A 974,527-nucleotide genomic window follows, 5' to 3' on the forward strand; every position below is an offset into this window, starting at 1 on the left:
GCTTGTACCTTCGTGCCTCTCGTGAATACGATGCTGCTCTTCTTCCTTTCTAACACAGATAGCAGTTCACCATACTACATGTCTCCTTGCGTGTCCCTCCCCTTTTCAGTCTCTCTTCCTGACTTTCTCCTCAATTATTCATTGTTATCTCAAGAATCGTGTTCAACGGCACAACGGAGACAATTCCTTTGTCTTTCTTATCGCGATAACTTGAACTATATATTCTCCATTTTATAAAATGATTTTTATTATTGTCAATAAAACACGTAATTTTTGAAATAATTTATAAGATAACAAAAATTTACAGCAATGTCTTTATCAAATTGTTTTTATCTATTATATAGAGTTAAAATAATTGTTATAATACACATGCATATCGAAATTTTATTAAATCAATATAAAATCTTGATTTGCACTAACAATAAAAATTAACGAAATTTAATTTTTTTTACTTTATAGCTGCTAGATAAAATTTCAAGAAAAATAATATAGAAAATGAACTCGTATAGAGAATAACATATTACATAAATTACAATACGATTTCCAAACACGACACAATTTGAAACTCCATTTCGAGAAAGTTAAGACATATCTCCACGAGAACCGACAGTCGCGCCGTTTAGCAAATTTACACGATGCAATTATCTGCTTGTCTGCGCAACTGTCATCATGGTTAATGTTAATACCATTAGGTGTATAACGGCAGCTGGAAAAGCGGACGAAATCATTTGTTTACTTCGTTTCTTCGCGAGGAAGGCGAGGCAATGGGGAAGGTAGCAGCCCCGGGGGTTCGTAATCCGGCGCTTCATCGGCGTAAATTAATTAATCAAACGACGTAATACGCGGGCTCCTTTTGCCGCGTTATTACGGACCGAGAAGGTGAAAAGGATCGCCTCTGGGCGAAATGAGGATTTCGGATACGCAAGCAGCATCCTGCGGGTTCAGTGTTCTGGAAAATTAAACCGCGGCGCAAAATGAAACTTTAACGCAGCTGTTTATCACTAGTAAAAATTATATTTATAATTCATTGTAAATATACCATGTTTAAAATAATTATAATGAACATATAAAACTAAACAGTGGAGGAAGCGTGTACAAATATATTTATGCTTTTAAAAAGCATTTATATAATTGACTAATAGTTTCTAAGTTATATATTTATGTATATTGTTTTGCCTTTTAATTTGTGCATGCTAACTAATTTATCGTAAGTAATATCATAATTCCCGACAGCAATTAAGAAACATTTTACAAAAAATAATTTGCAGAATTATAACTTATCAGAAATAGAATTTATTTCAGTATTATAAAAGATCTGACAATAACATAAATACGCTAATTGATTATATACGATTGCAGTAATTCAAAAATAAAAGTGTGACAATGTAAAACTCGTGAACTAGCCTCTGACCCAGCGCAAATAGTATTGCTCGTGCAATTAAGGCGGACGTGGGACACGCAGTAATTCTTCGTTTAGCAAATCCGCGGTATTAATTCCGTAAATGAATTTCGCGTAGCCACTGCGCGACGGGGAACACGCATTCGCTTAATGACGAGGGTGGCCCCGCGAATATTGTAATTTATGAACGGAAGAAATACCTCTTTCATCGTGACATTTAGTTTCCATATGCGACTACGTGTTTTTCCTTTAACATTCAAATTTTCATTCACCTAAATAAATGTACAATTACTTTTTAATCTTGTTCTGATAAATTATTCAATTATAAAATTTATTGTAATACTTATTATTTATATATTATTTTCTTATTATTTCCAAACTTAAAAAATTATTCTTTCTTATCGATCGTTGCCCCCAAAAATTTAAATTCCGTATATTTTCAATATTAGCGTAAACCAAGATTTAATAATGATTTTACAAAATCTCGATATGTTAACAATTATTTTAACTCTATACAAGATAAAAGCAATTTGATGTATAAAGATCTTATTATCTTGCTCTTCTTACATCCATATATAATGCAATTACCTTTTAAATAATTAAGTTAAGATAAGTTACTGAGATGTGCTTTCCTTAAAGCATCTGCGCGTTTGACATCTGCGCGTTTGAGGAGAGAAGTATGACAGGAGGATGGTTACAACCTTTCACAGTCAAACGCGTAATCCACCAACCTTGGACCGGCACACTTGTGTTGCAGTTGGGGAAACGGACGAGGGGGACGAATGGGGGAGGCCCCCGTAATTTGCGGGTTGTAATACCGCGCCCGTCGTTTGTAACCTGTTCGAGACACGTAAGTACAGCCAAGAGAACAGCACCGGGGAGAGAAGTAACTATGTAACCGCATCGTCTCATTGAGGGGGATGTTTTCCCGGTTCCGAAACGGATGTAACTACTACCGCCCGTCTACGTGGCACCCTCAGGAAACGCATAGGAGTACTCGATCACCGCCAGCTTCATTCTATTTGCGGGGCCTGCGGCCTTCAAGGTTTCGTTTCAATAATATATTACAAGTAGCTGCTTAACGGTTCCGGTGAACTTTACAGTTACAGATCCGTTGATAATTAATTGCCTTTTAAGGAATTCCTTAGCTTTCGTCTTAAAATGATTGAAAAGGCGTGCAAAAAAACAGAAAAAATGTGCAACGCTCTTATAAAACTAAAGCTGGCTCTCTGAACAAATTAAGTTAATTGAATCTTTCAAAACTTCCAAGTTAAATGATATTTATCAAAATTTTATTCTTACAAGGTATTTACAGTTAATTATACAGATGTTTTGTGACGGTTAAGAAAATTGTACGAAATTACTAAGATAAATAGTATATTTAACACAGAAATATATTTTAATAATCAATTTAACGTCTGACTGCGAATTTTGCAGCGAGAGATGTATTTTCATTACCTGTCCGGTTTGGAGAACATAAAGGTCAGAAGGTGAAGGAAAGGCGAGGGGGTTGGAGAAGTTTGGGACGGGTCTCGAAAGATTCAAATGAAATTCCGCGCTTCCGGTTTATGGGCATGCTCGATTTAGCGGGTGGCTCGACGTAGAAGGCGAAGAGGATGCAGCTCGGCTCGAGCGGGATGCATCCATTTTGCATGGGTCATAAGGCCTTCTTGCACGCGCAATGCAGACGAAAGAGAGAGAGAGAGAGAGAGAGAGAGAGAGAGAGAGAGAGAGAGAGAGAGAGAGAGAGAGAGAGAGAGAGAGAGAGAGAGAGAGAGAGAGAGAGAAAGGGAGGGGGAGATATTGGGGGGAAAGAGAGGGAGAGAGAGAGATAGATAGAGGGACCGAAGACTCCTTCGCTGAGGTTACTGCACTTTGGGGACGAGTTATCCTCCCCATCAGCTACCAGAAATTCTCACCCGAGCGTTCTCTGAGCGAATTCCCGAGGGAGAGAAGCGCGAGCTCCTTTCACAAGGAGGGCTTTTGCAGCTGCGAGATAACGCTTCACGGCGATTTAAATTTGACGATGCGACGTGTGTTCATAAATATATATTCGTAAATAAATTATTAGATGAACATACGCAACAATTAACTCTTTTTCAGCTACGGTATCTTTTGTGAAATTTCTTGTGCCGTCTAAGAAAAAAATATTATAAACTATTTTGAAATGGATATTCTTGCAAGCTGTTGTTTAACGCATCTGCAGCATTCTTAGATCGCCTGTGTACCAATTAAGAAGAAAAAAAGAATTAATTCCCGCAGTAAGGAAATAAACTCGTGAGAACCACACAGGCAAAGGATCCGCGGTCGCATCTTTGAAAAGAGTGCTCGAAATAGTGGCTGGGAGAAAGGCCGCGGTGAGAGAAAGTACGACCGAACAAAAGCGAAGGTACCAAAAGGGAAGGAAGAATTGGATTCGCGGACGAAGACGCAAAAAGAAAAGCACCGCTTTATGAAAGCATCTTTCTGTCCCGCCACGCGGACAACACTTGTCCGGCAGCTCGGGGAAAAATATACCTGTTTTCGGCGGGACGGGAGACAACGGCGATTGCAAAATGATTGACCACGAGGAATTACTGACAGTGATATCGGAAGCGAAACGCTTTCGATCCTTTCGCCCGGCCGGGCCACTCTATGCTTTTTAATCGCGCCGCGTACGAGACGTTCTTTTCCTACTGTTTCTCTTTTCTCTCTTTTGGTGTAATAAAGACTCAATGTGCCTCGACTCCACAATTTCGCAGACAGGGAATTATTATTTTACGCCTCATCTGAGAGTTTTATGTGGTAGAATTATAGTTAGGCTGTTTATTATTTTATAATTATTAAATTAATTATCGATGAAACAATTTGCCAACGATTTTTTACGAGTTTCTGAATCGTGATTACAAATGTGATAAAATGGACTTTAAAGATTCATTTATACATTTTAACATTTGTTCAGCATAGTTCTTTGAAAACGGTAAAAGAACTTAGAGACGAGCATTAATACATTCATATCCTTCCGATTCGCGATTATTTTTCCATCAGCCTCGATACGCTGAAATATTCTCCCAAGCCCGATATATGAATCCATTTGCACTTATTAATGCCTTTTTATTGGCATACCCAAGCGCGTCGCGACGCGGTAAAAACGCACGTATAAAAGCAGGGAAAGTTTCATCATTTTCGTCAAAAGCTATTCATGCATTATTCAAGCCTCTCGATCGGAATCGTTTCTCAAACTGCCGCAATTTTCTTATCTGCGAAAATAATTTTCTTCCGCTATTCCTATGCGTATGAATAGTTTGCCGCACGTGTCTGTCATTAAAATCGGAGACAGAGGATTCTGGGATTCGAGTAATTCCGTGGGTTTAAAGGGAAATCCTCGCGGGATTCCCGTGTATTGCTTCGAGATACGTCGTCCGGGAGAGGCGAAATACAACAGCCACGAACGGAGGAGAGGGCGAGAATCGAGGTTGAACGGCCGTTTGCAAAATTATCGGATGGAACGAGGGAAATCGGACGGAATCCGTGTGTGACCGCCAGCCGCAAATGCCGGATGCGACTCGCTCCTCGTCGCGCTCTCGCCGGCCAATATACCCCCTCCTCCCCCCCCCCCCCCGCCTGCGTCAGAATCTCCATCTGCCCGGTCCTGCTCATCGGAAATCATTGCCACGCCGCCAATTGTCAGCCGCCAGCACGTCGGATTGGCTCCGATCCCAATACAACCGATTCGCGATTCCGTCCGGCACGATCGCGTTATCCGGATTATCCGCGGTCGCGCCCCTTGAAATACCATGCCGTGGGACGTGGAGAAGTTTCGTATTTCTGACTTTCGGGGTTGACTTTTCGAGTCAGCTTCGCCGCGGATTCGGAGCTCTCGGATTTTCCAAGTTGGAACCGAAACGGGAAAAGAATTAACGCGGTGATATACGCCCACGTAAAAATAAATGCACACGGTTTAGGGCGGGTTAAGATTACGATGGGATATTAAACTTTCGAACTACATACAACTCGAAATATTAGTGCAAACAATCGGCGTATCGTTTTTTTTAAGTTACAAAATGGAAAATAAATCTAGGATCTCTGAGAGCCGAGACCTCTCTCGGGATTCCGACGATTGCAACGGAAATCTTTTATCGCGCGTAACTTATATATAGAGTTCGAAGACGTATACGCAGAGTGGTGCGAATTATCGACAGGAGCGCAACCGCGATAAATCCAGATTTAGAAAATTCAGATTTACAGAGTCGCGCGGGCGGGGGCTGTAAAGGAGGGGGCGCGGAAGTGCGCCATAAATTCGAAAGAAAAAGGAGAACAATGCGCGGCGGAGGAGCGGGGGTGGGGGGGCGGCCTCGTCGAAACTTGGACGAAGTTAGTTTCTCACGATTAAGGCTTACGGCCTCTTAAACCGGGCACACGCTGTTCCCGCATCTCGCTGTGCCGGTATCTCTCTTCGGGAGACTATCGCGCACCCGGAGAGGATCTCGATAGCGCCCGCTCGGTTTGGCCGAATGAAATTTTAATTTTTGATAAGGCGCCACCCGCGCCACACACATACACAGACACACGCGCGCGCACACACCCGGTTCTCTCAGGCTTTTCCCTTCGCCTTCTTCCCCGCCGCGCGATTCAAGCAACCCCTTCCGTCGGTTTCGAGATATTAAATATCGCCGGGAACGTGGTGTAGCGGCACGGAGAAATTTCGCGAAACGGCCGCACGGACAGCCCTTGTGAATCTTTTAAGGCTGCTCAGAGGTCGAGCTGCATACTTATGCTGAAAGAGACTAGTTTCCGTAAAGTGCGTTACGCTCGGTTACACTGAAAACTCTTTGGTTAATTTCAGTTCGGATTTTTGTTCTTTTCTAGAGTACTTTGGCTACAACTGAAGCGCTTTGACTGCTTTGAGGAGCGGCATAAAAGTAATCTTTATCAGAAAGTTTAAACGTCCGTTTTACATAAAAGCAGGATGTTTTACCCATATGTTAAATCTTTATGCATCGTGTATACTGTGTCTTCAATAAGATACACTTCAATAAGATTTTGTAAGTTTTATTTATGTTTACAGTTATTCTAAAGATTATTAACGATCTAACGATAAGTAAGTTTCTAATCTATCTGGGATAATTAATCGTTTGTACATTAAACCTCTTCCATCTGCGAATTCTAATCAGCCCTGGGCCATCGGGTAGCGGTCGACAATATAGTAGGGGGTTCCGCTTGTCACGAAACGTGAAGGATGGCGGAGGGTGGCTTCGTGACAATAACACAAAGGTGAGTAAATAGGGGAGAAGAGGGGAAGAGAGAGAAAGAAAGAGAGAGAAAGTGAGAGACAAGAAAAGGCAATGAGAAGCAGAAGTGGATTCCATCGCATGCGGTTGCACTCGTACATTCAACGAAAAGCAAAACACACGACATAGGGTGTGGGAGACAAAAGAGATGGAAGAATACGCCACGGAAGGCTTCCCCGTTACAGAACCACCCTTCACCTGGTGGCAGAGCGGGGCGTTAGACCATGTGTGAAATTACAATCCCTAATGCCTTCGCCTCGAATCAACTTCGTTCTCGTTCTACGTCTTAGGGACACGAAGTATATAGAAGTTTCGGAACTCGTGCAAACATATGCTTTAGTAAATGAAGGTCGCCAATACGTGACATAGGCCTCCTAAAACGACATCTTTTATTTCTCGGAAACTAAATATTATATTAACACTGCATTAATACTTTAATAAAAATATAATCTTAAATTAAAATGATAAAAATTGACAAAAACTGTTTCACATCGAAGTGAAAGGTTTCTAGGAATCCTTATTAATTTGCAAATATCTTGTCAATATTTTGCAAATGTAAAAAAACAAAAAATATAGGTCATGTAGCTTACTATTTTCAGTTTTGTGGTCCAATTTTTCAGACATTTTTGGTTATGTCGCAAAAACTTTAACTATTACAAAGTATAAAACAATATTATAAAAACTGCTATAATACTCGATAAAAAACACTTTTTAATTTGCTTTTATATTTTCAAAGTTTTACATTTATTAAAGAAATACTATTCAAAAACAAAGTAGTATGCTAGATTAATGACTTTCCATTAATTAGTCCAACATTACGACAATTAATCTCTCATCTTATCTACGATTACTGAAATAAATAAGTATTTTTAAGCAACGCTAGAGTACAGTATCGATTTACATACACATAATTAAACATGTCACTTCTCAAGAAAAAATCTTCATATCAAGGATCAAATTACAGATCAAATTATATCAGAGCAGATCTAATTTTATCAATCGGTTTGTAAAATTAGCTCTCTGATATAATTTGACATATAATTTGATTTACATCAGAATTTGATATGAAGAATTTTTCCCCGGAACACTATGTAAATCATACTCTATAAATACAGTTCCTAATTTAAATCTCGTTTGTGTATTCGATGCATCTACACAAGCGATGACGGGAGACGTATATTGCAAGGGTTTGGCGTACTGACTTCTCTCTCTCTCTCTCTCTTTCTCTAAAGAGCCTTTGGTAAACTTTGACGTGTAAACCTGTCGAGGCGACCCTCTTGCTGTGACCGCTTATGCGGCAACTCGGAAATATAATCGTTTAATGTCCGCGCAACATGCCTTCCTGAGACGATCGTTGTGCGAGCAACAACCGACTAAGAAATTTACACAGCCGCAGTCTTTCACGCCTGCTATTAATTCGCCGCTCGGGCGCACAACGGCTACAACGGTTAATCTCGTCGATCTTTCTCGACAGAGTATGTAGACTAATTTTTCTCATGTATCCGAAAGTAATTGCACTTGCTTAGACCTCCGTTTTGTAAAATGTTGTTCAGTACATCTTACTTTTACCTTTCTCCATCGATAAAAGTATTTACAGCTTCTCGTACGCTTTGGAAAAAATTTTACAGCGTGAATAATGTATTTACAATGGAAGACAGACTGTCTCCTTGATTGGCGCGGATTATAAATGCGACATCGATATTAGAACGGCAATTATCTGACCAATTTCATCTCGCGTGTGCGTAACAAAGTGCGCATTTTCCTGACAAAACCCGATGGAGGATGCGACGAAAGCGCATGATATTAATGTTGCACGGTCCGATCTCTACCGGGTGAGTATTTAATGTGTGCCGTTGCCCGAAATCGTCAACGTACGTATGAGATTAATAAATATGAGAGAAAAAGGACGAAAGAGAGAGAGAGAGAGAGAGAGAGGCGGAAAGAATGTGCTTCTGGGACGCGCGTGATTTAAAGAGGCGATTCACCCCCGGGAACTTTTTTTAATAAATAAACACCGGCTACGCAAAATTGCTTGGGAGATTGTACCTTTTTTTCATGGACCGCCGGGTAATCGTTCCTCCTAGCCCGCGATCCACTCGTCACGCGGAATAATTAATAAGCCCGAAACAGACAGATGCGACCGGACGGAACGATGGAAATGCCGACACGATGCGACGTGTATTTAAATGTTCAATCTGGTGGGTCCAATTCGTCTCAATAAATTTCCCAGCTCAATCGACCGAACTTTACTCTTTAAAAACCGTCGGACATACTGAACGGGACGATAAAATGCAATTTCTATTGACAAATGCATACAGGTTGTCCTAGTATCGGGAAATGTTTTGACAAATTCTTTGGCGTGCACCCTCGGTGTTTTACACTTAACGAGAGATACATCCGTCACGCAAAAAAAAATTGTAACTATAGATTAATTAGTACGTGTAAACCGTTACTCTTTTAATTAATATTCGACATCGGTCTATTAATAATTGAATAATAAGCATGATGTGACTAATAAAACGAGATAAAAGATGCAATAATTTCAGGACAGGTTTCTACTTGTATTGATTTTTGTATGCTTGTCGTACTAGCACGTGACACGACCTAGCAATTCACTTTTGCAACCCTCACTTTTCCGGCAAGTACACGATTACACACGCGGCTCTTGTCACGCTTTCTGAAGCCATTGTCTGTTACAATCGCTAACGAGCCTTCGATTACCTGACAGAACGCCTCGCCAATTTTCCGTGAGTTTTCGGATTTTCCCATCACTTGTCCCTCATGTCTCATTAAACATTTAATGCGTCGTATAGTTTAATGAAATTAATTCTTCTTTTGATAGCGCATTTCATTTACGTGCTCCAAATTTGATTTAAAAACTGCTAAATTATATTAAATAATACAATTTTATTCTCAAGAATCTCTATCATTTGATTTAATTATCGCTCAGTGATATGTTATTATTAATAAGTAAGCAAGTGATTTTCTCGATAATTATTCATCACCCGGCCAAAATATTTAAGTTTTCATTGAGGCATATTCAATTCGGAAACTTTGCTAACAGGCGTCCATTGAATTTATTATTCAGGAAAGCGCAGCGCGAGGAAAACCGCAAATTTGCTATAATTATTGGGTGCGAAAAGTGAAAATGCGTGTACACATTGCGAGCCAGACAGTAATGTAGGGATGCTAGGGCAACTTTCTAGACGCTGATTAATCCACAACTCTCCGTAATTTATAGACTAGATTCGCGGCCGCGTGCTTCAAAGGTTACGCAACTTTCCGCAGCGTATTTCCTTTGATCCGAGTTTTAGGAGCTTAGCTTTCAGAATTTCATTCCTTTATTTTACAACATAAAACGTCAGCTAATTTAAAGACAAAATTACGTCAATTATGTTTGACGTAGTTTATGCTATAATATTTTAAATTATAATATTGTTTGATTTTTTCATATGGATTTAAATGTGTGCTACACGTTTGTATGACAGAGCACACATTTAAATCAATATGAAAAAATCAAACAATATTATAATTTAAAATATTTTAATTAAACTTTTTTGTATGACCTCTAATTATCGTCGACCTTTTGCCTCTTTATCTTTTTTAGAAATTTTCAAAAGGAAAGATTACATGCGTGAAAAAGCCAGATAATAGTCTCGGCCCATCGAAATCTTTTATTTCGCACGTCCTACAAAGTGCGGATCTAAAAAAAATGACGTTTGAGGGTGCCCCACGTGCGCTTTGACGTTCCTGAAAGTTACCTCCGGTGGGGACAAGGGATTGCTGCTGCTGTCGACCAATGAGGGGTGCGCGTACTCGAGAGAGAGAGGGAGAGAGAGAGGAAAAGAGTGGGATTCGCAGAGGGGTTGCAGGACGCACGGTGGCGTCGTCGTTTGGTAGCGCCGCGACGCCCTCGACGCGAACTAGACGCACTCTGTATACGGCACCCCCAGGCTCCATGGTATTTCTAACCTAACCACCCTCGCGCACCACCCCGTTCGTGCTCGCGTGACGTGTGTGTTCCGTGGCGCGCTACGTTATATCGTTTCCCTCTACATTCTCCAGCGCAGTACGCGCGTTATCCTTGTTCCGGAAGGTTCGTTGCAACCAGGTGCAAAGAGAGAACAGTGAGAGTCGAGAGGGTGTGAGAGAAAGGGAGAGAAGGCGAGACAGAGAGGGGAGAAGCCAGCTGGCTCCAGGCTGCTCGGCGGGAGTCCTCGAGGGTGGAAAACGACTCGGACTTTGCTGTAAGTATTTTTGTCGCTGTGCTACTAACTTTGCGAATAGTGCTCCTCAAAGAAAAAAACGGAGTTGTTCAGAGACTCGTGGAACAACATCATTGTCATCGATGTCATCGATGGATGACACAATCTCGCGAATAACCTCGCGAGAGAATGAAACTCGATCAACCTCTTCGATTTCCATGTTACATGCTGCTAAATGTGAGGTAATGTGATGTTAAAATCTAATGGCGCAGTATGTCATTCTCCCCTCCCCCTCATTACATTTCACACGAGAACAAATTTTGCATAAAAGTTACGTAAGAGTCAATTCTACACGTAACATATGTACAAATCAGAATTCATTCTACAAATATAGATTCAATTAAAGATGATATAAATCTCTCCTTATTGACGTAGAATCCGATATATCTTGATTGAATTCGTTATATTGATACGGTGAATCGATTGCCTGTAATTGACTCAATGGAAAATACATTGCTCTTGTTCAAACATCTCATGGCGAATCTATATCGCAAGAGCCGCCTTCTGATAGTACAAATTTCACGTTATTCGTTTGCGCTGTCGATGCGAGCTTAAATCTTTTTCTGGCTATGAAGCGATAAGCGCGCTCCGGTTATTGCGAGAGGTAATTCTCACCTATTGTTCTCGCGCACCGTCTGATAAGCACAGAACGCTTTTTCTTTTTCTACGTGATGAGAATTCGCGCCCAACACAACCTACCCAGCATTACGAGCTGACCTATAAAGTTGCCTGACACTTTACTTCCTTCTGTCGCATTTTCGATACGATCGTATAAAAAGTTGTAATGGCGCCACCGATATTAAAAAACATGACGGATATAACGCACGTAGGTTAGCCAACCTGAAGGCCAATGTTGCCGATTCTACGTAAAATATTTGTTGCCGGTCTATATAAAGTCTTGTTTATACGTCCTAACTTTTATGAGCTATACGAAGAACAATAAAAACAGAATGACATCCTATATTCTTAGATTTTTTTATTTTTCTGAAGTGTATCAAAAATTTTTTGCAAACTTTTAGGGGAATAAATCTCAATCGAAGTTATATCAAGATTCTGAAAGTAGAACGCTAACTCTCATCGAGATGAAGCGTCACCATATGCGAAGAGACTGTCGTTCGTAATGGAATTATCAATTAATCCTTGACAATCACTTGTCTAACTACAGAACGGTACATATGAGGATTGTATAAGCGGGAAGTCTAGCGTCGAGAAGACATAGATTTTATATATTTTCGTTGCGGCAGGTCGATACGCCAAAGTTCCCGCAGTAAGTTTCTCGAATACAACACGGACGGACTCGATACGGGCGAAAATAAATCGCGCACACGGGGGCCACGATCCAAAGATCGATCTCGTGTAATATTTAAGGATCGTGCGCGAGAGAACGGAGGAAAAAGACCCCGGAGTGCGTAGTTTTTCCCCCCTTTCCTTACGTTTCCTCGCTTAAAGCTCTGGGATTTCGTGTACTTCGCGTTCGTGGACCGAACAATGAAATCGATACGAAACACGTGTCACGTTTCTCTTTCCTCGTCGATGAGCTTTTAATCCTCTGGGCTCTCCTGATAGCACGCGCTATCCTAATATTTAAACTTGTTTAACTTAGGAAAGGGAGAATAATGTGAGCTTTCCGTAAATCAAGATTTACTGTCGAGAAAAATAAGCTTCCGAGAGGGATAGATTTCAGTTTGAGGAGAAAAAGTGTTCATTCCACGCACTTCATTCAAGTCGTTGTTTTCTTCTTTTTAGTAAAAACTTTTGCGCGATACAATTGTATCAATTTTAATTCAATTGACAAACTTTATCACGCGATTAAATAAACGATGATCCGTCGCGTTCCGAATCGCGCGATTTATAATCCTCGCATCCCCCTTCAAAGCCATTCGAGCCGCCTCGCGCCCCCTCGGTCGCTTCATTCATACCTCTAAATTCTTGTTCGTGAAGAGGAGCAGCAGCAGCAGGAGCAGCAGCAGGAGCTGCGAAACCGCCGAGAGAAAGCCGAGGTAAACAGATCATTTGCGAAACGGCGGGCGCGAAACCGAGAATAAGCGGCGACAGAAAAGAGACAGAGGGAAAAGAGAAACGAGAGCACAAAAGCCGACGAAAAGCGAAAATCCCTCCTTTCCTTCCCCGTACGGTCTCGCCGGTGCCTTCCATTTTTCTTGTTTTCATTCTTCCGAGGCGCGGAACGCGTGTCTCGCGCAGATACGAAGGTACCACCCGTGCATTATTATTTTCCCTCGGTGCCTACTCCCGTTCCCATTGCCGCTGCAGGTGGCAGCCTTCGCGAATGTTTTTTTCTTCGCCGTCGTTGTCGTCGTCGTCGTCGTCGTCGTTTCTCGCCGTCTTCCTTTGTCTCCTTGGAAACCTTGCGGTAGTTATGCGACGTTCGGTCCCGCTGGCGCGAAGGAAGGATACCGGGTAGATGGAAGGAGGGTGCGCAGGTTGGAGAAGGAGAGGAGGTCGGATGCGAGAGGATACGGTCCGGGAACGTGACTTGGATGCAATATTTAAAAGCGACGCAACGTCAATACTCTCTCTCTCCTCTGCGTTGGCTCTTTCTCGCCGTCCACGGAAGCCCTCGACCGCCTGCCTGCCTTCGAAGGCCGAGAGGAGAGAACCGTCGGTTACCCTAATACGGCACTGAATCGGTCCCGTGGTCTGACCTTAACCCGAGATCATCCCCTTGTTCGACGGGGGGAGGGGGGAGGGATTTCCTCGAGCGCCGCGCCGCCGTTTCCTGAATTTCGTTTCGGCGCCTCAACGTACGGGGCGGGAATTTCGGTGAGTTCGGCGCGAGGCCGGCATGAACGAGGGGGATTTCCGAGTGTGCTTAAAGCCACCGTGGATTGTGAATGCGCTCTTTGACTGCCGTGGGTCAAAAGGCTGCTCAAATATAGTCTTTATACGGTTGCGTCGCGTGTTGTCAAATGTCAAACTATGAAAGGCGTCTCTTGTAACTTTGCTCTTCAACTATAATAAGTACGCCGTTATCGGATGTATAAGTGTGGTCGTAAAACTGATTCTTGAAAAGTTCGGTAAAACATTTACGTCAATGTAGTAACAAGAAAGTTACTTTTTTTTTTTATTAAAATCTTCTTGCCTAATGTTACTACAGAATATTACTAAGAGATACGCAGAGAGTGAATATTTACGGCGCGAATTACGCGAAATTGAGAACATAATACTGCAGCCGTCGATGATACTATGAGCGCGCAAATATTTTATCATTTCCCGACGTACCTTTATAATTTATTGCTAATGCCTTCCTGGCCGGAAAGTCATCCTCGCTCCCTTCTGTAAGCAGCGAGTGGCGAAAACGAATGAGAAACCAGCAGAGAGGAGAGAGAGAGAGAGAGAGAGAGAGAGAGAGAGAGAGAGAGAGAGAGATGTACGAGCGGTGATATAACGGTGAGAAAATGCAGGAAGTTATGACAATTATGAGGGGAAGCGGGGAAGGAAGAGGCGTCTAGTTGTGCGACGGCTCGTGAAATGAAATCGGGATGGAGGACGATCGTTTATAAGTTCGACAGATGGAATTCTCTTTCGTCGTTTTTACTCGCTATCACTCCCGCGGCATTCTTCTTGCGACAACAAACGTCTCTCTACAATCTAATTAGGATATCCGACAGGAAAATAAAAATGAATATCTGATAGATCGGTATAAATGATAGACGCATACAAATCAATACCAAATAGGAAATGTAATATAAAAAAAAGCTAAGTGGTACGCATTTCTGACGATTATTCCCAATTTCGTTTGTTTTCCCCAAATTCCCGTCTATCTCAAAACGCGCAAACGCCTTTCCAAAGATAATATACTTTTTACAGTTTCTATTTTGGGAAATAAAGGCGGATGGATATTAACTTGGAAGAACCCCAAGGCAATCCTTTCGACTCGCCAGTTCTCTCTCTGCACTTCGAACCCGGGAGCCTTTGACGCTGGAAGGAAGAACACGTCTCCACGGCGTGTCCTTCCTTCCTTCTCCAGTAAATTCGCGGGGCAATCCAAAGTGGCGTATGCAGGTCACGAAGAGAAGATCCACGTTCGTGTAGCCAAGGTTGACACGACCTAATTAAGAGAAAACTATAAAGTTCCTCACGTCGCCGCCACCGACTCTCGTACTCTCTTTATTAATTGCATTCTAGTCTCATTCCTCATATATAAGACTATTTTCATCTAATGGATCTCTTAATATTTAAAATTTATAACACACGCTTTCAGAGATAAATTATTATTACTGGACAGGTAAATCTGTCTTTTGCGGGGACAGATGTAGGAGTAATTAATTTGTCGTGAGCTTTATTATCGCAATAAATCGCGGCGGGTCCCGACGTGGGATTACGAAATCCTTTTATAGCTGATTAGCGCCGATTAAAGTAAATATTTAACTCGCTTTGTGTTAATCGCTAAGTAGGGTTGTAGGAAGGAGGCGCTATTAACTCAACCCCTCCCTCTCCCCGTTGAGTCGCGACAGGAGCTGAATTTATGGCGGCCGTTGCGAGACTCGCCTTCTCGGAATTTTGTAAAATTTACAAGCTTATTCCTTTAGCAAGAATGACGCGACGAGCCGAACCAAAAAAGAAAAACAAGCGCGAAAGGACAGAGATGTTGAGACACAAATGTTTTCTTCTCGCTCTCTCCCTCAACAACCCGGCGTCGTCGGTTAAGACTTCGAGGGCAATACCTTATCTGAAATTTCATCCGCGAAAAGAAATTCTTTATCTTTGACAAGAATCCCGTATATGCGTCCTGTAAGTCGCTGTCGTCTCGTTGTTTCGTAGTTGGAAATATAGGAATCATAAGAGATATGCAATTCGCTCGAATTAAAGTAAATCATTGACATTTTAAATCAAAGGGATTTTTTTGCATTTACCTGATTTACATTTCGAGAAAAGTAATAACGCTTGAAATACGTAAATATGTAAAAAAAAGCATAATGTAATAATTTTGTATGGAATGCCTTAGCATCATTTGCAAGTTGGAGTCTCTCAACCTATGTCGCCTAAGATTCTCAGGCTTACGGTGGCATCTTCGAGTGAAGTTACTAAAGCTCGGAACATCTTGTACGATTTGCATGACAATATAGTCGGCGACATAAAAAAACGACATTACCGGACAGCTGTTCCGCCATTCAGGCGGTAACATGCACCATGGTCCGTCGGAGTTTCCATCCTCTCCTCGGTGTCCTCCTTTTCTCCTCGGTCTCGCACCCACGCCCTTGCCCTTGACTTCCTCATCCCTCTCTTGCCGCCCCGCCGAGACACTGCCAACTTATCCTCGAGCTTAATTCGCAAAGGAAACGGTCGATGAAGGGCGTGCCTGTGCTGCGCGTGGAAATTCGTCCAAAGGGTGACGAGAAAGAGAAAAGGGCAGTAGCCTCAGTCGAGCGCAGCATGCGGAGACGATTTCAAATGCTACGCGTTGCGATTTTTTAATCAAATCTTTATACCACACGTTTCAGCGCAGAGAACATCCACAGCGAGTTTCATATTCTTAATATACAAGCGGCGTAAATTTCTTCTTTCAATCCCTCCGGCCTTTCGCGCACGCACATACACAATACACACGCATTTCCGTCTATCTCGTGGTTCTTACAACCCCGTATTTTTGGATATTGGCGCGATGTCTGTCCATTTTTCTTTCCCGCGTCTTGGCCCAACCTTGAACCTTACAAGGTCTTGTCATGTGAGGCAGAAATTTCTCGCCGAATAATGCTTATATTTTTCGTATAATAAAGGATATGTTACATTTTGAATCGTTATTTACTTGTTTGCAAACTTGTCAAGTATTAATTTATTAAAAATATTTTTTCTATAAAACAGTACGGCCTTTAGAATCGCCCTGAAATATTTTCCGGGATATTTTTCGCGTTTCTGCATGGAGCACCGTCCGTCAAAAGTTGTCTGATTGCGGACTTTCCCCAGCGCAATAAATGCACAGTAATTTAATCTCGTTCAGAACGCTGAGAAGTTTCGTATCATATTTCCTAGATTTCCTTTCCCGGATGAAAAGATCATTTTTCTCCCTGTCTGAAGATATTTAATATGCAAAGTTTTCCCGCGATTTTACATCGATTCCGTTCTCAATTCAATTAAAGCCTCGTAGTCATCTATTAAAGCGCAAAATCTATTAGCGAAATATGTTAATATTCCCTAACATGTATAACATGTAAGTTACATTTCTCGTAGCTGTTGATATTTCGCGATATAACTCTTGGAGTGTAACTACTAGAACACACACTTATCAGAAACACATCCACACCCTTATCTCGGAAACATCTATCACTACCGAGGCAGATAAACATCTGTCTGTTTTTATTTGCATAAGTGTAACATTGTTTCGTGTAATTTAACGGGGAAATGTCGAGGGACGATCGATAATCTCGAAACAATGAGAGTAAATATGTATTCCGGTCAGATATTAACGATTATTGAGCGTGGAGTCGGTTGCTTTGAACGCAGGGTCCTTCGATAACGAGGCCATAAGGATGCCAAAGGACTGGTTGGAGCCATAGGTTCGCGATTAATTCCGGCTGCAACATGCGCGCACTTGGTTAGTTACTCCATCTTTGGAGAACCCAATTTACGGAGCGAACTGCAGGTCGCGGCGAAACTTGCCGCTCGTAAGAGGTAACGCTTGCTGATATCGATTTCGCTAAATTGATGATTTCACAGTATCTATGTAGACTCTAAGATTGAGAAACTGAATTATACAAACAGCTGCAGAAATGATTATAAAAGTTAATACTACAGAGAAGATTTGAAATCATATCAGACGTTATTCAGCAAGGAAACTTTCCATCTAAATCAGACGTAAAAAATTGAATTTGTGATGATGCAAAGTGAGATGTTGAATGTTTGACTTAACAATAATTAGTTGAAATTCGTTGAAACTGTCGATTCTAAATTCTCTAATTATCTCGAACTTAAGCTCCTCGTTTGGATATCAACTTCGTGATCCCCTTACAGCCAAACTTTTCCCGGGACTTGCGACGCCGCGCAAAAGTCCGTTCGCGATGTTGTGTTGCACAAGAGTAGTAACAAAGCGAGTCTCCGGAGAACTTTCGACGTGGAAATTCAATTTCCATCGCGAGAGGTTCGCGCGACGTCTTCGCGACCTTTCCCTTATGCACTCTATCTTTCTGTTTCTTTCTTGTGCGTTCATCGCCAGCTATTCGCCCCCTTTTTTCGCGGATCTTATCTCGCCCGAGAGACGTGAAACGCCGAGACAGGCGATTTCTACCTCTTTTTCCTTCTCTCGCGCGCGAAGGGCAAACCGGAGAGCGTATCTTTCCCTCCGTGTGAATACTTCGCACCCGGAGATCACGCCGATTCTTCGAGAAAACGGTCGTCGCGGCGAATTCGCATGCGAGGATCCGTGCGAAATGATAGAGCACGAAGAGATGACTTTTGCTGCAATTTTCCGCACTCCATTCAATGCATGGAATCGAATGAAGGAAGTTACACTTTATAGATAAAATGTAATTTACTTTAAACTATGATAAAAACACGTTTATTTTATTGTAAAGTATTTATTGATAGCGTGAATGTTTGATTAGAAAAAAAAATCATTTTATTTCAAACACACAGCGAATCACACAGCGAGATACTGTAATTCGTTTAATGAATCGATGCCGTTTCGTATTCTCGTCTGGACCGAAGCGAGGCACATAAATCATCCCTTTGGTGGCGCAGAAGGTCGAAGCTTTCATTTACTGCAATCAATTCTCGTACGACGACACCCGTACACGTACCATATTCCTTCGCCCATTTTTGTTCCCCATTCCTACATCTCTCACCCTCACCTCATCCTATTTGCGACTTGTATTCGCGTCGTCCAAGGACGATATTTAAGGACGTGTTCTTCTACCATGACGTTACTATTTACGTGAGGTCAACTAGCAGGGAGAATTGCAATCGTAAGAACGAACGTACACAAGTTACACAAGGATAAGGAATGACTCTCAGACACTCGTGTTTATATCTCGAGCTCCATATACATTTCCTTCACGAAATAATTTTTTTCAAAATTGATCAGCAAATTTTCTAATAAAATTTTTTTTAATTTTAGTTACATCTTTGTAATACTCAAAATACAAATTTAATTAAAACGATAAATAATTTTTTTAACTAATGACATCTCACAAATTACTTATAATTCGAAGAACTATAGATTTCTCGATATTTTGAACAAAAGGTAATACAAATTGGTCGAAAAATCTAAAAATATCAAGACACCCTGTATTATTTGTACGGACGTATGCGATATGTACGTGCTGTAAGGCCGGTTACAGAAGGATAACACCATTTATGTTCCCTGGAGGCCATGAAGATATACCAGAGAGAGACGCATCTCCCTATTTCTTAGTTCTTCTTCCTTCCTATTCGCCCCTTCCTACCAAAGACGAGTCGTACGCGCGCATGTACATTTCTCTCTTTCCTTCGCGAGGATCGATCGTTTCATTTATTAGTCAGGTACGAGAAGCTGGGGGGGGGGGAGAAAAAGAGTGGAATACTTTGCCGGAGCTCGAAGTAAATCTGCGTCCTTTGCAAGGAAAAACGTCTCGTACGCAATACGAGCGAATCGGGCGATTCGATTAACCGACTTAAAAGATATATCGCGTCAACGCGAGAGATTTGATTCAGACGCGATTTCAATAATTGGTTTCGCGAGAGAGAAGAAAAAAAAGATACGTCATCTCGCTATTATGTCATTTGACCGGCGTACTAATTACCATTTAAATAATATCCACATATATCAATCTTTCGTGGCCGATAAGTTTTCCATTAAATTCATTAATCAAGAGTATAGGGATGTTTTTCACAAGAGAACGGCTATTAATACTTCCAATATAATTTCGAGCGATATCCGATAACGTTTACGAGGAAGCACTTTTCGCAAAATCGTGCCGTAATTAAATTCGGCGATATCAAGTTACCAGGCTTTTCATCGCCGAAATAATAACGACCCGGCACTCTCTCTCTCTGCTCCATTCCATTCGCGCGCGTTTGTCCTTCCGTCGTGATGGCGCGTGCAGCATCCACCCGGATACGTATACCCCGTGCGCATTTTTGCTGGACGCTGGGAAGACAGGTGGACGACGTTTTATCGGCCGGGAAACATCCAGCAAGTCATGTATTGTGACCGGACGAGATTAGAGCCATTGTTTTCGCCGCTCGCCCGACCTGAATAGCCATCCCTCCCCGTTCGACGACGACGACGACGACGAGAGGAAACGAGAGGAGCACACGGGAGAGTTATAGGAGAACTCGTTTCGAACGTCGCCCCGGTTCGTTTGCCGCACGTAACGGACGTGCGCGAGCTTTATTAATTTCCGGAAATTGAGGGCCATATCTGCCGCCGAACGTAGGATCGATACTGTCGCGCGATCGAATCGTTCTCTCTCTTTCTCTCCGCCTTTCGATATGGCGATAACTTTTGTCGCTTGCACAGTGAAGTTGCACAATAACGTCGCGATCGGGAAGACTGAATAAACGATAATGCAACCGTTCAAATATTCCATCGTTCCACTCTGAAAACATAACGTTTTTTTACCTTTTTTTACACGATTACTGAATCTTTTGCGATACTCCGAATGCAACATCTCGAAAACTATGTCAGCGATCGATGGCGTTCTCCTTTATCATAATTCATGTCTCGACATCGTATTGTGCAACCGTCCCCCTGATTCGCTATGTTAAATTTATTCGGCACAAATAGGGAAAAAGTGGAGGGAGAGGAAGAGAAGTGAACTCTCTCGCGCAGCGACGAGATATTCGATCGATGTTGCATGGGTCGCGGATGTTTGCTCATCGCTACGAGAACGAATGTGTTTTTCGAGAAGAGCCCCCCCCCCCCAAAGTTTTCGGGGACAAAATGGAATAATAAAAGCCGCGGGGAGGGGTACACGAAACGAAATTTCCTGACTGCAGAGACCTGTTTGCGTTCCAGATTCAGCGACGAGCGACGAAGTTCGTTAACCGATGTTCTATGCCGCGGGGCTTTGTGTACCACGGAGAACAATTTCTAATTTTCTGTTACAATAGCGTGAGCTCCATTGGCACCGGAGAGAAAAGGGTGGGTGCGCGTGCTTTCATCCCCCGGGGGGTTTTCGAGTGAAAGGGCGTTCCTCCCTCCTCCTACGATTAAAAAGTAATGTTTCGTTAATTCAAATTTTATGAAGAAATTGTGTGTCGAATACGGGGGGTGGGGGAGGGGGTTTGCACTTTTATTCTCACATCGGTTCTTTCTCCCCGTTGAACTCTACGTTCATTAAAATCCGAATGTATTGTCCCGCGCGTCTGACGGACGTATATTTAATTTCCGTTAATTAAACGTTGCTCGCGGAAACAAAGTTTTATATCAAGTGCGATTATTTCAGTAACTGCCGCGCGTATAAAAAAAAATTACGCTCGGAGATGCACCCTCGGTGTCTCATTGCATTATAATAATCCTTCTGCGTAGCGACATTCGGTGCGGCCGGCGCCGGCAATACGTATGAAAATTCATGCTGTCGCTTTTGCGATATAATAATAATTATAATAATTACCGCCCGCATTGTAATTACAATGTTCATTAATATTATATCTGTCTACGTGTATTTTAATTAGTATCGCAATTATAAATTTCGCAATGTAGAATTGCGAGCCGAACATACGAGGGATGCGTCTGGATGCAGTGAAAGGAGAGAGCGCAAACGGATACAGCGTGAAGAGAGAGGGAGAAAGGGTGATCCGCGTGTTTTCGTGTTTGCTCGCTTTTCCCGACGGGAAACGTCCGGTCGGGGGCACCGAACGGTACTATCTGTTTCGCCCCGGTAGCAAAAGCTTTTGATACCCTCGCCAGGGATCGCGAAACCCCTTTTTTACTCCTGTTTTTTACTCGCTCCCCGTATTAATCCCACCTGCCGAGTTTCGCCGCGTAAATGACGCTGCACACGAGAATGTAAGTTTATATCTGAAAATTGATATTTACGCGGCCCCATCGCGGCGCCGAATTCCGAGGATACGTCGCAGTTCGAGGGGAGGATGTTCGTCGAACTCTCGCGTTTTTTTTTTCCTTCCTCACCGCCACGTTTCCGGTTTCACTCGTGGGGATTTGTCGACCCAGCGGGGGGACACACCTCGTAAATTGCACCGTACACCGTTGATAACGTTTTAGAGGGAAATAATCGTGATTTATCTAGTCGCATAATTCTCGTCAAAGTATTCGTCAGGCGCTCGCGCGTGTGGTGTTGTAAAGCGCGTTTAAACCGCGCGCGATTGCGTGCTACGCGATTTTATGAGATATTTGATAGCGCGCGACGTGCACAAAATGTTTAGGAATGCGTGGATGTTATTATCGTTATTATCGAATCGCTATAGCGATTCCGGACGATACTCGCGCGTCGCGCTATTTTCGATGACACTTCCGCCGTATCGCGTTTAATCGCGCATGAAAAATGATCAAGTGATTCAAGTCGCATTAATGCTCGTTATTGCACGAGAACCGTTGCATTTTGGATCATTCAAAGAGACATGAAAATAACTGTGACGTTCAGTTTGTCATCCACATTGCCATCGTGCGAAGCCAAACGTTTTAATTAACATTATTAATATTAAATAAATCTTGACCCGGTTTTCCCCCCCGGGGAATAAACAAAAGAATTGAAATTTGCAAAAGACTGCAGGCTGATTTTCTTTTTCAAATTCAATTATCCGACGTAATTCTTTTCCCGCGTCTTCCTAATTATCCTCGATACTGCTTCATACATTGCTGGAGGAGAGGAAAAAGAAATCCGCGTATCGGATTCTTAACGCCTTCGCCTCGGAAACTTTCTACAATCGAGTCATTATCCAGAGCGTGCATCGAGAGCCGATAACAAGGATTACAGGGGGGAAACGCGTTCGTGCATTACGCACGTATATTTCAGACCAAGGGGGAGGACGGCAAAAGTATATACACAAATATACAAGAAAAAAGCCGGGATGATGAAAGAATGGTTCACATAAAAATTCCTTAGAACGCAAAAAGAGAAAGAGATGCACCAGAAAGAGAGAGAGGGAAAGAGGAGAAATGCGCGAGAGAGTGGTATTACCGTCCCCCTACCCTCCCATAATTGCATGCCAGGCGACTGCATCTTCCCTCCTCTCCCTCCCCGTCTACGTCTCCTCCTTTTCCCTCTCTCTTCTGCCATTCCTCTCCATTTTCCACCGGCATTTCCGCGAGCTCGCGCGACTCAGCCCGGAAACACGGCGTAAGAAATGTTATTGCGCCACTCCGCGAAGTTTCCTGCTACAAAGCTGTCCTCCTTCTCCTCCTCTCGTCCTTCCAGCTGTTCCCCTCGTCGCGGCCCCGGCAACTCCGTATGCCCGCAAGAGCGTGTTACGCGTTACGGGTTTGTCGCGCACATCCCTCGCGTATCCTTTCGAGATCCCGCTTGAAACTCTTATCGTCGGCGTGTGACTCTCTCCGATGGCTGGCTAATTTTTTACCAAAACGCGCGTATTCGCTGATGTTCACTATAGACGTCGGCGAAAAGGAGAGGCGACTTTCGCCGAGTGATCAAAAGGAAACACGCGATAACAAACGTTCAATTATTCAAATCCGCTCCCCTTTCGTTAGAGAGAGGTTACTTCCTTCAATACATTATTAATACAATTTCGATTTCCTATTCTTTAGGGAAATCCTAAAGAAAGGGAAACGCCAGTTGTATCACGACACCGGATGCGAATCGATACTCGTTTCAATCAACAAATAAAGGTCCTCCCGCCCACGTTGTCCAAGTTGCACACGGGACAGCCGAAGTATCTCCGCAACTTTTCGACACGCGGGAGAGCCGGAGCAGAGAAACTCGTCGCTCCGATTCCGACGACCGGGCGGCCGGGCGTCCTGTACCTGTTGATCCCCCGTGTCGGGGCGAGAGAGAGACTCCCCCTCGCCCGCTACCCCCCCCCCCTCCCCTTATAGGTCGGGCCCGGCGCGCGAGACGCGGAAGGGTAAATAACTGCCGGCGGGCCGGAATTATGCCGGCCGCTCTCAAAGAGCGATAAAATAAATCATGCTTCGCGAGGACACGCGCGCTGCGGCCTCCCTCGCATCCCACCCCCTCTCTCCTTCCCCCTGGCGACGGCTTCGCGGCGGATAAGCGTGGCGAAGGCGGCGTCCCACGGGAAATCAGAGAAAGATGCACTGCAACTCGCGGAAGATGTCCCTCCCTGCCTGTCCCTCCATTCTCCCTCCCCCTCCCCCTTTGCCCCCTAGCTGCTCAATCTCTCGCCATCTCGCGTTCGCGCGTCTCCCCGTCTTTCCCTTGTCTTTCAACGGTCGAACACGAAGTGGATCGGTAAATCGACAGGGAACGCGACGAGATAGAGGAGAGGAGGAGGAGGAGGAAAAGGAATAAGAATCTGCTGAGAGAGCGAATGCATCACGCCGTAATGCATCGGCGGCGCCACGCTTAAATTAAGTTTCTCGCATAATTCGCCAGAGAGTTTGCCGGTGAAACTTGGTTATGGGACGCGCGATTGTGATCAGAATGTTGTACCGAGAGTGGCGGAACAAAAAAACAAAGAGCCACGTCTTATCTCATCTCGTCGCGGAATTTCTCCCTTCATGAATTCTTCGATGAATCTCCCGTTTCGCGTGTTCGTTAAGTAATTGGCAATTATCATTAATCGATCGCAGCGGGGATTACGCGAATAATTCACGTCCATGTAAATAATTACGATGACGCGATTGATGCAGTCGCTTCGAATTGAAACGCCCGCGAGATTTCGGGTGTTTCACTCGTGCTACACGAGCCCGTCGTTTATTTAATGTTGCTGCGGTGCACGTTAATTTTAATATAATATTAAAATTTAACGGAACGAATTATCAACGGAATCAAGGAAACGATGATGCGAACCATTCTTCACAACCGAACCTTTGTTTATACGTAAAAGTTAGTCTGGCTTAAGGCTATTCCGCCCTCAACAAGGTCTTTTTTTCCCCCGGACGGACCTTTGAAGCGCATTCGTTACGTAATTGGAGGCGGAAATAAATCGGGGAGAATATCCTTGAGTCGAGAGAAGAATATTCTCAAAAGAATATGTAAAAGGAAATTGTTGTAACGTTTCCCGGCTCCTCTTATACCTGGATAACTCGAGAGGATAACCGTGAGGCGATTATTACGGAATCAAATTACTCGGCGGATAAAATATCAATGAATAATACGTTAAATCGCTCACCGGTCGATGTGTCGTCGCCGTTCGCCGCTGCACCCTCGGTGGCGTCCTTCGTCGTCGGCTATACGTCCCTCGCTCCAGATCCGCAGGTTAATCCAAGTATCCAAGTTCCTTGCACGACACTCAACTTTCGCGCGCGAGCCTTCCGGCGCGGCGCACTCGTCCACTCGCGAAATTCGATCTCGGCGAAAACGATCGTAAAGCATGCGACCCGAAAGTATGCGGAACGACGCAACGAACGACGCTCAGCGAGTGGCGACGAGCGAGGGGGCGTCTGGGTCGCGCCGGGGTTCACACGCAAGGACGCTGGTCGCGAGCTTCATGGCGACGCGCTCGACGAAATATCGATTCACTCGATCGATGAAACTGATCGTCGCTCTCGTAACCCCGACGATACACGCAGTCCCCCGGTGTATTTCCTCGAGCAATCACGTCGAACATCACGGTGCTGCCGTGCCCGACGTAGCCCCGATCATTTTTCTCGACCGTCGTGCCGACTCGACAATTAGCAAAGATCGCCTGATTATTTCGCGACCAGTCGCCAAGATTCACGGCATCCACACGCCAATCGATACGTTCGCGGTTAGCTCTGCGACGCGGCGTTTCGCCGATCCGTGAATCGACGAGATATCGCTCGTCCAAGCACCTCCTCTCGTCGCCCCCGAAATTCGCGTACGCGACGCGACCGTTGACGCTCGACGAATGCAGCGAAGGGGAAAGGGGGCGTGTCTATAGGTGAGCCGGGGTTCACACGCAGGGACGCTCGTCGCGACTCGCGAGCTTCGCGACGACGCGTTCGACGATCCGCCGATCGATGAAATGTCGATCGTCACTCACGTAATCATGATGATACATCACGCACTCCCCGATATTCCTCGTCGAACAGTCACACTGAACATCGATTCCCGTCTCGATGAGGCCTCGCTCGATGTCTTTTTTCTCGCGGTGGGACCAGTAGAGACGTCCGATTATTTCGCGTCTGGCCACCAAGATTCACGGCATTCACACGCCAATCGATACGCTCGTGGTTGGCTCTGCGACGCAGCGTTTGCCGACCCGTGAATCGATGAGATATCGATCGTCCAAACACTTCCCCTCGTCGCTCCCGAAATTCGCGTACGCGACGCGACCGTTGACGCTCGACGAATGGCGGGGGGGGAGGGAGGAGAGAAGCGGAAAGAAGGCGCCTAGTTGCGCCGGAGTTCACACGCAAGGACACTCGTTGCACTTCGTGACGCGCTCGCCGCTGACCAATCGCCGAATCGATGGGCCATTAGGGCTATTCTACAATAGTCGCAAGTCGCTAGTTGCTTCCTATGATCATCGAGCTCCATACGTAAAGCTCATTGTTCATTGGCGGTCGCAAAAGGCAATTGGCGACTTGCGACTATTGTAAAATGACCCTTACTCTCCGCGAAATAGACATCTTTGGCGTAATCGCCATTGTGATTCTTCGAGTCATATGAAATTGCATTACAATCCCGATACTTTCGCGCGATATTTAGGAAGCTGCGTTCGACGAGACAGTCATTTATCCTATTATATATTCGAAGTTCGTTTATGATGTAATTGGAACACTTGCCCGACAACATTTTACTCGGCTTACGAAACTTTCGTTTCTCAGATGTTCGCGTCTCGCGGATGGAGAAAATATTTGGAGGGAAAACGGTGGGAGAGATGTGTGGCGTGTGTAACTGTTTGGAGATGTTCACACGTCGGCGGAGATGCGAGCCGTTTACAAGCTTGACAAGTACTCGCGCCAAGTTTCTCGGAGAGCGTCTCGTCGACCGTAACAAGCTCGAATTGTTGCCGGGAAGACGCGATTAAACTCAATTTGTCATGTACTCGCGCGCGGGACCGAAAACGCGTCTCGAATCTTATTGTTAGATTCCAACTAACTGCGGGGTAAACACCGAGGTAAATTGAAGCGACTCGAATATCGCCGGGAACAATGTCGCGATAGCGATTTATTCGGAATTTATTCCAAGACAATTGTAACACCGTGTGTTTCCGTCCGACTGCTCTCGCAGTTGTGAAATCACCTTTTTACGGAAATTCGTGCCACTTGCCGAATCACAGAAGCATCTGGTTACACGGCGGCAACGGGATTCGCGTTAATTGTCAAAGCTCTCGTCGCGAAAAGTTAGACTCCAATTACGAGGCGGAAATTAAAGTCAAACGAGAATATTTCACGATCCCGCGCGCTCTGCCTTTAGTCCCCCTGCGAATTTACTTCGGCGACGAGAAAGGCAAAATTGCATCAAATCATTTCTCGATGGTAGAAGAGAAATGTTAATTATATCGCGTTAGAGTCAATTGAGTCCCGGAGCGTTTCACAAGGAAAGTCCCAATATCGCGAGCGCTTCCGATAGATTCATCTCGAAGGCAAAGACAGGAATGTCGGCACGACGTGTCCCCGCATCAGCTATTCCTCACATTTTTTGTATGTACACAGTATATTTTATTTTAAGTAAATCTTAAAAAAATGAGAAACTCCTTTTTTTAACGTAAATAAATTTTTCTATGTGTACGCGTTGAATTAGATTCAATCAATCAGAACGAGACACATAAAAATAAGTTGTTCAACTGATCAAATTTTAATCTCCGATTCGCGTGCCTCAATCTCCAATGTGTAGTGTTTGATACGAGTTTAGGCAAATCGATCGATCACAATCAAAATTGTGATTAAACGTTTCAAAAAGTTTGACTGTGATTGATCGACATGCTTACGGTCTTACGGTAGCGATTAAAAATTTTTTTACATGTAACGCACGTGTCGCATTAAATCTATCGCTTCTCATGCGAGCAAAGCCCCTTTAGCATTTCAAAATATTAAAAAAAAAAAATTGTTTACAATCCATGGTCAAACGCGCATTGCGTGCCGTGCCGTCGTAATTCGCCGAAGCAGCGCGGCGATTCGCGGAACCGGAGTGAAATTGTAAACACAACGCCAAAAAAGTGATGCCTCGTCTACAATGAGTCGTCGGCCGTAAAAAATTTTACAAATCATATTTGCTTATTTTTCTCTAAGATCAACTGTGATTTCTTACGACCAACGACTAACGACTTATTGTAGATCAGACCTAAATCCTCGTCTACAATGAGTCGTTAGTCATTGCTCGTAAGAAGTTTAACCAATCATGATCGCTTATTTTTCTCTAAGATCAACTGTGATTGGCTAGATTTCTAACGACCAATGACTATCGACTTATTGTAAGCGAGGCTTGACAGTTCGCCACTACGTCGCGCGACGTTCGCGTTGGTGCAGTAGCGAGTCCAGCGAATCGGTTAAGTCAGGACGAAATTAAGATCGAAATTTGCGGACAATGTTACGCGACTCGTGTAGGAGTGCCACGGAACATCGTGCAATTGTACCCGTTGTGTTTTTCGATCGAGGACGGAGCTCGAATCGAGATGTATACGCGGAAGGGGGCAGCGTGCAGATATGTGTGCATCGGAGCACCTTCATATATACGTGTGCGCTGCTTGTGTGGCATCTCCCCCCCCCTCCCTCCTCGCCACTCGACCTTCGCGAGTCGCATCTTACGGAAGTGTCATATATTTGCGTGTTTATTCGTCAACGAGCTGCTCGTCGTCGAATTCTTTACCGACCCGGCCGGCCGGCCGCGCTTTCGGCTCACTTCAGAGCGTCGCGGGGCAGGCAGACCTGCCCGTGTGTGACGTAGTAGGCTCAGTCGCGCCACGGTCTTCTCCGCTTGGCACGCACAATTCTTTCGATCGCGAGTGCGATTTGTGTCGTATCGTGCCCCGCGTCGTCCCGAAACGTTCGTTCGTCGCGTACTCGCGCGTTATTCGCGAGGGTACGCTTGGATTCCCGATCGGGATCGACGACGACGACGATTCTTCCCTCGTGCGGCGTGAAGCTTTCCCGCGTAAAGCTCGGGAACCTACGACGCAACGGACGTGTGGGGAGTGCGTGCTGCTCCGATTTTCCGAGATGTGCCGTGCATGCGTGATTGTGCGTCGAAATGCCGTACGGAATATCGCGTATCGACTCGTCGGTCTCGATCGCGAGAGACGACAATTCCTCGAGATCTTCGAGCGATCTCGACTGGCACGAGTGAGCGGCGAATCGCCGGGCGAGCAGTCAAGATGGCAAGATGGCAGCGGGATGGAGCTTCAGGTAATTAAGTTCTCTTATTTTTGACGTCTTCGCGAAATTCATCGATTCGATTTGATCCCAGTGCGACAAACGATTGAACAAAATGGATACATTTTTTGGTCTTGAGTGGTAATTATTTATTTCACATTAATTTCCGCGTCGGTACGTCGCAAAGTCGCGAGGTCGAGATCGCGCCAACGGCTACGGTCACGACGACGAGAGCTTTCCGAATGTTCCGCTTGTAACGTTTCAAAGTTCGACGAGAGGCCCTCGTCCCCTCGTCGCGGACGCTGCGCGGAAGACGCGTAACAAGCTCGGGACGAAGACCCGGAACGAGCGTTCGCGGCTCTGCTCCCCCGAGCGCGAAAACACTCGAGAACCATCGTCGTACCGCGTCGTCGTGGGCGCGGTGTAGTAGTATGTATCCTCGGCGAGTAGGCAGAGTCCTCTTCCCGCGCGTACGACGCGAGGATGAGTCTCGAGGACTCTCCTCCGCTACCTCTACCGGGTGTGCGTGTGAAACGGCGTAACAGTGGCGCGCGCTCGACGCCGAACACGGGAAACCACTCAGGCCAGCCCGTTTGGGGCGCGTTTGCGACGAGACGATCCGCTCTTTCTCTCCCCCCCCCCTCCTCCCGCTCTCTCTATTACTCTATTTCCCCTCGGTCCGTCCGTCCGTCTGTCTCCCTGTCTTCCGGATGTGCTCGGATTCGCGTCTGCAACGTGACGACGGTGGATAGAAATAAAAGAGAGGGATGCCTCTCCTCCTTGGACTCTCCGGTCCTCCGGAGTTTACCTCGTTTTCTCCCTTTGACTCCGGGGTAACCGACATCAGGAGAGGTCCTCGTGGACACCCTTTGCCGACGTATGAAATCGGAGGACGGTGTGTTGGGAAGCGCGGAATGTCATTTGCTATTAGATACGGAAGGTCGTTTCCGCGAAATTTTGTTGTATCGTATCTTCTTGCAATTTGTCATGAATAAATCGTACGTCTCCACAAAGAAAATGTTTGCATAAATTACATAAGAAGATATATTTCTTTTTATATTCTGTGGTAAATAATAGGGAGCAACGTTACAGTATTTATTTTTATGAAAATTGATTACTAGTTACACATATGTATATTTAATTTTAATAAAATTGCAAGGGTACATTGTAAAATATATAGATTTTAAATTATATACACTTATAATCAATCAATTTTCTATATTATATTTAAAAAAAATACCAGTGTATTGATACTATATTCACTATAGTTACTGAAAATATAATAAAACTGTAAAAAGCTATATATATATTTGTTTTACATATAAAATTTTTTTATCTTACTCTAATGGAATATGTTTTTTGCATTTATATACTAAAATATTTGAATGCACTGAAATAAAAATTTACTACATTAAAATAAATTTTTTTAAAAATAGTACCAAGCAGAAGTTTTGTAAAAAATAAATAATATTTATTTCAAGTAAGATAATATTTTCTATAATTTAGAAAATGTATTACACATGTTCTAGATTTCTAGATTGATAAAAATATATAATACATTTTCTAAATTATAGAAAATATTATCTTATATATATATATATATACCTTTGAAATAAATATTATTTATTTTTTTACAAAACTTTTGCTTGGTACTATTTGAAAAAATATTTATTTTAATCTAATAAATTTTTCTTTTACTGTGAATTACAATAATTCTTTTACAAAATGTAAATCATATTAATGCTTTGAATAAAAATATCATAATATCGTTATATTTAGTGTAAAATATTAATTTTTGTGCAGTATTTCCTCTGAAAGATTGTTATATCATGACCATAGGTTGGTCAATTAAACATTTCTTTATTATTTTGTTAAATTTAATCCTTTTCAATTGTTATTCTAAACGCTTCTAAATTTGAGAGAAAATTTTATTTATAAATTTCTATACGTTTATTTTCTTTCATTTGTCTTGAGAGAAAAAGCGAAACAAATTGCTTCGAAATGTATCTCGGACTTTTCAAGAGCAGCATTGATCCCATAATATTGTTCACTAATATACCGAGATAACAGGTATCTAATAAAGAAGCTGCAATTAGCGAGTGATTTACTTCGTTGAGGAGATGAGCGTCGCGATAGTCCGGCTAATTGCCGAGATTTGAGACTGCGCGTATAACTCCAAGTTTCTCCCTTGCTAACGTAGTTTCCGCGCGCGAGTTAAAGGTGTTCTTTTCGTTTTGTGTTCCAGGTATCTTTCTCGTCTAATGCAGTGGCCTCTCCTGCCCGGCGAACTTTATGAAAACTCCGGTAAGTGTGGAGCGCGCGCGCGGGCGCGCGGATTCGCAATTTGCCCTCGTTACAGAATGATACATACCAACAGTTTCGCGCGAGACTAATGGCCAAGTGCTTCCTTCGTTTTCGCGCGCCTCCCTCCCGGAAACTATCGGGAAACTGTTTTGTTTCCACGGAAAATAGAGCCCACGGTCGCGTCGCGATGCATCACGCGCGTTATGCGGGAGACAAGGACGAAAGTGGTTTATACAATCCGCGCCGCCGAACTCCGTTATAAAGCGACCAGGCTCTCTTTATACAAAGGACGCATTTTTCTCTCAGACTCCCGATCGATTTTATGCGACCCGCGCCTTTCACGTCTCAACGGAGATAGGAATCCCCCGTAACTTGAAACGAGAGCGAGGAACTTTGCGATCGCGATTCCGCCTGTGATTTGAGTCATATACTTCTTGAAACAAAAATGATTTAACGTTCGGCGATACCACTCTCACCGGCGGCGGCGGCGGCGGCGGTAAATCAGCGGAAACGCGCGCGTTTACCGTAATAATGGCCGACGTGATTCATAATCGCTCGAGTATCACTAACGCGCTGCTTTAAGAGGCGGCCGTCGGGATATAGCTTCTTAGATTAGATTCCTAGGCGTGTCGCCAAATTCGCATTCTTGCGCGGCCATTAAACGAAGCTCGGCTGTATAAGGCGCTTCCGATAAAGCCTCGTCGTCTTCCCCCCCTCCCCTTATCCCCGGCCTCCCCGTCTGCCAAAGGCAGCCTCTGGTAATTAAGTCGGGGCCCACAGCGACGTCGCTTCCATTGTACCGGGCAAATGGGCTGTTTAGCCCGGATACATGACTCCATCCCTCGGTTATTGTGCATGTACCGGCGCAATCGATTACCGACCCACATCTCACGGTCCCTCGATCCCTCTTCCAGATCCTCTTCCTCCTCCTCCTGCTTCTCTTTCTCTACTCCGTAGTTTCCCTTCTGCACTTTCTTTGTCGACCCGCGGACCAACTGCTACCTCTTTCTACCGAGACCCCGCGCGGTACTATCAAAGTTTTGATAGACGTTTGAAACTGTTCGCGCAAATCGATTACATTTATTCCGATCTTGAAAGATGCCCATCGGAGGGAACGTCGACACAATATTTTTACATAATTCGTCGTACTTCTTCTCTCACGGATATTTTCCTCGCGCGAGAGGCGCGAGCGATTCTCGGATCCTCCCCCACGGAAATGAAATTCGAGACGAAACCCGTTTGGAGCCCGCAGATTCGATCGCTGCTGTCTAATCGCGTGAAAAAAAAAACGGCGAACGGTGAGTCTCGCGATATAACACACAGTTCAACAGATAAAGGTCGTCGATCTGCAAACATGGGCGGACTATACGACCGAAATTCGATCCGCCGTATCTCTCCTCTCCTCTCCTCTCTCTCTCTCTATATATATATATATATATAAGTATATATACTATAACGTTGATCGACGTACGTCCTTACCCTTCTTCTCCCGAGCGTACGAGGACGAGCGGCAACGCGCGGAAACGGAACGAAAATATTGTTCCACGAAGAGACATCTCGGCGAAGAGACGTTAGGCGCCCCACGGAACGTATCCGGCTCTCGAGGGTCGGAAAATACAGCCGAAACGAATTCGCGAAAAATCCTCTCCGTGGAATGGACGTCGTCGGGTGATGGGAGGCGCGCCTTCCCGGGCTTTTCCGCGAGAGGAGTCTTTGACACCGGAGACACTTGAAAAACGTGCCGCGACTGCCGGAGCGAACGAGCGAGCGCGTATGCTTTCCCGCGGTAACAACTCGCCGGTGCTCGTAGGGAAATTCCTTCGCTTTTTATTAATGCAAAATTGCCTCCCCTCCGCCGGGAAGGAATTTACACTCCTCTTTGTAAAGGACCCATTCGAGGAAGAGTTCGCCGTTCGAGTCGAACGAGATTTTCGTTTGCGTATGATCGTCAATGCTTCCGGGTTTTTCAGCGTAAATCTGTCATCCAGACAGGATTCAGAGAGAGCAGTTTTAAATTATCGTGCATTACGAAAATTACAATGATTTCGACGAATAATTTTACAAGAAGAAACACTTGTTGATATAAAAATTGTTTTGTAACTACATTTATTAACTTTTGACGCATTTAAAATCTGTAAATGTGTATAGTTTATGTATATGTACGTTCCCGAGTAATTTAAGTTGCTTAAGAATTCTCCTCGTGAGTCTTCGTTACACGTTGTAATTACTAATTAAGAATCCGTCAGTTGCGGCCGTACGTTTGTACGGCCGAAACATCGCGCGAACTTGATAGATGGCTCGTTCATCAGGTATGCGATATTCCTATATTCCTGATGAGTAATGTTATCTTCGCCCGGCTGTGCGACAAAGACACGCGGCGTACGGCACCGTTACTCACGATCGCGCGGAAAATCCAGTTTTCGGGCGGAAACTTTTGGCACGGCGAAACACCACGCGTCGTGTGACACGTCCCGTATTTTACGTACGTGGCGGGAATGCGCGCACGTGCTCGCCGGTGACGACGACTGCGCGACGGAAAACTTTCCGACGGGATAGGAAAAGCAACATTAATTATTATTGTTTCTCTCTCTCTCTCTCTCTCTCTCTCTCTCTCTCTCTCTCTCTCTCTCTCTCTTTCTCTTTCTCTTTCGAACGCGCGGATGCGATCGACACCATCCAAGACGAACGTTGAGCAATAACGCCGTCGATCGTCGCCTCGTCATTAGGCCTGCTTCTCTCCACTCCGTCTCATCTATCGATCAGACTCTGTCTCGGAAACCACCTGCCGCCTCCAGAGTCAACCTCGTTCCCGAGGAATTACACGATGTTCGCGGCAGATGCGCCGATGCACCGGAGTGAGTGATAGCCTCCTCCCGGATGCGGAAAGGGTTGTCACGAAATCTCCAAGCGATAAATCAATCCGGAGGATTAATTAGTGACGAATAGCATGCATGTCTGCATCGTAAAAACAAATTTGTTACATTAAATATAAAATTTATTTAAAGATATTAGCGCAGAATTTAGCTCGAAACATTTTACCTTTATTTTTCTGCATTATTAACGTTGCAGATATGACATATACAAGTATAGATTGGGTTATGCATCGAATTTTATTTGATTTTGATTTTATTATTAGATATAGTAATATCTCTCCCTTTCTCTCTCTTTCTCTCTTTATCTGGGAACGAAATAAAGTACGGTACACCAATGTGCACTTCCGCTTGGTTCGTTTACGTTGGTACAGCGAAACATTTGTCTACGCGGCGTTCCTATGATTTATGGCAGTATTATTCGCATCCAGCTACCCTTTCAATAAAATAACATCGATATTCCCGGAGTGGCATTATTGAGACGAATTGTTTTCACCATGTTGCCCCGACGTTCTCGAGTACGCAAATTTTTCGCGGTTTGTGCTCGATCGTCGATTGGCAGCTGTTTATTACCATTCATTACCATTACGTAACTATTACCCGAAATGTCATTTGTAAAATGGCAAAATAAAGTTTGCAACACAAAATAGAAATAAAATTAATCAGTAGACTTAGAATTCAGCGTAATTTAAACTGATTAATTTTTTTAAAGAAAATTATTGAGATTCTATCTTATTTTTTTGATGTTCTTTGATTTGTTGTAATATGTATAACCGAATTTTTTATAAATGTTGTATTAAATAATTAATGATACAAATTTATACCTTTTTGGTATAAAACGTTAAATGTTTTTATATATAAAAATATATTGTCCATGTCTTATTTTTTAATGTCTTTATTTTAATTAATTAATTATTTAATCTTTATTCTTTTCAGCATTACATTAGCCAAGAAGAGGATTTGGTTTATAATTTCTAACATATTCATCCATCTATCTGACTTTCTTATCTATTCAATCAAATATCTTTATTTAATTTCTTTTACTTCTCTAAACTTTTCTTTACAAATTCTTTTTTCTATATAAACTTGATTATCTCTTTAATATTTATAGATACTTATATTATAATATATCAATCTAATAATAATAATCTAAACATAACATGTCTTATATTGCACAACTCTATCCTCACAATCTTTTCTATTTTTGTAAATTTTACATATATCAGATAACCCAAATATGGACTAGCATATTATAGTAGGAGTTATAAAAGAAAGATTAACCCAATTTAATTTATTGATAATTGAAAACTTAAATTGCTATATTATCAGCTATGCTTAATTTAAATATATTGATATTACACATTATGGAGTTTATATGTACAACAATGGCTGTTTCAATACGGAGATTTGTCATTAACAAACAAATGGTAATTTGATTTAATTTATCTGTGACGCAAGCAAAATTTGATAACGCCAATTTCAATTTTCGTGCCAATACAGGAAAGAGTATAAATTTAATATAAGATTGATATGAACGTTGACATATATAAATTTTGTTTCTTTTTTTTTATTACCTTTTGCTAACAGAGACACATGTTTTCTTTTACTAAAGTACATAAAGATTTTAAAGATAATTAACACGATATAGAAAATATGACGAAGATTATTGCACGTCATGAAGCTCTACCTGATGTTTATCAAGCATCTCTTAATCCATCTCGGTAATAGCGCCAACCCCAATTTAAGTTCCGAAACAATCCCCAGGCTTCCTGCAAAACTTGGAAATCAGATTTCTGCCTACGTCCCAGGACGATTTGCGAAAATTTTGCGAAGTAATTCCCACGGTAGTAATTCTGTCGACAAACCCAGCATCCCTTTCGGCCTAAATGAGGTGTTTATTTCGAAAGTGACGTAAACCACATTTGATAAATCTTACTACGCCATCTAATATTGACCGAATTAAACCCATTATATGTACAGGATGTCCTAGATTTTTTGCGCTACTTTTTTTTCCAATATACATTTGTCTGTTATTTTCAGAGAATATTTTTAGATTGAGCGAATATTTTTACATTTCTCAGCTTGAGAATATAATTTAACTTTTCCTTAAAAAAATAATTGTTCTCGCCGGTAGTATCTCGCCGGTTTATCACTGAGCATCCTAATAATGGAAACGTCAAAGGGAAGGATTCCGTGAAAACTTGGCCGGAGTGCCATTTCTCGGGTTAAAGTTTTTTCTCCCGGGAAAAAAATTTTGAAATCCGATTCTCCCGCCCGCGCGAGAGACAATTGTCGTAAGAACCCAGCCGGGATTTGCGGCGAACAGTTCGGCACACTCACGCCGCGTTGGAATGAGAATAGTTACGAGGAGTTTTCGGGCCGGCTGGCTGGCCGGATTAATCTGCATATTACCATCCGCGGCGGGGCCATTTGCATTCCCGGGGCGGAATACCTGCAGTGCCAGCGTCTTCCGTCGCGTGGCGACGACGTGCCAACGATCCCGTAATGATCGCAATGACGGATGCGGTCGCGGTGCGGTCATGTCGCACGTGCGTCGCAGGCCATCGGGAGGCCGTTGAAAGATTTAATTAACGCTCCGGGTGACGCTCACAATCCGCCGATGTTGCAGGCTAATATACTCGATGTGCAATCCTCTTAGAGGGTGGTAAAAGGGACACCAAGTATTTTTCCATTTATTGTAAATTGCGTTACGCGCGAGTCATTTCGACACATTGGAAGGGCGAGTCTCGAATTTTATTTTATTTTTTTTGACGCTTTCTGTGCATCCCCCTCTTCCTTCTTCCTTCGTCATTTGTCTTGTCGCGCGCATTTTTCATTCGACGCGTCAAATCTCTCCGCTCGTCGCGATCTCGTCCGCCCTTTGTTCCGGAATCTACCCTTGGTCCCTTTTATATCTCTCGTGACTCTTTCTTTCGCAGTTCTTCAATCTCCCCGGCGGATTAGGAGCTCAAAGCGCGCCGTCTTCTTCGGCGCCGTCCGTGCCTGTTTCGCGGCGGGACAAACTGTTCGTCGTTTCCTTCGGGCGTAAATTTATGGTCCATCCACGGTAAACTAACCGGAAAAACGACGGTGCTGAGAGAGCCAAGAGGGAAACGCTGCGACAAAGATCATTTTACGCGCTGAATTAACTTTCGCATAATTTTGCAATTAAAAGCTAATATTCAAGAAATTTTACATAGCTTATTTCAAATATTTTCGAAAAACGTAAGACGATTAATTCAAAATTTTCTTGAAAATACAAATGACCAAACAAAAATAAACGTTGTGTGTGATTCTACAGTCTCTCTTACGTATCTTAATGTTGAGTGCGGAAGTAATATTTATGGTTGGTATAATTGATCGGTAACACGAGAGAAGACATCAAAGGCAAGGAAATTTTCGATAATTAAAGTTAGTACGAAGATAATATCTACGATCGCAAGCTTTCTATTCATGCTTCTCTTCGCGCGGAGTTATTGGAAAAACCATTTCGTGCTTCACGTAATTTCTGCGAGAAAGAATTCGCGATACCGCTCAATGAATTTTTGGAAAGTCGCGCGAGTTTGCTACCCGCATTAAGACATCAAAGCAGAAGCCAGACTCTTTGTCTCAACTCTTTTTCCTCTTGAACTTCCAATTTACTATTTTTACAAAATCGTCAAACTCCTCGTACTATAAAATATAAAGAAGCTTGATTCAAAATTCTATTAGAGCATTCAAGTCTTTGTTCTACGATTATCGATCTTTTAGAATGTACGCAGTTGCCTCTTGCATTTATAATTAGACAATTAAAAATTTATTTACAAAAAGTGTAATTAAATAATTAAAAAAAGTCTACTCGATTGATAATAAATTTTTTTTTCTAACATTGGATTTGGAAATTGGTCTCGAACTTGTATATTTTGACTTGTATATTTTCACGAAACACAGAAACAGTTGAAAATGTTTCACCTGATATATTTAAGTGCACTTTGCGCACATATAATTTGATCTAAACGGACGCTTCTTTGAAAATTTTTTTGTTATCGTCAGAAATCACAGATTATGAATTTTTTTAAAAATAATTTTTTATTGAAACCAATTTTAATTTTTTTTTCGTAGAACATTCCAAGCTTCAATTACATACTATATTTTACCGCGTCTAAAAATGTAAATATCTTTAAAATTAATTGCTTGAAATTAAATCATCCGAAGCAAAAAGTAAAATAGACGTGTAAAACTGTACGTCATCTTATATCATGTATGACTCTTTAAAAAGTTTCTGCAGCAGTTCTAAAAGGAATCGCACATAGATCTTCCAGAATAAAGAAAAAAATAACGCTTTAGCATATTTTAGCTGATAAAATAAAGTATGTAAAAGAATCGTAGTACTTTTTTTTTGTAGGAAAGCTTTTTTTAAATTTCGCGAACAATACAGTCGGCGAATTCGGTGCTCTCACGTTGTCGTGCACTGCGGATTAACCCCGTTTACTGCCCCGCCGTATTAATAAAAGGACGGTGTAAAACCGGTGGATTATAAAACTGTCCGCGACGGATTTGCAGGCGGGCGTGATTATTGCAGTCTGCTTTTATGCGGGAGTAAGCGTCATCGCGGTCATTTCTGCAAAATTACCTTTTCACTTGACTATTTAGTCTAATTATCGTGGCATGAATGAAAACATACACAAATACAAAAATAGATGAAATAGAATAAGGTAGGAAATGGGCAATAAAACGTACTTGAAATATCGTAAAATAAGAGACATTTATATATCTTGCGTTTTGTGCAAAAATATTTATCTGTTTTAATCTGAAATTGACATGCTACATTTAGCACTTAATGTTGAAAATTACAAGTCCATATTTGGCGCTTAATATGCTCTGCGAGCATGAACAATCGCTGTCGCATTTATATATATATTAATCCGTTATGTCCAACTTTTCCGGTTATGTTAGCCACAGCTCTAATGAGCCAGTCGATGCATTAATATGTAATGAATTGGATAGACCGCATACAATTAATATAATCACAAGTCCAGATCGATTGGTTACATAATTAATAAATTCAACTCTGAATTATCCGTCCCAATGGCTTCTCAATAACAAGCGAGTGTGTGCGTGCGCACGCGCGTGCGTGCGTGCGTGTGTGTGTGTGTGTGTGTGTGTGTGTGTGTATGTGTGAGAGAGAAGGAGGAAGGGAGGGAGAAAAATCACAAATAATTCATTATTCAATTTTTAAATTATTTTATTTTATTAAATTTCAGTTTGTGGAAAACTTTAATTTTAATTTATAGAAAACTGACTTTCTACTACGTTATAAAATTTCTTTTACTATAAAGATCTTTAATGTATTCTCTGTTTCTGTACGCTGTGAACGATATGCAACCCCGGTAGTGGAAATAATGACATGATCTCTATTCTTAACACAATAATTTTAACGAAAGTCCAAATTTATGATGCGAGCATCAGAATGGTGGATGACGAGAGTCGAGTAAAGAGTATCTTTCATCGGAGCCCCTCCGGGAGTCATCTTGGCGGCGGACTCGCCCGAATTCTCCAACAATTTCGGGGGAGCCTCTTAGCCACGTGGGACATACGGGTACCTGAGTTCCCTCCACGTTCTCGTTTTCAGAATCGTAAACTAGAACAAGCCGCCGTGTCCTCTCTGTCTTCTCCGGAGTGTGACGAAGTGCTCTAGAGTCCGTTCTTCTCTCCTTATGTCCAAACTCTCTCTACATACTCTTCTCTCTCTCTCTCTCTCTCTCTCTCTCTCGCTTACACATACACATACACAAACACACATACTTTCTGTCCTTTCCTCTCCCTCCCTGTGCTTTTCACCTGTGATCTCCGCCGGGGTTACCTCGATTGTTGCGCAAGGTGGCAAGTTTCCAACATTCCGCATTAAACACGACTTCCACGTCATTAAGCTCCCGGCATTTATGTCGCGATTTAATTAACACATATAAACCCACGACGGAGCTAATATCGAAGTTTACTACTGTATTTGTTAGCCACTCGAATTTGCGAGGCTAAATAGTTGCTCTCCCGGTATTCTGAATGCAGATATCAATTGATACCTATTATCCTAACAAAGGCTTTAAAATTTCATTCACGTCACTTTCGAAATAAATAGCTCGCACAAAGACAGCCCCGTGTAATTCGTTTGATGCGATTTAGAGCTTAATGGCGTACCCATTATTCGCTTTTATTAGATTTCAAATTTGCGATTCTCGTCGCCGCGCAGCCGAATAATTCACTCCTTCCCCTTATTCCCCGTCGTATTACCGGGAGAGCACCGTTCCGTCCATTAAAATCTCTAAGCCCGAGAATAAACGCGACGGCGCACCTGAACGGATCGAGATCGCTCAATTAACGAAGCAGTCGTCCGCGTCGTCGCTTACGCCCGTGGTCTATTATCGGCTATCGTTGCAAAAACACGGAGCGCATAATCGCGGCAGCCGCGAAAATCGATCCTTGCCCTAACATGACGCACATGGCCGAAAGGCGTCCCCGGGGTGGACACACCGTGATTTTCGGCCGACGCAAGAACAACTCGCGCGTGAAGGCTTGTTCGGACTCTCATATCTCAGGATTTTTTTCCCCTCCCTAATGCGATACGATAATTGCGCTCATTACGATCAGGCATACACGTAGCATTTGCAAGATGCTGGTGAGCCTACCGTCTGAAAATAAAACATTAAAAATACCATGTGTTTACAGGGAGACGCAGAGAGAGAGAGATAGAGAGGGATGAAGAAGAGGAAGAGAGAAGAAGAGAGAGTGCGAGATCAATTGCGATTGAATTCGTGGGAGGGTCAAAGGAAACGCGACGCGGCGGAAACGAAGGTTTAATCTCGGGGGTGTATATATGTGAACGGCGATGGTGGGCGAGCCCGTTACGACGGCACGAGCACACAAAAGGTGTCAGGCCGGGCGCTGCATTTTATCGGATGCGTTTTCACGGTGTGGTCGGCGGCGGCGGTCGGTCGACTGCGCGAGCTTGCGACCGACAGCATGAATGTTTGATGGAGCGAGCCGGATCGCTTGGAAGTACCAGAGAGTCTCGTCTCTCTCTCTCTCTCTCTCTCTCTCTCTCTCTCTCTCTCTCTTTCTCTCTCTCTCTCTCTCTCGCCGATATTACCCGCGATAACGTCACTCGTCGATCAAATAAAGGGACCCGGTGGTGCGGCGTAGGGCCAGGGGGATGGATAAAGTGACTGACAGGTTGCGGGGGTTGGAGGCGCACAGGGCCGTGATTCGTTTCCACGGGGTGATGGGCCCTTCCTCTGTAGGGGGGGGGGAGGGGTTCAAATCCGCCGCTCTCCGCTGTTCTCCTTGAAATCCATGCGAATTTAATTCGCGCACACGCGAATCTACTCCGGTCGAACGTGCGCCAAGTAACTCCCTATCGATCGGCCGGTGCTGTGCTGGAAACGTGTATTTTCCGTCGCGAATTAAAACGGTTCGCCGCGCGCCCGCGCACGGCGCTTCGTTGCTGTTTACCCTGACCGAGTTTCAAAGTTATTTTTTTTATTCATTGCACTCTCGTGTGTGACAGAGGGTAACCGATACCCCCGGTGTCTATCGCCACCCATGACTGCGCCGTTTCATCGTAATTATATTCTAATTGCCGGAGAGTGTAACTCTCCTCCACGTGGGCGCAAGTACACTGTTCGCCGTCGTCGTCGTTGTCGTCCTGTTTATAACGAAGATGATAATTCTCCATAGTTCACGTGATTATATTTTGCCCTTTGGAAGCGTAACAATGTATGGCACATGTATGACTTAGGTAGGATATGAAATTATTTCGTTGCATAATTTTTTATTTATATTGTAGTTTTTGAGAGAAGATGGTGAAAAGCCTTTTCTTTTCCATCTCCTATAGTACAGAGTTATATGACTGCGGCACGTTTGAGAGAATAGTCATTTTGAAAATTTTATTTATACTCTAATAAGAACTTGGAAGTTATTTCTTCAAAAATTAAAGAGATTTTTTTATTGCCGCGATCATTTCCATTGGTCATCTTATTTCTTTTTACAATATGCCACATGCTAACGATCTTGTACCTATCCTTAAATTTAAATAAATCGTTTATCGCGTTTCCAAAGGCGCCTTCTGCATTGTAAAGGAGGACGTAATTTATCAGTTACCTCATAGCTTTTTTTATAGCGTGTTATCCCTATTTACTTTTTTTTACATCATTTTTTATTCATGGCTTATTTCCCACGTAACACACGTTCACAATAAACTGCACGCAGCTGCGTAATAAAAGGCAGGAATACTTTGTTACACATTGTCGTCATTGTGTGTGGCGTTACCGCGCCGTCGTCCATAGTTTTTAACTCGATAAAAAAAAAGGCGACACGACTTCCGTCTCCGTTAATAGTACTCCCATGCTTTGCACCCGCGAGAGTTGTCCGAACCTCGCCAATCTCCCTGCCACGTGGCAGCAGGTTGCGCACCACTGGACTGGCGCCAGGTTGGCTGGAACCTGACACGCGATCAATCAACCTGCTGCCTTGTCCCCTGACTGAGTTCACTCGCTTCAGACCTCCTCACCTGAGCTTGCATTCGCATTTCCGACACGATATACGAACCCCCTGCAACGGAAAGATCAAGACAGACTACATCATTGATCGATTCGCGTGTAAACAATGCATAGCAAAAACTTGCAAATTATAAACAAGAGTAGAGACAAATATTTTATATAATTTTTATATAATATAATATACGACACACTGAAAAATATTATGAATTATTAAAGTATAGAAAAAGAGCAACTGATGATTTTTTTTTTATTGAAGTAATGTTCAACATTTGTATAAGCATTTTTTAGTACTGCATGACGTAAATTATGGTCGAAATGAGTAAGATCATGTACACATTTCCGTTATTGACGCGCCAGATATTACGACCGATATTTTTCCTGGGGGCAATAAAGCACTGTTTCGTTGAGAAAAATGAAATTTACGTGGAAACAGAAATTTTCACGGGATGGGATGGCGAAGCTTTATAGAAGCGTTGTTCGATGATGCGTCAAATACATTTGAATTTATATTGGGCACCAGCTACCACCTTCGCACAATTGCTTCTCTCCCCCCCCCTTCTCTTGCTTTTCTCTTTTTGCAACTGTCTCTAGCAAACCATGTAAATTCTCATGTAAATTCTACTTTCGGAGGATAACCTCTCGACTCACTCGCAAATCCGATTGCCGGGCTATTGTGGTGTATCAAAAGCCATTTACGCGTAGCCTGCGATTCGCTGATGCCCGTATATGCATGGCCGACACATATTGTCTATATTAATTCCACATTTTTTGCCGTGCAAAATTTGATATTTTTAGCTGGGTGATCGTGCGTGTGGACGGTGTATCGATTTTCTCCCGTAACTGCGAGATCGGCTGTGACCTTCCTGTATTGTCTCTCTCATGTTCCTATGCTTTGATATTTTCACAAAGTAGTTATTGTTTTATTTGAGAAGGATATTAATTACGCGTTGTAATTACAAAATGTTTGCCTCAACTCTTCTAATAATAGCATAATTTGTAGGGTTGTTTTTTTTTACCGATCCATCAATATTACAGTTTTAACATGATTTGTCTATCGGCTTCTGATTAGTCGGTTATCTCATAAAGTTTTTAGCTGCGATATCTATACGGAATAAATGAGTATTATTTAATACTTATCGTTTATCGATAAATATCAAGGAGGTGTCGTTGAATTAGAGACAATCTTTTCCTTCGACCTTTCGGGAAGAGATAGATGCAGTGGTTTCCTTTTTCTTCGTATTTTGTTTGAAAATAAACATTTTCGAGACTTGGTCTTTGACGGGGTCGTCTCCTGTGCGGATAAGGGTTAACCACGAGAGGAGCAGGACAAGATCACCGTGTCAGATTACATAAACTGTTCTATCCCGATACCGCAAAGCGCGGCCGTTGCGTGTCCTGCGTCGTCCGCGCCGAGCGAAATCTCATTTCGCCGAAGGGTAAAGGAGTGCGGACGGCCGAGGGGGTAACGGAGCTGTATCCTACGTGTACCGGCGTATCTAGAGACGGGATAAAATTACGTCGAGTTTGTCGGCTTTACGAGCAAACGCCGGCGACACGTCGACGTGCGGTCGGTGTAACAAGCAGAAACCAGTAAATTACGTCTCGCCTTACCTGGGTCGCGACGCGATGCACACACGACGAGCTTCATTTTAACTTAGGACCTTCGTACACAACGGCCATCCATGGGTGGTTGAAAGTTTAACGACGCCCGTTGTCCGGCGTGATCGTAGAAGCGAGACAGTTGATGTGAAACGTCCACCGTGAGAGATTATACCAATTGCGAAAGTTGCCGGCTGTCGTTCGAGCGTTAAAAAAAAAAAATCATTGGCATTACGAATGCCGGTGACACGCGGTGGAAGATATCTCTTTACGAAAAATATAAACGTGAGGAAGCAGAAAACAAAGGGCGACGAAAAGCGTGTGTTTCAACAGCGGCAAAAGACTTTCCAGGCGGGATAATAAAAAATCGATAGGGCTACAGATTGCGGCAGGTCGATAGCGCTGTCGCGCCGTTCGGAAGAGAAAGGAGAAATATTACGAGATCCCTTTTCGGTTTAAGGAACGCCTTCGGTAAGGCACGAGAGGTAAATGAGGTCAATTTGCGCGATCGCGCTTGTAAAGTACGCTAAATAAAACAAATATATCTCACATGGAGAACGAGAGCGGGGTGTCGAGTGATGGTGCGCGCGTATGTCTTGTGAAACATCAATTTCGAGTGCATTCCGTAACTCTCTGCCGAGACACCAGAGCCCCGGTCCATTTTCCTCCCGAGATATCCGCCAAAGGATGGGCGAGATTTCCCCCGCGCGAGGCAGGGGGACAAGTAGCCATTTGCATTCAAATCAAAAATCTTAATGACGAGATTCTTGTCGGCGGAGAGCCGACTTCGATTTGGAAGATCCCGTCGGTTCGCTGCAAGTCGAGGGGGAAGGCCTTTCCCGCCCCTAATGTAATCAACGGGGTAGAGCGAGGGAAGCCCCAGGGTGAAAAATTCGCTTGAGATTTCCGACGGCACGTCCCGTCCACTTTCTTGAGTGATGTCGAATATTCTTACCTCTCCGCTCGCTCTCTCTCTCTCTCTCTTTCTCTCTCTCTCATTATTATTTGTGCGGAATTATAATCTGATGAATTATAATTTTGGACGAAATTATATTATTTTTCTAATGTAATTTATAAATATTTTATTGCAACTCTAAATTACAGTCTCATTATCACTAAGCATTATATCTGTTATTAAAGAAATTTTGTTACGAGATTGAAGTCACATAAAACATGGTCAATTAACGCATATATGAAAATGTTAGAGAAATTATTTCTCGTTAAATTAACATGTTATGATTTCTGCTTCAACAATAATTCACGAACGCGAGGACGTAGTGAATTATTCCGAAAGAGAGCGGTAAAATCGCAATTAAAATTTTAAGATATGACAAATAATTGGAAAAATGGACGTGCAGCGATATTTCTTTGAATAATTAATCACGTTACAATACATAATATAGTTAATGTGCAATTTGATGGGTGCAATGAATATAATTTTCATTAATACACCAAAAACAATGAGTGAATACGATTTATAAACATTATTACAAACTGTGCATGTCGCATTCTGTATTCACTTGAGAATTAATGGTATATTGTTACGCAATGCTCAAATTATTAGCAAGGAAGAAAAGCAAGATTGAAAATTATGAGTATTCAGCTTTGTATAATATAATCGTTGAATCGTAATTTTTGCGGCATTCTTTAAAAATTATATAACTGATACAGGTTTTTCATTAAATAATTTCTTAATATTAAAATAAATACCGAATCAAATTGATCTGATTGTTATCGAATTTTTGTTTCTGCAATCTCTGCATACCCATAGCAAAACTTCCAATCGCGCAAAGCGAGCTGATTAAAAATCATCACGTGAAATAAAATGCGCATTAAATGAAATTTCTGTCGGTTTAATTAATTGTTTGTCGATCATCGAATATTTCTCTTCTACCAAAGCCCCTTTTGCACCAAATCCCATTCTCGACAATTTCACTTTGATTATCATCGCGCCCGTCTCTTCCGCGCTATCGTGCGACAGGACGATCCAAATGGAATCTATCGTGAAACGCGTGCTGGGTATTGTAGGGCTCGAAGGGCGATATCGCCACGATCTGGCTTAGGTTTACCGTTTATAAGCCTTCCTGCGCGGTTGCGCGATTTTCCACAACCAGGTGATATCGAGTCCCGCTCCAAGATTTTCGCGAGACCGAGATTGCAGCCGGTAACGACGAGGCGACGATGTTTACCCAGACGCCGAGGGTGGAAACGATCCACTAGGATTCGCGTGTACGTGCTCGAGGACTCCTTACAGTTAAGCTCATGTTCCTTCGTGTGCGCGATGTGTCTCGATGTTAATCGTACGAGTGTTGCAGCAGAAATCGCTCGAAAACGTTTGCGCGAAATGCACCGACTCTCCGCGTACGAATGCGCTTATAAATGTTTGCATTTATAAATATTGAACTTATTAGTTTTTATTTTTGATAATAAATCGAAGATAAGTTTGAAAATTTTTTAATGTGATTAATTTACGTGACAAATAAACGACAAATGTTTTTTGATTTTATATCTACATCTTCAATATTAATTGCACTTACACGCGTCACGCACATCATTAGATGATAAATAGCGTCATGAAGATTAAGCGCAACTTTTTAGGAGAAGCATATTCTTCACAGCTATAACTTACGCTTGACATTTTATTACGTCGTAATTTAATATTTTAATATTTAAAAAAAGCAACAATACTATATCGAAAGAAGTTTCAAGTGAATTGTATCAGTTCAAATATATTGTCTAAAACTTTAAATTCTCTTTTCACAATCTTTTGGTAGCGCACAGAGGACATCGGGGGTTGCGGTTAATTCAGCTGACCGCGGCGGATTAACCGCGCTCCGTAGTTTTTCGAATCCTGCGAGTCGTGAAATTTTTAACAGTAGGTACTCGGGCACTAAGAGACTCACGGCCCCATGATTCACGGTCCGTTTCGCGGGGTGATTAAGACCGCTAGGTGTTTAAGATCGCTTTATGAATGGCCACGGTGAGCCGGTGGAACGATATCTCGTGCCGGCCGGCCGTACGTTTCGTAGCGGGTATTCCGGTAAGGCGGGAAAAGGAAGGCTGTTCTAGTTTCGAGCAGGCGAGAGGGTGAACGGTAACGAGGGTAGGTAGCCACCGTGGCTCCCGTTCGTCTGTCGTCTCTGGTCGATGCACCCTTTAGCCACCTCCCCGCACCTCCCCCGCGTCTCTTCTCTGTCTTATCGGAACGTTGCCAGTACCGGTATCGCGGTATTCCTAGCCGGTCGTGATTCATCCCGCCCGGTAATAGTGCAATTGTCTGCGCGCACCCTCCTCGCGAATTTGGCTTGGTATTTTGTGCGAATCGCGTGCGAATACCGAAGGGTGAGTTTTAACCTGGGCGCATCTTCAACCCGGTCTTTACCGACGATAGTAATTAGTACTTGTGTTGGTATACGTGAATTTATTTCGTGCGTTCCACGCACCCGATAGGTATGCCGGATTAATTGAAACGGGAACACTTTCAGTATCATCTCTCGGTTGCAGCTACTATGAAAATTATGAGATTTAATTTTTTTTCAACGTTTGTTTTTCTCATGGACTATTTAATTTCTGAAGAATTGTTTTTAACTTTTAATCCTTTACTTGATGCTTTTAATTCTCAGTTTCTCTTTTTTTTCCTATCTTTCCAGTATATATGAGATTACATCGTCAATATGATTTTATATAAACTATTTTGTAAAATAAACCATGTAACATAACGCGTAAACGAAAAATCTACGAACATTAATTGTCATGCGTCGCAGGTAAACGAAAAATCTACGAACATTAATTGTCATGCGTATACATAGATGCATTTCCATTTCGATATTGCAATACGCGCAAATATTACGATATATTGACAAGCGGGAAATGTATTGCTAATATTTGCGCTTGCCGCGACGACGATGCTAACCAATTCGATATTTGTTATCATGTCGGAATTGAAGCGGTATTTAATATTGATGATGGAAAGTTCCGGATTTCATGGCGATTATATTATGTCGGAAAACATGTATTTAGCGGATATTAACAAGTATTAAATCGCACTTGACGGGAAACGGTATATAATTATGTCTTTCGGAACTTCTCAATTTTAACACCAGCTTTCGGTATTAATTTTTGTTTGAAACGCGAAAATCTCTTTCAACGTAGCTCACAGATACGCGTTAGCGACTGGCACGTCCTCACTTTGTATCTTTCACGCCGTTACGTCACGGGGACACAGGCGTTATCCATGTGCATTCGTGATACACTTGATGCAATTCGTCAGATCGATCGCCCGGTCCGTGAACCAGAAAATTATGCAGCTTCGATTTCGCGCGACGCGTCCTGGCTGCAATCATTCTCCATAATTCACAGTGGAATCTGAAAAGCGGGAGGATTGGACTCGTTCTGGACGAGAATTTACGGGTAATTTTTTGTTACGGTCTATGCAGTCAATATGCGCACGTGTAACACTTGCAATAAAGTAGATCATTCTAATGAATATAAAAAGAAATCTATCATAGAAAATGATATTTAATTTGAGGTACTTATCGCAAAAGTAATCTTCTAACTGTTAAAGTTTGACTTTTCCATTTTAAAGCGTTAATGGTTTCATAAATTATTAAGTTGTTAAGTTTTATATCATTAACTTGTTATTAACTTATGAACGCTTAAAGAGGAAATCCAATTTTGGTAGTACGTCACTTTTGCGGTAAGCTCTATTATTATTTATAACATTATTTTATACATAAAATATATATTGTTAAGAACTTAATTATTTACGCCACTTTTAACATTATAAGAATACAAGTTTCAATTCGTCATCGCTATTTTTATTCTTTGCAAGTGCTGACTTAAATCTAAATTTAGCACACGAAACAAAATTAATTAAGGATTTCTTTAATTTCTGATCAATTAATTGCTCTACTTTTGTCATAATTGCTCCTCGTCTTTAATCTTCCAAAAAATTAATAAAAAGTATAAGTATTGGGACAAGAACGAAGAATATACAGAATCTGTTGCTCGGTCAATTTCGGTAGTAAAGTCTTTCTCGATTTAATTGCTAGAAAGACATACAGGTTTTTCGATTTGTTGCTGATCGCTTATTATTTGTAGTCGTTCGATTTCGCGAGGGATTGGACGCGTGCGTTATCGTTTCCCCTTGTCTCTACGCCGCTGCGCGATGCTGCGAATTCCGATCCGGAATTTCAGGGACGCAGAAGTTTGCGGGAATGTCTCGCGACATAATCTCGCGTTGCACGAGACGCCTATAATGTAATTTCGTGTACCTGTACGACGGGAATTCGTGCGTGGGCGATCGGATTAACAGGCGAGATGTTTTCGTTGTGCGTATCTCGTCTCTGATGCGTCACGCTCGACTCGGCGATGATGCGCGAAGAAAACGTGTATCCGTACACGCAGGCATGTATCTCTCGTGCATTGTTGTGCGCCTTCGGAATGTAGGTCTTTTATTAGTCCAAGGTATTGTCTTATGGAAGAAAATTTTATTGAGGTTTCTTAATCGCTCGTACAATTGCTAATAAAAATTAAAACCTTATCAAATTACTTTTAATTACAGCGTAGTGGTTTTACATGCGATAATTATAGAAATTAAAAGTGTAAAATTATCTTAAGAACATCTCTTTTTAAATGAAATATTGAGTACGCTTGTTATCGCTTTAATTTTAAAGCGCAACTTCCAGCGCATAGACTTGCCTTTATCTTGATTTTTCTTTCTCTCTAATCATAATAAGGATTTTTAACTTATAACGTATAAAAGCAAAATCAAATTTATTTGCCGTGTGGTCTCCGGTTTCGTAAAACCCGTCAGCTCTCGCCTGCCATTTATCACGGCGATGTCGGGTGCATCGGGCGCTTATCACAGCCTTGTCGCCATGAGATCACTCGATGCATTCACGCCCGCTCTAAACCTGACGTCATGCACCGCGCCGAGAGGTGGCAGGCTCCACGGGAATGTCTCTCCTCCCATTGGATCACTTCCGGTTTTCCGTCTGTCACGCTCCATTTGCGGCTGTTCAGTGCCGCATCGCCGGTGTCCGCGACCAAGTGTGCCCGTGTGTCCTCTCCAAGAATATTCGGAAGTTCCGTGATTCGGCGTCGCGTTTTCCATCGGAAAAATTTGTGCCCATCATGAGTCCCTCGTTCGGTGTGTGCGTGGAAAAATGGTGCGTAACCATATCTTGAATGCTGCATCTGACACTAAGAAGACACTAAGAAGATAATAAGAAAATCTTTTTTATCACAAAAAAAAAATTGATTTAAAAAACATCTCTAAATTTTGATAATAAACTGAGAAATAAATTAATTATTATTAGCGCGCGGTAAAAACTTTAAATTGCTTTTTATTAAGTTGCAGATTAAAAATACTCAGTATACGAGTTCGATACATGTTTAGCACATGAAAATATTTCAAATATTTATATTGAAATTTTGGAATATGAAAATTGCATTTGAAAAAGACTAAAGTCACTTACTCTGGGTGGAAATCGATAAATTTCGAGCATATCTGTCGTAATTGAATTGGCAAGCTTAGCTCATTTAACTCCATAAACCGTAGTCAATCAAATCGGAATCGCTGTGTCGAGCGATTCGGAATCTGATTGTTCGGGCGCCTTCGCTTTCGAACACCCGTTATCTCCCATATCTCGCCGGCACCGCCTTCTCGTTACTCTATTCGGTTCGAGTTTCATCGGGACCTGCCTCGCGTGGGTAGGATTAATTTGCGTATATATTTCACGATAATTGTACGCATTTTGCCCGTCTGCGAGAGATCGTATTGTTCCTCGGTTGTTTCGCGTTCGGTATTACCCGACCCCGGTTTCCTTTGTTACCGGGGCCGGACTCGAAATTTCGCTACTATTATTATATCCACGTCGTTCCTCTCGATTTTCATGCCCGCCCGCAGAATTGTATATTCAATGTCGCTTCGCGACGATTTCGGTGCCAACGCCGAATCCTGTCTTTGTGTTAACGAGACAGTTGTCCTGTGACATTCGAATAATAAAGCGATATGACGGCGTAAAATAATAAAGATACACAATTTCCGTCTAACAAAAGTTAATTTTATAAAGTCAATACTTTTCTAAATCTTGTACGCCTAATGTTTTTCTTAAAAAAAGAAAATTGAGCGACTGAATAGTTGGAATCTTTTTTAAATGTGTCAGGCATGAAAAAGTTTCAAAATAAAAAGATTAACAAAATGACTTATACCGTGTCTGTAAAGTTCACTTGAATGGAAGAAAGATGCGTCTCGCATACGAAGTTACGTTTCAGTGCTGTACTCACATTTAGCGAAACTTTACTTTCTCAGAAGAAACTAATTCGCAAATTTCAGGATTATTTAATACTCGACGTAACAGTCAACATGTTTCACTATCAAAACTTTCCGGATGTAACTAATTATTTTTCGGAGCAGCTGATGATTCTAAAACCTTTTTTCACCTTCTGCTGCATAATCACCTTTGCAATCTTAACTCACTTCCGTTAGTTAAACACAGCTGCCGGCTTTTTTTTTTACGTCTAAAAACTCTCGCTCGGGAGGAACTCGTAAAGCTCAGTCTCTCGACTTTTTCACCGAGAAAAGTCGCGAAACACTCTCTACCTTCGCGCCCGCCCGCCTCGTCCCATTTCTTACTCCGTTAACCTTTGAAGAACTCGCTACAAGTTTCGCAATTAATTTCCCCCGTTCTCGCCGGGACGTCCTGGTTTCCCGCGCGGACTAATCGAAGGCACCGTGTGTGCGTACGTTTACATGTGTATACCTTGCAGATAGCCGACATCGAGGCGGTGCCAAGGTCACGAGGGAGGAGCTGAGGTCATCGCGGCATCTATGTTGTGCGGCGAACTCCTGAACGGTGGCTTCGTCAGTGCCGGAGCAGTACCGGTGGTTCCGTACAGCCTCCCAGGACTCTGGTTACCTGGTTGCCTGCGTGCTACCAGTCCACGCCTGTTGACCTCCCCTTACCTGACCCTGCTGGCCGAGCTCCTGGCCGCGGGCCGCCACGAGCTGCGAGACGATCTCCTGGAGCTGATGGACCTGGCAAAGAGGAGCCATCAGGCTCCCGGCAACAACGGCGCGTCCGAACTCGATCTTGACCTCCATGCCGACGACATCGACGAGATCTTCTTAGGTGAGTCCTATATTTCGTTACTCTTTTTATCTATTTCTATGAGAAAGTAACAGCTATATGGAATCGAAATATTTCGTTTGTAATGGCTGCCAATAAATCATATTCGATATGTTTCAACTTGTCGGATGTCGAAACTGTAATAATACAATTGAGAGCAAGCGAACACGCCCATCGCATTTTTCTCTCGGTGTCGAAGGTCCGGCCGACTTAAAAAAAAAAAATAAACCGGAGGCCGCGTGTTATAATGCGCGATCTTACGCGCGTGTCGTGGGTGTATTGTATGTACAAACGCGATCCGCGTGGTCTTTTATTTCGAAAGAGCGAGGCACGCCGGCGTAATGGTCGGGCCGTACTTCACATTAATGGGCAATACACGCGCTCGTGACGACATCGTGAAAGTAGCCGTGCGTTGGCAGAAGTGAGCGGCGCGGAGCCGGTGATTACGTCCGCTGGTAAATATGCTCCTCGGCTGAGACCCGGTAATATTCCCCGTTTTTCATGACGAGCGATTTGTCGCACGGCGTACCATCCGCTCTTACCGAGAGGCGTCCCCAGGAAGAATGCTCGCTCGCCCTACGGTGGAATCCCTAGAGGAAATTTCGCGAGGCGTCGCGTCAACACGCGCATTTAATTACACAAGTTTTTTTTTTTCTTAATTTTAATAGTTTCCAATATCAAAATTAACTTTACACATTTGCCATTCATTTTGCAATTTTTTTTTAACGCCTTGTGTACAACGACAAGCTTATGTATGCCGAGGGGAATTTCCAAGAAAAATCCCGGCAACGTGAATTGCGAAATTACACAATCAACTCCCGCTGAGTTAAACTCGGCGCGCAAATTAGCGTTTGATAAACGATTCTCCTCGATACAAGCTTGAGTTGACGTTGGCTGGCGACTCCGCCTTCGAGTAAGTCATAAAATCATTTATTGCATCGCGATCGTTACAGAAACGGCGAGAGCGAAATGTCGGAGCGGAAAATAACCAACGGCTGCGAACAATTCGCGAAGTACGAGTAATTCACGAACTGTAAATAATTTTATATCGCGGAAGGATTTAATGGCGCGGGTAACGTAAAGATAAGAGGGTGAAAGGTAAATGAGAAATTATTACCGCGGTATTCTTTGCATCTCGGAAATTCGCTCGGCTCGCAAAATACTCGCAATTCTTACGAAATCCCCCGTTTTTACTCTCGGTAAAATTTCTCTAGCAAGAGAGCATGTTTACGGATATGACGTTGCGAGATTTATTTCTATCACTTTCTCGAGAGATTCCGCGCTTGATGCTTTGTTTTTGAGCAAGAGAGAGAGAGAGCGAGAGAAAAGTCCCCGTCCTGCGGAGCGTTAAGATTTTCCAAGACGAGTCGCGCCGTACGGTCATCCTTCTTGGCTACTCCCTCGGTCAGTCCTCCTCGTTCCATCTTCCAGCTCCGGTTTACTTTCCGCCCGGGAGACCGTCGAGGATCTTAATAAATCGTTCCACGGCTCGATCCCGTTTCTTTATAACGTTCGTCTGGAAAAATGGAGTATCGTTTCACATACTCGAGAGATCCCTTCGAAATTGACGGTCTTCTCTTTTCCGCGTGGACGACGCTCTTAATCCGCGGATAATTTACTCCTATCATGTTGGTATAACAGCTTTTTTCTATAGGAATAGACTAGAGAACCGATGTTTCCGTATCGATGATTATCCGGCTTAGTATCGATGTCACGATGACTTTTACAAAATACATATTTTTAAATATACACTTCGATGTACTAAAGAAAATGTGTTAATTAGATTCTTTACATATTAAATAATACAGTAACTATTTTTTACCTTTTTTAATTTACTACTATTTTATTTTATTATTTTATTAATATACGCGCTTTGTATCTGACGGTTGGGAAATAACTAATTTCTACTCACGCTATTATATTTTTCCTTTTTTTTTTATTTCCAGGAAATTAAATGATATCAATAAATTTTAAAATATTATTTGTTAAAAAAAATTCTCTACTAGATTAACTTTTATAGATTATTAGTTTATAGATTTTACTAATTTATAGATTTGATATGATTGTTAAATTCTGCTAAATTTGTGAGTAAATTTGAATTGATGTAACAAACAATGAACAATAATTTGATAACAATTGAAGAATTTTAGGACATTTAGTTAATTATTTTTAATTAGGACATTATCGGTACATGTCTTCCACATCAGGCGATATATCGACAGTTTAACAGTCTATTTTAGCGAGCCAAATCGCTTGTCGTCTGGCTGCAAAGTGGTTGAACTTTGTCGACAGCGCTCTCAGAGCGCTGCCAGATCTGGCTGAGAGTTTTGGTGGAATTCTATTGAATTCACGAATTTGCGAGCCACCCACGTCGATCACTGTTCTCCGTTACAGCTGTAAACTTCATTGTATGCAATATTGAGATACCGAATTCTTTTTCTAAATTCGATAAAGGTACACTCTCTCTGAAAACTTGTTTTTATTGGACGTTTCAATTGCTTAGGCATTTATATTAAATGTTAATTAATTACGCTACATTTTATTATCTGTAATCAAAAATAAATGATTTGTCATCATAATTTACATACAAAAAATGATAAAAATTTTTAGAAAAGCATCTTAATTGCTTCTATACCAGAGATATGCTCAATATATAAGAAATTACTGATTTATTATCACGACGTAATTTGAATCTTCGTTTTGTAAATATATATTTACATTACGATAATATAGCGATAATTTGGTAATAGTAAATCAATTCCTCAAACATCGAGTTTATATTTAGTCGCTATTGCTATGTAATCTTATTTATTTCAATTTACTGTACAAACAATATCATAGATGGTATAAAAAAGTAGAGGAGGGGGAACGGATCAACATAAATGGATTAAGCTCAAGTTCGATTGGATTAGTTGCAATGCGCGCTACGTGCGAAAAGTTATGTTTGTTGTTGAGCATAAAAACGAGGTATTCACGAGCGTTCGGAAAACACGTGGAAAATTGCGGGAACAATCTGCAGCTAGTGAAAAATCTCGTCGCGGAAAAACTGTGCGCGCGCGCTCGTACCGGATATTTCAATCAATTCGCCGAATTGCGCGATATCGTTGCTCGTAAGTCGGTGTGATTGGATCGTTTTCGACCCGACTCGATGCCGTGCCGATGGTTCGTTCCGTCGATCGCCGGATTGGTTGCGAGGGAATGAAGGAGAGAGGAGCCGGGCGTTAAAAATAATCTACGCGAGACGGAATAATCATATTTCACGATTACGTCGCGGCGCGGCGGCGACGACGGCGCGCGGAAAATTGAAAAACGAGGGCGAATCAGCACACCGAATGGCCATCGAAAATTAGTTTTCGTATATTCATTTGCGCGTCGAGAGAAGAAAGTATGTTTCATCGGCATGCGCGTGATGAATCGTAACCCGGGCATGCCCAGATATCCACCCTTCCGAATAAACGTACGTTTCAATCTGTCGGCCCTCATCATTCCCTGTTCAAGGGACAATAAAATATAGGCGACATGCAGGAAGGGACGAGATGTCCACGCGTGACTATCAATTGGTGGAAATATATTTTTTTGTTACGAATCAAATAAACCGACACACGAAATGCTATAAATAAAGAATGATGAGCGCTGAAATAAAATTAAAAATAAAAACATCCTTGCATTTTATGGAGTGCACGAAATTAGGACGAAGAGCGTCGAACTTTTACACTATTTCTGTATATTATCTTCTCTTGGTCGATATCTTTTATGCACCTATTTTTATTTCCTTTTATATTTGCCGCGTTTCCTCTTCAAGAAAAGCATTAAGCTTAAGTAAATCATTAAGCTTTTACGTAAATTTCCCTTCACGTCATGTAATCAGCCCGCGGCGGGATAACGTTAATGCACAGCGGACGCGTTTAATAATACAGGCGACCGTTGCCTTTCCTTTTGAAATAAACGGCTACAATCTGTCGCGATTTTCTCTTTTTCTCCCTCCCTTTAAACTCCGGCTAAAAATGGGAATACGTATGCCGTTCGAGGTGAGGCAGTAAAAAAAAAAAGCAGGGTCGGGGTGGAGTGCTACTGCGATAGGGGCAGGTGAAATGAAGAGTGAGAGAGGATCCCCGGCGAAACTCGACAATAGAGCGGATGATCCCTATACAGTGGCGGAACGCGAACGGCGAGTGGCCGAAGCGCGACAGAAGGCGGACAAAACGTGGAACAATGCTGTCCGGTATTATTTTCTGTTTGCTGCGTCGGACCAGCCACCCCACTCTCGGAACCACAGCGCTCATCCATCCCTGATCTATCCCCGGTGTTCCGCAGCGACGCGGCCATAACTTCCGCGTCCTTGTGCGACGCGCTCACTGACGGTGACAGCTCACCATCTTTGTATTCCGATTCCCTTCCGCACGATCTACACCGTTTACGGACGTTTCACTGTTTTACGTGAGAGCCATTTTCTCCCCCGTGACAAATAATTTACTTTCGCGATCGTCTCCGCGAGATATTCCGAGAGCGCATCGGAAAGTTATGCCGCCGATGCAGTCACGCGACGTGGAACGGGGGAGGAGGGGGGGGGGGAAGGGGGATAATCGATAGCGCAAAGAATTACTATCGGCGCATTCGAGGGGATCACGAATTTATGCGTTACTATGGCAGCCCGGCTAATGGATTTACTTATCCGTTTATTACTGAACTCGTCGGGAGTTAAATTTGGTTATCGGGTACTTACCCGGCAACTAAACGCAAAGCGAATCAATGACCCAATTCGTTCCGGCGCGTTAAATTATTTTTCGTTATCGATCGCGCCTCCTCGCTGATGTTGACGCTATTATTTCGCGTTAATCACGACTAATGAAGAGCGTCGCTTGATTAAACACTTTTATCGAGTTTCCTGTGAAAACTTTCTGTGAAAACTCTTGTTTTTCATTAGACATTTCAATTACCCAGATATCTGTGTTAAATGGTAAGGGAATAAGGGTGTATTTTATTCTGTGATAAATGAACTATTTGCATATCGTCATAATTTGCAAAAAATAATAAATATTTGTACAAAAATTGCATCTCAATTGTTTCAATATCATTTTTTTTTTTTTTTGGATTCAACAAAATAGAATACCTCATTGGAGGCAAATTAGACGACATGTCGGCTACAGCTAAGAGTCGAAAGGATTATGAAGATTTGATTTATGAACACTATAAGAACAAACGAGTCGTTTAACGATAACGAGTATAACGAGGGTGAATCTTCCTTTCTTAGTCGCGCGGAAGAATTTTATCGGGTAATTATCGGCTTCTGGCCGTTTCTTCGGATTCGAGAATCAGTCCCTTTTTCCGTGCGCCCTCCGTTTCCGGAGATCCGACATAGGGCCGGGGAGGGGAGGGGGAATCTCCTCTTTTGTCGTTAATCATTTCCGTGCTTTTCGTCAGTCCGCGATCTGGAAACGAAACTGTTCTTGCAATTAAGCGCATTCAAAGGAAAGACCTCGCTTCCTACTCGAAGCTATTCTGGGACACGTGCTTCCGCCGCTGTTTCGATTTGCAGCCAATTCTTTGCCATTCCTTCCACCATTCGCCTAGTACTCAGAAACAAGAAATTTCGTTCGCTTGAGTTCTTGTCAGTTGCTGCTGTTCCCGCCGTAGTACTTAAATAACATTGTCTTGTCCGATCTCAATGTAGCTTCTAGCTAGTCGCGTGTAGTCCAATGACAGCTTCTTTCGTATACGCTTGAAGTCGATGTTTCATTCGCGAAAATTCCGAGCGGTTGACAACTTGTCTTCCTCACGTTGAATATTTTAACAAATAATCGAAAGTTTAATTTTTAATTGGATCAACCTCTATTTGGTAAAAATAACCTTTCTTCCTCTTTACGTGCAAGAGAACGGTACGAAATATCAGCTTTTCGCAGTTATATGAGAAAGTTACAAGAAACGAAAACCACCAGCGGGCTTCAAAATAGAGAAGACCATGCAAATTACACCGCGACAGAAGTGCAGTGGAGTTTGTCCGTGGTGCACGCGAACGAAAGGACTCTGCGCTCTTTCCGCCCGACGATTTTGCCCTCGAGGCTTCCCGCAAAAATCCCGCCGTAGAATCGAAGAGACGCCGCGTTGTGCGCTCCGGAGGGGGGGGGGGGGGCTTCCTCTCGAAAACTCGCGACACGTGAATTTCAAACCTGACGAGGCCGCTGGGAAGAGAAGCGATGAAGCCCTCGAAGCTAGATTAAACCGAACTTCTTTCTCGTTGTCGCTTGCGCGACAACGACCTCGGTGAAAATGCATTGCCCGTGTGCAACTTCGCATGTCCCAGTATCACGATATACATCACGAGAGACAATATCTCGCCGAGTATTTTGCGAAATACATAGTACTCGTGAGAATTGCAGAACTTAAATTAAATATCATTTAGAAAATATACATTTTGCGTTAGAGTATTATATAAAATATCGAGTACCAAAAATTAATGTTCTCTTAATATTAACTGAAATTGGAATATATGATACTCTTCGGTATTTCCCGAATTCAATGAATTATTTACCAAATGAGAAACGGGCGATAATCTCGTTTTGTCATAGCTGTATGCGAACGGGATGGAACCGGACGGACGTTGATTTCATCAGCGTAATCCATTCTGCTGTACATGCGTATGTAGTTGTATCAAATCCTCGATGTGTATTTGTATTAATCTGTTCTTTGATCCAGGGGTGAGGAGGGTCTCCGGTGTCGCACATATTAACGTGGTTTGCAAGTTTCGAACCGCGTCGCGAGCGAGAATCAAATTACCGAGTTGTCGTGAGATCGATGGCGGGTAGGAATCGAGAGCTAATTAATGCCACTGGAAGGGGATTAGCGACGATGTAATTTGGCGGGTGTACCATCCTGTGGCAGCGAGACGGGGAGGGGAGGGGAGGACGATGGGTGGCCGGGGAAAGACTGAAACCTCGAAGAATCGGGATTGCCGAGATAATGGGGAGACCGGCTGATTAAAAGTTTGCTTTTTCCCTTCGGTTTTCCGTTCGACCTCTCGCTGCCATCCTACGAATTGTCGCGGTAAAATTATTTTTCCTTCTTCTTCTTGCCCCCGTCCCGAAATACGGAATAATTTACAGGCTAGTTAGTCGTACAGCACAAAATGTATCGATCACCTCTGTACAACTTTAATTTTCAAGCGATTCACGTTGCACGCAAAGGCAGTTGCACCCATTTTTCTTCCGCCGTGTTTGTGTATAGATCAGTGTTTCGCGACGTGCCGTTTAATTTACTTAGCAGTCCAATTCGCGATACAAGAAATCTCCTTCGGTAATAAAGAAGGATCACGTATGTTAGTTAAGACTTCGACAGGAGAAACTCAGGGTGATACCGACGAGGTTAAGAAGCAATTCCCGCTGGATGAATTTATGGGTGCTCGGGATTAACACGGTCGGTTGCAATAAAAGCCACGAGATCGCCTTTCCCCTCCCCCCCCCTCCTTTCTCCCCTTACCTGTAACGTCGTCTTTTACCCCTGCCTTTTCCCCCCCTCTCATAGCGAAGAACATCGCTATCCGGAATGGTTACCTCCGCGCTTCAATTTCTCTTGTCTTCTCGCTTTCTTTCTCTTTGGCTCTCCTTGTCTCGCTCGCTGGGAAAAGAAAATAGAAAAGCGAGACATGGATAGCAACGTCGTCCCATCCCCCTGCATGGGGGATGGACGACACTGTCGGCATTAAACCACAGGAATGTTCCTGTTTTCAAGACACCAGAATGCCGCGGGGACTCGGGCTTCTTTTTCCATTCTTTCCTTTCTTCTTCCAACTACGTCCGGCCACGAGGCGTTGCCCAAGTTGATCCTGTTGAACAGCAAAAAATAGGATGGGGGAAAAAAATATAGCGCCTATTAAAATAAAGTAATGCCTCGCAAATGTATTGCGAATTGTATTCTGTGAGGTTCAGAACGAATATACAGGCTATATGAGATTATGGAAGTCGAGGTTTAGGATTTTTTTCGACGACCGAAGCTTCCCTCGTTGATTGCGGTCAGAGAGACTCGTCGGAATGCAAGATCGTTGAACTCGTAAACGTAGCTTTACGACGGACCCGCCTAATCCGACGCAAATCGCTGTATAATTCGCAGCTTACGCAACGTTGATTTTCATAGATTCGTGTTGACCGCGTGAACTCCACGCGATACCATCGGTGAAAATTGATCGCTTACAAATGGGAAATTGTCTCGTAATATCGACATTTCCGATTATTAGGATATTCAATTTCCAATTTCCATTAATTTTCAGAATGCTAAAATATTACACGACGATGGCGGCACACTTGGTATTTCGTTCGTTAAATCGGGAAATTAAATTCAAGTCATCCCGCGAATAATTCATCCCGCGCGAAAAATTCGAGCCACAAAGGCGTGAAATCCGCGCACGGAGGTGCGTATACATAAATTATGTCGCGGTGGAGGACTCGTCGGACTTCTTTTTTCCCCCGTTTGCACGCGACTCACGCCGGAAAAATCTCGAACGGATCTCCGGCGATTCGCGGGGCCGGAGATATGTTCGCTGGAAATCGTATATCCTAGAATTTAATTCGATTCCGTGGGACTGTCGTTCCCCGCGTGGAATTCGCTTCGCGCAGGAACTGCATGTCAGGATTAACGACTCGGCGTTTTCCCTGTTTTCTTCCTCCTCGGAGACGAATTAGAATGCAGATCGTGTCAAGCTTCTCTTGCACATGTTCTCCACTTCACTTTATCCCTTTGTTGATTGAAATTCCTGCATCTTTTCGTCAAATTAAACTTGTCGATTGAACACTTTAGGAGATACGAAAACAATATTATTAATTTTATTTTAATTTATTATATGAAAAGATTTATGGTAAAAGATAGCAAAAGTTATATTATTTATATTATTTATTTGACATTTATTTATTATTTATAATGTTATTTTCTTTTCGCCGGAAAAAGAAATGAAATTTCCTCCAGAATAATAAATTTATATTTTATTGCGCTCTCGCCCTCTCTTTTTTCTCTTTTGATTCCCCTTTCTTATTCCTCTTACGCGCTCGTTCGCCTCAAATCACATTTACAAGAAAAAGCCAGTAGGCAGAAAATAAAAGCGATGAGAGAGGACTAGAGGAATACCGGAACGTGTCGCTAACGTAATAACATTTCAATTCGAGGACGGAAATTACCGCAGGGCACGACAGACCATCCCTCGTACTCAGAGGGTGACCGCCCCTCTCGGCTCTTTTTGTCTCTATATAGCGTTTGAACTTGTTCTCTTAGTGAAAATGTACTGTTTTATCAATAATTCGGTAACGAGAATTTACAAAAACAAAATTATCTTAAAAAACAATTTTCATGTACACGAGAAGCATAATTAATACATGGCGCGTATTCTGCATGTTACAAATTTGAGATCTAAATTGAAATTTTTAATTTCAACGTTTGTCTTTGACGCTGGTATGTCTTAATTACCTGAAATCATGCACTGCCCTAATACGCTCGTTGCATCCTACGATCGCATTTATCCTGTTAATTTGTGCCGCACAAAACCAGAATAAACGGGAAGTGTACGCAACGGGAAGTGAACAGCCGAAGGGCGAAGGGGTTTGTCAGGGAGGGAGGGGGGGGAGGGAATGCATTTTGCTGGGCTGGCAAATTTTGTTTTTCTTTTTTTCCCATTTATTTAACGAACCCCCATCGCACGTTCCCGTGCACACGGACTCGGTTGGGACGGCCGTGGTGTGGATTACGAGGATGTGGCACTTTTCAGCGATGGGGAAAAAAGTGTGTCGCATTAATTAAAAGCGACGCTGCCGTCGTCGCCGAACGCAATTACGAGCGCTGCGCTGCAGGTCGATTTATACCGGATCCGCCCTCCTGCTTTCTGCATCAGCCTATTTTTTTTTTATGTTCTTGTATCCTGTTCTTTCTTTCCGTCGGCGTCGCGCCGCAAAGAACGACTCTTCGGTAATTACACGAAGCAGATGACGTTGAAATTTTAATAAAATTGACTCGGCAAGAGGCAGAGTAATATCGAGCAATTTTAAATGCAATCCCGAGTTTTTACGAGTTGCATTATGCGCGTTATTACGCACTCATTCAAAATATGGAGTGTCCCGCGGCGATGGTTTTTTCGTAACGATATATTAATTAATTGTTATGTCGAAATTCCCACAAATTAATTTCGCATTGCTGGAGCAGTAAAAATTACATTTTAGTTACATTTTATCGATATGTACCGTTATATTATTTTTATTGAAGTATAAAAATACGTTACTTTTTTTCAGTACTTCGTGTAATGTCTCGATGGCACAGCTATAAATATTTAAAAAAAACGACAGATAGCAAGTGAGGTATTCATAACTATGTGTCGTTGCCTACGTGAAAATATAACTGCTTCACCGCAATCATTTTCCAATTTTTTTTTGTTAAATCGGTGAAAAAAAATTCGGAGTCGCGATTTTTCTCCCCAAATATATAAACTAGGTGTGTGAAAAGAGGAAAAATGGCGTGAAACGAACCGTTCTCGTTTGCTCTGTTAAGACCTGGCCCCATTCACACACCACTCACGTTTTATTTCCTTTTGGGTAACCCGGAGTTATTCACATAAGAAACACACGAGATTTACTTTTTTCGTCGTAATGCCACGTCGCGCAGCGTTTACGTTATTTCGCGTTTTCAATATGTTACGTAATTTCGTGTTTTTAAATTCTATACAACGCTGGACAGCGAATGTTACAATGTTTATGATTCTACGTTTCTTTTGTATGTACGCATTATTTAGCAGACATAATTATCACGGATTCTTTTGTTTCTCGTGAACGGAGTATAGAAAGATACAATTTCATTAAACTAATGTTTTCGTTTACCCCAGAGTACACTCTTGTTCTTTTAATAAGCGCATTATATATTATTATTATTATTATTATTATCATCTTTGTATCTTTCCATATCTGTGCTTTTCAAAGCGCTTTTAATTTCAAAGATATAAGATAATGCACGTCACCGTTATGTAGGACGCAAGCCCGGGGCGTACCTGCGAATTGTGTTATCGCAATTATTAATTGCGTCACGTGCGGTGGGCTTAACAATCGGCTTGTCGACAAGTTCATGAACAAACAGAGGACTTTTTCGGCGCGCTGTCATCCGCACGCTTGTAGTTTGCAGTCACACGACAATGCTGGACCAATGATTTGTGCGGGTCATTAGGTACCGGTATACATCGGCGTGGCACAGACAATAACGCGGAATAATGTACGATATAATACCTGCGTGCTGCATTACAGCGCGCGGTTCACTGCGTTTCGCGCATCCGCGTTTAACACGCTTATCTCATTCGCGACGAGTGCGGGCAATCGTCGTGATCGTTACAATTTCATCGGTACATTGTATTCGCATAATCCATCTTTTCAAATTCATTACGCACCCACGGGGATGCAGCATTCGTCGGTGCGCACATTGGCCGGTTTCATCGCGAGGTTAACGCTTTCAGAGAAACGCGAGTTTCGATTTTCCATTTAAATGCACTTTAATTGACGTGAGGGTACTTTTTTGGGAACGTTATTTACCATGCGCACATTTAGAAAATTTAAAATTTGTATTGCGTATTCTTCAATTGTTTTTAATGAAAAATAATACTTTTATTGTTCTGGATTTTTTCGCTATTCAGGTTTCGATTTATTTCCTCGTATGCACGTCATGAAATAACATATCGCTTTAACACCAAATTATTATCACGTGCAGGAGAATAATATTTAATAGAAGCGTATGTATGATATTGAAAGTTTCCGATCGCGCGGATCCCGGGGAAGAACTCTCTTGATTTTTATCGCATAGTTATCAAACGCGGACTTTATCATTGATAGAGCGTAATTGGGTTTTTTTACTACCATATTCCCTCGATCATCCCCCTCCCCGCTATTTCCCTTCTTGTCGTAAATTTCTATCCTATTCGTGGTGTCCGCGAGATTGTTGGATGTTCGTTGGAAAATCGCGGATGCTCGTATCACCTGACAGTCGCGCGTTTATGTCGACGTTGAAAAAAAAAAACTGGCCAAAATGGACGGAAAAAACGAGAGGATGCCTCGCGAGAGGGAATCGAGACACTGCTTTTTGATGGCTCGCGCCTGCGTTTCAATTATTGCGCCTGACTTGATTTATGGCTTTGCCCGCGTGTTGCGTTTGAAAAGGATTATATTTTTCCGGTCAGCGAGAATTCCGGTGACGCAAAAAATTCGAGATCGAAATTTGCCGCCCTAAAAGCGTCCGTTTGAAGATAAATTTGCGACGACACGTCGATAATCAACATAAGCGGCTGCAAATTTGCATCTTTCATCCGTGTTTGTTTGAATCAGGATTTTTAAAGCGTTAATTTAACAGGAGTGCTTCTCAGGACGTGCGTTCGAGCCTATACGATGCTAAATTAACGCTATAAAGGACGTTCAACGTTTTAATGTTTAAATTTTTTTAAATGAAAACTGGGGGAGAGCTTCGCTCTAAGTTATTTATATGGTTTTGAAATTACAATTAAACTTCTCATTACTTACATTGTAATGTTATGCGTATTAAATTGCATTACATATTAGCCGAAACACGCAACTTTTTCTCTTGAATATAGTAACATGAGTTATTATATTAATTATTCTCCGATATATGAAGTATTCGAAATGCGTGCTAATCCGAATGCAGTTCATATTCGATAATTGATTTCTAATTGTAAGCGCAATTCATCGGCGACTGCAAATACCGGTTAATTATTTGCAAATTTGGGGTGCGCCGGATTTAATCCACTATAACAGGGACGAGATTTGCTGCCACCCTACATTTCATTGCGTCACGTGCGGTCGTGCCAAGCGGAGTGAATGAATTTCAGCTTTCTAGATATTTATTCGTGCACTTACGAACCGAGACATGTATACTATCTTTCCAACAAAGATCGAAATCTCTTCTCAAATCACGAGATTTAACAAATCAATAATATGTACGCGAATTAACCCGCATTATTTCGTACACGTGCACAAGAAAGGATAAATTACGACTGTCTTTCCCGGACTAAAGTTGCGGCAAAATGCAAATAAAAGACGAATGGAAAATTTTACGAGGCACAAGATTTACGACTGACTTCTCCATTTTCCTTTTTTTTTTCTTTCTCTGTCGGTGCATAAAACTTTCCTAGTAAATCCACATCTGGCAGCGTCCGATCGTAGTAACGGCGAAGTCGTGCGAGAGTCTTTTTACCACCAAAGAGGATTTTTTGTTCTCAAAATGAATGTTCAGTAATGTTAAACGCCTTATATTTTTCCCCTACTTCTCCTTCTCTCTTTCTTCTTTATGTTCTTTTTAGTTTTAATTATTTTTTTTGCGCGTAAAAGATACATATGTGAAAATAAATCATTCATAAATAATATTCTGATATTCAGAGCAAATTATCGTTGATTGACTCACTTATATCGTCGGTAAGTAAATAGTTCCATATATTTTGTTGCGTGCGCGATAATCTTGACATTAATGAGGGTTAAAACGTAATGAAACTGCCAAGCGTGACAGAACTCGTATATCGATCACATTAAATGCATTAGATTTACATGTATGTACATTGTATCAATGGGGAGGTAATGATGAGTTTTTTTATCGATTGATCAGCCTGATGAGATTTTACAGGAACTGTTCTTTTATGAGAACCATTCGTAACGTTGATTTAGCGGCTACCACTTCTCTGGTGCGCATCATCCGGCTATGCGGCGCGGAATTTCATTTCGGTGACAACGACCTCGTAATGTCTGCGAAGAGGAAAAAAGAGGCCTAACTCGAGCGTGGAATACAAACAGGAAGGTTTTCGGCACTAACCCATTTTCCGGCCGGGAGAAAAATGGGCCTCGGTATGAGCCGCTCTCGGTGCGACGCAATTTATGGTCTTACATTGCCTCCAGTTTCATAGTACAGATGCACCATGAAGTGTCCTGACCGGAGAAAAAATCTGCGATGTAACATTGAGGATTTTTTCCCCGAAACAATGACACGGAATTTTCTCGCGAACGTAACAGTTTCTATCTACATTGAAAAACTTTGTCGCTGCAGAATTAATGGATCAGGTACGGTTAATTAAGAACAATGAATAGAGAAAAAACAACTCTCGCACTAATTTACAGAGTTTCAATAAATTCTATGGTATATGATGGACATAACGTGTGTAAGTGTAACACAGAGAATAAATACTAGAATGAAGAGATGAGAATTGAACGCGGATTGTTTGTAAAATAAAAGGCAAAATGAGCGGGACGTTCGAGATATAATAGAATGGGTTTTAAATTAAAAGCTCAATCGCCAACTTTGCTTGCACACATTTTAATTTTATTTTGAACTCTCGTGTTAAATTATACAGGGTGTCACGAAATGCGCGAATTAAAATATTACAGCAAGAAAATTCTCGAAAAAATGAAGTAAAAAAATTTATTTGTTAATTTTTATTTAAAGGAGTAGCGTTTGAGATATAAGAGTTTAAAACTGTGTATGTCTACATTTGCAGACTATGTTTAGGTCAGGTTTAATGAGTCACGCGTGCAGTAGCATATTAGTGACCGTCTAAACGTAGTCTGTAATTGTCCACAGTTTTTAAAACCTTATATTTCAAAAACTACAATTTAAAATAAAAATTTACAAATAACTTTTTTTACTTCGATTTTCGAGATTTTTTTTGCTACAATAAATTGACTTGTAAATTTTGGGATACCCTGTATATTCAATCATATAGAAACCTATTCAAAATTTTTAAAGGATTAATTAAATTAATATAAGATTCACGCTCCTTGTACTTTTGCAGCATCTTTGCTTTTTCTCTCTCTTTCCAAAATCCGAATATTTATCTCGTTTCAAAAACAAAAATTTTAGGAAATGAGGCCAATAAATTTAAAGTTTTGCGCAAAAAAAGTACGCTATAATTTTTTTAAAATTCTGTTGTGTTATTTGATGTATGTTTTTTAAAAAAGAACGATTAGAAATGAAATTGTAACTGACAAATTGGTGGAATGGTGTCGTTTCCGCGAGATCCTGAGGATCGTCGGTCTCGCCGTTGCATCACACGTCGTCCATAGATCGAATCGACCGACTATCCATCCCTACTCTGTGCGACGTAATCCCCCTTTCCCCCCCCCCCGCTGGCGTCCGCAAATGCACCCTTACGCCCGCGACTTCTTTCCCGAACCGTGCGAGAGAGCCCACGCGGATGACGTCATCCGGCGCATGATTGGCCGAGCTGGCGTTCACGTGACCAGCTTGGCCAGTGTCTGGAGGGTTGCTGAGGGACAGAAGGAGATGCGCGCGACAAGGCAAGTAGGGAGAAACGAGAGTGCGACAGAGAAAGAAATAGGAGTAGATAGAACGACCGAGTAAGAAGGAGAATAAGAGAGAACGAGGGAGAAAGAGAAAGAGAAAAAGAGATGAGGGATCAAGGGATGAAGAAAGAGCGAGGTTACATGACGCCAGGGGGTGAGATAGATAGAGACAAAAAGTACGATAGGAAAGAAAAGATATGGATGCTGGTGGAGTCACTGATGGAACGAGGGAAAGAAAGAGAAGGGAGCACACACATGCAGAGGGACGGTCGAGGAGAGGGGCGGTCGAGTGACGCGAGAGAGAGGGTGCTGGGAGGGTGAAAGAGAGAGAGTAGAGGGGATTGCGATGCGCGCGAACGGAGAAGGGGGTGATTGCGAGTCTCGCCAGTCACACTGCGACGACCGCGACGCCCCAACGTCTCGGGGTGCCATTTGTCCGCTCGTGACCTCGAAAAACCACGTCGTAATAATCATTTCCGACGTTTCCCGCGAACTCTCGCACCCGAGAACGCCGAGTAGTATCACCCCCGATAAGATGAGTTAGATAGGACGGAGAGAGAGGATCGAGTTGCACGATCGACCCAATCGACGTGAGATTCATCGTTCGATGAAGAGGAAGAAGTAGAGTATCGGCTGTCGCAGAGAGGATATATCGGCGATCGTCGCGTTTCTCGCGTCGTATGGTGATGCGTCACTCGTGCTGAACTCTCCCGTGCCGTCTTGAAAACTTTTGTCTCCACCGTCGGGGGGGACAACCTCGAATCGCGTTGCGAAAGAATGAGCTAATCGCGCGCGCGTGCGTTCACGGGGGGTGGCTCAAGGTGCGAAGGTGCATCTTTCGCGCGTCGCTTCCGGGCTCGCGCGGGTTGTAAAGGTATACATAACTGGTGGGTGCCGTCGAGGACACTTTTATAGTTGTGTAGAACGCGGCCACGATGGTCCTCCACGGAGCGAATCGTAAGTTATATGTCCCCCGTCGTCGTCACCCCTCTCGAGCACGTTCCACAACTTTATGGGTCGGCCGATACGTGTCATCTGTGTTAAATATATTTTTATAGATTTTAGTATTTTTGAAATATTATTAATTAACATTAATAAAGTCGATTCTTGAGGGTAGCTAATGAAATTGAGTCTTGCAATTTTTGCTAGAATGATTGTATGATCGATATCGATCCTATTTTTCGATTAACATTTTTCATATGCCTAATATATGTCTTATATGTATCGGTTATAAGTGAAACGTGCTCCAGATTCTCCCTTCTTTCCGATATACGTTTAGATTAGTAGACAATAGTGCCCCTCGTAAAATTAATCACACCTATATTACGTGTTCCTCGTCGTCCCCAGATTTAAGAAGTCAATTTTTGCGCTCAAAATTACGTCTCTTATTCAACAAGGTCAACAGTCGTCGAACAATCGTCATAATGAAAATTACTCTCGCAGTTCTCCTCGGACTTGTACGTTTGCCTCAATAGCGCCTTAATTTTTTTCTATACGTAATGAACTATCTCGTTGAATGAAGCAGTCAATCACTCTGTCGTATATTTCTACCTTTCGCAATATGCGAAAGGTCTCCGTGCCAGTTCCGTTTCTTCACTGCGCTAACACAATGTTAGCGAGCGTGTCGATTATGAGCGCGCACGAACGAAATTGCACGAGGAAAAAACTTTGATCGCGTGACCGACGAAAGCACGGCTCATTGCACGCGTTCGATCACACGAAATCGGAGTGACGGAACAACCGACGGGTTTTAGTCAGATAGGCTTGGGAAATGGCGAGAAGGGTGCAATTGCACCCTTCTCGCCATTCGCCTCGAGTTTCATTCCGCATCATGACACTTGGATTTCGCGATGAGAACTTGGCTATCCCATATTTTTGTATCCTCGAGGATCAGGAAATTCCGTAAGCCGAAAGATTTAACTGTTAAGAGTTTTATTTAGTTGAGAATAATTCATATTCTTTTACATACGTTTTGCTGCGCCTAATCGTTACTTTCCAACACTCTTTCCACGACACTCAAGATTGCGGAGCTCAAACTCGAGGGAGCCTACACAGCTGTTAACATTTTATCTCGCACAACATCGCACGAGTAACTTGGATCGATGATAACTAAGAGCCGGAGGAAGCCGACATAATTGCTCAGTGGCTAATTGCAATTGGAAACTAGACGGCGAGATAGCGCTGTTGCGGAACGCTGCTGTCCGCCGGGAAGGCTACTTTGATTTTCGGATAATAATTAACATACCGGCGGGACTGTATATAAAATCGTGGGAAGGTTTTTTTTACGTAACCGCGCGGTCGATTAGCGTGACGCGATGGAAACGGCGGGTCAAGTACGCCGCGCGAATAACGAGGGGGGGGGGGGGGTAAAATCACAGGCCGCGGTCGATAAGTATCGCGGACACGCCACGATCGAAGGCCCATAAAAAATTTACGATGGCCGGGCGAGAGCGATCGCATTTCGACGAGAGGGTCGGTGGCGGTCGTGTCTAATTCCGAAATCGAATCGCACGTTTGTCCGCGAGAACGGTAAAAATCGCTCGCCGTCTGATTCGGGGACGATAAGGATCGTTTGTCAAAAGGTTATTTGCCAAAGTTGCCAGAGCATAAAAATTTTATTGTTTCAAACAGAGCCAAGAGTCTTCTTGGTATGCCATTTCTTGCTGCCGGAAACGCGGACTCGACCTAGTCCATGCATGGCTCTCTCTCTCTCTTTCTCTCTTTGTTACGGACTCGATTATATGAAATCAGTGCGATGTGGCGAAATATAGGTAGGTTGAATACGCCATTGGAATAGTAAAAAGGGCGAAATCGCAGATTGAGCTTTGCAATGTATGTTGCGTGTGCTTGGTGTGCGCGATCCGGTCGAGAATCGATTAAACCTTTACGACCGACGATGTGGCCTCCATTGTATCGCGAACACGTATATCGGCGCGTAAACAAGCGTACTCGCTTGCACGACTAATGATAATAAATATCGCCGCATTGCCGCGTGCGTCATTTTAAAGAGATCGGCTCGGTGATTGAATGTACAATGTAACGTTGCTCACCTCCGACGGTGCTCCAAATAATAATTCGCGCCGACGTAAACGGTCACGTGTTGCGTAACATCGTGTCTGGAATAACAATACGTATAAATTGTGCAATATCAGAATTTCTGCAAATTAATCAGAACGACAATTTGATGGTGTTCTCTTTGACTAAAAAAATGTTACGGGTCTTGTTGTACAGCGAGTGTAATCACGCGTGGAGGAATATTTTAAAAGACATTTATTACTTTAAAATAATCTTACGCGAGGTAATTAACAACATGTTAACTTTATAATTTTATTCGACAACATTTCCTTACTAACAGAATACTGAGACGTAATGCTTGACGAAAAAATTGATTCGTATTTTAATAGAATGTCATATGGAAGTAGCATGTAATTCCAAATGCTTCCCCTTTCGCTTTAATCGTCAATATCGCCCAAATAATTCTCAATCTCTCACCATTAAACGCAACAACGTATCTCTTTCGCCGTAATCTTTTCTACCGATCATACGTGCTAGGTCGAGTCCATTAAAAAACGATAACCATTAAAAATCTCCGAGGAAACTCGGGGATTCACCTCGTAAGCACTACTCCTTTCTTTCGGAATGATGATTGTCGGTCTTCCGCTGCGAATATGAGAAAAAAGAAGAAAAATGGCGAAAGAGAGAGAAAAAGAAAGAAAAAAGATAGAAATAAATAGCATGAAGAGAAAGACGACGGTCTTTCTCCGAGTTTGGTGCAGAAAAGTCGAGGGTTGGCCACAAGGGTAGCGAACGTTGGATCGCACTTTATAGTCCGCAATTATCGACGAGGTTGGACCGAGGGTGTCTGGAAAAGCGAGAAAATTTTCTCGCGTCCCGAGAGCGTCCATCGACTCGTAAAATTCACGTTGGTGCAACCGCGATGGTGCATCTCGATGCATTAGCTAATTGTTGCGTCGATATCGGTTATCAATTTGTCCAATTTGTATGTCACTTCCGGCAGTAGAGCATCAAACTTTTAGTCAATTCCGTTCGTACGTCGTGAAAAATGTGATCGTGCGTGAAGGGATACTGCAATTGTTTACAAAGAGTGCAACGCTTCATGTAACAAAAAATAACAAGTCGAATATTCAAACAAATAATATTACAATAAATTTTTTACCTATTTGTATTACAAAAAATATCACGATTTCAATATTTCTCTACATGATATTTATATTATTACGTCAAAAGATTAACTTGTTGAAAATATTATTTTTTAGAGCATTTGTTGTGATTATTTTATTGAAGACTTTTTTGTTTTAATTTATTAATTGCTCTAAACTTGCAACTTTGTTAGAAAGAAAGATAGTTGATGTACAATAATTATTTCAAAGATGTCAGTTAATGGGTAAATAATTTTATTGAATACGACAAAAAACACGTGAGTAACCGTTATGGAAAAAAATAACGCACATTTGTAATTTTTGTAGCTGTTATTTAAAATTGTCTCTCAAAATATGCGACACAAACTATTCACGCTCCGTTTTCTCGCAAATCTTGCAAGTGTCACGTGCACATAACAGTGTTGCTGTGAAGCAATCCCGTGCATTAGCTAATTGTCGCTAGGCCGATTTATTCAACTCGTTCGTCTCTTCCGACCCTCCATCATCGACCTCCAACCCGCCGGCGTTCGTTCGATGATCACCGCGACGAGAATTGTCCGGAAATCGATGCCGATGAATTCTCATCGGCGTTGCTGGCCGTAGACTGATTGGCGTTATCTGCGAATTCGAATTACGCTTAAGCGAGCATCTCCCGATGCTGACGATGTCATCATCGAAAATGGCACAATCGCGAGCGACCTGACGGCAACATCCTTTTTTTTTCTCATTGTTCATTTTTATCGTCCATTATTTTTATATCGGCAACATCGATATTGGTAGCGGCGAGCGCGTATCGACAAGCCAGTGTCATTTGCGCAGGGAATGACTTCAATATCTCTTCCGAACGTCGGCATCGTCATGGTAACGAGGACAAAAGAGAAGGATAATAAAATAGAACGAATATAGAACGACGTAGAGTCTATCACATCTCGGGGTGATAACGTGTAACACAACTCAACTAGGAGGGGAGGGTTCTCGCCGTCATGTGTGCGGATACGCGTTACGCGATAATGCACTGTACAAGATTAAGATATTTCGCAACTGGCGGCTAACAAGCTTACGCTTTTTTGCACGTAGGGAAAATCGAAGCGCGCGTTATCTCAGCTCATTTTCTCGCGATACGTAAATAGCGCGAATAGTTTGTGTCGCATATTTTGAGAGAGACAATTTTATATAATCGCTACAAAAATTACAATTGAAAAATGTGCGTTTGTTATATTTTACGGGCCAGTGTGTCAACCTTTTGCTTTTGCTTACTGCTTTAAATATTTAAATTTTATAGTTTAGTAATTTATAAGCTCGATTATTTAAAGCAATCAAGTATGAAAACAAAGGTCACAAAACGAGCTCGATTTAGATCTATAGCAGTAAGAGACAGTTTGTTTTAATTGTATTTGATAAACTATCTTTTAGTAATTGTCAGATCTAAATCTAGCTCATTTTTCGAGCTTCGTGTCCACATTTAAATTTAAATCCCTGCGTAGCGGCTTAACGTAGCGGTAAGAAACGCAGGCAAGTCGTCCGCGTATGAATCCCCATTGATAATTAAGCTCCACGCTCTTTGTCAATCCGGTCACGTATTCGGCCGCACTCGCAGCGGCTTCAAAAAGCCGTCCCGGGGACTCCTTATAAAACGCAATTATAAACCTTAATCGAGTTTCGACGCACTTAATTACCTGAAAGTTAGGAAAACCGCGCTCGCTGTTTACCGAGGCTGATGTTGTGACATCGTCATTCCGACGACGACGACGACGACGACGACGACGACGACGATGAAATAGAATAGGTGGTTTTCAGTCATGACGCGTGGCACGACAGTAATGAGCTTGCGGTATGTGCGGCGTATTCCGCCTTCGTGAACTATGCCTATCAACGCAGGCAGAATTTAATATATACGACGTTAGAATGCGCCCGCGGGCTAGAGGCCGCGGGATTCGCGATATTCGCGGAGTCACGAGCGCTATTATTTCGACGGTAATATTACGTTTAGCGTGTCACCCGATGTTGTTTGAGAAACGCGACGACCCCGAGGCTGATCGATCGCCCGAGGCCGTCGACATGTGCCTCCTCCTCGGGGCTCCGGCGATCGTTTCGCTTCTTGCGCGCGATATCCGATATCTGGAAATATATCACGTTTAATCTGTTGCCGCGTAATTTCGCCGGGCGAAATGGTACGGCGCTTGATGCAATCGCGAGAGCTTCGGAAAATTCGAATTCTGGAGAGAGAGAGCTAACTTCTGTCTCTAGAATCCATTCAAATTATTAAGAGCTCGGGGAGATTGTCTTGCGAAGTTACTTAACAATATTCCCGAGCGCGCGGCTCTTAGACGTCCATTTCAGGATGTAATGAGGGGGAGTAACGACGGGACGAACAGCACCGGTGTTAAGTATTTCGACGCGGTTTAAATTTTCACAAAATGTATTTTATTATTTTACATAATTAACGCGGATATAAATTAACGCGCAACAGGGGAGCTGATCTTGTCGTTCACTTAAATCGTTTTAACGCCATCAATTACCGACTTCGTACACTCGGTGGTAGACATTTGCATTTACAAGAGCCATAAATTGTAGAATCCCACGTCCATGCGCAGTTTGAAGGTGCAATTTCTGCATCGACGCCTCGCGGTTTGCAACACGTCGAGGAGGATCTTGATTCGGGAAAATATACGGTCGACCCAAATTTCTTCGTGCGCAACAAATGCTCGCGCGCGCGCGCATTTCCCCTAAAATAGATACAGCAAATTCCCGAAGGATTTCTGGTTTCTTTTCAAAGAAATCCGCGTTCTCTGGTTGTCCCCCAAAAAGTATCCCGTAGTAATATCGGTTTTTCTCTTATTCCAATACTTTTAAGAGACCACGGATATAACGCCAGAAGAGAGAGAAAGAGAGAAAATATCTGTTCTTTTCCCACTTACCGAATAATAATCACGATTTGAACAGTCACTCCGCTTGAATATCTTGAATGCCACGCTTCCGTCGCGTTCTCCCGGTCCTTTCGCGTAGTCTCTCGCCCCTAAATCAACCCGCCCTCGTAAATCGTCCGACGCATTCCTCCCCTCTCCCCCCCCTGCGATGCTTCACGCGGTAAAATACGGGCGTTACACGCCGCGGATGCACATGCATGCATCGGGCGGAGCGCGCGATGCATCGTGGACGATGGGCGTTGCATTCAACGTCGGGGCCACTCCGCATGCAGGCCGTCTCTTCTCGCGAGGAGGCGAGGAACGAACGTAACACTCGAGATGCATCCGCGATGAGCATCCACGTCTGAGGCGCGAGAGATTCTTTCCTCGCTCTTCTCACTTACACGTCGGGCCGCGATTTACCTCCACGCGACGCGAAGCCGGACGCTTTTTTTCTTCTTTTTTTGCAATTTTTGAAATGTATCAGAACGAGAACGGAGAACAGCGAACAACCCGGAGCAGTTGGCCGTAGCGGTAATGCTGTCTCGCTAAAGTGGCCCGCGCGGCAGTTTCTTGGAAAGTGCATACCTCAGGTGTGCCTCACGGAGGAACAGGAAAACGGCGGGCGCGAGAGTGCAGTGCACATACCGGCCGCACAATGGGACAGTTTTGTAATATATCGCAAGCGAATGGCGCGAAGTCCGATACGGGCGAAGCTGCGGGTTTTCTCCCATTTGCGACGTCCGAGGAACCGAATGTAAAGAATACCCGGGAAAAACGATGACTGCGAGGAAAACTGCCGAGGCTATCTCGCCTCGCACTGCATGCACGTACGTGTTCTCGACGCGTGACATATTTCTAAATAAATTTTCGAGTATTTCAGAGGGGGGAAAAATATTAAATTATTAGAAATCGCTACGAACGCAATTATAATAACAATCTGCAGTTTCCATAATTGCGATATATATTACTGCGGCTGCAGCTGCGTTAAAACACGCTATATTCCCGTTCGAATCCCGTTTCTCTACGAGCGTGTCAGTGCGCTCATAAACCGATTCAGATATCGATTCATTCTATTCTTCGTATAGCCGCGTAAAAATTTTATAGACCCCGCGTATACACTCGCTTACCGGGTTATTACAATTTATCATACCTCGTATCGAATGTATCGCCTATCACCGTGTGCCTCGCATCGACGTAGATAAAAAAAAAGGAGGCGTATATATATATATACATATATACGCGCCCCCGAAAGCCATCTCGCGAGACACACGACCGCGTCGCAGACGCGTTTTCCATTTGCAATATCCCCCGCGACGAGGTAAATAAAAATCTAATACATATTTGCCCGCGTACTTGGGGCGGCTGCGACTCGCGTAACCAGCGGCGAAGCCGTCGAAAGCTGCAGACCGGAAGACGGGGGCGACCCTCGTAGGGTGGCAAACGCGCCAAGGGGGGGTTTGCGCGCGCCCCCGGGGATCCGTCGTCGCGCGGATCGGGCGCAGCCCATCCAGCCATGCAGATGCGTCTGCGACGGCGACATTATCGGTTTCGCATCAACCTCGGTTTACTCTGCGTATACGTACTTTGTACATTCGTCCTTTGGCCTTACGCCCTCGCGCGCGTTATCCGTTGCGTGAACGAATAATACGCGTGCAACGGCGTGGGAGTGAAAACGGCGAGGCGCGACGCGGATAAAGAGGACGCGGATCTTCGAGCGCCATCAGACACGATGACGACACGGGGTAACTGGCGTTCTTCACGAGCAATCGAACGAAGGGAGGGACTGTTTTATCTAGCGAGGAGAGTAAACTGCGGGGGTGGCGCGTGCGTCATTTGCGTATCGAGGGTGCGAGGCGGAAGTTTCGGTGGGAAGGCGGTTTAATAAACACGCATTATGTTTCGAATGAAATACCGACATTATTGTTACATTCTTGTCATTATAGCAATTACATACCGAATATTCTGAATTAATTATGGGATTAATTATGAGAATTAAGATATTTTGTCGAATTAAACTTTAAAACTATTGCTCGAGTAATTTGCTTTCACCGAAAAATTTATGAAGTTTCATACGTAAATGACTCGTTTAACTTAATCAAATATATCGATCGCCCACGTCGGGATATATTTAGCTTCTCGATGAAAGATATTAATAAGCAAACTCTAAGGAGGTCGTTCGTGCGCAAAGATGTTATTTCATAAGGCGACGACTTATTTTTATCGGAGGGACCTTATTTTATGGGAGAAGTCATCCAGTAGATACAGCACAAGGGTTTTAGTTTCCAAATTAACCGACGTTTATTTAATTATTCTCCTTGTAAAGTCGAATTTCGAGTTGTCTCGACGCAGCGACTAATTACCGCTCGCGTTTAAATCAAATTACGTGGAGCGCGATAAAGGGGAGACGACGAAGGAAGATATAACGGGCGCGTCGTTTGAGGGCGGTTTGTTCGTCGGCGGCCGGTTTCGAAAACTGTCTCACACACAAGTGTGGCGAAGGCGGTGGCGAAAGAACAGTTTTTCGAATTAATAGACTCGCGTAGAAGTGAAAGGGGAACGCGGGGTGAGGGGGAGGGCGAAGCGGAAGCGGAGGATACCCAGGGACTCTTCATGCATAATACATGCCACGTGCGGCAATATGTCGCCCTCGTTGCTTCTCTTGTTTTATGAATCTTTCCAGCCTCTTCAGTACGTGCTGCTACGGCTGTCCGGCTGCTACTCCCGAAAGTGCGATGTCGCGCGCTTTTTTTTTTTTTTTTTCGGCGGCTCGAGAACCCGGGAACGAGATCCTTGTCAGAACGCCTTCCTTCGCCCGTGCGACTTTAAATTACCGTTTATTGTGGCCCGCAACTTGTTTCTCTTCGGGATAATTATTCTCTCGTTTTGATGCTGAAACTTAGCTTTTCACGAAAAGAAAGCGAAACTTGGTGTCAATTTTTTTCTCCGTGTGTAGCCGACGCAAAAAGTCGCGATGGTATTAGAGATGAGGTTTCGACGTTCAAAATATTGAAAGAAATTATGAAACGCGATGCAGTACGGGCGTTTCTCTGGATAAATGTAGCGGAACTGCAACGACAGAAAATGAAATCGCTTTACCGCGGATGGACTCTTTCCAGAATCCCTGCTCCGAATCCTTTCTGTGTGCCCTGGTTCCGCCACACCGCGCTCCGTTCCCCGCCCCGCTCCGTTACCTTCCGCTCAAGGAAAATTTATGGCAAATTGTTTTAACCGTCGGCGTGGTACCACCTGGTGCACGAAATATACCGACGGTATACCGACCTTCGCGAAAGCGGACACAGCCGTTGTAGCAGATTTTGCAAAGGGGAAGGGAGGAGGGAGTAGTGTCGTGTCTCCTTCAGATCACGTAAAAAGCTGAGCGCGAGCACGGAAGGAGGGAACGTGCGGTTCTCTGCTGTTTTATCATACGGCTTATCATGCTGTGTTTGAGAGTTTCTGTCAATTATTATCATTAAACAACATTTAAGTTAAATCGCGATAGAATTACTCTAGTAGTTTAAAATGTACAGCTAAGACTAAATTTGACAAAACTAAATCTAATTGCCGGTGAAAATTAAATTTGATAATCAGATTTTTATTATGAAAAATTAATAATGAAAGTATAACAATTTTTGATTTGATAATAATTCGCGAGATGTGTTAATGGTTTTATTATTTCGAAAAGTCAGTGTAAAGTTAATTGCACTTTTGTCTAGCGTCGAAATTGTCTCGATTACCTTTACAGCTTGCCTTCGAGAGATACAAATAATGTTTTATTACAAGGCCTAATTAATCATGTCGTGCTTAATTATCGCTCTGGCAACGTACGTACGCCGCCGTGGCGAAAACTTTTGCGAACAAGGAAGATAAAAAGCTGGGCCGCGCGGAACTCAACCGTTGCCAGAGCAAATATTTCTCGGTGCAAAGCGGAGGAAAAGGACCGTACGTTCCTCCACTTTATTATGAGGCTTACGTCGAGTTTCCTACCTATTAACTTTCGCGACTGCAGAACGGCCGTAGCGAAGAGGATGCGGGGGGAAGGGGAAGAGTCCATGTCCAGCTGAAACTTTCTTCCGCGCGCGAATCTTGGGATCGAGCGAGAACACAGGAAGGCGGAATAGAGGCAAGCAAGAGGAATGCTGACAGAACACGTAACGTCGCTTAGCGGGATGCAGTTTCGAGATATCAAAGTCCGACTTTCCATTACCCATTCTCGCGATTGAATCTTTGCGATGTCTAGGTTACAATTAAACTTTGGATCAATGATTATTTCATACCTTTGATTTATCTAATTTAACTTACATAGAAAAAATAAAACAATTAAAAATTTGTATTTTACTTTATTAAATATCATTTAGCGCATTTTCGGAATAGAAAATAATATATTATATATTGATAGAATATTTTATGTCTTAATAAAAAAATGTATTTGATAAACTAAATGTCAAAACGATACGAAATTGTTTTACTTAATAGACATTGGAAAAGCGTATTAGAAATTATGTAGTTTCTATCGTCTCATTCCAAGCAATTAAATTGCTTGTTAGAACACTCGAATAAATCGACCCTGAGCTTCGATTCATATCGGGAAAAGGAGGTTCGGAACGAGAGATGTACAAGAGGAAACAACGAGGATGAAAAATGGTGCGAGGGTGAGCCAGCATTGGACGGTCCATTAGCCCTCACGCTGATCCGTGAATAGAATACGTGTTTTCGGCGTGGGTACGGAGAACGTGCCGGCATCGTTATACAAACTGTGTCGCGGTGATGGGACTGTAGAGGGGGGGGGGGAGAGAGGAGGGGGGTAGGTTGTAACGATCTCCGTTGAGCCTGTCGTCGGCGGGATTATGCGGGGAATGCAAGCCGTAGGACGATTATGCGACCGGCGGCAGACCCAGCGCGCGAAACACGCCTGCTCACGTGCTGAGGCACGCGGACACGTGCGTGCCCGTGCCCTCCGTAGAAATTCGTGGATTACGGGCGAGAGAATGGCAAGCTGCAGTCACTTGCGGGACCCCATGTCGCTAGCTGGAATATACTTCTCGTACTGAAAACGCGGAATATTAATATCATTCAAAAGTGCTTCTGCACGTCTCGCGCACGAATATTACGTTTAATAAATGACGGGATTTATGTTGTATATTTATGGCGCGACGATAAAAGGTAATGAATTCTCGAGACGAGAAATCCAACGGAAAAGTAGGAAGAATTCAGGACTTGTTCATTCTAAGAGCGAAAATGTTAGAAGTTTGGTACGACTTTTGGTTTGAAACGGAAAGTTTTTTCAAAGAAAGGGAAAAGGGACGCGAGCCAGCATATGGCGGAGTTGCGAATCTTTTACTATTATCTCGCATGGATCTCGAGAGTGAGGCTGCATTCGTGAGAAATGCATTCGAGAACGGAATCTCGTTCGGTATCGTCAATGAGTTTCTCAGGCATTATCCTGCTTTCGGAAACGAATGGAGATTCGTTTCTCTTATGGACGCGGATTTATGACCGCGCAGTGTGACTCGCGGAAAGAAATGGAGGGAATAACAAGCCATCGGAGTATCGATCGAGGGGGGAGGTGTATTACCCGTTTGGGGAGGTGCGGCACGGAGGTTTGGCATGTATTTCGTCTGTGATTTCGGAGAGTAGTGAATACATACCACCCGAATATACATACATACATACTTTCTCTCTTTCCTTCCTTCTTTCGCTGTCTTAAGCGCAGGAATAACGCGTACTCTCATTTGTATTCACGCTGTAAAGTCTGAGTTACGAGAAACGCGAATATAAATTGCCATTACGAGGTGCGGCGAAAAAAGAAGCGCGGCCGAGAGGTAAGGAGATAAATCTTCTTGTTTGTCAAAATGCCTTCTCGTTTTTGGGCTTGAAGCTTATTTCTCTCGCATGCGAATCGCGCGTGTGGACTCGTGCGTGACGCGTGGGTCGGGGAAGGACCCCGCACGAGGAGGAGAGCGATAATAAGCCAACGAGCGCTGGGTGCGCTCGGCAGAGAGAAACGAACGAAATAATTGGAATTGGAGATGGTAGACGTGTTATGCGGAGAGAAAATACTCGGAACGAGAAAATGGAATTCACCGCGGCGGAAAAGATCCGGAGGGATGTCGACCTACATCTCGAAATAGTGCCAACCTTATGACGCGCAAAGACTACCTACATTTATTAGCGACAGAGAAGATTGGGAAAATCTAAACTTATCCTTCGACCTGAAAATCAATTATCGTGTGCGTTCATCTTAACGTATACGTCAAGCGTGTGTCGGTGAATATTAGGTAAACATATTTTCGTGAAAAGAAAAACGTACGAAATCTCTTGACAACGTATAAAGTGTTCTATAATTGGATATAACCATGAAGGGAGTAAAAAACAAACAAGATATGTAGAATATTTTTATTTGATGCGTTATTTTCGTGATAATCGAGGATTTGAATATTGGCATATTTGAAATATAAAATATCTCGTAAAAGATTAATTTCTTTATGCATATAATCCGATAAATTACAAAGAAAACAAATAATTGTTTTTAAAAAAAATATGAAAATGCATATTATAATTTTTTAAGATTAATTATGTATTTTTATTGATTTATCTGCCTTATTGTCTGTGCACAAAATTATTAAATTACTACATAATTAAATTTAAAATTTTGATAGCTGCTCCTTCTCAAATTCTACATTTTGCGTGATTTTCAATTCAATCTCGTCTTACAATTAATTAATTATATTGGTCTGGTTGCGTCTTAGATCAGTTAGAAACGACGTCAAACGTGTACGACATTTGACAGCGATACGACATTGTACATACGTGTCGCGCTCGCAATAAATCGGGTAGAGCCGCTTAATGCTGCTGCAGTGCATTTCACGGTGCATCGCGGCGCGGGGCGAGCAAGGAACTTGGGATATGCAATAAAGTCCGGTAGGAAGCAGAGAGGAGAGGAACGAGAAACATCTCGGTGACAGAAATGCCATTCCGATAGGATTCTTCGCCGTGCATTATGCCGGCTGCGACGCTCATTTACTCGCTTCGCAGCAGCCGTTTGCCGTTTAAATGAAAATACCCACTTCTACAGCCAGTGGCTGTTTGGATCATCGCTACAGTTGCACTGCTAATACAATTTCAGTGTAAATGTGAGAAAATCGGACGCACACAACACGCAATATTCCAGCCATTTAATACATGCAGGAGAAAATAAGCGTTTCATATTCGTAGATTGTTGAAACTAGATGGGATTGGTTTTCAGATCGAAATTTTATTATTTTTACTACGCCCGTGTATTTATCTTACTTTTGTTACGATTATTAGCAACCCTATCGTTATCCATCTCGATGCATTTAAATATCGCTACTTAAAAAAAAAGAGGACGTTTCGCTGCGGAAAGTCAACGATCGTCACGGACGTGGCTTAGTTAACGGGGACCTGTAACAATATCCCGTCAGTCCCATGGGCAGCTCCGAAATATCACAGAGTATTTTGGCGTTAATTCGTATAGCGGCGCGGACCGACGAAGGACTGGCTCTATCATAGCTCGAAGAAGAAACGAGGGTAAAGCCAGCCATCTACAGTTGCTGTAATGCTCGTCCCGGTCTGGTCGGAATGGCATAAGCTGCCCCAGGGGTAGCCGGTCTCTATTAGAGGCAGATCCACCTCCTGCTTCACATCAGCGGATCAACATGCAGACACTCGCCTCTCGTACAACGGTCCACCCGCATCTGCGAACAGGGCGAAATTCGGAATTGTGTGTGCCGTACTGCTCGGGCACAACGAGAGAGAATAATTTTGCGGGGGTGGAGGGAAAGCTATCCTTACGAGATCTGCGTAGTGTCCGGAATATTTCTGCGCTTAGGTAATCTCGTAATGCGGTTGCGCTTTATATTTTACATAATTACGTTTAATAGAAGATATATTAAGATAGTCGGAATTTACGGATCGCAAAACTTGAAAAGGGCGTAGTTAATCAATAGAAATGCAGAAATATTACCGTGAAATATATTTATTATGCTAAAAAGGGTATGTAAGCGATACATATAAAATATTAAGTATCACATTTAGTTTGTATCCCGACTGCTAAATGGAATATGGAGCTAATTGCTTTCTGTAGGGTGGCTCCCGGGCATGTGCGATTAAAGCTCCGCATAATGCATGCCTGTGCCGTTAGTTTCCTGAGGGAACAGTAAACATATCGCCTCCGCGACCGCCTACTTTAATCGATGATGATGGAGCGATGAGGCGCCTCTTGCTCGGCCCCCGCCAAGTATTGCGCCTTCCGGCGAGCATCGAGAGCGCTTCTAATAAAGCGTCCCGTCTTATTCATAGCGACTCTTTTTCTTCGCTCGCGACCGCTAAGCCATTCTGATTGCTCGATCACGAAGAATATACAATACAATCTTGTTTTCCTTCGCGATTTTCCTCCCTTCTTCCTTATTGACGGGAAAGGCTTGGAACGGAATCTCTGCGGAATAACAAACGACCAATTCTGAACTGATCGATTCCTTATTTCGCTTTCATTTCGTGTGGCTGCCATAACAGAAATCGGTAATAAACAAACATCTCTGGTTACTCTGGCTGAAGCTCGTTATTAGGAAGTTAGATGACAGTGATAGAGCACGTGACTGCAGGATCTATAATTTTGTCGTACAGGTAGGAAATTGTATTCCATAAACATGATGCAGCAGCTGCTTTCGTCTCACGTCTCTTCAACTGTTGTAATTAAGCAGGAGCTTCCTATTCGTCTCGTCTGGCGGTGATCAAATTTAATAATGGCGGTTTTCTCTAGTTCTCTCGACGATGAAAGTGCAATTGTTACATGGAAGTTGATTATTTCCATTTGTTAATTTTTCTAAAGTCCAAAGTTCTTTGAACTTTATATTTTTAACATTTTTTAAATTCTATATACTTTATATATTATTTTATATTATTATATTATTACATGCGCGTTGAATCACAAAGCTTTGACGGGATAACAATACGATTAAGGGTTCAAGTTGACAACGGGCTCTTACCGGGGGGCAGTCGAGTCGTTCAATGAAAGTGGATTATCCAGCGCCGAGCGATCCGACCCTTCCTACGGGATTCCATACAACTCCGGCAATCACGGGATCCGACTATCCCCGTAGTATCATCTTCCGATATCCTCCTCCGTCCTTTTCGTAATGGAAGCTTTCTCAGCAGGAGACGCCGGCTAGATTTTGCAGGCGGGGAAACTACCTTTCTCTCCGGTCTTGTCAGTTCGACGAACGATTAGATGTACGTAGACACGTGCCTGCGGATTAGAAGGATAGGTATCGCCAGTAACAAGATTATCTCGCGCTGGGGGTAAGGGATGCGACGGGGTGGATATTGCCATCGCAGGAAGGTACAACTCGTGTGCTCTATTTGAAGCCCCGCATAGACGCCGTTGATCTCATTACTGGCGCAGAAGTAACACGCAAAAATGCCGGATTCTTCATCGTATCCGGAATCAAATATTTTCCGCTGATGCGCCGAATCGATCCTGTACGACCCCATGTTACTCTCAATTAAACCTTCTTACTCTTTCTCTTTCTTGAAAGATATATTTGTTCTAAAGTAATTGAAAAAAAAAGTCATAAATTTTATTATGAGTCACGAAAGTTTTTTTTTTTTTTTTTAATTTTTAAAGAGTTCTCTTTCTCTCATCACAAGCTGAATGCGCATCTTTACATTAAATCACTGTTCTTTCGCAAAGTCTAGCCCGACTTGGCAGAAAGTCTCTCGATTTCTGGAAATGGCGTTCATCCGGAGGATAAGTCCCGAAACTTATTACCCCATGGCTGTCGCCGAGAGGACGACGCGTCTGCGCCTCATAAACTTCCTGCTGATACGAATTTCAAAATATCCTCGTGCTGTTCCTCTCTCGCGCCATCAACGCGAAGTTGCGCCTTAAAACAGAACGCGAACTTTGCGTCTGCGACGTTTTCATCGCAAAGGTTCCGTTAACCCCGAATAGTTCTCGTCGGAACTTTCCGCAAAACTTTCTCTTCGCTAATGGAAAATTTATATTCCATCGGAATACAAATCCCTCGCCAAAGACAAATCACCGTTCTGAACGAGTCGCGATTAGCATCGCGCCGCGGGATGAGTATGTTCCATTATGCCAGACGTGGAGTTGTCGCAACTCGACAACTTTTAAAGAAAAAGCCGTCGACTAGGGACCTTTTATTCTCTCGAAAATATATATCGCGCACGAAAATCCTATAGTATATGTTACGCGAATATGAATTCGAGAATAGACCTCTTAAAATCCCGAAAATTTCACATACAGAGAACCATAAACGGTCGTGTGGAATTTAGATACTGTAATAAATGTGTGGAAGTAATTTTTAAACCCGAATCGAATTTCCCCGCGTGGAGATCGCGCTTGGCGATCGCGAATTAAATGTTTCTACGCGACCGGATGCTGCCGGCGACGACGCGATATTTTCCGATACTTGAAATTATCGAATCGAAACTTTTCCCGGTTTTCTCCTCGCGGAACTTCGGTCGCCGCCCGTGGCCCGTCCTCCTCCCTGGTATCTGTCGCGCGTGCAAGTTGCACCCGCGGCCTCTTTTCGCCGAGAGAGAATCTCGCGTCGCGACGCGAACTATCTCGCGCGACAGCGGCATGCGGCAATAATTTTCGAGATTTTCCGGCAGTCGCTCGCGCTCTCTGCCGAGAAGCGATAAACTTTTTTCCTCCCCAGCCCCCTATTCTCGCTCGTTTTCTTTCCTCTCTTCTCTTTTTCTCTCTGCGTGCGTGTGTCTCTCTTTCTCGTTCGGCCACAAGTAGGAAATTCGGTAGGTCGCTCCACGGCACTCCTTTGTCCGACTCGGTTCTTCAACGATTTCCCCGCAACTCCAACCCCGCGACGAAACAGATTTTCTCGTTTACTCCACTCGAGGGAAGTTTACGTACACAAAAGAAGATGCACAAAGTTGCCGGCAATCGCGTAATTTTCTCAAAGTACCATGCATACGAAAATACAAGACAAGATTTTTCTCTCTGCTACGTGCAAATCTCTCGATATCCAAATGTTTCGAATAAATTTTCATAGAAAAGAATATACGATATTTTAATACCTTCGATACGTGATGTTTTACGACATTAACACTCGCGTGTGTTGCACGAGTTATTTACAGTGAAATGAGTGATTAAAGAGCCGCGCGAGCGATGGACCCTCGCGATTTTCTTTCACCGTACGTGACTGACATTTATTTCATTTATAGTTCTCCGAGTTTATGAGAAACACGTAATATCGCCCGATCGGCGAGCCGTAGGGAAGGTAGAAAATTGAATGTACGACCGCGGCAACACGGTCGACCGCCGCTGAAACCCCATTGCCTCGTTCGTGATTCGGCGGCCGCTAAAATGGACGCTTACGCAAATACTTGCGTTGCGATATTTGTTTGCGAAGATATATACATCCACGGGCACGAGAGGAAAAAAAAAGGTGTATCCTATTTTTTTCTCTTTTTATCTATCTGCCACTGTATTTTTCAACATTTTATTCGACCGCCATCGTCGCCGCGCTGAAAAGTAAATGACATTTATTAAAATGTCAGGGAAGTTCAACCGCGAGTGGATGAAGGAGCGATTATATCACGCTTCGGGGACTCTTGACTCGACAGTAGCTGTTATATTTCCCTCTAACCGCGCTCGGGCGATTATTAAAATTGCATTTGATTCTTGTATTCGGCACACTGAAAATTATACGCGAAAGAAAATATGCATGATTAAAATTCAAAGTCTTTTCACAAGTAGCTCTCTTCATTTTAAAGTAATTCAATTTTTATGGTCGGTCACAAAATTGATTGAAACGCACAAGTGCGATATAAAATATATGAATGTGATTTACTTTCGATAATCGCCAAGTCTTATTTTCACAAACATGTCAACGGATTTGTTTCGATATACTCGCCCCCGATGCACCCGGCAAGATGCATTTGACCTTCACCACCGTAGCATAAATGTAGCAAGCACAAGAGTCGTTTCGCTGCCAGCTGCTGTGGGCAAGACCCGGAGTTCCCCATCGCCTCTTTGCCCCTCGTCTCTCCCCTCGCTCGCTCTTTATGTACCATAACCCGCCATAATTACGATACTGACTCAGGTACCCCATAAAGTCGGGCGAGTAAGTAAGGTCTAAGGGTTGTTGCGTCGAAGCGCGCGGTGACAAATATTGCCGATAAACCCGACGACGAAACGATCCTGTAATACGCTCCGCGAAACGCGCAATTATCGGCGCTGAATAATTCCATAAATTATCCGGCCCGACGCAACACGCGCGCACGCACACACACGCACACGCACGCGCACCCTCAACCACCGTTTCTGTTTATTCCGACGACTCATTATTACCAATTGCGCGAATTACTGTCGCATATTGACTCGACCGAATGCACGGCTAGTTATTAATTCGACGAGATTGCATTCTCTTTTTCATTAGCTTCTTTCACCGGTGTTTTCCGGTTTGGAATGCGGGCCATTGGCCAATTAAATCGAATCGTTTTCGGCCTATCTGTTACATGGAAATTGGGAACCGATGCAGTGTGCCTTGAAAAGGGCGTATAATATATGCAGTGTGCGCGAGTGAAAATTTTTTTATTTTTATTTTCCGTATATCAAACCCTTTGGCGAAATTATATAATTAACGTGAGCTATTAAAACGGCACGATAAGACTTCTTTGAAGCTATTAATTCAGGTAATGCCGTGTTTATCCCGATACTAGAAAAATATTCCCTGCGGTACCTCGTGAATTGTTGAACGGCGGGAACGGCGCTGATATATCATTAACTATGAATTATTAGGTAGAAACGCGACCCTAAATTAGCACGCCACACGCCGTTATCGTTTCATTGAATAATTCATATACGTTGCAGTACTGCGCTACCCAGTGCTCTGTACCTTTCGTGAGGCGGCATGATACTTAGTGCGTCGGTATCTTTGACAAACTCTCCGTAGTGACGTTGTTATTATGCGTACTGATCAGATTATTCAACGTGTGACGGGGAAATAAAGATTGCAAGTGCAAAGTAAAAATAATATTCTTGCATTATTTATGCATTTCCATTCTAATACAGAAAAATTATATAGATAGCGATGATTAAGTGCTTTACGAATTCGAAAAGTAAGCGTGCGAGCAGGCAAGGACTGCGTAAGCTCGCTTGCGCGAGTAACTCGGGCGAGAAAAGCGACTGCAAGCCGAGCTGTTATCTTTAGTTTCATGGGATATATCACGGGAGACGCTAAGTTGCACTTTAAATTCAAAAATAGCGGCCGCACTTCTCTTGCCCGGAGGTACGGTACCGACTCGCTTATTATAGAAAGGGAAATAAGACACCGTTGGGCGCGCCATGGTGGAATTTTTCAACGCGACAGTATATCACGCTGTGAAAAATAATTCTCTCTTCGTAAATAAGGCTTTAAATGCGCGGGGCTAATGATTCCCCGCTTTAATTGCTCTCGGCTCTAAGCGAATGTAAAAACCTGAACGTTTTTACGTACTTTGCTTACAAATTGCAGTTACCCTTTTTCTACTCCTATTCTATGTTTTTGCGAGACAATTTGGTAATCCACAGATCCTAAATCAAGCAAATTGTTGTTTGATGTTTCTATTTTTATTGAATTACGACATTTTATATTTATTACATTTTTGCAGGATTTTTGTTATTCTTATAGATAATGTGGATTTTGATGAAAGCTTATTTAATGCATAGAAGTGTAGCGAAGCAGCAGTACTGAGTTAATTATACCGAGAGCATTGCATTTAATGATAGAAACTTATTTAGTTAATTACTCCGCGATATCACGTCAAATTTGGAAGCGTCTGGCTAAAACGAAGCGAGCGTTAAATATAACGAGATCCTCGACGAGATCTTCAGGTTCTTGGTCTTCAAGATAGTATCGTCCTTCGCCGGCAGATTTTCAGGATAGAAGATTAGACGAGAAAGGTAGAGTGAAGAAAAGGAGCGTTTCTTCGTAATGATCGGAAGGTCCGTTCATTAAAATCCCGCTTACTCACCGAGTGTCCCGCTATTGTCCTAATTAGTTACGAATTTCTTGAGAGACTAGATTCATTCTTCTCTCTCCCTTTTTATTTCCCCTCTTTCTTTTTCTTTTATCTCTCGTCAATCGACCTGAGCGACGACTTCGTCGAGAGGGCATACCGCCAATTACTTCTCTTTTCCTTTGCCACGGCCTTGAATCGTCGCAAATGAAAGGAACGTCAATCCGCCGACTGATATTCGTTTCGGTTGAATTCAAACAACCGTTTTGCGGATTCGCGCCGTGGGATTCGTAAGAACAAGAAACGATTCGGACTCGGGCAAGACTCTCGCTGGATAAACTCGTGATTTCCCCGGTTGCTCTTCCATAGAAAATCCTCGTGTTTCCTCGATGCAAAACCCGCGTCATAAAATCTTTCGTTTGTAATTCCCTTTGTCGACGGTAAAGGGGATCGGCACTTCGCGCTAAAGTAGCTCGCGTTTCGCTTTTAATCCCGTTTGAATGACGGCTTTGGAATTATACCTGGAATACCGCAGGCTTTCCGCGGCACCGTACCTGGCGGAGAAATCCCCGCTTTGAAACTCCCTTGAGATTATTTCACAAACATTTCCCCTCCTCCCCTTACTCATCGAGAATTCTGTTACGGAATAAAAAGCGAATGACGCCTTTTCTCCCCGTAAATGCGCTCCATGGCAGGTGTCACTTGCGCCCTTCATCTCTCCGGCTAGCACTCCGTCCGACGACATTCCACAACGTTGTTAGAGCTCCACTTTCCCCGGGTAACTTCAAACTTATGACATCTGCCGCTTTACGATTCCAGAACTGTGCCCTAAAAAGCGGCATCATCCGCGTTACGAGGTGTCTTTTAACTAGGCCGGCGTGATGGACACGCGTTTAGAGGCCCGTGGTGAAGGAGATGGGAATAATTATGTCTCGCTCTCTCGCCCGAGACATTTAATTAAGCGACGAGAAGCGACACTCTCGCGGGAAATAATCCGCGATTGCGCCGTTATTCACATATTTTTGCGATTTTTACTAATCCGTGAAAATTACGAGTTACAATCTCGCGCGTGAAAACGATTGTAAATGTAAGTAATAAATTAATATTGTTTCGTATTTTCGGTGCGTTCTGCAGGAATTATATTTTTATGTCCGCGCGCAGGTTTTTTTCCTTCCATTTGAAAAAGGATAATAAATACGCTTTACGGATGAGCGATATAGATTTTCGTGTTTGCCTCGTGGAAAATGCGAAACGCGCACACACGTTGTCGAAAACAGCGAGCGCGCGTCACGAAGTTCGGCGGCGGCGTTGTCGAAATGCGAAAAATAGAGTCGCGCTACAGATATTACGTTCCGCAAACAGACATATTTCCGGAAGGGATGAAACCAATTTATTATCGCCGCGCTCGCCTTATCGCCCTGCTTTTTGTGAGCGAAAACGCGCATAATACCGCGCGCGCGAGAGAGATAGAGAGAACTGCGTGGATAATGAAAACACAGCGCGTTAAACGCGAACGAGTAATAAAAATTAACAAAAAAAAAAAGGGAGAAGCGGGAGAAAGCGACGATTCTCTTGCAAGGGCCGAGGGGTCGTTGGCTCACGAAGCCGCATCTCCCGCGGCATCGCGACCGACGCGGGCAAACAAAAATTTCTCCGAGCGGGGAATAATTTATCGCGGGAAAATTATCGCGCGTATGTTTTTCATCCGGCGAGGTGGTATCGCGGAGAGGGCAACCGAGATCAACCGAGAATGTGCACGAAAAATGTGACGAAGAATAACGCACGTTTAAAAAAAAAGTGAACAAAGATACTGTTTTGGTATTGAGCATTTTTTTGAATGAATTTCTGCGTGACGACGTCAGCAGACAGATGGAGAAATAACTGGGAAGAATTTTTGAATTGTTGAACGAACGGAGTGCAAAATGTCGCTTAAGAAGGGAGAAAAGTTCGCGCTTTGAATGTTAGACGGACTTTATAACGCGAGAAAGTATCACTAAATAAAAACGTGACGTTGCGAACTCTCTGCGATATGCAGCGTCGAAAATAAAGATCAGCGTGCTGCGTTAATGATATTTCATGGAAAGCGGGAGTCAGCTTTGCGTCGCGATGTAAAGTTTCCCGGAGTTGTCGGTGCTTAACGACAAATGAAAAGGCGTTTCGCGTCGCGTCCCGCCGGTGTCGCGGATATTAAATTACAGGGGCGAAGAAAGGGCGAAAAAAATGACGCGTCCCGAGACCCCGTCATATTTCACGCGGACACGTTTCACGCGTCGCGGAACTTGGCCGGGAAGACCGGGGGGTGGGGGGGGAGGGAAAAGGGGATGCCTGGTGTAAATAACTTTTGCGTCGTGCACCCGACGTCGTGTGTGTGGATTCGCACGTGCGCGCCCGTTTATGACGCGCGCGACGACGTTTCGCCGCGTCTCGCCGACGTCGATACGAAACCAGGGGGACGTCCCATGAAATTCCCGCGACGAAGATTGATAACGTCGGCGGGCCGCGTCGGTAATCGCTCGGCGATAAAGCTCCACGCATTGCCGAGCCGACGCATTCGAACGCGTGCTCGGACGACCGGACGAATGGCCGGGTTAACCAAGCGCGAGCAAATAGCGTAAATTCCGCGGTGATAATGACAACGGATGGGATACCGGTCGCGGTCGTGGAAAACGCGTCTCGGTTGATGCAAACAGTGATACAAGATTTTAAGACGCGAGATTTTTTTCTTAATATTGTCTTTTCTTTTTTTTTCCTTTTTTTTTTGAAAACAGTTATGCTCGGTAATATTCACGTAGGCGGGTGATCAAATGAAACAATGGCATTTTTTTCGCGAGAGCCTCTGTCTTCCCTCGGGAGACTTTCAAAATTTTTTCTCAGCAAATGGACTTGCAGATTATTCGCAAATTAAGCGTGTACGGCGTGCAAATTCTCGAATAAGTTTCCGTGAAAATCTCAAGAGGCTGAAACGTCCACGATTTCCGAGAGAGAGGCGTCGTAAGTTATTTAAAAGAGAAAGGGCTTTTCTCTCCTGACGGCGCAATCCCATTTCCAATTTCTCTCCCTCCCACCCGCTTGTAATCCAAGGTAGGAGGTTGTTTCGAATTAGCCGGGAATCCACCCTGAAAACGTTTCTACAACCTCACCTCTCCCCCTCCCCCCCCCGTTCTCGCCCTGTCGCGTCTTTCGTGTCCTCTTTTCTCGACGAGTCGTGTTTCGCCTATTTTATCTTCTTTGCGTTCTTTGCCGCAGGAGATACGTCCAAGGAGAGTATACGTTTGCAAATGAAAGAGCGTAACTTCTCCCAAGAATGCTCCGTTGTTGCTTTTCTAATCGCAACACGAAGAAAATGAATTTCATACGAACGCAATAATCTGCTTTTTTTTTACACAATAACTCTTTATATAATAAATAGGCACCTGTACATATACGACAAAATATTGGTAGCCTCGTTGATTTTAATTTATATTTATGATTACAATTCTTGTCGATTTTGCATGCATTTTGTTGTATCCTTTTATAATTTTAACAGTAATACAAATTGCCACCAACAATAAAACGTTATTACATCCTTGATTAATTAATACAGCACGTTCGTCGTGACTTTTACTCTTCCAACGAACTTGCACTTATCAGAAATAATTAATTACGTGGGCGACAATATCAGACCGCAGCAAACCGTTCGTCTGGCGATATATACCTGCTTTAGTGTAAAGTTTTCAGCGATTAATAACGGTGAGCCGAGGACGTAATATCCCAGATTAGTCCTGGCTACGATAGCACTTCACCGTGTATCTACGGTTCGTTGCAGATATTTCGCCGGCAGTCCATCATGGAAATCGCGCCAGATCGACGCCGGTGTCAGATCGAGTGACGTGCATGTAATCGCGTTAAAAAGTATGGTACACGCGTAATAAATTTATCGAGTCGAATGCAAATTGGTTGGCAAAAATAAGGGACTCTTGATTCGTTTGCACAGTGTTTATTGGTACACTTTAATACATAGACTAACAATAAGACACATAATAACATTTTGACATCATTTCCACGTGATAAAAAGTTGCGATGTGGATTTTACGCGTGCGTGAAACGCGCGTATCCCGGGACGGTTTATCTCCCGAGGCTCGTTTGCAATTAAAGGCCGCAATAAAAAACGAAGTAGTCTCCGGGTCATTCGACGTTATGAAGAAATATGAGACACAGCCATCCCCATTGGCTCGCGGTAAATTATAAAAAAAGGGGAACAGAATGGAGAGAGCAGGAGGGAGGGAGAGAGAGAGAGAGAGAGAGAGAGAGAGAGAGAGAGAGAGAGAGAGAGAGATCTCGAGTTAAATTTACGAGGAAGCCCGCAAGCTCGTCGCAGACAAGTGCCGCGTCCACCTCGTAAAACCATCCCTCTCCCCTTCGAGCACCCTTTTTTCTCCTCTCTTCTCCACTCTCTGCCATGGACCGTGTCTCGACACTTCTGCTCTTGTACCTCTTCCACACGTTCACTATCTTACCCCGTGTTCGTGCCCCATTCTCCATTCCCATGATCGTTCGTCTCTATTTCCGTCTCTCTGCCACTCTCGCGGTTCTCTCTCTCTCTCTCTCTCTCTCTCTCTCTCTCTCTCTCTCGCTTGCTCTATTTTCTACGGGCATAAAGTCCACAGGGAACTGCCAGGGCGCAGTTACAATCCTTGAACTCGAAAGCTGAGGCCGGTCCACCGGATACGTGTGCGTGTGTGTGCTTGTTTGCACGCGAATGTATGTACGCGTGCGTTGATTAACCCCCTTGTAATTCCACCCTCGTAGTTACGTTAACGCCACGAGCGTCTGTCCGCCTGTCTGCCTGTCCGTTGTCGACGTGCGCTTTTTCATCTATCTCTATACAGCTACCAGCGCCGCAGTTTTCCTCAATGATTTTTTTATCACGCCGCCGTTTCGCGAATTAAATACTCGACTTATCCGGATGCGAACGCGAAACGGAAATTATATCACCGGAAGCGCGGCTCGCGGTTTTGCGATGCGACGCGACGACGCGGTTGTTTGCACCCGGCACTTGGTTCGGTATTGTGCATCGACGTGCATGCATGCACACGCGTACGTTCGCGATTCAGTTGTTCGAATCGCGGCAACCGCGAGCGTGGATATTTGTCCATAACATATCTCGCGATCGCGCTGTTCACTCGTGCGTGCGTAGCTTGCTGTCCGTTAAAAGGATCTCCGCGAATTTTAAAAATGTGAAAACGGTAGATTTTTATTCCTAGATCTGTGTGTATGTGTGTATGTGTGTACAACTCGCGTTGTTTGTTCGCGCGAGATATCCTCGCGGCGATCATTAATAATGATTCCGTTACACATACACAATGGCAACGGGGGTGTGGGAGGCTTTACTCTGCACGCAAAATGGCAAGCGTTGGCAACGGTCGGCGTGTCCTTCGTAACACACTCGTCGCGTAACATGCATTAATTTTTCGAGGTCGCATAAATTTTCTACGAGATGATAAAGACACGCTAGCGTACACGCTATGTACTTTTACTCGGGTGTGTTCGGCCCTGATTAAAACACGCTCCTTATTTATTCAGCCGTGATTGGTATCAAACGACGGTGTGATTTAAGGAGCCTGCAGCCCGAAGCAGCCGCCACGTTAATCTTCAGCTAATCTGCGAAATAGCGTAGCGTTGCTCATTACTCGTTATCTCGTTCTTGGCTATTTCTCTAGTTTTCGCTTTTTTTTTTTAATTTCTACAAAGCACTAATATTTATTGTCTTAATTATTATTTTCTGCCCTTTTTCATCGGTAATCTTATTAGCTTTTTTTTAACGACGATATTATTCTTTTTTCTTCTTTACATTTTCCAATGTTAAAAATACAAAAATCCATCAGTTCCAACGAGACAAGAAATTTTATTACCAAAAAAAGGAATGCTAAATAAGTATCTTATAAATATTATACTTTTTTTCTTATCATTTTTTTTTTAATTTTAACAAAATCGAGTTTTTTCCGGACTACGATATATCGTTTTCGAGCATTTCGTGAAACAATACTTATTATAGTTTCCAAGCCGGCCAATGGAAAATATCAGCGTTGTAAGACTACAGAATCGATCAGAACGAAAAAGGCTTCGTGGCTCGCGTTGGAAAACTGTGCGCTTTCGTTGTCTCTTATTGGTAGCTGGCGGCTAGCCAGCGAAGCTTTTCCACAATCCCTTTTCCGAGCCAAGCGCCGAAGACAACGCTGGCCGTAAGTCAATTATAGGATGGTAAAGAGAGATAATAGAAAATCGGCGCGAGAGCCGCAATGGGCAAAGGATAAATGAAACAATGTAATGTTAAAAATCAATGTATCAATACGCAAAGTTAATTGATAATTAGCAAACGAAATAAACTTGTAAGTAATAAATTGACACACAATGATTATAACATAAGAAAAATAATAAAAAAGAATGCGAACATATTTGCAGATAAATCGAAAATTTGAAATAATACCGTGATCGAAAGTTATATAAGATTTACCACGGATTTTGCCTTACACATCTTTCTGTGTGTGGTTCACGGTCTCGTTACATTTTTATCGAAAATGAGAAAATTGGACTCGAACCCGAGCGCGGTTTAAAAGAATGGCGCGTTCTCCGGGGAGCCCACCCGTAAAAGTCCGAGAAGTTTCCTCATGGCTCCATAGTGGAGGGCAGTAAACTTCATTTTCGGACATGGGTCGATTTGCACCACGGCCCAGAGCTTTCGCGGCGGGAGACGCAAATAACCGCAGATCAATTAAGAGCCAGAAGAAGAAACCGAAGAGACAGCCGCAGAGGAAACGTGGCCAGGAATGAGAAAAGATCGTCGGAAGGACGCGATGGAACGGTCGTGAGAAACGGTGAAAGGTTTTGCCGGCTGGCGGAACAGAACGGCCGCCAGCTAATATCGCGAGAAATACTGTTATAGCCGCTAATATTTCGCGCAAAACTTCCAACAGTCGACGTCTGCCTCGGGAAATCTCCTTATAGTTGGATTCTTCGTCGAAAGGGTTGCAACTAATGCTCCTTTTCGCTCTCTCACATTCCCTCCCCCCCCCCTCCTCCTCCTCTCGCTCGCCCTCGCAGTATCTATTTCCTCGGTAATTCGCACGGTTCTCCACTGTACCCCACGATGTTGTACAATTCCCGTAGGAAATTTGGCTCAAACGAGGGCGCTTGAGCGAAACGTAAGAAGTATTTAAGCTACTGCGGAGCGTATCTTCAGCACGATAAATATACAGACCGATGCGTAATCTACTTTGAATTGATTGCATTATACGACTCGTGAAGGAGCGAGTGATCATTTGCAACCTCTGATAAAGATATTCCCATGTCGGAACACCTGCGCGCCGTCGCCAGACAATTTCGTCTCGCGCATCGAAATTTTCGCTTTTATCATACGGTCGTTCGCCGCTATTTCGGTCAGCAACTAATATCGCAAGAAATACTGTTATTGCCGCTAATATATCGCGCAAAACTTTCCGACATCGAGGCCTGCCTCGAGAAATCTCGTTATAACTGGTTCCCGGAGAAGGGTTGCGCGAGCGACACCGTCTCCTCCATCTCCTCTCTCGTTTCCAGCCTCTCTTTCTCCCTTATTCCTCCTCTCACCCCCGTGTAATTCACGTCGGCCCGTGTTCCAGAGCTTCGCTGGAAAATTCACGATGAGGAGCCGAAGAAGAATCCTCCTCCTAAAATTATTGTTGCCTCATAACTTCCACCTTCGCTGCTCTCCTTATGTAGAGAATTATATACTTTGCGGATATTGCTCTCGACATGGTATATGCTTGTAATATGTTTTGTAGTATGTGGTTGGGGAAAGTAACATAAAGGCTACAATCTTACTGACGCGAATGTATTATATATTCGCTTGTGATAAAGAAAAATATTTTGTGAAAGGGATTTGCGTGAATCCAGAATAATTTCAATATCGCTGTTGCATTAGGGAAGAGTTGCGTAACGGGTCTCTTTTTAAATCGTATACTTCTTCGATATTTTACATTTTTATTTACATTTCAATATAGCAGCATTTATTGATGTAAATTGATAAATGTGACGTAAATGATAGAGAGAGATAAAAATTTAAACAGGTAACGTTTTAAAAAATTAGGTACAATTTAGGTGATATCAATTTTTGACTAGTTTGTGTAATTAATAATAATGTAAATAATGCAATTTTGCAATTTTATGCTAAATATTTACATTTTTATAAAACAAAGATTTATTGTAGAATATTTTATATTTATTGCATATACATATTATGTATATTCATACGTTCTCATTTTTTAATTATTATTATTATATATTATTATTTTGATCCTTTTTTAAATAAGTTATAAATATTTTTAAACAATTTAGGAGCTAGGTACATGATTCAGGCGACTAGTTGCGTTGCTTAATGTCTCAGCATGTTGCAAAAAAAAAAATTAATTTCTTACTGATGAAAGATTAAACATTGTAGTAGATTTGTGAAACATTAAGCTACAATTATCAGCGTTTATTTATATCAGTACCAAATGAGAGATGTGAAGGAATAACTTGATTAGTACAGATTCGGCAACCCTCCCTTATTAATTTTCTTACTTAACGCGTTATTTTCTCTCGTTAAGATTAATTTCTATATTGTCTTTTTTATGTTATCGAAATGGACTTTTTCCGGTTCTCGTCCTTTCTCGAAATTCATTTCGGGCTTATCTCGTGGCGAAGGATGAGCACATTTTATCTTAATGTAGACCAGAACTCGTCGAAAAGGAGCTCCCGACGAAAGCTCTCTCTTGCTTGGCTTCCGCCGTTAGGTAACTTTTATAATCCGCGTTCCCCTTAATCGGGAAGTTCCTTTTGGAAAGACTTTATCTTCTTACCGGGTCTCTCTTCCGGAGAGGATTTTAAACGATACTATCCCATACATTTTACGCCGTTTCTTTCACGGGTAAAAGCGGAAAGGAAAGAAAATGGAGTCGGGTGTCATGGCAGAGCCCGTCCCGATAACTTTTAAACATAACTTTCTTTATGAACTCACAACGACGACTACTGCCAACTTTTCTCGCTACAGATTAAAAAAAAAAACAAACCCGATTTTCTACGAAAATGTTTAAAGGTATACGAATTTATTTTATTATCTCGCGCCTAGCCTGCAAATTTTTTATAAGATGAAAATATTTCCTCGTGAAATATGACTTCTCTAACTGTAATAACGGCAATTTCGAAGCTGCAAGATGGCGTTTTACCGCGACATACTTCGAAATTACGTGCCATTTTCTCAAATTACTGTTCGCCGAAGCGCGAGTAACATGGCATTACCTGGACTTTGTACGGTACTACAAGTCATTACGTGTCGTCACGAGCGTATACAGGATCAAAGGCTCGTTTCGCGTGTAATCGAACCAGGCTCCTTTCTCCTGCGACACGATCGCGTTGTAACGCGCCCTTAACTGTCCATCCTCCCTCGTACATTACGTTCTTACTGTGTGGTTCTCGTTATAATTATTGAACCTAATGCATAATGCTTTTCTCCTCGTACTTGCGAAATGTTAGCACTTAAAATTTATCTGGCAAATTACTCAAGTAATTGAATTTATCCGACAGTGGACTCAAACGTGCTTCAGTAGCGTATTCATAAATAATATCCGCTATCGTTTAAGATCACTTAAACGAGAGAGAGAGAGAGAGAGAGAGAGAGAGAGAGAGAGAGAAGGGGAGGAGAGAGGGAAGTCTCATGTAATGCCGACGTTTCCTACGTGGTCGGTAAAAGTCGTGGCGTCGTAAAGGGCTGGAAAAGTCGGTGGCTGATAGTTAAAAGGATTAGTCGAGCCGCAAGCGACCGGGGACGGGGGATTGACTGGTGAAAATTTCACCAGGACCGGTTGCAATATCGCTTTTACGGGTGCACGGTAAAACCGAAAGATGCCTCTAAGACCGTCGTAGCGGGCGTACGTGCTGCTCGATGGGCATTAAGGGGTTAAGGTGCGCGAGACGCCAGACGTACCTACGGACGGACAAACGAAGCCGTTGGGGTGGCTTGTCTGATGGGGATGCAGGTGGCGAGGGTCAAAAACACCTTACCGAGAAATATCCACGACAAGACCACAGCGGGCGAAACGGGCGGTCGTAAAACGCTAGACCCAGGATAAGTGGCGGGAAGATGGGATGAGGTTCTTAGGCGACAATATGTTTTCCCGCGGCGAAACCACCGTCGAGAATAAATCACCCCCTTACCTGTAAGCCCACGGGGAAGAGCGCGTTAACCGTAATCGATGGGTATGGATTATGTAATTTTATTCTATTTGTCCTGGAAAAGGGAGATTTAATTGAGCTGTACGCGTTTACGCATGGTGAACTAATCTGCAACGCTACCTTAATAAATTTGTAACGCGCAGATTTACTCGAGGCGTGTACGTCGACCGTAAAGCAAGATACGGGAAAAGTGAAAAAGTCTGGACGTAAAGTAGTTGGAGCAATACGGAGCCATGGGCAACTTGGTGCGAACTCGACGACGCGAGGATTAAGAAAAAGCCGAAAAGGGGTGAATTAATCTGTAACGCATATACCGTCGCCAGTAGTAGAGGTGTGCGAAAGCTCTGACACAGGTCGATGTGTTACGTCTCGCGAAGAACAATACAAAAAAAAAACATTCATCTAGAAATAGGGAAAGAGGAAGTAAGACGATCTTAAATTTTTCCTAACTTTAAAAAATATTAATCTATATTTTCAGACTTATTAAAATATTGTCATCGTTTGTAAGAAATTAATTAAATCAATTAACATTTTTCAAAATTTAGATTAAATATGTATCAATTTTGTCTTCTTTATTTTAATTTAGAAGATTACGAGAATTAAATTATTCATTATTATAAAGTGTCTTTAATGAGTTGAGCATTAGTTCTTCATATATTGTAATAATTATCAGCTTAGAAAAATTAATAATCCGTTACTTTTATTTACTTCGTCATCTTATTACTTTTTTTGTTTTATCGAACGCTATGGTCTTTTCTGGCGAGCCGCGGCTTAGGCCAACACACGCCAATCACCGGGGGTCTACTTTGTGGACAAGGGATACGATCGGAAAATAGAAAATCGCCGCGACGCGCACGAGTGGAAAAGCCCACGGACTCGGCCGGCGACACGTACTGCTCTTTTCCATCGCGGGCGTACTAAAGTCTTAACGGGACACCGTAAAATTGCGATTTATCGTCCCTCGATATAAAAATAAATTATGGTGTCCCATTATTTTTCGCGTACCGCGAGAGAAGTCCCGCGTACCGTCGGCAAGACACGTAGCGTATAAGTCGTCGTGCTTGCTCAGACTCGAATCGATAGCTCGCGGCCGCGATAGGGATATTCAAGGGTACTTTGTCGGAATTCTCGGGGTGCGATTTATGTGGGTTTTACGCTACGCGCTCCTCGTAAAGTTCCCTTTAATTCTCCACCCACTCTTCTGGTGTCGGAAGCACATAGTGTGTATTCGGTATTGATGATTTTTATGGAACGGTACACAATATCGCGCGAAAAATTATCGCGCTATTACGACACTTCAAACGAGACAAAACTTTACGTGTGCTTTTCCGCGTTTTTTTTCCCCCCGACTAATTCGACGTGTCTCCTCCAACTTCTTCCATAAAGCGATAGTGAATCGGGACGGTCAGCTGTGCGAATTTCGAGAAGTTTTCGATAAAACTGCCGCCTGCTGGAATCCAGCCATGGGAATCATTAGGAGTACATATGTCAGACTCGGGTGGCGTCGCGACGCCGCGAAGGGAGGGACCAAATAGGAAAAAACGACATTCGAACTTGGCTCATTACGGCGGTACGGTTTTTGATCTAAATGCGAATCTAACGAGGACACTGCGTGCTCATCGAGGGGAAAACCCCATAATTTTCGTCGCGAAGCTTCACTTACGGGATCCGCCATAAGTGAAAAGAATCGCTAAGAATTGTGCAGCATGGTATTTTACATTTAAGACTTTTCACACACAAGGACTTGTATTTAATCAAAATCGGTATGCAATCGAGAAAAATATTAAAGAAAGAACATCGAAAATAATAAAACAGTCATTGTTTCCAATAAGAAACGAGAAATTAATAGCAGACATTTGAATTGTAATTTATAAAGGTTATCAGAATAATATTCTGGTATGTTATTTGGAACTAATGGGTCTTAATTTGCATCAATTATCTGGACGACTTCCTCTACATATCTCGACTAACAATAACACGAATTTCTCGCTTATGTCGCTACGTACGCTACTAACGGATCAATAACTCGGGCCGTTAGACAGTGACGAATAGCTTTGTGCCAGTATCTTACAAAGGCAGTTCCGGCTTTTGTTTTGGTTTTTAATATGTTCTCCCACATATTTTCATACGATATTTTTTGTACAACTACGCGAAAACAAATACCTAGGATAGTCAAGGATTTGACGGAGAACAAGCCGCTTTTATCACGAAAAATTCCACATTTGTGTTTTGGAAACAAAGAATTACTTTTTGGTAGGCGAATATTTTCTAATTAAATCAGTGGTTTATTTAATATTAGTGGTAAATTAAATATTACTGTAATTATTAGACTCGGTTGTACAATTAGATAAGTTACATTTCAGAACTAATCGCAAGATAAGAACGTGTACGATATTTAAAATTACATTTTCAAACCCCTTTTTTTCTTGTATATCTTTCCATCTGCTTGCGATAGATGTGTCGTTTCATGAAAGCGTTATTATACTGGGTGTTCTCACTTTTAATTAAATCACCCATTGCATCAGCAAATGGCAATGAGAGAAGTAGCCGCCGTTGTACGGTCTGGACGAAACGAGCTGAAAAATAGAATACCTTTTCCGCCACCGGAAAATACATTTTAAATATGTAACGAACCAGTAGCTAATTAAATTAAAATTTTTGATGCTGACACCGTCACGCTTTGTGGAGAAACTCTGCAATGTTACAACAGGCTGACTGACACGAGATATTAAATTTAATTTCCTTAAAGTACCACTAACAAAAATTAATTATAATTGAGAGATATAATATTATTTTCACGTTAAATTTCTATATTTTTGTATTTTTATGTTATTTCGAATATCATTCTCTTGAAACATTTATATTCGTTGTAAAATTTCTTAGCTATTCGAATGGTTGTTGAATATTTCGATCATCAGTATAAATTATCCTTAGAACGGCACAGCAGCAAACAGTTTGAGCAGTGAAATGTCCTAGACGGAAAGAGGCTGAAGGTTCGAACAGTCCGCTGCCACCCCGCGAATTTAATGAACACTTATTCATATTCATTGTACGTACCTTTACACGTGCCATAAAGCACGGACTGACGCTTTAAACGCTACATCGTTCCGGTACAGAGCTCGTATGTTAAAACGCATTATTCGACCCCCGGTCCAGCCGAGGTTCGGCCGTTACCACTGAACAGATTTTATTGTCGCCCGCGCATCGCATCGGCGCCATCAAACTGTCGCGTCGCGCTTGAGTAATAAAATATCGTCTCCGTCATCTCTGCCGTTAAAGTCCTCTCTACAACATCATGCGTCACAGGAATTTCGATTTTGCCGAGCGATCTTTATGGGCGCGAGTTGGCTGGAATGGGATACTCCGTCATCGTTGAGTTTCTTCTCCGTAGCTTCTGGCGCCTTGAAAGAAACGATGTACTACATTGCTTCATTCCCATGCGACCTGTGGCTTGGAAAATTATTCTTGGAATATTTTTGTTAAAATTATCAAGACACGTTTCAAAATTCACGCGCAAATTTCCTCCGTTCTCAAATTAAAGTTTTAAAGTTATTAACCACAAAAGTGCTCAACGCTAGATGCTTAAACGCTGAAATGTTTATATTCTACAAAAAAAAAAAAAAAGAAGCAAACGCGAGTATCTCGATGCACGCAGGTGCAGACAAAAACCAAGTTAATTGCGAGCTCGGCAAACAGCGCCTGTGTTGCGTTTCTCGGAATTTCTCCAGAATGATCACACGGGCCGGCGAGACACGGGGAAAATTCTTCATGTAAATGTTTTTCATTTTCTCGCGCTCGTTAAGAAAACCTCGAGCGTAACTCGTACGGCATGTGTGTGGCTCAGGCGAAGGCAATCGGTCTTTTCAATCTCTTTTCAATCGTCGCGGCGTTTTCCACGATGATTACTTAGATTGGCTTCCCCGAAGAGTATGTAAAACCTACGCATTTGCTCAGTAGTTTTCTTTCTTTGTCCGAGACCAGACTCGTTCAGCGATTCCTTCAACGATCGCGCGAATGACGTGTGTATATACGTATATATACCCGGAAAATATAGTTCGGCGTCGAGGCGCTTAGACGTGCCGGCGCCATTCACGTGCGGCGCCGCACGCAACCCCTAAGTGCTATTAGCCGCGCCATATCAACCCTTCTCCTTTCGTCTCCGGAGACCTAATCGGCCCTCCACGGCCGGCCGTAACCCTTTCATACACTCGTTGTTATCCACTTCTCCCGATAACGTCAAACGGTCATCGCCTGCTCGTCAATGGAGGCAGCAGAGCCATAATCTTGTTGCATAGACTAGGACGTGTTTTATCTAAAATATGCTACTGTCCGCAAGGAAAGAATGTATGCATATTTTTCATATTTTGTCTGTTATTTACCTCAATTTTTACGAGTAGAAAAAATCAAAACTAACTGTCAAATTCTACCTTAAAAGAAAATTTTAAAAAATATCGCTCCGAATAATACTATTTTTACTTTTATTTTGCCTATTAAAAAACATTGACAATTTTTACAAATGTTTTTATTTATTAAAATATCGTTCTTTAAATTGTAACAACTTATAAATGATTTTAACTTTTTAATTTATATTTTAAGTAATTTATTGCGCAAAGTTACATTAAAATGAATATATTAGACAATTATTCGTGCTTCTGCGAATATTAAAAATGAGAGACTAGAAGCCACATCTATTATTCAGGTTTCCAGTGCTGCTGATTGAACCCGGGTAATTTTCCTGCAATACGCTCGCGTGGAATTGCGAAATAAGGTTGCAACGTGAATAAGAGATCGCCGTGCCGTAGAACGCGAGCCGAAAAATCTTGACCTTACCGTCTCTCCGCCGCCATCTTGCGCACATCGTTAAGCTTAACGACCGCTTTCAGAATTGCCACGGCCTTTTTTCGCCATAACGAGACGCGGCACTTGGTTCTTCGCACCCCATTCTCCATGGTTTTCCGTGCGAGAGACATTTAAGTCCGTAACTCCATTGTTATGGGAAGGGGGTAGTGCCGCGCGGCGGGATGAAGCGAGGAAACTTTAACTTCTACGCTTCGCATAATCGCGCACTGGAGAAATCGATTAACCGTTTGAATTTTGCGATAAGAACTCGAGTGTACGCATCAACCTTATTTTCGTAACCACCTTTTACTGCAATGCGCCATACACTTTCATCTAGTTAATAAAATGCTCTAAAATATCTTTTTCGTCTCTGGATTATTGCTTTGTATCATATTATGTTTCTCATAAGATAAAAAAAGTGCATAATTTTATTTAGAATTCGTGCGTATTCGCGGTACTCATTCGTCGAACTCGACCGTGAAAAGAAAATCGTCTAAGAACGAAAGTGGCGGGATAACAAACGGTCGGTTTCACCGATCGAACTTTGCCATCGTTCGCTCGGCACGCGCCCTTTGTTCGCGGAACAGCGAAGGGGGAGGGGGAGGAGAAAAGGAATGGGGGTCGGTTGTTCCGCGTCTATGAAACTTAATATTCCGTAGGAAGGATTTACGTGAGGACGTCGACGGTAAGAAGAAAAGCGCACGGTAAAAAACCCACCCTCACCTCCGTCAGCTTTACCTACACTCGCTCGAGCAATCGATAGGGTGACTCATCGAGGGCGGTGACAGAGCTTTTTGCCCCTCTACGCCTTCCTCCACTCTCTATCTTTTTCTGTTTCTTGCCTTCCTTGCCTGCAGCACTCTTCTCCATCCACCGTAAACTTCGTTCTTTCGCCCTTGCTCGCTTCCGGCTCGCTCTTTCCCTCTTATCCCTCCCCTCCCCCCTCCTCTCCTAGGGAAGCTTGTCCAAACTTTAAAACTTTCCGCAGCAGCCCACTTTTCGGTCGGACTTCGGTGTGTGCGGATTCCTTCGGGGCGACGAAATAACGGGACGCATCCCAAAGTATGCAACTGCAACTGCGCCTGTGCACTTTTGCCCGGAGCACCGCGAACTGGAACGCGAGCAGTTTTGCCCGCAGCCAATTTGTACCGTCTGTACCCCGATTCGATTCAGCTCTTTGCGGAAAGTCACGTTTCCGTCTAAGACTTTTCTTGCTAAAATCTAGTAAAACATCTATTTTATTTATTACTTTGCTATTTTTAATTAAATAGTAATACAGGGAAAGAACAATTTTGCTAAAGTATTTAAAAATTAGCTGCGTGTGCGAATACAATTATGACAATAATTTTTTTTGAACCATTAAAATAATTACGAAGAAAATTTAAGCATGACGAGCAAATCTGTAAAAAATGTTGACGTCCTAGCAATCAATTTGACTATTTTACATAATTATTTTGATAGTCTAGCAAAATTATTTTCATATCTGCATCCAGCTAAATTTTTGACAAAAAATCCTTTTCATATAGCAATATTAAGTTTTCAGCTTCTGAACGTTTGTATCTCAAATGTTATAACAATAACGCAATTAGATGTACATGCACTTTACTCGTTGATAAACAATTTTCCATTTGCTGTGCAAAGTTGTTTAATCCAAACAAAATTCACAAGCGCGGAATTCGCTCTCACAAATGAATTCCGGAACATCCCGTGACATAACTTCGAACACTGCCCGCATTTCCGGTGTTATCCTTGCCGCTCTTAATTGTCTCGTACGCGTAGCCCTTTCCGCGATTCTAACAGGCGTTCAAACTTTAAACTGCTTCATTTCACGCGACATAACGAGACATGTTCGTGGAACAACGCTACGCTGTCGCTTCATAACGTTTCGTAACAGGTAGCCTGCGAATCTCTCGCCCGCAACCGATTCTCATTAGAAAACCTCTGCCTTTCCGTTGATCCGACGATTTTCCATTTTAATCTCGTATTATATTGGGAAATATACAAAACTTTTGCAAGATAAAAGGTTCATATAAAAGTCGGAACGTCTTACAATTCAAATTCTATTTTTAGCGGCGCGTGTAGAATTTAAATTTTAGACGCAGGTTTATTGCGAAAATATTCTCGGACGTTTCCAATGAAATCTGTATAGAATTTTTGTATGCTTCATGTGTTACTGTTTTTCTCCCGTTAAGCGGGAAGAAAAGTAGCATTTCGAAGATATAGGCGACCGAGTGACGAAGTAAATTCAAAGATATGTGACAAAGTTATATTTTATCCAAAGGAAAACTTCTTACGTTACGGAACTCGTTAAACGCGTCCAAGCGGCCAATTTTTATTTCCGTCTCCCATTTTATTCGCCTCCTTCAGACACAACGCGCGTCTGGTCGCGCCACGTGAGAGATTTTTTAAGATGGGATTTTAACGAGCACGTAGGGTATTTTTCAGAGTCTTCCTTCTCGCCAGTCGCCTTAATACTTTTCGCTCAGCTCCTCTCGCGCATCGGACGTGCTCCCGAACTTTAAAACACATCCCGCGCCGTACAAACCCCTCTCTCCGCGTGCCAGGATTTTTACACGACAAAAATAACGAGATGCATTCAGTCGAGTGCAGTCGCCGCCCGCACGTATCTGTAACGAGCACATGGCGGCGGAATGTCGCCAGACAATTTGTCGGCCCTTTCGCTGATTCGTTTATTCTTTTTCTTCGATTTCGTTTTATTACGTGGCCACCTGTCAAATTTCTCGCAAATTACAAATCCTCGTCAAACACTAACGAACTTTCGAAAAAGGGGCATGTTGATTTTTGTAAATAAAAGTTTAATTGAATTCACGGTTAAAAGTTGTACCGTGTGTGCGAGGAGTATTTTTTATAAATTGAAATGGTGCAATAAAAAATAAACATGAGGATATTTTTAAATATTTTGCAAGTAGTATGTGTAAAACATGTTTACAAGACACATTTTATTTTATAAACGAGTGATTAAAATTATAGTAACTCGTGGAATATCGTGTAATTAAACTTTTAGTTTCCCTTGTATAACGCGCACGTACAGTAATTGTTACGGTTGCAAATATAAACTTCATAAAGCATTCTTTTATTAATTACTGCATTTAGTGTAGCGGAGTATTGCATATCATAAAATAATTACGTAATTAAATAGTCTTTTAATTGTTAAACGGTTTTTCCAACACTTCAACGAATAATAAATTTATAGCGTTACATGAATTACACGAACAATTGCTACTCTCGAAAATTAAACAATAATATTAAGATATGAAGAAAATACGATTTTAGTCAATTAATTAACTCTTCACGAAAAGGAACACTTTAATAACATGTTTGCTCCTTGTCTGTATCGAACAAAGAAAAATTCAAAGTAACAAGATGATTAATTTTTGCAAAGTTTTGATCGATTAGCGAAGGGGAGGCGTCTCCGCCATTTCATTGTAAACAAAATGAGCGGCGGCAATTAATCTATTAAACTAAATGATCAGTTAAGTTCCGCTTTTTTTTATATTATTAACTTTCATGAAGGAAGTTCGTATTTTTCACCGCGTAACTCGTTTACCGCCGTTTCATGTGCAACAAGTTAATAGGCTTTTTTTGCGACCGTACGCTAACCCGACCCTCGAAAAAAAAAAAATAAATAAAAGGGAAGATCGTTACGTGTGCGCGAACGTTATTTGAATGACAGAACGTATCGACGCGGATGATGAGAGTGCATTGCTCGTTCGCTTCTCGAATCGCAGATTCGCGATTGGTATTTACGTCGCGATCGTGGCTACCATAAACGCGAAACTATGGTGTTTATTGACGATGCCGAGCGAACGCGGACCGAATGAACATTCGCAAATTCACGTTCCCCCGCATCTGTCTGCGACTTTACAACATCACATCAGTTACATACATGTTTTTCCGAGCCGTGAAATTTTCTATTTCCCCTGCGCGAAAGAAACAAAAAGCTCATAATTTTCTGACTCCGATGTACTATTTATATTTAATTCAAAGGGGAAATTTTTTTTCCCGTTAAAATTCTCGCGTTTCTCAGGTACAGAATTGATAGTACGAAATGGAACAGAACATTGCGGTATTTTTAGTTCGGCCTATCAGCTTCGCGCCGCGAGTCACTCCGGATGAAAAAGAGGCTCCTTTCGAAAGCGAGGAGTTTTAGGCTTTACGGTGGCCGAGTCGATAGCAGCTGGCGCGAGCGAGACGAATAGACGTAGGTACCAGATAGGTAGAATTGCGGACGGAAGAAAGGAAGGAAGGAAGGGACAAAGGAGGCCAAGGAGAGAGATTCAGCTCCGGATCCCCCGCACACGTTTGCTTTGCGCGCTCGCCGAGCGTACGTATAGCGGCGTACGATAAGCCGCCTCTCTAGCCGATTATTTCGCGAGAGTATCGCCGAGTATCGGCCCGAGCTATTCCGCCAACATGACAGCCGCACACAGACCAGCATGGACTCGCTTTGTCGGCTCCTGTGCAACGTCGTTCTCGCCGTTGTCGTCTTTCTCAGGATTATCAGTGAGTAAGCGCGAGTAGCGCGGAACATCGATCGGGGTGGATCGTTTGAATGATGACGGAGGCGCTTGATGACGAAACGGATCGAGGCCTCCTCGAAGCGAAAGAGCTATTTTTCGTTGGATTTTTCGGTTGTGCCGATAGCTACGCCAACTAAAACGAACTTGTACGAGCAATCATAATAGCCGCGCGATGTAAATGCCTGCGGTCGGCGGGGGCTCCGTATTAACCGGCGAGGTGTACTCCACCGCCCCAATATTAACCGCGCTGAATAAATTTTATTAGTATTCCGTGCGAGTTACCCCGCGCGAAGATAGTCGGAATATCGGATAACCGCGGCTGCGGCAGTATTTAACTTGGCTATCTATCCCGGGCGAGCTTAAAGCTTTAACGCTCGTGCCCATTACTCTCCTCGCGCCGCCGGATAATACCTCCGCCTTCGACGATCTCCAACGACAAGCTTTCTTACCGTAATCGCCGCGCCGCGATAGATTAGCGCGAACTTAAATTGGATTCCCCGACACTCCCGGGGTGTTCGGTCTTTCGGTTTTTCGCGAGGGCCACACAGCCGAACTTCCAAGCATTTGTCATGCGGGCAAGCGGCTCTCGCAATTTCTCGACGCTTATGCGCGTCTCTTCCGTTATATCTGGAATTCGATTCATCAAACGTGAAACGATGCCCGTCTCTCGCCGTCTCTTCTACATTTCGTAATGTTAAAACGGCGAGAGACGCGTTCATTCCGATATTGGAGAAGAGAGAGAAAGAGGGAGGGAGGGTAGGAGGGAGGGAGAGAGTGTGGCGGTCGACCGCGTATCGATATCGCGTATCGGGGCGACCTTTGGCGACGTCCCATGCATGCGCCGACGGCCGCGGTCGATCGCATCTACAACCATGGTCTTCCATAACTCTCGGAGAGCCTTGACCTTTGGCCGCTCGTTATCTGCTGGTATTTAAAGCCGCGGAATCGCGCGCGCTGTGGCGTCGCACGCGAAACAATCGGGCCGTACGAGATTTCTGCGAAGTAATGGCCGTTCTCGAGAAAACGGCACTATTTTATTACTCACGTGCAGTCACGTCAGCTAGGAAAGTCGGCGAGTCATATTACGCATGCGTTTCGCAAAATCGATGCCTAATTTCCTACGATGAGTGCGCGAATACAATTATCTCTGAGTCGCCGTGAGACAAGATAAAGATTTTTTTCAAACGCGATGTCTGTTCTCTATTGATTATTCGTTTCGTCCTTTTGTGTTTTATTTCTTCCAACATTTCCATTTGCGTGATTGAGGATTATCGTAAGAATTGCCTTGAAATTGTCTAAATAATTAATTCCATCAGTCGTTATAGCTGGGCACTTTGCATTGATAATATCTTCGATCGTTTCAGTGCATGCATAACAGTTAAGCATATATAAAAATAATATCTGGTAAACATGAAATTTGGTCTTTGAAGAAGGTAAATCAAAAGAATATAATAATACCTATAAAAATCGACATGAAGATTGTTGATCTGTTTATCCAAGACTTGCTGTTACAAAAATATCATTGAATAATTATTAATTAAATATCATACAGTTAACGAATTTTTGTATAAATTTCTTTATTTAAACTTTATTTGAATTTCCATCTTTACTGAGATTACTGGACAATTTGATGTGACAATTTTTAATTTAATTGATTTAATAGTTCCATATATCGAAATGAATATTAAAAACAAATAATTTATGAAAAGGAAAATCAACTTATTGTGCCAGTTTTAAGACCTAATTTCTCAGATGTTTATTTTTTATTTTGGTTGTGTTGCGAAGAAAGACAATTATAATTATCAGAAAATAGAAAAACTGCTATATCTGATGGAAGACATTTTTTAGTTTGCCAAATTTTTTCATTTTTATTTTTATCGAAAAATAAATGTAGATGTCAATATTGATTATCTTCTGCTTATTGTTATCTATGCATATATTGAAGAGGGTCGAAACAGAGATTAAACCCATAATTTGAAACTTCACGTCTACTTCATGATATTTTGTAATCATAAATCTTGAGTATGAACAATTTATATGTTGACTCTTTTATACGCATTATTAAATTATTTTAAAAAATAATAAAACGTACATCAAAGACAAAGTATCTTTATTTTTACGATATATCCAATAGATTACAGAATGTGACTAGATTCTAGACAGAACGTAATACACACACGTTTCCAATATATTATATCGCAAATAATTCAGATCGTTCTAACGAGATGTGTCGTTTTGTTGCAGAAAACGGCCTTCTGTCCTTCGAAAATCCCAACTACCATTTAGATCCAGCTAGGCTCGACGATGCTCTGAACAGCAATGGAAACGGCAGTTCTCTGTACGATGAATTGTATCAGGAATTGGTTGGCAGCGGTGGTAGAAGCGGCGAGGTGACCGGCGGCGGTGGTGGCGGCGTCGGCGGCGGCGGGGGAGGCGGCGGTGGAACGAGGGTGCAAGCACGCAGAACCTACGCCACATTGGATCTGGGCAGCATGGGGGTGGACGTCACCCAGGGCCCCCTCACGCAGGATTCCGTGACGGACGACGCTCCCGACAATACGGACAACCATAACCTAGGGTGAGTGCCATTAGCTCTGTCACGTTTTCCGCCTCTCTATCTCTTTCTCTCGTTGGCGTTCGATAAATGGGGTTTCTCGATGCACGCTGATAGAACGATATTGCCGCGCGTGAAAATTAAGGGCGCGATAGGACGAGTGCACGATAAAGTATCGTTTGATTTTCAACAGAGAAACGTACCGACGTGCGTTATCGCGATTTTGCTTTCGGTAACGCAGAGTTAATTTTTTTATGACCTCCATTTGAGATTTCCCCACGTGTAGGTTTATAAAAGTGGCAGCGTAAAAACGCGAAAGTCGTGTTATCTGAAAGAGGCTTAGTATCTTTGACACTTGAAAAAATTATCTCAATATAATTCCGGTAAAAAAAAAAAGAACAAAAAATACGTAACCCCGCGATCGTATGAATCAGAAAGTAGCCTTCTATAGGGTTTTTATTTTTTTTCATTTCGACCACCCGAGATATCCGCGAGTCTCTTTCTCTTTTTCTCTGGAACGCAGGAAAATGGAATATAAGCTTCAAGCGAAATAGAAGCCGGCCCTCGCTCTCTTTTTTTTTTTCCCCCGCGTAATATAAGGGCCGACCACCCATAGCGGCCGTCGATAAAACTTTCGAGTCGGACCTCATCGGGATACCGCATAAAATTTCAATAAATCTAGAAGCGAGAGCACAGGGGGAATGAAGAGAGACAGCTCGATAGAACGGACGGTCGATGTTACAAGACAGTTCGAACTTATTCGCGACTGTTACACGAATTCGGCGCAGCCCCGTGCAGCTGGAATTCACTTCTCTCTTCTTTCTCGTATTTCCATCGGGACTCTATTCCATTGTCCAACTACGCTATCGAGTTTCCGGGGATATTTAGGATAACACGGAAACGCGATTCCACTCATGAAATCGGAAACGTGACGGAGAGGAGTCGCAATCCGGAATGGGGAAACTTGTAGAACACTAATAACGTTGTGAAAATATTATGAAGTTACGAAGTATAGAATCATGTCTCCGATTATCATCGCGCTTTATGCAGCGTACGATAATGCGATTGCTTTTGAAACTTGAGAAGTGTTCGAGGTACGTCAACCTAGAAGTCTAATTAATTTTTAATTTTGCCCGGAAGATAAGATATAGGTGCCGCGTGAACTTTTCTTTCATTTTTATTTGCAACTATTTTTTAAATCAAATTTTTTTAAATCTGTATATCTTTCGGTGCTTCGTAACATCTAAGTGAGATTGTTGAACTCTTGGCCCCTCATTAACAGTGGAAACGAGATTTTCCGAAAGGTCAAGACATGATCGTCTTCTTCTAGTTCAATCTACTTTCAGTTAAGATTGAAATTAAATTTGCCTCTTCAGACTTTTACATAATTAGTTTGGAATATCTCTTCGCTCAATACATTTCACTCAAAACTTTGAAACATACATTTTTTATTAAAATTATATATATTTTATTAATTAGATCTAAAGTATCTAAATAACAGAACAAAAATCTATTTTAATCTTAATTTATTTCTTAATTAATAAATTATTAATTTTATATATTTTAAAAAATTTTATTTTAATTAGTTTTATAATATTTTCTCAAATTTTGTTAGAATTTTACTAATATAAAAATATCTTTCGTGTTTCTTGTTCTTTTATCGATCATTATAAACGAATATTTTATATGTGCTCGAAATTCTCCGACCCAGCAAAGATCACGTCGCACGTCGATTCCGTTTATTTCGAGTCAAGACGCACTAATGGTTAACCGCGGACTCGTGAGAGAGGGAGTTTCTCCGCCTTCGGTAAAATAAACTCCTTTCTTCGCTGTGGACCCTCGGACCTTTTTCGCCGACCCGGAAATCCGGGCGAGCATAAAAATGCAATTAAGGAAACGCCCAACGTCTGGTTGCCTCCGCACCGCGTTACTTCTTCTCAATAGTGTCTTGTCTTTCTGGATCGTCAATCTCCATTCTTTTATATTTTTCTTCAAGCTTATTCCCTTACGCTTTTAGCGTAATGCGCGACAACGTGCGTTAGAGAAGAATCCAAAGTCAGCCGCGCGATTTAGAAATGTAGGACGACACTTTGGGCTTAAAACCAAGCTCCAGGAAGCTAAACTAGAATTTATTTCACGGCGAACGCACGAATGGTACATATACCAGTGAAATAAAAGTATTATTAGAAACATTTCTGTCCGCCATTGAACGTGATACACGCGAAAAAGTTCATCCCACAAAATTCCTAGGGGGAAACGCGCGACTCGTTTCCTCCGCCGTGTAGCTCCCTTGTTCGCTGTGTTGTCGGCAAAATGGCGAAGTAAGGTAATGACGCCATCAGCCAACGAGAATACGGCGTTCCTGATCGAATTTTACGGGCACGGCGGAGCGGAAGGGAGAGGGGCGAAAGGCGAATTTCACCGACGACGAGCCGGCGAAGGCTTTCATAGCGGTACCACGTTAACCTGATTTACGTGATGTGCTCTTAACGTACGCAACGTTACGTCGTTAGGCGCTTGACACATCCGGAATATAGCTCCACGATTGCACCGATGTTCGAGCGAATCGGTAATTTCATTCCCGCGCGTTCGACGTGCGTGGCGGATAAACAAATTGCGGTTTTATTTTTTAAGATACGCCGAGTCGTGCGACGACTTTACGAGCGTAAGGAAAACGGTTTTTCACCGAGTAAGATTCAATATTCGAACTTTTTCTACGGCAGATTTTACACACCTTTTTTATTTACAAATGTCATTGATATTATCGAGTTTTTATTATTAAAATTATAGAGTTTTACACATTCTACATATTCTCGAGAAGTTGTCAATTTTCCACACGCAATGTAGGTACAATGCAATCCCCGAAATGCATTAGCAAACCGCACCATCAGCAACCGCCGCGGTTGCATTGAGCCCTCGCGAGGGGCTCGTTAAACGTGGCCGAGAGGTGACGTTAAACCGCTTTCGCCGATAAGCATCCCGGGCGTCAATAGTTTCTAGGAAAAAGAAGAAAACTTTATGACCGCGCCGCACAATTCCGCCTTTGGACGGCTACTTTGTCACCTTCAGAGAGGAGGAGGGCGGGCGGAAAGGGCCAGAAGGCATAGAAGCGCGAACTCGAGAGACGACGGTGGGCACGAAACGCCTCGACATTTCCACCTCCGGTTGGATATTAGGCGATAAGCTAGCCGTACTGGGGTACAAGGAGCCGAGAAAGGACCAGCACGGCGGTTGAGTCACGATAGGCTAGAAGGTGCGAGGAAGGTGGCGGCACGGTGTATGCATTTGTGTTGTGCGTGCGTGTGCGGATGTGTATGTGTGTGCACGGAGATTGAACTCAATCTAAACTTGCGACAAACTTTGTTCGGGCCCGGGCGCTATCTCTCATACCTCTGTCGATTCGCCATCTACAACCTCCGACCTTGTTCGCGATAGGGCGGAGGTGACGTCCCGGAGACCAAACGGGTTACGTCGCCGGCAAAATGCGCGAGGGGAAACTTACCGGTTACGTGGAGGGAAAGAAAAAGCGTGTTTCTTTGAAACGAACCCTCCATGCGCCAAACTTTGGCTGCCATTCGAGAGTTTATTACACAACGTACACAGAGTAGAGCTTGGATAATTAGATTATGTTGCAAGAGCACAGAAGATATAATTGCTCTGAATACACAGTACCGAAAAAGTTGTCTGTATTTTAACACAGAAGAAAGGCAACAAAGCTATGGCTCGTTATGCAAAATTAACATTTACGACATATTTCATGGTATAGTAAAGAAATTATATTTAAAAACTATTATAATTGCTTTATAGACTTAAATTTGCGTAGCGTATTACAGCTTTGCTGAGTTTTTTCCACGAAAGCTTTTAAATAGATAGGATTATCATGTACACCATTAATTTATGTTAGAAGATAGCTTCTTGCGCAAATCTCATCTGGCTTCGTAGGAATAAATAAGCGACTGCGCTTGGAAAATTGTGATGTACAGAAAGAAATCGTTTAATACCGGAAAAAAAAGTACGGGATTTCATTATGAAAGCGTCGTTACGTTTTTAATAGCCGGATAACCCTCTTCATATATTCGCCGGAGCGGTCTCGGCAAAGAGCAAAGAAATATTAACGAGAAAATGCATTTTCTTCGTCGACGAATAAAAAGGTAGTCTACGAGCGCACAAAGAGCCGAATTAAAAAATTAGAAGTCTGCAAAGGCGCGCCGCGCTGCCGCCAATTAAAAGTCGTTTTAATTCCGCATTGCTCTAAAAATTCAGGTAAAACGCCGCGTGCATTTCCCTTCTTTCGCTTTCTCTCTCTCTCTCTCTCTCTCTCTTTTTCTCCTTCTTTCAATGAGAACTCGCTACTCGCTCGTATTCTCATGAAATTCAAAACCGGTACGAAGTCGTAGAGTAAATCGCGTTTCATCGCAAGGCACCGCCGATGAAAAGTGGAAATTTTCACGCGAGAAAGGAAGCGTTGATAACGCGCGAAACGAGGTTATCGGGCTGAATGTGTGTGCACGGGGCTGAGTTATGTCGCGACTCTCGCGATTTCGCATCACTAGTTTCCGTTATGATAACAAAAGTTACGGCGCGCTACGACGCCTAAGATAATTCCCTCCCTCGCGCGCCATTCCTCTTGAAATTAAATTAAACGCTTTCTTCGTAATTCCACGACGAACTTCTCTTCGGCTACTTAGATACCAGCGAATGAAACGAAAACAGACTGAGAAGCATCGCAAAGATTACACGTCTAAAATAATAAAGAAAGAACGAGCCGTTTAAATTTCATAGGCTGCGGTCGACTTGACGCTACGAATGCTTCGAAACGTTTGATTGACCAATCGAAATAAAGAATTTTACGAATTGACCAATCAAAGAATGCTTCGAAATGTTTGTAGCGTCAAGTGGACCGTAGCCATAGTCGCGTAAAGTTTCAGGCATCTGCTTTTTTTTTTTGGCGAAAAGAAATATTTTTCACTCAGTGAAAAATTCTATTCATTTAGTGCAGAGACTAAGTAAGTGAGGTCTTGGAAATAAAATATGATCGAGCGTATTTACTTTTCATCCAACGAAAGAGTAGATCTAGTTAGTAGCGACGGAAAAAATAGGGCAGACAAGCTATAGATTAATGTGGGACGCATCAATCTCCATCGGTAGCTGACAGCTTATCTGGCCTGCGGCAAAACACAGTTACCACTCACCATCCATATTCACTTATATCACATCCTTCCCTCTTTTGTACACGTCCCTTTGCTCTCATTTCTGGGTAATCATTCTCTGGACACTCGAGGAAAAGAGAGAGAGAGAGAGAGAAATTGTAAAAAGATCGAGCGTCTTGCCGACATAAAAAAGAATCTAATTCTAAGCGCGTTGCGGCAAGAGCGACGCCGCGCGTTACACCGACGGGAAATCAATTTGTTTCGCACGCTTTTATAAAATAGCTTTTTCTCCTCTACAAAATTGGATTTTTTTGTGTTGTATCATCCTTCCGATAAAACCGATTGAATAACGAGTTAGCGGAGAACCCAATTCCTGCAGCTTTCGCGTTCTCTATTGGCGGCTGCCGCATGAAAAATAGAGTAAACAAATTTTGGAGAGGGAGGAGGAGGAGGAGTAAGGGCACAAGTCGCGATATAATAAAAACCTCTCTTTCTCTCTCTCTCTCTCTCTCTCTCTCTCTCTCTCTCTCTCTCTTTCTCTCTCTCTCTCTCGCCGTTAGTCCCTCGATAAAAACCCGCTGTCAAACTTACATTTACAGTTCGTCGTAAATCAGCCCCATGCGCGGAGCGTCGCGCGAGATATGACGCGCCTTTCCGAAAAAGGAGCCGTATTTCGGGACTATGATGTAAAATGAACAAAAAAAAAAAGAAAGCAAGAAATACACGACGTCGACGTCTGTCCCGCTCGTAAAGAGAAAATTTCGTGTCGCTCGTCGCGTGTCTCGTTCCGCGCAATACCGCGGATAACTTCATGCAGCTGCGCTTCTTTGCTCTTCGCTTCGCGCGGGTGCGATCTATCGTGGCGAGGGAGTAGCCAGCTCTCTTCGTTTTTTATTATCGCGCTATAATCGTCCCCCGTACGACCCCCTTGGTGAACGGTAGCGATATGCGCGAAGTATTCGCGAACAGCCCTCGCGGGCAGAATCGCGCCAACTGCACAAAGCGACGCCTCTCGTAACGACGTTGTCGACCGATATTCCGATAAAGTCCCCCGGGCTCAGCTCCATTCAGGAAGCATAAGCCCATAAGGAACGGAGCGCTGTTCGGCGTCGAGTGCGAATTGCGAAACACCCCACAGCACTATATCGGACACAGGCTCCGGGCGAGAGCGAAAGAGAGGGGAAGAAAGAGAGAGAGAGAGAGAGAGTGTCGCAATAAGGTTTTTTTATCAGCTATAACCGTCCATTTCTCATCTTCGTACCATTAGGTCCATTTTCTTCTCTTTTCTTTTATTTTTATCGAGGGCTAACGATGAGCTACTTTGACGGGTCAGAGATCACCGGAATCTCTAATAATACCACAGCTGTCCTCGAAGAAGAGTTTATGATGGCTTAGAAAGCTTTATTGTAGAAAGGCAAATTTTGCCGAGGGAAAAAAAGGAGCGATCATTTGATTTAAACAAATCGGCGGGTTTCCGATTCCTGAAATGTCAGGTGAAATTAAAGAATTGTCGCTATTCCGACTACCTCGTCGCGCGGACGCTTTGCAGGCGGGAAGGCATAAACCTATAAGGAACGACGCGCCGTTCTCGAGGGTCTCAAAGAGAAAGGAAACTCGTGGGGTGTGGAAAGGAGCTTGGAGGAACAGCTCGCACCTCGCAGGGATAGGTATCTTAACGATCGTGTCTGAGGCGGGATACATTGGGCGTGAAATAAGGCGCCTTTGTTAGGGCAGCTTTTCTTTAGAGGAAAGCTCATCCCTCCCCCTCCCTTTCTCCGTCTCCCTTCTCTCGGTCTCCTTTCCTTTCTCCCGCGCTTTCTCTCCTCGACGGAGAGACTTCACCCTCCGTCGCCTTCTCTTTCGTTTCCGTCTCCGTGGCACCCCTGCGACCGCAACCCTCCACGTGAGGTCCTACCGAAGGAAAGTGCGCCGCTACCTCTGACACCTCCTTCCATGGTTTTGCCACGCTCGTTTTCACGAACGAGATGTACGGAAGGGGAGTGTTTCCCCGCGATCTCCGACACGTTCTAACTTCGCGCGTTGAGAGAAACTCGGTGCAATTTTCATCTCGTGGCGCGATGTTAAGCGAAGGAGCGACTTCCTTCCAAAATTATTAAGCAGAAATAATTATAATTACTTGCATTTCCATGACAATTATTTTCATTAAATTCATTTCTTGAAAAATACTCTGAAATACATTTTAAGTGACTTTTGACCATAATTTTATTTTCTTTTATTATAAACTGAGACTGTTTTAAAAATTAAATAATTTTCAAACATCAGAAATTAAAAGAAATCCATTTTTTTATATTTTATTACGTAATATGTTTAATTAATAAATCCGCGCGAGCTTGCCTCCGGAGAGTTATGCTTTAATTACGTAATAATAATAAATTTTATTTAATTAATTCTTAAAATCTAAGCGAAAGCGCAGATTTATCGCAGATTCTTGAGTACATTGTTAGATAACATTATTTAATATAATACAAATATCAATAAATCATCGTAACGATAGACTTTTATATACAAGTGATACACAGAATACACTGCGTTTACTTCAAACAGGGTGGAATGACGCTTTTAAAGAAGTCATCTTTAAACGCGATTGAATCTAGGATCACCCACGCGTGACGCACTCTAGAATTTTTATACACTCGCGCGTAGTATCCTTCAAGCCTGTCACGTCCCGTCTGGCGGAGTATACGACCTGGAAATTTATGATAGACTACGTCGCCGTTGTCAACGCCGCGCCGTAATCTCCTAACGTCGTTACCTGCAACGTACCCCCAACGACAGCTCCTTGACTGTCTTTATCTTCCTACGAGGCGACCCGAGGTCTTGAAATTTCGTCCCGCGACGTCGCCGTCGATCACGCGTTGAAAGTCGCACGAGTAAACTGAAAGAAGAGAAGAGAGAGGAGGGGTCGAACGACCGGAATAAACTCGGGCACGTTTCGTCGATTTTCAATATAACAGCTTTCAATAGATAACAAAAGATTCTCAATATAACGGCTGTGTCGTTCGTCTATCTTTAGCTCTCCGAGACGAGTGAACCAACTAAAATTGATTACATACCCGAGAGAGGGATATATAAATTGTTTACATCTCCAAGTCGCGAATTGAATTCTCACGCGAATAAAGGGAACTATCTTTACGCCAATGTAGTTCGATTAAGGCAGACACGGCCGTTAAATTCTTAAAATCAAATTCAATTCGTTGCCGCCATCGCGATAAAAATCCGCCGTAGATACCTGACGTGGACTCGTTCGCTCCGAGCGTTCTCTCTCGGCGAGGTTGAGATCATATTTGTGTGCCCGTCATTCTTCCTTCTCTTTTATTCATCGCGCATGAATCCGCGGTGCGGATGGAAGTGGTACGAATCGATAAATAGTCAGACCCCGAACGGCACCCGCGACGTTCCGAGAGAGCGCCCGGAATGGAGAGGCGGCACAGTCGGACAAACAGCGGCCGGAAGTATTTCTCAATAAATTTATGAACGGGGGGAAAACGCAGCCGAATTTGCGAGACACGCGATACAACCGGGATATAAACCGTTGCAAGATTCCACCGCGCGGAGGATAAATGCCACGCCGCCGTTAAGGCGTACGTCACTTTCGGGGCAACGAGTTCCAAGTCCTCGCGCGATCATAAGAGACTCCCACTTTGTGGCATTGTGTGCGTGTGTGTGTGTGTGTGTGTGTGCGTGCTTGCGAGCGGCGTTTACGAGACGACACACGCGAGCGAGCTTATGGGCCGCGAGTATCTCCGACGTTGGCGTAACGTCGAACGCGAGCGTATAAATAATGCGGCGTTCCCCCGGTGCCGTTGCACATGCACCGGCGTATACGTCGCTGAATTTATGTAGAGACTCCACGTCGCCTAACGCTTGATAAAAGTTTCAACGTGGCTATTCGCGGCTGCAGATCGAACGATCATTAGGGATTATCGATCGATCGTTCTCCCTCTTTCTCTTTTCCCTTCCGTCGAACGAATCTTTCCGCGGTCGCGCATGTGATAAATTGGCAATTTATTCTCGCTCTGTGCTCAAATGAAATTTAGCGCAACCTTTCCCGTTCGATTATACTCGCGGATGTGGAATTAAATGAGGGGGAAAAGATCTCCCTTTTAACCACGACCGAGTATAATAATGGCATTGCATATCGCCGTGGTTCGCGGAATCGCGCGCAACGCCAGGCACATTTTATTCGATTCGGAATGCATCTGGTATTGAATACGTCTTCGGCAATACACCATACAAATGGAAACATTGTCGGAGACGTAATGCAGTTGCAGGCACAGGGGGGAGAAACGTAACTATTCACTGTGACATCATGTCGCATGTATTCCCGCGGATGTAAAATCGATACGCATTTATATTTTATGTCGCAGCAACGACTTTCTAAGCCGTGCGCGAGACGTACGGTTGAAATTGCGGCGGAATATTCCCTGGTTTACGCTCCGCGCACAGGAAATGCAACAGCGCGGCTGACGAAACGGTATCACACAAGCGCTCTAATATAATTAAATCGTATCACACGATGTATAACACGACTATCAAGTGTAAAACACGACGTCGTTACATCGTCACTCTTACCGCATCGAAGTTCATCACGTCCGCCCTAACGTTTCTACACGCGGGGCGAACAATTTTGCTAGATACAGATCTGAAAATAATTTTAATTGTTAGATTATATGGAGGATGGTCAAATGAATTGCTATGGTGTAAAAATTTTCGCAGCGATGTTTGATCGTCCGACAAAATTATTTTCAAATCTGTATTTAACTAAATTTTTAGATGCCTTGACAAAATCGTACTCACTTAAAAACGATTAGAAGCGCGCAAAGAGAGAACAACTCTACGAAAGAACAGATTTACGAAGTTCTTGCTCGAAAGAAAGGAAGAAAGTCACGATGTCGAAAAGTTTCTTTTTTCTCCAGCCGCTTCTTTCTTTCCGGAGAGAGCGAAATACGGTGCCGATAAACACGAGGCGGATTAGGAGGCGTCTTATCCGGCGACGACGGGGTCGGAAAAATTTGGCACGTCAGATCCGCCGAAATTTCCTAGAGAGCAGACCTGTTTTATTCTTCATCGCGTACACTCGAGAAGGCAAACCCGAATCGCGCCAAAGTCGGATAATCGCGCGCCGCGTGAAACACGTACGGCCGCCCGCCGCGTTTGGGCGCCACTGAAAATTTCAATCCCCGATTTCCATTCTAACGAGAGATCGGCGTATACGTGCCGGCCGCCTCGCCGTAGGGTCTCCAATTTCATGCAAATCGCCGGGGCATCGTCGTAGAGGAAAGAGAGGCAGAGAGGCCGGCGGGGAGTCTCCGACGACGGCGGCGGCGTGACGCAACTGTACCGTGTACTACGGACGAACATGCGAGAGACCGAACGTGGCAGGGCTTGTTATTAAAATACCGTCGTTGAGAGGCCAACGCGAAACGTTCCGTCGACGTTTCGTTTAACCTGGTTCGAGCGAGCTGCAAAATGCCATCGCGATCGTTCCTGATTTTCCGTCCGTGCGCCAGCATACTTACGTTTTATAAGCTACCTCAATTGCAAAACAATCGATATAACCCAGGATTTTTTTTGTTGATATTTTTTTTTTGCGCTGCAATTAACACATGTAGAAGGGGGTCTTTAAAGTTTTTACCGGCTCTGTTTTAATCTCAAAATGTAAGCTCACTTGACTCGATAGTTTCCGCGAGCGGTTTCTCGCATTTTCCGTTTCTTCGTGCTGTGTTAACGGGCGTTTCTCAAAACGCGCTAATGCACGCAGCCAGGGCAAATTGTTTTCCACCGTCGACCGTGTTACTTTCATGCCGTTCCTACGGTACGGCGAATCGTGCCGTACCAAATACTCCGTAATAGTTCCGCAGAATAGGCGCACGCGACAGAATCGCTTCCGGTAAAGTTTCATTATTCCAAGGAGGCGATAAATAGCGACCTGTTTTATGCAAATGGCTGGGTGTAGGCACGGGATCGGCTGCACTCTGTCGCTCCGCAGGGCCATGCAAACAGAGGGAAACAGAGAGAAGGCGAGAGAGAGAGAGAGAGAGAGAGGAAGAGGGAGAAAACGGGGCAACGCCGTTATTAAAGTGCTTGTATTGCGCCGTGGCGTCACGGGAAAGAAGTATCGCGGACTCGCTTAACTCGTGAATAATAAACGGCAGAAACTGGCAGATAACTAGCGCTTTTCCGCGCTCTCGCGCGGGAATTAAATTAAGCTGCAATATTGTACAAATGTGCATTGGCCCTTCGTGAATACGTACATTCGAAAAAATGAGGGATCGAGCTTCTCTCGTTACATTTTCACGGTATTTGACGTTGATAACAATGAATGATGGAACAGCAGCGGTGTCGAACTACATAAATCATCTCAAATATTCATCATTATGTTATGAATGTTTAAAAGGAAGGAAATATAAAACACAAATTCAAGGATGTATATTTATAAATGGAAAGAACAATTTTTATTACTGAAACACAGAGTTAAACGTTACATGAGACTATTAAAAAATTATATTGAACGTTCAAACTGTTGCTAGAGTGTCGAAACTTTGTACAGCAATGTTATATCGTGCTTGAGCGTTCTACGTAATTATTTTGATGGTTCAACATGGAATTTATTTTCTGGTTTGTACCGAAACTGTTAGATAATAAATTTGATCTTTCCGTGTTTAATAATCACGCTATTTTATCGTTTAGCTTTGATAATTCATTGCAACGTTTACTCGCTACGTCTAGTCCTTTCATTAAAGGCTAATTTAGCTAATAAAGTCAACACAACGAAAATTCCAGGGAAATAGGATAGTAACCGTTCGTACGAAGGCTGCACGAAATGCATTCTTCGAAGATATCGCACGCTAGGAGCTCGGGGCGTACACGCTCGTACGAAAATGGCTCGAGGGTCGAATTTCTCCTTTTCGTCGATCAATTCCATGGTAGCTCAACCCGTTCTCTCTCTCTCTCTCTTCCTCCCGCGTCCGATCTCCGTTCGGATATTCATCGCCCGTTTTCGCTGCATTGCGCAGAACGCCGATAAATCGCATTATCCGGGAACGACCGCTGCCCTGAACCGGGCAGCTTATTTGGCTGCGCTTAAATTCCAGTCTAAGCCATTTTCAAAACCCGACGGCGGCGAGGAGAGGCGTCAGCGCCGAACCGACAAAAACCATCGCAGCCCGTTATCCTGAATGCGATATTCGAGCGGAGGTAGAGAGACGGAAGCGTTTTGATGTCTTTATTAAATTTTAATGGCGGGAATACCATCAGCAGCTGCGCGCGCTCGCCGTGGTTCGTAAAGGAAAATGTTTCTCCCGAGATAAGACATTTTCGCGGGATATCCCGATGATTAAAAGAAGAAATTGCTGATTGGTAAAAACAGGAAAAAAGAAATTTATTCTCGTAATTACGTGGGTCTTCAATTTTTCCCATTTTACGTTTCTTATCATTTACGTTCAGAATTATATCATTCGGCATTTTAATTTGTTTCGCGCACATTCGTCAAGTATGTCCCCATGTTTAACGATAAAACGCAATTTATCTGCGCTGCTCTTACATCATGCATTTCCCGCCATTTCCCTAAATCGAACCCGTCCATCAGCGAGCAGAAAATTACGATACTCGTGCACTCGATAAGCTGCCATTTGCGCGGCGAGGATAAAAGTCAGGACGTCTCCCGATCGACCGCGGCCATTCGTCTCCGTTAGTCTCGGTGTAACGTGATAGGATCGATCGTACTACCGGCTCGTAACTCGTCGATCGAACGCCGCCCCGTGTAGTGTGTGTCGATACAAAATTTCTCGTCCCGCTCGCTGAATTACCTCGCGTTAACGTCGCGGCGCAGTGGAAAAAGGCCGGCACAGGTCGGGCAGCCGCGACGGACAGGGGACTCAATCGCCATCGCTGCACACCTTAATTGCTATTGCACCCGCAGTCCCGATCGAGTGCAATCCGATAACGGTGCCCGGAGCGCGTTAAACTCAATACGAAAAGAACATTGCCCCTTTGGGTCCGTTGCACTATATGGCGAACGATCGTGCGGAAGTAGGAATGTAAGATCCGTATTTCTCAAGTGCAATATTCATTTCGCGCACCTTTCGTTTTGGAAAAATTATTAACTGCGACTAAATGTAAAGTTATAATGTAGTAAAAATTATAGAGGAATATTATACGTCCATGCATTTTAGTTTTATTATTTTTTATGAAGCATTTTTTTTTTAGTCGATAACTGCACATTAATTGCAATTAACGAACACGCTATTTCGCTATTTCACCCCGGAAGTTATTCCTCGCCAGAACACGATACAAGGAAAATTGTGCACGGAGTGTACTTGGCACTTCACGACTTAAACTTCCGAGACTCTTAATTGCAGCTGCATATGGTACAAAAAGCGCTCGACGAATTTAGCCGACGAATGCCGATAATGGTTCTTGCGTTATTTGGTGTACGTAATTTTGCATAACGTTGATCAACAGAAAGATTTTTGAAAGGTAAAATTATTTAAAAAATTATTTTTATGCATTAAATTGAATTATATTGATAATTACATTACCAGACGTATAAAGACGTCTTTTATTTAATTCAACGTATAATAATATTTCCTACTCATTTCACCTTTCAAAAATCTTTTATTTTTGTCGATCAATTATCACACGATAATATAAAACTAATATTTAAACATGTGGTATTTTCTTTTTGATATTTTTAATCATTATCGTGGCAATTTCAGACGTTTTAATTTCAGTACATCCCTCCTTTCTTAAAAAGAATCGCCCTGAATGTCAAGCTTCCCACTCATCCATCACATCCTGGATTTGATGGATGGACTAAATGATACAGTAGCGAAGAAAAACACACATCATACCGCATCGAAAAGATACTTTATCGTCGCTTAAACGCTTTTCCCTCGTGCGGTTTAATTTTCCCTCCTTCCGCGCGAGAATCGAAATCGGGATAACCGTTTCGATTCGCTTAGCCGTCGTCCAATCTAATCGACAGGCTGTCGCTTTAATGACGGCTGGTTTTCTCCGCGCGGCGGATACGCGTCCCGAATAATAGGAATCCATCGGAGATTTCGCGTTCGCTCGGGGACACGCGATGAGGGGGGAAAAAGGCGGACACGTCGAAATCGTTTCCCGTGCACAACGACAGCGCGTCCGTCTATTCGCGGCACCTCTCCTAACGTGCGGATATTTCGCTGGACACGTTATTTCGCTGACAAAACCCCGTGGCTCGTTCGCATTCCGCCAACGACGCCGGATCGTATCGCCGCGCGCGCCGGCCCGCCAACAGGATATCGACTGTCCCGTTTCGTCGACTCAATTAACAATAAACGATCGCGATATGCGCGAAACATGTGCAGGCGTGAATTTTCTTCTGGTTAGCTGCAGGAAATTGGATTGCGATGCTTCTCGCTTTTCATCGAAAACGGAGGAATTATCGAATGGTATTGTGGTTTACAGGAGTCTCGGGGAATTTTCGACAAACCCACGGAAACGGAAATCGTAGCTATCGAATATTCCATCTACGGGGAACACACGGGATACTGTCCGCATTTCGTATACACGACAAAGTCATTTCAGCCGTGCGCTTTTGACCAGCATTTTTCTACGTGCACACAGCCGCGCGCGCGCACATCCGCGAGAGAGACTCGCCTTTCATTGACATGCTACGAGTCGCGGTGAATTTCATTTATATGCTAACTGGAGGCCACGTGCGCATTTCTGCATTCCGCCTTGAGATCCCGTCGAAACGTGCCCGAAGATGCCGCGCATCCCCGGTTTGCGCAGTAGAACTCGCGCGACGAGAGAGAGAGAGAGAGAGAGTATCTTTCGCGAAAAGCAACGTGAGCCAAAAATTTTCGTTCGTTGCTAAGCGTTGGTCATCAAATCCAACGACACGGATTCCGCTCGAAATAGACTCGATCGATGTAATTTTACATGTATTATCTGGGATGCTATTAAAATGTCAGCTTACCATTTTTAACGTATTTAGGACACTGAAACTTATTCTTCTTAAATAGCACGTGAAATCGAAGCAGTTTTCATTATCTCGACTATAAAAATCATGCCATATATGCTAGGTTTTTTTTTACTGATTTAATTTATACGCGAAATAATGAAACGATTCTGCTGAAATATGTAAAAATTTAGTTAAATACAAATCCGAAAATTATTTGGTTGGACCATCAAAATAATTATGAAGGACGTTGAAGACAACATTCATTGACTGATAATGCTGCAAAAAGTTTTGACATTTTAGTGACAAGTTTAAGCGTTCTGCATGGTTATTTTATAATCTGGCAAAAAATTATTTTCAGATCTTGTAGCCGGCTAAGTTTTAAGATACTTTAGCAGAACCGTTTCTTCCGTGTAAACTCGGTTTATTTTATGATCTCGTAACTTTATTCGATAATGAAGGCGGAAGAAGGAAGTACGAGTACGTTGGAACAAGCGGGAAGAATTGAAACTTAACACTTAATTAAGAGAAATTTGCTAACAAGGCAGCTCGAGTTAACATTCACTCAATGTGATATAATTTGCGGTTTCTCTGCTTTACTCTCTTTCCGTCATAAAAACAACGGGGGTGGCAAATTATTGCGTTCAAGGGTCGCAACGATGATATAACGATGTAACGATATTATGTCGCCGCACTTGATCATTATACAACGTTAATTACAACGCGATTAAGTTGGTCAGCAAGCCGGGGCAACAAGAAATTCGAGTCCGCACGTGCATTGTAACAACGATGTCCCCTCGCAAAGTGTCACGTTTACATCGGCGCGTTTGCATCCCTCTCTTGTCTCTTGGAAACATAAACGCGCACTCATTTTCTCGTGCAAATAAACCTTACTTTAGTGGACGATGCAACGATAAAAACGTAATTTTAGATAATTATCCTAATTACATTTTAATTGCGTCTGGCTATTTGCGCGCGTTTAAAACAGAATTTAAAAAAAAAATACACGGAGCGTAGAACTTTTTAATGTATTACAAATTTATAGTCTTTACATGTACATACAAAAGCGAGAGGCAAATTTTCGTCAAGCTCGGCTCGGAGAGAAAGAGAGACGCGACGCGCGTTTATTTAAATTATATAATCTCCCATCTCTCCCCGGCGAGAAGTCATCGGTCTTATGCATTATGCAGAGAATGAGGACCGAGGGGAGACAGGCAATTGTACAAAAGAAAATTGAGAGGATAGGCCGCGTTTCGCCGTGGTTTGTCATGCGCGACACGTGTCACGTCGTAAACTTTTTCTCCCTTCTCCCATCGGCGCGGGCGTCTCACTGCGAATTTCGGCTTCTCGTAAAGTACTTTCGGAAAGATGGCCGGCGAAAGAAGTTTCTCGCGTCGGGTATGCGCGTCCCTGTGTCTTACACAAGTGGACGAGAGACAACGGAACCGATCTGGACCTTGTCCGCAAAGCGGATAACCGTAAAGTAGATACGAGACAATTTTTCACATCTTGGATCGGGGAGATTTAAATTTATTTAATAGATATTATTAGGTTTCGTTTAAAATTCTGTAAAATTGGGACACGCAATATCCTGCGTAAGAGAAAAAGAGGTGACATTTTGTATTCACAGTTGATCCTGAGTTTCGTTGCATACCAAATTATGCAATCGATCGTGATTCTCGCCAAGGAGTGCAAGATTTGCAGTTTTTCAGGTCGAATTTTACGGTTCATCGGGATCGTGAGTTTCGTGCATTTTTAAATCGAAACCAGTCAACTCATTATCGCGTATTCGAAACGTCTATTGAATTAAGTATGACAAATTAAATGTGAATGGCAGATCTTATTCATTATTTACGGGGAAACACACTCGCGATGCCAATTGAGTCCAATTGAGAGAAATCTAAAAAAAAAAAAAAAAAAAATTGGAACGAAACGAACGTCATTTCTGTGCACACGAAACGGAAAGCGAGAATCGACGAGGGGGAGACGGGGGGGAGCAAGGGAAGATGCGCGAAGCAAAAGATCGTAATTCGAAATTCTGCGCTTCGTCGCCGACAAGTCTCACGAGGTAGCTTCTCGTTCCCGGCCGAAGCGACGCGTGTAAGTCGAGGAGGAGGGAGGAGGATTTTGGCATTTCGTAGTCCCAGGTCGCCTCGCCGCCCGGCACGGAGTACCGATCTCCCCGTGTGCATGCATCGCGATGGCGCATCGCGAAAATGGAGAAATCGAGTGACTGGCGACGATCTCGCGAAGCGTTTCGGCGTCGGCGCGCATGAATGCGGAAGGTAATAAGGGAAAATGTCATATACCGGAGAATGCAGCGCAAACAAAACGCGAGGAAAGCGGTGGTCGACATACATAGAGAATAGAGAGAGGGGCGCGCAAGGCAAACACGTAACGAGCGCCGAGGGGACGAGATGATGGATCGATCCGTATACCGAAATGCAACGCAAGGAAGATCGCGCTCCCTCCTGCCGTCCGACTTCCGTCGCAAATTCCGAGGATAATCAAACTCGACTTGCGCGCATGGGCTATCAGCACGGGACTATCTCCGAGATATTCGACGTCTACGCAACCCCGTGGAACCGTTTTATTCGCCTTCCGCGCTCGCTTCGTTTTATTCGACGTTCGGAGGTATTACGTATCGCGCGCGGGTGCACGCAATTTTGTAGGCAAATATTATACGCTCGCATTAGTACGCTCGTAAATCGAATAAAGTTCGCGACTGTCAAATGTATTTTATCCGCGAATTTACCCGGTTCCCGGGGTTATCGGTTCACGTATTCTCGTAAACTGGGAATTACGTTACCCCGCACGCAGGGCGGAATTCACTCGTTTAAACGTACGAGAGAGTACTGCCAGAAAGTGAAAAGGCCACTCAAACGAGACCCGCCGCCGCCGACAAGAAATGTAGACCGAGAAATTCCCCGACTTTCCTCTGCGATCACGGTGATCCGCCGACGCGAGGGGAGCGTAGGGAAGGCGGTGGAACAGGAAACGAAGTACCGAGTTAAGGGTAGAGTCAGTGGTCAGAGGGGAAGAAGGGGGAGCAAGAGGAGGCCTCGAAAATGTAGGTAAACGCGCGCCGGAGCAGGTAGAACAAACGGACGGACGAGGGGAGGGCGACTTGCGCCGACTGGAGGAGTCGATCAAGGGCCAACGAACCCTTCTTACCCTTTGACCCTTCCCAACCGGCCCTCTTTCTGACCTCCTCCACCTCGAGGCAATCGCGTCAGCGGGATCCTCTCGACCGGAAGTGCTTTGCAATGCAAGTCGCCGAGCACGAACGCGGACGCTTTGTGGTGCATCGCGATGCGTCGAAGAAGAATCGATTGCGAAAGATGGCCGGCCACGGAGTGACGGAGGTGTGCTGGACGATAATTTGTTTCCGTCGCGTTCACTCGTACTCTTTCGCGATTGCGTAACGGAATAAGAAATTGAGGAAGGGAAAATCGTTTTAATTAACTTCCTCAATTACCAAGTTTTCTTTGTGTCGTCGCAGTTATACTTTGCTAATTAGCGGCCTGGGCTGTTTCGTTTCGAGCAGCCCAACGAGAACCTAACTCATGTACCAGTGTGCGCGATTTGTAGGCCCGTTATCATCCGCGACTTCGTTAAGAATCGCGACGGATACTTCGCGCCATTTCCATTCTAAAGAACGCTTCATTGGACAATTCGACGATAGCTCTAAGTGTATCGCTCGAGTAAACTCGTTGATAGAAAAGTACGGATAAATATTCAACCACCTCCTGCCTTCTTTTTCTTCTCGTTTCTTTATATAGTGAAAAGAGATGATGGTCTCGAGTGGACCATCGACGGGAGGGAAACATTCCTTTTTTTTTTTTTTTGCTCGCGAGATTGTCGAGACTTTGTCCGCGATGATCGCAGGGCCAGCTTCCACTCTTACCATCTCTCACTCTCTCACCCTCTCCGACTACGCTCTTCTCTTCTATCTATTTCTCCATTCCTTCGCCTCGATCTCTCCCGTCCATGACCCGAGAAATAAAGATCCCGAGGACGTACGAGGAAGCAGGGAAAAACGGTATCGAGGGGAAATTATTGGCGGTAGCGAGGGTACAGCCGGCAAATTCCAGGGATGCTTGTGGAAATTACATTCGATCGGCTCGTCATCCGGAAAAAAAGATCCAGCGTCGTCGCCGAAAAAAGAAATTTGCCTGACGATGTCTGGACAGTGACATCTTTCTTCGAGTGTCGTTCATAATTAAAGAGAGATCCGTGCGTCTCGACGCAGTCTATTAAAATTGCAATTGCGATATAAGTCTAAAGTAAATAGCATTACAATAATCGTATTAAATGTTATTAAATATTACTTAAATATTGTAATGTTATTCTGGCTTTAAATACATATTTTTCAAATCTTTACACGCTTTCCAGTAAATATTTCACGATATTTTCCACTAATTATTTTTTTTTTTTTTTTTTTTTTTTTAATAAATAAAGAACAATCAATTTCTGAACGCGGACGGGTGGAAATTATGACAACAAACGATGCCGGTTTTTGGAGCCATCGGGACGACGTTCAGCGATTTACATGTTCTCCCGTTTGCACTAGCCGGACCCCAATAACGGAATTTCGGGATATCCGCGCGGCAAAGCCGCGACAGAGTCCGGAGAGTGCTTTGAGCCGCGATAACTTCCGGTTCGGCGGTTTCATTGCTCACGCGACTCTGCGCCCGGCTCCGGGATTTAATTTATCGTCTTCGTCGTATTTGCGACGAGAGGACGACCCTACCTCTCTTTCTCTCTCAGACCCCTATGCACGTTGCGCTCTCTCCGTGAGTCCTATAGGATATATCTTCTCCCCGGAGGCTTCTCTGCCAAAATAGTTATCCGACCGACGTGTATGTTACCGACATACATCTATATGCATGAAATTATAAGGGCAGCTCTCTATCTTCCTCTCTTTATCTTTATCTCTCGTAACTTTGGCGAGAGTTTCAAAGGGGCCGATAATTCTCGCGGGCTATTAGAAGTTCGACCGTGAAGATTTGCCCGAGTTCGAGGGTGGCTGCAGGTGCTGAGATGATTTATCTAAGAAATTTTGCAACTTTGAGATTCGCCCTGCACTTAAGGGGGGAATCCAACGAATTCGATACACGTCCGCAATTTTCCACCTACTCCGTGTAATGTAATCGCGATGTACGATAAAATTATACGGACATTCCTCGGGTAATACCCTCGCTGTTTTCTTTGCATACGATTTTTCGAAAATTACACGACGAGGCGTGTCAGGAAGGCTCGATATCCGAGAAGCTCTGCCTTGAGACGACCCCTACATACGGCTTATCGATTTTCTCTGATTATTTCCCAAAATTGTGCAATCAACGAAAATGACCATCAGTGGCGAGGCGCATTATCAGATGAATAATAAATTCGCGTCGCACATATCGGCTGTGTTCCGGCCGAGGGGTGCATTTATTGAATTAATATCGGTATGGCGCGTTTGGCACGCGCGAATAAACCACGCTGAAATTCGACGAATGAATAACCGCGGAAATGAAGGCGGACGACGATCAATTAGGGGGACGACGCGAGTATCGCGATGGAATTCTTTCTCACCCCTCGGTGCTGCGTGTTGCGTGTTGCGGCACGCGGTGAGAAACGTCGGCGAGGGTGACGAGTGAGTGAAGCCATAAAACGTCACCCCTGCGGCCCGATAGAACCTACAATTATACTTACGAGATGACGAGGTTATTTCACGTTATTTCCATGGGGCTGTACCGCACGAGAAGAGAGAGGATGGGGGCCGCGTCTTGCAGCCCCTCGAGCGCAACGACGCGGCAGAGGTAAGAAAAATATTGGCAATAAAGGCAAAGCATGCCGTTCCGTCGAGCGTATTGAGCAAGTCCTATTGCAGCGGCGAACTGCCGTATGTAATCATGTAGAATTTTATGGCATTTCGTATTACCGCGGAATGTATGGGAGAAGGGGAGAGAAAAAGGAGGAGATTGCACGGGAGACTGTCTTGTGAGCGCGATTGCACGTATGTGTGTGTGAGATTCGCAAAGAGCATTCGCGCCGGTGGTTGCGACTTTTATTGCATTTTTTATCGTTGTCGAACTCTTTCTTTTCTCCTCCGGAAAAAAAAAAAAACAGGCGGAGGAGAAGGCCGATCGCCCCTTGAAATGACTAAATTCCACCGTTGCCTCTTTCTTGCCCGTCTCTTTCTTATCCTCAAACGGAGGGTGAAATAGCCTCGTTCAGAATGACGTCGGGGCGTGTGGGCGCTTCGGGAGAGAATGCGCAGAGAATGGGGTTCATTCGTACGCGAAATATATATCTGTCATCGGCAGTGAAAATGCATTCGATAAGACCGCCGGGGCCACTGTACTCTATTGATTGGGCTGCGGCATTCTGTGTATCAAATCCTGTCCGTAATCTCTAGCAGACTGTGGATGCGTAGCGTGTAGTTCAGTGCTGTCGACTGGCTCGACGATTGAGCGATAAACCGAACAATTTATGAGTTGGTTTTGCGTACGTTAAGATTACGCGTGTCGCGATTAGGAAAAAAATCGCTGAATACGTACTAGTCTCTTCTGAGTCATATCAATATTTTATATTTTTTCTTAATTGAGCAATTTAGTAATACAAGCATATAAAGTAGATGAAAAAATGACGAGCAATATAGACAAAAATTTAATAGGTTACATCATGTTTTGTGGATGTTAAAATTTCAAAATTTAGGTACAGTTAATGTTAATTTTTGAACAATTTACGTAACTGATAATAATGTAACCATGCAATTTTATGCCGAATTTTTATGTTTTTATAAAGGTTTATTAGAATATTTTACGTTTATTATATACACATATTTGCAATTATTATGAAGATTAAATCGATATTTTTATAAAACCTATCAAATTTTTTAAATTATTACCATCAATTTCATTACAATGTATGATATTGATACAATAATTGATATTATGACTAATAAGTAAAAAGAATAATCTGTATGAAAAAAAAATTAAAATTGCAATTGAAATTCAAGCTAGCTTTAATTTCAATGTCCTTATCTTTTTATTATTATTATTATTTATTAATTATAAGATAATTAATTTTTTAAATAAATTATTAAACAATTATTAGTTAATGTCTTATATTTTTAATTCATAAATTTATTTTTGCAAGGGCGATAGAATTTAGAGCTCTCAGGTACGAGTAAATAACTTAAACTTTCTGCAGCTTATTGCAGAAAGGCTTATAAATTAATTTTGTTAAACATTTTTGCGATAAGTATCTGAAGGTTCAATTTTTAATGTTTATTTGTACATAAATCAGTAGCAACTAATATGGGCACATTCGGCAGGTATTCGACAACTCTTTTCTATCTCTCCGTAACTCCGATCACTTTTGATCGACCGATTCGAATAATGAAAACGCTCGGCGGTTACGCGACATTCATTAAATAATTAATGCAATCACTTTTACAATGATCGCGCAATCGTGTTTGAGGTATTATCACTAAAATGTATTTCGTGTTACACAATTACTCGGATCATTTCCATTTTACCAAGATCGATGTGTCGGTGAACTCTTTCGGCCGTGCATGCAATTCCGGACCGAAATCTCGTTGGCGAAATCAGTCGGTATCCCCCAATAAACCGTCGTTCCATGGAAGCCATAAACCTTCATTACGCCCACCCATTTAATATCTCTCCCTCTCCACGTTAACGAGCGGAACTTCGATCGTATTCAGCGTCACGTCAACGCTTGAACATATTTTGGCCCACTAAATCTTCGTGTATCGAGAAGAGGGTGAGCGTATATATTTATGCCCTGGTTACGATTCCTGAATCTCGCGAGGGTGGAAGGGTCTATATCGTGACCTCGTCGTTCGCGTAAACAAGTCGGTCCCTCCTGTCGACAACTTCTACCTTATCTACTCAATTAGACAAACTACTTCTTCCTCGGCAAACATCGTCGAGAGGAGGAGCGATTTCCACCCTCGGTCGCTCTTGTTTTCGACTCGTCCCCTGGTCGCTATCGATGGCTGTCTCGTGGAAAACTTTCGGATTTACTCGCGAATGCCGCGAAGAGATTTGCCGCAGTAAGCCTTTGGGAGATAACAGTTTCTTTCTAACATAAGAAGATACTTTTTTTTACATGGAAAGGAAATTTGATCTGAAATATGAGAGACAGGAAGAACGGGGGAAAAAAGAGGTAGTCTGTCAAAATCTTTCAATTCTTCAATAACCATAAATATCTTTGACGTTAAAATAATCAGCATTTAAGGTAAATGATCGAATGCCTCTACAATTGTGTACTTATTATTCTTCAATGTGTTTTTTATAATATTGAAATTTAACTATAATCTTTCAATATTTTAAGGTATTTACAAGGTAGATTATTCGAATTTTATATCGTGTATATCCTTATAAAAACATAGTAATGTAGTACACGTTACATGTCTGGTTATACATTTACCTTAATTATTTAATGACAAAGTGGCGTATTTGATCTGAAGCGTTTCACGTTTTATATCTGTTCGAATGCATCACGCTGTGCATCGACAATAATAAATTCCTCGGTGGACGCAGTCGCCGCGGGCATTTATTGTAATTGCCGGCGACGCGTCGCGCGTCTCGCGATTTATCGCGGCGCCGGGCGCGCCCAGGCAGAAGTCGCGAAACGTCTGCGGGATGTAAAAAATGCATCGCGGTGCACCTGCACGCCGCCGACCGCGCCGAGCACCAGTAAGTAGTAAGGGCACGCGATGGTACGGCGCGGCTCCGCCGCGGATGACGTCACCGCGGCAGTAGCGAACGCCGCCGAAGTCAGCCGAGATATGGGAGCCGAAGCGCACCGCCTAGTTCGCCGTCGACGTTCAGTCTGTCGCCGACCATCGAGCGGTCGCGATTGCTTTCTCGCGCGTGAGCGCCACGTAAAACTCGTCGTCGTTCCCCTTCCTTTTTTTTTTCCATCGTCGCCACCTCGATGGTTTGCGCGTCAGCTGGTCGCCGATTCGCCTGGCGATAACGTGAAAGGTGTTGACAGTGGCCGAGACCATCGCCCACGACGGAGGGGGGAGGGGGAGAAGGGTGAAAAGAAAATTAGGGTGGAGGAAGGGTATCGATTCCCCCCTTCTAAATGAATAATAATCCAAGTGCGGTGGAGGTTGAGCTTGTGCCGCGACTGCCGTTGCACGCCGATCTTCGTGGCAGCTGACTGTAAGTCGTCTTGATGTTATTTTCCGTTGCCATCGCGTCGCGCCGTTGCTCATACGCGACAGGCTAGACCGCGATGGAAATCATAGGTTAAATATTGATTTTTCGCGCTGGCACCATCCGTCTCTCCCGTATCTAGCGCTCGTCTAACGCCACCAGCCATAAACTCGCCCATTTTAAATGTGAATGTACACCTTACTGTTCGCATTTATTCTTTCTACTTTTTTTTTTTAAACAAATGAATATTACAATTCTGAATTATACTCTTTAATAATTTCGTCGCGTTTTTCCATTGGTGTCACGCAATTTTGTTCACAACTATTTATTAAATCGTGCACTTTTTCCCTTGTTAGACCTACTTATGTCTGATCAATACGGATTTCTCTACTCGCCGCGACTCAATGCGGTACGTTCCCGTTAGGACGACAATTAAGCCGCAGTGCGAATAACACGCTTCCTACTTCTATGTCGAGTTTTTTTTTCAATACATGTTAACTTTAATCTTTGTTCAACTTACCTTTGAACTAGAATAGGACAAAGAGTAAGTTAAACCCAAATTAAAATTAATTTATATTGATAAAAATGCACATCAAAACGCTTAGTTAGATATTAGTCTGATAATAATTTTGTCGTTGAACCATTAAAATAATTATGCAGGATGTTCAGGCATGATGAGCAATATTGCATAACTTTTTGACATTCTAGTAATTAGCTCGAGCGCCCTACATAATTATTTTCCGATTTGTATAAGCAAAATTTTCAGATATTTTAGCCAAACCGCTTCCATGCGGAAATTAATTTCATTGATCTTACAATTATTTACAATAATGCATCCGCAATGTTATCGATTCCGGCGTACGTATTTTAACGCTTTGAACGCAACGACGCGGGCAATTGTTTAAGGTCGTCCGCTAATGTGGCATTAAACGTGCGTCGATATTCACCACGAAGAAAGGGAAACGATCCCCGGATTATAAATTAGCGTACACGACGGCGAATTACCGCGACTTCCGCTCCGTGTCTGAGACGATATCGCGGAAGAGCCCGTCGTTAATTACCGCAAGATAAATTATCGCCGGCGATTTAAGTTCTCCGTCCCGTGTCGGCGCGCATCGCGCGTATACCATAATGCGCGCGGGCAGATGCAATTTCGATAACAATGCATCTCTTCCCCTTCCTCCCCCTCTGATCGCCTAGCGCACGTTCTCCGCTCTCGCGAGTGCGCGCGCACCGGCGGGGCCCGTCCGTTTTGCTCAGCGCGGCGTGAAATGGATCGGGTAGCGGAAAATAGTTATCGAGCCGGCGCATATACTGAACTGATACGCGGCCGCTCGCAATAAAGCATTCCGCGCCGGCCTTCACGGAGACGCGCCGCGTAATCGTTAATAAATATCGGAAAAATAGCGCGCGCGAAATGCTATTCGAGTCGACTCGCGCGCGCGGGCCGTAACGTTCGACTTCTCTCGTTCGTGGATATTATAATTCTACCCTCGATTATTTTATATCGTACCTGTCGCTTCGGGAAGGTACATACATCGTAATTAATTAATTCGATGTAGTGACCCGTCCTGTTGCTCCGGTAAATGAAATACTCGATAATGAGGCAAGTTGATATTCGATAGCCGATGGCTCTGGTTTCAAAGGCGTGCGCGCATTCGCCGCGAACAGAAACGCGAAGGCGTCTGCAAACTTCGAATAAACTCTACATTAATTATATATATAAAATATACGCACGAACCCTCTTTCTGTGACAATTGTGAATTATTAGTTTGACGATTTTTAAACATCGACATTCCACAATACCGATTTCTTTCGTCGTTTCCTCAATTTATCGCGATATCCAGGCGGAAAAGTTACAAGTGCTACTTGTCGCTACTGTTTGCTCGGCTGCAAACCACCTCGGTAGACAGCTTTCCCCGGGAAGCCGCCAATAAAATTTAAGACTCCGAACTCGCACTCGTGTCTGGAGGATCCTCCGCGGAGTCAAAGGAAGAATCGAGAGTTCGTGTCTCTCGCGTTCCATCGCTTAGCGTTAGTGGCTATCATCGGAGTTTACTGGAGTCTATCGTTCCGTCGTCGGAGGGTAACTCAGGGTGACTCGTAACACGAAGGAAGGGCTGTGCGGGAAGGGAGGACGGAGTGCAAGGGCGAGGAGGCGGCAGACGCGGAAAGGGGTGGTCGATAAAAGCCGCCCTCGCGTGGTTGCATTATTACGTACAAAAGCGCAGGGATTGCGCCCAGCTCGGTGACTTCAGCTCTCTCTCTCTCTCTCTCTCTTTCTCTAGCTCTTTCTCTCTTTCTCTCTTCTTTGTGCGCATATCGCGGTGCAACGCGCCGACCGTGCACACACTTCCTCTATTTTGCGCGATATTTAATAACCCGACGGTCGCGAGCGATTAAGCCGGAATAAATTCGTCGGCCGCGCGATCGGCGGTGGTTATTATAATCGGCAAATGCCACTTCACTTCCCCTCTCCCCCTTGCAATCCCGCTCAACGCGAAAAGATGACAGCCGCGATGGCCCGTTTTATTAAAATTAAATATTTCGACGGCCGCGTAATTAGACGCGAGCAGTATTCGATACGGTTTCGATCGATAGCCGTTATATAAAAATTTTAATTAACAATTGGCGAGGAAGAATATTGTCTTTTTCTAAATATCGATGCACATCATTTAGAGACGCGTGCTATTAACGGAATAACAAAGCTAACTTTCTCGTATCATTTCACAGAGCGAGATATATTAAAAGCCACTGCGAGAGATTGCGTCTATGTTTAATCCGCTCCTAGAAGGGCAAATCTTTAATAAATGTTAATCCAACAACTTGGTCGTTAATCAATATAAAAATTTCTAATTATATCGTACTGCAAGGATACCTTCGGGAAATATCACGCTACCGTGGAGCAAAGTTTGGCAGGTAGATAAAACCGATAATCAATAGCAGGAGCAGCGGCACTCTCAGCTAATTTAAAAAGGGCAAAACAGGCGGAAACGAAAACAGAGGAGAGATCTCACATTCTGACGAGCATATACCTTCGTTAACTCGCTCGGAAAAATTGCAGTTGAACGATAAACGAGTCTTCTCTTCTTTTTTTTTTTCAAATTTTTTTTTCAGCCCCAGCGTTCACAATACAGGCGCTCGACCGAGAGCCTGACTGCTATTTTGCTCTCGCGACAATCGTTAATTAAAGCCGTCTAGGGCATTCGCGTCTCGCCCAGACTTCTCGCCCGCCCGAGGGTGGGTTCTAGCAGGCCAGCCAGCCCCCCATTGTCTCGTCATTGACGTTCAATGGCAGCGTTAATCTCATCTCGTCATTGATTTTTATAAGTTGCGTTACGGCGCAGCCTTGGAATTTGTACCGGAATGCGCGCTCGAATCTACATGACGAAGTAGCTGCAACAGCACTTTTGTGCCGAATGCATTAATGCATGACAGAAATGGGAAGAAAAAGAAAATTTCGGCTCGCGAATTTGGAGGAGGAATATAAATCGCTTGTAGACAATTAATTGCCCTGACGCGAAATATGATATGTCACTAGCTAGCAAAACTTTTTGAATGCACGAGACATGCAATTATCATACGTTGCATTTTCCAAATATTTACGACCTGTCGTTGTTTAATTTAACTTTAAAGTGCTGCTCATATTTCTCTTACATTTTTAAGAATTTGTAAAACCAGCAAGGTTTTCAAACAACATTTTAATCTAAATAAAATATTATTAAATATTATTGTAGGGTATCAAAATTTTAATAAAAGATTAAACTTGAATTAAAGTTGGGTAAAAGTTCACCGAGCAGCAGCATATTCCACCTCATGTCGCGAGGAACGATCGAACGAAGCGTAACATGCGCGACATGCTTGAACGCTTTGACATTCTTTTTTGTTAACAAACTAGAAGGATGCCGACGGTATAATCATAATCATATTTCACTGCCGCCGGGCTCGTCTCGATTAATACGCGGGGCCTCTGTCATCGTCGCGCCAGAGACAGGCGTAATCCCGCTTCCTTCTAAAATTAGAATCCACTTCACACGTCTGATCCTGTTCCTCTCTCTCTCTCTCCCCCGACGTGGCGTCCGCCTTGGATCGCTCCCCACGTTCCCCAACCAATCTACCTTGTTCCCCTTTGATCGTCCGTTCCCTCTTTCCGACTTCCACGTACCTTTGAAACAACGTCACTGGACTCCGTAAAGTCTACGATATCACATATATGTGTATGTACAGGGTGTTCCGCAACGATTTCTCTCCGGCGCGATTCATCGGGCCCCGAGGTATGGACTCTTCATCGTGGAGAAACGAAAATTCCCCCACGATTTAAGCGGCCATATTTCGCGTAGCGAAAGGTATAATGGGAGTGAAATGTAATACCGAAGAAATTTAGCATAATAGCGCGTGTAATATTCACGATGCGCCGGGGATAAAGCGAGCGCTCGTGAATTATTATTCGCGCTCCGCCGCTATCTGTCACGCATTTTCTACCCCGTGACGATTATACTGAATATTTTATCGCGGCGCATTATAATTGCGTAACTGAACATTGTGAGAGCAAAAAGCGCCGTATTTCCCGCGAGGGAGGTGTACTGATGCATCATAAAATCGGAATTGTCTCAAATGGCAGATGAAAAAAAAAAAGACATTGGTCTCATCTTCCTGAAAAATTACATAATTTAAAAACCCGCGGCTGCATTCGAAAAGAGACGGAGTATTCGGCCGAGTCGGCATTCCCGAAACGGTTGCATTTATTTTCAAAGTCGGTTCTAAGCGTAGCTTTTACTTCTCGCGTGGTATTCGGGGTCAGTTTGACCCCCAAAGTTGGAATTATATAACTTCACGGAGGCGCATCCAGGAGACAACTCGCGTCGCGGTAAGAACAGTTGGAATTCGGCGTGATAGTTTGCGAATTCCTCGCGTTTTCCGACGTGAAGTTCATACATAGGCACTGGGATCGTTTGGAACGGCGCACAGGCAAATAAATGCGGTGGCAAGTCGGGAAAATATGTCTCGGGAACGAAAATAATGCAATATGAAAATGATATATGAACAGTTTATGTATACTTGAAACAAATAGTTCGATAATAATAATCAAGCTCTTGTAAAATCATTTTAATTAAATGTTGATACAACCAAATATTTAGTAATATTTAATAATTATATTACTATAACAACTAAATGTAACATATATACCGATAAAAAAAGAATATTAGCAAGCAAATGTTACTTTTTTCTTCGATTTCTTGTTAATTATTTTATCTGCTGCAAATAAAATTTATTTCCACGTAATTTGAATAAAGATTTCAATGAAATAAATTCATATTATACAAATAAATTTTCATGTATTTTCTTTTCAATAAAACAATTATTTATTAAATTAGTTACTTAACGGTTATTAAATTTCTATAAATATTTAATTATATTAACATTTAATTAAAATTACTTTATCAAAGGTTAATCATTCTCACCTAGGCTTGTGACTATTACACTTTTTTTTTTTTTAATGTAAAACTGAATATTGATAAATATTTTATTTAAACGTTCTCAATCTTTTTATTTATATTGCACGACGCAATTTGTTTCTTGATGAGAAGTTTCTTAATTGCATCTCTTTTGTATACACGTCACACTTAATATCACAATTAATCACGGGCGAGCTATCGATTGATCTCGGTGTTTTTTCTGTTCTCAAGAACGCAGAACGCTTGCGGGCATTGAACGCTTCGTAACGTTTACTCGCGGGAAACTCTCTTGTCGCGATCAACTCTTGTTGATAGACCAGGCCGTGGTCTCAAGTGTCTCTAATTCCGAAGTACTCAGCGGCGGCCTCGACTCGAGGCCGGCCTGCCTCGAGTAAATTAGATTACGCTTCGTTAGTATCGCGTCCGCTGAAAAGTTGAACGTTAGCATGGGCGAGCGCCGAGATTAATTATGCAAATTAATCCGGCGTGACGCCGGAGTATTTTGCGAACGAAGAGAGTCGTCGGGCGATAATTTACCGTCGAGTTCTATTAGACCGCGTCTGCTGATTTACTCCCCGTTTCCTGGTCAATTACGACGCTTCTGCAGCGTTGCGTGAATTTATTACACCGGCGAACTTAGACTCCACGAGCCTTATAGGCTCTCCGAGGCTCGTAAAGATCATGGATTCTCGGGGTCTCGAGGAAGGAAATACGCGCGTTGTGCGGCCTCGTGTATCGCGAGAGTCGATGACTCTCCGCGCCGGGAACGTGCATCGTCGCCGCGCGCCGCGTTTTCACGATTGCGCAACGGACCCGGAGTAGAAATTATCGCGGGCCTCGTTATGACGTCGTACGTACGGTTAAGCGTACGGCGGTAGTCACGGAATGCCCGGCGATTACGCCGCCGTAATTATGTAATGAGCGTAACAAAATAACGGGGTCGGGCCCGAGGTCCGATTTGCATAATAATGTCTCGGCGAAATGGGCGGCACGAGTCGCCGCTCGCTCGCTCGCTTGCTCGCTTTAATGTGCCACATGCTTGTTATTTAACGCGAAATTACTCATCGAGTACCACACGCTCTGAAAGAGAGTGAAAACTACTTGCCCCACTTAGTCTCAATGGCGTAGGTATTAATCGCTGACAAAATTAATTGATTCACGACGTTCAATCAGCGCGGCTTTCAGGATCGCTTAACGCCGCCGGCTTTATGAGCTGCCCGTAATATCCGTGCAATTTTCTCTTTCTCCGCCGCCCGTAGGTAGCCAGGACCGCCATGTGTCTGCTTTCCATTAACACCCGGAAAACATTTGGTGCCGGTAATGGTAATAGTCTCCACGGCAGGCTAACAGCAGGTGCACAGGTCCCGCCGCGGTTTCCGCCAGGTAGAGATTACCATCGCGCTTTTAAAGCGCCGAAAATATCGGCGATATTGTTTTATGTCGTTATAGCCGGCAACGAACGCTATTCGTTTCTATTACATCCTCAATTTACGAGCCTAACTAATCGCCACGTCGCGCGAATTACAATCGAACGTGGGCCCGGTTAACAACGAATTTGATCGCCATCGCCACGGTAAATTGCAGATTGAGTTACATCGCGTGAATTGCAATGGTCGAGTGCACCTTCCCAGCTAAAAACGGAGAATTTGTCTACCATTTTATTCATTAACAATTAATTCATTATTAATATATTTAAAAAATTACATTTCTTAATAAATAATAAGAGTAAATTATATTATCTTATTAAAATTTGGAATTTTAACCGACCGATGCTGCCGGTCTCAAGATTTCTATTTTGAGCGGTTAGAGAGGCCCTCGACGGTTTTTTTATGCGAGCCTCTCATTGCCGCCTGCAACTTTTCCACGCGCGATAATCGTCTCCTCTCGAGACGCACTCGAGACGGATATTTTTGTCCCGACCAATGCCGTCGCGCGAATGAACCTTCAACCGCTGGAGAAAGAGAAACCTTCGGGAGTCTATAACGGTACACGAATAAATGAAGAAACATCCGGGTGGTCCATTATTTTGCGAAACGCGCCGCGCGGCTTGAAAGTCGATCGAGAACGCGCGACCGACCGCGGCAGTTCACGGTGAAGGGAATAATTATTCCGTTGCGCCGCAAAAACATTGCGCACTCGCGAACGCCATTATTTTGATATCATCTGACGACGATTATAATATACGTGTGTAAAACTACGGACGGCTGTGTGTGTGTGTGAGAGACGCGTTTCATGTTGAAGCCAAACGGTATTCTCTCCAGTTCCGCTTCCGCCGTCTCCGCGGCGAAGAGAGAGAGAGAGAGAGAGACGGAGAAAGTGAGCGATGCTTTCGACACTCCGTATATACGCGAGTCTGTCACGAGCGGTAATATCGGGCGTGCGACCACGCCTCAAGATCGTATCTCGATGCCCTGAATGGCCGGTTAGAGATTAGACCGGTAGTTATCGATGATCGAAACGCTCCGGTTGCACAAGTGTCTCTCGCCTCGCTCGAATGAAACGGCGGTTCTCCTTTTTTTTTTTGTTTTATCGCGATGTCGCGATCACCGATAAGGATCGAGAACGGACCACAAAGGGTCGACGTGTCCGTCAAATAATACTCATTGTCAGTTTCCCTAGGTTTTTCATTGCGTGATGAGCGACGCAGGACGAGAAAATAAAAAAATATAAAAATAGGAACACGGGAAATCGGTTTCCTTTCTCCCCAGCGTGAATATAATATTAGCCCTGGCTATATAAATCTAAATGGCAGTATATACTTTTACCGGTGACCTGTAAAGACTTCATCTCCTCTACCTTCTAGAAGACGGACGTTTGATGAATGGAAACGCTTGTTCGTCGGCGCGCGCGCTCACGTCCCTCGCGCAACGGAGATGCCGCGATAACGTGAAGTATGAGGAAATTACGGTGAAACCGACATCACGCTGCGAGTCACATGCATGCGCGCGCGACGCGTCCATAAATCCCGGAAATGGAATCCCCTCTTTCTCTCTGTCTCTTTTTCTCTCTCTCTCTCTCTCTCTCCGGTCCGCGTACCGTGTCCTCTTCCGCGAGGACTCCTTTTTCTTCCGGGACACCTCTTTCTCTCCGGTAATACCTGCAGGACGTAATCGGTGATCCCGGAAAGTCGGCGTGCTTGATAAGTCTTCCCACGTCGGGCTTTGAAAAAGCTCCGGCAGTCTGGAGACCGAAAAAACGGCGACGGAGAGAAGAGGAGGCGAGCTAAGAAGATAGAGAAAGAGAGAGAGAGAGAGAGAGAGAGAGAGAGAGAGAGAGAGAGAGAGAGAGAACGAGCGACGAGGGGTGGGGAATGATAGAAAGAGTAATGTTCGGAGAGGTCTTGCCAGGATGCCCAGCCGTTGGAGATTATCAGGCTAAACTGAAATCCGATGTGAGGGCGCTCGTAAATGCGAACGAATCGTCTGTTCGGGAGTAGCGCAGGGTGGCGGCGGCGGCGTCCCCGCGACATCAATAGCGCCTCGTCCTTCCGTGGCGCGTCCTGGAGATATATGCGGGACTAAGGACTAAAGGACTGCCGGCGATAATAGTCTTACACGGGCTCTTAGAAAGATCGGTGGAGTGATCGAATCCGCGTAATTCTCGCGTGGGAGGAAACATCCTCTCGTGCGCCACCGACAATCTCGACTTTTGCCTCGCGAACAACCGCGGCTGCTATTTACTGCAACTTTTAACTCGATCGCCGTGCGAAACGCGCAACGCGTTCTATTAAATATTCCATTGATCCCGAGACATTTAATATTCACACGCTTATTAGTATTCGATATCGCGGAGAGAGCCGCTGCGGATGCAATCGGTCGGACATCAAATATGAAAGGCGCGATGGTGCCGCAAAATAAAATGCAATCCGCGCCGCGAATCGATATTCCCGGAGCGCAAAAGCAACCCCGACTTAGGGGGGGGGGGGGAAAGTAACACGCGCATATAATTTTTCCCCTTGCGAAAAAAACATCTCTCCAGACGCTGATTCACTTTTAATCGCATTTTATCGCGCAAGTTAGATTACAGTCTGACAGTGCGCGCGAGTTGATGCGCCGAGTGAGTAAAACGGGTGGCATTGCCTGGGAAAGGCCGATTTTAGAAAGAGAAAAAGAGAGAGAACGCAGTTTTCAGGTGCCATAAAAAAAGACTCGTAAAGCAGAGGCGGCCAGAGAGAGAGAGAAAGAACGGATAATACGTTCTCGATGAAAAAGAACGCACACCTCTCTTTCGGAAACTTTATTAACCGCGCAGATTCCACGACGGAATGACCCGCGACCAATCATAAAGGTTTACCGGCTGCGCGTAAAAAAAGGATATATATATATATATATATATATATATATATATATCGAGAAACATGCGATTTATAATACGTCGTAAAGGGCCCCGTGTCGTGGACCGCGAAGGTTTTACCTCGTGGATGGCGGCCCCGATGATGAAGCGATAAACGCCCGGTAAACGCCCGGACTTCTCCGGTAGCAAGTGTGCTCTAGCGCTCATTCCCGCGGGATGACGAAACGATCCTTGTTACTCCCGGTATAAACAGGTTTTAGTGGCGATTTGCCCCGAGTTTGTCTTCATAAGGCGGGGCGAATCTGCGATCGCGAAGGCGCTCGTTAAAGGCGTTAAGCGTGAAAGGCGTTAAATCACAGGGAGTACATGAAGGAAAATTAGCGGCGTAAACACATACCCACACATACACACACACACACACATACGCGTGCCTACGAAGGGTCCGTGGAATTATGCAAGTGGAGATTATCTTGTTAAATGCGAGATTACTCCGTTTAAACCCGCGAGATTTTCCGGAGAAACGTGGCATTTAAAAAATTCATCTAAACACGGATTAACGCGAAGAGGGGTGGGAGGGGGGAGGGTGAGAAATTCCTCGTCATTATTATGGCGACCGTGATGAGACGCTATTTCCTAGCCCGAGAACGGCGATGAAACGGGGAAACGGCCACTATAGTTTACTGTGCCTAAAGCAGGCGTTGTTACTATGCTCCGTCTAATAAAGTTATACCGCGTGTCCGATAAAAATTTTACGGTCCTAATAATATACGCGAAATTTTTCGCGCTTTTAGGATCAGTAGCTTGCACGCGCGTAGGTGGCAAAATTTACCCGCGGTGATATCGTCGGACGATATAAATTTGAGAATGTAATTTTTACGCACACTGAAAAAAAGAAGTTGTTGATTCGACCAAATTTTTCCACTTGATTAAATGTCTTCAATTCAACTACTTATGTATTTTCGTCAAATATATAAATAGTTAAATTGAAGTTCAAGTATTTTACGTATTTAAGTTATATGTATAAACACTTGAACTAAAGAAATTTAATCAAGTTGAAAAATTTAGTCAAATTAACAACATTTTTTTCTCTCAGTGCAGACACACACGCGCACGCACACGTGTGCTCTTAGGTAATCCGGGGAGGAAGAAACGAGGGCAATAGTTATTGCCGGGAAAATAAAAGTAACATTGTAAATTCGACCCAACTATTTCAGAAGGTCTCTCCCACGGACGTGACTCAGTTTCTTTCATCCGGCTTCATGAATCGGCCATTTGTGGGAATTGAGTCATTTATCGGAACATTCTCGTCACGAAGCGTGCGTAGATCGGCGTCTTTCAATCGTCGCTTGACCTTGCTTTCGATTCTGCGAGGCTTGCGTGTATGGGAAACTCTCTGTTTTCTCGATTTCTCCTAACGAACACCCGAGAATTGGTTAAGCATAAACTTGGCAATGTATCCAATAAAATCCGCACACGCCTCCCAATTTGTTGCCGTGCGACTCCCCGGTTTTTTCTCTTTTTTATCTATCTTTTATTCCAAACACCTTATCTTTTGCTACAAGCATAGCAGCAACCTCGCTAGCATCTTTTTGCGTGTATCTTTTATTTATATTTTTAATAATTATCCGAGTCATTAAAATTATTATAACATTTGCATTAAAAGGTATTATATATTCTTCGTTACGATGTAACTCACACGTTACATTTACTCTATCCTTTTCAATTATGCGTGTTCTATTCCATGTTGAAAATACATCGATAGGTTAGCGCTTTTTCCAAAAATTTATTGTAATTGTGGCTTAATTGCGAGCCTAGCGTATGTATTTGGAGAAACCACGAGCAAGCTCTCCGAAGCTCTCGAGACTTCCTCCCATCGGATCGGCCAGAACTTAATTACCTTGGCGGGCTGTATGCGGCACCGCTAGCCACTCGAAGGGTGAAAGGGCCGTAGGGAATATACCCGACAAGGCCTAACTAGCGATCCTACGTGTTCTAAAGTAGCCAACCTACCAATAAGAGACCAAACTCATAGTACCGTATTACCGCGCGTACTGCGTCGCTCGTTCCTTTCACGAGGTAAAACGAACGCGTATAGATGCCTGGTATCGGCCCGTCCACTCGGTCGGTTGATCGTCCGGGACTCGCAATCCTCGGGGGTGATCCCCACGTAACACGCTCGTCGATTGCTGCTCGTCAATCGCGTCGACCAATCAGCCCGAAAAGACGGCGAAAATGACGGCGGCTTCGTCGATACAGCAATCCATATCACCTATTCGGCGTGTACGGCGTGTACATGCATGCATGTATGTGTGCGTGCGAGTGCGGTGGTGGCTGTGCGCTCGAAATGGGGTGACGTTGGCGGGTGAGCGCCGCACGGTGGTCGAGGGTTGTGCCGTGGGGCAGAGACGCGGAGGGTGAGTCGGGTGGTTGCTGGTAGTGTGTATTGATCGAGCGAGGAGAGGAGCAGCCCCGAACTCTCTTTCTCTCTTTGCCCATTCTCCCTCTTTCTCTTTCACTTTGCGCCGCGCGCGCGGACGTCCATCTACCTACACGATGTTTCGGCCGTGCACCACTTTTTCCTCTCTCTGGGCTTTCTCGCTTTTTTTTTCCCTCTCTGCCCCTTTCCCTTTTAACTCCCTTCGCGCAAATCACCCCTCGCTGATGTCCACGTCACGGTCGATCGGCCGTTGTTTCTGCCGATCGACAAACACCGACAGCGAATTACAGACGCCTAGGAGGGGCCGATACCGATCTTCTCGACACTCTGCAGCCTCTGTGGCTTTCCTTTTTTTTTCCTCACTCTCTTTTTCTCCGTCCGTAGTAAAGCGCTTGTCGGATTTCATTAATAGGGGAAAGTAGATCCTTGCTCTGTGAATATATTAACGGAATGCAGGGCGCATTTGATCGATGGGCCAAAGGATAAACTCTCTTAAAAGATAAGCAATTATTATGACTTTGGTATTGAACCGAAGATTTCAATTTTTTATATATTTTAACGACGGAAAAGTGAAGCGTCACAACATGAAATTTTTAACGAAAATCTATGCCTATCTTTCATTCGATGATTTCGAGATTTAATTTATACAACAGAAATAAATTATGTATTTATAGTACCAATCTGTTTAAATTTGGCATGTAGAAAATGCCTCAAGTAATTATTACGTTAAAATCAATCAAGCGTAGTATAAGAGTTTATATTATAAATTTGAAATGATAAATTCTAGAATATAAGGTATAAGATATTAATATGTTATAATTGTTTATACAATTTCATACATTTTTACTTATATGCATTTATACATTTTTAATTATTCAGCAAGCGTTATGCATCAAGAGCAAATACAGTATAAATGACTTATGACAGCAACTTAGTCTTATTTTAATTTACTATGAATATTATACATATCATTTTTTAATGATTATTTTTTACAATTAATTATATTATACATTATACAAATATATGTATAATAAATAAAAATTATTTTTAACTAATATGTAAAAATCATCTAAGGTGATCGCTTACGCAACGAAAAATTAGGATGATTATTCCAGGATTAATTATCTTTTCGTGATTATTCTTTTTATTTTCATAATGTCTTTTTATCTTTTATAATTACGGAACAATTTCTTTGTCTCGTGCCTTACCTGACTGATTTAATTCGCGCTTCCCTGAAAAGGGCCGCGATTTATGACGATAGTAATGTAATCAGTAGATAATGATCCGCGTTCTCGAGCAGAAACCATAAAATTACGAATACTGTAATCATGGTACCAGCGAGATAGACACGAGCGGAAAAGGATGGAGGGGGGAGGGAGAGAAGACTTGCCGGCGTAATTTACGGCCCAGCCAGGTGCGTCAGAAGTTGCTCACCTTACGACCTAATTGGGTTTAATTACACCTGACTCAAAGTTACGGCGATGCGCGCGTGTACGCGCTGCGCCGCGCCGCGCCGGCTGGATTACAATTACCGTCCCGCGGCAGCTGATTTAAGTTGTATCGCGATCAGTTTATCTTTACTCCTTGCTGGTTAGCGCAATATACCATTAATTTCCCAAACGCACGTGTGCGGCGTAACTAAAAGAAAAACTTTGTTTAAACAATACTAAGAGAACATATATGTGAAAATCTAAGATTGCTTGAAGATAAAAGCTTTATTTGATCATAGCCTGGTTGTAGTGTTATTTTTCGCAACAAATTCTTTACAGTGTTTACGGGGCAGGATTTCATGTTGACACCAATGCCGTAATATTTGCTCGTTAACATCGTTCTTATTAAATTGATTATCAATTTAATTTAATATTATTTTTATTTGCAAGTGTATTGCGAAACTGAAAATTTACTCAGCGCGCAGTTTGATGAATCTGGAAATGTTTATGAAATCACACAAGAAATATCAACGTGTAAGATCCAGCCGAATAAAGTTCATTTTTAATTAGTTTTGAATTCGTTTTTACAATTTCAATTTTTTCACGTTTCTCTCTTTTCCCCGCATACTTGTAGACATCTCCATTTTGTTTTGTGAGATGTCGCGTTCCGCTATCGCGTTGCGATCGTCGCGTCCATCCGAGACGAATCTTTGGAGTGTTTCAATCGCTCAAATTGACCATATCGTCCTCCATCCAGACGATCGTTGATCTCGTAATAATACGCGGAACGTCGATCGATCGACGCGCGCTCGGTGTCAATAACCCGATATTCCAGACTACTGTCGCGATACTGCCAATCCCCGGGATTAACGGTATTAATAACGATTCCCGACTATAGCGTTATCGCGAGAACCGAGTTAACATTTTCTGCAAAACGAATTACGTCAATGCGTCAATATCGCGATTTCATTTCCGATAGAACGCTCGTCGATCCGCTTGATTCGAACGCGCGCGCGCGCGCGGATACGATATTACCCGGGAATTAATTAATAACGCGTTTAATAACCGAGCGCGTCCCGCCGCTCGTAACATTTGTAATTCTATAGATTCGTTGTTGCGTTCTGATCGCCGGCGGGAACCGATGTATCCGAATTCCAGAGAGGAGAATGGTAACGACGCGACACCGAAAGAATTCCCCGGGTGTTAATCGACGATCGACAAAGGGAATGCTTGCAAACGCACGTCCCATCGATCGTTCCCCTTCCGCGCACCTCAATACAAAATACAAGGATGCTCCCCCGAAACCTCTGGCGAATTTCCAAAGGTGTACCCGTCGTGCCGTCCCTAACTCACATATTTGCGCGAAATTATGTCGTTTGGCTTCACGTGTCGTCGTCGTCGTCGTTCGCGTTGCCTCTTTTGTAAATTCAATATTACCCGTCCTGTTCTTTTCTTTTATGGAGGCCATAAGGCTTTCTGGAGTTATGCTCCCGTCCGCGATTTATTCGCGACGTCTTCGAGCAGCCTTTTTCGACCCCGACGTGACGTTGCAACACGCGGAAAAAAAGAGTTTGAAAATTTATTTCTTTCCGAGCACGTTGCACGCGTAGCCGGTAGTTTTCTCCCTCCGTTAGAAGCGGCAAAACGAGAAGTAGGTACGCCAATTAGCGGCACGTACGCGAAATTATCGCGATTATCATCGGGTAATTAACAAAGTCCGGGGAATACCGAGTGTGTATCGATGCGTCGACTCGATTCCCGGCAAGGATTATGCAATAGGCGTGGCGCAATAACATGGCAGAAACTCAAACTTTTGTTAACAACTGTTCAATCTTCTCCAAAGGGAATTGAGACGGATCGCCGATAATACGATCCCCCTACAATAACTAGTGAGGGTGGTGGAAGGGTTAAACGAAAGGGGCGAAGCAATAAGTGTCACGCAGCTGCACCTGCGGGATAAAATTTCAAACTCGCAACAAAATAAGAGTGCACTTTAATAATTTTATTAATCTCTAACATTTTACTTTAAAAGATAATCGAAACTTTTTGCTGCCTAATATATTATATATTTTATTATATATACTGCTTTAGTAACTTCGATAAAATTATTATTTGCTCGATCGATGTAAAATAAAATTACAATTGTGTGATTCTGTCAAATTTAAGGCTTAAAGGGCTACGATAATGCCGTGTTTCTTTTGCGCAAACATTTTTATTTCCGCTTTACCCTAAACTTTTAACATTGAAGTCCTTCGAGCGAAGTAAGTCAAGTCGGTGCCAAGGAAAAGTTTGCGCTTACGGGTTCACGTAGCTGGTTATAATCTCGCCGATTAAAGGCCTCGAAGTCTAGAATTCGTATTCCTTGAGTGCGTTCAAAGGGTACGCGGCCCTTAGGTACCTTCTCTAATGCCCGAACGATACTCAAGAGAGGCAGCTGGCGTTAGTCAGCAAACCGCTCAACTAATCCCTTAATTACTTCGACATGGTTAGCGACCCTGTACTAACCACGTCGGTGCCTGGCACTGTTCCCCGATCGTTAATTAAAATGCCTCTTGCTCGCAGCCTCGCGATCTCGGTCCGCGGGTGCGTGCGCTTGCAGTAAGAGCGCATCTCGGAGAATAAGCAAGCATAAAGTACGTAAAGCACGTAACATTTTATTTTAACAGCACTTTGCATCGACTCCGTGGATGTCGCGCTCTGTGCCTGCAGTTTATAATTGAAAGCTATTAATTATTTAGGATTAAATATTGTAATGTTTTATATGCATATTTACATATATATTTTTTAGAATTTATTTTTGGTAAAAGTATAAAAGTTATAAACTTGTGACAATTCTTTGACACTTAAACTTCTTTGCAAATTTTTTTGAATATTATAAAAGATATTTTTGATAATTATATGCAAATCTATATAGACGTAAAAAATGCTTACTGTTGTCATGATTCGAAAGACGTATAAATTATTTGAAATAAGAAATTTAAAAAAATTGGTAATTTATGTAAATGCAATTTTTGTCCGATTTACAAACAAGTTAAAAAGTTTTTTTGCAAAAACAATAAAACTTCAAAGATTCGATTTTTTGTTTTTCTACGAGATTGTCTGAAAAAAATTAAATTGTTATTTGATTGTAAATCGGATTAGAGATACATATATATATTGTGAACATTATTTAAAAAATTTTTAATAATCGTTAGAACTGGATAAGTTTATTGTGTGGCAACAGTTTTGAAAAAAAAACCGCAGCTGTATATTAACAATTTTTTCATTTTTAATATGCTCTTAAACTCGGAAACGAGAATATCTTAAATGCCCGAATCTCTTTATGCCGAAATGAATGTAAAAGTGATTCGGGTGAACAATGATGAAATTACATTGAATTGTTTGTGACGATTAATAACCGAATGAACGTCGCGACAGACATTATCATCATTTCATTCCCCTTGTAATGCATTGCATGAACGATGCTGATTCAGGTACGGCTGCGAGGGTGTGGCGGAGTCCGCTCTCGTCGACGACACCCTCAACGGGAATCCCCGCTCGTCGTCCACGTCGTCGTCGAGCGCGATCCTGCCTCAGTCTCACGCCCTTCAGTCGGGATCCGCGACGGGATCGATCGACGCTGCGGACACTTCCGGGTCGAGAAAGTACGTACGAAACACACCCTCGTGGTCTCGTGGTCTCACCACTCCCTCATCCCTCTTGCAGATGATGATCCGCTTGCCACCGCCTACCATCACCGCCACCACCAACACCACGTTCCAACGCTTCTCTTTTGTGTGCCCAAGTTGTTGCTTCTGTTTGCCTCTCGCTGTAACGAACGGCGTCCTCATCGGAACGAGACGACCGACGCCACGTTCTCGCGCAAACGATTCCGTGCAGATTAACGCCGCCCTGTTTGTAGACGTGTAGACTTACGACGGTACAAGACGGCGGCAGATACAACAGCTAGATATACCGAGTACGCAAAGGGAACGAATAGCGAGCGTTAAGCCGGGATTGAGCCACCGACGTGCATCGCATGTTTTCCACCGTAAAAGTATTTCCCCTCTCGTATTTGTAAGAACGTTGAATTTATTTTCGAAACGCGCGACTTGTGCTCCCGCGACACACGGGTTTTACGACAAAGAACGCGTATCTCGCAGCACAATTTTCCGCGTTTTCCGCCGCTTATCCTCACCGTGTACAAAGTCCCTTTTTGGTCTCTGTGCGTCGGTCTGAAACGCGATATTAGAAAACAAAATAAAATGAAATTTCGCACCCCACCGGTAGAAACTTGTCGAACTTGTCGTCGGGTCGTCGCATTACAAAGTAAAATAGATCGAGAGTAGAGACGTTTGGTTTTTTCCTTCTTGCGCACCTCGTTTTCAAAAAGTATGTGTGACAGTTTCTGCTCGCGATAGGGAGAGAACGAATAACCGGGCTTGCTTTGCACTGCACTTGTCCCCCACTCGTGAATTCATTCTCGCGATAACAATCGCGTTTCTCCACTGACACGTTTGCGGCACGTGACGAATGAACTATGATAAACAGCCCCCGAATGATCAGGGACCAAGCTGGACTCTCCTGCGACCACGTTACCCGGAACGAGTACAAAGCAAACGAACGAGCGGCGAACGAATAATGCTCAGTACTCGCAGCGCGAATTATTCCGTTGTATATTTTGTGGGCGGACTTGTTGGCTTCATCCGATAGACGGTTTAACCGTGTTAAAAAATTTTTCAAAAACAAAAATTACCCCACACGCTCGTTCGCGCAGCGTGTGCGCGCTCCGTGAGTGAGAGACACAGCTCGAAACCCCTTTTACCTCCCTCGTGGAACGAGCGCTTGACGGACACCTGTTACAATCCCTTCACCGCGTTTTATCACCCGGTCGTTCCAACTTTGCGCGGAGCATTTATCCCTCAACGAGTCCCCTCGCGGTAGTGCGCACGGCTACATAATTTTACATCATTTCCAACTACGAAAGCGTAATTTCTCTCCTCGCTCTCTTCCTCTATCTCTCTCTCTTGCGCGCGCGCCAAAGGACGTTTTATTTTACAGCCGTCGTAAATAATCTCTCCTGCCGGTCGGATCTCTCGTGTCGCCCACCTGGGCTTCGATTAGCACGCGAGGATTTCTCGTGACGGAGCTACGATAACGGGGACTCCTACGTTGCGGTGTGGGATCGATCGATCGCCATGGCGCGGCGGTTTACGAGCGAGACGGCACGGCCGATCGAACGATCTAACGAGCGGAAATCAATTTGTCATTCCGCGGTCGTGGCCGATGACGCGTCCTCGGGAATGCTCAACGAAACGGCCGAGCGATTTGAGTCTGCGAGACGAACAGCGAAATGGCCGGACAATAGCGCGATAAATCAAGCTGCTGATTTCGGCGATCGTGATTCGCCATGAAATGTCGTGAACTGGAATTCCCCGAGGTCACGCGAGCGCGACTGTAATCGCGCTCTCATGGAGTTTCGCGATATAAGACGAGAGACGAGAGGAAGAGAGAAAGAGAGAGGATTTCAATGGATAACGCTGTCGCGTGACCGTCTCGTCGTGACGCCGTAAGACGAATTTAAACAAATCAAATTGGACCGAGAATAATATGATCGTTGAAATAGAATTTGTGGATTCAAAGGGGGTCGATAAAAACGAATGTTTCTTCGAATCTGTATCACGATAGAATTTATAGCTTGCGCTGTATATTATCGCTGATTTCCTTGTTGAATAAACAAAATCTTTCCGTTTCTGCTTGCATTTTTTATAACTAGCTGTATTTTATTAATTCTAATCTTGACTTTTCATTTTCCGTTTGTACAAATGCACGTAAGAAAACGCAAAAGATTTTAAACACTTTGTAAATATACATTTTGTGCGATTTAAGGAAAATATGCTAGTATCTTTTTTCTTGCTTGTGATTGCGATAATAAAAATATCGATATGCCTGTTTGAAAAGTTAGTCAAACGATACAAAGACTCTCTCTAAAAAATGTCCAAATTCTCAAGACTTGTTAAAGACGTCTTTTTAGATCGAGAGTCTAAACCCAGTGTTGCTTGAGTATTCAGTGCACATTGCGCGATGATAATACGATTGAACCTTCGGGGGGTGAACCGAGACACTGTTTCTTGACCCTGGTTTTTCTTTATTTTGCACAGTTACTGTGAGAAACCCGACAACGAGACCGCAGAGATGGGCGGCGTGCCGCACGTGGAGGGTGGCCTGAACAGCGAGCTGTACGCTGTGCCGGTGAAACGGCGACAGCCGAAGGACCAGAAGAACAATGTGATTCTGCAGAACAATACCCAGGAGAAACCGTTGGACATGGACAGTACCGATTCTGAGGATAAGGACGAAAATCTGCCGCCCGGTTGGCAGAAGCACGAAGGTAGGTATCGTATTGAAGCCGCGCCAAATAGCAAAAAATAATTTCAAATAATCGAGACGATTGTTTCAATTTTTGATCATTTTGATTATTTTTCGCATTTATCGCAATAATTATTTTAACAGACTTTTAGATCCTCTTGAGGAATTAAGTCAAATCTTAATTACATCGAGATTAAAACCGGATAGAAATAGATGGTAATGTTAACGCGGAGAACATTTGAGATTTCGTATATTTCTTTTAACAAGTGCTGCATTATAACACATTTTTCCTTCAGTTTTAATTAGTTTTCTCAATTTTCCATGTCTTCCTTTATTAATAAGACTAGCTATGCCCTGCCACGCATTGCTGTGGCTCTCTATTCTTATGCTACGTTTTTTTCAAATTTTCTTTGCTTTTGTTGTTTAACTTTCAAGAGCCTTGCTTTACTGTTGCTCTTTTTATTTTATTTTTGAATAAGCATTTATCTATCTTTAATAAATCTAATATTTATTTATTCACGTACTTCTAACTTACTTCATTTATTTATTGCCTTTGGCACTGTATTCAATTAATTTGTTTCTATTTATTGTTTTGTATTTTTATTATAATGTAATATAAATCTTATTTTATTAAAACTTTGAAGTAATTTTCAATTAAAAAAACCGAATTATTTTTAAAGTACCCATTTTTTTAAATTAAGCATTTTGAATTAGAGTGTATGTATTTAATTTATCATTAATAAATTTTATGAATCAATATTTCGTTATTTTTTTCTAAAAGCTGCCATGGATTTAGGAATCCATTCAAAAAACTGTTTTAAATAAGTTCCTTTTTTTCAATAAAATAACAGCCATCTTTATTTTCCTTATTACCTTAATTTAAACACAATAGAAACATTCTTCGCCTCTCCCGATCTCTACCCGTCTCTCCCGGTCTCTCCCCGTCTCTCTCGGTCTCTCCCCGTCTCTCCCGGTCTCTCCCCGTCTCTCCCGGTCTCTCCTCGTCTTTCTCGGTCTCTCCCCGTCTCTCTCCGTCTCTCCCGGTCTCTCCCCGTCTCTCCCGGTCTCTCCCCGTCTCTCCCGGTCTCTCCCCGTCTCTCCCGGTCTCTCCCCGTCTCTCCCCGTCTCTCCTGGTCTCTCCCCGTCTCTCCTGGTCTCTCCCCGTCTCTCCCGGTCTTTCCCCATCTCTCCCGGTCTCTCCCCGTTTCTCCTTGTCTCTCCCCGTCTCTCCCGGTCTCTCTCCGTCTCTCCCGGTCTCTCCCCGTCTCTCCCGGTCTCTCCCCGTCTCTCCCGGTCTCTCCCCGTCTCTCCCGGTCTCTCCCCGTCTCTCCCCGTCTCTCCTGGTCTCTCCCCGTCTCTCCTGGTCTCTCCCCGTCTCTCCCGGTCTTTCCCCATCTCTCCCGGTCTCTCCCCGTTTCTCCTCGTCTTTCTCGGTCTCTCCCCGTCTCTCTCCGTCTCTCCCGGTCTCTCCCCGTCTCTCCCGGTCTCTCCCCGTCTCTCCCGGTCTCTCCCCGTCTCTCCCGGTCTCTCCCCGTCTCTCCCCGTCTCTCCTGGTCTCTCCCCGTCTCTCCTGGTCTCTCCCGGTCTCTCCCGGTCTCTACCCGTCTCTCCTCGTCTCTCCCGGTCTCTTCCCGTCTCTCCCCGTCTCTTCATGAGGAACAAACATTTACATTTTTATTTATATAGATTATGTATTGATAAAAATTGATAATTTATATGTTACAGTTAATTATAGCTTTAAAATTTTATTAACGTTTAAATTGAATTCTATTTTAGATGAGAATGGGCCTTATTACTGGCATGTGAAAAGCGGAAATATACAGAGAGAACCTCCGGAGGCTCCTCTGCATTCGAAAACGGAGGCGCGTCGAAGTCTCGTCAAGGATAATGATAGCGTAAGTAAAATAATCTTTCAAAATAATTTTTAATTAATAACATTACTTTATTGTACATGAACGTTAATTATTAATAAAAATGTGTACATTATTGTTAAGATTATTGCATATACTAGTTTGCAACATTCCGTTCTGCGTTATAATTTTTTTTGCAATGTTAACATTGCAGATAAACAATTTTCATACTTTGAGCGGTATGGTGAACACGGTGACTCGTAGCAACACCAGCTCGGCTCTGGACCAAGAATTGGAGAACAAAAGGAAAGTGGAGTTGGCGCTCAAGTAAGCAGCAAATCGCCGATTAATTCAGTTTTGCAATGTTTTTGCTATTAGTAGTGTGTGTGTGGTTCATCTTTATTTCTTTTTCTATTTTAATTATCTCAGACGAAGAAGCTATCCTGCTAGAGCGGATTCTGAGGGTAGAGACAAGCCGATCAGATTTGCCGTGCGATCATTGGGTTGGACGGAAATCGCGGAAGAAGATCTGACACCCGAAAGAAGTAGCAAGGCAGTCAACAAATGCATCGTGGATCTTTCACTTGGTAGAAATGATCTTCTGGATGTTGTTGGACGATGGGGCGACGTAAGTTTTCTCTAAAAACTAACTGAATTAAATCTATATTATTAATTCTGAATTAATAAATTCATGAACAGAAAAACAATGTTTCAGTATACTTAATAAATAATAAGATTTAAAATAAATAGGACATGAAAAAAGAGCACATTTAGGACCTTCAGTCCCTTAAATAGCTAACAACGTTTGCTATTTAAGGGACTTTAGCAAACAACGTTTGCTATTTAACCGGTTTGTAGTTTGCTGCGCAAAAAGTACGCGATGAGAGATATGTTACGAAATATTTCAGGGCAAGGATCTATTTATGGACTTGGACGAGGGCGCGCTCAAGCTAATCGATCCGGAGAATCTCACCGTACTTAATACACAGCCTATTCATACAGTTAGAGTGTGGGGCGTAGGAAGAGACCACTGTCGGTGAGTGACTTTTTAAAATTATATTTAAGTTATAATGGAGGCTGAATTTTTCGTCGGAATCCACGAGTCTAGAAATCTTGAACTTTGCAATCTTTATAAGTCACATATGTTTATTTATTTTCTAATATATTTGCTTTTTTTGTGAATGTCTGCTCTCTTTGGATGGATCTAATATACAGTGAAAGGTAAGATATGCAACATTATAAATTATCCCATAATAATTCATATCCAAATAAGGAGAAAAATAAAATTAGAGTGAGAACTCTTCAGCCTGATAATAAACATTGGTTTACTGTGTATTACTTTCAGGGACTTTGCTTACGTAGCGAGAGACCGATCGACCAGGAAACACATGTGCCATGTGTTTCGTTGCGACATACCGGCGCGCACGATCGCAAATACGCTTCGCGACATTTGCAAAAAGATAATGATCGAGCGTTCCCAACATCAGAATCTTGCGAAACCGGTGGACATCAACGGCCGAACGAGTCTTGCTACGAGACCTACGAATCTGCCCACTGAACATCGGCGCTTTCACAGAAACGGTCAGGCACTAGTCAGTAAGTAATCCTAAATAAGTTTTAGTATATTTTCGAAAAAACTTAATATTTTATTAAACGTGTTGGACGTTTATAAAATAATTTGTTTAAAAAATTGATAATAGATGAAAAATTAGAAATCGAACTTTAATAAACGAATAATTTAGAAATGACAGATAAACTTGAAAGAAGTTAAATAATTCTCGTGTTGTATCTTTGCGCAGCGCAATCTTTCCCAACACCAATGGAGGAGCCGAAAAAGGTATTGCGAGCGCAGTATCTCGGATCCATGCAAGTCACTCAGGCGACCGGCATGGAAGTGCTGAACGAGGCGATAGAACATATCGTATCAAACACACCGATCAATCAGTGGCGAAACGTCAATGTCGCCGTAGCTCCTAGTATGATTTCCATTCTTACACCGAATGTAAGTATAATGAGTAAAAGAATTATTGGCATTTAAAAAATTAGCGAAGGTTATCAATTAACTGTTCATCGCAATGATCATAATTTTCTTAGGACGACAAGCTCATCACCGAATGTCGAGTACGTTATCTATCATTCCTCGGTATCGGCCGCAACGTAAAGCAATGCGCTTTTATTATGCACACCGCACAGGACTTGTTTATCGCACACGTCTTCAATTGCGAGCCCAGCAGCGGAGCCCTCTGTAAGACAATTGAAGCAGCTTGCAAGGTGAGAATCCTCTCTCAAAGATTGCAAATTTGCTTAGTTAAACAGAAACGCTAGATGAATGAAATATTTCTCTATTTTTGTTTAAGTTGAGGTATCAGAAATGTTTGGACGCACATCCACAAGGCTTCAGAAACGCTAGCAGTCTTAATACTCCGAACGGCAGAGGCTTTGGCGCGACTTTGAAATCTTTAGTTGGGTCTTTGACCGGCCGCAGGAGCAAGCAAGGCGAATCCTGAGACGAGGCTCTCTCGCTGCAGGTAAACTATTTTCGGATTAACAACATATTCTTTCCAATGTAAAAAAAATTATTATCACAAGTTGATTAATAGTTTTTATTATATCTAGAAATTTTTATATAAAAAATATGCTTAATTTATATTAAAAAATATGCTTAATTTTGTTATAATTTTGATAAGAATAAATAGAACTATTGAAGACGGGAAAAGTTAATAAACAGTTTAATGTTTTGGATTATAATCAGATCAGTCCCCCGACTGTCTAGGAACTCTGGCCACTGCCTGCTGAGCGAGAAGTGATCCGACACAGGCATCTGCAGTCGCCGTTGACACTTAAGTACTTCGGCGGCTCACCGCCGAGCGCGTCCCTCAAGTCGCTGCTTTCGCCCTCCCTGGACACCAGGCGTATCCAGTTTGCCCGTTGGGAAAGTAATTCCTAGAGAAACACGGGTATCAAGCCTGATGTGCCGGGAGACTTGCCGTAGGGCAAATGGATATTCTTTTTGCAACGTAAACGACTGAATTTCGCGAAAAATTGCGCAGAGTGCTATACCAATACCACAGCTATAGTGGACTACGCTTACTTATGTCGATATGATGTTATGTATGTTAACGCAATGAATGCGATGAAGGAGAGAGAGTATCACGAAATTGCCGCATCTCGTCGAAAGATTGAGATAACATCGGGACACGCATCGATCTTGTCACGAAAATCCTTAGGAGACAATACCAGCTTATGAGGCAACATTTAGAAGAAATCAACGAGAAGAAAGCTGGGGAGGGGGAGATGGTAGGAAGGCGGGGATGGGGAGAAGAAAGCGAAAGAATTAGAAGAGTTTGAAGAGCAAAATTGTACATACAAGATGGCGATTATCGTGCTACGTTTAATTAACTCGCTTGCTCGAACGGCAGGGAGGAAAGATGGAAGAGCCCGCCGGTGGGATCTCGCGAGCGAATCAAGTTGTATGTATGTCGGAGAGAATGAATGAGCTCTGCAATTAGTGTAGTAGTAAGCGTATATCCGCGAAGGCATTCGAGGTGATTTGAGGGGAGCCATAGAGAGCTTGCATATGTATAAATATATTATATATATATATATATATATATAACACAAATACACACACACACGCATACACATACGTGCGTATGTAATCTCGGGTATTTACAAATTAAAGAAGCGAGTCGAGGACGACGACCGGAGTACATGAGTGCAGAGAATGCACTTCCGCCTACACTCGCGCACGTAAGAACACAAGCCAGCACCGCGACGTTGAGTATCCTGCGGAGTATCGCCGCGTTCTCTGATTTTGACGACGGGGTGCGCCAATCGAGCGCGACGGATTCCCGGGAAGACACGCCGTAGATATACACGCGCACGTTTACACGACGGCCGATAGGGAGTTTATTTTTTATGGCGAATTAATAGGAGCTTTAAGGGAGAGCTTTGCAGCACCTCGGAGATTACGAAGCGATACGACAAATACTTATACCGCGACCGTCCTTTAAATTTCAAGCAGGGTTAAGGGAGGGCAGGGGGAGAAAAATGACACTTAGGCGAAAAAAATCAGTGGTGCGCAATGATATCGAATGACCCACGCGCGATCGTAGTCATTGTACGCGCAATAACGTTTATTCAACATCCGGAAGAAGCGCAAGTGATAATTGTTAAACTGGGAGTGTATAACGGCGGTATTAATCATTATTATCGTTGGTGATAATTGTTATCCTCGCGTAAACGCGAACGCTAAATGGTAATTATTACCGCTAGGCGCATCGTAGCACGACGAATTGCAGTTGAAAAAAAATAAATTATATGCATATCAGGCCATCGCAGTTTTTCCTATCACTATCCCAGAGGATAGAATCGCACGCTCGGGAAATACTAGAGACCGTCGTTACCATCGAGAAAATGGCACGTACAAAGACTTATTCCCATAGCATCTAGCTCCGCACTCATCTCACATATGTAGGAACAAATGTACAAGCTACGGACTGCACTTCGCACTAGTGATCGCCGCTATCTCGTAGAATTTAGATAACTGAAAACGTAGCTCCAGGCACGTTTGTCAATGGTAACACTTTTATAAATCCGATTGCATCGCATCGCGAATTCATACGATACATATACGATACATTTACACGCGTGCATACTGATGACGATTGATGCGAGAAGGAGATTCACCGCTGGTTACGGACATGGAAAATATCGATTAGAACGAAACCACATGTTCTCTCTAATACGCGCTTAATTATATCTATTTATTAATTTTGATTCTATTTTAATTTTATATATTATCGAGATGTGCGAACTATTTGAATACGAATCGGTGATCATTAAAAGGGTTAACTTAATATTTTACAGATTAAATTTATCAAATTCCTTAAATAAATCAAGATAGTATTTACGATTGTATAGATATATCCTGAAAATAGCGAGCGAGATATGGAACTGTGAGCTATTGAAATCGCATCCTCTCCTATTTTCTTCGAGAGACAGCCTTTCTCATTCGGAGAACGCGCAGTTCTCGTCGACCTGCGAGGACGGTCACGTCGTACGAGCCATCGTCGTTGCGAGAGATACAAAGTTGTGCGGGACCCAGAACGAAGATATTTCTATGTAGCGTTATAAATAAGAGAAAAAAAAGCATACATACAGAAGAAATCGGAAAGAAAAAAGGCGAGATATAATAGAGTGTTGTGGAAGCGTATGCGTGAAAATGAGTGTGCATGATATTCCTGATCAGGGAGGGTGATTTTTTTATTGTTATGATGTAAATAGTTCATTACAGTATCTGTCTCTCTATTCATCATCGCGAGATCCTTTTTTCTTTACCTCATATCGTGAAATTAACGTAAACGAGTGAACTAACATATGTTAATGTTGAGCAGCATCGCGTTGTGCAGTTCGAAAGAGCAATTGCCAGCAGTGTCGCGAGTCTGCAGAACATGGGGTTGAAGAAACTCGTGATGAATTATTCTTGAATTCGACACAATTCAATTCAATTACTAAAGGCTGCATTCGGCGGACAAGCGGCTCAATGAGTTCAGTCTTTATTACGATTGATTTCCTCATTTAGAGCTATGTGAAAAACTAAAGGTGAAAATTAATCTTATTAAAGATTTAGTCGATTGTTACACAACTGTTGTGTTACACATCTTTTGAACGCGGAAAGATTCACAGGATCGAGATATTCTTCAACCCATCCTTGTTTTTTTTCTTTCTTTTTTTCTCCTTGGAGGGAAAACGGTCTCGAGAAGCGCGCGAAAGGAATTAGCAAATGGTGTGTGGCTGTAAATATACACGTGTAGAGAGTAAGGCCGAAGCTATGGAATTCAATCAGACAGACACACATTCACAGAAATGTTATCACACTGCACATGTACCGCGATGCACAATCGCATTTTCACGTACACATACACACACACATACACGCGTGCACACACGAAATCCTCAAGTAGCTGCAAAATACGCGCATACGTATGAAAGAGAAAAGAACCTACACACACACAAATTGCGCATAGCTTAACTGTCTCTTTATATAGGTGTTGACACGTCGTCACGGGGAAAATAATCTCGAATGATAGATCGGAGCTTGGGGAAGGGAGGGGGGAGGGGAAAGGGGGTAGGTTTCATGTGGTGAAACGCGACAAGAGCCACTTATAATTGATATAGCATAGCAAACCTTACTGTATTTACCGTGACATGTAATACCCTTAACGAAGAAGAAAATGCGAATCTATTGATAGAAGAGTTGTTCTGCACAAAAAGAAAACACGATTGCTTCATCAATAATTATAGTGTCTCTTTCTCTTTCTCTCTCTCTCTTTCTCTCTCTTTCTCTCTCTTTCTCTGTCTGTCTCTCTACCTTGAGAAGAGTATATACGTACCTCTCTCTATACCTCTCTTTATACTAATTGCTCTATTGATTATTTATTTGTTTCGATACGAAGAGAGGAGCGCTTCACATTCGACGAGACTCGTGTCGCGACGACTCGCCACATTATTACGAATTAATTACGAATTTACTCTATGATTATTCACTGCTATCGCCGCTAAAAGCCTCATTGTTATTACATTGTTGTCATGATCACACGTCATCGTCAGCGTTACTATAAGGGACAAATTTAAAGAGCCGCCGTAAGAGTCGTCGTATATTGTCATACTATATATTATATATTGTTACCACACACCGACACCTTTGCGAAGGGGGAGGGAATTTTGCAAAAGAGAGGTCATGGGATTACCGATACTGGGAATATGCCTGTGGAAGAATCAGCCGCTGATTAATTAAAAAGAGGATGACCCTTAATGAAAGAATACTATCAGACTTGCAAAAAAAATTATTGGAAGTTATTGAAAAACCATTCGAATCCAATATTGTGTTTTATTCTACCAATTTTTTTGCGAGTATTTTTCCATAAGGGGAAGGTCCTCAAATTACATCAATGATTGGTTTCTACTTGCGTATTGCACCTCCATATGCGATTACGCGATATCGCGTTCTGACTCTACCAGTACGATCGATTAGAACCCACTCTCCCCTGAACGATACTCGCCTAAAGGTGCCGCGAGAAGCACTAATTAGGAAGATGCGGGACGAGGACGCACCCAGAGTCCCGAATATGTCTGCGTTTTAGAGCGATTCGTCAGGATCGGGACACGGCGGATCGTGCAGCGTGCAAGTGAAACGAGCAGCGAGATTCTATCTGCCGACATACACGCATACGTACACACAGAATTTTATAAAGTGGAATCTCGCTGCGTTTAAAGTAAAATTAAAAAAAAAAGTTGAAGTAAGAGAAGAAACGAAGTAGAAACGGCGTTTCGTGTACGAGAGGACGAACACTTTGTATGCACCCGCCCCCATTGTTCATGCCCATTTGTATTGCGTAGTGAACCGATCGGTAATTACGGGTCGGTTACAAGATACTATTATAAATATATATATGTATATGTGTGTGTGCATACATACATATGCACATGTACATATATATGTAAACATATATATACGAAAAGCAAGACAGAAATGAAACTACTGTAACTACACCTGCCTCTTGTGAATAAATGCCTATTTGTTTCTTTTCACGTGTCTCGTTATTCCCAACTCACTGAGATGAACGACGTATGGCAAGAAGAGATAAGCCAATTCAATGAACGAACAAAAATTTTTTTTACAGTAGTTTCTAGATTTTTTCCATTAAGATAATATTACCTTTATTCTCCACGTCAATAATTTTAAAGTTTTTTTTTTTTGTGTTTAAGAACTATCTATGAATAACAACTGTCTATAATGAATAATTCACCAATAAAGTCAATTATTGGTATGTTTCCGGAAATGAGAATACTAGATAATATGCTAATAATTAGAGTTGATTAGATAAGGAACGTATTCCATGATAACATAGAGGGAATGCGAAATTCAATCGTAAAACAGATTTTTTTATTAAATAAATATCGTTGTCGCAGTTAATCAGATCGAGATATTATTATACAATTATCATACATTTTCGATAGTACGTTCGCCCCCCCAAAAAAATAAAAAGAGGGAGATTAACGTACAAACGTTTCACTAGGTGCGACGCACGCACACACGCGTGTCTTCATGCAATGTCTACACGCAAAAAATCACACGTGCCATCAAATGCGCCGCAGTCGTTGCTCCTCAAATCCGATCGTCTGCGAGTGCGGAACGCAGAATTCTCAAGGAGCAGTCGTTGCATTCGTCGATACGATTAATATCGTAAAAATGTTCAGTGATATTGCACTATCGTCGCGTTAAAATATCAAGGAATCACGGCTGGATCGATCGACTTTCATCATCTTTAAAACGCTTGATCATTTCCTTTTCTCGTTTCACCTCGTTGTATCGCAACGATCAATTCGTTGATCCTGTCGGACGGAACGATGGACGGACGGTAATTATTCGTGGTCGGGTAATTCGATAATGAAAGTCATCCAAGTCCGCGCGTAACACTACAATTAAGTACACATTTCATGCATAATAAATCCACGATTTTCTTATCAATTTCTATTCATTTTCGCGATTTAACCGTTGACGAAATTTAAAAAAAGAAGATTTAGTTTCTTGCTCCAATACGATCGTTAATTTAGTATTACAGAAGTGAGAAGCCTCCGCAACGTGTTAGAAAGCGCATGACATTCTTCTTCAATTCTAACATAAGACACAGCGTATCACAATATTTTGTATCAAGAGAAGAATTCGATATCCCCGCGTCGCACGGCGGGAGAAACGGAGCAAGTGCCACTCGAGTGGCTCCGGTTCCTTTCATTATTCGTCGAGCTGTGATCGCGAGGCCGTTTCGAAATAAGGAGTTTCCACTCGGAGATCGTTCTTACCGTGGAGAACAATTCGTTCCACGATGATGAGAATGACAGGACACATTTTCATTTGCGCGCGCGGCTGCGCTTTGCCCTGCTCAGTCTTGCCGGGATTACATTAAATTTTGCGTTCTTTCGTCATCTCTCAGACAACTGACATCCCCCCCGCGCGAAGCGAAAAACCGTGACCGGTCAGTCGTTTTGTTTTCCAGCCAATGGTCCCTCCGGATCTTTCGAGAGCGGAAATGCTGAATGAAGAAGCAAAATTAGAAGAGCATCCGCGAGAAATTTCCCTGAGCTAGAAACGTCACTTGGACGTGTCGAAAATTTATCGTGGAGAAAAGACGTCATTCATAACGGAACCTTAATTTCTTGGGGATGAAACGACGACTCTCTTTTTTTTTTCTCTTCGATGAGAAGATGGACATGTCCATCTCGCTGACTCCATTAGCGATCGGCGTCGCAACGCAATTTTGTGCCATTAATACTTTTCGCATGAATAGTCGAGTAGTGAACGATAATGACAGTCCGTTGGATTACACGTCAATCGTGCCGTTTGATAAAAAGTGGCCGACACGGAAAACGCGCGTGTCGGCAGAAGAGGGTGAAAAATTTGATTGCGACAGTATTGGACGCGCTCTCGAGGAACGTTTTGGGAGGAACGTCTGTCCGCGAGCAACTTTCCCTGATTGAGGAATCGTGTAGAAAGTCGGACGTCCCTGTTTCTGGCGCGCGACGCCACTTAAATTCGAATTACGGTTTCGACACGAGCGTCGATGTAACAGGCACCCTGCCGTGAGCAACGCGGACATTTCTCGCACGCGTTATGCATCGAGAACATTTCGATATTCAATTCCGAAGAGAAACAGGTCCCCAAAGTTTGTACGAGACCAGGCGAGGTCTGGTCCGGGTTACTAATTTTAGTTACTCAAAGTCGCTAGTTTGAGATCAGTCCAGATGTCCGCAATACACGTACGGTATCAGCTTCTAATGACGTTAGCGAGGGATGTCTGGAACACTGCACTCCCGCTCATCGAGAATTTGGACCAATCGAACGGTTCTTAAGACAAACACCTAAATTCACGCTATCTTCTCTTCGTCTCGTCCACGTCACTATTATGCGAAATAGTACGTAGGAATGCGAAAGTCTAGGTCTATGTCAGTCACGATCGCTCGTCGCTCAACGCAGCGTAGCCACCGTGCTGCGTCACTTTCGTCAAAACAGGCCGAACATCTTCTTCGTCGAGCTAGTGCTCCTCTTCTTCCTAGCTGGCGCCGACACGTCCGAATTCTCGCCGTTTTTCGTGGCAACGAGCTGCGAGGCCGGGGTCAGTTTGCTACGCACGTGCTCGTCCAGGAGCGCCTGCATGTCCATCTGCCATTGTTCTAACTGCTGACTGAGCTCGACCTTCTGCTTGATCGCCTCCTTCAGCTGACTGTCGGCCTGTAGGATGTCTATTCGCGTTCTAGCCAACTCCACTTCTACCCTGTTCTGCCGGGCCACCGCCTGATCTCGCACCTTGTAAGCCTTCGCCACGATCTCGTCCTTCGTCAACTCGGAGTGCTCGATGTCGCCCCTCGCCCTATCACGTTCTTCCTTGACGCCGCGCAGCTCGGCCTCGCAAACGCTCAATTTGCTCGTCATCTCCAGGACGGTATCGCCGCGTCGCTTCAACTCCTCTTCCTGTATCCTGTACTGCTCTCGAGAATTCTCCAGTTCTTCTCGTACCCTGTGAAGCTCCACCGCTAACCCCAATTCCCCTGGTGCCCCTCTACCCGACAGCGCGAGGTTGTAGACCTCCTCGACCAGTTCTATCAGCGCACCCGGACAGTTCGTCTACGAAGAAAATAATTACGATGGCGATAAATTATAGACGCTTGTTCAATTAGCTAAATATAAATGTTTGTATACTTGTGACAAAAAATAAATGATAAGGATTGCTTACCGGCGAAGGATGAGTCTCCCGCTCGTTGGTGCCTACCTCTGCCTCGGAGTTGTTGAGATTGATCACCAGCATGGACTCGTCGCAGTCGCTCTGTAGGCCCGAGTCATCTTCGCCGCGCCTCAGATGGGCGCACAGCTCCCTCAGCCGTTTCGTCGCCCTGGCCACTTCCGTCTTCAAGCTCTCTTCCTGTTCCCCGAGGGAACTGCCGCTCTCCTCGCACTCCATCTCCGCTTGCAGAGATCGCGGTGGTTTCTGTATCGAGCCGGACCGGGTTCTTCTTTCGGTCTCGATACCCGCCAATGCCGATGCCAGCTCATCCCTGAAGATAATAAACACATATTAATGTATTACGTGGTTGAAAGAATATAACATAGGAAAAAAGAAAGAAAAACTGACCAAGATGTCTTGAACGTTTGGTGACCGACAGAATATTTTAACATCTCAAGTGAAGTGGTTATAAAATAATATCAAATACGATGAATGATACTGTCGTCCGCTCGTCAGGCTTGTTTTACTCAATGCAGTTGCGACCGTCACGCGGGGCTGAATTTTGGGTACGTGGAATTTGGAAAGATTTAGCTGTACGTGTCGGATCGTGTGTTTAATCAAGCGTTGTTCCCGCGTGTTAGCCAAAGCAAAAATGGCCACGTATAGAGATCGCGATTTTCTGGTCTCACCTCTCTCGCTCGGCCAGTCTCGCGCGGTGTTCCGCTTCGTGGCCGAGCCGCTCCAAGGCCGTGGCTCTCTCCTCGGCTTCCTCGAGGGCCGCAATCGCCCTGGCCCTCTCCTCGCGCAGCTCCAAGGACCGCCTCTCTAACTCCGTCCTTTGTGCGGATACGAATTGTACCTGAAACGACGCGTGCAAGACTTACGACGTGCGTGATATACCGACCAGCGAATTCTCGTATCTCGCGGTCATTCAGCCGTCATTTCTTTGTTTAATCGCGGCTCGGGTTTAAGTTTCAATTTTACTTTTCACCTACTTGAATTTAAAAATGTGAAACGTAAAACACAATGTTCAAATACAGAAAATGGACTTATTAAATGGAAATAAGCACTTAGAAAACTAAACTACATTCTCTAATAAAATATTAGTTTACCATTTAGATTCTGTTCTTGTTGGAACAAAGTCGTGCAATATTACTTGAATAGTCATCAATGCAATATTATACTTTTGTAACAGAATACTTTTTAAGAGATATTAGAGGAGAAAATCTGATTTTCACTCTACCTTTCAAAACTTGTAGTGACTTGACGATATTTAAGTCAGGCAGTTACGCTAGTAAAAAAAAGTTACAGTTTTGGAGAACACAGGGCAATTTTGAAAAATAATATTAGAGCCAAATATCTTCTTCCATTACTTCCTCCAACATTACTTGTATAATCATTTGAATGGCTTTTCTACTAAAAAATAAAACATTCCGTTGGTGACTATTCAAACGTGACTTTATTCAACAAGGATAGAATCTGTGTTGAAGACAAATAATTAATTGATCTGTTTTTAATTAAGAAAAGTAGTGTATATTTTCTAAGTGTTTACACGTATTTTGTTCATCTCCTATATAGTAATCGTTATAGTTTATGAAATGCATCTCACATTTACATGAGTTTATTTTTATACACTCAATAAGCCTCCTACGCTCATCGCGAACGAATCCTGAGAGTCGACATCCGGTTGCCATTGTGAGGCAAGATGAAAGGAACGACGGAACGGAAGCAAATCGGATCGACCGACCGACAAGGGTCACGTACGTACATTTTTATTTGACGATGGCGTTTTCCCAGATATTGTACGCGCAAATTCACGTGCGAACACGTGCGAACCGTCGATTACCGCTTCCTTTTTATAAAAAGGATGCTGCGAATTATTTAGCGAGCCCCGCCTGAGAACCGCGTGTGTTCGGCTTCCGATGATTAATAACGACAGTTTCCGCTTCGCGGATCAATTAGGCATGGAGGAAACTCCGGTGAAGAAATTTGTAACGCCGCCAACGAATAGAAGGGAAAAGAGTCGAGTTTTTATACGCAAAAAAAGGAGTTAATTACCTGGATGATGTACGATGATATGGAAGAGATTTTAATCTTTAAATTAAAAATTCATGTTTACCTCGTCCCTGAGGATCTCCAGGCTGCTGACGTGATCCTGCAGGGTGGTGTTCCTGAGAGCGCATTTTTCCCGCAGCACCTTTACCTCTATGAGCAACTGCTCTTCCTGTTTGGCAGCCTCTCTCAGCTGATCGGCAAGCCTCGTGTTTTGCGCCGTCAGCTCCGCGACGAGGGTGGCCTGGTCGCGCTCCGCTCTCCTCGCCCTCTCACTCTGCTCCTCCAATTGGTTCCTGAGGGTCTCCACATCGGCCTGAAGCTCCAAGGCTCGTGCCTCGCTCTCATCCCTGGCTTCCTCGAGTCTCCTTCGCAGCAGGTGCCTCTCCTGCTCCAAACTCTACACATAGAGAGAACGAAATTTGATTAGCGATGAATGGATTTCTTTCGATAATTGCCTGTGTCGTTCCGAAAGCTAAGTTTGCCTGACTTTTGCTTCAAAAAGACATTTAAAAGGATTTCGGCACAAAGAATGACCCCGCTAAGTTCCTTTCACGAAACCGATGTGTTTTACATTCTGCGCGAATGTCATTCGGTGAACCGAAAAAAAAAAGAAACCCGCGGCGTGAGTCAGTGCACATAAATTACGTTTCTCGACGTCCATACTTACGCACAGCAAGCTCAAGATGGAGCAGATAGATAAACTTTGAGAATTCAGTGAAAGGAGCTCGCAAATTTATTAACATACAATTAGACGCACAATTTGACCGTTTAGCCGACTACCTCACTTTCCTTTTCTTTTAAAGAGCAGTCGCTTTCCAAGATTAAAAAAAAAAAAGAAAAAGCTACCTCGCGAACATTTTTTTCTCTTTAATTGTCAAATTATCTTGGATTAAAGCGAGAAAAACTAAATTAAAGAGAAAACGATCCGAGTCGCTCGGATCCGTGGAGGCTCGGGGAGAGAAAGAGAGACGGCGAGAGAAGGAGGGCCGAAATATTTATGCTTCAACACGTAAGAATCGTATGGAAAAATCTCCCGCCGACAAAGGTGCGAACACGGTGCTTTTGTGCACATAACAAACGGATGCAACGCGAGAACTGGTTTCGTTGCGGGTACACACGGCCGCGCGCACATACACACGTGAATGCGTTCTGCGATTCCCACGTAAAAGAAATTTCTCAACCCGATGCTCGATAACGCGCCCCGTCGCCCGGTAATAAGACGTAACAATTGGAAAATCGCGGGCGGATTCTAAATGAAGCGTTAGCATTAATTAACTCCATTTACCGAGTGAGGCAATCTCGTTAATTAGCTGCAATACTAAAAACGCGACGACGTTTGCGCAATCGTATTACACGGAAAGTAACATAATCTCACGAAAGAGCGCGAGGGAATTGTAATTTACGCTACTCGCTCTTTGTCGACGTTTCTCGAATGAGCTCTGACGCTCTCCCTCCACTCTCTAAATCGGAATCAGTGAAATCTTATCGATTTCTGCGCTGCACATACACTATTTGTGATAACGCGCTAATTCCGATTAGTCAGAGCCTTTAATTGGAATCGCTGAAAGATAGTGAACACTGATGATCAGTTACAAGTATTCATCATAAATCAGTGAATAATATACCGATTTCAATTTAGAAAGCACAACAGTCATTGTTTTCAGCACTGTTGAATACATTCGTGACTCTCTATCACAATCGTTGAATTTTATCAGCGCATATCGCGTTACAGTCAAAATTTAAAATTTCCTGAAAAACGACGATAGTGATAAGATAATGGCATAATCAACGTCAGTCTGAGTCTAATGATAAAGTATCACTGTGACAACAAGCACATCGTGATTTAATTACGGTTCGTACAAACGTTAAATATTTACAACATCGAAACGATAATTCTACCATGTTGACAGTATTAAAGTTGTGCTTTCGTTTCGGATATGGCCGTGGTTTTGAATGTCTTGCCTCGTGCAGCTGTGAGAATCTGGCAGATCGCCAGGCTGCCTTCGGTTATCGAACGTCATTGTGCTCGCACGGGATACGTAATGTAAAACGCACGTGCATAGAAAAACGCGGCGCGGTGCTTTCGCGTAGAAGGGGGCTTGAATGTCGATGAGGTTTATCGTGCCGGAAGGCCTTGGTCTCCCATGGTTACTCATCGACCGATCGCCAGCATGTACCCGCAGGCCCACGGTTCACCGATCCCCGAAGTCGATTCGCGGAAGGCCAACGAACAATAGACATATCGCTCGACGTTTATGGAGGACGGAGGACAAGAGATTCCTTTTTTTTTTCCGGGTATGCGCGAGCAATCAATTTTATCGGAACGCTTCGGTAATCAATCGTTAAAAGTCGACTGCCCCCCAGTATCTTATGTTATCCAAACAAATTATGCATCGTATTCAATTTCGAAATACTCGGTTCTTACGATCCCGCGCGTCAGAGGTTTGCGTAGAAATTTGCGTCACTACAGAGATGGAAGATTTTGGAAAGCGTACATAAGCAAAATGTTTATATTCGTTTCGTTTGTGTTTCGACAAGTGAGACGAAGCAGTGGCAAAAATAAAGACTAAGTACTTCCCCGCGAGATCGAGTTGTCGCGGATGCAACCAGGTCCTACCTATCCGTTCACCGCGCGCGTCTAAGGAGGCTGTCGGCCCGAAGAAGACGCGACATGAATCGCGCGCCTCCGACAACATCCCGTTGTCCGAGCAACCAGCCGCTCCAGTTGCGGTTCTATTTTTTTTACACGTTGATACCTACGACGCCGTGTAACACAAATACGCCGCCAGCCAGAAATACCGGTGGAAGCACACGCGCGCGCGCGCGTTGAAGTCTCTCGAGTGCGATGAGTCACACACGAGAGACGCGGTTTTCGCGACCTCTCGGACGTCGCCTCCTCCCGCGGCCGAGCTGCTCGCGGGTGCGTGCAAGCGGCTCCGAAACGTCCGGCGAACGAGTTCGTTGGAAGGTACTTCAGAACTTCTATTTAGGTACACAAGTTCCATTACCGAGGGCATTAGATCGGCGGGGCGCAAAAGTTGGCACGGAAGTTCCTGGCGGGTTTAACGCGGTTTAAATATAGGCGACTTTTACGCGCGCGCGATCCGCCTACGATTCCGCCCTTGTCCGTTTTAAGCCCGAACCGTTTTCCCGTTATATTTGCCGAGCGCCATCGAACGCTCGCAAACACACCGCCGTCTATTTGTTAGCGACGGGCAATGAGTCACGGATCCGTGACGCCGGCGATGATGGTGACTGGTTGCGCCGATCGGTTGCGTCTGCAATTTGCAAAATGCTGTGTGCCGCACGCGAACGCGATTAATAATTGCATACGGTTGCGTCTCTCTTCGCCGTCGGCGGTCTTGGTGCCGCTTTTCAGCCAAGTGGAGACGATCCCGAAGTCGTGACTCACGGCTCCCCGCGTCTAATCCTCCTCCGTTCGTCCCGATCTTGCGACACGGCGGCCGAGGTCGGCATCGATGACGACGGCGCATATCCCGCGAAATGAAGATTCGGTAAACTGCGATCGAGGAGCTCGCGACTGGCACGAACACGTTACTGCCTTCGATTCGGTCGGCCCCTGGTTTTAGCTTCGTGCCTTTCGTGTCTACGCGACATAAGTATGTCAGCCGTGTAATATTAAAATGCCCCCGACTGAAGGAAGATATTTTAATTAACTTTAAATATGTTCAAAGAGAACGAGGGGGAAAAAAGAGGCTTCCTTCTCTCAATTATCTCTAAAATGTAAAGAATAATGTGAATATTTAAAAGATACGCTACTTTTTTAAAATTAAAATCTCATTAACAAATTAATCTGGATTTATCTTTAGCGTAGATTCTATCTATTTTTAAGCAGCAATGAAAATTAAGCGCCTCAGACATGAAATGAAAAGAGTCGAAGAAGATACAAGTAGAGTTCCCATTGAAGTTCGCCGTCTCGAGCGAGCTCCGAGACTTTCGTTCGCCATCGTAAAGTCGCGCAATTACGGCGGAGCGTATATTTCGCTCTCATTGTAAAATACACGCCGATCTTCGGCCCGCGTACGATCTAATTACACGGTAGAACGAGTGAGACCACCGTGCGGCGCGAATCCCTGTCGATGTGCGGTTTAATGCGGGGCACCCCTTCGTCGTTTTCTACGCCGCTCCGAAGAAAGGGAAAGACAAAATGCCTTGAAACCGAGACGCCTGAGAAACGCCCAGGCGTAAATGAAGACAAAAGAATTTCAAGCTCAATGTCAGAATGCGAATGAAATATTTTCCATTAGCCTGAAATAGCTGCGGCTGTTTCCTTATTCATTCATATATAAGATTCTCTCGGAATTTCTATCTCGAATCGTCCAACGAATTAACGTTGCAATTATCCGTAAAGCGGTGGCTTTCGCACAAAAGTCAGCATGCCGCGCCGTCTCGGGACGATGGGGCCGCGGTAATCGTGGGAAATAAAAAGAAGTTTCGCGGATAATCACGAATTAATCAGCATTACATTCCCGTGGCCGTTGCGGCCGGTCAGGCGGACCGACGCGCAAGCATTATTGCGTCGCACCTCGTTCACTTTCCCTCGAAGAAAACGATAATGCCGAGCGCGGCGTAGAAGGCGAAGGTAGGGAGGCTCGTAATCGCGAGGCAATGGCCTGTGACGGGTCCGGCTGCGATCGCGAGCTCTAGCGCAACCAGGTCCATCCGTTACGTGGTGGAACGAACGTATCCAGCAAAAAACGCCGACGCGGGCGGAACGAACGGAATAGATTGTCCCTCGTAAAGAAATCATCGAGTCTGGACGATATTTCGAGGGTGGGGGGTGGGGAAAGGAAAGCTTTCATTACTGAATAATATAACAAATTTATAAGATAATGTAGTTCTTCAGAGAGTCTCTTCCGAGCTAAAAATTCGCTACACCATCCTCTCAATTTTCGACTCAATTTTTGGTAATTAAAAGGACGTTTTTTGTTGAGTTCGAGAAAAGGTCTGCCTTCAAGAAATTTTTGAGAGCAGTATTATGTCAATTAAAATGCTACCTTTGTAGAAATATTTATTGGTTTTTATCATTATATCGTAAGCTATATTTTTATTGTCTTTTTTCTTTGAAAGACTATTGAAGACTTACAGTCCCCATTTTAATGTCATCTAGCAAGAAAAAGTATTCATCATAATCTACAAAAATCAATAAAAATTTCGGCAAAGTTGCATCTTAATTGATTCAATATTTTTTTCTTGAAAAGTTTTCGAAAGCAGAGGTTTTTCTTTAGATCTAACAAATTGAATATTTCTTAAAATTTCTAAGATAAATATCTCGTAGGCTGACTTTGGACCGCCGTCAAAATCCCGCTTCGAATTTTCGTTTCCGTGCACTATATATTCCTTGTCATCTAATCCAATTATTAAGTCGTCGATCAGTGAAAGTGGATCTACGTCAACTGGCACAATCGCGCGAAGCCGCAATCTCGGCGGATGAATTCATACGCGAACGAGAGTGAGGAAACCCGCGTGGACGATCGCGCGTGGTTAAACGTTGCATAATTTCTCGAGCGTTTATCGGCCGTGACGTGACGTGCCGTGAAGAAGCGAGTTAATTGGATCGGCGCATCTCGTTAATCGATTCCATTATTGCGCGCGTGGGAGAAAATTCCCCCGTCGTCGGCTGTTCCTTGCGCCGAGGAAGCGGCTATTACGCAGGGCTGTCGAATTTATTATTCATTCGCTTCGACCAAAGGGGAAGCGAGCCGCCGGGGCGGCCGCTAATTATTCGCGAAGAACGGACGACGGCGAGCGCACGCGAGCGTTATTATCGCCTAATGATCTAATTAAGCGTCCTACTTCATTTCGCCGAGGCCCGTAAAACGCGAGCGCAGTGAATTCGAACGAACAGCTATTGCTATAGTAAAATAGTCCGTTCCTCACGCGATACGAGATATATAAAATTGGGAATTGTTCTTTAACGAAAGAGAAACTGATTTTCCATCGTTGAATGATTTTCTACTATGGGTACTCATTAATGGTGCATTTATCGTAGTGGAACGATTAAATTAATTAAACGCTGTATATATCCCGGAGTCGCGTATTTAATTTAAATGCATGTAGACTAATTTCACTTACGCACGAAAGAACGATTTTGCTGAAGTACCTAAAGGTTTAGCTAGATAAAGTTCTGGAAATAATTTCGTTGGACGTTCAAGCGTAACGAGCAATGCTGTTAAAAATTGTTGACGTTATAATTATCAACTTGAGCAGCTAAATTTATATCCTTTAGCAAAACTGTTCTACTTTTTGCCAATAAATCAAGATCGTTTATTGTTTTTCTTTTTGTCAAGCAGCATATTTTATCTCTTGCGAGATACGTACGGTTCCCTCATACAATATGTGTCGTTACTGTGCTTCCTCGAAACAAAATAATATTAATTCCCGCAATGGTTGTTTTGCACAATTAAATGTCCTGTCACGCATGCGTGAGATTTACGCAAATGTAAAAGCAATTCCGCCGGCCATTCGGCTGAAACGGTCCGACCAGAAACCTACGCGATACATCTAGTTTGACAACCCGTGATAAGATTTGACACCCCGTTACACAATTTTACTAACGAGTGGCAAAAATGCTGATTAGGTGGCGGCACTCTTACGACACTCTCGTTAATAATAAACGCCGCATTCGGCCGGGGAAGAGGAAAGAAGAAAAAAAAAGCGAGCCACGGTGACCGGGCGGAAATGCAAGGCGCAATCATCGTCGCAGCGAGTCGTGAAGCCGGCTGTTTTTCTTTTCCCCCTAGATCGCCGCTCCGCCGTGCTGTATGCACGAGCGCGCGCGTAATTAAGACGCACGTTTGATGATACTCGCTAATTACGGCAAGCCGCGCGGTTCAGGTGTCGAGTGTTTGAGTTACACCTATACGTCAAAGCAACCGACGATACGACGAGAGGAGAGGGACCAGGCGGGAACAAACGATATCTACGTGCCGGGCGATTTGACTTGATCAATTTTCGATAATTACGTAATCGACACACCCTGCACGTTCCTATCGCAATACCGACGGTCCAGTTAACGAACTGCGGTCAACAGTTTCCTGTCCGTTTCTAGATCACAGCATAACCGTTGGTACGAGAGAATGTAGTCGGTTACAGTTAGCGTTAATCAACGGTAAAGCGATCGACTGTGATGGCTTCGCGTGGCGTAGCCTTTCATTGGAAATGTATCTCCGTTATAATACCTAATCGCTGTTATCGATAAGCGTAATTTGGCCGTTAATTAACGGAATATTTCCGAGTCGAGGCATACGGCGAAAAAAGATTTTTTTTAAAAAAGAGATAATTAGTCTACCGCCCGGATTCTTAACGATTTTCCGTTCCGCAAGTAAACTATCGTAGAACATAATGTTATTAAACGCGAGCCAATTAACGTCAATGCGAATAATCAGGCGAAGACGATCTGAGAGTCTACGACGATTAAGACATTGAATATGCAAGCCCCCAACTGTACCTTAAGTAATTATGTAAAAAAATACGACAGATCGTTAGCGGATCGTTTGATCAGAGATATATTACGCGAGTGGATTACGAGCTCGCGAGCCGCGGAATATACAGCCGTTAATTAACATAATCAGTCCGCCTGTCACGGTAAGCGTGGTGGTCACGTTATTAACGAGTTTACAAAAGGCGCATGACTCACCGACAGTTAAATTGCCATTGTTGGCCAGCGAAATTCGCGCGGTTTGCACTTTCGTAAGCCACTTTCAAGGCCGCGGGATCGTTCTCTCTTTCTCTCTCTCTCTCTCTCACCCTTTCCGACGAGAGCTGCCGTCGGAAATTTTGCATGCTCGATAAAGATAAGCAATTATCTTATCGAGTCGATCTCGATAAATCGGCCGACATCTGCATTAACTTTCCGATAGCGGGGAAACTTTCGATGATCGCGCGAGAACGACAAACGTCGTCCGTCCGTCTCGAATAATCGCTGGAGAAAAAAAAATTCTAGTCACGTAGGAAATTGAACCCTTACTTTTTCCTTCGCTCCGTCCCGCTTTCTGTCGCTCCGATCGTCTTAATCGGATGGCAGAACAGATGACGGCCATTTCGCAGTAGTAAAGTAGGAAGTTCCTGGCCCAGAACAGCCTGGTTTAGATAAGCGGATTGACGTCCGGATTTTGCGATTACGTCGCTCGCGAATGCAAATGCGCCGTCGCGAGCAAATTTTCACTCGTCGCGGAAGTGACAGACGACTCCTAGACTCTGCTCCGCCGGGGCGTCGTGTTCGGCTCATCGCCGAAGGAACGACGAGACCGTGCGAGCAGAAACTCCGGGCGGCGTAATATTTAATTAAACGACAATCCATAGGTTAATGAGGCACTCAGACGCAATAATAGAATATTACAGGCGACGTGTAATTTGCGCGAGCCGTGTGCATTGTCTCGTGAGCGCGCGAACGCGTATGCATTCTTCTCATCGCGCGGCTTACTTTTTCCGCGTGCGCGGAATAACATTGTTCGAGCGCGGGAGAGACAGCGAAAAAAAAAAATCGGGTCACTCGCGGAAAATCGAGGGAAGAGCAAACGGCAGACAACCCGGTTTCCTCCGCTATTGTCCCAGTGTCGTGGGCAAAATTATGTCGTCACCTTTTCTCAAGCGCGTAAACCATAAATATATTGAACAAGATTTTCTCTATTTAAAATAAAAAAGATAGAAAATGATAGAAATAGATTTAAATTTTACTGAACATTTTTGCCTAATTATCATTTCAATTCAATCAGACACTGTAGAAAGTTAATCTATTTTCATTTCTTAATAATATATCTTGCTTATCTAATTAAATGCAATTAAATCTAAGTGTTTGTTTTTTATACAACTTGTCGAGTTAGCTAATCCATTAAAGTTTTTTATACATGTATAAAAATATAAAATCTAAAATATTTATAAGTGTTACATCCATCGAGATATGATAAGATTGTGTAATATCAATTTCGACAAAACACCGGCAAATAAATATTGATTAAAGATTAATATTAAATTATACGTTTAAATAATACGAAGAAGATCAATTTTATAATTACGAATCGATAAATTTTTTTGTCTAATTCTGATTTTTGTAAGCCAAGTATGTATTGTGGCGAACGCGACGATGACTGGCGTACAAATCAAAGCGCCAACTTTTCCGAGAAAGGAAAAAAAGAAAGTTCTTTTTTCGAAATCCCGGATCGATAATGAAAGATCTTTGCCGCCGCGCGTTTAATTAAACCTTAGTAAATGATATTCTTATTAAGATAAGATCCACTCAAAACGGAGAGCGGAGAAATAAGATACTGTTTCACAGAGACAGGGGCACCGTTCTCCAATTACACGAGGTATGTTTAATACAACTCCCTTCTAATATATTCGGTATTAAGTAACCTCCTAAGTAAGCATCGAAACGATCCAACGAGGCAACCGCTGCATCTCTCTCTCTCTCTCTCTCTCCCTCGCTCTTTTTCTCTCGATCTTTGCGGTTGCTTTGCCATCTGTAATTGAGAGACACACGGCGTGAGACACAACGACGGCGTGGTAAACCGGCTATTGTGGATGCGCGCGTGCACGCGCGGCACTCCGTTATTTCCTCCTTCGCGGAGAGAAAGAAAGAGAGAGAGACACGTCGCGAAAAGATGTAATTAGACAAACAATGAGAGTATCGCTCGCAGATCCCGACCGTAACGGCGCCCGCGGATTTCTAATCGTCGCTGATCTCCCTTCGCCATCCATTTCTCGCACTTCGCGACAACGGGATTTTCAGCGTCGCGACGCCGTTTTCTCTTTACTTCTTCCTCCGCGACATTCCGCCCTTTTCGTGTTTCGCACCGACAGGCGAACGATCGCGTGAACTCGGATCGGATCGTTGTACAATCGTACTGGCGAACAACGGAAACAAAGTTCGCCGACGTCGACGGCATGGTGTTCCGGATCGGCGAGGAAAAACGAGCCTGAGAAACGAGCGGAGGAGAGTGGGATGGGATAACAATCGCTCTAATCGCCGCTTAACGGTACCCACGTGTTAACCTTCTGATTACAGGCCGGGCTGATTGCGTATTTACGTGCCTGTTTTTCCCGGGGTGATAGCCATTTGCATTCAGACGGTGGCCGTTGCTCGAGTTGTTTAACGGGTTAATCTTGCCTTATCACGTTTAAAAAAAAAAAATGCCGCGAATGGGAGCAGGAAGCCGCGGATTATATCGCCGTATCTCCATCTCGGGACTTCAACTTTCTACGATTCAGGGAACAATCACGCGGCAATTACCGGCATTTGAGATAATTCCTTTGATCGAGTGTGCCGCCGCCAGGGCAATACGGGGCTGTTGAACGCGCGAGTAGCCATTAGGAACACCGACGCATTAGAGACGATTGTGACATCCTGATGCGGCTCCGCCTGCGGCTGGATGATCATCAATCGCACGTGAAACTCGGGAGAAAAATCAACCCCCTTGCGGCGATTAGATTGTAGAAATTTTAAATTAATTGAGGTTTTATCTTTCCTCTATTCGCAGCCCGAAAATATAAAATTGTTTTATTTTGTAAAGATTAGAGTAAAAGGGAACGAAGCGACTTAACAATGCAATTTATTCTGCCTTTCTAATTTTACTTTAATGTAAAAGCAAGATAAGTGTATCGAGAGTCTCCTCTATTATGTATTCCACTTTCCTTAGGCCAATTTCATTTTTTTCCCCTCCCATAGCTTCCGAACGTAAAGTTTTACAAAAAATGTTATTTACCTTATATTTGGAGACTGGTGCGGGAAAGAGGCGAGGCACGACTTTCCGAGTTAATTTCTCGTTTTATTAATATTGACGAAGAGCAATGCAATTTATTTCGCCTTTCTAATCCTACTTTAATGCAAAAAAGAGAACAAAGCAAGTACAACAATTCTTCTCTATACCGCACTTCTCCCCGCGGCATCTCATTTTCTCCCATAGCTCTTCCGAAAATATGAAACTTCATAAAAATGTTATTTATCTTGTATTTGGACATTAAAACGAGAAAGCGAACTTTTTCCGAGTTGACCTTCCGTTTTGTTAATATTAACGAGGAGCGACGCAATTTATTCCGCCTTTCTAATCCTACTTTAAAGAAAGAGGAGAGACGCGCAAGGATAAGATAAGTATAACAATCCTTCTCCATTATGTCGGCGCAAATAAAACGTGGAAAAAGCGGTCTCGCCGCGCGCAGCCGTACGAAACAATCGCAATACAGCTGACGACTTCTCGTTGTAGGCGCGACCGTTGTACAAAGAGAGGGCCGGGGGAGAGAGTAAAGAGGGTGGAACGTTTCTCGAGGGGATTTCGGTCTAACGGTCTACTTTTTTCGAGGCCTTCCGGTCCGCTCTTCGCGACCGAGCACCCAACCTCTACTACGCGCTCCACGCGCTTCTTAGCTGCAATTAGCCCTGCGTGGCTGCGGACTATTATTGCGTACCGATGCGCTCGCGGACCGCGGTGCTCGCTTCACGGCCTGGAACCCGGCCTGAAGAACGAACTGGGTCAGGGTGCTTCGGGAACGAAACACGAACGCTAACGGACCGCGGGCGCGAAGCGCAGCTACGGATTCTACGCCGCGAAACTTCTACAGGTTATACGAGTTTCCACATTTTCCCTACGCGATTCTTGCGACTCATACGTGGGATAAATAACAGCTCTGTAAGTACATATTACGCGAAAGGGTAAAAAATCGAAGGAGAAAAAGCGGATAATGTCGGAGGAGAACGCGGCCGAAATTAAACTGCGAATCTCGTTACCGACTTTTGTTGCGCCGGAAAGGAAAAGGGGGAGAGGGGGAGAGAGAAAGGAAGAAAGAAAGAAAGAAAGACAGGAGGATATCATTTCCTGACACAAAGAGAAATTCTCGAACTTCGTGACCGAACGAGTTTCCTTTTCGTAGGCACTCATGCGAGGCATGCGAAAGACCCCGGCGGAAGTGCCACGACTATAGGATAGCGGCGACTCGAGAGCGTTGTAACCCCGCGCGAGAGGGGAGGAGGTTACAAAAAAAAAGGGCGACTTTTCCTCACCTCTCGGAAAAGAAGTCACGAGGGAAAAGTCGCGCTTCCTCCCGCGGATCGCGTCGGTTGTCTCGCGATGCCCGCAGGCCGGCCGATCGCGTGCGCTTTTCCTCCTCTCGGTCGCGCGATCGAGAAACGTCGTTTAACTCGTTATGGCATATACCCGTGAAAGCTCCAGGACGCGTACGCGGCCAGGATAAGCCGAACGTGACTTCATTTACATCACATTCCGTTTCTCTCTCGGCTCGAGAGAGCCAGCCGGCCGTAACCATTGTGTGCTCTTTCGTGTTGCACGTTACATAACGAATTCCGCCACCGTCCATTGGAAACAATAGATTACATGGAATTATCACGTCAATATTTATATTGTCCCTGTGTAATTTTACTTCCCCCCTGCTCTTATCCCGTTGTTCGAAATTGGACTAGTAAAAGCGAGTCGTCGTACGTATTTTCGACGATCCTTACACGAATCTAGAAGAAAAGTCGCAGGAAGACAGACGCGAAAAATCTGTTTGTTGAGAAATGAGAGGCTGAGACACTCGAGAAAACGAGACTCTTCTACGTTTTGGTAAAATAATTTCAGTTAAATGTTCAGTTAACGTAATCAAACATGTAGCACTACTTAATAATTATATTAATAATAAACACAATAATAGTAATCAATTATTAGACGGTTACCAAATGATTATTAATCATTATTATTTTCAATTATATAAACTGAATATTCATTTGAAACTATTTCACCAAAGCTTAGCAACTTTCATCTAGATTGAATCATTATCACCAAATATTATTGCAATAAGCACCTTCAGTGTAATCTTTCCCCTTGCCCGTGAATTCAAACGCGCCAATGTCGACCGTGGCACTCTAATTAACTGTTCCACGCTTAATTAGCACGCTCGCACAATCTCGGGGTTAATAGGTGATCTCGATTTTTACCGCGGACGGGATTCCCAGGTCGAGCTACGCGTAGTCATGCGAAACTCGGTTGGCTTTCTCGAGGTGCGCGCGAAGAAGCGCAGCCTCCGCTCCGTGCATCTCGCGCGCGCGCCCGCACGCCTGCACATATACCCGCTTTTTATCGCCCGGCGCGAATCGCCGAGCGCAGTCAGCCCGCCGCTTTCAGACGACCAATTATACAATCGCGAGCGGCACGGCTCTCGTTACGACTCGCGGAACGCGATCGACCCATTTCTTTTCTCGCCTCGCGTTGCAAAAGCACCCGCGTGCAGAGATGAAAGTGCGACTCCTGGACGAAATCGTGTATTTTCGTCCGCCGCCGGCGTATCTCGTCCGCCGGGGTCTCTCGCTGATAGATGACGACCGCAAATGATCTACGGTCCGTCCGCGCGTTAATTAACGCGATCGTAAATCAGATGGTAGGAAAGCGGCTCTGCGAGTTTCCCTCCGAATAAATGCAATTTCAGGCAAATTTAACAAAACGGATTGATTCATTCTCTTATCTCTCTAAGCGCTCGATGAATAATTAAATATATTTTCCCTCCGTTCGATATAGCTAATTCATAAGCTATAAATATGTTATATTTATATGTTTTATAATTTACGTACTTAATATAACAAATAGTTGGACAAACGACTTTAGAGAAGCGACTCTAATTGTATCAGCCGCGCATTTATCAGCGAAAATGAAAACGCGTCTAACTTGCGGGCACAATCCGCTAACGATTCTACTCAGCGAAAAATACCTCGCATGCGCCTCATTAATTATACACGCTTGTAATAATTTACCGTTCGGCGTAACTGATACCGAGCGACAAGTCGGAACAACAGCGGCCAGGAGGAAGCCGAAGCGGTCGGTTCGAGGGAACGATGTGCCTATACTACGTACGTCTCCGTGGATACACGATTCGCGACGCTTTCAAGCGGCTCGGATTGTATAAGGGACCGCGATTATTCCATATACGAGCGTGGCGGGCTTAATTAAAGACGAAACCGGAAGCATTAGACGGTCTCGCCCCTCCCCGGCGCTCGGTCCGGAACGTGCCTATCGCCTTCACGCTTAATATTTTACGCACGCAACGTACGTTCGAATCGGCGATCGCGAATAAACACCGCGCTCGTGCATAGACGAAGGTCCCCGTCACAGATAACGGCGTGACGTCAGGCAGGTGCACGTAAAATTTACGCGGTGACGCAATCAAGCTAGTCTTACTCATCGTGTTAGGTAGGCAATTAAACGAATTTGCAAATGCCGACGAAGGCAAAGCGGAAAGAAACGAAAAGGGGATATAAATTTCGTATACAAAAAGCGAGAGAACACATAACAATGCCTGTACACATAACAATGCGAGTGCGATATCTGCGATGTTAAGAGAGCTCCTTGTTGCCTAATCTATTAACGTCTCGGATGTCTGATTGGCCAGCTGGGGATTTTTCCGGTAATTTTCTCGCTTTGTAGGCAATCGCGCGAACGATCCGAGGAAATCTGCCGGAAAGAGTAATTATAACCGGAAGTTAGAAGAAGGAAGTCACGTACTGTCATTTGAAAGAAGGTAGGTGTTCTTTCCTCGGCTGCACGATTCTCGTGGGGACATTGTGAGTATTATGAGCGTCTCCTCTATTTTTTTCTCCGAAGGTGATATCCTCCATTCTTATTTTAATATTTAATATTAAACACGGCTCAAGGATTCATGCTTTTTGTTATTGCAACGTTTCTCGGAAATGTGTCTTGTATCTTCGATGCATCCTATTATGCATCTTACATTCTTATTTTATCAATCTGTAAAGTATTTATGTGGGAAAAGACACAATCATAGATTGATCAATTTTTCATTTATTTAAAATCTCTAAAAGTTCATAAACATACTTCTAAGTTTCTAAAACAAATAAAGTACATGTCTGTGTGCGTACTTCATTATTCATTATTTAGAAAAAATAATTTAACATAATTTAATTATCTTTGAGAAACTTTTACTGATGGACACAGAATATCTATGATAATCTCAATTAATATTTTACTTTTCTCATATTTCCTGTATATCCTACATTTTTTTAAATACTTATGTTAGTAATTATCAGAAAACTGGTAACTCTCTCTCTCTCTCTCTCTCTCTCTCTCTCTCTCTCTCTCTCTCTCTCTATTGAATTAGAGGCTCGTGACTTTAGCTCTCTGCTTGTCTTCGCCTTTACGTCGTGTCTCGGTACATCGGAAACACGTAACGGGTAATTGTCTAGATCCGATTTAAAGGGCGCGAGTGGGCGCGCGCCCTTCCTGCGCGACGACAAAAATAAGGCGACAGGCAGAACGCGGAAAGATAGGGGAACGTGGGTAGGCAGACGCAGGCAGAGCGTAGTGCCGGGCATTGTCTCTGGGGGCCGTTGGTTGTTGCTTAAGTGGCTTGTTTCCACGCTTTCGTGGCTCTCCGCGGTCGTCCGCGGATAGGAATCGCGCGTTGCTCGCGTACACGAAACGCCGAGTGCAGCCCGGCCACGGTCGCTTATTATTATTATCATTATGACGCGATTGCACCAACCGGTCGTGAATTAAATAACACCGGCGAGAGTGCGAGATTCAACGACAAAGAAGGAAAGTTCAGTTGGGTAAACAAGCCGAGCGAACGAGCTGCCGTAATCCGCTAATCCTGTCGAAATCTATGAGAGAGGCGGCGATGATGGAAAGAATAGAAAACGCTCGAAGCGATGAGGAAAAAAAAGGAAGCGCGCTTGAAATTGAGACTTGGGTGATCGTTCGATTCCAACGAAATCCGGACGTACGTTTCTATCGGTTTCTATTCGCCGCTCTTTCTTCTTCTTCTTTTCTCTTCTTCGTTCCTATACGTGCAATAATACGCGATAATAGTACTCGGCGGTAAATGAACAGCCTGGTATTCGAGGGAGGCGGACGCGAGTAGCCCTAACCGTCTCGCTTGGCCGTCCCGACTGCACGCGGACCGCCGCCGTGTCTCTCGGAACGGCATGAAAGAAAGAGGAAACGAAACATTTAAGATAATCACATGCAAACAGCCGTAAAATAAAGCCAATTATATACATAGAATGAAAGATACTGTGTTTACTCCAGCGAATTGTAGCACGTTAAGGGAAGTGGAAAGTGCATACACGTTGTGGTAAGACACTGCAACGAGAATGTCTCAAACTTGAGCCTTTTCAGCAATTAATCAAATTATTTAATTTAGAACTTAGACTAGATAATATACTAAAATGCATATCGTTTACAAAGTCGTTTGCTATTATTATTACTTGTAATACTCAAAGTAAGCAATAACTACTGGCCAATTTAATACTTAACCAGTACTACATTTTTATAAAGAATATGTGTGAGCAAAAAAACCTATGTGATTAACTGCAATATTTTTTAAAAGCCGGAAAACTTCCTTAATTAATTAATTTAAGATTTAAATCAAAGTGCAGATTAATGAATATCTTACATGAAATGTTCCGGAGTCATTATCAGCAAATTAAATAATATTAAGCAGTATTAGTGTCAACAATTTGCAATCTTTTCCTTATCAGATTGACGGTTGGTAAGAGAACCATCTCTCAGCTTCCGAAATTTGCTCGATTTCGCCATGGTATCTCATCGCGCGTCCATCCCGCGCGCATCGAACGTACGTAATGCGGGACGAGGCCTGATATGCATTTTCGATCTTTCCGGCATCGAGTTCCGCGTTATTTATTGCCTTACGTAATCGCGGCAAGGTGCATGCTCGCGCGTACATCGCGGCAGCAAATTTTCCGCGGCCGACCGACGGCATAATGTTGGAAAGCGACTGTGGCCCGTTAAACACACGAAGGTGAAAATTTCCGGCCGGTTGGAGCGTTAGACATGTCTTTGATGGCTCAGCGATTGTCCACTTCTCGGGTCCTGGGCCGCGCCTCTGTCAGAAGAAGGTAAGTCCCGAGGAAAACTTTCGCTAATTATATTTGCGGATCCACGTTACTCCACACACTCGAGTGAGTACACTGAGAAAAGAATGTTAATTTGACTAAATTTTCCAACTAAATTAATTTTTGTCTATTCAAGTATTTATGTACATTTCAATCAACCATATAAATACTCGAATTAAAATTTGTGCGTTTAAGTTGAATTGCATAAATTCTTGAAGTGACAAAATTCTAATTTAGTTGAAAAATTTTATCAAATTAACAATATTTTTCTCTCAGCGTAGTAATATGTGATATAGTGCGTTTTCATTGCGTTCAATGACGCGTTAAACGATATGGTGCCTATCCTTGCCTTCGATACGATTGACCGAGATGCATTTATAAAATGAATGGCACACGTGCCGCGACATTCTCGTTGTTAGGTTTCCCGAGAAGAAACCGCCTTAGATCGAACAACGGGACGTCTCTGTTTTATATCTCTGTTTTAAATAGATAAGAATATTGGAAGTCACTCGCAAAAGGCGTACAGTTATCTTCGTACAATTAACGGTTTTATCAAGATCAGATAAGGCATGTTGTAAGTGATAAGCGAACGACAAACGGTTTCAAGGCGTCGCTAATTGCCACGGTAGGCAGACTGTGGAAGAGTTTATGTTTATGGCAGTGAGTCACTTTGGGTTTCCTTCTCGTCCATTTCGTCCATAAAACTAGCGGCAATGCAATGTAATAAGATATAAAACCGAAGGAAGGAGGATTAACGTTCGCGAAAGTGGAGCACGGGCTGGTTGCAAACCAGCATAGCTGCAGCATAAGCGCCGCGCCGCCGTTGCGCACGTGCAACGATCGGATTGCATTATGTATGTATGCACATGCGAAACGGAGCACAGACTCGGCGGCGTAGTTTTTCACGTAAAAATATTATTCCCCCTCCCTTTCCCCCCTCCGCCGTGTTTCTTTCCTTCCTTCGCGCGCGAGGAGGTGTAATCCCACAGGCGTGTGTCGAAATTAAAATTCACTTCGTTAAATTGGAAACTCCAAGTGCGCGGCCAGGTGCACTCCGCCTTTAATTAATTTTTATCTAATAAACGCCGAGCAAAAGATTACATAAGGTTTATCTCTCAACCGTCGGCGTGTGGATACGATAAATTACTCTCGTATAATAGTTATATATTTTACACTTAAGAGAAAACGCTCCGAATTATATTCTTTTTCTCTTTCTGCCTAGCAATTTACGCATCTCGTATAACTCATATAACTCTTTTACCTCGCAAGCAACTTTTACCTCGGTATCTTTTATTAATATTTTGACCTGTTTATATTTATGAACTGAAGAAATAACAATAATTTCCTACGCGTACAGTTAGCTCTAAAGTAAATCACTTTTATTTTCGGACTAATTATAAAAGTAAAAGTTCCAAGCATGTCAAATTTTATTCTATAACAACGCGTGTTTATTACTCACTTCCAATTTGGCGGAGTACTCCTCGGCCAGGGTCTCGGCCTGCTTCGTCAACTCCTGATTCCTTTCTAGCAGAGCCTTGCCGAGTTCAGCCGCCAGGACGAGATCCCTCTCGCGTTGCTTGAGCAACTCGGCCGGATCCTGCACGACGTCCTCGTGGTCCAGCGAGTGCCTCCTCGCCTGGAGATCGGATATCATGTCTTCGAGAGCGTACGGCTCCGTCTGGCCGTCCTTCTTTGGCAGCATCGCGAATTATTGGCGTTTCCTACCACGGCACAGCACGGTGAAACGTCACTAGCGTACGTCCAATTCGCGATTCTCGATCGATATATGGCGAAGGAGGTGGGAACAACAACTCGGCGGCGTCAGGTGAACACACTTGGGCAACAACACGTCAGGTTTATTCGACACGGTGTGATAACGCCAGTGACGTCGATTACAATCAACTTTCCCTCGCGGACGTCGTACGGTTGTGCACGGGCGGCGTTATTAAATTATCAGGCGCCATTGATTGGAACTGAAATCAATTAAATCCGGATTTTCACTCTTATTCCGCTTGACGCACAAAGCGTCGGGCGGATGACGCGTTATTGCAGCTATTCGGCGCTTAGAAATTGATTTAACTTAATCGTAACTAGACCGGAGTTTGACTTTGTAGAACGTGTGTTTTTACTTTAATATAGTATTTGATAAAAAGTAAAAAGAATAATGATTAGAATAGTATAGAATAAAATCATGATAAAATACTTAAAGATAAGTACATATCTGAAACGTATAATTATGTAACATGCATTTTTTAAAGTACATATGGAATATGTATTTAGTACACACATATAATTTTGTACTCAGAGTCTACAATTATATTGCTGCAATTTATTACTATTTTTCTTTTAATTTTTTGTTGGATATTTTATTTTATTATCTTTATTATTTTATTTTATACGGATTGAATTATCGCCGAAAAAATCATCTCTATCAAACAAGCGCTGACAGATTATCACGTTAATGATAAGAAACCACAAAAATGAAATACATACATCGAAAATTCAAAACAATATCTTTTGTCGCAATCAGGTGTCTTTATAAATCTTTATAAAAAGTTATTTATCCAACCGTAAATATTAATTTACATCATTGCTCATAAATATTTCTTCATCCACAGAAAATTTACAACTTCCTTTACTTCTCCACATAATTACATTTAGTTTCGAATCCTGGAATTTTACAATGAATCATCAGCTGTATTTATTTGCTGGCTTTTGATTTCAGATAAAATAATCTCCTTTTTTACAAGTCTTTATCGTTGGAGAAATATTGTAAGCAAATATTTAGTATTAATAGTAATATTTAAGTAACAATCTGTGTACCTTTTTATTTTTTAACACGGCTACTAATAAAGCACACGAGTGTCAAAAGAAAAATATAAATTTGTTTGTGTTTTGATTATTCCAATGAAGACGAATGTTTCGAGAGTGTTAATTACCGAGTCAATAATTCTCGCAAAACAAGCATATCGGACATTATTTTTTCTTTTCTTTTAAGATTTATTTCGCGTTGTAGGAAGAGACCTTGGGACGTAGCCCCAGCTCTTGAGAGACTTACAACCTGTTTCGCTCGAGGACCGCGTGCGACCCAAAAGCAATCTTGGGCCTTGAAGCCTCACGGCATCATCGCGAGGAGCACGCGATCGCGAGGATCGCTTGAATGACGCATAACGCACTCACCTCTCAACTTGCAACACCGTCGGTCGGTCTCTCTCTCTCTCTTTCTTCCTCGAGTTCCTCTCTTCGTATCAGCTCCCGGCTACCGGAAGCGACCGGTCGCCCTGACATTGCACCCGACGCACTCGTAATCGCACAGACGTGGACACTTCACCATTGCCATTAACACGCCAGCATCATTACCGTCGACGACGACGGCGACGACGGCGACGACGACGTTCACGTTGGGCGAGCGCAACGCACCGCTGCATGCGCTTCTCCCCGGGGATATCGATCGCGGAAGTGGGCCGCGCTATCGATCGACCGGCTATCACCTGGTCGGTTTCTTACGGGCCTCCCTCGCGGGCACCTCGATGTCACCCGCTGCCCCCAGAGGTAGGAGACGTTTGTCGTGAGCGCGAGAAGGAATCGTCACCGATCGTCGTGCCCCGATCTTTCCTTGTTCGGAGCAAGGCCACGCGCGAATGGAAAGTCGAGTTATTGCGACACACACCACTCCGCACGGCTCGTTTGCCAGCCGCTCGAGCACATCCGGTTACGAATATTCACTCTCTCGCGGAGTCTCTCTGATTCGCGAGGAGGATGATGACGATCCTTGGCGCCTGGGTCCGTCAGGTCGGAAACGAACCGCGTGAATTACGAGGCAGCAACGATACCCCGCGGCACTCCATCTCCTTATCCGCGTGAATAACGTTCGGGCTTCAACCTGGCGCGCGAAGAAAGACCGCGACGGAAGGAAGATCGATGGCCCCGCGCTCAGACGACCGCGCTGTTTACCGCCCCGGAGTAACGAGGCGGAAATCTTCCGTTCGGCTGGAACCGTAGATCACGGGGGTCTCTCACTCGCGACGGGATCATCTCGCCCCGATGGGCGTCCAGTTGATCCTGGAAGAAAAAAATCAAGACGCTGAGTTTTAGTCGTCTCGCCCCTGTGAATTATTTCCCCTGGATTGACATCGTACATTAATAATTCCCGATCATTAGCGTTCTTTTTCTTTTTTTTCTTTTAGGAGCGGCACCCCCGACATTCCTACCGATGATTCGTCGGTAACGTGACGTAACGAGTTATTTCCGTGTCGCGTGTATGATTAATAAGCCGCCAACGAAAAGCACTCGTGTCGTGTTTTGCAAACGGTCAGGTGTCATTCGTGTAAGCATAGCTATATAGTAAGAAATTGATTAATTAATTCTTACTATATATGTATAAAAATAAATCGAGCATATCCGACATCAGATAGTAAAGATTAGATAGAAAAAAAAACCAATTGCCGTATTTCTATCTTCTCCCTCTGATTCGCGCAATTATCTTTCTTCTCTTTTTCTGATAATTATCTTTTTCTACGTGGTTCTTAGGCTTCGTACTTTTCGCTCAATCTAGCTTTTCCATGTTTATGCGCGTAAACGAATAAACGATTCGAAATATTACAAAATTCGTAAACATAATAATACAATGGCCTCTCCAAATTTTAATAATACTATAATTAAAAAACGGAATTAACGAGAGCGCGGTTATAAATGCGCAAGTTTTAATGTGCGAAAGTTTAAACACTTTCGCATGTTATTAAACGAAAAGAAAATGAACGTTCGATTTCTTTTAGAGACATTCTTAGTGAATCGTAATTATAGTTACAGTCAAAGTGCTACATCACAAAACAGAATCAGCCACTCGAGATCCATTCTCGACTTGTTTTGATTAGTGAGAAGAGAATATATTGAAGAAAACTGTTTAGTAATAATAATCAGACTTTAATAAAATAATTTCAATTAAACGTTTAACGATTATAACCATCAAATTTTTGTAATTATATTTATTAATAAACATAATAATAATAACCAATCGATTACTGAACAATTATTAAATTTTATAAATTATTTTGTTTTTTCGGGTAAGGAGAAATTTTTAAGATGCTTCTGAGCGTCAATGTTTAGCTTACAATTAATAACTATGTTTCAAAATTGACGAAATTGTCGGCGCGCAGTTTATATGCTTTACATAAGATAAGAATATTAAATTAATACAAAAATTATATTCAACATCAAGATTCACTGCAGACCGAACATGCGATCTTAACTTTATCTATATTATGTTTAAAACGCGTATCGGTCAGAGAATTAATTTAATATTATTGTACTAAATGTTTATTACATCAATTACACATTTAAATTAAATTATTTCATTAAATCCTCGTATTTAACTACCACTTAAGCTTGATTATTATTACTGAATTCTTTGTTTTTTTAAATACCGAGTGACATAGGCGGATTTAATCGCGCCGATTTTGCATACCGACACGCGGACGTTCGAAAAACCGTTTCCGCGCGCAAATTGACTCGCGGGCGCGTGGGTGGAAAACGCTTCGCGCATTTCTACGCGTTCCGCGCGATAGGGCGATAGAAAGAGTTACAATTGCGTCGCATTATCCTTGAGCGGCGATAAAAATGTGTGACGGCAGTCGACGGTCACGGACGGCACGTGCGACAGTTCATGTTTATCGATTCGTACGTCGTTGGTCGGCTCACCGTCAACCCTCGCGGATAAATCCAATAAAGAGGATGTAGATCAAGAACCGCCCTCTCCCTTCCCACTTGACCATCCCTGACCGTCACTGATCATTAATTTGATCGACGACGCGAAGGAACGTCAACTCTCGGTAGCTTTCCATCGATCACGGCCGCCCACAGACGCGTCTCTGTTTGTCTTTCGTTAATCTACTACGAACTGTCCGCCTGGTATCCTTTAATTTTTGCCAAACAAAGGGTGACTAGCGAGGCACCCTCCTCCGCACACGCTCGCGCGTCCTTTCGAGAAATATTTTACGCCGCTCCGCCACGAAGCCTCGGTATAAACATTTACGACGCGAATAAATATTTATAATTTCCTTCTTGAAAATCGAAAGAGAAATTTGCACTATTCATGTGACATACACACACGTACACACACACGCGCGTGCGCGCACACATACACATACACACGCACCTCACCTCTCCGAGCTCCACTGTGAACTACACACGCGGACGCGCGAGGATGTGGAAGAGCGATCACGAATCTCGCACACGGACACGAGGTCTACCTGCTCGCCGTGGCGCGGTCGGCCAGGTAGTGAGTCACTAGCCGTGAGTGGAAAATAAATATTACGGAATCGCGCGGCGTGCTCCGCGCGAGGAGAGGAGCGACCAGCGGCGATTCTCCCACCATATTGCCGCGCGGTTGAAAGTAATTCGTTCGGCTCGGCGCACCCGCTCGCGGTTCCCTTTGTCGGCTCGCGTAAACACAAATTCGCGACAGTTTGCATTCTGCTTCATTGCTGAAGAATGAAGGCTAAGAAAAAATGTGGAAAAAAAACCGCAAAAACTGAATTACTCGTGATCCATATCGAATTAAATCTGCGATCATAGTTTCCAATATATTTTCGCAAATAGCATTCCGGTTTGAGAGATGAAATCAAATTATTATATTTTTTTTTGTGCACACGCCGTGGTGAAAATATTTTCCACAGTTTTTGCACGAATTAAAACGTTAAAAATTTTGTTTGTTTTTGAAAATTATGCGAAAAAATTCCGAGAAAATTTTCATCGAAATTTTTTACGTATTTTAATGAAGAACATCTGTTTAGAATTTTTCATATAGAATTTCATAGCTTTTTGAAAAATTTATCAACTTTTTTTGACACGAATCTTGAAATAGTTCACACACAAAATTTCACATTTATGAAAAATTCTAAGGGAAGATGTGGACTTCCTCAGTACTTCCGAAAAATGATTGCGACTCGTATCAAAGCCCTGAGAAAAGTTTTCACCGACAGTTGATTACCGTACTGGCGAGGCCAAACGAGCCACCCTCCTAACAACTCCAGCCCGACCAGAGTCGCGGCACACACACAGCACAGGCCGCGATGTTACTGTCGATCCTGAATCGCGGCTCACTGCATAACAATTGCATCTTCCTGCACGGGGCGTTCGCACGTTCTCCGGCAATCGCCGTTTCGTGGTATCGATCGAAGCGCGGGTATCCGCGCGGCCGCCGAAATCGCTCTCCGTCCCGAGGCCGAGGAATGGCGAGGCGCCGCGCCGAGTGCGGCCGGCCAAATTTCTCAAATTTTATCCGCACTTTATTGGGAATCGAGAGAAACGGATGATACGTACCACAAAGAGGCACCGCGCGACGGTCGGTCGGAATCTGTGGCTCGTAGACTGAGAAGTCTTTCTCCCTCTCTCTCTCTCCCTCTCTCACGTTCGTCTACGCGCACGCGGCGGGTAGAACCGATCGACCTGGCGACCTTCCCCTCCGGAGGTGAACTAACGTCTCCCCCGTTCGCATCCTGCGAGCGTGTGCCCCCACCACTTGACCTACCTGGTCGAACCACCACCTGACTGGATCCCACCGAATATGCACGGCACCCAGCGCCCATGAGGTTCTCAACGAGAAGAGAAGCACGCGTTAATTATTCTTCCGTCGCTCTTCGATCGCTCTCGAAGAACGTCTGCCTCCCGAAGAAAAACTACGCCAAAAGCGTAGGGTAGATATTTCACACCTGGAGCGATTCAATGATCATGAGAATCTAGCTCGGCGCCCAACGCATTCGATATTTAACGTTCTCTAATTATGAGAATGTAAATGAGAATGTATCAGCTGCTGCGTGCTATCTGGCTGTATCATGCTGGACTTTTTGCTCGTTTAACTCGTAGGAAACGATTAACGCTAATGCGAAAGGCAGATCGAGTTCCGCGCGCTACATCGCGCGGAGAAACGCCTCGTCCAGCCTCGTATACTTGCTCTCTGATCTGATTTGCAAACGGAAACGCGTCGCGCGGAATCCGGCTTTAACGATCAATAAACGGGATATCGAGCGGGAGCAATTTGTAGATACACTTCCGATTGTCGCGCTCCGCTGATAGATTCTCGCTCGGAATCGTATCGCGGAATAAGATAGAGATCATTAAAATCTCCGTCGCGTGAGATTTCGAACTGATTCACACCGCGTCGTGAATTATTAAGAGGCGGAACGCACTTAACGAGTAATTTACAACTTTTCCTTATTCTTCTTCCGCAATTCATCAAGAAGTTTATAATTTATTTTAATGATTTGATATTTTAAAGCCACACAGTGTATCTGTAGGTTTAAAATGGTCAAGTATTCATGTGAGTTTGGCTGTGGGGAAAATTCAATTTCCGCAGCCGCCCAAACCGTTCGGCGAGCGTTACGTCGCTGGGCCCATTGCTTAGCAACCGGAAGTAGCAACAGAAGCCAGCAGCTATAGCGCACCTTACAGCTGCCTCGACTGCGCGGGGTGGCAGATGTCTCTCTCAAATGTCGGCGTCCAATGTCATCGGGGATTACGACTGGAGTGCGAACGCCCCTGCATGGATCTTCGTGACCGACGTCGCCGATCGCGAGGACGCCAACGTCTTCCGGTAGAAAAAACTGACGGCTTTCTCTCTCTCTCACTTCCCCCTTCCTCTACCTATCTCCTATGAGTCTGTCGTAAAAGAGAAGTAGAAGGTACGCGAAATAATCCTCGGAACGTAAAACGATTCCTGCGAATTGATCAGCGATGATTATTAATAAACTCTAGAACTCTCGTCAACGGATAAGGCTGTCGAAAACGGGACTTGGAGATGGCGTACAAGCAGCAACCAGTCCAGGACGAACTGGAGCTGGAGACGATGGCGGAGGCCGAGCTCTCGAGGCTGAAGAGGCAGTACAGGATAATGGAGAACGATCGGGCGGCGTGCGCGGAGGACGCGAGGCTCCAGCTCCGCAATCAGCAGAACGCGATCGATCGTCTCGAATACGAGAAGGCCGAACTCGTGCTGGCGATTAAGACCGCGCGATCGAAGGCATTCACGCGTAAAGATGTGGAGATGGACGAGAAGCTGAGGTGTCTGCTGACGAAGCGCGCCAAGTATCTCGAGTTGATAGAGAACGAGAAGCGGCAGATAGCCGAGCTTAACGAGCAGATCGGCAAGGTTGCTGGTATTGCCAATGTCGAATTTTAGATCTACATTGACATAAATGCGCGAATAGTTTGACTAACGTTTCGAAAATCGAAAATTTCTCGAGGCATCAATAAATGTAGGACGGATTATTTGATGCGCGAGACTACAATGTTTCGCGATGTCGCGGGTAATCGATAACGAATGAAAGCGTAATTAGTGTCACGAGAGATCGTCTTTATAAGCGTATATACAAGTAAAGAGAAATATCACTTTCATCCCGCGACGTCTCACATTTACGACATGTAAGAACGTTTGTTGCAGCTTTCGAAGGATGTCACGAGCATGAAGATGAAAGTGCGCACCGACCTGCAATCACGGGAGATAGCGGCGCAGCACAGTAAGACGATACTCATGCTGGAGAACCGGGCGGAGGTGGCCACAAAGAGGTTCAACCTGGTGATAGCGGAGAACGCGAAGCTGCGCGCCGAGATCGAGACCATGTTGAAGGCGCGGGCGCAGTTCATGGTGATGTGGAACAAGCTGACCGGCCAACTGAACACCGGCAAGCAGATCATCAACGACCTGATCGAGCAGGCGACGGTTACGTTCAATCAGCGGGACGAGGAGCTCAACAAGATCCAGGCGCTTCGCGAGAGGTATGGGAAGACGCGCGATGCTTTTTCCGCGTCGTTGATCGGCGCCGATACACCGTGAAATGCGATCCACGCGAGCGTAAGACGCCGGCGATTTGCGCGCGCGACATCGACGACTACTTGCAGAGCCGCGAAAGTGGAAATCTTCGCGACTAAAATCGTTGTCCCCATAATCCAGATGGTTTTTTCTAATAATAACTACACGAGATCTAGTCGCGCAGTTTCGGCCTGGAATGGCTGTCCAATGTCGTCGTTGTCTCCGAATTAGAAACTCGGAGAGCAATGATCGGCCAAGCCAGTGGCGCATGGAATTTCCGCCGTTCGCGATTTCCGTCCGATTATCGTAACAACTTCTTGATCTATTCGGTCGCGGTGCGAATTTGCGTAATTTTCTTGCTGGTCGAAGGCGAGACATTCCGGGATGAGCTGGACCATGAATCGACGAGGCGGGAATTGTCTGTTCGCAGAGGGATAAGGGACCTGAAGAACCACACGTCGGAGATGTGCGAATTGAAGAGGACTTTGGACAACGAGATGAAGCTGCAGGAGTTCCTCGGCGTGAAGGGACAGTTTCGCGAGATGGTCGATCTGAACGCGAAAAGGAAAGCCGAGAGGCAGGCCAGACGGGAGGAGAAGCAGAACAAGATAGCGGCCTTCACGCAAATCTTGCAGACGATCAAACAATTCACCGGTACCGTAAAACAGCCTTTTACTTAGAATAATGGGACGATTTTATTTTCAAGAGCGCATTCTCTCGTTGTAAAATCGGATTTTCTCACGGAACTCCCAAGCTTGCCCTAGTTTTGCACGTGTAACAATTGAAGGGTTTCCTTATAAAAAGCAAGCAAATCTAAAAAGTTAAATTTTCAGAAAACAAAATACTTTATCTTTAAATCGTTGCCAGATAATTAGAATAAAAAAATGTTTAGGTTTTTTGATTAATATTGAGGATTTCTTAAAAAATATAGAATAAAATATCTTTGAGCTTGTTTGGAAATTTCTGATGGAAATTTTTTTACCTATTTATATTTATATTTCTCTATTTGATTCTTTCCGGAACAAAATTGTTCATGATGTGACTAGATAGAAATTTGATGTCATAATTTTTTTTTTTTTACAAACTTATTTAGTTTTTTTAAAAAGTTAAAGATGTAGATGCATGTATTTTAACTGTTATTCGATATTTGAACTTTATAGATTACATTAATAACATTCAGTCTTGAGTTTAATACGACAATAAACATAAATAAACAGGCGAGCAAGAAATCGACAAGCTCACCGCGCACTTCATTAAGCAAGAGGAGGAAAATTTCGCGCTCTTCAATTACGTGAACGAGCTAAATGACGAGCTAGAGAGTCTGCAGGCGAGGATGGAACAGCTAACGGTGGCCATCGACGAGGCACGAGCCTTGAATGTACATCGCGACGAACAGCAGGCCGAGACTTTGGAAAAGATTACCAAGGAGTTGGAGAAACAGACAGCGCTAGCAGATGCTGCCGAAGAGAATCTTGCTCAGGTTAATGAGAGAAATGTTACAGTGGAAATTTCGTGTTGAAATTATTTTCTCAAAACTTGAAAACATTATTCAAAATGCAAAATATTATCGTTGATCAAGAGAACAAGACACCAGTCTTAAAATTTTCATTAGCAAATTAACGCTCGCGCCTTTTAAGAATTATCTCGCCATCATCCTTGATCTCAATAAAACTGATTTATGGTTTCGATATATCCGCATAGCGACTCGGCAAACCGCAGTCCGATTGTCTAACCGGCGATTATTCATGCTTCATTCCAGTGCAACAACGTGATGGATAAGCTACTGCACGGGATCGACGGCCTCTTCAAGGCGATACATTGCGACAACTCGCCGATTTTAGAATTATTAGGCGACAACACCCAAGTTACCACAAGCAACGTCATGCTCTATTTAGGCATTATCGAGAAACAGATTACCGAAATGTTCCACAAGGTTTACTGGGTGGACAAGGAAAGCAAAGCTCCGCAGTTGCGGGTAGATGAAGAAAGGAAGCCCAGACTAAAAGTGCCTGCACTCAATCGCATCGTACCCACCCAACCCTGTGTCCTGTGAGTCCTTCTTCGTTATCCCTTCCATGTTCCTTTATTTTATTTCATAGACATTTAATCTTAAACGTAGCAGCCTAATTTTTGTTTGATGTTTAAAGTAGTTTAGCTCTTCTCCCGTCAAGTCAGATACACTTACAATAGATTCAATAACCAAGTAGATAATTAATCAGTGTATCAGTGGAAATATATTGTTAATACATTCGGCGCTAAACACGTGTCGAGGATATTCGGGTCGCGTATCAACTTCATTTAACTACTTTAACCGTCTTCGGATGCAGCTGCGTGGAACAGGAGCAGATGCAGTTCGTTACGGAGGGCCTGGAAGTGCCGCTGACACGTGCCGAAGCCATGCAGAAGTTGCAACAAAGGCTCACGGAGGATTACACGGAGATGCTTCACAACGTGTCCGCCTGCCACTTACCGGCGGCTAGGAAGATTATGCAAAGACGTTATCAATAAAGTGAATTAACGACGAAGCATTTTCTTCACTAATTCGCAACGTGACCTTTCGCTAGCGATGTTTACGTGAAGTTTACGAGGATTCAGTTCACGAAGGAAGATCGCCAGATCGATACAAACTCCATAGCAACGTAAAGAAAATAATAATTGTGCGAATCGATTTTTGAGCTGTAATTATTTAATTTACTCTAACTTTGATATTTATATATGTGTGTATATTATATATAAAGAGAAAAAGAAATATGAGCTACATTTTTTTACGCAGATACAACTTGAAACTTTTCATTACTGAACGACGATGTTTCATTCATTCGCTTCGTCGTCGCTGCATCCGTCGTCTTCGCGGCACTGCAGAATCGTAATCAGCCGCGGTAATGATAGACACCTCTATTCGCAAGTGTGAGGCAAACCTTTCTCTTCTTCCCGCATCCTCTTCTTGACGGTCTTGATAATTCGCTTCAATTCAAGGACGGTGCGCTTGATGTGAATCAGCTGTTGCTCGACGTCCTCGCTGCTCACCTGTACGGGTATCTCTTTTCTCTTACAAATCTGCTGATAGATGTTCCAGCAGCAGGCCTTCACTTGCGTAAGCTCCAAGTTCTTCGCGGCGGCGGTCTCCTTTATCTTCGAGACGATCGTCTCCCATTTCAATGCCTCCGCTTTCGCCCAATCATATCTCGCTTGCAATTCCGCCAATTTATTATTCAATCCCATCAATACTTGCGTTTTGGTTTCCGTTAAGTGATGCTGCACGTAACAAATATTACCTCTATAGCCTTTAGCTTTCATCTATCTTTCTTTTATCGAAGAAGCGTGAAGAGCAGAAAAAACACCATTTGAAAACAGATATTTAAAAGCCAAGCAATATTGTATACAAATTCATAAAAAAGATTCATATAAAAAAACTCAATTGAAAATCGTACGGAGATGAAAATCAAACGGCAGATAAAAAAAGCGCCAGAAAAAGAGATAGATATCTCAATAAAGTTTATATGAAAATACTTCAGGCTATTTGCAGAATGAAAATCAATAGCTCACATAGCTACGATGAAATCATATTAATTTATATTAATATTTAAGTAATTTAAATAACTTAAATTAAAATAATTTAAAAAAGATAATGCGAGTTTGTAAAAAATTATGATGATCCAAAATATAAGATGTGATAATTTGAACAATACTATTTCTGTTCCTTTCTTTTCCAGCATTTGAAGGTTCCTGTCTTGATGATCAGACAACGCTTGCCTGGCCTCGAGTAAAGTTTCGTAGCGATTAAAAATTTCGTTGATCGACTGAAATTCGCCCGTCTCGTTCACGACCCTGTCCAAGTAATTTTGGTACTTCCGGTATTCCCCTACGTATCGCTGCATTTTATCGCGCACGTCTCTCATATAGCGCAATTTCTGCTCCAATTCCTCGATCTAATAAAAAGGAAATATTATAGTTACACAATCGATATATAAAATCTTTTTTTTTTATTTTAAGCAACCGTTCGATTGAAATTAAGATCGCGAGGTCCGCTTCCTTAGAGTTCCTAGCCGTTCGTTTCCTTCATCGATCCCATACTTCTTGCTTGAATTTCTCCTGGCGTTCGTGCTCCTCCTTGATCTTCTGCTCGGCTCGCTCGCGCTTCTCGACGTTCTCCTTCACAAGCGTATTAAACTTTATGAGAGATTGCCGCAACTGCAACTGCTGTTTTCTCGCCTCCTGCCACTGCTCGTCCAAGCATTTACGTTTCATCTCCTGTTCCGCTCGTTTCTCCTTTAATAATTCTTCGACCTGTGCCAACTCCTGACGAGACCTGATCACTTCGGTCGCCGGGCAAACTCTCCCTTTGTCCCATTCCGGATATTTCCTAACGTCGTTATAAATAACGTAACGAAAATGTAAGTTATAATGATTGAAAAAATAAATTGACAAAATTATACTAAATATTTATTTTAAAATTTATTAAAAATATAATTCTTTCTATTATTAAGAGACTAAAGTAATTCTATTGTACTATTCGCTTCTTATTATCGATTATTACGTGTTACAATAAATTCATCTATTTCGCGCATCTTTACTCTTACGTTCCTCATATAATTTCTTTTTACCTATGAACCTTCAATATATTAAATAAGAATATTGTACTGCAACGTTTATAACCATCTAATTATTTTCTAATTATTTTTTATTTACGTTACTTGATAGTTTGACGTTCCTCTTGCTTGGATATAAAATACTCCAAGACTGCATTCTGCGAATTGGTAGGGATTACAGCTCTTTGCACAAGTTCTCCCGATGTAGCCATTTTTTTTTCCTTAAAATGCCCGCGATTTTTAACAAAAAAACGTGTCAATACGAGAACGTATACACGCTTTTACAAAAATGTCAAAGAAGGAAGCATGTATCCATCGTGCACGACCGATCGATCAAACAAATTGAATGTAGTCGTGTACATACACACGTAAGCGCGCACGAGCGCACGAGAGAAAGATAGAGAGAAAAGCGAGACGAGAAACACGTGGCAGGCCCGAGTGGTGGGAAAGTCGAAGGCAGAGGAGAGGCATTGCTGAAAATAACGAACCGGGCTTTATTCATATTGTACACTTTATACAAGAGCTAACAACGACCTTATTAAAAAAAGAAATGCATATAGCGTCATTGGATACCGCGCGCGAGTGAAAGACATAGATGAGACAGGGGAGGAAGGGGGGAAAGTTAGCGAAGATGATAAAACCGGTATATCCGTTCACGAGTGGACTTCCTGGCCGAGTAGAGAAAGTTGCTTGAGCAATTGCTTGGCGTTGATGAAGGTCGTGGAGCCGTAGATCACCCGTTTGTTCACCCCGGCTCCGCTTCGTTGCTTCATATAGTCCGCCAGGTTCTGGTACTCGATGTAATTGCCGCCCCCCACCACGAAGACTATCACGTCCTGGAACGTCGGCCGATTCTTCGGCATCTGCTCGGTGTGCTTAAGCTGCTTCGGGTCCAGGTAAAGGTAGTCCTCGGTGCGCGACGACTGCTTGGACTCCATCAGCTCGTCCACGATCTTGGTCACGGGTAAATTGTGCCTCTTCACAACCAGATTCTTCACGCCCTCCATGACGAACGACGAGCCCTGAGTCATCAGCTTGGAGAACATACTGACCGTCTTGGTGCCGCCGCCCTCGTAGCTACTCTGGATCTCGGCTATCCTAGTGTAATTGCGCAAACGCTTCACATATATCAGCGGGTTCAGGTTGCAGCCGGCCGCGGTGAGCGCCGCCTCTAGCTTATCGTATTCCGCGTCGGACATATTCGTGCAAATGTAATAGATAATGGCGAGACGTAACTTGTCCTCGGGGGTGCCGCAATCCGGATCGCCGATCGTCTCCAGCACGCTTCGGTCGAGCGTCTGCTTGCTCATGATCTTCTCCTCGAGTTCGAAGAACGTGTCGAGCCGCCTAGACTTGATAGCGTTCAGGATACCGGTGGCCACCGACGTGTGCATGTCGATCAGCCGCTTCATTTCCAGGAGCTGCGGCAACGAGTTGACGGCGCTCGTCAGCCGCGCCGTATTGCTGGATACCATGGACAACGCCACCTCGCTGTCGTTGTCGATGCCCATCGACGTTTTGAGCTTCTTGACGTCCTCCTCGAAGGTGCGATACTGCTCTAACTCCTCCTGAATCGCTTCGGCGACTCGGGGGAATGGGCTGCCCTTGTGCTGGCACCAGAAGCGATCTCGATTGTCCAGCTCGTAAGCGCGCGTCTTGGAGCGCGTCCCGCCCGCGGGAGAACGTCCCACGCTCTCCTCTACGACGAGCCGGTTCAACGCCATCTCCAGCACGTCGTGCGCCAGCGCCTGGTACGTCCAAGTGTGATGCAGCGGCGTGGCCATATCGACGTTACGGTCCAGCACAATGAGCAGTGGTCGCTGGAAACTATAATGGCCAGTCGCAGCAGATGCCTCGCCCTCGAACAAATTGTTCCTCGCGTCCCACACGTTGTCCCGTAGCTTCTTGTCGATCATCTTGGCAACCATCTCGGCGGCGTTGCCTCTGGGACACCGTATGATCGGCACAGTGCCCAGGGTGACAAACACTGAAAACAGACAGTCAACAATAATGTCCATTACCGACTCCATCTCGCTGTCCTTGACGTCGCCGCGATTGATCGCGTGGTAGGATATCACTTCGCTGTTCTGATGCCGCAGAACGAACAGGTCATCCTCCAGACTGATGAAGTTCAGGTACTGATCGAACACCTTATGGATGCTGGCGACAACGCCGCCGAGCAGCGCCGCCGCCGCCAGGTCCTCCATCCGCTGCCGGCTGATCGGCGAGATGAAGTTGAGGTGATAGATATCGTACAGACCGTTCTGCAGGTCCTGCCCGATCCTGCCGAGATTCTCGTCCGTGGGCGCGCAAAAGTAGATAGCCGGCACCTCGGGGATCGGGTCGCGGTCCGAGTGTAGCTGCATGTGCAACGTGATCCCGAGCTCGCGCAGCTCCTTGACGGAGATCAGCGGCGATATGATGTCCTGGCCGAGGCGATCGTAGACGAGGATCTTCCACATGGGCATCGCGTCCTCGTACGACCGCGGCTCGGGCTGATTCAGGTTCAGCATCTGTTTCAAGGCGTTTATCTGGCGGTCGCGTAGGCTCATCGTGACGGGCCTGTCGAGGAACCTAACCTCGCACACGACACCTCGTATACACGTACGCGCTCGGGAGCCAGAGAGTCAAGTTACGTGGCTCGTATACGTCGCTGCGATCCCCGAGAGACGTCGAATGCGCGCCCGGTGTAGCACCGGTAAAGCGGAATTCTAGGAAATTTATAAATCTCATGCGCCCTTATAACTGCCTTGAGCTGTCAAAACTATTCGACGGATACCAGGACACGACGACAACGACACGTCACGTTTTTCGTGGTCGATAAGTTTGCACGACTTTGCTTGTAAAGCAGCAACTTTACTTATCTACATTAGATAATTATAATACAGTTTCTTATCGGTGCACATGAGACAAATTCGCGCCAAAAACATGTATGAATTAATTTATGTAGATTTTGAAATAATAATAATAATATTATAAAAATGGGCACTGAAATAAAAGTGTATAAAAAATTGTAAAAAAAATTTTTTTTATTGTTTTCCTCAGATTGTAGAATTTTGTTTTAACATATATTTATTTTGGAAAAATTTTAAATTGTAAATATTTAAAACATTTTTAAGCATTTATAAAACATAATAATAAATAATAAACATTATAATAATGTCTTAAAATTAAATAATTCTGCACGCTGCAATTTTTACGGCCAATCTCAACAACTGTAAAATAGCAACAGGTCGATTGATGCATTTGTTACAAATCGTGCGACAAACAATAATTTCTGCAATAAGCTGACAATTGCAGAGAATACCGAATTTTTACAATACACAGAGCATTGTAAAAAATAATTACTGCAATAGGCTGACAATTGCAGAAAATATTGAATTTTTACAATACACAGAGCATTGTAAAAAATAATTACTGCAATAGGCTGACAATTGCAGAAAATATCGAATTTTTACAATACACAGAGCATTGTAAAAAATAATTACTGCAATAAGCTGACAATTGCAGAAAATATGGAATTTTTACAGTACACAGAGTGTTGTAAAAAATAATTTCTACAATAGGCTGACAATTGCAGAAAATATCGAATTTTTACGATACACAGAGTGTTGCAAAAAATAATTTCTGCAATAGGCTGACGAATAAAAATTATTTAAGTATTTAAGTATAAAGCTGTATGTATAAAATTAAAATAATGTTGAAAACATCAAATAAATCATTATCACAATTCATAAAAAGAATTAACAAATTTGATACATATTAATGTTATTTTAATGTTATAATAAACTACGATAGAGTTATAATTAAATAAAATCTTAGTTTATGTTATATTGTATTAGTTTATGATTTACAAAATCTTAAATTATTTTTTGCTTACTGAGATGTGTACGTTACACTTACCAGTTATGATCTGCGATGCCGTTCTATACAGCGCCGGGTCGTTCCACCTCCGTCGCCTTCTGAAAATGAGAAAAAAATGCAATTAAGAATGGCGATAGAAGTTTCTTTCCTGCCCACAGTCAACTTCGTGGGCCACGATTAACGTATCGCGATCTGCGTTCGAACGTATGGATATGTACGCATTCGAGCAAATATTATAATTGTGACGCAAATTTAACGTAAATAAGACATTTACCGATTAAATACTTTGTGATATCACTTGTTCTAGCAGCGGCGGTCGTTCCATATTCGTTGCGTTCTGAAAATAACGAGTTAATGTTAATTAAAATGAGGCGGTTTCATTTATCGTGCGGATTAACTTCGCGCGGTGATTCCTTGGCTCTCTTCGCGGAGTTAAGAGAGATATAAAAAAATAACGATGGCGCCATCACCCGGCAGCGACAGATTACACATTAATGACCCAATTATCGATCGCCACGCAACAGTGGCTAGATCGATAAGGTCTACGACTATCTTACCCTGCGTAAGATGCCTAGAAATGAATTATCAGGCGAGACAACTCTATGCACGTAACCTGCACTCAAATTTTTCGTACATTGACCGACGTAATTTTTTTGAACACTTTTTTATAATAATTGTCGCATTATCGCGAAAATGCGATTATCACGTACGTTAATCGCTCCGATCGCTCGCGAGAATAATTATACAAAAAATACCAAAATGTGAAATAAAATGTGTCGAGACGTGAAGCGCGATGAGACTTATTCGACCGTTCAATGACTTTTGTTACAATGTCGAATTGAATGTAAATTTCACTTACCAATCGAACGTCGCAACGATATCCGCTCCCAGGGCCAATACATCTCAGGATTATTACGGATTCTGCAAGAGAAAAAGGAACGCTGTTAATTAACATGGCGAAGGGATGAGATACTTTTCCCGCGTAATCGACTTTCGCACGGATATGCGAATGTCGGATATTACGGTTGCATGCGACCGCTCCACGCATCGCGATCTACGTTTAAACAAGGATACGCGTTCAAACGGAACACGATATAAGATGAATATACGTTATAATTACCAATTAGACAAATTGCGATGCCACTCGATCGGGAGCTGATCTGTCCCGTGCCCCGTTCCGTTCCGGAAAGAAAGTGAACCCAGCGTCCCGTTCCGTTCCGGAAGGCATGTGAACCCCTAATAACAGAGAACTGTATTAAGTTGGCTCGAGCCAGAGATGATCATCTCTAGCGCTAACTTCACGCGTCAAGATGAGTGCTTCTGCAATATATATAATATATACTGTTTTGAACTTTGCGTTTTTCACACTAATAAAGCTAATTATTATTAATTCATGTTTCACAAATTGTAATTACTTTTACATAAAGATAAAAAGTATGCGTAAATTAAAATATGAGTCAAATCGATCTCCCACATCGATCGACAATTGATTCGATAGATTCGTTATATATATTATGAAAACAATTATCATTAAATATTATATTATTAAATAAATTATTTTATCTATACATTAAATTTATATAAAGTAACAAAAAAATATTGTTTTTTTAATAAAAATGTATTTTTTTATTTACAATAATTTTTCCAGTCGGTTTGGGAACATTGATTCCGTCGTGACGGAACTAACCTTGAAAATACCTCCCTGTTTTGATTTTACTTGGAAGGAGGTAGTTCAATGTAGCAGGTTTAATTAATTAAGAAAGATTGGGATGCGACGACGACGAAACGCATAATATCCAGTTTAAAAAGAAGAAGAAGACGAAACCTTTAAGGAAACGCGAAGCTTCTCGGTTTGACAGCGAGAGAGAAAATGTCCAAGTTAGGATTCCACATTATTCTGTTTTTTATTAATTATGTAGCATATAACTTAGATTAAGAGATTTATTTCAAGGAGAAAATCGAGGAGATGAAGATCATTCAGAAACTCCGCGAGAGACCGGCTGGCGTCGATATTGTTGGTTTGGCGCTTGAAGAAAGCGTCTCATTCGTGTGTTGACGGTAAGACACTTTTATATGCAAACGTAATAAAAGTAAAATACACGATAGATAGGAAAGGTAACGCGAGGTCTATTAATTTAGTTGGATCCCTTTAATATGAAAACCAGAAGAATGGTAAATATGGCTGCGCTGAAGAACACAAAACAAGCTGAACAATGCATACATACGACACCAGCATTGGAATGCAATTTAACGCAGAGAACAATAAATGCAATGAGGATGAAGAAATGTACGTACAGCGACGTTTGCTTCTTTTTCTCTTACGTTTATTATTGATATTTAATCAGGGAATGTATTTTATTGAAATTATTAATCATTGCATTTGTATATCTTGTATCCTTATATAACTATTTCTGTTTACATGGTCAAGTATATAGAAGAAGAATTGTCGAAGCGCAAGAGTAAAAATAATAACGATGCATCGAATAGTACGAATAATGATAAGGGATTATATTGCTCGCCAGAGGAAGCAGTGTTGCGGTACCAGAATATTTGAGGCAGAGTTTGACCAATCGTAATGAGGAAATGCTTTTGAATCAAATGCTATCTGGTATTCAAGAAGTCAATCTTGGCATAGAGTAAGTACATTTATATTACAATTATACAATAAATATTTTTAAAATGTTAAATGTATATCGCATGCAAGTGTGTGGAATTAACTTGTCAAAGTTAAAGCAACGTTAAGTGAAGATTCAACTTTATTTGTAGTTGTACAGTTTTTAAAACAAAAGTTTTATAATCAATATTTTTCTTAAAAGCACAATTAATTTTCAGAACCAAAATTTGTAATATTGAAGCTACAAAGGAAGCAAAATTTAAACTTCTTTGGGACAGACACAAAAAAAAGATGGACTCTCACAGTTTGTTTCTGCAAATATAGCTGTGAATTTTGTACAACACAACAGATGTATGAATTTTATTCTTGTTATTTTTCATAGATAGGATTGGATCAGTATTCCAGTTAATAAACAAATAGAAAAAAATCAATATATAATTATCATTTTCAAGTAAAAAATATTATTTTAATTAAATTGATATAAAGTTTAAATTTAAACAAATATTTGCAATTTATTATTTTGAAGTCTTATTATTCTAATATTTTTCTTAAACAATTATTTACTGGTAATTGTTCTGCAACTGCTGCAGTGATCCTATGCATACATGAAATACACATGATATATATAGTATTCCTAAGTTATCAAAAATTTATTAACTACATTAACATTTACTAACTACGCATTCTTTGTTTTTATACATTTAAATTATTTACGTTAGATATAATTGTGAATGAAATTTATTGTAATTTTAGTCAACATAGAAGACTCAGATTTCCAAAAGTCACAGCAGGAATCTGGAAACAAGAAAAAATGCACTACCAAAGAAGACATTCAAGGAAAATGAAAAAATAATGGAGAGAAGGCGACGGACGATTATGAGAGATTTAAAAAGCAATTCAGACGATTTTGAATTAGAATTGCACAATTAATTATGTTATTTTATACTCTTTGAATTCATATAAGTAAATGTTGATAATTTCTTACATATATCAGATGTTTTTTAATTGTAATTTAAATTTAAGAATCAAACAATAAAAAAAAGAATTAAGGAACAATACAATATATTATGATAATTTTATTTTTATTTGCATATATTATCCATCAAAAGCCATCTATTAATATGTGCATTCCAATAAGCTTTTGCTCTGCAACTTTTAACAATAGTATCTCTAATTGGCTCTTGTTAATAAAATTTCTTGCTTGCTTGCATATTTATTATTATTTTTGGTTGTAAATATTTGAATGTTCTGAAATTAAATAAATAAATATAAAGAAGAAAACAATGAAAAATTTGGCTTACAATAACTTAAGCAACATAAATTATCCTATTTTATTATTTTAGGGAAATAATTTTTAAATGAATTACTGGATTTAAAGAAACTTACACGAGTATTTATTAAAGTTTTATTAATGTACTAAAAAATTTTATTTAAGGAGGTTCATACATGACTCTCTAGTCAATAGACATGAACTTTCTAAATTATTTTATTTATATACAAGGTATATGAACAAATGGATCACTTGCTTTTTTTCTATGTATAAATTTAACAAACTTATAAGTTTTGTAATATGTAAGCTGTGTATAACTAAGTATCTGAATTAATATATCTACATATATGCTATAATATTTTAATATAATTTTTTATTAATTTTGAATTGCTACTTTTATATTATAGTAAGGCCCATATATATTCTTACGAATTTTATAACAAATAGATATATATTTTATTTGTACAGATGGCTATAGCAATACTTTTCTAAATATCAAATAGAAAGCAAGGGATTTGATTTTTGAAATATTTGAAGAATTGGACTTTCTATTGACATTTAGGTAAAGACTTCGTAGCAGTTGTATAAAAAAGTAGGTATAGGAAACAGACGCAAACTAAGCGAAAAAAATTGAGTAACAATGACGAGAAACCTTTTAAGATTTTAGGTAAAATTTCCAGATTTAATTTTATTTATAACGTGAGGCCACTGAAAATGTACTCAAATACAATTCAAAATGTTGATAATGCCATAAAATTTCAAGCTATTCGAAATAATTGGAATGCGTCGTCCCGTATCTGTTGTCATGGAGACCAATACGATAGAAGAATTCGCTAGAGTATCTAGGAATTTTACTCGGCGTCCTTCGGCGTCTCTGCCAAATTTCAAGTAAAATCTAAATTCTCCCGTGGCCAATCATTATTCATTCGAACGGTAAAGCGAGGCGCTGATCAGCGTTTTGATTCGCCTTGTCCCCTCGTACTATCGTCGCGCAGTGTTGTCACATTCCGCGGGAACGAATCATTGCTCTGAAAACCGTTCGGTTTCTCGGCGCACTTCACGGCACAGACGAATTTATGTTGTGTGACTCGTCGCTCGAGCGACCGTAGCGACATCACGGACCCGTCTATCGCGCCCGGCGATTGGCTGTCCCATGGCGAATGAATAAACACACGCGACGGTGTGGGTCAATAGGGAACGCCGTTACATCGCGGTGCCGTTTCGCCAGCAGTTGGAACGTTGGTGTGCTTGGTAGCCATTTTACGTTGAGGATCCCGTTCGCGTAAGCAGCGGAGCAGTGGTGTAGTGCAAAGCGCGTGGATTTTCTCGAGAATCCCGTCGAAGTACGGGGCGTCACATCGGACGGGCTGTGCCTGTCTGCGTCGCAGGATGCGGAAAGGTAATTGATCGTCGATCGGAAGATCTATAAAGCGAGGAAGAAAGGTACGCGCGCGAGCTAGGTCCAGCGTGGACGAGACGAGACGAAACGAGACGGGGTGCTCCAGATGCGTGTCTCGACACGTCGCTCCGTAGACCTCCTCGCGCGGACGTCGACGAGAGGACGCGTAGACGCGACGTCGACGAATCTAATCTTTCGGAATCGAAGAGTCCCGGGTCTCCGCTTCGCTTCGATCGCGCGAGTGAGCGAGAGCGAGACCGCGAGAGAGGAGGGAGACTGCAAGTGTGAAATCGATAAGATGCTTCTTCGCGTACGCGGAACGTGCCGCTGACCTTCGTCTAGAGCCGCGGATGGTGTTACGTAAACGCCGTAAAAGTGATGCGTGCAAAGAGGGATGAAATTCGCACGACCGGATTTCCTCCCGCGTGCCGTGTTAGTGCGAGGAGTGGTGGTCGATCACGTATCGTTGCAGCGTCGCGACGCGTCGCCTCGCCTCGTCTCGCCTCGCCTCGCCTTGCCTCGCCTCGCTTTCCCGTCCCAGATTTCGTCTCTCGGTACGACGACCGCAAGAAGCGGTGCTTTCCCCTTTTCGGACTGGCTTCCGGAATGTAAAAAAAAAAACTTGGCCGTCGTCGCCCGACCGTGACATTGTGTCGCAAATACGTCTCTCCCGAGAGATCTCATTTTTTCCTCCTCTCGTTTTCCCGGTGTGAATCATCCCGTGGGAATTTACTTTCTCCCGGTGAATCATCCCTCCGAAATAATTTGCCTGTTAGTGATAATACACGGATAACGCGATAATCGTGCCTCCCGACCTGTCGGGAGTAAGTTGCGCGCAAAAGAGCCACGGGCTCGACGTGCTTCTTCAATGGATTGCGACAGGTTGAGACATGCGGCACTTCTGCTGACGTAGGCGCATTTTGCCATATCCTGCGGAGCACGAATTCGGTCGGCCGGTGTGTGTTTTGTAATAAACTTTTTTTGGAAAGACACGCAAATTTTTACGAGCGATTTTCATAATTGGAATGATGTAATACTCGTCGCTGCGCGTGAATGCATGCGAGAAAGTGTTGAGTCAGATTGTTAGGTATTTGTATTTCCTCGAATGTATTTCAATATGTTTTAAACAATAAGCCATACAATTTTCGAATTACCGAAATTAAACTTTTTTCTCTCAATCTTAATTTCAGAAAAAAATATTTTTTTTAATAGATTGCCTTTTAATTGTTATTCCAAGAAGGAAAGTTATGAAAATTTATATTTGTCTTCAAAAGATACTTTTATTCCGAAATAGATTGTCTCTTAATGAATCATTATTCCAAGAAAAAATTAAGACTTGCGAGAACTTTTCTTCTGTTTGTATGTGTGTATGTGTGTATATGTGTGTGTGTGTGTGTGTGTGTGTGTGTGTGTGTGTGTGCGTATGCACACAAGTTTAAATCTAATTTTTTTTGCATGTTAATTAATTTATACTTGTTTTCTTAATTAAAGAAATTAAACTTTTTGCTATAATGGGTGTTTTGTTTTCATGTTACAGTTTGAATCAGTCCATGATGTCAGTTTGATCAAGATCTCTCTCACGTCAGTTCGTTTGTAGTGGCGTTCATCATGTTCGCGTCGACAAAGTCGAAAGAAGTCGCGGATGAGTATATCTCATCTCTGTCTGATCTTACAATTAACAGTAAGCCACTTATCAACATGCTCACCATGCTGGCTGAAGATAATATTGAACATGCACCAGCGATTGTACAAGCCGTCGAAAATCATCTACTCAAGGTTATTTATCTACCATAGTTACACCTATAAAATATCTGATAAAACTAGTTTTATTCGAGATTAATAGTAAAAATTTATATTAGTATTATTCTCGCGTAAAACTACAGACTTTTTGCCCCTCTTACTATTTTACCATTTTATTTCTAGTTTCAAAGTTCCTCTTTTTAGACAATGAAAAATTCTGTCATGTAGCATGCACTACAATCTTGTAATTTTTAAACATTTTTAACAGTCTTTGTTACTGTTTCCCTTTACATCGTATGACTCATGAACTATAAAGATATTTATAGAGAACTGTGATATTTTTGTAAATAGTATAAATGATAGGTTTTCCATTAAAGCAGTGTTTAGTTACTCTTTAACTATTTTGTAAGCACGAAGAATAATTAATCAAAAATTCTAAATAGATTCCATTATTTGATAATCAGAAGGCATGTATAAACACTGCAATAATTTGAGACGGCGTTACGTAAAAAATATTTTATATCAAGATATATAGTTATGTTATGTTACATGTGTTAAAATAACAAATAAAATATTGCCAAAACTTATTGACTCTATGTGTATGTTGAATTCCAAATATGTGTTATGTATATTTTACTAATAGAGACATTTGATATATTTATTAGTGTAATAAAATGCATATATATATATATATATATATATATATATATATATATATATATATACATATACACACACACACGTTGCTTAGGGTTATATGATATATAGGGTTATATAATGCTCAAGTATTATTATTTTATAAGAATGTATACTTAAATAAAATAATACATATAATTTACTTGATTTTTGAGGAATACAGTAATAGATATATATACATTGACTTTGTTGTGATATATATTATACATATATATTCGTGTGCGGAAATTGTTGTATTCTTAAATTTTTTACACATTCTTAAATTTTTAATTAACAAATAAAAGTAAAGGACATTTTCCCAAAGGAAATTTGATTGATAGGTGGCTACTTTTCGTTGCACTACTTTTTCTTACAGCATTAAATGTATTGGCAATTCAGCCACAGTTTAAATATCTGTGTACAAATAAAATATATAATTAATTAAAAAATATAAAGATTTTACTATGTATTACCCTTGCAAGATTATCCTTTTTAAATTTTAAACATAGCAAAGCCTCGATTTTCTGCATCAAGTTCTCATAATTAGGCTTCCTATCAAGTTGTTCCAAGGAAAAATGGACTTCAAGTTGAAAGAATATACAGCTGAGAAATATGTTTTTGACGAAAGCATGTGTATTAAAATATTCTTAAATGCTATATAATAGCTTAAGTATTCTTGTTTTAAATATCGAGGTAGAGAGTATCGTGCATATTGTTGTGTTTCATTAGGTGAGAAGTGAAATCAAGTTACCAGTACTCTATCTCATTGATTCGATTGTCAAGAATGTGTGTGGCAACTACCTAAATCTCTTCACGCAGAATATAGTAAACACATTTTGTGGAGTGTTTGAAAAGGTAAATATCTCGATTGTTTTTTTAAGATCATTGATACTGAGCGTTATCGCAGAGAAGTATACGATTCTTTTTGCAATCGATGATCTATTACTGACCGGGAGTAACCTTTGCTTTCTGTCCATGTACAGAGAAGCAAAATTACAAAGTCTACGCGAGTTTCTGAAAGGAATATTTTATAGCGTGTGTAGCGTTGTTGTAATTTATATTTCATGGTGACATAAGATAATTGTTTGATCAATACACTACTCTCCTCATAACTCTGAAAACTTTTATAGATGCGGAGTTTCATGTATCTAGTTTTTTTTTTTTTTTTTTTTTTCCAGATATTTATCTCGAATTCTAAGAAAAATCTTAATATTATCAATAAAGAAATGAACAAAATACATAATACATAATAAAATACCTAATTTTGACAAAAATATATGCCAAAAACTGTTAATATCTTCGAAATTTAAAGATTTTGGTTTTATATTCAAATTTCTCACATTTTTTAAAATTGTGTACTAGATTATCAATGCTGTTTTTATAATAGGTTGATGAGAATACAAGAGCCAGCATGTGGAAGTTGCGACAAACGTGGAATGATGTATTTCCACCAAAGAAATTATTTTCATTAGATGTACGGGTACAAAGTATTGATCCTGCATGGCCAATCACTGCCCCATCCGCTAGCATCCCTTCAGGTTCTATACATGTTAACCCAAGATTTCTTTCAATGGTAAGTTTTGTATATAAATAATTATAAACACAACGAAAACTTTATTATTAGTGTTACATCATACGACATTGTTAATTTTTTTCAGCCTCAACAAACTGCAACGTCGATTGTTCCGCCCGTTAAACTGCCACCAGGAGAACCGGTAACGACATCAGAGGCAGCTATGAGAGAACAATTGCTGAAGAAACAACGAGAATTGTTAGAATTACAAAAGAAGAAGATTGAGTTAGAATTGTTGCAGGCTAAAGCGAGTTTAGAGCAACAGCAGAGGCAACTTGACAAACAAGCTGGTAGCTTGAAAACAGAAGTGGTAAATTTTATATGCTTAGCCTATATGAATAGATAATAAAACAAAACTATCTTTAACATTTTATTACGTTGAAACTTTTTTACATAAATAGTGATGTAATCTTTTTTGTTATTGCGATAGGCTGTGTCCACTACGCATGTTACACCAACTACGGAGACCACAACACAGGCGAAACCTGTAGCACCTGTAGTGCCAAATCAAACTCCAAAACAAGTAGCAAAACAAGTAAGTTATATATAATTTATGGTTTTATAATTTGAGTCAAGTCTTCTCAATTTGAGGATTTTATAATTATAAAGGTTAAACATTTTTTTAACCTACTAATCAATTCGAGAATCAACGATTTGCTTTGCAATTATATAAATTTAAGCAAATTACAAAATTATATATGGGAGTAATTATAAATTTGAAATTCAATATTTACATTTATATATATAATTATTTATATTTAATTATTAAATAATTATATATGTTTGTGTGTATGTATGTGTATGTGATAAACAGCAATTTTATTTACTTATAGTTTCCAGCAGCAGCAGCAACACTTTTAAAGAATGCAGGAGCAACCAGCGGTACACGAATCGCACCAGCTAGTAGTATTGCAGTAGCGTCGGCTAAACCAGTTTCGCGAGATCCACGTTTGAAGCCTACTCCTGCTGTTCAGGATGTGGCAGTGCCAACGATAGATCCACGACAACGGCCGGGTACGACCAGTCCGAAAGAAGCACGGAATGAAGGTCAAGCGCAGCAAGTGGCGAATACAATTGTAACTTCAAACCAATTAAAACAGCAGATACTTTTGAAATCGGCTGTAACTATCAAGCCTCCGGCGAACCTTGCCGGATCCGATAATCCGACGTTATTAAACGTTATTAATAACAATAATGCTGATAATAATAGCAATAATAAAAATTTCAGTAGTAATGTAAATAAAGATGCTGTCTCGCATCGAACAAGTCAAAAAAAAGACCCTCGATTAAATAGTAATAGTAGTGGCAACCTAAACAGTAACAACTCCAAAAACAGTCAGAGTTTATCGGTTTGCAGTAATAATTCGTCTTCAGTATTATCAGGAAATAATCGAGGAAGTGGAGGCAGTGACATCAACAAGTCAAAAGACTCGAAGAGTTCAAATTCACGTGGCTCTTCCTCGTCTTTGGCCGACAAGTCTTCCACTTCCTCCAAGTCGTCGCATAGAAAATTAGGCAATAAGTCGCGATCTAAACAGCCTCAAACTCCGAATAAGATTCCGAAAACCGATAGAGATTCGAGTCCGATTAGATCAAAATCTCGTGAAAAAGACAGCGGAGATAGTTCATCACCGTCCTCACGCACCTCTCCACAATCCTCTTTCCAAGCTTCTAAAAACCGCAAGAAGAACACGAAATCGAGAAAGCGTAGTCCAAGTCCTCCGTATAGAATCCCAAGGCGTAACGACGCGAAATCGAGCTCGAGCTTGAGCAATTCCGGTGGTGTTACTGAGGAGGAGCAATCTGGTTCTCTGATAGTATCTCCTCCTCATCCACCTGCATTCAAAGAAATCAGACCGAACGCTAGACAGAGAAATTATGTAAGACGAAATAAAGACGACAGTCTTAGTCCGGAACGTTCTCCAGTCAATACTGGAAATACTCAAATCGCTGCCGAGCCAACATTGGAATCTTCTAGCAAAGATGAGGATCTCAGAACAGCACCACTATCTCTACCTGGAGCAGCTGTTTCCATATCTGAAAAGAGTGAGTCAACAGTGTTTGGCAACATATATCTATATGCAACAACGTTTAACATTATAATTATGAATATCTCTCATCTACATTTTAATTGTGCATGTAAAAGTATACCGATTTTCCTGCGTTGCTTTCTCTAGTTATTGCTTAAAAAAAATTTTGTATGGAATATTTTCTCATAAAGGTGACTACAATATTTGCCTCATCTCTGGTAGCAATTGCAAGACTGTAACAGGTGATTTTCAAAGTAGTATCTCCAACTTATAGTACTAACTTTTCTTGCGCTCGTATAATTATGTAATTTTGATTACTTTGGCGAAATTTCTTACCGTGCATTTCTTCAGGAAAATATTGTCCGAAAATCTAATTCTTCGAAATGCATATTAGGAATATATAATAAAGAGAAATGGTAATATTAAGTTAATTCATAATAAATTTGTTTCGCATGAGTTACTTTATCTTAAATTCTTTTCCAGAAGAAGATTTAGATCTACGAGTATTACCGTCTGTTAACACTAATAAAAGACGCAGTGAGGAATGTATAGAAACGAATCCACCAGCGAAGAAAACTAAGGCTGAGAAATTTGATGCGTATGTATTGTTATGCTAAGATTAATTATATTAATTTGTGCGTATAGTAATTTGCAAGACTTTCTTTCAATTTTACAGATTATTCGGTAATGAAGATGTAGATTTGCGCACTTTGACGCATCCTAATGCCGGTCGACCTCCGACACCTCCACCACCTGTGATTTCCGGGGAGGATGGCAAAGACGGCTGGGCGAAATTAAAGACACCCACGAAGAATGATAGAGACAAACAAGTTAATAACACGGATGATAAGCGTGACAGAGACCGTAGAGATCGATTGGGACGTCTCAGGCTTTATAACAAGCTTCCTGATGATCCCAAAGAGAGAAGAAGAACATTGTCGAACGAAGAACAGGATTCCAGGCCAGGACGCAGAGGTCGGGAGAATGATAAGCCCGAGAGAAATGACGATAGAAATATTGAGATAATAATGAAACAAGCCGCCGAGCAGTTGAATCAGGGATCTATTACGAAGACTCAGTACAACACCTTGATACAAGAAGTGCTGCATATGAGCGAGGATAGGAAATTACGAGCCGCGCAGCGTAAAGAAAAAGAGGCTGGCACCGTAATATGGGAAAAGAGTATCAATATGGATATGACAGGTCCTGGCGATCGCGGCGCAAATTTTAATCCGTCCAATGATAAGGAAATGATGCGAAAGGAGCATCCGATACCGCGAAATCCAAACGGTCCGAGATGGCAGAATCAGCCGTGGCAGCAGCCATGGGCGCATCCACCGGGGCCACCGTTTGGCGGACCGCAAGGACACTTTAATTCAGACATGAGACCTGTCGGTCCTTGGCAGAATCCGCGACACTTTGGACCGATGCGACCGGATTACCAGTATCACAGCGGCTTCAATCACGGTATGGGACCCAATCCGCGTTTAGGACCCGGTATGATGGGTCCAATGGGTCCGAACGGGCCGATTATGTCAAATCTTTTGTCGAATGGACCTCCAATGGGACCAATGGGACCTATGGGACCGAATTCTCCTATGACGATGGGATGCCATCCTGCGATGATGATGAACAATGGACCGATGCCTAATCTTATGTCAAATATGCCATCTCTGGCATCTAATAGAAACGTATCACCGAACACATCCTCTAAGTATGATCTTGAAGATAATGATCAGGGTTACGGCAACGCTATGTTAAAGAATCCGCATAGCCGCGAATTGCCACCGCCGGATTCGAAGCTGCTAGCTGAAATCGCGAGGGACACCATGAAATCTATAAATATCGATAACATACCTCGGGAAATTCGTTATTACGGGCAAATCGGTGTAGTGTTTATGAACTGGGACGATCCACGTGAGATTGGTTTCCAGGATGGTATAAGAAGAATATTAATTGATGAAAAGGACACTATAACTTGTGCATTTAATGATCAATATAAGGAATTTATGTACGAGGGAGAAGTACACAGGTGAATACATTATATATTTAGAGTTTAATTCAAGTAAAACCTTCAGATATTACTCTAGGTTAAACCTAAATATTTTTAAAAGGAATAACATTGCAAATCTTTTTTGTCTTTTCAGAATTAAATTGGGTGCACCTACGCGAGAATTATATGTCGATGACCGGTGGTATGAATGTTATTTTGGTGGTATGCCGATAACGATTGAACTCGGTGGGAAAAAGGTCAGCGTAAAACTGGAAGGCCCTCCGCCGCAAGTCAAAATCGGCACCGTGAAACGAACGGATCTTGTGGTTGCGAAAATTAATCTTATTATCAATGCACGGAATATGGTGCCGGTGTTTTTGGATGCAAAGCCACAGATGTAAGTGCATTTTTTACAATGCGCGAGTTTGAAAAATCGAATAATAAATGTGCGTTCTTGTTGAAACCGAGAAACACTCACGCTTAATTTTTTTTTTAGATTTGAAATCGAAGGAAAACCTCATACGTTGGAATTTACGGACGCATTGCAAACAGTTCTTCTAAACGGACGACCGTTTAAAGTTGAATTTGGGGGCTTACCCAAGCCTATTATTGTTAGAGACAAAAAGCATTTTATTAGGTTTTCGGTACTACCTAGAGGAGTACGTGCTGGTCATGTTAAAATTACTGGAATGAGGGGCGAAGGTCCCATTGAGTCACCACCACCACCAGCGGCGCCTCTGATAGCGCAGAAACCAAAGATAGACACTACTCCTGCCAAGCAATCGCCAAGCCAATTGCCCGCTGCAGAACACGAATCCACGTCGCAGGACGGGCTAGATTTTGCCTCTACTTCGAAGCCAGGTGAAAAATTAATTCTGTCAGATATTCTTTACATATTACAATCTTTTAGTATCTAATATTGATCAATAAATTATTAATCACATAATTTCAGATTTGCAATTAGATATGTTATCGTCAGTTTTACCATCGGCGATGGCGCCGTCATCTGGCTTATCGTACCAAGCCGAACCCGTGGAAAATTCGCCCGTACCAGCACCAACATTGCCATTAAACATGAGCGAATTGTTCCAGAGATTGGTTGAAACTGGTATCGTTCCCAATCTCACGGAACAAAAGAAACAGGAGGAGGAAGAGAAGAAAGAGCCTGAGATCACTCCAGTCTCCTTCGATAAACCAGAAACTCTTAAAATGTAAGTAATTGTCGACGCTACACTGCGTTTTCGCTCGTTTATGACATTGGCGAGACAAAACCAAAAATGTTGAACATCAAACGACAATTGTTTCTTTTTTTTTTTTTTACAGTAAACAACCAGCGATTGCAACGGCCTTGTATAGTGGTATGCAGTGCAGTTCCTGCGGTGCTAGATTCGCGCCCGAATTGGCTACTCGATATAGCCATCATTTGGATTGGCATTTTAGACAGAATAGGCGTGAACGAGATTCCGCGAGAAAAGCACATTCGCGACCGTGGTATTATGATGTCAGCGATTGGATACAGTTTGAGGAGATCGAAGATTTAGAAGACAGAGGTACGTTTATTTTTTTCTTCCTCGATATGCATTACTTAAACAAAAACCAAAAATTCGAATATGTTCGAAACATTATGCTATTGAGCTGAATTATAAGCGGTAATAGGTGGTTTATCTCAGAGACGCGCGAGAAAATATCCGAATAAGTCTTGGATAACTTTATCAGATTAATCGAAACATTCTTGTTCAGTTACAGGGATGATTTGTCTTTTCTCTAATCTTATATTTGTCGTTCCTTCAGCACAAAGTTGGTTTGAAACCGAGAAACAATCAGCGGAAATGGAAGGTATGACTACTGATGAGTCTCCTCAGGAAACGTTGCAGCCCAGCGTACCAACTGGCAACGACGAAGATTCTCGATGCCAAGTATGCCATGACGCATTTGAGCAATTCTATAATGAGGAAAAGGAAGAATGGCATTTGCGACCGGCAGTTAATTATGAGGGCAAAAATTATCATCCACTCTGTCTAGACGATTACAAGGTTTGTATGTGCCGCTATTTTAATCGTTGCATACATTTGAATTTGATCTTTATGTTGATATTATACTTCATTAACAAAATTATTTTTTGCATTCCTTACAAAAAAAAATAGGAAAAGACTCTAGCGGTACGTGATTCTCTCAATAATTTATATTCATGGCACATTCTTTACAAGCTTTATTGCTTGTAGTAATAGAATAAGTATTGCTACGTACATGCAATATTTTCGTTTATACAGAATTACCTAAAACATACATACGAAAAATTATTTATTCCTTTAATGCTATATTTGAAGAAAAGTTTAATATTTTTTACAATTTTTAAAATTTTAAGATATATTTTTACACATACACACACACATACACATATGTCATCTGTAATTCTTTTTGCACCCAATTGATATAAATAATATGTATTTTTTTTACATTGTTGCTATTAGCTATTGAATTTATATGATCTTAATATTCTATGTTCTATGTACTTTGTGTTGAAACTTTAGAGAGCATTAGAAAAATCAGCTTTGGCAGTTGAGGAGGCAGCTACGGAAGGTGAGGAAAATAAGGTAGAAACGCCCGGAGATGAAATTAAGCAGGAAGAGTCCAAAGACATATCGAATAAGGAAAAGCCTGAGGTTACTGATAACCAAGTAGACCAAGTAGAGGTGAACATGATGAAACTCTTAGATTCTATTGCATCAGATAAAAAGGAAGAACCTATTGAGAATTCTGAAACGGAGAATTCGGAAGTTCCACAGGAAGATGCAGAAAAGAAAGAAAATACAGAAAGCGTTAATGAAGAGAATACAAAAGGTGTTGAAGATGCCGAAAAAGACGCGCCTACGATAAATAAAGAGGAGGAATCTCCGGGCGAGAGTGCAATCGTACCTTTTGATAATATTAAGATTAAAGAGGAACCACTAGACGATATTGATGAGCAACCCGACAGCGAAATGTTCGATTTCACCAACGTAGAAGTGAAAGAGGAGCCTATGGAACCTGAACCAGGTATGCTTAGATTATTGTAAACTAACAGCTTTCTTTTTTGCATAAAAGCGATTTTTATAATTACTCTAATTGCTTCTCAGATCCCGAGCAAATTGTCAATGAATCGAGCACAGTTGATACAACGTACGCCGCAGTAAAAAGTTCCATCGACGGAAACGTGGAATTGGACTCGACGCCGGCGGCCATTCCTCCAGCTCCGTCGCGAATTAAAATCAATATTACTAAGCCGTTGAACGTTAACAAAGAATCGGAAGAGAATAAAGAAAAGGAGAAGGTAGCGACCGAGACACCTGTAGAGGAAAACGCGGAACAGCCGTTAGTGGCAGCTTCCATTAAGCCAAGTTTACAGGGTAGGAAACTATCGAATTTACCTCCCGTAGAGAAAGGACAAGAATTATCAGGACTTTGTTCTATTATGTAAATAGTGTGTGTATGTGTGTATACAAAGTTTTTTGAAAATGAGTATGAGACAAGTGTATATAAAGCACTAGATTTAATTTTAGACAAATCACTAGAACTATTTCCAGCTTATTTACATCTTGTACATCATAATTTTGTACAGCTTGTACGGCGTGATGATGTGACGACTCTTTTAGGAAAAAATATTTCTTTGTTCTACTCGACATACCGTTCATTTCTGGAATTATTTTATCTCTATTATTTAAATAAATTTACATAATAGTAGGTTTAATTTATCAAATTAATTTAAACTTACTATGTGAATTTTGCATATATGCACATATACATAATTACTTGAATGCACGAATTAAAATCTTCTATTTCATCGGATTTAATCACGTCGTACAAGTTTAAAAAAAAAATTGTGCGAGATGCGTGGAAATGTGTGAATATATCACAAGTATTAACATCTTGACGAAAGAATGAAAAAGAAATAGAGCTGTACATATATTTGTGTAATTTAGAAAAATGTGTAGTAGCATTCCTGCGCGAGTGATTGTATATTATTCAGCGATATGCTTTGTGATAAGGGAAAACCATCACGAATTCATCACAATTGTTTCATTGAAACATTTACTGAAAACTTCAAGTACTGTACTTGTGTAAGGATGTTATACCGCTCACCAAAAACTTAAAGTACCGTACGTACTTTTAAGTTTAATGGTGATTAGCACTCACCTGTAATGTTAAGTCAAATTTGTACTTGTATAAAATGCGGTAAACCCTTCGAATCAACTTCGTTGGGGGAAAAAGGAGGAGTCATTTCAAGGTGTACAAATTGTGATATGTATGGGTTATCCTTGTAATATAAACTATCAACAGAAAAACAATGACGACGAGAAGAAAGATGACGAAGATTATTACTACCGCAATTAGATTTGCGTTATTTTGTTGTATAAAAGACTTGTTTATTACAGGTTTGACTTTCCTTTTAATTAACCTTTCTACTATATCCTTTATAATTAGTTTTGAAGAGCTGCTTAGGGTACGGACTTCATTAGGAAACAATAAAGACATTGATAAAAAGTTAACATTTTTGTTGTCATCTCGATATTCAATAAACTTCATCCAAAATGAAATTGTGTAGCTTATTGCAATTTCACCCCAAAAAACTTGATTTTTGATTAATTACTTATATATACTCTACTGATATTTATAGAGGTATACAAAATTATATGCAACATTGTTTTTCCATTTAAAAAATTGTTCAATTTGTTGCATTATTTTTTTAATAGGATTTTTGTTTGTAATTGGGAGAGGAGGTGAATTAAGTGACACAACACCCTGAAAACTTTATTCATAAATTGCAATTGTGCGGCCATCTGGGGAAAGGCACGGTGTCCTTGATATTGCCAATCCCCAAGACGCACTGCAAGAATCTGTCGAAACCCATTCCAAAGCCACCTGTTGGTACATTCCCATATTTCCGTAAATCTAAATACCATGAGAGGTTCCCAGTGGGTGGCAGTTTTAACTCTAATTTCTTATAATCGTCTTCGCGAATGCTGCCTCCTATCAATTCTCCCACGTTTGGTGCCAGCAGATCCAGTGCTGCTACCTTTTAAGAAAAGACTTACAAGATATATATTTAATCAAGAAATACATTCTTTAATCCTCCATCTGCAGTCTGGATCTTTTTTGATACAAATTTTACTCTAAAATTTATTCGAAATAAATAAAGATTTTAACACTTAGTAAAGCCTATTTGATAATGTAATAAAAATGTTGAAAAGTAATTTTGGATTTTTCTAGAAAATAAAACTGAACAGGGAATTGAAGAAAAGATTGCAGATGAAAGAGTAATAATGAAGGTGAGTTTTTATTCATTGACAGTCGCGCATTATATGCAAGTGAAACTTTTCTCTGTAAAAGTCGCATTCGCGTATAATGCGATTGATAAATTTTAAAAACTCGTTTCGTTTCTCGCTGGCTCACCTTAGACGCATCGTCCGTGCATTCTTTCATATAAAATGGCTTAATGTCTTTCGGCCAGTTAATAATGAATACTGGCACTCCATCATTATGTTGCACCAAAAATAGTTCGTGCTCCTTCGAGAGAACTTCTCCGTACTTGACGGGCCGTTGCAATCGATTCGCGTGATTATTCAGCACGTTAAACGCATCTTCGTACGTTAAACGTGCGAATGATTTGTTTAACCATTGCACTTCTGGGGCGTCAATCGCGCGCAGATCCGATGCTCCCTTCTCGATCATCCGTTCAGTGATGCGTTTCACTAGAAGTTCAACTTCCTCCGTCAGTTCTTCGATGTGCGCGAGAAACGCGACCTCCGCCTCTAACATGTAAAATTCTGACAAGTGCAATCTCGACTTTGAATTCTCTGCCCTAAATGTGGGTCCGAAAGTATACACCCTCGTGAGAGCTCTGAAAAAGTTCTAATAATACATTGCATCCTATAAATTAGCGACGACCGCAGAAAGAAGATACGCATATGCGAGACATACAAAAACGTCGCGTCAATGAATTGTAATCACCTTGCTACTGCTTCCAAATGCAACTGGCCGGAAACAGTGAGGAAGGCGATGGTGTCGAAGTAAACCTCATCCTCCGATCCCTGGCCCTCCTTCCTCATACTCTTGAGAATCTCTCTGGACTGTGGTTTAACAATGAACACCTCGCCCGCACCCTCGCAGTCGTTGGACGTCAGCATCGGCGTGTGCACGCTTACGAAACCCCGATCTCTTAGGTGATCTACAATCGTCGTGCTAGCAAGATCGCGAAGCCTCAACACACTGGCAAAACTACGCGTTCTTGGCCGCAGGTGCAGATACTGCCTGACATAGTCTGGATCGTATTTCTTCCTCGGCGCGAACGGGTAACCGTCCTCCGTGACGTTGCATCCGCCGATAATGCGAACCGCGGTTGCGTGCAGCTCAGCCTTGCCACTGGGCCCCAGGACCAGTTCACCTTCTACACTGACGCTGCTCCCATAACGCAGATCGTCGGGTTTGACAGACTTTGGCAGGATGACTTGCAACATCTCGCACGTCGATCCGTCGGATACATCGATGAAGATGTTGTCCTTCATCTTTCGTAGCGCACGTACCCATCCCTAGGCACATCAACATACACGGAGATCAACATACACATTTATTTGAGTTTAAACAAAATCAAGTCGATTAAAGATCAAAATAAAGAAAAATCGATTGGATTCTATTAAGTCAACATTAACTTTAATGTGGAACTGAATTCTATCTGTCAAAATCTGTATGTAAATACGATGACCAGAGGACAGCGATAGAATCGCTAAGGGGAATTCTCATTAATGCAATGTCATTCGGAGTATGTCATTCGGAAACGACGACCAGCAGCTGTCTGTAAGGCTTCGGCGTGATACCTTTCAGCCGCCCTTTAACACGTTCCTTGGACTGCTAAAGCTGCTCCGCGATGAAAAGAATCGTATTATAAAATCACATCTAACCTGTACTTTGGCAGGCTTTCCGATCGCTTTTTTTGACGTGGTATCTAAAACTGATGTGCACTTGTGCGCACCACACCTGGCGACGTCCGTCTTAAGCGGATACAGCCTGCTGATGTATCTCGTAAGCATTTCCGAGGTCCGAGCGGCCGATAATTAGAGCCCGGAAAAAATACCTACTTGCACGAGAAAATTCAAAATGGAGTCGTTCGTTGGGAACAATGGAAATTGGGTTGGGATTGCGCGCGGGTGGAGGAACTGGGAGGAACGTGGAACGTGAGCAGTGGCTGGCAGTGTGGTCGCGTCTTTGGCTGCGTTTACAGGAGAGAAAACAGCTTAGTGATTCTTTAATATGATTGGTTCTTTGAGTTACACCTAACACCCATGAGAACAGCGGCGCGATATCCGATCCATCCTAGAAGAGATAAATCGCGTCAAATTCGCAAAAATGTATCATTCGCTCTTTCATTGATCTTATTCTCTTCAGCTGAACTTGTTATTCGTATTTTTTCATAAACAAATCTCAAAATTTTGAAATTCTGACAAAATTGTGTATCAAGAAATCTTCATTGGTTGATTATTAACTCGATCATTGGACTAAAATAGACTTTCTATTCGTAATTAAAGAGTAGACATAGGTTTCTCATTTTAAAATAACAAATAAATTGTACTTTAGTAAGAGTCTCTGTAGTTTTGATTACTAATTTTATTTAGTTTAATTCAAAATAGAGTTTATTTATCCTATTGATTTTAGAATACAAAATCTGTTCACTTCCGAGATTAGAATAAACTTGTTTGGTTCAAGAGGTTCAGAATATAGTGACTTAGCTATTTAATTTTGTGTTCAGAATGCAAAATTGATCTATAGTTCAACGAATTCAAAATGAATATTTTTTTATACCGCTAATCTGATTCATTAAATTTTCATTACAAATTATTGCAGATTATTATCGTTCTGTTGTATATTATGTATAATATACACATATTTATATAATATTTATTTTTATTACTCATATCTTGTGCATATCTTTTTAATCCATAGGCATATTTGTAGTTTCTTTTTTCCAACAACTTTATTTATATCAGACTTTTTATTTATTATCAGTCAATATTTTTGTAAACGGAAGTAATAGTAAATTAATATCTTATCAAAGGTTTACGATACGTTTATACTTTTCTTTTAATATCGCGCTTAAGCTAGTTGTAAATAGCATTTTATCATAATTAATAAATGTAATCTAATAAAAAAAATTGTCAAGTTCAGTATCCTCTGCTCGTTCATCTTCAGTTTTTGCAGCTAGACTCTCGAGATCGGGAGTAGTCGCCTCTATAGGAATTGGATAAGATGCTGCTTCTTCCTGTCCTTCATCATGATCTACATTGCTAGAAAGCTAAAACAACACGTAATATATTTGATCTTGATTTGTATGTCACTCATTTAAATTCAAAACTTAAAAGAAAGATATACTTTTTGATTTCCCGATGATTCAGGCCTCGATTGATCGGCTTCCGCTAAGTCCTCATTGTAACCGGGTTTAGCATTAGATGTAGAAGGAATAGTACTCACACAGTCAAGTGGGAATGTTCCCTGAAGATATTAGAAATTAGGTAAACAATTTTTCACGCATATTCAGGATTGATTAATATTTTTAAATTAATTTAAATTAAAGGCTTATTAATTGAAAATAATTTAGTTGCATAAACTGTGCATATAATAAAGTATTTTTTTATATTATAATTACCGTTATTTCCAAATGTTCTATTAATGGTAATTGAGACGATGCTGGAGAAGAGGCGGTGTCTACATGAGACGTCGCAACCAATTCCATCATAGACGAATGATTTTCTAAAGTAAAGACAGCACCAACATCCGAGTCTTCGTCGCTGGATTGACAACTTTCACTTGGAGTTAAATCAGGCGCTTCGTTCTGCAAAGAATGTAATTGATTGATAACTATAGAATTTACAATATTAAGCAGAAATTTTACACACACACACACACACACACACACACACACACACACACACACACACACACACACACACACACACACACACACACACACACACACACACAGTAATCTACAGATTATGTACTAACCAATGGATTATTTAATGTTTGCTTGTCCTGCAAAGCGCGTAACGATCTTAACAAATGAGATCGCAGTCTGTGATCCTCGCTAATAGCCTTAATCTCTCTCAAAATAATTATTAAATAATCGGGTCGCCTCTTGTTTACTGCGATCAGCGAACCAATTGCCTCCTTCATCTCCGAACTTCATTGTAAAATCGAGAACATTTATATATAAAGTTTTATATAAAGAATTATGTAATAATTGTATTTGAAAAATTAAAACAAAATGATTTGAACCTTAGATTATTAAAGAAATTATCATCGTTCATTGAAGGTAATCGGAAAGAACTGTGAGCTTCCTCCCAAAGATTATCGACTTGTTGAGACACCTCATTTGCTATAATGTTACTGCGGATAGTAGTGTTTTCTCTGTCCTGTTGTTGTAAATTTGACGACGGCAATTGTAGGTTCAATGAATACTGCGCTTCCGCACCAGTTAATGGTAAAGGTAAGTTATCAGATCCATGCTCTCGATTCCGCTTATCCTTTCTAAAATCAATTAAAAAACATTACGTAAAAAGTATATATATTCTAATATATTACCAATTTAATTAACTTTATATTGCATACATTAGTGAACTGTTAACACTGCTTCCACTTGCGTTAGTCGTGTTCGCGGAACACGCCGAATTTGTTATAGCCGTTGGAGGATCAGTCATCGTCTTCACATTTCCAGACAGCAAATTTTGTCGAGAATAACTGAAAATTGAAAAAGATATATTAAGACATATATAGCATATATATTTGTATGTTTATGCAAAAATTTGTAAAACTCATATTAAAGTCAATTATCAAAAACTTTTGTTACAAAATTTGAAAATAAAAAAGAATTTGAAATTATAGTTAAATCATAAAAAAATTAAGACAATCATTATCACTACATGCATTAATGTTACCAAAGTTTGATAATACGTGTTCTATTCACTCTCACAAAATCCATTTACATACCTATGTGTTATCTTCCAATAATCGTTTTCCTTACTTATTTTTGTTCGTATTAACCACCGGATAATATAATTGAATTTATAATATATAGGCTATACGTGCTCAATATAATCTTAAACAAGGGTAATGATAAGTAAGAAGTATAAGACAGAAAATGTTGCAAAGGTAGATTGTGATGTTTATTACTAAATGAAATGCGATACATTAGATTTACAGAAAATGAAAAATGAGTGTGATCAATCTAACAACATGAAATATTATAGACAAATATGGAATAGAAAAAATATGGAATAGTAATTACAAATTTTCTAATACTTATAAATTATATTTTGTAATAATCTATTAAAAATATAATCTATGGATTACATTTTTTGGTATAATCTATGTCGTCTATTATACATTTATCAAAATCAGTTGATTCAAATTTTATTAAAATTTTATTAGTATTCCATATTTATTTGTTTTTTTATTACAATAAACACACTTGAAAAATCGGATTTAATAATAAATATATTTTCCAAAAAAGAAAACCTTTCTAATCGAATAAAAATCATTTTAATTATAAAAAAGTAATTATACGCAAAATGAAATATCTGTCTTTCTCACAAGTCTACCATTTTACAATACGCAAATATTAAAATCAATATATTAATAAATCAAAGGACTAACGAAACACTTGTTCGTCTATTTGTGAGAGTCAATCTTTTTACCTTCGAAAATTGTCCCAGTAGTTGTTTGCTCTATTACCAGGAGGTACTTGATTGTTCAATTGTTGCTGCTGTTGCTGCTGCGAGTTAGAGCTACTGACTACTGGAGTTACTGAAGTATGTGATAACGCCGCTGAGGAATTGGGTAGCGACACAAGATTCGGTAAGGATGAACTGGGAGGTAAGGTCGTGTCCAATGTGTCCCCAAGATTGTGAACGCTACGGCTCAGATTCGAGTGCTCCTCCGAGTTTTCAACATTGTTGACGCGCTGCGGAACCTGAGTTTGTGATCGCACCTGCAGATCGGAAATGGCAGCGCGTATAGATTGCAATTCGCGTTGTTGACCCCACAGAAGCTGACAGCACTGTTGCATCGTTGTACTCATCATTTGCAATTGATGAGCTTGCGAACCCAATAATAATTGCCGATAATACTCGATCGTGGCTAATGAAAAAAAAAAACACGTTGACACCTCATTTAAAAAATTAAATATCTTTAAGATGATATCTTTAAAATCTTTACCAGTTTGTCCTTGATTAATAGATGGAGGTGGTACAGGACAGGTCCATAAATTTCCAAAAACTCCACCATTTTCAATAGCAGCAGGTGGTCCAATATCCAATAAATTTTCTGATGTAGATATGCCGTCTACACTTTGCTCGTTAGAATCTCCTGCACCTATAAAATGTATTATTTGATATCGTTATGATATAATAATAATAATAATAATAATAATAATAATAATAATAATAATAATAATAATAATAATAACTCCAGTGGTCGTATTACCTCCAGTGGCAGATGGCCAGATATTTCCAGGTGTGCTAATATGACTAGCTTGCGAACCAGAACTCTTTTGACTACTCTGATCTAATGGTTGAACATCCCGATTCATATTGGAAGACTGTGTTGGTTCCTATTTATTTAAAACAAGTATATAATTGCGTGATTTCATAAGAAGAAATAAAAAATATATATTTGCAAACCTTTCTTATAAAATTTTCAAGTTGACTTCTTTTTGTTTGCTTAGATTGAGTCTCAGTACTGGTGTTACAACTCTGCTTCTTTTCTTCGTTAGCACTTAGAGGTATGAGCGCTGGAGGAGGACGAGAGTTCGAGGAAGAATGAGTGGACACTGGTTGTTTCAAGCGTTGCAATTCAGCTCGTGTGGATTGTAGCAAAACCGATTGTTCCTTGAGCTCCGAAGTCAGCGCCTAAAAAATGAGCAGTGTCGTAATATATATATATATATATACATACATACATACATATACATCGTATTGAAATATTATTGAATATTTGAGATATTATATGTATTTAAAATTAAAATATTATACATAAGATTATTGGCATCATACCCGTATGTCCGAAATGTTAGATTCGAAACTTCGAAGTTTCGTATGATTGGTGTCATTGCCTCGACTTTCAAATGAGACATTTGTCATATCCTCGTTAATTCCGTTCGTTCCATTTTCCTCGTGCGCGTCAATATCCTGTTCAGGATCGGAAGATGAGTCAATGAAATCGTGAAGTTTCGTACCATCCTCCATTAGAGCCTTTATATGAGCAAGTTGCGCTTTCATCGCCTCCAATTCTGCAGTTTTATCCTTTACCGTGTTTCTCGAACCGTCTGAACTCTAAACAATATAAAAATGTGATGACAATAAACAACAAATATGATTTGCAAATCATAAGAAATAAGAAATCTCACAAACATGACATTTCTATAAGATGTCTGCATAGCACTTTTAAGTTCAGGAAAGTTAAACGACAGTAGAATTTTAATACTCACAAATCTTTACTGTAATATCGCGCAAAACTGCTGGTTAAACCGTTAAAAACAGAAAAGTTCAAGAATAGGACGTCTTTAACGTTTGCAAATCACTACTGTAATGCCAAAGTTAGTAAATAGGAAATTGTACCAAGCGACAAACATCAATTCTCTTTCTTGGAGTGGGGTACAATCAGTCAATAATACAAAGGACAAAATTAGATATGATATATGTATACAAAATATTATAGAATAAATTTCATATATGTAAAATATATTATTTCCTGCACATTTATGTCGTATCAGTAAAAATGAAAATTAAAACACTAACACAACTGCCTCTGTCAGATGCCTCTATGGCTTGTAATTCTGCAACAAGATGATCCATTTGTTTTTTCTTTGTTTGTAATTGTACCAGTTTGCCTCTCAATGCCGCCGTTTCCGACTCAAGTTGCTCTACATTGGAGGGACTCGGCAAAGACACACGGTTATCCTCCCACGTAGTAGAATTCGGCATATTCTGATTCTCCTGTTGCAGAAGCATTTGTTGCGCCTGACGTGCCTTGTTCAATCTTTCTCTGACACACATCTGCATATCTGCCAAACTGGCCTGCTGCTCCTGCAGCTGCGCGAGCTTGTTTTGATATTCCTCCATATTCCTTCGTAACAACATCTCTCTGCTAGCATCACCACACTCATCTATGTCCTCTCTTCCATTCTCGACATTCTGTGCACAAAATATAATATTCAATTTCATAAAACCGATCTATTTCAATAAAGTGTAAAAAGTTAATAACCTCCTCAGAAATTCCGTGATTAGAATACTGTTCCAATAACTTGGAGAGCTTTGTCTCACTGTCGTGAAGATCATCCACCATTCTACTTAATTTTTCGCTTTGAGCTTGTGCACGCTATAAGACATATTTATAATTATAATCGAAAAAAAATGGTTTAAATACAATGTTCTATATAAAATATTTAGAATAATATTAAACATATATATAAAGCATAAACGATACTCACAGGATCAGAAGATTGATTGAGAGAATCTATCATCGTTGCAGTTACTCTGATGTAATCTCTGATCTGATTTAAACGGCTTTCTACTTGGCTTCGATCAGGCTTAAAAAATAGTAAAAAAGTTATAAAAAAAAGAAATAACTATAAAAAAGATAGTTATAAAAAAATTATATAATTGTAATTAAAATAAAATGCAATATTTTGGAAATCTTGACAATATTTAATTAATACAACGTAATAAAAATAATCATTATTTTCTATTAATTTACTTGTTATTGATCATTTATTGATCATTTTCTTACTAAAATTAAATTTTAATTTAAATACAATTACGTAATTTTTTATAACTCATATTTTCTTTTTAATAATCACAATTCCATCCTTATTTCATTTATCGATCTAATTTTTTAAAATGCTAATTACGTTTTGCATATATCAAACTTATTACTCTTAATTGCAAATTAAAATTATACAGAAACAATAAAAATAAAAGTAATCAAATACAATAAATATAGCATATTACCATCTTATTAACATTGGAGGGCTTTGTTCCTTGCAATCGTGACGGTGACTGAGTTCTAGGATCAGTAAATGGTACCATTTTTAGCCAAGGTATGCAGTCTTCTGTAGTGTAATTGCTCTGCCTCACCGAGTTATGCGACGCTGTGACGACAAACAAATTGTAAGTTATGCCATTTATGTTGCAACAGAGAAATGATAAAATTAAATATTAATACACACTCACCAAAGTCAGGTAAGTCTTGGTGTGTAGTAAAGTATGAAGAAGGCAGTTGAATGGAGGCCGACCTCGTGTTGCTATTCTTGATCTCTCTTGGTACTCTGGACTCTCGTTCGTACTCACTCGCCACTTGCCAGTCCAGTTGAAACTAATATATAAAATCTTTTTCAGATGACGTTTAAATTATTGCAGAGGTAGAGCTAGAGAAACAAGCTTGTGTCGGAAGAAATGTTCACGGCTCTACTGCAGATTCACCTCCGCGAATATGTATTCTTAGAGTGAAAAACACCCCACTACTACAAGCTATTAATAGACCGAATTCGACACTGGCGAGAGTGACTCAATAGCATATCTCTGTTATGGAGTAGGCTTCGGGTGTCTTCTACCATAAAATACCATTCAACTTAGAATTCGAGTGATTCATTTATAAATTTTTTTCATTATTATAATATTTACTTATAACTCCTCTCGGCAAATAGATATTTTTAGCAAGTATCAAAAGCTGCAAATCACATAAAAATAAAGCTCAAATGATCAAAAGTGAGTTTAACAATTTTTATCTTTTAACCAACCAAAATAATTAATTTAAAAAATATATTGTACATAATACAATGAAATGCAAACTGCCGTTTTCTCTCAATAGAGTGAATTACATACAAGTCCCCTAATTTACTTAAATAAAACAAGGAAAACAGAATGAGGGAGCAAAAAATCTTGCGAGGTTCCTGGATTTACCAAATTGTTAAAATGCTGTGGGTGATAAGCCGAGCGGTTTGCGAGCCGCTGATTGGCAGCGGACCGCTCCCGGTTTCTGTCGCTTCTCCGATTGCTCTTCGGCAGGGTACCCGTGTTGCGAGGACCCCCGCCGCCGCTGCCGCTGCCACCGTCGCCGTTAATACCGGGCGACATCGCCGTTCAAAAGACTACGACGAGAGGTTTAACCTCACCGCACAGCCGACACCGCGCTGCCAGGGCTCGCGTGACGCCTCCGACCACCCGGGTGAAGTCGGGCGCGCGGACACTCGCGCGGCGAGCGAGAATCCTAGATAGAACTCAGCGGGGGATCGGATCTCGAGGATGCGACGAGGAGACGCGGCGTTTCCCTACGGGGGAGACGAGCGGGTAGATCTTCTCCTCGATGACGCGAGATCTCGCGTCCGGTTGGTTTTACGTCAAAATACTTGGCAGACGGCGCCGAATGAATCGGGAATGCTATAAATAGAACGTGCGTGCGTCGACGTGCGACTCGCCGCGATATCACGAGACGATGACATCGGCCGTGTCCACGTTGACGATTGTTGACGATCGCCGATCGGTGCGTTTCTCTTCTCTTATCGCTCCGATACTGCGGCCATTTTTAAATGTCCTACACGATACTGAATACGTGTGTCGTAGGGGGTGACTCCAGTGCGCGGATAGAGTTATTATTTTTTGGTCGTTTGATGGATGGAAAAAAAGGTCAGACAGGAGAGCAACAATTTAGGAGCTGGGCAGTTTTTCCGATTGAATTAAATTAATTGGAATCTAGCCGAAATCATATTCGTATACGTTCATCTTTATTGACTTTAATCTTTAAAATTCATCTCTATTTTTTTCTAATTTTTAGAATAAAAAATATAAAATCTCTCTCTTTACATGCCTTTTTAAGAATTTTTCCGGGAAAAACGTATAAAAATGATAAACTTAAAACTTAGTACATTCATTCTACAATATTTAAATGTTTTTTACATATATATTTTTGGCAATATAACTTAGTAAATTTGTATGAACATAAATTGCCGATAAAGTCACATTCCTACTATACGATTTTAGCACAGACTCGAACCATATCAATTATCGGTAGTATCGCGGCGCGCCACGTAGTTCGTTTCGAAAACGAACGATGGCGGTAGTGTGCAGGAATTTTTCAAGGTCCCTGACGAGTGAAGGAGGCCCGGGGGATAGTCGCGCTATCGGGCTTTTCTCCGTGTGTACGTGCAACGCGACGGTTCGCCAACAAATGGGCTACGGCGATCGATCGACAGCTGCTGCTACCTGGCGCGCACCGAGGAGGATCAGCGGGGTCGCGTTTCCCGCCTATGACACTCCACGAGGAATTAATAATTAAATGGTCTCGCCGTCTTTGCAGGTGGTCTTTACTGGTCTTTAGTATCTAGTCGGTATCTAGTCCACGCCGGGTCGGGCCGTCATCGTCATCAACGCCTACTACGACGCGCGGGCCTCTCGAGCGAGGTTCGCTCTCCCGCGACTCCCGCGCGAGCAAAGCAGTCCGCCGCGGATCGCGAGCGGACAGTCCCGCGGCGTATCGCGCGCGTCTCACGTTCGACCTACCGCGGCGAGAGATTCGAACGGAGAAGAAAAAAAAAAGAGGGACGCGCGAGAAGAGGCGGTTTCCCCCCCAGCGGGGGTTATCATCGTCGTTCTCGACCCGGTCCGCGTGGGCTGTCAGTGTCGGAGGATACGAGGCAACGCGAGGAGCGTGCGTGCCGATCACCCCATGCGGCCGCGAGGCAGCGGCCCGCGCGCTCGCGCCTCTCGCGTGCCGCGGTGTTCCGCGTGTCCGCGTCGTGCGTGCCCGCGTGCTGCGGCGTGACGGCGACGGCGGCGGCGACGACGGCGACGGCGACGGCGACGGCCCTCCGCTTCCTCGGAGTAACGCGCACGGAGTTCATCTCCCGACGACGCGGTGAAATGCCGACGAGCTGTCGTCGGCGGTGGCACGCGCGCGACGGCACAGCGAAATGCGGCGAAAACGCGACCACGCACGGGTAAGTGTTTTGTTTATACTCTCTTTCCTCCCTTTCTCGCGTCATCCCTTTTCTCCACCCTCCCCCCCCCCCGCTCCTGTTGCCTCTGTGTTTTCCCCCCGCCGTAGCGTGCACGGGGGTTTGAGGTTAGAACGCGGGAGCTGTCAAGCGCGGGATGAAGGGGACGGCTGTCCTACGTAGGGACAGCTGATAAAGATGACGAGCTCCGCGATTCACTCGCCGAGCCGATTTTGCGCCCGGTTTACCGTGGCGATGTGCAGGTGGGATCAATTCTTTTTTTTTTCGGTCGCCTGACACGTGTGGAGAGATTCCGACGGCGCGAAATTACATGGAAATCTAATAACGCGGTCGATTTAATCCTCGATTAAGCTGATATCGCAAGTTTGATCGAAGCCCGTCCTAAATCGACGACGGCGACGCGAGTCTAGAGCCGTCGGTCGGCCTTGACGGCGAAACTAGGCAATTTCCCTTCCCTCTGCGAAGTAAACGTGCACTTTTCCCGAGCGCAAGGCTCTTAGCTGTATATCGCACAAGCCCCCGAGATTACGCCGGTTTATTTACAGCCGTTATTTTCAGGGCGTCGTGAACGACGAAGGTCCCGTTACAGGATCGTGCCGCCTTTTTTTTTCCCATACCGAGGAGCGTACACGCCAGCGAACAATACTTGGTTCTGCTAAATATTTATTAGGCGTTATCCTTGACATTCTCGCTCTAATATGCATTTCTACCGATGCAGATCTCGATTCAACTTGCTTCTTATCTTTTTTCCAATTCTGAAAGGCTAATGAGTATGTAGACGCCAGGGTTTTAATGATGACGAGGAGAAAACGAATTTTATTTCCTCGTTTCGAATCGAATCGTTGAAACTTTTAATTAACATTTTTAATTATTATTTTAGGTCGAATATTATTAACATATAATTAATGAAGATTTCTGTACAGTAAAAAAAAAATAATATTGATTATATGATGTAAAGTCATTTTAGACATAATTTTATAAGATTGCCAATGTTTATAATTCGTATTTAAATCTTTTAGATTCGAATAACTTGGACTCAAATCGTAGATTGAAATCCGAATCGAATAGTTGGCATAAAAAATAAATCTCTAATAAAGAATAAATTAAATAGAGATTAAAGTTAATCTATATTCTTCAACAGATGCTTTGTTAGTATTAATATTTATTAAATTGATTTTAAAATTAATATAATATTAAATGATATTAATATTTTTTTATATTATAATTGTGTTTTCAAGACTAAAAATTTATTCACTGCGGTTTAATGGACTTGGAAAGATATATGTTACAAAATCACTTAAGAAATATTAGCACAAAGATTTGAGCTACGACCGAATGAAACCTGTCTTTAATTAGTTGTGTTTTCAAATCTCGGTCTATATTCTCTGATTATTATTTATTCTACATTGCTGGAAATAACGATAGGCATAAAATTTGGCTTGAGCGTGCTCGAAACTATTACGTGTAGATTTTGCATTATGCATTTCATATGATACTTCGCAATCGGGAAAGATCTTTAGTATCACGAAACGCATTCCTTTTTCGATGCCGTTTACACACGCAACGTCAACTCGCGTCAGCTTACTATACGCTTACACATGGTGTCCCCGAGCTAATGCGTTTCGCATCATTACCAGGTGAAAGTTGGATGAAAATGTCTTCAGTCTACTTCTTTGAGAAACTAAACTCTTAAGGATTTTTCAAGAACTCCTTTGCGGTTAACATTAATTTTAGAACGCAAGGCTCTAAGAGAGCCTCTCAAAAATTTCAATTCCCTAGTAGTATAGGATAATTTAATTTTGAAAATTGGCGTGTAAAAAAACTTTTATATCTTGAGGACATGTGCACGCAGTGCTCTTATTCAGTTAATCTTATAATTACGTGTGGTGTAATTACAAAATTTTATTGAAACCCCCTGATTAGCATCTGCATGAAGAAAAAAAAAGCTCGGCGTTCTTAATTCCATAATAAACAACTGGGAGAATAAAAATTAGTTCAGTTTTGCAAAATCTATTCTGTAATCTCGATTCGCAATATTCTCATGTATTTATGGCGAATTTTATCTTTTTATTAATTCTTTAATGTGTCAGATGAAGTAGAATTAGAATTAGACACTGATAGCGTCTATTTTGAGTGTGAATCGAATTTTCTGAAGAAAAACTTTTGTTGAAAATTGATTTTTGAATAATCCCGTTGTGAAAGAGTTAATCTCAATCTAACTTATTATTTTAATTTCTTGAAATTAGATAAAAAGTAAGTTAAACTGAGATTGAAAATTAATCTACACCAGCAGAAACTGAACGTTAGGGCGACTTCGATCCAACTCCGATTGACTTGTCAATTAATTAGTCGGTGATTAATTCAATATCGGATACAGAACACTTGTGGCATAATTTCTGTCTGTGTGCTTTATACTCGTAATCCAAATTGCAACGGGAATTAATGCTTATCCATGCTGATAAATTCTGGGCATTACTTAATAATTTAATCTAGGCCCGTAGATTAATTTAATTTTGATTTACTTTCTATCTTTTTTTAGTTTTTCTTCAGAAAATTCGATTCACACTCTAAGCAGGCGTTATCAGTGTATAATTCTACTTTATCTGATACATTAAAGAATTAACTTAATTTTGATTTACTTTCTATCTTTTTTTCAGGTATGATAAAAAAAGAGTAAACAGTAAGTTTAATCGAGATTAAAATAAATAGACACTTGACAAAAATAGACATTAGAGAACGATTTCTAGTTCTCCCCGGTTATAACTCGTGAATGATGAATTGAAAATAGACGCCAAGCGACGATGCTTCCTCGCGTGACTGCATGCATTTAACAGTTTAGTTTCGCGATGACAATTGAATTGTCTCGCGAAAACCTCGGACGATAAATTTGCCGATAAATTTATCAGGCGCGTGTTCGACATTGAGGCGAGCAGAGGCGCGCCGAGGAAGGGAATACTCTCTATCGCGCTCTTGTCGTCCCGGCCGGCAATTTTGCATCCGCCGGGACATTCGTGGAATTTCCACGCGACTTCCCAAAGCGCAACGCCTGCGGCAACTGACTACTTGTTGCATAATGCATCGATCTCCCTGACCTGGCCGGGCGGCGCAAGCGATTGTCGGCGTCTTTGTGCGGCTCGTGGTGTTGCGCGGGCACACCACGGTCGTACTTAAATCCGATATGATATATCGATGCTATTTACTCCGTCCGTGTGTATCGATCTTGCACCGAAATATCGAGCGTGCAAGCCAACACCAATGGCACGCGAGAATTAAGGAGGTATGATAATCTAAAGCGGGACAAAACGAGAGTATAACTTTGCGAATTTTTTGTGGAAAATCGGAAGGAGATGGGGAGGTCGCATTTATTCCATTGTGAAGGCCGTACTTTTCTTTACTTGGCATTTAAACGTTATTAAAAAATAATTACGTCTACTCGAGTTTTTCAAATTATGCTTTCAAAAGACATGACTATGTTTAAAAATGGCTCGACAAATCGACTTGGAATTTTATACTTTTTTTTTTTTAGAAACTATAGTATTTGACTTGGGTAGTATTTGACTTTTTTTTTACGATGCTTAGTTTTTTGTTGCAGTCAAAAAATGAACAAAAATTTCTAGTGAAAAACCGTTATATTGACTTTGACCAGCTGCCATTTTATTCAAAGGTAATATTTCGAAAAGCAGCTACGGTCAAACATTAGATTTATGCTTCAATTTGTGTCATTTGTGTTATTTAAAAAAAAAATATATATAAATATATGATTTAGGAAAACTTGAATAGCGTCGCTATTTTATATTAAATATTTCTTAATAAAATTTATATGTTACAAATAAAGAAAAATATTTTTACAATGAATTAAACACGATTTCTCTACCTATCGCTTTTCGCTTTCTCATAAAAACTTGCAAAGTTGGATCTTGTTTTGACCTACTGAGGAAAAAAGTTACTAATTTGACTAAACTTTTCAACTTGATTAAATTTTTTCATTACCAACATTTATGTATTTCAGTTGCACAAATACTTGAACAGAAGAAATTTAATCAAGTTGAATTTTTCGTCCACGGCATGTTATGCAATTATACGGGGAGAGGGATACCTCGCAGATTCACGATCTCGTGATGAGGCAGGCAATGTCTTTGCTCGCTGTGAACGAGCACCGGCTCGTTTGTTTGAACGCGAGCAGCTCTTTTTTTCCCTGCCGATGCTTTCCCACGTATCGATGGAATCGCGTTTCTTCCATTCAGAATGCCTGAATCCGCGGCCTTGCGGGAAATAACCACGCTTTCGCGGATGATCGATAAAATAACGGCCGTCGTGTTAAATCCGGAACGCCGACTGTGACTTGTTGCCCTGCGCACGGAATTAATTCTCATGGACAGCGGATTGTGTTTCTATACTGTCCTTATTTTGTTGTGTCTAATGAAAAATTAAATAATGCAGTAGCGCTGACAGCGCGTTCTCCGAATTCAGCCCTTATCTCGGAGCCGAGATAATCCGCGACTGGTAGCGCAAAGTGAAAGAAAGTAATGTAATAATCTGCTATGTCCCGAGATAATCATGAAAGAGTGCTTTATTTACGCGATCGTAGGTTTACTGAATCCGTCCCAAGAGAAAGAGATTAACAGTATTACACTGTTTCACGTATCGCTATCTGTTCGGAACTTTCTTTCTTCTGTTATTTGTGGAATTGTCACGTAAGATTAGAAACTCGGTTAATGCCTTCAGAAGTCTGGTTTCTCGTCTAGCGTATAGGTTGAGAACTTTCGGCCTTTATCTGCCCTGCTTTTATTTTTCGCGTTCTCGGTAAATACTCGGCAAATTAATTCGTCTATATGTATACCGCGCGTTGGATTATATTTCGTCCCCTGTCTTTTTTATCTAACATCTTGATTTCACCGAATGATTATTGCGCTATCTTGATTGTGCGTGGGTGTGCGATATGATCTTATACATTGTCCCAGAGCAGGAATTCACTCTAATTAAAATGTCCCATATATGTCGCATACCGTGCAATTAGCTGACCGCTGCGCCGCTGAATTAATTAACGTCCTCTTGGCCATCCTGTCCCCGGAGTACTTTTAATATCCAGAACGGGGGGTGAAGTCCGATTCCTCTTGCGTGAGCTAAACGCACCGACCAGCTTTTCATTCTGTACGTTCCAATTTTATCGGTTTATTTTTGTGAAGAATGGGAGCGGCCGTTATAACGTGTTCCATGAATCCACGCCGATGTCACGGTGGTCTGTGTTATACGCTTAATTTCTCCCCTGTGACAAATTTGAGGGTGAAAAAAAGGATAATTACAAAGGGCTCGAAAAGGAAATAAATGTTTCTGAGAACAAATTGATTTTTCTTGCAGAGCATATTTATATTAAAAAATTAATGAAGAATGCGAAACAAAAACATCAAGTGGCTTGTACACAAATCAACAACAAAATAAATATAATTAGGCCAGTAAAACGCACAAATTCTAAGTGTCAAAATAATATAATTGTGTTTAGTATATCGCGAAATAATTTTTATATTATATACAATTTTATTATTTTTATTGGCTTATTTATACTTATAGTTAATTTATATAAAGGCATTTTAATATTTCTTATTTATTTTTTATGCCTGGTTCTACAAGAAAAATTAATTTATTTCCGTAGATAAACATTAATTTGATCGGAGAAAAATGCAAGTATGGAGTCTTGATATTATTAACAATTTCTTTCGAAACTATTTGCGTTAAGTATTGATGGAGAAGACTGCGTTAAGAATTTTCCGACTAATGTAATTTGGAGTTAACATCCTCAATTATTTTCTCGACCGAGAGTGCGCAAATATTATGTCACGAGTGACGAGTGGCGATCGGCTCCGTGGTCTAATTCGATTTTCCACGCGAATAAACTATTCAATGTTTACACAATTAAATCCGGCGTTATTCGCAGCGGCGTGCGGCTCGACGCGTTGCTCCATATGTTCAACCCCGTGTGTTTTCGAGTAATCCCTATTTGTCTGAGTTGGCAATTGAAATGTTTCACGAGCTTTCGAAGGTATTCTTCACTCTCGACCGCCACGATTAAAGTTCACTTGCAACGGTCGAGTGTGTTGAGGATCAGGAAAATACGAGTCTGGAAGGTCCATTTCCCGACGGAAACTAGAGATCCTTCCTCCCAGAAAAATATCAATTTTACCGCTGAGAAAATCGATAAACGATCCCTCGCCGGTTCGATTTATACACCGTGCATTCGATTTACGATCTTCCAATTCTTTCGAGAGGAACACATTCCTCTCGATAGTTATCGGATCGGATGTACATATCCCCGACGCCAATGATTGCTTTTCATTAGCCGAGGCGGCCAGGGGGATAAATCGACGAGACAGGAAGACGATTGTGCCGCCGAACTTTGTGTGGTTTTCACGGGGTGTGGCCGGCGCCCTGGATACTTGACCCAAATGTCGCCGATAGAAGCCCTCCTCCTCCTCCTTCCCCGGCGAATCCATCGCCGCACGCGGGATGTTGAAAAGTCGCCGCTCGACGTGCACGCACAAATTTCGTCCGTGACGGACGACGTTTCGTCGTGTCACGCGAGCCCCGAAGCCGGCCCCCGCTGTGAATTTAGAGTTAGATTCGCGCTCGGGAGTAAGAGAAGTTAGTAACGCCCGGGTAGTAAAGACGTGTGTTGCGCGACGACGACGACGACGGCGGTGGCGGCTTACATAATCGTCGACGCAGAAGTTTCGTAAGTGTTCGGCTGCCGTTTATCACCGCGTGCCACGCTCGTGTCCCAAGACAAATCTGTGCTTCCCACCCTGACGCGCGGCCTCGTCTTCGATTTTCACTGCGGTTTCGCCTTGGGAGACGCGTATCGTGTGTGCGGTCTTAGGAGGAAGAAAATTCGCTTTCAAGTTTTTCAATCTCGCACGAGTTTTCGAGCGACACAAATTGAAAGAATTTTATTAGTTAAAAACACACAAATATGTAAATAAAGAATTTTTTGCAATGAATTCTATTTCCTCAGGTGCTTGTGGTTTCATTATTAAATTGACGATTTCATTTATGATTGCATTTTATTCCCGACGATGCTCGGAGCGTACACAGAAAAAAAGAATATTCTTGTTTTGACAATATCTCCAGTTTCAAAACGGAAATCTTGAAATGAGATTATATCGCGTTAAATCAAAAATATTTACTTGAATGAAGACTTATTTCAAAATTTTATATAGTTTAACCAAGAAAATAATATTCTTGTTATTTAAGAATAATTTTCTTGAATAGAAAAGAAAAATATTGGATAGAAAATATTCTACATGTTTAAATCGAAGATTATAATTTTCTTAGAATAAAATTATCAAAACAATTATATCATATTTTTAAAATAATACTTGTAGTATTGAAATAAGACTATGATATCTTGAAATTCAAGATTTTCAAATTCTTCTAAGAAGATTATATATTATTGCTTATATATAAAACAAGGATTAATTTGAATACATAAGTTTTAATTTGAGAGAAATTCTTCTTCCGTGCACTTGAGATAACAATATAAAATAATATTAGATGTAGTAGCTGCTTTTATTTGTGTGTTTACACTCTTGCGCGGTCTAATCCAAAGCTATTAATTGAATTTTATACATCTATTGTCATGCAAGAGTTGTATTATCGTCACAGTTACTGCGGTTAATTTGATTTTGCAACGATAGAAATTACGGTCTGCGGGAAATTGTCGATATCCGGCCGATCACACTCGTCCTGGGAGTTAAGCGGAGTCTTTGCGCCAGACTAATTTCGCCCTGCCAGCACCTACGATAATGGCAAAGGTCGTACGGCCTCATTTCGTGGAAGGGTGTGGCGTTACGTGCGGGCTATCGATGGATTCGTCATTATCATTCGCAAACACCCGCACGTGTAACGGCACACACCTTACCGCGAGCGTAATCAATGCTCTTACGCGACGATGTTGACGGCCGCGCCTCTTCATCCGTTTTTGGAGGGGAAGATTTCGTTTGATCCCGGCCGAAGAGTCTTGTTTGTAGAATATTCGAATTTTGTATAGAATAAACTGAAGTTCCTTCCGCGAAGGATTTAACCCGGGAATAGTCATTTTTTTATTTTACATCTCTTTCTAATTAAAAATTATTTTCAATTATATTATGTATTCTTGATTTTTTTAATTTATCAATATCTAAGGATATAAATTTAATCATTGTTTTCTGAAAAAAAGGAGGAGAAACCAAGAAAATATTAAACAAATAAAAAAACTCATTAGCTTATGACAGTATTTATAAAAAATGTAGAAATGAATAAATGTTTTTATATTACGAGTTTTCGTTGGACTTGTATATTTAAAAATTTATAAAGAAAATTATCAGAAAAGAATCAAGTGTATTATATGACATTCAATTTATAGAAATTTAAAATAAGTCTTTATCATATAAAGTTATTCATACTACATTTGCTCCTCTAAAATTATTGAAAATAATATATTTTGTTATCTTTGTTTATTATATTATAAAGACAACGATTGTATGAAGTTTTCCAATAACAATAAAAATAAACGTTTATAAAAACAATAGTAATACAAACCTTTTGCATTATATAAAAATTATATTATTAATAGCGTATATATAAATACTTTTTAACTCAAACCTCATTTAAAAAAAATCACATTACCATTTGAAATTTATAAACTCTATCATATTTGATCGACGATCACCTGGGGTGTTTTCTAAGCCCAGCCAGTTTCAACAGATCGATACTATGAATCATAACTTGTTTCTCTTGTAAATTGAGTCTCGGAATCCTTGCATGAAACGTAGGTACGATATTGGAACGGTAAAAAAAATTTACTGTGACGTGTTCTTCATTTCTCCGACGCTGGGATGTAAGAAGAACAACCCCCAGGTGATCAGGTCTCGGGTTAAACGGCGCCCGGCGCTCGATAATACGCGGCGAGGGAGTATCGCTCGTTAAAATCGTTGCGTTACGTTGAAAGGAAAAAAAAAAATCGTGCACGTTCCCGGGAACTGTTACGTTTTACATGTCGCGTTTATCGCGTCACGCTAATTATGGCGCTTATTAGCGTGCGTCGTCGTGCGCCGGAAGCTCACGTAATTTGCGATCGCGCTCGCCCGATACGCTCGGTAACGGAGACAATTATGTTACGTCCACGCTGGTCGATGCGCTATTTTGCGCACACAAGGACGTTTTGCGCGAAAAGGCAGCACTCCTGGGAGCCTCCCGACATTTCCGTTGGATGACATTTTCGTCGCGGATCGTGACGCTTTTTTCGAAAGGGAGCGAGGGTGGCGTTCTAATGATCCGCTTGGGAAAGGGCAGTCTTTTATAATACATCCGAAATGACCGCGCTCTGCTGCCTCATTATCAACTCGATAAAATTCAATTATTCAAAGACTCTTTACCGCTGACGATTCTGGCGATCTACGATGGCCTTGTCGCGGAGAGGCATCGTCGATACGATCGACCATTTTGCACTCTATCATCGTGCTTTTCGCTCGCCATCGCGTATGCGTTTACGTTATTGATGACTCCGCGTCTCTTCGTCTGGGAATTGTCGTCGGGTCCTTGGGAAGCAGCACGTGCATCAAATTTTCCCTGTAACGCCACTGTTATCGTATTACATTTTAATATGACGCGCGACAAGAATGAAAGCTTGTAGACGACAGTTTTCCATTTTAGAGCCATGCAATTTGCGTCACTGGAGATAATAAGTCGAGACTATATTTAGATATGATACACACACACACACACACACACACACGTGTAAAGGAATGATCCGTAAGATTTATTTTTACGAGATATAATATCATTTTTATTACTAAAGATATCGAATGACTCGCCGAATCTCGGGGAATAAATAATAAAATCGTAAGATTCGATTAGTGTGAAATTTCAAGCTTGTCAAATTGAAGGATCACGCCGCGATCGATCAGCTTCTATCAGCCGGGTGTCACTAAAGTCGCGTTCAATCACGGTAATAGAAATAATTAAGGACCCCCGACTCCGGAAATCAAGGACTTTGGAAATCAATCCACCGTTTGGCGAATTCGTTATTAACTTTGTCCTGTATTGTTCCGCGGGGTATTCCAGGGAATATGCTTCTCCTTCCGAGCAAATAAAAATCCAATGTATTAAAGAAGAAACAACCGATGTAATGATAAAAATAAAGGATCACATTCACGACATCGTCAATTTTTTTTCCAAGTAATAGTCATCAAAGTGCACAAATAGAAATAAAAAGCTTAGTAATTCTCTCGTAGATATATCTTCCTTGTGACACGAACAATTTTATTGTCCAGATATATACACTAGGGAAAAAAAAGTAATTGATTCAACAAAATGTCTCGTTGCGGGCTGCCAGCAAAATATATGCTCAATACAATAATATATGCTATTGCAATATCAACGTCATATCATAATTCAATCGAGACCGTTGTACTTGTATGGACATCAAATATTATTAAGTATATCTTTTGTTGGCAGCCCGCAACGAGACGTTTTGTTGAATCAATTACTTTTTTTCCCCCTCAGTGTATATTACGATTTTTATTCTTCCTGAAAAGGACACGTTGCGCGATTCTTTTTCTTTCCTTCCACCTGCGGTAAGATACGATCAGCGGAGGGTCGGCCTTCCTAATCGAAGGCCCGCCTTATCGGAGACGGCCGCCGTCGTCGTGACTGTCTCGATAAAACCTCACAAACAGCCGGCGAGCGCCGCAGAAATCTCGATCTTATCAGGTCGAAACTTCGTGTCTTGCGCTATCGATCGTTTCGCTCGTTCCTATTGGCCGTGCCTCCCCGCTGTCACGTTGGATTTCTACAGTGACTTCTGGACGTTCCTCGGGGAAAAATGCGCTCCCGTCCGCCGTGCACGTCGCTCGGTGTCATTTGCATGACGAACGTCCACCGTTTGCAAAAATCGACAATGTAAAAGACGGTGACTCTCTCGGACACTCGCAATCGACAGAAATTCGCGGACGAGTAAAACGTCATCGTTGCCGACCAGTGTCGACCAGTGCGTGCCGCGTGTATTTCTTTTTTATTCAGTGATAAATAAATGTGCCTCTTTGCTGATTGTGATAGAAGCGAGTGTCTCTCAGTCATTGAAAGATTCTTCGGGGGAAAAAAATATTTTTGTTGAATATTTATCGCAATTGTGTGCGCGCTGCAGTTACCGATTCGCTCGGATTTAAATGGAGCTCAATAGATTTTAATGAGCCTCAATGGATTGCAGTTGACTTCTTTCCGAGAGTTGCAGCTCCGCTGCAGATATAATTGAGGTCGCGAAGAAGAGCGGAGTCAAACGTGTCCCTTCGTTAAACTATTGTCCATTAAATTTTAATGATTAAAATCAATTGAAAGGATTTAGAAAAGAAAACTGATTTTACCCGCACCCTCGAGAAAAGTGCCTTAATTCATAAATACCAATTTTTATAAAGTTTTCGATAGCAACTTTATATACAACGCTTCTTGATAAGATAAGATTCTAAGATTCAAGATCAAGATTTCAGCAATCTTCCAAATAAAGGCAGAGACTTGGTCTGACTACTCCATGTTTTTATTACTGGATGACAATCGTTCCCGTTGATTCGCGGTACGTTTTATCGCGCGAGAGTCTTCCATATCTATGAGCTTCTACGAGAAAAAGGATAAAAATCCTCGTCGAAAGAAATTTATCTTCCCTTTTTTCTTTACTCTTTCTCACAATACGATATCGAAGTGATTCGAGTGATTCGATTAATCTGAAGCACGCACACTTTTTTCTCCTTGCGTGAGGTGTACGCAAGATATTCAACAAGATACCTCTGACAAATTTCTTGGACGATGAATCGCTGGCCGTGTCAGTCGTGGATTGATTAACGCTAAGGCGAGGCGAACAATAAGCGAGGCGCGACGTGGAATCGACCGAAGCCTCCAAAACGAGGTGCAAAAATAAGCCTCGGACAAGACGTTTAACAGTAGTGAGTATATAAGTCACACGTGATAATTATGACGATCTGTCTAATTCGTCTCGGTGGCAGCGAGCGATTCATCGTGTCCGCCTGTCAGGTGATCGCTCACGACTAGATTAGATTCACCAGGAACAAACGCCGCGAATTTACGCCGTAAATCGCAAGCGGAAACGCTCATCCGTGCAAACAAGCTCGAAATTCACCGGGGGAAAAAAAAAAACAGATCTTTTTAATTGACATAAGCTTTTCCCTCACCGACACACCGTACACCTGCCTGTCTTCTGATTCCTATTCAAGAAAAGTGACACTCTGCTTTTCATCTGTTGTTTTTTCCTCACACGTGCGGTCACCGAAACGAATTATCTCTGCACACTTGGCTTCTCATCTCCGCCCAATATCTCCGTCCTTTTTCTCTATGCACATTTGTCCTCGAGTGTTCGGGTATTCGTTAAACGTGCCGCGTACTTAATGCAGCCAGCAATTCGTAGTCACGCGCGGAAGAGACGAACGTGCGTGGCACACGCGACACGCACGTGGTGTCGGGTTTTCCCGTTCCAACGCGCGTAAAATCGCACAAGATCTTCGAGGTATGCCTCCGTTACACAGCGCAATGTGCCTTACATAACGTCTTATGTATTCCTTATCCTAAGATTTCATCATTGATATGGAGAAAGAAATCTCTCTCCGGGTTTGGAGCAAACGAACGCGAACAAAAAATTTGCTTCAACGAAACGTCACCGTTAATCGCGAAATGAATCATTCGCACTTGGCCCGAAATACGTCTATTTTGGTCATGGCAAAATGAAATCGCAGGGAACACGCGATTTTTCTTACGGGTTCATTAACGAGGCGAAGGCGAGGTCACCTTAATTAAATACTCGTTACTCACTCACCGTTAAACTCGCATTCCGTTATAACCGATCCCGCTTGTACTCGTAGTGTTACAGATATTAAATATGCATGTATATATTTGTATAGTAAGTTATCTACATCTGCGCCAATGGTCGCGCAATATTATCGTCGAGCTTGCCATCGGGTATGAGTCATCGACATCATGTCACTCGTATTATGCTGTCGAGCGTAATTCTACGGTAAACCTGCTACTCGAGCTATCTTCGCATTTATTTTTAAATTAAAAACAGATGGCGAGTCAAACGGCGATGTTGGTTCAAATCCCGCTCGTATTTTGCAATTGAATTCTTATAGTCTCCATATGATACTTTTTCTCATTCTTATATAATAGACAAATTATTTTAAATATCAAATGTTACATTATTTCATAGTAATTAATTTTATAATATTTTTAGACTTTTTTTCATATATTCAAGTGAAAATATAAAGCATCTAATTACTAATATCATTTCAATTTTGTTCTATTATAAGCGAAGAAGATTTGACAAAGTGGTACAAACATCTTAAAGATTTTTTTATAAAAATAAAGGATCCTATAAAAATCAGAGTTTTTCTGACGACAAAGAATTGAACTGATTTTTGATTTCTATAGGATATTATAGACTTTTATTTCCGACCGTGTGACTCAACAATTTCGCTCCGAGTCTCGCCAATTCCTATTAGATTCGAAGAAACGAATAAATCAGGTCACCAAGGCTCAATCGTCAGCTGTACCTTGTCGGGACGGAGCCTCGTTCCTCGTAGACTACGAGGTACGTGACACACGTAACGCGTACGGCGAAACAATCGCGGGTGAATGAACCGTGACGTAAACTTCGCGGTTTGAGAGATTGGCACGATTCCTTTCAGGGTCGGATATTCGAGATACGTGCTATTGTTGCCTGTGGGATTGCGACTTACGCATGATATACGGCATCTGTGTATCATCGAAGCAATGCCGTCTTTAATCAGGTGTGATCTAAGCTTTCTCATTACTTCTCGGCTTTGGTAAGCAATCAAGTATCCCGAGAAGTTTTTGGAAAAAAAAAAAAAAAAAAAATTATGACAGATTGCATCTATAAATAACGCTGAACAATCGATTAAGAAATTAAAAATTGAGCCTTCGAAACGTCCGCGTCATATCTTTCCTTTCCTACTTTCCACCTCACCGATCGAAATCGGTAATGAATAGGCTGTCGCATTGACAACCACCAGTCCACGCCTCTTACGTAGTCGCGGCATCACGGCGAGGTGAAAGGTCACGAGTAAATCGATCGTCGATTTCGTTATTGCAGGCGCCGGCACAGTCAATGCAACCAGCCAGGGGGAACCCCCGGGTTCCCAGTCCTGGACCGTTGCGACCGTTCACCCCGCCGGATCTCTCTTCCATACCCCATATGGACGACACACCCCTGCACAACGGCAGCGGCGGCAACAACAACAACAACAACAACAACGACGACGACGGCAGCGGCAACGCGTCACCCGTGGCCAACCGGGCGAACGACGACGCACAACAGGAATCCACCGGGCCCTTCATCATCGGCAGTCCCATCAATCTCGGGGACATCGATAATGTCGACAATATCGGCCTCCGTCTGGACCCGGTCACGCGCGGCAGCAGCAGACGGAGGAGGCGGGAGCACATCGAGCTGCAGGAGACCGGCTCGCCGGACTCCGACGGTGCGTAAATTGATCCGACAATTAAGTAATTACTTGTAATTAGCGCGACCTGGATAACTTAAACCCTAAATTAAACCGTTGTCGGGGCGAGGCTCGCTTTAAGCCGAGCGGCATTCCGTTGCTGAAGCTCGCAAGTAACGCTTTTCGCCGACAACCTCGGGATTCCGTGATTTGCGGAGAGTTAGGGCCAACCTGGAGGATCTTGTCTGGGACATTTAATCCAAGTAATCTACGCTCTAAAAGTTTCCTCGTCCTCGGCGCAAGACGAGGCTTCAGCGGTGAAGCTCTCGCGGTGTATCGATGGTGTTCCCCGTTTGAGCGGTCGTAGGTCAAAAAAGGCCACCCCTCGCGTTCGCGGCGTCGTCGCCGCCGTCGGTTTGTCCTTGGCCTATCGATGGTCGTTTATTATATACAGCGGTCACGCCATCGTGCACTTTTCCGCGCATCTTCCTCCAGGAAAGCGCGGTGGTTGCGTTCCGTTCCGTTCGGTGCTGACACCAACTTGTTGCCGGCGATGGGCGCATGCGTTTTCGCGGGGTAGCACGTGAGAGCGTGGTTTGACGCATTTGTCCGGGCCACCCCTCGGGTGAGGCAGTGCCGCAGCGGCCGCAAGCGCGAGCCTCGCGCAAACGTATGATTACCGCATAATAAATGTATCACGAGAGTCATTAGATCCGCGAGATCCAGGAGAGAGATCCTCAATTTCTCTCGTTTATTCTCGCAGATTTTGCAGATTTATTCCCACGCCATTCTCTCTTGGTATCGCAAGGTCTCCGGGATTTAGGCAAGGCGCCGAGAAATTTTTCTTAATTTCTGGGGAGGGTTTCTACGAGTATTGAGAGAATCCCTCCCGCGGACCGCCCTCGGCGCGTCGCGATGCGTAATGCTCCCGGGCGACGCGGATTTCCCGGCGACGCGATCGATGTCGTGGCGACGCGTGTGCGCGTTAACGACGCACGTGCACGTAAAGCACCGATGTGCTTTAGCGGACGTGTGCCGTCTTTGTCGTTGTTGTCGCGCCGGCCAGGGGTGTGGCGACAGAGAAAGCTCCTTCCGTGGATGACGTAGACACGCTTCGCTTTCGAACGACGATCATTATCCCGACTCAAACGGACGAGAGAGCGGACGCGTCGGTGCCGTGCTGAGAACCTTGTGCGTGAGGCGAGTGCGTGGGACGTGTTTCCGTTTCGGGGAAAAAGGTGCGAAGGATCGATTGCCGGTCCGGCCGAATGCGCTGGCTTGTCTTCTCCTTGACAGAGGGCTCGTTCGTTCGTTCATTCGATCGATCGCCGGACGAGACGTTCAAGATTTTTACGGTTTGAAATAAACGTAGAGATACTTCGGGAATTCCCCGAGGGGCAAGCTCTGTCGCCGAAAGAAACTAGACAACTGATGCTGTCGGTATCATTGAAAATGAAGATCGCATCTGTGGAACGAACGAACGATTCTGCTTGTCAGGCCAAGTAAATTTACGAGGATCGGTATTTCGTGCAGATCACGCAGTTTATGCGCGAATTAAATCGGGCGGGTGATCTTTCTACAATGAAGTTTATCTCGTAGTGTAAAACTTCGACGGAGCGAATGAGACGTCATTTTATAAATAGTTTTGTTTTCGTTGCATTTCGTTGCCGACGACTCAGTCTCTTGTCACAGGATCCGTATATACATTTATAGCATCGCTATAAAATTTGGAAACTGTCTCCAGAATTAAACTTCTCTTATTATATTTCTGGTTATACAGGATAAAAGATCCAAGATGTTCCGACCTCGTTTTCTTATACACATTGATATGTTACAAACTTAATTTATTATTCTAATTTTCTCGCTAATGTTCTATTTTTCATAATCAAATTTCAATTGAACGGAATACTTCAGCTCTGATAATAATGGATCGAGTAATTGCACGATTTAGATTGCATTAAAAGAGAAGAAAAATAATTAGAGAACACATAATATAATTTATTTACTTTAGCTTATATGTTCAGAAGGGACTTTGTTTAATTTTACCTTAAGAATCTTACGCTTATTTTCAAAATAATGACAAATTATGGTTTTATATTACACTTGAAAGTAATATAAAAAATTTGATGACAATTTCCTATATACTTGGGTCAAAAATGATTTCAATGAGAAGTAGAAATATGCTTTAATGATAATTTAGTCAAAAATAATGACAAAATAAATATTTTACTTAAGCACTTGAAGTATTCAAGATGTAAAGGTTCACCGAAGAGAGTTGCTTTGTGTAAACGAACAAAATTTATTTGTTCATTTATTTACTAAACAACCTAGCTCGTAATCGCAATGAAACTTCAAACAAATCATCTCGAACATTTGTTTGCACAAATTTATCGTTACTTTTCAAAATAACTTAACAAACAGATCGTAAAGGCGTTTACCTAATTTTTGCACAAAACTTATCGCTTATTTTATTCGCTCTCTTTAATCGTCCCTTTAATTTTACTTTCATAAGAAGGGAAGATTAATGCCTTAAGTGATCATTATTAAATCATTATCGAGAGAATGTAGTTTCAGCCACATTTTCATTTCTTACAAATCCAGTTTTACGTGCCTCGCTCGCTGCAGCAGACCCGCGAAGTATTCGTCTGGGAGGCGGAATGTGCTCGCGAGGGAAATGCTAATCGCATCGCTGTAACACGACGATCGCCCGATAAGCGGACGCAAATGTTTTCGCGCGCGATCGGAGGACGGGACATGTGTTGTAACGTCAGCGGATTACGCCCACTAACCGCGTAACCGCATTACGCAATCGCTTGTCTCCCGAACGAAAACGCACATGTGTATATATATATATATACGGCGTGGTGGCCGTCGCGCGTAGTGCGTCGCCGAGTTTTTCTTTTCTACGCGCGCGTGGGCGTCCAGGAAATCGATATCCCGACGTTAATTGAATTGCGACTCGCGAGAGACCGTACATTACCGAAGATCTGCGTTCGTCTCCCTGTGTGTCGGTGTGTTTATCGTCACGGGACACTTGTCGTAAACGAGTTGGCAGTCAAACTTGCCGAATCTAAACGCTCCGCACGTACGTGTAACGGGGTGTTCGCTTCTGTCGTCTTTATCTCTCCGCGCGTCGGGTTAGCTTCTTCTTAGCAATCCGGAGATCGAGCTTTCTAAAATTAAATACGTACTTATTACAAGCTCGTTTCTACTTACCGCTTGTTATTATCATTTTATTTTGTTATGTAACGTAAGTGTGTGTACTTTTATTAAACAGTTTTGTTATATATTTCATTATAATTGTTTTACCGTTATTATTATTGATGTACTTGCGGGAATACCGTGGGCGTCGAGGAAGCCGATGAGAAACCGCGCGGACACCCTATATAAGATGCACCGCTGCGCAACGCAGCTGTGCGAGCACGTGACAGAAACGTCAACGTCGTCGTACGTCGTCGGTATGGCGACGCATCGGTGCGCACCTTTTTCTTCCGCGCGGAGGCGCGCGTCCGTTCGCCGATTGTTCGCCAAGTGTGCGCCGAGAGTGCCGACAATCGTGGATAATCGGGCGTCGTAACAAACCGGTCGTATCCCCCGCGGTGTCCTCTTCCTCGAGTGGCAGCCGCGGCATAACCTCAAAAAGTAGCGCCAGCGCGACAAGCGGAGGCGCGCGCGGCTACGGCCAACGGCGTCGGCGTCGGCGTCGGGCGTCCGTTCTTTTCCTCCGGCCCTCCGGCCCTCCTCCCCTCTTCCCCCCTTCGGTCCCCGTGATTCGGAGTGGAAGCGGCGAACGCGTACCGACGTCGTTGCGCGGCACGTCGCGCCCGACGATCGATGCAATTAAAGGGGGAGAATTATTCATCGTATCAAGCAATTTTGCAGGCGAGCCGAACCGCGCGCCGCGGACCCGTCGTCGTCTTCCCCGTTGTCGCTTCCCCCCTGATGCGGTGTTCTTCCGGTCCGGTCGCGGCACGGGTTCCGCACGCGTGAGAGTGAGAGAGAGGAAAAAGTGAGAAAGAGAGAGAGACGCTCATCTACCCGGGAAATCGTGACGTGAATCGGCGAGGGCGTAGCGCAGGTGCAGACATGTGAGACGATGCGTGCGTGCGTGCGTGCGTGAGAGAAAGAAAAGAAAAGGGAAACAGCGACAGAGAGAAATCCCCGGCGAGACGGAGTACGCGAGCGAAGTCATGGAAGTCGCCGTCGCGAAGCTGGTGCAGTGGTTCAACGAGCTGAGATCCCGGGTGCACCTTTACCTGCACGCCCAGACCCGTAAGTCACTCCCCGTGGAGGTGGAGTCGATCGAAATGAAGGATCGCGGGTGATGATGTTGTGAAACTGGCCGGCTGGCCGACTGCCTGATCGTAATGATTTAACAATGCTTTGACAATGCTTGTTTCGCGATGTGATATTGTTGTTTGCTGCGTGACGTCAGAGGCGAGGAGTGCGAGAATAAGTGTATCGCCACGTACAGCTTTATCATTTTTTAGTTTTACCCCAAAAATGTAATCATTTCATAATTTTTTAAAACCTGTGAAGCAGACTGTGACATTTGCCCTGTTATATGTCATGTAAAAAATGTAAAATAATTCCCAAAATAATGAAATATAACGTATGTCCCGGCTGTCAAAATTGCCGTGATAGATCTTTGATCATATCGGACAGGTATTTCAGGTTGTTGTATATTTCACAGGTTTCAGGATTACGAAATCATTAAACTTTGAAGAGAAAACACTTAAACGTAAAGCTGTATTACGTAAATGTATTTTATTGTCGACAATTCCACGCCTCCGACGTTATATAAACAACATCACGAGAAAATCGTAAGACCATTTTCCGACAGTTTTCACGCAGTCGTCGAGACTCTTGCTTAATATCCACGTTATCTCATAATGTAAAGTCAATAATAGCGGCGCCGACGTGCTTGAGTCGAGAGTTTTAAAGGCGTTATCCCTTACTTAAACCTTGAAAAATGTATCTATATATCTAAAAAACTAAAAAAAAAGAAAATATTACGAAAGTACATAAAAAAGAATCGAAAAATGCATCTTTTCTAAAAAATAAATATACTTGTTTAAATATAATAATAATTAACTCTAAAAAATTCGATATCTGACTATATAAATATAAAACACATTTGTATAGAATTATGGTAAAACCGTATTATTACAGATTACATATTTTATATATAATAATTAATATAATGTATAATTTTTATAATAATAGATATTATATCATGGATTAAGTGTAATAAATCGTCAAGTTTTTGTACATTAAAGTCTACGTTTTTTAAATTACGGCACACACACACACACACATACATATATATATATAGCTGAAAGAATTTGTTGGATTATTAATTAATCTTATTCCATTGACGTAGTGTGCATTTTTGTGCTGGCGGTAGAACACGGGTTCTAAAATTATGAAAATCTATTCCGCGTGGAGAACAGAGACAAATTTACAACATCATACTTTTTTAATTTAGTATATATAATAAGATGCATTATCGACTTTTACAATAGCGCTGAATTATTGATATGCACGAAATGTCATACTTACATATATTAACATCGATTTTATAGGTAATAGTTATTGGGCATTAATTTGAATATATAAAATACGCAGAGATTTCTCTTGTCTTATCAGTAAAAATCAAGATACATCTGATTGATAAATTCAAGATTTATCGATCAGATTATCAAAAAGATTTTATATCTTGATTCCTTCTGTTTGTATTGCCGAGGGAAAATGCAGAACTGTAGCTATGTATAGCAAACACCTGAAACATTTATACGTTGCTATGTATATGCATAGCAGTAAGCACGTAAAGTCGGTATTGCGTCTCAGTAAACGGTAGATTACGCATGCACGACGATAAACTGGCGGCTTCTTGCGTCCTGCTGGGTGCGCATCGGCCAGGAGTACACCGTGATATTCGATGCCCGTATTATTTATCTTTCAAGTTTAGCGAGCCACGTGTGATACCTTAATAGCGGTTATTTGCTGCGAATTGTCCGTGTCACGATGCTGCAACTGTCGATTCGCCGTTCGTGGGCGGCCGGCTATAGAAGAAATAAGAGCGCGATACGAATGTCATTTATATCTTGGGCATAATAACGTTCTTACGATCGGAATTCCCGGTAAAATAGCGTGACTTCGTTCTTTATATTAACCTGTCCTTCGACCGAAAGGTGTATTTCTGTATCTGACTGGTGGAAAAATGCGAATTTAGAGACTCGTTTCACGGATAAGTCGGAAATCGAAAGACTGTTCGAGATCGAAGGAGGGATAATCTAAGAGATTTTTTGCTCACGGAAAAAAAGTCACACAGAAAATGGAATGTTATTGATTGCTTAAATTATTGATTTAAATAAATATTTGATGAAATTATTGATTAGAGTGAGACCGGAAAATATAGATACATGGATAATAATAACGAGGCACGTGGCGCTACAAGGAGAGGGAATTTTCTCTTAGAATTTACCCTCATCATAGTAATTGTGAGACAACGTTATTTCGAGAAATTTTATATAATTTTCTCTGATTTATTTTGAGAGTAAATTCTAATATATTCTATTATATACAATTCTTTTATATAATTCTTTTTATATAGCGGATTAACTATTGATTAAAGTTCCGACAATGAAAATCGAATATCTACAGAGACTTACCCCGAGTACACGGGCGTATTCAACGTCTTTTTAGAGGAGAGGCTTATCAATTCTGATATCGTATAAGCAATATTTTGCGTTACTGAATTCCTTTCAATATTTTATGAAATCGAATGGATCTCATGTGTGTTACAGTTGGTCCGGTAAGGGCAGAAAATGGTTCACAGGGCGACGATCAACCAGCCGCGCAACAGAATGACGGCGAGGAGAGAATTATTTTCGTCAATGCCCCTCATCAACCTGCGAAATACAAAAATAATCACATTACTACCGCGAAGTACTCATTTCTGACGTTCGTACCCCTGTTTCTATTCGAGCAATTCCGCCGGTACAGCAACTGCTTCTTCCTGTTCATTGCACTTATGCAGGTAGGACTCGACGTGGAAATATTATGAGTGTAACGTGATATATAACGAGCGGAAATATGGAATTCTTCGACAATTAATTATACTATTAGTTATTTAATCTTTAACAAAAAGTTATTTTATAAAATAAAAAATGTTTTGCTAATGAAATTCTTACTTAAGGCTACATTTGCATTGTTGACTGTTTAATACATGTTTCCCGATTTAAATTTAGCAAATACCAGACGTGTCTCCGACAGGACGCTGGACAACATTGGTTCCACTGATCTTTATTCTCAGCGTGTCCGCTTTGAAGGAGATAGTCGAGGACGTTGTATGTATTCTCGTTATAATTTTATTGTACCTTTTTTTTGGTGACCCGGATAAATAAGGGAAATACTTTGTCAATTTTTTAGAAAAGGCACAGAGCGGACGATGAAATAAATATGAGGGAGGTGGAGGTGTTGAGGGAAGGACGCTGGCAGTGGATACAGTGGCGCTTCGTTGCCGTCGGCGATGTGGTTAAGGTTGCTTTCCTATTTTTGCCAAAATCATTCATGTGATAATAATTAATCGCCGGTTAAACTTCCCGCTAGAATCGTTCTCTTTAATATGCTTAGGTCCACAACAACACTTTTTTTCCCGCCGACTTGATTCTGTTGTCGTCGTCGGAGCCGCAAGGTATGTCTTTCATAGAGACCGCCAATCTGGACGGCGAGACGAATCTGAAAATCCGACAGGCTCATTCCGACACTGCCAATCTCTTAGATACCGCGGAACTCATGAATTTTCGCTCCAATATTCAATGCGAACCGCCCAATAGGCATTTGTACGAGTTCCACGGAGTCCTACGGGAGACCAATAAACAGTAAGAACGCAAACGTGTACAAAACGCTTCTAAGCATACTTCCTTTTTATTACACGCTTTCCTTGTTACTTGATTCCAATTCTCACATCTAGATCGCTTTATCTCTTGTATTAATTTGTTATCTGTCAACTTACAAAGCTTTAAATGTGTATTTTTTAATAAAAATACATTTGTTAAAGTCTTGACATGTTTATATCGTGCGACAGTTAATGCGTTATTACGTCATAGGCAGCATTATTCTTCCACAGGAGCGTAGCTTTAGGGCCTGATCAATTGTTGCTCCGTGGCGCGGTGTTGCGGAATACGCGGTGGGTATTCGGTGTAGTCATATACACGGGACACGACACGAAACTTATGCAGAATAATACTGCAACAGCGCCGTTGAAACGATCCTCCTTGGATCGGCTGATCAACACGCAGACATTGATGCTATTTTTCATACTTCTTCTATTGTGCATTCTTTCTGCGATATTTAATGTCGTGTGGACGAACGCCAACAAGCAGGGTCTATGGTATCTGGGATTACAAGGTGAACATGTGGCACTGTCGTGAACTATCGTCACACATATTTTGAGGATATTTCGAGCTTCATTCTCTCCTCTTTTTCTCGTTACAGATGAAATAACTAAGAATTTCGCTTTCAATCTACTGACATTTATCATTCTCTTCAACAATTTAATACCAATATCGCTGCAAGTGACGCTTGAGGTAGTGCGATTTGTTCAAGCCACGTTTATTAATATGGACATAGAAATGTATCATCCGGAAACAGATACTCCAGCGATGGCTCGTACGAGTAATCTAAACGAGGAGCTCGGAATAGTTAAATATATATTCACGGATAAAACCGGCACCCTTACAAAGAATGTCATGGAATTCAAACAATGTTCAATCGGTGGAAGAATGTATGAGTAAGTGTTCATGTTAACGATATACTTTTATCTACTAGAAACTGATTTTTTGAATACTAATTTTCCCGATTGTGAAACACTTTATAGTTTGCCAAATCCTTCAAACGGCGACGAAAGTACAAGCGATAGCAATTGCGAGTTGATTAAGGACATTATGGAAGGAAGATCCGTGCGAGACTTATCGAATCCTATTGATAAAAAGAAGGCAGAACACGCAAACATACTTCACGAGTTCATGGTCATGTTGTCGGTTTGTCACACGGTTATTCCAGAGAAAATAGATGATTCCCTAATTTATCACGCTGCGTCTCCTGGTAAAAATCGCTTGCGAGTATTCTTGTTTAACATGATACGATATTTTGAATTATATTAAATCCTCCCTTCTTTTTCATGTTAGATGAAAGAGCGCTGGTGGACGGGGCACGTAAATTTAATTATGTGTTTGATACGCGGACGCCCAGTTACGTGGAAATCGTAGCTCTAGGCAACACGCTACGATACGAAATTTTGAACGTTATAGAATTTACTTCGGCGAGGAAGCGTATGTCAGTGATTGTGAAAACACCCGAGGGCAAGATTAAGATTTTTTGCAAAGGTGCCGACTCGGTTATTTACGAGAGATTGATGTCGTCTTCTGTAGAAACTAGTGATCTTGATCCAGAGCACGCGGATGATTATCGTGAGACGACTCTTCAACATTTAGAAACTTTCGCTAGCGATGGATTGCGGACGCTTTGTTTCGCCGCCGCGGATATACCTGAAAACGTTTATCAAGTGTGTATTCTATTTTGTTGAAAAAAAACCGAGTTAATAAATTGTTTAATAACTTTTGATAATTTTTTTATAGTGGTGGCGCGAGTCATACCATAAAGCGTCGATCAGTCTTAGGAATCGCGAAAGTATGTTGGAACAAGCTGCGAATTTTATTGAAGATAAACTTACGCTATTAGGGGCGACTGCAATTGAAGATCAACTACAAGATCAAGTATGAAATATTATTAAAGAGTTGAATGTTTATGAAACTAATGTCTTAATGTATTTCTTTGCAATACCGTATAATTTCAGGTCCCAGAAACGATACAGGCTTTTATACAAGCTGATATTCATGTCTGGGTATTGACAGGAGATAAGCAAGAAACCGCCATAAATATTGGTTATTCGTGTAAATTAATAACGCACGGGATGCCACTTTACATTATTAATGAATCTTCTTTGGATGTAAGTAGGTGATTATCAAAGTTCTAAACCTCTCAGTCGTCTAACATGAAACGTCTCACTTGTGTAATATATCTTTAGAAAACGAGGGAAGTTATCATCCAACGCTGTCTCGATTTTGGCATTGATTTAAAATGCAAAAACGAAGTGGCCCTAATTATAGATGGCAGTACACTGGATTATGCTTTGTCTTGCGATATTAGGATGGAATTCTTGGAATTGTGTTCAGCTTGCAAAGTCGTCATCTGTTGCAGGGTGTCGCCAATTCAGAAAGCTGAGGTAACCTTTTAATTTTAGTATGGTTGACTTAGCAATAATTAATTGCAATGTTCTGATTTCTCATTCAAATAATATAACATAATTTAGGTGGTTGATTTAATCACGAGTAATACGAAAGCAGTGACTCTTGCGATCGGAGATGGCGCAAATGATGTAGCTATGATACAAAAAGCTCACATTGGCATTGGTAAGTTTTTATTACCCCCCATTAATTTTTGAATATTTTTTTTATATTATTGAAATTCCATTTTGTCTCTTGCAGGTATCTCGGGTGTAGAGGGTCTTCAAGCGGCCTGTGCTTCGGATTACTCCATTGCGCAATTTCGTTTCCTGAAACGTCTCTTATTCGTCCACGGCTCTTGGAATTATAGTAGAATGTGTAAATTAATCTTGTACTCATTTTACAAGAATATTTGTTTATACGTTATCGAATTGTGGTTTGCCATTTATTCCGGCTGGTCCGGACAGATTCTCTTCGAGAGATGGTCCATTGGACTTTACAACGTGGTAAGTTCTTAAAAACTGTATAACATTACTTTTTTTGCTAAGAAATAAAATTAATTTTCAATGATTTTGGTGCACAGGTTTTTACCGCTGCGCCTCCACTAGCTATGGGTCTCTTTGATAAAGTATGTTCCGCGGAAACTCACCTGGCTCATCCGGGACTGTACGCGACGAAAAATAACGGCGAAACATCCTTCAATATTAAGGTAAATACAAATAATGTTATAAGTATAACAATATAAATAAAGTTTAGAAGTATAACAATATAATCTTAAAAAGATAGTACACGTTGCTAAATATACCTATATGTTTAAAGGTATTTTGGGTATGGATCATGAATGCGCTAATTCATTCAGCACTGTTATATTGGCTGCCGTTAATGGCTCTGAAACAAGATGTAGCTTGGGCAAACGGTAGAGACGGCGGTTATCTTTTATTAGGAAATTTCGTCTATACCGTGAGTATCATATATATAACATCCTTTATATTATAAGATTTATAAAAGTTCTTATAAAAGAGACTACCTACATGTCATGCGGTTCTTCAGTATGTTGTAGTAACGGTATGCGCGAAGGCGGGTCTAATAATAAACTCGTGGACATGGGTCACTCACTTGGCGACATGGGGATCTATTATACTTTGGTTCTTATTTATTCTTATATATAGGTAAGATTCATGCGCGTGGTGTAATATCATTGTGAGATTCCTAACGCATTTAAAACTCGTAATACATTTAATAATCTATTCTTATTATTGCAGTAATTTTTGGCCCGTCTTGAATGTTGGCGCTGTGATGTTAGGAAATGACAGAATGTTATTTTCTTCGCCTGTCTTTTGGCTGGGACTTATATTAATACCAATCGCGGTATTACTCCTGGATATTACAGTAAAAGCGTGAGTACGATCTCTATTAAACACTCATATAATTGTATATTTTGTACATAGCGATGGCTTTTATTATGTTAGAGTGAAGAATACGGTTTGGAAATCCGTAACGGAAACAGCGCGAGAGAATGAAATTAGGAAATCTGATCCTGGTGATATATTCAACAATCAAGATTACAGAAGCTCGTAAGTACTTTGATTTTTTTGTTAAGGACTAACAAATAGAAATTGCAAACTTATTATTAAAATAATAGAAGAGGTACTTCCTAATACTTCAATATGGTGAAAGATTGCATTATTACAACCAAAAGTTTAAACTTTCCGAGAAACAGTATCGATTTATTTATTTATTTTATTGTCTTTAAAAGAATTAATATATATCGCAGAAAAGAAGATTTAATTATCCGTTATTAATGCATGGATTGTTTTTAATAACTATATATTTTTTTGTTATTGACTTTTTAAAACTGTGCATGGCTTTCTAGGTTCTAGCTCCATTTATCGCGTATTATTTGTACTTGAGAACAGATTTACATTGCTTGAGTGGTTTGACTAAAACTGTGAACTATAATCCTTTGTTTATTTAGGTGCATGTATGTAACGACTATCTAATCTAATTAAACCCGGAAAATCTATCCGATTTCCCAAAAATAATACTATATCGTTTGTCTTTCCGCTTACATACTAACATTGTGCATCTTGAAAGTAACAAACGTTTTATTATTTATATTCTAATATCGTTGTCTCCTAATCGAGCGGATAAATATTAATTATGACAGGAGGCCGACTAAACGATGGTTAAATCGATGTTGGACCTCGATTTGTCCGCGACGAAGACACAGGCTGAGAGTGTTTCCGTTTATAGCACGTGGCTCGTGGTTCACGCACCGTTCCGAGCATGCATCAACCGCAACACTTCAAATTTCATATCCCTGAATAATCCGTCTATCCAGAATATTCCTGTTTTCCACAAGATTGCTAATGTAGTAAGCGTTTTAATATATGCGATTATTATGCGCGCATACATTCCTCCCAATAGTAGGGTAAATTAGAGTATAATGCAAAATGCTCAATGTATTTTGTATTTTATATAGTTTTTATATGGTTAAAACTTTTCATATATGTATGCCAAAAATATTTATATATTTTTTTTATTTATGTTAGTTTAAAACTGGTTTATTTCTTATATTTTTTTATATTCAGCATAGTCAAAGAATGAAATAATAAGTATTTGATTATTGTAAATATATAATTTAATAGTTATTTAATTTAAATATGTATTGAACATATTATATACAATAGAATCTCAACCTTCATTCTTAGTTACTTTGTAATAAGACTATAAAAATAATGAGCTCCAATGTGCTGCAGGTTCTATTGTATATCTGTCGTTATTTATTATTGTCATCAATCTTATTATTGTTTTAAATTAAAGATTTATTTTACACATCCTCTATCACTTAGCATCATCAATCAACATGTACCTCTCCATTTGCACACAATACGCAGTACGTATTGACGGCAAATTAATTTTTTTGATTTTTGAAAGCTATATACATACGTGCACATAAAAATATTTCAATGGAGCTAGATTATCGTTATATATTCAGACTTCTACTTATACGACAAATGAATTCCGAGTTATATAGCTTGATGAGAGCCCGTGTATATCCTTCCAACCATTCTCTTAGAGCGATAGAGCTTGTAGAATTAATGTTATATCATCTACTATACTAATGTCCAATGTAAAGTGTGATCTGTTGGTTAATGCGATCTTTTTTTGATGTGTTCTCTTTACGTGGTATCCCGTGCAGGCCTGCTGTGCATGCCATCGCCGGTCTCGCGAGGTGTAAGTACTTCCCCCAAGTAGCAGTACATGATACTCAAGTGCTCCTACTATTAAGTATAATACCTTCTTTCATTCTCCACAATACAAACAAGCGAGAACACCGCCGATTAAATGAGATCGCATGATCGTTTGATGTAACGCTGAGTAATAAAAAGAAAAGGCCAAGCACAGAGCACAGCAATTTGAAAACGGCAATCACGCAATTTTCTCACGTCTCGGTGTAGCTCACGATTTTCTTTCTCTATGTAATTGTTACTTATTTTAATCACGCCTGCGATCGCATCGTACACGCCCGGCTTGTCAGCGTCGCGCATGCCTAATTAATTTATTTATTAATTAACTTCCTATGAGCGTAGTATTGATTTTTCCGTTTTTATTTTTATCAGATAATAAATTAACATGCACCTTTCACGATGTCTACGTTCGACTCTCGTTCTCTCTCGTTTTACTTAATTTACGCACGGTAATCACACCGCACTTGCTGTCACGTTGTATCCGTAATATTCGTCGTGAAAAAGAAAACAAATAAAGACTTGCACGGAGCTCGCGTCGAGATTGAAAAGGATCGGCCGCGAGTATCCCGAGGACGAGATTATAAAGCGACAATTTTAGATAGACACTGAGCAAAAAAAGAGAGAGACAATTATAAAATTCGTCGTTTTGTCCGTGCGGCAACGACGCACGGACGCGAGGGTGTGTTCTCCGGTCAGCCGAGAATCTCTTAAATCAATGCTGAATACCCGGCTTTGCAGATTGACCGAGACGGCGAGGCTGCTGAAAAATGTTAAAAGCGTTTTCACCAGGCGCTCGAACGCCGCCTCCAGAGTCAGTGTCGAGGTGGAGCTATCACGTAAGTTGTCTCTTTCACAAGACACTCACCACACAGCCGGGGAAATTCCCGTGTTTTACGATGCCCACGAGGGTATTTCATCCCCCTAACAACCCTAATCGATTAACTCACCCCTTTCCTTCTCCCACCCTCGCCGCCCTATCACTCTATGACTCTCGCGAAGCTATACTTTCTTACTTGGGGTAAACTGTTCTAACGTATTTTCTCGTACTTTACTCCACACTCAATTTCTCGCACGCGCTTAATTTCTCACGGCTTTCCGTTCTTCTCGTCCGTCCGTCCGTCCGTCCGTCTGTTCGTTCGTTCGTAAGCTTTCTTTTATACGGCGTGCCGTCCTAAAATACTTTAAATTATTATCTCGAACAAATTCTACGTGTTTATCGATAAATTGGAATAATTAACCGCACACTTTTGCACATGCACCATTTACTTCGTAGCTAAAGTTTATATTCTTTTTGACAGCCAATGCATTGCGCCGGGCGTACCGGAAGTCGCATCCTTCCTCTCTTTCGTCCTTAAAATTTCATAAAGTTTATCGTCCAGGTAGAACACAAAATCATAATCAAAAATTAAAATCAAGACAACATATAAAAGGAAAAATTGTTCTAATATCTCACTCGATTTTATGAATCCTTTTGATGTGGCTATAATGTCAAAATTACCTTTTAATTAAAAAATTCTTTTAAAATTATTGTTATATAAAGAATTTATCACAAAATTAATCGTCAAAAGTGTATCAAGTGAGATTGTAATAATTTTTTCTTAAAATGAATCTACTTGATGTCATCTTGATTTTATTATGATTTTATGTTCTGCGTGGTTATCTCGAAGTCGGGCAGTGCGATATTTCCGGAATGCCTTGTACATATATAGCTGATTTTAATTAGCGGAACGATACGTGATTAGAGAACATTTTATCTTTGCTATAAATAGCGCTTTACCGAATCTCCATATCCAAGTAACTTCAATTCTGTAAGTTTCCGGCTACTACGGACGCGTCTAGCGACGGGTCGGCAAGTCCGAAAAGTTCCTTGCTTTACGTAAAATCGCAAATTACTCGTAAATTTATTTGAAGAAAGAGATCCCAGCTAACTCGTCGCTGGACTCGTCGAATTAGACAGAAGGCAGACCACCGACGTCTCGCATGCCCAATTAATAAAATGTTCTTGCGGCAGAGACTAATGAATTGCGACATTTGTTATTGCGCATGCTGCGCGATGCAGATGGTTTCGCGTTCTCGCAAGAGGAGGGTGGCTCGGTGACTCAGACGGACGTGATCAGAGCCTACGACACGAATCTTCCGAAACCAGGCGGTATGTGATTTAAGCGGGGCGGCCGCCGTGCGGCGAGATGATGTCGGCTGCTCTTCCAAGCGGCCTGAGAGCAAGCGGAGAGACCCTCGCGGCTCTGCGTTTTACTCGACTGACACGGGAGGAGGGAATTGTCAGGACGACGAACGACATCGGGATCAGATCGACGACAGGGGCTTTGAGGACCGGAGAAAACTCGAGAGGGAAAAAATTCCTATCCTTCAATCGGTCGTGTTTCGCTAAGTTAGAATTTGACCGATCCTAACGAAAATGGCCTTTTAATCGAACGACTGATTCACTAATTTTATTTCGCCGGATTTATTGCTGGACAGAAAGGGAATTGTATGTACAGTTGTAACTTGACACGTCGCGTCTGGAACGGACGCGACTAATTTAACAAATCGATATAACGTTAATATTTGAAGCGAAGATTCCTCTTTGAATTTTACTGCGATCCATTTTTGCAGAAAGGCTACTCTGATATTAGCGCGAACAATTATTTTGATACTCCGTGAAATTTTATTCTAATATGTCGAGTAGATATTTCGTCCTCTTGAACTATCGGGTAGTATCCGCGGATGCATTTCGCTCGCACGATGCATTTGGAAACGCATTTCGCGTTAGCATCAAAATCGCGTGCGCAGTTCTATGATTAAAAGATAAAAAGAAGAGAAAAAAACCGCATCTATTCTCGCACGAGCAGAATGCTGCTCTGCTTCTTTTTGAGGAACAAAAATTATGTGTATTGCGCACGTTGTAATTGCGATCTTATATGTGTATATATTTGTTTTATACGTAAGTAGATTTGTCATGCGGGATAATTGTCCCGTGGGATCATTCGAGGGATCTTTTTGGAATTACAAGTACCTCTATATTATATATATATATTATGCGTCTAAAAGAAAATTTGTATTTCGAAAATTGGAGCTTCGGCGATCGCGACACGATGGAGGATTACGTTCGATTTCGTGCCAGAAAAAGACTGTTTCCCTTGTCCGATATATGTGTATATTATGTTTTTTATCTTTTCTTTTAAATCAAGAACGTAGATATTTCATTGTACATACACAAAACTGTGTTATCTAGTCAGATTCTGGTACCTATCAGTTCAGAGATTCACTTTTCTAATCGTTACAATTCACTTTTTTTAAGTTTATGACTAAGAAATTTAATAGAGAAATGTATATATGTTTATATATATGTATATACATATATATACATATGCAATATATTCATGTATATATATATGTATACACGTATTATATGCATAATACGTGTAAAAAATAACAATTGTATACATTATGTTCGGAATAAAACAGTGATAAAGAAATCGTTTTAATCCTTTCTCTTTCCCGGACAAAAAAATTATAACAAATTACACACAAGCGTATAGAATATCAATTAGTGCTTAATATCAGACAGCATCCGAAGACTTATATTTATTAAAGTGTTATAGCAATAATAATCTTACAAAGCGCGTGTAGATACGGTAGATACCTGTCGAGTAAAATTATTTCTGAATAAATCGTATGCAAATAATACTGAATGATCCAGTATTCCTAAAGAGAATGTTTACGATTATGGATGAATAATTGGCGCATATTTGCCAATATGTCGATATCCGCCTTGACGCGCGGCGATGATTAGAATTAGCGATCTCTCACATTGGTCGCCAACGGTGTAATCTCAATCAGATCTGCCGATGCGTTTCAAGTTGTCCTCGGTGGCTCCAGTTTGATGCTGATGAAGAAGTTCTCGCGGTCCTCCCTGTAACGCGCCTTCAAGAGATACTCGCACGCGAACGAGTTTAACGGGAAACTGTAGCCCAACGCGAATCTCTGGCAGTCCGTCAGCCAGGCCGCGATATTGAGGACGCGTCTTCTTTTTGAGTCCACTTTCTTCAATTTTCTCTCGTTCTCCGAACGTATTCTCGCCTCCAACGCGATTACGCGCCAGCGATGGAAAAACCGACGCGCGAGATATCGCCGTCTGCACGCCGAAGCGTCGTCGTTTTTTATCTCTTTCGCGACGTTCTGACGCGTCGTGAACTTTATTCTGGCCAGCGTCGCCGCAAAAATACGCCTTGCCAGAGATCGTTTGGGTTCCATTAGGTCCTTGTCGGTTCCTGAGTGAAGATCGTTCAAGTTATTGTTAACAGATAAGGATTCTGAAGGCCCGCCGAGTCGCGCGGTTAACTGTCTCCTCGTGGAGAACGGCGCGTAGTTCGCTTGAATTTTTCTCGGGCCGTTTAATCCCAGAACTTTGACCAGAAAATGACCGACGTACGGCATGCAAGGTGGGTTGCGTTTCGCTGCGACCCAAGCTTTCCGGTACTTCGAACAGCGCGGGCTTTTGTAAATCTTGGACAGCCTCTCCATCGCCGCGTACCTAAAATATGTACGAGTGTTTCAGTATAGGAGCGAATATTTATTCTCCATGTCCATAAAACGGGTGAATATCGCTGATCAAATCTCAAAAGTCTAATGATCAACGAGTTGGGAAACCTGCTGGCGTGATGAATCCTCAGGTAGGACCAGCTTCTCCGGAGCCTGTAAATCGGCGGTGCCTGCAGACCAGCCAGGATGGACCTGCAAGACTGAAGATTGCCGAGCGCGTGACACTTGTCGGCGGCGTTGATGAATCGCGCCATGATCCTGGCCCTCATGCCGAGCTGCTTGATCGCGAGGATCTCGCTGACGGTCAGGCAGGCGATGCGATGGCTGAAGGCGATCCACGCGCCCAGGTTCGGCGCGTTGCGCGACGATCTTTGGTGGACCAGCGTCTCGATCTCGGTCGCGGGGATGCGAACGAAGAGATCGCGATCGATCGACGTGAGTTGCATGGCGAGGGTGGTGCTGTCCACGTCCCAAATGGTGATGCGATAGTTCATCCTTAACAATCTCCGCAGTTGCGCCGTGCCTCCGCGATCGTCATCGTCATCGGCGTTCTCTCTCGTCCTCTCGTCGCGCTTGCACGCGCCGTTAATGGAGAGCACGCGGTTCAAGAGATTGCTGGATTTTCCCACTGTCTCGGAATTATTGTTTTCGGTTTCGCCTGAGATCCGACTCCTTCGTCGGCAGAAAAACCTTCTTCTCACCTGCTTCTCCTTCTCGTGCCGAAAGTTCCGGAGAGACGCCAAGTGATGCCTCAGCTCCCTGTCACAAGAGGCTCTACGTGAGACATCGCTGACAAGCTGATGTTTAAATTATCTTATGATGAATAATTTCTTTTAAAATTATTATTTAACGAAAATGTAATTGGCAGCTAAATCGACCGATTAAATTAAAAGAAAATTGCACAAACTTTTTTTGAAATTATGCTAAATGTTTCGATTGATCTTTTATCGGTTGAAACATAAGTAAGTTGTTTATACGCGGTTATTGGGATGACAAATGTTCTTCTTGCATCACCTGTAGGCAGCCGCCGCTGCCTGAGGCCTGTACCAATATTCCGGCGTCCAGAAGAGTATCACTCGTCTTCTGGTGACGGCGCCGATGATACTGGATCCGCCGGGTGTCAGGGCGGCGCAGGAGATACTGGTGGTTAACTGACGGCGCGAGACCGGAAGCCTCAGCTCCGGGTCCGACGGCTGCTTGCGAATGTTGACTGCACTCGGCGATCGGTGAGTCTGCACGGATTCCCGTTCACCAGGTTGTACCGACCACGGGCCGAGCGCGTGGAAGAAGTGCGCCGCCGAGGAGAAGCCGTATCTCCGCGGATGCCTCTGGCTCCTCACGGACCGGCAATTGTCCTCCCAGACCGCCACGCCGTTCTCCAGTAGCTCGTGAGGATCGAGGACGTCGACGTAGTTCGAGTCACCGCGATAGGGACCCAGGATCAATTCCGAATGGCATTTCTCCGGCACTCCGAAACCGAAACGCGATATCTTCGTGCCTGAAGGCCCTTTCTTCTGGTACTCCTGCTGGCGCTTTCCGTACTTCTTTTCTACGTGCTCCACGAAATCGTCTTCGAAGAACATGTCCCGACGCTCTAAATATTTTTAATTACTGAGATTTGTGTAACGTATCTCTCGATCAGAATATTCACATTTGTAATTCACTTATTTGATTCATTTAATAAATAAATTATAATAATTTTATTTGCTGACCGTGACATCGGCTGTGCTCTCCGAGAACATTGATGCCGACGCTGTTATCCAGTTGGCAGACGTTGCAGGGTGAGCTTTTGCAACTCGCGACGTAATCGCCACGATGTACGTTACGATTTCTTGCGAAAAGAACGTTGCAGAGCCCGCCAGCGCGTTGCAATCTCGCCGGACCGCCGAGCCTCGTCTGACACGGCCAACTGTGACAGGATTTCTCGCAGACGACGTAACGCGTGGGATCCCCCAGTTCATACCTGAGATCATCTAGGCTGGCCCCGGCGAATCTCACTGGGACCGGCGTGTAATGGCCGTTTATCAACTCGTTGTAAGACGGTCCGAGATACAAGTCCTTCTCGGTCCACGAGGGAGCAATGTAATCGCCGGCACCTCCATAATGACTCCACACTCTGTATTCGTTTTTTTTAAATACACGATATTATTTATGTAAATTAGAATGTTCCTTCTAAGTCAAAGTCAACCTTAAACTCGTCATTTTTATGCAAACTAAGCGATTAGTGATATTTTAATGAGATAAAGAACGATTTTGCTGAAGTATTTAAAACTAGCTTAATTTACGCCAATCGCCACCTGACCTGACAATTGACCTCTTGCATTTCACGTCGCGATTATTTCTGATTTCAATTTCAGATGAGAGTAAATACAGGGCACTACTGCTCGACGAGCTCGCCGCCGTCGTTTCGGACAACGAGCTACCATCCGCCTTGGACTCCAGTAACCTTCGTACCTGCTCGCACCAGATTCTCCAAGAAACTCTACGCCGAGCACCGCCGAGCTCATAATAATTGGCTCGACCGTCAACGAATCTAAAGGCACGGAGTCTAATTGTAAGATAAACCAAATGTAAAAATCTTTTTCCTAATATTGATTAAAGATTTACCTAAATTTTGGTTAAGGATATATTATATACACTTTTTAAAGGATTAAAAAAATTATAAATTACAGATTATTTTAATTGCATTTGAAGTTAATACAAAAAGTTTAATGGCAACTTTTTATTTTGATCCAAAATTATTTTAGAAAGAAAACATTTTACTTTAATGGAAATTAAGGAATATTAAAATAATTAAGAAATAAAAATGTTAAATTATTTTGATTCTAGTTGTTCTATAATAAATAAATTTTATAATTTATCGCAGTAAATCATCTTGAATATTTGAAGCCTTTATTTAAAAAAATTGATATTTATAGTTTATTTAAAATGTTAACATTACATTTTTTATTTTAATTTACTTTGCAAAGACTGTACATGTGATATATACATCCTTAACCGTAACTTTTTTTATTATACCTTTTGTATGTCGAGGGAGTATACCTTGCCTTCAGAGTCCTGCGACGTCTTCTCCGGAACACGCTGAGCGTAACATATTCTAAGGGATACACGGAAACGAGTTCGAAGCTCTCGATACTGGCGTCGATACCAGGCGGGCAAAGGAAACCGGGGTTTGTCTGGAGGACGTCGGCGGCAACGATCAGCCTGGTCGGCGTGAGGCCCAGGGCGACCTGACGGACCCCACGTCCGTTCCGCGTCGTTTCCGCGAACGGCGACTCCACTAAAATTGTCTCTGAGAACTCACGGTATTCCGACAGCAATAGCTTGCGTATTCTGTTACCCCGCGACCGACCGGGCAACCTCGCTCCACGTGAAGCGTTCATGAATAACTTCGCTCGCGCGGCGAGGAAGGGGATGATGTCGCGCCTCACGGATCATCTATGAGATTCTGCACGTACGAAGGATTTTCAAAGCACTCGGAGTTCGTCTACTTGTCAGTTCCTAACCGCGCTGGACGTGCCTGACCGGCCTGACACTTCCCTGATCGAAACGTCAAGGAATGTCGCGTAGCGTATTGCATCGTTGCCGTTATTACTGACAGACAACTTCTCGAAAGATGTTTTATAAGGGGTATGAAATAAATGCTTGTTAAAATTAATATCGCACAATTAATTTTGGGTATTGTATTTATATAATTACCTGAAATTTATGAAAACCATTTTAAAGAAGTATTTAAAGGACTATTTGCTTTTGATAACATTTTCATTTATTTTTTTAGACATTTTTTTAGAAAAGTAAAAGGTACACAGTTGAACTTACTTACTACTTACTTTTTTCTTTGATATTTAAATGTTCTTTAGAAATGTCTTCAAATATATTAAAAGATATTTTTAACAATTAATAATATTTGCAAAATCGAAAGCGCTTCGTGATCGTCGAAGCGTGAGATTTATTTCCGTGTTATGTCGTATCTTTCTCTTCCTCGGTCTATTCCATGCAACTCTCGTAACCCGAGCTTTCCTCCTCGCTGTTCTCCTCGCTGTCCTCCTCGCTGTCCTCCTCGTCGTCGTCTTCCGGAGAGCTACTCTCGTTATCCGTGCTCTCCTCGTCCCTGTCCTCCTCGTTGTCGTCGTCTTCCGGAGTGCTACTCTCGTTATCCGTGCTCTCCTCGTCTCTGTCCTCCTCGTCACCGCCGTCTTCCGGAGTGCTACTCTCGTTATCCGAGCTCTCCTCCTTACTGTCCTCTTCGTCGTCGTCTTCCGAACTGTCGTTGGCAAGAATTGTTTTACGCAATTTCTTGTACTGCTTTTCGGAAGCGCAATAGTTTGGATCAAACTTGCAATTGTTTAATATAATTTTCAGGTTCCTCTCATCGTTCTGTTCTGATACTGACCAATGACGCTTTTGATCTTTCTTTTCTACAACGTCCAGTTCTGCTGGCACAGCTTCGTAATCTTTAAAGCCATCTCTTCTTATTTCGAACATAACTTGAATCATATGTTGGACTCGCTCGTCCAATTGTCCTTTATGTAATATGTTGTTTAGCATATCAAAAATGGTCACAATAACGTTTGATTTAATTTCATTCCGCGTCAGTTTCATTCCGCATATCTTCAGGATTTCGATGGCCGCTTCGACGGAATCGTTCGTCGACTTTTCCAACAGCTGAGTCAAGGGATCCACAATGATAAACTCCCAGACTACATGTTGGTTAAATAAATGGGCTAAGAATATGCCCGAGGATATACATAAAGATTTATCGTTCAAGTTAAATCCACGGTTGAACTGCACACTGATTTGCTTCAGCACCAGCATGCCTATTTCAAAAAACTTGGAATTTATTATAGCTGTCAGCGCCGCGTAGGCCGGAGTGAGCGACGGTGACGCGGTTTGTGCTTTGACGATAAACAGCGCGAATAAACCTCGACCGCGAATGATATTCGTACGCAGCAGCTTCCGCGCTATGATCCTAACGTTGCTGGTGTTGACTTCATTGATATAACCGCGGATGGACGCCTCCAGCACGTCCCACGTCATGCACTGGTGAACAATTCCCTTGATGATGTGCGCTTGAGGCTTATGCGGCTTGACGGGCGGAACACGCGCGCATTCCGCCTCGTCCGTTTCGTCGTCGCTGTCCCTGGGATCGTCGTATTTATGAATCATTTGATTTTTTAGCAAGTCTTCATCGTCGCGTTTGAAACTTGTACTTGCATTGATATACCAAGGAACATAGTTCTCCTTGTAGCCGCAGCACCCTTGCTGCACAAAACGAAACTCCTTGTTCTCCCCGTCAATCCCCAGCGCTCTCTCCCGCGAGTACCATATTGTGTTCATCTGAGAGTACCACATGTGTTTATCTTCAGTTTAGTGCGGTTAAAATATCACAGCCTGCAATTATATTATTTTATATATGTAATAATTATTCCATTATGTACCATGCAATATTTTGAAACTTTTAAATATTTCGTAATTGCAGTTGTACAACAAAGAAATCCAACATTACTTTTGAACTTACTTGAATATTTCTAGGCGTTTGCAGCAGCGATGCACAACGATACCAATTCAAATGCTCACGTAGACGGCAGCAAGGCAACAGGCAACCTGTAGTACCTGCACCCTGCTTCGCCTGCATACAGAGCCTGTAAAGGACAGCCCTACTATTCGACCTGCTTTGAATTTCGAGCGGTGGGAGCATCTGCTGTCTCCTTCCGTTTCGAGCTTCGTCTTTTTCTCACTTGAGAATATTTTCTATTTTGAATTGCTGTCGACTCTTCTTTTCTCTCATTTTCGTTCATTTAGCAAACCATTTCAATATTTCTTATATTCTACTCTATTATTTTAATCGTCCTTTCTATTATTCTAATCGTTTGGGAATCGTTTGGGCAAGTTTAGAAAAACACTTATAATTTAGGAAATAATAGTTTAGTCAAAATTAGTAGATAAAAATTTTACAAAAAAGGAAACTAGTGTAAATATATATAGACGCATTTTATATACATTAATGTATATAAAATATGTCTATTTATGTTTATATTAATTTCTTTTTTTGTAAAATTTTTATTTAATATAAAATAAATAATAATCATAGTGAACAGACAGAAATTAATTAAAAGGATAATTTTTACATTGTTTCTTTTACAAAAAGTTAAGTTTGAAGAAGTGAAGAAAAATCGCATATGTACACAGAAAAAAAATGTAATGCAGCCAATAACATATGTGATTGCGGGCTGCCAACTACATAAAATACTCAATACAATAATATTTGCTATTAATGCAAGTACAATGTTGATACTGCAATAGCATATATTATTGTATTGAGTATTTTTTTAATTGGCAGCCCGCAATAACATATCTTATTGAATATATTACATTTTTTTTTCAGTGTATAATTCTATACATTTTTGATTCATAGAATAATGAACATTTTTATTTGCAATTTTAATTCTTGTCTATTTCTTTCACGTTCCATACCATAATGCATAGTCAGGATTAGTTTTAATTATTGTAGCAACATAAAATAAGAAAAATATTCTCTAAATATTAGAGACGAGATATGTCTCGACTTATTCGTTCCTTTTTAAGACAAAAATACGCAAAAAACTTCTTAGTAAAATATTTTTCTAACGGATGTTGCCCTGTCCATTCTCGCATTATCCTATTTATCCATCACAGTCGTTAAATCTGTACATTCATGTCTTTTATGGCTTTTCATTCCATTTAAGCCCATAGGCCTGTTTCTTAGTCACTGCACTGTTGGACTGGTGCAGTAAGTCAGAATAAGACAAATATTTTTTCTCATTCTAACTCATTTTAACTTGAATCAGTACAGCAGTACAGCGAAGAACAAACCTCATGAGAAAAGGTATGCTTTGATTTGTTTGTTTCTGTACATAATAAGAAAAAACCGAAAAACTTTCTAAACGATGCATATTTTTTGAACTGCCATCAATCAACCGACGCTGACCTGTCCGTTCTTATCCTATTTAGCCGTGACAGTCAAATTAAATCTACACATTCATGTCTTTCTTTTGTTTCCCTTCCATTCTCATGCCCATGAGAATAAGAGACATGCTTTGATTTGTTTGTTCCTGTTTTAGCTTTGTCATTTCTACATAATAAGAAGAAAGACCGAAAAACTTTCTAAACGATACATATTTTTCTTGACTGCCGTCAACCAACCGACACTGACCTGACCGTTCAATTCAAACAATAAAAAACTTAAAAAAAATCAATTTTATGAAAGCAAAAATACTCTTTTAATCTCAACTGCTAAAAATCTTAAACGCCTCATGGATCTAGGAAACCAATAAGGATTCAAAATCAAACACTTTTACGTGTCGTCGGTTTTATTTAAAAATTCAACATTTCGTCGAATTTTCCGTTAAGATTCATACATAGCCGCGATCGTAGTAGATTACATTCAAAAGACTACGTGATAAATACTGGTCGTTAAACCTCATCTCGATTAATAAGAATTAGCTCTTTTTACTCGCTCGGTGTATAATACGATAATAAATAAGATATAAAAACACGTACGTGTAAAAGAACCTCACCAATAGGAGGAGCGCCTTTTCACTTATATATAATTAAGTCGGAATGGTTAGCGAAACGTGCAAAAATGTACAAAATTTACGAAGATGCAAGATGATTGTTGCTACGTCTTTTCTCGACTTAACTGCATTCTTATCGACTACTGTTCTCCGGATTCACTTTGATGGTGACTTTGTTGCTCAGAGCGGAAGCGAGCTTCTCGATGTTGCTCTGCAAAAGCTTATTCGGCTCTGAGTTCGTTGTTTCGTTGTTGGACGTTGTTATGTTCTCGTGAATAGTCTTCACAGGCGACTGATTTTCCTAAAACGCAGAAACGAGTTCACATTTTTTTTCAAAACGTTTTCTTCCAGAAAAATTAGCTATAAAAAAAAAAATAAAACGCTATATAAAAATTGTAATCAAAGAATTCTATCAATTTCGAGTAATATTCGTGGAAGAAGGTATGTAGTCAAAATGTTTAATTATGATCGTAGCTTTAGTATCTTCCTGTCGATCTCACATAAATTTCTACGACCGATTTCCTTCCGTGAGAATTTTCTCTTATTTATAATTTTACTCTATTCATATTTGCTTACGCCTTCAGTCTTTTTTCTGAGGTTCGACCTTTGCAGAGTCGCGGCGAGCTCGTTCTGCAGCCTGGAGACGACCGGGCCGTTGTCCGTCTCGTCGGCGATGCCATTCTTGTCACGGCCCGGCTGCTGCGGCAAGAACTCCAGTCTGGATGGCTGCTTCGTCTCACCCTCGTACGACCCTATTCTGATGGCCACTTTGCCGCCGGGTAGTTTCGAAGATTGAGGGCCGTTGGTCGGCGAGACCGACGCGGACATGCTCTTCGCGAGCTCCGCGACGGGGCTCGTCGCGGCGTCCTTGGGGACCTTGCTTCCGGTACCAACGTGTCGCGGACTACCGCTCGTTGAGGACGGGCTCGTCACTGGAAAGTACGTCGGCGGTGGCTTCGGCACTGTGTTGGGCGTCTCCTTCAGCTTGAACGACTCGATACTCTGCATCTCTACTGACTCGTCGGTGTTCCGGTTTTTAGAAGGAAACGGAAGCGGAGGCGCCGGCGGCGGCACCGGAGGTCCCGCTGTTGTCGTTGTCACCGTCGCCGTCGTCGTTGTCTCGTTGAGCGTCCTCTTCTCCTGTTCCTAAGAATGTTACGAAACGCGGTATATTAATATGTTGATTACAATAACAAATCTTTCATGCTCGTATCAGACTAGAAATGAAAGGTGAGATTTGATTGGAATTTAACTAATCAGAAAGAAAGATCAATCTCAAATTTCGTGAACTTTGTTTTGACCAAATTCCAATTTCAATCTTAATCTTTAGTCTGATGCAGATATAAATAAATTTAAATATATCTTGAAATACATACAGGGTGTAAACAAATAAGTGTCAGATACATATATTGTAAAGATTTTTCTTAGAATATTCGACTAAATATTAAAATAAGTTTATATAAACTAAAAACTAGTGGGTCTAGAAATTTTTTATATAATATATATCACATCTTGTTATTTTACATATAAAAATACTAAAGTAAAGCTATGAACAAATCAATAATTTAGAAAATATTTTATATAGATTAATCTAAGCAGATCTTTTATCATTAATAAAGTGCAATATTTAGTTTCCGAGAAGCAAAGAAGTATAAGTTTAGGAAACTTATATTGGTATTTTGGTGACTTTCCTCTATTTTATTTTGGCTTGTCTCAACATGAAATCAATTGCTTTGTTTTCAAGATATTTCATTCTGTTGCATTTTAAAAGTCTTCCTATCTCAGAAAATAAGTGTTTAAAACTAATAAACTGTTTTTAATGCCTGAGAACATTTATGTTCCTTAGAATATTTAACGCTTATTACTTGTAAAATTGTAACACATTCGCAAAAAGAAATATGAATAAAAAGAACCAAATTCATAACGCATATTTCATTAAATTCAAAAATCAATTGTTTATAAAACAATTAATATATGTGTGTGTTCAACGATAGAATATAGAATTTTTAAAAATTAAAAATATATTCTTAATCAGTTAACCAGAAATGTTTTAAATATGTTTATCGAATTAATAAATCGTCCTTGGACATACGTGCCGAGGCCATAAATTGAATTGCATGTTAATATTAAGTGTTTTATATATAATTACTAACGTTGTAAGGCGTAATTGTAACCAGCGCTTGTTTCCTTCTCATTGTGTCGCTTGTATTATTCGCCTTCGAGTTTCTCTTATCCATGATACTCGATACTGAATATTTCTAATTATAAGTAATAGCGATTTCAGTAATTTGATACGTCATATATTATACTCTTTACGATCTCCGGCTATTCCTTTTTGCGTTTGCACTTTTTACGTCCAACGCGCATCGGACAGTCGCATATGTTATCTTCTGTACATCAAAATCTATTACATTTCATACGAAGTATAGCCATATCTCCGACGCATTGCATATTAAAACGATCTTATTTGATGACAGTTTCCGTTCTCAATTTCCTGAATAAGTCTTTAATTTCTTTCTTCAAATTTTCCTCGGCCTTTTCGTCTGGAGAATCACAAGAATCCGTCGTCAAGAATAGAAAGGTCTCTTTCACACGTCGATGTTTTTCGTCGAATATTCTCTGTCTTCCTGTCCTCCCCGTTGCCTCGCTTTCTGTTTTCTTCGAATCACGATCGCGACCTCGCGCGTTTCACGATGTTTATTTCGCAGACCGCCGATCGCGCGACACGACGACGGGCAACTGAAGAAGAAACCTCTGCGCTCGCGCGCGGCGAGAAGAGCGCGCCGCGTTACGTCGCGCCTTACGCCGGCGTTCTTATGTAAGCCCTATTATTTTGCACGTCCGCCGCAATTCGTAGGAAACTGCAGTCGAGGCTGTGCGAGGGGGAAAAAAAAATGTGGCACAAGAGACCTCGCGGCAAGCCGACGCGGCACGGCGGCGTGTCGCGTTGCGATCCTCTGGTATCGAATGCCTCGCGCGCGCACGACGGAACCCGCCACGACGATCGCCACCGGTCGCTGGTTTCGCGACGAATGAATCCGCGAACGCGCGTCCCGATAACGATGATTAATGGACGATAAGGCCGCAACGAGCTGCCAATCGGCCTCTCGCTTGTGTAACTGCGAGAGAGCCGTCACCTGGCTCGCGGAGCAAAGTGAGGCGGTGATTTTGTCCGACGATAAGACGGTACGCTCGCGGCCGTTCGAGAAAAAATTACGTCCAGATTTATCTCCGAAAAATGAGATTCTTGCGCTAAGTCACGTTGCGCGGTCTAATCTAGATATTTATGCGTTCTAATCTAAAGAAACACATCCTGTTATTCCGACGACTCGAAGACACTCGAGATATCGCTCGCAATTAGCTTCGGGCAATCGTTGGTAATTAACTTTTTTTTTTGCAACGAACCTATTATTACACCTATTATCGGCCGAACCGTTATAGATTGTTTTCATGTAACAAATGGCGAGGAAGGAAACGACGACCAGGCAGGAATAATCCACGACGCGCGCACTCTCGAGTAATTAAATTACTCGCTGATACGTAACTTCCGCGGCCGCGAACGAGGTTTGCCGGCGCATCGCGCGGATGTGTCGCGCGTACATTTTCCTCGGCGCGCGGTAATGCAAGAACTGAAACAGAACGTCGGTACATACGTGACTTTAAGGTGTGCAAAACGCTCGCTATCGCTACGTCGTTTCAACAATACTACCGCGGCGTCGTGGCTGATGTGTGCGTGCCCGACAGGTACGCACGTACACAGGTAAAAATCGGATCGGCGTGTCAGCACGCACGCACGCACGCACACGTAGTCCGCACACCGACGAACGACGAGTATTCCGGCCTCTTCATAATTTCGTGCTCTTATCTGTTTGCACGGTGGATCCTTGCTTAGCGGTTGTGTAATTAAAAAAAGAGAAAAAAAAAGAACCGCGCTACTCCCGAGCCGCCTGTTAGCTACGCCACGAAAATGCCCCTCTCAGTCGAGAAAAAGCTGCACGCAGGTCGGAAGACTCCCCGTATCTTCGCCATCTGTTTTTCTTCGACATCTCGTTAAAGCGAAATTAACTTGATACACGATAGAAGCGGCCATTGTTTTCCAACGCGCCGTACATCGCGCGCACTCTCGCGTAATCATTTTAATTTCACATTGTTAATTACGATTACCCTCGGGGAGCCTATCGTAATTGATATCGCGCGTGAAACCTCGCATTACGCTTCGATTGATTTCAACTTGATTTTTTGCTACTTGATAACTCATTGCCTGACTCTTCGTTATTCCTTTTGCAATTCGGAGAGTCTACGTTTAAATTTATCGATTTTTAAAAATTGTTTCAATTTACTGCTGACATTGGAGTAACGTTGCACACGATTAATACTTGATCGCAATTACAACGTGCAATTCGTTACGTCACTAATCGGTCCGAAAGATACGCTTATCACTGAACAATACACCAGACTGGCGTCAGGTAGACTATAGTTATCGCATAAAAGTTGGAGCTCCGCAAATTTTGAACTCCACGTGGCAAACCCGGTAACTAAATTCGCGAGATAAGACTTTAATATATCTAAAAATAGATTTAAAAGTATTCAGAAAAAAAGGAAAGTTATTTTATTGTACTTCGTAATTTAAGTTGTGCAATTTTCAAAGTAAATGCCTCATGAAATAAATTTATCAACAATTTATTTTTAATTCTCTCTTACCTTTTCTTGAACATCTTTGGAAACCTGTTCCGAAGCCTGCGCCTTTTGCTGAGCAGAATTGAACATCTTTTGGTGTGCACGCTTAAATTCCTCCATCAGCTACGGAAAAAAAATTGAATTGTCGAATTCAATTTAGCTCCAAGTTACAATAAACGATAACGCAACAATCAATAGCCGTAATAAGGCCGCTTAAAATAATTAATGCTGCGTTCAATAACGCTGCTGTTCAATTTCGGGCTGCATATGAATTATAAATGTACTCTTTGTGTATGCGCAATTAGTTGCATACACATATATGCAATTGCAAGCAACTGACCTTATCGTGTGTGACTTTTTGCTCCTGCGACCTTAGAGCTTCGGGATTCTGCGGCTTGCGATTATCCGGAGCTTTTTCCTTTGGCGCTTCCGCTTTAGCGGCATTGTTTAACCTCTGCGAGGAAAGAAAAAAATAATACGCGCGATAAATACGAATTACGAGTGCAATAAGTAAAACGATAAATTAAAGATAATAAGATAGTGGTATTTTACGAAGCGCAATTTATCCTAGACACGGGAAATATCGAGAACTCGCAGAAAAACAACTTCGATGTTTGATGAAAGATAGTTCGCGCGTCGATTAACAAAAGATTGAACTTTTTGCGACACATTATATCGCGCGATACTTCAACTCATCGATAATGCTCATCAATTCCCTCTATCGCGATGGAACACGAAGAAAACATAAAACATAAACGATATCGTAGATAAATAGATAGATATCGTTGTAAAATAACGATGGAGATTAAGAAGAATTACGTTCAATGAGAGGGAAAACATGCGCGTGATTGCGATACGCGCGATAATACACTTTAGGAACACGTTATACCAAGAAATCAACGTTGCAAATTAACATTGCGCTTTCGAATTGTCCTCGCGATCTCATAGCGGACACGAAAGATCCAATCGATTTTATCTTCAATGTCGATCGGTTCTCGACTTACCTGCTGCGCTCGCCTCTGCAATTCCTGCGTGATGGCGGTGCTCAGATCGGTGCTCGCGATCGGCGAGGTCTTGGCGACGTCCTTGCGCGGCGTCGCGTACGTGGCCGTCGTCGAGGTGTCCGTCGTCTTGCCGGTCGCCGCCGAGCCGTAAGAAACGGTGGACGCCGGCTCGCAGGACGACGACGTCGACAGGGACGACGACGTCGACGCGGAATCCTTGCTGCAGGACGACTCGAGGCTCGACTCGGTCTCCGTCGAGCCGGTGCTGCCCATCGACATGGTGCTGCCCATTTGCATGCCCATGGCGTTCATTGGCTTGGTCTCTGTAGCGATGACGAAGTAACGGTGACTTGTGACGGTATTACGAAACGTTAGACGCGGACGATTCTCTTAAAATTGAAATCTCCATTAAAAAAATAGCGAAAAATAGATGAGCATAAATGTAAAATTGTGTCATTAATTATATTTAAAAAAGAAAAATGATGCGAAAAATAATTTAATTCCCCTCGGCAAGCGGGATACGTGTCATTTATTGAAAGCAGCCGTGATAAACGTGTGAAATATTTGTTTTTCGAACGTGAATCGACACAGCGGAAGGAGGACTTCTTTCGACTTGGCGCTCGAGCGAACGCGGTCAGTTATTATTCTAACGATGCTGGCGAGGAAAAGCCGTCAAACCTGCTGGCCATTTGTAAGGAAGCGGCGGCGGAGGTGCAGGTGGACAGACCGACTGATGCACCTCTACGGTCGTTACCGTCTTCCTCTCGGCCTCGCTCTGTCGCTGCATGAGTTGCAGGTCCGTCAATCGATTGCCGACCGCCTGGCCGTTCTCCTGGCGCAGAAAATTATTCGTGGCGGCACGTTAAAATATACATATCGCGCGCGTACATATTTAATTAAGCCGGCTTATCCGATCGCTTAACGAGGCAAACGCTTTCGGATGAGGAATGGCGCGATAACGAAAAACAGATCGTGCGGATACTCACTTTGGAGCCATGGTACATGGGCAGGTCGTCCGCGGGCCCGTCATAAATCACGTCCTGCTGCCTCGCGTTATCTCGCCGATAGGCCAGCCGGCGATTGGCCTCGTCCCGTGGATTCGCATCGAAATCATGCACCTCGTAGTCGATCCTGGGCGCCACGGGATCGTAAAGCGGCTCGTTGTCGATGTCATCGTCGTAATTGCCGCGCGGATTGAAGTGATACTGCCCACCCGGTATAGGCCGGTGATTCTGGTTCTGGTTCGAGCTCTGATTAACACGAATCACGGTTGTGTTATTCGGTTTACGCGACCATTCCGGCGCCTAGAAAACGGTCAAATTAAATCCCAATGAGAGAGAGAGAGGCGTTGTATCTCTGTCTTTTTATCGGGCTCATACCTTGAAACTAGAAACAAGTCAAAATTTTAAGAAAAAACTTATCTATTCGACCAGAATGCCAATTATTGTAGTGATATTTCATTATTGATGGAATTAAGTGCGACAAAAAACTGAAGAAAATTTAATATGTTTTAAAATTAATTTAGGAAAAGAATTATTTTAACAGCTATTTTCAATACGACAGCCGAGAGTAGAATTTAATTTATAAAAATAGATATAATTAATATAAATTTCAGGCAATTAATATTATTATTTTAAACCGGTTAATGTGATAGAAATTTTATAGTCAATATAAATTTTCAAGTATTCAAGTATATGTACATTGTATGTACATATCCCGCTTTTCTAAAAATAAGCGTGTTATTTGGTGCATAACAGTAAAGGCTGATAAGCTACCGTGCCGTTTCTTATCGCGCAGAACACGTTTCCGATAGGTCGGTACCACATATTAAAACAATATACAATATTTCGATAAGAGGTAGAATAAACCGATGCTTAAACGTAAAAATGTATGCTAAATTTATTATTTAAATTGACCTAATGAAACATAATTTGTGCTGTTTTATTTTCCAAAGGAGCTATTCAACGCAACGTAACTCTTGTTGAAGTTTCACATCGCGTAAATATTATGCGCGAAGCGAGATAATCTACATTAAAGTCCCTTACCTGATCCACGTGCGGCCACTCCGAGGAGGAACTGCAGCTGGTGGTCGACAGGGCGAGGGGGCAGCATATCCTACAACGTCACAACCCGGAAATGAAGCGGCATGTCGTGTCCGATTATGCAAGCGAGTTCGTGCCGACTTCGAAGGAGCGGAATTCGCGGGACGTGCGTTTTTACGCGCGCGAATACCCGAAGGAGAATCAAGCGCGGGATAAATGTGTGTTTATATACGTGGCGGCAAGGAATTCGAGCCGCAGCGGAATCTACGATCGTTATCACACGGGTGTCCTATTAATGGACCGACTTTCTCTCGATGGTAAATTCATTGATGGCAGCCGATAACCGTTAGAAGAGGCACGTGCGTAGCGCGTACCATATAGGCAATCCACACGCACACGCACTAGTGCATTTTCTGACTGTGCGAAAAAGACGATCCGTCATCGTAATAAGTGGAACGCTCTGAAAAATCTGTTACAGCCGATCCCGCAATAATTATATCAAAATCAATATTGAAAGTAAACTGAACGGCTCGTTTAAGGCCTCGAAAATAATCAGCGTGCTGGGGAAAAATTGAAATAAATTCAATATTCTGTTCCAATTAAATGTATACTCGTATGTAAATGTTAAGTACTATTTGCGCTTTTTTATATTTACTGCATAAAGTACCTATTTCAAGTGGTATTTTTTAAAGACATTTCAAATAAATATTTCTAATGTTTAAACTATTTTTCTCAGCACGCTGGAACTAATTAATTCCAAATTAATAAAGAAATTTGTTTAATTATGGCGAAAATAATTGAATCAAAATTCGCAACTGACCTGCCGTTTCTGTTGCAGGCGTCGTCGCGCGGATACCGCTGATGCATCCTGCCGTCGTGGTGGTGATGCTGCGGCGAGGACGACGGGTTGTTCTGATGCTGGGGCGGCGGGCTCGCGGCCGCCACGCTGGACGTCTCGGAATCGTAGCCGCTGGAGCCGCGGGTCCACAGCGGCTCGGGACAGTCGTAAAGATGACTGGGGGACGTGGGTCGTTGCACCACGAGGTCGAGGATCGCCGAGCTGCGCATCACCTCGATGGCCCGCTCGAACGGAAGATCGGTGAGCCGCTGCCCGTTGCACCAGATTATCACGTCGCCGGCCTTCAGGCCCGCCGCTCGCGCGGGACCGCCCTCCCTCGTGCCCTAAGGGTTCGCTTTTTGTAAGCAACTGTGTTCTGTTCACGTAGGATGCGGTTCTTTTTTTTGTAATGTAAGAGTTCGGAGTAGATAAATTTTATTGTTTCATTTTAAATTTACTTCAACCTTTATTTCTATTCAAATGGATTTTTTTAAATATGTGTGTATAAAAAAACGATTTTGATTAAAGCGGAATTGTTTTTGTAACCAAGGAAAAATCTCAAGAAGCCTTGTCAAATTAGGATTATTAACCTGAACGGTGAGACCAGGTACGATGCCTCTGCAGACGCCGCAGCCCAAGCGTCCCTTCTCGCCGACGAGTATCCGAATTCGGACTTCTGAGCTCGGTACACCGCCTATACCACTTTCGTTGTATTGTAACTGCTGTTGCTGTTGCTGCACCATGTGCCAGGTAACCGGATCGTTTGGATTGCTTTGCGAATTATAATTTTTGTTAACTAAGGGATGTCGATCTCGAGGAACGGGGAGGGAAAACGCACGTACGCATGGTGCGCGCAAGGTTTTAATTAAGTTTCGATACTTACTCTTTTACAGGTATCATCCCGACGCCTGCAATACAAATCGAAAGCCATAAATTCCCGATATCGGCAACGAGATATTGATTATTGCAACGCGCTTTCGTATTATTGTTATCAATTATTTTCCTTTACGATCGCGAGGCTACATCTCTCTCAATGCGGCGCGTAGAACAAAAGTTTACGTTCTGAAGTATCATATTTCATAGCAAAGATAATTAAAGATGAGGACAAGATAGTTACTTCGAATTTTGAGAACCAGGACTTGCTGATTCTTCGCCAGGAGCGCGACCTCCTGGTGGACGGCGTCCTCCACTGGGTAACCGTTTACCCTCAGGATCTGGTCGCCTACCTGAAAGCGACAGTCCGAAAGCAAAATTAATGTCTTTTCTCTCTGTGCTAGTGTTACATAGTCACACGATTATCGTATGAAAATAATATTATTAATTGAATCATAAATAATCAAAGATTCCCAAAGCATAAATCACGATTCACTGGAAGATTACAAGCCAATTTTTGGAATGTAGTGAGAAATTCTTTGACAATGATAGATATTGATACCAAATTTTTAAATAAACTATGTTTACTAAACTCTTTGTACACGAAAATGTGACATCAAAGACATTATCAATAAAAATAGGAAATAAGCACATTCTTCACATCTTACTTATATTTTGAGAAATAAATCTATAAAATTATACTTAATAAATAAAATTATACTTAATAAAAATTTTTTAAATACCCGAAAATTAAAGTGCTTCATATCCCTTTATGATTAAGTAGATGGGTAAGCTCTTACAGTTTAAAAAAATAAATGCCGCGATCTACATAAGTTTGGGAAACTCTGATGTAAATGTGTAAAGAGCGAAATAAAAAGAGAAAGGCTATGTAAATTTCTATACAGCGTCGTACGACGAAAGAAAGGGTTAATAATTGAAGACACATACCCTCAATCCGTTTCTGTGAGCCTCGCCACCCGGTTGGACGTCACTGACGTAGAATCCGGCGGCGTATTCGCGTCCACCCCGTAATGAGAAACCGAAGCCGGCGTTACCGCGTCGCCTCAGACGTACATTCCTGGTCACGCCGATGACGGCCATCCTACCGCCTCCTGCCGGATTCCCAGGACCTCCGCCGGTCGACGATCCCGTGCCAGCACTTGACGCGCTGGATGTGCCACCCGACCTGTCGGTGTCGTAAAAGGAACGCATGTAAATTAACATCGTTTCGTGGTACTCTCTGCCAGCCGAGCATAAAAAGTCAGCTCGAGAATTCGATTACTTTTTTAAGAGCTTTCAGCAATTAAAAAGGTGCGATCGAGAAATATTTCAAGGCCACGTCATTCTGCAAACGTTCCAAATTGGATTTCGCAAAATAAAAAAATTTCTTTCACGTAACAATACCTTTTTATTTCTTATTTTGTATATGTCGTTAAGATTTACACATTTCTTTTGTTTTGTATAAGTTTTATGGTAAATATTTTTTCGTCACCACGACGCAGTGGTAAATAAGATCCTGTAGTTCTTATTTCGCGAGCAATTGTCTCGGAGGGATCCTCATTTTCCCCTCTCGCTTCGATGAGCGAACGAGCAAGCGGAAGGACGATTCCGTACCTTTGTTCGCCTTTTTCCACGGCGCTGTGAAATTAATGACCACACCTGGCGCGAGGAAGAAAGGAAGGAAGAAAGGCGAGGAAGCGAACATGGTAGCAAGGTGAAGGAGTCGCGAGGAATTCCGCACTCGGTCTCGAAAGATAGAGACAGACGGAGAATAAACTCGAGGCCGAACGAAGACGCTCTGCTAATCACGCTGAGAATTCATCTTCCAACGGACGTTGAAAAGATTGCATGCGACAACGCGGACGCTGTAGGACACCAGGGATGACACCGTAAATGACGGCTGAATGATAGTCATTAACGGGAGAAGAGGGAAGTTGCTCCAAATTGACTTGCGAGGGTTGCGAAGGGTTCTCCCTCTCGTCTCATCTACCTCAGTCTCTCTTCGTGAAACTGAAGATCTCAATGGGACTGGAGGACTCTGTAGGACGCTACACAGCTTATAGAGCTTCAAGGGTGTTGATATTAATTTTTGGAGCGTGGAGCCGCGCGTGAGAACCAAAGGAAATCGGCGCGGCGCGGTGTCGTGGGATAATAACAATTTTATTTCGCGACCGCCGACACCGCCAGCATCCGCGGAATCCCGACCTCGTTGCGTAATAACGGCGTGGGATAACGCAATGTTATTTTAGCGCGTTTAATCGCGCTTCTTCCTTTTTCTTTTTTTTTTTTTTTACGTAACGGGGGGAGACCCCCGGAGGCGTTGACGATGACGGACCGCATCTGCGTGCAAAAGTCAAATTGCTACCTCGCGACGGAAGATCTATTATGCAATCTCGAAACGGACGGGGAGGACAATGGATGCACGTGGTGGCGTGGCCGTACCACCGGCGCGCGGGGATTCCGCGACGACGACGTGCGCGTCCGTACGGAAAGGCCGTTACCGTTACGGTCGTCGATATCACCGTTTGACCATCGAGCCCTGAAAGTGTTACGGCTAACGCAAACGTCGCGCTCGTACACACGTAATGTACATACACGTACCTTATCGGCCTCACCGCGCCGAGTGACCCCGCCCGATGTAACGATCGCGATCGCCGTGACGGCCCCATATCCCACGTATTAATCCGGAATTCGATATTCCGCTCACGAACTATGCTAATTCCCCGGGCAGGGTACAACGTGTCTACAAGGAGCTAACGGAGACATTTCAACAACAACGGGGAGACAACGAAACATGGAAGAGGAGGATCGAGACGAGATCTTTTTACCATCGAAATCAGATACACTTGTGAGAGATTAACCGAGAAATCGTCCGAAATGAAGAACTCGCTCATTGAATAGCGTTTCTCACACACGCCATTGTTCCGCGAGCGAGTGAGTTACGACGATGTTCGCGCTGGGGATCGTCGTCACGTATGAAATCCTCGACACGTGTAAAATGTAACAGGACACCTGCGACTCGTCGATTACGAATTCTGTCTGCGTTTTATGTTAATTGAAGGGCCGAGTTTGGAGGAAGGAGCCTCGAGGTTTGAGGAGAGAGAGCCAGGGCTTTGATGATTGAGTAGGAGAAATGCGTTTCGTTCACTTATCATCGTTCTCCACCATCTCACAGACAATTTTTCTTATTTCCCACCCGAGTTCACGCGCGCCGCAATATTTATTATTGCCGTTAAAATTTCTGCCCGTGCATCATGGTAATGGCATGATAATGGTGGGGCATGAAGGATGCGAGGAACGTCCAGCTCGCCGACAATGCGGAGAAAGTTGATGCAAAGGCTGCAAAGAACACGGAAAGGCACGCCCTGACGAGTGTTCTCGTCCTTTCGACTCTCATGTACCTCTGGCTTGTTCGCCGTGGCCTCGCATATTGCACAAATGGGAAGTAAACACTATAGAATCCTTTTAAGGCTCAATGAAATTTTTCTCTGTAAAAGTCGTGATTTAAGACGCTATAAATTTTCCTTCTTTTAAATTCCCGATCGCGTTTAGCGAGTTTAAATTCGAAGACTAAAAAAAAAATCTTTGTATATTTCAGCGTCTTTTTAACTAGAGAAATAATTCACCTTTGCCTACTTTTTCTATCAACGTGCATTTAAGAAAGGGAGACAGAATAAAACTTGAAGAAGTTAATGAATTTTTGTAAAAAACATTTTAAGCATTATTAGCTCTCGAAAAAGATACTGAGTTATTTCTTTGTATTTTTATAGTTTAGACGCTTTACAGGGTTTACTGCGGGAACGAGCGAGATACACGTGTTACCGCGAGTCTCTCGGCATCTAACTTTAGAACTGGTAGCAAGCAGCCGTACCAGAAGTTGACAAATTGTTACCAGACGTGTTTAAAGTACCGCCGGCGATTCGCCTCGCGATCTACGCGACCGCGTATCAACTTATACGGCTAATCTCCCCGCAAACGGATTATTCCTGTCTGTACAGCACGCCGCGCGATCGATTTTTGTGTCACGAAATTGGTAATAAGTTGTTCAGGAATGCCACGGTGGTTTTAAACTCGTTCTTGTCAAAAGCATTCATTTCGAACCTGTTTTGCGAATGAAAAGACCAGAACTCGAATCGGGTCAGACTTGCGTAATGCAACGAGTAGTAATCAATAGATCAATATTGTTGAATTCATATTATTTAAAAAAACACGTTTAAAAGAATCGTTACTTGATGTTGCTATAAAAATTAAAATGTTATACATAATGCTAAAAAACGTAAACAATTACTTTTCTTGTTTCCAAAGTATAATAATATATTAATTTTCTGTTATTCGTCGTTAGTCGTCATAAAATGCCTTCAGCACGTTTCGATTTCTACTTTATATTCCTAAATCTGAAAATAATACTAGTTACATCGATTATGTGTATCAACTCTGTTCCAGTTGTGTCGAATCGTTATGGAATCCCCGCTTCAATGCTTCGCAACTGGAGCAACTATAGCCACGGCTGGAAGCGGAGCACATGTTGCGTATATGCAAGTTACAAATTATACGTTCAAATATAGGACCTTTTCTCTCTTACGTTTGCGTCACAGAATCGTTCCAGTTTTACGGTATATATCGATTCACGAAATTCATACTTACACGTCACTCGTCCGCCAGTTCTACGTCCGTATCGATAAAGGATTATTTGCACGGCCGTTGTTGCGTCTCGTGCGCGATCACGCAGACTTCACGAGTGCCGTGGGTTTCATCGCTCGTTACGGGAGCTCGCATCGCGACCGCGCGGCGGTCGCCATTTCCCCAAGTAAAATTCATTTTCGTCACGGCCGAATTGCCGGCCTAACTATGCACGGTCGGTGCTTAGAACGGCGTGAAGAGCCGTTGTAAGAAAGAGACGGAAGAAATCGGACGTGTTTCGCGTTTTCTTTCCCTTCACGCGCGACCGGCCACGTTCCATTCGATCCGGGGAATCCGCACCTTCGATCGATCAATCGATCGATTTACTCGCGCGCTCTGGTCGTTGATCCATCGGGGTTTCGCAGTTTCCGATCATCGACCCCCGGCCCGTGAGGTCACGGATTTGTGTGATGTCGCAACGTTTTATAAAAAAAAAATAATGATAGGCTCAATCTGAGACAAAGGAAGGTCGATAATCCTTGAGCTATGATTAATGATCGTTCATGCGGGACAGATAAAATCAAAGTGAACGTCCGAATTCAGTAATCACGTGTCCTGTTTTGTCCCTTTCCTCTTTCGTCTAATGACGCGCACCTGGGATATCCCTATTAAAAATACGACGAGCGTATCTACGCGCTTTAATGAAGACAGTTTCTTGCGACTGATTTAGAAAGCAAGAAAAGTGACACTTGATCGCGGCCGGTCCGGACGGATGATAAATCATGCGGAATATCGATCAATCCTAGGGAAAGTCGCACGGATAAGGAGGGGATGGGGAGGGGAAAGGCGAACGGAACGCCTCGTTTCCGGGATTCTTTTCGACGCGTTAACGATTTACAATCCTCGTTACAAGTTCCTTTTCTCCATTTGTCGGCCGAGAAAAAGAAGGAAGGAGAGGTAGAATTAATGAGAAAGAGAGAGAGAGAGAGAGAGGGAGAGAGAGAGAAAAGTCGCGAGCGTCTCGGGGAAAAGAAAAGAGCCGACGGAGCCGCTCATTCCCGTGTTTGCGGTGAACGGTAACGGTGATCATCTCCTGGCAGTAAAGTTTCAAGCCGTCTCTGTACTCTCGGGCTCGTCTCCCCGGCCCGGACTTTAATGCGGCACAATGCCGATAGGATGGTAAATAATTTCTTCGTTGCGGCTAACGGAATATTTGCGAGCCACGCAATGTAATTTAAGACGAGCGCCCTCGTCTTGCATCGTCTTTATTGGGTTTCTTCAAATTCTTGTATTTGGAAAATTATATTTCCATAACGACGACCACGCGACGGTCCGTGCGTGTCTTCAGGCGTGGCCATCGAGCCATCAGCCGCACGTAAAAAAGTCCTCTCCACCGTCAATTATATCGTGAGAAGAACACGGAAATTGAAGGCTCTATGAATATTCAGATGCACGTGGTATCTCACAGGCATATCAGAGGAACTAAGTTCCCGCAAGGCTATTTTTTTAATATTCACTTTAGGCGATCTATAATTTATCGGAGATTTCAGGATGGAATTCTTTACAATTTTATATTTAAGAAATGTGAGAATTGTCCCAAATAATACAGAGAAATTATATTTGAAGTTTGATATTTAAAATGTATAATTATATTAAATAAATATAAGAGAATTCTGTATTATATGTGTATTTTAATTTTACAAACAAGATTCTAAATTCCACTTTTAGAGATCGTTTAAAGTAGACTCCGTAAATGACTCTAATTTACCGAAAATGAAATATAATTTAACGAGAATGAAATGGACCGTGCGCGCTTATTCGCGGCTATTCCATCAACCAGAGAAGATTGGAAAACACGGCGGCACTTAGACGCGAACGGAAGATTTATTACGGCGGAATCGCTCGCTATCAGATGGAATCGCGATGATTTTTTGCCGAGCTACTTATGGAGTAATTGCATAATGTTACACCTTATTAAGATCGTGCTAAGACCGTTCCGCGAAGAGACATGTGGGTTACACAACGGATATTTAATTTCTCGGTGTTCCATCCGTTCGTCACGTAAGTCCGCTTATCTAAAATGCATCGTAATTTCCATTAAACCTGCATTTTTTAACAATTAAGGTAACACCCAGCGGCACGCTTGTGTCTCCGCGGAATTTCTTCTTTCTTTCCGCGTTGTTTCCCACTCTTATGCCCGGGGAAGATGCGGCGGCGCGACGCGAAGATCCTTTTGTGCGTCGAGAAAATACAGTAGAACGTAAGCAAAAATGGGTCCCCCAAGCAAAACGAAACAATCATCGCGTAACGGCCGAACAATATTTATTAACTTGTTATTGCGCTGACTAATTAACTTGTAATTGACCGTGAGATATATTCGCGGTAAATGACTCTTTGCAACTTGCATCAGCAATTCTTATCATGAGTCTCGTATAATTCTGGGTTTATCCCATTTTATTTTCTGCGAAGTAAGTCTCGTGATTATTTGTTATTAAAAAAAATCTCTCTTCTTCTCTCTCTCTTTTCTTTATCGCAATTACCGTACGAATCTTTAATTAAAGTCGAAAGTATCGTGATATCGAAATTGTGATTTCTTGAGTTATGATTAATCTACGTTGTCAATCCAAAAGTGACAGATATAATTTGCATTGAAATCAGTAAAAATAAAATCAGTAAAAAAAGTACGATGCAAAAATTGCGCAAAAAAACTTTGCTTGTAATTTCACATCCAAGAAATATTAATAATTACACCAAAAAAATTATTTTAAATATTATTATATTTATAATTTTATTTACCCCAAAACATAAAAATTATATATATATATGAATTATGTTTATAATTTTATATTCAAAAAATAAAATAATTATTAATGAGAAACTAATTAACGGATAATTGTAATTATTATAATTATTATAATATTCCAACACGTTAAAACGATAAGATTGTAATTTCGACCTTCTATCTCGTATCGATTCCATGCTGATAAATCATGCAAATATCCACAGAGTCCGACGACAGTCGTCGTCACGTCGATGCTGATCGATCGTTGATTGTGAAAGTAATTAATCGCTAGGCTGGGGGTCACTAATTGTACATAGGGCAATGACACTCGCGTTTCGAGAGACAGCAAAGCGACGTCGACCGAAACACCACCGAGACAGAACGTAGAATAACGACCTGTGTGAAAGTCAGCGGAACACGGAAGTTCGGCATTTATCTCTAGCTATCCGTCGAAAGTGCTTTTGGTGTTCTCGCACCGCGCGCGCCATTTGTTTACAAGTTTACGTTGCACTATGCAGCGTGCCGGACCATAGCACATTATGCGCGTTGTATTACCGCAAAAACGGTTACCACAGGTAAACATGCGTTAAGCTTGTGGTCGCTTTTCCCTTGATTAAACGACACCACGGCTGCGCGATTGAACTCTTTGATTGTACTTGCATAGGAACGCGCTCATTCCACGTTTCCTAAATATTTCGCTCGAGACGAGAAAACGCGAAGAAGGAATCTCGAGAATGAAATCGTCGCTTTCTATTTTTCGCAATTGTCACTCGTTTAATCCTACTGTTCCGTGTTTCGAATTCATTTGAGTCAAATACGTATTTTATTTTTATTCCTAATATTTTATTAAGAACAGTTCCGCTGGTATTTAACTGTCTACAAAGTAAGGTTTTTTTTTAGTTTTTATACTTTTAAATACTTCTTTTTTATCCATTCGAGTCAAACGATATGATCGTATATTAAATTTAAATTGAACAATAGGATTAACATGAATTGAACAATAAAAAGCCACACGGAGAGAATTTTCCTTAAACCTTGAAGAATTTTACTATACTTTTAACAAATTTGCTAAAATTTTAATAAAATTTGGCAAAGTTTTAGTAAATTTTGTTAGAAGTATAGTGAAATTTACTAAAATTTTACCAAATTTTATTAAAATTTTAGTAAATTTTATTAAAAGTATAATAAAATATAATAATAAAAGTATAATAAAGTATAATAAAGTATAATAAAAAGTATAACATTTTTCGAGATTTCATTCTACGTTGTCTCTCACAATTATTACGATTTTCAGGATAATTTTTAAGAGAAAATTCTCTCCGCGCACGAGTAGGTAGTAAACTCGACTCGATACATATGATAATCGTAGGTGACGATTCACCGAGCTGCGCCTTTCGCGAAAAGACAGTTGAATTTGCCGCGCAACCTGCGCGCGCAAGCGGGCAGTCGGCCACGTGATGACGTAGCGACGCCATATTGCCATAGCACCTTCGGACCTCGCGGCCGGCACACGGATCACGCGCGAGCTCCGATTGTCTCGATCTCGATAGTATCTCTTGGTACGTATGGCCATGTCCGACTGTTTCTACGTGTGAGGGAACGAAATATATGTTCAATGCATACGAGACAACGATTCTTGAGACGTCGCCTTGCCGGGCAACGGAACGACGACTCCCCCTCCGCGATTCGTCACAAGTCCCGTCCAGCAGAGACGTTTCGCGCCATTCGTACGCACCTCCCTTCGCATGCCGTCGTCGATGTCGAGCAGATTTCCTCCGTACGTACAGCCACGTCCGAGTTTTCCGTGTGCAGCGTACGATGACACGAGTATTCACGCGGAAAACACCGATCGGCCTTCGAGACGTGCCCGTCAATTCTCTCTCCTGCGGAATGACGTGAAGTTGGCTCCGCGCGATAATTCTCACTCACCGGCGAGTTCGTTGCGATGTTCGTGCCATTCGTACGCGCGCCTCCTCGCGTGACGTCATCGTAACGTTGTCGAGCACGGATCGTCTCTGTAACTCCGTGCGTGTATGCAGCCTACGTCCTACGAGTTTTCGTGTGTAGAACGTAAATGGTTCGTACGAGATAGCGATCGCCCTGAGACGCGCACGTTCTTTCTCTTGCGAGACGGCGAAATGAAGGTAATTCCGCGATTCGTCGCGAGTCCCGTTGCAACATTCATACGCACGTCCCTTCGCGAACCGTCGTCGATGTCGAGCGGATTCTCTCTGAGCATATAATACAGCTACATTCGGGTTTTTATGTGCAGCATGGAACGCCATAAACATTCGGATGAAGAGCGATCGCGCTCTAAAAAAACCCGTGCAATAACCTTCTCTGCCGTGCGGGACGGCGTGAGGTTGCAGATTCTCTCACATCGCGAATTCGTCGCAACGTTCGTGCCATACGCACTCGCGCCCAGTCGCGTGACGTCATCTAGTCGGATTTTCTCCGCATGCACCGCGTCCAGTTTTCGTGTATAGCATGCAGCGAAATAAGAGTCCGCACGTCGAGCAGCGATCGCTCTCGGGACACGCGTATGCCTTTTCCTTCGGGGCGACGTGAAGGTGATCCTACGACTCTCTCGCGGCGAGCTTAATCCGCGTCGCAACGATCGTCCTATTCGTACGCGTACCCCTTCGCGAATCCCGCCAACGTCGAGCAGATCATTTTCTCGTACGTATATCTAAATTCGAGCTAGGTTTTCATATGCATCTGCATGGGTACGGTATACGGATGTGAAATTTTAATAGATGGAACTGCCCGACAATGATTGTTCCCGAACACCCCTCGCGAGATAAGGGGGACGTAGGTATTTACCGACCCAGCAATTATTCCGTAAACGCGATCGATAATTGGGTCGATTAATAGTTCACTCGGCCACTACCGGGTGATGGCGCTATGGCTAATACTTTCTCCATGCCCCCTTTCCCCCGTGGAATTCATTGTCGGACAATAACATAATAGGCATGATCTTTCTCGCCGTATCAATGTAACAGTGCAGTGAAAAAGAAGGCCAAAGTTATTCATATGAGGCAGCAATCGTTTCGGGACGCGCATTAATTCTCTTTCTTGTGCGGGGCAGCGTGAAGTTGGCCCTGTGATTATCGTGCTCTCTAACCGCGAGTCCTGTCGGCGACGTTCGCGGCATCCCCGTGCATGCACCACCTCGCGTGACGTCATCAATTCGTCGAGCGGATCGTATCCTCGCGCGTCTCTCGCTCCTAGTGTCACTTCGTCGTGATGTAATAAAGTCCGCTTCGATTAACGCCGGTAGTGCCGTACAAAGTGTCGCGCGTCTTGTGCTACGATAATTAGCGCGCGACCGTAATTAGTCTGTCTTTCGCGAGTGTTGTGCTAAGTGCAATTGGATTATTGGATACATGACCTGAGGGGAGGCGAAGGAGCCTTCGGGCAACGGCGGAACAACCTGGTGGTGAGTATCCATTATTTATGCATTACCCCTTACTTTCAGAATTAAGATAAATGTCCCCCAGTACATGCAACATGTATACAAAGCCAAGATTGTTGCAAGAATTTATGATATAAAGTGGTTGAATTATTTAATCAATTGAAATATGAAATATATGTAAAATATTATTAACACACGCAAAAGACATAACCTGCCCTAGTTCTGTAATAAATTATTTTTTTGACGTTAAGTTTTATAATAATTAAAATAATTTACCTTACAAATGTCTTTAAATATTCGAATTGCAATTAAAGTTTAATATTATAAAGAATATATTTGAGATTAATAATAAATTTCTGGATGTAAGTTATATTCGGTTACCGGGACATTTACCTCAATTGCCTCTAATTGTTTCTTCTGTTTATTTGAATGACCTGCTTATTTCGAATGATTCATACAAGTATCTAAATAATTTGTATCCTTTGAATAACAAGAAAGAAACTTTTTATGACTTTCTACGAAAACGATTTACGCTAGGTAAAAGGAAAAAAATTTCTTCGCGGAAATTACGTAAGCTTTCACTGAATATCTGTCTTTGCAAGATGAATAGCATGTTTCCGTCATGCATGTAGAATTATTATTTTTTTATATTGGTTATGTCGTTCGAGCGCTAATCTCGATTTCGTATTTTGTGTGTTGCAGGTCAACGTGGCGTTACGACTCCGCCGTTACTCGTCGATCGGTGAGTGAGAAATTAACACTTGTCTTAAATCAAGGTAATGAATCCGTAAAAAGTGTACAAAATATTTATTTATAAGTTATGTATTCAAATATATATTTTGCATATATATATTAAATTAAAATGTACGTACAATAAAACCATCTAAAATTTTATAGATTTATTATCTCAAGATCGATGGATTAGAATAACATATATACATTGTATATATATATATACTTAATTAGTATATACTTATATTTCTTATTACATGTAAAATATCGTAGAACCATTAATGATCCCAGTCTATTTGAGGCTGAAATATAATATAAATATAAATAAATTAGACTTTTTGTAATAATTTGATTGACAATTTTAAAGAAAATTAATAACAATATTTTTATCTAAAAACAGTTTAAAAATCCAAGTAGTGCCTATCTCAGAGAAAAATGGAAATTATATAAGCTGGGGTTACTAGTAGATAACCTCACATTATACGGTTTAAAATAGAAAATGCAATAACAATTACCGCGTGATGAGACGCGTGTATCTCTTTTTTTTTAAGTAACGTAATCATCCGGAATTTATTTCACTATCGTTTCGTGGCGTAATTGATCTGCGCTTGAAACGGATTTTTTTTTTGTGAGCGAGATCGTACCTCCACGGGAGAGTGCCAAATATTATATTTATATATACGCGATTGAATGCAGATCACTGTCGTACTGTCTGTTCGGCTTACGAAACCGAGGAGGGGCGAGGGGGAAAGGGGATTCACTTTCACACGATCGAGAGCAGCGGGGAATCGCCGCAGATAATATCTGCGGATCAATTTATGCCGCGAGCCCTATCGCGGATAATTAAAATCTTCTCGTTATCTCGATCGTTATATCTGAAACGACGTTGCTGGCGTTCCGTACTCCCATAACTATCAGAATTTTTATCCGGGCCGCGAGCATTATAAATCGCGGCTATATACTCGTAATGATAGTACTCGAACTATGCGAGCGAGCGAGGGCTCGCCGAACCCTTGAAAATAAAGTCAAAGGGCAAGCTCCGCTAATAAGCTCTCCGGTAGTTTCCTGCGAGAACTCTATTTTTTTCCCCCCCCTTTTTCTTTACCGGCGGTTTTACCTGACCGGCCGCCGGGGGATCCCCCGCGAGAGCTCGGCCTACGTCCCGTGAATTATTCGCGTGCTCAGAATTTCGAATTTCAACAAAATGTCTCACGCGATAGGCGAGAAAATGGTTCAGGTGGAAAGGAACCGGGCGCGAGAGTTCATTGACTCGCGACGGTAAAGCGCCGCTCGTTCGTATTCGCGGCGCTCGTAGAGACGGGCGTAAGAAGCGCGCGCGCGCGCATTTCGAGGAGATCGATGTGTGTCAGCGGGTCAGCGACACCCATCAGCGGTGATATCTCTTCGACATTTAACTGCCGGCTACCGAGAGCACAAAACATCTCTCATTCGACAGGCCATTAATTATCCAATAAGACAGTAGACTTTGCGACACGGAAAATTGATTCTCCTTATCTCCCTTTACGCTCGACTAACAATAAGTTGAAGTTATATATATTTTGCTGTTGGAAATGTTCCTCTACTCGATTATTCATAAAATTATTGGAATTAAAGAGAACTCTTAACTCTCCGGCTAACTTTAGCCGGATAAAAATATTTTTGACACAAAGTTTCGAATGAATATTCTTACAATTGTGTTGTATACACTAAAAAAATTTAGCTATTGAATGTTGTGTAAACGTAAGGAAAATAACTGGTTAATATAACTAAAAATCATTTTACTTTCTAAATATTTAATAAATACATGTAGTTAAATTTTATATTTTTCCAATATTAAAAAAAATTATTTTCATATTTAATTTATATCATCTTGCTTAACGTTTGATAGCTATTATCAAATTTTTTTTTAGTATACACTAAAGAAAAGAGTTTGAGTTTTGATAATAATCCAGCTTTGGCGAAATAATTTTCATTAAATATTTCGTTCATATGTCAACCGAACATTTAATTATTATGAAATTATTTCACCAAAGCTTACTTAACTGACATCCAGGCTTGATTATTATTATCAAATTCTTTTTTTCTTTCAATGGACACGTCTCTCATAAGATTTTCCCGCGAACGAATTATTTGTCACGACGGGGTATTGCAACAGGCGTTGCACCATTTTACGTCGTGCAGCATAGGATTAATGTAATATTTTCGACGCACCTCTCGCGTTGTTTCGTTCAACATATGGTACGTATATTCTCCAGGGCGACGGACACATGTCGTTTAAATTAACATGCAATTCTGTTGGCTTAATTGTGTGGTCCGATAAAGTAAAAAAAAAAAGGGAAAACATCTGTTATGTCGTGACCGACCGCAACGTTCCTTTCAGCCGTTGGCGATCGCAATTTCGTTGGCTCTAGCTCCGACATACTTCTCCGCGCGCGTTCGGCGTTTGCCGGTGAAAAACGGAATCTCGCGGTACGTGACCGAGAATATATCTCTCTGTGAATCATCCGTTGCTATTGATCGTGGGACTGATTCCGTAGAGGGGGGAGGGGAGAAGGGAATCGTATTTTAGTTTCTTAGACGCGCGCCCAGAAACTGACTAATTACGCGTCTGAAATTGACGCGAAAGTAAAACCGTGCCGGGTGTGCGCGCGGAACACGTTCGGAATACAATGGGATTATTACGCGTATAATAATGGTCTATCTCAATTTTTTTTTCTTTCCCCGCGCGTGTAAACGTTAATGCGCGCGATCGCTCCCGTTTCTCTCGCGCTAATTGCCGTCCTTTTACAGCCGGGCCGCAGCCGACTTTGGCACGATCCGTTGCGAGCGGATTGAGCACGGTTGTAGACGAGCATTCCGCTAAATTACGGCCCGAGAAAATCTAGAGTCGTATCATAAAACTCGGGAGAAACGATAATGGTAGTGCACGGGACAGCTCCTCGAGCTGCAGATCGTATTTTCAACTCTAAACACATGTAGAGATTTTCTAAATAATTATTTCACAGAACCGCGGTATTAAGGAAGCTCGGTAATTACAATTTATTATTAAATAAAATATAGGCATATTTTCTATATTGCTATTTCAGATATGTGGATTGATTTTTATATTAATTTACAAAAAAATCAATTTCACGTCAGTTGTCGGTATGATTCGCTCGAAATGCGGCACTCAACTCTAAACACATATCGTCAGACCTTTTTTTATAATTCAATCAAACGGATGGGCATCATCCGGTCATGAGGCTTTCTAAAGTCGCTTTAACCGCGGAGGACGAGCATTACATTGTCCGGCGGAACTTACACGCCATTACCTCGATCGTATCGCGGGTTTTCACCCGCGAGGACGTTTTTGCGGGTGAAAGTCGAAAATTCGCGCGGAGAGAGAGAGATAGAGAGATAGAGGGAGAGAGGGAGAGAGGGACACGCTTGACTAAACTTTAAATTGCATTACGCGCGACACTATCGCCGAAGGCGATATAATATATGTACGCTTCGAGAAGATAAAGTAACGTTAATCTGCAATCCGTTGTACATTGCACTTGTTAGCTAACCGGCTAATTACTCCCCGCGTAGTAGAAAATTGCGCGTAGTAAACCGTAAAAAAAATACCACCTGACGTACCATTCAGAGAACGTGAGTTATAATTCTATACCCAGGACTAATTACGATTTCAGTGATTGCCTTCGCCGTAACGCGCCCTACAAATAGAGAATCTCTTTTTCTGTAGTTTCTGAGAGTACGTTTCTGAAAGGACCGCAAGTGTAAAAACTCATTCGCAAGGCTGTCTTGCATAAGCGTGTGTCCAATTAAAACTGTAATACCTTTAGCGAGAGACCCGGATCTGTAATTGTGAAAAATTGGAGGGTCCCAAAAGGATTAACGCGCCGCACAATTAACGGAAGCCGGGAATTCTCTTCCGTCGTAATAACCGACGGTTTCTAGGCCCGAGCATTACCACCTGGGTTTTCACCGCGCGGTATATAAGGAAAGGAAAGTTTTCAGGCGTCAATTCGTTAATCCGTGTCTCTGCGGCAGGTAGTACACTCACACTTTGAATAATCCGTAAGCCTGGGCTCGTAAACTCACGACGTTACGTAACGCTGCACCTTACGTGTGCGCGCGCGCGCGCGAATGTCCGTTTACTACAGCCGAGCCTGTGTGAGTCGTGCAATCGCTCGAAGAATTTGATTCGGCGGTTTCTCGATTTAATTTCAAGATCAGTGGTCCCGCTCCTTTCGGGATATCCCCCCCCCCCTCTTTTGTATTTTTCTGTTAAAAATTGAATCTTCACGCGTGTGAAAATGTTGGAAATATTTCGATAGAGAGATTAATAACGCAATCATTGTTGACATTTGAATTGCGACACGAAAGATTATAGCTCATTAATTTTTTTTTATTTAAAATAAAAACAACTCGAGATACCATCGAAAGTATTCTCGAGAAAAAGATAACGTTGAATCATCTCGTACATATAAAATTTCCGGTTATTATCTAAACTGGTCTATCTATAGTTCTTCACTCGATTTCTTTTGTATTTACTTTTTTCTATGAATGGACTTGAGGTTCGCTTCTTCTATTAATCATGCATGCACGTCGCGCAAAACTTTTATCGCATAGAGCGTAGAGAAATATAGATCGGCCGGTGGCTTTTTAATGGTAGCGATGGTCGGCGCGACACGCGAGAGCACCTGCTTTCACGTGCAAAAGGGAACACGGCGGTTGTTTGCACGTCGCCGTGGATCATAAACAGCTACCCGTGAGAGAGGCGCGAGCTGACCTTTTAGCGGCGCTGATTACTTCGGAAACATTGCGCCCCGCTTCAGTAAATTCAACGGATCGTGCGACTCCCGGGGATCGCCGACCCCGTTTCCTATCCCGACGATTATTAGACTTTTCGCACGGCTCGACCGAGCGCGCTCTTAATGCTTCACTCGCGTGATTGAGACACGTGGAACACGTACGCAGCTGAGAATGCCTCGGGATAAGTGGAGGCTTGTTTGATATTTGAAACAAAACTTGGAGAAGATTGTTTTTTTTTTTTTTTTTTTTTTTTTTTCAAGATGTCTCTGCGCAAACACTAAATCATCACCGCTAAATGTCTGCGGCAGGTCTGTTTTAAATAAAATAGAAAAAAGTATCTCGAATTAAAACTAAAGGGAACAAGATTCCTCGACCTCGATTGACGCGAATTAATCTGCAAGATCTGCTTCATTTGGATCGCTAATAGCGATAAAATCGCTTGATACGATTCTTCCTTTTTTTTTACGACGCTCAATCTAGATTAGCTAAGAAGAATTCCAAGTGGACAGCCGATATAATATGAGATCGTGGTCGGTCAGGGGAAGATAAGGGTCCGGCGCGCGGCAAAGGGTTAAGGGCTAATCGAGTTTTCGCCGACAGGTAGCCGCGCGCGATCATAAATTTATAGTAATTGGCTCTCGGGCGCAAATACCATTCGACCGGCTCTAGAGAGAGATCGAAGGTGTTATCGGCCCGCGCGCGTTGCATCGTCTCTCTCGCGAGAGATAACGATGTTTCTATTCCGCTAATGCGCCGCGAGCCCGCGATTTTTCAACGACCTTTCCCATGACGGCGCGCGCGCCGTGGTATTTGTTCAACCTACGGGTAAATAATCGCAGATACGCGCCTATCAGCCGTATAGGTGCCCGCCCGCGTGCTGCATCGTCTACAGGATGCCTCACAACTCGCGATCTTAATCTCAATAATCTTAAATTCTCAGCGCTGCTCCGAATGCGCTAATTATTCGGGCCGAGAGTGATTGAGGTCTTCGAATAGACGAATCGTTCATTCTTCAATTACAAACCAAATTTTTTTTAATGGAAATCTAATAGAACAAAAATACATAAGGTATTACTGCATCGGTAGCTAAATAATCACTGGTAAACGACTGTTTGAGAGAAATATTAAAATAATGAGCTACAAATTAATTGATTTGATTAAAATATCATTATTTAAGAACGCAATTACTTTTTTAATTGCTTTTTATTCGTTCGTTGACTGGTGCAATGGCGGTTTTTCATGGTTTCGTTGGGAAAGGAAAATTTTTGCTTTTGGTACACTCTGTACGACGATTACAGATACGTAAGAGTATCGGAGGAGGCTGGGAAAAAAGAAGGGGTGAGACTGTGGCGTTTTCCATGAGGTTGGGTTCAGATGCGACGTAACCGGCATCGCAATCCTTAATTATGCAATGTTTCTCCTCTTCTCTCGCGGGGGCCTCTCGCTCCGCTCGGCGTGAGTTTTCTCACGCACCTGAAGTTTCCGAATGGCGCGTGTACGCGACTATCGCGGCATTTCCAGGCTTCTCGCGCGAGCAGCGGGAGCGCTATTTAGAAATGCGTTTGCGCAGCGCGCGGCGCGAGTCCCATAAACGTTTTCGACGTGAAAACAGTTCCGATTATTACCTAACGTGAGCAATTTCAGATATACGGACGGCGACGGTTAAAATTACCCGAACCGACAGAAATTGGATAAGCGGTTGGGAAAGGAAGAAAAAGAAACTCCAATTGCTATTGGAACCTGAGAATGCGAAAAATCGACGAAATTAATTGAAATTAAAAGTTGAGATTTCTTTCGCGTCGCCGCGATTTGCCGCGTCTGGCATTGCACTTGCTCGGCCGGTGCTCAACGAAGCGATCGCTATCGCGTGCGTGTCTCGCGTTACGCACGCTCAGATCGACATTGGCACGTGCACAAGGCCGTCCCGAGGAAATTTCCTGCCTGTGCATATGTTTCCTCGCGTATGCAGTATGCATCGCGTCGCCGCGAATGGCGAAAGAGCTCTTAGGGGAATTATTCGAATAGAAAAAAAAATCCCACACGTGTGATTAATTTATTGCGCCCGACGAGTTTATCGCGCGTTTTAACCGCGTATTTCTCCCCCCGGTTAAAAAGCGCGAGGACAATGACGCGGACAATGGTCCGTTACACAAGTCAACCCAGTGGAAACATTTCGAGAGGTAGAGAGGCGGGCGAGACGAGCCGTAACGAGAATCCCAGAATTGTGTGCCGCGTGTGGAAACCGAACACGCTGTGTTCAAGCGCGGACGGATGAAGTGTAGTTCTTCCTCCCAAAACATGTCGGCTTTAATATGCATTGCGCGTCGCGCAATCCCGGTTATGCTTTCTTCTATTTTCCACGGGATTTAACGGCGTTACGGAAATCAAGAAGATTCGAAGGAGTGCGCGCGCGGGAGCGTTCAATAAAATTCAATTGAACTCGCCGCGATTACGGGAGGGAGGTGGAGGAGGGCGAAGCGGGTAGTTGCGCTTTCTCGGCCGTAAATCATCCGGAAAAATATCCTGGCTCGTGCGATTATTGTTGCATATCGAGAAATTCGCCGGCGAGACTACGAGCGTTCGCGTTTGCGCGATTGTGCAACTCCGGGCTCTCGCTCGGTGCGAAAGTGTATCGCGGTTTTATTTTTCCCGGGGAGAAGGAGAAAGAGGGCGGCGTAAGAGAAAATTTCTAAAATCGTAGGATATTTATGTAGAAGCCAGGAAGTCGCCTCTCGGAAACGAGGCGTTTAAAATAATAAGCGCAGCTCTCGCTCGCGCACTCGAGAAGACCGGGGGAGTCCCCGCGCGGCTCAAAAAAACTCCCTAGTGAAAACACAAGACGGTCGACGGACCCGGGGAGTAAACGCGCCCGTACAGAATAACTCTAATGGCGCGAACTTAGAGAAATTTTGCATTCGGTCACCTCTCTCGCGCAATTCGCCTTGCAACTTTCACCGGCACTTTCATTACTTCTCAAATATAAACGAAACGAAACGGCCGTTGTCATGAGCGTCCGCGCCATACGTGGAATTACCGGCGGGCATTGTCGGCGCGGCGTCGCGAAGCGCGCGTAAAATAAAATGGAAAATCGCAGGTAATTGTGGCTTCGAGCCGCTCGATGACTCGGGACGACTTGGTCCCGGTTTTTAGCGCGATTGTTTTTTTTCTCTCTCTCTCTCTCTTCCTTCGACTTGTAGACCCGCGTGCCTTTCACTCTTTAACATTTTGTACACACAGATCTCTTTCAAGCGTCATTAGCGCGGTACTGCCGAAGTGTATATTTTACCGATCGCGTATTTCATTATCTTTGACGTCCTGACGTGTCTGACGTGCGACATTTACAAGCGGAAACCTTTTAACATCATCAGCTCGATTCTCGCACGTTTATACGTAATTAAGTTTCCCAGTTTTAATTTTCACAACGTTTAAATATTAATACAAGCGATACGTACAGGGAGACGTGAAGGCATCAGTTATTTCCCGAGGTCGATATTAACGTGCGGATACCAAGGTATAATATATACGTATCTCCTCGATACGGATGTCGATATTGCGCCTTGATAAAACGACCCTACGCAGGTGAGCGAGATGATCGTCCTGCCTAGAGAGAAGTCCGGCCAAGAGATAATCGCGCGGCGAGCGAGTTCCTCAAAGGGCCGAGAACGGCGATGCGCGGATACGTATACGTGTGTGCGTGCGTGCGCTAGGCCAATTTAAATGCCACCATGCTCCACAGGGATGTTGGATCGCGCGCGCGGATCCTTGGCTTTTTCCCCCGGTCCGATGGAAACGCCCGCCCCTCCTGCCCCGCCGCGTAATTATACGCGAGTTAATAATGACTTACGGAGAGCGCAAGGCCTTCGTTCGTTCGTCCGTTTGTTTAACGGCACCGATACGTGGAAATCTACGTACAGAGTGACGTTGAATTAAAGGCCCACCAAAGCGCACGCCCTCCCTCTTCTTCGCGTCTCGATGAGGTTTTTGTCTTCTGCTCTCATTGCGTCTCGTAATTAAATTCTATTATAGTAAAGTACAGTAAATTCTAAAATGCTGCTTACAGTGAGTCAATTTTGATATTGGTGGCATTTTTCTGTTTATTTTCATCCTTGAAGTTTTATTCGTTAAAAATTCATCTCTGTCTCTCTCGCTTTCTCGTAATTACACGTTTCGACAGTTTTGTTAAAAGAATAAATCGAATTACGGGAGCCGGGAGAAACTCGCCGTGTTTCAACGGTGCAAGGTGTTTCAGAATCACCCTATAAATACGTTATACACGTCGAGGCCGACCGCGACAAGATATTGCATTAAATTGCACGGTGCTAATCTCGCGTTGCGCGCTTGCTCAGCGTAATTCCAGCGGCCGGCGTTTCCCCCTCTTTTTTTTTTCGTTTTTCTTTTTTCGCCGCTTTCCTCGACGAGTATCCCCTCGCGAGTGTCGAACGCGACGATGAAAATCGCGTGTCATCGGCTATCAAGTCGTTTTTTTCCTCCGTGATTCCGCGCGCCTGCAGCCTCCCGGAGACGAGAGGCGGAACGTCGATCGACGCGTGACTCTGACGTTCGCCACGTCGATCGTTCGCCACGTCGATGATCGATGCTCTTACCGATGTAAGATGCGGATACAAAGTGGTCCCGCAAGTAGCCGCGGCTGCAACACGGGATAGGGTGTCCGCTCGCTCGCTCGCTCGCTCGCTCGTTCGCGATCGCTTATTACTCGCGCGCGGCGCAAGTCCCGTAAGTACGATACACACTGTAAGCAAATTAGCGGTGAGCTGTTGCGCGAATATACGTCGCGAATGTATTCGTAATAATCAATAAACCGCGGTCGTTCGTGGAAAATTACGCGCTCGCGAAAAAAAAAATTTCCCGCCGCTGGAAATTACCGTCTAAGTAGTTTAGAGAGAGATATGCACCCCGAGCGCGCTCATGCGGAGCCACTTTGGCGTCACCGATATACGCAGATGTATTCCCGAGGCCGCCCACAAGACACGGGGACAATGATGATGCATCGCGGTCGCCACGGCATGTTAACGATTATGCGCTACATTTCTCATGGTGCGCGCGATCGGTCGAAAATAAACGGAAACCTTCCGTCTCGCGGGGATTCCCCGGCTCTTCCTGCCTTCCGGACGATTATTGAATTAATTAGGCCGCGTTATTATGTCATTGTAATGCGCTGTGAATGTTAACTCTTATGCTACTCGAAGAAGGCGAGTTGCATAAAATTAAATGATATTAGTACTTGTGGTTCTTTTTTTTTTATCGCGACTCGTCATAAGGCGATAAATCGCGGCAAATCGCGCGTGATGCATTCAGCGTTTGAATTTGCCGTACGCGGGTTTTGCCTCTTCTTTTTCCTTTTCTCGAAGAGGTACAAGTAGGACGACACTTTTTCACCGCACTTTATCGCCGCCCGCCCTGAATTTGCCGCATGGAATTAAAGAAAGTTGCCTCTTTCCCGGTTCTCCCTCTCCCGCCCTTCTCTCCCCTCTCTCTTATTATCGTTCTCTTCAATTTTATAATACGTTGCTCGATAAATAACAGAATTACAGGTAATTATAGGTGTTTTGCGGATTGAAAGAAGTTGATCATTCATGAAATTCACGACCATTAAATATCCGCAGACAGGTCATGGTAATTAGATATACAAAAATGCCGCATCGAGGCGGGTTAATCGAATGCGAATTTATTTGAAGGGAGCAAATAAGACACGCTAATTTATACAGCTCGAATTTAGGCACGGAACTCGAGGCAATTCAAGCCGAGGAAGCGTCGAGATTATCGCTGCAACCGCGCTCGATTAATTCGGTCTCGTTTTCGATATCGCGAGGGCGCGATACTCGAGGTATCCGGAATCTCTTAGCGGTGCCGATTACGAAAAGGGGCTCCTTCGCATCGCGCTTCTGCATGCGCCTCTCCCATTATCTCCCTGCCTAATGCATAAGCTCACCATTAATGTACTGTTATTACCGCGATCGTATACAGGCTGTAATGGCCGCGCTCGGTGCATAATCTCTTCTCCCTTTGTCATCGTTTGACTCGAGTAGTCTCGTCGAATCGATGAATGTTAATTCCAACATCAACAGGCGACCGGTAGATCGAACTTTACAGACGACTTTCAATTTAGAGGGAAAAATAGTACATTTACGAGGATGTTGACAAAAAAAAAAAAGAGAGGACGGTGAGAAGCGAACAACAAGATGCTAAATGTGCAGCATAAAACGGCGCGGCAACGTTTCCCCGCATAATAATTCTCGAATAATTTCAAGTATGGAAAAAAGCGTGGAAAAACACGCGACTTTGCACCTAGACGCGCGATTATGCGAATTGCGTTCTATCGATTTACATTTCAAATTTCACAAATACCGTACTGAACGGTTTCCACGTGAAAGGAAACCACGTGAAAGAGACAATCGCGTCCATCCATAGCTTTGCTCGCCTGGTATATTTTCTGGGGGGGAAAAAAAACGTGGGTTTTTTTTCGTCGACAGAAAACCGACGCGTCGAATAACTTTTGAGTGACTAAAGGAATTGAGATAAAGAATGTCAGCTTTCCTCTTCGTTTGCATAGAGCGGAGTATTGTTTAGAAGTAAAAGCGAAACGTCGCGCGTTTAAAGACAGGCAGTAAAGGTATGCACAATGTATCATTACTCACTCGTATCGCCGTAGACCAAACATTCCAGCGGAAAAACGGTCGCTCTAAAACGTTAATAGACATACGTAGCCGGTGCACCGGCTGTACGTCGAGAGGTATAAGCGTTTCGACCGCATTAATAACGCGACCGTTAATCTAGGAATTGCGACGCAATGTTCCGCTGCAGCGGCAGTAAAGGCACGTTTTATTGCAAAATTATTCCGTGCTTTTACTTTGAATGCGTATCACTCGGCGGCACTCGGTCTAATTACGGCAGCGCGCCAGAGAGTAGAACGGAAAGGAGAAAAAATTTTTTTGTGTATAACTTTGTTGAAATCAACGTGGGGGAGAGAGAGTTGGGGAATTGCTCTGGAAAGGAATCCGCTTCCGAGAGAGATTTGGCGGAAACGTTTCGGCCTCGGGGCCGGCATTAATAATTCCTCGAAAAAGCGGGGCCGAAGTCAAGCCGAGGAGAAGCCGATTGCGACGCTGGATCGGGATCGTTGCAAAATCAGAGGCTCGCTCGCTCGAGCGAGCGACTTCCTCCCGATCGATCTTGGTCTTCCGGGTTCGCGCGAGAAACCTCCGCGACCGATAACGCCGAGAGAAGTAGGCTCGGCTCTCTAGCTCTAGCCGGTTGAATGCCGCGCTCGAATCTATAGGTAGATGCACCACGTGTGTGTGTGTGTGTGTGTGTGCACCGTATGCGCGCGGCCAGACCTACTTTACTCGGTCAAAGAGATTAGTTGAGTAGCGAGCGCAGCAAAAACACGAGGCGCTGCAAATGTTTCGAGATGAGTTGCTGAATCTAAATTCCATTGTTTTTAACCTTGCCAGATGATAAGAGACGGTAGGGATATGTAAAAAGATTAAAACGTTAGGAAGAGCGCTTTTCATCTCTCACAATCACATGCAGATTCCGTACACTGAGAGAAAAAACAGTTACAGTTAGAATTTAACTATGCTTTATAATTAATTCATTTTCGGTGCCACCTATAGTTGTTTCAACTATGCAAATTTACGTAAACACAGTAAATGTTAAAAAAATATTATGTTTCTTATAATTGCGATTTCATTATAGAATTTTATTTTTATCATCTATATTTTGATATTTTACTGTAATTAATTAATATTAGAAATATTATAATTTACAATGAATTTATAAAATGGAGCTTTTAATTATAATTGCTTTAACGTGCAATTTTAGTCACAAGTACCAAACGCTCTTTTCTCAGCGTATCAAAATTCCCGTTCCGCAAAGGTATCAAAAGCACGTTTCGCGTGCTCGAATCGCGGCGCGAGATCTGATGGTTATCACGCGCGCGTATATATCACTAATCTCGCCATCGATCTTCCGCGATGCTCCGCGCTAAAAAGTCGGTAAAACGTAAGTAGCCTCATTTGGCGATCGGATAAACGACCGCGTGTCGTATCGCGCGTATATACGGGGAGAAGTTTTACACGGTCAAACGAGTCGCGCTGCGCGCGGCGGGTAGCTCTTTAGCTGCGGGCCGCCTGTTTCTACGAAACGATCGTAGAACGACGAGAAATAGAGAAAGAGAGAAGGAGAGGCTTCGGGGTGATGCGTCCCGTGCACCGTGCCGGGATGATCGGAGCGGCGGTGTTTACGGATCCCTTCCGTAACCATCGATCTTCCGCGTTCTGCAGCGCGGCGGCGAATCCAACGTAGTATTGTTCTAAGAGCAACAAGGATACGACGGCATGCCGGCGCAAATAGTGATACACGCCCAGCGTGATCCTGCCGCGGGTTATCGTCCCGGCATTAATCCTTCCGGGCCTCGCCCGATGACGATCGCACGGGCGCGCGCTGGTTGAACGTTTTGCCAGGAAGTGAACGTTTTCCTCGTGCGTCGCAAACATTTTTTCCAACTTACGTTACTTTTTCCAATGCGAATGTTCTTTTAAGAAAATGATCGATCTTTTATAAATATCGCAAAAAGAATTTCTCTTCTCTCTCTCGACAAATATCCCGTCGACGTGTTACGTGTAGTTTCCCAGACCGCGTTTGGGAATATCGATCACGCAGATCCTTCGTATGATTGCCGGAAGCTATTACGGGAAAGAAGGCAACGGGGCCGCGCCGCGTGCCGGGGCTAATTATCGGATTCGGGGGCGAAGTTCGCGGGCAAACATCCGCCCGTCGGTTTCTTCCGGGTGAGCGGTGAACGCCCGAGTCGCCCGGTAATCGATATCGTTCGTTACCACCGGACGAAACGGCCGACGACGGTGTGAATGAGAGAGGGAGGGGGAGAGCGAACTCCCCGTTTTCTCGACGTCCGTCCTACCGCGGCTACCGCGTACGTAACCCTATAGGAAACCTCGCGCACCTTCCGTTTCACCTTGCAACTCTCCGTTACCGAATGCTTCTCATCTTGCCGCGGACGCAGAGGCAGCTAAACGAAACTCCCAATCGCCTCTCGCCCGAGCGTGATCGAATGCGAGCACGACGACTCGGTGACCTTATTCTTTCTCGCATGGCGAAGTGTCACACACACACACATACATATATCGTTTGTCTCTCTCTAGACCAGCTAGAGGTAGAGAGGCTACGACCGGTTGCCGTCGCCGAGAGAAAATCCTCTTTTTCCGTACGCGCTTTTCCGCGCGTATACGTTTCGCTGCTCCAGTTTGCTGGCCAGCCGATATCTCGAGTTGCGGCGGCCTTTCCTACATCGCCGAGCGAACCTTGTATAATTGAGATAGTACCGGCTGTGCGTGAAAAAAAGACGCGTAAGCGGAAAGCACGTTTCGAGGCTCGGGGGAGAGATAAAGTCCCGGGTTTATTTTATAGTTAACGTTAATGGAAGCTGTAAATAGTTAAACCCTACGAGAGGTGGAATAATAAAATCTTTAAACGTATGTTTTCCGAGAGAAACCAGAGTTCTCCTGCTTGCAAATTCTTTTCTCAGGCCGAAGCGCCTTTATTTATTCTTTGCGGATTGTAATTTTTTAAGGGATCGATAGAGTGTCGCGTTAACGTGATTTACCTCCCTCGCCAATGAAATGGTTGGGCATAAGAGAGGCTCTCCTCTTATATGTATATACGCATATTTATCATAAATCCGAATAATTCTCAGGACGCTCGGATACTTCGTGGAGGTCCATGAATACCCACTGGATATCTACGTCTGTCTGCTATACGAGCCGGCGATTCTCCGAAGCGGCGGCGTTGTAATTTACATGCTCGCAAATCGTTTTCGCAATTTCGCTCGGACGTGTCCGATCGTTTTTTCCCCCCTTTTCCTTCTTTTTTTTTTTTCGTCCCGATCGTACATATGCCGAGGATTATTCGCGAACCGAGATCGCAATCACGGCCGTTCGTTTCGCGAGGCACAACCGTCGTCGCTTACCCCGGCGAAGGCTCCTTTCCTCGTCCATCGACACCGTGTCATCCGATAGCCGCAGGATATACGTGCCTAGCCGAGAGAATGAGAGAAAGAAAGAGACAGAGAGAGAGAGAGAGAGAGAGAAGCGGAGGGTATATCGATTGCTCGGCGTCTCTGGCTTTTGTACGAGTTCGCGCGGCCGGTCGCCGCGCCTAGAGATCCGAACACGGGGATGCACTTGGATGCACCGTTCGCGCGGCGCAGAGGGCCGGAAAGATAGGAGGGTAACGCGGCCGGAATTAATGCGAGGTGAGGAGTAAGCCGGCTTGGTAGTCGCCTCGCGCGAGGAGAAAAAGGGATTTATGCACCGCCAGCGTTGATAAAATATACCCCGCGGTCCCGGGAGAAGAGATATACGCGTATATACGTGTACCTCGTCCTTCTTTTCTCAGTCCGCGACTCGGCTCGCTTTGCACCTCGCGTAATTCGCCTCGTGCGCCTGTGCGAACTTGCGTTTTTCCTGCGCGAGGCATCGTTCCCGGTACGCTCGGGGAGATCTTGGAAGACCAAAGTAATTTGATAAATCAGAATGGCAGTTATTGAGAACGGACAGTCGATAATCGTAAACGTTTTAACACATCGATTAGGTCCATAGATTTATATCACAAAAAAGATACAGTGTTCGAAGGATATCGCCTGAAGAAGTGCAATTAGCGTTTTAGCAGAAGCGTAATTAGCGTTTTAGTGCAAAATCGCCAAAGAAGCGGATCTGTCCGCGTGGTGTCCGGTGAGATGAGAAAGAGATCGCCGAGGTGGGGGACGGATACGGCGAATGGGAGAGAAGGGGGGAGGGAAAGAGAGAGAGAGAGAGAGAGAGAGAGAGAGAGAGAGAGCTGCGCACTTAGGGCCTTTCATCACGGAGACGAGGCGGCGAGAGCCGGCCGCGCGGTCAATGGCTGCGGTATCCGCAGGTTCAAGGAAACCGGGGCTGGTCCGATTCGACATCGGTGTGCGTCGTGGGGAAACCGAACAGGTGACGCGCCTGCCTCTGCGAAAATGCAGGTTAATGGAATGCCGTCTAAGTAGCCGCTGCCGCCGTGTTGCCCGCAAGTGCATACGATTATTATGCCGGCGACTGGATTCTCGAGAGTCTTCTTCCACGCTCCGGCGGCGACGCGATCGGATAGAGAAAGAAAGACAGAAAGAAAGAAAGAACTGTGTCGTGCCTCGATCGGAAACACTACCTACCGACACGTATACAACTCGTTATAGATATTCGCGCGCGTAATTTATTCCACCGCGGTGAATGCCGTATAGAAAACTCGGCGGACATAAACCCGCGTGCGCGGATGTTAAACGAAGAACACGAATATAAAACTGGAATTCCGTACGGGAGAATCGCGGGACGGGAGATAAAGAGATAGAATACCTGGTTGGTTTTCCTTTACCTCGCGATATCAATCGTGGGCAGAGCGATTACTTGTCGAAGCAGCGTGATAGAGCGTTTTGAATACCGATTGTTTCTCGTACAATTCTAATGAGGCAACGAATCTCATTGTTATGGGCTCTTTCATAAGCACGCAAAAGTCTTTTCACAAACCACTCGGTCGTCACGAACGAAACAGTCATCTTCTCGTCAGTCAATTTTCACAAACGAGCGAGGACGATAAAAAAAAAAAGGTTCGATCAAGCTGTGCGTTAAACGTGAAATTTTTCGGTGATTACGTATACCGCGCGTGCAAGATTGGTTCCGAAACGATGGGGTTCAATGGAATAAATATGTCAATCGTATTCGGTTGATAATCACACTTCGAATGGTGTCAAATCATTATTCGGCCGATCTGTTTGTACGCGCTTTTTCAATATCCATGCCCTCTTACGCGTATTTTGGCAATTGCATGCAGAGGGTCTCTCCCCATGCGGCTGTATCAGCGCCGTACGACATAGCAACGAGCTCATCGATCGGTCACGGAGGCAGCTTTTTGAAACTACGAGAAACCCCAACCGGACGGGGACACAGGAACGAGGGAGGACGCTTCTCGTTATATACATGCGTGCATGCGTGTGTCCGCGCGTGTATGTATTGTACACGGTCCCCCGCGTATCGATCTAATGTATTCTTTTTCTCATACCGATGCATGAAGGCGGCGGTTGACATGTTACTATCCATGGGGTGGTTCCATAAATCCCGGCCGGGCCCCGCCAACGCGACCCTGTCGACGCGGGCACTCCCGCTCGCGATGCTCCGGGCTCCGCTTCGTCGTCACCCTCTGTCCTCTCGATACGACACCGTGGCCTCGAGCCGGTCTCAGGGTATCCACGATGGACGGAAGAATCCGACGCGACGCGACGACGAACGCGGCTGGCAACAACGACCGGTAGATTGTAGCTCGCTCTCTGCTCGACACCTGCCTACGTCGACCTGGACAGGTTGAGACCGTCTGCCAGACTGAAGTCAGAATGCGCACCAGTCGGTTTCCATGGTGGATGGTGGTGGTGGCCGATGGTGGTGGACGGCGGTGTTAAAGGGGAGAAGGAACGAGCGAGAGAACGAGAGAGAGAGCTGGAGGTGGAGTGCCAATGGAGGTGGCGGCGGTGGCGGTTGTACCAGTGCTCGCCAGGATTGGTGGGGGGTTTTGACAGAACCGTCGGTGCCGGCTGCGCACTGCGTTCTCCATCAGACTGATGGCACAGACCTTAAGGCACTGTGTGCACGATGGTGTGTTGGCCGAGAAACCCATCGGATTGACCCATGGAACGTAGAGTGTGGTCCTGGTAGAAACCGCGACTAGAAATCGCTGCGTGACGCGGAGAAACCGGCGCTAATTTACGTCGTGCAATCTATAAAGTTCCCCGTCAATAGCAAGAAACTGTTATTTTTTAATAAATTCGATTGCGCTTAATTGCGATTTCTATAGTTTATTAATTGTGCTTCGATAGAAAATTCTTCACTTTTTTTAAATATGAAAAATTACAAATTATATTCTTTAAAATATTTTATTGTCAAGAATTTGTAAATAATCTTTATAATTTAAATTTGTTTTAATCTGCAATTTTCTCTCTCTCTCTCTTTTTCTCGTATAAAAAATTTTTCTCTACAATAGTAAAAGTATCCCAAAATCTTCAAATTCTTATGTTTCTTGCGTACATAGTAATTAATTTTATCGTGATTTTTATTCTTCTGAGTTACAATAATAATTTCTTTCTATACTGTACAAGGGAAAGTAATATATGCACAGTGGTTCGTTTATCGCGAAGGCGCGGCACTCATCGAGATGCAACTTCTTTAATACGTATTGTCGTTTTAGCGTAGGTTTTTCTAGCGTCTCCATTATTGTACGGGCGAGTATCTCGCTCGCAACGGCGATTTTGCTCTTATACGGGTTGGGAAACGTTGGCACAAGCGATTGGCAGAGCTCCATTGAAAATAGCAATTTTTTTGCTCCTCCGTTTATAAGCTTCCGCAGCTCCATTTTCATCTGGTACTACCTGGTCGAGTCGGGCGCTCTCTCGTCGTTGCCGGGCATTCATTTTATTCTTCGTCGTTCACGTCTTTTTTTTCCCCTCTTGTCACTTCCGCTCCCCGTGCTCGCGCAGGATGCATTTTTACATGAGAATCCGAGCTGATGTAACGGCGCACGATTTTCGCCGGACAATGGCAAAACATAGACAAATATTTACTAATTCACCGTCACGTTCTCCAAGTGATGCGTCTTTGAGTTTTCTCATATTGCAGAATAGCGTGCGGTTTAAAAATTCTTTAAATTTTTTCCTAGTAAACGCCTCCTTGAAATATAATTATGCCTACTGTTCCACTTTTGATCATCAACTTACGCGTACGCGATAATTCAGTTCGAAATTGAATCGAAATTAGATCGCGCGACGTTTACAGGGGCACTTCGTGCGCCGTAATATCGATCGTCCTTCAACGATGTTTGCCGGGAGGAGAGACGTAGTCACAATACGACGCTAACTCGTATAATTGTTCGGCTATACTCGGGTTAATTGCATTGGCCTATTCGTATAGTTCTTCCCTCTCTCTCTCTCTCTTTCTCTCCGGGTGGTGGAGAGAAGTACAATTTAATTTAAGGCGAGAGTCTGACTGAAGTGGCCCGGAGTCCTCGGTTTCACCTGGACGGCTTCGGTTTCCCCAGTTCCGCCGCATTCGGATTCAAAAGCTCGGGACGAAATCAATACGTAGATATCGCGCGTTTCAGCTATTCTCTCCCCGTTCTTCCCGTTGTGTGTCCCCCTCCGTTTCCGGTAGTAAGTTCCTCGACTGCGCGGCAAAGTGTGCCAATGAAAAAAAAAGGGGGGGGAAGGGAAAAAGGGGTCGCAGATATTGCCGAGAGCCTCGAAAACTGAGGGAATCGCGATTCTCCCGTTTTTTTCTTGGGTGAAACGAAAGTTGCCGTCGCCGCCGTTCAGGAAACGGCACGCCCAATTTTCTCACGAAAAGACCCGCGAAGTTCCGCCGAAACTTTTTCTACCGTGCGGGATTTTATCGATACAAGTTATTAATAAAATATTTTTTAATATACAAACGAAGACACTTGTATTCAAAACATTAATTGATTTATCATCGATATATCGCGTAATAATTTTAACGTAGAGTTTCGGTGACTTAGGACTTCGTTTCTAAGATGAGATTCGCGCGGCGAGTGAAAATTTCGCGCTTATTAAATATTGACAGCGCATATAATCACTCGACGGGCGTCGTCAGGTGAAGGAGCAGCGCGGACAAAAGAAGACGAGAGGGTAAAAATACAAGTCCGTAAGGACGCGCGGCGCGCTTGTCGTGATCGGCGCGGCAGAACGGACGGCGGCATTATTCGCGCGGCACGTAGCGATTCATTCGTCATTGTCCGACATCCCTTTGTAACGTTACACGAGGATGACTTTCGCGGCATATGGGCCTCATTCACCGGTGAATCGCTGCAGGCGCACGTGCGCACCGTCCGTAAAGAGCGCATTTTCAAGCGAGCCAACGGCCATTCGGGATTCCTGAGCGTCGAAAGTATATGAGCGAGCCGACGACGTATGCATAGCCAGCGACGTATTTCTATGCGATAATTAAAAAGGAACAGTAGAATATGCAAGCGGAATGCTCTCTCTCTCTCTCTCTCAGTCAATATCGTGAAAGCGCGCGCGCATTCGAAACGACGCGTAATTATCCCGCGTGGAAAGTCAGGATCTACTCGTTTATCATTCATCGAGAACGACGAGGCCTTCTCCGTTTACCTTCCTTCGATCCGTCGCGCGAAGGATACGGACAAACAAGAACGAGAGAGGGTGTCGGGAAAGGGAACAGATGTGTGTGTGTGTGTGTTTTAGCTAGGGGGCAACGATGGAAAATCGCGTGCGAGTACGACGTACGACTCGATGAGACGTTTGCGGAATAGCAGCCAGTCACGCCTCGTCGCAAAAATATGCGTAGAGTTGACGCATTCTGAGGGTAAATAAACGTACGAGAGGGTTAGCTCTGATGACAGTCGCGTTGTTGATACACTGGAAATTACGCACGTGAATAAACTCGACGAGACGCTCGCGCGTGTCGACGAGATTAGACTCTTAATTTGTTAACTTTATATCTTTTGCTATAAATTTATCGAAATACTCTAGCAAAAAGAAAAAAAGTTCTATTTTAGCTCAAAGTCTGGAAAAAAGTTTGTTAAAAAAAATACAAATTAAATATTCTCTTTTTTTTATGAATTACATCTATGATAAATTATTTATATTAGTCTGTCTCATATATACTCGATTCGTTTTCTAGTTTCTAGTTTCGTTTATAATAGTTAAGATTTTGATGGCGATTGTACCATCTCGGTATGTAAATTACGACAATCGATAACCGTTAAAAGAATGGGAAGGGAATTGACAGACGACAAGGGCGACAGAGTAGTTTACTTTAGCGAGACGCCTTGGATTATAGGTGATTCGTCGTGCTTTAATGCAGCGAGGTCTAATCGCAAACAACGGTTTGGAGTGCGTAAGTCCCAAGTAAACACACAGCGGACTCTATTAATATGCTTAGAATATTGTGTAAAATAACATGTAATATTTGCAATGAAAATTGTTGTAGAATTATATAAAATTATAGAAATTTTTTTTCTGAATCATTCTCAATTTTGAAAATTAGAGTCAAAGTTTCTAGTATCAAGTTTTACAATTGTTGATTTATTATCAACTTTTACTGCTCAGCTGATTTCTCTAATTTTAGCATAATTTTTTTACATATATTATGCTAATAGTGACAAATTAATTACAAACGGCAGATTTTTGTGTTATTAATATATACTATATACTATGCCTCTTCCACAAAACATGACTTAATTAACTGTGAGATACAAAGAGGAATAGTAGTCACAATCAAATATAAAATTAATTTTATTTGATATTAATCAAGAGAGTAAATAATTATTGAAAGGGTTGTATGGACGCACAGTATATTATATACATATTGTATTTATTACGGCACAAAATACAAAGACATGTATGATGCACTAGCATACTAGCGATATATATATGCAACACTAAATGAAGATATCTTTGACATATAAATTACATTAAAAATATAAAGAGTAATGGTAATCATGATGCATAATGCTACATATGTGTAACAAATCAGCGAGAGACCTGTACAATTGGATGGAGATTCGTTTCTTTTGATTATCACTTTCTGTAATCAACTGCGTTTATGGCGACAAGTAATTTTATTGATTGGTAAGATTATGCGCGAATCCTCTGAAGAAATTTTGGAAGCTCACCCACTTCTTCGTTTCTTTGTATTGGGATAGCCTCACACTATACTGCTGTCCTGCTGTCATTTGATCAGCTTGAAGAGCGCGCAAGAGAATATCATTCCGAAAAACTGTAACAATCCCAAAATTAAAGAGATATATCTTATTAAATAATAAAAGAGAAAGGAAAGGAGAAGTGTTTGCTCAAACGTGATGTGCTAAAAATTCTAGTCACGATACTTAAAAAAAAAAGGAGAAAATGCTGTGCAAATTTTTAAATTAATTCGATCGTAAAGAAGATGCTTGTTCAAGCTCGGTCGACTTTATAGTCGGGAGGGGCTTCAATTTTAACTGGGGAGAGTGCCGTAAAAGATACAAACTGCGCTCTTACCATGAGACATGCGACTGCAATACCAGCACCACCCATAACGGCCGCGTGTTGCTGCAGGTAGACTCGCGTTCCGTTGATGCAACCTTCCACGTAAGCGTTAGAGGGATTTACCGTGTCCGGGCCGGCGTTGCAGTGGAATCGCTGCATGCAGATACGGACGACCGATGAGAAAACGTGATTCTTCGACTCACGAGAAAGCCGATCGGAGGAGTGAAAGTGTGAGAGGCGGGGCGGTTAAGACTCGGTCGATTAAGTAATAGCGGCCAAATTGACGGTACTTGAACGGGGGAAATCGCTTATACCATGAATAATCATTCGAGTTATAAATTTAAAAAATGCGAAAAATTGTCATTACCAAGGAAAATTATGTTTTTTTTTTTTCCAAAATATAATCCAGTATCTCTCCTTTGGATAATTGACTTTAATAAAAGTGACCAATTTATAATAAGCAACGATCTCATGATAACACTTGATGAATACAACACGTTGCATAATACGAGATGCACGTGCGTAGCAAATTAAACGCGGACGAGATCGACTGATAAATTATTTAACAACCGCGTTAAGGCGCAATTGATTTTTACCTGTCCAGGTTGAATTTCTCGGCAGCAGCTCTCTGGCACGTTAAGACCGTAGCCTCCCCAGTCCCTCCAGCTGTTAACGCCGCAACAGTGGAGCTAATATCGAGAATTGAATTAGTTAGCTTCGGAAAGTTTCGAACGATAATTAGATTCGGGCTAGGATAAAGCGCGCTCGGGATCGTCTGTCTTGAGTACGATTGGCTGATAAAATTAACTTTTATTTACGTAACGTCCGTGGAAATTATTTACCGTCGACTGTGTGGTGTCCCAGGCGTCACGAATGGATTTACGGTGATCGTAAAGACGGAGCGAACTTTTCATCTCTCTGTCGACCGTGCTCAGCAATTTCTCGCGGAAAACGTATCCGAGGACGCCACCGATGAGCATAGTCACAAACAGCAAAAATACGATTATGAAGTACTGAAAGAAAGAATAATGGATTTTATTAATCGCCCACACATCGCGAGAGAATTGATATTTTTTATCTCAATAAGTTTCGGCGGCTTGACGAGCTTGGAAAGTAATAATACACGAACTGAACGTTTAAGTTTCAGTTCGAGATAAGCTTCTCTGTGAGATTGAACCGCGTTCGTTCAGCCGCCAAATGATGTGAACGCTGGAAATTGACGAAAATAGAGCCTTGATACTCACTGTCAGAAGCATACACTTGACTTCCCGCGATGCACCGACGCACCCGAAGAAAGCGATAAACGCCACGACGATACCACCGACCAGTAGAACGTAGACTGCACCGGTTAATAGATCGTTCCCCACGAGTTCACCTATCCATGGTACTTTGTCGACCAGGGCCCACACACCCAAACCCGTTACAACAAGCCCGCCAATCTAAAGCATAGATTAACAGTAAATTTAATTAAATATCTAACATTATACTTTATATACAGTAATCACAGGGTGAGCAAAGAGTACTAGATAAATAAAACTCAAAAACGAAACGTTAAAAAAATATTTTATGTTATAATAAAATAAAATGTCATATAAATAACCTCTATTTTTTAAATGGAATTATATAAAAATTTATCTAATTCCAATGTTTCGTTTTGGAGATGATATTTTACAAGTTCGATACTTTTTGTACGTTACAATATTACTGCATAAATATATATATCATATCTTCTGCCAAGTCAGGCGGGACTAGAACTTACGAAGATGACAAAGTTCGTGAAGAACAGGGAGTATTTCATGAATCGTCCGCAGCCATCCATTTCTGTGTCGTATCCCATTACCTCTTATCTGCGAAACTGTGTTAACAAAACAGAAAAATGAGCAAATGTTAATAAAATTAACAATAAAATGTGAGAACGTTAAAAAGACAAAGGCGCGAGATGAATAGCTCGCGAGTATTTGCTATCTGTTAACAATTACGAGATTGTTGCTATTCCGACAAAATGAGAATTTGAAACACGTTTTACTGAAATAAATAGCTCTCCTTTTTTTCGTTAATTGTAAAACGTGATTCTTGTAGCTTCATCTTTTTTAATCTTTTCTTCTGTGTCTTAGTCCGCTGTATTATTTTGTCCTCTCTTTTTTTTTTACCCGCGTCGTAAATGCAGTGACGTTAAGTGGCTTGAAGATCACGAGTCTCGCCGAATGTAATTAAACGAATTTTTATAACAGTCACGTATATTGCTCTTAATTATGTTACCCGCCTTGGTGACATCAGACTTATGTTTGGCCCAGTTTGAAGCACCTTGGCCGTCCACCATAGCCTTGACCGTACCCATAGGCGCAGGACTTTCTAAATATCATTCGGATATTGAACAATTGAACCCCAAAGTCACGTTAAAAGCGGATTTCGCGCAATTTGTGCAACAAACTTTACTAATAAAAAAACCAAATAAATAAACAATTTGTCACTGATTAATTTCGTACTCTAATTTTGATTCAACATAATACGGTTTACAATTATTTGTTCCTCTTAATTACACTTCTCACGAATTTGCGGCTAAAATTTAATCTAATTAAGTGCTGTTCTTCCCCCCCCACCCCAATTCCCTCGTGTCGCGCAATAATTCATAGGCAGCGGAGTCCCTGCGGAGTTCTAATAACTATTAATGAGCTGAGAGAGGTGAAATAGGTGTTCGTGATCAACGCGAATTTTTTTACGGTTCGGGAAGCAGAATCGGTGACTTCCTGTTTTGAAAATACTGCGCACACGGCTCGATTGCACGCTATTGTTTGCCGAACGCGTAGCGGCGAGGTTCAGTCCGCGCGGTACAGCGCGGCGACGCGCGCTTTTCATCGGCGCAGCGGCCGTGCCTTTGTCTCTTCCCCCCTCCCCCCCCCCCCCCTGTAAATCTCGTCGGATCGAGAGAAACCTTCGCGCGAAATGAAATAGAATGCCGTTTTCTGGAGAACGCGCGTTCACCTGCCGAGCACATCGCGCCCTTCGCGGAGTACGATCGATGACGCAATGCGGTGCCCGAAGAATGGGGCTTTGCGCGCGCGTTGATCGCTATCGACGCTCAGGCATAATATCGCATACATACATCGCCCCCACATAAGGTTCCATGTTGTAACGCGTTATACGGACCTCGGTCACGCACATACCGTCTCGAAAGCACCGAGAGTTACCCGGGAGATCGAGAGAGAGAAAGCTGCCCTCTCCGTGTGCCCGCGCATTAAGTAATCCACGGCCAGAGCGAAGCGTAAAAATGACGCGCGGCGATGACGCTCCTCGGCACTTGCAATCCAGCAGCCAATCTCGCAAGAGAGCTGCTCGCGGCCGCGAGCTTCCTCCGCGGCTTAAATCTTGCGAAAGGCTTAGGTCACTACGCTTTATGCTAACCGCGTACGGTTCGAGTATTCCTCATTTCCATGAAGCGGAATGAAGTCATAAGCGAAAATTCCCCTTTATTTTTGAAGTGACCTTCCTGTCTATCTCTCTTCAACTTCTGAACCGCGTCACCTCTGAAGCGGCCCGCGGATAGAGCGAGAAAGTCCAGGAGGGAATCACGTTAATCCAATCTCGAAGTTAAGACAAGTCGGTCGCCGCGGATATCGCGTGTTCGATCAAAGATTCGAGAAGCGATGGAAGATGATTCATTTGTACACCTGGAATATCTTCGCTATACGTAAAGCCGATACGCGCATCTAATTCCCATGCAAGCGGCGCGGCCGGCGCCGCGGAATAATAAGAACTCTGTTGAATTATCTCGCGATGTTATTCTTAGGAAAAACTTGCACGCGCCCGCGATGACGCCTGACGCTGATTAATAATTCGCTCTATCTCGGCAAAGTAGTACGTACTCGAGCTCTCCAATTAAAATTCTCTGACATCATCGGTTAGAACCGCGTCGTAGATATCCAGCTGAACGTGCCGTCATGTAACTTAATTGCCTCGGATTACCCTGTATATCGAACAATTTCGTCTTTTCCTCAAAGCGACAAACGTTTGTTTGCTTATGTTCGATCGATTACGACATATGTAATCTTCGTCCGATTCGCGCACAAACGTCTACTCTGTGAAATTTTTTCTTTTTCAGGGTCTCGTCAATATTAGCCTTTGATAAATAATCGCGACGTCATTCACGCGCAGCATCCGCGCGTCCGCTCGTCGCACAGCCCCGCGTTTACCCGCGATTATTTTGCGAACGAACGAACGAACGAGCGAGCGAGCGAGCAGGTTGGCGGGCGGGCGGGCGAAACGTTTCTTTTTCCGCGCGTTAAAAATAAACGCACACACCTGTGAACAATCTTGTTCGCGATGGTTCGCGCCGGAAAGAAACGTGAGCGCGGGAGAGGAAACATGCGCCGAGTTAGGTAGAGGCTGGCAGAGCCTGAGGCGCGGCCCTTCGACGAATCGAAGGCTAAATCTTGGCTCGAGGGGCCTCTCTCGTTCGAGATAATATTTCCAGATAGCACTTCCAGGTAGTGCGATCCCTATTTAGCCAATCCGTCTCGGATAATCGCCGCCGGTCCTCACGCGCTTCCTCTCGCGACTTAATGCGACACGCGCAATCGCGGAGCGTGTTTTCCGCCGTCGCTCCCGCGATTTACGAGCGCGGTACTTTTCATAAACACCATAATGCGCTGAAGGGGAATCGATAATACTGGCTTACGACGTAACGACGACCCCGCCATGCAGAGCCGTCATTGCGTGGCGTTTCGAAGTCGCGTGGAAACTTGCCAAGTGATTTCAATGCGTTGCTCGCAAAGTTATTTACAGTCATGGGACAAAACATCGCGCGCTCCCCCGCGAGATCCCTCGTCACGTTGATTAGTCATTTCAAAAGCCTTCATGCTTAATCACATTTGGAACTCGACTAATAAGGAAGCCTCTTATTTGCAGAAGCGTCGAAGCGTTATGCAAATGTTTAATACACTGGCAATAAAACGCAACATGACTATTTTATGAGTATTTTATGAGTAAAAGCATGTTTTTCGGTTTCTTTTTGTGATGCACTTAAAACACGCTTATATAATAAATGCATATAGAGGTTTCAAATCTGATTTAACGAAGGGTTGAAGATATTTTATATTGCTTTAATTGCTCTAACATGCAGTAAAGTCTAAAAGTTTCTATCTACCAAGGATATAAAAAGAAAGCGATAAAATAATACAATCATTATTATTTTTCTACATAATCAGTTTTTATTTTAATATTTTTTTAAATCATAAATTGAGCTTTCTATCTCAAAAAAGATATTCTAAATTTGTGTTTTTAAAATAAACATTGAGAAGATCAATCTCTTCTTTATAACTGATAAATTTATTTTTATGTAAGTTTAATCTTGAAAATAAAAAATAATTTTTAAGATTAAAGTTCAATTTGTGTGAAAAAAATTAATAACAATAAAATTTAAGCCAGTTAAGGACAAACTTTAAAATATTTTTTACTTTATGGAAAAATCAATTAATCGATCTAAAAAAATATAAGGTAATGTCAAAATATAAAAATAATTCCTTTACTTTATCATTTTATCTATTTTATTTCCTTGCGCTGGAAATTTCATTACCATATAATCAAAGATTTATTCTCATATGGGCCGGTTATTTCAACTTCTTGGTAAACTTCAATCATATCAATTAAGCATGTGTCTCTCTCTTCATTTTTTCTAAATAAATAAAGACAGGCACATATTGATAAGTAAATTTACCAAGAAGTTGGAATAACTGGCGCCGTGTCGAGAAAATGTAATATCTGATAAAATTTTTTTTTCGATATAATTGTTTGCCTCTTTGAGAAAGTTTAAAACAAAAGCGAAGTTCAAAAGAAATAAAAACGTTTGTCATCCTTTATATTAAAATGAGCAAATTTAATTATACAATGATGACAAGTCAACAAGGAGCGAGACAATTTCATTATCTCGAATCTAATTCATAAGTTAATCAAATAATAACTTAATTGAACTAGCCTTTTATTGATACGAAACGATACGATGACTTAAAAGCATTAACGCGATGAAACTTGGCAGCAAACTCACAATTACTCGCACAGTCTCGCAACTTTCTCGTTTATTAATTGTCGAGTTTGTTCTGGGTGTAAATTAAATTAACACATTAATCAGGAAAGTTTTCATTGTTGTTCTCGCGTCTAGCCAATTTACAGATTGATATTATTTGACGAACGTAGGCGTAAGTTAACTCACATATCATTTCCTCAATAAACTAGATGATATCTAATTACACTTCCTTTCTTATTCACGTCTTATTCACGTCTTTAGTACAATGACGTTATAATAAAATCATTGAATTAAGTCATCCCAAACACACACATACACACACGTTTAAAAGTTATCTTATTAAAAGTTAAACAAGCCCGTGTGTGCATATGAATGCGCCGATTTGTTTATCGCCGACATTAATAATCAATTTGAAAGATTGCATTTTCCGCACAGAATTTCCGTTTTAGATTGAAACTTCCACTTTTTGCTCGATCAAGAAAATCCCCAAGCACGAAATATATCAAACAGACAATGATTCATATATTTAATTGCCGCGTGTTGAATGGCGTGCTCGACTATGAATCACCGCGGCGCAACTTTGGCGTCTCCGCTCCAAAACTTCTTCGTCTCGGAGACGCCGCGGGAGCAAAATAGTTTTTCCGTGGGAAATCGCGCGCGCGACCGGGTTCCTCTAACCGCCGATCGATTGCTCAACATCTCTACTCACGTTGATCCCCTTTCTCTCCAACCGGCGTCGGTCGCGAGAAATGAAGAAACAAACGATTTCCTTTCTCCCGCCTGGAAAGAGCCTCCCCCGACTCGAGGGAGAACGTTGACACGACGAGCCGTTCGTTTCGGGGAAAACGGGGCAGATCTCGCGATGTCGGGATCGAACGTCGCGTTACGATGAGAGAATTCGGGAACTGAGAACACCAAGTTAGACGCGCACGATTTCAGACCGAGCCTCGAGTGAAACTGAAACGGTAAGACTGAACGAACTTTTGCCTCGCTCGCACTCTCTCTTTCGATCTACGTCCTTCTGTTTCCCTCCTGTTTCTCCCTTCCCCTGCCCGTTCACGTAGTAGAGTCTCTCTCTGTCTCTGTTCCTCTTTTTAGTCCTCCCTCCTTCTCACCGAGTCATCGCTTACTATACCATACACGTTGCGTACGCGTTACTACCATCTAACTATAGTACGAGCCATTGTGTGCCAGCCGGCAAAACCGTGGTGGAAAAGACGTACGATAGGGGTCAACGAAAGTGGGGAACCACATTAGCACGTATACACTGGTAGGACACGCATGTAGCATGATGCACGCACATACGTACGAGCTACGATGAACACGAGGAACCGCTTTTCGGGGTCCCTGCTACATGAGGGATCCCACTTTCGGATGGGAATCTGGATGTAATGATCAAGCCATTTGTTGCCGGCAGAAGGCAATCTGTTAATGTGTTACCTCGGTAATTATTATGAAAGATTGACGATTTCTTTACCGTTGAAACAAAAGTGGTATATTTCGTTATACGTCATTTCAATTTGATGAACATGCGGTGAACTTTTACTAAGTAGTGCGGCAAACTACTTTGTAATTTTTTAATCTGACCATTCGTTGTCGGTCCATCTGCAATATTTCTTAAAAATGGCGTAATTTTTTAAAGATTTTGTTTTTGTGTCAATAGATAGAAAGGACTTTAGCTTTAACGAGGTGGAATGAATTAAATTGATTAACTGTAAAGATCAAGATTAATAAAAGTTTTTAACAATTTTTCTAATTACAACGATTTTTTGCTATGCTTACATTTGGTTGTACAAGATTTATTTAATAACACATCGAAATTAATCTTAGAAAATATAAATTATAATTCATTAAATATTTATAGATGCTTATACGTATAATTATTTATTACTCTACATAAAATAAAATTAAACATAAAAAGATCCTAGTAAATTAATCACCTAAATTGATTGGTGGAAGAAAATAATCCAATTCAAATTTTTTTGTGAATTTACAATTCGCATAACCTGATGTTCTCGTTAAATCAGTTACATTTTTCTTATATGTACATTTTTCTATATTTTCCTACATTTTTAAAGATACTCGCAAAATGTATAAATGATCTTATAAAATTAAACTATAATATGCTATATAACATGCGTTTCGTCATGTCCAAAGTTAGTATGTATGTAATGGCAGTAATTTCAAAGTTTGTTTAGTGATTGCTCCACCCAAGTAATAACCGTTGATTCTAATTGAAGCAATTATTGATCGGGTTTCAAGGGTTTTGATCAAGCCACCTGTAATGTCGCGATAATTTCGAGATTATTTTTCAAAATGATACATTTTGTGACGTACGTCCCCAAGTTATTTTGTGAAATACGTATTTGCGAAAAATAATTCGTTTCATCCACATAAATCACCTGAAATTATTTTAAAAATACTTCTATGCCTATGCTATTAAAATCAATATTAACAATTTACCGCACCATGTTACATTTATAAGAATTAGAAACTTAGTATAATGAAAAATAACTTAATAAAAATTTTGTGCAAACACATGTCTTAAATCTAGAAAATAAAAGTTGTGTTCGCGTTGCATTTGCAAAAAATAGGAAATTAATGCAAAGCAATAAGAAATGTTAATTCTTGAATATTAGAAACTAATCACTTTCACTATAAATATTCATATCACGCGCGCGCGTGCGCGCGCGTGTGTGTGTGTATAAAACCAAATAAAATTAAGACTACACACATATAGATATATTTTATACGTTAAATGACATTATATTTATGTTATATTCAGTGTTTTTTTTGCTAGGTGTTATGTTGTAATCTTATAGATAATAAAAAGGTCTAATTAATAATAAATTAATAACAAATAATGCTTACAAAAAAAAGTTAAAAATAATACAGAATAAATAATACTATTTTACTGCTACATCTGCTTATCAGATTCTACGTTTGCACGGAATTAACCTGACGGAACTGTTGCAAGTTCGTACTGTCGACGCGATACGGTATATCAAACAAATTTTCCATCAGCAAATGATTTTTGATTCGAAAAATACTATTATTATGAAAATAATTGATTGCACAACACTTATGTATTAGATGTGTGTCTATTTCTTATTTGTTAATATATAGAATTATAGACTTATAGATTATTTATTAGACTTTTTTAATTGTTTATTAGATTAACTTAACATAATACTTAGCAAACACTGAACATAACAAATGCAATGTCCTTAAATTGATTATTAATTTAATATTATGTTAATATTACTATTCTGTAGTTTATTTATTATAAATATTAATTTAAGAATCGATCGTTTCAAGAAAGAGAGCGAAACGACATGGAGTTTAAAGAATTAGAAAATGTAAATAAAATCACGCATAAGAAATATTATTAAGCACTAAGATCCTGTCCATGTGATTGTCCATTGACCGTCTCTCAATTTTAATTGTTTAATTCTCTCAAGTTTAATTGTTAAAAATATAAAAAAAACAATTTAAATTATCGCGGCACCGTGTCGCTCGATCTGTCATCTCTCGCATCTATGGTCGAACGCACGCTGCGCTCCGAGTATGCAAGATGGCGGCGAGTGTGTTTTCATGCTGAATAGGTGCGGTTCCTTCTTCTGAGCGATCGTAATCGTAGTCGCCGCACCTGTTTCTTACGTTTCGAGTCGTGCTTACAAGAAACGCGTTCAGCGAAAGCTCGGAATCGTTCGAACGTCGAGTCGTCGAACTCGGGAGAGACAGACTCAAATCTCCATTGAGCCACCCTCGAAACGCGTGTCAGCTGTCAGATGTTTGTATACGCGCGATCGCGTACGACGCGTCGCGAGCTACAGACAACACGTAATAGTGGTTCACGATAGTGACGTCGGTTTCATGAGACACGACCGAATCCTTGTCGAACGAAGAGAGAGAGTCCGGCGCAGATATGGAGAGTTTGGAAGCTTTGGGATGGTGAGTAGTCTGTACTTCTCCATTTTCTTGCGTATCTCCCACAAGAAAAAGAATTTAGTCTCTTTTTTTCACGTGATCCACGTGTTGTTTGAGGTCCGCACAATATTCTCAATTCTTTCACTTGTATTAATTGCTTTTTTTAAAATCAGGTATCTATCTGATCATGGTTATAATGCGGCAACTGATTCAGGTAATGTGGTGGACACACAGAAGATAGTAAAACGACTGCTAGATGTACGTATCGACGTGATTATTTATAAATGAGTTACTAGAGTCTTTTGTATTGAGAAATTGTATTCGAAAGATGTGAGTGAATGAACAAAAGATGAATTATTTACAGTTTGATTTGAAAGAGATTGGCAGTGGAAATGGAGATATTAATCAGGGCAACATTGTATTGCAAATACAAAAGATACGTAATGTAGCTGCACCCAAAGGAAATGAGGAATCAAAAGCAGCTCCGCGAATGTTAAAATTATCGTTGACAGATGGGAAGAATAATTTTCAAGCCTTAGAAATTGAACATATATCAGCTTTAAGGTAAATGTTTTACTTTGTGCTTTACTTATTCTCTCACATTGCTTCTTACTGTTTCTTCTAATTGTCTATTTTTTTATATGTATAGTTTAAACACACCACCTGGTACAAAGGTGTTAATAAAGGGTGCGCTACCTGTGTCGCACGGACTTCTTCTGTTAACACCTTCATATTTAGTTCACATACTTGGAGGAAAAGTTGCCAATTTAATAGAAAAATGGGAATTAAATAAGGTAACCATTACTTTATTTGATAAAACATACTAGTATCATAATATTTTATTCTATTTAATGAATATGAATACACTGTTTTTTTTTTTATAGAAATTAGCTTCCCATACTCGAGTAAGATCTGCTGAAGAAGGTGGGCCACCACCATGGATACCATTTGGTAAGAAAATTATTAAAGTATCAGAGCAGGATAAAAATTTCAAAGCCCTGGCAGAAAAGGAAAAACCTACCAAGGAAAATAGTGAGTTTGAGGCCCAGCGCAAGGATGCGATAGCGGAAGCTGCCAAGCAAGGCAGTAAGAAAGTATTTGGTGGTGGGAATAAGCAGGTTTGACTTGTTTTTATTTTTCTATTAAATTAAAAAATTGCATTAATGTTTGAAAATCTAATTTATGTGCGTTTTTCACAGCTATTGGATTATAGTGTACAGAAAATCGTGGATCGTGGATTTACCATAGAGCAAGCAGAATACGCTTTAAGAGTTAATAGAAATAATGTAGATAGAGCTCTGAAAAGTCTGCTAAAGACCGACACCAAACATAAGTAAGAGAATTTATTTTTATCTATTCTATTTTTTTCTCATATACATTTAATTGTTATCGAATTATAATATTATTGCAGTAACGCCAAGGAATCTCGAGAGCCGCGTGGCAAACGGGAAAAGAAAACCGAGGAGAGTAAACCTAGCAGTGGAAAGATATCTCTATTCGATTTTCTCGAAGATAAATTACCTGTGCAACCCGAGAGTATCGAAACAATTAATTTGTCGCAAAGCAATTACGTGCAAAATAACGAAAGTAATCAGGAACGTTTTGAATCGAGAGATACACAAAGTGGAAGAGGTGGACGGTATGTAACTATCTTACCAGAATCATAAAATATTTACTGAAGTATTACAGTAGCTTTTAATATTAATTTTTTCTGATAGGAATCAAAAGGGTGGTCGCAGTTACCAACCACCTCCGAGACATTCGGAGGAACATAGAAATAATAAGCGAACAAATAACAGTAATTCCACGACGTATTCGCAATACAACGGCGCTGGCCACGTGCCGCAGAACAAACCACCGCGGTTTCAACGTAACCAGGAATCTCAGTATCAATATCAACAAGACGGTGGCAGAGAAACGTATCAGAAGTTTCAGCCGAACGATTACAGAAATACGAATACTCAGTCACGTGCAAGTAATCTAAACGCCAGTGGTAACGATAACTATAACAGAATTCAAGCTGAGTTCCAAGGAAAGAATCTCGGTAGTAACAGAAACTATAATCACCTCGAACCCGAGGCTGGAAATAGGCATTCTTATGATGCTTCTTATAATAGGCATAATCGAGCTCAGCAAAACGGCACCCCTAAAGTATATTCATCTAATACAACTGAGCAGAATTTTAAGAGTCAACCCAGATATCAGTCAAATGTTGGAAATAGGATGCCCATGAATCCCAACGTATATAGAAACGAGAATAATTACGATAGCCACAATGCTAACTCAAGTACGTGGGTATGGCAAGTAGGTGACAAGTGTATGGCCAAATATTGGGAAGACAATAGAGTACGTATCATTTTTTATATGAAAATTTTTGAAATTGGAAGATGAATTTTTTAAGATAGATTTGCTTTGTACTCTTAATTCTTCAATTAACATTGTATAAAATTGCTATATATGTAAAATGGCGATTGGAATTGAACCGAGAAATCATTACAAAAATTGATTGCTCTTATTTAAAACCATTATTTATCTACGCTTTTTTGTTTATTATTTATTTCTATACAATCTTTTTATTACAGTATTACAATGCCGAAGTCACTGGCGTTTCCGAAAGGACATGTGTAGTCCAATTTAAAGGATTTGAAAATTACGAGGAAGTGCTTCAAGTAGATTGTATACCAATAACAGATGACGTATGTAAAATAGTATTACGTAAAATTATAATATATTCTCGTTGCCGATATTCTTTGCTAATTATTGCAATAGTTTCAGATTCAGGATCAAATTTCAGATATGAGACGGCAAGATCAGCGTTCGAATAACCGACAGCCACGCTACGATCAGAGTCACAATCACATAAATGGTGAGTGACAAATCGTTCGTTTTTTAGACATTAAATTTCGTATAAAGTTAAAAATTAATTGTACGTTTATAAAATCTTTCGTACGTTTACGTGTAAGACATTTCAGTGTCGATGTAACTTAATTAAGAATGACGATTGCAGTAGGTATGGAATTTCGACGAGGAGGAAGCGGTGCTGTCGGTGGCAATAAAGGATACAATAAGAAACGAAGTCAGCAACGAAGCACACAACCAATTTACCAACCGCCAGCACAAAGAGGCCACAATTCTCTGCCAATTAATAATCAAAATAATTCTCAACATAATCCCTTCCTTTAATGTAACTCTAGTCTTGCATCCTTAGTAAAAAAAAGAGTAATTTCAGATCTTACTATTGAAGCAGTTGCATTCGCTACTGAGGATTGATCTAACAGGTTGCCACGCTAAAGGAGAGTTTAGATAGATGGAGAGTTTATATTAACCATTGATAGGCAGCGAGTTGTGTGCCACATTTGATTTCTATTAGAGCTGAATTGAATTTAATACCAAGCAAGTTGGTTTTTCAGGAAAGGAAGGAATTAGAAGGCTGTTACTGTAAAATATTGAAATATGTGTTCTTGGAATATTAAATTACTTGTATTGTAGGAAAATTGATTTTTACTACAAAATGACACAGGGCAATGTCTGTACCTCGTCCACTTTAGCTATAATACAGTTGTAATGAAACCTCGTTTTTGTTCTTCAACCTTTCGGCCCTCGAAGTCATCAGAAAATGTAGCAGAATATTTAGGGGGGGAAAAAAAACGAGCTTCGATTATTTTGAGTATTAATCAAAACAAACTGAAATAAATGTTAAAGGTTAAACGTCCGATATTAAAGATTACATAAACTTAAATAAATTGCTGATTCAAATTTCAAAAATTCAATTCTAAATTTAAATACATTGGCTTAGTATTAATGAAAATAATTTTGCATAAAATATTTCAAATTAAAATATTGTCTTAAATTTTACTTGTACATTTATTTATTAATTCTAACACACAACAGATTTAAAACGGTAAAGCTTAAAGATTTCAAATTACAATTAACTTGATAAGATAAAAATATTTTTTTTGTTTGAAAAAAACATTGGATTAGGATTGTGCAGTTACAAATTTTGTTTTTGCTGTTAAATAATTTTTTTTTTTTGTATTAAATCGTATTTAATTGCTCAATCGTAATTAATTATCTCGTTTTAACTTTCTAAGTGAGAGGGCAGCAAAGTACAACGTAACGTGACGTAACAGCAACCTAACCAAAAAAGGACGCTGTAAAACTGGAGGAAACCGTGATTTACGGATCACATAAAGGAATAAAAGTACATTAACGATATTTTTTGTTAGAATATCTGATTTACAATGCGGCTTGGATTGACTCTGTTAACCATCTATGTTAATAAAATACCATACAGATTTAGAGGGTGAGTGCTTTTCTTTTAAAATAACAGTCTCATATTTAATACATACAATGAATTAGGAATCACGGTTTTATATTATTTTATCGCATCACATGGGATACTTTTCGTAAACTGTCTGTAAACTTTTACTGTACACAGGAAATACCGTAAAGTTAAGAAACCGACTATACGGGATTTATTTAAGATGAAGCAGGATTTCGAAAGGGAAGAGCAAAACATGTTGATTTTACGGCATCCTTATCTCACAGTTGAACAATCTTGCGGCCATATGAAGGCACTGGAGGATAGAACGGCAAAGTTTTTCGATGTGATACAGGAGGAGAGGCGTCAGAAATTCCAAAAACAGATTACCTTTGCCGATCGTCTGAGCCACATGAGAGTAACGGAAGCATGGGATTAAAGGCTTTCTATATACACGTATATATAATTCTGTTTTATAAATTATTTTAGATTTAAATTAAATAGACAGTGAAATACGTAAGAATAACATTTAATTTTCTCTTTTCTTTTTGGTAACATTTTATAGCAGCGCAATTAAAATATATATTACATAGAGTGTTCCCTAACGCAAGAAAGATAGCACCATGAAATATATTATCTAAGTTTATCTAATATGATATACTGCGAATGTACAAAGTAAAAATGTAAGACTAATACTGGGACATTGTTCTAAAGTATTAAATTATATTGTTCATGTAAAAATGACTCAAGGTTGCACATTGATGAATAAGCTCTCTTGAAATCTTGACACATCCTTTGGCCTACTTCTCATCCAGCCAAACGGATTTGCATTAATCTCTTCTTCTGTCAGTATTTTGCCTTCGTAAAGCATATTCGCGAAATCTGCCGCAGCTGGATCAGCGTTAACACTGCTGACTCCAATTACTTTTCCATCTTTAAGATAGTAACCGATGAATTCCAATTTATCCAGTGAGCCATGAATCTTTATGCTAGAAGGTTTTCCGTGACCTGAAAAAATAAGTGACAAAGAACATCTCATTATTCACCCTTTATGAAATTTGCTTATTATCTTTCATTATTATGTAAAAACATGTTACAGATGTGCAAATTTACCTGCGTATCTGTAATTTTTACCAAATAAATTCGTCCAGAAGAACGGCACGGTTTTCAAAGGGGTTTCTTTACCGCATATGTTTAGAGCCGCAATTTTACCATGATAATGAGCTAAAGAGTAATGACCTATTGCAGCCAATATATCATGGGATTCATATAACGGTGCGTAAGCTATGTCACCTCCGGCATATACATTTTCCACGTTTGTCCTCAGGTGCTACGGTTCAATTCATATTTCAATTGTTAAAGTATAGAACGGTGTATAATTGTATAAAAGTTACACCCTGTCCCAATGTTTTACCTTATTTACTGGTACAGTACCGTCGTCCCTCATTTGAACAGATGACCCCTTCATCCAATCGGTGTAAAAAGTAGATCCTATTCCAATAATAGCTATATCCGCTGGTAGAATCTGGCCGTCTGTAAGTTCGACCTTAGCTAAAACACTCTTTTCACCGTCCTTTGGAATAAACTGCTTGATATTATTTTTGAAGATGAACTTTATACCTGGAAATATTAATTAATATTATGAATATCTTGCATAATATGTGCTGTTTGCTACATATAACTTTGTATAATACCTTTAGCGTCGAACTCCTGTTTAATTCGGTTACCGATATCCGCGCCGAATATCGCTTTGAGAGGTACATTATCGCGTCCTATTACCGTGACAGATGCGCATTTATTAATACAATAAGCCGCGCCTTCCATGCCGATAAAGCCTAATCCTAATACAACTACATGTTTCTCAGGAGACAGCAGCGCATACACGCCTTGTGAATCGGTATAATCTCGTAGAACAAAAATATTGGATAAATTTGATCCAGGTACGTTAGGCATCCTCGGTTTACTGCCTGTGCAACTAAATAGATAATCGTACTTCAGGTTCTCGTTATTACTCAGTTTGACGATATTCTGAGTCGTATCTAAACCTGTAACAACAAATGTGAGATACGAAATAGGTAACATGCACAACTTGAGTCTGTTAACATCGATATAACTTTAAATAACTTGATATACATTAATCTACTTATTTTTTGTACCTATTGCCTCTACTCCAAGTTTCGTTTCAATATCGTGATCGTTGTAAAACGACGGCGGTCGTAATGCCGCCTTATGAACGTCGAAATCTAATACTTTGGATACTTTTATTCGATCGTAGGGTACCACGTTCTCCCGGCACACCATGACGATGTGTCCCTTGAAGCCCTCCTGCCGCAGACTCTCCGCACAAGTCGCACCCGACGGGCCACCGCCAACTATTACAACCGTTTTCGTATGTTCAGGGTCACGTGTATGCATATCCTTTGTGCGTTTATTCGTATCGAGATCTTTACGTTTCGCTCTTACGTGAACAAGACCAGCCTCGTCCACGCGAACCTAAGTTGAAGTAGAATACATAAAAATAACATGTCAAGCAAATGTGACAAGATCTCGATGAGTTTGTAAGTACTTCTGAGTACCTTGTAGCATGGTAAAGAATCCAAGCCCGGATAATCTTCGATGTCCCCAGTTTTTATGTTGAAACATGCGCCGTGCCATGGACATCTCACCCGTCCTTCCGCTAGCGCGCCGGTGTGCAGCAGAGCACCGTAATGCGTGCATTTCGTCCCAATCGCGTACAACTCGCCCTTCTGCTTAATCAACAAAATTTTCTTTCCGTCATCCCCGAGCGGCAGTGTTTTCATTTCATTTTCGTTAATATCCTCCTGCTTGCACACCACGTCCTCGATATAATCATGTTGCTCCGACGAACCTGGAAAACGTACAAGAAATTTTATATCTTTTTTTTTTTAAGTAATTATAGCTTATTATAGACGCTACCGCATATCGAAGTGCGTAGCAACGAATGACTCACGAATACCGCAAGACGGCAATTTCTTATATTTGCGCGGGACGTTCTCTGTATTGTCTTCGTTACAATATCCTTTCTCTTTAATCTTCTTCAACATGATCAAAATGCGCGGATATTCTCAAGGAATTGCATAATAGTAAACTACTACAACTATAAATCTAATGTAATCTAATCGTAATTCTATAGCCTACATCAGCATGTAGATATAAACGCAGAAACGCAAAGCAAACGTGAGAGCCGATATTTGTTTACTGTATGTGTATGTGTACGTCTAATGCACGCAATAGAGTTTCATTCAATTACGTCTCCATAGCAGCCTGTAAACAATGGAACGAGTCACAATTGAATGACAGGTGGTACCTCCAATCAATTGCATCATCAAATATCTCCATAGCAAAAGCAGAATCCTCACCAACGACGCGTACAACGAGCGATTCCCGTCGATTACGTAACGCAACAGCATACGCCGCCAAGTATAAGGAAACCTCGTCGGAGGGGCGACGGACGGGAAATCCCGGTCGTCCTTATCTTGTACGTGAGTCGGGAGTCGCACGCGTTATCGGTGATTTAATAAATAAAGATAACTCCTCGAAAGAAAAAACGTCGCGCACGTGGGTAGTGCTGTGCGTCGTTCGACGTCCCGAGAGAATAAAAATAAAAGACTGCGCTGTACTAATTCAACTAATACGAAGATGAAATCAAACTCGTGAAAATTATTGCCAGGCCAATTACTTGTTCTGCATCGTATACATATCGATCGCGATTATTAAACATAAACAAGTATCCTCATAAATTTTTCTATTCTTCGTTTTTGTTTCTGTATTTAAGCGCTATGATGTCAGAAAGCAATGATTCAATAGGCCTGTTCTTTTCAGCTGAAATTCTCTCCCTTTTTTTTCACGTTAGAGAGAAAAAGAGAAAAGGGACGAACTGTGCAAGAAGCTTGGTTAAAAAGAACACATGTAATTATCACCCATCCACATAAATAAAATACGTTCTTTATTCTTATATTCTCCACACAGTGCTCTAACCTCTACGAAGAATGCATATATTTTCACGGTAATCAATAAAGTTACCCTTCCAAATATCCGGCGATCGGTAAATGTATCGCCCCCTTGCACTCCGTATTTGTCTCGTATTATTCGTACGCCTTATTAAACATCGCGAGGACCTACCCTGGAAGAAACGCAAAAACGGTATATCCGTCAAGGCGGCCCACATAGGTCTGACGAATGTTCTGACGCACCACATGATGCACATATTGATCTTGAGCCTCACAAGGCACTGCGAGGCACTGAGAACTTGCCGACGTGATTTGATCGTTTCATCTAACCGTCCTTGTTCTAATGTAATACATTATGTATTACGATGTAGTTTTTTATTATCTGGTTGTACGTAAATTGCCGCCGGGTCTTACGTAACGTCAGCATGATTTACCACTTATAAAAACGCGAGGAAAATTAATCTCAGAATTGAGGAAAAGGATTGGCTCGATTATTAACGCGGATCAAAGGAGGAGTAGAAAAAGAAAAAGAAGGGGAAGAAGGAATAAATGAAAAGAAAAGCTAAAAGAGAGAAGAGGGAGTAAAGAAAGAAGAATGATGCGTTTTAAAACGATTAACTTGTAGTCGATAGGTCTCAGATTCGATTACAAATGCCATGTATGTATACACTTCGAATCTTATAAGCAGTTAAAGGATAGTGATAAGTGAGAAAGAGTCTAAGACAAATGGTAATTCATATTTCGAGAATCCATATTTCGTTTACAGTACAAAAATGAATTAAAAAAAGAAAAATAAAAACAAGGAAGAAAGAGAAGCAAGCCACTCCTAAACCGTGTGACAAAGAATTGTTGAGTCATTAAAACTAAAAAGTAGCACGCACTATTACGATTGTTCAGGTGACATTTTAACAATATATCAACATAGGAACGATATTTAATAAAAACGACTTTGTTTCAAATTTTACAACGTGGCTTTCGTAATGTTCTCTTTCTTTCGCTCGTAGTACACACCTGTTGCGGTGGATTCGTCCCGACCCGAGCCGCCGCCTTTCTGACAGGCTTTGCAATAAATAGCGCCCATGCTGCAGCCGTGCGCGAACTGTCGACGGAATCGTGTCGAAGTAAAGAAAAGAAAGGCACGGGTGCCTTTTACAGAACCATCGACTACGATCGCGCGTAGACCCCTCGTGATCCACAATCGTCCGAGCGATACACGACCTTGAGATACTCGTGGCGGTGGTGGATTCTCGTTCAAGACTTTCACATCGCGATCAAGATACGCTCCTCGTGCTCGGTTCGCCACCGGTCTTCCAGTCCCGCGACTGGAGAATCGGGGGCACTCTTAATGCGCGAAACTGTGATCTCGAAATTTCGATTAGTTCTAAATGAACCCAAAGAATTATGATAAGATTACCGTGACTCATTCCGCTACGACGCACTTATTGTCGAAGGAAAGAGAGCGAGAAGTATACTCGTTCGTGGCCGGAATTGTATATCAGGAAGTCGCTCGAATCCGCAGGCGTAATGTCAACGCTCTGTGGATCGATTTCGAACAAGCGTTCGAAGCGTCTCGCTAATTATGGATCGTTTTGCCTTTTTAGAAAGTTTCATGTGACATTTTAGAAAAAACTGCATACGTAAAACGTATGGAATAATGTACATTATTATTACATTTTCTCTAAGAAGCTAAGACATTAATTTCACTATACTTTGTTACATTATCGGTCAGTTTTATATATAATTAAAATAAAAAGTGGAGCACTGATAAGAGATACCGCGAGATCGCGATTAAGATCTAACAAATTTGGAATTTCGTAGCAAAGAGTGCTTGGCCGTGCACTACCGCTCTCTGCAATAAATTTGCAGGAATAGAATCGAAAAAGCATGGATGGTAATACCAGAAATGAGAAATAAGAAATGTAATTCCCGTTATCGACCGCGACTTACTCTGTAACGTTTCAGCGTTCGCAATTACGTCAAAACTCGCTAGATGTAGCGAGAATGTAATTTCTCGCACCAATTTCCGCAGGGACGACTGATCCGCACAGTCGTTTGGGTTTAGCGAACCCTACGGACCCGAGCTCATGAAACTGCGGACCCTCACACACATTTATACATACACTTATACACATTTTTTTGAAAATGATAATTCTATTTGAGAGATCTAAAAATAAAAATAAAAAGAATGAGAGTCAATTGTTTCATCTAAACTATTTATTAAAATATTAAATTATAACGGATAGTGTGTATAGACATGGACATTTATCTGTTAGATAATTTATCACATCTGGAAATTATCCGGAAACGAAATAATTGATTCTAAAATAAAAATAAAAATGGGGGGATAAGGATAAAAATAAGATTGAATTAAAAAGCACATGTAAAGTGAATAGAATAAGAAAATTCAAACTGAATTTTTAAAACTTAATATTTTTTTAAGAAAACATCTGTTTCCGACTTTGTCGTACGAAAATCTGTGCTTTTCTGTGCGTTTATTTTAAAGAAAATTATCTCTTTATTAGATTCTGATATTATTGTGATATTCCCTCAGGCTCTTTTCTTCTCGCACGAAAGATTAATGGCGAAAAAACGAATGTAAAGTAAGTGAATAATAGGAATAAATGAATCGAATAATGAGCGCTGGGACTGGGATATTGAATGAGAAAAACGGGAAGCAAAAAATGAAACGTTATACATATTTTTTAAGATATAAATCATATTTATATCTTATTATTTTAGTTTATTATTCAGTTTTTACTCCAGTTTTTTAAATTTCTACAAAAACTACTAAAAATCTGATGAAGCAAAAACATCACGTGATGTTTTGATAAAGTTGCTCCAGCTCATACCGAAATTTTACAACTTTATGTGTCAAGATACTTATTACATCGTGCACATAATCTTAGAGACTCGAAGATATTTTTAATAATAGTTAACGAAGCCACGACCGTGCCCGTCAGCATCTCGCAAGATGAAGTAAGTTTCAAGCACGTTTTTCTGGACCAAGTTTTAGTTTAGGAGCTCTTTTTCTCGGTTACTATCTGAATTGGTAATTCATAGAAATATCTTTTCGTAACAAGAAGATATATGTTCACAAGATAAATTTTATATATCGGACAAACTTAATTTTTTGCATTCTTTGGGTTCTCTTTTTTTTTAACAAAATCGACCTCGAAGCGAGCGAAATCACGCGATTCAGAAAACTGATTACGGATTGATCACTGATTCTGATCCTCGATGAAAATTAGAAACGATTGTTTCTCGTTCCGAGATCGTGCGTCAAAGCGAAATATAGATTAAAATATAAGTTTCTGGCGCCTCGGCAAAAAGGCAATTACGCTGCGCAAAATGAAGAGAATCGAACACCCGCGCTTCTTTTCCTTCCGGTTCGCTTCGGAACGTTTCAATTTCCAACGAATAACACGGTCGATCTCTCGCGCGCGATCACTGGCTGTCCGGCGTAAAGGGACAGAACCGCGCGGTGGTACGCGAGATTTAAATTAGTAATCGTTAAACCCTTCAAAAGAGACATTCGGTTCAACGACGCATGAAAAACGGAGCAGCGCGCGGCCAGGGTGCACACGTAGCATAGGGGTAGTAAGAGTAAACGGCTACGTGTGCTGGCACGTAGCTATTTAATTTGTGCCTGGCGATGGCGGGGGCGACGGTGGTGGAGAAAAGGGGTGGGAAAGCGACGGTGGTGGCAGCCAGGGTGGCGGTGGCGGTGGCATAAGGTTACGCGGACCTCTCGCTCTTTGAAGTCGGCGGTTGATGGCGGTCGGTCACCCCGCACCGCACCGACGATGTGGGCTTGGGCTGTACGCATTGAAGGCTGCCGCGGTACGCAACCCCCGGAGCGGAGGAGAAACTCTCCGGGTCTCGGGAGAGGGAGAATGAGGCGTGAGGACGATGGCGGTCTCGCGTGCGAGACTTGAACCGAACCTGACGGTACATCATCCGCGTTTCCTTTCAGGACGTCTTTTCAGACATTCCTTTCGAGTAGATTGCGCACGCCTTTTTGTTCACGTTACACGCGTATTTGTGTGTATGTTATTTCGTCGCGAGCTATTCTTCTTAATATTTCTTTAGAAGACGGTATTTCGCACGATAGCGAAATAGGATAAGTTAGGAGAAATTGGTAATCAGCTGTGAAATATTATTTTTATGGCTATCTTTTTATAAGCAATTTTAATAAAGTTTGATAAATTTGGAGATAAATAATGATAAATATCCTTTTGTTTTTGTCTAGTGTAAAATTATAATTATTATATTATAAATTATTATATTATATTATGAGAAAAGATTTAGATATTTATTTGTTATACATTTATATGCGTTAAAATCGCAATTTTATTAAGTGAAAACGAAATTGACAGGTCAGATTCATCAGGTTTTAGTGAATCTGACGACGATCAAATATGATCAAATAATCGGAAAAGTTTTTTATTTGCTAGAAATGCTCTTATTGCAATTATAATAAATTTAATAATTTATAATTATAATAATTATGATTTAATCATAATATAATATTTATAATCACGGTCATTTATGATTTTAATTATAACAAGATAATCTTTCTTCTAATTTAAAATATTGTTATTCCGACAAAAAAAAATGTTAGGTAATTTGATTTGGAAGGAGTCAATCGTCATTTAAGCTTAGCTACACCAAAAAAGAATATTCTTATTTTAGAAATATCTGTATTTCCGAAATGTTTTAAATATTGAATATGGGATTATGTATGTAGTATTAAACAGATATAATCTGCTTACACGAAGCATTTTGTATAGAATTTTAGAAAGAAAAATATTCTCATAATTCGATAATAATTTTCTTGAGTTATAAGAGAAAAAATATATTAGAAAATAACTATATTTTTAAGAAGTAAATTTTTTAATACTCTTATTATCGAAACGATCATATATCTTATAATATTACACTGAAAAAAAGTCTTGTTGAATTTAATTGGAAATCTGGTAGGTTCAACTAGAATCTGAGTTGTAAGGTCGAAACCTACCAGATTTCCAATTCAACAAGACTTTTTTTAGTGATAATAATATCGAAATAAAATAATATAATTTGCTAGAATTTAATATTAATTTTTTTAAAGTAGATTAAGTTGTACGTAAGCAAGATTAGTTTTATTTTGATACCGATGTTTGTTATCGTTTTTTCCGTGCAGCTCAGCCACTGTGAAATCCTAACTTCGGATCTCGTTTCCAGCGAGGCTGCAGCGTGATATGAGCATTAGGCTACGTGCAATTTCTCCTCGTATCCGTGTCCTCGCATTGGAGTATACGTTGGTATATGGACCGGAGCCCACCGCGGGCGTAGCGCGACGGGGATGATGCCGAGCGCGTGCCGAGGGTGGCCGGTCGGCGCCGAGTAACGTCGAGCGTGTCCGAGGTCGGTCGAATCGCGGAACCGAGGGAACTTAGCGCGCAGCTCGAAGGACCCCCGGTTCAGTCTATCTCCAGGCGCTAGACGCGACGAGTGCCGAGAGGGGTTGCGGCGCACGAGGCAGAGGGTTGCGCGCGTGGTTGTACGTCGTCTCGCTCCTGATCCTTCCCCGCGTACACACACACGCGCACACACACACGCCCGCACGGTGACGCACACGGAGACGCGTACACGCACCCCGTTCTTTCGAACTCTTTCCCCCTATCTTGTCCGCACTTGTCCGACTTCGCGCCCTCCCTTATGTTTATACCAATACGCAATCGGAAGCCGAACAGGTGAATACACTGCCCTTCTCTCCCCACGATGAAACGGGAGTGGTAGATCGCCTTCTCACCTTACCGTTATCCATCTATCTGCCTGTCTGCCTGTCTGCCTGTCTGCCTGCCTGCCTGCCTACCAGCCCACTCACCTATCCTCTGATCTCTCGCGAAATTTTCCAAAGGAACTCGATGGCAACGGCACCGTCGGCGGGGATGGACGCAAAGTCGCGGAAGAGACAGTCCGCCAGGCATCGGTCGTGCACAAATCGGTCGGCTCACCACGTGGATCGTGGTCTCGTGCTCTCCTCGTCGCTGGCACCGTTTGCGCTCGTCCTCGTCCTCGCGCTCGGTAAGTAGAGCTCTTTGACCGTACCGCCACATCCAAGAAAATTCGATCAGTTGTCGGGCATCACGCTTTTGTAGATATCACGACGGTGATTGTGAACTAATTGACTTTTGTGGGGAAACGAGATCGGAAGAATCGCGAGGGCATTTTATGATCTACTGTAATTTTTCTTTTTTTTTTTTTTTCGTGTCTCTCGTTTTATCCCCAGATAAGTTATTCTTGTGTGTGCGAGTTCGAAAATACTTGGACTGAAATTTCAAAATACGTACCACTTGAGTTGAAACTGATATCTAGCTTTTTCGCGTTTCTGGTATAAAAATAGATCCCGTATAAAGTCTCTCGTGTATCTTTTCTTGATTTCTGAATTGAAAAGGTAGGAAAAATAAATTCGTGAAATGATACTTTACCACATCAATGATACAATTAAATTTGTATTATTATCAACCATATAATCATTCTTAAAAATAACAATTAGAGCATTTTATTACCATGTTTAGTAAACTGGAATTGCTATTAAGTTTTACGTTAATCATTTGTGAACACAAGGAAACGTGTTGTTTTGACGGCTCAATGGTAGCACAGCGTCAGGTTACCGAGATTCGTGATTCGTAACACGTTTTGCGAGATATATCTCGAGTTATAGTTTTAATAAGTCACATGGGAGCGGCAGTTCCATAGCTATGTTACCTCGTAGAATTTTCAACCTTGCAACCTATTGGCATTGTAACATGCAAGGCAACAATCACGTGCCGGTAAATGTGAAAAATATGAATGTATTTTACTCAAAACAATATTCGCGGAGTTTATTTTACATTGTTACGATGTTGTATATTTTTTTTTTTGCTCTATAACCATTATCCGCACAGTCTTTTTGGGAGGGCTTGTTTCAAAACTACGACGCGTCGTTAACCTACTATCGGATAGAGTTTCTGAAAACATATGAAAAAAAATTGATGCGACAGAACGCGGTGTATCCGCGGGGAATTCAATTCTGCCAGAAATATCTTGCGAAACCAGATATTGATCTTACGGAGCGGAAGATAGCCGTCGGTGATAGCGATCGTGTAAACTGAGTAGCAACGTCGGTTAACAAAGTGGGGACAACAATATTCACGTTCGAGGATAATCGCGTACCGCAATGTAACGCGAGAATCGCGAACCACGGGTCGTCGAGATCAGCGAAGAGGGTACCGCAACAAAATCTATTTCCGCCATTCCCCCGTCACCATTGAAACTCAATGTTGTCGGGACTGCAAAGCCAGAATAACAAGTGTCTTATTACGTGCATCATTGATCGCGAAATCCGTTCGTGAACGATGTCCACGTTTAATGAAAATCGGGAGAAAAACTAACGAATCTATATATATGGTTACCATTTGTTTCCGAAATTGTTTCCGAAATTGGAAACTCTGTGGTGAAATTGATATCGCGTTTGATAATTTTATTATTTCACGTTTCTCTCGACATTTAGTGCGAAACAATGTTACTAATAAATTAATCACGTTGTAATGCTAATTGCCCCGTCTTTCCCATGGCGCAAGAGTAATTTCCCATCGATCCGATTAGGAGGCAAGTTAGCATAGGAGCGTAAAGAGCACTTCTGAAATGCATCATCTATGGAGAGTCCTGTCTAACGGCGCTAATCGGTCAAGTACGGTTTGTTGTAGAGGAATAATTGGCAGAATCGAATAACCAATTATGTTAGCGCGGATATGGCATATGTTTAGCTTCACGTGTATTGTCGTTGACGTTGACAATATTTTAACGACCCTTGAGCGATTCATGATCGCTTGCGCAATTTTTGCCAATATCAATTTTTCGACGAAGGTAGGGCGACAAGGAAATTTTATTATTTCTTGGAATGGAAAAAGAAAGAGAGAGATGAGACAGGTACCGTCATGTACCGGCGCATATACATATGTATCGTATTTCGCGCAGTGCGCTGCATGAGAAATTTATGCCGTGTTAAATTTATATATTATATACATATACATACATCCCGGAAGCGCTCCTTGTCGAGTTATACGTTCCATCTGCGAGTTACACATCACGAATTTTCGAAATTCCCATGCAATGATCAGTTTTCGCCGAATGTTTCGTGTATCGTGCGCTCCGCGCATAAAAACATGAAATTTATCAGAGTATCTTAAGGTATTCGTGCTTCAAAATATAAAAACTTTGCAACGTGGCGTACATAATGTTTTGGATGGAAAAGGAAACATTGGAAAAAGTCGAGAAAGTAATAAGGAATCCGCTGGATTGGAATTTTATTGAGATTCAATTGATTCATTTTCCTTTATCAAATATTTTGCGTAGCGTGCGCTCTGCGATTAAAAAAAAACATAACATTTATCTCATCTTGAAATACTTATGTTAAAAAATAAAAGTTTATATTTAATATTTAATATATGTATATATTATATTATATTTTGGATGAAAAAAGAGAGAAACGTCAGAAGAGATTGAGAAAGCAATAAGCTAGGAATCTTCCGGATTGGAATTTTATTGAGATACAAGTCTCTTTGACTCACTTCCCTTTGGTTTACCAAACATTTTGTATAGCGTGGACTCTGTGATGATAAAAAGCACGAAACTTATCTCATCATCGAGTATTTATGCTTAAAAATCAAAGTTTGTAACGTGGATGATATCTTTGATGAAAAAAAAAAAATTGGGGAAAATCGACGAAAAAAGGTAATAAGGCGTGAATCCTTCGGATTGGAATTTTACCGAAATTCAAGCCCCTTTGATTCATCCCCTTCCTAGCTGGTACTGGTTTATCCTTATCGGAAGCACGCTGTCGCATAAATCAAAGTGTTTATTCAGTAGCCACGTAGGAAGCTGTGTGGAGAATGTGAGATGGCGGAGCGTGCTCCTCGCTAATAATCTACGACGTGCCGCTTTTCTGACCTATACTTGATAAATATTGCAGAAGTACTTTTACCATCCCCCTCCCCCTCTCTCTCTCTCTCTTGCTCTCTCTTTTTCCCTTTCGGAGATAAAGCCAAGCGAAAAGTCTCGAGGTCGGATCCCGGTGGTTTAGCTTTTTAAACTTAACTTGAACATTACTCGGAATTATCCGACATTCCGTCGGTGAAGAAGGGGGTAAATAATGGGATTTCGATATTTGAGAAATCTTGAGGGTGAAAATGGCCGCCCGCTTCCACGTAACGAGCAGATACGTAGCTCCGTTTCAAACTATATCAAAGTGGCGTACCACAAAAGATCTTTTCGAAGAAGCGAATTCCCCGGGCGAAGTTTAATCCGTCAATCCGTGAATAAGCTCAAGAACCGCGTTTAGAGTTTCCCGAGACGAAACTTTTACGTAACGTACATTAAATTAGCTCCTGTGCGGCCAAGATTATAAGCTATATCGGCGCCACAAAGAGCCGCACCTGGACCGCCGCTCCCGCTGCCCTCCCGTCACGTCAGCGGCCGAGAAAGATAATTCGACGCAATGTTTAATTACGGCGCGTAATTAATGGTGCACCTACTAGAGAGTAATTCGCGAACGTCTCCGACCGCTAGCCATTCAACCGCTGAGTAATCCCCCAGGCCGCAATGGATCTACGACACGGAATGCGCCAAATCGTCGCCTGCACGGGTCAATTTATCGCTTACCCTCGGACGGCAGGACAAGACATGCCTTTCGGGATGCCGTGAACGTTTACCCGTAGCGGCGCGCTATGATTTTAAATCTCTGAGTCGCTACGTCATGGCATACCGTACTCGAGAATTCACAGTGAACTGAAAAATGGCCGAAGAATTCCTTTATTGACGGGACGAGTGGTATTTTATCAATTCAACTTTATTAATCCATACATGTACATCGTTTGCAATAATAGCTCGTGGAAAAATGCACAATTCGATTTGTGATTTGTAAACACCAAAAATTAATCGCAGTTATTATTAATTACAACAGCTATAACTCATTAATAGTATTCTCTCTAAATTAATGAAATCCTATTAATTTCCGGTGCTATACTTTAACACACAATCATCACTGACTTTCATTATTTTTAATGATAAATACACTGATTTCGATTTAGACAGACGAATCAATTGATTTACACGATGCGAAAGACCTATATAGCGTTGCAAAGGATAAGAAATTGTTTAAAGATGTAGACTTCCTCTTGCGGGATCAACACTCGAAAAATCAGCACTTGCGGAATCGCACGGATAACGGATAATCTTAATGATCGATTCTGATCGATTGTATAAGCCGGGCGGTTTCAAGAAAGCGAAATGTCGGGTATCACGTTGAGAGGATTGGCCAGCGGATAGCCGCCGCGTGTGGTCAGCCGTTCCATCCCTCCCCCTCCCCTCCTTCCTATTAATCGGAAAAGTGTACAAAGACCGGCGCACACGGCCGCCTGTTGAATTTGCCTCGGTATATACCTGTCGATACGCGCCGCTGCTTGCCGCTGCGGAGCGCAGCGTGGAATTGAAAATAATGCTATCGGAACGCTATCGGAACGGCATCTAATCGGAAAGCAATTATGAGCCGTTGGGTTTAAGCTGCGGCACGTCGTGTATGTACCATAGTCGTTGCTGTTGTTATAGCTCCGCCGTCATTCCCGGTACCACCTCCGGGTGCCCCATGATTTACGCTAAATTCGTCCGGTAAAATAGAAGCGATGAAGATCGACCTCCCTTTCTCTCCCCCGTCACGGTGACAGCCGGTTTAATTAAATTTTGCGTTCGACGAACTTTTGCGATCTCAAGTTTTTTTTTTTTTCCATTTTACGTTATGCCGCGCAAAATAGATTATGTATGTGTGCGCGCGTATAAATAAAAAAACGGTGCCGTGTGATAAATGTACGAGCTAAATTTACATATACGTAATTTTTAGGAACCTACACGTGTACGTGATTAATGGAGAATTTAGAGAATACACAATTTTAGGATAACAGAATTGTGACATTTAGGTCAATTACAACGGAATTTCGTGGAGAATTTCTCTGTATTTTTGCGAGCACCGTCGTCACGCTCCAACTCGTTTCATTCTCAAATACGCTTAGTATTCCGTATTACGCAGAGAAGCCCACGCAAAGAAATAAAAGAAAGATAGAAGGATGAAGGAGCGAGAAGAGGGAGAGGGGGAAGGGAGGGCGCGTAAGGCCCGTGGTTCTTGTAATACGGACAGAACTCTTCTCCTCGGCTTCTTTTTCTTGCTAGATGCTAACCGTGGAAATGCGCGGCTGTCATCGGCAGTATTTAGTTTAAGGATAGCTCGCGGAAAGCCACCCGAGCCCGAGGAATAAAGATGGAGTAGATAGCGGACGACTAAAGAGGGAAGCCGATATGGCGCGGGGGTTGGAGGAGGAGAATTGAGCGGAGACGGAGTGGTGAACTTGGAGGAGAGCTTGCGAACGCGCGCTCGTCGACTCCACAGGTCACCGCCGTCATACCGTCACAATACAACCCTATCAGGCCGCGGTTGAGACCACCACCCCCGCGATGGAGCCTCGCTAGTTTCATTCTTCTGCATCTATCCTCTTCCCTCTTCGCGCCCCGCTATCGCGACTTCAACCCGCTGCTCGTTTCAGCGCTCGTTTCAGCACCGGAGCCTCTCTCTCTCTCTCTCTCTCTCGTCTCTCCGTCTTTTCGCCGGTGCACCGCGGCCTATAACGAGTGGTACACCCCATCTCTAAGGCGCTACGCTCTCTTTTCTTTCCCCCGCGTTCCTCTTTCCTCCCGCCGCTCGCTCCCATTGCCCTCTCATATTCCGTCTTTTATTTCTTCCCCCCGACGTCCTCCTTCTTGCCGTGCGCTCTCTCGCCGGCTTGATCTTCTCTTCTTTCTCCATTTCCTACTCTGTACCATGGGAATAAATGAGGAGCACACGTCAAAGCGAGAAAAAAGAAAGCGCCTTTCTTGTTGTAAGCTCAAGCGCACTGGCGCTGGGCTGCCATGTTTTTCTACGGTGCCGTCTTCTTACGATGTAGACGTCTTCGCGGGTGGTTTCATCCTCTCGCGCTCGCTTCATGGTTTCCCAATGAGAAGAGTCTTGCCCGAGTCGGTTCGTCGACCGGACGAGATTAAACGTCTTGGCGGAATGTCAACTCTTGGAAATGAATCTTAAATAATCTGCCTTTTTTCCCCCTTTTTTTTTTCGTTATCGTTCGGACTTTGGCGCGCGCTTTGCATCTGAATTTATAATTGCAGAATAGATTTGACAAAGTCAACGAATGAACCTGTCGAGCGACGTCGCTATGTAACTGCGCGCTCGATACAGACGTTTCGTACGTGCGGATGATTAAGGAAGGCATGTCTGCGAGCGCGCTAGATACGTCGTTTATCTGTGCTTCGTTTAGTTTCACCGTTTTCTGCAAGCGCAAGCGAAATTTTCCAACGTTCCTGCTGAATCGTCCTCCGGCACGAGGATGTCGTCTCGGAACGTTCAATTCCCTACGTGACTGTCGTGCATATCGTGCACTTCTGACGCATGTCCTTGCAGTAGTTTGAGTCGATGATGCAGTCAGACCGTACAGCGCGACGAGACGAAACTTCAAACCATAGTTCTCTCCGTGCAATAGTCGAGATCATAGTTAATAACGGTAATGCAACAAACTCAAATCAGTCAAACACGTCGCGAAGTTTGTGAAGTAGATGTGTGCCGCAATATCCCGCTACAAATTATTTCAAAAATTAACACGAATTAACACACAAGTGTTCATATTCGTATTCTTATAATTAATTATTAGTGGACAAACTTATGCTACGCTTTGTTATAATTACTGTTCCAAACAGAAATTTGGTTAAACAACATATTTCGAGATGAATTTTATTTATTTATTGTACGTATATATTCTGTCTTCAAATAGAAACAAAGTGATTGAAAAATAATACGTAATACATAAGTAATGACGTAATGTCCTAAGTACACGGAAAGAATAGTTTTGTTAAAGTGTCTAAAAAGTTAGCTGAATACAGGTTTGAAAATAATTATGTAGAACGATTGCCTGCTTGCAAGAATATCGAAACTTTGCAGAGTTGCTTGAACGTTCTTCCTAGTTACATTAATGATTCAATAAAATTTTCAGATCTATGTCTATAATATATACACGCAGAAAATTACTATGGTAAGCAGTAAGCGCGGATCAAGGAAGGAATTATAAAAATTTTCATTAAATTACCATAGTGTTTACTACAATTTTTCCTTATAGTCCGTGTTTACTATCGTAATTTTTGATATGAAATTTTCTCCATACAGCTTTTTTAGATGCTTTAGCAAAGCACGTTCTTTCCGTGTATATAAAGACTTTAGATCTACTACATGAACCATTTGAGCGTGTAAAGGGATTGATAAAATAAACTCGAGGCGCGAATGAAGATTGAGAATTGTGCGTCCACGGGGGAACGAATAAAGCAGCGGAGTAGCGCGCGCGCGCGCGCGCGCTGAGAGGACCGGTTGCGTAAATAAATTCCAGTTTGAACGGCTTAACGTGTATCGCGCGGCACAGCTACGTCTCTCTGCAGCGGCAGCTTTGTTAAAAGACGTTGCGCCTGAGGGAATAACCTGAACGAGGTACGGAATGACGAGAAGGAAAATAAGAAAGACCCTGGGTTGGCGGCGGGTTCTGGTAGCGGCGACAGCGACGGTGTAGCACCGCACCAGGCAGTAATAAAACGTGACGGAAAGATGGCGAACAATAACGACGCTGCAGGTAGCTGGCTGGATATCTGCCAGCTGAAATTTTCACGGGGCTAAACGAAGTATATATACCGGGGGAAGTTAAACGGACGGAGAGCGGACGGGGAAACGAAGCGGCGGCGAATCGAGGGGAGGATAACGCAAATAGTTGGGCGTTGAGAACCTTAAACGCGCGCGCGTAAGTGCCCGAGTCTTCCTTAAGCCACAATTTCTCCCTCGCTTTTAGCTCGCCGTTCACCCAGGTAATTGAACGAAAAGAAACAAAAATTGAAGGGCATTCGACCGGCTACGGTCCCGTAATAGCTTAGCCGAGCGAGATAAGAAAGGAAGACGTGACAGGTATCGCCGTCGGTATTGGGCACATGCCAATCGAAGTTAAACGCGGCATCGAGGGAAGACGTAGGGCGGGCGGGACGGCGCGCGAACGCGCGCGGGGATGAATTACGTACGTGACGCGTGTCGCCGGGCGTAAGATTGATTATCTAACGGTGGTTAACAATTTAACGCGACGTGAAAACGCCCTGGCAGGGCGGCGTGCGGGAATGCAAAAGATGCGCCCGGGGGATGGGAGTAAGAAAAAGGGCGAAGGAAAAGGCGGAGGCAAAGTAGAGGAGACGTAGGTAGAGGAAGACGAGTAGAATAGACCGAGCGCAGAGCGGGCGCGTCACACAGCGGCGCGTAACGAGGGTGCCGGCGTGCGGGAGAACAATAAGGACGGTACCCGGGCGCGGGATGTCTGCCAAGTAAAACTCGACGGAGTACGAAGAATAGGGAACACCAAAGACCGCCGCCGCCGCCGCCGCCGCCACCGCCGTCGCCCCGATATCCACCGCGTCAGCCCCTTAATCTCTGGCGGTGTGATAACGTCGACGCAGCATTTTGCATGCTAGACTGCTGCCGCATCCATTCTCGTTTCTCTCCCTTCCCACGGTGTCCTATTCGCCTCTCCCTCGTGCATTCTCCCCCTCTCTCTCTTACCCTCACGCGCGTTTCCAAACGGTGTACGCGCCGGCATCAGCGATGTTCTACCACCATCGCCACCGCAACCACCACCATTGCCCCGTGCTATCGTACTTGCCGCTGCCGTAATCTACTACCTGCTCAAGCTAGTCTGGCTGGGCTTTATTGCCTATGTAGCGGCTTCCGAGAGCGGCTTCCTCCCGAGCCAAAGTAACGATGTCGCCCAAATGTACGCGCGCGCGCGCGCGCTAAGTTATCGTGGTATCGTATTCTCTCCCGTCGTCGATAATCGAACTTCACGGGATCGCGATCCATCTACGTGTCTTCGGCGAAATGGAGAACTGCGGCGTCTAACTTGAGATGTTGTAAGTTTCCGGTTTCGATATGCGCACGGACGCGGCGGCCCTGCAGGGCAGTGCAGGGCTGCACACACGTACGAAGAATAATTACTCGACCGTATTAAGGGGATCTCCCTCTCGGGAGGTACGTTGAGAGTATCGTGTTTATGGTCTTCGTGCCCGGCTCCCTGAGAAACTCGGAGAAACCCGTAGTAGCCCCCACGCATCGTATCGCTCGTAGAAAAGGAAACGTCGATCGTAAAAGCCGGGCTGTTTCAATGAGTAAATTACGCCCCGGCTCAGTTTGTTCTCGGGAATAACGTGGGCCGCATAATAAAAGGAGAAAAGGAAGAAAATAATGTGGGGAAATTAACTAATGGCTCTCCCGCGTGGGCGCGTAGTTCTCTTTCTCCATTCTCACTTCAAAGCGACCCCCTCCGTTGAGTCAATTCCCCCGCGACATTGCGTAATAATTTCCCGCGGAGGTTCCCTCGTGCGTGTGCACTTCGTCGACGTCATCCGCGGTCATCTCGCGGAGGGATGTAACGAAATAAAATTCAAGAATTGCCGGTTCCCGAGCGGGTTACGCAGCGAGACACACTAGAAGCCGCGGTGTGAACGGACTGCGGATGTCGGCGGTGCGAAGGGTGGGAGGGGGTGGAAGGAAGGTTCCATAGTCACGCATTAGGAGGTCGCTCTCTCTGTTCCGTGGCCCCTCTAGGCTCGTACGTTTCAATTTGTCCCCGGCCTCTGATGTAACCGCGCGGTCTCATTAGTCGACGGGGCGAAGGAACGGGAGAGATGCAGTCTCTATCTCTGTTCCACCCCGACATGCGGCTCTGTCACTCAGCCACCCTCGCGCTCGTCCCCTCATCCTTTTCCCACCGTCCTCTCTCTTTCTCCCTCTCTCGCTCTTCACAATCAACCTTACTGCTGCACCGCTATTCCCGACCTAACTACCTCTTCGCTACGACCACCATTGGCAACGTCACCACTACTACCGTCGTCGTCGTCGTTGTCGTCGTCCTCGACTACTACCGCGTCCGCGGGTATCGGTCTATATACCCTTCACGCTCCCGATGTAAGGTACGGACAAACAATTACTTGTTCCACCCTCGTAATTGGTATGCCAGGAAAGAAGCCTCTATCCACCTGTCGGCTCTGCCACGTAAGACTCCTCGAGAAACTTTAGTCACTAACCCACGGCAGACTCCTTCCACGACTCCTTCCCTCGAAAGCTCTACCGAGGCAAGCGGAGGAGCTTTTCAGGGAATCGAAATTGCGCCCCGTCGAATGAACGAGCGAACTTCTGGCGATGGGGGGGTTTTCTACATTTTTACGTTTTACTTTTTAGATTTGTCTTTATTTGCCTCGGGATTCTTTTCCTCTCCTCCTTCTCGGACGGTTCGTGTTCCACGCAAATGAAGTATATTCCTTTGCCGGTTCGATTCGATATTGTCGTAATTGCGATACTCGATGCGAGCGCGAAACAGTAATAGCCCGTCGTCTGAAATATGTGCCACGCATCGTTCGCGAATGGTCAACGTTCCATGACGAGAACAATGCACGCGCGGTTATAATTATAGCGATCGTAATTGCACCTGTGGATAGCTGTCCTCGCAGCAATTTATTATTGGTTCTTCTGTACGTGAACGATATTTAACATGTACACACGTACATGCAAACACACACAAATTATTTTTGCATATAGGGAGAAGTTTGAAGATACGTTTATATGATTAAGTTGCATTTATTATAAAATTTTAGCTAAATTCGATAACGATATATCTGCCGCCGTCCCGAATACTCGTTTAACTCGATAAACAAACGAACGTAATTGCACATTTGGTATGTTTTTACAATGCAGCCGTAATGCGACGCGCACTTGCCGTAACGGAATATGAAAACAGTCTGTATTCGTATCAATTTGCGAATGGCAACGCGACTAATATATACAACGCGGTTTAGAGATGATGGTTCCGTCATCAGCGGGTCCTCGCAATATAAGCAATTAAGTGCGTAATTACATGAAACCGCACACGCCTGCGGCAACGGGCACCACAAATTCATTCGACGTGAACCACAAAGCAAATCACTGTCATGCGAAACGCGCGCTGGCAGCCTGTCAAGCATCGCAGAAAAAGTTTCGCCGAAATGTTAATAGTGCTTGACGTTCCCGTGGCATTTATCAGTGAGCGCGTCTGCCTGTGGAATAAGGATGAGATTATGATGTGCAAATTCGAAAATATCATTCTTCTCGTTTGTTTACGTGAAATTATGATCAATTATATACAAGGAATAATTGCTTGAAAAAGAAAAATGGAGGAAAAGAGGATTATGAATCTTTTCATAGAATATACATATCAATTGCTTAATTCTTAATTAGTATCAATGTTATTATGTTTAGCATACAATGGTGTTGTAGCAACATTATTATCTTTAACCGCCGCTTTTATTTTGGACTATTTTATTTTTATTTCTCGTGTTTTTTTACTTTACTTTCCTTCTGGTTCGTTTCTCTTATTACGGATGTAAAAGGATTCCTCACTCCATGCATTTCTGACGATTTTTGCAGTTTAAATATTTCTGTCATTGTTAGAAAAAAACTCTAATAATTCAACGTGTTGGTTTTTCCGATATGTTTCCATCGTGCTTTCACCATCCCGCGAAAAACTGTTTACAGTAATCGAACGTGTCTGAGAGAGAGAGGGACCCGTGGAATATGTTTGCTCTAATAGTACCGGGAACATGGAACGTAATTTTCTTCTCTGTGTACAAGCGCCGTAATACTCGACATTTCCACGGTATCTCTGATCAGGGCCGGCCTTAGAACTTTCTGAAATCTGCGGTTACGTTGACATAATGGCAGCAGGGAAATGTATCGAAATTTTCAACTTTCAAATTGAAACTCTGAAGGCTTTATTATCCGCTTAAAATTAAACATAGGTATATCAAAATGACGAATATTTCAAAAATTATTGTACAAAATTGAATTAACATTGTAGATTTTTTTATAATCTCGACAATTACGGTACACGCGTTTTAATGTACCTCTTAAGATTATGCAATTATATCTTTATATTTTAGAGTTACAAAAAGCGAAAAGAGATACCATATAAAATTGAAATTATTTCACTTTGATCTTATAATTAAATATACTATTGTATTACAGACTGATTGATTTACAGACACAAACGAAGCTTTCCTCGTTTAAATATAATAAATATAATTAATAAATATCGATCTCTCGTAACGATGCGTTCACCCCCGTCGCAATTAAGCCAGCCCTGACTTCGATTCTTAGTCCAGAGAGAGAGAGAGAGATCCGGTTCTATTTCCGCACTAAGAGCGTGCGTAGCAAAGAGCAAATATAATTGGAATAAATGAAATTATGCCCGCGCTCATTTTCGCTTAATACGATTTTCCGCTTAAGAGACGGCGGTCGATCGTTCGCGGCGTGCGATGGGATTAGGTGGGAAAGGTGTTCAAACACAGAAAGAGCTTCCCGGGCACGAGAAGCGAGAGGTTTCCGTTTCCGCCGACGGCAAATGGACATTTACATCGCGAGGAGGGGAGCATCGGAGGGTGATAGACAAGAATGTCGTCGTTATGGCGGCGGTTCGTGGAGGCTCAAGCCATCCACCCCTCGGCGGCAGATGCGTAAACGAGATAAAAGCATGCAAAAGACGCGCGCGCGGTGCAGCGCGCGCTCGCGCCGGATGCGACGCTTGCCACCCTCCCTTTTATCTTCCTTATCCCGCGCTGCTGCCGCGCGCTCCGCCTATATTCTTTTACAAACTTTAAGAGGTAATTGAACGTCAACAAACTCGGTATTTCAAATTATTCCGCGTAATATTTCTCTCTCGTCGTGTGCCCGCGCAACGTCGTCGTCGTCTCGTGGCATTCGCATCGCGAGTTATTCGCCGTCTCGTAAATTTCGCGCTTTATTTAACAAGCCGGGGGAGGGAGGGGGGGAGGGGGAGCTCGCGCGCGTAAATAACACACGCGGATAACCCGCGATAATAATTCATAAAGGCGAGGTGTTCAACTCTTTCATCCAACAATTATCGACGGTTTAACAAGAGTGGCAACTCTTGCCATAATTTTCTCGCTCATTTCCATTTTTATTGTTTCGAAAAAAAAAAAAAAAAAATGGTTTAATATTTCGCGAATGTCGTGAAACCCAGAGAACTCGTCGCTCGCGGGGAAACCGCTTCGTGACCGATTAGCCCGTCCGCCGTGCCGGAACTTTCGTCGTATTTCGTTTTTTCGCAAATAGCGCGCTCGCGGCCGGCTTGCAAAATAGGACGGTGAAACTTTTTTGATTACGTTGCGTCAAGTAGCCGAATACGTTGCGCCGCCGAACATACGATACGTCGTCGTTGCCCGCAACTTTCGTTCGGCAGTGCCTTAACCGTCTTCGATACGCTACCGCCGGTAATGCGATTCCTGAATTATTCATGAGAAATATGAGTGGTACTTAATCGCACGCCCACCCGTCGGCCGCCCGCGCGCGCAGCGACGCATCCCGCGCGATGAAAGTGGTAACGGGGCAATTAAATTTAAATTTTAAACGGCGGACTTTATCGCTCGCGATGAATTAATCCGTTTGATACCTATCCGGCGCAGGGGTATCCGCGCGGCGCGGCGCTTTTGTTTTTGTTTGCGGAACGAGCGACGGACGCGTCACGTCGCTGCAAGCTCGTCGGCATAAAATTCATTCTGATTTGCGCGAAGCTGCATATAACGACCGTCCGATTCCGGAGGACTCGCGCGTTTCCCATTTCGCAATTGTGCGCGATCATTATATTTCCGCGGGGGCGAAATTGAGAAAGAGCGCGCGACGACAGTGCTCCCCGAGAGGATTTCAATCGCCCTTCGTTAGGAAAGAGCGATCGGGACGACAGTTCAAAGATCGGATAAGAAAGGCCGTATAATTCGCAGAATCCACTGGCACCGAGTCAGCGTACGTTAACAGGGTGCAAAGGGCAGACGGAGAGAGAGAGAGAGAGAGAGAGAGAGAGAGAGAGAGAGAGAGAGAGATAGAGAGAACGGCAAAGGGAAGTACCGAGAGGTCGAGGCAGAGGGGATGAAGGCCGGCGTGGCCGTGGGTCGATTTTACACGGACAACGTACAATCTCTATGCATGAGGCTCACTGGGGCTACCGCTTCCTAAGTACACAGAATACGTATTTGCATTTCGGTCTTTGTACCGGTGTGTCCTGTTAGTGCCCTCTCTTTCTGCTTGTCGCGCATACACACACACACACACACACATATGCACACATTCTCTCTCTCTCTCTCTCTCTCTCTCTCTCTCTCTCTCTCTCTCTCTCTCTCTCTCTCTCTCTCTCTCTCTCTCTCTCTCTCTTCCTCCCTCGCGCTCGCAGTTTCGCTGTGGCTGGCTGGTTGGCTGACTCCGGGTTTATGTATACGCGTATATTCCGCGCTCCGGATCCACACGCATAGCGTTAACCGCACTGCGGTTTCCGTGTGAGTCCCCAACTATCCCTCCAAGATAGTATTTATAAGCCTAGTATTAAATCATCGTTGAAGACGAGGGAGAAACGCGCGACGTGCAGAATGTTCCCCGAACGCTCCGCCGCGAATTCACGCTCGAGGGAGAAACACTCCCGACAAATCGGCCAATATCCTTCGTAAGAGCGCTCGTAAAACAACACGCGGATATTTTATATCTCAAAGCGGCTGCGATGGAAGTTAAATGAGACTTGTTCTCGATAAAATTTGCCATTTTCGAGACGGCGGAAAAGTGATAACACGCGGGGATCAGTCAGGTGCAGAAGGGGGGGGGGGAAACCCCGAACATTCGCCCCTCGATCAACTGATGCTGAATTACAGTCCGAAATCGCCGGAATAATCCTCCTCCGAGTCAATGTACTGCGGAGGAATTTCGAGAATTCGGAATTTACTCGAAAATAGAGTGAGAGATCGAGCGAGGGTGGGCAAAATCGCGACTGTCAAGCGCGGCGAAATTAACATGGCTTCTTGCCGCGATCTGTGAATGTACATTGTCTGCAAACTTGCTGTACGTAAGTCTGCGCGCTCACGGACCTTGGATTAATTCATTGTTCAAAAGATCCTCAGCTCTCTCTCTCTCTCTCTCTCTCTCTCTCTCTCTCTCTCTCTCTCTCTGTCTTCGTCAGAGTACCTATTCTCCGAGCGAACATTCTCTCTTAGTGATCCTCGAAGCTCGGTTTCGGAGTAACAGTGAAAACCCTCCCCAGATAGCGATACGTCGATCAAATCTTGCGCCCCTTGAGTTCTGAGTCGTGCTTCCACGGGAATAAGGTTCTCTCCGCGAGCGTAAAGAAGCGTGAGCTATCCGAATGTCAAAACTTACTAACTTAATTTACATGGAAACTACGGAAATCCATGGAAGGATATCTAAGATGAATTTTATTGCGTGTTATGCATGGAAAAAAGGATTTTTATTTGGCGTATACGGTAGCTTTAGATGAAATCTCACCCCCTCTCCCCTAATCTTCTCTCTCGCTCCTTCTTTCTCTCTTTCTCAGATTAAATCTCCCTTAAAACGGCCGACTTTACGATCCCGGCTGTCTCGAGCAGTTTCTTTCCGCGGCAGTTTAGTAAGTTGGCCGACCGCCGTAAAGTATCACCGATTTATGGCCACGGGTTACCGAGCGATCTACGCCGAGAAGAAATCAGCTATTCGGGCCGATTCTCGAACCGATCGTGCGTGTATATTGTACGTACATCGTAACGGTGTGCGCGATAAAATACGAGTTGCGAGCTACGAGCTGCATTTTTTGACGTAAATCGTACCCGTAATTTTCTCGAATCAAGTGCAAGTTGCTGCGGTTACAGAAAGAGAGAGAGGGAGAGGGAGAGAGAGAGAGAGAGAGAGAGAGAGAGAGAGAGAGAGAGAGAGAGACCATTGTCCAGCAAGGTAACTGAAAATCAGCATGGCCGCTTTGGATGGATTTTTTCCTCACTTTTTTTTACAGCAGAGCACCGCGTAGCTTTAATATGTGCGCTTGTTTTTTTCTTTTTTTTTTTACAGTCGACCGCCCAAAACGTCGTTTAACTCCGGGCACGAATGTATGTGGCGGGTAGGAAAATTGTACACGGTGGATATAAAACAAGCAGGCATGACGAATGAAAAGCATCGGACCTGAAAGCGAAGCAATTTTAGGTATTGACCTTTTGACAATGCGCAAAGAGGAAGTACCTGCTTTCGTGCGTGAAGCGCGTCGATCGGCCGCCGCGGCGACAATTAAATCCGCCGGGCGCACTTTCGTTTCATTATGTCTTCCCCGATCGATACCCCTACCCGAAAAATACGAGACGGATAATGTCATTCGCGGGAGTCACGGTAAATAGATGAAACCGTTCCAAGTGTGTAATAATATCGGGGTAGGGTGGTGTGGTATATACATATACGTGGAGCCGTTTATTTATTATGTACCGGTAAAACGGCCGAAATAGTTAATGGCAAAATATTTTATCGCGGAATGAACGGTAGTTTAATTAACTTAGCGATCGCGTTTCAAAAGTATTTTGTTCACGGTTTTCGGCCGGAATATAATATTGCCCCGCGTACGCGCGCTTTTTATCCCGTTAAAAGTGTTTGCAGTGTTTTTTGAGGTATTTATGTTTTACGTGATACAATTTAAAAACTTGGCGAAAGAGAGCCCCGCGCGGAATCCCGTAATATAGAAAGGTCAGAGCGCGCAGAGGGTGTATTTAACCATGTTAACGTATCGCGATATAATTATTTTCTTTGCGCGCCAAATACGTCAAGCGCGTTTAACGTAATAACGCGGCTCACTGCGAGCGAATAATGACGCTACTTATGTTCGTTTTAGAGCAGCTTTCACGCTCTCATTATAAGCCGCGCGGCCGCAGGGGAGGATCGTGCGGTGGAACACAAAAACCGCATATCTCGCAGAATTAGCGGATTTCCGACCGAAAAATACACCGGTGCGTTTCTTTTGTGGCGAAAAAAAGGGGGTGCCTCGCGGTATTTATGCCGGGAAAAAAGAATCGATCAAAATTTTACAAAACGCGCCTGGAGGGATGACGTGATGAAAGGGAGGAATCGGAGCGGCAAACGCGTTGGGAAATTAGCGCGTTATTTTTTTGCGAACATATCTCTCTCTCTCTCTCTCTCTCTTTCTCTCTCTCTCTCCCTCGGCGCGCGTATCGATAACACGTAAACACGTTTGTCGTAACGGTGTAATTATAGTTTTGCGGTCGGCGATTTTCGAGTGCGCTAAACGTTTTCGCCGCGCTGGAATTTCGGCGAAAATCACGAACGATTCGTGACCGTGCGAGCACGTTAATATTATTTGATTCGCGATACACGAGTAGCACGGACTATCCAACACTATCGCCATGGACTAACTAATCTCTGATGCGGTAACGCGGATAAATTTCCGGACGATAACGCGAAACGCACCGAAATTTAATGGCGTAGCTTTATCGTGTAAAGTTCGGTAGTTAACGCATACCGGGGGTGTCCCGGGTTTACCGCATCACCTTCCACCGTTCACGGATCAATTTGGTGAAGTGCATTTATATTTTAACTAAAGTGTCGAGGGAGAGGCAGGAGGAGGAGGGGGGGGGGGGGAGGAGAAAATGAGCTCACACATTAATCTTGTCGCAATGCTATCCCGTATATATGTGTGATCGTGCGAAAACATCGCATCGATAAGCTGCTCAGCTAGAAATCAGATTGCAGGGACAAGATAATGGCCAGTTCTCTCTCTCTAATCGCAGATTAGCTATTCCGTAATGCGAAATAATTAACGTTCGATCGCAGAGATACTCAGGCTCAATTAAATGGACTAGCCGACTGCTGACGCAGGCAATTAACGCGGCCGAATGTGCGCCTTACTCTGTAACAAAGATAATTTTGCCCGACTGCCGTGCGCGAAACGCGCTGTTGCGCGTAAATTTACACGTATGAAATTGTCGGGACAATTTTTCATCTGCACCCGATAATACGAACGTAACGACAGTTTCTCTGTGTTTCCAGGGATAAACAATTTAAAATTGTTCTCTCATCGTTCCCTCGAATCAAGTTTCTCGTTATATAAATAGAAAAAAAAAATGCCTTCGTTTCTGTTCGCGTAACTTTTATCTTAATAGGATTTTGATTGACATTTCGTACTACAGTCTTTTAAGTCGGAAAGTAAAGCGTAAAGCGCAGAGATCACAAGAGTTCAAAGGCCTCGAGGGGATCGATGTGACGGTGGAGCGTAGTAGAGAACTTTCGATTAATAATCCACTGCACAGACTGGACGCGCAGGTTAGATTCAGAGATTGTTACGGGGGATTATAAATTTATGTCTCTCGGGGATGCAAAATCAAATTTGCAATTATTGCATCAACCAATTTGAAATCCACCAAGATTCATAATTTCCTACGATCTGTTTCTCATTTCAATTTCATTTAGAGTATATTTTATTATCAATTCATTATCATTCGTGCGCGGGAATAATTTCATTGATATAGGCGTACTGTAATTTAAAAAAAAAATTAATTTATTGCGATGAAATTATTGTCATGGAATTCGAAATTTAATTTATCGAAAACTGGGAATTCTCGCGATTTTTGTTTCAGGCTGGAAAATTATTCGTATACAATTTCATGTCCGTAATTCGACGACGATAAGGTCTCTACGAGTCATGCAGGAAGGTGTGCGATCCGTTTAGTATCATTCGTTTTACAGATTTTATCCGTTTTACATTTCAATAATTCTATTAGCAATTGAAATTCCTCTAGAACAACATTTCACACGCACACACGCGGGATATTTATTAGCCAATTGCATGCCACACGGAGAGATCCACGTAATTCAATCGCGATATAAAATGATGTTTTATCTTTGCATTAACAATGCATAATGCAGGCGTTTTGTTTAACGAAATAATTTATAAATCAATAAGCGAATTCTCTTTGTGGGGGAGTATCGGCTTTTTGATCTTCCATAATGACACAAAATTGTCGCGTGGACACATATATCAAATCGAAATATGTGATATTGATAAAATTCTCATTTTAGCGTCGAAGCGAGTACGTCGCCATCTCTGGCGACATGCGTCGACGCGACGATGATACGTCGGCGAAATCTCGCAGGATTTGCGAGTACGTACGTCGCCGATGGAAATTACCCGTTATGCCCGCGAGAGTTGCACGGGACGTCCGACAGCGAGAAGCGTAGTACGACGACGATGACGACGACGACGACGACGACGATCGGCGTTAGGACAGGGCGGATCAACCCCGTTCCCTCTCTTTCCGAGCCCTCGCCGAGACTTCTCCCTCGTATAATGACTAACAATCCCTCCGCGCTGGAACAATGGAAACAATACAGTGATATGAGAAAGCCAGTTTGCATTGTCGGACAAACCACAGACGGGGCTCCTCATTTTCCCTCCTTCGCGCGCTTTTCCTCCTCCTCCTCCTCCTCCTCTTCTTTTCCACCCCATTCGTCTGTATCCCCCGCGGATGGATGGACCGTGGTACAGTTCCGTTCTTCCCTTCAATCCCTCATCTCGCTATCCAACATAATCTCGCCGCACGCGAACGTTTCATCTGTTCCTCCGCTCGCGTGGATATTTCGGACTTAACTTTTTCTTTCGTCCTTCTCTCGTCTCGCTCTCCGGACGGCGTGGAAAGAATCGCACGCCGCTGAATGGCCGTTGATTCCGGAGCGGAGGCTGCTCCGTTCGATGCTTCTTCCGCCCTTTGTACGCGCGCCGACAGCACTAAGGGCTTTACTCTCTCTCTCTCCCTCTCTTTCTCATCCCTCATCGGCAATTAGTCAGCAATGCTGACTAAGTTCGCCGGTACCGGCTATTAGCAACGCTGACTTTTCGAAATCACGAATGAAACACGATATTTTTCGCGTTAAAGTTGCTCGCAATCTACACGAATAACTAAAATGTATAATAAATAATTGTTCAGAGAACTTATTTGTTATAATATTTCATTTTAGTATTTCTCAAAATTTTGTACAAGGAGAGTTTATGCATATTTGATTTACCAAAACATACATTTATTGTACGTTCCAATCCATTTGTGTAGTACGCTTATTTCAAACTGAAACAGAGATTTTAAATAAAACATTGTACTTGTTTATATTTTTGTAATAACATAATTCCACGACATAAATAAATCGAAATAAATTTTCATTTACGTCCATTTGCCAATGTACTTTAACTTTCATCTCCGTTTAATTTACTTTTCACTTTTTTCTAGCTTCTAAAACTATAAAAGTTAAACCGAGATTAAAGTTAATCTACACTGGTAAAAATGCGCATTAATATCTTTCACGTGCACATAAAGCGCACTTTTTACAAATAGTATTATTAAGGTTTAATTTTTTTTTCTCGAAAAGGTTTAATTTCTTGAAAAATTCCCGTTTTTAACTGGATCTTCGCACGAAGTTATCTGCATAGAAATAAACTCTCGTTAAATATTAAATATTAATAAAATGAGAATATAATATCGCGAAATTATTCCAATAGCGTTCGGCGTGACGTCTAAAAGGAAACACGTTTCACCGGCTGCGCTTGTCGAACATTGCAATGACAACTGCGTTGTCTCCACGAAAGGACGTGCCGGATGCACCGGACGGAACGTGAATAAAAGCGGGCACTTGAGCGGGCGACCTAGAAGGGGAGAATTCTCGAAGGTGTTGACACAAAACATTATACGGTTGGTTGCCGCGCCCTTCTTAGTCTCTTCAAGCCGGCTACCGGCTAAGAAGCACGAGTACACGTCTTCGTTGATACGCCGTGATGACGTCGAGGGTTGACGTGGTGTTACGCTTCTAGTCTGCCTGGCGTATCGCTTATGACAACCTGGTGATCGTGTTCTCTTTCCCCTTCTCTCTCTCTCTCTCTCTCTCCCTCTCTCCCTCTTTCGGTCTCGCCAAGTGTCTCTGGAGAGAGTGTGTAGTCGAGTACGTGCCAGAGTAGATGCAACCCTTAGCCACGCATTCACCCGTCCCTCCGCTCGCCGTCCATTGTTTAGCTAGTCCGATGAGCCAACGTATTTCGAGTTCGATGTGACCGGATCCTCGATCTGTTTCTGCAAATCTCGTTGCTGTGCAGTTAGAATAAGAAGGTAAAATTCGAAAATACGCGTCGGAGAAACGCGTCGGATCGATGAAATATCACAAAGTTACGGGAACGCGTATCCATCAGCGTATGAAAAAAAAAAAGAATTGAAGCGATTAATCTTTCTGATATGACGCTCCTGTTACGTTCGTAATCCAATCCCATTCGAGAACGGGACGGGATCAGAGATCCGAGATCGTATTTCTGATGTATGCCGCTAGTCCGGGAATCTCCCCGGGTAACGATCGGATCGCAAGACGGCGTCCGACGTACGTAAGACGATTGCACGGACAGTGGTGGAATTATAACGCGAGCCGGGAGAACTCATGGAAGATGAAGAGTTAACTTTTTATGCCGCGCGCCTCTTCTCCTGACGCTTCTTCCTCTTCCGCGAGGAAATGATTACGGAACTCGGGGTGAATGTAGGTCGCAAGATATATCCAATCGCAGGCCGGCTGTGCACTGGCCATCCGCCGGGCGATGGCGCAGCGAGCCCGACGTTAAGATTCGAAACTCCGCCAGCTTTGAAGAAAAAGGGGGTGAGAGAAACGAGAGAGAGAGAGAGAGAGAGAGAAAGGAGAGAGAAGAAGAGTGGCAGTAGAGAGGGTAAGGCAGGAAGTAAATCTTTGCCGGGTACTACAGCTTTTATAGGAGGGAGTCCGCGATTTTCTTTTTCGAGAAAACGATAACTTTCCGGATTCGAACGTGCACGTCTAAGAGACGACGCCACGAGGGGGTGGGGAATCCGCCAGGCTACGCTGGGAAACGTTGCCTTGGCTTATGGGAGATAAGTAATCAAGATTTAAGCTCGGCGTAAGGGAGGGAATTGCCAACGTAAGCGCTCATCGGAGACTCGACCAAAACAACTTCCGACGCCGCTACTTTCGGCTGTATTCGGCGAGATTGAGAAAGAGAGAGAGAGAGAGAGAGAGAGAGAGAGAGAGAGAGAGTACCTTGGACTCGAGCCTGCGCCGCGCAGATAAAAGCACGGCAGTTTCACTAAAACAACCCCGAAAGCTATCTAAACTGTGTATGTATACTTTGACTTGTAAATTTATAGTTGGCGTACACACATGGCCGATAACGCCATTGATAATTCATCTCGCGACTCGCGAGGGGGAAGGGGGACAGGGTGAGGGACAGAGCGATCATGATCCTTTTTTTTCATAACGCCGCGCATTTGTGTAATTTATCCCAGGTCCCCGCGTGTCGAAAACATTGCCCTCGATAAACGCCGAGTGGCCGCGTGCCGCCGCCCGCCGAAATGCCGAAAACGCGCTACCTTTGACGAGCATCGATCGCGATCTCACATCGGGCGAGCGCGCGCGTCATTCGTTGCACGTTGGTAGTCTGCAACGTGGATAGCCCGCACTTGGCCGGGACCCGGCTTCCAGATGAGCAATGCTGGACGGAATGCGGAATACATCGGGAGCGAACCGGCATTCCTACTTAAATCAACATAACTCGGGTGATGAATGGTTAACAGGCTTCGGCGGATGAGGAGAGAGCGGCCCAGGGGGTTGCCGGGGGAGGGGAGTGGGATGTGCAATGCGCTCCATTTATGGAAGCTATTACGGCCGAATTTCAGCGTTAAATGTATGATTTATGGCCGGGCGTATTATCTTCGTTCGTGTCCGTCGACGATACACTGCACGTCCCACCGCCGCTCTCTCTCTCTTTCTCTCTCTCTCTCTCTTTCACTACTGATCCCCCGTCCAGAAAATTACTTCGCATTCGGCCAGTGTCGGACGAAAAATCCACCGCCGAGTGTCCATTCGTTGACGCCGCCGCGTGATTAATGCGTTTCTGATTGTTATTCGTAATACTCGAGAAAATTTATGACGCATTACAATCGCGAAAATAAAGTGCGAGCGTCCCCGCTCGAGAGATCGCGCCCGCACGTTCGCACGAGTGTTCGCGATTCCGGGCCCCGGGCGAGCTTCCCCGAGAATTCGCGAAAGCGCGACGTTGATAATGGAAATTTTAAGCGTATTTAAAGTTGTATGGCACCGCGGCGATGCGAAATGAATAATGAAAAGGCGGAAGGCAGATATCCGCGAAATATGTACGAGGGGGAGGGTAAAAGGAAGGGGGAGGGGAGGAGGAGTGAGCCGTAATCTTAATTGAATATGGTTAAGCCGCTTTACGTTCTACCGTTAATACATATCTGATGTCTTTCGTTTCTGTCGTTCCCCTCGGCGGAAACAGGTACCGCCGACGCCTCCTACGAGACGCAGGGACCCAGCTTCGTGGTGGAACCGCCGTCCAGGGTGGAATTCACTAACGTGAACGGCGGCCGGGTGGACTGTACCGTGCGGGGGAACCCCCTGCCGACCGTCGAGTGGCTCGCGGCGGACGGCGGCAGCATAACCAACATCCTCGGCATCAGGCACGTCCTCGGCAACGGGACGATACACTTCCCCGCGTTCGAGGCCGAGGCCTTCCGGCAGGACGTCCACTGGGCCATTTACAAGTGCTCCGCCGTCAACAGTGTCGGGGCGGTCGTTAGCAGAGACGTCACCGTCAGAGCAGGTACGTCAGCCGGGGCGAAACTTGCCCGAGCTCGTTATCTGCGGTCTCTCCGCGCCGTTTATTTCTCGTCGCGCTCTCTTCGCCGTGTCCCTAACACGTAGGAGACGTGGCCGCCTCGCGTGCGACGCGTGCGCGTGTCGCGTGTCCTGCATCCGCGGCGACGGCGACGGCGACGACGAACTCTCACGCTCACGGGATTCGATCCTATCCCTTTTGCACTCCGGCCGGCGGCGAGAGATGAAATTTCCTTCTCGCGCACGTTTACGTTTATCATATCGGACTGGCAATCGACGAGCCAACTAACGGGGCTGTCTGTCCGTCTGTCTGACGCAGCGGGGATATGGAGGATAATTTATTGCTAAATTTAGACACTGAAATTTTGCAGCTTCTAGTATTTTGCTGGAGGAAATTTTGTGTGGAGGAATTGTGACACTTTACATTATTTTGTCAGACAACATTATAATATAATTGAATAAGAGGGACTTTTTATTTAAACAATTCAATTTACTGTGGAATTTCGAGTTAAATGGATTACTTTGGTTTGGCAGTAATAAATTATCCGATAAAGAAATTTTTTCTTTCAGTAGATAAATGATTCGACCGAAATGTTTAATATTGTATTAGTTCTTATAATATTCTATGCATTTCCTTACGTAAGAGAATATTTCTTCTAAAGGGTATAAAATCTTGAGCATTCATTCGCCTCGCAAGGAAAATACGAGTTTGACAGAATATTAGAAATCCCGCGTTGAATAGCCCCTGGCACTTAGTCACTGCAATCGCGTTAACGGAAGGGAGATCCGTCTACGGATTCTTTTTGCTTGACGACGCGCGATACCTTCCAAAACTCACGTCTACAAGAGTATCGAGGTAGAAGACGACGGGGAGGAAAGAGAAAGAGGCAGGGACGACGGGTAAATGGAGTAAAAGGAGGCCGCGAGGCGCCTTAAAAATAGAGCTTCCGCCGGGTCAACGAACCGGAAGATATCTTATCGACCTAATACGCCCGTAAATCATCGTCGCGTGAACGCAGCCCATACCTTTTCAGATTCATGCCTGGTGCCTCCGCCGCGTCAGCTCCTAGTATCCGCCTCAGCCATTTCCTTTTTGCTCATCTCCTCCACGGTTTCATCCTGCCCCCACCCTCGCCCGCCACCATCTTCGTCGCTTCCGCGCTCTCTTTACCCCCGGCGCTGCTTCAGCTAGCGTTTCCTTCCGTCCTCCGAGAAAAATCTTTTTCGGGGCGCGCGCGCGCGCGCCCCATTCTCGGAAACAAAATGGATATGATTGCGTGTGCGCGATCGCACGTCGGGCACGTCGCGTCCGCCGGAAGTGTCGCCTTTTTCGTTTTCCCGCCGTCTTGGCAGCTGCCGTGCGTAATCGCGACGCTTTGTCAAAAAATTGGGGGGAGGGGAGAAAGAGCGAGAGGGCGATATCTCGTCACGCGGACGTTACTTTGTCTCCGTAAGGGAGACAACTTTTCGCTGTAGAAGGCAGCTTCTACAAAGATTGGTTTCTGAAAGGAGCGGTTTATGATTCCTCTTACCATTTCCCCCCTGCGCGAAATCTCGCGACTTGTATTTCGATCATTTTTTCAGAGGAAAGAGAGAGAGAGAGAGAGAGAGAGAGAGAGAGAGAGAGAGAGAGAGAGAGAGAGAGAGAGACAGAGATCGTAATAACGATACATTGCGTTTCAGTACGGATTTCGACCAAAACACCTTCTCGTTGGGAGTAACTTCCATCATTCAGTATTTGCCCGCAGAGTTACGAGACAAACAAGCCATTAGTCTCCTCGTTACTTGACGTATTTCATCATCGATCCCGAACGGTCCCGCGAACGATGTAAGACAAACGACACAAAAGATGACGGGAGACGGCAGAAAATAGCTGTCACCGGGGCATCGTTTGCAAGAGGAGCTCTCGAGCTCGGGAACACGCTACTTTCTATGACGTGACGTGGTATGCGTATAATAAGCTGAAAAGATATAGAAAAATCCGATCTGCGTCGAGAAGTATAACGAGGAAGGATAACGAATACCGTTTTACGGACATTGGCGTTCGCGCTCGGCCCGTATTCAAGACGGGTTCGCGTTGGCTCTCGGACGGCGAACGGAATTTCGTATTCAGCCCGAACGGCATCGCGAACCTCGTTATTTATTTCGTAGAAACGAACAAAGGGGAGGCAACTCAACTAACACGTTACGTACTTGGAAGATTCGGTAGTTCGCTGTTCTCAATTCATCCGACCGATATTCATGTACCGCGCACAAAGCACATTACACGACGCCGTTACCTCGCGTTTACGTATAGTACGGCGTATGTATGACGTGTCGTCTTACACCGGAGAAAATGAGTAAGTTTAACGACCGCACTAGACTCTTTTATAAAAAGTGCAGTGCAGGAACCGCGTCGCTCACTTTTACGAGGCGGACACTCACGTTTTCAACCCCGTGTCGCGTCTCTCAGCTTAGCAGCTTATCGTTTAAAGATAACTTGGATATACGACGTGACGTTTCTTTAAGTTTTAAAAGATTATTCGGCGTTAAGTAATATTTTTTAATTTGCTGCTCTTATATTGCGCCAGAGGATTTAAAGATATTTAAGTAGAATTATACTTTAATAATTTTTTAAGTATAATTATACATAAATATCTTTAGATTTAAATAATTTTTAGAGAAATTATATTATTTATTGTAGGAAAAGGAAAATGTTTTACATAATGTATAATTTTTGTTTTGTTAAGGAAGCGAATTTTTTTGTAGAAAAACGGAAAGATATTTAAATAATTTTTTACATTTCAATTTTATAACAATGTATAATAATATAAAAATGGCTATTTGAATTTAATATTTAAATTATGTTTTTAAAAACGTGTTCTAGTCTTGTATTACATCTTGAAGACAGTTTGACCAATTAACTTGTAATTTTATACACTTCTTTAGACACTAAAAACCTAATCCTTTTGATAGAATTTTTTAATAATTTTTAGTTTTTTAATGTCAACTAAATAATAAGTAAACAATTATAATAAAAAAACTATGTTGATTTTGACCAGTACTTTGTACGATTTCATTTAAGTAAAATATTTCGAAAAATGTCTATGTCAAATATTAAATTTATATTTCAACTTTCAACTATAAAGTTTGTGTTACTTTGCTTTCTGATAGAGACCCGTGGGAATGGCAGTAGGTCACTGTTAAAAAAAAACGTGATTTAGAAAAACTTTAACAAACGATGCTATTTTATATTATTTTTTAATAAAATTTAAATGTCAAGCAGAAAAAAGTATGATCTTTACAATGAAATAAACACTTTTTTCTCTCTCTTTGTTTCCGTTCTCTTCTTTTCCGCAAAAAATTCGCAAAGTTAGATCTCGTTTGAAGCCCGCCTAAGCGTACACGTATATATCCCCTTAATTACATTTTTATTCTCTAAGAGCGCGCGCATGCACACAGACGGAAATGCATACTTATATCTAACAATATTATTCTCTCGACTGTATCGTTACTCGCTAGACTCGTGGATTCATCGTCGGGTGATCACGTCGTCACGAGAGGTTCTTCGATACTTTGCATAAAAATCCGACTTGTCGAAAGAGCGTGGTTTTCGTTTCTAGTGGATGATTTGCCGAGGGGACGAGTGTATGCTCTGATGAAAAGCTGGTCGACGTCTCGTTGCTCTTGCGCGCTCCTCCTCTCTGTCTTTTGCTCTTTGATTCTTTTTGTCCTCTCCCCTTTTCTATCATTCCGTTCTCTCCTCCGCTATCTCTCTGCTCGTTTCATGCTTTGTAAATATTACCTGCCACGAGACGTCTACCGAGTTTATGTTCGGCTTGGTTGCCGCGTAACCGAGAGAGCCGAACGAACGATACGCGAGGAGAACTAGAAAAGGGTGGTTGCCGAGGGAAATGTAACTAGAGAGAGAGAAAGATATAGAGAATTGTAGTGTGTGTGTGTGCAGGGACGCGGAGGCGAGGGGGAATAGAGCGAGCACGAGGAGGTGGATGGAGTACGGGCAAACTCACTGAGTTTTTACCCCATTCTGAAGTCTGAGTGCCTCGCTCCGCTGACTCTCGAAACGGGTTGCGGAGGCAGAGAACCCCAACGCACCACCGCACCACAGCGATTCCCTGGCTGCTGCCGCCACCATCGTCCGCTTTTCTATCCTCTTTCTTCTGCTCTCCTCCCTCTCTCTCTCTCTCTCTTTCTCTCTCTCTCAGACTCCTGCCTGGCTGCCTGACTGCCTTCCGCGTTCTTTACAACCTTATTCCATCCCTCTCTTAGACATGCCCTTACCAACCTTTCAGCCGAGCCCATCAACTTACGTGGGCTGCCGGGTCAGGGGCGGATCGCGACATGAGATTTCGGATAAGACCGCCGCCTTTTTGGATTTTCTTCTCTGGCCATATTGTGCTGCCTCGTTTCTATCAAGCCTACGAACTCCCTCTCTCTCTCTTGTTAACGCGCAAAGTCATCTGTGCAGAGAAATGACGGTGGTTAAACGTAGAGTGGTAATGTGGTTCACGAAGGAAATTCGCGTTTCTTGGTGTACATTTCGTGTTTTCCGTAAATTACCCTTCAGCTCTTTTTTTTTTTTTTTAACTGCTCATTCATCCGCAGAAATAACTTTTTCGTAAACTACAAAATTTCTCCAACGCGGATTATACGAAATTATTCGCGCGCTATAAAAGAATTAATGGTGAAAATGTGAATATGATATGAAGAAGGCGTGTTCAGTTTTTATCCTTTTATTTACTTAACAGAAAAATGATTAAAAGCGTATAGTAAATCTGCATAATTTAACATACGTGAACGTACCCCCGGCGTTTTCTCGTGGCGTCGAATATTCCGCCATTGTTAATCCCTTGTGCTCCGCTATCCTGCGCAATTATTATTAAATTTCTAGCAAATTAACGAAGGCTATTTGTTACTCATTTTATTAACTGATCGTGTAAATTCAGCATGCGGATACGAGCAGTAAATGTAACGCGTGTTTACCCGCAAACATCCATTAAATAGATCATTAAGAGTACACAGAAAGAGAGAGAGAGAGAGAGAGAGAGACAGCAGCATAAAATTACATCCGCGCATACATTTATGAAAGCTCTCTAATTAGAAGCGTCGAACGTTGTTCAAAACGTGGCAAGCTGTCCCGAGTTGTGCCGTTTCGGTTCTTATCGGCAGATATGTGTATCAAAGCGAATTGCAATAGTCTCGTGCGGCCGCGGCGCCATTAGCATTTGCGTTACGTTCTTATGGCCTCCGGAATCGTAGTATATGGACACGGAGAGGGAGAGAGTGGAACTTATCGTTATGTGTTGCAGTGGTAAACCAACGTTACGATCCGGAAGTGCAAAATCCCAACGGCTTCCTCGGCAACAACGTGCTCATGCGCTGCAACGTGCCCAGTTTTGTTCGCGATCACGTCACGGTCACGTCTTGGCTCCAGGAACCAGCCTTTAATATTTACCCCTCCACAATGGGCGGTAAGTAACAATAAATAGAAATAAAAGTAAATATTACATATCGATACGTTTACATCGTTGTTCAATGCGAATAAACATCGATGTAATTACTCCAGAATGGAATATAGAATTATTCTATTTAGCATGAAACGGGAGGAATCGAATTATTCTAAAATTACAGTTACCTTTTACAGTGCGCGAATATTGGGTATTGTCGTAAATTAATTATAAACGCTGGAAAACAGGGGTTATATTGCGTGACGTCATCTACGTGCGCGCACATATAAACACGTAATTTCCTTCCGATCAATTTAGATTTCCATGATGATAGAAACGTAATTCAAACCGCCTCCTCCCTCCGCGCGTGTTGTTATAGATGGCAAATATCATATGCTGCCGACCGGCGAGTTGATGATAATCAATATTACGCGAAGCGACGCGCAGATGACGTATCGATGCAGGACGCATCACCGGCTAACTCAGGATACCGTCGCCAGCAGCAATGTAGGGCGGCTGCAACTGACTGGTGAGTACGTCATAGATTTTTCTCCTTGTACCCGGGCGCTTACTTGCTTGGGCGTTGTTTTGTAAGGGCGGATTCCGTGGTCAATTTGTCGAGGTTTTTTCTTAGATAAAATACGCAATCATAGTATTGCTTATAATTGAAAGGTTTTTTAATAAAAACTAAACGAGAGAGAGAGAGAGAGTCCGAAAAGTGACTACATATCTAAATAATAATTTGAACAATAATCGGAATTATATACATTTATAATTAAAAAATTTAATTAATTTACAAGTGTAAAAATATAGTAAAAATTTTCAGCGAAGTATACTGAGAAAAAATTAATAAATTTTAATTAAATAGAGAATACGGTTTTGTTATTCATTATTTTCAATCAGTTTTTCTCTTGAAGCTCATTTCACGAGAAACTCTTTATTTTCTATCGCTAATTACTCTGAAAACACACACACAGGGTAGCTCGATACTTTCCTCGAGGAAGAACTAGTTTGAATTTGTGATGAAAAATTGTTATTAAAATAATACGCTAAAACATCTGGATATACTTATTACCACGCAAACTACAGATACAATTTCATTATTCTTATTATGTAACTATCTGGATTCAGGATTAATTAGGCGGCGGGAACATGGGATCGATTCCGTTCGTGTCGTATCCATCATAGTTTCAAACAGAAAGATGAATTTATTTCGACAATTATTAAATTTTTCGAAAACGTAAACAGCAGAGAAGCCTTGAATATCCGTTGTGCTTGTCGAATGGTAAATTCCCGTTCCGCCTCGAGCCCGAACGTATAACGGACGTATGGCGGAGTTTAATTAAATGTTTACTTTACCTGCACCCGATTCGATCGATACCGCAGCAATTATATTTCCCATTTTTTTTCATTTGGAATGAAAGCAACCAAAGAAGAGCGGTGAAAAGGGAAAATTTGTCCCACAAATCCGGAACTCGATACACCTGCGTTATTGAAATTTTTAATAAAAACACAGTTTTGAAAGGCTCGCAAACGCGCGATTATACACGAATATTTATTCCTATTATTACGTACATAAATATATACATTGCCGACGCGAGTCGCCGTTTAATTAATATTTGATCGAAAAGGATCGTCAAGAATCAGGGCATCATCAAACAAAGTAGATAATTAATTCCAGGAAGCAGCGTCCTCGTTTTTACGCTCTCGCAATTTGTTCCCCTATCGTGTCGAGCACATTAACTCGGATCTTATCTCGCGATGGCTGGGTGGTCTCGCTCGGGATGAAAGAAGATAAAAACAGTGCGTTTAAACGGCCGGCGTGAGACCCGTCCGGGCGACTTCTTCGACAGCGCGGTCGATGTTTAATTAGATAACGGTTAAAGAAGCGATGACAGTATGGCGTTGTGTAAATTACGGGGAGAGCTGAATAAATGAGGGGCGTGGAAGGGTAAAAGACGGGCACGAAGGAAGTTACCCCGAGCGGTTCCGCTAATGACGTTTCTCTTCTTCGTAGGATGTCACATCGCGCGTTATTCGCGAAATTAAGTGGAACTTTAATCGCATCCGCACGAACGCAGAATCGAGAGAGAGAGAGAGAGAGAGAGAGAGAGAGAGAGAGAGAGAGAGAGAGAAGCAAACCCATTGTGTTTACCTTCTCTATCGCGATATCATTGCGACGGATCTGTTCCCGATGGATCTGGTAAACGTCGATTCTTCCGGGATTATTCCAAATACATTATCCGCCTTTATTCTTATTTTATTTGCGATACATACACGATTGAAACGGATGTCTCGTGTATCACCCGAAGGAACTGATGTTTATGATGGAATATTGAACGTGCTCTTTTAACGGAGTCTCATTCTGAAGTCTCCTCGCCTGTCTTCCTAGAGGGTATTCTAGATTTTCCAAACTGTAAGAAGGAAAGAGACAGTGAAACAGAAAGAGAGAGCGCTAGAGTAGCTAGTTCGGAAACTTTAAAACTAGGAGAATCTCTCGTGATATCGCAAATTTCGGGGGACGTGCGACTTATTTAAAGTTTCTCGTAATAGTAGGTTCAAACAGAGCTGCCGTGATTTTATCCTCTTACTTTCCGCCTCATACTCCGAAGTAAAATTCACGAGGTCGCATTCGAGTAAAATCCACCCCGATAGACGCGCTCGCGGAATAATAATGCCAATTAATTAATACGATTATTGCACAAATTTCGGCGTGAGCTTCATCATACAACGATTAAATAAACCCGTGTTGTTGAAAGAGTTTCCCCGCTTGGAAATTAGCTCGGGCAATATGACACGATTTAACCAGGTACGACATGTTTGAAATCCATAATCGGCACGCCCCGCGTTGTATATTTCTAATCACACAAATATTTCCGACAAACATCAATTAATTATCGCCCGTAATTCGCTCGTGGGTTAATTACCTCGTGTATCATTCGATCGGCCGGCCGAATAAACGATATTCGCTGAAAGCCTACCAGCGATATATAGGGGCGGGATAAATATTTGTTCAAAGCGAGCCGCGAGCGCAGAAGGGAACGAATAGAATATTGACCTGAAAAAAATATGTTACACCAACCCGTTAGCTCGGGGAAATAACTCGGATGCCCTTCGACATTTCCGAGTTTTATCTCGCGTACAAAGTAATATCAATTGCAATAATAATTAGCGTCGCATTAATACAATTATTTATGAAATAATATGATATTACCACGAGGGGATGAAATTCAAATTGCAGCGTGTCATCGGTAATGACAATCGAAGCGGCGCGGCGCTTTATAAAATTCGACATTATTCTTGAGTAATAAGAACGGGAGAAGGGGGAGATGCGCGCGGGGAGGCGGGACGGATAACCGTTTGTGTGCCGCCGCATAATCAGGCAAGAAAAACCGATCCGACGTGCCCGGGCAAGAATATCTCGGCGGACGTTAAAAAATTCACGGGTTTCAATTTTCCAGAAACGTACGCGTTCGCGCTCGTGTGCACTCGTAATAAAGCCGGGTATACCGAGCCAGTCGGGGCCGTCGGACGCCCCCGTAACGCCATGTCGGATATCCTCCGCCGTAAGATAGAAATTTATGCTAAGCGCACTTAGGTTAGTTAATAACTTAATAATGAACTTCGGGAGAAATTTGATCGTTTGCATATTTCGACGCGCGCCTTCGGACCGTCGGTATATATCCTCTAAATTAACCAAAATCTCGATGTACGGTAGTTTTCCTGGGGTAATGAGGAAACTTTTTGGCGCATTATCCGCGCGCGCGTAAATCCCAGCAGGAGGCCCCGCCGAAAATTTAGAGAGCCGGCGTACAAAGTTAACGTTTATCGCGCAATTTCGGGAAACGTAATAACAGGTATAACGTATACACAGAAAGAACAGCCTTTGCTGTAGTACCTATAACATTTTGCTGGATACAGATCTGAAGGTAATTTTGTTGGAATAATTATGAAAAGCGGTATTCGTGCGGCACGACGTACAATGCTGCAAAAGATTGTGATATTCCAACAAACAACTTGAACGTCTTACTTAATTAATTTAATGACTTTACAGAAGTATTTTCAGATCTGTATCCAGTTGAATTTCTAAACATTTTTTAATACTTTAAATACTTTCAACAAATTTTCTTTCCGTGATTTTAATTCAATATTACATGCAAGAAGTCGTAGATCTGACCAATTATCAATTCAAAATTCATTATAAATTACAATATATGAATTTTTAATAAATATTTTTGCTTGGAAAAAAACTTGATTAAATTTATATTTCTGCTTAATTTTATCTGCTTGAATTTTTACTTATTTTGAAAATTTGTTTTGTGATTGTTTAATGATAATTTCTTTTTTATAAATTAATAAACTGAAAAGAACGGAATCTCTGAAAATAATTTTGCCGGACCGTTAAAATACATGAAATGCTTGAAGAATGTTTAAGCATGTCGGACAGTGCTATAAAAAAATTTGACATTCTCAACGAGCTCGAGCGCATACATAATTATTTTGATGGTTCAACAAAACTATTCTCAGAATTATATTCAGCGAAATTTTTAGCGATTCAACAAAACCGTTCTGCCTATGTAAATTTCTTTTTTTTTTTGGAAACGCGCTGATCGCAATGATAAGTGCAACGTTAATTAATTAGCCCTGGCACGCACTGTGTTGTTTGCTTTGACGTTTGCTATTAATTTTAATCACATTGTGAAATGAAGCGCGACGATGCAGCGCACACGTTTACCCACGTATTCCCACGTAAACGATAGATGTTTTTGTCGCGACGTACAAGAGGTATGTATGAACGCTCCCGGCGAGTATTCCGGCCGCCGTAATCCAGCGCATTAATTCCCCGTTAAATGTAACAGCACGTATGTGCGACGCTGTCCACACATCATTTGATCGCGAAATAACACACGTGCCGAAGAGGAGGGCACTTGAGTATCTATGGGACGAATCAATAAACCACGCTGCATTTCTACCGCAGATATGCGCCGGGGGTGAATCGAGTGGCTCGATAATTTTAACGTATAGTCACGCGAAATAAAAATACCTACCTACATTTGTAATTGGACGAATGGGATAGATTGTAGCGCGGCCGTAGCACACGCAGCCGCGTGTCCTATTTAACGTGTCATTAACCGGGGTATCTTCATTTTTGCTGCGAACACATACATGCTCTCTCTCTCCTCCCACTTCCACCCCCCCCCCCCGATATCCCGGATAATGTTTAATTAATTATGAATTTTCATCCTGCGTAAGAAAATCTGAAATTTCGAGCGGGAAGCGAAATTACCGTAGACGAAAGTATGTCGGGCGCGAATTAGGAACGCAAGCGATTTACGCGGTAATGCCACGTTTTGGCGGGCGTGCGAGGGAATACCGTGGCCGTATGGAAAAACTTAATTAACGAATACGATTTAATTTTTATTTTTTAAATTATGTTACTTCGGTGATTTTATTTCGCGTACAGCGTGGCAATCGCATTCGTATGCAGGTTGCATGCGAATTTCTCTTAGAAAACGTTACCGTTTTAATATATCTGTGCGCGCAGACTGATGCGGTTTTGTAAAAGGAAAAGGGAAAAAAAAAAGGAAAATGTTCATCGGCGAAGTTTTGTTAATGCGCAACGCTAGCAAGTCTCGCGCGCGGGAGCGTTCGGGCGCGACGTAATTTTTCCGACGTTTCGGATAGCGCGTGACGTAATTTCAAATTCTCGCCAAAGCGCGGAGATATATCGTCGTTATCTAACATGGTTCCGCTTCATGGTGCGCCGTGTCGTAAGACGTGGCGTTATCTGCGACCATAACTCCCCATTAAACGTCGCGCTGGATGCGTGCGCGGAGTCCTGCTCATTTTTTTTCCTTTTCGCTTTGCCCCTTCGACCCCCCTCCTCTCCCCCCCCCCCTCCCCAACATCTCTCTCGCCGCTCGAGGTTTCGCGTTTCCCTTTCCTCCTCCCTAGTGGACAGTAACGATTTATGAACATATTTTCCGCGTATCACACGGCAAACTTGCCCGGAATCGATCCCTCGAACGCGCAGCGGCGGAGACCCAATGGCGTCCCGCGATTTAATCTTCGATTTTACGCTATAATTGAATCTACGCGCGCTTCTTTTCATTTTCAGAAATACGGGGCTCCATGCCGCCTATAATAAATGAGAAGCTGGTATACATGTCGGCTCGGCTGAAGGACACCGTCGTGATTCCCTGCGTGGCCTACGCCAACCCCACCCCGACTAACAGGTAAGGCCTTTTTCCTTCCCTCGATATAATTCAGCCGTACTTATTAATATTACTGTTGATTGATAAATTATTAATTTATTAATATACCGCTTATTAATATTGCGGATGAGTAAATTACGTTCAATTCTCAATTAAATTAAATTTATATTATTAACGAAGCGTGTCTGTAGGTGGGGGTAGACTTGGCGTGGCGTGTGCGGTAACGTTACCCGGATGAATCTTCAGATCGCGTGTATGAACCGGACGAACCTTTCGCTATACCAATTTCGTAATTCCGCCCATAATTTGACTTTAAATAGCATTTTTCTCGTCGAGAGGCCTTCTTCCGTTTGCACATCCTTCTCTCAGGAGAAGGGCGGGGGGGGGGGGAGACGAAGGGGGCCTCGCGTTTACGCTCAGATACGCAATTAAACGGTAAGCAGGCATTTACTTTCTGCCGTGCCCGGGCGATGCTGTTAAGTAATCTGCATACAAAGTATGGTACGCTGCGCTTGAATTAAAGGCGATGCTTGGAGAGATTAGCAGACAGCGCCCCGCGAAACGTCACACGCATAAACGCACACATACGCGCGCACATCCACGTGCGCGAGATAGCGGTCACGAGATCCATGTATAGCGCAACGGCCCGGTGTGAATGGCAGTTAATAATGAAGAGCGACCGCGACGTATACGATAAATATTGACGATCCGATATTAGGACGAAACTGGCGGGACACATAGACACACGGTGGATTTCAATCGCGCTTCCGGTTTCGTTATGCAAGAATATAGAGAGTTTGAGATCAATCGTGTGTTTCGAGCGGGCAAAGCGCGTTTCATCTCGCGCTTTCGGAAGCGTCCGTTTCTCCACGCTTGGCTCCGCCAAACGGCAAAGTGGCCGTATAATAAAACTACCTTTCCTCCACGACGAAGTTTCGCTAACGCCGCGTTCCTCGACGGGGAATTAAAGAAGGCGGGAGAGCGATAGTTAATTGGATGGAAATTTGTGCAAAAGGCTTTATTTCCTTTGTTAGGATCGAACTCGGTGGGAAATAAGGATAAAACTCATCTGAAATGATACGTGCGGCACGGTATCGGACCACACGTAATGCGCGTTTTCGACAGTGCTTTGCGCCCCCGCGCAACCCCGACAGCCGACGGTGATGAGGAAATTGGAATCTTTGCGCAGAGACGCGCGCGGACGCGAACGATGCTCATTCGCTACTAGACGCGCGGCGCGCCGTGTCTCTATTTTCCTTATATTAATGCTAATTTTAAACATAGATCCGCGGACGGAATATTTCGCGCGATATGAGCTCCACGCGCGCGCGGGAGACGACGACGCGCGCGCGAGAACTCCGCCCACCCCACAGGAGTTCATCGACATCGCGGGCTTCTCCGGAGGGAAGGTAAACCGGAGAGAGGTGAACGAGAAAACAGTTACGGAACGGAGGATTTTCTTCTTCTCCGCCGCCCTCTGCCGAGTATTAAATATTACGTTAACTCTCACGAGATACCATCCCTTTTGCCGCTCGCGTGGATGTATTACGTTTATCTTGCGCGAGGGAGAACGCGAGAGGAAAGAGCGGGCGAGGGAAACCCCGGAATAGCAGCAGTGCGTTCACGTCGGGGACTCACCGCGGCTTCAGGTCGATGCAATATCACGGGATCGGGATGCTGCGAACGATGAGAGAGTTCTCTCTCTCTCTCTCTCTCTCTCTCTGCGAAACTTGTTGCGTGGTGGGGGGAGAAGCGTGTTATTACAGCGGATTACGCGATTAGTAACTAGTTTGGTCCCATCATTGATGCCGCGAGCACCGTGCATAGGATCGGGGCGCCGTAATTAAACTCCACGAGTCGAATGGAAACACACGGTTATCGCCGTATCGTGCGGCGAGCGGCGTTTAAATAATTACGGGACCGAGACGGAATCGGAAAAATCGTTCAGCGAAACCAGAGCGCGGGCTTGAGAATCGTCTTGTCAGTCGACGCGGCGCTGCCTTCTCGCTCCTCGCTTCAGCCTCTCGACTCTTTCGAGATTTTGAAGAAGCGATCTCTCTCTCTCTCTCTCTCTCTCTCTCTCTCTCTCTCTCTCTCTCTCTCTCCCCCTCCGCTCTTCCCTCGCCTCCTCTCTCGATCTCAACGCGCGCCGAAAATGTAAAATGAAAATTTCAAACGTCGCCGGCAGAACATATCGACGGAACTTTGATCGTAAAATTTGTAGAATCGACACGGAGATAGAACGACGTGAACTCCGGTGGTTTGTGTGTATGTACGCACGCACGCACGCACGCACGCGTGCGTATGTACACTCGTGCGACGCGTATAGAGCCACCAATCTACGCGGGCGCGACGATACTAGCCGGGGGGGATGAACGAAGATAGTCGGAAGATATATAGACGTCGGGAGAGCTGTATGGGTAGCGCAAACAAACCGACCGCTGATTACAGAGACTGCTTCTGACAGCCCATCAAATATTCCGCATTTACGTATACGTCGACGTCACTGAGTATTCCATGCTTGTGTTCATCAACCGCTCGTACCCTCTCACCCTCTTGCCGGTCCTCCTCCGACCGTCCTCTTCTTCCACGTTGGCTCCCGCCTTCTCCTCTCTTCTAGTCGTCTCTTCCGCAGGTTGATTTAGTCGACGGAAGAGAGCCGAGAGGGAGGAAAGCTAGAGAAGCTGGAGATAGGGATAAGGGATATAGAAAGGCAAGGAGAGGAATAGGGACATGGAAGGAAGGGAGAAAGCGAGAAGAGAGAGAGAGAGAGAGAGAAAGAGAGGGGGAAGAAGAGAAAGCTGAACAGATGAAGAGGACAAGAGGACGAGGACGGAGAAGATGATGACGGAGAGAGGAAGAGAGTTTGAGGGTTCGTCGCGGAGGCTTCCATCTCTCTGGGTTCCCTCGCACTCGGGCATCCCCGTATCCCATCTCCTACCCTCGCCAATTTCCCTCCGTAAATTCGATTATCTATAGGTATACTCCTCATCCCTGTGGCTCCACTTCTGCCTCGCTGCCGATGCGGCCGCCATCTCCGCTCCTATCTTCTTCGGCCGTCTCCTCATCATCTTCCTTCTCGTAGTCGTCATCGTTGTCGTTTGGCCTTCCACGTTTCCTCCCGGATGCGGAGTAAGCAAGACCCGGACTACTACGCTTTAGCGGATTTCTAAACCACGTGGGGCCGATCATCGTGTAAAAGCGAGCGAGTGAGCGCGCGCGCACGAGAGAGAGAGAAAGAGAGAGAGAGAGAGAGAGAGGGAGAAGCTAAATCGAGAGGAGTTATTCTGCGCGCAGGAGAGGGACGAAGCCAGGGCTAATGGCGCGTTACGAGCAATCGCGGAAAGATGAACTGGCTCCATTCGGTCTCGATAAACTTCCCGTAGGGCGATAAGGGATCTCGAATTGAGATCTTGATTCAGATATTGACGATATTCAGATAGCGGTCCTCGATTCGTATGAGAAAATCGAATTTAATTTAGGTTAATTAGATTGATTTATTTGAGATCTTGAAAAGACGTTTCATATGTTAATGGAGTTAGACGAACATGCTATTTTTATGAACATACTGAATACTTATTATTAAGGAGCGACGTTTATTTTATTTCTCATATTTTTAATACATTAAATTTAGTTACAGCAGATTTAATTAGAATATCCTTTTGACTCGTTTTTATATAGTATATTAAAACTTTTACATTATTAAAGAAACAAGGTATTTTTAACACATTTAATTAGCGTGGAACGCGCGCATATGTTTGAAATATATTTTCGTTATATTAAAAATTCATGTCAATCTGGTTATACAAATACATATGCAAGTTCGTTAAATGGCCGATGCGAGCAGCTTGGCCATTCGGATTGCAAAAATGGCGGCAGCTTGAAATTTTCATTAGTGGCTTCGTTATAGTATTGACGTCGTATCGACGAGAATGATAAGATGATAGGATGAAGGGGAGAAAAAAAAACATCCCCGTCGAGATTTATATATTCACGTCGGAGCGCGTGGGAGCCTCCCTATGTAAAATCCATCTCTCTGGCGTAAAAGCTCAATAATATACATAATATGCAAATAAGGATAACGCCAATAAGTCTCTCTTTAATATCGCTTTAATGCCGCGAATTAATCGTAAAGGGGGTAGACTTTACCACATGTAAAGATGTTTCTGCGCGGACGTCGGTGCGCATTTCGCGTCGTACTGACCACCGATAAGGTCAAAGGTCGCGCGTGCTCGCCAAGGATCGATTGGATTATCCTGTTTGCCGAGGCCGGCTTAAATCGAGACAGCCGGGCAACCCTCGAATTTTCAATTAAGACGAACACCGCGGCAGAGCCGGTGAAGTTATGCGTGATCTCGTTTCGTGAAATTCACGGGGAATCGATCCAGGACGGCGGAGTGTTGCGCTACACTCGCGCATAGTTATGCAATAGCGTTTACCGCGCCACGGAAATCCTCGCGTTATCTTCCCCGGAAACAACGGCGGGAGACAAAGTCGTTTGAATCCACGCGGCAGATCGGTCGATTCGTAAAAAGAGAGGGACCATCTCCCGCGTTTGTGCCTTAACGCGATACTCACCGGCGCGCGGACAAATATCATTAAAATGCAATGTTCTTGAAAAGTGAAAACGTTTTGAAAGCCAGGACGTATCTCGCCGCGGCGTACGCACGGTGTATACACAGGCAGAAATACGGGAATATATCCGCGCGCGGCATATATGAGCGGTACAATAGCGGGGAAATGCATTCGGTCTTTGCCGATGAAACAATAGTTATTTTGTGGTAAGCGTGTGCGGCGGGGAGATACGGTTTCGGACAGGCGGCGCGCGTACGTACGTATGCTGTACGTATACGTGCTGTATGAACGAACGCGTAACGCAACGTTTTCAAGATCCTGTCGGTTAGGTAACTACAATGATAACATCGTCGCTTTGACGAGCGCGGGAAATGGTAATTTGCATACGCATTCTGTTGAGAACGCGCGCGCGCGCACACACACGTGAGCCGCGCGGAACGCCGCGAATGCGGAGTTTCTCTGCGAGAGAGTTTCTACGTGTCTGTCTGCCGCATCGGCGTCGGTGCAGCTTCCGGCTCTCATAGCGGCCGGGGGCTCTGTAATGATGGCCCATATAAATGGAATCGAATTGAATTGAAGCGTGTGTGTGTGTATACGCGCCAAAAACGATAACGAAGAATGTTTTCGGTTTTCCTTTCCGCAGGTGGTACTACAACAGAAATCAGCGGGAGGAGCCGATTGAGGAGTCGTCGGGCCATTACGTCGTGCGTGACGGCTCCTTGATCATCCAGAGCGTCGAGGAAAACGACGCCGGCTCCTACATGTGCACCGCCAGCAATTCCGAAGGCAGCGAAACTTTGGAGATCAGATTAACGGTGTCTGCGCCGCTGAGCGTTCACGTGCAACCGACGATACAGACCGTCGATCTGGGAAAATCCGCCTATCTGGTAATCAATCATCATCGATATCTATTTATCTGGAAATATATAAAAAATGTCTGTCACCGCGAACGCGTAATTATATGGGAACGAATCGGGCAAATTAAGGAAAGAATGATATTATATTTCGAGAAATCTAATACCGCGAAGAGAAAGATGAGTAAATTAACGTGGCAAGAATACCGAACAGTTTTATTTTAAAGAACATTTTAAACGATTGATATAACTTGCACCAGATTTTAGAATTTCATTTGTCATTTTACGTCAAATATATATAGATGTTAAAACATATTTTTGTCATCCTTGTTTTACATCTAACGAATGATAAAGATAAAATAACGAAAAAGACAGCTACGATCGTTATAAGCACGTTTTTAAATATGGATCATTTTAGATATACTTGTATTATGTCTCTTTTAATGTTTTTTTAATTATAGTTCTATCAATAGATAGGATTGGGAAAGTCACTTTGTAGCAGTAACTAGTTACTGTTGCAAGTTACCGATTCTAGAAAGTACCTTACAGTTACAAAATTATTTAAAACGTACTTTTTTCCCCTAATTTTGTATGTTTATACATTGATATTTATGCAACAATCATACATTTCTAACGTTATACTAAATTATTTCGCGTGCGCTCGGTTATATGCTGCATTATTTTGTATATGTAATGAATGTCAGTTATTTTAAGAATTTAATACCAAAATTTATTTAATATATTAACTGAATTAATATTTATACAGGAATATATTATCAAAATTATGGAGTCCATACTTTATAGTTAAAAAGTTCGTCAGATTCAAATTTTATGATAAAATCATCATGAACCAAAGTTTCAACTTGTGTGTGTGTGTGTGTGTGTGTGTGTGTGCTGAACACAGATTGACGAATAAATTTGAAATATGTAAAGTAACTATAAAAATAACAATGTGCTAAATTAATTACTAGTTATCAAAAAAAATTATCTGAGTTACAGTTATAGATAGAAAGAAAAGGAAAGGAACGAAGTTAAATTACAGAAAAAAGCAACTTCGACTGTAACTTCGTTACAAGTAACGAGTTACTTTCCAACCGTGGAGTATAAATAGACTTAGACAGTAAATTACGGAGCGTCTGAAGTCTTAATGCATTCTAGGTTTAAGGATGCAAAAACGACCGAGATCGCTTACAATGCGATCGAACGCTTCGATTACTGTTATGAATATTTACCGCGGCGTTTTCAGCCGTCTGTAAATATCCGTAAAGCGTTGTCGATGACGCGGGAAATGAATCTGTACGTGCCGGAAATTAATGCCGGTCGTGGTGCCGGGCGTGTGATTCGAATACATTTTCAGGAATAGAGATCTGATTTTTCTCAAGAAGCTTCACGGTTTGCGGATTCGAGAGACGAGGCGGTATTCTCCCTCGTTTCCGCGTGCGCGCGCGAGCGCGCGGGGCGAGTCCCTTTTCCCTTGATTCTCATCAGTTTCTTTCGTCTAAACTCCTTTGCAGACGTGCACCGCAAGTGGATTTCCGCAAGCGGCACTCTATTGGCTGAAGGACGGTCAGCCATTGAGAACGGGTGCCCGGGTAAGGACGGTCTCCAGCGAGCGTATTTCCGTGACGTCGGTCGCGAGGGAGGACCGCGGCATGTACCAGTGCTTCGTGCGGAACGAGTACGAAATGGCTCAAGGAATTGCGGAATTGCGCTTAGGGGGTAAGGCACATTCTGGCCCTGCGTTCCGGATGTACAATAGTATATATGTCGCGACGCCTTAACGTTTGAAGAGACGCGCCCATAGTTATCGTGCCATCTCCCGGAAACTCGAAAATCTTGGGATTGTCGTGAGACGAACTTGTCTCTCTCTCTCTCTGTCTCTCTTTCGGTGTCGAGATACAATTAACATATTCGGGAAGAATGATTTCGTTAAGGTATATAAAATTTAGCTACGGATCTGAAAATAATTTAGATCGTCAGAATAATTATATAGGACACTCAACAAGCTGGTTGATAAAATATCAAAACTTTTTACAGCATTGCTCAGTACGCTCGAATGTCTTTCATAATTATTTTGCTGGCCTAACAAAATTATTTTCCGATCTAAATTTAGGTAAATTTGTTAAATATCAGGCACCGTAAGAATGGTCCACACGTTTCTAATGATTTTTAATTATTCTTGAAGCAAATTATTCTTATTGCCACGTACACTGTAGTTTACTGTTTAATTACAGCAAGCATTAATAATTTATATAACGTTACAATTAACTTGTTACTCGAGTAAAGAAAATCCCCGTGTTTATCGAGCGACCGCTGAATGTGTTGTTGTTGATTATTACCGTGCAACTCTTGTACGATCCATTCCACTGTTCGCGTGCCATTTTATCGTAACGCATTTTCCATCAGGCGAGGCGGCACGACTTCTCGTGCAGGCTACGTGCTATTTTTGCGGAAAAGTGCCCCCATCGCTCTTCCGATTGTGCTTTACGGAGCGTGCTCCCATCTGCGGAACGATAATCGCGGTTTCGGTTTCGATTAACTCCGGTTGAGTTTCGTTTGTGGCAGCAGCAGCAGCAGCAGTAACAAACGCATACCAAATAACATTACCTAACTTTAACAATTGTTTTCTATTAAATCTCGCTGGTATACTGATTTTTGCTTTATTCCAGAATTATATAAATTTACATAAAAAGTACAGAAATCTGTTTAATAAAATACTTAGCGATGAATTACATCGCGTAATCGCAAACGTTGTTTAAAGACGGATCGAGATGCGCGCTTAACAATTCACGCTCGCGCGTTTATTACGTGGAAGCAAAAAAAAGAAAGAGAATTCGAACGATCGCGTGTTTGACGAACTTGATCAGAAACTTGGTTTGCTCGCGGTTGGAAAATGTTGGTTAACGGCTACATGTGCGCGGAGGCGGAGGCCTGCCTGTTTGCGTAGCGTTCCCTACGTAACGTATTTTCCATCGGCCGGTCGTTTCGCCGCGGGATACGTGCCATTTTTGTACGAAAATGGCCTCGTTTGCTCTCCCTCGTGCGCAAACCTCCGATATGAGACCTCCACGATCGAGCATCGATGTCCACGATGAGCACGGACTCGCGCACGACTCGCGCACGACTCGCGAATTCGCCCCCGGAATATAATAAAAGCGATTTACGGTAGGTTTCACCGATAACATCGCGACCCAAGCATGGGGATGGATCGTATGAGTAACACACATGACACGCAAAACACGTCCGGTAACTTAGAGCTCGATGTGTTTTACGTGTAAAAAAAAACCCTCCCCCCGAAATTTCGGCTAAAATTTTTTTGCGAGAAAAAAAGGGATAAAGCGCGATTTCGACGCGGCGCATCTAAATTTATGCTCAATAATATCTAGGTTGGTTGTGCCGTTGATTGTTATTGTACGAAATTGCATTATGCTAATAATGTAATTATACAGAGGACAGATATTATATGATGCTAATTAATGTTTATCAGCGCGATCTCGTATCCGTATCGCTGGATGGTATTATTTTCGATTAGATTTCGAGACCCCGACGTCTTTCCTCCCCCAGCCTCGAGTTTTTTATTTTATACCGCATTTCCTCCCGCGGGGAGAATATTGCTGCTGGCAAGGGAAAGCGTGCTGAGTTTCGTGCCGTTCTTACGAGCGATTTGTACATTTCTGGAAGTTCGTACGGGCTTTCGCGGCCATTAACCTTTATACGGTTGGCGTTTGGTAACTTTTATGACCTTTGAAAGTTTAAATTTTCTTTCGAAATCGCTTATAGCCTGCGTTTCTCGGTTGCCGTTCTCTACCTCGTCGGAAGCAGGCGTACAACGAGCCGGACGCCGTGTACAGTTTGTTTCTTCCTCCGCTGCAATCCGAGTTCGGATATCACGCGCGCAGCTAAATTACTACTTTTCTCCTTCCCCGTTATCTCGGTTTTCTCTTAGCTCCCGAGTAATTTTATCACTAAATTTCTCTACGGACAGAAAAGTGTCCGACGAAATAGTATTCTGTTAAGCGAAAAGGAACGCCATTTTTCGCTCGGGGTGGATTTTAGTGCCTAATAACAGTTGAGGGGAATTTTTACAACTTTTATACAATTTGCACAAACCGCGCGCTGATTACTTGTCTTCAAACGCACTTCTAGACTGAAACACGCAAGAGCGTAAATTAAATTAACAAGCATCTTATTAATGTGATACTAGCGAGCATCTTAAACACTATAAAGAATCTATTCTGCGACAAAAATATTATCCGGTACTGAGATTTAATTGTGTTACATTATTTTCACTTTCTTTCTTGTATTCTATTACATCAAAGTTTTCAAACACGATTAAAAATTAATCGCGAACAGGCTCTTTTTTTTTAATGCGACGAAAAAATATGTGATCGTTATCGCGACGCGAGGGACGGTTGCGCGCTAACTTGTGCGTCGTGTTACAAAACGCTATTCATGCCCGCGGTGATGAAGCTCGTCGTCGGTGCAGGGTTACGACGGGGGGGGCGGATAGAAAATTAGTAATTTACGTCGTCCAAGTTCGGAGCCGGGTGCCTATTACCTTGTCATTAGGATTCTTCGCGTCTCCATGATTTCTAAGCTCCGTAGAGATATAGAGAAAGAGAGTGTACATCAGGTTGGGGATCGCCCGCAGCACGATGGGATAGTTAGTACCTACTACTACTACAACTACCCGCCCCGGATTTGCATACGCTAACGAGATTCCTGCGGTTTTGCCGATGCTTTGCATGCTAGCCGCGCGCGATTTCGCGGCGGCGGCACGGCGGCGCGACCGACTACGTCTATTTATTATGCGTCATAGATACGTCGGGGATGAAAGCCGGTCCGCGGTGGAACATCTCGGCGAATTTGCGAATTTTACCCGGATTGGGGACTCCTGCCCCCGGGTGGAATTATGCGAACGTGATATCTTGTCTGTTACGATTTTAATGGCGTTTCTCCCGTCCGCCGGACGAAATTTACTTTGCCGCGACACTTGGGGGGTGGGGAGGGAGGAGGGGGAATGCGCAAACCTCGGAAGAATATATCGCCCATGCAAATCACGCACTTTATCGTGCCTCACCCTCTCCTCCCCCCGAAAAAAAAACACTCATTGGCGTTTCGTGCAAACTTCAATCTAGAACGCGGCTTCGTTCTGGCAGATTTTTCTGTCGCCAACATGCGCGACCCGCTTTCTCTCTCTCTCTCTCTCTCTCTCTCTCTCTCTCTCTCTCTCTCTCACTCTCTGTTTCGGTAGTGACATTTCCTGAAATTTAGAGAAAACGAGCGCGAGCGACGCCGACTAATGTTAATTAGAGCGCAAAGCAAATCACATTAATCTTCATAATTGTACGTTCTCGGGGAAAATATCCCCCTTTTTAATTTTATTGTATTATTTCGGGCGCGCGAGATTACAGCAGGGGAGCAAGAACTCCGCCAGCCATATGCAAAACAGAGACACATTATTCGCAAAATTATATACGTCTGATACGCGATATAAATTATATCTGTAATATGCGATAATACTATTTAATCGTTTATCGAGGCGAGGCAACACGCGACTGATATTTCCACCTGCCGTTGTGTGACGTCTGCAGATACACCGGGAGAGTAAATTTGTGCTTTAATGCCGTCGTCTGGATTTTATTTCAGTCTTTATTAACACAACGAGAGAGATTTTTGCCGCAATAACGTATATCATGATATTCGCGCGTTAAAGCGCCGCCGCGGTCTTAAACATTAATTTACGGCTCTCGAGGAACGTGGCAGGATTTCTTCTCGTGCTGCCCGCGCCAAAAGTGTCGGTGGGAGGGAGAGGGGGGGTAAAACAGCGAGAGACCGAATCCGTCGGCCTAATTGTTAATTTATTAATGGGGCATTCCGCTCAAGTCTTTTAATTATACACGGGCGCGCCCGATATTTGGCTCCGGCGAGTTTCCAACTTTTAACCAAATGAGTTAATCCCCGCTAAATAAATCCGCGCGCGACTTTTTCCAGCTTTCCGCCGATGGAAAATTTTATAAATGAGGATGAGCAAAGGGGAAGGAAAGAATGTTGCGCTAGCGGGATACATCATGTCTCTCGTTTTGTCGGCGTCGCAAAGAAGCGTCCTGAAATATCGTTCTTATCATAAATATTCATCGATATCGATATCAATAACGCCAGCGCGATGAAGGGATTCTCTTCGCGCGCGGATGAATACGAAAACTTTTAGTAAAGTTGACGTTATCTCGCGACCGGTATATGTATATCCGCGCGCCCGCGAAGTTTACGAATTTATCATCGCGTCACTTTGGGGAATCCACGAAACGGAAGCGCGTGCGAAACGCTTCATCTGTTTCGTATCACGCATCGATCTCGCGATCTCGCCGCCCTACAATTTCTATCACATGTTTACGAATTAATTATCGGATGACGGTTTTTTTTTTCGTTTTTTTTTTTTTTATATCAATGTTATTGATAAGGTATCATTCGTCATCACAATTTTCATCTCTGTTTAGACGATTTGTAGATAACTGCGCGAATCGACGGGATATTGCGATGACAATTGGCATAGTTTTTTTATTTGGATTATTTTTAAATGGCTTTCGCGATAGTCGGACGGGAGATATCGTCAGGTCGCGAACCTTAAATTCGTGATGGTTCGCTTTCACGTTCGACAATCGATTTGGACGTACGTATAAAAGGGAGGAGCAAACAAAAAAAAAAAAAAAAGACCGCGGGGGAAATATATGGACGCACGGCCGTTCTGGCGCAGCGTGTTAGAAACGGTGACGGGGGATGCACATAGATGACGGGGGCAGGGGGGGTAGCATTTGGAAACTTTGGGGTATGCGTAATCTCGCCCCGTAACGTCTGTTAACAGAGATCGCGCCGCAGCTGGTCTACAGGTTTATCGAACAGACAATGCAGCCCGGTCCATCGGTTTCCCTGAAATGCAGCGCCGCGGGTAATCCCACGCCGCAAATTTCCTGGCTGCTAGATGGATTTCCGCTTCCACAAAACGACAGGCTCCTGATTGGCCAATACGTGACCGTATACGGGGACGTAATATCCCACGTTAATATCACGACCGTGAAGCCCGAAGACGGCGGCGAATACGAGTGCATCGCCAGCAGTCGCGCCGGCGAGGCGAGGCACTCGGCGAGGCTCAATATCTATGGTGAGTCAGCGCGAAAAGTCAAAAGCCAGCAGTCATATGCGTTTTTCTCTTTTTCGTAATTAGCGGTGTGTGCGTTCATCGTTATTCACAGAAAAATATCTAGAAATTATGCAAGTGAATAAAATGGCTTTATCTTAGCTTTATCTACAAATAGAATGTGTATTATTTTTCATTTTTTGCTCATCAATTAGATGAAAGAAGTGTTATCTTTTTGAAATCCAAGTTAATATATTATAGTAACGAGAATAAAATGTTAATCTTAATCTCTAAATCTATTTATTCTAAGAGAATTTTTCGAAGTGACAGCAACACAGATTACGCATATTAGAAAATAATAGTGCGATATAAAAATTAAACCTCCCAAAACTAAATTTAAAATCTTTGACGAGAAACTCTGTCAGTCGATTATATTGTAAGTTCTATATTTCTTCTGTATCTCTCATCTTTAATCTTTAATCTTTTCCAAATCAAAAGAAAAATATTTTTTTGTTAAGTTAAATTATTTAAGAATAATTCTTTTAAGAAATAAAGATTTAGAGATAAAAATATGTTAACATTTTAATTTTATCCTAGCTAGCTTTACTCAATATCTTAAAATTATTTAAATGAAGTGATATATAAATTTATCTTTTATTGTTAAATCTTTATCTTGTTTAAGATACGTTTTACATGTAATTTAATTTATTCTTATCTAGATAATTTTCAGTTTATTTAAGCGCAACAACGTTAATTAGAAATACTGCGAGAAGCCGCGATTACGATGTTTTCGGTTCAACTCTTTGCTTATTTATTGCAAACAAAAAGTCCATTTTTGCATCATTAAATGCCGAATTTGCAGTTTGATCAAATCCAGAGGCATCGACAGAGTCGTTTTGCACGGCGATATTAAAAATCTGTTTTATATATTTCTTTTTATTTATTTTTTGCACGGCTCTATCTCTCTGGAATCGAGGAAGAGAGAGAAAAAGCGCACAGGACTAGATTTCCTGCTGGAAATTTATAACTTCATGCTGTTTCGCGTGGCTGCAGCGTAACGAGCTTTACTGCTTTCTAATCTCAGGGCTGCCATACGTCAGACCGATGTCGCCCGTTTCAGCGGTCGCGGGGAAGCAACTATATATCAAGTGTCCTGTAGCCGGTTATCCTATCGAATCGATAGTGTGGGAGAAAGGTAAGCATCGTGCGTCATTTCTGTTAATCCCCGACTGAATAACGGAAAGTTTCGCGTACGTTTATTCAATATTTCCATTGCGGCGAAAGGCAATGCACGCTCAAATCGATCTTTCGCGTTGATGGATGATTTCCCTCGTGACGAGCGCGCTATCCGATTTATCGTGAATTTCATCAGGGTTTATCTTACGTACACTTTACATTGGTGAATTAATTTAGTTTGCGATTAAAATCAACTCGAACGCCGAAAATGTGAAATATTTACCTCTCTCTCGTGCGCGCGCGCGAAACCAAGTATTATTATCGGGTATTCCAAATATTCTCGAACGCACACGAGGAGCCCCTTTAATCGAGCGCCGAAACGTTGTTATCAGGGGACGTAAAACTGCCTACCAACATGAGACAAAGAGTCGCCAACGGTACGCTGTTCATCGATACCGTGCAACGCAGCGCCGACGAAGGCACGTACACATGCACTGCCAGAAACAAACATAATTTCACGTCGCACCGCTCGGTCGAAGTACGTGTTCTAGGTAAGCAAACGTAGCCAACAGTTTCCGCATAATTTCCCGCGATATTGAGCACCGGAATTTAAAGTGTTCGTAAAATTAGCATTCGAAAATGAAGAGATTGCTTTACATGCGCGCGCGCGCGCTCGCGGAATGAAACAATTTCGTCTCTTTGCCTTCCGAAGTCGGAAAAAAGGTATTTTGAAGTCTCGTTACCGAGATAAAAATTTTTTACTACAATACTTTTAATGCGATACATTCTTATATATATATATATATATTGGATCGGTGCATTTTTCATGCGACACATGATAACTTCGTTATCGTTAAACGGCATGAAACATGTAATATCCATTTCTGCAAAGGTATATATAATTTGAACTTTGAATTAAAGGGTTAAATTAAACGGTAAGAAAATCCACACGGGCTTTAGAGGAAGATTTAGTCTCGCTTGCAAAATCCGCCGTTTTTTTTGCAATTTGCTCCCGCGAAGCGATATCGAAGCGCGATTATGGATATCACAGGCGCACGTTAATATGCATTCTCCCTTTGTCGAACGTATTAACTATCCATTGCCCATCGCCCCGTCCGACTGTATTAATTGCAGCCCGTTTATACATAACGTGCTCGGCATGCAACGTTTGACGCGCGCGTTGCCGAATTTATCTTTACATAATGTTTCTATTAGGTTCATCAAGCAAACCCTATATGGCGCGTTGTTTGACGTTGGGCAGGATTAATTAGCGCGGGACAACATCGACCCGAGTCTTCGGTTTATCGCATTGCCCATCGTACCCTCGGAACACACATGGCGCTTTTCGCATCGAAGATCCTATCGATTTATCGATCGCGGACGCGCGCGTTTGCGAACTCGCAGGCCCGAAAATGCGAGTTGCACACGGGGAAAATTAGGCTGGAGAGTTTTGTTACCGGGAGGATTTATATTTCGACAATTTTTTTTTAATGCCCCGAGGATTGCGAAATGTAACGCAGTTAATCTCTCTCGGTTTTGATTGACCATTTATTTCTATATCGTTCAGCAATTACATCGTATAATATGGAAAATAAAAAAAAAAAGGGAAAAGGGTGGTTATACTGTTTAGGTTTCTGTCAAAATGCGAGGCAGAAATGCAAAATGCTGTGCAGTTTTCAGCTCCGCTTCGCCATGGATTCGGACGCTTCCCCGAAATCAAGTGGGATCTTTCTCGTGAAGAACAATTTTATATGTATATATATATTTTTTTTTTACTGTGATTTAAAACGTGCGCAATTTGTGCACGTTAATACATATATACGATACGACGCCTCGCCGGAAATCGCGCTAGAACTAAACCATTTTCCATTAATATTGTATCTAATGTTTCCGCTTAATGTTTTAATGTTTTAATATTTAATATCGTATATCGAACGTTTTGACAAAATTGCACTGGTCGAATTACAGGTTACATCGCGAATGAAATTATGCGGGACTCTCGTTTGTAATGGAATTAAACGCGAGATTGGAAAACAAGCGTCGTTTTTCTCCCGTCAGGGCGAACGCGCGATTTCCGGTGACGTGATACGCGTGTGCGAGCGTATATCCCGCGCGTGCTGAAGACGTGTCCGGAAATGACCTATGCACCGAGCACAGCACCTCACTGCACATCGCTCAAGCATTCCTCCTTTGCACGCGCTCGCCTTAACTGCTCTGTTCTACTCCACCAGTATTTTTATGTACTCGTGTACTAATGTACATAAAAATCCAGCTGCCACGTATGTACGTAACGTATTGTACATAAGACAGACGACGCGACGTACTGCGTTGCAGATGCCGCACGGGGTATTACCGCAAAACATCTTTCGATCGTAGTGCCACCCCATTTACATGCCCCTCGAGGGGAACGTATGTACGTATGCGGAAAAATGTCATTTCCGTGCTAAGAAAAGCAGATCGCACAATTTTTAGTTTACTTCTTTTAAATAACGGTTTACTTTTGCAGACAATGTTTTCTTGATTTTACAATGGTCTTAAAATACACTCATTATTCACTCGAAATAAGGAACATTTATTTAAAATAAACTTTTGTGTGCATACAGAAAAGTACTTGAATCAAATGAATTTTACTTATTTCAAATATTTGTATATTTGCAAATGCATCACGAGTTTATCATAAGCATTTATTGAAATATATTCAGAATGTTAGTAAAATTTAAATAATCCTAACTATTTATATTTTAATCAAGAATATCGAGTTAAAAAATTACTCTGAATTATCGAAAAAACTATAAATTCTTTCTTACTAGACAATGCACATGATATTGAATTTTTCTAACAATTATAAAGCATTTTTTCTTGATAATTGTCTCAATGGTAAATTAAATAATTGCTTTTTTTAGCAGTAAAATTGACATTCAATTGCGCTTTTTTCTGTAACGCGGGAGATCCGTATTTAATTTCGTAATACCCCGTGATGCGTGAAACAGTGTATAGAATTAATTAAGGTATTTAACCGATAGCCCGAACGCGGTGATCGCGGGATTTGTCAGCCTCGCCGGCGATAAAACGTTGATGCAACACGTAAACAACAATGTTGAATGTTTCCTTCGGGCTTCCGAGCGCTAGATCTCTGAAATTTCCCCATTAAACGCGTTTGTTGAACGCATGTACGCGAAGTTTGTTTCGTTCGAAATACAGAGTTTACCGCGGAGATTGCGTCGGCAGGCTGAATATCCTGTCGAAAATCACCAGCGCGATTGCCTTTCATTAAAATTGCACACGTTCTTTCTCTCCACTCATGCTGTCGATCTGTTCAACATAACGCAGCAACCCTCCTGAGAGAGCAACTCCTCGCATCGCGATATCGCATACGTCTGTCGGACAGTCGCGTGAAGGACAAAAATTCGAATCTGCGAAGAGTACAGAGAATATATATATGTCTCATCAGAAATCGGCAGTCGTGCGTGTAAATCGACGGAAAAGTCGAAATCACGTGAGAATTGCAATTACCTCTCGAATCCTCGAGATCGACAGGATATTTTCCTCGCTTTCTCGCCGGCTACCTTGATTTCCGCCGATGATGGCGAAGCCGCGAAGAGAGAGAGGAGATCGATTAATCTCGCTGCATCTCCAGCGTCGAATCTCCCGCTGCCGGTTTCTGACGTATGCCGTATCGGACGCGGAGAGTCGCATCTCTCCTCTCCTCTCCTCCCCTCTCCTTTCCTCTCCTCTTCCACCGATCATCCGGAACCCACGTTGCTGCCTGGGAATCGCGCGCCGCTCTGAAAAATTGCTTCTCGCTCCAAGGCGCATCTGGCAGCGGCGCGGTGCGACGATTACGACGCCGTTTATCCGGCGTCCACCCCCACCTCCTCCTCCTCCCCCCCCCTTCCCCTCCGTCCAATCGAACACGATTCCCCTCCGATACAACATCGTGATTCTCTAGTGATCTGAACTGCTTTGATGGAATGCCACCTTGTCTGTATTGTTCTTTCAGTGCCACCTAAAATCACGCCTTTCAGTTTTGCTCGCGATTTAAACGTAGGGGACCGTACTAGCGTACAGTGCGTGGTCGTGACCGGCGACCTACCACTGACGTTCACGTGGCTCAAAGATAACGTCCCGATAGAGACGGTCAGGACGTTGCCGTCGTCGCAGGATGCGCCGTCGGCGGGCAGCCGCGGACGGTCGCCGGCCGGTCCTGGGATGGACCACGCGATGATTAACGGGGGCCCCAAGCTAGCGAGGGGCCCTGCCACCATGACCGCCTCCGGCCCCGGGCATGACGAAGCGTCCCCCTCGTCCTCCCAGAGAAAGAGCATTACCATCGGGATACACGACGCTTTTACCAGCGCCCTGAGCATTAGCACGATCGCACCCGCGCACAATGGCACGTACACCTGTCGCGTGACCAATGGCGCCGCAACCGTCGCTCATTCTGCACTCCTTCACGTCAACGGTAAACGCACACCGTTGGTGTAATTGTACGGTTCCGTGTTCCGCAATCGGCTACGACTTGGCGCGCGCGCGGTTACGACGACCACTCCGGTCCTCCTTGCTTATCTTTCTCTATCTGTCTATCTATCTCACTCTTTCTTTCTCTATACTCTTCGTTTCTTCTTCTTCTTCTTCTTCCTGTCGCGCGTCTCTCGATTCACCATCCGACGCCAAACACACCGGCATCGTATTTCGGAACACGGAGCACCCGGCTAGGTCGGCGCTCATCGGGATGCCAACGACGACGTCGCGGGAGTAAGAACGGGATTCGCGCCACGTTCCCGCGGAATAAGATCGCGCCGGCGACGACGAGAGCGGATTATCATTGAGATTTGCGAGCCGACGCGTCTCAGTCCTGATGGGACCGGACTGGCAATTTTCCAGTTCGTTGGCTGGCACGGCGGCGATGGAAAGTAACTGATTGATCGGCACGTAGGGAAACACCACCACCGGTGCCGCCGGCCATCGTTTGTGCCCTTCCCCGAGACGATCGATCAATCAGCGCGTCCGGTGTGCGTACCGTAATCAATTTTGTTTTACCTCAAGGAAAAAGAGAGCCGCCCTGTAAATCGCTGTCGGCTTCCCGGACACGCAATTCCGCCAAGAGGCTTCTTCGCGCGGTCGCGTCGCTTCGTTCGCTGCATCGTATTTAGCAGCAGCCTCGTTGTTCGCCGACCGCTTTGAGCGCCGACCATATTTCCGGCGCGTCCGTGACGATCCTCGATTTTCAGGAGATCATCGAGGACCGTCCGACGTGACCCCCCACGTTTCTGCTACACTGCTAATCCAAACTGCACGCATACGTATGGCAACGCGCCGGGTCGGCGTATTCCCGACGGGGGGAGGGGGGATGACGACTCGAGAGGGATTTGACAAAGAGGAAATGTGGTGGTTTCTCTCTCGCTATGGCGCAAGCCGCAATATCGCCGATTCGGCGTGTTGCCAGCTTTTTCTCAGATTACTTTCGATTTTAAATCGTTCTCTCTTTCTTTCATTCTTTCTCGTCCTCCTGCACGCGGTTCTCTCTTTGCACGCCCATCTGCACGCTTTGATCGAGTTTTCCTGCAACCACTGTCGATATATGTATATATGTATACCTATGTGTGTTATACGTTCTGTGTACAATCTTGGCAATGTCTTTGGCTCCCCTCGCTCTGCCCCCCCACCCACGTATTAGCGTTGTATGAGCGGCCCGGAGTACTTGTCCAACTCTCCATTTCCGTTTTCGTTTCTCCGAACGTCGTGAACTTTTTATCGGAAATCGAGCCACGACGGTAAAGGCATCGGGAATATATTTATTTTAGGCAAATGGAAAAAAAGAAGAGAAACGTGTTTCCTTTTTCTTTCTACATAAGAAAGTTGGGCATCTACGGCGTTTAGCCGCTTGTATATACGTATTTACTTATGGCATCTACTTCTTAGACCGACTGTGACATCGAGAAGTTGCGAGAGGGTGCGGGAGCCCCGCACGCAGGAGCGAACACGGGGCGAGGGAGATTTTCGTTCGGCGAAAGTCGAAATCTCGATGTCGCAGCCCGTAACCGTAAAGTTTATCGTTTACTCTTGGTTTTCCTATTCGCACAGGTGTATGCATCGTCCAGCATTGGTATTCAAGAGACACGAGTAATGTTTTTGACTGAATATTACATTTGCCTGTGTCTCCTAGTGCTCCACATACATATATACACACGGAAATCGCTGTTAACGACATTTCGGCGATATCCCGTAGGAGACGTATATTTTATATACGTTTCATATATATAAATATATATATATATATATATTTATATACTTTTTCTTTTACGATTGATTCAGTACACACTCTGTTACTCCATTATTGTGTTGTTTGGTATCACGTTTTAATGACGAAGTCATTCATTTTATTAATGTAGCAAAGAGTTTTATGATAATGTGTTTAAGCTCGAGGTATATCATATACATACTTTGTGTAACGTCGTTTTCACCATCACTATATTGTTTACGATATTATATTATGGAGACTGGTAGTGATATTTGTATCCAAGGGGGCATCCGACGCGAGAGATCTCTGAAAGCTTTTCGGCGGAGATATACGCAAATCCTTCTGCATGCGTGAGTCTCTGTCAAAGAGAAAAAGAGGGAGATGTGCGGCGTCGAGTCAGAATCGAATCGCGAACGAATTTCCGTGTCGTTTTGCGAACTTCGGGAACACACACGCAGGGATCTCTCGCGCGGTCCTCGGACCTTGTTTCACATTTAAAATTTCGATCTATATACATGTCGGTAGGGCTCGGTAAGTAAGTCTGCGATACGCAATAATACGGGAAAGAGGAAGTGTGTCCTCGAGGAAGAAGAAAGCGTGTGCAGGTGTCTTATGCCGAACGAGCGGTCGTTATGGCGCATCTCGCCAGGCCAGGTCGCGGTTCAAGAGACGCATATTCGCGCTGTGGGATACGTTTTCGTGAAGGAGAAAGCGGCAGGTGCCTCTACAGGTCGCGAAGTTTCCACGCACCGCGAGATATTCGCGCGAAACAATTTATTAACGTTCCCTTCCCTTCCCCCCCCCCGCGTAGGAGAGAGAAAGGGGGTGTATATACGCGGGGGAGAGAGGAGAGGGAGAAAGGGTTGAACCAGGCTTATTTCTAACTTCGCCGGGGTCTCCTCATAAAGACACATCGGCCGACATTAACAGTTATGCTCGCTCGTAAATGTTCATTTCCCAAGCTACATCGCGCCACGCTCTGCGCGTTATACTCTCGGCGGGCACGTTACATACCGTATACGTAACGTGCCGCCCGATATTTATGGCCGTGCCACAATTTTCCGCGGACCTTGCCGCACGCACGCGTTGCGAGGAATCGTCGCGTTGCACCTGTCCTTCCCGCACGCGAGGGGTGAGGGAGGGAGGGAGGGGGGAATCACGCGGCGAAATGGATCGGGATAAATGGTGAGCGAGTTTATCGAGTTTCCGCGATGTTACCGCCATGGGATTCTCCTACGCGCGGGATTCTCCCGAGCTGGAGAAATAAACCGCGCGACGATGCGTAAGGTATGCGCAAGCCGCGTGATCTCGTCTAGTCCGAAAACTGTGCTGCGACCAATTAACAGGTAAAATATCAGTCTACGGCAAACGAGGGAGGATGGCTTACGATTGTTGTTACATGGGATAGATAATGTGAATCTATCTGAAAGAAATACACTATTTTTTCATTAATAAAAGATTGACCATTGTTTGTTTTCTTTAATACAAATTTATTTCAAACGAAGATAACATCTGTATTAAAGACAAATGGCGGATTTTACATATACGTGAAATCTTTTATTAATTAAAAAAAAGGAGTAATATATTTCCTAGATGTTAACATAATTTTGTCCCCTCTTTGTACATGGTGACCCTTACGGTGCATGCATTACGGTGTCCACCCTTTCTGCAATTTGCGAAATTAGGTCAAGACGCGGTGCGAATGATGCAAAATCCTCGATCGGTGACCACACCTAAGGCGCGGTGAAAGCCAGCCAGCGCAAGACCGCCAGAGGTGCATAAGATATCTCTCCATTATCATGTCACAACGTAACGTTTATAGTTCCGCCGCGGATCTCGCCATTTTATTTCGGAGACGGTGTGATGGAGGGGCAGCGGACACAGCTTATGTGTACGACGAGCCAGGGTGACCAGCCGTTCAACATCACGTGGTTGATGGACGAGAAACCGATTCAGGTCAGACCGAGCGACGGTGGTACATCGGTGTCGTCGGTCCAGACCGCCGCCGCCGCCGCCGCCGCTACCGTCGAGACCAGCAACGGCATACAGATAAGCGACTATCCGCCGTTTTCCAGCATCCTGACGATAAATAGCGTCAGCGCTAGCCACAGCGGCAACTACACATGCCAGATCAGCAACGTCGCTGGCCTGGCCGAGCACTCGACCAGCCTCTCAGTCGCTGGTTGGTGTCCTGAGAAAAACTGATGTAGTCGTAAGAAAACTGTGTACATAAAGCGTCCACAAATAAGAACCTTCCTTTTTCGCTATCTCCAACATCTTTCTCTCTATTTTCCCGTTTATCTATCTCTCCATCTATCTATCTACTATCTATCTACTCATCTTTTTTCTCTTTCACTTTCTCTCCCTCTCCCTCTCTCTCTCTCTCTTTCTCTCTCTCTTTCTCTCTCTCCCTCTTCTTCTCGCGCCATTGTTCCACTTTTCTTGTGTATAGGTGTGTATACGCGTATATGTATACGCATATATATACAAGGCAGGGGTATACAGTTCGTATCACAGCGCGGACTTCGAAGAAACGTCGAACAAGGTTCGGTTTTCTTTTTTTTTATATTTAATCCGCTCCTGTGTTCCGGGTCACTCGGCTGACTTCCCCGAGCCGTTGATGACATCCCTCGAGAAGGGATGTGCGATACGAGTCCCGATTCGCCGGATCGTAATCTTATACGTTAGTATCTGATTCCGCCAATTTGAAACGCCACCCTTCGTCTTTGAAAAAGTTTCTTCTTTACGTAACGTAAGTTAGATGAATCTTAAAAATTTATTTCACTTTTGTCAAAAGGACAAAGTTTATCGTGTTATCTGTAAGAATCTTGAGTCCCTTGAAATTGCGTGTATGAAGCTCGTGGTGTATAAGAATTCACGGTAAGAGTAGATTTTTTATTTTATAAAAATGTTAAAAATTAATTACAAGTATTTAAAAATCTCGATGGGTATAAATTAGATATATTTTAATAGGATAGATTTCAAACAGTATTTCAAACAGTAGCTCACATTTTATTCAATATGATGTTAATCGCGAGCGATCGGATCATATTTCTGTTAACATTATTCTCTCGCTTATTTTAGGAAAAGTGTCATTTACGTAAGAAATGCAAAGGACCGTACAATTTTATTTGAATCTATTGTACTTCACCTGGCTTATCCAGAAAGTCAGGAAAGCGATTGATCGAAAGCTGATTTCAGCTACGAATCCCTATCCGAAATAGTTTTGAGGATTTATAATTATTAATGGATTTCGCCGGATTTAGTTCCTAGTGGTTTCGCGCTTGATGGTGAATATTTTATTCATTTCCATTCGTCTTGACTCAAATTCCGTAGAATATCAAAAGATTTATACATTTCGTACGTATATGTATGGCTTCACATATTGCCCGGTACGTAATGGCGTCTGCTCCCCTAATGCGTATAAAATACGACAAGATCACTACGTTTTCGACATCTGAAAGCCATTAAAGATTTTCCAGGGAATGTCGCGCGGCAAAGGAATTTCCTCAAAGCGAAATACGATCCCTTAACCTCGGCAAAGGTTATATGCGCGTAACAAATTGGAGGACGAGTGTGCAAAGTGCAAAGCTGCAATTTTTCAAGAATAAACATCAAAGAGATAAGTAACAATGGTAATTGGACACATTCACATTCGTAATAAACAAAAGATCAAAGTTCATTTTAATTTCACGTCGCAATTGCGAATTTTTAGCAAATTTGAAGTAATAAATAATAAATGTCACGGATAAAGTTCTAAACATGTCTGTCTGCAACAATATGAATCTTTTACAATCGAATTTCTCGGTCGATTATGCTCATATGTTCTTTGAAAAGTACTTCAGTCATATTACGAAGCACATACCAGAGACTTTCGCGATATTTGCCAAATGGAACACAACATACTCTCAAGTTCGCTTTGTGTTCATCATGCAACCGTGTGCAGCATACTGTACTTTTCAGTTTCATGATACTTTATTACCTTTGCCGTCACGGCTTACGTACATACGCATATGTATAACTTTGCACATACGTATATACGTATCCATTTCAGTGCGATCTTACGTGCACTGATATTTTTCGTATTATTTCTACCTGGCCGCATTACGTGTATCTTTTACGTACGAATAGATATTATATCTGGTTTTATCCCTTTTATATTTTATTATAAAAATATCCTATTTAGTCACCCTACTTGCACTCAGCTGTACGAAATATATTCGCTACTACCTATACACTGACGTATTACACGCAGAAAAATATCGTTCTAATACTACGAAAAGCGATTGCTTAATTTTATATTTTTTATTTTTATATTTTTTATTTTTTAAAGTAAAATAATCATCTTGCATAATAATTTTAAATAAATTCTGTGTATACAATGAAAAATACATACTAAATGTAAATTAAATCAATTAAATAAAAGTTACTTCATAAGTTTAAACATTTATTATGAGCATTAAATTTATTAAAAATGTATTCTAAAGTTTAATAATTTAATTTACCTCAATTAATCACTTATCTCAATCAATAAAGTATAAATTCATTTTTTACATACATGATAATAATTTTCCTAAAGTGAGGTCATTTTAAAATAATTATCAAGATAATATTATTTATTGAAGATAACTGTTACTAAAAAAATGAATTGGGTAATCGTTTTAATTATTTCTTATTAGAATTAATATTTTTCGATATGTATACACGTCAACTCATACTACTTGCAAGCAGCCGTACGTATCCAAGTAGTCCGTTACTACTTATTCTCAGACGTACTTCGGTCATTTTAAAATAATTATCAAGATAATATTATTTATTGAAGATAACTGTTACTAAAAAAATGAATTGGGTAATCGTTTTAATTATTTCTTATTAGAATTAATATTTTTTGATATGTATACACGTCAACTCATACTACTTGCAAGCAGCCGTATGTGTCCAAGTAATCCGTTACTACTTACTCTCAGACGTACTTCGGTCATTTTAAAATAATTATCAAGATAATATTATTTATTGAAGATAACTGTTACTAAAAAAATGAATTGGGTAATCGTTTTAATTATTTCTTATTAGAATTAATATTTTTCGATATGTATACACGTCAATTCATACTACTTGCAAGCAGCCGTATGTGTCCAAGTAATCCGTTACTACTTACTCTCAGACGTACTTCGGTCATTTTAAAATAATTATTAAGATAATATTATTTATTGAAGATAACTGTTACTAAAAAAATGAATTGGGTAATCGTTTTAATTATTTCTTATTAGAATTAATATTTTTCGATATGTATACACGTCAACTCATACTACTTGCAAGCAGCCGTACGTATCCAAGTAGTCCGTTACTACTTATTCTCAGACGTACTTCGGTCATTTTTAAATAATTATCAAGATAATATTATTTATTGAAGATAACTGTTACTAAAAAAATGAATTGGGTAATCGTTTTAATTATTTCTTATTAGAATTAATATTTTTCGATATGTATACACGTCAATTCATACTACTTGCAAGCAGCCGTATGTGTCCAAGTAATCCGTTACTACTTACTCTCAGACGTACTTCGGTCATTTTAAAATAATTATCAAGATAATATTATTTATTGAAGATAACTGTTACTAAAAAAATGAATTGGGTAATCGTTTTAATTATTTCTTATTAGAATTAATATTTTTCGATATGTATACACGTCAACTCATACTACTTGCAAGCAGCCGTACGTATCCAAGTAGTCCGTTACTACTTATTCTCAGACGTACTTCGGTCATTTTTAAATAATTATCAAGATAATATTATTTATTGAAGATAACTGTTACTAAAAAAATGAATTGGGTAATCGTTTTAATTATTTCTTATTAGAATTAATATTTTTCGATATGTATACACGTCAACTCATACTACTTGCAAGCAGCCGTACGTATCCAAGTAGTCCGTTACTACTTATTCTCAGACGTACTTCGGTCATTTTTAAATAATTATCAAGATAATATTATTTATTGAAGATAACTGTTACTAAAAAAATGAATTGGGTAATCGTTTTAATTATTTCTTATTAGAATTAATATTTTTCGATATGTATACACGTCAACTCATACTACTTGCAAGCAGCCGTATGTGTCCAAGTAATCCGTTACTACTTACTCTCAGACGTACTTTGATCATTTTAAAATAATTATCAAAATAATATTATTTATTGAAGATAACTGTTACTAAAAAAATGAATTGGGTAATCGTTTTAATTATTTCTTATTAGAATTAATATTTTTCGATATGTATACACGTCAATTCATACTACTTGCAAGCAGCCGTATGTGTCCAAGTAATCCGTTACTACTTACTCTCAGACGTACTTCGGTCATTTTAAAATAATTATCAAGATAATATTATTTATTGAAGATAACTGTTACTAAAAAAATGAATTGGGTAATCGTTTTAATTATTTCTTATTAGAATTAATATTTTTCGATATGTATACACGTCAACTCATACTACTTGCAAGCAGCCGTACGTATCCAAGTAGTCCGTTACTACTTATTCTCAGACGTACTTCGGTCATTTTTAAATAATTATCAAGATAATATTATTTATTGAAGATAACTGTTACTAAAAAAATGAATTGGGTAATCGTTTTAATTATTTCTTATTAGAATTAATATTTTTCGATATGTATACACGTCAACTCATACTACTTGCAAGCAGCCGTATGTGTCCAAGTAATCCGTTACTACTTACTCTCAGACGTACTTTGATCATTTTAAAATAATTATCAAAATAATATTATTTATTGAAGATAACTGTTACTAAAAAAATGAATTGGGTAATCGTTTTAATTATTTCTTATTAGAATTAATATTTTTCGATATGTATACACGTCAACTTATACTACTTGCAAGCAGCCGTACGTGTTCAAGTAGTCCGTTACTACTTACTCTCAGACGTACTTCGGTCATTTTAAAATAATTATCAAGATAATATTATTTATTGAAGATAACTGTTACTAAAAAAATGAATTGGGTAATCGTTTTAATTATTTCTTATTAGAATTAATATTTTTCGATATGTATACACGTCAACTCATACTACTTGCAAGCAGCCGTACGTATCCAAGTAGTCCGTTACTACTTATTCTCAGACGTACTTCGGTCATTTTTAAATAATTATCAAGATAATATTATTTATTGAAGATAACTGTTACTAAAAAAATGAATTGGGTAATCGTTTTAATTATTTCTTATTAGAATTAATATTTTTCGATATGTATACACGTCAACTCATACTACTTGCAAGCAGCCGTATGTGTCCAAGTAATCCGTTACTACTTACTCTCAGACGTACTTTGATCATTTTAAAATAATTATCAAAATAATATTATTTATTGAAGATAACTGTTACTAAAAAAATGAATTGGGTAATCGTTTTAATTATTTCTTATTAGAATTAATATTTTTCGATATGTATACACGTCAACTTATACTACTTGCAAGCAGCCGTACGTGTTCAAGTAGTCCGTTACTACTTACTCTCAGACGTACTTCGGTCATTTTAAAATAATTATCAAGATAATATTATTTATTGAAGATAACTGTTACTAAAAAAATGAATTGGGTAATCGTTTTAATTATTTCTTATTAGAATTAATATTTTTCAATATGTATACACGTCAATTCATACTACTTGCAAGCAGCCATACGTGTCCAAGTAGTCCGTTACTACTTACTCTCAGACGTACTTTGGTCATTTTAAAATAATTATCAAGATAATATTATTTATTGAAGATAACTGTTACTAAAAAAATGAATTGGGTAATCGTTTTAATTATTTCTTATTAGAATTAATATTTTTCGATATGTATACACGTCAACTCATACTACTTGCAAGCAGCCGTATGTGTCCAAGTAATCCGTTACTACTTACTCTCAGACGTACTTCGATCATTTTAAAATAATTATCAAGATAATATTATTTATTGAAGATAACTGTTACTAAAAAAATGAATTGGGTAATCGTTTTAATTATTTCTTATTAGAATTAATATTTTTCGATATGTATACACGTCAATTCATACTACTTGCAAGCAGCCGTATGTGTCCAAGTAATCCGTTACTACTTACTCTCAGACGTACTTAATACTTCTGATTGTACTACTTAAATGCTTTATCTGAGAAAATATCGAACTCGGAGGAATCAATTCGGCGAAAATATCCATTAATTATATTATCCTCAATAATCGATGACGGTTTTTTTTTAAGCATGCAGAAGCTAGACTGAGAAAGAAAGGTTCAAAAAATTGCAGTCGCGCTTTCGAAAGCAATACCTGGCATGGTGCCGCCATATCCCGATTTCTTTCGTTTATCTTCGAGAGCTCGACAGAATTTTCATTTGCCGGTGGAAATCGAGGATCACGATTGAGGAGGAAGAAGCCTCGACGGATGACACGGCATCGCGTAGACGACAGATGTATCGCCGACTTTACTTGTTTGCATGCTCGTCAGCGAGAGATAATTAGATTTTCACGAGATCTCGTTATATTAGAACAGGACGGTTCTATTTGCGAATTTTAACGAGGATGATATCATTTGATAAGCGAATTCAACAGTGGCACACACGACCTATTCCAGAGTCCGTTGATCCCGGTGTGCCGGTAAGGCCTAATATGAAATGTATTGATATTGACTCTTGATTTCGTTTCCTATATTCCGTACGTTTTCCGCAAGCAGCATCGCTGAGATCGATGGTAGACCTCGAAATTGAGATATTTCAGTCTTGAGCGTAGAAGTATTATTAATCACGTGTGTTGAGATTTTTTTTTTTAAAGGACGTTTCCGCGAATGTTATTAGATAGAGTATCGTAGCGAGTTGATATTCGAGACGTTGTGCTAATGTAATGCAACAATGAATTGTCTATGACACGGGTGTGCATAAGCATGCATTCGCGTAGTTTAAAACTGTTCTCTGGTTACAATCCCCCTCTTCCCCTTTTCTGCGAGAGCGACTTGGAATGACGATGGAAGAATGTAAAAGTGATACTCCTCCTTACTACGTGTCTTTTTCTATTTTCGTATCATTACGGTACATTGTCACGGTATCGTTTGCGTTTGTCGTTGTTTGGAAGCATTTTATATTACATCCGTTTTACAGGCTCTGTTTACTTGGAATGGTGCTTGCGTTGTTACGTTCTTTATGATAATGATCAACTTTGCATTTTTGCATGATATTACGTTCATCATATACTCGTACTATATTATATGTATTATATTTTCTCAACATATATTTATATAGTTCAATTTATACTACTCTCATGTATTTTAGACGGACAATTTTTCTTTCGTTAAAATACCTTTCCCTTTAAATTTTCTCTTTATCGTATTTTGCCGATTATATAATTTACGTAGATTATTTAGTTAGACAATTTGTTTTACATAGATTTACTAATAATTTCTCTCTCTCTTCTCTCTCTCTCTCTCTCTCTTATTAAAAAATGCATGCTGTTCTTTATTTTCACTTTCCTGAATATTATTTTCCAAATTATTATTTTCTTGACACATGTTTAACATTGCTTGAATTTTTAAATCAAATTCGAAGTAGTTAATTGCGGAAAAATCCAATTCCATTTAGTTTTTATATTTATACATAACATATACATAACATCGTCAATTCAAGTAATTTAGCCGTAGCCTTAATGGATTCTGTAGTATAACATTTATAATTTTTTTTCAGCAAATTGTGTAAGTATAATATAATCTAGTTGAAAGAAAGAGATGCATGCATTATATAATTACCAACACATTAGAAAAACGTTAATTTAGTCATTGCCGTTGGTATTTGTCACCGTTTATATCGCACTAGAGTATCGATCCAATGTTTGCATATACATATATATAGGGAACGAATGTTAAAATAAATAACCTGTCAGATCATATATATTTTTAGACCGAATTGATAAAAGATAAAATCGTGGCTGGACTATGAAATGAAAATCAATATCGTTTGACGGTTTTACATGACATTATCTTTAGGAAACAACAAGATAACGCGGGATAAATTGCATATTACTCTCAATATTCCGCAAATTAAATTAAAAGAAATTTGTTATAAATATAGCATTGACTACGCTGTTCTTGATTTTAGCCATCATGGTCGTGCTTAATTGATAGAAATGTAAAATGTATTTGTCGCAAAAGCATTCTCGACGATCATTGACCGATTTAACACGATGGCATCATTGTAAATTCTTGGGGGAGGGGGGGGGGAAGAAATGAGATAAACGGTGACGGAAACGAGGGGGCATCGACTAAGATTCTGGCGAATACAAATTCGAACGACTGGAAGATTCTAAGCCAATCGGTTCGTATTTTTAGTACCTCCGAGGTGGACCGTGGAACCTATCGACCAGAACGCGGTTGTAGGTCACGGCGTCTCCATCGCCTGTCAGGCCGAAGGATTCCCCATTCCGACTGTGACTTGGAAGCAATCTATCGGTAAGTCACGACTCCTTAAAGGTGGGATCTCGGAAGTAACTCCTCTCTCTCCCTCGCCCCTTTCCCAGCGGGCGGCGTTACGAGAGATGTATTGCGCCTCGAATGCGCCGCGAGAAACGAGAACGCTCATTCGCACCTGATCTCTCTCTTTCTAAATTTAAAACGGATATCTTTAATGGAGGCAGTGCCGTTCGATTATTTTTAAATAGAAACAACTGCTAGCCGGACAATTAATCTTGCAGCTCATCGTCTCCTCATAAATAGTCGCAGATACGAGTGAAATATTTGTGGCTGCTTTATCTCGTTTTCGACACACGTACGTCGTCGATATGCGTGTTGAAAAATTCACATTTCGAAAAATTCATATTTCAAATGTCACGCCGACATTACGATTATTATTTATTCAGAATCGACTCGACTCGGGGGGTAGTTCGACGAAGTATGACGCGGAGGTATTATCACGCTTTCTAATAATTTCCTCCTGCAGCCGATTAAGCGAGAACTTTGTTTGCGCGGGCATTACGTAATTTTCATTTAAGTTACGACCGACGGGGCGTCGACTCGGGGGGGAGAAAAAAGGGCGCGCCGGGAGCAGTAATCAATCACGAATTTTGCTGAATCGCCGGTCGTCGTCTCGTCGCGGACGGATATCCGATCGTAGTCAGAAATAAGTCCCACCCACCCGTAGAACCGTATAATTAACTTCGTCAATTCGCCGAGCGTGGATTCGATGTGGCGCACTTTCGCGAGGTACTTTTCTTCCCGCCTCTCTCTATTTTCCTCTGTCGCAATTTCGACGTCACTTTGGCGCGGAATGCACCTTCCGCCGTTCAGCGGTATACTTTCGCGAGCCAATCGTTTCCTTGCCGGCGGCTATTCGGGTCGCAAAAAAAAAGCGCTTTGTGCGTCTTCGACATATATTACGCGCGGTGTACGGTTACATTCGCGACGACGAGACCGCGTTACGTACGTCAAAAATATTCCACAATATTTTTTGTTAATTTTAATTAACCGCGGCAAGCAAACAAACGCAAACACACGTTTGTCCATAAAACGCTTTCAGTGAGTTAGTCGGTGTAATCGTATTATGTGTACGCAAGTAAGCGTTTTCCACCGCACGTTCCATGTTATATTCCGCGGTGTATAATTTAAGCGTTCTCTCGTTACTCAAATATTAATCCGTAAAAGTTCTCCCCCATCGTCCGAACACGTATCTCAAAGTTGCCGCGAGAAGGAGGGGAGGAAAAAGCGGATATCGCATGGATATTTATGTTTTTTCATCGTGCACTATGTATCGGGAAGGATGTGTCGGGAATCATCGATTCGCCGTGCCGACAGCGGTATCGAGCGCCGAAGAAAAGAAGCTCGTCTCTCGCGTGTCTCGGGGAAAGGCACCCTCCCCCTCCTCCTCCCCCCGTCACGATTCGTATTAGACGAACGAGCACAAACGTGAAGCGGCGGGATGGTTTTATTAAACTCCGCGTAATGTTGTAACTACTTGCCGCCGTCGCCGAGTCGAGTGTACAAACGCAATTTGCATTTCGGTCGGGAATGCGCGCGTTGCAGCTCTCTCTCTCTCTCTCTCTCTCTCTCTCTCTCTCTCTCTCTCTCTCTCTCTCTCTCTCTCTTTCGCGCGCGCCGCGTAAGTTTTCGATAAGACATAATTTCTCGGAAGACCCCCCGCGAAAAGACTGATTACTCAAAAGCGACGCTTTCAAAATGTTGGGTTTACCTTGCCCGATGGGAGTTCTCGCGAAGTAAATCTTTGCCGTTTGAAGTTACGAAGGTGGTACATACTTTGATACGTTTCCCGCTCTGCGTCCGTTTATTTATGAAAAGATGGAATAAGCGAATAAAGTCTACGAAACAGAGAGAGAGAGAGAGAGAGAGAGAGAGGGAGAGGGAGAGCGAGGTATTCCCAGGCATTCGCCTCGTGTATTTAGCTTCAAACACCCTACGCGCGTTTCAGGATCATTTGAACATTCATGTATTCAGAGTCGCGCTTATAGAACATCTTGCGCGCTTAAGGAACTTTTTTCCGCGTTATTTCTCGGTATTTAAGTCGGTGTACAACAGGATGCTTTGTAACGGGGGCGTAAACAGGGTGATACCTCATGCTGCGAAACTGAGAAATAATTTTTCACCCCTCAGCGGGAAACTTAATGTTATTTTTTCGCAGTTTATAAAGTTCTGAAATTAAATATCTTGGTAGCTGAGTGTGCCTCCAAGTCGAAACGGTGTTAGAAGTAAAGTTTACTTGAAATTACGGGAGGAATAAGATCTCTCTCTTATCTATCGCGCGTCTATGCCTTTTCCTCCGAGAATTTCTTTTCTTTTCTTTTCTTTTCTTACTCCAGTTTTTGATCCCGTCGATAAAATGTACAGCGTGAATTTTCATCATTTGCACACTTCTCAGTCTCCAACATGATTTGCGCGCAGGATTCCCGACAGGGCTCGTAAAACGTTAGCGTAATAATTTTCCACGGGCGTGTCTATTATGCAAAAAAAAAAAAAACGTATGTTTGCGCATTTAGGTGAGACTCCTACAGGAGGTGACTACAGAGAGCTGGGATATGGCACGGAGAGCGCCGGGGTGGCCAGAAACGGATCCCTAGTGATCCCGCGGGTATCGCGGGATCACGCCGGATTCTATCTATGCCAGGCGAGCAACGGCATCGGGCCCGGCCTCAGCAAGCTCATTCGGCTAACGGTTCATGGTAAAATATTCACGCAACCTAGAGAGTTACCGCCGCCGCCGCCGCCGCCGCCGTCTGGATCCCGGAACCAGGTGGTATCTGGGATTCGGGTAGAGTCGCGCTGGAGTGATCGAAACCGCGTGGCTCTTACCGCCAGAAAGTTTTCCGCGAAAATCATGTCGACCGCACCAAAAGCCTTTCATATTGCAGAATATCGTCCGCGGTCATTATCAGAAATCATATAACTCCTCCTCCCGCTGAAATTATCTTTGGAGACTTAATGGAGAGGGCGGTATAGAAATTTAATTTGTTATTACATGATATTCATACGCGGGCGGCGATATGTAATGCAACAGTCATGAATTTAATAAATTTGTTAATTTGAATTCGCGCATACACACGGCCATGTCCGTCCGGAAATTCAATAGCATTACTACAATATTCGTCACTGAATAATTGCTTCGCATCACTGGATGAAATCCTCTCTGTGAGAGGGATACACACGTACGCATAGGGATACACACGCGTTCATTCGGAATAGCATCATGCGTCGATAATTGATCTTTTTTTCGCTTGGCTACGAAATAAACGCGCATTCAACAAAGTACCGTAGATTGGCCATGCGATTTCGACGCAAAACAAAATTGAATTGCCCGTTTATAATTACAAAAAGGGACATCTGTGAATTATTGTGAAAATTGGTTTTATTGTCTTGTCTTTTATTTGATGTTCGTTGTGTTCGCGCGAACTTTCTAATGAAAAATTCTCACTGCAGCGGGCCCTCAGGTGACAGTAAGGACAAGGCAGGAATCAGTGCGACGAGGGGAAAGCGTAATATTGCGCTGTGAGGCTGAGGGAGACGCGCCTCTTGATCTTAGTTGGCGTGTTCGTGACAGCAAGATCGATCCTAATTACGACGTTAGGTTCGTATCGGAATTAATTATGCGTCTTTCGCGTGAAAGCTCACAGGTTTGAAATACGCATACCGTTTGACGCGAGCACCATTTTGATGCTCCATTATTATCCCGCATTAATTCGCGGAACGTACAAAGCAGAAATTCAATTTGCTATTTCTAGGATCCTCTTTAGACACGAAATTCGTATCTAATTGCATGTATTTAAAATTCTGTTTTATACATTAAAACGTAATTCATATTAAAACTGCATGGAAAGAATGGTTTTATTGAAAATTTAAAAATTTAGCTAAGCCCCCAAGATCAGAAAATAAACTTTTTGTTAGATTACCAAAATAATTATATAGAATGTTTTCGCAGCATTACCATTACACGCTTGACCGCTTTAAATAATTATTTGATCGTAATAACATTTTTAGATCTGTACTGAGCTAAATATTTCAATATTTCAAAACCGTTCTTTTCATTTTAGCCCGGATATAAGTGTTTATTTTTCATTTTACGTATAAGAAAATCATTCTATATTTGAAATGGATTTTATGATAAATTTCGTCACAAGTCTACCTACAATTCTAATATTAAATTATTCTGGGTATTCAATGCATTTTACACAGAGTTACATATTTTAACATTTTACAAAATATACCAATTTCACTTTTAAACCACTATGCGTATAGTATATAATAAAGAATTTTACTGTCGCAATAAACTATCGCCGCTGTATATTATATTTCAAATGTGAAAATGACCAAACTTTGCTACTATAACCAATTATTTGATTTTACCTCAAAACCTGTTTTGTTGGTAACGGGGAAACAGTACCGAGCAAATTTGTTTGTAGAAGCATTCGTGGGTTCGTTAATTTAATGCTAAAGCCAAGTAGTCTATCCCTGGAAAACACATTTTACTGGTGTAGCATTGCTATTTTGACCGAAATAAGAATTAATTTGCTATTATAATGAACCAACATTTACAGATTCTGAAAATGATTTCAACTATTAAAATCAATATTTTTGGTCATCGAGTTATCTTACTATTCAATGTTTGATGAAATTTACGATTGGTGACAATAGAGTGCGCAAAATAATCGAGATTTTCTTTTTCATAATTAATCTATCTTCAATAAGTTAACTTCAATAAGTGAGACTAGACTAGATATAGAAACAAATAAATAAAAAAGGTGATACAATTAAAAAACTCACAGATATGATTTTACTGATCGGTTGTCTATACTTAACGTATATTTTGCAGCATTTTAAAAGCTTTTAATAAATTAATTTGTTATTAGTTAAAAAGGTTAAATATTGTAATATCAGATATCTGAAACATCAAGCTACAATTTCCAATATTCATTTGCATATAAATCAATACTAAATGGGAATATAAATTTAAAAAAACTTAAATGATATTCTTTATATAAATTTACGCAGAAATATCAAGCAATTCTTCAGCTCTAATCGTTTCGAACGCGTCTCTATTTATTTATATTATGTTAACTTTATTTAACGGCGGAAATCTTAGGAATTTTGGTACTCAGGATCGCCACGCATATCGATTAATCGCGTGACCGCTTCTCTCTGGTTCAGGTACGCGGTAGACAATACGGCGGACGCGTCGGGACGCGTCACCACTGAGCTGCGGATCATACAGGCGAGCCACATGGACCGCGGCGACTACGTCTGCGTCGCCGCGAATGCGTACGGTCGCGACAAGGCGACGATCCACCTGCTCGTGCAGGAGCCGCCTGATTTCCCACGCAATCTACATGTGGCCGAGCACGGCAGCCGGTCGATCCTGCTGGCCTGGTCCTCACCGGCGACCGATCGGGACGCGAGCCACGTCAGCTCGCCCATCACCAACTACATCGTGCAGTACAAGGAGGCGCAAGGTACAGACTATCCTACCTCCTTTCGTTTTGCCTTTTTCGGTGTATGCGCGCGAACCCCGGTCACTATCGATCGAAAGCCGAGAGCATCTCGTTATAGATCGTTGCGTTCCTAGCCAACGGCACCAGTTCCTTGACACATTGACTGCCACATCATGTATGAGCCATACGCTCGATAGAGCAGTTTGCAGAATAATTACTGAAATTTGATTTTCAAATCGACATCTAAAATCTATATTTCCATTCCGTCAATTAAGCAACGCTCAACATATTGGAAATTGGAAATATATAGACCGACACAGAAATATATGTAGACTTGACTATAAAAATAATGGAGGTATCACAAAATTGAAAATACCGAGACTGGCATAAATTTAATATTAAAGCTCATGGTTGGACCATGATAAAAATAATGGAGGTAGCTCACAAAGTCTTAAAGTTTCAAATGGGTATAAAAATTTTAATGTGAATTTTCTTAAACTTGAAGCTTGACAGTTACGACAGTGGTTACTTTGGGGAGTAATTTGGAAATTAATTTCTTTTGAAGTTACGACGCACATTTACGTGCAGATGATATTTTATACTTTTATTTAACACACATTTTACTGAATTTATAAACGGCGAATATAAATATTAATCAGACGAAAAATAAAAATAAATTGGGAATCATGCAAATCAGCAGAAAAACGCTCCTATCCCCTTCAGATGATGTGGCGGTGAATGCGCCGTAATAGGGAGACTTTCCCGTGCTTTACAAATTTTCGATTTAACAATAAAAATTTAAATTTTAATTTGTCCGCTCCGATCTAACCCGCGATCAATAGTTAAACGTGGACGCGCGTAAATATGGAAGAGATTAAAAACGTTTGTTTAATTTCCTATTTACTGTTGGCGTACGCGATTAATTCCAACGGCTGGTGTAAATATCGCGTTATAGCAGCGTATATTGGTGAAAATAACACCAGATTTTTTTGTGCTTGCTCGACCGATGGTTGAAAGAGAAAAAGAGAGAGAGAGAGAGAGAAAGCGAAAAAGAGAGAAAGAGAGAGAGAGAGAGAGAGAGAGAGAGAGAGAAAGAGAAAAAGTAAGAATATCGATGTATAGTGTACGGTTTAATGCGCCCCATTACATTCTCGATTCATCGTCATTATATGCGCGTTCACAATGGCATTTCTATCATTCGACGCGGAATATCATATCGTAATGTTGAAGTTAACACTACGATGTCTTCGGCGAAAGTATTCACGCATCTCGCATTCGAGAATAACGCTCGTAGCTTTTGCCACCGGGGGGCATTCATTAATCATTTATCCCTCCACACGTTGCTCCACACATCTCCCGATATATTCATTTAGGATTTTAGGCGTTATATTTATTTTGGATTTATTTCGGCTTTCATCCGCCTCCGCCCGTTTCTCCTATTCTGCCGGCGAACCACATCGTCGGTCGATGTTCAAACAAATGCACGTTCGAAACGCTCGAAATTCCATTAAGACGAATAACATAATGTGTATCTCATTAGTTAGTAAATGACTCGATCGTGGAATGTGTATCTACCCGATAAAGGTCTATGATGAGGTATTAAACTCTCTAATTTCCGAATTATTCGAAACAATTTCGAGGGTGAATAAAACGGGGAAAAAAAAACAATTTTTCACAAAAAAGGGTACGATGTTTCCTGAAACATCGACAGATACAACATTGTTCGCTATATATTTTAGAAATCGATTAATAATTTGAAACGTACAAATATAAATTGATAAATATAAATTGTGTAAATATTATTCCTATTTCAATCATCACGAATTGCATTTCATCCTATACTTTTAAAAATACATTTAAAAATATATCGTTTGTGGTACGAGAATAAAAAGACATAAATCAAATGTAATTACATCAAATATATTAATGTAATTATTGACAATTATTAAAGTAACATTCACTTGTTTCTCGGAAACTAGACGTTGTACTATATGTATTAATGCTCATAAAAACTTACTCTGCATATTAATTCATAATTTATGTAGCTTATTAGGTGTATCTATATAAAATTAGCTAAAAACAAATTTTTTAAATGCGTAAATAATATTTCTACATTTGTTTTTTGTAAATTGTGTAGTTTTAATAATATTAGATTATTTTATATGTAACGTCCTATTCATATTTTTTTGCTTTTTTTCTTATAATGCAATTTTAAACATAAAATCGAGAGCAGTATAAACTGGTACACCAGTCGATAAGACAGACTAAGATTATAAGAAAATAAAAACTCTCTCTATATAAGAGAATGAAAGACATTATGAGATTTATCTCTTAAGTTGATAACATTTCTAAAGTTTTATTTTTAATTTTGGTTTAAAAAGTATACTCCAAGAGTGCAAAGTATCAATATTGGCGACATTCCTCTGCTATAATAATATATTTTGTTGTTCAAGAATGTTTAGCGTTTTACTTAGCATTAAATTTTATTAGATAATTTAGCATTTTATTAAAGCATTACGTTGTACGGAGTAACTGTGGCAAATACAAACTAGATATTTTCTCTCATATAATGCGCTGTTTTGTAACGTCGCTCCAAGATGCACGCGTGCACCGTAACGCAGTGCAGTCTGTCGCATGAGCTGCGGCTGTCAAGAGCAATGGTAATTACATCGCCGTGTCTCTTGTATATTCACGTCGAGTTGATTCTATATAATAGCGTCGTGAATTTGTTCGCGATTCGTACTCCCGTGCACTATACGCGGTCGCAAGAGCAGTTCCGTTCTTTGACGTTCTCTTCCGCGTGTTTGCGTTCAGAGGAACGCGATTTACGTTTCTCCATTGATCAATTCGCTTGGAGAAGGATCGTCAATCGTTGAACATTCTATTTTCATCGCGGCCAAACTTGCTGACATTTCAGAAGATATTTCAATATTACTCTTTCGCGTAAAAGTAATTATATTATTGCTTGTATTGAAACATATAATAAGAAATAGAAATAGAAATATTATATTATTTCTTAATTACATTTACCATATATATATATATATATAGGTATTTAAACTCGGAGGATATTTACTTTTATTTATATGTTCCATTTTGTTAAATATTGAAGAATTAAAATTAAATTAAATAGAGTCGCTATTGTTAAATAGTGCCAATTTAAGTCTCTTAAAGTGATAACATTTTTTTAATTTGTATTTTTTTTTAACTAAATTCTCGTAATACTATATTGTTAGATGCTCATTTTTGCTTATTTTATGAAAAAATTTAATTATTGCAAAAATTGAAACAATGTAAAAACGGCTACATTATCTAATAGAAGACACTTTCTAGTTTGTATTTATATTCCCAACGTTTTAATTTTTTTTCAGTTTTTTATTTAAAAATACAATCTAATAATAAAGTGATATGTTGGTATTGATCTTCCTCTAACACTTTACTGTTTTAACTTCCATGTGTGTCTAATTTAACATGAAACATGTAGGTAGTTAAAAAAAAGAACTTGATTTAATTAACTCATTTCTACAGTTAAATTACTTAATTTCAAAGTAAACAGCGTCCGTACTAATGTAGTAATTGCACTTAATAATAAATAATAAATTAAAAATTTCAATTATTTCTCGATTTAAAATGTTTAACTCCATTATTTTAGTTAAATTAATGACATACTAACAAGTGATAGTAACTACAATTTGGAAGTGAGAGCATAGTGGCAATCTATATTAGAAATGATCAAAAATAACTCAATATATAATCCAATATAATTCGACGGTACATAGCTTTTTTCCTTTTTCCCGCTTTGTTTTCAAAACATGCAAATTAGAATCATGAAATTACTAAATTCGAGCGATTCGTGCGTTGTCGAAGTTTTTTTAACGGAGACATGGAGGAAGGCACTTTATTTTCGGAGGCATACACACCCGGCATCTCCCGGCGCTGACGGTTTTCGTTACGACAGCTAAGACAAAGTTTTCTGTAAAGTCGTTTGCGAATCTTCCTCCTCCGCGTCTTTGTTTTACAAACCCATCCTCCCCCTCCCCTCCCGACTACCGGGCCACCCCCCACTTGCCCTATTTTCATGCCACAAACTTCTCTTTGAAACGCCCCTTGCCCTGGCCGCTCGTTAACTTTGGATGTCCTCATTTACGCCTAATCGACTCGAGTCTCCCCGCCGGTGTTAAATTATCGAACTTAACGCACGAAGGGGCACTGGAAGCGTCGTGGTGTTAACGCGCATAAAACATGTTCTTGAGGCAAGCACCGTCGAGAATTATTATCGCTCTTACCAAAATCGAGTCTCGCGAGGATCGAGATTTCCGAGGATTCCGGCCAAACGATGATAAATACGCCGCGCCCACGATGTGTTTCGCTCGTACAATCTCGCCCCGCGAAATGCATGCATTATCCTCGGCCGAGTATCGCCGAGTGAATTATTTTAATGTCCATATACACTCGCACGTTAGACCTCCGAGAAGTTGCGCGTCCCTAAATTACAGATTAAAACTAGAGATAATCTGCATCCCTCCGTGATCTCGCGCTTCCGTTGCGAGTAATAGCGCCGAATTAATTTTCAACAGAGAATGCTGGCACATACATATCCGACTGTGTGTGTGTGTATGCGTACAATACGTCTGATATTTATTGCCAGCTACGTATTTGCGCGAGTTTGTACGGTTCTCATCCTCCATTAAAATGTCATTCGCTTGATCGATTCGTCCACTCATCGCGTACGATCCGTCTTTGCGGGTAACTGTTAAACTGCGGACCCTCCCCCCCTCCCCCTCCCGGTACCGTCGCGCGGAGAGAAACGAAATAGGTTTATCGATCAGGGGCGATGTACAAGTTAATCGCGCCGTCGGAAAACGTACCGGATTTTTCGCGGGGGGAGGGGGGAGGACCGCAACCACCTCGCCTCGCGAGACTCGCTTCTCTCTCGCGATTACGCTTAAGAGATCGTACTGCATCCTTCTAAGCGTTGTTGCCTTTTGCTGGAAAGACGTGTGGCATGAGCACAACACGCAGAAGCTGGTAGCCGGAGACAACACGGTCGCTCGGGTATCGCCCCTAAAACCCGCGACTACCTACCACTTTCGAGTGCTTGCGGAAAATCATCTTGGAACATCAGCGCCAAGCGACATCCTTCATGTCAGTATCAAACATTTGTCGAAAGACAGAGAATAGAAAAAAAAAAGAACACACATAACACACACAAAGCATGATCGAAAGAAAAAAAAAAGAAAACTTTCACATTATATCACGAAGTCATTTAACGTTATGCGCTAGACGTCAGACGGATTGTTTGTTTTTCACGTGCGCCCCGGGGGCGTCTCGAAATTTTCGAAACAGGTGCAAACGGACGGTGAAGTGCCCGGTGGACCGCCCAGGCACGTCTCCGTGGAACCCCTGGGCCCGCAGCAGCTCAAGATCACGTGGCAACCGCCGGATCGATCCCTGTGGAACGGCGAACTACTCGGATACACCATCGGCTACACCAATCTCGGGTATCGTTATCTGCTTACCGCTCTTCAACTACGGTAGTTTGCGGCATTTAGTATCTATCGATCATTCGAAGTCTCGTCGAACAATGATTGCGATGATCCCTCCCGATTCGCGCCTGCACGTAGCCTGCAAATTCATACAAAGCGAACCTTCAATAAATGTTGATTTTTGCGAGCAAGTGTTTCGAGGGTGAAAACTGAGGAGCGGTGAGAAGAACATTTCGAGGAGGAAGCCGTGGTCGTGATAATCTTAGCTGCGTTATTTTCGCGAGACGCCAAGACAAGCAAATTTAGTTTATTTTTCTCTAATGAAATTGTGGATGAAGAGATTATTAAAAAAAAAAGGAAAAAAAACATTTGAGTTATTTGTAGTAGATCTACACACAGAAAAAAAGTAATGTAACCAATAACATATGTAATTGCAGGCTGCCAACTACATAAAATACTCAATACAATAATATTTAATGCAAGTACAATGTTGATAATGCAATAGCATATATTATTGTATTGAGTATATCTGTAGTTAACAGCCCGCAACTACATATCTGATTGGATATATTGCATTTTTTTTTTTCAGTGCATAAAACACCGTCTGCATTTATAAATGTTTGGATAGACCTCCTTCTGAGAATTGTCCTCCTCAATTGTGTTTCCTCACTGAAAAAGATAAAACTGCTGTCGCGGCAAAAATCGTTTGCGACGAAACTTTTTGAATTAGACGCTATAATGTTCCGCGCCGTGACATTTCATAGCGCACACCGGAATAATTGGATCATACTTCGACGGTCCGGTCGCGCAGAAAGTACCAATGAATTCTTAAAATACCTTTTGTCCGAGCCCCGCAGTTATATTCCATTGAATTTCGAGATTGTTACTTCCTCCATTATACTCGAATCGGACGGCGGAACGTAATAAATGCGGACGATAAGGACGATTTCCGGTAAACTTTCGGCGACAGCGACTTTCGTGCCGAGGATTTCCCGTTTCTCAGGCAGCACCGACTCTCGCGAACAATGGGGGAACGTGTAAGAGAAGAAAAGATGGTTTATATATTTTAATGCGTACTATCTATTTGTCACGCTGTTAACTTCGTCACTGCAGAAAGTCGTTCCAACTAGCAGGCTGCCCGGGAACGAGAGAGAGGGACACTTGTCTCTATACAATTTGGAATTCGTAAGAGGGACGCGATTACGCGCGTCCTCCTCCCACCTTTAGAAGATGAAACTTTTTGCGATCGATTATTTACAAAATCAATTTAGTTCGCTTCTCTTCGCGACACGCCCTTCGTGTTCGCGCGGTTGACGTAGATCCTAGCGCTGTCGATTGCCCTCTGTGTGCATCCGCCGCGTTATCTTTTCGCTTCAACGAACCGTGGTTTCGCGGCTTTATTTCAGAGGAGATGATCAATTGACGAACACGACGCGAGTAGGAATCACAGGAAATGGGGACGGCTCGCACGATTACAGGCTAACCGGTCTACGAAAATATACCCAATATAGCATAATAGTGAAGGCGTTCAATAGCAAAGGAGACGGCCCGGGATCCGATCCCGTGACGGCGCAAACGTTCGAGGACGGTGAGTTGAACCCCCCCCCGCCCCTGTTTCCCCCTTTCCTCGTTTATCGAGCTCTTCCGTGGGATTTTTGCGTTAATAAAAATATCTGGCATGTTAAACAAAGCAATTACGGCGCATCGCTTTGAGGCAGTCTCTTTGCATTTTGATTACGGGCTAAATGTAATTGAGAATTGCAAATGATGAGATCAAGTTTCACATTACAAATTAATATCATAATTTAAAGTTTGTCATATATACATTTTGGTATACAAACATTCAATGCTGTATATAATACATAATGTTGAACAACAGTAATCATTTGCGTAACGATATTGGGTTATAGAACGCGACCCAAATCGTAAATTGTTATAAAATTCAATATTGACAATAATGATTTGGTTAAGTTTTTTTTACACCACGACCTAAATTTTGTTTCGAAAACAAAATTGCAATTTTTGCAATCGAGATTCTCTCACGTTTTTATAATTTTATATCTTTTTTACAACTTGGCTGACTGCATTTTAAATATTCAGCTACCCACGAATTTGGACAAATGATCTTACATATAATTAAATCTATAATTTAAAATTAATAAAAAGTGATAAATGTGTAAAAACTCACTTTCACAATTATTCTTGTATCATCTGTAATATTAATTAATTTGTATGCCTTATCTACTATCCAGAAGAACACAAATAATGTTTCTGTGACTAATAAACTTTTGAACATTTTTTTTTCTTTTTCGTAATTTTCGAAATATACGTTTGTGGTCAATTTCGTGAGTCACTGCGAGTTCGATACGAGTCTGGGGTTATGGGCGCTGTACCAATAACATAAACCGCATTTTTCGACACGTCAAAGGAGAGCAATGCGCTACAGCGATTTACGGTACCGATTTGACATAGTTCCAAGTGCGCCACCGCAGAATGTAGCTTGCGCCGCACTGAATGGTCAGAACATCCAGGTGACCTGGAAACCGCCGCCTTCTGACAAAGTTCACGGGGTCGTACTGGGGTACAAGCTGCTGTACGAGGCTGCCTCGGACTCGCAGACCGGCAGGGAGACGAAAGTCAGTCATGCTCTCAGCACGGTCCTGCACACCCTCAGCCCATACACGAACTACACGGTGCAGGTGCTCGCCTACACCAGAGCCGGGGACGGCGTCGGCAGCAGCTCTGTGTCTTGCACCACCGGGGAAACCGGTAAATGGCGCTTAGATTACTCTTTGATACCCCGCGTTAACGACCTGTACAGATCATTTTCGACGCGATTATTTGAAAAGTTAAAAAAAGTCACCAACAAGCAGGTCTCCTAAAGCAACATCCCCTTATTTTTTAGAAAATATTAATACTGATAAAAAGACGATCTGCTTAAATAATTAAGTAAATAAAAAACCGTACTTCATATCTCCGTTAACTGTTCCTATGTACACTAAACTAAAAATAAATTCTTTAAATATGTATAAATAGTATTTTTATATATACGATTATTTTTTTAATCTATAAATTAATAGTATTTTTATCATTTTATCATTTTCTTCAGCACAAATTGTAAAGATTTAAACAATAGTGAATATACTGCTGATAATACTAGATTATTTTGTAACGTATGTGTCTTAAAACTGTTTCAATTATATTTTTCTCTACTATCTTTTGTATCTACAATATATTTCCAAAGTTTTATCTTTAATTCTATTTGAAAAATATGAATAAAAAACAAAGTGATATGTCACGATATCGGAGATCTTTTTTTGTATTTAATAAAGTATTTCTCAAATTAGTTGCTTTCGAGAAGTTCAAGGCAAGAATGGAGTTTGTGTGGATGGATATAAATTCATAATTGAGATCTGTTTAAATTCAACTTCGTGTCTAAATGTAATTCAAATGTTACGTGACACATATTCGATTTGTTTGACATGTGTGTGAACTCGGTCTATTTTCCGAGCCTTCTCTCTCTCTGTAAAATCATTGTCGATCCAACGATTGGCACTCTGTTGGCAGTTCCCGATGCACCGGAGCGCGTGAAGGCGGTGGTTAGCGGCGAGAACGCCGTCGTGATATCCTGGCTGCCACCACGACGGCCGAACGGGCTGCTTACCCAGTACACCGTCTACATCCGCGTGCTAGAGCAGGGTCAGGAGGTGAAGATCACCAAGAGCATCCTGCCCGCGCAGAACCTGCATCACGAGGCGACCGGCCTGAAGATGCATGAGACCTACGAGGCCTGGGTCACAGCCTCGACTAAGGTCGGCCAGGGCTCCAGCACGCCGGTCATCAAGCTTCAGCCCAGCACCACTGGTGAGCTAACTCGTTCTTGCTCTTTCGAGCGACTTGGGGATTATTGAAAAATTCCGCGCTTTCGTCGTGAAATTCAACCGCGGACGATCTGATATAACTTTTCATTTCCGTCGAGTTCCCTGCCGAGAAAAACTGTACAACTGCTGAAACGCGCGCGGACTATACGGGAGAGGAATACGGATGGCCTCACACAGAAGCGCGACGGCTCCATATTCCATAAGGGAACATGCCCTTTGACGTGGAGCCACGCTCCGCGATCGATAACGAACGTGAGCGCGGTGTGCTTGCCGACTTTTCGATAATACCCACATTTGCGGGAGATATAACACAGAGCGTAAATGGCACGGAAACTCGCGTATAACACGGCGGTCCTTTAATTAGTTCCAGCTGCCATAATATCGTATGGCGTGCCTATCGTGGTACCGTGGCGGGTGGACGTTAATATGGCCTGCCTCGTTGTCGGCGACCCTCGGCCGACCGTCGAGTGGCGACGTGCCGACATGAAACTTCAACAAAAGTAAGTGCAAACGAAACTTGCGCGCGCGCAAAATACGTGCTGGCGGTGCCAGCTCTGAGCGTACACACGTTTCACCGAATGAGTTTTCCGCAGAGCCGACGTGGGCCCGGACAATACCTTAACTCTGAGAAACGTGCAGAGAAGTCACGAGGACAATTATTCCTGTCACGCGAAGAATCCGCTTGGCACCGACGAAATTACGTACACGCTGCATATACAGGGTAGGTAAGCGTAAAGCGAGAATCACTCAAGACCTGACTGCATTGTGCGTGCGAAATTTTAATCCGCCGCTCCTCCCGCGCGAGGATAATTCGATTTAAAAGTTACGTTACAATCTTTCTAACGCGACGAGCGTTGGTTGTATCGCGAACTTTCCCCCGAGCTTCGGAGGCAAAGTAGCGCTCGGCAAATTTTAGAATTATAATTTCGATTAAAGGTATTACGTAATCTCGATTGAAGGCGCCTCTCGCCTCTGAAGCTCGAGCGTTTCACATTTATGCAGAAACTCTCTCGCGCGCGAGAGAGAGCGCGAGTCTTACCGAGAGACTAACTCCTGCATGAATTCTTATTCATGCGCGAGAACGCGCGGAGAGAAATGCTCTCTCTCTTTCTCTCTCGCATCCCTCGCTCTCTCGAAGAGCGAATGTCGCTCGGGTGTGTTTCGCCGTCTCTCGAGCGAGGAGCGCACGAGCCAAGTTCTAATTGGTAAACTTTATGCATAGTGCCGCCGACGTCGCCGACTCTGCTGGCGACCGGCACGACGACCGACGCCATCCAGCTACAATGGAAGCAGGGCGACAACGGCGGCGCGCCTATTAAGGGATTTCTCCTGGCTTATCGCCGGGAGTTCGCCGAATGGGAGGAGGTGATGCTGGACCGTCGTGAGAGCACGCATCTACTCGAGGGCCTGCAGTGCGGTACACGGTACCAATTCACCCTCGCGGCGTTCAACAGAATCGGGAGTGGCAGCGCGAGCGAGATACAGACGGCGAAGACGAACGGCTCGAAGCCGGTCCCGCCGCCGAAGCATCACTTCGTCAGGCCGAATCAGACGTTCGTTATCCTGGAATTGGCGGCCTGGCAGGACGGCGGCTGCCCGTTGACCTACTTCGTCGTCGAATATAAAAGGCTGCCCGGGGATTGGCTGCTCGGTAAGAACCCTACAACTCTTACCGGAAAGTTGAAGTCACGAGAAGCGGCGAGAGAAGCGCGGCGATAATTCCCTGAAGCGTGGGGACGTCGATCGTATTAATTCGAAAATCGATATCCAAGAAGTTTCGCGAGAGATGCCGATTGTATTTGTTTTCCGTCACCGTGTTAATGTAAAAGTCGCGGAATCAATCGCACTATGTAACCGTTTCATTATATTTCGAATTAATTCGCAATTATTGATATCTGGAAAATATTTCAAGAATTCTCGGGCTGATTGCTTTAAGCGCCTCTATCAATGTGCGCTCGCATCCCGATAATTAATCAGATCTAACTGATACGTGTTGCCAGTGTCCAATAACGTGCCGCCGCAGTCGAAATTCCCAATCGTGGATCTCGAGAGCGGCACCAGCTACGAGCTCCGCGTGACGGCTTACAACAACGCGGGTTCCACCCAGGCTGAGTACCTGTTCAGCACGCTGTCACCAAGCGGGAACAACCGTTTGCACGATGACCATCCGCAGGAGAGCGAGAACACTCCGCTCTACCTCGACGCCCACGTTTTGGCGCCCAGCGTCATCTCCGTTCTCGCTGTCATGCTGGCGGTCGCCGGGGTGTGCTTTTGCCTCAAGACACGTGAGTACGAGACCTGTCAAATCCCGCTCTATCAATTTACGCGTGCGCCCCTACACGTACGCTCTGTGAGATACGGTTTACCCACGTTGTAAAAAAAAAAAAAAAATCTGTCGGACGCCGGTTATTCCCGTGTATTCCCACTTTGTGCGCGCTGCAACGATTCCGTCTCGAATTGGAACACGGTGGAGGGGAGGGAGAGAGAGAGAAAAAGAGGGATAGGACAGTCTGTGGATATTTTATTTTTTTCGTCAACTACCCTCGATATCAGGTACAATGTCAACAACAGCAGCGGTCCGCGATATCCGCCGCGAGCGTTTGGTTTAATTAAAAACTTCATAAACGAATCACGTAGACGCGGGGACGTTGCTCCAGATAGATCGTCGAGGTTACGAGAACGAAACGAGAATATCTCCCCGTGCATAAATCATTCAGGAAGTACTGGCACGCTCGCTCGTACTTATTCGAGTTACCGCAGTTTCTTGATATCAGCTCAACACTCTACGTAAGCGCCCTTTATTTTATAACCACGGGACGATGCGCTCAGTCTACACGACGATGGAATTTCATATCTTCCTTATACGCGCATTCGGCACTTCTGCTTTTGTTTAACTTCCTTTAAACTTCTCGACGAAGTGAAGTTCCTTTCGCGTCGATGGATTTATTTAACAAGGAGGATTTTATTTAACGAACATTTTGTCTTAGTTTTTTTTAATATACAGGATGATTTCCTGTAACTCAATTATTTACAGATTAACATGGCGCATGCCATTGCATTAAAAAAATGATCATTTGAAATCTCGTAAAACAAGCATGAAAAATAAATGCTGCCCATCATAATATTTGCTCCTTCAAAGGTAACAACTGTTCCGTCTGTATTATTTTCCCATATTATTAAAAACAACAGGAGATATTTTAAATTATTCGAGTTACAGGAAATACTCCGTTGACTCGCGTATATTATGAGAGTTTTCCAACGAGAAGGACATATCGACACGGAAGTCATTCCGTTCTTGTCTCACTGAATATCGAACGAAGACAGAATGGCTCCTGTGTCGATACGCGTGTCTACGTCTGGAAAGCTCTCCCTAGTGTAGCCAGCGTGTCACGTTAATTGCCGATCAGCGAGCGTCTGTGCCAATTCGAGTGCGCCGTTTCCAGATCCGGATGGATCCGGCGGCGCGAACGACCCGAGCTCGCAAACGCAGGCGGCCCTGGACAACAAGCACAACATGGAGCAGAGGGAACAGTACTACGCCACCGTGAGGAAACCGGGACAGCAGTCGCCCTGCCGCGAGGTGAGCGCCCTGGAACGAATACCCGAGTATTCGGAAGACATTTATCCGTATGCCACCTTCAATCTGCCCGAGCAGGAAAATCTTTCGGCGAACCCCATGAGACAGGCGTTCTTCTACGAACGCAGCGAGACGATGCTGCAAGGTGCTCAAGTAGGTTTATTTCTCACAACGGTTTACGGCGGCTCCGTCGTCGCCGCTTACGATCCATCTTACGATTCTCTCTTTTGACACTCCGCTCCCCCGTAAATTGTGACGTCCGGGCTGATAAAAGATTTCCGAACTTATGACGCCTAGATATCCATCTTCATGATAAAGTCAGTGCGACTGCAAGTAATCTCGTGAAGTGACAATGCAATGGGAGTAATTACTTTCTTTGCGTCAATACTTAAAAGGACCGTAAATTGTTCTGCACTGTGTAGAGAACGATAAATTAGTAGAATCGATTGTTATTTAATTACTACGCGTTTGAATTTAATTACATTTCGAAATATAATGCGAAAGAATACTGGAGGCAGAAATAGTTTATTGAAAAGTATTAATGAGGCTGCAAAGGAGCAAAGATATCTCATAACAATTGATAAGATATTCTACGAGGCGTACAAAACTGTCTTTTTGAATCAATTAAAGCAATTGGATTAATTTATCTTTCGCTTTGTTGATATTTTACAATCAACGCGATTACCCGTCATATTTTACGAAAGAATATTTAAAAAATTTGTGCCAGAGTCACATGTCAAACATTTCTCGCATTTCTCCCCGCAATGAGTCCCATACAGCGAATCGATTGCAGTGCGACGTGGACCAGTACACGAAAGTACGTGGTCGTGCGCGACGCAAATCGAAATCGTTCAAATCGGAGTCGGAGGAGTACGACACGCTGGGCTCGGACAGCGACACGGAGGTCGGTACCAGCAGTCGTACCGAGTCGTCAAATCACCTGGACGACTCCGGACCGACGTCGATAATGGCCCGTTCGCCGGGGCCGAACTCCGTGAATCAGCGGGAGCAGCGGCTCGCCCTGGTGCAGCGACCGGTTCATCATAGTAAGTTAGTATTCAGTTTTCTGTGTCCGAACCGCGTTATACGCGGATCTATCACGTAAAATCAAGCGTGCAATTGCTAATTCAGCTTCCCGCGTCAACGTCTCGCGTCTGTATTTCCAGATGTGCTGTACCACACGCACGAATCAAGTACATCAACCGAGCCGTCACCAATTTCTGAGAGAAAGACTTTCCCGAGGCTCGAAAAGCAACGGTAAAGCAAACTGCGTTCAAAAATCTTTTTAATTCAAAAATAATTTCGTTGGCCCACGGAAAAATGCTTTGGAACACATTATCATTCGAATCATTTTCAGATTTATATAAAATTAAATTTTTAGATACTTCAACAAAACAATTTTTTAATGTATTGTTAGTTTATTGCAAGTTCCTTTAGATAAAGAATAAACAAAACTAGTATTTTCTTCAAATTCATGGCAGCCACAGTAAAAAGTTTTCTTCTGCATGCTTACCATGTTAGCAACCTTGAGTCAACTGTATTATCCATTGCATTCATTAATTTGTATAAATAGTATGATACGATTTGTTCAAATAAGTTTTAGTTTCTCTGAACAGTTACTTTTTCATTTAAACATTCTCTTTAGGAGTCGCGGCGCGATCGACGTCGCGATCGACGGTCGCATTCCCGGCATACTGCGACCGGTGCTGAAGCTATCGGAGTCCGGAGTGCATTCGTGCTCGCGAGGAGCGTCGCCGAGTCGTCCGGTGCGTCCTGGCTCCTACGACAGGCTGGAGAAGGAGCCGTCGAGCACCAGGAAGTCCATCGAGTCGCTCTGCCTCCTGGAGGAGCCGGCAGGCATGTTCAGAATGATGAGGAGGAACGACGATTGGGGCAGCGAGCTGTCTACGTTGGAATTGAAGCCACCGAGCGGCTTCACCGACGTTCACGAAACCAGTGAGGCCGAGTGCGACATCGACATGAAGCTGAAATTGCACAGAAAACGACTGCCGAGCGGTCTCCACTCGAACAGCTCGCTCTCCAAATCGCCCAAGGATTTCACTATCACCGTCTAAATGTTTTAATCAAATATCGAAACCAAAATGGAATTTATAAAAAAAGCCAAAAAAGCGAAAGATTTAAATAAGCGAAGTATTGCCAAAGCATGAATGTTATTAAGTCAAGTAAGTTACGAATTCTCGCCGTTGAGATTCTCGCGATTGCCAACGTCGCTCTACGGATCTAGATCTCTGGATGTTTGTCTTTTGGAGTGGCTACTCTGTCAAAGACTTCGTTTACAAATAAAGACTTATTTTTGTAAAAAAAAGAGGAAGGAAATAATAGCATCCTCGACTGTTCCCACAATCCCGCATCATGTACTTGCATACAATTCGTTGTTACACAGTATATTTAAATAATACTTACCTATAAATCTTGCATTAACGAATATATTTAATTCCAGTCAAGCAGTAGATAACTGTTATTTGCTAACAATATTATTTTCAAAAAAATTGATTATAGCAACAAAAACCGCGTACACGTTCAAATAAAAAGTATGTTACTGTATATAGCTGCAGTCGATCGACTGTAGCGAATATTGAGTAAACGGAATATTTCTACCTTTACGCAAAATGCATACGCGGGAATAAAAGAAACATTTTTCCGCCTTAATCATAACAATGCCTCTCGCGTATTACATTCCATCATCTGCATAAAACAATTTCATATTGTTGTTTCACATTATTCAATTATTTATAGATTGGAAAAATTGTCACGTCCAACATTTTCTGTGCAAAAATGAAAACAATTTTTATGTAAATATTTCAGTATTTTTTTACGATAACTGTAGTTGACCAATTTCTGTGTAATTAATGAAACGCGATGTTCTATTAAATACATATTGACACAAGTAACTTACTTCAATATAAAATCTAAAAAAGAACCGAGTACATGGATAGTTATTAAAAGGCTCAAATGATGGGTAGCGGGATACTTAATAATGAGTATATCGCAACGAACTTAGCTATCGCGTTTGCGATATCTTAATTAATTGCAATTATCGGAAAATTGCGTCTCGTTCGTTTTAAGAAATGGCTGCTGGAATCCTAGGTCGGCGTTTACGAAGGCCTATGATTACTTGCTGGTGAGTGAAACTTGGCTGATCTGACCAGTTGCAAATTTCTCGCAAACTATTTATTATACGTATATGTTCTTAAGCACGGACAATTCTTCTCGAATGAAGCGTACAGTTAAAAAAACGAGTAATACTATCGCACATAATGACTGATATCGCAATCATTATATCCATTTAAACCCCTCTAAAATTTTTCCGTATTTTGTTTCCTTTTTTTTCTCCTTTACGTTTTTCGTTGAGATACGTACTGTATGTCGAGTAACGGAGTTTGATGGAACTCTGCATTAGACCAGCGTTCACGTTCTTCGCGGCTCATTGACGCATGTCGTTGCCGCTCAATGATTTTGTAATCGACGATGAGCTCGCGCGTCGCGACGAGGATGACTCGCGTGACGTCGTAGGAACAGAGAAACAGAGCCTTTTGATTTTTATATTTCGTGTCTCGCGACTTTAGCACGTCACGCGGCTCCTCTCCTGGCGCGAATTCTGAATCTCTTTTATTCCAGAGCGACGGTCAGAGAATCGATCTGTTATAAATTCTATCGAAGGCAGTGCGGTCGCTATGCTCGGAATTTAACTCTTTCGCTACTGGGTATAATCGCCGGATCCTTGACAGTAACGCATCATCGGCCGCAGCCCATTTTGGAACTGATATTCTTTTCGCTTTACACTTTTTAGGAAATAATACAGTCTTCTCATTTATGTATAAACGAAAACACATCGCGAATTAATTATTCTAATTGATATCATTATTTTCGCGCGCTTTCAGAAGATCATAATACTTACAATTCTCCCTTCTCATTTATATAGACAGAAATGTATCGATTAACAATTGTAAATGACTTATCTCGCAGCTGCTTGACTGCTAAATCACTAACTTGACACTTCTGCTATTTCCAGTGTGGAAGAAAGATCTTCCATTATTGAATTTGAATTTCTAAAAGATTGAAAGACAAAGGATCTCTTCTTTTGCTTACCAGTGCCATAGCGAAAGAGTTAAGAAAAAGGGGTAAGAGAAAGGAAGGAATGTTCTCGTAGGTACTTGTTTGGCAGTCTTGACTGTCGTTTTTACGTATTGGCTTCGCCTTAATCTTTCTCGTGTCGTCAACTCGTCGGATATTAATTGGGTGTGGCGCGGATTCGTGATACCCGTTGTGTCTCTTAGCCCTTTCCTAAACTTCCTACCGCTACAATTTTCGTGTACATCAGCCGACCTCGGTGTTTCAATCGTATGGATTATTAATGCACGTCAAATATCATGAATTTATACGTATAAACAGCTTCCTTCTCTTTTTACAATTTCACCGTAGGCCATAGGGCGTACGTTTCGGTTCAGAGGAGGCGAGAGAGAGTCTATCTCCCTCCCTTCTCCTCGTCTTCGTGTGCTCTTTGCGCGACGATTCGTTACAAATGATAATTATAAAGTTTATAAATCGTGGCAACTTATGTACGAAACAATCGAACGTGCTTGAGTGTGATTTTTCACGGTTGTCTATTGAAGTTTCGATAGGCATTCGACATATACACATCCTCTTAAAACACATCCATTTATATATATATATATATATCTTTCTCTTTCTCGCTGGATATACGTATTTTATATAAGTAACAGACTCTGAACGACTGCGCGCCAACGAGATCCGCGCAATCCTGCCTATCCCGATTTGCTCTCCCGTGTTTTTCACTTAATAAAATACACATATGCACATACGTACGTATATATATCACATAAAACCAACTCGGAACGTTCGCCCTTCCCCTCCACGTGTGGTCCGCGCGAATACTACAATTACAATCGCAGTCTTTATTATACCGAAGGTGTAAAAAGAAATCCGGCAAACGCGCTGGAGCACGACCATCCCTCTCCCCCACGTCCGCCTTGTCGTGCGATATTCGAAATTATCCGCGATTAACATTGGCGAACCGTTCTCTTTTTTTCTGTCTTTCGGTTCTTTCACTCACAAAGGAGCTCTTTTCAAAACGGAATTAACAAGAAGAAAAATGATTGCCCTCTTTCCCATTGGCAGATAACCGTTTTATAGCCGTTTCGCCGACGATAAACGACAGGGAAAACGCAGTCCAATCGTCATCTCTCCCGTCTTGATCATAGGCGTAGCGAATGATGAAAAAAGGAAGGGAAGAGATAGAAATATGAAATCAAGAGTTAGGGGAGGCTTGATGCGAACTGACGATGTGTGTATGGTGAAAACGAACGAGACAATGTATGTGTGTGCGTCATCTTACAAATATTATGTTGACTAGAGTCTACATTATCTATAATACACACCACCTATTTTATCATCGAATTATACGCGGGCCGCCGCGCACCACCCCCCTCCCTTCCCCCTTATCTCACGACCACTCATACCTCATTAGACGTCTATTTTGCGTTTATCCATGTAGGTACGTACACATATAATCGTGTAATATCGTAAAATACAATGTAGATCGCACGTGCGCGACGAGGCATCGCTCTCTGTACAAGTCGCTCGCGGAGATGCACGAGCACAGTCGCGTCTCTCTCTCTCTTCCTATGGCATTGTCTTCCTCGTCTCGTTGAATCCGATTCAAAGACACGGGGCGATTCCTCGTCCGCCACGCCCGCACAATTCATCTCGCTCTCCGATCGCCATTCATATCATAAATATTTATATTTATATATATTTTTTTTTCTTCTCGAATATTAGCGCGACGAGTTCGTGTTCTTCGTGTGAGCTGTCCGTCATTCAGGTGTGCATCTACCGTCATCTTCGGCGTAGCTTCTCGCGTGTACGTGTACGTGTGGATGTGTACATGTGTGGTGAGTATGTTACAATAATATCGCTCCTCGCTTCGGACTTAAATTATTACGGCATTAACTAAAAGACACGTTTCTTTACATGCAATAGTAATCTCTAGTTAGACGATAAAGTCGATAGGTGTTTCGTTCGTACGAATTAATTAATCGAGACTTGATCGTGGCTGCAGTCGGATGTACATACTATATACATACATCGGTCACATCGTGCTCGTCCGGCGGATAAACCCTCCCTCGTCCATCTCCTAACGTGAAAGACATCCGGTTTGCCCGGAAGCGCGCTCACGTTGTTCGCGTTATTTGCAAGCCTTCGCGTATGACTCGGCCGCTACCTCGAGCGTACATGAAAGTGCGAAACACTCTAGCGCGAGAGGAAACAGCGACAGTCGCTTTATCGTCCCCCCTGCCGTAAAAACGAAGATCTCCGTTTTCACGCTCCCGTGAACGTCGCGAGACGGACGTGCGACTCGGGAATCGATTTTCCTTCCGATTCTCCACCCGAACGACAATCAGTCTTGTGCCCGGACGGGCGTTCCTAATTGTGACGTTTCCCAGACGCAGATCGCTCCACGTATCGGCGATAAAGCGACGAGTTTCTCCCTAACGAGCACGTGTACCACTTTCGCACGGCTAATTACAGCGAGCTGACCAAATAGAACGCACGGAAGTCGCACTGCTCCCCTCCACGCGTATTTTCCGGCTTTGTACAATACCCGGCTTTGCCTCTGCTCTCTCCCTTTCGTCCAGCGGTTCCACTTCGTCCTAAAGGTGACGGTTTACGTCGCCTTTCGCGTACGAGGTGAACCCGGCGAATATTATGTGCCGCGATTTGCGAGGAACTGTTCCTTCGTTTTTTTTTAAATTCATTTTGTTCTTCGTTTCTCCGCGAGAAAAATTCGTTCGAGTCGACTGATAACTGCTATCGATTACCACGGAGGAACGTTCGGTAGTATTGATCGATCGCTTTGTCGCGAATATTATTAGAATGGCGTTACTTATATGTAATTATAATAGTTTCGGCAAGTTAAAACGAACCGGTTTTGAATCTTCCGCACGTAACTGCTCATTGTTAACTTAAACGAGTAGTCGTTCGAAAAAGTAGAGGCTAATTTGTACTGTACAAGTTAGGCCAAGCGACGGAACGTGCACTTTGCAAAGTATTTAACTGCGTTTTCTGACACAGTGACGAATGATCGATAAAATGCATTTGTAAATCAGTACAGATTTGTGCGCGACGAAAGCGACCACTTTTCTCCCGATAACGATTTTCAACTTCTTCTCATCGTAAGGTTCATGTCTTCGTCGTAGATTCAGCGACAAAAACTTAAATATTAGGTACTTTGTATTATAGATATGCATTTCTTATAATTTGTCATACGTGCATCCCTTATTACGTCGACTAACTTTACGCAAATGACGTTAATAAGGAACGTATAATTAATTATTCGCTTAAATGTCGATTGATTTATAAACAGATTTCTCAACATAGTCAATACAATTAATCGATATAAAAAGTGCGGAAATTTAAAATGCCGCTGCGCTTTGTTTCACGATTCCCGGGTGCAAGATACGAACAATAATAGTAAATTAAAATATCGCGATTGTCATCATCGTAAAAGAGTTGTGTATATCACTTTACGTTTTTAATTAAAGAGAAAGCGTAAGTCACACAGCGCGAGTAGACGCGCGTCTTTCTGATGTTTTCTAACGAATAATTCTGCCTTTGTGTTCTTCATACGTGAACGTTATCTATAAAAAGAATCCCCGCTATTTCTCATAGAGGGAAATTGCACCTTAACGTTGCGCGTTAGACGTCATATCAAAAGCCGTCTATAGTTTTCTACGAAGTTGTGCGTTCGATTTCGTTTACGGATGTTCCGCGTAACGCGAAGCGAATTGTACACGTAAATTGTATGATATCGTTTGCTATACACGTAGTTTTGATTTGAGTACCGCGTATCGAAGAGCGATCTACGCGTAAAATCACACACGTCCAAACTTAATTTTAACGATTGACGATCGACGATCGTGGCGACTGATACCGCGGTGTATCGTCGCTAAATGGCAGTAGCGAGCACGATAAATGTCGCTCGTTCGGGGGCTTGGGGCCCGCAAATCGAGAAGTGGATGAAAAACGAGAGAGGGCAGACGCTCGTAAATGAATTCCGTTATCGCGCGCGACAATCGTGATTCGTATGTGCGAAGCGTATTTGCCCGATGTCACCCTCACGCATATGTATACAATAAACTAAAAAACACGTAGAATAATTGGATACACGTGTATACGTATATATTATATATGTACACACACCCATCCGCGCGATATCGTCCTAACGATTTTAGGCTATCGTAATTTATTCTTTGGCAACTCGGAGCTGTCGGATTTTCGACGTGCGCATATACACACGCATGCACGCGCGCGCACGCACATAACGCACACACACGTACAACACATAAGTTTCTTACACATATTTTCTATACATATGTATATATAGTTTTATGTAAAGTGTATGTGTGTGCATCTGTATGTATTATGCATAAGTGCGCGCGGTCGCGCGCGCGCACGTGTGTGTCGTGTATAATAATTATGCAATGTATAATATATACACAAAATAAGAATGATCAACGTAAACTTACACGATGGACAAGATAAGCATCGCCCATCCGGCGTGCATCGGCGGCAATTTTGTCTCTTTTGTTTGGCACTGCTCGGTCGCGCGCCGGAAACCGGGTTTCCTCTTACCGAAATTCTTCTCTATCACGTTTTTTTCGGCTTTTGTTTTAACATTTACGTTAGCTCTATGTACACTAAGAAATCCGCTCGAAGATTCTACAGTTCTTCCTTGAATGCGAATTATCACCTCCTCTGCGTCGCGAGGATCAGTCTGCATGGAAGAGAAACACAGATTTTGCTCTTACAATATCATTGTATCTCTACTGTATCTTATCGAAGAGGGACGACCGCGCACTTACCAGGTTGCGATTAAACTTGTAGCGTCGGGGAGTCTCGATTACAGCGGGGCCGACTTTCGCGAGGGTGCGCTGCAACCGAAGATAGGCCGGCATCATTGTGGCATCATCTTGCAGGTAGGCTCCATACTGTCGGAGGGTACGCGCATGCTGCCATTTGTGATATAACCGTTAGCATCGACCATTACGGAGACGCCGGATGGTGGATGATTATGATAACTAATGTTTCTCTGTGACACCACCATGCTTTTCTCCGACGGTACTACGTGATCGTTGCTGCCGCCGTGGGAGGAGAGGCAGGGTTCACTCCCACGGCTGCTAGACGACTCGATCGGATGATCCACGCGTATGGGAATGGTATAGTCGGACAAGTATTCGGAACTGACTTCTACGGTCGCGTATTCGCGAATGATGGATGATTTGGATGGATAATCTATCGGCATGTGTTGAATCGACGAGGCCGACCTGATCTCGTTTGGGTCGTTTAACGTTGCGATGTGTCCGTTCGCCATGGCGTAGAGGTCTGGCTCTGCACGGCCTTTCGTCGATAGCATGGACTCCAGACACTGGTACAGCAATATATAGTCCTCCTGCGAACAATAAATAATTTGCGAAAATGAATTTCTCCTTTTTTCAATCGCGAATGCGGCTGAAATTACGTAAAGAGAAATTTCAACTCACCTTTGAACGGAAAACGCCAGGTCGCTTCATGTAAAGCAGCTTCGCGAACATGTAGATGTCGGCGCTTTGCTCAAAATCTAATTGCTTGTTTAATGTAGTCAGCAGAATGAAGAGTGCAGCCTCGACTCCACCATACCTAAAATGAGTAACGATATGAGACGAATTTATTTAAATAATTATTACATTAGTGCGAGTCGGCAAAAATAAAATTTCTCGCACACCTGTCCATCACAACAATAGGACCGTTTTGATAATCTCGATGAAAGTCTTGGATGATGCTGACGAAAGTCTTCGGATTGTTGTTGTGCGGCCACAAACCGCTCTGATTCGACGGCGCTTGAACAATCCTAGCGCTGAGCTCGTAATCATCCTGCAACGATCGAACCGCGACCTCCAACAAGATCGTCCCGTTCACGGTCTCCTTTGTTCCGCAGAGTCGTACTCGGAATGTTTCAGACTCGAGATCCTTCCCTTCGATAGGCCAAAACTCCGGATATTCCTGATGGACGGCATTTTTTATTCACAACATCTCATTTCTCTTATTTTTACATGATTATCTAATTTGAAACGTACCTCGTCGCACTGAGTTAACATGACGATAGTCTGCGCATTGTGGTCCCACATCATTTGCCAAAACTCCATTATGGTGTTCTCCATCGGGTGCTGCGTTATGATAAACTCCCGGTTGCGTTGAAAGCCTAGAAACCGCGTTTGCGTCATCGTCTTTTGTAGCGAGGAATTTAGATCGCAGTTTAATTGATACGACCCGATTGACTTACCTGAGACCCATGTCGCGTTTATGTAGTCGCTTCCGTCGACACCGGGTTTCGGCGTCAGGTGAACGCGCGCGTTCTCAATAGGGATAATGTCCATGTTACGATTCTTGTGGACGTTGCACGCTTTGGTAGCAGATACGAGATTGAAGTCCTTAGGTTTCCACGACGTCACCAACTAGAGAGAAGTGACAAATAATTAGATTAAAATTAATGATCGGAGATAATTTAACAAAGTTCGAACATTAGCAAATCCAAGGATAAATCAGTTACCTTATATTGTGCTTCGATGTTGTTCCACGCGTCAGTCTTGTTATTCGATGGACACAGCATGTCTTGAATATGCTTTAATAAGTTATTGGCGTCAATATTGGTCTCGCCGCTCTCGATCGCCTCCTGCAGGGCATCGTGAATAAAGATGTACTGCTCCTCCGTCTGAACTAAAAAGTTTCTCTGGGTGCGAATGTGCTTGAGGAAACCGAACACGTTGATCTCACTCTTGGCCTTAGCTTGCTTCAGCATGGCGTCGATCACAATGTACGTTCCGGTACGTCCAACGCCAGCACTAAAACAAAGAAATAATTTCGTATATCGAAATAGAGAGACAGCGATTATTAAAGAATCACTAGAAATATTTAAAGATGTCCAAAGCATACAATGTAAAATCAAAAGTCTGTTACTTGAAAACTATTTATTAAAATATTTAATTTTTACCTGCAATGGACTACAATGGGTCCAGCCTCGGGCGGATTAGCGTTGGACGATTTGCGAATAAAACTTAGAACGGGTAATGGATGATCGGGCACGCCGTGATCAGGCCAGCTGGTGTAATGATACTGCCATATAGTGCGCTCGCCCATATTGGTCCCATTTTTCTTCTTCTTGATCTGCTTAAAAATCAGAAAGAATTTCTTGTTGGAAGAATTACTCAATCATTGGCTTTTCATTTTGCTACGTTACTTTTGTTATATTCCTCCTCGTCTCTCTGAAAAATGTTTCAAACGCGCGTACGTTTTATTTCTAAATATATACCTTTAAATGTCGAATTTGAAGAGTACGGATGGTGTACGTGGCCATAATGTCCTCTCTTACTAAAGTTACTTGAATGTAACCATACGTTTCGGTCCCCTCCTTAGGCCAATACATATCACATTTCCTCTACAAGTAATAATAATTAATAATGATAAATCCGATAATCATCATTTCTTTATCGTCCATACGGCACAAAACTTTGCAGGTACATTGCAGCAACATTGCAAGATTGCAATGCAATGTTTCAGAAATTATTGAAGTACAGATAGATATACTTCATATGATTTTAATAATGTAGCGATTTTAAACATTTTATGAAAATAAGTGCTAAGATTTATGTACAAATATTTGTGTACAACTGCATATTTTCTGATTCATCAAGCTTATAAAGTAGCTTTATGCAAGAGTCTAGTATTACATTTAAGTATGAGTCTACTGTGATCAATTACGTGGAGCTATTTTTGAAAATGATTAATAGTAACAATTTTCACAATTAAAGAGAAATTTTCACAATTAAAGACACGAGCTAAAATTTAATTTTATAGTTTTATATTCACAGCAAAATTTTAATATTAAATGTGTTCAATTTTAATGTTAAATTTTTATTATTAAATTTTTAACAGCATTATTTAAATCACGAACAATCTGTAGGGACATGTATACAAATGCTAAAAATTAAGTAATTATGTAAATATAAATGTACAATTGCGCTATTAATAATATAATAACACTCTACACATACCAACATAGTACTATATATATATATATAGTACTACATGTTTTACTGTTACTGCAATGTTGCAATATTGCAACAAAATATTTTTATAATTTTTTATCTTTCTGTGCTGTACAGGCGTTTATACACAGAGAGAAAAATTTCTTTAGATTTAATAAACAGTTCGACTATTCCAAAACATATATTTCTTTGTTTTAATAAATAGTACACACATTTCTTTAGATTTAATAAAATTTATTAGAAACAAATAAATATATGCTTTGGAATAGTCAAACAAAACGGTTTACTAAAAAAGAAATCTCTCTCTCAGTGTAGGAAATCAAACATTCATGCGTGTGGCTAATTTATTTTCGTTTGTGTTTCACCATTTTATTGTGTCACTTTTGATTAATGTTGTAAAAAAATATCAATATTAGCCTCACAACTATATTTACTGTTTTATTATGTAATTTTTGATTAATGTTATAAAAAATTTACTATCAGCTTCGTCAATTCCATTCACCGTATTATTACGTAACTTCTGGTTAACGTTGTAAAAAAATATCGATATGAATTTCTCATACTTACACGACCTCGCTCGACCAGATTGGTAATCATTACGACTATTGATACGCGCTGCTCCCAGACCATCCGCCAGAAACCGTCGAACGTAGGCGGGAGCGGACCCTGGGTACCAATATAAGCTCGTGCCCTTTGCCAACCATCGATGTAATTTGCGTTAACATAATCCTGGCCCTTTTTAGGCGGCCCACCGCCGCAGGAGAGCAATTGCACACGAGTGTGATCATCTATAATGATAATAACGTAAAGAGCAAAATTAAACCACTTTGCATTCCCATAAAGTTAAAGTAACTTCGCGTTCTCATTTCAATCGTAATATCTCCATAATTACAAATTGTTGCCGGTCTGAAAATACAAGTTAATCGGTTATCCACTTATCAATCTGATTGACTGTAAAATTAGCGTGCTTGTCAAGTCGAGATACATCTTATATCGTCTCATTTTAACTACAAAATTATATTAATTTTGTCATTTCGCGGATAATGAATAGGCGTTTCCGAACGCGTGAATTTCGCAAGCGTACCCGGCAGTATTTTCGAATCGTTGTGAAAATTTGCTTCTTCCCGTACGAAATTTGTCGCTGCTCGTCTACGCGGAAAGTCTCGAAAGCTTTAATTTCTCGTCATCGAAACTAATAACGATACGTCACAATCTCAGCCAGATGGTATCGACGCGGGGGTCAGCGACTGAGGGGTCAGTCCAAACTAAAATAAATCGAACGCAGCGATTACATATTCATCGGTTCAGCGACAAGTGGAAGTCCATTCTTCAAAAGCGGAACGTTCTCGCAGTGAGAAAGAGAGAGCCAGTGACGTTACCGGTTCTATATTAAGATGTTTCCTTTCGTTTGTAAATATTACGACAGCTCGCACGAGCGGCGATACGTCAATAGCTACTTACACGCGAGTATATTCAAGTATCTGTTCTTGGCCTTATTCTCAGCGAACTGGGAATTCTCCACGGTGTAGTCGCCAGCCTCGGACTGTATCAGCTCGTATTCTTTGCTGAAGCCGATGTCACCGTCGGCGTGAAGGCTCGCGACATGCTGAACGAATTGCTGAACGGCCACGGCGGTCCTCTCGCCGTCCTGCTCGCTGTTCTCCCATTCTTGAAGAGTGGGAACATTGCGCGGCGGGTAATCCAGGTAGTAGTAGGCAGTGTGGAAGCATTTCCTAAAGATCGGTCTGGATAAGAAAAGAAAATACCTAGATATATTTCACGTTTCTCCCCCCAAAAAGCCTCCTTAGAGAAAATGAGAATTTGGAAAAATCTCTCTCTCTCTCTCTCGCCTTTCGTGTACATTATTTCTTTAAAAACAATTTTCAGGTGTTATCGTCTGAAATGATAAGCGTTCCTCGCGCGCCGCAGAATTACACAAGTATTCCGTGCCGTAGAGTTTGCAATATCGACGAGCAGCACGTGTGTGGGTTGGGCAGATAGCAACGATCAAATATTGATACACCAAAATCAATGCCGATAACACCTTCGTACTCGTACACGACCGGGAATTCCACACGGCCACCGAAACTTACAAGTTACGGAAGAATTTCTTCATTTCGGCGGCATAGTCTTGACGACAGTGTCCATCATACGAGGCGAGGCCGCCCGCAAATCAACGAACGCGCTTGCGAAATAAATGACGATTAGCCCGGACCCCGTCCGTGACCCAGAAAATGAGCTTGTCATCAGCCACGGTCGATCCCCCGCAGCACATTGCTCGCACGTTGCTCCTGCCGTCGTTTTCTGAGCCGTCGTTATTACCCGAGAGGAAGAACGGAACACTCTCGGATCGCAAACACCGCACCACTGCGCGCACACACGCGTTCTCGTTCACGGCGCGCAACAGTCTAGCCAGGCTCGGTGCGTGGCGCGTAGCGTCACGCTGCGTTGCTCGGCTCCGCTTCGCTCCGCTCCACGCCGCGCCACGAGTGTGGCTCCGGTGACTGTAAGAGCATACTTAGGCCTTGTCACCGCTCGTTATCTCGAGCGATAACGCGAGAGAGAGAGACGTAAGAGCGAGCGAGTGAGCGAGCGAGCGACGGGATATATATTGAAATACGCATCGTATCTCTTCGCGCACGTATAGAGCGTCCTATATAAATCACGTTTTGATAAAAATTCATTGGAATCGAATCGATTTCGTACACGTTCGCGACGAGAGAGAGAGAGAGAGAGAAAGCGAGGAAGCGAGGGAGAGAGAGGGAAAGCGATGTAAAAATAATTCCAGATTCTCATAAGAATAATGTGAGCTGTATGTATGCTCAAAGAATTTATAGCGCCTCATGCGGTTTGACGATAAAAAATTTAGTAAGAATGAAAGGCTCATTTTGTTTTAATGTTTAATATATTCTTTATGATATGTAATTTATCTTGATGACAATCACGGCGCATACTTAAAAAATTTATTTGCAAGATATAAATTTTACTTAATAAATAATATCTTAGAAATAAATCTTTATTTAAATATGGCCAAATAAAGTTTTATTTCTAGCAATCAATTAATAAGAAACATGAAATATATCTCACCGAAATAAAGTATATTTCACAAAAATATATATTCTGTCGTCACGATAATTTTTTTTACATAACCAATAAATATTGAAAAATTTCACAAGAATGTCGAAAATACATTTGCTCGATAATATTTCAATTTTTTTCTCAGTGTGGCATCGGACGTCTGCTCTCTGTGTCAAAGACCCATGTTTTCAAATCCGGACAAATATTTTATTCAATCGTCACCGCACGGAAAGCAAACTACCGAGAATATCTTTGCAATAAGAATTTTCCTTTGAAAGCTAAGAAAATATAGTTGCTACTTTATTAATCTAATACTGGTCAGCGTAGTAACACGGATAAAATTTCTCACGAAATTTCCATTAAACAATTCAACAGTGGAAATAATAAAAAATTAATTAGTTAACTATGCAATTTATCCCCCTATTTACTCTTGCGATATTATAATGAAAGTTTGATAATAATAATCAAGTTTAAATGTAGTTATTAAGCTTTGGTGAAATAATTTCAATTAAACGTTTGATTATATTAACCGAATATTCAGCAATCTAACTAAATATTCAGCAATATTTAGTAACCGTTTAATAATTGATTGCTACTATTATTATTATTTAGTATTAATATAATTACTTAAATTTTATTTCAATTAAATTTTATTCACATAAATATTTGATTTAATTTATTTATATATTTAAATACTATTATAAATATTTGATTATTTTAATCAAACATAATTAAAATTATTTTACTGCATTATTATTATTATCAAACTTCTTTTCAGTATAATTTATATGAAGTAAAATACAGCATAGGGAATTTGACAAATTAAGTATCATGGAAACTTTTCCCGGGAACGAGATAATTCGAGGATTATAAAACGAGAGAGGATTGCTAAGATGATATGGACCGCAGCGGGAAATCAAGTGGGAAAGTCTGAATGGGAAAAATAGTTGCGGGTGCGTGCGAAGGTGCGCGTGATTGCATCGCTCGCTTCGGAAACTTTCTAATTGCCCGCACTCCGTGCTTCAAATGCGATTCGCGAACCAGGCACGCTCGAACCTACCGATATTGTCCGGTCGACAATTTTCCCAGCTAACAAAAATAATAGATCATTTGCAGCGTTAGATCGGTCGAGCCGGAGCGGAAGTGAAACGTCGGCGATGCGAAATAATACTTCGCAAGATCGGCCGTAACTGTAAAGCGTAACTCGCTGCAGCGAGAGAAAGTAGATCTCTCGTTGTCACTTGGCCGTTTTGTGGCTTTTATTTGAACTCTTTGATTGTACTTCTACCGCGATAAAGACGCTATTAATTTATTAATTGTAAGCGTCGGTTATCTCGACGTAGGCAATTACGTAAGGAAAAGAGGAGGGCTTTGTTTAACGTGTATCGTAGATTGCCCGGATAAAAGATACAGATCGGAGATTTAAATTAAGCGCTACGAAGACGGGCGGGCAATTGTTATGTAATAAAGAAGAGCTTGCTCAAAGAAGAGTTTTATATTTTTTTTCCCCCCTTCGCGGTTGCACTCATCGACGCGCGCGACCCGGAAATATATCGCCCGGCGCGTTGCAGCTAAAGGTTTCCTCAGAGTACGCGCGATAACGCGCGGTGCGTTAAACCGTGACTTACTTCCACAGCACGAAGGACGTAATCGCCAGCATCACGGCGAAGCAGGCGCACACCATACCGGCGATCACGCCCGCGCTGAGATCCTTGCTACTGCGGCGCATCAAGGGCGGTATCTTGTCGCAATCGCGGGTGACCAACACCTTCGTCGGTATAGAGCTGTCGCCTTGAATGATCAGGCGGCTGTCTATTGTGCTCCTGGTGGCCCCCCGTACCATAATCTCGTAAACGGTGTTCACCGTCAGGTTGGGTATAATCGCCTGCGAGCATAAATTCGCAAACGTTTCTTACGGTCCCATAATTGGTTGTTAGCTAAACAAAGAACGGCTGACGAAGTACAAGATGAAAGAGACAGAGAAATGAAGCTGCTTATGTCAATATTATTATCAACGATGCTGAGGAAAAATTGAAATAGATTTAATAGAAAGATTTATTTAAAGGACGTATAACTGTGAAATAGCAAATAGTAATAGTAAATATAAAAAGAGCGAATAGTATTTAACATTTATATGTACGTTTACTTCAAATAAGATATTTATTTTATATTTCGACGTGTCATGAATAAATAAGTTTAAATAAATAATAGAAAATAGAGAAACTCATTTATCTATAACATATCAAAATGTAAACTAATCTATCTTATTTCAAGTAAATATACGTTTAAACGTTAAATACTTGTTTTTTATCAAAAGAAAACTTATTTCAAATAGTATTTTTATAAATCTTATAAAAATATTCAGACGTATTTAAACGTTGGAGAAAGAGAAAGCGACCTAATATTTCTATTACTATTTTCCCCAGCACACTGACAGTAAGACAGACAACTTGCAAATTATTAAATCAAATGAAAAATGTGTTGATCTCTGATCATTACGATTTATCGCTAAATAATGAAACTGTAAAATGTACCCCGCTCTCGAGATGATTTTTGTCGGCCGATAGCTCGATTTCCTCATAGGGTCCTCTCGTATTGTCCCTTCGATAATTGATGTAGTAGTAATCGATCGAGCCCCAAAAGTGCGCCGGTCTGGCCCAGTGTACGTAGACCGACTCGTGGGACTGGCAGGTTAAATTCAAAATCTGAGGTGCGCTCGGTCCTGTTATGTCGGTCCTGCGAATGATCTGATCGGATGGCTCACCCTCGTTCTTCCGCGTGTAAGCCTTCACCCAGATCTTGTATTCGGTGTACGGGTCTGCAAAACACGAGACGGCACGGGCGATTCATAAATGGTAATTGAAACAAATCAAGTCTCACGAATGAAAGAAGTTACTTCTTTACGGCAGATCGTAAAAAAAAATCTGATCGGAAGCTCAACAAGGATGACTTTTTCCCGACGCGTTAGGATCATCGTTCCCCTTTAATTACAACGAATTGTCCAACGATGCATCTGTTGGATCGGAGCAAGCGCGTGTGAGAAAAAAAAGTGCGTACGGCGATAAGAATTCTTAAAGCTTTTCCTTATCAATAAACTAAGTACACCGACCTATCTGCGGTCGTCTGCTGTAACGACTATTCGCTGTCGAGTGGAGATTACATGGTTAATCTCGCGTTATCTGGCGCGTTAAAAAAAAAAAAGGCACAAAGGACGGATAGCGCCGCGTCGGGTGATGCTAAACATCATATTCTCGCGTTAAAGTAAATAGGTAAACTCGAGCGCTTTATGTCGGATGTCCGCTATTAGCTCGCAATTTGGTATCGCAGCAAAGATTACCCGTTTAGAAAAAAGGTAAATAGAAAACGCGTGCACCCGATAAAAGGAACAAACGTCGCTCGCGTAATCTTATCCACGTCTCCGTGCCTTCCGATGCAATTATTGGGATAATAACGTTTGTATACTTACGCAGTTCTCGCAGGACGAAGTCGATGTCCGAGTAGTCGGCGTCCGCGGACAATTTGTCGGGTAGGTGCATCTTAACGTCCGTATAATTGGAATGCATGTAGTAGACACGGTAACCGGCGATGACACCGTTGGCGTTCTCGGGCTCCGACCACGAGAGTTCAATGGTTGTCCCGGTGATTCCCCGGGAGGTGAGATTCTCCGGCTTTGTCGGCGCTGGAAGAGACGGAAGGGAGAAAAACATGAGGTTTTCTTTTTGCGCTCGCGTCACAATGAACCGATTTGACCTTTCCCCCCCCCCCCCCGCTCTCGTCGTCATCGTGCGCAATGTCGCCGCGCTGAGACAAAGTGTTCAACAACCACAGAAATAGTAAACTCTCCACGCGCCGCGTGAGTAAGATCCTTATTTCGTTCCTCTCATTGTCACGTTCTTTCTTTGTACGCGCACACCGCGAGTACGCGATTTGCATAAGGCATAAAGAAATAGTGCCGGGCCGTGTGCGCGACACGACGCTCTTTTCTATGACACATTTTCCGTGTGTGCACCTTGGGTCAAGACGTAACGGAAGAGAGATACGAGACATCGGATCTTATCCTGCTCTTTACTACGCGTCGCATTGATAAGAAAAGAATATGACTCGATGTGTTGCCTTACTCTGTTCCAGGGATACTAGGGATATACGGCCAACGTATCGGGTCCGTTTCTGTACGGTTTACGGTTAGCTGTTCTCTCTCTCTCTTTCTCTCTCTCGAGCAAGCAGCGGCGGATATCAATAGCCAACTGTATTTCCATTTTTTCCAAAGCTCTATTTTCTAGAATAAATAATACGGATGAATAAACGGCCGTTCGAGCGTTCGTAAGAGAATCCAAATTTATTGAATATTCATACAACTCTACCGCGGCATTACCATACCGCGCGGTGTTGCAGTACAAAACATGCAAATTGATTTGCATTCTATCCTCGGCTGCGTAAAACCATTGACAGTGGGGACTTGCTTAGACGGCGCTCATTCCGACGCGCTTTAAATAGAACTAAATGAGTGACGCGTAGTAAAGGAGCGCCTAGCAAATCTGCGCCGATTAAAATAAAGCCGTGGAAACGTGTACTCGATAAACCAAAACTAGCTTGGTAATAAAAACTTGTGTATAACAGATTTTTAATGATTACTCGTAATTATCGTCGACGGAGGAAAAACGTTCCCTCGCCGACTCCCGTCGAGAATTTATTCGGCGGTCGTTAGTTCGTCGCTGTCGTCTCGACTGCGTTATTCCGTTTAGAGCTTATCGAATTCGCATTAGATTAACGACGTGTAATAAAACGCGAGGCTGCCGCGGAGAGCGGGAGAACCACCTTTTACAAGCTTTACGAGCTGCGGCGGCGGATGATGCCATATCGAGTCTGTGCACGACGCACAGGGAGAGACGGGGCGAGAGAGAGAGAGAGAGAGAAGGAGAAAGAGGAAGAGAGAGATCGCGTTCTCGTATTACTATCGAGCTGAAAAACGAATATGATCGCGGGCCGCACGGCGCGCGGCGCGGCGCGGCGCAAGCAAGGTCGCGATCGTTGCACGCGGCGTGGAAAACCGATCTACGCCGAGAGTCTACTTAGAATCTGCTGACGCTCATGTTCGTCGAAGCCACGTTCCGTGGCGAATCGTTTCTCGGCGAGTGATCTCATCCCGCGTGCGGCCGGCACAAGGCGATTACGCGACAAAGCGTCGTAAAGCGCGTGCCAGCGAAACCGACGCACGCGACGCCGCGCCGACCGCTGGCCACCTCGTGGTGAGCGATGATCAGCGGGAAAAGAAAAAAAAAACCCGCGCCCGGCCACGCATCGCGAAGATTATCGCGAAACCCCGAGGTTAAACCGCGTAGGCGAAAGTGCCTTTATTAGGATAGGTTCCCACTGAGTAACGGTACACGAGTGAAAGGAACAGCCGATAAGAAACCCGAGGTACCTGCTTCGAGCGTGTCCGGATACTCGCGCCTGCATGCGCCTCGATTTTGCGGTGCATGTTGCGCCGCCGCAAGTTGCATCCGAGCTGCAACTACTACTACTACTACTACGAGTCCCTTGACTCTCTCTTGATCGACGAATTAATACGCTTCGACCTCTCAAGAAGGAAGGTTATCTCTTTTCCGCTAATATTCTGCGAATTTCCGTTCTTTGAAATACTTGCAATATTTATGTATAATTTATTTTTAGAGCACATAAATGGTTTCTAGTACTCTGTAAGAGTTATTGAAGGAATTCTTTCGTACTTGTAAAGGCAATGAGAGATAATTCGGAGGTGTCGTGACCCAACGTGCGTAGAGAAAATGCCAAAAAAAAACAAAAAAAAAAACGACGTGTATACGGAGTGTCGATGACGGAGATAATATATTTTTTCCCCAACTTCGCATTCGTTTGTTGTGCTAATAATTCAGTTACTTCACAAATGTTAACGCAAAGATGGAGCTCGCATTGGCGAGGCCCTGACATGCATTCGCGCCTTCTAGATTAGGCTACCGGCCTTGGTCCTGCCATAAAAATAGAATGTCCGGATCACGCGCGGGAGCCGTAATACGCGGTTTTGCCGGCGCGCTCTTGAAGACAATTCCGAGGACGGGCGTATTTCCATAATTTTATACTCCGACGACACTTGAGGTCACTAAGTAATCGTTGCCGTGGCGATGCACGTGCTGCACCGCGCGGGGGCGCAAAATTAAGGGGGGGGGGGGAAAAAGGCAGTTGTGCCGCGTGCACTCCTTTACGCGGATCCCCGAAAACACGGGTCGATCTCGTCAATATTTTATTACGCGCGGGAAAACAATACGCGGCAGCCGGTCCGCAATTACGGTCGGGCGAATCCCCGAGTGTGCAGTAAAAAAGTTTATTTTTTTTTTTTTACATATATTGCAAAATAACGTTTTTTCCCCTCGCGACGCACAAAGTCAGCGGCAATTGCAGCGGGTTACAAAATATACCACCGGCGAGTCGATTCGCGCTGGCTTGTGTCATAATGCAACACCGCGGGCACGTGTATGCATTCGCGCGTCGGTGTATGCATGCATTTAAAACGATTTGCGCAATCGGCTGGGCGGTCGTGCATCGTAGGAGCCGGCGCGATTCGAGGGGAAGACGAAGGCGGATTCGCGGCTCACGACGCGCGCGCTTGTGTGTGCGTCTTAACGCGTGCTCAAAGCGAGATGCAAGCACGCACTGCTCCGCGAAATCGAGACGGAACGGGAAATGAGTTAAGCGTCGATTACACGAGTGGACAGTCTTATACGCTCGCTAGGGTGATTACGAGCTGGCCGGCTGGTAACGTAATACTCGAACGGCATTTCCTAGTGAAACTCGCGCGCGTTTGTTTTCGCCGATTAATTGCGCGCTAAACGCGCGCGAGATTTTCACCGCCGCCGCCGCCCTCATTTACATGCGCATACATTTTCGGCCACCTCGTTTCACTCGCGCGCGCGAATACAAATGATCGATTTCGAGCTGATTCTCCGCGCGGGTTATCGTTAATAATGCCATTGTTCAATTTATCTTGGCGCTCCGATCGCTCGATTATCAGGCCTGACCGTTTCGGTAATTGGAAACGCATAAATATAAATAACTTGAATTCCCAAACGTAACATCGGATCGGATTTACACCGCCTAATTTCGTACGTTGTAATTTCACGTCGCATTCAAGTAGATTTGAGTTCGCAGTAAAGTGTCGCAACGAGATCTTATCCGATAAATTCCATTCGATTTTACGACGAAGATGCTTTGCAAAATATTAAACTTCGAGGATATCTATTTCCTTCACTTTTATTTATCGTGTTCTATTTATACCGTTATCAATTTCATTCGATATCTCGCCTTATCTGAGCCGGGACTAGACATTTCGGCGTCCGAAAGAAAGGAAAAAATGCGCCTCTTAGCGACAAAACAGATTTCTCTAACGGCATGTAAAACGTAATAAGAAATAAAATCAATTACTGATATTTGAGATATTAATATTAATTTAATAGGAGCCGGTTGTTCCAACTTCTTGGTAAACTTATCTATCGGGTAAATATGTGTCTGTCTTTATTTATTTAAAAAAAATTGAAGGTAGACACATGCATACCTGATAGATAAGTTTACCAAGAAGTTGGAACAACCGGCCCTAGGAATGTATAATTATATGTATAGAGATATACGTTACGACATACAGATAAAGATTTGTCATTCTATTTTCATTTTACGTCTAATGAACGTGGATATAAAGATAGACGAAAAACACTTCATAATTTCGTTCTCGATACGTGTATATAATATTTTACATTTACGCAAATATTAATTTTTGTAAAAATTTATAGAAATGCATTTTTTTCGTTTAAAGTAATGTCTTTATAATTGCAAAATCATCAATTATTTCATCAAAATTTATATCCTTACATATTCATCAATTTCTACACTGAGAAAAAAGTTATTTGTTAATTTGATTAAATTTTTCAACTTGATTAAATTCCTTTAATTCAAGTATTAATATATTTCAATGAAATGTACAAATAACTGAAGAAATTTAATCAAGTTGAAAAATTTAGTCAAGTTAATATTTTTTTCTCAGTGTATATTTAATCATTTTTCTTGAATTAATGATCTTAAATATTATAATTTCTTAGCGAATTAATTAAAATATATGAAAATTTATATTGCCATATTTGCATTTTTGACACGAAACAAATATCTCGCTCGCCACACCCTTTATAGTCCCAGCTCCGCAGCACTTCTCTCTTTCTCAATACTCGTTGCATTTAATTATCATAATATACATGTATTCTTCATTAGCTTTTTTTTATCGTGTTATTCTAAACATCTCTCGCACTTTCTCCGAGCAGGAGGCACAATTTCGCGCCGGCCTCTCCGCTACCAGGTGACCCCGGCGAATTACCTCCGATATCGCTGTCATTCTCCAGGGAAAATGGCACGATGTAGGTCGTCCGTTCGAAGATTTGCTCGTCGGTCGTCTGCGTGATCGGATCCGCCGTGGCGACGAGGAGCCTCAGGAACAGGGCCAGCGAGGCCGCCAGTTGAGCGACACTGGCCACGCTGGTCCACGACATCTCTTCTTCTTTCTTCCTTTCTTCGCCACGCTGCAGCTGCAGCTGTAAAACGCCGCGTGCTCCGCGCGCGTACGCCTCTCTCTCTCTCCCTCTGTTCTTTCTTCCTTTCCTTTCTCTTGCTTCAAGTCTTCTTTCGTTCTTTTTCTCTTGCTATTTCACGAATTCGCCCATCCTCGCCGAGGAACACGGGGGCGTTCCTCTCGCGACGCGTCTACGCTCCTGATTATCACACCGTCTTCGTCACAGCGGTCCAACGGTGGAGCGCACAACGACGCATTGTACATCACTAGCCGTTGTTCGTCGTCACTGTCACATATCGCAGGGAGCGGAAAGGTTCCTTGGGTTATCGGGCGGCGAGTCGACCTTTCGGCGAGAAACGTCGCGACGGTTGCACAGCACTAGTTTCGAGAACGGCTACTTCCTGTTTGGAGCAAACCACGACGTGAGCCCACAAGGTCCGCGCGAGTCGCGCGGAGAGATCGGCTCGGCGCGGCTCGCGCGCGCGGAAAGGGAGGCACACGTCGACGAGAAATTCGCGCGGCGGGGATGGCGGAATAAGCGGATGCGGAAATCGCGCTATCTATGAAACACGAGAGAGAAAGAGGGAGGAAAAAAATTTTGCGAGGTCGCAGCGCCGAGACTCTATCTATCGGAAGGCCCAGCCTCGGAAAGTTCGAATCGAAAGTTGACATCGATAGCTGTGCATCAACTCGCGCCTCGTGCATCAAGGCACGTACACCGCGGGCTTTATCGTTATTTCAACTGCGCCCGAGTAGCGATAATACGTAACGTAATGCTCGGATAGGTGGACGAAGACTAGCCGAAATATCACCGCGGACGAGCATTCGTCATCGACGGCGCACACGATCGTGTGTGTCACGAGGGAGGAACGTAGGCAGGCAGCGGATTATTCGGACCCCTTGGAACGTTGTCGAGTGACTTCCCCTTGCGTTTTTAGTGGACGGAGACTGGGGGGAATACAGCGCCGCTGCTGTCCCTAAACAACGACGGTGTACGGCGATACCGGTCGTGCCGTTATCGAGCCCGATCTGTCGCGGGTAGTAGAAGTGAAAAATAGCGAAAACGCATCTGTAACCGCCCGTAAAGAGTTGGAATAGATTGGCGTTTGCCCTTCTTCACACCGCGTCTTGCGAACTACGTGACGTGAAATATCAGCGTTAATCATCTCGGGATCTTTAATAAGATCTTTACCTGAACAAGCGTTTAGAATTCAAGGACGAGCCCCTTGTGCATTCGCAAGTTTGTGTGGAGATTTATTCGCGATACACGCTATTTCCTAACCGCTCGGAGCCTCTTCGGAATCACGGGGATCTTTTCCAGGAAAACTGCTCTCCAAATAAAATCCCGGCACAATGTAGAAAGTTTGCGCACGTACGAACTTTTCCAGCACCCCGTATATCCCTTCAATTTCCGATCTGCGGGGAGGAGGACGAGGAACTTTCGAAGCGACGAGAGTGAATTTTCCTGATACAATGCGAACAATTAAACATCAGTCGCAGGAGAAACTGAGTTAGCTCGAACGCCGGGTTAAACGGATAAAGAAGCAAATTACAGGACGGCCAATAATAATGGCGCTTCCTCGTCAATAGAGAAAGAAAGAGAAGGAGAGAGGGAGGGAGGTACCCCTCGCACAAAGGGACTTGTGCTCCAGTTTCATATTCTATTTACTGCCTAATTGGCACCGCGGAATAGATAAATAATTGCGAGAGAGCCCCGCGGAATAATGCCGACGAATAACGTGACACGCGTTATTTCGCGACAACATAAACTTTTATTCAATGCAGAAGAATCGCATATACGACCGCGTACAACGATGGTCCGCAATTGGCTCATAAAGGAACAATGACGTTTCGTTAAGCTCCTTTTTATATGCGTTTTTTATTTGCAAAGCATAAAAGATGCGTGTTGCAACGTTGATTGCACGCTGGTAACGATAATTAAAACACGATGTGTGTATTTCTGCGTTTCGCGATTGAAGGTATTATTGGTAATTGAAATGGCCGTCCGTGATGATTGTCTGCGCGCCAAGCGTGTCGGGTGCTTATTTGTCGGTGAAAAACAGTTGAAAAGTTCGGTCCTCTCCGCGAGAAAAGGGCGATGCAAAGCGGATGAGACTAATCCACGATTCCCACGTCAATTCCACGCACGCGCTCGAGTTTTTACTCTTCGCAGCGAGAGACGGAACCCTGAATATAATCGTCCAAACGGGAGCAAAGAGAGGGAAAAAAAAAGCCGGGTAGACCGCGCCCCATTTCGTGACTCGTCTACATTCGGCCGGCGCGAAACGAAACGTTTCGCAATGACATACACCAAATGAAAATTACCCGGAAGAGGAGCGACGATGTAAGGAGATTGGCCCGTAAGGAATTTCCTACTGTCACGTTTCGAATCCTTCCCTTCGCCGAAAGATCCTTCGAAGCAAGGAAAACAACGAGTCTCCTTACGCGACTTTCGTACGAGACGAACAAAGAGAGAAGAATCGGAGAGGATGCACCGACGAATGCGCTACGGACCATTCGTTAGGAAACGATATCAGGTCGAAATTGGGACGGTCCGCGATTCGAAACGGCAGCGCGAAATGGATTGACCCCGATCGCGCGAGAGAGAAGTTCGCCGGAGCGTGCGTTGAACCGTCGTCGTCGTCGTCGCCGCCGTTTTTTTCCCCCGATGCGTTTTCACGACGCGGCGGATGTACCGAGTTTCACCGATCGAACTCGCAACGAGTCCTTCAACGTCGTCGTTATCGTCGTCGTCGTCGTCGTCGTCGTCGTCGTCGTCGTCGTCGCGCGTCGCCGCGCCGCGCTGCGACGGAATCGCTCGATTCGGCTATTTTTCCTCTCGCGTCAAATCGGACCGGAAGTTAGGGAGACGCTCATTTCGTTTTCTCTTTATTATTCAACGGCACTCGCGTCCTGATTTATTTTTGGAGAATCTCCGATACTTTTTGTTATTCATTCGACGTCCAATGAAATTGTCACAATTTTTTCTCGCGATAAATCGGAGATAAGTTAGATTTCTCGTGACAAACAAGTTAAATATGTTGACAGATGTGTCATTGAAAAGTTTATCGATATTCCTCATTAATCAAAGTGACTCACAATAGTGCCGCATCGTGTTCGCCTTTTTTTTCGTTCCATTCGAGTACACAAAGGAAAAGCGAGGGAAGTGTCATCGGATTCTCTATTAATGTCCGGCTATAACCGAAATGAGTTGCAGTAGAAATTTCTCGCGTCGAATATGAAAGGATCGAAAGCCAAGCGGCGAAAAAAAGCTACGACTTGGTCACCCCATTTTCACTTTAATGGCACCTGTCGTCTCATCGAAACCGATTAATGCTTCTCGATAATCAAAATCACTCGCGGAATCACGTGCTCGCGACGATGATTCGCGCTCGAGTCAACGCACCGAAAAGCAAAGTCGAAAGAAAAAAAAAACGAGAGAGCTAGAGAGAATGTAGCAAATGTTTTTTTTTTCACGCAGCAAACATAAGTTGTGCTTTCACGTTTCTCTATCGATTTAATCAACCTCTTCCTCCTCTCCCGTTTCTCTTGCGAACACTCGTCGAAGCGTTCACAGAGTCATTCACAGAGTACGAGAGCACGAAAGAACCTCAAGGATTTTTTTCGAAGGACAGCGGTCACTTCCTGCACCTGCCCGATGAAACGAAACGAATGAGATGAGGAGAGGGAAAAAAGGAGAGAGAGAGAGAGAGAGAGAGAGAAAGAGAGAGAGAGAGAGAGATAAAAAATCACCGACAGAAGCACGTAGAGAGGTAGACGCGCGGAATACAGAGAGGCTATATCACGGAATATTCGCCGCACTGGTTTCATTTTGGCACTGCTCGACATGCACGTCTCTCGCTCACGCTCGCGCGTCGCTTATCGACCCCACGGCGACCCCGTCGTATCTGCCCACTCTGCCGAAATCCGATTCGGTCGCCCCGCGAGCGTACGATCGAAGAGCCGCGAGTCCCGGCCCCGAACAAAGGATCACGCCCAGGGCGAGCGGACCCGCTCGCGATATATCCTCGCGATTTCACGGACTAGGCGTCAACCAGCGATCCGGAGGAGGCGTCGTCGGAATCGGACGGTCCGCCGCCATCTCGGCGAGCTCGCGCTCTCTGTCTGTCTTTCTCTCTCTCTCTCTCTCTCTCCCTCTCTCGCCTTTCCGCTCTCCTTCTCTCTTCCTCTCACTCTCTCGTTATCTCTCTCGCCTTCTCCACCGCCGGGACGGCCTTTCTCTCGGTCGTGACTTTTCGCACTCGCGCCGCGATTCCGCGATTCCGCCGCGAGCCGCGCCATCCAGACCGCGATCGATCGAGGAGAACGCACGCGACTCGCCGATTATTATTCTTACACGAGAGAGAACGGGCGCACTCACACACCGACAGCACCGCGGGGCCCACCACCAACGCGCGTACTGTCAATCGCGCGCGTGAGCGCGACGCGTGCACGCCAACGACTACACGCGCACTCGCGGCGCCGCACCGCCGCATCGAGAGAGCTCGCTCGCTCGCTCGCTCGCTCGCTCCGAATTACCCACGCACTCACGCACTACTCACGCACGTACCGTTCACGCACTACTCACGCGTACTACTACTCGAGCGGACGCGCCCGCGCACACGCGACTCTCCAGGCACTCGTCGTGCATCCTATATACGCGTCGTCCCTCGTATCCGGCGAAGCGTGCGTGAACCTCGCTTGCTGCACCCACGCGGAAGACCCGAGAGACGCTCCGAGAAAGAGAGAGAGAGAGAGACGCACGTGCGCCCGACGCGAGCACGATACTCCGGACGACGAGGACGACGACGACGACGAGCGGACCGGCTGCTGCTGCTGCTGCTGCTGCTGCTGCTAGCGTGCCGATGCAGCGTGCTCGCCGCGGTCGACTCGTGTGTGCGGCGGGCACTTCTCTCTCTCTTTCACTCCGGCTGCCGCGTGCTGAAAAATCGGGGAAAATCGATCGTCGAGACCAGGCGCGGCGCCGACCGAAACGCCGTGGCAGGCAGCTGCTCCAGCCGGCCGCTTTCTCTCTTTCTCCCCTCCTCACTCTCTCTCTCTCTCTCTCTCTCCCTCTCTCTCGCTTGCTCGCTCCTTCTCACCTTCTTTCTCTTTCTCTCTTTTTCTTCGGTCGGGACTGCAGTCGGCTTCCTCTGTCGCACGGTCGCCGGCTGTCACGATCCCTACTTCTTCCCCTTCCTCCAGTTCCTGATCGTTCAGCGTTTCTCTCTCCCTCTCTGTCTCTTGCGCGCGCGAGTGGGAGCTCTCTCTTTCCCTCTTGAATCGTCGAATCAGCTGCCTCTGTCCTCTCTCTTCATCTCCCGTTTTCCTTTTCCTGTCTCTCTCTCTCTCTCTCTCTCTCTCTCTCTCTCTCTCTCTCTCTCTCTCTCTCTCTCTCTCTCTCTCTCTCTCTCTCTCTTTCTCTCTCTGTCTCTCTTTCTCGCTCCTTCTCTCGTTCTTTCATTAATAAGCTCGCGGAGTAAAGCCTCGTTGGAAACTTCTTATAAATTCACAGAACAGACAGTCTCCCTCGACATACCAAATTCCATGTTGAATGTTGAGAGAAATATTTCGCCGTGGATGAGAAATTCCCAGGCGTAATCGCGAGTACACGTATCGCGCATCCTCCTCTGGATTTTATGGGAATACTTCCTTCGGGGAAATGGAGCACTCTCGACGTCCGCGAAGAGTTTCCGAGACGAGAGTGCGGCTGCAGCTAGAAAGTTGTCGGCGGTATATGCGCGGAGCACGATGATGACGATGATTCAGAGTGCAACGATGAAAACGATGAATCACCGCTGGCGGAAGATGCATACAGTCTACTAAAATGCGTTCTAAACACGCTGGGAAAACTTCGGAGGTCGGAACTTCTTTCCACAAAGACTATCATTTTTTTCCCCCCTTCCTTGAAAAAATCCGCTTCAACGACTTATTGCTCCTTCGACGAAGCTTTCAACGCTAAGCATTTCGATAGATACGTTCGTAATCCGGCGCGAATTGTCGCTACGCGATAAGAGGGTTTACCTTAAGTCTGACTGAGGGCAATGCCAGTCTCTGCTTAATAATTAACACAAATGTTAATGCAAACGATATTGCGCACCGAAGCGAACGCACTCCCCCGTAACTACGCAGAACTCTCGTCTTGCAGCTGCAGCTAAACCAGCTTCCCGTTTCAATACCTTGTTACGAGCGCGTTCTGCTTTACCGTGCTCGGGTATATACGGTATTCCGTGTCCTAGGCATTGTGCACCAAGTACCACCCTAATTCAATTTCGTACTCTAGTTTTGTTCATTTCCGACTCTTCTCTTTCCCGTTGTGTCTTCGCGCGACATCACGCTCGATGACTTCATCCCTTCCCCCACCCCTCAACCTAATCGTCCGTTCTCTCTTACTTACCGCCCTCGTCGGTCATCACGGTCACGGTCGACGCGGGTCCGTGACCCTCCGGGTTGAACACCTGCAGGGAGACAAGGTACTGCGTGAAGGTATCCAAATTGTGAATGCTGTGGTTCTGAAAGAGAAAAAAAAAAGAACGAGTTTCACTTTCTGCCTTTCCTTTCTCCTCTCTTAGCAGACGGCGCGCAATGAGATCGAGTGACTTACGTCGACAGCGGGATCGCGAATGTAAACGTTCTTCATTTCTTCATCCGCTTTCTCGCGTCGCCGATACCCGATGCGATACCCAAGGAACTCGCCGTGTATGGTGTCGCGGCTCGGCGGCTTCCATGCCAGATAAATAGACGTCGCTGAGGTATTGTGCGCCGCCGTGATGGTCGGTTTTCCTTCTGGAACTGCACAAACAATCGTATATATTGCGCGTAAATCCTTTCAATTCTAAAACCGGGCGCGGGCGAGGCGGAGCGGGGAGGAAGGGGAACGGAATCCCGAAAAATAGAGGACAGGAGGGAGGATCTAATCCTGAAAAAGTACGCCGCGCCCGAAGGGGAAAAAAGCATTACATTCGCCATTCATAAAATGCAGAAAGTCGCTATGCGAGCGGAAATTCGTGCGATCAAAGTTCATCTAAATATCGCGAAACGTTTATTAGAACGTCTATTAGAAAAATTGTCTCTTTTCCCTTCGGGAAATTCTAGTTTCGCGATTCTCTTTCTCTCCCCCTCCCCTCTCTCTCTCTCTCTCTCTTCGAGATGTTCAAACGAAACGTTAAATATACAACTATAGAAATCCATCAATTTTTTGAAAAAAATTGATTTTGAAGAACAACGCAATATGACATGCCGTAAAAATAATATTTAAAGTTGCCACGGGACGCGGCGCTCGAGGGCCGGAAATCGATAGTTGTGATTGCGTCGAAAGCGAATAAATAACTCCTCTCCTCCACCCCCTAACCCCCCTTCCGGACGAATACAGAGAAAAATTAAAACGTAATATTTAACCGGCAATCATGGATATAAATTTTCAAACTCTTGGAAATTTCAAGTTTTTCCGCCCCATGTATATGGAGGAGCGCGAGATAAAATTTCGCGGATATTTGAATGTACGCGTTGTTGACGCACGCGCGAGCGAGCGAGCGAGCGAGAATGTATTTTACGCCCGACATAAAATGTATATTTCCGTCAAAATCATTCGATCTATGTTAACAATATCTCTTAATACACATATACGTGTTATACGCGCGATCGTTTACAAGCGCACGCACCGTTTATTGGCCCCCTCCCTCTTCCTCATCCGCCTCATAGAATTGTTTTCGAGAACTCGGGCATTTTTAATCCCGCGTTTCCGGCGTGCACGCGAAAACCGCATCTAAATCCATCCGTCCACACGCGCGTTAAATTGATATCTATTTCCATATCGTTATTGGAAAACTGACCAGAAAACAAAAAATATGCTCCGTTCCCCGCAATGACAAAGTTTTCGCCATGTGATTAAATACCGGGTTCCTTCGCGCGCAACGGAACTTCAATCTCGGCTGGCGCCGCGCCGGTCCGGGCGCGACTAAAAAATGGTCGTGTAATAATTTTAAAGCCCCGCGTAGTTTGTTTCAGGTTGCTCTTATCGCGCGCGAAGGCAGGTGAGGCTCGTCGTGTCCCCCTCCCCCTCCCCCCCCAGTCAACGGGGAGCACGAGGCCGAGAGTTCGAAATAATTAGCATCCTCGTGCGCGCGCGCGCGTCACTTTTTGAAACACCCCCGTCGCGCTGTCGCGATATCGCGTCGGCACGTCGTCGGCACGTCGGCCGGCTCGGCCGCGGGGGATGAGAAATTATACACAGAAATTATACCGAGACATTTAATGCGCGCTGTGCGTCAGTGGCTCAGTTAACCCGCGCTCAGTTAACCCGACCGACCCGTCCGTCGTGCTTAACGCGTCGGCGAAAACGTTAATTGCAGCACGATCGCGAGGCGATTAATTGCGCGGGGACGATCGCACGAGAACTCGGGATCTCGGGCGGAAAAATAAGGAATTACGATAACGAACCGGTCGGTCCTCTCGCCGTCTTCGCCAATTAATTAATTAATTAACATAACTAATTGTCCTTCATTTAACTATCTATCTTTATATTTGACAAACAAGGAGGAAAATCAATCGCTACGATTTCGAGAAAGAATAACATTGCACTAATTATCTCAGTAATTATTTTAACAAATAGAAAAATGTATCAATTAGCAACATAATAAATGTACATTTTATAATAGATAATTACACTGGCGATAAAAATACTCTGCACATTAAAAATATCAGGTCTATTGCTAACAAATGCAATTAACTCAATTTACCTTTCTTCTTCTTTTAATAAATCTCAATTATCTTTAACAAAGAACATTTTCTTTTGCGATAATTGTTTTAAAATATATTCGTTATGAATTTTAGAAAAATTCATTACCATATACAAAAAAAAATAATTTATACTCTCTCTCTCTCTCTCTCTCTCTCTCTCTCAAAGAATATTATAAAATATCGAAAGAAATTAAAATCTAAATTTTTACCTTGCGGATAGATTAAGTTATTTTATCTTTGAAATAAGTAATATTTACTTAATTTAAGTAATACTTACAGTATATGTATTTTTCCATGTGCACACAGAATTTTATTTTAAGTAAATATAACTTGTTTCAAGTAAATGACGAGGGTATTTTAAGGCTATTATGAAGAAAATATTGTTTGTAAAAATAAACCGTTATATAAAAGAAGAAAACTAAAAATAGAGTAATCGGTTTTCTTAGCGAGAGAATGATATTTTTCTGCGCGTACTTGATATTATCGGTAAAGAGGATAATGTGGCGTACAGCGATAAGCTGATAAGCGAATTGGGTATTGGAAATAAATGAAAAGTGATAAGTCGCGATAAGGCAGCCCCCCCTCCACCCATCTCCTTTTACTTTCGACGGGGCAATTTAGCGGCACGATAAATGCAAGCTACAGTTTTTACCGGCGCTAAATCTGCGTTAACTTATTATTACCCAGTCGGCGTGTTTATGACGATAGCGTCGGTTTTATGCTTCCGTGATATATTATCGAAGTACCAATTTCGCCATAAGCGCTGAAACGCTTAATCGTGACAAACCGTCCGCGTAAACGTTGCTAATATTGTTCTCGAAACCCACGGTATCGTACCGTAATAGCGCCGTAAGTACGCGAGCGTACATATTACACGGCTTAGCATGCGAAATTACGCCATCCCGATCGAAGTTGCCGCCTTAATGCAACGTATTTCCCCTCCACGTGATTAAACCTTAATTATTAAATTTTTCCTAACACACACACACCATCCCATCGCGCTCTCGCTCTCTCGTTAAAATAAGGTGCGTTCGCGTGAAGCTCAACTAACTTGGGACTTACGTACGATAAGAGCATGGAAATTAGGCCACATTGTCGAGCACCGGCACGATCAAGAATCGCGATCTGATTTGGCGTCCTCTCCCTCCCTCCCCCCCCTTAAACGATTCATCATTTAATCGCAGCTACGACAAAGTATTGTCGTTATGTAATATCAAGGCGGGAAATAAATTACCTCGGTCACACTGTGCTATAGAGATTCCTCAGGGTTCCCGTCAGCTACGTCGAAACGTGACTCGCGGAAAAGCGCCTTTATTGCATCCGCCGAGTCCCTCCACCACCACTTTATCAACCCCGTCGGAATCGAAAATAGTTCACACAGCGCCGGCAGAAGCTACCGCTCCTTTCCGATTCTCGAGACGACTCCTCCCGCGAATGAACTTACTTACAGGACCCTGAGCCATCGAATGTTGGCGGCAGCAACAATACGATTCACTCTTCTTTTCTCTCTCTCTCTCTCTCTCTCTCTCTTTCTCTCTCTTCTTTCTTTTTCGCTCAGTCATTCTTTCCGTTGCGAGTTTTAGCGACCGCTCCCGTTTGTCCTGCGTAGAAGTTAATTACGCCGAGTGCGGAATATATATCTAATTGATGAATTCCTCGGTCGAGCCAATCGATTAAGCCTTGAATCCTTCATTTATCGTTATTATTACAACCGGTTGTTAATCTGCTCTGCTTGTCCGATATACGGAATTAACAGTGTGGCCACCGAATAATCTTCTCGAGCGGAACGTAATCGATAACTCGCGGTGTAATGTCAACTAACGTAACTGAATTCTCGTGAAATGAGAAATCCAAAACTCTTATCGCTCGTAAGTAACGAGAGAGGAATCTAATTATTTCCTGCCTAGATAATTCATTTTTACATTTCTTAGGACGAGAAGTTAAATGCCGCGCTTAAGAATGCATAATCGATACAATGTCAGCAAAAAGTGAATTGTATTAATGAGAATAGCAATTTTTGCAGTTTTAGCATTCAAATTCCATAGAAATACTATTGGTTTTGACGTAATTTTCATTTATATTATATTGAAGGAATTTCATGAAATATTGAAAAAAAATAGACTTTACCTAGTATAATTTTGAAGTTAAAATGCGAAGAATGTCGGTATCATATTTATATTGAATGTTATTTATAATATCAAAAATGTGTTTTGCTCTAAGTTTTGTAACACCATTTTAATTATAAAATGCATTGTTTAACATTTAAATGGAATTATACAATATACTTTCAATTTTGCCCATTTTTAAATATTAAAAATCATTTTCAGACTGCCAAAAACTCAACGTTTTAAATAGCCGACACTAACTTAAATTATTACTTTTGTTTATAATTTGAAATATTAACTAAATATGAAAGTGCTTTCTCTCACGTCATTTTTGTTACAAAATTGTAAATTTCTAAATAAAAATACAAGTTTCTCTCGCAGGAAAAAATTTAAAAAAGTCATCTTTAGTTCATAAACTTACTTCCGCCCTAGCTTTTATTTGTGTACGAAAAAATCACGTAGCGAATAAAATTAAGTTTTTGGAAGAACATTAAAAAAAATATAATTTTTATGTATATCAAAGCATTTCATAAAGTAACATAATATATAAGTTGCATAAGATGCTGTGCATAAAACTTAAACTTTTACCGTCTCAGAAACTAGACGGTCAATCGGTTTGAAATTTTTTATACAATATAGATTTCACTTTTAAGTGCCGTATAATTTTCAAACAAATTGAAGCATTTGGATATTTCGACTTTACCTCCGTGGCTGCGAATTCTCACTGGGACATGCTCTTTCATTCGACACCGACGGTGACCGGAAGAAAAGAAAAAAGTATATATACGAAAGAAAGAAAAAAAGCGCGGCGAGCTGCTGGCCCGCGAGTGTTCCAGCAATTTTCGGTCCGACTCCCCGACTCGCCGGCGCGAATGAACTTACCGGAACGACGCAGTGCCGACGGGTGTCCCGATGGCTAATTGGTAGCTCGGTTGTGCTGTATATTTATGGCGTGCGGGGGCGAACGAGGTCCGGAAATGGGCACGAGGACCATGGATGCCGTGTACGTATTTGGACCCGGCCGCGAGGGCGAAGTGGTGGTAGAGAAGTTTCGCCGGTCCGTGCCCTATTGATCCGGGTATACGCGGGGGAGGAGGGGAGAGGAGAGGCGAAAGGGTGCTTTCATTTGAGCCATCGTGAATTCCCGTGCCGTTGCCCACACGAGCGGGCAGGCGAGCGGGCGAGCGTGGAGAGCGAGCGAGTGACTGCCGGCCGGATCGACCTAGCCATCTACTACCTACCGGCCGGCCGGTCGGTCGACCGGTCTGCCCATGCCCGCGCCCGATACCCACGAATTAGAATCACGAATTAGAATCCGGTGGCATAAACCAAACGCGCGGGTTCCACCACGGCTGCCATCGTCCCGTTTGAACGTCGGTTTCGCGAAACGCGCCCGGCGAAACGCGCGCGCAACGTGACCCGTCTCTCTACGCGTCCCTGTCAATATTGACGCATTACTCGTCACTCGTGCGATCGCCGATGTCGATGTGTAGGAGGGGCCGGCATATCGACTGCCGAATTCCGTTTCGTTACGGCTCGCAAACTGAAACGAATCGCGCGTCGCACCGCAATGACCGCGCGGAAGATATCGTTTTTCGAAGAGCGCGGCGCGTCGACGCTGTTTTCTCCGTTGGAGCCCCGTCCGATAATTAAAAAAAAAACGGAAAACGCCCGCGAAAATGATAAGCGCGCCGCAGATGGGAAAACCAGAGGATCCATCATCCGATTCTGAGGAATTACGAGCGAGGAAATTGTCGTTTCGTTCCCCGCCGCGTATATCAGCGATACGCGCGTCTGCCCTACGCGCGCGTGTACTACTTCCGTCTCTCGCGGGAAATTTCGCGTAAGTGACGCGCGAAACTTTGCGGCGCGGCAAAATTCGCAGGAATACGTCGGGAATACTTACTGCAGTACTTATATGCCGTTGCGTAGCACGTACCGATGCAACGCGGATGCATCGCGACCGCATTTCTCACCCCTCGCCGCCCATCGCTACCGGCGCGTATCGTTTTCCGATCGCGCTGTGTTTTAAAAGTACCCCCGCACTGTATCGCGTTATCGCAACTTAATATCGCGCCGAAATAAATCGCACGTGTCGTCTCAAGTTCAACAATATTATATTTCCCGATATGATATTCGTCAACTGCGCCAATGTTACAGAAGGACCGGCTCGATGGCGCGATCGAATCTAAACCACCGTGGGAAAACGACCGTATGTCGCAGTAACGAAGCAACAAAAAAAAAATAGAGAAGAGAGAGAGAGAGAGAATTATCTCGATTTTGTCACGAACGTTATCGCGAAACGTTAATTCGAGCACAGCTGATCGGATCGCGCGTGGCGATATTGCGATGGGAAATGACAAAAATGCCGACGTCGATGATACGCGAGCGGTAATCGCGCGTAGGATTCCGCGATTCGCCGGACGATGGCCGGGGATAATATCGCCGTCGAATTTTTCCCGCGTCATACACCCGCGGCGGGCGTGACGCGCGTCTCTCGCGGTATTTAAATTAATTATTGACACGGATGTGCGTGCACGATCAGCGCATTTCCGCGATACGCGATACGCGAAATCCGGCTCGGCAATGCGGATGCGTCTCGACGGCCGGATAATTATTCCCATCTCGCGCGACGGAACGATGAACCATCGTCGATGAGCTGCCACCGGTCGCGGTTACGTGGCTACCTCTCTGTGTATCTAATAAGCGGTCCTGTGCTCTTGCACGCACAGTCCATCTGCGAAATAAACCTGGCGTAACGCGACAGGTAACGTGCTCCAGTTTTTGATGCGAGGCGTCCCGACAGTAGAATCATGGTATAAAGGCTCGTTGGATTTACGAAGAAAAATACGCGGTAGAAGCAAAGGATGGACATATATATATATATATGCGTTGGGCGAGAATCTAGATCGCAGAAGTTAGAAAAAATAAAAGAAACAAATGTAATTTGCACGCAATCATTCTATTACATACCTTTATGTTACAGATATCAGTTGATATAGTTTCAGTGTTTTATTGTTGATATTAAACCATAAGCGAATTGTATCAATTTATTAGCGATAGTAGCGTACAAGAGATATTAAAAGATTTTCTAAAACATCTTAAAATTAAACATTTTCTTTTTGAGTATAAGAGCAGAGAGGAGGTAGATAATATAAAATATAAATTAGTTTAGCTCTTGTATTCTTTGTTCAACTGATGATGGATGATTGTCTCATCCACACGTAGTCATATATCCTACCCCATTTTTGACGTACAAAATGTAAGAGTATTTTAAAGTCTTTCTTTCAAATATGAAGAACTGATATTTCTAAATTTTGAAATAATAAACAGCATAAGGTTTACATTGACAATTTATTCATTTCAAATATAGTAAATAATACTTGATAAATTAAGTTTTTAATAGACAACAAGTATATAGAAGTTACTCTATGTTTTCAATAAAATATCCCCAATAAAATTATACTTAACAATGTGAATGTTAATTTAGGCAATTGTGACGTGAGGAAGAAATGTGACACTGAAACTTGTTGCAATAGTAAACCTGGGAATAATATCCAAAATATTCGGCAATCGATACATTTAATTTAAAACTTAATTAGCATGTTATTAATATGATATTATGTAGTTAATAATGTAATATGTTGCTGCTCACTCTACGATAACATAAATTAATGTGTAAATAATTAAAAAAGATACGTATGTGTAGGTATGAGTGAGTATACAAAGAATGTCGATTTTCTCTTTCCAGTTTCCAAATAAACTATTAATTATATTATTAATTACGACCAATTATAATAATTTGCACAAATATAAATATTAGCTCAATAATTTTAAATATATAACATAATAAACATCGCGTAATGATCAGAGGTATCTCAACCTTCAACAATTCTAAAAAGCAACATCAACTAATTATTATTCAAACCTAATATAAATTCTTTTAATTATTCAAAAAAATAAATCTGTACTGTAACATGTGTAATCATAAAATGTTTAAGCGTTAGTTTATTCTCACTGGTTCTATAACAGTTTGCAGGTGCTTTATGAATGATCAACGGAAAAAAAACTGGAACGCAAAAAAAAAATGTCGAGGAAAAAACCGACGGGTAGTAATAGACGTGAATTCAGTGCTCACGCATTTACTCGTTCATGCGTTGAAAATAAACCGGGATTCCATCTACGACGGTTACATTCCACGGGCCACCTAATTCCCATTGGACCGCGAGTTCGCCCTTCGCGTGCACGTGCGCGCGCGCGCGTGCGAGCACCCTCGGTAATTGGGGCTTGGGATCAGCGACGCGCGGGAATCCAGGTCGAAAAGGGTTGAGAGCGTGGAACGGAGAGATGGTCCTCGCACTCGCAAACTTTGTCGTCCGTGGCGCGTATATATGGCTACACCGTTGCTGCTAGCCATCCTCCTGCGCGGGGCCGCGCTCGACGGAATTTATAGGGTTCGCTTGGCCTTGCGCGAGACTCGACCCGCTCAACCTATTTCATAATGTGCGGAAGAATGACGTCGGCGACGACGATGACAACGCCGAAAGAGAAAAGAAGAAGGAAGAAAGAGTGAAAGAAGGGAAAGAGGGAGCTAGAACGAGAAGTGGCAAGAAGAACGAATTAGGAAACAAAAGGAAAAAGAATAGGCTCGACTCGAGCCTGCTTGCACGCTCCCGGCTGCCCCGGCTGCAATTAGCGCCTCTTTAGTTAGCCGTCCTCTGGACGGTTCTTCTTGGATGCCAAGAACTAGTCCGTGCCACACTCTCAATACTCTCCCGCTCTCCGTTCTCCTCCTCTCGGACTTTCCTCTTGTCGGCGGAGAGTTTTCGTCACTTTCTTTCGCGCGTCCTCGTCGTCGTCGTCGTAAAACGCTTTGTGCTTTCCCCCGGGCGCGCTAACGACCGGAGGGTGTCAACCATTTAATTTAGCATGACGCCACTCAGCGTCATCGCGGTCGACAAACTTCGTTTTGATGGCCTGCGGGAGGTGTAATTTGGACGATTGAATCGGCTTGAAACGCAGATGTACGCGACGAGAGGATATCCTAAGTCGATATTGGCCCTCGATGGGAAACTTTACTATTACAGCGCTGCCACGAGAGAGAGAGAGAGAGAGAGAGAGAGAGAGAGAGAGAGAGAGAGAGAGAGAGAGAGAGAGAGAGAGAGAGAGAGAGAGAGAGAGAGAGAGAGAGAGAGGGGGGGGGGGGGGAGAGAAACGGGGAACCATCTTTGCGTTGGTTGTGGTTACATTCAGAGATAAATTTTACGATAAACATAGGAAGTTTTCGTAATTCCTTCCTTGGTCTGCGATCACTATTTACCATAGTAATTTTTACTATAAAATTTTCTTCGTGTGTCAAACGTAACTTAACAATCTTCGTCAGTTTTCGATTCAACGGGAAATCAGTGTCATCACCGCAATTCCCACAAGCGTAACATTGTTTATAATATATGTATAGTAATGCACCATTAACATGTAAATAAATTAATTATTTTTATAATGTGTAATAAATTATACAAGTATTTATAATAATTAATTATACGTGCAAATGTTTACAATACGTTTTATCGAAACGTTGCAGATATGTAGATACATTCTATCGAGACATAAAATTTAAATAAATTCTCTATAACGTAATTATTTAACTTTACAATGTTATATGTTATAAGATATAATATAACAACATTTATAACATGTGATTCTCTGTGCCTCTTTGAATCTATTATTTAATATCTCGTTCATTTAATTCCTGAGAAAGGATAACAAATTCATTCAACGTAAACTAATAAAAACGCAATTGATTAATAAAAATGACGAAGGTAATGAAAGAGAGAGACAGACAGACATAAAAAAAAGGAATCAAAATCACGAGAGACTTACTTTCGCGGAGGGTCACCATGTAATAGGACGCCTGGCTGGGCTTGCTGCGTCCTAAATCATTTATCGCCGCCACTCGGAAGCTGTACACCGTGAACGGCCTCAGATTCTCGACGGTGTAGAACGTGTCGTTGTGCGGCGTGATGATCTCCTTCGTCGCGTTCCACGGGCCGTCCTCGTCGATGCTGGAAATAAAAAAAAATGCACCGCGTTATGACATTTGCAATTCAACTGTGTTCGCTCCATGTGACTGGAAGTCACGCGCGACGCTATCGTTGCACGAACGTTCACAATATGCGGGGAACTTGAAAATCGTTGCGAAAAATCCTGTACAAGTTGGCCGACCTAATATCCTCGTCGATATTCCCCGGGCCGATATTTTTTCTCTCTTTTTTTTTTACGTGATTTGTGAGAGGAAATGTCTTGGACGGAGGTTGTACGATTTTGAAAGGCTCGATATGATAATATATGTCTATAGTCTGCCTCGTAAAGTTACACGGAACTCTTCTATAAACTGCGTTAAGAAAATGTTTCCAAGAGATGATGTTGGTGGTTAGAGAATTCTACGATGTGAAGAAAAGATAGAACTTCTGTGAAAGGTATTCAAATTGCAAATGCGCAATTCTTGAGATAACCACGTATGACTCCAGCACGCAATCCTTAACGTCACGTTGCGAAAAAATTATCTTAAAGTTAACATCGACACTGTTTTCTTACGTTTTGACTGTTTTCTTACTTTACAGCTACATATTGTAATACTGCAGGTATTTCATAATCAGTTTAAAACAGGAAAAATAAATTAAGAAAATCTAAATACACGACAAAAATAATGTTCAAGATTAGTTTTAAAACACGTGAAAAAGATAAGGGCCAGTCAGGAATTCCTCGCCTCGTCACGTAAAAGCTCGAAAAGTTAAGCGATTAGGTAATGAATTTCGTATCGCAGCTTTGAGGTTTTTCGGACTTTACTCGAGATGAATACCCAGTGGCTGCAACACAGATGCGATCTATCACTACAGTTTAATTATTTCGACACACGATATTAGTTCAATAAAGTTTTCGATGACCGCTCGTCAGAATTTTTAAAAACACGCACATACATGTGCGCTCTTGATGTACGTGATAAGATCATAGATGTGTATTAAATAATATTTGTCACACAAGTATAACATGAGATATATTATTTCTAATATAACAATTAAAAAGAAGTATACGTAGAAAATTTCATTAAAGTTACCTAAAAAGAAGTTTCAAATTTTTAATGTAAAACTATCAAGAGAAGACAATTTGTCCAACATTTTAAAATCACTTGATTTACGATACATTAAAATATTTATAAAATTTTAAAATTTATTTGAAACCGTCTTTTCAGACATGCAGTAATAATTTTAGTAATACCATTAGATATTAATGTGTATATATATAAAAGAGGAGCTAAAAATATTGCTCGATAAAACAGTATGTCAATAATTTAATACAATTAGAATTGCAACAACGTCACTTTAACATCTATTTCGATATCTATTCGTTGAAAATTTTATATGTTATACATTTAATACAATTCATTTGTAATAATTATTTTATGATTTATCACTATTGAATATTAATAGAAAAGTTACCAAATATATTGATCTACTATTTTGTTTTTAAAACAAAAACAAATACAAAGTAGGTTTAGAATAGTAGATTTAGAAAATAAAAAAATTAAAGATTGTAACTAGGGAATTCAGATTTAAGATCTTTAAAAACTAGGAGATAAGGCAAAATAAGTGCAATAGAATGTTAATAAATATAAGCGTAAACGAATTAAATTAAATTAAATTAAATTAAATTAAGTAAATGTTATGGTAGTGAATGGAAGTAAATGTATGTGATATGTTATAGGGTATAATAGGATATTAAATATAGACATGCAATTGATCAAACATTCAAACATACACACATACACACATACATACAGTTACTATAGAATAGAAGAATAGCTAAACAAATGGATGGAGTGTGATAGAAAAATTGTAAATCAAGTCTCTTTCTTGGCAATGTAATGCTGAAGCAAATAAAGATTATATTATATTATATATAAATACAAATACTATTAGACAATGGAAAGTATCTTCCATCAGATAATAGTTTTTATAGTATTGTATATATTTCCAATTTTAAGCACGCTGCAGTGTGACATAGTGTGACTAAGTGTTGTCTAGAAATTCTTTGCGAATATTTATCCAAATCACTTAAGCTTTCATCAGATTATGTATCAAAAATTAAAGATTGCGAAATTATAAAGTAAATTTCGACTGATTAAATAAAAATAAATAAGTGTAACATGATTCGCTTCACACATTCTGATCGAATTCCGATTTTCAGCTCGTTAATCTTTAACCCTCGAAGAAAAGGAAATGTCGCGAAAATTTAATCGCGATTTTTCGAGACGGAAGGCGGGCGCGGAAATTATTATCGCCCCCGCGCAACGCGGTGCGCCGAGAGTGGCGTGTAATTCCCGTAGACTAATTAGCGGTCGAAGACGCGGCGCACGACAGGGTGGGGAGATTTTATCGTCTTCGAATTGCATATCTGCATTTTGCAGTAATTAATATAGATTATTAATCGTTGCGCGATCTGTTACGGGAAAGTTTCTGCGCAGCTGCGGTCCGAATAATTGCCACAGTTTGCATTCGCGCGGGTCGATTCGTTCCACCGGTATTGTGCGTGTGTGTACTTGTACTTTACACGCGCGCACACACCACACACACACACACACACACACACACACACACACACACACACACACACACACATACACGCACACCACCATCCTGCGCAACGTAATGTATTTGTCACGTTGCAGCGAGTGCGGTTATCTTTCGGGTACGCTACAACGTTAATTTTCGAAGTAGTTTACCGGCCCCTTATTTTTCATCGGCACGTTATACTCCGACGGCGATGAAACGCCATTTATTCATGGTTCATCCGCGTGATACGTCTCCCCTGTGTAAAAAATAACGCATCCCTCAGCTTCTCACACCCACGGGGAAAAGAAAAATGCGTTCGGTTTCTTCTTTAACCGCGCGAAAGAGACGTAAGGTCCTGCGCATAATAGAGAAATATTAAGAATAGGAATTAAAATGTTTATAATATAATATTTTATATCAAAGTAAAAAGCTTCTCTAGAAATTTTCATTAAGAGAAAAGAAAAGGAAAATGACCTACTATGCCAATTTTGGGATCCAGACATTCATTTTACGTTGCGAATTATTTTTAATTGTTAACATTAATTGTTAACGAAATATGAAACAGTATTACAAATCTCTGTCGTATCATTTGGAAACTTTCTAGTTTACATTCATGTTGTCAAAGTTTTATTTTTAACTTTTGTTTAAGAAAATATACTATACAAAAACAAAGTGGTGTGACAATATTGGTAATTTTTCTCTACTATTTTTTTATTTTGCACTCTTAAAAAAACAGAAGACAAACAAAAAATAATAGAGATTTGTTTATCTATGACATATAGAAATACAAAATAAACGTCTTATTTCAAATAGTATTTTTTACAGATGCATTTTTTGAAAAAATATATTAAATCTATTTGAATCTTTCCCCATCATCGATCCATTATGCATTATTTGTTCAATAGACATTGACGGCACTGATCCTAAAGCACCAATTTCTATTTCTATAATATCTAATATTCCTCCATTATACACAGGACCTAAGGGTTATAGCGTGTGTTCCGGCGCTCCGGACTTTAAATGGGTCTATCGTGTGGAACGCGCTCGATAACGACGAGAATCCCGTGTTTAACGTTAAATACACGGCTAGGGGAAACACTCGGTAACGTGAACCAGCACGCCGCGAATAACAACGGGGAAATGAAGGATGAAGAATAACGTTATACGGTCTCCCTCGTGCCGACGCGTACGCATATTCGCGTTCGCGCGCGCCCGTGCCACGCTATATGTTCAACATTCCGCCTATAGGACACAATCAATTTACCGCCGACAAACCCCCATCGCCAATTTGCCACTGTGCGAGATAAGGGAATGATCCAGCAATTAAATGCAAAAATGACCTGTCGCCCCGCGCGGTTTTTATTTGCGTTATTTTTGCGCCCCAAAAGCTCGGCGCGGAAAAAAGCAATCGACGACTTGTATCCAATTAGCGCAATTCGCGTCATTGCATTCTGCGGCAAATTCGTTTGAATTTTCGATACGCGAGATACATTTTACACGAAAATTTACAACACGGGCCTACAGGTGTGTGTATGCGCGCCGCGCGCGTGAGACGGCCGGCGAGATATCGATCCGAAAGGGAAAAGAACGACATTCGTATTTGTACGTTTTTTTCACCCCCTTTTCACCGGGAATTAGATTAAAAGCTTCGAAAAAGCTTTCGCGCAAAAGCAACGCTTTATTCACTTTCAGGAGGCCGCACTTAAGCAAACGTCGCCGCGGACTTAATTCAGTCGCGCGCCGTGGCGAGAGGAAGGGCACGAATGCATGCGGCATATTAAGTTTCTCTATCGCGAAGAGAGAAACAACTTTCTTATTAGGACTCGTCTCTCGGAGACGTAATTGATTGTTTCAGTTCTTTCGCCTTGATTTTTCTCCGTCTCTCCGCTGTCTCAGTGCGCGCGCGCGCGGAGTAAAGAAATCCGGCGCGCGAGCGAGCCACTTCCCATCGCGGGAGAGAAGCGTATTTTCCAGAAAACTCGAGACAATTAATTATTCGCTCGTTCACGAATGAAAAACAATTCCGCGATTTCTTTTGACTACCCCCTCCCCCCTCCTCCACCCTCCCGCGATCGTACTTCCGATACGCAAATGAAGATGAGCTTCGTGAGGCGGCGGCGCGTCCCCGATGCTGCCAACTTTTCAATTCCCTGAAACTTTTGCCACGCCAAAGACGACGACGCATATAAATTATTAACGGATAAATATATGCGAATATCCGTGGAACGTAACACGTATGAATTATCAAAGATTTCTGTCCTTTGAACCTACGCGTTAAGATCTCCGTTCAATATTGATTTTTCTACAACGAAGATGTCGAAAACAGCCATCTCGTTTGTCTTGCACGTGTATGAATATACATATTTACGACTTATATTTTGAGCTCGAGATTATCAGAAAATCGTCTTACTTATAAGGAATTATCGATTATACACGAAAATTGTAAATGTTTAATTTGCACTCGACGTATTTTCATCCAGAGAAAATACTGTAGGTCTATCCAAGGAAAATAACACTAGAAAAATAGTAGTGGAAGTAGGACGCACTCGGTGCCGATAGCTTTCCGATTGTTAGTCTTCTGCGTGAATTTTTATGCCCCGACCGGCATATTAATGCGAAAAAGAGATGCATACAATAACACAGGACAGGCCAGAGCCCATTGTCGGGCGGGATAAAAGGGGGGCTCGGCTGAGGATTGCGATGGAACAATGAAAAACTTTAGTTTCGGAAAACCTAAATCCATCTCCGACACGAGAAGAAAGAGCCTATCAAAAACTTTCGGCCCGGGTCTTTCATAATTCCGGTCCTATTGTGCGTGTGCCAGTGCGATCCCGATAAATCCCCAATGTTCGGCCGGATTCTGGCCGAGCGACCGCGCGCGCGTTTCTAGATACATGTTGATATGCGTTTCCCGCATAATATCCAACTGTCGAACGGACCGAATCCCTCCCCTTGCATCATCCAGCGGCGACGGTGGCGGATGTCAAATTTTTGACGATCCTTTCGAACGGATTATTCAACGGGATTCGACTCGCGGCTCCGTAAATATTTAAGCACCGCGGAAAAAAATACGCCCGAGAACTCTTCTCCCGCGCGTGGGAATTCCCGGGGAAAAGACAGAGCGAGGGAGAAAGACAAGAGCCGCCACTCGTTTTCGAGAAATTACTGTTTATTATCTTTTTAAGATTTATCGCATCGCCAGTCGCAAGATGAGTTGGGAACTTTGATAACAAAAGTTGATAATAAAGTTTCGCCGAAGTTCGGTGTATAAAAAAAAAAAAAAAATTAGGAAAGAAAGGAAGAAAAGGAGAAGAAGGAAGTTCGCGGGCGAGAGCCAACGCCGGAAAAATGGAAGCATCTTAGAGAGAGAGAAAGCCGCGCGGCGCGCACTCCATATAATAATAATTGATTTCTCGCATTCGACGGGCGGCGGTCGGTCGGGCGCGGCCCGGTAATATATACGCTAAAAGAATTGATGTATCGTCCCGATAAATCAATTCCCGAACCATTCTACCGTCCGTCCGTCCGTCCGTCCAGATTGCCGGAGATGCTCCTTCGTGATCCACCTGTCGTCGGAGGATATAGGAAACGTTGCGCGTGCACGAGAAGATAGCGGAATACCGTTCTCCCAGTCGTGTCGTATTGTGCCGTGTGTCACGTACTTTATAGGTCCGATTGCGATCGGCTGCACACGCGGCGGTCCATCTCTCCCCCCCCCCCTTCCTCCCCTCTCCCTCCTTCCGCTCCGCGCCTCCTCCACGTCCTCCACGTCCAATAAAGTATATTTCATCGACTGACAAATATAAGATGGATGGCCCGCCTCAATTACGACGATCATGGCGATTGCGTTACGGTAAATCTGGCGGGACACGCGCGCGGCTGTCACCGCGCGCCATCGCGGGACATCAATTTTCTTGTGTGTTGCGCGCGAAAATGTCGAATCGGAAGTCAGATGGGAAAACCGATTCAGGCGGAATATACGATTCCTTTGCACAAAGCGGGGATGGCACGCCACGCGCCGCGTGTGTATGAACTGCGCGCGTTCTGCTAGATTTGACAGCCAAATTACATCACACACCACGCTGCGCGCGAATACTATCCGATACGTTAGCAATTAACTGCATTAAAGTAGCTTCCCGATGATGCCCTTTAAATGTCATCAATCAAATTAATCCCCTTTCATATCGTAATAAGCGAATTTTTCGACCTCTTAAGTCGTAATTTAACATATAGTAAAAAATTGATAAATACAGTTTTTTTTCAATGAAAAACACAAGAACGATAAGTTCAAACAATTAGAAAATGTATATAAAGTTACATAAGAAATATTATTGAAGATTACCATGGTTCTGCTGTGATCGTTGCTGGCCTTTTCTCGATTTTATTTTTGTTATTGTACGATCTCATTCTGGATCAAAGCCATCGAATAAGAATGTACATAATTTTTTTTTTTTTGCGTAATAAACGTCGACATGGAGTCTGCCTTCGGAAACAACACGAAGGAAGAAAAACAATGTAATTAATCCATCAGAAATACTTGGGTCATTTTTCGATTGCGTACTCGCAATCAGTTCGACAGGCAGAACGAAGCGAAAAAGGGGACGATTAAACAAAGGAGGAATCTTGCGCGGGAAATAACGATTCGCTAATGACACATTATCCTCGCATTACGTTTTTACCGTCGCGGCTCGCCGTCGACTAGTCGACGGCGTCGAAATGTGTCGACGCAATCGGCTTTGACAGTCACGCGACTCGAATGATAAAAAATAAAACGTTAACAAATCGGATTTGGAATTTTTTCGGGGGGAGGGGGGAGGGGTGTACGAATTTTTCCACGATTTTTTGAATTTTCGACCGGACTCCATTCATCGCGCTCCGCTTGAGTGACGTGTAATTTATCGCCCGTGTACACGAAATGCGATCGGCTCGGCCCAGTTTTCTTCGCCGCCTGTATGCACATACATATTTCCGTCGCGCGCGGACCGCGCGCATATGCATTCGGTATATGGCGTCGCATTACGTGGTATGCGTGTGCACGCTCGCGGAGATGCACGCAGAATAAATTGCATGAAACGCGGAGTGAAACGTTGTGTATTCTTGCGATGAATAATTTCGGATTAATTCACCGTACGCGTCCCCCATCGCATTGCCGCGATCGCAACAGAACCCAACGCCGCCGATCGCGCGCAATTAAACGCTACTTTTATATCCACGAAATACGACACCGATATTACGCCAAAATTACGTAATTATTTAATATGCCACGGCATATACACGTACATATACGTTGAAAATTATATACAGTGTCCCGAAATCAAATACTTGGAAGACAATACTCGAAAAATTAAGTAAAATAGTTATTTGTAGAATTGTATTTCACAAGCAGCAATTTTTAAGATGTAAGAACTTAAAGTTGGCCAATTAGAAATTATGCGGTTACACGACCAAGAACTGTTATTTAAAATAAAAATTTAGAAGTAATTTTAATTTTAACTAATTTTCTCAAAATTTTTTGCTACACTTTTTTGCAGACTTTTATGCTACACGGAGAGAATTTTCTCTTAAAATTTACCCTAAAAATTTGGTAATTATGGGAGGATGTGTAACCTCAAGGAATTGTACTTTTTAATAAAATTTGCTAAAAGTATACCAAAATTTATTATATTTTTAGTAAAATTTACTATCAATTAGCAGATTTTGACGGTAAATTTTAAGAAAAAATTGTCTCCGTGCATGGTACGTTAATTCGCGAATTTCGAGACACTCTGTATACGTACGTGTATTTATGTTTGTCTATATATAGACAATCGCACGTTTCGCACGAAATTACGTGACGACTCGGACTTGTTGCGCGTAAAAAAAAGTCGGTGTGTATATAGTAGACGCTATATTTATTTTACGGGCGCGTTGCGCTGTTCGCTTTATACGAGCTTCTTTATGCGAGCTGTTAAATGTTCGTCGCGACTGTGAATAGCTTACTACTTGGGTATACACATGGATTCCGTGTCCGAAGACGAGTCGGACGACTCCAGTCGTCTGAACGGCGGACGCGATAGTTTTATTGTCGCGCGTTAATCGCGCAAAATTCACGAAGAGCACGAAGGACGTTTCCGCTATTCCGATTATTATTGCGGTAATTGCGGCACAATTAAGCGGAGATTTGCCAACCCTTTATAGTGCACAGGCAGAGATACGCGCGGAGATGGGCCGCGATTCTGCTTATGTCGCGATTGTTTATGCTCACACGGAATAGTAAATTAGCGCGAATTATCGGTCGGTATATACACGCGTATCATCCATCGAACGACGTTGCCTAAATGTCAATGATAATCGGATATACATTTCCATGCTGAATAACGCATTTCCCTGAACACTGTAGATCTGTACACTTTGAAGATGTCCTCTTCCCTCTTAATCAGAACTCGTATCTTCAGCAAATAATTCTCTGTGCCAGTTGGTTGAAATCAAATTCAATAACAGCGAAATTTCGAAAAACCTTTATTCAAATATTCAATATGTCAGTTTTTCATCTACTGTTATTATTTATATGAGCATTTATAAATACTTGTTACTATTACCCGGGAAGAGAGTGAATCTTGGATAATTTTTCCTCTAGATGTTAATTTGAATTTAGATGTTTGTTAAAATTTTAGTTTTAAATATTTAATAAATTTTTATATTAAAATAGTGTTAATTCAGTTCTAACCCTGCAACCTATAAAGTGAAAAAAAAATTTTTTTAATTGACCAGCGACTTTGATGGATTAATCCGATTACTTTTTCATCTCTTCACAATGATTTAAAAAATCTCTAAAAATTTAATTAAAAATTTATTAAATCTCTAAAAATTCATACTTTTAAGTTTCTAGAACAAATATTTGTATTTTATTTAAGAAAAAATGTGTAATTTAATTATTTTTACAATTTTTGAGAAATTTTAATCGGATACAACTTACTCATAATTGTAAATTAAAAATTAATTATGCGAATTATGCGAATATTCTATTCAGAGTAGAACTAACGTCACACAAAAAAATTAAATCATTAATGTAACAATTGACTCAAAAGTAAAAAATTTGAAATCTATAAAAAGTTTGAATTATAATCTTAAATTTCAACAAAATGTTATATTTTTATTTCAATATTATAATATTTCCCTAAAGAGCACAATGTGATTGTCTTAATAATAATAGTATTAAAAAATTCTAATTCTAATAAAATATTCTCTCTGTCCGATACTTTTTCTCCTCCATTCAAGAAAATTATTCTCAAATAAAGATGCATTTTTTCAATAAAACTACACAAAACGTAAGCAAGATTATCAAACTCTTTAACGAAGATTTCATGTGTCTTTACTTGTATATATGAGACAATGATTGTAAACTTGAGACTACTTTCTTTTTTTATGCAGGAAAATATGAGTAATACCGCAGGATTAAATTACAGATGCGACATATAAATAATTTAACGGTTAGTACTTTACACAGGTGAATGCGAGAATGCAATTTTATATGGGCGACGTATCTTCGAGGAGGAGAATGCGCCGCGAATCGTCCCGAGATTTATCGCACGCGTTTACCGATATTTACCGTCACGGGGTTAATATTTATTTATCTAGGTCGCGAGTATTCATTCGGCTGCGCGCCGAAAGAGCTTCCACGAGAAAATATGGATTTATATTCCGCAGGCTTTGTGCACTGCGTTGTAACGTTACGCGGGCGTCCCCGTCGACGATGACGGGGGCCTTCCGGCGCGGCGCATCGTACTTTGAACGTCCACGAGCGCTGTGTGTCGAAAATGACAGCGGCGCGATCAAGCCGAGATTAAAAATAATGTAAGCCATCGGCCGCGCTCGGGCGTGTGCGTGATGCATAAATCAACGCGCCGCGGCCGGACGCGTATGTATATATATATATTTTTCAAATTTGCCTTCGATGCACTTATTGATCTCCCCGGCTGGCCGTTTGACGACGAGATTATTGTACGCCACCGCCACAGTCCCGCGCGCGCGAACGCGCAGGTTGACGAGCGCCCCGGATAAAATCGCGCGCCCGCGGCGTGATTGACGTATTTTATGGATAATAAATTTCGCCATTTGCGACGTATTAACTAGACGCGAACTCTTGTAAGCCTGCCGCTGGAATTTATTTGCCTTGGGCGATAAATCATCTCGGTTGCCGGGGGGAGGGGTGGTACACGTAAAGCGCGACATTCCGAAATGCGGGGCGAACTCTCGAACTCGCGCGGCGCGTGCGAATGCGAAATAAGGAAGCTACGCGGTGAAATATTTCACGGCGGGTCCGTTTCGCACGGGGAGCAGGGTAGGTTGGTAGATAGGTAGGTTCGAATCAAGCCATTGTATAACGACGCAATAAAACATCGAATCGAAAAACTTCGGGGACGGGCCAAAAAGGGGAGCGAGAGGGAGGGAAAAGGGGAGAAAAAATACACACATAGAAGATTAACGAAAAACAAATTTACGAATTCAACGAGGGCCTCTCCTCTTCTCTCTCGTGATGAATCGCGACAAACGTTACAGCGATTGCCGTTCGTTGGGGGACAAAGTTGACCCGTTTTGTCTGTCGCAAAATTGCAACGGCTGTGTATATAGAGTAAATTCTCTGCGTACCGATGCTTTTACGAATGGCTGATCCAAAGTTTTACGAGCCGGTTCGTCTTCCCGGTAGGTGGTTCCAACAACGCGCGCGCGCCCGCCCGTTTACCTCGCGTGCGCGTTACAAGCAAAAGTACACCCATAATGCACAGAACGACGGCGAACAACGAAAAGGAGGAGAGGGGAGAGACGAAAGCGCGGAAAATCTCGAGTTTTCCAGCAGTGCGCTATTGATCTCCGTTCCTCGGCGATGCGCTCTAACGTGTGTCCCTTTCTCCCTCACCCTCCCTCCTCCTGGTAATAGATTATTTTCATTCTCGCGTAACCATTTGCTTCCGTGGCTCCACACGCGTAAACAAACATTTTCCTTCGCGCTACGAATGAGCGCGCGCTCTTTCTTTCTCTCTCTCTCTCTCTCTCTCCCGATCGGTACGAAATACTTTTAAAAAAGCGCGAGCACACGAGTAGCGGGATGATTGAAACCGGCGTCGATATTGCGCGCGACGTTTGTTTTTTCGATGGCTTTTGTTCCGGCGGCATTCTGTGCGCCGCGCGATTGACAACGATACCGCAGCGCAATAGACGTTTTAGGCAACATTGCGTTTTGTCACCTTTGGCAATTTTACTGTTTGTCAGCAGTGAGCGGCGTTCCTAGACTTTGGAATTCGCGAACCTTTTCCCGATCCAAGAATATTTACCCGAGATTATTTTTACCTCTCTCGGCAGCGAGAAAATAAAATTTAATAGATTCTTTTTACTAAGAATTCGTATCTATTTTTAAATTTTTCTTATCTTTTTAAACGTTGAATAAAGTCTGTATCCTAAGAAAATCGAAAAATAATGTTTATAACAATAAATTATATTAATAAACTATACCATAAAAAATTCTGTAGAATTGCATGAATAAGATTTGTAAAATCACATAGTTTGTAGGTGGAAATGTATAACATTTGTTTCGTGTTTGTCTCTAATTATGCACAGAAAAAAAAGTAATACACCGAATAAAAAAGTAATAAAAAGCAATAACATATGTAGTTGCGGGCTGCCAACTACATACTACCAACTACATAATACTCAATACGATAATATTTGCTGTTAATGTAAGTACAATGTTTATACTGCAATAGCATTAATTATTGTATTGAATATATCTGTAGTTGGCAGCCCGCAACTACATATCATTGTGCAAATATATTTTTTCGTCTAATATAAACATACAGTTATATAATTAGAAGTAAAAATACGAAAAAATTGCGTACGTTCCACTATAAATGGTATGAATTTTACATACTATTTATAAAATAATTTTAATTACTTTTTTTATAGCGTACATTCTGTTTACATTATTAAAAACGGCGTTACTTTTCGGTTCCTTTGATATATAATGATTTCAAATGCTAAAAAATTGCAAGCAATCAGTAATATGCAATGATATAACCATTAATATATTTAATTAGAATGTAAAAATCATCACAAATAATAATAAAAAATTTTTTCAAGTTAAGTAATCACAAGCAATTCGTATGATTACATCTCAACTAGTTTTTATCTTTTTGATGCATCAGAGATACTCAAGTACTCATGTTTATAAAACATTTCTGCAACTTGTTTTCTTTCAACTTGCAGTTGTTTTTACAGGTAATATATTGGCAAACTGAAATAACACCAATTTTTAGATATTTAATTTTCAAATCTTCAAGAAGAAAGTTGTACGTACACGCATTAGTCATAAATTACTTTATCCATTTTATATACAGAGCAGTCTTAATATCCCTTTAAACTTAAGAATCTATAATAGTAAAAGATTGACACTAGTATCCTTCTCGTTCTTTTTTACAAGAAAATGCAAACGAAAAATCAAATTAACTCGGCAAGAGTACTTAAAGCTCACGATTAACAATCTGAAAAGTTCTCAAGAAAAAATGCATTAGCTTGCTATTGCAGCGAAGCTTTTAATTGTAAGTGTTCATCTTCTAAACTCTCTCTCTCTCTTTCTTTCTCTTGTAGACAGAGAAATTGTAATTTTAGTACCCGTACCCGTGATTCTGCATTAAGTAGTCATTCGCGAAGGCGGGAAAGAGCTCAGGCCGATGCACAGAGAAGAGACAGAGACAGAGACAGAGAGAGAGAGAGGGAGAGAGAGAGAGAGAGGGAGAGAGAGAGAGAGAGAGTTCGCGAAATAGAATAGACTGGATCTCGCTGCTCGAGCTATCTCTTTCGCGAGCGCGCATTACCGTAACTCGTTCCTTTCTCTCCTTCGAATGCGCCGTCGTGACGCAACGCCGTCGATGCGTATCGCCTAAGTTCAGATAGCGATTACGCACGGCTCGTTACACCCTCTCGCTAGTATGCGAGTCGTATAGCGGCGTTATCCGCCGCTCGCTCGCTCGCTCACGCCTGTATATCCTTCTCGTTCGTCGGAAGCGCACACAATGCCGTCGTATCAAATCTGGCCTGCCGGGCAGGTAAGCGCGTAACCAACGTTCGCAGCAGCAAACGTACGCAGCGGCGGATCTCTCGACTCGACTGCGCTGCGATGCCGCGCTATCAGGGACCTCAAGCTCACCGTTTCGCAACTGCTCTAATAACGTATGGCCAAGAGGGATACCAGGCCTGCACGTCCGCCCGCCCGCTGGCGTCCACCGCTGTCCGCATCGGTTCGCCCTCTCGTCCTGTGTGCGAGAGATTGTGCGTATACACCCGCGTGCATGTTAACGATGTCCACGGCACACAACGCGCCTATCCCGTATTACGACGTAATTTATACGCCGACCGTCGCGTAACGCGCGTTATCCCGGGGATTTGACGAACCGTCTGTTCTTTCCGCGATAACGGAAACGACCGGGACACACGGTGTGTCACCGTGCCAATTGAAATGGAAACGTAAAAGTATATGGATTGAGCTAGAAATGGAACGCGAGAAATTTTATTCCTCGCCATCTCTGCGAAATCGACAGTCCATTTATTGAATTTAGAATTTAATTAGGGTAAATTTTTCGATTCCTCGCCAAGATTTCTGTGATTTCCTCTAATATATTTGCGGCGACTAGATTCTGAAATGCATAATTCCAAAAGTAAAGTAAAATAATTCGATTTTCAAAAATAGCTGACAGTTTTGTCGATTTGAATTACAGTATTTCTCGTTAAATTCTGATGTAAAATAAAAAATATCAAGATGTCAAAAAATATACCGTCATTCCTAAAGAGTTGGAAAATTCTCGATATTTGTAAGTTAATTTATTGCTTTCAAGCTCCGGAAGCTTATTTGGAGAGAAATTTTGACGAAAACGAGATAAACGTTCATTTCCGCGAGTTATAGTCAAGCATAATTTTGGCGGTTAACTTCACTTTATGCGGAAATCTGTTTGGGTACTTGTGCAATCTGGCGATTCGCGCGGGTCGGAACAAAGGGTCCGGTATCGCCACGCATCGCCGACTCTCTATTCCTCGCCCCGTCTGACCATACGCGGACCTTTTTCCCTTGCAGATATCGTTTGTGCTCACAGGCGCGCATCCTTTTCATTTTTCACGTGCCATTCCACTGAAACGCGCGTTCAATTTGATCGTCGAGCATCTTTTCCGTTGAAAGAACTCTCGATTCTATATTAAGAGTCCTCCTCGATGGCGTTAAGCTTCTTTTTAGGAAACCGAAATGATCCGCGGTAAGATCAAACCATCCGACGATGCCCCCGCGCTCTCACCGTGAGATATTCGAAAAGGAAATTGCGCCGAATCCGAGATCCGAGGCAATCGATCCTTTTCCAATCGCGTCGAGTTTCGTATGTTGCAAACGGCGCTACAATTTATTTGATCCGAAATAACGATCTAACGAATCTCGGAAGCAAAGACTAAAATAAACAATAATTGAGACAAGACCGTGATATGTGTAGCACAATTAAAATCGGAAGAAGAGTTCATCGAACAATCTTAGCAGAATCTTCGTGTTCAATAATATTTGTTTTTCTTTGATCTCACTGATCGAACTAGATAACACGCATAACATTTTTTTCACAACAAATTCTTTACATTATTTCGGGGGAAGATTTTATTGTCACGATAGATACTTGTTGAATAATTGGCAGTATTGTTAAACTGATTGTCAATTTAATATTGTAATAAACAAATAAAATCACATGAGAAATATTATCGAGCTTTGCTTTGACCGTTCGTTGACCCTCTCGAAGATAAAAAATCTCGATGAAATTAATCTTCGTCGCGTTAAATTTCGATTCTGATTGAAAGATAATGCCTGATAAGTGGAGCTCTCTTGCTAAACACCGGGGGAAAATTTTCGAGAAGCTGAACACAATTCGTTATACCACGGCCATTTGTCTTCCTCTCCATTCGCGTGACTCGCGTTGACTCGACGACTCTCCGCGTCTAGTTATTATTCAAGTCTCGTGGTTTATTACGCGTGACACCGTTATGGTATACGCTCGATGGCGGCGACGGCGGCGGCGGAATAAATTGAAATAAGCTGGACGCGCGCGTAAAGCTCGACACGCCAGGGAAGGAGGCGAATCTTGGGGGCGCGCATACCGATCTTCATTGAGAGGGTAAAAATAGAGGGTGTGTTGCGAGAGATGAAAGTCGTACGGCGTTAAAAGCAGAGACCGATTCTCAATTTCCAGCGGCAGATGTGATATTCTAGTAAACGAGAACTGGGATCACAGAGATCCACCACAAAAGAGAGAGATTTCCCACCCCTCTCCCCCCGGTCGACGGTGCGGTAACCGTCGACCACCATCGAAGATGAGAAGGAGGGAAAGCAAGAGGGATGCGAGGAGGAAACGAGGGAGTGAAAAAAAGAGAGGGGGAAGGCCGAGAACGAATGGGTGGAAAACGAATAAAAGTTTTTCGATCCCGAAAACTTTTTATGGCCGCCACTCTTTTACTGTATTTTTTGTCGTAGCGGTAAACGAAGCTCGATTCTTAATAACGCCGGGATGTTCTATGATATTGTTATAGAACCAAAAATATCATAGCGCCGAAAGGTTTCCGACAGATGAAAAACTCGTTCGGGCGCGTACGACACGCTCCCTTTCGACCGTTATTGCCTCGCACTATCGTATCGCACAATCGTAAATGCACTAACACCCTCGCGCCCATTGTCGGACGTTTTCATTGTTTTCCATTAAATTATAACTGCTGGATTATGCTCCGTACCTACGAGCGCGAATGGAAATTATATCTACGTAGAACAGAATAAATTAGCCCGTAAATAGCGTGATAATGTGCTAATTAAATCCACCTTTTTTTTACCCCTCCCCTCTCAACCGAGTTGTGATTAATGTGACGTTCGAGAAAATTTTCAAACGAGGGAAAATTTCAATTGAGAAAGAAATTAACACGTTATGTATGAAAAGAGATAATTATTGAATTATTCAATATTTCAAATTGTTCATATATGCGGCGAACCATGTGCTCTCCCCGTGGCTCTTTACAAGTTCTGACTTCAATCGACGCGAATATTGGGGCGATATCACGGGCTTTTTCGAGGCATGGACGTGCAGTTTCGTTGAACGCGTTTTCACGTGCCGTGGAACAATGGGCAAAATGCGTGTCATGCACGCAACGTCATTTTGACACCTATCGATCGAATGAAAATCATTATCGACGTTTATCGACGCGACGCGCGGATGCAAATTTAGTTAACGAAAAGTAAACGTCACGGCTAGCCGCAACTCTCGTTATTAAAGGTTTTCACTGCACAGTTGTGGCGCGGAATATTATATTTTGTTTATCGTATATTCCTATTTGTTAAAAATTTTGAGATTTGTCTCCTCTCGTTTGACGTGAGTTAAATTTTTTCATAAACGTCACGTGCAGATTTTTTTTCGAGATATACAAATTGATATAAAAAATCTCCGGCAACGAAGACTTGTAATAAAACTGTATTTCATGTGTACTTGTATGTACAATAACAAAACTTGTACGTACAATAACAAAAAGAAAAAAAACAGTGAATAGGAAAGAACGGATAAATTCATTCTGATTAACTAATTAAATTAATTTTCCGTTAGAAAAATAAATTAATATAAATGTATAAAAGTAGTCGTGTTTATATAAAGTTTTTTTGAAATTTACGTTGCCGTATAAGCATACATGAGTGAATTAAAAAATGATATTTCGTAAAATATGGTAGAGCTATTTGCATGATATTAAATACAATGCAACGAAATATCGATAATAATCGATGTAGCGTTAACAGCAAACGGCTTTGCCTCCTTCCACATATTGGAATTACGCTCGAGCTCTATTGGGCAGAAGATTTTATCGATGAATTAATGCACGAATTACCGTCGCAATCGCGACGTGTGCGGGAGGAAGCATCGATTGTCGCGAAATTGGCTAATATTCACGCTGAATAAAAAAAAAAAAGAGGAAGCACGCGTCATACATCCTCGGGCAATTAATCTGGTACGGAGGCGAATCTCAATGCAATCACCGTTTGATGATTTGCAGTTGGAGACGCGATAGTTGATTCGTGCCGTAATATCGGTATAAAATTCACGCTGGAGCTCATCGCGAGGCATTCGAGGTGACCTGAAATGGGCGCGATTTTTTTTCATCAAATTTTTATACATTTTATATCCTTTATTATAATGGACGGGATAAAAATGCAAGTGTTGCTAAAATTACAACGGTACACATTTTTTTTTTGCTCAATCGCGAGACTAAAAAAGGATTTCATTAAAAAATCCTGAAAATATCTGCTCTCCCGATTATTCAATATTCCTAAAGTAAATCCGATTTTAAATGTCTAGGAAACGAAGATTTGCAAATTCGCGCCTTCATGTCGTGATTTCCTTTCATGAACGATTCAGTGGCACCCCGGTGAAATATCGATCGAAGACTATTTCGATGCATTTACATGTCCGGTGCATCGACGGCGTGGCGGTCCATAAGTCACCGTGGAACTAAATCGCGCCGGATGTCATCATTTATGTAAATAGGTTAGCCACGGGTTGTTAGATCCATAATACTCTTCGAGTGAAATCTCCATATGAATATTGCACATTAATGCGTACTATACTGGCCCGTTCATATGTTAATATCTTTACCGCGAGTAGGCACAGGGCAGATGGCGGCGCGGTGTGCAAATTAACGTTTTGAAACGCGAAAATCTTTTATTTATGCCGCGAGAACACGCGGTAACGCCCGCTGATATTTCCGCGTTTGGCCGGCTTCGAATTGTTCGAATGCAATTAGCATTTGTCCTCCTCCCTCCGCGGCCCTGACGTTCGGTGACGGCTGAAATGGGACCGTTAACGCACTTCGGTGTCCTCTGATGCCCGCCAGAAATTGATTTATGATAATGCTCGCCGTTGCAGTTCGCGGCAAGAACCGTTGCCGCGCCGATTCGTTCTGATAAGAGTCCGTAATTGAATCTTTACCATTATTTTACGATCGTCATTCACTTCTTTCTCTCCCTATTTATCGTTCTCCGTTTTAGCGCGGATTTATTTCGTATCATACAACGGTGATAAATAATACGCTTGATGATAATAAATTCGATTTGAATAGATTTTTACAACCCTGAAGGCTATTTTTCATCGATGAAAACTCCGTCATCAATTTCGTTCAAAATCGAGAGGAAGAAGGAAGGGAGGGAGGGAGGAGGGGAGAGAAAGCAATAAAGTTAAAGACTTCCGCGCGCGTTAATATATACACAGATACGAAGTAAATCAATTAAATTTAGCCTTATATAGGGAAACGTTCCAGAAAGTAAATTATACCCGAGAAGCATTAATATACCGTGTGATTTAGGTTCCGTGTAACGAGTCGTTAATTAATCACAACTTCGACGTGACCCATAATATTCCCATTATTCTAGACGACTGAAATTTCGAGTTGGGAATTTTAAATATTTCCCTGATCCCTCCTCCCCGTTGACTACGGAGGAGGGGAAGGAGAAAGAGGAGGAGGAGGAGGAGCCGCGTGTATATTCAGTCAAATTGAAACTCATTTCGTTAAAGAGACCGTCAGATGCGAAATCGTCAGGAATTTCCTTGGCAGAGTTTCATACCCCCGAGCCTGTCTATTCGCCGAGAGAGAGCCTAAGAGGAGGGAGGTTAATTAAAGCGTCGCCAAAGTATGGAATGTGCTGTAAAGGAACCTCCAAAGTGCTCAATATTATCACTGATGTACTTAAAGGAATGATTGATTATAATCGTCCTATTTTCCCTAAGTAGCACAATTAAGTTATAACTTGCTCGGTGAGTCGAAAGGAGAATACTGTGTTTTCGAACCGTCCAAATTTTTTCGTGCTAATAAGGCTAGTCCAAACAATACACGCGTTTAATAAATACATCATTAACATGTCCTTCAGACATTTGTCTAAAGACGTTTTAACGACAGCAAATTTAATTCAGTAAATCTTATCTATAAATGGGCCACGACATTTTCCAATTAATTTTAATTATTCCTTTACAAGTACAAAAGTCTTCAGTGAGCCTTACATGCACACTAATTATTGGAAAGTATCTGTACGTTATTATTGTTGCTTATTTAAAGTAAAATTCTATATATAATAGTTATAACTAACAATGTTCTTCGTTTGAAAAAATAAATACGTAGGATTCCTCGAAAACAGTGAAACTTTCTTTTTCAAGTTATGAACGACATTTGGATGATGTAGAATTGTCCGAGTAATATATTCTCAAGGTTTTAAAACACAAAATATACACCGTCCTCACGATAAAACTTCGCTTTCGATATACGACGGCTTGTACGTTTCAACGTTATGAACGAGCTCTTCGAGATCATAGAGCACGTTTCACCAAGCTTTTCTTTCCGATCGTTAAGATATTACGTGTGGAGGAGTTCTCGGCACTCGATAGCCAGTAAAAGCCGGTAAGTGTATTTGCAAAGCGGACCACAGGGGGTTTACGGAACTCGCGCAATAAGAGGGCAGCTCGGGGGAGGGTTGAGGGAGAGGGCAGAACGATCTTTGTGCGAGGCTGCAACAATCGTAAACTGCATTTTGCGTTTCCTTACCACGTTAATAAATAACCACGGAACGAATAATAGTTACGACGCGTCGTTACCGTTGATTGCATTCCTCAATGATTGCCGCGGTACAACGTAAAATTTTTTTATCGATTTATTATTATTATTTTTTTTTTTTCGTTGATATTACCAGCCCCGGAGTTTTATCTTTGCGATACAGGTCGCTGCCGGGCAATAACTACATGGCTTCTTAATCTGTCAAACTGTCGATAAAGAAGTAGGTCGCGATCAAAAGAACGTACTCTTGCACGGCTACCTTGTCAATTTACTGAAATTGCGTTTTCTTTAGATAGCCGATATAAAGATCGGCACGATAACCCCCTGGTAAGAGAAACATCTAATTAAAGAAAAATCTCGCTACGTAGAACGAGGGGCTTTTAACCATCAAATGTCACGAAATTTGTGTACAAAGTTATAATAAGAAGTTTCATAATTATTAATTCCGTGAACATCTTCTCTTCTTCGTTGTGTCGGTCGATCGATACGAAATATCGACTGCGCCCTAATAAGATATTAAAACAGCGCGTGTCGCGAAGCAATTTTAATCGAGAACTGTGATTATCAAAGACGGAAACTCTATGTGCAAACTAAATATTTACTCGATTCACTGTTCGCGCGGTACATGTTCCCCTTCGTCGAGCAACTTCTTGCTTCGGTTCGGCCAACTTTGGTGTTACGTAGGCGCCGCAAATAATAGTTGCCGAAGCATCCCCGTGACGAGCATGCGATCTCTCTTTGTAATTGAGAATTCCGCCGTAGCGTAGGTGTCTTGCTCGAGGATTTAACGGCAGATCGGTGTTAATTATTCCAATGTGTACTAATTGCTGATTCGGTGGATTATCAGGTTATCTACTCTGACTCGCCCGCTGTCCCCTGTCGCCTCGTCTTACTCTTGCCTGTCTCCTCCCCTTCTGCGCCACGCCTGTGGCTTGTAGTAATCAACTGCTGCATGTGCGAGTTTAACGCGACATGCAGTCGTGTGTCATTTCCAAAGTGCGTATGACTTTTCGTATCAAAAATCTTATTGTTGCCTCGCAAGAATTAATTCTAAAACAAAACTGAAAAGTTCTTTTTATCCTTAGAATTACAACGTATAGCTCGAATCAAATCCTGCTATAAACGTTTTCAATACATTTTTGGGAGTGAATTTTAAAAAAACATCAAATGAGTCTTGGTCGTCGTGAAACAGATTTAATCCGATGATAATGGAAAATAGATTTGCCGACTAAATAATCTAAGAAAAAAATACTAAAAAATTTATTTGTAGGATATAATGCTTATTTTAAAATGAATGTTTATTTAAATATAACGAAATAAAATTTCCTGTCTAGTAAATAAATCATAATAAAAAACACGAGAGGTACTTCACAGAAATGCATTCTATCATCACAATCAATTTTTTTATAGCCAATAAATATCGAAGGAGAAAACGTAACATTTGCTTTTGAATATTTCGATTTTTTTTTTTCAATGCGGGAAAAGCGATTGTACTGTATGGGAAGCGGTGGAATAATAAACCTGGTATTAAAATCACTACGCCGACCTCAGTCAAAGGCGGTTAATAATAATTAATAAAAACGTGGCTGCATTATCTCTGCGTAACGAGAGGATTACCCCGGCCTCGTGTTATCGCTTGGAGAGAACACGATTTTAAAAAATTAACCTACTTTCCTAACGAGCGGCCGAATGCGCTATTAGAAATTCGCCAAATAAGGCCGGATTCAGCGGCTCGGGGGGGAGGGGAGGGAATATATTCGCTGATAAATTATTAATAATAGTAGCTCCAATTTTTCTATAATCGCCTCTAGTTTTAATTGATTCAATAGCGAGAATTTTTGACAACGGACGATTCTTAGGGCGAATTAATTAACGTTAACGTCGAGATGAGACTGCGAGTGGCTGTTCCATGTGCGATTTAAAGAGCATCCACACAAGATTGTACGACGCGGTAAGTAACAGTAGTCAGTGGGACAACCGGGTGTAAGATTCGCGGTGGACTAATCTTGTTGAATTTATGGACCAGCCCGATAATGTCCTCGCACCTTCCCTTTCACCTTAATTCTAATCTCAGCCTCGCGGGGTGGGACCGCGATATCCCACGAGCATTTTTCCATTTCTACGTTTTTCACGTCCCTTCTCTCCCCCCTACCGCCCTTTCCATTTCCGGATCGCATTAAGCCCCCGAGCCACCGGCGCACAATAGAATTTAACGTGACTGTCGTTATCGATCTTGCGTAATAATGGCGGGCTATTCTCTTAGCGAAATTACTTATTTCGTATTTCTCCCCGCCAGTTATCCGCGGCTTATCGTGCAACCATCTACAATCGGCTTGCAATCCTTCCACATTCGCCTCTCTGTCGCTCACCAGCGTGTTATTTCCATCGGAATTAGGTGAAATTACTGCCGATAGCTGGATAAGACCCCACCGCGGCAAACCGCAACGCGATTTGTGCGACAAATATGAATCCGGGGAAGGGAAGAGAGGGAGGGGTCCTTTGTGCCGCCGGAGATGACCTCCGCTCTTTCTTTCCGCCGCACCTGTCAAACAACGCGAACATCAACCTCTCGCCTGACAATGGAATTTCATTTACATTTATGGACGGCGCGCGCGAGCGAGCGAGCGAATGGCGGCGCGCGAGCGAGTTGTAATGTTACTCGGTCGACGCGGCGCGTCCGCAACTGGCGAGGCAAATGCGCGCGACGGACAACGGTGCTCGTTAAAAATTGAATCTATTTGCGCGTTGGGGCTTGAAATTCAAATTCGACGAGAAATATCCATGGTCGTCCGCGTGTGCCCGGGCTCTCTCCCCTCCCCCCCCTCCGAGTTATATATAATCGATAGGTCTATCGAATGTCGATCTCCGCTCCATGTCGCCGATGCGGCCGATTGCCGCCGCCGCTGCCGCCGCCCCGGTGTCGTTCGGTCGATCGGATCGGCTCCATTTGACAGGGAGAAATGACGCCGGGGCGAAAATATTACATTACGCGGAATTTCGGGAGATTAAAAGTACCACCGACGGCCGAAAAAAAAAAAAACGCGCCGGGTGACCCCGCCGCGCCGTTTCGTCCGCGCCACCACCTTTCGATTTTCATGGAAAAGTTCGGAGCGCGAGCCGCGTGGCACCGTTAAATAAATTAGCTACGCGCGTACCGTGGCGCGGAGCGCGAAATGTATATCGCGTTAAGCCGGCGGAATTTTTCAGAACGCCGCGGAATTTTTCATTTTGCGACAAAATGCCTTTGACTCGGTTATCCGCGGATTGTTACGCGTCACCACGCAAAAGTAATTTCTCTCTCTTTTTTTTTTTCTAAAGGAAATATTGATTTTTCTTCTTTTTTAAAGGAAGGGTGTCTCTCCCTTGGCCTCGCGCATGTGACGAATTTCTGCACCTCCAATTTCGTTTTGTCTCAAATAAAGATTTTTCATCTTTAAAGAATGCCGTTTGCACTGAGAAAAGAATATTGGATAATTTACTGAAATGTGTCTTTATTTAAATGTACAAAAGACAAGCAAAAGAAGATTTTATTTTCCGCAAATAAGTCAATTAATAACAAAAAGGGGATACCTACGTATTTCACAGGAATTTTGTCATCGAATCTTTTCACAACAAATATCGAAGAAAATGTCGCAAGTAACATTTGCCTGCTGTGTATTATTCCGATCTCTTTTTTGTCAGTACATTAGACCCGCCATCGTCGTTACGTAAGACAAGAGGAGTTTGCGTTTCACGTGTTCGACAAACTTCTCCGTCTTGCCTTGCACTTATGTTAGTTCCATTCTCGTCGGCGCGAATATGCATGTCGGACATTTGTGTTAAAAGCACAGTATGCGCCGCAACGCCTTGGCCGCGTGTTCCGACAATAACGGAGAGAATCTTAATTAAATTTTCCCCTGTGCATTTATAATTACGAGACATTTAGTATCTGCTATTACGAGTAGCAACAAATTCATATAGTTTGCCGCAAAAGGGAAGTTATTCCGCTCTCGTTTGCGGTGCGTGAAATTTCACTGTAAAGGAGAAATTTGAAGAAACTTTTTTTTCTCTCCACTCGAAGCCGTGACTTTCCGGCAACTTCCAACGAGTCGTCTCAACCCGCGATCCCTAACTTCGCGACGGAGTTTCGAATATTGACGATCGTAGACGCGGTTAGAAAGTAACGTGGCGGTTTAATCTGCACTTCGAATGGATTAATCGCGGAAGCTGGTATACCGAGGAGACGGTTTCTGGTTGCTAGGCGACAGAGTATAGTAGTTAGGACGAGCGTGAAAGCCCCTGTGTCCGTAGTCTGCTAAAGTCTGGAGTCCCCGTGTCCCTTAATTCTAAGCCACCTAATCTGAACGCTACGAGTCAGCTCAGGATAATTAAACGTTCGCCGTACGCTCGCGCGTTTTTACTTCTGCGAAATCCCGTCTCCTCCCTCGTGCGAGACAACGCGAAATGGGGGAAAAGAATTCCTGCACATCAGGAACGACGAGTTTACATCCGGTGTGACATTTAATTCGATATCGGATTCGAAATTTATCCGCCGTAATTGTCCTGCAAACGGATGGCGGATTGAATGTGTTCGCACTTTCGGACCGATTATCCAATTGTCCGTGTTTGAAGAATCTTTTTCCGGTACAAAAAAAGACATCAAAATATACGAATCAAAATTTCAAAGGAAACGCGTTTTTTTTTTTAAATATCTGTGAATTTAATATGGCTAAATTAAATGCTAAATTTAGTGCTAATGGAAAATTTTATCAATCGTATTAAGAATATATTGGAAGAATACATTTATGACTATTGGTTTCAATGTTGCATAAAATGAAACGTTTTTGATAATCATTAATAAAATTTTACATGTTTTACAATATTTTTAGTTTTCTGCTAAAAATAATGTAACTATAGAGTTAGACAGCTTTTGAGTTATTAAGTTTTATATCGCAGTTTTTTATAAAAGAAGAGAGAGAAGAGAGAGAGATAGTAACTGATAATTACAGTAACTTTTAAAGGAGCTTGTAAACAATTTTGAAAATAAACATATATATTTATATGATTAAAATTCGTCTTCTAAGTAAATTTCATTAACTTACCATTTTCATTTGCAGTCGATAATCTTCAAATATTTCATAGCATCTATTTTTCATGTGACACATCTGTCCTTCGCGAGGCAAAGGTGCTTTAGTTTCTCGCGCTCAATTAAATGGTTAAAGTTCTCATGTTACCGCTCGCATTAAGATAAGGAAATCTATACGATAATATCATATCATTTTGTTCCCTCGATTAGTACCGGTTACGGTACGGCGCGTAAGATACGCGGGGTGAAAATTAACTGACGCAGTGGATCCCCGAGAACGCGAAAGTCCGACCTGGTCTCGTTAAAAACGCATAACTTCGGCGAGAAGGCGAGAGAGCGTAAATTCCATAGGCACTAAGGGAAACGAGATAGCGAGCTTATGCCCGGAGAGCAGGAGGAGAGAGAGGATTTCACGCAGGAAAGGGAAGCGAAGGATCGAAAAAACGTAGCGGAAGTTACGAGGGAGGAAAAGGAAAAGGGAACGAACGGGCGCAATTCTGCGAGTTACTTCCAGCACATATTTTCGTGTTAATGACAATTATTATCCGGTGGATATGCCGGGCTAGGTAAAGTCCGGTAGATAATTATATTATTTTTACCGTTGGAACTTGTTCTTTCTTTTTTTCCCTTCGAAAATGGTGGCGAATTATCGATAACGCCGCCGGGTATTAGCACATGAGATTACGCGACAATATTACTTCAATTGTAGTGACTTAAAATGAAGATATGTGTATGTAATGTGTATGTACAATTCAAAATAAAAACTAATTAGAAGTAATAAAGTTTTCGTAATAAAGTAATATTAACTAATACTAACGATACGTGTCCGAGGAAATGTAATTTATTACCAATTTTCTTACCGTCTTAAAAGTATTTCTCTTTATCGTGAAACAGATGTTCTTTTTTTTTGCAAAGAATTACGAATCATGGTTCTTAAGTCTGTAACTAAACGTGGTAATAATAGTATCTGTTATTACCGGTGCAATCAGATTGTTCACCCTGATTTTCATCGTGTTGTTGCACATCCGAACAGTTTTTAAGGATTTCCGGATATAACTGTAATCTAATTAATCGGACAACATACAGTCGACCAAGGTGGTACGAGGGGCCGAGGGCAATTCGAGAGCTGGTATCCCGAAGGAGCAGATAAGACCGTTGAAATATCGACAGCGGCTGAAGGGTGTATAGCGGTCGAGACAGAGAGATAATCCTCGGGAGAGCTTTCCGCCACGGAGCTTAACCAGTCAGAGATAATCACCGTAAGGTAGCGCTACACGGCGTAAAACGGTATCGACGTCGGCGATCGTCTCGAATTTCAACGAGACCGCGAGGAAGATTCGTGGGCGAGGCCCCCTCTCGCCCGCGCCCCCCTGTCGTCCACTGCCGAGAAGGATACTCAAACCCTACCGCTCCTCCGTCCTCTCTAAATGCGGTGTCCTTGCCGGTCGGATCGCCGTCGCGTTTGTGTCCGCCGACGGTTGCACCGAGAGAGAGAGAGAGAGAGAGGCGAGTTTCTGAAACTTTCGTAACCGCCTAAGAATCCACGAAAATCATTAAGTACCTTACAGGCGGATAATCCGTCGGAGATTAATGCAACGTCGTGTCGTTCAAAAACGCACCGGACAAGATAAAATAGTACAAGATAGAGATACTAACGGTTAAGATAATGGGTTTAAGGCTCGTTGGATAGATGGGACAATGGGACTGTCTCTTAAGAGAAGTTACGGTCGCCGGAGGGGGACGTGTATCTCTCTCTCTCTCTCTCTCTGCGTGTAGCTGATGTGTTTCAAAGAATTTTTATTAATCGAGAGGAAAAGGAAAGAGGAAGGGCTGATTTGTCGTATTCAAAATATGGAAGTGAGTTTTCTCTAGCGGAATAATAAGATCGACGATAATGGCCGGGGGCTTTATTGCCTTATCTCGGCAAACGAGATTCGCCAGCGGAATGAAAATAAATCACATCGGTGTTGTAAGACATGATAAAAGCCCGGGAAATTAATTTCGACAATTCTGTCGAATCGTGTTAGGAACGTTTACGTCAAAGATGGTATATCTTCGTCGCGTCGCGACGACGTGATGTATTTCTAATATGTCACTAATAAATCACTGGACCGAGCTGAGATCTGCGCGCGCGCGCGCGCGCGTGTATGTGAGCTATTTGAAATTTACGCGAGCAAAACCAACGACGGTGCATGCTATAACGTAATATGACCGCAAGGTGCATTAGATTAATGACAGTGATACAGCAAATCGAGGTTGACTCGGTGAGTCAACCTCGAAAGTATTCATTGAAGGTATATTCATAATCATATAATATTTAGAGCACAGTTAAAAGAAAGTTGAAAAATTGCTGGCACAATTTGAAACAAAAGTTTTCCACGTGAATGTTATCGCATATTGTATTAGGAGAGAGCTTTGTGCCGGGTGTGTCGCTTAAGTTATTTTTTTATTATATTTTTTATTTGGTATTCCATTTGTACGCAAATGAACGTTGGAAATTGGAGCTTGATGTTTCAGATATCTTTTATCACAATATTTAAAGAGATTAAAATCTTTTACCAATAACAAATCGATTTATTATAAATATTTTTACAACTATCATCAGCTATGGAAAATTATTATCAATTGTACCAACTGTTAGCAATGATACCTGATTTTAGAGACTTGCAAGATTGTACAAAACAAGATGTAATCTATTAAATTGTTATCTATATTACTCATTTTTCACTTATTTCATATTTTTGTCAAATACTGCTTACTTTTAACTAAAAATATAAAATACTGGTTTATGATTTAAACGATCAGTAAACATTCGGAAGCACTCTGACCTACGCCACGTTTAGAACATCTCTGGAGGGTAGCGAATAGCAGTTAATAAACAAATATACGATTCTGATAAAAATATTTCTTAATACAGTATTTTTTATTCATTTTCGCTCAAAGATTAAACCGCGATATTTACACACGCGGGTTTATAATATAAAGGGGATTAAAAACGCCGGTCCGTTTGTAACTCAGTGCGCCGCTGAACGTTTTTCCGCGTGCGGCAATAGCAAAGAGTTAATATGCGGATTAATATGTTCGCGCGACGCGGCCGTTAGCGCCATTTCGTGCCACAGGTATGCAAACGAATCTGGTCAAGTTGGCTTATCGCATCATCGATTTTCGGCCGGCGTATGTGCATTTAGGTTGCCGTGCGCCGATAATAAAGCGCGGGAGTCGATGATCGGGAAAAGTCACAACCGGATATATAAACCGGCCCCGGCAGGGCGGTCAGATAAAACGCCCCGAAATCGACCCCGCGCGCGCGAACGTTTATCACATTTTCTCGAGCCCCTTAAACCGCGCGGTATCACGTACGCGTTTCAAACGGCTCCGTGAAACGTATGGGAGGGCTATGGCCGAGACGAGCTCTCGCTTTAACAAATCTTCCGAAGGCGCCCTCCGAATCGGGCAATTCGCAAAGAGATGAAATCTCTTAGAGGCTCTTAATTCTCCTTATCTCAATCCTCCTTATCCGGTCAAAAATTATCGAAAGCCGCGCGGATGGAGGACAGCTTTTTAATCACTTAGCGAGGGGGTCGCGAAAATTTACGGAAACGCAAGGGGAAATTAATACCCAGCGGTTTCAGATCGTCGGGATTAAATACACACACATCACACGTTGATTAACTTATACAAGCAGCGGTACGATAGAACGTTTAAAAAAAAAAAAACAACACCAAACGTTAAACGTTCGGCTTCCATCTCGGGGAGAGATAAAATTTGAAATTCTTCCCGCGGCATATTACGGGTAGGATGCTTAAACGATTAAAACAATTATTATTCGATTTAACAGTCCGCAAGTATTAGCGGTGTGAAAGTGCCCGTGGAGAGCACCAAAAATTCGCTGAATCGCTGGAAAAGTTTTCCTAGAGAAAGGCGCTGTTACGCCCTGGCGAATTTTACACGGTTACGCCACCACATTCGACCCCCCGTTGCACCCCCGCGCTCGCGCTGGCCGGCGCGACGCGGCGTCGTTCGTGCGAAAACACCTTGAAAATCTCGACCGTCGATGGACGGGCGCGCAGAACCGTCGGGGATGGAAAAGGATCGGAAGCGAGGATGGATCCGACCGAGGGCCGGCAAAAACGCTGTAGATATGTGCGTGTAGGTGTACGTGTGTGTGTGTACGTGCGCCGTCGGTCAGCGCGATAAAGTAGGCATTTAAACGCGTCAAATAAATCGTGCCGTGGCCAATAAATCTCGGTCCACGTTCTCGGTCCGGCCGATCGCTCCGCGTTTCGGTACGAGCGCAAACCCTTCGTATCCCTTTATGGATGTTCGTTACGACGTTAAGAGTGCCGTTAGCCTTTGCCACGCGCGCGAGTTTTCCCTCGCCGCCGTCCGAGAGGGTTTCCCCCACGTGCAATTTTTGACCTCGTCTTTTTGGAAGCCGTGAAATTGGCCAGCGCCGTCGGGCCTCGCCACGCTTCTCTCCGACGCTCACCATCCGCACGGTCTCTTCTCCGTACTTCGGTTTTAAATCATTCTGGGGAGGATAGCGGAGCGCGACTCGCGTCTCGGCGACGTCTTTGAGGATCCGCAACGAGGGTGCGGCTGTCAGAAGCGCGCTTAATTAAAAGGTCTTGTTTATTCAGAAGGTTGACACTGCATGCACAAACATAGAGGCGATATGCGTCGTATAAATCATGTATCTCTACGAGCAAGTATTATAACGGTGAAAAATTTGGTTTCACTTTGCAAAAACATTCACTGTTTGCTCCAGAATACATTTTAATAAATGTTTAACCAAATCGATTATTTAACGTAGAAAATATGTCAGTGCGATTTTAATTTGAAAAAACAACTAGATTAAATAGTCTAGAGAAGAGTTGCTGATTGCGTGTCAGTCGCCTAAATTGTACCTTGGTAATATTTTTTACTTAATATAAGCAACAGTTGGTGACGAAAATATAAAGTAAAGAGAAATGAGTAATGCAAACAAGAAATTTAACAAGTTTTATCTTACTTTGCGTATAATACTAAAAAAATTAAAATATTTTGATCGCTTTATGTAGCTCAATGTAATACAACTTAATATAAAATTTTTATATTTTCATTAAAGGAAATTTATTGTTGAATATTTTACATTCATTGAATGTTTGTATTTACATTTGTAATTAATGTAAAGATTAAAATATTTTTGTATAAAATCTATCAAGTTTCCTAAAATAATATTAATGTAAAATTTATATAAATAAAAATATTAATTGCAAAAATAAAATAAAAAAATAAATTGTTTCAACGTCCTTACTTTTCTACCTATATTATTTTTATTAATCATTAAATAACTTAATTCTTTTCTTCAATAAATTATTAATAAGATAAGTTAGTGATTTTTTTATACTTTTATTTATTTTAATTCACAAATTCGATACTTTTAAAGGCGATATAATTTAGTCATCAATTGTAACTAAGAAAAATATTAAAAAATTTATTTATAAGATATACATTTATTTCAATAAAATAAATCTTTCTTTACATACAGCGAAATACAATTTTCTTCCTAGTAAATGAACTAGTTAATAAGAAAAAATGATATATTTATTTCACAAAAAAATATATTTCATCATCATAATCAATTTTTTAAATAATATTAAATCAATAAATATCAAAAAACGTCATAAGTAACATTTGCTTGCTAATATTTTGATTTTTTTTTAATGTAAATGGTATCTTTTTTATATCATGTTACAAAAAGGTTTATAATAAATTAATTTATCGTCGTTAAACAGTATAGGATCTAAAATATATCGAGCTACAATGTCCAAAATGTTTGCGTATTAGTACTACAATAAAAAATATAATAAAAATAACTTAAGTACACATTTGGCAACTCTTCTCTATATTGCCTTGTACATTGTCGAAACAACGGTCATAAAAATATCTCGTTTCAAGGATTACGCATCGTCCAGCAACACAAACTGTATCGTGTAAAGAAAACAGCGTACGCATTGCGTGTGTTTTCAGACATTGTTATCGCGCTGAGAATCCGCCCAGATAACCCGATTCTTTTTCACGGAATGAACCTCCGGAGAATCCAACCAATCAGGAGCCTTATAATTAAGTTTTCTGTCTAATCTTCGCAATGGCCGATTAACCGAGCGCGCGGATGCTAGAACGCACAGGTCCGCGCACATAAACATAACAACAGCGCACAATTCCTGAAATTACACGCCGACCGTGGCGCAGTGAGACTCCTCGTAGAAGATAAAAGATATTCCGCGGCGAAGGCGGAAGGATTCCCGTGAGATTTTCGACAAGGATCAGAACGTTTTCTCTTTAATCACGTTTCGCCCACGCGCATCAATCTTACTCTCGAAAAGCGTGTTGCACCCATGGATTTTAATAATAGGACGGCTTCTAACGAAAGCTAATGATCTTCCGATGATGACGTAATCGATGCGACGCGAGAGTAAAGAAAATGTAGCGATTATCTCTTCGCGTGGCGGTATCAGAATTAATTTTCGTTTCGCTTCCGCGTCAAACGCTCTCACAGTTTTCCGCAATTTTTGATTGCTGCGAGAAACTAAATCAAAACATTTCTGACAAACCGAGTTATCATGCACAAAAAAGCATACCTCGGTAAAACGTATGACATACGACCTGTGAAATATTTAAATTATACATATTGCATTTTAACATTTTATATTTCGGCCCAGACATTACATTAAAATGTAATATAATTCGAAAGTTTTTGTGTCCCATGCATTTAAACATATTTTTAATTTTATACGCAACGTTGCGTGTCTTTCAGTTTTTAAAACTAGAGCAAATATCGATTGTTCTAATCCATTATTAAAGTAAGACGCAAATAAATGTTCCCAAGAATATTCAACTATCATATTACAATTATGTGATTTTATATTTGAGATATCGTATAATTGAATTGCTTGAATTAAATGTAAATGGATATATAACAGATCAATCGATCCAACGTATTGCAGGCAAAGTTTGTAATGGTACACTCTAAAATTAGCTACGAGAAAACAGCTCATATGCTAATGGCTAAAAAAAAATCATTTAATTGTCATCGCGCATCAAGTATTTTTGTAAAAGTAAATTTTATTAGAAGCGCGCGGTTTCGGATATAATCGTGACACATATATCACTAGCAACGGGATTAATCGTTTATCGGAAAACTAATCAAGTGGCAGAGAGAGGGGGGTGGAAGGTACGGGTTATGAATTAATCCGGACATCCGTTATTCGGCATATATACGCGAGCCCGTAAATGCGTCTGGGTCGAAATTATATATTCGGTAAGTACAAGGAGTTTTTCATACGTTCGAGTTCTTAATCCAGCGTCAGCTGCAAAATTCGCCTCGTAATGGCCGAGTGAGAACGCCGAATTGGCTGGAGCGAGACGAGATCTACGGCGTTTCAACGGTGTGATCAACGACGTCACGTATCTCGCATTACCTTTCACGGCGCTGCGAAGAACAGTTTACGGCACCGGAATTAAGGCACAGAGTTAACGCCGGCCGATTATGTTGGGTCGCGTTTGCGCTAGTCTTAATTAATCCTGCTCACTTATTCCAGACTTTCACGGCCGACTCGAGCTGATACGCTGCGTTTAATCCGCGGTCTTTGGCGGAAGGAGATAACGTTACGCCATTAGCTTTCCTCTAATATTTGAGAGAGAGAGAGAGAGAGAGAGAGAGAGAGAGAGAGAGAGAGAGAGAGAGAGAGAGAGAGAGAAGGGAAGAAAAGAAAAGAGAAAAATAGAAGAACAGATGTATAAATTTCTTAATAAGTACAGACGTATTTATTATAAAAGAGAGACTTGTGTACCATCTATTCTTTTATTATGAATTCCTCATTTGATATATACTATTATAATTTGTACGCAAATAAATATTTAATGTTAATAATGTAATAAAAATTTAATACAAAATTGCACATGATTATATTATAATCAGTTATGCTGATCAAAATTTAACGTTAATTAAATCTGATTTTATAAAGCGTTGTTAGCATAAAATAAAATAGTAGTTTATACATTTTTCTCTATATTACTCATTTTCTGCTCATTTATTTCAGTTTTTTTGTCAGCAAATGTTATGCCTATTAAATATAAAAATATAAAATATTAATGAGATATGATTTAGACGACTGGTTTCGCATTCAGCAACCCCTCCCCTGTACACTTGTGTATTTATTCGCTTAGTTAGGATTTTAGCCGCTATTAATTCAAGTGGAATTTTTCGACGGGTATCTATCTCCCGACGTTGGGCGAACGTATAAAGCTACCATCAGTAACGCAATATTTCCGAGAGCGTATATATATTACACATCTGTTTCCTACCTCTGAAAAATTTCTTGTAAGATAGTTGCAGCTTATGAAATTGGAAGTAAGTCCGGCGGAGACGCCTTTGAAGGGCCGCAGACGTATAAACGACATTTCCCCTGCGAAAATTAGCCTTCCGGCTTTTCCTATTGGGAAATCTGGACTTTTATACGCAAAAATACAACGTCCGCGCAACGCGCCGTTGTCCGCGAGACGGCGCCTTTTGTACTACATCGAATTTAATCGTCGAATTTAATGAAAGTGTCCGGCAAAAACTAAAGCGTTTCCCGGGCTATTATTCGCGCGACGTGCAATGAAATACTCATTTAACGCTCGTTAAATGCACGTTGAGCGCCTGCAGCTTGCGTCCCGCTCGTGAAAAGTCAAAAAGGCCTCTCGCTCTTTCTCTCTCCCCCCCTCTCTCTCTCTCTCTCTCTTCTCCGATTTATCCCGTCGCTGAAGACCGAAAGTCGATCCCCCCCGTGCAGCCGAAAATCGAGCCGCGAGAAGAGCGCCGAGCTCCCGACTGCACGTGAGTGCGCGTGAGACAAAAGTAATTAAAACTCGCGGATCGTGCACGATCGCCGAGCCGTAACCGAGCGCGACCCCGCCGGTTGTCGGTGTCGGGGTGGGCTTGCGCGAAATTGGAATTCCATTTTAATACGTTTAACAAAACGCGGGAAGATTAAGCGGAGGAATCCCGGGAAATTGATCGGCCGCCCACGGGGGACACCTAACACACCTAAGATCGATAGTCCGTCCCGTCTAATAAACGCGGTCGCGGCATTTATTCCTCGCCACTTTTCTGATATTACGGAGATAAATGATCGGCGACGTGGGGCCCGTAGGGCGCGAGGAGGGGGTGACGGAGAGAGGAGGAGAAAAAGGAGGAGGAGAGAGAGGTGGCGCGCGCCGCGTCCGGATGTTATCCGCGCCGTTTGCACGGGGCGCACGTTGCACAGCGGCAAATTGAAAACGTGTTTGGCCGTGTATAACGGTGTATACATTTAGGCTTCACAAATGTTTTTTAATCCGAAACACATGTGGCAAACGGCTGCTAAATTGCAGGAGAAAGAGAGAGGAGACCGACGGGGGGATAGGGGGTGAGGGGGGTACATAGCCCGAAAGTGCGGGGGTGGACGCCGTGTATTTCCGTAAGCAAACGGATGTTCTACAATGTTTTCCGTGTGCGCGACATAGAGAACAAAAGCACACGGTTATATATCATATCTACGACTCTTCCATGTAACGATAACCGCGCGCGCTCCTCTACGCGCGTTACATCATTCGCATCACATATACCGGAGGATTTGTGATTACGATCGCGCCGCGTGTCGACGTCATTTCCAGCCGGAAGATCGGCGAGATGCCATTGCAAGGAGGACCTCGTCAAAACGGCGGTTGATTTCCGCGAAGATTAATAATCTTCGAACCGAATGACTGTGCAGCCTGTCCGCGCGGGAGCTCCCTCTCCCTCTCTCCCCCTCCCTCGCGGCTGAACGAAGTTAGACCGAACTTTATTATAAAACTAATATTTTCCAAGTTCTATGAGGTATTACGATAGTTTTCTGAAAGGGCCTGCCAGCCCGAGCGGCAAGGCGAAATGGTTCGCGGGGCGAAACTTCAATATTCGGCGACCATAACGACATCGACTGATATATTATTTCCTACAACTTTTACTCTTCGGGGTTTTGTCTGCTCCGCGACCGGAAGAAAGGGAAGGAAACGCGCGCGAGGCGGCGGCAGTCGAGACATGGGGAGGTGGGAAGAGAGGGGTTAAGAAAAAAATGAAAGAGAATGGAAACTTGATTAAGAATTCCATCCGCTCGTAGTCTCGCGCGGGCATTCGCCTTCCAGGGAAGGAGAGAACCCCCACCCCCGCGATGCTCCGCGTTGCGTAGCGAAATGAACGTCCGGCGATGTGAGGATTTAATAATAAAAGTACACGTTTTTATTTCTTCCTCCATCCCCCTCCTTTCCCCATCTCCTCTTCACGAGGATGAAGCGAGAGTTTGGGCATCGACCGTACACCAGTGGCATCGTTCAAATTAACTCGCCGTTACATCGAAATCGAAACGCGAAACGAGCACGATGACGACGACGACGACCATGGCGCATCGTGCAAATTAACCCTTTCGGCACGGCCGGGTCGGAACGCGGAGTGCTCGCAGCTGGCCGAGACACAGGTTCCGCACACAGATATATCGCTAACGGTCGATAGAAAGCAATTTTGCTAGAGAAGCTAACGCTCCACGTTATTATATAAAAGTATATCATCGGCTGAATCTTTTAAAACGCTGAAAACTTGCCAAGCTCCATGAACGGAGAGTGGCAACAGACCTTTGTTATGATGGTAATATCCCAAAAATACAAGGTTCCGTAGTCGTTCTTTGCGTAAAGAGGTTTAATTGCGCAGAATTCCTATAAACGCAAGTATGAGGGGATAATTGTAGAATCTGACAGCGTCGATATTTTCAATTTGTACAGATATTGAAGTGGAATTTTTCTATTCCTATGTGCATTCTTTATTCATGTGTTCCTGCACATTCGATATCTGCGGTCTTTCTTCGGGAAAATTACTCTCCGAGAATTTAACAAAAATAGTATAATGTAACGAATAAAATGGGAAACGTTTTTCTAAGCTTTCATCTTTCTTAACAGAGAGCTGTGAGCAATGAGTGCAAGAAACATTAGTTGTATATTCGCGGACACGCAGCTCTAAGAATTAATCGTATAATTTCTATCTAAAACGAATCAAAGGGAATCAGAGAAAAAATTGTGAAAATCGTGCTCTTTATTTCGACTCTACGTAATTTTTTTTTTAATTCAACCTTAATCTTTCTATATATTTCTCTTCCTCGTATTCTCGCGATTTCCATATTCGCGGCAGTTTTGCAAAATGTAACACCGTCCGTTATACATTCGTGCATATAGTTTTCGCTGTATATTCTATATTGTTTATATACCATACAATGGTACGGAAATATTTTTCCAGTTTTATGCGCTATCCCAGCATTTTTACATCCCTTTTTTCTAATACGACGTATATATTGCAGTGCCGCCGGTAGAATTTGGCTTTAACGGTGGCATCGAGGGGGAAATTCGTGGGAAAACGAAAAGGAGACGTCGTAGCGATGTGAAACGTGGAAGTCGGTCGCGGGATCAAGGGACCCGGTAGAACGGGTCGTGAGGAGGGTAGGCGACGGCGGGGGGTGAAAGGGACAGATAACGGAACCGAGAGACGCGGCAGAGAACAAAGGGTGCTTATCGACACCGCGGTTCTTATCCTCGGTAATTCCTTTTATTTTATCCGTTTCTTCCTCCGCGAGAGAGGACCACGAGAGGACGTACCCGTAAGATAATCGAGAGCCGAGAGCCACTCGAGCGTAGACCGAGCTATTTCCGGGCGTATCCCGCGGGCGCGTATCCCGATTTTTTTCCCATTAAAAAATGTTTTTCCCCGGGAAAAAGCGACATTAATTCACTTCGGCGTAGCAATTTGCGCAACTTCCGCGAGAAAGCGACAGTGGCGTGTCGTGGAAATCAACAGTAAAGTTTAGTGACTGACGTCACGACGTAACTCGTAAATGACATTACGGAAAGAGGGGGGGGGGAGAGGAGGAGGAGGAGGAGGAGGAGGACCACCTAGTTATATCGATTGAGTCAATTTTTCACTTTAATCTTTTGCGTCTCTATGTGTGTATAAGCTCGCTACGGCGACAACATCGTTAAAAGGAACGTCAATTTGTCACATCGATTTCCACCCTACTTTCCTTTAAGAAAAAAAAAAGGGGGGAAAAACTACGTTTTTAATATAATATTTGCGATATCGGAGTTATCTGAGTAAATTCAGAACTCGGCGAGTTGGCTTGAGTAAGGGAGCTTTTTTCGCGAGTCAATATTTAACGGACTTACCGGGTGTAGATGACGTACTGCGAAATTGGAGTGTTGTGGGAATTAACACCAGGTGCCCACGATATATTCACGGCTTTGGACGTGTAACTTATGACAAGTGGTCGTTCCGGTGGATCAGGCACATCTGAAAGCAGAAATTTTATCATCTGTAACGCCGTTGGTCTGCAATTTTCGCTGCCGTATACGTAAAGATGAAGGCTGTCGAACCCTCGACAATTTCCGCGCTTAACGTTAATTTTCGCGATTATTAACCAAATGAATGTAGCTGTGCACACAATGCGCCAACTACTTAGAAAAGACATTACTTTAAAGTAGTTACAGTGGCTGCATGCACCGGCGCGCGACACGTTTACAGTGCAACGCTAACTCGCCTCAGTTTCTTAAGCTGAAATTTATTTTGTCGAAAGTTGGAGTCACGTAGTTGATATTTCTTACGGGCGTTTGCATCGGTATCGACACGAAATGCAAACATATAACAACCCTTATATGTATACTTATGATATTCATATTTCCGAAGCAATCTTCTTGTCACGGAACAGAAAACGCTCGCAGTGTTCCGTTGATCGTGTCGACAACTCCAGTCAGGTTAGATTTCTCTCTCAAAAGTACATCTCAAATGTATAAAATTACTTCATATAGAAATATATTGCTAGAGAAGAAAGTGGTATTATATTTTGTCAATAAACAATACTTTAAGTTAAAAATTTTTCCATTCGTCAGTATGTCGCACGATTAATTCTAGATTCAAAATTATAGAGTATCCAACACTTAAAACGTTATATTTAAAATTTCGTAATTGAAGAGTTAATGTGACCTCTCCATTGAAATAGATTTAAAAAGTTGGTTTTGCATTGAAGAAACACAGAATTATAAAATTATATATTTAGTCAAAATAAAAAGAAAATATAGACTATAGTATTAAAAATCTTTGTCATACGGTGTGTAAGATGCTACGTAATTACGTGGCTATGCGTCACTTGATTGGTTTTCGTCGGCTTTGACGGTTCAGTAATTAAACCTCGGTTCCAGCTTTCATTACGGAAAAATCGATCGTGAAATAGTCTTGCGCAAGTCATTTTTCTTTTATTATAAACAAAAGAAAAAGGACTTTATCGAAAAGGTGGCATTACGAACATTATGATTCGACAACTTAATTCGAGAGTAAACCAGAGTTAAATAATAAAAACCCCACATTCAGTTTGTGTAAGTTTCCAAACTTTACAATTTTGCTTGTTAAACATTAACGTGTATCCTGCAGGCGCTAGTGTCGTAAACGTGATGTACTCGTTGAATACAATCGCGCGGAGGAGACTCTTCTCACCAAAGTTATATTCGCGCGAGGGAGAAGGAAGCACCGATCACCCGCTCTCTCTGCGTCGCGACGGCGGCGGCGGCGGCGGCGGCGGCAGCGACGGCGACGGCGACGGCGGCGGCGGTCGCCGCATCGGATAAGGCTCGAGCGTTTAATATGCACCGGCGTGCGGCGCGGCGAAATATAACATTGCGCGCACGTTGCATAAGATCATAAATGAGAGCAGGGACCTCCAACCTCTCTGGATGGAGTCGTCATCCTTTTCTGACCTCGCTCCGCGTCGTCGTCATCGTCGTCGTCGTCGTGCGGCTGCGCTCCCCGCTGTTTATGTCGACCGTTACCGCACGCCGTGACGCCCGCGCGTCGAGAAAAATTTCGAACGCAGAAGTTCTCCCCCTACGGTACTCGATTTACATGAATTACACCGACTACCGCGCGCACAATGCCCGGCTCGATATTAAGTATTGAATGCGCGCCAACCCCGGGCAGAGCTCTACGGAACGTTGTTATATTTAGCGCCGCTAATTTACGTATCAGTCGCGTTAATTTACGTGATTTTAACGTAATTAAATGCGCGCTTGTCCGCACAATATGTATTTGCTCAATATGGCTCGATATGATGCCCGATATGACAGAAAAGTTATATAATGATACATTTTAATTCATGCGTTTATTTCGCCGCATTAGCCCGTATGTGATTTTTATGTAATTAAAATGCACATTTGTCTGCGCAATTAATACATGTCCAATTTATTTTCACTGCATTAACTGGCATGACTTTTACGTGATTGAACGTGCACTTGTCGATACAATTTACCCACCCTGTATCATTCGATGATAATCTCAATAAGATTAAATTAACTTTATCATACAGAGAGACACGCACGTGTGACGTCATTTTATTACGGATCGTATTTTCTTGATAGCAATAAAGTACAAGCAATCTTAACCCTCAGTTGGAATAATGATGTAAATAAATTACATGTACAATCCTCACACATTTCATTCTTCTCACCCTAATAAGCGCCATTTCTGAGCACTAAGCCCAGAATTGATTAATGGAGAATTCTACTCTACGATTTTAAAGTTAACAGTTAGGTTATTTGTGTTTATAAAATCTATATTAGAATTTTTCAAATTTATATGAACTACGATTCAGTTTTTTAACCGGCAAAAATTTGCGATTTATCTAATTTTCGGGAATATGAAGAAAAGAAGGGAAAGAAAGCAAATTGATCATATTATACCTCCTATTTTTTAATTTTTCATTGGAAAGAATTTTAAGTGAATCATTTTTACGTGCTAGTTTAATAACAGTTTATTTCAAAATTTGGTTTTAATGTTTACCATAGCTGAAAAAATTTTTCATGATTCATATCACTGAAACCCCTGGTCTAGATTATAAATTTTTTTCCCAATAAAAGTATGAAATGTATAAAAATTTTGTGTTACATGAATAAAGAGCCCATTCTTCTGGACGTAAAATTTACGTGTCAATACCAATATTGTAAATCATTCGGTAGCAATACCATTCTGGAATTAATACGTAAGAATAAAATATATTAAATCATAAATTAAATATCACTAGATCGCGTAAAAACTGTTTGCGACGCGCATTACACAGGCATTAGTCAAGCTTATTGTTTTTCTTATCAAAAGCAGTCGGCAGTTTCATAATTAATAAAAACTCGTTATATTAGACCCTTGAATAAACTGAATTTTTTTTTATAATGTTATCTCGTTTGTATTCCGCGTGCTTTTCGCGTATCTGTTTGCATTTCCGCGCGATGATATAACGGGAGAAAATTCAAAGGCGTGGAAACGGAATAAATGAGATTTACTATGAAGCCGTCGTTCGCGAATTATTAATTTCACATAGCGTTCCGGTTGGTAAACGAAAAAGAGGCCGGAGGAGCACATTACGCGCGTCTTGAGTGGCTATCGGGGTTTTTCTTTGCTCAAGCGGAAGAGTACGTGAAACAAATAAGATCCGCAGCGAGATCAACTCCCTCCTGCTGTGGGAAAATATTTCTCCTTGGAAGTTTTGACTCTTTTTGTATAATCGATCGATACATCTTCATTTCCTCGAGTATTTTTCTTGATATTACGGTACACACATATACACTTATTAATCTATTTCTGCGAAACTTTTGCGCTACATACATGTAAAGCTCGAGATAAATGGAATCTGCTTTTCATCATGCTTTAGCTTACAAGCTTTATGATTTTAGACAAGAGATTAATTATATATTATGAGATAACATTTTTTTCTCCTGTTGTCTTTTCCTTTATTCTCTTTTTTTCTCTGTTACATGGCTATTTTCTAATCTAGCAAAAAAGTGAACCACGAGATATTCAATAAAAAGAAATTAAAATCAATTACAAGTTCTTGCGTTAATTTCCTCTAGAGCAGAGTTATGGAAAACACATACACACATACCCACACCTCTCTCTCTCTCGATTGCCCATTAATTCTATACCATTTAAACAGAGTACGCGCCGCTGCATCGTTCTACTACCTGCCATGCGTTGCGGCCTTTCATTAATAATTCATGCTTTCTGCTTTACGGGGTCAACAGTGGACATTTCTTTATCCGTGCCGCAAGTCGAGCGCGTTGCATTGCACAAAGCCACCAACGGACGTGCGGCAAAGTAAAATCAAGCGGGCTGGACGCGTGCGAGTCTCGTCATACAGATTCCTACACTTAGCGTTTTGCAATATTTAAACGGAACTCGCCCCCGGGGGGAATAAAACGCTTATAAATCCCGTAGAATGTTTACAGATCCCTGGTCATTAGCTTTGCCAGACCGGCGGACCGTGCTTGAACCTTCCGCAAAGTGAAAAATTTATCGTTATCCTTTAACCGATTGCGGGAGGTAATTACGCGATAAAATAATAATGCCATTTCAGAACGAAATGCGCCGCGCGGAGACAATTGCTCGACGATTGCAATAGACGAGGTTGCAGCAGCCGCATAATCAAAATCACTTCCCCGCCGCGTTGTACGATCGATAAAAGCGTATCTTCCAGGCGATATTTTTTACGTTAAATCTTTACCTAAACGTAAACTGAAATATGCAAAACAGCTACGTGAGGTGACTAATTAAATCTCAACGTAACGAGTTAAAACTTCGTTGAATTTACGCGACAGTTTTTCTAAGTTAAAAACTAGACGGTACCTGGCAATGAAATTAATTGTTAAAAGTATTTCCCGGTTACGGGAGGATGGGATGACCGATACGGAAGGTACCCGGTGCGCTTGTATTAGTGGTGCATACCAGGATAACCGCGCGTATGCACCGAAGAACGCCATGTCGTCCCTCTCTTACGGTGGGTAGAATATAAATTTCTACGAGCACGTTTAGCGGAATTTACGAGCGTCATTTTAAGAACTGTTTTGCCTTGCTCAACCATATGGCTCCCACGTAAATATCTCTCACCCCGTTTCACCGTTAAAACTCAGTATTCAACCATTAACCGTACTCCTCATTCTGCCTACTTGTGACGCGTAAGTTCGCTTCTCGTCGACGTCATCGACATAATTAACACTTTAGTTAATTGTAACGAAATTAACGTGACTTGACCTAATTAGATTTCTCTCCCTTTTTTCATCATCGTAAAAAAAATCCATGTCACGTATATATAATTAATGATATTAATAGTAAGAAAGTGTTGTCAAATGCGGCAATTCGTACTATTTTTTATTATATTTCTCATTTAATATACTGATTGGTTTGCAAATAAATGTTAAAAATTGTAACTTGAAGTTTTAGATACCTGTTATCACAATGTTTAATTTGTCACCAATAACAATTAATTTATTATAAGCCTTTTTTAGGATTGCGATAAAAACTTGAGAAATTACTATTTACTTAGGTATTACTTCGAAAAATCGCTCAGCGTTTTATGTATAAAAGCGAGGAAAAGGTATTATCTCTTAATTAAAATATTACTTTTATCAACGTGGATCCCACACAGGAATTATAAAATTTTATATTTAATTATGAAGATATGCGCCGTGAAAGAAAGTTTAATGCATATTTTCTTTCTTTTCCAACGAAAATAAATCAACATTCAGAAAATAGTTAATGGAATATTTCTAAAATAAATGCATATATATATATATTCTATTAAAAAGGTATTAATAAATGTTTAAAGCAATAAGCTATTAATTCAATCCATTAAAAACTATTTAATTCAATTCATATTAATTTAAATCAATTTAAATCAATCTCTCTATAAATTAATCGAGACTCAAAGTTAAAATGAAATCGAAGCACTATTTTGGGATAAAACGGAAGAGAGATTAATGTCGTTTGCATAATCGTTAGATTTGTTTAACAATAATCACGCGAAAAAAGGCAGAGCGCGATTGGTACAAATCGAGATTTTCTTGGGAGATTCAACAACGCGGAATATGCATGCTCGATGATCGTGCCTTCGCGTCGCGTCTCGTCGCGTCGCGGCAATCATCGATATTTTCCCTGCGCGGCGGCCGACACGCTTCGCTCGTCGTTACTTGGAGAATGGGAAGTGCAAGGCGGGCAAAGTGAAAAATCGCGAGATGTCCCGGACGAAATTGGTCCACGGTCCATTCTCAGACCTCGGGCGTTCACCTTCGTCCATCACTCGACATATCGATTCGAGATCCACGGTGAATTTGCGTGCGGATCCTTTGTGCAAGAAGAACGGCCCCAGGTGCCCCGGTCGACGAGCCGTAATAGAAGGCAGTTTTCAGTTAGAGGAAGTGCGTTTGGAAACACTGAAGCCCACTCCCTCTGTCCCCCCCCTTCCCCATCCCACTTTCACCCCCGAAGGTGAAAGGGTTCCCCTTCGCCTTCCTTCGTTTTTATTCATTTTCACCTCTCCGCTTCCGGCTGTCAGCTTTTCTGTACATAAGTTACGTGTATATGCATTACGTGTATACGTATACGTATGGGTGCCTGTATGCAAGAGAGGACTCGCATTTTAGTTACATATCTGTTGTAGATATGTACGGCCGTGTCAGGCCTTCTCTGTACATTTGGTATATTTATATTTATATATATATATATATATGTACACGCGCGTATATATAGGCCGTCAGGACGTATGTACGTCTTCTCCGCGCTATATCCAGCGAAATAATTCGTAATGCAATGGCAGAAATAAAAAAAAAGGAAGAAAAAAAAAGAAATATTTCGTATAAAAGTTGCACGGTTAAAGGATCGTATGACACACGTGTAGGTACGTATATCTGTATATATGCGCCGCTCTGCGAGTCCTTGTCGCGTGAATTTGCCCTCCGCGAAAATTTCCATACGCGCGGCTACATTACGGTTTTTTAAGTGAAACGTCCAATTCCCGCTTCCGCTTATTTTCCGCCCTTACACGACGATGTAATTTTTCCCACTTGCCGATCTTAAGGGCCGCGTAAAGCAGCGAATTCTTCGCACGATTGTCGCGCCTTGTTCGAGACGTTTCTTTTTCTTTTTTGCCTCTTTCCTCCTCGCGGTGCATATACGCGCGCGAGGGAGGGAATTATACAGTGGAGTGCCGCGCATTCGCATAAAAAGCGTATTCGAGACGCAAGACGCCCATCCCGCATCCCGCACTCCGTGCCTCGAATTATCCGAATAACTTCGTCATGATCGCACTGTTGGAATTTCATGATCGCGCTTACCGCGGCCGGCGCGGCGACGGCGGCGGTCGCGCTCAAAATGCGGAAGCAATGTCCATGGGCTGTTGCCATGATGTTTATCGATAACCGGACCCCGGAGTACATTGGCAACTTGATATTTCCCATGGGGGCGAGAAACACGGGGGTGCGGAACACCGTTTGCGTTAATCACGCCTCGAATTACTTGCAATGAATAACGTAATATTATAACGTGGTGTAGCGTTTTAATCCAATCACACGAATCTGTATCGAGCTATTAAACGACGCGTCGGATATCTAAAAAAAAAAAGGGGCCGGCCCGTCCGTTCGAATTACAAGGCAGCCCCCCTCATTCGATCGTCCGCTTTATATGTATACATCCATTACAATCGATCTAAACCCAATCTTGCAATCTTGATATTGGCCCTCTCTTTATTTTCAATTATCGGCTATTACCGCGTCGGTTCTCTGCTTCTCGCTGATCTATACGCGGATCGACACGGTTTATCATCGTCGCCAGGACGATCGCCAGCCGTTACATCACGCGATTGCGATATATCGCCATTCGATTCGGACACGCCAGCGCGTTATTTATTTCGAATTTTGGTTGCGGTTTCTGACGCGAAAACAGCGAGCTGCTGCTGTTGCCGCTGCCGTTGCTTTTACTCTAAACCAGGCTAAAACCCATACCTTCGCCACGGAAAGAGAAAGAGAGGGAAGAGGGAAGCGAAGGGCGAAAGGGGAGAAAGGGCAGCTGCGGACTGTCGGTGCAGCGACCGCGCCGAGAGTCTCCGTGGTAAATATCCTACCCCATCAAAAACAGCGTCGGCAAATTAGCGTATACGGTAGCCGTCTGTCTACTTGGGGAGCCGAATACGCGAGGCATAACCGTGCACAACTCGAAACGACAAACTGCGCGCGTCCTCGTCGTCGAGGAAACGTTTCGGCCAGAAACCGCGCCCGTTGCATCTTTCTCGTATCTCGGCGCAGCGAAAAAAGAGAGAGAGAGAGAGAGAGAGAGATACGAGCTTTCCGGTGGTCACATCGGTGGAACGACGATCACGACGCGTAAGGGTCTCTCGTCGTCTCCGGATCGGCAGAATTTTAAACTCGACACACACGGTGAATTTGAAATTTCGCCAAGACAGACGGGAAGAAGCCAGCCGGCGGGTGACTGGCTGCCGGCGCTGCTTTTGCCGACCGCTCTCGCGTGAAACCGGACGGAATTAATCGAATATAAAACACGACATTAAGGGACGATCGAAGAGAGGATGCTTCGTTCCGTCCCGTCTGAGGGAGGGACGGGGGAGGGGGCGGAAGCGCGACGCGAGGCGCTCTCTCTCCCTTTTTCTTCCTCGCGCTGTCCATCAGTGGGATATTCTCTCGATATTCGCCCGTGTAAATTTCGCTCGGAGACGTTCCCGTCGTCCCCGGTTCACTTCGCCCTCGCCGGAATTCCCGTCAAAGTGGCAACGCGTTATCTCGATTCTCATCAATTTATTTTCAGTCAATTTATCCTGACGGAGATAATGCCCGCGCGCGAAAAATCGAACTTTTGCGAGGGGACAGATCGACGGCGGTGGATTTCCCCGCTGTTGCTGGCTAATACGGCGTTGCCGAAAGAGCAGGGATCAGTCACCGCTCGCGTTTTGTGGATTGTTTGTTTGAGCGTTCCCTTCCGCAAATAGTTTAGACAGAATTACCGGGAGGATTCGTAATCCCTCGCAAAAATACATGTTAGCCCGGTTTACCGGGCCCCCGCGGGTCTTGGCGACCAAGACGGAAACAACGATACCGCTTCGCCGTGGGCTCGAGGCGGACTGGAGACGGGGAGGGGGGAGGAGAAGAGGGAAAGTAAAAAAAAAGAAAAAGAGGAAAGAAAAACGCAGGCGTATACTTTGCGCAAATATTTTACTTGCGCCTCGAATGTTCTAAGTACGGCGGCTTCAGGCGGAAAGACAAATGTTAGGCGAAATGATCCGAAATGATTTCTTGCTTACTTTTTGGAATTGTACTTGCCTCGGTGAAACGTGAACGACGGAAGAAAGAAATTCGGAACAAAATAATAGAATTATATCGTCGGCAAAAGCGAATGTGTGTACCCGCACTTCGGTTAAATAATTAGATTCCGAGTTCGAACGTGCATTTTTCTTTTTTTTTTTTTTTTTGGCGGCTTGCCTTAAAAGGTATGTACGTTCGCCACTTAACGCGCGCGTGCAAAATCCGTAAGTTCGCGTCGCAAGAACCGGGAACGCTAATTCGCTCGACTGATTCTCGCAGGGAATTATTCAATCTCAGTTCGGTGCGCGACGGCGGCGCAGCCGATGCGACGCAGGCAGCCGTGACGTTAATTCTATGACGCCCATCTCGGCGGGATTAACACGCGTATGTAAATCGAGACCGGTCGTATTTTACATTTTCGAGTTAATATTTTAAGTTTTACCCGGGACGAATATAAAAGCCAAGAATCCCGTCCGCCCTTCGGTAAAAGTATGACCATTTAATTCAATTATAACGCGACTGCTACGGACGTCAGGACCCTACGTTTATTACTTTTTATCCCGAGGCAGCAGATTTATATGGAATTCGCCATACTTCCGTGGCAAGTAACAAGATTCATTTGCGACATTTCTTTTATTGCGCTCGCGTTAATTATACTAAAAATCTCGGGCGCAATCTTCCTTCCTCTCTCTCTCTCTCTCTCTCTCTTGGGGAAACGGACGACGTATAGGCAGCGATTTGTTATGTTGATCTGCCGCGAGAAAATTCACCTCCCACGCTGTATTTTGGTTATTATTCTGCGCCGCGTCTTCTTCTTTTATCGACAACCCTTTGTTACTTTAAGTTTTTGTTAATTTAAACGCAGGCAAGAGCAACTCTTTTTTGATCGACTACTCCCATGCGTCAGATAATGAGATGTTAAATGAATAATACTTTTTGCCATCAATTAATAAATCATAAAATCATAACGACACATTACAAACGGTTAATAAATAAATATAATTATTAATAGAACGTCAATTTATGTAAATTTCGACGTAAATTATACACCGTCTAAAGTGCAATTTAATTATGCGTTATCGCCTAGAGCCTAAATACATCAACATTACAAAAAGATGACGTCGGCTGAAGTGCGTGGCCCAATATAGTTTCGTGAAGAACACGATTATCAGCCGCTGTTCCTCCGTCGTGGAGAAGAGAAGCCCTTCTCTGAAATCTCGAGTTCTTGCGAAATCTCCGTGCCGCGTCTCCGCGCTGTAATACAATTCCGCGCATCTCGCGTTTTTGCACGAAAGGAAATGTATACCTACGGTAAAAACCTTCTCGCGCGTGCACACGCACACACATACACTCTGTCGCGATAACATACTGTTAGAATTTTTCGCCCCGACGCACTGGTGGAGTCTGCCAAAGGAGGAATTGTTCGGAACGCACGAGCGACTTCGTGCCCCGTCGATCGCGAGGCCTCTCGTCGAGCGCACGTTCTTACAATCCATATTTTCCCTAATTTACGAAGTGCAGATTTCCGAAAGTTTCGATTACGAAGTTCCCGGGTGTTTCGAAGCGCGACTATCGCCGTCTCCGAAAGTAATTTGAGCTTTCAGCCGAGCTTTTGGAGATCAACGCTGACAGGGAGAGAGGGGAGAGATACGGGGGAGGGCACGCGAATCGGGCTAACGACACGTAAAATTATCAATCTGGCGGCGACGCGATAGCTGTCGACGGCGATTTTGATGGAACTGCCGATTAACAAGTTGCCGCTGCGCGTCGAAGCGATCGCGATGTAAAATATTCGATGCTCGCTACGATCATTATTTTTTCACGATACGCGCACATACATATGTACATACATCTCGACCCGGGTGATACGCGAGGAATAAAATGAAAGCGCGCCCGCACTGTCGCTTTCGCGTTTTAAATTACAACGATTTATTAAATTATTCAATATAATATCTTCCGACGTGAAAACGGCGTGTGTGTGTGCGTGTGTGTGTGTGCGTGTGTGCATGCGTGTGTATGTGGCCGAGCGAGAAGAGAATTTAGCGTCAGCTGTATTAACGTGACAGTCGTGCTTTTACAACTGCGTAATTTAGCACTCGCAACGTTTATCGTTTAGCAATGTTGTTTATTTTTGCAAAGGATTACAAACTCGGCGATGTCTCTTTCACTCTTTAAATCGGAATGAGTTCATCATCATTAAAAAAACAGTGAATAAGTCTGATTTGCAGGGCCCCCTCACGCTTGTAACTGTGATCGTCAATGACATGTGCGCTGAAAAATACATAATTGTGACTGACATCGGGATTAACACAAAGGATTTCCTCGTGTAATTAAAACTAAATACAGGTAAAAAGGTCGTAAATGCGACGAGCCACCCCGTTATCATCTGTTTATTATGCAACATAAGCGATCCGAGTTTGCACTTCCACGAAGAACGTCCCACAAAGAATTTCAGAGGACCGTCGACACGTCGTTCGCCGTAATACCCGGCCGTAGGAAACAATTATCCCGGAACGTAAGATAACGCGTAGACTGCCGTGGAAATTTGCCAAAGCGCGGCAGAACGCTCGGTCGGAAAGGGAGAAACTGGCGTCAGGACGATCAGCTACTTCCGTTCCGTTCGGAGCAGCCAAAGGCTATCGTGCAACGACATGTACTCTCTTTCTCTCTCTCTCTCTCTCTCTCTCTCTCTCTCTCTCTCTCTCTCTCTCTATGTCTCTCCCTTTTGTAATGCACGCAAACGCGTGTACCAGGATCATCCTCGCCTGCTCTCGCGGTTTCATTAGCCCGGATATTATGAGGAAAGTTTCGGCTTCGGTCGGAGAACGCGCGGCGGCCCTCTGTCATTTGTCTTTCCTCGAATTAACGTCACCGCGGGTGAATTGGCCGTGATGTAGCGCCGTAATCGCGCCATTATCCTCCTCTGATTCGTGCACGAGATAAAGACGCACGAGTAGAGCGCGATATTTGCACGATCCACGGGCATTACGGCTAGATCCGGTCACGGACGGCGTTAACACCCGTTTCCGCCGCGATCCGCGTGCTGCATTACGCGCATATGTGAATTTACATTTCAACGAGTAAGCGCACTCTCCCTCCCTCCCTCTCTCTCTCTCTCTCTCTCTCTCTCTCACCCCTTTCTCTCTATTAATCTGTCGCGGTGTACCGCGTGTCTTTCACGACGCAATTTCTCTTCACGCCCGCGTAACTTCTCGTGTCGAGAGCGCCCATTGAGTGTCCATATTCTTCCGAGTCGACGCGACAAGCGTGTGCAGACTTTCATTGCGCGAGAAAGCATCGCCACCGCCGGGAGGAGAACGTCGGAAAAAGAAAGCGAGGGTAAAATTTATACGGAAGATAATATATCGGGACGCGGTATTTTGCCGGGCGTTCAGCCACGCAGAGAGGGAGATAAGGAAAGGAAGAAAGAAAGATGCGAGTGGCTTATTTTTGGCGTAAGAGGGCTCCTCCTCTCTCTCTCTCCCTTTCTTACGCGCGCGTTCGCGCGGTGCTAAAGAATGTCTCGCTTTTGATTTATGCTCTCTTCTAAAAGTTGCGGATGCACAAACATCGCCTGGCACAAGCCGGATTGTTCTCGCACCTTCCGCCAAGCACGCTCGTACAAGGATACTTTCTGGTACGGCCCGAAGATACAAAACCAACATGGCATCCTGCTTACAATTTATGTAGGAGTTTCATCCCGCGCTATATCCTGGATCCGTCAAGGGTGCCTTTGCAACGGAAAATATGTAATTGCCCGCAAGGCTTTTCGCTAAATATGATTAACGCCAGGGAACTTTGCGTGCGCGCGCGCGCGTGTACGTGTGCGCGGGAATTAGTATTAATTATTAATAGTACGTAATAATTATGTGCCCTACATCCAAGGCGGAAAATTAATGGGGGCTGAAAAATTCAGTAACGAGTGCAATATCCTCCGCGGAGACTAACAAATAAAAACTGTTTATATAAAAATAACAAGGCACCTTTTTTTGAAAAATAACAAAACAATAGCCGTTTTTAAATTATTCATCCCAGCAAGAATGTCACCGTGCTTCAAAATTTTTCACGTAAATTATTGAAAGTGTTAGCTCTCGATAATTGTGCCACCTACTGTTTATATTCGCTCGGCAGCGGTCGATACACGCATTGGAGCAAACTCGAGCACATATCGCGACGACGAGTATCGATATCCACATGTCAATGGAGAAATGTCTTCCTATTATTTTGCGAAAACAATCCGGTGCCGTACGGACGTCGTTATCTCCGGACAAGGCTTCTTACCGGCATTGAACGCGGCTCTTAACTTTCCCACTAATGTATCGGAAACTTTCCTCGGTTTTCCTCTCCCGATCGTATCGAGCGTTCCGCATCGAAATTAACGGATCGCTCGAGCGCAATTGACGCATCGGCGGCAAGAGTTCGGATTGAAAGACAAAGTAGGGAGCTGCGAACTGCCTGCGATTTTTTACTTCAGTACTGCGTGGCGAGAATGCAACTCTTAACGTGAAATTTAATGTCGCGAGTGTAACGTAAATGAGCGACAGCCGCCGCGCGCACGACAAACGATGAACCTACGGCATATCACCCTAATTACTCGATAAACGGTACAAATGATATTTAGAACATGTCAAGCTTAACATCCACTCGAAACTTCGCCGTTGCTTGTGCCTGCTTCCACCAACGATAAACTCCTGATTAATTGCGTGCAAGCCAAATGCGTTAGCTAACGTAAACAGCAACAATAGCGTTACGTAACGTTAGAATGCACTACTTGAATAAGCAACTTTTTTCTTCTATTTTCTTTGTTCTATCACCAACGAGATACTATTAAAGACGATTTTGCAAAAGCTCACGCTACTATTAAAATTTTAGTGATTAAGAAACTGATAAAGTATCAGTTTTATTATCATCCTGATAATTCGCAGATATGTATATTTAGAACTTGATAATACTCAATTTTTATTTAAAATCGAATTCAATTATTCATAGAAATAACTGTGCAAAAAGAAATTGTAATTTTGCGGTATTGCAATGTATAGGATATTACAGTATTACAAGTATGCATCTTTATTTATAAAATATATGCACAATAAAAAGTCACTAGTTAAACGTATTATCAAAATATTTATATTAACAATTAATTTTTTATTGGGTTGGCGATCAGTTTCTTATTCTTACTTCAACCAATTTCTACTAATATAAATTAACTTTAATCTCGGTTTAAGTGGCTTTTTTCTAGCACTACAATCAAGATCAAAGTTAAATCTAATTAATCACTTAAATTTTAACAATTACCTTTGTAAGATCGTAGGTCTTTAATACTATCTCGTCGGTTCTCGTCGGTGCATTTTAATCGTTTTTTTCTTTTAATTGATTTTAACATTGCGTTACTATCATCACCACGATCGTTTTGATTCGTTTATCGTTTAAGTAAAATATATACGCGGCGACAGTAATCATTCGAGAAAAATTGAGATATATATCTGATCAGCAATCGTATTACAGGAGATACGCACGAGGGCAAAATATTGGTTGTAAAGAAAGCATTGACGGCCCCGTTAAAACACGAGGACGTGGGGCATTGTGTCTGAAGATTTATATCGAAATACTCGGAGGGAGTTTCTCGTTTCTCTCGGAACGTAGTCCTCGCGCGCGCCCGATGGGATTTGTCACCCGGAAGAATTTTAATAGATTTCGGTAAAAGATAACCCCGGGCATTCGCCGGCCGCGCCTCTGACACGGGAATTCTTGGTGCGGGGGGAATTTGTCAGAGGCGAGACAGGAAACGTACGCGCGCGTGTTAAACCGGGTCGGATATTGCGCTATACCATGGTTATCGGCGCGGCGGCAAAAAGGCCGGTCGGCGGCCGGGGCAAATGAGCCCCCTTTTTTTCGGATCGACGATGGTCCTCCGACAGCGGGGATTACACACACGATTCTCTCGCGCGAGGGAAGAAGGCAAAGAGAAGGAGCGCGCGACCGGGGAAAGGACTCACCGCCCGTCCGTCCGTCCGTCCCGCGACTCTCGTTCTTACGCCGGGAATTTTCAGGCGTCAGGCTTTCCGGGAAATTTATGGCGAGGTCACAGCTTGGATCGCCATGAACAGTGCTCACCCTCCTTTATCCGGGCTTGTTATCGTTCTGAACCTTTTGGCCCCCGCGCAGGTGTTACGCGCGTGTATATACGTGAGCGAGCGTGTGTTTACGCGGAAGCACGCGCGTGCGCGCACATTTCATCCCCGGCGAGAGACAAAGATCCAGACGGGTGGTAAACGATTCTGTTTTCACGGGCGACATGTCTGACAAAAAATTAAAAAAAAAAAAAAGAAAGATAGAAAGAAGAGTAATCTGACCGTAGCGCGAATCGAGCTTCGCCGCGATTTGCAGCGTCCGAGATAAGATGACGGAGGTAGTGGAGAGAAAGAACGTGGAAGAACCGTGGGGAGTAGATTCAATGAAGAACGCGCCGAGATCTTTATACCGGGGAGGGAAAGGGGTGAGAGGGGGGGGGGGGCGCGGGATGGCCGGCGATCCAGTTACCGATTTATTGGACCATAAATTATCCTTAACAGACGTCGATAGCCGTGGAAGTTCGTATCTTCCGTTTTTAGAGCCACAGGCGGCAGTCGCGCGATCATCCAATTTCACGGTGGATATCATTTCTTGCATATCCCCGGGAAGACACATTTTGCAATTATGATATGTGTACGGCGCGACGTCGCCGTCGCCGTCGCCGCGCGCCGCACACGTCAGGAAACGTAAAGCTTCCGGTGAGATTTATCGACCGCAATTTTTGACGCTTCCCGCGAATATCGGACCGCTTTTCTGTTAGCTGACGTTTCACGAATACAAGATATCGACGACGACGGCGACGTCGACATGCAACGCGACACACATCCTCCGTTTCTCCCTTAACTCACGTTTTTTTCGTCTTTTCGTTCAGGCGAGAATCCGCGAAGCATCGAAATTCAGACAGCGAGATTTTAATTTACAACTTAATCGTCGAGTCGAGGGAAGTAAATATATCACTAGGAGGAAGAGTATCTGATAAGGGAAAGAGAGAGAGAGAGAGAGAGAGAGAGTAATAAGTTATATATAAACGCGCATGTTTACGCGTCTTGGACGACGTTGAAGCGCGGTGCATTGAAATAATTACGATTCCAACGCTTCGAGCGTAGCTGCATCGTAATAAAGGGATGGGATTAGAGAGACGAACAGTAGGAGGTAAAGAGATAGAGAGAACGAAACCGGGAGCGACGGCAGAAAAGAGGAGATAACGGGCGACAAGGAGACGCAGATCCAATTTGATGACTGGATACACATCGCTGAATGCGCGTCTAGCTAAAGTAATTATTAACGCCAATTGCATCGTAATTAAACATCGCTGCACCCCTCGTTGTACCCCCGGGGTGTCCGAGAGTATTAATCGTTGGATTTTCTTATTCGTGCGAATCGTAAACGATTTTTTTCTCTCTTTAATTCTTTCTTGCCTCTCTCTCTCTCTTGCTCGCGACGCCCCGGCATCGATATCCAAATAAAATTGTTACACGTTATCTTGTTGCTGGAAAAAGGAAGGCGACGACTTGAGATTGCAAAAGGAAAACAAAAGAGGAAAGCTTAGCTTCGTGCTAATCGAAATGTGTAATTAATGTCGCGTCATGCCGCTCGTGTAACGCTCGCTGCCAACGACCAGGTGTTCGTTGGCACCGGCTTATCGCCAATCGGTGCATAAAGCGACGTTTTACGGTCGCAACAACGCCGCTCGTTCGCTCAAAACGCCATCACGCCGGCGCATAATGCATAATTCCCGAATATATCATCAACCGCGGTGGCAGCGGCGGCGTCTACAGTTTCTTTAAAGGGGGCGACGCGCGACGCGACACGACACTAAGAAGAAGGCGCGCTCTTTCACTCCACGACTGATCTCTTGCGCGCGCGTCGCGCTCATTACGCCCCGCAGCTAGACGGTCCATTAATGCTGCGAGCAGATACCGGGGGCGCGCTTTAATTGTCCGTTATAACTCAGGCGAACGTAACTTTTCCCGTAGGGATGTCAAGGAGGAGGGCGGAGGCCAACGCGCGGCAGCAGATAGGGAGAAGGCCGGGGGGGGTGGAACGGGGACGGTAGGCGAGGGGGCGGGCGCAGTGGAGGACGGGGACGGTGAACTCGAGAGGTAGCATTTTAAGTTCGCGAGGGTGTTAGTGAAAAGGCGACATTAAAACGTCAGGCCACGTCTTGTATGCATCCCCGGGGGTCGCGGATGAGGCATCGTCAAAAAAGGTGGGGCGGTGCCCCTAAATCAGTGTAATCGGTGACCTGCCTGGGGAGTACATTAGAATAATTTACGACGTCCCGCAGCAAGACGTAAAAAGACATCGTGTAACGCTTTCCGTTCCGCTTCTCGTTTCTCCACGTCGACCGTTCTATCTCCTTCCCTCTGTCTTCGTTCGCTCCCTCGTTTCTCTTCCGGGGTTCATTCTCTCTCCTCCATTCTTCCTCTCCCACCCCTTACCCCGCGTCCCTTTCTCCCCTTTGTCTTTCAATTGCGTAGAATATGACCGAGGATGCCGACGGAATCGATTAAAGCGTAATTAAGTCGGCGGCAAGGCCGTTTTCGTCGTTCGTACCCTCGGCGTTCAACGTCGGCCGAAACGCCGAAACATTCCCTGCCCGTTTCCGGTGAGCGGAGAGAGTTAATATGTTTACCCGCGCATGCATATAGAGAGATATTTACCAACGCATCTGTTCCGAAACAATGATACACCACGGCCGTATCCGCGGCGCGTAGCTGCCGCGGTTCACCGCGGGCGCAGAGGTTTCGGATAGCTTATCCGACCGCCGCGAAATTTCGCGGTTAAGTTCGAAAGGCGGCGGCGGCGGCGGCGGGGGCGCGCGGGGGCGTGCTTCTGACACCAGAGTTTCTATACGTTTCCCTCTTAAGGCGTCTGTCGGCACCCGACTTACTATACCCGGGCGAAGTCGGCGCCCAAGTAGATCAAGCCGGACAAGGGTCAACTAAAACTCGGGGAATAACTCCTTACGTCCCGTGCAGACTCCCCGATATGAGAGTGAAGGTTCCCCGGCGGTCGCGGCGCGGCGTAGCGGTCCGTTGCGGTCCGCTGCGGTATCTCGGCCAACTTTGCAACGCTAACTACGTTATCGGGCGCAACTCGGATAATAACAAATTGAATTACGCGACGGGGGCGAATTACATTTTGTCAAACAGGCGGGACGGACGGACGGCGACGTCGCGGCGGGAGTCGTCGAGAGTTCAAGTTATCGCCCCGTTAAACTTATCGATCCCTCCTTACTCCTTCATTCGTGATCATCCGCCCCCTCCTCTCCCTCCCTACCTCTTCATTCCCGTACCGGCGAGAGATGCGAGACATCGAACGATCGCTTCACTCCGCCTGTCGAACGAATGTGCGGTTAAATACGATGTCCGTGGGGGCGAACACATTCTTTCGGCGGTCGAAGGGATTAGGCAGCGAGAGCGTGCACCCTCGGGGAATCTTCCCCGAGACCGACCGTTCTCGGCGAGGTGCACGGCGCCGACGGTGACGGCGGCGCAGGGGGAAAGTCGGGGGGAGGGAGGGGCAACTTCCGTTCACGTGGCAGCTCCGCATGTTCTCCCGAACGGGACGCGTGCCTCTTACATCGGATCGTCTGTCCCCGGGGACGCTTACTTAACGGTTAACTTCTCTCTTCCTCCCTCTCTCTCTCTCTCTCTCTCTCTCTTGGGCTGTAGCTAGGCCCGTATTGTATACCTGCGACTCGTAAATACTTCCCTGCGTGTATTAGTCGTGGTATACGTTTCCCGACTGGTTAACCGATAACGTTTCGTTCCCTGGAGGGATTGCAAATCGAAATTTTATCATCGGGAGTCGATACGGGGCGCGAGAGTTTCCAAAATTAATGAAGAAAGGAACCCGCAAGATATAAAACATGTATAGCAAAACCCCGCGTAACCCCGTTGGCGTGTATTAAGGTAAAAGTCTAAATAACGTAACGCTGTTCGCGAACCAGTAAAACGTAAAAAGCAGGTATCGTTTCAGCGCGCGACAGCGAAAGACGCTATATTTTGCCGTCCTCGAAAGAATTTGTTTTCCGCCATTCCGCATCGGCCGAGAAAAAAGAGATAGAGAGTCTCCGTGTCTCCGCATGCTGGCATTCCAAATTGATAAATCGCGACGTGTCGCGGCAACGTTTGCGTAGCGTAACGATGCCGCTTCCATATCCGCGCCTCGCGTCAGAAACGATCATCGTCGCGCCACCTGATGCACACACGTGCATATATCCCCATCGGTATTCGTGCAAATGCGAATTCCTGCTTCCTCCCCACGATCGGCAAATATTCGCGCTCCGAATGCTCGACCGTACGTAATAATTAACGCGTATTGACACGCGTTGCGAGGGCGCGTGTTCCGTCGAACACACGCTCGTGGCAACCACCTATTTGCACCGCGGCGCGGGAGTGTTTTCCCGGCGTCAAGACTCGGCGATTCAGCGAATCCCCTCCGCGACGCTCTGAATAATGCAGTGATTAAACTCGAAAGGCTCTGTCTCTCTCTCTCTCCCTCTCTAGAGAAGGCGCCGCGCCACGCCGCGCCGGTGATAGCGGAAAGTCCCATCGACGCGGAGACGCCGTCGCCTCGCGTCGCGTCACTCATCGATGCATTTTAGATACGTAACCTGTTGGACGACAAGACACGAAATTCGTCGCTTATATTCGAACACAAAATCGAAAATACGGATTTTATCGCGACTCGAATAAATTCTGTGTTTTAAGCGGTTAAGCTGCAACTTAGAGACTCTAGGTATTCGCAAAATAAAGCTTGTTATAAAGCTTTTACAAATTAAAGCGAAAACTAATCGAATCTATGAAATTTTAAGTTGCTATCTAAAACGTTCAGTCAAATCGAGGTATTTTTTTCTTTCAATGTTTATACCAACTGTCAACTATAACATATTTAAAATATCGATAGAAGAAAATAATTATGATTAATTTAGGTTCTATGTCGCATGCACATCTAAATTATTAATAATTATTCTCTAGTGTAAACGTACGATGCATTTGTTATCACAATTTCAGTAAACGATAGTGCATTATTTATTCTGCGAACATAAAATACATTAATTACTCCGTGTTCTCTTTGCTAATTATCTTAATTGGGCTACGTCCCACCGGTGTGGAATTTATAGCGAAATTAGCGCTGCAGTGTTGATGCATGATGGAAAATAGGTATGGAGTATAGAAGGAACGGATGCACTGACCGAAGCGGTTTGTACTCGAGGAACTCGAGTCGATAGGTACTAGGAAGGAAGCTGCAAGTCGTCAAGAGTAAACGGCAGCTAATGAGAGAAATGAGTATTCGGAGTTCATCGCATCGTTCGAACTGTAAAGATAACATTCTTGTCGAAAGATACCGATACGATCGGTTAATTGATTACCAGAGGTTTCGTTACGTAACCGGTGCGCACAATAGTTTCAGGTGCTTAATAATTGAAAACGTAATTAGTTTATACTCAGACGAGTATGTCGAAGCGCGCGTGCTCCATTCACCGGAATCCATTGAAGATATCCGACAATGTCGAAAGAGCACCGCTCGAATATCCCCCGTCGTTCCATTCGACGATGTTCCATTAGCTGTATTAAAGTTTTCGAGGATCATTAAAATTATCGCGGATTATTAATCCCGCTTTGACAACCAAAATGTCATCGTGTGGCGTTTTAAAGCGAATTTCGAGTGATCGTAGAGATACGTAACCATCGCCCCCGGCTGAAATGCGCGTATGAAAATTACAACGGGAATAATCGCGGGCATTAATGGGCCAAGCACGGAACGTACCTTCGGGCACATAACAGGAAATATTACGGCGAAAAGTAACTAACTCCGTGCGCAAGATAGTTGACCGAGACCAGGGCGACAGCCAACGCTGGCCGAGTAAACAAATTATTTATTCGCGAATATCAAGAAACGCACTTTGTGCACTTTGCCCTCGAGGGAGAGGGCCATTAAACTAATAATTTCCGAACGAAATGACATCGTTTTGTAGAGCCTTTAGCTTCACGAAATTCTTTAATTTTCGAATGGAACGGAGACGAGAACGTTCTATTATGTTTCGCAGGGACAGATTAAGAACGATCGATCAATGTGACTGAGAGCGGTGGCTGTACGTGAGCGCAATTAGAAACGGTTCCGTGAGAGCTTAAAATTTTTGCCCGACGATTTCTAGGTCAAAACAAAAGCCATTGTAAGTTACCGTTTGTTTAATCGGGGATTATTAAAATTCTCGCAACGGAACAAATTCGCAACAGCCAATAAAATCCTGGTTTTCCCGGTTTATTTCTTGTGTATACGCATTTGCGCTGCAATAAATTGAAACGTTGAAATAATTTGTAAAACCCTTTTTGCACGAGCGGCGAAATACCATTCGGTAATCACACGAATTAAGCTACCGAAATAAATGTTGGACGATAATGTCGCGCAACGCCGCCGTCAAGGGCCGGGAGACAGCGCCGGACTAAATCGTTATAACGCCAAATTTATGCAAATTGGGTTTAGCAAGTTTAATACACCTTGGCCGGAGTTTACCCCTAGTCCTCAAGGAACGTCTTTTCCACTTTGTGTGTCAATCGATCGACAGGCCGGAGACATCGATTTCGAAGTGACCGAGAAATAACGCGCGGTGGAGACACAGAGCTAAAATTACAATTTGCCCAATTTAATCCACGGTCGCGGAAATATTACATACGTATCGTATTTCAAATTAACAAATAACGTACAAATAATTTAACTGCAAAACTCGATTCGACGCATGAAAATTCGAATTATGAGGTATCAATGGCGGGGCTACAATGCTTTAATCGCCACCGTCAGAATTCTAATGAATTATCAAGCAAATGATATTTGCAGAAAAATGTTATGCAAATACATAACCACCCTCAATGCATGTTAAATTTGGTTAAACAAATTTAACATTTACGCGTTTTGACGCGCTTACGCAGGCACGGCCGCGGGACGCGGCGCACAATGTATTTTGCGAGGATGAAGAGCAATGACCGCATCTCGAATATCGAAAACGCGAGATAATATTTAATAGCGATCGGGTGAGAAGCTTATTATATTTCATAGCTCACCACCGTGCGTTAAAACTATATGCGACAATTTCGCGATATCGCCTCGCACGCTGCATAGTGATGAAATTGGATTACACAAAATCAGAAAATATATAAATCGTATCGTGAGAGAGAGAGAGAGAGAGAGAGAGAGAGAGAGATGTGTATGTAAATAATAATTTATATAAAATTCGAACTTCTCAATGCAGAGAATCTCCCGCTCGGCGCTGCGAAAAATGCGTTAAAGGGTGAAACGTGCCGCACAATGTCGAAAGATCCTCACGCCGGCGCACGGATCGCGGCAAACATGGCCGATATATACTTTGGAAAATAGGAGCGGTAAAGGCCGTCCGCGGGGCCATTCGCGGAGTTTGGATCGTGATTGATGACTGCTCCAACGAGCGATAGCCAAGTGTTTTCGAGCGTGGAGGTGCCGAGCTCTAGCTCATTCACCACGCATCGTTCCCGATCCCGGCAACGCGATGTACGTCACGTATCCGTCCTCCGTCCCGGGGAACGTGGAGTTTCGCGTCAATACTCTGTTTCATCTAGAATGCACGTCGAGCGGGCGTCTTGTGAACGATACCCAATCTGCAATCGAGAAGACGCAACGTGCATCCTCCCTGGGCGTGCGTAATTAAAAAAATTAACGTAAAGACGCGCGGACAAAGCAAAATAACATTATTATAGAATAAAATACGATTTCACACTCACATATGTATATACATATATATATATGAATAAAATCTCGCATGAATTGTACACGCGTTATCAGCCGGCGTGCACTAGCACGATGAATTCTCGCAATTCGCTGACCCTCCGCGATTATCGGTACGTGTTTTTCGCCATTCGTACCGCAATTTAAGCTTGATAACCGCATTAGTTGTGATATGCGGACGAACGCAAATTATCAAGCAGGAACGCCCAGGACGCTAACGTTCATTCGCTGGCGAGAGGGATTTCGTTATAAGGGAATGCAATAGCGATTAAATACTTCCGTTATCTCGCTGAGCGATATCCTATTAAAATCCATTCGATCGTCGGTAGAACGGCCTGGACTCTGCTCGTATAATTTTATTAACCCCGTTATGAGCATCAAACGAATCACGAGATTAATAGGATTTTGTCCTGTCACAGAACAACGAATCCTATTCGAGCTCTCAGTAGAACATTGGCGGGCGATCGAGTATCCGTATAGGACAATGAGCCACGATCGATCTTTCCTCTTTCTCTCGTTATATGCATGCTCGCGCGTTTTATATTCGCGCTAAAAGGAACTGCGAAATTAACAAAGTTAAATTAATCGATATCTCTAGCAGACTGACGTAACAATCAATGATTAATCTTTAGCACAATGTTTCCTGTTACATTTCTGTAATATGTTTATATTATATTATATGTTATTTAATCATATATAAACTTGAAAAATAATTAAGCAATATTTAGTTGTTAGGCGCGCGCGCGTCAGAAACGCGTTTTGTATGGTACAAAGTAATTTCATTGTTACGTTACACATATCTTTCGAGCTTGTTGAGCGGTTGCATGAATTCAATTGTTTAATTCCTACTCGTCGTGCGAGCGCATTATACGCGAGAATATTACGCTCCAGAAATCTCAAGTATTGAACAATGGAGAGAGAGAGAGAGAGAGAGAGAAGGGGGGAGAGAGAGAGAGACTCGATGGAGGGAACTGAACACGCGGAGATATCAAGTTTTCCACGACTCGTTCCCCTCTCCCCGTCCCACGTCCCCTCCGTAGCCGTGGCATTATCAGAAAGATGGAATTCTAGATATAATGTGTCACGTCAAGTCATCATACGCATTTCGAACCGTGAAATTGCTATTTATTCTTGGTTCGCGAGCCATGGCGCGAAGAGAGACAGAGAAAAGCGGCAAACGAAAGTAGAAAGAAGAGAGAGAGAGAGAGAGAGAAAAGACGAAAAACAGAGAAGACTGGCAGGCCGATGTAACCATTTGGCCACCTCGAATCCATTACGGGCAAAACTATCGAGTTATCGCCGTGCTAGTTGCCAAAGACGCGCGCCGAATATATACAAATGCAAACGAATGCGGCGGGAGTGTTTCTGATTTAACGATGTCTCCTTCCTCTCTCTCTCTCTCTCTCTCCTTTCTCTATCTCTTTCTCCCGTTGGCGGGAAAGGCAGAGCGAATTTCGTGATCGTCGGAACGGAAGATTCTCGAGCGCAACCAAAGACGTTCTCGCGCTTGAAATTCGAAGGTGGCTGTTTTCGATGTTAACTTCATTCCTATTGAAGATTCGATCATCCGTGAAAATTGAAGTAGCTCGAGAACAAGGCAGATTGAAAAATGTCAAATGTAGCGAGGCGCGGCATAAAGACAAGCGGACGTAATAAGCTGACATTGAAACGCGGGGACCGCGGTAGTGGAGACCCGTGGGGATTTTGATAACAGTTAATTCAGCTCGGAGTAATAGATTTCCCAGCATCCAGCGACATCCCGGAATACTACATATCCGGGCGTTGTTTGCTCGCTCGGTTAAAATTAATTTACACCGCAGTTCTGTCAATCTGTCGCGAGAGCCGTTATCGTGACGTTGTAAAAATTAAATCCCGCGGACTCGCGAGAGAGCTGCTCCATACATTACACCACCGAGAATAAATTCTTTCGACGCGGGCGCGATCGGCGGCGCGAGGAGACCGAGAGGTGTGGTCTGACGTGTAGGCACGATCACGTCGTATCGTTTCATTTGTTTTCATTCCCCCGCTAAGGCATAATGGATATCGCGGCCGGGGAGTTGGCAAAGGGAAACGGGGGCGTTCTGGCGTTTCAGTGAATTTAAATCTTTCCGCGCGGCAGAGAAGAAGTTCCTAGGGCGTGTCGAATAGTGGTGGTGGTTGTGTCTAGCCTCCCCGGGAGAAACCGCCCAGGCAGGAGAGAGAGTGGCCGGGTAATAAAACGCTAAAAGCGTCTTACGCGGATCGAGAGCGGCGCGCGATATAGCGCTAGTTGACGCGAGCTCCTTAGCTCTTTATTTGATATTTATTCGCGTGGAAGCTCCTAAGATACCAGGTCCGGGATGTTACGTAGCGTCATGTCCGACGAAATAAAGTGCAACGTGACCCCGGTGCATTATACAGACTCGAGTAACGAAAAGTTTACAGCCATTTGGTCCCGGCTGCCTTGTGTCGTACCGCTGTTATCTCTACTTATCGCCTGCGATTGCGAGGGAGCGAACCACTCTCCGCGCTATTTTTCATATATCTTTCTCCTACACCCGACAGGGAGATAAACATTATTGAGATACGCACAATCGTCGGCCGCGTTACCCACCACACCGCAGGGCAAAATGCATGCCGTATTATATTGACTTTTTTATGAATGAAAATATATCAATATATAACCTGTATCAATACATGTAGCCCTCTCGCAAAGTGTATCTCTCAGAATGCAAAATGATACGCGGAATAAAATATTGTCATTAATGTTATTTTATGTATCTAAATAAACAGCGATATTGCCGTAGGCAAACTGCGTTTCGGTCGAAATTGATATCCATTTTTGCGCCAGTTAGGGAATAATGACGGCCGCTTTGGGATAATAAAAAAATACGCGCGCGCATATATCGGACGATTTATGAATGTCCGGCGCACGAAATCACTGTTATAACTCCGCACGCCGGTCAGTTAATAATTCGCGCTAGCAATTTTTCGTAAATTCGCGAATAAGCGGAATATGCGCGACGGCATGTGATTGACGCAGGCGGACGAAAAGGGCCGCATTACGGGAATGGGGTCAGGCTTTTTTGAATTTCCTATATCTCGTTACACCTGCTCATAAATCCGCGAGTATAATGGCGTGAGCAGCTAAAATAACGGCGTATTATTCGGTAACTATAGCGGAACACAATCGTCGGCAACGATCAAAATTAGGACTCATTGTCAAACAAAGGTTCAAACATATTGTATGCTCTGTTCGAATAGTTCAGAGTAAAAAAAAAAAATTAAGCATCCAGTTTAAATATTTCAGCCCGCTCGAACTTTAAACAGCGATAGTAAAGAAGATTGGAAAACAAAAGAGTAGTCGATAGTCACAGACTTTTTTTCACAATTTCATCATAATCATAAAAATGTTGAAGAGAAAAAGTTGAATAAATATGTAATATATAAATATTACAAATTTTTTAACACATATTGTATATTTCATATTTATAATGTATCTTTGAAAACATCCTTGTATGTAAAATGTTATTTGGCAGTTTTATTTATATTCTATGTTATTTATTGTATTTATAAATTATTTTTATTTCAATTGCACAATAATGTTTTAAATATATACGCAGTACTACCACTTTCGAAAATTTAATTTCTTCCGAAATTCCAATCATTCGACGTTTAAACTTGAGATTCGGGCTGCTCGAACTTCACTTGACATTTTCGAGGCACTAGTCGAAAACCTAATGCAAGTGGTCTTAAAATAAAAATGCATCTCGCGACATTTTTCGTCTCTCTTCCTTTTCCTTTTTAAACGCACGTGAGGTACTCGCTTCTCGTAGACCCGCACGCACGGGGATTATGTAGAAGCGTACGTGCACGGAGGACTCGTGCGAGAGATCCGATGAGATTACGGCAAAGCAGATATTCGCTTACACCGACTTACTTTCGAATAGAACACGCGGTTTGTAATTCGAACGCTTCCGAAAGCGGTACGTGAGAGAGACGTTAGGTACCTGTTATATCGTAGAGGTTACCTGTACCCGGTGCCGTCTGGGAGCCGTTGCTGCTGTTCTATCGAGCGTTCTCGGGCGGAGCAGCAGCAGCAGCAGCCAGCCGAGCCAGCCAGCCGAGCCGAGCCAAGCCAGCTACAAAGTCCGTTTAGAACTTCGGATCCCCCAAGTGCTTCACCGATCCGCCCGCAACCAGTTATAAATCGCGCGCATCCAGCTTCCCCGTTCATGCGGCGTCCGAATGCGGACTTTCGACACGCGCGCTAATTTATGTAGGCTCGCGATATCAACGGGAATGCACCGCTCGAGAACCGATAAACTTCCGAGGGACCGCCGTTCGCTCGCTCCTCTCTTCCCTCCTTTTCTCCCCGCAAGTTCGGACTTAATCCGTCAGAATTTGAATTTAACTTGGCGCCCGGCTCTCTAATGCGCGGCCGACGCTCTAAACGCGGCCAAGAGAAATTGGAAACGATCGTTTAAACTCCGAGGCGTCGGTGCAACCACCTGGCAAATGCTCGCAACGAGCTCGTTTATCGGTTCGCCTTTACTCGTCGGCTGATCAGATACCGATAGTGCTCTCGTCATTACCTCTCTATCTCTATAGATATACGTGTTATATATACATTGCGAATAATTGAAAAATTTCTTACAAAAACCAAACAACTCTATATATTTTGCTCGTATACATATTTATATAAAGAAAAATATAAAATGATTTTTGTTGAGAACAACTTGTAAAATGTTGTAAATAAAAAATGAAGAAATTATTATAATTATTGTTTTATATTAAAAAAAATATTTCCTTCTTTACTTCGTATCATTATTAATCGTCTCTTAAAAACGACAACTCACGAAATCTTTTTCCAGCGATGTTGATTAATTTTCCTGCTTGGTTCACTTCGTGTTGCTAAAATAAATGTCAGCTGTTTGGCAACTGAATATCGAGGTGTATCGTGATTAACATTATTAATGTAACATTTTAATAAATAATTAAGAAGAATAATTTAAAAGATTAGATATTAAAGTTTAAATAAGTATTTATTTATATCTTTTCTTTTTTTATTAAGAAAAAGATAAGGTTTGAAAGCATTACAATATCTAGAATTTAGAATGTCTATTAGAAAATTAATTGAGTATTCAAGTTTAAATAAGAGAAATTTTCCATCCTGTATAAATACGCAAGAATATTTGTATAAGTAATTGAAAAATTTTTAACGACTGCTCCTGCGTTTATACACCTCAAAAAATTGTTTGCCAAAATAAACAAATTTCTTGATGTCACAACCAAAATGTATCACTAATTTTTGTATCTGCTAGAATTTTGCTGGTCACGAAAATTTAAAACTTGCAAAATTCTGCTTCTGTCAGTTAGATTCATTAAATGCAATACATATACATATCACAGTATTTGCTAATTAGCAGCATTTATCTACCTTAGCTGATTTTTACACATATATAATTTTTGTTGATGCTGCAAGATTTTTTAAGTATATCAAAATGTACAAGTGTGAAAGGACAGTTCCTAAGATCAGTGACATTAGAAAAATGTTAATTTATTAACAATCGAAGCGAGGCACTCCGTTTAAACTAAAATATTCGCGCAAACATGAATATATACTAAATGTATTTGTTTGAATTGTCAAAATATTAATTGAAGACTACAACTTTATTCTCATCTCCATTATATAGGAAAAAAATTACGATATTTACCAATTTTACAAATATTATACAATAAACGGTTTGGAGATAAGATTTTTTTGTTTCGTAAAAATTGTATTTCTCAGATTTGTTTGGTTTTTGTAAGAAACCCTTCGATTTATCTGCACTTTCGCAGATTGCAGGCTTAGACGTGCAGACGTGGAAAATGTAGAGAACTTTTTTTTATCAAGCAATCGGAGAGTTTTTTTCCGATTTGCAGCGATTGTCGCCCGGTATAACGCTGAAATCTTTTCAATCTCTTCCCCTTTTTTTCATCAGCGCGATTGCAATTTGCGACGATCGTACGCGCGTCCATCTGGGTGTCATTAGGCCCAGCGGGATCGAGTTAGCGCGAATTACGCATGCACAACGCTCTGCGACGATTGTAATGACGTGTTTCCCGCCACGCCGCCAGCATTATCGGGCGAACGTTCGTCATCGTTTCCGTTATCCGTTGATCTTGAAATTCAGCGGTAATCAAGAACTAAACTGAGAAAAAAACCAGCAGTCATTAAGTCGTTAGAGAGTCGCGAGATATTCTATCTTATTCCGGTTCTCTCGACTGTGTCGCTTCCGCATGCATTATCGATCTAGATTCCGAGGGATTCCGCACAATCCTCACAACGGAATTCTGAACGGTTTACTAGATCTTCTCGTACTAACTCGGCGACAGATCTAATTGGAGACAAGATAATTAATTATAAGCGAGAGAACTGTAATTCTGCAACAAGATACGCCTGCGTCAACAATATTATTAGGATATGATGTTGGAGGGAAAAAAAAAAGTTGCGCACGAAGAGATGCACATATAAATGCATCGCCTCTGTTAAAAAAGTTGTATGCACGAACTTTACTTACAGAATTTTTTATCAATTTCAACTCTCGTTAAACTGGACCTTAGGAGAAATTTCAACGAGCATTACCTTCCTTTACATCCTTTTCATTATGAAACATACCGTAATTAACATTATATTAAAATTCTGTATAAGTAATATTCATTTAAGGGAAAGAAATTCGTTTTTTTTTTCTTTTATATTGATCGACGCTGACTTGCGAAAGATCGTTCAAAAGACTCCTGATACATTCCGAAAAAAAATCATATAAAAATTGCGTAAAAAAATATCGCGGTTACAGTATTACATGTACAGAGTAGATCGAAATAATTGGGAGTCATTGTAAATTTACAGCTTTCGCGTTGAATTAAAAGTTTCGCGCAAATTGACGATCATTTATTTCGATCCAGGTAAGCCAAGGTATCCTTACCACATACACACGTGTACCATATGTGACGTAAATGTTGACCTATGTAGAGTTCGACCGGAGAGAAGTTCTCTCCGAACATTTTTCCTCCGATGTTACTGTACGGCGTCTATTTTCTAATGTCTGTCTAAACTTCCCATCCGCCCGCTCGAAGCGAACTAACTAAAGTTTTTCGAGCACTCGGCCCCCGAAGTTAAGGCCAAAGAACGTAGCGATCTGCGAGTTTCCGGAATCTTCGCAATATAACTCCTGATCTCAAATTCTTTATTAATTTTTTAAAAGTCTTGAGAGACGATCCTGCAGAGCGGTATACATGAGCGGGCGCGCGCGCGCGTACGCCCTTTGAAACTTGTATTTCTGTATCGCGCTATCTTTTCATCCAATTTTCGAGTAGATTGAAATTTCCGAAACTTCTCTCTACGCGAAACGTTCTCGCTACCGATCGAAGTTTATCGCTCACTGTCTCTGAAGTGCGTCAAGTATTAATGAGGAAACGATCGTACGCGCTACATATTCCGGTGAAAGCTGGATTAAGTTAAAGGTGCAAATCTTTTATGCTGGGTAAAGTCGTGATGAGGAGAAAGACGAACAAAGACAGATCCTACGAGTCTGAGGCTAACTCAGACTGTAGGTGCAAGTTGACTAATTGGATCTATATTCAAAACAAAACACTAGAGATAATTATATAACTGTGTTATATTTGTGTTTGCACATGCAAGTAGACACTGCTACTCAGTTGCCCAAAGTATTTTGATACAGATGCATATTGTTCATGAAACATTATCGAAAAATCGATTTAGTATATTGTATATTTTTAATCGTTTTAATATAATTAAACTATAAAAATCTATGTTTCCTAATTCAACATTGTTATAGTCAACTCTCTTATTTTAACTCTAGGGCTATTTGACAATACGCGAGAAACGTTCTCGTAAAACATTAATTTCTTATATTAATTATCAGTTTCCACTTATTAAAATATTATTAGATAGCCTGAAACATCTACTTAAACCCCACTGAGATATAAGATTTGCTTTTTCGATAAGTCTCTCGGTTTTCCCGTAAAAAATTTCGAAACTGAAAAGTTGCGATCTCCCCTTCTATCTCTTCGCCGAGTGATATTCCGGATGATATTAGTTTCTCAGTAGTATATGCGCGTAATTCACGCGACTACGTCCCGGTCCGTCCCAATGAAATTTCGACGCTGCGCACTGTGCGCGCTATCTTTCCTCGAAGAACGGTAATTTCAGTGTTCGAATGCGGCCCACCCGCAGCCCTCCATGTGGAAGGGAGAGGCACAGCCAGATTTCTCATTGTAGGACAACGCTCGTGGGTTCCCCGTGAATGGCAATGGGATACTAATACCCTCCGTAAGAAAGGTAACTCACCTCGTTCATCTCGCCCGGCTTTGAGGACGCGCCTCGCGTCGCACTTTACCTTCAAATGTCTCTAAGCTCCTCGAGAAGCCAATTAACTACGGGCAGAGTCTTCGTTACTTGATGTAACTCCCGTTATAAAGTCACCGGAATAGAATCATCGCGTCCCCTCGATTTCACCTTTTTTCGCCCGCTTCGTAGGAGCCGTCGCGCTGAGGTATAATTAAATCCCACGATATTTTTTTTTGTAGTTAAAAAAAAAACGTACCGCGATTACTAAAAAGCGAGGCTAACGGTCCAACGACAAGAGTATCGCCGCCCATGTCGGCGCTGCGTGGCAAAATTTAACGCTATTTGTATCCGATCCCATTCATTTTCCTGATCATCACGCTAATCACGATAATAATAAACAAATGAAATTATTTCTGCATCCTGACATTAATTACGCGATGCCGTAAATTGAGTGAATTTTGTGTCGCTAATACGTTTAATCGGGTGCCAGGCGCGGCCGAAACCAGACGAGAGGGAGAGAGCGTTTTGACCACGAAAGTTCGTAATTGCATCGAACGGGTTAATTGCCGGTAACGAGGACGCGAAACGATACCTTGCGGTTGTCGAACGCCGTAGGAAAGTGTCACCAGTGTCCTTTTCGAGCCGCCCGCTTACCTCAAATTGTCCCCCAAAACACGCGATAATGGATTAAATTCTCCCGTGGAACAAACGATGTTTTCGTGACAAATTAATACGTACTGCAAATGCCCCAGATACGAAATGTATACACGTATCTTGTAAATTATCCGTTACTCGATAAGTGGATACAAATGGCTGGCACTTCGAACGGGAATAATTAAAATTAGGATGTAAACCGGTCGTTCCGCTTAAATGAAAAATAAAGCGGATCCTTCCATCAAGGAAATGTTTTCCAGTTCATGTGCCCGATCGTAGATCACTTCATCGAAAGACCGTTGTACGAATTATTAAAGATAGAACGTAAATTGTGCAAGTCGAGGCGCGAAACACGTTAACGAGGTGTCGCGACATTTTTATTGCCACATCCATTATACTTTTTAACGTACTTCCCTCCGCTTGTACGTGACGTTAACGTCCTTCATAAAATTAATCTGGCATACCGCACCGGTGCATTCTGTTCGTCCGGCCATAAGCTTCAAAATAAGAACAGAGGGGAATATTGAATTAACAAAGTACAGCTAATCTCCAGGTTTATGTTGCGCCAGAAGTAAAACCTCCCTATCGCGCGCGGCTCGCGCGCGTGATAATGTGAAGTTTCAACGGTTTTCTCCATCATCGGGATATACATGCGTATTCTAAAGCTGGTAAAGCCATTCTTGCGCCCGCCCTGTAAAACCGCGTCTCCCAGCGAAACACCATTACAATTTTTCAAAGGCTCTCTCTCTCTCTCTCTCTCTCCCTCTCTCAAATGCTCGTATTCCGCCAATTCCGCCGAATAATTCACTTGCGCCCGGGGCGAGATGAGAATAGATTTAACGTTTAACCACGTTTAAATTTAAGACGACCATCCGGAGTTTTCGACCGCGCGCGAGACATGGTCACTAAATTACGGAAAATGGAAATGGAACAACGTCGCTCTCGAAAAAAATCAAAAATGTGAGAGAAAAAGCGAGAGAAGAGCTATAATGAGAAAAACGAAACCCCCCCTCCACCCCTACCGACGCTCGCGTATCGTTTTTTCTCTTACTGTGCGATGCGCGGCGAATCAATTATGAAACGTAGGTGCAGCTCGAACGAAAATGAAACGAACGACCAGATCGTAGATTCTAATTAGACGGAATCAGATTAAACGCGAGGCGGAGATGGCCGCTTTAGAGCCGAGGGGGAGGGGGCGGCTTCGGTTTCTCCGGAAGCCTCACCTTCACATCCGCCGCAAGCGGGAAGAGGAGAAATCGAGGATATGGCGACGGAGTCTTAGAACCAAGAGCCGAGATCGCGGCCGAATTATCCGAGTTGCATCGCGGATGCAACCGACGAGTTAATCTTATAACGCGCGGCCTTTCCGCGGCCACGTTCAATCCTCAAAGTAACTCGGAGTAATCGCGGTGGCGGACCGTATCGATCGGGGGTCCCCCGTTGTCTCGGGGCCGCGCTTCGTTCGCCCCAGTTTCGGGTAGTTCGCAACACACGGAGAGAGAGAGAGAGAGAGAGAGAGAGCTTTGCCCCCGCGAATACGCTTATTGTTCCACGGCGACGCATGCGGCCTCGCCGTGACGGTCAACGCGCGATTTTTTCCCCTCCCCTCATTTCTTTTTTTTCGCGTAGATTCCTCGGCGAGTTACGCATACGCAAGTACATCGAATGAGCTTTATCTTTGCGCCGGACGCGAGGGAAATACGCGTAGCGGAGTACGCAAGTGAATAAATAAAAGTCGGAAGTATTGATAAAACGATGCGCTCCTATGCAAACGTGAGCGTTCGACTTTATTTCTTCTTGGGTATTTCCCCAATCCCGATTGGTGAATCCGGGGAGGATTGTTCCTCGCGGATGCTGCAGGTGGAGCAAACCAGGAGTGTGCAGTTTGCGCATATAAATTTTTTATAAGGCTCGACTATTACAACGCGTGTACAAGTACGCCGGTGTAATAAATAAAATGTATAACGTTAACCCCGAGGACTTTATTGGTGGTTGGCGGTGCAAATAACGAAAATAATTTAGACGCGTACGGATTTATGGTCTCCGGGGGAGTCTGTCTCTTTATCCTCGATTGGTCGTATCAGTTTCGTCATCCCTCGGGTGTAATTCAACTCGGGGACCGTTACAGATAAACGTTTCAACTTTCGTCCGCTATTAAATCATCGTAAGACGCTCGGCGCGGATCGAAATCGTCGCGCGTGCGGCTGTCGTTCCACGTCCGCGCGAGAAAAATGCTTGTCGTTTCAGCTGCTTTTGCGCGGCCACTCAAAATTGTTTTTATCAAATTTATTTCCATCAAAACGAAAATAATTCCTACAAAGCAACGGAGCGTGATAATGTTATTTACGAGTCACAATTGCGATTCATTCGACATGCGAAAATATTGCGGGTTTGTTCGTTCAGTGTTGCGCGATTTGTTTATTCTCTGAAGTTTATTATAGATATCACGCGGCATTTCGAGCAATATTTTTTTCGATCAGTGTATATACGTGTGTATGCGTATGCGCGCAATTCTCCACGCAGTTTTGAAAACTAATTACATTTTGAATCAAAATGAAAAAGATATATACGTATATTAATATATGTAAACCAGCGGCGTTTTTGAAATCCCACGGCTCTATTCGCATGTTTACGGTTTAATCGAGAGGAAAATTACAAGCGGATGTACACATATCCAACAAACATGAAGCTTTTGCCGTACGCAAAGAACATTCGCAAATTAATGTCAATTATCATACGAAGCACCTGTGTGTATGTACATTTTTACGTATATAACTTTAACGCTACGCAATTAAAGTTGTATTAAATATTGCACCGTCGTAATAAATGTTATCTGGTAAAATACCAAGCTTTATCTCCGCCCATGAAATATTCCTCGACTTTAGAGATTTCACTATTCATTACGCTTGTTTATCATTTACTGAATGTAAAATTGCGAAATGTAAATATTCTAACTGACGCGCCGTAATTTTTCAAGTCCCTCTAGAAAAGAATAACAACCCCTTTTCTCCCCGCCATTTTAAACTGGATTTGCCAATAATTTCGATATCCTGCCGACGGAGAGAGCGCACAATAAAAATACCTCATTGTTTTTACCCCCGAGGGGTTTTAATCCCCGCGACGGGATTAACTTACTATTACGCGTATTAACGAGGTCTTTTTCTATTTGGCCGAGACGGACGTGCTGTTGTCGAAGGGACGGAAAATGGAGAGAGAAAGAGAGAGAGAGAGAGAGAGAGAGAGAGAGAGAGAGAGAGAGAGAGAGCTCGTCAAAGCGGAGGGTATATTCGGGGAACGAGAAAGGGAAGACAACGGCGCCAAATGACAGCCCGCGGCTTGTTTGCGGTCGGACTTCGACACGAACGAGTGACTAACGTTTGGCTTATCGGCGGTGGCAGCCAATAAACGATATTCAGACCGTGGTCTGAAGGACGGCATGCCGTACCGCAATAACGGCGCTTGTAAAACCCTTCCCTACCGAGGGAACGAGAGAAGGGCGATTCGCCGGCCGTGTCGTGTCCACGGCAAATGCGGTAATGCCGATACGTCGTCGTATACGCATTTGTCGCCCGCGGGCGAGCGGTGGCTGATAGACGACGCATCAGATCTACGCGTGAGTAACGGGCAAACATTTGTACAAGACGCTGTATCGCGGCCGTCTGATCGCGGACGAGCGAATGGGTGTCGCGCGCGTAACACGCGAGATGCGTGATGAGGCCGCGCGCTGCGTCGCGCGTCGTAACGATAAACGTACGTACCGTTCAACCGCGCGCGTTCGCGGGGCCACGGCAGTAAAACGAGCGACTCCGATCCGAATGTCGCTGTAAACTCGTTCTTAAGTGTAACTTACGACGAAGTCTGCCGCGTCGCGTCGCCGTCACCGGGACATCGTGTTACGACGCGAGTGTTACGGGCGGGAAGCTGATCCCTCGCTTTACGGTCGCGCACGAATTACGCGATTAATTTTAAATCCGGCCCTCCGAATTCGAGAGGGAGGCGGGAAAGGGGAGGGAAGAAAGGATTTAAGCCGAAACTCCGATTTCGCGCGGACTCGCGGCACTTGCAGAGCAGTTAGTGTCCCATCCTCCGGACTCTAACTCCGGGCTTCAAATTTCGGAGCAGCCTGAACTTCACGCGCTTGGATTCGGATTCTCGCGCGCGCGCGCTTAGTTCGCTATAAAATCCCCGCGGTTCCATTCGCCGGGCGACGTGAACTACCTAGGAGATACTGCGCCTCGCCTGCGAAATGCACCGTGGCAAATGGCTTTCACGCCCGCCCCCGCTACCGCCACCCCCCGGACGCTGTAGCCCGAGTCGGACCCCTTTCCACGAGCTAACAAGCGTGCGGGACGATAATGAGGCTACAGCAACCTATTATGAGCGGTCCCCGCGTCGTATTCTCGAAATATCTCGGAAACAACACGGGGAGATAGTAAAACTCCCAGCATCCATCCTGATCTCCGACAACGGAGAGCTTTTCACGGAAAATCGGGGAGCATCTTTAAACGGCGCGGAGCCTTTTGTGGTCGCCGAGTCTCGCGCTACTACGGTCATTTGAGAGGAAACGAGGGGAATTTATTTATTTTATTGTTTGCAACACACGGCGAGATGCACGGTCGTCGCGCGCGCATCGGGATGGAGGTGCATTATTACCTTGTAAAGGCGGTGCACGATTCGATTGTCCCGTGTTTGTAAAGTGGCGTCCTGTAGAGCGCCCGCCCTCTTCTCTCTCTCTCTCTATCTTTGCCCTTTTTGTCAAACGCCACGGCGCGCACCGCTGTGCACGTATGCAGAATGGACGCGATGACCCGTCGTCGAATGCGCTTTTCTCTCCCGGGCGAAGGTACAGTTGTAAAAATCAAACGCGCACACGGCGAAAGCCGTACAAAAGCTAAAGGAAATCTTTGCTATTCTCGTACTCGAGTAATTTCTTCCAAACAACGCACCGGGGCTGCTACGCGTCTTGCGTTAAAATGATTGTTTAATGCCTTTTAGCAAATAGACGACGGTGCCCTCACCCCCCCCCCCTCGTCACTGTTATGCGCGAGCGGAGGGTTAATAAAAGTTTTAAGTTAAATACGTTCGCGCGCCGATGACTCGATAAAAATCACAGATAATTGTATTTCGAGGAATTTAAATTTTTTACGTACACCCAGTGCAAACCAGCAATTTTATAAAATCCTGCCAGAAATTTGATAAAATAACTCAGCTAACTCAGTTTTCCACTCGAAATTGAACGTTACGCGAAAATCCATCTTCAATTATGCCTTATTACCGAGTCATTAAACATCGACGGATTAAAATTTTCAAATTAATTCTCTCTCTCTCTCTCTCTCTCTCTCTCTCTCTCTCGAAGAAAGAGGAACTCCCTTGGAATTTGCTCGGAAATAGCGCAAGGCGTTTCGCTCACAAAATTCCACCTCCCTCCTCTCCTCGGCCTGAGAGCAAATCTTTCGAGAGCCTGTCGTGGTTTGATTGTTTTACGTATTCTACGTGTCTCATACATATTCGTCATGAAATAACCGTGTCGAATAATCCGTATCTCTATTTACGATCGATACGATCGATCCGTCGTCGAACACGATGCGCAAATCGTCGCGAGCGCAGCTGCGGGAATTGCGTATCGTACCGATTACGCGAGCGGTTGTGTGCATGTGCGGTGTATACATGTCGCGGCCGACCAGTGGCGTCTGGTCATCTATGCATGCATGTTGTACGGCCGCGCGTATGCTACGCGTTTACTCATAAATTCTCATCGTCCGTCGATGCGTAGGTCCACCACACGCGCGCAGCAACAACATCCGATGGCGCGATGCGTTCGTGCGTGTATCGCAAGAGCGCATACATCCCTCCCCCTCCTCTCCCTCCCCCCTTCTGCTCTCTCATGCATATACATACGCATAAGTAAATAATAAAATATCGGTGTCGCGTATCAAATTCGGCAATATAAAAAGCAAATACCGACTCGACCGATGGAGTTGACTCAAAAATCAGTTTTCGCGAAATATCGGATGCCGCGGTGATAATAACTTTTGTACGCCGAAACGAGCGGAGCAGCCGATACACACAACCTCTCTGCCTCTACGTTTCTCTCTATCACTCCCCCCCCCCCTCGCTTTCTCGCTCTCTCTCTCTCTCTTTCTCTATCGGTGAAGTTGCAGTTGACTGAAAAAATAAACGTGGGAAAATAGAGCAAAAGATAGCAGGGAGCGGAAAGTGACACAATCGCGTACCAAATTGAAAAATGACTGGCCAGGCTGCGTCAACTATCGCGCCGTCACGAATTTACGACTGCGTGGATCGTTCGTACGATCGTACCGTCGATTGGCACGGGTGAGAAATTCATTAAAACTATATCAGACGGAGATATATACATTTTATAACCCTGATGTTTAACACTTGGCAGTTGTTAATTATCGCCTTGGAGGGCAGCAAATTGCGCGGTAGTTCGATCGTCTTAAATACGGAAGGAGGAAGTTTCGCAACATAATTTACTCTTCGTCGATGAGCAATGAAATGTCAGCGGAGATTTCAGCAAGTAGCTCATTTAATTACAAGTTCCCCGAGAGCCGGCATTGTCGCGCAACAATGTATTATAATCCAAGTTGGTCTCTCCGTACCGTGATAGCGACGACGAGTTTCTGTTATTTTCGCATCGCCGGCACGGGAGGACCCTATGTTAGCAGGCAGAAGTTCGCGCGGTTTCGCTGATGCCCAAGCCAAAGCCCCCAAGCGAACCAATGATAAATTAATTCACTCGACGACGTCGTCGAAAACGCGAAATGTCAGATGACGCGCTCGCGCATTTACAGATGTCGGTTAAATATTCACCTGGGGACAAGAGATATTTATTAGCAGTAAATTATTACACCGTACACTTGTGAAAACACACGCGCCAACGAATCACGCGCTGTAAAACAATTCATCATCGCGAGTTACAACATAAAAGAAACGGGAGAAACAAATTAGAATTTTTAATTCAGTTCAAAATCAGCTCGGAAAAATATTTTTGCATAATTTCGTAACGCGATAAAATAGAAATTGCATATAGTAGAAACATATTAAATACATTGCCGCGCTATGAAATATATCACGTACGTCAAATTTTGATTTTAATTAGATGGGTTACACCGTGTGTCCGTGTGTATGTGTGTAAATCTTAATAGGAAATATATTATGACCCGTGTTTATTAGAAATGGATTAATAATAAAATTATTGTAACTGAATTACTGACCGTCGTCGTTTCCGTAATGAGAATATTGATTAAATATTTCAGATATTAATATGCTACATTAATTTAGCTAATTAAGGGTCTATCGTGTAACTCCAATTATACTATCACTATATCGCTTATCGTCAAGATTTTAGATCAATTATTAGGTGAAATCATTACTGCATGTAATTAATAGGTTAAAGTGAATTACACGCGCGTTCCCATTTGCAGCTCTGATAGAGGAGAGAGAATTGAAAACACAAATTTTGCCGATGCATAAAAAATATTTCCTTTCTCTATGTGCATTTTCCGAAAAATTTCAGCGCGTGGAAAATGGAACCGGGACATTCTCGGTAATAGCATGCTGCCCCGCTTTGAAATAGGTAGCACGTTTATTAACCGTGTAATTTATCAGAGAAAGACCTTCGGCGTTGCAGAGGATTCGTTTCTCATATCTACGCTAATCTATTTTGCATTAGATAATCTACTTATGTTATGTGGATTTCCCAGTCACGTCAAACTAAACCACGATTTATGGTTTCGAAGCATAACGAACATTAACGCGCCACAGGAAGCATTAAATTGTCATAGCGCGGGGGGGGGGAGGAGAGGCATTAAATAATCGAATATACGAGATATTTCGCGGCGCGAAATTTCCGAAACGCCTAATTCTACGCGGCTACCTTTTGAAAATTCGTCCGCCGCGCCGGATTGTTGCAGTACGGACGATTATGCTAATACGCGAGTGCACGCGCGCTACACAGGTCGTTGACGTTAATCCCGCGGAACAACGACGACGACGAGGACGCGCACTAAAAATTCCGCACGGAAGAAAAATTCCGTTTGACGGCGAAGCAACACATTTCGGAGCGGCGTTCCGCGCGGCGTTTGCAGCTCCCGAATCTTCTTCGATTTTCCCAATCGGGAATCAATTTCGCCGATAAAGTAGGTCGACTGCGACGTTCTGACATCCGCGAGCGGCAAGACGGTGGACAACAAAAAACATTTTCGGCGATATCGAGTGTCGTGTCGAGGACGTCTATATCCCGAGCGTACGTTCGTCCGAAGCCCTCGCCTCTTTTCCCTTGTCACTATGTCCTACTCTCCTCCACCTCTTCCTTCTCTCTCTCTCTCTCTCTCTTTTCGATAAGCAATTCCTGTTTTTTTTTTATCTACATTTCACCGTTGCACGTCAATTGCCTCGAGCGGGATCGCGAGGCAACCGAGTTAATCGGCGGAACGAAATTCATACATTCATTCCAAAAAGCAATTTTAAGTTGAAAATGTCGAGGAGCGCGTTTATCGCGCGTGCGAGTGTACCGTGAACACGAGCGGGATACACGGACTACTTCGTCGATAAACGCCGTAGGATTCGAAATGAATTTTCATCAGGGAACAGCCGGTCTGCCGGCGCGTCGCCACGGTCGTGGTGCCGCGCTTTTACGCGCGTTCGTTCCTGACATTGGAGAAAAATTAGGTTCCCGCGGCGAGCGAGAGAGCGAAAGTTCTGTTCCGCGTGTCGAGGATAGAGGCAATGAGGGTTGGTGTTGTTCGAGGAGCGAGGTTGTTAGCGGAACGGCGCGCGCGCGCGCGCGTCGGAGTTTCTATATTAATTTCAGAAATCTGTCTCAAGAGAGAAGCTAGACGTCGGGGAAAATATCTAGACCCTCTGCTCCCCTTTACGGTCTAATTTCATTCAATCTACAATTGCGTTACGTGATCTAACGGATCGGACTAGACTCGCGCGCATCGCGCTTTTGCATCACCTGGCTCGTGTGCGCAACAATCGGAGCGAGGAAGATTATTACAACATCGCCGGGGGGGAGAAGAGCGAGGGAGCGAGGGGCGCACGCAACATCTTCGTTAGAGCCGCGCGCGCATCATCGCGAAATCAGAATCAATGGCGATTAATGTTTCACCGCGCTTGAATCCGTAATCACGCGCGTTTGACGAATCATTGTCGTGCACTTGCGTTCCGCAGGTCGAAAGCCATCGCGGAGATCGACCCTCCGCGTCGCGATCGCAAGCCATCGCCGTTCCGGAACTCCGGGGCTAATTCCGCTAATCACTCGCCGACTTCTCTTTCGGTAATTGGACAGTTCGATAATTGAATTCGATTCTTCTCGACAGTTTTTGAGCGTGATGCGAGTCGCGCGCGTAAGCAAGTCAATTCCCGCTGCAGGCGAAAATAGTGCGGCGAAACTGATTGATCTCTCGCCGAGATGCAGACTCCACGCGCGCGCGCCCAACGCGAGCCTCTCCGATCGACTTCGCTCGTACTCTTAATATGTATGCGCCATTCGTTGATCGCTCTATCGCGAAGTCGAATCCGTCGAGGGAAGCCGATATCGGTAAGATTTTCGAGATTCAATTTCGAGAATGCCTGAGCTTATAGTTGGAAACAACGATGAGTTTTCCGCCGGTAGAGGCGAGCGTCGAAAAGTTCGCAGTTTCTGATGGCGAATCGTCTGGGATTTCCAACTTTTATCGCGCTGTGATTGGTGCTCGCTCCATGTTTTTCCACCGGTCGGATCTCCCAATCTTTCTATTCTGCCAGAGCTCCTAGGTGAGGCGACGTGTCAACTTTTGACGCGAATAGGGGAAAGAAAAGGGCGAGAAGGGGGGAAGCGACGAGGAATTACAAAAATCAGCGGAGAGAGGCTGTTTTCCCCTCATTTTCATCGCGAAATGACCGTATTATGCGAGCGTGGCGGGAACAAAGGTAGCACCACATACGTACCGAAATTCCAGAAAACGGACAAACGATGTTGCTTTATCAGCAACAGGGAGATATAATATTTAAAAGGGTTGATATGTAAGAAAAAAATCTCTCTCTCTCTAAATATTTCCGTCCTTGAAACGCTCGTTGGCACTTTGACACAATTTTTCTTCTCATTGTAATATTTTAACCGTGAAAGGACCTCGAGCGATAAAACAAATTGGAAGTTGCGGGAGTTGCCGCCAATGGCGGAATCTCCATTTTGGCGGTATCTCCCGCCTGCTCGCCCCGGTTTTACCAGTCGCGGTGGAGCGCACCTGCGGATATGGCGATAAAACGTCTTTTAGCGTTGAATGCCGTGGGGTATGCGACCGACTAAAATCTACATTTGGTGTAAACACCTTAGCGAGGATGCCCATAATTTTCAGCTGGCGGCAGCCGAGAGAACACGGGGAAAGTTTCCACGAAAGCACATTGTGCGCAGGACGCTGTAAATCTACATTCAAAAAGGGAATATAGAAACTGCCCGGTATAATTGCATTCTGAATTAAAAGATCGCGTCTATATGACTGAGCTTAAATTTCTCACGGGCGATAAATTCACGCGTTTCTCCGTATCGTTCCTTCTTTTTCTGATGGTTTTACCTCGTCGCTTCTTCCTTTTTGCTTTTTTCAGCAAACGACACGCCACGAAATATAACGGTACTTCGCTGGTACAACATTGCAGCAGTTCGAGTCTCGGATTAAGAAACAAAATTTGTGATATTTACAACGATAAATATAGACGCACATTTCATCATTCTCTTTCCTTCGTGTATCTTCTCAAAATTATGATTAATGTTGTAATAAAAAAACAAAACAAGAAAAATAAAGTGGTTAGCTCGTTTAGTGATCTAATTAAAAATGTAACGTAAAAATATTTTCCCTAGGTTTTAAACGCGAGCGAAATTAATTCGGCAAAATGCTCGTAATGAGACAGACGTTTGCATCGCGTGTGATGATTACGTACTCCCTCTCTAAATAGAGAGCTCGACATTTTTCTCGGTGAATCTTATTATTATTATCGTTCCACATTTAAACAAAAACCACCGCGCGCGTAATATCGCGGCGGTATCCTTCTCATCCCTTTTCATATTTCCCTCTAATGTGAAATATGTGACGTACGGTCGATCTGTCGTTGAAAGTAAAATCGCAACGAATGGAGAAAGCGCTGTGGAGGTATGGATGGCGAGGGGGAACGGGGAGACGGGAATAAAAAGGAGGCAAACGAGAACAGAGGATATCATATCGGTCAAGTAGAAATCTCCGAGGCACCGTGCGCGCGCGGACGCCGCCGTCGTTGGTTGGTGTCTACCGTCGTGGATACGGAATGAATCAAACGGCTTTGACGCCCTTCGGGATCATGAATAATGCAGCGACGTGATCCAATTTATAACTCACGGAAGCGTAATATGTGTTATGTGGGACGCCCGCGCGCGCTGCCGGGAGGTGGTGATATGTAGCACAGGCGAAGAAGCTACACGCGGATATTTCACTATACCGCGGCCGCCATGACTATTCATTTTGCAGATAGTTAATCGAACGGGTGTCGGGCCCGCCGCGCACGCGACACGCGCACACGCACGCGCACACACACCGGTCCCGGTTTTTATTAATGGATTTCACACTCTTTGATAATATCGTGCCGTACGCTATTACCCTCGCGTATGCGATATTACGTCACGGCGGGCGCCACGTATATCCCAGACTGTAAAAAAGTTATTAATCGTGCTAACGATACCGGACCGCTTAATGGCCATATCGCTTGTTTTCTGCGCGACGCAATTACGCGGGCGTCGTAATTATTAGGTTAATATAATTGGCGAGCGGTCCATCGCTGGGATCGCGAGGAGTCGCGAGATGCAATTGTGCAATCCCGCGGAGAAATCTGGAATTTCGCTGTCGCTTTGTCAAACGCTACTTTGTCGGGCATTGCCGTTTGCGTTCGTCCGCAGCAGCAATATGGAAACCCGACACCCATTTCGTTCGTACAAACGCGAGATATCGTTATCCGGTGCGCTTGTCGCGACTAATTAATGCCGTAATATTCGATGACCGTCCGGCGGGAATGTAAGGCGCGATCGGTCGGCGTTTTAATTGACCTCGTTATTCGGATTATCCCTCATTTAATCTCGCGCGCGTCTTTTCCTCGCGGGCTTTGGCTTGGGGGGGGGGGGGAAAGCTTTTCCAAGAGAAAGAAACGCGAAGCTGCTATTCCGAGGCCACGCCTGGAGCTTTCTCGTTCGCCGAAAGGAGATCCTTTCCGGCTATGAATTTTACGGCCGGCTGATTGGCCCCCGCGTGTGTTTCCGCGCCACGAAAATCACGATTTAATTAACCCAGTGACGCCCGATAACCCACCGTTCAGCGTGCAATACGGCGAAAATTAATATTGTCGCCGAGGCTGCTCGGTGTGCATTATACGAACCGCGCAAATACCTGCGTGCATCGCGGGAGAGCATAATGAGGCGGATGGTTTATAGCCGGGGAGACCATCGGTGACGCTCATCCGGCCATGCATTTTGATGTTGCATATTGTTCGGCGGGGCATGTGATAAGACGGGATGATATCAAAGATAAGTTTCTCTTTCTCTCTCTCTCTCTCTCTCTCTCTCACTCTGTCCTTCGATCGATATTGCCCCGCGTGATACCGAAAGGGTCCAGATTATTGGACAAATTGGATTACGTTCTCGCCGAGACTTACGAAGAAAGGGGCATGCAGTTGAATTAATTTACGATTCCTTTTTTAGTGTTTACATCGGAGCGACGAGGAGGGAAATTAGTTACCCATCACGCGATGGAAATGGACGGAAAGAACGTGCCACGCGACTGAATGTACGCGAACTTATCAGCTGCCAGCAAATGCTATCGCGATGTACTATTAATGAGTCTGATTCTATGCGTTCTATCGCGTGCGCAAGCACCCGTCGGGTACAACAATAGTTGCCGCGCTCTCCATACCTCTCGCTATTCGTAGTTGACATACACGGTGCAAATAAGCTCTCGAAGCGTGAAAGCCAGCTGTGGCTCTGCATAAAAAAGTATGGATGTGTGACGCGCATTTTTTTTCCTGATTTCTCATTACGTAACTTTCAGAACGAATCGCAGCGTGTACGAGAATAGAAAAAATCACGCAAACCAGGATTTTTTAATAGCATCTATATCGCGCCGCGAGAGAGAGAGAGAGAGAGAAAGAGGGCGGGGGGAGGAGGAAGTGAGAACGTGAAGCAGTAACGGACGTAATCCCGCGCATAGTTAGCCATGTCGAATGGAATTACCAACAGGACTTCAGAGATCCTCCCTCTCGCATTCCACCCCCTCGCGCACGACTGCAATTGCGCTAGATACAGAACAAAGTTAAATAAGCCATCCAACACCGCGACGCGTTAATGAAGTCTCGAAGGGGTAGTTACGTTACCTTACGTATAAAACGTCATGTATCATTAAAATCTGTCGATTAATAATAAAGCGAGGCTTGTCTGGGTACGTACGAGCGCCTCGAAACGCGAAAACGTCACCGCCGCCACGCTACCACCCGTGACATTTCAATATTTAGCAGCTTAAGCTCGATGTTAGAGAGAACGCGAGAGAGAGAGAGAGAGAGAGAGAGAGAGAGAGAGAGAGAGAGAGAGAGAGAGAGAAAAGGGGAAGAGAAGGAAGAAGAGGAGCGCGCAGTAGCATCACTAATACCGCCAATGCAAACTTCCCAACGTAAATGAAATTACCCAAACAAGACATCACTCTGTCGCACTGTGCTCCTCTTTATGAAGCCAACGCGCGCGCAGTCCTACGGATCAAAGTTGCAAGCGCTCGACTAATGTCGTGCAATGCCAATGTTCTTCTGCCGCACTACACAGCGTGCGTAAATTCGTCAAAAGTTACGCCTTGTCCCGGGTCGTTCGACACCGCTGCGTCGTTGGAAATGTTGGCCTCGACTGCGAACCGCGGTTCCTCTTTGTTACAAACACGCGGGCTCATCCCACGCGTACCTTCCTCTCTTTTTCCCCCCCCTCTCTCTCTCTCTCTCTCTCTCTCTCACTTTCAGCAGCCTTCATCCCGCGAGATATCCCAACAGGAAAGTTCCTCCGGGTCGCTCATTTTCCTGGAGGCCGCACCGCGCCGTACGTAATAGATACGAAAAGCCAAACTCGCAAACGACGAAAATAAAGTTGCCGGACTCGTGACAATCCCGACGGACCGCCGGCTTCGCCGGCGATAAATTCGAAGCTACGAATATTAGCCTGTGGGTGCCACCCTGCCCGGACATTCATACGATCCGCTGGGACGGCGTGCATCGTACCGCGTCCGTTGAATGCGTCTTCGCCGTACAGAAAGCGCAAACGCCCACGTCGTTGCACGTCAAACGCCACCTAATTTCCTATAAAACGTTTGAATAGCCTGGACACGTGCACTCCGCCGGTCGTACGTACATGGCACATCCGGCATAAACTTTACACGATTGCTGCTCGACACAAAGGCGCTCGTTTCTGCATCGTGATACCCCGTAATCTAATGTATTATGCATCGCGGCCGTCACAGACGGATAATTTTATGTCACAATGGACGATCTAATTCGGGAGCCGTTTGTTGTCGTAGAAAATTGCTTTCGATTAGAAAAAAAAAAGTTTCCGATTAAATAAAATGCCGCTTTAAATGAAATGGACCGAATGCCGGCGGGACTTTTACTGCGTGGCTAAAAAATTTCGCAAAATATACGGCGCGCTCGTATTCGGTACGTCGTACCCCTGATGGACGATGCATATTCACGTAGGCTTTTACTACATCGGTAAATATTTATTCTCGATCTTCCTTGGCGTTTACCGCAAACACATCGTATACGCAAGGCTGATCTTCGTACCACAACAATCTATGCTAATTTCATAGCACTTCGTGAATGGTAAGCTCGAGGGTTATTGGCTCGTTATTGGACCATCCTATTGGTATTGGACTATACGCAGCTAGATTATAACGACCCTCGTCGATATTGCATTTCAAATAGAGAAACATACATTTTGCACGAGAACGCGCGTGCATGTTGCATCATTATATCGCGATCAATGTGACGTATTATTTCATTTGCCTGTCGTCCCGTCAGCATCCCCTCGTACATACGCAGAGCACTTTATGTTTTTATTTCCCTTTCAAATATCGTATAAACACGTAATATTTAGATTAAAGTAAATATTGAGAGAGAGACACTTTTTTTAAGCTCACGTCTATAAAACACGATACTCTTTTTATTGCTCGCAAAAACGATCAATAAATCGAAAAGGAAATCGTAGTGACATCGTGTCGTAACTGATGAGCTACAAGTCCGTAGATGAAAGTTTAAAAAAAAACGCAGAGAGAAATGCGACTTCTCGCGCAAATAAAGATCGCAGGCGAAGGAGCTTAAAATTTTTTAACGATCGATAAATATACGCGCGAAGAGAAATTCTCTTGCGCGCGCAATGCTCGTCGTGTACACTCGTCGACTAATGAAACATCCGTCGTTACGGCTGCGGCAGCAGTCTCGACGCCGGGCGTCTTCCTTTCGCGCACGGTAACTGCGGCGCGAACCCGAAAATTACGATCGTGTCTGAAATTAAGTCGAGCCCGCGCCGATTCGGTTGCGTCGCCGAACTGCGCCCTCCCCCCCTCCCCCCTTCCCGTCCTCGTACAAACGGTAAGATTGTTTTCTAGGTTGTAACGATCCCTAGAGAGTAATTGCCAGGTTGTTTTAGTTGACTCAGCACCGGGGGAGGAATGGAAAGCGGAAAAAGACAGGGTGCCTTTAGGTACGAGGTGGGAGGTGGAATGCGAGATGGTAGACGAGCGAATTGCGACAGCCGCTGTTATTCGTGTAGGTGAGGAAAACGAAAGAACGATCGTGACAGGATATATAACGTAAGATGGGCTTTTAAATATCTTACCATCGAAATAACTCGAAATTGTTTCTGGTGTTTGCGGAATACAAGTGTCGCGGAACATCAGTTTCCTTTATCGTTTTCAATTACAATTCGTAATGCACGCGATATTCCTCGAAGATAAATGGATTATATGTTTATGCGGTCGAAAGTGAATTATTTATTATTAAACTGATGATGTTCACGTAGTAGCAATTATAATATTAACTATCATATTTATGATAATTTTGATAACTAATGAACAATAATTTTAAACAATTAATAATTCATTATTTAATTAATTATTCGAATATTAATTAATTGTTGTTAATCTAAAATTATCGTATATTAATAATCGAAATTATGAAAGATATGGTATTGCAAGCATTAAGGATTAAGTACCAATTAGTGTTAATAGTTAATATTGTTCTTTTTTTTTTCAATGCAATACGTGCATTTTTCAGGTGTCTAACGAACAAAAATTGAATAGGTTTATCGGTACGGAGAGATGGTTTCAAATGTAATCGATTAGCTCACTCACTAGACGATTTTTACACATCTATTGTATTCCGCTCGCGGGGATATGATACGCTCCGATAACGCGGAAATCGGCAACACCCTACGCACGAGCTTCGTGAAATAAAACTACCGACCATTTTGCGGCATTTTACGATTTCATTTCTACTATATTCTCACAGAATGCCTTATTTACGATCACGCGTTACACGTTACTGTCGGGCTGACGGTGCGCCGCGCGTAACTTCAGGGATTTGCATGAAAAACGATGTTCTCATATATTAAATCCCTTTACGTTAGCGACGTGCGTGCTCAGTACGGGCGATTTAAAGAAATTCTACTCCTTCGACTTTCGCAAAACTTCTCCGCGCGGCATGCAGACGCGAGATCCATGTTTCCCCCTCGTCGTTAACAATATCACAGTCGATGCCGAGAGTGTGTAACGCGATCTCTCCGTCTCCCCCCCCCTCTCTCTCTCTCTATCTCTCGCTCGCTCGCTCTCTCTCTTTCTCCGAGTCTGTGCAAATAAATTCGCGGGGAACGTAGCGACCCGCGGGATGTCGGCATCGTCGGCGCGGAATAAAATAACTTCCCTAGATAATACTCGACATTTTATTCTCTCGGTACTTTCGCGGCGCGCAGATAAGACGAGTCATAAATTTTTCAATACCTCCGATTTGAAAATAAATCGCGTACCGCGTATGCAAAAACGCCGGGTAACTACCCAGGCCCTCCACCACAATACGGCGACGAGCCTGTTACTTCTGTCACCGTGACAGATCTTTCGCAACAAGACTCCACGCATCGTCTCGTATAAATCGTTATTCTTTCATCCGTAATAGTCCGTAGATAGTAGACGCCGTAATCTGAAGCATCCATTCTGAGCTCTCGGAAATAAGAAGAAAGACCTGTTCAACCGTACGAGAAGGAGAAAAGAAGGGACAAAGGGGAAAGACGTTTCACATTGATCGATATTGCGGGGGTAATCGTCAAGAAAAATTACGAGAAAAATCTAATGAACGATGTGACCCTCTTCATCTCGAAGAACAAATCATAAAAGCGAGAAAAATTTGTTAAGTCTCGATACAATCACCCCAATATAATCACCCTTTCTCTATAATTACGAAGCTTCGTCTCGCGAGTCTGTTGAGACGCAAATAGGAAATTATCCTTAGGCATAGCTCCGTCGCGCGCGTCATTTACGCGAAATAGCGCACGAGTTAGACATATCAGGATGCGTACGACAACGCGAATACTGCAGTAAACTTCATTAAAATCACAGAGAGTGAGTCAATCAAGCATATTTGAACAATTTCTAGGGGCGTTACGTACAGGCAAATCCATCTGCAGTATCGTAACCGCAGAACACAAAGCTAAATCCACTCGACCATGCGGTTTACTATCACTGGACATATTACATTTTCCATAGATGACCTACGATAGCGCTTCTTGCGCTCACTCCCGCTCGCCATCGATCGCCATTGTGCGCCTTCGGTGTCAGCAAAATTAGAGGTAAAATAAAAAATTTCACTCTTCGCGGCCACCGCCGCTATCGGATATCGATTTAATGCAAAGTTACGAAATACTGTTGACGGCTGCCGAAAAAGAGGTACAAAAGCAAGCCGCGTGGTTTATGTAACGGTAACCTCTTGGGCACTTGACTCCCGTAGCAGTAGATTCCGTCGATAACGCCGCAACGTTGCTCTTTTGGGTACACATAACAAATAAACGAAAACGATTGATCCATTTGATTTTCAGTTAAACACACGCGCGGAAAGAACGATTTTGCCCAAACATTTACAGACTCGGCTTTCGTGATGCAGACGATTGAAAATAATTTGTTTTAACCGTTAAAATGATTATGTAATACACTTAAGCATGATGCTAATGCTGCAAAAAATTTTGAACATTCTGACATCCAATCACGAGCGTCCTACGTAATTGTATTAATAGTCGCAACAAAAAATTTTAAATCTAGATCTAGCAAAATTTTTACCTTAATTTCTAAGTGGATGAGAGACGTACGAATCAATTAATTCGTCGAACTGTAACGTATCGATGCCATCAAAAAACTTAGTGTGTTAAAAGCCAATACAATTATACTCGAATTGTTATCGAGTAGAAATAAAGAGGGTTGCACTTGAGATAGACGACGCACGAAAGTTGGTCGCCGAACGATCGGCCAGATATCGATGGTTCGGATTAACGAATCACGGGCACACTAATTCTACCTCTCCCCCCCCTTTTCGGGGAACTTTAACTCGCCATGACAAACACTTAGTTTGGCTTTAACTGTTAATTGATCAGAAAATCCAATTCCTGATCCTGACGTATTATGCGCCGGCCGTATCACGACAATTTAATGTTCCTCTATGAGAGATCGGCGTGTAACTTGTACGCGCGATAAATTACATACGGCTTTAATCACTTTAGTCGCAACTAATACGAGTGAATCGACACACACCCGCTCTATGATAGATACATCTCCGAACTCGAAAGAGGGAACCGAGAGAGAGAGAGAGAGAGAGAGCTAATCGAGACAAATTCCGTGAGCTCCCGAAACGCAATTTTGCCTCTCAAATATTTTTTGTCGCTCCGAAAATCGATTTCTTGTCCAGAGTTATCCAAAGTTATACGAGTATTCCGGCCATCAATAACATTTCGACGGTTTCACTAACAAAGAGCAGTAACAAGCGCGCGATAAATTCGCCCTACACTTCGCACACGATACATGGGGCTTTACGGCTTCACGAATTATTACTCATACTCGTTCGCTTCCGCACCGGAAAACGTCCAATTTTTGGGATCCTCCACCCGTTTTCGATGTCAATCCCTCCTCCCCCCCCCCCCGCCTCCTCCCTCGTTGGTGTCATCGCGTCCGTCTCGCCGTTGCCACGTGACATCGATTATCCTCCCCGAAGAGGAAACAAAAAGAGAATGAAGACGAGACGACTTTCGCGAGCTCTCCTTTCTTGCGCGCTTTTCCGCAACGTATCTTGCGGCGAGCATTTTAAGGGGCGCTTTCTCGCCATGCGCGAAATTAAGGCGGCGGACGAGCTTCAGAAAGCTCAGCAACAATTTATTGGCGCCCCCCTAACGAAACTATTCACTTCACGGGGCGCAACCTTCCGCTTCTCCGTGAAGCTCGCTCGCAATTATTCATAATTTATATTCAGGAATATCACGCGCGCACGATATTCGTGCCCATGCATCTTTCTTATTGGTCCTGCACACGGGCCCTCCACCCTCCTCCTCCCCCCTCGTCCTCTCTCCTCCTGGGCCCGCGCGACTAAAGAAAAATAAGATAAATTACTAATAAATTGCTCCGAGAAATCGCCACCGTCCCTGGCGACGTTGACGCTCGCTAACGTGTCACGGAACTAATTACGAGTAATTAATCATTGGCATCGACTCGATTTTCATTCCTTCTTCGCACGCTCGGTCGCCGCGAGGGATGTTTTGCGAACGTCGCCACAGAATTAAACCGTCTTTCTCTCTCGGCAGTGATTTTACACCTTTTTACACCGTGAATTCTAATTTCTTAATACAATGGACGTCACACAATATTGATGCGTTGATACGAGAAACGGATAATATACGCCGCTGGTTCGATTTCTTCCCTCTGGTTTCTTGTGACACGCGAATTCGATAAAAAAAAAAAAAAAAATTGAAAATAAAATGGGATTTCCATTAAACGGAGTGCAAGCAGTTGAATCTTTCGATTTGCTGTGTTGCACGGGATGTTTTTCTTCCGTGCCCGCAGCGTAGTAATTTTCTTCTACCTTCGGCTGATAAAACCCCCGTCGTTTTAGCAGCGCGAAAGCACAAGGGACGTTCCTGCGTTTCCTGATTCGCCGATCCGTCTCTCCGATCGCGAGGGCACTTTTAATATTCTTAGGCGATAAAGTCTGGATCTCATCCAGGGGAGAAACGCCTCCTACAACGGCAGCCTCCTGTGTGTCTTGAGCGCTCTGTATATCCACGGAGAACAGGCAATTTCCTGAAGTTCCCGATCGTATCGATTACGCGTCGTCAAAGACGAATGCCGAAATTAAAAGACGAAATCGCGACTTCGACGTGCACTATTTCACAAAGCGTGACAGAGAAAACGGGAAGGTGGAGGAAAGTCATTGTACGCGCGATCATTTCTACACGGAGAGAACGGTTTTGCTGAACCGTCTAAAAATTTTTAGCTAGATCTGAAAATACTTTTGTCAGGGCATCAAAATAATTATGGAGAACGTTCAAGCGTCATGAGCAATGCTGCAAAAAGTTTTGACATTCTAGCAAGCTCAGTATTTTCTCAGCTTAAGTATCCTTATAATTATTTTTATATCCATTCAACAAAATTATTTTCAGATTTATATTGAACTAAGTTTTTTTACACTTTAGCAAAATCGTCCGAGTGATATAATTATACGAAAAGAACCGTTTTACCAATATGTAACTAAAATTTTAAATGGCCATCTATTTAAAAAGTTTTCCAAATATTAAAATAATAATGTAAAACACTCAAACTGATTATTAAAATGTTAAAATTTTTGCAGCATTGCTGCTCATCATAAACGTTCTTCATAATTATTTTGACAGATATAAATTTTTAGCTCTAGTTAAATTTTTTAATGCTTCATGGAAATCGTTCTTTCCATATTTCAAATAGGAAGAAAATAAACGATAAAAAATAGTGACAAATAAAAAGTAAAGTAGAGCATCGTCATTGTGTCGTGTCGTTATAAATGATCAACATATTGTTAATGTACTTGAAAAAAATCACACGTATTCTATATGAAAGCTCCAGGATATTTTACATTTTTAATTAACACAATTGAGATTGAGATAAATTGACAGAGAAATATCGTGTGAGTTAATAAAGCTAATACACGACATGATTATACTTTTACATTGTGACGATATATTTGCCTCAACTGTCAGGTGTCTCGTTCTCTATTCGCGTCGGACTTTTCGGTCGGATAAATATGTCCGGTCGCAACGACGCGGGATATCTGATTTTGGCAGAGTCGCCGCGTAGGCGCTTGGCGTCCCGCCATCGGCCTCTATCAGCGTAATTATTTTTACTTACTCCGCTACTCGAGTATTCGTAACGACCGCTACGTGTGCTCTCGTTTCGTCGACTGTCATTTCACTGAATTAGGTGCTTTGGAACGGACCTCCCGCCGTCGCGTATTTCAGCCGCATCAGCACGCCTCTCACCTCTGACCGCGTCGCAAGTTCCATGACATTTTGTATTCGGAGGTTGTGGTGGAGATCTCGTGCGTTTGTCTTCTTATCGAGCGAATCTCTCAGCTGGGTATCATGTATCTGCGCTTTAAGCTACACCCTCCCTGTCATTAATGACGATAATCTAAGTTCTCTCAGCGCAATGACGACGTGGTAATGGCGGTGGTGGCGGCGGTGGCGGCGGTGGCGGCAGGTGCAGTGGCAAAGTTACAATGCAATACGTTCGAACTGGAGAAATCAATGCACATCTCGAGATCGGGGGCGGCTGGCAGTGCTGGGAACCTGGGCTGTATGCCGGCATATACGTGGACGAATCTCTGTATCCAATCACGATTGTCGATACAGACGATATCCAGGCCCCTGTTATAGTCGTAGCCCGTCGAACTGGGTCATCGGTTATCTCTGCACGAGTACATTAACTATTGGTCCCTCCGATGCGCTATCGCGTCAGGTCTCATCGAAGATCATGTGAATATCGACCGTGTGTTACCGGCGATCGCGAGAATTGTCATCGGGGCGTGTTACGTTAGCGAGCGTCATCGTGAGCTCCGCGTAAAAAAAAATTTATTTCCTACGAAAGATTTATCTGGGCGAACGTTTGAGAGAGCGTCGAGAAGCGCCTATTAAATTTATCAAGTGAACACGAGCGTTTGAATTGATTCCGTAAACCGAGAGGATTGTCTTTCTCCCATTCAATTTTGCGCGTACGATCCGTTACCGCGATTCGCCGCGCCGGCGAGGTAAACGAGCGCTTCGTTATACCCCAAGAGCCTCGATTAGCATCGGGATCGCACCGGCATTTGTACACGACGGTTGTTAATATCTTCCAAATTTGTGATACGACACTTCGCAGGGTCAATATATTAAGCGAATTGCATGCCAACAGTCGTGAATACGCTCGCAGCGCACATTCGTGCCTGAGCGTTTGCATCTGTTTCAGAAACGGGCGCTATTTGTTCGTGCACCGACGTGTATGATAGCGCGCACGGTGTGCAATGGACATGCAGGCGCGCAGCACGATCCCCCGATAGAACCATCGTGCGCGCGGATAGGCCCGTCGCCGTTCACTTGCTTCCGACCACTACTACACTACGGGCGTTTTAGTGTAGCTGCCTGCAGCTGCAACTGCGGCGGCGGCGGCAGCGGCCTGATGCCGCAGTGCTTACACCCGGTTAAATCTGCGCCGGGTTCGCTTTAATGCCGAATTATGAATGGATCATGATAAGAGATAACCTTCCCGACTTAATGCGTGCGCGCACCCTCGCCGTACAAATGGCCACGTGACGTCAATCGCGAATTTGCCTTTGGCACGTTTCGGCACGCGCAGCGACGTCGCGCTGTTTGTCGCGCGATTTTTTTTTTTTCCATGGACTTACACGCCGGAGAACGCGGTACATACCCGTTGAATTACTGCGCTTTACCATCGCGACCTACCGTAAATAACGAAGAGCAAGATGGACGATGACTATATCCGAAGAACGTGGCGCGTGGAGAAAAATGACGTTTCGCATTTTCCGTTTTTTCCCCTTTTTTTCGGGGGAGGGGGAGGGCAGTATTAAGATCCTTTCGCAAGTTGGCTTAACTAAGTAACCGTGACGAAGTTATAATTAAGTGGCGCGTATTCATCCGATGAAGAAAGCGTAATTAAAAGTTTCCTCTCGGGCGAGCTAACCACGGGGCGTTATGAATGTGTCGTTTACCATGCGCGCTCTATCATCCGCCGCTTATACCACTTTCCATTAATGACCGCTTGGACCCGGCATTATTCGTTAACGTAGTTGGAGAGACGAGGAGCTGCTTACGCGCTACCCGGGAATCGACTCGTCCTCGCGCTCGCGCAAACTGGGCACGACGAACAGTCGGCTTAACGACGCTAACAATACCTGTTTTAATTAAAGCGCGGATATATATATATATACATACATACTCACCGTGATTATAAAGTTACAAATCAAAATCGCGCGGGGCTTGCATAAATTTCGCACGGAAGATCTCGCGCGATTGTCGAACTCTACTCTTACGCGTTGCGACGCGGCAAATCGTACATAAATTTATGGTCCGCGAATTTATGGTCATAATTGTCCACTTGAATTCTAGAGATACGCTTAATGAGCGATAAACATGACGAGAGAGACATTTTATCGTGCATCTTCAAGTACGTACCGCCTCGAAATATGCGCAATCAGTGCGCGGCGGAGGACGGCGCGTCCGCGGAACTTTCTTAATTGCGGTGCATGTAGGAAATCATGGAACGGAAAAGAGAGTATGATGTTCACGAGCGCGAGATGTTTTCTCGAATTAAATCCCGCGGACGGAGATACGCATCGTGATTCGGAAAGTGAGCGCTACAAGTGAGAAAAGCCCGGAAACGAGAGGAAAAGCAGGTGAGAGAGAGGCGGTGGAAGAAACTCCAAAGAATGAGGAGGAGATGGGGAGAAGATGGAGCGAGAATGACGCGGGGAGAAAAGAAAGAAAGAGAAAGACGCGCGCGTTTGCTTCTTCGTACTTCTGAAATTTCAGAAGAGACGGGGTTCTGGTTCGTTCCCAGGAATGTTACGCAATTGAATCGCTCGGAAAGGAGGAACTAAGTAAATTTCCCGCCATTTTCAGGACTCTCGGCCATTTATGCCGAGTAAATTTCTCATTTGTTTCTTTTCCATCTCGGAGCCGCGGCATCGTCTGGCAGGAATTCCGCGGAGATTGTAATAAGAGCACGAGAAAGAGAGAAAGAGAGAGGGGAGGGAGAGAGAGAGATGCGCTCGTCAGCGATTATCGAGAAATGGATGTCGAACATGCACATTTTATCTCTTGGGGAAAAAAAACGAAAAAGACGCAGCTCACATCTCGAAATTATTAGAGACAACGCGGCTAATTAGCGCTGGACCGTAATTGGAACGCCGGCGATTTCGTAATTTATTTCAAACGTAGCCACGTATAGATATTCTTCTTCGAATTCAATAAAGATATTATCTGGTCGGATCCCGCGCATTACGTGCGGCGCATTACCGAAAATACTGCGCGCCGAGACACCGAAGCGCGGGATTGCAAACGAGTAGCCATTTTAACGGGGAGCGTTACACGCGTTACGCGAGGCAATATTTACGCGTCTGTAATCGCGCGGTGGAAAATAAACTATTGCCAAACCATCTGCCTTGTAATCGGGATAACGGATTACGCCCGGAGCTACGCTCATTTGCGGAATGAGTAACGTGAATCGGCGCGCTGCGAGAGACCTCATCCTTTATCAAACCCGCGCGTTCAATTAGTCGCATCTTACCCTCGGATTTGCAGTCGCGACGGGGGAGGCGCGACTAGATGGAGAACCCTATCCGACGCGGCCGTGTATTATACACCCCAGGCGCGCACATCGAGCGAGGGAGGGGGGGACGAGAGGGAGGCCACCACGGATACACCATTGGCTATCTCCTTTTCGCAGGTTGGACGAAAGCTGTATTTTTTAACGGGAACGTTCTCCCGCGCGACGGCCAGTAAATTTATCCCTCGCGTTACTCCTGGGTCCATTTCGTAGTTCGCAGAATGGAGGTCCACCATCAGCACCGGGGCTGGCTGACTGGCTGGCTGGCTGGCTGGCTGGTGTTAGTGGTGGTAGGTCGGTGTTAGAAGCTCTAGATCTATCGGCCGGTCTACTCTGGGGGATGCTAACCTGTCCAAGGGATGCTGTTCTCCGCTCGACTCTCCTTTAGCTTCCAATGGCGGCCGCGGCCCGTATCCCATATCCCTTTTTTTTTTACCCTCCTTCGCACAGTTACGTGTGCAGTATTATATCTTTCGCTCTCGGGGAAAAGAGAGCGCACGTCTAACCGAACTTACACCGATCGATTTCCGGTTAGCGACCCTCGGGAGAGTATACTCGCTCGCCCCACCGCCGCGCGCCATTTCGAAGTTGCTTATATCGCGATTCGTCTTTGTTGCGAAACGGCAAGCGGGAAAGTTCGTTATTTCACGTCGGCGTTTTGCATACCGTTAAAGGGTGCATTGATGTGTTTTAGAGGAGCAACACGCTGCACTGTGCATAGGCCATTGCGTTTCGACTTTCTGTAAGTGTTTCTGTTTAACAACTGTGTATTTTGATATTCGACTTCTTTCGCGTGCACGTGAGAACACTGCTGTTAATAAAACATATTTTGAACTCGTATTTTTACACGTCTCGTTTCTTTCTTCTCCCTGTCTTTCCCTCAAAATTTTTTTTTTAGAAAAAAAACTGCAACTTTGATCGTATCGGGAAATATTAAACACGGGAATAATTGAGCTTCTAAAAAGACATTATTTTAAAACGAATGCTTATTTACAATTCTTGTGCATCAAAGTCTAGTCGCGCGTCTCGCACGTTCAATGATTAAACGTAACGCTCATGCATATTTTGCGGAAGCACGATGTGTGCTAAAAAAAGAATCGTGCAGGTCATAACAGTCCGTTTCTCTCGCGCAAACGTATCGCGCGCTTTTAAGAGGTAGAACGAAAGAGGGCGTATATGTGTTTTTAGTGAAAGAAGAGAGAGAGAGAGAGAGAAAGAGAAACTCGTGGTCCCCGTATCGATACACCAGTAACCCACTTCTAGTTGACAAAGCGGATATAATGCACCGGCGGGAAGAACGAACCGGGGCTGCATGCACCCTGGCACGGCCCCATCTATTTCCACGAAACTGACATTTCTATCGGAACGTAGTTTCTCTTTAAAAACTTTCCGCGGGGATGCGAACGGGCGCGTAGTGTTTTACAAGCACTCTCTCTTCCGCAGCCGGCTCCGTTACCCTCGCGCGCGCTTTCGCCTTCTCTTTCCCCCTCTCGTTATCCACCCTCTTCGTCGTTCGCACTCCCCCTTTTCTCTTTTCCTCTCTCTTTCTTGAATCCCTTTCCATCTGACTTTTCCTTTTCTCTCGGTGCAACATAACGATCCTGAGTATCTCTCTATTTATGCTTCGCAATTTATGGACGCGCACGGCTTATATTCAAACCACTTGCTGCTCCCTGCACCGCGACCTCCCCCGCCGCCGTCGCTTATCTTCTCTTACGTTTTATATATTATGCTTTTGACACACGTAGAAGTCGCTACTTTTATCGACTTTCATCCCGAATTCATTCGAGATTCCTATGCACTCGGGGGGGGGGGGGGGGGGCTACTCCAGCCACATTTCTCCGTCCACTATGAAGCTTATTAACTTGTAAAATCGCATATCTCGTAATAAATGTAAAATTACGCTGCTTGCGAAATGCGGACTGTGATTTATTTACGATATAACAAGCCACGCTTTGTCCACTTTCAACTTTTCTTTGATACATCTCGCAAATTTACATTAATGATATTTGGCTCGTAATAAAGGACATTTACGTGGCTTTACCTCTAATTTCTTCTTTGTATTTTTCTGGTATTTTTAATGTCATTAGATATTATTTTTTATTGTTAGCGCAATTATGATTTTAATTATTAACGATTTGAAAAATGTACTGTCGCGTTTCGCATCAAATATTTATTTGAAACAAAAGTGCGCTTTAGCTCGCCGAGAAGCATTCTCGCTTCCTGGAAACGGGAAAAGTCCCCGCTGGCTGTGACGGCGGAGGCCGTCATTCGCACGAGGTACTTTCACGTTTTCGTTACATGTCTTCCAGCGCGAAAATTCTTATTCCAGCAAAGCGCGGCGACGCGCTTCCTTACGTTTCCTACCCGCCCATTTTTTCTCCGTCGCCCTTTTTCTCGTTTTTCTCCTCGCGCGACATCGAAAGCTGTCGGGAGTGGTGAAAGGCCGCCTCCTACTAACGCGACGTCGCCCGGCGAAAGGAATATTTCGAGCTTCCCTCCTCTTTATGCATCCATTTTGACGTCGTCCACAAAAATTGAAATGCAAGGCAATTGGAAGATGGAGAGTACTCTAACTGGGGATTCCTTTGTCCCACTTGTTACGAGTTGAAAATGGATTCGTGTTGAAAATTAGGCCGCGAATGGCAGCATAGTACGATGTAAATAGTACATACGAGTATACATAAAATCGCTCGGGGGTATATGTAGAACGCGGACGATCGTGGGACCATTATCTCGTTACGTCAAGTATTCGTCATCGAGCTAATTTTCCGCGCTCTCGGTATCAGTGCTGAAAGTTTCCGCGGGCTTTAAGCTGCATATCGTCGTCATGGAGGCACATTTACCAACGTTTTATCGAGTTTAGCTCGTCCGGAAAACTCGACGTCCCCCTAACTTTTTCCTCGACAAGGTATCCCCTTCGTGTCGGCGTTTTTCAAACTTGTCCCACGGTGAACTTCGTGACACGATGAGAACTTCTAATATCACGAAGACCAGATGATCTTAAAACTTTCCAGATGCGTAATTAGGATCCTCGTAGACGATCCTTGCGAGTCCTTCTGGGAGTCCAGAATGCCGCTCCTCGACGACGTTAAGAACGTAAGAAAACGATAACGATCCGGAAATCCAGCGAGGCCATTTCACTTCCGACCGATCGGCCAATAACGATCTCCATTTAAATGCTATCGCGCGCTATCATCGGGGGTCGGTAAAAGTCAGTTGACTTTTCGTTTAATGACTTTTACATGTTTCATCACGGCTTGCAATTTACGTTACAATTAAGAACCAGAAGCGAGTCTCATTACTGTAAAATACGGTGAAACACGTTATATTACCTTATCGTTGCGAACGGCATGACATTCAAGTGCAAAACGCCGGTCTGAATTCTCACGGCACCGTCACGATCGTCGGCGCCTGCCGATGTAAATTCCAACAATAATAGCTCGCAACTAGTCGCGCAGGAAGTACAGAGCCGACGTTTAACATACTATCTTATGCATCCCGCTGCACCGTGTACTGAACTTTGATTCTATTCATTCAAACACTCCGCCAGGAGGAGAACAGTGACAATCGGGGGGAGAGAGAAAGAGAGAGAAAGAGAGAGAGAGGGGGGGAAGAGAGAGAGAGAGAGAAAGAGAGCAAGAAGAGGGAAATACATTATTTAAACGTGCAAACTTCACGTCAACTTTAAATAAGGTACTAAATTATCGAGGAATCAATTCGTAATTTCGTAGTATATTTCCATCGACATATCGGTAAAGACATATAGCGCCGATGTGCCGCGTACGCATCGATAAACAGAGAGCATTATCAACTTATGCAATTTGCGCTCAATGTTTAATACCCAGTTGATTAAGTGTCCGGCGATAGCGAATCTATTTTCGCTATGAAAACATCGATTTGAAATTGCTGCAAAAATACCTCGCGTGTACATCGGAAAGAGCATTTGCAGCATTTAGCGGTATGAAGTAGATAATCGTATCATCCAATCGGCCTGAAGCGACCGCAAGCTACGAGTTGCTGTTGCTGCTAAATCGAGCTACCGAGTTACTCGCTCTCGAGCTCTGGTGGACGGATATATATTTATGCCGTCAGGGATAAATCAATATAACTACGCACCGTGTTATATTTATGGATGCCGTACGATGTAACGACCCTTTGTCGAACATCCGCATCGCTCCTCCGAAGAAGTGGAGAAAACAGAATATTTCATTCGACGAACGAACGAAATTATGTATAACCGCTTCGAAGTGCGTCTTCGCGGCGGGACGATTAAAAGGTAGGGTGTCATAATTGATTATTCACGCGACATCTGTTACACTAAAATACACAACGGAGCAGATTTCCGTACGTGTCACCTTTTTCCCGCGTTTCATTTATGGTTTTAATTTCCGTGGCGCGTTTACGACCTAAAATAAAGCTATTCGGTGTATCCCCCGAATACTTGTGTGTGCGCGCAACTCTGGCTATTGTAATTCCCCGCGAAATCACCAGAAATCCACATAATATTCGCAATCGCCGGATAGCACACTTACCCTGTCCGTAACGGCCGGGGCACTGCACGAAAAACCGTGACTACGCTCGATTTGTAATCTCACCGCGGACTCGAGTTTCACCATTTCACGACTTCGAATCACGTTACCCGCGTTACCACTTCGCATCAGTTATCGCGCCTTACCTCCCTTTTGGGAGCAAAGTTGGTCTTCCCGGTTACAATCGATATCGCGATTATCGCCAACTCCGTCATCGGTGGATTAGTTATCGTGATGTTGCAGGCTCGAGCTCCAAAGCTCTGCTATGAAAAGTGTAATTCTACCGAATTCCAATGCATCGAATAAACTTAGAAACCAATCCAATAAGATTAACTTGAATGACAATTCAACTTGATAGACCTTGTAGATTAATTTGCGCGATGATCAATGCACTTATCGTGCGTTCCATCGGTAAAAATGCACGTCAAGTTTTTCACACGGAAAGATAAAGCGTGTAACAGAATAGCACGAAACAGTTTAGAGCGGAAAAAACATAGTTTCAATACGCGCGATGCATTTCATACATCTCGTTAAAACGGATATGACATATTGAAATGGATGCCCCCGCCTTATCGTGATTAATGTCGATGTACTAGACATTATCTTTTTTCCCAGTTTATGCAGCGCGTTTTGCATACAAGCTGGAAATAAACCGACGTAGGGGTAACATTATCGTTATTTATTAGTGTTACAACTTCTCGGTGCAACGTAGCTAGTTATGACTTTTGTCGCGTACAACCGGGAACGCAGTCGCGGAACTAGGTGGCGACCTTTATCCACCCTCGTACGAGCGGCGATATCGCGTTTCAGATTCGCTCTGAAAAACTGTGATTTATATTGTTGCGCCTCGCTCTCTCATTGTTTCGCAGCTTACCGCATCTTCGAACTTTTCACGACAATATTGTACCGGGAATGGTCTGCGGGGATTACACCGTTCTTTTCCACTTGAGAATACCGATACCGAAATGAAGTATGAATATCGGATACCCGTGGCGAGCCACGGTATTTGTTGTGATATAATTAACGCAAGTCGCGATAATGAGATGGATGTCGATGGAGCAGATGACGAAGAAGCCGCTCTTTAAACGATCTATCGGGTCGTAGACCCGATTCACCATATCTCTTTTCTCGTTAGGAGAATAATCTTGCCGAAGGTAAATTATGTATCTGAAAAAACGACAATTAAAAATACTCTTGTAAAACTTCTCTTTGACGTGTCATTAATCTTGCGAAAATTAAACGTTGATATCTAATATCGTGAAATTTCACATAAATCGCAATAAAGTGAGACCGTACATTTCATATGCGAGAACTTTAATAATTAATACACTTCAGACGTCAATTAAAGAATAATCATTTTTTCAAGATTAACTAACTTTTTAATGATTTGTAAACGTATAATCTAAACGTATAATTTAAATATAATATTAAATATATTTTTTTACTAAAAAAGTTGCTAATTTTATTAAATTTTGTTAACTAAATTTTAATTAAATTCTTTTAGTTCAACCATTTTAATTAAATGCATAAAATACTTGAACCTTAATTCAGTATTCATATATTTAACTAAAATACGTAAACACTTGAACTGGAAAAATTTAGTCAACTTGGAAAATTTAGTCAAATTGACAACTTTTTCTCAATGTAAAATATTAAAATAACCAGGTCCAATTTGATTCTCTGTCAAAAGCCCAAAAATCGTCTCTAAAAAGAATTCGAGAGGTTTCGAGTGATTGCAAAAACGGATAATAACTGCACATTATTGTAAAGAGAAATATTGATAAAGGGAATTTAGGAATTGACTGACGATCAATCGCACTGCGACATACACTGGTTTACACAATCACAAACTGAATTTCCAATCGTTTATTTTTTTTCCCCTACCCTGATTTCCCGCAGGAATCCGCGACGTATATCGTGACATGAGCGAGTACAAAACTGCGTAATGCTCTACGAAAAGTTGTTAATTACTGTTTGCCCGGCGAGCTTAGCAGATAGATAGCATTTAATTTGCGGTCGTAACATGTTGTACGTAGTCTACCGATGCGACCAATAAAGGTAATTATACTAATTACATTTGTGCACGATAAGCACCGGATAGTTCACATGTACGCTCATATTTTACATACGCACTATACATACGCATGTATAAATATGATAGATATACGATTGCTGAGAATCGAAATTGAACACGGCCGATGATAATCATAGTTTGATGCACCTGATGATTTCACTGATCAAAATTCACTATCGATTTATCACGAAACAACGTTATTATTACGCTGGGGAGAAGAATAATAATTTTTCGAGTGCCTACAGAATAGTTTGTAGATAATATTACCTAATATTACCATATTACAGAGAAACAGATTATCGATTACCGTATAATAACGCTGTGTCCAACATCAATATCAATTTTTTCAACTTCTAAAAACTGTCGATGTTAAAATTGCGGGAAAAGACAGCTGGAATATTACAATCGATATTACAATAACTTTGGCGATGTTCCGTAATTTTAATCTAGTTTTTGCCCGCTTTCAATTTTCTTCTAGCAATTTTTGACAATTATGGGGAATATCTATCGATTAATGAAGGTCTGCTTCACAGAACGGCGACCGTTTCGTAGGCGTACATTATCATAAGCCGACACCGCAGTTATGTGGATAATTGATTTGGTTACGTGTACGGCGTTAATATGATACATGCAAGTCTTGATGCACGAAAGCAGATTTAGATTATCCCATGAATTACGACTATGCATATCCAGACGGTGATGTAAAAAAAGCCCCGATTGGATTATGTCATAAAACAGTGATAGAAATATACAGACATCGCGTTATAAAATACAACACTTTAGCATATCAAAGTTAATAAATAAGTAAGAAACAGGCAGATAACGCGATTGTTAAAATTTCAACTGTTTACAAAATATCACGGATTAAATAATTTTCGAAAGCGGATAAAAGTGTAAAGTGAAAAATTAAGATGCAGATACTTTCAATAAAAACAGACACGAGTATCGCTCGACATAACGCATTAATTGCGAGCCTCAAAATATCATTAAATCAGGAGAAGCAGCTTTAAGAAGGCAACAACACGAAGGAGCAGAGATGGCGGGATTTTGTTGCGGCAACATTGAAGGAATTCGCGGAAAGGCAAATTAGACATAACCCACGCGCGGAACATACACGGCGCATAACTCGGAGAACATGAACACAGTCTCGAGTATACGAGAGGAAGGAGGGAAAGAGGGGTAGTTTCAAATGTACTAACTAAATGCAGCCTGCATAGCTCTTAAGTGAATTCCACGGTATCCTCGAGCTGGCAAGCAGTTTCGTCGGCTCCTGCCAAAACTAATCGCTCATCCGAATTAAGCGCCCATATCTCGATGCGGACGGGGGGGGGGAAGGTGGTACGCGATATAATTCATTAAGAATCCAATTAGGAAGTCAATGCGTGCTCGTTAAGCGCATCACGGCGTCGACATGTGTCGCGTAATTGACGGCCGCGGAAGGGAAAAAGTACGCGGCTGTCACAGTGAAAATAAAATCAACGTCCCTGGTAATAAGGTTTCATCATCGAATATTTTTCCCAAAGGTTTAGCCAACTTTCATTTAGATTGTTAACAATAATCGACGCTATAGCAGAGAGCGTGTAGTGAGGTACGATAGTCATTCGATAAACCGTCCATCGTTTTTCAATTTCCTGCGATTTTTACGATCGTTAATACCAAACTCGCGCCGTGAGTTTTGTGTATCATCGAGTGATCGTTAAAAATTTACGATGCTTGCTTGGCCAGTCGCAAATACGAGTTCAATATTTATCCAACACTTTCGCGATCGATAGACTAGATAATTTTCAGTGACAGCCACTATATACGACACAGTGGCAATTGTCTCTCTCTCTCTCTCTTTCTCTCCCCACAAGTACCAGTATATTTAATTAAAATACTAATATCGGAACTAAAGAGTGTAGCTTTTTTTCTTCAACCAACCGTTGGAAAAAATTCGCGCAACTCGACTCTCGCACACGAAATTCTTTCCCAAGCGCAATCGCGATTTACATGAATCCGAATTACGAGGGATTACACGTACAGAAAAGATATTACGTAACAGAGAGACACAAAGGCTGCAACCGCCAGCGCGCCCTTTGCCATGAGGTTTGGATTCTGAGATACTTGCGGAAATTTATGAAATTAAGCGTCGGTTGAGAGCGGCTGAGGTAAGAGAGAGAAATGGCAGCAGAGAACCGTCTGCTGCAACTTAAAACGTAAACGTGCTGACTGTACAGTACGTGTTTGCCTAGCAGAAACAGCACGAAGCTGACCGTTCAATTGCGCCGTGGCCGCACGTGACTAACACTCTAATTATGTATTTAGTCTTAATTAGACGGGCGTTACATCGTCGTGACGGCGGACGCTCGGCGCAAAAGTTCAAAGTCTGCGCGGCCCACTACCCCGGGGGAGGGAGGGTGAAGCAGTTTCTCGTGCCAGCTGTCGCGTCCACGCCGCACGAAATTCGCGTTTTACGAGGTAAAATTTTCGCGAAATTTAGAAGCGCGGAAGATCGAGAAGTTCCGGTCGCGTTAATTCGATTACGCGCGAAACTTGCGTGAAATTTCGGTACATCTGCAATTGGACACGCAAACATGCTGCAAGTGAAAATCTACTCGGGCGCAATCTCGGGAGCCGGTCCAGCGGGCGGTATATATTCATTGTCGCATAGTTAAAATACCGAAAGCAAATAAGACAGCGACTAAGCGACATTTCCCTGGAAATTTCTCAAATATATATATAATACTTTTGAGAACGTAATTTAAACATATAGCCTACCCCGCCGAAATTGCCGGATAAAATCTGTTCTTCGAATCCGCCGTTATATTGACGCGATAGTGCCTATTCGTTCGGGCTTTATATCCATTAAATTCTGATTTCGCCGCCATCGGGCGCGACAGACGAGAAGACTGGTACGAAGAGAAGCAGTCCTTTAGCTAGATAGCTTTTCAATGGGCTCCTTCATTTATTCTCCGTGTGCGGCGACGCCGACGAGAGGAGACGCTAGTTCTCTCGTGCCGGAGGACAAAGGGCCCCAGAGAGAAGGGAAAGAGAATCAAGTTCCACGTATACATATGCGAACGGCGCGGCATGGAGAATGTTAAAGCGGACTTTTATGAGCCAAAAAGGAAGACCGGGTTAGGAAACGTCAGCCTTGGCGAAGTATAAAGCGTACTAACGACCGTTTCATTGATTTTCAATTTTCGATGAGCCATGACATGACTAATGGGAACTCGAGCATGCGAATGTTACGCAGATAAAACGAGCATTGTCGTACAATCGCGGAGCTGCTGTTTGCATCATGTTGATTCTCAAGCGCGGATACTCAAAACGAAAAAGACATCCGATACGTTTTCCGTCTCTCTCGCGTTCGTTTCAAGTTAATAAATTCGCGCGATGTTGCGCCGCTCTTGTTTGAGTGAATAAATCCATTATAACGCGAACGTATACACAGCGCTATTGATTCACTTCGAAATGCACACAAATTAACGATAATTTACGCATAAATAACGCGAGGCTGTCGCGCGAAATTATCATTGGCTAACCACCACTCGCGCGGATCTCGGATCTCAACCGTAACCTAAGCCACGAGACTCACCTTTATCTATGACTAAGCTACCTCTTTCTTATTCCGCATTTAATTAACATAAGCGGACACGCGACGTCGCGGACAAGGCGCGCCGAACTCCGCCCTTCCGGTATCTTCGATATCTCGCCGCCGACGAAGGGGGATGAGGGCCCGAGCCCGGAGTCTGTCGGCGACAAATCGCGCTTCCGCAGAGAACGAAATTTCCTGTACGTATCGATTGCGGCCGCCGCGTGCCGGGGTTAGCGTTGCCCCCGCGGCTACAGTCGTCAGATATGGGCGAAGTTGCGAAATACACATCCGCGCGTACGGATATTTCCCTCGCAATCTAGGAACGCGCGCATTACATAAATTCATATACCGCGAGAAGGGCGGTAGGTGAGCCACCACACACCACCGTGCACCGCGGCGGCTGCTGCTGCTGCTGCTGCTGCCGCCGCCTCCTCCTCCTTCTCCTCCTCTCCCGACGGGGTTGGTGGCAGCGGCGGCGATGGCGATGGTGATGGCGATGGCGATGCGGTGGTAGTGCTTGCCGGCGGTGCAAGGTGCGAGGTGTGTGGAACACGTTCCACGCGATAGTGTACATTTGAGATACAGCGAGCGGACTACGGTTCTAATTCCGATGACGTATGAGCTTGCGTAACCTAGTTTTCTGTTTGCCAGTCCCCGGTAATGAGTTGTCTAGTCCTCCGCCACCATACTCGTCGTCCTCCCCCCGACCGCCTTTCCACCATCCACCTGTAACCATCGCCGCCACTTCGTTCGCGGTACGCCCTCTCTCTCTCTCTCTCTCTCTCTCCGTCTCTCCCTGCCTCTCGCTCCCTTTTTCTCTTTCTGCTTCCGCCTCTCTCTCTTCCCCTCACCCCCCGTCGCTCTTTCCCACAGTCGTTTCCCCCTGTGACATCGTGCACTCGCGTGTCGTAAATTACACGCGGAGTCGGATGTACATACTTATACACGCGAGTGACGATACGATAAACGGTTTGCGAGAAAAGGAACCGGCGGCGTCGCGGCTCAACTATCCGTCCTCGGGGAATCACGAAATTATGGATAGAAATGTTCGTGAATATACGAGGGGGTATTGATCGACGCTACAAGTTTAGTAACTTTGCGACGGCGCCGATATAATCGTTGTCAAAGTGTATTCTCATGGCAATCGCCCGGGGGACGCTAAAATTTCTTCGCGGCATAATCATACGGTTGCAGCAGCACGCGACCGTGCCTGTTAGCGCGAAACGAGAATTATTGATAAGCTTATCCCGTTATTACGAATATACGTAACTGGACACCTTCGTTTCTCTCGTCAGGCGGAAGTTTGCGATTACAACTTTTAGGTTTAATTTAATTGTAATGTGTAATGCAGTATACTTGTTCGCGAATTAGTTATAACCGCGCGGAGTAGCAAAAAATCAGACATTAACAATTGCGGGGATTTCGGCGGCATCCCGAGTGTAAATAATTACGCATAATTCAAAATCCGAGAGCGCGTCCGTAATATAAAATAGCAGAAGCGAAATTGTAAGCGAGCTGTCACCGACAACGCTTCCACCCACGTGATCACGGCTGATTAATGGCTAAATTGCGCAATTAATACACGAAACATCGGATAATCACGCGAGCGAGGAGAAAAAATTTTTTGAACGCCATCGGGTTGGCGTGCGCCGGATGGCCTTAACGAGGGTGGGGAAAGATCGTGAAATTTATCGGCCCCGATCGTCCGGTCATCAGTTTAGGATCGAGAGTTAGTGTCTCCTCGCATGAGAGCTGACTATCCTTCATGCGGAATGTCGGGCTTTTTCTTTATTTTTTCCACTGCCGGCATTACGCTCGCCGTCCGTCGAGACGCCCATGATAAAAAGGAACGGTTTGTACGACGTGCGCCTATCTCGGTATTTCTTCGAAATGGAACGACGACGACGACGACGACGACGAAGACAACGACACTGCTGGCACGACGACGTGCCTGTTCGCTCGTATAGTTAAGGATTCAGACGTCGCAGGAAGGATCCTGAACGTTAAAAAGGATAACCGCCATTAGTTAAAAAAATATTACGCTACTCCCCGGCTGTGTCGAAATTTTCCTCAACAAACATTTGATCTCTTTCAATTTTGCCAAAGTCTCTAACAAACACTTCAAAATAGAGGATAAAATTATTAAGCTTACAGAGAAGTGCGTGAAGGATTACACTTTTCTTGAGCAAAATTTTTTGTCGTTTTTTTTTTCGTGTATCGCTCAAATATTCCTTCGCACATTACCTTAGAAACGACACTTGGTTCGCGTCTGAGATTAAACAAAGTTACGCCGTGATTTCTTCCGCGCGTATATATCTCACTGCCATGTCCGCAGATAGATTTATACACCTTGGCTCATTGTTTGTCCTGCGTGTTTTCATTTTTAGAGCCCGGTTGTCTTTACGGGGCTCGTTACTTTTTTCGACAACGCACCATATATCCGCGGCTAGAGGATGCCAGGCAGGCGTGGAAATATATCATCCGGGAGAGACATTTCCACCCCCTTATTTCGCGTTTCGCCCCCCCGAAGCGAACTCACCCTTACAAGCTGCCGCCGCTGGGCGAAAACCGGCGCAACGAGGCCCGACTTTACCGCTGACACCTCGAGCATCCAAATAAATAATACGCCTTATTTGTTGTACGTATTGTGCGCAGCGGCAGAATGAAATCTGTCGGCGCTACCGCGCAACGAATCAACGGCAGGGATCATATGATTTAGGAAGATCCCTCTAAACAATAATTACAATATGCATGAAGCAATTTTATCGACAAAACTATATTACACTTTATACATACGGTTATTTGTCATTTATTTTCCTGGAAAAGCAAACAGAGATAGCAAATCAGTCAGAAATAAATCAATAATAAAATTGAATTAAGGGCAGCGACAGACTTTCGATTTATATTTGCAATTCAGAAAGAATATTAACTAAACGATAATTACTATTATTTTAACTTATACACATACAGCGTTTCTCGTAAATATTTAAACTAAATTTAAGTGATTAATTATGCTTTTGAAGCATCAATTACTATAAAGTTATTAATAGAATGAATTAATAATATAACGAAATTAAAACTTAAGAGAACATCAGAAATCAATAGTCGCGCCGCAATATTTTTTTATAAGTCTACATACGAACAAATTTCACTCGGCTTTCAAAAGAAAAGGAACGGTTAAAGGAGTCGTAACGCAAACGGTAAAGCCGCGTCGCCCTTTTAACTCCCGTTGCGCTGACACGGCAACGGCTCGAGTAATGGTTACACCTGCTGCTGCTGCTGCTGCAGGAGTTTACAAGGTGGACCAGAAACTGGGCGAAAGAATCAGCGCGCGCGCCAGCAGAGCTCGGTCGAACGCGAGTTACGACAGAGGATTTCATCCGACCGAGGTTCGCCGTGGTCATTAACTCCAAAAGTTCGCGTCGCGCGTATAACTTTCACCGCTCACCTGACGAATCTTGTGATACGAGACGCATCTCTAAAGCTTTTCCCCGCGTGATATTCCCCCGTATAACCCGGCGTATTACCCGGTTAATTGATGTAGCACTCCTTTGCGATACGATACGATACGATACGATACCGATAAAAACCATCGACCATTGTAATTAACGTAAGATACACTATCTTTTATCCGGGAGACTTCATCCGTCATAATTAATGGTAACGTCGATATCAGCGAAGCGAAGCGTACAGACAAAGTGGCGTAGCGCCACAAGCGTGCAGCCGCCTACGGTCGTGTTCCTCGTTTGTTATTTAGCGCAGCGCATCTCTTCCCCGACCGAGTCGTACTTCGCGAAGGGTAAATGTGTGAGCCGCGAGCTACGACGTAAATTACATTACGAATCACGTCTGCTTAATTACCGTAGTTATTTAATATCATTGAAGGTTCCACGACGTACAATGCGCGCTTCGCGCTTTGCCCCTCTCTTTCTCCCGTCTCTATTTCTCTCTCTCTCTTTCTCTCCCGCGGTGCACAATTGAAAGAGAGGCGTGACGCGAGAGTTCAAAGCCGACGTTACGCGCCAGCTTGCGACGTCGAAAGCCTCTTTTCGCGTGCTGCGGCTACCGCCCCGCGCCACCACGAAGAAGTGTTAAAATTCAGCGCGTTCAGCTTGGCACCCGAGGCGGTCCAACTGGGTCATTAAATATGAGAGATCTTGTTGGCCAACATCTCTCCCGCTGCCGTAGCGGAGACGAACCAGGCAAGGAGAGCGAGAGAGCGAGAGAAAAAGAGTGTGTGAGAGAGAGAGAGAGAGACGTGCTGCAACTGTCTCTCTCCCGGCGGTTGTTTCTCGGCTGCCTGACGCGCAAGCCGCGCCACTCTCTGGATGCACTTTTGTATAATTTTACTTTAATTGCTGTTGAGCCCTGGAGTTTTCAAGTTTCGCCCTGTCCTCGCTCTCCCCGCCTTCCTCCACTCCGTCCTCGGCGCCCCTTCTCTCGCTACCCCGCGCTTTGCACCTTCGCCTACTTTTATAAGCTCCCTCGCTCTTTCCACACTTTCTCTCTCCTTCTCTGCCCCGTCCGCCCACCCCCTCGCTCTTTCTCTTTCTTGACACGGTTTTAGCTCCTTTCTCTCTCTCCCCTTTCCCTTTCCTCGTTTCTCATGGTCTCTATTCCTCTTATCGCTGCCCACGCCGTGTCCCTCAGCTCGCGAACGGGGGAGAGTCGCTATTTATAAGATAAAACTTCCTCGCGCGCACTTGTTTCACGCCTTACATAGAGCACCACACTCGCGAGAAATCCGCCTCGCGACAAACCTGTCGCGACTGGTTCCGCCAGTCGAGACCCGTGAAATATGATCGTTTCTGACGGAGAATTAAGCACGTAGCTCGGGGTAATACGAGTCATTGCGGAACTCGCGTAAAAGCGCAGGATTAAAAGAATAAAGAAGAAAAAGGTGGGGAAAGGGGGAAGGGAAAAAAAGAAAGTATCCACGCTCTATCCGAAGATTTAGCACTGACGGCCGAGAAAAAGCGCGGGCAAATTTGGGGACACGAGCGCGACAGCGCAACGCACATCTCTCACGTTGATCTAGATCGATCTGCCGTGCGCGCGCGCGCGAGCCACGCGCGTTATTACTTGTCCCGACACATTTTACTAGACGCGCGGCTTATCCCCCAGACGATTTTTGCGATACTAACATCCACAATAATTCTCGAGTTTCTTCGCTCTCGCGGCCCGCCCGCAACCACCGGGAAAAAGTTGCCTTCTCTCCTTGCGAGGAAGTCAAACAAATAAATGTTCTGACGGGCGAACATAAAACTCATAATATATGAGATAAAAGAAATACTCGTGATCTCTCACGCGAATCCTCACGTACCAGGCCGATGCATCACCCCTGACTACTACGCGCCCGCCCGAAACCCGTTTCTGGCGGGGGGAGAGAGAGAGAGAGGGACTTCTCTCACCCCTCCTCTCATCCCCATCTCGTAAACTCGACAACCTTCCCCGGTGCCAATTTACATATGTACATCCTTGGGGCTCCTGCGTGTGTTGCATCCCGTATTTGACGAGGCACCGTCGGAATATGCAAATCACGTAGCCGGATGAATATGCGGGGAGAAGTTTTCGTTAAATCCACTATAATTGATTCTATTCGGCCCGCTGCCGAAATCGCCCCGGGAAATGAATAGCAACGCTCCCTACCCTTCCACGTTTACCCCTCTGCCCTACCCCCGGATATCGGAAAAGTATTTTACGTCGCTTTGGAGTTCCCTCCCTCTCGTGCCCCCCCGTCGCCATCTTGAACGTACCGCGACCTCGCGAAGATACGGCGTGCAAATTTTCGGAATAATCAAATTCGATCGATCTAAACGAATATCTAACTTCCGTTACGAAGGCCCACAGGAGTCACTTTATTCGATAGCATAACTGATTCCCTTACCCTTTGCCGTTTACAGAGGGAACCACAAGCAATCTCTTTTTCTCTATGCTTTCTAAATGGCATTGGTTAGAAAAAAAAAAGTCCCTTGCAGGAAGAGTAAAAGAGGCAGAGGAATTGGGTGAATAGCGAAAGGGAATCCAATGCCATCGAATATATACGGAACTATAGAAAACGATGGTCGAACCTGCTCGAAAACGATTCCGATATATCGTGGCTTTTTACAACGACGTAAAGTCACGCTAGGTTTCGCGAAAGAAACGTGAGGAAACGTCACGATTCGGTGTATGTGTACACTTGGCTTATCGGCGCCGTAAACTTCCACCCGAGGTACGATCGACGACGGGCTTATATCTCACACTTCGGAGATAATTGGGAATCATCCTTCCCTCAAGTTTTATGCGGGTATAAATAAAACCCTAATAAGAGAGACGCGGAGCGACGCGCGATGGATCGCGCCCATGCTAACGATGAAAGAAAGGGATCATTATTAATTTTCGTTCAGGAAAATAACGAGATAAGAAAAGAATTATTGGTCCTGAATATAATAAGAAATAATAATCAAATTATACGACGTAGAAATAAATCTGTCCCGGGAGATAAAGTTACAACGTTATCATTATTCGCCGCGGCGAATAAGGGGACGTGAGAGAGAAATCGGGGAGAGGGAAGGGGGAAAAAGAAGCAGTGACGCAAAACTTTCCCGCAGACATTAAAAATAAAATTCACCGGCGAGCATCAGGACGTATTAAGGGTGACGAGTGCGCTGCACTTAGGATCACGAAAGATCGGCGAGGGCGAGGGCGCAAAGAAGATTCGAAGGGGAGCATGCATAATGGATCGGTACTGCTGCGTGTCGATGCGACCGCTACGTCAGTTCGCATAAAAGTGTCGGCGGCTTTCTCGGCCGCGTCACCTTTTTTTTTTTTTCATCTCGCGCGCCAAAAAGACGCGAGGCAGTCCGACATCGCGGCGTTCCCGCTGAATAACTTTGAATCCGATCCTCCGGGAGTATCCTCGCGGAGGATCCTAGGAGGAACGATCAAACTTAAATATTCAGCGGCGACAACGCGTGCGCACGCGCGCCACGTTAGGAATATTATTTTATACACGTAACATAGGGTCGGGAATATCTCATTTCCAATATCATTTAATCGATACTCCCACGTATAATAAATTAATGTGCAATTAATGAATGTAATAACGAGTGAGCGACGCGAGTCTAATAAATCCCCTCTGATACGCTCGAAAATGATAATGATCCGGATGGTAAAATAATAGTAATAATAATATGTCTTTCCGAAGGAGCTGTCCTATCACACTGCGCGCAAACATCAAATATGAAGGGGGATGAACAATGCGGCGACCTAACCAACCACCTTGAGTAACGCTTCCACGAGAGGCGATATCGCGTAAATGTAGATCTGGCTAGGCTTGATCTAGGTTACCGCTGCTGTACAGGACACTCGGCCAGGACTCTATTCATGCCCGAAACCTCGTGTCACTAGTTATGACAGCAGTTGTGTATACGCGGATGAATCAGCGTGGACGTAATCCAGCGGACCATTGGAAATGGCCACGCTGGCAAATTCAATCGGATTCCCGGATTCCCCCTTCTGGCATTAGGACGTACGTCGAGGATGCGTGAGACAATTATCATTGTGAAGGAGATTAATCCGTTAATGGACCCTTACATACATCACATCTACGAGGCAGACATGTCTATAAAACAAAACATCGGTCAGTTAATGCTAATTGGCGTGCTTCCTAGCGGAATATAATTTGTCATCGATAATTATCAATAGCTTGTTAAAGTATTATATTATATTATTTGCATTGAATCATACGGCCAACTAACTATAGTATAATTTATATTATTCTCTTATATTTGTCTTATTTAATTTTAAATTACTCGAATAAAATAGTTGACAATTAATTAGTGTAGATGTCGCGTATAAATTAAAAATTAAACGGAAAAACTTTTAATGTCGCTATTAATCCTCAATTATTTTATATAAGCTCTATAAAATAAAATGTAGATTATCGAGAAAAGCAAGAGGATTCTCTTCCCTTCGATGTTCGCAGAAACTTCTGCTTTTCTAAACGACAAGACAAATATTTCTTTTTTCCTAACGTGCCCGCTACTCGTAGTACCATTTCTCGTTGACTTGGTCAAATAGTTTTCGCTAGAATCCCAAGGAGGAATACGACGCATGTGATTCTTGCCGAATACACACTTCTGCGACTTGCAACGCGAATATCTCCGAGCTCCCTGGCGTTCCGCGGATATTTCTCGGATATTCGGTCCGTTGCAAATAATATCGGTACGATATACAAGTCGTGTATCGATACAAAAGAATGACACGAGCGCATAATATTTCGAGCTTCCTCGAAAGTCACGGATTACGAGTTCTCGTAAGTCTGCATTATATTCATTGCCTACCCCTAATTTACTAACGCTCCCGAATACTTCGCGCGCCCTTCTTCTTACTCCATAAAATACGCGTAATGTACGTAACTTCGGGTATAATCAGCCCTAGTTTAACGCAACTTTCGTCAACTTTCTGCATTTTGCAGACACGCGCTTGACTGTTAATAAAGTTACGTGCATTTATCGGGTACGCCTGGTACGCGTAGAACTTACGCCGTTTCAAGAATAGAGGCACACGGACGGTTTCCACCTCGAGACTATTCTCTGCGACCGTTAGAAGCGGTAGTAATCGGCACGTTTCTCGAAGCTATCGCGATTCACAGACACTCGGCCGTGTCTGAGCAGAATCGAGCGAGTGCTCTTTTGTAAGTTTTGGCACAAAAGTGTCTGTCGCTCCCTTCCCGTAAATGAAAAAAATGGAACTACCTATATGGCGGTTATATCCCGCCGTTATTTTTCCCGGGGACCGGGGGCACAATGTGGGCAGGCGAAAACTACGGATTCTGCGCGTTCAGTCGACACCTCGCCCGACAAACAATGTGTCCGCGAACGTGTGTATTTTGTCGTCTCCCTCTCCTCCACCTCTCTCTCTCTCTCTCGTCTCTGCCTGTCTTCGCGAACTCCCTTTATCAACGCTCTTTGTTTCTCACCTCTTTCCTACTCCTTTTTCCGACCTTACCATTTCTGCGCGCGGGTTACTATCTCTCGCGCAAAGGATGTCTGTTTTGTAAATCAGCAAAGTTGGTTAAAGTTACCTAGCTCCCGTCCTGAGCCGGTCGCCAAGACCGACTTGTCTCGCGAAGATATAGAGGATAGATGGTAAACATGAATAGATAGTTGAAAGGAGGTAGACGTGTGTGAAGAGAGACGTGTGTGAAGAGAGACGTGTTTGGTCGAGAGATCGCGCGAGAAAGTAATAAAAAAAGAATAAAAACGTATCCTCCTTCTGCCCGAGAAATATTTCTTTTCGCGTAGGTTGCGCCATTTCGAACAGCTGAGCTGAATATTCGGATCGCTGAGCTAATCACGCTTCTCGCGCGTGGCCAATTATTTCAGAGATATTTGAGAGACTCGTTGCATATTGATATTTATTAAATATTATACATCGAATCAAATCGAGCCACATCTAATTCCGTAATGAATTCGCGACTATCGAGGGCTGTACCAAATCGAGGAACGTTAAGCTCCATAACGGATTCGCGATCGTTTCAATTTATAAACTGAAAAGCACTTTCTCGGAACGATTTCGTCTGCGCGCAGCTCGATTGTAGCTCGATCCTGCCGTGCGAGAAGCACGCGAAGTTATAATATCCGATAAACGATTAATAAGAAATAACACCTATTTCCGTCGGCGCGGAAAAAGCTCGAGCGCTCGTGCCGAGTTTAAGTGGAATATGCCGCGCCATATCGCAGCGAAATGGTTCTTATCGGTTACTTCGGTCCGACAACAAATCGAAGTTACTCAGGCACATTGATAAAAAGACGTAGCCGATCCACTTGGCACTTGGAAGTTTAGTACGTATCGAAGTTATCCGTAAGTTGCACTATACTCAATATCTACCCCTGTACGTATCGGGCCCCTCTCGGCTCTCCTGCGCCCTCTCGCCACTCACCTCTCTATACACCACCCTATATACCCGTACTTTCCTCCTGTGTGGGCTGGATTCGTAAGGTGATCGACTTCCTAGTGGAAAGCACCACGCAAAGTCGTAACTAATGGCGATAGCTGCCGCACTAACTTTAAACCATGCGACGGATCTATTCGCGAACACTCTCGTAATGCATTGCCTCTCTTTAATGCACTCTCCCGCGGTAATAACGTGATTTACGACGCGGTGCATTCGCGATAAAAAAAAGAGGGAGAGAAAAGTAAAAAAGGAAAAAGGAGAACGCGCGAGAGGACGACGCGTGCGCCGTGCATAAACACGAGCGAGAAGTATTATCGTGTCTTATACGAATTTGCGATTACTCTGTGCTCGAGCGCGCGCCGCCCGACGCAAATTGAGATTTAAGCGTGCGCCGCGCGCCGATAAAACCGGCCAACATCGTAATCAAGCCGTAAACAACAGGTGCTCAACGCGATAATAATTAATAGCCAATGACTAATGGTCGCGTTATACGTTTGGGAATTATTCACCTCATTGGAAGCCTATTCCTATATAATTATGCGTTACGATAATAGGTTAAACAAGAATTCACCTAATAGCCGATGTATATTTCAGCAACGAGAAGTCGGGGGGGAAGGGGAGGTTGCTGTTACATAATTACGCACTCGCGTTAGACGCGTACAACGCGTCAGAAGGTACGGTAAAAGGCATGCAGCGTGGGCGCAGCTGTTCGCTGTTAATTAGCGAAATAAAATTCACGTGTTTACTTCGAAAACCGCGCGTCGAAGGGCCGCGCGCGCGGCTACATTCAATATCCGCAATTTGATAAAATTTCGCGCCAGCACCGACCCACACATACATGAATAACAAATTCGGAAATTCCTTTTTGCGAAATCGTTGAATATAAAATGACGCGATCGAGGATTATTATTATCGCCAGAAGAGCTGTCATTAACGGTGAGATTTCCCGACGTTATTCTAACCACCGCAGAGAGTTTTCCCTCTCTTTCTCACCACTCCCTTTTTTCCCTTCACCAGAGTTTATAAAATAGCCTGTAAAGGTGATTACGAAGCCTGACCCAAGCACGTTAAATTACTTTCGGTAACGTTAACCGCGCCAGAGCTCGATGCTACGAGGAAGATAGCGCTTATAGGGGCTCCCTCAAAACATGGCGTGGGGAGGGAGGGGGAGAGAGGGGTTTTCCTCGCACCTGTCGAGCTTCCCACAATTCTGCTCGGTGCTTTGCTCGTTTACGGGCATCTCGAGGAGATATGGAGAGAGAGGGAGAGAGAGAGAAAGAGAGAAAAAAGAGCTCTTTACATCGAGGAATCGCCGGGTCCACTTAATACGATTAGAACATCCGGGTATCATCACGGCCTGTTTGATTCGCCTTTTTACCCGACGAGTCGTAATGTCTTCTTTTTACTCCGCCTCCTCCGCTCTTCTTGTTCCTTCGATTCCATCCATCGTTGGTACGAGCCACTCGCCTGTTCCTGCCGCTAATGGCTAACCGCATGTGTTTTTGGACACGGTTGAACTTCGCTTCTTAATTCTTCATGAATTTGTCTCTCATCGGAAGAAACTTCTTTCGACGTCGCGAATTGTCGCGTGTTTTTACGTCGTTGCACCGAGCTTAGCTCCGGACTCGATCCATTCTGGCGTTACCCCTTTTTTTTTGTTGCAATCTCCAATTTCAATGAAAAATGCTGATGCCGATATATATTTTCACCTAAGCGCCACGTAATTATTTCAAACAGATAATATATTGTGATTTGTATCGGCAAGAATATCGTATTAATTAGCGCACAATTACCGTCTATGATTAATAATTAGATAACGCGATAAATTGTGTGCATCGAGTCGTTATATGGACTACCCATATCCTATACCCCGTATAAGGGAACGGAGGTTGTATCGTTTCGCATGTAATTAAACTATACACAATTACCAAGTATTGTATTAGAATAGATAGCGTTCAGCATAGAATTTCGATTACATCTCATTATATCATTACACTTTGATCGAAAATTCATTAGCTGTTAATATTGATATTTAAAAAAAGTTAGTAGACTATATCACATTAGCTGAAGAATTTTGAAACCAACGCGTGTCCTGTGCGCGTGAAAGACGCGATAAATGTGCAAGAGATCGCGCATTTTTTTTAATGAAATGTAATATGCATTTAATATACTAAAATATGCATGATATGCATTAGTTATAGTATCCATTAAACTACTAATATGCATTAAATGTACAAATATGTTGAATATATGCGTGTTACAAATTGCGGAAAGATAGTAGAGCTGTAGGTACATGGCGACAACGCTTGCGATGCGCTTAGAACGTTACGTAATCTCATCAAGGGAACGGTAGCGCGCGTTAATCGTGCAGGCAAAAAGATAAACGTTATTTTTCTGCTCAACAGCGCATATCTTGATACCGCCTTAATATTAATTATCGTATAGTGATAGAGTTAATTATATAGCGGGGGAATTATTCAAAGCGCCGCTAATAAATGGAGGATCGGATTATCAATTATGCTTTCGTGCCCACGCAATCGTTTTAACAATGTTCTAATAATAGTCTCATTGCTGCCAAAAATTGCCTAGTAATTATTTTTAAAGATATTATAGCCACGCTAAAAGAGAGACTAATCCGGAAAAGACGCGCGACTAACGTAATTAAAAGAGGTAGGAAATTGTAATTAAAAGATGTAATTAAAGCAGACAACGGACGAGAGACATTTCCTTTGAACGAGATAGCGAGCACATTTGCTGTATCTCTGGATTTCTTTAGGATTGCGTCTTTCCATAATTCTCTTTTCGAAAATGAGCCTCGTAATCTTCTGATTAACGAGATTGAACTCGAAAGTAATAAATCAACAATGAAAGAAAATAAGAGAAAGAGATAAAGCAAGAGAAAGAGAGAGAGAGAACTTAATATTCTCTTGTTCCGCGAAACAAAACCGCATGACATTTCGCTTCAGTTGCAACGGAAAGGAAGAAAGCAAAGAGAGACAGACCGAGTTAAACGACACCACATCTTAAAACGCGTTTCCGCTTTTAAGAGACACGCCGCTGTCTAAGGATCTTCGCCATTGAAGATAATGAAATTAGTTCGGCGTGGAAAGACGTCGCACCGCTGTCGGACGTACGTTCTTAATTTCTGCGCCGAGGTTCTATTCAACCATTCTTTCGACATAATTCGGTCGGAAATACCTGTCCTAATCGAATCGGTTCTCGGGTGAAATTCAACGAGATTGCGGGAAAGAGAAGAAACGTTAAACAGGAATAAGGTTAAATCTAATTTAATCAAACGTTTTCTGCAAATGCGAGCACATGATTTTCGTAACGATACCTTGCGGATCGAGGGAGAATCTTCATCAAAATAATTTACTTTTACGTACACGTATGAAAAAAGCAAATACGCTGACAAATAATCCTGTTACACGGCTCGACTTTATTTCTCGTTATCAAATGTTATATTCAATATTCCATAACTTTACGTCTATCAAAACTATTTTTTTTTTATCACTCGACCCGCGGAACCACCTGTCAAAGCGCGATCTCATCATTAAATTGTGTGTATACGTCACGTCGAGATTTATGAGCGACGTAAACGGGGCATTCCGCACGTGCGAGCCCGATAATTAACGGCGAATGCGGGAACAACGCTACACACTATAATCCAGTGCCGATATCGCGAAAAGAACCTGATAATAAAATAAGTTATGGGCTGTACGTGGCGCGGAAATGATAGCTCTTCAGGAATTTCATATGTTCCCCATGGGTGCCGTGCTGAAAATAAGAACCATTCGCACTGGTTCAGATTGCCCCGGAGTTTAATATGGGCGTTCCTTGGCACAAAGGGTTCCCCGTACAATGACTGAGAAAAAGAACCCGAGAGAGGAGAAAAGTGGAGCGCGAAATAGAAATCTCAAGGAAGTGCTGATATAGCTGCAGCGCGAACACCACGTTACATGCGGTCGAGTACCTTTACATTTAGAATTTTAAACGTCGTCCGATCCGTTTATTATCGCAGGTCACTCCCGAAACTCCGGCGGATTAACTGTGTTACAATTGGAATATTATGTCTATGTTGCGCACAATGTCATTGTGGAATAGGTAGGAGATCCTACCCTCCGGGTATGGTATATTCGATTAAACCTAAATAAGCTTTAGGATCGATACTCGGCCATGCAAGTATAGAATATATATACGCGAAATCCACCATGATACCAAGAGATATCATAATTGAGAATTTCCCTGCGACCGGCGGCTAATTTCGAATGAAAAATTTACCATGCTATTTTATTAGTGTCGTAAAGTAAAACTTAATGAATACAAATAATGCCTTTCGGACGCTGAAAAATGAGTTACTGTTTCCACGAAAAATCTCTAGATATAATATTTGAAACAAAGGGAACGGCGAAACGAGAGAGAGAAAGAGAGACGGAGAAATGTAAAACACGAAATGCTGTTTAACCTGAATTTAGTCTGAAATTAATCAGTCTTTAGGGACACGAAAGACAGAAATGCGCCAAGACAATTTAAATTATTTGTTTTGTTCGCTCACATATTGCGATATCAATTATTCTGCTACCTACCGCTGCGCACTTACTGCATTTTTGCAGAGTCGAAGTGTAATCTATCAAAGCTCCATTCAACTGTCCAAAATAAAGTTCCAGATCTAATTTTCGTTTAAGATAAATCTAATGCAAATTGTCTGAGGAGCACAGCTCGTGCTGTTATCGCGTATACGTTTTGCTTACGTGGCAAGTCATCTTAAATCAGGCCCTCGAGATAACGTCCTTATTTACGATCTCTGAGAGGGGAAAAGAAAAAAAAATTTTTCATTCGCTCCGTCCGTCCGCGTACGACAGGGGAGGGCTACCGCGTCTGGCACCGCGAAGATTCGTCGCCTTGATGTCGGCGAGGTAATTTTTAGTTGTCCGTATTGCGGCTAACTTGCAAAACTCGCCGGGAGATAACTAGATCCTATTTTAGCGCGCAACATAATGGAATCGTATAAATGGCAGTTAAACGTATTGTCGCGTAAGACCGCGGCTACGTTCCGACGTAAGCCAGGCGTCGCCTTCTCGCATGTAAAGTAACGTGTCGCGAGCTCGTACAAGATAACGTATGTACATCCCTCCAGGGACATTAATAAGGTCCGTGATAAGGAATACGTAACACGGGGGGGGCGGAGCGTTTGAATAAATGCCGTGCCATTTTCGAACGGACTGTAAAATCCAATGTGACACACTCTTCCGAGTCCCCCCGACGATATACGCGGAAACGACGATCCCGACGATGTGGACATACAATGATGGTCGATCGTTAAAAATTGGGCAAAAATTCTCGAGTCTTTCGTCTAATTCGCGTGATTATTACGCGAATTCGCTCGGAACGCGAATCACCGTGGTATTATTATCTAGAAGAAAGAGGAAGATAATCGCCGGTTGATCGCTGAGGCGTAAACGAAGATATCTTTATCGTTCCTCTTACTTCATCGAGTTCAACTAAGTGCCCCGCAAGCTGGTTTTCATTGAGCTCTTTCTCGCTGCCCCGGCAAGTAATGCAGTTTTCGCGGGGGAGAATTAGCTCTGTACTCGGACGTACACGTTTCTGAAACCCGCGCGCAGTCGCGTGGGCACTTACGTCCATCTGGAACGTTACACCGTGCACGGGGTACATCTAGGTCGCGCTATACGATTTCTTTCTAGATTACCCACGCATATAGGTTACACGCGATAAGTGCCCGGTACGTCGGATACACGCTCGTAAATCACTATAAGCGCGTACGATAACGCGAACCAAGACGAAAGAAAGCCGAGTCACTTCTTGAGAAATGGAAATACACGCCGGGCTTTTAAACGGACGGGAATCCTGAAACGAGCAGATGTAATCCGTTTATTATCGATAAAGACACGCGTGACGCGAAACGTTTTGCGCGGTGTCTCGAAATTAAATATATTGTTGCATGCACACACACGCGCGACAGACTAATTTGTTTGCTTGTCCTACATAAATGTGACTCTGCACGGCTGTACCACCGCACAAACTCTATTTGACAAATATTATTGACATTGCGAAATTTCTTCATTATGCATACAATCACATTATATCCGGTTACATAGTTCAAAACATATTCCGCGATACACGTTATTCCTGATAATAAGATCTCGTATCTGTCATTAATCGATATGTGCGCGTGTAGCGTGCGCGTTCATTAATGCATCAAAATTATTAACGGCAATAACGTTGATCGCGGATACATTTTCCGTCGACGTGATTCATAGTAATCGGTTTACGTATACGGTCCCGTATACAAAACAATTATTTAAACACGGCGAATTAAAAATCGTAATTCCGCGCCGCGTTTGTACGTCCGAACGTGCGAATTTCTTCAACGGTATACCCGCCGCCCTCTCGGAGAGAAGGAAAGAGGGAGACAGAGAGAGATTCGATATTTCTCGTTACTCCAAAGCTATTTCCTTATCTCAATTTTTCCGCAAACCTAATTCCATCGGGTGCAGCTTTCCCGAGGAAACCATCGTGATGGAACGACCTGAAAATGTATGTTAGGTCCGGACGGAGTGTATCGCGTGTCGCAACACCAACCGCTACGTGTTTTCACATCGGAACGATCAAATAGCGGTACCGCGACGTGGATAGGGATGTTCGCGTCAAAGACACGTTCTTCCGGAAAATCACGATGTCGGCGCAGCTGTCAGGGCAAAACCGTGTGGCAGCGTTTAAATGTCAGGCCATCCTTAGCCCGCAAGTTTGACGATGGGTGTCGTCAGAAACGGTGGGATCGCGACAAAATCGTGACAGGCGCCAAAAAATTTACAAACGAAACACATAAAGACGTTTATATAGTTTATTAATGACAGTTAGCATCGGGATTCACGCAAGTTATTTGAGTCATAAGTAAAATTTCAAAATATGACAATCACAAAAATCAAATTATCAGACAAGTATAGCAAATTTTATATATAAATTCCTGCAAACATCAGTTGTGCTACAAGTGAAATAACAGGCAACGTTTCTCAGAGTTTTATATATTCACGTTTGATTTAAGGATAGGAAATGTTCCTCAACAGTAGCTTTGTGCTTGAAATGTGGCAAAGTCAAACTTTCCGAATTTCACTGTCGTTTATTTCGCGTAACGGAGTAAATATCTGGCTTCCCATGCAAAAAGAGTAAAGCGAGAAAATTGAAGATCCCGCGCGAAGTTGCGAACTTTCGAAATATCTAGCATAATCCCAGAGGGTACCCGCACCTGTTATCGGGAACGAGAAGTCCATGTGCTTCGAAATGCCGGTTCAAGACATTTTAGCGAAGGTTGGCTTGTTACACGGGATAGCTACCTCGCACTTGATAATTTCGCGAAGAATTATTGCGATAGTAATAACGGAAATCTAGAAACTGTGTCAGGTGTCATTCATTTTGGAGTAAATGCACCGGGGAATCAGACATGAGAGCTCAAAACTTTTTAAAATTTTATGAACTACATTTTAAAATTATAAATGTTATGTTACTCTGCGCAAAATAAATTCGGCACATTTACGAAACTATATGGCAGGGAATTTAAATTCTCGTGAAAGTGCATCGCTGCTCTCTTCGAATGGTGAACCGAAAAATGCGTTAGCAGCATGTACGATAAACGATAAATATCCTCGGGCTTCACCTGGCTATACGAAAGATCGAGGTTTGCGCTTTTCCGTCAACCGAAACTAACGTTTTTACAAGTGCCGTTACAATTGGCTATTATATACAGTTCAACAAAAAGTGACTCTTTCGAAAAAGACTATATCTTTTTCTATAATTTTTTTAACTATAAATTTTTGAACTGAAAACAATACCGGTTTTTGAAATTGTTTCCATTGTATTTATATTCAAAAATTTGCAATTAAAGGTACCAAAAAAAACGATTTTATCGTATTATAATTATAATAATATGTGATATGTAAAATTTAAGAAATATTCGGATTAATGCAAAAATTATATGATACATGAATACAAATTCAATATCAAAATTGGGTCGTAAAATTAGCATAACGAATAAAAGTTAAATCACGTTTGAATTTTAACAATCATAATAAAGATTTTACTGTAATAGACGCCACATTTAACAATAAATATCTCATTAAACGTACACTGAGAATAAAACGTTGTTAATTATTTAACTAAATTTTTAAACTTGATTAAATGTCTTCAATTCAACCATTTATATATTTCAGTCAAACATATAAATAGTTAAATTGAAGTTCAAGTATTTCATGTATTTAAGTTAAATGCATAAATACTTGAATTGAAGAAATTTAATCAAGTTAAAAAATTCTGTCAAATTAACAACATTTTTTTCTCAGTGTAACTAACACAAAAAAATCTTTTTGAAGGTTAAAAGACCTAACAAAACGTACGTAGTTATGATTGTAATAAAACTTTTTCAGCGCGTACTGTTATGATATAGCAAGATAGACGTAAAAATAGTCTTTATTGTAACTTTAATTATATATTTTTCAAAATTAACGTGAAACAGTTTAAAAACCAGATTCGCATTTAACATCCAAAAAACATATAAAAAACGTTTGGTCTTGTTCTAGTTTTCTGTTAAACTGTGTTACTAGCCCATCTGTCCATGAATTTCAACAAACGCATTCCGCGTTTTGCGAGGCGCAGCCATTTTTGGAAACGCGATGTCGAAGAGCTTTAACGCGATTTAACGAAACACACAAATCGATAGCGCGGTTACTTCACCGTGAATCATTGAAAGCATTGTTTATTAATTACGCATGACTGTGTGGACGCAGATAACGCCGGCTATTATACATGTGGAAGACTCGGATTTCAATGAAATTGCAACAATACGAAGGAGAATACGCGAATTCAGAAATAATACAATGTGCAACGTGCATTATGATTTGAGTAACTCATTTAGTGTCAACATATGAAACTGTACGCGTGATACACGTGATTCATTATATACGCGTGCGCTGCAATCATTATTTCAGCAAAATAAGCTTCTAATGTATGCGCATTTATTTTCATTCTAAATATTAATAACCATCGCGAGTGTAATTTCGCTTATTTATGATCCTAAACGCGATTGTTACATTTGTAAATGATCCGTACAAGTCTCAGCGTTCGCATCTTCTTTTGCGGAGATTCGTGCCGAGTCGTATGTCTTGCCCTTTGAAAATCCCAAAGGAACGTCGCATCACGTTCTGAAAGAATCTCGACGATGCGACTGCTGAACCCTTCGATCCCTACGGGTCCATCGTCAATATTTCATCGTAACAATCATAAAAACTGAGACTAGACCGACACGTGAGGAACAATAAAATAAACGTATAAAATACACCTATAACATGTATAATGATTTATTCTCGCTGACGTAGAAATAGAAGTAATACGTATCTCAATACAATCTCGTTTTGGATTAAAAGAGCCCTCTTTAAATCTTTTGTAAACAGCATGAAACGTTTCGTATTGTACGGGGAGGATGAGGGGAGGGGGAGGGGGCGTAACGTAATTCGTCAAACATTCAATTTTCAAGGGCTAACGATACCCGGAAGATATCGTTGCAGCCGAGATCTTAGTCTCAGACGTTAAATTGAAGACTACAGTCCTCTTCGTTTCTACAATGCGAGTGCGTAAAACGGTCGATGAACCTTGTAATTTGGTAGACGGCTCGGGTAAAATGCGAGACGTTACGGAATGATCTTCGTTTTGAAGGAATTTACGTTTAAGACGTTCCCGTGCGCGCGCGGACCCGCTCGCTCGCTCGCTTGCCCGCCCGTTCTTTCGCCCCCGTTTTCTCTTTCTTAGGCAAACGGTATTCTCGACGATTGACTAAAAACTGATTTGCATTTAAATTACAGAACGCCTACCTATGCAGTTTCTCACGGTGAATGAGGGTTTTAATTTATCTGTACTCTCAATCCATTTCAAGATCCTCTCCTTTTACCTTTGAATATAATCTTATCATCGCGAGGTACCCGGGAATCCGCTCGGAATGCTCGTTTTAATATTCATGATTTATTGTCGGTGACTTCGTGGATTCGCAAGAAATGAATTCGAATGCGCACGGTTTGAACTTCGACCGGGGTACCGACGGGCGCGCTTGCTCGTCCTAATGGATTTATAGCGGGGGGGGGAGGGGGGAGACTCGCGACAAAAATTGCGAGAACGAGAAAAAGTCGGAGGATACACGCAAATAACGCGCCGGCCTCGAAAACCTTTAAGCGCCACGTATTCTTCGCGTGAAACGCGATGGGATACAAAGTCCCATTTAAGTGACGTTTCGAATATTCCACAGTCAGGATTCGAAATGCGCTATCCCCCGTTACGCCGTATAGGAAAAGACGTTTCCCTGCGTAAACACGTGACACGCTCGGGGAGAAACCTCGACGAAGCGCAGGTGTGAACGTGAAATGCATACACCTGCATATACCCGGGCCGCGCATACTCGAACCTACACCACGCGAGCACATCCACACCCACACTCGCGCACGTTAGTTATTGCAGGTACACGCGAATACTGTCGGCCAGAACAATGGATGGAGCGGCCCGCGCGATATCCGCACGCCATAGACTACGAGGGGGGGGGGGGGACGACGACAAAGAGCGGCTTTTCGGGTATAAAGGATACCTGGGAAGGGCCCCAGGAGGATCGCGTACGTAAATCATCGTTATAGGAGCAAAGCGCGCGAAGACTTAAGCCTGACGAGATCTCACAATTAGAAAGCACGAACGCAGAATTTTGACGTCGGAAGTTGTTACGCCGCGCGGGATTAGTGTAATTTAGATGATACAATAATCATCCGTTATCGCGCGCGCGCGCCCGTACCTAACGAGACGCCTACGCCGTCGCCGCCGCCGCTGCTGTTGCTGGCTGCCGCAGCAGATATTTCTGGCGAAAATATATCGGCGTCATTACGCAACATTACGTCCCGCAAATACCGTGTCGTTATTTATTCGCTGGCGATATATTAGTTTTACTCAATTTAGCAAGATTAGAATCCCAACGTCCTTGAATCTCGCGCGCGCGGCGGGAGCGGAGCGCCGCGCGGAGCTTGACAAAGAATCCCGCTTTCAGTTCTATGGGCATCGTCACGTCGCGCGAAACAATCGACTTTTTGCGAACGCAAAAAATTACGTACAAAGCGGAACTATTAAAAAGGAAAAAAAAAAACAATTCGCTCGCGCAACGACTTCGCCGCACAGTCGGGACATTTTGCAAACAGCGCTGTGGAAACTCGGTTTTTAGACGGTGCCCGATTCAATCGGTTCGAAAGGAACGAAATTGAAAACAGAGTTTGTAATATCCCATTTAGCCTTAACGGGAATTTTTCGTGAATGCTAATCGATACTGCGACTACAGTCAGCTACTGACGATCACGCAATTGCCCTAATGCGCCTCTCGGAATTCTCGTACTTCCCTTAATCTGAAAGCTACGTCAAAAGAAATGCATACGTCGCATGAATACGTACTATTAATCTCGCGTTTTAACAAGCGGCTGCATCTTTGTCTTTAGATAAATTGCAGAGATAGTTAATAGTAGCGATGTAAGCAAAGATTTCCCACCTGCGTTAACGATTTATACTCGTCGTTGGTGTACGTACGTATGTATATGTATGTAATATGTATACATACCCCACACATATGTAAGTATATAGTTACACGAGGTAAGGGATATATCTTGCTGAGAATTATAGGTGCAACCTGCGAGTTAAGACGCTTCAGCAAAGAAGTCGTTGAAACCTTTCCGGTAAAAAGAGAATCGTGACTTCCACAGCGGAACGTGTTTACGGCGTCGGGAAATGAATGGCATAAACGTCATACGATACGGCACCGAGACCCATAAAGTCAGATTATCACAGGAATTTTACGACTCGCGAGTAATGCCCTGGTTATGCCGAGCGAACGTTAAAACCCAATGCATAATCTTGTTAATTGAAACGAAATTACGCGGCTGCCTTCGGGCAGATTATACGCCGCAAAGATGCGTAGACGGCCGGGTGAGTTCGTCGCCGTGCCATTATATTTGCAAATTTTTCAATCTCCGAAATGAAGAGGCCGCCGCCGCTCCACGGCCGCGAAATGAAACGATCAAACGGCAGCGCCGGGTCGTAAGACGAATGCGAATCACGTACCGATTTGGCATGTTAATTCCAATGAGTGAACCTTCCCGATAATATTGCTATCCCTTCTCCCCCTCCCCCCGCAATTCCCGCGATCAATCACTTTCGGGAATGACATCAAACGCAACATGGCAATGAAGTTACGTAACAATTATCGAGATTGGTATTGATCGTATGCTAATAATCGACGAGGAATCAAATTACAGCTATCATATCTGAGAAGGACCTGTCGCCGTCCTCTTTTGCAATAAAATATCGTTCAATATAAATATTGGATAGAATAACATTATTAATATTTTCATATGTAAACGATTAAACGTTGTTTTCTCAAAAAATATTAAAAATACATTTAATTACTAGCGTGGAATAGTTAATATAGGAAGAGCACTGTGGAATATATTGCGCGTAGTTTCCTACAAATAACATTTATAACGACTGATTCATCTCATCGTTTAAGGGCTAATTTGTGCCGTAATTGAATAATCAAACGTTCAATAAGATTATCGATACCAAAGAGGAGAGGGAGAGAAGGAGAGAGAGAGAGAGAGAAGCGCAATCAATAAACGCGAAACTGAAAAGCTTATTATAACGAAAATGTACTTATACAGAAACTGTCAGAGAAAATTAGGGTGGGAAGTGGCTCGGACGGTTGGCCGCACCAAAGCCTTCCCTGGACCACTTGCGCGAAACTTTAATCGTTACTCCGTCCTTCGAAAGGACGTCAGAATTAAATGCGAGAACGGAATCCTTATGATTAATTCAACACATTATCTTCGAGAACCGCGGGAAGAAATTTAAATAAAGAAACAGTTTCGCTTACACGGTTCCTCACTTAGACTTCCTCATTGACGGCGTTTAAAACGACTTTCCTTGAATTTCATAGATTTTTAGAAAATTTGTTGAACTGATTAACGCTGCTCAGTAACGTGCAACTAACATCGGTACTACATAAACGTACAAATTGTACAAAAAATGTTTTCATAAAAAGCTCATCATTCTTCAGAAAATGGCATTTAAACGAAAATGTCACAAAAAATACCATTTATATTTATTAATAAATATTCAATCCTTATTTTTTTATTTTTTTTTTGTGCTATTGGAATAAAAATTTCCACTTTTAAAAAATCAATGTAAATTGATTAATTCGTTTATAAATAAACAGGGAAAAAAGCTACATAGAAAAATAGATGGTTTATTAAGAATACTGTCGAGCTGCCTCATCGGAAATGATCGCCTGTATTATTAGCGATTCGCCAGGAATACGATTTATTCGTGTCATAACGGATTATGTTCGTATCAGTAAATATTACGAGCGAACGGCGGCCGACCGCGATCTGGAAGAGGCTGAGAGAGAGAGAGAGAACGAGAGTTGGCTGAAATTTTCGATTGGGGTTGGTTTGCTGCGTGGCGGCGGTCGACAGGTCGGTACTACTGGAAAACTGCCAGAGTCAAGCGTGGTGTACAGCACCGTCCAGATATTCACACGCGATCGTTTCGGGGTGACTAAACGCGAAGCAAGAGAGAGAGAGAGAGAGAGAGAGAGAGAGAGAGAGAGAGAGAGAGAGAGAGAGAGACACAGAGAGAGATAAAGGGAACCTATAACAACTACTCCCCGTCGCGACATCGAACGTCTCCCTCTGTGTTCTCACGTCCGCTACCCTTGCGCTTAAGATAAAGTAGGCTAAAGCTAGTAAACGTGAACTTCCCCCGGTTTCTCTGTTCGCAGGGAACTCCGCTTAAACTTCGGATCAATGCTCGCAGAAATTGCACGGGAGTTTAAACGGAGCGCCCGGGTCTTATCGGGAAATGACTTTCATTCCCGAAATGATCTGAACGCGAGCCTGACGCGGTTCAAATTTTCGATCGACCGTAGCTATATGTGCGTGCAACCCGTGGGAACAGCTTACTTTTCTTTTTTGGAGGGGGGGGTTATCTGGACGGGAAAGACTTGTAAATTTTGTTCCCGCCGCGCCGCGCTCGTTTCCCCGTTTGGCAGATACGAGAATGAAATTCCGCCGATTATGCAATACGATCGGGGATAGGCGCGTATTACATACGGTATTTATGGTGACTCGATTAGTAGCACTTCTTGTTAGCCAAAGACGATTACAATCGCCTGACATATTGCGGCCCTCCTACATACCCCGAGAGCAGCTATAGTTGCCTAACTGGAAATGACGTCGTAATAACTTGGAGCAATCCTCGAGTGCAGAGGCGCTTACTAGTTCACCGAACCGAATCATCCGCTATCTCGCCCGTACAAAAGGACCAAGGATGACATTTTCTCGCGACGCTGATTCGCGCGTAGCAGACGGTCGCCTTTGTCAATCTATGTGCTTGAGCAAATTTATTTTAAAAGGGGAAAGATAGAGGCGTGTTCTTCTCGCGTATAATATATTATACATTGAGGAATGAGAGTTAAACGCCGCTTAGTTTTACTTCGTTATTCGGCTCGAAGACGATCGTATTTATTATTCCGCATCTTACACCACCTCTTTCAATCGATTTTTTTTCTTTTATTCATTTTATTCCTCTTCTCCGCGTTGCCTCTGTTTTTTCCATCCTCCTTTCTCTCCCTCTCTCTCTCTCTCCTCCTTTCTCCCAGAATTTCTTTCACCGAGGCGAGGGAAGCGTGTGGAATCTTAACGCGTCCTCTGCCATCGGTACAGTTTAACTTTGGTAGCAGGCTGAATTCCTAACTAGCATAATCCGCGCTGTTGCGCCGAGCGCACCGGCCAATTAGTACAAGCTCAGCACGCGAAAATCCTCCGACGAAGAAAAAGTTGAGACGAGTTGTAAACGTTCAAATTAATAGCGCGACGTGCGCGCGTGTAATGAAGCGATTTCGCATTTTGTCAACGTTTCCATAATGAATGCACCCTGATTGAATGTACGTATCGTTATCACGCGGGAAAATAAATATATTATAAAATAATAATATATTACTCTCCCTTCGTTAAAACAAATAATCACGATGTAAATAATAACACTGGCGCAATTATCGAAATTATGTCCCTCCACCAAATTAATTACTAAGACGGATGTGATAAGTCTGTAATAACAATAATTCACGATTATTCACGTCGGCTGTAATAACGTGCAAGAAGATACGCTACCGCGCACTTCCTTTGGATCTCTTACTCTCCCTCTTACAGAAGTTATTTTACGCTGTGAGAAAACGACAAAATAAAGTAGCAATCACGAAAAAATATTTCACAGAGAGGGAAGAAGTCTCTCTCTCTCTCTCACACACTCGCTCTCTCACTCAGCATACACTCGGACTCGTGGTTTCGCCTGTAGCAATACGAAAAGGAAGCCAAGAGGTAGGTGGCCGGATATCCGACTTAATGATCCTCCTTTATTAGAGTAATTTAAGTATCTAATTATTATATGGAAATTTCCCTCGGGTTGCAAGGACCCTTGATACAATTTTTCTTGCACAAGTTCGGATCTACCTCCAGGGCAATTCGCTTTTCTCTCTCTCTCTCTCTCTCTCTCTCTTTCTTTCGCGCGCGCTCTCGCGATCCGGTCTCTTTATATTGAATGCTTTAAAAGTTCACCGGAACTTTTGTCTTCTACGTGTAAAATTAACCTTCTTTCCGCCCGCTTGGCCCTCTTCTCCTCGCGATCGGAGAGAGGATCTTCCTCCTCTACCTGCTTCTAGTGGCGAACATTATCCCGATTATGTCGTCCGCTATATTATCATGATAAGATCGCTGACGGACAGTCGGTATAATGCTATGTTTAACGATGTCGTTAGTGCGATGAAACCGAAAACTTTCTTTCGCCGCGTCACACCGCTCGTGTACCTAACCCTCGTGTACCGGTATCACGAATCTCGTGATACCAACCAATTCGCAATCTGTATTTTAACCAGCACTCTGTTCTTGTCAGAAACTTGGATGCTCACTTCGAGGTTCAATTAACGGAGAAGAAAAAGAACATATGATAACCATACATATAATGATCAATTTACGATATACACGGAGCCCGTATAAAGTACAAAGTTCGAAAAGTGATCAACAATACCAATTTATAACGATGTATTGTCTTCTATTATCACAAATTTTTCTAAGTAAAACTCGCAAGTCACGAGAGGTGTCACATGAATTAATATTTATTGTTAATCGATTATCAAGAAAAAAATAATTGAAGAAACATTTTGTCAGAAAAAAGCAATAGAATTTAAATTTAAAAGTTTCCTAAACTTTTTCCTGAGTATCAATAAAATCACATAAAAATCCACACTTTTCAAGAATAAAAAATTAATTTCCTGATAATTCCAGGTTTTTTTTACTTTCCCGGGCGTAATGTACGTATATATAATAAACGTTCAGTTAACTAAACTTAATCAAATTATTGAAATCTGGCGATAAATAATAAACACAGTGCAACAAGTAACTCACTCACCGACCGATGCGTCGCGTCGTCGTAGCCTCATTTTTCTCTCCTTTCCTTCCTTCTGCTGTAGCATGTGTCCTTAGTTTTTCTCGCATTGTCACTGGCAATCACGCGAACCAGAAAACACGCGGGGGGCGATCACCTGTTTGATTCGATTAAATCCCGATACGCGATTCGCGCGCAATATTCACTTGATATACATAAAAGAATGGAGACACGGAAACCGTGGAATTCCGACAGATACTTCGATCTCACATACCTCCGTGTTTCCGCGATGAAACTCTGAGATTCTTGCCGAAACTTTAAAAGTAACAGGGAAAGGAAACGACTGGTCACCTTGGTGCGCTTTTCAACAAAAAAAAAAAAAAAACTTATCACGATAAAATACAAGCTGTCGCTTTTGAAATAAGTACGTAATCAGAAAAGTAAATGCTCATTCGGGGGAGAGAGCGGTGGTTTGCAGAAGAGATAGATCAAAATTTCGGTGTACATATTTCGAAAGCACATAAATAGAGGAATAATTTAAGTATACAATCAAATTCTTTTTAATCAGCATTCCAATGTTTGAAATCGTATTAATGAACAAATTGTGTTTCTTTCAATTTTTGTTTAATTCAAATTATTTTGATTAGATCCGTTTTCACTTCTTATTATTTAAAATCCATGTCAGATTTTCAAATCAGTTTCAAACTATCAGAAAACTGCGCAAGAAAACTTCGCAACGCGCAGATTTCTGACAGTCACAACTAATTTGAAAACACGTAGGAAAACTTTAAAATTTTTACATTTGTCTTTTATTCTCCCTGAGAAAATATAGTCACTGTGCTTATTCGGGATAATTATTGAAATAATATTCGGCACACGGCACGTCCGTTTTTCTGTAAACATTTAAAAGTTCGTTAATAGTCGAAGAAGTTGTCAACGAAGCTACGAAAAAGAACGGAAAAATACAAGCAGACTGTTGCATAAATTTCCCGAACAAAACTTTTACGAGGAAGAATTTAATAATTGCCAAGATAAATCAAGTAGATACGCATTAAAAAGAGTTGCGTACTTCCTTAAATTTATAATAATGGAATTAGCCGCTTTATGTATCGTTGTTATAAAGACTTTCGTCAGTTAGTTACGTTTAGTAAAAGAGAAATTGGTAGAAATGGAACGCGTGCTGTCTTTCTCCTATACCGGAGACTCGCCACAACGGCGAATCATCGGAGTGAACAACAGCGCGAATTGGACCATGAAAATCTCCAGCGAAATCCAGAGGACAGAAGATCAGGAGAGAGAGGAATATTCACCGAAAATTTCAATCCGAGTCAAATGCGCAGCTGCATTTATACGTTTCGTTGTGAGAGTCAAAGCGCGCGCGGGTGTCCGTGTGGTTGTCGATACCGAAAGGAACTTTGTAGTCGACATAGTTGAAATACTTGCGTGTACCACGTATATGTGAAAGGCAGAGATAAAGAGCGGGGAAAAGAGAGATAAAGACCTGGATTTCGTAATATCTCGAATACGTAGCGGAGTATTTCATTGATGGCGGCGTATCAATATTGAATCGATAAGTAATGTCGCTTGACATATTTGAAAGCTTCGAATTGCCACGCTAACATACACGCAAATCCCTATGAGATTCTGAGTAATGGACTTTTAATCTTTACATTCTTCCTATTAATGTTTTCTATGCATTCCTACGCGTGAATTGCTTTAAATTAATTATCCTAATTAATGTCTTATATTTATGATTAAATTATAATCGTATTTAATTGTTGGATCACAGTTAGATATTAAAGAAATTAAATAAGTTAAGAATTTTGGTATTTTCATTTCTCCATGTATTGAATTATTTTAATTATGGAAACAAGTAGTTATGAAACAAGAAACAAGACTGTTTAGTTTAAAGTGAACTGTGTTCACCTAATATATGCATCTAGTAAATAATAAATTAAATTTCAGTCCAATTTAATATATTTCTTCAATTAAATTGTCTAACTCCATTGTTTTACTTAAAGTAACAATATATAGTAACAATAAAGTAACAATATTATAATTAAAAATAATACAGAGATAATCGTTAAAAATAAGAACATCAAAGGATTGTTTAATTTTCGGGAACGATACAAAAAAAAATCAAGAATATATTGACAATTATCGCGGAAATGTTTCCGAGCCAATCAAATTAATTATCACCGTAAATTGACAATGAAAAAAAGTCACGTTCGACGTGACGCGGTTGTAGTCGTTCTACGGTCGTCACTTAGAAGGAATTAATTGCACCGAGCACAGAAACCACCGGGTCGAATGTCGAAGGTGGCTTCGCGGTATCGATGCCAAAGCCTCTGTCGGAGTTAGTCCGAAAGCCGCGGAGGTTTCAGACGGGCTTCAGGAAGGCGAAACGGACGATAGTGGTCGCGCGTTACACCCTAGCGTAGAAGTGAATAATGCAACGCATCACGTTGGCGAAACCGGCGGGCGTTGGGCCACGCTGCCGTTGCAAATCTCATCCGCCGTGGGCGATCCTACCCCGGATCTGCCTCCGTCCGTTTCGAAATTCTGACGTCTGCCCGGTATTCCGCACTGTCGCCGACAATCTTCCCAGGACGGTCTTCCGCGATCGTTCCGTGTTTATCGATATTTCATTACGTCCCACGTTCCGCGGAAGGTATAATATATATTCGCGAGGTGTCACAGGCGACGTTGCGATTCAATTTCAATACGCGCTTGTGAATGCACCGTGAATTCGAAGAGTGATACCTCGATAACGCGGAACGAGAATAAGAGGGCGTTTTTATGCCGTGTGCATCTCACCGCGCGCACGGTCCGATAAAGTCTATATATTTTTAAACGAGGAGAGGAAAAGAAACGGTAACGGGTTTTTCTCTCTTCCTATCAAAATGAAGAAAAGCAGAAGGTTCTATGATATTAGAATTTAGCGGGCAATATGAGAGAACGGGTATATGGTGCTATTGGGTAGCTTAGCCTTTAAAGAGCCTGAGAGGCACGAAGAGGCTCTTAAGCTCAATATGGTGTAAGCGTTAAGCCATAACGCGAACGGATGGCTGATGATTGTCCAGTTCCAAAGCCGTGGTGGCCACGTCACCGAAGTGACAACGCCTCACTACATGCCATGCCACCTTATTAACCATGAGAAATAGCCCGCGGTGAAGAAATACGGTATCGATTTTATTTGCTTATGTGAATCTAAGGGTCATTATTCAATTTTTTTTTAATTATAAAAATTGGTCAATTAATGACGAGTGCGTTTACGAATGCTTTCAAACTTGCTATTTTATGGCTGTTGATATAATATTTTACAATCTCAATTGTAGTTAAAAGAATTACTGATTATACTGAAAACAATCAAAGAAAGTTACATCATTATTCAATATTTAAACAATTCATTATCGTTATTAACAATGATAGTTTTATACAAGAGAAAAAAGTTATTAATTTGAGTATTTTTCAATTTAATTAATCTCTTAAATTCAAGTATTTATGTATTTCAGTAAAATATGTAAATGCTCAAATCAGAGTTCAAGTATTTTATGTATTTGAATTAAATGCATAAATACTTGAACTGAAGAAATGTAATCACGTTGAAAAATTTAGTCCAATAAACATTTATTTTCAATTTTACTAATAATATTTCGCGTACAATTGAGTCTTTTTTAACTACTGAGTTTAAATAAATCGCCAAACTTAATTGTCAATTATTAAATCGTTGTCAGACAGCGGCGTAAAATTGAAATTCAAAACCGTAATCCTATGTTCGCGGGGGATCGCAGAGGAAAAAAGAAGACTCGGCCTTGCCCATGTTAGGACGGCTGTAAATAATCGTTGCTGTCAGCGTATACTATAGTTTATAGCTAATTTAACCACATTTCTCTCTTAACGTGTACGTATATGCACATGCGCTTAGGCTAATGAGTTTGTAACGAGAAAAGCGACGTTGGTCGCGTCGGCTCCTCCACCACCGAGGAGAGAGACGGAAGCTTCTTTATTTTGCACCCCGCGCGTTTCTCGCTCTCCCTCCCTCCCGCGCGCGTGGATTAGCGATTCCGCTGATCGCGAAATTGCGATGTTAGCCGCACGCAAAAACGCGTTCTGTCCGAGCTCCGTCGACCGATTTGGGAAACTTTGCACGACAATTCTAACGACGCATCTGAACTCATTGCAGACGAAAAACACGAACTGGCGCATCCATTCGGAACATTAAAAGGGAAGACTCTCTCTTTGTACGCGTTCTGAACAAAAATGCTCCATATTGCGCGCTACATTAAATTGTTTTATCGCTGCGTTACATGCAAAATCAAGATGAAAATAATTCCAAATGTGCCCGTTTCAACATTTTGTTGTAACATCTTCTTTTAAACCTCCGTCATATCACTTTTATTTAACCTTTTTATTGCATTTCAATCGATTTTTTTTTTTTTTTTTTTTTTAAGTAAAAGTTTAAACTCTCGAATTATTTGCCGATCGATATGCGCTACAATTGCGCCGGAAATTTCGAGAAATCTCCGTGAATAATGTGCTTCCAGCACACTTTTGCAGCAAAAGTTACGCGTTCCGGGAATACAAGGGTATCCCACAACCGCCGCACGATACTTTAATAGCATATTCTGAAGATTAATTAGAGTCGAAAATTCTAATATGAAAATGTTGAGAGTCGCAATGAATTTTTCTTTTACAAGCGGTCAATATTGTCGCAACGGTTTCGCGTCGCGAGCAACGAAATCGTACGTGTAATAATTTTTCAGGATTCGTAATTGCAACGATTCTAATGACTCGAGAGAAAATGTTAGAATAGCCAATCGGTTAAGTGGCAAATTTTATTACCCGGATAAGCGTTTATGTAGCGCGAGACTCGGCAAAAATTCACAAACAGCACGAGGAAACATACGGAGAGGCGGAATATTCGGCACGAATGTTCTTGGGAAGTATGTCGTTGACTTTGTGACGCGATAAAATGGCCTTATCCTTGAAACGCTCGTTTCTTCGCGGCGTAATGACGCGTGATGTGTACGAAAGATCTCTGCGCGCTGTCATCACGCATCAGACCGGTTCGAGACGCGTCGTCACATTACTCTACGACACGTTGACACAACTGGTTGTTTCGTACGTCTATTAGCGTCATCGTTTCTCTGTTGTATCGCGATCGGCATTATCAGTCCGCGCTATCGTTAATTCTGCCGACGAATTTGCTCTCAGTGCGGTTTTTTTTTCCGTGTAGGTCCCCAAACGGGCCAACATGAGACGAAACTTTGTTATCGCCGAATTACCGCTCGACACGCGGTCGCGACACACCACGAATCACCGAATGCGACTATTCGCCGAGATTACCGAAATTATCGAAGCAAATATTCGTGAGGATTTTCAGATTACATTCGCGCGCGAACCGAGACCTTGAAAGGCGACGGCGGAGCAATTACCCCGATAGCCAAGTGTCTTGATGTTGCAGTTATGTTGCCAACAATCGTGCGGTAACTAATTTAGACAAACTCGGAACAAGGTGGGACAGCATTATAACTGTTAGATTGAACTCATACACTGAAAAAAAAAAGAAATATATTCAATAAGAGGTTATTGCGGGCTGCCAATTACAGATATACTCAATACAATAATATGTGCTATTGCAGTATCAACATTGTACTTGCATTAATAGAAAATATTATTGTATTGAGTATTTTATGTAGTTGGCAGCCCGCAATCACATATGTTATTGACTATATTACTTTTTTTTTCTGTGTATGAATTCTATTTTTAACAATGGCAAATTGATAGCAACCTGTCAGCATTAATTTGTTATCAATCATTTGTTGTTGCCATGTTGCTGTTATATTGCAAACAATATAATGTATTGCTGACCGTTTCTTTTTTTTAAATGTCCCCAACTGATTACATGTATAAGTAATCATGTTGCTGAATTCGTAATGTGTTTTATTCCGATGTCAACAAATGTATAGCAAATCTATAACAACATATACAACACATTAGTTTGCTCAAAATGCTACATCACGCTTGGTTATCTAGGTATATGTGAAATAAGTTATCTTATAATTTATTTATGACCGGGCTTTCACTCGTGTAAAAAGTAGATTCTCACGAGCTTTGTAAAAGTTCAAACGAGAGACAAATTTTTTTTCGGAAACTACTTTTCACGCACGCGTGATAATTATTTCCGGAAATATTAAATATTAATCACGCTTTAAGCGCTGCAACTGGTGCACATTTATATTTTTTAAATAAACGTAGCTACGACACAGTCTACTACAGCTTCGCTCCTCGTATTGGTAAAAGTTAAGAAGCACTTGTAATTTTTAATTGAAGAATGAACCTAAATAAAAATTATATCGGATACACTACAAACAATAATCTTGCAACTTCAATAAAAACTATATGTGTGTAAAAATTAGCTGAGATAGATAAACAATTTAAAAATACTGCAATATTTTATATGTAATACCTAATCTAACAGACTAAACTGACAGAAGCAGAATTTACAAATTCTATACGTGGCAGCTAACATTCTAGCAGAAACAAAAATTAACGTTACATTGACATCAAAAAATCTGTCGGTAGCAGCAAAACATTTTTTTTTGGTACATAAAATATAGATGTATATCAAGCTAAAAACGTGCCGGAGCTAAATGTGTGTCCTCTCTTATACATTCATTATTTCAAGATGAGTAGGCTAAAATAGATTATAATCTATATTTAATGTTGAAGCATATTTAAGCATTGATTTTGATGAGATATATGCGCGAGAAATTTCTATTTCAATTGTTGTCATTTTTTAGACGTCTTAACATATAATAAAATATTAATTGCATGATATAACAATTATCGGAGAAATTTAAGATAACTTGCTAGTATTAATAAAAATCAAATATATTAAATATTCAAGAAATACAATTGAGAACGTAACAATGACACTGCAATATATTAATTATATTATTTCGACGATATACTTTCTGATATAAAAATTAAATTATAAACTACTTACTTAATGAAAAATAAAAATTCTAAATTAAATTAAAATTATAATTAAAACAAAACAATTTAATTTAATAAAAAAGACGATAATTATTAAATATATTTCATTTTATAATCAATAATCAATAATCAATTTTGCTTCAATTCTTTGTAGTCTGCTCGGCTATACTTATTTATTAAAATTTGATAAATACTTCTTCATGAATATTATAATTTGTTTAGATTTGTAAACAGATTTAAACAAATTATAAAATGTCTCAAGTGATCAAATTTCTCTATTTTTTGATCGCTCGCAGTTCGCAAACCTTTACAATTTTAACGTTTTTGTAACAGGATTAGGCTGTAATTAACCTTTCGAGGATGCGTTATCGAAGCACAGTAATTATGGGGCCTCGCGCGCAACGTATATTTTATTTACATCAAGCTGATTTGCCGATTCGCCGTGCCGATTCTCGTAAGGGCAACGCGGCGCACGCACGTCGAATGCAGAGTAGCTTTATTAGAATATTCGCGATTAACGCAGTAGAGAGTGTATTTGCGCTCGACGGAGCACCTCGCGTAAATCAAAATTGCGTGAAATAAAGGCTGCCTGTATTTACGACGGGAAAATTGCTCTCCCGCGTTTTAGACGAATATGATTTACAAGATAGTTTTCAGAAACGCATTAATCCCGGAAGTCGGGAACTACTACCTGCGCACAACACACCATACCACTCCGGTTGCCTCTCGCGAGAGCATGATAACTCTCTCCCGCGGAGTGAGTTTAAGAAATGAAAACCTAGGAGAGAAAGAGAGCGCGCGCGCGCGCGCGGGCGCTCGACGAAATGGAAACCGGGGAGAGAAACATCGAGTGCTCGTGAAGAGCATATAATTTGCTAGAAAGCCGAAAGCCGAGGGACTTCGCTCGCTCGAGAACTTTCCAGGGGAGTGTTACAAGCGGCTACGAATCTTTTCCATTATCAAATTAGTTATCAATAAAAACCACAGGGCGCGTAGGCTCCTCCTCGTGCGGCACTGTCAATGCGTTTTTTAGATTAAAACTTTAAGTACCCTCCCGAAATTTATCTCAATTGACACATCGACGAGGAACGCAAAGCCATCTTTCAGCAGCGCTACGAACTGAAAGGCAACGTACTTTACGGTATCCGAATATCCTCCGCGTTAACGCGTTACGTTACTCTATTTTCCGTGGACCTACTTTTTTTTGTTCGTACCTCGTGGACTAACGAGCACACCAAGGTGATTGCCGTTGTTCGCGATATTCGTTTCCGACGGGGCAAAAAGATGCGCGATCGCGAGATAAATGACTTCGTGCGTTCCGACGAGACTGAGGTACTTACCGAAAATTCGGAAATAACAGGCGAAACAGCGAGGACCATGACGATGCACTTTTCAGGAAGAGAAACTCGCCACGACGTAAACGCTAGCGAGGCCTGGACATCTGGTGCACTTTTCAGATCTTGATTAATACGTCGATTAACACGTCGAAACGAAGAACGCGGAGGAACCACCATCTTCACCGGGCGACGGGCGAACTGGAATGCGTCACGTGTGCCGTCGAACGCGACGCACTTCACACGATACTGAAATCCGGCGTACTTCACAGCCGACGTGACTTGCATTTTTCTACACCTCGCGCGGACTAACAAGGACACCCCAGAGTCACTGCCCGTTGCTCGCGATACTCGCTTGGGACGGACGAGAAGATGCACGATCGCGAGATAAATAATATGACTTTATGCATTCGACATCGTGTCTCCCGACAAGACCGAAACACCGACAAATTTCGGGCAGCCGCGAGGGAAGGAGTGAAGAGCGGAGGGGGGGGGGCAATTCACCGGCCACTCGATACGAATAACTTTTCGAGAAAAAAGACTGGCCGCGACGTAAACAAGGCTCGAGCTCTTAATATCTTAATCAGTTTCTATATCGACGAGACAAGTAATGTGAAAATCTTCTGGACCGACGGGCTACGAATGCTACGAACCGTAACGCGACGCACATTCGAGACATCGAGTGCACTTCACTTGCGACACCGTCACTGTGTTTTCGTAGTCATCTCTCAAAAACACGGCACACTGTAATAGACGGGATGGGAGTGATCGCCCCGACGGAAAAACGCGCGATCACGGAGCGGTAAAATGACACAACCTCACGCCCGTGTCCTCGCGACCGAACTGAGACGCGATGCGTGGGGAGGGGGAAGAAGGATGAGGCGAGTCGCGAGCTCGCGAGTCGCTGATTGGCCACTTCGAGAATCGACGTTTTCGAGGAATCGAAAAAAGTCTCGGCGCGTGCCGGCGCGTGCCTCGGCCTCGCTCGAACGTTTTTTTTTCCCCTCGGAGCGACGGAAAACAAAACTTCGAGCAGCCGTCAAAACACACTCGAAATCACACGATAAGTCAAACGCGATTTCCTGAACGCAACGTCCTTCGCCGACGCGATCAAAAGACTCACCGAAGATTGAAAACAATGGGCCACCTCGCGGCTTCCGAGAAAAGATTAATAGCCGTGACCTCGCCGAGACATGAAAAATGTCTCGATATCTCAATCCTGATGACGTCAAAAAAAATTTGCAAGCGACGAACGCCCGGAATCAAGGCAGAATCCGGAATACAAGGCAGATCACTAATAATGATTAAAGCCTCGTCTACAATAATTTGTAGTGCGACTTGCGACAGCCAATGAGCGCCTAGTTTCTAGTTGAAGCTCGACAGTCATTGGCTGTCGCAAGACGCAACTGGCTGCTTTTTTTTTCGAAAGCAGCGACGAGTTGGCTAATGTGCTTTCCAATAATAAATAATTAATATGAATCATACCGCAACTTTTTAAAACACGAATATTCGTCAATCGCCATGGTAGCGCTAAATTGTGAAAACAAATCTAAACTGAATAAGTTTAATTGTAAAAAATTAAAAGTTACAATACAAAAAGCAAGTTACATCGCATAAAACTAAATTTGACGATTGTTTTTCGCAAAACCTCGCTTATTACATCAGAAAGTGCAGCGTAAATTAGGAAAGAATATAATGTTGTTAAATAAAGGATAAAATTGAGTTTAACAAAAAAATAAATTTAATAAATCTAAAAGACCGTTGCCTGAAATAAAGGACTGTCCTTTGCAATAAAGGACGAATAGCCACCGTATAAATCAGGCGACGGAGACGCGGCCATCGCGGCGGCAGCTGCGGTTTTAGTTTCGTAGTTCGCCGTAAGTTTTCGTTAGCCGGGAACGAATGGAAATTAATTTATGAAAGAGCAGTTTACTCCCGATTCCTAGCTAAGTAAGAACGCCGTCTAATGTTCGAGTTTACTCGACTTATCCCGGCTGCCCCGGCTCGTTCTTTCAGACATAATGACAATTGGGCGTCGCCCGATTCATTAATGGTCGTATAAAAGAGAATCGCGATCTATGGCGATCGTTCATCGAATACTAAATATAAGCGAGTTAATATTGTTGATTATTCAGTTCTAATTGGCTCGAGTACTTTTACTTCATTAAGAAATTAATGCAACGAAAGATGAAGCACAATTGTGATAATCCCGTGATGCATTTCTTATGGTTTATCTGCTACTGTTAGCGTTTACAATTGTTATCCCCTTTCCTTCCTCTCCGCGCCCTCGATAAATTATCATTTCCCATTTATTTTTAAAATGCGCTGAATTGTTGAAAATTCTTTGTATATTCTAAGAAATTAATTTAATTAAAAATAAATGTGTATTAGTATTATTCTACGCGAAAGTGCTTTACTCACGGGCTTATCATCGAATTAAATACCACTTAATTAACCGTGTCCCAAGCCACGTAATTCATTGCGTTATGTCATCGTTCTCGCGGATCTATTCGCGGAACTCGATTAAAGCGAGAGTTCGTTATTTACAGGAATGAAATTACCCTCCGTAAACATCGTAAGAAGAATCCTGCAACGTCGTAGAGTCTACCGTAAATAGCGGTGCAAGCAAATTTTTTGAAACTATTCGCGTCTAACGAATCTTCGTCTTCCACAATCACTGACTGTATTAAACATACATATGCGTACTAAGAATAAAAGGGTTAATTTTTATTCTTAATGCACATTTATATGCAATACAGTCAGCAACTGCAAACGAAAATCCGTGAGACCCGACAGCTTCGAAAATTTGTTTTAAATTATAATCGAATATTTTTTCTGCCGCTCAATCGTTATCAAGATCATTTTTTACAGGTACCGTTCTTTTTTTTATTATTGATTATCTCTGTTAAAATATCGCGTCACGTGTTATTGGTACACGCTACATATGTCGGAGTCAGGTAGGTGAGTGTCAGGGAAATAATCTCGAAAGTCGGCGACACGTTTCAAGGGAGAGGTGATAAAATGTATTAAAGCTCAACGCGAGCAATTTGCGCGAAAGATTTGTCGAAGTAAGCTGTGCGCTTTGGCTTAGAAAAAGCTGGCATTTTTCAACGCACGCTTCATTATCTTCGAAACCGGAGTAGTTTCCAGTCGGTGGAGCACATTTATATCGCGGTGCGCACCGTGCTCGCGCGTTAAATCGTTGCCTTTATTCAAGGCCCGACGCGCGGCTAGTCATTTATCTCATAAAATCAACCGGTCAGCCATAACGTCATAGAACAAGTTAAATGCAATCACGTAAATAATCTCGTTCTATTTCCATCGATGAAATCCGCAATAAAAGCTGATATTACGCGGCAGGATCCCTATGCGCACGTTATGTACATAACGGCTGTAAAATAATTGGCTTAATACAACTACACAATATGTTTTTGTTCCTCCCCTAGATTTATGGACCCACTATTGTAATTTTATTTTTATATTATTAATTTAATCTTCTAGACTGTATTTTATCGCACGTCAAGCGTAATAACGGCGAAAACGGAAACTGTTTGCATGAAACTGTACAAACGGTACAAAAAATAGAAATTGGTGTAATTATAACCGTATATTTGTACACGAGGAAGCTAGAAATTACTCCGCAAATATTTTTTTCCCCCTGTATTATCAGTATCGCGACACGCTCTCGAGGCTGGATAAAAATAATTGGAAGCACGCATTAATTACCGCATTCTGATGCGGTGAAATGATTTATCTCGTCGGGGGCGTCTATCCGGAAAACGGTATACACGGTTCGAGGCATTCGATCACTCGTGAGATGGCCAAGTAACGAATGGCATGCTAATCCGAGAACGTTACGACTCTTCGGCGAATCGTTTCGAACTTTTCGAATTGCAACCGGTTCTGCCTTGCCGGTTAGTAAAGAGCGGTAGTATGTACTGCCTCCTGGAAGTAAAATCCACGAGAGAAACTCACTCCACCAATAAGAATGTTTTCGCAGAAGTTCACCCGGGCGATCAGTGTATACTTGCGATGTAAAATAAATCTCGATCTCACCGCGGACTTTGATCCTTTCCTCAATCTCCGACGCGAAACAACACCCTTAATCAGAAACAGAAAGTATACGCGTGATGCGCGATACCTTTGAATACCCTTGAAATATTTTATTAGGGATTTATCGTAGGGCCGTATTTCTATCCGCTGTACGTATTACAAATCGTATTACGAGCTGCAAAGCTCCGGGATATCCGCCACGTCGCGAAAAAAAAAAGCTGCGATACTCGCTATGTACATATAGCGGATTTTTGGGGTAACGTGTAAATTCGCAAAATACGAGAAATGTGCGATGACATGCGGAAAAAATTCCAGGATAGCGCGGAATCGCGCAATAAAATATTTCCAAGGCGGATTTTTGCAAATCGAAATTTTCGACATGACAACACAAATGGATGCGCGTCATATTTTTCGAATCTTAAAAAAAAAAAAAATGTCTCGCAAGTAAATTTGCGAAAGTCGTGCTGCTACAGCAACGGCGCGCCGTATCTCCGTGGAAAAAGGTCGATCTCGATTACGACGACATGCATTTTCTAACGTGGTTAAGGATCAGTCGTGCGTGCATCTGCGCGCGACAGGCATTAGTACCCTGCGTTTTACAGTATTGGATGCACATTTTAATGGAATCGACTGTCCTACACAACCTGGCTGCTGGCAGCGAGGAGATCCCTTCGCCTCCGACATCAAATAAAATCGTACGAGCCATTTGCCGAGCATGCACCGTTCTATCTCCAGTCGTTGTCACGATCTTAAATGAGACGGCCGAATGAAAAACACCGCTCGCGGCTACCGAAGGAATAACTGCCGTCGGGGGATGAGGGGGCTACGCTTTCGCTAGCTTCCGGTTTGTGACCGAAGTCGATGACTCGCTTGCACGAAAATCAACCGAGGGGAAACGGTACGAACGCGGAAAAGGGAAAGACCGGAAAGCGCGGAGAGAGGAGGAACGGAGAGATCTTGGAGAAGCTCTCGCGGATCCTGACGACAACACAGATGCGAGTGTATGCAGCACGGTAATCCCGAAGGAGAACAATTTTATTTGTTCCATCAAGAGCACATTCCCTTTCCGCCTCTATCCATTCTCGAACTCGATTCTCGGATCACCCAGTCAAGCTACGCTACTCTTTCCTCGACTCGGTTCGTCTCGTCATCTGCACGTGATGCATAAGAATATCCTCTTACATTTCTACGTGCATTTTCGAAATGAGAGCGTTTCCGTCTGTATTTTATTACCGACGTTACCTTTTCTTTTTTTTTTTTTTAATATTAAAATTGATCCCTTCTTCATTGCGCTCGCGCCCCAGATATGCCGTCCAAGAATAGCTCGCTGGGATACAAAATGTAAAAACAATGAATGATCAATGCCGAACTCGGCAACTCAGCGAGTACGGTTTTCGCATCTGCATCTGCTCGTTAAGCGAAGTAGAAGGAATAATCGTGACTCGTTAGCCGCTACCGAGATTCCGCGAAGGTTCCTCCCTATTCCTCCCTCTCTCTCTCATTCTCATTTTTCTCTTTTCCCTCCTGCCTTTGTCTCTCTCGCGCGCGCTTTGCCATCTCGTTCCCTTTCACGCCGAACCGCGTATCCCGTCATGCATATGAATGAAACTGTTTTGCCGCGAGCCGAAAAAACGTCACGCTGTTAAACGACTCGCGCTTATTCATAGCTGCAGTCAACCAACACCGTCCCTGCTACCACCCCCGCGGTGAAGCTTCGAGAGACGATAATTCGAAGCTCGTTCCGGGCGTTCCCTTTGGGCTCTTTGTACGTCCGCGATATCGTTTCGAAGAGTGGCACACGTATCCGCCACCCTCTCTCACCGATGCTCGTTCATCAAAACAAATCGGCGACCCTGCCGACTTAACGAGAAAATAACTTGGTAACCGTGCAGTGAATAGTCTCTAGACCGCAAGCACGCAATATTTATAAAATTCAACCGCAGCTTGAAAATGCAAACTGGAAATAATTAGGAAGTATGTCTTTTATTATTTTTCATGGTTACACGGTCCTGTATTTTCATCGTAAAGTATTAAAATACCTGCATCGCACATGCAAGAGTTTGGTTCTTTTATTATTTCACGAGACAAAATATGGAAACTTTTGTGAAAACGAGCTACTAGATCGACGGCGGCGAATAATACGAAAAATTTATTTTCGATCATCCGCCCGCTTTTTTCTCCTTTGCGTACGTAATTCATAATTTTTTCAATGCACACTTCACGAGAATCAGAAATGAGGCAGATATGAGGATCGATCTCGTAAGTGAAAATGTATTCAAGAGGTGCGTGCGCGTACGCTTCTATTGCAAAGATTTGAAAAATGTTCATTTTAATGGTTGACGTAACGTGAATATTGGTTACTACCCAAGTGTTACGTGCCCGGAGTCTCGAGTAGAAGCACGTACGATAGAATGTACACATACATCATTATATATCTATACAATATATATATATATATATATATATGTATATATATACACACACACATATATATATATATATATGTATGTATGTATGTATGTATGTATATACACATCTTGTAAGATACGATACGAATACGTCGCTTAATATCGGGCACGGTGAAAAATGTAAATTCGCGTCATCTCCGATCGCGAGCGGTACATTGATTCCTTCGTACCACATTGTCGCGTCGCACAAAGTTCACCCTTCGCGCTCGCGGCGAGTTATTATACGCAAACGCGCCCGCCCGGTTGGGGCGTAATTTCACGTTGTTTTAGCGGCTTGGGCAAACTTTTTAGTCAAATTGAGTAACGGATCGTGCATTGAATGCAAATCACCGTGACATAACACGCGATAGGGCCCCCGTTTCATTTCTCCTTCTTTTTTTTTGCGGTGAAGTTCGGCGGCCAAACTTATGCCGCTTGAAGTTATGCCGCGCGTACTCCCATGATTCCAGCCGTCGTCGTCGCCGTCGTCGTCTATAGGATGCCGAGGAAAAGTTTGCTTTTGACGCGGTGGGTTGCACGTGACGAATTCAAATCAGGCGTAAATACTTAAGGCAAACACTCCACGCGGGGGTGGTGGAGGGGATGAGGGTGCGACTCGGTTTTAAAATAAAGCATTAGAAGCTCGACGAGCGACGACGGGGTTGTTAAGAAGGGTGGTGTTGCCACCCGGACAGGTCTGCCTTTCAAAGTTCACGGCAAACTTTACGTAAACTCACCGAGTTTAGTAATGAACTAGTTCATTGAACGCAAATCGGTAACCACAATGAATGGGTCATGGATATTTCGATTGTCTAGCGAAAATGCCAACATCGAAAATCGATCGCGCAAAACCGAAATTTCGATTGTTAAGTAAACGAACTCAGGCTTTAGATAAGATAACGTAAGACAAATAAACTTCGATTAGATAAGATATCTCAAATTAAATGTAAACTGGGTTTAAGAACCATCAGCGACATTACGTATATGCATCCCAAGGGGACTCGTTACAATTCGCGTGGGAGAATTTAATTTAGTTTGTCCCGGGAGGTGGATTCATAACGATTTTGGATAACATGTTGTCATCATCACAAAAGCAATCATGTACGAGTATATTAATTTAAATATTTCCGTACCTCAATATCTATGATTAATTTTTAATGCAATTTATTATCTAGATTATGAAGATGTATACGAACTATTCCAACTAATTCAATTTGATTCGGATATGAACTTCTACAATTCAAATTCAAATTGTTCGAAAATTTCAAATAAGAGATACAAATCACATATATTAATTTTATAAAATTTATATTTTAAAAATGACTTTATGTCTTTCTGTAGACTTTATATAATCAATATTATTTTTTTATATAATATTCTTAATTGTCTTAAAATTCAGCATGATAAATGTTGTCGATTAAAAATTATGTTTCAACAATTCGATTTGATTTGACTCGATTCAGATAAAATTTTGTTCGGCTAGATTCGGATTCGAACAAAGAAATTCAATTCAATTCAATTTGATTTAGCGTCAAAAGCCTTGATTCGCACATCTCTACTAGTTTATTTATTGGAGCTTCTTCGTTTTTCCTTTCAATGTTACTTAAAAACGGTTAAAGTGATATTTTCTCTTAATGCAAAATAAGTAGGCGATCGATTTAATATTTGTCTCTGATTTCAAGAACTTGAGAAAATAAAATTGTAGAGCTGTAAGAAATCCCAGTGTATCGGAAAATTCTTTCCATATATATATATATATATATATATATATATATATATATATATAATATATATAATATATATAATATATACAATATATAGCTAACGGAGCTAAAGGCAATATAAGAGCGGCAAGTAAGTTCTTTCTCTTTTTTAACTCACTAAGAACAGAAGAATCGCATTCGAACTTTTATATCTCCTTCGATCAGATACAATAGGAAATATCTATAATGTATAACTATACGTTATTGTCACTGATGTTACTAAAAGTAAAACTAGATAGTGTTATTTTTCATAATGAAAAACTAAGATTTAATTATTATTAATATAAAATATTTTTTAAAAAGTATTAAAACAAATATTTAAAACAATTTGTTTAAAATAACAGAGATGTTATCCAATGATTTCACAGCGGTATCCCGTAAGTTAATTAATAATGTGCTCAAAGTTTATAAGTGATAAGCAGAATTTATAAATTTAACGAAGATAGATCTCCCGAGTAATGAAACCAAAAGTGCAACGTAACCGTCTAGATGGACCTTATTGGTGCAGTACCAAACGGCTTTAGTACGATACAGAACGAGTTTTCAATTCACTAATGACATTCGGACTAAAAACTAAAGAGTCTTAAATCTCATATATTGTGGGAAATTTTATCATTTTGTAATTTTCTCTTTTAAGATTAATTATAATAAAAATACACACGGTTGCATTATTTAATTCAAACTCACTTTCATAAATATGAAAAATTTTATCGAGCGATGTATAGACAGAAATATGTATAACCGTTTAAAAATTAAGAGAATCATTAGATAATCAAATTTAAGTACGTGATTGTGTGAGCAATAAGAAATAAATACGAATAAGGAGAAATAACGACAAAATACGATAATTAATTATAATTAGAGAAAAGCGAAAATGTTATAAGACGAGACGCGATGAGATTTAGGAATGATAAGGAAGACGATTGAATTGAGCGAACGCGACAGACCAAATCGAAAGCAGACGCGAGAAATTTGCAAGTAGTACATAAATAACAAAACGAGACTGTTTTATTATAGAGTCGGTTATTTTATCAGATTTTTATAAGAGCGTATTAATAAACTTTCTTTTTTAGAATATGTGCCATACCCTATATATAAAATAATTGAAAGAAAGCTGAAAGTAATTAAAAAATGTATTGATTTATCTATTCTTAGCCGTTGGATCTAATGTTATATACCCCTTAATGTGACGTGAGTTCGGATTAAAGGAGCTTCCGTTGTTAATAAACGTCAGCGTTCTGTATCATCCAACTGGGGTTATTCCCACGGAAAGTACACATCTACGGGAAGCGCAAGAGAGACGGAAAGCGATTAAAAACATTTCACCACTTACCTCGCACGATGAGCTTGATCACAGCTTCCGGCGCATTCCGGTTGTTCACGAGACACTCGTACATACCGCTGTCGGAGGAGGTGACGGGATGCAGCTGCAGCGAATAATTTTTCAACGACAGGGACATTCTGTTCTGTTCTGTTCGCCGCACGACAGTCGTGCTTCTGCTCTTGTACTCGAGCAGCCGCATTCCGTTTGCCCGCCACTCGAGCATCAACACCAGCGAATCCTCCGTCACCCCGGGACAGCCTAACGTGACGTTCTTCCCCGCTTCCACGACGACGTCCTCCACCAACGAATTCATCGCATCTGCGGACATAGATCCTTTCGTTACACTCGTCGTACTCGGCGAACGTTATCGTTGCAATAAAAACAAACGCGATCGCCGGGCTGCGGCAGGAATGAGAATCGTGGAAACGTATCTAGGTCTAACGTTCAGGATTCACCTGCGTCAGGACAATTTCAACGCGGAGCGAATAAAATCTGTGAATGACCGGACGACCGATCCTTCTACTTTACAGCATGTCACTCCTGGTTCCTCGTAAGACCGGATGTAAAAAAAAAAAAAAAAAATTCTGACCGCCACAGGGCCCGCGTTGTCGATCGCGTCAATTTTTCTTCTTGCACGCATACTTTCTCATGTTCCATGAAAAATTTCAATACTCTTAAACGCGCGGCACAAAGAGTGATCTTGTTGCGCATAACGGCAAACTGCTTCGCAGTCCGCTCGCGGATAAACGCTTGGAATCTACTTGAAGGGATTAATGCACGCGCTAGTACCGCCAACATCGTGGCGGGATAGCTTCCGATCGACTTTTAAAATTTCACGCGGCCGCGCCGGATCGTAATTTGCGTTGCAAAATATACGACGCCCTAGCTACTACTACACGCGAGAATAAGCCCCACGGTTACGCCATATTGCATCGCAGAGAATCGCCGAGTACCTAGGCATCCAATTTTCTTTCTAACAAGTTCAATTTTTTTCCCCTCCAACCGGGAGTACCGTCGATGTACATACACGCCCGCGAACGTGCTCCCGCCACGCACGCATTGCTATGTCGTTCTCTTCCTCCGGCACCAACCACGGAAACACCGAGTTGTCCGCGGAAAATCTATGAAAATCCATGCACGAACGGACGACAGACCGGGAGTTCGCGCGTGATTTCGTAAGCACTACAGACACACCGTATATGTACCGCGTGTGGATATGTGCGCTCTCCTGTATCGCGGGGCGAACTGTCGATCGTACGTGGCGAAACCGCGCGCCGGACATCACGATGCGGTAGGTCATCGTGAGGTAATTCACGAAGGGATTCCCTCCGCAATCTCTGGAAAGCCCTCGGAAAGCTTACGCTACGCGGATCCCGCAAAACGGTATTCGGATCACGCGTACGTATTCATACGTGCATAAAGTGCAAGTTCGAACCTTGCCAAGCATGCTCCTTTGGCGTATCCGGTCTCTTTCTCTTACGATCGACGTAAATCACAGCTCGCCCTTTGAGCTACATCGTTGGACGTATAACTACACGACGACGTCCCCGTTCATCCACCTTTGCCTAAATTTGATAACAAATTTGTTGCAAAATAATATTTCCTAGATCCTCGAAAATTCTCGCGATGAATTTTCTCTTCACATTCTATTGAATTATTCCATTCGTTTTCTTTTCTTTGATTCCTTTTTAAAATTTAAATGCAAAATACATTTTGCCTCGCTGACTATATTTCTTATATTTATTTTTATAGCAAAATGTTTATCTCTCTCTCTCTCTCTTCCCTCCACTTTATTTCTTTAATCTTTAAAGTAAAAGGGATATTCTGATTGCGTTTTCACGAATAACAATTTTATTTGATTGATGGCCTGATTCGTCAAAATTATTTAAATCTAGCCGTTTTGTATCAAAGAGAAACTGATAGATTTGATCGTCGTATATTTTTCGGATATACGTTTCTGTCAAAATAAATGAGATTTTTTCATGATAATGACATTCATAATCAATAAAGTGCTCTTATAAAATGTGCCAAAGACTCCCATTTTAGCTCATTAATCAATAAACCCATCATAACTCATTCCGATAGTTTAAAATAAGACATTGAATTAAATAACGCGGCTACTTATTAATTATGAAATATCAAATCAAATCAAATTGTTCAATATAAATATTCTTAAATATCTAATATGTCGATTACAAATTTCCCTTAGCACAGAAATTCGTACTATAAATATATATCGAAAATTAATTACATAGTTCATTTTCCTTCTTGAAGTCATGAATGCGGATGGCTGTCTTATCATATATATACACATATATATACAGGATGTTTCACGTTAGGTAAGAATGTTAATAATAAAACAAGAAGCTCTTTACAAAAATATTTTCAAATAAAAATGACATGTTCTATGTATACGAAAGGGAACAAATAAAATTAATTTTCGAAAAACATAACTCTTCAAGCATCATTTCAATTTTTCAAAAGAAAATTATACGATTTTCTTTAAATATAATATGATTTTTCTATATAAAAGTACTAAGATAGATTTACCAAAAAACCGTTTATAAAAGTTTATACTTTATTCTGGCACATTTCGACATAAAAATATAAAATATCTTGTAGACTATTGATTTTTTCATAACTTTACCTTAATATTTTTACATGCAGAATTAGAGTAATTGTATTTAAAAAACACATACAATTTTAATGTCTTTTCTCAAGATATTTTATCGAACCAATACGTTTGCTCGTCCTCTCTATGTGTGCGTTGCATATATATAATTATACAATATATATATTTATGTATGATATCGATTCAGTTTTAAAGTAAATTTCTTCAAACGTAACGTCTAAGTTGCTCACGAAATGAGTCGACTGGGAAACGTTTCGTGTCGGAAGATACCTCAACGGAATTTTAAAGCATACATTGCTCCTCAAAGCTTCCCATATACCTGTAAAAACTCGAACTACATGCACTTGCCCTTACGGTTAACGTCGTTGCGTTTCATCGCCAATCCACGAAACCGTAAGGAGTATGTTGCAAACCACGTTGGCTCTCGATTAGCTTTCGACGAAATGCGCTTCTACGAATAAAAAAAACATGCGCAGGGAAGATTAACGAAAATGCAGGTCGAAATGAACGTTGCTGCGACACAGCGAGAGAACGCGCAGCGGGAAAGTAATCTGCAACTGTTAACGACGTCGATCGTTCCGATAGCCGCCGCGCGATGCGCGACAAGAGGGAGGGGGCAGCAAAAAGTGACGAAGGGGAAACAGAAAAGAAAACGTCATAAACGTGGACGCGATCGCGCGATAACGGTAACGCGTTCGCATCGGTTCCGTCAACGAGAATCACCCGTCGTTTGTGCCCGCGACGACATTTCGACGAGGCATTCGCGGTCGCAGGGCGCTCGTAAAATCGACACGGCAGATTGCCCAAGAAAATAAAACCGTAATCGCGCGTGTTTTGGCGTACGGCGGTTGACGATGAAAAACAGAACATAAAAAAAAAAAAGGCCGCGAAAGAAATTCCTGGACAAAGGCGGACATCTCTCCTTCCCGCGAGCCGAATTCGCGATCGCTATCGAGCGATAATATCGAGAGAATCGAACAAAAGGGTTTCCGGTTGCTCGCATAATTTCGCACGCCATTTCGTCGCGAATTCGGAATATTAACGTCGTAAATTTTCACGAGCTAATAACTAATCTCTCCTTCGTCGACGCGATTCGCGCTCGAAAGCCCGTGTTTAGAGACGTCGATCGTGCGCGAGAGCTGTGCAGTAAAATAATAGCAGTCGAAGAAAGATGCCGCGCTCCGGCGCTTATACGTGTGCATACAGTACTCCGTGCGAACTTCGAAGTGTAATCGATATAATTTAACTGCGCGAAGGGAATGAGGAGAAGGAGAGAAGCAAAAAGAGAGAGAGAGAGAGAGAGAGAGAGCGAGCGAAATGGGACGAGGATCTCCGCGAGACACACGCGGAGCGCGTTTCCAAACTTCGTGTCGCCCACCCTCACGTGACGCTTCAACTCGGGTGGTCCATTTCGCGCGTAAGTTAACATAATGTGGAAAGTTTCTCGACGGTGGATAACGCCCGCGCCGCCGCGCGACGATCGTCGTGACGGAAAAATACATCGCGTTCATCCCCGATCGTGCGGCGGTGCGGTTTTGATCGCGTTCGACTTGCGCGCGTCCTCCCCCATAGCGCGGAAATGAAATTTCGCACGCGATTCTACCGTCGTATCTTCGAGGAGGGAGGAAAAAGAAGCTGCTCCGCACGCGAGAGTTTCCGAACAACTGCAGCAACAGCGGCAACGGCGGCAGCCGAACGCGCCTCGTTACTTCTCGAACTTTATCAAAAGTACGTCGTAAAAAGTTTCCATACCGATTACCGCCGCCATGCTTACGAAAAACCATAAATTTCTCCTTTCCCCCAGGATGAAAGAGGGCTACACGTGACGTGGTAATTTTTCGAAATTTCACGGCGCGCATTGAACGTTTTTCCCATTAGATCGCTGAATCGCTGAGGAAATTAATGTTAATTATGACAAACAAATCCTGCCGTAATGTCTCGATTCGCAGCGAGACTCGTGGAAAAGGTAAGAATATATATTTACGTTCGCCGACTGCGAACTGTCGGCCAATTATTTTATACGGCGCTCTCGAGTGCGCTCGTTAATTATTCCTTACAAAGCGATATTCGTTATACTTCCCTAGGGGGATCAGTGGAAGCAAACGGCATCTTGAATCCCGCATGGGCCTTGAAATTTGCTTTAATGCTATAGGAATATTAGGAGGGAACTTAATGCGCGTCTCCATGTCGGCGAAATAGGAGCCTTTCAAGCAGCTATCCCTTTCGCCGACGTCGTGAAAGAACCTACCCATTATCTCGAATTCTGTTTAGCAAGTCTCCGGCGGGATTCAGAAAGAAAGCGCGAGCCACGTAAACTCACTCCACGTAGGAGTAGGAATATTACAACGGTGGTTTAATAGCGGCGTCCCTTTTAAATAATAGAACGAATCGTTTAACGCCTTGAGAGTAGTGAATTTAATTAAAAAAAAAAAAAGTGTGTGCCCTGTCTGTTCATAGAAATTCCTCGGTTCGTGAAATTCCTCGGTAGTTCCGGGGTATCCGGTGCATCTTGTCGTCCTTATTTCACGACGCGTTAAACGTATCGTTTTAACGTTGCCGTGGCAGAAGCCGCGACAATCAGCATCGTCGACCTGCGGCCGAGTCGCGCGAAAGGCCGACCTAAAAATTGAATTTCATCCTCTTTTCCCGTAGGTAGGAGACCGGCTCGGTACGCCGTAAATTAATTTACGCAAATCTTCCGCGGGCATGAATTTTTCCAGCACTAATTTCCCCAGAAGCTACCACGCTCCGCGAGATACGGTCACACGGTCGAGGCAAGCCGTTACCACGGTAATTACCTTCCTACCTTCGTTCCGCTTCGTCTTTTTGTCTCATAACCAAGTAACTATCTTAATTGCTTTTGCTTTTCTAACTCTGGATACTGCACTAAGTCCGACTCGTTTTATACGGCGGAATGCCCGGCTGCCCCCAATCCCCGAAAACCTCCCTCCCCTGGTCACCATTGTCGTTAGCGACTATCCGCGAGAGCTGTGTCCCACCCCCCTCGTTCCGGGGGTCGATTTAAATTCGTTCCCCTTCGCCGTTCGCGCCTCCATTCGCTCTTCTCACTCTCTTTCCCGCGTCTCTTATCACTCCGTAACCCGCAAACGCCGATATTTTTTCATTACGCCTCCGAGGTCCTTTGTTTTTTATCGAGATACGACGATAACATCGGAACCTCCGCGGAGGAGTCGGAGCGATGGTCGCAAAAGGCAATCTTCCTAAGAGAATCTCAAACGGTACGCGACGTCGTCCCGTGCCAATTTTCGCTCCGTTAACCATCACACTGCGAGACGACGACCTTCGTTATTTCCCGTGAAAAATTTCTCGCGCGGGAAGTAAGACCGAGCGTCGCCGTCGTTCGTTCGGCACGAATGAACGGGACCGTCGATAAGGGCGTAGAACGTAAATGGTTTGTCGATCATTCTCTAATCGCAGTTTGCAATTTTTATTTAAAAGAAAAGCACAAAACTTTCTGACACCTTCGTTGTAGTAGCGCGGCAAAAAATAAATAAAGATGCCGGGGAGTTGCTGTAAAAGAGAAACGTTATTAACTCTTCGTTACAATTAGAGAAAATCTTCTTCCCCTCCGCCAGAGACTTTTAGGATAAGTAGGATTGGTTAGAGCGCCGTGATGGGTAAAAATATCCCGCAAATTCACTCAGACTTTTTCATCCCGCTTGCCGGGCTGCCTTTCTTGCGCGTGGTAAAATCGCCGGCAGGGCCGACGCAAAAGCGCACGATTCGTCGCTCCGGGATTTCATGCCGTTTTCTTGCCGGTCATCAAATAGATAAGCGCGCGAAGCGTAACGCAAGTCTTCTCCAATTTTATGAAAGTAGGAGGATCTTGATACAGTTGATTGCCTTTCAGAAACTCCTAACATTAGTCGCGACAGACAGGGATTTATCGCGAGCAAGACAAGCCGGTTTTAATACCAACTCCCGAGAATTATTACACCGACAACTTATTAGCTTACAACGCTTGTGCCACCCGCACCTGGTAACAACTTCTCGAGTACTGTTACAACGTAAACGGCGCGCGTCCCAGACTCGCGCTCGCTCGAACTGTCCCTCTACGTCCGCCGCCCTTTCCGCCTTTCCTTCTCCTCTTATTTTTCTTTGCTCAAACGAATATGAGAATATGTACATATATAATCCGTAGATTAGAGAACGCTACGCGATATTTCCTCGCGGTCGTGATCGGATGCGCTATCAAGATCCCCATTTCGCCAGACGGCACCAGTGCTGACACGAGAGGTAATCATCTGGCAGCGGTAAATAACATTTTCATCGAGCGGTCGATCTGACAATAATAAGGAGGTCGCGCGATTATTTTCCTGGAAAGGCCGCGCGCGTTAGACGGGGCCGCCGCGCCACCGCTGCCGCCGGTCGATTAATCATCGGTAGATTCCCATCAGCCGGGGCATATTTGCACGAACAAATGCTCACCGGGGGAGAAGAGTTCGTCGCGCAGCTCGCCTCGAATTTCTGTCTACGAGAGAGAGAGAGAGAGAGAGAGAGAGAGAGTTGAAATCGTCGTAAAATCCACGAACGATTCCTCCACGGAAACCGTCCGTGTCGACGCGCAAGTACGTAAACTCCCCCCGTTTAATCGCTCGCTCGGTCAAACGCCCTCGTTAATTACTTCCGATTTAATTAGCGTTTAACCCTCTTACAGTGGAGGGAAGAGCCTCCTTCGTCCTCGCTCCGCACGTTGTAAATCATCGACGCTCCAACCCCCGCTTGTACAATGCGCACCACCGCATCCTCCCCGCGTCGCGCCATCGTACGAGCTGCAAGTTTAAAAGGAAACCTTAGTTTTCCGCCCGGGCAAGTGGCTATCGGACGATTCAGAATAGTATCACGATCTTAATGCAACTCTGTAAAATATACGAGTATCGCGGAAGATGTTTGCAAAGTACGAGCGCCAGAGAGCTGCCGGCTGGATTTTCCGTCTCTTCCGTTTTCGCTCGATAAACTTATATTAAACGACGCCATTCTCCCGAGTAATTAGCAAACGGCGAAATGCCCGGGATAAATTTCGATCGGATATATTCTGTACGGCTTCGGGAAAATCACACGTGACCGCTAAGTGGACGCCCGCTTTAATCGTCGGAACGGTCTCGAAACAGTCGCACTTGCACACCGAAATAGACGCCAAACTGTTAGAGCAAACCGTCCGGTATTAGTTTTCCCCCCCGCTTTTGGAAACTGAAACTCCGACCGAAAGAATTGTACGATCCGATAGCCGATGTTCTCGCTAATGGAGCGTTCGCGGGAAACGAAACAAATGGAACCGCGCCCTCCTCGCTTCTCTGATGCGAACGAAGGGACAAAGGGGAGGAAGGAGGGGGGGGGGGCCGCTTCGTTCCGTCGTCGTTCAACCTTCTCTTGGATTTGTCTTGGAAACCTTGAACGAACGGAATTCTCGAAGGACGATTCCGCGCGAAGTTGGAAGTATCCTTCTGCGAAGAAGGATCGATGAAGCGCCGAAGAATGGTCAGAATTCTGAATATTTTCAACCCTCGAGTTTCCCTTTAAGCTGCTACTCTCCGTCTCGCGAAACGTTGTTCGATTTCGAATGTTTATTACACACAGAGTACAAGTTCTTGATACAACATCGCGAAAATTTATTTAACTTCATATTCCGAACTGATAACACGGCGACGATAAAAATTACATTTCCCATTGTAACAAATGAGAATTGCGGTGCACAACGTTTGCACAGTCGTGAGGATATGATAAGCAAGAATGCGCGCCCTAAAACACCATTGGAATAACGGCAATTAAATTTACATACACCCCACAGAGAACACAGCTACTCTCGTGCTGGTAGCCCGCGTTCACCGTCGACTAACAATTTTCCCCCCTCGTATCTGCTGCCATTTTTCTATTCTGTCACAACGGCACGGAAATATTCATTTACTGCGTCATTACGATCGCTCCATGCCGTCCGTCGAGGCGTTGTGTCGTGTCGGCCATGCATCGGCGTAATTACTGTCTCGACAGCATCGAAAAAAGAGCGAGAGCGATATTTCAACACCCGGCGACGATGGCTCATTGCTGATCACATTTTCGATTGCGCTGAAGCTGATGCATGCGCACGGACTGCATGCATAGATCGTTATTACAAACCGGAAGTTAAAGTTTCATAACTTTTGCAAAGAGAGACACTCGAGAAATTCTGAAACAATTTTATATCTATATGTACGCACACGTTATGGACGGTGGCTATAGGTTCTCTGTTATAAAGGATCGATGCGGAACGTCGAGATACAGTCTGTTTGATGAAAGCGTGTACGGCATAACTCAAAAACTATTGTAATAAATTGAAAAGAAAAATACACACGTATACTGCTTGGTAAAAACCGTGATGCTTTATTATTAATAATTTGCTCAGTCACCTTCATTATCACTGTTATCAGTAATTGTTTGGCATCTCGGAGCCGTACTTTCCATTAATGTACGGCATACAATTGAGATAAAGATCGACAGAGAAATCGAATTTGTCGAAATAACTGCTTGACCTTCGTATGATGGAATACGTGTCCAAGAAAAAAAAGTTTCGCCGGAAAAAAATTACGTTGCCCCGAGCGTGGATCAAATTCTCTTGCGTCCAAGCATTTCTTTTTTTTTCGATTTATATCTTGAACAATAGAGGTTTTCTAAATACTAAATAACTAAAGTTTTCTTTAAAAAACATTTTAGGAAGACTCCCTCCATTTGCTGCCGTTAGAATTTTCCGTCTAACGGTTTCCAATTTCGCTGGACACTCTTATCAAACAGACTGTAAATATAAAGTATGTAATGCACCCATCCAGTACGAATATGCGTTTCCATATTCCCTGCAACGAATCGATATATTCACAGGCACAAGAGGCAGATGCTCGTTAAAGCGTACGACGAACGCACTCTCGACGGATAATTGGATTCAATAAAGCCTCTTCATTACGATACTCTTTTCCAGCGATTTCTACGCCTTCGTGTTCATCTGCACATAGATAATTTGGAAGTAATGAAAAAGCGCCAGATCGAAAAAGGGAAACTTTTAAAGTGGACAGAATTAACATCTTTCCTTTGTTGAATATTTAATTAAGCGAAAAAAAGCAAGCGCTACTTCTTCCATCGTTATTTGTGTATTCAACGGAAAATAATATTGCCACTTTGTTTCCTTTTTGGAAGCAGATTCTCCCAGATATATTTTGCATTCTTTAACTTTATTATCAAATAGACTGAAAAATAGAGGTAAGAATATCAATGGAGAAATCAGAAAAGTATATCAAAAAGTAAAATATAATGGTCTCGTGAACAGAAGAGCGGTAGAAATGCAGAATGTAGAAATAATTGTAGATAAACCTTATTTCAGCAGAATTTCCGCCTGAATTGATGAAGAGAGCATTAATTGCAGAGATATTTAATTTTACAACTGAGAAAAAAAAATATCGCGCTCGTGCCCAATTTAATTACAGTTTTCGCTAGGAAAAACGTCGAATCAATTGCCGAATATCCTACTCCGCGAGGGACAATACCGAAGCTTCTTGTTAGAACAACGAAGAGGCCAAGAAGATACCGACAAATATGTACCCCGGGCTAACGTATGTGGACGAAAGAGGGTTTGTCTGGATATATATACTAGCGGTAACTCCGTTACATAAGTGATTGAGGTTAAACTCAGTGGGAAGGATTCGCAAACTTCTTACAGCCTGCAGCTGCTCGAAGCACGGCGCTTTCCCATCGTGTCCCGTGACGTCGTCAGTTTCGTACGTACGTTTCATGACGAGTTCGACGACGTGGATCGATATCACATTAAAGCTACGTCCGTGCAAAATTTCGGCGAAAAGAGCGCCGGAGAGTGGAATCGTGAAAATCTTCCCGACGATCCGAGCATCGGTTGTACGTCGAAATATCGGATGCTGCTATTTTAATGCCGCTGAAAATGATATATCACTGACCAAAACTCGATAGAGAATCGATTGTACCACGTCAAATTGCATGATAGATGGCAAGGTTTCAAAATAAAATCGGAATTGTACCAATATGTTTTTACAATATTTTTTTTTATCACGGCGTTAAACGCTAGGGGTTTCGCGCAATTTTTAGAACAACGGACGAGGTGTATCCTGCGAAATTAATTAAAATGGAACAATAAGCTCGCGTTCTGTTGCCAACTTTTTAAAAGTCCATTTCGCGATAATAATGGTACTTTCCTCATTTAATTCTTAGGACCGATAAAGGGACAGGGCCTCCCTTATCTTCGTCGGCGGTATCGCGACCGTCGCTTCGAGAAAAAACTTTATTACACGTTTAGAGTCAATTAAAAATCCTTCAGCGATTCCCTTTAATCGCCTCGTCGGTGTTTTTAATAGATTTCAGGATGCGCAATTATTTGACGTCTTCACGAATACCCTTACGTTTGAATAGCGTCCCTGTTAGCGCGCATGATTGACGCTCCCGTAATAGCACGACCCTTTTCTAGCGTCCTATTGTTATTCTTACAATTGACTGATAGTATATATAATTCATGGAAACACCGGCTGTCTCATCGATAGTGACTGGAAATGCAAAAGCGAGTTAGCTGAAATTAATCGAATTACCAGGTCCTCTAGCGAATTCTGAGTGATCTGCATCGAACACTTTGTCTTGGAATAACTACCGACGTTCGACAAGGAGTATGAAGTGGTTAAGCCAGTTAAGGGTCTACACCAAACACGAATAATCCAATTTCTGCACCGAATGCCGTGAGGTCAACAGAATTTCGGGCACGTCATTGTGCTTCCAAATTAGAACAACCACGCCTTAAAATACACAAACGGCTGCTGAACTTTGACATCGTCTTACAAATAACGCTAATTGTATTCGCTCGTATAGAGTGTGACGCGTGACGTGTTGAAAATATTCCAACATTCGTGGGAATTAAAACGAGTTAATTCGCAGGATATTCTACGGCTTTGTAGATATATATTTAATAAAATTTCTTATCATATTTTCTTAGTTTAAATACAACTTTAACTATTATCTGTTTAAATATTACTAAACTATATTTGAACAATTTTAAAATTCTATATAAACTGAGTAACATAAATATACTGCGTTTCTCTAAGTACAAATGATTATTCGGTTATTTTGCTATACAAAGTATTGTTATTTCATTACGGACATAGAGTTTCACAAATTAGGATTCTCCAACTACATTAGCACAGCCCACGTCTCGTGCATCTATATCATTAAGTGAAATGGAACTCGAGGTATGGCGGTATATCTCGGTGTAATTAAGCATAACGGACGTCAACTTTTGGAAAATCTTGATACCCCCGGCGTTCCATTAATACCAACCGATTCGCACCATCGCATGCTCACATGCACTTTCGTTTCCTGAAATTCCAAGAACGCACGAAACACATTGTTCCTCAAGACGTCTCTATGAGAGAGCATTACCTATATTCGCCAGCATTGTCCTACCGATAAACCTTCTTCCGCTCTCAACAGCACTAGATAACCTCTAGAGCCCGCTTCTCCGCGGGAACAGACACGGAGGAACAAGCACGGAAAAAGTATGGAAGCGGACCGGCTCTCAACACCCAAGGGAAAAATAAGAGAGTAAAAAGACTGGACAAACCGTATATTGGCTTCTCATCTTGGAGAGCTCATTGAGTTCTCGCGGAAATAATATCGCCAAACGCGTATTGTTAATATTTAATTTGGTATACCACTCTCTCTCTCTCTCTCTCTCTCTCTCTCTCTCTCTCTCTCTCTCTCTCTCTCTCTATTCTGTGCCATTAAACCGACGACTCGGGAGTATGAAAGGTTCTGTTAGTGCGGCCACAAAGAGTTATCGGATCCGCACGACGAATCCTTGATGCTGTACCATAAGTCGAAAGTGGACCGCGGAGCATATATCGCTTTTAAATCCGTTAATGCGGGTTTGGAAAGGTAATTTGCATAGGTTTCATGGTTACGTATAGCGACGCAGAGGTCGGGGCTATCATTGCAACAAGCGGGGGATTCCGGTCCTGTTAATCCTTCGGACTTTGTCCGTGACGTTTCGGCGTTAAACAGGTCGTCCTGAATTTGCACGCACGGCACGAGAGCGCGTATGCGTACGCGCGCTCTTGCAAATACACCGTACAGAAAACTACACTTGAATAAACTTCCGAAGCGGAATCTTCCGCCTTTTATTTCAAGAACGCGATATTGGCTTTCCGGTGAAATCTTCTTTTTCCGATTTTCTCTCTCCACGGACTTTTACAGTTTTACCTTTCGTGTTCCCTGTTCTCTTGTATACCTCGCCTTTATCTTTCTACCTCCTCCTCCTCCTCCTCCTCCTCCTCCTCTCGCGCCGAGAATATTTATTATTTTCGCCCGGTATCGCTGATACGCATCTTAAAGCGGGCTTGTCATGAAAAATCGAGGCCCATTCTATCGCGACATCGATGACGGAAAGTGTTTCGTTCGACTCTCCCAGTGGGCACACCTAGAAACCACTCTCGTCTCTCTTTCTTTTTCTGTTCCTCCCTTTCTCTCTCTGTCTCCCCATGTCACGCTCTCTTTTTTCACGTTCCTGCCTCAGTGACGTTAAATCACACGAGAGGCAATAAATCCTACGCGCTTCCTGGACAGCTGATTCGGCACAAAATATCAGCGAAATGCGAGCGAACAAGTATTACCGGCCCTCACATTTATTTGTAAAATCAGGAGCTGTACAGCTATTTACACATTGTTATATAAGCTTGTGTATCATGTATCAATATTTGTATTTCACAAATTATGCGCGCGGAGTATAGATAGATAAATAATTAATAGCTAACTATAATTCCTGTGTAAACTGTTCACGTGAAATTTGATATAACCGAAACAATGTAACCTGATTTGTTTCTACCAATTTAAAATAAGAGGAATCAAAGTATTATTGGCGAACGATCGGGAAGAGAGACGGGAGGGACCTCAAAAGAGGGAAAAGAGAATAGATAGGCGTCGGAGCAAAAGCGAAGGTAGTTACCAATAGCGGTCGGGATCCCTCATTTGATTCCCGCCCTACTGAAAAAAATTGCATTTGTCGCCGGCAGCCTTTGGGCTCGGAATAAGATACGGTTCCGGCAAAAGAGCGCCTGGGGGCTCCTTCCGCCGGATCAGATATTATGTTAAACGTTTTTAGTTATTCACTCGACACTCTCCTCGGCGGCGTCTTCCCTCCTCCCTCCCCCACTCTTTTTTCTCTCCTCCTTTTGTAATCGAGATCGAATCGAAGGTTCGCGCGCTACATCTCTCCCTTCTCCCGTCGACGGATTGGCCCTCGAAAGGAACGTGGGTAGATTATCAGCGGCACACAGCTAGGGACACCTTGCGAAAAAGAGCTGATAAAGACGAAATAAAAAGTCGAATAGAGAGAGATATAATTTTCGAGGCCACATATACTCCGTGATATAGCGCGGTACGATGAATGATAAAAGCTCAGGGAGGCATTCATCCTTCACACGTGGCGCATCGGTTAAGGGATAAGATCGGAGAAGTACAATAAATCCGCGTAAAAAGTTAAGTCGAAGTGAAACCAAGACAGGCTAAAGACGAAAATAAAACGTGGCGGGCTATATATTTTTCAAGTACAATTCTGACCTAGAACCAAGTTATCTATCTTCAATCCGCTATATTTTTCCCGAGAAATGTCCGAATAAAATCCACCTAAAAATATTCGTCTCATCTCGGCGCCGCCGGTATCTTTAGGTATCCACGTGTGTTTCTATGTCGCTCCGGCAAAAAGCTGTGAAAGACGTGGAACACAGTCGTGCAACGGGAACGCCGCTTCGCCTAGCCGACCATTTCCGCGTCAGGCCTTCGTGGCAGCAATGTCCATTTTAATAACGCGTCACAGAACGGGCGATGACATTCTACTCGGTTCCGCGCCTGCGAGAGGACAGTGCTCCAATTCGGCAGCGGCGTAACCCCGTTGACTGAGGTATTTCAGGCATAAGGATGTTTGAACGAAGAACGAGAAAGCTTTCGAGGTTCGGTTTTCAGCTCAAATGGACGGAAAAGCGAGGGTGAGAAAACGTCGCAAAGGCAAAGGGAGGAGACCAACGATACCGGCAAGAGAAAAAGGGCTTCGACAAGGAAAATTAACGTAGCAGAGAGAAAGAGAAAGGGAGAAAGAGAACGAGGGAGGAGAGAGAGAGAGAGAGAGAGAGAGAGAGAGAGAGAGAGAGAGAGAGAGAGAAGAGGACGAAAGTTACAAAGGGGCATAACCAGTAGAAGAGCATGGAGTATGCAAAGTTTAGAACTTAATTCATTTCTCAGGCGTCTCACGCGAAGAGCTTCGAACATGCCCGACGACTCTCATACTTGCAGCAACGGCTTCCCAACATCCACGCGGCCGCAAATTATTAACCATTTTCACCGCGTTCATCAAAAGTCTTAATAAACAACTTTATCTGTCAAGCCTTGATCCGTTTATATGGTTCTCAATTTCGTATTAATACGAGTAAATACGTCACGTGCATCAATTGAGAGATGAATAATCCCATGAATAAGTTCCCTAATTTTGATTCTAAACTTCTTCAATTCGAACTGCGAATTCCGTTCGCGACATACAGTTTTAGAGATTGCCTGCATGCGCAAAAGTTTAATTTGATAGTACAATAATGAATTCGTGATTGAGCAATGAACATCTCGTCTCTAAAGTTTGTTTATTAGACTCACTAACACATATGCCATATAAGTTAATTGTCGTAACTTTATCGATTTAGATTACAAATAGCAGTGATAATTTACATATTACACATGGTTGACGTGTTTGCCTCGATATGAAAGATTCACTGTAGAAATGAAACTGGAAACTGCTATAACAAAAACAGCTCGAGAATATTCAATTTGAGGTAAGTTGATTTCTGCAGCAAGCGTTATCCATAAATATGTGAGAACAGTGGCGTTTGCTATTTTTGACGACGGATTTTACAACGGCGAGTCGAGCGGGGTGTCGGAATGTTGAAAAATTGAAACGTCAATTACATACACGGAGGTCGGGATTATCGAAATGCCATTCGTTCGAATTATCCGGCGAGAGGTAGGTACGGCCACTTGGCTGAAAATATCGATTTATCCGGAAGCTCATATTGAATGCAAATAAGCCACGGGTGTAGTTGTTTATTCGGCACTAGAGCTCGCTCAATTCTGTCCTACCCCCAAGTATCGGCGACCTACAAATTCATCCCGGTATCGTGGCCTGTTTGCTCAAATGCCCGCCGTAAACTATAATTAGGTGGCATGAAATCGCGTTGTGCGATTACACGTATGAAAGGATGCCGTGTAGCAAAGTGCGATAATTTATTCTACCCGGTTTACCGCGTCACCCATCGTCACTTAATGTGAAGTGCGTCGTGAAGTAATCGTATTTTTCCTACGCAATTTTTTCTTAAGTCGTTGGATTATAATTTCAAAGCATTCAGCACGTGGTAGGTTATTTGCCGTCATTAGTTACCCTTATTTTTAATGCAACGCCGTTGAGTAAATCCAATATCGAATGCGCACCGTGTAACGATACGCAACTAATGATATCATAAATATGCGCCACGTCACGTCGTCTATAATTGCAACGCGTTTAAATGCAGTGATTACAATATTCGAACGATGCTGTCAGTAGATTAGGATCGCATCGGTCAGACAAAATAGGTCTGCCGTGAAAATGCAATATGCGAGGCAAATCGATAATGTTTATATTACGTGCATACATTAAACATATCAAAAGTTATATAGAGCCACAAGCGCATCAAACATATTGAGTATATTAATCTAATTTTACGTGAATTTTTGCGATATACGCTAGAAAGAGAGGAGAGAAAAATCTTTGTTTCTCTCTTTGATTTAAAAACAACCATTTTATACATCGTTCGTCGGTACTTACGTGATGCTGAGTAAAACAATATTGCGCTTTTTTTTTGCTCCCACACTTGCGGCGCGATATTTATAACAAAATCTAAAGTAGGAGCAAGATAAATCGGATACAACAGGCAAACAGATTACTCGCGTAGTCTGGAAAGAAGTGGGAAAAGATCTCGGGCTGAAATATTCCAGGCTGGGCGCAAGAAGTTTTCCAAGTGTATACGGTTTTCGGTGTGGGGTAAGCGACGCCGCTATATATGTGGGACCCCAAGAATATCACCATATAGATAATGCTTTCTCACGTATCGCGTTCGTGATCTATATTTGATGACTCGATTTAGATATTCGAGTACCCGCTCGCGCTCAAAGGCCCCAGGCGTAACCGTCCTGTTCTATTCTACCTGGATCACTTAGTAGTCTGATTCCCTTTTGCCTTTATACAGGATGTCCCGCAATAGGATATCTATGGTTCAGAAACGCGTTCTTAGAAGCGCTTCCAAGTGGAGGAGCACTAATAAACGTATATGATACTAAACTGAAACTCTTGTATTATCGCACGACATTTATCGTTATCGTTCGATATTACGCTTTTGTACATTTTTTCCTACATCGACGTGCAGCTATTTATTATTATCGTGCGCGACGAGAAATAATATGGGAAAAAGAATAAACCACATTGAATATTGGAGCATTAGAGAGAATCATGAACACTGATGAGTCGCGTTTCTCATATTATCGCGCGACAGCGATAATTAATTCTCTCTAGTTTATCGAACGGGCCTCTTGTTATCAGAAGTGATTAACGTAATACGTGTCTCAGGACTAAGCCGTAATCGGTCGAAATCCTCTTCTTATCAACGCCATCGACGCTATAATTTTCGTTTAAGGGCGCCCCTGCCGGCTTGGCCCCGCGCGAGAGCGTCGCGAATTATTTATTAGAGGATACATTGACTATACGGCGATTACGGCTTTACGGTAAACTCTAATTACGGAGCAATTTCCCTTGCGATATGAGCGGCAGACGCTTGACGTTTTCGCACTTTCGTCGCTCGCCGAGGAAAAAAAAGCTATTATACTCAAAGCCGTTTTAATTTTCATTTTGCCGACTCTTTGCACGCCAATCCCGAGATTGTGCTGCGTTAAAAAAAAAATCTACGCGATTCGTCCGGTTTCGCTGCGGTTTTCTATCCACTCTCGGTCGCGCGCGTCTGTAGTTTTATAAACTGTTCGTGGCTCTTTTGTTTTTATTTTTTTTTCTCGTTTTCAGTTCCGACTGCCTCATTGGGGAGGTCTTGAATATCGCGATGAGGTGCTTTTGAATATCGCGCGATACTCGAAACAATTTAACTCGACAATTAGAAGCTCGTTTCACGTTATCAATCCTGCAGTTACGTGTGTTTTATGCTCCTACCTCTTTGATCATACCTCGTCCTCGTTGCCTGTCATCATCGTTCTCAAAGGATAATTTTACGTCCGTGCTTCTGCAGGAAGCTATCGATTGTGTTTGTGACATAATGACTCGCAAAGTGAGATAAATGGACACGCGAATATAGTGGTATATATACCGGATCATTCCATAATTAAAATCAAATGGGTCATAACGGGACAATTTTCCAATTGATAATCTGTGATTTGAAAGATATGAGTTTCATCAATTTCAGCTCGATGGCATATCGAGCATTTCCTGTAATCTACGACGTTTGATGCGCGGAGCATTTGAATATTTGAATATTTGAAAATGATAAATGGCGGATTTGACAAGCCGCCTCGACGTTTCCTAATGATGCAAACATGATCGTCTTACTTTTCCCGTGGAATGTTTAGTATCTCTAACTGTTTGCGCGCATCAACTTGAAATCCCATTCAATTTATTTTCTTCAAATTATACGCACGCGCGTACTTTTGCAGAGTGGTATTCAACATACATGCGGATATACGCAGCATTGTACAAAGCCGGCGAAAGCGACTCGACGAAGAATAGAATTTTCTTGCCCGGTTGAGAAAAGACGACGACCGCCGGCGATATTATTCGAAAATATTCCGTGAGATCAAAGCCACGATGAAAGGCGTTTCTGTTGCTCGAACGGCTTCGTTAACAAGATAGGAAAGGTAGTCGGACGCGACAGACGGAAAATATATTGGTATATACATCGGTATATTTCCGCATGAGACGATGCTGAGCGCTCGTTCCTCTCCTCTTCTTTCATACGTACCTTCTCATCCCAGCAGCGGAAAAGACGACTAACGACGCGATTAAAAATGCTAACGTTTTTCACTAAAATAAAAAGTATCTCGATCGTTAATCGCGATGCTCAATTTCCCCTTAATATTAACGACATGTATATAAATAATTTTAAATACTGAAATATTAATCTTTGAAGAACGAGAGTCAGCCTACTACAACGTTCGATCATTCCTTTCTGAACAGAACGACTTGGTTTCGTTAATTCTCAAAGAAATCCATTATCGGCCCGAGATCTCGCGTGTTTGATTCGTTTCACAGTTACACATTCGTAAATCCATTTGAATTCAAATGCAAAGCCTCATCCTCCATCGGAGGAGTAATGTCTCGGTTAAGGCTCGTCTTTGCCCGCGGAAAACGGAATATGAATGAATACGCTATGAGGTGCGCGCCAAATGAACCGGCCCGCCTTTGCATGTAATCTCGATCAATGGCGCCTATAGAGCCGATACCGGCACACGATTTTACGAGATATAGATCGGCATACATGCCGCGCGAATATGTAATTTCGCGAATTTCACGTCAAACGTTAAAAATGGTTGAAGGATCATCAATGTGAATTACAGATTTGCCTTCAAAACAATAAATATTTTTAGCGAGAAATAAATGGAGACATTTTATTCGACCGAATCGAACAGAGCTATGAACCGGAATTGCAAAGTTTGAAATAACAAGCAAAAGAGAAAACAAAATAGTCGGTCAGCAAAACGTTACAATATGAGCGGCAATCGCGCGATTCTATGCGGCCGCGTTCGTTCGCGATACAACGCCGTTCGCGTTACGAGTCGCGGTTTTATCATTGCGCCCATGGTTTCAGGGGTAATGAACTGTTAATGAGAAATGCCTTGCGTTCTCGGAATTTTTTCGACGTTCATTTTCACATTCTGGTATCGCGCGCGCCTTGCACCGTGCGCCGCTCGGTCACTCACTCGGCAATGAGTTTTAAATTGTACAAATTAACAGTCATGTACGATGTTATGACATTCGTCTCGAATTCGGTTGGACGCAATTAATCAATAACGCGAAACGTACCTGCGCGCCCGCCGCCCCTGCGAAATTCAATTTACATGCAGAGCTTCGGCATAAAAAAAAGTTCGGCCATATTTTTTTTTTACACGCAAACTTATAATTGTTCCAACGCAGAAATACATTTTCTAATTTCTATCGAGTTGCCATATCCCCGCGATATTTATACTCGAGGATTTACAACTTCTCCTACGTAACGTTATGCAATTTATCTCTATCAGGCAGGAGCTACACGCGCGGTATCAAAGAGAACGTTTCCTAAGCATGCCGCGGTAGGATCAAATATCGACGAGAGCAAGCCTCGATACGAACCCCAAGCCAGTCATTCGAAAGTAACTTAAGATCTTGACGCGATCTCCGCCGTGCCTTCGTCGGCTTTCCCCCTGGGCCGGGGGCACACAGAGCTAACTCGTATTCGGTTTTGAACTTTCCATCTGAAAAACCGGATATAGCAGCGACCGGCTTTTTCCTCGTCCACCGTGAACCACCCCGGCCATCGGACTCCTTTGACACCTCCTCCCTTTTTTGTTCGAGAATCCTCCTTCACCTCCGATCTAATCTCGCCGCGTCGACTTTTCCGCTTTTCTCTCTCGCTGGAAGCGAGGAAGAAAGCGCGGAAACACGCTTCCCCCGTCTTTATTCTCCTTTTTTCTATCCGCGAAATGTTTCTGTATTTCTGTTTTACGAACATTCTCTCTCTCTCTCTCTCTCTCTCTCTCTCTCTCCGCGCTCCGCTACGGAGCTACCGGTGGCAACAAAACGGAGCTTGTTATGAATTTACTCAAGCGAACGAATACAAAAGAGTACTCGATCGCGGGGGAGGGGTTAGGGGAGGGGGAGACGGAGGAAAAAAACGTGTTCCATTGCGAAAAACGAAACGTCAATAATCGTACTTGTATTACATGCGCGTACTTTCTTGTATATTTCATCTTCAACGCGATTAAATACGATACTCTCTCCGGCCGACTCGTTTTGTCGGGTTTTCACATACGTTGTAGAATCTCGTTACGTTTTAAAGAGGCTTTGATCGCGATAACTTTGCGCGTCCCGCCTTTCCTTTTTCCACGGGTTGCCCACGCAATAATAATAAACGAATCTCGAAGTCGATCGTCCGATATGCCTTCGCGTATTTCGCGACTCAACCTTTGAGCCTTGCCGTTCTTTGAAGTATTTGGACTTTCGTGGCATTAATATTTGATGATATCGTAAACGAAACCAGTAAACGTACGCTACCGGCCAATGCGCGAATCGACGATAAAAAACGAACGTCGACATTTTCTATGAGCTGCTAATTGAATCCGCTCTTTGATGCTTGCGTTCTTTCCCATTTTAATGCCGTCAATACGTTTCGCCTCCCCCCCCCTCCCCCCTCCCATCTTCCTCCCACTCCCGCGCCGATCATCTGGCAAAGCCGGCACATTAATAAAGTGAGCTTAAAAAGTTGCAGCAACGCACCGAAACCGTCGCTTTAAAAACGACGTCGCCCGGCGCAAGGACAACCCAGCAGGCTACTGCGTTTGACGTTCCCGAACATCGTTCTTCGTGGCAAAAGACTTTTCGATAATGACGCAGGGACACCGGACAGACCTATCACAAAAGGCGCAAGTTCAACGCAACACAATGCAGGACGGGCAACAAAGCGGATCCGTGCGCAAGGCGCGGTGTTTATTAATTTTGCGCCACTCTACTTGCGCCCGCGATAAAATGATGTTATACGATGATGCTTATACCTCAACGTCGCGCGCGCACGACTATACTTGCTAACAACGTCATCTTATCAACCTCGGTGACTTAATACGCGCTAACAATATTTTAGGAAAGCCGCGTGCGGCTAGATGAGACATAATTGTATGTATATGAGGTGTACATGTGTGTATCTCCGATAAATAAAATCGTAATTTGCACGTGATTCTACAAGTTGTTATGCATTTGCATATAAATCCGCCTTCCTTGCTCCTCGTGCTTAAAGCTCCAACGAGACGTGGTGTTATTAAAAAAAATAAAGCGAGAGACAGTAACGGGATATATAATCACGGCTGTCGCGCGCACTTCGTGAACTTTACCGAAGTCTTCCTGTCGAACGGTAATATCGCGTCCTTTGAAAACGCGGCGGAGAAAAGGATTCGTTAACTGGAACTGATTCCTAATAATAGTATTCTCACGGTTCGCTCGTTTCCATTTCGCGTTACGCATTAAACGGCAAGTAAATTAATTGTGCCGCTCGCTTTCCTTCCGCGATGATTCTCCGACGGCGTCGAGTCTCGAGTGTGCCAAAGAATTACTCCGACTTATCAGGGGATTTCAAGAAAAATTAAAGGCGGAATTGCGTGGTACGACGGGGACCCCGTTTTCTAACGAGACCCGTTTCTCGAGTACGATTCCCCTTTGACGATCAAAGGAGTCCTTCCCGAGCAACGAGCTCAACATCCGACCGACTTTTTCGTTTCGATTCTCCGAGGAGCCGCCTTTGTTCATTGTTCGCGATGCCTCTAACGATATCTCAAGGCGAGATAAATCGAAAAAACTCTCCTACTGTCTTACCCGTACATAGTTGTCATTTTCGTGCGGTTAAAAAGATTCCATCATCTAAATTGGCAACTTTATAAAATGCGATTTAAAATACACTGTCCACGTTTTCACCACGCACGGAATTTCATCGCACACTACTCGAAATTCTTACTAATTAAGTACATATTGCACTAATTATTCTGTTCTGTTCTTTAAACACGTATTGCATAATTATATTATTTCATTTTGTCTTGTTACCTTATTGCTTTTCAATAAAAAGTGACTAAGAAACAACTGATTTTCTCCCCAAAGTGTTTCTATCTAATAGATATCGCGACGACACAATGCGAATATAAAAGGCCTACTTTCACCCTAATTTTTCCGCCCCATCGATAAAGGCCACTAAGAGCCGCTCTCGATTGTGAACCACGCCGTCGTAAACAGCTTCGAGAATATTTAATCCCGCTATCGATCGTTGAAAGGAAGTTTCGCAAAAAACATCTTCCTGCCGTTAAAAGGTCTAAACGCAAGGAATATCGCACAAAATCTCAAAGGGAACGATCACTCTGGGATTTTGCTCAACACGAGAGAGAGAAAACCACTAAGCGCCCATTAATTAGGAATACAAATTAAAACGCGAGATGAAAGTCGGCCACATTAATTTCTTGATTAAATATACGTAGCAAATTGTTGGAAACTTCCGGTCTACAAAAATTAATTGAATAAATGTTTAATAATTAAAAGAAAAAAAAATAAATAAAAAGCAAAATAGCTAGGGGTTAAAAATTAAAAAAAAACATTCCATGTTACACGATGTATTATATTTCTGTTATTTAATTCTCTATATTTCACGCAAAAATTGCTTTTCCCTAAAACCCTTCAAATTCATGACCGTTTTAATAAAAATACACAGCGGTTGCCGATGGAAACGCATGAACAAGAAGAAGCATAAAATAAACGTTCCGGGGAAGCACGCGCAAAATGTTTTTTCGAATTTACTTAAATTCCCCGTCAGAGCTCTGGTTTTATCCGCGGCAACAATAAAAGATACACGAGCCCACGGACGTGCACTCGGAAGCTCTTCATCGATGCATCAGCTGACAGTTGCCGTCTGAGATCTCTTCCGGTCCCATCACCCATATATACGATTTCGCCCCAATATTGGCCAATAAGCGAGCCAACGCCATCGCGGAAGCTTCGCGAGAGGATCGATTCCAGTGCGATTCGGTGTCGGGTCATATAAATCACGCGTATAAATCATTCGGTGACCCGGAATCCTTTCTCGCGCGCGCCCTGCAAGGGGCATATCTTTCGTTAAGAAGATAGAAATTAATCCGCGCGAGTCGCTAATTCAAACTCGAGATTTCCACGGCTTAGCTTCCGCTGGCTTCGAGCCGGCGGCGCGCTGTGCTACGTCTTATCGCTTATCGACGAGCGCCCGCCCTCGAAAGGAGGGCGCGTATCATCGTATTGCGAGTTAACGCAAACGGTGGGAAACAGTGCGACATCGATTGCGCGCTAACTGGAGCAGCCAGCTCGTGTCCACCGTTCCTTGAATCCTTCGATCAATCGTGCCATTAACCCGTAACAGGAAGCGACTACTGTGAATGTAGGTAGCCGTGCACCTAGAATACGAATACGAATACGCGGACGAGCGTAACTCGGTAACGTGTTTACGTTACCGAGCCAGATCGGACATATTTACCTCGCACGAGAGTAGGAGCGTAATTTTCTTGCCCCCCCTCTCCCCCCGTGACTAATCGGGCAATAAATATTTTCGGAAAGCACGCGGTCGGCCGGTCGGCCTGCTTGAGAATGCATTTTCACGTGCGTGCATAAAACACCGGCCGGCGGCGACTTAACCGCCCGAAATATTCCGCGGAGGACTTTAAAAGCCCGTTTAAAACGCCGCCGTCCGCCGGGCCCGGCGGAAAACGGCAGGGAAATACATGGGCGCCCGGCTAGAATTCCCTTTTCACCCGTGGGACCACTCGGCACGATGTTTACTCGTGCGTGCAGTTCGGTGCTCGTTCGAAAAGGAATGAATTAAAGAGGGGGCGCGAGTCCCTCGGTCCCTTATCGCCTCTTTCAAGCGTTCCCAACCCGCCCACGCTTCGTTGCCTCCGTTGCTCCGGCCGTTGTTCTCACACGAAATCTAAACCGAACGCAGGACCGGACCTAACTCTCGAATTTATTCGCCGTGGCCCATGAAAAATGCAGCGCGTCAGCGTAGAATAAATTTCGTTAAATTTACGACGTCGCATCTGCAGATTAAATTCGCAGGGGGTGGAGGGGGTGGGGGATTCCGGACTTCCTTTCTCTCCACGGCCGCCGTCTCGAAACCATTATTTAGGTCACACTCGCAATCGGTTAGGAGACTACGGAAGACCGATGATAAAACCGCACCGTGACACGGTTCAATAAATGAAGTATTGGATTGTGTAAAAGAAGACTTCCTCTCGCTGATTTTGAAGATTCGCGGAAAACATCTCGATCAATTTTACGCTCGGAAATCCCAGACAATCTCTCAGAGAACAGCTAGAGTCACTTATCAAGAAAGATAGATATGTATTTATTTCGAACTGACCGTGAGCGACAATAAATCGCGTAAAATAATTACACTAAAAAAAAAAAAAACAACTCGAACGTAATAATCGAAATGTGCTGACAAGAGCACGATAATCACGGCGAATAGACCGAGAGTGGTCGGACGACGAGGAAAGCCCGGCGGATGATTCTCCCCATATTTGCGCAGGCACATGGCATCACCCTTTTAAACTAAGTACATTAGTCATCGCGGTATGCGCGCAAGTAAATCCGCCGACCAGAAGATCGCGCGCTGGCTACGTTGGAAAATTAGATTCGCCACTCAACAAATTGAAAGTCACGGCGCGCGCGGTCGTGTACCTGTATCGCTTTAATTCCACGGCGGCTGGAAGGATCGGCTCTCGTAAATCTCGAGGCGCACCAGTGCCGCCGCCGCCGCCGCTGCCGCAGCCGCGATACACGGAAAGCTTCGCCAGAGCCAACACATTGTTCTAGCTCGTGGTGCGCGGCGCGACGCGCGGTCGCACGAGTAGCGGAAAACGCGTAGAGCGCGCCGCGAGTGGATTATGGGGCGCGCGCGTATTCGTTATATGTAATCTCATAATATTTCTGTTGACGTTTGCAGTTATGCCGGTAGCGTGTACCAATTCCGAATGGTCGCGCTACCGTCCTCCCCCCCCTCCCCCCGCGACTTGGAAAAGCACGATGATTTGTGGAGCGTGTCACCTGCGCGCCGATCGCGTCGATGCGCGATTACTCATTCCGGCTTACCGAGGGGAAAAAAAATCGATTCACTTTTTCATTCTAGAGATATAAAGTCCAATCTCAGTCAAATAAATTAGAATCTCTCAATCGCGCGTGCGAAGCGATCTGCGATCCCGTCCCGATTGTCTTGAGAGCCCGGGGGAAAATAAACTCGTATAAACCTCCGGCGGCTCTCTTTCTATTCAGAAATTTTCGTCAGAACGCGCACGAATGAATTTTCAATTGTAATGATAATTTTTTCAGAAATTTCATGCATCTTTTCTATTTCATTTGAGAAATCCAAATAGTAATCACCATCCTTTCATAATAACAATGTAAATAAATGATCAATAATAACACAGAAAGAGAGCAACGCGAAGAAATGGAGGTAAAATAATAAAGGTGGCTTACTAATACAAGTTACTTTCCTCGCTCGAGCGTCCCTCAAGAATATAGCGCGATAAACTTTCGTATCCGCGAGACAAGTTGAATCGCGCGAGCAGCTCGAGCGGAACACATCCGCGTATTCACTACGTATTTTTGCGAAAGTTCGGAGTAGAGAATGGAGCCGTTTCCTATCGTCCGGGAATCCCTTCGATTAATCTTTTATTGCATACCAGCGCGGCGGCGGCGCCCGCGCCGCACAATGCACAACGGCGCAAGAAACGATAATGCGCCCGACTCCGTTAATGGATCGTCATATCTGCCGTCCTTTTTCGACGCCGCCTGAATTATGTACGGCCGCGTCGTGCAGGCCGCGGGATATATGTGTACAGGGATTCGAGCATTAAGAATAATATAACCAAGATGTATCTGCCGCGCGCAGTATATTTCTAAACCGAGTCGTCAATTTTCGCCACGAATGAGTAACGGCACGCGCTGAGAGGGTACCGCAATATATTTCGTTAATGTCTACAGTTACGGCGGAACATTCGTCTGAACTATATCGCGCGAGCGAGCTTCCAATCGTAATGAAACCTTTATCTCGAGACCTCGATAACAACGATCACCGAAACGCGCGCGCACTCCCCTTTGTCTCTCGCCTTTCTTTATGTAACAGCTCCGCGTGCATTTCGCCGTATTACACGTCGGAGAGATGCCAACGCGACGAGGAAACGATGTCGTCTTGCCGTGACGTTTTAATACGCACGTATACGATGACTCCCTTTGGCCGTCCTCCCGACTCTTGTTGCCGAGTTCTTTCCCGGAATGCTGAACTTTCTCATTATGGGGGATTATTCGCGCTTCAGAAAAAGCGACGGCAACGTCCGATTGTGCCACATCGTCTTCTTGATTACAAAGTCTCAGTTTTCCTAGCGCCGCAGCTCGTGAGAAATATATATATGTAAGAAGGTGCCTTGCCGCCATCTTTCCACGTTTTTAATATGTTATTAAGCTGGCAGACGTATGACAGATAACATTTCAGTAAGACACGAGAGAGAGAGAGAGAGAGAGAGAGAATTAAATTTTCTAGTTAAGGTAACTAACAAAGTTATATATAGAATGACACACATACGATTCGTGCGACACGCGCGAAAATGGGAAACAAGTTGAGCAAGTTTTCGGAGAACGATCATTACGGAAATTAAAATTTGGTAGATGCAATTTTGCGCCTTGAATTTAAATCACCGTGTAACCGATGTAAACCGGTTGTGGATAATGGTCCGAGTGTGGAAACGAAAGTTTCACTTCGACGGGGCGGAAAGACGAAGCATCTGTAGAGGCTGAAGGCGGGAAAGGGTAAAAGGAGTCAGAAATTACGGCCGAATCTAGCTGGCTTTTCCACTTCCTCCATCGTTGGCCTCTTTTCCGCTTCCGACCCCTGAGAATGGCGAGTCTTTCGGTAATATAACATTAACCCGCTATCGAAGTCCCGTGACCCGAATCGTTCGGACCTTTTTGAAATCGTCTCGTTTCCGTTAAATATTCCTTTTCCTGAATGAAGTTCTCGCGGGGGATGAATAGGGCTTAAGTACCGTCTCCACCCTCTATCGACTACTTGCCACTACTTCCGAATTGAAAGTCTGCATTTTTCTATCCGTACATTTACTCTCCCCCACCCTCTTCCTTTCTCTCTCTCTCGCAAGAGACGTTATCTTACTTTCCAAAAGCGAACCAGGGTTCACTGACCAACAATGAGAAGATCCAAGATGCTCCACTTAAATTTTACTGTAAAAATTGAAATCCTCCATAACTATGGATATATTCAAAGCGGAAGCAAACGGTTAGTACGGGAATTCTACCGTACACGTAAGTAATGAAAAAAGAAACGACGGTGTTATTCTGAAAAATTTTTAAAGCTGCCTTCCTAGAAAAAGCTCTCAAATTATTTTTAAGTAATAAAATAAAGAAAAAAATAGATAAGAAAATTAAATCCTTCTTATTTATATTATTAATTGAATAAACGTCTAAATTCAGTGTAGAGTTAATTTCGTTTCTCTAGGTTTTCCACCATAACGATGGAAGTGAGCGTACTATTAATAATTTTGAGTTCAGTTTTATTTTATTTTTTATAAAAATGTAACTGGTTAAACGTTTAATTTGGGAAAATCAATACTCTCGTCTATTTTATTCACTTAATATTTCTAAATCTAAGAGACGAATATAACTGTATTTAAGTTGCGTATAATTATTGGTAGATAATTATATATTTAATAATTATATCTGTTACATTACATCTAAGCTTCATTTTAATTATCAACTGCGCCGATTCAATATGATTAAATTCAATATGATAAATAATTATGTTTGTTCAGTCTGTCGTCCTAAACGTTGATTGCTACTACTATCATTAACAATTCATAAGCTTATACTATTTTTCGAAAAATAAATAAAAAATAATTTGTCAATTGACGATATACATTCTTCATTAGCAACAAGTTATTATCATTTCTTGTTAATTGTAATATAGATATAATAAATTGCAGCAAACTATGGAAAATCTCATATAATACCTCAGAGAAACTTCAGATGGAAAATGCGCCCGCGCCTAATACGCATATAAACTTGCGGCCCGATCTGATATCAAAATAAAGAGATGAAGGAGGGATCGTCTCCCTTTCCTTAGATAAACACTTTCTGACACGCGCGCAAAAATACGATTAGCGCGGGGGAATACGTCGCAGCACGGCAGCCGGTGGCAGGTCTCACTCGAAATCGCCCCGCAGTCTCTGCCGAGCAAAGCCGCTTTACGATAGCGTTTCAGCGTGATGGGATCGGTCGCCGAGGATTCCAAAGGGTGGGCATCGGCGCGACGAGTGGGATGGAAACTTTTTCATCGACTCCGGTGAGACTGGGTACGACAGAAGGATAAGGAAAGCGATCGAGTGGCACGGGAGAGCAGCGAAAGACGGACCGACGCGAACAGGCACGGTGCAGCACGCGGATTACGTAAATTACGAGAAGCTCGAACGAGAAGAAAACCGAACCAACTTCGTTCCGGAGGATGTCGATCGCGCGCGCGAGAGAACGACGTCGAGAACGACGTGGAAACGAAGGCAGTACATTTCCTCCGGAGAAGACGACGACGACGACGACGACGACGAGAAAGCGAAGAGAGGAAGGAAGGAAGGAAGGACGGAAGGACGAAGTCGGCGGCGCGGAAGGAAGGAAGAAGAAGCGCGCGAGGGAGACGAGTCTATCCGCGTGTCACCGCGATCGATTTAATGAGAAAAATGTTAGGAGCCGCCCAGAAATCGACTCCGGGGAAAGGTAGCTTATATCCCCGGTAACTCTCCTCTTTCTCTCTCTCTCTCTCTCTCTCTTCGTCTCTCTGTTTCGTCTTCGTGAGGGCCTCCCTTCGTCGTCCTCGTTCGCGGTCGTTGTCGTCGTCGTCGTCTTCCTCTTTCTTTCCCACCTCCCACCTCCCCGTACAGTCTTTTTGCACTTCACCACCACCGCCGCCGCCGTTCTACGGTATTCCGATATCGGTATCGCGTGCTACTCCGCGAGCTCACTTTCAGCGAGTTTCGATCCATTAAACCTCGCGGGAGGTCGTCCGGCGATCTCTCGAAAGCTCGTGAAAAGCCGGACGTACCGAGTCAAGGAAAGGAGGACCCTTCTTCACGAGCTTTTCCAGACTTTCCTATCATTTCCACACTGTCTTGTAGCCCCCTTTACCCGAGCTAGCGCGCTCGTAGCTCGAAAGCGCGAAGACTTGAACAACGAGGAACACACACCGCAGTCACCGTATTGTTGAAACATCTCAATGGTACCTCGAGATATATCTCGAGGACTCTAACAAATATTCCTTCATGTTCGTTTACGAATCTATCCTCTCGTATCCATTTCATTCTTTAGGAGCGAAAAAAAAAACGGAAGCGAAACTCGCCGGATATAGTCTGTACGGAAAAAGTAGTAAACAATCGGATTCGTTACGATTATCCGATGACAGAATGTTCGCTGGAAACGTCGAACATACCTCTCGTTTGGGACTGAAGCTCTCTTTTAATCTTTCGTCGCTTTTAATTACACCGTGATGCTGCGTCTCTTAATAATTACGAACGGCCTCGACGCGCATACGTCGTTGCGCGTAATGTACTCGACACGAGCAATCGGATTGCCGACGTAAAAGTTGGAAGAAAAGAAGGAGGAAAGAGGAGGAGAAGGGGGAAGAGGAGGAAGAGGAGGTGAATCGAGGACAATTAAGGATTTCGAATCGAAATTACTAGAAGTTGTCGTAACCGGGATTAGAGAATGACTACTACTCTCCCTGTCCTTCTCTCGGAGAATCGTCGGGTCCAATCCAGTGTGCTGTAATACTACTCTTTCTCCCTTCTCCTCTCTTTCTCGTCTTCGGGGCAATTTCACGCCCGGGCGCACATCCTGATTTCATTGAATTATTCGGTGCGTGAATCGCGGAGATAGTTCGTGACAACCTTCTCTCCGCGGCTCTTTGCCTTCTACGCCAGGCACACGCCGGAATCGTGCACGTTAGGGCCCTTCTCGCGACCGACTCTCTCTCCTTCCTCCCTTTCTCTCTCACCTTCCTCCGAGCCGCGCGACGCGGTTCTCAGCGTGGACCGTGCAGTCATCCGCGGAGAACCGCGTCATATTTCCGAGAGAACCGCAGGTTAAAGGATGAAACATCGGGAAGGCCACGGTAAATTTCTAAGTGGGCCATCCAAACTTTCTTTCTTTCCGGCTAACACAAACGTAACGAAGACAAATGAAAGGAAGGAGGTACCATAAGTAAAGAAAGATTGAGAGACACTGCCAGAGTGCACGTAACACACGTGCGCCACCGTTCACACGACCACGCACACAGAAACGGTCCGCCGGATTCTCCAAATCTGTTTTTCTGCTTTTCTTCTCTCGCCGTCTCTACCCCTCGCCCTTCCCTCGTCCCCCGCGGGTCTTCTCCTTCCTGCGCCGCGCGCAGTTCCTCCTTTATACGATCTTACGAAAACTTCCGCACCACCGCCTCTTCCTCCGCCTTTCTCCCTTTTACAGCAGCTTTTCTTCCTTCCCCCTTTACTCGCCGCTCGTCGTGACGTTTAACGGTTCCGCGCGTCGCGCGATACGAAACGCGCGATACGAAACTTGGACTTGTTGGCCGGCGATAAAAGAGAGGAGAGGCGATTCAATAGCGACGAGATTTCTCGCGAGATGTCGGACACGCAGCGGGTATAATGATGCGTAACGCTCTCATTTCCCTCCCATCTGTTCATCGTCACGACGCCGGCGCGGCGTTAAGGTACTCTTTACGTGCTCGATCAGTGATAAACGGAACGTCGAGAAAATAGACAGGCAAAAAGTGGCAAAGTTGGCGAAACACTCGGAGAACAGTTTGAGAAAGGGTAGGGCTACGAAGAAAGATCGATGAGAACGAAAACGGGAAAAGAAGTATCTGAGGACTTTTCGACGAGCTCGTTATCGATTCCCGGCCCCTCCCGCGACGATAAATATCGGCCAACTAACGGACACGGCCGTGCCCGATAAATTTGCAAGGATTTAATTGATTTCATAAACTTAGATAGCTTACGCGCAATCGTTTCTCCTCCTCCCCCTCTCTCCCTCCTCTTCCCATCGACGTTTCTCAACAACGTAGGCGCGAATCCATTTTCCGTTTCGCTAAAACGCGAGAGATCGCCGTGAGGTAGTTGCGCGGTATCGAGTATCGACAAAAGCCACCCCCGACTCTGGCCGCCTTGAGAATTCATCCTGCAAGATCGATGTAGTCGAGTCTTTCTCTCTTTTACGATTCCGACAGGATTTCCAAATTGGCGCATAAAGGAAATGGATCCCAGGTGGGGTAACAAAAATAGACGCGGCGAAAGTGCCAGCACGTCTCGAAGACGTATATACTGCGGCGCGAGATTCTCTCTCTCTCTCTCTCTCTCTCTCTCTCTCTCTCTCTCTCTCTCTCTCTCTCTCTCTCTCTCTCTCTCTTTCGCTTTCGGAGAGCCCAAAACGTTATTGCTCGTCGAATCACTGGCGTGCCGGGATGCAAATGGTACGAGCGTTGTACAGTCGAAAATTGGGAGAGCGCGAAAACTGCGGCCACTTAAACGCGAGATAAAAACGGGTGAACACGAATGTGCGGTAAACGGCCGAGTCGCGCGACATTCGAGACATTACGCAAACACGCGAAAGTGAATCACTACCTCAGGCCTCGTGCATGTTTACCGGATAGTTTACTGCAAGGAAAATTTTACGACGCGTAAACATAAAGTATTTTCGCGAGCGTTTGCGCCGCGTCGAAATCGCACCGGAATTCGTTTCGCAACGTTGCCGTTTTGCAGTCGTAAATTTTCGCAACGGCGACGGCGACGCGGAGGATAATAGTTCCAAAAATTCGTAAAAATTTTGTTTTCAGTTCGCGCCCGGTTTCCCTTACACAAGGGACGCTCGCTAATATTCGCGGCGTAGCCGACTCTTACCGGACTCACCACCGTGTCCCTCTCCCCTTCCCCCCCCCCTCCCACCCGTTATAACCGCAACTAGATACGAGCTCGGTCGCCGTTATCTAGCTCCAGCATAATTGCCACGCCAAATCTCCAGTGCGTCGGACTGCATAACGCGAATCCGCAGAGTCTATCCACATCATAACGTAGCGTCGCCTCGCGCGTCGACTTCGTAAAATCGCAACAAGACGTTACTGCTAATGCGATATGGTTGGAAATTCTCCTTCTCTCTCTCTCTCTCTCTCTCTCTCTCTCTCTCTCTCTCTTTCTCGCATCAATCTGATACTATCGGTTACGGTTTCATTTCGTCGTATAAAAACTTCGAACCGTCAAAGAGAGCAGGTCGAGAGAAATAGTTTTTCTCTCCCTTCTTTTCCTCCCCCTCCCGTCGTAACCAGCGAAGTTTCGTAGTCAGTAAAATATTTTGTAATGGTTTTACTTACGTTCCAGATTTATAAGGCAATCCTGCAAACTTTTAATTCCCAACCACCGCCGCCGGTACGTTTTGATTCCCTCGCCGCAGCTGTCTTCGAAGACTCCAACGAGCGGTCTCCACGCGCGCGTCGCGTCGCGACTCTTTCGCCATTTCAATTTCTTTCCGAGAGTGTTATTAGTTCGGTCTATGACTTTGGCAAAAATTCTAACGGTAATGCTTAGAAGTTTTCCAGGGAGCGGGAGAAAGAGGTACAAGCAAACCCCGTACATTTCGCATTCCGCTACGGCGACTGAAAACGAATTCACATCGACGTTGCGGACGAAAACTTTATCCTCAGCCACTTTTCAGCGGGCACAAATATTTATAATCATAATTTACATGATGACGGGAGCGAGAAAGAGCGACGTGATATCGTTGCGTAATACACAGCCTCGAGTGACGTATCTACACATCATCTTGCTGCAAGACGTCTCGCGAGAGACGTTTCCGTCAGCGCTTTAAACATTAATAACGCGAGCTTTCGGATGCTCATTAAATCAGTTCAATCGCAATACGTGTAATACACAGTAAGGATTTGCGCCTAGGCTCCTAGTATCGTAGGCAGGTTTCCCTGATACGTCCCCTCTCCCGCGATCCTCATAACCGAGGGTGACGTTTCTGGGTGAACGAGAGAGACTCGCCAGGTACGAATGCAAATTTCGAATCAGACGCTATTATGCATATCAGGTAGCTGCGGCGCTCGTGACTCTCCTCTCATAAGTTCTTTGGTTACCAACGGGCCGACTCTACTCCGCCTTCTTTCGACGCCCGTCCTACCCCTGGCCCTCTCACACCCATCGCTCGTCCTCCGCAGGGAAGGACGACACTGCGGAAACTTCGCCTCCTTCCGAATTTGTAATCCGACTCCAACTTTGATAAGGAATTTACATTTGTAAAAAGCCATTCGGGATTGAATTCCCACGGGTGGCGCCTTGTAGCCACTGCGGGAACAGAAGAAATATTGAGACGAGGGGAAAGACGGAGGATAAAAAAGCAAATCCTCCTCGGAGAATCCGAGAAAATATGGATCTTGAAAAAAAAGAAGAGGAAGAAAGGAAGGGACGAGTGCAACCTAAGGTCGCTGCCTAGTCTCCGCGATAACGATTTAATGAATGCTTTGTATCGCGCGACGGCTGGAGAATCGAGCGTGTGTAACAGGACACCGGCGGCGGTTAGAAGAAGAATGCGAGTAGAACAACCATTTGCTTAATCCGGCGAGCGCGCTTAGCTTTCTCCCTTTCTCGCCAACTTTTTATTTCGCCAAATATCTTAAAATAAAAGCGACTGATGTCAATATTCATTATTACAATTCGAAATGCATCAAACGATTATTTTATCCCGCCAAATTGTAAACTAAAATTGTAAAAAGAAACTCAACGCAAACGAATATTTAATTAAAACACAACATTATTAAAAACATGCAATGTAGCAATGGATATAATACGAGCGATATCAATAATAGTAAATGGAGCAACGTAACGGGTTTTCAGATTCTGTTCTATTTACGTCATTTATATTATATGTACAATTTACGCGTCAATATTATTACTATGTAGATGACGCAAATCCCTTTTTGAGCTTCTGTTATCGAGTTGCAGTATCAAGCACAATGCTACGTCATAATGAAATGCTGTAAGGGAAATTTGCACGAAGGGCCATGCGCGTCGCATGCGTGGATTGCGATGCGCATTCTGATTACTACAGAGGATAACCGCATTTTCGTGCTCCGAGAGGAAACACAATTTCTCTAGGCATCTCTATTATACTTCATAGCTCGCGAGACAAACATTCGGCGCGAGCGCGCGCGATCGTCCGCGGGTGCTCAAGCGTATCCGCTGTCGATCGCGATTGCGAAAGATTCTCGCGCAAAAAACGAATCCGACGAATTCTCCCGACGGGCCGCGGAAACGACTCGTGGATTCCGATCAATCGCCGCATTCCCGGACGTTCCCGGAAATAAAGTGATTGCGCGCGAAAAGCGAGTTACTCGGCCGCGTTGATCGAACGCCATTCTAATTCTTTTTAACGCGGCGGGGGGGGGTGAGAGGGAGGAGAAGGCGAGGTAGAGCCGCGCTAATTACAACGTCGGTTCTCTCACACCGATGGGAACTCTACGCTTCGAGTTTAACGAATGTGCGATATCTCTCGATACATCCGGCGCGCGCGCGCTCTGGTCGGTTGGTTAGTCGCTCGCAATGATTAACAATTCGTATTACCAGGCAGAGAGGCAGAGAGGCCAACGTGACGTGCGACGGGGGATGGTCGACACTCGGCAATTTGATTGCTATCGCCTCGTGATTTCTGAGAATTTATTTTCACGACGCTAAGTGCGCGCTCGCGTAATTTGCAGAATTTATTTTAGCAGATCTCGTACCGAGATTTTCTTCGCGTGTTCGTCGCCAGAATACACCGATCCGGTCGAGCGCTGAACAACGCGCGTCGATGGGGAAGAAAGGAGAGAATGGAAAAAGAACGCTCGGCGATGACTGCTTGTCGCATCGGCAAATATACTCAACAGGCTGGGAGGGGAAGATGAAGGAATTTTATCCACTACCGGCGCGTTGTTTCCTCGCGCGTGGCGCCCGCCCTTCATCGTGGATGGTAAATTCCTTGTAAATGAAACAGGCAGGACCTTTGCGATGATTTCCCTTTCAACTCGAGTGCCTCCGAGGGGATGGGGCGCTTGGATCTTGTCCTGATTACAATTGACAGGTCGGTCACGTAGCAAAAGAGACGTCCGCCGATTAGGTCAACGAAAGTGCATCGATTTCCATCGGCTTCCTGGTTACCCCCCCTTTAAGCGAGCCGGATTAGGCGAAGTGGAAAATGTCGAGGGTCGACGGAATGAGGAAGTGAGAGAGAAAGAGAGAAAGAGAGAAACGAAGACTCGAAAACGTGCGAGAAGCGGGATTTAGAAGAGAATTTGGCGCCCTTTCTCTTCCTCCGCGCGTTTCTCTCTCTCAAAAAGGAGAGAGAGAGAGAGAGAAAGAGAAACGTCCTCGTTTCATCCCTCAAGACGTCCCCTCGTCAGCGTGCGGATAGTCCATTCGTACCTAACTGTTTCGCAAGCCCCATTTACGACTGCGTTCGCGAACTGAAACGCTCTTATTTTCCGCTAGTCACCCAAAAAGAGAAGTGGACGTGGCGACCATGAGGGTAATGACAACGACGACGACAAAGACGACTACGCGAGCTTTTCAACCTCCGGCAATCCTAGCCGGAGTTGAAACTATCTTCTACTGTACCAATCCGAAGCGTCAATTTCCAACGGGTCTTCAACTTTTCTCTTTTTCTCTTGGCTTAATTAGTGAATAGAAAGTTAATTAGTGGAAAAATTATATCTACCAATCGAGGAGGTATACGAGAAATATTCGACATATCATTCTATTCAGAGTTTAGTAGTAATAAGGACGGATATTTTGCAGTCGAATCACTCATTTTACAAAAAGCTTTATTCCAAAAATTTCAAAATTGGATTTTCTCTTTATGGCGGTATATATTTTCTTTTTGCGCAGACACGTGCAATTCGGAGCGTTTGTATAACAACGAGTAATGGAATGACGTGGTAATGGAATGCTTTTATATCGTTATATTAATGCCGAATGTGCTTTTTTATATTTTCGTTAGCAGAAAGAATTTCGCGACAGTATCCCGGACGAACGTCGCAATAAAACGACCCATCCAATTACATTTTCTCCGTGATTATTTCTCAACAGCTCAATAACCCGAACGTCGTATAACTTAATAAGGTGATCAGGGTTTAATATTTTACATTATTATATTTCGGTCGGGGTTATCGTTCGTAGTTATCAGAGCCGAATATATTGAACGATCGCTTCTTAACGCTCTGTGTACACGGTTCGATACGCGCCGGCAATGTTGAGCCAGGGCGATAGGGAAAAATGAAAATTTCACATAACTCGTTATCGTCAAGCCCGCTATCGTTCACTGCAAACATCATCGTTCTTCTCGTTATCCCCTCGGTAAACAATTTATCCGCTTTACGTAACGCGGCAGCCGTTACGCGTAGTTCCGCTCGACCGACCGTGCGCCACGAATATAATTCGCCGGCACGAAAAGAGAAAGGACATCGCGGCCGGAAAACCGTTCTGCGCACGGGGGTGGAAGAGGCACGGTCACAACAGAGCTTTTCGCGATAAATCAGCCATCGCGCCCGCGGGAGGGACAGAGAGAGAGAGAGGGACAAGAGGGCTCGTAAAACGGATGAACAGATGGATTTGCGGTGTGGCGGGAGAAGAAGGGAGACACGCGAAATATGACGTTTGGCTAGCCGCAGCGGCACTAAACTCCCTTTGACACCGGCCCTACGGTAGACGCGCGTACTCTTTGATTGTTTTTGCCACCCCTCGCGCGATACCGCGCGATCCAATAATTTTCTTCCACGTCGTGGGACGCCGACAACCGACCGCCGACCGTTCCGTTCGCCTTAATTTCACGTTTCCTTCGAACCGTAGTAGGCGAAACACACACATGCACGTGCGCACACGCACGCACGCACACACAGCAACGAGACGAAAATGAATGCCGGCGAAAACGTTAGCGGCCGCGGCCGTTTCGCGAAACGCGCGAGCGATAAATCCCTTTGAAATGAATATCCGTCGGCTCGCTCGGGTCACCCTTGCGAGTATGTTTTAATTTGGTCAAAGCCCCCGCCTTCCATTAATAAACTCGGCTTAGCCCCGGCCAGATGAAGGTCGGGCGCGAAAGAATGCACGCGCGTGATTTATTCGGCAATAAATGAGGGTCCGAACAGTTGGCTCTCTTTTTTTTTTTTTGCGCGCGCGCGGCTCTCATTCAAATTCGCGTATCGATGAGATGTAAGGAGCTTTCGCGTAACACGGTGCGCTTGTCGCTATTTCTTGCTCGCGATTTATTGAATAGTCAATGAGGAGAATTATCAGCGCGCGAAATAGCGACCTGGAAGGATCTCGACTCTTCACACCGATAAAAATTGAGATATTCTCTTTTAACACAGAGAAACTTTTCTCTCCCCGTGACAAATATGCGAGAAACTTATGAAAGACATGACGTGCGATAATTTTCTTGACTATTAAATTGTGTTTTTACATGTACATATAAAATTATAAATAATAAATAAATATGCGCGTATGTGTGAATGATAATTCCATGATTAGATTTGCTTTAACGCGAAATATTATATCGTGAAGCAGCTCTTATTCATTATTTCACGTTCCAACGATTCTTTTAAGCGCTCCTCTCACCCATTTTTTGCAGTAGTACAGATTAATATATGCAACGACATTTAAAATAAAATTTCATTAACGACAAAAAATTAATTAAATCGAAGTGTTCGCGAGCGTACGTGTAAAAATATTTTTTTTTTTTAAATAAAATTTTAATAGAGGAAACCGAAAAATCCTGATTATTGCTATTATTTAAAAAACATAATCATTTCATATGCACATATAATTTAAGAGAGAGAAAAAGCGCATAGAACCACCATTAGAAATTCAGCTAAATTAAAGTAAACGACAAAGAAAGTGAATAAGAAAGGAGGGGAAAGGAAAAAAAGAGGGACAGGAACAAATGGATTCCCCTATAATTTCGACAAAAGAACCGCACAGTCTTATCAAAGTGTTCGCCGTGTGTATACCTGAAATTAATTAAAATCTTTCACCGTAGCGCGAGAGACGTCGCCCGCGACTTCGTAGGAATGACCCCGGGCAAAGTAGTAGGGAACGTCCTACAGAATTTCTCTCGTCTTTTCGCTCGGTGGCGCGAGGCAAGGAAGCCGTAGCGACGGAATGAGGTTGGAGTCCCGAAGGTAGGTAGGACTGGGTACGGAACATTTCGTAAACGGGCCGGCCGTTTGCCCGATGTATTCGTCCGTATAATTCGCCTATGCGGCTCCGCAAATTCTTGGTGACTCGCGCGGTACTGTCTAAACGCGGTATATGCATCCGTATCCTCCTTTCTCTTACATGTATACGCGTCTGACACGGCGAATTTATCAGTCCAAGGCATTTACCTTTGACGAGCAGTGCGATCACGGTTATCTACGAACAGACGGATGTCGCCGTCGTCCTCGTCCTCGTCGTCCTCGTCGTGTTGCGGGAAATAAGAACACCCGGTTGCATTTTCTCTTTCGGCGGTCTTACCGGTACTCACATACGTCGCGTCCGTACATACGCTCGTGTCCATATGTTGTACTCCTGGGTTTTTATCGTTCCACTTTTCTTCTTACATGCACTTCAGAAAATCATAGGTACCGCGCGTATGTAGCTCCCCCGAGTCAGATACAAAACCTAACTGGCTTTGTAGTCGTGGATTGTAATCCGTTTCTTCGTCCGGCAAGTTGTTCTTGTTAGCAATCCACTCGGGGAATCACAGTGCGGGGTTAGAGCGGTTAAAGAAAAGTATCGGGTAAATAATCGGACTCTTTCTATTCATCGAAATCAGCGGAATCGTTCGAATAAGTGGAGCCGATTTTTCGAAACCGAATGTCTTCATTATCGATTATGACTAATGGCACTTTATTCCAAGAAAATTTCAACCCTAACAAATAACGAATGATTGCAATTTAATAAAGTTTTCATGTTTCTACGATTTGCATTATATATAAATTCTGTTCTACTATTATTAATACGCTTTGAATATTTTGTAACATGCAATTACAAAATAAAGAAATTTGATACTTCCACGCGTTTTTACCAAACAATATCAAATTTAAGTATCAAATGATACTTAATGCACAAATCATATTTATATCTTACTATATAATAATTACTATATAATCTTACTATATAAACAATTAATATGTTGCGAATGCGCGTGTGTATTTCATGTATATTCGCGAAATTTAAATGTGAGATTTAATTAGAATATTTCTCTGCGTGCGTTACTGACTGTAACGCAACGTATGCAAGTCAGTTGATCGAATATTGAACCCGACAACGAAAAGGTCAGCAGAAAAATAGACTGCAATATCCATTTTGTATGCACGTTCGAACACCGCCGGTCGAGTCGACCCTTGGTTTGATTTCGTTAATCTGCGTGAAACCGCTCGTTGCAGCTCCGTCAGAACATCGAATTTCATTCCGGATTTCAGATTCGCGTCACGCAGCCGTTACCCCGGAGGAATCAGAGCGACGGAAAATGAAAGCAGAGCCGGGATACGATTTAGACAAAGGCGGGGACGCGAAACAACGCCGTTCTTTTCGCCGTGCATCGAGCCTCCAATTTCGCTCTCTTTATCCTGCACGTGTACGCCGCGCCCTATCTCGCTATCACAGATTCCGTTCGCTATACAGAATAAATATTAACATTGCCGAAGCGCCGGTTGCATCCAAGTTAGAAAGTCCATTCACAGTTTCAAACGACTGTATTTTCTTTAACGACTGTAACGCAGTTATTCAGTGACTGTACGAACGATTTCGTATAACTGAATTGACTGTACAAACGATTTAACTGTTTTGAACAGTTTCCTCCCTTTCTCTCTCTCTCTCTCTCTCTCTCTCTCTTTTTCTCCTATTGCATGACTGTTTTTTCCCGTTCCTATTTTTTTAACAGAAATTGCCATGCTTAATATTCTAGTGTCGCATTAGCACCAGTGTTGAAAATTGCATTACAATTGTTGAACATGGTGTATCGCGGATGCGCCGCTAATACATTATGTTCTTATGTAATGGTTAGTGAAATTGTGTATTTCTGTTTTACTTTGCGAAACAAATCTGCAGTTAAAAATATTCATTAAGTGTAATAACAACGCGCGAAAATAGCTTTTCAAGAAAACAACTCGTTATTTCGATGTTTGGCGCATTTCCCGAAACCGCAATGTCGCGTTTAGCTTTCAAGGCGCAAGCTCCATGTACGAGTTACCCCCGAGTTGTTTTATAATCGCAGCTGGCGCCAATTTATTTTACACCCAATTATTTATCGACTTGATCGTAAACCGCGATCAGTTTTAATCCGATAATATAATGGTACCAACGTACACGAACAAATCATTGAAAGAATCGATATTCTTTTGCGTTCCTTGATACAAATCAATATCAACAACGTCATTTTTTGGCATATGAAAATCTCCAGAAATCCTGTCTTAGAAGCTTTTCTTTACTTTTAGCACCTTCACGTATTTTGTAACTGGCGTACACATCTCTATTGATTAAAACTTGATATTTTTACCATTCTACGAATTAAGTAGATTAAGATTAATACCTAATAAGTGCAATTGCTGTTCAATTTAATTTCGTATCAACGACGTACAAAATGTAACATACAACATGAAAAAACGGAATAAATATCACGTTTAACGTCTTATTTGCCGTATAAACATCGCGTTGTGCATAATAAAAATTCGTTTCTGCGAGAAACATGGTTGCCTTACAGCGCGCAAAAGCAAAGGAGAAATGTGAGACTCCGAGGTAAAATTTTGACAATACTTTTGCGGAAATCTCTGAACGCAATCTCATTACAATGTCCGTTACCGTGTTCCCGCGGTAGGATCACTATTACGCAGGATGTTATTCTCGGGTAGAAATCCTTCCCGTTGCAGGGCGTATTATTTTCAAACGTGTTCCTCCTTTGCGCCATTTGCCGCAGCACTCGCGACATTATTTTTTCCGGATTTTACAGTCAAGGCAGATGGTAGGAATTACAGGAGTTACTTTCTTACTTATTTACAAGAGCAACCGCAAATATACGCGGTTTTCTAGCTTTCCCAATGCACTTCGTGTATATAGAATTACCGAAAGAGCTTATGGGAGAGATATGACACGGCGCACATATACATATATATATGTGTGTACATCATCCAATTAATTCCTCCATTAATTCCTCCATCCTGTTTATCGCCATTAAAAATGATAATCATCTTATTACTGAGTAAATGCATTGAATCGTTATAATCTCTAAATCATCGGCATTATGATAGACTCGGGATTTGCAGTAAACTAAAACCCGACGGAAATGAAGCCTCGACCATGCGCTTTTCGATCGCAACGCATTAGCCTTTGTCTACGATTTAATTATAACGGGAACATGTGTGCCTCTATTATGAATCAAGCGAGTCATTGCAAAATCCTGGTAATAACACGGATACATTTACAACGCACAAATGAAGAGAGGGAAAGAGAGAGAAATTGAGAGTTCTATGTCATCGCGGGATCCGAGTGTAATATCAAACGGAATGCCTACCAAAGCTCAAGTCCAAAGTAGACGCACCTTGACCTGTAACCTCCTTCTCTTCCTCCTCCTCCTCCTCCTCCTCCTTCTTCTCAGCCTACTCTTTGCAACCTCGAACTCTACCTCATATTCAGACATAAACGGCCGTACTCGCCTCGCTGCGCGCCATTACGGTGTCCCGGGGGCCAAAACTTCGCGAAAAATGCTTGAATTTATGCCCGCCTTCGCTCATCTTCCACCTCGCCCTTTCTCTCGCTTTCTATAGACCCTCGCGAGCCTCCCCGTCCCACCGCTCATCCTTCCCCATCCTTCCATCCGTCCCTTTTTTCACTTTCTGTTGGGCCGTGCTACGCGAAACTTAACTCGACCACCGCGGCAATGGAGCTTGCTGCTCTTTGCGCGAGTTCGGAAATTATTTGCAGCCGCCCCATTGTTCCACGTCGCTTGTCCCTTCCCCCCCCCGAGCTATTTATTATTATCCGCTATCGAGCATCGCGTGCCTCTCCGCGATCCTCGCCATCCAGTTAAGCGAGCCCGAGAACTTCGTCTTCTTTCGGCACTTTCTTATTCCCCGTGCTACATCTAACGATCCAACTTTCGCAGATTTGTCGACGCTCACAAGTTTCCGAAAAAATTCCACAGTACAGAATTTGTATGTTTCTTTTTTTTTTTTTACTTGAGAAATAAGCGCTCCTAAACGTGTCGCGAAGGAAAACCTTCGGAAAAGAATGTCTAAGCGTTCCAGAGACGAATCGATAAACCCGATCGGTTAATTCACGCTCTTGTTCATAAACCTCAGGTTTATCTGGAAAGCACCGTGACGCTCTCACGCGATTACAGTATCTCCGTCGCTATCTCTCCCGTTTTTCCCGTATTCCCCGGGATCTACATTTTAACGTTCGAGATAGGTTACGGAGGCGAACCTCCCGACGTTATCGTTTATCGAAATCCATAACAAGACGACGTGACGCGGATATAGAGGCACCTACGGGGGACGCGCGCGTTCTACGTCGCGCGGCGGAAACGACGAGCGGAAAATGTTGGCGAATGTCGACGATCGTCTGCGTCCTCTGCATCCCCGGAAGACACCTGTCGGTCGGTGCCATGACGCGGCGGAGGAGAGAAACGTGAGGCTGAATCGGCGACTCGGTTTCGACCTAGTTTAACCAATCGCGCGATCTCGCGGCGTCGTTTAAACGATATCTTGTAATCCGCATATTAATTGCCGCGACATGACAAGCGGGAGAAGGCTTCCGCGCGACGCTCCCACGGTATCTGCGCTGTCGCTGGTGCGGGCTAGTGAAGTTTCCGCGGGGCGCCGCTTGCACAGGCGAATACCACAGCTACAGCTACCATTGCCGGTTATTACTCATTCGTTAATCCAGGCACGTCCCAAACGATATACTCACCTACCCGCGAATCTACGAGCCACCCGCACGGGGAACACGTCTGTCTGTGTGCCTGCCTCTGTGTACGTGTGGTGTATTCTCCTCTCTCTGTACGCGGTATGTGTCTAGCCCGATCGACCCCACGTAATACGGATGCGCTTTGCTCTATCTAGAGATACATGTTCTACTCTATGTATATATATCTATATACACATACATACATATATATATATATATATGTACATATATATGTATGTATATGTGTGTATACCGACGACATCACCCGTGTGTCATCGATGCGGTTCATGCTGCACCTAGACAAGCTACACGAGAGATTCATCGGTAAGACCTCCACTGCAGACAGGAAGGAAGAGGGATCCGGCGCAAATTTAGCGCTCTGAAAATGAGAATCAGAGTTTTGGGTTAATGTCAACAGAGCGACAGTCTTAAAATACTGTGATCGTTTTATATATTTAATACCGAAAGTAATAAACACGTGTATGTTGGAACAGACTGAGTTTCCATGAAAATAAAAATTAATTTATCTGTTGCATTCTTGGTTATATTTTGATCGGCTGTATCGAATTTTGCTGTTTAAAATATTATATGTATATTATTATACTTTGAAACACATATAAAATAAGTACTGATAATAATAACTGATCTAAAACTCCATGTGCTTCAAGTACTCCAATTTTATAAAGAAAAAGTTCCCCTTCTTTCAATTTTCTACCAAAAATAAAGACATACATTAGCAATATAATTAAATTTTGAACAATTTCTTATTGTCTCTAATAATATATCAGATCTTTCCAGTTATTTCAAGCAAAGATAGTTATGTGAAAATAGATAAGAGATACAGAAATTGAAATATGGCGCGACACAGTAAAATCCCTAAGAGCAATATTTACCCATTTCCCTCGTGCTCCTTGTTCTGTAACCCCTTTTGCATTCGTTTACTTCACCGGTAACGATCACGTTATCGAGAAAAGCACGCATATCTAAACATCATATTTATATCCGATTGATAATACGAGTAATCTCGGGTTGCTTTCGTTAAAAAAACTCGTCATTACAAATCAGTTTTTATCTTGAGAAAAAAATGTCATCGAGATAAAGCTCCGAGAAAACATATTCTTGAAGAGGAAATTAAAAAAGGCGAGAAAAAAATTACAGCGTTACTGTTCTACAAATCTCGGACAATCATATCAATCGTGTTTATCTCTGACGAAATGTCACCATCGTAAACTTTAATTTCAAGTTGATATCCAGTTAACTCCATTAAAACCTAAATACGAATGTATGATAAACCGACAATTTTTATTCACGCATAACCTCGTCTGATAAGTTCTTAATGATGCTTTTTATATGCGAATAATAAATTTTTCAGAATATAGCAGCCATGTGCGTGTGTATATGCATGATGATTCGATCGCAACTTCGTTCTGCGTTGCAGAACGAATCCGCGCTGTTAAATCTCAAAAATCAAAGCGACTAGCGAAGCTCTCGATGGAATTTTTATCGACAAACTTTCTCGCGTAACTCGCTTGGGATCTCATCTCGTACGTATTCGAGAACAAAGTACATTGCTCGACAGGAGAAAGATAAAAGGGGGAGAGAATATGGAGCGATAAGACAGTTGCGAACATCCAGTTCCTCGACGAAAACCACGATGCCGCGCAATAAAGTCGGGAAATGTAACCGCAAGTGAAACGTAGTCACACTACGCCCCACAATGACACAATGTGGCGAAGAGAAAAAAATCTATAAATACTTTTCTCCGCCCAGCGTTCTGTTACCGTTATTAGATGCTGACAAATTGATACAATTATCTGCGAAGCACGTCACGAGATAAAGTCAAGGCGAAATCCTCCAGACTCGCTGAACACGTAACAAAGTCGTCGCGTCAGCCGATTTAGTTTCTTTTCTCTATCTATCTTTCTTTCTCCCTCTTCATCCGTTAATAAGGCCGAAAGGCTTTGAAGCGCCTAAGTCCGTATCGTTGCGGTACGGAAACGAATGGTCACGATTGGCCGGGAAGGAAACTACGAGAGAACGGGACGTAGCAAAAGGAAGGAACATTCTTAAGGAAAATAAAAGAAAACGGACGAACGCGCGCGCGGGCGGGCGATTCCGCACGGCGCGGAGGGAAATCTCGTTTTCATTCCTCCACGAGACCCATATCTCGTATGCCTGCGGGTTGTGTGTATTTTGTCTCCTTTTATATCACGGGATACCCGAGGGACCTCGATTCTATATATTTTCTCTTAGCCCTCCGGCTCGAGTGTACCCGTCCCATCTTCGACGTAGGTGGTCGCATTTTTAGCGGGCAAAATGATCGTTGGATTTTTCTTTATTTCCATTCCCGTTCCACCGCCGTCTCTTTCTCTCTCTCTCTCTCTCTCTCTCTCTCTCTCTCTCTCTCTCTTTCTCTTCTCGTCCTCCTCCTCGTCCTCGTCCTTTTACTCCCGGCCCTTCTCCGTCGGGAACTCTTGCTTCGTTTAACCGCGACATCACGCTCCATACGACCGCGAATTACGAGCCAAAACAACACGAAATTCGATCTACCTGGCGATACTGTGGAATTACGGTACGCGCTCTCTTTTCATTTTTCTACCTGTCCGCAAACCGAGCTTTATTTCCTTTTTGTTATTTATTTATTTTTTTCGTTTTATATTTGAATGATTTATTTTAAAAACACGTTTTTGTTTTAATACGAATTAATCCTAATATTTGATTAAAAAGTAATCTGGGAGTATCGCGCATGTTGAAAAACTCCAGCAAACGCGAGCTCCATTCTGTATTATATTACTACGGATTCTCTACTCTAGAAGGACGCGTCCAACGTGGCTTTCTAATATTTCCTGAAATTCTCGACCCGAGGCATCGCTATCTCCTGCCTCGTATATTTACTATAAATTTGCGGGAGGAACCAAAACACACTCGCACTACGTGCGAACTCATGTATGTACACGGCGGAAAGTATATTTCGGCGACCGGTATATTTGCGTTGTGCCGAAACACTTTTTACGTTTCCCTACACCCGGTGCACCATAGTTTTTCGCTCTTGGCTGCGCGACAACCGCGCGATTTGCTTCCAGACACGCGGTAATGGTAACCTGTACGTTCTCTCTGGTACGACGAAAAGAAACGTGGGTGGAAGGCGACGAGACGCCGAGGGGTAGAAAGGGGAGGAGGATGGGGGTCGCCGCCGATTCAGCGCGATGCACGCGCGAAGGAAGGATCCGCTTCCGCGCGAGGAGCACGAAGAACGAAGAGAAAACCGAGAGAGGAAGGAACACACACTTGGCAATATTCTCCGTTCCAGGCGAACCCGGCACACGCCCTACGAATGCGGAAGTGCGCGGCACACGCAGGAGAAACCCCTACTCGGTTTAAAGCGATCAGACCCACCCACCTCGCGACACGTACAAAGCGTCGTGAAAGTATACAAAGCCCCGAAGGTTCGAGCGAGCGAGCGAGGCAACCGTTCGGGCCTTCTCTTCCTTCCAGTGCAGCAGAGCTTCCTCCTGCTGCAAGCTCCGCCGGCTCGCATCTCGCGCGCGCGGCGCGCGTTCTAGCGCCGTCGTTGACGACGGCGATGGCGACGACGACGCCGACGACGCTCCGGCGGCGTTCCAGCTTTGTAATCTAACAAATTCAGCTTATTTATATTCAATGTAGTGGCGCCCGTGCTGCTCCTACGTGCGATGCACGTATATATACGTATTCCACTAACGCGAAATACCTCCTCCTCCTCCTCTCCGCCATTCTCTTCGTTCTCGTTTCCGCTTCTTCTCTTGTCCTTTCCATCCTTAATCCCAATGCCGGCTGCTCTCGCCGGTATGTGCGTATATGTTTTGCCCGAGTTTATTGCTCGCGGGCTCGCCACCCTCTTCGCGTCGAGAGTCGCGCAAAACGGGAAAAGACGTTTCTCGCGATTTTTCTCAATCGTCGCAACATTTGCAAATTTCGAGGGACTCCGCGAGAAATACGTTTGACAGCGAGAAATCTCGTTTGCCGAATTGACGCCAATGCGGATAAGCGATTTTACCTTTCGGAAAGATACATCTGCCATAAGCGCGAATCTTACACGGAATACGCGCAATTTCTCAATTTAAAAGAAAACTAATAAAAATAATGAAAACTTTTCCCTAAAGTTATTGCGCAACGTGCAAATTTGCATTTAATATAAAAATTTTCGAATGAACCGCCGAATGAAAAAAGGCGTGATTGTAAATTTTTCAGCGCGCTTAAGTTCGCCATATGAAAGTATACGGGTGGAAAATCTCGAAAAAAGGGTAAGACAAGCGCAAAGCAAGAATAGAATACAGCAGGCGGATTGGATACTTCGCTCGCCGTTTACTCGGCCACTCGGCCCAAGAAAACTGCGCCGTATACGAAGTCGTTGACAAAGTTTCCTGTATTGTATTTTATTGCACGCACTATTGCGTTCCACCCATCTCATAAAGCAGCTATGCATGAAAGTGCACTCCGGTTATCTTGACAATGTCCTCCCCCTTTACCCCTCGCGCTGCCTCTATCGACCCTCGCCCTACGACGGCATTTTATACGATTGTCGGATTATTGGCTTGAAAAGAAAGCGAGCGTGCCTGTTTATTTTTCTACGTGAGATCGACAGTAGCTGAATCCGCTCTTCGGCTTCTTGTGTATGAAATCGCGAACCCTTCAATATTGTTGCAAATTATAAACATAAGGGTCGTTGACTCTCACGGCACGCGAGAGTATTGCAATCGTATGTATTACGTATTTACGTGTTTCAGATTATATGTATACAGCTAAAGAGAGAGAGAGAGAGAGACACAGAGAGAAACTGGGCGGTCCGTATTTCGAATTACCGAAAAGGTACACACGGACAGTGCGATACGGCTTAATCGCGCTTTCGAGCGAACGACTGCGAACGACACACCGTTAATTTTATTTGTTAATGTACTATTTAAGGTTCAAGGGCCTCGGGCCCGTTGTCCTAAGAGCCGGCATGAGCGGGAGAGTGAAATTATTGATCGACTACGTACCGGGTGTCGCGGTAAAGGAAACGCTGCGAGATCTTACCGCGGTTTTTATTAAATCTCTTTTAACTGTCGTAAATAGCAACTCTCGGCGAGGTCGTGGATTACAAACAATGTTGTACATAAATAAGCCAGCACGTACCCCGGCTCCGCCATCGTACGCGCCGTCAAAGATAATTCAGCTGCCCCTCGTATACGTGGCGAAAAACGCGGTTGCGGTGAATGGAGTGGCCGCTTCCCTTCCTACCCCCTTTACCTTCGCATTAAACAAGCGGGGCATACTCGCATTTTTGTACGTGCTTACTTTAAAGCGTGGGGTCTCACCCGGTAACCCGCTACACCACTTTCATCGCGCTTTTTCTACGGCGCGTAAGGCGCCTCGTTAATACACGTCATATATGGCCGCGCGAGGTCGGTAGAAATATCTTTGATGAAGTAATTTGACAAAGTATCGACCCGGCGGCGAAATATTCTTTGTTTAACGGAGTACGGACTTCCGGCACCGTTCGTTTCTTCCTGCAAAGCCGGGCCCGTGGCGCCAAGAAAATTGCTCGTTAGTCCCTTATTCGAGGAACGTTTCGTGTCCGCCCGTCATACGCCAGGCATGGCCAGCGCATGCAAATCCGTATAAATGGGAATCAACGTATTATCCTGGCACACACCGTGGCTTTTAACGTTACGTTTTATTCCTCGTGGGTAAGATGAATTAGGTTAAAACTGATACCGCTCCGCTCGACAGAGGTATCTCGAACACAAATCCAAATTAGCATTGTTAATTATTTTCCCGACCGGAATAATATGGCGCGAATGTAAAATTTACGTGCGCGGCATATTTCATATCTTCGTTTAACATTCTGGAACGTTTCGGACACGAAGATGGTTTGTTATCAGCGGCGCAAAAATTATTCCAGAGCGGTGCGGGCTAATACACTTGGCGCGAGCCTTGCTTCGCGGTATCCTCGCGAGACCTTCATTAACGCGAATATTTACATTCGAAAAAGGGGATTGTAATAAAATCAATTGAATAAATTTATCAACATCGTGTACACGAGTGATTGACGCCTTTACAATATTACGATTTTTAATTATCACGTCAGTGAAGATGAACCAGCTCGTAAGCCAAAATTTATCTACAATTAATTTCCATATTATCTGAGTAAATTTGTGCGTCAATTTAATATTTCATGCTCCAGTATCTCTGTATCGTTTTCTCACCTTATACATCATGATAACGATCGACACACGGTGCACGTGTAATCCTAGCGCGTATTCTTGATAGGCGATTACGACAAAAAAGCTATTCGATTATCACGCTTGCTTCCTCAAAGCGTGATTTCTTGCTCGATCACCCGATAGCAAAATCTCGGGCTAGATGGTGGGATGCGATGTAATAGTTTACGTATTAAATGGAGCATACCAGGTCCCATGGGAGAGACCTCTCCCTCTATCGTCTATCGTCTAGTGTACGTTCACGGCACTACATATACACGCCCGCGCCACACAAAGCGCGCCGGGTTCGTTTGCGTGCACGAATACTTGGCGCGTCCGCGTCTATGCGCCGGCGGATGCAATTTAAATTAGACAGACTCTCGGTATTTCCTGACCGTAAGTCTTAGCCAAACGTCAGTGGCAGGTGCCTCTCCTTCTTTACCGTGTACAGACTACCACGAGAGCGCGAACCACAGTTACGCGCGCCTCAAAAATCTCTATGATTTACTGTGCGTGTACCTATCTCGCTAAATTAACTCTAGCGCGTTTCGAGAACGCGCTCCCGATGTTCGCCGAAACGATCTCTCGAATGTATAGAAATTATATTAGTTATTTTATTATTATTATTATTATTATTATTATTATTATTATTATTATTACACTTCATCTCGCGCGAACACCGACAATTCTCTTTTTATTTTTTCCGACCGCTCGAAATTCTCAGGAGGAGAATTTTATCCGTGAGATTGGAAAGAGCTGTCGTCGTCGGGCGTTAGAAACCGACGATATGTCAGGCTATCACTATATCTAGGACGGAGGAAGGATACCGCCTTTTCCCGAACGCTTTATTGAATTTTCCGAGAGCGAGCGCGAACGTACGGAACGGTCCCGCACCCGTTCGCGACGAAAACGTACCGCAGCGGCGCAGCGTGCCGTGTCGGGTTAGGACATGACTTTAAAGGACGCGATCGAGCGCGAAGCGCGACAAGGGAAATTAATTAACCACGCTCGACGTAGGAAAGGAGGGAGGGAGGGAGGGAGGGAGGGATGGAACGCCAGGCAGAAGGGGCTGTTTGTCCGGGCGTATTGTATTCAAACGATGCAACCTAGTTTTAATTTTAGCCGACGGGAAAACAGCCCGTCGCGCGAGTCCACGACCCTTCAATTTCAGGGGGGAGGGATGCTCGCGAGCGAACGAGCAACCAGCCAACCGACCGACCGACAGACCGACCGACCGACCTGTCGCTCCGCAGTTGGCGTCTCTGTTCCGCGCGGCGTGAGCCACTGCCGCCAGCCGGTGCACTCGTTATTTGCATACAAAGCTGCACACACACACGTACACATGTGTGTGTGTGTGTATGTGTGTGTATGCGCGGGGGTGCGCGCGCGTGAAGCCACGTCCGACAAAAGAGATAATTGCGAAAGGGACGGAAAGTTACTTAGCCGAAATCGTTTGTTTTCTGCGCACCGGGTATAGCTACGGCAGCAGCGCGGAACGTTCAGCATATGTATAATGGTGCATCATGTTTTACAGCGGCCGGAAATGTTACGAAATACAAAAGGCGTTCCCGAAATGAACGGCGAAATTGGTTCGCGGAAGGACGCGAAGCTTTGTGCTGCCGTGTGCAAATAATATCGTGCTTCTCTACTGCGGCCCGATATAGTAATTGAGCTGTATCCCAAAGAAAAAGATACTTAAGTGTAGATGTTAACGATCGATTTTGTAGAGAAAGATAAAACATTTATATAAAATAATGTATTATTAAGCTATAACGTGCTACAATTTAATCACCGAGATCGATATCGAATTTTTTTTTCTTCTTATTGCGCCATCCTCTCCTTAATAGCATCGACGACGTGCATTATTAATTATCAACGATATATAAATTAAAGATAAACTATTCTCGTAAATTTATCGCAAAATGTAATTCACAATGTATGACTAGTTTCGAAAAGAAAATTGCGAATTATGAAATATGATATTTGACAGTCCGAGCTAAAGTTTTACTATATTAGAAAATAATAAAGCTTGTTCTCCAAATGTTTGTGCGTGGAAAAACCTTTGCAAATTAATGAAAAAATTTCGCATTTCGACTTTCAGAGTCGCGTCTGAACCGAATTTCGTAATTTAACATTAAAGGTTTCCGCAGTTAGCACAGCGGGAGCCGACTGGCGCAATCCGGGGAAAAATCAATTATGTAATCTCGCGGGAAGCAGAGGTCGGGATTTTTTTTTTAATTCGTCACATTCGACATGATAATCCACCTTGCTTGCATTTAACAGTAAAACCCAGTAATTCGGTGAAAAGTAATGGAAATAACGGGAAGCACAAACCGTACGCTTGTGGAGTGTCACGTTCACGTAAGCACGTAACTTTAACCCGGGGGTGGTCAGTTCACCATCAGTATCGATGCGTGAGTGTGCGCTTCTTGATGAATCGTTCGCATAATCCGCGATCGATCGCTCAATGGCAATATCCTACTACCAATATGTGCACGAGCGGGCGTGATCGAGCGGCGAGTATTTGCCGGGGTAGGGACCATTCTCTCTCGCTGGATAGCCGGGTGGCAAACCCTAAATCCAAGATCGGAAATCGATCACCGGCCAAAGATAACCGCGATATTTGCTCGTTTAATTATATCTAGCATTTACTCCGATATCTGTTTAGAAATCACGTATTACCGCGCCATTAGGACCAACTCGAATTTCAATATGACGAATTTATGTAATTTGATTAATACACGAGGACGTTTATTCCGCGGAATAAAATGTCTCAAGACGACCGTGCGATAGGAGCAGCGTACCAGCAGCGATGCAAGGATTATATCAAGAGAGATCAACCGAGACATATTAAATCCCCTTTTCGCGGAGTTTATAATTGAAGCTATATATATATATATATGTGTAAGACGTCTCTTTCCAAGGGAATCGAGCAAATAACGTACGTCTATAATATTAGCATCGACCTAATATTTTCAGTAAGGAGATAGAGACACGAAAGCGCGCGTCAACTCGTCAAACAATTTTTTGCCTTAATTTCTGCTCAGTATTCTTCTTCTGCATCGCAAGTCTGATATATTAAAATCTGCGTTATAATCGTTTTACGAAAAATACAAATGTATATTCGTTATTTTATTGTGCATAACAAAGGCAAAATATTCGCATTAACACTGTAACATAATTAAAAAAAAAAAGGACATCCATTTTAATATATTATAACAATACAGCTTTCGCATATGGAGAGAACTTGGTATCTAAAACACGTCACGCCGCGCGTTGTCTTTTCTGAATTTCTATATATATAAAAGTAAAGTAATAAATAAATAATCAACTTAATAATATACACAGTTCGCGCAGTCCTCAAAAGTCCCTCGACGCGACGCAACCGAATTTACGCGTATTACGCACACGCTTACGCAACGAACGTGGCAAAAACCCACTCCGGATAGCACAAACGTGCAGCCGGGGACGTAAAATTTTCGGCCTGCACTTCCTCGCAAATACTTTACACGCGTCAGGGTACGCCGCGCTCCGGTAAATATACGGCCGTACGTATACAGGCGTCATATACGCCGTACACGAGACAGGCGTTTCCTCGGGATAGTATCGCTATATTCGCGATGCGCGCACGACAAGGCACTCGAGAGATCCCAATACATATTTCTTTCAGACTACCCCGGGGAGAACGGGCTCTCTTTCCGTTACGATTGAACCGTGGAAATTATTAGACTGTTCTTTTCTAGAACTTCCTTCTAGCCTCGCCCGCCTTTCTTCAGTCGTTTCTCTGCACCGTCATCATCTCCACTTTTTTTCCCCTTTCTTTCTTCTTATCTAGCTTTGTGTAATCCGATCTTTTTTCTATTTCGTTGGATCATTCTATATGTGTGTGTGTGTGTGTGTGTGTGTGGATGTTGCATGGAAGAAATGACATTTCCAACGTCGCTTTGATATCTGCTGCATCAACGCGAGATTTCGTGAGACCGGCGAGTGGTACCTCTCCCGGAAATATTTGTTATTTCAGCTCGCTTCGAGTTTCGGAATAATAATGGAAGTTTTAATTAAAAAGTGTCTATCCCGTCGCAACGTTGATGGCAGACGCAGAGTCAAAAAGCTGCTGGGGCGGGATTTGCAGATTGGTCTAGTAATCTTCGGCAATTCGCGACAATTGGCACTTCGGCTTCGGTGCTGTGCCGTATATATAGTAGTATATCCAACGTTGAGGAAGACTGGCAAAAGGCATCGCGAATTAAATGAAGCGCGGAACGCGGACGTCGAGTCAGTCGACTTTGCCATCGGTATCCTCCTCCCTTCCCCTCCCTCCCCGTCCCTCCGCCCACGTAGCATGTAATATTCATACTGCAGCCGGTACAATTTGCAGACAATTTCGTTTTTTCTTATTTCTCGGAGGAGGAAGTCAGCGGACGTAAAGTACATAAGGGGACATCCGAGGCATTTACATTTTTCGCGAGACGAGAACCCCCGAGCTCTAAAGAAGTTTAGACATTACCGTCGTACAACGATAGAACGAGACGATTATATATTACCCTCTAATCTTGTCGCAGGCTAATTACCTGACTTATGACACGGAGTTACGGCACCTCACGGTTCGTTAACGTGGCTTATGATTATGGATTCGGTTTGAAATCATTACGACAGAAAGTTCTCCCACGTGCGCAAATGTCTTCGCGAAATAGAATCAATCAAGCTGTTTGATGAGAAAAATGTCAGGAATTAAGCGTATTTAAATTGAAAAAATAAATTAATACAAAGCAAATATCTCTCAATGCGCGAGTAAGATATAAAATTTTAATATTAATATCTAAAAAAATATATAAAGTTAAATTATAATATTTAAAAATGTTATTTTCTTGATTCTCTCTCTCTCTCTCCTTCTTGCAAAATTCGATGGAAGATAAATATGATATAACTGTGATTTACGTGTACGTATAAATTATCGATAAATTGATAACCAAATTAATAGATATGTAAGACAAATATTAATATCTCTTATAACCTGTAAAAATTTATCATCGACCTTTAATCTTATCTCTGCAGGTCACCGAATTTTAATAGAAAGATCTAATTCTTATTTTAAATAACGATAAAAATTAATGTAATTGGAAAATCAATTTCTCTCAAACCATCTCGACTTTGCCGACGAGACGTGCAAAAAACTAGGGAAAAATTTTCTTAACCGTAGCACGTGTAACGATATTCGCTTTATACCTTACATCGATGCACAAAATGTTTTAAAAGCTTTTAGAAGCGATCGTAACCGCGCGCGCTGTGTTAATTTCTAAGGTGTCGGTGCATATCAATTTTCGCATCGCTCGCACGCGAGATCGGCGGCGGCCACGTTGCCGAGCCACTTTACCCAAACTTATGGTGTTATTAAATCCTGTTCTAGGAAACTTGGCGGTGGTAGATAAAACTCGGCACGGCGAGCCACTACCGGGCTCGTTTAATCGAGCTAACCTTGTCATCGCGCGCGGTTGCACACGGTTTCGCGCACCCGAAAACTTTGCGAGTTTTACGGACCAAACAAAAGCGTGTCGACGGAAATTGGATTCTTTCTTTCTTTCTTTCTATCGAACCACCGAGATTTCGCGAAAAATATCAGACGCAATCGATCGAGTATACAGACTAACCACTTTCTTTTAAAACCTCATGCTCCGTTTCGGTAAAATACATCACGGAACGTAAATTTTTAACGTCTGTAAAAATGCTTAAAATATATATATTAGTTATCATATTTTAAAAGTTTTTTGTTTAACCGCATTAAAGCGAGCTTTAATAATGCAAAATCTGTCGTCGTATTTAGCCAACTCTCAGCTGGATAATAATTAATAGTTTTCTTCTCACATGTATAAGATACTAAAAACTTTATGTTTAAACTTTGAAAGCGTATTAAAGATTCATAAACGACAGAGAAAGTGTCTATGATGTCAAAAAGCTTTTCGTTGCGGTTAAAAAAACAAACAAATTTTCGTTAATACCTTTTATAGATAAAAAATGAATCAGAAAAAAACAGAGAGAATAAAGAGAAATTTTAATTTTTTTAGTTTATTCTCCATAAGCAGACTCAGATAATGTAATACTTTATTTGAATAACACTTTATGGTATTTAATATTAAAAATTGAAAAATTATTAAAAAAATACACCGATAAAATTTTCTCACTAAAAAGAAGTATGTTTGAAAGCTCAAAGTTGCTAGTATGTTATCGAAAAAAAGGTAAATATCGATGCATAAGAGAAAATGGAAAGCACTTTTGAATACTGTGAGAGTATTCGTAAACCAAATAATATTTGAAAAGCATTCCTAAATATAGTTTCGACTCTTAAAAACAGATTCCTGCTTTGTATGATTAAACGCTTCTCACATGTACTTTGCAGTCACGCACCAAAAGGAAACAATGAGAAGGAAAACGCGAGCTATCACGCGTAGATGATGCCTAGAACAATCGCGGCGTGAGGTTAAGCCCCGACTTCATTAATAATTTTCGCGAGGTGGGTAATGACTACAAAGAGGAACCGCGAACCGCACGGCATGGGCAGAACAAGGGACAAAGGCCAAGTAAAATATTATCTCGTGGTCTGCTCTTTATCAGGAAGAAAAACTGCGTTTACAATGGAAAACGTAGGAAGGAAAACGAACAGCCGAGAAAATGAAACTCAAGCGATCTGATGAATTGTTTTGAAGAGGATATTACGGGGGATTTCTTTCGGGCAGATTTGCGCGTGGTGCGTGTACCATTCTAGCAAATATATCAAATTATTTCATCAAATGTGACATATGTATTTTATATATATATATATATATATATATATATATATATATATATATATGTATTTTTTTCACCTGCACGAGATTATGCTTCCCTGCGAGCGCGGATGCTGCATCGATGGAAACCGCCAGGGATTTCGGATTATATCAAATACCAGGAGCGGAATACCATTGGATACATTGGATACAATAATCTCTGATTTGATCAGCGAAAGGATTGATAACGACGTGCGGACGGAGGTATAACGTTATATGTTAAAAACTTCGCTCGATATTGGTAAGCAAAAACGTATCAAATTAAAACACAAGGATCGGATAACGATTTCACGTTTTATTTCATTAAACACATTTTCTACGTTGTTACCTTTTACGGAAATAACACTGGGGCGTAGTTAATTAGCCATGAAGAATTATAAAATTATTGGCATTGAGCCCCTGGCACCTATTAAAAGCGTTCGAACGATTGCGGTCCACTTCCTGTACTTTTCTTTCATCGATGGAATCGCAGCTGCCAGAGCAAAGGAATTACTCTTGAAAACTTTTTCCTCTTTTACGGCATTTACAGCTGCAGTTTCAAGCGCGTGCCGTTTTACTTATAAATTGTTCGAGTTAATGACGCGTCTTGCACTTAATCCTTTTCCCGTGCGCGGAATACGCGTGCAGCCAATTAAAATCAACGGGGAACAGAAAGAAAAAATATCTAAATAAGATACAAACAAAACCCGCGAAAGTTTCAAGCGACACGCAAAAATTTCCCCGTCGAATTGTTCACGCGCCCTCGGCTTATTCGCGCTTCGAGTTAATCCACGTACGAGACTAACGAGTCCGCCTTCAATATAAGACTTCAAACTGGTCTAATTAGCTCGGTGATTTTCCTACCTGTTAATTGCGACATTCAGCGAAAACATTTCTCGACTCGTATCATGTTATTTTCGCGGCTCACGCGGTCTGTGAATGGGAAGAGAGACAGCAGAACAGAACGTGGGAATGAAATGCATCGGAGTAGCACGTATGCGTGGAATCTCGGTGTTTACGTTGCACGGTGAGGGACAGGCGACGGGAGGGAAAACAGCTCACATAAAATCGATGCATAAAGCACCCTTCTCTTTCTTCTTTATCCGGCGTAGCTTTAATAATGGAACCGTTCGTCCGAACGAAAGGTTGAATAGAACCGGGCCGGCTCATACTCTCGTGAAGCGCCGGCCGCCGCCGGTCCGCTACTCTCAAGAAATACGAACGCGATCATCCGTTTTTCTCTCCCTCGCACTCGCTCGAGCACGAGGCGCGTGCATGAGATTTCTCGTCCAACTTTAACGTAAGTACATGTCCACACACGGCCGACACACGATACACGCCTAGCTACCTCCCACGATACCCCGGCAACTTTATCGCTTTAATTCGAATTCTTTTACGCAATCTGACACGCGGCATTTAGACACTTCACGTAAAAGCGCGGCGTCGTCGGCTCGAGGTCCAATTTCGCGATAATTTCGAGAGAATCCTCGTCTCCTCTTGCGACACCAGCGAAACGCAAATGTGGCTCCCCTCTCGCTCGCGAGACAAATCTCGATCACCCGCGAACGAAAGCATTTGATTTTCAACATAAATCTCAGCCCGCGCTCGCTCGCTGGGTGATGGTGGTGGTGATAATTAATCAACGGATTCGATCGCGTTAAACGAAGCGGGATTATTACGGGAAGAGATGAGCGACAATTCCGTGCAAAAGCGCAACATACGTAACATTCTTACCTTGACACCTACTCTTACGCCGATGAAGTTAATAGTCTAACTTGATTCATTTAATTCGACTAGTTCGCTAACAGCTTTCTCTCCGCTAAGAGTGCGGTCGACTTTCGAATTAAGCGTCCTCCAATCTAAGTCGATTATCCGGGGAATGGAAAAGGGACTTGGCCAATCAGGAAATTTGTATTTCCTCGGGGGATGCGCGAGCCACCGAGCAGTTAAGTGTGTTTCAATTACACTGGAAAGAATCATTCGCATCGCAAACTGCTTGTCGTTGCGCAATAAAGGAAATTACAAAGTTACGTATACATTATTTTCCCAGCCGTAATATACCCGCGGAAATGAATAACACTGATCTACGCACGGCACGTCCACGAGCAGCGATATTAATTTGTAATTAACATAAATTAATATTGACATTTATTTATTCGTGCTTTGGTTCATATTATTTAAAGTACCTCTGGGCTCTCTCAACGTGCCAATATCAAAATTTTGCACGTTTATTGGGGTCCTTTCAATGAGAACATATTCAAAAAAGAAACGCTCGCATGTGGTTCGTACATATAACCGAGCATTGTCAAAAGTACAACTGTGAATGAGGGATGGTAAATTTTCATTTAAAAAGTCATGATTGTAACGTGACAAATTATATGAAAAACCCGTCCATATTTTAAATATCTTATTCGCAGTACATTATTACATTTTTGTAGCACAATAAAATTTTAAGCATGACGATTCGAGAACATTAAATTCCCGACCCATAGAATCGAGGGTTGCACGCTCGAGTAACCGCACGCGCATGGAATCATGGTCAGTCCGGGAAGTCTCTTGCGATCCTGCAGCCTAAACCGGTTAGGGCTCGTGCTCGATTCGTGACAAATCCCCGTGACAGCGATTCGAGCGAGCGAACGACGATCGACGGTCGAAAAAACGAAAGAGGATTCTGTCAGCTGGAAAATGGCCGTTCAACTTACCCCGTACAAATCTGCAAAGCTAATGCGTGCATACTATACGTATCGGGAGAGTTACTCGAGACTTGACAAATGCGCGACGGGGAAGAGTCTTTGCGCGCGCGTAACATGCCGTGTCGCGGAAAACTTCGGCGCGTCGATGCCGCCTGCGCGAGTAAATGCGCGATAAATTTCCCGGGGCCCGGGGTGTATCTCGCGAGACAAAGCGATCGGGGAAGGGGGACAAAGAAGCCGATGATATATCATTTTTCTAACACGACGGGAGAAAGAAAACGATTGCTGCACGTGGCGATGAGACACCCGATGAATTCGCGATGCTTCACGAAGGGAAGGAATAACGAATCGCGTTCGTTCGTCAAAATATTTGCCCCGGGCGAAAAACATTTCCCTCACCGCGATTTGCGCTATCAAAAGCGTAAAAAATCTCAGGGAGATTTCCTCTCTTTTTTTTTTCCATAATCCAACGTAACGCACGGTCACGTATGTTCCGTTCGAATATTTAATCGAGAATTTATCTTCTTCCGAGCGATCAACGGTACGCCACCGTTCAAATAACCCGTGCGCAAATATCGCGCGGTTACGCGCAAACAAACGGCGTAGCCGCGAAACTCAAGACGGGCTATAACGACGGGGAAGATTGTAATTTTCCCGGTAGCGAAATTCCGACGAGGAAAATTGCGAAACAGCACCGCACCGCACCGCTGCGCCGCCGTCGCCGCCGCGTTTCGCACGACATGCGTTGACTACGTAAAAGGCATTGTTCCCCGGCATCCTTTTCTTTTAATTATAAAGGTTCATCAAGTGGCGCGACGTACAGGGTGTTTCGTAATTCGCGGCGAGGTAATATCGCGATGTAAAAACGCACGCGTTAGAAACGCGGGAGTGGAAGCGCGCATGTCGCGCGCGCGCGCGCGCGTTTAAGTACCCCGTGATATTTTCTAGCGCTAGTTGCAAAAGTAAACTAGTTTAGAACTTGCGTAGCGTGACTTCTCGGGAGCTTTATTTAAGCAGGCTACATAACCTCCCGCCTGCGTAAATCGCAAAACTCTGTTTGCGAATCCGCGTCCTTTACCCAGCGTCAGCGATCGCGCGAAGTGCTAACACTATCACCACTGCGCACGCGACTCACGTACAGAAGATTACTCAAGCACGGTTCATCGTGGACCAAACTTTGATCGAATTCCCGCACTTTAGGAAACTACCGTGCGAAACAAGAAAATCGCGGGCAATCTCACGACTTGATTTTTCGATCGACTTTCACGTCGCGACGCCACCGATCGCGAATTCGAGGCCACCCCGTAGAATACCGCCTCGGAGAAACTTGTTGTCCTTCGAACGGGCGACAGCTGTGGCGAAAGAAGAAATCGCGCCGCTATCGGATCGAAGGGACGAGTAAACCTTCAGCTTATCGCGACCCTTCGCGACCCGATGCAAATCGCCGCTTGCGAAACTATCGACGACACGACGAGAAGAGGAAAAACACGATCGTCAGGGAAGGGGGATGGGGAACAAGACGAGAGACGGAGAGAATAGCGGCGGCCGAATGCGGTCGGGTGAAATTGTGCCGCGAGGGGTGGCCGCCGGGCCGTGTAACATTGAATTATCGTACACATAATAGGGCTGACACCGCATTGGCACCCTCACCTCTCGCGCGCGCGCGCTATCGCCGTAGAGAGTGCGTCGTGCGCATTTAGGACCCGGGCTATTGACACTCTTCCATTTCGGCCTGACGTGTACGTACCATATACATATGTATGTAACAGCAAGTGCGGCAAGGGGGTGGGAAGGGGGGAAAAGCGAGAGGGTTCCCCGACCGAGCTGGTAAACTGGCGGGCGCTGAATCGATGAGACAAACACATCCATCAGTCAGTTGCGGGAATCGCTGTTTGGCTAAAAGCCAGACTGGTTATTATTTCTGTCGGACGGAAATGTCTTGCGTCACACGGCGGATAGCTCGCTCATTGCCCCTTTCGCCCGGTCGGTGGTAGCCCTCACGTAGCGCGACCGTGACCCGCGATAATAGGGACGAGGAGTGAACTTTGCGGGTGCAAAGAACCGTGGATTTTGCATGCATTTCTGTACTGGCTTACTTAGCCAAGTTTATCCAACTTGATGTGTATGCGATAATAAAGTTTTGCAATGGTAAATCTATCTCATGTTTATATGTTTCGTGCAATTTACATACTCGTTTAATAATAGAGTAGTATAATCAAGAGTATAATATTATAAAAGATTTAAATTAATTTATATTTGTTAATTTATAAATTTACTATTAATTACAGCTGTGTGTGTGTGTGTGTATGTGCGTAAATCTGATTTCTGATAATAATTGCAAACGATATATTATTAAATCTAGATGTAATTTTCATTTCTCGATTTTCCATCCGTTCGCTCCTATTGTTGATAAACGGCATGTCGATTTTTGTCGGTCTATAAATAATTACGATAGATAATGCCGCAGTACAATCTCAGGGATCGACGAACACATTTTATCGTCTACGTGTGTCTCCTTCGCTAAGCGAATCCCACAATTTCACTTAACTCGATTAAACCGCGAGGCGAGCACTTTTTCCCCTCTTCCTCGTGCCGGAATCTCTGCGGTTTTCGTGATTTACTTTCGATATTGCCGCCGGAGCGATATATTATCTAGGACCGAAAAACCGCGGTCGCGTGATCACGGCGTGTATAGGGGAGAGGTGTCGCAGTATGCGTGAATGTGTGTGTGCGCGCATAACTGTGTACCGTAACCTCCGCCATCGCGAGATTGATCTTTATAACTTACGACGGACTACACACGAGACTTTGTGTGTGACTCATCGAGAGACGCGCGCCGAGTTTCCCTTTACACGCACACACGGGTATATCTCCCGTGTCGAAATCGACCGAATTTCTATTGTCGACCACTCGGAATCGATACCAATTACCAGCCGCGAAGTTAAATCTCCATTTTTGCGAAGACGTCGAGAGATCTCTCTCTCTCTCTCTCTGTCACTTCATCCATCAGTCTTCCAAAATAAATCCAAAGTAAACGAAATCTTTCGCGTTTATATTCCGCTCGCTGTCGCGCGATAATTTCATCCGAGTTTTATTATTTAAACACCACGGTTGGTAGTTTAAAACAAGCGCGTTCTACATTTCGTATCAACGAGAAATGAGACGTTCCCCTTCATTGGGAAAACACTAAAACGTACGTGCGCTCGATTCCTGCCGTTTCTGTCTTCCTCGTTAGACACTCTCGACGGCTCCTACATTCTTCCAACGATTGCTTTTTCCGCAGGCCTCTAGAACGTCAGGAACGTTTGCGATCGTTTCCTTTTTGGAACGTCACAAACGTTCACTCGCGCGTACTTAATTGCGGCACGCTGCTGGAAGCGGAAGACTCTTCTATACGGCGGCGCTCTCATTGTAGTCGAACTCGTTCTCTCCGTTCAGCGGAACGAGCGCGATCGTTCGTGTCATTCGATTTATAGCGACAAGAGCGAGCGAAAAGCATCGCAAATTACATTATAGCGACCAACAGCGACGCGCTCCCTCTTTCTTTTCCTGATGTAATTTCACTGGGAACAGCTTACGGATGCTTTGACAGATAATTTCAAATCAAGGCGGTTGATATCAACCGCCGAAGATCGCTAAGGGTACCTGTTACGTGAAACACGGGGGCCTCTGTACCGAAACTAGGTTAATAGATGTTCCAACGAGCCTCGCATAAATTGATTCCACAGAAATCTATTATGCGGTAATGATACGTACAAATGACACATGAATAGCATATATAACATCGTTACATTATCGTTTTAAATTAATATCAAAGCAAAATTATATGGGTATGCATCAATATTGAAACAAAATTTTCTGCGCGGCAGAATCTAATCCATGTACTTGTCTCTTTTAAAAATTCAACGGACGCAAATCCGATAACTAACCCAACGTTTAACATCATAAGTTTTAATATATTGATCCGGTATTTCTAAATTCTCTTGTAAAACAGCAAGAAAAACGGGAGAGCCTTCAATTGTCCTCCGGGTGTAATAAATACTAAAACCACCATGACTGCGAGATTTATCCGTACACGGCAAGATGCATTTTAGTCCGGGAAGTAGAAGAGGACAAGTAATGGACGTATCCTGGAGGCACGATATGCCCCTAATTACCTCCATCCATTAATCGACAATTCCGTTATAAAAGCGGGTCGACGTGGCCATGCCACTGGCCTTTAACGTCTCGACGCGCGCCCCATTGTATTCGGTGCAAGCGTGTGCCCGTGTTACACGCTCGTATGGCCGCGCGCGGACTCGTTTATGGTGTAAAATTATGTCTGGCTTGAACGTTGCGCGGCACAATGGAGGCTTACAATTCCGCGGTGTCCGCGTTCTACAAAGTGACCTCGAATTTGTCGATTATCATCGTAGATCAACTTGAGGGCTAATCAAGCGACAGAAGAGGGAATACGTGTTGCGTCGAGCGAGCAAGATTCTCGGTTATCGCCAGAAATCAGTGCCAGACTTCGCGCGTTAAAACGGTGAATGCGGCGGATCGAGAATTAAAGGATTTAATATACAATAATCATCTTTCTCTTGTAACTTGAGATTAAGATTGTACAAGGTTTAGAATTTGAAACAATCTCAATTATTCAAAGTGTAAACGATAAACTGACGGTATAAATATGTTCTAGTCATCACTTAGGCTTCGCTGTCGCAACTTTAGATACGGAGGACCCGAGACATCATTAAGTCGGTATCAGTATACCTCATCAAGAACGTTATGCGATCGCCATTCAACGCGACTCGACAAAGATCGGTCTGGTATCGCTGCAAGCAATTAATTTACAGGAAGAATGCATCTATTCAGGCGGAGCGATGCTTGTAATTTAGTCTACAGGAACATAATGGCCGTTGCTTTGATTCGATTTAAAGGCCGCCATTTGGAAGAACGCGCGCGTTCTCAAGTCTCTATGGACTGAATTCATGAACGAGAGAAGTTATTTACCGTCTAGGTATAAATCTAGTTGATACGTTGTAGAAATTATATCGATAAATCGCTCAATAGCACAAAATATTAATTTTGCATTTATAATATAGAATTACGAAAAACAAAGACTGCGTTAGTACGAAATACAATATACAATCTACAAAAAATAATTGTATGTAATAAAAATTCATATTTATAATATTCATTCTAATATATGTAGGTTGCATATGTGCGGTGCATTAAAATATCGAGTAATGTGCAAAATAAAAAACAATGGAAACATAAAATGAAGTAAATGAAACGCTGTCGCCCATTGGAAATTTTGATTATACATCTCCCATTTAAATAATGCTGCGTATAAAAAGAATTATTACTTCGCGATTGATGTCCAAAATATGTTTTCATCTGTCATTCGTATAGATTCTCTATACAATTAATATCTCTGGAATGCTATCTGGGACAGCAATCACCAACAACGGGAAAATATTATACCAGACTCTATTCAAGCGAAATAATCCCTGCGGCGCCCTATTCTACAGGTTTAAACGGCATTAACTTAATGTAACGTTAGTGACGATCGTGCACGTATGTAGGCGCGCAAAATGGTGGGCGTGCATTCGGTTGAATATTTTATGCAATATACACGGATCAAATTGACAATTACTAACCGACGCGGCATTTACCCACATTTACCTATAAAAGCGTATTTTGAAACCAGGCGTACATTTCAGCGATGACGTTCCTGTTTATTATTGTGTTAAACTCTGATTTCACGCGACGATTGACATATTCGGCCGTAATAACAATCATATAGCAATGAGCGGTCCGATAATAGCCAATTAATCCCTCGATCATCCAGCTGTACACGAGTGGAAAGAACGACCTTTTGTAATATACCATCACCTTTTTTTTTTCCTATCCGTTCTCTCTGTTATCTTTCTGTTTTGTTCCTCTCTCTCCCCACACATCTCGCTCGCTTTCTTTCGTTCCCTCGGTCCATCTCTCGCCGCGTCTCTCCTCCCCTTTATAATTCTCTTCCCAACTCGAGCCAACCGAGATCCTATAAGTCGCAATAGGAGAGTCTATTACGGAGGGGATCACTTCTGTAATTTGAAAACCCGTTTGATAAGCTTTCCCCGTTTTCCCCTGCTTTTTTCTTCCAACAATTCGCTCTCGCTCGGCGGACACAATTCCATGCCAATCTTTCCTTTGGCCATCTCGCTCTCTCGCGCCGCGCCGACATTCCTCTTTTTTAAAGAAAAGACAAATCGTCATTCCGGATTAAATTAATCTTTCGGCCGGATAAGCAGTTAGCCGACGCAACATTCAGACGCAATGTTACAGTTAAAATTGTAAAAAGATTTCATTTAAAACGGTCTAAAAAGATAATAGATTAAAAGCTTGATTGAATCTGGAAATTCGATGAAAAACGCTTGACTCTCTTCTCCTGCATTAATGCAATCCTGCATCCTACAATATTATAATCGTTCGCATACAAGTGCGCACAGACGACTTTCAACAAAAGTTCCCGCTTATGTCGCATTTAGAATGTTACGAAATAACATCTAACTCGGACTTTCGAAAATTGTTATATTTTGATTTGTAATTGTCGTCTCGAATGTAAATCTCGAAGTGGCTCTTACAGATATTCTTGATTACGAGCACGAGGCACTTAGAAACGGCAGGATGTTCGGGATCGGGCCGCTTGTACGAATCAATTATTTAAATTGATCTCGACGAGCGTCGTTGTAGAACGAAGGTAATGAATTAAACGTCGCCACTCCCTACCGGCATCATTTGGGCGCATCGACTTCATTCGAACGATCGATATAGAGTTCGAGCGAGCTATCGACCTTCCTGTCCGGTCTTCTCGGGGAGCAATCTAGAGCCTCGAACGTCTAATCTCGGCTACCGGCGGCTAGCTGTTCATTTCCTTGCAATTTCGATTTCACGATCGAGTCAATTTTGCCCTCTGCCTCCCCCTCACGGTCTCTCTGTGTCTCCTGCTCTCTCTTCCCTTTGCCACGCAACCATTTCGACGCTCTGTTTCGCGAAAGAGACAAACGGAGATTTTACGTGTCCGCCAATACGAGCAGACACACGTCATTGCGAAGAACAAAGGGAAAGAGAGGAGAAATGAAAACGAGAGAGAAAGTGCAACTCGTTTTACGCTCGCACGAACGTTATTGAGAGAGAGTAGTGGAAAAACTCGCTTCGACAAAAAAAAAAACTTTTTTTTACTATAATAACCACTGTAGTAACGATTTATCTACGCGTTTAATGATATAACTAGATAGGCAATTGCACGCTACGACAAAACAAATCGAAAACTGATAACGCGACGAGAGGGGAAAGAATTTTGAGGAGGGGTAACCAGCTCGCGCGGAACAGAATTTCGCAAAAAATCCATCCGAACATTCCGAGGAAGAAGCCGTCACCATAGCGCTAACTGTCCCGACTCTTTTCATTAATCGCACCCTATTTATCTGACTTTGTTAACACCAAGACGGAGATCGCCGCGAGTGTCGTGAATCATCCTAATTAACGCCACCGGGGTCCAGAGAGACGTCGGGTGGATGGCGACGGCGACGACGGCAACGGCGGCGGTCCAACGGACAAAAGCAGCCGTCATCGTTCCGTAACGAACGAGCCGGCGCCCTCCGTCAATTACCCGAGACTTAATTCGAGGCGTGACTCTGCTCCTACGATCAGAAATGAAAATTAGCGAGCGTACGACCGACCGCGTCCCGCGTTCTCTCTCTCTCTCTCTCTCTCTCTCTCTCTCTCTCTCTCCCCTCTTCCTCTTTCTCATTTTCTCTCTCTCTCTCTCTCTCTCCTTCGCCCGCAGGTGAAGCGGAAGTTCGCCGTCGAGGTCGCGGCCGGGGCGTTAAAGGTACCCATGGCGCACGCGGGGGCACCATTTTGGGAATGCCGCTCGTCTCCGGAAGCTGTCGCGCCAATAAATCAAGAGACATCTGCGACTTCTGCCACACCTTACTGCGAGCACCACCGTCACGTACAGAAGCTCCTCTTTCCTGCTTCCTTCCGATTCTCCCGTCTGACTTTCTCGTTCGTCTGCCTTTCTTTCTCTCTCTCTCTCTCTCTCTCTCTCTCTCTCTCTCTCTCTCTCTCTTTCTTTCTCTCTGACGGTGAGCCGCCGCCGAGCATCGACGCTCATCTACCTCTTTCCCGTTTTCTAACGCCATTCTCTTTCTGCCTTTTGCCCTTCGCCCTGCTCGTCCATCTCCACGTGCGCGCAACCACCCGAGAACTCTCGGTCGTTTTCTCTTTGGACCCCAAAGCTAATATTATAGCATACGCTCTAGATGGCACATTTTCTTACGTGGATGTGAAATAAATGAAGATTTCATTGACAGCTGCGAAAATTACTTTCGAAATTGAGCAGAGGTGTTTAATGAAAAATTCGTTTTTTCAGAATAGGATAAGAAACGTCGCACCCCTGCATGTTTCTACTTTTAACACTTTACGATCGGATTTGTGTTTCATGAATGTTATTTTTATCTTGCGTTAAATATTTACGACTGTCTTTTATTAAGAAAATGATGAAGATCCCTACATGTGGAAGTATTTTAAAACTCACCATTTGGTTTGTATATCCGCAATAATTTCATTCGTAAAATTTATGTGTAACATATTGTTACACATTAATAATATTATATTTTATTGTTAATTTATGCGTGTCAATATTTGAGCTACGCACACACAGTAAACGGACGTAAGCATAGCAAGTAATAACATATCTGTACGAAGAATGAACGACACAGTTAAAATTACGTTCAAAAGATTAATTTGAAAATATAATCCAATCTGATTTGATTTGTCGCGAGATACAAACAGCGCATGAAGATTTTATTATGATAAAAATAATATCCAACGGCATAAATATTAAAATGAATTAGTGCAATACCATAATAAAATATTTCTGAAATAATGATTAATTTACGATGCCAGAAGAGCAAAAAAAATATTGTCAAAAACTTTATATTATATTACCAGTATTAAAAGTATTAAAGATTTTATATTTCATATTGACAACTCTCAAATTGGTTGCCAATCGATTAATTAATACCAAATATCATCGATATTAATTTTCTATAAGTTTTAAACAAGTTTAACGTAGTCCCCGATCGATAGTGTGAATTATTTTCAACGATATTCCCATGCGTACGTGTGTGTCTGTGTAGAAATATAAAATCGCAAATAAAGTCGCTCGAGCCGATGCGCGCTGCACGCGATATGCCACTAGCGCATAAATTTCGTCTCAAATAAATTCTTTCGCCCCATTATCGGTCGAGTGTTTAAATGGATGCCGCGATATCGGCGACTAATTGAATTGCACTCGCGTCGCCATCGACTACCAATGTTGTATCCCATGTACTTTAGAACGATCGCGCGTGTACACGCAACGCGCGCATAAAAGTAACGTAAAACTGGGCGTTCACGCGTAAAGTAAAAATTTCACGTAACTTTCGCGCAAAGCCGCGCATAGTTTGGATGAATCGCCCCGGGCGAGGCAACACACGCAGTTTCGCGTTGCCTCTTCTGCCACAACACCTGCTTGTTTATCCGCGGTGGCTATGGCTTCCGGTAATTAATGGAACGCTTATCCGTCACACGTGTATAAATAATTCAACGTTTTAATAAATGCGTCTTTTGCAAAATTGAGATAGACGACATCGCATAATGCACGATAAAATTATAAATACGTGTGTTTAAATGTGTCTACGAATTTTTAATAAATAGATAAATAAATAAACAAAATAAATACAAAATGTCGCGTGTGGCATTTCGTGCGTTGTACAACATGCAGATGGACAGTTTATGCAAATTCGAACGCATTCGCACGACGATCCGCTTAAAATTTTACAACCATATTCCCAAAAGATTTCTTTCTCGAGAAAGAGAGAGAGAGAGAGAGAGAGAAAGAGGACAAGTCAAAAGAGTATCTTCCCCTTTTGCGCAGGTCGGATTTCGAAGCCAACGCCGGTAATGCCGGTATTTCGATTGATTTGTCAAAATCAATTTGAAGCTCGGGGGCGTAAAACGGGTTTTACGGGGGTTCCGAGAACGGTACCCGATTTGCAGTTTCTCGCGTGAAACACGCGTAAACGTAGATGCACCCTCGGACAAGCATATAACGTTACGTCGCTTTAAGAAATCGTATCTTGCCCTCTCGGCAGCGCGTGAAGCGTCCGGATACATTGAATCGATAAATTCCAAGCAACGCTCGACTCGCGAAAAGCGAACCGCAATTCAATTACACTGTACCGATTTTGGGCTAAGTTATCTCTAGTAAACGCGTACCGTGCGTAACGCCGTTGTTCCACTTAATGTAGGTGTACTCCGCGACGAATTCGTTGACGATCCAAGACGCGCGTTAATATATCCTGTCGTCATTCATTGATATACGCGATATTAATTCACGGAAACGCGGTCGAAAAGGGGGGAGAGGGGGAATACCGAAAAGGGTACGGAGCTTGGGTACAACGACCTCGTGAAAGATGTGGGAAGATAGTTTCGAGAGGAAAGTTACGAGAGGGAAGGAATATTTTTACACCCATTTTCGGAGGTAAGGACATGTAGAGACAGTGCGTGTGATCGCGGGAGTGGAAAAGATGACCCCATCGTTGGCCGCATAAGTCAATTTCGCAACCATCGTCCGGAACCTGTAACAAATCGCTCGTATCGCCCCCGGTTCGTTTCGACAGCCGAGAGGACGAGAGCACGGGCGCGTTTATGGCACGGAAAATCAATCGTCCACTTGCCAGGTTGTGTGCTACCCCTCTCCTCTCGTCCCTCTCTTTTCCGGATTCACGTCCCCTCGACGAACGCCCCATCGTCGCTTTGAATCTGCCCTTACAAATATATCGTCCGGACGCCCTTAAACGCCACCTCCCTTTATACGTATGGGAACGCAATCTATAAACGGAATAAATTATGTTACCCCCGATGGGTACCTCATTTCGTTCCGGTGCACAGAAATGAAGCACATTGATGCAGCGAAAGGATGAATATAAACATGCGTTCTAGATTTATCGTAAAATGTTGCAAATTAAATATGTCCTCTTGAATTAAAGCCAGATTTGCTATTAAAGCAATTGGTTTTGAAATGTTAATAAGAAACGTACGTTTGCATTAAAAAACCGCGATCGAGCTTAGTGACCTAGTAACCTCCAACTTGAATTTCATTTCTCCAAATTGAAAAATGTCCAGTAATAAAAGAATTGACATATGTTTTTTTTTTACGCGCGTTATTTTTAAAGTTTATTTGCAAGGTTAACAAAGGTTTACTTGCGTGAAACGCTTGTTACAAACCATACACTATTGACACAAAAAATTTGTCAACACGTCAAATCGGTAAATCATGATCCATCACGCGGATTCATAAATCAATGTGTAACTCGTGCACCGTTTAAATCTGACAACGTTAATCTCTTAAATATATCAACGTATACTTCTCCGGAATTAAGTTACAGTTCACTTCCGTCGTCATCGACCGGCCGTGTGACTAGTGTTTGTCGAGGGGTACGAAATTATTCTCGACATCGTTGAGCGCAAATAATACGTACCGAGTGCATCCCGATGAATGCATGAATATTAATAGCGTCGTTGAACAGTGAGACACGTAAAACACAAAAAATAACGCCGGAGAATCGAAAGAAGAGATTCAAATCTATTTCGCGTGACAGCAGCAGCGCGATATTTTGTATCTACGTGAAAGAGGAATAAAACGCAGCGAGAGAGATTGTGCGAAATATTATTATCGATACTGCAATACGCACATCGATGTATCAGTAATGCCATTAAAAACGCGGATACATTATACACGGTAATGGATACGTTAATTAGACACATTCCAGTTTATATTATTAGCTCCGGGAGAATTTTACAGTCGCGCCATGTGCATGTGTGTGGCGACACACACAAGCACACACACACACAAAGAGAGACACACACACACGGAGCGGATTTTATATGACTGATCGCGACACAACAGCGGATAACATATGCAGAAAGTTCCGGGGTTGTCGCCAACTTACGTTTACAATTAATTCAGAGGATTCGTGATATCCGATGTGAGGTGTAAAAGCGACATGAAGTACGAGCATGTTAGAGCTGAGCGCACTTCGCAAAACAACACTTACACGCGACGTCATAATTAAGGAGTAAGAATGGCCGTGTTTCACCGCGGAGAACATATTTCTTTCGCAAGCTTTAAGGTATCGCGAGTTTCGTTTTTCTTCCTTTTCTGAATTTTAAATCAGCAATCAGGGATCACGATCCCGACAATCGTTTTTGCAGTAACACAAACGACGCTCGCCACCACGACGTATATAAAATGTTTTGTTCGGATACAAAATATTTTCTAGGAATAGCAGGGAAATTGAGCTCGCAGTCAGGCGGCATAAAATGATTCTGCATCGCGTGAATTATTCAAGACAATATTCTCTGTAATGCGACGGAACGCATTTCCTGGGACGCGACGGAATTCAGGATTACCGCGAAGAACCGCAAAGAACCGTAAGTCCCTCATGAATCTCCTCGAGTGAGCACACGTCCTATGCTAACAATAAGTTCCGATTTTTCGACCTATCGCCCATTATTATATAATGCACGCTATTGAATTCTGAATTAACGACACGTTGTCATATTGTAGACATATTATAGATAAGTGAATTTTCCAAATCGTGTTTTGAAAAATTCCTGTAATCGGTAATCAATTATCTCAGCATCAAGCTGTGCGTGCGTTCGGAGGAACGGAGGATTTCTATCGGAATATCCTACAGGAGCTCACCGATAAGCATCATTGAGTCCGCAAACAGAAACAAAATCTTTCGTCGATTCTTTTCAGCGGCGGCAACATCCCGCGTGGGAGTTGCACTTTTCGTTGTGCATTTTTATCCTGCGGGTTTTAGAGCCAAGCGTAAAAGTCAGCGGACGAGCGAACGGAGAAAGAGATTCTCGGGGAGAAATGTGCTCTCGTACGTGGCAAATATCAAACTTATCTGGAGATGTTTGAACACAGCCCGCGGGAAGTTTGTGCGCGGGATTCGCAAATCTGAGGAAATTCAAATACTACGTTTTGATTACCCATAAAGTTCTTCTTCGCCCCGTCATCGCCCCGCGTACCTGCGAGGCTCGCGCGCGTAAAATTCGTCGCGAAGTCGCGGGGCTTCGAAATCGCTTTCGGCGGATGCAGTCAAGGATGTTACTGTTACTAATGCGGACTGGAATCGAAAATTTCTGCCAAGTGCTCCATTTTACCGCACCGCCGCGCGCGCGCGCCGGTCTTGCAATGTATTAAGGAATAATGCGCGTGTAAATTCGTCGAGCCGGTGCTCCAATTCGCGACTCTCAACGCTACTTTCTGTTGAAAACGCAGGAGATTAATTACGCAAATCGAGGACCGTCTGTAAAGTATTATCTCGCTCTCGCAGGGTCTGTTATCACGGGATGAGAAATGCTAATAAATGCCACTCTCAGCGCCCAAATGGCGCTGGCAGTGGCTGTTCGCGCAGAGTAAACTACGTTTCATGGAAAGTTTGGTCAGGATCAGCGGGTGGCGCGACGGCGAGCGGCCTGTTCCAAATTTTCCTTTCGTTTCGTAATTTATGCCCCCGGTATAAGGCGCACTATGTCGCTTTACGGCAAAAGGAACGACAGGCGGTGATATTTTTAGAGCACGACTCTCTCCGCTTGAAAATTCTCCTACTTACACCCTCTCCCGCACGTCTTCCGCCAAAGCCTACATTAAAACTTTACCCCTCACCCCTCCTCGCCCCCCCCCCCTCGCAGAGTCGCAAAGACGAACGCGCGAGTTACTCATTATCCCGCGACAAAGAAAGCCCCGGCTGTATCGAGAGCGCGCGTCGCCATCAAACAAGAATATATCTCTCTCTCGAAACTTTTCCGCGCGTCACGTTGTGAATGCTCGATTTCGTGGGCCGTTCCACTATCGTTTAATTAAAAAGAGATTCGCGGCGGCGAGTCGTCGAACACGAGAGGGAACATGTGGCTTTGGGGGAGTTCCCGATACTCCCGCGGGATTACGGTCATTCGCGACGCGACTTGGCAAGCGTGTCTGTCAAAACGCTTTTTTCCACTTTTGTCCCCACGGCCTGGCCACGGATTGCAATTGCCGCGCGACAGCAATACTTCCCCATACATTCCGCCACTTCATACTCGTCATCTGCTCCTGCACTTTCATTATATTGCCCCACGTTTCGATTACATCCGTAGTCGGAAAAGTATCGTATCGAAAAAGACTGTCGCGCAAGCTATATTTCGATTTTTCAGAACGGAAAGCACGGAAATTACGTCTTCGGAAAACTCTTTTATCCCAAAAGGATTCTTCTGGTTAATTAAACCTGGCGTTCAGATAACAGTTAATGTAATTTATTAATTCGTGACGGAATTTTGCGTCAAATAAAACGTATATCGCGAAATATCTGTGTGGAAATTTTTTGGGGAAAAATTAAGAAACTCTATACAATATATATCAGAAAAATTTATATTAGCACAGTATTCCCGTGGGAAAACATCGAAAATGCTGACCCGGGTTATGTTAATATTTTAACACGTTGTTAACGTCACAATGCAAAGAAACGTGATAGGTGTAAAGATATGTTGGCATACCGACATCGAGCAAAGAATTCGGTTTGCCGCAAGTCACGTCACATCGCGTGCGCTCCTTAATAGATCCATTGTGCGCCCTCGCAGGATCACATCCCACGGAATTTTACTGCGCGCTATGACTCGCCGATATTTCGCGTTATCCTACAGCATCGCGCGGAATTAGAGCAAATAGAACGAGAATACGAGCTCTTACGATCATAAATTAAAACTCGAGTGAAAAGATAATAACAGACAAGAATAATAAATCGATAATATATAAACAAAAATATTTACGTTTATTGTGCATCTCTTTTTTATTAAGTCAAATAAAAAAAATTCCATTCTCTGTATTATTTCGCGCAACTAAATTATCCTTTCCCAAAAGGAAAAGTGAGAAACATCCAGTAAAAAATATTACAAATTATTACTGGAAAACTATAACTTCAGATAAATAATTTGCACCAATATTTTTCTTTCCAAAGGTTTTACGGTTTTATCAGTTTTTTATATATTATAAAATAATATATTTTATCAGCAATATTACAAAATATTACTGATATTAGATAAACTACAATGCAAGCAAAATATTAAATAAACTACGTAAAGTTACAATATCTTTTCAAAACACGCATGCCAGTAATAAAATAATATTGTACATAATGATATTATAAAAAATATCCAAAATGTACATATAATTCTGGATAATGTTACCAGAATGTATCTTAATATAAAAATAATTTCAGCATTTATCTTTTTTTAATCGGGAGAAAGAATCGATTATTAAATATATTCCCCTAACGTTGATATCTAAATGTGTAATATAAACCGATATGTGAAAGGATTATCGGAAAATGTATGTGAATAGTATGTGAGTGCAATTGATAAAAAAAAAGTGGCTGTAACAATAAAGGCTTTATGATTCATGAAACATCACATTCAAATTGGATGACAAACCGCGGGGAAAGCATCGGATTCGCGCGACCGTCTAATTAATTACCGTTATGAGAAAACCACCGCTGCGCATAAAAACGCTGGAAATTAATCGGTTATGCGCTCTAATCACGATATCGCTTTGAGAGATTGTGCCGACGTGCGAAATTCACGGCGGAGATTTTCTTAATCGGGAATTACTGGATAAGGCGTAACTAATAGTACGTTCGCGACAGGTTGTCGATAACGACGGCCACCAGCGCTTAGCGAAGGACTTAGCGTTAATTAGCGATCGGGCCACCCTTTCGCGATGGCCTCTCGCGATAAAAATGCTGACTTCTCCGTTCGCATGAAAAAACCGTAAGAAACGTAACGCGCCCGTGTCCCCGATACTAAGCGGATGATCTCGTTCACCGGCATAACGATCTAGCATTACGGTTATCGTTACGATTTCAGCTCGAACCCGCGCTCGTCGCATAAGAAATGTCGATTTGTAGCGCATCGCGCGCGATATAATATGTTTGCCCGCCTATCGCGAAACAGAAGCACGCAAAATGGACTTCCGGCCGCGACAAGAGATAATTACGAGTCGACTCTCTGCACATGCCAATTATAAAACAACTACGGATCACAAAGGTTAGCACAGTTCTGCAAATGATAGGGAAACAGCCGGGAAATGCGAAGGAATCACGGCATAATTATAGATTTTAAAGGGGTAGTATACGGGACCCGCCACGAGCTTCCGCATCATAAATAATACAACTACTATCGTTGTTCGGCGTCATAAATGAGCCAAGCTTTTATGTTACACCGTAGTTGAGAATGGCCCTTGCGGTAATTACGGAGTTACAGGCCATTATAACGGCGGGGGCAAGGGGGAGAGAGCGGGGAGGAGAGCAGAGGAGAAGAAGGGAGGGCAAGCACACAGCGATGACGATAATAAATAATACGAGCACACAACAGCGAGCGGTGAGCGTCACCTTTGTACCCCCGCAAAATTAGATACATATTGCGCATTTGTACGGTATGCTTCATATTGTGTAATTAAAACGATGCGTCCGAATAAAATTAACGCGGATATATTTCGCGCAACGCGGATATCGTTTCGCTAGGAGTGAAAATCACGTTTCGAAGAAATCAGGATATTGCACGCTCGACGAGGCTATATTATCAACGTGCTGCTGTTTTTCGATGTACACTATATCCGAGTTCGCATAGGGATTCGAGTGCCGCGGAGTTCAATCTTCCATATCCGATAAGTATATACGCGGCGCGAAAACGCGGCTGCTGAATGTTTATTTGAAAGTATTATTTACTGTGATGCGATAATCTAATAAAAGCATAACTCGGTCTATATAAAGCTGCAATTCCAGATATTACGCGAAAACATGACTATTAATAAACGGTAATAGACAGTAACGAACGCGATACAAATTGCAATTGTACGAAACGATGTCGATCGATATAACTCTCGTAAAAAAAAAAAAAAATATCAAAATATGATATCTGATAAGCCTTTCTCCATCATAATTGTGAATTACTAATCGTTTCGATTAGTAATTAATAAAATTAGAACGAGACGCGGAAGCACGAACCAATTTCGCAAAATTACACACATTTCTGAAAAACTGATTATTGAAATTATATTTCAATATTGTTGAAGAAGTGCAGCGGCGCATTCGCAAATTTATCGAAACTTCGTGTGACCTCGATTTGCATTGCAGCTTCGAAGTTGGGAGGCAATGGATTGCGCGATTGAGTCATAAAGACGCACTGATCCTAATTAAACGATAATCCCGAACATAAAATACGCCCCAACCGAGGCACCGACTTATACGTACAATAAATCGCGCGGCACGTTACTTCAAAGAAATTACCTTTAGAATTTCGCAAATTACAGCCGAGATAACGACATTACGACCACCCGGGTAGCTGCAGTTGCGACAGCGCTTTATAAGGGGTACATGCACACGCACACACAGCTGAATCTTAATTATTTTATCACCAAAATATTCACGATGATGAAGGCTGCTGAGACAAAAATATGCGCGTCGTAAATTCGTCAATTACATAGACGAATTGCAATACACGTTGACATTTTCAGGACCATCATTGCAGTGCAGTTTGCACAAAAAGACCTCGCGCGATGCGCCTCGTATATTACACAGCTCTTGTTAAAGTATCATTTTATTAACAACTGTAACAAACCTCTGAAAAAAATGATTAAATTGTAACAATTGTCTCTGAAAAAGTTATTTGCGCTCGTAATTTTTTCGTTTTAACGTGTGGAAACGAAGTATTCCTAACGCGCTCTAATTTCTTGAACGTTGATTGACTAGAATTAGAAAAACTGTCGAAACGATTGAATGTGCCGGCATGGCGTTCCATTGCTCCAATCGTTTGCCCGGATAACGTACCGCGATGCAGAACAGACGGTATTTGTCGACGTAGTGGGATAACGGATCCGTTCGCGTATTTACGTAGAATCCCCGTGAATTTGTATGCGTGAGGCACTCAGCAGACACATTTACAATATAACACATATCCAAATGCCAATAGAAATTCAAGGATTTCGGAGCTACCTCGGGCGTAATTCGATTATATGTTTCAAAATATGCGGTCTCCACGTGTAGAATTCGGAAAGTAACGTAGAAGCTTACAATAATCAAATTCCTCAGAAATATTTGATAACGTAGTAACGCGAATCATATTAAACGCCGAAATAAAATTTAGTTGCGATAGAATACAACGAGAGAAGAACTTCCAATTTACGTATTTTGCTCTGTGACTCAAAGTACGAACACAATTTAACCTGGATATATATAGTAAAATAACCAAGGTGAAAAATAATTTTTCGAAATATCAGAAAAATTACAATAGTGAAAGAGTAAAATCAGTCGAGAGATTAGTGCGACGGTCATTCAAGTAATTGAATCGACATGAATAAAATCGTAGGAAAGATTGTATGTTACCGTTGCTCATCAAATGTAAACGTGTGTAATGCGATATGTAAGTAGCAAGTCGACGAAAGATTCATTCGTTTCATTCGCGATGCACCGTCTTACGGAGCAGCCATTAATAGTCACCACGAACGATCGTGAACTGATTTCAAAAGAGGCTACCTTCCAGGATCCGCATCGTGACAATGACGTAACGCTAATTAGATTGCGAGGGTAGCTTTTGCTGATTCCATCTGATTCAGCATCCGTCATCGTATTATCATTTCTCTGTCTCCCCAACTCGCACTAACATTTCGTTGTCGGTTTGGGGGAAACATTTCTCGGTCGGTCTTCTCTCACGACATCGCGCGTCCTACCTATTTCTCTATGTGCGCCAGAAGGATGGCGGCGCCTAATCGTCCTCGAGAAATTCAATTTCGACGATGCCGATGGCCGGCCTAACTCCGAAAGACGCATCGGTATCCAGGCCAAAGACCTAACCTACCCCGCAGTCCTCTCTCGCGTCGTACTTCGCTTCGACCGAAACTGCCAGGCCACAGCGACGACGATCGATATACTCGCGTTCCGAGAAGCTCTCCTTTCCGCGTGAGTTCAAGAATTTCAAAACTTTCACATCGATTTCCCTCGATCGCGATAACGTGTCAGGCAGTCGTCACGATCCTGACCCCGGTGTACGACACCTTCGTGCAGCTGCGCGGATTAATTGCGCTCCGTGATAATCGTTGCAATCAGGTATGTCACACTCGTATAAATATCGATCTTCTATCCGCGGAAAATCCACCGAAAAATTTGTGTGCACACGCAGCTTAATCAAGTCATAAATTTTTCAGCTTAGCAGGAAACATTTTCATTATTTCGAAAGTTGAAATAAAAGTGTAATTTTGCGTGCGGAAAAGAAAAATAATAGTTTTAAAATATTTTCCACGCGCAGAGCTTTTTCAGCTATTAATTGAAATTTCTAATTAAGGAACTTTGAGAAATTAATTATGCTATTCTCGTTTTAAATCTTCGTTTATCTTGAGCTGATCCCAAAATAAATCCGACAGCGAGATTCTGGTGTTGAAAATTTCAAGTGATTTCCGTATAACGCGACGGAGCGTCATAAAATTGAATGCTCTACATTCTCAAAGCGGATTATAGTCGCAATAAATATCTAGCAAGACCGTCACCACGATAATAACATTTGATAACACCGAGGATGAAAATAATTTCGCCCGTCCCCGTAGGTAGTTGCACATCGACGTGCGTTTGACATCGCGGATTAGACCGCCTTGGGTAAAGTGCGAACTCGGGGTCGGCTTATTTACGCGCCGGGGCGCTAACTGCTGAGTATACGAAACGTCTTTTGCATTTTCAATGAAGTTGTCGGGCGCAACGCCTACGGAACGCCAACGGCCGTTGGCGAGTGAGAACAACGACAGCGGGACAAATTATTCTAACGCACGCCACGTCCGCGCCCTATAGACGCGCGATATAGTCGTGAAAATTGCAGAGACGACGATACACGCAATCAATATAAAACACGCTCGAATTACACATCTAACGACGGCGGTCGAAAATTTAACGCGGCGATATTTATCTTTTTCGTCATTCTCTCTCCCGCGGTTTGCAAACTCTCGTTACCGAAATACAACATTTATTTCACCGCGCGGGATTGCGGCTAATTGCGAAATTAGTTTCGGATTTTCATACACCGGCACTACCGTCATCCAGTTTGTTTCAACGACCCGAAAGCCCAATTCATGACAAAATAAATTTATTCCGTGGCCGAATCCGCGCGCCACGGTAGGTACATATTCCGCTCGTCTAATTTCTGTCACTGACGAATTCCATTAACCGCTTTGAAACATTTAGAACGACCGAATTCTCGGACAAGGATCTTCCGGACGGAAAATCGATACCGCTGATTTCCATGGCCGATGAGAGGAGTGCACCCTCATCCCCCGGATCGTGATCGACTTCGGTTTCCGTGCCGTTGTGCTCTTAACCAGCCAGAGGGACAGCGGTTACGCGACAGTAAATTCTTGTGTGGTTCGAGAATACGTAATTGGCCAATACACGAAGGAACGGAATTCCGTCGAAGGGGAGTGAGAGAGAGAGAGAGAGAGAGAAAAGTGGGAAAGGAAGGATATGGACAGACGAGGCGAAGACGAGGAAAGAGAGAGGGAGAGAAGTATATACAGAAATATGGATGGGGCAAGCTTTCCGACAAGACGGTAATGCTGGACCATAGCAAATGTAGCCGTTAATTGCAATTCCCATTTACACGAAAGTCGGATGTACGAGGATACGGCGCGTGTATGTAGGAGCGTTGTAACGCGTTCGCGCGACTATGTGAGGATGCGGTACACGCGCTGCCACGGCGGCGCACGTGTAACCGGTGTACGTACTTATATACGTAGGTACGTACCACATACCTTAGGTCTAATTCGTACAGGGAATGCGCGCGGTACCACTATCTCTTCCGTGCCACGACCTTTCTTCCACGCGCACGCTTCATTTATCCCGTTCCCGCTGCCGCTCAAGCCGAATATTCCGTCCTTCGTAAGTGTTCATTAAAGCCGACGGTATTCCGGTAGAAACGCTAGAGCGACGAGCGACGAGCGACGGCGACGGCGACGGCGACGGCGACGGCGACGGCGACGGCGACGGTAGACGATTTATACGAGGAGGATGTTGGGTCCTGATGACGGTAGCCTGGCGTAGCGTATAGCCGGGCGCGGTTTCCGCGTGCGTCCCTCGCGACGGTTTGACACGCATTAATTAATGGTCCCGCGCTATCTGGGTTACGCGTTGATTCATAATTAATCCACACGACGATAACGTAGCATTTAATATTCGCATACGTCGCCGGTGCACGCGCGCGGATGAAAAATGTGCGGCGCATCGGCGATGAGCGCGTCTCTCACGTATACGCCCGTCATTATACGATATCGAACGAAAATCGTCATCAATCCGCATATCGACGTGCGCGACCTTTCTACCCTGTTGAACACGATGACGTTCTACACACCCCGATCAATCAGCAACGTCGGCTATCGCACGCGACACTAGGTTAATGCCGCCCGCGTCGCATCCACGTTTACCACAGCATCACGATACACGATATTTCGTGCCATCTTCTCGGGTCGCGAGAATAGCGCTACCTGTTCGCTGGCTACCTAGCCCCGCGCTACGTACTTCCGCAAGGAGATACAAATTGAAAAATGTGAACTCTACTACCGACTACTGCATTGTGCCGAGCTTGAGAACGCAGCTCGGAAGACGCGTCTTCTTCTTCTTCTTCTTCTTCTTCTTTCACGAAGTAACATCCACTTTTGCTCTGGCTCTCCTTTATGCGTTCCGCTACCTGGGCAAATCGGAGGAGGCGAAATAGGACATTGTAAAATTCTCCGAACGACCCCTGCACCGATTGCCGGGATTTAAAATCCGAACGACTCTGCACCGCTCTCGGCCACGCACACAGGCGCACTTTCTTCCGAGACGCATTCTCCCAGCTGTATTTCTCATTAACGACACGCAAAACATCGAGAGAATTCTCTCCTTCTCTCGCCTCGTCGATCGATATTAATTCGCGGAATCTCTTCGAAACGATATACGCCAAGAGCTACTTCCGCGCTTACGCCGAACGTGTTAATGAAAACTAAATATGTGTGTCTATTATCTCCTCTGCTTCTGTAGCGCGGAATTAATTCAGAGATAATACGGTCTTATCGCGTTACGGCTCTCAAAAAATCGCAAGTTTATAAAGCTTTCAGAAAAAAAGTGGAATATATGCGAATTGAAAAAAAAAAATGTTGAGCAAAACTAGGCAAGAAATAATGAAGACGAATTAGTGGATTTAAATATGTAGCAATACGTGTAAATGTACGATAATGGTATAAAGTTTATAAATGATATCCATGGCAGATTGATGGTTAAATATGACAATATACAGATGCAGTAATGATATAAAGTTTATGAATATTATCGCTGGCAGATTGATGAAACAATGGGGATATCGGTGTCACAGTTCGTTATTTCAACAGCTTCAAAGGATTAATCCAAAAAGTCGAGACGATTCGCCGCGCGGAGGGAGTAAATGCGCCGTATAATTCTTTTATTTCTCCAACGCGAGATATTCGCGAATTTTCATTATCATTAAAACCGCACGTACGTTAAGAATTCAGACCATATATTTCCTCGTTATATTTGCGTTAGCGTGGAGAGTCCATCGCGAAACGTTAATTAACGTTTTCACAATTTTCCCGCTATGAGTTTACACCGGTCAACCTGGAAAAGCCTTGTACAATCGAACTTTTGTAACGAGGCTTTCGATTTTCTACTAACGTTGGTTTGTCGGTCGGCCCGGTCCAATTTTTCCCCCCATTTCCATTTGTTTGCAACTTTACACGTATTATTACCCGCATACACAATTTCAAATATGTATAATGTTGATGCACGCCTCTTCACCAATGCGACGAAAACGATCGATACAACATTTATAGCCTGTGCAGCGACCAGGAGTCAATGGCAGCATTTCTCCGCGAGACTATATTTACGAGCGGCGATCGAAAGGTTGAAGTAATTTTGATGTCACGTCTCGCGAGCGGCGCGGCGTTGAACAGCAGAGACACCGTGTTTACCGGAAGTCTCTATAGTCTCTCGGCAACTTCTTGCGCAAAGCCGCTATTTTCCTTGCACACACACACACACACACACACACACATACTAAAAATAAGTTATTTTTCCTCTCCGTGTGTGTCGATACTTATTTTTACGGTCATATTTTTACACACAACCTTAGTATTATATAAGTTTAATGAAGATCGTATATGAACGCGACGCAAGAATTTTCCGGTTTATCGAGCAAGCATCCAACGACAACAACGGCGTGTCCCGAAATCTGCAACTATCTTAGGCAGAAGAACGTGTACTCACCATAAAGTCCCCCCGCCGTGGCAGCCTTGAAGACGACCCATATGAGATAAGCATAGATTATCCGGCCGCCCTTCCACGCATCCATGATGCCCATGGCTTTTATCGGTGTCCCTTTCGGAACCACTTCGACCCCAATCTAACTCAATTGACGTTGATTAGAACCGCTCACGCACTCTCTCGACCCGTACACTGCTCTCCTCCTCCCCCTCGTTCTGCCTGCCCACTGGATCGAGCGTTTCAGATGCTCGCCTAAATGCGAGTATCGCCGTACCGACGAATTCGTACGGACTTTCGATAATCAAGTCCGATCCGAAACGAATGTCCCGCGCCACACATATCTCCCTCGATCGGAATTGTCGTCTGTTTCTCTCTTTCTCTCTCTCTCTCGCTCTCTTCCTCTGTTGCTCGAGGATCAGATCCTCGTCCGTGTGAACCCGAGCAGCCCGGTCCACCGGCAGCAGCGCGAATTTTACCGTATTGTGACAGGGCGGGATACCGCGTGTATATACAGGAAGTTTCGTTACACTTACGATCGGACGTGTAACGACAAGCACGTCACGATACAAGACCGCGGGCACGCGATCTATCGCACTCGTGTATACGTATATATATATTCGCGCGCACTGCTTGAGAGAGAATGAGAATGAGCAGGCGCGCGCGCGATATAAACGAAACCCGACGAGGGAGGAGTTACGAACAAGCGCGATATAACAGAGCCGACACTTTTCACATTCCCTGGGCCTCTGTGTGCGTCGTATTACGCGCGCACGCGGATAAACGCGCGATTGTACTCCGATCTCATTTTATTAAATTAGTTTTAACCGTTCATTTTAAGCGTTCGAGGGAATTTTTAGATTTCTGTTCCTTCCTCTCTCTCTCTCTCCCCCTCTCTGTATTGGATTCCGCTTTTCGGCCTCTCGATCTCACGGAAGTAAGCGCGCTCGTTTCTTTTGATCAATTCGCGAGCTGAACCAGATCGCCGGGGTGTATACTGACACGTGAACGGGCAATATCCGCGATATCGCGCGGAATCCGTAACCTAATGTAGCGATCGGAGATTGGATGTGCGCCATTGACGATACGCTTGTGTGCCGCGACCGTTCGTACGATCGCTACGAATTATTACAAATGAATCGCAAGAGAGAGAGGGAGCGAGATGCCAGAGCCGCGCCGCGCCGCGCCGCGTCGCGCGTCTTGCGCGTGCGGTGAACTCTTTTCGGGGTCTCTCAACCACGTCGTCGTTCCGCCTCGCGTAATCGCGCGGTGGAATCAGCCCCCGACGAGCAAGATTCCTCGGTATCGTTCAACGGAGCGGAACTAACGGCCGAACTTTCGCCGACGTTACGTCCGAAGGCATCACTCATAGGTGAAGGAATCTCGCGCCCGTCTTCCAAGGATGCAGCACTGCGAAAATCGCCCCGCGAAACTAACACTGCCAATTTTCCGGGCAAGCTGACCCGAAGTCCCGCCCAACTTGGGAAACCAAACACAAGGAACTTTTCTCTTCCACCACTCGCGCAAAAATCCCTGCGAAATTTGCGCGCCAGAGAGAAAGACGGTCCAGCGCCAACAGTACGATCCTTCGAAACGATTCACATCTTGCTGGACGACGACGCTCCGCTTCTCCTCTCCCTCTCTCTCGTCCTCGCTCGCACAACTCGCCGAATTCACCGAGTCTCAATCCCTCAAAATCTCATTTCTCCTTCTGTTCGGGGCAGTAAAAAGTCGGCGATTCAAAGTCGCCGTTGACCCTTCCCGGAAATCAATGCAAAAGTCCTCGATCCGACGTCGGCCCTCTTCTTTTTCTACATGACTGCCGAGAGAGAGAATTTCGATATTCCTTCGCCTCAAAGCAGTCCTTCGCGTTGTCTAGCCATTTTTTTTTCCTTTTCCTTTTTTAAATCCCGCCAAAGTCACGTCGGAATTTCTCTGGGCGTTTCTCGACCAGACCTAGAGGTTCGGCGAAACGTTTACGCATCAATCGTTCGCGCACCTGGGTATACGTCCGTCGTAGTTCGCGCCGGCGAGACCACTAAACTGATCGCAGGTAAATCGGCTTCTGTCCTCGTTTTGCTCTCCTCGAAAACGCACGGTGCCACCAGCTCGCGGGCCCGTCAACATCCAGAGTTGGAGCGCGGGCGATGCGCCTCGATACCACGATACCGCGGTGTTTTAAACACACGTGCCGAGAGTCACGACGGATTACAGGCGTGCCGCGTGTAACTCTGTAAAAGTAAAACCGCGACTGGTAGCCGGCACGGAAAGTGGACTCGCGAGTTCGACTGGATAAGAGGAGAGCGAGTTACAAGATGCCTACGGAGTAGGAAGATGCGAGGGAAAGAGAGAAAGAGAGAAGGAAAGAGAAGCGAAGGGAAGAGAACGAGACGGGACGGGAGACCGCGGGGTACACGCATCCAGGGCTGGTCGTCGAACCGGTTTCCCTCTAGAGATCGCAACCGGCCAATTGGAAATACCACTGACAACGAGTCCGTCGGTCGGCCGTTTTACGATCTCGCCGATCGCCGCGGCCGGAGATCCAGATAAAACTCGCCGACCGCCGGCGCGTCGTCGCGCTCGAGCCGAGCCGAGCCGAGCTGGACGATGCGATCCGATGGGTGTCGATCGCGGGGAGAGGAACCTGCTGCCGGCGGAATCGCTAATACCCCGGCGAGAGCGGGGAGGAGAATTTCCGCGATGAATCGAGAAACGCGCGAGTACACCGCCGATGACGTCGAGCACGAGAATGTTACGAATTCCTTTGCCGCTTGAGCTCGTTAGACCAGAAACTCCATGGATTTTAATAGACGACTGACGAGGGGGAATATTTCTTGTACGAGTTGCTCCTTAGCTCTTTAGTTCGAAAAGAAACTGCAGTATAATTCGGTTTTCTTAATTTTTTTTTATTCCATAGTTGTATGGCATGTTATTATTAATGAGTAAAAAAAAACTCGGAGAAGTATATCAAAGCGGGAAATATCTTATATAAAATGCAACGCCTCTCTCTCTCTCTCTCTCTCTCTCTCTCTCTCTCTCTCTCTCTCTCTCTCTCTCTCTCTCTCTTTCTCTCGAGTTCTTTACGCTTTCAGAAATATGCAATAATCGAATTCTGCTCGCTAGCCCGCCGAAACTGCCACTCACGCCAACTGCGCTATTTTTCAACATTTGACGCGAGGCAGAACTCGCGCGCGGATTTCGCGTGCATTTATTTTTACTTCCACTCCGACAATCGTGTGCGGTGTACGCGCGAGGATGCAGAAATATTACGTAGCGTTCGAATAACGATTAACGGCTGCTGCATAAGCAATATACGTGCATTGATGCCGCGGTGGCAAGTATCGTCGGCTGATTAATAAACACGCCTCTCTCAGGAAAAACGATTATTAATTTGCAACGCCGACAAAAAGACGAGAAAAAAAAGCAATTACGCTCGCTGAATTTTTTTCCCTCGCTCTTCGGGATACGTTTCCGGTTCGGCAAAATAAATTAATCGAGCGCGCGCGTGCGAGTTTTTCGCACGCCGTCGAGAAGAAAGAAATGAATTGTCGTCGGGCGAGAAGCTCGAGAAGAACGAACGCCTCGAGTCATAACCGACCAAGTCGATGTATAGAGAGAAACTCGAAGACTCTGCTTCTTACGAGCGATACAACGAACGGCGATGCACAATACGCAACAAGAAACGATAATCCGGCTAACTTTTAAGCGACACTCCGCTCTTTTACTCCAAATGGGATCTAAGCAATTACGCTCCCCGAGAGAACTTCTTAATGAAAGGGGGTAGTGGGTAGGACGCGCGAGGGAACAACTATCGAAATACAAACGTCGATTAAGCAATGGGACTGTTTAAGCATTCGTTCTCGACCCACATCGATCAAGATCAAGAGGGTTGACCCGGTTCGACGAGACCATCAATGAACGTACTCTCAGTATAAAGTCCCTTCATCTTCGACCGTACGTTTATTCTCAGCCATTGTCCGGCCATCGGGACGTTCGAGTGCCAGGTGAAGAAATGACAAAAGCATCGGGGGAGGGTAAAAAAAAATAGTAAGCGTGATATCCTCGCGGACGATGGGCTATCGTATTCCTTCTGGACGGCAACCGACGTAACTCCCCGCGCTCGAACGAGACGACTCTCGACGTTGACGGCCCGTGATCGTCACTGTGATAACAGGCATCTTATCATGTATCTCTCATATTTTTTCCCGAATTTACGGTTCCCCCACATGTGGATACTCCGATTCCTCTCCGGCAGTACTCGTCGCACTGGACCCCCAAACCGGCCGTTCGCGCCGCTCGATCGCAGGACGGACGGACGGACGCGCGCGAGATGTTCGGCGAGAGGATACGGAGACACGGAGGACGCCGCGACGCTGCGCGTCCCGCAGAATCACGATCCGCACTGGTACGCCATCGAGCGTTAGAGAAACTTCAGCAACCCTCCGACATCCCGGCTCCCCACTCCTTCGCTCACCGACCGAGCCGTACACACGTGCGGGAGTACACGTCTGTATGTATGTGTGTGTGTAAATTCGTATACGCTCGCGGGCGCGTGTGTGCGTGCCCCATCCGTTCGTGTCCGTGTGTGTGTGGCGCGAGCGGCAGAAGTACTCACACCGACGCGGCCGCCATTCCGACCACCACGCTGGTTCTCCAGCGACGGACTTCGCGCGCGCACACAGGGTTGGTCGGGGGTGTACGATCGGATGCGCGAGCGCACCAGGGGCCAGAACCTCCCTTCCTCCATCGCAAGCCTCCTCCACCTCCATCGCCACCGGCACATCGACACGCTTTCCGTCTTTCTCTCAAGCCTGACCGAACTGCGCGCGACTATCCCTCTTGCGCGCACGGCGCTTTCTCCCTGAGATACCCTCCTCTCTCTCTCTCTCTCTCTCTCTCTCTCTCTCTCTCTCTCTCTCTCTCTCTCTCTCTCTCTCTCCTCTCTCTCTCTCTCTCTCTCTCTCCTCTCTCTCTCTCTCTCTCTCCTCTCTCTCTCTCTCTCTCTCTCTCTCTCTCTCCTTTCCCTTCTTTTTTGTTCTTCTTTGGAGAGAAGGATAACTGTGTGTGCCACATGACAATTTCGGATGAAAACATCGTCGAGTGGCTACTAAACCGCTCAGCCCGTGGGAGGGAGGGATCCGGCAAGTAGCGGAGACCCGCTATCGCCGGTAACAAGCGCGCAAACATTCAGGTTGAAAAGGCGACTCTAAACGACGTAGATCGCCGGATATTTGAAACCGGGAGGCGAGCCGTCTCTTCGATTTAGCTGGCGCGAAGTCAGTGAGCGACGACACGGCGAGCACCGGTGGTCGCCGGTATTCCGCGGCTGATTATCTACCGATGAGAATAAACGGGGACGACAGTGATAAATTGATAATGACGCGTCGACTCTTGAAGCGCGCGGTGCGCACGAGCCATGTATCCCGTGAGGTCGGGAATTACGCGGGCAAGACTTTACATCCGAGCGGAATAACAAGCGCAATAACGATAATAATAAATCAAATTTATCGCGCGACAAAGGCGAAGAATTTGTTAACTGGAGAGACAAAAAGCGAGCGAGCGAACGAAAGGGAGAGAAAGCGAGAGGACCGAGAGGCGAAGGGGGAGAAGAAACGTAGGGGAATAAATCGTTCTCTCTCTCGCGGAACGTAGCAGCGGGCCTGGCTAACCGGTTACGATACGGGAAGCGCAGGATGTGCACCGTGGTCGCGCATGCTGCTGGCACGGCGAATAAAACGAGAATAATTCGAGCGCTATTGGATAACGTATCGCGACGCTGGAGAACGAAGAGCGCGGTATAGCTCCGCGCTTCGTGGCGCATAGCTGGAAATTGGAACTCCGGCTCGTCCACAGGAATCGCCGAGCGAGGTCACGCTAGGGCCACCTAATCCAATGTTTTACAGGTTTACTGATTGCGGTGGAGTGCTGTACGACGCGCCCCTCGAGAGAGAAAGAGAAAGAGAGAGAGACCACCGACGACCCTTTCCGACGACGACAACGACGACAACGACGAGTCGGCTCTCATCCCGTATCATTCGCCCTCCTCGCGGCATCCTACCTGCATCTTCCCCCCTTCTCCCCCCCCCCCTCTCATTTCCCATCTTCATCGCTCTGTCTCGCGCGGACGCTGCCCTAATTCTTCGACAAATAAACGCATCATTGGGCAGCCGTAGATTTACCAATCAAACCAATGCCTGCTCCCATACAGGACAGCGGAAACCCAACGCGGGAAACCGTGCGGAAGCCCGCACGCGATTCGGAATAGCAATGAAAACAGACCTTTAAATCTGCCCGTATCTCGCTCGACGTCTCTCCGTGATTCTCGATCGTCCGGATCTTTTTGGTCGGTCAACGTTCCATTAGTGACTCCACGATACGCTCTCTGGACTTCTCTTTTTCAACGAACTCATTAACATAAAGACACACACACATACACACACACACACACATACACGCACACACCCACGCGTGCCTAATGCGTCACTGATTCAAATGCAAATTTACATTACTCAAGAAGCGCAATTGAAGTCAAAGAATTCTTTACCGAGTTTTTTACAGAAATTGAGATAAGAACAGTCGACGGTAATGGAGTATCCGACAAATAATCGAATCCAATATTATCGATACTATCCAATACTATCGAAATTTCTAGTTAAATATCACGATAAATATTTCGTAGTAAAATAGTGTAGTAAAACATTCTCCGCGCGTTTGATGTTATACAGATGCGTTTTTTCCGTTCGTAGGTTGAAATATTTTGTTATTTTCTTAAAAGTGTACATCATCACTGATCCCGTAACTCTAATTCAGGAAAGGCAATTATTTTTGTCGTTCTCTCTCTCTCTCTCTCTCTCCCTCTCTCTCTCTCTCCCTCTCTCTCTCACTCTCACTCTCTCGCACCGAACGATATTCCCTTCCATCAAACGCCTCGCTGCGCTCACGGAACATCTCGCATCAAAGATTATTAACGAACGCCATCGATGAAAGAGACGCGCTTCGTTAAACCCATCGTGTTCATTAATCCGATCGCGAGAGAGGTACGTGCGAGAGTTTATAATAAAACTCTCCTCCCCCGACAGAAGAGCGGGGACTTCCATACAGGATAAGTGGCGAAATCTCGTTTCTATAAATTGAAAGTATCGAAAAAAGTGGAACAACGTGGGAACGCAAAAAGGAGAGAACGATAATGGCCGCTTCTTGCATCACGCTGAACGTTGCGTTAAGTTCGCGGGTAGACGGGTGGTGGATAGATGGGATGGATAGATGGATAGATGGATGGATGAATGGATGGCCGAGCGGACGGCCTGGACGGGCGGACGAATGTCCTTGCGCTATCGATTACAAGGATGGCTTGCGCGACAGACAAGGAAAGAGCGGTAAAGTGATGCAGACAAATGGTAATGTCATTACTTTTATCTCGGTAGTGGCGAAATACAGGCCGAGAAACGCGCAAGTACTTCGTCTAGAATGAAAGGGAGAAAACTGTAACGCGTAGGCATCAAGATAAAAATACCTAAATCCAATATAATTTTTATAATATAATTTAATATAAACATTGATCCTAAGCTAGGAGAGTTGTAACATTTAATTACGGTATATAAGATTGTACTGAATTTTCATAAATGATATCTTATTGCACCTTTGAATAACGTTTTTAATCACGTATATTTAGGAGAGAATCTACATATCTATAGCTTATATTCTTGGGGAATTCTCCAAAAGAAACTTAATTTATAAATACGTAACGAGTATTTTATTTTTTGATAATTACGGATCGTTTTTTGCAACAAGGTACATATTAATGTCATGTTCATTTTAAAGGAGAAGAACTAGAGTTGTACATCATTTTGATGTCTCGCGGTTTCTCCTGATACGCAAAAATGATAGATCCCAGTGCGGCGGTTTACCCAAAGGGCAAAGAATAATATGCGGTTGGAATATATTATGAGCCGTGAAAAAAAGCTTATAAAGCAAATCCTAAAAGACCTCATTGAATAACCTGAGAGAAGTCTCGAATAAACCACTTCGCGCGCTGTGTATGTTATTTTCACAAATAATTTGTAAAACGTTTATCCGTACACGCACACATATATACCTATTGTTATACACATGTTAATACATATGTACATATAACATCGTAATAAATTTTCATTGTTATTAAATTATATAATACTTTTCTTATTCTACATGACATCTGCATTTCACGTCAAAATTCAGAATAAAATTTTTTTACTTCTACTTTTTATGCTATATGTATTTTTTGACATATGAATATATGTACCGTAATATATATTTTCAATAAATGTTTTAAATTAATAAAATAAACTTTAAAATCATATATTTTAAAGATACATTTGAAATGCATGTGTTTATTTAATATTTTTCCACAGCACAAAATTAGAAAAGATGTCTTAAAATTATTAATAATGTATATAAATTATAAATTTCCTAAAGCGGAATTTAAATGCTGATATAATTATTTCTCTGATAAATGCTTCATCAGTCTCTTTTTATGTTCAAATGTTTGTATACTTTAAACTGTTTTGTTGTTGCCTCTGCGTCGCGTATTGGTTTCCTTAATCTATTCGGCGAGATAATTATACAACTTATGAATAATTGATTACACAAATTATCACGAACAGAACCCGAGGTATCTCTATTAACAATTGATATCGAGTATACGATTTAGTATTTGTATCACCTAATTGGATATGTTAATCGTATTTAGCCAACTACATGAATATTGAAAAGATTACATTCGGTTAATAACACGTTTACATCATTATTTATTTACGCGTTGTATTAAAAAGCCTGACATTAATAATATGTCCGGAAGAGCAACGATTTATTAATGCGCGCATAATGGAGGGGGCGGGGGTGGAGAGAGGTCGAGGGCAACCATGTACAACCGTGCGCATTGGGCGTCTATAAATTATTTATAAAATTAACCGCATCGGTCCGTGTAGCGATCTCCTAAAATCCCCCATGACGCGAGCGTTTCGGAGGATGCTGGGATCCCCAGATCTGCTCCCGACCGGAAGCACATCCTAAGACGATCGTCGCCCGTGTACCGGGTCCGGATTAGGTTGCCCTCATAAACGTGAAACCAATTCATCCCACAACGCGCTGCCACAACCGCAGGAATTTTTTTCATATCGTATCGGCATATTAAATTATTTCTTGTGCATAATATCCGTGAAGGAATAAAGACAATTCGAAATAAAATTTGAAATAATATTGCGCATTCAGCGAAAGTTATTCTAAAGATAAATTCAGTTAAATACTTCTTTTCGTTATATTTTTACATCCAAATCTGCACGCGCGAGTATGCGTGTTCTGTGTATATAAAAGAGAAATTGCTTTATCATTTAAAAATTTAAAAGATGAAAAATATAAATTTTTTCTACGGCTTTTCAAAAACTGCAATAGCTTTATGAACGAAAAGATAAAATTTTAACGTGAGTGATCGACAATTGCAATGTTCACGTACATAAAACTAATGTTTAAAATGTATCGAGTAACAAAAATTTAAATGTACAAGAGGTTAAATTTGTTTGCTCATTAGCGGGCTACGGTTCATCCCTTATCGTTAACGAGGAAGTCATAGTACGTTCGTACGTTGATTGGCAGTGCAACGAATCCATTTATCGATTTTTTCAGCTTGCACTCCCAATATCAATATCGATATTTAATTGCGTCAATTATTTTACGTGATATTCAGCTTGCGCAAAAGCGTATAAAATTTTTTTTTTCTCAAACCCTAGCTTTCGCAAATTCCGGTTTGTTGATCATGCGTCCGTTAATGAGAAGGTAAAACATAAAATGTCGAATCGTTATTTGTTACGCGCGCTCCGTTTTTTTCCTCCCACAACAAGCATATCCTCGAGCAAAACAATTTATTCGCACACGTAGTGCGCGCAAAATAAAATGGACAATCCACGGGTTTGGGGCATCGTGAAACGCAGATATGTACTTGCAGCGCGATACGGCAGTTACAAATAGTTTTTTATCATCACATTTTGCGTGGCGGAACGCCGCGCTAATACACGCAACTTCAAAATCAACACGGAAAAATTCGCACTTCATAGTTTTAAATCGTTGCCGAAGAGCTCTCGCTCACTGTCTCGACACGTTTCGACGCTCTGCCGAAATTCATGTTTTCTCCTTTTTCCTCCCCTATCGCCTATTCCAAATTTAACCACCATATGTACAAACATACACACCTACGGCAATGTATAATTGAGCGCTTGAGAGATTCGTTGCGTCAATAACGTCGTACCATTTTGGCGCAACAAATAGACGGGCAATTACTGATGCACCGATGCATTGAAACCTAACAAGAACCGGCCGGAACCGATTCGTATTGCCAATTCATTCGCTCGTAGAGCTTCGCTCGTAGAAATGGACGAATGAACGAACGAACGAATGAACGAACAAACGGGAGATCGGAGAGAAAGGTCGGCCAAGAAGCTCTCTGAAGCTATGTAAACTGCGGAAACGTGCAAATAAGTAACCCACAGCTCTCGCGGAGGTAGCGGCCGAGGGTTTCGCCCTCCGATAAATTGTTCTCAGGTCGGAGGTTAGCGCTATTTCGAAGGATGAATGTGCACTAATATGCGCGCGTGAATAACTCGGCGAAAGTTTTCCGCGCGCCGTGGGAAAAATTTTCTCGTGAAACGCCCGGCCCGATCCGGGAGGAGGATAGTGGATGAAGTACTACTGACGAAACGTTACGAGTCTCTCCGGAGTACGGATTTTCGAAACGGAAAGTTACTCCCTGTTGAAACTATGCCGTCGATATTGCGGCATAATTAAGTATCATGTCGTTCATTACCGTCTCGTTTTTCTCCCTTACCGTACCTCATATTATGCGTATTATCATTAATTCTCTCGGCTCCTTTGCGGGAAAGATTTTATTCAATCCTTTTAAAATTTTATTCAATCCTTTCAGAATACGAGACAAAAAAATGTCAGAGACAGCAAAAATAATACTTTTGTCAAGTGACATTATTATTTAATTCTCTCTGCATTTTCGACAATTTCGACTCTTTTCCGAGTTCATATTCTATTCTTAATTAAATATTACTTGTACGTATAACAGAAAGAATTATTATAAATATAAGTAATATAAATAATATAATAATACCATTAAATTCGCGGTTGAATGTTTGCAGAAGCAGTATAAACTCAGTCGATATAATTTAATTAAATTTGCAGGCAATTGAATCATTCATATAAGTTATCGCGAGTTATGTAGATGGACATATGTGCATCGTATAATCTCATAAAAATTTGTCAGCGCGGATCGGCAACGCGGCGAAAAGATATTTTCTTCGGTCGTAATAGTTAACGACGACGTCTGGCGAGGCAACAAAACGTCGCGTAATCTAGGGGACAATACGATCGGGCAAAATTTAATTTCGCGAAAGAGAATTCTTCCCGCCGACGCGTCGCGCCGTTGCGCTCTACATGACGAAGGGTCGGCGAACGGAAGCAGAGATCTAAGAAGATAAAGGGTGTTCCCGTTGAAAGCGATGTTTGAAACGTAGTTAATAAAATCGCATGAATATTCAACGTCGCGGGGGAATCGAAGTCCCGCGGGATCGAAACAAAAAGGTCGACGCATATTTGCCGTTACAAGCTCTCTTGCCGCCCCGGAAAATTGAACTTTCAGAATCCGCATGGATCATTTTTTGCTCGCACCGCCCGTGGGGCGATTCTCAAATTGGACTTCCGCGATGAAATTTTTTCGCCACGCCGAAAAGGGAATCATATGACTGTGTACGTGTGCGTGGCCGTTTTCATAAATATCGCGTTCAACGGCAGATTTCTCTAAATTGGATTGATAAATTCACGATAATTTAATATGAGAAACTCCCACTCAATAATCGCTTGTAATTAATTCCTTGTAACTGATGAAATACATTATTATTCAAATATTTATATACATATATACATATTTCAATATATAACATCAGGAATTATTACTATGAGTACATTACTATGAATCAGTATATTCTTGTAAACTCTTTGCTTCGATCACTGTTATCATGTTTCACTGTGTGTACTCATTTTATTAACATGTTTCCATCCTTTGTATACTTTTTCATATATTTCACCGTTATAAAATTATACTTAAAAATGATTATTTTAAATGTTTCAAGTGTATTATAATTTGTATTAAATATAAATAAATTAAGTACATTATTGTCAGTCAATATTAACTCACGGCCGATTTACATAGCATCATTTGATGTGCAAAGTAATGGATGGAAACAATGACGTAACAAAAGTATCGAATTATAAATTAACTAGATCATAAGCCGAAAGAAACTTTGGTCGACATACTCATTGGAACGTTCAATATTCAATATACCACAGTCGATGACGTTCAATGAAAAATGACATCAAAACAGATCGGATTAATGGACTTTTCAAATCGATAAATTTTATTCACATTTATTGTCAATGTGAATTTTTTATATTCTTTATATACGAACATCTTTATAAAATATTGTGCGTGCCAAGATGTTGTAAAACTTATTTCTTAAGTATTAAAAGTATTATCTTATTAGTGACTGTTTTTAAATATCATTATAAAGTCACAAAACTAAAAATTTCTGAGAAAATCTATACGGAATTTTTTTCGCAACAAAACACTTATCCTATTTGCAATTTTATTAACACGTGATATAAAAAAATCAAATTATCAAAATATGGATAGATTATAAAAGATTAAAATATAAAATTACTATATCACCAATAAATAAATATTTAATTTTATTTATTAAAGTATCTTAATATTGTCTTTTTCTATTAATACATATTTATCTCGAGGAAAGTATATAGAAACATCAAATACAAACTTCAAATTTAATTTAAAAAATATTTGAAAAAGAAAAGAAAAGATAAATTAACATCTAATATTAAATAATAAATATTCACCATTTGTGCATTATGATTTCGTAATGACAAAATAAGTTTAATTTTATAATGAGTTCTGTATCTATAAAAATGCTTCATATTCGCAATATTGATAAATTGTATTAAAGATTCAAAATTAAATTTAATCTGTTCAAATCCATCCATTTTGAAATAATGGATCTATAAGATATATGAGATATATTTTTATATATTATTGTTAACTCGGATACATACATAAATTAAAAAATATTATATCTCAATTTTCATAAATCCATTATCTTAATTTAAAATAAAAGATAACTTCTCACCGGTCCGGTGCGCAACAGCGAAGTTGTAACTGCATCGTAGCTACGTTGATCTGTAAAAATATATTCGAGTTATTAGGCAAATGTTTCAAGTAATTAAAATTTCAACAAAAAAGTTGTTAAAGCGTAACAAATTTTTTTAAATTTAATTTTAGAATTATAGGAAATTTTGTAAATAAAATTCATAAATATTCGATTCTCGCAATAATAAAAGTCAGAGTATCAAATATATAATTTAAATATTTAAATTTTTATAAAGAATAAAACACGCTAAAAATATTTTCTATATGCATTATATCACACAATGAAGCGATATGGCAATACGACATACGGTCATAAGAGTAAGTGATTAAAATAAATACATAATAATAAAATAATAAATAAAATATTATTCACCCCAGGGTTGCTTCGCCGTTGCCTGAAGCCCGCCCGGGCCCGCTCCTCCTCTCCAGATCCCTTCATTGTATCGATTGAAACACTCTCGAAAACTAGTTATTAAAATATGATAATCGCGCGATACTGTACGGCACTCCCGAAAATGTTAACCAAAATTAGTTAAAGTGCGATGAATTGATCGGAATTCACTCTCCAATATCAAAAATAGAAACCATTTTCTCTGAACCTTCGGCCGACGTTATAGAACAAATTATGTTAATCTGTAACATACAAATATAATATTCAAATTATATAAAACTCAAGATAATTAATATTTCATAAAAACAAAAATACGAGAATGGTCAATAACACGCAATTGACATTATGAAGAAAATTCTTTCATTTAGAAAATTATATTTTTGATTCGCTACCGTTCTCCGAAACTTTCCGCTCATATCATCTCAATCTTTTAATAATTCAAATACGAACTTTCGAGATTACAGAAACGAATTTGTAAATAATACGTTTTTTATGTGTTATTTTATATGTAAAAATAAAAATATACCCACAAAATATTGTGTAACTTCTTTAAAGAAAATATTGTTACAAAAGAAATTATTTATATGTATGTATATTATATAAATGTTTTATAAAATTTCTTAGAAAAATATATCTCATAAAATAAAATTCTGAAATATTTTATTTTATATCATATTGCGTAATGTTGATAAAAATTTAATCCTTGTATACAATAATATCAATAATCACACAATTAAAACATGTTAAAGTTATTACGTGTGTGCATTTTAAATGTTATATATTTATTTTATTTTTAGTTTTATTTATTCATTTTATAAACATTTCAAAATTTTAAAATATTTAGCTTATTTTGCAAGATATTTAACACATTTATAAAACAGTGAATATTAAAAGTATTAAAATATTTTAAATACCTTGAAGTAATATAAAATATTTTGTATTAATGGCAAATTTTTCATTAAACATAATGAAAAGTTCATTAGACACAACAGTGTTTCAAAATTTATACAAACCTTCAAATCAAATTGCGAATTTTAAGAGTTCGAAATTTTCCAATACTGTTGATTCTCGTTTGATCGAGTTAATTGTTTTAAGTTTAACAAATTCGATTTAATACGCGCACGCGCGTATGTGTGTGTGTGTGTGTGTGTGTAAATTCCAAATTATATTTCAAATAATAAATTAAAATTTATTTCTACTTGTGACTAAATACATAATTTTAAAAAATTATATATTCGACTTCATAATAAATGCAAATATGTTTAGAAAGAGAACGAAGGTAATTGTTTAATAAATGCAACTCTGTAATTATTATAGGACAGAGCTTAGGACATGTAACCACACATATTAAAATATCATCAAGTATAGTAAGTAAATGCCCAAATTAAATTTGGTATATGATAACTTATTATACAGTAAATTTGATATTAAAACCACATAGAAATGTTATTATCTATATAAAAAGATGTAACTTGTATCAAAGATTTTATTTCCATTTAATTAAGTTAATATGGATTTTACTGTCCGTTACTAAAATTTTAGATTATTAATAAAGTTTTTTATGAATTAATGCTTTTCACGGTTTAAATATTAAAGTGTAATCAATCTTTCATGTTTCATTAAATTCTCTATATCTGCTTTTTTGAAGTAGTCTGCTGATATATTTTTAATATTGCTATTATCTCACGTTCTAAATTATGTAATTAAAAGAATATATATCCCGGAGTTATTTATTTATTTCTTTTAAATTTGGTCTTTCATATCTATCACTTGTACACGCATTGATATTTTCGATGAAAATATGTACAACCATTATTATATACATGTAGTAGATAAATTCATTCTCTGGTTGAAACATAAACTGGTATTTATTATACATAATATTTTATTTACTAAGTCAATGAGCATCGCGTACCGCATACTGCATACAAAAACAATTTTTATACAAAACTATTATTGGCTATAATTTAACAAATGTATTTTGCATAATGCTAGAAATTACAGTTTTATTTTCAAAAATTACAGTTATTATTCCGCTTGAATATAAAAATCAAGGAATTATTTTCAAGTAATTGTTTAAATTAATTTATTTTCAAGATGTATACATATACAATATATATATGTATGATCAAGAAACTAATTATTTATAGAGAGAATCGTTTACACTTTAGTTGTATCCATTACACATTATGTAGTAATTACAATGTGTATCAATTACACTAACAATTATTAAACGAGTAAAATGTAATATTGAATGTCACTCACACCAGTCGTGTTGTTTAATCTCGCCAGCATTGCATCCAAGTTGACATCCGGCGGAGAATTGTTCCAAAGACACGCATCGATCGGGGAAACGCCAATTACAAACACGCGCGAAATTATTAACGAATACCCGATATTACCGACGTTCGCCCGCGCCTCATAATTCGGTCCCAATTTTCAACATTTCTCGACTCGCGACATTTCCGCTTCGCGGCACCCGATATTTCGTACGCGTGGTCCACACACTTCGACAGGGTTCCCCGATTGCTACCAACTCGCCGCCCACAGGTTTCTAATTAACACATGACGATGATCAATCATTCATTGCACACGTAGATCGAATAACGTGAGATGAACGAAAGGAAATTCCGACCCGTCGGGACGCAATAAGCGAAGGGGTTTTGAGTGTCGGCATAAAGAGAGAAAGAGAAAGGGGGAGAGAGACACGCTTAATTACAATCGCGCATATACCAATTGATACCTGCGATTATCGCGCGTGGCGTCCACCGCCGCTCGACATGAGGGAACACGTGAGACTGGCACCGAGCGCTGTCAGTGTTATGGCGCGCGACGCGAGTACACAGTGGTACGCGATGACTTTGGACCGGCTCGGCGACAGTAACAACTTTGAAAATACGCACCTCGTTACAGAAACACAGCGCGCGATGTGATGTATCGAAATTTCCCTCTTTACATTTATCTCACGCAGTTTCCGCGGTTGTTGCTGCACGAGTAACCGGCGACGTCGAAAATACGTAACAAGCTAAGGCTCGGTACAAAATTTTTCGTATGTATAAATATATGTAATTATACACGAAATATGTTCATATATACTAATTTCTTTTTTTTAATTTCTGTCTGGGTAAAAAAAAAATGATACTGAGACAACAAAAACTAATGTCAAAATAAACTTTCGCATTATTTCTTTTACAAAAAGTTAAATATAAAAAAAATGAGAAAAAATGCCTATGTATACCTAATTACATAATTACATATATCATAATATGCGATTAGTTTTTAGTACAAAGTATCGCAAAGTACAAAGTATAAATGCGACATTTTTTTACGTTTACTCTTTGAAATCTATGATTGTTACGTTTTAAAAAATAATCAATGGTATTAGAAAATACATAAATAGTTATGATAATGTTATACGCTACCAAAATACTTTCCGTGTATAGCTTTCAACATTCCAAATTTATCCCGAAATCTGTACTATTACTCCTCTTACATGGACAATTTTCAAATAAGTAATTTTCTTGATTTAAATTCGATCTTTTTAATTCATTTGACATAATTTTAACTAACACCATCGGGTTAAATCTCGTTCAAAAACTACTATTTTACTTTTCCCGAAAATAGATCTTTTTGCAAACACTTGCTAATTCGCTTCGCACGACGCTTTTGCATGTGTTTGTATCTGAAGCAGTTGTATCTAAAAAAACAATTCGCAAAAAATAGATGTACATCACGCGGATTGCTTTGTATTATTCGAATGCGTATTTTCAGAATTATTCGACGACCCGTTTCTCGGTGCGTTTCTCGTTACACAATACCGAAGGTCGGCGACGTAAACATGCTCCTCGTACACGCCAGTCGTACGCGCCATAAAATCTTACATATCAGTCTCGTTTGGACCTCTCGTGTCGAATGTCGCGATGATCACGGAGATGTGTCTCTCGTTTACGCGGATAACTGTGTAAAAGTGTAACGGCATAAAAATGACTTGACGTGGCTGTTTTACGAGGAGGGAGCATAAAGAGTGACAGCTCGATTGAACTACTGATTGATTGGATAAACAATTGATCGAGGTAACATTACATTAAGCTCTTAGCTATATTATTTATCTATAAGTAAATCAAAAATTAGAATAATTGCTGCAAAAGCGAATATGGTTTTAATACAAATTTTTAATAGATAATAAAATATCGTTCGAAAGACTTCTCGTTGATTATTTATGGTATCTATACGTAAATAAGTACAGAAATAAATGGACACCACGTTTAAATTGAATAATATTTAAATCAGATAGACTCCGATATTATTAGACATTATAGTACATTTCTATTTTATTTCTCGACAATAATAACTCTTCCATCGTGTCACAGCTAATATGTTAATAAATGTTGAATCTAAGATATATAAGCTGGTCATAACGATTCTCGATACTGATTATTTTAAATTATTGCATCAAGAAATTAATAAATATGAGTGAAATATTAATGAATAAATTTTTAATGATATTCCAAGATTCATTTCGTCCGGTTCACGTTTTACAAAAGTCACGAGCTTCAAATGTTATAATTATTTAAAACACATATAATTAATAATAATACGGACGTCTCTTAAAATCGGTTTTACCCATGATTCACTTTTTTAAATAAAATTAACGAAAAAAAACGGAACGTCTCGATTTCGAGCTACTGATGCACGGTGCAACTGTCTTGTAAATTACAATAATAGTAAATCATATTCCTCGACACGTTAATTTTACCTTGACAAAAAATTGAAAATCTTTAGCATGTTATTTAAACCTCACTTTTAGTTGAGAAAACAAAATCGAAATGAATACAAATTATATACATATTTTATGTTTTGTATATTAATATATTACATTATACTGGTATTTTATATTAATGCAACGCAAAATAAATAACACAACTTAAATAATACTTTATACATCCGCTTTCCCAAATATTCGGATGTCGTTATCAATACTAAAAACATTCGGTTTCTTATGACCGGATTATCCGGTGTACCGCGTTGCAATTGCAATCGACATTTCCGACACTATCGACGTTTTCACTTTCAAATCAGTTTTTGCGGGCAAAATCACGAAAAACGTGCAGAACGATTTCGGTATATAGCTTTACGATAGAAATAAACTTCGCTTTTTAAACGGAAACAAAATCGAAACAAGATATATCGCTCATTTGCTACAACAACGATATAACTCCAAAAACAAAATTTTCCATTCTGAATCCTTTGAATTATTAAAATTTTGTAATGTTATTTTTATTCGCAATTTTAGTGTAACGATTTGTTAATATCGCGTACAGGAATAAAAGTATCATTAACTTTTCATTCTCTCAACCTATATATCCAATTCGCATCAGAATTTAATTGTGTTGTCGCAACGTACGAACGTTATATCGAAATATTTAACATTTTTGTTTTATTGTGCGTATCAATGCAACGCGACGCAAAGTAGATATCATAACTAATAAGATATTTGTTGTGTAATTGAATAGATATTCGAATATCACAAAAGATCACAAGAGATGCGGCCAATTACGATTACGTTGTGTACTCTCGACGTTTGTTTTTCCCTCGCGAGAGTCGCTCTTTACGAAATCACGCGGAGCGACTTCACGCTGCGGATCCGTCAGCGCCAACTTCACGCGAGGCATTGGCGCTCGAGCTCGGGCATCCTTACCGTTTCGAGCGCGATTTCTAGATCCGATCGAAATAAAAAGCATTTTCCCGCAACTTGTTGCGTTTCACGTCGCGTTGCGACTCGATATTGATGCGGCGCGAAATGTATACATTGCAGCTCAGATCGTATTGTACGTACGGTACCGTGCAGCTCGGACTACCTTGCGTCGCGCTGTTCGAGAATATCGTGGCAATCGCCGAAAAGAGAGATGCGCCCACTTACGATCGCCCGCTGCACCGCGTTGCAGTTGCAATCGGCATCCCCCGATGCTGGTTTTTCCCCTGGCGAGTCACTTTGTGCGGTTGATATTGCGAGAACGCACGGAGCGACTTGCGGTTCGGCTTCACTGGAGATCCGTTGGAGAAGAATGGCGGCTGGCGCTGCCGCGCGAAGTAGCGCTCGCATGCGACGCGCCGCCAATTTCACTCGGTACACGCGCGCTCGCGTTTCGCCGCTCGGACACTGACCGGTAGGTGTCCCTTGTAGACATCTTTGTCGTATTACGGCGCGCTTTCCAGATACGAAATATCAAAATCCGATGGACCTGTTACAACTTGTTGCGTTTAATTAACTATTGCCTATTGTTATTATGGTAATTGTTGACGTTTGAGTGAGTGCGAGAAGGCGAAATCGGCATCGTAGTGTCAGAACGTGTATCGCGCTTTTTAGAGAGAATATTAAATATCTTTGAGAACATTAAAGACACGCAGCTACTTACCATACTCCCGGGGTACCGCGGTGCAATTGACAACCTCCGATATCTATTTTCACTCGCAGTGCATTTTTCTATCACGGATAAAATCACGAAGGGACCTTGGTACAGTTTGGCGACTGAGGACTCGCGACGCGAAATGACGGCTTTCGTGTGAATTGAGCGTTCGATTATCGATTAACTAATTAACTAATTAAAGCGCGAATTCAGAAACTCACTGTAATCTTGCTGTTCTGCTCGAATTTACTGTACGATCGTATCATTTGGATTTCGGTATGATCAAAACTTCTAAAAATGATTTTTAAAAGTAAGAAATAAAAAATTTTCATAGAAAAGAAGTCTTGCATTAAATCAAAATTCTTAAATAAAATATTAGTAAGAAAATAAAAAGATATATAATAATAAAAGATACATTTCAGGTCAGATAAATCCGAATAGAATAGCAGGGTAAGGTTCGCCTTTCAGGCGTGCTCGAAACGACTGTATTTCTCTTATCACATACATTATTACATTTATTATTAATGATATCTAATATCAGTGCGAGAGACGTGACGCGAGAAATGGACGTCGTCGCAGCTTAGATCGCATCACCGACGAATTGTTATTAACGATCTACCTTTCTTAATTAATTACAAATTAATTAATGCGTCCTTCGCATTTGCCTGGGCAGCCTGAGATGCGCCAGATTACAAACGTTGCAGACTGTTCGAAATATCTGACATAAATATCTAAATAATTAGCCTACAATAAATAAAATATTAATGATCACGTATAGCGATCCACGGTGATTTATGATTATCCAAGTGTTTCGCAGATAAGCGTGTGTACAAACGCAAAAATATTACATATATCCCCGTGGAATATTGCATTCGTCTTTCATAGTTTTCACTCGCATGGATGATCGGCCATGGATGAGAGCTATGAAATGCAGTTTCAAATATGATGTATGATATTCTTGCGACCTACGTACGTGTAGATATCTGTGAAGCATCTAACTAACGATGAATCATAAAATTATCCCCGTATTATCACATGTTATTTCTTTAAGCTAACCGTCGATAGATATCGATAGATATCGATAGTCATCGCCGTGAGACGATCGATCTTTTAATTAACGTTCCGTCGGTGCATTCTACATCTCGCGTCGCTCCGAAAACTGGCTGTTACGATAATTCGATAGGATCGCGCGATTCATGGCTCGCGAGTCGTGGGAGAAATAATGAAAAACACGTAGGAGCGATCGCGACGCGTTCGTTTCGGCGTTAACTGGCCGCCGCGACGCGTTAATGGCGGCTGTCGCGCGCGACGCATCGTTCGATTGCGATTCTCGCACGTCACGGCAAACATTCATGTATTTGCATTATTCTCGTTTCGCAACTCGTTACGCAGCCGCGTTAATTGTTCGCGCGTCATTTCGTCCCGGCATGCCCCGGGATTCGTCATCATTTTGCGAGCAGTAAAATCTACGAACGAGAGCGGGGAATTTTTTGTTTTTTTCAAGAACGCTGCGCGGGTTTCGCCGACGCCGCCGCCGCGACGTACGAGCGCGCGCATTGCCCGCTTTGCGTTGGCCGCGATCTGAAACTTAAAAAAGCACATGCCATTTATAACTTATATGATAGTTTATCGCTATATAATTATACCGGAGTTTATTAATTTACATGTGACATTAATGCAATATAAGTTATGAATAAAAGTTTCTTAATTCATTGATCGATCGATCACATTATGCGCACATGCAACTTTAAAATATTTCATGAAACATGAAATAAAATTCTCTACCGACAATTGTATTTCCATCATCATTTTGATGACGATTGCTGCATGAGAGATGATTGCCTTTTTTAGATGTCGATTACGTAAATATAAGGTAAATGTCTCAGTAATCGGACATTTTTGTATTCACGTTACAAAGAAATTAAATTTCGTAATTAACTATAATGTAAAGTATAAAATGTTATTAACAAAAACATGAAAAATTTATATATAACTGTTCTGAAAATAATAAAAACTTGTAAAGCATGTATAAAAAATAATATATAATATAATATAAAAAATAATATAATTTAACAAATATACGTTTTTGTAATTAAAAAAACATTAAATTAAACTCTCTCCTTGTGTAATACAAGTTTACTTTTTTATGTTATTTTTATAATATTTAAAATAACCCATCTGATGAATATCCTTAAAAATTACAATTAAATTTTAATATTATAAAAGAACACATTTAAAATTAGTAATAACGAGTTATAAATGTCCGAATGTAGAGGTATTTTCGGTCGCTGAAACATTTACCTGAATTGTAATTCTGCATCTCAAATTTATATCTAAATCAATATCAAATCCATACCATTGCCATCTAAATTTATGTATTCATAAATTATGCCCTGCAGAGGCATTATTATGTAATTACAATAGGGGGGTCCAAGGTACATTGACTTGAGGTGTAAGTTAGCCGACGCGCAGATTTAATCTCGGGCGATAACATTCGTCAGCACCGTCCTCTCTCGCGCTGTATCCCGTTCGACTTTATCGCCAACACTTTCTTTTCTTTTATCTTTCCCGTCGATCGGCCAAAAGAGCTTTCAGCTCGGAAACGCGGTGAATCAACACCGAGTCGATGGGTCACGATCGAGCCGAGAGAAAGAGAGAAAGAGAGAGAAAAAGAGAAGATTCCTCGATATATTAGACATCGGCTACCGGGCGTGGCGATCGACCATTTTGATGCACGGCGGTGCTTCTTTGCTTGCGAAACAAACAGAGGCAATTTAGAGATCCTCCGCGGCGCTGAGGATAGACTCGACAGAGAGACCGATTCTATATTCTCCCGTTTCCCTTTTCTCTTTCCCTTCTACTTGGCTCCATCGGACCTCTAATCCCTTTCGACCCCTTTCTTTCTCTTTCTCCACCTCTTTCTTTACGTTTTCTTCACGTCCGGACCTCTGAGATTCCTCCCATTAACCCACTACTCTCTGAATTTACTTCTCGCATTTTTAACGAAATTCGAGCTCACCGTGTCTTCTGTCAGGGAGAGAGAAGAATTTCCTAAATATGTCCCGCGACCATGTCGTGGAATTAACGTTCATCTAAATCAGATCCGGGTTAATCGCGCGAGACCGATTAAAGTCGCGGGGAAGCCAGATTATAATCTCAATAATTCCGCACGCGTGTGCGAATACGCGTAAATGCCTTTGTGATCCTACAAAGACGCGATCGACTTATTATATTATATATATTTTTGCACCTTTTACAAAAAATAACCACCGGCGAAAGAAACGCCAGTTTCCCTCACGAGCGTACGTACGTGTTGCGACACCCTCGGTATTTTTTCATGGAAAATTTAACCAGCGCCATTTTGCCGCACGGTTAAGCTCATGCCGGCTTGTATATCTCGAAATTCGTGCGAACGAATCCTGCATAACAACGGGTCGGACCCGTGATTTCTCTTTTTTTTTTATTTATCGCCGTCTCTCGCTCTCGCGATACGTAAACACGCACAGGCGACCATTTAATTAGACTTTCGGTCGCCCCTGGTTAATTGGCAAACCCACCTTCGCTCGTGATTGGATTCGTCGATCGTCGTTGTCGTCATCGCCTAGTTAGTTGCCCTCTCTTCCGTGGACAAATAATCCGGCCACGCGAGTCCATGCGTACCGCAGAAGCGCCAGGATGCCCATTATCCAGAACAACAAGAACCACAGCACGCGCTGCAACGAGATATTAAAAACGCCAAAACTGAGACATCAAAGTTGCATACACACCGATAAGATTTGCGCGCGCGGGACGAATGACGCGAGAGAAATAAACGCGACAATGAGATCCGAGCCCGGGCTATTCGATTTATTTTCGAATTCCATCCAATTTTCCCACCATCCGTTGTAGATTTCGCGCGCGATGGATTTGTCAGTTTTCAATAAACATATTAGACTTCAGTAATTTAAAGCGATCGGACCGATCGGAATTTAATTGCGCGATGTCGACCGTGCGTGGAAATATATATATTTTTTTTTTATTGCATATCCGGTATTGCGAAATTTATACTCCGGGTTTAATCGAAACCCCGTAAAACATCTGAAAGGGTATATGTATACAAAATGGAAACGTAATTCAGCGAGTGCTTTGCAATGTCAAAGCGCGGACGGAGTTTCGTTTAAACTGGCCGGCCGGAGTTCTATACATATGTATATCGCGTCGAATAGGCGCGATATTTCATTTTGTAAACGCGCTGCGGGACCACATTTCCTGATTACGCGTAATGGCGTGCGATCCGAATCGTGGCGTGAAACATTCGCGGTCGCCGCCCCTCTCGATTCGCGGCGACGATTTGAGAGCGAAGAGATCGAGGGCAGAGCGACCGCGCGCCTTCGCGCGGAAATATGCGCGCGTAATATACGCGTCGCCCCGAATACCATCCGTGCCCGAGAGGGATCCACAAAGGCGCGCACCAACGAATCGTGACCGACAAAGGGGTAGAAAGCCCCCACGTCTTGCGACTCAAAGCGATCCCGCGATATTCGCGGCAGTCGCGCGCCACCGGATACATATGTAGGGACAATTTCGGCGAATTTATATGCTAATTCGCCCGTGCTCGTCGGGATTAACTTGCTGTTCTAGTTAACCATCGCGAATCCGAGAGAGCTCCCGGCCGAGAGAGAGAGAGAGAGAGAGAGAGAGAGAGAGAGAGAGAGAGAGCCCTTTCCTCTCCTGCCCCTGCCCTTCGCGCGCGCGACAAAGTCGCGCCTCACAAACGAGTGACGTTAACACGACGTACGTCGCCGTGGTGCTCGTCGCACGAAATTCCGCTCCGTCAATTGGACAAATCCCGATCCCGGATGTCCCTTCTGCTGGCACTCGTCCCTTTCGATCCGTCCCCTTCTGCCCAGATTCTCGATTTAGAGCGCGGGGATTCGCATACCGTTCGCAATTAGGGAAGTCGACTCGGCGTGCTTCGGGAATTTTTCTCCTTTTTTTTTCTCAAGAAGGGTAGTAAAAACAAGCGTTAAAGAAATCAAAGATACAGACGTATCTCATAGCTCGGATAAATTTACATAAAAGCGATAAGAACATAAGTAACTTCAATCAAGTCAGAATAACTCATAATAGCATCTTTAATCCGAAAATGGTCACCAGGGATGATTTTTACATCTCAGCAGAGAGAAAATGAAGCTTAGTCATAGTAATTTTCGTTACTATAATCTGTGCCCTTTTTCCGTTTTTTTCTTACTTAAAATATTGAGGTAAAAAGATTAAGTAAATCTATGTATAAAAAGATTGAGTAAATCTATGTATAATAATCTGAAATAAATTGTAGAACAATCAATAATATGCAATTTGTAATAGTGTCTTTTAATTGGAATATAAAAACACTGGTGGTCATTTACGCAAAAATCTAGGTAACCATTTTCAGAGTAAAAAGATTAAAACGAATCGTAAATAGACAGCAACCGATTCTGATCAGTTTACGCTAAAAAAAAACTAGATGATTATTCTCACATAAAAAAAGCGTCATAAATAGACAGCGTGTGACTTTTTCGCTCGGCAAAACGATCAATCATAATTCTGCGACAATTATCTGAACAGTCGATGTTAATCTCTCGTTAACTCTTCCTAGCATTAGTGAAATCATCGCGTTTCTACGTGGCAGAACGATCTATGTTACGTGATAAAAAAGCGACAGACAAGACAGAAAAGAAACTTTATTACTTCGACGTGTTTGCTCGTCAAACGATGTTAACGATTCCGATAAGAAACTTATTTCCGGCGAAGTTTTTGTGGACGCGCTAAACATTTTAGCGGAGAAAACGTGTAATTCAAAGCGTGGTCGTAAATTAAGAAAAGATGCTCATCCCGGCTTCCCATCTATCGCCTCTTTGCAAAAAAAAGACCTTTCCGATCGCGTCTACATTATCTTCGTATATATTATTATGCGCGTTATACATAAGCCATGCAATATAATTCATTCACACGCATAAAAAAAAAATTTATTTTAAGAGAGAATAATGCGATACAGTGAAAAAGTGGTTTTACTGAAATATTTAAAAATTCTGAAAATAATTTTGCTAAACCTTCAACATATAATTATACAAGATATTCAAACTAAAATATTAAAATTTTTTTAGAAGTTATCATCATGCTTGAGCATTCTATCACATAATTACTTTGATGGCACAATTATTTTTAGATCAATGTCTATCTAGCTTAATTTTTAGATACTTTGGCAAAAACATTCGTTTTGTGTATCTCCATATACAAGCAAGAATATAAAATTCCCCAAAAATTTAATAAATTGACCATCTAACTTGCTCGTATAGAACAATTTTGTGTCATGTACAAAAAATGTTTTTATTTTTATTCAATAATAATTTTCATGACTGTACAGGAAAAAATATCGGATAGGAAATAACAGCATGTATCTTAAAAGAATTTCAATTTTTATATACTATTTATATACTATTATTAACAAAACATTTATGCTTTTCAGATAATTGTCATAATGTTCAAAATGCTTGAAATAAAAATGTAATATTTTGTTGAAATTTATGATATTAAAATTAATAAAGATTATATATTCTTGATTATATATGAGACATTTATATATGAGATGATTTTTAATTTAATATTAATTTTTTAATAAAATGTTTTAACGGCATCAAGTCTTTTCGATGTTTCTTTAATCCTTTGCAATCAAATGTTGAGTTTGATGCGATAGAATGAGTTACAGTAGTCTATCGCATAATTCTGTATTTACATTAAAAAAAATGAGATTATAATTGGTATATTTTTGTAATCTTTTAAATAATAAACATTCTTTCATATATTAAGCCAGTCGATTACACTGAGAAAACGATATCTAAAAATGTATTTATGAAATATAACTTATTTCACTAAAATAAATTTTTATTTAAATACTGCAAAATAAAATTTTATTTTTAGCATATAAACCAATTAAATAAAAAATTAAATGTATTTCATAGAAATATATATGTTTCATTCCAATCAAATTGTTTTATATATAGCCAACAAAAATCAAAGAAAAAAAATGTAAATACGTAAAATTTATTTCTTAACACTTCGACTTTTTTCTCAATGTAGATGAGGAGAAAATCTTTTATTTGCGAGAAACAATTTGGACTGCAAAGGATTAAGAGTATAATCGTTGGAATTTTGAACACCAACGAACACTGCTATTCAACAGCGCGATTTCGCAGATAGGTTCGATACATTTTACGCTCGTAAACATATTTGCGTGGCAAATCGCTTTTAGAAATAAATATTTTCGTTTAAATTCACTGCAATGCGATACCGCAGTCACCATCTACCGCACTTTCGCACAAAACTCCTCAATCCCGTCGGTATCACAGACAAACACCTGAAGACGACGATGATAAAAACCTGCGATAAAGCGTGACACAATTTCACGCGGTATAATGGCATAAATTTAAATTTCCAGCAATTTTATTTCAAAAATACGAATAATATAAAAACAAATTTATACAAAAATGCACGCCTTATCGATTCACCGAAGAACGAGTCATTTTTTACGTCTTCGATCGCTCTCGAGAAATTTGGGACAATTTTTAGTCAGCGTAATTTTTAGGAACACAAAGTGCATTAAAATTTTTATTATACTTTATATATTTTATATATTTTATTATACATTTAAAAGGAAGTACATGAATGCCACGCAAAATAATTTCTCGAGAAGCGTTCGATGACATTTCGATGAGGAATGGAGGGACGGCCGTGGGAGGATGCGAAATGCATTGAAGACACCCGGACCCTCCGGTCTCATGAAGATTTACACTGTCGATTTTATTAGTCTACATCCAATAACAAAAATATATCATCGTGAGAAACGAAATTGAGGGCGGAATTGCCGCCCTACCGAGCTCTACAATGTTTAATTGGCGACTAAAGTCGCTTCTTTTTCCTATTGGCGCACGAAATATAGGGACGTTATCATTATTTTTCGCAAGAGTACAAGAAAAGCACGTCGATTACATGATCGAGCCAATGATTTTTTTTTCCGACGCAGATAGATATAATTTCTAACAATGTTGCATATGTGTATATAATGCAATGCATATAGATTTTTATTGCTAATTCTACTTTATTAAAAGTGAACGGACATGTAAAAACCGACGACAGACTTCTGACAGCAGGAGAAAGGAGGGGACGATTTAAATATAACACGCGCAAGTACAGTTCGCCAATTGTGCATTTTGCAACGACAGAGACTCCCTGGTACACGTCAAAACTTTCTTTTACATGTAATCGACATATATGAATTACTCGATCGCATCTCCCTTTCTCCCCCTCATTCCTCGAGAAGCAATTGCTTTTACATCTACCAGGAGCAAGCGTGATTTTGCAATCGCTCGTGGCAGATCATTGATTGTTCTGCTCATATATGCAATATTTTACAGCTTTCGTTCTCGAAAGGAGTTTTCACATATTATATATCCGATATGCGATATTATACATTGAGAAAAAAGTACCTCAAAATTTATATTTGTAGGATATACAGTTATTTCATCGAAATAAATCTTTATTTAAATACGGCGAAAAAAAATTTTACTTTCGACAAATAAGCCAATTAATTAAAAAAATATATTTTACAAAGATGAATATTTCGTCATCAAAATTTTTATAACTAATAAAACCAAAGAAAATGTCACAAGTAATATTTTCTTTTGGAAATTTCGACTTTTTTCTCAGTATACTTTAATCGTCATCATAAAACCGTTGAACATATCGTCGAATAATTTCTTGCAATTATACTTTGACCGCGATAATTAACATGATACAAAGCAAATGTGACAAAGCACAACGATTTCACGATCATTAATAACATTATTAAGTAAAAGAAAAAGAAATTAGGTGGAGAAAGAGAAAGAGCGCGCTGTTGCTTATCGATAGAATTTCCGTAGTTTTTTAATATGTAAAAAGGATGATCGAATAATGCGAACATTCGTAATTTGCTTCGCATTATGCAGTGAAAATACAATGTGCTTGATCTACGTATTATTTATTGGCTAAAAAAACATTCACAATAATCTAAGATCTATTAAAGACGTAAGAAACAAGCTGTGGCACAACAATTGTTTTCAACGTCGATTTTTTATCTTCTCATGGTGGTGCGCTACCTAACAAATATAAGATTTTTAATCGTATATCTTATTATGTATATCCGCTTATAGAGCCTTTATATATAACATAGTTTGATGCGACAAATTACAAAAATATAAGGTTTAATTACGTATAGAAATTTAGCGTGATACCAACAAATTATCTCCCCTACAAAAACATAAATGTTAACTCTCCTTTCTTCTAATTCACAAAGACTCTTTGAGCGATTCTGGGCACACGATAAAATACACGTTTAACACACGCTGAATAAAAATAAATAATACGCTGAAAAATAAAATAGTAAATCGGCACAATATTATCCTAAAGAACGGTACATCGTAAAAGCCAAAAGAAAAAAAGATTACCAGAGACCTTCGATTTCAGTTTATGTAAATGAATTACGTAATGATCTGTGTAAAGCGTTTTCGAGTTGTTAAAGAGGGGAGGAGGAGGAAAAAGAATACTCGTCACTATGCAATACAGTATTCAATGCAGGTACGTTTAGTACGGTTAATTCGCATTAATTAATGCACACTTGCGATAGAATGAATCTTGGCGATTGAATTCTGCACGCAAAGACATAACGCACGCGGTTGTCCCGTAAATTCTAGATAATTTTTAAACTAGCTTAATAAAACCATCCTGAGAATGGGATTGAAGTTATCAAGAGCATCGTTCTAACGTTCGCTATCTCGCTCGAATAATAATCCGAATGAATCAAGTAAATCAGCCTCTCCCCTACACAATGTTCGTATTATTAACAAAAATCGTACAGTGAAATCTTTACTTTAGAATCACTATGTGTACTGTATACGCGAGCAAACTCCAAAGTTAACTCCGAAAATGCATCGCCAAAGTCAAGGCTAACTGCGTTGAACGCCGATGAACGTTTTGGCAAACGTCAACTGCTAATTTTATATCTCTCCTTCCACGTCTCATGTATCTAGAGCATAATAATGCAGTAAATAACATCACGCTTAAATTCAGATAAAAGTGGTAGTTACGATGACAAATACGTACAACGCGATCAATGCAGTCAACTTATCTTTTCCCCCACACGGCGATATGTACTAATACTTAACGTTAAAGGAGTCTTCTTATGAACTCTCCATCATTCAGAAAATTATTATCGATTTAAGAATTCTCAATCGACTCATCGGTGTACATTCCGCTATCTTACAGTCCAATCGCTTAAGCGTTTTTGTTTCCCTCGTTGGGAAGTTGGTTTGTTAAAGAAAGTAGCTCCAAAAATAGCCGCTCGAAACGCACAGCGTACCATAGAAAGTTTCTATTATACATTACCGGTAACAATATAAAGCGTTTTATTCTAACAATCGTCGATAAAATTAACAGTATAGAAATTCTATGGGAAATATAAACGATATTCTCGTAGCGTAGCGAAAGTTCGAGCCGATAAAACGCTTTGTCGTGACGGATTAAGAAACTGACTTTATAGCGCAATGAACGATATATTACTCTATAATCACATGGCTTTTGAAAGGCAGTACCGACGGTTCTCTGCTATAAAAGCTGGTTACTTACTACCATGAATACGAATCAGGTTGTACGCGTGCAAGCAGGAACTATAGAACAACGTGATTATTTGTCATAAATATTATACATTATGGAAAGATTGCTTAGCGAAAGGTTACAAAAATGACATCACACGAAATATTCAATCAATGTTAAGAGGATGAACATCGCATCTCTTTGGTGTGTATATTTTTACGTACGTATACCCATCTCGTCAGTTTTACACAAAAGAATTCTATGCCCTTCAAAGCGTAATTATCATGGTTCTATATCGAGAGAACGGTTGTCGGAACGTGTTGCTATTATTAGTAAATCGATAAAATGTAAAAATGATCGACGATGATTCCCAGCATGGCTCTATGTCGTGGGTCCAACTCCGTCGTGCATATTTCTACTTTTTTTTCTTTTTTTTTTCCTTTAGATCTCAAATCTACAAATGCGCACTCACACAAAGCGGTCTCTTTTTATTACGTTTTTGTTATTATCTCACATTATTTATCCCGAACATATGCTATTCGTAGTTTGTCTCTTCTCACAAGTATTTTTCTTTTTCAATACTATCATATTTACTTCCAATCACACATTTATTCACATACCCACACTCACACACACTAATACGCTCACATACCTTACACGTATATCACATTCACTGTGCACACTCAAAGGAATACCCATTATTAGGAATACCTAACGAGTAACGCTATACAACTGTATAATAATTTAAAGAAATGTATCATATGTATGTATAAAGATTCGCGGAGCCATAGCAAGAGGTAGGACGACAGTTGTAGATCGTACCTTCGATATGAACTAGTGATAAATTGAACTAACAATGCACACACACTGATCACACAAGTAATAAATCGTTGTCCAGTTTTCCTATTTTACATGTGAATAATAGTGTTGTGAACCTTTGACGAGTTATAATTAAATTGTTTTGTAACTGCAATAATTAATAATGAATTTGTGCTTGAAAAAAATCATTATTGAATATAATATGTATTTAGTAGCACTGCTACATTAGAATTATATTTGTGAATCCGACACACGTAACTGATTTGAATTTATCACCTTTTATATCAAGCACACGATATTATATTGCAATCACAAAACATGGCCGCTCTATATTTAGATATTACAAATACAAACAAAGTTCAGTAAAATTGATTCAAACGGTAATTTGTATTGTTTAAATCCCGTCTTAGAATATTCTCAGTTTTTACATATCAATTAAGTACATATAATAATGTAACATCGTTGAATGACAAATATTTATTGAAATTATAAAATAGAGTAAATCTTAATGTACTCGTCTAAAATAAAAGGAGCCTTAACCGAAAAAAATTGCAATTAAACTACCCTTCAACTATTTTGATATATCATTTCAGCTTATAAAAGAACAAAAAAAAATATTTTTTATCTTTCGTGGACGATTAATTAACTAAAATTCCGGTTATGCGTCGACTTCTTATTCTATGATTCGATTGAATGTAGGTATATAAACATATTCCAAGATCATGCATTGCGGAATAGTTCAACAATAACAATTATTATAGTAACGGGTATTAGAAAGAAACCAAAAATATTACTCTACGAGAAAATAAACATTAAAAAAAATATCGATATATAACTATTTACTGATGAAATTTGGACCACTGAATTAATAGTTGCTAAGAATAATCGGTTAATAGAGCATTGGTCAAGTTACACAAAAGTGACACCGAAGTTACGATGCATATCTGAGTAAATTTCCATTACTGTCCACACTATTTCCCACCTTTTATTTTTTTGTGCTCGACTGTGATCGCAATAATTATTAAAATTGTTGATCACGTGATTGTTTATACACAATTACACAGTCGCTATTAAAACAATTACAAACACATTCCTTGTACAGATAATATTTAAAAGACTATTTCTTTGATTTTGAAAATAATAGTTATTGAAATGTTATTTTCTATTCATTCTGTTAAAATGTTAACACAATAATTTTCTAATTGTTGTGGATGTAATAAACATTTTAGTAACTATTATCATCACACATCTTATGGAGAAATAAAATACTTGTAAATATTATCTACAAACAAAAAAGGAAAACGTTTTAACTATTTTGACGCCAACTGAACATTTTTTTTACATAAATATATAAATAATTTTAGGAGTTGCACATATTTTTCTTGTTTTTTTCTTCTACGTAGCTAGAACGTCTTCGAATTATAATAATTCAAATTAATTTCTAATTTCCTAATAATTTTCTTAGTCGCTAAAGCCGCGCACGAATAATAAAGGAAGTAGATATCGACATAGCAACAGAGTAGCAATGATAACAAGGTATCAAGGCAGTTTTGTGTCGGTCAACTAGTTTTGTTCGTCTAATCGAACGACAGCTCATAATCGGACCAATCGGAATCGTCGGAATCTGAGAAGAAAGGGATATCTTCTAAATCGAGATACATCCAACGATCGTCCCTTTCATCGAAGAAATCCCACAAGATTAGTTGCTGTAAATAGTGTAAAACCGCTCTTTCACGTTTTGCGTATATGTTCTAGAGTGCAAAGTATGTAAAACACATATAAAATATATAAACGGATGTAGCTCGACTACTTTGATACGGTGAATTTTATATCGTTTATTCCGACGATATTTTAAGTGAACGTGCTTATCCGTGATCAAAGCAAATATACTTTTGCAAATTGTAAGCAACACTTACGTGCAGGATGTCGATGTCAGCATCAGCGGTGCTGCGCCTCTGTCGAATTGGTGGACCCACGTCTTTCTTAGTTCCATCCGGAAGTGCGTGAAGATAGAAACATTTATTACCAAACGGACATTTGCCGCGACCCTTATTGAAGTACTTGCAATCCTTGGTACTGTAAGAGAAATGACAAAGTGTTAAATTAAATACACTGAAACAAAGATAGATTATCGATCATTTCATACCTCAATGCGCCTTTATAATCTCTTATCAACTTTTCCTTTTCCTCTTTCGTGTCCACCCAATACATACTCGGGCAGACAAAGTCCGATGGAATACGACACTCTGGACATGCCCTTATGATTTTGTTGTCAAACTGTTTAGCCTGGCGCCATTTTCTGATACAGGTTAGGCAGAAACAGTGATTACAATTCGGCAATATACCGAATCTCTGTTCTCGCGAGGATTTTTCCATTATTGTCTCAAAACAAACGCCACAAGATTTTTCTTTGCTGCGTTGAATGGCAAAAGATAATTCCATATCTGCTTCGTGTTGCTTCACGCATGCCTGAATAAAAATTTAAATATTACAAGCTTTAAAACTACATTTCAAACAACCATGTATTTTATTCACACTAATTGATTAATTTGTATATAAAAGCATTGAGGTACCAAAAAATTAATAGTTTACAACATATTTTATATTTTTATATCAAAATATGGCATAATAAAATAAAAAATATCTTGTGAACTGTTAATAAATTATTGATTTCTTAATAACTCCATTTTAATATTTTATATGCAAAAATCATATAAATCCATTAAATAGACCTTCCTATATCCTTAAAATATAATTTTTGAAGGAAATTTATTTATCCCCCTTCAAAACACACATATACAAAACAATACAAATCATCCAAAATATTTTTTTCTATTTCAGAGATAGTGTAATTTTTTGAATGCTCATACTCGTTCGTGGAAATCACATTCCATTTCATATAAACTATCCCACAAAAATTATCAAATTATAAGAGATATAAGTAGAAATATAATCTGATGATTGTTTAATTTATTCCTAATCTCATGTAAAAATTAAGATAAATGTGAAATACAGAATACGTAATTATTGAGATAACAACAAAATAAGATCTTACATTTGTATGTTTCTTCCTCAATTCCTCATTGTGTGGATGAAGCGCCGCGCGGCCACATAATTCGCAAATGTCGCCATGTAGATATGTGCAATTTAAATTTTTACAGATTCCAGTTGCTTCAGCATAGGGACATATAGGTTCTAACGCAGGGTTTGCAGCTTGACCAGATGGATTAACAGCCTGAGCATATGAAACTGGCATTGGTGTGCTCGTGGATGTTCCTGAAGTAGATAATCCATCTATGGATGATCCAGCGATTGGAGATCCGTTCGTAGGTACAAACTCTGGTGCCTTAACCCATTCTTCAGCATTGCGTTTATCAGATTTTCTATAATACATAAATATATATATATATATATAGTTACAAATTTCATCTAGATAAATAGAATTAGATCGATAAAATTCCAAGTTGATATCTAAACTTACTTGTTTTTTGAAGAGTTAGCTGTGCCATTGCACTGCTGACTCGAGGTCGAGTTTTCTGTTGCATTCGTTTGCGCGGCATTGTTGCTGTCCGTGGTACCTGAACTGTGACGAAACCGGCATTGATTACCGAACTTACATATGCCCTGTTTGAAGAAGCGACAAGTGACAATGTGAGCAGAGCTATGGGTCGATGTTGCCTCGTTGATACTTGCATCATTTCTACTCCCTTGCACGTGCCGATACCGGCAGTTATTTCCCTCGCGACAAGCCCCATTCTTGAAGTACCTGAAAGAAAAACATGTGATTTATTTCACCATGATAAAAGAAACTTAACGCGAATCAATCTAAAAGCGTGCTCGCAAGAAACATCCGTCGCGTTTGAAATCTCGCGTCGAGAGATCTGTAATGACACGAGAGATGGATGTATTCGTCGAATGTCAATATTTATATTATTGTATTCGAGGGTTCATCTCGATCGAACGTTGTTATTTCGTAACGTGCATTCGCGGCTCTAACCTCTCCATCTCGGTGTACGTAAATCTCAAGCGGATGCGCGAGGATATTCGCCGCGGGGAATCTCACTGCGAGGCTGAAGACGCCCGAAACGTTCGTCGCAGTTCCTTACCGGCAAGTAATATTGTGCGACCATGGAATACTGTCGGCCATTTTCTCGCTTCTCCTCCGCCGTGACGATGATCGACGACGCTCCTTGGGATGAGTCGAGCGCGCGTTCACTGTGAAGAGGGACAGAGAGAAAGAGAGAGAGAGAAAGAGAGAGGGAGGGAGAGAGAGAAAAGGAGGATAAGAGAGCAAGAGAAAAAGAGAAAGACAGAAATACGTGCTTTCGGGCACTGGCCGGGCTGGCTCCGGTTTCTGCGATCGCGAGTGTCGCTTCGACGAGCACGACCGGAGAGCAGCCGCAGCACACTCCCTAGCGCGGGGACGAGAGGCACGCTCGATTCGCGCCGCGCAATAAACACACCTCGAGGATACGATGTGTACGTCCGTGAGCACGCGCGCGCGCGCGCGTACACACACGTCCGTTTGTCCGTCCGTCCTTCTCGCTCGTCCTCCAACTCCAACTTACTCCACTCGTGACACGCGTGTCACCGCGTGAACGTCACCACCTTGCACTTTGACTCGAATGTGTCGCTTCTCTTCTCTTTCTTTCTTTCTTCCCTCTTCTCCGTCGCAACGACTGTAGCTACGACTGGTTCTGTCGTGCGTCTTCGTTAATCCCTCTCGGAACGTCTCGTCACGTACTCCGGTTCTGTCGACGATGGATGCAGTCCTCGTTGTTGCCTTCGTCGTAGGTGTGGAGACTCGCAAGCTCGGACACTTCTACAACAGTTATTTGTTGATTCCGTGGTACAAACGACACACGATGTTCCAAGTCCGCGCACTGTCGTTTCCGAACGGGACGGTACTCACCTGACCACTGACACACGCCGACTCCGCACTTCCTTTCAACCGCGAATCTCGAGATTCCGAAACGGATCGCCGGAGACGCGAGACGGCGAGACGCGCACGACACCCACCGCGGTATTCGCGTGCGAACTCGGCACTCACGCGCGGTCATTGAACTCGGCCGAGCCGCCCTGTTTGCTCGTCGGCATGCTCGCGTATTCCACGTATTCCGTATGTCCGTACGTAAGTCACGATCGAACTCGCACTCGCGCGCGTTCACGTTTGTGAATCCGTTGTTTTGCGAGAGATTTCGCGCGGGAGAGAAACGTGCGACAATTTCACGGATCTCCGCGGAAACGCCGTGAAGCAGACGCACGGCGCACAGTCGCGGCGCCGATCGTCCAATGACAACGTCGGATCTCGTCCCCCAGGTGGCCTCCTTTCGCAGCGATTCGCTCGCTTGAATTGCCCTTCTCCCATTCGAAATGATAAATAAATAGCGATCACTGAGATTTACTCCGAAAATCGCACGCCTCCAATCATTGTTTTATGTAATCGAACGATATATATTAAATTTTTTAATGATTTATGTTGATATTTTTAAATTCTTATGTAAATCTTTACTTTTAAACGATTTTTCTGAAAGGCCAATTTGTTTACGTGATAGAATCTGAAGGGTGAAACATTCAATTTTTATGTAGAACAAAGAACAAACAGCTCCAGTTCAGCAAAATCTTTTTAGCATTTTTTTTAATACGATCAAAAAGTTTTTAATCATTTGGCAAAAATTTAAAGAACATCTGATTAACATTATTAAATGTGACACATATTCATGGTTATTGCAAAAGAAAGTTTGTAACTTTTATAAACCTTTTTCTTTTCTTCCCGATTTCAGAATTTATTTTTTATCATAAACACAGAAATATATTTTTTAAAAACTCCACAAATTAGATCTGAAGCAGAGAGGAACCTGAGCGCCATCGTTTTAAATGTTTTCATCCATCAGCGCCTCTATGTACACAAAATGTGCACATTGAACTATGTAGTCAAATATCTATGAATCCCGTAGGTAATACGCATGACTTTTTGGGTCTTTTCTATGCTATATCCACGTTTATTTGGTTCTATTTCATGCTATACCCGTAAATTTTACAATTATATGCATTCATATTTTAAATCTGTTTTATGCAAATGTACATAATCGTGTTCTATAAATGTGCAATACCACATATACATGATATAAATTCAAATAATTGATTTGATAAAAATTCACTCACCGAGTGCTGGCGCTGCTCCTGTTGCTGTTGCTGCTGCTGCTGCTGCTGCTACTGCTACTGCTACATTCTTTCTCCGGAATACTGAGTTGCTCCATGGACGCTGCTTTCTGCTGACATCATCCTGCTATATTCTCGAACCGCACATTAATAACGACTGCCCGATACTTTATTCGGCACTCTCGATATTACGAATAATATATCACACACGAGTAAAACGTAAACTGCGTGCGAGAATTTCACTTGGCGCGACCGTTACATTTGAAAAAATACGTGAAAAGTACGACTCGTCTGATTTTCGCGCAAGAATTTCATATGCTCGCACGACGACTAGTAGCACTTCACTTAACTAGCATTCGCGATATTTTACCGAACGTATCTCCTTCGAGAAACACTTTGCTCGAACACGCACGCGAACACTTCACTCGAAACCGAAGGAAAATTACGCGCTGTGATATAAAGAACAAAGACAAATTCGTTTCTAGAATTTTCTATTTCGTATGCTCGCACGACGACTAGTAGCACTTCACTTAACTGGCGTTCGCGAGATTCTAACGAACGTATCCCCTTCAAGAAATACTTTGCTCGAACACGCACGCGAATACTTTACTCGAAATCGAAGGCAAACGCACGACGCCGCGCTTTACACATGAATACGATCTCACACGGCTCGCGTATCGTTTGCTAGCAGCACGACGGCACTCTCACCACACACCGTACCTGCACAATACCGCACAATTCAATTCTGAACGCGAAATACGCACGGAATCGACAGAGCGTCTGATGCGTCCGACCGGCGGCGCTGGAGCGGCGTACGTAACTGGGGAGCGTGGAGCAACGCAGCAACATGGCGGCAGCGGCGCAGGCGCGCCGAGTGGCGCCGACTAGCGCCGAGTACCGCCGAGTCTGCCGGCCAACGGTCAGTCGGTCACGTACGCCCCGTACGCTGCTGCCACCATGTTTCTTCGCCCTCCAGCGCCGGTCGGACGTTCCTTGAATCCGTGCGTGTCTCGTGTGTTTAGATTCGAATTGTGCGCAGGTACGGTGTTGTGTTCAGAGTGCCGTGGCGCTACAAACGATACGCGAGCCATGTAAGATCGCGTACGTAGCAGAGATCGTATTTATGTGTAATAGCGCGTTTGCCTTCGGTTTCGTAAGGCCGAAGGCAGAGAACGAGACGTAGGTGTCGTAGTCGTAGTCGTAGGGTAAGGCAGAGAAAACGTATACTACTATTCTAGAGTCTAGAATAGTATACTACGATGTGCTGTACTTTTTACGTATTTTTTCAAATGTAACGGTCGCGCCAAGTGAAATTCTCGCGCGCGGTTTACGTTTTTTTACGTGTGTGATATATTATCCGTAATATCGAGATTGCCGAATAAAGTATCGGGCGATCGTTATTAATGTGCGGTTCGAGAATAGCAGGATGATGTCAGCAGAAAGCGGCAAAGGAATGTCAGCAAAACCGAAAAAGGAATGTAGCAGTACAGCAGCAGCATCAGCAACAGGAGCAGCGACAGCAATCGGTGAGTGAATTTTTATCAAATCAATTCAACGATCGTTGTTTTATGCAATCAAACGACATATATTTAATTTTTAAATGATTTATGTTGAAATTTTTAAATTCTTATGTGAATCTTTACTTTTAAATGATTTTTTTGACAGACTAATTTTTTTACGTGATGGAATCTGGAGGGTGAAATATTTAATTTTTATGTATTGAAGAACAAACAGCTCCAGTTTGGCAAAATCTTTTTAGCATTTTTTTTTAGTACAATTAAAAATCATCTGGCAAAAATCTAAAGAACATCTTAACATTTTTTAATGTGACACATATTTAATGGTTATTGTAAAAGAAAGTTTGTAACTTTTATAAACCTTTTTCTTTATTTCTTTTCTTCCCGATTTCAGAATTTATTTTTGGTCATAAACACAGAAATATATTTTTTTTAAACTCCACAAAATAGATCTGAAGTTAGGCTGACTGCACACCAGCGTTATTTATGTCGACGCTCGATGTCCAATGGGAGATTTGTTTTTTTTTTTTCGAAAAAACAGAGCAAAAACCTTAAGCTCGTTCGCATTGTTCCACGGACTCACCAATCGCAGACCTGGATACGGGAGCCGTCACGTTGCGATGTTTATGGGTCTGTTCGCGTCACATGTCCCAACATACTCCTATTCACCCCAACGCACTCCAATACGTTGATTCCGATGACGCCAACCTATTAGAATGCGTTGGAGTGAGTAGGAGCATGTCGGGGCATGGCGACGCGAACAAACCATATGTGTTTAGATTCGCGATTGGCTAGTTCTCCCGTTCATTTTTACGCGCGAGGAACGTCCGGACAAGCGTCGCTTTCTCTACTTTTTCTCTTTCGCACTTCGAAACCTCGGTGGATGAAGTTAGCCGCGATCGGCGTTCATCACGCTCGTTATCTCTTGACGACGCCGCCGATTTGACCTCTAATTCCTTCCTCGAACGAGCGTGGCCGGTTATTAGCTCGTCCCCCAGGACTCCCTCGACAATCGTGTCGCCTCGTTTCGAACGAGTCGCGCACTCGCGCGACCCCCCTCGTCGCGAAGTCAACGACGAACACGGCGTCGCGTCCTTTCGCCGTGCTTCGCCGCGTTTCCCGGCGAAGAGCAACGTATGTTTGTCGGGCGAGGTACACGCGCGGTCGTACGTGTATCGTCCTATACGTACGTGACATTTAGAACGCTTCGTCCCGTTAAAGCCTGAGGCTCGGCGGCGTTGAATCGACGAGCGACGAGCAATCAGCAGGTAGGGAGGAAATATGGCGATGCGACCAGAGCTCTCACATAACCTAGATGTATCCCCGCGCGGCACACCAGCTCAATCGCATATACTTTTTTGCTTGCTTCCTTGTTTCATTTCGAGGCTTACCCTCTCTACGACCACGTTTCCTAGATGTTCCAAGAATCCGCGAATTGTATTATATATTTATATTTTTTTAAAAATTATATAATAAATATTAATAAGTAATAAGAAACTTACGTTTACCTGGTAGTTAATTGTGCTATCAGATTTTTATCTTGAACGATGTAAATATCTCGTTATAAAGGTAAAGCTATGAATATTATTATTAAAGTTTAATTTGCATTTTTAGATTTCTAAGGGACGAACCAAAAGTAATAATGGATTTCAAGGATGGCCTTGTATCCTTGGACGATCCTGATGTTGCATCTCAATCAGAGGCTGTGAGCAATTCTGAAAATAATTCACAGGACGAACCTGTATCTTTAGATGAAGCTAATATTGTGTCTCAATCAGAAGCTATAAGCATATCTGAAAATGACTCCAAGGATGATCCTGTGTCTTTGGATGACACTAGTATTGTACCACAACCAGAAGCTGTGAGCAACTCTGAAAATAATTCCAAGAACGATCCTGCTCCTTTGGACGACATTGGTGTTTTACCTCAACCAGAAGGTGTGAGCAACTTCAAAAATAATTCCAAGGACAATCCTCCGTCTTTGGACGACACTGATGTACCTCAATTAGAAGCTGTGAAGAACTCTGAAAATAATTCCAAAAACGATCCTTTGTCTTTGGATGACACTGATGTATCTCAACCAGAAGCTATAAGCAATTCTGAAAATAATTCTGAGGCTGATCTTGTATCTTTGGACAACACTGGTATTGTATCTCAATCAGAAGCTGACAACTCCAAAAATCAAGATAATATTAAAAGCTGTATTGAAGAAGAAAATGTATCAGAAAAAGATAAGGATTCCGATCAACCACAGATTAATGAAGATATTCCAGAGCTGCAAGATGAAACGGAAAAAGAAACTGTAGTAATCTCTGAGAAACACTCAACTATATCGAATGTTGAGGTGATTGATTCTATTGCATGTTTAGAAACTATTGAGAAAGACAAAAACATGGAGGTTGATGTAGCATTATCTGAGAATGACAATGAGATGGTAACAGCCGAAGGACAAAGTAGCACAGTTGAAAATGTTCACAAGGAAAATGTATTGGTTCATGTGAATGTGGAAACGACCGAGTTGGATGCATCTGATTCAAAAACTGATAAGTGTGATACGGAGCTTCCATCAGCTCTCGAAGACTCGTGCAAAGTTCCAGACGATGTTGTAAATGACGAGACTATCAATGATAATGTTGCGGACGAATCCGAAACATTAGCCAAAGAAAAAAAGAAAGATTGCGATGTCGCGGATGAATCCAGTAGCAATGCGGATGACGTGCAGAAAGAAGCTGCACCGTCGAAAAAACTGGACTCGGAATCTTCGGATAGTAATTTAGATAACCCCGAAAAAGATCTGTCTATCGAGAAGAGCATCGAACCTGAAAATACAGAGTTTGTACAATTCTCCAATGACAAGCATGACGATTCGCAGATCGAGGTCCCCTCTGTTGACGCCGAGGATCCCTTCGGCGGCGAGGACGCTCTCACATCCGAAAGCGTGGAACAGTTAGAAACCGACAGTCTTGCTGAGGACGAACTCAGAGAACAAGGTGATAATTTGCAGGAAGCGGTAAACGCTAGAAATAACGATTCCAATGAGAAACTCGACGTTTCCAACGTTTCGAACGCCGACGTTGATAAAATCCTGAGTAATATTACCGAAACATCAAATGATGTGCGAAATCTTATAAATTCTCTCGATAATACATCCTCGATAAATACTAATCCTTCGGGTGCTGATATATCGGAAACGGGAGCGAAAGATGCGTCCTTCGCAAAGTTATCTGAGAAACAAGACGAACAGAAAAAGGACGCCGAGAAAGTTACACCGATGGAAACAGAGGCCGACATATTACCGGGACAAGATGACGAATTATGTATTATCCCAGACAGCATGAAAGTAATAATACCAAATAAATCGGGCAAAACAACAGATAACGACCAAGACAAATCTACGTCTGTCACAGATCTTAAATGCGAGGAAACAATGCAAAAATCGAGTTCGGAGCTTGAAACGGATACTTCACAAAGTGAACCTAAATTGGATACTATAAAAAGTGAGGATAAACCGGAAAGTGCTACAAAACAGAAAGCAACCATTCAAGATGAGCAGTCAGCAAAGGAAAATTTAAGCGTAGCAACGGACGTTATTAATATCGACGATGAGAAAAATATGGAAGTTGAAGAGATTAGCAGTAAACAAGTGTGTAAGCAGTGTGGTGAGGAAAGAGCATGTAAAATTCAAGTGAAAATCGAAACAAAAAATTATTTTGTATGCTCGAAAACATGTAAAGCATTGTTAAAGGCAGCTAGTAATAAGGCGATTAATATACCGAATGAAAGCATTAACTTTAAACCAGAGAAGCGTTGCGCGGCTTGCTTATTAATTATAGAAGCTAACGATGAACGAAACCTCTCCTGGGAAACAATGGAATTCTGCAACGAGGAATGCCTGGGCAAGTTTCAGAGAAAATATGGAAGTTTATGTAAGAATTGCAATGGTGCGGTTCAAGCTGTTAGTTTAGGAAAATACTGTGTAAGATTTGGATGTGATGTGAGACAGTTTTGTTGTTCGACATGTTTAGAAGAATTTAAAAAAGGTTTAAAAGTATGCAGTTACTGTCAGAAAGACATAAGTTTTAGCATGGAAGGCTTCCTCGCACCGGTTGGAGAAAAGGGACAATTTAAAGACTTTTGTACCCAGGACTGTATGGAAAAATATTCAAAATTAAACTCCACAGCACCGCCAGCTACAGAGAAGAAACCATGCAGTGTTTGTAAGGAGGTACAATCATTTTTTTAATTCTAATTCCCCATGTAATTATAAATAATTTTTATAAATATAATGTATAACTTTCTTTTTTACAGGAAAAGCTTGTACACTGTGAAGTTCAAATATATAATAGCAATCCAGTAGCTATATGCAGTGAACCCTGTTTTGCTGCGTTTAAGTTTGTGAAACAGGTCAAACCCGAGCAATGCTCTACCTGCAAGAAATTTTTTGAATTACCAAATAAGCAGCATTTTATTGTATTTTACGAGAATGAACCCCATACATTTTGTAACAAGACATGCTTAAATATATTTATTATAACGAATAGGAAGATAGTTCCATGTAACTGGTGTAAAGTAAAAAAATATAATTTTGATATGATTAAGAAAGAATTAAAGACAGGGCAAACCTTGATGATGTGCAGTTTAAATTGTTTAACGTTATATCAGGTAAGATACTTTGTTTCTTAAAATAGTATGTAACAACAAATATAAAAAAGGTACAAATTGTTTTCTTTTTGTAGGTTTCTATTAATGCTGTATCTGCTAAACGAATTAACTGTGATTTATGTAAGGAATATTCCTTAGCGCACTATCACCTCACAATGTCAGATGCGACGATACGTAATTTTTGTTCGTACAATTGCGTCATGAACTTTCAAGCGCAATACACTAAGTCTCCTATAACTATACCGACGAGCGACGATCCTGTGCCTACAGGCTTACCTAAGAGGACCACGTTAACACAGAGAAGTACGAATCAGATTGCTTCCAATGAGATGCAAAGTAAGAAAACTCTGCCAGTTATATCTTCAGTAACGAGCTTAGCTACAATAGGAAATGGACAAGCGAGTCCGACGTCACAGCAAAGCAATATGATAATACCCGCGAACGCGAGTCAAACAATCTATAAGCAACAGGTCATTACCAGACCATCTAGTCCCGTGAAGGTGCATAATAGGATGACTCAATGCAAGCCTATAGTACATACAAAAGGGGTTTCTGTGCGTCCTCATCCTTGCACAAAATCGACACAAACTACGGAGAAACCTCAACAGGTGATTGTACCCATACCAGTGCCAATTTACGTTCCGTTTCCAATGCATATGTATAGCATGCCTTTCCCAGTTCCGATGCCTTTTCCACTGCCTATTCCCGTTCCCTTGTTTATACCTACTACGAGAAATAGTGCTAAAGGAATTATGAAAGACATTAAGAGAATACAAGAGAAGATACCGGCCGATCCGTACGAAGCTGAACTTCTTATGATGGCCGAGATGGTAGCTACAGAAAAGAAGGCCAACGATAGCGATTCAGACTCGGTGGATGATAGGTAAGTGAATGTGTTATGTGTGGTATGCGTGCGTGCGTGCAGTAATGTCTGAAATGTTTAGTAGCGATATTTTTACACAATAAATGAATAAAACATAGGTAAAATATATTAATATTTTGCAATTTAATATTAAACTGACATATTAATATTAAGCTAATATTATGCTCGATCAAAATCAGCAAAATAATTTATTCTCGTGCCGCATAAATTATTTATTTTGCTTCTTAAAAATTTTATTTCTGTTTATCTCACGCACCAAAAGCATATATTTTTGTTTAGGGAAGATGCTGATCAAGACAATTTACATAGTACTGGTTTCAGTCCAGAAGCGGTTGATACCAGTAATACATTTGGAGATGACATGTTACAAATGGCGTTAAAAATGGCTACAGGAGAATTAGATGAGCCAGCTGTCGATTTAGAAGCTGCTTTGACGCCGAACACGATTACAGCCACACAGCAGGCACCGCCGCAGCCAGAGAATACTTTGGATAATGATGGTACAGTATAACATAAAAAATGAATAACGCGATAATATACATATGCATTAATAATTACATTTTTTTATTACTTACTATTAAAGTTGAAATCATTCCTTACAAATTATCTGTTTTTTAGTGCAATCGGATCGACTAATAATTGCCTCTAGAGGAAGGAAACGTGTGATGCCATATAAGCCGCGATCAACGCCAAACAAACGGATGAGACGTGTCTCTGGTACAAATGACATGCCATTAATGCCACCACCAGAGCCCCAGCCACCTCCACAACCGCGTATTATGGAGCCGATGGAAAAACCTGATGCTAATATGGCATTAAAATATACATTTGGCGTAAATGCGTGGAGACAATGGGTAAATATAACTTCGTGTATATATTTATGTCAATCACGAACGAAAATATTTATTATGGATAATTTAAAAAATATACAGGTAATAGGAAAGAATGCCGAATTAGAAAAACAAATTACACCAATGAAGAAGATAAAATTGTTCAAAACAGATCTCTTACAACTTACCGCAGATGAATTAAATTATTCTCTATGTCTCTTCGTAAAGGAAGTAAGAAAACCGAATGGTGCGGAATATGCTCCTGACACAATATATTATCTTTGTCTAGGTAAATCAACTTTTACGTGACACAAGCCAACAGTTACAATTAAATCAAATGTCTCTTATAAACTTATGTTTTAGACTTAAACTTTTTTTTATAAACTTATTTTAGGAATACAACAATACTTGTTTGAAAATAATAGGATTGATAACATATTCACGGATTCGTACTATGAGAAATTCACAGATTGTCTAAACGAAGTAGCGAAAAAATTCTCTGTACTGTACAACGAGGCACGTAAGTGTGATTTGTCATTTGTTGCGATTTTATTTTTATCTTTTTACGCCATGTCACCTGTTTTGCAGAATATATCGTAACCAGGGTAGAAGAGGAACACTTATGGGAATGCAAACAATTGGGTGCTCATTCTCCACATGTTCTGTTAAGCACGCTTATGTTTTTCAATACAAAACATTTTAATCTTGTAGTAAGTTCATTGAGATTTACTAATAAAAGTCCTGTAACTTGTTACCGTAATATTTTGTTGTCATACTAATAAATATCTTTCAAATGGTGCTTCATATCAAATATTTCTTTCAGACAGTAGAAGAACACATGCAACTTTCCTTTTCTCATATCATGAAGCATTGGAAGCGTAATCCAGCAGCTCAACCTACGGCTGTGGCGGGGAAAGTTCCTGGCTCAAGAAACGTTCTTCTGAGATTTTATCCACCGCAATCAGCTCTTGGTTGGTTACATCTATTTATATATTGTAAATCATAAAAATTTTACAGTTAAAGTTTATTTATTTGTGTAATCTATTATTGCTTTTTTTTAAAGAAGCTAATTCAAGAAAAAAGAAAGTATATGAACAACAAGAAAATGAAGAAAATCCATTAAGATGCCCTGTTAAATTGTACGAATTTTATCTATCGAAATGGTATGTATACAATATTATGACTAAACAAAACATTAAATTATTACGTCAGTTTGCTCTGTATGTATATTATTTTAAATTTGATATATTTCAGCCCTGAAAGCGTTAAGACACGAAATGATGTCTTTTATTTATTACCAGAACGCAGTTGCGTACCAGACAGTCCAGTATGGTACTCGACATCGCCACTCGCAAAGGAACAACTCATCAAAATGTTATATCGCATTAAAATGGTTAAAGAAATTAATGTAGCGTTACTAACCATTTAATCTTATTACAGTGATCTCTTGAAAAGCAAGACTTATCTATTTTAACACTTTGACTTCCAACTGGAAATTTGAGTTTAATTCCAGACTCTACAATATATTCCAACGATGTTATATGTTTAATTATTTGTATATTTAATGTATTTATTGTATATTAAATATACAATAACTAAATATAATTTATATTAAATATACAATAACTAAATATAATTGTATATTTAAAAGTGAAATATCTTCAGTACATTGTCTTTCAGTACATTTTGTTAACAATGTTTTCTATTAATAATATTTAACTCTTTTTCTGCTACATGCGTTTTATTATGACTTGCCTATTGAAATATATGCACACAAAGTATTGCAAAGTGTTAAAATGATGCAAAAAAATAATTATTACTAAACGCGAACAGAAATATAGGATTAAACAAGTTTTCTAGTTTCTATTGTATATTTTTCACTTCTCAATAAAAAAACTTATTGATCATTGAAAAATTTCTGTGAAATTATAAAAAACATATATTTAAGCTATATCTCCGAGATGTAAGTAACAATATAAAATGTCAAATTATCTTTTGTTGTTATGTTTAATTCTATATGTATATATATTTGTTGAAAAAATTCAATAATTGTAAAATTATAATTTTTTTCACGATTATAATTTATAATATAAATGGAATAGCCTTTCTCTTTACAGAGATACAAAATTGTAACAAAAAAAAAACAAATATATTTATTTCGTACTATTTTCTTATACATGAATTGAAAAATACTGCACATGATCAAAAGTTTATCCAGTTTTCTTTGGACGTACAAAAGCTCGTTTATGTTGTTGCCTACGTTTAGTAATTTCCATTTCGTGTAATTTTGTATACACTTCATTAAATATTTCATTTTGATCCTCTTCAGGGATGGTTTCCCTAAAAATAATACGATATAAATGAAAAATTGATCTTAAAAAAACATGAAGTATTACAAAAAAAATGTTCTGCTTTCTCTTACCGATATTTCTTCATAAGATCATATTTTTCCCAAGGCTTTGCTGCAGCCTCAGCTTTTTTAATGCGTTTCTCATTAAGCTGAAGATTTGTCACACCTTTTAACTCTTGACGTTCCCATTTCTCCACCCATGGACGAGGATTAAGCGGTACTTTAATCTCATTTACAGGCACAGGAGTACCTTCTGGCAAATATTCTGGCTCCATATCCAAAGGGAAAGTACTGTATTCTGCTGGTGCATCTCGTAGATATCGTAGATGTGGATCCAATCTTTTCTCAAGCCTAAATATTTGGTGTGCATAGTACCACTTATATAAAAGAAACAATTTCAGAGTAATTTATGTAATAATTATATTTACCTGAGACATTCTATCTTTTGTATTGCAGGATCATATAAATTATAAAGCACATCGAGCCCTTGATTATCAATCACATTTCTCAAGATAAACGTAGCCCTCAAGCCACATCCACCTCTCTCGATGCATATGCCGACAAACTTGTTGATCTTTCCAGGAGCGTGTGGCTCGGAATAAGTTACAGCTAATACAGAACCAACATAAAACTCAGGTATCGCTATGTGTGTGCGCCTTGCCAGCATATCTATGCGCTCTAGCTTCTCTCGAAGTGAGTTACGATATCTGGAATCTGGATCAGGTAAAAATTCTGGATACACGAATCGATATCTATCTGGAATCACTTTTTTCTGCTCAACATTTTGTTCCGTTTCATTATTATGCGATTCTTGTACCGAACCTCGAGCAACTGTGGAGGAATTTCCTCTGACTGAATGACCTGAAAAATAATTTATTTATAAATTATTTCCAATAATTAAACATTTTATATATATATGAAATATTTTACATTTTATATATATATGATAAGGAACAAAGCTATGTTTTGATATTTTCATATAAATTGGCTAAAATGATAATTTGACATAACCTACGTAGTACTCTCGCTGTTCGTAGTCCGCCGTAACCACGAGAAAAAATTCTTGAAATCACAACCATAGCTTTAATTTTATATTGTTATTTTTATTACGTTTATTTATATAAATATGCACAAAACTTTCTTTAAAAGAATGTTATCTTTCTGAAAGTACAAAATTCAAATCTAATTCTATCAACGAAAAGCAGAACTCGGGACAAATTCGGCAAAGTACAAACTCGTGTACTTTACCGGTATTGCAGGACATTCATGATCAATCAGGAAAAAGTTTCGAATAATCAGGAATAATAAATGGAAATACAACATTTATTCTTCTTTATTTATTATTCAATAGAGACCATTAAAACCATAATACGTTCGTTCCTTTTTTTGTCTTATTATTTATTTCTGTGATGTTTTATAATTTAAATAAGAAGCGAGGCGCCTGTACGTTTCCAGATATATTTAATTTCTTTGAATTTAGCTAACAATCTTTTCCGTTTTTACAGTGCGTTAAAGACAGCAATCAATCGACAGCTTTTTTCGAAAGATAGGAAGCGCATCATCGTCATCGTCGTCGTCGTCGTCGTCGTCGTCGCCGTCGTCGCCGTCGTCGCCGTCGTCGCTGTCATCGTCAACACCGGAGCCTCGTGCCGTCCCTGACAATGAACGCAAGATGGCAACGATACCCAAGAGCGTTCATACCATGGCCGCGTCTCCACGTCGTCGTCCGCGCCGTCCGCGGACGCGTGTGCGGCCGCTGTGTGCGAGTGTGTGCATAACACGCAAAAGGAGGTACACAGGCTATTTTGACGGGAAGGTCACATGACTAGACGGCTGTCGGCGTCCAATTCACACAGACGCGTGCCGCCGCCGTCGCCGCGGCCGACCGCACGTCGTAACCGAGCTATGCGTGTGCGCTACGTCGGATCGCACGTGCGTGTGTGTGTTGTGTGTGTGTGTATGTTTTGCGTGTATCATGATAGTATGTACACACGCATATAACGCGCACACACCTGCTCTCCACGGGGGCCACGGGGTGGGGACCGCAAGGACGTGACCAGGACCGAAGCAGAGAGAAATTCATAGTGGGTTTCCCTCCGATAAAAGTAAAACTGTTCTCTCGCACGATCGCCTCTGCTTTACTTTATTCCGTACTATATTTTTAGATGACAGTATTTTGTATAACTTTTGATGAGTCTCCTCGGTTTTAGCATGCTCTAAGAGTCATCCATATTTGCTTTCTATCGTCATTACGTCTTTGTCCCGAGCGGAGTTCAAAGATAATAGCCCGCAGACGGAGCGAGATTTAACGAGATATCCCCGAGTGCTCCGAGCGGACTTTTTCCTTCTGTTTAATTATCCTGCAAAAGATCTACAAGCTGTAGCTACAGGAACAAAACATGGGGCGTTAGAAAAAATAACTACGCAAACTAGAATGCGGCTAAGATCGCAATTCAGGAGCTCCTTAATTTACTGAAACGGAGCAGAATAATACGATTGTTTTACGTGGATTCTGCACGATAATAGCAGTCCGCTGTTTTCTTACTCCGGCACTGTTCGCGACAGGCGCGGTGGTGCGCAGTAGGTGGCCGGTTGTCGCGAGAGGGGAGGGAGGGGGAAGAAAAGGGAGGAGTGGCCGACATCGTCGTCGTCGTCGTCGCCGCCGTCGCCGCGGCGGCGGCCGCGGCCGCGATGCTCGTAGGGGGGAACGAGACAGGCATGCGGAGTTTACGGTGATTCTTTACCACCGAGCGGACGCGTGCGCCGCGGCCAAACGGAGCTCGCGGCACGCACACCGAGACGCGATGCGTGCAGAAACGCACGCGTACACATACCGGGTGCTAAGAAGTAAGATTATAGACGATTAAGAGGATTATTGTATTCTCGTGTGAACGGAGACCGATCTACGATCGATCTGCCAGGTAGACGATGACCCCTCGTTTGGAATTATCTCGAAAGTATTCTAAATAAAATTTAACGACTAAATTGTCAGGACATTTAACGTAGATTTTACGTGAGATATTTAAAAAGACGTCGTGCTGTAGATAAGGTAATCGCGAGGTATTTTCTCGTCACGCGGTATACGCGGAGCCGGTTGAGAAAACTCACACCGAGGAGGAAGCGCGCGGGGAACGTGCACGTGTACGCGCGCGAAAAGTGTGCGCTTACGTGCGTACACAGGCAGACGTAGACAGGCGGGCGGGAAGAGAGAGAGAGAGAGATAAACGTGTGTGCGTGCACGTGTACGTACGTGTGTTCCGCTTGAGGGGAGACAGTCTCGCTCTCTCAAGGGCTCCGCCGTCTCCGACTCTCGTCTCGTCGTGTTTACGCGGTCACGCGCATGTGTACAGGCGCGGACATCGCCGCGCCGGGAGAGAGAGAGAAAAGAAAGGCCTCTCCGTTCTCGCGCGTGTGAGGGCAAAAAAGACTCCGCCGAGACCGAGGAAGAGAGAGAGAGAGGGAGAACGAACGAGAGACGGACGTCTACACGGTCGTCGTCCACGGGCGAGGAGGAGCGCGCGTGGAGAGTGTACGTATATATCGCGGAGGTCTGCCGTTGTCTCGTTAGCGTCTGTGCACAGGGCGGGAGAGAGAGACGACCGGGAGGAAGAGGAAGAGAAAGAGAGAGAGAGTGAGAGAGCGAGAGGGAAAGATAGAAAAATATTCGCGTCGCAGCTAGCGTGCGTGCGCTCTCATCGGTGGATGGTCCATCGGTTTATCACGTCTCCCGGGATCGAGATCATCGTCACCTCTCGCGCGACGCGGTAAGAGGTAATGCGTGCTTCCGCTCCGAGTGTCCGGGGTGTCCGCTGCCCGTCGTTGTCGTCATCGTCACCGTCACCGTCTCGTCCACGGTCATACGGTGCGTGGTCCGCCTCCGCCGCCACCGCCACCGCCACCGCCGTCGTCGCCGTCGTCGCCGTCGTCGCGATCGATACGCCATTGCGTCGCGACGTGCCGACGAGTAGATCGCTCGTCGTCTGACGATGCTCACAGCCGTGGTGATAGTCGCGCTCCAGTGATGCGATAATATTCCGCTGGACGTCGGACGTATCATCGCCCGACATCCTCGTTGTTGGCGCGCACGGCGCGGCGTCCCGATAGCGATCGTCGGCGACGCCAGTAGCGACAGCGACGACGGGAAGGAGGTGGTGGCGGACGAGACGGTGAGAGGGAGGAGCAGGAGGAGGAGGAAGAGGTGGCTCGTGTCGTGGTGTTGGGTTGGTTTGGCGCGCGCGGCGGGGAACGTCGTCGACGGGACGGCGGACGCTACGGGCTGATAACGTGCACCGTGCTCCGCGCGACAGCAGTGCGCGCCGTGCTAAAGTGACGAACGGGAAGAGAAAGAAAGAGAAAGAGATGAGATGAGATAAATAGAAACGCCTACGTTTACAGTGTGCGAGCAATGTGCGAAAGATAAATAGACCCCTTTCTCCCCAACAATATACATATATCTATATATATATATATATATATATATATATATATATATATATATATATATAAAATATATATTATATATATAATACACACATATATATAAAGCATTTGCCATTTCGTTGTCCATAGATTGCGTTCGATAAGACCGTAAGACCCCGGCTATGGATCGTCGGTCCGCCGTATCCGTGACCATGCGCTGCTTTCGTCGTGAAGCATCGAATTCGCGGCTGCGAGAATGTCGTGTTGAAAACCGCCGTCGCCGCTGAGGAGGAGGAGGCGGTGGTGTTGGCGGTAGTGGTAGTGGTGGTGGCAGTACCGGAGAAGAAGAACAAGAAGGAACGAAAAGAAGAGAACGAGGGTAGACGGAGGAGGAAGAGGAGCAGTGGCGGAGAGAACGAGAGGGGAGTTCGCGACAGAGGATCGGAGGACGGAGGAAACTCGCGCGAGGAGGAACCAGGCGATTTTCTCTCTCTCTCTTTCTCTCTCTCTCGTTCGGAGGACGGCGCTCGCTGCGTACGATCACCGAACGCGCTTTTCTGCTCGCAAAAGCGCGTGCGAGGGATAAGGACAGAGAAAGAGAGAGAGAGTGTGTTTGTGCGCGAGAGAGAGAGAGAGAGGGATCGCGGACAAAGAGGACGAGAGAGACGAACGGCTTTATCATGTTGTGCGTGGAAGTGGTGGCACGATCGCGCGATCGCGGGTCGCCGCGGCGATAGTCGCGTTGTCTTCGTCGGCGACGCGTAATGCAGCGGCGGGAGGGGCGACTGTAGGGAGGAAGGAAGGACGCGCGAACGGGTTATACGCGTGTAACTCGGCCTCTCGTGCTGCCGGACGGAGTGAGCGAGCGAGCGAGAGAGAAAGAGAAAGCAGGACAGGGAGTAGTGCGCGCGTGAGAAAGAGAGTGCGAGAGAGGGACAGAAGCGCGCGCGCGGGTTAGGGAACCTCGTTCAGTGGACGGAAAGGATGGACCCGCGTCTGTCTCGCGGCGGCGCGTCAACACGTCGATCCGCGAGCGAGGAATGCGGTGGAGGTCGCCGCGGCACCACGACGTCGACAACGACACGGACGACGACGAGCACGACGCGCTGCTGCTGGGCCCGCCGAGTGTAACATGGAAGTGGAGTCGCGAGGAAGCCGAGCTGTCGTTGTCGCGCCAGTTGTCGTGCTAGTGCTGCCCGGTCCGCGACATAAATAAACTCGTGGAGTGGCCAGAGTGTAATACCGAGTGGAATATATTGTGTACACGCATCAGCCGCATATATATATATATATATATAAATATAAAGCGATATCGAATGCGCGGAGAACCGCGCGGTGGCTCCGAGTGCGGCACGCGTTAAAGAGTGTAGAGGTGGATCGTTGTTGCTCGCGCTCGTCCTCTTCCTCCGGAGGAGAACACGCATCTCGGATAACCATGGAGACCCTGCTGCCCGGAAACACCGCCGCTGGCCAGTCGTACAGTCCGCAGCTGAAGACCGTCCTCAAGACCTATCAGCTGTCAGCCGTCAAGAGCCTGCAGGGTCCCAGCTCGGCCCTGCTGGGCATGGACTGTAAGGCCCTGCTGCACGAGCAACAGTCGGCGACCGCGTGTTTCTCGCCGCCCGCCGTCACTCGTCCGGCAGCGGCCAATTGCGGCCTGGAGGTCGGTCAGTGCTCGCCCGTGGAGTCGCAACCGCCGAAGGACGTCGTGATCGAGAAGGAGGCTCTCCGCGAGACGTCGGCGCGCACGCTGACGCCCATCCCGACGAAGGTGCCACCTCCTCGCACGCTTGAGGACTCGGACGAGGATCGTCCCGCGGTGGCGGCGACGACGGCCACCACGGCGCTGGATCATCCGAAGGTCGTGTGCGAGAAACGCGAGCTCGAGTTTCAGATACCGATACTCACCGCGCCCGATCAGAGCTGCTCCGAGCGATGCGAGACGATCCTCGAGGGCGAGAGAATCTCGTGCTTCGTCGTGGGCGGCGAGAGGAGGCTGTGCCTGCCGCAGATACTCAATACGGTGCTGCAGGACTTCTCCCTGCAGCAGATCAATCAGGTGTGCGATGAACTGCAGATCTACTGTTCGCGCTGCACCCGCGATCAGCTCGAGGAGCTCAAGCACTCCGGCATCCTGCCGCGTAACGCGCCGTCCTGCGGCCTCATTACCCAGACCGACGCCGAAAGACTCGTCAGCGCATTGCTGTTACGAACCGAGTCCTGTGATCCCTCTCAGATCGGTCCGGCGCAGAACTGTCTTGATAAGAAGATGTGCAAGAATGAGGAGGAGGAGGAGACGATTGTCAAGTTCAAGGTGTACCACGAGTGTTTCGGCAAGTGCAAGGGTATCTTCGATGCGAAGCTCTTCGAGACGGACGATTCGGTGTGCATCGAATGCCTGGAGTGTGGCTATCAGTTTTCCCCTCAACGCTTTGTGAGACACGCTCATAGGTCTCTGGAGAATCGCACTTGCCATTGGGGTTTCGATTCTGCCAACTGGCGGTCGTACCTCTTGCTCTCTCGTGATCAACAACACTACAACAAGTCGCTCATCCTTTTTCGGGAGCTCAAGGACAGGCATCTTGTACTAAACTCCAAACGAAAGCTAGAGGTAACCGCTTAATATGTTTCTCTTTAAACACAAGTGTTTTATTTTAATAAGAATATAAAACTAAGTTTAATATGTCTGAAAAAATATATGAATCCAAATATTTGTTTTTAGCTGCGACATGAACATGAAAGATTGATCAAACGCACAAAGAAAGACATAGGGAAGGACGACTGCCCTGGAATCTACAACGGCAATGGGATGCCAATGTATCATCCTGTATCTCAAATCGCCCCTGACTCGTACTTGATGCAATGGGCGGTTTTCGAACTCGCTTCCAGGGGTGCAGCCTTTCAGCCTTGGAGTGCTACAAACAACTGCAAGCACAGAGACAAGTAAGTATCGTGAGATTATTGTATGCAGTTTTGCGTGTTATATTTTTATGTGACGACAACTAAGACGAGCGTTTGTGTTGACAGTTCATCGTTGGTGCCTGCATACCTCAGTCGAGGTCCACCCGTGCTGCAGCATCCCGAACGAGTGATTCCGCTTTCGGAGTGCGAGCGTTTCGAGCCACACTTCCAACCTAATGTGGCGTTGGCACCTATACCGGCACCCGCACAGATAACCCAGATTCCGTCACTTTCCGTTCATCAGCAACGGCGGCATCATCACGAACATCATCGCCGTCACAATCATCACTCCTCGAGTCCCACGTGTGAGAAACAGGAGCTGTTGTCGTCCGCCAGCGTTAAGGTGGAGAAAATGTCGCCGAGTCAAGCGCCGCCCATCGGTTCTTATCCCCTGTACTATGTGTCCGACGAGAATCAGAAGGAGGCTGCGCCGCCGCCTGCAAAGGACAGAAAAGAGAAGAAGGGCGAGGAGGAGGAGAGCAGTGCGGCGGTGACATCATCCACCGTGAACGTGGAGCCTGTACCGCTAACAGCGTCTTCCGAGATCGGCACCTCCTCGCCATCGGAAAGTGATTCTGATACCGACGGCGCCGCGGCGGCGGATCTCGAGGAACGGTTGAGGGTACTGGACGTGCCTCAGGACGTGATAGAACTGGTTCGTCGTGTGACGTTGGAGAACGCGCAGCTACGACGTCATCGGCGATCGGACGCTCGTGAAATCTCGAGGTTACGCAGTCAGCTGCATATGCAAAAGTTACAGCAACAGCAGCAGCAGCAACAATCCACTGTTATCGCCGACGAGGAGAGTCAGGATAAGAAGGAGGATGCGACGACGGCGACAGCACCGCGCTCCAGCGCAGCCGACAGCACCGAGGGCGGTAACGAGGAGACCGACGCTGCGAGTTTACCGTCGAACAATAAAGAGTCTGAGTCCGCCAGCGCGGTGGCAACTAATAACGAGTCGGATCAGTGATTAGGATAACGCGGAAGTTATTTAACACACATACAACCACAACTGCTCAGCGATTATCGCGACGACGCTCATCCGTTGGCCGAATAAGCGTGCACTGAGTCTAGTATGTTAGGTATATATATACATATATATATTTACGATTCTAAACTAAATGATAAACTGTTTAGGTTTATGTGATACGCGACAAGCCTTTAAACGTTATCGCAGATAATTCGGAGTTTTTATTAGGTAAGTAAAACACGTGCTGTCCAACTCAAAACATCGGGCTGGTGGAGTCCTTGCGCTTCATACTCGTGTCTCGCGAAATTCGAACCGACCGACCGACCAACTGACCGACAGGCCACTGTCAGCGAAGATAGCTTGCCTTCCATGTTTGTCGATAGCTACGTGCGATACGTCCACTTCCTGTTTGCATTTTAGTGCTCCGCGAATAACGAAAAATGATACACACGTCCTTTTTCGAAATAAATTTCAGCTTGTTGAGTCTATGGTGCCGCGAAGACAAACGTATTGCTCCGTTAACATTTCGTCCCTTCCCAGCCATGGGTGATGTTAGCGGATTTCGAAAGAGTGATACTCCCAATGGGAGATGTGGCAAACCGATGCCACGAGTTGAACAGCCACGTCCAGGCATACTTGTATGTATCGGTCGATTTTTTTATTAAAATCGAATGTAGATATTGTATTATACTGAAAAAACAGGGGAGTAGATTTAATGAATTGTACCGCGCCAATAAAACGATTACATTTAATGGATATTACGATCAGACATTTCGTATATATTAAATATATACGAAATGTATATAAAAAGCAAGATTTTTACTATATAATTGAGTCTTGAATACATGAGTGATAAGAATAAGAGAGAGAGAGAGAGAGAGAGAGAATGCATATGCGTGTGAGAGATTTCTATTGAGAATGAATTTAGATTACTTCACATTTTGTAGTCATGATCGCATAATGTAAATACATTGTGGCATCATAGGTGTACGTTTATAATTCATTACAGTATCATGACGAAATAATGCTAAAGTACAAAAAACCTAGGTGCTATATTGTTATTCTAGGTATGCTGTAAGCATAAACCTGGGTGTGTTCCAGCAGCTCGTACTACATTGTAATGCCCAGAACGTTATATACACGTTCAAAAAAAACAAAAAATAAAAATAAAAAAACCGAATCGTTACGACTAAAATCTTGTGATTAACGCGTATAAGTGGGATCTGCTTTTTTACTTGACGAAAAAGCTCGGTCCAAGCCTAATCACGTCAATAAGGGGAGAAGGGGAAGAGAGAAAAATTTGCGATTTTGAAAATTATTATTTGGTACATACAGTAGGACCATAACTTAAATTGATAATAACGTATTCGATTGTTCTTAAGTTTTCAATCATTTACGTGATTATCACTTAATTTATTTAATGGCATAAAAAAAAGTGATTTATACATAATAGGTCACTTAAAAATGGATCGTCGACGATCTTAAGTCATGTTGTTTTTTTTCTTTTTTTCAAAAATAGTCTAAATATTTAAAAAATGTTTTTTTTCCAGAGTTGCGACTAAAAACATAACGGGAATATTATTGATCGTATCGTACGTGTGGACACGTACTGTATATAATTTCTGTTAACTACAATGTTTTGTTATTGATATGATATTTTTACGAGAAAAGAGAGCAGCTGAAGGAACTCACTTTAATATATAAATATATATATTTATATTTATTTTTTGTACATATATAATTGTTGAGATACATATCATCTTTAGTTATATTTAATATATATATATGAAATGGTCCTACTGTGAGAGAAAGAGTACGGCAGATGCGCAGAAATTGTCCGCGTTGAGATAGCGTTTCCAGTTTTGTCAACATCGAAAAATTACCTAAAGAGAGAATATCTTAAGGCGAAGAAACGAAGACTCTATCAGCTCTGGCCGCAATTTCTGTGTATCTCTCGAGATTTAACAGAGACCGAGTGTTAAATTATGTTGGACATAACTTGTCTATTGCGAATTTTTTATTTCTATACAGATTCGAGTTGATTGTTGGGGCTGGACGATACAGAGACATAAAAAGAAAGCGCAGATTATTTTTTCTGTATGAGAATACTCCATATATATATATATATGTGTGTGTGTGTGTGTGTGTGTGTGTGTGTGTGTGTGTGTGTGTGTGTGTGTGTGTGTGTGTGTGTGTGTGTGAATGTCCGTGTATCAAATTATATTATACGCTACAATATAAAGGAAAAAATAGATTTTTTTAATATATTCATATGCAGTATGTGTGTATATATATATATATATATATATATATACATACATATATATATTATATTGAAGCATGAACGAACAAGCAAAAAATTATATGTACGTGTAAAAGAAGATGTAGATACTGAAAAGAAATATAATATACGAGAGATAGTACGCAAGAGGGTAAGTTTTATTACGAACTCTGTTGTCATTTATTACATACACACAGACTTTATTCTTTTTTTTCTTTTGTACTGCATTATATACTTTTCGTTGTCTAAATATTTTTATGCCGAGGTATACATGACGGAGTTCCCAGTGACACGATATAATAATCTCTGATTTAAATTAGACTACTCACTCAAATGTATTTGTAAAAGTGGATGTACACAAGCGAGCGATCAGCGGAGATAAACTTTCGCTCTGTTACAGTTTCCAAGATGTTCATCATAGTGAATGTTTGTTAACGTTGTGGCTTTGCGTTCAGACTGATTAAAGTAAGACGATAGATCAAAGAAGATTTCCGAAGAAATTTATCCTCACATTTTCGCTGTTAGCTTGTCGCCCGTTCGCTCGGTCTACACCCACCTTAAGAGTGTAATTTTGATTTTGTACTGCATCAAAAAAAAATTTTTTTTCGAGATTACTTGCGTTATGCTTGTGTCCGAGTGCAGGATACGAAAAACTGACACCGGGATTGTATGCACGGTTCGTACATACACATTCCCGGTTAGCGATATGATTGTTGCGATGATGATAGTTACGACAACGTAAATCGTATACACTTGCATTATATTTCCATTGTGTAGCAAAACATGATTATTAAATACATGATTGTGTATCGAAAATATACACGCGTATCTACATATGCTGAGACTGCTTCGAAGATCTCTTATCGTATATACATTTGTCTTTTCTCTTTATCTCTTTTCTCTTTTTTTTTTAAATATAGCTACAGTGCCAGTAATTCTTGCATCAGATTGTGGAAAAAGGGAAAAGGCAACGAGAAATTTCCATGCTCATGAGAGAAAGAGAAAGAGAGAAAAAAACGAACTCAATCACTCTGCGAGTACTCGATTTTGGTGTATTTGGATGGAGTAAATGTTAGATTTTCAAAGCAATCTGTTAATATAAAGCTGACGATGTATATGAGGTAATCGAATAGAATAGAATACATTCATTATGATATACATATATAAATATATGCCCTATGTAACATTCGGTCATATACATAAGATACGTTACATTGTGTGTAATGTTACAATAAGGTAAGCATCCCATCTAAGGTATAAAAGAATGTAATAGTCTATGTTTTTCATACACGTACATACATACACACACTCAGTTTATCGTAGAACGTAAAGAAGTAAAAGGATAAAATTCGTAATACCTAATAAAATAATTATATAATACAGCTCTCGGTTTTTCGAATACGTCTTAAATTATTTTTAAAAAAACGAAACAAATTTTGGTTTCAACGATATGTAAACTGCCATGACACTAAAGAATGTATTTCATTTTCGCACAGGGATGATGTATTATAATTTTCGTGGCGGAAATATATTGAAAAAGTATTGAAAGAAGGAAATTGAGTTCGTACGATGCCTGAGTCCACGCGGAGGAGGGAAGAAAAAGGATATTTATTAATTAATTGGATCACGGCGTGCGTACGATATTCGAGATGTGTCGTGCTTGTATAATATAATTATGACACACGCGCGCGTGTGTGTGTATGTGTGTGTGTGTGTCTTCAAACACTGCTGACGCCCGGTCAACCAGCGAGCTCTCGGGAGCAGACGTCGGAAGTGATTTTTATCGTACGCTTCGCTAAGATTATCTTTGTTGTTATTATATGTTTAGAATTTTCGAAACACAAATTGTAAGTGCTAGCTGATACGACCTATACGTGTGCGTGCGCGTGCATACCTCCTTACCTAATTTGCTCTATGGTTTCTTAATTAGAAAAAAAAATCCGCGACACGTTTGTCGACCAGAAATTGCGCGGATTTTCGTTCAATAATACGGCGCCGATGACGCGCGTGTTATCGTCGATACCATTATCAGTCAAATACGCGTACATGTGCACCGCGCGCCCAGCGTATACCGTGTCGTACTATTTTTGACTTATTGCGAAAACAAGAGAATCACATAAAGGCGAGATCGCCCGCGTCTGCCACTCGATAGACGACGGCACACGCGCACGCCTAAGGAGAAAAATATTTGAATAGACGATAAGGCGTATATGAGTGTTTGTGCGATAACAAAATTTAAAAAGAAAAAAAAGAAAAACGGGCTGATGCGGATATCGTGTAGTGTGAAGACGAGAAAGGACTTTGCTCCGCGACGCGCCGCCGTAATCTAAACTGCAACTTGGCGGAAATTCCAATAGCGACAAATAGTGACCTATAATCGACGATATAATCTGTAACGTGACGATCCGCGAAGTCTCTTCTGCGTTCCGCTCGAAAAAGCAATCTCATATCTGTGCGCTGGTTACAGCTATCCAGACTTCACAAGTATCCGAGAGAGAAAGAGAAAGAGAGAGTGATGTGAGGACGTCTTTCTCGAGCGAATGAGATTTTTTAAATTTTTAGATATCCCTCTCGAATGTTTTTGAGACATTCAAGCATATTCTCTTGGGCGTTCTTTCAAATTTTTTAAAGGCATTTAGACATCCTTTAGGTGTTCTCAATTTTTTAGATATCGTTTAGCCATCTTTCCGGCGTTTTAAAATTGTTCGGCGCCTTTTAGATACCTTTTAGACATCCTTTAGAAATGCCCTAAATTTTGGAGGCGTTGTTTAGACACTTTGTAGACATTCTAAATTTTTGAAGTTATTTAGTCACTTTTTACGACGTTCTAGACAATTTTTTGTGTCGTTTGGGTACGAGACGCTGTTATTTGACATTGTTATCGGAAATTTATTTAACACGGTGGAAATTGCGGAAATTATTTAATAACGCGTCGAGAATGCGTCACGCGAGCTTCAAGAAGAAAGGCTAATGGGATCTTTTTGTACACAGTATAATTTATTTTCTCAACTTATATATATGCATATATATATTATATATATGCTCTTATTTATTTAGTGATTTGCGAAGAACTGTGTCGAGCATTAGAGTAAAAGAATATCTCGCGACTGTGCTCTAGGATTTATAATTCTTAAGAACTCCAACGTGTCATTGAACTACACACAACAAAGTGCAATACGAAAGTACAAAGTCTGACCTCCTATTCTCTCGAATTTTGTAAATCCCCTCCCACAAGAGGGAGAGAGAAGAAGAAACGAAGAGAAATCGATCGATCGCTCCTCTTTAAGTGTTCTCGCCCTTGCGGCTCTAAAAATCTGCAAGGGCATAATAAATTAGCGACGATGAGCACCCGGCTCTCTTTCGCGGCTCATACGAGATCTTCACGATATCCATCGTGATCGTATCTGCACTGCGATAAATTTATCCCGATATAATACAGTGAAACTCCATTTTACAAGAGCTCGGCCCGCTCGTTCTCGAAGTTTCGTCTTCGCCGTGGATATGTAGTTGCGCTGTATTATTTTAAAAAAATAGGAACGATTTTGTACCGAATCGATTTTGTACCTATTTCACACAGCCATATACATATTACACACGACATATACGCATACACATGTACACACACACACACACGACACACAAACAATCCTTCGTTAAAATCTCGCGATTTCTGTACGCCTGAAGCATTACGAGTAGTATATATATACATACATATATATATATATATATATATATATATATATATATATATATATACACATATATATACATATATATATATATATAGAAGCATTTCTACGGTCTCATATTAACCGAAGTTAACATTAATGGTACCTAAGTAGTCGATCCGCAAATCTAATGACTAAATATTCGGCACAATTATGACATAACTGTACATATATATACGAATATTTTCCAGAAAGAGATGAAGAAAAACCAAGTAATACCCGCAATTGTTAAGCATAAGTCAGAAGAGCTCTGTTATATAGGCAAGAACGAATATACCACCGTCGTTTATATTAATTGAATACAATAAAAGCAAGTTTCGAGCAAAATCTGCTTACGTCTTAATCTGTGTCGTCAATCACAACTTTATTTTAATTCAATAAAAACATTCGGATTTCTTCTGGATGTTTGATAAAATAGTTCCTTTTTTAAAACAAAAAATGGTTTAATTTTTAATTGGAAGCAAATAATGATTAGATAAATTATTTTCTATTATATTTTTTTATCTTTTTCTTATTTTATACATAATATAAAACATATATAAAATAGAGCAAATTACACACATGTTTTTTATTGCATTTTGAGAAATACAAATATATTAAATCTGACTGTTGAAGAGAATATTTAAATTAAAGAATCATTTACTCTATAAAATACTTTTTCACTAATATAATTATTTCATTTTAAGTTATGTTATAAAAGCATGTCATTTATTTTTACAAATATTTAATATTTATACTTTAAATAAACTATGTACAATAGAAGTTATGTTTATAACATTTTGTTTTTATTAAAAACAGTTTGTTTTATATTATTATAATATCAGAATTTAAGAAATAATGTCTCTATTTTTCTGTATAAATAATATGTACTTTAAATATTGAAAATAACTTGTACAAAATTTAACGAGACAAGTTAATTCGTAAATAAATAAACATTTTGTCCATTTGCAGAAAAACTATAATTTATTATATACATCGCAACTTTATATACATTCTTAAATGCTTAAAATATTTATATTAAAACATTCAAATTTAGATTGTTATTTCTGAAGAGATTTCCATTAAAGCACACTTCTTAGTAAAATAGTTTTGGTTTGTGTAAAAAATTTCCGTTAATTTTTTGTATTACTTTCAAATAAAATATAAAATAATTTGAATTATTTTATTATTTTGTAAATGTAAATGTAAATACATCTCTCTAAAATACCTGCGAGGATTTATCGTTTTGCCTATGCCAATTAAGGAAGAGGTTAGGCGAGAAATGAAACACGTGGCTCTCGATGCCGTCCAAAAATCGTCGAAGTTATCAGGAAAACAGGAAAGACTAGAAAGTTACAAGAAGTAGTACAAACCAATTCCGATTTGAATCTCCCGCCCTCTAGGGAATTATAATTTGAAATAGGTAAGTGAACTAGAGTATTTAAATTTTGAGATTTTAGGTTGGATAACATGTTATAACTATACGAGACAACTGCAGATGAGGCGCGAAATTCGAATTAGATTTCGTTTATGCCACCTCTTATAACCTCCTTGCGGTACATATTTCCCTGATAATTCCGGCGATTTTTCGAAGCTTGAAAGACACGAGTTTCATCCTCCCTCGCCTAACCTCTTTCTCTTGGGAAGAAAAAGAGAGACAGAGAAAGAGAGGTGATCGAGTTAAGTTTACATAAACGCAGATATTTAAAATCACAATTAAACTACAATTAAAAATAAAACAATATAATTGAAATGTATATCTGTCTTTATGCACATTTCCAAACATTCCTTTAAATCTTTCTCTAATTAAAAGTTAAAGTGAAATATTGGAAAGGGACCTTGCAACCTAAATTATCTTGAAAAGGCTATGGATTTGATACAGAATTTGGAACTGTCGTGGAATTCTATCAGAAATAAAATCAAATTGTGACAATGGATTAACAGTGAAAATCAAGCAGCATGGTTTGGTTAATGGCAAAAATTTAATGGTATATACACATTTAATTTTTATTATATTATTATATTTATTTTTAATTGCTTTGTAAAATAACAATTGTTATTTAAACTTAAGCTTAAATTTTCAGTCATTTTGTGCTTGGATGTTTTCTATCTGTTGACAGTCAAGTACTGAATCTAATAACATTGATAATATCTAAGTTTCCTACAAAGGTATCTACAAAAATTAGACAGGTAAGGTAAAAGGAAAGTAAAGAGAAAGTAAAATTAAAATAAAAGAAGCTTGTTGCAGCTATTGTTGAAAGGTACGAAAATAAAAATAAAGTGGTAATGATAAAATCATTTGTGGAAATTTCCACAAATGATTTTTTTATCATTACCACGTACTTTATTTTTATTTTTATTTCTATCATTTACATATATCAATTATTATTATTATTATTGTCGTATGCATTTGCCTCCATATATTTTAATAAGGATATGTATTATATACATTTTAGCACCCGCAACACTTTCAACTCATTTATCTGATGTGAGTCCTCTCCTCGGCAAGTGCAGTGTCGATCTCGGAATCATGAAAATTTAACGGGAACCGGCCAAACAATCTCGTATCGTCATCCTGTAGCGCTCTCTACCTGCCGTGTCCAGGATTAATTCGTGCGATCGCGGCCGCGGAGGGTCCTGGACCTCCGAGGACCCGTGAGAACCCGACGGTGGACGGGAGGAAACGCGGAGAACGCGTCCGCTCACCGTTGCGGAAGGTGTGTCTCGGTTGCGTCGTAATCGTGCGGCGGCCAGATTTCGGTTTCACTCCGAGACAGTTCTCTTTCTCTCTCTCTTCGGCACCGCATCCTTCCGCGTAAATTTCCATATATCCTCGGAGTAACATACACACATATATAAGGCCGCGGCGAGAAATCAGACGCGCGCATTCCACAGGAGGCGGGTGTTCGCGCGTGGTCGCCGCGCTGGAGATGTGAGAGATTCCGGAACGGGGTACGCGAGTAAAATCGCAGAATGGCTTTCCTGTGCCCCGTGCGCATACGTCGCGGAAAGAAGAAGAAACGTAAGTAAATGACGCGAGTCGTATGAGAAAGAATGAGGAAGCGAGAGACTGAGGGAGAAAGATCGAGGGCATGGTAGTTTGGTCGCGAGGGCCAGTTGTCACATTCGACCTGATCACCTGTTCCTCGGGACCGAACCGGTTATGCAGCTTCCACTCCGCAGCCTCCGCCAAAGCGGAGGAGCCAGACCGAGTTCGTGCATCGATTACGCGCGACTTTCGATTTTTCTTTCTGGAAAATGCACAAATCGCCACCTCATAAAAAAACATTAGTTTTAAAATCAATTACCATTACTGTCGTTTTTCTGAAGTGTCTTGTAAAAGTTTTTATATTTGAAATACTTTTTGTTATCACAATTTGACAGTATATGTCAAATTTTAATTATCATAATGTTAAGAATTTGTTTTTCAGAAATAACTTTATTTTAAAATATATATACATGATCATACATTGTGTATATAAAATTATAAAATTTTTTAAAAAATTTATTTTATTCTTGTAAAAGTTCCATGCAAATTTATTTGCATTTATAACAAATTATTAATTCCAATAGCCGGAACATACAACTTTAATTTGGAAAAAGACTGTGGGACTGGAGGCACAGGACTTGGAAACTTGGGTACCAGAGTGCCAATGCCTCCTGGTCGGATAACTGGAAGCGCGAGCATTGAAACACTTGTAAGGGTTGGCATTGAAAAGGAGAATGGACTTTCTCCGGACAGTAAAATGGTCATTGTGCATGACTTTACCCCCTGCGTGGATGATGAACTTCAAGTCAAAAGGGGCCAGGTTAGCGATTGTGATTCGCAAAATTGTTTTTCAACTTTTGTTAAATCAAATAATTTACATATATATTTTTAATTTTTTTACCTTTCACATTTTGCCCGCATAAAAAATTGTATAATATCAAACAGTAGGAAACAATATACTTATTATAGAAAAAGTTTGTACTAATATTCTTTTTATTATTTTTAGATAGTGAATGTACTTTACAGAGAAAACGATTGGGTATACGTGATAGCGGCGGATACGCGTATGGAAGGCTTTGTGCCACACTCTTATTGCGCACCGTACACATCACAACTAGCGGAATTGACGCTGGCTAACCTGAACAATGTGAAGAAGAAGCTACCGCGATCCAGCGAAAATGATTGTGATCTTCTTAGCACGGGCCGCTTGCAAGAGACGCAGCAGACCGATACCGGATCGGCCTCAGATTGCGAAAGCTACGCACGAAATAATATCACCACTGCAGACGTCAATGTCAATCGTTCCAACATCACGCAATCCCAAAATTCTATACAAACTATATCGTCCCAGCCAGACATACATCCCTTCTTCAAGGTACTGATTAACTAGCCAAGTGTCATAAAAACATCTAATTTCCGATTTAATATATTTTGTTAAAAATATAAATTTGAATTCTCAATTTAAATTTAATTAATATATTTTTCTATTAAAAGTTTTTAATTTCTTTGGATAAATAAAATAAACTGGGTGCTTTATTATGGCACTCATTAATCCTCTTTGATGAAGACTCGTCAGCGAGAAATTCTGTGCGTCTCACAGGATCCATCAGCTGGAAGGTACATCGTTCTTTATACGTTCGTTGCGCGAGACGAGAACGATGTTAGCGTTGAAAGAGGCGAATTCGTGACCGTGCTAAATCGCGACGATCCGGATTGGTTCTGGGTGCTCCGACATTGTGACGGCAACGAGGGTTTCGTACCGTCTGGTTTCGTCTATCCCGGTCACGTTCTTCATTCTTATGCATCGACCACCACAACGGCCGCCACTGCCACTACAAATACAGCGTCTGCAGAGGCTCATAGTCCAGGTTGACTTTTTAGAAATTACTAAACCGTTTTACGAATTTTAGAAAAATTTTTTATATGAATATATTGTTATATTTTATATGCTAAAACGACATAACTAAAAAAAATGTTACTTTTTTAGTTATGTCGTTTTAGCATTAAGAAAAGGTGAAAAAGAATCTAAATGATAAAGAATGAATATATTGAATAAAATTAAAGATATTGAATTCTACATCAGTAGACCAAATCACTACACGAAAATTGCATTTTAAAAAAAGTAATAATATTACAAAATTTTAATAATTCAAAATGTTCAAATTGGAAAATTTTGTTTCTTGTGTTATATTGTTGCTGTAGCAAATGAACAATATATGCATATATCAATGATAAACTTCAATAGAATTCTGTAGCGTCTAAATAGGACTGCAATTATTATTAATCTCCCTCCATAATTATCGATTGGTATTAATAATCTTGCAGGCAAAGGTACGGGAGGCGAATCGTTGCAGCAAAAGGGAGTGCGAGATTTTCGAGATGACAATGCCGGTACGGAATTAGTGGTACTTTATGATTATAAGGCGCAGGCGCCGGATGATCTGTCAGTGAAACGGGCCGATTGGATTTACGCGGATCTTGGAAATCAAAATGTGGAAGGTTGGCTCTGGGCTTACGCGCCCAAGACCCGTAAATATGGTTTCATTCCTAAAGCGTACGCGCGACCTCCTGCCATGACTAGCTTATGATTCGAATTGTTAGGGAAGAAAGAAAACTCGCCTTTATTACTTTGAGCAAGTTCGCAATATCTTTGTACCGTCCATTTATGTATCGCATATCGTCAAGTGTATGTAAAGAGCGGGATAACTAATGTTTTATTTAAATATTTACGATTAATTATATTAGATTACTGACCCGAACAATGCAAGAGAGAAAATGAATTTAGTTTAGTGGATTAGGTTAAAAAATTAATATTTTAAGAAATAAACGAGATTATTTGTAATACGAGATGCAACTTTTTCTCAGATTTCTCATTAGCTTTGTCTATTTTTCCTATACATTCCTTGTGATTTATATTGGATAGGTTTACATTTTCATAACAATTACTTAAAAGACAAAATATACATGTGTTAATGGAACAAGTTTAGTGTACAATAACATTTACATTGAGACTGGTACAGCCAGAAGTGATATGGCTGATCAATCCCTCGTGAAGAACTATACAATCGCCGGCCAAGAAGACGTCACGTGGACTTTGGGTGATTCTCAAGGACGTCACAGGGCCTGTGTATGTGAGCGAACGGAATCCCCCGTTCTCGATGCTGTCAACAGCCTGTCGGTCAAATAATTTAAATGCCATTTTTTAACAGTGATACATCTTTATCTTATGCGCACGAATTGATCTGGCGAATACCTGAATACTACACCGAAGTCTGTCAGCCGTGTCCCCGACGTCTAATCCCGCCACCCAGGCAATGATCATGTCTTTCTCGCATTGGCCCTCTCCGCCGGCGTGTACCTCCTTGCAACATGCGTAATTGCGACTGTGCAGACGCGCTGCCAACACCGGCAGAGGTAACCGATTTCGGTACTTGGGGTTTATTTGAACGCCACCGAACAGTCTTGCTGAAGAATCTCTTATTGTTATAGAAATTTCTAGGATTAGTGGTTTATTTAGACGCATTAATCAATAATCTAAATAATTTTGATCGCAAATTAAATTCTTATTCGACATTTTTATTTGAAAAACCATATATGTTTTAGAAAATATGTTTAGCGAATAAACCACGTTTGTGTAATGTTTATGCAACGATAATAATTTACTAACGAGAGCTTTCCGGACACTAGTAGGAGAGCTAGACATCGACTGGAATTGCAGGAAAGAGCTTCGTAGCTGATGATGAGCGTGCTCTCGGCGCCAGGTTCAACGCTAAGGATAGGCACATCGGGATGATCGAAGAGGAAGTGATGGGTGAGCGCAGAAAAGGCGACGTTCACCGAACAATCTAGACGTGGGCAACGTATGGGTCTGCGGGAGCAGTCGCCGGAGGATGCCAGAGAGGGACTTTTGACCTTAATCTCGGGGATGTATTGATCCGTCGTGATATTTCTCCTCGTTGCCGTCGTTGTCATATTGCAATAGCCATGTTGCTGTTGACACTGTTTCCCGCAGCTCTTTACTTGCTCCTCTCGCCGCGGATCGTCTCGATAGTGACCGTACGAGACGACATCCGACTCGTAATTTAACGCCTCGTTATTTACCTCGACACCGGATGCCGTCCTGTTGAAGTTGCCTGCCCATTGATCACGACGCGGGTCGTACGTTCTCGAACGTGCACGATCGTCGCGATCATTGTCTCTGCCCTGGAAGAAACTCATATGCGATCTTCGAGGCTGAGGATGCTCCACACCTAAGAGATATGTCTTTCTTTTCAGGCGATACTTAATTTTTGTTTCGAAAGTCTAACGAACGATAATTAATCCATGCATACCGACTCTTGCAACAATTATCGTCGCTATATTATTTGATTCCTATTTCGAAATGATGAACGATTTTAAGATTTTATTATTCTTTTGACTCTTCTTGCGACACAGGAAGAAATAATGCATAGTATGTTACATAGAAAATTTTGTGACAATCTCATAATTTTCTTTTTTTTTTCGTTTCTACATGTAATAATAATTAAAATGAATAATATTTTATCGACCTGATTGAGTTGAAAAGTTTCGCACGCAACCTTGACACAACAAGTAGCCCTCGGAACAGTGTGGGTCCTGCTCGGAATCAGCGACGCTTCCGCCGAGATTTGCGTCATCGATGATAATGTGACAAATTGCACACTGTCCAAACTGCGCAGCTTCCTGCTCGTTTTCGTTCGCTTCTTTTTTCTCTTGGTTTGTACCTACTTTTTGAATTTTTGTACCTTCGTCCTCGCTTTGATCTTCGTCGACTTCCCGTTCTTCATCTTGCATCTCATCCTCCGTAGCCTCGCCAGAGATTTCTTTTCTTTTCTGCATTCTTTCGTTATCCGAATACTTACGAACGAAATGAAGATAATTTAACCCCTACAATGCGATATGAATAGAGACAAATAAATTTTTGTGATTTCCTACAAAGATTTCTTTTCATCGAAATAAAAGGAATTATCCAGCATTAATTAATTGTCAAGCTATTCGAGCGAACAAAATCATGAATCTTAAATTGAATTCAATATTAATTAATGCAAATAAATTTATCAAAATAATATAAATATTAACTTTATATATAATTAACATGTAAATAATATTTATATTTAACTCTTGCAAAAAATAGACTAGCTTCTATATACATATTTTATAAGATTCACTCGAGAAAATTGCGTTTGTGAATCATAATTGATTAAAAAATATTTGTTGGATTGCGTTTACAAAAGTTAAAATTGGAAATCTATAATCTTCCTTATCAAATAAATTTTGTGATAACTAATTGCGATTTGCATCTTTGTTGTTTACAGTCTCGTGCATATAGATATCACATGCCTTGCGATGATTATTTATCGCGCGGCCGTCGGCTTTGGCGGCTCTATAATCGACTCTCTCGTTTTCCATTTCTTCGCGAAGCATCTTCAGTAATTCTTATCACCACACCGATAACCTTTCGTCGATGACGCGTGTCTCCGTGATCGGCCGATCTTCGTCACGAGCGTCTATCTTTGCAATAGACTACAGTTTCCGGTGTCTGAAACTCTGCGTCTATCATGCAAAACATATCATTATATAAGTGCACTTCTTTCTCTTTTATAAAATTATTATCTTATATTTAATAATGATATAGAGATACGATCATCACACATCCCTCTTCGCGATTTTGTTATTTTCAACGCGTTATGTTATTTTATAATAAAACTATTACAGTTAAAATTTATATTAATTGAAACTAATTTAAAAGTATTATCTATATCATTATTTTATTTTAGGTAACGTTTAATTGACTCAAAATTACCAAAGCAAATTGTCATTGTACTTGTTATTATTACATTAAGTATGCACCCTCCGTCGACGAGCTTACCCAGATCCAAAGAGTTAATGTTCCCTCGTTGGCAATTATTTGTGCAGATTATAAAAAAGTTACTTACATTGTAAGGACGAGAGACAACTCTTTTGAATTTACAAAGTGATTCGTGACGCAATGAGTTATTCGACCGATTGAACTCCAATTGACAAGCGTTCTCGATTCGCTGTAATTTAGTTCAAGAGAATTTACACACGTCAGAGCCAGAAAATGCTCGATACGCCACGGTATTTAGATCAGATGTATAAGGCCATCTTGACGTCTCTCGAAACAAAGAAACAGGTCGTAATGATATTAGCGTAATATCGTCGCAAAAAAATTCGATGTCTGCGATTCATTGTGCTCTTCTCCCGCAGGTCTTTAAAATCGTTCAGCCTTAACTTACATAGAAGTTTTTTTTACGCTGGTAGGTCGATACGGGATATAAAGCCATTGATCTTTGGCTTTGACGCTTGTATGTATGTATGTATATACAATCAATGAGTTTTACCTCGATATCTATTTGTTTGTGCGGAATATGTTGATATTTCTTATCTATGATACTTAATAAATTTATGAATTAAAAGCAGACTGAAGTATCATCGAGGTTTTTACATTGCATTCTTAAAAAAGTAAAGAAATTTTTTTTTTATACTAAATAATACGGCAGTAACTACTGGTTGCGTGAATAAAGTACACATGTAGTTGCTTATTAAGAAACACGTATTTTATTAAAAAAGTACATATTAAAAGATTAGAAAATAGTAAACGATACGATGCGTACATCGCCTGGTCGGTTTTTAATAGCAGGTATATATGCATAATTGGGACTGAGCGCGTAAATTTATTATTTAATCCATTCCATGCTGATACTTCAATGATCACATTTTTCGATCGTAATCCTGTGATTACGTTTAGTTTCAATACAAGTAAAGTATTAATATATAACAGATATAACTAATCGACGGTTTATATTTAATACGATATACCATTAATGAACGTTGTAACATTTAATAATTAGCCGTTGTATAATTTGCAATGAAACTACAGAAACATTTTTCGTGACTCCTCAAAGACGCGAAATTGTTTCAGAATGTTTTTAAAGTTACATTAAGGCTACAACGTTTTATTTTCAGAGTTCTTGTTGTGAACGACATTAATAATTAATTCTCTACTTACACACGTGTTAAACGCAGAAATCACGTACTTATCGTATAAGCGATTTATTTTGATCGCATTCTTGTACTCATTTCTTAACATCGCCTGTCTTCATCTCTGGACAATCGTTGACCAACTTGTGCCTCACGTTCGCCAATCTTTCTGCGCTGATCGCCTGTATATTGCCCAGATGAGAATTATCCAGCAATGTCTTCAGGTTTTGTTTACCGCTCAAATTGATCATGCTGCTACTTTTACCTCTGAGCGCCGATATCGCGGACGTTTGCCCGAAGAATGATAGAAGCGGTAATTCTTTAATACTGGCGGTTTTGCTCGCGAATCTCTTGGAAATGGAATATTTATCAAGTTGATCCGTGCTCTCAGTATCTAAGGATTTGGCGGAGGATAATAATACATTCATTCGTTTTATCGGACTGGAATTGGCACTGCATGATGCACGCTTTTGCAGAATGTCAGAGTTAGATCGCAACTGCGATAATGCGACATCGTTCTGTGTGTTCTCCAAGTGTTGGTTAACGCCAGAAGTCGCTGCGACATGACGCCCTGATAAACTAGATTTCGCAGGCAGGAACTCGATATTAGAAACGTGCGTGACACGCGGTAAATTCGAAAGTTGTACGTGGCTCTTATTGGCTAAAGTATCATTTGTATTACTACAGCTATCTTTTCCACCTTCTTTTCTTGTAACATTAATATCGGCATTGTTAAGGGCGTTAATGTCCCAGCTGCTCTGTGTTTTTCTATCCTTAATATTAAATCGAGAGATTCTGTTTGGCACGTATTTCGATATAATTGTGCTTCCTGTTCTTTCAGCGATTTTATTCTCGAAATTAGACGTACCTTTGTTTATTGGACTGTTGTTTAGCGACTTTGAAGTATTGCTCTTTAAAACAAATGTCGACGCGCAACGTAAGGCTGTCGTCGAATCAGTCGTTGAATACGATTTTAACAATCTACCTCTTTCATTAGTCCTCGAATTTTCAGTCGATTTTGAAAATTGATTTGAACTATGCGCGTTAGATAATTCGGCAGATGAAAGATCGGGACACGTCTCGTTTACGACGCTGCTTTCAACCGTGTCCGGTAGGTCGGAAGAACTTTGTGCGCCGCGTTCTTTAACATGCAACGAATTTTCGGTCGACAAGCGATTCAACTTTTCCATACTAGCTTGCAATTCGAGCTCCCATTGCGTGAACTTGCTCTCACTGCCATCGACAGACCTTTTATCAAGGTGTTCCGCATCGTTTTTTACCGAGCAAGGTTTCTGCAAATTTTAAATAGACGATAGAAATTAACAATCCCAATTTGTACATATAAGATTAATTACTGAATATTTTACTTACATCGTGCAGTTTTTCGTTATACTTAATAGGAGATATTTTACGACTGCCGAGATTGTTGAATTCGTTTTTGTACTTCTGACACATGTCTGAATTAATGAGTTCAGCACCGACGCCGGGTTCTCGTGGTCCATTAGCCACAATATCTAAAATATAAATGTCATATTCATAAAAAAAAAAGATGAAATATTTATTTCGTATGTTTCTAAAATATTTCTCACGTACCGTAATCTCTTCGCTGCTGATGTATCTGATTACTAATTTCTTCTAACGTCCGGAGACTCGTTGCATAATTACGTTTAGCTTCCTTAACAGCTTGCTGCAGGTACTCCACTCTTTCTTTCTGCGTCGCCAACATCTGATCACACTGGGTCTTCAATTCGAAGTATGGTCTAGCTTTTATTATTGCGTTTCGATGCTTTTCCTCCAATTGTAGTAGTTTCTTTTCAGCTTCGTGGAACAGCATCGCCCTTCTGTGATGTTCTCGACCACATTCCGCTTTCTGATTTTCGGCATCCATTACCTTGACGAAAAATATCATTTTATTTTGTTTGTTATTATATTTACAGAAAACAATTATTGGTGAATTAATTAACATTAAATAGACAGAAAGAAGTAACACAATGTCAAGATATTTTCAATGGTTCCAAACGTTTTGCAAAGAAAATTACACGGTTATTGTGTGCTATGTGTTTTGTTCTTATACTTACTTTAATAGTAGCGTGATTGAGCATATCCTGCCATGCCTGGTCAAAATTCCACTCATGCTGATGAGACATGAATCGCGCTTCAGCCAGAGCGACCGTTTCCTTCGCCGCTGCATGAATTTCGCTAGCTCTTTGAAACAGTTGCGCTTGTTGTTGACACTGTACCTGCAAATTAAAATAGGAAATGTCTCATTACTTCACTTATGTAACAGTTTAACTAGTTGTAATTTAAATAATTTAATACAATTAATAATAATAACATAACAAGTTATATTACATATAAAATATTATATTCACACAATAGAATTATAAGTTTTCTGCTGTATATAAATGTATAAAATTTATTAAGTTGTATTAAAGTGAGTAATAATTTTATTAGTAAGTCATAAAGTTATAACTTTTAATATATATTGAATTTATAGAACTTTATTTTAATTACAAGAGTAAACTCAGTCAAATCAGTACGAGTGGAATTTTAACTAGGCAGGATATGCTCATTCATGCCACTATTAAAGCAAGCATCAGAGTAGAACGCGCAGCGTGCGGTAATCAAGCTATGCATTCAATTCTATTTGAGAGCGTTGTGAAACATATTTTGAAGTTGTTGAAAACATTAATTTATCAAATATTATCTAAATTTATAAAAATTTTTTAAAATTCTATATAACTCAGGTATACATATAATTTTTATTCTATTTTATAATATAATAAAATTAAACTAGATATTTACCTGAGCTTGATGAGCCATCTCTAGCGCCTCATAATAACATCTTGCTTTTTCAATGCAACTAGTGCCTAATTTTTCTGTAATTTCTTTCAATCTCCTCGTTGTATCTGAAAGGAGCTGCCCAAAAGCAGTGTGAGCTTCCTAAAAATCAATTAAAATTAAATAAATATTGCAAATATGTAAAATATATTATAAATTAATTAAAATACTGTTTCTTACATCCAATTCAGTCTCCAGCTTATTAATATTATCTGCTGCATTGTTCAAATTCTCCAACTCGATCTAAAAAACAAATTTATCTTATAAAACGTTATCTTTATATATAATTTCTATAATTTAAAGTGCCAAAAAACAATCAGATTTTTTTCAAATATTTGTCTTCACATTTTTTTCTCAAATTCTTCTAAATCTTAAAATCAGAATCTATTTAAATTATCTTTGCAATAAGCTTTAGAATTAAAGATTCAATTTATTTTGTCATTTATTTTAATTGTAACGTTTTATTATATGCAAAAACAGACTATACATTTAAATTATTTTATTTATAAAGAAAAGAATATTGTTACTCATTTGTTATTATTATTCATTACTTTCTTTATATATATCATATAGAAAAAATTAAATAAAGAAAGAACATGTCCGAAGACAAAATTTCCTAGATTGCCTTCTCATGTTTACTCCAAATTTAAAATGTACATTGTGTACTGTAAACTTTAGAGCTGGAGATCACTTTAATTATACTGTCATTTATTTCTTGTTCATCTTTCTTCTTTTTTTCACTTTAATATGAAAAAAGAAACAATTTTATTCATTTATATTAACATTATCTGTCTCTTTAAATGTAACATTACAAAAACAAATTAAAGAGAGACATGTTCCAAGAGAGGAAAGGACCCTTCTGCTGATTAAATCTCCCTTTAACGTAGAACATCTCCATTCATCAGCAGAAGAGAGACGCGGCCGTCATTCGTAACCGCGCGCATCTATCGCGCTTCCCAGGGCACATCTATCGCGCCTGCCAGGGCATATCTATCGCGCAAAGGAAGGAAAGTGAAAGCAAAGTGGGACGATGTACCAGGCGGTGTTAGGCACTGCGACCACGACGAAAAGACATAACCTAAAACGCGACGGGCGTGGAGGCGCGGAATCTCTCGCGCGAACCTCACCTGGATGCGCGGATCCAACGCGGCCTCGGCGTCCTCCGCGACGTCCATCCTGCGGCTGGCGCGGGTGGCATTTAACGCTGGCGCGACGTCGAGGGGGGCGACGTGTCAACTCATGATCGTCGCAAAAGCTGCAAAATCCTGCGTCGGGCGTCGCGGACAGTCGCAGATGGCTTCTGCTTCCTCTCGCCTTTTGACGCGATCTTCCTCGAATGCACGCGGAGAGACTGCGACGCGAATGTTTACATCCCGCGAACCACCACCCTGGCGAACTCTGCGTGTATACGCTGGTATACGCGACTCCCGAGTCCCAAGACTCCGGCGTTTACGAGCGCATAACGTTCTCCCACAACGGCGGAAATGACTTTACGCGCGGATGACGACGAGGGGGATGCCGGGAGGGAATGGTCGGTACGAATCAACACGAGTCACGCCCGAACGTAACTACATACTGACGGAGATAAACAAGCGCAATTGCGAGCGCTGACGCATCTCGATAATGCGTCTACGCCCGCATCATCATCTTGGATCGCACCTCGGCGGCTGCTCGATCACCGCCGTGCTATTCGACCGTCCCGGCGGAATTCGCAAGCAGACCGTCCACTACCGTGGAAGCTCCGGTGGACAGCGACGCGCGAGAGTTGCGATTTGAGAAATTTAGTTTAGAAGAGTCACAGGAATCGATTCGCCCGAGAAGCCGGACTATTCCCTAATCGGCGGAGTTAGGAGAACATGCTAAATTCGGAGCATTGCCAAAGTATAACGCGTTAAATCGGAAACATATTAAGGTAAATTTCAGTTTCAAACTCCGAACTGCTTAACTGGCGATTAACTTGAATTGCCGAGTAAGAATCGCCTCATTAACATGGTTAGAATTATTAATTAAATTATCGTTGTTTGACCGACATGTGGGAAGGAAAATGAGAAACAATGAATTATACAACTAGAACTTGCACTGCAAGTGATGAATTTATCGATTGAATTAATTGTCGATTAATTTATTAAAGTTTTATTAAAACCAATAAAATTATTAAGTTTTTAAGTTGTTTAATTATATGAATAAACATTTTTTAACTAAATTAAATTGAAGTTTAATGACGCATAAAATTAATTCAGTATAAGTTAAATTTAAAACTTGCACGAACAAAAATCTAACTTATTGTCAGTTAAAGGTTGCATGAATTAATTTTACAAGTCATTTATTAACTGTAATTTAATTTAATTTTTAAAAAATATTAATTTTCTTAACCCTATTTACGTAAATCAAAGAAAATCGTCCGACGGCAATTTTCCTTTTTTTCTCGTGGGCACGCGGAAAACGGGACGAGTGTCGCCATCTGGTACGAAGCTCGCGCACCAACGACGACGGCACCGATGTCGCGCCGCGGCCAACAAACATGGCGTCTGCCAAGTAACAACGCTCCACGCCGTGTAACGAGTGCCTTACAGTTTTTAGGTTGATGTTACCGCGTCGCAGCGCGTATCGTCCCGCGTTCCGCGCCAGCGAGCTGTTTTCCACGTTTTTCTACGCGCGGAGGCGCAACCCCGTTCCTCCTCTCCCTGGGAGAGCCTCACGGCCGTGCGACAAAAGTGCGTGCAACTAGTGCATCGCGACGGCGGCAGCGGCGGTGGCGACGGCGACGGTGGTTTCGCGACGGCGGTCATCATCGCGGTGAGTCACGGAGAGGACTTTCGTGTATGCATCTACGTGCGAACTATAATCCGTTAATTAAAAGGTGGGACAACTGTCACGGGTTCGCAGGCATCCAACCGCCAGTCGGACGCGAAAAAAGAGAGAGCCGACCGCGTCAGCAACCGAATGATTACCGGTCGCCGATTTCACGTGATCCGCTCTCTCGTTTCCGCGAATCTGTTGTATCGCACTGTTCCTTTCCTTCGGGTGACGACCGTTGCCCAATTATCTCGGGTTTTTTTTTTAACGTACGACCGCGAGCGACTCGATATCGCACGTCAACCGCGCGTCCGTGGGAAAGTTGGACGTTATGTCATATCCGGATTGTCGAGCATTTTTTTACTTGTATTTTCTTTACGTTATTGGTTTTGATAATTGTATTAAGATAAATCCGACGCGATCGCCACTTGAGTTTCGTGTACTAAAATTGTTTGGTTTGGATTATTATACTTTCAGAATAGGAGACCATTGTGTTTCGAAAATGCCTACACAGACGGCAGAGAATGATGACATTCGAGTGAAAATTATATATAATGGGTAATGCATGTTATAAACGTATTTTAATTGGTTTGTTTTTGAAATTCAAAAAATGATCAATTTTTCTTAAATTTTTAATTGCTTATTTTAATTCTAATGTAAAATTTGCACTGTATCTGTAAGAAAGTCATTTATTATTATTAATCATGAAGTGCTGTAGATAAATTTTAAACACTAAAGTGCTTAATTCATGTTGAGTACAGTTTTTACTGTTAAAATTTTCAAAATAATATTTAATAGTTGGTCTAACACCTTGAAGTTTATCAAGCAGAAAAAAAATCTTTAAAAAATTTTTAATATATCTTATTCTTTCTCCTTAATATATGTGAATTTTTATCAATAATATTATTAGAAAAATATGAGCAGCACTCTAGGATTAATAATAGAACACAATATAACAATATTTATAACGTGTGTTTTTAGAATTAACCTTCCGGAGCTGATGATAGGTTCTACCTACCTTGAATCAATTACAAATAATGTCAATTACAAATCTTGAATTATTGTTATTGAAATGAAATATTTATTCTCTTTTATACAAGCTATATATGATTCCTTGAAATTACTTAGTGCTTTTTAGATCTATGTTTGTAGTGTAGCTTTTAAACTTGGTTTAAACTTACTTTCTATCTAAGAACTAAAAAAAGTTGACAGTGAGTTTGAATGTTAAATTATATTGGTGCAAACAAGCCTTAGACAACAATTAATTTAAATTAATCTCTTAAATCTAGTGTTAGTAACTGATTGTGTCCTTGTTTCTGTAAGGTTAATTTAAAGAAAGAGTATTGATAAGAATTACACAAATCAAAGGAACACAGAAATTTTAAGACAGATGTGTGACGTGACGTTTTTCCTGCATTAGGGAGATACAAATCACGTACATCACTCCCGGGATTTCAGTGGACGCACTGCGCGAGGAGATGCGAACGATATGCGGCTTCGGTACAGAGCAGTTCACGATGAAGTGGGTGGACGACGAGGGCGACCCGTGCAGGATCGCCTCGCAGCAGGAATTGGATGAGGCCCTGAGACTATACGAGCTCGAGAAGGACACTGAAATAACCATACATGGTCAGTCAGGCTGGAATTTTACTGGATGCCGTTCGCATGTCGCTTTGATTTTTAGTGATGCCATTATAGTCGTTCGAAAAAAAAAAACTGCGCACGGACGGTAATGCGCCTTGCATGCTATAGGCGCTTACATAATTAGGAATGGATTACCGCGCTCGTGAATCATGCACGTAAAAGTTCAGCGGAAGCGCATACATATGTATGTGACAAAGTAGGTTCATCGGTAAATGTCTTTAATATCCTATGTTAACGGTCGCCGCTTAGATAAGAAGCCGCCCATAAATTACACGTAACCGATAGATATATCTTGGCCTGTGCATATTAACGGCGGCGTGCTAAATGCACTGTGTGCATTTAGACGCTCCTCCCGCACACGGCGAGTATATCGATACGCGCCTCTCGGATAACGGTATGTACGTATACACCTCGACGATCGTTCGCCTTATCGGCGGTTTATCGCCGATACGAGTCGGCGATTAACGACGAAACAGCTCCATCCAGGCGTCTGACCGGCGTAGCGCCGGGTATTTATTCACTATACATCGATCGATTATCGCGATTCCTCCAAGGATGACAACATTCTCGGGTCGCGCGCGCACGTCCACGATGATTCTGTGTGGTCGGAGCGACAGTGCGCTTGGAGTATTCATCAGCTCCTCCCGAGATAATTTGATACGGATCTCATTTGTGCGGTGGCCGGCCACTTCTTGGAATAGGGAGCGTATCGTGATTGCGCATACATTTCCGGTCCGTCTTGCCTCGTGTCCTCTCTCGATCCTTTCCTTGCGACTTTAACAATAATCGAAATCCCCTCTTTGACGAGTACAGGACAAGCCCTTCGAGTTCCGAAGATTAATGTTTTAAAAGAAAAAAAAAGAATAACTGTACACCACGAATATATTTTCTTTTTAAGTTTCAAGTTACGGAATTCACGGTGTAGGAGAATCTTGTCGAAGATATCGGTCGCAAACTTCCCCAGGGGTGCGCTAAAATAATGAAGGAAGTACAAGTAATTAAAATCCTGAAGGATTAAAGAGCCAGGTTGAATATATTGTTCCCATAAATAATTCCATTAAGCGTAGCTTAACGAAATTGCATCTCTTTTCTGGAGTTCCATGAAAATTTAATAATTTATGAATGAAAACGAAACTCGATAAGCGAACTTGTTCGGTAAAATGATTGAACATCATTACACGATATCGCAATCTCGGTTTCTTGGCGCACGTAACAGTAGCGAAGACTTTTGTCACGAAAGAACGAGGAAGAATCGAGGGCCACCTCGGGAAATGCAAGGTAGTAACTCAAAGATACGAATACCCAAAATGGGAGAAAGTTGGCAGAAAGTAGAGCAAAAGATGAAGTAGAACAGAGTTGTATTGCGTGTTGCAAGGGACGGAACACGAAACATTTTCTTCTCTGTAGAAGCGAGAGGATACAAAGGGCAGAGAGATCGTCGACGGGGAAGAAATAGAAGAGTTAACGGAAAGAACGAGAAACGTGTATATATAATATAATATGAGGCGTTGAAAGAGAAGCGTAAAGTTTAACGTTGACAAGACGAAATCCCTGGATAATCAGTGAGCAAACGGCAAAGGTACAAAGAGCGAAGAGGGAGAGAAAGAGGTAGAGCTTGGGAGAGGCAGAACTCGTGGGTGGAGGATATAGGCGCGGGAAGGGGGGAGGAGGAGGGGATGTCGGACCGGCAGCGAGCAAGAGAACGACGAGGGATACATGTATCACCTCCACCTCGGTGGCGTGATCCGCGTTTGCGCGATTCGGTCGGTGGCGTGCGCCGGGCGGCGGCAGCGGCGACGACGACGGTGGCGGTGGCGGTTAACGCATCTCGTCGGCGGCGGTAGTCGATATCCTTGCACGGACCGATCAGCAAGGGCGCACACGCACATACACGCTCACACGTCACGCCGTGTCGCGAATCTGGCTGTGAGATTTTAAGATCGGGTGGAAAGTGTCGCGAGGAAAGAGGAAGTCGTGGAGCCGGGAATCGCGACGGGATAGAGGAGAGCTGCCTCTTCGACCAGCCACGAAGAAGGGGTTGCGTCATCGTCGTGCGCCTCGACCACAGCTCGGTGTCGGTGTGCTTGGCTCGCTACTACATCGCGCGAGTGCAGAGAGAGGTCGCAAAAGAGGCGGTAAACTAGCATTGATCGAGACTCAGTGATTCGCCGCATGCTCATCCCGGCGGCGGCGACGACGACGACGACGGCGGCGGCGGCGGCGGCGGTGGTGGCTTCTGTAAGAGGTCGACCGCGGTGAAGGAGAAAGAGAGAGACGAAACGCCGGAAAAAGAAGAGAAGAAGGAAGCAAGTTGCGAGGCGGGTGGTAAGGCGATATCGGTATATATATATACGTGCACAGAGAAAGAGGGATAGAGAGCCGCGAAAACAGAGAGACGAGGCGATCATCAGAGGCGCGCGATTGGAGTGAACAAGAGGGATACACGTATACAGCGCGGCGACCAGGCCGCCGAGCAAGGCGAGGCGAGCAGCACGGCTAGACTCGCTACAGAATGGCGTGGGGCTACTGGAGCGCGACTTCCGTCAGCGATCGGGGTCGGTCACCTCGCCGCGAAAAGGACAAGCAGCATCAGAGCCTGTACTATCAACATCAACCACCGTCGCAGCAGCAGCAGCAGCAGTATCAGCAGCAACAGCAACAAATGCACCAGACGGCGGAGCTGTCGCAGAGTACTTACGCCACCATACAGGAGAGAGAGCTCGGCGTGGCCACCCCCAGTGTGGGGGTCGCGACCGAGGAACCACCCTGCAGTATGATGATCCAGGGCGGTTCTTTTTATTCGTACTCGGCGGCAACAGCGGCCGCTGCGGCCGCTGCCGTGAGTCGCCGTATTTCCACCGCCGTCGAGGGTCCGTCTTCTCTCACCTCTACCGGCATTCAGGTGTTACCGCGGGAGCGCCACGTGAGACCCGGCACCAGCACGCATCCGCCGTCGCCGGGTAGCGACTCGGCCGAGTACGAGCAGCCGCTTCACCTGCGCTCCGCCGCCGACATCTCACCACCGCCCCCTTGCCTCGGCAGTCCGCCGCATCATCATCACTATCATCATCACCACCATCACGACGATCTCTTCGCCCAGCCTGGCACCTCGTCCAGAGCGACGAAACTCCTCCCGCCCTGCCCCCCGGACCCCGAGGGGATGGACGAGTTGTCCGAGGCCGAGCTCGAGGAGGTGGCGGCGAACGCCGAGTTGATTTACGGCATCGGGCCCACCGCGACGTGCCGGGTGCATGGGCCGTGCAGTCAGCAGCAGCAGCAACTGCCGCCACTGCCACTGGAGTCCGCGCTCTCGATGACGTCGCTGCTCGACATCGAGCCCTCGGGCCCCCCGTCGCAGTTCAACGAGATCACCTGGGGTAGGTGCAGCCGAGGGAGGATATAGTCGAGATAGGAAGAGGCTCGTCTCTGGCGCGCGACCAGTTTCGACTACCACCACCACCACCACCACCACTACCTCCTTCTCCTCCTTCTCATATTTCTTTCATGATGCGGTCCGTGCATCTAGGTCAAAGTCTACCCGCCTGTCTATTCACGCCAAGACAATACTCGCCAATATTCGTTTTTGTGAGTGTCGCTCGATGCACCGGATGCAACGCCCAGAAAAACGCGTGTCTTCCGGCCGCCGCATGATGACTCGCGGTCGCCAGCGAATCATCCCGGCGCACTCCCTCCTTTCCACCGGCTTTGGCATTTGTTGACGGAAATCGTCGTGGCTGCGAGCCGTTTAGCGCATTGCAGTAATATAAAACTACAAGTCGGTCACGTGAATTAATTATCGCGCGACTTTGTCCTCGCTGAAAGTAAGGCTTGTGTGTAAGCTGGTGGTTGTAGTCGTCGTGTCGAGTTGCCGCTTGATTTAGTGCATCTCTTTCTTTTTTTTTTTCGCGTCGAGCGTATGATGGATGGAGAAACTTTTTTCTACGCTATATCAAATTTATTCCGCTTAACGTACCGCGCTTTATCCGATCGCATTTTAATTGATGACATAATTCATGTTTTTCACCTTTCGCATTAATTTCACGGAATAATCATATATATAGGTAGAAAGATTCATCAGTTCTTTAAATATACATTTATTTTATTTTTTATTTGCGCGAATATTTATTATGCATCTCGCATAATCTATTGCTGTCGTTTTATGGTAGTTAAATCCTTCGCGGCGTGTTAAGCGACAAAGGCGATTATTATCGTCGGCGATTGCTTTGACGATAATTTTTATCTCTTTCTTTTCTAGCGCTCGCGCACAATCGAGAGCAACGTGTGCACCGTATGTTTAATTTAGAGCATGAATTAGAAACTCGGCCGCCGATCGACGCCGATTACTCGAGGCGATCCAGTTGCACGAGGTGCTCAAAGTTTTAAGTGTGATCTTCGCTGTTGCCTTCCCACGCGCATATATGCGCCGGTGCACTTATGCACTCACTATTATAGATCCATGCATGCTTCTAGGGTACCACGCGTCGTAGTACGTGCATTCCGTGTACAGCTCGTTGCACGTATCCCCCACGTTAAGCGTGAGTGTACATCGCATCTCGTCTTTATCGCCCGTGTCATCGATCCCCCTCCGCGATAATTAGTCCATGAATATTTCAAGAAATTGCGCTCACCTCTCGCGCCGTTGCACACTTCGTCCCGGCATCGTCGATACGCGTTCGCGGTGAACCGTGGCGCGCGCGCGCTCTCTCTCACACTCTCGTTACAAACGATTCGATTACGTATATTGTACCAACGGGAGAGCACTGATGGCCTCGTTAGCGAACCCGCGATCGTATGACACGCATCGTATCCACGCAGTCCTCGCGACTGCGCCTCGTCTCGTATTCATGTGATAGAAGCTCTACAGAGAGTCACTTTAGCAAGACGAGCTATTAATCTTGCCCGGCCGATGGATTCCCTATCAAATTTAATATCTAGCAGTTCTCGATATTTCATAATCTTAATACATTTCAATTTTTAATTAATTAATAGACCGATTATGACGGTTGTAAATTGATTTGAATCTCTGCCTTTAATGAACCGATTAATGCGTTCGTTTCGCTCGTATAATTTGCATTATCCGTTTATAAAGTGAGTTGACCCGTGCATTTCAAATGAACGGAATCGATATAAATTTATTTAAATCTTTTTTTAGTAAATCAATATACATATATATATAAACGAAATTGTGTTATCGATGTTCTATAGGTCTATTGTCCATCAACCTACATCTGTCGAGTATTGCTCGAGTCGAGGATCTATTTTGAAGTTCTGCAAAAGAGACTGGCGGTTTTACCTGAGCGAAGCCACGTGCCTCCAGACAAAAACCTTTTGTGCGGTCTCTCATTGTGACCTTCGGTGATCAGTTTCTCGTTCTCCTGTCTCAGCCATTCGATCTTTCTCCCAAATCTCGTCTTGGACCAGCGATGCACCAGCTGACTTGACCGGCCAAATTTCGGTGGTCGCTTTAAACATTAAAGCGAATAATTCGAAATAATTCGCGGCTTTTTATTCCACTCGTTAATCAACTTTTATTTCTTTCCTGAATGCATTCAGGGTTTCATAAAGCATTATCTGTCCCGCGACACACGACGCAATATACTTAATTGTATATTTAATCAGCATTCCATTATACGCACCGCGCGCGGTATTGTTCTGATAAAGGGCTCGTGTCCACGCTCGTCCTTTGCTAATTAGAATTTATACGGCATTCATATGCCCGCTCCCGGTTGGGAGGATTAACTCGTCGCGAGTAACGAGATTGAAAACGTCCGCGGGAACTCTCTAGGACTTTCGGCGGGGAGATTTTCGCGCGCGCAGACTGCGTCGACTTTGCAGCTTTATCGGCGCTCGAAGTTGCGAGGAAATTTAATCGCGAACGTGTCGCTGTTTCTCTCGCGATAAGTGATAACACGGCGCTCGATGGCACGGATAGGATTCAGTGTTGCTCGTTATCTGACCGTAACCGGAGCGATACTGAGTAGGACACGGCAGCTAGTACACACACAACATGTTGGACAACGAGCAGCGAATCTCGATCGGGTTCTCGAATTGCTTCCCGTGTAAGTTCACATTCACGACACTTTGCCAATCATCGATGTAATCCTCTTTGATGAGATGGGATGAAAGCGGGAGTGGTGTCGCCGACTCGACGTCTCGTCGGCGAATTAAATACATAGTCTTTAATCATTGATCCCGCTTTGGTACTAGGAAGTATGATTTTCGCGACGTCTTCCTCTGGATATTTCTGGCTCAGCGACTGCTATCAATTATTAACATAATTCTGTACTCGGACTATTTTCTCATATCTCTGAGATATCGTTATGTCATAATCTATTAATCCTGCTAGGCTTTTTAAAGTATAATTTTTTTTTTCTTTTTTTAAATGTATATGATATATGGTACGACATACGAAAAATGGGGATTGCTATTTAACCGGATGGTAAAAATTTCAGATTTATTTCTATCGTACCTCCGAAATTTTATTTGAAAGCCGGAGAGAGGAAACGTCATGTTTTGTCAGCAAAGCGAACGTGAATTCTTTTTGTTCTGTTGCAGTTTTCCCGAACGTACCGCCCGCTCCCGGGATGCCGTGCCAGGGAGAAGACAGTGAGTGTGTTTACTGTTCATTGGGAACGTCTCAGCCGCCGCCGAGTCGCGCAGTGCTCCTCGCTTGCGCTGCTTGATATATATACATTAGCCAATGCGTACTAGCCAGCGAGTTCTAATTAACCGTCCGGTAGAAAGAAACGATTAGCACGCGATAAAGACAAACACACACGACGCGTAACTCAGTTACGTGCGGAGGCAGAAGAGCCGTAGAGAAAACATTCATCTCTTTCAACACCCCGTTTTCCATCAAAGCTCTTCCCCCGATACGTTTTTTTTAATTACAATTTTCATTATATCAACGTCTGCGTCAGTCATTGAAGAAGCCCTAATTCTTCGGTGCAGCTACAAAAGATTGAATATTAATTTTTTTGCACATCTTAAGTCGTGCTGATAAAAGATTTACGAGATGTCTTTTCAATTTGTGTATTAACGAACGACAATAAATTTGTAAAAACTATTTTTGTACAAAATATAAAAAGATGTGACAATTGTATTTTATTAAATTATAATGATTAGGATTAATTATGTTTTTTTTTAATAAAAAACAAAAAATACTTATGAATATCACTAATCATTGTGGCTGCATCGAAGAGTCAGAAACCTTAAAACACACTTGTTCTTATAATGTACAGTTGTTCGATAGTTGCTGAATGGCTACTAGAGATTCTATCGATGTCATGACTACATGAGGAAACCCAGAAATCTGAAAATCACTGCGTCAGAATGACGTTTACGCTTTGAGTTTTGCGCAGCTTCAAATATGCGAGTAATTCTCGCCAAGGTTTTCTCAGATCCCTTATATCGGAACTAATATTCGACGATCACTCGTAGATAAAGCATGAATCAAACCCGATCAATCGCAACTCTTCTTCGAATCCTTTAGAATTGTCAGAACAAACTTACCATTACTCCGTCGTGCATTTTTTATCGTCGACGCTTTGCATGAAACACATTTCGCACGAAATGTTGTTGTTTCCCGTTCACATCGATTCGCTCCGTTCGTTACTGGTGAAGCCGCACGTCATTCGATCGTGCGATCGGTTGTGACCAGGCGAAAGGAGAGAGGATGATGGCGTGGAATCAATTTGCGAAGTTATTCGACAATATCCGACGACGAAACTTTATCATCAAAATAAAATTGTTGAACACAGACTGGAATTATAGACTTTATTATATAAGGATAACATAATATGATACTATATATATTATTCGTCTCGCGAAATGTTATGTAAGTGGCATTATAAAGCTCAGAGAAGATTTATCTCTAAAGCTATATTTAAAAGGAACAAAACTTAATTTAATTTTTTATTTTTTTGTTAATATAGCCACATTATAATTTAATTAATTGCTATATCAGAAATTAATATTAGCAATTTAATTAATAATTGATTAGATGAAGCTAAGACTAATTATTGCATTATAGTGTTTCATCGTCGTTCGGCAATTGTCGGATGAATCGCGGAAATTGATTACGGCGAATTGATCGATCAGTTCTTTTCATCATTTGACATTTATGTTATTTCATTTTCCGAAGGAAGCATCTACAGACGTGGCGCTCGTAGATGGAGGAAGCTCTACCGAGTGAATGGCCATATTTTTCAAGCGAAACGATTCAACCGGGTAAGCATCATTCCATTTAATTATCATTGCACAATCTTTACTTTATTCATCATTCTCTAGTTCTTTCCCGTCCCTCTTTCACACACAATCTTTTGCGGAGGTAGATCTGTCTCAGGTACTACGCGGCCGGCGAAACCGACATTCTCTGTGCAGAGCTCTCTCTTTCGTAGAGTACTTCCACTAAAACTTGCTGGCTAGTGATTTCGTCATCAACGAAAAGAACAGAAGGGAACATTGCTTTATCTTCTCTCTTTCTTCTTCCTCTTTCTTTCTCTTTCTATCTTTCTCACTGTGTTGTTGGAAATGTAAAGTTGTCGTTCTTACGAAACTAGGCTCACGTATGAACTCTCAATCTTGCTTCGCGCGTAATTCTCCCGTTTTGTTTATCCCCTTCCTTCCTCCAGTATACTTTACTTTGCCCGAACTCTTGGAAGAGCATTTTGCTGTGTAAGGCCGGATACTTAAACTTAATTACCATTTGTTACGACTCAGACTTCAGTCTCAGGATGTTTCAAAGTTGGAACGTCGCGTTCGTTATCGCGGCATTACTTCGTAAGGCTTAAATATGACTTATACACTTCGAAGAATGCCACGATATACATCTAACACATGGAGAATTTGAAAAGTAATATAGTATAATGTCCTTCGTCGGTTTGTGATTTACAGAGAGCCTTCTGCGCGTTCTGCCAGGATCGGATCTGGGGACTCGGGAGACAGGGATTCAAGTGCATCCAATGCAAATTGCTCGTGCACAAAAAATGCCACAAGGTGGTGCGCAAGCCGTGCTTAAGCCTCCAGCAGCAGCAACAGCAGCAGCAGAGTTCAGAGTCGCAGACGATCGACAGAAACGGCGACCAAGATCTTGATCCGTATCCACGCGGTCCAGCAGCTCATCTCGAGGATGAGATCACTGAATCACCAATCATCGAGGAGCATTCGCGTGATCGTAAGATTATAATTTACCATTTTTCACAGTCAAAGAATGATAAATTATAATGTTCTGCGAAGATATTGTTGCAATAGGATTAATAATCAATGCAAGAACATAATGAATTTATAGTTTATGTGTTAGATAATTATTTTCTATTATATTTAAAAAGATTTCTTTATATCTTTTAAAAATTAAAAGATACTTTTTAACTATCACTTTCTTCTATAATGTCTTTTTCATATTACTTATATTTATAATATTTATATAGGAATCGGACATGAGGAAGGAGAAGAATTGCCATTGGACGCGTTGAATGAGGGCGATGCTTCGAACGACATGCAACGACAGTACTCATTGAACGACTTCGAGCTGATCAGGGTGATTGGTCGTGGTTCCTACGCGAAGGTTTTGATGGTAGAGCTGAAGCGTACTAAGAGAATCTATGCCATGAAGGTTATCAAGAAATCTCTAGTGACAGACGACGAAGACATCGATTGGGTGCAAACGGAGAAACATGTTTTTGAGACGGCTTCAAATCATCCCTTTTTGGTGGGCCTGCATTCCTGCTTTCAGACGCCTTCGCGGCTGTTCTTCGTGATTGAATTCGTGCGTGGTGGCGATCTTATGTTCCACATGCAACGACAGCGCCGTCTTCCTGAGGACCACGCGCGATTTTATGTAGCTGAGATCAGCCTGGCGTTAAATTTCCTACATGAAAAGGGTAAAAAATTTTCTTTTTTTCTGAATGAGTCACTAGGAAATGGAATATACAATTGAATTCAATAATTGTTTGCTTTCAGGTATCATATATAGAGATTTGAAGCTAGACAATGTACTGCTTGATCATGAAGGACATGTTAAGCTTACAGATTATGGAATGTGCAAAGAGGGCATTCGAGAGGGCGATAACACTGGTACCTTCTGCGGTACTCCTAATTACATTGCTCCTGAGATTTTACGTGGCGAAGAATATAGTTTCTCAGTGGACTGGTGGGCTTTGGGGGTTTTGCTATACGAGATGTTGGCAGGTCGTAGTCCCTTCGATCTCACTGGCGCAGCTGAAGATCCGGACAAGAATACAGAAGATTTTTTGTTTCAAGTTATTTTGGAGAAGACCATACGTATACCGCGATCCTTATCCGTTAAGGCTGCGTCTGTCCTTAAAGGATTTCTTTGCAAGGATCCCGCAGAGAGGCTAGGTTGTGGAAAGAGGCCTTCTGGTTTCCTCGACATTGTCGCTCATCCCTTTTTTAAAGCGATCGATTGGGAAATGGTAAGTATCGTTTTGATGTAAATACAAACATTTACTTATTTTAAAAAACGAATCTTAATAATACTTTCTTTAATTTTGTAGCTGGAACAGAAACAAGTTACGCCGCCCTACAAACCACGTTTAGATTCGGATCGCGATCTTGCGAATTTTCCGCCCGAATTTACGGATGAGGAAGTCCGTTTGACTCCGGATGATCCGTAAGTTATCTTTAAATTTATACTTTAATTGATAAAAGATTTTTGTAAAAATTTGTGACAGTAACACTCTACGTTATTATGTCAAGAAAATTTTGAACACCATGTTTATAAAAGCAAATTTACAGGAAACAAATTGAGAAGATTGATCAGAGTGAATTCGATGGTTTTGAGTATGTGAATCCACTATTGATGTCATTGGAGGACTGCGTGTGACAAGAGCCACTTTTTATTGTGCCGCGTCACAATCAAGATCAGCAACAGCAGTATCAGCTGCAGCAGTGTTATATGTATGAGTTGCAAGACAGACTCGCGAAACTTCGTATCGATCCCCTGTACCCTGTTGTCGGCTCAAGCAATCAAGGTTATCACAATAACGTATTTTTAATGACGTACTCAGAGGAAAATGAGAACGACAATAATTATAACGAGTATCATCGGCTGCCGCCGCCCTTCCCCTTCCGATACGAAAGCCCGGCGTGCTCTCGTTCTCTAAGTATTACAGACGTAACTTACAGTCCAGGCAATAATAATGCGATCGTTAGCAATTACGATGAAAATGACTATGATGATATGGAGGATGAGAATCCGCGGAAAGGTCTCTTGAAACAGATCTTTTGCCTTCCATTAAATTAAAGCTCGATTTGAGCTTTTTTAAAAGGATTAGGTTGCCTCCGATTCGATTACTCGATACGCATGCTGTAGAAACAAACAACTCGAGACTTACAGTATCATTGGACGTAAACGTCCCGTATAGTTACATAGTATTAAAAAATATGGAAAATATTTAATTTCATTTTCATATATATACATATACATACATACATATATATATATATATATATATATATATATATATATATATATATATATATATATCGTTAAGTTAAATGTTCTTTTTCACATGGTGCTGCGAATAGACATGTTGATGGGTAACGTTGCTTTCCGTAGCCTTTAGCTAAAGGTGGAAACGTACCTGACTACTTTGATCGATCTTTTATTTTTACAGTACCATTTTTTTGCGCAGCTAATCCGATTCCCAAAGTATTACTAATGATCGACTAACCATTCCTTTCTACATGATTTAAAGAAAGATTAAGGGGTTGATATCACACAACTTGATGAAAATAATAAAAGTGAGCAATTTACTAGAATATTTATGATTTCATTAGTCAACATCTAATAAATTTGCTCACTTTCAACTGAGTTATGTGATACGCAATTAATCCTCATATGTATTCTAACTGATTCATTCCGAATAGTATATTCCGAGATATAGATTAGTTATATTATAAAAGAGTTATACCAAACATAGTACTTAATTGTACTTACTCCTCTCGTTTTCGTTGAATAACTCTTATATATACATTTTTACTGAAATGCGCGAATAAATCGCGAATAAAAGATAACGTGGATATTACTTATACTGAGATGCGTTGCTTTTATATGGACATTCCTATTAACTCGATTAAAAATAGTTACGCTGGTCACTTTATGGATCAAAGGACTGTCGCGTACTGTAGTAACAATTGTGAATTCCACAAGTATTTCTTTTCTTGAGAAATTGTACTCGCTGTTAGAATAGAAGGATAATATGCAGTAACAATAATTTTCTATGGAAACGTGGTTTTTTACTTGTAGAAACGTATTCTGGAAATATTTTTTACTCCACAACAACTAGTTGTATTTACACGTTTATCTATTGATAATGTATACTTCTCGTCCAAATGTGAGAGAGTATATCGATTCCTATAGCGCGATTAGGACAATTTTTATAGTTTTTCAAAGTAATATCGAGCAGATATACAACTGAACAGTTGTAGTACTAAAGACTAGTTTACTTATCGTTAAAGTTACATAGCGATCATCACAGAATATTCCCTGGATATTTATAAATTCTATGGATAAGACGTGCAATATGTCCGCTCTTAACTATTCTAAACTAATCACAAATTTCGAAGTGTATTATGTCACAAATGTAGAACCGTAGAAGTATTGCTGAGAACGGCGTGGGACGTTTTGCTAGATTAATATACGATCTATAAAGAATTAATGAATAAGATATTATAATTGGATGATAAAAGGTTATAAGACGCGGACGTTTGCTAAATTATATAGACAAGAGTATTAAAGTTACTGCGCATAATTTTTGTTCCGGTGATTATAATGACTACTGTTAAAAATGTTAAAAAGGGGAAGATTTCGTAGAATGACAGCTATAAAAATCAATGTGGAGTCATCAATCAGTTATTATAAATGTGCAAAAGTATTTAAGGGTGTCCACACGAAGAAATGTTAATAAGATGAAAAAATACCAAAATTACATCACGTAAGAAAAAAAGATGTATTTAAATCTCGTAGTTCTCTCCTGAGATTCTCTCAAGCATATGCGAGTACGATAAAATGCAGATAACTTAGTTTTGACATTATCTTAAGAAAAAACAATCATTGTTACACGATGCTCGGCGTAAAAGTGATGAAACAATGTTACATAGAAACAAGAGTATCGAGTAACTTGCGTTAGAGAGAATATGGTGCCAACACTCAACATCTTAATAATAACGAACAAGTATTACGTGTTGCAGAACTTCCGCGATTTTTTCTTTTTTCCAGCGATTAAATCACACCATTTTATTTTTGCATTTGTTTTTTTTTCGTATTTTTTTCGTAAGAAAATGTATACATAGAGAACTTCATACATAAATTCCTATTGTAAAATAGCGTATGAATTGAACGTGTTATTCGCTGTAAACTTAATTGTTGCAAAGGCTGCTATTATTTTATATAAACTACGGCGATCTGCTATTTTTTATAGGGACGAGTCAAACGACGAATACAGAAGAAGTAATTATAAAAGTATTCTAAATAAAGAGATCCTTAACGCTGACGGTATTGAACAGTATGTTACAGTATATGGCAATGATATATATACAATATATATTCACATGCTGTTGATTTTCGGCATTATTTACTGCAGTTAATTATTTAAGAGACGCTTGAGTATTGTTAAAATCAGTATATCTTCTAGCGTGAATATTGTCTTTCCACGAATGGAGCACGATGTGCGTAATAATCGATACTGTTGAAGGCAAGGGAAGAAAACAGGTGATATTATATCATCTGTATGTGTCAATTGATTACGCGACCAAGCTCCGTTTACAAGTTTAATATACGGCACAGTGACGCAAAATCGCAAAATGGAATATATTCCATACTTTGTATTTTATATTGTTTTTAATATAAAATCATACAGAATCATACAGAGCAAGTCCTAGGAAAGCGTACCTGGGATTAACATTATTATACACTTTATCATTATGAAAATTTATTTGTATGCGTTTGTTGTAGGAATTTATAAGATGTTATATAGTTATTTATATTCGGATATCCGAGGATCTCAGATAAATGAATGAAAATATACGAAAATTCTACGAAGAGACACATTATAGATGGGGTAATTTCGTATATCTGCCGCTTTATCAAAAATTTAATTTACCCTATATATTTAAATTAGAGCTATTCTTAATTTAATTTAATTGAGTATATTATCGAGAGAGAAATTATGCAGATTTTTTTGTATATCCAAACCTCGGATATCCCAAATGCGTTCCGAAAGTACGGGAAGAAATTATTAGATCCATACGCGAGCAAATATTGTATGAAATATAAACTTAGGGAGTAGCATAAGAGTCAATCATGTCTTTATACTTCCTAATATATGCGATTTTTTTATAGATCATGAAAGAAAAACGATAAAAAATCATAACGTTTTACGGTTAAGGATTTATTACGAATTATTATCGGATTTGTTATATTTTCAGATAATTTTTGTAAACTTTATCAGGAATTGAGATTTATATTTTTTATTTTTTTCGACATTTGTCAATCTAAATGCTAAATTTGCATTGGAATACATTGGAATTCTGAGATAGTGACCGTGTATATAATTTTTCTTTGATGTATAATATGACTTTCCAATTCTTATCTTAATTTTTACTCGATTCATTATATAATTTCATACGCAGTATAATGTAAAAAAAAAACAATTTTTTTTTTCTCTTGCATTTTCTTAGAACATCCTACTATGCGTAGTCTCAAAACGTGTATATAATATATTTATGCATGTACATAGTGTCAAAAGATACGCGTATTGGTATAATATAACAAAAGTTTACGAGAAAAAATATATATCAGAGCTGTAGGTATTTGTAATATATTAATTAACTATGAAAACCGATAACGACATTATAGTACAATAATTTCGAACACGCATCACTCCTAATGCTCAGTTAATCTATCGTGACTTTATGTGACCATACGGTGAGTGTAATCTACATGAGAGAGAGAGAGATCTTTCTAATAAATCTTCCATATTCACGTTATTTGCTTTATTTTTTACTCCGGATTAATTAATTTACATTCGATTACGATACATGTGTTTTATGTTTATATTGCAGGTATAATATTGCTTGATCGTATATTTTGGACGTAATTTTATTGAGAAAATATTTTAACGTGTATATGTCATCTATACATGTCTTCATTGAAGAAGACATTAAAATTTTAATACAATTTTAACATATTATATCTGCTTCTAACTCGGCGATATATTGAGACTGTTTTTATTTCAATGTTAAAGAGAATGATACAGTAAGATTATTATAATTAAAATTATATATATATATAATATTTATAGATAAAATTGACGAGTGGTTGCATTTAATTGTTATAGAGTACAAGATATCAAAAAGCAGAAGGGACGCTTATACTTTAGGATTTGTTACACGATCTAAATGAGAAATAATTAATGAGAAACAATCTGTGTCCTCGCAGGCAAACCAACAGGCCTATTCTGCAACCTTTAACGACAGTGTCGATATTGTTATACTGTCGTTCAGCTTTTTACCATATAAAATACTTGCGCAACGATACTATAACGATATCCATAATGTCGTTAAGAGTTACAGAATAGGGCTTGTGAAGAAAGGTTTAAGAGAATGACATTAATGAAATGTATCTCGTTCCGCAGAATTAACGAGAATCGATTGTACGCGTGCCTTTCCTCGTCCACGATAATAAAGTGGCCGCGCGTATGTTATCGACGTATTAACGATGGCCTCATAATTATTAATAATTGTCGAGTATATTTAAAAATTGTATACGTTATTATACATATATATTGCCGTTGATAGTATTTTTATAAAGCTTGACTTGCGTTTTCCGGGCGGAAATTATATTGCTTCTCAACGTGCATCTTGTGTGCGAACACATAACAGGCTATCCAATGACTGTAGCCAAGATTAATATCTTCATAAACCTACATGGAAGATACGTGATTTTGTTTCTTTAAAGTGTTATGAATAAAACAATCTCTATGTGCAAAGCAATTAATCAGTTACCTTTTGCTCTCCACCACAAACGCGATTTGCTTGTTTCTCTCCTTCGTGCGCAAAGAAAGTAATTTTTTTATCAAAGAGTTTTTTATCTTATTCTTTGCTTTTTAAATATATCTGTTGGCTTTTATCTTTTATACACAATAGTTCACATTTCACTCTAACTTGGAGTTTAAGAGCGATATTTGTTTAAAAAAACTGCAACAAAAAATATTCTAAAAACAATGTTAAATTTAAAAATTTCAAAAACATTTTTCCCTGCTTTTTACAAATATAGTCTATGTATATTTCTTTTATCAAGGTATCTATATATATATATATATATATATATATATATATATATATATATTTCTCTTATCAAGGTGTATCAGTTTCGCGTGGTGGTGGAAGAGGTTTACATTAGTTTTAATTCTATCGTGTTTATCGATATATAGCCTTTGACGTTTGCAAACTCTTTGTGAGATTGTCTCGTTAAAATAAAAATGTCAAATTATAATGGTAATATTTGAGGTGATATGCGCCTCTGCGGAATTATATTACCGGTTGCTCGATTATAATTATTATGGTACCGTTATTGTGTGGAGATTTGTTGTCAAATTTTATAGAAACTAAATTGTAATCGGTGTGTTTTTATTGAGACATATAGATAGATATCATTTTAGGTAAACCTCAAGTGGCCAACACATGAGCTCAAGTATTGATTATGGTTTATGCAATTTTTCATCGGCATACAATCATGCAAGCGTAACGATGCGGCGTGCATTGACAGCGGTGAAGTCGTGTTTATTTGCAGTTGTGATAAATGAGACTTCGTCGCGATCGAATGCGATTCATAAATTTTCATACGAATCGTACACGGGGAACTTCCCGATCTATCCATCCGATCTATTCTAACATAATTAAACTAATACATATCATGCAACATACAACTATGTACATTATTATATCTACATAATGCAGGGCCAGTTCTGCGAATGTTCTAATTCATTTCTTATTCCGATCCAATGTCGTGGAATTAAAGTAAAGAAACAAATTAAAGAAACACATTTTTTATTCAAATTAAATTTATTTTAAAATTTTATTTAAATTAATCTACAGTATCACGGGACAATTTTTAGTATTCATATAAAGTTATCGTTTGATCCTGTAACTCGCGAACTGGCCCGTTCATACTTCCGCATGGATAAGAAGTTACACTAGACGATTAAAGTGTAAGTTAGCATAAGCAACATATAACTCTAATTACGGTGTACATTGAAGTAAATCAGGATTGATCGCTTAAAGCATCAGCCGCGAAAAGCGAAACTTTTTTCGGCGTCTATTTCTTTCAAGATAGACACATTTACGTTTTAGCGGGACAGTTTTCGAAGCGGATTAAGTATCTTCTCGGACGATGCTCAAGTGCGATTAGCGAAGGAGTATAAGTTTGTAATTGTACAGGCGGCTGGATGCGACAAATTATAATCGCGAATGTAGTTTCTTACGCAAGTGATCACAGATTGATTAAGATGGAGTTTGTATAAATGTATATAGAGACATTATAATCAAGAGAGTATATAAACAGTTACTTTACGTTAACGATGCAATGAATTGATGCAGCGCCACATAATCTGACGCAGTGGAAGTGAAATTAAACAAATACGGATTATATATGTAAACTCAACGTATTATATGATGATAATACTAATAATAAAACAACAATAAATTAGAACGATTCATTATACGTATGTGTAACTTTCTGTCGAAAAGATATTCTTTCTTTAATCCAGAAGATATCGCTACTGATATTGAGCCAGCAGTTGCAGAATAGGCCGTGACACCATTTGCAGAGAGGACTTCCCCCATATAAAATCGTAGTGATTAAAAGTGGCATTAACAGGAGTTTTGTAATGAAACACAAGGCTGTTGAGCTTCATAGACAAGAGTTCCACGTCCTTGAACAAGAATTAAATTACAGATAAAATTAACGAACAATCATCAACTTCAATAAATTTTGATCATATAAACAAAGAAATTATATATTTAAAAATAAAGTTTTGCAAAACCCAATTAAAATACATTTTTACAAAAAAAAATTTTTTTTAGATTGTACATAAGATACCTTTGTAGTCGCCAACCAATCATTATCGCTACTGAAAAGAGCGATCGGCGCCGTAATTTTTTCTAGTTGATAATCTGGCGGTATCGTTGAATTGTACATTTGAAGATTTTTGTCGATGTTACCATAGTCGTATTGTCTAAACCGTCCTAAAGCATTTTTGAAGCTGTCTCAAATTATTCGACATTATAGTATATGATACACTTGGCATGTTTATCTTTTTTCTTCTCTGTATAATTGTCATCATGTTACCTGCATTAATATATCCTTGACCGTAATGCACGAATTGTTTCCAGGAAGCTCCAGCGGGGACGTGAGCTATGATGACCGTCAGATTCTCCTAACGCAACAAAGGAAGCTCGATTAATAATACGAAAAAGAAGGAAGCGGAAGAAAAATCGAAATCGAAACAAAAGTGTGTCGTTTACTCTTACCGTATTTAATTCCGCACGACTGAATCCTGTGACCAGAAACAGGATATTGCTACAAATGAATTGCGTGGACGCCGCTCTCTGGCAGAATAGATTCGACACGAATTTTCCCCAGTCGGATCGCGAACGGAATTCCGGATAGCCGAAAGTTTCACCGACCCACTGTAAAAGAAATAAAAGGGATCATCGCAAATTCGGTACTCGATCTTAAAGAATAAAATGCTTGATTCGAGTTATCTCACCACGCCGAAGTACGTCAGCTTGGCGAGTTTCTTAATCGGTCCGCGAATGTTGCCGCTGAAGGCAGCGGGCGCTAAGCCAATCATCAAAATAATTTTCGAGTTGTACTCGGGCTTTTCTGACGCCATCACCCAGAACTGCGTGGTACCTTCCGAATGGCCGACATAGTAGATCTTTTCGTGTCTCGTCATGTGTAAAACGTAATCGATCATCGCGGGAAGGTCGTAGATACCAAGTTCATGGTAACTAAAACATATAAACTTTGGTAATTTTTGTCATTCTTAGGCCCGTTTCTACCAACGTAGATTAACTTTAATCTCGGTTTAATTTACTTGTTATCTCATTCTAGTTCCAAAAATTAGAAAGAGATAAAGAGTGAGTTAATCCGAGATTAAAGTTAATCTACATTGGTAGAAATGGGCTTTAGTCCTCTAAATCTTAAATTTGAAATATATTTAAAATGTATTGAAATATATTGCTTTAAAAAATATAAATATAAGATTTAAAGTATGCAATATAATTATATCTTTATATTTTAACATTTTTAGTATAGCATTTTTTTATTTAATTAAATATCGACTTTCATTTAGAATTTTAAATTGCAAAAACATAAGTAAATTTCATGCAGTGCAAGGGTTCTATATGATTAACATTTTTCTCTTATTCGTTAAAATTACCTAGTTCTCGATATTTTAGTTACCTAAAATTCCAGAAAGCTCGATCTGTCGGCGACAATGAAGTATGGTTTCTCGAGTAAATGTTGCCCCTGTTATTTCCAAGCCACACATCATAACCCGCATCAGCTAATATGTATCCTAGAAGAAATTTCTCGTTATATTCCAATACGTACGAGCGAATATCAAGATTGCCTTTGCATCTTATACTCTTTGGCAATATTTTTTTTATAGCTTTAACAATCTGAATAAGAATTAATATACCTAAAGACCTTCCAGGACCCATAAGTATCCAATCGGCGGAACTACTTCCCAGACCGTGCACCAAAAGTATCGGCGTTCTTATCGTGGATTTCGCTTCCTTCTCATCGTCTCGGCCATGCGGTATTCGATGCAGTTGAAGAGTGTAGCCGTCCTTCGTCACGATATCGTGAATCTCCAAGGGATATCCGTATTTCGTTACCAGTTCCGGCTGCGTTGTGACACATACGAGAATTTTTCTTGAATTATCAAAAAGCATAAACGAAGAATATTAAACTCATCCGTTTCACGCATCAATTGAGTAAATTAGATAAGATGAATTTTAACAAAAGTAAAATTTCAGAAGATAATCGAAAAACGTTCGAGTATAATCGGTTCTTATTTCAAGATCCTCTTAAGTAATATACTAAGATACTAATATAGCTCTGTGGTTGGTATTCATCGATTCTTATTTCAAGACTTAAGTATTAATGTCTTGAGATGCTAATATGATTCTGTGGTTGGTTCATGACCCACATAACAAAATGTTGACAATCACCTCTATACAGCAGATCTCTATCCATTATGTCATCTTCAAGCTTAGTTTCTGCTATTATGAGCTATAATATAACAGAAATATAGCACATCTTATTATCATGATATCATCATGTAAGATTTGCTTCTTTTATAATACATTTCTAACGATATTAGAGAAATGGTTGATTGTATTCGGGTTTTACTAAATTTCTACTAATGTAATATTGCATTACACATTTGCATGCCTTGACAGATTTGACTATCTGAAGACAGTTCTTAAAGTGGTTTTAAATATAAGAATCAATTACGAATATCGATCGATACAAGATATATTAATTTCTTTGGCATTTGTACTTTTACTTTCTTTTTTTGTTCAAGATTATATTCAAGATAAATGGAAGGCGACGGTAATTACACAAGCAACTTTAACTGATGACATTCAAGATTCCCTTCCTCCGTTGTTGCGGTGCACTTCGTACGAGAAGTTCGTTATGTTACAACGATCGTACTACAAAGTAATTGTGAAGATGAGATACTCACCGTGGTGAGTTCGATGTCGGGATTGTCGTCGGGCTTAACGAACCCATTCGCCAGCGAGAGGCAGCAACCAACAGCGAGAATCGCCGTGACAAAGATCCAACGTTGTCGGCCCATCGTCGACGATATCGCGCGGCGATGTACGTCTGACAAAAGAGCTAAAAATCTCGCTCACGTCGACATTTTATACGTATCCCGGTGTGACGTATAGGAGATCCACGACGCGCGATAACGCCGCGACGTCTGCTCGCTCGCTTCCATCCTTGCGTTTCGCGACCCTCGAGGTACTTGGCCCTCACCTGAAGAGTTGAAAGTAACTACGATTGCACGCAAATTAGTGGGTGAATGTGATTTTCTTCTCAAGTTTCGCCAATCGCGCGGATAATAAAGATCTTCAAGGTTGAAAGACTTCACCTTCAGAAAGCAATTGCGGGGCTTGCAATTTCTTGAAAAAACCAAGACCGGAGCTAAAATATTAAAAAATTAATATTGGGGCAAAAAAAAATGTATGAAAATGTAACATTTAAGTGTAAAGAAATTAATGTTAGACCTGAAAACATGAAGATTTAAACATTTAAATACCAACTTTAGTTTCACACGTCGTTCGATAAGATATTAGATCTTTCGAGTCTATAAAACTTAATTTGAAGAAATTACGGAACGCGTTCAATTTAACGCAGTGTCTATAGCGACATTTTTAGATCCTTTTATTTTAGTTTTGTTTTAGTTTTGTCAGGAAAAGTAATAAATTACACTGTTTCGTGTGCCTGTGAAATATTAACGTCGATAAATTATGATCAGAAAGAATGCAATCCAGAAAATGCAATACTATAAAGTAGGAATAATAGAGATGTATAATATATATATAAAATGTTAGTTTTAAATATAAAATAATATGTATTCTAATATGCATTATTCTATAAATAAATATATATGTTATACATTACGCTACATTATATATTATTTTGTACATATACTGAAATATCTTGGTATTTACATAAATTCGTCACCTATTCCATAACAATTATATAAGAGGTTAGGCGAGAGCGGGAACACGTGCTCTCGATACCTTCGAAAAATCGTCGAAGTTATCAGGGGAGCAGGAATCGCGAGGAGGTTACAAGGAGATTATTCAATTCAAAATTCCCGCTTCTCCCGGGAGCGCAATTGAACTGAAATAAGTCGCGCATTCGGATTTCAAGAGCTAAGTTCGCGATATTAGGAGCGCACGATATACAGGAAGTAAATTAGCGGAAAATTTGAAATGAAATTTTATTTACTCTTGTCTAAAACCGTCTGAAAAAGAAAGAAATGCGCATTCGTGCATTTGATGATTAAAATTTTGCAATTGTAACGCAAAATTAATTGTAATTGGCAAATCGATTTTAATTTTTTACAGATTCAATAAAAATAAATTATTTAAGCCAGAAATTTAACCAAACAAAAGTTGAACGTCAGTAATTTCAGATAGAGAAGGCAAGAAATATATATATATATATATATATATATATATAATAATTACTAATATTTAATTAAATAATTTAATAATTAACTTAATAATTATTATTGTTATAAATTAATAATATAATTAAGAAAATCATTGTAATGAAATAATTATTTAAAGTGTAGAAAGCGCGATGCCTGTTTAACTGTTAAAGCCGCATTAACTGGAGCATATGATTTTAATGCTCGGCGCCGTTTCGAAGGTAGACACGCTTGGTGTTCACCGAATCGGCGATCTCCTCTTATCTTCGGCGCGAACAGTGTTGCGAAAAAGCAGCTGCAATGTCACAATCACAACTAGGCCGTTGGGACGCGACGCAAGGTCGATTTCGTCAGTCCCCTCGTCTCTATAACCTCGCGAGAAAGAAATTGGGTGGAAAGAGATTTTTTCACTACCTACGATTACTCTGTTTTTTTCGCGTCCGACGATTTACCTCTCCGGCGACTTTATCGCTCTCGCCCGCAATTGTGCAAATTTCGGAAATCGAGGTATCTGCATAAAATTCGCGATGTAGTCTTTTTTTTTTAATATTTCTGTAGCATTTCCAGTTGGAATTTACGAAAGTTTCTACGAAGAATTGCGGCCTTTCGTAATGAGAAACTCTGTAAGAATTATTCATCATTTTTTCTAACCTAATTTTTTTTTAAATTATAAGATCATAAGAAATCTTTACGTTTTTATTAAATTAAGACTTAATAAGATTGTTTATATAATAGCTAATAAATATTATAGTAATGTTATTAATCTTATTTAACGATATTAAATAAATAATACAGATGAGAGAGAAAAAAAGAGCATTAATTGATCTTTTTTATTTATCGGAGAGAAACTTTGGAGGTTAAATTTCTCATCTCTGTTATCTACGAATTTTCTTTTGAAGAGCCAAGTTATAGTTCTTCCCTTTTCTCGCGAGATGACCGTAGCCTCGGCACAAGATCGAGCGCAAAGGCAAAGTGCGAAACGCAAGATATTTAAAAATGGCGAGGTCCTCTGTATTGTTTCGTGTTATCAGTGCGGCGAGATTAAAAAGTATTGCTGGGTGTACACATCTGCTGATATAAGCATCGTCATTTCGCCGCATTGTCGATTTAATTAGGGAAGAACCATGGTCACCCCTGTCGTTGTTTGCGTCATGTCGTTGATTGTAATGAGCCTGGGAATTGTTATGAACTGGACCTGGATCCAGTGTTGTTGCCTCTACATTGTGTTAACTTGCTCCTGTCTGCTTGTCGGCCCGTTAATCATGATACTGATCAACATAGCACTATCGCCCAAACACCAAACCGGCTCTGGTACCGTTAGGACCACTGCGGAGATGGACGCCTTCCACAACATGTTGATGGTATGTAACGCAATGCACGCAGTGCATTAATTGTTGTCACGGTTTACTCTTAATTTTGTTGTCCTTTCAGAAGGGATATAAACCCAAATCGACTAGTACTAGAAAGCATACACGTTACCCTGTTGTCTTTACTCGTCTAGTGGATAGTGCCCTGCAGAATCTCCTGGATTTGATCTTTCAGGACTTTGTTGGTTTTTGGTTGAACGATCTGGCCTTTGGCTCAGAACAGCTGATAGATAATATGAAGCAAGATATGTGGGGTGCAATACAAAGCTTACACGATCGTCTGTCACGTATTGATCACACTAAATTAGTGGTATGCAACATAGTGAATAAACTTACCTTTCACTTCGAGAAGATCAGGATAGCTCAAGCAGCCTCGTAAGCGTCTTTTCATTGGAACGTGTTCAAGAAACGAGGCGAGAAGCAACTTGATTCATTTGTCGCATTTAGGTCAGAGGGAGAGGACCCTGTGTTTATTTTGTCAGCGCATTTGATGTCACCTGTTGCTGAGCTGGAATATTTGAGGAAGATCAGCGAACTTTACATCCTGTTTCTCTTACCACGTAGTTATTCCCTTTCTCCAATAAAGTTTCTTCTAAGAGAGGTTCTCACATGTAAAAGTAGGCATAATTATTTTTCTTTATGAAAAATATCAATTGTACAGCTTATTTATTTCTCATTTATTTATTTATTTTTTCTTTTAGTTTTAAAACCGGCAATAGATTTAATCACAGATCCAGATTATATCAATCAGAAGATTCTGACGTACATCGATCAACAGCAGCTCGCGGAAGCAATGCATAGGAAAACGTATGAGTACGCGGAATCGTTTGAGGACTTTATTCGTATGATCAAAGGCACCAAGGATTTAGAGGTTCTTAAACATATCAGATACAATATTGTTACCGAGATTATGCAGGCCACCACGGTGCAAAACGTAAAACGAGCTCAAGGTTTGGATCCTGAAAATAACGCGCTCGGAAATTCCGATACCATTCGCGCGAGAAAACTTAAGAGATACATCAGTCAGCTGACGTACGCTAAAAACACGTGCGAGTGTCATATGCAAACATTAGGATGGGACGGATATCCACGTCAGGTTGCATAGAAAACTGCGAATTCTTTATAAATTGCGATAATGCAACAATACTTCATATTGATATCTTTCAGGATATGGAGATCTGCGATGCTGCAGAGATCACAGAAAACAGAGTACTTCCATTGCAAGTTATTCTGGATAATGTGACTGGCCGACGATATCTGTCTCAATTTCTCGAACAGGTTGCTAGTCAAGGATTGATCGGTTACTGGGCGGCGGTGCAAGAATTACGCGGTGCAGAACGATCCAACTGGCATCAATTGGGAGCCGAGATCTTTTACACTTACATCAGATCGCCCACCGCTGAAATTAAGGTGGATAAAAATGTACGAAAACGTATGGAGACTTTTTTATTGGGCGATACAGGACCCAACGTGTTTTATGAGGTTCAAGATGACGTCGTCAAGACGCTCCAGGAGAAATATTATTCGTCGTTTCTCGTTAGCGAACAATATAAAAACATGCAGGAAGCATTACTCAATGAGAGAGCCGAAGGTCAATATATATTAAATTAGATTTTATTTAGTAAAAATTTATTTTAATTTTAATACAATTGGATATGAGAATTTATAAACATGAAATTGTATACATTACAAATAATATAATTATAACTTTTCGTCATGCTTAGATATGGTTGAAGATCGCGAGATCGTTGATGGTACATTGTCGGAGTCCTCGACCTTACTCGTTGGCGAACGATCTAACTACGCTCGTAGCAAACTAGATCAGCTGCATGAAAAATTAAATAATAAAATGCAAGCTCTGCAAGCGCTGAAATCCTCTCTCAAGCCCGAGAGCAAAGTACTCAGCATATTGGCAAAAGAGGTTGAATGGTTGCAAGGCGAAAAACGACAGTTGGAGGCGCATTTAAATCATACGGAAATGTGGGCTGAACATCTGGGTCATTGGAGAGCCGACGTGCAGAGTGCAGAGGTAATCTATTATGAACTTTTTTTTCTATATACATTTATGATTTTCTTGTGATTTCCCTGCTAAATAGATGCCTGATAATGGGGATCCTCCGCAATTTGTACTAGTTGTTCACATGGCAGAGGATGAAGACAACGATGAAAGCATATCCAGTGGATGGGTAGTGTTGAGAAAACTGCAAGATTTTCAAGATCTTCACAGGAAATTACGTCAGTTATGTTCTAATGTTAAAAGCCTGGATTTACCTTCACAGCCATTAAAATTTTTCGGAAAATCCGACAAGAGCACTCTTGAGAAAGCCAAGATGCAGATACAAAAATATTTGAATGTAGGTTTTTTTTTAAACATGAATCTCGAAGTGATTTGTTTTAATAATGCTATTCGCTTTATCTATTCTTACAGTTTGTCCTAGAGGACGAGAGGCTTAATCAAAGTGAAGCATTGTATACTTTTCTCAGTCCAAGCTCAGAGCATCTTAAAGCCGTGGTGGCACCGTCTCCTAAAAAATCTCGTTTTTCTTTGTCCACGTTATTTAAAACGTATGGATCACTATTTTCGTCGCACGATTATTGATCTATTTTGCTGATTCTGTGAATCTCTATGACAGATCTGTCGGCAGCACCGAGCTACGCGACAAAGAAGATGAGGAAGATTATTCATTGTTATTGGATGATAGCGAGACGGGTCGTACTGGCACGGACAGCTATCTAAACGCCAGCAAGGATGCAATCGCGGAGCCGTTGTATACGCTTCTTGGTGAAGTTTTCGATTTAAGAGGAGTATTTCGTTGGCTCAGACGGTCTCTTATCACCTTCGTACAAATTACTTATGGGCGTACCATAAATAGGTGAAGTATCACGTAAAATTTTATTTGCTTTACAAGAATTTATATACTCTTTCTTAGATTATTTTATATAAATACTAATTTTTAATATTTAAATATTTAAATGTTAGTAATAAAGATATTTCCAAGATACATTAATATTGTTAATTTGCAGACAAATCAGAGATACCGTTGCATGGGTTTTTTCCGAACCAATGCTTCATTACTACATACAATTGTTTACGAGATCGTGGTGGCCCAATGGACAATTAGTGTCTGAGACTGTTTCTCGTACTGATGAAGAGAAATTGAAAACGCGAGGTGAGGCGCGCAGACAATTTCTCAATAATGTACCTGAAGTATTGACGAATCTAGTGGGAACACAAAGTGCTCAACGTGGCGCGATTAAAGTTTTCGATTCCCTGCAGAACGTCAATCTGAATAAACAATTATTTTATGTAAGTTGATATACTTGTATATTGTTTCATTTCACAATATGTATGTAAAGATTTTTACAATTTACTAATTGCTTTTTTACAGGATATATTTGAAGTATTAATGTACGAAGTATTTCCAGAACTTCAGCGTAAATGTTCCTTAACGAAATAAAGTATCAATGTGATAATGCGCAATCCATTTTATTTCTTTTAGCGGATCCTATATCCCAAACTGAAATTATATAAGTCCAAAAGTATAAATAGCGATTACACACAAGTATATAGCCAACATATAAGAATTAAGTACGTACGTATATATATATACATACTCTAATACGAATAACGTACAATAAATTACACGCTTTGTTAACAAACATTTCTAGATATATCGTTTTCTTACAATCGAAATGTTTTTGCGAGGGACATAACAAATGTGTATATTATAGTGCATATCTCGCAAAACTAGTTCGAAAGTCTGTTATATCACATAATACTTACAAAAAACAAGCAGCAACTTAAAACATTTCATAGTTACCGCAAAAGTGATACTCGCAAATATATATTTCTATATTTATGAACATTATTAAACTCTACTTAAATGTAACAATATTCATATGATAGTAATTATAACTCAGAATTATCAAGAATGTTATTAGGGTAGAAATATTACTCCATGTTTATATCTGTTTGCCAATTTTAATCTTCATATAAGGATGTAAAGTATAAACAATTGAGCTCACATAATTTGCAATTTCAACAATATGATTATCGCATGTCTATAATACATGTTTAGTACATTCTAATAGTTTCTTGTATAATAAGGAAATATATAAAAGATACAAGGTACCTAGATTTGTCGCTTCATAAAAAAGGATTACATATTTGAGAAAAGTAAATATCTGTTTCTAATACCGATACTGAATACTTTAACCAAATAAATGTACTTAAACAATATATGCACATATGTATATGTACATTATTTAAATAAATAATATACATTTTTAGTAATACACGTTATTTAAAATATGTACAATTTTTAAGGGATGAGTACAAACGTAGAACAATTAAAAATAAAATAATAGATGTATATAAGTCTGGATAAGAGCGCGCGGATTATATTTTTAACAACACTCTTATTTTTTAGCATTTGGGTTCGCTCCTACAAATATCAATTTTACGGTAACTGTATTGATAAAGTATAAATTCTGTAAATAGATATGTAATAATTCTGTAAATAGATATACTGATATTCGGATTCGAGAAATATGTTTGTATAATGGCGATACTAATAAACGTAGGGCGAACAAGCGACAGATATTACGTACATGAACATATACGGATTTACATTTTTTTACGGCACTAAAAATAGCTCGTATAGATCATTACAATGTTATAAGGAATTAACATATTCACAATGCAACGATAATCGCAATCGATCGCGATCTCGTAATCATATATCTGAGGAAATATAAATGATCTATTTGCTTGTACATTGTGCAATACTGTTAAATTTTGGTAACGTGTTGACTAGATACAAGCAATTTCGAGGACTCTATGTAATTCGGAAATATTCTAGAATTTCTAGAAAGAGTATTCCGAGTTATACATAGAAACGAATAAAGTAGTTATAGTAGTAGTAGTATATAGAAAACTTGATTTATATTAGAGAATCGAGTCCCACATCAGCAATAATTTTATTCTCCCTCCTTACCTGCTATATAACTTTTTATAACATACTTTCTCTTTAACAATACTTAAAGACCAATCTAAAAATGTTAAAATGCAGGAAACTGTAAATATGTTTATAAACGGTACTTAGCATAAGTAATGAATATGTTTTGTCTTTATACAGAGTTGCATCTGTGTCCATTCGAATCACAGTATATCCCGATGGCAATAATATTCCGTTGACTAGGCAAACCTTGTTCTTTATCACTTTCCTTTATCACTAAAGTATAGAGGAGACTGTGATACTTAATTTTTTAAATATATTTTTTTATCTTTTTCAATTTCTTCTTTTCCTTAATTTCAAATATACATTTGCTAAAATCAAGTAAACATTGTGAATGCCTAAACTTTCTTGGGTACAAATGTATTCGTGGACCTTCGTGAATATCTTCATCAAGATATAATGATCTTTTAAATAAATTTTTAATAAGAGATATTTTTAAGCAATCTGTCGCAAATAATTTAGAAATTTCGTTATTGTTTTTCTTCAGAAATTGATTTTTTGTAGATTTATCCGTCTTCCGATGTATATCCCAATGTTGTGAATACGTTATATTGTTACATTTGATAAAAGTATAAAGTAAAAGTGGTAAATATTCTTCAAAGCACACCAAGCAAACACAATGATCTTGATGACACATTTTTAAATATAATAGAAATGACATCTCATCGAGAAAGACCTCCTTCAATTGAGTCTTTAATTACTTTGCCCAAAATAATTGTATGAAAAAACATTATTAAATAATCTACTTCAAGTCCATAGATGAAGGCAGCTGTTTCCATAGAATATTCATAATGTAAAATATCTGAAATTGCCATCTCATTTATATTATCTATGCACATTTGTATCGTTTATGTTTATGTTTTCGGATTGCATTATGATCTACAAATAAAAAGAAAAAAAGTATTATATACATTCCAGAGGTACACGTTTCTTGAAATCAAATTGTATTAAGAGCTAAAATTATATAAAATGTCAGTGCATCTAAAATTTCTTTTTTTTGTTAAAGAAATTAAATAAAATATGTTTATATTAAAAAATTATGATATAATTAATTTAAAAAAAAATACTTACGACATCACCTTGTTAACGGTTATTTCTAGATAAATCTAGACTTAAATGTCTCGGCAGGACGTGTACCTAACAGATCGTAAACAAGTAACAACTGAGACAATATAAAGTAGAAACTTGAGACTTTCACTAGTGTTAGGAAAATAAACAGTATATTCCAATATATATGTCCCTAGGTGCCACAGTCTCCTCTACACGTCTAGAAAAAAAATTTCTCCTCTTCCTTTTACTTGGCAGTGAACTCGGGCCAATAATTTACATAATAACGATGCGTTGATCCTTCGAACAATCTATCGAGCCACATAGGTAATCCATCTAAAAGGTTGTCTTGATATAAAATGTTACTTCCACCCTACAAAAAACAATCATTGTTAATAATACAATTAGTTGTTAAAAATCAGGAATGTTTACAATCGCGCATGACATTGTATACCTCGTCTTGAGACACATCAGATTCATTGGAACTGTCAAAACCGATAAAAGCGCCTGCTTCTGGATCCTCCGGTTTTTGGACAAGTCGCTTGGTCATCTTTTTAATGCGCTATAATATAATACAGTTATTTGAGTACTAGATAACGTAGCTTTAGCGACATTCAGATATTTTGATATGCACCTTAGAACCTTTACCCTTACATTCCGGATGTTTGGCATGGTACATGCAGAAATACTTTCGATGTCCATTTAAGGACAGAACCGTCCCGACGCAATTTTTTGCATTTATATTTAAATCCTTCTGCTCCATTAAAGTGAGAAATAATAATTTCTTATACCAATCAAGACCTCTTTCTAATGACATATGTGCGAACATAAGCGTTTTATTCTTTCTGAAAACAAAAAACAATTTACGATTTCATTATATACAGAATATTAACTATATTAAAATTTTGTTAAAATAGAAAATGCTATTGAATAAGGCGTACCTATAAGGCCACACGGCTCTATGAAAAGCTGGTAATAACTTTAACCGGCTTTGAGCGTCAATCAGTAGAATAATGGTTCGACATCCTGGTTTCAAAAGCCGAACTAATCCGTTGTATTTCTCCGCGCGTAATTCATGCAATCGTAGTTGCGGCTGCGACGGCTGTGATTTCGCATTGCTATCCTTGCATTGGTCACGCTCAGCCTGGACACTTGCTTCTTCTAGCTTACTAGATGTAAAACATAGGACAACACAAATCTATGTATAAACATTAATATAATATCGCGGAACTTGAATCAGCGATGTTAAAATAGAAAAAAGTCAGAGAAGCGTACTACGTTACTTTGCATTTTTTTTTGTTATACTTACACTAGGTACGACATTCCATACCCTGCAACTCCTATTAACATGAGAGTTACTAGTACTGATATCAAAGGCAAAATTTGCTCTTTCGTCAGATTATCGGAAATATAATCTACTGCTAATAATGCCCTTCCTATTAATCTGTCTACAGTACCCTGGAAAATAATATAGTGAAAAATTAATAATATAGTATAATATACTAATAATATACCAATAAAGAATACTGCAATTACTGCGGACACATACCTGTGCATGTTCATCCGCTAATTCTCCTACGACAGCAGCGTATGGTAAAGCTTCAGTGGCGCGTAACAGCCTTTGTATAGTTTTCTCTAAGTGTCTTCGTGTCTCGTTCCATATACGATCGTCTTGAACGGCCTCGACCCATCCATGAGGAAGCCACTCGTACTTCAGGTGATTGGCATCTCGTCTCCATATGATGACAATATGTAATAGAGGTTCCATTGGGCTGCCTTCACCAGCTAATAATGCTGATACAAATTCAGGTTGTGTATCTTTGAATACATATGCATACCTGACACGTTCCGTGCTGCAAATATTATTAAATAAATTTAAAACACAGAAACTAATATTATGTACCTCTATTACTAAATTATATAATGCTATTTTAAATATAAAAAAATATATATATAAACAATCATATTAACGTATTAAATAAGAATTAGATATTACCTATAAGAAGACTCTAATGCTGCCTGTCTAAACTTGTGTCTAGCCATGTCGTGCATGGGACTATTTTGCTGCGAAATTAAAACGGCGCACAACCGCTTTTGTGGTCTCAGCCATTCAGGCGGACATATAGAATCCAACATAGCTTGATTCGAAAGTCTAGGTAATACGAGAAACTTATTATTAGCAATAACATTATGCATGGTTTCGCTGGAAATGTCTTTCATACTAATAGACGCCATAGGTTTTTCCGAATTTTCGTTGAAGAGCAGTAAAGTATCCAATTCTCCTGAGATTTTGTATTTTGTTGTTATGTTCTCGGTCTCTGGTAAGCCAATCTATTAAAAAAATATAAAAAATAATAATTAAAGAATAATTTCAAATTAACACAATACTATAATTATATAATATTTGATTATAAAATAATTATAAAATATTTACCTGGACGAAGCCGAAAGCTACTCGATCTCTGTAGTAAAAAGACGTAAGCAAATATCGCAAACGAATGAAGTCTCTCTTTTCAAATATCAAAGCACGTATTCGATTATCCGTCCAACCCGATAGGAAATTATCTACATTGGTATCACTAATAGTACTTATTAATCTATATGGTAGTCTACTTCGTACAAATTCTGCAAGCAAACAATTTATTAGTTTGCAGTCTGTGATTGTAAAAAGAGAGGGCGAACGAAAGACAAAGTACATAACGTTTTAAAAGCACCAACGTACCAACAACTTTCTGAATACTAAATAGAGATTCCTTGTAGATGCTAGTGCGCCCGTCCACAATGACAACGAGACATGGAATAGAGTGGACGCCAAGTCTTCTCGCCAGGGTAGACTCCTTTTTAGCATGCGCTGTAGCCAAACCAAGTCCCAGAGGTTCCAATTCGTCGATCAATCGTCTCCAAGTAGGTTCCACTTGGAGACACATGTAGCACCAGTCGGAGTAGAATAAGATTAAATATGGTATACGGTAAGTTTTCGGTACTATTACATTCTCGAATGATCTGCAATTTACAAGATTTAATATTTGCAACAATGATAAGACATTAAGCTAATTTTTTTTAGCTAAACTTCTTGCACTACATTTTATTTGTCTTCCTTTCCCATTGGAAAGAAAAAGAGAAAAACATTACATGTGAGAGATACATACCGATACGTGATGCTCATTTTATGGAACAGAGTGTTGTCACTGCTTTGATAGTGGAATTTAAAGTTACCAGTGAACAATTCTTCCAATGGATCGAGGACATTGAAGTGACTATTGTCTCTCCTTTGCCGGAGACTCTCTTCCGTAATTCCATGGTTATCAAAGTTTCTCCTTCTTTCTGGATCTGTTAAAAGCTAAATAATTTGATGTGGCAGTTAATAATCTTCCCTTGTTATCTTGTTCTTATTTCATGTATCGTTTTATAGATAAAACAGTAATTTACCTCATAAGCTTTTGTTATCTCGACAAATTTCTCTTCAGCCATCGGATGATCAGTTTTATCTGGATGCCTGAGAAAATATATATAGAACATATATTTATGTTCTAAAGCAAAAAGTAGCACATAGACAGATTGACACAGAGGTACACCACTCACCATTCCTTGGCGAGGTTCTTGTACGCCTTCCGGATTTCCTGGATCGTTGCACGCTTCGACACGCCTAGTATTTTGTACGGATTACCCAGGGTATCGCCGGCGAGCGCCGACGGCGTCAACTGGACAACCGCGAAGAGACCCAGCAGCAGGAGCACGTACCTCATCAACCAGCCGACGCCGGCGACTCGGGCAACGTCGCCGCGAGTCCGCCGCTCGTCCGACATCGAAAGATCAATCGGCAGCATCGTCCACGACCCCACGGGGGTCTCTTTTCGTGTGTGGTACTGTGCGAGCTACCACCTCGCCGATTGTCACGGGTGCGCGTGACGTTACCGTCACCCCTTTCACTCTCGGCAGCCACTCGTGCTCTCGCCGTGCTCAGGATTAGCGGACATACTTCTCGCGCGGATCTTCGACCACCTCGTCGTCGTTGTTGTCGCCGTCAGCGGCAGTAAAGCCTCTCCTCGCGTCAACACTCCCCGGGCACTACGGCCGCCACCATGTTGCGGCGTTGCGCTGCGCCGGAGCAGACGAGCTTATCGAGGCACATATGGGCCAGCGGGCCAAATGAGATTCTCACCACCTCACGACCGATTCACAGACGACGGCGCGCGGCGAGTTCTCATGTGGTACCTGCGAATCAGCGCGGTCGGTTTTTTTTCTTTCCGTTCATGAACGTTTCAGCGCGTGCCGGCGTGCCTCGGCCTGCCGTTCAAACTCTTCCATGACAACCTCGTGTCCGGCCGTTTCGGCGCAGCCCGCCAGCCCGCCACCTGACTCTACCACCACGTTGAACGTCATAATATTTCATTCCACGCTCGTCACGATGTTACACTTGTAAATTTCGTTACAAACATCACGATCCGTGTATACACAATTAATTGGCTTAAAGTGTGTGATGTGTGTCTGTGTATTGTCTTTATTTTCTTTAAGGTGGCTTCGATTCGATGAAATACCGATTGTGTCGGTGATTAATTAAGCCGGAAGAATTGCTTGTAGCAAAATTTCTAACTGTATAACTCGTCGTCCTAATCTATTCTTTTTTTTCCATTAAACAGCAAAAGACTGATGTTTTCGTCCAGGTAAATATAAAATTGTACAGGCACTTGACATGTTAATTGCCGGTCAAATTGAAGTTTGATCAGAGCTATTTGCATCGAATTTCTATCTCTATTTCAAATTTGTATTAAATATACATATGTCTGTTATATAAATACTAATTTTATTAATACACAAGTGAGAAACAGATATGCTAAATTTTGAACCTTGTTATTTCGCCTTATTATTGGTTATGGATAGCTAAATTGCAATTTCAAAATCTCAAGAGAATTTCAAATTATGAGATTATCATTATTTACTTATAAGAAAAAATAGGTAGCTGTAACTCTACTCGCAATAGTTAAATTCGACAAATACAAATTGTTTCAAGGTATATACAGTGTCATCAAAGTTATCTTAAAGAAGACGAATGCAGAAACAATACATAATACATATATACCATACATAGACAACACACAAATAAAATTAATGTTTATACAACATACATGTCACAAATAAACTACACTATGTGTAACACTGTGATATGATTGTGTGTATTTGTGGTTGGGCTCCATCAAAACAAGAATTATAAGTGACGATTACAAGGTATGAACATAATTATCAATAATAATTTGGCATTGTGGTACTAATTAAATATTAATTTTGTACAACACAGTATGACGTCGAAAACTATATGTGTTGCTCAAGAAGGACCCGCAAATGCTTTAGCTCTTAATAAAGACAACAGCCAGGTTGTGATAGCTGGTCGCAATGGTGTGTCTTTACATTAAAATATATTACTGTAAAATAACTAGGATATAAAATACAAATTATTTATATAATAATTTGGTTATAATAAATTGAAATAGTTTAACAGTTATAATTAATTAATTTTATATTATTAAAGTTTCTATTTCTAAAAGGAAACAAAAAAAGAATCATGGAAATTTGTATTTTGTGGTGTCATATATGAGAATTATAGCATAACAATATTTTATTGCAGTTTTCAAAATATTCACATTGCTGGATGATAGATTTGAAGAGGCCTGCAATCTTCGTGTTGGAAAAAATTTGAACTTAAATTTTTCCTGCAATGATGTTGCCTGGAATCTCAATGATGGTAATTATATTCCTTACTTTTGTGATAATGATATGTTTTTAATATATAATGCTTATATTGAATTTTATATTAAACAATTAATAATGTAAAATATAGAGATCTGAATATTTACTTAACTGATGTGAAAACTTTATGTGTGTATTTAATTGTTTTACTCTGTACATTATATACTTAGGTATTAATGAAATATATAACGTAACATATAATAAGATAATTTACCAGATTGTCATTTTATAATCTTTTAATTTATAGACCACATACTTGCGACTGCAGCAACGAATGGTGCAGTTGTTTTGTGGAATCTGAATAGGCAATCTCGATCAAAACAGGATCATGTCTTTGTAGATCATAAAAGAACTGTAAATAAAGTAAGCTTTCACATGACAGAACCCATGTGGTTGATATCTGGCTCGCAAGATGGTACAATGAAGTGTTTTGATTTGCGAATAAAAGAGGCTATCAAGACTTTTTACAGGTAATATGAACTATATGGATTTATGTTGTAGCATAGGTGATTTATTTGACTATTAAATATAACAATTTTTTGTTATTTTAAGATTTATTCAACTTAAATGAAAAGATACTACTCTATCTTCTATTTAATTTTATATAAAATTGTTATATTTAATGATTATATATTCACATTTTTAGTAATACAGAATCTGTAAGAGACGTTCAGTTTTGTCCACAACAACCTCATACTTTTGCTGCTGTATCCGAGAATGGTCATGTACAACAGTGGGATATGAGAAAACCAGAGCGTTATTTTCAACATTTTACCGCACATAGTGGTCCGATATTTGCTTGCGACTGGCATCCGGAAGCTACTTGGCTTGCTACAGCGTCTAGAGATAAAACTATCAAAGTACTTTTTTTCTAAATATTGATATTACGATATTACAATTATATTTATATTGCTGTAACTTTACAGGTTTGGGATTTGTCGGGTAAACCAAGTTGCGATTATATTATAAACACTATAGCATCGGTGGGACGTATAAAATGGAGACCTCAGAAGAAGTATCATATAGCCAGTTGCGCTTTGGTCGTCGATTGTAGCATAAATGTATGGGATATTCGTAGACCATATATCCCATTCGCGAGTTTCAATGAACATAAAGATGTTCCTACTGGTGTAGCATGGAGAGGCAACCCGCAATCGTTTTTATCAACGAGCAGAGTAAATATTATCAACTATTATTTCGCTATTTTATTATAGAATGATTCTTATTTTTACGCTTTTACTTTATTATAGGATTGCACTTTATATCATCATGTTTTTGATGATGCAGTAAGACCGGCCAGTAAGGCAAATCCACAGAGTGTTGCATTGAATCTAAAACACGATATTACATGCGCTTCTAAGGTGAAATATGAACCAGCAAGTATTACAAGACAATTAAGTAATTTAATGAGGTGAACATTTTGTTATATTATCATAAATATATCGTGATACATAAAATTTACGACATATTAAAATAGAATATATAAAATTTTCATCTAGATACTAATGCGATTTATTAACATTGATAGCTAATTTTTAGTTAAAAACGATTTTTTACGAAAAAATTGATTTTATTTTATGTAATTTCAGTTAATTTAAGTTTTTTATATATCTTTTTCTGTTCTTTTGCAGGAGAACTCCTGTAACAAATGATGATACTTTCTGCATGGCTTCGAGTGTAATGTATAGATTCCGCGGGTGTGTACGCGAACCGAATTGGTTTAAGACAGCTGCAGAAAATTATGTGCTTTCTGGAAATTTAAGTGAAGTCTGCGATCACAATGCGCGCATTGCGTATGACTTTGGCAATTATGTTGTAAGAAAATATTTATTTTTATACAACATAATAAATTTATGTATAATAACTTTATTTATTTAGTAATAATCTTATGTATACAGGTTAGTAAAGCGTGGCAAGTCTTAAAGATTATGTATACAGATCCGTTTGAGATACTCCAAAAGAGTGTACCAATGGCGCTTAAAGAAGATGTAGCCAATACGTCGAATGTAGTACCAGGTTTAACAAAGAGCTCTGGTATGGAACAATCAAACGCGAGTAAACAATCAAGTAAATATAAGCAGAAATATCGTGAACATGTTATATTTTATTATATATCAAATTTAATTGCGTAAAATTTTTATTTTTCTCAGGTCATGAACAGGACGTGAAATCTCTCCAAGGAGAAAATCCTGGCGCTGCCAGTGGCGGTGATGATGAGACCGAAACGGAAACTGAAGCACCAGAAAATCATATCATGGGACCATCGACCAATACGGAAACTGTTCTGCCAAGGTACTATATCATATTTTCATCGTTACATAAATATCAGAATTATGTGTGTGTACGTATGTGAGATCGATTTCTATTGTTGCTATTTAATTGGAGTTTTTAATATTTAATTTAGAATAATAACTAATCAAAAGCTAAATTAATTTTATTTTAATACAACTTTTTTTAGTTTTTTGCTCATGCAATTTTCAACGTAATTAAATTAATATTATATGCCATTAACTTAATTTAATTAGTTTTAAAAAGTATTAACTTATCCAACGCTGATCTAATTACAGGAGACCATTGCTTAGTGATATACCTTCAACATCTCGAGGCGACTTTATTTTTGGCGAGACTGAATATGAACCTGTGTCTCTAGAACATCCTGGCGAGAGTAGGCAAACTGTAATGCGTATGGAGGATGACGATTGGACTAAGGAATTGCAAAAGGAGGCTTTTCCTTTACGACATGAGATCAAGGATCGGTCTCCTCCACCAGAACAATTTCCCAATCATCCTCCTGATCTCGGCGAGAATTCAACATCCGTTATAGTTGAGGATCAACCTCAGTTAGTAGTTCCGGTTCTACCTAAGTCTTCACCTTTTGACTTTACATCTATGATTCTGGATGGGCTGCGCTTTCACACGGCAATAAGAGATGTACAGACGACGGTATCAATGCTTATCGTCATGGGAGAAATAAGGAAAAAATTGAATATTCCAATAGCTTTACAGGAACATTGGATATTAGAGTACTTGGACATGCTTGGAAAATTTAAACTTTGGCATGTAGCTACACAGGTCAGTTTATAATTTAAAAATGTATTATATTATATCATATTTTTCATATTTTACAGAAATTGTATACTTTTAATTATTATGCAATAAGATACACATTTCTTTTTCAATATAGTGTTTAATTATAATTATAAATACGTAGATAAATTTAATATAGAATTTTATTTATAGATAATACAATTATCATGGATTCCTTCTATAGCGCAATTGAATCAACAATCGACCACTATACACGCATGTTGCGTAGCTTGCACAAAATCATTGCAACGATCTGCATGGTTGTGCGATCATTGTCACACGCCCGAGCATGCTTTGTGTTCTCTTTGTAATCAGGTAAAAGAAATTTATCTCTTTTTATTTACACTGAAATAATTTGTATTTAATAAAGTGGGATAAATTGAAAGAAACACACATGGGAAGTTAAAATATACGAGATTATCTTTATAAAACTCGAAATATTGTATCGTTTTACTTTTATACAACACACACACACACACACACACACACACACAATATTCTTTACAATTAATTTATGTATATAAATCCTTTGAAAATTTGTTTAATTTATATAGATAATAAAAAGAATTGTATTGTGTGTTTGTATTAATAATAAATCTATCACAATAGTGTGATATTGAATTACAGCTAACATGTAAATTAATTGTATTTGATTATATAATAAAGTAATTTCAATATAAAAGACAGTAACAAAATTGTAGAAATAATTGTATAAATATTTTTATTATAATTAATTTTATATTATTTTATATTTTTTGGTGCAGGTGGTGCGTGGTATCTACGTATGGTGTCAAGGTTGTGCACATGGAGGCCATATAAATCATATGAGAGAATGGTTTAATAAAAATCGACAATGTCCTACTGGTTGTGGACATCTTTGTGAATACAACTGAGGGGATACATTGTTATTAGAATTGAATAATTTTAAATATTACAATATAAAAATATTGTGACATGAACGCAACACACAAGAACTGTACAAATTAGAGTTTGTTATACATATGTATGCAAAGTATGCGATATATATACAAAAAAATGTTAGGAAAGTATAAAATGATAGGAACGGTACGATATAATATATATGTATATGTGTACATAATTTCAAATGTACTGTTTATATTGTATAATAATCTTACTAAATCCAGATAAGATATGGTAATTCAAGTAAACATTTTACTAGTAACACTTTTATATAAGAATATTATTTGAATTAAAAAATAATATTATATAAAAATAGACACAGTGTCAATTTTTTAATTGATATCAAATATCAAAGACTATAAGACTTTAAAAATATTTTAATTCTTTAATTATCTTTATTAATGAAATTCTTGTAATGATAATGGTTGCGTTTATGTAAAAGATACACATAATTTTTAATAAGACGTAGTCTACAATGAAAACTTAAGCTTTAAGCCGTAAGAAATTGACTAATCACAATTGAGTATTTTTATATTATAAAAATCAACTGTGATTGGTCAATTTCTCATGGTTTAAAGCTTCATTGTAGACTACTCCTAATGCAAGAAAAATCCAAAAATATTGTATGATTTTTCAAAAGTCTTATGTAATATAATGTTGTCTAATAGGTCCGTATCATGTATATCGATATTGATATATATTACATTTAATTTTTAGTTTTTGTATTTTGTAGTAATTACTCCTAAAAATCAAAATGTGCCTAACGATGTAAAATAACTACAAATTATAATTTATGTAAAAAGGCATGTAATGGAATAGAAAAACATAGATAGATAATTATTATCTATTTTTAATGTTACTTAAGTCATCACACTTAACTATACTTATATTTATATGTATTACATTTTTTGCAACTAATCTTTATTCTCTAGTCAGATAACAAAAGTATCTGTTTAACTGAAGATGATAATAATTATGTATTATCACTGTTATTAAACTAAATAGAAAGTTATATCTGTATACAGACATGTGATAATAAAAAAGCTGATGTAAGTTTTTTAATGTTGCAAACAAACTATACAAAAGATTAGAATATCTATGTATATGTATATTTGTTAAAATTTATTGGAATATAAGAATTAATTCAAAGAATATAAACTTTTGAAGTTATTTGGAATATGTCTTCTAGAATTATCAGTATATGCATATCTTTAATATGTAAAAACTCTGTTGCCGAAATTTTTATATAATTATTGTTAATAAACAAAAAATCTATAATGTATGTATGTACATAGCTATCATTAATAATGTATATTTTGTCATTTCTAAAAATGTAATAAAATATTTATAATTAAATATTTCTTTACATTTCTATGACCTCTCATATGAATTTTTTCTTTTTTATTATTATTTTATATATGTATAATGTATCTACTATAGAGAGAAAAAATTTGTATATGTGGTATTTGTATATTTGAATAAGGCATAAGAATAAAATCACAAAACTCGTTATCATGCAATGAAAATAAAACATACAAGAGATCTTAGTTCTAAATTATATATAATGAGAGATGTAGGAGTATAAAAGTGTGAACTGCTTTTCATATCACACCATTAATATAAGTATTTAAACAGTCTAAATACAATTAAAAATAATCTGTTCAAGCTATTCAAAATAATTTATTTAAATTTTTATATCTGTTATTTTCTTTCTCTCTCTCTCTCTCTCTCTCTCTCTCTCTCTCCCCTCTTCTCTTTCTCTTTCAGTCTAAAAAGCGAGGCAAAGATTGATTCAGAATAGGAATATGCGTCTTTTGATCCTCTGAGAACGCGTACAAATGATTAGGAAAACATGTTAGGATAGAGGTTATAAGAAGTGACACAACTAGATGTGATTTATAGGAATCGTTGTTATCGACGTTCGATAAAATAGTTAGCTAATATATCGACTATCTATAATTACCGACGTCGTTTAGTTATCTACAGAGCCTGGATTTAAATCTGCCACCTCTCTTATAACCTTCTGTTCCAACATGTTTTCCTAATAACTTTTACGATTTTTCGAAGGTATCGAGCAGTATTGAGAGACACGTGTTTCAATTCTTGTCTAACTTCTTGATTCAATTGTCTTTATATTTTAAAATATCGTATGTAATAAAATAATATGTAACAATGTGTATATTTATAAATAATTATTAATCAGTTTTATTTTCATATTACATAATAATTTTTATATAATTCTACTGACAGCAAATAATAATTAAATTTGTAAATATATACAAATGAAGAAATGTGTTGAGATACAGTTCTTGTAATTAAAAAATATACTTTTAAATATCTTTAGATGGTGAAAAAGTTTATTAGTTTTTAGTTTATTATATAGCTTTAGCTCTCATCTTAATGTCCATAAAACAAAAGAAATTCTTTTGTCTAATCTGTATTTTTAATCTTAAAATATATTATTTTTAATTATTTTACTATTTCTACATTGTGTGTATATGTGTGTGTGTGCGCGCCAATAAAATAGAACGATTTCTAGAAATAGAAATTCATAAAAGTAATAATAATTTAACATAGAATTTATTAAAAAATTTTAATAAAACAATTGCAATTAAATATTGCATTGCTAAAAATATATATTGATATGTAAAGTTTTCTTATTTAAGACAAAATAATGTTTCCGCCCGGGATCGAACCGGGGACCTTCCGCGTGTTAGGCGGATGTGATAACCACTACACCACGGAAACCAATTGAAGGGAGTAATTTACTTCAAGTCTATTAGTTACAAGAACGTAAAATTTTAGAAAATTGAGTATTTTGAAATTATGTTACATTAATATTAACTGTGCTATATACAAATTAATATGTTACTAATTATCTCTTTTAATATTATATTGTTATACTGTCTCTCAATCTTTTTATTCCACAACTAAAATTCGTTCAACATAAAATATGTAGTTTTTTTATTTTAAATAGTAGATAAAATGTTTTTTGTTAGCTATCAATTAATATAAGGAGCTTTATTATATTCTAAATAACCCAAATATTCGATTTTTAGACTTTAAAACGTTTACAGCGATATTTTGAGTAATACAGCTTCTCTCAAGATAGACAAAGATGGGTAATAGTAATTAATAACAAAGAGAAACCTCTCTGATAATAATATGTATATAAAACAAGTATACAATCAAGTTTTTTGATTATATGATTTATTTGAAAGTGGTTAGCACAGTGGAAAGTGAAAAGCATAGAGTATTCAAATTCTTAAATAATACTCGATTTATCGAAATTGATGTTGATTTATTCAAGTATTATAGGTTTTATAATCTTAATAAGTATAATCAATGATGAGCAGCTGCTTTTCTCATCTGTACCAGGATATTTCCAAGTTCTTCTCGCTTCCTCTTGGCACGAATGTGTGTACCCAACTAGAAAATGTATTTAAAGTTATTAAAAACATTCAGAAACATGTATTCTATTTCCTAATTTATGAATTTCTTTCACAGCAAGAAAGCTTTTTAAAAATTAAAAGTATATTTTAGATAATCTCTTACTACATATTTCTTCAACTCAAATCAAATATTCAGTTATTTTATAAAACTGAATGCAAGGCATAATAAAATTGTATAACCATATTTTATTATCATATTCCTGCTAATTATCTAAAACTTGCAAGAGGAGATATTTACCCTTCTTTTCAAGAATTTCAGGGCGCGTTTGTCTTTTGACACTTTCAACAATTCCATGGCGCGCTTCTCATAAGGAGCATGTCCCGTGACTTCTCGGATCAGATCCCTCACAAACTTGCTGTGCTTGGTTTGCTTCTGCAATGCAAAATTGAAAATGGATTGTAATACATGTGAAAGACAAGATAAATAATACACTGCAAAGTGAAAGACAAGATAAATATTGTACTCTGTGCAATAATTTACATCTTGCTGATTGATATGCTATATGCACAATAACAAGAAAAGTTACACTTTTCACTTACCCCTTTTAGCCTAGATGGTCGCAGACAGACGGTCTTTTCTTTCTCGGATTTGCTTTTAGCCACGCGGATCTTTGTCGTTTTGTGACCCTTGTCGAGGCCAACGGCCAACTCGTATCTCGGAGCCATCCTGCGTACAGACACGGATATTTTTTTAGGTTATTGCACAAACAATATTGGTTTAATAGAAATATACGCGACTTGCGTCTTAATATAAAAAATTATAAATCCAACTTGAATGCTGAAATGAATATATCACTCGAATTTCTTTGATCGTAAACGGATTATGGCAATATTTCTAGATCCAGAATCTCACTAACCTTATCACCGAACGTCCACGCGTCAAAAGAGACAGAAAAGACACTTTAGCTTCCACTCGTGCACATGCGCAGCATGAGCAAGCATGAGACTCCAAAATCCAATTGATCAAATTGCTCCAAATGTAATAATTTTGTGTCACAAAGATTTACAAATTTGATAACAAATCATTAAGTAATTGCGTTAATTTCGATCTCAAGTAGCACAAAACATCATCAATATTCTAAAAGCTTATTTTTAGAAAATTATAGTACAGACTTTATGGTAATTTTTTATAGAGATTTAAAAATAATATAGAATAAAAATTATTACTATAATATGTACTATAAAATGTACTTTAATTTAAAACCTTTCTTAATAAATAATATAAATGTTTATTATAGTCTTTTGCTATAGCAAAAATATAACTATAATTATATTTTTCGGAAATAAAAATAGATATATTTTTGCGCATAATACATTTTAAAATATTTTAATTTTTCTTATAAATGTTTAATAAATATGTTGCGCTAGCTAGGGTAGCATTGATTATTTTGGAGTTAAAAATGTCGCATTCTGAAAATTGTGCCGCATTTAGCTTGCATGATTTTCATGTATAATAATTAGTAATAAATTGTCTAAATTAATCTCTCTAAAATTATCTTAATTAATTTCTAATTCTTTTCTCTCATAATTTTTACAGTTTTTCAAGAATAAAAATATAGATTCGGCCACTATTAAATCTCTCGGTGATGGCCAATCGATTTCTCGCGGAAGTGACAAAAATATTATATTTCCGTTCCTAGTATTTATAACCTCAAATTGGTGGGATAGTGGCAGAGTGGCTTTGAGAGACACGTGCTTTTTTCCAAGCAAGACGAGCCGAAGGAGAAACTGAAACGCATCGTGTTTCCTTGACAGGACAGATATTTATAAAAACGAAGGAAGATACGTTGCTTTTATAACGTAGGGTGCGATAAGGAAAAATGGTTTTATATAACTTTAAGAAAATTGCAGTTGTCCCAACTGCGAAGGTTAGTCACATGTATCTGTGATTTGTCGTTTCATACATTTGTTATTTTATCACAAAACTGAGTAATATGACTATCGTCTCTCTCGTGTAGGACTTTATCGACATAATCTTATCGAAGACACAACGGAAGACTCCAACTGTCATCCACAAGCAATATAAGATCACGAGGATACGTGCCTTTTACACGCGAAAGGTGAAATTCACTCAACAAAACTTCCATGATAAATTATCTCAAATAATACAGGAGTTTCCCAAGCTGGACGACGTCCATCCATTTTATGCTGATTTGATGAATGTTCTATACGATAAGGATCACTACAAGCTAGCCCTAGGACAGATAAATACAGCTAGACATTTAATTGACAAGTAAGGATATGGTGGTTCACATGTAATGTGTGCAAATCACTGTTATGTGAGATTTATTTTATGATTACAGTGTAGCAAAGGATTATGTTCGTCTTTTAAAGTATGGAGATTCGCTGTATCGATGCAAACAGTTAAAGAAGGCTGCCCTAGGTCGAATGGCCACTATTATGAAGAGACAAGCAGCTAATTTAACATACCTTGAGCAAGTTCGTCAACACTTGGCTCGACTGCCAAGTATAGATCCTTACACGCGCACTATAATTATATGCGGGTTTCCTAATGTCGGCAAAAGCAGTTTTATTAACAAAGTAAATGATGCATGATGATGATTTTATAATTAATGTGTTCTTGTTTGCAAGTAGTACTTAATGCATTTATTTTATAGATCACTCGAGCAGATGTAGAGGTTCAACCATATGCATTTACAACAAAGTCTTTATATGTAGGTCATACTGATTATAAATACTTAAGGTGGCAAGTGATAGATACACCCGGAATATTAGATCATCCATTGGAAGAGAGGAACGTTATAGAAATGCAGGCGGTGACTGCTCTTGCTCATTTGCGAGCTGCTGTGCTTTACTTCTGTGACCTGTCGGAACAATGTGGTCATACCTTGGAAGAACAAGTGAGCCACAAGATACGATATAACTTGAAGCTTTAACATAATGTGAATCCCGTTCTTTTGCACTTTTTGCTTACAGGTAAAACTTTTTGAATCTATAAAGCCATTATTCACGAATAAGCCTTTGACAATAGTTCTAAACAAAGTGGATATCGTACGTTTGGAAGAGTTATCTCCAGAAAAGAGGGCTGTTCTGAAACCACTCGAGGAGGATACGAACGTGCCTGTACTAGAAATGAGCACTGTCACCGATTTTGGCGTAATGGAAGTAAAATTGGGGGCTTGCGAGCGACTTCTGGCCTTCAGAGTCGATCAAAAGATTAAGACTAAAAAGGTACCTGTTCCGAAAATCCTTCAATGTTAGTTTGTATAAGAATTCGACGTGCAGTCGTAATGTATAGTTTATAACAATTACAGGTAGAAGGGATTCTTAATCGATTGCATATTGCTCAACCAAGAAAGATAGATCCCAATCGCGTTCCGTGCATACCGGAGAGCGTTTTAAAGAAAAAACAGGCCGCCGCGCAGAAAGCCGAGAGGAAACGCAAATTGGAGAGAGAGATAGAGGAGGAGATGGGAGACGATTATGTGCTTGATCTGAAAAAGAATTACGATATCGAGGGAGATCAGAAATATGACATTATACCAGAGATGTGGGAAGGTCATAATATAGCGGATTACATAGACCCGGATATATTCGAAGTCGGTGCAAACTTCATTGCGTCGAATTGCGAAATTCTTATCATAGCAAAACGAGTCTTTAATTTATTTTTCTGTTTTTAGAAACTGAATCAATTGGAAATGGAAGAACAGTTGAGAGAAGAGGCCGGCCTCTATGATTACAAGGTGCCAGAGTTATCGGAAACAATGCGCGAGATCGAACAATTGGCAAAACAGATCCGCGAGAAGAAATTTGTCATGAAGGACGAGGCGCGAATAGTAAAAGCTTCCACGAAGCCGATTATGCCGCGTACGGCCGCAGCTAAGACCCGCGATCGATCTGTCACAAAGTTGAAGGAGCAGATGGAAGATCTAGGTGTAGATATGGAAGATACTAAAAATGTAAGTGCTCTAAATATATATAATCGAAGTGTCTTTAAAAAAGTAATTCAGGACCATTATTTATATCTGCACTGTTTATTTTGTCTGTTGTATTGTAATTTATTATATATAATCTTGAAGAGTATCATATTTTATATTGTGTATTTTAATTATAACTTAGGCGCACTTTAAACGGACGAGAGCACGGTCTAGATCGCGCTCAGAATCCGCTAGAAAACGTATGCGTGTCGAATCGGCATCACAGTCGCGTGCCCGCAGTATCTCACGACCACCACGGGATGAAATGGGTGTTAAAGACGTAACGGTAAGTCAGAAACAAATATTTGAAAGCCTCAATGATTTAATTTATATCTTTAGAATTTTAAAGAATTAATCTTAAATTTAATTTAGCCAATTAAAAAAAAAAAGAACTTATTATTGTGCTGAATTCTTTATTTTAAATATTCTTTAATTTATGAAAAAGAATTTCATTTCCTTATACTAAACGTATTATTTTTGCACACATTTATTGCAGATGAAAACTAAGCTAAAGAATATAGCGCACAAGGCACAGAAGAAGAAGATAGCCAAGAAGGGTCTTAAGGGCGAGGGTGATCGTTTTATCGGTACCAAGATGCCGAAACATTTATTCTCTGGCAAAAGAGGAGTCGGCAAAACGAGCAGGAGATAAAAACTTTTATTTATATCTTACATGTCACTCATACTTTTTCATTTATATTGTATACTTGAATACAAAAGAAAATTCAAAAGAAAAAAACTGTTATTTATAATAAATATAATTTTCAATTTAGAATCATATTCAAGATATTGTCGCGAAACGTTCACCGACGCAGATACTGTCGCTGACCGATTTATATTTGATTTACGATCAACAATACGATTATAGTTTGTGAATGAAATTCGTTTCTTGCGTGTTTATTAAAGGAGGAAGCAAAGACCGTTTTTTCTCCGTCGTTATCGGTTGCTAAATAAGTATCTCCGCTTTGAGAATAGTATTTTTGTGACGATTCGACGGGGCATGAATGCGCGTGGTTGCATAATGTACACAAGGTAACCTTCGAACTCGAACGGGGTAAGCAACAACGTCACGCTCAATGAAACTTTATTGCTGTCGTGGCAAGATAACCCCTCGCATCGATTTAGATTTCACATTTCATTCTATTCATAAAATCATAACACTCGAAGCGTTGATCTTATATGTTATACAGAAAATAATACGGAAAAACGTAAGGAAAAATCTCTATTCGTATTTTCTACAAATATAGGTATTTTGAAATTCGCGCCAGTTGAGAGATAAGTTTGCGCCTTCTTCCAAATCGTGTTCTCCTAATATCCCGAATTTAGCTACTGAATTTAAATACTTGAATTTGCACCTTCTGAAGAGCGGGGTATTTGAATTGTATCTAATCGCGTAACCTCCTGTTACAATATGCTTCTCTAATAATTTTGACGATTTCTCGAGTGTAACGAAAGACTCACATTCTGATTTTATCTCTACTGTCAACGTAGTAATCAGTCCATATAGGAAATTATAAATTAAGGAACACGTTAAAAGAAAATTGATCAATTTATTATTTAAAAAAATTGAATCAATTTATGAAAATTTAAATTATATCTTAGATATATTGTTGAGATTTTAAGAAACATTTCTTCAAGAAAAATAAATAATTAAAGATATTTGTATCGTCTAAAGTTACAATAAAAATAAATAAATAAAATATTATAAATCTTTAAAGTGGATCCTTTATCCCTTAATATACATTTTATTTGTGATTTTATTATCAAGGCATTAATTAAAAATTAAGAAAAATTGCAGTTTTTCTTGGTCTAAGAGAATAACTCTAATTGTATTTTTAATTATAATTTATTTAGATGCTAACGTGCAGTAGGAGATGAAAGAGAGAGACACATCTTTTTATTGAAAACTGATAGATCATATATTTAAGACTTCACTATGAATGGATCTCCATCATCAGATAAGTTGACAATAAAAGGAACAGGAATAATGATGGTAATAGGGCCGCTAGGTGTGATTAATTAGATTATAATTTACAATAGTGCGCGAACATGAATTTTTATACAATTCGATACATCAGCGCATCAGAATGAAACGTTTCTCATCGATTTTGTTGTGCATCTGATAAATATACGATACATATTTCGTAGATATACAATGTGAATTTTATATTATCTCACAAATAGAGCTTGAAATATGCATGGAGATTAACGTGCAGCGGTCACCGATTGGCGCGTATCTCGCAGAAAATGTATTTTAAAATTTTTACAAGAACGTAACGCGCGTACGCTATTGTTTGACTTTTACTTCGGAGAAATCGAGAGAAGGAGAGAGAGAAAGAGGAAGGATACTCGGAGATTCTAGTCATAATACTCTATAGGAACTAAAAAAACCTCGATACAAAACAAAGGTTTGATAGAGCGAAGACTTTAGCTTGTGTCACAAATTACGTTAATAGACATCGACCCGCTCGTTTCGCAGAAGCCTACGATGATAATAAATTAACAGATAGAGGGTATGCGTTATGGATACACGATGACATTATGACGTTTCGTACGGGGAAACGCTTACCTAATTAACAAAAGAAAGACGAATCGACGTAATCGTCGTTGCTTGCTATTCTCGACGATTTGCAACAATTCGCTTTCTTTTAATCAGGCTCGGATGTAATACGAGAATGTTTTAATAATACAAAATATATACGATTGCTATGTAATAAGGAATACAATGACAAGTAAATATCGTTAGTATCACAGTCGATGCGAGACCCTGAGCGAGCCTGCAGGGTCTGAGTGTTCGGTGATGCCTCTCGGATCGTTCGAATTGTACGAAAGAAAGAAAAAAAAAAAGAGAAGTAATGGAAGTCTGAAGGAATCGCGGAGGTGCACGAAAAAGTCCTAAAGTCGCTCGAACGACGGTATATTTCTTTACTTTCGCCATTATTAGTATATTTGTTATTATTAGAATCTTAACACGAATATGTGGCATCACCGAACCGCAATTCGGACGATTCTTTGGTGAGTCCTCGGCCATGGTAGACTGTTTCGCTCTTTCTTTTTCCTCTGTGTCCTCTCTTTCACGAGCAAGCACACTCCAGCACTTGGATATTCTTCCAGTAGGACACTTTCAGCTGTGTAGAATCGTTTTCGTCGAAATAGACGATCATCAGCTGGTCGAGCTTGCTAGGCGCGCAGCACGGCTTCGGCACTCTCTTGCGGTCTTCCTTCCACAGTAGGCTCTGCAGCAGGGCGTGATGATGCGCCGGATTGTAACGGGGCGGGCAACGGCCCTTGCAGTAGCCGGCGTCGAAGCCCTTCGGGTAAACGATGAACTCGAAACCCTTCAAGTCCTTGAACATCACTGTCAGCTCGTGCCGGCAGCACTTCTTGTTGTTGTCGCCCTTGCACTTGCTACGTCGACCCTTATGCTGCAGCGGCATCAGCTCCTCCGGGGTGGATCTCTTTCTTCTGCCGCCCGGTTCCGACGTGGCGAACACGTTCAACGTCGCGTGGGAGACCTCGCGCCGTATCGGCCGGCCGTCATGAAGGAACTCCAGCTCGAGACCGTGATTCTCCAGGCCGTGCTCGAGCCAGCTCGCGGCCGCCTCGGTGGTGTCCAGCTCGAGCCATCGGGAGCTCATCGGCTCGCCCTGCGGGATACCGCGCCGCAGCAGAAGACGTCGGGAGACCGGCGTGCGAAGATAGACCAGCGCCTCGAGATCCCGCGGACGTCTGTGATCGCCTTGGAGAAGGAATCTCAGGGACGCGTGATCGACCGTGACGTCCTCCTCCGTGGCGGCGTCGCCGGAAATCGCGACGGGAAAGTATAGGGAGTGACGGTGGTACCCTGCCCTCCGGCTAGAGCCGTGGCTCGACTTGTTGCCCGGATGCTCTGTAACAAGAAAATACAGATCCGCCGATGAGCACATGTCGTTACGTAAGCGTGAGGTAGCCCGTGAATGGAAGTCGGGGAAATTCGCGTCATCGCGATTACTTACTAGACCGGGTGACGAATTTACGTACGGTATTACATTAGCGAATTACTAATTGCGACATTACGTTAATATCAAGTGCGTAAATGCAATTACATAGATGCCTATTATTAAAATGATAAATTGTCTTTGACACTTATCCAGAGAGAAGACGCGTTAACGTTATTAGCAGGATGTAATGCATCCTGTAATAATATAGTACCATGTAATGGCAATATCGCCTCGGTAAAATGTAATTAATTACTTGATAGAGAACGCTGCGCGTTACGCAACGCCGCCATTGAAGCGCGATACCTGAAACGAATGAAGGATAACAGATTGTAATCCTCGCGTATTAATTGGCGCGAGGGGGGAAAGATTCTAGATACGTTTAGGTTGCAATTGAATTCTCGCAACAACGACACGGAAGGCTGCGGCGCGAGTTTTGCGCCGGTAAACGTGACTCACAATCAGTTACGCTTTGTCATCGTTGTCAACGTGGCGTTTGTGCCTCCACGCGCACATACTTGCTCGTACACCTTGAGATTTACAGATTATATTCACGGTAAATTTAGAGCCGTGGCGCGGACAACAGCTCGCCCATTGTCTACCGCTTGCACCACCGCAGCGCACGAACCTCTCCGTGACCCTTACACAAAACCGCACTACCGAAAAAGAATCGTGGACCGATTTAAATGCAAGTCGATGCCTCGGTGTGACGTATTTCTACAGTTTCCTCTTCCGCAAATAAACCGAGGAATCTTCAAACTTATACATTACACATTTTCAGAAAAGGAATTTTTTCCGAACAATTATATGTTGCTCACCGAATTTTTCATTGTAATTAAGGAATGTAATAAATTATACTTTAATAAAATTCATGTACACGATAAGACGGGGGTTGACGATTCGCGCGATCTAAATTTCAACGGAACGGCGAGGCGGCTGTCACAATTGTGACGAGTGAGTAGCAGGCGGAAGCTACTTTTTGTCGTGGGGTTGCTTTAAAAGTAGCATTACATATAAACGACAGGAACTGCTGAATTCCCAACGGCGACAGCATCGGGCGACGCGCGCTGTCACAATTGTCTCACGCGTATTTACGGATGCAGATGCACGCGTGACGGTCGTGCGTTTCGCGCGAGCATTCCTTGTGATGCCCCGATGGAAGTTCTGCGCTATTCGCCCACGCGAATATATTGGCAGGAGGATTTTCTCGCAAACTCCGCCGGATGGATACTCGTCGCGCATAAACAAACACGGTCTGAGTCACACGGAATGGTATTCGGCCTTCCGACAAAATCGGCCGCGGGCGGGCGTAAAAATGCCCCTATTGCCGATCTCGTGATCCGCCAAGCCCTGAAAATGCCTCGGAACTCCCTTTAATGTCATCCCCTTCGATGCTCGACTTGACGAAAACGTTCAGCAACCTAATTAAATACGTGAGCTTGTCATATCAAACATAAGTAATTAGTAATAATTATTAAACTTGTTTATTAGTCCTACAATATGCCCATCGCTTTCACTCCGCGCGTGTGAACTACTATTTTCACACGCGAAGAAGAATTCGGCGTGTTTTGAATTTCGATTTAACGATGATTGCTTCAGTCTACGAAAAAAAATGTCATTTTCTATCCGCAATACATTACTTCTTCTTGAGATATTGCCGAGGAAATTGGTCGCGGGCCAATATCGTAAATACCCCCGAACGAGCATGCTAACGAGACCGTTCAAAGGGAGGATTTATAATTTGTAAATCGTTCATTTCGGTGGCTGTAAAAGTCACGCTCTCGCTCTCGCGGAGGGGAGGGAGTGGAGGGTGTGAAAGAACCGAATCTGTGGGAGGAAAGTAAATTCTTCGGCGAGAACAAAGAGAGAAAATCTAGCTCCGACTGCCGAGGAACAGCCGGCATTCTCTCTCTCTCTCTCTCTCTCTCTCTCCCTCTCTCGCGCGCTTCTCTTCGTCCCTCCTTTTCCCTCTCGGCGTTGATTAAGTCTTATTTATGGGGCCCACGAGGGCTTCACAGTAAAACTCTCGCGCGGCTATTAATTATCCAGGCATCGACGGCCACACACCGTTTTTTCTGTCGCGTTCGAGTGGTTGGCGCCGGTATTATAAACGCGATGATAATTACATGAGGATTTAGACGGGAAGAAGGAACGGAGAAGGGTCTCGGGTGTGCGGACATACTTTCCCAGGACGGGAACAGGCGGTAGGGATTGCGCCACATTTTCGTCCGAAATAATTCCTACTGGCGCATTATCTGGTTTATCTAGTCGCCACTTAAGATTTACAGCTGTGGCGACTAGGAGTTATCTCGATAGCGGTGAAGGTACGAAAAAAAAGGGAAAGACGGAAACAAAGGGTCCGAGTGAGCGACTACGTTTGCCTTATCTCGAGGCACACGTGTAACGCGGCTAACGTTACACGTGTAACAATTTCTCTCTCACGTGAAACTCTTTAAATAAGCCGCGAGAACAGACGATCGACGGCACGCTGTGAAAGAGAGAGAGAGAAAGAGAGAGGGAATTGTAGAAAACGATGTTTATTCTCACCGGGGATTCGCATTCCGCGCAAAATTTCAAACGATCCATCGGCGACACTTCGGATCTGCGGAGAGGTCTCTTTTTTTCCCTCCCGTCGCTCTCAATCGCATTTTAATCGAGACACGTACGACACACTGTAATTACGTGTTGCATTATTTAATGACGATAATTATGCGTGTAAAAATATCGGGTAGAAATTGGGCGGTGAGAGCGAAAGCCCGAGCCCCTCCATGCTCCGCCGCGTGCTCAGAATGCGTAACTGATTAGCGCTCTTATTTATGGGACGTCGCACAAAACACACACACACACACATACGCACACACGCGACATACACACGGGAAGGGTGTTGAGAGGTAGACTGTGTCCGCCTCCCCCTGACGAAGACATTCGTGACACCGTGCGACTTTTAGAGCCCCGACATATTTCTCGATTATCACGTTCCTCGTATAATTCACCAGCCGACAGGCCAACGCACCGCGTCATTTTACATTCGGTAGAATCGTACGTTTTCAAGTTTTCTGCTATCTTCCTTCCCTCCCTCTCCTCGCCTTCTCCTCTCTCTTTCTCTTTCTATCTTTTTGTTTGTTTTCCGCGGCGCCACGGGGTCCTCCGCTTTTAGAGTGAGGGGCAATCCTTCCGTCCACCGAAGTGTATTTCTGCAAATAGATCCATAGATCTATTTCTCACAGGTTTCCTCGAGTGAGTGGATGAAAAATAGGATCTTGTAAACGTTTGATACATACACGCGGAGTATCCGCAGAAAACTGCCGGATGTTCTTTTGCTACAGATTCTTCTGCCAACGTGCAAACAGCACGAAATTAAGTGTAATAAATCAGAATTCTATGTATAACTTCCAAATGAAGTTAGCATAAAATTAAATAATTACCGTCTATCTATTATATATTAATTTCTATGAAAATCTCTTGTCAACTCATCCATCATCGATTCCAGATCAATCGAGGTTTGCGTAACCACGACATCATCGAATTTCTGTAGTACTGTAGTAGACTAAATTAATCCCACATACAAGTTATCCGGAATTGGATGCGCGGGTCTCTGGTTAATGTAGAATTAATTTAGACGACTTCGCGTGTCGATCGGCGAGCCGAGCTTCCCGAATCGATCGATCGCTCCGGCTCTCCCGAGAGACGTTTCCCAGCGATCACGTTCGTTCGAATAACGTACGGCGTACGTGCATCCCGCGTGTTTCGGTGAAATCGCCCGTTTGTTTTTTTTAAGCCGCGCCGCAACGAAAGATCTACTTTTAGAGAGGGGCGGTAGATGATACTTTTAGAGTTGCGTTTGATGCATGTCGCGCGAATGGCGAGGTGGCCCGATCTCTCTCTTCGATCGCGAGAACGAGATCGTGCCAACTGCTCGTCCGCTAATTACATATAAACACCTACGTGCGGCAACGTGTCACTTGTTTCCCTCTCTTATTCCAGATGTTGCGTTTATTAATAATTTTTCCGTAGGATCACAGCATCAGTCGCAGCTGAGCAATGACCGGCGAGAACGACTGTTAAAGAAAAATATTAAAACAATAAGAATTTTTTTAATAAAATAAACTGTAAATTGTTTGATGTACCTTTTACACCTAATTTTTATATAAATTCGATTAAAATGTCAAGCTTTACTTGAAAATGTAATTACATTGTTTTTATTTTTGTTCATTGACTAATGCAGCGACTCTGCCGTTATCATTTAAAGGATTTGCAATTGGGTAATTTGTTGCACGATTAGTCCTCATCGGGATGTTTGATTTCTATCGTCATTCCCCTTTCCTCGTAGTTTCCATTCGTATTCAAAAATAAATATTACGGCAATTCCTCGTGTGGTCAAAATCACGTTACTCGACGTCTATTAACTCCTCCGCGATTAGGAATTTCAGACGCGCAAACGTAAAGCGAAGTCGTAAATACACCGAGCCGCGCGCTCGAATACAAGGCTTCCATTCCGCGAAAAGATTCCTGAGGAAATGGATTTCTATATCCGGGGGATTACACGGGCGAGAGTCAATTTTGGGTGCACCTGCGGAACGGTACGCCGTCACGCGCGGAGGAGAGGACACTCGCCGGCCGCGCGGCGTGGATTTCATTCAATCAACCTCGGCGATGAATCGCGAACGGATACAGATACAGCCGTGAAGACGTTTGGCGGTTGACCAGATATCGGCGCAAAATAACCAGACGATAAAGCGTCCAGGAATCCGCGGCATCCGGGCGATTTCTGCCGTAACGATCCGCCCGAGGCGAGGGCGGCCGCACGCGCGCGCGCGCGCGTTGCCCCGTGCGTATGCGGCACCCTCGTCACCCGACGAGAATTCGGAGATGACGACGACGGGGGAGCGACGCGGGCGCGATATTACCCCAAATAACATCCGCGCGTGCGGCCGTCAATCCGCGCCGTGGCTTATTATAGGCTCTATCACACGGCGGCACGCTCCGAAAATAGAGAGGCCGCGTGCCGCGGCGATTTACGCGCAGGTGACCCTCCGCGCGCGAGGAACTTCATCTCCCCGGGATCGCGCGCGCTCCGGAACTGGGATGGGATCAACAACGTCGTTAACTCGCCCGGACACGCCTGGCGAAACACGCGGGACACGTAATCGGGGAACGATTCGAGCGATCGAGCGCAAAGGCTCGAAGCTGGGGATCGAAGACGGAGCGTCTCTTCGGGGGATGAGATCTACGAACACTCCCGTCGTCGGATTATCGTCGGGACTCGATGATAAGCCGTAGGGAGAGAGACGTCAATCTTATGGAATTGGAGTTGTGAAGGTAACTCGGGATCCTGATTTGGATTTAATGCAGATTAGATCTGCAGGGGACGAAGAGGCGCGGCCGGCCGCGTCTTAATCACCGCCGCGTCAGTGGCCGAAGTGCGACGTTGAAAAAATAAGCCATCCAGCCGATGATACGGCGTGTATTTTCAGACTAGAAAATCCGGAATTAGCCCAATCGGACTGACATGCCGCAACATCTCCGAGGAATAACCGACGGCATCTGCACCAGCGCGCGGTGCCCTACATTTAGACGGGCGCCACTCTTCGCGGAATCGTCATTTCGCGGAGTAGAGGCTGTGTGCCTCTGCTACGTCGTCCTGATGGTTGCCCGAGGATAATCGCCAGACCCTCTCTCGCGATCTCATAAATTTAAAATTCCCGCAGACGAATTTACGTTCGGGCAATCCGTCCCCTTGGTCTTCTTCCCTTTCATCATATTCATTAATTTTTTCCACATCGTTTAACTTAACAGTCGCGATTAACGAGTACTCGGCGAAATCCGAGGGGTAATTGAAACATAAATCCCGGAGCAACGATGGTTCAAGAGGTCGGAGCGCAAGTGAAAAACAGAGAGAGAAAGAGAGAGGAGGGATGAGAAGCTGAAAGGGGGGTGGGGGTCCGGCTCTTCGCGATCCTTCGCGTATCGGCGCATGTATCCTCGCAACGACGCGTCTCGCGGATAAAGCAAGGCAGACTACTTCTTGTTCTCCGCGCGGTGTGTTTCTGCCCCCGGTGCGATTCGTTCTTATTGCATTCGGGAACTCGTCGTTCGGCATTCCGCCGCGGTCGGAATTTCTATTTCATAATAACAGCCGTGTGCGCATACATCGAGCACGCACTCCCGAGGAGAGAGGCCAGCTATCAAGAGAGAGAGAAAGAGAGATCAGTATCGTCCTCCTCCTCCTCCTCCTCCTCCTCCTCCTCCTCCACCTCCTCTACCTCCTCCTTTTGCTTGTGCTCCTCTTCTTCGTTCGCTTTGCGTACCTCTAGCCCGCTGCCGGTGTATAGACAAGTACCCACTTCAGACTGGTTTCGACTCGACGGGACGGACTCGAACTCACTCTCGCGGCGTGCGTGTACGTGCTGTGCGGGCCCGTACCACCCGGCGTAAAACCGCGCGCGGTGGTCGTCCCGTCCCATCCCGTCCAGATGCGTGTGCCGACTTTTATCTCTTTGACCTACTATTTTCAGGGCGGCCGTAATTGAGCGGAGTCGCCGCCGCCGTCGCTCGTGGGATTCATTAGCGGCGTCCACGTCTTAATCTGTCGGCGCGCGACGGACCTCGTTCGCTCGGATTTCATGAATCTCTGGCACGGATGATCGTCCGAAATGATGACGGAAGCGGTCGACAGAAATTATTTAGCCGAGACTCGCAAGCGAATAAATAAAGTTGAGGATTAATTTACTGCAAATTATCACCTTGCGTTTGCGTCACGCACTGCCGTGCGCGTTGCATCATCCGTTAATTTGCCTCTGCACAATTATTATTATTAATCTTATCATAAACCTCGATAATACAACAACGCAGAGTATCGCGTGGTTCGAATAAATAAATAATGTTATTCATTTAGATATAATAGTACAGGTTGTATAGATACACGGTATCGCTATTAATGAGCCCTGTCGAGCGGCAGCGTCATAAAATACAAGAAATTTACATATACAAAATACAAGATATTCACGCGTTGACAGCTTGAAAAACAACGTTCTAATGATTCTTAAAATAACCCGCGCTACGATTATACTCTCGAACGAGCAGCTTGTGAATCGCGTATGAATAAAATAAAATTAAAAAAAAAAAAAAACATAAATAATGCATGTACTGTCGCTGTCAATTCGACCAGTTTGGCTTAGGGGGTCGACAACCTCCGGGCATTCCGAATGTTACGCGCATCCTCGCGCATATTGGCCACCTCGACCGCGAGACGTCGCGCGTCCCGACGACGACGACGACGGTGCCTTTCAGCGCGTTATCAAGCTAACCTACTCGCTCCTCCGCGAACAACTCCGACAAGAATCGCCGGCGAAGTATTTTTCCTCTCTCGGCGCCGCGCGAGAAATTAGGTGGACGGCCAATAATAGCGCGCGTATATTTTCACAGTATCCTTGAAGAAACACGCTTTTAGATCCCGCTTCCGGCAGGCGAGAGCTTCTTTTTCCTCCTGCCGCGGGGGATCCCCCGATCGGTCGGTCGATCGATCGATCGACGGCAAACCCCCTCCTCCTCCGTTCTTCTCGCGTTTTCTCGCGAAATCGAACGCCTCTCGGCGAACGACGGCGATTGCGAGAGAGAAAAAAAAAAAACGGGACGGGCTACGCGAGCTCGCGGAAAAATCTCTCGCGGCGTCGAGAGTTCGTCGACACGAGAAAAGTAAATACGTACACATCGGCAGTCGCGCGCGCTCGGCGGCGTGTCTCCTCGTTTCTCTCGCGCCGCGGCGGCAAGGAGAAACGTCCCGTTTCTGCTCGCGGTCCCGTTTCCCTTCCTCGAGGCGCGACTTTTATTGCCCCATCCTTGAGCGATCGATCGCCGGCGTCGCTTCTCTTTGTTGTTTGTGCACCGAGAGAGAGAGAGAGAGAGTGTGTGTGTGTGTGTGTGTGTCGTCGAGAAATCGAGCGCCGCGCCCGAGAAATCGCGTGAATGCGCGCGAGCTGCGCGGTGTGACGTATCGACAGGCCGTGGCGGAAAACTGCATCGTTACACACATTTTCCTCCTCCCGTACTCGCCCTCCCCGCCACCCACAACCCCGTTTTTCCGCATTTGTTTTTGTTGGATACAAATGTGCGCACCGAGGTTTTTCGCTCGCCCGCTCGCTCGCGCGGATCTAATTCGCGGAAGAAGCGGAAAAACACAATGGTTCCGGAATTCCAGTTGCGAGATCAATCCAAGATTGATCACGATCGATCTTAGCGATTACGTATCTATTCATAGCGATTATAGTAGAAACAATTCAGGCGTGATCGAAGATAGTCTTCATGTCATTTACGATCGTTCCCTATCTATCAGTTTTATGTGTAATTTGTTTAATTTATTAAATATTACATTCGTGGTAATTGCTCGATAAATAAAATTGTCAGTTATTTCGTGCATGAATTCGCAAGAAATAGGAACGTGTGTTACGCGGCGCGTGAGTAATCCAGCTTCCGCGAAAGCGTAGACGCGAATCCGACTTCCATCCAGTTTGACGTTAGGAGAGTTCAGGTGTTTCTTACCAGCGGCCTGGAATATATGGAGGTCCCGTCGCGTTCGAGACTTGTCCTCGTCGTGCGGCAGCTGCACTCGTTTCAGGTACTCTCTGTGCGCTCTCTCGTACTCGGCCTGGCTCACGTTCGCCTGGAAACAAAACGCCATAATGGTTTCCTTAAAGCCTCATCATCGGCTCAGAAACGGCCGCTTACGTAACGTTGCGTGTATAATGGCAGCAGGACAATTACAACGCACGTATATGCGGTGCGAATAAAGAGTAACTACCGGAAGCGCGTTCTCGCTTCTTGGAACCTCTTACAGATAAAAATTTCTAGATGTGTGCATACGGCGTCTTCCCATTATAAATGGAATGTGAATCAAATGACAATGATTTTTTTTCAACGTTAATGTAAAATGATAAAATATATTTCAACAACAAAAGAAGTCTACTACACATGTGGTTTGTTAGAATTTTTTAATGTAATTTGTTATGATTCTCAAAATGTGTTACGAAATAAAATGCATTTGTGCAAAATAATGTTGATCTTTTAGAAATATCACTCTTAATTTTTCTAAAGAGATTCCTATTAGTTAAGAAAAAAAGTTAAGTACAAAGAACTATGGTAAATTTAAAAAATCGCGATTATCATCCGAGATCTCAGTTCCTTCTCGAAGGCGCGAAAAGCGATTTGCGAGGTTCGTCTGAACTCGCCGGCTAAACTTTCGGTCGGTTCAATTGATTCCCCAGCTACGTCCGGCGAGGTCGAACTCGAGAGCGATAATTACTTCGCGGACGTGACATCGAAATTATCTAATTTTCTAGGGTCACGACGCCACACCGCCGCGCTCCTCTCTCAGCCCCGGTCAAGTAACGACCCTTTTCTCGCCTCTTTGCATTCCCTTTCTTTCTTCCTCTTACTCTCCCCGCCGTCCCACCCCTTGCATTTCTTTAGTCTCGTCTTCCTTGATTCTTTCTCTGTTGCCGCCGCGTTTCTCCCGTTTCCTCGAGCCTACTCCCGACTACTGTTTCACGGCGATGGAACAAGCAGCGCGAGCGCCCTGTTTCTCTCCCCGCTACCGCGATGAGAAAGACCAGACGACGACGAGCCGGCGCTCGCAAAATTAGCTCGTTGAGGCCGCGACCACTGGCGCGGTTCAGTAGACGGGGGATAATGGACCACTCGAGGGTGTGAGAACTCTCGTCCGTCGGGTTAGGAGTGTGTATCCCGCGGTTTGGCAGTAGAAAATTATCTACCTTATAAAGTGCGGCTAATTAAGTGTTGACTCAAGGATTAATTTATTATTTTGCGGCATGTTATTATTACATTTTGCATAAAAGATTCCTTTTCGTTTTTTATGCGTTTCAATATTCTATATTCAAGAATAATTTTATAAGTTAAAAAGGGAAAAAAAAAGAAAATTATTATATACATACTGCATATTTGCTTTTTAGGTGACTATTATATAGAGTATTAAAATAACAATTAATAAATGTAATATTTGCAAAAATTAAAAGTTATTGTATTCTTTAAAGTTTTTGCTTGTATGTGAAACGAGGATTGTTGATAGTATTTCCTTATCTATGTTTCAAGGAAGCTCGACAAAATTAAACATGATAATTTTAAAATTATCTATATCCGGATGTAAATACTAAAAGCGATTTAGCTCGGATTAAAAAAAAAGTATTTAAAAAATGCTCGCGTCAAACATTTTTTTATATTAAATCAGATTCCAGGATAAAAGACGCGTTATATAAATATTAATGTTAGATTTACGGAATTACTTCCTTGTACATTAAAATCAAGTCGCTCCTTACGCGCGCGATCTAATCGTCACGATATCGCGGAATCGCCGGGACATTCTGCATCTCGGTCGCTGCACCGGGCGTAGAATTGCGCCGTCGTCGGCGCGCAACCGGAAGTGGCGCCGTCGAAGCGAGCAGGGGGACACGACGCGCGCACGCGATGAATCATCGCGCGATCCGCGAAGAGACGCATCGTCGCGACTTGACGCCTCCGCAAACCCTTTTTACAGTCACTTAACCGCTTGAGTATCGCTTAACCGGCCCGGTTCCGGTCGCAGGATTGGCGCGCGAAAACAAATTTGAAGAACGCGGGCCGAGAATTGCGTCGCGGAGCGATCGAGCGGGCGAGCGAGTGAGTCACGAGAGCCTCCGGGAAACACGACGTGATCTCCTCCTCAATGACCTCAATTTTTTCAATTATAACAAATCGCCGAATTAATTTCCGCGATTGAGCGCGATTCCCGCTCTCGCCGCCGCGGACGCAGAAGCAGAGTTTATTCCGAATAAACGCCATCGATCTCGCTATTGTATGCTAATGTCGCGGCCACCGGGGATCGCGTGTTGAAACATTAATCGCGCCGTAAGAGAGAGAGAAAGAGAGAGAAGATAAAAGAAACATATAATTATACAATATAACGGCGATTTACACGTGTCGCTCGTCACATTAAGTCGAATTGATGTTAAATCTATCGCCGGAGTTCTTCGGCGACACGTGACACACATAAATCTGTTTTGCAAACGCGTCGCCGATACTCGCGCAAACTTTACGTTGATATTAACGCGAAGATCTGTCGCGATGATTCTACGAGGAGATCGGAGAGAAATCACCGTAACGAGTGATATATCGCTTCTTATATCGCGGTAAAGGCTCGAAATCGCATGATTCGGGGTCGGAGGACCGTCATCGTCTCCGTCGTATCGTGAGAACGATGGAAGTTGCGTGATCCGTCTTGTTATAAATAATGATAATAAATAAAGGCATTCGCGGGATTACGAGTGTAGAAAGCGCATTCTTGCGACCGTCCGGCAATATTTTAGACGAGAAATATCTGCTTTAATCGAAGCTCTGCTGTCCCACTTGCGATAAATCATCAGGAAATAACCCAGCCTATCGTTCTGTTCCTATTTTAACATTCAAAATTGAGTATTTAAATGATTAATAAGCTCGCTCGAAAATTTTTCCCTTCAAATCGCTACTCGAAATTATTCAATCAAGACGATCGGCTATATATAAATTAAATAAGCGACGATTATGCGTAATGCATAAATTGCTGCAGAATTGATGCAGAAATTGCATTTATCCGCTATATTTAAGTTGTAATTTGCAATATTATATCGCAAATGCTATATTATACCGCGTTAACGTTTAATAAGTAATAATAGACCCTTGTTGGTCCTTCAACGTTGTGCAACGTTATCAATCGTCGTCTCACGTTTATGCAAACGAAACGCATCCGTAACGTGACAGGGGTGACAGGGAAAGAGGTGAGAATCTCCCAAGGCGCACATCCCCGCGAAAAAATCTTTAATCTTTCCGGCGAATAGCCGATAGGACGCGTCCATTTGTTATTCAATAGGGAACAGTCAATTAATTCTTCAGATTACAGGGTTTTTTAATTGTTATGTCACAAAAATTGTAGAGAAGGTAAAAAGAAGCAGAAAGATTTTTAACATAAATTTAAAATGCGAGTGAGGCGCAAAGCAAAAGCGTTTTCAAAATTGTTAAAAATTGTCTGTAGATTATATTGTGTTTACTCCTATTTTAAGCAAAATGATATCATTATGATAAAATTATTTTTAAAACAATATGTAAAGATTGAAAAATGTTGCTTCAGAATACGATGTATGGGTGTTCAGCCGGGAATTATGCGGATCCTCACAGGTGCTTGATTCACCAGGCGGAATGCACGCATTGTGCAACGTCACGTCTTCCCTCCCACGTGTCCGTGGAGAGGGAGAGAGAGAGAGAGAGAGAGAGAGAGTGACACGTTTTGACATTTGGATTTGTTTATTTGCTCTGCAGGCGCGCGTTCGCGAAACGAACGTCTATTCTCTCGCGCGCGTGGCATCTCGTCCGGGCCGTCCTGTTCGGTCGACCGGGAACAGGAGTCAGGAGCGCAGGTCTCAATTTTGTGCAACAAGTATGTCCCGGATGTCTTCAATTGCCGGCGCCTTCCGATTGGCGCGCACGGCCAATGATAGATATCCGGATGCCCGGATAATGGACGTTTCAGTGGCGCGCCGAACGCCTCGGATGCGGCGGATAATCGTAATGAGAGACGGCCGCCGGCGATGCGATGTACCTCGCGTTAGCAGAAAACCATTAGGCTATTTATACTGTTAATGAGGATGATCGTAAAGCGCGACTGGAACCTTCGTCTGCCGATGAAGAGGCACGCACTTTCGAGAAGCCCACGGTAATCGAGCCTGTAATTCGAGTATCCGCAGTTTCAAAAGAAAAGAAATCAATTTTTATCTCGTCAAAGATAATGAATCCTCGTCTCCTGCAAGTAGAATTTAGGTCAGGAGAATTCGAGGCGCGACTCTGGATTCAGTTTTATCGAGATTTAATTGTCGCGATCATACAAATAACGATCTACGGCGGCAAGTAACAATCGTAATAACAGTGATGATTAAGGCTTCCCCCTCCTCATCCTCTTCGCAGTGCGTGCTCTTATCCTTATCTCATCTCGGTATCGCCGTTATTTAATCACTCGCATTCGCGAGTCCTTCTATCCGCGGCCTGCCGTCATCGTGACGTTGAAAAGCGCGTGAGAAATTTTCACGCGGCCTCACGCGTTTATTACGAGAACGCAGTCGGCGTGGCGTAATGCCGCGCGTCGATTTCCTTTCCCCCATCCCCCTATCCCCCTCCTCCTCCCTCCGTCTACGTCCGCGTGTCGGAGAATGTACAAAGTATATGACGTTTTGAGAATAAACACGAAGGTAAAATGCAGCGCCGCGCGATCGGCCGTGAATGGATTAACGCGCCGCGCATTCCGTCGGGCTTCCAGCTCTACGCGTGGCCTGTCGTTCGTCGTTGTCGTTGTCGAAAGAGCCTTCTCTTAAAATTTAAGCCACTCATAAATCTCGTTAGCGCCGATTCGAACCGCGCGATCGCCGCGTTTGTTGTCGCAACGGCGTCGGTCCGCCTTTGAATTATTTTCTCTCCCCGAGAATTTTCGGGCGAGCGGGAACACGTGACAACCGCTCGACCGGTTTATTGTACCGTATCGAAATAACGTACGGCTTTATTGGGGCGTCGTTAAACTGGAAAATGTGAGATCTCCGTGAGACGTCTTACGACGCGCGACAATCACGCGGTGACACCACGTCTGTTTACACTTTCGGATTATAAATATTTAATTATGTAAAGCGGTGCAGTGTTTACCTTCCTAAGGCTAATAAATTTTATCTTTTTCGGTTTCTTTATTTTCTTTCAAAATAACGTTGATCGAATTACTATAGCATTCCTTTCTGCCACGTGTAAACAAAATTTTAATTAACATATGAACTATAAATATTATATCATTCTCTCGGCTACGAATAAAATTCTGACCAATTTTATATATGTATAGAAATTGTACGTATAAACGAATATGGCTAAAATAGAATCGTTTTAATTAAAAGGCTTTAAAAAAAATCTGTCAACTCGACGGCGACGGCGCGCGGCGACTCGGACCCGATTAATAGATTCGTTCACATCGCGGGGTTATCGAGAGGACGGAAGAAAGAGAGAAAGAAAGGCATCACAAAAGCATCATAAAGATCGTAGCACAAGGTTTCCTCGCGATGCACTAAGCCGAGCCGTAAATAACGGTTTAGGACCGTTAAGTTTCTCTTCGAACGTCTTTCTTTTCGTCCATAAAGTTCGTGGAAATTAATTCCACGACGGATCCTGTTTATCGGGACAAACTGAACAAATTTCTTGACTCGTTCACAGATTTCTTCCACACCACAGATCGCATTATTATCTCGCGCGATAAGAGTCAGAATTCAATAATAATTGGCCCGAATAATTAATCGACCCGGCTTCGCCGCGCGTGACGAATTTCGCAACCTTCTCAACGTCGTCGTCGTCGTCGTCGTCCTGGACCTCTGCTTCACCGAACACGACGATGGAGCCGAGAAAAGCGTACGGTCCATGGTTAACTTAGCGATGTATAAAGGCACGGAAATTGCCCAAGTGCTCCCGATAAATCCGGCGGAGCAATCACCGAATTATCGCCGCAGAAATCCCATAAATATCCGCTTCACAAACATGCCAGGCTTTATCTTTCGGAAATTTATGCGTTCCGCGACGTCGAACGTGAGACGTGAAATTCGAACGGACGATCGCACGTCAACGTCGCAATAATAATAATATAACGTTCCGTTACCACACGACATTACGTACATTGATTTTCTTTCTCCCTTTTTTTTTTTCGCCTCGAAGCAAAACTCAGGACAAACAAGGCCCGCGTCAAGTCGCGCGACAGAAGAGTACATACTCTACTTTTTAATCATTATTAAATTAATTTACATTAAATCCGCATTTATCGTATCAGCGTTTCTCTCTCTCTCTCTCTCTCTTTCACTTTCGTCCGTTATGGAACGTGTTTTTCTTCATTAACGTTAAAATTTATTACCTTTAATACGCGGCTCTTATCGAGCGTGTAATCGTCTCGCGTATGATACCCCGGCGCTAGTATTAACCCGGACGTATTTGACGTCCGTCCGACGCACCGAGATGCTAAAATTAAACGCATTTTCCTCCAACAACATTGCGCGCCTACTGACGTTCATAAATTCCAACAAAGTACGCACCAAGATCACGAGGGACGTCTGTCTAATGAGGTATGTTACACAACGTGAGCACGGCAGCGGGGAGAGGTAGCGCGGTAAATTACGATACGACGCACGTCGCGCCGATGGAGTTTATAACTAGAAACAATTAATCGCCTAACGCGATTGACCGGTTTACTTGTCCGCCGCCGCCGCCGTGAAGAGGCGAGGCGAAAGACATCGGGACAATCTGTACCAGGGAGATACGATTATGCGATTCCCACGATTCAATCTTCGATTTGCCGCGGCTCTCTGTACTCTCTCCGCTTTTAATCACGGAACTCCGTCAAGGTTCCCGACCGGATTTTACACCGCGCTTCGGTCGGCCGGCGACACCGAGGAGGACTCTTCGAAATCCGATCGTAAACATCGTGAACGCTCCTCCGTTTTCTTAATCCGGACATCGACGGATTTAAATAGTCGCGTCCGCCGAGGCGCCCGTCGCTCTTCAACGGGTAACAATGAAACGCGAGGGACGAACGTTTTCTTAGGACGCCGCCGAACACACGGTACCCGTTATCCGCGGTTTCTAAACTCGCAGTTCTTTTTATTTGCGTCTCCATTATCCCGCGTTATCTCGCCGCTTGATCCTCGCTCGATCGGGGAGTAATCCGTCATAGTCTCTCTGCGCGCGTGACTTTTTCCTGCTTCAACATTCCTGCTGCAATCGAACCGTCGTCAATCTCGTATTCCCCTTCCTTCTCTCACTGTACGTTTCGATTACAATTGGTATAATAATGATACACGGTAGCATACGTGTCGAGTATGACGTTACGTAAAATTGAAGCTGACAGCAAGTGGCCTGTTCCTTTTATAGCTGAATATTCTTTTTTCACACAGTTCATTGTTCCTCCTTTTCCTTTTCTCGCTGGAGAGAAAAAGAGAAGAGATCAGCTGTGCGATATGCAAAGATCTAATATGTCAACTTCACGTGTTATCACCTTTATTTATTATGCGATAATTTGATGAGAATGTACAGAGGAGCAGAATATATAAGAATAAATTACTTTGTTACTAAATAAATTTTAGCATAATTCATCTTATCTCGATATCTCACAATGTGAGAAAAAAAAATTGGGCCCGGATGATCCGATCAAGAATCGAATCTTTTTCGTATTTTTCGGACGACTGCTCTTACCATTGAGCTATCCAGAACCGTACAGTAATATCCTCTGCTCCGTCCGACACCAATAATAAGTAAAGAAGTATTTCCTTGGCTTAGAACTATTAAAGACTACTAATTTTTTTATTTTTTTTTTTATTTTTTTGGTTACAACTTATCTCTAATTCAAACCATGCATTCTATATAACTAACATGCACTTATATAACTAAACACTAGTATATAGAGTATTTGTTTTGTGTAAAGAGACAATCAACACGAATTATAATCGTTTATAACATAGTAAGGAAGAATACTTAAAAACCTTCCTGCCTTCAGCACGCATAATGTTGAATTCCGTTCAACATTAACTTTTTACGCATCTTAACCTACGATTAATACAATTAAATTGAATATGTGTAGGGAAATCTTTTTTCATCAATTATAATCTTATAAATGTAGTAAGGGAGAATATCTAAAATCCTTTCCGAATGAATACACGTTTGTTACTTGGAGCAAGAGAAATATCAAGTGCGATCGATTGGACCGGGAATCGAACCCGGATCTTTCGCTTACCGAACAAGTGCCTTTACCACTGAGCTACCCGGGCCCTGTGACAATATTCTTCTTGTTATCGTTATGTATTGTGTATAGTCTGTAGCGCTGTACATACAGATTATTAAGGCTGTAGTGTACAGAAAACATAAACAGTTCGGGTAGAAAGAAAGCTCTAGTATATCGCAAAATCTTGAAGAGGATGAAAAATGCGATGACGAGAAACGTGATCTCTCGAGATTCTTTTCAGGCTCTCTCTCTCTCTCATTACAAGCAGGAACATCTAGGCCTTCACGCCTAGATATATCCGGCACTCCATATTGCGGATTTTACGAGGCAAATCACTTTGGAATTTCCCAGCGACATTCAGATCTCTCACCTGCGGCTAAGTCATCACTACTCCACGGTCCATCGACGGCGAAATCTTACTCATCACCCGGGATAACTTTCGAATCGGCCGGAATACGCGATATTCTTTTCGCGCCGGGCACATTGTGACAAATCGCACGAGCGTAAACCGGAATTTTATAATAGATATGAATTTTCGGAGAAAGCGACAACGGCGATTTAATAAATTCAACGAACGGCCGTTATTTATAACGTGGCGCACATTAATTCACGGTCGTCATTATTTATGGTCGCCCACTCGACGAGCGAGAAAAATTTGCGTAGCAACGTGCCGCATATAACGTATAATTACGAAAATTCCAAAGAGTGAATGATTGGCGAGAAATATAATTTAGAAATGATGATAATTAAACGAGTCGGACGTGATCGGGGGAGCTTCTTGAAGGCGGATTACGTCGGAAGGTTTCGAGGAGTATAACGCGGGTTATTTTCGTAAACTTGATCTCAAGGATTAGCAGCGCGAATAAAAGAAATAAAAAATAAATATATGTATATATATAAATGACGCTCTCGATTTCCTAAAAAAGACTCAAATTTGCATACTCGAGGATTTGCATAAGATCCGCGGAACATTTCCATATTAATCGGGCGCACTGAAAAATCGGGGCGAGACATAAAAAGAAAAAAAAAAGAAAAAAAAAGAATTTTGAGCCGCTCGATCGAATAGGACTAAATTTGGATCAGCTTCGGGACAGCACGCCGCGACCGCGGCGCGTAATCCCGCGAGGCGATCATAAATCTCGCCATTCATCGATCCTATCGACAAGTAACACGGGTATGAAACTCGACTCGACACTACAAAGGCGGCACCGATCAATAATCGATCGACAGGGAAAGAATTAATCATTCGCGCGCGAGCGCGTCGACGAAACCGTAGGTATGCAAATTGTTCCCTCTCGCCGAGAGATCGAATTTGAGGTCAGAAAATAAACGTTCCGCGCGGCGGAGTTTAAAGGCCCATTTGCCAAAAATTTGTCCGAGACGAGGTAATCGACGGCGATTCGATCTCGTCACCGTCCGCGGTGTCATTCCTTTTTTTTTCTTTTTTTTTTTTTTTTTTTTTCTTAACGAGCGAAATCCTCGGACTTTCGAGTCGTTCGGAGGATCGTCGCGCGTACATTTATTGCGACATTTCTCATCGGGCGACACTTCTGTCCGATTTTAGAAACGCGCGTGCCACGGGATTACGCGAACGATCTGCATCTTAGGGTAAACGGGATTGCGTCACCCACGGGAATCTCTCCCGTCGCGGAAGTAGTTACGGCTCGCGGTTACGACACCCCACGCCGCCCATCGGGCCGCGCGATGTCCTTCGCACCTCGAAGCACCTATTGTACCTCCCCGTCGTTGCTGCTATAGGACTCATTTCGGCCCGTATTTGACGAGATGAAATGGGCGTGCTTCTTTCACGCACGCCGACGGCGTGAGAAAACGCATGGCACGACGACGACGACGACGCCCGGTGTCGTTGGGCAATCGCCGTTAACACTCAAAGGTTAATCCTTTCGCGGAATCGTGTCACGATGTAACCGGCTGATACGCGCGTCTGCACAGGCTGCTGAATTGTTGTAATCCTTGATAGAGTAGGCAATCGCGGCGTATCGTGTAATTCCTGATAATGTCACGCGTGACATTTATGCCCGCGCGGGACTTCCTCGCGCGCCTTCCATTTCGACGTGCATGCCGTCTAACGGCGCCGCCGAGGTCTGCCGCATTAAATCTTTCTAATTTGTCATACGCGCGATCTCTCGCGGAACCTTCTCTGCATGAATAAATATATATATATATATATATATCCAGCAACCCGTCGTTCCCTCTCGTCTGCATTAACATGCATCCCGCGGCACGTTCGTATAATACAATGTTTCGTAACGAGACGGGGCTCAATAAAGAATGAAATTGATATTCAAGTATTTGTACATTTATACGCATCGCGACGTATTTTCCCAGGCGGAATTGCGTATTGCCCCGGCTAGACAAACTGCTCGACAGCTCGTCTACGCGTGTCCGTGCGCCGAAACGCTTCGCAATTCCACGACGTTGCACGACGCGGCAGATGGGAACTGGCTGTGCGGTCTCGCCGGCTTTCACGTTTCATAATAGAAAGATGAGAGCGACGTCGCCGCGTGGAACTGGTTGGCCGTGTATTAAATATCACCGATGCCGTTGCACGCACGCACGCACGCGGCAGGTATTCATGCACGCCAGAATGCGTGTACCAGCCGCCGCCGCCGCCGACGCCGCGCGCACGTGGACGCTCGTCGCTTTATTATCGTCGCGAGGGCGCATATCGTGGGCCCGGCACCGGCACGCACGTGCTCGTGCATGCGTAAGCGAAAGTGGGGCAACAAGGCGGACCACCCACGCGTGTGTCCTAACGTCGTGTATCCGACGCGAATACACGCCGATGGTCCTGATGACAGGCCGCCGCCGCCACCGCGTCAGATTGTTTACGGATCCTCCGTTGTTTTGTTGTCTCTCGCGAGCGTTTTATCTCATGTGCTGCTTACTTTCGTGGAACGGAAATGGCCCCCCCCGGATTGAACTCCGGATGGTTATGCAAATGTTATGCGCCACTCTGTGTACCGCTGGCACTTGTAACGTTAAGCTTCAACCCGAGAATAGTCATCCAGTTTCTCTCTCTTGCGTAAAACCGCGAGAAGAAATTATCTATTCTGTATTTTACTCGAGAGATCATTACGTGTATTAATTTATCTCAATATTTGTTTAAAAAGTAACGGGAAATTAAAAAAATTAGTATAGATTTTCGATTAGTAAATAAGTGGAGGGTAAAAAACAACGAGTGATTACTCTCGATCATTAGATTCGCACTTTTCAAGAGCTAATTCTTCGACTCGAAGCCCCCGATGGCCAGATGTCTGGGATTAGACTTATAATATGCATAAAATGCATTTGTGAAAATTGTCTATCGTGTTTTCGTGTTTTTTTTTTTATAATTGATATTTATAATTGATTACACGTGAAATTCTAAAAGAGTATACTTGGAAAAAATATTAACCTAAGAACTTTCTTTTTTCATCTTCTTTTCCCTTTCTTTTCAAGGAAAGTACGCTTGAATCGTTTCAATGTGATATTCTTGTGCTTTCTATATATACCCACACACGAGACGCCTACGCTATCCTCGATGCAAGAATCCTATCTAACTATAAATATCATTGATTATATAATTCTGTTCGACAACGTCAACTTGAATTATGCGAATTCGGCCTTAATATCGATTACGTCAAGACTTTTGACAGTGTCGAGATAATAATTCTATCTAAAGCCGATGTAACCACGTGGATGCGTGACACCTGTTGCATGCGCAAGATCAGTGAACGTCGCGCCGATGCGTTATATCTTTATAAAAATATATATATATATGTGTGTGCGTGTGCGTGTGTGTACATATATATAATTTTCGCTTTTATAAAAAAAGACATAAGTAGCTCCGTTTCTTTATTATTTTTATTTTATCAAAATGCCTGAGAAATTTATGCCTGCAATATTTAAAAAATTATACAATCAATATTAAAATACTACATGATTTAAGATAATACGATTTTTTCTTATTAAAAATGCAAACGGCTAATTAGAGATAAAATAAAAATAAAATGAAGGAATGTCATATTACAATATCTTTAAATTTTAAAGAGCTTCTACCGAAAGCAGCGGTAATTGAAAATTTCAGCTTGTTAAACTCGTTTGTGTTGTGGACTTTCTGAGGAGGATTAATAGACATCGAGACGGTCCATTAATCGCCTAATGTAGGAGAATTATCTCGAATCGGAAGCGCGAGAGAGAATTCGGAGAGCGGGTGGGACGCGCCCGCTTTTCGTCTTTAATGCGCGCACGAAAGGCCGCGTGGAGTAAAACGTCCAGGATTGGATAATGACAAGCCGGATCGCGGTGTAATTTCGCAGGAGGCGAGGACTATACTCCGGTCTGTCGGCACATGCTACCGTGGCCGGGCCCGACGAACGTCATTAAGTACGATGACGTACCAGGTCGCCACCGCGATTTTCTCGCCAGGCAATAACATTGTTAATAATCGAAAAAAGGAGAAGAAAGACGTTTCACCCGCTCCGCCACCCCCCCTCTCCCCCTCTCCTCCTTCCACCGTCTCGAGAAAGTTGCACACTCAATGGATGTAATTAGGGTAATCGTCGGCGGTGTCGTTGAATATTAATTGAGAGGCTCGAGAGAGCGAACCCGAGCCCGGTAATTTGTAAAACGATTGTATTAGCGACGATCTCGAAATTTTTAATTATCAAGAGCACGTTTATCGGCCCTTTAAATCTCCGCCGTCACGGCGAACGCGCGGCGGCTCGTTCCTGCAAATTCTTAGCCCGCATTAGAAGCAATCAGGCGCATTGAAGTAAACGAGGCTGATTACGCCGTGCCGCAACCTCGACTTATTTCGACGATGCTCAATCAACTCCGCCGCTGAGACAAGGAAGGAAGGAAGAAGAGGGGGAAAGCGGCGACACGCTGACGTCCAGCTTGAAGAAAATACTCTCGGAGAGTGCGTGCGCCTGATTTATAGTTATCGCGCGTATCGCGCGAGCCGCACGAAAAGCCGGCGCTTATAGTTAATTGCGCCGTCTCTCTTTCTCTCTCTCTCTCTCTCTCTCTCTCTCTCTCTCTCCGGCTACCTGCCGGTTTTCCCCTCTCGGGCGGCTTCCTTCGGAATGCGGTCCACGCTGGCCCGCGAGCTGCAGGCGCCTAGGCGTATTCCTTGACACACTTAATTACGCGACGGGGATCTAACAACGCGACCGACGTGGATCCCCGGCCTTTGTCCCTGCCATCCGGGGGCCCGAGCGTAACGAGGAGACTTCTCTCGTCGCGTCTCCGGCTTCTTTTTACATCTTCGACACGTACGTCGTTGCGCCGGGGTGCATTTGCAGAACAAAAGCCGCCTATGCGTCAGCGGCGAGCCCTTCGAGACGGCGTTCAAGCGAAACGACGTGGAAGAGACGCGACGAGACGCGACGAGACGAGACGAGAGGCCAAGGAAGTCTCGACGGAGGTTGAGCTCCCGTTCGTCCTTTCTTCTACCTCCTACTTTTCTCTCTCTCTCTCTTTCTCTCTTATACCCGTCTCTTTCTTTTTTTACCTTCTCGTAAGATGTTCATTATGCTCCTCTCAGTCGAGCTGGCGAAAGCTCGCGATTTCGTAGATCCAAGATGACACGCAACGCGTTCCCGAGATTCAAGGAACGAGACAATGTCCGGAGATACGTCCTCTCGAATCATCCCGATAATGGATCAATTTCAAAGGAGGACCGCAGCGCCTACGTTCTCTCAAAGGAGACCGCAGGAGAATGGAGCAAGGCCCCTCGGGAATATATCTTCTCAAGGAGTTGCTATTGTCTTGAGATATTTAATCATCATAAATTCACGCGAGAGTGTGACATCGCCTCCCCGAAAATACGTACATCATCGAGATGAATAAGTCACCGTCCCGCGAAGGTGCGATCACGGGACCTCAGAGAAATGAGGTCATCGCGACTGGAGATACATTCGGAAAGTGTCGTCCGAGACACATCTAAACGTTTCGAGATCGTCTCTCGTTGACTCGCAATCTTCGACGAAACGTTGTTGGCCCCCGCACGACGCAGCCGCTTCTCCTCGAAATTGAACTTTCTCCCGGGGCGCACGATTAACTCGCTCGGCTCCTTCCTTTTGTTCCCTCTTCGGCTCCGGAGAGCACGTCCTTTAAACGGATGCGGTTTCAGTGGGACGTAAATCACGGGCAACGCGCGGAGAACCCGGCCGTGTCACGTAATAGAGACGAGAGATGAGGCCGATGGTCGTGCGACCGGCGAAGATAAAGATCGGCGCGCGTATAATCCACGGCGAACGTTATCTGCGACAGGAATTGCATTCGGTCGTAAGACTGTGTGTTTACCCGGGTCGGCACACGACAAAGGGACGCGGCGATTATTAGCCGCGTCTAGGCAAACATCAACAGCGCCGCATATACCTGTGTGCCAGATCGCGCGTACACGCGAGTAGGTTTTCGAAAGCGGAAGGATACTTCTTCTCCTCCTCCGATATTAGGCGCGAAAACGATTCCAGATTGCGAGGCAAACGCGAAAACCGGAACCGGAAAGAGAGCGGGCGTCCTTCGCGCTTCGAAGCCGAGGTTGCGGCTCTTGAAACTTCAAACGGCGTCAAAGATTCGTTCTCTTTCATGTACGCGCGGAATAATGTGTGAAGTTGCAACGTAATATATATCGAGAAATAATAATATGTAAATAATAAAAAGTATCCGGAATAGAAGGAAAGAAATTAAAACGCGCGCGTGAGAGATCTGTGCGGCGTGATATAAGATAGGGAGGGGGAAAAAAAAAACAGGAACACAGAGGCCGAGCGAGAGATCGAGGGATTAAGGGCCCTTCCCCTGGGCTTCCCGGGTGCGCGCGCGTTTCGTGCGGAGCGTTTTACGAGACTAATGATCTGGACGACCACGCGACGTGTCACGCGTCTCCCCCTGGAACGGCATTGTCGTGCTTTTTCATCGCGCTCCGGACAGCTCGCGTTTCTCAGGCCGACGCGAGGCGACGCGACGCGGGTGCCTACGTGTGCAAAGGCTAATACCTTTTTTCAGCCCGGCTGGAATGGTCAACGAACCTGGGAACCCTCTCCCTTTTCTCCACCTCGACGACGAAGGTCCGCACGCCGTTCTACTCTTTCGCGTGCGGACGTTAATGTACGTTTCCCGTGTGATTTACAGGCGATCTATAAATACCGACGTGCAACCGGCGAAATCAATGGGGGATACTACGACGAGGACGCCTGGACTCGCACCACCTGCCTACCCTTGAAGAGTTTCGGTTGCGGGAGTACGCCGCGTATTTAATAATTCGCCAGGTCTATTTTCGTACGGTTATGACGCTCGACCGAGGGTTAACTCCAATCGCGAAAGTTCTTTATCCGTATCTCTTTCTCTCTCCCACGCGGGTGTAATTTTAATCTATAGAAGTCGATAGCGCTAAATCCGGACCATTCGATCCGTCCGGACTATTCAAATATAGCTCGCACGCAAGCAGACATATTGTAACGTGTACTTTAGATGTAACTTGAGAAATAAATTTTGTTCCATAAATAAAGGATGAAAAGGGGAACTCTTTTCATTTCTCCCCCAGAGCTTGTGAGTGTAAAAAGGTTCCCGGCAGATTCCCGGGTAATTTTCGGGCGTGGATTTCCGCCGTTACGAAACCGACGGTAAAAAACGCGAAACTCGAGATAAGGTTGCTGGTAAAGTTCAACTGTCCTCTATAGCGCTGGAGAGTCGAGGTTTTATTCGAGAGTAATCTCGACACAAACGCGTCGTCCTCGATCAACGAACTCAAAGCCGCGAATGCAGAGCGCGACGTCGTCGTCGCCGCCGCGCGCGCGTCCGCGTTCGTCTCTTATCGCCTCTGTAATAATTTAGGATTTATCGACTTTTTTCCACTGTGCCGAGGCGCGGATCGTCGATACGCACAAGGCGAGACTCCCACTTTTTTTTTGCGACATCGATTTTATGTAGCCTGGCAATAGCGCCGTTCGACTATCCGTTTTCGAACGGACGCTGCTTCTAGATCACTTCCTTTAAAAAAATTCCTAGATTTATTTTTCAGCCGAAAATCCTGCCAAATGTCAATTCCCTTTCTCAATCATCCTAAACATCCATTATCAAGATTTAAAACTCTGCGTCTCGTGAAGTAATTAAAAATTCTTCTGTATTGAAATCCACGTTCGGTATAAAATTCGTTTCTACGCGTAGCGCTAAAAGCTATTTCGCAAAAGCGTTTCTCGCTTCGTTAGGTTTGTAATTAAAAAAAAAAAAAAAAAATTTATTGCCCGGCGATCTTTATTCATGAAAAAATTCGAGCTATTAAAGTAATTCACGACTCATAAAAGTGCGAGGAATTTGGAACGCCTTATCAACATCGATGATATTTTTCCATCGATTTACAATATCTAAACTCAGCGCTGTACTTTCGCAATGTATCATACATTCTCGTCAAATTTGTGTCTCTCTTCGTGTGTATCACTCGACTGCTGACGGAACTAACGAAAGGTATTGTAACTGCACATTTTCGAGAAGAAAAATTTCCTTGCATAATAATTTTCCTAATAATCTCCAAAAGATGTCTTTCCTTTACCAATATTTTTATTTTTAAATTTAAGTATCTTAAAATGTTTAAGATACAAAGCTAGATAAACTACAAAATATTAATAAAATTGTATTGCTAGAAAGTAGCACTTTAAAATGATCGAAAAACTGCAGTTACGATACTTCGTATGCTCACCCCGGATGCTGCTTTCGACAACAAGGCTTACCTTCGAAGGATCAGGTATCCTCTGGAGTCCGAGGCCTTGCACGATGCTCCTCCTGATGATCTCCAGCTCGTCGTCGCCGAGGCTGTTCCTCGGCATCGCCGCCATATCCTCCTCTTCGACGCCGTCCTCGAGGAGGGACGGCGACTGCGGCGCGGCCAGCACCGCGTCGCAGAGCAAGCTCGTCGCCAGCAGTCCCAGCAGAAGAGCCCGTTGAAGAAAACCGATCCTCGGTAATCTCCAACGCGTGCTCGTTCGCCACGCGTTTCCACCGGGATCGATTTTCGCGGGAAATCGCGTAAACGTGGACGACGTGCCTCTTCGATGCACCGTTTCCTCGGCGGAAAGAGGAACGCGCTCCTCGCACGAAGACTCGACGATACCGATCTCAACTGAAGGGTTTCCCACGTTGACGCTGCTGTCGATCTTGCGGACGGCTGTTGGCGATCCACCGTTCACGTCGTCTCGAACGGACGCGTTAGGTGAGGTACGTTCGTTGCACTCGGAAAGATCCGTGGCACCGACAACGAGCGGAATCTCGAAAGCTTCCCGTTCTATCGTAATACTGTCCACCGCGCTACGGAATATCTCTTCGGTGTCGGACCTGTTGTGAGCCAGCAGGACGCCACCAGCTCGCCGATCGTGGGCTCGTCTGCGCCGCGCGATCAACGTGGCCGCGTCGACCGGGACGATGGCGCAACAAGTGCGGCGGCGGCGGCGGCGGTGGTCGTCGTCGTCGGCGATCCTGACGTTCCAAAGTCCTACCGCTGCGTCGAGAGCGCAGTCTCGCTCGGCATCATTGCCGGTCCTCAACGACGTCGCGCTCGTCAGGTCGCGATCTGTCACCCGGACGACATCGCCCTTACTCTCCGCGTGCCACGTATGCCTGCGACGTCTCCGGCGCGCGACGAGGTCGTCGGCGCGTCCCGGGCGCCTCCTCCGCGCGCGCTCCTCTTCTTCTTCTTCTTCTTCTCCTCCTCTCGACACGCGGCCGCATGTCGATGCGATAAGGAATCGACGATCGGGATCGGCGGTAGCGTTATCGGCGATCGCGCCGTCCGTCGCGCTGAATCGCGCCTCCACCGCCACCGCCGTTGTCTTCGTTGTCGTCGCTTTCTCCTGTCGCTCCTCCCGACCGTGCTCAGCCCTCGCTACGTTGTCGCGAGCAGTATCAATTCGAGGGATTATTGGGAGCTTGCCCATAGCCAGGGACGCGATCTCGTGGCCGGTCTCACGCCGGCTGCTCGAGGATCGGATGCCGCTTTGTCGAGAACTCCGGTGGTCCTTTGTTGGATGACTGGTATCCTTCACGGACGCCTTCTTCGCTCGGAGAACAAGTGGTATTTCCGAAATCCGGTTGATTCCAGCTGGTACCGGTTACTTCCGCGTTCACACGGCGATCTCTTCGCTCCGTGAAAGAGAGAAAGAGAATGAGCGCGCTGCGTCGGGTTGTCTCGTTTCGCTGATGCGATCGAGCGAGGTCTCCGATCGATCTCTCAGAGGCCGACGACGCGCGGCATTCTAAGAGCGCGCCGCGAGACGAAGATCGGTGCCGGATGTCCAAGTCGGGGAAACTTCACGTCACGCTTCCTCTTCCCGTTGGCGAACGGCGACGTCATCGCGCCGAGGCACCGTCGCGATTATGTGATTGACCGGCAAGCAATTAATCCGCGGATTACGATACCGAAGAACGATCTTCGCCGCCGAAGATTCTGCTTTGTGGAAGATGAAAGATAAGCTAAAACACTTCGCTCTCTCTGTCAGGTTGTGCTGCTGCGTCTCTCTTCTTCCTTTCTCTCCCTCCGGCCGCAAGGAGGAGGGAAGGAGAGCACGAGGGGACCCGCTTCGTACGAGTGCCGCGTGTCGACTGCTCGCCGCTATGATATCGCGTGTGCATGTATATATCCAGCGAGTCCGCTCCCGCCCGCGGCGCGCCGCGCAATGCGCGCGCGAGAGGAGAGCGAGCGAGAGGGCCGGCTGGGTGCGAGCGAGCTCAACTCTGCCGCCGCAGCCGGAGCCGAGCTGACAAGCGCCGAAGAGGTGTCGCCGAATGGGGTGAACAGGAGCGCGTTTTTCCATGTAAGAGTAACACGCGACGCGCGTAGGACATCCTGATCTTGGTTCATCCGCAATCCCGATTCCTGGGAGTCGCTCAAAGGGCATCCGGATCTCGCTTCGCGAAGGTAAACGGCTGTAAAGAGATAAATGTATTCGATAAAACTTCTTTCTACATATATGCGAGTGATAATTGATATTAATTCATATAAATTTATATTTTCCTTCGTGAAAGATAACGATCAGCTAACATCATTATCAAAGCTCTAAATCATGGCAAAAAATATTTATATTTATACTATCTTGAGATTGCAAGAGAAAACGGTAATTTTAGATGTAATTTATTATTGATATTAAGTGTATTGATTATTCGATGTGAGCAAATGTGATTGCAAAAACGCGAAAGCATTCGCGTGAGCCGAGTGAGAATCAATAAATAAATTATGTATGCATAAATTATAATTATTATTAATTATACATAGTTTTATATTATATGCTTGAAGTAATAAAGATTATTATTATTACATAGTTTTATATGTCAATATTTTATGTATAATTTGAAATAAAAAAAACGTGACATTTCCCCCTAATTTTTCTATTTGCGTGCATTTTCTTCCAGAGAAAGAAGCGTAAAAAATTACGCCTTTATTATCGAAAACTTAGCGCATAAAATAAGACCAATTCGGGATGAAAGGTACTCTAAAAAGTACCCAATTTAATATCTCGTACAAGGAGCGAATATTGAGAACACGTAGCGCATTTGACGATTCAATTTCAGTCGTTGAATCCCATCATCTCGAGATATCCGGTGACGGGTCCGCGTTCCCGTTCGCGTCTCGAGTGTCTCTCCCTTCGCTTTTTTCGTTCCCTCGCGATCTCGCGCAGAACTCGTCTCCTCGCGGCGGGCCGGGTAAAGGGCCCCCGGCGGCGGTTCTCGGAATTTTGTGCACCCGACTGAACGGCGGCCGAACGGTGGTAGACGGCGAACGAGATCCCGAGAGAACCACTCGAGTAATTCTCTCCTTTCCTCCGTTTCTTCTTCCTTTCTTCCTCCTTGCCGCCGAATCTCCTGCCGTCCTGCCGTCATCGCGTCTCGTCTTCCGGCCACTTTGTCTCGCACACCACCTTTCCCTTTCGGACTATCCAATGTCGTCCGTTCCAATTTCTTCCGTTATCGCCTCGACTTCAACCAGATGCCGACTACTACGGAGGCAAAAAAAAAATTAATCTTTCACAATTAAACTTCTAGACTTTATTCTAAAATTGTCGATCAAATTTCGAGACTCATTTCGGTTGTTAAAAGCGACGTACCTTCTCGCGTCGCGGCACCTTTGAGTGCATCGACGTCTAAATTTCAATTACCTGAGACAAAGTATAATGAGACGAGCGAACCCTTGCCTCCCCTCTCGTCTAATCATTAAAGATGATTCGCCACTTGAGATCCAATTACCAGGCGCGATGGAAGCGAAGACGGCAAGTTCCGAAAGTGGAAATCAAAGCAGGAAAGTGGCGTGATGTCCTCGCCCCCGCGTCTCCATGGAGGTGCGGGATAGGAATTATACATCCGCATTGACCTCCGACCCACGATTATTCCAATCGCGTAAGCCCCACGCGCGCGCCTTCGATTTTCTCGTTAGCGTTCCACTTAGCTTTTCTTCCGGTGATAACGAGCGCCAGGTCGCAGCCCCCGGCTTTCGTCTGGCTTCCACCATTTATCTTCCGCGACAACGCCGCTTTTTCTATTAATGTCCGCATTAATGGCAAAGCGCGAGCATCGACGCGAGGCATCTGGAGACTTCGTCGTTTCGCGACATCTCGGATTCTCGCGTTTCGACTAATTAAATCTATATGGACGTGATTTTCTAGAATCGACGATTTCTCCGTAAGGATGTGATTTCCCTCCGAAGGAGTTATCGCGAACTTTCGCTCCTGGAAGGATCCATACATTAACGACCTCATCATCAAAAAGGTAGCACTTTTGTTTATGATATAAACTCGCAAATATACAGTTATTTATATATAATTAAAAAAAAAAGAAAAACGATAAATATCAAACCTAATTTCCGTAAAAATGCGCCTGTTTTGTCTCGATTCTCACGTGACGAATCGTCGAGAGATTAAATAGATGTCGGGTTTGAAACTTTTTCCACAGTCAACTTTCCGCAGCCCCGGCTTTCGCCTGTTACAACGCCGCGCCTAGCAGACGCATCGTGGCGTCCAGGTTAATCAGCGAGAAAGTCAGCGGGAAAATCAATCATAAAAAAAGAACACAGACGGAATCGATCGGCGCGCGAAGGACGTGACGATCCGGGTTTTACGCGCGTCCTCGTAATGGGGGTCGAAGTACTCACGTGTAGCGTAACGAAGGGGTGGGTGGTAGTACCTGACGAGGTGGTCTTTCACCGTCCTTCTCTCGGCCTCTCTCTCCCTGTCTCCCCCCCCCCCCCGCCAGGTGTACATAGGTACACGAACGAAAGCGTGACCGCGACGGAATCCCCGAATGAAGTCACCTCCCGGAAATCGCCGATCGATGCCGGGACTACGGTCGCGCGAGCGCGACACGTGCGAGTCCCTCGCCCTTTTTCGCGGAAGCGGAGCGCTTTCCGCGTGATAATCCGTTAATCTCGGTGCATTAGCGGGATTCCGGATAATAGCCCGGATAATGTGTCGTGAGGAGTGCCGCCGGGACAGTCCGCGATCTCCGCGGAAATCCCCGAGAGGCTGACAATAAAATCTCTAACGCGCGCGCGAGCAGCTAAAAGCTTAATAAGTCGCAGTTACTTCGCCGAACTCGTCCGTTTTACCTTAATTGTCAGCCGTTCTCCCTGTCTCTCTCTCTCTCTCTCTCTCTTTCTCTTTCTCTCGTACCTGATTTAATATTTATAACAATTCTCCGAGAGACCATCCGTTACGGATATCGAGCCGGGATGCACGTGTCTTTCTTCCAGATACGGAACGTAAAGCTGATTCCACACAGATTCGCGCGGTAATCGATCGTACTTCAGTGAAAACTTTCCTTCTTCCACGTAAATTATTCGCGCTTACAAAAACTTTCAAGATGATCCGAGTGAACTCTTTAAAAGAAACATTATTTTAAAAAATCGCTACACCGAATCCTATTCTTGACAAATTTTTACAATTATTAATATTTTCTTATTAAGGTTTGATCGGCTTTCTTATCAAAAGAATTCGTCTCTTTTATTTGTGCATATATCTTTCCAATTGATTCTTATTGAATCTTGTAAAGAAATGCTCACAAACAGATTTCTTCTCACGATGCACGAGTAACCTAAGCACGAATACGCCGAGCTGATGCCGCTTCACGCTCCTCAAGTCATTCGTGAGGCGACTATAGACGGATCGCAGGTGTGAGAGAGGTCTAACGGCGAGGCCGGTGCTCCGCTCGTGAGGAAGACATCAGGAATGCATGATCACAACTATGTACGAGGGTCCGCGTGTGCGTATGCGTGTGCCCGTGTGTATGTGTACACGTACGATCTTCATTCTATGTCTCGTCGAGTTGCGGCGGGAAAGATCTCTCTCCTACGCGACGAAGGGTTAGTTAGGTAGGTAGGTAGGTAGGAGATCCTCGACCGCAAATATGTCATAACTCACGCCGGCCTCGCCGGGGTGTACTTACACCCCGACGACGGTGCAGCGGTATGCAATCGCAGGTAGGGACGACATCACGGGCCGCTTCTCGGAAGAAGGCGCAGCGGTAGATTGACACGTCTGACGTGACGCCCGGTATTATCGTGAACCACGATGCGGTAACGCGAACGTTAGAATAATGAATGGAGACCCTGTACCCGAAAGGCACATTGACGCTTCCGAGGAAGCATTAGCTGATGGAATTCGAATCTCCGCCGCGACAATGATTTAACACCTGATGCGATACATCTGAGGTGACAGTAACGTTATTTAAATCAGGTCACGACAAAGGTGCGTAATGTATAATAGTAATTAATTAATTAATTAAAGCGCAAATAAAAAGCGCGCGCGAAATGTAACATATTTAAATGTTACCGTTAGCAGAAATCGGAAAAGTCGTAATATACATTGATATCACATTTTTTCATTTCTGAAAATTCGAGTGTAACGCAACATTTTTTTTGTTCATCAGCAGCTTTGTCATCCAAACACATCTATTCTTGAAACTTACGTAGAGAATGACGCCTTCGCTTTTGCATCTGAATGCAAAATATTATCTCGTCGGGGCGGGGGGGGAGGGAGGGAGGGGACAGTATGGGAAAACAGGAAACTTATCGCCGCGTGTTTCGCGACGGAGATAAAAAAACCAAGCTCGTGGGAAAATATTCGCGGGAGCTGCTTTACCGGAACTGTCAAATTAATAAAAAGCAAAAGGAGGAAAAAAGACAGGAGGGGAATACGGGTCGTTACATTTTCTGCCGGCACGGTAATTCGCGCCGATCCTATGACGCATTTTACGGGGAAACCTGGCGAATTCGCGGAACGGGCGGATAATGAGCATGAAGAGTAATCGCACTCTCAGGTAGGTGGACAAAGAACGGTGCCGCGCCGATGTTGCGGGACTGTCGCGCTATCATCCTTCCGCTACCCCCGCGTATATTTCCGCATCGTAGGATATCCCGCGTGTCCTTCTCCAACTCTCACCTAAATTAAAACGCATTATCCCCCGACGAGACACGTTTACCCACACGAATTTCGCCGGGAACGTCACGAAAATTAATATGTAGAAACGATACGCTTAATAATAGTTTATAACATTATAGAATGTTTTGTATTTGTATTATATCATATCTCATAATGTCCTATTACAGAATAAGTTACAATACAGAATATTTTTGTAATTCGATTATTTAGAATATCACTATTGTTTCTAATAATACGAAAAAATGTTAAAGGAAAAAGTTTATCGTTTTAAAAGAACAAGTATTATGATTGGGCTTTTTTCATACTTTCATTATTTCACGAGATTTGGAGAGTATCAACATTTTTTAAAATAGGATGGCATATTTTCATCAACGTAGTAATGTTCATAAACAAATAAATTCAATATAGGATATGTTGACCTTAAGATAAGATAACCTTAAACATTTAAGTGTGATTTTTTTATATTTAATGTCACCTTAAGGTCAACATATCCTGTATGGTTGAATTTGTTTTTTTAATAAACTATATTACTACTTTAATAAAAATATGCCTAATGTATAATAAGAATAATAAAAATACCTCACTTAAATAAATGTTGACGATCTCTAAATGATCGAGTTACAGGAAACACACGTACACCCTATATGTTTACAGATACTTTCTAAAGAAATACTTTCGGTGAACGATGCTCCATTTTTGGCAAAAGAGATTAATTTCAATTACAAATATTAAATGGCGAATATATAAAAAAAAATCATTAAAATTTATTCCGCATCTCCGAGCACAGATGGTCGAAGGTGGTCGCCGATATCAGTTTCGATCTCCATTTTTTTCAACATTGCGGAACACGAGTTTCACCTGTCGCGTTTATCTTCTCATCGTCACACTATATTTCACATTAACGGCGTGCGAAAGGGACGAGGGATGATTATCTCGAATTCTTTTCGGAACAAAGACACGTCGGAAAGATGCTTTAACGTCCCCGCGTAACGTTTTCAAATTATTAAGTTGCGGTACCGTTAACTGAAAAGTGGAGGCAAATTGCTGTAAATTATCCAGATTATTATGCAGATAATTTTCGTAGATTTACGACACCTTTACAAATTTACATTTCTCTTTTACATTGTATATTGTATTTCTTTCTGACCACATCAATGTTTCATGAAGACATTGCGTGTCCATTTATGACGAAACCATTACATGTTATATCATTTAAGTTACGTATAACATATCGATTTTATCAAATTTTCTGTTATCAGATTTTAAAACATATAATTTCATTAATTATAATTCTTTTATCGATTGACATTAATTTCACAAACACAATTTTATGCAAAAGATATAGTACGTTACGTAATTCTGCTACGATTCCTCTTCTTAATATTAATCGTACGATAACCCAGTTTTACTCCTCATTATTTAATTCAAAAGATGTAACTCCTATCTCTCGCTTTTATGGCTTCCGTGAAATCTGTTCCGAAAAGCCCACGACTTTCTCCGTCGGCGAGTTAAGGTCCTGCGAATCTCCGTTCCGGGAACTACGTACCACCGATTACCGCGAACTCCAGTTCCTACGAGAGCGACGTTCTCCTCATCTCTCCCGTCAGCAGCATCCGTCACGCGGTGCACCTCGTTGCGCTCGAGACCTTGGCGACCTTCGGCGAGGGTTGGCTAGCCGGAGGTCGCGGACACGACGAGGGAGAAAGAGGGAGGGAGAGAAAACGAGATGGGCTGCGTGAGAGAGAGAGAGAGAGAAAGAGAGAGGTTGGTATCGGAGAATCGCGGCGCCGTGTGTGGGTCTCGGTTACATGGGATCGCGTGGGCGTCCGTGTGCACGTATATACGTATACATATACCCCCGCGCGCGTTCCGCACGGCTTCTCAGAAGTCGCGATCGCTTACGAGGTAAAGGTAAGGTTGCATGATTCACGAGCTATGTGACCTACAGCTACATACGCTCGTTCTCCCCCGCTCTCTCTGCCCGCGACGGCCGGTGTATTACACCGAGGGGGGTACGTACAACACGCGTCCGCGTGCATGCACAAGCACATGGACATCACGCCGGGGGAGGGGGGGAGGGGGACACACCGCGATATGCACATCGCGCGGATGGCGGTCTGATGCTGCCGTACAATAACGCGTCCCGTTAATGTTCCATAATGCCCTATAATGTGGCCGCTGACTAAGCCAATTTCGCCGACACGCAGCTCCGGCGTTTGCCCAGTGCGGGGGGGGGGGGGAAGGGGGAGAGGGAAAGGGTGTGGGTGGGATCCTCTCTCGTTCTCGCGATCGTGATCACGCGTTTATGCGCATTCGCAGCCGCCCCGCTCGCTCACTCGCTCGCTTGTTCGCTCATTCCCCATCACGGAATCGCCTCTAATTGAACTTCCAGGTAAGTCACCTGCGTCCATAGGAGTGCCCCGGGAACAATCCACCTACGCTTTGTCACGATTCCTATCTCTCTCTGGTCACCCGATCAACCCCGAGTGCGGAGGTGGGCATCAACGAAAGTCTAGGACGTTTTAACGTTGCGAACATTAGATACAATGATGCCGGCTCTTATGCCGGTGGATTGTTAAAATAAAGAAATCCCTTTCTGAAAGAACAAACGTAAAAGCCGTCGCATAGACTTCTGCATAACACAAAATGCATAATGCATAAGAGAATTAACCAATCAGAGGTCTTTATTTCTATTCTGGGGAGAGAAATGGACGACTCCGATTGATTGATTCTCTTAGGCATTATGCATTTCGTGTTATGCAGAAATCTGTACGGCGGCCCTAACTCTAATCGGCACAAGTTTTCACAAGAAGCCATTAAAAATATCATTGTCGTGCTAAAAAAAAAGCGATTACTTAATTTTAACTTCCTTCTTTTAGGTAACGATTATCTTGACAAAGATTATTTTCTTGAAAATAGTTTTAAAATAAATTCATTTACTTAAAATAAGAAGTAATATTTAAAGATTAAAACTAAAATATCATATATACATGCAAAAATATATATACGTATAATAAATAATTTAAAAATTAAATAAATACTATTTATTTTAAATATTTCATTGGTTTATATATTCGTAAATCAATTGTAAGCATCAAATTTACTCAAAACACATCCTGATTCCTAATTTAATACTTCAATAAAGAATATAAAGTTAAAATAAAAGTTTGATTTACTTATATAATACTCTATTTTTTCATAGTTTTATAAATAAATAAAAGAAATTGAGTAATCATTTTTCTATGTATTTTTGTGTGTGCATTTAGTTTACTTTATCTATTTTATCTTCTCTCTATGCAAGTTTCATAAATTCTCTTCTTCCTAGAACTTATATTAATTAATTTTTAAAAATAATTCTCTAATAATTTATTTATATCTCCGAAAGAAAAATAAAAGCAAGAATTGATATAAATAGCGACCTTTTATTAATCATCACAAAAGTAAAGGATTATCTCGTCGCCAGCGCGTTAATGACTCCATAAAACCATTACATTTCAACTTTTCCATTATACGTCAGCATATAATAAGTTTAAAGCGGAAATTAGTGAAACGCGTGTGTCGCGCCTCTTCAATTTACGCGAAAACGTACTTTCCCCTTATATATACGTAACGTACTTTTTCCTTTTGCACACACACAAAACAGAATAGTGTATACACACATGAATGTGTCCGCGACTTCACGGTTACACGCCTCCACGCATCGGGAAGATCGATGTAACCCCGTTTCAGGTTGAGTAACTATACGGCCACGCCGACCTGTCGGCCTTTTATTACGACGCGCGCGCGTCCCAGATCGGTGAAGGGACGCCAATCGTGGTCAATCGCCCTTCTCCCTTCGCGATCGCCGCCGTGCACGGGAACGATGCACGTCGCGATGCAGAAAGCCGACAATTATCCCCCCCCCCTCTCCCGCCACGTCGAGGCGGACCGCGCGATCGGTCGATTCGTTAATAAGCCGTGGAATAATTCCATCTTTCTCTCTCTCTCTCGTTAACAAGTCGCGCGTAGTCGTTAATTAAACAATAACGGCCTTTCAGATTCATCGATCACGTTATACGTGCGCGACGACGACCGCGGAGATCGCAAAAGAACCGCGAAGCACTCAGGGGTTTGCACTCGACCTCGTGATATTACGCGCCGTGAGAGAAAAATGAGAGACGCGAAATTTTTCCCTCGCGACCCAAGTCCTCCTCTTCCTCGTCCTCGTCCCCGTTACGCGATAGATGAGAGAGAGAGAGAGAGAGAGAAACAAGCTCCTTAATTTAGGACGGAGCCTCTTCGAGCGTAGTTGTAGATGTAGATTATTACGCGATCACCGGCCGGCTCATGAATATTTATCTGTCGCCCACCCGGACGGAGATTTGTCGCTCTCGATCAATTTCCCCTGGCGTGGATTAATTAGAGACTAATTCGGGAACTGAGAGGCGGCGCGCCGACGTCGAGATAAATAAGATTCGACCGCGCAGTGTATGCGTGCGACGGACGCGTCGCGAGATCGGCGACCGGGTGCTTGCGAAACAATATGAGATTAGAAGGTTATGTTTCGAACCTGCCTTGCGTTACGTCTTGTGCGCGCTTGTTAAACGCAACCGACAATTATCCTGCACAAAACGATCGATCAATCCGCTCGTTAACAAGCGCAGGTACGAGAGACAGAGAGAGAGAAAAAGAGGGAGAAAGAGAGAAAGAACCTCCGGATTAATTCCTTCTACCGAAAGGTTATCGAACATTAATTACTTTTTTAAACATGAATATTCATCCGTAAAGGTCATCTCGCATAAATTCAAAGGGATGTAACGATCAGAAATGATTTAAAGAACGTTTATAAGGAGAAACGTGCTCGCCTTAAGCCGTTGCTTCATTGTGCACGAGCCTATAATCCTCCTCGATTATCTCCGAGGTACTAACGAACTAACCTCTCAATCTACAAGACATGTTCGGATCGATGTTGCAAAACGATCAATGAGACGCGTGTGTGTCACGAGCGATCGTCGGTGCCACGCGAGAGTAAACAACTGAATAACAAGTGAATAACAAGTAAACGTCATAAGTAATAAGTGAACGATAGGTTACTCACCCCACATGGTCGCTTCGTCGTCGCTCGCCTCCCAGACACACCCAGATCGGCTTCCCCTCTCTCGGAATTCGTCGTGCTTGCTTCTCCACGGGACTCGTACACGTGAGAACACACGGTCTTATCCGAAATGCAACGGATAGATGCAAAATTGATCGCGCAGGCCGCATACTTCCCGATCAACCGTGTCGGCGATTTCGCGATGGAAAGTTTTGACGGCGACAACTTCACTCCGATCAGCAACTTCACTCTGGTACCGCGAATCGGAGTAAGGTTAAGATGCTGAATCGGGATCCTTTTCATGTTTAGCACCCGTCAAGCACGCGTCTCTATGGATTAGCTCTTCAATTAACTGCACGCCGTTCTCAAATGCACGATGTTCAATCGTAATCAGACTTGGAGACCGAGATCTTTTTTTACGCGGCGACGCATGGAGAGCAGTGGTGACGCGCGTCGATTCGTCGACAAGTACACAGAGGCGGGAGGGAATGATACTGAATTCAATATTCGGCACAATAATAGAGGTCTCGATCTCCCGAATTCACCGAAACGCACATTTTATTAACGAAAGATCGATCGCGACTCGCCGTTACTCGAGTTGAGTATACGTGATACGTGATGACTTGCTATTCGCACCGTGTTTTTTAACGCTCTGAACATAGCGGACGAACTGCGGCGCTTTCGATGGAATCGATAGAAATTTCAATGCTCGATCCGCGCGGTGTATTTGAATTAAAATTTGATCTTCCCTTAGAAGATCAAATTTAAAAAAAAAATTGTTTTTTTTTTAGAAAAAAAAAACATTGAGGGCTTTGCAGTAAAGTTTTAAGCTGAAAGTTTCTTTAGGCCACACGGGAATCAGCTTCAATTACTTCCGAAACATTAAATGGATTTTTCTGCCTCTCGACATCATTGTTTCTGCCCGGTTTCTCTGTTCTCATCGCGTTCATCACTTGTAAGGGCATCGCGCGGATGCAATCTGAAAACTTCTCGACCCAACGCGAAGGCAGAGATACGCGCGAAAATACAAGACGAGATATTACTGTCGCGTATAGCCACTATAAAGAGGCTGCGGTCCATTATAATGACGCGGAACGCTGGTCAGTTTATCGGAGCCGTGAGACACAGTAGATTGTCCGGTTTATTGAAAACTTCCTAGGCACCTCTACACGTCCAGCCAGGATGCTCAAGTGTGCCAAAAGTTCACCTGCTATTCGTAATATGCAGGGTTGGTTAGTAACTAGCTGAAAAGTTAATAACTTTCAATTTAACTTAGTTAATTTTAATTTTTAACTAGTTTAACTAGTTATTTTTAAACCATGTGAACCTTAACTTTTTTCCCCAGTTACAAATTTATCTGCGTAAAAGGAAGAAATACATTTCTATATAAAAAACACTATTTGTTATTTTAATTTACAAATAAAATATTAAATTTGATAATTCACATATTTATTTGTTTTTTATTTAGAGTAGCGTAATTTAAAAAAATTATGATATTCTAATTCTGATTAATATATATAAATAATATTTTTAAAAATTAATTTTTAATTTAACTTAATCCTAACTTAACTTTTAACTTTAAGTTAATTTTTTGTTCATGCAACTTTTGACGTAACTAAATTAATTTTACAATTAAGCCCATTAACTTTAATTTAATTTTAAAAATATTAACTTACCCAACCCGGATAATATATGTGATAAGCGCGTGACAATGCACGGGAAAACCCCGCCGCTATAAACAAAGCTATAATATCTTCACGATTACCTGCATGATTAATTATGTTCTAGATTACGTCTGCAAATGTAACAAAAAAAGTTTGTATATATATGTATACATACACACACGTATCGTAATAATAAAACTTCTAAAATACATCTTGATTTCTCAGTAGGATTTTCCTACTCGCCAAACGCGTTTACCTATAGTTACAATTATTGATAATAAATGATTATATTAATAATTATTTGTATTTTTCTTAATTTAAATCTAACAAAATAAATTTTATATCTGAAATAGAATTAATTATTCTTAAAATAATCTTGTACTGTTATGGAAGATTATGATTCTCAGAATGACCTTACGCGCGATTTGCCTTACGAATACATTAATAAAAATAAGCAAATCAATTCCTGGGGAACGAATTCTTCGTTCGAAGAACCGGTCGACCCGCGTGAGTCAAACTCCCCTTCGCTACCGTACGTTTAACGGGCGGATTAGTCATCTAATCGAGATAACCGCGATCTTTATCATCACATCGGACAGCGCGTGTAATCAATTTTATTCGCCTGGAAGTTTTACGCGCGCGCAAATTTTCGGAACGCACGTAAGCAGGCTGCTCAGCGAATCGCGTGCGAAAATCGCGGAAGAATGCGTTGGCTGTCTATTACGGACGAACAGCGTAATAGCTCGCGAAGGAGATGTCAGGTCTCCTTTCGTAATCTCGCGAATGATATTTGCGGAATCTGATCAGTTTTAGATAGATCAAGATCCAGATAGAACAATCATTGAATTATTTACAATTTATGTGTAACATTAAGTTAAATAAATAAAAATAAATAAAATTAACTAGGTTTCGAGATTAATAAAATTCAACAAAATAATTAGTTTTTTTTGTCCAACATTTCTTCATATTGCAAAAATAGTTTCTTTATAATTTGCTTTTTTGTAATTGATTGTGATAAGGTCTTCATTTTATTGTCTTGAACGGGGAAGCGACTCGAATCACCAAAGTTTGTAAATTTTTACATTGAGCGGTCAACAATCTTTCTGCACTGATCAGGCTCCAAACCGAGGATCAAACATATGCGCTACTATTTAATTAATTTTGCTTAGCTATTTTAATAAACAAATATTAATTTATGCAGCAACAACCGTGTTAATTCTAAAGAGTATTTTATTTCTTATTTGATCTAAAATTAGGTTTTTTTATATTTAACATGACTTAAATTTTAGATTTTTTCACGTAGCGTACATACGTATTATATATTACCTAATATATAATAAGAATGTCTTTTCTAATATATATATATATATATATACGTTATTGTAATCTATTATATAATTTATATATTATACTATAACACAATATATTTAGCTACAATACATTATTTTAATGAGATTAGCTTAGAGATTTGGTATAAACATTTTATTTTATATTAAGAAAATAAAATGTTATCGTAAATTAAATATTAAATTCTAAAAGTCTTATGTGTAAATACATGTGTTTAATGATAAAATAGTTTATATTATTTTCATATAAAAAGCGTCATTTAAAATACCGTATAAATTACGAATAAAATATTATATATACGATATATGAATACGAATAAAATTACGTATAAATTACGTATAATCTCTCGGCTCGTTCTCTATACCTGTAGAAGAGGATCACCATTCGATTACTCCGGGGATGTATTCATCGATTAATTTCTCATAATAAGGCCACAATTTCTCAATATCTGGGACACCACCGCTCTTGGTGTAAAGATCAAATTTGCTGTAAAATGTTTTGCATCAAATTACTCACCGGTGATACAACTCTAATAATTAAATGTAATCTATATTTAAATTTTATTATTGGAGTGATCTAATAAATTAGATATATTTTATAATTTGTGTTTATTTAATTAATGTTTTTTTTTCTATCTTGTATTATATTACATTCAACTTACTTAAATTCCGTTATCCATTTCAACATCTCGAGATCTTCCGGGGTGCAGAAGTACATATAGTCGCCGCCAGCATGCCAAGGATAAAAAGAGTGATAGCGAATCATAGCTAAAGCTTCCTTCGGTAATTTGCTCTTGTTGTGGACGAGTAAGCGGTACAAGTACTCATCATGGCCCCATGACATCATCAGATTGGATATTCCACATTTAGGTTTGTACATGCCATATTTTGTGCTGTAACAAAAAAATTTTCTTTAGCGTGATATTTGTATATGCAGAATTATTTAGTTTTAATTGTTTCTGCGCACCGTTGCTTTACATAAAAGCCAAGAAATTTTTCTACCAGTTTTTCAATTCGACTTACACCGATAGTTGGCTTACATACTTCTTTTGTTGATGTTTTTTAAATTAAAAACACCTCAAATATTGATAATTTAATTTTCTTTTTAGGAATGGAAAACTAATTGAGTACTTATTGTAACGTACTTGTAACGAGGGTCTTTGCCATCGGGATTATTGTTAAAACTTGTCTTTCTATAGGCAATAGAATCACCCCAGGCACATCCGACGGGAAATGTGTCACCTACCACTGCCCATTGGGGTTCTCCATAAAACGCCATCACCTACAGCATACAATATGTTTGTTATTTGAAAATAATAGTATATTTATTGCTACATTTGAATTCAACAATAAATAGGAAATGCATAACTTTGACTAAAAAAATGTTATAAATCAAATAAAGTTTTTATGAAGCTTTTATAAAATTCAAAGGATAACAGCAAGAATTTTATAACAGTTGTAAGATTGATTTTTCTACTGAATGCAACCAATATCGACATAAGTCTCATTCTGTGTTTCTTACTTGTTATTAATTGTCAAAAAATTGTAAAGAGAAAATTATTCTTAAGAGATTGGAAGAATAATAGAAAAGGGTAACTAGAATAACTAGAGAGGACGAAAAAGGGTCGCTAAAGGTAATTCTGGATATAATTGAATTATGTTTCAAATAATTGAATTGATATTTCGTTTCACCTTGCCAAGATCGTGTATTAAGCCGGTAAGATGAAACCAGCTCAAATCCGGATGCTTCTCTCTGATAGACTCCGCGGTTTGGAATGCGTGGACGATATTAGGCATGTCCGTATCCGGATCGCTTTCGTCTATGAGGTCGTTCAGTTTGAGAAGGGCATCTTTCACCGTCATTTTGGATTTATTAAACTGAAGCCAATCTTTCATGCGAGCTGTAAAGAAAATGACAATTTTGTCGTACTCTTTTTTTATTATATCCGTAGCATATAAATATAAAAAAATACAAATTTAATTCATTTAAACTACATGGAGATAAACTTTACTTATACTGATCTAATTTATTCTTTTATCACCGTTAAATATGAAAACGAAAGCAAATAAGATACAAGAACATATGATTATGTATATAATTAGTCTCATTTTGACTGACATTTTACGAAATCGACGGTTTGATTGGTGTGCATCTCTTTGTATGTTTTTTCGACACGTTTACTGATGGGATCATCGAGATCTTCATTAAAACTGCGGAATTGACTTTGCAGCTTCCCGTCATATATTGGCTCGGGTCGAAGCTGTTGCGATGGGTCCAACAGCGTGACATGACTTGGTTGCTGTAAAAAAATTGCTTAATAAAGTAATGAACGAGCAATCTTGTCTTCAGTTGCTTTATATTAATAAATTATTTCTACTTGAGAAATTGTAGTTATCATATTTTTATCTTTTTTTATTAAAATTGCAACACAGCAGTGTTTCACATAATTATCCGGCATTTTTAACATCTCTTACACGTGACTTTTTTATTTTATAATTGCTAAAGTTATACATAAAATTGTACTTCATACTTTAATTCTCTTTATCATTATATTTAAAAAATTATAATTTTTAAATATTTTGTGTTTTTAATTTCTATAATTATATCTTCGGGAAGCATTACAATATTAATACGGTTTATTATGTGTAAAAATATATACAGTCGCAAAAATTTGCAAGGAGTGACCTAGAGTTTTATACCATTGAATACATTTTATTATATTACGGAATGGAACGGAACGCGCGTTAATGAGAGAATTTTTCTATTCGTATAAAAAGAAATTTATGAATCTACTAGAATTAATGACCTAGTTACATGGGTAGCTACCTATATATATATATATATATATATATATGTATATATATATATATTATATATATATATATATATATATATCTTTAATGAAAAATGGAGAAATAAAATAAATAAAATATTTTTCATTAAATATGTATTTTTCGCAATTTATTCTTTATTTTATAATTGTATTTAATAGCTCTCGCTTGTGTGTATTATATGTAACAACAAATCTAGATTATTCCTCGAACGGTTAAAAAAGTAAAAACACTCCATTGTCATTAACAATCAAAGGGAGAGAATAAAATATTTTTGATCGCGAGAAGAATCGAAAACGACAACAAATGACGGGTTAGAGATAGGAGATTTACGAAGATTAGTAGATTCGACTGGTAAACTTCGAAAAGAGCGGACACATCAGTAATGGAATCACGATAAATCGGCAATATCTCGAATATTCGTATATTCGAATATTTACTTTTGACTTATCTCTCTGACATCTTCACAAGACTCATCACTATACCAAAATATCATAAATTATATCATAAAATATATATCGTGTACAAAAATAAATAATTTGAAAAGCAGGACTCATGTTTATATAATTTTTATAAGATATTAATTTATGTAAATACGTTTTCATTTATAAATTTAATAATTTATTTCGAGAATACTGAATGTTATTTATATCTATAATCTTTTTTTTGCTATTATGAGATGTATTGTGAGAAATCGTGGAGAAAAAATTTCAAATAGATTTTACTGTATCAGCGTTTATCTGTTTAATACATACGCGGAAAACGTATTACATTCGTGGAAACGTTATATGTATGACATAAAAGAGAATTTTTGACGTAAATAAATTGCGTTTAACACTGACATGTATATAATTGTGCAATAATTCATTATGCGAGAATCTAAACATCTGGCAATTTATAAAGCAAATGTTGCGTGAATTCTACGATATAAGAATTTCAGTCGAAGAAGAAGAGATTTTACAACGTATCTATATGCAATAATTTTTTAATTACAAATTTGAAAAAAATTTTATGTTTGGCTACAAAAAATTCTCACTAATTTATTAAAGAAAATCTATTTAAGACAACACAATAAAATTGTTAAAAATATTAAAAGGTAAGAATAATTTAGTCTATAAATGTATAAATAAATATCATATGTCAAATTTACAAATCCAAAAGTGATTTATGAAATAATTACTAAAATTTCTCAAAAAGTAACTTTACTCTACAGCGACGTTCTATATTATATAAAATTTATATAAATTATTATATGAATCTTAAGTTTCGAAATTTTATCAGAAATTGGAATGTACTTACGGGCATTCTATAGTTGTTTAACGCTGGCTGGCGAAAATACAACTACTGTCTGTCTTACCCTGCACAGGACTAGTCAACTTATAAAGTCGAAGATAATTCACCCTTGATCCCCGTATCGCCTGATGATTTCGCAGAGATGGTGGTGGTGGTGGTCGCAGATGTCAAATCACGTCGTTGTTGTCTATCGACCTTCCCTCTCCCTATTCCACAATTCCAAACTATTGTGAATATTGTAAACAGAACAGTGATTATAAATTATTATCTGATATCAAATCTTTGCAATATTTATTACATATAAATCGCTCCGGGTTTGTGTTCTTAGTCCGAAAAAGTTCTCGAAATTTTTGGGAGACATGAACTTTTTCAATTACTTCCTTGCCGTTTTTTTCCGATTTTCTTTCTTCTAAGATAATATCGCTTTATCATCTTCTACGTCAATGCATTTAAGATTTTTTTCAGAGCTCTATTAAATAATTTATCAACAAAGACTACTGTGAGTGTCATCATAGTCATACTTTCCTGTATTTTTTAGAAAAGATGGAAAAAACTGATCTTTTCCTTCAATTATATTTTTTTCAGAAAATTAAAAACACTGGTTCAGTGCGACTTACGTTACGTACATTTAATTACGCGTGCAATAAAATTAAAGTATTTAAAAATGCTTTCAGTTTTTCATAAAATTTCTATTGCAGCTCGCAATTAATTCAAGTCAGAATTAATTTCTTGGATAAGTAAATGCATTAAGAACAAAATACGATAATTATCGCGATTATGTAGAAACTGGACCGAAACTGATGTAGAAGGATATTACTTATCGTCAATCGTGAATGACGTTCTTTATATGACGAAATAATAAATCATGCAGCTCTATGAGCGCTTTGAAAAAATTTACGAATGGAATTTCTTTATTTTAGCGATTTGTTTTCAATGAATGTCTTGTTCATATTCGCGTTCATCCGCCGGTCACGAACAAACGATAAATTTTTCGCCGAAATAATTTTATAATATAACGAGATAATATAGATATTATAATAACAACATTCTGTACTAAGAATTAAGCAAAATAAATATATGATAAAGAAACAAGTGTTCTTTAAAATACCTGATAATTTTTGACAGAAAAACAATTAACACTTTTACAGGAAAACAATTAGCTTTCTCTTTTTTTTAAGAGATTGTAAAACAAATAAAATAATAAGAAAAAAAGGTGCTGATAGTAGCAGTCTAAAAATAAACTACTAAATTGTTTGATTATAAATCTGCGATTTGTAACTGATAATAGTGACGCATGTTATAAATAGTTCGTTTAACCGCGTTAGACCGTATCGATTGCCATGATGATCGGCGTAACCGATATGCAAATTAATGTCAAATATATAATATAATTGTTACCATTTCGCGACAAGTGGATTCAATTGCCACGCGTTTATAGATTGGACGCGTGCATTCGAATTACAAGGATTCGGCGCAAAAATGCGCACGAAATGACAGGACAATAAAAAATGATAATGTTAGCAATGTAATATTTACAACGTGCATAGTGCGTGAAAAGGAAAGCTCCATTTCGATAACCTTTAATATTGCATAACGGCCTTACTCGGCAATCAGCAACTTTTTCACTAAACATTCGTATATGTTATCAAAAATTCCGCAACTCATCGTGAACTCAACGTCTTTTTGCAAACATTCTTTGAAACGTCATTGGGCTTAAAATAATATTTTGTAAATTTAAGAAAACTAATTTAGCCTACAGATATTATTTTTAACTCGCGATTTTTAACCAAAAGAACAATTTTATTGATCTAAATTTTCTTTTACCAGAATTTGAAAATAATTTTATTGATTCCTCAAGATAATTGTGTAGAATGCTTGAGCTGATTAGAACATCAAAACTTTTTGCTGCATTATGCTCGAGTCTCCGTAATTATCTCGATGGCCTAATAAAAATTTCAGATTTGTATTTTGCTAAGATACTTCAACAAAATTGTTCTTTTAGTGTGATATACTAATTATTCTAATGTTAAAAATTGCCTTCGGAAAATAAAGGAATTTTTATACAATATATTCCTTTTTATATATGAATAGTTGAAAGAAATTCGGGAATAGGAAGTTAGGCAAATAGAACTGAGTCATGGGCAAATAAGCAACGTCGAAAAATGATGTCATCGGGCGAACACGTAATAGAAAACATCGGGATATACAAGTGAAAGCCGCAAGAGGTGCAAATATACACAAACACCTTGAAAATTAAAGAGTAAATTCTTCACTTATTTCTTGATGGCAAAAGTGTATCAAATTTGTTGCTGTCACAATACGTGATTACAATATTTGTTATCAGTATAACAGAAGTGTATATATACATTTTTCTTGATATTATTTAAATCAAGTGAAGAAATGTCATTAAGGCGAGCTAGAATCCGAGTAGCTCGTGTTGCTTTCCCGCCGTCGTGAATTGTGTCCGTGTCTGTGCGACGGACTACGCGAACGGGAATTGTGCCGTGAGGTTGACTTCTTACTCTTCTTAGATCTTTGCGAGCGGGAGGAACTTGAACTGTCGTAACTGCTGAAATATGCATTTCATAATTCAGAAAGACGATAGTTGACGAAGATATTAAGTAAAAATTTAGGAGTTGAATAACAGTGCTGTTTAAAAAGAATATTCAATGTAATTACAATGTGTATATATTTCTATAAATAAATATTAAAATTTAATAAATATGAAATGTTTTGGTTTTGTTATATTGTTCTTGTTGAATAAGGTTATAATAAAATAATTACCTCCGGTGAGAACTCTTCTTTTTTTTGTGTTTCTTGTGCATTTTGTGCCTGTCCGTGCGACTTCCGCTCCGACTCCTGGAGCGTTGTCGCGACCTCTTGCCGCTTAGGTCGGCACTCTTTAATCGATCCATCAGTGAATTACCGCACATCTTCGTATCTTGCGAGGATTTGTCTTTATTGTCCTCGAGGGATGGTGATGGTACGGAATGTACCTCATCTGAATCGTCCTTTCGGGAATTCGGATTCACTGTGGTAGAACCGGTTTTAAGTACCGGCGTCTGGATATGGCTAAGAAATAAAGCAGCTTTCTTTTTCCTCTCGAGTTGCAACTGTCGTTCTCTGGAAAGTAATTTATCCCGCGCGGCCGCTGCCAGTTTATCCTTGATTCTGTCCTCCTGAGCCTGTTTATTTCTGATCTCCTTCTGACAATCTTCAAAGATATCGTCTGTTAAATCCACCAATTCTTTGTCATCACTTTTCGGCTTCTTCTCCAATTTTGATGAGTCTTTGTCTCCAATAGCAATCAAAAAATTCGAATCGGCTGTGCCATCTTCAGGCGAACCAGGTTTGGAATTAATCTCCTTCTTATCGCTTTCTATCTCTTCGTCGCTTTCCTCCAAAGGTAACGCGTTCCTCTTTTCGATTACAGTGCCCCCCTCGTCTTTCGGTTTTTTTATGGAGAACGACACAGTAGTGATCTGTTTCGCGGATCCCGTGCTTTGCTTTGTGTCGCCACAGTTTTTCTTCTTCGCCTGTATCATTTTTACTCGTTTCTGAACCTCTTCCATTCGCTGCTGCTTCTTCTGCAATTCCTCCAACTTTTTTTGTTTCTCCTCCTGCGGTTCCTGTTTCTGCAGCAATTGTTCCTCTGTCAACACCTTTGGATTTATTGCACCCTCGTACACCGTCAATTTGTGCGCGTAATAACCGTGGTACTGATGTGACAACTCCAAAAAATTGAATCTAGGATCTCCCTTGTTCTTGACGATTGTTTCGAAATCGCGTCCGTTCTTCGCCACATAACTTGCCATTTTGTCGATGATAATCTGAACATCCGCTGGTGGCACGATAAAGGATGGCCTGCTCAATGGCTTTTGCGCAGGTATCCCGTACGGTACCAATGGCGTTAGTGTCTCCTTGGGCAATGCGGTTGTGGCTGCATCGTTTGGCATGGCTGGCATGACGAGTTGTGAAGGTGATTGTATTTGTCCATTTGATCCATATATAACTGGACCATGTGAATACTGCATGGGCGTAGGATACGGAGGATAACTCTGGAAAAAAGAAATTAAACATTTCGCTTATCTTTTTATATTAAATAAATTAGAACATGAGTAATACCTATGTTATTTACTCGTTTTCGGCCCAGTTTTATAATTTAAATATTAATTGGCAAAACATTGATGTACTATTCTACTATTAACATAGTGCTAGAATTATACCTGTGGTGGGATTGGGTGATAGTATCCAGCAGACGGCACCGACTGCATCGCCGGGTCCAATACTTGTGGTGCCTTGGACGGTGGTGGTTTCCCTGTGATCTTGTTTACGAGCATGGAGTACGCGCAATCCGCTGACGGTTTGTATTGTATACTCGGTATGCTAGGTGCCTATAAACGGAAAAATTTTTTTGTAGTTCTGTATTTTTAGCTTAGAGAGATAAATCTAGATTTATATATATAATGTAATCATCTTCTACAATCCATTAAAATAAAAACTTGAGATACTTGGGATTCGGGATATTATTATACCTATGTTGGATCTACAAATGTAAACTATAGAATAATTTAAAAAGATGTTTCAAAAAGCGAATTTTTTATAAACATAGAAAATTATAAGCGTTTCATATTTGCAAAGTAATTGTAAATAATTGTATTATATACTTCAAATTTTTATTGTATTTGCTTTTTTTTCTATTATCATTTTTTTCTATTGATAAAAAAATGATAAAATAACAGATGTATTTATAGGATTTTGTCGGAATATTATCAATACATTATAAATGCATGAAAAAAGAATATTTTAAATAAATGAATAAATAAAAATACATGAAAATAGGTCCAATGCATACCAGAATCAGCCCTGGAAGCAGAAATATTTGACATATAAATTAGTGTTGCAGAATATTATTAACATTTCATCCTATTGTGATCCGTGTGAACTTTGAGACCTCGCCCCATTCTTAAAAATAATTCAGTGTGATCCAGTAGTAAGGATCTTCATGTTTCAAAATATCCCGAATGCAAATTCTTCCGCATGAGAGAGCAGGGAGACCGCTTATAGTTTTTAAGAACAGATTAATGTATAGCGTGCAAAAGTGACATGTGTACCGTGTAAAACGTACCGCTTCGATCTTGGTAAGTGATGACGCGAGACTTGGATGCAGGTACGGTTCGTCATCTTCGTCGGACTCTTCCTCAGGTTCTAGCATTGAAAAAAAGGATAACAATGAGACTCATGCACATATCAAGATCATTAAGATGGATTATGCATAGGTTACCAATTAGAGTATTAACAAAAATTTATGGCAATACTTACGGTAAGAAAAACTAAGTAGAATCAAAGTAGGTGTGGGTAATCAAATCCTGCTTTATGTCGCTTCAATTACTTCAACTCAACTTCAATATAATTACTATAAGACATCGTTTGTTATAGAAAGTAATATGCATACCAGATTCTTCCTTCTCAGGTTGCTTTTCTGGATTATATTTTCCACTCTTGATAGCATCGAGAACATGTTTGTAATACTGATGAAGCGGCTCATCTATCGATAGGAACGCAAACTGTGGATTGTTTGCCTGTTTCGTCTTTATCAGGATTTCCAATTGGCTTCCGTGTTGACTTATAAACAGCGCTGTTTTCACTATAATGGCATTCAGTTTCTGCGTTTCCGGCTAAACATTTAAGAAAAGTCAACATGTTATTTAATTACATTCTAATAATCTACATAAGACACAATAATACAAAGTAAAATCTTACCAGGATCATTCCTTCAGGAATTTCGAGTTCGGGTGGTGGCACAAATGCCTGATCCTCCTCTTGTGAACCCTCCGATTGCTTCGGGCTCTGAGAATCCTCACCGGAAGCTTTATGACCATTTTCATCTTCATTGTAATTATATCCCACTTGATTATACGAAGATTCGGAATCCAATGCCTGATGCAACCTCTTTATCTCCTCTTCTATAATGAGTAATTAAATTTACATAACGTAAAAATAAAATTAAGAAATATTCTTTAAAAAAAAAAAAAAAAAAAAAAAAAAAAAAAAAACGTTACCATGATACATGGACTCCTCCACATCATTTTTGTAGAGAGATTGATACCGCTCCACGTCACAGAGCTGCTCTACTTTTAGTTCTTCCTCGGTAAGTATCGTCCGTTGATCGAAACCACCTGGTGGTGGCTCGTAAATCCCTAAGTCGGCCAGCGCGCCTCGTCCATCGTATCTATACACATACAATACGTCTATTAGAGGGGAAAAATGATATCGTTTTAAATGTTTTGATGTACAGTGTTGACCACGGCATCTGGAAATGTTAAATCAAAAAGTAAGTCCCACCAAAACGATTTCTCTGAAATAGAATAGAGCTGTAGAAGACTCCTCGAGAAATGTTTCTAGCTCCGCTGTTTCGCTTTATCAAAATATTAGCATACCGTGACAATAAGAATAAGTATTTTACATATACAACTATTTCGAGCAATATAGTTTGTGCCGTTTCTAAATTACGTTTGTTTATGTTTATTTTTAAACTTAGTATACAAGTAACTCGAATATATCAATATACAAATAGATTTCATCTTGTTAATTATACAATCACCAAACTAATTGCTCAGATATGCAGAATTCGAAAGTTTATTTCATGCTACAAATTCAGATATAATTTTTTAAAGAGAAGACTGCATTGGAGGTAAAAATCCTTGCTAGTGATGCATTTTCATCAAAAGTTTTATAAAAAACATGAAAAAACCCACAATATTTTATGTCTAAAGAATTGGTTTTGTTGACTGTATATAAGATTATCTTGCTTCTTTACTGTATTACTCTGCCATAATTTTATCATCTTTTACATACATTTTTAATTAAGCAAAAATAAAAAGTAGAATTAGCAATAGTTTTGTTGTAATTTTCTTTTAAATGCATCTTTCAATCTGACTTGTTGATAACAAGCCAATGAATCTTTTCAGCAGGATACATGTTTTTGACAGAAATATAATGGCAAGAATTTTCACTTGCCAAACAAGTTCTTTTTGAAAAATTGTAATATTTGGTAAATTTGTAGAATAAAAGAAGCTTCCAATATCCTGTGCGTCCAAATAATGAGTTCCATGATTGTACATTCGTACATTAAAAATCGATGTAATAAAATGTGGTCTAACATATATTATTGACAGATTAATTTGAATATACATATATATGGAGAGTATCAAATAAATTCCTAACTGTAAGCTTGCGAGTGTACAACGACACCCTGCACGCTTCTCCCGAGGCAAAGCTGAAGTCTAAAGTGCGAAATACATACCGTGCTGAACGATTGTATAATACCTACAACCGTCAGCTTGCCCGTTTGTCTCTCAACGCCGTGTCTCACCTTGCTGCTGCACAGACGGCCAGCCATAAGCGTCACGTCTCACCAGAGCACCTGATTCTGCGCCCGTGCAGAGCGCGTAAACGCGCTGCCACACTGCGCGTTTTTTCACAGCCGAGAGAACACCTGCGGAAGCCTTAAACAGTCTCCAGTTTGCTTATCCTGAGATTAACGATGAGAAGGGGGACCCCGCTTGTTTTCGCTTTTAAATGCAGTACTTGGTTTGGATTGTTTTGGTTTTCGAATTTAATGGTCTTTGTTTTTGAGGTCGTGGTCAGTCGTATGCTTTTTTGTTTTTCGTTACGTTTCATCGTCGGGGAAACGTAACGGTGCGTGGCGTCTTATGCATGAGAACAAATATCCTAGATGAGAAATTTGTCTAGGTTATAGAAACGGACCTGTCTATCCTCAATGTGCTATCGCCCATCCATGGTATCAAATGCTTTCCCTGATCAATCATTTTCGCCTTGTCATCATCGCGAAATAATTTGCAGCTATATCCGAACACCAACAGCTCCTGCGGTTCCTCGTTGCTATTCTTTTTACGCAGAATCCCCGAGTCTACCATCCAACGTTGATTTTTTGACGCCGCCATTTTCCGACTGCTCCGTCCCGTCGACAATCACGAACGGTCACCGCGCAAGCCGCGGCGTACGTGCGGCCGGCAGGCAAATGGCACCGGGAAGGGTACGCGGGGAGCTGAGGAGGAGCACGAAACGTCGCCCCCGCTTCCGGAACGCGTACGCACCGGATGCGAGGGGATCGCGTAGTTCGCGTCGCGTTTGAAATTTGCGCCGCCGAGGAATCCGGCGTATGCCACTTCCAAATCATATCTCCCTAATACCCGGTAGCGAGTTTTCACTCCATAAATATTTGAAACGTATCGATCGCAAGCTCATTGCGGTCGGGTTTGCCTCTTGCAGAGATATGCGCCCCCGATAACGTCGACGAGATTTTTCGAGAGGTTCGAGAGCGCGGACAAACTGCCTCGAACTGCAATTTCTTCAGTTTTCTTGGACAGGAAGTCCCTCTGTGTCTCTCCGTGAATTTAATTTCTTTCCTTCTAATATACATATGTTTTTCCTTTTGTTTAACTAATACTTTAATTACGTAAATTCCTTTAATTCGTCGTACTGTTAATTATAAAATAAATCAGGGTTAGATTATAACTAAGTAAAATGTCAATACCTTTCGACTTAATTTAATTAGTTGATTTCAAATAAAGTAATTCTTTAATTTTAATTTGTTATTTTTAAAAACACAAACTCTAACCTTTTCTTAAGTTAAAAATTTTATCTATCTAAAAAAGAAATTAAAAAATTATTCAATATAATCAATTTACAAATAAAATATTAAATTTATTTGATGCTTTACAATTTACATTGTAATTGTTTAGAAAAATAATATAATTAAAGACACAAGTGTTACAATATTTTATAATTTAATATATATAAATAATTCTTTTCAAAATTAATTTTTAATTTAAGAAAAACTCAATTTAATTAGAATTCAATCTTAAAATATATCAACTTATCCAATCCTGACTAAATAAATTAATGAAGCAAATAAAACGGAAATAATATATGACAATAAAATGCGGATTCGACGACGGGAATCTAATGTATAACTCCAAGAATCTCTTTTATTTTTGATTTTGCATGAACTCGTCGAGCGATTCCATGTCAATTAAAATTTCATGTAATTGGCGTTGGACACTGGAGTCCAACTTTTTAATTTTTGCGAGAAAATTAAGACGCGATCGAGGAGATTCGAATCGGCCGCCACGGCGCTGGCGACGCGCGATTCAGCGGGGGCGCCAGGATCGATGCCAAGTTGCCGATGATCGCGGTTATTTATCGCCCGACATTTCGTTCCGGGGGACTTTTATCAGCGATAAACGGCGTATTTCGCGGCCGCGGATCCATCAGGCGCGACGGCGTGCGCGACCGCGCGCGATTGGCCGCGCGGAAGCACCGCGTTACCGCCCCCTCAGTACGTTATGGAATGCGCGAGGGACAGCTACCGTGTTACGCAGCTCCGCACGATGCCCGGCCGTAGAGGCACGCCAACGGACCGGAATACGTGCGTGCGACGCGGCCGCGGGTACGACGTCTCGCTGCCCGACACCGGACACGGTACGCGCCCTTGCCGTCGACCGCCGTGCGCCCACCGATCGTCGTCGCCGCCGTCGTTCACCGATCGTGCGAGTCTCCGTGTCATTTTTCGCCGCCGCCGTCGCCGTCGGTAGCACGTCGTATACGTGGCAACAGAGCCCGAGAGAGAGAGTGTGTGTGGCTGACTGCCGTGCGAGCGCTGTGTGTGCGCTCACACCGCGCGAGTGTCGCTTCCTAGTCGCGGACGACCCCGTCGGCGATCCCCGCCGACGCGAGGTACGTTTAGCCGCGTGTCCGCGTAAACGTTCGTAGGCGACCGTGACGAAGAGGGGAAACCAGCCTCCTCTGTGTCTCCGCGACGCGACGCGGCGACACGCGCGAGACTCCAGTGTCCAACGCCAAGACGCCAAGAAGCTTGAAGAGACGACGCGACGACGCCGCCGCGGATTCCCCGACCATCGAAACCAAATCCTCTGGAGCACGACGTTTCTTCGCCCGACCGACGGTCGGGACGTCGGCGTCGCCCACGTTCGTTCCGCTGAGCGCGCGCGAGCTGCCATTGCAGGCAGCCTCCGCTCTCTCTCTCTCTCTCTCTCTCTTTCTCTCTCTTTCTGCCCTGCTCCAACGAGCGTCGCGCTCCGACCTCTCTTCCTGCAGAAGAGCCCCGGAGCGGGTGGTTGAACACGTCGCCGGGGAACATCCAACCGCGCCCGCGACGTCGCCGGGAGTCCGGGACCCCCTTCGTCTCTTCCAAGGACAGTGCGGTGGGAATTTAATGGTGTAAGTTCGCCTGTTGCCTACTGGCTTCTGGTGTTACACACCAGTCATCGTCTACCGCGCTTCTGCCCTGCGTTACTCGTATCCGTGGAGACTTATTGCGCACGTACGAGATCGTGCGTACGATTTTTATGCTTGCGCGACAATAACGCGACGGGATAATTGCGTTGAAAAGGGCACGAAAAGGTTAATTGGTGCGCGAAGGCTCGGTAACACTATGCACGCTCAGAAAAATTGATGATAATAATAATAATGAGTTTAGACGATGATTACTAAGCTTGGTGAAATAATTTAAATTAAATGTTCTATTAAATAATTAAATTTTGTGTTTTAGTTAAATAATTTCAATTATTCCTACTATTTGGTTACGTTAACCAAACGTTTTGATTGAAATTATTTCATCAAATGTTTATGTTATTAAGCTCACGTTTTGAGGATAAAACTGTGAATAAGGATAACGAGCCTCGAATCCCTTATCTTTCTTCAATTTGGAATCTCAGTGTCTCACGTAAATGTGACTTTTACAATAGGTATTCCCCTGGATAGGCCTGGCTGTCTACTGACTACAATGGGCTGATGCAACTGATTCACTGGCACTCAGATGCTCCCGTCTCCGCGACGTCGTCCACATGAGAGAACTAACTTGAAAGTTAATGGTGCATCTGCGCCCTGCGTCGTTGTTGTCCTCACGTCAACGTAATGGGGGAGCCAGTTAAGAAAAAGCAGCGCATTGAGATCGGCCCGGACGGGGCCAAGAACGGGCTCGCCGACATCGAGGAGCTGCAGAACAGCCTGCTCGCGCGCTGCCTGTGCCATATGCCAGAGAGCCGACTGCGTAAGCCGTTCACCAACTTCATGGTGATCGAAGCGGACGGTAGCACCCGCTACGCCGTGCTGTCCGACTGGGACACGGACCAGATCCTGGAGTGCCTGACCGCGCTGCAGCTGCTGTTCGACCTGGCCATCAAGCAAAGCCTGAGGAACGTCATGTGCAAGCGAGTGGCGGAAGTCTGCGACGCGGTAGCGCGGAACGAGTACGGCATCGTCGACCAGATCATCGACCTATCCTACACGACCAACAAGTTCGTGTCGTACGCGGCGAGCCGCGTGCTCGCGTCCTTCTTCATCGTCACACGGGACAACGTGGAGGCCGTCTGGCTGGAGAGGCTCACGCAGTCCCTGCACAACACGCACTCGCCCAGTCAGATGCAGTTCACTCTGGACGTGGTCAAGCGAGTGATCGAGCACAAGGATTGCAGCGTACACCCGGAGGACGGGGACACGTCCGCGCCGCCGGCCGGCTGCAACACGGTCGTCGTCACCGACTTCGACAGCACGGCGATTAAGGCGATGTGTGTGAAGGCGCTCGAGTCCAAGTGGACCTTGCTCGTGCCCAAGTTCAATGACATTCTCGCGGCGTACATGCCGCAGCACGCGTCCGTCATCATCACGTTTCTACATGTGTGGGAGACCATCATCTCGGTCAAGGCCAATCTCTCCGTTATCGACACCAAGTCCTTCTACTCGGAGCTCAACAGTCTCGTGCTGCTTCTGAATGCCAATGTGCCGGGCGTGATCTGGCGACACTTGCTCGGCCTGTTCAACGAGGTGCTGTGTTACGGCAGTACACTGGCGTTGCAGGACGTGCTACCGGACGAACCGTGCTCCCTGGCGCACCTGATTGTGCGCGCCGTCAAGGACTGGCGTGTGCTCGATTCATTGCCATACCGTCACGGTTCCGGCAGGTTCGGCGGCGGCGAGGGCGAGGGCGATCGTCCGCTGTTGCAGAAAATGGTGCTGCTGGTGCTGAAGAGCGTCGCCGTGACGGTGCGGGAGACGCGCAGCGACTCCAGCGACTCGTCTCTCGGCTCCGAGATCGAGGACCTCGACGAGGACATGGCGGTGATCGAGAGGAGTATCCGCGAGGTGCTGCGCCAACTGGATCAGTGCGTGAAAGCGTTGATGCCCTTCCATCCGGAGATGCCGCTGTCGCAATGGGTCGTGCAAATGTTTCACGACCAGGACGACTTCCTGATCGAGGGTATGGTCTGCTGCCTGGACGTCGCCGTGGGCCTGTTTTATCGCGGTCCGCCACAAAACGATCTGGGCCAAATGCTCAGCCCTACGTTGACCTTTGTGCAATTCATCCGCGGTGTGTCGTACGACACGGAACTCTTACTGGATCTATTGATCAGCAACGAGACTTGCTTCCTGCTGTATCTCTTGCGATTTCTCAAGTACATTAGGCGTAATTGGTTCGAATTTGTTAGGTGCTGCGGCCGCGATCTGGACGACACGATGCGGGTACTGATAACGCTACGGCTGACCCTCGAAAGGCTGGTGTCCAAGAATCTATTTCCGTACAACATTGCCCCGGTTCATCGTCTACTCGAGAAATGCGAGTCTTTTTACGAGGGTAACGTGGATACAGAAACGTCCACGAATAACAATCACGCGTAAGATAAAGGGGATTCGGAAGAGGAGTTCTCAGAGAGATTCGAATCGCCACCAAGTCGATAGTGTGTACAAATTATAGGAACGGAATTGTATTCTTCGAACTCCTGTTAGGATTTTGCCATCTGTAAAATATATCTTGTGTAGTGTACAGATCGCCGTATACCGTCCTGTAAACGCAAAGCGGCCGAACTGATTCGTCGCGATTCCGTCTTCGGAGTTTAAGAATTTCGAGAAGACAAGGGCGTTTTTTATTTATTAGTGTTTAGCGAAATTTTTAAATGTAGTTGGAATTGCGAGACGGAGGAATCTCCGTCGTTTACGAGTCGGCGAAGTTTTGAGAGTTGTACAACCATGATCAGGTCGGAATAGTAAAGAAGAAACAAAAAAAACCGAAATTCGCGTTGATTGTCTCAAAACGAAACTGCACTCGTGTGTGGTGCTAATGAATTACGTTTTCGCCAAAGCACCATTAAGAGCATACATATTGATGTATACCACTAGTGTAATATTTATATGTATACTTCGAGAGCTATTTGTACAATTTCCAGTCACACCTGTAAATGTAGCTTTATATATTTGATAAAACAAAATACCTGAGAAATCTGTACATAACTCACACAAGCATCAGAGCCGACTTTGTAATAACGAGACAAGTTTTGCCGGACAAAATTTTTTTTTGCATACTCTTTCAATAAATCTTATGGGTTAGTCTCGTATGAATTATAATGCAGCTTAATAGGGAAGATGTAACACGTAGAAAATTATGTTGTCGTCAGCTCAGGTCTCGTACAGCTTACGTAAAGAAGATATTTTTAGTATCAGATTATTTTTAATTTAAGGAAACCAAGTCAAAAAATACAATGCAAAATGTAATTTTTTTACTAATATGAAAAATTTCTGATTAATATTTCTTGTATCATTGTACTCTATTAAGAAAGAAAAAAAATTAATCTTTTTATAAAACTAAAATCTCGAGAATTGAGAAAAAAACACGACGATTATTCGCAGTTGTTTCGAGATTTCTTCTGATGAAACATAACTGTAAATAATGACATTAACAACGTTATACACGCGCATTGCGTATTCAACGTAAGAATTTCTTTCTGTAAGTAATGTAATACACTAAAATTCTTCACATTTTTACTTTTATAAATTGTGGTGTCGTTTAATTCAATCTCCCCCTGTGATTGAGCTTAGAAACGTACTCGCGATTCTATAACGATGTAGATTTCACTCTTTTAGGAAGATCAGATTCGACTGTAATTGAAGGATATTTCTTTTTTTTTTTCAGTCAAATATTTATTATCATCTTTCCCAAACGCAAGTCAAATACAATATCCATCATCGAGACTTATTATGATTATAATGTAGCCCGGCAGATTGTCAGTGATGCCCCGCGATTAATCGCGCAATAACGTTCGAATACAATGATTAGAGCGACGTAACGCGCTTAGCTCACCGTCCGGATATCTCCTTTTTTCTTCTCTCCTTTTATCTTAGAAAGATCCATATAGAATTAAGGTTTGTTAGCCTTTCTTGGCTTATCTCTTTTTTATTATAAAATTACACTACTCTCTATTTAGAATTTGCAAATATAGCTCTAATTATTTAAATCGTTCGATCGGAGCGCGATCGAGAAATTTTGTGTCGAGATGGACGACTTCCAGAAACACAAAAATTTTCTTATTAAATATTTATATTTGCGTATTAAATCATTATTTATATACCTCTGTACTTCGTCAATAAATCACTATTTCACAGCATCATTTTCCCATTTAAAACGAAAACTTAGTGGTACCGTATTATTAAGTTTTTCACCCTCTTTTTATATGAATTAAACGTTTAATTGCGTTCTTCTCTTCTCTTTCTCTGTTCGATTCAATTTGCTTTGCTCCAAATCGGTAAAAACTATTTATCGCATATTATACACCGATATATACGAAACTACGCGAGACCTGTACATACCTCTGTAAAGTTTTACTTAAAAGCGGAACGGTAAATGTCCACTGCTTTACTGTAACCGCAGCAAGAGTTAGTTCAACAAGCTTCACTAAATTAACAACAGAATCTAAGTTACGTAGCCCATTAATTAGTGTGTAGTGTTCAACAATGTGGATCATTTATCGCATTTTATTTTTCTCTCACTCTCTCTTTCTCTCTCTCTCACAAACACACACATTCATCTTTATGTTTACCGTTGTGTTTGCTCTTTTTATTCGTTGCTATACATATTCTTGCACTATCGGTATAATAAACCGCTAATATCGTCCACACAATAAACCGTTCTCTGTACACATTGTTTAAATGAAAAATGTTCAATGTTTGCGTCGCGTCAGAAGCGGTACAAGCGGTTTACGCAACGACACTTGCGCGAGGTATCAAGAAAAATTAAAATTGTATGAGTTATAGGGACAGTCTTTTCTTTCGCCACAAAAATATAGCAAACTACAATCCGCGCAATCTTGGACAAAGAAAAAAACCACCGGTTCGCGCACGCGTGTAATCGACATCCGAGAATCACAAATTCTATCTCTTAAGCATGAAATTATCGACTAATTTACTTTACTCGAGAATAGGTACGTTATATTCGGACTCGAGGAGGTGATTAAAACGATTATGCAAGAGCAAAGAAGAAAACGCTATTTGTATCGGTTCGTCAAACATTCACGCGTAAAAAGAACGTACACGAAGATGTGTTACACAAAGATGCACGAGAAAAACAAAGGACATAATAATTTCCGCACATGTCGCACTTATTATCTCGTTACCTACTACGCATATACATATATACTTATTGTTTCGACTATATATACCTATCGGTGCACATGAGGCTTACTCAACGCTTTATTGCACTCTTACATTAAACCGCATCTTCAAATTTCTTCTCTAACGAAAGAAATCAATGTACAAGCAATTAAAACTTACTACGGAAAAAGATTTTGGGATTGTGATGTTTACTAGGATTTAATTAAAATTCAAGTCTCCTCGTTATCCTCCTTAGAAGATAACAATCTAAAAAGAAAAAAAATACTTGCAAATTTAACGGGGGAGAGTGTGTTCTTTGTATATGGTAGAGATTATTATATTAAACAGCACGCGCGCGCAAGTATATATCATATATATATATATATAACGGCGAAATACATCAGACCATTAACACGCGATTTCTCTACTATCCAGAAACCTTTATACGCTCTATAGCAAAAGTAGCGACGCCCTCTTTCTCTTTCTCTCGCTCTCACTTTCACTCACTCATTCTCTCTCTCTCTCTCTTTCTCTCTCGCTCTCGCTCTTCGGTTGCGGTTCACGTTTAGCCTGGTAATTTAATTCCTATTCGCCGTTGAGTTAAACCGATGAAACTCCCGTTATTCTGGTATTAAGTAGTCGGATGATATGAGCTAATTAGCGCCGCGTCCACCGGCTCCATGCATGACGGACAGGTCAACGAGCGCAGCAACCAGTCGTCGATGCAGATCGCGTGGTAGGTGTGCATGCAGGGCAGATAACGCACTTCCTCGCCCACCTGCAGCTCCATCATGCATATCACGCACTCGCCCTTCTTCGCACCATCGTATTCTCGCATGGGCAAGTGCTGTATCAGTCCTATGCGCTTTGCGATCCTCATTTGTTGTTCCTCCTCGCTTAAACCAGCCGAGCCGCTGCTCTGGACCAGATTGACTCCGATTCCACGGCCAATGTTCAAGTTGGTGGACTGCAAGTGACGTTCTCTCGTGGCGATCGACGGATAATAAGACGTTTGCTGTAGAACAGTAGGAAAACTCAGTTAGCATTTAATTGCCGCATTTGCCACATCAGTCATGGATCCTTGGAACTTGCAAAAGTATAAAGAATGTATGTCAGTTTCAAAATCATCTGTGTTACGACAACAATAAATAAATCTTTTCAAGATTAATTACTATGTATCCCTTTTATCATTATCTCAACGTTAAAATCAAAGAATAAAATCAACACCGTTAATAGGATATGTCACAGTGCATAGGAAATATTGTCAAGTTACAGCCTTCACGTAAAAAATCTCAAATCTACATGTGTTCAAATAAACAACCAACGACAGACAGGAGATCACTGACAGATTAGAGAAGTGTGAAAATCTAGGGGATAAAATGACAATGATAATTTACGTGAATTACGTTGTAGGGGATCGACGGTCCAAGGCCCTCCTGCGTGGATCCGCTCGTGGATACGGGCTCGGGATTGTTGCTCAAAAGGGTGGTGTTGTCCTGTTGATTGCCACCAGTGCGTTTCAGGCAGTTGCCCATGGTTCTCTCTCTATCTCTTTCTCTTTCTTTCTCTTTGTCTCACTCTCTTTCTTTTTCTCTCTTTCTCCCTCCCTCTCTCTCTCTCTTTCTCTCTATCTCTATCACTATCTCCTTCACTGGCGGCGAACTGTCAGCTCTGCTGATCGCTCGCTCGTCGCATTCGCGCGTTTACTCCGATCGCGATCCCGTTTCCCCGTTACGTGCTTACTGGCTCCCTGCTCCGTGCAGACGCAACGACGGCGACGGCGACGGCGACAGCGCGACAGCGACGACGTTCGACGCACGCACGATGACCGTGCTCCTTGCCATTTCACCTGGACCGCCGCTCTCCGCGGCGCAACATCCACAATGTCAACGGGCGACGCTCTCTCTCTTTCTTTCTCTCTCGGCCAACGCGATCGAGATACGAGGTTGAACGAGATGCCGTCGCAGTAGCCGTCCAAACGCGACCGTCACATACCCCTCACTGCCCCTTGCCCGTACCAGCAGCAGCAGCCGAGTCACTCACCAGCTGAGCGTCGCCATGATGCGCGCGGAGCACGGCAGATCACTCGTCTTCGCGCATAATGGCAGAGCGGAAGTCCGTGGATTTCGAAAGCTCGACCGATTTCTCCCGATTTTATCTCGGTGCGCAAATCGATTGACTTCTCAGTGATTCCTCTCCCACTTTCCTCCCTCTATTCGATCACTGTCTAGCGCGTTCACGTCGCTTCCGTTTCTCGAATGATTAAATGCTGTACAACGGAGAAGAGCGAGTGCCATGTTGAATCCCCACGTCGAGCGGAGATCCCTCGATGATGATGCCGCGTATTGACGGGCGCATCTCACCTGATGATATCCCTAAATCACATCAGAACGCTAGAACGCGTCATGCCCCGTGAGAAGGCACTTTCGAGAACACGGCCGACGTTCTCAGGACGGACAGTAGTGTACGGACGATGCGGCGCATAGAGCGGAAAAAGAAAAACAAAGGAACACGATCAAAAACTCCTGCAACGCGTCATCGTCTGATTCATATACATATAACATTAAAATACACGTTAATCATAAGATATATGTAAATTGTGTAAAATATATTATGAATAAAAATGATAAAAAGAGCGTGAAATTACTCCTGAGATCGAACCTAACCTTTTCGTGCTGCACCTGTTCATGCGATCGCATCGCGTACAGAACGAAGTTGTGCGCTTTCGAAATTGGCAGTTCACTTCAGTTCGCTTTACCTTCTATCGAGATATGCGCCCCGGATACTATCCCGGCAATACGCTTCCTCGAATTCTTGTATTTCGTACAGCAAGAAGCGGCCAGATGATCTTATTGAAACTGATAAATATCCCAAGATTTATGTTAATTACTTTAATTAATTTACACAGTTATATTGTTCGCAATACTAATAAATAAATATATATATATAGATTTCTACTTTGATATAAAAAATATATTAATATAATAAAAAAGAAAGAGAGATGGAAATTATTAGATAGTAATTATATTAATTATAGACAAATTAATTAACGTGTCTCCCAAACGCGCGAATTCTTTTTACATTAATTTCGCTAATAAACGAACGAGCGTTTGGCGTAAGGTGAAAGGTACGGAGAATCCGGGAATATTAATTAATTCGGAGATTTATCGGCAGAAATTGATAAAAAAAACACGCGGAAAGAATTTAGCTATCTTTCAAAAATCGCGCCAGTCGCGGAATGCAGTCACCTTCTTCGAATCATGCTCTCCGAATAACGTGAATCGGCTCCTGATATTAGAATTCGCGGCTAACTTCGTACACGACTCCGAAGGGGCGCGGAATTCGAATCGGGCTCCTCGCGAGCACCTCCTTGCGTAGTATATACGCCTGATAACTTTTCTCGGATTTTTCGAGGCTGCGGCCAGCGAAACGAGCGAGATCTCGCTTACGACCGAACGTTTTCCCCTTTTCTACACTTCGCATTCTTCCTCTCTCTCACTCCGACGCGGTCTAACATCGGCGTGTCGCGTTTTAAATGCAGAAGGTGCGGAGTGCGGACTTGTCCGGACTTCGCGGAGAGAAGAGCCGCCATCGGACGGAACGGACGGTAGCGCCAACCGTGTTATCAGCTCCGAAGCTACGGAGAAGCGTGGCGCGCCGAGTGTGATGTCGTGTCGTGTTCGTAATCGTACTTGAAACTTGAACCTCAAAAAGAACAATACTGGACCATACCGGACTGCAATCGCAATCCCGACAGGTGAGCCGACCTAAGTGACGAGAGACTTCCGATCTACGAGCCGGAGGATGGACGGTCACCGGGTGTCGCGGCTCCTGGCGTTCGCGGTGCCGGTAATCGTATTCCTGGCCACGTACATACCGGGCCACGTAGCCGGCTCGGGGGTGCTGCAGATACGCGGTATACCGGTGGCGAAGAACCCGTTGTACCGGCCGGATCGCGACTTCGAGTGCCTGGATGGTAGCCGGCTGATACCGTTCACCCGGGTGAACGACGATTACTGTGATTGCGGGGACGGCAGCGACGAGCCTGGGACCGCGGCGTGCGACAACGGCTTCTTTTACTGCGAGAACACCGGACACAAGCCCGCCTACATACCGTCGTCTTGGGTAAACGACGGCGTGTGCGACTGCTGTGACACGAGCGACGAGTACGCGTCCAGGGTGGAGTGCGTCAACAATTGCAACGAGCTAGGTCGAGAGGCGCGTTTGGAGCAGCAGAAGGCCGAGCAGTTGGCACGGGAGGGTAACAAGCTGCGTCTGGAGCTGGTCGCCAGAGGCAAGACCATCAAAACGGAGCATCAGTCGCGTCTGGCTAAGCTGAGAACGGACTATACGGAGGCGGAGTTGATCAAGAAGGAAAAGGAGATTCTGAAGAAACAGGCAGAGGAATTGGAGAGCTTGGCATTGGAAAAATACAAGCCCGCTGAAACGGAGCAATCTGCCACTGAGGAACCAGTCGGAGAGGAAGAGGACTCGAGCGTCATTGAAGCAGAGGATTATTTCAAGTTATTGGATTCGGATTCCAGCGGTACGGTAACGATAGTAGAGCTACAAACCAGGGTGACGTTCGACAAGAACAGGGATGGTGTTGTGTCAGAAGAGGAGGCACTGTATTTCCTCGGCGATAAGAAGGAAATCCCTCTGCAAGAATTCATAGATATTGCGTGGGCAAACATAAAGCCTTTCTTGATGTTGGAGCAAGGTAAATAACGCGCGCGTCAAAGCTTGCTTATCTTTATTTTTTAAACTTTGCAAACTGTTTATTTTTTGTTATGTAATTGCAGGTATGTTCAAAGCAGCAACGGATAAGGAAGAGCTCGATGAGCAACAGCCTGCCGAAGACGTGGATCACGAGAAAGAAGAAGAGGTGATCGATGGAGAAGAAGAGGAGGTTCCTGAAGAGGAACACGAAAAGGAACCACCGGAACCAGAAGTTCAGTACGATGAGGAGACGCAGGCGATTATCGACGAGGCTACTAGCGCTCGCGAACGTTTCCAGGAGGCGGAGAAGACCATCAACGATCTGCAGTCGGAAATCAGACAGCTAGAGGAGAAGACAGAACGTGATTACGGGCCCGAGGACGTGTTTACGTCACTCGATGGCGAGTGCTTCGAGTACACGGACTTGGAGTACATTTATAAACTGTGTCTATACTCCATGGCGACTCAGAGGTCCAAATCTGGCGGTAGTAGCGTCAATTTGGGCAACTGGAACGAATGGGTTGGACCACCAGGTGCCAAATATACCAAGATGAAATATGATCGCGGCCTCACTTGCTGGAACGGTCCGGCGCGTTCCACGATTGTCACCTTGTCGTGCGGAACGGAGGACAAGCTCATATCGGTGACGGAGCCGAATCGCTGCGAGTATGCTATGGAGTTCTCCACACCGGCGCTTTGCAACCCTAGTGCGACAGAGACCGATAGGCATGACGAACTGTAAACTTACTTGATCTATTAGTAAAATAACGCGATTGACCGTACACGCAAATGCGAATGTCAAAACTTACGTTCTTTTGATCGGGTGCGAAAGCCGAGTATCGAGTTGCAAGGATTGATAAAATAATGTTAAAATTAAAAAATTTTTTTGCAAATATTTTCAACGCAATCGCGATTAGTAATATAGCTAGTAATCTTTATTTCAATGAATATTTGTTCTTGGATTGGGACTCAATACCTCACTTTTCTTTTCTTTTTGTTTCCGGAGTAACAACCAATTATTACAATAAACTTAGGCCACGGAATGTCATAAAAGTTTCGAGGCGTTATCGCTCGCCGTACTTTTATGTATTAAATTTTGTACTCCTCAAAGATAAAATAAGATTGTTACTATGGATAAAATACGTTATCAACAGCCTAGTCATGTGTTAGCTTGATCAAGAAACTCGATCGCGTTCACGTTAACAAATCATGGACCATTCGAAATCGTTATATTTCGTCGACACCGTATATTTTACCGATTTGAATTTCTAATTTTAATTTGCATATCATCGGTCCTCGCGATATATTAATAAAATAAAGAGAATTGATAAAGTTTCATGATCAATTTAATATGATACGCGGATATATACTATTTAAATTGGACATATACATTTTGATAACTTCAGTAATTTGAAACAAGAATGACAAATGTATAATAAAAATATATTTGGATTTCTGCTGAAATGTGCTGCTACGTAAATTACAACGATTATGATCGTGATCGATAATTCGTCCTTGCATCCGAGGAGTCTTTACGTCGTAGTATTGAACGAAGTTTGCTAGTGATAAAGTTCGAAGAGTAATTATCCTGAATCTTATCCTGTTTTGTGAAAGAGATCATTGTTACGCGCGAATTCATTGCCAACGTGTAAAAAAACTTGCTGTTACACATTCCTCTTTTTGTACACAAAGCGTTTCTATATGATCTAAGAATAAAATCAAGTAATATTGTGGCTGGCGTAAAAAAATGTAAATGAAATGTACTATGTATCACTTGGTACATATAAGGGAAAAGAAATTGCGCACCTTTTCCGGTATTCGATTAGCCAGACTGTGTCCTAATGTTCCGTATTATACACTCAAGTTGGTGATTTTGTAATTTTTTAAGGATGCGCCACGTACGTATACGTGTGCGCAATACTGTGAGATGTACATGTAATAAAGAGAGAAAGAAATTCTATTGTCGAGCCGTAATTTGTGATGGCAGCTTTATTTACATCAATGGAAAGAAAATCTGTTTAGTGTAAATGCGCGCGTGTATGTATGCTGTGTGTCGAATTTCTCTTGTTATATTCTGTATATTATTACATAATATTACACACAGTGACATGGTGGTTAAATCCAGTTTTCTCTATTTTACTCTAAGAGACGATCTTTGCATCTTTCGGGATCCGAAACATACGTTCATCAACTAAACAACTAAAAATAGGAAGAAAAGGGGTTGATACAACGTTCTCCTATACTCGACATATATAGATTCAATTTCTCGATTGATTCGGTAAGGCACTTGAAAGGCTACTAAAAATCATTTTTTTCTTGTGAAATTTGACGAGTGTAAAACGATATGCTCCATACTTTTTCTACGCCTCCTAGATCAGCAAAAAAACTGAGTGATTGCATGCTATCGCTGACTATTGACAATTTCACAATTTTCCTCTTTTTGTTCCTTTTAACAATTTCTTATAGGCATTTAAATTGAGATAAAATATAAATCATTTAATAATATGTTTCATTGAAGAGGAATTTTAGACCCATTTTGTAATAATTCGAATTATACATTCCACATATAGGCAGCTTATGGGTAATTCGTATGGGAGATTGATACATTTCTTGTATAGAATAAACAGAGTTTTTCGAAGGTATCGAAAATATATACAATTGCACACGTAACATTTCTTAGACCGTCAAACGTTTGCACCTCTCATGTCTCTTCTACATTTATCAATGTTAATACTATGATGTGTGATATATAAACACATATTTATATATATATTTGTTTTCTTCAGAATCATTAAGGTGATAACGCATAACTTTTCTATTCCTTTGTATTTACACGGGATAATACACGGTATTTATAAATGCATCACGCCGAGAGGATCACATCTCTACTAGACTATTGTACAACTATCTCTGCAAATGAAACAAAGCTCCCTACGAGAGAATGTACGCGCATTCACGAATGCATTTCCGTGATGATAAACATGCGATCAGATAATCTCAAGTGTCGGAGTTTTCAGTCGTGTAAAAAAAATATGAATGCGAAAGTTGAAAAATGCCGTCGGATAAGATTAATTTTTCCAGTAAATGTACCGACGACGAGACACAGCCGATTATTATCAATGTGAACTAAAAGTTTCTTTCGATTTTTCGAAGTTAGAAATACCGCACCGTTATGATTATGTTTTGATTAATTTATATACAAATATGCAAGTAAATTATTTAGAAATAATCTAAATACCAAACGTTCATTTTGGTACTTGAAAAATTTATATCCTCTCTAGATATATATGTATATTTAAAATAATGTTTTTCGATTTACTACTTTTATTCATATAATAACTTATTGAAAATCGATTTTTCATTATTTTAAAGTTCCGTAGATGACCAAAGAAGAAAAATAATTATCTGCATCTAATCCTCGATTTTTTGTTTCCGTTCGTGATCCAAATAACAATAGCGAGGATGCTAATCTACAACATGCGTATTTACCAAGCGCTAACGAGATCGTTTCCCGTCTTCTTTTCCTGCATCAAGCATCAGTCGCTAACGAAGCGAATCGAAAATAAATCGAGAAGAAACGATTACATATCATTCTACCGCGACGTGTTCATTTTCCAAGTTTCTCGAACATGATCAATTTCTCCTTAAAGCTCTTGGTGTCGGTGGACACCTCCGATATGTTTCCGTTGAGCATGTTCTGCAAATCTTCGTCGTTCTTATTGCTCACTAGTAGATTGTCGAAAAGCATCTTCGTGTCCTCCTGCTTAGCCACCGGTGACGATGGCTGTGATGTGCTCACTGGCTTCTTCTTCGGATAGATGACGGAGCCGCGTTGATTATTTCCGTTATCAGCCACCCTAGTCATTATTGTGATGGCCAATAACTGTTGGAGTTCTCCTAAGTTCTCCTTAGATACCGGCTCAGAAGATTGACGCCAATAGTATTTATTGTCAGCCGAAATAAGCGACTTGGAGTCTTCAGTATCGTCTCCAATAGACGTTTGATCGGAATCGGTCGCCGGTACGTTCCTGCTAGACCAAGAATCCTGAAAAATCATTAGAGATTAATTTCTCTATCATTGTGAAAATTATTAAGAAAATACTTGAAGAGAATATAGCTAAAGAAACTATTTACTTACATATACAAAGTTCTTTCTAACACTTATAGTAAAATTTATCATTAGCTTGAAGCCTAATAAAAAAATTAGTTAATCTCGAGCAAATTTATTCAGTTAACTAAAATAATTTTTTCTTAGATAAGATATTATCTTAATTTATATTATCCTAATAATTTTTTTGTCTCTTCTCTTACATTTTTCTCGCGCCTATCTATCACGCTGTCCGTGATCTCTTCTTCCTTTCTATCCTGTTCCAAGTCTTTCTCCAGACTATCCAGTGTCTCGGTGCTCTCCGACGACTTGTTCCTCTTTTCCGAATCAAGGGTGTCCGTGCTACCTAGCTCTGAGCTTTCAGAGGATTTTTGCAGCCTCGATGGTTTCCTGGTAGGAGTCGGTCGCTTCTCTCCCTCTTGATCATCTCTAGAAACTAGTACGTCTACTAAACTGGTACTCGGTATTCTTTTAGGCGTTCTTCTGACCCTTCTGTTCTCCAGCCTGTCCTCTATGTCCAAATTATCCGAACTCTCCGAGGACATTCTCTTGCTTGATCGTCTACCGCCCATTTTCGACGCGTCGTCGTCCAGTATTACTTTTGCTTCGACATCGTCCTTCATATCGCTCATATCAATTCTCTCAAAGCTCTCAGACGACTTGGAGATGTTCTTCGACAGTCTCCTTCCGCGCGATAAATTGATATCGGAAATGCTGCTTCTCTTTTGTAACTCTGGACCGATTTCCTCGCCGACGCAGCTGCTCTGCTCAAGCAGGTCAAAACTCTCCGACGACATCGCTTTGGAACTTTTGCGCGCTCGGAAGTCAAAGCTGCTTCGTCGCCGATCCATCGAGTCGTCGCTGGTCAATGGTTCGATCGCTTCCAAACTATCCGACGATTTGGAAACGCGATCAGTAGACTTCGAGATCGGATTCAACAATTGTCTCCTGACCGCAGCCACCGGTTTCGTGGTCTCCTCGTGCTCGGCCAGCTTGTCAAAGCCCTCCTCGGTAGATTTGGAGAACCAACCGGGAGACGAATCCAAGCTGTCAGGTGACTTGGACAATCGATTCGACGAGGATCTCCTACGCGGTAGTTTCGATTCCAGTTCCTCAAACACTTCGGAGCCCTTGGATATTCGGTTAGATGGTTTCCTGGTGATCCATCTGACTTCCGGTTGCTGTTCTTCGATAGCAGTGGTCATCTCAGCGCTGCTTCGCGACGCTGTTGTAGCATCCAGACTATCTGGCGATAGTGACGTCGCGCTCGCCTTTCGCGGCAGCCTCAGCTCCAACTCTTCGAAGATGTCGGAGTTGCGAGACAACCGGCTTGACGACTTCCTGGTCACGGCGATGGCTTTAGGCGGTTCCGTCGGTGACGGTGCATTGCTGCTCGGTTGAGGTTGTTGCTCCTGTGGGTCCAGACTATCTAGGGTGTCCTCGGCGATGGTCGGTGGTATCGACGGCGAGCTGGGCGCGGCACCGTTGGCTGATGTCGACGTCGGGGTCGTGCGACGCGGTGGTCGCCGATTCTTCGGACGCACAGAGATCCGATGATGCGCCGCCGTGTGACTCAAGCTCGCGCTTTCTAGTTCCGCTGTTAGGTGAGAAAAAGAGCATTGCATTCATTAAGATTATCATCGTGTAAAGTATGACAATATGATAAATATAAAGGAGAATTCATAAAATAAAATTTATTATGAAACTTACATCGCGTTAACGTATATAATAATTAATATTAAATCATTAATATTAAATTTATTTGTGAAGCAAAGTGAAGGATATACAGTAAGAAAATTTAACTTGGTTAAATTTTTCAATTTAATTCAAACTTATAGATTGTAACTAGACAGTATAGTAAATTACTATTATCTCGTGTTTTGTGAAATTGTAACATTTTTCTGTAGAACTTACGTAAATCTTCCTTGGCCACCGGAACAATTCGATCAATCGAGTCCTTCGTTGATCTCGTATTCTAAATTAAAAAAACAAAATCTCTTTTATTATTTAATTAAACTCTAATTTTTTCAGTTTGCCACACACTGTCAACGAATCTTATTCCCCGATTTCTCGTTTAGATTGTCGAAAGTTTTGTAATAAAGACGAGAAAAAGGTTTGCAAAAAATCCTGAATTTTCATAGATCTGCTATTCCCGAAGTCTCCGCTCGAAGAAAACACGCTTTACAAATTATAATTTCCCTGTTCGTTATCAATAAAATTGATATGAGGAGCATTCAAAAAAGCACAAAATGTAAAAAATGTTCCCTGGCAAGTTTAAAAATAAATTTCTTATAAATCTAAACCTAAGTATAAGTCTCGATCGTGTTATCGATTTGTTAATTGATTTGTCTGAACGTGAGGAGAGACTTTGTACGACATAACGTGATTCTCGGCGCCGTTACCGGCGCCGATAATTCTCGACAAGCGAACCAGGCAGAACGAGCACGTCGCCTGGTCGGTCTCTAACGGTATTGGCCACCGTGCGAGTCGAGTCGCCGAGTGCTCGGCGCGGCTACTTAACCGCGATCGGCTTTGGAAACCGGTCGCAGGTGCAACGCCGCCTGCTTTCGGTGCTGAAGTCATTTCCCGAAAGAGAAGGAGAGCTGTCGCGCACACGCGCTGTAAAGAGAAGCGCGAGGAGGAGCGAGGAGAAAGGATGATACGGACGAGCTCGAATCGTTCGTCTCCTTAACCGATGCATAATTGCGCTGATGATCGCGCGGTTCACGCGATCCTTCGATCATCACGTGGGTGCAGGCAGGAGAGATATTATACGGTAATATGAAGCACGAATGGGCAGTGGGAACGAACGTCATTTTCGAGTCGTTAAAGCTATTTGTACGTCGTACACCCACTGGGAGAAAGATTTCTTTAGATTTTTAATAAAAATAGCAAAGCATATATTTCGTTGTTTTTAAGAAATTTTATTAAACCTAAAGAAATGTGTATCAAATTGATTTAAAAAAAGAAAATATATGTTTCGGAATAATCGAACAAAACTATTTATTAAAAATTTAAAGAAATCTTTCTCTCATAAAATTCGTGCAGCATCCAGGACGACAATCCTTCATCGGAGAGAGCATATAAATCGCCTGTATTATATTCTTAATAGTTTTAATATAAATTAATCAATATTAATATTAAAAAATGATTATTAAAAATATATATTAATAATAATATTACATATAAAATGTAGATATCCGTTGCTTTTAACGTGAATTATTAGATTAATAAAATATTTATATGTATATGTTATCTTTCTGTAAAAAGTACAAATCGGTATTAAAGCTGACTCGGCAAATAAACATAGATATCAATAAATTTCTCTTACAAATCTAGCGTTTTAGGGCAATATTTGAAAGTCGCTAACGATCGATTACCTCGACCGCGTCCTCGACGCAAGCCTGTTCCCTCGCGATCGCTGTCGGTTCCCTCGCAGCTAAGTGAATCCTGACACTCGTCGCCGTATCCGGCTGCCACGATCTGAGACGATCCTCGATCTTGTACAATGGTCTGATCGGTACCGCCGATGCGTCCGCGACCTTGTCCTTACAGAGCCGTACACAGACCGATCATTACATTGATTATCCGTTTGTTAGTCGCGCAATTAAAGTTAACGTCAGAGCGTTAAAACACAACCGCGTATTTATCATACGATCGATTACCTCGATCGTGCCGACGTCGATTCGTGCAACGTGCTCCCCCTTCATCGCCGCCCGTTGACCTTTCGGTGGGATCTTCATCGGTACCGTCGGCACCGCCGCCGTCGATCTCGCTCGGCTCTCATCCTTGTTAAGGTACGTATCCTTGTTAAAGAACGTATCCTTGACGAAGCATCCGATCGACACTATCGGCTGGCACTCAAACTTGCCCTTGGATTTCCACACAGCTCGGATTAAGTACTGTACTAACCGCGTTATCGCGCGATCGATCGATCTGCACTCTCGTCTCGTTCGCGCGAGGATTCGATTAATGGGATTCCATTGCACTTAAAATATTTTGCAATCAAAATCCATAATGTGCCTGTTCTACATTGTAACGTCGACTTGCTTGATTTCAAATTCTGTGCGGTATTTAATATTTATAGAAACTGTATCTAAGGTGATTGTATCTAACGTGAGATATTTCAAGCACAAAAATACTTCTGATTAGTATACTGCATTTCAAATGCAGATGTAGATATAGATATAGATATAAATATAGATATGCAAAAAGAGAGATATGGACTTATCGCACATATCAAGTCTATTATCGATTTAAGTATACCTTATCGCAGATTAAAAAAAAGACCAAGTAGACTTGTTGTCTCTCTCCCTCGAATATTAAATTTAGAATAACTTACGATTGGCAATTATCTCTCGGCAGGGGCAACGGGCAACCCAGTAAGCGAATCCTGGCGCGCGATCGCGATCGATATCGCCGGTTTACCTCGTTCGCGTGTTCCGCCCGGGAATCTCTCCTCACCGGCGCGGCGGCGGACGCGTCTCTCTTCACCTGGCACGCGATGTGCGCCTCCTTCTTGTGCGTGGAAAACCTCTGTCGAGTCTCCGCTGTCTTCGACCTCGGCCGCTCGATCTCGATCTTCCGCGCCGCGATCGCGGTCTTGCCGATCGGGCTCGGTATCTCGTAGTCGGCGTCCCGGTCCTTACACCCGTAAACGCCGATACTGATCTTCGGCGCCTGCGACTCCACCACTATCCCGTCCGGGAAGCTCTTGCATCTTGCAGGGTTGCCGCCCTGCCTGGTCTTGTCGATCAACCGTCGCCTCTCCACCGGGTTCAGATTCAGCTGTTCGATTATCGCCCGTATGTTCGACGATATGCTCGACTCGCGATGTGACACGACCATGATGAGGCGCGGTGTAACCGGATCGCGGTGGTCCTTCTCCTCCTCCTCTTCACGTAGTCGCACCTCGTAGCTCCGTCCTGCGACTCATATGCAGCTTTCGACTGCGGAAGCACGCGCGTTTGGTCAAAACAGAGGGACGTTTCCTAATCGGTCTCCTAATCGCCGTAAATCTATCGCCGGCCGTTCGAGGGTCAATTAAAAATTCTCTCGTGTCGCCACGGTACGTTTTGCAATTGCCTGCATTTACGTCAGGCTCGTACTTCCGATTTTTCGATCCGTAATAATTAATTTTACGATCGAACGCAATCATAATGCTCCACGGAATTAAATCGCAATTAATTTAGTTAATTTTCCATTCGACCATGTCGATGAAATTTCCCACGCGCGACGTCACATTTTTCTAATTATTGTCAATTTATACGTGTGATTGCGCGACTTCATATCTTTTATTTTAATTTATAATAAATTGTTCAAGCGGCAATGATTGAATTCATACGCGTGTCAAAGACAAATGACTCTTTTAATTATCATATAAATAGGCACTTCATTTTTATACAAATTCACGATTAAGATTTCCTGCGCGACCATAGATTTGTTCTTGATAGCTGAATTGTTGGTGCAATAAGTTAGAATGAGAAAAAAAATATTAGTCTTATTCTAACTTATTCCACCAGTGCAGCGACGAAGAACAGGCCTCATTTCGTATCTAAATCAATTAATTCTACATTCAAACGGCAGTAAGTTTTCCACGATTTATCCCGAAGGAGGAATTCAACGGGGTCACCGCTCATGCTTCCTAATTCTCACGGATTCACACCGAATTCGCAGCTGCTGCGACTTCATTCGTCATCTCGATTAACTTTCCGCGCGGCCGCGTAAGAATCCAATTTTCCACGCGTGTCTTCGGAGGAATGCACAAACGTCACGCCGCCGGCTCCCTGATTGCTCCCCGAATGAATCCTGAACGCGGCGGAGATTTATTCGCTCTCTCAATTAGTTTTTCCATTTGAGCGTCAATGAGATTTTCTCCACCGCGCGAGATTCGCCGCGCGCGGCGTTGATTCGAGGATTTAGCCGAGAACGGACAATTAAGGCTCGTCGCGCTAACGAATACCAAACACCAACCGGCCGGGCTACCTGGTTTTTCGCAATTAACGCGCGCACCCCCTTTCACACGGGCAAAGCCAAGCCGCAACGCAGGCAGAGCACCTCGTCCTCGTTTCACCGACCTATAAGGATCCCATCGCGATCCCGATCGCTTCCCACGCGTTCATCTCTCTCGTCGTGCGGTCTACCACGTCTTCCTTATCCTCGCGCGATCGCAAGTCAAATAGTCGCGCTGACCTCGAAAATTCTATAAATAACTCAAGTCTTTCTCCTTTTTTTCCTCCACCCCGCGAGTCGATTCCGTGAAAACGCTAAAGTGTCGGGCCGCCAATTAACTTCGAGACGCGCTTTCCAATTCGCGTATAATCGATTAAGAAGTCGATCGACCGCCTCCTTCAAATGCGTCGCGGTTCAGTCTTCTACAGCTTTTAGGGACAGACGCATTCGCGCGTTTTCGATTTTGCAACGAGGGAGCGAGCGCCGTGGGAAAAAAACTCGAATTTCGATTTCTTCATTCCTCGCCAGGTCGTACCAGGAGGTAGACGGCGCGCGCGCCGTTTCGGATCGAGGAATCGACCCACGTGAATCGCCCACGTTATTTGCACAACACCGCGGTGATTCTTCGCTCTCTCGCGCAATCGCTAAACGGCCGCGTTCACATTTGTTATAACATCGCGCGCTACGTGACACAATGGGGGAATCGAAATACCGCGGCCTCGACGTAGCTCGTCGGGTTTCACTCCGAATGGACTTGAAAACCGCGTGCTCTCGTGCTTAATTATAAAATTCACTTTTACAACTCGTTATCTCCTCCTAAATTAAGTGGTTGCTGCGTTTCATCATACAAACAAGTATGATCGCGTTAATAATAAGGAACGAGATTCTAAGGTGCAAAATTTATACGGCACCAAGTGATTTGATTTACGAAAGATCAGACTTAATCCAGTAACTTCACGGATGGCGCTGACTTAATAGAGCAATCTGACATCTCGGATCGTAATTACAAGCTACGTGATGAATACGTACAGACGCACACACACAAACACACACACACACGCGCGCGCGAACGGAGTACAGAGCCGTACATTATTCCCGATTGTCCGCGTCACGATATTCCGTAAACTTGATATACCTATCCATCAATAAACGCTTTGCGCTCTAAGCGTAAGTACACGTAAGCAAACGCGCCTGCACGTGTCATAACTAACGGATATTGCGGAATACAATAATTTTTTTACGCGGCCGAGAGAAAGTAGAGTCGATAACTCCAAGGAAACGGGCTAAACAAGGCAGAACCTTTTTACGTGTCGCAATCGATAATTACGGCAATTGCGTAATTCCGGCATTTGTTAATCCTTCAGGCGCGAACTTCAGCGTTCCCGGCGGGGAGCGTCGTTTTCGGTTTTGCGTTTTGCCCACCGACCGGATAGAAATGTTTCGCCGCGGTGGAAGCGTGGAAAAGAAACTGCATCTCGATCTTCGAGATTATTGGCCCTTGACGCGAGCTGTTGCAAGTCAGTCGTACACGATCGAATAATTCTGTCGTTTCTTCGCAATTTAGCACCGCGAAACGCTACGAAAATACCTCACCGTCGTGCAAACGTCGCGTGAAAACTCCGCTTCTTTTTTTTTTTTTTTTTTCGAAAGAAGAAATCCAAAACTCCCAACAATTTTCTCAAGTAGTCGCGAGTGAGCGTTAAACGTCCGCGAAGAAGTTAATTTTCACGTACGAAGAGAGGCGCGGTACGGCAATTAAAGGATAGAAGAGGCTGCTTTACGCTCCGGCGATTCCGTAACTTTTTCTCTCGTTCGCCGGCATCTCGATCGAGACCTCTACACTTCCACGTCCGACTTGGTTTCTCCCGCGTGCAATCGCGTTTGTAATTTGCGGACGCAGCAGCGCCTGGCAGCAATTGCGAGCGCACCTGACGGATGCACGCGGACGGGGCCGCGCCTCGTCGGAATAAAATGCATTATTAATCGCGTTCCGCAAAAAATGTATTAGTTGCAGAAACGCGAAAAAATATATATTAACGTCTGGGAGAGGTACTCTCTCGTCGTCTGCATCGTTAGAAATAATTGCGCGCCGGGTACGAGTCGAAAGGGGAGCGAGGGGAAGGGGGAAAAGGGGAGAAGAATCGCGAGAGATCTCATTGCGATTGTGTGATACTGAATTCCCTCTTTCAACAGCAACCGCGTGAAAGTCGCGCCGGTGGAGCGAGATATATCACTCGGATATTATTTACCTGGACTGAATGAAATAAAACGGGCGGAACAAGGAATTCATTCGCGCGCTACCAGCCGCCTTCGTTATTTATTCGCCGCGCTTCCGCCGAAGCGGCAAGACGAAAAATCGCGCGGGGGATAAGCGTCGGGCGATTTCTTCAGCTCCTCGACTTTTCGTACATTTCCCTTCCACGTTTTCTTTCCTTTCCTCTGCCATATCTCCGTGCGGTATCTCGCGCGGAACAACGACGTGAAATGCCATGAAATGCGGTGTGTGGTGCGTCGAGCTGCGTACGCGCGCGCGATTTTGCGTCACAAGAGAGGAGGATGTTGGAAATCTGGCACGCCACGCGCGAAAGCCGCGCTCGCATTTCCGCGGCATTGTAAAAGCCGACTAAATTGGAGGGAGGAGGAGGAGGAGGAGGAGGAGGGGACGAGAATAAAATAGAGGAGGGAATACAGCTATGCGGGTCAATTGCGCTTGAAAGGTCGCGAAACGAACGTGCGTTGGAGCTATGGACAGAAACCTGGATTTTAGAGATGGAAACCTCCGCGAGAGAGGAATCCAAACTGCATGTATGAGAGGTGTTACGCTTAAAAAAGCGCGAATGAAAGTTTCAACAATTGTTATCTTAATTTCTCCTCCATTATCTCGACGCTTGTATAATTGCCGTACGTATGCGATGATCGCAGTTGAGTTAGTTCAGCTTCGGCCGCGAATAACTGAATCGGTATTCAAACGTGAGTTTAAAAAAATGGAAGCCGCATATAAATCTCTTTGTAAATTATACGCTATTAAATAAAAAGTTAATTGAAATACAGCGAATTATCGAGATTTGCACCGTTTTGTCGAAGGTTGCGGGCAACCCCCTTCTGACTTTTGTTAATGCAAAGACGCCCGGAAGTACCGTAATTGCAACTTCTATGTGCACAACAAAACGGTGATTACATCCTTGCGCCACGCGAACATTTTCTTTTCCTCTTTCCACGCTGCAGTCGCGGTCACGCTTCTAGCATGTCCCGAGAAACCCGTTTCTCGAAAGAAAGAGAAGTTGCTCGTAAGTGACACGCGGAATACGGTTTAAGGTCCACCTAGTTCTCACGATGCATTTCGCCATCATCGTGCCACGACTAGAATTAATGCGACATTAATAAATCTAACGGTTCACCTGCTTTTTATAGCATGTAGCACATATTTTTCCGTTCTTTTCCGATCTGTCGATTAAATCTGTCAATCGGGGAACATAATCAAAGTGAATTTCTTCTTCGAATCGAGAAAAATAACTTAATTATTTTTAAAGTGTGTCAATGCGATTGTTTCGATAAAATTATTTTAATTAACTATTATCAAGATTACAGTAACTGAATATTATCAGATGAATAAAATTATATCAGAAACTTTTACGTGTGTCTAAGGCTTTAATTAATTTGACGGATCTCTCTTCTAAAAAATATATATTACATAAGTAATAAAAAATTTAGTTAAAGTTTATTCTTCAATATTTAAATATCGATACAAAAAATAATTAAAGCTATAATAAATGCTTTTTAAAAATAAAACTGATTGTGAAGCATACATCTCTAATTGCAAAATCAGTTTTCCCTCCGATAACATATCGCGGCACATACCTTTGATGTACCATACAAACACAGAATAAAACACATTCACCGAATCACAACAAACTCAAACGTCATTTGCACAGTTACACATTCTGATATTCGAGAAACGTAGTTCGCTAATATATTGTTCAAAATATACAGTTATGTATAGCTTAACTGGAGATTATTTTGCATGGAAGAATACTTTTAATCTTTGGACGATATAATCTAAAAAAATTTAAGTGCAATCTAAAGTACCAATCGGGAGAAAACTAAATTAAATTGGCAGATATGTTATCAATATATGCGTCGCGATTGAAGATAGATATTCTACATTTGGAGACATACATTTCCTTTCTAAATTTTTCACGAATCTTATTGAAATACGTACAAACTAAACTTGTATAAAACTTGGTACATGATATTTTATTAAACGAGAGGAACGATTACATCAAAATATACAAACAATATTATACGGGATTCCAATTAAGTTGCAGAAATATACCGGATTATTCCAAGCTACATCAAGTTTAAAGTTTCTCGCAGATCGAATCACGAATGAAATCACTGAACGGGGCAAAATCTCGCGTTTTAGAATTGACCGACCGACGAGTTCCTAATTTACACGCGGTCCGGCAGGTTTGTTAGCCTTTCCGGTGCATAAACAACGGGCCATTTCACGCGAGACGCATCCGCAGGAAGAAAGTGACTGACTCTCGCAGATCGCACGTCCGCGATAGCGACACGAAACATCACCGCAGAGTGATTTACATTCCGCCAGAATTTCCCGCACTTCTGCGACGCGGACTCAACGTGCGTTCGCCGCATGCGGGAGATCGAGATAGCAACAGCGGGGAAAAAATACAGTAAAAAAAAAATCGATTTGTTTGACGGAACTCTGTGAGTCGGTTATAATTTCAGATCGAGAGACGCGGAGAGACAGAAGGAGAGAGAACAGTGGAAAGTAAATACGAGAGGCTCGGCTTTCCGATACTTTTCATCATCGACGAGAAATCGAAGATAGGACGCGCATCTGTGATTTGGAGAAATTAAACGCGGAGAGAAGAAACTGAGACGTTACGGAGGTCTGTGAGGGGACGATGTCGTGGGAAAGTTATCCGAGATATTGTGTTACCGCGCGGCAGTTTGAAAAAAGTCGCGATCTTGATTTATGCGCGTCTCGATAGGCTCGTTATGCTTTAACATTATCCTGTATGTTCCATTCGCGAAGACGATTAGAGTGCCGCAGATTTATTTTATCGGTACATCACACCGGTGTCTCGAAAATATCGGAAGGTACAAATCAATCAGAAAATTCTCTTATAAAAACAGCAAATTTTTTTTTCGTGATAATATAATCAGTGTTGAATATTGAAGGGACCATAGTGATGCAATATCGATTTCGAGAGAGTAAGATTCGCCTTCGTTGTAGAAAAACACTACGGAACAGGGCTTTCGTGTGCGATGTTGCACCTGCATCTGCCCTTGAAGCGAGATACGTATTGTATGTATGTATAAAGAAAGTAAGTGGTAGATCGCCGGAGAGAGATACCGGCGATCGCCGCTCGTTATATAAATTACGGACGAGGCATTTAACTCGGGCTGCTGGCGGTTAATACAACGAATGAACAATGCGGCAATTAAACAGCGTTGCATTTACGGCAGGATAACGGCGGCGGGTTGTTGCACGGCGCGGTCGTAAAGTGTTGCGAATTTCGAAGAGGTTTTCACCCGGCACCTGCCCGGCCGAATCTTCCAGGCTCGACTTAATAATTCCGTCAGCGGTTTACCTTTAATTGTAAACTCGCCAATGAATTGCATGACGCGATAAGATATCGGTTGGTGCCCCGTACTTCCGTTCTTAATAAGGCGCAACTCGATTCCGAGTTTTGCGGATTCCGCCTAATCTAATCGCGTGTTTAAGCGACTCATATTATACTCGCAAATTGAGAAACAAATTGAAACGGCTACGATCAATAATTATTCATATTAACAACAAAAAAGCAACTCGTTAAATGGTAAGATTACTTGATAAAAAGATCGAGATTATACGCTAAAAGGTTGGCTTTAATTAAAATCCGCTTAATTTATATTTGCAATTTAATAAAAAACTAATTTAATATTAAATTTGTAACACCACGTAATGTAATTAAATGTATTGTCATTTTTATTTATTTATGGTAAATAACTCATGGAACAATTAATAATATATTCGCTAAAAATATATTATCATTTTCTATAATATTTAAACTTGATACAAAATACATGTACATTAAAATATAAATTTAAAAAATATATATATCTGACACGATTCAACAGATCATGAGAGATTCAGCGGAAATCTGTTCCTCTTAATTCAAATTATCCTCATTAAGGAGAGATACGAGTCTTCGGAAATGTACCACTCGTAAATGCGAGATTGCACAGAATAGAGTTGGCGAGTGAAAGATGATGAGAAAACACGCTGCATCTTGCATTTGCATACATACGGCACGCGCGTGCGTGTATTGCAATTTGAGTCGGCAGCACATCGAAAGAGAGAGAGAGAGAGAAACGAATATTATCGAATAGATGCAGAAGACTTACGATACTGTAGTTCGACCCAGAAACGTAAGAAATTGCGGAATTGCTCAACCGTAACGGAGCTAATGACGATATCGTTACACAAATGCAAAATAAAGAAACGATAAAAGGAAGGTTTAAAACAAGCGCCTGTAATATAAATTAATAAAATCAAGTAGGACGCGCGTACACGGCATGAGTTAAAATAATTATAAAGATATTTCGCAGATCTTTGCGAAAATTGCAGCAGTTAGATAAAATCTTCAATATTATATACATGTAAAGCAATAAATTATTATTAAAAAATTCAATTATAATATGCGGCGATTAAAAACTTTTATCTTGTCGTATCGATCATATTTTTGTAAAAAAATTTTTGATTTTGAAACGTTAGGCTTATCTATAATCTTCTGTGATAACTGTGATAACTTTCTAGTGATTAGCATTACATATTTGCAACGTTTATCTATTTTTTTATAAGAATGTAAATTCGGAATCTACAAGAATTAATAACGATAAAACAATGCAATTTCCAAAAGTTTAATTCTCCAGTATTTGTAATAATAGTTTAGTAAAATACATTTTGTATATCTTTATCTTAAATACCGTTTGCATTCCAGTTGAAAGTACGATCGCAAATCGAGGGCGAGCCAGGGAGACGATTAAAAAGATACTTGAATCCTATCATTCGTAATTATTAAGTATCTTTAACGTTGATGTTACCGTAGGTGATAGCGACGCAGTTTCCACGACGCGGCGAGGCACACGACGGGATCGAATACGCCGACCGACTTACGATTACTGAATTTGACGCAAGGCGAGCATAAGGAGAGTATAGTTGCGCGCGATCGACCGTGCGAGAGACGGCGCGAGATAAGATCCCAGATATCGTTCCGAGTATGCGTGCACGATCGGCCAAACGGATCGGGAAACGGGAGATCAGCTGGCCCCCTCCCCCTACGATTGGGAAAATCGATCTCGAACGTAGCACGCGAGAAGTAATCCGTATACGAGAGAAAAAGAAAAGAGAGCGCGAGAGTTCGGTTCCGATGAGTGCGTTCGCTAAGCGATGCGAGAAAAGAGGAAGTACGAGAGTATACACGCTAATTTCCATCGTTCGCTCGTAACGACAACGAGAGTTCGTTTGTTCGTTCGGCGCTCGATCGTTATTAAGACGATCGTTGCGTGGCTCGTAGTATCTATTCCGGCCGCGGCTTGTATAACAAATTTCACGAGGATGATTAATAAACTGCGGCATTGTAACAAGCGGAATAATTGCGCAATGAGAACGTCGACACATTTGAATACTATAAGAGGAGATTGATGTCGATTTTGAATGCGAGCAAATATTTATTATGTAAAATAATTATTAAAAGTTTGCAACACAGAGAGAATTTTTATATAAAAGTATTTCAAAATGTGAAGTACACCGGGCGAAAAATTTCGCGTTTATCTTATTATATAAAGAGACAGATATTGAAGTGCAGGGAGACAGGGGAGCTCCGAACCAACGCGAAATTCGGCGATAGGATATTATCCGCGGGTGTCCGCACGCGTGTAATATCCTATCGCCGTACAATTGCACGAAACACGTACGTACAATTGCAAGTTATCAGCTTGACAATGCGTAAGATACCGGGAGCGTGACGGAGCTGCGTAAAAAAATCCCTTCCGGCGACACTCCTCGACTTCTCACGGTGTCAGCGGGTCGGACGAAAGCGCGCACATCCGCCCTTCTGTGACGGGCAACATCTCTGGCCCTTTCTCTTCTACAGCACTCTCGGGCACGCGATCAACGATGGGATTATCGATTGGAAACGACACGCCGGAGGAGAGCGCGCGGTTTCGCTTTAGAGCGGTTCGCTCGTCGATCGGTTCCAGCTGAACGACTGACACCGCTGACCTTCGGGATTTGCGTAACGGGAAGCCCTTCACTCGAGACGGATAACGCGAATGGAAACGTGTGATTTCCGAGTGCTCGTGTCGCGCGCGCGGAAAACGCGTCGTGGTACGATACTGACTGAGCCGAGTCGCGCGGATCCCGGCTTCTCGTCCCGAGAGTCGAGTTCGACGGCAGTAGAAGTGGTAAGTGCCGGTCAGACCAAGTGGTGGAGGTCTCAGGAACGTAACACGAATGCGCCACAAATGTTTTCTGCTCGAACGGCGTTGAATTTTGCGCCAGGAGAGATCGATAGCGCCTACAATTCTCCTACGGCTGAGTTTTCCCTCGATTGAAAGTAATCGAAGCCCGAGAGGCACGTTCGGTTCGTGCCTGTTTTAAGAATTAGGCTCGAAAGTGTTTTTATCGAAAAAAAAAAAAAAACAGTTTATACGAATTATATTTCTTGACAGATTTTGTTAATTAAAATCTGAAAATCGCGTTTGCATTTTGCAGACTAAAATCTAATTCTTATTTTAGAAGATATGTCTAATTATACGATACGAAATTATTTGCTTGGACACAGAATATGATTTTATACAAAATAAATTTCTGTATTAAGTGCCCAGACAATTAGTTTCTTGACTACATAAGATTAGTTTACGATGTAATACACATTTTGAAAGAAGATATAAAAATGTATAGTTTATTTATAAGAAACTTAACTTCTTAATCGACGGATACAGCACTGTTTTATTGTTTCTGAATCCTTATTTACTTTCGGAATTTAACTCCAAACATTTCAAGAAATTATTTCATTACTGTGACATGTACAAAAAAAAAAAAAAAACTGCGAAATGTCTGATGCTTTTGGTCGTGAAATTTTTCGTAAGAAAAACTTGGCCCTACAATCGAGAATCTATCATTAATGGTGAAGATCAATGGTCGGGTCGCGAGTGGTTTATGTGCCAACGTGATTTCTCCGACGGACGTACGACGTCGAGTCCCGTACGTCCCTGAGGACTTAATGGTCCCTGACAAGAAATAAAGAGAGGCGAGGTACGATCGAGAAGGCTGATCTACGAGGGAATCGGACGAGTCGCGCGCTAACGGTGCTACCCATCTCCCTGCTTGCCAGCTGTTGGCCGGAGCCAGGAGTACGAAAGCTCTCTGCCCGAGATCGCCTCTTCCATTCGTCATCTCTCGCCTAACGCCGTCCGACAGGGCATGCGGAGGAGAGAGTAAAGCGGAGTCACTCTGAAAAATTACCACCAGCGCAACGCGGAACTTCGGGGGCGCTTGAGTTATGTCTTCGCGAAAATTTATCTACTTTGTCCTGAATTTGATTTCACAACGAGCGTATATAATGTACCTGCAGTATCGCGGAGCTCATTTAGACCTCCTCGCGATCTTATCGGCTGGGCGATTAGGCGAAGGCGGCTTCTGAGTGTTTCGCAATTTGTTAACAGATTCTTTCTTTTCAACAACCGGTCGACTTTCGTGTCGTATCGCGCGTATCGGAGAAGCTTGTGTACCGCCGCTCGTTACGCACGAACGAAATTTAAAGCCCTCCGGCGTGGTAATATTAGTAACCGAGTAACCGATACGGAGCGCCGATCGGAATCGTTTTGCACGAGGCGCGACTCTTGTCGCAATTAATTTTGCAAGTCGATATCTTTTCTGCAAAGCGGTCTATTTTCTTTTCCGCCGACCATTCACCTATACAATCGCACCTATGTGAACTTGGTATCCGACTTTCATAAAAAATATTTTTTTTAAGTTTTCGCTATACCCGCGGAAGAGCTTGGCGGTGTCGGCTGCCCCAATAAGTGGTCCCCTGCGGAAAACCTATGCACTTGCAGAAAAGAATGCTTAACTCAAATAAATATTCATTCGAATAGTACCAATAACATATTTTATAAAAAATAAATAATATTTCAAATAAGAAATATTTTCTAAATTATAGAAAGTATTACTTGTTTTATCTTCAAAATTGGCAAAGATAGCAACCCCTATTTTAAAAATTCGGTACAATCACCCCTTTAGGGGTACAAACGAAACCGGCAGTGGTACAAACAGGTACAAACGATGCTTAATCGAATGGCACTTGATAGATTACTGTATCTCAAAATGGGGTGCTGACGATTTTTTAAATCCCTGTAACTTTTACTCCTTTGAGGTGCAAACCAAACAAAAAGTGGTACAAACGGGTACAAACCGGGCACAATCGAATGCGTATTAAAAAAATTTTTTTTATGAAAGTCGGGTGCCAAGATCACATAGGTTACAATCGCTGCTCCTTTCCCGACATTAAAACGAGAGCCTTTCGTATAGCTTCGCGATTGTCGGGAGAACACGAATCATCCATATACTTTCGTAATGTTTTTTTTTTTCGTCGTGAAACGGCCGGAGGGGACGCGAGATTTATTAAAATCGGGAAAATTACTGAAACGAGTCCGATCCCTGATATCGGAATTTATGTCGGCGGCAAGACGAATCGACGGGAAAATAAAATGTATCCTTTCGGTCGCGCGTAAAATCAAATGGCAATAAATTTCATGACGTCAAAGTATGGTAATAAGGTGTGTTGAATGTACGCGGAAAGTCAACACGGAATACGCGACGAATAAATTACTGCGAATAAATATGCTTACTGCTACTTTGCGTGAGAAAAGCGTTAATAATTTAAAATTTTTATTGATATTTGTTTCCTCTATTCAGTTATTAATCTTTCGAAGCGGATACCAACAAATTACGTGGGTATCTGATTTACTAAATTACAGAAGCGTCAATAAATTGCCAATAAATAATTAACAATTCGAAATCTTTCATACATCCGTTTTCCCTATTCGATGATTGTTTTTCCAAAGCAGATAATATCAACCAATTACGTAAATATCTGATTTATCAAATTGCTAAATTCCAAATTATTCCGACAAAAATAATATTAATCAATGTCCGATTTTTTTAAACTTGCGACAATCGTGATAAAATAATATTTGAAAAGAGGCAAGTGACTGTAGCTTCTACGGTTTATTATAGTCCTCCATAAGAGATTTGTAAGGATTCTTCGGCCTTGCATGTCACGACGCAAAGGCAAATCGCACAACAAATGCCAGGCAAATACCAAACTGGCTTACGCCGACACTCTGGCGGATTCGCGTCGCGAAATGTCAAACCGTAAAAGCCGCGATTAGAGGCCGCATGACCTCCATAAATCTCTCGTCGATTATCCGAAAACTATTTCCGTAATGTGAATGAAACGGTGGACATAAAGAAAAAAAAGAAAAAAACGATGACGCGCAACATTTCCATTCGCGAAACGAGGTAAGCGACACGTAGTTGCAAATCTCCTAGACGAAATGATTCATCGTATTCGATTAACGACCCTTCATTACCCGATGGTTGCCGCAAGGATTTAAAGTCGCGCTACAGCGTTCGCGTCTATAGTAGTTATGTCTTTGTCTAAATATCCTTCTTGCTGAGAAAAAGAATTTCTAGACATTTATTTATGCTTTTGTCACTAATAAATTATCCGAAGCTACTCATCAAGAAGAATTCTTTTATTGCAGTAACACATATATAATATTAATATTACTTTATTTTTCATAAATAACGTAGTATTAATATTATATATGTGTTACTGCAATAAAAGAATTCTTCTCGTAAAAACTTTGTTATTTTAAAGGAAAATTTAATGTCTAAATTCTATATATATATCTTACATTTTGTATGTTTACGGTAGAGTTTAAATGTCTACACGAGTGCCTCACCGTCTATTTGCTCGTCAACTTCGAGTCTGTCTTCGAAGAAAAGGATCGGTAACTCGCACGCATCGAGTCAACGAACTTCGGCATTCGACGTCGCACTCGACGTCCCCCGGAATTCGCGGCACGAGGAAAAAAGAAATTTGCATGAATGATATTTGAATGATAACGAAATGCGTTGGAAACAGCTCGGTAACTTTTTATATCGCGATAACGGCGCGCTTTACGGCGCGTGTTTCACTAAAGATTGCAGTGTTACGAGTCGAAAGCGCAAAAATAAAATACCAAAGTCTCGGAATTGCGGTACAGTATGTCATGAATAACGTAATTCCGTGTGAAAAAAAAAGAACGTTAAATATATTTAAAAATTTAGCCCGTAGATACAAATCTCGCAAGATAATCGTGTAAAATGCTCAAGCTATTGGTCGCTAGAACGTCAAAATTTCTTGTAGCATTGCTCGTAATGCTACAAGTTTAAATGTTCTGCATAGTTATTTTGTGCAAAAAATAAAAAAATTGCTTTTAGATCTGTACTTTTCTAAATTTTTTAATAGATATTTCAGTAAAACCATTCTTTTTTTCGAGAATCCTCCTAGAGTGTCTGATAAATTTATGACGCAAGTCTGCAATATTGTGAAAAAGAGAAAGAAAGAAAGAAAGATCGTAAAGAGAAGCGTCATGTAATCGTCGATCAACGATAAGAAAAAAAATAAAAATAATAAAAAACATTGGTTCGTTTTCCACTTGCATAAGAGTTTACTCGCTCGAATACACTCGGGACATCGACGCGAACATTGTGATGTTTTATATAATCTCTCTTGAGTTCGTTTAGACTACATTTAGAAAAAAAAGCGCCTAAAAGAGAAGGAGAATGAAAGGACGCGTATGTGTATCATGGAAGTTACTTAATTGAATCGAATTGAAAATTCAACGATTCGACAACTGCAGTTATTATATTAGACATTATTAATGCGAACAAATATGAATGATAATAATAAAAATCTATTCCGTTGTCAATTGTAAGAATAATAATAGAAAATAAGATTGTTTTTAAAATTATCTTACTTATAAACATCTATCTATATATGAAAGAGTCATTATATTTGTTTTTTTCCGTATCTTTTTTAAATCATTATTTTATTTTAATGCAGTTGCGAAATTTTTCTTAAAGATTTGGAAAAGATTATTTCCAAAATTATTCGAGATAATTTTGCAAAAAGATTTACCATTTTTGTGGCTTTCCGAGGGAAGTTTTATTGCGTCAAAATGGCGATTGGTCGTAAATCGCGATGGAAGGTAAGCTAGCGGCCTCTTTCATGTACAATGCTGCATCTGTTGCATGTGCGGCGGCTTGAGTTAAAGGCTTGAGTGTACGAGTGCTGCCATCTCCGATTGCCCGCAATAACGATGATCTGAATCATTTTACTGGCGCACGTTTCAAGTGGTGCACTTCTTTACTAACACTATCTAATTGCCAACAATGGCAATTAAATTGGAAATAATGATATAATAAATAAAGACGATTATCGTTTAACATGTACAATATAAACAGATAAGAAGCAATAATCTGTCAAAATCAGGCATTCTAAATTAAAAGTTTTTAATACTATAATTGCTTGATAAAATAATTATATTCAAGAGCTTCATTTTTATAATTATTATTGCTATAACATTCGTAATAATATTACGTTTATATTTCTATCAACTATAAAAAATCTTATTACATATTCTAACAATTTTAATAAAAACATTATGCAATAAAATAAATATTTTTATTTAGTAAATGCAAAATAATTATAGCACTGTTAAAAATTCGCTTACTATTCACGTAATAATAATAATAGTAATAAATATAATTAAAATTATTGTAACAACTATAAATATATAATTGGTACTAAAAATAACTATAAATTATTGTTAGATTATATTTGCATTTTTTTTTCTTTCAGTACATGATGAAAAATCATGTATTTATTAATATGTATCAAGTTCGCGCGCGTAATTAAATAAAAAATAAAAAAAAAATCACCTATTTAAATTTACTCCTGTAAGGGTCGATGGTTCCAACTTCTTGGTAAACTTACCTATTAGATAAATACATATTTGTCTTTATTTATTTAAGAAAAGAAATGAAGATAGACACATGCTTATCTGGTAGGTAAGTTTACCAAGAAGTTGGGACAATCGGCCCTAAGTAATATGTGTTGATATATTTATGGGATTGAACGATATGATAGAGATGACAACTCGTGTATTTTCTGCCGAGTGAGAATAGACTTCGGATTGATAAACGATGGTTCGGTAAATCCGAAATTTATGCCATTGATACGTTCGCTGTCCTCGCAGCGGTATGTTTTTTTTTCTAGGATACATTTTGTATTGTATCGCCCCGATCTGCCTGCCGGTCCGTCACGACGATGAAAGCACGCCAGCGAGCGAGGGGCATTGAAACGCTCGGCGTGTTGATCCATGCGCCGCTGCCAGGCCACGGGCCAAGTAACAGTAAACTTCGTATCGTGCCCCCCGTTATTACGTGCCGTCTCTCGCTTCTGCTTGTTTCTACGTTCGCTATCGAAACGTCGTTTTCCCCTCTCCCCTCCCACTCCTATGACTAATGCCTCTAACGTATCTCTAATGTTCGTGTCATTGGACGATCGATCGCTAACGTGGAAAAAATATGAAACGTACAAAGAAAAGACCTTAGATTCGACGATTCTATTCGAGCTCTGATAAAGTTTTTAATTCGAGAAAATATAGCGATGACGTTTTCACGCTACTACGTTCATTTTGTATTCTCCAATCTTCGAAGATCCTTGAGCGATCGATTAATATTTATTGGTCTTTTAAAAGACTGCGTTTGAAATTGTTTGATAAAAATTTCAACCACCGTAAGCCGTGACGCTTTGATAACAATTTAATTGGCCTCTGAAATTCAGTTTCCCTTTCAACGCACAGCCCATTGACTTTCCAGCAACGACGATACCATTGCGGCAACGAGGCTGCAATACAGCGCGATTTTTATAGCTCTGAAAACTGAGTCAGTGGCAGCGACAAAGAGTGTGATTTTGCGGAGCGAGCGGCTCGGCCCGTATCGAGGGTATTGTTTTGAACGTCGTCCGTCACGAAGCCCGCAATAATAGCCGCGGACGGAGATTCATCGTCGAGCAGATGGAAATAATGGGTAGTGCTAGAGAAAGAAAAGTTGAAACAACGTGGAGGATGCTGTAAAAGGGTCGCGCGCATTCCTCCCTCGTTCTCTCCTCTTTCTCTCTCTCTCCACCTCCCATCTTCATTGTCTTACATTTCGCGGGACATTCGCTTTCGCGTCGAAAGATCCGTAAATGTGTCACAATCCAAAAATATCTCTCGTTGGAAACGCGATGACAAACTCGGAGATCCCCTGGAGTAACTCTTCTCCGTTGTCCCATCTCCCATTCATTCGCGCGTGCATTGTCATTATTTTTTCGCTCTTCGAAAGACGAATAAAAATGAATCTCCCCGCGTGAAAAATGGAGTATCGCCGGAGTGAGACGATGAAATAATATAATGGCAACAATAAAATAATAGCAAACCATTAACATCGTTATTAGTCATTGAAATGTAGTAATATAATTAATTATTACCGATATTAATAATAGATAATATGTATTTATATATAGAATTCATCTATTAATATATACTTATATATTAATGCGGTTCAAATTAGCTACATTAAACGTGGCCACATTAATTACTCTGTTACAATTTTAATATTATTAATATTAGATCAAGATAATTTTTTGTATTACTGTGAAAGTTTCTAAAGATTATTCACTGTAATTAAATGCACTGATTGTTTGGAGAACGATTCGAAGAATTGTCATAAATTGCTCGGTCGACTTCATCTCAAAAAAATAATAAAGACGAAACGCATATTGGTAATTGTAGAAGTATTCAAGAGTTCCAATGCAATGCACAATAAATACAGGCTTTATCGTTCAGGATACTGAACAATATAATTAAATGAAATATCAGCACATCCGCGACTACATACAGGCCACAAAAAGCTTCCTGTTAGCAGTTTGTCGTTGATGCGTCCACATCTTTGTCCCTCGCGATTACGGCGTAAAAGTTGCATTTTCGACGTTCCAAGAATTACGATAAATATATACAGTGCACGTCCATCGCGTCGCTTTTCGACGACGTGCTTTATATCCGGGAATGACGGGTAACCAGGATATTTCAGGTGGACGGAACAAAAGTACCGAGGCATTACAGCTTTTTCGGTCGTGCGACGACCTCGGGGAATTCCCGTTACAAGTTCGGTGCACCGGGTGTCACCCGCACGCGGAGTGACGGCGATAATGCGACGGAGTTGTATCTTAATAATCAACAAACGCGGTTCGTTCCCACGTTATTATACGAGATTCGTTGGCAGCGCAGACAAAGAGTTATCTAATAGCGAGAGAGAGAGAGACGAGATTAACGGGTTGATATGTCTCTCTCGCTCTTTCACTATCGGATTTGCCACTCGCCACCTGTTGCAGAATTTCGCCAATTGATTTACGACAGCCCGATTGGCACGGTATCTAGGAGGATACACTTTTCTCTTTTTCTCGCGTTGGGACGAGTGGCGAAACCGGTAGGATGTACGAATGATATATTCTTCATAAGATGGATCGTGCACTCACCTTCGCCTGCTGGCTCTCTTCCGCACCGCTGCTCCTCTCCCCATGTCTCTCGAACACGGCGAAGCGATTCTAAAAACGGACAACGACCCAATTAATTCGCTATTGTGAAACGCGTTCGGACCCGACTCAAAGTCTCGATTAGAGATGGAATTAAGTGTCTTATGAGTACGAATTTGTTTCCATTTAGAAGATGTGATTACTTTGGAAAATAAAAATAGTATTTTTAATAAATTTTATTTTATTTTGTATTATATTTAACAAATAAATCAATTATTAATGAAAGAAGTGAAATGCATTTCAGAAATGTTTATTTAATTATAAGTTAAATTTTTTGTAATCAATAAATATTGAAGAAAATACCACAAATTACATCTGTTTGCTATTTCGATTTTGTTCTCAGTATGAATTTTTAAGTACTGATTGAACTTGATTCCATCTTTCTAATCTAGACGTTGCGAGCGAATCTTCCGGCTAGATAACTACGATAAATCTCGATCGCGGGTTATGAGCTTAAATATGTATATTTAGCCGGGCGACAGACCGAGCGCGAGTGTGACGTAAGGAAGGAAAGTCGATGACAAGCTGTCACCTCGGCGCGGCGGCGAGATCGCGATTTGCTTTTTTTCTCGAGCAGTCGACGGAGAAAGTTCACATTACCGCGGCGTAACAAGAGGAGAGGAGATTCCATCTTCTCGTCTCCTCCTGCTCTTACCCCGATCCTAGTCCTCAAGGTTGACACGATTGAGGACACGAGCAGAACTCTATTGAGCATCTTCCGCATGGATTTCGGGCGATTTCCCGCCTCACTGCTCGTCTTCGAAGACATCGTACACTTGTCACACACATAGACACACACACACACTCTCTCTCTCACGTGTTGTATGTACACCGTCGCGAGCGCGACAAATTTCGACAGGTCAACGTCGTTACGTCATCCTACGAAAACAAAAAAGAAAACACGAAAAATAAAATCGAAGGATCCATAACGCGGCATGAAAGAAATCGACGGTCGAGGCTATCGCGATTGGTGTTACACCGGTCTCGCTATCGGCGCGACTCGCGAGCGATACCGGACGGCCGCGGCGCGGATCGAAACTGCGGCAAAGCCGACGCAGCGCGCGCTGACGCCGATACGTCGAAAGTAAAAAAAGTAAGCGCTCGTCGCGCACTTTATCTCACCTCGGTGGTTTCCTGCTGATACCGCTCGCCGGCAGCCTGAAACGCAAAAGCGAAACGTGACGTCACTTATGTATGCGCGCCGCGTGTATGCAACGTATTAGGAAAAAATGGGTGAAACGCGCGCGCGGTAATTAACCGCGGCGGAGAGGAGCCTATCGCCGGCTTGCTTTCAGTCTTTATTAAGAAGAAGAGCGGCCCAGCTTTCCTTCGGCTCCCCGAGCGTCCTCGAAAATTAACTCGCAAGCCGCTCGCCGCAAAGAAATGAAAAGGTTTAACTCCGCTCGTTAAATTCCGCGATGTGAAATGTAATTACGACGAATAGAACGTGCGGCCGCAATATACGTGAGTTACGTTTCGTGACGATCATCGTAATAAGACTATGTCCATTTTGTAATTTAACAAACAATTAATATTTTAATAACCGTCTGCAAAATCTGTTGAGTGCGCAAACGCACGCGAGAAGTTTCGGGAAATCGGCAGACCGAAAATTATTTACCCTTTCGAGATCTAGAGTTAATTCTGATCAAATACTTACGTGCGCTATACTCGCAATGTCGGGCGAAGTCGCCGAGCCCAGCTGGTTCCGGTTCTCTATGACCGTTTTTATTTGCTCGAGTACCTACAAACAAACGATAAGTGGCGGTCAATAATTGCGCGATGCGATGCGGCCGTGTCGCAAAATCGCGTACTTGCAGAAAGTTTATCTGACGTAAAAGTCAAATTTCTCGAGAGAAGACGCGCTCTTTATTTTTCACTTCTTTTTCTCTCATTAAATGCACTCGAAGGCAAAACACCTTCGCCGTATCGCGAAACGTAAATTTTGTCACCGTACGTACGTCATGCGTATGGAATGTGACGTTTTAATGCCGCGAAAAGCAGAAAAATATTTTCAGCGTAAAAAAATACGGCTATAAAGATTATTACTACGCGTTTCGCGTGAAATACTTATCGCTAAGAGCGCCGGTCACAACTCGTAACGCGTCGATTTAAAAGTATGTTAAAAGCTTCCGTGAATTACCCGAAGGGATATCCGGTGCCTTTGTGCGACGTGATGATGATTGTACTCCTTGTGCTCGATGATCTCGTTACTCTTCCTGGCCTGCCTCCGCTGGAAAAAAAAGAGACAAAGAAAACGTAGCGTTATACGAAGTGAAACCTCTCGGAGTTATCCGCGTGGGTTTCGGGTTTTCCACGGAACGTGAAAACTATTCGCGACTTTCCTCAAGTATCAGGACGGAACGCGCTTCTCATTTTTCTCTCGAAAATAGAAACGATGGAAAGGGATCGTTCCACATTTTCGCATTTGGTATTCCTGATGCGAATTATCAAACAATCATCAATCGCAATAATTGCAGATTACGCGGGAGAGAAGCGTCCTCGACCTATGATTATCGCCGTTTTAATGGAGGTGCGCGATACAAATTGCCGGAAAATAAAGTTGTGAAAATGGAAAGCGTGAATTATATCTCGTAAAATTACGTTTCCACAGAATCCAATTAATATATGTCGCGTATCATTAATAAAAACATAGATAAGCTATAATTATCTCCCCATACTAAGCATAGGATATAACTTGGTGGCATATATATTTTGAAATAAAGCGCGTTTTGCAGATTATATGTTGTTTTTAAATTTTAATCGAATGAAAAGTTATTGTGTACTGTAAATAAAAATAAATTTAATAATTCATATCGTAACGATATACTGATAATATCTTAATATTATTTATTGCAATATATCACAATAACAGCTTAATATTTTAACAGCGTTATTTATTTAAATTATAATATTTCAAACAAAACAAAGATAAAACGAATAATATTCACCTAAATTATTTTCAATTCTTTTCTTTTCTCATTTAATTGCCACAGACTTGATTTAAATAAAATATAACAAAACAAAAATATTAAATCTTCTGAAAACTTTGTTTTTAACTGAAAAAATTCGTTTCTGCAGAAGTTAAAATAACTGTTATTACTTTCGTCGTAAACGGTACGTTTTCTGCAACGTAAAATGGACGGAAGCGACGAAAAAAAAAACCGAAGATAACAATCTACGGTCGCGCGAAAGGAAGAATAACGAAGGAAAGTAACGGTATGCAACGGGAGAAAGAAAAAGTAAATCGCGTTCATTCGTTCGAGGAAATGTAGACGCGTCAGCCGCGCGCCGCGCCGGTTAATTAGTAACCTTGTTCGTTAATTGCGCCTGATCGCGGTGCATCGTCATTTTTATGCAACCCACCGGGTAACGGTGATAGGTGATCACTCGAGCAACATCCGTCTGCGAGTGCGCGCCGCGGCGATTCTTCGCCTCGCCGCGAAAATTGGAAGACAAGTCACGAGCCGATCGTGGACACGTGTAATCGCGTGGCTCGATTCGCGCGTGCTTAGAATACCTCGGATCTCCTCGATGATCGCGAGATGGATCCGAGAAGAGTATCGGCCGGGGGGTTTTTTTTTTCGTTTTGCGGCCGTTCACGCTTCACGCAGTGGCGAGCACGAGTCCTCGCGCGCGAGCGCTCATGTATATAATTCGCGGATATGTAAACGACATGTGCAAATACACGTGTGCTTGTACTTGCGTCACGATTAACGAGCTCTTACAGATAATTCGAGTGTCGCCAGGAGTTTCACCGGCCGGTGGAAAGGAAAACTTTACGAGTCCCGTGTGCGTCCGTTTTGCGAGTGATTGCGTGAATCTTTTGCATCAATCTTTCAAACTAGACGGAAAACCTATCGCTAAATATTAATCCTTGAGATATTCATCCATTTGATTATTTATGATTATTGCAAGGTCGATAAGTGAACTATTTAATTTAAAAGTTTAAAGAAATATAATTCCGCAATTCTGTAGCGAATTTAGGAAATCTTATCCTCGATGTTTCTTTAAATTTTAAAACATTTCCGTGTCTCTCGTGCTTGAACTTAAATAAAGTACCGGTCCCCAGAGAAATACGCTAAAAGCAGCTCGAACGTTTTACAGAACGTCTGTGACATCTGAATACGAGTATAAATACTGACCTCGAGCGTCGCCAGGCTGGCCAGCGAGGAGAGAGGCCGTGTATGAGGAACTTCTCCCGGGAAAACGCTATCGTGGGACACTGATAATTTGCCGGCACCTCCTCGTAACTTGACGAAACTATCCTCCGCCCCTCGTCGCAGGAACACACTAAAAGGGCAAAGAAAGCGGAACATTCAATAAAATATATCGAGTTACATTTGACTTTCTTGGTGGCATTTTATTTGTGTAAAAATAGAAATTTCGTATTATTATTAAGTTAAATCATTAAAAGCAACAAAACTTGCGCGTCCATATATAAATTATACGCCAAAAATAAACATAATATAAATAAGTAATTAAATAAAATAAAATAAATTAATAATGCGTAATGTACAAAAATATTAATGAATAAATATAATACGCCAAAATATTGCTCTCTTTCTCTCTCTCTTTCTGTAATAAAATTATTGTTCTATATTTATCGCAAAGCAGCATACATATGCTCAACGCGAATGGTATTTAACGTAACATTTATTCAATGTCATTAATACTCGTTAAGACGATGAGTTATTTGTCAGGAATGACGCGCGTCAACGACAGATAATTATGCGGTCTTTCTGTGATGTGCTACAGCGGTATCGCTCGAATGAAAGCAAACCGCGTCGTCGTTATACGATACGACATTAAGTACGTATCGATCCATGTATAAATCATACAGAGCACGCAAAATGCCCTCAAGTTTCGTGCTACTATGAGGTACTACTACGAAGACAAAAATAAAAGCCGAGGGACAAAACGAGGCCAAGGATTGTAAATTGATAACGAACCGAATGCGGTTTGATTTGCGCTACAAAAAGCACACATAAAAGTATTTTTAGAAAGAATCTTTTTTTTAAACTACTAATAATGGGACTTTTTAAAGAAAATTGTCGAAAGACAAGATAAAGCGTTTTTTAAACGAATTATAAATAAAGATTAAAGAAGAAATTTTTATCAGAAGTAACATTAATTACTGTCTGCGGAGCAATTATTGTATCAGCTACATCTTATAATTGATTTAAGCTTTTGTGATAAGATTACTTAAAAAATCATTAAATTTTCGAATTTGAACAAGGTCAACGTCCTACTTTTTTATTTTAATTTTGCGGGTAAACATTACGGGAAATAATTAATCATTATCAGTAGCTGATATTTCGGATGACTAGCACTATTATCTACGTTTGTCGTTACGAAATTATTTTCGGAGATGACAATTACAGTTCTCCGAAATTTAAGCAACTGTCACATAACTCATCTACTGCCCATATAACTGATCTACTGGTGCCAAGATAAATTTCATGATATTTACTGCTTGAAAGATCTGCGTATCTGAAAAGACGCGATGAATCTTTTCGATGATTGGACATTTCGCCTACTGAAAAGATTTAACATGGTACTATATTGCAAAACATTGACAACTCTATGATGATACGATACTCTAATATTACATTTAATCTTTATCGCAGCAGAAAGTAATTTTGAAAAAATTAAAGAGATATATATATATCCAAACTGTCACTGTATCCATTAGTTAAGAAATAATTTCTAAGATTACTATTAGAGTATAAAAATTTTTAATTTTTTCGATATACTGATTTTAATAGATAATAATATTCATAAATATAAAAACATTTTTTTCTCAATAATACCAATCTTTGTCAAGTAATTTATTTTTAGATTTATTAACTATTTTAATATGTGTTTTAGTGCATTTAAGTATGTCTTTTTAAGAGACTTTTTTCCGACACTGACAGTAGAATACAGAAGAAGATGTGATCTTACCTTTCCCGATCGCAGGAGTCGGTGAGGAGCTCGCTGGCGCTCCTGCTGCGGGCTTCCTCGGGACGTCCCGCGGGATGCCTCATAGTGATCTCCTCCCGTGGGAGACGCGCCAATTCGGCATCCCGATCAGCAGAATTGGAGACGGAACGCGCATCGGCGGCACCGCGGCTCTTTCGCCGGAAGATCTTCCGGAGACCGCGCAAGGGATGAAAACGGCGCTTCTTTGGTTCTACAAAACGGAAGACATGCAAAAAGTGATGGATGAAAGTCATTCAAATCGTGCAATATATATTCCCTTTATAAACACACTGGCACAATTTTCAATATTGCTAGCAAACAAGAAATAAATATTCATCACAATATTTTTATTTCTTTTCATTCTTTTCTTTTTGATTGTTATACGAATTTAAATTAAATTAAATATCATAAAATAAATATTGAATCTCACACACAAACATTTTTCTATAATTATATTTAATATTAAAAAAATTACCTCTCAAAAGATTGATACAGTACTATAATAATTGTAAAGTTAAAAACCATTACGAGCAAAGTAAAAACGCAATTATACGAGTAAAATCACTTGTGTATGTTAATAAATAATTTTATCAATTAAATTTTAAATATATAGAAAAAATTATTAAGCAAAACGTATAATATATCTTTTATATATTTGTGTTATCATCACTAAAAATGACAATTTTAAGACCCTTGAGAAATGTCAACCGAGCGATATTTACCGAAAAAATCTATCAGCGATTCGAGAGAAGGCATTCCATAAAGCTTATAGAACTATAATTCGCGTATTTCGTTTGAACTGTGTACACCTGACTGACTTCACTGGATATCACGCAAAATACACGGTGCGGTCGTGACGTGATAAGATTAGAAGCTCAGCCTCTCGATAACTCTATATCTGGTCGGATATATCGTAAGGGAGAGCCTCTCCTTATACAGGCCTAATGTTGTGCCGGAATTCAATCTCTCTTTCTCTTTCTAATAGCCTTTCCCTTTCCTTCCTCTTTTCTGACATGCCTCTGTCCCTGTCTCTCCAGCAATCTCAACATTATCGCTTGACATGACGCATCTGTCGATGCTTCTCGAGGCAACCTCACGATACTCTCGACGTTAATACACAAAGACGAGATTTAAGACTTTTAGCAGGTAGATGGGCAACGACGAGATGGTAAATCGGTAAACAAAAACTGAAAGGCATTGGCATGCATATTCATGCCGCATTACGCGAGAAACAAAAATTTTAAATGAACAATTCGGAATCGAATAAAGAGAAATACTAAAGAATAATGATAAATGAGAAAAAATAAAAAATTTTTAATAATTTAAATTATCGATGTAACTGTGCGAGAAATTAATTCTTAACAATCCAGGAAATTATGATGCAGTATAGATGACCTAAATACTATCTATACTAGTCTGCCTTTTTATAATATACGAGAGTATATTAAATATTATTTTTTTGTAACATGTGAATACATACGATAGTGGCCTTTGAATTCTCGTGACTGCATTTAATTTTATATACCTCGTAACAAAACTACAAATATTAAACAACATTTAAAGCCAACGTATCCTGATTCGTTGTTGCACACCCAATTTCGACGCGGCGCGATGACGTCGCGGTTAAAGTCGAACTACCACGGTCCCATCTCGATGCTACGTGATGCTGCGCTTAAAGTCGACCTACCACGACGTCTACGTTCAGTGCATCAAACACCGACCCCACATGGCCACTCGACGAGACAAGGGGAGAGGAATGTATGCTTGATCGGGAGTGATCTTTACTGTGTACTTGACACTCTCTGTTGCGAGCGCACTTTACACGCTTCAGTGACGGGCTCCGTTGAAGCGCGAAAAATAATGCTACGCCCGAGTCGCTCGCTAACGGCTGTCTATCGCATGTAACGAGAACATTTGTTTGCGCAATATCGAGAAACGCACCGCGGCCAGGAAAATCCTCGAAATAAAAAAATCAACAGATCCTCGGAGGAAAGATTATTTGAGATGTGAATTATCAGAAGTTAATCGCATTATTACATAATAAAAAATGTTATATTAAATTAAACGTATTTCACACGTTTTAAACAATCCAGTCAAAAATTATGTAAAAGATTGAAACATTTTTTTCAATAAAATTAACATTCATATAGATATAATATATGTATGTTATATAGATATAACATATGTGTGTTATATAGATTTTATTTTAGAATTTGCATTTCAAAAATACATTATTTTTATGTTACTTGTTTATTTACGTAATTTATGTTGCTTTACCTGAAGAAATGTTGAATATTAATATAACATATTCAAGTAATGTTAAAAATAATGTTAATACAAAAATTTTAACAAGGGCCAATTTAAACATAAATACAATATTTTTACTGTGTATAAATAAAATAGAAAATAATAAAGTTGTGTAAAAGGAACTGTAGAAAAAATTATAGACAATTTTGTAAAATCTTATTTTGTTCGTGAGAAATAGCAACTCTATTTTATGTAATACATCTTAATTACTCGAGCTTTGTTTCTCATTAATATTCGACGACTTTTCTTAACTGCAGCTTAAATTGAAATTTAATGCGAAAAAATTAAATTAAATTTTAAGAAAAGTTAAAATTTCAAAGTGCTTTCGAAAGTTAACGCATTAATTACGAAAAAATTTCGGTCGAGACAACGATAAACATTAGTTTACTAAGAATTCACGAAGTTTCCCCGCTAATTATGCCCTCGATTAAAAAATTAATTTACCCGTGCGGTCTCCGAGCTCTGCAATTTACCGAGACCTAATCCAATGGCGCAGGTCGTTGTTTCGACCCGGAAACTCATCCGTAATGACACGTAGCGCGGTTACGTTCCTCCGAACAATAGCCAGAGCATACCACAACGCAAAACAAGAAGAAAGAAAAGAAATCAAGCTAACTGCCACCATAATTATAATTGTCATTTTAATCTCTGTCAGCTCTTAATTAAACGTACGCGTTTCTACCGCTAACGACGACCTCGATTCACTATCCTTGCCCGAGATGTGGAGGACGTCCTCGCATTTGTACAGCCTTGCAAATTACAGGTGATACCGTAACGCTAACTTGGGCGTGAACTCAAACAGCCGTTGAGTTAAAATTAATAATTTATCTCCTCCAAAGGCAAATAATCTCTGAATTATAGGCAACAAAAAGATAATTTAAATCAATATTTCTTTTAGTAAGAAATAATTATTAATATTTTCATAAAATAGAATTGCAGACAAAAAGTGTGAATAATTATTGAATTAGAGTAACAATTTTGTGAATTAAATTGTCACAATGCATCGTGTATTTTTGACGGATCGGCTCCGTTCCGCGAAAATGTAACATTCGACGAAATTCATATTTCATCATACATTTCGTTAGCCTGCGGCTGTAATACGCGCTTCCGGAATTCGCATATTACGACATCAAACGAATATGACACTGAGAATCCGATTTTCGGAAAAGGAAAAGCAGTTTTTCCGAGCGTCTAGACCGTCGCCGCCAGCAGTATTTTTATTACCTCTTAGAATACCATAGAAAACAGTTTCCAAGAAAATCCGATTTCAAATACAGCCCTCGTTCAATATCAGTTATCAAATCGTTATATTAATTTATCCTATTATTAATATTCTAATAATTTACATCTCAGAGTAATATATTGGTACTGATAATGATGCGTTATGCGAATTAATATTGTAAATAAATGCCTTTGTAATTTTAAAAAATTAAAATATTAAATATCATATATGTAGCCCTATAATCGCGAAATTGCATCCGGAGTTTTAAGAAAACTAAAATCATATTTAAAGACAAGTATTCTATTGATTATAAAATTAATAGAATTGTATACAAATTTGCAAAATTACGATATATTCTATAATCGAACTGATAATTAAATAAAATTGCCTTCAATCAGAATGCTCTCGTGCATTTCGCGAGGATACGAGCACTCAAAGTATACTAAAAGTACAACACTCAAGCTTTGCTGACCTTTGGGCAGAGAGTCGACGCTGTGCTGGGTCGCCGGGAACTCGCCGAGGCCGAAAGCGCGATGCTGCTGCTGTTGCTGCTGATGATGATGGTGATGATGATGATGGTGGTGGTTCTGAGGGGGCGGCGAGGCCTCTCTCACGCAGCCCATCAGGCTGAGGGCACCTCCAACGCCTCCGCCACCGCCTCCGAGGGCGGTGCTCGTCGACATCGTCCTGCTGCTCTGAAACACCCCGAAGAACCGAACTACGACGTAGGACTCTCTCACGCGCCGATACCATGCCGAGAGAAACGAGTCCTCCGACCCTTTCCAGCTCTTCCAGCCGTCCATCTCTCTCTCTCTCTTTTCCGCCTCGAATTTACGTGTTTCTTTTAACGCGGCGGGAAAGTACTTAGTTTCTCCACGCCTGTCGTTTAATAAGCGCGAACGGAATTAAAAGCGAAGGTGTGGTCTTGATGTGGCTATGTTGCGCGGACGATTCGGGGAATATTGATTTCTATCAGCTGACCTTACTTTCGTATCTCTCTTTCCCGTGATGACCTTGCTTAATTTGACACGAATGATTCGCCTTAGATCGGTCATAATTTATTTCCGCGACGATTCAGTAAAAGGGAAATGATAAAAATCAATTCTGATGATGTTAGCGACGAAGCCAGAAAAAACGTGTTATATTGTAAGCCATTTCGGAAAATATTCGAATTGCAAAGTAATTAAATAATTGTTGTGTTTTTAAATTTAAGTAGGGAAATCAATTATTTATCACTACCGTGTGACTGAAGTGATTATAAGACAGCGATCGGACATAATCAACACTCGAGTAATAAAAAACTTAATTGAAATGTATTCCATTATCTGTTTTATTTTCATTTAGCGGTGACGTCAATGCGTAGTATAGCGGCTCAAAATATTACGACGGGCATGTCGATTATACTTTCTCCCGTTACGTTATTTAATATCTGCACTATATACGGTCACCGATAACGTCTGCTATCGCATAAGACAGCGGCACCAAGTAATCAACTCACAGAGAATATTCTCACCAAGAGAAAACACAATCGCACCCGACTACTCTTCACTGCGCAAAAGAGACGAGTTCCCGGAGCGCCTCTTTCCCAAAGAGGCTCGCGACGCGTCCCGGACGCGGGACAGGCACGCGGAAAAGAATCCTCGGCGCGGAATGTCGCCTTTAACGAATCGCCAAGAAGGGAGAAGGCAGAGCGAGGAGAAGAAACGCGGAATGCATTAAACGCGCCGCCGCCAACTCTCTCGCGCCGCGAGAGTGTACAACAGGATTGATACTCGATCCCCGGATCCCTCTCTGTCGTGCGGGCTGCCGCTCTCCGCTCCTCCAGGCAATGGGGGTCAGGAGAGATGGTCGCCATGGCAACTGCATCCGGCGAGGGGATGCGCGGAGCGACGGCGGACGTTGCATCGATTGCACCCTCTCGGCTGGCGCGCGCGCGACCCTGACCTTCGCACAGCTGACGAGGAGGATGACGGCGAACTGGGGCTCCGCCACCACGTCGCGGGAGAACCCGTGGGGAAGCCCGTCGAGAATTAGCGCTGCCGGTTCTTATTAAGCCGCCGTCGCCGTTAGTTATCGCGGCGGTGATACGTTAAAGTGCGATGTCGTTAAAAATACGCGCGCGAACGCTCGCCGGAGAATTTATTTCGTAATCTCAATTTAAGTTGGAAACGGATAATTCGGGATGAAAGCCGAAAAAGTCTAAAAATATTAACAGATTTCGGCGCTGCGAGATGTTATCTCCTTATTAATTGATAATTATTTTTCATATTAATTACGGGTTTTACACGTTTGTAATTAGATTAACGTACGGATTGCATAAAAGGGCATTAGTATTTCTTTTTATTTCCTACCGCTAATTTGTTGCATCAATCATAATCAGAAGCGCAATTATTTTCTGATTACTGGCTGGAACGATGAAATAAATTATGACCGATAATTATTTTCGCTCCGCTTATTTCCGTTATTAATCATGATTATTAGTTGTTCAAGAATTGTAAGTAAAATCCCAGATTTTACCACATAAATTATCATTGATTTAATTATTTTTCATTTTGTCTGATAATAATGTAAAAATTTAAAATTCCTACTTAGAATTTCGTATATGTAAGTTAAAGTTGTCGTGTTTAATGCGTAAGGGAAAAATTAAATCACGCCTACTTGATGTTAAATGTAAAAACTATTGGATTTCGAATTACAGTAATTTTGGAAAACTACGTGAAAATTGATCGTTGCTCGTGAAATAGTTTTATCAATAGAACTACTAGCTACGGCCTTGACATGGCTTTCGGAACGCGGGCGTTTATTCGGAATTAATATCGAACTTTGCGCGTTTACGGTACCGTCATTCGTAAATATCGCGTTCGGGAATTTCGTATAACTTTGCTAGAGAAATTTAATTGAGATTTCTTACGAGAAAAGTTTACATCTTACACGCGAGTTGGAACGGATATCTCTCATTCAAAGCTTTACAACAAGTAAACACATAGTTTCACTAATGCTAATATATGTCATGTCACCTTTCACTCTGGTTCAATTATTTCCTAATGTTAATCCGTTTAATCGGGTTTGTCGAGATTTGTCGACCAGTGACATATATGATAGTTTTTATTATCACAGTTGTCACATAAATTAAAACAAATAATATCAGGTAAATTAAATTATTGATATCGTAAGAATATCGTCAGTAAATTTAAATTTCTATAATTATAAAGTTTTTGTTTGGAGTTCTATATTTATAAGATAATTTTAGCCAAAAAGAATTTGTATAGTAAGATATATTTTATTTCTTTTGAGATATAAAAAAAGATTTAATTCTTACATGAATATAAGAAAGTGTGTATGACTATTAGATTTTATGAAACAGCTAATTTTTTTCCCTGCATTTTGAAATTTCAATGTATCAAACATCGTGACTAAGTGTAATCACGAATAACTAACAACTTCTATTACTCCGTAAATGTGAAAACATTTGCACACTTTCAATTGTCAATGCAACTTGGATACGGCTGGAATTGCTGCAAAAGCTGGGCGGCACACGTATCCCGCGGAATGCATGCAGAAGCCGTCGAACGACGGCGCACAATTTTCCATTCGATACGTAGTGTAATTATGCGCTTCCGGTTTCCCGGAACAATTACAGTGTCGAGCGACCATCCGCGACGAGCCATCGATCCACCTTCTCTCTCTCTCTCTCTCTCGCCCGCTCGCTCTCTGTCTCTCGCGATGGCATCTAGGAGCAATGGAATGCGAAATAACATCGCTCTCATGCTACGATGCGTTTCGTGTGCATTTCGGAGTAGAACAATACGAAACTCTTTTGCAAATCTTGCTGTGTACCTTTGTTCCCGTAATCAGAGAAAAACATTGCCGAGCCTTTGCTAAATGCTCGGCCATAAATCTCGCTCGATGATCGCCCGATAAACCGTCAAATGATTACGTAAGGAAGACGCAATTATTACGGCAATTTAACGTACGATACCACAAAGATATCTTTCGTTTACTCATAACAGAACTGAGCAAATTCCAAGGTACAAATCGAGAAATCAGAAATCACGCATCGTGCAAATTAAATTTGTTTAAATATGATAAAACTATATATATATAGAAATAATGCTAATATTTTTATAGGAAGAATACTTTAATAAAATTAAAAGTATTTTAAAAACTTAATGCATTAATGCATCTCAAAATTCACAGTAAGCAATAACAAAATTAATAACTAAAAAAGACATCTCCTAATTTATTTCCCTGCCCTAGTCCTGTTATGATTAAGAGAATTACGTCAACTAATTATCATGAAAAATGATCCATATCTTACCTTACAGAAGGCGTGGCATATCAAGTTGTAGTTCGTACATGCACGAATATCTGTAAGAGAAAAACAGACATCTGTTAGAATCGAGAATGTGCAGCGGGAGTGAGAAATAATAAAAGGGATAACTATGGCAGAAATGATGACAGTGTCGGGGTCATGGCGGGTCAATGAATAATGTCCGACTTGTATACGTGGATCGTGCTTCGCGCGAACTTTACTACCTACTCGTTCCGCGAATCCCCGCCTGATTTATGCAACACCGATACCCGCAACAGAGAGCTTTCCTCGGAATTTATGCTCGGCTTAAATTTCAAACGTGTTCAATTCGAAGCCGCTCGATTCAACGCTAAGTCGACCGGAGTATTCGATTCGAACCATCAGCCAACAACGTGGCACTCTCCTGCTCGTGTTTCGCAAATAAAACGCCGAAAATATCAGATCTTCAAGTTAAGTAACCGTGGAAAAAATATTTTCAACACTTTTATGCTTTATTTCTTAATTAGTGTAGCAAAGTTGCGAGAGTGTGACTTCGAAAAATAAAGTAGAAAATTAAAATAAGCAATTAAAAGCAGCAAAAAAATTCTCATTCAGATAAACAATTAAATATATTTTTAAAATTCTGAAATTTTTCTGAAAGTAAGAAAAAAGTGAAAGATGTTTCATCAAATTAATTGCGACCTAACGTTCACGCGTGAAACGCGGTTGTACTCACGCACTAATGAGGTATTTCGGCAAGAAAGGCGAAATGTTATGTGAAATAACAAGATGAAAGAGAATTAACGCGACGGCGCGCCGGGACGCGAGGCGAGAGGGAGGAAGAACGAGCGGATCGCGTTGAATGATGTATGTATGCGTTTTCGTGACTAGGATCATCGTAGATCTCTTCTCTTGCGGCCTGCCACGCCCGCGACTCGCGACAGAATTTAAAGCTTCTATTTATAAAGAGTGAACGAACGCGATGGCAGCCCCGACACGACGCATCGGGTCAGAATGCACGCACGCACGCACGCACGCACGCACGCACGATACGGCTCTCGATTCCACACGGTATTAATGCGGTATACACAATACACCGCTGATGGTCGACTTTATTTTGAAGCGATAGGTCTTCAGATTTCTTGAAAACTAGAAGAAATGAAACAAAGGAGTAAATCAAAATTTTTTAAGGCTAAAATCTCTACTTCATTAAATTATAAATTAAATAAATACATAACACATTAACACTTTGATGAAGATTTTAGTTAAGTTGAAGCATATGTCCTATTTTACCTGTCTATGTACACCTTGTAAATTACTAATTATACTCATTATTAATATAATTTCTTTTATGCTCGTTTTTTAAATAATATATTACACTTTACTGTATTACAACAATAAGCTGGACTTTTATATTTTGTCTTAATAATGTTTTCCAATTTTTATCTCTTTTATCTCTTTTTGCAAGAAGAGGCGCAAAAATCAATGTACAAATTAAATTAAAAATATTGATGGCTTTAATTAACTGTACATTAATATATCATCTTTCTTCGTAATTTAACAACTTATTAATGTAAATTTCAATAATCTTGGTATTTTATTTTACTATTAAAAATTGAAATTCGGATAGCATCGTATTTTTCTACGCTCAACTCTAGAAGAAAGAATGTGTTTTATACACACAAAAGTTTTTTTTCTAATAAATTCTTTCTAATTCCACCATTATTTTCGTGTTACTAGACGTGTAAAAAGAAAATTACTAACGGACTGATTAACTTTACGGGACCCGGAATTATTTTCTCGGTGCTTTGTTAGCAGTTGCTACGCCTCGTGTGGAAATTTCCTTTCAAAAGCGGAGCACTGGACAGAGAAAGAGGCAGGGAGGAGAAAAAAGAGAGAAGGGTTTGTTACGAAGAAGAAGCCCGGAAGTAGTGCACTAAAGACTAGTGTGTCTCTCATTTCGGTGACATGCGCGCATCCCTCGTTCCCACACACTTCTTCTGCTTCTTTTTTTTTGGGGAACTTTTCCGCGTCTTATTCCCAGCGGCGTCCGGGATTGTGCCCCGTCATATGTATTTTCGTCCCGCAGGGGATGAAAGAGTGGCGAAAAATAGTAACCCGGCTACTCCTCCCCCTTCTTCTCAGCGCGCTTCAAAGATTCTTTTGATCAAGGCACAGCCAAGCGCCCGATTTTCCGAGATTTCTTTGCTGATTGTCTGCCCGCGTCTCCTCTCTCTCTCTTTCTCTCTCTCTCTCTCTCATGATGAGGATCATGACCATAATTTTCGTGAATAGTGAAAAGATATGTTGATCTGTCGTCGTTCATCGCATGGTGTACGAAAAGAAATCCGGCATTCAGCTCTCGTACACAGCCCTCTCATTTATTTTCTATAGAAAGTATCTTCTCGCCGGAATATCAAAACCGGAGGAAAATCGTGACAAAATGTATCGTGGCTTGTTGTTTATTTTTAACAATCTGTCGTTTGCAATGTTTCCTTTGTCATTCGCTTCTCGTTGTTGTAAATAACAAGAAACGCCTACCTCAAGAGAGATATCACGTGGGTGGTGAGATAAGTTGCAGTGTAACGACCTAAAAACGAGCGAAAACAATTCAGGCGTTTTATTGAATCTGTTTTCGCACAAAGTTAATTCATCACGATTTTAGTAATTAAGTTAAGACGAGAATACGTAACAGGGATTTTTAACAGCTCAAAAGCTTATCATTATCGCCGCAATTGGAGATAAAAATGCTTCGTCGTAAGATATAGTTAATTAAATAGTACACGGAGAGAATTTTCTCTTAAAAATTACCCTGAAAATCGTGGTAATTGTGAGACAACGTAAACCTTGGAAAATTTTACCATACTTTTAATAAAATTTACAAAAATTTAGTAAAGTTTAGTAAAATTTTAAAAAAATTTGGCTAAGTTTTAGTAAATTTTGTTAGAAGTATAGTAAAATTTACTAAAACTTAGCCAAATTTTCTTAAAATTTTACTAAACTTTACTAAATTTTTGTAAATTTTATTAAAAGTATGGTAAAATTTTCCAAGGTTTACGTTGTCTCACAATTACCACGATTTTCAGGGTAATTTTTAAGAGAAAATTCTCTCCGTGTATGATACACAATTACCAAAAGTTCTTTTTAATTTATAAGTGAATATAATTTCAAAAAATATCATTATCTAACACTATCTACAATATCTAACATAGCATTTTCTATTTAAAAAAGTTAAATATCTGTTGAATATATATAATAATTAGTCCTTCACTGTGATAGAGAAAATCTTAAGACTCTTGCTACTTATTTTGAAATTTTTGTTGTCCTTTCTAGAAAAAATTTACCTCTAAGTATTTACCTCTCTTCTTTTAATACGAAATAAAGTAAAATTAGAAATTCATACGTACATTTGTGTAATGTCCACACAGCTAGGAATTAATTAAAATTCTCTCTTACATTTAAACTTTCATCTTTAATTTCCTGTAAGCCAGCATACCGCGCCGCGACATCAATCGTTTATCGGAACATTTTAAACACGCGAAAATGATTACCATCGGATGTATCGGGTTACACGCGGGAAAAAAAAGCAATCTACGTCCCTGGTGGACGAATACGATGGGATGGAGGTGAGTTGCATGACTCACGTCTGTTGTCCATCCTCGTCGGCCCGACGGGCCTTTCTCCGTTCGAATTAGCGGCTCGCACATCGGGCACGCGTGCCGGGGGTTTCACGTTCGGATGAAACGGGAATTGGCGCGCACGTGCGTATTACACACGCACGCATACGCGCGGAACACGCAACTGCGCCGGCCGGCACCCCGGCTCTTCGCCGAAACGCAGCGGCGCATCCGCGGAATTTCTCGTCGGCCACGAGACCGTCAACACCGGCGATGGTTCGCGCACATCGTCGCTGACTCATACCGGCGGCGATCTCGCATTGCGCTGGTGGTTGTACAAAGCGGTTTGTTCTCTCTACGCGGACGTGTTATCTCTGTCTCTCTCTCTCTCTCTCTCTTTAGGTACAAGCACGGTCTTTCACGTCGATACCGCCGCAACTGGGACAGCCATTCGTTATAATCGTAACTCCGTCCTTCGGAAATAGAAGCCACTTTCGAGCCGGTTGCGCCGCAAAAATTGGCTTTCCGTCGGAATGCCGGACGTTCCACGGTGTCTGTCTTTCTGCAGACACGAAATCTCCGATTCGTCGGGGATGGTTGAGCGCGGTGAGTCCCCCTCCCCCCTCCGCGCTTTTAATCGAACGGACACATCGCGATTTATCACGGTCCCACTCGTTTTCCGTCAATCAACGAAAATTAGATTTGCGTCACGGGCTAGCAAGCTCGCTCGTTTATTTCAGGGTCGTCATTCCTGGTACGCGACGATGGAAAAAAAGAAGAGACTGTACAGCCTCGCGGAATGCGATCGTCGTAGGAACGTGATTCATCAAACTACAACAAAATTAATCGCGCGATATCTCCGAAAGCGAAACTTTGCCCTCACGAAAGAAAATAAAACCCACCGTGTGCGCGTGTGTGCGCGCGCGCGCGCGCCTAATCTTATCGCGTTGTGTTAATATTATTTCAGTTTTCCACGAGCCAAGAAAAAAAAACACCATAAAATATGTCGTAAATATATAAATTTAATTCTGCATTCGTAAGCTTACGATTTGCAACAACTGTCGCTGATGACAACGGTATTCAATAAAAAATGACATCAGATGAATGATAAAAAAATGTAGCCGCGATAGCGTGAAAATAAACAGCACACCACCTGCCGCGGCGTGTCGCGTTCTACAAAAGCCCGATGTCGAACTTACTGAGAATCGTGTAACCGGTCCTCCGACTGCGTGCGACCCTCGGTGTGGTCGCCCCGGTTGAACCGTTACGTTACGTGGGTATGACCGTCCCGGAAAACCGGTAGGACGGTTAATCGATGAGCGTCTGCCGGTCGTATAAGGGATCGTCTCGTTCCGACGACGTCGTCTCGAAATAAAACTCGCGTAATCCGCACGAGAGCGAGCGTAGGAGAGTGAACGGCGCGCGTTATCCGTTTTCGCTTCCTCGTCGGACGAATTTCTTTCGTCCCTCGCGGCGCGGAAGTAATATAGAAATTAATATCGCGTCTTCATCAACCGCGCTTCCTCTTTCATTATCACGGAGATCCCGCCAGGACGTCGGATGCGAAATTGAATCGATCCCGCCGCCGCTCGCGCGCTTATTGCACCTCCGATGCATCTCGCGGATGCAATCGCGGAGATGGCGAAGACGAGATGCACTTTAATTCGTTAGGGACACGCTCTCGGCTAGTCATCGAGTTTAATTTTAGCGATGCCATCGGTTATCGAGAAGAAATATAACTATTTCACGTATATCGGTAATTATTTATTTACTTATTTTAAAGTTAATAAACTGTTATTTTGAGTGTATTTTTATTCAAGTTCTAAATCAGTTAAATAGGCGAATAGTTTATATAAATCATATATTAAATAACATTTAATAATAATTTTGTTTGTCATTAAAATATTTAGTTACTCCCAACACTTTGCAATTTGTAAAGTAGAAAAAAGTGTAAAAAAATCTTAATTTTATAAATTAACTTGTATTCACAGTAGTATTAATGTAAGAAAAATATGAGTAGCAGGGTTAAAGTCTTATTATATCTATCTATTCATTAAAAATGATATTGAATGCTACTTTAACTGTAAAAATTACTGCAACGTAAAGATGTGCAGTTACTGCAATTGTATTTCTCTCGTTGCAGAGAATTCGTAAAAAAAAAAGAAATGTACGAGGACGACGACGCGACGTACAACTTCCGTCGTCGCCGACAGGACGCTCGAATTTTGAATTAATCGCCACAAACGGCCACGTACCGGTCGGCTAATTGGCACGTTAATTGCTTTCGACGAGCTACCAATCCATTCCACCGAATGGAACGCCTAGGATTGCTCGTGGCGTCGAAAATCTCCCCGCGTATCCTCTAATACAGGGTGGCAATTAATGAGACTTCCGAATTCGTTTAGAACTTTGAAGGGTGTGAAGAGATGAGATTTAAACGATTAAGTTATGAAATTCGCTTTCAATTATTAATCTTTTATTTTAAATATATGAGAAAAGAACTTGTAACAATATATGAGGAACAATATATTAAATATGTAAGAAAAGAACTTGTAACAATATATTTGCAAATATACAAAAAAATATGTTTTATCTATTTTATCGATTTATTATGTATATCTTATAATAAATAGATAAAACAAAATTTAAGTATAAAAATTTAAGTATAAAAATAGATATCTCTCTTTATAATCTATAAAGATCCTTCATCTATTTCAAGAAGATTTAAGCAAACGAAATAATGTTATCGTTTTACGTCAGAACACCTCAATTGCCAATTTTGTGCGAAACACAATTGCGTCACGGCGAGGAATTATTTAGTACAGTGCGATCCATCGTATAATTGACGTTCGATGGGATTGCCCGCGGAAATGTTCCCGTAGCACGAAAGATCGCATGTCAGGACTTTTGTCGCATGTGACAGTCCAGTCTAATATAGTCAGTAATTAAAACTTCGCTATTTCGTAGGTAACTCCAAGTGTACGAAAATCTTTAGATATTATCTTTATAATCACGTACAAACCTCAAGTTTAACGAGTAAACATAAAATAAAATGTTCATAAAATTAATCGCATCGTTAATTTTTTAAATAAATTAAGTTACTCATTGCTAGAAATCCTTAAAACAACTAAACGTTTTGTACTAAATAAAATTGTATACTTTGCTGGATGAAATATTTAACCTATCAAGATTACATATCTTCATTTCTATTTGCGTCAATATGTGCAATTAAATGATTCGATTTATCACCGACCTCTCAAACGTGCATTGGCTCACTACACCTTTCACTCGCGCGATCTCATCGCGCGGTTATTCCTAAGACATCAAGAGTCGAAAGAAACTGTGCGAATGCGATCCGAACACTCAAAAAGAAATAACAGAGATGGATCGGAACAAGGGAAAGGAATTCGTTACTCTTCTTTTTGACATTCCTTGAGAAATTGGCTCGTTCGCACCGTGCCAAAAGAAAGATCTCATTTAATGTAGATACTCTCTCGGTTACGTAAAAATGGAGATCACAATAGTCGTTAGCTTGCCAAAAGAATATAAGTTTGTTATTTTATTTTAATTAAGATAAAAATGAGATAAGAGATAATAATGCAAAGGCAATATTTCGTGAAATCTCGATGGAGAAGTGATTAAATTATTAACCAATAAAAAAAATGAATTTTATTTTTAATGTTTCACATATCTTTACGTTGTTTCGTATATGGTTTTTGTTTTGTGACGACTTCGATGTTCCTCGAATCGAACTCGCTATTTGATTATCATTAACGGCGGAATAACGGATAGGATAATGAAAGGGCGATATCCGCTAATTGCCTCTCTCTTTCCCGTATTGCCTCGAATTAGTGCTCTTAAAGTCGAAATCTAAGCAGCGGGATCGAGTGTTCGGGACCGCAATCGAGGCGGTTCCGTGCCGCACGCGAGTATGCAAGAGAGCGATGCAAGAACGAGCGAGCGGACCGGGCGATCCGATTGCAGGGGATCGTCTCTTTCGCGGTTTGATTGTGTGCGTCGAGCCGATATGTGTACCATTAGCAGACTGTCTGTGGATCGGTAAGGCTAAGATGAGGGAGACGCGGGAGGAAGAGAGAAGGTGCGGCGCGAAGCAGGAGAGAATAGGAAAAGGCCTGACGCGCGGGCGGGAAAGAAAGAGAGGGAAGAAAGAGAAGGAGAAGCAGAAAAAGAGAGAGAGAGAGAGAGAGAGAGACGGACACGGAACAGCTTCTCTCGAGGCGTATGAGAGTTGATCTCAGGGCGGATTCCCACCGGAGGATCGGTCACGACTTGGAGTCGCCGGCGCTGTAAACGCCGTCCGCGAGAGCACTCCCGACGATTGGATAATGCGCGCGAGTTTCGCTATCGTCTTCCCCCTCCTACCCCTCCTCCACCTCCTGCGCCTCCTTTCGATGTATTCGAGAGAGCCGTGATCATTACGGATCGCCATGTAAAACGGTAACCTATGACTCCGGCGAGAACCACCTTTCTACCGTTTTGTATCCCAAGTAGGGGGGGGGGGGGAGTAATTGGTACACTAGGATTGGGCACGGTGGTTTAGAAACGTGTGCGGCGGGAGGTGCTTATTGAATAATATCATCACGCGAGATGCGGTAAACTACATCTGGCCCCGTACGATCGTAATTTATCACTTATGCTCGTGAAGGATGAATAAAATTCGCTTAAGAACAACGACGCGGGCGATCCGCTGGTAAGACTTGATGCAACAATTGACTCCGTAACGACTTTAAAAAAAATCATTATTCAATAATAAGCAATAGAATCCGCGGTGTAACAAAGTTACACCGTGCTCTTCTTCTTCCTCCGACGGATCGCATTCGTTTAATTCGATAAAATTAGTTCGAGGAAACGACACGAGATGCGAATGATCGGTGGGCTGAAACCAATGCGAAGCTAATTCGAAATATTAAAATGAATTCCCACGTATGGATCCTTCTATATCTGTCGTTGCTGTGCGAGCCGCTATTGTAATTAGAATGGATTAGAATGAATTCTATTAAAGGTACCCCGCGGGTATTTTAACGCGCCGGGAACACGTACGGTCGTCCGTTTTGGTCGTCGTCGGGATGCCACGCGAATATGCACGAGCGTAAACATAAGGAAGTCATTAATCGTACTGGTACTCACGGTGGCTATCTTCGGCCCGTGCAAAAAGACGTTACCGAGCTAAGCCGCATCCGTGGCGGCTGCACGTACAAACGCGCCACCGCGGCTTCCGTACGGGTCTTGATACCAAGACGTACCTCTCGAGGGATGACATTCCGTGCGGTTCTCGTTTCGGAAGACGGAAAGCGAGGGAGAGATAAGATCGTATTAATCTACGACGACGGTAACGCACTAAGAGAATATTAATAACGCCGTGAAGCAGGTAAAAAAAAACACATATACATAGATGTACATTTGTTATTAATGTACTTCTTACAAATCTATTATTAATTAATAAACTGCTTTATATTACAAATTTTTCGTTTTGATTTCCCCCTATTATTTCTATTACATTGATTAAGCAGGTCAATTCCATAAATTAAATTTAACTGACGAAACGTGAGTTTGATTGGAATTTAATTATCATTTTCCTTTCAACGTATAAAAGGCATATAGCATATAGGGTTTGGTATCGACGTTTTTACGCGGAATGGAAAATCTCGGCGAGTTTGGAATCCACGTAGCGTACTACGGACGACGATTATCCCGCGTCGGGCGATATTATAGAAATGAACGCCAACGCTCGAAAGGTAGACGCTCGGAACGACTATCGATCGTTTCCCCGGACTCTAGTCTTCGTCAGTAGAGTTTCGAGGTCGACGTCCTTTGCAGTTACACGGCAATCGATAGTGCACGACCGGCTCTTCACGGCGGCGGTAAAACCGCCTCTGTCAATTAATTTACAATGCCCTGTCCTTTGTAGGCGCCGTATAAGCCGCTAAACTGACTGCTTAGCTCGGCGGCGCGAAGTCGCCGGCCGGTTAGATTTGTATATAGATCCGGCCGTATCAAAGTTTGATAACGATCGTCACACCGGCCGATCGATAATACGTCGACCTCCTTTCCCGAAGGGTACGACACGCCTGCCTTTCGGGACGCATGACACTTCGACATTACGCTTGGCTAAAGCCGGCCGCCTTCGAGATTACCTCGAGATTAACGAGTCATGATAGGAATTACGGTCCCCCGAGGTCCGTCAAGGCGGATTAATTAGCCAGTCAGTGCTCCATTATTTCCCCTATTTTTACGCTTAAGGCGATTTCTACGTTTTTTTTTTGCTCGGTCGCGTATTACCATGTGCAAATTCCAGGATAAAAATTAACGCGCGAGGGAAGAGGCGCATGGAAGTAAAGTTAAAAAGGTATATGTAATACTGGGAAAGGAAGTTCGCTGTGGAACGGGAGGAAATTAAAGTAACAGTTAAAATGCAAACGGAAACTTACGGCCGTCGTATCGATTTTGCGAATCGTCCCGTAAAGCTCCAATAATCCACTGCTAAATTAACTGTCAGTCCGAACGTCAATTTACAGCTCAAGTGCCACACGCTCAACAGGCTTTCTACGCGTCTTCGGGACGCATGCAGCCGTAGATTAATCAGCCGGCATCTTTAATGCGTTTCACATGTTGCTCACCTCGATCCCCGGTAAAAAAAGGCGGTAACTCGGAGGGCGGGCGGACATGTTCCGCGGAGGAAACACGCGGGATATACTATGCCGGTAAATATCGCACATGCCGCAGAGAGAAAGACGAGAAAGGAAGACGAAAAGATTCGCCTCATACCCGTCGGAATGTGGGCGTGCGGCGGCGTTGTTGCACACTGCTGCGACATGCACCGACAATGTCCGGGAAGCCAGCCGACTGATATGCGCATTCGAAACTTTACCACCCTCTTTTCTTCCTCCTGAGTTATCTCGTTTCCCCTCGACGGGCGATAATTCGCCCCACTTTCGTGCACGAGTCGACTTTGTGAGTCAAACCCGACTACTCACCAACCATTTCGGGAAATCCCTCGAACCATGAAAACGTGAAAAATATCCTGTTTCGTTTCCATTCGGGGAAAAAAGAGAAGTAAAGTGAGAATCGTTTTCAATCTTTGTTTTGTTTTTAAGAATATTAAAGAATATAAATATACCGAAGATGTTTATGTACGAAATTTACTAAAGTAAGAAATCCGCCTTGATGCGAATGGGAGGGGGGGGGGAATTGTATTCTTTGCTCAAGCACTGAGACATAATGTATATAATTATTTTTTATTACGTCTCTGGCTTTAGTTTCGCAATTTTATTCGACCGCACGCGCGCGGCGAGTATTTTATTCGGGTATTTTTCGACGGATCCGGGCAAGAGGCCCTCGAACGAGCCTCGACCTCGCGATCGAAGGAGAGAGAATCCGGTCGGGCAACGCTCGATGGAGAAACGGCGGGGAGATCTACGTAGGGATCGTGACGATCAGGTTCGTCGGACCGGCTCTCTTGCGTAATACGGCCCTGAGCCATAGTCTTACAACGGTAATGGAAGCCCGGTTGGTCAGGCTTCCTCTCCTACGATCCCAACAAAACCCGTTTCTTCTTACAATTTAACGATCGGACGCGTCAGAATTCATGTAATCCGGACAACAGTACGAAGAGAGGGAGGGGGAGAGAAAGGGGAAGGGAGGCAGGGAGAAAAACATCTTCCGGAAAAAGGGGCGCGTGTTAGAGGCCGGCTAGCCTTGTTTCTCAAGGACCGTTCCTTCACTTGACCGCAGGAGGATATTGATGCCCGCGGGAAATGTGCCGCGGGTGAATTTACGCGCCGTCAGAAAAATGCCTCCCGCGAGATCCGGTAGGGGGGAGGGAAGGGACGTCCCTGGAAAATGAAAATTTATCTCGCGACTCGGATACGCGCCGGCACAACGATAAATTCGAAAAAACAAAATACCGATCATTTGAAAAGAGCACACAATTCCCCGTCTCTCGCGGAGACGTTAGAAAGTAAATGTCGAAGATCAAAAACCTATTCGCATTCGATATTGTAAAATCAAGTCAGTAAGGACGGAGAGAAAGTCGGATTGCGATAAAGACGATCTTGTTGATTACTCTTGCGAGCAGGTGAGTGGCTAAACGACAATAACTTTATATAAATAAGAAAAAGGAGTGGAGAGAAAGAGCGGTGTAATAAAACTCCGCCGGTCGGACGGCACAGTTTGCTCTAACAGGAGAACGAGAACGAAAAAGTAAGTGCTTCAATTTTTTGTTGGATAAAAATTCTCCAAGATTACACGGATTAAAAATCTATTCCTCAGTCGATTAAATCGATTATGCGTCAATCTTAGAAAAAGAGTTTCCCCGAAAAATCGTTCTTAAATCAAATCAAAACGTGAATCCAACGTGAATCAACGAGAGAATCACTCCGTGAACGGCGAGCACCGCGCTCCGGATACCGCGAAAGGTATATCGACAAGAGGAGGAAGGCGAGGAAAGGAAGGAGCGGGCGGAGGATGAAGGAGGACGAAGGAGGAGGACAGGACGCGTCATAATGAGTCGCGTTTGCGGAGGCAAGCAGAGCGTGGCGGAGCGGGCCAGTGCACATCGCACTCGCGTCCGCGATCTCGCCGCGATCTCCGTCTCTGCACGCCTCGTATCCGTGCCTCGTGGACGCGACGAGCGAAAACGCGGTCGCGGAATCCGCGGACGGGTTCCGGCGGTACTCCAGCTGGGATCATCGCTTTTTCGGGATACCGCGATAGGGGCCGTTCGTAGGCCGCACAGTGGCCGACGCCGACGCCGCCGCCGCTACCGCCGCCTGACCCCGATACCGGTTTGGCCGCGGTTATTTATAGAACGTTAGGCGATCGCCGCGAAAATTACGGCGTTATTATCGCACGCAATCGCGAAGTCGAGGATAATCGTTGAGTTTCGGTCCGCTCGCGAACGCGGCCTGGAAATGTTTAGGTAGATCTGAAAATTTCGATGAATCTACAAACGTAGACTTGATTAAAAGAAAAAGTCGACGAAGAAGGAAAGCGTTTTTTTTTTTTTTTTTTTTTTTTTTTTTTTTTTTTAAAGAAAATGTAAGGATTTTTAGCGATTGGAAAATGCCTCTGTATAGTTTGCGCGACGTGGAGACATCGACGGCACTCGAAAGCACCATACGGTTACGGAGAAAATGGGCAGGGATGCAGGTGTAGGCGAGTCGCTTTCTAAACACGGATGGACGAGCGCGCGTCATCCCGATTAAAGTTTAAGCGATCTTGATCCCGATGGGAGAAGTAAAAAAAAAACCGCGAAAATTTAAAGAGCGAGAGACAGACACCCGTCGACTCCGTTCACGATCGCGTTCGCGGATCGCGATCGACGAGATACGCGCCGCGTTAATTACGCGGCTAATTACAAGCAGCGCACCAAACACACACACACACACACGTACGCGCGGATACACCTGTGTGTTGAGGGGATGCGCCGATCGCATCCTTCCTTATCTCTATTATTTTCTTCAGTCTATTTGCCTTGCGAGAGGGAAATCGCGAGTCACGGTGAAAACCCGTAATTGTAGCCTGAGAATTTGGGTTAGACCACTTGCCTATCTCGCACCTGCCGGTGTGTCGCGCCTCCGCACCTGCATGCCTGAATTGACGACGTGAGTAGACGGCGAAATGATAACGAGCAACGACAAATTGTCAGGTAGTTTATCTAATTTTTTAGACGTCGATCGTCACACGTCTAATAATTCGCGGCCGGCCGTTTAAAGATTTCTTTGCGAAATCTTTAAGAGTCCATAAATTTAGATTATTTATCTAAAAATTTCTTCGACCATCTTTCTAAACAGCCAACAAATATCTCTCCCCAGCATTTGCTTTACAATTTTATACAATTTAATTTAAATCCCAACGCGATTTTATGGTACACGCGCATTTCGTAATGGCACGTTTTTCCCGACGCGTGACACTTTTTTTGAAATTCTGGACACGGACAATAAAGCGAAAATTTTTTTCCGTCGCTCTGCGCGGACTAAAAAAAATATGCTCGCCGAGGCAATCCTTTTTTTTCCACCAAAGCATAATCGGAGCCCGGAAACTGGAGCATCCGAGGTCGCGAATGCGCAACTTTTCCAGCCTCTACAGATTCCGCGGAGCGTTTCCGCGATCGTAATTACGTGCGTAACAAGGGCTCCTAATTAGCCTAATGAAATCTGCTAATGAAATACACTCGATCCCGATTCACCGATTCGAATCTCAACCGCCGTTGCTCCAGAATCGCGTTAAACATGTAGACACGGACGTCGATGCATTACGTGTTATGTTAGATGTATTGACCTGCGCAGCACTCGTTGTCTGCATTCAACTTCCACGCGATATTCGATATTCAATCGAGCCTTTCGAACGCAGTCTCTATCACGCTTTATCCCTCCTCTAAATAAATTACTAGCTGGAACGACATAATAATTTGCAAGGAAACTTTAATTAGCACTAAATATTTAAAAAGAAAATACGTACATGTAAGCTTGGTCGATTGAAACGCGCGATACGGGGTGTGCATTTATTATTTCGTCAAATGATGTGAAACGTTGATCAAGTGATAATGATCGAAAAAAAAAAGATAAATTGCATTTCATTGTGCGCTCTGACGAAATGTAAAACTGCGGTGTAGCGAGAGGCAGTTACGACACGTGTCGAAAATTTTATTGGTAGATATCAGTTATCAGAGGGATGTCGCGTAATCGTAGCAAATAAGTGTTATCCAGTTTTTATTCTAATTCCATTAGTGCCCATTACAACGTCACGGCTGATAAATCGGAGTGGGCATAACGCAATAAATCACGTCTAGTGCGCACCAACGATCTTAATTCGCGCACATTTGCCTACATCCCGTTGTTGTGTTACAATGATGCATCGGTATCACGAGCGCCGTGGAAAAAGCCAGACATCGTGTGCATTTATTTCGGAGTGATCGATCACTTGTCATGATTCACGGATCGCTTAAGGAATATCGTTTAATAAATATATATTTAATTTTTGGAGCAAATGAGCGAGAAGTCTCTTCTATAACCCATCTTTGTAATGATTTCATATAAATTCTCTTATTAAATGTGTGTGTGTGTGTGTGTGTGTGTATGTGTGTAGTCCATTTTTTTATTCAACAAAACATATGTGACATAAAATAAATTTGTAATCATAAAATCTGCTTTGAATTTTTGCACGTTAAAAAAAATTCTAAGATTAATATCTGAATCTTTTATGTATCTTGTATACACAAGTCAAAAATTCTTTAATTAAAATTTCGTATGAATTGAATTTAAGATCGCTTTTAAATTAAAACTTTCAAACTAAAGCCGACAGAAAAATATGAGCAAATCTTTATTCGTATACGAGCGCGCTGTGCGATTATCGTAACTTCCGCCACATGTTCATAATTAATTCGAAATCATACTCATTTGAATGGGAATTCAATTGGGTCTCGGACTTTCGATTTAAACGTCGGATTTTATGTTTCGCAAGATTTAATGCGCGTAATCTCGAGGCGCCTACACACGTTATGTACGCGAATACGATTTCACCGTAATTTGCGCAGCCACCACACGAATCCACGTGACAACGGGAGGAGAGGATAAGAACGCGCGCGTTCGCGAGGTCTTCCGTCAGTGAAAACGAAGACCGATCTCTCGAAATCCAGCTCGCACCGGAGTCACTGGCGTTTCCGGCGTTTGGACGTCGCCAGGGAACTTTCTCCCATCGCACGCTCGACTCGCTCGCGTGCGTATGGAGATAGCTAGGCCCGTGTCTACGTCGCTCTGGTTTCGATCGAGACACATCGTGCCCGCAGATCGCGTGCGCATTTATTTTAATTTTTACTTTTGCGTCACGTAAAGCGATCGTGGATGCTACTGCCAGAACTGCGTCTGACCTATTTCCGGCACCGTCAAAGACGAAATGTTGCAATAAAAGCTCGTACGAAGATTCTATTTCAGATTTCGAAATACGGAAAGATGATAATTTTACTTTTGCAAATTCAATCGTTATCCTTCAGTTAGAAGATTTTCTCTTAATTTTTATATGCAAATAAATAAAGAATCAAATATCCTAATTATTATCAATTAAAAATTGTTACATTAACGACGAGATAAATAGATCAGTACGGCGGAAGATATTCTTTTTAATGGGAATGATCGTGTATGCATCTACAGAGGAGATTACCTCGTGTTACGTTGTATATCGAGCTAATTGCACGAGAACGCATGGTGCGTGCAATTAAAACCATGGCGAATGAAAAAAGAAAACAATTAAGTCCCTGAGATGAATAAGAAGGAGAACATTCCGCGTCTACAATTCGTCGGGACACACGAGGCTTGCGCAAAAAACGTCGTTTCCCTGATATTATCACAACCTTCCGACAAGAGCGGCAGCGATGAGAAAGTTTTCTTGACCCGCTGACTAACTAATGCACCAAGAAACATTCTCTAAATGTACCAATCCGGATATAATGCATTGTTCTGTCAAGAAAAATTAATAAGGATGTCATAAGCTGAAGATAATAAACTCCGTGACGAAATAAACGAAAGTCGTAATTAAAAGTTGAAAAGTATAGACAAATAAAATATTTTTACGGATCAACTTGTGTGTGTGTGTGTGTGTGTGTTGAACTTGGGTATAATTAAACTTTCGATGCCAAATTCTATCTTCGATAACGTGTTTTGACACGGCGAACCCTTAATGGATCTTCATTTCTATCTGCCATCCTTAACGCAACCTAATTCTCGTCCTTTGTTACATTAAAGTGGAACAAGCGCGTCATCCAAACATCACGAGGATAAGTTCTCGTTTTCACGACCCGTTTGCGCCACAGATCCTGATCGTGTCGTGTCCCAATTATTCAGCAATTACACAATACACCCGTCGGAAACACGTTCGACGCAACTTCACATTTTCACATCGCAGATATCCCTGACGTGCGATTTTCATTTCTACTTTACGAATCCCGACGTAAACGAGAATTATGCGGGACTCATGGTCCAGCCACGTTTAAATTATTTTACGATCGTAAACCACGACGACAACGACGAGGTGGGAGAACCACGTGCATGTATACGCCAAACCAACAGGACACGTTCATTACGATCGCGGCGGCCAGCTCGTCATCGTCGTCATCGTCATCATCGCCGCCGCTATCGCTCTCCCTCTCTTTCTTCATAGAGCCACCTCTAGCAGCGAGCTACAGCCTAAGGCGGCTAGCTTAAGGTTAAAGACCTTATCCGCGAACCAGTTTCGATCGGAGAAAAGCCTGTACCTGAGACGAGGGCACGAGAGTTTCGCGCGTGTGCGTGTCTGTAGCAGATCCGCGGTAGATCCTCCGAATCGTCTCGATCTCTTGGGTCTACGTGATCTATTTTACGTCGTCGTACTAACGAACGTCGGCGCCTCGGCGCGATGATGAGAACCTGGGGCTTCCCCGCCGAGGACGTGCGTGTGCACGCTCGTTAAGTAAACGCCGCTTACAATTAGACGAGAGTCAACCCGCGCTCGATAAGAGAGACGAGACTACGCGTCTTCTGTCGAACGACAAAACACGTTGCTAGAGAGTTTCGGTCGCTTTCGAATTGAGTCAATAGACGCCGTTCTGTTCGTGAAAAAATGTAAAGTTTTTACGTAATAATATTATTGGGAGTAAAATTAACATTTTACAGAAATAAACAGAAAATCACCGCGGCATAATCTTCTGGCGCATATGAAATACGCATTTTAATCGTGGAATAAAATATTTTGTCCGACATAACAGTGATTTTATGGGTCTAATTTATAATCTCCGTGGCTTAATTCGCTGAATATATTAGCTTTTCCAATTGTGACGCGCGCTTTCTCCAAAGTTGCAAGTTGTATTATAATTGCGACGTAATAACGGGTTACAGATGTAACCATTGAATCGCGCGTGGTGAAAAGTCGCGCGATGACGACGTTAATCTCCTTAATTGCGCCTCGCGATCGTTATCGAATGAGCGATGTGCGATTACGCGATGTTAAAGTCAATGGTGCCCAGGCTAGATCATTGCCGAGAGTAAATTGGAAATGGCTTATGATCTTCGAAGTCGCAATAAAAAAGTGTGATTAATTATTACGAGATGGAATCGACGAGAGACTTACGCTTGACCATCGTCCTCTTTTTTTCTTTCGCTCGTAAATGGAACGACAAGGGCGATCTATATTTTTTTACGAGTACGTCGAAGCACGAAAGACGCGCGAAACGATGGCAGCTGTTAATGATGTTCCCGCGTGTTTATCACCTCACGGTTAGCTCCGCGATTCAAACGAATGATAATGCCGTCCGAACAAAGTTTGGACATATTCGCGTTTACATGAAGTTTTAAGCTATCGTGAATGTTGGAATGCATGCAGAAATTTGCACGAACCATGCGAGAGAGCTACGAGACAAAGAGAGTACTGTACGATCGCTATAAATGATAAAACTCGCACAACAGTCTCTGATTTACCGGAAATCCTGTAACCTAAGTTTCTGAATTCTGGAAATTCGCGGAAAAAAAATGATAAGATGATGCACGAAGTCGTGTAAATATGGATTCGGAAAAACAAAGAGAAAAATATTCAAGATACCAAATTTTTGTTAATTCAAGATACAAATAAATGAACAAACTGTTAAAATTAGTAGATAGATAAAATCAACGAGAATAATCAATGAGAATTAAAAATACTTGGAAATAAAAATCTCTGGGATTAAAGGATAATAAACATCCATTTTCTCTAGAAAACGTAATAGAAATCTAGAAGATAAATTAATCCATTCCAAACAATTTCACAATAAGTGCTTAGATATCAAATCCTGAGGAGATTAATGATATCTATATAAAAATAGGTTTCTGTTGAAAGAAATATCGATAAGGATAAAAATTCGTAGCAACAAAAATCTATAAGATCCAAATGCACGTGAAATAAAATTCGAATAATTATAGGGTACAAAAACTCAATATTATTAATGTTTGCTGAAGAATCGAGAGGTATAAAAATTTGCCGCCACGATAATGTCCTAACTACGTAGAAATAAAAACTTTAAAAATGACAAAACAACTCGTGGTGCTAAAGATTTACGAGAATAAAGATTTTTATAAAAAGATATACATGTTGAAAGTCGATAGACACAAAAAAAATTCGCGACATCAAAGGATTCCACAAAATCCAAAACATAAAAATAAAAATCGACGATCTGCGGCGTTCGGGATCTATAAAATTCAATCCATGCACGTAAAAATCTGTGTGAAATTGAAGGTCGATAAACGCTAAAGAATCCACGCTACCAAAGATACGCGAGAGATCAAAGAAGACAAACAGAAATCTACGGTATCAAAGGATCGTATAGAAGGAGGCACCTAGGTATCAAGGATCCAACGTACCCCGAGAATCTCGAGATATACCAAGGTAGTGTCGCAGTACCAAAGCCTTGTGTAGGGAACGTGTTCCCTTTTATCGAGTATCGAAGGCCCCGATAATAAAACGCCGCGCGGCCGCACGTGGAGTACACGTACATATATCGCGGGGATATACGCGCGGCGTATCAGGCGCGCGAGATGCGTATCCACCGTTCACCAGCATCGCACCGGTGCCTGACATTTCAGAGGCGTTCTGCTTTACTCACCGTGTTGCCTGGCGTTTCTAGGGGCACGCCTAAACCGGGTCGCGACGCGATACACACAACAAAAACGGGCTCTTCTTCCACGTTTCCTGCCTAACGCAACGGGCGCGCGCGCACGTAATAATACCGTGTAATATCGGTTTGAGCGCGCTTGCCTGGCTGTAAAAAGAGCGAGAGAGAAAGAGAGAGAAAGAGAGAGGAAGGCGACCGTGTATTCCAACGCGCCGAGCGTTGCGTAATTCATTGTTCGGATGCAACACAACGAACACCATCCGCGGCTGAAGCCCCAAAAGGGTCGATAGCGGAATCTATCGACGCTTTCACGTTTCATCATCGCACGGACTTTGCTCGCTCTCACGGGAGGAATAAAAAAAGATTTATATTAAATCATCCCCCGAGGTATGTATTCCCTAAAAAAAAACAAATCCGTAAAATCGATCAGAATCCTCTCGCCATTTCTAATTTTGTATGTGCCTTCGATAATGACCATGATGATGAAACGCGTGGCGAACGCGTTGATGAATTATTAATTAGGTGCGCCGATGAATTATTAGCCAAGTATGTCCAATATCTAATCTCTCGTGACGTCAGTGTCTATTTCATTGGTAATATAACACGGTCTCTTCTTTTTAATAACGCGTTGTTTCATTTATTCGTCTGAACTCATGATACCGATTCGTAAACTGAAAGGGATCAATATAAGCGTGATTTTTAAAGATATTTTACACCAATATTACCGCGATTTCAATTGTAAATGTGAGCTCAACGATACTATTTGCGTACAAAAATCTCTCTCTCTCTCTCTTTCTCTCTCGGTGTTCTGGAATTTACGTTACAATAAAAATTGGCGCACCCGGGGCAGCGGAGTCAACCAATACCCGTACGCATTAGTACAACTCCAGCAAATCGCTGATTTCGTAACGACCCGCTATTATCGGTCGGAGGAGCGATCACGTAACCTTGTAACCGTGCCCACTGCGATTACACGTCGTAATTTTCAAACGCCTCTTACGTGCCTGGAGAGACTCGCGTTTGTAAAATTTATTTTCGTAATCAAAAGTCGCCGTCAAAGGTATGCGCGTTTATAAATATTTATTTCTACTTTGCAATTTTTCTTTTTTACGATATCGACGTGAAGATACGACGTTCGCTAATATTACACTTGTTCCTTATCACTCGTTTGAAATTCTTCTTTCTATTCGCGATATATATAGACATCGAGCAAAAGTCGGATAAAAATTTTATGTTCCCAAAAAGTATCACATATTTTCTACCAAATATTAATATTTTCTCTCATGTATAACTTTTTCTCTTGCTTTCACAGGCAGTAAATTCAAAAATTTAAATAATCATGATATTACAAATTTATATTAAAGTTTATCATATGCCTCTGATATTCTCAATTGCGTTTTCGAAAATCTAATTCTGATGCAAGATGCCCAGCAAAAGAGATAAGAAAACAATAACTTTGTAACTGGTTCAAACAACACTTTGATAAGTGAATCCATCGGCAAACAGTTACGTCATTGTAACATTTCGCCGTAATTCACGGCGATCGTTTTCGCATCTATGTACATAGTATTTATAGCCTCACAATCAACGATGTTACAGGAGGTCCGGAAATAAATTCGTGCCGCTCTTTTTCCAAGACGCTCGTCACTCAGAGGCGAGTGCAAATATTTTCGTAGCGTCGAATCGCGTGTACCCTGTTTGCCTGTGCCGACGAATTAAACGTCGTTCGCGCGCATTTTAACGGCCGCCGGTGCCATCCTCGTTGTCAGTCAGTCAGTCAGTCAGTCAGTCACGCGCGTAAAGCGTTTAAAGCGTTTCGCGTTACGACGTAGGCGTATTTCTGCAACGCCTGTTTTATAAACATATCGAGGCCACGCGCGCGCGTCAGCTGGCCCGAATTCGCGATCGAAGGTCTCCGCTGAATCGCCTCGTCTCGGAGCATCGTCGTAGGTACAATTGATCGCTCAGCATTTTCAAATAAAAGAAAAAAACATCACTCCGGCGTAGGACAGATAAAAAACCGCACAAGAGAAGCTGACTGCGTGTTTAATTTAAACGGAAATAAATATACTCCGCGGGAGACGAATATTCAACTCGCGAAATTCGGATCTGGAGGACCATTCGAGTGGGATTTTATACGTCGCGGGCAAGACTTTATTCGCGGACGAGAGAGAACGTTCGGCCGCGGGAAGGCGCACCGTTTTAAAAATTCCGCGAATAAATGACGAGATGAAAACAAACACCGAGCGAGCGCCGGCGGTGCTGCGCGCTTCGACGAAACTCCTCGCCCGAGCGGATACGCGCGAAAACAACAATGTCGAATTCGCAATTCGTGAGAGAGAAATCATAATTGACGTGTTTTTTTCCCCCCTCCCCCCCCCCCCCCGCGAGATCCCGTCGAATGCGTTTCCGGGCTGCCTCTTTCGTGCACCCGTATGTACCTTCGAAATCCCATTATATTCTCCAACAATAATACGGAAAAAAAAAGAGTGAATCAATCGCGGAGGAAAAAGCGGAGTTTTTCTCCTCCATCCGATCGTATCTTTCTCCTCCGCTCGTGTAATCCCTGACAAATCCTTGCTTCGCCCTGCTCCTCGCCCCCCCCCCCTCTCTTGAAAAATTAATAGACGTCGAGTCTAATATGACGCTCGCCGTGCAAGATATTTCTCGCGTCTCGCGTCGTCGACTTTCAGCGGTATTCGCACTTCGCTCGAGCGCAATTTAATTCAATTAAAATTAAGATTTCCGAGTGAGCTCTTATTCCGCTCCGCCCAAAACGCGTTAAGTGATTCACTTCGCAAACTTAAAAGTCAACACAAATAAAGAGGGAAGTTAAAGAGACACTAAGTGACTGTCTCTTATAAGAGTTTCCTTATTGAATTAATCTGAATGAAAGAATCTTGAAATACATCGGAGAAGAAATTTTCATAAATAACACAGATTCTGTCTTTTAAATTATTCGTGCCAAGTGATAGTTTTACAAAATGCTTCTATTAAATTAATCTGAATTAGAGACGAAATTTTCTTAAGAAGAATATTGTGGCTTTTAAATTATCAACGGTTAAACACAAGTTTCGCGAATTGATTGTCAAATAAATAGCGAGTCTTTATTCGTTTGGTTTTTCGAATGCTCGTTAACGAAATCTGCAATCGCATGGCTAATTTCAGAGTGATACCGAATAGAGAAATACGAAAGATTATGGCGGATGACGTCTCCTCTCGCCGAGGAAAACCGGATTCCGGACGACGATTGCTCCGTACGAGCTGCCAACCGTGGCAAATACTATTTCGGTCAATTCAAAACGAAACGATCGTGTATCCGAACCACACGATTAAATAAACCGGGCGCGTCCCATACGATTTGAGGCATCGGTCGTCACGAGTCGTTGCACTTTTCCATGGCCAACAGGTGGTAGCGGGGCTCCGCTCCGAGAGAACGCGAATTCCGAAAATACACACAAAGCGGCTCGCGCAGGTACAGCACGCACTTACCTGAAAAATGCCAAGAATCCCGGCGCAGCTGAGACGATGCCACTGATCCGACGAGGGGCGAAGAATCCTCCGTCTCTGTCTGTCGCGCGTGGTCGCCTGACGGTCGCTAACTCCGAAAAAAAAGGACTCCCTCCGGCGTTGATCCTGTTGAACTCGGAGCACTCGGAGAATGTTTCACACGCAATTTTGGCAATACCCGGCACCAGACGACCACGAAACCGACGAACACGCGCGAACTTGTCGCGCCGCGACGCGCGACTGTTGCGGACGTTTCGTATTCGCGAGACGGGACGTAGGAAATCCGCGCGACGCGACGGCGCGACGCAAGGAGCACGAGCACCCGTAACCGACGCGCAGATAAAACATGGAGTGGGACCGCCGACCGCCGAGTGGGACGTTGCGGGATGACGGGCACTCGGCGGTCTTTTCACGAACTGCGGCGGAAACAACCGAGCGCGGCCGACACTTTGTTCTGCACACTCAGCAGCTCGGTTGGCGGGGATCAGCTATGCCGGCAGGCGATCATCGCGTCGTTTTAAGGTGTTTTCATCCATCAGCGCCTCTATATGCACAAAATGTGCACATTGAACTATATAGTCAAATATCTGAATCCCGTAGGTAATGTGCATTTTTTGGGTCCCTTCTATGCTATGTCCACGTTTATTTGGTTCTGTTTCATGCTATACCTGTAAATTTTACAATTATATGCCTTCATATTTTAAATCTATTTTATGCAAATGTGCATAATTGTGTTCTATAAATGTGCAATACCACATATACATGATATAAACTCAAATAATTGATTTGATAAAAATTCACTCACCGCGGATTGCTGTCGCTGCTCCTGCTGCTGCTACTACATTTCTTTTCCGGTTTTGATTCTGAAAATGTGATAAATATTATTCCTAAACTCAAACACAAAAGCAGGTAAAGAAATGTATCACTTGAAAAAATAATATATTTAATACCGAGTCGCTCGATCCATTGGATGCCGCTTTCTGCTGACATCATCCTGCTATTCTCGAACCGCACATTAATAACGATCGCCCGATACTTCATTCGGCACTCCCGATATTACGGATATGTCACACACGAGTAAAACGTAAACCGCGCGCGAGAATTTCACTTGGCGTGACCGTTACATTTGAAAAAATACGTAAAAAGTACAGCAGCTAGGTCGTAGTATACTATTCTAGACTCTAGAATAGTAGTATACGTTTTCTCTGCCTTACCCTACGACTACGACTACGACACCTACGTCTCGTTCTCTGCCTTCGGTCTTACGAAACCGAAGGCAAACGCGCTATTACACATAAATACGTACACTGCTACGTACGCGATCTTACATGGCTCGCGTATCGTTTGTAGCGCCACGGCACTCTGAACACAACACCGTACCTGCGCACAATTCGAATCTAAACACACGAGACACGCACAGATTCAAGGAACGTCCGACCGGCGCTGGAGGGCGAAGAAACATTGTGGCAGCAGCGTACGGGGCGTACATGACCGGCAGACTCGGCGGTACTCGGCGCTAGTCGGCGCCACTCGGCGCGCCTGTGCCGCTGCCGCCATGTTGCGCCGTTGCTCCACGCTCCCCAGTCATGTACGCCGCTCCAGCGCCGCCGGTCAGACGCATCAGATGCTCTGTCGACTCTGTGCGTATTTCGCGTTCGGAATTGAATTGTGCGATATTGTGCAGGTACGGTGTCTAGTGAGAGTGCCGTCGTGCTGCTAGCAAACGATACGCGAGCCGTGTGAGATCGTATTCATGTGTAAAGCGCGGCGTCGTGCGTTTGCCTTCGATTTCGCGTAAAGTATTCGCGTGCGTGTTCGAGCAAAGTGTTTCTCGAAGGGGATACGTTCGTTAAAATCTCGCGAATGCCAGTTAAGTGAAGTGCTACTAGTCGTCGTGCGACCATACGAAATAGAAAATTCTAGAAACGAATTTGTCTTTGTTCTTTATATCACAGCGCGTAATTTGCCTTCGGTTTTGAGTGAAGTGTTCGTGTGCGTGTTCGAGCAAAGTGTTTCTCGAAGGAGATACGTTCGTTAAAATCTCACGAATGCTAGTTAAGTGAAGTGCTACTAGTCGTGCGAGCATACGAAATAGAAAATTCTAGAAACGAATTTGTCTTTCTTTGTTATATCACAGCGCGTAATTTGCCTTCGGTTTCGAGTGAAGTGTTCGTGTGCGTGTTCGAGCAAAGTGTTTCTCGAAGGAGATACGTTCGTTAAAATCTCACGAATGCTAGTTAAGTGAAGTGCTACTAATCGTGCGAGCATACGAAATAGAAAATTCTAGAAACGAATTTGTCTTTCTTTGTTATATCACAGCGCGTAATTTGCCTTCGGTTTCGAGTGAAGTGTTCGTGTGCGTGTTCGAGCAAAGTGTTTCTCGAAGGAGATACGTTCGGTAAAATATCGCGAATGCTAGTTAAGTGAAGTGCTGCTAGTCGTCGTGCGAGCATACGAAATTCTCGCGCGAAAATCAGACGAGTCGTACTTTTCAAGTATTTTTTCAAATGTAACAGTCGCGCCAAGTGAAATTCTCGCACGCGGTTTACGTTTTACTCGTGTGTGATATATTATTCGTAATATCGGGAGTGCCGAATAAAGTATCGGGCAGTCGTTATTAATGTGTGGTTCGAGAATATAGCAGGATGATGTCAGCAGAAAGCAGCGTCCATGGAGCAACTCAGTATTCCGGAGAAAGAATGTAGCAGTAGCAGTAGCAGCAGCAGCAACAGGAGCAGCGCCAGCACTCGGTGAGTGAATTTTTATGAAATCAATTATTTGAATTTATATCATGTATATGTGGTATTGCACATTTATAGAACACGATTATGCACATTTGCATAAAACAGATTTAAAATATGAATGCATATAATTGCAAAATTTACGGGCATAGCATGAAACAATCAAATAAACGTGGACATAGCATGGAAGAAGAGACCCAAAAAGTCGTACACATTACCTACGGGATTCATAGATATTTGACTACATAGTTCAATGTGTACATTTTGTGCACATAGAGGCGCTGAAAAATGTACCAATAAGTATAGAACGCAATTAAAATTATTACGCGTGCACATGCACATATGCTGCACTTTCATCCTTTATTATTTATTATTTGATCGCGTGTGAATGTAGCACGGACACACATTAAAGAGCAACTTTTTTATTGACAGTAGATGAGGCTACGTAGTTCCACCCCATGTTTAGCGCTGAGGTTAGTCAAATATCGATTCCATGAAAAATGTCGCGGTGACTGCTCCCGGATTTTCGTAAATGAGTAAAATAATTGATTATTTACAATAAATTTCTCGATTAAGGTTTAAAAAGAATAATCTTTCTAATTTAAGAAATAGAGAATTTTTACTTTGAAGTTTATAAAACGGAGAAGTAGCGTAAAAAGTAGGCAGGTCATCAAGAATATTTCATGTCCATAAGATCTCTCTATCTTAGCCACAAATAAGATCTCTCTATCTTAGCCACAAATAAGATCTCTCTATCTTAGCCACAAATTTCGTTGAAAATTACTTGCTGCTTCTGAACATTATTTGTTACCTTGTTCTTATTAAAAAAAACTGTAGCACATCAGTATTATTAATTCTTTAAATTGAGTAAAAAATAAGGTTTTTAGACCTTTTTTAAAGACATATTTAGGATAGAATACTTTTTACAGCTATTTTAACGAGAAATGTGCATTTTAAGCAATCGAGAAAGACAGTGTCCACGTTTCAATAAAATAACACAATGTAAAGAATTCATTTCAGATATCTTTATTTTAGGTTTGACTTTTGAAAGATATGTTTAAGTTACACATAAAGGATATATGAATTTCTGATTTTATATGTATTAAGATAAATGAAGAAATTAAGATAATGCGATTACACATGCATATTTATGTCTTTCACTCTTTAAAAGAAAAAACTTGAACTTCCTATTATAAAAGCTTAATTTGCATACTACATGGTTTGACAAATTTCCGTAAACTGACGTCCCTTTATTCTTCTTGTATCGAGGCTTTCGGTTTATCTTCACAGTGGAGTGCGCAACAGAAAAGTTTTCATGAATATGTCGTAAAATGCTAAAATGGTAATTGGAATTTATTTATGAACATTTCATAAAAGAATTATTAAAACGTAAATTGTGTTGTGTAAAATGACAATATATTTTTAATGCAATTCTTTTCTGGATAATTTTCACAGTCAAAATCTGAACTAAGGTATGCATATTCTATGTACGAATATATTAGATTAGGCACTATGATAAAAGAATTTACATAATATGTATTAAAATCCAGTAGTATTCTCAAGATTAATGTAGTGTAACCAACATATTTCTGTAAATGTACTGTAAATTTAACCTAATCGCCTTGGCGACGCGGATTTCGTTGCAACATGATAAAAAAAATATTATATATCATTTCATATATAATGCTAAAAATAGAATATCTTAAAACGAACAATATTACAGTTTTAATTATTCGTTGCACATAGTTAATGATACAAATGCCCCGCGCGCACGTTGACTTTCTATATGTAAAACTAATACATAAAACCATATTGTACCCAAAGATAAAAGAATCCCAAGGAATCTTGTACCCAAAGAATCTTGATTTAAATAATACTTTGCTTAACCAATCAAATTTCCCGTCGAGACTACTTCTCGACGAGACTATCGACACTTCTGTTTATCACTCTCGCCGTTCGTTTTCCTTTATACACAACATTACATTTTTGGTCCATTTTATATTGCTTTACAATATAACTCAATGTATTCAATTCCCTCTTCTAACTGAATAGCAATTTGTAACACTAATCGTCGCTACGTAAAAAGAAAACGATATACTCGTAAAAGAAAACGGTGGATACATTATCTGTAAATGTTTTTTTTATATGTACCGCGTCGATACCATCGATGATTTTTTTCGTCCAAATTCGCTCATTTCTCGCACAGTACAAGTTTAATATGCTACTCTAGTATTAAAAATAGGAAGAAATTCTCTCTTTTATCTAACATAGCAAAAAGTCCACACATGCACACACATATATACATTGCTTAGTTACATTCGTAATCTACGACTCGTGTTATACACCAATTCACTACTCCCTATGTCAATTCATTCGTGGACTGTTTTCTTTCTTCCTCCACTCGCTGCCGAGTGCGATTGAAAGCCTCTGTCTTGACGAAATCCACGGTTTTGTACACTGTTGTATTCGGGAGAGATTGTGCGGGTGGTAACGCCGAGGAATTAAAGCTCTCCGTCGCTTCCAAGTCAAGATCCAGATACTGCAGTACCACTAGGCGATTGGATGACGCCGGAATGAACGTGTTGCGATCTTGGTAATAGTATATCTGGAAATTGACATTATGCATAATGTATGAATTCACACGTATCGTGGCCACGTCATCATGGCTAAGATTACGCGCGCTTCTTAGAATTCGTTTTACGAACCTCTTCTTTGTCTTCGAATGCGGTATTGTCTTCGTCCGACGTCGATTGGTTACGCGTCGAGTGCATGTGCGACGGGGGTGTCGGACTGGGCGCCGCCCGCATTCTTCCTCTTCCAGGAGGAGATGCTAATTGCAGATGAGGTGCTGCGAGAAAAATTATGCGTTGAACATATTTTTCTTGCGCGTCGTAAAAGAAAAAAAAAGAGAAAAAAGAAAGAAAAGCCTCTACCTTCCACCGGTGATTTGTTCAACGACGGCTTCAGCTTCCTGTTAATGCTCGGCGGTTCGGCCGGAGAGTGCTCGGCGGAGCTTACATCGTGTAGCGTTATTATCGGACCCGGTGACGGTTCATTGCTCACGATAGACATCGAATCGCTGGTTTTTCTGCCCGGCTTTAGCTCCCTGTTGACCAACGGGGGAGGTGGTGCTATGGTGGTCGGTATCCCACTCGGACAACTGCCGTCTCGTACGAGAGGGCTCGGTAGATTCGAGTACGTCACTGTGGTCGCAGTTTCAGAGCGCGGACTTGACGGCTCGTCCTCGTGGAAGTCGTAGCGAAATACGTTCTGCGTCTCGTCGTTGATGGTACTCGGCGCAGCGTTCGAGTATAAGTGTTTCGACGACTGATCGACCGCCACCGTGTTATTTTCGACGGTCGCTTGAGCCATTTGCGGTTGATGAGACCTAGGAAAATCGTACGATTCGTCGGTGACGGCACCCATTGTGGCAGCGGCAGCGGCTGCGGTAGCGGTAGCAGCAGCAGGTGTTGTCGGCGCTGACGTCGCTGGGGTGCTCGGTTTCGAGCTCTCAGTGGCACCGTCTAGATTCAGGTAATTATGACCGGGATTTTCGGGTAACATGTGAGGCGGTTTTGGTGGTCTGGGCGGTGCTGGTAACTTCTCTAAGGCTGGTGGCACCGCGGAATCGACGATTCTGAGCTTGCCGAAGCGTTTTCTCACACTCCATGAGCCGATCTCGTGATCGCTAGGGCCGTGAGGTTGTCGTGCATCACCTATCACAATTTTACTTTAATAAATAAGAAAAACGAATTAAATCACATTGTTAAACATTGTTAAACACTCACCGGTTGAAGGAAGAGTGTCCCAATTCGGGTTCGTTACAGACGCCGTCCACTCGTCGTCGGTGAAGACGCTCTCGGCATCCGTCGTTGTGGGCGACCGCGGTGGTGAGGGTGCCAATCTTCTCGGGGCGTCGTAATGCTCGGGTCCCTGTCCAAGAGCCGAATTCAGAGAACTAGTGTCGTTGAGCCGACGACCGGAAATGCACTCGCTAATAGGAATGTAGGGACCAGAGATCGTGCTAGTAGGTGAAATTGGCGGGGATTCTTGAGACTCGTATTGAAACACTGAAAGAAAAACAAATTAATAGTAAATAGTAAACTCGATATTAGAATTATAATTAAAACTTAGAATTGGCAAGTAAGAATACTGACTTACTCACATATGCATTTAAATTACATAAAATAATCTTTAAATACAAACTCAAATACAAAAATCATTTTATTTATATTTGTAATACTAAAAAAAATTGATTTCGTTATTGTCAGAAATCATAATTCTATCCATAATTCTATTTACAATTTAATGCATTTTCTGTACATTTAATGCAAGAACACTATTAAAAACAAGGTAATAATGAGTTAAACTTGAAATTCTGTTACTTTGTTGTTCTTCGTCCTGAGTATATGCCTTCAGACTGCAAACTTGACAAACCGCATCCACCCATTTGTTCATGTCCACTTCATTCTCAGCGACTAAATAATAATTCCGCTTTGGTGTCTTTACATTAAACATGTACTGATATTTCTGTTTACGATTTTCATATCGAAGACCTGCGTCCACCTGTGACAGAGTATCAATGAGTATCCGTTAGTTCATTGGAAGTAATAAAGATAACGTGACAGATACCTGTTCACATTGATCTAGATCGATGCGACCCTTGAGTTTACGGCAACGTCTGTCGGTATAATACTCCAGGAAGTATTGACCAGGCAGCTCGCCACTGTGACGAAGGGCAAACCACCGCTTTCGCCATCGCTATTAAAAATAGATATTAAAGATAAGATATACCTTTGTCTCAAACCTAACATTAACCTATCAAAAAATATGTCGATGTTCAGAATATCCGATAAACACGACCACGTCGCTTATCACGAAAATTGTACGTCTTTTCGGAAACGCGAGTTCCAAAAATGATTGAAGAGTAACGAAAAGAAAAAAAAATCTCGCAAATTCTCCTGAAATTAGGTTAGGTTAGGTTACGTCGAGGCGTAATTTCGTGCAAGCGACGAACGACAGAATTGTCGTCGCCGAACTGACGTTCAACCTGTTCACGAGGGAGAGATTAGGCAATGTTGTTCCAGAGTCCACCTCTTCCTCGAGAGGCTAAGTCTCTCGTAAAGATAGAAAGGGAGAGATTTGACGAGTCAGGACGTAAACAAAGGTCCAGGCCTTAAGATCTGATAAATAAGGTATCTGCTTAATACTTTAATACCAACCGCTCTCCAGAGCTTGGTAGGCGGCGATTTGATGAGCCATCCTTCGTGGACGATCTCCTGGGACATGGATGTCTTGAGCACTTCCATTCCTCCCTACACCCAGGTGACGGTGATCACGGTGGTCACGACGGTGCGATCGTACGCTCGTACGCTCGTACGCTCGTTCGCTCGCTCGCTCGCTCGCTCGTCAAGCAATCTCCGATCCGATCTTAGTGTGTCTCAGTGGCGCATCCTGATAAATGCGCGCGAGGAACCACCGACGACGACGACGACGCTCTCGTCGTTCATCTGTCTATTTTTGGCCCCCGACAGCTCAACACACGGAGTAATCGAGAAGAGTCCTTTACGTACGTGCAATGCACACCGTTGCACACGGTCGACTGTAACTCCCCCTTTCCGTCTCTCACGCTCCTTGCTCCGAAGTTCGAGCTTGCGTACGCATGCGCGCGATGGTACCGACACGCGGAGAAACGGAGAGCGGAGAGACCGACGCGGAGTAGCCCGCAACGGGGGACACTGCTGTTGCAGATCCTCGACGCACAAAGACGCGCGCACGAACAGCGACGGGGCCGCCGATTCTCCGTCTCGCCTCATCTCGTCCACCGACGGTTACCACCACCACCGCCACCACGTCGTTGTCGTGGCCACGCGTGCCAAGGCTCGCGCGAGTGATATGACATGACGCACACGGTGCCCACTCCGGGGACTGTCCGACGATGACAGTGACGTACGCGCCCCCGCGACCACCCGAATCCTCCGATTAGGCGTTGCCTCTCTGATATCTCTTGATACCCCTCTCTTTCTCTCTCTCTCTTGACTGATAGAATTGAAAGATAGAGGGAAAGGATCGCGCGTCCAATCAAGGACGAATAATCAGCGCCGCTGCAATTGCCAATCGCATCGAGAGGAGAAAGAGAGAGAGAGAGAGAGAGAGAGAGGAAATCTTCGCGCGGAGTCGGATCAGAAATCGAGGGTAACAGCGCGGAAAATCCTCCATCCTTTCGTCAATCCTCGCCCTTTCTCTTCTTCCATCCTAACGCGCGCCTTGTCGATTGTCGGCGCACGGCACGCACGGCATCAAGCGCCATCGCATTCACGATGTTCGGGAGTAAATCGGCGTCCTCTACCCCACCCCGTCGCGATCGCGGCCTCGCTTTCTCGCGCAGAGCGCCTTGGTATTCGAGAGATTTCCCTCGATCGCGCCTCCTCGATCTTTCGTCATTGGGAGAAGATGCGAAACGTTCCCGGAGGTGCATTCACCTGTATGTTCTTTTGCAGCGTTTTCCCGACCTCGGAGATTAACATTGATCGTCGCTCGGTTCTCTCCTGAGATGGACAGATGGAAAAAGATTTCCGGCTGATTACTTTGAATTTTTGATGATCTTTTTGACACAAGGAAATAATAGCGTAGAAATGGCATGAAAGCCAATCAACCGAAGTTTTCTCCAGTTGAAAAAAAAATTAGGTTGCAACAGGCTTGATTATCTTTTTCTTAAAGTATATACATAAGGCGTTACAATTTCAGTCGTAATATACAAATTATATTAATGACTGTAATAAACTATTACGCTCAACACATTAGAGATGTCCGAATTATTCGAATATAAACTATTTCAAAATTTCGAATTACTTATAGAAAATTAATTTGCATACCTCTACGTTAAATATCCGCTCCTTGTCAATTTTTTTTCGAAAGTTAATTTCTAATGAAATATTATTACTAATTAAGGGATGGCAATCGTGTTCACGACAGTCTGTAACGTTAACTCGGAGAAGTTTGCGTAAGGACGACTTCGATCAAGTGCCGATTAACTAAATTAGCGATCAAATCCAACTAGCAGAATCGCCTGAAGCAAAACTTATGCTTTATACCTCTCGTCTCCAATCTTCTTCTATTAAACAACAAAAATGTTAATAATTCTATTCACGTTAACGGAATAACATCATGTAATTTTAGTTAATCATCGGTTAAGCGGAATTTGATTGACGACGCTCCGGAATCCCGCGATTATATTTCTCGACTTCTAACAAAGGGCAAAAAAAGAAATTAATTGATTAGGCGATTTATGAATTTCACGGTATTTGGGTATAATGCTCCAGAGCCGTTTCATCGGCGTTGTTTTCCGAGCGGATGCCGCCGAGGAGTGCGTCGCAGCGCGGACTCGCGCGGAAGGGCAATGTCGCGCATAATCGCGGGGAATAGAGCGCTTAATTTGCAATTCAATGGGCCAACGCCGTAGACCGCGCCGATCGATATTCAAATCCGGTTTTCATATATCGCGCGGTAATCCCGCAAATCTAACGCCGACGAACGAGAAACGACGTGCGGAAGAACCGCGCGGGATAATAATTAATATTTAATAGTATGAACTAATTTCGCTTATTGTGATATCAAAAATATAAGGTTGCAACGAAGCTCTATGAAATAAAGAAAACAATAAAGTCTACTTATCAGACATATAAAATGTAAAATAGATTATTTGGCGTTTACTTATTTCTACAATATCTCTATGGCCATGCCTATAATACCTATGCATATTACACGTCAAATATTTTGATAAAAAAACTTGCTCAAGTATCCATATCCCTTTGCTTCACAGTGATAGCCTGATATATGGTCGGCATTCGTTTTTTTTTCTTTTCTAAGCGAATTAAAGTAAAAATAGAGGTTCAGAAGAAATCTTCCTTCCCACGGGTACGACCTTGTCGTGGTGGGAGGGCTCAGTACCCCGAGGGCTTGAATGCCTGTGGGGGAAGCTAACTGTACCCATTGCACTTATTAAGTTGTTTTTTATTCCTGCACTGCTGCACTAGTGCAATAAGTAAGAATGAGAAAAAATATATTTGTCTTATTCTAACTTATTGCACCAGTGCAGCAGTGCAGGAATAAAAAAACAAACCTATTACGTCGTTGATCGTAAAATTGTGGTTCGTCGCGCCGTGTTAACGCGGTTCGGGGAGTGCCGACCGATTGAATTGAAAACGAACCGTAGCCGGCTCGTCGTGTCGCGCGTTTGCTTCGGGAGTGTCGTTCAAGTAAATGGACTAAAAGGGCTGTCTAGTCTAATTAGTTCTACGCACGATCGTAGTATATTCGGTTATTCGCGAGTGTCCTGTGCAACGAGAGGAGGAGGAGGCCTGGGAAAGGCATTGGGCCCCGGCAGAGCAACTTTGGGGTGAGTATTATTATTTGCATAGAATTATTAGTTTTCTTTCTATTCAATTTTTCCTTGATAAATTATAAAGAATATAACGTCACGTAAAGTTTTACACAACTTTAATTTTATAAACTCTTCATTTTTTTTCGAAAAATATTGATTATACAATGATTATATAAATAATCGAAAAATAAAAATTTTAGACCCGTAACAATTATCTCTCATCTAATATTAATAGTCGCGAGCTCTGTTTAATTTGAATTTAATTTGTACTTAATGAACACAAGTACAGAGTTGCCAGCTGTTTTTTTTTCAATAAATGTTTATTTCTGTCGTGGTTTAATGTAGACTTTGCATTTGTTTGTTATAGAATCATCGTAGCGACGTTGCTGAATATCTCTGCCGCTGCGCATCGATCGGTGAGTGATGAATAAACTTTTAAAATTGGAGTAATAGATCTGTGACAAAATTGTACTTCATATATAATGTAGAAATGTTTGCTATAATGCTGCAATAATAAATAACATTTAGATATCATATTTATTTCATGGATCTATTGCTTTAAAGTGGATTGACTAAAACAGATCAGGATTTAACATTTAATCCTGAATGAATGATATGCATTAACTTATCATGCATATTTAATTTATTAAATAATTTTTTTTCGACGCCGTCGCAGTCTCGGCGAGGGTTAGGTATGTGTTCAACATCATCAAATATAAATTACAAATATAATAAAAAATATATAATGTATCTTGCACGTATGCGCACAATTAGAAACTGCGCGCCGTTTCGTCTCTGATAAATTCCGTCAAATAACTAAAATAGAATAAAATAAATGCCGATCAACTAAATTTAACTATAAACTTGAAATGTTTTAAACTCCCTTTTAAAATTTTATTTCTTTCTGGGGTAATGACAGCCGCTATAATTAATCATACGAATAGGTAGAATATTAATATATAGAAATATGTAAAAAATAAATAGGTATTAGAAAATAGATAGAAAACGGATAAGCAGAATACTCTATGTAAATAGATATACGAAAAAATTATGTAATTCAACGTGTAAATGCTTTTTTTAATTTTATAGAAACAATTTGTGTAATTAAAAATTATATGATTGTTGTTGTTATGATGTTATGTAATTAAAAATTATATACTAATACCCGATATATTACAGAAAATCAGAACATGATATACGATAATACATAACAATTTATTAAATTAGCATGTTAAATTTATATACTTTTCACTTATATTTTCTAAATATTTTAATGTTTGTTCTTAATTTTCTTCTAATTTTGTTTCTAAACTTCATTCTTTGTTTATATCTTTATTCTTTAATACCAGGAATATTTAAATACAATGGTGAATTTTAATATTGTTGTATTTATTTCGTCGCTTTATGTAATGTGGTGAAAATATATTGTAAATGTATTGTAAAATATTTTATATAATTTGTAATTTATTAATTTTATTTTAATATTTGATATGAGATAAATTCCTAACTTATATAAATTGTAATAAATATATTGGTAAAATTATACTGTATTCTTTATGCATTTGCTATAAATTTATTTACTATGTTTTATTATTGAATTATGTAACAAAAAATGACAATAAATAAAGAAAACAACATTTAAAAGAAAAGAGGACCGTTGACTAAGAAATCGACGGGGGTGGTGGAGGGCGGGTACGACCTTGTCGTGGTGGGAGGGCTTAGTACCCCGAGGGCTTAGTACCCCCGAAGGCTTGAATGCAGGGGCCACAATCGAAAATGGATTTATTATATTAAGGGTTTCCTTCTTATTAGTAGATGGCGTTACTGATGTGACAAATACATTAAAAATTTATATCAGTGATATGTAGCATTATACTAAGATTAAGCATTATAATAAGAGGGAGTTGACAATGGTACTCGGAGGCGCTCCTCTTGGGCTCTTGATACCCCGCTCTGCGGATTCTTTGGCTCGGGGTCGGGACGCGGTCCTTCTCTGAGTAGACCTGATCGGCGTTCTTTCGATGTGGCATTGTGGTCTGAGATTAACTCGGACTAAGTACCACTAGACCAACGACCAGTCGGAGCAGAGTAGTTCATTAGTCTGTGGCTGAACTGCTCTGAGCTCTTATTCTAGGCGTACGTTGGCCGTCCCTCGGGGAGAGTGCCGCAATTGCGTCTATACTGCAAGTTGCCCGAAGGAGAGCTAATGTAGTCAGAGCGTAAGCATGTACTCTCGCTCTCCTAAGGAAACGTGCCCTTGCAGCGAAGGTTTAACAGCTGTCCTGGCTTTACGAAGTCCAGTGCGGCGGGCTGGTGTTCGTTGTGGGATCCACAGATCCTAGTGGCCTGAGAACCACGTCGTATGGGTGTCACGGAGGCTGGACGTTCCTTTGGGTAAACTCTTGAGGGGGTATCATTGTCGGGGAGTGATGCGCAATAAAGACCGCTCGTAAGGTCCACTACGCCTCTCACGACCAAGTCACCCAAGCACCTCCTCGTGGTAACTCCGGTAACGCTCCGATTCGTCGGGGGCTGAATGCTGTGGTGGTCGTTAAGGGCACTGGGTTGCGAGTCCCCTTTTGCCTCTATTATATAAGAGACTAAAACTTATTTCGCCGCGCGCCTTACGTCGTCTCGTGTTTCGCGACTTGCTTTCCCATGCCTCCACACTTCTCGTTCCTGCGATGCCTCTCTCAAGGTATCTGTCCGCGTCGAGAGCGTCAAAGCGATCGTCGCAATCATTTTGTCCTTCCCCTTCTTCGATGTCTCTCTCAGGACATCTATCCGCGTCGAGGGCCTCCATCAAGGTGCTCGTCGCAACCAATTACTCTTCCCCCCTTGAAATAAAAAAATAGAAGCATTTTAAATAATTTCACAACAAAGTATTTTGGAAAATCGCGAGTAAATTAACTTAAGAAACTAAAGCTTATCTCGCCGCGCGTCTTACGTCGTCTCGTGTTTCGCGACTTGCTTTCCCATGCCTCCACACTTCTCGTTCCTGCGATGCCTCTCTCAAGGTATCTATCCGCGTCGAGAGCGTCAAAGCGATCGTCGCAATCATTTTGTCCTTCCCCTTCTTCGATGTCTCTCTCAGGACATCTATCCGCGTCGAGGGCCTCCATCAAGGTGCTCGTCGCAACCAATTACTCTTCCCCCCTTGAAATAAAAAAATAGAAGCATTTTAAATAATTTCACAACAAAGTATTTTGGAAAATCGCGAGTAAATTAACTTAAGAAACTAAAGCTTATCTCGCCGCGCGTCTTACGTCGTCTCGTGTTTCGCGACTTGCTTTCCCATGCCTCCACACTTCTCGTTCCTGCGATGCCTCTCTCAAGGTATCTATCCGCGTCGAGAGCGTCAAAGCGATCGTCGCAATCATTTTGTCCTTCCCCTTCTTCGATGTCTCTCTCAGGACATCTATCCGCGTCGAGGGCCTCCATCAAGGTGCTCGTCGCAACCAATTACTCTTCCCCCCTTGAAATAAAAAAATAGAAGCATTTTAAATAATTTCACAACAAAGTATTTTGGAAAATCGCGAGTAAATTAACTTAAGAAACTAAAGCTTATCTCGCCGCGCGTCTTACGTCGTCTCGTGTTTCGCGACTTGCTTTCCCATGCCTCCACACTTCTCGTTCCTGCGATGCCTCTCTCAAGGTATCTATCCGCGTCGAGAGCGTCAAAGCGATCGTCGCAATCATTTTGTCCTTCCCCTTCTTCGATGTCTCTCTCAGGACATCTATCCGCGTCGAGGGCCTCCATCAAGGTGCTCGTCGCAACCAATTACTCTTCCCCCCTTGAAATAAAAAAAATAGAAGCATTTTAAATAATTTCACAACAAAGTATTTTGGAAAATCGCGAGTAAATTAACTTAAGAAACTAAAGCTTATCTCGCCGCGCGTCTTACGTCGTCTCGTGGTTCGCGACTTGCTTTCCCATGCCTCCACACTTCTCGTTCCTGCGATGCCTCTCTCAAGGTATCTATCCGCGTCGAGAGCGTCAAAGCGATCGTCGCAATCATTTTGTCCTTCCCCTTCTTCGATGTCTCTCTCAGGACATCTATCCGCGTCGAGGGCCTCCATCAAGGTGCTCGTCGCAACCAATTACTCTTCCCCCCTTGAAATAAAAAAATAGAAGCATTTTAAATAATTTCACAACAAAGTATTTTGGAAAATCGCGAGTAAATTAACTTAAGAAACTAAAGCTTATCTCGCCGCGCGTCTTACGTCGTCTCGTGTTTCGCGACTTGCTTTCCCATGCCTCCACACTTCTCGTTCCTGCGATGCCTCTCTCAAGGTATCTATCCGCGTCGAGAGCGTCAAAGCGATCGTCGCAATCATTTTGTCCTTCCCCTTCTTCGATGTCTCTCTCAGGACATCTATCCGCGTCGAGGGCCTCCATCAAGGTGCTCGTCGCAACCAATTACTCTTCCCCCTTGAAATAAAAAAATAGAAGCATTTTAAATAATTTCACAACAAAGTATTTTGGAAAATCGCGAGTAAATTAACTTAAGAAACTAAAGCTTATCTCGCCGCGCGTCTTACGTCGTCTCGTGTTTAAAAAAACTTGCTTACCCCATGCCTCCACATTCTCGTCTTCTCGTGCGATGCCTCTTTCAAGGTATCTATCCGCGTCGAGAGCGTCAAAGCGATCGTCGCAATCATTTTGTCCTTCCCCTTCTTCGATGTCTCTCTCAGGACATCTATCCGCGTCGAGGCCCTCCATCAAGGTGCTCGTCGCAAACCAATTACTCTTCCCCCCTTGAAATAAAAAAATAGAAGCATTTTAAAATAATTTCACAACAAAGTATTTTGGAAAATCGCGAGTAAATTAACTTAAGAAACTAAAGCTTATCTCGCCGCGCGTCTTACGTCGTCTCGTGTTTCGCGACTTGCTTTCCCCCTGCCTCCACACTTCTCGTTCCTGCATGCCTCTCTCAAGGTATCTATCCGCGTCGAGAGCGTCAAAGCGATCGTCGCAATCATTTTGTCCTTCCCCTTCTTCGATGTCTCTCTCAGGACATCTATCCGCGTCGAGGGCCTCCATCAAGGTGCTCGTCGCAACCAATTACTCTTCCCCCCTTGAAATAAAAAAATAGAAGCATTTTAAATAATTTCACAACAAAGTATTTTGGAAAATCGCGAGTAAATTAACTTAAAAACTAAAGCTTATCTCGCCGCGCGTCTTACGTCGTCTCGTGTTTCGCGACTTGCTTTCCCATGCCTCCACACTTCTCGTTCCTGCGATGCCTCTCTCAAGGTATCTATCCGCGTCGAGAGCGTCAAAGCGATCGTCGCAATCATTTTGTCCTTCCCCTTCTTCGATGTCTCTCTCAGGACATCTATCCGCGTCGAGGGCCTCCATCAAGGTGCTCGTCGCAACCAATTACTCTTCCCCCCCACCCTTGAAATAAAAAAAATAAAGCATTTTAAATAATTTCACAAAAAAGTATTTTGGAAATCGCGAGTAAATTAACTTAGAAACTAAAGCTTATCTCGCCGCGCGTCTTACGTCGTCTCTCGTGTTTCGCGACTTGCTTTCCCATGCCTCCACACTTCTCGTTCCTGCGATGCCTCTCTCAAGGTATCTATCCGCGTCGAGAGCGTCAAAGCGATCGTCGCATCATTTTGTCCTTCCCCTTCTTCGATGTCTCTCTCAGGACATCTATCCGCGTCGAGGGCCTCCATCAGGTGCTCGTCGCAACCAATTACTCTTCCCCCCTTGAAATAAAAAAATAGACATTTTAAATAATTTCACAACAAAGTATTTTGGAAATCGCGAGTAAATTAACTTAAGAAACTAAAGCTTATCTCGCCGCGCGTCTTACGTCGTCTCGTGTTTCGCGACTTGCTTTCCATGCCTCCACACTTCTCGTTCCTGCGATGCCTCTCTCAAGGTATCTATCCGCGTCGAGAGCGTCAAAGCGATCGTCGCAATCATTTT

The 974,527-nt window shown here is 42.1% G+C and overlaps 42 protein-coding genes, 6 long non-coding RNA genes, 1 other non-coding gene and 1 pseudogene across 125 annotated transcripts; 19 read left to right on the forward strand and 31 right to left on the reverse strand.

The window, feature by feature from the left end:
* Nucleotides 1-10,564: 10,564 nt before the first annotated feature.
* On the forward strand, nt 10,565-164,924 carry LOC105838807 (protein Fe65 homolog). Of its 7 annotated transcripts, none has more exons than XM_012684646.3 (16): nt 10,565-10,916; nt 31,496-31,554; nt 52,328-52,689; nt 110,913-111,246; nt 152,611-152,781; nt 155,278-155,507; nt 157,262-157,380; nt 157,550-157,662; nt 157,765-157,963; nt 158,244-158,371; nt 158,551-158,556; nt 158,681-158,931; nt 159,135-159,337; nt 159,430-159,606; nt 159,693-159,863; nt 160,088-164,924. In XM_012684646.3, exons 3-15 carry the CDS (start codon nt 52,389-52,391, stop codon nt 159,840-159,842), a joined length of 2,382 nt encoding a protein of 793 aa, XP_012540100.2. In that variant the 5' UTR covers nt 10,565-10,916; nt 31,496-31,554; nt 52,328-52,388; the 3' UTR covers nt 159,843-159,863; nt 160,088-164,924. The 7 variants fall into 7 exon arrangements, with proteins under 7 accessions (XP_012540100.2, XP_012540105.2, XP_012540104.2 ...); XM_012684651.3 differs by having other exon boundaries at nt 160,093-164,924; XM_012684650.3 differs by having other exon boundaries at nt 160,109-164,924.
* On the reverse strand, nt 37,177-52,321 carry LOC118646843. Its single transcript, XR_004964268.1, has 2 exons — nt 51,034-52,321; nt 37,177-50,769 (listed from the first exon to the last, which is right to left on the reverse strand). It is a non-coding gene; the product is annotated as an uncharacterized LOC118646843 (long non-coding RNA).
* On the reverse strand, nt 111,585-124,964 carry LOC118646842. The gene is made up of 2 exons (XR_004964267.1): nt 116,858-124,964; nt 111,585-116,490 (listed from the first exon to the last, which is right to left on the reverse strand). It is a non-coding gene; the product is annotated as an uncharacterized LOC118646842 (long non-coding RNA).
* A 337-nt stretch (nt 164,925-165,261) lies between the features above and the next one.
* On the reverse strand, nt 165,262-207,360 carry LOC105838803 (bicaudal D-related protein homolog). 6 transcript variants are annotated; one of them, XM_036290656.1, is made up of 10 exons: nt 206,423-207,360; nt 206,162-206,223; nt 205,577-205,639; nt 205,342-205,400; nt 190,225-191,106; nt 188,504-189,017; nt 170,236-170,568; nt 168,806-168,975; nt 168,129-168,447; nt 165,262-168,019 (listed from the first exon to the last, which is right to left on the reverse strand). In XM_036290656.1, the coding sequence occupies exons 6-10, from the start codon at nt 188,744-188,746 to the stop codon at nt 167,399-167,401; spliced, it is 1,686 nt and encodes a 561-aa protein (XP_036146549.1). In that variant the 5' UTR covers nt 188,747-189,017; nt 190,225-191,106; nt 205,342-205,400; nt 205,577-205,639; nt 206,162-206,223; nt 206,423-207,360; the 3' UTR covers nt 165,262-167,398. The 6 variants fall into 6 exon arrangements, with proteins under 6 accessions (XP_036146549.1, XP_036146551.1, XP_012540094.1 ...); XM_036290658.1 differs by lacking the exon at nt 205,577-205,639; XM_012684640.3 differs by lacking the exons at nt 205,342-205,400; nt 205,577-205,639; nt 206,162-206,223; nt 206,423-207,360 and adding an exon at nt 194,365-194,512.
* LOC105838805 (coiled-coil domain-containing protein 63) lies at nt 194,675-199,385 on the forward strand. 2 transcript variants are annotated; one of them, XM_012684643.3, is made up of 7 exons: nt 194,675-195,722; nt 195,796-196,189; nt 196,481-196,815; nt 197,280-197,503; nt 198,067-198,329; nt 198,609-198,898; nt 199,177-199,385. In XM_012684643.3, exons 2-7 carry the CDS (start codon nt 195,839-195,841, stop codon nt 199,355-199,357), a joined length of 1,644 nt encoding a protein of 547 aa, XP_012540097.1. In that variant the 5' UTR covers nt 194,675-195,722; nt 195,796-195,838; the 3' UTR covers nt 199,358-199,385. The 2 variants fall into 2 exon arrangements, with proteins under 2 accessions (XP_012540097.1, XP_036146552.1); XM_036290659.1 differs by lacking the exon at nt 199,177-199,385 and having other exon boundaries at nt 195,773-196,189; nt 198,609-198,929.
* On the reverse strand, nt 199,724-201,670 carry LOC105838806 (coiled-coil domain-containing protein 42 homolog). The gene is made up of 4 exons (XM_012684645.3): nt 201,544-201,670; nt 200,924-201,212; nt 200,539-200,778; nt 199,724-200,104 (listed from the first exon to the last, which is right to left on the reverse strand). The coding sequence occupies exons 1-4, from the start codon at nt 201,648-201,650 to the stop codon at nt 199,745-199,747; spliced, it is 996 nt and encodes a 331-aa protein (XP_012540099.1). The 5' UTR covers nt 201,651-201,670; the 3' UTR covers nt 199,724-199,744.
* On the reverse strand, nt 201,280-204,339 carry LOC105838802 (protein sly1 homolog). The gene has a single exon (XM_012684638.3). The coding sequence runs from the start codon at nt 203,988-203,990 to the stop codon at nt 202,092-202,094; it is 1,899 nt and encodes a 632-aa protein (XP_012540092.1). The 5' UTR covers nt 203,991-204,339; the 3' UTR covers nt 201,280-202,091.
* Nucleotides 207,361-207,583: 223 nt separating the features above from the next.
* On the forward strand, nt 207,584-208,978 carry LOC118646841 (annotated as a pseudogene).
* A 1,441-nt stretch (nt 208,979-210,419) lies between these two features.
* On the forward strand, nt 210,420-223,007 carry LOC105828169. Of its 4 annotated transcripts, none has more exons than XM_036290645.1 (17): nt 210,420-210,629; nt 212,123-212,361; nt 213,730-213,855; nt 214,388-214,573; nt 214,659-214,883; nt 215,004-215,108; nt 215,407-216,619; nt 217,087-217,201; nt 217,280-218,635; nt 218,751-218,993; nt 219,093-219,457; nt 219,549-219,807; nt 219,920-220,146; nt 220,388-220,629; nt 220,741-220,755; nt 221,128-221,632; nt 221,713-223,007. In XM_036290645.1, exons 2-17 carry the CDS (start codon nt 212,194-212,196, stop codon nt 222,051-222,053), a joined length of 5,691 nt encoding a protein of 1,896 aa, XP_036146538.1. In that variant the 5' UTR covers nt 210,420-210,629; nt 212,123-212,193; the 3' UTR covers nt 222,054-223,007. The 4 variants fall into 4 exon arrangements, with proteins under 4 accessions (XP_036146538.1, XP_036146537.1, XP_036146540.1 ...); XM_036290644.1 differs by having other exon boundaries at nt 210,420-210,585; XM_036290646.1 differs by lacking the exon at nt 210,420-210,629 and adding an exon at nt 210,636-211,541.
* Nucleotides 223,008-226,383, reverse strand: LOC105828170 (probable asparagine--tRNA ligase, mitochondrial). Its single transcript, XM_012666390.3, has 4 exons — nt 225,532-226,383; nt 224,585-225,162; nt 224,027-224,474; nt 223,008-223,649 (listed from the first exon to the last, which is right to left on the reverse strand). The coding sequence occupies exons 1-4, from the start codon at nt 225,658-225,660 to the stop codon at nt 223,389-223,391; spliced, it is 1,416 nt and encodes a 471-aa protein (XP_012521844.1). The 5' UTR covers nt 225,661-226,383; the 3' UTR covers nt 223,008-223,388.
* A 217-nt stretch (nt 226,384-226,600) lies between these two features.
* On the reverse strand, nt 226,601-234,236 carry LOC105828171. Its single transcript, XM_012666391.3, has 17 exons — nt 233,581-234,236; nt 232,852-232,993; nt 232,630-232,769; nt 232,110-232,208; nt 231,884-231,997; nt 231,418-231,813; nt 230,674-230,952; nt 230,302-230,529; nt 230,105-230,231; nt 229,838-229,993; nt 229,318-229,759; nt 228,233-228,361; nt 227,900-228,151; nt 227,630-227,804; nt 227,271-227,456; nt 226,997-227,116; nt 226,601-226,919 (listed from the first exon to the last, which is right to left on the reverse strand). The coding sequence occupies exons 1-17, from the start codon at nt 233,752-233,754 to the stop codon at nt 226,767-226,769; spliced, it is 3,312 nt and encodes a 1,103-aa protein (XP_012521845.1). The 5' UTR covers nt 233,755-234,236; the 3' UTR covers nt 226,601-226,766.
* Nucleotides 234,237-234,831: 595 nt separating this feature from the next.
* On the forward strand, nt 234,832-267,142 carry LOC105828597 (probable phospholipid-transporting ATPase IA). 8 transcript variants are annotated; one of them, XM_036290651.1, is made up of 22 exons: nt 234,834-235,613; nt 249,775-250,162; nt 256,933-257,165; nt 257,377-257,475; nt 257,558-257,668; nt 257,762-258,009; nt 258,258-258,538; nt 258,626-258,920; nt 259,008-259,234; nt 259,318-259,694; nt 259,768-259,905; nt 259,986-260,138; nt 260,217-260,414; nt 260,502-260,601; nt 260,677-260,921; nt 260,999-261,124; nt 261,235-261,375; nt 261,466-261,584; nt 261,678-261,812; nt 261,885-261,989; nt 263,618-263,652; nt 265,726-267,142. In XM_036290651.1, exons 1-22 carry the CDS (start codon nt 235,587-235,589, stop codon nt 265,821-265,823), a joined length of 3,879 nt encoding a protein of 1,292 aa, XP_036146544.1. In that variant the 5' UTR covers nt 234,834-235,586; the 3' UTR covers nt 265,824-267,142. The 8 variants fall into 8 exon arrangements, with proteins under 8 accessions (XP_036146543.1, XP_036146544.1, XP_036146541.1 ...); XM_036290648.1 differs by lacking the exon at nt 263,618-263,652 and adding an exon at nt 264,405-264,502 and having other exon boundaries at nt 265,678-267,142; XM_036290653.1 differs by lacking the exon at nt 265,726-267,142 and adding an exon at nt 264,405-264,502.
* LOC118646844 lies at nt 239,144-249,768 on the reverse strand. The gene is made up of 2 exons (XR_004964269.1): nt 247,844-249,768; nt 239,144-240,897 (listed from the first exon to the last, which is right to left on the reverse strand). It is a non-coding gene; the product is annotated as an uncharacterized LOC118646844 (long non-coding RNA).
* LOC114254252 lies at nt 251,865-254,006 on the reverse strand. The gene is made up of 2 exons (XR_003625620.2): nt 253,433-254,006; nt 251,865-253,296 (listed from the first exon to the last, which is right to left on the reverse strand). It is a non-coding gene; the product is annotated as an uncharacterized LOC114254252 (long non-coding RNA).
* Nucleotides 266,798-271,895, reverse strand: LOC105828586. The gene is made up of 6 exons (XM_036290900.1): nt 271,251-271,895; nt 270,494-270,741; nt 269,921-270,349; nt 269,223-269,802; nt 268,317-268,967; nt 266,798-268,200 (listed from the first exon to the last, which is right to left on the reverse strand). The coding sequence occupies exons 1-6, from the start codon at nt 271,589-271,591 to the stop codon at nt 267,522-267,524; spliced, it is 2,928 nt and encodes a 975-aa protein (XP_036146793.1). The 5' UTR covers nt 271,592-271,895; the 3' UTR covers nt 266,798-267,521.
* A 94-nt stretch (nt 271,896-271,989) lies between these two features.
* Nucleotides 271,990-274,221, reverse strand: LOC105828588 (pre-mRNA-splicing factor CWC22 homolog). Its single transcript, XM_012666987.3, has 2 exons — nt 273,727-274,221; nt 271,990-273,599 (listed from the first exon to the last, which is right to left on the reverse strand). Exon 2 carries the CDS (start codon nt 273,558-273,560, stop codon nt 272,196-272,198), a length of 1,365 nt encoding a protein of 454 aa, XP_012522441.2. The 5' UTR covers nt 273,561-273,599; nt 273,727-274,221; the 3' UTR covers nt 271,990-272,195.
* Nucleotides 274,222-275,539: 1,318 nt separating this feature from the next.
* On the reverse strand, nt 275,540-314,481 carry LOC105828589. 3 transcript variants are annotated; one of them, XM_012666988.3, is made up of 14 exons: nt 313,659-314,481; nt 286,144-286,381; nt 285,440-285,548; nt 285,206-285,230; nt 284,913-285,093; nt 284,305-284,666; nt 283,488-283,557; nt 282,429-282,746; nt 282,121-282,274; nt 281,443-281,831; nt 280,779-280,892; nt 280,463-280,561; nt 276,338-276,907; nt 275,540-276,062 (listed from the first exon to the last, which is right to left on the reverse strand). In XM_012666988.3, the coding sequence occupies exons 1-14, from the start codon at nt 313,694-313,696 to the stop codon at nt 275,895-275,897; spliced, it is 2,835 nt and encodes a 944-aa protein (XP_012522442.1). In that variant the 5' UTR covers nt 313,697-314,481; the 3' UTR covers nt 275,540-275,894. The 3 variants fall into 3 exon arrangements, with proteins under 3 accessions (XP_012522442.1, XP_012522443.1, XP_012522444.1); XM_012666989.3 differs by having other exon boundaries at nt 282,429-282,692; nt 313,659-314,480; XM_012666990.3 differs by having other exon boundaries at nt 281,443-281,765; nt 313,659-314,479.
* A 3,492-nt stretch (nt 314,482-317,973) lies between these two features.
* On the reverse strand, nt 317,974-325,647 carry LOC105828594 (CD151 antigen). Its single transcript, XM_012667001.3, has 7 exons — nt 325,374-325,647; nt 320,405-320,500; nt 319,890-320,084; nt 319,488-319,658; nt 319,242-319,334; nt 318,658-318,798; nt 317,974-318,397 (listed from the first exon to the last, which is right to left on the reverse strand). The coding sequence occupies exons 2-7, from the start codon at nt 320,480-320,482 to the stop codon at nt 318,350-318,352; spliced, it is 726 nt and encodes a 241-aa protein (XP_012522455.1). The 5' UTR covers nt 320,483-320,500; nt 325,374-325,647; the 3' UTR covers nt 317,974-318,349.
* A 2,569-nt stretch (nt 325,648-328,216) lies between these two features.
* LOC105828591 (tudor domain-containing protein 3) lies at nt 328,217-332,165 on the forward strand. Of its 2 annotated transcripts, none has more exons than XM_012666991.3 (11): nt 328,217-328,618; nt 328,768-328,852; nt 328,959-329,158; nt 329,244-329,388; nt 329,479-329,712; nt 329,794-329,927; nt 330,006-330,233; nt 330,313-330,940; nt 331,177-331,290; nt 331,364-331,460; nt 331,602-332,165. In XM_012666991.3, the coding sequence occupies exons 1-11, from the start codon at nt 328,593-328,595 to the stop codon at nt 331,775-331,777; spliced, it is 2,067 nt and encodes a 688-aa protein (XP_012522445.1). In that variant the 5' UTR covers nt 328,217-328,592; the 3' UTR covers nt 331,778-332,165. The 2 variants fall into 2 exon arrangements, with proteins under 2 accessions (XP_012522445.1, XP_012522446.1); XM_012666992.3 differs by having other exon boundaries at nt 331,605-332,165.
* A 293-nt stretch (nt 332,166-332,458) lies between these two features.
* Nucleotides 332,459-333,596, forward strand: LOC105828595 (ribosomal protein 63, mitochondrial). 2 transcript variants are annotated; one of them, XM_012667005.3, is made up of 3 exons: nt 332,459-332,897; nt 333,033-333,311; nt 333,424-333,596. In XM_012667005.3, the coding sequence occupies exons 1-2, from the start codon at nt 332,836-332,838 to the stop codon at nt 333,292-333,294; spliced, it is 324 nt and encodes a 107-aa protein (XP_012522459.1). In that variant the 5' UTR covers nt 332,459-332,835; the 3' UTR covers nt 333,295-333,311; nt 333,424-333,596. The 2 variants fall into 2 exon arrangements, with proteins under 2 accessions (XP_012522459.1, XP_012522458.1); XM_012667004.3 differs by having other exon boundaries at nt 332,464-332,897; nt 333,421-333,596.
* On the reverse strand, nt 333,389-338,168 carry LOC105828592 (apoptosis-inducing factor 3). 8 transcript variants are annotated; one of them, XM_036291457.1, is made up of 8 exons: nt 336,236-337,567; nt 336,127-336,140; nt 335,432-335,724; nt 335,012-335,348; nt 334,550-334,900; nt 334,270-334,475; nt 333,969-334,185; nt 333,396-333,863 (listed from the first exon to the last, which is right to left on the reverse strand). In XM_036291457.1, exons 3-8 carry the CDS (start codon nt 335,654-335,656, stop codon nt 333,601-333,603), a joined length of 1,599 nt encoding a protein of 532 aa, XP_036147350.1. In that variant the 5' UTR covers nt 335,657-335,724; nt 336,127-336,140; nt 336,236-337,567; the 3' UTR covers nt 333,396-333,600. The 8 variants fall into 8 exon arrangements, with proteins under 8 accessions (XP_012522453.1, XP_028045879.1, XP_012522450.1 ...); XM_012666999.3 differs by lacking the exons at nt 336,127-336,140; nt 336,236-337,567 and adding an exon at nt 337,838-338,168 and having other exon boundaries at nt 333,389-333,863; XM_028190078.2 differs by lacking the exon at nt 336,127-336,140 and having other exon boundaries at nt 333,394-333,863; nt 336,900-337,581.
* A 4,102-nt stretch (nt 338,169-342,270) lies between these two features.
* Nucleotides 342,271-429,376, forward strand: LOC105836921 (Down syndrome cell adhesion molecule-like protein Dscam2). Of its 8 annotated transcripts, XM_036291447.1 has the most exons (30): nt 342,271-342,561; nt 342,729-342,895; nt 366,169-366,492; nt 371,816-371,977; nt 372,333-372,482; nt 378,072-378,189; nt 383,387-383,630; nt 385,112-385,316; nt 390,460-390,756; nt 391,817-391,927; nt 392,301-392,459; nt 395,909-396,370; nt 408,510-408,629; nt 411,164-411,346; nt 412,101-412,248; nt 413,826-414,127; nt 419,103-419,251; nt 419,453-419,607; nt 420,999-421,180; nt 422,065-422,361; nt 423,160-423,456; nt 423,838-423,973; nt 424,067-424,194; nt 424,696-425,124; nt 425,474-425,758; nt 426,917-427,053; nt 427,129-427,203; nt 427,844-428,100; nt 428,182-428,307; nt 428,696-429,376. In XM_036291447.1, the coding sequence occupies exons 1-30, from the start codon at nt 342,527-342,529 to the stop codon at nt 429,123-429,125; spliced, it is 6,270 nt and encodes a 2,089-aa protein (XP_036147340.1). In that variant the 5' UTR covers nt 342,271-342,526; the 3' UTR covers nt 429,126-429,376. The 8 variants fall into 8 exon arrangements, with proteins under 8 accessions (XP_036147340.1, XP_036147338.1, XP_036147343.1 ...); XM_036291445.1 differs by having other exon boundaries at nt 426,917-427,203; XM_036291450.1 differs by lacking the exon at nt 427,129-427,203.
* A 480-nt stretch (nt 429,377-429,856) lies between these two features.
* On the reverse strand, nt 429,857-712,777 carry LOC105836922 (tyrosine-protein phosphatase 99A). 8 transcript variants are annotated; one of them, XM_012681301.3, is made up of 22 exons: nt 703,044-703,760; nt 699,126-701,350; nt 616,482-616,790; nt 505,200-505,323; nt 467,538-467,719; nt 457,418-457,605; nt 457,211-457,325; nt 445,717-445,929; nt 444,785-445,068; nt 443,879-444,135; nt 440,634-440,917; nt 439,740-439,960; nt 438,437-438,562; nt 438,119-438,294; nt 437,678-437,969; nt 437,411-437,582; nt 437,205-437,329; nt 436,853-437,130; nt 436,632-436,767; nt 436,416-436,540; nt 435,954-436,100; nt 429,857-435,865 (listed from the first exon to the last, which is right to left on the reverse strand). In XM_012681301.3, exons 2-21 carry the CDS (start codon nt 699,217-699,219, stop codon nt 436,046-436,048), a joined length of 3,756 nt encoding a protein of 1,251 aa, XP_012536755.1. In that variant the 5' UTR covers nt 699,220-701,350; nt 703,044-703,760; the 3' UTR covers nt 429,857-435,865; nt 435,954-436,045. The 8 variants fall into 8 exon arrangements, with proteins under 8 accessions (XP_012536755.1, XP_012536754.1, XP_028045876.1 ...); XM_012681300.3 differs by lacking the exons at nt 699,126-701,350; nt 703,044-703,760 and adding exons at nt 712,352-712,401; nt 712,745-712,777 and having other exon boundaries at nt 435,954-436,540; XM_028190075.2 differs by having other exon boundaries at nt 435,954-436,540; nt 703,078-703,764.
* Nucleotides 568,024-598,934, forward strand: LOC118647166. The gene is made up of 2 exons (XR_004964473.1): nt 568,024-580,999; nt 597,395-598,934. It is a non-coding gene; the product is annotated as an uncharacterized LOC118647166 (long non-coding RNA).
* Nucleotides 712,778-719,671: 6,894 nt separating the features above from the next.
* LOC105836923 (probable E3 ubiquitin-protein ligase makorin-1) lies at nt 719,672-735,808 on the reverse strand. Of its 4 annotated transcripts, none has more exons than XM_012681305.3 (7): nt 734,739-735,808; nt 734,114-734,398; nt 733,688-734,015; nt 732,779-733,101; nt 732,549-732,708; nt 722,727-722,882; nt 719,672-720,750 (listed from the first exon to the last, which is right to left on the reverse strand). In XM_012681305.3, the coding sequence occupies exons 1-6, from the start codon at nt 734,777-734,779 to the stop codon at nt 722,775-722,777; spliced, it is 1,245 nt and encodes a 414-aa protein (XP_012536759.1). In that variant the 5' UTR covers nt 734,780-735,808; the 3' UTR covers nt 719,672-720,750; nt 722,727-722,774. The 4 variants fall into 4 exon arrangements, with proteins under 4 accessions (XP_012536759.1, XP_012536758.1, XP_012536756.1 ...); XM_012681304.3 differs by having other exon boundaries at nt 719,672-720,756; XM_012681302.3 differs by lacking the exons at nt 719,672-720,750; nt 722,727-722,882 and adding an exon at nt 726,969-732,338 and having other exon boundaries at nt 734,739-735,130.
* LOC118647165 lies at nt 735,296-736,927 on the reverse strand. Its single transcript, XM_036291459.1, has 2 exons — nt 736,798-736,927; nt 735,296-735,990 (listed from the first exon to the last, which is right to left on the reverse strand). Exons 1-2 carry the CDS (start codon nt 736,890-736,892, stop codon nt 735,369-735,371), a joined length of 717 nt encoding a protein of 238 aa, XP_036147352.1. The 5' UTR covers nt 736,893-736,927; the 3' UTR covers nt 735,296-735,368.
* A 2,329-nt stretch (nt 736,928-739,256) lies between these two features.
* LOC105833305 (zinc finger MYM-type protein 3) lies at nt 739,257-746,601 on the forward strand. 3 transcript variants are annotated; one of them, XM_012674947.3, is made up of 12 exons: nt 739,257-739,579; nt 739,926-742,536; nt 742,620-742,973; nt 743,048-743,856; nt 744,136-744,356; nt 744,475-744,710; nt 744,789-744,975; nt 745,081-745,206; nt 745,275-745,396; nt 745,510-745,657; nt 745,753-745,849; nt 745,941-746,601. In XM_012674947.3, the coding sequence occupies exons 2-12, from the start codon at nt 739,954-739,956 to the stop codon at nt 746,113-746,115; spliced, it is 5,058 nt and encodes a 1,685-aa protein (XP_012530401.1). In that variant the 5' UTR covers nt 739,257-739,579; nt 739,926-739,953; the 3' UTR covers nt 746,116-746,601. The 3 variants fall into 3 exon arrangements, with proteins under 3 accessions (XP_012530401.1, XP_012530400.1, XP_012530402.1); XM_012674946.3 differs by having other exon boundaries at nt 739,258-739,579; nt 745,750-745,849; XM_012674948.3 differs by having other exon boundaries at nt 739,258-739,579; nt 744,178-744,356; nt 745,750-745,849.
* Nucleotides 746,602-746,749: 148 nt separating this feature from the next.
* Nucleotides 746,750-748,731, reverse strand: LOC105833303 (39S ribosomal protein L19, mitochondrial). Its single transcript, XM_012674945.3, has 4 exons — nt 748,052-748,731; nt 747,465-747,897; nt 747,109-747,387; nt 746,750-747,026 (listed from the first exon to the last, which is right to left on the reverse strand). Exons 1-4 carry the CDS (start codon nt 748,113-748,115, stop codon nt 746,897-746,899), a joined length of 906 nt encoding a protein of 301 aa, XP_012530399.1. The 5' UTR covers nt 748,116-748,731; the 3' UTR covers nt 746,750-746,896.
* Nucleotides 748,732-748,737: 6 nt separating this feature from the next.
* On the forward strand, nt 748,738-756,672 carry LOC105832062 (ski oncogene). 8 transcript variants are annotated; one of them, XM_028190136.2, is made up of 4 exons: nt 748,738-749,120; nt 751,606-754,066; nt 754,178-754,398; nt 754,483-756,672. In XM_028190136.2, exons 2-4 carry the CDS (start codon nt 752,891-752,893, stop codon nt 755,387-755,389), a joined length of 2,304 nt encoding a protein of 767 aa, XP_028045937.1. In that variant the 5' UTR covers nt 748,738-749,120; nt 751,606-752,890; the 3' UTR covers nt 755,390-756,672. The 8 variants fall into 8 exon arrangements, with proteins under 8 accessions (XP_028045937.1, XP_028045936.1, XP_028045938.1 ...); XM_028190135.2 differs by lacking the exon at nt 748,738-749,120 and adding an exon at nt 749,754-749,883; XM_028190137.2 differs by lacking the exon at nt 748,738-749,120 and adding an exon at nt 749,933-749,957.
* Nucleotides 756,673-763,757: 7,085 nt separating this feature from the next.
* Nucleotides 763,758-767,210, forward strand: LOC105832071 (SH3 domain-containing protein Dlish). Its single transcript, XM_012672698.3, has 5 exons — nt 763,758-764,399; nt 764,951-765,186; nt 765,373-765,741; nt 765,967-766,234; nt 766,692-767,210. The coding sequence occupies exons 1-5, from the start codon at nt 764,351-764,353 to the stop codon at nt 766,952-766,954; spliced, it is 1,185 nt and encodes a 394-aa protein (XP_012528152.1). The 5' UTR covers nt 763,758-764,350; the 3' UTR covers nt 766,955-767,210.
* Nucleotides 767,211-767,227: 17 nt separating this feature from the next.
* On the reverse strand, nt 767,228-770,843 carry LOC105832070. 2 transcript variants are annotated; one of them, XM_036291461.1, is made up of 4 exons: nt 768,914-770,843; nt 768,034-768,616; nt 767,620-767,842; nt 767,228-767,538 (listed from the first exon to the last, which is right to left on the reverse strand). In XM_036291461.1, the coding sequence occupies exons 1-4, from the start codon at nt 769,221-769,223 to the stop codon at nt 767,350-767,352; spliced, it is 1,305 nt and encodes a 434-aa protein (XP_036147354.1). In that variant the 5' UTR covers nt 769,224-770,843; the 3' UTR covers nt 767,228-767,349. The 2 variants fall into 2 exon arrangements, with proteins under 2 accessions (XP_036147354.1, XP_036147356.1); XM_036291463.1 differs by having other exon boundaries at nt 768,034-768,569; nt 768,914-769,123.
* A 99-nt stretch (nt 770,844-770,942) lies between these two features.
* Nucleotides 770,943-775,990, reverse strand: LOC105832065 (SH3 domain-binding protein 5 homolog). Its single transcript, XM_012672687.3, has 7 exons — nt 775,355-775,990; nt 774,408-774,470; nt 774,192-774,329; nt 773,465-773,626; nt 772,980-773,277; nt 772,758-772,900; nt 770,943-772,678 (listed from the first exon to the last, which is right to left on the reverse strand). The coding sequence occupies exons 1-7, from the start codon at nt 775,400-775,402 to the stop codon at nt 771,482-771,484; spliced, it is 2,049 nt and encodes a 682-aa protein (XP_012528141.1). The 5' UTR covers nt 775,403-775,990; the 3' UTR covers nt 770,943-771,481.
* Nucleotides 775,991-776,645: 655 nt separating this feature from the next.
* LOC105832064 (atypical protein kinase C) lies at nt 776,646-789,557 on the forward strand. Of its 2 annotated transcripts, XM_036291460.1 has the most exons (9): nt 776,646-777,581; nt 778,444-778,652; nt 785,223-785,273; nt 786,811-786,896; nt 787,563-787,842; nt 788,096-788,548; nt 788,628-789,100; nt 789,182-789,297; nt 789,423-789,557. In XM_036291460.1, the coding sequence occupies exons 1-9, from the start codon at nt 777,355-777,357 to the stop codon at nt 789,508-789,510; spliced, it is 1,983 nt and encodes a 660-aa protein (XP_036147353.1). In that variant the 5' UTR covers nt 776,646-777,354; the 3' UTR covers nt 789,511-789,557. The 2 variants fall into 2 exon arrangements, with proteins under 2 accessions (XP_036147353.1, XP_012528136.1); XM_012672682.3 differs by lacking the exons at nt 776,646-777,581; nt 778,444-778,652 and adding an exon at nt 781,180-782,044.
* Nucleotides 778,082-781,454, reverse strand: LOC118647168. The gene is made up of 2 exons (XR_004964474.1): nt 781,366-781,454; nt 778,082-778,634 (listed from the first exon to the last, which is right to left on the reverse strand). It is a non-coding gene; the product is annotated as an uncharacterized LOC118647168 (long non-coding RNA).
* On the forward strand, nt 789,557-790,080 carry LOC114254268. Its single transcript, XM_028190134.2, has one exon. It carries the CDS (start codon nt 789,583-789,585, stop codon nt 789,928-789,930), a length of 348 nt encoding a protein of 115 aa, XP_028045935.1. The 5' UTR covers nt 789,557-789,582; the 3' UTR covers nt 789,931-790,080.
* Nucleotides 790,081-795,664: 5,584 nt separating this feature from the next.
* Nucleotides 795,665-800,813, reverse strand: LOC105832066 (lipase 3). Of its 2 annotated transcripts, XM_012672689.3 has the most exons (8): nt 799,448-800,812; nt 798,395-798,602; nt 798,157-798,271; nt 797,459-797,702; nt 797,220-797,378; nt 797,038-797,125; nt 796,789-796,934; nt 795,665-796,621 (listed from the first exon to the last, which is right to left on the reverse strand). In XM_012672689.3, the coding sequence occupies exons 1-8, from the start codon at nt 799,559-799,561 to the stop codon at nt 796,466-796,468; spliced, it is 1,230 nt and encodes a 409-aa protein (XP_012528143.1). In that variant the 5' UTR covers nt 799,562-800,812; the 3' UTR covers nt 795,665-796,465. The 2 variants fall into 2 exon arrangements, with proteins under 2 accessions (XP_012528143.1, XP_012528142.1); XM_012672688.3 differs by having other exon boundaries at nt 798,157-798,602; nt 799,448-800,813.
* Nucleotides 800,814-801,228: 415 nt separating this feature from the next.
* Nucleotides 801,229-805,777, forward strand: LOC105832057 (sorting nexin-25). 3 transcript variants are annotated; one of them, XM_012672668.3, is made up of 12 exons: nt 801,229-801,552; nt 801,829-802,290; nt 802,361-802,671; nt 802,744-802,913; nt 802,998-803,392; nt 803,464-803,887; nt 804,021-804,325; nt 804,393-804,650; nt 804,725-804,861; nt 804,930-805,169; nt 805,321-805,603; nt 805,686-805,777. In XM_012672668.3, exons 2-12 carry the CDS (start codon nt 802,054-802,056, stop codon nt 805,752-805,754), a joined length of 2,829 nt encoding a protein of 942 aa, XP_012528122.1. In that variant the 5' UTR covers nt 801,229-801,552; nt 801,829-802,053; the 3' UTR covers nt 805,755-805,777. The 3 variants fall into 3 exon arrangements, with proteins under 3 accessions (XP_012528122.1, XP_012528123.1, XP_012528121.1); XM_012672669.3 differs by lacking the exon at nt 801,229-801,552 and having other exon boundaries at nt 801,682-802,290; nt 802,364-802,671; XM_012672667.3 differs by lacking the exon at nt 801,229-801,552 and having other exon boundaries at nt 801,683-802,290.
* LOC105832059 (dnaJ homolog subfamily C member 16) lies at nt 805,768-812,430 on the reverse strand. 2 transcript variants are annotated; one of them, XR_001138697.3, is made up of 13 exons: nt 811,944-812,430; nt 811,791-811,857; nt 811,511-811,701; nt 811,084-811,364; nt 810,796-810,986; nt 810,358-810,692; nt 809,911-810,214; nt 809,671-809,819; nt 809,303-809,530; nt 808,996-809,206; nt 808,816-808,923; nt 808,386-808,734; nt 805,768-808,193 (listed from the first exon to the last, which is right to left on the reverse strand). XR_001138697.3 is itself a non-coding variant. In XM_012672670.3 (12 exons), exons 1-12 carry the CDS (start codon nt 812,186-812,188, stop codon nt 808,609-808,611), a joined length of 2,436 nt encoding a protein of 811 aa, XP_012528124.1. In that variant the 5' UTR covers nt 812,189-812,430; the 3' UTR covers nt 805,768-808,608. The 2 variants fall into 2 exon arrangements, 1 of the variants encoding a protein (XP_012528124.1); XM_012672670.3 differs by having other exon boundaries at nt 805,768-808,734.
* A 156-nt stretch (nt 812,431-812,586) lies between these two features.
* LOC105832060 (GATOR complex protein WDR24) lies at nt 812,587-819,396 on the forward strand. Of its 3 annotated transcripts, XM_012672672.3 has the most exons (14): nt 812,603-813,025; nt 813,373-813,587; nt 813,658-813,755; nt 813,985-814,101; nt 814,354-814,576; nt 814,753-814,966; nt 815,033-815,281; nt 815,357-815,517; nt 815,738-815,921; nt 816,005-816,173; nt 816,257-816,398; nt 816,674-817,178; nt 817,347-817,508; nt 817,958-818,086. In XM_012672672.3, exons 3-14 carry the CDS (start codon nt 813,659-813,661, stop codon nt 818,084-818,086), a joined length of 2,352 nt encoding a protein of 783 aa, XP_012528126.1. In that variant the 5' UTR covers nt 812,603-813,025; nt 813,373-813,587; nt 813,658. The 3 variants fall into 3 exon arrangements, with proteins under 3 accessions (XP_036146526.1, XP_012528126.1, XP_012528125.1); XM_012672671.3 differs by having other exon boundaries at nt 812,618-813,587; nt 817,958-819,396; XM_036290633.1 differs by lacking the exon at nt 817,347-817,508 and having other exon boundaries at nt 812,587-813,587; nt 817,958-819,396.
* A 1,393-nt stretch (nt 819,397-820,789) lies between these two features.
* Trnav-aac lies at nt 820,790-820,862 on the reverse strand. Its single transcript has one exon. It is a non-coding gene; the product is annotated as a tRNA-Val (tRNA).
* A 445-nt stretch (nt 820,863-821,307) lies between these two features.
* On the reverse strand, nt 821,308-822,580 carry LOC105832061 (60S ribosomal protein L36). Its single transcript, XM_012672675.2, has 4 exons — nt 822,424-822,580; nt 822,107-822,233; nt 821,805-821,939; nt 821,308-821,543 (listed from the first exon to the last, which is right to left on the reverse strand). The coding sequence occupies exons 2-4, from the start codon at nt 822,230-822,232 to the stop codon at nt 821,457-821,459; spliced, it is 348 nt and encodes a 115-aa protein (XP_012528129.1). The 5' UTR covers nt 822,233; nt 822,424-822,580; the 3' UTR covers nt 821,308-821,456.
* Nucleotides 822,581-823,386: 806 nt separating this feature from the next.
* Nucleotides 823,387-826,385, forward strand: LOC105832068 (nucleolar GTP-binding protein 1). Its single transcript, XM_012672694.2, has 9 exons — nt 823,387-823,434; nt 823,525-823,799; nt 823,870-824,107; nt 824,185-824,427; nt 824,504-824,758; nt 824,842-825,126; nt 825,208-825,486; nt 825,647-825,790; nt 826,001-826,385. The coding sequence occupies exons 1-9, from the start codon at nt 823,387-823,389 to the stop codon at nt 826,154-826,156; spliced, it is 1,923 nt and encodes a 640-aa protein (XP_012528148.1). The 3' UTR covers nt 826,157-826,385.
* Nucleotides 826,386-827,398: 1,013 nt separating this feature from the next.
* LOC105832067 (bone morphogenetic protein 4) lies at nt 827,399-868,218 on the reverse strand. Of its 3 annotated transcripts, XM_012672691.3 has the most exons (6): nt 866,785-868,218; nt 858,435-859,001; nt 857,783-858,275; nt 855,021-857,208; nt 838,020-838,140; nt 827,399-829,393 (listed from the first exon to the last, which is right to left on the reverse strand). In XM_012672691.3, the coding sequence occupies exons 4-6, from the start codon at nt 856,218-856,220 to the stop codon at nt 828,579-828,581; spliced, it is 2,136 nt and encodes a 711-aa protein (XP_012528145.1). In that variant the 5' UTR covers nt 856,221-857,208; nt 857,783-858,275; nt 858,435-859,001; nt 866,785-868,218; the 3' UTR covers nt 827,399-828,578. The 3 variants fall into 3 exon arrangements, with proteins under 3 accessions (XP_012528145.1, XP_028045890.1, XP_012528147.1); XM_028190089.2 differs by having other exon boundaries at nt 855,021-858,275; XM_012672693.3 differs by lacking the exons at nt 857,783-858,275; nt 858,435-859,001.
* A 1,661-nt stretch (nt 868,219-869,879) lies between these two features.
* Nucleotides 869,880-874,041, reverse strand: LOC105832069 (inositol oxygenase). The gene is made up of 6 exons (XM_028189934.1): nt 873,923-874,041; nt 871,911-872,091; nt 871,484-871,692; nt 870,937-871,073; nt 870,454-870,684; nt 869,880-870,278 (listed from the first exon to the last, which is right to left on the reverse strand). Exons 1-6 carry the CDS (start codon nt 873,926-873,928, stop codon nt 870,170-870,172), a joined length of 873 nt encoding a protein of 290 aa, XP_028045735.1. The 5' UTR covers nt 873,929-874,041; the 3' UTR covers nt 869,880-870,169.
* Nucleotides 874,042-876,168: 2,127 nt separating this feature from the next.
* Nucleotides 876,169-881,959, reverse strand: LOC105834412 (splicing factor, suppressor of white-apricot homolog). 3 transcript variants are annotated; one of them, XM_028189932.2, is made up of 8 exons: nt 881,687-881,959; nt 879,979-880,148; nt 879,680-879,882; nt 879,372-879,594; nt 879,045-879,124; nt 878,143-878,310; nt 876,701-877,974; nt 876,169-876,482 (listed from the first exon to the last, which is right to left on the reverse strand). In XM_028189932.2, exons 1-8 carry the CDS (start codon nt 881,881-881,883, stop codon nt 876,323-876,325), a joined length of 2,475 nt encoding a protein of 824 aa, XP_028045733.1. In that variant the 5' UTR covers nt 881,884-881,959; the 3' UTR covers nt 876,169-876,322. The 3 variants fall into 3 exon arrangements, with proteins under 3 accessions (XP_028045733.1, XP_012532323.1, XP_028045734.1); XM_012676869.3 differs by having other exon boundaries at nt 876,169-876,485; nt 881,687-881,957; XM_028189933.2 differs by lacking the exon at nt 881,687-881,959 and adding an exon at nt 881,292-881,662 and having other exon boundaries at nt 876,169-876,485.
* Nucleotides 881,960-883,111: 1,152 nt separating this feature from the next.
* On the forward strand, nt 883,112-888,343 carry LOC105834410 (protein lines). Its single transcript, XM_036290733.1, is given in 3 exon segments — nt 883,112-883,423; nt 884,710-884,867; nt 884,870-888,343. Coding segments are annotated over 2 exon segments (1,857 nt in total). The 5' UTR covers nt 883,112-883,423; nt 884,710-884,780; the 3' UTR covers nt 886,640-888,343.
* Nucleotides 888,315-892,015, reverse strand: LOC105834411 (RING finger protein 11). 2 transcript variants are annotated; one of them, XM_012676868.3, is made up of 2 exons: nt 890,788-892,015; nt 888,315-890,396 (listed from the first exon to the last, which is right to left on the reverse strand). In XM_012676868.3, the coding sequence occupies exons 1-2, from the start codon at nt 890,914-890,916 to the stop codon at nt 890,013-890,015; spliced, it is 513 nt and encodes a 170-aa protein (XP_012532322.1). In that variant the 5' UTR covers nt 890,917-892,015; the 3' UTR covers nt 888,315-890,012. The 2 variants fall into 2 exon arrangements, with proteins under 2 accessions (XP_012532322.1, XP_012532321.1); XM_012676867.3 differs by having other exon boundaries at nt 890,779-892,009.
* Nucleotides 892,016-892,978: 963 nt separating this feature from the next.
* Nucleotides 892,979-896,074, forward strand: LOC105834409 (glucosidase 2 subunit beta). The gene is made up of 2 exons (XM_012676865.3): nt 892,979-894,101; nt 894,184-896,074. Exons 1-2 carry the CDS (start codon nt 893,186-893,188, stop codon nt 894,840-894,842), a joined length of 1,575 nt encoding a protein of 524 aa, XP_012532319.1. The 5' UTR covers nt 892,979-893,185; the 3' UTR covers nt 894,843-896,074.
* On the reverse strand, nt 896,072-957,822 carry LOC105834408. Of its 5 annotated transcripts, XM_036290480.1 has the most exons (12): nt 957,445-957,822; nt 934,732-934,781; nt 930,886-931,108; nt 926,867-927,095; nt 925,066-925,213; nt 923,064-923,153; nt 922,581-922,664; nt 922,046-922,081; nt 920,867-920,935; nt 900,123-900,183; nt 898,412-899,805; nt 896,072-898,145 (listed from the first exon to the last, which is right to left on the reverse strand). In XM_036290480.1, exons 3-12 carry the CDS (start codon nt 931,094-931,096, stop codon nt 897,708-897,710), a joined length of 2,760 nt encoding a protein of 919 aa, XP_036146373.1. In that variant the 5' UTR covers nt 931,097-931,108; nt 934,732-934,781; nt 957,445-957,822; the 3' UTR covers nt 896,072-897,707. The 5 variants fall into 5 exon arrangements, with proteins under 5 accessions (XP_036146373.1, XP_036146371.1, XP_012532314.2 ...); XM_036290478.1 differs by lacking the exons at nt 934,732-934,781; nt 957,445-957,822 and adding an exon at nt 931,927-932,320; XM_012676860.3 differs by lacking the exons at nt 934,732-934,781; nt 957,445-957,822 and adding an exon at nt 931,912-932,320.
* A 3,395-nt stretch (nt 957,823-961,217) lies between these two features.
* On the reverse strand, nt 961,218-965,512 carry LOC118644172 (GRB2-associated-binding protein 2-like). Its single transcript, XM_036291066.1, has 7 exons — nt 965,426-965,512; nt 964,836-964,964; nt 964,589-964,769; nt 963,992-964,273; nt 963,137-963,919; nt 962,909-963,051; nt 961,218-962,808 (listed from the first exon to the last, which is right to left on the reverse strand). The coding sequence occupies exons 1-7, from the start codon at nt 965,510-965,512 to the stop codon at nt 962,563-962,565; spliced, it is 1,851 nt and encodes a 616-aa protein (XP_036146959.1). The 3' UTR covers nt 961,218-962,562.
* Nucleotides 965,513-974,527: the final 9,015 nt, after the last annotated feature.

This window comes from Monomorium pharaonis, chromosome 8 (genome assembly GCF_013373865.1).
Source record: "Monomorium pharaonis isolate MP-MQ-018 chromosome 8, ASM1337386v2, whole genome shotgun sequence".
Taxonomy (NCBI): domain Eukaryota; kingdom Metazoa; phylum Arthropoda; class Insecta; order Hymenoptera; family Formicidae; genus Monomorium; species Monomorium pharaonis.

Excerpts from the sequence above, each read along its gene's own strand:
- LOC105836923 (XM_012681302.3), bottom strand. The coding sequence starts at position 734,779 with ATGGCCGACAGTATTCCATGGTCGCACAATATTACTTGCCG. Across the intron at positions 733,102-733,687 it reads TGAGGAAGAAACATACAAAT|GCATGCGTGAAGCAACACGA; the intron begins GTAAGATCTTAT and ends ATTTTTATTCAG. Across the intron at positions 732,339-732,548 it reads CTGACATCGACATCCTGCAC|CAACTAATCTTGTGGGATTT; the intron begins GTAAGTGTTGCT and ends CACTATTTACAG.
- LOC105828170 (XM_012666390.3), bottom strand. The coding sequence starts at position 225,660 with ATGCTTACGAGATACATCAGCAGGCTGTATCCGCTTAAGACGGACGTC. Across the intron at positions 224,475-224,584 it reads CATTTGGAAGCAGTAGCAAG|AGCTCTCACGAGGGTGTATA; the intron begins GTGATTACAATT and ends GAACTTTTTCAG. Across the intron at positions 223,650-224,026 it reads GCACGGACGATGCGTCTAAG|GTAGCAGCACTGGATCTGCT; the intron begins GTGAGCCAGCGA and ends TTTTCTTAAAAG.
- LOC105832070 (XM_036291461.1), bottom strand. The coding sequence starts at position 769,223 with ATGCAGAAAAGAAAAGAAATCTCTGGCGAGGCTACGGAGGATGAGATG. Across the intron at positions 768,617-768,913 it reads AAACTTTTCAACTCAATCAG|GTGTGGAGCATCCTCAGCCT; the intron begins GTCGATAAAATA and ends CATATCTCTTAG. Across the intron at positions 767,539-767,619 it reads GACTTCGGTGTAGTATTCAG|GCTGTTGACAGCATCGAGAA; the intron begins GTATTCGCCAGA and ends TTTGACCGACAG.
- LOC105832066 (XM_012672688.3), bottom strand. The coding sequence starts at position 799,561 with ATGGGCCGACAACGTTGGATCTTTGTCACGGCGATTCTCGCTGTTGGT. Across the intron at positions 796,935-797,037 it reads TCAAGGATATATTAATGCAG|GACGGTTTAGACAATACGAC; the intron begins GTAACATGATGA and ends AAAATGCTTTAG. Across the intron at positions 796,622-796,788 it reads ATTGGTTGGCGACTACAAAG|GACGTGGAACTCTTGTCTAT; the intron begins GTATCTTATGTA and ends TTCTTGTTCAAG.
- LOC105832069 (XM_028189934.1), bottom strand. Across the intron at positions 870,685-870,936 it reads GGCAAAGACCCTCGTTACAA|CACAAAATATGGCATGTACA; the intron begins GTACGTTACAAT and ends TTTTTGTTACAG. Across the intron at positions 870,279-870,453 it reads AAATGGATAACGGAATTTAA|CAAATTTGATCTTTACACCA; the intron begins GTAAGTTGAATG and ends AACATTTTACAG.
- LOC105834412 (XM_012676869.3), bottom strand. The coding sequence starts at position 881,883 with ATGGCGGCGTCAAAAAATCAACGTTGGATGGTAGACTCGGGGATTCTG. Across the intron at positions 880,149-881,686 it reads AGCACATTGAGGATAGACAG|ATACGATGGACGAGGCGCGC; the intron begins GTCCGTTTCTAT and ends GTATGTGTATAG. Across the intron at positions 879,595-879,679 it reads TTCCTGAAGGAATGATCCTG|CCGGAAACGCAGAAACTGAA; the intron begins GTAAGATTTTAC and ends TTAAATGTTTAG.
- LOC105828586 (XM_036290900.1), bottom strand. The coding sequence starts at position 271,591 with ATGAACGCTTCACGTGGAGCGAGGTTGCCCGGTCGGTCGCGGGGTAAC. Across the intron at positions 269,803-269,920 it reads AGAGCACAGCCGATGTCACG|AGCGTCGGGACATGTTCTTC; the intron begins GTCAGCAAATAA and ends AAAAATATTTAG. Across the intron at positions 268,201-268,316 it reads AGGATTCATCACGCCAGCAG|GTACGCGGCGATGGAGAGGC; the intron begins GTTTCCCAACTC and ends TACATATTTTAG.
- LOC105838806 (XM_012684645.3), bottom strand. The coding sequence starts at position 201,650 with ATGGCTACATCGGGAGAACTTGTGCAAAGAGCTGTAATCCCTACCAAT. Across the intron at positions 201,213-201,543 it reads GAGGAACGTCAAACTATCAA|GAAATATCCGGAATGGGACA; the intron begins GTAACGTAAATA and ends TAACGACGTTAG. Across the intron at positions 200,105-200,538 it reads AAAAGAAAGGAACAGAAATA|CATCACTTAACGGAAACCAA; the intron begins GTATTGTTCAAA and ends TGTTACGTGCAG.
- LOC105828597 (XM_036290648.1), top strand. The coding sequence starts at position 235,587 with ATGCGGCGAAAACGCGACCACGCACGG. Across the intron at positions 258,921-259,007 it reads ATCGGTGGAAGAATGTATGA|TTTGCCAAATCCTTCAAACG; the intron begins GTAAGTGTTCAT and ends AACACTTTATAG. Across the intron at positions 259,235-259,317 it reads TTATCACGCTGCGTCTCCTG|ATGAAAGAGCGCTGGTGGAC; the intron begins GTAAAAATCGCT and ends TTTTCATGTTAG.
- LOC105832067 (XM_012672693.3), bottom strand. The coding sequence starts at position 856,220 with ATGGGCAAGCTCCCAATAATCCCTCGAATTGATACTGCTCGCGACAAC. Across the intron at positions 838,141-855,020 it reads GGATACCTGATCCTTCGAAG|GCGAACGTGAGCCAGGCCGA; the intron begins GTAAGCCTTGTT and ends TTTTGTTTCCAG. Across the intron at positions 829,394-838,019 it reads CCATATATTCCAGGCCGCTG|AGCATCCGGGCAACAAGTCG; the intron begins GTAAGAAACACC and ends TTCTTGTTACAG.
- LOC105832057 (XM_012672668.3), top strand. The coding sequence starts at position 802,054 with ATGGTCACCCCTGTCGTTGTTTGCGTCATGTCGTTGATTGTAATGAGC. Across the intron at positions 802,291-802,360 it reads CCTTCCACAACATGTTGATG|AAGGGATATAAACCCAAATC; the intron begins GTATGTAACGCA and ends TTGTCCTTTCAG. Across the intron at positions 805,604-805,685 it reads TGAATAAACAATTATTTTAT|GATATATTTGAAGTATTAAT; the intron begins GTAAGTTGATAT and ends GCTTTTTTACAG.
- LOC105832068 (XM_012672694.2), top strand. The coding sequence starts at position 823,387 with ATGGTTTTATATAACTTTAAGAAAATTGCAGTTGTCCCAACTGCGAAG. Across the intron at positions 825,127-825,207 it reads TAGACCCGGATATATTCGAA|AAACTGAATCAATTGGAAAT; the intron begins GTCGGTGCAAAC and ends TTCTGTTTTTAG. Across the intron at positions 825,487-825,646 it reads ATATGGAAGATACTAAAAAT|GCGCACTTTAAACGGACGAG; the intron begins GTAAGTGCTCTA and ends ATTATAACTTAG.
- LOC105832062 (XM_028190136.2), top strand. The coding sequence starts at position 752,891 with ATGGAGACCCTGCTGCCCGGAAACACCGCCGCTGGCCAGTCGTACAGT. Across the intron at positions 754,067-754,177 it reads ACTCCAAACGAAAGCTAGAG|CTGCGACATGAACATGAAAG; the intron begins GTAACCGCTTAA and ends ATTTGTTTTTAG. Across the intron at positions 754,399-754,482 it reads AACTGCAAGCACAGAGACAA|TTCATCGTTGGTGCCTGCAT; the intron begins GTAAGTATCGTG and ends TTGTGTTGACAG.
- LOC105828592 (XM_028190078.2), bottom strand. The coding sequence starts at position 337,083 with ATGTGCATCATGTGGTGCGTCAGAACATTCGTCAGACCTATGTGGGCC. Across the intron at positions 335,349-335,431 it reads ATTCTTTACCATGCTACAAG|GTTCGCGTGGACGAGGCTGG; the intron begins GTACTCAGAAGT and ends ACTTCAACTTAG. Across the intron at positions 334,476-334,549 it reads ACAGGAGTTCGACGCTAAAG|GTATAAAGTTCATCTTCAAA; the intron begins GTATTATACAAA and ends TAATATTTCCAG.
- LOC105834409 (XM_012676865.3), top strand. The coding sequence starts at position 893,186 with ATGGACGGTCACCGGGTGTCGCGGCTCCTGGCGTTCGCGGTGCCGGTA. Across the intron at positions 894,102-894,183 it reads TTTCTTGATGTTGGAGCAAG|GTATGTTCAAAGCAGCAACG; the intron begins GTAAATAACGCG and ends ATGTAATTGCAG.
- LOC105828588 (XM_012666987.3), bottom strand. The coding sequence starts at position 273,560 with ATGTGGTACTCTCAGATGAACACAATATGGTACTCGCGGGAGAGAGCG.
- LOC105833303 (XM_012674945.3), bottom strand. The coding sequence starts at position 748,115 with ATGGTTGTGATTTCAAGAATTTTTTCTCGTGGTTACGGCGGACTACGA. Across the intron at positions 747,898-748,051 it reads ACGAACAGCGAGAGTACTAC|GTCATTCAGTCAGAGGAAAT; the intron begins GTAGGTTATGTC and ends ATTATTTTTCAG. Across the intron at positions 747,027-747,108 it reads GATCTTATGAAGAAATATCG|GGAAACCATCCCTGAAGAGG; the intron begins GTAAGAGAAAGC and ends TATTATTTTTAG.
- LOC105832059 (XM_012672670.3), bottom strand. The coding sequence starts at position 812,188 with ATGCTGCCGATTGATCTTTCGATGTCGGACGAGCGGCGGACTCGCGGC. Across the intron at positions 811,365-811,510 it reads AAAATGAGCATCACGTATCG|ATCATTCGAGAATGTAATAG; the intron begins GTATGTATCTCT and ends TGTAAATTGCAG. Across the intron at positions 810,693-810,795 it reads TAGCTTTCGGCTTCGTCCAG|ATTGGCTTACCAGAGACCGA; the intron begins GTAAATATTTTA and ends TTTTTTTAATAG.
- LOC105838802 (XM_012684638.3), bottom strand. The coding sequence starts at position 203,990 with ATGAGCCTACGCGACCGCCAGATAAACGCCTTGAAACAGATGCTGAAC.
- LOC105834411 (XM_012676867.3), bottom strand. The coding sequence starts at position 890,916 with ATGGGCAACTGCCTGAAACGCACTGGTGGCAATCAACAGGACAACACC. Across the intron at positions 890,397-890,778 it reads TCCCCTACAACGTAATTCAC|CAAACGTCTTATTATCCGTC; the intron begins GTAAATTATCAT and ends ACTGTTCTACAG.
- LOC105836922 (XM_028190075.2), bottom strand. The coding sequence starts at position 699,219 with ATGGGCATCATGGATGCGTGGAAGGGCGGCCGGATAATCTATGCTTAT. Across the intron at positions 437,330-437,410 it reads AAACGCGACATGGGTCTCAG|GCTTTCAACGCAACCGGGAG; the intron begins GTAAGTCAATCG and ends CGCGGTTTCTAG. Across the intron at positions 436,768-436,852 it reads CCTATTGTTGTGATGGACAG|GTATGGTGGAGTCGAGGCTG; the intron begins GTGTGCGAGAAA and ends TACTCATTTTAG.
- LOC114254268 (XM_028190134.2), top strand. The coding sequence starts at position 789,583 with ATGTATGAGTTGCAAGACAGACTCGCGAAACTTCGTATCGATCCCCTG.
- LOC105834408 (XM_012676860.3), bottom strand. The coding sequence starts at position 932,268 with ATGGCGACCATCTCTCCTGACCCCCATTGCCTGGAGGAGCGGAGAGCG. Across the intron at positions 922,082-922,580 it reads ACATTGCGAGTATAGCGCAC|GCTGCCGGCGAGCGGTATCA; the intron begins GTAAGTATTTGA and ends TTTGCGTTTCAG. Across the intron at positions 899,806-900,122 it reads GGTGGCCAAGGAAGATTTAC|CGGAACTAGAAAGCGCGAGC; the intron begins GTAAGTTCTACA and ends CTCACCTAACAG.
- LOC118647165 (XM_036291459.1), bottom strand. The coding sequence starts at position 736,892 with ATGGAGCAACTCAGTATTCCGGAGAAAGAATGTAGCAGTAGCAGTAGC. Across the intron at positions 735,991-736,797 it reads AGGAGCAGCGCCAGCACTCG|GGCAATTCAAGCGAGCGAAT; the intron begins GTGAGTGAATTT and ends GAATGGGAGAAG.
- LOC105838805 (XM_012684643.3), top strand. The coding sequence starts at position 195,839 with ATGGCGTACAAGCAGCAACCAGTCCAGGACGAACTGGAGCTGGAGACG. Across the intron at positions 196,190-196,480 it reads TTAACGAGCAGATCGGCAAG|CTTTCGAAGGATGTCACGAG; the intron begins GTTGCTGGTATT and ends CGTTTGTTGCAG. Across the intron at positions 196,816-197,279 it reads ATCCAGGCGCTTCGCGAGAG|AGGGATAAGGGACCTGAAGA; the intron begins GTATGGGAAGAC and ends GTCTGTTCGCAG.
- LOC105833305 (XM_012674946.3), top strand. The coding sequence starts at position 739,954 with ATGGATTTCAAGGATGGCCTTGTATCCTTGGACGATCCTGATGTTGCA. Across the intron at positions 742,537-742,619 it reads CATGCAGTGTTTGTAAGGAG|GAAAAGCTTGTACACTGTGA; the intron begins GTACAATCATTT and ends TCTTTTTTACAG. Across the intron at positions 745,207-745,274 it reads TGTACTGTACAACGAGGCAC|AATATATCGTAACCAGGGTA; the intron begins GTAAGTGTGATT and ends CCTGTTTTGCAG.
- LOC118644172 (XM_036291066.1), bottom strand. The coding sequence starts at position 965,512 with ATGGAAGTGCTCAAGACATCCATGTCCCAGGAGATCGTCCACGAAGGA. Across the intron at positions 964,770-964,835 it reads ATCTAGATCAATGTGAACAG|GTGGACGCAGGTCTTCGATA; the intron begins GTATCTGTCACG and ends ACTCTGTCACAG. Across the intron at positions 963,052-963,136 it reads GAACAAATCACCGGTGGAAG|CACCTCATCTGCAATTAGCA; the intron begins GTAGAGGCTTTT and ends TTTTTCTCGCAG.
- LOC105828591 (XM_012666991.3), top strand. The coding sequence starts at position 328,593 with ATGGAGAGTTTGGAAGCTTTGGGATG. Across the intron at positions 328,619-328,767 it reads AGTTTGGAAGCTTTGGGATG|GTATCTATCTGATCATGGTT; the intron begins GTGAGTAGTCTG and ends TTTTAAAATCAG. Across the intron at positions 329,713-329,793 it reads TTGGTGGTGGGAATAAGCAG|CTATTGGATTATAGTGTACA; the intron begins GTTTGACTTGTT and ends CGTTTTTCACAG.
- LOC105828171 (XM_012666391.3), bottom strand. The coding sequence starts at position 233,754 with ATGTCGCCCGGTATTAACGGCGACGGTGGCAGCGGCAGCGGCGGCGGG. Across the intron at positions 229,994-230,104 it reads CTGGCCATCTGCCACTGGAG|GTGCAGGAGATTCTAACGAG; the intron begins GTAATACGACCA and ends TACATTTTATAG. Across the intron at positions 226,920-226,996 it reads AATCATCGGGAAATCAAAAA|CTTTCTAGCAATGTAGATCA; the intron begins GTATATCTTTCT and ends GTGTTGTTTTAG.
- LOC105828594 (XM_012667001.3), bottom strand. The coding sequence starts at position 320,482 with ATGGGATACGACACAGAAATGGATGGCTGCGGACGATTCATGAAATAC. Across the intron at positions 320,085-320,404 it reads TCACGAACTTTGTCATCTTC|ATTGGCGGGCTTGTTGTAAC; the intron begins GTAAGTTCTAGT and ends TCTATGCTTTAG. Across the intron at positions 319,659-319,889 it reads TCAAGTGTATGCTTCTGACA|TACTTCATAATCGTATTTTT; the intron begins GTGAGTATCAAG and ends TCTTTCTTTCAG.
- LOC105838803 (XM_036290658.1), bottom strand. The coding sequence starts at position 188,746 with ATGCTGCCAAAGAAGGACGGCCAGACGGAGCCGTACGCTCTCGAAGAC. Across the intron at positions 168,448-168,805 it reads AGACTGGCCGAGCGAGAGAG|GGATGAGCTGGCATCGGCAT; the intron begins GTGAGACCAGAA and ends TATTATCTTCAG. Across the intron at positions 168,020-168,128 it reads GGGAGACTCATCCTTCGCCG|ACGAACTGTCCGGGTGCGCT; the intron begins GTAAGCAATCCT and ends TTTTCTTCGTAG.
- LOC105832061 (XM_012672675.2), bottom strand. The coding sequence starts at position 822,232 with ATGGCTCCGAGATACGAGTTGGCCGTTGGCCTCGACAAGGGTCACAAA. Across the intron at positions 821,940-822,106 it reads GACCATCTAGGCTAAAAGGG|AAGCAAACCAAGCACAGCAA; the intron begins GTAAGTGAAAAG and ends TTTGCATTGCAG. Across the intron at positions 821,544-821,804 it reads TGAAATTCTTGAAAAGAAGG|TTGGGTACACACATTCGTGC; the intron begins GTAAATATCTCC and ends TACATTTTCTAG.
- LOC105828169 (XM_036290645.1), top strand. The coding sequence starts at position 212,194 with ATGTTCGCGTCGACAAAGTCGAAAGAAGTCGCGGATGAGTATATCTCA. Across the intron at positions 212,362-213,729 it reads TCGAAAATCATCTACTCAAG|GTGAGAAGTGAAATCAAGTT; the intron begins GTTATTTATCTA and ends GTGTTTCATTAG. Across the intron at positions 218,994-219,092 it reads TTGGATGCAAAGCCACAGAT|ATTTGAAATCGAAGGAAAAC; the intron begins GTAAGTGCATTT and ends TTTTTTTTTTAG.
- LOC105836921 (XM_036291445.1), top strand. The coding sequence starts at position 342,527 with ATGTTTATACCAATACGCAATCGGAAGCCGAACAG. Across the intron at positions 383,631-385,111 it reads TGGGAAAATCCGCCTATCTG|ACGTGCACCGCAAGTGGATT; the intron begins GTAATCAATCAT and ends ACTCCTTTGCAG. Across the intron at positions 419,608-420,998 it reads ATCGGCTACACCAATCTCGG|AGGAGATGATCAATTGACGA; the intron begins GTATCGTTATCT and ends GCTTTATTTCAG.
- LOC105828589 (XM_012666988.3), bottom strand. The coding sequence starts at position 313,696 with ATGGATAGTAACATGTCAACCGCCGCCTTCATGCATCG. Across the intron at positions 286,382-313,658 it reads ACCGCCGCCTTCATGCATCG|GTCGGGTGGCACATCCAGCG; the intron begins GTATGAGAAAAA and ends CGACACCGACAG. Across the intron at positions 283,558-284,304 it reads GCCTGCAACAGAAACGGCAG|GATATGCTGCCCCCTCGCCC; the intron begins GTCAGTTGCGAA and ends GTGACGTTGTAG.
- LOC105832060 (XM_012672672.3), top strand. The coding sequence starts at position 813,659 with ATGACGTCGAAAACTATATGTGTTGCTCAAGAAGGACCCGCAAATGCT. Across the intron at positions 814,102-814,353 it reads TGCCTGGAATCTCAATGATG|ACCACATACTTGCGACTGCA; the intron begins GTAATTATATTC and ends TTTAATTTATAG. Across the intron at positions 817,509-817,957 it reads TGTGTTCTCTTTGTAATCAG|GTGGTGCGTGGTATCTACGT; the intron begins GTAAAAGAAATT and ends TTTTTGGTGCAG.
- LOC105832071 (XM_012672698.3), top strand. The coding sequence starts at position 764,351 with ATGGCTTTCCTGTGCCCCGTGCGCATACGTCGCGGAAAGAAGAAGAAA. Across the intron at positions 764,400-764,950 it reads TCGCGGAAAGAAGAAGAAAC|CCGGAACATACAACTTTAAT; the intron begins GTAAGTAAATGA and ends TAATTCCAATAG. Across the intron at positions 765,742-765,966 it reads ACATACATCCCTTCTTCAAG|GATCCATCAGCTGGAAGGTA; the intron begins GTACTGATTAAC and ends TGCGTCTCACAG.
- LOC105828595 (XM_012667005.3), top strand. The coding sequence starts at position 332,836 with ATGCGGCTTGGATTGACTCTGTTAACCATCTATGTTAATAAAATACCA. Across the intron at positions 332,898-333,032 it reads ATACCATACAGATTTAGAGG|GAAATACCGTAAAGTTAAGA; the intron begins GTGAGTGCTTTT and ends TACTGTACACAG.
- LOC105838807 (XM_012684646.3), top strand. The coding sequence starts at position 52,389 with ATGTTGTGCGGCGAACTCCTGAACGGTGGCTTCGTCAGTGCCGGAGCA. Across the intron at positions 152,782-155,277 it reads GACACTTCCGGGTCGAGAAA|TTACTGTGAGAAACCCGACA; the intron begins GTACGTACGAAA and ends TATTTTGCACAG. Across the intron at positions 157,964-158,243 it reads TTGTTGGACGATGGGGCGAC|GGCAAGGATCTATTTATGGA; the intron begins GTAAGTTTTCTC and ends GAAATATTTCAG.
- LOC105832065 (XM_012672687.3), bottom strand. The coding sequence starts at position 775,402 with ATGGACGTCGCGGAGGACGCCGAGGCCGCGTTGGATCCGCGCATCCAG. Across the intron at positions 774,471-775,354 it reads CGTTGGATCCGCGCATCCAG|ATCGAGTTGGAGAATTTGAA; the intron begins GTGAGGTTCGCG and ends TTTGTTTTTTAG. Across the intron at positions 772,901-772,979 it reads TCAGCAGCGAAGAGATTACG|ATATTGTGGCTAATGGACCA; the intron begins GTACGTGAGAAA and ends TTTATATTTTAG.
- LOC105832064 (XM_012672682.3), top strand. The coding sequence starts at position 781,180 with ATGGCGTGGGGCTACTGGAGCGCGACTTCCGTCAGCGATCGGGGTCGG. Across the intron at positions 788,549-788,627 it reads AAATTTCCTACATGAAAAGG|GTATCATATATAGAGATTTG; the intron begins GTAAAAAATTTT and ends GTTTGCTTTCAG. Across the intron at positions 789,101-789,181 it reads AAGCGATCGATTGGGAAATG|CTGGAACAGAAACAAGTTAC; the intron begins GTAAGTATCGTT and ends TTAATTTTGTAG.